The sequence below is a fragment of the Vanessa atalanta genome, chromosome 21, assembly GCF_905147765.1.
Source record: "Vanessa atalanta chromosome 21, ilVanAtal1.2, whole genome shotgun sequence".
NCBI lineage: Eukaryota > Metazoa > Arthropoda > Insecta > Lepidoptera > Nymphalidae > Vanessa > Vanessa atalanta.
In genome coordinates, this window is record NC_061891.1 from 10092 (window position 1) to 1163524 (window position 1153433).

Genomic DNA, 1153433 nt, shown 5'->3' on the forward strand with positions numbered 1-1153433 from the left:
TCACCGAAACAGTGTCAGTGAGATCAATATTACCTTCACAAAAAAAGAGTATTACAAACGCATTGAAAAAAAGTCAGTCTCAATTGCCAAAAATTAGAACCGTTGTAGACAAATAACGTGCATTGTGGGATTTTTCCAGTTAGCGACAAAACTTTCACTTAGTAAGCTTAGTATTGTTGTATTCCGGCGTAAAGGGTGAGTAAGCGAGTGTATTTACTGGCACAAGGTCTTAGTTCCCACGGAGAGTTGGCGATTTGTCGGTCTATATGAGTACATCCACTACCGAGCTATATTAATTAAGCAAATCCGCCTTATGAAAATATTTATAATAACAATTCAACGTGTCGATTATATAAACTCTAGGCTCTACAACTATATTTTTTTATGGTTTGGACAATCCCTCAAATAACAAAAGGTCATGTAACTGTGCCTACTAGAACATTTAGAGAATAATAGTAAATAATTATTATTATTATCAAGCATTCAGAATTACAACTCTACGAAGGTTTTCTGGATATTATAGTCTTTTACGCATACACAAAAAGTTTATTGCTAGTGTGCAAATTTACAGAACTTAAATAATATTTGTGTTTTTGTAAGTTGCATTGCACCCCTTTTCTACAAAAAAGTTACAAGTGCAAGTTTCTGCTGTAAGCAGCAGCAGAAAGATATATAGCAGCAGCAGATAGAGTGATGATGACTTTGCTTTGAATTAAATGATTGCAGCAGGTATACAATAAGAGCCCCAACAACGAAAGCACGTAATATTTATAAAATAGAAACTCAATATCTGACCAATACTATCTTTAGCTTGGACTCGTTACCGCGTAAAAGAAAACTGTTATTTTCACATTAAAACTGTAAACATCTTTTGTTTGGACGACGTACTGTTTGTTTGTTAAAAGTTATGCTGCGAACAGAAGGTGCGCAGAGGCGGCGGCGTTGGCTAGTGCGGGGCCAGACTCTGCGGCACCGGCGCCGCCCCCCGGCTCGCGCTGAGCGACTCCGGTCTCCGGCCTCCGGCGTCCGCCAGTACGCGTCGCACCGTCGCAATATACGCTCGTGTGTAACGGTTGAAGATTTAACGCTATTTATCACGCGATACCGCGATTGACAGCTTAATATTTTATCGAAAATATAACTTTGTTTTGAAAAAACAGCCTCCCTAAGGCTCAGATATAAGCAAATGCAAAACATTGTTTTCGAGATTTGAAAAAAATTGTAACCGCTAGGCTAGTGGAAGTTCGACGATAGGATGAGAGGGTTTCTTGCGAGGCGACGCAGTGGCGCGAATGGAGGCGCAAGGTGAAGCATGGCGGCGGCGCTGGCGCTGGTGGTGGCGTTGGCGGCGGCAGCGGCGGCTTGCCCGGCTACGGTGCCGCCAGCCTGCGCCTGCGCCGAGGGCGGAGCGCGGCTCTCGTGCCGGGCCGCCGGCCTACACGCGCTGCCGCCGCTGCACGAACGCCTCCTTGTCCTGTAAGTATGGCGACACGTACTAATATCTTGGTTACGGATATTAATTCAATTACGCCAATTTTGTAATATATCGCGTCAATTCCAACTTCCTTGGTTTAGTTCAAAGATCAAGTAATTAGTTGTGATTTAACGACTTCCTCGTGCCGATGTTAGGGGCGTCAATTAATTAACATAACTTTGCTTTACGACTTACGACGCCGTTGGCACTTATTTTTTTATTTATAGGTCAAAAAAGTATTGCGTTGATGTCTTCTTTTTTATTATTTCTTGTAATAATTTGAAAGTAAAGCAAATTGTCTCATCAAAATGGATCTGAGAGCTACTGGTCACCTCACCAGTAGCTCTTAGCTCCGTTTTGATAAAATGAGGTTTTTATCTTTTCTTTTTAAATATTTCCAATAAATGCTTACTTTTATATTCATTCCACTATTAGTACTATCTTAATACAATCTATTTATTGTCGATAGATGATAGCGTTGATATACGATCAATCTATGCCTTCGACCAATAATAGGTTATAATAATTTTAACTAAAACAAGTTTACTGGTGCTTAATATTTTGTTGACATGGAAAAAACCAACAACTGACTTGAACATCTACATCGGTGCTTTATTGACTATATTTTCGTACGTTTTGTTTACTCCTATACTGTATTGCTTTTTAATTAAAACAAAAATGTCGACGTAGTGTCGATTATTGCTATTCCGATCCCCGATTCGTTTACTGCTCGGTACATTCCTCAGTCGTCGTGCTCGGTCGAGGCATCGCCAGGCGGCTACCGGGTCGTCGGCTTTCGATATATTAACTTATAACATATTTATTTACTTCAATTTGGGGTTTCAGTTTCATGTATGTTATGTTTGATCAGACAGGGCCGGATTTAGGGGAGAGATTCCGGAGCAACCGCCCCGGTTCCTCCACAAGAGGTGTGCCACAATAGAGAAAAATATAATTCCGACGAGTTTGAGTGCCGCCTTACAGAAATTGTTCATATTCATTTGTAAAATTACAATTATTTGCCTCCACTCCTTGTTGCCCCAGGAACCCCGGATCTCTCAATCCCGCCACGTGAACGGATTCGAAGGGTTATGTGTCGGAGTATGGAATCCCTACATCTGAAACTGATGATTATGTCGTAAAACTCTCAATGTACAGAACACGCACACCGTTACCGAAGATATCGAGTTTTCGTTTCACTGTTGCCATACCGACTGCTCTGCTGCGACACTCGGTATTCACGCATAATTACTACATACTATCATCCAGTTACGGCTTCGGATGAATAGTATAAGCATTATAAACTAAATAACGTGCGGAAGCAATTCTGTGGAAAAGACGGAGAGAGAACTGCTGGTTCTTTAGTGGGTAATCCGGTCTACTAGGACGCACTAGAGGTCCTGGGCACCGCTGACCCCACATACCGCCCCATTTTAGGTGGAGGAAACGCGTAATGAGTTTTTCCACTGAGAAAATTATATGACCACATAAATATTACGACTCTATTGATTTAGCGGCACACGATATAGATTAAGTTTTTTCATACGAGCTTTGAAACGAGAAAAAAAAAACTTACGGTCGCCTTTGAGTTCATCGCGTTCAGACAGACAGATTGTTATATTGGTTGGCGAAAGGGCAAATTGGCCATCTGATGGTAAGTCGTCACAACTGCCCATAAACATTGACGAAGCAATATTAACCATTCTATACATGACCAACCCACCCTTGAAGCCGGAACACAATTATATTAAGTACTGGCGGAAGATCTAATCGAGTGATTCGCAATATCTCTATATAATGTATATAATCCGTAGTTATTAAACCCACATACCGATAGCTCCTATACTACGACCTAAGAAGATTCGAAGTTGAGTACAAAGGTCCCAGGCCTCGTATACCTTTTGTATATAATTGAGAAATGACTGCACCTCTACTGTTGTGCACTAGAAAGTAACAGTCAGTCAACAAATTAAATATAAGACAAGATAAACCAATTAATCCTTCACGGTTTCTTCATTATAAATAGCGATTCGATCATTCAAACGCGGGAACGATCAACGACAAACGAGGGAAAATATCTCGAGAACGTCGGGAGCGACAGTGATTTAAGAATGATTTGCTTGTAAAGTAAATTTATATTCTAGTACGAGTAATATTTTACTACAACTTGAATATTTAGATAAAAAATATACAAAATTATTTGCATATTTTGTTATCATACTTGATAGCGAAAAGGGAGGTTCGTGGTCTCGGCTTTGAAAATAAAATTAAAACATTTGTAATTTAAATGAAAGTCACACCACTCAGCAGTCTAACCATTGTATATTGAGAATGACTCACCAAACCAAACCACCAACCAAACTCAAATATTAAACAGATTTACATAATTTTACCTCGGAATATACTTTATAACGATTATTTCAATTTGTTATTTATAGCCGTTTTTAAGATTACCCCAGGACATAGAGACGGACAGCCAAAACTTAGTAACTCGCAAACAGCCATATTAACCTCAAAGTAGACTTATTTTTAAACAACTTTTTTAAACAAATTTCAATCATTTATATAGATTTGTGGATAAAATTGTTGAAGATGTTTAAAAGTCATAAAAATTTTGACCAAATTGACAAATACTCGTGGAAGTAAATACAACGCGATAAGCTCAAGTCTGTTGTAATATGTACATTATATTATATAAAACTGATTATTCCGAGATTAGTCTTGCACTCAATTCGCATTTAATTTTAAATTATTTTTAAAATGTGATTTATTTTATACTCGATATAAATGTTAATCTGGTGATAAGAATAACAATAAACTAGTTCTTTCGTGGCTTCGTAGAGCAGCGGAAGGACGACGCGATTAACGATGAGGATAAAGAAGGTCGCGTCACACCCGGTTGCTTTTAATTAACGCAAGAAATGCCTACCATTTTTCAACCTCCGTGCCTCCAAAGCGCTCAATGTATACGAATGAGTTTGAAATTTTAAAAATGGCAATCACTAAATTGCGTAAGCTTCAGTCGCAATATTAGAAATGTTATCGTTAAAGATGAATATTGTTCTCCGCAAAGATCTAATAAACGAATATATCCAAGAACAGTTCATTGATTTAGTAAAGTATTTTACGCCGGTTTCGAAGGTAATCGATGGTAATATGATAATGCCATTAGGAGCTTGTACTCTTCCCGCTCGCCTCCCCTCATTACCGACGCAGCGCCTGATGATTTACCTACAGAAAAGGAAATTAATAAATAATTTGACCGCCCCCCACGAACCAGTTGATAAGAAAAATAGGTCAAGAAATCGCTATGATTTAAGAGCAATTTTCATAATTAGATGCGACGTTGTTCAATTTAATAAATTTGCACGCATAATCTGATAAGCGTTATCAGCGCAAACATAAATAAATTAAGCTTTTGTTTCACGGAAACGTGCTATCAGGCGGACGCAACAGGATCTAGGCTGTCTATTTATAGAACTGAGGGCACAGCTGCAGGCTGCAGGTCACCCACTCCCCCGACAGCCCCTCCCCCTAGCGGGCCCGGCTTACAACCTCCTACAGCATAACAAAAAGGAAAACTCACCATCTTTGAGCTATCCTGAAACAGCGCACACTGCGCTTACAGTGCTGTTTCGATAAGCTGCTTAGCAAAATCGCATAACGTATCAGCAACAATAACGACCCGCAGTACCCAGAGGATCGCCCGAGGCAAACTCGTAAACGTTACGACATCCCAAACTTGTTTCCATATAAATGTGGAGACGGACAACTCGGTGCGGAGAACGCGAAGCGGCGCTCGCGCGTGCCTGATGAGCCTCGCGCCTATAATAATCCGACGCGGCCCCAATAGTAACATTCTCCTGTCTCTATAAAGCGAATTCCTCGGGCCCAGCGTTCGTCTGGAATGCTTTACCATTAATAGTTGCCGGTATTACGATTATTTTATGGCAAGCGCTACGTCGTGTAATTTATAGACGCTAAAAAGGAAGAAAACTGATTTATTGTACATATTATGTGTAAATCTTCACATAACATTATTGACAAAATAAATGAAAGAACCATACTTTCTTTCATGGGTAATGCATTTATTTCATTTATAAAACCGGTTCCCAACCAGATGATAAATTAAGCGTGTTGTTAATGAACCTCAATCAAATAATGGCACTAACAACAAAAATTAAAATTCGTGTCAGTTCTCTATAATTACCCGTTAGGGCCTTAGAGCTAAAGCCATGTTTATGATTTATTTAATATATGTAGACCAATTGTCCAATTCAAGAGAACACGTAACATACGCCATCATGGTAATTGTATTTCTTGAGGTTTGATAAGATGTTTGCAATACTTGCCAAAATTCATTTTCACTGTAGACACGATTATAAAAGTATCATATATTTAAATCCCTTTCAAATTTATTTTTTCAGAGTTCGATCGATGTACTATATCTTAGTCTTATGTATTACTTATCTTCTTTTAAGTTTAGATAACAAATAAAAAGTAAATACTAACAGTATTTAAAACGGGATATTTACCATGTTTTTTATTTTTATTTGTTGGAGCACGATATTTCGACATTATCTACGAATGTCTTGTTCACGAGACTGTCTCGTGAACAAGACAATGAATAAAAAACATGGTAAATATCCCGTTTTAAATACTGTTAGTAATAAAAATAACCATGTTAATTTAAAATCTTATATAAAAAGTAAATAATTTATTAAAGTGGATATAATGATGCCAAAATCGATGAGTTTACTAGGAGACATTCCAGGGTCTTGTCACTTTCCAGTTCAGATAATCATCAGATAATCTCAGTAGTACAATATATTGTCATCGATCTTGGGTAAGTGTGCAAAATTTCAATTTGATCCAACGTTTTGAAGTCAGTAAAAATCGCGTTTAAAGATTCCGTTACATGCACAGATAAAAAGATGTACATACGATAATGAAGCTGAAAAGTGTGTGTAAAAATAATTAACACGAATTAAAAAACTTCAAAAGTATAATAAAAAGTCTTTTCCTACAAAACTGACCACTCGATGCCAAGCATGGGGCACGCAGATGTGCACAAAATCCAACCTAAATAAAAACTGACACGTCCAACTCGTCGTTAGCAAGTATTACTATCACAAGCCATTATTATTATTCAATAACATATTCGAAGCTTTAATTAATTATAATGCTATTCCTTAATGAATTGATAAAGTGGTGTATATTGCTAAGTGAATCATATTTCTCGAGCTTGGCACCGACTTCAAACAGTGCGGCAGCGGTTATATATAATACCATTTTAAGAAAAACTCAATTGAGTTGTCTCACGTTTTGGGGCGTTTCCTGTTACTTTATGTCGTTGATTTCATTTTCATTAAAAGTTTTTCTCGTGAATTATTACAAACCTAAATGTATTTGTTGGCTCTTAAGCTTATCTTACCTTAAAATATAAACAATATGGTATTGATATTACTTTTTGAAATATACATACGTTTAACTATTTTTTTTTAATTTACTGCTAACGAAATCAACGCTGGAATTACTTGAAGGAAGCGAGTGCGCGGCTCGGTAAAGAAGGATAAGCTCCTTGGATCGGCGCGCGGAATATATTATTTGTACAATTTATTCGTGACCCACATTAATCATATTATAGTAATTGGAATCGGTGCGAGAATATCCATTCAAAACTCGTCGACGAGTAAACATTATCCGATCATATTCCGCGTCACTCGGTCGTCGTCGTCGTCGTTGCAAAAGAATTGTTTCAACAGCTTCCATGTAAAAAATAAAACCTAGATCTACTACTATACTTATTTTTAATAACGAATGACGACAAGTAAAAGTATAATGACATCATGTAGCCTATTATAAATTATTTTTAACTGACGTAATCTTTTAAGTCATTCTCCGTGGCGGCTTAAGTCAAGTGGAGGCCGTAAAATATTTGTGCCCTTTTAACTCGAGTTCGGATTAGGAACTTCTGTAATAAGAAATTCTTAAATTTTACATGATTTTCCTTTTTATTTCTTGTAAAATTAACAGTTATTTTGCAAACGATATTGATACAAGACCGTTTCAAACTTCCCGCTCTTACTACATTTTTGCCCCGTTGTATTCTATTTACTTTTAACTTAACGAATGCTTTAAAACTCAGCTCTACCGTTCCATTTACACCGCACACATTAAACGTCCTTGGTCATTTTATTCTGGCGCCGGGACATAACTACATCGCGATACGATCTGAAAAATGTCTTACCATGCAATCCTATCTTGAAGCCTTAAATTTTAATATTACCATTTATTAATTACTTCGTTTCATTTTATTATTTTATTTATGTTTATGTGCCTGGGAGTTATTAGACCTTTTCATGAAAATTAAACCATAAACGAAATTAGTTGCTTATTTTCGTCTGTATCTATTTAATTAAATCCTTCCCTTGACACTAATCAAAATAATTAAAGCTTGAAATATGTTGGATAGCAGTCAAAAACTGATCAAATTTAAAACTTCAATGGCATTAGATAGAGTTCGTGAGGGAAATCCGCTTATGCTCAAATACTTCATGATAAGCCCGCAAAACATTCACGATGTTTATCTACAAATTACTGGTCTGTGTTCATAATTATTAGGTCGTCAATTTAAACCACACGGCTTGATCGATGGTTGCGTACTTAAATACGTATAAAACTAATTCATCATAAAATAAATTAAAAACCCCTAATATATAATAAATTAATATATCAGCTGGTTTTGAATACCTCAGAATGACAAGTCATTGTATTATATCTGAAGAGTGCTATCGAATTCTTGAACGTATTTCTGACGACTGCAAATATCTCCAGCAGAAAGATTTGATATTCCTACTAACCCTTCCAAACAATACAAGGATTAATTTATTTTATATATGGAAGAAAATTACCAATACGTCAACAAAATATTTAGTATATAATAGCTTCTATGTGAATCTTTAAAATAGACAGGTATAGACTGTATCCGTTATATACGTTAAACGTAGAGCACCATGTGTGTATCCAGACACAATCGTAAGCAGCAACACCTAATATAAAAATAAACTTATATTATATTTAGTTTAATTTTGCATTACACAAAAACACATAACCTTACTTTTTGGTGTTAAAAGAAAATGAAAGTTTTGTTTTTAGGAAAGGTAATTTTTCGATTAATTACGATGCTTGAACAAAAGTATTTTCTAAGCTTTGTTACAATAAACGTAAGATTGGAAATAATTTCCTTAGTAAAGCATGCAAACCTTTCCCAACAACCCAACAGGCCCACAGCCTCCAGCTGCTCTTATTGAATATTTTAGGCCGCAGTATAACGCTTTACTTTTCTCGATTTGACACAAATTCAAATATTCGGTTGACAGATAACTCTCTAATTATTATGGCTTATAATTTCAAGGCGGACATAGTATGCTTATGCTTACACGTTGTATTTTTTTGGAGAGCTTATTATTGTTCAATGTAATCGGAACACAATTATCGGTGCGAGATCTTTCCGAATGCTAATAATTACTACTAAAAATTCCGCGACGGAATATATTTACCTTTAATAGATAAGGTAACATTGTTGTATCAAATATGTTTAATAAAATTGAAAAACATAAACAAATACTGCCGGAGAAGTCGCTTGTTTAGGATATTTTTTTATTGTAATATTTGTGCCTTACTTTACCTAACTTAACGAATAACTTTATCAGTGAGATTTCGGTGGTTACAGTAAACATATTCTGATTGTCGATGGTGAATATTCGTGTATGAAATAAAGAAAAAGAATGTTTGGTTTCGTTTATCATGTAAGTCGTACACGCGAGCGCGTGCGACCCATTCACTGGCGCAGGTCGAGGCCGGCGGCGGCGCTCCGCGCGGGCCACGCATGCTTCGCCGGAGGACGTGGGAAAAATGCGGAGCATATACAGCTAGATGGCGATCAGCCAGGAATCATTCACAGTGACACTTTTGACGTACCAGTACACTCTAAACGATTTTGTATATTAACATGAAACCTTGCGTTTACAAATTTATTATACGATTAATCGCTATGACGTTTAGCCTCTGGAGAGGTTATGCAAAATAATTGGCCGCGGGTGAAACAGCGAGGCGGTGCGAGCGACGCCCCCGCCACCCGATATTATTGCCCCAGATTAAATATAAAATTATACTAAAGTATTTAATGAATGTTACGACCTAGCCCGAAGAGCTCGTCACGTCGACGCGTCCTTGGACGTTTTATCTTAAGCATCTGATAATGCTTGAGCATTATAATCGAATATTTTACGAAGTTTCGATTAGAAATCTATTCTATAAAAATATACTGATAAAAATAATAAATATTAAGATAATAATTAATATAAAGGTAAATAGCCAACATTAAAAACAGGTGCTTCGTCACCTCGACCGGAGACGCATCTGGCGTAAAATGATCGGCTTTCCGAGCTGCATGAACTGCAGCCGACCAGGATAGTCACTAAACTGTCGAGGCATTGAACAGACAGGCCGGAAACTATTACAACTGACAATAACTATAATGATGTCTGCGTTGAATCAGTTTTTAATTTGTGTCAAGTGACAAACCTACCGATTTGAAAAGATGGACTTAAGCCATAACGTCTTTTGTCAGCGAAATGCTAGCAATAAAAATGAAAGGAAATTTCCTAGTAATTCTAGAAAGTACCTTCGTAAGATGTAGCGACCGGAGGGGTGGCAGTGGCGGTGGCGCTGACGGGCGATGATGGATGGCGGCAATAACGCACCGCGCTCGTTATCATGGGAACACCCGCCCTTTCCCGCGTGCTCCCTCTACCCCGCACCTCCCTATCAGGCGATCACTTACTGCTGTAAACTAGCAATTTCCATGTAGTATCTAAATTCCGTGAGTTTTGAATTGAAAACTAAAACGATCGATTTTTTTATGAATATAAATAGAATCTTTGTGATTACAAAGATTGCATAGCAGGCTTTAATACTTAAGAATAAGACTTTATTGACACACATTTAAAAAAAACATTAAAAATATATTAAGAAGTCTTAAGTTTACTCGTAAGTTTTTATACGAATTGTTTGAAAGTAGTCAAAGTTTTTGACGATCCAATTGTGCAACGGTTTCACTCGACTGATTGAGCTGAAATTTAACGCACACTCTTATAAATGGTAAAATTCTGCACTAGATGAACTTTATCTACACTACAAGCATAAAGTCTTACTAAAGTAATTTGTTCAAAAGTGTCACCAAATAAATACGCTTGGGTGGGTAGGTAGCGGAGACCAACTTGTTACAATTTTTTAGAGACGAGAACCCTAAACATCTGCCTCTAATTAGATGAGATTTTATCGCCATGTCTAGTAATGTGATGACATATATGTATAAGCGAATACTCGGCATCACGAAGCTCATTAGTTCCTCTCTCAAATAAATATAATAAAAACATTTTACGAAAGAGTCCTAAAGACATTTAACGTTCAAATATTTTAGCATTCATTAAATAAGTAGATCGTAAGATAAACACAATTTTAAAATTTATAACGTAACAAAAATAAATAGTTAAAAGCGTCGTTCCCGTTCGACGAGACTCTTGAAGAAGCATTAACAACTCCGCACACGAAGATGTGACGCACTTTGTATCGCCCCGTCCTACTTCTTACAACTCTCCGTAGTAAAAAGTGACACATCGCCTCGACATCTCCGTATCGTTCAACTATCGAACCATTACTATAAATCATTCAAAAATTACACACACACACACACACACACCCACACACGTCAGTGAACGAAACGTTACATATGACATAAACATACGAGAAATGCTGATGCATTTTGCGTATGAAATCTATGACATAAAATGTTTAAAAACAGGCAATACACGCCGATATATAATTACACTACTTATTTATTTACTATACATGCCAAGGCATTAATCGCGCAAAGCGCGTGCACTCCGTGTATTTCAGTAAAAAAGGGGAAAACCTGCTGAAGTTTTTTTTGTAGATTCTTCTAGTTTCTGTGGTATTTCCTTACGTACCGGTGTAGTTTTTTTGTCAATAAATTAGGAAGAGTAATGGATATAAAGATTTTGACTTGACTTACTCTGAAACTGAAAATATACATGTATTATCCAATATTAGTAGAACACGCATGTATATCTGATCCCAAAAACATATATGATTAGGTTTATATATTTGTATTGATGTGCCAAAAAATTATAGTAGAACAAAATAGAAGCGAACAACATTGATCTTCGACATTTCTCATGTATTTGTCCTTGCCTCTCGGAACAGGGACGTCTCCAGCAACAACATAAGCGCGCTGCCGCCGGACGCGCTGCAACCCGCCGCCGGCCTGCGCGACCTGTGAGTACTACTGATACACATACACATAAAACTACGGCACTGACGCTACTTTTATAAGGACCTACAGACGTGGATTACTTGTACCTGCAACTTTACCACATTTACCAGAAAGCTTGCAAAGCAGCACACTTATGCGACAACCGCTTTAATGTATTTTATATATGTATTATTAAAAAAATCAAACATACATACATATTTTTAATAAATAATTTATTCTTTGATGCAAAATAGCGCGTTTATGAGTTCCAGCTACCACAAATTATACTACTGTATCTATCGAATACTACAGACTTTGAACCTGTCAACATTTAATACCAGAACACTCAGGACTGAAACGGTTATGGACGAGTTAATCGGTTAAGACGGCTCACCTGATGCTACCTTCGCCAATAGTAGCGTTATGAGTATTATAAATCATTACTTTGTCGATGCATCGCCCACCTCGCGATCCGAGATGTCAATACCCTTGTGCCTGTAATAACACTTTCCTGAGTCATGTTGTCTAGTAATTCTAATTATAATGTACTCTTCTAGAAACCTATCAGCGAATCGGTTGGAGCTCGTGTCAGCGGGCGCTCTAAGGGGCGCGGCGCTCGCGCGGATATGGCTGGACCGCTGCGGGCTCACGCGACTTCCTCCGATGAGACTCCCTCGATTGCATTACTTGTAAGTGTTTACGTTTAGACGAGGAAGTGTACTATTACAGGCTTTAATTTAACTTTACCTGTTATAAGTTAAATCTATTATATAATATTATGTTAACCTATTGGAATAAAGCCGGATCGCTGTTTTTAAAAATAAATTTTTAATTACAATATTAAAAAATTATTTTGAAAAACATGGATGATACCGTTCGCTTACCGAGTACTACGTCATTTGGAACCATTAGTCAGTGCTAAGGCACAATGAATTACTAACAAAGTTTACCTTATATTAAGGAAAGATACTGCTCCACCTCTACGTAGTGATATCGATATGTGTTCACCGGACTCGTATTATTGGTATAAAAACACTTCCTTAAATACATCAAAAATATTTTCGCAATTCTGAACTAAAAACAGAGAAGGTCACGGCGAGTAAATCCCTTTCCTCGGAGGCATTCATAGAATTTCATCTTGTTGGAACTATATATTTAGTTTCGTGTTTCGTGTCAGTAGTTGAGGCAAAAACTTTCTTTATTAATTCCCTTAAGCTAAGAGACCGAATAACAAAAACACGAATACGACACAAATATTTTATAAAACGAATCTTGGAATATTCATTCAAATAAATATAGTGCGCGTGCGGCAACTGTGAAATTGCAGCTCCAACAGAAAGCGTATCTCACACAGTTGTTGCTATGTGTCACGTGTCAGTGTCACGGGGAACATGATTTACTACACATCACATCACTGGTGGTTGCATGAGCGTAACTGTTACAATGACGCAACCATCCCCTTCAACCGGAAGGCTGAAACTGCTTTAAGGACCGCGATTAGGGACCGTTATCACAAAAACGCCCCGAAGAACAAACTCATCGCAGTTTTTAAGAAAGAGATGCGGTACTTAAAACGCTACTCCGCGGCGCGAAATGCACTACCGCCTATATATAGACGCAAAATAATTATAAAACAATGTAAGAATAATATCACTATTACATATAATTATTTAATATGGAGATGTACTAGAAATAGACAATTAACGAAGAAATATAAACTATCTTATGTCCATAGATTTTCTAAAAAATCTTGATATCATATAAAGCTAAGGGCAAAGGATATTATTGTTCATACACGCAGAGATTTATATTTGTGTTATGTCACACTCTTGAAATTTGTTAGCATTAACAGAACACAAGAGACGTGATGCCAGCGACCTCTCGCGTTCGCGTTATCCCGTCATATATTACTTACTTGATAGATCGATTATAAATTATTCATGCAGGCCGTGTGCGGACAGTTTTTTCAACTATGTAAATCCTCGATATTGCCTCGTCACCGCCGAGCCGCCGACGACGCCTGTGCCTTTAATATCATTCAAATTAGCTCCGCTCTATTGAACAAACCCGTCATTTTTCTTGTCGAAATAGAATAATATAATCTACTTACAATAAATATTTATCGATTCCTTCTTGAATCACTAATAGTTCCACAGGGTCTTTCGAGAGTTATTTGAATTCCAGAGTGAAACAAACGAGCGAAACAACTGGCAAGTGGCGAAAAATGAATACTTCTGTGGCCTATTCTCGTTGACAGACGAAATGTTGCCGCGATAAAGCTACGTATCTGTAAGCGGTCGGAAATTAAAACAACCGGTTTAATGCTCTCATTTTTGGAGTCGGTCGAAAAGTTATTCTTAATTATTATTTATAGAAATAAATGAATAGACTTCGAAATAAAATTCGCGCATGGATCAGTTATATTAAAAATGTTATGAATGATCTTCATATTTTATGTCGAAATTAAGTGATGACTTTGCTTATACCCACTTTAATGAAAAAATGTAAAAATAGATTATAGCGCTTCTCTAATTTTCCAGTTAAGTATAATTGGAAGAATGGTACACCTAAATAGATATTTCACACGAAAAAACCAAACCCTCAAATACTTCTATTATCTTCTAATTCACGGAATCTTCTAAGTCCAGTTAGTGAGCAGGGTTGAGAAAAAAATATTCGCCACAAGTTAGTGGCGTGACGCGTCGCAGAGGTCGTTAACTCGCACCCGTGTGCTGATTCGAATACATTTCGTGACGTAACTCACAAGTAACTATAAATCAATGGACACAATTAATTAACTATCCGAATGTGCGCCGCCGGCAGTCGAGAGAGACAACAGACAGACAGCAAACAAAGTATTAAATCTCTGGAGAGATGTTGTCACGCGAGTAGTGGTAATGTCAAGAGTCAGAGTAATGTCAAACATGGGACACGCTTGTTTGCGTGCCAACCAACGCATAAACAAACTACATTTGAATAGCTGTTATAATATTATATTTTAGCACAACACCGAACTACATGCTAGCATCTAATTAAAAAAAAGTCTTTACATAATATGATCCGTCTGTATTATTCATTATTTTTGAATTTCAAGCTTTTACATGAAAGATCGCCTGTATCGCATTTATTCCATGACTATAAAAATGTATTCATGGTACCCAAATAGTAGATAGGGTTATTTTTATACACTAAATAAGTAACATTGGGGAAAAATACGAATATTTATTCATGAAAATCGACAAGGTAAAGTGGGAATAATATCTTTGGGCATACACTTCAAGCAAAGCGCGGACGCCACAATGCGCTACTCAGACTCGTAATCGACCTGTTTTTTTTTTTTAATTAATGTAAAATAAATGAAAATTATTTAGTCAGTTTACTTCATCTTATGATAATTCGGAAGATTATATAAATACTGATTACAATTTTCTAAACAAAAACCATTCCATCATTTGATAATTTTCTTTGAATAATTTGTCAATTACATAAATTTAAATCGATTAGGCTACGCCTGCCGAAAGATAAAATAATAACAAATTAGTGCCCGTTCAGCACGTCACCCCTTTTACCTGTAAAAAAACCATTTACGCGTTTCCCCTGCTTCACTCGCCGGCGCCAAATATACTGGAATACCCACTATAAATGGTATGCGCTATGTCTTTTCGGAGGTATGTGCTGCGTCTTGCGATCTTGAGACAAATAGTAGCCGGTTGGTACGGATCAATTGAACGAAGTTGAAGTTTTTATCGGACGTTACACGGAAATCTAGAGTTCGTTCTCCTTATTTTTTATAATTAAGCCACATCCATGGGCTGGTTTTAATTCGGTGAGGCGGTTTACAATTTTTCTTATTTACGAAAGACGTGGTCCACACCCTCAAAATTTTAAGTTTCTATTACTTTTAGTTTAGCTATCCTTTAATAAGTAGTAAATCAGTACATTGCCTTTAGTTATCTCAGACTAATAGGCTTATAAATAATTAGTATGTGAGTGTATCTAAGATACACAATTCAGAGGGATACACCACCCGAGTGCCAATCTATAAAATACTACAGTTATGAAAGCCGCGGTCACACATCACTCGCAACTGGCTTTTTAAATGCGCCTGAAGCTACAGACAACAGAAACTGACTTAAGTCGAAGACATCTTCAAAGTAAAAAGTATCCATAAATATATTTTAATAATTCTCGTTTCATAAAGTAAAACTTCCAAATGCTTCATTGTGTGTAGCCATTATTGTTACGTTAGTTATAGTAAGAGCAATGTTTTAAAAAAAGGTAATAACAACGTGTGCGTACTATTAGAATCATTCACCTACACATACAATTTAAAAAATACAAATATAACAGCGCAAAGCGTGTTGCCAAATTTGGTATAATAATATAATACCTGTCATAAATCATCTGATTCAGCTTTAGAAAGCCGGTCGCCGCAGCCGGTCGTAATCGTGTCCGCTCTGTAGCTTTACACGAGCTTAGCCGGAGCTCTAATTCGTTTTATGTTTAAACCTAATAAACAGAAAAACTGAACAATCGAATTTAACAACAAATAGATCGAACTTAAATATTTTAGAATAATCTTCATCAATTATTTATTAAAATTTGAAAGACATTCAATATGATTATAAATGACGCGGCACAAAACTTACACAAACGGTCACCGTGTTCGCGGGCAGAACAGTCTCGACACATCGATCCCGGCACCCACCGACGCACACTGACTCGTATCACACACACACACACACACGCGCGCACACACTATCATAAACACACTACGAGTAAAAGAATACAAAGCAAAACAATGCAGTTGCACGGTAACTACAATATATGTAGTTACATACTACTTAAAACGTGTTTTTAATCTGTGATTTTGTCATTAGATTTGACTACAAGAGACCCTTCTTATTTGAAAATATATAATATGCATGGTGATAGATACTCTAAGACATACATACCCGATAGGCCCTTACCGATGATTTTACGCTTCTAAAGCGAGGAGACGAGGACAGGGTTGTTTTGCTATACGCACATGGCACTTGTAGCGACGGTACACCGCGGGCCATTTGCCTGTACTCTGACCCATTTTGTAAAAATATTTGGTATTTATTTGTGATCAATCAATAGAGGGAAATATCCGACATGCTACCTACAGTGTGCCGTATATTTATAAGAGACGAAGATTGCCATTTATAGTCAACGCTTATTGATAAATGTATATCTACGATGGTCCACGAAACACACAGTAGTGACAGAGGGCGAAGAGCCGCATGTGTGACCTCCGATGAGGGTCGCGCGCAAATGCAAATGTGATGACGTGGATCCGCGAGGCCGCGCTAGGCGCGCTGCAATCGCCTATAAATAAAACTTATTACTCGATAACGTTACGCATGTATGTGTGCGTGCGAATCGCCACATGGAGCTTTCACACGACACATGCAAACATTTCGCAAGTGCGACGCGGATGCAATTTTGATGATAGAAGTAAGGTCGCCGGATACGCAGACGTCGATGAACTCAAGGTCTTCAGCCGTGGTCGTTCTAAGTAGGTAGCGGTAAAGCGGCAAGGATGTAAACACTGCGAGGAATCGCTCAGCATTATTCGGCTGTTATATTATTACAGCGCGCTCTGTCCGTCGCTACGTTAAACGTAATAAATGGCGCTACTTATGTCGTCAACAGAGACGCACTGCCGCCGAGCAAGGGAAGCCGCCCTCGCCTAGTATCCAGGAGATTTATATAAAAAACATTGTAATTGATAGCCCTGGGGAGTCTCGAAGCTTATTTGTCCGCGTTTACTGACATTCGTACCGACATACGATGATTATGATTTCACACTGTCGTGATATCAGGTGCAATAATCTAATCGAATTTTATAACTCAATCAGCATCGAACCGCTCGCTCTATTCGCCCTCACCGTGCTAGGGATTAATACATTCTACCACATATCTTTTTCGCGTAGTTAATAAAAACATACTTCAGCCGCCAGCCTCGAGGAGAAGATTTGGTGCTTTTTTCTCACGGGGAATAGAGAACACGATTAAATGAAAACTCAGTTGCTTCTGCTCGGATTTGGACCCGCAATAAAACGTGTGAATCTAAACCGAATGAGATTCACACAATATAACCTCTGAATTATTAAATTGGCTCTTTTTTTAATATATTTTAGTTGTTTAATGTACTGATAACCAAACGCTTAAAATGTATATGCCACGACATTCCTTACAGAAGTATCTGTATACTGTGTGAAAAATATTTTATCAATATATAACTCTCATAGGTAAATATCTGTAAAGCTTCGTCCGCGCCATTCTACTATATTGTTAATTTGATAATTGACCCTATACTGTTAATTTGATAGAAGACTCTTCTGATTTAGTATAAATATGATTATATTTCTCCTTCAGAAGAATTGCGTGGACAATAGTAAAGACTTAGTAGTTGCTTTGTTTTATCTGTTTAAAGGTAGTTAATGGCAGCTTAAACTAATGCATCGGTTGAAAATGGCCTTTATATTTTAATCTACAGGCACTTATTTAAATGTACAACTACATCGTCCGAGTATGTTTTGTGCTCATAAACGTATGAATCATACGTTGTTTTGACCTTCGCGGACTTTTAACTAATTGGAAAGATATTTTAGCCTTTAGGTTACAGTGCTCCCATATTATTAAAATAAACGTTTACACAAAAAGCATTTTAGTTCTCAAACCAAAATATTTTGTAACAACAATGTATGCGGCCAATATTTATATTTGATTTTATCAACATAACTTTTCTCTCCCTTTCAATTTCAGAATACAGCCTCCTTTTTAAGTCTATTTACATTTAACCAAGATGAAGTTTTTAGCTGTCGTGTTCAAACTGCAAAGCAGTGGACCCGTAAATTAGTATAAGTATAATATTAAGAAATTATCAGTAATATATAAACTGTATGATACTATGAGAGCCGAGATGGCCCAGTGGCTAGAACGCGTGCATCTTAACCGATGATTTCGGGTTCAAACCCAGGCAGGCACCACTGAAATTTCATGTGCTTAATTTGTGTTTATAATTCATCTCGTGCTCGGCGGTGAAGGAAAACATCGTGAGGAAACCTGCATGTGTCTAATTTCAACGAAATTCTGCCACATGTGTATTCCGCCAACCCGCATTGGAGCAGCGTGGTGGAATATGCTCCAAACCTTCTCCTCAATGGGAGAGGAGGCCTTTATCCCAGCAGTGGGACATTTACGGGCTGCTAATGCTAATGCTAATATGATACTATTCCTGTCTTATCAGATATATATTATATCATACTATAAACAATAAACTATCATAGAAATTATATGCAGATCAGCGGAGGATAACGAGATATCAGAGTTGGACGCGGCGTCGCTCGAGGAGGCGGGCGCCCTGCGCGTGCTTCGGCTCTCGCGCAACCGTCTGCGCGCCGTGCCCGCCGCCGCGCTCGTGCAGACCCCTCGCCTGCAAGCGCTGTTAGTATGTGATACGCTCCTGCCACCCTCATACAATGCAGAAAATATTATCGGTTCACCCAAGTCAAATGAATTAGAAGTCATAGAAAAAAATACACTAAGTGAACACGCTTTTCTGAACGTAATACTTTTCGCGGCATATATGTACCGAGCAAGGTCAACAGTGTATATCATCGTATATGTTAATAATCATATTTACAGAGTTTTTATTATTATTAAACTTAACTAGAAATATATCCACGCATACTAGGCCACTCGCTCGATGCCTATCAGTAGCGCCCACGCACGTGCGCCGGCGCCGTGCCGGCAATAAGGAGACATTAATTATATACTGAATTTATACGGGAAACTGCACGACAAATAAATATGTCAACACCATTTATTTTAAAATTAAATTCTTAACTATATTGCAAACGAAATGAGTCAATTCGCACTTTACAAGTGATTTAAAAACTCTTACCGATTAGAAGTGTCAACGCCGAAGTAAAACTTTTAATATTATGAACGAAGTCTACACTAGCACTCACAGTATAGTGTACTCTCATTTCTCGCGGATGTCTGACTGTCGCACGGGTGTCGGCAAGGCTTATGTATAATGTGATGTTAGCTCAAGAAGTCTCCTTAATTTTATAGACGAATATAAAAGTAGACAGAATAGTGAATGTGGTTAAGTTTTTATAAAATCATAAAAATCAAATGCTATCCTTATTCTATGAACTCTGTCATCTAACATATAACGTGTAGTACTAATATTCATAATATGCTTAACTACTAACATGATTTTATGCAGCAACCTGGCCGGCAACCAGATCAGTGAGCTGACGTCCGCCTCGCTGCCTCCGCTGCCGGTGCTACACACCTTGTGAGTACAATTTGTACTAAATCGTGCCCTAATTTATAGTCAAACCGGTACATATGTTTGTAAAAAAATCTAACTTTAAAAAATATGCTTGCGACCTGCCTTCTTATTTAAATAAAAACTGTAAAACAATGGACGTCGCTCAAAGCGGCCTGTCAGTCAGTTACCAGTAATCTTACGTGTACCATGTACCTGCTAAGACGTCCTTACCGCTTGGCCAAAACTATTAACTATGACGTATATATATTCATCTGCCTACCCCGTCGATTTGGGGCCAAATAATATATATTTTATCATATTAATATCCACAATTTATGAAGACGTTATCATGAACTTGTTGGTCACTTTTGTACCTGTGATTATATACATTATATGTAAATAACATAAAATGTATATAATCACAGGTATTCAGTTACAGTAAAGAATCGTCAAGAACGATAAATCGTAAACGTGTAAGCTTGACACAGCAGTCATTAAATCAATAAATTCCTATATTCATATCCTATATAGTTTTATTGGTACCAATATAAAAATAATATATTTTTAACAAGCAAGCACATTTCGAGCTTGAATAACATGTGTGACACGAGTGAGAGCTGCGAAGTAAGGGGACGGGGAGGAGGGGAGGAGGGGTTGTGTAGAGGTCCTCAAGTGTACGAGTCGTGGCGTGCGCGAGGCTGCTAGTGAAGGTAAGCGAGTGACGAGCCTGCAAGCGGTACGCGTACGTCGGTGATCACTCACGCGCCCGCGCCGTACATTGTACCCAAACGTAATTACGTAACTACAATAAATTTGCTTTAATCTTAAACTCTTTATTTTACCGGAGGGCGAGGCGTGAGCGTGCAGTATTATTATATTTGTACACAGCTTCTACATACTATGTAAATTCAAGCTTCGCTTACTAAATTCTATTAAAACCAATGAAATGTACCGATATTCATGTGCTGCTTCACTCAGCTATTTAAGTATTAATCAAACTACACGTTCTCAGACTTAAAAGATATAGATGCAAGCATTACGTGTTATCGTTAAATTCCCATTAATAAAGCAGATAAACGGGCCACAACCTCTAACACCCTTATCGGGCTATTAACCGTCGCCCCAGCCTTCAACGCAGTAACCACAATGTTTAAATGAGTTACGATTAATCTTCGATCGTCGCCATTCAAACGGGCCTCCAACAATCAACGGGGCTCGAATGCTAACGGCCGGGCTCGTGTAGTGTTAGTTTGATATTCAAAGTTAAGTTCCTCTAATGCCGCCGAGATAACCAATAAACGGTGGAATAATATGAGGGTTATCTGAATAATACAATGGCCTAATGGAGATCCCATTTTAGAACGTAAAGCAATACGAACTGCCTTTGCAATAGGCGTCTAATAATTATATCTATATCCGAGTTTTTATTTATTAAACTGTTATTAAGGTTCTTTATTTTTTACTAACTTTTGTTTAGCAAGAAATAATAAATGTAATTTAATTCTATGATATTTTTTAGACACAGATTTAGGGTTTACTTAAATGTCTTTATTAACTTGTGTCTAAACATCGAAATAGCGTCTGGCCGTATAACGTTAACGCATTGAATTAAATGTAAAGTTACCAGTGGCTCGGACAGTAGATCCTGCCGAGAAGAACTGGCTACATATGTATGTACATTATACATGCATGTCTAACAATCAACAACTACAAACTCCACGCTTTTTCGTAAATCTTGTATCGACTAGTATGCCTAGTATTTATCTTAATAGATATTTGTGTTTTTGACACAATATTTAAATTTATTAAAATAACTGTGGGAATAACTGTGGAATCTTATCATCGAAACGAATACCATGCCCAAGGTAGAATAGACTCATAACCCGATGTAAACTTGTAGATTTCTTCTGCCTAAAATGTCTTTATTGTGTGAACTGTGTTTATTGTGTGTGTTATATATATATATTGTTGCAAATAAATATACAGTGAACCGAGTCTAGAGCTCCAAGCTTATAAATAGGATTCGATAACTCTTCGTACTTATTGATCTTTACACAATTTATTCAAAATATAGAACCTGGCTTATCCTTGTTCTATCATAGTATTTGTTACTTAATTTAAAGAAGTTACCCTTAAATACATACATGTGCAGCCTATAAATGTCCCACTGCTGGGCTAAGTTAGATGGTTAGGAGCATATTCCACTACGCTGCTCCAATTTGGGTTGGTGGATTTACATGTGGCAGAATTTTGTTGAAATTAGACACATTTAAGTTTCCTCACGATGTTTTCCTTCACCGGCGAGCACAATATGAATTATAAACTCAAATTAAGCACATGAATATTCAGTGGTACTTCCCTGAGTTTGAACCCGCAATCATCGGTTGAGATATACGCGTTTTAACCACTGGGCCATCTCGGCTCTCTACCCTTAAATACGTAGCCTGGACGTAGAGAGTTTCCGGTACAAAAGCAGATCACGTAATATTCGACCATGCCTTGCCCACGCATTTGTTCCAAACAACTCCCGACTGACAACTTTATCAGTAAAGATAAGGGCAGAAGACTAAATTGAGTACATAATCTTACTCTTAGCTAGGTCACTTTCGTAATATACAAAAATGTACAAAAATGTCTCGTAAGCATTTATCAAACCTACATAGAAACGTGTTATAACTGAATAAGGCATAATTAAATTATACGACTAAGTTAGTTTTGCTCACAATGTCGTAATGTTTATGTTCATTTCAGGGATAATAGGATTCTGGTAATAAAATCAGTCGATACTTAAGACGCTACACGGCTTCCTTCGACGCGACTATCAAAAGAAGCTCACTGAGACGTTCTTTTAGATGTTTCACTCAACAATGATCTGAACTCTTAACTTTGATCACTATTGCAATTATTTAAAATTAAATTCTTATTAAACTTTAGTAAAACCGAACATCCTATGATGATAAAATCCTACTTTTAATGATAATTTTTTTATGTTCTAAAATTGTCAACAAACGTACATAAAGTTGTTTTGAAAAAAAGATTGTTTTCTTCGATGTTTCTGTAATTGGAACATGCGGTTCGTTCACGATTTGGTTACATCGGAACTACGTTTTATTGCGAGCAGCGCCTTGCCCGCCGCCTGGGTACCTCCCACTCATCAATTATTCCACTGCCAAACGTCAATACTTTGTATTGTTGTAAAGTTATTAAGTCAGCGTAACTGCAGGCGGCAAAATCATATCATATTGGGGGCAGCGCTTTGAGTACGTGCATGTGTATTGTGTTATACTCTTACATACCGTCGGATGAACGATTTGCCCGTTCTGCTCGTGTACTGGTGGTACACGAACACGTCTTACTCTTCTCGTCCACCTCACCTCACATCCAATCTTAAGACGACAACATTTAAACGCTAACAAGGGCGAAAATGTTGCATGATTTTATTTCTTGTGAATATAAATTACCTGAAACCTTTCTCAAAGTGAAGTCTTCATTAGTTTTCATTTTTGGACATGTTAGTCAAATTAAATCAATATGTATGTAATATGTGTTATTTGAGTAGGTTTTCACAAGCACTTTTGAATCGACATTTTACCGAAATGCATTAAACGTAATACCACCATCATACCACCGGTTCGAAACGTAGAACCAAGCGAGAATAACCGGCAAGAAACTCACTTACTCAGTTACTCTTTTTCAACATTTGAATAACAACGTTACGTTGTATTTAACCCAATTATATATAATATGTCTGAAAGTGAACATGGAATTTGCCGACAACGCAACATCTAATTCTTAATGTGGCTTAAAAAGCTTTAAACTTTATTGGCCATTGCGCTGGAAGTTATATTTAAAGCGGAATAATAAACCGATATGGAATTCGTAATGAGACTACCGAATGTATTACGTGTTCATACGGAATTATTTTAACTAAAATTAAAAACAAAACGAAATATTATAAATAAGTAAACTGAATACAATAAAAACCATGGTAAAAATCCCGTTTCAAATACTTATAGTAATAAAAATAACCAAGTTAATTTAAATATTATACCTATTGAATACTATATATTCCTAAAATTAGAATTCAAGTACGAGTAAATTCAGTTGTATCTCATAGAGGGTTTATATATATATAATATTTTATTAACATACCTACATTACCGTTTTAGTATATAATACGAGCGCTACTTAATTAGTTATTTGGTAACATTAATTATCCGTAGTACACAACTGAGACTGATTTAGATTCATGTTATATTATGATAAGCACGCATCGGGCATAAATTATAGTCGACAAGTTGTAACGTCGACGACGCATATGTACGCATACTTACTACTTAGTAATAGTTCGATTTAAATAAGAGACCATGTTTCGTGTTCCATATGAAGTCCGAGGTGACGAAGCCACGTCCCAGTCTCAGATTATTTATATATCTAAATAGAGCTTTGCACTAGGAAAGAGCTAAAACAAATGAGCCAACTTCATACAGGTGTGCGTGAGGGCTACGCTCGACAATTGACAACTATTTTTCTAGTGTGCGTGCCGCTAGGCAGTGGCTAACATTTTTCCGACGCGTTCTCACATTTTTCAATGTATCTAGACGTCTAAACAATCAAAGGTCTCGGTATTATCTTATACTAAACAACAAACATGACGATCGTTGAGATTTTGTGACACGAAGTTTTATAAATAATTTTAGCATCGTTGGCTGGTCCGATTGAGCAGATATACTCGTACAAACTGCAACATGCACTGGCGGATATTCATTCAAGCTGCACGACGCTTCGTATTCAATGAACGGGCAGCCTCGCCCGCCGCGACGCGGGTCGTCGCCCGTCCGTCCTTCGTCACGTCTTCCATGAACTAAGTTTACTGGAAGTCGTATGTGAACATATTTTAGGTCCGTCGCCGTTATTCCAAGACCAACTTTTCTTTTAATAATTTCTTAAGCGATATTCCGCTATAGCTGCCGATTTCAAGGTTTCAGCAAAGGAAGTAGAAGCGGTGAAGATAAAAATTAGAGCGCAAAAGAGAGAGTTTACTCTCTTTTTCCAACGAAGACCTAAACATATAAGTATACCTTAATAAATAGCCACTCAAAGCTAGTTATACTTATCAAGACAAGTAGGAGATTCTTGTATAGTTAATGATTAGAGCTTTTGCTGCTCTGTATATTTTGAGCTATATTTTTTGATCAGATAATTACCAAAATCCACGAAAAATTACATCTGTGGTAGCAACCCTTCTCAGCGCGTCGATGAGGCGGCGCGCTCTGATTTATGAGACTCTGGCTACATAACCCCCTCCCCGGCGACGCTCCCACTGCACCCCCACATGCTCCCCGCGCTCACCCGACACCCGCTCATCTGAGCGTTTTAAACGAAAGAAATCCAAGACCACTTTTTTCGGAAATATCAATGAATTAATATGAAACAGTGGTCCCGTCTACTTCGATTGTCCTGCAATAAATATTTATAAATGCGATTGTCATCTTGCCTGATACTATGAACTCAAATTCAAATAATTACTGAGTTGAATTACACTTATTTAATAATAATTTAAAAACTATCACCGGTTCGGAATAGAAAATACAGCGGGTATTTTTAGTCAGTTTGTAATTGTTTAAAAATATTCAATATAACAACGAAAAACTTAGAAGGAAATCGCTTCTTTCCCAAGTTGTGCCGTCAACTATGAACTCACCAATTGTTACTGCCTATACTCCTTAACTTTTTTTCTTAATTCGAAATGATTCTTAAGAATGTGTCTCAGAAATTACTCGTCAGCGATAAATATATAAATAGACAATTATCCTTCGACTTCGACTAAGAAAGATAAAAGCTAATAAATATATTGGAATCGTAAGTGCTGCTATAAATAATGACTCAAAGACTAACTAATGTCATTAGAGGGGTGACTCGAAACTACGAGCGGGTAGGTTGGGTTGGCATCGATACATTGCTATAAACTTATTTTTTATATTTATAATTGAAAGTTATTAATAAAGAAAAATTTAAGAGTCTTTAAAAGTCTCTTTTAAAATATTATATTTATTTTTATTCGAAGCGTCAATAGCGCAATGGTTTACGAGCCGCCTAGCGATGTAAGAAGTCGCAGGATTGATCCTGACCCCTTGGGCTATTGTCGTCCCCACTAATACAAGTGATAATCTTGAATGAGGGTTTAATAGGAATAAAAATAAAATTCCTTAAATAATTTGGGGTATTGCTACTTTCTATGTGTATTCTTTTGCTGTTCATAAACTCTCGGAAGAACATAATGTCGATTATATTATTATCAAGTAAAATAACCATAAGATAATGGATTATGTTGCCTAATTGTAAAGTATAATAAAAAGAATTTTAAAAAAAGTCAGTACTATAATACAATCTACAGAGGACCCTAGTAGTATACGGCGCTGGCTGTTTACATCATCTTCCATTTATTTTATATCAAACTAAAATTACAAAGAAAAGGGGAAACAAATCGGTAGGTGAAGAATCGGCAGTTGGTGCCGCAGTCGGACGGGCTCCGTCACAACTGGAACGGAACGCACAACTTCAATATAAACTTAAACTTCAAAAAATTTTAGGCTTTTGTAGTAGAAATCTGTACAAAGTCGCACTTTTTAGAGTCTCAGTACTGCGCGATTGCGATAACAGAAGTATACGATGATTTCTACCTAAATTTGTATTATTAAAATTTTATTTAATTCATAAAGTAGGGAAGAGGATAATTAAAACTAGCTTATCGTATGTAACAGCCTCGTTGCTGTTTGTACTGGTATCCCGACCGTCCCGGCGAAGGACGATATAACGACGAGCGTCTTTATTGCAGTCGAATTAACATAATACGGCCTCGCGCCGAGACCCCGTCTGCCACCCGCCGCCGCTTTCACGTCACTGCGTACTTCCAACGTGATTATTGATAGACGAGCGATCTACAAGCGATTGTTTTAGAGAGATACGTGCAAACTGAAGAACTAGAGATTATTCAGGACGACTATAACCATTTTTAAATTGTAAAAAACAAACATCTAGCTTTTTTAAGTGTATTTAGTTTTGGATTAAGTTAAAACATGTATTGGATTTATGTTATGTTTGTCTATCAACAGGATATTAAAGCGAAACCGCATCACCCACATCGACGAGCGCGCTTTTGCGAGCACCCCGGCGCTGCGTGTGCTGTGAGTACTTGAAAAGTAATTCTGTAAAATCTCATTAATGCACACTGGAGAGGCCTTATTTCGTAGGATTTCGGAAACCAAACTCACCATCGTTGTCCTAATAATGCGAAATATTGTTTAGAAAGAAATCAAGTGGTCATTAATAATTCATTATCTATTCATACAAAATCAAAATGTATTCATTATTATTACGTGTAAAAACCTTTTGAAAGTAATAATAATCTATACATATAATAAAATTGTAACTGATCGAAATTTGGATACAGTTTTCACTGTACTGTAGTAAACTTGGGGTAATACATTGTATTTGTTTTATTAATATCGGTTCTCAAATAAAAAAGATAAGTCTATTAAAGGAACTCTAACTAAATATTTGTTGGAAAAACGCCGTAAACTATTATGATAATAATTGTGATTGTAACGACATCTCTTCGATTTTTTTTTACATTAAGTAGTTGGACAAATACATGTTAACTTTATACTAACACGATTAAATTATAAATTTAAACCGTTCGATTGTCACTCCCACTTTAACGCCCATAACTTTTAAAATGCTGAACCGATTTTCATTGGACAAGGTGTAGGACAATCTCGAAAGAGTCATCTATAAAAAAAAAACAATCAAATTCGGTCCACCAATTCGGGAACTATAATGCCACGACCGACAGAGATACATAAATATGTCAATCATAATATAATAACCGTATTTTTAAGTCACGCGAACAGAGCCGCGAGGACTCTGAAGTATAAAATATATTTATTAATATAATCCTGAACAGTCTAATATACCTTATTTCTCAATCTTTCTTTAAAATAGAGAGTTTTAACTAACAATAAAACTTACCTATTATTTTTCCAACGATATCCGGAATCCATCTTGAGTCAAGCACCTGTCTTTTTCAACGTTTTTCGTCCTAGCAACTTCCTCTCTTTGATTTCCGGCGCCACTGTCGCCTCCTTTTATCGGTTAAGTTGGCGGCGACCCGCATGGCGCTCGGCTTTTACCTCATTATACTTACTCACGATGTACCAGGTAGGTATTACCTGGATTCCGGATATCGTTGGAAAAATAATAGGTAAGTTTTATTGTTAGTTAAAACTCTTTATTATTTGTTCCGTGACGATATCCGGAATCCATCTTGAGTGATATGTTTGTTATCTCCTGGTATGCCCATAATTATTACAATAATTATGTAGATGCTATAATGTGTTATGTAAAATAAAAAATTAAATTATAATAAGTTATTGAAAAGTAAACAATATTTATTCAATGTTATATATGAATCATACAGTTTTAATCATCAATTTAAACAAATCATTGTTATCGCACAGGTTCAAAGAAATTTGACAAGGAAACTGACGTCGTAAAATCATTATTTCTTGATTGATTCGCTTGCTCTCTTTGATAGTATGTTCTAAAAGTATGTTCTTGCCGCCAATTTCCAGTCTCAAGAATCTGATCAATAGGAAACTTTTCTAGCCAATTGAGAGAGGCTACGACAGAGCGTACTGAGCCTGGCGTGGCATAGACACCCGCGTCCTTTAGAACAGATTTGATCCAACCACTGATTACAGTTCTAGAAGCTGGTTTTGGATCACCTCTAGCAGTTATAAACAGTTCTGACAGTATACCTGATTTCCAACGATCTTGTGAAGTACCGATTAATTGACGAGTCCAAAATACACAGTCGAGATTTTTGTTCGGATGTGCTTTTAGTTTCCATCCAGATTGCCTGTTGTTAGAGTCATCCGTCTTCGATCCAAAACAAGGCCACATTTCAATAGAATTGCCCTCATCTATATATTGGTCGGCATTGATCCTCAGCAGTGTCAGGTCGTATACTCGTCGTCCTGCCGCTAGCAAAAGTAATATAGCGGCACGTCTGGATACTTGGTACAAATTATTTTCATCTGGTGTATTATTTTCTAAGTATTGTAATACATTCTTTACATTCCAAATAGGTGGTTTCATTTTCTTGTTCTTTGCAACTGAAATAGCTTTTAAAATATGTTTTATAAGAAAGTTAGATGCCAATGTAGTATTACCTGATAATTTGGTAAAAGTAGAAATAACAGATTTATGGACTAGTATAGTTCGATAAGCCAGACCTTCGCTGTTGTGTAAATACGCCAGGTAACGAGCAACTTGTTCTGGACTCGGATCTCTGTAAGAAGAATTGTTAGAGGAGCACCATACCTTCCATTTGTTCCATGCTGGCATGTAGGTGTTTATTGTAGATCGCCGCCAACTTGACAATAACAGTGATCTTTCTTCTACTGACCATTTTTTGATTTCGTCTGTCCACCCAAAATCAGCCAGGCTTCCAAATGAATGTCTTGAATCTCTGGCGAGTGCATTCCGGTTTTCGTGTCGATCAGAACTTGTGGAAGGAGCGGGATGTGATAAGGTTCTTGAATGGCCCGGGCTCGTAGGTCTGCTTGGCAAAATACCATCTTCCACTTCGGAGGGATCAAGATGTACTGACCGTTCGCAATGTTCAGGTGAGACAATACTTGGGGTATTAGGTTCGGTGGAGGAAATAGCCACGCAAGTTCGTAGTCCCACTGGTGAAGGAATGCGTTGTGAAATACAGCCTGCTGGTCTTGCGTGTCCAGCGATACATACCTCATTACTACGTAAGCTGTTTCCGACGCAAATAAGTCTACTTGCGGTGTGCCCCACATCTTGAATATGTTGTCCGTTGCTGTAGAGAGTAGGTGCCACTCAGGGCAGACCTTGCCGCGTGATAGGGCATCCACTTCGCAATTGAATCGGCCTGGAAAGTACTGAGCCGTCAGTTGTAGATTTAAGTGGTCCATCAACTTCACCTAGTTGCCGTGTGAGGTTCAGAAGCTTCTTTGATTTCGTTCCGCCTTCCTTGTTTATGTAAGCTACGACTGTTCGGTTGTCTGTTTGCAGTAAAATGTGAGCATTGTGAAGCCGGCTGTTCTCTTGTTGTATTGCCGCGTAGACAACAAACAGCTCTTTTAGATTGACATGCCATGACTGTTGCCGTTTTGTCCACTGTCCTGACATTTTCGTGTCGCCCAGCTGAGCTCCCCAGCCGAAATCCGATGCATCCGTCGTGAGCAGATGAGAGATCGAGTTTGTATGTATAGAAAGTGAGCCCTGTGCTGCCTTTAACCACCATCGCATTTCGGAGAGTACCGGTTGTGGCAATTTCACTTGTTTGTAGGGGTGTTCCGTGGGAAGGTATCGATTGTGAAATTGCAGGGTTCGACAATGTAACCTCCCTCTGCGTATTACAAAAGAGGCGAAGTTGAGTCTCCCCAGAAGGGACTGGGCCTGTCTGAGGGACCAACTGCCTCTGGACATCTGACTGAGAAGTGCTTTGCGTAGCGTTTCGCACTTCGGTTCCGACAGGGACTTTGTGTTGAGTTTGGTGTCCCATGTAACACCCAGAAACTCCAGGCGTTGTGTCGGAACCAGTACAGACTTGTCCATATTGATAGTCCAGCCGAGGTGTCTCATTAGGTTCACCATAAATGTAATGTGTTCGAGTAAAACTTGACAGGACTGATTCACTACTAAAAAATCGTCTAGGTATACCACACACCTCATATTTCGCCTTCTCAGGAACTCGGCTACCCAGTTCGTCAAGGATGTGAACCTTCGTGGCGCTGATGAAAGGCCGAAGGGAAGGCACGTCATTTGTAGCAGTTGGCCTTTGTAGCTGAGTCTCAGAAATCGCCTGTGTTCTGTGTTCGGCTATGGGAAGGTGAAAATATGCCTGGCTCAGATCTACCTTCACCATCCAATCGTTGCTCTGTAAAAAGCTTGGAACTCGGAAATGACTGAAAAGCTGAAAACCTTTTAATTTGACAAAACGGTTTAGTCTCTTCAAATTGAAGATTGGGCGAAACGATCCGTCCGTTTTCGGAACTAGAAAAAATGTTGATAGGTAGCTGGGATTGATCTCGGCTTTTTCTAGTACATGCGTGTCTATCATATCTTTTATTACTTGTGTCATATGATAACTCTGCTTTGTCTCGTAATTTATTATGACAGATTGATTTGGATATATAAGGGGCGGCTTCATCACGAAAGGAATACGTACTCCTTTGAGAAGTTTGCATATGTGGTTGGGCGCACCTAAGTTCTCCCATGCATGTTTATATTGCTTTAGACAGCCGCCCCGAAATGATTGCGAGTCATGATCGATTGTTTCTATTTGATGAGTTGTAATTTGATTTCTTACCTCTTGACGAATTGTGGCGTTTATTCTTGCCATTGGAAGTCTTGTTGCCGGATGCCCTCGAGTGACCTTTGAACTTATCTTTCGATGCTGAAGTATTTTTACGAAAAAAGTTTTCACCCTCTTGCTTGCTTGTCGATGGTTTCGACTGGTTATCATACACACGCCTCTGGCCGGTAGCTGTATCTGCAGCTGGCTGGAAGCAAGTGGTTAGTTTTTCGGCCCCCCCAATTTTTTGTAGGTAGGCTGCAAGCATATCGTTGTCAAACAAATGTTCAGCACTGGGTGGAATTTAGAATATTTGTAAAATATCATCGGTTACTTTTGTATAGCTTGAATCTTTATTAAACATTTGTTCAATCTTATCGAAAAGAGATCGTGGTGTAAGTGTTGTACTCTTATCATTAGACCAATCGACTAAACCTTGCAAAGCTGCACGCAATTCGTCTTTTTGAGTCAGTATAGCATTGGATAAAGCTGCAAAAGTTCTCTCTATCAAGTACAAACGATCATCGTTAGACCTAGACGCATTGAAACGTCTCAGTTCATCGTTTACATTAAGTTCTATGAAACCCGGAGTAGTGACGTACTTTTTCTGAGCTTCAGAAAAACGAATTGCATGCCAGTCATTACATTTAAAACGCTGTAATTGGGTTATCTTTTCTAAATGTTTATCATCAGACTTAGGGAATGGCGGATCTTTTAACGTAGTTGATAGCTCTGACAATTGGAGCTGTTGATTATCCGCATCACTCGTGCTCGGCGGTGGGCGTAAGCCCAACTCGTTTGTTGTATCACCGTTGGGTCCATTTATTACCTCGGCAACCCACGATGTACTCGTTTGAGGTTCGCCGTGTTTTTGCGAAATCAAATTCGTTAGAAAAGCCACTTGTTGAGAAAGGAATTCAAATTGTGCGTTACTTACATGGTTAGACCGCCTTTTTCTCCTTCTATCCGGACTAGACTCCTCCGATGATGTACTGCTCGAACTTGAAGAACGACTTCTCTTCCGTGACACGTGTTCACCATCACTTTGTTCTTTATCAAAATATATTTCGTTCTCCATTACGAGAGGATTTTTTCACTACGTATTCAATTTACGTTAAATTATTAGATTTAATTAAAATGAAAAATAATGATTGCTAAGACGTGTTAACGCTACGAAAAACGACGCTATAATGAAGTAAAAGCCGAGCGCCATGCGGGTCGCCGCCAACTTAACCGATAAAACGAGGCGACAGTGGCGCCGGAAGTCAAAGAGAGGAAGTTGCTAGGACGAAAAACGTTGAAAAGACAGGTGCTTGACTCAAGATGGATTCCGGATATCGTCACGGAACAAATAATAAGTTTTAATTTCAGCTATAGGCAAATGTCAAATGTAATGCGGAATATTATTAAAGAATCGAAAACTGTAGCTGCGCGTACATTAGTTAGTACACGCTTTCTGGGCCAGAGCCGGAGGAAGCATGTGACAACATTGAGAAGTCGAAAGCTTGATGATACAAGTTTATCGTTACTTTTCGGTGCATTCGGATTGTGTATATAATAAACACAACGTGGAAATATGTTATATGATGGATATCGATAATAAATAAAAAATGATATACAACTGGACTGTTCGCCACTTTGGCAATCAATACATATATTAAAATCGTATCTGATCGAAATCTTTATATGGAAGACATTTTAGAAAAATATTACTGGTGATATTTATAAATGCAATAGATCATATAAATATGATTTTTAGAATTTCTGTCTGTATGTTTGTTAATCTGTTCGTTTGTTACCGCTAATCTCGGCATCAGCTAAACTGATTTGGATACGGTTTTCCCTAATGTATTGTAGCAACCTTGGGGAATATATAGTGTTTGTTTTATTAAAATTGGGATGTTATGGAACAAGGGCTGATTATGTTAAAACCTTTTATAGAGTTCCAGTGGTGTTACGTCATCTTTACATTTGAAAATATATAAGCTATAAATATAAACAGGTACGGTGCAAATGATTTTATGTTTATACCCCGGTTATTTCTCATTCCAAAAAACTTACTTTGAAGCGAGTCCAGTTTACAGGGCACACGGCCAGCTTTATGTGGCTATGTCGCGTGTTCGTTTCGCACTGCAAAAAATCTATGCTTTTAACCCCGACAGCACTACGTGTAATATCGTGTAATAGACATTACACAGTTAGTCAATTATAATAAATAAGCATCATAACTTTTTAATAATACAAGATTAAATTATAAATTTAATACGTTTGGTTTTTTGTGGTTTGTTTTTTATCGATGGCAAAGCACTCAAATAAGTCATCTGTCATAGTAAAAAAAAAGTCAACCATATAATACTTTTGAGGCTTAAAGTCACACGAATTTAGGCGCGGGTACCAGCCAGTAATATAATAAAAACGAGTTCCTCGAGGAGTCTAGCACATAAAAGACCATTTCGCTATAGCTGATCAAATTTGAGCATACTATAGCCTTTTTATGAATTTAACTTAATGAAATTAATTAAATTAAAATTAATGTTGCTTTTTCTCCTTCCAACTAAATTAAATGGCTCAAAATGTTCTGGACATTAGAATGGTGAAGCTTCAATTCCTTGTTACATAGCAACATAGTCAAACAGCATTTAACTAATTTTTTTTTTTTTATTTGAAGGCTATACACGTGGAATATTGAATGGAACGTATTTTATTTCTTTTCGAACTTAACTTACAGAAAATAGCATACATTTTGGTTAAATCTCTAGCCTTTTCTGTTTGTCTGTTCACCGTAAAGTTCGGCGAATATAAGGCGATTTATTAATAATAATTTGGATTAAAATGTAACAAAAGAAGTATTACCACTATATATTTCGTTGGCAAAATTAATCTTATCTTCCTGCGTGACCTAGGCCTAGGGCGTAGGCGTTTATTTATCTGCACTACAAAGATAGCGTAATTATTAACATGCACTAACAATAGTCAGGTAGTGATGCAACCTGCCTATCAGCTCACTCAGGGCCATTGATCATCTAAGTTTATCTTACTACTGGTGTATGGATCGGAAAAGATAAAATAATTATTTGAGTTTGATATACAAAATGTACAAATACTGAAGCTTTTAAACACAAACCAATGTTCGTCGGCCATTTCGAACTGTATGATTACAACATTATTATAATATTCTGGATTGTATCGTCAGCAGCACCCGGTACATGCGATTGGGTTGCGAGCACGGGTTGACTATTCATGGCCAATCTTTCGCAAAGAAATCGGCTCAGTGATCGCATTGACCGCCATAACAAATTTAAAATTTTAATTTAATTAAACGAATACAATTCCGAATGCGATTCCTATAAAACGGTTACACGAATTCTTGCATATCAGTTTCTAGTAATTGTGTTTCAATCTTTTTGTAGACGCTAGGCAAACGACCGACGGTCAGTGTCGTGAGTAAGCAGTCGGTCATACAGACGTTGCGAGTTGCGGTCGCGACCGTTGTCTGCAAGTATCATTGATCTCGGCGCGGCCGGCCGATCGATTGCACCGAGAGTATCTGGATGCTGTTGTTATATAATCATAAACGTAGCCGTTTCGACTCGAAATACTCTTAGGTAGTCGTTCTTTATGATCCCTTTATTCCGTACCCATACTACGAGTATACATCATAGGACCTTTCCTATGCCAAAAATGTGTATTTAAAAAAAAAAAAGAATATTATCTTTTCTCTGGAAAGAAAAGTATAAATTGATTTTTTATTTTGTTTTTATTAGACTGAACTGCGCCTGATGTTAAGTTCCACGCATCATCAAAAGCGGCATTGTTATATTTTAAGTTAAATTAAATTCGTTTTAATATATCCAATAAATAAATTTGTTTTAGTGAGTTTTTTTTTCTGTTTAATAATAATGTCTGCTTATCCCGCTGAAAACAACTAACAAAACACGCTTTGTGTTTTTTTATTAATTTAGACATCGTCATGCTAAATATGTGTGTGCTGGTGCTGACTGCTGAGTCAATTACTGACTGTAATCAATTACCGTTGGTTTCTCTTATATTATCGGCAAAACTTAAACTAATATTTAACTATAATAACTTAAGGAATATTTTTAAATTCTAAGAATTATCTGAAGATTTGGAGATATCCAAGTGGCCGAACCAGCCTTAACTACACTTTCTAATTTAGGAGAAAATTGAGGCTCGTCAGATGAAACTAATCCGGTCGTGACACGTGACGTGGATTTGTGGGACTGGGAAGGTAGTGTGACATGCACCCGTCGAACTGCTACGAGCTGTCAAATATGTTTCTTACGAGTATTTGAGATAATATTATTATTTTTTTAGTATAAAAAAGATAGAAACTCAATAAAATTTTACATCTCAATCACCATTTATAATGCAAAGCGTCAGCCCCGTGCCCAGCTCACACTCAATACTAGTAAAGTCGCTTTTATTGTCGTCAGGATTTATAGCCGGTGTGGTTTTATGGCGGCCAACAAGTCAGTAAAAGAGCTTCGCCGTCTGAACAGAGAGAAGATAACTTTCGCTTATGTTAAAGTATGCAAAAACATCATTACCTTTATCTCTCTCTCTTTATTTTTTTTATCAAACAATAATACTAGGCATATTTTTAACGAGTAGACGAGCAAATAAGCCAGGTGATATTAAGTAGTCACTTTTGCCGAAAAGCAACTAAGGAGGCTCACACACTTTAAAAAACGGAACACGATAGTATAAGGTATTGCTGATTGGCGCTGTATAGAATAACAGGGGCGGCGTGAAGGTGTCTACGCGAAGCTCGACCACAGTCAAAAGTATTCAGAGCGTCTCGTTTCTGTGTACAACACACAGAAGCATTATATTATGTCTAAAGCCAAATAAGTTGTTACTATTCTACCATAAAGGATTTCTGGTGAAAAGCACTTCAGCTAGTTTTTATAGTGTACATTCAACGGCTAATCACGTAATCGTGCACCACGGACCGCTTAATGTCCTCCAATCTCCCTTTTCACCCCCACCCCTCTGCGTTTTACGCACTCATCTACTTGCTCATAAACCAATCTCTTGGAAAGTCTTAAATTACCTGCAACTAACTGCCTTGACACAAAAATGTGTAACATCGTCCAGTTTATGAAATAACGTCTCATTTATAATAGTTATAGTTCCTATTTTAAACTAATAATAAATTTTATATATAAAAATGTCATTTGACATTCATAAGTACATATCTCTCGTAATAATCACTTAATATTTAAAAACCTCGACTTTGCTCTTTGCCTTATTTCACTGTGGCGAACCCTAAGGCAACAAAGAACGCGCATTTTATGTATTCGGATCAGAATGTATCTAATTTATAAGCTTATATTTAGGTACGAAATAAGCATTATTGAAAACGGCTATTAGCCATGAATTCGGCTGTCATTATTTATCGGGGCGCTGGATTTATTTGGCAACACAAACAATAACTAAGTTTGATGAATGTGAGTGTTTGAGCGCGAAATTGAACCAGTTCGAGCTCGGAGCGTTTCGGCGCGTAAGGAGAAGCGTAAATATCATTCGTCGTGATTAATTTCTCGAAGAGCGAGTGTATCCCTCTGAGACTCGGTTTGTCGATCCTTGTTTACTCAATCAACAAGTTGCAAATTGTATTTCAAACGATTTATTAAGATATACATGTCGATAAATTAAACTGAACTGACTTTGCATAAGCCAATAATATTTATTAAATCTTAACTTCTTAACATAATAAATAATAATATACGATACATACTTGAAGGCGACAAGGAGAGGTTTCCAATTTGTTTTAGTATCTATACAAAGTCAATTAAATACTAAACTCGTTTGTTTGATCATTTAAATTCCCCGAAAACTTAAACTTATTAAAATGAAAATGTAATCTCCTCATGTAATATAATTTATATCGATAGAGTTAAACAATTTGTGAACAACTCCGAATTATTTTTGCGTACCTTGAGGTCAAATGCAAGACATGCAAAGAATTGTTAAACAGCTAGTACTTAGTCCAACGTCCGGACAGCTTCCTTGTCATTAAATTGGATGTTTACTGTTCGTCCTTTTACATTACAGAGAACACTTTTTGTTAAACCTTGACACAAAATGGTTTTGTAATTAATCTGTTTTTGTACAGGCGACTTGAGGAAAATCTACTGAGCGAGCTGCCACCCGCTGTCCATCTGTTACCGATGCTTGAAGATTTGTGAGTATCAAATGAACAAACATTATAACCAACGAAAAATATATTAGGTGTATCTCTACACCTAACGGCGGATCATATTATATTTTAAAATAATTCATCGGATTCACCTTAGACCCTTAGTTAGTGCGTGAAACTAAATATCAATGGAAATCTGTGTGAAAGTATTAAACAGCTCTATAAACAAATACTATTAAACACGAGCTTGTGTTAAATAACAACTTAATATAATGGATAGGACGAATACTAAAGAAATACTATCTGTAGGTCCTTGGCGAACAACCGCATAGAGCGCGTGTCACGAGGGCTGCACGCGTGCTCGCGACTCGCGCGCCTGGAGCTGCGCGCCAACCCGCTCTCGCAACTGCATCCACACGCGCTCGGACACCTGCCTCGCCTTACCACACTGTAGGCCTAAAATAAACCCTCGTTTCTTTTAATTTACCTTAAGGACTTATGTAATAATATATACGCAGCAAAATTACAAATATCTACTGTTCAAGTTGTTATCGCGAAGAATGCTGGCAACATTTCCCCGTTGAATCGAAATTCTAATTCTCTACTGAAATAACGAGCCAGCCTTCAGCCCCTGAGTGGATCACTTTTCTGTGTACAAGTACCATTTTTTGTATTCCTGCAGAATATTATTAGACAATAGGCCATGATATACAGATCCGGGAGAACCTGAAATGTTTCCGGTTTGTTCAACGTACGTATGTACCCCCAATACCGAGCAACAATTATTAACTACATTCTTATTTCTTCAAAGACAAGCTAATATCGCGATACCAATACAAAAGCGCAGAATAACCTCATTTTGTTTCAAGACTTGTCCTACTTCTGTTGATACGATGTCCACAATACAAATTTGTTATCGTGTTTATTGGCTAAGAGTCCGTAGGAAAGAGACTGCAACACAAAGTTACAAACTCGTGAGCTACATTACTTTAGACTGCGGTTATACCTCCGAAATTGATCTAACGGGCTTCTAACTTGCTCGATCACGGGATGAAGATCAATTATTCGTTAAATAAAAATTTCCTATACATACTTACATAGCCTATGTCCACCCCAATAATCCAAGTAAAACTCACCGATCAACACAAAGGTTATACGAGTACGATCATAGCACGATGGTTAATTTTTGCTTAGTGACAATTGCAATCGAAACATTTGGTTCTGAAGTCGACAAACGTAAATCATAATATGTACTATTTTCCTGAGACAAGAATGACTATTTGCCTTTAATACTCTTAAAAGATTTATCATCCGAACTTATAGTTGATGTGCAACCTCAAGATTATTTAAAAAAATATATATATGAAGTTAGATGAAAAAATGTATAACATGAACATAACTATTTCGTTGATCATCCATTTGAATAGCATAATACTGCCCTAGCTGATGAGTTGGTTAAGCTACAAATAAAATTTCCCCCTACTGTTTAATGAATGAGCTTACGTAACATGCACACGTAATAATCGTCGTTGGTAATGCGTGCATCGTGCGTTGCTCGGTGCATGGAACAAGCAAAACATGAGTCAGCCGTTGCAAGTTTGGCGGAACGAGGTCATTCGGTGCGCGAGGCGGAGAGAGCCGGGGCGGGGGGGCTCGGGGAGGGAAACGGGAACCGCGAAGTGCAGAATACACACACGGCGGATATGCTGCCCGACGAGGGGCCAATTATAGATAATGTCAGCATCCAGCGACCTGAGCGCTTTAATGTGTGATGAACTTACGGTCCACTCGCGGTTTCGATTTGACGTCATTAAATTAAGCAATAATTAATATTTTATTAGGTCATGGATATAGCGGTGACGGAGAGCGTTGACTATCAGAGTTTCGTTTAGACCTTGACGCTTTTACTAATCTCGAAGTAACATCTAAGGATTTAATTTTCGTTTATCTTTAGCATACTGTCCGAGGCTCGGGGTCTAGATCGTCTGCCAGTACTGAACGGCTCGTCGCGCCTGCGGACGCTGCGCGTGGACCGCGCGCGCCTGACGCACGTGCCGCACGACCTGTGCGTGTACGCACCGCAACTACGAGCCTTGTTAGTGTTCATTATGCTTTTCGATATCCATTGGCTTAAAAATTATAAGCCTTGTACGTAATATTTATGTACATATATGTTTTTGGACTATGAGAAAATTTATAGCGTACACTTGATTTTATTAAAATAATGTCGCCAAAGCCTATTTTAGCCTAATTGAACGTAAATGTCAAATAAACGCCAATTTTTATGTCGCCTTCTAACCGAGGCCAAAGCCGTACACATAAAGCGAACCGCGCTTACATCTCGAAACCTTTCGATAGTACTTCAACGCAACCTCGAGCGTACTATCATTGAATTATTACTATTAGCAATTAACGTGGGCAGAATGAACTGCGTTTGGCAACGATTCGATGATATAAAAGTTTTTGGAACTACTCTACATTGAAATTTGCAGATAAATTATGAAATGATAAAAATAACATTTGCTCATTTTCGTATTTATTTACTGTCACAATATTTCTTTTTGTGCTTTTAGTATAAAATAATGATTCTTAACTAACGATTTAAATATATAAATATATATATATATATTAATTATTAACTGATATCTACTATCTTGAAAATAATTTCTGCCTGTGAATAAGCCCGACCTAGTTGATAGAATGTTTCGCTTCGGACAGGGACCTTCGATCGAACCAGCTACAACACGTCCCTCGACTGCACGAGTGCGCGGAGCTTCGAGTGCTGTGAGTAATCCTCTATACAACGGGTTTAATGGGGTATCTGGTGATCGTACAAAATCTATAACTAATGCGAAAATATTTTGATACCCGAAATAGAGAAAATGAAATCGACGGGAAAATTAGTATAGACAGTTCCGTAATTCTTCGTTTCTTAATTCGAAGCAAAAACATGCTCTATTCACGTCACGTGTAGCGAAAGCTTAAAATGTGTTAAACCTTACGACTTACTTAATGTAAGTAAAAACGAGGCTGGTAATATATTTGTAATTTAATTACAAAATGTTCCAACGATAACAAATTAAATTACACTCGTAATCTAAAACATAAAGATATTCGACGTCGCACGCAAACTTTGTACATTTTACATCCTATGCGATGTGATATTAGGTACTATGTATACTTTTTGTGAGTATTTATCGTTATTTTGTTACTTTTACTCTTTTATAAAATGACTAGTCTCTAAATAATGTCAAATGCTATACCGGCAAATAATCAATCAAGTGATATACCAATCACAAGAGTTAGCTAAATCAATAAGAATTTGTCTGTCTACTCATACTATGTGTAAATGTCGCGTTGCTTTCTGCAGAGACTTGTCGGACAACCTGATCGAGTCGATCGGCGAGGAGGCTCTGCGCGGCGCGCGGCGCCTGCACGACCTGCTGGTGGCGCGCAACCGCCTGCGCCGCGTGGCCGCCGACACCTTCCTGCACACGCCGCGCCTGCAGCTGCTGTAAGCAACCTCGCCTCAGTCGCACGCACGACTAGAGCTATTTTAGTGAAGCCATTTAAAAATTAACCACCATGGTTAACGTCCCTTGTGGTTTTAGGTGTGTGCCGAAGAAATTATTATTTCGAATACTTTATTGGTTATGTAAAATCGTAAAAATATCAATCATCTACTTAAAAGTTCACTTATTTTTTATTCAATAGTCGAGACCTCGTGCGATTAGATAACCATATAGGACAGCGGCGACGATCACAAACATTCCCCCGAGATGAAGAACAAGAATAGGCAGTGTATTTTTTTTGCTTTCCCAATTTAAATCAAACCAAGATAATATCGTTCGAATCGTTTACAAGGTTAAAAATTAAATTTGAGAGATCACCAGTTAGAAACGTAAAACTTCTTCATTATTTGAATTACAATTGAATTTATATGTCCTGCACGAAGTTCAACAAAACAAACTCCACGCTATTACCATCTTTGAATATATGTGTTTTATTTTATTTTGGAGAACTAAGATAGATCCCGAGGATGAGAGAATTATTCTGCTAACGAATGCGTGAGGTTCTTAACGCAAATTACAGGTTTTCATACGACCGCAAATCAAAACAAACATGTTAATTGTTTTTCACGGAGTTTTTGTTATTTTATACTAACGAATTCCTGACAAATGATTTAAGTTATTTAAATTGTGTTTACAGAGATTTGGATTTCACTTATATAGTATACAAAGCTTTGGTACAAGTGTATAATTTGTTACAACTTGAATTGTTTTGTTGCGGATGAATTCGGAATAATCAACAAAAATAAAGTTTAGCTCTTTAAACATTAGTATGATTAATATTAAAACGAGTAACGTAATGTCCTTATTTAAAACTGAACAAATCCAACAACCAGCAATTTGATAATACAGAAACCAAACAGCCTAACCCTTGTTTGAAGCTTGCCAACCCAACGTAATTAATGTCATTAGGCACTGGGACAGTAAATTTGACTAACTTTTTGGGCACTTTCAACGCTCCGTGTGTAGTTCTACTTTAGTCTTGGACCGTCGTTAACATTATTTCGATTGTGTGAGCATACGTGCTGCAGAGTTGTAACTACATCTGATAAGAACAAAATATATTCTCCCTCTGTCCTCGGCATAAAGTTATCACGATGCATCTGGATGCTTATTTTTGTACGTGTATTTTCAGAGATCTCGAGGACAACCAAATAGAACACATCGACATGGAAGCATTCGTCCCCATTTCTAAATTAGAAGATTTGTAAGTTAATTCAGTCTATGTTTCGTTAGCTTCGTAGCTGTTTCGTACTCGTATTATACCGGGCGCCAGTACGTCGAGGGGATCTCACTTTCATTGTATCTATTCTATTTGTAACTCTCCGTTAATATGACAGTACTTATTTATGTGATTAAATATAATTTAAAATATTTATATATACATAAGAATTAATTTCATGAAGTACATACAACTAAAAACATAAATAGCTACTTTAAAAATCCCGATCGCTTGGCATATTGGTAACAAAGCTAGCAGCAGTTGCCATCGTCATCGCAAACGAGATTCACAATTCCGGCCGTATGATAGGAAAATAAACCAGCCTGTATCGCAGGCATTAATAATAGTTTTTCACAATTACTCCAAGGTATAAATGTCTATGGTTTTAACTGCAAATGGAAAAAAAAATTGAAACAAAAGACGAATATTTGCACCGTTTGATCGCTTGGCGAGGCTTTCTCATCCTCTTTATTAACGCTGATATAAATCTGTAGGAATGTAGGCAACAACGTGTTCCCCGTACTACCAGCTAGCGGACTTCAGCGGTTGCTGCATCTCAAAGCGCACAACAATCCCGCGCTGCGTCGCTTTCATCCCCCGGATCTGTTCCCCAGAATACAGGTACGGCCGAAAAACGATAAGTTGGAGACGGATAAACATGACACATACATACATTTTCATAAGAGAACGCTACATGTCGTACGCGGGACAATTTCCAGACGCTGGTGCTGTCGTACGCATACCACTGCTGCGAGTTCATGCCGCTGATGGAGGGCGGCGAGGACGCGGGCGGCGCGGCCGACGCGGAGCGCGAGCAGTTCAGTGACCTCGTGCTGCTGCCGCCCGCGCACGTCGACCTGGCCGCCTGGGCCAACGCCACCGACATCTGGCCGCACTACCGTACGCACCTTCAGTCCCCACCAACACTGCCTTCGGTGTCTTGTGTTTCGGTTTCAATCAATATGTGTCTTTAGTGAACGCGACCGGGGAGAGCGGATCCCGACTGGCCGCGGTGGGCTGGGGCGACGTGGGTGCGGCCGAACTGAGGCTCCCTGGGACTCGTCGAGTTCGTTGCCTGCCGCTGCCGGGTGAGAATCACGAACGACAATAATAATATTTTATTTATTTAACAAAAAACTAAATCTGTCTTTTGTAACGGAATAAAAAACGATCTCATTTTACCAGGTCCATTTCTACCATGCGTAGATTTATTCGATTGGTGGACGTTACGATGTGGAGTGTGGGCCGTGTTTCTGTTGGCGCTGTTGGGCAACGGCACAGTCGTTTTCGTGCTCGTGTTCAGCCGAAGCCGAATTGATGTTCCTCGATTTCTCGTTACGAATTTGGCGGCCGCAGATTTTTTTATGGGCATTTATTTAGGTAATTTAATTCCTTTATTTTACAATATTGATTAAACTTACAAAATTAGGTCTAATAAGAACTCTTTAATAACGATTATGACAGGTTTTTTAGCCGTGGTGGACGCGGGAACACTGGGCGAGTTTCGCGCGCATGCTATCGCATGGCAGATGTCCGGAGGCTGCAGACTCGCGGGCTTCCTCGGCGTGCTGTCCTCCGAGCTGTCGGTGTACACGCTGGCCGTCATCACTCTGGAACGCAACTACGCCATCACGCACGCCATGCACCTCAATAAGCGGCTGTCCCTGCGACACGCGGCGGTGGTGATGGCAGCCGGCTGGGCTTTTTCTCTCGCCGCGGCCGCACTTCCTCTTCTGGGTATTTCTGACTATCGTAAATTTGCCGTGTGCCTTCCATTCGAGACGAGCACGCCCGCCGCACTCAGCTATGTTGTCACCTTACTTATCATAAATGGACTGGCCTTTTTGGTTTTGCTCGGATGCTACCTCAAGATGTACTGTGCGATCCGTGGCTCGCAAGCCTGGAACTCGAATGACTCTCGTATAGCAAAACGAATGGCACTACTCGTCTTCACGGACTTTCTATGTTGGTCACCTATAGCCTTCTTCGCACTCACCGCCGCCTTCGGTGCCCAGCTCGTCTCCCTAGAGGAGGCGAAGGTATTCACGGTTTTCGTACTACCTCTGAACTCGTGCTGCAACCCATTTCTGTATGCGATCCTCACAAAACAGTTCAAAAAAGACTGTGCGTTGGTATGCAAAGCGATCGAGGAATCTCGCGTCACAAGAGGAATCGGGCGATGTCGACACTCGTCGAACTTTAGCAACCGGCAAACACCGGCAAACACTAACAGTCTCGCGGAACGGTCCTCTCGCGGTCAGCATGGAACCACCTGTGCCTGTCGACGACTCCTGCCCGCCGGCGGAGCCACCGCCGGTGCCGGCACCGCCGCCGTCAGCGAGGCGGGCAGCGAGCGACTGCTACGCTGGCTGCGGGCGTGCGGGCGCCGGTCGGCCGCGCCCGCGCCCCCCGCGCCCCGCCAGCCTCCGGCGCCGCCCGCCCGCACCGGTTCCGTATCGTCCTCCGTGGAGTTCTCGTCCTCGCGGTCCGACTCGTGGCGAACTTACGGCCGCCCGCCGCCTCCTCCGAGACGCGCCGCCTCCTGGCTGGTCGCACGGAAGACCTCGCAAGACTCTAATCTGTCCTCTTCGCGCAACGACTCCTCCGGATCCAACGCGACGGCATCGACGGGCACGTGGCGCACGTCACGCTCCGGCGGCAGCGCCGCGACGGGCTCCGGCGGAGCGGGCGCGGCGGGCTCGGCGGGCGCTCCGGTGGCGGCGGCGGGGGCGCGGCCGCGGCTCACCCGGCAGCCGGCCGTGGTGGCGGACGAGCCACCGGCGTCCCCCGGCGCGCTGCCTCCGCCGCGCCTGCTGCACACGATCCCGTCTGCGGCGGAGACGGACGCGCAGGCCGAGGAGCCGGACACGCGCTAGTGGCCGAGCCCCTGCGTCTCGCAGCTCTCGACGAGACCGGTATCAGTGTCTTATCTTACCGTCCATTAGCACTCGCTCGAGGCGAGTCCCGCTCGCTTCGTTCGGCCATTGAACTGTTGACGTTGGTCCTCCGTCGGATCGATACCGCTCCTATGAATGTAACGGTTGAAATGGACGCTAGACTTTATTACTACGACAAATAAGTAGTTAAGTTTTGTACAGTATTACACGACATGACAATTTTAGACATAGGTAAAGTAGTGAAATACATTAAATATTTATTTAGTTAGATTTAATTTTATAATACAATTCTTAACAAATAAATTAATTAACAATGATTCATATAAATGTATTTACAAGGGGTGTTAACAATAACTGAATCGGTACAATATGTATATACATAATATTAAAAGTTATCGTTGTATATTTTAGACGACACTTAGCCTTAACCCGAGTTGGACTGAAGCAGTATTCGACTACAATATGTACTCGTTAAATAAATTATATAAAATATATTAGACGTAAGATAGATTTTATATGACATAGATACTAGAGTTTATAACCACTAGACGTTAATATCCAGTGATTACGTTTGTACTGTTATTTGCAGGTATTAAACGTTTGCCATATTATGTTGCCACAGTGATCGAAGATTTAGTCTTGTTATAGAAAAATAAAAAAAACTTATGGGTAAATACTACTACTAATGAGTGTAGCCAAAAATAATGATTTAATGGGACATTTTCTTTAACGAGTAAGATCGTTAAACATAATAATATAATCATTTTGTAACTAAAAATATTAATACGATCCCAAAGTTATAAGTCATAATTTTTTAATATGAGTAAATAAATATACAATAATCCGTCTAAATATATTATACGTACCTATGAAGAACCTCATTTTCTTAAATAATTTACAATTGTTAGGTTTAATAAGTCTAGGGTATATTGTTTTGTTTTAATAGTCATGAATCTATAATAATAACAACTTTTATATGAAACGTTTAGAAATTACTTAAAGCCAATACTCTGCTCAAGTTTACGGAAAATAAATAAATGAATATTTTCTACAGAAAAACAGCACGAACAGATTATCAAGTATAGCTTTTATTAAACTAGCCAAGACAAGACCAGGCATACATTTTTTAATTCAAAATAACTATTTAAAACGTTCACTCACGTTATGATAAATTGTTTTTCTTTTTGGGAAATTTTACAGAGATGGTGAAATTATAAAATCAAATCTGTAATACGAAGGTGTCAGTTACATATATTATTACATACTTAGATCCAAAGCTGTTCTAAACGCTGACAAACTATTAATACAAACCGCAAAATAAAATCTAATTATTTTTACTACGAATGTATTTTAATATTATAATATTTTCATCATATTTTTAATTATTAGAAAAATGTACAAAGTTCAAAAACCAATATTGATTAGTTTGAAAGAAGTAAAAATACAAACACAACTTTGAGTTAGAATATGTTTTGTTGTACGACCATCGCTTACGCAGCAGCTTATGATAGACATTTTAATGAAATTTCTCCTAATCTAAATACCAAAAAATTGCACCACAACTAAGTTTGTAATGTGAATTTTTAGCATGTTGTTATTCGTTACAAAAATATAATTATATAATATACATAAATATTTTTAATTAAGTTTTTGAATACATGTATATATGTGTCATAGATAAGTGATTATATTAAAATATCGCTGTTATAAGTTATACTAAATACGTTATCTGTTCCCTTTAAATAATAATGTTTGTGAGTCTGAACCTAGTGTACAGAGACTTGTCTATTTATTGAAGATGTTTGAGGTGCATGCTTGAGAGTCGTATTTATTTATTATTCTTAAAATAAACGAATCCTTTTAAAACCGGTGTTTTTTTATAAAATAATCCTTATATTTTATGATAAAATGACAAAAACTGTAATTTATTTAAGAGAAAGTTAATATATGTGTAAACATAGGAATCGCATGGAACGAATGAAGGCTTTCTACAAACGCCTTATTTTTGAGCGACACCACAATCGGCCCACACAACATCATATACAATCTTCTCAGTACGATGGCTTATTTTTGTAAAATACTAACATGTGTAAGCGCATGTTATATGCAATAAGGAGATGACTCCAGAGTTGCCAAGAACTGGTTGGTTGAAACGCCATATGTTTTTTTTTCGAGATTCTAATAAAATATCAAATCATTAAAAAGTAATAAAATTGTCTATGTTCATAACGTATTGTCCTTGATTACTATAACATTTGACAGTCCGTCAGAAGGCTTTGTAAGAGTAGGCCCCGTTATAATAATCTATAAAAAGTATAAAACAAAGTCACATTCTGTTTCAGTCTGTATCTCCGCTTACTTCTTTTAAGCCACTTAAAGATTTTGGCTACTATAAACATATTCTACTATTATTAACGTTTGAGTCATTGACAAGAATGGTTTGTATGTATAATTTGTACAAAATTTATGAAATATGTCGGTGTTTTGTTCGAAAAAACTGTTTTTGTACGCTTACATGGTGACCGCTAGCTAAACCTTAGGCGACACATCAAAACAATGTAATAGAAAAATGAAGACTTTGATAAAGTCTTATAGAAAAGTTCGCAATAGAATGACTCTTTAAATGCTCTCTCTTGGTTACTATTTTTATCTATTACAAATTAGTAAAAACCTACAGGTTATTTGCGAAGCCCTTTACTCCAATTTATTAATAATCCTTATTCAGATAAATTTGTAATGTAAGTTGCCTTGGGCATTTTACTGAGATGATCTTTTACACGATGTCATTTGGACGAATACCTACTTTGTATTACCGATTCCAAATTACATACAATCAAAAAATCGTTCTGTCGGATAACTGGTTGTTATAACAATATAACAAACACTGCATACAAATCGGTTCAGATTTAAACACGTCTCGGATATACGAGTCGAATGTTTTTTACATAAATTTTTTTTTACCTTGGCAGTTAACATTACCCAAGTGTGGATCTATGATCCACACTAAAATTACAACAGAAACTAATTTTTATATCATTTATAAAATACTTATAAATACTTACTTAGATATTATATTATTTAATTTCATTTTTCTAAGCGTACTTCTCATTTTATTATTAAGAAATTACAGCCGTGAGAAGCCAAGCCGTAGTTACGTATTTAATGAATAAATAGTTGAATAATACTGCATCTGGCCGAACCTATATGTTCACGTCTCTTAAAACATTTAATGGCATAAGCTTGGCAAGACTACGTGTTATAATTTCAACAATTAATTGTATCGCGATATCTTCTTAGTCCAACGTTCTGAATCCATACAAGAATCAAGAAGGCTCGGTGCTCGGACTGGGCTCGCTGTTGGCTCGCGATAGCGGGGATGACGCAGAAGGAGCTGGTGGCGAGGTAGATATTGCGAGTTCGTCGGGCTCGTGGAAGTGATCACGACGTGCACGTCTCCGTCGAAACTCTGCGAACTCCCGGCCAAGATGTTCCTCCAGAAGGTCCGGCCGACGTCGACGTTCTTCATACACGGTCGCCGCGCTCACGACCCTCGCACCGTGCGCCTCTTCGTTGGTTTCCTTTTCTTCGTCTACCTCCTGCAAAGTAATTTCACTCATGTAGTTAATATGTAGTATGTTAGACCGAAGTGAAGAAGGGTGATATGCTCCGATGCTCCTAATCCGGAATAGATGGCTTCGACTAGTAAAATTAATATAAAGTTAGTAAGGACACTTTACTACTGCAACATAGTTAAGATATAAACGCCGTTGGTAGACTATAAATAATATTAATTCTTAGAAAAAACAAGAAAATATTAAGATGAATGTGTCCCGAGTACCATGTGTCGTTGAAACTCTTGCAATGTTAGGTTGTCTGGAAGAGATGGCTAATTAGTCATAAGTCCGCCCATTGTACAACACTTTTTGATTTTTTACGTTTTTTATTTTTTATTTTTATTTTACTAATCATGTTTTACTTTTATTTCTGTGTGTTTAGTTTTGTTTGTAGTGTACAATAAAGTATATTTCATTTCATTCATTCATTCAATATGTAACCTTGATTTCGGCGAAGGTGACGGGCATGGTGCGGTGACGCTGACGAGGCTCGGCTCGTCGCCGGCGTCGACCGCGCGCCAGCACCGACGCGGCGGCGGGGTACACGGCGTCCATTCCGCACGGAGCTAAATTGATTATTTTACTATTTCACTCAATCGAAACAGTGTTTGTTATTAAAAATACATGTCATATGTACAACATAGAAAAGATAGTTTATTTCATTAGAAAATTATACATTAAATATAAAACAAAATTGTTCACGTCTCTGACGTCGCACCATACGAAACATAGCACTGCTTTATTTGTCAACGATAAAATGATTGCAAAAAATTGATTAGTGTAGGCGATTGCTAAAATCACGTCCTCGCACACTGTTCATGCAGTTGGCGAGGTTATAGATCGGCCGTGACGCTCGACCTATTTCATTATACTTTGTGAAGTTCAATCTTCGTATAAACAAAATGCACAGTTGACAATTTCCCCTTAGTTTTGTTAAAAAATAAGCTTTTACCTAAAAATTAAGAGTATAAAATGGTAATAACTATTACACTTGGTTTGAAAGCTGAACCGACCGCGAACCCGACTAGCAGCGAACTCGTTATTTTTTCCCAAGAAATCGGTGTGTTTTGGTGTGTGACCGCGTTCCGATGGCGAAGTGCCAACCCCGACGCCCGCGCGCTCACGCGCCTCTTTATAAACAAACATTAAACAGAATTAAGAAAACAAATCGTTTCAATTCACTATACTACACAGAAACATTTCTTTTGTGTTCGAAAACTGTAAAAATAACCATCGAGAAATAAATGTATCGGATTGAATAATATACTTTTGGTCATTAAATGCTATGTTTTAATTTAAATAATACAATTACCAACTATTTTAATGAAATAACATTTATTTCGTTTTTAACCAACCCCTAGGTATTGGCCGATGTTTGGCCAACAAATGGTTGCTTTAGAACAATGAATCTATAGAGTAGTTTTATTATTTACTCTTTTTTTTTTATTTGTATTTTTGTTACTGCACTGTCGATCTGGCGGTTAATGTAACTGATTGCAACGCCGAATGTAGTAGGTTCGATTCCCATGGCAGGCAAATATTTGTGTGATGAACATTTGTATTTTCCTTGAGTCCGGGTGTTTTCTGTGTATTTATCTACAAAAAAACCATCCAACCCATAGTTTCAAAGAAATGTGTGAACCTTTTTTTTTTTTTTTTTTTTTTTTTTTTTTTTTTTTTTTTTTTTTTTTTTTTTTTTTTTTTTTTTTTTTTTTTTACTTCAAAAACATAAACTTTAGATTCGTGAAATTTTACCCCGATAGATTATTTATACATACTCTAGTCGATAACATTTCGACGATTATAGCGATCACCACCAGAGCTCCTAATTAAGCATGTTTATGGCTAAACTTTAAAAACTGAATAAAAACTATTTCGAATGTACTTTATTATTTATCCTTCCTGATAGTAGTTGTGTTTTATGGGTAAAAACAAAAAAAATCGTGATTTACACGAAAAAGATGTCATCAAGGATCACCGATAACATCTGACAGTTTATTATTGTGTTATAATTGCACTAGACTAGAGTATTGATAACTCAGCGATCTCTACTTTTCGTAATATATTTCCCATCGACATTCCACATTTAAGAACTCTCGTAACACCTTACTCGAGCATTCTGGGGAATACAACACAAATACCACCAAAGCGATCGCCATGAATTCAATAATTCTTCGTACCACATAACGTGGAAATCGTACGAGTTGCCACATCAAGACCAACGATGAATCGACTTCGGGTTGGGTTTAGAATAATCCTCCACGATTTTGGGGAAACAAATTGTTGTATATGTTAGAGAATTGGTCCCTGATTACAACAATACCACTCGCGTCCTCCGAAACTGCACCATTTTCGAGAAAATTAAGAAAAACTATCATAACCTATACACGCGGAAATATGTCAAATAGATCGTAATATTACTATAAGAGCAGGATAAGTAACTATTTTGTATAAGTTCGACAAGGATGCAATATACATAAGGTGCTTGTCATATGTCAAAACGCTAAATTAATGTGTCAAATATCACGAATGTGTTTTGACGTTATTCATATTTAAATATGTCGTTCGTTGTTTCTTTTTGACTCGCGTATTTCGAATGAGTGCTCATTTTGTTTGTTGTGATTTATTTCGAAGATTTTGCTAGAAAGCTTAGATTTATACATTTGATTGTATAAAATTGACACAAAACCGACTTTGTTAACTCTGACTCAATATGGTCTTGTCGGACTTACCCCTAGAACCGAGTGTTTTTTAAGAAAGCCGAAGGCCACTGAGTTTCGAAATTGTTAATAAATAGCCTGATTTGAGGTTAGAATTATATGATTAGTTTTTGCCAATATCTCAAGAACGAAGCAAATTCGCATGATGGGAATGGTACCAGAGCATAGGGAGAATACTCATATAATTCCCCAGAGCCCCTCTACCCCCCGCTCCTGGAGCAGATTACTAAACCGCAACCTCGACTTCACTTCTGGCTCACGCTTCGAGCAGTAGACACTAGGCTAATTAGTTGATAGGATAAATGTAATTTATTTACTTCTTATTTTTACGAAATAGAACGCCTCTCGGGCACGCTCGTTTTATAACTATTGTTTTGTTTTTTGTTTGTAAACAGGTTATGAGTTTACAAACAGTCTACTACTATCATGCCTTCAAAATTAAATTTAACCTGTAATCTTGACCGTACCGATCAATTTAAATCGTGTCTTCTCTATCGCACATGACATTTAGCGAAATAATCTGTGCCTTCCCAAATAAGCCACAAAAAACCACATTTGACAGTTGTGTTGACAGTAACGACAAGACTAATCATAACTGTCTCAGGAGTCAGGTTGTCAGAAAAAAGATTTGCTTTTAGACTACTTATTGTCAATTTAAGTTTTTACAGTAACTCGTAGAACTATATAACCAAAATGAGTTACATGTTAGGACACTTACACAACGGATGGCAAGTAGATCAGGCTATTCTCTCTGAAGAAGACCGCGTCGTCGTAAGTATCACAAGTTACCATAAAATTTGCAAGCTTAGTAATAAAATGTAAATTATAACCTTTCGTTTTAATATAGCGACATTATATTTATGTAGAAAAGTAATTAATTAGTCTACTTTCAAACAGGTAATTAGATTTGGACATGACTGGGACCCAACCTGCATGAAAATGGATGAAGTGTTGTATAGCATTGCTGAAAAAGTGAAGAATTTTGCTGTCATCTACCTTGTTGATATAACAGAAGTTCCTGATTTTAATAAAATGTACATGATTATATATTATTATAACTGACCTTAGATTTTACCCACAAGTTTTCTAATTCCTATCTATTGTATGTTACAGGTATGAGTTGTATGATCCATGCACAGTGATGTTTTTCTTCCGTAATAAGCACATAATGATAGATTTGGGTACGGGAAACAACAACAAGATCAATTGGCCTCTGGAAGATAAACAGGAGATGATAGACATAATTGAAACTGTGTATCGTGGTGCGAGAAAAGGTCGGGGTCTGGTTGTGTCACCCAAAGATTATTCAACGAAATATAGATATTGAGTGTTATTTTGGGAACTCATAGGACTGATCTATGAATTATTATTGATCTCTAAATGGCTCTAAGAAATGATGAGCTGAAATGTATAAAGATAATTTGTACATAATTAAAGATTTGTAAAGTGTGTAAAGGAAATATAACAATTATACACATTATGTGCATCTTGAGGGAGTTAAAATATTATCAAGATTGTTTTATTTAATGCGAAATAAATACATAGTATCAAAATAAACCTAGTAATAACCCCATATTGTCATTTTTTTATATAAAGTTATAAATAGATTCAGGTCAATTTTCATCTACTTCTAGTAATCATTTCAATTTGGATGTTTACAAATTTGTAATTTGATCTTGAGAGCTGATTTGATTATACAGAGAAATGTGAAAAGAGAGCTTCTAAGTTTTTCATATATAACAAATAAAAGTATAGGGCTTTTTTATTTATGTTAACAAAAATTCTAGGGTAAACAGAATATATTTATTATGTATAAAATAGGTCGTTGTAATTTTAAGTTTACCTGACATAAATATGTATTTAATGGTTTTTTAAAATATAAAATTCATAATACTTGACTGAAAATTATATATATGTATTGATAAAAAACACTTGTCTCTATGTTATAAGAAATAAGGCCTCTTAGTATATTTTAATTATCAATCATTTAAATTTCTCAAACTACATGTTGTATATTTTAGTTATATTGTAGAGCTTTCTTTATCGGTCGATAGAACACATATACCTTTTAAATGTATAAATAAAAACTGAATTTATATAACTAAACATTTATCACTAGCCATACAACAAAGTATTACATGCTGTGCGAAAGAGAGCCTACCAAGAGCCTACTAGCCAATTGATATACAGGTAAAATTAAATTAGAAATGGGTATGTTCACATAAACCAATAGTAATTACATAATAATCACACATACCATGTTAGGATAATACAGTTTTTTTTTGCACTGTTTATATTCTAAAATTCAACAGTATAAAAAATATTTTCAGAGAGGTCTTACGAGACTTAACTTTAATATAAATGTAGTAGTACTACATTTGTAAGTGGTCACCACTGCCCATAGACAAGGGCGTAAGAAATATTAACCATTCCTTGGTTATACATTATCCATTGGCGATGTACGCCAATTCACCACTAACCTTGGGAACTAAACTTATGTGCCTGCAGTTACACTGGCTCACTCACCTTTTAAACCGGACCACAACAATACTGAGTACGGCTGTTTGGCGGTAGAATATCATATGAATGGGTGGTACCTACCCAAACAGGCTTTTGCATAGCCCTACCGACAAAAATCTTATTTGCCTAAATGATTCTGTGCATAGTACAGTATTCATTTAGGCAAGTAAGAAAGGCCGGCAACGCACCTGTAACCCCCCTGGTGTTGCAGATGTCCATGGGCGGTGATAATCACTTTCCATCAGGTGAGGCTCCTGCTCGTTTGCCCCCTATACCATAAAAAAAAAAAACCTTAATTACAATGGTTATGGTCATGAAAAGACCTGATGCGACCTGCATGTAAGGAACAGAATAATGAATTTTTGTTGCTATCCGTATATATAATATAGTAAAATTAATTTTAATCAACAGACTTACAAAGTAATAATGTAGACATATGAGTGACTTTTGAAGTAATTAATTCGAATTATGCGCAATTTATCATACTATCTGTTACTGTTGAGAGCTTGATTAATGTATGATATTCGCTATAAATTTGCGAAAAAATGGGGTTATGGACGTCGACGAAACTGTTATTGGAGTTTTGAAAGTAAAATTAAAGTAGAAATAAGTAGTTAAGTATAATAGTGTTGTATTATAAATAAAGATATATTAATATACATTATATAGCTGAGTTTTTAGCAAATCGTAAATCTATGGTTTGTTTATCTTTGTTTCAACTTCTATTGGAATAGGCTATACACTAGTGTTGCATATCGATAATCCACTATCGATAGCTAAGGTATAAGCGATACTATCGATAGTATTGTCACGTGTCAATACTATCGATAGTTTCCCATGAGCAATACTATCGATAGTTTTGCACAAACCATGACTTTTAACCTAAACTATCGATAGTATCGATAGTTTTGTGCTATCGATAGCCAGTAATTTCCGATAGTATTGCTTTCTCAAGATAAGTAATTTAGTAGGCCAACTATAGTGTATATTTAAATAAATAAAATTAAATTTACCACAACATTTGTTTTTAGAATAAAGACATTTTGTGCGGAATAAGGAATAATGAAAAATTTTAATGTGAAAAATGTTGTCAACATTTTTTGTGTTTGATTTATGAATAAACATTATAAATAATCATAACATTAAAAAACTTTTATTAGGTTGGTGGCATTACAATGAAACTTTTTTGTAGTAATCTTGAGTCTAGCGATTAGAATACATTACTTACATTAAAAAACCAATACTATCAAAAAATCGCTGGCTATCGATAGTCCAAAACTATCGATAGTAGCAATAGTATTGCTACTAACAATAGTATTGCTTAGCGATACTATCGATAGTATTGCTAACGGAGAGCTATCGATACTATCGATAGTATTGATCAAAACGATACTATCGATATCCTGAATAGTTTTCGAGGTCAACTATCGATGGTCAAACTATCGATAGTTTTGCAACGCTGCTATACACACGTTCACGAATGACATATCGAATTTAACTGACAAATTCAAACTAGGCGATTGATATAGGATAATATGGATAATCCAGGTAACCCCGACAAGAGTAGCAGTACATTTCACGCGGAACTCCCTCAGATCAAATGGTGTCGGGGTAATCTAGGAGACAACACTTTTCGACGAACCCATTCTGTGGAAATCCAAAGTTAAATAACCAATTGTCACGTTCGATTGTAAATTAACGTCACGCAAACGGTCGAGATAATATATGACGATCATTACATAGGTATTATAGCTAGAGCTAGTTTTTAACATCGTTCCCGCAGTATACATAATATTATTATAATTCATCTAGAAGGAGGAAGAAATAAAAGTTCTGGCAAGATCTGTTTTATTTGAAACAGGAAGCAGCATGCGGCGTCATAATGTCATTCGAAACATAATTTTAGCTCTGAAGAGAACTGTTTATCTTCGAAGAACGCTATCTTTAATTCTTCACAATATTTCTTCACTTTGTAGAATCTTACAACTTCTTGTTTCCGCACGCCTCTCGAAAGTAATGATAATGAACAAAATGGCGATGGCGATGGCGCGCTAAAATTACTATTTATAAAAACATTACGGACAACCGAGTGAGATGGAAAACCGCCAGAGCGAGACAGCTAACAACATTTATTTAAGCCTATCAGTATAGCTTTTAATTTATACCTCTTAATGGGTAATTTTTTTGTAGTTCTATTTTATCCTTGTATTTTATTAGTTGATTTTTATTTAATTTTGTGTATAAATAGTCGTCACTTTTTTCAATTGTATAAGTTTTTTTTTGCGATTAAAATATTTCGACAGGAAACGATACCTATATAACGACGAGTTACGTTCATACGAAGGTAATTTAAGATATTTAAGCATGAAAACTTTGAAAAGCATAGATATATATCATTTCCCTCACAAATAATACAAAATACAAACTGTATTTTTCTTATTTTAAGACATGTTGAAATAAAGAATGGTAAAATAAAAATCAAGATTTTTTTTCTGATTGTTCATTATTACACAATGTCAGATCTTGTAAAACAAAGGTAAGTCGTATACAGGAGCTGTGTCCCCAGTATCATCCATGAGGCGCGGGCGGTGTGGGAGATGACTAGCGCACCGCCGCGCGCCGGTCGGGCCGGGCCGGTTGGGTCGAGCCGATCAGGCCGGGCCGGTCACGTATCGTCTCTTGCAAGTTTTCATTTCAATTTTCCAATTAATGCTGTGTCGTCGGGAAGTCCACTTCGGAAGCACGAGTCAATCGTTACGAGTAGATTAGATGTGGTCGTCGCGATCGCGCGGCGGTGTAGGGGGCGAGGGGCCGCTGGAGGTCGCGGGGCCCCAGTCGTGCGGCGCCGGAGCCCAAATGGAGGCGAGCGAGCGGAAGGGGTCGTAGGAGCGTTGCGTGGGTGGCGACGGCGGAGCGAACCCCGGTGGAGGTCGCAGGGGACCTGAGCCCCATGCGCCCCACCCGCCACCCCAAACCGACCCTATCCCGACGCCGCCGTAGTTATTGCCCACTCCGCCCACTCCTCCCACTCCTCCCACTCCACCCACTCCTCCCACTCCACCCACTCCACCTACTCCGCCCACTCCTATAGTATGCGTCTCGTCTGAAATTATTTAATTTACTTAAATGTATGTGAAGGATTCTATAAGATATGGTGTATGGGTATTTTAAATCGTTCTCTCGAGATAAAAACAATTGTTAATTTATTTCTTAATCTTCGAGAGGAAACAACAACAGCGACCGATTAATGTATCATCTAGCGAGCGTCTGCATATTTTCAAAGATCGCAACAAGTATACCGCGTCACTCACCGAGATAATCTCGAGCCGGCGTCGAAAACGCCGGTCGCTCGGCGGTTATCGGCGGTCGCCAGGCGAACTCGGCGTCCGGGCGGGCCGTGCTCTCGGTGGTGCCGTTGAAGTAGAACAGCGAGTTGTCGGGCGCGCGCTCGGGCTCGCGGCGCCGCACGTCGGAGCCGATGGGCGCGAGCGCCGGGCCCGCCGCGCCGCGCGCCGCCACCACCGAGCTCCACGACGCGCCCCAGCGCACGCCGCCGCGCGCCTCGCCCGCCTCGCCGCCGCCCGCAGCCGGCGCGGGCGAGCGCGGCGGCGGCGTGGGCAGCGCGCGCTCGCTGCGCCGCTTGGGCGGGCGCTCCTTGCGGGCGTGGTGTCTGGCGGGCGTGCCGCGCCGCTCGCCGGCGTCGGCGTGTCGCGTGCGCTCGAGCCTGCGCTGCGCGTCCGCGGCGTCGCGGCGCGCCCTCGTGGCGCGCGGGATGGCCTCCGCCGGAGGCGTCCGCACGAGGGGCCGCACGATGGGTTTCGTCGCAGGTGCGGCGTCCGTCTCCTCCGTCGGCGAATCGTCCCTGGGATCCGGCTCTACGTCCCCGCCGTAAGGTTCGTCAGCATCGTCCCGATCGTCCGTCGGGGTCGAGGTATCGGAGCCGGTGGACCCGACGTCCTCGTCGGCCGGCGATGGTTCGACGTCCTGTTCGCCGTTAACTTCGGTCGGCGGCGTTTGCGATTCCATTTCGAATTTTTCTTCTAGCGGGGTTGCGAGGGAGCGTTCGGTCGTCGCACAAGACGGATCGTCATCGAGCTCGAGATCGGCATCCTCGCTAGATCGTGAGGATTCGTCTTCTCGGCGTAAGACTTCCGCTCGCCAGCGTTCAAATGCACGACGCTCGGCGCGCGGATCGAGAGGTGGGAGCGGTCGTCGAGCGGAGCGCCGACGACGCTGAGGCGCCCGCGAGACCGGAGTCACGACGGGCGGAGGCGCCTCAGCGAGCCCGCGCAGGTCGAGAGGCGCGCGAGGTTCGGAGGTGGAGCGAGCCGCTCGGGCGCGCCGGAGCAGGCGCTCGGCGTCCAACGCGGCGGCCGCCAGAACCAGGGCGAACGCAGCGAATGCGAGCAACGCCCCCGCCGAACGCAGGGCGCCCTCCCAGGGGGGACGCGGGGCGGTCGCCGCGCATCGGGCGAGGACTTTCGCCGGTATCGTCGCCATCAGCATGTACTCTGCGGGACCTGCGGGACGACCGACACCGTCAATCACCCGCCGAGCGGAACCCGGGCCGAATCGGCGTCGATACGCACCGAGGTCGGTGTGCAGCTGCAGAGTGGCGGTGACGCGCGCCAGCGAGTAGTCGGGCGAGAAGGCGAGGTGCAGCGGCGCCGAGGCGTTGGGCGGCAGAGCCAGCGGCGCGCACGGCGACACGCGGAACCCGCGGGCCGCGCAGCCGCCGCGCGCCACGGCCCAGCGGGACAGCGACACGCCCACGCGGCCCGCGTTGCGCGCCACCACGCGCCGGGACACGGCGCCCGCGCCGCCCCACGCGCACTCCGACACCTGCGCAGCCACGGCTGTAGCCTCGAGCGGCCGGGCGCCTCCGCCGACTGCCGCACACATACCTCGAAGAGAAACGGGGCGGAGGAGCCGGGCTGGCGGCCGGCGATGTCGAAGCTCGGATATTCGCCTCGACCGTACAGGTGCACGCCCTCTAGTATTGTCAAGTTATTCCTTAAAGAGAGAGAAAAAAGTTACCAGAGTAAAATTCCTCACGAGTGCAAATCTAAACATCGATCGAAACGAAAAGACGGAACCTCAAATACAGGTACGTAGTGAAAGAACCGGTGTCTTGCGGTGCGAACGTGACGCTGACCTCGATCTCAGCCTGCGGCTCCAGCAGCAGCGCCGGCAGCGCGTGCGCGCCCGCCTCGTCCGCGCCGCGCTCCTCGCGCGACTCGTTCCACAGGCGGGCGGCGCCGCGCGTCACCCGCCAGCCCGTCAGGTGGAACGCGTCGTGCGACCACTCGCATTTCTCGTCGATACAGAAGTTCGAGTCGCCGCCCGCGCTGCAATCGAAGTCGACTTTGATCCATCGAGAGATCGGCAAATTCGGCGGTCCCTCCGGGCGCGTACTCACGGCGCGGGCAGCGCGGCGGGCGCGCGGCGCGGCAGCAGCAGCGCGTGCAGCAGCAGCGGCACGTGCGCCACGTTGCGCAGCGCCAGGCGCAGCGGCGCGGCGCGGCGCACGGCGGCCAGCGGCACCTCGCCCGCGCGCCGCGCCGCCAGCCGCGGCCACTGCAGCGCCGCCGTGCCGCTCGCCACCATCTGCAGCACCTGCCGGCCGACACGCGCGTCAGTGCGGAGAGCTCGGCGGCGCCGGGGCGAGCGGGATATCGTGACGTCGAACCTCAGTGGTGTGCATGTGGAGCGTGAAGTTGGAATCGAGGGGCGCCTGCTGCTGAAATAGCGCGAACCGCGCGAGCAACAGTGACACGTCTTCGCGCAGGGCCGTCTCGTCGTAGGCCTCGCCGCGACGAAGCCAGGCCGCACCCTCTGTCGCAAAGATGAGTTTCAATCGATGTGACGCCGAACGTTCGGCCCGAGGAGAGGAGCGTGGGCGGTACCGTCGGAGTGCAGCGGCAGGCCGGTGTAGCAGTGCGGCTGGCAGCGGCGCTCGGGGGCGAAGGCCACGCGCGCCACTCGCTGCGAGCCGGCGCCGATCTCGCCCAGCCCCGCGCCCTCCCACCTGCTCCCACGAGGCACATATTGTTGCTGTATGAGTTTCTCGACCGCCGAGGCGGTATTATATATACTCAGTGCTTTTATGGTATAATTCACACAATCTTTTAATAGTCCAGTGGTTCGCTTTCCGCGTCCGTCGATATAATATACTTCAATTATATAAAATGTATGTGTAAAATATTTTGTGTCATTTATGCCAATTAGTTTTATTTCTCATAAAATTGTATAGATGGAATTACTAGTCTTTTAAATCGCGCTGATGTTTTGTACAAATGATTTAGTGCAGTGTTGACAATGTAAATGTAAGTAATGGGAGACAAATCTCGTAAAGAAATATTTAAAATAGGATAGAACTTTCCCTCCAACCCAATATTATGTTTTAATTTTTTTTTTTTATTTAAAAAATATTATGTTATATGAATTTAGGGAAGTACTCACTCGAAGGACAGCGCGGGGTCCGCGGTGCGCGGGGACAGGGACGTCACGCGCATCCACACCGACATGGAGCTCTCCACTTCCAGCTCCGCGCTGGAGCCCGCGTACTGCCAGCGCAACGAGCACTCATTGTAACACACGCGTATCATTTAGTTATAGCGCAATAACTCAAATATTAGCTCATTTATTAATATTAATCAATCGAAGAAATGTGACGATCCCTCTATGAATGTTCACGATACCGGATCGCTTCGATACCCCGTTACCCCATAGGATGAGGACACGAGGCGGGCACTCACGGGCGCGGCCGGCGGCAGCACGAGCGGCAGCGCGCGCACGTGGCCCGAGCGCACGCGCAGCGTCAGCACCGCCGACGTGCTCGCCAGCGTCGTGTTGACGTACACCAGCCCGCGCAGCGCGCCCTCGCGCGCCGGCGCCACCACTGTCAGCCACACCTGCGCCCAGCCGCCCGCTTCTATGCACTTCTGTGGACGGTCGGGTTGGGCGGTCAGAGCGGCGCGGGGCGGGCGAGGGGCGGGCGAGGGGCGGAGGCGAAGGCGCGCACGCACCGTGTCGGCCGGGGCGGGCGGCGGGTGCAGCGCCAGGCCGGCGGCGGCGCCCGGCAGCGCGGCGCCCAGCGCGCGCACGCACAGCGCGACGGGCGCGGGGTTGCGCACGCGCGCGCCCACGCGCCGCGTCCACGACGCGCCCAGCGCGCCCAGCTCCAGCGACGCGCCCGACGGCTCCGCGCCGGCCCACTCCCACTCCTGCGGGCGAGCCGAGCCGTAAGCTTCGCGGCAGCCGGCGACCGGGACGCCGAGGCCGAGGGCTCCGTTTCGACTTACGAATATAAGCTTCCCGCTGTACATTCGGATGGGTACGGTGTACTCGGACAGGTTGGTGTAAACGGTGAGCTCGGAGCTGAGCGCGAAGGCGGCGGGCGGAGGCGAGCGCAGGCGCAGATGCAACAGCGACGCCGACGAGCCCGCTCGCAGCGTCAGCGGGGTGTGGTCCACCACCTGCGCGACAGTTTAAAATCTAGAACTTACGCGATGATCGACTACGAATAGTTTCGTGTCGCTAAGTTCTCACAGAGACCGTGTATTTATGTATGTATTTAGCTTACGATCAAATCTAAGTAGCAAAACGTCTAGGTACCCAAAATGTCTACTCAACAGTCTAACCAGCAAATCGTCTTTACAGCAAAACGTCGAACTATCGAAACATCTATTTAGAAAGAGAAAATCGCATAGTTTTCAATTACCAATTCTGTTTTACTCATTGTTTTCGAGGTGGAAGGGGCGAATAGATCTTATGAATGGATCCCAGATATTGACGCTGTTAGAAGTATACCACCAATGTGCTATCAACAACCTCAGGAACTAAGATGTTATGTGCCACCACTGCATGTAAAATTAAGATTAGTGGATATCTGGATACCTTTCGTAAGTAATGCAAAATGCTTTTTAGGGAATCATAAGTCAATAAATTAACACGAATTAGTGCTGAACCTGTTAGAAAATTCTAAAAAGCTTGGGTGTAATGAGTAAGAAGGTCGTATCGTACTTTTACTTCGACGTAGAGAAAAACAAGGAGTGCGATTCCAGGGGGATTTAAAAGTAATGGAAGATTCCTTCAGACGGCACAAAAATCATCGTCAAGGTCGGGAGCCTCACGTGGAAGTGCTCCGCGACGTCGGGCGGCAGGCGCAGGCCGTTGACGCGCAGCGCGTCGCGGAACTCGTTGCGCGCGCGCACCTCGCGCTCCCGCAGCGCGTCCTCCGCCGCCGTCACCACGCTGCGGGTTAGAGTCACGTCAGTCGCCGTCTCACCGCCGCCAGCTCACTGCAGGCATCGAGCGCTCACTCCAGGCGGTCGGGCGCCAGCCGCAGCGCGCCGGGCAGCAGGCGCACGCTGAAGGGCACGGCGGCGCGGCCCAGGCGCACGCAGCCGCCGCACCACGCCTCCTGCGCCTCGCCGCCCTCCGCGCCGTTAGAGCGGCTGCCCGGCGCCGTCTGCGCCCACAGCTCCGCATCTGCGGCGGGGCGAGCGTCAGTACGGCGGCCGGGGAGCGGCCGGGGAGCGGCCGGGGAGCGACGCGGAGATGCGAGACTCACAGTTGAGCGTCAGTCGCGCGACGGGCGTGAAGTCCTGGCGCGGAGCGAGCTGCGCGCGCAGCAGCGTGAGGTGCGCGCCGGTCGCCGTGCCCCCTGCGCACACAGTCATCAATGGCGGCTTCATACGGTCGTGCCGGAGAAGATCAGGCACAAAATATATTCGTAGAGAGGAAAGAACGCACTCGGAAGAGAGCTTTCGCAAGGACCTAGTGCATCTCCCGAGATTCAATGTCGGGCGGGACCACGGAGGGGGGACTCACCGTTGTGGCGCAGCGGCGCGGGCGCGCCGGCAGGGGCGTCGCACGGCGCGGCGGGCGGCGCGGCGCGCCAGCAGCCCGCCCCGCGCACGCCGCCCTCCAGCGACACCTCGGCGTCCGCGCTGTTTGCCACCTGCAGCTCCACCTGTGCGAGGTGCGAGTCGCGAGTTAGTTCCGCCGGCCGACATCGACACTCGCGCGAGCGACGCCCGTCGTACCGTGTGCAGCGGGTCGGCGGTGCCGCGGGCCCGCAGCCGCACGTGCAGCGGACGCGCGTGCTCGCCGGCCGCCACCCCGCGCGCCTCCACGGCCACCACCAGTCCGCCGCCGGGGATGTCCGCCTTGATCCTGCGACATCGACTCCCTGTATCACCTAATCGACACCGCTCTCATTCGGAACTGAATTTAAACGTCAACGGAAGATACAGGGCAGAAATTCCCTTTTTTTTTAGTCACGCTTCGCTTAACGCATACTCTACTCGAAAGAGTTTCATCGTTTTTCAAAAACACCTAAAAATGCGACGTGGAATCGAGCGGTAGAATAGAATGTAGGTGGCTACCTGACGTAGGCGGTGAGCGGGCGCGGCTGCGCGGCCAGCGCGTGCGGCGCCAGGCTGAGCGCCACGAGCGCGCGCTCGGAGCGCGGCGGCACGGCCCACGCGTCGCGGGGCGCGCGCCGCCCGCCGCCCGGCAGGCGCAGGCGCAGCCACGCGCCCGTGCAGTACACCTCGCGCACCTGCACCGTGGCGTCCGTGGGGTTGTGCAGGCGCAGCTCGGGCTCCACGCTGGCGTTGAGCGGCACGCGCACGCCCACCAGCGGCCACAGCCCGTACGCGCTGGCCTCGCCCACGGCCGACACCTGCGCCGGCGCGGGGGAGGTATAGTCTACGAGAATTCTGTCTGACCATCTCGACTCGTATTCGAAACTGAACAAGCGAATGCACGAGACTAGTTTCGAAACATTCTAGACTATATACGATATAATAATAATTGAATATTAGCTTTTGAATTTTTCATTATTTGCGTTACACACTTGTGTGAGTATTTCGATAGTAGTAGTCGAGAGTTACTATATCCTTATTATGATGTCTGTTTATAATCATAGCCTGATCGAGTCACTAATAGAGACTTCGAGGACGTCGGCCTAAACAGAAAATATTGACTTGAAAATTAAAAGTAAGTACACGTACGATGTTTTAATATAGGACATACTGGATACTTATGTACTCCTAGGGAGGTGTGTATGTAGAGGTGGGCCGACACGGGCCCCTCCCGTCGCCCGAGATACACCACGTTGAACGTCGTGTTACCTTGCGGGGGCAGCGTCTGCGTACATACAACTGTAATTTGTATTCAGAAGGAACACAGTTATCTCGACAACTACACGGAGTACAACTTGTATGCACAATGGAGAAGCCGGCGTCGCCGTCGCTCGCGGGCGCGCACAGACGCAGGAAAAGTTCGAGCTTGACTCCCTCCACACCAAGTCAAAATGCGAACTTTTCCCGCGCCCGCGCCACCCTTCCTTCTTCCGTTCTTCTGTCTTCTGACCTTCTTACACAACCTACATATAACTTAAAATTGAACAAACATATTATCATCTTGATCGATTATAGCACTCTATATTATTGAATATTTATTGTGACGATAACGACGGAAGAATTCATTTTAATTTGTACACCTTGTATGATAGATATTATGAATTACTATCTTAATATACACAATAATGAGATAGCATTGTTTAACGAGTTAAACATAACATTACGATTAACAATCTAGTATCTACGATACGGGCGCATATAACGCCTCCACTGTAAATAATGATGAATTATACGCTTGCAAATAAGTATTTAACCCCTCAACGGTCCCTTTCACATCGGAGCATCATAAGTTCCTAACACGTACTAACATAAGAATATCTTGGTATTATTTTAGACGATAAACTGAAATAGAGAGACCTTTTTTTATTATTAACGCTTTCGTGGGTAAAGGTATATATACTACTTAGGGGTTTAGTGCAGTCTGCACAAAAATTTGCACAATTTTTGTCGTGCAGAAAGCCAAGGCGATTTTTTACTTGGTTAGGTTAGTACTTAGATCATGTTAAGGAACTTATATGAGTACAGTTGCCTACACACGAAAACTTATTAAGTTCTCGGGAAAAAATCATCTTCGTGCACAATCTGATATTTAGACCCACAGTGTTGGAGATATTTCAATATACTGAAACACATATAGCGAGAGCTTTATTACGTTTATATGTTCTAAACATTTAGCATAATTTAAAAAATGTGGGAAGTGAATCCATAATTATGCGAGTAGAAAGATAGGGAGCTCCCTATAATATAAAGAATCTCAGGCGCTCGGGTGACACATGTGAACGGTTACTAATGTTAGTATACCGGTTATGTTTACCATTGCTGAGTAACGAATATCCTTGTGACCTAGTTACGGCGCCAGTGCCGGGAACAGGTTTGCGAACAACGACACAGCTCTGACAAAAAATCGAACCTTCGCAATTACGCAAGCGGTTAACTGGAAACTCGAGTGAACGAACATACAAAAATCGACCCGAAAACCAGTTTTATGACACGACAAATTTATTTTGATTTGTGTATGATAAGAAATGAAAGTAAACATAGGTCCTCGTTTTTGGTGCGAAAGTACTACAACTAATTGAACACATAGTGTATAAGTAGTGTTTGAGTATTTTTTTAAATACGGCTGTGTTCACAGATTAGGTACATCTAATGCTTTTATTACTGAAACCAAAAACACTAAACAACCAAGTGAAACATTCTTTGTATTACTTTATAGTATTAAAATTTAAGCATATATGTAATTTAGTATAGTATTAAAATTTATTTATAAAGAGCCGAGGTGGCCCAGTGGTTAGAACACGTGCATCTTAACCGATGATTTCGGGTTCAAGCCCAGGCAGGCGCCACTGAATGTTCATGTGCTTAATTTGTGTTTATAATTCATCTCGTGCTCGGCGGTGAAGGAAAACATCGTGACGAAACCTGCATATGTCTAATTTCAACGAAATTCTGCCACATGTGTATTGCACTAACCCGCATTGGAGCAGCGTGGTGGAATATGCTCCAAACCTTCTCCTCAAAGGGAGAGGAGGCTAAGGCCCAGCAGTGGGAAATTTACAGGCTGCTAATGTATTAAAATTTAAATGGAACCGAATATTATTTAAAAGTAAGTAGTAATTTTTCATATACTTATAGCGAGGACGCGCAAATCGTGCAAATACCTAGAGAAGTCATTATTATGTTATCGTTTCCTGTGACGTCACATGTCCCGCGATAAGGCGCCGCCGATAGCGGACTTGCGCCGAACAACTATATTAGTTTTAAGACATCTTACTTGCGACCATATCAGTTACAGCAAATGATTATCGATCGCTACAATTAACTACACATGAAATAAAAAACAAGCCCTGTTAACGACATTTTTACAGTATAATTTAAATTAAGATTAAATATAATATATTGATGATGAAACATATAGTATAAAAGATGAAATAATAGAGACTCCATACTGAATAATTATAAAAACAAACAGTCTACTAATGAGACCAATTATGAATGTTGTTTTTTGATACTCTTTTAACTAAACTAGAAAAAGCGTTATAAATATATTATAATTTTAACAACGCTTGGATTTATTTTTTTATATAGAATCGATGCAGCACTTGTACACACAAGCAGGGCTGATCAAACGTCGGATCCGGTATGGTCCATAATGAAGAAGTATTTAACAATAATTCATTTTTAACACTGTGCCTCTGGGCGGTCAAACAACCAGTGATCACGACTGTACGCCGTTCTCTTGTTAGATCAAAAAGGGGCCTGTGAATGTGACAACGACGTCTTCTAGGCTTTTTAAGTCACACGCTGTATAACGTACCACAGTAAAGCACAAGAAAATCGTAAATAATCAACTATCATGAATGGATGCACTTACCTAATCTAATACGATATCATATCTGGAAAGAAAGATTGTTTTGTCGTTTTTAAACACTCGAAATGACGTTTAGACTTAGATTACGAACAGTGCGGTCGCGGTCGCGGTGCGTCGTCGCGTGGGGCGGGCGGCGCTCACCTTGGACTCGAAGAACGAGGCGTGGAAGTCGGGCGTGGTACCGGCGACGGAGGCGAGGTGCAGCGTGGTGTTGGCCGTGTTGGTGAGCAGCACGGTGCGCGAGTGCGGCGCGGCCAGCGCGGCGCGCCCGAACTGCAGCGCGCGCGGCTCCAGCGACACGCCCTCCACCACGTCGCCCTCGCCCTCCAGGCCGGCGCCTTCCACGCCGCTTTCTTTCCCCCATTCCTAAGTCAGTGTGGTTCCACGTTAACATCTGTTCAATCTTACGAGATTATTCCAGTTGATACTTACAAACACTTTCTAAGTGTCTTTGTTACTTCACAGTATTTATTTCAATATAAAGCGACCACTGAAAACTGAGGTGATATATATAAACTTATTTAATTTAATAATATTGATTGTACTGAGAAGAGATGGCAAGAAACTCAATAGTTGCTGTTTGTAAATGAACAATCACCACTTTTTTTTTAATATCTTGTATCGCACAAAATACTTTATTGTTTTAAATTGATCTAAATTCATTAATATAAAATAATTGTAGCTACTATTAACAACAAATAGTAGACATGCTATCTTTACTATATTATTAAAAATATAACTCAGTTTATTACCTCTTCATGCTTAAACCGCTGAACCAATTTATATGAAATTTGGTCTGGAGATCATTGTGAGTGAGTGAGGCAAGGACATAGGCTACTTACTTTAATTCACCTCTCAGGGTGTAAAATGGTGGTGATAAATTTTAAATACTTTGGGCAGTTAAAGCTGCATTCTCATCTAGTAGTAAATAAAAATGATTAATTGCAATAATATTTCTGGTAATTTTAATTGAACCCTCATTTAACAGCATAAAATAATCTTATATTGAATACTTTGTTGCAAACAGTAATATCATAAGTAAAAATATAGGCCTGAAAGAGTTAATTTCATAACTCTAGTATTTAGTAACATTGACAATCTATAAAGCAGTGGTGAGACAAGTACATTGATATGTGCAATTCTAGATTCACTTTAGCATAAATATTGACTGGACATTGTACTGTTAACTTAAATCTATTAAATATATATTTAAGCTACACCTCTATACATAAGTAACAGAAAACTACATTACCTGAAATGTGATTCCTTCAACTAGGGAATCATGTATGGAAACACCTGTAACCACAGAATAAATTTTAAAGTCCACATTTACTTTACTCTTTTTAATATGTCGAATAATATTTTTATTTGATTAAACATTTCAGTAAAACTTTATTAATTATTATTCTCAATAACAAAACTCTGTTAGAGACTATCTTTGATAATAATAATTCTGAAATCTACCCACATTGTTGAAATTATTGATTTTCAAAACTATTTTAACTTTAAATAATTTTGACATTGCGCCTTAACGTTGTGTGTGTATGACATAACACCATATAACAATATGTGATTCAATCGTTAAAATTGCGCGGTGCATCGGCAATCGGAGGCGGCGGTCGCGAGCGCGCACTGCTGCACGCAGCTCGCCCATGCACCACACGCCCGAGCGGTGCACCCTTACCGCCAACGCATAGTTTTATTTCATGTTTGCTTCGACTAAAATATCCACTTTACATTTAAGAAAAACAAAAAATAAGCTCGTCCCCGATCAAAAATAACATTGCGCTATTCTCTACGGCTTGCCGAGCAACATGCCAAATATTTCTATTCCGCCAAATTCTGTTCCAAATATTTGTAACATACATGTTCTACCAAAAGAACCTTAATATAACATAACAAAGTTGTTGTTATTCTTATAGAAATCGATTTTACCATGGCTCTCTCCCTGGGCTGTCGATTTCGTATTTAGCGATATATCCAGCAAAGTCAATACCAATATATAACACCACAAAATATTTCGACACATTTTTATTTATATATTTTTATAACCACACACAGTTTTTCAACATTTTCTATAAAAGAAATACGATTTTTATGAAATCACTGTCTCACTTTCTTTCCATTTAAGAGATGTGCGTTGCGTTCACAAGACAAGTCGAATTTTCAATTCAATAAGATAGACACAGATAAAAAATATATTTTCTACGCACAAAAATCTTTGGCAAAGCATTTACATAGAATGTTATATTTTTGTCTGAAATCATTTTATTGTATCAAAATTTGTTTCATAATTATAAAAATTAGGTAAGAACATTAAAATCTTGATTATAGTGATATAAATATTTTATCAATGCCTGCTATACATACTTAAATTTACCTTTAAATTTAAGCATACAAAATATTATTATTTGCAATGATTAATTTTGTAATACAAGTTATTTCCTACTTATTGTTTGTTAATACATAAGTATATTTTTCGTTTTTATTTATATTTCCATCTCTAATCTTTATCAAGAATTCTCGCGATTTGTGACTTCGCTCATTTTCTACTGATGCCAATGTCAAACTATTATGTCAAGTTTTGTTAATATTTACTATATTATTATATTTCTTTAAATCAGGTTTGCCTACTGTACAAAAATTCTTAAAAATTTCACTTCTCAGGGAACTCTTAAGACGTGTAATGGAAGATAATGGTGAGAATAATAAATTATTGGGCAGACGATTTGATCTATTTACCTACGCAGTGCATGTTTTGAAAATAAATACTTACTAGGAAAACAATATTATATTTAAAACAGCAATTACTTTTTTCCAAGTATTTATTTATCAACATTAAATAAAGTTTCCTATTTAGTGTCGAGCGATCGAGAGGAAGGGTCTAATGAAAGAGGTAGTGGGTCCGAAAGAAGGGGTGGAGGTAGCTCCGAAAATGATGAAGAATCAGATGAAGAGGAACAACAGTTTGATATTGCCCTCGCCGCCTCACATTCAGTATGTATCAGTTATGTTAAAGTCAGTCCAAAACAATTTTAAAATAGTAATAAAGATGTAAACTCAACTATATATCTTGTTAACCAACTATTATATTAAACTCAAAGTTCACTTGATGTTGTAACAAAGCTAATAATGAAGCTTCTTAATATACTCTATTGCATAGAATTAGATTATACAAATTTTTAAACAATTATTTACATTAAGGCCATAATTATATATTATATATAAATAAATAAATTTTAGTAACTGATGAAAAATTTTTACAAGATAAAACTAACAGAACTACATCACACCAAGCATACATGATTAGATTAAAATTAAGAATAAGTATATTTTGGGAAATTTGTGTATGTTTATTTACATGTAAAGTTTTGATACCATCACACTTTTTCGTTATTAGTCAAACAAATTTGCTCAAGAAGTATATGAAAACCAGACCAGAGGTAGACCAATGAGGTGTCATTTACCAATGACTGCCCTTGAAGAAATTATCCTAAAAGCTATTCTTGATGAGAGGGTGTCGTACAAGGTCCTCTCGGTAGATACTACGGTGTAGAAAAAAAAAAAATATTTCTTAGTATCCATGCATGGATGAATTCATCGAGACCCATTAACTCATCCATCTTCTTTACATTAGAATAGACTTAGATTAGTAATAATTGACCATAACTGTAAACCATCAGTACATGGGCAATGGGCTCGTCCAAGTGAGTGGGCGCTCAGTGCTGGAGGCCGGCTGGACGGGGCGCGTGCCCGTGATCGCGCACCACGGCGCCGTGTTCCCGGGCGAGACCGTGCCCATGCTGCTCACCAACGAGCGCGACGCGGCCGTCATCAGTCGGGCCATTCAACACGACAAGTTGTTCGGTCTACTGTGTCCAGAGTGAGCAATTGTTTTTAAGAAACTTAATGTAAGGAACTTTAATATAAGTAAGGTATGATCGATTAAATAAGTAATTTGAAATTAATAAGTGAAACAGCAATTAAAAGATTTTCACCAGACTCAAAAATGGCAGCATCTAGCTCCTCGGAAAATGAAGTATTTCGATTTTCTCTCAGAAAACACCTATCATATTCCAATTAAAAATTGACCTTTTTTCAAAAAATGATACACAGCTTGGTGCCTTCGCATCCTTTGATTACTCGTGACTTTGTATAATTTTTAATCAACATTTACTGTAGTCATCGAAATATGTCATAAATTCTGATTCTAAATTTTCATTTCATCCATAGCGAGAGTGGCACGCTGGTGTCCGGCTACGGCGTGCTTTGCGAGGTGTTCGAGGCGGATGCGGGGGTGGGAGAGGGGGAGGGGGAGGGGCCGCGCTCGCTGTCGTTCAAAGCGCGCGCCACGCATCGCTTCCGCTGCGTGCACGTACCCAAGCAGTCGGTTCCGATACACGCGTTTAGCAGGTGAGGACTCGACTCCACCACGAAGGTGGCGTGGATTCGAAGGCAACACTCGAATAGACACTAAGTCGGTCTCGCACGGCGCACGCAGGATGCGCACGGTGGAGGTGCGCGTGCTGCCCGAGGTGCGGCTGGGCGACCCGCTGCGGCCGGCGCGCCTGGCCAGCCTGGACGCGCTGCGCCGCGCGCGCACGCCGCTCGACGCGCGCCTGCGCAGCATGGACGCGGCCGTCACGCCCTGGCCGCTCTTCGTGTACGACATCTTCGACTACCGCCGCATGCGCCAGATCATCAAAGACTACTTTCGCACCATGTCGCTAGGTAGGCGCCGGCCGGCCGCAGCGAGTCGCATCCGAGAGCTCGTAAGCGATCCCCCGCCTGTCCGCAGAGAACCTGCCCGAGGAGGCCGTGTCGCTGTCGTTCTGGACGGCGTCCAACCTGGCGCTTTCGGCGCGCGACCGCCTGGCGCTGTTCGCGGTGGACGACGCGCTGCTGCGCCTGCACATGGAAGTGCGGCTCATCGCGCGGGTGAGTTCGGCGCCGACGCCGCGAGAGGCGCGGCTTGCGCGATATACAACGATGTCCTTCTTCTTTTCAGAAAAGTGTGCTGTGCTGTTCCTCGTGTGCGGTCGAGATCGCCCGACGGGAGCACATATTCGCCATGTCCAGCGAGGGCGTGCACTCTAATTACACCAACCTAGGTACGGTGGTTAATATCGAACTAGCTTCGTGAGAGCGTCGTCGCATGCAGTCGATTAGTACAGAGCCCGTGGCCCGCAGGCGGCTACATGCACGACATAGTGACGGTGTCGCGCGCCTCCAACACGGAGCTGAGCGGGGCGCCGTCGGCGGAGTTCTCGTGGTTCCCCGGCTACGCCTGGACCATCGCGCTGTGCGCCGCGTGCCTGGCGCACGTCGGCTGGAGGTAGGCGGCGCGGCTAGGACCCGACCGATCGAATCGCTGACGAGTTCCGGCCACTACAATCGCGTGCGTATGCGGCAGGTTCGACGCGCAGCGGCGCGGCCTGCGGCCGCAGCAGTTCTTCGGGCTGTGCCGCAACTACGTGCAGCCGCGCTGCGACGGCGCGGGCGCGGGCGCGGGCGCGGGCGGGGGCGCGGCGCCGGCGCGCTCGCTGTCGGCCGAGCTGCGCGCCGCGCGCCGCGCGCTGTCGGCGCTCGTGTACGCGCCGCGCGACGACGCCGACCCGCAGTGAGTCGCGGGCGCTCGACGGGTTTGCGTTAGTTCGTGATCGGCGATATTTTCTCTAGTCGAGATTTTAATTCGATTTCAAATTTACCCATTGGATCAGATCGCTCGTTTCAAAAAAACGTTTTTTTTCAACTTTTATATGTATTTATATAAATCGTACAAGGTGCAGAGTGTCATGCGATGACTCATATCGCATAAAATGTCTTGGACGTTAGTGGATAATAAGAAATACAAATTGTCTACTAAAATATTTGCTTAGTAGAGTTAATCAGAGGTGTACAGTGTGACGTAAAATATTAATGTTTTTATAATTTTAGGAACGTTTTCTAATTGTTTATTACACGAGAAGCTCGAAGAGTGGAGGGTAATTGAAGTATTACTGAGCAATCGTAGGGGTCTCTCTCGACTCGACTCTACGGAGGAAACGAAGGGAACCGTTTTAAATCAATGAATTTGTTATAAAAAGTTGGATAGAGACTACAGAACCAGACGAAATATATTGAAGAATATTTAATAACAATGTAGAAAAAATAAATTCCTAACCAATATACTGTACTTTTATTGACTGTTTTACCCAAATTAATGTTGTCTTAGATTTTCGCGATTATTACACATTGAAATAAAACTAGTTTTTAACGGATTTAATCGCGTATATTAATTATTTTAACATCCCGACGTTTCGAGCACTTTGCAGTGTTCGTGGTCACGGGCAGACTAAGGTGACATTTGTCTGTTCGAATTAAAAAGAAATATTATTTACAACTACCTTTAGGTAGGTAGGTATAGGATTTGGGATTTTAAAAATTTAATCCCAAATCCAACAGACTGCAAGACCTAAAGATACAGTTAGTGCCTTCTGCGTGCAACCGGAACGCTACTCAAGATACCAATTAAGAAATCGTTGGCGGTAGTTGTAAATAAAATTTCTTTTTAATTCGAACAGACAAATGTCACCTTAGTCTGCCCGTGACCACGAACACTGCAAAGTGCTCGAAACGTCGGGATGTTAAAATAATTAATATACGCGATTAAATCCGTTAAAAACTAGTTTTACCCAAATTGCAAATAAAATGTTAAGTTCAAAACCATTTTTTACATAATTATATATCAATGAAAACACGTGATTATAAATAAATATTTATTGATCATTAACATATTATGTTCACTGATAATCATATTATATACTATTTACTTCTTAACAATAATATAGGAAAGTTTTCTGTCACTAAATAGTCGTCCTCGAAAATGACTGCAATATTGAGTTCAAACTCTGGAAAGAAGAAACACAACGCATTTTATGCATAAATATGTATTTGTCCCAATGATATGTATGACTATAAATTATTGAGTAGTCGGTCGATGACTGCATACTGTACGTTATCGTCTATAACTTGGTGGTCGGTAGGGCTCCGTGCGAGTCTGTCCGGGTGGGCACCACCCACTCGTCACATATTCAACTACGAAACGAAACTTAATATCTTTGTGTTCCGGCTTCAGGGGTGAGCGAGCCAGTGCAAAATTTTCTATTTTAAATCAAGGCAAGCCATAATAGCCTTCATCATTACCGATCTTGAAGTAGGGCGTGGCGGTGGTGGGGCACGTGAAGAGGCGCGGCAGCACGAGGTGCAGCGGCACGGCGCGCGCGCGCCGCACGTCGCCCTCGCACACCTGGATGTTCTGCACCTCCGTGGCTTAAACGGAACTCGTTTGTGAACAGGTCTCATTTTAACGTCATCTCGGAGTATGAAATATGAGGGGGACGTTACCATCTTTCGAATATCCTTCGGCGCTGCCGCACGTCTCCACGCGGACCAGCTGCAATTCTATCGATTTTATAGGAACCGAACACTCGTCTACTCGGATCTGTGACAATATTGCAAATGAGTATTAATATGTAATAAATTTCTGCCTTAGCCCACAGTATGATCACAAAATGTAAAATAGCCTTAGTTCAACTGGAACGACTCATGCCTTGCCAGTGATGGGTCTATCGAGTGCGCACACTGTGGAGTCTATCTCTGCGTAGAGCTGGAAGTGTGGCACCGTCCCGCGCGCAGCACCAGCACCACCGCCCGCACGGAGTGTAGCTGGCGAAACCTCGCAGCGCACTGGCTTACTCGGTGGACGCTCTTGCTTCAATAAGAGATCACTCACTATCAGCTAATAATTTATGATCAGTTTGCTAAGGCAAAAATTGCTGCTTTGAAATGTAAATAATCGAGCATTTGTATAGGATGTGAATTAATAAATACAAAAATTAAGACATTGGGTATCATTTAATTAGGACATTTATTAACAGAATTACTTTTACTTACTTGTTTGTATTGCACAAAAAACTGACAACTAGCATTTAGTGGTTTATTGAGGAATGACCGCTTCATACTACACTTGAGAGTGTACATTACATTTACAAAAACTCCATGATAAGTCTCTAGTAGTCCAAGACTCATCGAGCTTTGCCGACCCACAAGAGGCATTTCAAATGGAATTTCAGTTACTCCAATAGGCATTTTGCCAGCTGCAGCGAGCTCTATTGATGTGTTTACTAAATTAATTGGCTGAAAAAAAATCGGCTTATTATTAAAGCATATAAGTAATGTACCTATAATGGAATTTATTTATCAAAGTGCTTTATACCCTGATGTTATTAGAAAATGCATCAAAGATTCCTGCATTTTTGGAGCTAATTTGTAGATTGACTGAGCCTTCCATTGTAAGTGTTAGACCCTCATGTCTTAAGTCAGCTGCTGTGTCCACAATCACAACCCCAGCAATTATTTCCTTCACACAAGATTTAAAATATTTAGATACTTCATAACTTTCATACACAATATATTTAATTATAGAACGATCAAGAAAAGTATATCAAAAGAACTTACACCTTCATGATAAATTTTATTTACTCTTTTAAGACTGATAGTCAGACTGGCCGTCATTTTAAGGCCTAATTAACATTCAATTTGCACTTTTCTTATAGAATACTATAAGGGAAGAAATAAAATTTAAAAAATAATCTGACTAATCTTGCAAATTTCCATTATCTAATAATAATAAAAAAGATTGTTTAATTTCTATAAAAAAATATTTTGTTTCGCTTCGCTATGGTATTGCTTTTCTGTTGGCTTTTTTGTATTATTTAATTATGTTGCCTTTATAACAATAATATTGAGACTAGTGAATCAACATGTAAACTATAATAAGATAAGATAAATACAATAAAACGTCAGTTCAAGTTTCTTAGTTCTTACTCATTATTGTTTCTGATGGCAGAAACGTCAATGTCGGTGTCAAGTAGGTAGACAATATATAAAATTTTACCAATTTTATATATTGTCTACCTTACGTTAATTACTTGTAGAGTTTTAAGTACAATTACATTTTTATTTAACTGAGTACAAATGCAGATGTTTAAAAACTTTGATATTATTATATTATAATTTATTTAGCCGCACAATTTTAAATAATTATTCATAAATAATAACAATAACGCTTACATTGATTATTAAATCATGTTAATTAAATTATAACACGTACATTGCTTAATATTTATTTGACATCATTAATTCAAAATTTACATTATGCGTTACTATATTCAAATATAAGTTTTAGTTTTAATATTTATGAATCTAGTTTCAAATTAAAATATTTTTTGCGAAAAACATACATTAAAAATAAAAAAAACATCAAATTTAAATAGTTTTAGGCTCATTTAATCTGTTTTAACTGTAAGTTCTAATTGTTATTACCGTTCAGCCTTAATAAAAACATTTTTGGTACAAGTATTCGAACAGATGTTATGTTAAACATCTGAGAAAAATTCATAAAATGTCAGTTGTTTAGTAAAATCCGCTTGTGGCGGGTGTATGTGATTTACGCGTGATTAAATTTTTTACGATTTTTATTTATTTTGTAACAACTATAAATATTTGAATCGTGCAAAACTAAATTTTCGAGTCTCTTTTATTTCTCCAAGTGTGTGTCAGTGACGTAAATTAAATGTTATCGATTTAAGCAGGTGTTGCCGACAATAGGTTCACCCCGAATGGATCGATATCGGTGACTTCGAGCTTTTATTATTTGCGTCATCGTAGGGGTGCTAGAAGATGGAGAAATCAGCACGACCACGGACGGCTCTTAACGAGTGTGTTAAGGTGGTAGTGCGATGTAGACCGCTCTCAGAAAAAGAGAAAAATGAGGGTCACGAGGAGGTGAGTCTTGGTTGCTTTGTTGATATCGGGTGCCAGGGCTGCGCAGACGTGGTGCGTCAATTGCGAATGATGGTTTGGAGTTATATGCTTAAATATTTGGTTAATTCGGAATTTTAATTGGTTTTAAATTCCGCGCAAAACGAACTCAATAGTAAATCTTCACTAAATTGGGCACAACTTTGCCTTTGGACAAGATTATTAGGACGTGATTCACGTAAGTGGGAAGTATAGTTCAATAGCTTAAACAAATTCGTTTTCGTTACATAGTAATATCAATATTTTTATTAATTCACAAATTTTTATGTATTGCGAAAATACTGTATCTTTATTATTTTAGTTAGCTCGACTATTCAGTGTTATTGATGCACTAACAATGTTTACAAAATAATTTGGATTGTGGCGAATTATTTTCATTGTGGTATTTATTAAAAAATATTTTAGAATACTACTATCTACTGTTGTTTTATTCTACAATGCATCTTTAACAAATATTACATGTAAATAATATACGACAATGCGAGATAGGATCATTAATTAATCACTAAATAAATTGTATTTTAATCTGAATCAAGCAAACTTAATCTTATAGTACACAAGATGCTATAAGAAGACATACATATATGAATATACACAGTTGACTAGTTTCGTTTTTTCACTCAAGCCCTACAGTTTCCTGTAACAGACATGTCTAGAATATCTAATCAAGTATAAGATCAATACTAGCAATGTTAATATAGTTAATGATGTAATTAACTAATATGCAAAAATATATACCTGTATTTGTATATAAATATATACAAATATAAATATCTGCTTTTCAATATATCGTCCATGAAAATACGTCTATATAGAAAAAGTTATCTATAAGTTCAATTAAAAATTAAAAATAAATCACGACTTATTCGTCTAGACATAAAAACTAATAACAAATGATTTCTTCTTAGTCGCAGGAATATTTGTTTGCGAAATATATCAACAATGGGGCCAATATACACGTACCCTCATTTTACTAAAAAATAAAAAAACAATAAACGAACTTGATATTTTGATTGAATGGGCTACGTGTCAAAGCCACGGTCAGTTGCGTTCATTATTGTTCAGGGACATAGATCTGTCGAGCTGAGAGCGACCGCAGCTCGCGCGAGCGGCTCACATTCTCAAAATAAATGAGCGGACGGCACGCGCAATGGATCTTGACCCGCCGTAAGTAGGTGAGCGGTATTGTCCATACGTGGCTGCCCCATATTTGGCGTAGATCATCTGGACGCACGACTGGCCTCCGAGCGGCTATAACACACAGCTAGGCACTAGTTTCGGTAAACTATTTATTAGAAATGTTCTATGCCAAATGGCAAATCCGCCGAAAACCATCTGGTGCAATGAAATCACGTTGAGGTTGATCATGCATTCTCTTGTTCGTAGCTTTACGTAATATTTCGGAGTTGTTGTCTTAAAATACACAAAATGCGTATTTTTTAAGTGTAAGTCAGTTAAAAGTTTACTTTTAGGGAACAATAGGGTACGATATTATGCAGTTAGTAATTCAATACGCCTCTCCGTTACTTACAACTTTAATACTTTACATGTTAATTTACTCTGTACGTGCACAAAAATAGTGCACTGAAACACCAATCAAACCAAAGCACAGTTTTGAGTAGACGACATCGACAGTTGGACCGAGTGCGCGGTTCCGTCTCAACTACAACCTTGTAGAATCTTATCTGTTTTTGCGTGAAACTTGCTCGGAGGCTGCTTCGGTATCTCGCAATGCAGCATTACATTACATGTGTTTCGCAATCGGGAACTTCTCCGACCTTCGAAATGACTCGATGCGACAGCTTCATTAGCCTATTGTTTCCCTTGTATTGAGATTGACCGATATTACAGATGTCCAAATAAGGTTTATTGTGTTAATTCTATTTTGAATTGTACATTACTTATTGAGAATGTGTAGTGTCAGATGCCGAAGGAAGGAAGGTTCAACAAAGTTAATGTATACATTTTTACGTTCAAAATTGTTGTCGTATACGATCCAATTAGTACCTGTGTCATTCGGTTCGAACGAGCAGCCGTACAAAAAATACAGTAGGCACCAAATGATCAAATGAGACTTGCCACTTATTTGCCTGAAAACCGGGGTGAATGACCCTCCAATCAGCTTAACCTGCTCTCATTGTAATACGTATGAGGGGGCGATCTTGTACTGCGTCTATCGCAGGAAATGATTCAGAAGTCGATGATATACACATACAGTTGCTGTTTTTATAAATCAATCAACAAATCTATTCAAACATTTCTTTGCAATGTAAACATGTCTGGTTACATCATCATACACAGCGACCACTTTAGTTTTGATAATACCTAAGTAGTGAATAAATGAACTGATAAAATGCGTTAATGATGTATCTGATATACGCACAAAGGAGTGAGTAATGCATTTTTATTTTTATCTCGCGATTGTGATGCTGAAGTGTTAAAAGAGAGGCTTGAAGATATACGTCTGAGATGAAATCATACGGCTCACTCACTCATCAATAACAATCTTGAAATATGACACATTATGCATCAAATAAAATTATTATCTGTTTTCCATTATAAGTATGTCCAATGAAATTTCGTCCGCGCTGAGTTTAGATAACCGTGTTTTCATTTTGAGAAATCCTTATTATCATGAAACAGTATCATTGGGAGGGTTCGAATGGTTTCAGTGCTGTGTGTGAAGAAGGAAATATTAAAGAAAATTGGACCTAGGTATTTATAATTATTAACTAAGAGGTCTATTTGCGCAATATATAACCTAGGAGCTAAATAATCTTTACGGTATAAATTAAAAAAAATCAAAATATATTCTGTAATGTTATGTATGTACGGAAAAATATTAATGATTTTATGAGAAAATGTGATCTCATAGCATTGGTACAAGGAACAAACACAAACTTGTTACTCCTGTTACTCGTCTGCATAGAGTCAGTAACTCTTTTGTGAGGCAATGTATACGGTTCTACAATAATATCCCAGAAAGCGTTCAAAATGCCTCTGTTGCCAAATTAAAAAAAAATGTTTAGGAACGCTTGTGTGCGAATGGCCATTATACAATTAATGAATTTATGATAAATACCACACCTTGGGAATGAAACGATCGCCTCCTGGCAATTTCTGTTCATATTCAATTGTGTAAATAATAAAATTGACAAAACAAAAGACCCGCTGAGTTTCTTTCGCCGGTTCTTCTCGGGTCGGGTTATTGCTTTTCCGAACCGGTGGTAGGGATTCATTTGACTATCAATGAGTAAGTGTAATGCTTCTGAATAAAAGAATTTGAGTTTGAGTTTGAATTAATCAATATTATCCTGAATGTATTTAATAGCGGCTGTTGTAAGTAGATGATCGTAATAGACCTTTACTGGTGAAAATCATTCCACTCAATAAACATTCGCATCTTTATTTTGGTTATGTAACAAGAATATATTTATTTCGACGGTGGATGACTCACTGACATTGTTTATGTATAATTATGGTTCGTTTTGCAAAGTTTTTGGCGTCATGTGTCCGGAGAATTCCCTCTGTTGCTTTAAATTTTAACTATGATAAGAATAATTTTGTAAAGTTGAATAATTCATACAAACAGCGATATCTGCCTGGTCAATACATAAAAATCTCCGTCTGCCGTTTAAAACCAATGAAGTTCTTGTCATGGCGTGAAATGATCAATATGTAACTGTTTGCTTACAAAGTGAAATACTGTTCTGACATTTATTTCATAGTATCTTTACCCCTCAATCATAGTGAAAGGATATCTGCTCAAATTGTCAGGCAAACATACAAGGATAACCTACTTTTTATAATAATGATATCTCTAGGTGAGGAAGGTCCGGCCGGAACAGAAGTGGTACGAGCGTCTGTCGACGAAGCCAACACCGGACAGTAAAACTTTTAATAGTCCAGTGCAGGTGTGACGAAGTTCATGTATACACTAACCCCAGGGTCTGGGGGTGATGTCGGGGTAGACTTAGACTGGCGACATTGGAGTGTTCACAGCTTGGTGGAATAAAATTAAAGCGCAGACCTTTTTGGTGGTGGATCTAATTTGTAGGAAAAAAAAATTTAATTATAAAATATTTTTGTACATAAAATTAATTAACAATAATGTAAGCTATAGATAAATATTAACACAATTAATTTGTTATTCTAAATAAAATAATTCAGCTTTCCAAAACAATGCAACTTTATATTGCTATAAGTAAAACATTACTTTTTAAGTAAATAACTAATTAAAATAGCAAGCACTTGCTTAATCGCCGCTTATTCATGGTTGACGGAAAATATCGATCATGCGACAAATCGATTATTGCGATTCACATTACACGCACAGCGGGAAACGCACTGGTCAGTGGTCTATAATGGATATAATACAAACGAACGATCGTTATGTGTTTTAATTATCATAATCTCAGTCGAGGCAGCGGTGCCAGTAATGTAACTACTAGGAAGTATACATTGAGGAGAATGCAACCTAGTAGCATTACTATCTTGTAATAAAAAATAGCGTCTATTATGTTTTTTGTATCTACGTATGACTAACCTGAACTAATATGTTAAGAAAAATAATTATTAACATTTTTGTAGCTACGCACATTAATAGGGCCGATGAGCCTATTGTTGGGGAATAGCTTTCATAAATAATTTCGGCTGCCGTAACTAAGTGAGCGCGCAGTTTTAGCGTGTTGATGCACTTTCAAAACCTTTAGATTTATCGAAATGTATTCCTTGGGTTGAGGTCAAAGCAATATTTAAATGACAAGAGTAATGTTTTGATTGTAAAACTTCATTCTTTAACTTAGTATTGTTATGGTTCGGAATAAGGTAAACTAAAGGCAGGTGTGTTGAAGTCTCTATCAAGTTAACGACGTGTACGGCGGAGCACGACTTGCGATAAGCGAAACGTGCTTGATTTACGTACGTTTCTTCTACTTTAAATATTATAATGCCGTCTACCTAAAACCAAGTAGGTTTTAGGTAGACGGGCATGTGAGTAACTGGGTGGTAAGTGTAGCATGCAGTTACACTACTTAAGTCATGCTTCAATCCGGAAAACGATAATACTAATAGATAGCCCTAACACCAAGAATCTTCAACACAAATGCTGATTTTACTTTATGATGATTTAATTTCCTTTTTATTCCAAAAAGGTGAAAATATGTTGTTTATATCTTAATGTTTCCTTTGAAAGTTAATTCAAAACATATGGCTGAATGAAACGGCAATTTTATGATTTTTTTATAAGAAATAATTTCTAATAATGTCTTTTATCGGTTTGGTTCAACATCTGAACTACAATACGATCGCCGTAAGGATTAAAGTTTTAGCTTGATTTCAATTTTAATACGTAATATGAAGATGGTTTATCATCTTAGAAAATGTTACGAACAACATATACTTATAAGTTCAAATGGTCCCAGGTGGTGAAGGTGTGGGCGGAGCGCGGAGCGGTGCAGGTGTACAACCCAAAGGGCCAGGACAAGTTGTTCACATACGACGCCGCCTACGACTGCACAGCAGACACGCAGACCATTTACGATGAAATGGTAAGTAGAACAACATCATAAAATGTTACTCTATTGTAAAGTGCTCGTTGGAAATAACAATACTTGTGTAAATATTGTTGAGCAGAAAAAACAATAACTAATCTATTATGAAGTGTATCAATGCAAGACTCAGAAGGCGATAGAGTTGGCAGAGATCCTCATCTGAATATTAGTCATACCTTATCCGTCCACGACAAATAAAGATTATTATCAATCACGTTACCCGATATCTTCGCTAATTGTAAATTGTAAAAATATATTTATACTAATAATTTTATTAATTAGCGTTCTAAGAAAGTGGTACAATAAAAATTAAAAAAAAAACCACCCTCGAACAACACCACTGAGGAACCGACACCTAAGCGCACCTTCTTTCAGTTTTATTATTAAAGAGAAAATACTAATCCGTATGATATCCTAATATATCTCGATAACGGCACGATATGCCTTTTAATGTTACAATTTTTGCTGGATGAAGCTTCTGACATTTAATCGCTTAGTTTGAATAATCTGTTTTCCCCATTGTTTTCTACGTGTAATGACGTCACATGCGGGTGAAAAGTGTAAAATTAATATAAGAGCTGAGTATTTTACACAATGTGAATTGCTATGTTCGACTAATAATATTCTAACATTATGAAGCACACAATATTTAATTAGCGACAGGACGCTCATTAAATAAGTAAATGTTCAATGCTAATTGTACAAAAGGCTAGGCTAGGCTACAAAAGGCTAATTATTAGCAGTACTAAAAAGCATAAAAGGGTCCCACTATAATTCTACTGAGCTCTTCTCAGGTCTGAAGTATTTATTTCTGATGAACCGTTCGGTACTGTTAATATAAACAAAATTTACCGTTTCGATTCTTTTGATTCGCACTTACCTGTAATCAATTTTCCGGACTATTAACCGATAGCTTAAAGATTTAAAAATATATTAAAATTAAAAAACCTACGTCACACCGAAAGACTGGCTACTTATGAGTTTTTTGTTTGTTGCATTACTACGTCGGTATCAAATGCTTAGCCCACATAGTAGAAACATTTAATTAAAACAAATAACTCCAAATAAATGTTAACCGTCGAAGATCAATGTCAATAGATGCAATATAATAAATAACATCCAAGGATGTTTTAAAAAATATATTTAGTAGTTCGAATTTAGTTCCTTTAAATAAATAAGTCTTTAAAATTCAATATTATATAAATTAATGCAAATTTCTTGCACACCACAAAAAACTTAGCGGTTAATTTACATACAAAGTTAATATTTGATCAGAATAAACTTCCTTTACTCAAGTAAGCTCTTATATGTAAGCACCTTTAAATCGTCATTTACTAGATTCCCGAATGTACATTCCGGCGAAAAACCCCACAAGTGACTTGGTAGTTATTCTTTTGCACCAATAAAATAGCATCATTATGTCTTTAATCGAGACAAATTTCTCTAAAATAGAAAAATTATATTAATAAAACGAAAAAGCAAGTTTAATTGGCGTGATCTGTTCGGTCCGCGATTCTATTTTAGATAACATTATGTGTTCACGTGCGCGACATTCGTTTTCAAGTAATATTTGGCGCGCCGCCGCACTATATTATCTCCCATTCTCCGGCGAGTTCCTCGCAGCTATTTCACCTGAAAAGTTTTATTCGAGGCATCTGAGTTCCGCAGTTTTAAATGTAAAATGAACTAAGTACCTACTATAACGTTCATATTATCGACATGCACGCGAGGTCACACATGTTTTATTAATAATTAATATTGTTACTTTATTTTTGTGGAAAGGTCAGTCGTTAGTGTTATAACAATTATGACGTCAGTTGAGATGATTTGTCTGAAATTATTTATTTAACTAATCTCATCAATATTATATACGTATATTATTAACTGAATAAAACGTATCAACATTTCCTCGATATCTAAAATATGTATAGTCGTGAGATTCTCTGTATACCTCTGCTCTGCTCATCAGTGATCTTATTTAGAAGCAACGTATTTGTTATGAGTGTAACACTTATTTTTAAATTTTCGCAAAAAGAACTAGATGGCTGTAATTTTGTGTGATAATGACGCAGCGTCAACGCGTTACTTGCGTCCTACGCGATTTAACATAAAAAACATGTCTGCCTTAACATTCAATAGCGAGCATTGACAATGTCGAAGGCTTTTAGTTTTTCATACTTCTGAATCACGAGGGTGGGCGAAGGCTTTAAGAATAAAGCCATATGCAATCTCCTTCAAAACGGAATAACAATAAATACTTAGTCATTACTGACTGAATGTATCTGTAGCTGCGGAATAACCGCCGTTGTATTGTCTATACATTTCTGTTTCGTACACACGATGATTTCATTCACTAAATACCAATTCAGTTTGTCAAATCGTTTGAAGCAGATGGTTACGTCTGCGCTCTTTAGGTGCTTTATTTATAAAATAATAATAATAAATAAAGCCAAAGCACGATAAATAATCTATTTGGATGTAATGTATGTTATACTTGTATGTAATAGTTATTTATACAAATATAGGTACATATTAGAAAAAGTTTAGAAGTAGGAAATAATGTTTATAGACATAAAACTAAATTTATTACTTTTTAATGGAGCATCACCATAAAGTTAAAAAGGTCAGACAGTCACAGCTCTACATTAAGAATGATTGATCACATCTCTATCAAGCCCTTATAGAGAATGCTTCAACATTTCTATTGAAAAGTAAACTAATTTGTATTATGAGTAATAGAACTATTTTTGACGTGTTATTCGAGTACGTGCAATTTCAATTGAAATAAGTCAGCACATGCTGCAAATGAATCATAGCGGCTTATTACAGTTTCAGGATAATCGTGGTACACTTTACTCTACTATTGGAAACCTACGCTTTTGTTTCGCTAACATTGTACCGGCAGGTACATACTCGTATCTAATGACTCGTGTCCGAACGACTGCAGTGCATGTTTATACTAATAAGTAAACATAAGGAAAAATATGTTTATTCCATAAAATTACCTTTTGTTTTAAAGCGTTTCATTGTTGCGAGTTACGCATTGCGCCTGCGCCGCTACAAGCAGATTCGAGTCGTGCACGCCTCGTATATTTGATACTAGTCAAGGCTACCGAAATACGCCAACAGCAGTTTATACTTACGTCAGTTTACACAATCACCCAAATTCATACTGTTCCAACAAAACCTCACTACGCTTCAGTTCACTTGATCTAGATTTATATTTAAAATCCAAACTGTTGTTGAAGGTTAAAAAATCGCAATGGAATCAGAGATCGGTCCGTTAAAACAGAGAAACCGCACTCTCAATTATATTAAAATGACGAACGTTAAAACCTTAAAATTTTACTACGGCGTTAAGTTTCGGTTATATTTTTTTAAATGCACATTTACTTACAGCTTTACTTAAATCACTTGTTATTATTAACTTAAGACTAGAAATAATTCGACTTTCAGGAGTCTATGACCTACTTAGCATCAATGATACTTACACTCCACTCGTGATTTATTTGAAACTGACACCATACAATTTGATCGACGATTATTTTAATGACGTCTATAATTTTTTTCGTGAGTCTTGCTCCGCTTTTATCTCATCAGAATAGACGTTGTGAAATGTTTAGTTTTCAATACAATTTGAGGTTTATTTATGAAATGATTTAGGAAAAAACACACTTGGTGTTTTCGATTAGTGCGCACGGTCGAATATATTTGTTGAATTTAAAAATAAAAATCTTTAGTCCCTAAAATTTAAAGCGAATTAATAAATTTGAATAGACTGATAAGCTGCGCAATGCATTTGCTAAGAAATGAACGTGTTGAATACTCTAGTATCAACTATAATATTTATTCAGACAGCTGAGACCAGTCGTCGGCCTGAACGTTAAACATCGTACCGTACCTTTATTACAGTACACTCAGTATCAGGTTTAATTGTAATTTGAAAATGGAGATTGTGAATTGTAATCAATGTAAGCTAAACTATTTCTATGCTCAGGTGCGACCGTTGGTGGCGTCCGTCCTGGATGGGTTCAACGGGTGCGTGTTCGCTTACGGGCAGACGGGCACCGGCAAGACACACACGATGGAAGGAACGGCCGACCACGAGGGAATCATCCCACGAGCCTTCAGACACATCTGGGCGCACATCGAGAACAACGCCTCACCTGATATCACGCACCTTGTCTCCTGTTCCTACGTCGAGTTATATCTCGAGGATGTAAGAGATCTCTTAGCAAAAGACTGCAAGAAGCTTACTATCAGAGGGCAGGTTAGTAGTTACATCTAGATTAAGTGGATATTTTCACGCTACATGCACGTGACAAGTGTTTGTATCGTCATCGACTTGATATTTTTATTAAAACCATAAATAATATTTTATTGGTAGTATTAAAATGTATAATATATACATACAGATGACTTTTTTAAAGTGTGCTTCGATGTCAAAATACTAAACTATAAAGTATATTAATTATTAAACAAGTCTCAAAAAATAATCTGTGGTACACCTTATATGAAAGTATAAATTAATAATAATCATTTGATTTGATTTGAACATCGAGATGTCGAGAATATAAATTAAATATAAGCGCCACAGCTCCCCAGTTTGCCTTGCTTCAATTGTTTTCAAGAAATTATTATAATGTTTTCGTTTATTACGGCATGGAGCCGCGAATAGATAATAAACATTTAGAATTAGAAAACAGTGTTACAACACAGTGATTTCGTATTAATAAAGGTAGTTTTCATTTTTCAAGTAAGCGGGGTTCAAATAAGCGGGGTTCTAGGATAAAAGAATTTTCAAAAATATCTCAGTAAAAATGGTATTCTCTTTAATTCGAACATTGGAGATAATTTTCGACAGTCCCTATACTTTTGACTTGGCCTTTGCCTGTATATTGCTTGTCCCAACGTAAATATTATGGAACAGCAAGTAGAGCAAGACGGAAGTTCATGACTGAAGATCTAATTGCTTGTGATATCTGCGCTAAGTGGGACCGTAAACTTGACTAAATAAATACTAAATGCACAACACTATGTTGATAACTAGTTCCTAGTCACTGTCAACAGTCAACAGTCAACAGTGACGCAACGTGCCCTCCGCACGCCGAAGCGGGATTTATATTTGCGGAAACCTTACAGCGACTACAAGTACCTTGCGAAGTGTGACATAATATTTGCGTGAGGAAATTATTTGCAAATAGTTGACTTCTTGTCTTTCAAACATGTAATGTTTGATATTCATATTTTCAAGTGTAGTTGAGTAATTGTTTATTTTGAAATGAAACGAAGCGCATTTACGATTTCTTCTCTATTACGTTTGGTATTTTGCCAAGAAATAACGGTTTATTCAAAAATATAATCGTCGGAATTTCATCAAAATTCTTTTACTTTCGTTTTTTCGTTTTACATTAAATGGCTTAGGTCACCATTTTTGACTTTGTAAACACAATGTGCATTTTTTATTGAAATATATTTTTCTAAGTTTTCCCGACTCTGAAAACGGTAATAAAATTTTAGCGACTATCAATTATCAATACAGAATCTATTTCGAACCTCGAGGTCGCGTAGTTCTCAAAATTTTGCAATAAATATACTTTAATTATCATAATTTTTGTGGATATCGTTCACGGAAAACATTACTACTTAATGTGCGCACAATTATAATGATTTATTAATGTTATTAAACGAATGCATGAAATGTCGTCAATTATTCATTAGACGTGGCGCCTTATCGGACCACAACGCATCGATAACGAGCCGATATCGGTGATAATAATTTCAAGAGATACGTTATGCGTTCGCGGAGTTTCCTCGTGTATTCCGTTCAAATTCGCTAATTGGAATGCTCGAGTCTGGCCTCGATCCAAGACGAAACTCGATTGTGACTCAAATTTGGATACGAATTATGAATTAATTTACAAACAATGCGCTTCGATTCATTCATGAGCTAACTTAATTTATGACGAGTTAACGATAATATGAAACAAAACGTTGCGAGCTACAGCTTTCGATCACCTTCCGATAAGTTTCCGCACGCGAACGACATTGTACTTTATTTTTATCTCATTTGCTTTGCGTTCGACGTAAAACCGCATTAACCGACTAATGCCTTTCAATGAGGAGGATTACAGATACGTTTTATGATGAAAACTATTTCGAACGATTCCCGTCTCGTAAATATAAACTGTTTATTTTAAAAATAATGTTTACAAGATAAGTTCTAGACAAAAAAAAAAGTAATAAATCTATTTTTTGGTGAAGTCTCGTAAATTGATTAGTTTTCTTAAGAAACAAGAGACAGTCTAGGTATTGTTCGTTGTTGAGGTTGATTTTCATAGTTTGTAAATGCTTTGCTTTATTTATAGTTTGGTAATGTTTACAACTGTAGAAGTGATAATGACCTTCAACGATCTTTCGACGCTGAAATCTGTTTCTGGCGTTAATTAAATTAAGAGAGCTAAATGAATGATTTAAAAAGTAAAATTAAATAAAACGAGAAATCAAGGTGAAGCCTCAATCGCAGTTACTGTTATTTAGATTGTAGTTTTTATTTTCACGCGATAAATATTTAAGAGTATTATATGAACTCCATCACGTGAAATACCCTTTTCCTGTCTGGTTGTGTTTAACGTATTCTGAACCTAAAATTCTTCGGAACTTTTGAGTGCTAATTACGTTACGGCCACGTCTTAGATACCGTCCCGCCTAGTGATAGTATCAAAGGCGTAGATGGATACCGAATCTCTAGTAGAACATTACAGTAAACAGTAGCATGTGTCTCTAATATCGCAATTATCTCGTACGAGCGAAACGACGCGTGTGGTGCTAACGAAAGCGTAATTCAGCTAAAATTAATTAGACACCAATCTTCGCTTTTCATTTACTGCATTATACATGAGATACAATCACCCGCGCCCGCGGTAATGCGTCACTCGTACAATGAACTGATTTATGTACTGAAATATTATTTGTAACAAGTGGTTCGTTCTGCTGATAATGATGGAGTGAATTGAAGTAACGTTTGGGCTAACGCATGCAGCCTTGTGAACGAGCGCGTCGCGGACGCGCGCGGCCCGAGCGATTGTGCAAAAATTAATACAACACGTTACATCCATTTTACGGTTGCGGGTTTATGCAATTTAATCTAAAATAACTATTTCACGAGGTCGGACATTGCTTAGTTTTATATCTGTGTATAGATGAAGACAAAGCAAAAGTAAGATCAAGGTAACACGTACTTACGTATAGTACGAGTAACGATCCCCGATCGTTTTATTACCAGAAGTATGTACTCTGTAGTAAAGTTACAAGTCGCTATTGTTGTCATAACAATACGTAGCTGGAAACGAGTCACGACCAAGGCCTTATTTTTCTGGTAGTTTACGGGTCCTCTATATCACTGAAGAGGGAATTCATTACACCGTCCTTCAAAGGATGGAAATAAATACGTTTTCTTGTTTGTTTATCTCAAGAAAAACTTTCCGTGCTTGAGTTCGTTTATAAATAAACATTAATTCTAATAATAGATTGAGAACTGAGTAAATAAATGCAAGACTGCAACGTGATGTTATAATTAACTAGTAAGATGCAACAGCTCGAACGAGTCTGCAAACAATCATTGCTGATTGTGTTGCTCGTACACAGATGCATTAGAATAGTTGCAAATAAAACTATTACATTATTGGTCGCTAAGTATTAAAATGACTAGCGCATAATATTTTAGATCGCTTTATGACTAGATTGATACTTCGGAGATGTATTCAACCATCCCTGTCTTAAATTAAAAGTGGATCAAAGTCTTAAAATTTTTAATGGTTAATAAAATAATGTTAATTGGCAATTTAGTGAATTTGATGTACCAAATTGCAAATTAATATTTGCTGATCAAATGAAACCACTAAATCGGGCACAATAACGCTGTAAATGTTAACACGCAGGAGTTGAATGGTTTCTACATCCCCGAGATGACGTCGGTGGTGTGCAAGTCCGCGGCGGAGATGGTGCGGACGATGCGCGCCGGCAACCGCAACCGCGCCTCCGGCCGCACCGACATGAACGAGCACTCCTCGCGCAGCCACGCCGTCTTCCTCGTCACCGTCGAGACGGCGCACCGCACCACCAACCGCATTCGGTGAGTTACCTCTACCATCTTCACCGTCTCTACCGCCTTTGCCATCACCAACATTCTGGAGAGATCGGTGGAATAATACTTTTGAATAGACAACTGATTTATCAACCTATCAAATAGAAACATAGCGTTAGAGCCGAGCTCCAGTGAAGCGTCCTGATGGGACAATTTCTACTCGCTAATGAAGTTTTATGTCGTCGTGTAGGACATCGTTATGATTACTAGTATTACCGAATTCTGGCCATTGCAAAGTCGCATTTTTACGTAAAAGATAGTTTTATCTATTGAGAGCGAGTAGTTTCTACTGATTTCGGTTGAATGGCTGAATGCGGAGCGGCCCATGTTCGCCAGCAGCCTGTAATGGCCGCGTCGCGCGTCGCGTCGCCGTTACTCACTCGACCGTTGCCCGGCGGCCGCCACACTCTTTGTTTTACTCGTTACTCATGTTGAATAATGAAAGTATCTTTGTCCTTTTTTACTAAAATATCATATAAATAGAACTAACACTCAACTCGACGGAAACAATCATTATGACCATACTTCCATTAGCGAGGTGGTTTTTTTTTCATAACAATAATATCGAGTTGTCAAAGTCCGACGAGTTTAGTTATAAATATTTATAGATCTATAATAAAACAGTCGCAATAGAAAACCCTTATAGCTAGTATTTTTTTTTCCCACTAAACACAAAGGCAACACGACCTCGTGTTCAAGCGATATCTAATATTATGCCTTTAATTGGTCAGAAAATCAATATTCAATAATTGATCCCTCGGTATTGTGTTGAAGTAACTACATTTTATACTCATAACTCATATTAATTATTTTACAAAATGACACGGAGCCATTTGTATAGAAATGACATGTTGATCCAATACATATTTCACAGCTATGTATTCTTATAAATAATCTTTAAGTGGCGTATGTTCGTTTTCATTGAAATGTAAACACTACGATGGGGTCGCAAAGTCTTGCTTGTGAACTCGAATGCAGTAGATAATAGAATTTGAATAGTTCTATGAGAAAGAAAACCTGTGATTTGATTTGATTAATTTTGGTTACTTCCTCATAAACTATTCATATACAAATCAGATACGAGTTGTATTTAATATCTAACTGCTGCTGCGTACGGCAAGAGTTCAATGTCCATTTTCTTTTATAATTTAAATTAGCTCAAGCGGCCACTAAGGGCCAGCCTCTGCAGTGATCTTTGTTCAATAGGACGCCTTTCAGCTCGCAGTAACAGGCTCAGTCGTATGTGCTTTGCATTATGCAACATAATGTTTAAGTGAAATAAGTAAAAGTTAAATTAGCTAATTTTATATATGTGTGTTATTTTATCACTACGAGAGATTTGTGATGTCTGCCTTTCGTGTAGTAGTATTTTCTGTGCAAATGCGTGCTTATACTGTTGCATAACCGGAGGCTGCGCGACCTCATGTTAGACAATAAACATTTTAGTATTTTATCTGTAAATAAATTCATCGCAGCCTGGAGTTCGCAAGTAAACAACTCTTCTACTCCTAACAAAGTCGCCGCGCATGACCCTCCGTAGACATTTTACACTTTAAGAATTATTATTAATTCCTTACATTACCAATGTGTCACCAACCTTGGGAATTAGATGAAATGGATATAACATCTTAGTTCCCGTAGTTGTATCTGTAGACACACTGGCTCACTCACCCTTTAAACCGGAATACATCATATAAATAAAATCTGATGAACGGTTGGTACGTACTCAGACGTGCTTGCACAAGACCGTATCACAAACCGATTAATTGTCTGAAGTGGGATGCTAAGGTTTCTTTTATTCATCTTATGTCCATATTCTTTATACCTTTTAATGTAATATTCAAACACACAAGCTTACGCATATATAATGTTTATTAGTAATTTTGTTACCTGACCTTAGTCTTCATCTATAACCTCCCAAATACTCCCAAACAAAAATAATTTGCCAAATTAACTCGTAAATGACGGAGTACTGAAGTAATAAATATAATATGACTTCCTCATATTTAGAAGTCGGTACAAAATAAAATAAAAGCAATATTGCGACATTTTGTGGTACCAAATATACATATATCAAGTTTATAATGTTTTGAAACATTATTCACTTGTTATTTTATTAATATATTGGATTTATATTTTCCTTAAGGGTATTTTCCTTTTAGGGTCAGAGGGTAGCGCATCTTAAATGCATCACTTTCAAGATTATTAGTTTCACGAATCCACGATCTTTACTCAGAACCTATGTACCCTAGATGGCTTGCGCAATTGATTACGTGTCTCGCTCTCGCACTCATCGGTCCACACACCTCGCCTCCTCGTAGTTTTGATTCCGCAAAAAGACTCCGCAGCTTATTATTTTATCTGCCCGGACCGAACAATTCCATATAATTGAATTCGTTCATTAAAATTATAAAAAGGTAGAGTCATCGTCTGCGATGCTAGTTGAGCTAAGAGGCGGTGGGCGTACTCCCTCGAGTGGTGACGCAGCATCGGCGCCTTCGGGACTCGCCAATATTGCAGCGACCTTCGTTCTCGAGGAACGTATCCATTTTGTGACAGTTGTGCTTGGAAATAGAGCGCTCGTGTTTCGCTACACCCATACTTGTTGCCATTCGAAGATTGAAATGAATCCTTGGACGGATAGCTGGTTCGATGACGATAACTTCTGGAGCGGGTAAAGTACCTCATATAAACATTACTTGTTGTCATAAATTATTGTCACGTGAGATTTAACAGAGCTGTCGATTTAAGTTGTAAATAACACGTGTGTTACGTATAATGTATGACCTACATCAATACTCTTTTCACTTGAGACATCTGTATGTAAACATATATAAGAATTTAATTTCAACCTACTTCTAGCTATCGTATCGATTGGGAACATTTCAAGTATCCGCGATAAGTAATTCACATGACAATACAATACTTATATACCATCCCGTTGATCTCATGATGGCGCCAGGAGGTGGAAAGTTGGGCGCGGGGTGTAGTAATGAACGTCAACCATTAAATACGTTACAATTATTGCAAGACGTTGATTCGTAATCGTCAACCGTATAACAGCGGGTTCACTGTACACAAATAACAGGACGTAGATATATTATAATAATAATAGTTTATTTTAAACAACAGCTAGGTCTTTATTTAAGTGACTTAAACGCATTGGAAATGATAAGATTTTTTTATTTGATATCACGTTGGTAATCGGACTGGCAAATTAACGTTAAGGAATAATCATTCCTCCTGTCACCTATAAGCCACCAACTTTGGAAACTGAGATGTTATCTCTCTTGTGCCTGTAATTACACTGGCTCACTCACCCTATAAACCGGAACACAATAAGACAAAGTATTTCTGTTTAATGGTAGAATTACTGATGTGTTAAGACAAAGTCCGGCCGCCAAGTAAAATATAAATACCCTCTTACATTAATGAACATAACCTTATTTTTTCCTTAGATTAAACTAAAATTAATTTATATTGGGGTATTGATTATTAATCTACTTATATCAAAATAAAATACTTGTAATGACCATTGTAAATGAACTTTCGAGTCACTCTTTATTTAAATAATAAACGTAGTAACTGTATTTCGATATTGTGTCTGACATAAATAAAACCGAGAAACACTAAATGTTCTATGGACAGTCAGGTTTGAAAAGTTGAGTTTGCACAGCACTGCAAGTTCAATTCTTGTAACCGATGTTTACCTGCTGGACAAACATCTCGTGACGAGTCAGTGTTGCTTTCCTTATGTATTATATCATATTTTTAATGTATGAAGTTAATTATTATATATATTGTCAACATGTTCAATATTCCAACTTGCCCTTGCCCTTGAGCCCTTTAACCCCATTACCTACTGTTTGTGGACGTCTACATAAACCCACGCCTGACATGACGTAACTCACTTGTAGTAATTCCCAGCTCATAGCTCTTGTCTCTGTCGGCCTGAGATATTAAAGAGGTATCTGAGATACATTCGTGTATACAGCCTATTCCAATGGAAGTAGGAATTAAGATAAACAAACCTTAGATATATGTACGTATTTCATGCGATTTACTAATAACTCAGCTACATTGTGTACTAATAAGAATTTTTAATATATATGTTATGTATAATAAAACACTATTACACTTTACTACTTATTTACACTTTAATTTTACTTCCAATATTTAACAGTTTCGTCAACGTTCTAAACACAATTTTTTCGCAAATCCATAGTGAATATCATAGATTAATCAAGCTCTCGACCAATGATATCGCGTCAGTTCGCTGTAAATATTGTTTATTTGGCTTTTCTCTTCTTATGGTTATATATATTATTATTGTTATATAGGCTATCTTCTTATGGTTATATAGGCTATTGGTACTCGTATATAAATAAGATTGCTTTTTAGAAAAGAATGATCACTGAAAATCAGCGTCGGAGCGTCCATTTTATACTGTGCTCATATTTTACTTCGCAAATCCTCGTTTGAAATATTCACATTTATACTATAGTGCTTATTGTACAGTCGGAAGTTATATTGTATAACACTTTATAGATGTTTGTGCGATGTGTTAGCGATGCTAATTATTATCAAGAGTTTTTATTATTGTTGAATAATGTATACATATATTTTTTTCTAATTATATGAGACTATTACTTCTTTATGAATAATATTTTTAATAGCGGGACACATACAATTCTGACAGAAATGTTATCGTAACTCGAGACATTACATACACTAGCAAAAATTGGGTGTACTCTCATCGAAAAAATATAATTATCTTAAGAACTAGCTTTCACCCGGCTGTTCTTCGTAGATTTTAGTTATAGTAGCCCATGCTCCATACCCATTTTTGTCAAATTCGGTTCAGTGGTTTATCTTTGAAAACATGACAGACAGACAAACATAGTTTCTTTCGCATTAATAATATAAGTATGAAAGTATAGGTAATTAAGTCGACAGGATAAAATCTCTAAAACTTTTTGAAGGTTAAACAGGTTGTTAGAGGTAGGTAGGTTAATCGTAGCGATTCGACCTTTCAAGTAATCAGATGTTGATGATAACAATGCTCGTTTAGTACGATTTAAATAGTTGATTGTTTTTACTCTTTAAAAAGAACACACAATTATGTCATTAAATCAACGTTTTGTTTTCTTTTGACTTTCAATTTGGTGTTCTATACATATACATCGACATCTTTAGTACGAAACGCATGGTATATACGCAAGTAACATTGTTACGTGATGACCACAATATCTAGAAACTACGATTAGCAATTCGTTAAAGGTAATGCAAATAAACGTTCGTCAAACAGTTGTTGATTATTGCCTTTAGTGTAGAACAAATGTCACATAAAATCTGCTCGAGCAAGGAAGCAAACAAACCATAAAAACGCAATTTGTTCTTACAATGTCAAATAATTTGCACTCGCTTTAGAATTTTTATTTATTTTGTCAAAAGGGTTCAAGTCGCGCAGCTTATAAGGTAATTTGCTAGCGCAGTTTTATACGGTATATTAAGGTCACGTATACACGGTGCGGTGTGTGCGTTACCTGTGTCCAGTGAGGCAGTGTGTGTTGTATTGAGTTGGCTCTGGGCGAGGGCCAATGAGCCGTGAGGCGTGGAAAGTCTGGCGCGGTTTTTCAGGCGCAATCAAGAGGGTCGGTCGAGCGTGAAGGCTGACTTTTTTCATGAAGCCTTTGACTATTGAGTCGTAGTGCTTTCGAGGGACATATTTCTAGAATATTTGCAATCGAACTCTACTAATAATAAAGGGGTTCAAAGACAATCGTTTATATTATTCCAAAAGACGTCACATTTTGAAATATTTATAATATTCTTGCAGCGAAAAAATAAATCATAGCTATATGACTATTCGCATATTGTATGCATAGTCGAGCGGTGCGCAACGCGCCGTCGCGTCGGATTCACGTCGCACAAACAAAGTAAATAACAAACGAAAGAAAGTTTGTGTTATTCTAGAGTCGTTTTAAAATTGTATTATTTTTAAATATCTATCAATTAAATATATTCAAAGTCACATTATTATCGACGTGCTATACAAATTAATCCCGTGATATTGTACCGATACCGATGTTTCGATATTTTTAACATTTACTACCGTAAGCCTTTGATAACAATAATTCTATGCGATACAATTCGTACTATCGCAACGTACCTACTTATACGGTGTTGTTATCTTAAGGTCGTCAGATAAAGCCAATTAATGAATCGATAGAAAGGTGTGATTATTTGTTGGCGATATTCATTCTTTATTTACGAATGATGTAATGATTTGATTTCACAGGAAGTTGTCACAGGTTGCAAGATACATATACCTACTTTGTTAACAGCACTACAGCGTTCACGTGTTCACGTTATACATGTAAAGCTTTGTATAAGGAAACAAATATGGACATACTCGTAGAGGACTTACTTACGAAATAATAGGCTATTTAGGTTTTGTATTAAACACGAAAGATGTATAACAATGTTTCGTATTTTAAAATATATAACTATAAATGAATTTATAAAAATATTTTAGGCTCGGGCTCTTAATCAATTATTACAAGTTAAAATTGCAATGTATTCATAATAGTAATTATATCGCGTACGCTTTCTATACGGTAATTAAATTTATATTTAAAGATCATTTTTAGTTGTTAGTTCATTTAAGCGTGTATTTTTAATTTTTGTTAACATTATTTACAACATTTTGTTTAATTTCCAAAGTCTTCGATAGTTTATTACTACAATTTTTAGTTCTTACATGTTTTGTATGAAATATTGTTATGAATGGAAATAAGTTTACTAAAATGTAAATGTAATATAAACCGTATTCATGAAGGTGAACCGGCTGATGAAATAAATTTATAAAAAAGGCAAGATTTACACAATACTTAGTGTTGTTGTGTTCCGGGTTGAAGGGTGAACCAGTGTGCCCACGGGACATGACATCTTAGGTCCCAAGATTGGTGGCGCATCGGTGTAATGTAAGGAATGGTTCACATTTCTTACTTACAACAATGAGTGGTGGTGACCACTTACCATCAGCTGCCAATTTGCCCGCTTATCTAAAAAAAACAATATTTATAAAAATAGCATGTGTAGGTATCAGAGAATTTGAGGTTCTTCCTTTTCGAAATACCGCGTACTCAATTGACCTTTGCAAAATAGACAAGGGCAAGTCCGCACCGCGCGACCGAAAGCGATGAGTTACATGGGCTTGTATATAAATTGCGTGGGACATGAAGCTCCGGCGACCGTCAGCGGGCGCGTGGGAGCTCGCACCCACTGCGTTAGCCGCGCTGTGACATAACTGACACTTCCCGGCTTCGCTGCAGCTGATCCGAACTGACTCATGTTCGGTTACATTTACTGGTATCACATAAGACATAAAAATATAAATTTTATTTCGACTATCAATTAAGTTGTCACGTAAACAAATATTGATCAAGAAAACATATAATTTATAACGCCTGTCGGCAAACGTTAGGTATGCTTAATATAGTTCATGACGCATCTTAATATTTTACTTCAATTTATCGCACATTTAAAAAGAACCACTTTCCGTAGACATTGTTATTGCCAGGAATATTAACCATCCCTGACATCGTCAGAGTACCACCGGTCCTTATAACTGAGATGTTATTTTCCTTATGCCTTTAGATAATAATTATAATGTAAACCGGAACACAATAGTGACTGAGTATATTTGTTGGTAGAATATGTTAATGACAACACAACTCTTGTAACCGTCGATATATTTATTACACTTAATAGTAAATATTACTCACATTATTCTTTTATCGTTTGCGGTTCCTCCGAATTTTAATAAGCCTCGTAAAAATATAATCGAAAGTTCATAAATATTGTTTGTTAAAGGTCGTTGAGGCGTAAATAACGCGTGGCGCAAACAATAACATTCGTTGAAATATATGCATATTTGCGTAAACATTAATGAAGTGTAGTATAGTAGTGTATAGTGTATAGTGACTTTAATAAGTTGCGGTGGTATCTTCCTGACCAAATTTCAGGAGTGGTCAATCTCAATGAGTAGCCAACAGCGTAGTACATGGTATTACAGTGCAGTCATCTTGCATATATAATGAAACTGTTCTCTATATATACAGAAAACTCTTATGCGGAATATGTATAGACTTTCAATTCCACACGAAATATCAGGCTCAGGACCAACTGTTCATTTTAACTACAAACTTGATTTTGATACGCGAAGTTTTGAACACAAATATCTCGAGCTGTGATTCGAACCCAATTCATCGACAGACATACGCCGTAGACGCTAGTCATTAGACTAACGAGGACATAAATAATTTATCGAAACATCATAGTCCTCAACAAATAACTTCTCTGAAGCGCAGTCGGTCTTTGTTTCAGAACAGTTAAAGTACATTTAACACAATGCTGTTTTTATCGTATATACTTATTTTTGGCCTTCACCGTTTTATGATTTGTATAAATTACACATTTTCGACTTCGCTTATACAAGCTGGAAGGCCATTTTGAACGAAGGTGTTAAGTTTGCCACACCGATGAATAAATAAATACATAGTAATGTTTTTTATGGCTTTAACTAGCGGAAGTTTTCGTGTTGAATCAATACATATTTGTATTATATATTGATTGATGTATATATAATTAAATTAATGCGTATAACATTAAGTAAATAAGATTATTCATAACGTTTCATTAGTGAAGATAATGTCTCCTTTTGACATGTTATTGCAATTTTTATTGTAGTCTGGGAAAAGAATAAATGAATAAAACCTTTCTTTGTAAGATAATGTAATTTTTCAATAGCTTTATATATTCGGGTACATTTTATAAACTACTTACATCACGCCAGGGCACAGATCATCATTAGATCTGATAGATAGATCCCAATGAGCTAACCAACTGCGCAGCCTGTGTTATGGTGGTCCAGTGTGTACGCAAACACAGGTACACACTTTATCCCTCACTCTCGTAATGATGATATCCGATGGGATGGCAAATGCGATAATTCAATTGGATACCATTATGGTTTTCCTAGAAGAGGCTATACTAGATGTGAATTTATTTAAAGTGAATAATACCTCATTTAGATTTAAAGGTTCATTAGGTATTTTAAATGAATAAAGAGAAACGATGGATTATAATTACAGGAAATATTTGATTGCGTATCGAAGTAATAAGAACACGTATGACTACATAATTCCAAATACTGTAGTAGGGTACCAATTATGTCTAAGCTATAACTTATTTATAATTCTCAGCAGAAGGTGTTGTACAGAGTGTATTAACGAGCATAAATATTGTTTTTGCACCAGTTCAATCCCGGATTGGGCCTAGAAAAAGAAATTCTCATTAGCAGGCGCAGACATTGTTTCAGTCTGTGGCACTTCCATTCTTCGTAAGGGACGAGGAGCCGTTGATCGTATACCTATTTAAGGTCGTGTGAGATTGCCGTTCCATTGGATAATAAGAGAGAGGGTACTAGTGCACTAAATCTCCTTCCCGACAACTCTATCTTTTACCCAGTGCGTTAGAACCCGTTTAGAATGTCTGCCATAGCAGAAATGCAGAACATCATCATAATTTGTTAAAAAAAGATACATAGGTTAAATGGTGAGGTTCCTAAACACGTATGCGAGCCCAGACCTTTGTTCTTATTTTAGTGACTTCTAGTGTCGACGTTTCAAAGACTGACCGTTTTATTTTACTGAAGAATACTCTTAGATTTAAGAATATTTTTGTCAAAAGCCATTATTAGAACTTATTCTTAGGTTTTGCGAAAAGCGTCGGTAGCGTCATTCTGCGAAGGTGTTTTTACTTTAGAATCTTCATGTGACAGTATTGAATTACATGTAATATACACCATGTACACTGGTATGGGATGTAGATTCTGCCGAGAAGAACCGACCAGGAGCTCAGTAGATAGTTACTCTTTTCTAACAATTTACAGAGGTATGTTAATTAAATACCATTCATTTTATTGTTTATCTTGCACGAAAGTCAATATATACGAATACTAAATCCACGCTTTATCATGATGCTATATTATATTAACCTTTAGGTACTTCTCTCTAGTTGTTGATGTAACTTCTCGATCCTTATCGGTAGTATCCAGGTAAATTATAACTGGCGGTAACTTTGTATATAACATAACGGTATTGATACCTTGGCTGCCTTCGGCCAACGGTAGATCCTTGTACATCATGACAAAATTAATGATGTGAAGAATTAATTTAGGGGCTTTGAACAAGTTTTTGTTTTTTTTAACTTAAAAAAATCACAGAATCAACAATATTGACCGTTGTTTTGTTTTTACATCGACCATACGAATGAGGAGTGATAGCCCTGGATTATGAAATAATAGGCACTCGATCAATACGTTGACGAACTCGTCACTAATAAATTATACGACACAATCGCTTCAAAACAAACGTCATCGATCCGTAGGAAATACAGGTACGGGCGGTGTTTTACATTTGAATATGTATCCATTGTGTGAATACCATTATAGGAACACAATAATCTGGGTTAAGGCAAGAGTGAATACTAGGCAAATATAGTAGACTCAGCACTTTAGACGAGTTTGTCTTTAAGCGTAGCCTCAGCCCATAGTAACGAATGCATACTAGCGACAGCTTGGTGCAAGATAATGCAGGTCTTTATTAGGCCTCTTGAGTCAATAGGAAGGTGATAATTTTGATCAAATACTGTACTATATTAGCGGCTGAATTTGAAAAGGACGACTATTTTGTGTGTATTATCCACGATTTGTTCAAATTCATTTTAATGACTATTTTTTATTTGTATAGATTATTAATTCTAGACCAAGTTATGCGTCCCATAACAAATTTAAAAAAATTACACACCTGAGTTGGGTACCCCTTTGACTGAAGAATTGTATACATATCCTCCATATTTGATTGATTGATTTTAATTATTCTAATTTTATCATATATGATTTATAATAAGGAGTAGCCGCTCGTAAAATAAAAGAAATAAGGAATGAATAAAAAAATTTCACCACATGTTTTTCTGAACGGTTCCGTATTTTTTATTTTAATGAACTTTGTCAGACTTACCCATAGTTATGCAATTAATTACTTATTTCCTACCGAAAGCTGAACCATTAAGTAAATTCAAATTGCACTAATAAATTCTCCTTTAAAGTAATTAAATATATAAATATTATTGCAAACAACCAAACGTTTGAATTCGGTTTTTATTTATTTACTTTATCAATAGGCGTGTGTATGTACACGTGTTGATGTTAAAATTATACAAAGATGTAGGATATAAGTTTTCTTTTTTAAAATCTAATCATCGCTTATACTTACTTAAAACCAAACCTAAAATGAAATGGTTTAAAATAAACGTTACATAACATTAGCAGCCTGTAAATTTCCCACTGCTGGGCTAAGGCTTCCTCTCAATTGGAGGAAAAGGTTTTTAGCATATTCCACCACGCTGCTCCAATGCGGGTTGGTGGAATACACATGTGGCAGAATTTCGTTGTAATTAGACACATGCAGGTTTCCTCACGCTGTTTTCCTTGAACGTCGAGCTCGAGATGAATTATAAACACAAATTAACACATGATAATTCCGTGGTGCTTGCCTAGGTTCGAACCCGAAATCATCGGTTAATATGCACGCGTTTTAACCACTGGGCCATCTCGGTTTGGTTTAAAATAACCATTGTTTTATTCAAAATGCACTTTTTCAGAGCTGCCCCATTAATTACGCATTGTGATTTTGTCATTATTTACGCATTGTGATTAGATTATGCAGTAGGATACTATATAAGTATACTATAGCAACTAATATTGTTCCTGAATTTGAAACAAAAACGAATTCCGGAACACTGTTCGTAGATAGTCGTTCCACTTTAATGAGAGGTATGTTTTTGTTAATATGTTGTTAACAAATATATAGCGTTCTGCTCCGAATGGCGTGAGTAGCAGGTGCGTATGCACTCATATGTTGTATATTAATGTGTTTGTAGGTATAGTTTGCAGTAAAACGTTAAATAACTTCAGAATGCAGTCCTTTGAAATTGCTGAAAACTACTTTGTTACTTACTATTTATTTAGACGGTACTGACGACTCGGGATTGTTGACAACTGATTATATTGATTCAACTGTTCAAACATTATTATTAGTCCTTGATATAGGACTTTGAGTAAGTCTGTCTGGTGAGACACCACCCACTGATCAATTATCCTACCGCCGGTATTTCAAGTTTATAGGGTAAATGAGTTTGCGGGCAATTACAGTCACAAAACAATATAGAGGGACTTTACATCTCAGATCCAATGGCCGGCGCTGAACCGGTGATGGTGAAACATATCTCTGCCTTTGTGCGTATATTATGTTTTTTCTGTTGTCCAAATATCTCAACATGTCATTGGTATCAAATTTTATAAATTTTAATAACACAATTCTAGTTATGATATGTATAAATTAAATTGAACTTAGCATATTTTATATTGGATGTAGGGAGTGCGCATTATAGTTCGCGGGGCTGTCTTGTCTCAACCTCGACGCACACTTCCGATACCGAAGGATGTGTAGACTGTGTTGTGGGGATGTTTGATTTTGCCATATCAATAATATATTTTTCAGGCTGTTTGTACGTTGTCTAACTTCTCCGCAAGAGGATGCTTATTCAAAACCTGATATAATTTTTGATTATAAAATAAAGCTAAAATTAAATAGATGTAAATATTAAACAAGTATATTAACGTTATTTTAAAAAAAAGTCGTTCAACGCCCGTGATCATTTTATTGTAAGAAATCAAGAGAGAAACATTTTTATTGTCACACCATAAACAGATGTTGGCAATTTAAATTTCACGTATAACGTCGTGTGGCTAAAGAATCCAGCTCAGTACAGCTGACTCGAAACACAGCACTGGTTTTCAACTGGTCGCTTTTCCTCAGAAATTACGCAAAATCAATAAGCAATAACAGATAACAAAAGTTATAGTTAAATATATGTACATTTAACATGCGTCATATATGTGTTGACAGAGTGGGCAAGCTGAACCTAGTGGACCTGGCCGGCAGCGAGCGCCAGCGCAAGACGGGCGCGGGCGGCGAGCGGCTGCGCGAGGCGGCGCGCATCAACCAGGCGCTCTCCTCGCTCGGCAACGTCATCTCCGCGCTCGCAGAGAACAGCCCGCACGTGCCCTACAGGTGACGCTCTCTCCGCGAGCAACACTGATAGGAGGAATATTATACACAATGCTAATTGTTAATTGTTAAGAATCTAACTAGTAAAAGTAGTAAGATTATCTTTGCCCAAGTCTCATTGTCTTTGATTGATTCGCTATTACATTTGACACAATAATTACATATATAGTGAATATTAGTCGAGCAATACTAATCTTAAAAGCGATTATTTTAAGTAAATTTATAATTTTTCCAGAGATTCGAAGTTAACTCGAATATTGCAAGACTCGTTGGGCGGTAACAGCAAGACGATCATGATCGCGAACATCGGCCCCGCCTCCTACAACTACGACGAAACCATTACGACGCTACGGTACGCCCATCGAGCGAAGGGTATGAAGCAGACTTTTACTTTAATCGTTTACTCTCGTTTATTTCAATCAAAGGTCCGATTCCTTTCCTATGCACCGGGGTCCCTGCCCACCTAGCTACGACACTGGTGTGAAGCAAGTTTGAACTCAAAGAAATAAAAAGAGTATGTCCTATACTCTTTTTTATCTAATACCTGACGGGAAACCCCAAACCTCGAGCGTAGCCACGGGCGATTAAACCGTCCAACCGTAACCAAATAATACGATCCGAACGATGATCGTAATACGAGACGGCATCAAACTAAGATCGCATTTATGTGACACAGCAGACACGATATATAATGCACCCGGACCCTTATCGTGCCGTATCGACAGCACTCGAGTCCCACGGTCGGGGGACCGCGGCCGTTGAGTCGGAAGTTAACCGATTGTACAATTGCAGCTATAAAGAATAAGCCGGTGCGCAACGAGGACCCGAAGGACGCCAAGCTGCGCGAGTACCAGGCGGAGATCGAGCGCCTGCGCGCCCTCATCGAGCGCCGCCGCAAGCGCGCGCCGCGAGCGCGCACGCGCCCGCCCGCGCCGCACGAGCGTGAGTACCGCCCTCCCCGCCCGCCCCGCCTGCGCCGCGCGCCTCTGCTCGTCGCTAATGTCGCTTTTACCCCGCAGCGGAAGAAGAGACGGCGAGTATCGAAAACGAACACATCCTCGCGGCATCGACCATTGAACAGGAGAAGACGAAAACCGAGGAGATCGAACACCAAATAAAAGCGCTCGAAGAGAGATTGGTTCAAGGCGGCGGAGGTAAAGATCTGATCAACGACCTCAATGAGACCCAGCTCATACTGGAACAGAGGAACATGGAGATAGCGGAGAGGAAGAAGCGGGAAGTCGAGATGCAGCAGAAGATAGACCTCGAGGAGGAGACGACGGCCATAGTTACTAATACGTTCACCACGCTGCAGCAGGAGGTGGACCATAAAACGCAAAGGTCCGTTCTGATATTAATTTTGGTCATCACGTGTAGCGCAGTTTTGTCTTCTACTGATCAGTATCCTCTAAAAATTCATTTATTCAATATAGAACTGGCATTACACTTACTTATTGATTGTCAAATTAAACACTACCACCGGTTCGGAAAAGAAAATTCCCTGACCTGGGAAGAACCGACGAAAAAAACTCAGCGGGTCTTTTTTTTTGTCAATTTTATTATTTTCAGTCGCAAGGTGTGCTATAAGCGTCCCTAACATTTTTTTTTTAAACTGGGCAACAGATGCCTTTTGAACGCTTTCTGGGATAATGTTGTAGAACCGTATACATTACCCTACAAGTTACTGACTCTATGCAGTCTAGTTACAGAAGCAACAAGTTTGTGTTTGTTCCTCGCACTGATGCTATGAGAATCACATTTTCTCATAAAATCATTAATATTTCCCGTACATACATTACATTATGGAATATGTACATATATATTGAGAAGCAGCAGTCAATATCTTGATTAACCTCTAATAAAATATCTCATCGTTGCCTCTCACGCGGTAAACTCAGTAACGACGATATCAACGTCTGATACGTCCCGCGCGCCGGTTCCAGGTTAAAGAAGTGCCTTTCGAAGTACGCGTGCCTTCGGGAGGAGGCCGTGGAGCAGCGCGAGGCGCACGACGCGGAGCGCCGCGAGCACGAGGCGCTGCAGGCCGCGCTCATCGCCGAGCTGCGCCGCCGCCTGCTCGTGGCCGACAGCTTCGTGCCCGAGGCCGGCCGCTCCACCGTGCTGCGCCTGCGCTACAACGACGACGCCGACGCCTGGGAGCTGCCCGAGCACAGGTGCCGGCCGCCCTAACGCCCCGCCGCCCCGCCGCCCGCCGCGTCCCTGCTCGCGAGTACTCACCTCGCTCGTTCGGTCCGCAGCGGAGCCGAGCCCCTGAGCGAGCGGCCCGTGGCGAGCGGCGCGCGCCGCCCCACGTGCGCGCTGGCGCTGGCCAGCAGCGAGCCGCGGCGGCGCGCGCACAACCTGCTGGACCTGCGCCCCCTGCCGCTGCCCCCCACGGCGCGCCGCTACGTGCCGCCCGCGCCCGCGCCGCCCCCCGCGCCGCACCCCGCGCCGCACCCCGCCGCCGCCGCGCGCGCCCCCGTCGCCGCACTCAAGGTGGGCGTCGTGGTCTGATCGGCCCGGAGTGGTCCCGCGAGTTCCGTCTAACGTGCCGCTTCTGGAATTACTTGCAGGGCATGGACGTGGTCTCCAAGAAGGAGTCGGCGGCGGAGGGCCGGCGCCTGTCGGGGCGCACGCGCGCGCCGTCGGCGCACCAGCGGCTCGGCACGGCCGGCGTGCGGTAGGCGCGGCCGGCCGTTAGGGCGCTAGACATAGATGTAACGTTGCATTGTTATAAGTTAGCGATTGTTACCGCGAGCGAGTCGTGTGATCGCTCGTTTCGTTCCTCTCTCGCCGACCGCGGCGGGAGGGACCAAAAACCGTCGATCTTGCCAATAAATAGTTCACGAGGCGACGTCCGAAGCTCCGCGAACGTACTGCCCCAGATCACCTTCGCCGATCGATAGCGCTGCAGTCGAGAACGACGAGTCTGAATTGTGTTGTTACGATATTTTTGTACGGCAACATTGATATTAAGAGAGTAAAACCGCTTATTACGCTTCGATACACTGCAGGTCAGTCAGCGACGCAGGCCGCGCAGGCCGAGCGCGCCGCCGGGGCTCGTTAACATGCTTCGCTCACTCGTGTTATTGTATCTAATATAAATAGTCCCTACGAGAACACGCACTGTAAATAGGTCCATTGTAATTATACTACCTTAGGGTCATCAGATCGTCACAAATTCCAGTGCGCGACGGAACATGACAATGATCTCAATTATGTTAATTTCCAGTGTCTCCAGCAGACTCGCTTAAACGAATTTATTGTTTTCGTAGACACGTGTTACCGATGATAAACCTATACAACGCCCGAGTATTATGTATTTTTACGTCCGATATGTTTTCTATCCGAAATTTCGGTCTGTTAGTCAATTTAGGTTGTCATTTGTTTTTGTATGAGTATATTTTACCATTGTTGTTTTTAGTAAATTTTATTTTTTTGGCTTCATTCGACTCGAGTGCGATTGAAGCAAGTGATATTAGATAGCTCGTAGTTGTAGCCGCAGGTCGGACCGGGGCCGACGCCGGTCGCTCCCTCGTCTCCGGTTTACTATCATAAACTGTAACATAAAACTTTTGAAATATTGGTGTCCCATGTGAAAAATTACTCTCGTAAAACCAATGATTTTATTGAAATTGAGTCAAAAGTTTCATGAATTATGTTCAAATGTGTTACCAAAGATGGAAACTGTCCATTCCAAGCATTGTTGCGAGTTTCATGTTCCTCTACTTATAAAAATTATTATTGGATTTATTATATATTTATTTCCAGACACGGTTTCTAGTCAATGATTCTTATATACAAATATAATGTAAATAATTGTCTTATTGTAGGTATTTAAAAAGTATATAGACATAGATTAAGTAGGACTTATGTTCGCACAATACTTTTTGAATACCAAGAAAGTGGCTCCTCAAAGATATTTGTGTTTTATTTAAATTTTAGTCCAGTTTATGTATAAAGTATTGAAATACAATTAGTATTGTACGTAACAGAGAACATTGTTTATTTATGTTTTTATATTATAAAAAAATAATTGGCTTTATATTGAAAGTGTTTAAGAAAAATGGAATCATGTGATATGTAATTTGGAAACCGCTAGTCAGCTGTGCCGCGTACACGCTTATACTCACTAATAAACATTTTTAATTTTAGAATTTGTTTTATTTTACTTACATAATGTACCTAGTTCTAATAAAATGACTAACATTTCTGGAATTATTTGCATAATATCGTATCTAGATTTATATTGAATGAAATGATTATAATATATAAATGTATATTACTTTTTCAAATAATCTAAATGTCATTCTTTGAAAAACTTTATAAATCGTACTTTATAAACGAACGGATATAATAGACAACCGACATATAATAACACTTTTTTAATGAAACACAAACGTAATTTTAAAGTAGAATAAAATACAAAATACAGCTCGAAAAGATTTAAAAAATTAAATTTAATGTGTTTAATATTAGTCTAGCATTATAATAAAAAATCAACTGAGTGTCCACATCCATTACGAGAGGAAAATTTGACTTCGTAGTTATTTATTAAAAATAATAAGAATCAAGGATTACACAATTGTTATTAATTTTGAATTTCCCAACACGAACACTATCTCCGCAACCTAAAATCTTGATTTATATTTTCTACTGGATTTGATTTGACATCTAGACACTGACAGTCAGTCAGTCAATCAAAGTCAAACCAACCCAAATCGATGTTAAAGTACAATTTATAATGGTACGGAATAATTAATCGATACTATATTTGAACGCACGAGTCTTGACAAGACAATAGATATATCATGAATTTTCTTTACTGTTATACTTTATTGAGAAAATTTAAGTATACTATAACATTGTCTTTTTTTAAACTTAATAAAATAATTAATAAGTTTATACGTAAATTATTTGAACTCTTACATAATAGTTTATTTTTAAATCATATTATCTTAGTACACATATACACTTCTTACTTACTCATAGTAGAGTATTTTTCAAATTAAACAATGTTTGCTCATTACAACGTAATTAACACTCGGATTTTAATTTTTGACTGATGGAATTATTAAGTACTGCAAAGATTCTTTTGAATAAAGAATCGTTTTTCGATTGTTTGATTGGTATGTAGTATCGATTATTACTGTTAAATAAAACAATAAGATTTTGAATAGGTAAATCTTTTTAGCATATCTTAATTATCTATACATGGATGAAGAGTGATATTTCATCTTGAATAAAATAATCGCACTTATAATCCTTAAGCGTGTGATTAATTTCTGCCCTCATATTCCATGCGTAAAGTGTATAATAGATTGTTAAACGTTATTTAATTATCGTCGTATCGCGCTTTATTATTATGAAACAAAAATTGTACTATATTAAAAATTATGATAATATAGCCAATGTAAAGCATTTTTACTATCATATTACTCTTTAGATGTATGTGCGACTTATGTACATTTATTATAATGCATATTAATATTGGTATCTTAAGATACCTCTATGATGAGAACTAATACATCGTCCAGACGATGGAAGTGTGCCTAGCATTTGATGCGGAAAGACAAATCCTGGTTTGCGAACTCTAATGATAGCTCTAAATATCAACGATAAGATTTCTCGCAAGGAACAGGTACAGAGCGAATAGTAGACTATATACACTTCTAATCCAGACAATCCCGAGCAGGGAAAAATATCTTAAGATTACCTTTACAATAAGTACGAAATTAACAAGTATACAAATTAACCTCATAATATACAAAAGAAAATCATTAATTATTACGATATCTAGGGATCTAACATCTAAAATGTCTGCCATTAATAAAAGTTTTGTTTATATTCTTTAATTTATAGTTTAATTAATATTTATAAAAACATTTAATTATTGTTATAACAAAATATGGTAACGAAGTATATTATAGTATACGCCCCACACACTGCATATAAGTTAATATAAAGCCATAAAAAAATCGCTTCTAAATTGAGCCTGTAATCTTGACCGTACCATCAACCTCCATCGTGTCTTCTCCATTGCACGTGACATTGGCGAAATATAATGTGCCCCCTCGGCACAAATAAAATCCCCACTGTAATGCTACTAACTAAGTTATAAATATTGAAATCTGAATAAGAAAACTGTTTAACAAATCGAGTTACAATATCATTTTCTATAAATAATTGGAAGTGATCTTTTCTTCTTCTTTCAATTCGATTCTTCAAAACATTGTTACAGTATAAAACCTATCATTAGTTTGGCCATAATTTAGTACTTTGAAATTACATATAATTACCGTGCAATGTGTAATATTATTCAAGCTTAATAACTTAAAGTAATTGTCTATTTACTTATTAATTTTTTTTTTATTAATTCCTTGAATTTTTATTACTAATTTAATAATCACTCATGGTTTAGTACCTAAATAATATTTATTTTTTATTGTGTTTTAAAAATCTTTAAGTTTAAGAGAACATAATAGATTTAAAACTTTTATTATACAACAGATAATTTTTTTCAAATAAAAATGTATAACCGTAACAATTCCTTTTTTGGGTCTACACTATTAGTTTACGATTTTTATGTGGCCATCCCTATGCTTCCAACGGTCATTCATTTTTAAAAGTTTGGTGGCTTTGTTTCGGTTACAAAATGTGAAAATTGAAATAAATAAGTTATTAAACAACAAAAATGACGGAAAAATTAAAGGACTATCAAGTTCTTGACGTTCTCTGCGGTGGCACATTTTACAAAGTAAAACACAAGGTCACAAATAACATATTCGCTTGGAAGGCGTATAATTGTTCTGCATTCTCTGACGAACAAATTCAAAACGTCGATAATGAAGTGAAAATATTGAGTCAACAACTATCTGGCAACTTCCTACGTTACTACGATACGATATTACATGGACCGACGAAAACACTTTACTTTGTTCTTGAGTACAATTCTTGGCAGAGCGTCCAAGAATTAATCGCGCTATGCAAGGCCACTGACAAGCATTTCACTGAAAGTTTCATCTGGTACCTATTGCTGGAACTGGCGCGAGCATGTAAGACCGTAGAAAATTTAAATTTTGTAGCTCTAAGGAAATGTTTAACACCACAGTCGATTTTTGTTAGCCAGAATGGCGAGTTACGCATCAATTGTTTTGAGTTATCTTTGGAGACTTCGCAATCATCAAACCTTATCCAACAGGTTGGAGAGTTATTACGAATCTTGTGTTACCGTCCTGGTGCTTGTGATGATAAAATCAAAGAATTCCATTATAGCGACGATCTAAGAGACGTCATATGTTTCATATCCGATGTTAAAAACGCCAACATACGTCCAGACGTGGTCCTTTATCATCCTACGATCCTTGCGAACACAGACACTTTTTCATGTCCAGAATTTATGTCAGACATCCTTGTGTCAGTAGAGAACTCCATCCTAACATCAAGTGCAAATAAATGTGATTCAGAGAAGGCAGTTGAGCAGTGCAGGATTATAGAGCCTCCTCCTAGAACACATCTTAATCTTGACAGTCCAATCTATTGCAATGTCCGTCCAAGCTGGACAAATGAGAAAGATGATTGTCCTCCGGACCCCTTGTCTCCAACAATTGCAGCTTTAGCACTAGAGTTGCCAGGCTTTGTACCAAGAAGCAGAAAGCCATACTGTGAAGCACTTGAAATGTATAATCGTCCACAATTGGTTTCAGAAGAGACTTTAAGTGAACAATGGATGTCTCGTCTAATGGCACTCAGGGAAAGAGAAGAATCTTTAAATAAGAGGGAGAGAAACTTAATAGCTAAAGAAATAATAAATAGTCCCATGACCAAAGTTATATCTCTGGATGATTCAAACGAAACTAGTGACTTTAAAAGTAATGGAATAACTTTACCTCCAGTATTTCACCCAGTCAATGAGGAAGTGAAGAATAACTGGGTATCTCGAAGACACCACAGAAGATCTAGCTCAGTGCGAACCAAAGCCAGAAGAAAGAGCTATGCCTATGAAGACTTAGACAGTTCATTATCTGCAGATAATGGAGACAGCAGCATGATTGTTACTGCTGCAAAGATAACCAAGGAGAACATGCCTGTGAGGAATATATTTCCTGAAATCTCAACTAAGAAAGTTCATTTTACAGCCAGCAACCCTTTTGTTGAAAGTGATGAAAGTGTAACTCTTACATTTTATGAGTTGGAGAATGTGGACAGTGAGGGATATCAAGTGCCAAGAAAAGATACAAAAGTGCTGAAGGATATCACCAAGTTCAAATATTTAGACCTGGAAAAGTTAACTTCGGAAAAGAGAGCTGCCATGCATCATTCATCATCCTCCCCTTCGAAACAAGCTAAGTTAACAAGTAAGGTGTTCACTGATATTACAAATAGTACTATAAAGAAGACTCCATCAAAAAGTAGTCTCTCTTCCAAGGGTTCCAATGTTTCCAAAAATTCTTTGAGGAGTTCAAGAAGCATGTGGAGTTCTGAATCTCGCAAGTTGGTTGAGAGTGACAGCAGTGAACAAAAAAATAATAAAATGACCTATATGCAGATGCCTACCATTCCACCAGATCTTAAAAAGTCTAAGAGAAAGTCCTTGCTTCCATTCAAGACTCCTTTTAAATTTAAAACAACAACTAAAGTGTAATGTTATTACTTATTTAAAAAACGATTTTTGATAAGCATACTTACTATAATGATCAATTGAATTTTATACACAATAATTATTTTATTTGAAGTTGGAGTTGAGAGTAGTTTGTAGATGCTTGTAACTATTGCAATAAGTTCCTTTGGTTGTGGTATTTTTTTTGTTATTGTAGCATGCTTCCTTCGTACTAGTTCCATGAAAATATTGGAACAAACCAATTATGTGATTTACATTGTTTTATTTTTGTATATAAGAATGATACGGACACAAACCCACCCTTATTTAGTATAGTGACATTATTCAAGTGTTGTTACATACAATATATTTTTTATATTTTTATGACATTTTTTATAAAGAAAAACAATGTGTGTTTTAGATTTAAAAATATTATTGTACATAGAAGAAAGAAGATATTCTAATGAAGTGACTTGACACTGAAAATATTTCCATGAAAATCAATTCTTAGTCTTTTGTCTTCCATCTTTATTAAACTAGAATTATATTACTATTAAGTGAATTTAAAAATGTTCTTAGGTCTCAAATCAAATTTATATAGCTATAAGTTAGTTTTAACATATTAGTGTGTATGAAAAATAATTCCAGTAAATTTATAGAATTTTATATAATTATAAAATTATTGTGTAATTAAGTTGAAAAGGTTTAATTAAATGAAATTAAGTAGTTAGGAAAAATTTGGACAATTTTATTTTATAACATCATATATAAGTTTACATCCGAGACTAACACTCATCGTTTACTTCTTCTTGTTCAAGGCTTTGTCGGCTCCTTCTACAAATTTCTTGGGCAGACCATACTCCTCAATTAAGAGTTTCGCGACAAAATGAGTCTGAAAGAATAAATAAGTTTATTAGGGTCATAGATATTGCAATTAATTCTTTGGAATAGTAGGTTCTTTTGTAAATAAGACAATGTTTTTTAGTGGAGCGCATTAAGTATTTCCAGGGGAAGGTCCCACCCATAGAGTATTGGCAAACACGGAGAGCCAGTACCTGGTCGCCCTGCAGCAGCAGCTGGTCGGCGCGCGCGGCGGCCGAGCGCGTGACGCCGCACGCCGCGCCCACGCGCAGCTGGCTCGCGTGCGCCAGCGACGACAGCTCGAACCCGAACGCCTCCAGGTTGGACACCAGCGTCACCTGCGGACGATGTACTGTGCAGTGTGCTACATGTGCAATCATACGCATCGTTTGGATGTACGTTCGTTCGAACGAAAATACATAATATTAATAATTCTTGTATTTCAATTACTTATTAGCATTAATTCAGCCTCGGTCGTGATTAAATATCAATAAGAAATCGGGTCGTGAATGGTCTTACAAATTCTTAATTTTTCATAAGACGCGAGTCAAGACTCCATTGGGAAAAAGTAAATCGGTAGTGTTCTCCACGAGCATGGGCGTTTAAATCGCATCATATAATTTTATAATTCATGCCTGATTGTGTAATTGGGAGACACAATTAAGTTTTTTTATTGCGTTGCTTAATAAATTGCCATAATTTAATGGCCTTACAATATTCTACAGCACAAATTCGTAAGTTAAAAATTAATAGACCGGAGATGATGACACAAAATACTAGGTCATTTGTACCAGTATGGCGGTTCTTCAGGGGTCTAATTACGTAAAGGCGAAAAGGAAAATGATGGTCATAGCGCTGCCACTGGCGGCCCAATCGCGTGGGTGTTAATCGAATGCGTCGGATAAATAACGAGTGTTGAACGATTTGTTCCACAAAAATGCTTGTATTTTCAGATAGTCGAAAAAAAAGAAGTAGGCGGTAGCGTAATGACATACTTCTCGGGTGTGAGTTACAGCCCGACATACCGACGCGAATATATTAATTTAAATAAAACAATTCAACCATTTGTACCAGGCTAATTTTTGCATATCTAATCATCGTCGAGTAGCCATTCACGAAAATCACCTTGCCATACTTTTCCGACAATTCCCAATGGCCGCCATACCACTGCAAAGGAGTAATTTTTTTTTTTCGCCAAACGTTATATTCTCGTATTGTATTTGAATTTTTGGAAAGTATTTGGCAAATGTGACCGTTATTATTTTTCCTATACTTCTAGTAGGGAGAAGAAGTGCTGCCATACTTGAAATACTTATTTATTTGACACGTTTTAAAAATACGACTGTAAAATAGGTAAAATCATTTTTTACATCATGGCATCATTGTATTCTCGTCGTTTGGATGCAATTGTACGTAAAAAAAGTATTACAGATTGTAAACATGGGGCGGATGACTGTCGGACTTAAGCTAAAAGGTGAAAAAGAAAAAAAAATATTGACGATTTGTACCAGTATGGCATTAGGATTTTTGGAAATTATACGATACCATGTGACCATTATTATATTTGCCATACTTGTAGCAGAGAGAACAAATCGTTCGACACTCGTTATTTATCCGACGCGTTCGATTAACGCCCACGCGATTGGGCCGCCGGTGCGAGCGCTATGACCATCATTTTCCTTTTCGCTTTTACCTAATTAGACCCCTGAAGAACCGCCATACTGGTACAAATGACCTAGTATTTTGTGTCATCATCTCCCGGTCTATAATCAAAACGTGAATTTAACGTTTCGTATATTATTATTATGTTTTTATTTTCTTATTATTCTATCAATCTGATTATTATTCTTTATTATTTATCACCGGTCAGACTTGAGATTACAAAAAAACGCAACTTATAATTTAGGTCCACTTCAAACAGAGACTGTTTATGAGTAGACGCTTTATGTCCATAACATCGCATAAAAAGATATAACACATATTTATCTATCTACAAAAGTGATGAAGTACTAAGTACTCAATTGTATGAATATCACTACTCAGATCTTAGTCTTGTTTAGTTACTATTTACACAATATACTGATTATTGCTACAGAGATGCCCTGTGATGGAACGACAGCTGGCCTTGCTGGCGAATATATGTAATCTAACCAGAGACAATCAGATTTAGGTATAGACAATTTTACTAATTTTTATTCATAGTAAAATGATGCATTCCATAGATCAATAAATAAAAGTTGACCTTTTTATTCCCGCTTCTCGTAACGACTTGCATCTTAATCGGTTCGAGGCGCGACTTGGTGAGTTTCACCGTTCCGTCGGGGAAGGACATCTCCGTGCTGGGTGTCATGCGCCCCAACACGCTCGACATCAGTTCCTCCCACTTCATGAGCTCCTGGTAAAACGGGAAATCCCGAAGGTTACGAACCACATACAGAATTTACGAAATAACGAAAAATGATAATTCACGCGAGTTTCGTTTTATTTAATAGTGATCTCAGACTCAGTCAACGTATGTTAACGATATCTTCCTTTAAAGTTTACTTTTCAATATGTGAACAATCCGACTAGACGACAAGAGCGCCGGTACCTGCGGCTGCCGGGCGGCGGCCTTGGCGAGCGCGGCGTCGAGCGCGACGGCGCCGCGCGCCGACAGCCCGCGCGCCGCCGCGTAGCGCGCCAGCGCCGCGCGCACCTCCGTCGCCGACAGCGCCGAGCCCTTCCTGCGCCGCCGACGCGTTACACACGAGCCACCGTACTCCGAGAGGGCTCGGAGCCCAGTGACTCGCGCGAGGGTGACGGCCGTCGACCATTTTACCAAAGCTATCCGCAGAGCGATAGACGGTTGCAGCTGTGAGCTCCTAGCTCTTCCGGAAGAGCGCTGGTAACTTGAGAGCACTTTAATTCGCGTAAAACGTCGCAACAAGAACGTATGATTTATATCCGACGAAATGGCCCCAAAGATGAAAGCCAAATACTGCTTTGAAGAATTCAGAAACGACGCCCTTTCGAATGCCTCTTACGAGTCGACTTGAAAATTTAAAAATAGTCTCTCGATATCACCGGTGGGCGAATCATTACCACTACTGCGGCTCTGTCTGACCACCTCACTGTGAGTCCTTTGTTTGAATGACAGACAGATAGATCGAATAGAGCCATCTAAATAGCTCGGTGGGACATAACGACAAAATTGTCATCCGAAATACCTGTTACAAGTTACATACGAGTAAAGTCAAGTCAAGTCCCGATCCTTTAACTCGTGTTCGTAGAATAATCGTAGAATATACTATGCGATCAGTCTTCCAAAATCTTTATCCATTCTTTAAAAGTAAATAGTATGGTTAAAGCATACTTGAGCGGTGCGAAGATTTCTGCGACGTGCGCGGTGACGCAATGCAGCTCTCGCACGCGCGGCGGCGCGGGGGCCTGCGAGGGCCCGCTGGGGGCCCCGGCGGGGCGCGCCGCGGGGGCGCGGTGGTGCCGCACGAGCGGGTGCGCGAGCTGCAGCGCCACCAGCGCGTCCACACCCTTGTCCACCTCGCGCACTTGGACCAGGCCTTCCTTGAACACATATATTTTTACTTTAAGGTTTTTTTTTCAAATTTGACGCCTGCTTGTTGCAGATAAATGCCATCTTAACTCGTGGGTGACGTGGGAGCTGGTTAAAAATACATTTGTTTAGCGTATCTATCATCTATCCATCGGCATTTAAGTGTCTCAACAACCCGACCGTAGAAGGAAACCGATACACCATTTTTTGTTTTTTTTTTTTTTTTTCTCGCTGGAAAAACGCGTTACGCGCTTCCCCCACGTGATGGAAGGTGGGGGGGTGTGTGGGACTCCCCGGAGCCCTGGACGCCGAGTGCGCCCAGGTACGCCGGGTTTACCCACTAAAAAACCAGCGGTACCCTCTCCGTCTTTCGGCGGGCGCCACGGGATCGCTTGCGCATGCTACCGTGACGCCCTGACGGTCGGCCCGCCTATGCGGGCCTCCAACACCTAGGGGGGGGTTCTCGGGGTACTAAGACCCCCCCTAGTCCCCGCGACGCCTATTGAGGCGGGGGGAGAAGGTGCGCGTAGCGCTTCTTCCTCCTCCCCGGTCGTCTTCGGCGGAGCGGGTCTGCAGCGGCATCCTCTTCCCGCTCCCGCTCCGCGGCTTCCTTCTGCGACATCACGTTTTCGCAGAAGGAGCGCATCTCCGACCAACACGTCTCACTACCGAGCATTTCGTTGACGATGCTCGGCAGCGAGAGGTCTCCGCCCATAGTCGCCGCAAGGGTGTGCCTCTGGGGCCCCCACGCAGCACACTCACTCAGGGTGTGGTGCGCCGTGTCGACTGGCGCACCACACTCGTGGCAGGAGGGTGACACCTCCCGCCGCGCTATCCCGTGCAGGTACTTACCGAAGCATCCGTGCCCGGTAAGTACCTGCGTCATCCTGAAGGTGAGTGTGCCCTTCTTCCTCTCGACCCAGCGACTCAAGTGGGGCCGGATCGCCTCCACTGTCGCCAGGCCCGCCGTGGGTGACCCCAGATCCTCCTGCCATCGGGCGATCAGGGCTCGCTGGGCTAGAGCCCTGATCCGCCCGACCTCCGCCGAAAACCGATACACCAGCGAAATTATTCCTAAGATGCTATTTTGATTTGCGCTGTATCATACAAGCACTCTCAGCCACACTCCAGCATACACATGCTCATACTTACCTGATAAAAACTACTGTATGAAATATAATAATAATAAAGACGTCTATTTATACATAATGCGAACAATAGAGGAGAAACAAAAATCATATTAGTTCATGATTTAAATAAAAGTGCAGCGCAGCAGTGCAGCCAACATGATAATGTATTATTTACTGACTAGCAGATAGTTAATATATCAATAAAGGGTAGTTATCATACCCGTGTAATATATAATGAACCAGCTATGTGTATTTTTTAACTTTAGTCTTTTTTTTTTTTTTTTTTTATGTCATAAGGTGGCAAACGAGCAGGAGGCTCACCTGATGGAAAGTGACTACCACCGCCCATGGACATCTGCAACACCGGGGGGCTTGCAGGTGCGTTGCCGGCCTTTCAGGAAAGAGTACGCTCTTTTCTTGAAGGTTCCCAAGTCGTATCGGTTCGGAAAAACCGCCGGCGAAAGCTGGTTCCACAGAGTGGTTGTGCGAGGCAGAAAATGTCTTAAAAATCGCGCTGTTGTGGATTTTCGGACATCTAGGTGGTGCGGGTGATATTTGGAATTTTGACGAGATGTCCGAAGGTGAAATTCAGCAGCCGGGATTAATTCGAACAATTCCTCGGAACATTCCCCGTGATAAATTCTGTAGAAGATGCAGAGCGATCCAACATCTCTACGCAAAGCCAAAGGATCAAGCAGATCGGAAAGGGCTTGATCGTCGATAATTCGAGCCGCTCTACGTTGGATACGGTCAAATGGAAGGAGCTGGTACTGGGGAGCACCCGCCCAGAGGTGAGAGCAGTATTCCATGTGAGGCCGAATTTGCGCCTTGTATAGTCTTAGACGATGGGCCGACGTGAAATACTGTCTTGCCTTGCTGAGCACACCAAGCTTTTTTGATGCCAATTTGGCTTTGCCTTCCAATTGACCGCGGAACTGAACGAGACTCGAAACATCAACGCCAAGTATTCCGATACTAGATGTAGCGGCTAACGGAATGTTCTCGAATCGTGGAGATACGACAAATGGTGTTTTTTTAGCAGTTAACGCGCAAACTTGCGTCTTTTTGGGGTTGAAGTGAACTAGGTTTAGCCGACCCCAGTTCGAGACTTTGTTTAACGAAGACTCGATTTCAGATACAAGTTTGTTCCGGTTTTCTTCGACGTTTTCCCGAGAAATATTAGCACGGCCGGTGTATGAGGTGTCTACGGTGCTGTCGTCTGCATAGCAATGAATGTTACTGATTTGCAACAAGTCATTGATATGCAGAAGAAACAGAGTGGGTGATAGAACGCAGCCTTGTGGAACACCAGCATTGACGAATTTTAAGTCAGAGCATGCACCGTCGACAACGACCTTGATGCTCCGATCTGCCAAAAAACTGGTAATCCAATTGCATAATTTTCCGGGAAGCCCATAGGAAGGAAGCTTCGAAAGAAGCGCTTTGTGCCACACGCGATCGAAGGCCTTCGCTATGTCCAGACTGGCTGCTAATGCCTCCCCTTTGCTCTCAACTGCTTCCGCCCATCTATGAGTAAGGTAAACTAGAAGATCACCGGCTGAGCGACCCCGACGGAAACCGTACTGGCGGTCGCTAATCAGCTGGTACTCCTCTAGGTACCGCAGGAGCTGGCAGTTTATAATGGACTCCATTACCTTGGAGAACAAGGAGGTGATGGCTATAGGCCTATAATTGGACGGGTCTGAGCGGTTGCCCTTTTTAGGGATCGGATGCACCAAAGCAGTCTTCCAGGAGTTCGGGACGACGCCGAATGCATAGGATTGCCGGAAAAGACGCGTTAAGACCGGCGCCAACTCGGGAGCTCGCCAAGTCCGTAGCACGATTATTTATTCTTTTATGTTGTTTCACTATATACAGATAATTAATTATCTTAGAGGGTCATAGACCCTTCTCATACATAGCTTTTATATTTTCTTCTCATAGACAAGTTACTACTTTTTACTGGTTTGACATATTCCTAACACTATAAACTAAAGTTATACTACTATGTAAATAATTAGGGTATCGATATTACCCTTTCCATGGCTTCAAGGAATTTTCCCATTTTCTTGTAGGTTGACTTTTTTACATCCAATGTTCTATCTGGTGGACAGTAAGGCATTAGGTGATTTCTGAAAATAATTTATTAACTATAAGTAAAGCCCTCTCTTATATAATAAATACGAAGAATTGTAAAAACTAGTCCCAGTATCATACAATCAATATGACACAATAGATTTTAGATAATAGTCTGCAATAGTCAATTTACAATCTGCAATCCAGTTGTAATTGAACGGATAAATGATCATAGAATAAAATCTTACCTTGAAATTTTTTGCATCTGATTTAATATGATAATAGATCTGACCTTATAAAGGCATTAACGAAATAGTATAACAAATTTGATCAGTCCATGTAATGGAAACAGTTTACGCAATATTTATTCTAAAAATTAGATCTAAGTAATAATAAGTAGGTAGGTATATCGATTTTTTTGCTCATAGGTGGAAGCCCACCTTGGTAGGTACCACCTGCTCATCTCTTATTCTACATCAAAACAACACTACTCAGTATAGTTGTGTTCCAGTTTGAAGAGTGAATTAATCACTGTAAATTCTAAACAGAAGGGATTTTAGTTTCCAAGGTTGGTCGGGCATTGGGGATAATAGGAATGGTTAATATTTATTATGGAGCTAATATGGTCTATTGGTAGTGCCACTTACAATCAGTTGGCTCATTTTCTAGTCTAAGTCGTAACACTTGCTACTTAATGCATGTCAAATGAAAACTGATTCAAAGACTGCTATCACAAAATTATTTTGAATTTAAATACATTTAAAGAGATTATTATAACACATGCTAGGTCATTGTTAAATTCCTTTAAAAGTATTTTTTATTTACTCACTTATAGAGCAGGTTAGTTTTCAGTGGGAGTTCTATATGTTTTCCCTCTCGTTTTAGGAACGACAAAAGGCACCAGCGTAATAAACCATCCATGTCTGAGGGTATTTTGTCTTCCTCATCTTCAGAACATACTAGAAACAAAGTTAAAATTTTAACACTAAATAATGAATGAAAATGTTATTTTATTAAAAAAATCTATAAATATATGAAACTCATTAATTCTGTTTTTATTCTATAAGTTGTTATTTTAAATTTATGTATTATTTAATGTGATATTAGATAATATCAATTATGTATTTAAAGTAAGAAATAGATAAAATTATTTCTGAGTGTTCTGTCCTGACCTGTATCTACAGAATCATTAATATCTGGTTCTTCTTGAACAGATGTTGACTCAGATTGCATCTCTTGCACAGACTCTGGAATTACCATTGGTTCATTTGTAACTGCAGCTGGCTCCTTTACTAGACTTGGCCATTCTTCCTTAACTGGTTGTATTCGCAACTAAAAACAGATACTTTTAAATCAATTTAGAGATAACTAAAATAATGCAAATTGGTAGTCAATAATACACTGCTGAAAATGTTTTCTTTTTTTATAATCATTTAATAGTTTTAAAAATGTTGGAATCCTTTAAATATATAATATATTTTATACCTGGCTAATATCTGAGGAGATGACGTCAGTTATATCATAAACGGCTGGATCTATTTTAGGCCTCGTGATCTTTGAGAACTTGGTATCTTTGCACAACAGATCTCCAAAGACATGGTAGGTTTCTAGGCATACACCCCTGAAATATATTTGTAAAATTGAATGTGAATAAAATAATCACCAACACTGATAAGAAACTAATAGATACTTGAATTTGTTAAATTTAATAGAAATATAGAAATAACACATTCATTTAACCACTAAATAAGCATATTATTGCTAACAATTACCAAAAATGACTTTTATTCAAATTATAATAGGAGAAATGTATACATAGTAGCTATTAGTAAATCAGCAGATGATATAACAGCACGGCCAATTATTCCAGCTGCTCCATTATCTGTGGTGCAAGCAGCTATCACAGCTCCACGGGGGAACTGGGGGAACTTTGAACTATCAGTCACTATTCCTGGGGCATATAATGGAGCACCACCTTGAACCTAAAAGTATATTGTTTGTCAATTTTGGTATATTTTATCATTCGAATTTCGAATAATGCTAGTTATTATGATTCACACTACCTTACTTAGTACTGGCGAATGTATACTGATTACAGGAATTAAATCATTAACTTTCCATAGTGCACATACGGTTGGTACCAACTTCTCTCCGAGATCAATCATCATTGGTACTCCGTCTACCACATACACGCCGACAGTATCACCCGAGTGCAGGATCAATTTCATACAACTGCTATTAGATTTTATTGGTACTAATTCTTTGACTTTTTCTTCTGTAGCCTTTGGAAACTCATTCTGTATACGTTGCACAAGATATTTCCTGGAAAATAAATGCAATTTTAGGTATTTTCATTTATTTTAATAAGAATTTCATTGACTTACTCACTTTTCAGAATTTTTTAAAGTGTTGTTAGATTTTAGCTTATATGGTTTAGCAAACATTATGCTTAGATATATTTAAATTGTTTTTAACTAAAAAATTATGTTTGTATACTGAGGTGATCTACTTCCATGCTTTACGCGGTGTTTTTGACAAATCAAAACAGCTGTCTTTCGCTCTTTTTCACCTTTCGCTTTGTCAAAGTGACATCGTCAGTCGTGTTTAGTAATCAATAAATTGAATGAATGAATTAATATTACAAGAAACAATACATTGTAATATATTTATATAATATCTTTATCATTTTATATACAAGAAGTATTTTTTATGAAAGTCTTAAATACATAAAAAATATCCTTTTCTGCAACAGAAAAAATACCGTTCCAATTCGAAAATCTTTTGAGATATTCTTTTCTTTTTGGGATGTTAGTAATCTTCTACTGAGCTACATTGGAGCCCGCATATATGGGCTAGTAGACTGAAATCTGCAGCATTCTCGATTAAAAAAATTAGATTATAATTTGTGACCGAAGTGGATATGGCTTACTTTGCTTATTTTAGGTACTTCTATACCCAAAAAAATGTCCTATTACATTCAAAAGAGTTAGGCTGAGTTAATACAGCCGATATCAATTAGGTTGATGTTTTGCAGAAAAAGTATATTCAAAGGTTCAAATTTAAAAACGTCGGAAGTCGGGGCGGGCCACTAGGTAAGTATTGAGAAGCAACAGTCCAAAATATTGGTGGTTCTGGTTAAATATGGATTTTATACTGTGGTATATCTAAATCAATATGAAATTAACAAATCAAATTTATTACATAATAATTGTTGTTGTTGTGGTTCTTCTCGTTAGAATCTGCATTCCGAACCTGTACACAGTAACAGTACATGTGGTAGCTTCAGTTACGTAATATATGTACATATGTAGCTTGTAAAATAAAAGTCTACTTGAATAAAATATATTTTGATTTTAAATGAAAATTTACACAAAATAAGTCGTATGTATATACGATCAACAACAATAATAAAACAATTGGAGTCTCATTCAAATACAGCTTAAACATATACAGTCGGCCAAAACTAAAAAAGTAAACACATAAGATATTAAGTATGTACTACCCGTGCCCGCGTGTCCATAACAGACACTCCAATTTATTTATTTTATTTTATTGTATATAATAATAATAATATAGATAACAACAATATAAGATGCACATAAGCCGCACTAAAAATTGTAATCAATCATCGCTCATTTAACTCCTTAGGTGATGAATTTTGAACAACCCTTTCTTAATGCTGTTCATTGTAAGTCAGTTAGTCATATGAAATAATATTAAGTAGATTTTTAATGATATTTTACTCGTATTCGAAGTTTTTATATAATTAATTAATAAATATTAGCAATGGTGACTTTTAATATCTGAAAACAGAACTAACAATGGTTCCTGGACGAATCCTGGACATTCGGAAAAAGTATTAAAATAGAATAGGTGAGGTAGAAGGTAAGAAGTAGGTAATGCAATTTGTGGTGGACTTGCGCCTGGCGGTGCGAGGCGACAGAATTCGATTTGACGGCATATGCTATGATTGCTAAATTAATATTTTCAGATTAGTTGTTTGTAAAGATTATCATATAAAATTATTATTATACACATTAGATGTACATAATATTTCAAAGTATATCAATGTCACTTTTTTATTTTACATGCTTTATTATGTACCTACCTATGTATTTCTGAACTTGTATATAACAAAGTGAATATATGAAATCTTATATATGTAACTATATAAATCTTCTAAGATAATTTTAAACTACTTTTAATAATTCTCGTATCAACCAATAGTACCTATAATTCGAATGACAATGCAATAAATTTGTACCTTGGAGCTGATCCAACAATACAGCCAAAAACACAAGGTGGATGGTGAAACCTTTAAATATTTTAATATTTAAATTATGAATCATGCTTATAATAAAATTAAAAAGATATCTATGTAGTACTTAACAAATTGGAAAAATAAATCAGCTTTGCGTGCATTTCTTTCATAATCGTTCCTTAATCGGTCATGCGAACATGATACCGTCTACAGTCTACAGTATCGATGAAAGAATGTTATTATGAGTATCTAGTTAGTACATTTTGAAATACTATACCAACTTCAAATTAATAAAATTAAGGAGTCTATCGTTTAAGCCACTATGTGAGTAATTACTATGAAGTGTAAAGGAACTGTCTCTTTGTGTAATAAGTGTCTTTTATAATGTATGAAAGGTTCAGAAAGGTTCCGTGAGTTGGAGCTGGAGGGTTCATTTTGAAGAAAGGCAGAGTACTTGGTAGAGTAACATTAAATAAAAAACAGAAACAGCGAGAGATAGATATCCGCCTTCAAAAGGCGTTATTTTCAAATTATTATGTTAATCAGGTAATACTTTTGGTACAGTAACGCCATTTTGGTAACATAAAACAACAGTTCATGCTAATCCTCATCGTAAATATTTTTCTGGGCAAATTTATTGCCTTATTTTTTAATTTATTTTTTAATTCAATTTATTTTTTAAAAAAACCTCCTTTAAGATTGAAATTGATTGTATTTGTAGAAAGAAATAGACGGTGACTTGTAAGTGTTTGTGTTTGAATTGGCTTACGTTCATTATTTTCGCATCAAGTTTTGTATTTGTTATAACGTATTTGTTTTTTCACGAGCACCTATCTTAATCTAGTCCGCCCACTTGTTTCTATAAAAACATATTTGTATAATGTATTCATGGTTATTGTGGTCTACTGCGACGTTCAAATTGACCTTGAGATAATACGCAAAATAATTACTCTTGAGGTAAACAATCCCACGCCACCTCCGTAGACGACGTTGCAATAGGAAGTGCAACAATTAAACATATTACGTCTTGAACGAATACAGGACACGAATAAATTGTTTTACTAGAAAATAGTACGTTTTTTTAAGCCTCAGTTCATATTAAGCACAATTAAGAATATATTCAATCTAATTATGATATTGTTATGTTTTTAGAATCCGCTTAGTGTATACATTGTTCTTAGGAATACTAGGAATTTAATTCTATTGTAAAATTGATAAATATTTGTGTATTTATTTAAATCTAGCACTGAGTCTTCTTATAAGTTGTTTCTATCATATAGCTCTAATCTCAGGAGTTGAAGTACGATTTTTAGCACAGTGCTCGAGAGTTATGTCGCCTACAGTCGTTACTTTTTCTACCTTGCACTTAATTTTTCGTACTTGAGTACTCTTCTGTTAGACGGGATCGTTTAACTTTAGTAAAAACTACAAACTTTGAGGCTCCGATTGTACGAGTAAGCGTAATTATTTTAAATTAAAGTTAGAGCCCGCAAGGCGAGTTTCGCCGAGATACGTAACGTCGCTTAAATTTATCAAGTGACGCTAACATAACAAGAAATCTTTAATTTTTTTTTTGATTAAACAAACAGTACAAAACATCACATTTAAACAAATACAAAAACAAAACATTGACTAATACAGTTTCCAAAGCCAACAATACATAATAATACGAACAAATGAGAAACATAAGAAGTGTAAGCTACAATTCAAATCAAGAATTAACAAAATGAGTGCTAATTAAAATACGATATCATAAGCGACTAGGACAATTCTATAAAAAAATAACAAATTTATTACTGTAGATAAATAATTAAAAGAAAATAAAAATAACTACGCAAAACTGCAAACATATATAAAGGCAAAAATAATAATATTATAGCAATTTGGAAATTTCATTTATTTTTTTAATAATATTTTGAATTGAACCATTTTAATAATCAATAGAATCAAAGTCTTTAGTGTTTTCCGGACCGGAATTAGGGGAGGGCATTTAACCAGGGCAACTGCCCTCGGGACAAGAGAGGGGACACATAGAGGTTCCGACGAGTTAATAATTTTAATGAAATATATGTTTAGATATCTAAATATAGACAAATTATAGCATTTTTATGATGTTTTAAAAGTTACTGATACAAAGAGTAAATGATTTATAAACAAACCTTACTGACAGAAATTAAATTAATTGAATATAAAATTTGTTAAAATTAATTTATAAAAAAGTAAATATTCTCTGTAGCCCCTGATTGATTTTTACATTTAACTATTTTTTTAATTAGCTACTTTACTTATTAGCGACCTTAATTTTGTTAATGATTATCTGCAGTAATCCCATATTGGGTAAAGGCCTCCTCCAAAGACGCCCAATTTTCTCTGTCAATGTGCAATTTGTTTCCAGTTTGGGTTGGCTGTCCTTATAATCTCATCTTCTCAACGTGTCAATGGCCTTCTTCTGCTTCTTTTACGTTAACGTTACGTTGACATTTATGTGAGTAAAGACCTTTAAACTTTTAAAGAATAAAATATAAAAATAAAAAAAATACCGAAATGCGCTTGAACTATTTATTAAAATCTTATTATTTATATAAATCGAATAAATGTTATTATAAAAGAATTTTAATTAGGAATATAATTTTAAAATAAAATTTATTATTTTAGTATTTATATATTGAGAAATAAAATGATTAAAAATACCTTACACTAAAACGTTCTTTAGCGTGGCACATGGAGAGTTTTGTAATCAGTTGAATAATAATAATTCTTTACATAGCAGTAAATGAGATGTCAGCAATTTTCATATTTGACGTCCATGTGAACGAAGTCTCAGGTAAAGAGCTCGCCTAGTTTAAATGACATGGCATGGACTTAGCATGACTTTTAGTGAGATCTTGAGTTTTATGTTTGCTCGTTTCGTCCCAGTGCCCTCTTTGCAATTCAGAAAGGCAGATAAGCGACGTTGGGAAGCGCTGAAAAGAAATTTCAGACTTTAAAGCAAGAGGGTCAAGAGTTCTTCTCAGTGTAATGACTCCCTAGCGGTAATAGTAGCATAGTTCATATTTTGCATTTCCAAAAATATTAGGAAGCCTCTTATAGATTTTCGAGAGGATAATCCTCTTTATTATTATCGTTATCCAAAAAAATATAAAATATAATTAACTTTGTTATAAAAGAGATATTCACAAAAGAGAATTATAACGGCTGAAAAATTGAATCGTTTGTCACAGATTAATCTGTAAAATGGTATATTCTAAATTATTTCTAATTATTTTTAGAAGTTTAGTCAATTTCCCTTGAGAATGCAAAGCCCAGCTATTGATAATGTATACATTGTGACTGCAATGCGGGATTCCGGAGGCTGCATCAACTATGCGCCATTTTATAAATATCGTACAGCAAAATCATTCATGCTGCTTTAAAATAGAGATCGCTTTAGCTTGATTGTTTACAAACGTACGTACGGTTCACACAGTCTGGAAGATTCTGATTAATACTACTTTGGAGAAGGAAGTTGAGTCGTGAAGATATTAAACTGGTCGCCAACCTATCGCTTCTATTATCACGATAATACACTGGTATAGACATCTTTAATCGGTAACATTTTAAACCTAAACCATAAATATAAGATTGTAAAATCTATCATCTACTGAATGTAATAATTGTATATAGGTATATCGACCTACATATAATACCTATATATACATATATACGCGAATGGATCGGATCAGGTCGACGTTTACGTCTGCCTGCTTAAAAATTCAAAAGACAATTTAGTTAGGTTTGTCGCGTAACAAACTATTCATCTTCAAATCATAGACTGTCACATGATCACAGGTACTGATGCTGGAATAGGTTGACGAGAAATATTGATTGAATAATTAATATATGATATAATGTTGTCTACTTATATACTTAAGAATGATTAATATTAAGGCCTTAAAAATATTCAAAAATGAATTTAAAAATAGTTACTGTATAAACAATGTATAGGCAAAATATAGATCAGTCATCCTGTCACCAGTGGAGGCAATAAGAATTATATAACAATTATGTACATTCGTTAAAAATATTCAATTAAAAAAATATCTACGGATTTAAGCTAAGTTAAACGGTCAGCTAGATGATGTATAGTGTATTGAAGTTTTTATTTAAATATGATTATGATAATAGTATAATTAGACATTTTAAATATATAATGATTCGACCTGATTTAATTATCTAATAAAGTTTCTTACTTAACAGTACATCAACTTACAATAATAATTAGTTTTGGGTATTTTCATATCAATAAATTAAATTATTATTATGCAATGTAACCGAATACACGACTAACATATAATAAGTGGGACGTAATCGCGTAAAAGCATCCAGGTAAGTTAAGGGTGTGTCACTCTGGTCACGGACTTCCGCATGCAGCGAGCCAGCGGGCGTGGGGAGCCGTCAGCCGACCACACCTGTTGACTGCCGTCCGCCACACATCTACACATTTTACAAGCAATTAGCTTTATTAGTATGCACCTCGTGAATCATGGCGCGTCATATACTGTCCTTGTAGAGGCTATTTCACTAAAATGGAAAATATAATTACAGTCATTTGTAATCGTCATTATTAATGGCGAGTGATATGGGATTATTATGGGTTATTGTAATTAATAGGTTACTGAGAATTAATTTACCTTGTTATTGAAGTCAATGACTTTAAAAGATAACATTAATTTTAATTATGCATGTTTAATAATATCTTACTTCAATTAGGTAGTATGCCTTCGTGGCTCGTGCATACCTGCCTGGACAGTTACATACATATAGGTATAATTTTTACTCTGTCGCCGTACGTAATATAGTCTTGTTTGTGAAGCGTGTGAGCCGGTGCATTGACAGGCGTGGGTCATAATGTCCAGCTAGGATCCAGGATTGTCGCTTGAGAAGAGTTTGACCCTTCAACGATTTTAGCAAAGTCCCAAAAAACAAAAAAGATCTTTCATTTTGTTTAAGATACTGTAATGCTTGCTAAAAAGGTTTAATTAAAATGACAATACTGATTATTTATTAGTTAGTTGGTCACTTCAATAAATAATTATTAATAAAGTCAATTTATCACAATGTTTCATTTGCTACTAAATTGTAATAATGGAGTAACAATTAAAACTGAAGTAATATGTCTACCAGCCTCGTTATGAAATACAACGAATTATCACATTAAGTGGCGAAAGTTGATTAACAAAAAGATGAAACAATATACGCTCACACATTCAGTTGATTATTATGTGAAGATTCGTCATTCAATGTTACTTCGGGCGCGGGGCGGTGGACGCGGGGCGCGGGGCGACGGGCGAGGGATGTTGTGTTGTCCCACAGTCGTTTGACCGATGAAAAACAGCGAGGTTTTGTTTTAGCTTCCGCTCCCACGAGTCTGAATCTTCGACACTAGTTTGAACACAAAACGACGATGTTTCGTTAAATTAATATCACTCTTTTGAATATGAATCTTATTTTTTCAAGCATAAAGGTTATAAAATACGTTTTTGCAAAACATTAAATCGTCGCCCAGACGTTACACATCTGCTGGGCGACAGAATATTGTATTTCTTACTACGTATACAATCTGCCGAATATTAGCAAAGTAATATTTTCTATTAAAATATTTTTCCTCTACAATATTAATCGTTATCACTAAAACGAGGAATCTCGCCATTTATTATTATCGTTATTTAGGATACATTTTGGGTCCTTTTTGGTTTTTGTTATTATTAGTGATCTTCCTTTTAATGTTCAAGGTATTGGCGATATTGTTTCGTTTACTGATGATACTTCATTCGTTTTTTAAATGGACAAGAAACAATCTAATTATGATGATGTAAACAATGCATTATTACTGATACATATGTTAATTGTGTCAAAATGTTACCCGTTATGTGTTTGCCTTATCTAATGTAAGAAAGTACATAAAATTAAAGCTAATTGTAAGCAATAGTGATCTAAATACATATAACTTTCTAACTTTTAAAATTTCAATGGAATCCTCATTTGTCTTCGCTGACAGGGACACAGCTCCGCAACACGCGCGGTTAGCAAAGTTAGACAACTATAAACTGACATTGATACTGCTCGATTAGTATTATTGCTTTGGTTATTTTCACAGCATTTTGTACAACATTTGAAGCTGTTTTCGTTCTGCAAAATAGAGCTACCTAATCTATTTATAGTATAAGAGCTCGGGACACCTTTTTAATGTTTTTATAAAAAAAAAAACTTACAGGTGCTCCATAATATGTTTACAACAGTATTAAAATATTACAATAAACAAAAAAGTGGCGGATAAGGGTAACTACTAACTTTCTTTTCGATTCCATTTTTCTCGGTAGTCTCTACTTTCCAATACGGTGGTAGCTTTACATTCAATTCAATACCGTAACATGACGATCCAAACATTTATGAGCCGACTTAGATAAAGAATATCTTATATTGATTTCATAGAATTGAATATTATAGTAATAAATTGTACTTCAAAATGCTATCATTCATTCATACACTCAATTCTTCAAATTTAAGTGAAATCAAACGGGGAGCTTAATCACACAAAACAATGAATTCTCCGATTCGTATACGTAAAAAATCGGTTCATATACGACGAATTTCAGAAGTTGTAAATATGAAACAAAAATAAAAAATACAACCGAATTGAATTTGGTGGAAAATGAAATTCATAATCTCTTTCTATATTTAAATTCAATTAAAAATGATATTTTGGTTTGACATATAATTCTATGTGTAATTAAGCCTTACTAAAAATTTCACTTATTTTAAAATGCCAATGATACTAAATCCTTATGAAAACTATAAAAGAGGTTGAAAATATTTTAAAGCCCCGTGCTGATCCTCTTAAAAGTCTTACAAAGTGTCTTCGCAAAAGAGTTTCGCATTAAAAGTTATAACCGCTTTAAATTAAGCACTTTACTTGCAATGCTTATTAAAATCAACTTACTGTGTGTGGTTCCTACTCAGTAATTATGTCATTTAATAAGTTTATATACCCTTCACACCAATATCCTTGCTTAGATGAATCTATAAGTAGCTTTTTTTTAATAGTATTTTTGGATATACGTATAAAACTACCTATGCTTTGGTAAAAGCAACCTCACCTATGATTTGATTAAGAAAGAAATTACCTTAATTATTTTTAGAACATGATTTAAATTTGTTACGGGTTCTTTTCCCGAAAATTTTATGAAGTTAAAAAGCCAAATTTTACAATTACAAAGTTAATAAGCACCCGTAATTATTTACTACACAAGCATAGTGCTGGCCGTGCGGTCTGGCAGTGGCTGACGGCTGCCAATTGTCATATTGCACGCGGACGTCGTGCGGTGTGGACGAATACTAAATATCTGCGCTTCGTGTAATTGCCGTAACTATCGTAATAATTCACGCGGATTTTTTTAAGTTTAGATTAATTAGTGAGTGAGAGTTCTGTGACGTTTAAGCACTGTAGTGGAACTGCAGTTATGAGAGGAAACGATAACTGATTTGATTTTGGTAAGTTTTAGTTGTTTTAATTTTTACGAAGGTACTCTCTGATTTTTTTTTTCTAGATTAACTTTGACGTATTGTGATTTATTATAGGTAGCCTTTTTTATTTTTAATATTTGGTAACTTCATATTAAATTTCAATAACACAAAAAATGCGTATTAAGTTTTATCATTATTTCTAAATAATGTTGAAATAATAATTATTAAAAATCTGTTCCGCATAATAATACATATATAAACAGTTTTATTATATTTAAATAAATTACATTATTGTTCAAAGCATTTCCAATACACCTGACAAAATTTCTTAGAAAAGTAAACAATAATATTGTAATGATCAACGGTCGTAAAAGATTAAGTTTTTCTTATTCTTTTACAGTCCGCGATAAGATTGTGTGTTTAACTGTTATATTGCTCAGGTAGACAGGTCTGTTTGTCTCAAGCAGTGTCGGTTTATATATCAGTTTATATTTATATATTGTGTAGGGTTTTTTTTCGAAGAATAAATACTTTGGAAAATAATGAATAAGTAGATAACACGTCTCGGCATTTGAATATCCTTTAGTTTACATTAGTTCTTTATGATGTTAAAAAGGCAAATATTGAAGGAATACAAATGCCAGCACAATTATTAAGACACATATATATTTGAAACAATAGATTTATTGATTCTGTTTGATCATAAACCTTTATAGGCAAAATTCATACAGCAGTTGAGATTAATAATGTTATTATTAATATTATCCTTATACTATTGATTTTATTATTGTCAAATGTAATCTTTTTCTCTCCTAAAGTTGTAAGGTATAATACATTTAACCATAATTTCTTAGAATTCTTTAGTAGCATAACTTTTCTAATGAATCAATGGATACAGTTAAAACTCAAAGATCGCATTACAGTTATAAATAATTAATTCATGACATTGACGTAATTACAAATTTCCTACAGATTTTAATCAATTTTCGGAAGGTTTTATGGAATTACTATGAATATTGAAGTAATTGAATATTAATTAGCGTTTATTTTTAATCTTCTATTAAGCATAGTTTGTTAAAAGCATGACTTTGTGATGTGGTGAATCGCAAGGAACTAATATAAGCATTGGGAAGTAATACTAAAAAACTAATTACATTGAATTGTTTGTAAAAGATATTTTAAAGATTAAATGAAACTGTAAATTTTTATTATATCTATATTTTGAAATTTTCCTTGTACGTTATATTGGCAATAACGTAAAAATATATTCCCAGTTTTTCTAAAAAAATAAAGATAGATATTTAACTTCGTTTGTTTACTACTAAGCAGTCTATTGGGTGAGGTATATTATTTATCATCAATTGTTTCAATATATTTTATCTTGACTACGTGGAAGTTATTAACCGTTATTAAAGAGAAATATTCAGTAATTTTATTATGAAGATCAAGACATGATATATATTTTGTTAAATGACTCGCACGAACTTGACGTGATCAAAGGGAAATTTTTAAATCAAGTACGTAGAACCTTCCTCATTTTTTCACTAGTTTCTATTCCTTCAAAATAAAGATATTAATGTGCCTGCCAAGGTTGAGTTTTCCGATAGTGCGCCATACTCTCGTACAAGAGACCTCGTGGTTTTTGCTAGTGCGCCCGAATGCCATCTCCTTATATGTCTGCGAGCCTGGTACTTAGCGCAAAAACTTTGCAAAATAAATAGCCTATAGAGTTTTGAACCCGGAACTTTTGTGTTCATTTCAAATCTAGTAGTGACTCTAACACCAAAGTGATGATGATGGTGATGGTCTTACACTAACACAATAAGATTATGCACGTAACTATGTAATTGTACGTGAATATATGTAATGCTTATTGTGAAATTAAATAGATTAAAAAAGAAATATATATTAATACTTACCAAATAGGTACGAGCTTAAATACAATTCGAACAATTTTATCATATCGTGTCAGTGTTATCTAGTTTTAATAGTCTCTAGTTTTAATAATTTTTTTTCCTTACACAGTCAAACTCAATTGATTTATTAAGCTCATTATGATTTTGCAGGTCACACGCTCTTACATTATTAGAATTATTTACGAGTTTCAATGGAATTCGTATCGGCAAAGCCAATTACTAATCGAGCTTATAATTATTTATCCTTTATTAGAGCATATCGTATTTTGTTTACTTACTAACAAGTGAAAGTTTACATGATGCGTATTAATGTCGTCGGTCAATATTTAAAATTTACATTTAATAACAATTAAGTATTAGAGCTATATCTCAACATTTTGGTAGCTATTCTAGATTTCGCCGAACAGATTTATTAGTGTGATAAATCCCATATCTATACGAATATTATAAATTCGAAAGTAACTTGCCTGTCGGTCTGTGCGTCTGTCTGTTAGACTGTATGTCTGTTGCTCTTTCACGGCAAACGACTGAACCGAAGTTCATGAAATTTGTTCTGATGCAAGCTTGAACTCCAAGGAAGAACATAGGCTTTACTTGCTGTTTATGCCTTTCAACTAACAACTAAGCCCTTAAATGCGAGCCAAGCCGTGGGCGACAACTATTGTAACATAATACAAAAAGTACAAATAAAAGCCGCGACGGAACAATGGCTATACGTAGATTTTTACAAAAAACTGGGGTTCAAACTGGGAAAGCACCGCTGCATTTTCATTTTATTAATTTGTGCGCATGTTACGTCCCGTGCTCTGCGCTGGAAGAAAACATTGTGTAGAAACTCGCATAAGATGTGAGGAGGACTTAGCCCGGCAATTATGTTTACAAGCCGTAACTTTTTTACTCATAAACTTGATTATTTGTCGTGTTTATATTCTATTTTAGTTAAATTTTAGTATTTCTTATTCATTCCTAATTCTAAGACGTTTTGAACAATATTATTATTCTGTTAAGTATAAATTAATATAGTTTTTTTCTTTCAAAATATAAAATAAGGACAGTCGTGTGTGTGACTGCATTTTATGCATTCATATTCATACATCAATATATAAATAACAACCCTTTTTTGCTGTCGTGTTTTCATTACAATGACTCGATCGTCACCAATCGTGAGCTTAGAATAAATTAAGATGAGACGCGACCTACACCAACATCCAATGCGTACTTGGTACTTATTACGTCTCGTAAAATGTAAACCAATGCTATAATAAGACCACTTGTCGTGATGCGCCCGAGGGCCCAGCGGGAGACGAGAATCGTAACTTGTAGAAACTAAGATATCTCGAATATTTTGGGATTATGTTTAGAACCCGTTACGCTATGCGCGTATCATAGCGTAACCCTTGTTTATAGGATATATAAAACAAACAAAGTAATGTCATATATTATATAAGTATGTCAAATAGCTAGTTCAATATTGAAGATTTCAATTGCTACTTGATACCTAATATTTATACCAAAGTTTTACGAGTTAACGACAGCTGTCGTTATTTATGTATATTGTGATGTATGTTTTAACAAATTCTAAAATTCTTGTCATTCAGTACGAAGTCTGCACAGGAAATAGTAACGCTTACCGAACATAATTGAGGCTTAAGCTGACGACGAGCGTTCATTGAAAACAAGTCTGATATACAGTTTTTATTATATGGGGCGGAGTGTTTATTTTATTTTTATTCTTACGATGGGTCTTACATAGGCTTACGAAATACGCACTCAAAGTATCACGAACTGTTGTAAAACGAAATGAAGAGAAACTTCATCGAAATTTGTTTTATCTTCCAGACTTTCGCTTTTATTCATAGAAATGTTTAGAAAAAGTAAATAAACAAAATTTATACAACCAAATATATTTGTTTTTATGTGAATTTTATTAAAATGTCTATGTTGTAGACAAGTAGGTATGTTAATACAAACTATTAACAAATATTGAGGCAATCTGCATACCTAGATAATAAGTTAAAACGCAATACTTATTATCATTCTTAACTTGCTTCATAAATTTTAAAACTTAGAGTCAAATGAATGCTCAGTGCAAATAAAGTAGGTACGGCCGGCTCGGCACATCCGCAGTTTAATAATAATATTATAATCGTTATCGGACATGAGTATTCTCGTATAATAGTGAGTTGTCGGTTCGTTCATTCATCGTGTCACTGTGACCTTGGACCGTGGGAATTACATTCTTTATTAGAAATAGTTTTGTAATATTTGTAGTGAATTTGTAGTGCTATTTATTTAGATTAACAATGTTATGTGAGCTTGTACATATTATTATGTTTTATGAATAGGTATTAGTTAACAAATTTAATACCCCCACCTGTGACACATCAATACGTCTTTTTATAGTTTGTTTTAAAATATTACGACCGGTGCGGGTCTTTTTTGAAACAGCTGTTTAAAGCGTAAAGGCATACCAAATTTTGTTTAACATTGGGTTAAAGTTTCAGATACCTACTTGAGAGATATATCTCATTGATTGTTAAAATGAGCCTTTAGTGATCTAATTACATCTAGTTATCGATAATAAAGAAGTAAACTGCTGTCGTATATTAACGCCAACCTTTGCTAACGTGTAACAAATTACCTTTGGTTTAGATCTACTACTCGAACTAAGTTGAGTGCTACAATAGGTATGTATACGTATCAAATTAATTCTCCGCACCGCTCGCACCGGAAATTATTATTGACTGCTTTTCCGCGCCACCTGTCATTGACGTTTGGGTTGTGTTCACAAAAAATAGACGTATTGTACTCCGTAATGTACATTCAATGTGTTGCGTAATAGACATATTCAATGTTTATTGTACTATTGTAATTAAAAACTATTAATAATTACTTACGATGTTATGGCTTATGAGTTATGACTATGTAACGTTTTCTCTTAGCGTTATTAATAAACTCTAACCGATCTTTTAACGTTTAGCGCAAATATCAACATTAATCGCAGGAATAGCTGTGTAATCAATAAAAACATAAGAGCAACAACCTTAATAATTTATAATATCATTACCGGTCGTACGTACCGTGGTTAGTAGCGTGCTTTTACTTGGTCTATAATATTTTGGTTCTCAGTAATTATTGTAGTGCAAAAACATTTTTTTCAAAGTACTGGCAAACCTGAGATTCGAATTTAAACAAACAAATTCCCCTTTATTAGTATGGATCATATAATCTATACTATTAAGATTTATAGTATTCAAATAAAAGCGGAAAACTAAAGAATCATTTTAGTATACAAATAATTTATCGTCGTCGCTGCGCTAGTTGTGGGCACCGTGTATTTTCCTAGTATTTCTCAGAACACACAACTGAAAAAAACTTGTGCGTTGCGTCGTCCTACATCGGCACATTCGGGTCACTTCACTGCTCTTCCGTCCGTCACGATGTTTCTTAAAAACTTGTGTTTACGCTGATCGTTGTGAATGGGAATGCTCTAGGGGAATAAGATTAATGGAACCTTTAACTTATAATTATGTGTTCCTTGTCTTATTCGTGTTCATTTAAATAAGTTTATTTATAGTTTGCATCAGATTTTAATAGATTGGATGAATCTTGCAACAAGATAAAAAACTGTATATTAAAGTTTTCCAAAAGTTTCAGTAAGTCGTTCTCACTAGCGTGACTTAATTCTGCAGAATTAGCATTTGTGATGTATATAGAAATCCTTCAATAGCTATATATGAGGCCGTTAAAACCCATCAGCTTCTACCGCCAAACAATACCTATACTAATATTGCTTTGTTTCGGTTTAATTATAAGTGTAATGACAGGCACAATACGTCGGTACCAAAAGTGTTTTATATTAATTATAATATTAGCGTCTAAGGCGAAGGTGACTTATTACGCCTCGGCTGTCCATTTGAACGTATGTCTGCGTTCTTTTGGACGACATTCCATAGAATAATATTATTTTTGTTATACTTTACCTACGGTAAGAATTTAGTACTGACTTTCTGTCTAAAAAGAGCCAAATCATTTATTGCTACAAAGCTAAAACTTTTTATGTAAGCTTTACTTAGATGTAACTAACGGAGAAACTAAAGATGTACCTAATTAAAAATTTCCACGTGTAGGTACATTAGTCGCAAGACAAAACATTAACAGCAATCATTTAGTACCCTCTAATTAATTATGGAACCCAAAGTTCAACTATCCACATACTTTTCTAAGATACAAGTAAATCCCTCGTTTATGGTTCGTTTTGATGACTCCCATGCATTTCGGAAACATAGGTTTTAGTTTGTTTTTATACTATAAAAATTATTATCTAATGAAGAAAAAGTTGAGTAAACATGTCAAAAATATAACGCATCTCTTTACTTAAATATTACGAAACAATACGCTCGTATATCTTAAAAATTAAAAAAAAAGGTAAAATTGCGACGCCGCACTTCGAGTTACAGTCCTTCAATCTGGTTTATAAGAGAATTTCGCACATATATAGTGCAGGACGTTGGATAGTAGCTTCAATGTCTGAAGCGATAAGCATCGTAATGCCTAGGCCTGGGTCCGGGCCTTACTACAGATATGCAGATACAGTTTATACAGTTTTTGCTTTCTTTACTTCGCAGCTCACGGCTTGAATATTTCAAAGTTACCAGTCGTGTGCTTTTGTTTTAACGAACTCCTAGAGGCGTTCAGGTCGCCGCCCATTCAAGTGATGTGTTTAACTTTTTAAATACAGGAATTTTAGTACTGTAAAAATTAAAATGAAAACATTTAAAGATTATTATTACATTTGAAGAATAAATTTGAAGAATTTGATAAACGGTAGAAAAAAAGCGACAGTCCGAAAATGTCCCACTCCTGGACAGAGGATTCTTTTTATTGCTATTTTTGTTATTCTACCGTGTCACGTCTGCATCAATGCGGCTTGGTACACGTGCGAGACTCCTCCTGTGGTGCTAGCTCGCTTTGGAACCCACAATTAAAGTTAGTTTATGTATGAAGCCGGTTATATCGGCTAACTAAAAATTCCTTTGTTTGTATTAATTCGTTATATTAGTTACTAGCGACCCGCCTCGGTTTGAAAGAAAATGAGACTTGCGAAATGTTTATATTATAACGCTTATATTAAATAACCGTTTAATTACTTAAAATTAATATGTCGTAAATATAAATAGAAATATCGTTCAATGAATCCACGACTTATAGATTCAAACTTGTATGAATGTAACTGTCTACGTCAAAATTTAATTGCCAGTTATACGTGCAGCCTTTCCGCAGCGAACGAATAATGTCGTTGCTCGTCATTTTAAAACTGTACGGTTTTTTAAAATATTTATTCCAATGATATAGTGTAAAAAAACAATTTCAATCAATATTAAATGCCTAACGTAACTAGCTAGATTTATCTGAATAAGGATTAATAGGATCAAAAAAGGCTTCGCAGATAACCAATAGCTTTTTCTTTCTAATTTCTAGTAGATAAACATATTTATTTTGGGTGTACCTTAGAAGCTATCTTGAGTATAGACTCATGTTATTTAAGACTTTCCTGTAAATCTTTTAAGACGTAGAATTTCCTAGGACGTAAGGCTTAGCCAGCGTTATAAGTATTATATAGTAAGTGATTTGGTTGAGGAGTAGATATATTGAAAAGAGCTAAAATAAATTATGTTGCAACACATTTTTGTATACATAATGATTTGACACAGGTTATCGCTGCTTCTTCACTGGTCGTTCAAAACAAACTTTCTTGTCCAATCTCTTGTGATAAAATTTAATGTTCTCCCACTTCATCTTATCTGTAACCGACAAAGTAGTTCTTAATATTTTTACTCGGAGCATTTCTTGATTTCTTTGTTATTTCAAATGTATTTATCTCGGTCGGTTAAGTTATTTGACCTATTGGTACAACACAAGGAAAAAAACATAAAAACTAACATAAAACATGATTTTATTTACAAAATACACAATATTCATCTTTTAATTGATATTGTAAAGCTTCAATTGTGTACGTCAATTTAATTCTCATTTTCTATTTAATTCTAAAGGTGTTATAACTTGATTGCCGGCGGCTTTATAAAGAAAAGAGATAAACCAAGCAACCTTTGTGAATTATTAAAAGTACTGCAACAATTATTGTCTTCGTTCTCTTCTTGTTTTTGTAGTTTTTTAAGTTACGTGGTATAATATAGTTATTATTTAGTTCTGTTAAAACTATTTCGAAACAAGATAAATATAATAAAATATTTTCATTGGGTTAATAGGTTCTGAAGCCCACATTCAAATCTCTCTAACCACAAAACAACATCCGTGTAATCCATACTGTTTGCGTGTTCTCGTTTTACCGTAGTTTATTACGCGTGCCGACTGCCGACTGCCGGTACCGCGCCTCGGCGGTCGCTCGTGATCCCCTTGCTCGTAAAATCCTCCTTGGAATCTAGACTATTGAGTACTGTCACAGGGTAATGACTGCTCGACCGTCTTACGGCGTATGTGCTCCTAGTAACATGACTCGACAGAACATATTGCATACAAAGTTTCTTTTTTTGTTTGCAAATAAATATACGATTTTTTTCTATTTATAGCTTGGAATAAGTATGAGAATTTTTGTTTATTTATGTGGTATTAACACGTTATGAAAATGAAATTTAAAACTGTTGAATTACTTAATATGTGGATATAAAACGCGTCCGTAGTCCATCAAAGAGTTACTGTTCAAATTTCGCAACATATCCCCGTCCACAGCCACCCACGGCCGCCCACCGTGCTTCAGTTCCTCTATTGTCTCCAATTACAAAGAAAAATCACACAAAGCCTCATCAAAACCTAACCTTTATTATAGCCGATTAAGGTTTATGTTCCCTTATTATTCCGTCACGAATGTTAAGAGCCATACATTTGGCGTGCAATAAATTCAAATAGCGTATCCGATTTGTTTATCGTTTAATTTCGAAATGGATTGAATAGTTCGCCATTTTCATGTAATGCGATAGTATTGGGTAAGCTATTAAATGATCAGTGACACGTGCTAATACTAAGAAATATTAGCCATCCTGTCTCTGTTCAATTTTGATGGAAAATCAGTTAAAAACTTTTATTACATAGTATTTTGGGTACGATACTTAGAGAATTCCACACATATAGATTATATTTTTTAAATATTGTATCCAGATATTTGCCAACCAAAAACAAACCATGATAGATGATAAAGACATAATCCAGTCTTTTAGTCAAACAGCTTAATTTTATATTTTAAATATATTTTTGTGTATCTTTTTGCACTTATAATTTTTTTTCGAAATCAATCCGCTTATGATTAAAATGTATGTTAAATGTCTTAATCAGTATTTCTCGTTATTTAAATATACGATTGCACGTATTGAGGATTGAAAACAATATTGCTTTATTTGCTTACTTTCATTTGCTTCGCTTCGATTACATAGATCACGTTTCATGACACAGTTTCATCAACAATACTCGATACTTCGATTTAGAAAAAGAACATATTTTTTACTCTAGTGTTTGTATAAGTAATTTGTTTTTCATGGTGCCGGGTCTTTTGTAAAGTACGAGAATCATTCTATTGACTTTTTGCAAGGACTTAATGACTCGATGTAGGTACGTTATCTCTTAATAGTATAACTATAGATACTGTAAAGTATTGGATACTTCTATTTTCGAGTAAGTTGCAATGCATTTTTAATCTATATGATTAAAAATGCATTGCAACTTACAATTTTTGCATTCTACCGTTGAAGTTTTTCAATTAATAAATACACGTTATCAATGTTAGGTTAACGTATACATATTTGATAACTTACAAACTAAGATTAAACATTTCATTTAATTAAGGAAGCAGCAATATCAATTTTCGTTTTATTAAGTACCAAATAGATTAATAATTTAAAAAATGTTGTAAATGTTTTTATACATGTTAGTTACGATACTGTCGGTGCACTGACCCCACATAAATAAAGCGCACACCTCGTAATGAGTGCTCGGGCTCGACGATCTATTTACAAGTAACAGTTGTACAATTTGTTAACTATGAGTAGCTCCTATTACACTTATTACTGAATCTACTATAAACTTATTTTAATCAAACTGACAAGGACGGATCGTTATGTGCGTTATTTTTTTTAGATTTATTAATCCAAACAAAAATACGTTTAATAATTAAAACAAAAATGGAGTAATATGTTTTTTTTTTAAATTATAATCCCAGTTAGTTCAACCTCATGAGCTGTAAGACAACTGTTAAGTTAGTGTCAGTACTGCGACGGTGCTCGTGCGTGCGTTATTTACGAATACAGTGGTCAGACGAGTCGCGCGTGCGCATCGACCGGTCCTACTGGTCTAGGGCCGTCGCTAACCGCGAAATCAATCACGATGAAAGCTCTGGGGGACGATATATTTTTAGGAATTCTTATTGTTTTAAAATATTGATAAATAGTTGGTACCTTACATTTTTTATTTCTGACATAATTAAACAAAACTTGTGGTAGAAAATAAATGGTACTTTGTTTTCTCTTGATTTTCTATTTTGCAAAATTATTCCGCTATATATTGTAAAAATTGATTTATATTTTACATCTGTTCGGATTGAACTCTGTTTAATTCAAATATTTACCAATTCATCAAACTCCAAAGAAGTGTAAGCAGCAAATATACATAATATGTAGATCAGAAATAATTGAAGTAGGTATGTGAGCAGCATTTGCAGCGTCCGCGTCGTACTGAATATTAATGTTCGCCGAGTCAACGTTTGATGTCTGTTATTAAGCGTAATAAAGAATTGCTGAAACAGAAAAGAGTCAAAATGAATATGGCAACCCTGTTAATGGCGTGCACAGTTTCATGAAGATTATGATCTATGTGGGACAGCGCATTTCGGCACTTTGTTGTATTGAATAATTAAAACTTTAGCCGTTACTGGAGCACGACGCAGATTTATTAGAATTCGACTTATTCTTATTTTTGCTAATTCATACTAAAAGTTATTCATTAAAAAATATTAAAAAACATCGAAATGAGTGTCGTTATTATTCAGCCGTGAAATGTTGCTAGCGGTTACTTGATGCTAGAGGTTTCATACCGATTATACTCCCTTCGGGATGTTTTTATTAGCGTGGGTATACTTACATATCCTGTAATTGAAGTAGTGTTAGTTAGTAAGTACTGAATTTCTTTCGGTTCTTCTTGGTAGAATCTACTCTTCGAACCGGTGGTAGCTTTAAATTTAATACAACAGTGTAATATGACGATACAAAAGTGATTTTGCGAGCCTACTTGAATGAAGAATATTTTATTTACTTGGTATCCAAAGATAATAACGTAATCAGATAAAGTCGTTAATGCATTCGACAAATATTTTTCCGCTGTACAGTAATTAGTGAATAAGAAAAGGTAAATCTGTTTGTTTATTTTTACAAACGACGACGAGAGGCGCATTGCGGAGACGGACGTGGAACCAATATTGATATTTTCGTCTCTACTCATCTAGTGTGACTTCCTTCGGTCGCCGGCGCCGGCGGAGCGTGCGGACTTCCCGAGCTCTATTTTCAAATAGAATTAATTTGAAAAGATCAAATGTTATTTGCAATGGGGTTCGTTTTAAAAACTTCGATGAACTGTGTCAGGAGCGAGAGGGTCGGAGCAATTAGTTTAATTACTAGGTCGCTGTTTCGCTTATCGGCGCACGTTTTTGTACAATAGTACTTATACTATGTGTACTACTAAATATCATTATATTTATTCTATCGGTCACAAGAGCCCTCGTTGCGAGGGTGCACGGAGAGGGAAGCCCGCATCCCGTCGATTATACTCTCAATACATTACGAGTATCGAGCTTATTATATTTTTCACAAAAGTTCTAGCTAATAAAATAGTTAATAATTAGGAAGATTTAGATTTGCTCGCCTGACACACAATCAAGTAAAATCAGTCTGTTTCATTGTAGCTTTGTGTAGAAATATCGGTGGAAAAAATAAATTTGATTTTTTGAATGGTTGGAACAAAAACAAACCTATGTACGTAGTAGAGATATTGAATTTCAACCCTTCATATGTGAGTATTTCTGCGTTAGAGAAGGGTCTTTGCTTAGCGAGAATTGTGCATTCAAGTAGTCTGACAATGAGAGACGACGCTCGCAGCCGCCGCCGCCGCAAGTAACTGGCGGGCAATGGCGGGCGACAGCTTAGCACATAACAAACTTTATATATGTTCTGCATATGAAAATTTAAATAAGGACAATTAAAGTGCGAAGTTATACTAAAATTTTAAAAATATTTTAATAGAATAATGATGACTGTAGGGGAAGCCTCACTGCGGTAGGCACCATCCACCCATTATGTATTCTACCGCCAAGCAAAAATATTTCGGTGAGCTGTCTTTCGATTTGAAGGATTACTTAGCGGGTGTGAGCTATAGGTACAATGATGTCCCTCGTATCTGTAGTCTAAACAACTTGATCCAAAGATTGGTGGCGCTTTGACAATGTAAGAGAGTAAACATTTCTTACAGTACCAATGTCTAAGGAAAATGATAACCACTTGTAAAAACTGACAATCTACTACGTGGAGAAGCGTTAGACATTATTGACTTAACCAAATTTCTTGGTATTGCTGTAAGCTGTAATGAGCCCTTCAAATTAAAGTTGGCTAGTAGTTTGAACTCATAAAAACAACTCAACCCGTAGCATTCTAAGTTAAGAAAATTATTTGAATGTTATGGATACGGGTCGTCTTGTTTATTTGGTTACTTCTACAGATAAGTGGCCTATGGCTATCTTTGTGTTGCAAAAAGGCATCTTCTGCAACACAAAGACAGCCATATCTGTTGAGCAATATATGCCTGGGCCCCAAAATTCTTTAAAAACAAATCTATATATATTAAAATATTGACTACCGCTTCTCAATATTTTTTGGGTCCATGATCGCTTTCAAAACTATTTAATTTAAATTAAAAAAAAAAATATCTTTATGAAACGTTTGTCTCTTAAATGATATTAAAAAACCAATGATTTCTTAACTAATAAAATTTCTTAAATTGGACTTACCAAATAAAAAAAATCTTACTTACATGAGACATTATTTGCAGTGGAGGTTAGTATCATTTTACAAAAATTATAGGTATTCCGCTAAAGCAGTTTTACCAAGTTGCTACGAACCCATTCTTCTATCATTACCTCGGAATACAACGACGAGAATAACCATGACACTAAGTAAGTTTTTTTCGAACTTGATGTGAATTACCATAACATTGCGTCGTCGTATTCATAATATTTTCAGTAGGCATCTTTGATAAAGACTGAAGGTCCAATGGTCATGTGAACGATCGTAAACTACGTAAGGTATTGTGTATACAATTGTCTCGTTATAATAAAAAGAAAATTGACGTTGGAATAAAATAAACGTGTTTTGCACAAGTGTTTTTATGTTCGTATTAAAATGTAATAAATTATTTATTTAAGTTTCAGTGTTAATTGTTTTTGTATTTGCATAGGTATTTATTTTAAATTTTGTGTCAAGAACAAATATACCATTTGTACAAATAATATTATACGTGAATATATGTACATTTAAAGGTTGCGAAAATAATATTAATAATATCTCAGACGCGGTATATTTGACACTAAAAAACAATGTGTATAAAAAACACTGCACAAAAAGTATTGCGTACCGACTCTCAGTTTAGATTTCCTATATACATTAACTAATTCGCATGTAATTAACGAAACTGGTTCGACGTGTTGCAGACACCTCGCACACAGGACCTAATTACTTCATCGTTATCTATTAATAATATGTATCTATATTTTAAAAGGGGTACGCTGCGAGCGATGGTTGCTCATCGGCTAATATTTTATATGTTCGAGGTAGCGGTTAATTCTATTCTCATAAGAGCACGAGAGTGTGTAAGTCAAATAAACATGCCTCATGAGGTTAATTTGGAGTGGTTTATGGAGCGAATTTATAAACGGGAAGTGCTGCTCGGTCCTAAGGCGGTAAAAGTCGATGTTATGCCATACAGATATCAATCATTGCCGAGATGGAGGAGCAGATCAAAAGACGTCGGACGGGAAGGCGCGCCTTTTTCTGACGTGGTCGGAATGATGTAGAGTCGTAAATACTGACACGTCAACGGAATTCGGTAATGCAGTGCTGTTATGAGATCTTGGGGGGTCCCTTTATATTATGTGATTAACGAGATGGCGTTTTAAGTATTCCTATAACATTGTAACTTCAGTAAACATAAAAACATGAATTTGATCAACAATATAATAAGTTGCTTTGTCCGTCGCAACAACGTGTTTGTATGTCGAGATGAAAGTGTGAATAATTCGAATGCGCAATGCAGGCATTCGCCGGCACTACACGTGGAGGCAGATCGGCAGCAGTCTACAAGCTGCTACGGTTACGCGTGTCTAGAGTCTAGACAATATCAATAACCAACTTCCAGTTTCCTTCTCGTTTTAGCGTCGGAAAGGAACACTAACAGAGCAAAAAGAGAAAATATATTATTTTTATTTTATTTTTAGAATACAATTCAGGCAATTGGCCGTTTTTTTAAAGTATTTGTATTAATGTATCAAACTTTATTTGATAATTTATTATAGTATTTAATTATTTTATTATTTGTTAAAATATTATCAGAACTATTCCTGGCCAATGGACCGGTTAAGATTGTCTTATGACTTTAAAGATATGGAACTTTCAGTTAAAAAGGGTACCTAAATCATAAAATGTGAATATTTAATGATAACATAATATTGTATACGAGGTAGAAAACTTGGTTATTTTTAAATACAAATTTTGGGTCTAGGTGTAATCATTTACTTCGTTTATGAAAGTATGAGAACATCACGGTCATGTGATCTTTTCAGCCTTAAGTTCTTCATAGAATACTGCATCTGAAGGAGGCAGGCGTACATTCACGAAAAAAAGAAAATTTTCCTTTTCCGCTATAGTGCAACAATCAAGCTCACGTCAATAGCAAAGGTAGAACAAACGCTGCTTTAATGCTGCGCCAAATATAAAGCCAGCCTTAGCTTGTATCGTACATTTAGAAAATCCCTCTTTATACTCTTTTGTAATAAGAATCGGAGTGGTTTAGTTCTAAAAATAATTCCAAATGAATAATTTCATTTGGTAATTTTTTCATTAGGATTATATTCGCTCTAAGTATATAGTGAGTTGGAGTTCATCATAACCTATCTTTGGTCGTTAATGTCCGCTTGTCCATAACGTCGGTATACGGCGGCTATCTTTAGCACGTCCTCTCGAGTTCGGTAAGCTCTTTTCACCTCACAAAGCCACACCAGCCATTTTGACGCTATTAGACATTGAGTTACGGTAAAATACGATCCGTTATCGTGGTTTGTTATATGTATAAAACGATAAATTCGACTAAAATGTTCAATGTATTTAAGCTCCGCATTTTCGCATTTATTCTTGTATTCCAGACCTTTTAATTTCCTAAATGGTAATGAATTTTGCATTTCAAGCGGTATTTATAATGTGGCGAGCACTTCGCGATGAATGTGGCTGTGTGCAGGCAATTAATTAAAACTTCACAAGAGTGATCCTGCATTAGTTGAACAGAGATATTTGACGCATTGCGGATATTCGAGATGCTGCACGTAATGTGAACTGTGATAAATAACTATGATCTAACTGAAGGGAGTAAACGAGAAAATGGTAAGGTTCGTTGACATAGCTGTGAATTTCTTCACAGCTATGTCAACGATATACACTTAGATAATATATGTTGAATTTTATTAAATTATACTGACCTCGAGTTGACACTTATTTATCAGTTATAGATCAATGGTATATTATTTATTATTACAGAACCACCCACCTCATATCTTATATGTTATCACATACACTTTGATTGCCTGGAAGAGTTCGCTATGAAGCGATAAGGTTACCAAAATTGTATGCTACTTTTATTTATGCTGTATCTACGTTTCGTATTTTTTCTGTTTGTGGTGTACAATAAAGTATACCTAAATAAAGTAAGTAACTTGTTTTGTTCTAAATCATGCGTTGTACTTAAAAAAATATAATTATTGATTATGAAACGCGTAACCAGCCTGTAAGATTATTACGGAAGTCAATGATAACGTCGACAAATTAAATAAAAGATCAAATATCAAAGTGATATCATTCGCATAACTATCTCGTATCTTGTGGGATTCATTAACGGCCACGTGACTCCGCAGTGTGTCTTAATTACTGAAACTGCAAGTGATCTGAATTGCTGTTGACAGATTTGTGTTGGCTCTCGTGAAATATCTTCGTAGTTATTTGAGCTAATAGTAGCTGGTCGCGTGTGGTTGTGTTACTACAATTATAAGTACGAAGGAAGCTGTAAATTTTGTGAACATATCCCATAACGAAATAGTTTTGAGCTCACTTTAGTTGGGTTTGATTTTCTTATTGCTACAATAAAGGATAATAATAGTTCAGATTTTAATTAACTATGAGTCACAAATTTATTACAATAGAAAAATGTCACACGACGACTTTTATAATGCATAAAAAACGATGTATTTAATTTATAAAGGATTTATAATTCTTATATAAATAAATGTCGTACTGGAATTTAAGTAAGGCTTATTTGAACAAAATTAATAATCTTTCAATTGCAACGTCTTAAGACCGCTTTCAGTTGTTCTCAGTGAACTATTAATCTCGTAATATATACTATTTGTACATACTGTCACGTTTCTATAAAATTTTCAATCGATAACGAGCAATGAATCAAGCAAAACAACTCGCCAACTAATAAATGAGTCACGCTAAGTAAGTGTAAGCTCAAGTTACTGTAGTATGGAGACTCGTAACTTAGACGAGTTTGTAAGAGCGTGAGAACTCTTTAAAGGGGCTGGTTTAAGTGCCTTATGGTTCAAGATTTATTTAACTTAAACCATAACTTACTTATTTGCTTGCAGTGTTACAGCGTATCAGGTTATACTTTTAAACGAATTCTATTATTTTAGCGTTTTTTAAATTAAAATTCTAATTAGTGCAAGTAGTCTAGACATGTGGGGCATAGTAAATAAGTCTCTCATGAGCTTTTCGCATTAGGGCGATTAATTGTTGTTTAGTGGCTAACTGGAACAACACGATTAGCAGAGGGTGTGACTTGAGTTAGTGGGACCACTCCTACAAAACTCGATTTTCCCTTACGTCCGCGATTAAAAACAATTGTATAAAGAGTAATTAAACTCAGTTTTTTAATTAGGTTGGTAATTCTTCCTTCCTGAAGTGTTTATAATGTTTAATCAATAAGAAGGCAACATGAAAATGTTTATATGAACTTATCTTTTTTTTACAAGAATGTCCCTAACGTGCATTAACTAGCTACTTTAAACTGTTTCACTTGTATATGAATATTATAACGAGGTTACTCTGCACGGTTTCTATAAAGCGGTGTCTTTGATCTCAATGTAATTTAAAATCAATAGAATCGTGTTACATAGTTATAAGACCATAGAACGTATTGCCTAATTTTCCTTTACGTTATATTTTGAAACGAAACTTGCAGTACTATTCTGTAAGAACTCTCTTCGTATCTCACTTCCTATCACACTCATGAGTGTGTTTGTATGAATTTTCAACTTACTTACATCTATATGTTGCTATAAAAATATATTAAAATAAAATACACTATTACTCCTCTAAGTTGCAATGCTGCTTATTATAAAACTAAGTGGTCAGTGCAGACTCGACAATGTTCGAAGTAGTCTTGGAAGAAATTTAATTGGTTTCCATTTTAGAACACACCGTTTTCTTGAGAGGAAACGTAAAACAACTGTTCAAAGCTGGACATTTTTTTTTTAAATATTTTTACTTTTATAATTTTGTAATCTATTGCGTTCAATTAGACATTTGTTTTCAAGACTATTATTTACTATTGTGTCCAAAATTATAAGAAAACTAGGAAAATCGTTAGTGGTATCATAAAAGTGAGTTAGTTGTAGCTTTCACGTCTAACTAATCAGGTGAACATTATGAAATTTTGCAAACACTTTATCAGGCGCGCAGAAAAGGACATACTCAGCACCTACCCTCTCCCTCTCATATGAGGCAACGGAAACTAGCCTTTAAAAACGGTTAATTCGAAAAGCCTTAAAAATGCAATTGAAATTGAGTAATACATATGTAGACGTTTTAAATTTTTTAAAGCCGTATATTTGATCGGCATTTTTTAATTTGTTTTGATAAAAACATGTTTTGTGTTTTCTTTACACAAATACTTACGTATTTTATTCATGCTGTATTCCATCATTTAACAATTATACAAACGCCGCAAAGTCTTGAAGTTATTTGAAATGTTTAAAGCAATTACACCGAAGTTGTTTACCAATTATAAATAAGTAAGCTGTGTCCTGTTTGTGTTCCGTTAGATTAGATACATTATCTCGAGACTTGGTCTATTTTAGACTGAACATCAAAGAAGTAAAACATCGGTAATGGATAACCCCGGGTCGTTTTAACACACCATTCCATAAATTTAATTTCAAAGGCACTTTCACACGCTCTTTTTAGTATTATTGATTGTTATATGGCAATCATCGTCTCCGAGCTCGCTCCGGCTGCCCTCGCTGCGACGGGGAGACTTGCGCGATGCAACGATCTCCTCTCCCTTTCCGCGGCATAGAAAGTTTGAAGGGGTGAGAGGGAGGGTTGGCAGCGAATTGATTCATGTGCTGTGGATGCTGGGTCGCTTTCATGCAATGGACACAAGTTACAATACTACATTTATTGTTAAACATTCTGCTTTTTCAATCAAATCTGAAAATACAAGAAATAAATTAAGAGCCCTGGATATTTCTACATCGGGTTGTATATTTTGCGCCATTTCTTTACAAACATAGATATAATGTTATTCTTTATAAATATAATAAGTTCACCATGGATTCTAAGTCCATGAATCCAAGTCCTACTACTGCTGGTACCAAAACAAATTATCCGAAGAAAGCTTATGCCATAAGTTGTGTATCCGTTTTGGACTTTTATTAGAGTATATAAATTCCATGAGTTATGAGTTAATTACTTATATACTTGAAAAGATTCCAATAATACATCGGATACATCTTGATACACAAGCATTGGATAGCTTTACCGTGCCAAGCGTATTTATCCTCACTTCAGTATCGGCAGATGAGAGTGAACTGAGATTTGGTACAATTCTATTGAACTTGACCTTCGCTGGCGCCTTCCTGCCGAACGCCGTCCACTTTCCCACAGCGTGCGCTACTCCGCTCGTAGAGACTGTACCTTGTGAGTACGCGCCGCGCCGCCGTCGAAGCCGTGCCGTTTTTACGACGGACTCTTGCTGATGAGTTATCCTTTAGGCTTTATATTCGTATATTAACGGTTCTCTCTGATTATTGGAGTAAAAAGTACGGCTTAGTAAGTTATTCTAAACGAAGCTTCAATGTAAGTGTAAGATTATTTTAAAAAGTGGTTCTGTAGATTTCCTATTGAAAGGTTATCAACCCGGTGGATTATTCCAAGATGCCAAATAGAAAATATTTATAATAAAATTTAAAAATAAATAATAAAAATCGGGGCATAATAATGAAATATTTTAATGGAACCAATATTTTATCAATATCATATAGAAATTTAAGTTCAATGACATACAAATTTTTAAATCATAAAACTTGCTCAACCGTATCGTATTCTTAGTTTTCACCTCACGCGACTAAATATATTCTCATAGGCAATATTTTTATAGGAATCGAGTATTTATCGTTCGGTGCGGGTGTCGCCTGGCGGAAACGAGTAATATTTTACCCGTAGACCGTATCACTTTCGGGAGATGACCACAAATAGACTCAGTGCCTTGTGTTGAAAGTCTGGACGATAACGCTTCAAGTAATGTGTGGCGATCTCTAGTTGAGTGTTTCATCAACACTCGGAGCACCATGTCGGCTTACGAGGTGAGATTAAGATAATTAGTATTGTTTGCTTGTTCTGTTGATGTTGATCATTAACTTACTCACCGATATACATTTATTTTAAAATAGATAAGAATTAATAATACGTAATTAAGGCCTTCTTTTAAGGTAAACTCTCTGAAATATTATTTTCAAAATAATATTTTCACAGACTACTATTTCTCAATCTTAAGGCCTGTATCCGAAAGGTGGATACCGAGGTGCAAATTAATAGCTATAAGCTTACGCCGTCTGACCGTCTATCTATCACTGGGCTATTTCGTCGCCATTACAAAAAACAATAAAAAAATTAAGTCCAAGGAAAGCCCAACTATCGTTGGGTTTTAAAATGAATGCTCGAGTCAGACTCACACTTGCCGGTTTTGAATTTGTTTGAGCCCATGGAATACATAATTATTAAAATAAATAAATAGATAAATTAGAATTTATCATTTCAACGTAAACTAAATATTACGTCAAACGTGCGAGCCAACATTACCCAAAGAACAATATTAGTTTAAAGCGAGATAAGCTCGCTCTCGTTACTCGACAAACGGAAGAAAACTGATTTTCTCTGCGCCGGCGCCGGTAACATGCTATCAGAAAACATACTCATATATCATCAGCGCTTCGTCAAACATATATAATAAATATATCCTTCACGAATACGTTTGCATCGTTAATTTGGTAAATTTATAAATTAATACATTAAGTATTAATTTATAAATTTGTTTAATTTAGTTTATTTTTTATGCGTAATGTGACAACAAACTATATATAAACTAAATTTATTATATATAAACACTACACTAAATATATTTACTGAACTTCCGCCTAGTAAAACAGATATATTTAATTTGATAAATATATTTTATATATTAAAATGGAAATATAATGCGGCAGTTAGTACAGTAGAGCTATTTGTTAAGAAGAAAATCTAAACTCACCGTAGAACACGGGCGTGAAATGTCAGAATCTGATATGCAAAATTGACTGTAATAATTATAAAATTTATTGGATACACGTATCAAAATGGCGAATCACCGTAAGCAATATATCACAAGATACGAAATGAATTCTTACAGAATCGCACTGCAGGTCTCGCTAAGTGTGCGATAAGAAGTCAAAAAAAAGATTAGAACAGTGGAATGAGCTATGCAAGGATAAAGAAGAGGGAGAACAGTCGGGTCGTAGAAGGTAACTATGACAAGAGGTGACAAGGGTCTTATATTCCACTCGATCAGTAAATCGCTAGAGGGCAGTGTACAAACTGCTTAACAGATTATTATTTGTAATAATTATACTTGCTTTAGCTATAGGTGAGACACGTCATTGTCTCTCTGTTCCTTTGTGTACATTTCACACGGACACGGCACATTTAAGCTTCGGCTCGGTGGTAGGTCAGAATTTCACGAGGTTTAGAAGAACGGTAAAAAATATATGCTTGTGTAAAAAGTGAGAGTTATACTAAGTTAGCACAAACTATAAGAACGAAAAATAATTATTTATTTTAAAATATTATATAGTGTACGGGTGCGTGAGTGTGTTCGTTGTTCAGCTGCGTCGCTCAAGGCGAAGCAATGTTGACTGTAAGATCACGAACTGAAAATGGAAGCCTACACGTAACAATGCTTTAAGTACTTTATGACTGTTCCTAAAACACCGAGTTCAACCTTCATCACTCATTCTGTTTAACAATGGTACCAACTGTTCGATATAATAAATGTTTTTAGTTATGTTTAAATAAGCACTGGTCAACGTTTTATTGGTTACCGGTTTGGTTGGTACCCGACGTTTGTGTCAAATAAGTTACTGTCGTCATCTCGACAGTCATAACATTGTGCTTGTATCGTATTTTGTATAACGCGAGAGAGTTTTTAATACTCTTGTCAGGAATATAACATACAAGAAAAAAACAAACCAAAATATGCCTAGATAAGGTAAATCGTCGAGAATATTATTACATGGTAATTCATAAAATAATTAATAAGGCAATAAAGAAAATTTAATTTACCTTCAGAAATGAAACAATTTGCTACGGGTAATTCCGATTCATTCGTATCAATCTATTAAACGGCCAATGAGCATTAAAGTCATTGGCACTTTGTAAGTGTGTATAATTATTATTACATTTCAGTTAATGAAATAATATTGTTATTACAAGTTAAGAGATTCTTTTACTCTAGATAGCGTAAGAGTAATTCGCGGCATGTGAAAGCGCGGCCGATGCCTTCGCTGAAACCGTTTATGGAGTCGCCGCACGCGCGGCGCTAGTTATTATTAATTCCTAATATGGCGATTATTTCTGTTTCTACGTAATTATCATATTAATATTCATTTGTTGAACCTTGTAATTTTTTTGTTATTTAGTATTAAATAAAAGCAGCTTATTTCAGTTTTATTTTTGTTTATACGAATTAAATAAAAATAATGACGCAATAATCGAATTATTGACAAGCAAGCTCATTAAATCGAAGTTTCGGTGATGTAATTAGAGTCGTATACGACGGGCGACCGAGATGATGACTCTGTGAATAAAATCGATATTCATTTGAAAGATTACATTGAAAGCAGATTATAAAATTAGGTAAAGGTCTGATGACGTACCTATTGTTGTGTGTACGTCTTGTCAGTGACGGGTACAGCGTTATATGAAATATTAGTTTCGAGGAGTAAACCACTCGCTTTGTAAACCAAAAATAATTATTTAGATTTTCTTTATTAGTCAATTTCATTGAAGAACTTTATTTTACAAGTAACATTATGAGTCAAAAACAAAAAAAATATATTGTTTTCATTAAAAGTCTTTCTTCCACAAATTATCGGTTCTTACAACATACACGTATAATTTCCGTTTTAAATAACCTCTAATTAGTTTGTATTACTAATTAATGAAATCGTGACCTTCTGAGTTGGTGCAATGAAATGTGGAGAGAGTCGGTATGTTAACTCATTGGAGTTAGCTAATGTTCCGCATGGCGATCGCTGGCCGAGCGCCGTTTGAAAACAGTTCGCTCTCGTTTTCAATTTCAATATTTTATTACAGTAACGTGCATTTTCTATAAGAACATTGTATTACTAATACAATACGGTATATAAAAAAATAGTGCTTTGAGTTCGTATTTTATGCGCACACTCATCGCTCAACAGAATGAAATAAAACCCAATACAGTTGTTAATACTTGTTGTTAGTGCTTATTATGGCGCACGAGGCGCAGTTTTTATAAAAAAAATATTTGTAGAGATGCTCCAAAACTCAAGAATTTGTGCCCGGTAAGAGACACAATATCGCTTGCATCTTGAGTGCACCGCCATAAACTTTGAATGTCTCTGTGTAACATTTTCTAAATAAGTTCGGTATATTAGGCTTGAATGTTTGTCAATATATTCCTACTGATCGTATGGAATCATAAACAAATACGTATTAAGCGTAGCGTTTGTTTATTAAATGTTGGTTTGGCGATACGTTAAAGCTTAATTTATAAAATTTTACTATAAATCATAAACAAACTATTACTATTATCAACACCAAATCTACGCCGCTGTATATATGTATATTATTTGTTATGTATTTGTTACAAAATGTAGATCAATGACTTAATAACTATATAGTAATAAAACGAATACGTCATGCTCTTAGCGCCATTCACGATTTGGAATGTTACTTTTGAATAAAGTCACGGCTACATTTGTTATTGTTACAGAGGAAAGTAATAATACTGACCTTGCCTTGCAATGGTAATAAATATTAATAGCCTGCTAGCAATAAGTACTGATAGTGATTATTGTGAAGTAACGCGTGAGGCTTAACAACAATTAATTGTCGCACTTATAATGTTAACTTGTTTAAACAGTCGTGGTTTTGTAAAATAAATTATTTATCAAAAATAAAACTTGTATCACACCGTAAAATTTATAATACTGCTTTATTTTTAAGAGATAAAGGCAATTTATCTGGAACTGTTGTTTTACCACGACTAAAATAATCATCTAAAAACCTAACAGTCTCGCCTAACTTCAAACCTTGCACTAATTAGTTTTCACATTGCATTGAAACAAATGAACCAGAAGCAACCATTGCTAGGTATAGGTATTAAATCCAACATAAATGCCTAAACGTAGGCGATTATAATGAATTACCTGAGATGCAAAATTTGTTAAATATTGAGCAAGATCTTACTGCTGCTCTTTCCTCTTCTATTAAGGAGAAGGGTTTTGGAGCTTATTCCAATAATCCACATGTTGCAGATTTCCATACGGCATATTACGTCGTTTCCCGAAGATGTTTCGCCGAGACCGAACCATCACCGATCTATCTCGGGTTACTATCAAACTTATTGACGAATTATTATCGTTTCGTAAAATATGTATCCTATTCTTTTTTTGTGACGGTCATATTTTTTGCTTTTTAATTAAGTTCAAAAGAATACTACAAAAACGCAAAATATTTAATTTTAAAACAAGCCACAGTCTGCCGCTTGTCTCGCGATGAATGCTAATATTTAACTCGGTTCATCGGAAGTGGAGCGCTCTGCGCCATATTTACGTAAACACGCTCTTACGATTCACGACGATACTAAACTTGACAGTGTTGTCATAATACCGAGAACAGAGCTAGTTTGTCTAGATTGCTGTGTCAACTTAAATATTGTTATGTGTAATTGTTTCAACGTTTATTTTGTCTTACAAAGTACCGATAAAAAATAATGTTGCATTAGCTTACAGACTACAACCGACGAATGGGATCAGATATTATACTTTATGCCATTAAGAAATTGTGATTTGCAATTTATTTTTATATTATTAAAGACTTTGATATGCATGTCATGAAGGTTTTTATAATATCTACTCTGTTGTAATTCGCAGTTAGTTAGCGCTTCGTTTTCGTTCAAGTTTATTGATATCAAATATGATGTTGTGCTATTTAAATAAATGGTGCTAAAATGACCATCGAGTGAAGCCTACTTTTTTACTGCGAATGAATAAAACATGTTCACACTTTAGTTTTATCGTGTAGTCCGTGCCTTATAGAGGACTACATAAATTAGCACTCCGCAGCCTCGTCAACTATAAATGATATTTTATTTATAAAATATTGAATGTGTATAAGTTAACTTACCACTCAGCACTTTAATTGCAATATACACACACTATAGTTTGGCTGACTTTCCGTTTTTACACATATTAATTAATGTTTAATCTAATGGTGGAAAATAGATTCGGCACTTGTCACTTCAGTCGGCGATGGCTCGTATTAGCAATGCTCTAAGAAAGGTATACTCGCATTAAAAATACAGAAAGGCTTCTGTAATTTAACGAAATAACGATTTCAAAAATTTGATTTCGTGCGCACTCTAACTATAACTATATTTAAGAACATTCACGAATCAATTGATAAATAATATTTAAGAGTAGATCAGGTAAGCAATTCTAACAAAAATAGGGAGATCAGTGTTTAACTAATAGCGTGCAAACAAACTTTACAAGTTATTCAAAAGGGCAAAATTTGGAATTTTATTAATTATTTTAGTGACCACACAGTCGAACTAAAGTCCCAAATTTCAGCGATTACTGCTAGTGTCTTGCAAATGTCCCTTAATGTGCAAAATTAAGGAAAGGGTTTTGAGCGAAGCGTGAAATTAATTTTGGTCGAAAATTTCTATTTCATTTATTATTATCGAAACCACCGGCCCGAATTCTTATTGAAGTATTGGTATTATATCCATTTTACCAGTGTCATGATTGCGTTAAGTTTCAGCCGTTCAACATAAATGGCGCGTGGAAGCTACTGGTTTATTTACGTGATTTGAGAACTAAATATTATTAAGATTGAACGAATGATGTTAAACTGAATTTCTTGTCCGACCCAAGTTATCGAAAGAGTTAAAGAAGTAAATGTATGAAATTTCAACACATTAATTATTCCCAAAACATTAGAGCTGTACTTTTTGAATTGATTATATTATTTTTATATTTTTCTTACGTAATTACAATCAAAATAAATAAAAATAATAACGAGTAGTTTTATTAATACCCACTGTATTACGAAAAAATAATAATCCCGGATAATTTAATATATAATATTTTTATATCATATATAATATTTTTTTTGTGTTTAAAAATTGAAGACGTACTAACTAAAGTAGCTGCATAATAATATATCTATAATTATGGATATGTTGCATGAGGGTTGTTTTAAGGGTTGTACAAACCTTACATTTGTGAGGGCACTTAGCACTTATTATAGCACTTCCTTTGACGAGTGACGCGGATCCTTAACGACTGGTGATGGGGTGGAAAGGATTCTTCCAAAATTGTTTCCTTCCGTACCTCGTACGACTAACATAATTTCATCTGACTTCATCGTCCAACCTCATACTAGTATTGCCATTTGCCGAAATAATGTATTAGTTTTAGAAATGGTTTTTAAAAATACCTATGTATAACGTATATGTACGAAGTTGTGCAAAAGTGAGAGTGAAGTTAGGTCATTACGTTTTCATATTACAATTATTATTTGATAAAAATAGTCAAATAACTTAGTCAATTTTTCAAAGTATGAGATGTTCACGAGCAAAACTTTTTAGGGACATGTTTTGGGCTTATTCTACCACGTTTCTACAATGCGGAACAGCGCAGACAGCACACAATGAGATATTGGTTTAATATTATCATTTCTGTGCTAAAGATACTTGCAAGATTTGTCGCTGCGGAGTACGAGTTATCTTCTAGACGCAAATGAAGTACACGAAAGTGCTCGGTCGCATTTAGAAGCGCAATTTCCGCTTACGACTCATTGTGTTTCACAACTTTTAAATACCGAAACTCAGAAAGAGAGCAATATCGGTCCGGTATTCTGTTTATATAAATTAAGAATATTCGCAATATTAACTGCAATTTAAACATGCAATTAAATCGAAGCATCGATGGCTAATGAACGGAACCACGTGTCGGTAAGCGTCTGTAGTCAGTAGTAATTACAGCGCGTTGCGGCTTCACTCGCGTACAGATAAATGCTCGTTACGATATAATAGTGAGCTACGGGGATTGCAAGTTTAACAAAACAGTCCTATATTGCAGCCGTCGAGGTTGCGACAGATTGCTCGCATACATACATTGAGATAATATTATTCAAATTGTGTAGAATATTCTTTAATTATTTATTGTTTATATTTACTATCGTTTTAAAATTCTAAGAGATCACCGAATTAAAGCAATTGTAACTTCATTTTTTAAATCATAACAGAATTAAACATTTTTAAGTTATTCCGTACTGTACATGTTATGAGTGTTTCACAATTATTTTATCATATTTTCGAAAGTATTATACACATATAACAATTATGTAATGGTAGTTTACAATAAGTAGCGAAGGCACGTACCTACTAAGAAAATAGAACAAAAGTTTTTCTAGAAAAATGCGTTTCTTTTAATTTACCAAGAAAAAAATATCTATATTCAATTAATTTAGTAAAACTACTAATATATTATGTTCGAAGTAATTTCATTATTTTAAAACAAAACTTTATTTGAAGTATCCTCGTCAGCCAGCAATTTGTTACTTTATTTTGATAGTGCAAAGCCTCATCAGTTATTAGTTATCCGAGAAATCAAAACATCATCGCATGGAGGCGTACATTTAAGTATTTATCTAATCACAACTGTCTCAGTGTGGAAACTTCCAAACCGCTGTACTCTGCCCTATGGCTGGAGTAGATGTAGATAAAACCGCCATTGCATATCTTCTCTTGACTCCGTCTTTTAATGTCGTTTACAGTAAAGAGTCTCTTATTTGATGAATTACAAATTACAGAATATTGAATTTGTACGATTTATTCCTATTTGTTGCACTTCCGTCTGTCTCGTCGGCTTTCAAAAATATATAAGAAAAAGTAATAGTGCGATGTAAATAATAATATATGTGTAATGCGCAAAAGTTACATAAAGTATCTTCCTTATTTGTGTAAATAACACAGAATCGGGACTAGAAGGATTTATAATATTATTTTGATTTAAAATTTTCCATAAGTTTCTAAGCGGGTAAGCGGCTTGACCTGATAGCTGATGTCGCTTGAGATAACGTAATTCTATCTGCTTTCTCGTTATTCTTCCTGCATCGAGCTCTCCATATACAGATACCAAACGACTTGTTAAAAATCAATGTACTAGATAACTACAACTACATACTCGTACTCCAGTATTGTAGTCATCTCGAACTCCGAACGGGTGAACAGAGTCTACCCGCATGAGATAAAAGTCTAACAGTGTCCTCCTCTTTTGAAAATTAAAAATAGTAATAAAATTATAGTTTTTTGTTGAAAACTATTTTTTTAATTAAATTATGTACCGACAACTCACGTAGATTGATTTATTATTATAAGATATGCAGCGCCTTCGTCTGCACATTGATAATATAAACGTCTAACTGTGTTTACGTTAGAGTCACGAGGGATACGCAATAAAATTAACTTCAGTAAATTTAACATGGAAACGAAATTTTATGGTATTGGGGAAATTGGAATTGATTTCAGCTCGCTCTATCTCTCGATAGGAGAACTCTTCAATGGCTGCTACTAAGCCTCTCGCTGTGAACTAATTTGATTCGACGAGAATCAAGCAAAAACATGTTATTGAGTTTGTTTAAATCTGTAATCAAATATATTTTTATATTCATTTTTTAATAAAATGTTGTTGTTGGTGTTTATACCTTCGGGAAGTTATTTGTTCTTGAAATGTCGTATAAATATAATAACTTACAACATTGAATATCATGTTTTGAATAATTCAATGGACTTCAGGTACACCGTGGGCCATGGACCACGGTGGAACATGCATAATTTATGACGTATAGGATAAAGCTGGGGTCACTTCCAATGTCGCATACGCTAAAACGTTTTCACTTTCGTTATTTTGATGGTGACTCGGTCTCACCGCGTGAGAATAAGATGAAGTCATAGTTCAAGTATTATTTATAAGAATACTTGATGTTCAAGTCACTTATATTGCAGAATATTTGTGGAGATTTATTATCTGATGAAATTACTACCAATTGACTTAGTTTTCGTGTTCGGGAAAAGTTTCTTCTAATAGCATCACTCTTTCTAAACTTTTATAGCTAATTTATATACCTCTGGTGTTCCAATCTACTAGATTGGAACACCCACACATCCAACCATCAATCCATTAATAGACATTTATTGGCTTAATTTCTTCACATCATCATAAAACAATAACTATCAGTGGTTAATAGATAGTAATTTTTATTTTCTTTTTTGTTACAGTTTTTCTTTATTTGGAGAATGCGACATTCGTTCTGACTATTGGTGAGTATAAAAACTGCGACTAATCATTTATATTATCACATATATACTTAAATATCGGTAAAATATACCAATAAAACATCACCACGAGTGATATATATATATCGCATCAGCTGAAGTCTCCCATAAGATACGATGTGGTTATTTTTAATTGTAATTTTTGACGTGAAACATTTATTAGGGTGTTTTGGGGGTAAGATCACTCGTATGCTCCGTGACGCCAAAGTCTGATGCTCTCTTTTGTCGTCATCTTCGCCACCGCTCTCTGGCCCCTTAACATGTGTGCGTGGCGCGTATACTATATACTTTGCCTCTACTCCGAGTGTGTGTGCTGTGTAAACACACATGCACACTGCACACGAAGCAATATTTATATATTACATTCGAAATATTTTCGATTAAAGTAAAAGTGAAATGGATCCGCTACAAGATTTCCAATTAAAAATAAAATACCAAATTTTTTATAATCATTTTATAGTCGATAATTGCAAAATATACATATATAATAAGCTAATTCTTCAGAGTATTTTATTTAATCTGACTATATTGAATCTATAGATGAATTATGCACAAATCAATCCTCTTGAACACAAGCTGCATAATTCGCGAATTCGTTCGCGTCATTTTATTTGATGCATAAATAAGTAAGAAAACGAGTTTATTTGATAGTGTAATAAAAAAATAAGTAAATATTAACTTATCATTTATTTAAGTTTATAAATTGTTTTAAATATGTCCAACTTATTAATTTATGCAAATTTAATTATAACTTTGAAAGTTGGAAAGTTTTTATTAAAGCTTCGGTGGCGCTCCAACATTATTTTGTAGCAAATTATAAATAGATATTTATTGAATATGATAAAGCAGAGAAGTACAAGGCAAGGAATTCAGTAACTACTCTTTTATTTTTCAATATTTGAAATACAAAGTTACGTTAGTTAAATACAATTATATCTGTATGTAATATATCCTGCCAGGAAGTCAACAAGTATTAGTTCCACGCTTTGTATCATCTTTATAAACTTGTATTGAATAATATTTTTTTTTATTAATGGTTTTTTACAAATAATTTGAATTTATGAATCGGCATAGTTAAACATATCTGTGGAATTTTATTATAGAAATCTTGCATTTGTAATCTAAATGTTTTCGATATCCTCGGATTTCTTAATTCGACATTAAATTACATTTTTTATTTAAAGCTTACAATAATATAACTAGACACATTTAAAAACAGTGCCTCGCTTTAGATCTAACCGAAGCAGTCCCATAACCCCACTGACATCGTTCCGAAGGGCTACGCGTGACGTGAAGACTAATGCACATAATAACACCATATGTAGATTCAGGCGTTTCTTATTCCGCTGTCACAATCGACATTTGCATCGCCTACATTGAATAAGATCTGAGAAATCGCCGTCTTATGTCGTATACAGCGAAGGCAACGGCTAATTGGAGGCTCTGGATTTTATTCGACTTGCAAAAATGAAAAGCACCAAGTATCATTTCACCTCGACAGTGTCATACGAACGTTCAATGATGTACACTCGGAAATGGTTCCATTACAATTTTATCAGATAAGAGAGTTGGTACACTTCCTCCAAAGGTTGCTCTACAATATTCGAACAATATACAGTTTACAATTACTTTTGTAAGTTGTTATTTTATGATTGAATTAATTAAAGGCTATTAAACTTCGAGAAAAAATTAAGTTTAGTTACTGTAAAGGTTGTTCCATATTTACAGCTCGGCTTACCGGCCGCTGCCGGCTCCGGCAGAACCCATATTACGATTCAAAACTTGTATAATAATATTTGATGTTGATGATGATTATATTTATTGTTTAATTATATCATAACGTCCCACAAATATTTTCCCTTACAGAACGTTAATAAAATACATCTACAATTGGTATGTTGTAAGTGACAGTAAAGGAATATTTTAATGATTGTGACCAAATTACGCATCGAGACGCGATGACAGATCTAGGTGACGGCTGAATACTGACTGCGCTAAACCTAATCGAGTTAGTGACCTAGAGTGAGTTAGGTATTGTCGTAAATCACATTCATACAAAATTGCGACACACGAAAGCTAATAAATTGAGAAAGATTGGTCGAGCCTAAGTGATAGTCGAGTGAAGAGCTAAACGAATCGAACACAACTTTGGAATAGCTATAATATGACTTCTCTTTTTATCCTGACTGTATTCAGTGATTCTAGACCCGGTGGTCTTTAAATGTGAAAACATGGCGACCCAACGTTTTTTATGTAATGTATTGACATTTTGTGCAACCGAAGCAGTCGCTGCTAATTTTAGGTATGAGAGTATTACTGTCTTTGGAGTTCACCTCAACAATTTATTCAACGCTTATAAGGACTCTTTTATATAACTAACCTAACATAATCTTACATCGAAATGGATCATTGCGAAACAATGAGTATCTCTTAAGTCAATGGGATAAGGTTTATAATCGTTGTTGTTTAGGAGGAGTTACTTTCTACACGCGCACTGAATAATGAGTTATCAGATAATCTGACTCCTCGGAATGGTGCTCGGTGCCATTTTTGGAATAGTAGCTAACTAATACCCAGGGTTGATACGTGTTACTTTAATACTATCTATAAATGTTAACTATATAATACTACGTCTCAAAAATATTATTTTTTAAAAGATCGCCTAAGTGTTTTACCATCTGATGAGATTTACACATACTTTCATAAGCAAGATTAAAAAAATGTATTAACAAGATAGATTCGGCGCAATTGATAAAATGCGATCATAAGATTTAATTTTAGCAAAAAAAAAACATTTTTATTATACTTTACGATTATTATATTATATAAAGTAACATCTTCAAGAATATTTTGTCTTTTTCGAGTCAGAAGCCTTTACTTCTCGTGTTTATAATATTTTACTGATGCTATTGAACCGATCTCCATTATTGTGAATATACATGATATTGTTATAAACGCATTGTGCCATATTTATCAAATATCAATGTCTAGGCATGAAGGATTGTTTTATTTATATATATTTTTAATTCAATTAACTTAACCAGGTTAAAGCGAGTATATGCAAAAAGTGTTGACCCTAAATAACGAGGTCTGCGTAGAGATCAGTGTACGGTTTATGTGCTTACGTTGGAGTTACTATTCTCATTTGCCTATTGATAAGCACCTACTTTACTACGACAGCTGACCACTTACCAGTCACCACCACACCTCCTCACCATTAGTGTGTTACATTATAGTACGCTGATACGTTATTGTATGATACAATTAAAAATAATATCGGTTTAAAAACACCGAACATGTGCAATTATTTCATAAAAATTATATAGTATTCGCAAATTATTAATGTAAGGTTGCAAAAATTTTATATGAAATGAGGTTATTTAATATGACATCGTCTAAAACTATTTTCAGGTTACGTGTCTATATTATTTATATAAAAGCAAGAAATCATTTTATTGTATCGTACTTTTGGTAGAATCTGATCAGCCGTCGCTGTTAGTAACCAAATTCTTATTTATATTAATTTATTTATATATACAATAAAAGATATATATAAAAAATATGAGAAAAACCTGTTTGTATATATATCCAGCAGCGCTGCACATGTAGTTGGAACATATTCATATTTCATATGACAAGAAATGAGGCACAATATGCTCCAAAGATTTTAAAGCAAGAAAGTTATATTTTTAATACAAATTAATATTATATTTAATATATATTACATATTACATATAGTAGGTATTCTATCTTTAATTATATTTGTTGAACTAAAAAAATAATAACATTTTGTGCATATACTCGTACTATGCATACTTACTTGTGGGCTAAAGCGCACTCTCCGTTTGAGGAAAAGGTGTAAACCTAATTTGCAATATGTCTAAATGTAATACATGCAAACGTCAATACGATACTCAACTGTTGATCCCAATTTATAACCATCACAGTATTCACAGCTGATAAGCACTCAACACTAGTTTTATTATTGGTGTGAATTGATTTGTTCATATAGTTTTCTGTCTGAATTAAAACGAGCAGCTTAAACGGCTAACTACTTACGAAATCATATATTGAATGTACTATTTTAGTCGAATACGAGGTTTTCGTTGTACATTGATATTAGTTTGTGTGAACAATACTGGGTCCCAACGCCTCTAGTTTTTTTAGTTATTTTTATCATATATACAGGTTTTAATAACTAATTTAGTGATTTTTGTATATCCATTCTTGAAGTCAGTTTTTTTCTGAAATCAATAAACAAACTAAATTAAATCATAATATCAAAAACCGCCCCGTTTATATATTATAACGAAAGGCTTGTTTAAAACAATGATGAATGAAGATGTTATAACAATGAAAACGGTTCACTCAGTGGCCTACACGTATTGTTTCGTTTACATTGTTAAGAAAAAGTAAAGACGAGTCCAACTGACCCACAGATAATGGCAGATGGTCAGTGACGCAACGGTTCCGCTTTCCGCCTGCGTCTAATTTAATTGCACCACACTTTCACGATGCGCACGCGCCGACAAGTGCTGCGAACACCACGCCGGATTTTATATCTTGTTTATATGCAAATTATGCTTAGCTCGTTAGTGAGGTATCTTCTTGCTTCCGACTCCGTGATTGTTGAGGAAATCATTTTCGGTTAACATTTGATTGATTTTTATAACGATAATAATAGACGTATCTTAATGACTGACTATATAACACTAGTCATTACTTTTTAGTTTATAGCATACAAAGGAACAAAATACGATACCATACCAAATGTGGAATGTCTTAGAAAAACATCGAGAGAGTTTTATTTTCTATAGCAAAGTAATATATGTATACATGCGGAGATGGACCAGCGGCTAGAATACATGAATCTCAACCGAACAGTGCAGGTTCGAGCCCGATAAGCATCACTGAGTTTTCAAGAGTTTTTCTCGTGTTCGACGGAGAAGGAAAACCTCATGAGGAAATTTATCTATAAGCTATTCCGCTAGACGAGAGAAGTACCTACTTTGCCCAGCTTTTGGAAGTTCACAGACTGCTACTTTTTAGTGATACCATTTCCTCGAGTAACACAGTCGCTCGAACGTTTCAATATATACTGAACTACAGGCTTAATATTTACATTCAAAGCTTAACCCGTTGAGTATAATAGAATAATTTGGTTACCAAGATTACCGCGCGATCGTCGTGATATTACCCGTGGGCGGGGCATTAAGCGCGCTTGTTATAAGAAACTAATAAAGGCAGCTCGCTATCTCATTAATTGACGCGATACATACCATTCGATGACATAATCTGATACATAAACCCCATGCTATTAATGCCTTCGAGAAAATTCCTGAGATTATATTTTAATTTAGTCAACATTTTAATATAATGATCATTACTTTTTGATTTTTATGAATGTTACCAGTGGTTTGGAAAGATATTCCTCAGACCTGAAAAGAATCGGCGAAGGAAACTCACCGAAATTATAAATAATAATATACAAATAAAAGGTAAAACGAGGAGTTATACTTGTTTGGACAAATATTTGTTTCGTTGTTCGCTTCAGCTTTTTCCGCCTCTTAACACTGTTTGCCTGATAACCGATTGATTGAATGAGCCGAGATGGCCCAGTGGTTAGAACGCGTGCATCTTAACCGATGATTTCGGGTTCAAACCCAGGCAGGCACCACTGAAATTTCATGTGCTTAATTTGTGTTTATAATTCATCTCGTGCTCGGCGGTGAAGGAAAACATCGTGAGGAAACCTGCATGTGTCTAATTTCAACGAAATTCTGCCACATGTGTATTCCGCCAACCCGCATTGGAGCAGCGTGGTGGAATATGCTCCAAACCTTCTCCTCAAAGGGAGAGGAGGCCTTTATACCAGCAGTGGGACATTTACGGGCTGCTACTGTTACTACTGTTACTGAAACGTGAATTAATGGCGAATCCTTTTGGCGAAACAAAACATTTTGTTTTGTTTGGTAGCTTCCTTAGAGATATAATCGTTAGTATTACTTTACCTTCCAGTGCTCTACGCCTCTGGAATATTTCGACTGAATTTGATTTAAAAGTATAAGTGATTGTTTACAGTTAATATTACTCTATTCAAACTCAAACTCTGTCAAACTCCGGTAATCATAAATAAAGTATTTAGTTACATAGTAACATTTAGCTAACAAACTCTCTTCTATGATGTTTTCGATTAATTAACATATCGTTATGAATCGGTCAGTTTTCATACGATAGATGCCAATATTATCCGAATGGCGCTTTCAGGTGAGTAATGCGCGTGACTATAATTAAAAAGCATTAAATTAGAAAATATTGCGTGATGAAAACTGCAAATTAAAAATAACACATAAAAGAGTAATGTAAGGAAACTAGAAGCGAAAGCGACGGTAATGTGACCAGAGTCACTAGTTCGAGTGGAATGGTTATGTAGCCGCGTTTATAGGCCCAGTTCAGTGTATCGCTGTATGAGTATTTGCGTAGCCACTGAAGTTAAATTAAAATCCAGAAAGCTTCAAAAAACCTACCTCCACTTTAAAATATCAAATCTGTAATACAAATAAATTCTTGCGTCCTTTGAAATATTTATATAATAAATGCATTAATGCATTCCGTAACTAGAGGTAATTTAAGTACTTTTGACCTTGCAGGAATTGTTTAGTTGTAATAACAACAATATCCCTTTTAAATCAATTATCGTTAAGTTTAAGCGTGACAGCGAGATATTTAATCGATTGCTTATTAAAACGTTACACGGTCGCCGGCCATGCAGTCTGCGCTGCCGGACAGCCCTCAGTCAGTCGAGTCACGACTCATTGCTGACAATCGTAATCGCGCTATTTACATATTGAGTAGATGAGGCAGCTGCGCCGTCTCACATAGGTGATTAGATTTAAAGTTAATAAATTATACTACTTTATTTGTAGTCCAGTATGAAGCGTCACAAAAAACATGAGTATGTTCTCTACTAATTAGACTAATTATTAATTACTGGCTGTCCAGTATTGAATGCATAAATTTGAAACGGCTTATGGTAGACCTTGTGGCCGTTAAAAAAGCATACCAAGTACGAAATAAGCAGATTTTTCTTAGAAAATTATCTAATAATTTTCTGCTATACTATACAAACCTAAACTTAATAGCATTTAATTTAATTAATACAATTTGTTTAGTATAAACTCTTGAATAATCCCTTTGCAATGGTGTGTGTTTGTTACTTTCTATAAAGACTCCAATGGCGCCTCGCATATTAATATTGGTTAAGTTGAGCTTCTCCAATTGGAGAATAATTTAAATTCAATTTTGGAGGTTTCCTTTCTGGTCGTCCTAGCTGTACTCAATAAGTCGAGTCACGATTTGTTTGCAATAATCGTAATCGCCAATTAACATATCGAGTAGAATGTGTCAGTGTTCCCCAAAGAGGATTACATGAGAAACAATGAACTCCTTATTGTGTTATTGTAACCTGGTACAGTCACGGTTCATAACGCAAAACTGACGCTCGCAATACCGGTGCATATGAACCAGTGAACGACTTTTGTGATATAAGTGAAGTAGATTTAAATATTCTTAACTATATGTTAATTTTATGATTTAACATGAAATAAATATTTCAGCTTCCAAGACTTAAATAATCCGAGTAAATGAACTGAAATCTCTCCTGTTATCTGTGCATCGCAGCTTCACGTTTATCGTCTGTGCGCTTCACGAGCATTAGCCACTTATGTGCAGACCTCATGCGAAAAATGTTAATTCCAATGTTTACGTGCATATTTCATTTCATGGTTTTGAGTTTGTTTCATTTTATGGCCCTTGTAACATAATTCATTCATATTCTAAAACTTAGCATGATTTATAACTTCACGTTATTTTTTTTTTAACATTAATTCACTTTGAACTCAATATCAACATTGGATTTTCCCTTCTTGTTTTTCATAATAAACCCACAATGTTACTTAAAATTCTCTACTCGTAACGAAGTACGAATGGATATATTTTCAATAAACAAATTAATCTATATTCCGAAGATCCTTGAGTCCGACAAGCATTTTTACTCAATTATAAATTCAAATGAAGTCTAACTCACAAAAAACGATGGCCATATGTTTAATAGAAGCCAAGGGCTCACGTGGTGGATAAAATGTCCTGCGCATTAATAATAGTCGGCACAACGTCAACACATGTAGAAACCGTCCACCCACACATGTGACCACCGCTGATGATGTAACCGACGTGGCGTTCACCGCACACATTGAAGCTACTTGGGATACTAAGGCGAAAATCTCGTATGGTTCCCTTTAAAAGCCGTAAAATTTGAAAGTTGTGATTATAACATAACTTACTACATACAAAATTTAACTCATACAAATGTTTTTATTGTTACAAGACTAATTCATATATAACTTGATGTTAAAAACGAACTAAAGTTTGATCTGTTGTCTAAATACTTCGAGTTTATCATCGTTTGTTTGTTTTTTGACAACGCCATTTTCCGTGGCCTTTTGATATTTTTCTGTAACATTTCATTTCACGTTTGGTATAAAATGTTGTTCAGCAGGTAATTACTATGTATATACATAAAAAGAATCAATACCTACATTAATGATTTTGAATCGATTGCTTTGTTTGTTCACCAGCAAATTAAGAATCAGACAATCTAATGTGATTTGTTAAGACTCTTAGTCGATTGAGTCGGGCCCGGGGGCAGTAACTGTTTGATGGGCTATTTCCCTCGTCGGCAAACACAATGCGATTTTACACGCCACTAATAAACCCGCCGTGTTGTGCTCGCCATTCAGACGGTAGACCATATATGAGTGGTTAATGCTTCTAAGCCCACGCACTTGAAGCAGCGTGGGAGGAATCGGTACTCAGAATATGTTATCCATTGTACTTACGTTGTGTATCGTTGTGAGTTTCGATTTGTTTTTTCAATGAATAATTTTAAACGTAATAATATTGCACGCTTTATGTGCAGGGATTATTAAAGCGTGTTATAAAAAAATTGCTTTTACAACAAGTGGGCTAAGACAGTATGTACTTTCTCAACTAAACGGTCATTATCAAATGTATGTCAAATATTAACTATTAAGTCATTTTAGTTATTTCGAAATAAGAGAAAACAATGAAGGTTGCAAAAATTTAGTTGTAAATAGAAAAAAATATAGGACGTGCAATATACAGTAAGCAGAAAAGCTTTATAAATGTTAAAAACAATTATTTAACTAAGATAATTGCGATTCGTTTCCGGACGATGGCGGCGCCGAGTGCTCGTCGGCACGTCGTCGGCGTCCATTATCGCGGAAACACCAAAATTTCTTACGACTCACGAATATTTTTTACGCACTAATTCCCTTATTTTGTAACTAATGTTTGTTGGTATTATATTTTCATTACGTTGATATTTTATTCATTAAATTAATGGTGGATTTGTATTTGTTTGTGGTTTTGAAACATTATATTTTTGATTCTCAATGTGGTTGGACTAATCGACAGGCCACGTTTTTGATATTCTTTGAAACTTGATGTATATTACGATAATTTTAAATGAGCAGACTTGCCTTATAAAATATAAAATATAGATTACTTCTCAAGTACAACTTTGTAATAGATATAAGTAAACCTTAAAGCGACTAAAATTATCGAAAATTAACGGCAGCGGGAAAAAACAATGATCCTACATGAGCGAGGCATGACTTCTCTCTTTCGCGAGGCGGACTCAACACGAAATGAACAGATGCAACAATTTAACAATGTTCGTACGTGTTCACGCAACGCGCCCGAGTATATTTATCGTGTCGGTTCGCACGTCGCGGTCGCGTTGCGCCATTGACGAGAGCCGCGGCCCGTCAATGAAGCGGCCGCTTCCGCTGCAGTCGCAGCGCCGCCCTTTCAACGACGCAGGCGCAAGTACAGCCGGAGTTATGAACTTCGACGAGCTTACACCTTACGTTTGAATTTGAATTAGTAGAGACATCTAATGTATAGTGTCTAAGACTGTTTCGGCATAAAATGCTTTCTCTTATCTCTCATATTAGATCGACATTAATTTCATATTTTGTCCGTGAATCTTTCTCCATTATTTCTTTTTGAGGTTCTTAAACACCATGTGTAAGTTCTTGGGAGAACTTTTGTATGTTTATACATGTGAATTGTATAAAACCCGTTGCACGTCGACCAGACATAAAACGAATTTATTAATTATTTTTAACTCTATTGTAGGTTCGGTACAGATAATTTCGATTTCAACTTATTTAAGGTTTTTTTAAATGTAAGAGCAACTAGAAATGTTGGCCTACTTTTTAGATTTTTTATATTATTTCCAATTTTATTCTTTAGACGGCTCTGTTTTGGTCTTTAACACGTAGTTTACTTTCTTGGGATATCGTCCCTTCTAACTCCATGTCACCGTATTTATAGCCTCGTCCTACTATGTCCTTTAACAATCTATCAATTCCATTCGACTGCTGCCCCTTCAGAATAATATTGGCTCTCCTTTTATTTACTTTTCCTATGAGCTTATTACATCGACGCACGTAAGAATTCAATACACATTCTGAATAAAGTTATCTGAATCGCTGTATCGCTTACAACTGAATCAGAAACACCAACTAATCGTTTGTTACTAAACTAACTTTATGATAACTTTAGTTTGCCAAATTTATCGACTCGTATTGAATAATTGGGGGAAAAATGAAGCCTCCTGTGACTTGTGCCCCGCCCTGCGGCCGCCCTGTAGTTGTGTGTAGTAGTGTGCGCCGCGAACGCGAGTAACTGAAACAAATATAATAAAACTAACTCAACTTCGGAAAGTTCGCTCCAACTTTACAATAAAGTTGCACCGGACTTTATTTATTCATGATCTATTTTTACGAGGAAGCAGAGACGTCGTGTTTACGGTAGCAGCTATTTTAGTGACGCTGCCCGCATTACTCGTTAAAACTTCTTCTTTAATTAGATTTTTTAGCTATTACATTTACAAAGTAATACAAATAATAGTAATCGTGTGCAAGTTATTTTTAGCTTAATTTTCAATAATATAATTATATCATTTTTATATATACTAATATTTGCTAAAAGATAGATTACGCCAAAGATACATGTCTATCTATTACTGCCACGAACCATTGCTAAATCCAGTTTAAGTGAACTCTAACATTAACCACTATAACTGTCTAGAATGAAGTTCTACGTTAACCGTAAGGCATTGTAACTCAATCGGCGGCAATGAAAGCATATCCGGCGGACACTCCTCGCCCTCGCGGTCCGAGCGCGGCGCGACCGCAGAGCGCAGACGTAACTTACGCGTAACGCGAGTGGTAATGCTTCTCCTACTTTTTCTTGCAATAAATATGGTAATATGTTATTCGTAAAAGGTACGCTTAGTTCAGGTTTCATTTAATTAATTGCAAATTATTGTAGAAATATTAAAATTATATATATCTCACTAAAGGCGATTACTATCGAAGAAACATAAAAAACCTTATATTCACGTACACCATGCGATTATAGCAAATATTATGCAATATAAACAGTTCTTGATTAATGTAATAATACAATAATTTGCCTTATGTACATTATATTCACTTTAAAGTTACCTCCAAAGTTCCCAAAGTAACTTCGCCAGCATACAAAATACCTTTTTTTTCGAGTGTCCATAATTAGATTATTCTTGATATTATATATATACCAATGATATCTCGTCAGATAAATGTCAAAGTTGCTTATTTGTCTCTGCTTAACTTCTCTTGTAGTTGGAATAGGCTATGGCTTCAAGTTTATTAGCTTAAGTTAGTAAAATAAAACGTTTGTCAGCCACGATATTAGCTATTAAATATAATATTTAACCATCCATCTTTCAAACCCACATAAACAATGATATAAAATTAACCCACAAGTACAGACAACACAGAACAATGTAAAGGGCCAGACGGAGTCGTGTCAACGACAACTCTTCAACGTCAATCACCAATGAACACTAATCCTAGAAGTACAAACATCCAATGAATAATTTTTGTCAATTAATATTTATCCTTTCTCTCTTAGAGATAAGGAATAAATTACGATAATGTTTATTTCTTGATTGTTTTTGGGCATATGTACGTCACCCACGCGAACCTACGAATAGGTCAAGTTGAGCAGGCGCCATGAGTCGGCGCAACTTCTCAAAACTTCCATGTACGCAAATTGTGTTCGTGTCCTTGCGCTACTGTATTTAAGGGCCATCGTGGTTATGCCACTTCGCTTAAGGTCAAATTATCGTACTACACTTTCAATGGATAATTAATACACATTGACAAATCGCAAGACCTTTTGAATTAAATGCCTGGTTTAATCATTATCGATGGCATGTAAAAACGGCATGAGCTTAAAAGTTAAATACTAAAAATATACCCAGATATTTTTATCGGAACCCATTATATCTTCTCGTAAAAGAACCCCAATAATATCTCCCGATAAGACCGGATTATGACCGAGGGTCGTAATATCCTCTCTTTATTTAATCGTTAATTCTTCGTAAAAACAATGTCGATCCTACTTAAGCCTAGGAGCCTACTCAAATAGAGTATATTTAAACTTCAAAGGCGTAGAATAAAAAACGTTATAATAAATTTAATGCTAAATTTTTTATTGTTTGCTTAGATACTCGTATAATCCATACTAATAGACAGGTACAACACACGATAGGAACTTTGTAGTCCAGATTATTCCTTTAATTCTAAAGAAAGATTACATTTGTGTAAAATATTAGTTAAAGATAAATCAATAATAATTGCAAATTGAACTTCCTCATTCTGCTAGTTCGGTTTAGCGACGGCGTCTCCGTTTCAGACAATGCTACACATCGGAGTGCGTTGCTCCCGGTCCTGTGAGTCCCGGTGCGGCGGCGAGTGGCGACTAGCCTTAATTGGATAATCGTATTCACTCCGCACTCCTGTACTTAGCTTGTTGCCACTCCAGCAGTTCTTAAGATACCGACAGACTTGTAAATACATTTAATGTAACCGTTATAATAATAGGAATCGAAAAACCATCGCTTGTAAAGTAACCAGACACTCTTAGCAATGTACAAGACAATTATCTATTAGAAATAGACAATTGTAAGATATTCAATTTATGACATCATATATATACATATATCAACAAGAGTCGTGTCATTGGATTAGGTCCAAATTGAAGAGTCAGTGCAAGTCACGCAACGAGTCGCGGTTTCCATGACAAAAGAGTCGATCAAATACCGATAGTCGATATATAGTCAGGCTGGCGACTTAGCGAGTAAATAAGGCCCAAAACTTAACCTAACAAAATGTAACAATAAACTTTTATATGAACACACTTATTTATTTTTAGTAATAAAGTCTTTTTTATTTTCTCATAACATATTTTTTTGCAATCGCTATCTAGTTGTCAACAATTCCGGTCAATGACCCGACATGACTTGCACTCGCAGGACGTAAGTTATTTCGCTAACACTCGGGACGATCTATGATGGCTCAAGTCGATCGACTCGTTAGATAATTGTCTACAAATTGAAACTAATGAACAAATAACTGATGACGTTACTATAAAGTCATCAATTAATAAACGCAAATTCTAGAGGCAGGAAGGGGTTTTGATCAAATGAGTTTGAATATTGTATAAAATGATATTATGATAGATTAAGAAAGTTTTACTAAACTAGTTAAATAATCATACAAAACAACAATTACGTGTGTCTAATAATAGAAGTAACGTTTTCTCAAATCATTATCTATACAAAAATGCACATTGTCAAAATGTGAAGAATTACGAATTTCAAGCAACTTCTCTGTGTCAACACTACCGTGCCACTAAAAGACTGCTGGACTTGCACCTGAACGTCGGCTTATGATGGTTCGAGGAATGAGAGGGTACTTCCGTTCTGTACTCTAATATATTTGTTAAAAAATGTTTTCCATTTGTAGTGTTGTAAATTTTGGGAATGACTTATATCGATCGATGAGATCGCAACAACTGGAGCGCTATCGGTGAAGTTGTCGTGTCTTGTCGAGACTTAAACTATTGTCCTAATTTTCTTAAATCGATTTCTATACCAATTCCGTGCTCGCGAGTTGTTATAAAGCGGTACCGCCTCGTTCCGATACGATTTTTCCTCAAATCACGTGAAAACTCCGAATTAGCATCGGCAATGTTTCAGAATATTCGTGATATTATTAACAGATACAACCATTTCCCTTGTAAAGTAATACGGTTAACGGATTATACCAATATATTATTTTATAAAAGAATAAAAATTAAAAACAAAGTATATATTTTTTTAACTAACTTGCTATTTGTAATTCTTTTAAACGTTTATGTACTTAATTGTAAACTTTTATAGCGGCCCTGTTACAGGTCGCCGAACTAGCCGTTGGTTTGTATAAAATTATAATAGATGCTATGCATATTCATATTTTAATTTAAAAAGTTCCTTTTGGGTTTTTTTGCGTGCGCCTCTTCATGTCTACCAGTGATCATAGTAACTGATTTTCGTCCACGTTGTGTGTATGACCGAAAGTACATTGTATGCATTTTTATTGCATCGCGATCAAAAGCATTTTACGACGAGCTCGGGGCTGACCGACGATCACGCGCCGACGAATTTTCTGAACAATAGTGCGCACGAAATGTAAATATCTATAAATACCTTTTTTAAAAAATGAACAATAAAGATTCATGTTTGTATTAAATTAACATAAAATCAAGTACCTCTAAATAGGTGTAGTTTTTTATTCAAGTCATACTTCATCACTTGGGCATATAGTTGCCGGAAGTAAGTAACTTTGGGACAAAGAGTTCCTGTTTGCTAGATTAAGATCATGGCAGAAGCAAATAATGCTTCTTGTCTTTCAAAGTTAACAGGATCAAATTCCAATAGTCAAGTCACAGAATAATGAAAAAAAAAAACTCTTAGTTCTCAAACTTTTTAAACAACAATTCTAATAATGTAATCCTTTGCATAATAATGATCTGTAATAGATTCACAATCTTATCCATAAAGCTCACGCAGCGTTCTCACGAGCGAAGCTTATATGGGCAGCCTGAGAAGTGCCGCCGCTACCCCTGCTTTATGGTACCGCCGAGTTCAAGGCTCTGCCATATACGAATCGGTGTTTTCGGAATAAATTCTCAGCTTTACGATTATCTGCGGAGTTCCCATGACAATTGGCAGAGCAAGATAGCCCGATTTCACGCCTATAATCGCAAAATCTGATTTTTGATCGATAAATTTGCGATAGCTTGGTTCTCGAATACTTTTTTGCTAAATTAAATTACAAATTAGTTTTAAACCTCTAGATACTTTCCAATCGTTCAGTAAATAATTATGGTCCCAGAAGGGAAATACTTCTGTGTTAAGCCAAGTGCTTAGAAGCAAAATTATAGCTTAGTGTTTTAATTACATATACAAAAGGTTAACCTTCGTCTTGTCATTACTTCTCGTGCACATTGGCCCTTGTTGGATGATATTAGCGTTATAAAATAAACTGTCATGGCGCTCAGGTTATTCTTTTGTCTCGCTCAAGGCTATGACTTCTATTACCAAACTCATTAAAATGAATGTCACAGAACCCATCATCGCTAATCGCTAGAACGAAGTTTGACGCATGTTTTTTGAAGATAATAGATACACATACTTACGTAACAGCTTTTTCGTACCAGTTTCTGAACTAGTAATTACTGGTCGCTTCCTCTGATCCCTCAATACACATTTACACAATATTCCGATACCTTCACCGGCTGTCAATTGACTTTAATTAGTATTTTTATGAACAGATTATATTTTGACAGTCGTCCGCTGTGACTTACCGAAAACATCCACCATAAGTCCATAACAGTGGAAAACAAAATATTAATTACTTGTTACTAACGGTGCTAAAGAGGCACCGCATGGCCTTACTCTATTTAATATAAAATTTTAATTTACAAGTTATAACATAAATTTAATATTTAAAAAAATATAAAAACTAACTTTCACTACAATTTAAATAATTTAGCAGTTTTATTTGACAAATGACTTGTTGTTCACAGATCTGTAAGCCACCATGGCTTATTACCGCTGCGGGCCGACTGCAATCGGGAGCCGCGCCTCTTGGTCGGTGACGTCCCCCATGGAGCCTAAGGCTTTCGATCGTCCTCTAAGCGGCAACTACGACAGAATATTCAACGCCTTTGAACGCACTAATGCATTCGAGTACGTAAGAAGTACGTTCGAGGGAAAGCAGGAGGAGAGACATGTGGGGCACGGAGACATAGTGGTTAACAGGAAGATGTCCAGCAGTTTCGAGAGAGCAGATTGCGCCCTGGCCGCGCAGACCCCGTGTTCTGACGACGAGGACTTCTATAGGGAGAAGATTCTGTACTCGCAGGCGAGGCAGCTGTTTCCCTTGCAGGAAGATCTGGCAGACTGGATAAATAAAACTATTGGTGCGTATAATCTTACTGCCGACATTAAGTTTTGTAGTTGCGTTTAGAACGGTTATTGGATTTTGGCCACATAAAAGTTAGCGTTGGTTTGTTTTTTTGAACATTAATGTTCTTGAAAGTCTCACTACGTTAAGCAGTTGGACACCTGTCTGAATATATTTGCTACGGTTTAAATCGATTACTGCTGATTCGCTAGTAATTATATACAGGTATTATGATATTTTTAAAACCTTATCTTACTTTAGTATTTTTAGTTGGTGTTTGTGACGCACAGAAAATAATATAACGCGCCCAACTTGCATTGTATATCATAAAACTGTGTAAGCCTCAGTATTAGTAAAGTTTTCAGTACTGTAATAGTAATAAAACACGGACAAATAGTTCAAATGAATTAAATTTAGTCAACAAAGCTTATGAATCTGTAGATATAAAGAGGATTATGTATATGGAAGGCAGTCATTCTGTGTACGTGGCGACATACGTATTTGTTGTAAGGCTATTAAGAATAACACTACGCATTACGGCGGCGCATCCTTTGTAAGGTCATCGACATCGCTAATTATTTATATTGTTGACTATATTTTGATGATGCGGACTTTTAGTTACGGTCGTCAGTAACACCAATAAGTCATAGCATAATTATTCATTATACTTATATTAACTGTAAGTTGCAATAACTCGTAAATTAAAACAACAGTTACCATTCAGTTAATTTGAAGTAAAACATAATGATAATGACGTAGTTAATAATATCCTGATTGTACTTGTTTGCTACCTTTTAATTAACTAGAACGACCAATTTTGAGGAAATATTTTCTAAAGTGAAAATTTGATTATTTCACGTACAATCTAAATTAAGTATGTAGGTTCGCAATTGCGTATTTTTCAAAATATTAGCATTCGAACAGAATACAGAATAGCAGAGTACATAATTAGCGATTAATGTATGACTAGTTAATTTATCACTTATTTAAATTATTACAATTTTAAAAGTTTTAAAATCTTCGTATCGCCTGTACATTTTAGTATTCTGGTAGAATATTAGTAATAAGTCTATTATCCACCGTCTGTAAAGAAACGATGGATGAATTGTGTGAAAGACGATATAGTTAGAAAGATTGTTACTTGTGAGATGACGTCCGACAGAGAAGTATGGAAGAAGAAGACATGCTGTGCCGACCCTAAGTAAATTGGGATAAGGGCAGGAGGATGATCCACCATTTGTAAAGCGTTATGCAACATCTAGCTAGTGTCTTTAACGACTCAAGATACATTTGAACTCACATTCCTTCCAATAAAGTATAGTGCAATCCGTAGCTAACCGTAAAAAATTGTCCAGTAAATGGTTTCACATGAAGGATTTTCTTCGATGGTTGATTGAATATTATAGATTCATTAAAAATAATGTGCTATTTAACGATGCGCTAAGTGGCGCTTTGTACGCAGTAGATGATCCGGATTATATGTATTGTAGGTCTAGCACCACGGCCGGAGACAGCGTGACAATTGATTTTACGAGTTTCTCCGTCCTGAATAGCGCAGATATGAACCGTGCTTTGAATCAGCTTACTCTGGCGTGCTGATCTTAGCGATAGCGCTCTCTTGGTCTGAGCGCTCATCTATACATATTCTAAATTTCATAACTGAAAATATTCAGAAGAAATAGATGGGGAACTAGAGGAAAAACAATTATATTTGGATATCTGTTTATTGACTTGTCTACTTTCACATATATGGATGTCTTTGAGAAGTTTTTCGTTTTAGGAAGGTTTTAGATATTCAACGGAACCATTTTCTACAAAAATATAGGTGGCGTTGGTTCCTTTTAAATTATGAAAATTAGCATTACATTTTAATGAAAACACTGTTTTATTTTGGTGCTAGGTGCTAAATGTGCTATCTGGGTGCTAAATTTGACGATCGATCTACAATCACGAGGAAGTAGCACAGTCAACTCCTATGATTGTACAAAAAAGGCATATGCCTACAATATAAAAATGTCGCAGGGCGATGGTGTTTTAGACATGACTTTTTTATGGATTATTTTTTAAAGATCACTTTTAATAATGAATAGTTTTCCTTTAATATCATTTAATAAATTCATATCACAAAGGCCGGCAACGCACCTGCAAGCCCCCCGGTGTTGCAGATGTCCACGGGCGGTGGTAGTCACTTTCCATCAGGTGAGCCTCCTGCACGTTTGCCACCTATGCCATAAAAAAAAAAACACGTAATCGAAGAACACATCAAAATTTCGTAACGAAATGAATGAATAAATAAAACATAAATAATAATTATATAATATAAGCACGGGGCCGTCGTCGGCTGTTATTTAGTATCATTTGTTTACAATAACTTAGGAGAGTCTTGCGACTTCGGCGGGAGCGGCGAGCGGGTCGTGGGAGGACTAATGAATTCCGACGCGTGCTATAACTTGTAATAAGTAATCATCACTTCTGCATTTGTTTGTTTTTCGATGAACACGGTACACAAAGGTAATATCTCTTATAAACTTTTATTTTACAATTTTTATTTATTTGTATTACTCAATCACTTTTTTATTTGTTTATAAACGCACTGCGATAGTTAGCATAATTACGACAGAGGGCTTCGACGTGCCCACGTCCGGTGTAATTAAACGCTCCAACGATATCGACTACCGAACGTTTCGATATAGACGAGTTGAAGCGATCTACTTATGAGTACGTTGATTTTGACATTTCGAACTCATTAAAGAACTTTAGATATTGTTAAATCTGCTTTGTTACCATCTTTAACTTTACTAATATTATTACTTATTTATTTAAAATAGACTGGCCAATAGACCACCTGTTGTCAAGTGGTCACCACCATCACCACATACATTGTAAGAAATATTAACGATTTCATACATCGCTAATGCGCTACAACTCTTGGAAACTAAGATGTTATGATTCGGAACCTGTAGTTACACTGACTGAAGGGTAAGTGACCCTTCGAACTGGAGTACATTTATTCTAAGTATTGCTGCTTGGCGGTTGAGTAAATTATCTTATATTTTGTACTCAATAAAGCAGACCTAGTAGGTTTAACTGACCGAGACTCGTCAATTCAATGACAAAGTCATATCCGATTTAAGTGTTCACGGCATTAGATATGATCTTGTAAAAATCTCTTGCCTCTCATTTATTATCCTTATTAGAAACTGGACTGTATGGCTTCACTACAAACTGTGTCGTCGGCAAGGCCGCGAATTAATTCTCATTTCAACTGACAGATTCTTAACTAGACTCACACTTAATTGTTAACTCCATAAACTAGTCGATTTGCTCCGCTCGGTCGCGACGCTTTGGTTATATATATATTTATATGTCATTTATATATGCCAAACCTATTCATTATTTTAACTTTTGGTCAATGGCAGTAATTGGCAGTAGGTACATATATAAAAATATATAGATTTAATGCATATACGAATTAATCATTTGCGTTTTGAAAAATGTAATAAAAGCAGTCCACGACCGGCGAAGGCGAATAAATTCTCTTTCCGTAGACATAAAACCTACAACAAGAGTCAGAGTTAATGTCACTACTAATCACAGCTACCATGCGCACGGGCGTGCTGACTGCATATACGAGGTTCGACTGTGTATAGAATAAATACATTCTGAGTAAATAACAATAAAATTGATTGACTATTGTATGTGGTATGCCATGAAAAACAAATCTCTTCACGCCTACGAGCGCGCTATCGTGAGCGATATCGCCTCGTGCGCTGCCGGCACGTGCTTACTGCTTACGGTACCTACTACACAATAAATTTACAAGTTCTACTATTGCTGAATTCTCCATATTTTGACCACTACGCCAACGACTGTTCAAATCAACTGAAGGCCCCGAACGGTAAAAATTTGGTAAATCGTAATTAAAGTTGCAATTTTGGCAGTGATGACGCCACTTAAATGTTACAATTCAATCTATAAAAATGCCTAAATGAAGCTCCCGTGTTTATTTGTCGTTTAAAACATCGAATGCTGCAAAACCTGCTGCTCCTTAACACCTATATTCGCAGAGTATTTGATTGTATGTATTTAAATTAATAGTATTTTAGAGATTAAAATATGTTCAACATATGCATGTTTCGCGACTCCCACTACGAGCGTAAACATTCGCGACAAGTATTAATCAAACAAACATGGACATATGTTTAGAAATAAACTTATCATTTAATGTTTCGATTGTTTACCAAATTCAAAGACTTTACAGGCACACGGCTCAGGGCGGCTCATCGTCATTGTTTAATGTCTATCAAGCAGATATAAATGTACATTTAATTATCTCCCTTATTCTCTTTTTCTGTAAGCACCATCTTTGTTGCTTAACCAAGACTAAACGATGAATATGTTTTAGTACTTAAATCTTAAAGTCTGTTTAATGTTTAAACATTAAAAAGACACAAGACGTATTTGTTGTCACTGACTAGTGTCGTTTAGGCATTTAAGTCAACAACTCAACAGTCACGAGGAGCCATTATACGCCATCTCACGAGCCCCAATTACAGCCGCGTTATCCGCTAAAAATGATTCCAAAAGTCACTCTTATGCTGAAAGAAATAGATGTGATAATGCGTTGAAAGTTCATTAATAAGATAATAGATATAGTTCAGGCCATTGTTTCTCATCTTCACGCATGCTAGCGTCCGTGACAACCGTTTGAGGATAAGTAAATTAAGTTATACGAGGAAGAAAATTACATTTAAAAAATATGTTGAGAAAAGGGTTTGATAGTTCTTTTTTTCTATTTTCGGGTTCTCAAACACATAAGACTGTGGCAATATATGTTGACTACAAAAATGCATTAAAGGAAAGATAGATAATATGCTGTGTGCTGTAAATCCAAACAAATAAATTACTTTACGCATTTTAAAATGCGATTCGCAAAATGTAACGCTCAACAAATAAACACATCTGTACTAAATTACATGAGTATGATTTATACGATACTCGTCACAGCAATTTTACATTTAATGAGACTGCAGGACGAATTTATTCGGTTTGAACACCTTTAATAGGCAAATTAAGGACAAAGATGTGTTCATGTCGAAAATTATACTCCCACGTCTTTGTCCTCTTAACACAGATTCTTACCCACCGAGATTATTTACTTAGACACCAAACATTAACAAATCTACTTATAATAAAACTAATATGTTATTACAAAAAAATATAAAAATTGAATTTCAATTCCATAAATATATGAATCAATACTAAACATAGCAAGAACATAGAATTGATAATGTTATTATTTATGGAAATAATACATAATCATTGACTTAATGCGTATAGTTTCAATTTAAAAATAAGCAATAAAAGATACTTATATGCGTCCCTAAATTCAGGCAGTAATTCATGATGGTCATAAAGAGTTTTCTTGTTTTATTGAGTAATAAACATGAAGTATATTGGAAAGTAATCCCGAGTAATAAAGAAATAATTATTATGTGTACGGTACCCGTCTAAAACGAAGGCAGCGCTCAGTATGCAACAGTATATCCTGAATTTTATTTGCAAACTACCGCTAGAAACTACGAAAGGTTCGGTGATGATTCATTATCTAATAAATATAATAACATGCATAGGGTCTGCTATTAATAGGCTGTGTATCGGCACTCGAACCGCTCGCCGTGGACGCCACGACATGAATATTCAATGATCGAGGGTTCAAGCGAGGAGAGGATGGTTTTCACGAAATATCCGCTTTATACACTGCTAGAGTCTATGTCCTACATAATATCCTTCTCTGTTCGGACACAGAACGCATGTACGAGATTTTTTTCGGTATTTAATCGTGTGTCCAAAAGTTTTATTGCTATTCACATGTTATTGTTTTTGTTGCATTTTATGCGTTTTTAGAAAATGTTTGCATAACTTTCTTATTGCAGACGGCATCAAAGGCTTATCCAATGCAAAATATTTTTTAATTGGCGTATAAAATAGCTAAAACCGGTACCTCCCAACAAATGTAGTTATCAACGATTTGATGAAACAATATTTCATATAATAAAGAATATAAATAATAAATAAAATAGATAATTTTCGTCGTAAAAAAAAAACGGTGGTTTTCGGTAATGAGATGTGTCACGGAACTGGATCTCTTGCACGCCAATCTATAACAGTTAGTCAAGCGCCGAAAATATTGCAGTGTCATCTATTCCCCTCTTTCTTACGACTTTATTATTCGAATTGCATTTGATGTTAAAGTGACGACATAATATCATCAGCGAGTGAACTCTTTGAGTTGTTCACAATATTATCACAAATCGCTATATTTTGTATTCTGCAACATTGGATTTATTATAATAATTTTGATACTAAAGTCCCGTTGCTTCCCGGGGCTCGATGACACAAATTGCAATTTTAGAAACCGTTATCTGGTCTAAATTGTGATTAGTTTAGTTGTTAGCGATCATTCGTACGTTAAGTAATAACTTATGTTTACAATTAAATGAAATGGTGTCGTTGAGTGAAGAGACATGGATTTTACAGACATGCGAACATTATCATTCTGTAATAAATTCAATATATCGTTTCACCAGATTGCATCTTCGACCTTGTAGACTTATTTATCGAAGTTTATTCATGGATTAAAGTCTTGACTTAATTATTTATTTGGAAAAAAATCACTTGCGGAGACCGGTTATTAAAAGTTGCGTTCTTGTGCTAGCCGCAGACACGGTCTTCACGCGGTGTATAAAGTCAAGGAGAAACGAAGCTTAAGAACGGTCACTCCTTTTTACGAGCTTGAGCGCTCGCGCAACACTATATACTCAATATCCGTTTAATATGTATAATCTGATTGTGCGATCGCACGAAATCGATATCGATAGAGTCTGGCTCGGGTTGGATAATACATATATCAATTCTCGTATTTGTTTTAAATGTAATATTATGTAAAATATATACATCCAACAGTTAAGAAGTCGGGATGGTAAGCTAGTATTAAAATGATATGTATCCAAAAGGAGAAATTTCCAGGCTGTTTACTTATTTAACGTCATTCAACGGTTTATTTACAATTACTAAAATCAAAGTAGTCATCGTTGACATGAGCTGTGGAAATCGTTTTGCGTTTGATTTATTACGATCGTTTATCGAGTACTTCTACAGTAAATGTTCAGTATTTAATCGGGTTCGATTTTCGGCTCTATCGTGATGTTCTTAGTTTCCTCTCCCATCGGTTCATGTCTCACTACCATCTCATTTGTTTGAGTGTAGGGATAGGGAGTGAATAATAGTGTTTGGGAAAATATGGGAATTAAAATTTGGTTGGGTTTGAATCATCATCTCACAAAATTAATTAAACGTTAAGCTTGTCCGATTCAGAATGCAAGCAGTACCGGCAAGAGTCTCAGTAGTTACTATTTTATAAGGATTATTAATATAGATACACGTGTATTTATTATTCAGTATTAATAATTGCATATCTGTACGTAGTCGTAACTCAACGAGTACGCGTTCCACCGAACACAATGTGAAATGCGCTGGGAGTATTACAGAGTCAATGTTACGCCGTTTATGTAATAAGTATTCCGTACCTTGAGATGCAGCTTTAAAAAGTCACAATTAAAAGGCACGCGCGAAAGGTTTTTTAAATCCCCAAGAATAAGTGACTTTGTTTAAATTTATGTGTAAAGAAATACCCCTTGTTTCATTTTGCATTTTTAAAAGAAAAATACAGACGTATTAATAACCTCCTCATTTTTGAAGTCGGTTAAAAAGTAATTGTCAGATTTTACTTAAAATCTAACAGTTAAGGCGATATTATTAATATAATGGTATAATTTAATTCCTACAATTTGAAATACAATTAAAGGTCATTAATATTTTATATAATGTGCATATTCGTGTTCTTTAAAGGTCACTACTTACTCTTATTTATTATGTAATATGTCATTAAAACAGTGTACTGTTTACCACTAACTAATCCTAAATCTTCCTTATTAGGCACTAATTTTGTATGAAATTACGTAGATTATTTATATGTTTTTAATAATGCTACGAAGCTTACGTTTACTTAAGCGGCAAGCTTTAAGAATGTTTAAAAACTGCACTTTATCTGCAGAAAAGTAATCGGCCTTCGGCGATGTGAGATCGCCGTCAGATAGCCGTCGATGATATGCATTATGCTGAGTCGCCGCTAGGACTCACTCGCAATTACACCGACATTGATACATTAATCCACTTATGCAAATATTAATAATATGAAATACCAAACCCAGTTACCTTGGAGGTATTCGCGAATGAATAAATCAATCTATGCTATGTAAATATACGGTAAATTACACAATCCGGGAAACAACTCACACTCGTGTAGTGGAAGCAGAAAGACATACATTTTGTACGTACACAGTGCCATACATTATACTACGTATGATACGGGCCAGGGACAACTTGTAGAAGGTCAAATATTTACTTTTTGTTATGGTATCGATAGACGGACGAGCAAATGGGCCACCGGATGGTAAGTGGCCATCACCGTCCATAGAAAATGGCGCTGTAAGAAATATTAACCATTCCTTACATCAACAATGCGCCACCAACCTTGGGAATTAAGATGTCCTTTGTGCATGTAGTTACACTCGCTTAATCACCCTTCAAACCGTAACATAACAATACTGAGTACTGCTGTTTGGCGGTAGAATTTGTGATGGGTAAGTGGTACCTACCCAGACGGGCTTGCATAACCCTACCACCAAGTTAAACTGAAATATACCGTTTCACTTTTTTATTCGCATTTAACTTTGAAAAATATTTAATCTAAAGAAATATAAAATCTATTGATCAGAAATGCAAGTAAGAGTTCGCCCTTGTTCTGACGATCTGCTTTGGATATTTTTACAATTGCTTTGCATACAAATACTCGTATGACCTGCAAAGACCTGCGCGGCTGTGTCCGTGACATTGACTGTGCGAACATCGCTTGTGAGAAATATGTTGTGATCGGTTCCTGGGAAATATTGTGATAGGTGCTTCGATAAAATTCATTTTCATTCATTCTTCATGCACATACATTAGTACAGAAAGACGGGCAATAAAGAATACTAGACCTCGTTAACTTAATTGACGGTAGACCTAATTGAAGTTTTACAAAGTTTTTACATGAAACCTTTTACTGTTACGTACGTCATGCAGGTTCAGATGAACTAAGACTGATCACCAAAGTTCCATGATTACGTTTACCGGTATAACGACTCAGCTAGCTAAATCTTTCTTATTTGACAATATGTAATAAAGTGTTGAATGCGTACAATGTATTTAAGAATAGCTGATAGTCAACCAATGCACAAACTCGCCTCGAGATATCTGGCGCACGCGGCGCAATGCTGCATTGCTTGACATCTATTATTCATGAATCACGCGACGCCGGGGGGCGCGCCAATATATTAACTTGTAGATGCAAGAGTTGAGCGACCGAATGCTCAGTTTTATTATTCCGCTTCATATCAAGTACCTAGCAGTACTATTGTAGAACTAGTTTACGCTATAGTCGAATAGTGAAGGACGCGAAAGGCACATCGTATTATTTAAATTTGTTAATCATAATGGAATCTTGCTAATTTCGACTTGTCATGTTACAGAAAATATACAAATATAATATGTAATAATAAAAATAAGACTAAGGATCTTTTTATTGTACTACTGAGGTGTATTACTATAAAGCCGGATCGTGGGCGTCAGCGAAGCGCGTTCGAGTACGTCACGGGAGCGACGACGCGTGACAACGTAGCGATGATAAACACTAACTTATACGGTTATCTAACGGGCTGTACGCTGGTGCAGTAGGTCACAAAAACACTTAACGTTCCTTATAAATTAAAGAAAAAAATCCGTTAAATTTTAAGTTATTAATACATGTTTCAGGTGCTTAGTGATATAGTCGCGTAATACTTATTATCTCCGGGAACAGTTTTGATAATTAGAGATTTGTAAAGTGAAATAAAAATTATACTTACATAACTGATGCCTTTAAAAATGAGTGAGTAAGCGTGTGGACTACCAGAAATCGCATCATGATTATACTACCATGACACTATGTGGAAAAAATCTATTCATTATATTTTTTCCTCATTAACTCAATATGGAAAAAATGAATTACTGTTTTTTTTGTGTATAGGTATAACGTATCTGACTGGCGAGAACTTCCTGGACGTGTTAGACAATGGCGCGGAGCTGTGCCAACTCGCTGTGGTCATCCATGAGCGCGCGCGGGAGACGCTCGACCAGGGGCTCATTGTAGGGGTTTGTAAAAATATATTGACTATTGTTATGTCACAGTTATATTAACGACGTGTACAGCATCAGTCTAACAAAATTGAAGAAATTTTAGTTTATAATATTAGCCGTTGGTTAAATCATACTTATTCTTTGCTTATAATATTTGTTAGTAGTGCCTGAATTAATTTCTATAATGCAAATTCCTAGGACCACATGAATGTGTACATTGTTTGCATTCCCCTTGAATAATTTTTAATTTCCAGCCGGTGCCAGCCATTCGCGGTCGTTGCTGGCAGCGAGCCGCGCGACGCAGTTTCTTCTCTCGCGACAATGCCGAGAACTTCATCACCTTCTGCCGCGAGCTCGGCGTGCACGAGAACCTGCTTTTTGAGAGCGACGACCTTGGTAACACTTACGTCTCGAGATTAAACACTAATAGTGTTTTTTACTGAACACTAACGATGAGTAGGTACATAATATTATACAGACAAACGAGCAATTAATTCATTTTCGGGGAGATCCTGCTGTAAGTGAAGAAATAATAAAAAATATTCCAATAGTAATGAGCGATTTATACTCGAATCGTTGTGGGACCACAACATTTTTAATTTTTATAAAAAGACTAGTTGACTAAAATATATGCTTAGTACTTTTTTATATTGAGACTTCTCGGGTATAGTTTTGTTTTAATTTTTTTTTAAGTTATAATTTTAATCATAAATGCATCTTTTCAAAAATTCATAAAATTGATATGCTTTTAAGACTAGACTAAATAATACTATTAAATTTATAATGTGATAATTTATCAGATAGTTGGTCTCTTTAAATTACTAAGCATTGATTTTTAGTGACTCAATAACATCTATTGATTTGTTTATCGCAGTTCTACACAATCAACCGCGTCAGGTGATCCTCTGCCTGTTAGAAGTAGCGCGGCTGGCTACCAAGTTCAACATTGAGCCACCAGGGCTCGTGCAGTTGGAAAAAGAAATAGCGATGGAGGAACGCGACTCAGGCCTAGACTCCGCCATGTCCGGTGCCGCATGGCAGTTCCGAGACAACTCGCCCTCACCGATCAGAGAGAAGTAAGCAAATTACACTTGATAATAGATCTCATGTTAAAACCGCCGCTTGTAATATAAAACATTAATGAATATGTAAATAATTCGCGGTTATTTCTAAGAGCCGAGTTGGCCCAGTGGTTAGAACGCGTGCATCTTATGATGATTTCGGGTTCAAACCCAGGCAGGCACCACTGAATATTTATGTGCTTAATTTGTGTTTATAATTCATCTCGTGCTCGGCGGTGAAAGAAAACATCGTGAGGAAACCTGCATGTGTCTAATTTCAACGAAATTCTGCCACATGTGTATTCCGCCAACCCGCATTGGAGCAGCGTGATGGAATATGCTCCAAACCTTCTCCTCAAAGCAAGAAGAGGCCTTTAGCCCAGCAGTGGGAAAATTTACAGGCTGCTAATGCTAAAAAATAATGCTAATTTCTAAGATGTTACAACAATACGTTCGTAGATACTCCTTGTTTTGGTTTCGTCCTCGTCAATTGTCTTTCTCAAATGTAATCATTACTTGATTTCCAGATCGAGAAAAGATCCAAAAGAATTACCTTCCTCGCCAGATCCAAATGACAGTAAGTTTTAATAATATTACCATGTGGTAAAAATAACATAGGAAATTTAGAGTAAAGAATATAACATATTTTTTAATATTCTAGCTGAGTTGTCTGTGCCTGACAATGTGGACGCAGAGAGCACCAAGTCGGGCGACACGGAGAGCAGCACCGACACCGACGTGCCTCTCAAACCCACCAATGAATTGGATAAACGAGTATGAAAACTTTACACAGAACTTTGCGTTGCTTGCAAAACTCAATAGATGAATTATGTTGTTGTTAAAAATGTAGATAAAATTACCAATTTAATTTAAAAGATAATTCATCAAGCTTTTATTTATTTATTTGGGAAACAAACAATTATAATTACACTTAATAGTAAAAAACAAATACATATAACAAAAACATAAATTCAAGTTACCACTTAAAATTAATACAAACAAATGACAACTTACATTAAAAATAAAAACAAAAACAGAAAGTATAAAAAGCAAGTAAAACAGTTATAGTTTAATAATATGACGTAAACTAAATTTAAATTCACTTTGGGGCTACATTATTGAGTTTATTCATAATTACACTATTGTTGCAAAAGATTTTTAGTAATTATGTTGTGACATATGCACCTCAGGCAAGGCCTATAATTCTATGTATTTTAAAAAACCTAACTAAAATAACGGCCCTCTTAAGGTTCAACTGGTGACACGGCTTATGGAGCGGGGCTGCAACTGCGGCTCAGGGAAGTGCTCCAAGCTACTCAAGGTGAAGAAGGTCGGAGAGGGACGCTACAACATCGCCGGTCGAAATGTCTTCATAAGGGTCAGTAATTAGAGTTAACATGAATAAGTTGATATGCTTAACTTTTTCCGTATTCACAAATTTGTCTTGTTTAATAATTTTTGATAAGAACTAAGCTACCTATTTTAATATTTTTTCTTCTACGTATGCTTGATATTGATAATATGAAAACGCTTCGTTTCGCTGTTCAGTTGCTGAAGGGTCGACACATGATGGTGCGCGTGGGCGGCGGCTGGGATACGCTGGAGCACTTTTTGTCGCGCCACGAGCCCTGTCAGGTGCGGCTCGTAACGCAGGGTCGGCGTGACGTACTGCCCGTGTCCCTGCCCTCCCCTGCCAGCAGCAAGGCCTCCCTCACCAAGGAGCCCTCGCTCGCCGGCACAGTCTCCCCCGTAGATAGCAAAGCCTCGTCCATCAGCGGCAAGGCCTCCCCCGTTGACGGCAAGTCGCGCCCGCACGCCGCCAGCCGGTCCAGTAGCCGGCCCGGCAGCGCGCACGGCTCTCCGCCGGAGCCGCGCCGCGCCGCCACACCTCCCAAGCCGTCCCCCGCGCGGAACAGGGCCGGCCTGACGCTCCCCCTCAGGGACGCGACGGCCGAGAAGAAGTCTCCCGCGCCGCGCGCTAGGAAGCAGTCCGCCCCCGCGAGCTTCAGCACGCCCGGCACGCCCACCGGCCGGTCGGTCCGGACGCCGCCCGTGGAGCTGCGGAAATCGCTCACTTCGAATGCCTTAGTTAACGTTCCTAAGAAATCGAGAAGTACGAGCCTAGCGAACGCGCAGAGGGATGAAAGGAAGGCTTTCTGTGGTACCGATAAATTGAACCAGGTCAAGAAGAACCGGAGCGCCAGTATTGCTAGCACTCCGACCGAACCGACCGCGGCTCGAAAGACCCGCAGTCAGAGCCTCGCTTCGACTCCCGTTAACGAACCTAAAAAATCCTTAATGAACGGTTACGCCAAGAAGACGCGTAGCATGAGCCTAGCGGGGCCGGTAGATTTCTCTAAGCCGGTCAACAAGAGCTCGTCCGTGACGACTAACGGTTCGCTAACGCAGGCCGCGATTGAGGAGAGCATCCGGTTGTCTCTCGAAGCTAGCATAGCGGATAACACTTCTCCAAAAAAGCCATTTTTACACATTAAAGCCAAATACCGAAGTCCCCCGCCCCGCGAGATTCCGCCCAGATAATTTTACCACGGTTTGATTCCTCATTCCATTAGTTTTAAAGTTTGACGGTAATTAGGGTTACTGCGATAGAAGTATGTAAGTTACAAATCAACGAACGTCGGCGCGGGCTTTTCGCTGTGAAATTTTTGAACCCCGTGATGAAAGTTCAATTATTAGACATTTAGTTCTCACGTAAGATAGTCAGTAAGTGTTATTTAGATCTCCTAAGCAATCTCATATTTATCACCTAGTAGTGGGTAGACGCAATAATCATTATTAAAACATTCATCATTACTCCAGCTACCGGGAGACTAGTCATAATGATTTTTATATATAATTGTAATCATTAATCTTTAATAATAATTATGTAATTCAAATGTCACTTTCCAATTGCAATAATTATATGATTAATTTATATTTTTTTAAGTTCGAGAATAAGTCTTTTTTTTTCAATATAATTTCATGTATAGAAGTAATGTTTGCATGTTGGTATTATTAACGTATTATATATTTGGAAGGCACACTACTGAATTGATTTTCCATCGTTTGTTTTGTAATTCAAGTAATTACATAAAATTATGCTTATTGTATTTGTAGAAGCACTTGTACTGTATCGCTTTCGTGCTATTTATTGTATTTCAATTGTATTATCAATGTTTTATAAATGTCGTATTTTGTAACAGAACGTGTTCTCACGCACCTAGAGACCTAAGTGTACAAACTATACAATATTAAATGTCCACACATCGTCTATTTTCGTACAATGAAAGGATATAAAATATTTTTGCACTTAGATAGACAAGCACTAGCTAGAAGACGATACAATTGAAATTTTACCTAAGAATGTTACTCAAACCAAATATTCACGAATTGTGTACACCAACGGGAACTATTCACATTACGAGACGTTAACAATCGGTAAAGTTGACTTTAAGCTTAAAACTAGTAAATCATTGGACCATGTAACTAACTAGGACCATGTAAAAAAAGAATTTGGGTAAAGTGAGACCCGTTGATTTACAACAACTCGTAACTGCCGATCTACCATTATGCAATATTGTGCCAACAGTTTTAACATTGTATGTGGTTAAAATAAACTTTTTGATATGCATTGCCTTCCGTTGTTTTAATCATTAGAAGCTAAGATATCATGCCTCACGAATTCATTATCAGCTCTTCACCCATCGTTTTACTGCACTACAAACTGCAATTGCAATAATTTGTATACACAAAGTAATTAAAAAGATATGTTACCTTGTTAGAGCTTAAAGGCTATTTAAATTGATTATATGATAAACAATGGATCACTTTACCTAATAAAATTAAGTCCGACTGAACAAAGCTTTTGTTCCACAAATTGACTTTTTAAATAAAAACGTTCATTCGTCATGCTTAAGGTTTGAGTGCCAATAATTCACTAATAGTAATATTTGTTTTATTCTTCATTTGATTCTAATAAATTATTAGAATCAGTTAAAGAAAGGTGATTCTAAGTTTACACTTCAACCGAGGGCAGCAATAGTACCTATCTATTGTAATAAGTGAGCACCGACACACACGTTTCACTGCGCAGAAAATGGCTTGTATTCTACCTATGTATGGATATATGATTACATATTATGTACTTTACAAGACATTATTTAGTGTATGCAAGTATACCGCAACGAGAGCAATAAATAGGATAAAGGAAAATTTGTCAAAATGATCACCTCTTAAAACATCTCATTTCTTCGATTCCATGTTTATCTAAAATTAGTGGCTATATTTAAGCAACTGGAAGTCACAATCCATTTTTATCTTTCTTAAAATATTATAGTAAGCCTAGGCCCGCTAGTGACTGCAAGCGGGCCCGAGGCGGACGTATTCGTAAAGCGGTCGTGTGGCTTGCAGTGCGGCGCGCGCGCGGCGCCGGCGCCGGCGGGGCGCTCCCCACTACCGGCCGTGCCGCTGCGCGCGTCCGTCACGCCGCACCGGCGCCGCTACACCTACTACAACAAGATGTTCAAGCCCATCGCCTACGCCCTGCCGCAGCCTCTCTCGGTGTCTCTCGTGTGACCCGTGTGGCGCGTGCGGCGACCGAGCTGAATAAACTATATTATGTCGAGAACTACTTTTATTACATTACCGTTTCCAAATTATTACAAAAATATACTGTCATTACATAACTATACCTGTATATAATACGATACATTGACATACTGAGATGCGCCGCGTGAAACATCGCGGGTCTGCGTTTTTAACGTTAACCGTAAGTACTTTTGTTTGGTATACAGATAACAAAAAAATGCAAATCAAACGCGCCGTTTTGATGTACGCGTGCCGTGATTTGGAATTTGACTTGATTGACTGAAGCAGTTTAAATTTCACATGATTTGATAGGTCAACATTTGCACAGCTCCGCTCCGTTCCTCTCCTCCCTTCTCCGCACCAGTGGTCAGTGGACAGGCAGCCTTATTTTATTTTTTTTTAATTTTTTTTATTTTATTTTATTTGGGAAACAAACAGTACAATAAGTCTTAATATTAACAAATACAAATTAAATCACAAGCCAATCAAGTTTCCACTCATAAATAATATACATTATTAGAGCAGCAGGAAAAAAAGGAGGATATTACACAATTACAATTTTATTTTAATTTAAAGGATAATTTATATAATTAACAAAATAAAAATAATCTGAGCTTGTCTATTACATAAATTATGAAAACAATAAGCAATTATCAAGAATAATTATAAACATTAAATCAGTTATGTAAGATACTACTTATAGATATAATACGTAAGGTTCGTTGGTCTATTCCAGTGATGGGCAAAGTACGGCCCTCGAAAGTATTTAATCCGGCCCGCCTGCCGACGGACCATCGGCATGGTCGAGTAGAGTAGATTCTACTTTGTACAACAATAGATGCATAACCTATAGGTGAAGCTAAACTAACCGCTTGGTTCAAGTGTTGCGGGGCAATTACACACAAGTGTACATGCTGTAATATTTTTATAATATTATGATTAAAGGTTTTAACACAAAATGCATTTAATATATAACTCTGGCCCTGGCCCCAATTTCTTAAACTCTGTATCTCCCTATTAAACAAGTTTTTCCACCACTGGTCTAATCGCATAATATCAGGGGATTCGAAATAAAAAACACAGCGTTCATTTTAGGTTTATTTAAATATTCCTATAAAATAATACAAATTTTCAAAATACTATATATGTAATTACAAAATAAAATAACCGATAACGAATGAATGATTAAATGCAAAATAAATGTTTATGCAACCTCCTATGATACAAATATTTGTCAAACTATTCTTAACAATTTAATAAAGAGAGCATTATTCATGTTTTCAAGCGTACTGGTATTTTAAATGATACAACATATATTTTATAGTAACTTATATTCAAGAATTGTATCAGTCAAAGCACATTTGCACCGCTTGCAGCTTTCGTTACAATCGGGATAATTTTTCCATAGAAAATAATTTGGTCACCAAATTTTGTACATATAACATACATACATAAACGGTATACCTAAGGTAATCGAGTTCATCGCGTTCATTTTTATCCTTAATGCGTTACCTAACCAATACTTATGTGGTGTAAGCGATGTCGTCGAGCAACACTTGCTCAATAAACTATTCAAACATAAACATGTTTTATCATTAACCAACTCTAAGTATTATATTGGCTGTGAGATTAGACATATTGAAGTGTCTCTAGTGGCATTGTTATAGTTCCTTTACATCGATACAAATAAAATTATTACAAGTATTGCTTATAACTAAAAAACCTAATCTAGGGCTAATGTATAAATAAATTTTGGTATAAAATTTCATAACTTACATATGGCTAAGTGCAAAATTAGAATTTAAGTCTGTTACGAGACTTGAGAATCATTTCTCGGTATCAGGTGGTTACTCAGATATCACTATCATTATGGAATAGTTTCTACATTTGAATGCAACATTTGTGTTAGTGCATCTATATCATAATTATAAGAATGTATCATATGTGTTCCTTAATTTCAATCAGGTATTTTATTTCAGCAAATTAGTTACTTTTTAGGTGTATTAGATTTATAATATAATAAAATTTCAGACTTTAGGCGTTTAAGAATAATTTCATGGCAGATTATATATGTTATATTTATTTTCAACACTAACCGTGTTTTGTTTACGACAATTTTTCATTGAGATTTAAATGTTACTAAGTAACACAGGTTTTAACTTCAACTGAATTTTGGCAAAAAATAAAAAAAGAACCACGTATCTGAACTGTATACAAATAATTCGACTGAACCAAAAAAAAGGAAGTTCGCCACTTTGTGATATTAGGAACTAGGAATACCACTGCCGCTGACAAGTGCCGTGGGCGGTAGTCCCAGTGACGGTCGCAGCTTGTTACTTCTTCTTGCTCTTGCCGAGGGTGAGCGTGTGGTGCGACTGCGCCGACTGCTGCTTGCGGCGGTTGAACTCGATCGTGTCATCTTCTATCTTCTTGCGAAGTTCCTCGAGACGTTTCTTCTCTTCCGTGTGGTCCTTCTTCAACTTGTCAAACTTCGAATGAAGCTACAAATTTAATATTTTTGTTATTTACTTAGAATTAGAACAAGCAAATGTTCTCCTTTGGTAAAAAATAGTTTCTAGTTTGGAGAGGGCAGTCCAGTAATTACGAAAAAGACCAGTTATACAATAGATACTTTGAATGATTTTAAAATTTGGCTTATTTACAAAGCGTTTTTAGTTGGATTGACCTCTTTCTCGGCTTCCTTGAGCTCGGCTTCTTTTTCCTTGACGCGTTGCACGAACATCTGCCGCATCTCGTCCTCCTTCTGCTGCAGCTCTTGAAGGTGAGCGCTGCGCTTCTGCTCGAACGTCTGCTGGAACGACAGCTGCGAACCGAATGATTAAGTCTCATTAATATTTTTAATAACTCCTTTTTCATGTAAAAATGAAAACCTCCAGGATCTTACTTTTCCTAAAATAAACGGCCCTCGATGAGACGTAGATATAGACGAGCTATACGAATGCTACATGAAATATGCAAATAACGATAGAAAATTCCCAGATGTAATCCGGACTCACGGGCTTGTTGTCGGCGTCCACGTCGGAGAAGCCCATCTGCGCGAGGCGGCGCCGCCGGTACAGCTCGTAGTGCCGCGCGTGCGTCTTCTCGCGCATGTCCTCCATGTTGGTGCGGATCAGCATCTCGCGCAGCTTCACGAAGTCGCAGTGGGATTCGTTTTCCACTGAATGTGTCAATTCAAGTTACATTAATATCGAATGATTTACTTGGTATTAGGGTTCTGTGCCAGCCTGCCTGCCGACTAACTAACTAAGCAGTACTCAGTATTGATATACTAGAGTACGATCTAGTTTGAAAAGTGTATGTACCAGTGCAACTACGGGCACAAGGGACATTAATATCTTAGTTCCCGAGGTTAGTGCAGTGGCGATGCAAGGAATGGTTACAACTTCTTACAGGGCTTTTGTCTATGGGCGGTGGTGGTCACTCACAGGTTGTTGGCGCACTGGCGATGCAAGGAATGGTTAATATTTCTTAAAGCACTTCAGTCAGGCAGTGGTGAACAATAAACTTCAGTAGGCACATTTGCGCATCCGCCTAGGTATTTCACTATGGTATCGACTGAATGTTACGCACCCTGCACGGTGCCCCAGGGGTACTGTCGCGCACGGACGGTCTTGTTGCCGATCTTGACGAAGTCAGTGCTGCCGACGACGGCGAAGGGTATGTGGCTGTTCATGGTGCCGTTGACTTCGGATACGGACTCGTCATCGACGGGAAACTGGTAGATCTCCACGCCGTTTGCTTGCAGCTCTTGCATTATTTTTGACTGAAATTGAAAGAAATCAAATTTCATAAGCTTAAATGTAATAAGCTGTTTATGTAAAAAACCTTATCAGTAATCTATTTTTTTTATGAAACTAAAAAACACCAAGGACAAAAAGGAGCAAATTAATCTTAAGGTGTATTGCTTTTGCAAGACAATGTGTTGTTTCTAAAAAGAAAAGCGCATTTTTTGTGACTTGGTATATAAATATTATATAAACATGGGTTTGGACCGCTTGTTCTCCGACATAGAGTAGAGTTCCCAGCAAATCCAAATTAAATATAGAATTAACAGGACTTGTATTTCTTTGTATTCAAATTAAAAAGTGAATTTTAACTTTTTAAGGGGAAAATGAAGTTAAAGAGGGCCAAGAGCTTTTCTACCTATATGAAGAAAAATAATACAAAAAATCTTTAGAAGGTTAGGATAGTATTAACAATCCTAATCATCTAAATGTCTGGAATTTGACATTATTTATATTGACTGGCTGCTGTAATCAATCCAATATCCAATATTGCATTGAGTACATTTGTTTTTGTTACAAATAAGCTCACCTTGAACTTTTGCAGCTCAGTCTTGGAAATCGTATCAGCCTTAGCGATGATAGGAATTATATTCACTTTGGTATCCAGCTTCTTCATGCACACCAGATCAATGGACTTTAGTCCATGCCCTGAAAATATTGTCCACAGTCATTATAATTAAAAATAAATATGATTCAACCTACAAGAAAATTAACAAAGAGAAATTAATGTTATGATTATTACAATGAATATTCCTCTCTGAAGTGGATTCTAATGACACTTGTCTGTACCATAGGAAGCGAAACTATATGTTTAGATCACACGATTTTTTATTTTTTTTATGATAGCGGTAGGCGGACGACCAAATGGGTCACCTCATGGTAAGTGGTCACCACCGCCCATAGACAATAGCGTTGTAAGAAATAATACCATTATATCACCAATGCGCCACCAACTTTGGGCACTAAGATGTTACGTCCCTTGTGCCTGTAGTTACACTGGCTCACTCACCCTTCAAATAAAAATGTAGTCAAAATTCATAAACTAACAATGACCATTTGGTTAATTTGGTTAACAATTTGGTGTGGTGGAAGAGAAGGTGAGAGGTATACCAGCAAAATCTCTCTATAACTCACTAAAAGACCTTGGTCTGATGAGATCTGCAGCAAACTAAATATTATAACGAATATCTATTGCATTTGGTTGCATTGCAAAGGGTTTTTTGCAAATTTACAGTTTCAGAAAACTTTATATACAAAAACAATAATTTTCAGGTTTTTTTATGGATTTGACAGGGACTTAAAAGCCTTATGACTAAAATAAGTTACGTATATAGTATTTTATAATATACAATTATAAAATGGATTAAAGATTTGGTTCATTGACCCATATGGTGGCAAATTAAAAACTTTGCTATCGGTTTCAGTGAACATAATTCAGAAACCTAGTGACAGTTCACGGATGCTTTAAATAAGCTAGTAAGAATTAATTAGAAAATATAACAATCGATAAGATATTTATGCTACGCGCAAATGAACCAAGCATGTGTTATCAACAAAGATGTCTGCCTGGAACAAAGACATTTCTGTATATTAACAAGATAAGATAAGATTGATACAAACCTCTCTATTCCCGGACGACATAGTATTACTTATATAAACCTGTATCAAAATCTTAAAAACAACCACAGCACAGGACGTACACAATTATCATTGTCCATGATTGTGGCTCCGTTTAAAATACTGATTCTACGAAATTAATAAGATTGATTGTTTTTTGCGGTTATTCTCCGCAGACAACTATACTGTTCCCAGAGCTATCGAGTTCGTTATCTCATTTAGAGAGCAGTGCGTCAGTAGGCACATCAAGTGCATTATATTTCCAAAGCAAAAGCTAATCAATGTCAGCAAGCCGCTATTAATGTCAGCCCATAAAGCTATCTATACACCATTCGGATACGTTTTCCTCGTTACGTAGCTGGTACATATTACTCTTCAACTATTCACATTTCATGTTATAGAAACAGTTCAAATATGTTTTAATTTAACGAAATATTTTATTTGAATTATATTTAAAAAAAGAAATTAAATCGAGACAACTCTTTTTTTTACTCTCAGTATTTTGTTTGAATCCAATTAAGCACGCGTGAAAGCGTCTTCAACCGACGCGCCCGCCCCCCCGCTGCCCGCCGCCCGCCGCCCGCCGGCCCCGCGGCGCGCGCGCTCTGAATGCATCGCGAGCGACGCGATCGAATGTCAAGGACGAGCATAAAATATTCTATAAGTTGGCCAAATGTCCCATTGAACTAGAAAGTTGCTACTTCACTTCCTTTGAGTACGTAAAGCGTGCCGACGCGGCGGCGTAGAGGGGTAACACACTTTCGGAATGTTGTCGAAACACTGTTTATGTTTGGAATATTTCACCGATGTTGTCATGTTTAAACAATGGATTCAAACTGTTTGTCATTGCAAGATATACTAGTTAAAATTTTATAACATAGCTCGTGGCCTATAATTTAACTCCTTTAGTCAGATTGGGTTTCCCGACAATGATCAGGAAAGCGAATAAGTATTCAAATATTATACATAATTAGGTGAATTTTACATATATATTCTCACATACTCACCAGTGGGGCAAATGAAGTATAGACACACATGCAGACGGCTGTCGTGGTATGAGGGGAGTGAACGCTTGATCTTGAGTTCCTCTTGCAAGTATGCTTCAAATTGTGCATCAATGTAGTCCACCACAGCTTTAAAACTATCCTCTTTATTCACCTGATCACCGTAGCCAACTGTGTCACAGATTGTGAGCTGAAAACATTGACATTCTAATTCAGTCTATATGTGACTTTGGTTTTTAATTTGTAAATTTCAATCTAAAATGTTTCATTTTGTACCAAGATCCGATAAGTTCCTTCAAGGGTAAATTTGAAATCAATCAACCTTCAGGGTTCCACATAAAAATCCTATCCCAACTATTCTAAGCCTATAAATTAAGATTATAACTGTATCTTTACCTTTAGTCTAACATTGCTCTCTTGTAGCTCATATGTATGTGCTTTCAACTTCACAGTTGGTAGGTTGTGGGGGCTTGGCGAAGACTCGAAGTTGGTGTTAAATAAAGAATCCATCAGAGTTGACTTTCCCAACCCAGTTTCACCTATTTTAAAAAGAAGGCATTTGATAATTTGAACAAGATATATTATGTACACATACATTTCAATCTTATTAGAAAAACAATTTAAACTAATTTTATTTACAATATATAGTATTTGTTATAAAATATATTATCCCAACCAAAGTTACATCTTTATTTTAAATAAAAATGTACTTAAAATTAATTATTTATCAGTGCACCATTTAAACACTATTCTAATCAGGCAGAAAGTTAAACAAACCTTATGATTTACATATTCCATACAATTTGCTAATAGTAGTATAGCTTCTAGTATATTGTTCGCTAATTATCTTTATTAATAATTGACTGAATAATAACACTATTCAGTCTGGTACATAAATAATATAACTATGTATCCACTTTACTTTTAGTTTGAAAGCTAGACTAGACTGATAACAGCTTTGTCAACATTAAATGTGTCATTTTTTTACAAATATTATATTATTTATTTTTATTTATTTTTACTACTCAGGTGGAATATATTGCAGAATGTTTTTGGATTGGATAATTTGAAATAATTAAATTAAAATGAGGAAGGAAACATGTAACATCATTGTGTTTTACTCATAAAATGGCATGATTCATCACTTCATGATTTCTGTAAACAATGTTAGAATTACACAATTAAAAATATATGACAATTTCAAAGTTTCTGGTTTACAATTAACACAGGGTGGATGAAATGGCGGCAGGTTACGGGAACAATTTATGACCCCCATATACCTCTTAGACTTAAGGGGTAGATCTATAAGACCATGGTCAGACCTGCTGTTCTATATGGATCAGAGTGTTTAGCTATAAAAGGGATGACTTAAAGACAATTGCATGTGGCAGAGATGAGAATGCTAAGAGGAATGTGTGGTGTTATGCGAATGGATAGAGTAAGGAATGAGTACATAAGAGGAAGTTTGAAAGTGGCACCGGTAACCGAGAAGCTATCTGGAAACCGGCTGTCTTGGTATGGGCATTTATGCGGAGGAATGAGGACCATGTTGTGAGAAAGGTTTTGAGAATGGATGTGGATGGATATAGAGGTAGGGGACGACCCAAGAAACGATGGATGGATTGTGTGAAAGACGATATGGTTAGAAAGAATGTTACTTGTGAGATGACATCTGACAGATAAGTATGGAAAAAGAAGACATGCTTCGCCGACCCCAAGTAAAATCTGGATAAGGGCAGGAGGATGATGATGATGTTTACAACTTACCCAAATATAAACTTGTAACTATCTTATAATATATTATAAAAACATTTGAACCATTGCAATGCACGCCAGGCAAAGGCTAGTAGCATATAAGCATATTAAGATAAAATTAAATATGTATATTAGATTTAGCTATCACATTTTCAATAGCAAAAATAGAACTGTGAAAGATTATAGAAGCTACATCAGAAGAATTATTTAACTTTAAAATAGTCATGGCATGTTATAATTTTAAATTCTCTGTCTATGCTCTATAGAAGATCCAATTGTATGTAAAAATATAACGAAATTATGCATTCAGTAATATGTATAACCTCATTATTTTTAATACTATATTTATTATACATATACCTTTTTTTTACTAGATAACTAACATAATGTGTATTTTAAAAGTAATTATAACAAGTTGGATGTGGTAGTATATATTTTTATAGGGTATTCTGGGTTTACTTGGGTTTATTAAAGTTATTTTTAATGATATTTTTGAGTATATTAATAAGTAAAGCCATTGAGCTTTAAAATAGTCATGGCATGTTATAATTTTAAATTCTCTGTCTATGCTCTATAGAAGATCCAATTGTATGTAAAAATATAACGAAATTATGCATTCAGTAATATGTATAACCTCATTATTTTTAATACTATATTTATTATACATATACCTTTTTTTTACTAGATAACTAACATAATGTGTATTTTAAAAGTAATTATAACAAGTTGGATGTGGTAGTATATATTTTTATAGGGTATTCTGGGTTTACTTGGGTTTATTAAAGTTATTTTTAATGATATTTTTGAGTATATTAATAAGTAAAGCCATTGAGCAGTACGAATTTGAGACAAAAAGTTGTTTATAGTTAGCTTATAGCTAGACCTCGTAATTGTCTTTAATCAAATTGTGACAACTTTAATGGTTTATAACAACCTGCAGTGTTGCATTACTGGGTCGCAGGAGATAAGCGTTTGTGTGGGCGATTAACTAGTGATTCACCACTTACCTATACACAGGATGTTGAAAACGAATCCATTTTGAACACTTTTGTTTACCAGCTGATCTGGCAGGCTGTCGAAGCCGACATGCCCCGACAACTTGAGCGTACGCATCGCAGCCTCAATCTAAATTGAATATTACAAGAACCGTCATTATAAAGAACGTTTGTACTTTTCAATTGATTTGCACCAAAACATGTTTTATGAATGAATTAAACGAATACTATACAAATTATTTTATTAGAGCCATTTTCAAGTCACCAATAATTGCATTTATAAACAGTAGAAGCTTGCGTAGAACGCCCAAGGGTAACATATAAAGTTATCCAGGCTGAATATACACAAATATATATCTTCATATATATTAAACTAACAAAAATAAATGTATACGCTTAAGAAAAGGAAGTAAATAATATACTATCTTTGCAAGACTAATTTCAATTCTTACTTTTGTAGGCTCTACGTCAATGGCCGCCATGTTTGCTGGACTGTCTGTGACTAACACAAAGTGAAGTTAGTTTGCGTTTAACCTGATTCTAATTCCTGGTGAAATCACACGAACTTCAAGTATCATTACACACAACATAATAAAGATAATACTCAGATAAAATTATTAAACTAGAGTTTCATATTATAAAAAAATTATCATGTCATAACAATTACTAAAATAAGAAATTTTTGTTTTAAAGCATAATTATTAAGAATATTTAATATTGTACAGTTTTAGAATTTGATGTTTTTAAATATTGGTTGCATTGAGAGCTTATTGCAAGCTTTTAACATTCTCCCTTTTATAACGTAAAATTATCTGGGATCTGTTTATGACATAAGTGATAAAAAATATATTATAACCATTAATTGAGAATTGAAACAAAAACGAAATATTTTATTCAAGCCAAACACATTATTATAATATTGCAAAAATAGTGTTATAAGTAGTTAATTTTAGTATAGTTTAATCTCACTCAGAATATGATATTAAGACATTTTGTTTTATTTTAATTTAATTTGTACTTTTGATGTTCAACATTTTTTTAATTAATATCGATTAGTGAATAAAATGGTTTAATATTTTATTGTTTCTAGCAACATTGACTTAATCCAAAATGGCAGAAAGCGACATTGGTGCGTTATCATGTGAGCCGATGAAATGATGTTTTCTTGAATTTTATCGTCGCGAGTGGAAATTAAAATTGTGATTTAGTGAATTGTGACATAGCAAACTATGGCGGACCTTAAATCGCCACCGTTTAGTGACATTAAAAGACCTGAGGAAGTCGTCAGAATGACGACCAACGATAGCCTGAAATTTGCAGTTCTTATCGGGCTGATTGAAGTCGGACAGGTAACCAACCGGGAGGTGGTGAATACTGTTCTGCACCTGGTAAGTACTGACAAGTTTCCTATATTCATTTCGCTATAATTGTACGACTAGTAAACCTAGAATCCTATTAGATTCGTCTAAGAAAGGTTACTGCATTTCACCTATTTATTATCATTAAGCCAATATTTTTATAAGCTTGGAAGCCTCAAGCTAAGGCATTATTATGTCAGTAAGGTTGACCATTCTTAAGAACATGATATCAGCGAAATGTCGCGTCTATTTTCATTGTTTTTATCGATCGCGTTAGGTCGTGAATCGTAGAATCGCACCGAGCTCGCGGCCTCCAGCGGCCGGCAATCGCTGTTTATTTTGATAACTATATTGGAAATTGACGGCGGCGTTTGCATACAAATAATATACGATTATGTAATATTACTAAACCTGCAGTGCTAAAGGTAGATTTATAAGGACTAGTTTTGTATTTAAATGTAAGTGTTTGCCGCCAATGTTTTGTAAAATCATGTGGATATTATAAAAAATGATAACACATTAGCAATATCAAATATGTAAAATTCTTTAGTGACTCGATTATATACACTATAGAAAACTTTGAAAGATAAAACGATTCCTAAATAAATTCATTTCAAAGGTATACTACTCCGCAAAATCGCTAGTCGCAAATTTGTACTTTTACTTAAAAAAAGATATAAAATATTTCCATAGAATGATTACCTATGTTAGGTTCTCGTTTATAAATATAAGGGGAAACATTTTTAAAATAATTTACTGTTGTAATTTTATTAAAATTAACTTTTTTCCATCCTTATCGTCTTAAGTGATTTTTCATTAGTAACTTTTCTTGTAAATTTAACCGATAAAACCTATCGTCATATGCAATCCAATAAGAATTTGTTACGCAATAACAGGCTAATGTACATACCTACTTCTGTCCCGTACAATTTTCTTACGTTTGTATTTTTTTTATTATTTCTCTCTTTGTGTTATCTTCACAGTCCATTACGTATTTAAACAAAGTAATGTACGAACATTTTTCTAGTAGTTTTTGTAAGACTGTATTAACGAATCCACAGTGACAAGATTAAAGAATTTTATTAACTTTGTATAATTCGTACAAGTAATTAACCCTAAAAATGCCGACGATAGCGAAGTAAGCGAAGCGGAAATCGAATGTTTTTACGGATTTCGGATTACGAACTTCGTACATATAGTTCGTTTTAATTTTTATTCCGGTATATATATGTCTATCAATATTATGTTTTGTTCAAAGCTCTAAATCTAATCATTAATTTTTAAAATTTAAATATTTCTTACAGCGATTCAAATGTTTCTGTTTATGATGGTGGTGTGGTGGGACGGTGGTGATTACTTACTATAAGGTAGCCCACGACCACTTAACTATCAAGAAAAAGTAAATGTATCTTAGTTACTGAATGTCGTCATGCTTTTTTTCTATTTATTAAAACTTTGTATATTTACTTGATTTTTTACAGATAAATTTTCAATGACTATGGCTAATTTAAATGTTATCAATGTAAATAAAAAACACCGTCGCGGGCAATTTATTATTGTTTATTATAGCGTCGGCTTTGTCGTAATGAAATTGATACATATTCATTATAATAGTTTTTATTAATAGTAATTCATTTTTGCGTATAAGTGTTAATATATTATTTATCAATTTATTTCTAGGCTCCGATTCCACGGAACAAATGAGTTTAGAATTATACAATAGAATAAAAATATACATCGTTCTCAACGTTGATGCAAATAAGCATATATCGTGGTAAGAATTTATGTAGATCTGTCTGGATGGGTCTTCCACCGGTCATTCTACCACCAAGCTTTTCGGTGTTCCGGTTTGTGTGTTGATTGAGCCAGTGATATCAAAGGCACAAGAGTTAGCGGCGCATTTACAGCGTAAGAAGTGGTTTATATCTATTCACACGTGCCATCGGGTGGCCCTTTACTCGCCTGTCAGTCTGAAATAAAATGGAAAAGTCACAACACAATAAATAAAGAAATACGCAATGAACTAACCGAGTTAAGGCTCCGTCGGGCTTACGATCCAGATTAAACATTGTAGCCGTTTTATTGGCAGACACTATTTAATAAAAAAAAGTACCAGTAAGAAAAAATAGTAAATCGTCACGGCATTTTATACAGTCTTTTCGTCTCTTTATTTTAGTTTTCTACGAATCAGGGTAAACATAACTGAGACTTATTATCAGTAGTCTAAAATAAAAGTCTAAAAGATGCTTAAAACACTATAAATTGTGATGTACAATAATAAAAAAGTAACGTCTCGTAATAAAGTTTTGTTTGTATATTTGGCAGTGTATGCTGTAAATATAAAAATAAACAATAGGTATCTAATATGGGTCTTCCCATATAAGTACCAATGTCACCACTCGTATACAGCTCGCTACATACAAGCCACTCAACTGTATTTCGTATTCGTCAACTTTTGTATTCAAAATGACATGCATTTAAAAACCGACTTGAAGTTGTGTCCGTCGTATGACTAATGAAACATGTATATCTTATTATTAATTAAAAAATAATATACATTCACAAACCAATTTAACTACAAATACCATTAAACGATATGATTAAATATACTTGATCTTCTGCATTATGCAATTTCGGCGACGTGTGACGTTATGACCGAGGTAGAAAGAGTAACGACTGATCGTTTTTTTGTGTTTATATTTCCGAGCAACCGAGCAGGCGGTTCATCTGATGTTAAGTGATTACCGCCGCCCATGAACATTTGCAAAACAAGGGGAACTGCCAATGTGTTGCCGGCCTTTGTGATAGTTTATCCGCCTCTTGAATCTTGAATTACAATAAAGGTCTGTCTATATTGTTACTTTGGAACACAGTTTGTGGAAATTGGTTCCATAGTCTGCAGATTTACCTGGTTGTAGGATTTAGGCATATATAATCTACCGCCGCGCAGCAATACTTAGTAACAAAAACGGTTTGAAGGGTGAGTGAGCCAGTGTAACTATCAGTGAAAGGGTGCATTTGCTCGTTCGCCAATAATAATGACGCATTAAAATGACACCTTGGAGAAGATTAAACATCTGGGCGGTTAGATTGAAATCTGTTTCAGCGATATAAAGTGCGATCGGAAAACAGTTCAACTGTACAAATGAAATGTAAAAAATTTGCAAAAAACCCAAACAATATCTGTATTTATATATTTTGTGTGTGCGAAAAGCGATCGTTTGTCAAAAAAATTAACAAAAAGAAAACACTCGAGTCCTCTCGAAGCGAGAAATTTATGCACCGTTGCTTTTTCAAAGGGTTATCGCCACTGACACAGAATTATCGTCAAGGGCTCTCCGTGATGCTCGGCTAGGGAAATACAGTCTTAAGTGCTTTCGTTTATAGAGTTAGGTAAACTTGACGACGAGTTAATTGATATATTAATAAATACATATGTATAAGAAATATATTAAGTTTGCCCCATCATACACCTGGAAAACTAAAACTGCGACTTGTATGTAAAGATATCAAATATTCCTATAAAATAAAATCGTTTTTAAAACAATAAAAATATAAAGCTCGTGACATATATTTTGTCATCAAAACTTTTAATGAAGTAGTCGTCCACTTACTTGCTATGTACGCAACCTTGCTATGTATTGGCAGAAAATAGTTCAATCGCATCCAGTGAGTCATCCAAGACCTTATTTAAAGCAGGACATAAACATACATTTTCGTACTAATTTCTGTCTTGCTTGACCGCGACCTTGTATTGCATCGATAACCGGTTCTAACTGGTTCAACAAGCTATTGATCGCTATTGAGGCATCACCACTGTTTCCGTATTGGATTTTTGGTAACATCGAACACATGTGTTTTATTGATCTAATATCTAGCAGAAATCAATATAAATATCCAAGAATAAATCCAAATGTGCAGTGGGTTAAGTTTTTAAAAAAAAACAATCAACTAATCTTATTTTTATCTTACAATGCAATCATTATCATGAACTGTTCTGTACCTACTATCCTACTACTATTGCGATCTTTACGAATTGTAAATATAATGGATTTAGCTAATCAAAGCTTACATCATGCAATTCAGGATCTGATATTTTTTATAAGTTCCTAGAAATATTTTCCCTCGTCCCAAATGCCGTTTTGAGATCGTCAATTTTTGGATGTGCCATTTTCGATCATTTCAAGGCATGCCTGTAGATTATGCACATATGGTCAATTTCGGACCTGTGGCATGTTCGCTTCTTTTAAACCTCTTTTGATTGTCCATGAATTAATAGCGACGCCTCTAACTCCTCTCATCTCATCTGTATCAGCTACTCGACGACGCTTGTATCAATGTTGACTTTGCAGGGACTTAGACACAATAAAGAGATCATCTTTATCGGAGATCACATGCGCTGGCTGTTATTTGATTTCTGACTCAAGGCAGCACTCTATAAAACGTCTCTCTCATCTCTTTTGAGACTGACTTAACCTTAGTCGACGAGCAACTTCCCGTTGTCTCAAAAAGAACAACGATTGCAACAGGGCCTAAGACAACGGGAGTGACTTGAACGGTTTCTTTTGGCATAGTTTTAAGTAGAAATAGGTTCAACATGCGAAGATATGTTCCTGTCAGTTTCGGGCAAGTGTTACATAAGTAATGTTAAGAATACGTATGGTTTATCACATTTCGTAATAAAAGGCATAAGAGGCAAACCGTCGACGAATGACTTTAGTTTAATCAAAAGTAGGTTAGTTAAATGTTATGATATGTGCATTGTTATAAATTTAGGACCAATTTAAATATTTATTTTAGCTAGTTAAGTAATATAAAAAACTTTGATTATGACTTCAATACTATAACTCGTATTGTTAGGCTAGTTTTTCGTTCAGCAGCTTATAAAAACCACTTAATAGTTTAGGTTTAGAAAGCAATTATTGATTTATTTATTTATTAAGGCAAACACAACAGGTTACAAATTAATTTAAATCACTTGTTAGATATTTGTTCCATTAGAATTATTAGGAGTTAAAGATAACAATACGCAGAAAAGTAATATAAAGTAAAAAAAAATGCATTTCCAGTAAGAATTGTTTTCACCACTTGATAGAACATATTTTAGTTATTTTACTTAAGTAGGTACAGTCAGTTTTCCCCAACAATGCTTTTAACGATAAAACGAGCATAAAGTGTGGTCTAGGTATGGTATGTTTTAATTCGACTAGTTTTCATACTATTCTATTTTCCCATTCAGTAATGATAATAGTCAAGTTTTTTATATTTCAAATTTCACATAACTATTCATTGAATTGAAGCAAATGCAAAAAGTGGACATAAGTTGAAATAATTTGCATTCAAATGTTCGTCAATCTTCATATAAATAGCCGTTCGTCGATGAGAAGAATTAAAGATTCATATTTTAACTTGTCAGACATGTTATGATTCGTATAAAGCTGAAATATATACGGCATGACTTGTGTAGAAAACAAATCATTAAATTCTATGATCGTGCAGTTAATGTTTTGTGTTATTTCTATTTGCGTTAAGGTACTTTGATCGTATGTTCGTAGTCTAACAAAATTGTTATACTATGTTCGTATTTACCTATTGTCATATTTTATTTAATGTCATAACAAGTCTTTTGCAATGAAGGTTTAATATTAAAATATCAGGTTGCTAATTATATAGAATTATGTTTATTTACATGATTGAGAAGAAAAAAGTACAAAAAATAGAATCAGACTTAGAAATAAGTTCTATTTATTACTAATATGCGAAAGTGGAAATCGCATGCTCGTTGTGAAATATTGTTAGTAGGTAAATAATGAAGTTAACCTTTTACAATGTTTGATAGTTTTACTTTACGATGTATACTTAGAAAAAGCATCCTGTGGGGAGTCGCTTGCTGAGCGTAATTGTTGAAAGAAAATCTGAATAGCGAGAGAATAAATTATGAGCTGGGCTGCATACGTCTAGCTCATGCACGCTAATCTCGGTTGAGTAAAATTTTCACGACAGAAACGTTTCACTTAGCTTACTCAGAGTAAAATGTTTGTATTTAAGGTAGGCAGGGGATGGGTTTGCTTTGACTTTTTATTTTTAGTAATGAATCTCAGCAATTAACTTCGATTTAAATATAAGTGAAGTGGTGCTACATTAATAAAAGATCATTTTAAAACTGCTCTAGCTGCTATATTATAAATTTTCTAAAATCTCAACATTATCACTCTTTTATGTAAAATTCTATAAGATACCATCTTAGTAAAGCTAGTTTAACAATCCATTAAACATTACAGATAAAAACTATTTAGTACAGAGATGCAACCAGTGAAATGAAAAAATAAAGAAATACGGACTTGAACGAGTTCGATATTGCAGTTGCGTAACTGGCAGCACAGCGCTTGAGCCAACATTCTCGACCGCCTCGAGATGGACGTATCGAAATTGGGTTCTTAAATATGAATATCGAAGTGCAGAAAATATTACTCAAAAATTCGAATAAAATTTTCTTAACTACAATATTATAAAGTATGTTTCACAAGCTTCACGTCATTCAACATCTTCGTAATTGTTTGTGTCGCTTCTTACAGACAATGGCTTTACAATACCTATTTTGAAACATTTAGTCGAAGAGCACCGTTCGGTGGAAATATATTCTACGAAGTTTACATGAGATTGATTCTACGAAGCCGCTTTGTAAAATTGTCGAACTCCTCGGAAACTGAGAGAAATATTGACGTTGTACCAAAATACGAACCGATAGATAAATTGAATCTTAGAGTTTTGCAGACAAGCCTTGAATACGTAATACTGACTTTTCTGATTCTGAAATGTGAGAAGAATATACCGATATTCGTTTCTTGAGCTGGAAGCCGATATGTTGGTGATGTTTTGTCTTTATCATTGTGAATAGTTGGAAGTAACTCTGTGATGTGAATGAAATTTATTTGTAAAATAAATCAAAATATATTAAACATTAATTATTAAACATTGTGAAAACGTATTAGACAGACTGAGGGTTACGTTTATAATATTAGTACAAATGGTCAGTGTTTTTTAGCTAAACATGATTTTAAACTATTATCTCAAGCGTAATCTAATTAGAAAAACTTTTTCAACATATATTGTAAATATAATTTATTTTGAAAATTTGCAGTTTTAAATACTTTTTCATGGATGGTTTTTCACTGTCGATATTTAAAACTGAAAAACAAATTTAAAAGTGCAAAAATGCGTATATTTCGAGTTTTTTCATTGAAAAAAATTGTTTTTTTTTTTTTAATAATATTAAACATTTTCATATACTTTCTCTTGTTCTTTATAAATCTTTTCAATATGGGGATCGAATTGAAAATTTGTATTTCAGTTATAAAATAAATCGGGGAATGACATTAATATTCATATTTTATTTCATAATAAGCATTATTAACAATGAAATAAGCCCACACAAGGTAGGAAGCCATTATTGTTTGTTGAATTAAATAGTTAAATTGTTCTGTGGAAAGGAAATTGAAGTTCCTGCTCAATCAGTTCAAACGTACTCAGTAAGTACATACAAGTATATAGCTAGTATAGAACCGTGCATCGTGCATTTCATTTGTCCTTGGGCAGAATCGGCTAGAACCTGGAGAGGCTGAAGAGTATCTTCATGTACCCGACTGCATTTTGCATTTCCAAATTAGACTTCTTAACCTATTTTTAGTTTTATTACAATAGGCTTTTTTATTTATCTGCCTTGCTGTTAAATGATTTTTTTTTACCCGTAATTTAACTTTTTTCAAGGCTTATTGCTGAAATCAGATCAAAACATCAAAATCAATATCAAAACATAGCAATATAAATCAACTCGGTTAAAATACTCTATAATATCTTAAAGTTATGGAAAAAGAATTGCTAATAATATTGTTTAAGTCGCAACAATTTAAATAAAATACCGTAGGGTCATCGAACAGTGAAAGGTCAAGTCTAGGCTAAATAAATGGAAACGGTAGAGAATAAATTGTAGTGAAATCAAACGAACCAAGCGTAACGTATTTCGGTTCTGTTGGCTGTTGGGGGGGTTCTGTGTGTTTTAATTAAATGTTTCATATTAATTTGTATTTGATTAAAGCAACATTAACATAATTCTCATATAAAAAAACTTAATATAATAATAAAATCTAACATAAAGGTTTGTACAAAATAATAATCGACCATTTAAACTACTCTCTGTACTTTCTGTATTGTTTGATAAATAAATATGGTAAAGAGAAAGAGGTGCTTGTGTGTTGAATGTAACAAAATATACGGCCTTTTGTTATACGTAGGCTTGGGAATCTTAAAGTGGTTATTTATAAAATTAAACGTTAATGGTATTTTGTTGGTTAACGCGCGAAAGTTGGAGCCTGAAAGCAGTGATAATGAAAATTGGGCATCGAGCCAAAACCGAGCTGAAGTCATTGCACTGTGTCCAACTCATTAGTTGCAGGTGAATGAGAATATTTGGGTTGTGACCTAGATATTGCCTCAGTTATTACATTAACTTTACCTCTTTATTTATTGATGGCTTATCAATAGTCATCAGTGAACACGGAAATGAAAAAAATAGGCGCCCGCGCCCCGCTCTATGGATCTCCCAGAAGTCACTGTTATTGGGATCTCAATTTTTCATTACATTCAATAAGTATCGTATGCGGGATGATGCTATGCGCCCGACCCAGCACCATTACAGTCCCGACTATTGCCCAGGAGGAGGGCAACACTCTCCTAGTGAAAGTTATCTCTACTCTTCCATAACAGGCTGGCGGTGCGGTCCTCCTCCAGACCAGTCGATGGGGCACACGTAGACCCCACTCGCACGCAGCCTGACATCTTAAATATACTTCTTAGTCGGGTGCTTGGCCCTGTACCAATCTCGGTATGACGTCGCCTTTCAGACTACGATAGGTCCGCCATTTAAAGGAAATCAAGCCACCCGAGCATACTCCTATAGTCTCTGCTAATGAAAGTAGTATAACACCGACACGAAACCAAACTTTAATAAGCATGTGTTGTGATATTACCTTTATAAACCATTTTAATTATATATTATTGCAAATCCGTCCAAATCGTATTTTGTAAAATTATAAATGTATGCCAACGAAAAAGTGTGAGTGAAATTTATCTTCATACAATCCAAATGCAAAGAATATAATCAAATACAAGTACAAGAGAGCTCTATGGATCAAAGGAATCACGCTCTAAAAGTGTTCACATTGAAATTTCGATGCTTAACCTTGCATTCGGGCTGTGGTATCATAACCTAGTTCCTACCAGAGAGTGCTCTTCCGGCGCATTCATTTACAAAATCCGATATCAAAGTGGCGGCGCGTGCAACCGGCAGACGTGAGGTGCAAGCAACGAGAGACTACTTCCAGCAATACAAATAAAATAGAAATTCATGCATAAAATATATTATCCTTTAAAATTTAGGTTGCTTAGCCAATTTTATGAGGTTTATTACGAAAACTCGTGAAAGAAACGAATTTGACTTACTATGATGATAATAAATAAATCAAACCGGGCTCCAACAAGCCCATTTGAATCGTCACTTCATAAATTAGTCATGCCAGTTCTAGGTAAAGCTAATAAGGTTTTAATGTTTATTTCATGATTTTTCAAATCGGATCAGTATTTGACCTCTATAAAAATCGCTTTAAAATGTAGTCGGGGTAAACTGTAGATTAATAACCAAGCGTGGTAGCGATTTTAACAACAGCGCTATTGAAGCTTTGGAGCTTCATCAAAGCAGCTCGGCGTCGGGTCGATACGACGCCGCTAAGGCTCATTACGTGCAGCGACGGCATTAATTATTATCATTAGCGCTACTTTTCACAGTTTCCGAAATAATTAAATTACGTAATATAAGATGTGTGTTTTTACTTCGGCTGGGTAGGGACGAGTTGAAAAATAGGAAAATCATTAATTTAAATAAACAGAAACGTCATGACCGAAGTGAACAGTCAACATTTTGTTGTTTCTAAAAAGCTTTCTAATGCTTGTGAAAGGTCTACCTTTATTGTCGAACACTTTTTCCCTTTTCAGAACTAAATAGATGAAGATTATAGAAGAAGATTATTTTTAATTTTACATCATGTGAATTTATTACTTATTTAGTATTCCTTTTAAATGAGCATTAACTCATTTAAATATAAAGAATACTTAGCGCTATTTAATCTTAATTATTAGTTTGTAAGTTAAATGCCTTAATTTATTTGAATTCTACTAACGAAGTCAAAACGCCTGAAAGTTCATAATACAAAGTAATTGTTTAATTAGAAAAGCTGAGTAAATTATCATTATAAGATATTCTAGAACAAAACGATAGAATTATTTAAGCTAGTAACTAACTGGTTTTAATTACGTTCACGCTTAAACTGGCTAAACGTTATATATTTGTGTAATGTAATACACGTTTGATCTTTTGTATTTACTTGTAATCAATGTATAGGGACCAGGGAGCAATATCTACATCTATATTAATATTATAAACAAATAGGGCGAATTTTGTGATTCTACGGTCTTACAGACAGTTACCTCCGGAACCGCAGCACCTTACCGCAAGTACTTTGTCCCAGATGATCACAGGCTACACAGCTATTGTATATATGCATACTCTAATTTAAACATAAATTTTTGATAGAGATTTTTCTTGTATATCATAATTATTTTCTTTATCTTACGTCACGTTTGAGATAAACAAAATTCAAATATTGATTTAATGAAAATCCGGAACTAAATTATAGCACATTACAATAAGTTCCAGATTAGACACACCTAAGATAGTCGATATGAATAATAATATCATGTACAATAAACATACATAAACAGGATATATTACAGACCTAGACCACCATTAATAGACCGCCTATTGCTAAGTAGCCACCATCGCCCAATCTATAGACATAGGCGCCGTAAGAAATATTAATAAGTAAAATATTATGTCCCTTGTGTCTATAGTTTCAATGTCTCACTCAAGTTACAATCACCCTTCAAATCGGAACACAACAAAACTGAGTAATTGCTGTTTGGCTCTAGAATATACCATGACCTACCTAGACTGGTCTCCACAGCCCTACCACCCAGTATCTTTATCTATTATCAAATGATGTTCCCTTTCTAGATACGCAAAAAATAGTAAGGTTTTAATTGAATATTAAGCTGGACATAACATAACTACTTGTTAGTTAGGTCATGGTCATGGTCTTCGGAGTTAGGCCTGGTTACAAAATCAATAGCTGCAGAAGTTTATTAGCTATATTATAAACGTCTGAAACAATTTTGGATTTAACACCACATTGGACGTCCATACTTTTGTGGGCATCTTCCTTTTCACTTTTTAGTGTATATAATATTTTCTGTTGAAGATAAATAATTACTTAGGTGCTTATTTTCTTACAATCGACCGACTGTATAAAGAAAAATTTGTTAAAACTGCATATAAATGACAATTTGACACACTCAGTTTCTACATACGTATAAATTTGCTTTGTTTTAATCAAAAGCGAAAATAATTATACTCGGTTTATATAAATTGTGAAACAACATTTGGAAGTCGCTCCAACTGTTAAAAATTACTTATGTGATAAGTTTGGCTTGTTTATTTCGGTTTCATTCAAAAACTATAAAATCTATTAATATGCAATATTCATTTATAATTTAGTGTCAAGATATATACGCTTTAAAGTATTAATATAATGTCTACATCTCATCGAACATCATTTTACCCGTACGAAGTCGGTACGGGCATTTAGTGTAGTATTAGAGGAACTGATTATAGATAACCAAGTGACTCCGCAATATATCTGTGCGTACTAACAACGGCTAGTGCGGACACTAATCAGACGTGTGAACACGAGAGAGAGCTTTTCAGAGCGACTTAATTTCGGTATTACGGATGGCAATGTATGCTGTTATTAACTCTCTTGTGAAATTTTTAGGGATGGTCATTTTTACTTGATCAACTAGTGTAATAAATAACTTTCGATGTGACCGCGGCATGAATTATAACGGATAGGTACTGTAATATATTCAAATCCAATTCGGTAGGAATTGACGATTTAGGGGTAGCCGGGTGCGGAAAGCGATTCAAATTCTAATGATTTAGTCCTGCGAAGGAAACGCTCGAAATATTTTGATCTTTATTGAGAACTGTCACGAACAGAATAAATATTTTCAAGTCTTTTAGATCAGACCGCCTTTAACTTGAAATAAATGTTTAGAAAAATAGCATTATTAGTTGTTAACACTCGAACTCTCAAATAATACTTACAAAGTAAGCATATTCTTTACAAAGTGATTTTTTAAAAACATTAAATATCATGATTTAATTATACATTCATGTTACATCTCCGTTTTCATCCCTTTCACACAAATTACACTGATATAAATCAAAACATCTCACATCTAATGTCATTTATAATAGTGTTGCCGTAATCTCGAAAAATGTAATGTATTAAAACTTCCGTCGTTAACAGTGTTCATCTCCGCAACTATACAATGCTTATAATAACTGAGATAATAAATTGGCTTAAGTTTTTTTTATTATTATGAACAGTGAAATCGTTCTTGCGACTTATAACGATATCAATAAACGCTGTCACTGACTTTTCTGTAAACATTTTTAAAATGTCAACACTCCAGTAAAATGTTCACACATTTTTTCTATAATTTAGTTAGCGATCGCTAGAACGCATCATAGCTTTCAGGTCGATGGTGCTTTCGTCGAATACGTTATATATCAATTTAGATCTCACATCGATATACATGTACATATAACCATATTCATGTTCACCGGTGACGTTTAATGTGCTACATTGAATTCGCAGAAACGATATAATTCCGTTGATTCTATACATAAATTATATACTTTTGGAAATTTTGTAGAATGATTTTTTATGAAACTACGCTGTACAAGTATATCACCCTTAGCTATTCTAATTCCCAGTTTGCTAGCGCTGGTCATAGTTGATTGATGTGGTGAAGGGCGCGGCCGTGGCGACCCTGATAGGGATAATTGGTTTGTTTCACGGAGGACTGATTCCAGGTGGTTCGGTTTACGATCAGCTTAGTCTGGGTAAAAGTTAATTGGAGTGATACTTTAGCAACTAAATTACTGAATACTTGAGTATGACAGTGAAAATAAAAGTCTTGAAATGTGTTTAGCCAGAAACCATGATCATCGACTTATCAACTCTCCAGCACCAAGACTCTGATTATTCAAGTATAATAAAAAGGTTTTCGACTCTTATTCAAATATGTACTATTCTATACATTTTAATAAACACTTTACTTAAGTGTTAAACATAATTCGTGTTATAAGACGGATTTGATACGTTTTATTCCCAGGACAATATAAAGAGAGTTTCAAGTGTATATAAGTTTCATGTAACCGCGAAACTAGAAGTGGCTAATTCAATTATATCAAAAGAAAGGGTAAGCGAATGTTTATTAGATTAAAGTTTTAAGGCGGCGCGACGTCTGCTTCTACACGTTGGCTTATTTTAAACTGTAGATTTTACTGACTCGTGAGGGGCTCGTCTGTGGCAACAGAGAGTAAACCAATGTTTACCCACTGACTTGTGCAATATAATTTGGTTGGTTGGTCACATATGGTTAAATTATGCGCTCAGCAGCCGTGGTTAAAATTCTGTCAGGTTGACCTTATTTTGAACAAAAAGGGTTGACCAATGCTGTAGCTTTTACCCTTTTTGTTAGACGAATATAACTATTTACTTATAGCGAATTTTGTTAAACCATATTTTATTTTTATTTTATCATGCAAAGAAAAACAATTTAAAAAGTATTAATGTAAATGAATATATAAGAGAGCGCATTTTTTTAAGGAAATGTAGATTGTATTCAAGCGCAACTTATTTTGTCAGAGTTTTTACAAACAAATGTCAATATTACATTACAGGCGTATCTATCTATATATATGCGTTAAGAGTAAAGGCAACCCTTAGACATCGTAAATCCAATAAGCAGTAAATGATGTGAGTGCATACCTCGCGATCGATACCGCGGAGCTAGTTTGCACGACCGTACGTACTCGTACCTACTGGACGGGTAGGTATATCGCCCTTGACGCGTACCTATGTGCTTAATATCTTATTTGTTTTGAACTTGTCGTAATTTCGAAGCAAATAGGGCATTCATCTTGCAACATCGATATGCTCTTTGCGAAAGTGTAGGGTGCGGTTTTGCCGGCAGCGTAGAATAAAGCCACCCCTTCTCAACCTGTGGGTGTACGAATCCACGGGTTGAAGGATTCTTTTGTTAAGGGCATCCATCAATCCTTACAGTGGCGGTGAACCAATCCAACCAGCACGCGCATTCCCAAGAAGGGTTGGCATCAAGCATCCTTCTGTCGTACAGTGCGCCGACCTCAGATCAACGTGATAAGAGCATGTTCATTTCGAAATTATCACGTAATGCATCATACAAACTGTTAATTCCTTAATTTATTATTTTATAAAAAAAATGAAAACTTTTATTGTTATTATATAAACTAGTTGATTTAATTTCTGCCTTTAAACAAAAACGTGTAGCAAATATACCTACCAGTTAGCCGTTATAGCTAATGTACAGTTTGTATAGCCTACTAAAGACGCATTTGGTATCGATTATGTGTAACAGGTCAGAAGTACTTATTGTGGACAAAGTTAAACACGCCGCACCTGTCGCCCCCATTCGTGAGTCGCGGCGACACCCTTGGGACCGAGTGTAAATGTATGTCAGATACATTGGAAAATATATTATGTAACAATACACTCGTTTTTATTACTTTCTAATTCGATAAGTACTTGATTTCATAGCAAATATGTGAGATTTGTTTGGTACTTTTGTGCGTAGATATTTTTTATTTATGGGCTGTACAAATAATGACCAAGTGGGGAGGTATCAACGGGCAAGAATGCTAACATTGAATTATAGTTTTGTTTGAAATTGCTAGCGTGTACGCAAACACTATAATATACAGCAAACATTATCTATATTTTATAGACAGATAAAATTAGTATTTTTCGGTTTAGATAAATGAAAAAATACTATTAGCGATTTTTGACTTTACTTGTCACAAACTATAGAAATCAATTGTATTTTATTCGTGTAAACTTTGCAACAAACATTTTTTAATCGTCAATATTGAAACTCTATCACCGTTTAGGAAAGCCAGCCGAGAGTAAACTGAAAGAAACTCGCAGTTGCTCTTTTCAAATAAACTAGATTTACAATGAGGTTAATATTCATAATTATTGTTTTTAATCCGTTTGCGTTAGAATCCGAGCCTGTATCCAAGCTTCTTTATGCAAAGAGTGAGTGAGTTCTAGTAATGAGATATAAGAATTTTTGATTAATTTCGTCTAAACTAAATGTTTAAGTCTCCTTAATGGATAGATTAATCGGTATCTTATTAATGTTCAAAAACGTTCTCTGTACCGTACGTAAGTGGAAATCATGGGTTACAAGTTTGTTTTTATTTCTAGTATTGTTAATATAATATATGTATATGATTTATACACTTTTACATTCTTGTTTATGAGTTCTTCGGTATAAACGGTATATTATCATTAATATATTGTCACAGCTATTTCATTAAATTTTTCACTTAATGACGTCCTAGAACTAATATTATAAATAGTTCCGAGAACTCCTTTTGCAAAATAAATACAATTTCAATATCTGCGGCATTACTCCATAACAACATTCCATATGATATAAGACTATGAAAATTACTAAAATAAACTAGCCTAGCAGTAATAAAGTCTGTGAGTTAATAGAATACATAAGAGTGTGACTTATCTAAAAAAGTAACATAACATTTATGTTTAATGGAAAAAATTGCCCATTCATAATATTTTAGAAGATTCAAGCCAGTGTTTGTAAAAGTATTTTGAGTATCAGTACTTAATTGATTTTCATCGAACTATTAGATAACTCATACTTACTCGTTTGCTGTTGTAGTTTGATTCAAATAAATAATTTTATTATTTTAACCTATATTTTTTAATTCCGTGTAAAGGAATAAGCGCGTGCTACACCCACGTATCGTGTCTTTTCTATAGGTGAAACGTAGAAATTTTCGCAATCCTCGTTACTTTCGAATGACAAGTAACAAACTTTTAATGATGTATCTTTTTTGTAGACAGGTGAAATTCTTGTTATTACTTCTTTTGTAGCTTCGTATTAAATATTACTGCTGTAATTAATGGGGCTTTTTTTTAAATATTTTGCTTAAATGTCGTTTAAAAGATACAAAACATTTTATTTATAAAATGTTTAAAAAAATTAAATAGTGATCTTACTCAGCGCACCTAGAGCAAGTGCTCTCATACCGTGTTAATAAAATTGGTAAGAGTAATGCCCGGGGCGCAAAGGCAGGAGTTTCCACAATAATATAAATCCTAGAGACGGCAGAAAGTTTCATATCTCTCGCAGACGTACGTTCCGATAGCTGCGGGCGATTTGTGACCGTCATCGCCTCCGTGCCAGTACGGATAACTTTCGTTGCAAAATATTTTTATTTGAAATAACATCTTGGTTTGAACATCTGTTTCTGTTTACACACTCGACTAAGTTATCAGGGATTGTAGAACATAAAGACAAAAAAAATACAAATACACTTTCCGAATCTACTTAAAAGCATTTGACCGATTTACTGACTGACTGATAGTCTCCTTTAGAACAAACAATTACACGCGGGAGTTCTTATGAGCACTAGAAATATAACGGGATATTTATGCAAAATTAATTCCTTAAGAGCTGCAAGTAAAAAAATTAATCCCCTAAAGATTACATTTTGTATTTCCATACAATCATAAATGAATAAAAAATAAAATGACAATCGTGCTTTGGCGAATGTTATCGTTACGATTCTGTTTTTTTAGTAAAAATTGATGCTGTCACTATGAAATTGTGTAAGGATCTGTATTTTTTTTAATTCGAAATGTAGAACTTCTATTATATTGATAAATATAAATGCATTAAATAAATACAGAAAGTACGCTAAAGTAACACAATTGAGTGTTTTATTAAAGGGTTTTATACGTTCTACTAAACGGATTGAAATAAAAGTAAGTTGTGTTTGGAAATTTATGCCGAGTTTTTGATTAAGTTAAATAAGGGATGAAAGTTGGCATAAAAGTTCGTATATTTTGTAGTTACAGGAGGAAGTTCATTGGTCTTTTTAGTATTTATTTATTTACGCGAAACTTATCGCCGAGACAAAAATATACAACGTGTTGGTTCTCCAAAAACTAACTTTTAGTAAGAACGGGTCGCTCCTAAGGGACGCTATATGGAAACATCTCAATGTTACCGATAAAAATACGGTAGTACATTAATACAATGTCTATGTGTATTTCATCGGTTATTCCACCCTAAACATGTTACACGTGTTATTCATTTCTGTTTTTCGAACTTTACGTGTTCGTTTTGTGATCATATTTTACAGGTTACAGTGTCATTGATTGTTATATTAATCTGTATTTCGAGCCCAAATTAATATAGTAAATTATTAATCTCGGAATAGTCAAAAACAAAAGAAACACTGGCTGCCGCCGTAGGTACGCCAATATCAGATTTGAGACAAAGTCGCTTAAATCTGAAGACGCAGAATTCTTCTAAAATTACGTATATTATACATTAGACTTGTGTTTAAAATATATTTGATGCATTTAAATAAAACATACCACAGATCGATCGAATTATCGACGATCAAGTCCTTTCCGACCTGCTTGATCCTTTGGCTTTGCGTAGGGTAGTTAGATCACTCTGTATCTTCTACCGCATTTCATGGGAATTGAAAAAGAATTGCTTAGATCAATCCCGGCTGCTGAATGTCACCTTCGGACACCGCGTCAAAATTTCAAATTTTTATCCGCAACACATGTGTCTGATGATGTCTGAAAAAACCACAACAGCGCGATTTCTAAGGCATTTTCTGCCTCGCATAATCACACACCGCACACGTCTGCCACTTTTGGGAACCAGCTTTCACCGACTTGGAAACCTTCAAGAAAAGAGAGTACACATTTTTTAAAGGTGGGCAATGCACCTGCAAGCCCCTCGGTGCTGCAGAAATCCATGGGCGGTGGTAGTAGTCACTTTCCATCAGGTAAGCCTCCTGCTCGTTTGCCATTAGACCATAAAAAATAGATTATGTCGAGCCTTTCTTTTATACAGTTTTAGATAATTTTATATATTTAGTTGTTTGTATAAACATTGGTCGTATATAATTAATTCAGAACCGCAGCGTCCGCTAAGCTGTAGCACGGAGCGGCGTGTAATTCCCTGCGTCAAACTGGTGGCATGAATATATTATGTAAACGAATGAATGAATAAAATTAACAAACGCTACGCTAATCTCGTACACCTACTGAATATTGTTTTAATTCATCTTGCCGCTATGTTCTTTGTGCTACATTATATGAATGGGTGAAAGGAAGGCTGAACTAGATATAAAAGTTATTTTGTGATCGGTCCTTAATTTATTTTTTATCTTTGCTAGCAATTCATCTTCTACTCGTGGCTCAGTTTACTCGGACTTAAAAGGTAGACTCATTTATCTTTAAAAAAAATATTAATGCTATTGTTTTTTATTGATTTGCATTTGTGTTTGTATTGTTGACTTAAAATGTATTATGTAATAAATATCTAAGAAAAAATATGATTTATTCTTCCTTCTAATAAATCGAAACATAGGTATATATGAACACGTACATATGTTCGCAAATTGGGTTATTAAACGCGACTGGATCGGAAGGGACGAATACCATTAATGTTTATTAAACGATAAATCTTATTGAGTAATTCTCACAATATTGGATGTTGTTGAGCTAAATTATCTTCCTTTGTTGATTATTGTTCGTGATGATTGAAGAACATTAATAACAGGTGCGTTCAATGTGCTTAGGAATTATTTAAGTTTGCGATATATTATATAGAAACATATAATAATAATTATTATTTTTTATAACATAGTAATACGAACATTTTATAGCCTTATTGAGTTTGGGTAATAATAATACCATACGATGTAAAGTCTGCTTATGGAGTACAGACTAGTACGCTGGCTAATTCTCCGCATCGAGTTTGATGCGAGCAAACAGGCACTCTTAGATTGGGTCACCAGATATATTCATAGCAATCAGTACTCTATTGTTATAAGATGAGCCCTTCCGCTTCGCATTCCAGATATTTAATTATATATAGCCTTGGAATAGTCCCTATGGCGTCTTCCTTAGGGACCACAGGTGGACTACTTATGGCTATCGTTACCTCTATTGAGCTAAGGTTCGTTTGGCTGTTCTCAGAAAATTAAACTAAAGCTATTTGAAAATAATTAACCATATTAAGGATTAACCCAATTATCATCAGACTGTGATAGAACGTCGTATCTTCTTATTACCCAATTATTATTATCTTCTTTTTAACAAGGAATTTGCCTTCAATCAAATTTGCCTTGAATCAAAGCCTTTGATTGTGTTCAACATAAAACTCTGGTCAGGAAACTATATCACTATGGAATTAGAGAATGTGCACTCGACCTTCTGACTTCTTATCTTAATAATAGAATTCAGAGGGTTGACGGTAAAGGGACAAGGTCTCCTGGGGTCTTAGTTGGTATGGGGGTCCCACAAGGATCAATTCTTGGACCTTTTCTATTCCTCATATATATAAATGACTTGCCCTTTCTTGTTGAGAACAAACATGATATAGTATTGTTTGCTGATGATACCTCTTTGGTTTTTAAAATTAATAGGAAACAGGTACAGTATGACGATGTAAACAATGCTATGTCTGATATAGTACACTGGTTTAGCGTAAATAATCTTAGGCTGAATAATAAAAAAACTAAAATTGTAAAATTTAGCACACCAAACGTGCAAAATGTAAAACCCGATGTACTTATCAATGGGGAATCGATGGATCCAGTTGAAACAACTGAATTTCTTGGCATTACTCTTGATGCCAAATAACAGTGGCTCCCCCATATATACGGATTGGCGGGTAGACTGAGTTCTGCGGCATTTGCGGTCAAAAAAATTAGATTATTTACCGATGTTGATACGGATCGCCTAGTTTATTTCAGTTACTTTCACAGTATAATGTCCTACGGTATTATGCTTTGGGGTAACGCAGCCGCTATCCATACTATATTTGTGCTGCAGAAGAGGGCTATTCGCGCAATCTATAACCTCGGAGCCAAGGAATCTTTGAGGTATAAATGAAATTAAGATATTGACTGTTGCTTCTCAATATATATTCTGTAATGTTTTGTATGTACGGAAAAATATTAATGTTTTTATGAGAAAATGTGATTCTCATAACGTTGGTACAAGGAACAAACACAATCTTGTTACTCCTGTTACTCGACTGCATAGAGGCAGTAACTCTTTTGTGGGGCAATGCATACGCTTCTACAACAGGATCCCAGAAAGCGTTCAAAATGCTTCTGTTGCGAAATTTAAAAAAATTGTTAAGGAACGCTTGTGTGCGAAAGGTTACTATACAATTAGTGAGTTTATGTTTGATAGCACACCTTGGGAATGAAACGATCGCCTCCTGGCTGTTTCTACTCATATACAATTATGTATATAATTAATATGACGTAAAAAAAAAAGTCCCGGTGAGTTTCATTCGTCGGTTCTTCTCAGGTCAGGGTGTTTTCTTTTTCCGAACCGGTGGTAGTGTTTAACTTGACAATCAATAAAAAAGTGTAATACTTCTATATTGAATAAAGGAATTTGAGTTTGATATAGTCTTATATTAATTTTTTTTAAAAGTCTCGTATAAATAGTCAAATAGCAATTCTTAGTATTGTTGTGTTCCATAAGATATTAGCCCCCGAAGTTGGTGGCGCATAGGAATGGTTAATATTTCTTCCAGTGCTAATATCTACGGATGGTGACCCCTTACCATCATATATAATATAAAAAAGGTAGGTGCTGTCATAGATGAATTTCACCCGACGAATCCATGCTGTGACGATATTTTCAATTTATTGTCGAGTACGAGTTAAATAATTATAATTGCAATAATAGGCACATGAGATCATTGTGATTCTGATTTAAATTGCAGTTAATATTTGATGTTTAAGGAATAGTGCTCTGTTTGTATTCTTGAAAAAAATAATTAAATAATGGTTTTCGTTAGAGTTATTTAAACAGTTTTATTCATTCTTTTGTTCGACGTTATTTAATTATATTTATAACAAGGTCTCTAGAAAGTCTTTGAGTAATTTGTTCAAATTTTCAAACAGAAGGCTGACGTAACGAGGTTTAATCAGCTATAATATCCGCGGACGCTTAACATTAATGATTATCAAAACCTCTCGCTGCTTTGTGCTGTGGTAATGTGGCAATTATAAGGGTAGGCAGATTTTCTAAGCATTATATTGAAAATACACATAATACTACCATATATACCCGACTTCTTCCATCTAACATATTTTCTCTAAACATAACTGATGTTAGTGTGTATATTCCAAACCAATTAAACGAGCGTCTTCCACAGCTAAACCGTTGTACACAAGAACTCAAACGAAAATACACTGGATGAAATAAAAATTACATGAAATGTAAATAATTTCAATTATACGAGACAAAGATCGCTTCTCCGAGCTTAATTTAACTTTTAATAACAAAACAATTACATTACATTGGAAAATTGCTGCTGATTTGGAAAAATGTTTTGCTGACTCTACAAATTTAAAAAATAAATAATTTGTTTAAAAATAGTGTTGGAGAATGTGACATTTCTTTGAATTGACTACTATATACTATAAGTATTATATTTTATAGACAAATTAAATCAATACGAAGTTTTTTTTTTAAATCCGATTTAAATCATACATACTTTTAATAAAAATGATTAAAGTACGATATTACTACCTCCAATAAGCAAACTATCAACTATTATAAATATTTTTGAATAATTTATAGTAAACCAAATGCAATTAATTAAATTTCCTACAAGAAAGTTGCTGCTTAATAGAACATTTAAATTAACAAGGCATCACTCCACAACCCACGCTGGTCTTAAGTTCTTTATAAGTTTTTTGAGGCCTTACAAGAGCCATATGACGCTTTGGGAATATTTTGCAACTATCTATTGTTAGGTCTAGTTTTAAAACTGACCAAGATGGTAGGTTACTATGGCATTTGAAATACAGGAGAAGCTGCAATAAAACTGATTTATACCTGAGGAATCGAATACTGATATCAAATAAAAGCAAACCACGAAAAATCCAGTAAAATTGGAGTCGCTCATTGTTACCTATTCTTGGCCCATTTCTCTTCCGCATTGTTTAAATAACTTCCTTAACTTTCAGGTAAGAAAAACGATAAGGAGTGCTTGATGATCAATCTTTTATTTAAAAAAAAACCTTATCGAAAACAATGTGTGAAAGTGGATGTAGTCTTAAATGGGGAAGCATTTACGTTTTGTGAGCAAGACGTTTAAAAACAACAAAATGCCTTGGCATCACCCTATGTTCTATATGCCTGTGCACATATACGCTAAGTTACAATGGTCCCCCATATATAAATAGATTGTCAAGCAGACTTAGCTCTGCAGCAGCCGCGGTAACAAAATACATACGTATATACATATTATTTTAGTTTCTTTCATAATATAGTGTCTAGATTTATGCACCCGATTTATCACTACGATATTCTCTCCCCCAAGAGAGTGGTACATGTGTTATTTAATACAAGTTATTAAATTCCGGCATTTATTTCCATACTATGTGCAACACAGCAACAAACCATTTTTCTCCGCACATTCTCCTATTTTCATAGTAATTTTTACCTCTATTCTAGTCATATTTTATTTATTATATTATTTTTATTATTTTATTTAATTATTTTTTTTATTTTATTTAATTAAATGTACTAAAGTTTTATTTTAAAATAGCCTAAAAACCTTTAATTAAAATATAGATATTTCATCTGCAACGGCGAGGCGAGTTTATTAAATGGCGTGTGTGGGGTATATCATAAAAATGCATGCGAATGAAATAAAAATGGCTCTTTCACACACGGTAGCGATAATAGCGGTGGTTGTTGAGACTTTAGACTATAGGAGATATTACTTAACCGCGATGCATGTTCCGGCGGAGAGACAACAAAGCGTGCCATCATTTACGTAAATTCTCATCGGGGTCTTTTTATATAGCTTGTCATAAGATGAATAATGAAGCACGTTATGATATTATATGCCAGTTATTATTCACAGTCTTATTTATTGTGTTATGAGATGTAACAGCTATACTCTGTGGGAGCGGTAATATAAGTTATCCTATAGTTGCGTCAGAATTCAACAGATATAAATAGGTCGTCGATTACGAATAATTAGTAACTCAGTTGATTTTGTCGTATCTGTGGGGTGTGTTCACGTGATTGGAATCGTTTGAAGGGACAACTGTCACATTGATTTTAATTTAGTGAGAGAATTTCATTACAGTGAGAGCGATACAGTTCGGACCTTCCAAACGGGACCGTTGGTTCACGCAACTCTGGTGGTTATATAAACCTACTTTATAATTTGTGATTGCTTATTACCTAAATAAAATACAAGAATTGTCATACTGTATCTTTGTGGTTAATTGCCTGAGACCTACGCTATTAACCATGTACCAGAAGCTCCCACCGATGACGAGCCTGCCGCTGATCTATCGCAGTCGTCGTCAAATATATTTCGAAAAAAAAAGTTAAAAAGCTATAAATCAAATAAATTGAAGCGAAATAATTTCGCTTCAATTTATTCTCCGCAATGGGTTCAACGTGTAGTTGCGTGTGCTCTGTAAATATTATTTGAAAAGTAAGCATTAACGACTTTTTGTTTTATTCTACAACAGCTGTGAGATAACACGATTTAGAAATTTTGTTGTAACGATATTTTTCCGTACAATTTTATAGTAAATTAACTTACTATTCATCGCTTAAATTGAGATTCTGTTGCACATTAATTTTTTCGATCCTAGTATAATACAAATAATAATAAATAGTTGCTTTTGTTTCCATGTACTCCAATCATTGTTCATTAAAAATGAAGTTGAAAGCCGTGGAAATGATTAGCAGTTCAGAACAGAATCGGTGCTTCAATTAACTGCACGTCGATCAGCTTCCACTTTACGTCTGCGACAGTGCGCCTCGTTTCCCAATATTTACTGAGATTCGCATCGATACGAGACGATACGATGTCTTATTAAAATCGTGGTTAGTACAGTCGCGGTGCAGAAAAACATCATCAGTAAACCTTATATTTCGAATGGTACATTTACTGACTCTTAGGTGATTTTTTTAATTTCTATATAAAGAATAAGACGTAAATGTGAGAAATAGTTAGATTTTCAATTTTTGCTTTAATTACCGAGATGTCGGTGGGTGCAGCCACTACATGTCTACGTGACTGCTGCGAACAGTGTACTCTAGTGGTCTAGTGGAATCGAGCGAAACCCTTATTCGGAGTTATCTGAAAAAATCCTATGAATATTACATGCTTCATTTTTTTCATTATAATAAGTAACTACTTTCCACACTTAAATGTAACATTTACGTATTTTTTGGTACTCAGCATGTTTTGAGAAACAGTTATAATTCGGGACTCTTACCGGGTCCCCTTTTAGTAAAGTTCACAGTTTGACATTTTCCGGCGACTAGCCTGCGACGCGGTAATGGCATATTTAGTAGGGTGCTCATATAATATTGGCCGAATTTTTCGGTATATACTTAATGGAAATTAAATGTTATCGACTCATGTTTTCGATTTCGTAGAGACACATTTTGTAAGGGTAAATAAATAATAATGGAGAAAAATGGGTTTTAGTCGATAAATAATAATTAATTTTGTGGCTAAAGTACAATATAAATTGTTTTTAAACAAGAAATAGGTTTACGACGGAGTATTTTTGTTTTTAAGAAAGTGAAAGTTTTAACACGAAGCAGATGCCGGCGTTATGCCTCGGTGAAGTTGATGCTACATCACACTTAGTTCCGACGTGCAGCGTTAACTGCACGAGTGCTCGTACGACGTTCAATTTTTAAATTTAATGGGGTCTCCGAACCGCTTCTAGTAATTAATTAAAAACGCTCAATAATAAATGATTAATTATTGTAGTAAGAAAGTTATCTTGTTAATTAGATCTTTTGGGAGTAGACTAAGAAAAGTATGAAAAAATAATAAAACTTAAAATATCTTAAGAGTCATAAACCAGTCGTGGGTTTTTTAATTTAATTTAAAATCAGTTCAAAATAAAGGCAGACACAACGTTTTAGTACGTATCATCACGAATTCAGCTAGTTAGTTAGGTAGATAGTTTTAATAAATTTTACTGTCAAGTAAAATTATTTATGGTACACTATTTTATAAGTAGGTATTATATACATATTATTTTGTGCTTACTACGTAAATATTACACACAAAGCTCTCGTAATATTTTACCGCGCAGAACCGGAAGATCTTTAAAGTAGGTACTGGGATGTTATGCTACGAGATGGCTTTTTGTTTTTTTGATCTTAGTTAAAGTTACTTGAATTTAAGAGGACATTAAAAGGATGGATACTTACATTTTATGAAATATTTATTTGTTTGCTTTTCTGAGAATTGTAACTTGAATTTAATCAAAACATAGCATGAATATGAATTTGATGTAAAATAAATTTATAATTTACCTTTATTATGTCGCAATAATTTTATAATAAGTTAATAAACTATATTTTGAACTACGTAAATTGATATCTATGATTCAATCGGGGCACTTAAATAATTATTTTAATGATGAAAATTTCCAAGAATTATAAAGGTCAATTTGACCTAGCACCAAATATGTGAACGATAAAAAGCGCGTAATGTAAGTAAATACATTAAAAGAACATGAAATTGACGCTTGTCACGCTATCAGTCTAAATTTGAAGCGAGTGATGATGCAAAACGCATCTACTTCTCTGAAACGCGTTGTAGTAAAACATAAAACATGTAGGTACTTACACTAACAGACTTATAAACTGCATCAAAGTTCAGGATTACTTTAGAATTTATATTTTAGATAAGTATGCCAAATTTTTAAATTAAACTGAAAGTAAATGTTTGTTCAAAAAATTGAATGCTATCCAGTATACAAACACACACTTTAGCATAATATAATACTACGCTGTTATGAAGCTTATTTACCAAACTATAGGTTTCAATTTAAATCTGTATAAAAAGTTTCAAAAGTAACTAAAAATGTTTATTTCAAAGGGTTTTGATTGATGCAGTTTATGAGTCCGTCAGTTTAATTGTTTTAGTAGTTTTTCAGTCAGCTATTACAAAAAAGACGTCTTTACTATATACAAACTAGTATAGTGTAGATTATATATATGTAATATATGTTTAATATAATTTATATGTATTTATTACATATATATTTAAATAAATAATCGATTCGCATGAATCCTAAAATTATATATTTTTTTATAACTAAGAATCTTGTCTACTTATTTGTGTGTAAGCTACGGTGCAATGTTGTAGACGCGCTACGTCCGTAGCTGCGCTTTTGTCCTGATGTATTCGCTCAAGTGGCGCTCCGGTTGTTTGTCCGCCATTTTTAACGACCCCGCCGAGTCTCAATGTTACCTCGAGGGCGTAGAAGTAAAGTTACTTCTAAACAAGCGATAGATACAACATATTGTGGTCAAAATAAATTAGTAGTAGAAAATAAGTATAGTTTGGAAAAAAAAATTTGAACCGGTTATTTGCCGTTACACTAAGTTTCCTTTATGGGTTTTATTCGACTTTGCTAACGATACTTTAGATTCGAAAACATTAATTTTGATTAGAGTGCGAAATATATCAAATAACTCAGATTGATATTTTAACGTAGCGCCGCGTCGGTAACGGTATCGTTTTCAATTTTATTATTGCATAGTCTTGTTGACTGAAATATTAACAATAATAGTACAGATAAATGTTGTAACAATATAGTGATAAATAGCCATTTGGAAAATTGGATACAATATTTAAATACACGATCACAAAGCATACATATCGATAATACAGAACAATTACCGGGTCTGTAGCTCGTCTTCGTCTTCTCGTTGGACTCGACATTCCGATACGATGCTAGCTTTATATTTAATATAATCTTGTAATATTACAATTTAAAAGTTATTTAAAGATGATTAATTTGAAAGGGATGTTTATTTAACTTCTATTTTTTATGTTAAACTCTAAACAATGTAAATTGTGCAGTTTTAAAATAAAGTTTTACTTGACTTGGCTTTGGGACTCTAAATAAGTACAGATATCATTGTTATAAAAAAAATGTGAAGTATTATGTTTTTTAATTTTACTAACGTATATTAAGTCCATATGGTGTGCTATGTATATAGCTATGTGTTTGTCGCGTGACTGACCGCTGTAACTATGTGGATTAACCACGGCGTGGCGGGTTGACCGCCCCGCTATCAGTGTGATGAATTTATGGCTATTCGGATATTCGTTACAAACCAAATGAAAGAAGAAAGGTCATCATAAATCTACATATACTAAGTATACTAAATCGATATATGCTAAAGTTATATCATCAGCTCATATTATAAATATGTATATTTATGAAGCAAATTTTTACAACTCGCTTTTTTTTAGACTACTCTTGTAACGATAGTAATCCCTGTTACGATCACTCGAATTGTGAAAACTCAAATGCTTTCATTAATAAGCACACACAGTAGTCTTGCCTTATATCAATTCTTAAGCTTCTAAATGAAAACATTATAAATATAGGGCGTAAATAAATAAGTACAAGACCATTTAATATTGCGACAAAAAATCATAAAAATGTAAATTGTATAGCTAGTCTTGTTTCTACGGAAAATTATTTAAATGAAATTGTATTCAAATACGGAATATATATGATACTTCCATGTGGATATGGATATCGCAAAGGGACTGCGGCTAATTCAGGCACGAGACGTAGACCGTAGGCAATTGGCTGCGACGTGGTTTTGTGACTACAAATAGAATTGGGAGTTTCTGTGGTGGATAAATGGATTAATCCAATTTTCTTTCCTCATACCCTTATTCAATATGCGAATGTCCCGTCCTGTAATTATTATTATACAGAAAATATATTGCAAGATTGTACTTGCATACCTCCTATTTCCACCGCGGCTTGACTGGATGAAATCTCTTTAAAGAATAAGCTAGTCTTTTATACTTCGTTTCATATATTGTATCAGTTTTATGTCTAATATGTGTTGGAATAAAATAAATAATATTGTTTTGATTGCATGCTGCAAACCTTATCCGTAAAAGAGTTGGGGCCTTGTCTGAATCAAGGCATATCACTATTACACATAAGCTATCTAACAAAGCTAGTTAACAAGTTTTATTTTAAATCGATGTACTAAAAAATAAAATTTTATATATTCAGTATTTTACTATGCACTGCGACCAGCACCAAATTTGCTTACAAAATATCAGCTCGGTCGGTTGGGTTGAAAACTATTAGTGAAGTTAAACAAAAGCTTGTGGTTGTTGCATGCTGATATGGATAGAAATAATTTACAAGATAAATTAATAAATTACTCCAGCTGCGGCCACAAACATTTAACGTCAATGGACTTGTTTGTTCACCGCGACGCGTTATACTGAGCCATGATGCTAATGAGACAGCTTTAATAAGAATCTTGCCACAATTTTGTACGAGCGACCTTTTGTCTAAACTCAGACAGGGTGGGAAAACTTATATATTTTCTTTTTACTTACTAGACTGTATTGTTATATGTTATGTTATAATTTAATTACATTCTGCAGCTTGGATCGAGCAGATTTAACTTTTGGAGACGAACTCAAATACATTGTATGATTTATTTTCTTTGAACTAAGATATCCCCACAGACGTGTTGTCCGTGTATTTGGTGTATCTTTTTTATTATTTGTATTGAGTTTAGTAATGTTTTTATTTTCAAACTTCGTCACGATCATACTTTAAGATATTAAAATATGTCTTTGTGAGTTTTTTTGTCTCATTTCATTAATAATGAATAAGTTGTAATAAGATTCGTAAAGAATAAAAACGTTTTACAGATATTTTAATTTCTCCTGAAGGCGTCGACACATTATATATTTTTCTCTTTAAAGTCTCACGTCAGTAAAACTCTTTGTAGTTCGTAGTACGCCCGCCGTGAGTTAACAGCGTGGTTCCGGACAATTAAGCACAGGCAGCGGTTTGCCTAATGAAGTTTGTCGATGAAATTGTTACAGCGTTGATTGATGTCGCAGTCTGGCGTTCATGAAATTTTGTTTGCTTCGATTTGCGATCGTTTAGTGCATCTGTGTACTCTGTGCCATGTGTTCAGTGTCAGCATCAGTACAGATCTACTCGGCAATAACTATAAAAACAATTTATTCATTTTTAGAAATTAACTAATATTTTACGGAAAATACTTAAAACATATTAATTGAAGTCGGTTCTAGATGGACAATATTATGAAACGTGAAATTGAATTAACGACGGATGCTTATATTTGCACTTTTTTTTAAAATGATTAATATTTATTATAGTACCTGCCTACCAATGTCTATGGGTAGCCCTATTGTCAGCCCGCCTACCTATATGCAATACTGCAATTACATATTTACAAGCGTTTCTTAAAGAATAAATATAATTTATTACCCATTATATACATTAAAATGAAATTAAATGTAAGTACAATTAAGTAAGGTTATTGCGAATCTAATTTACCCACCGAGGTTTAGTTAGTTTCGGATTGTAGTGTACAATGTACTAAACTAATATTATAATTATAAAATTAACAAACACTTCTCTATTATAACATCACTAATATTGTATAGAGAGTGATTTTGACAACTGAATCCGGCTGCGAGACTAGATTTACTGTCTTACTTTACCCTGCTGGCGGGAAACGTTCATCTGACCTTTTAAAACGATTGCCTTGTCCCATTTTTGATTCGGGCCGTGTCGCGGCCGTATTAACATTTCACGTCGTGTCGCACCGCCACCGCCGCCGCCGCCGCCTCTCATACAACTCACACTTTGGAAACTTTGAATGCTGCATGTTATTATACCTTATGCCGCTATCAGGGTTTATGTGGTTTATTGAAATGATTTTTTAAACATTATTTATCTTCAAGAAAGTTCTTTTAGTTGATTAGAACATCTTTTTTTCTGACTCATGAATTAATATACTGTGACATAGTTTGGACAAGGCCTTTTTTGTTTCAGTAATGAAAGACGCGAAAAAGAGAGTACAAGATGACTCAACCTGTCTATAATGTGTAATCGTTTAATATTTATGAGCGCCTGGTACGCCAGTCGCCTTTATCGAGCGTCCATCTGACAGTTCTATTACACGGTGACCGCTCATTCCATCCATCACGTCGAATCGTCTGCCCTCCTACGCTGACTGTCGTTCCGGTACTCATTGGTCGTTACAGTGATTTTTTTTATTCCTTTTTAACGCGCATTACAAAATTTTTATACCTATCTTTTTTAATTATATAAAGACGTATTCTTAAAAATATATGTAAACTTCTTTGTACTCGACTTCGCTACGTATGAGAAAGCCTGATCTAATTAGAAAAACTGAAAATACTTTAGTGATACGTTATTTTAATCAAACGTAATATTTTGTTTTAATCACAAAATACGAAAAGAGTCGGCATTCAATATTCATTCACATGGAAAGATTAAACGCAATTTTTTATATCAATCATCAGAGGCTTTTATTACTCACGCAATATGCGCTCTCTCCAAATTCATATCAGTTGTGTTTCATTGACGTAGGTGACATTTTTCAGTGTTACCGTAACATAAAAAAGAGAATAAAGCCTACGTATATATTGTGCGGCACCAGGCGCAATAAAGGTAAAACGGGCTATAAGAGCGTAGGATTAACTGTTTGTAGGAGAAAAACAATGACTCAATCTTTGGGATATATTTACATGCACCAAAATAAAAGTATAGTGCCTTTAAAAGCTAGCCATATTTATGAAATTAGGCTTTATTTTTCGGTGACTTGTTATTAATTTATTAGCTATATACATACTTAAGTCGACAACTTATTATTTCTAAATGTATCATCATAAGTTGATGTGTATATCATAAAAATCTTTAAAATCGTTATACTACTTGTAAACTATTTTAATTACAAATATAGTTTATTCAATATTCTTTGTGACATTTATGAGAAATCTTGTAGTATTAAAAAGGTCGCCATATAACAGCAGTAACGATTGATCCGTCGTAAATTTATTTATCGTGTTTGCTATAAAAGTTTATGAGGTTGCAGGTCGTCCGCCTCGCATCCGCACCGTCTGTACGAATATCAATATTCGTAGAAACATATTTTTCATCCAATATACCAGGCAAACGCAAATTCAGATTCATATTTATAATCGGATACAACATATTATAGTTCAAAAAACTAAAAAATACTACCAGAGTGGTTGCAGAGACGAAAGTAGTACAAACTTACTTATGGTGTGCCGCAAGGAAGCACTTGGCCCAACTCTCTTCCTAATCTACATATATTATATAGTTTTGCTACTGACAACTGGGCTGTAAGTTTCAATCATGTACAGAAGGGGTTTGTTATAGTGATGACTTGGCTAGGAACAATTAACGTAGTTTAAATACTTCTAAAACGGATAAAACGACCTTTGCAATGCGTCAAAGGCATCAGCTACATGAAAATTCATATAAAATAATTTCACACGAAAGCGTCTGCAACAGCAGACCTCGATGTGATTGGAACTAACTCTCGTGCTCCTCCAGAAAGCACAAATTGTTAAATACCAGTTCCGAACATAATTTTGAATATCATTATAAAATACTTTCAAATAGAACACGTAAACTTATAGTAATGATTAAAAATGTGCGATATGTTGCAAATGAAGAACTTCTAATTATTATATATAATAATATTAATTATAAATATACATGTAGCTACATTCTACCCAACAAACACCCAACAAAGTTACTATACCAGCGAAGTAAAGTTTTATCAGTCCGGCAGCTATTTATTGACAGACTAATAAAGCGGTTCCATAAGCGAGTTGATTACCGAGATTATAACTTAAACAAAAAAACGAAACATAATTATATTTCCTATGAGTAGATATAACACAAAATTAATTCACAAAATTATCTCGTTTGTTAACGTTTGCCAGGCGGTTTTCCATATAATAAAATATGTTCTTAAATATAAACAAACGTAATAACTACTTACAATATACACTAATGAACTGGCTGGTGAATCTTACGTACGAAACTACGAATAAAATACTAATTATACCGGCGTAACATTAGATCAAACGCACCCTATCGAAATACTCAAACACACACATTTACACTCCCATATTAACACTTAGGCATCAGTCTCCGTAAAAATATAATAATGTAAATAGCTTAAGTCCTTATCTACTCTATGGAGAATTAATAAATTATTCCGTCCATTAATTCAAATATACGTATTTGAATTACGTACGTACGTATATACGTACTTAAAAATATATTCTCCCATAGCTGGTACAGTCATCTCACCAAACGCACGTGGCGGTTCTTCTATTCTTTAACGCTTTGAATGTATAACGCCTCCGAAAAAACGAGTCGCCTATATTTATTTGATGGCATGTGATAATGATTAATAGCGGTGTTTATTATATTCTTCCGTGTTATACACGCATAATAACGTAAACATTTAATAACCTAAACTTTTGCAGTAATCCTGAATTAAAACAGGAACTAAAATGATACGTTACGTTTTCAGTACCCACGTAATAGAGTAGGTAATGCGTTATCTATCCGTCTACACATTCGTTAGAAAGTCTTTTGATGTAATTGTACAACTAACCCAATATATCCTATCACAGCCAGGGCAAAACATAGCTTATCAGCTTTTTCATCAGAGCGAGCATTCTCATTATTAGAGGCAGGCTATCTTCCATCTCCATTGTTTGCTGCGACCACGATTCGCTATCATGATCTGGATAAGTTGAACAATCGTGAGACGTACGACCCTTTGATATTATGGTGTTTCCTAATTAATAAAGGAATAGCGAAAATATATTGTTTTATTATAATATACAACTCGCATCGCTGATTACAAGTTTTAATGTATGAGGTTTATACAATGTGTATATGTATAACATAACGAAGTCTAACAAATTTTTTATCGAACTTACAGTTGAACAAAATTCGGTAAGATATATTTTTTAAAATATTAATTATATTATATTCTATCGCCAAACAGTAACAAATGTACTGACAATTGTTGTTTTCCACGTTGAAGGGTAAGCGAGTCAATGTAATTTTAGGCATGAAATCTTTGTTCTCAAGGCTGGTGCGCATTGGCGAGCGGTGGCAATGACTTTCCATAAGGTGTAGAATTTGCCAGTCTGCCTAACAAATATCAATAAAATGTAATACAAACACTTTACTATTAGGACGCAATAATGTACCTTCTCGTGTGTAATAAATAAATAGGGACAATTAAACGTGGTAGCTGAATTAAAATACATTTACGGTATGTTTGCAGTTTGCACATTTATTACAAGCATAAGCCCATGCCTACGTTTTAGCGCAGTCAATTACCGGATAACCCGTGCCACTCCAGGTAATCTCGCTCGGAAATCGCATGCAGCTATTAGCCTCGCTACTGGCGTCACTTGCGCTGTCTCGTGTCGCGAATAAAATGGTAGATATTTCGCCAATTTTGAGATATTTTTTTTCTTTATTATTGCGTTTCAAAATGAAGCTTTCGTTTTGTGTAAATAAATCACCCGATCTTTTTTTCGTATAGTTAATATGTACGTTACAAAATCGAAATTGACATTTATTTGACTTTTTTTTTAATTAAACTTTTTGTTGATTTAATACAGTTCTATGTTAATAAGTAGTAACTAAATATTGAAGAAAATTGGTATCTATTATTTTAATATGTCACAATTACGAACGACTACTAAATACTGATTTTTACAATATCTTTCTGCAAGCTGCGTTTCATATGTATATAAATAATTGAGCTTGTGCATGAAACGCGTGTCATTCCGTCCATCCAATTACGTGGATACCGCTTCCACTTTAGGTAATTTCATACAAATAAGCCTCCGAGTATTTACTATCACATATGTTGCACAAGTATCACATCAATTTGGAGAGGATTGTTTAGCGTTACATATAGAATTAGCACACAAAATATAGACATTTTTCTACTATTTACTTTAATTTAGTCGAATAAGAACTTTTAATAGAAACGAGTTTCAAGTGAAACAGCTTTGGACGCGAGTGCAAGAACATCGAAAGCTCGAATTTCCGAGTAACGTTCCTAGACATGATGTTAGAGTATAACTTCTTTTTTAATATGACGAAGCCAACTATTCAAAAAAGTTATTGTTTCTAAAATAGTGAGCGTAAATAAAATAATAAATTATTTATTTAGAACTCAACCACCTTTATCGAATTTGTGATTTTCGTGTCTTTGTTGAGAAAGAAGGAAATGTAAGATAGTTTTTAAGATAATTAGAAATTGTATCGATTCTTAATGTAGCGATTCAACTTCGATAAACTCTTAGTCGATTGTAGACGGTTTGCGTTCTGATCGAAGCGTAACCAAGTTATCGAGTAAGATCGACTGCAACGGTTCGAAACATTGTTACCGACTTGATAATGCAACCGGACCAACTTTGGGTTGCACACTATAACTTGTGCTTGTTACTTTGTGCAAACCCATAAGCCATTTAAATGAAGAAAAATCTACTGCAAAATGATTTTAAGCATTAGATCAAGAAAAGTGGTTGTGTGTAAACATTGATTGCATAATATCATAACATCTCATTTTGAATTTTCTCAGACACCAGTCGGCCTCAAAGGTGACAATCTTAACATCTTTTATGATAAGATGTTATAAACGAGTAATTATTAATATCATATAGTGACTCGCCCCGGCTTTGCACGGGTGCAATATTAATAAAGAAAATGATATGACATAAAGATAACAATTTATATCATGTAACTTTATAATATAACTCTTCATAAAGCGACACTAAAATATATGGAGAGTAAATTATTTACATGTATTGTACTTACTTCTGAATGATACCACTGATTCCCTTAAACTGTACAACATTTCTATTAAGCGGACTTTTCTCGCAGACGAGTTAATCGAGTTTACCCCACTGGTTAGACCTCTGAACATTAAACGACAGTAATTTCCCCCGCGGGCCGGTCGTCGCTTCGTCGTTTCTTAAAAAAATATTTTACTTTTCTCTCAAGACAAGTAGGAGTACAATGATTATAATATTTTGCTTAATTTATAATACACTATATGCTTAGCTACTATTTATATTAGATTTATTTACAATAAGAAATGTGTAAGTATGATTGGATAATTTATTTGATAAAATAGTTATCGTATCGGAAACTGTCTCTTTTCATTGAAAATAAAGTTTATATAAAATCGACACGTACGATCCTTTAAAATATAGAGTATTAAATTTTAGCATGCCGTGTCCGAATATTACTGGGTCTTAATTTCCCCAGCGAGCCGTCGCCGCCCGTCCGGATAGTGGGCTGATCGAAACGATAATCTTTCACAAAGTACAAATTTTGTTTTCACAACTTGATTGCGATTAATGTCAGTCTTTAGGCGAATATTACGTGCTGTCTGGTTTTTCATCAAGATTAAATCACCAAAAAACATTGAAATAAGAATATTGCCGTTGAGTTTATTCGACCTAAATAAGGACATGTTTGTACGATATATAAATCTTCTGTACGTGTGTATGTAACCGAAATCCTCCTATACGGTTGGACCGATTGGACTATCCCTGGATAGTTTAGATTGGACCCAGCGGGTTGTGTTGGGATTTTTAAGAAAATAAAATTGTCATATCTCCCGGACATATCTCCATATGTCAAGTCGGGACGGGCAGTTATATAAATTCTTCTCGGAAACCAACTTTATCTTGTATATGAAAATGATGATTCAGAAACGCTCGTGTTTGCTCAAATGAACTTACTTTAAAGTTATTTTGATTTTGATTCCGGGATCTGCGGGAGAATAAATTCGCTAATGAAGTCGGGGAGAAGTGTTAGCTAGTTGTAGCACCTGAACCAATAACCTGTTTGATCTTGATATGGTTTATATCCTAAATGATACGTGGAAGAAGGTTAAATATTCTTTTAAGTTCTATCTTGTTCTTAGCTTCGTAAATACTAGACGTGTTTGTAACATCTTCATTAAAAATAAAAACCAAAATAGCAAAAATAATTACGTATAGTAACGAACACGAAATGAATATCACTTACGTAACAATTATGTTTACGTTGACTTGCGTGATGCGGTGCGTGACCGAAATTAAATTAAACCACAGGTACGTTACTTTATGCGTGCATTGAAAAAGGAGAAATTGTAACATTTTCACTGCGGCCTTTAGGGTTTTCTTAATCAGATGGACGAATCGAGGTTTTTTATAGTTTTCTTCGGTCAAGTTCCTTGACTTCGTTAGTACTTCGTGATTTTCCGTAACTCGAGTTCGGTTTGGTAAGTTTATTTTATTCACGTCTCAAAAACTTTACTAAAGAAAAGTGATACTCTGATTCTGTTATATAGCAGTTCAGTTGGTTTCGCTTTATATAAACTTTCGGTATGCATTGCTGACGTGCGTTTTAATTTTCATATTTAAATAGTTGTCAGGTGTTAGGTATATATATTGTAAATGCACTTCGATTTTTTATCTCCTAATTTGGTGTTCTTTACAATCAAACTGATTTGAATAATTATTTTAAAATAAAAAAAGTATTTTTTTTACCATAGTGTACATAGCCTATTTAAGTTTGGGAACCTCTAGAGAGCATAACACTATACTCGTATCAGAGGCACCCACTTTTCCATAACATATTACATGTGGTATGTAAAATCAATTACTAGTATGTATTAATATTTTTTTAACTAATATATATTAAGTATTTTATTCGGAAACTGATTATGTACTAATATTAGTTATACAAGTTAAAGGAAATAGTCGGTTCGAGTATAGAGGACTTGGAGTTATTATTTTTAAAAATCCTAAATCATTTCAATAAAAGGAAGTAATTTGAAACGACAGCCATCGCCGAGTCGTTCGTTTTACGTTCATTAAGCAGACACGGCTAATTGAATTTTTAATTTAGCAAAATTATTTTGAATAAAGCTCGCGGGCTGCGGACTCTTTGGATTTATTTTTCATTAATCTGAATTGTAAAAACGTCCCTAAATAGAGCAGCACAGTGTATAATTGGTTAGGTTTATGTATATTTTTGTTTTTATTGCAAATTCTGTTATTGCATACTGCGATGGCAATTCTCTCTAACGATAATCTTAATAGATATCAAATATTACGACAATCTTTTCACGAAGCAAGCCGATATGATAAATGTGATTTTATTGATAGTCAGTATTCGTTAATTTTTTTTCACCTTAACTATGATATATACGTTATTGATTTCTAGGCAGGATATATTACCGAGTTTTTAGCCCATTCTTCTCGGTAGAATCTACTTTTGGAACCGGTGGTAGGTTTACATTTAATTCAACATTAACATGACGATTCTAAAGTGCTTTTATGTTTTGTTTTGATTTAATTTCATTGTAAACTGACGTCTGTTCGCACTTTTTACATTTGTTTTTTTTTCATACAGCCATGGCGCCGCTCTCTACCAGGCCAGTATTTGTTTCCGCTCTCTAAAATTAATTATTTTTTAAGTCGTAACAATTTAGTAAATTACAATCAAGAATCATTTTTAATTTTCTGCACATCTACGACTGGAGCTCTTCAAAATAAGACCATAACCGATCTTCTACGTGCAGCTATCGTCCCATAATCATTGGGACAAAAATTTTCGGCTTTCGTTATTAATAAAGAAAACTTGGTTTTAAAACAAGCTATAATATTGGTCTTTGATTCGCAATTTGACACTCTCACTTTTAATAAATTTAGCCATTTTCTCGTGTAGCGCCGCGTTAAGCTGCTCTGATTCTTGACTTTTACTTTATGGATTTAGCGCTGAAGCGACGACGAATATTTTTGTATTATGTCTAGGGAACGATGAATGTTATGAAATAAATTGTATGCATTTTTACATGCATCACACAATTTTATATCTTCCAGACTTGTTTGTTGTGATATTATTTATATTTACAGTCTAGGAATGGAAATTTTTTATTGTGTAAGTCCCTTTTATGAAACCAGATTTAAAAATATATAACGATTTTAGTTTAACAATATAACACAACTTAAAAATATAACAGTTTGTTGTCATCAAAATTGTAACCGAGAGCCCTAATATATTTTATTCTAACATAAACATAAGCAGCCCGTAAATGTCCCACTGCTGGGATAAAGGCCTCCTCTCCCTTTGAGGAGAAGGTTTGGAGCATATTCCACCACGCTGCTCCAATGCGGGTTGGCGGAATACACATGTGGCTGAATTTCGTTGAAATTAGACACATGCAGGTTTCCTCACGATGTTTTCCTTCACCGCCGAGCACGAGATGAATTATAAACACAAATTAAGCACTTGAAATTTCAGTGGTGCCTGCCTGGGTTTGAACCCGAAATCATCGGTTAAGATGCACGCGTTCTAACCACTGGGCCATCTCGGCTCATATATTTATTTTATTCTATTTTTGTAAAATTACAAAAGATGATGATTTCATTTAAGTCGTTAGTCTTGTGTTTGATTTTGTTATGTTTAATAAAATACAGTATTGAATTAGTTGTTTATATTTAATCATTTGTTTCAGGTAAGTTCAGCGATTATTTATTCACAATGTGCATCTAAAGCTCACCTAATGATAAAGTAAGTACGTGAATCATTTCCATTGTATAATCTAATTTTCTTAATGAAGAATTTTATATAAGAAATAAAAGCCGTGATCCTCTGCGTGAAAACTTTTTCAGCACACTCGAGTGAAAAAACGTCACGTATACATTACTTATGTGTGTCGGGTATACTTTATCTGTCTTCTACTAGAGTATAAGATAAAGGTAGATCTGTACTCTACTACGAGTTTAATAAAGGTTGCAAGAGATCGCGATTTCAGTTCTATGAGGTGATATGGTTGCATCTTGTTTTTCCTCTCTATATTTTTTGTACAAGTTTTATTGACGTGCGATAAAGAGTATCGATTATATTGTACTGTATTGCATTATATTAAATAATTAAAATAATTCGGTCGAACCTCATTAAGTTACAATTACTGATACCTGTACGTTGGTATGCTATATACTAAGTTATGAATGAATATGGTAAGTTAGCATATCCATGGCAAGCACAGCATATCGCTTGTCATATCTTTTTGACGTCTTTTAATATTTCTGGAACAATGATCCAAGTTCAAATGACAATTAATTTCAAAAGAAAATGTACCACTGCTATGCCATTTATGCGTCTTTAAAAAAATAATGTCACAAAAATATTGATTATAATTTAAAAACAGTTTTAATTTCTAATTTACAAAAGAAATATTTAATGCTACATATATATAATCAACATAAGAAAATGCTAAATCGAAACGATTCATCTCTAAATATTTTTTACACAATATACAAAGTTGAAACATACCGCGTCTGTGGTCTAATTTGTAACTTTAACCTATCACGTGAAACTTTCATTACACACTGGGACAGGCGAGGCAAGGTCATCTTTAGGGCATGGGTCCCTTGGACTTTTGCCAGTTATAGTAGTCTCGTGACCCGGGACATTCAAGCCGAGACTCGAGACTTCAGCCTTGTTAAAATCATATCATGATGATGGTATTTACAAAAGATCACAAAACTTTTATCGCTACTGATACCATAATATAAGTCTGTATTACAGTTAGAAGATTTCATTAACAAAATACTTTGATTTATCGGTTGCCTTTCACCGGCGTCTAACTTAACGATTGATAGTTACTTTACTCGGTATATTTTACAAATATAAAATATTGCTTCCGTTATATACTTGTATACTATTATAATACTCAGAAGTATCGAGTTTCAGTCTATAACAGTAGTAGTAATGCGATGGCCTAATTAGTGATTGTGTAGATTAAGCTGCCAATTTTTGTACGTTCCTAATATTATGTCAATAATATATACATAAAACATGATCGGTGCTGATGTAAGCAAAAAAATGCTAAACTTAAACTTTACGTTATAATTGCCAGTGACATGGAATTCGTCATGTTTATGATTATTACTTGTATTGTTATTTTAATAACGAAATTTTAAGATTAACCTCCTTAGATATCCTATAATAGGTTAAACATATACTGGTCTCCTTACTAGGCGTATTATTGACTAATGATTATATTTGGTATGTTTATAAAATGTAATCAAGAATAACTGAAATAAGTTTTAAAATAACTATGTATTTTGCTGTAAATGAATGTATGGTAGTGTTTTTATCAAATAAGTACCAGTCAATCAACTTACTTATGAACATAGAAAATTGAATGTGGTAACAGTTTCCTACGAAATGCGGGTTTTATAGCGAAAAGCGCAATATTATCGCTTGCAAGTACAAAGCAAATATTTGCCCATTGATCCCGAGGGTGTGTACAAGCCATTATGTTGAGAGGATCAGAGCTGAGCGTGAGCTGTGTACTTTGACTGTGAAAAAAATTGTATCTCAAGTGGTGTAAACAGGCTTGATCAATATTGGATGGGATCATATATTTTTGACTCGAAGGGTCAGACGAGAGGTATTACATTGCTGCTTAATAAACTAAAATATTACTTCAGAACTTGTTTGTATTTACATTGAGAAATAGTTGGATTCGTAGACCTTCTTCTCTGTATAGGTTTTCCATGGTCTGATTTATAAAAAAATATTTTTTTATAAGTTTTTAATTTGATTATTATATAAACAAAATAGTTACTGTTAGGTTCATCAAACAAGAAACCTCGTCGTACAAACGTTTGTATCGTGTCGTATCGTAAACAGACGTATCCACGTCTGTTTACAATAATTCGCTAGGAAACATAAACATTATTAGAATATTTATTTATATAAAATGATCACTGTTCATTTTAAATAAGATAAATTTAAAATTATAGCTGAATTTGTAAATAAATATTGAAAACAATACAGAAAAACATACAGCTACCTATTCTACTCCAAAGTTAGAGACTGAAGTTTAATATCAATAGAAATATACCTACACCAGTTCAGTCGGCTGTTGGCTTTGAACACTGAATGAATTAACTTGTACCGTAATACATTATGTATCGACAGGATCCGATTGAATTGGGAATGAGACCGGGCTGCTGGCTTTCAATACATATATGATTACTCCGTCTTACATTGACTTGCTCAGATTATAGCTGTAGTTGTGGCAAGATTAGTTGAAATCGTATAAATAACGATCCCTAATTTACATTTCAAAATTTTCGCCACCCAAGGAATACTAATTTGCGCTCGCTGTGACGAAGTTAACTGAAGTTTACAAAAATCGTATTTGACTAATTTGGCTAACCTTAGCTTGTTCTATGATAAAATATTTATTGTAATTGTTACAGAAAATAAACGGTTTGTTCCGTCGCTGTACGTCAGAATATATTTCGCGGAAATCTTGAAGCTTCCGTTTCTTGTATTCGTTTAATACGACAATATTCGAAAATATTCTTTTCTTCGACGCACTTGTGAGAACTGTTTGATTGGTCTAGCGAGCAGTGTAAATGGCTGCTGATCTCGAAGTGCTTAGTTAAATCTCGATTCGGATCAAATAGAATTATTTATTGAGTATTTCTGTACTTTATATGCGAGGAAATGTTTGGAAATGACCTCGTGAACGTATATTTTCCATATTTTAATAATAAAATAGATTGTGTCGAATCTGAAGCCATGTCATCTAAATGATCTATGTTTTCTAATGACGGTGCTTTCGGAATGGTTTCTCCATCAGTTTCAATGTAGTAGTAGTAGTCACCGCTTTACGGCAAATACTTTTATATAAAAAAAGCAAATATTTTTATAATAATATTGTCCCAAAACGAATTTCATGCATCAGTACAATAAAAATAAAATAAAAAGTGACTAATAAGGATCGTCGGGTTAAGAGTTTCCTAAATTACATTTGCCCAGCTTTTAGTGACTTTTTCTACTTCTAGCAATTATCTTGATGAGGGTCAACCATTACCATTAGATTTGCTAGATGTTAATTCCACGAACATACGTCACAATATTCAGTTATAGTATTAATAGCTGAAAATGTAGGACTCAGTGACGAGTTTTATCCCTTTTATTTTATTCCTCGACAAATTCTACGTTTTTGCTGTAAATATTGGTAACGAGAAAACTCTAATAGTAATAGGGTTGTACTTTAGTTTATCACTTCAGTGTTTTGTTGTACATTATAAAACGTATTTTGTTAATTTTGGGGAGACAAAAAATGTCTTAGAAATATTAAAATTAATAAATTCAATACAAGCCACATCGAGACGCGATCGTTATTCCGTCACTTTTAAATGGAACTTTGCGTACTTTAGAATTATGAGCGGTATTAATCACTCTAGGCTTATCTTCTTACGGTCTTATTAATAAACGTTGAATAGAGATGCACGGATTTTTTCTTCTGCCATCAGAAATTTGACACTCGAAAGAAGAAGACAAAACATTATACAAGTTTACAACTGCTATACCACGTTTTTTGATAGATATCATTTAACGTTTAATTTTTAAAACCAAAGCTTTCTCATTTTCTTATACATATTCGAAACCAATTCAATTGTTTTAATGACCACTTTAACAATAAGGTTACTAATGGTTTTTTAATAATTATTTGAATAAAAAAACTTCAAATATATCCCTAAACAACTTAACATGACCATAAATAATAAATAAAAAACGTTCAGGAGGAAGGAACAATATAAATAATTATAAAAGTTTTCGCAATATTTTCAACAAAGAAACTCGTAGAATTGAAATGTCGTTTCCGTCCTGTAAAATTGGCGACATTCTTTTAGAGTAACAAATTGTGGTTTCGGTCGAACACAAACCACAAAGAGTTTGTTATGTTTAGTTTAAAAGTCGTATCAACGGTCGTTTACTTGTTACTATGATTTACGTTTTAGGGTTATTTAAATAAAGAGAAAAAACGGCGGAACGACACAGTTTTAAATGGATTTTAATTACTGAGTTAATGTAAATGTCACTCGACATTGCTATGGTGAAGGGGTGCCCAAGCTTAATACAAAAACTTTTTCTTCGCATTGAAATCGTGTCTACGAGTTCATAAATATACACTCTAATTAAATAAGTCAAGTGGTTAATTATATGGCCGCATAACCCGAAGCCCTGGGTTTAGGTTATTGGGTTTTAAGCAGCAGACCGAAGTCCTGCAGTAAGAAATGGGTGCACTCCTTGCCTCGATAAGAATGAATGCCTGAAACCTTTCCGGTCATAAAGTATTTGGTGTCTAATCAGTTTATGACCAGGAAGGAATAGAAAGTGCACTTGTGTTTGCGTACACACAGTTGGGAGTCTCTTGAGAATGTCCGCTGTGGCAGGAATCAGTTAGGTTGTTCTTTATTGCAAAGTATGTTCTTGATTTCATATTTTCTTTACAGTGTGAGTATGTCTAATGAATTATAGTTTAAAAACAAACAAAAAAACATAGCGAAATAATTGTACTCGCGGTTAATTAGTAGCCTGACTTTTATATTCACCTCCCTTCATTATCTTTATAATTCATTAATTATAAATACTCATTTTCTACTTATGTTGCCAATATTACATGCAAACGTTGGAAACAGTTCCAAATCAACGACGACTTTCTAAACATGCTAAACTTAATGTACAGCGTGTAGTATTAAAAATGTAATCAAATAATATTACATTTCGTAGATGCAGAAAAAACGACAAAGTCAAATAATATTCCCTTAAGCGTGTTGACTTTTGGCGGTACATAGAAACATCCTATGTGAATGTATCACCACGCTGGCCGGTGCCGTAATATTATTCCATATAAGAAAGTATGTGGTGTTTATATAAAAATAGATTTACAATGAAAATCGTCATTAGTGTATCACTCTGGACGCTCGAAAACCAATTAAATACAACCAGATAAAGTCATCAGTTCACGCCCTCTCGATCTCCCTCTAGCCCGTATTAACAGCGCGAGCTAATTTTAAACCCACCACCCCTTCTCCCCGTCGCTCTCTGTGTGCCTCCCTAATTCCTACCAGATTGCATTTTACACTTAAAGCGACGTACACACTTATATCATGCAACATTGTATTTCGGTAAACGGTTACTAAACATCGATAGCTTTAATACATAATTCAAACATAAAGAAACTTGAAACATAAGTGCGAGCAGCATTTGTTGTTTCAAACATATCTTCTATATCACGAATATTTTCAATATAACTCAATCAAAGTTACATTTTCATACTTTTACATAATACAATACTTGTAAAGGTTATGAGGACGATTTTTACAAGTTGATAGCGCGGTCCCGTATCCCAAGGGTCACAAAACAAATGTTCGCTTCGAAAGATTGTCGAACAGCAAATCGATAGCTACGTACGTTTAAAAAAAAGTCAACAGAGCCTGTCTTTGTGATCATAAATAATATTGTTTCCTTTGTTTATTTTGTACTTTTAATTCTATAGATAATATAAACAAGTTTTTATCCTACATTTTGAAATGTTATAGAACAATAAAGCTTTCAAATATAAAATATTGAATTAAGAGAGTAGGCTGATTTTTTTATAATTAAGAGCGTTCTGTTCTATAAACGAAGAGACATACTTGCAGAATCAAGCGCGAATCCGGTCAAAAGTTAGTATTAATACAAATGTAACGAATATAAATCCTTACAAGTCACCGCGTAGCTCTGTCAATGCTCTACGAAGCGAGACGGGCTTATCTGTCGACACGCTGCAGTCTACGAACGTAGCCAAGCCCGTAGCGTGCTACAGTTCAGCTTATGCGGAACACTATGTCTGAAGATTTGCGTTGCAGTTTCTGTTAACATTTATATGCAACAATAATATTGTTCGAATAACATTTTAAACATTTTAATTCTTAAAAAGTAATCTGATTTGGTACTAATATTTAGTTGTTAAATATTTGTTTTGTTTGGTTTATTTTATTATTATAGTTTTAGACGTACTACGTTCTGTGAAATTTTCGGAATAAAAAGCAGATTATGTGACTTTCCGACTCAACAAACTAACTTTACTAATGACAGTTTTTGCTTATAGCTGTGTGTTTTGGAGTTTTATCAAATGTGAATTTAGAATTATTTAACAAGATTGGGTATGTTATTAATATCTGGGATCATGGCCGATCAATTCACCGAGATTTAGATCGGTTTATGTAAAACAATGTTTAAGTTTTAGTTGAAGTGTTTTTACAAGTGTTGTCAAAGGTAGACAAGCACCCGTTTTGTTATCGAAGGCTTTTGTTGAAGCGCGGTCAACAACAAGTTCGCAATAGTTTCATCGCGGGCGCTGGAACTTTTAACTTCACAATAGAAAACAGATTGTGGTCTCAATTATAAGATACAGCGATACAACGTTTTATAGTTTCGACGATTTCAAATCGTGGTAATTAAATGGTCCCGCGTAATCACCTTATACTACTAGTCTTGCAACTTGACTCATGCGAACGTCGAATATATGTTTTGTCGATGTTAGATTTCAGTCAATTTTAACTACTGATGAATCAGTAGTTTCGAAATAACAAACGTTATTTATCGACGGAAGCTCTACATTATACAGTACTACAGAGTATCGAAAGTCTATGGCCTCGTATATGTGTATATTTTACAAACTTTTATATCCTCTGATCTGTTTGTCAAATCCTGCAGCAACATTTTTAAATATATGTCGATGTGTTTGAACCGGTTGAGCTTAATTTTGCACGTTTTGCAGCTTTTAATGCAATTGTATACTAAGTTAGATGTAATTCGTGTTAAGTATTCTATGTAAATAATCGTTTTTACAATCACTGCCGCGCTGGTATTTCCAAGCGAAGCGAAATAATCAGTGATGAAATTTATTGAAAACTAGGTATGAACTTATTTAATACTTTACATAATCAATTTTATTAAAATATATTTATAACGTACATACACATACATACATGCGTAGATGCTATATATTTAGAAACATCTTTGTTTGGGTGAAAATTGGATTAGTTCCATTATTACTTGCGGTCATAAAAACAGGTAATATGAAAAGGTAAATAAAGAATACACGTAATAAGTTCAGTGAAAATAAAACTCGCTATTTTCTCTAACGTACACTTTAGTGAGTTTGTTGACTAACCATTAATAAAGGCTTGGGCGAACTTGTCGGCCAACTAACAAGCCACACAGCCGCGTAAAATATATTTCTGGTGTGAGTTTTTAACGAGCCTCGTGGCGAATGTGTATAAAGTGAAAAAGTCCGTTTTCCCGTCCAGCGTGCGACTGCAAAGGGCAATGAAAGAGCAGCTCTATTTACTTAAAATATGTTTGTCTCCAACCGAATGCGTTGCATCGCATTTTCTAGAGCGACGAACTTGAATCGATGTACGTACAGCACAACTTGTTCGTTGGACACAGTGAAAATAATCATGATATTCCTGCTCAAAATTAGTTTTCTTTAGGTATTACTTTCACATATATGAGTATCTTACTAGCTATACAAACGTTATGTTGTATGTGATAGGTTGTTTTGATCTAATGATGTGGGCTGTGGACATATCAATGATGTAACGATATTATGAGCGCAATGGGTACTAAGTGAAAGTTAAGCGATAAACTTCGCGTTTCGAGTAGGTCTAAAGGTTCTATATTTACATTAGAGGGCTGTAACTTCATCAATATTTCATCGGGATCCAATAACCTCCTCCAATATGCTCCTGTTTTTCTCTCCTCCACCTTCCCCTCTTATCCGCGGCTAAGATTGAAGTAGGTAGACTGTGAAGTTTTACATTTTAATTTGTTCATTACTTGGTGTGGAATCGCGTTCATATTTGATCCCGGTGATTATCGTGTCTACGGAAGTAGAATCAAAAAGTAATAACTGTTTTTTACACTTTAGGTACATTTTATATTTGGTTTACAAGAAATTATTAATATAATTTAATTTAATTATCTGATAAATGTATGTGTGTGTAATGTGTGTATGTGTGTCCGATGTATAGAAACATAAAAATTGTTATTTTTAGTAGAAATTACTTTATTACACCGCCTCTTTTAAGTGTTTTCGCTTTAGTTCTTCGAAATGGTTGGTTCAGAGCAATCAAATGAATGCTGCAGCAATTCATTACCGTCATAACATTTCAAAGACTACCTCTCGTTTAAATGGATCAATCTATCGCCGCGCCGGGCGGAGCGCAAGCTTCGGTACGACGAAAACATGTGAATAGTCAAAAGAGAGGCTTTGATATCGCCAGTGGCACCAATTGCTCGCATTGAACTCTCGTTACATTCATATTTCAATGAACACCGACACCTACTAACCTGAGGGAACGTGATTATAAGCCTGTTGCTTGTTTTCTATCAGGAAATTTAAGTAATAAAATATTGAAATTATATTATTATAAACACATAGATTGATTAAACGTATTAATTAATTAAAAATAAAAAGTAAATACTTGGTTTGTATTCCGATTATATGACATAGTGCGTTATTAAATTATTGTTTTCATTTACCTCATACTTACGTGGTGGCAGGGCTCTGTGCCAGCCCGTCGGGTAGGCACCACCCACTCATAAAATATTCTGCCACAGACAACAATGCTTAGTATTGTTGTTTTCACGTTTGAAAGATGAGTGAGTCAGTGTAACTACAGTCACAAGGGACATAACATCTTAGCCCCCAAGGTTGGTGGCGCATAGGTGATGCAAGGAATGGTTAATATTCCTTAAAGCGCCAATGTCTATCGGTGGTAGTAATACTTACCACCACTCAGATGGGCCATTTTATCGTCCACCTACTAAAAATGTAGGTTTGTACTTGTGAAGACCACGCATTTATTTATAAATTAAACAAACAAGCTAAAATTAAATTGGATATAATTATTATTTCGGTAAGTAAGGTACAAAATGTACCTGAAATATTAATTAATCAGAAAAGCAGTTAAACTAAATGAGCCAGAATGAAGTCTGCTTCCACGACAATTATATAAGGTTAAAATGGAATCAAGCACTTTAATCTGAAAGTTTAACTTGTATTATTTCTTTTCAGCTTGCTCTTTAGTATAATGTGTCTTACGCGTTTGGTGTAAGATTGTTTTTAGTACAGACACAGTCCTTAGTTAAAGAGTGGTCTTGAGACCTGGGCGATCGCTCTCCGGGTCTGCCCGAGTCCTCAGTGGGAGCCATTCCACTAGATGAGCTTTTATTACAAGAACCTATTTACTTCCCTTCATTCCGGGAACAGAATTTATGGCATGCTTAAATCATCCTTTGATACCTCCGACCGATTGAAGTCCGTTTTTTTATTACACACTTCGTTTTGGTTTATTACATTTATTGAAAGCGGAGCGCTAGTTTAATTTAATGCATTCTGGTTTGGCGAGTGCGGAAAAATGAAATACATAGCGTTTATGAATGTTCTAGAAAGAGCTTATAGCTTTACTACTAGTTTTACGATGTATTAATTAAATGTTATCGACATCAAACGTAAACTTTATTTGTAATATAAAGAATAATAAAGTTATGAGCAAATCATAAAGCAAAATAAATAATTGACATAAATATAATGATTCCTTGTGACTCCAGGTCCTTACAAGGCAGGTTACATATTATGCAGATACACATCGCACCTCAGACCCGACACCTCCGCGAGTTATTTGTATATTAATTGACTTTACCTTTTATTAATGCTTTTATAATACGGATTGTTCGATCGACTCTTTAATTTAATTAGAGTTGTATGTTTAATTTTATGTCTAAAACATTCCGGTGCCACAACTCGTAAACTAAAAAAAGTATTAAAATACTAATCCTTAAATTGGATAGGTAATATTATATTATATATAATGACTTACAATACAATATCTATATAAGATCTACAATACACTTAATGTTGTAAAAATTACTTAATCAATGAAGTATCCCTGTTTGTTAAAGATGGCATAGAATAAGAAATGTTGCTGAAAATCACTTTCGATTTAAGACCTTATCGTTTAAGACACGAGTGAGTGAGAAGTATTTGCTTTATAGATCAGGTCATCGGAATAATATCGTTTGTATGAGCAACTAGATAACACGTTATTACAAGCCATATGTTTAAGACTACTTTATCATTACACAGACAGATAAGAATTGATGTGAAACTAAGAACTAATAAATGTCAGTTACTAGAATTGACCAACGAAATGTAACACTTTATCTGATAACTTATCAATATTATAACAATTATTTATATCAGGGAAAACGATTATGACTTTAGATAAAGGTTTTAAAATGGCATCTATACGACTGTTGTTGGCTTTACTGCGTCGGCGACAAGACTCGTGGGTTGTCTCTCTGTTCATTTAATTATATTGTAAAGGTTTCATTTCGGTCGTGCAATAATGGCACAACGGAGTCTAGAATAATTTAAATAAGTTGTGAGTACACCAAATCCGAAATACAAATACTTACAACATACAAAGAATAATGAATTTTATCTAGTAGGAACAAAATATCATGATATTCTTACATTATCACTCAGTTATTGTTTTAATATTGTCTCAATTTATGGGAAAAAATAATCAACAGCTTACATACAAAATTTATAACGTTATCTTTGAAACAATAAGGCACAAAAGAGATGCAACAATAACTGAACAGTTCACTCACTTAAAAACTTTATGTAAGTCTTGCATAAAGGACTTGAATGTTGGTTTAATATACATCCATTTAACGTGATTCATGAGTAATTTCAAACAAAGCTTGTAATATACACATACATATACGGGCTATAACTTAGCTGAGAACTTGGGGCAAGTTAGTAAACAATTTAATAGTAGTTCAATAGTTCCAGCTTGTCTCAGTTCAGAAATGCAAGCAGCAGTATCGACGTAATATGTGCACAATGCGACCCGCATGCCCCATGAATAGAATATGTATGTGTCGAATCGATAGTCGACGTACTTGTCAACGTTTTTATGTGTATGAAAAGTGCACGTCTGTCGCGCTGTAGCCGTACAGCGATCTTATTATTATTGCTCTTGTTTATCTGACTGGAATTGTATGTATAGATTATGGACTAAGACTAAGTTTCCTTCACAAACAACTGGTTTAATAAATTTGTTCATTAAGATACAAAGATGTTGAGATAAAGGATGTCTTACCAGTTGTAGCTCTATTTCACTTTGTATAACTTATATAATTGAGTTTTGGCATAGAGAGCGCATTGAGCAAGTGACGGAGGAGCACAATGTCTCTATATTCTAAATTATGAGTAAGCATTGGTGTCGCATTGCAATGTAGAGCATGCGTGTAGCTGTGTTATGTTCATGGGTTGAGGTGATTGTTCGCCCTTTGATGGTCCATATTTTGGACCTTGTCCTAGTTATCTAACAAGTATACGTAGTATTTTATTATTACTGCGCCGCAATAAAAACGACCATTCTAATATAATAGTCATGAATGAGCCGGATGTCTGCAGAGTGTTTGTTCTAAGAAGCCATTACTGCAACAATCCCGTCGTTATCCGGTTTTACTCTAAAGGTTCCCGAGCTGGACATCGCAATGCTCGTTTTAAACCCATTTTCATTACTACCCTCCCCTCTAGCGAATCTTAATGTGCCCATTGTGTTAGTCTTTAATCTTCATTTATATTACGGTTCAGATCAGGTACTGGGAGTTTTTTTTACTGTACCTACCTACTGCAAACGTTTTGACTTCTACTTAGTATTTATTATAATTATTATATTATTTTTAATTCAAAACAGATCATGTTTAAATATCCAAAATATTAAATGTTTGTTAAAATATGTTTGGTAAAAAAAAAAAACAAAATACGTTAAAAAATATTAAAAATAAATTTACATAAATGTTTAATTTACTCCACTTTGGGAATGAAAAAATCGCCTCTTGTGGCTATTTCTTAATCGTAATTGTAAATTGTAAACCGGTAACTTATTGTAAAGAATTATTAGTTAATGTTATGCATCTGCATTGAATAAAATAATTTAAATTTGAAACAATGTGCTGAAACGAATAACATGGTGCTTATACTAAAATGAGTTGTCACGCAAACTGTGCAAAGTTTGAACTGAATCATTTGAGTAGCACTGATTTAAAATTCGAATGCAAGTCTTAAGCTTAAGTTAAATAAGCGAATGTGAACGTTTTCAACTATGCCGTTATAAATGTGTAATAATAAAAAATAATAACAGACACTATAAAGTAAATTAACAACGTTTGAGAATTATTAAATGACAATGACAAACATTTTAATAGAAGTAAGCCCGGTTTTAATCCAATTCGGTTCATAAATGACGGCGTTCTGATGTACGGCGTTCATAGATTTTCTATGAATATAATAGAAAAAAAAAAACAAAAATCCCGAATTGATAACATCCTCCTTTTTTGGAATTGGTAAAATCAAGATTATCGTTCGATTATCGAATCTAGCATTTTAGAACGTACCTACTATGTATTTGGCGAATCTTTCATTGAAACATTTTCGTGTCAACCGATATTGCGCAGCCGATGAAGCAGTAATATCCGAATGTCTGTTAAATCCCTTATTCGATTCCTAACCTCTCTCGGATTTTCTTTGTCGGCAGTTATGCTCTAATCAAGCAAACGATTCAAAGGTACAGCTCTATAAATATTTCTTGTTTCAGAATTGCTTGAGGTAAATTGGATTGTAAAATGTAAAGCCTAGTAAAATCTTCGTTCTATTCTACTTTTGATAGGTCACTTATAAAATATACTGGAAATTAGTCATTACAATAGCACACAAATAAATAAGTGTTCCCTGTTTAATTAACGAATATAAACGTGTATGTACGTATATAACAATCACACTATATCAATTATTAACTTTTTATTAACTTATTATTAAAGATTAAAAAAAATTACTTATGGTCACAATTTGAATGAAATCAGATGATTCTACGTGACTTTAATCACTTTAATATCTAATATATCGAGCCAGGATTATATATGGCTATATATGGTAATTAATCACGACGACGGCGGTTTTTCTGCATTTAGACGTTCGTGGTTGCTGCTCCGCTGCTTCGAAATGTAGCGTTTATATAGCCAATAACTTTTCAGTCGATAAACGGGACATCTATTGATATTCGATAATTCCGGAGAGCAGTGCGTTTAACTATACAAACCTGGAGTTGTATAGTTAAACGCACAGCTTCGATAAATATAGATGTCGAGCAAACTTTATTGCATCAAAATGAAGTTACTAATGAATAATAATTAATTGTTTTATTGGCTTGTTATGTATTCGTTACGTTCGTGTATGAGTAGGTACTCTGTCTTAACCGCACATTGTATCGTACATTACAACTTTTTAATGCAAATAAAGCCCGGGGCTAATTAAAACTAAAAGGTAGAGGAAGAATATACATAAAAGGCAACGACGGTGATTGAGATTTATGTCACAGAGCATTTAACACTTACGGTTGTGTTGCATGCGTTGCAAGGCGAGACCTGTCGCGGCATTGTGAACTATGATGTAATCTCTATACATTGATAATTATAATTGACCGATTTTCGGTCTGCCATATCAATTATCGTTGGAGGAATACGTATAGTCGATAGTGATTCTGATTTCAGACTTTGCATATTTCCATTTTCAAATTGTAGGTACAAATCGGTTAGTTTACTACGCTATATTTGTATTATAATAATTCGACTATAATTAAAGCACAATATTGTAGACAGAAATCTAAGTATCATATTCAGTTAACAAACCAGTGAGATCTCCGTATCCAAAGCTAGTGAGCTCAGATCCTTCATGAATGTCACGACGAGACGCGTGGGTGTTGAAGTGAACTCGAACATGGGTATGACGCAGGATCGCGAAAGTTATTAGGCAAACGTTTATTTATTTAAATTACGTATTATCTAAGTGAATTGTCTCGTCGGTCTCGTTACTTGTTCGTAGGCTGCACAAGGATTTGGCGAGTCGCCGTTGTTAATGCGCCGTATTAGAAATCAGTGGAGTGGACATCACATTATGTAAAGTTTTTCTACGCAGTTACAATTGACTACTCCAAGACGCGTAACGCCTACTAAGACGCAGGAAATAATCATAAATCCAACTGTTTCTGTTATATCGTTTATATGATTTGTGCAAACAAACCCTCAATAATCATATCTGCCAGATAATCTTAATATTATTCTCTGCACAGTCTTACATCGTGATTGTTTTATGTTTATTTAAGTGTGAATTTTGCCATTCACGGCTTCGTAAATATAAATGCATTTACTTTTTTAATTTAAAGACTCTTTGAACATTAATGTTATTCATTTTATTTTGTGTTGAGCTTTACAAACATAAAATGTGATTATAAATCAAGCTAGCGGCATCAGCTTAATTAAATTTTTATTCATTTTGTTTTTTTTTTTTTATATCCTTATCCTAATTTTTGTTTATTACTTTTAAATGTTTTACAAACTGTTCGTAACCAAATTTGATACAGAGTTAAGTGATTACAATTTGATAATATGTGTTTATTTCACATTAGTTCGCTATTATTTTAAATAAAAACCTTATCACTCACCGAGAAGCTGCCTGATCGTTTAGATGTCTTAACGCCGAGTGACAAATGATCCGTGGGGTTGAGGTCGTTAACGGGCGCTCTCGAGACTGTGTACATTTTTTCTTCATCTAATTGAGGTGTTGAACATGACTTTTTTTAAAGTGTACTTTTATAAATAAATTTCGGACATATTTACGAAAAAAAATAGTGAGATAGATTGATAGAGCGCAAAACTATGTATGTGTGTGTGTGTAATATACACAAACACATGCAACATGTAAAAATTTCACAAAGATCTACCAACAAGTAAAAAGGCTTAGAGATTATTTCTATCAGAAGAAAACTGCAAGACACATGTGATCAACAAGTATTGTGCTGTTATACATTAAAAAAACTTAACCGACATATTAAATAAATGAATTATATTGATAAAACAGTAACCGTCATAAAATTGTCGGTCAAACAAATAAAGCAAATAAAGACCGCGCTACGGTGCACTTTACTAATGAGCTTCCTATTACTTGTCCCCGGCGGGTCCGCGTCGACCTCTATCACTTATTTACACATATTTTGGCTCACTCGCACCGCTTCGCTTGTATAAATACTTGTAATTTTAATAAAGAGTCCCTCCCTCCCCACTCCCTCTTCATAAAATTACTCAAATGAATATTTTTGTTGTTGTTGAGGAAACGCTTAGATAATAAAAAAATATTGTTACTTGCCACTATAGTATTTAAATTTAAAAAAATAACAATAGAACAAATAATAAACTAAAAAGTGAAAATTGAGAAAACTCAATTGGAGTTTTCATTAAGAGGGTTCAAAGTGGTATTACAAAAGTATCTGAAATCGTTATATGGAATGAGATAATGTACTATTTTACTTCATATCGCAAAATATGCACAACTTTATTTATTTGTTATAAGAGGAATATGATTAACTTCGTTACTAAAGCATTTTTATGAATAATATGTGCAAGTAGTTGAACTTGCGACTGTCAAAAAAATCTACGCATTCAATTGGGGGCCCATCTCGCCTCTTTTTGGTATGAAAAAATAATCAAAGACAAGCTTCCGTTCGGAAATGTCAATTAAAGTATGATTTAAAAATTCCCCTTGAGACGCTAATTAAAGCTATGATTAACTGAAAATCACGAGGAGGTAAGCAGTAGATATTTTGGCATTTAATATATTTTTTTAATAACCTGAAATAACTCGGTATTCGAAAAATTCTGCTTTCTCCTCATTTTTACGTAAAGCGATTGCTATCTGACCTCGCCTTGACATTATGGGTGAACTAGTAATACCATTTGATTAAGATAAAATGTTTGTACTTTTAGTAATATATGTATATGTAAATATTTATATATAAACATTGACATTTTTTTAATTATTTGAATATGGTTGATATGACTCTTTCCGGAAATGTAATAAACCATGTAATTATTTCTTATCCCTAATATTTGAGCCCAGATGGCCCAGTGGTTAGAACGCGTGCATCTTAACCGATGATTTCGGGTTCAACCAGGCAGGCACCACTTTATAATTCATCTCGTGCTCGGCGGTGAAGGAAAACATCGTGAGGAAACCTGCATGTGTATAATTTCAACGAAATTCTTCCACATGTGTATTCTGCCAACCCGCATTGGAGCAGCGTGGTGGAATATGCTCCAAACCTTCTCCTCAAAGGGAGAGGAGGCCTTTAGCCCAGCAGTGGGAAAAAGTACAGGCTGCTAATGCTAAAAAAATATTTGTACTGGCGGTTCTGTATTTACCTATAGTCAGGAGGTCCCTGGTTTCATGTTATACATATATGTATCATAATTTATTTCGTACACGTAATTATTTGTGCGTAAATATTGTTATAGATGGTATGTTTGAAAAATATGAAATAGAACAAATTAAAAAACTTAGTAGCAGTTTGAATGGGCGTTACTATAGAATAACAAAACTATACTCAACGTCAGTTATATATATATTGATTAGCTTATCATAAATTGCTAATTTATTTTTTTCTTTTGTTTCAGGTACGTGATAACCTGATCAAAATACTATACGTTAAATCCAGATTCAACTTGATGTTTTATTATTCTTTTTTTTTATTATTATTATTTATTTGAATCTGTTTTAATATAAAATTATATTTCAAAATTATTCCCTACATTATGGGAGGGTTGAGTTTCGGAGCCCGTTTACTAGCGCCATCTATCGTAAATAGGCTGAAGCACGATGAGAAGCAAAATGTTTTCTCAAGTCTAACAGATTTTCAACTTCGTCATGGTATATTCACCGTTGCAAAGATGGCGCTGCGAGCATTTTATGACGTACTTCACGTTTTCCGTATTTCTCGCTAGTTGTCGCGCATTAAATTAAACTAATATAAATTATTAAACTAAAATTTGCAATACCTGCTTAAACGGAGAAGTATACCTATAAAGTAATCAGTGATACGACTACCGTCTTTTTTTAAATTCCTTTAATATATATATGATGTAAAAATGTTTTGATAACTGGTTAATTTTTTTATAATAAACAGGATAATTTTTTTTTAGAATATTCAAGCGTCTTTAACTCTTTATGTAATTTTTAACAATGTCAGCGTATTTTTATCGATATATTTTATTTCTAACATGTACTTGGTTAAAATAAAAATAACACTTATCACACGACGTCGCACGACGAATGTAAAAGGACTCAAGGGTGTCACACACTACTCTTTGTCATCTTTGTCGCCCTGGTACTCGACGCGTACGTGCGCCTACTTTCGTATTTTTTGTCTTTGTTATTTTTTACCTGCGGGCAAAATAAAGAAGTTTTGAAAGAAGTGTTGAAGAAGAAAGGGATAACAGACAATTATTGTCAATTTAAAGCGTTTTCTACTTAATAGGTTCTTTTACAAACTATGTACTTTACTTGTCCATATATATACATAACTAAACATATCTACTAAATTATTTTATATATTTCGTAGACGTTTAAGTTTTGTATTACTAACAATATAAGTCGATGATACTTCAAATAAAAATTATTATTATTATATATGTATAATCATATATGATTTATTATTAATTAATAAAAAATTTATTATACTGTCTAGTCATTAAATAATTTTACAGATAATAATCAAATAATTTGCTGTGAGCGTTTTTATTATAAAACATAGCTATTCCCCGTGACTCTGCGTTAAATTTATTATATGATTGAAGTAATTTCGTGTTTATAACATCGGCATAGATACAATGAAATTCTGAAAAAAATAACTCTATTATTATAAAGAGTAACGTGGAATCAAAATAGTAATAATAAGAATCATGAAAGAATGCTGAATTGCAAAGGAGGGAATGACGAGACCCGACGTCAGTGTGCCCCTTATTAAAATTTCAGATACAATAATACATACGTAGTTCATTCATTACTGATAATTGTGATATCGTAAATATTTTTCGCTTCCAACTTGTTACCCCGAATTCGAACCGTGGGCTTCGTCTATTAAAATTAGTTTCTACGACAAAATTCAATTCCGCTTTCGAAAACTCCCGGGAGACTTGCCCTGAGACCTTTTTCCTCATGCAAAAACCTCGAGTCTCCAATTCGTAAACATATTCTATTTTAGTTTCCATTTTATGGCTGTTTTAGATTAAATCAAAATTGTCGTATGATGTTTATTGTGGAAAGTTAAAACCGACAAATTACGAAAAAATACAAATCCAAACATTTTCATATATTTGTTTTTTTAAGTTCAAGCATCATTACCGGTAAAGAATGTGAATTCTGAGGAGAAGACGGCAATTAAATTACACCTAGTTGTTGTTAATTACAAATCCAACATTCGTTTATTCTGTGGTTTTTCAAAGACAACTATTCCGATGTAGAGTAATAATGAGATTTTTTTAATGCCATAGACACAAACATTGACAAGCGATACCTGTCTATTGAGCTTCTCGAGTAAGTTCAAACTGAGGGATTTATTAAAAATAAAATTGCTTAACACAAATATCACGGCAATTTTTATTATGTACCTGTTTAATGAGACCGAAGCAAGTTTGACAACAGTGACATATGTATGTATGTATTCTTTACACTAATGAATGATATGCATTGTTTTATATACCTTAATATACTATTATACCCAAGATAGCTTGATCTTTGTGACAGATGTAATTTTTTCGGATCGACATAACTTTGCAATGACGCACATATTCTTATCTTAATTCAATGATTTTAAAAATTGTAAAAATATTTAAAAAAAATACACAAAAGTTCCTGAAGATTCAAGCGTTATCCGAAAATTTTAAGACTTTTTCTATTATATATTATTGCTTCAAAGTAAAATTTAAATAGAAACACTGAAAAAAATAGACGCTTGTACAATGTTACATCGGTCGGACACTAGGGACGCGAATAACAGGCAGAAACTGCTACAAATATCGATTAAAAAAATCCTTATTAAAGATCATTGTTAAGTTATTGTTACGAACGGGGGTCCTTTTAGTTGGGGTCTCTTTGGCTAGTGGTTGGGGTCTCTTTAGCTGGTATAACTCTTTTTAGAAAAAAATTGAATTCTAATTTAAATTACGCATTCCATCGTTCCATCGACTATTATATATTATGTTATATTTACTGTTTCCCATCACTAACCCGTCTGTCAAAAAGATCAAGCTAACTTGAACAGGGTATAACAGGGCGAAAGCCGTAAGCGTTGTAAATTACATACTCCACAGAAAAGTTTTAAATAAATCCCTTTATTACAGTTCATCTATCTATTAATAAACCTCTAAATAATTTTACTAAGATGTTAGTACCTTTATATATGGCTTGAAATTCTCAGTTGTGAATAAGCGGTTACAACTTAGTTCCGAACAAGCAACGGCTATGAAAACGGTCTGCAGTTAGCGGTCGGCAGTCTTGGACTTAGTTAAGATGGAGAAAATTAAACTCTGGAAGTTAGTGTTGTGTACGTTTGTTTAATTGTGTAGCGACAGACGTTCTAGCTGGTTTATACAGTTTAAATTAAATATGTTTATAAAACCAACACGCTCTACAGTGCAGTAGATATAACATGTGTAGGTTCAGTTCATTTGTCAATTAACTACGTTGACACCGCTGATTAAATTATACGCTCTTCGAATTTTACATTAATATATTATCCGTGCTCGCTATATGCCGTGCTCGCTCATCTGGTAATATCTATTTATAATCGATATAATAACCATATAGTGCCGAATCAAAATCAAAATATTCAAAGTAGGCTCTTGCTTACGTAGGGGGAACTTTTGAATTTAATTTAAAGTTTGGAATGTAGAGTATATCAAGGACCGCCAAGAATTTCAGTAGGTACTCATCATCGACAATAAAATACGTAGGAATATAAATAAAATGTAATTAAATCATAATATTTCCTTACATATATCTGCATCAATCGATTCAGATTTGGGTTCAGTGTTTCACGAGGAGACTCTGCCACTGTAATTTTAGCTCCGGAAATGATTAACATCTCAAGCTTGTCAAGCCGATTGTCATTCTCAGTTTCAATATCCGACAAAGCAGTATTCTTTCAATTAGGACTCCTATATCAATCGCTGCAGCGCTCGCAGCTTCGCGCTTAATTGATCAGCGTCCGACGCCTGTTTCTATAAAAGAAGTTTTATTATTTGGGAAAGAAAAGATTTCGAGTTTAATTATATAATTTTAATTGAAAATGCTCCGTACGATTTAAAATTATTGAGAGCTGTTCGCTGAGCTCGAGTGCTTTAATATCAAAGGTAATAAGAGAACGTCAAGTAATAATGAGTTATATTTATACAAGCTACTGAATAAAATTATAATTTTCGAGTTTTTAATTATTATTTGCATAATCGTCTATATCGTCTTAATATCATTCCTAGCTTTATTATAAATATATTTGTGATCTAAATTGACTTAGAAAATAATTATTTTTGATAGGATATAGTAGATAATTTTCAAATTTATAGTAAAATAAATAATAGTAATAAATTAAATATGGAGGCGCCGGGTATCGATCCCGGTACCTCTCGCATGCTAAGCGAGCGCTCTACCATCTGAGCTACGCCCCCTTGGTAGTTTACGTTCGAAATTGTGCAATGTATGCGTAAAGGAAATAACATCTAAGCGATAAAAAAAAAGTGGTCTCTGGCGAGGGCATAAGTATCTCTTCTTAATAATGCATTAAAAATATTACATAATGTATTATTTCTCTTGAAATTTATAGTAAATATTTATAACATAAACCTTTTAGAACAGTTATTTAAAATAATACTCTTTGTTGCATAACACGAAAGAAACAAAACAGAGCCATGAAAATAAAAAAAAATTGAAACTGTAATTTTTTCTTAATATTGAATTATGACTTTTAAACTAAGGTTTACACCTACATTACTTTGGTAAATCTAAGACATAAACTGACTATCGCGTTAGCCGACAGAGCGCAATATTCAAAAGCTAAGTGAATCTGAATAAAATGCACCTCTGTTCCTCGTGGCCCGAGGCTCCTGGAACACGTCGCGTGCACTATACCTCCACAATATGCAAATTTAATGCGACGTTATATACATGTATCCTCTTATTGCGACAATGTCTTTTATGCTTGTATCTTAACATTACATCGGCGATGGAACGAAATGGATGGATGTTGTCTGGAAATTTAAATGCTAGTGTTTTTTAATTATTGTGGGAGTAATATGTTCGAGACCTTTTTGTGAGATTATTTTGTATTTATAGCTTTGTATATTTTTTTATGATATCATTTTTTATGGTAAGTGGTCACCACCTCCCATAGACAAATGTCGTTGTAAGAAATATTAACCATTCTTTACCACACCAATGCGCCACCAACCTTGGGAACTAAGATGGTACGTCCCTTGTGCCTGTAGTTACACTGGCTCACTCGCCCTTCAAACCGGAACACAACAATACTGAGTACTGCTGTTTGGCGGTAGAATATCTGATGAGTGGGTGGTACCTACCTAGCCAGGCTTGCACAAAGCCCTATCACCAAGTAAATTAGTTTAGCTTTTCTGTTAATTGTAGTGTTGTTAATTTCAGGATTTGGATATCACAATTCTATTTCTAAGTTCCCGAGTTAATATTGCGTCAAGTATAAATGTTCTTGTCAAATACAATATTAAGTTACTTATTAAATCGTCAAGTTCAAGTAATTCTAGACATGTAATATTACACTTACCTGATTTAATGATGTATTATTATAAAACTTGAAATGTCTCAATTAATGAAATAGCTTTTAATTTGTCGCTAAACGTCGCCTTAGGTTAACAAATTTCAAGGGAATTGTATTTCCACCGTATCAGAAACGGTTTTTTAAGCGCGTTGTTTTCATCAATTGTATCTGAAAGGATTGAGAATTAAATAACATACGTGTTCGTGTCTCGCGAATAAATTATAATTTATTGACGCAATGAGATGTTACAGTCGGCTCGAGGGAGTTGCGATCAGCGATACATACATTATGTAAATTTTTCATTATATTCGTAAATGTTTCATTTATGCGAGAAAAGAGTACAAGTCTCGGAGTTACGTGCTCGAATGTACAAATATTTGCCATATTATTAATGTTCCCAAAAAACTTTAACATTTAATTAAATATTGATCTACATCGTCAATTATTATACAGGAAAACAATAACCTTTGCTTGTTCTGATTCATGATCATTTGAAAGCTGATTTTATTTAAATAGAACACGAACAATAGGACATTACATCTTCCCAATGGTGTAAGGATTGATTTGTTCTCCTGTGATTGATTTATGTCAGTGGCCAGTTACCGACAGACGGTTGTGTGCTTTACTAACATAAATGAACGTATACTTGTATGCGATCGTATTATTAGATGCATAATAATAAAACTAATTAATTCAAATTAAACTTACAATATTTTTAATTGTGTTTAACAGCCTCTCTCTCTCCTCCTCTCGTCTCTTCTCTTTAGGTTAAATTAATACTTCAAGTCGTTAATGAGACTCTATCTCCATGTGACATACCTAAGGTATTTTACTTGGAGGTTATTCGTGTATGGTATACGGCACTAAATGATATTTAGAAGTAAGTTGCTCCCTATGGACTGCTATACAGCTGTGTTGTATATTAAAGAGTGGTTCAAATAGATTGATATGTTTTTTCTCAGCGAGTAACGATTTTTATTGTTGAATAGATGAAGGTAAAGTCAGCTGGTCACTTATATTCATAAGTTGTTGCTATGGATAGCTCAGGGAACGTTATACGTTTTCTAATGCTCGTGTGCTTGAATTGTGTCTGTCGAAGTAATTCGGCCTGAGCACTCTTAGCATAAGGTTTCGTCGTCATCTATTGCTAAACATGCTTCTCCCAGCCTGTGCCAAAGCTCAGCGTTCCACATCCGGTCTGTTCTCGCCGGGTCTACTTTCAGGTAATGTAGTATGTAATATTGTTACGTCAAATGCTTTTTATTTTTTTTTTGTATTTTTACAATATATCAGATACGTCACGATTGATTAATCTTAAGAATATACAACGTTCAATATCTATACATATATAGAAAAGAAAAAGTACAATGTAAGGCCGAACAAATTGAATTAAGAAGTGTTCGAGCCGAGTGCCATTCATAGTTTGATCGTTTTATTTCTGAAGCTTAGATTTCGACAGCTACCTTTCTCGTCTACGCGAAAGTATTATACTTGGGGAAAATAATAACATTAATCTTACGAATGCTCATTGATCTTAAAAAAAAATATCAATCACATTTTTATAATTCAATAAGTTTCTGTCCTTTTGCGAAATTAGGGAAAGGTAAAAGTAGCTTGCAAACCGCAAAAGACAATAACAACAACCATGAAACAAACTTTATATGAAAACCTTGCGTACTTGCTTAGTATTTGATTCTATAATTAATTCAAAGTTGTATCAAGGTTCAAGGCGTCACCTGAGTACGAACCTTGTCACAATACGAGCTAATGTTTTGTGTAACTTGTGTGTTTGGGTCAATTCTTCCAATTGAATTTTAAATCAGTTCAACTAAACTGACTGGGTTGAAATTTTGCACGTATGTTTGATGTATAAACGTAGATTATCCCCATCACTGGGATAATAAAATCATGGTCGCGAAATTAAAGCTTGATTTTAAAGAGTTTTGTTAACTTTATTTATGAAATCTGTTATTTCGTAAAATTACAATAATGTGAAATCAACTTGTTTACAGGGTATTTCCGTAGTTATTTTGAATATAATTTTAATCTCCAAGCAAAGTGCTATGTTACGACCTGTGTGTAAAGATTTAACAATTTATTTAAAGGCCTCCCGTTACAATGTCGATTGGTCGGGAGTCGGGACACGGGAGAGTACAATGAAAGTCATCGTTACAGTAGCAATTTTTACCCACACCTTTGTATGGAGAGATAACAAATTGTAATTGGTCGAGCATCCCCGTGTTTATGACCCAACCGGTAAATAAATCATCAAGTATTTTTGTTCGGGCGACGTGCGCCTCGCTTATTTATTTTGTATTATTTGGTTCTTCGGCTGTTGCTAACAATTTGTTCTAGCAAGTTGTACCGTTTTTTACTTATTTAAACACATTGGTATTATGCATGATGATATTCCTGTGTTATTAAAATTGGTTACGTGAAATATCCATTGTATTGCTATCCGTTTCAAATGAAGCGCTGTATAAAGTCACCTGACGCCTGTAAGTACCTGGCAACATTGCTCAGGGTATTTATTATTGCACTGCGACTTAGTTTGTAAAATATAAGAATTAGATGATTAACTCTTTCTAAATAATTCTTATTCTGTTACTTAACGAAGTTTTTTGTAATGTCATTATTGATATACAAATTGTAGCAGGAGGTTTTATATACATGTATAATTGTATTTAACTAACATGACTTTGTACTTTTCAATGTTGAATAAGATTAACTACTGAGATTCTACGGTTCTTCTCACTTAATATAGTTTGTTAAATGACGACTCAAAAGTGCTTGTATTGTATTCGTATTTCAAATATAAATCCTTATTATATTCAATTTCAATATAAGATAAATTTATTATAATTATAAAATGATTAATAACACGTGACGAATAATATAACTCTTGGCCCATTTATGACACGTTTTATATGTAACCGTGTTCGAGTATTGGCAATCGCTCTCATAACGCGTTCGGAATCTCAATGTGGCTCAACGATTTTCTCCCGAAACGTTTAAAAATACATTTTTAACTTGATTTTTTTTTTTGTTTATTGCCGTATTTGTGTTTAGCTAGAAATTTAAACAAATCAGCAATTACCTTCAAAGTCAGAGTTTATGTGTAGTGATTATAATTTTGATCATTGACAGTTATCCTATTAGGTATTATATGTTACATAAGTCTATTGTTATACAATATACCATATGTTCTTTATGAGGTCTTCCGGGGTTGTAATTTAGGCAACATATTAATGTGTAGATTTTGATGCCCTAAACTTCTAAGTAATAATATATTTCAACTATTTTTAAAATGTACATTGTACATAGTCAACCTTTATTTTTTCGTTAGATCGTTTGATTGTAATCTGTTTAAAATATCTCACGCACACGCAGGTAGCAGCGATCGCTGTACAAACGTGCGTTGCGTCACAATTGAGGGTTCAACTGCGGAACCTCAGTAATGGATTTTCGATGCTGTTTTCCGAATCGTTTAACGCATTAGTTTCTTGTTTTCCTACGCCCAGTAGTTTTTTTGTAGAAATATAACTCGAAATGAATAATAAACCAAGTCACCGGCAAACTGTTATGAAATAAAATTAATTCGTCTGTTAAAGGAAGGAGATTTTGTCTTCTATGTTTCTTTGTGTGTTACGCGAAATCATAAGCGGTTTAATCAATTATGTAGATCATGTATTTCGCTTCCATGGGAAGAATACGGATGGAAAACTAGTGCATTCGTGACTTGTTCCTGTAATCGGACCGTCTCATTTGAAGTGCGCTTTAAGAGGCCTCCCCATACTTATTATAAGATAGATAATGTAAATTATAAAACTTTTTTTTTTCAGTAAGAGAGATTTTTTTTGCTGAAATGTGTACATTTTTAGTGTTGTAAACAGAGTTCAATTTATTTATTTTCAAAAACAAAGTTACATTTAAAATAATTTGGAATGAGTACCAATGATTTCCTCTCGTATTTTTGATAGGCAAGTTTGATAATGATTTATTGTGCTTTCATACGACGGCGACTTCACATGGTGCCGTGCACGAAGACGAGACGAATGGCAAACAATGAACGTCACTATACCTACGTGGCAGGCTCGTGAAACTCGCCCTATGAAAGAAGGAGAAAATAGGCATGTTTTTTGCACTCTATTCCAAGCTACTTAATACATTGTAGTAATGAGTTTTTTTAATTATTTTATATTTCGATAAATTTTGCCTTGCGTTTTTAAAAATAAATATAATATAGCTAAATTCTCGGCACATTTTTCTTATTGTAATTTAATTTTTTTGACAGATCCCTTAAATCTGGTTAGGTTAATGTTATTTTTATTTATAAAGAGTAATCGTGTTCCCGATAGTATAAGGCATTGTAAAAATTAACACTCATGAGCAAAACTCAAAACTCAAACTCAAATTCCTTTATTCAATATAGAAGTATTACATTTTCTTATTGATGGTCAAATTAAACATTACCACCGGTTCGGAAAAAGAAAACACCCTGACCTAAGAAGAATCGTTGAAAGAAACTCAGCGGGCCTTTTTTTTTACGTCAAATTAATGATATACATAATTGTATATGAGTAGAAACAGCCAGGAGGCGATCGTTTCATTCCCAAAGTGTGCTATCAAACATAAACTCACTAATTGTATAGTAACCTTTCGCACACAAGCGTTCCTTAACAATTTTTTATTCCTTAACAAAACCCTTAAAAGCTTTCCATACGTCTGACTTTCAAAAATGACGAACTTTATTGTATGTATAATATTGTTCTATAAACTACATTTAGACTTATAGTTAAAACAATATAACACGAATAAAAGTAATAAAGGTAACTTCAACTTCACTTCGATAAGAAGTTCATAAATGAAACAAGATATGTAATAAGAGTAGATAGGTATTTCAAATTTAATTATAATCAGAATAGAAATTTTGTAAATTTGAAACGAGAACATACATTTGTTTCCAAACGTTCATAATGCGTTGGTTACACGTAATGAGTTCAGCTCCACGACTGAACCGAAAGTCGAAATTTTTAATGAGCTTCGTAAACAAGGGCAGTTCACCTAAATATTAACTTTGGGAAGATGTGTACTACTAATTGAGTACTGTACACTGGCGTATATATTAACTGAGAAAATGTATGTTGAAAGAATATACATCGTTTTTTACATTGTACTTGTTACCAGTGTTATATAAATATTTGATCTGATTGAGTTGTTAGGTGTTTCAACCGTAGAATTAAACCAAATTGTGTTGACTGATGTCTTGAAATATTAAAAAGTGACTACATGAAGATAAGTAACACAGCTAAATCTCGTAGATGAAAATTATATGAGACTTAAACTATATTTCCTTCAAGGCCGGCAGGCCTATATATAAATATAGCACGCAAATATAGCACGCACCTGCAAGCCCCCCGGTGTTGCAGATGTCCATGGGCGGTGGTAATCACATTCCATCAGGTGAGCCTCCTGCTCGTTTGCCCCATGTAACATAAAAAAGATACTTATACTTAGACTTTTGTTATTATTGAAATAAAAAAAAATCGAGTGCGGAGGGCGGCCGAACACACAAGTTTTGTACGTGTAAACGTTTCGTAGAGCCTAACTCCAAGCAAGACAACTCAGATTTAGCGTGTAGTTTTAATATCTCATCGCTTTATTGCTGTATTCTCCAGTTCGGAAGTTAAAGAAAGAATATTGGAATTATACAGACTTTATTAGAGCATTAGACATCAAAATGTAGCCTACACTACAGTGAAATTTGGTGATTCTAGATTTAAACGCGGGATTAAACGAAATACATATATTTACATGACTTTAATCATGAGAATAACACAAATAAAACAATTGTTTACCAATCGAGCACTCACCAAGTTTTGGTTATGGTCATTAACTGCATTTTTGAAGGACGTCGTTCACTCTAGAACCTATATCGAAGTGTGTTTTTTCTTAATTTCTCTTAAAGCTAAAATTATAATAAGTTAAATACATAGGAGCATAACTAGTCGACTGGTATCATTAAAGTTCCGCTATTTGTATTCGCAACACTTGTATCACGGCTGCGGTATCCTCCACCTACTTAATACTGAATCTGAGTTTATCTCGCATTCTCGTGTCCATTTATATTTCGGCTTTGAATTCGAGAGTCGTTGCTATGAAGCGAATGTCCCGGAAGGAGCTGCGTGACTAAATTTTCATTGAAATCAAATATTTGTTCCAATTTGTGAACGGAAGAATCACGTTTATAATGCAGGATTAACCTGATAAAGAGTTAGCAGCTCCATTTTATATTTATTTATTTATTATTATATATTCTTTATTGCACACCTATATCTATATATCTAATGTTTATAAGTTTTGAGTATTTTTGCTGTGATGTTTTATTAACCCAGCTCCCGGGGGCGAATTTTACTTGAGTGATAAATGCTTCGATCGAAGATAGCTTCGGTAAGATATTTATCACCGCTAATGTAAGTCGATCGATTAATTTTCAATTGTAAGACGTTTACGTTATGATTGATGATAGTGATTCGTTATGTTTAATGTTACGGGATCCGATTCCAAAATTATGTTCCAGTAGCCGTGGGTCACGCATTATATTCACACACTCTTAATATTTCGTTGCTTGTTAGGCCTCAAAGGCAGGAGCCTTTGAAGTCTTATGCACGACACATTTATATGAAACACCGTTTTTCACCGTTTCTATATTTGATGGAATTTGTTTCTGCGAAATATGAAACGTTACTGTTTTTATATTTTTTTTATTTTAATTATTTGTGCGTATGGTGTAGGTGTATAGCATCCAACGGGAATGAGAAAACATTGACACAAACTTGTTTTTTTTTATGTATGTGCACGGTACGGGCAATAGACGGGTCTGCGTCTGGATGTAACCATGGGAATGGGACAACGAACCGGTCGATGACTCTCGTCTCATTAACTTTCCCAATAAAATAATTGAGAGATTCTGTTGCGGGGATGAGGCTGTGCGCGGTGCGCGGGACGCGCGGGGCGCCCGGGACGCCTTCAGTGATCGGCCGCCCGCCCTGGCGCCTGCACGCGACCTGACGCGCGCCCTGCGCTATCCGACTCGCCGTGTGTGATAACCGAGACGTCATAACGTCGTTGTGATCTGCTCGTGAGGCGTGTGTACGTGTATGCTCATTTTTTCCGTGCCTCTCGGAAACCATACGAGTGCTCGATACCACCCGATCGCCAATGAACGCCTCGTGATACGTGTCACCGCTTTTACCTTTTAATCTTTAACAGATAACATCTATAAAACCTCGCTAAGCGGTTTAATACGTAAATCAATCCGTCATCCTGTCAGTAAGAGACTTGGATGTCTAGCAGACTCGAGTCCGCCTCGAATAACCTTTGTGTTCCCAAACTTGTTTTTAAGTTTTCGAATCGTCTCGAATTACATAATGGATATTTACCTACTGCGGAGCGATCTTCGTAGCTAACGCTATGCGTTAAACCGAATAATATAATAAGTCAAACTCGTATACACGTGAACCTGAGATCAAATGGGAAACTTAGAAACTAATTTCCTCGCATGTAACTCCGTTGAGTCACAACATTGAAAACAAACACGATGCGAAAGTATTTGTATTCGACGCCTTAGGTAATTGACGAGGTCGCTTATCTATGGGGGCCGAGTCGCAGTCACGTTTTATATAAGGCAACACGAATATTAGCTGGCGGAGCGATGGTCCCGCATTTGTCAGCCGCTTCGCAATCAACTGCTTCTTAATATTTCTTAGTATGTTTCTCTCGAGTGTGATGTTCATTCATTCATTTTTATCTTCGTAAATATTGGCGATATGTTAATTATCATGTACATCTAACACGTGTTTAATCCGTTAGTAATTTGTATATATGTATTAATTAACACTCATTAATTATACATTGTTTAATAGATGTATTTCTATTAATATGACAGTTTCAGTATCTCTATATGAAATAATTATCATACAGTAATATGGCATCTATTAACGTTTTATTGTAAAACAAGCTGATGAGTACATAACTATGTGCATCTCATTATCTCAGGACCGGAGGTTTAAATTATATAGCCTTGCTCAAAAAAAAGCTGTCTGACGCAAAAATAATTATTCAAATCGGGCTGGTAGTTCTGAGATTACTGCGCTCAAACATACAGAACGATCTCATAACGTAGCTAAACTGTATAATTCTGTCAACTTACAGACCGCTCGCGAGCTGGATGTATCGTGAAAATGTCATTAGAAACACTAGTCATTTACAAATATTATAAAAATGTGCGAAATAATTCATAATACTCATGAATAAAATATGATTTTATTCTAAAATATTTCAAACATCGTTTCTAATTGTAAAAAAATACTGATATTATACTGTCTTTATACCAGTAGATATTAGTTCTTTTGGTATAAACCTTTCAGAAGAACAAAGATTCAGTATTTATGATTTAATTTTAAATCTAAAATTAAATGTGAGTCATTATTATAGTGTACATTTTCAGAAGGCTTATGTTTAACAGTATAGAGAAACTAGGCAACAAAAACAATTATAGGAAACATTTGAGCGGTATGGTGTTTTTACTGGCTTCACGTACGGATCGTAAAGTATACGTTTTTTGAAAAAAAAAACAAGGTAGTTTTTTGTTCAGGCGTCCATGTAATCGATCTATGCGCGCTCGGTACGCGTGTAGGCAGGCATCTATGTGAAAGTCGTACGGTGAAAACATACGATTTTGTTTAATAAATTGCCGCAGTCGCCTTTGTGGTGAGCTTTATTTGCATTGCGCGAATGCGGCTAATGAAATTGATATTTGTTTTTGAAATTTCACCTTAATCAGAGGACATGAAAAATATTTTCAGTAAATTAATAGTTGATTTATTCGAAACTCAATAGCTGATCAGTACGAGTAGACCGGCTTGTTAATTATGTGTTACAGGTTTGATCCCATAAATGCTATAGAGTTTGTTCAAATAAACTATTATACGGAGCGGTGCATCACAGTTTGTCCAAAAATATATACATAGTGTAAGTTACTGTGTCTTAGCCAAGCTATCTAGTGTTTTCATAAATTAATAGTATCAATTACATGGTTCTTTTTCTAATTTCAGACAGTTTTTAAATGTTTTTAATATAATATTCTTGTTACGATGTTTTCTGTGCGTAGTATCCGGTTACTTGTCATTACTCATTGTTTGAGGAGTAAGTCCCCGTGTACTTGAGACGTACGCCTAGCAGTCACTCGTCAGTTATTCTATCGCCAAAACAGTAATACCTCGTATCATTGTGTCATGGTTTAATGGGTGAGTGAATTACAAATAAAGGATAAATCCGACCTTAGCTGCGATGGGAGGCACCGCCTTGACTTGTAATCGTTAATATTTGTAACGGTGCTAATGCAATTGTGTGGTAGTGACGTCGAGTTATTAATATGGATTATTTGCTCGACATGTGTTCTTATCTAAAAGTTTTAATAAGTAAAAATACATAAACAACATAACTACTACGTGACAAAGCGAGAGCAAGGTTGTCTTCTGTTTTGTAGTTTTTGATCGGCTGTCGTCTAATATGGGCATCGGCGTCTCACGTATCGTCTCTGCATGTGATCGGGCTCATTTTTGTTAAAATAGTATGAATCTTGTTTTCCTGTGGTTTGCAAAGTCCTTACTTCGCCGTGTTAACAAAGAGACGGGAGCACTATACTTTGTATAACGTAATGTATGGAATAGTCAAATGATTGAGATTTTAAATGAACCGATTGTTTGGAACATGAAGTTGATCGTTCTATTAAATTATTGGAATCACGTTCAGACGAATCTAATTATTTTCCTAAACAATGCTTCCGAGTCGCATATCATGTTCATTATTTTTTTAAATTTTCACCCAGTATGAAAAATCTTTGTACCTATACGCCGTTAAGCTAATGGTGTTGAATAACACCTGCCTTACATAAGATAACGGTATACAATTTCGAAATAACGTAAAAGTAAAATTGTAGTTCGTCGCGTATTCTAAAGCAAAACGCTCGGAAGAGCCGGCACGTCTTAGAATAAACTCCACGACATGTGTTTTCTTGCTCGAAGTAGAACAGGGAGAGGGGGGGTGATGGTTGTGATCAAGCTTCAAACCTTTTGTTCGCTCAGGCTTTGTGTTCCAGCTAGTAGTCTTATACTAATGAAGTTTCCTATTTATTGTTGTTCTTTTTTATTTAAAATATTCGTTAGAGTTACTTTGTCAATTTTATTTTACGTATCGGTAAATACACGTTGTTTTTTTAGTTCACTGCATACTCAGTAAAGATACTGTTTTAATCAGTCCGTTTAATTTAAACACACTGATATACTATAATCTTTTAATAGGTAAAGGTATCATTGACTAGACTAACAGTGCTTTTTCTTACATTTGTAAGTAGTGTTAAAATCGGTTTTATGTCGTTAGTGTCACTTTAAACGAGTTTTTGCGCGAATTCGTCTGCAGCCGATGTTCCATTTAATTGCTCGTGACGTACGACCCGGTCGCAGCCGTAGCTCGTAGTGCCCACCCTCCATCTGATATACGGGTATAGCTCCGTACTATTTGAGCTATAAATCCGGTATATTTCGTATATTTCATGAGGCTATAAATATCAACTCGACTATGTGCTCTATCGAAATCCGTACGGAATTCTTAAGTTTATTACTTCAGGCACATGCCCGGGGAAGCTTCGACGTACGAGTACTTGATGTTTGTACGGCCAGGCGGTATATGATCTCTTAAATTCTCTTTTTGCGGATCAAAAGGATGATAAGTGCAGTTAAATAATTCCCGTCAATGATAGCAAACCCATAAGAGGAAACCGATAAAGGAAATTAGAAATAAAACGTCCATTTCAAATTATTTAATTTGTTACTCGTAATAGTTTCTAAAATACACAAATGATGAAATCATTATAAGTCGTTTAAAATAAATACACATTTGTTGAATGTTTGTGATTGCGACCCGTTGATTCATGAATTTCGTTGTTCACGACGGCCGTGATGAAAAGAAAGCTCGAAGGGCAAGCAAGCTAAGGTGTATTGGCGCTTGAATGACTTAGCCAGCTAAATCCGGAGAAGACTTGGCGCGAATGTATTCATGTTAGTAAATATAATATATTTTTCGTGTGTCGTTACTTATTAGAAGACGGCAATATTGTCATGATTTAAATATTTTATTTCAAAAGAGTTAAGAATACATACTGTTAAAAAATAATAATAAAATTAATGGTATGTACGAAAGGCGGTAGATCAAAGGCGAAGATTAATAGAGCGATACGGAGGTGTACAGCTTAGGTTTTATTTTATTGAAATCTGGGCTCGTTAGTCCGATGTCAACATTGTAACTTGTTCTATATCTTTCATATTATACAGCATGGCTTAGCTAAAAGCTACAAAGTTGTAAGTGCCCTGGCATGCTATAAACAACGAAGGTACTAAATCAATTGACGGCGCCGTGTCGCGCTATTCATCAGCTGGATGGTTATCATTACGGTGCGGTGACATGTCCACGCAAATCGCTCGCATGACGTTCACATGACGTTCACGGAACGGTGACAAAGAGGGATGACGTGAATCCGTGACGCGATCGCGTACAAGCGCGCCGGTCATGGTATTTTTCACCAGTGGTCGTTTCTGTTTACATTCGAGCGGACATTGTCGAGTGATTGACAGCCCGAATCGCGTACGATGGATGTGTCAACTTTTTTAATGTTAGCTGTTTTATTGGAAGTCACTGCGCAAACCACTCAATTGTTGCTATTGAGCTGCTGTCGTTAAAAGTTTATTAAAATTAAAATGCTTTTTTTAAATGGGCTTTTATAAATGCAAACAGGCTGACATAAATATTTATATATTTATTTTCATAAATGTTATACTCGAATTAGTTTTATTGTTTTGTTTAGACTTGGAATGTAGTTTAATATATAGAAGAGCAGCTAATCCTGATAGAATATTATTCTGGTCCATTGTCTAAATTTCTATTATGATCACACACGGCTCCGCAACGAAGGGCTTTGAGGAATTCGTATTGATATGAGTATTTGCTTTGTGCCCGCGTCGACAAGTGCCTGTGACAGGGAATTGATGGATTTACAATAATTAATGAATTATATTTGCACTTGCAATATGTTTTTTACTGTGACTAACTGATGTAATTCTTGAGGCTGGCACGAATATATATATAGTGGGACTTTAATTTATAATTTGTATATATATTATTTCATATGTATATTATACAGTAGATTTGAATTAGGCGAATACTGCGCATACGAAATTACTCGCTAACGACGTTTCGAGTTTATGAAGTACAACATTCTCATGTAGTTACGTCTGTACGCGCCTGGGACATGGTAATGGAGAGAAGAGGAAAAATATATGTTTAAAATTTTTATATTCGAAAATACGGTGAAATATTTAATAAGTACGAGTGGAAAGAGTCTTTTTAATAAAAATGTTATTTTATATTTATGAAATAGACTTTGTTAAATAAATATTTTCATTTTAATATATTACAGGGGAAATATATATCGACGTAAGAGAATGGTATTTGCTGGAACTAGTGAACGCGAGGTTACAATAATTTTTATAAAAGATAATATAATAACTGTAGATATTTTTGCATTGTAGCAAAGTAATAGTGAGAGGAAAATTAAAAAAACAAATGAAATAGCACCTCCGTCCACAAAATAATTACAAAAACAATAAAGTGAAAAACGTACCGACCATTTGATAGTTATTCTGTAAATTATTGTCGGGTTGTTCAAGAAATAAAAGTTCGCTTTATATACTTAATAGATGTTCCGTGTGTTAATAGATGTAGGGAGAGTAATGACATTTCAGTGGAATACATTTGCCCGCTTATGGCACAATTATTAAAACAATACAGTCTTCTTTTCAGTACACACTTTTAACCGAGATCCGTACCAGGATTTTTATTCAACGTTGTTGTGCGGTAGAGCTAAAAGCTTAATAATAATTAATGAATAAAATAGACAGCCCTTTTTTGAATGTCAATCTGTGGTTGATATATAATATTCAGTGTTTGGGTTTTAAGAAGAGCCGAGATAGCCCAGTGGTTAGAACGCGTGCATCTTAAACGATGATTGCGGGTTCAAACCCAGGCAAGCGCCACTGAATTTTCATGTGCTTAATTTGTGTTTATAATTCATCTCGCACTCGGCGGTGAAGGAAAACATCGTGACGAAATGTGCATATGTCTAATTTCAACGAAATTCTGCCACATTGCCGCCTTGGAGCAGCGTGGTGGAATATGCTCCATACCTTCTCCTCAAAAGGAGAGGAGGACTTAGCCCAGCAGTGGGAAATTTACAGGCTGTTAATATTGTTGTGGGGTTTTGAGCTAAAAGTATCTTCTGAAATAGTAACTACCCAATAAGAACCTACGATAATATTTAATTGTATATTCAAGATTCAAGATATGGCTACATACTAAAAATATTCAGTTCCAAATCAAAGGTCGACTATTTTTTAGTTATGATTCAATTTTGGCAAAAACGAAACTTATTGAAAAGTTTATTTCAAAACAAAAATATTTATTTTGTTTCACCGGCGGGCTTAACGCTGAAAGCATTCTCTACAAGCCTGTAAAAAATTTCAGCTCAAAGAACAAAAGTTATTATTACATAATGTGTAGCTATTCAATTACTCACTGCAAGTATTATATTATTTTCATAGATTAATTAATTTCATTTTGTTTCTTATCTCACTAAAAACTTTTACATCTTCATATGCCACACAGTAGATGTCCTGGATTGGTAACCGATAACAAAATGTATTAAATATATTCAATTTAATATTTTATGTTATGAAGAGCCGAGATGGCCCAGTGGTTAGAACGCGTGCATCTTAACTGATGATTTCGGGTTCAAACCCAGGCAGGCACCACTGAATTTTCATGTGCTTAATTTGTGTTTATAATTCATCTCGTGCTCGGCGGTGAAGGAAAACATCGTGAGGAAACCTGCATGTGTCTAATTTCAACGAAATTCTGCCACATGTGTATTCCGCCAACCCGCATTGGAGCAGCGTGGTGGAATATGCTCCAAACCTTCTCCTCAAAGGGAGAGGAGGCCTTTATCCCAGCAGTGGGACATTTACGGGCTGCTAATAATGCTAAAATATTTTATGTTACTCTGGTTTTATTCGTGAATCTTCTTCGACCTTTAATTTTGCTCAATGTATAGAAAGAGTTGAATCCGTGATGGGTGCGGCAACCAGTCGACACGTATCGACACACCATTGTGTATGTACTCGTACATACACAATGGGAAGTGTACATGTAATGTGATATTATGATACTAGCGTTCATTAAATAGTTCCGAAATAATAATTAATGCGTTCTCAGAATTAATAATTGTGTTTATTCGTGGCTATTTCGATGAGAATTCATTGTATATAAAGGCACACTTCATTTTCCAAGAATTTTATTTTGATGATTTCCAACAAGCACTAAAAATGTTTTATACTTCACCGTATTTTAATTTCCATTAATTATATTATAGTTTGAAGTGATAAGTTAAATTAATTAACTTCAAGTGTGACTATTTATTCCGGCTACTTGTGAAAATATTTTTTAAAAGACCACGATAAAGATGTCTCCGATAGATGTAAGTCTAGCGATATTTTTAATCAACTTGGAATTAATTTTAATATTCTCGCTCGCACCTCTTGTTATTATACCAGAATGATAATATTTTCTTTATTTGAAGGTATCAAAGTAGAAGCATCAATTTAATTATTAACGATAGTCATAAGAGATATCAAATATATTGCCTTAAATGCCTTTTACAAATGATAATAGATAAAGGTGAGCCTCTTTTCAATTTAAAATTACGCCATGATCCTTTTATTTCACGTACAGCCGCGTCACTCTAGTCACTCTACCTGGCAAAGTGATTGACAAATCTAATATTGTACAGAGTTTGTCCTCGTTTGACGGAGTAGAATAACTTGAGGCATTTATGTTTTTTGTATATCATACAAGTTTGCATATTATGTTTTATTAGACGTGGATACAATGGAATAGATTGCCTTGCGTGGGGAGCGTGAGGGCCTCTTGACCTTCGAATTACTTACCAATAATTTAGAATTTCAACCTAAACTAAGATAGGTAAGACTTTATTAACTAAAAGTATTTCTGTTCAGACTTAACGTAAGAAACATACAACAGACTCATCACAACACATCTTCACAGTGCGATAGAAATAACCAGAATATGAAGGTAATACGCGCATGTAGAATCACTTAGATATTTAAACCACGCGACGGTTAAGTCAGATGCAAGTTACGCCCACGCGATTTCTCGAAATAGGTACTAACGCTACGAGTAGAACTAGTTGTAACTTGGGTTTAGTTTAACCAATGAGTGTCGCATTTACCATGAAAGTCCGCCGAGATATTCTCAGTGCAAATAATATTCTGATTCAAATCTTTATATAAACCGAGTGTCCCTGTTAGGTATATTAGTAGGTACTGTAATCTAATTATAGTTGCGTAGTAAGTTTTGTTTTTTTACTTTTTTATGAAATATTGTTTTTGATATTTTACGACCTTTCAACGATACATTGATCATAATGCTTGCTTAAACTGTTGGCGTATAAAAGTTATAATACAAATTTAAATTTTCTTTCTATCAACACTCAACACTCACTAATTCCCCAAAAATGTAGATACTTGGAAATTAATCAAAGGTTTTAACATTCAATAACCAAAATGTGTCACCTTGGTATCAAAGGATTATTACGTATTTAAAATACATATATATTTAGAAATCTTTTCGTGTATGGAAATACCGGGCGCACCTACAGATTAATCAATTTCACACGAGCACGTCTGAACCGGAGCCGGCGCTAATCAAGACATCACAGTCGTCGAACGACATCAAACGAACCGCTGTTTGTTCCGCTAAGTACGTCTCAGGAGAACGAGAGATCTTGTGCCATTTCACGTGTGCCGAATTGAATATCCTTTTTCATTTGGCGATGTATGAATATTGGAATTTCTAACTTGTAAGCGCAACGCCTCTGGGAGTTTCCTGGGTGTGAGGCCTATGTTATCTTTTCTTATTGCGTCGTCTTCTCTTAAATTTAAAATATTAATACTTTTTAATTTTTTTAATTCTTCATCTAGATATTATAATATTTGCGTTCTCACACGTTTTAGGCTTTTTTACATTGTCGCAAAATTAAAAACAGAAAATCAGAATAGTCAATTTGCTTGTCCGACATATCCGAAAGTTTTTTTCCAGTAGGTATAGTCGCCGCGGACGGCACGGCGCAGCGTCGGCCCTTCGGCCCTAATTGAGAAAGTTTAGCGAAGCGGGAAAATTTCTTTAAAGACCGCCCTAACTGATGTCCTTCGGGTGTTCGTCCCTTCGAGATTATAGAACGATGGGCTTCCTCCTTGACGTGGATTTGATTTCTCTGAAGGATAAAAAAATTAGGATGTTTAAAAATATTTCTCAAACTTGACGAAACCGCTACGAAGTTCTATTTCGTATACGTTTTTACATAAACATTTACAAGTTCAATTCGCGACACAAAAGGAAAATAATTGAAAACAGATAGGATTTAAAGATTAGATTTATTCATTATTTACTTCATTTTAATTTTTATGGTTCTAATGTTTTTGATTTGCAAGTGATAGTTTAGGGATATTGTTCAAGTTGTCACTTTGTTATTGTGTTACTTTGTATGTAAGTATATAAGAATATAAGGTATCTCAGTTAGGTATTAGGGTATTTTGTTACATTGTTTAGGTTTTTTATAAATATATATAAAGACTCGTGTGAAAATCAATTAAAGTTTATGTCAACTCTGCGATGACATCGTCGACACAGGACACTAGGAGCTCGATATCAAACGTAAACAATATTAATTATCTTTGATTAGATAATAAATACAGTATTACTATTAACCCTTCTTATTAAATCTTTTGACTATAGGAATAACAATCTTGATTTTAATTATATAGAAAGTGAGGAACTAAACCATGACATCAAATATATAAACGTAAAACAAGAAACGCACATAAAATGAATCAGGTAACTAAGGCGCAAAGTAATATCGAAATGGAACCATTAAAAATGATGCCGGAGAGGATTAATTGAGGGATGGCCGGAAGTTCAGAATGGATTGCCGTGATCAATACCCGTGGGTCGTGGAGCCGCAGCGTGGCTGAGCCTTGCGTTTGTTTTTACCCGTTACCCGCGACCCGCTGCCCCCGCCCGACTCCCGCTATCCGATACCGCTCGCCAATGAACAACCAAAATAAACTACCGATTCGACATTTATTTCGGTAGGAATCCATCGGGTTGAAACCCATTAAGTGATTAATAATTTAGGTCATTGGAGACTGACTGCCGAAAACAAGTTGTTTTTTTTTTAAATTTCTATCTCGTTGCCTAAAATAACAGATTTTTTGTTTGATGGTCAGATTTGAAGGATAAAAAATTGAACTTTGTATTAATAAAATTTTGTTTTAAAATGAAAATTGCTTGATTGAAATTTGTCTTTATAATAATTGCACATACATAATTTGCGAGCGGTTCATTTATCCTGCTCCTGAACTGCTTGGTGGGTGATAGTTGTGCGAGCAAGCATCGCTTTGTGACTAACTTTACAGATTACCTATACCATACTCACGATGAAAAATATCCATGAAAGTTTTGTATTTCTTAATACGATGTTCCACATTTGTAGCAGTTCATTCTTTGTATTTATTATAATGTTAATTGCTTACGTCCGCGCTTTCGCCTTTGAAAGTGGTTATTTCTATATTTAGTTTACTCCTTTCGTTTTAATTTGGTATATTTCACGAATGTATGTTGTATGTATGTCTCATCTCCAAATAGCATGTATTGAAGTAGATTATCACTTCTTCCAAACTACACGACGAGTATTTCTAAGGTTTTCGTCATACATTAAATCTTCATTCTATCGCATATATTTTTATTAAAGGTTTTCATTAGAAAAAATATGTGATTTTGTAGTACAATCAAGTTAATGGTTTTTTTAAGCTTGCAGCTGCTTTTAAGGTGTTTGGTTTGCTTACGATAACTAAAACTTAAAATAAATAATTACCGACTTTTGAATCTTAGTTCATTAAAAGAACTGCGGAAAAGTTGACTACGGCATATATCTTTCACAGATAAAACAGGGAGCATTTTTATGTTTAAAAATATGGCAAAACTTGACAATGACAATTTAAACAAATAGTAACTACCATTATTTATTCGTTTAGTAAATGTTGAGATAATTTGAAATAAAAACAACGTGAAAAACTGGAATTAAAAGGCAAAATACCTTCATTTAACCCCTCGTGAATACCTCTCCGGAGGAACAAGAAGACGATTGTTTGTATGGTATAATAGTTAGATCACGTAACGCGATGACTGATTGTGTGAGAGAAAGGACGCCCACGAGTACGAGCCTTCATTTGTCTCGTGATACGAGGCACATTCATATTCCGAGATAGAGACACAACACCGGATCGGAGGGAGGCTCGGGTGACGGCTAATTATTTGTTCATTTGATTGTTTTGTTTCGCTCATTGCCAGCATGATCAATTCTGTAGTTTGGTATCCGTTTTTTATTATTACAGTATTACATAAGACCTACCAAATTTGACTAAGTAGTTATATATGCCTTGTAGTTCTAAGCTAGAACCCCTAACGCTAGTTGCTATAACAACTGTTCGGTAGCCACAATAACAAACATTTTTAATACATAACACTATCTAGTTAAATTTCTGTCTCGTAAAAATAATATATTTATTTCATTTTAAATTGTGTCTCTCTTTATAAACAGTTGTAATGAAATAATACAAAAGTCTTACCTTTATGTAGAATTTAATTTAAATAAGTAATTAATACTTGGCATGTGAGAAATGTGCAAAGGATCTGTCAAAGTATGTTACATAATAATATTAAGTAAAGCATTTGTTAAGTAGATTTCATTAGTTTGTTCGAATATACTTGGATCTCTATTGAAAATGTTTATGGCGTCAAGTCCTCGGCTGCTGTACTGTCACAATGTTCTTTAATAATAATCTTTTGCGAGTGAATTGAAGCACTGTAAAACTTTATTTCACATACATTACGGTTTTTGTATTTAACGTTTCGCTTGATATACTATACACAGCTTTATAAGCTACCAATATCTGCTTAATAATATTTGAAAATTTGTATGGGAATTCGTCATTTCTGATGTTAGAAATATGGAACTCAATTTTCAGGTATATGTTTATATTTCATGATGGTCGTTACGGCAGTTTTAAAATCCATCCTACCAGAGGGTTAAATAGGTTATGGAAGTTTATACGAAACCCGACGTAAAATGAGGATATGGGCAATGTAACCAACCGAAGACGGTAATACTTAAGAAAATTCGATGGGCTTCTGAATAATGTTTCCGATAGGTGCGCGGCTGTTGTATAATATTTTTGTAACGAGTTAGGTCCAACATAGAATAGAAGAGGCAAATCTCACTAAATTCAGAGATGAGCTTTGGAATAGGTTTTCGAGCAGTTTAATATTACGCAGTGAAGGTAAACAAATTCAATCATATACTCAAATAATTTATTAAGGGTAGGTACATGTACGGATGCGTATATAGTTACACGATGCCAAAAGGGTAGCCGTGATTAATTCCGCTGAAAGGTCAAATACGTACAATAGTAACGGCCTTAAGATTCTTCTGGGTATCGCATTTCTCCTCGGACTTTATTTACTGCTTCGTTTTTTCTTCGTCTCTTGCTACTTGACGTCTCAGTTTGTATTGCATTACCTACTACTACAGTCTACTTGAATTTTAAAGTTTTCGTCTCACACTCGTAGTTAATGTCATCGAAATGTGAATAAAGAATGTATAGATTGTCGATGTATTGTTTAAACCTCTCAACAATAAAATTATATTGTTGGTTTTACAAAGTATTAGCTGAATGTCATCAATTCTTAAGTCGTTCAAAATCAGCACTTTCGAATCGTCATTTAACAAACTATATTAAGTGAAGCTACCACATTGCAAATTTAGTACGTTTATTGACTCGCTAGGTATATTATATTATATATTTTGCATGATTATTATTCAAAACAAAAAGGGATTCGATGCAAGAACAATGTTTTCATTTATTATTGAGTAAGATAAACAATTTCCATTTGTAATTATCTGTTTACGAAACAATTTGAGAGAGAAGTTATCAGCGATTCAGCCTATAATGAAAGGCATTGGAATGAGTTATTCGGGGCGGCTGTCGATAATTTGATTTGTCGTACAATGGCGGGTTTAGTAGTGCGGGAGTGAATGCGGAGTGATTGGGTCGCGGCCGGATCGCAGGCGGCGGGACAATGAGGCAATCAGACGCCAATGTTTGCGTTGCGTCTTGGTTTGGTGGCTTAATGTCAAATGATTTACGCCAGCTCGCTAGCCTCTGTACTCGAATCATTTTACCAATATAAATAAAAGCCAATTATTCCACTTCTATTATTATATCTTCTATTATTCCATTATATATATATATAGATTTGGTGTTTTGTTTAAAGTACAGTGTTTTGTTTCAATTGCTTGATATAAAGTATCTTATTAACTCTTCGAACCATTATAGGAAAGTTTTTTTTAATTATAAATACACCAGGTATGAGCCTGACGTTAATAATTTAATTTGGCCTGACCGTTGGTTGACGTAGCGAATCCGGATATATGAAGCTGCGTGTATCGCCTGTTCCAATAAAGTAGAAAATGCTATTTGCTTATAACTCAGCTATATTGTGGACCGCTGAGAGTATATGATTAATATATCTTTGTTAAGGTATAATACACTTAACTACTTATTTCCACTTTAATTTTACTTCCAAAATTCCGATATCAGTTTCGTCGACGTTCAAAACGGCATTTTTCCCAAAAACCATAGTGAATATCATAGATTGATCAAGCTTTCGACCAATGATATCGCGTCAATTTCATGTCAAATGTTGTTTATTTGACTTTTTTCCTCTTATGGTTGTATGAGTATAGAGACGTCTCGCGATCCGGGACAAAAAGGCAGTCGAATGAAAACGTCTCATTTCTCATTATTTAAGGGAAGTTAAAGTTCATTATGTTAATTTCACTTTAATGTACTATGGCTATATATATAGCTGGAGAAGTATATTCATTGTTGTCAAAACTAATTAACGATAAATAAATGCAAATTAGTATTTAAATTTGGTCTTGTAATCCTATTAATTTTCGAAAATAATTTCAGTACGCGGTGTCATACTAATTAATGAGTAAATCATACTACGCGAAGTTACTCCATTCTTTGGTTGCATTGAAATGTTATTTCATGCCGTACAAAATCCCGGTAAATTTTCTATAAAATCCATGACACGATTCAACTATGGATGCATAAAGTATTATCACACGAATCCAGCAATTACTGTACCCTAAATACGGATGCGTGGCTGTGACGAGCTCTCGATTTATTTGGTTACATAAATCTTATAACATGGGGGTTTTTGTATGCAAAATTTCTGTCAATATATGGGATTTATGTTAGGTCGTGAATTTAGGTGGTTGGGAAGTAGTCCTTCACTGACAGTTTTATTCAGAAAAGCTTACGATAAATTTTATATGATCTATACTTTTGTGTCCTTGTATTATATGGCAATGACTAAAAATATGATTACATTAAAAACATAAAGGGTACATTGCATGAGAGATTTTTGAACTATATTTTTTTATTGGCCTTCATATTGGGGCTCGTTCACTCTCGTTTGTAACTCTTTGTAAATTGGCATGCATTATTGCGTCCTGTTTGACGTTCCGTATTTTAATTTCGTTTATAATGTTTATAATTTAATAGTGACGTACGTCAAATGCATCAATAAGCACGTAAACCATTTAGTGGTTCTAATATATCTATTCAAAGTATCATTCCTTTTACTTGTATACATAAATTGAATATTGAATAAATTGACATGCTTACTTTATAGGAGTTTTTGCACTGTTTAAAGCAAAATAATAATCACATGCCGACATATACGCCCAGAGAGATACAGACTCTGAAAATTAGTTTAGATTGCATGTACTCTTCAATGTTAATTAGCCAAGCCGAGATTTCAGACTTAACAATACGACTTTGAGTCGAAATAATTAATTGTTAAGTCAAGTAAAATGAATATTTATTTCAAAAATTGGGACCATTTATGCAATATAACTTTCAATAGTCAATCTGTAATACTGTCCATAGTTCGCAATTTGACAGTCCAAGGTTAACTCTACAGTAGTAAATATCCATGATGTGTAAACAAAACAATAATTGCTAATAATATAATAATAATACAGGTTATTGACAGTTGAATTAAACAAAATGATGAGTGCCAAATAACTAATATGACACATGAAGCATCGAGGGCCAACATTAGGTGTGCATTATGGAAATATATTTGATAGTCGGCATGGCGGTGCTGATTTATACGCTGGTGACCCTATTTCTGAACAGTGGATGCTGGAACCAGGACGAGGCAAAATGCGGATGTGAAGAATGCAAGGCCCTGTGTCAAAGCAAACGCACGGTCACACCTTCCGTCATCTCTGTATCGTCCCGCGTTGACATCAGTGATCGCCCTTAACTTGTGAACTCAAATACTCAGTTGTATTACTCAGTGCCAAAGATTATAGACTAGAGATCATACTAAGTACGAAGTGTTTACAGGGCTTTGTTTAGTGTAGGTTCTAAATTAAACTAAGATAATCTAAGAATTGTTCATTAGGTATACGTCATAGTTGCAAGGTTGTATTTAAAAACTATTTAGATATTAACATTAACTTTCCAACTTAATAGGTTTGCTAGTGTCGTATTGAATAAGTTAGGTATAATAAATTCTTCACTCTATTCAATCAATTACGCTTGAGTATACTGCCAATACAGCAATACAAACATTACGATGTGTTGAGTCGTTGAAGTGCCGCGTGAAAGTGATCACTAATAGGCTCGTTATTGCGTGAAACTACGTGTCAGTGCGTGATGAGTGCGATATAGTGTCGGCGGGGGATGGACCCTCTCGCTCGGCTGATGGAGGGCGCGCCGTTGCCGGGCGTGCTCGGCGCGACCAGAGACGCGAGGCCGCGCGGCGCGCTCGTGCACGCCAGTCTGGCCGCAGCTCCTCACTTGGGCGACAAGAAGGGTAGACATTTAACAGGCACATTCTGCCTCACCGGCGACACGATGGAGGGCATTATACAGTGCCTCGTGTTCCTCAAAGCATTTTCGGTAAGATACATTTTGATTAACATACAAATGATTATGGTTTCTATTTTTTCGTTATGCGACATTCACGAAGAAGTAAACATCAATAATAAGCGAAACTGAAGAGTTCTTTTAAAGCCTCTTCCATATGTTATGATAAAAAGACACTTTGAACTAAACCATTATTTAATTAAACTACTACAAAATTTAATTTTGAATAAAGTGTTCTAGTGTAATAAACGAATTTGATTAAAAATAAGATACAAGTTACTTCAATTATATCTATTTATAGTATCGAGGTTCGCTCGAACAATTTGTTTGATACTTTTTCGTTAAGCCGCAAAAGGATTTACAACAAATGTAATATTTCCAGAGGAACGGATATATGTTGAAAAGCCAATTCTTTTGATCTTCTCCAATTATATTGCGACTATCGAAACTAGATCATAACATCTATAGAAACATTATAACAAGATATTGCCCATTGCGATAAAAACATTGTAAAAATGGCCTAGAGACTAAGGCTGTTTAAATATTCATATTATTTCGTTTCAGATAAAAAGGCGAATTATTTGAAATTTCAGCTTCTGTCAATCAGTATAAATATTTTTAAATACACATAATCAATTCTCGTTGTGAATTTTACCTTGACATGTAAGTTATTGTTAGCGTCAAGAATTAGGATTATTATCTCCGACAGTTGGCGTTTTGCGCCGTATCACGAGCTGTAAAAACTCATATTGCTGACTATCGAATTTATATTCCATATAAAATCAGGCGTACAAGCGATGAATGTAGGTAATCCCATATTAGGTAGGATTAGCTGCTGCAACGATGATTGAAAAGTCACGATTTAAATATAAAATTTCTGCTCCAATACAATACCATTATTATTTTTTTTATTTAATTATATCTCTGGCTTAAATTCTAATAGATAATGTTAAGTAGGATTTTAACTGCTTAAAAGTTCAATGGTGGGTGTTTACAGGAAGCGAGCTTAAGGCCAAATTCGTTACAACGCGCTGAGAGGATTCAAAAGCGGTCCGCGAACTAAACATTCAATTGAAAGTAATTAAGTTCAATTTAAACGGGACTCAGTGAGCTCGGAGCTGTGTTCATTCGCGTCTCGGATCTCATTTCATTTGCTTTACGCTCGACGCGAACGCGCTTGTATCGATTAAAGGATTTACTCGCTGCTAGTTTTTTTCAACCTGATAGATGAGTGTCTTCGCGTCCATTTTAATTGTCAATCTATAAGTAATTATTAAAAGTACTATTTTGTAAATAAGCTAGGTTATAAAATCGGTACAATTTGTTGTCAACAATGTTTACATACTTTGTATAATATTTAATTACCTATTCGTTTAAACTTATGTATATTATGCAACGCTGCAGGTCACAAATCGGTGATGTATGCATATCAGTAACATAGTAACTCATGAAACAGTAATCTAAAGAAAAACATCATGTTTTGAAACTGACAGATCAGCTGGCACGAGGCTTCTCGCACACGTGACGCCGTTCGGTGGCTTCGACATACGTCCATCGTCACTGGTACAAGCATCGACAGAAACTAAGTTTGAACTAAGATCTTAGTTTTCTTTCATATCTTAATTCGTAATTTGCGATCTAAGCTTTCAGTAGACAAAGCAGTATTTACATTGGAATATTAATTATCATCTTAGCACTAAAACAGAGTGCACACTGAATAATGGAAGTTATGACTACTTATAATAAAAGTGGACAGAGGATGGCACACCGCACACAATTTTGCTCTCTACCTTACAAGCGCTTTTATACTGCAATGTCACTGTCCTTCTTACACTGAGCGAACAAACAACAATGCTAATTAACTTTTTCATTACATATAGGTAGATATCATATATTTTATTTTATTTATTAACAGGTGAACCACTTACTGAAATCAAACTAAGCATTAAGTTATTCATGTATTCATTTTTGTTGTAGTCATTTTTGGCTATGAAAAGCTTTCTGGAAATTGAAGTCCGTTCGCAACCTGTCCAGTGCGATCTCAATAAATCGGATATGTCGTCGAGGACTATTTCATTGATCGTAGAACTTCTGCTGGTCAGTCATATAGTTACCGTTTTTATATGTCGAATTGATATTATCTTTTCAATTGACTCTCTTAAGAGTCAGTTGAAAAGACAATAACACATTTTCTCTTAATTCAAAAATACAGTAAATATTCAAAAAAGAATCTCACTTATTAATTTTATAATTGTTTATATTTTTTTATTTTAGTATTAATAATACATACAAAAAATGTTATAACATTTTTATAAGTAGTAGCAATTAGTCTAGTGGTGTAAACGAGGCTTGAAAGTGGCCCCAGTAAAGTACCGGACATTAGAACTTTAGAGCACCGACGCAAGCGACCGTGTAACGCGACCCTCAGCAAATCACCATAATTAAATTATGTGTTAAGTAAAAGCCCAGCTCTGCCCACCTTTTAAAATATTTCAGCTGAGGAAATTCTTTGAATGAACTTATAAACAAGAACACGATATAATTGAGATTTTTTTATTAATTTCGCTGAACGTCTGAAAGTTGGTACATAATTAACAGCCACTTACAGCTTTCTGGGAAAATCAAACTCTCTTTATTAACTGAAATGATGAAATTCTTCTTTATTTATTTCGCTGAGTGTTTTGTAACCATTTATGTGGTATCGTTTTCATATATATTAACAATTCAAGTTAACAATAGTTAAAATGAAATAAAGTTGAAACTGTTGGAAACAGCAAAATTTAAATTATATTGCTTATTTACGATGAACATGATTTTAAATGTATATTTAAAACGGTGAGAGAACTTGAAAGTATAATCTTAATACTCTAAAACAAATTACTTTTGTCGATCAGCTGTCATAAGTGCTACAGGTTGCTGTGTAACGGTTGTAATGAATACGTATTACGTACGTGTGATTTACGTACATGCCTACTGCAGCCTATGAGCTCAATGACAACTTATCATAACTTTAAGTTTTACAATTGACAACGTTTAAATGATGGTAACATGTAAGACATAAACCAAAAATATTATTATACATAAATGTATTTGTTACTTTAATAACAATGACCTCGAGGAATCTTTTATTACACAGCCGAGACAATTGTAGGCGAGGCGAGCACTTCGGGTCAGCTTTTATTTTTCTCCGTCGCTGCCTGAATGTTTCATGGACCCGGCCACTAAAAGATTCTCCCGGTACATATTTAATCACAGAGTGCAGAGAGGGGCCAGGGCAACGGTAATGTTAATCATGCTTCTTCGGTAAATTAATACTATCCTTTTCCGTTTTATATTCGTTTTTTATTTCGTATTTCGTATTTATAATTAACTAGCTACTCGTCGATATTTGTTCAACGTAAAACGTTGTTCATGTAAAACGTTTATATCGAAGGGCAAACATACAAAGAATACGTATTTATTTTGTTCTAGGAACCGTCATGGCCATACGCAGAAAAACACTCGATATTTTAATCACAGTCGGATGAATGAATTAGTAACTCAGAAGAGTACAAACTCACGAACATTCAATTCAATTTTCCTTAAAAATATATACTCCTAAACAAATCTTTAATATGGAAAAAGAAAGTTTACCCATTTACACAATTGTATTAATCTGTATATAATGCACCTCTACGCTGCGTTACAGTTTGCCGCTCGACAAACAAAGTAAGATTAAACATGTTTCAAGCAGCATTGTAGTCGTTACTTTTATATAACACAATCGGGTAATGCCGCGCTCTCCCGCTGTACTCTTAACAATAACAAACTCGAGTGTGCACCACAATGGAGATTATGCGTTGCGGGATCTGGCGGCTGAAAAGTTTCTCTTTTTGGAAATATATTTCGCTTACTGCCTAACGTTTTTTAGTAAAATTTTAGTTCATTATTAAACTTTATAACTGCAATTATTTTAGATCTGTTTATGAATAATTTCTTATTTGGAACTTTATACGAATTGTTCATTATAAAATTTGCGAATTGTTTATTATAAAATTTCATCAAAACAAAGCTGTCTCTGGAAGATTTTTCATTTCTCGTTCATTAATTAAACGCTTTTGAAACATTAAGTCCTTCTGTTGTCACCTCGTTGAAAAGCCTGTTGCTAAATACGACGCGTACAATCTCGTTATACTTAGGAAAAGTTTAATAAACGTTAGAAGTAAAACAACTGTCAAATGTACTATAATAGTATTAATTAATCGTAAGACTGCTCCCGGTGTTTTCTAAGAGCCAAGCTGGACAGTAGGTGTATGGGTGAATATCCGTTGAATCTATACATTTCGTCTTTTTTCTATTAAATATTTAAAACACATGCAATTTTATACAGAATAAGAATGAAGAATTAATCGAAGCTGTTAAATATTTTATTAATTTATCTTAATTTATTTGTACTCCATGAAAATGAATTCCGATTACAATATTTCGCTTAACAAACACTAAATAAATAAATGTTAAGAGATTTAGATTGGATTATCAGTCCACAGAAGGCGACCGGCGTGACAAACACGGACGCCTCCGACGAGGTGCGAGGTAACAGTGACCTTATTGAAATTCACTGCGGCTGGATTTTAATGAACTTCAGTAAATCGGAGTTTTAGACGCTTCTGCTTAGATTATGAATAAAACATTCAGGGGGAGAGGGAGGACAAATTTGAAACTACCTTAGAATATTCCCGAGACCAGACATTTTAAGTTGCTTTAGTTTGAATAAGTTTAGTGTCACGTAATTCGGTAATATGGGGTGAATGTTTCAGATAATAATTGAATAACTTAACTTGTTTACACCTTTAAAGATGTTACCTATGTCATTAGTTAACTATTTTAATAAATAAAAATAAACTTACGACTGGTAACTTTTGATTATTTCGTATTGCAGTTTGAAATATATGTTTATTTTTTTTAATTTAAAATATGTTAGGTTAGCAACTTCTAGTGTCCGAGACTACAATATACTTCAGACGGATATCATAAGTTGTTTTTTTAGTAATCGATTGAGGATTGTGATCGGCACTTCATCTTTATCTTACTATTGTGACTATCGTTGGGATTGTCAATAATTCATTTTTATCGTTCATACTCGTAATGCATTGTAAAAGTAGTTTACGTTTAATGCCGTGACAGCAGAGAAAGGCAAGCTTCGTGGCAATTTATCTCCTGACGCTCGTTCTATTCATGCGGAACTCATCGATCCAGCTTCTTTACATTGCTGATGTGTTTCCAATTCAAGGTTATTTTTTGTTGAAATATAGGTATTATTATTAATTTTAAATATACTTTATTCAAGTAGGCTTTTACAAGCACTTTTAAACCATCATTTAACAAACTATATTAAGTGAAGCTACCACTGGTTCGGAATGCAGCTTCTACCAAGAAGGACCGGCAAGAACGTCATTAGTTACTCTTTGTAGTTGAATACAATTATATTTTATGTAATATATCCTGCCTGGAAGTCAACAAGTACTAGCTCCACGCTTTTTTATCATCTCTATAATCTTGTATCCAATAATATGCCTTCTTTACCAATGTATTTTTTATAAATTATCTTATTGACTTGACTTGAATTTCATTTCATTTGTACACACATTGTACGTTTTATTACACGTCGAAAACAAGCCAGTGAATACTTCTATATGAAATAATATTGAATTCGTCGCTTTTTTGGTTTTACCCAGTAGCCGGTTGACCGTAAAAGCACATTAGGCTCGTGACTAAGTACTAAGACTTCGACTGAGATAAAAAAATAAAGTAATTTTAAGCAAGTAAGTTATTGAAGATTTGGCACGCGAATAAGCAAGAGAATATTTAACACTGTTTGTTGTTATTGGTGTTTTGTTAGTGACATATTTAAAAAGAAAAAAAATTATCAATAATATTATCCAACAAATATATGTATTTTATTTCATCTTCCCGACGAATCCGTTTAATATTCTTAATTAAATTATAAACTTACGATAAGCTTGTATTTTTATCAATTCATAGAATATCTTTCCAAAAGATTATTTTAATAAAAATCTGTTATTTAATGAAACCATAATCTCAAGCTGTAGCTTTGTGCGGCGCTGATATTTTTCACTATATAGGCTTATAATAATTTATAATTATAGAACAGCCATAATGAGTAATTTATTCAATGTGAATTATCAATTATTTCGTAAAAATGAATTAATTAAGGTTTTAGAAAAATTGTCATGCATTATGGAAATTAATTTCTTGAAAAGAAAAAAAAAAATTATTCCAGCAATATATTTAACATGACATTTTTCAGTGTGCTCCATAATTTGATTAAGTAATTCTAATTTAGTTTATTGTTTTATTAAGGCTATATTTGCAAGTAATACTTGCCTTTATTCTTTTGCTAAAACGGAATTGTTTATTTATTCAAATTCTTTCTCGTATCAGGTTTGCACAAAAGACGATTTAAACGAGTTTCCATTTTCTTCAAGCCTTAGAAGTGCAAGAAGAAGTGAAATGTAGTTTCACATAAAAGTAATTCATTCAATACGTATTGTGTTGTGATTACAAAATATTATATACTTACAAACTAAGTGTGACATTTTAATAAGATTTTATTAAAATGTACTGTGAATAAGATTTAAATGCTTAATTTGTTCTCATGCGCTTAGTAATATGTAAAAAATTGTATTTTAATTAATTCTTTTTTCGTTTTTTCGGGTAAGCGGAATTGATTTCATAATAGATGTTTTTTTATAGTACTCGAGATACCCGGCACCCAAGATTCTATCGTTACTTTCTAGCTGAAATGATAAAAAATTGTAATTTAAGCGAAGCAGTAGACCCTGGAACAATGTTTACTTAAGCAATGAAAACACTGATTTAATTTAAAAATGCGTGGCGATGTTGATTTTGAAGAACACGACCTTATTTATACGAAATAAACACGATCAAGGTACTAAACGAAGGCTTATTACAATGTAATCATATAACGTCAAAGAATATTCATAACTAACTCTGGAACATTATCGGTAATGTACTATTCAAATAGCAAATTTAAGTTATGTTCCATCTTTTGATTCGGGAAACGCGTTTTTATCCAAGGGAATCAATATTGTACCTTAAAGCGGTTGCCTTTTTACTTGAACAAATTTTACGACGCTATAAAGTTCGCAAGTCTTTAAATTTTTGATCAATATTATTAGAAACCCGTATAATATTCATTGAACGTACCGAAACGATGTTTTATTGAAAGTGAATCAATCGCGTATCTCAGTATTGGAGCTGTTCGTAGGACGAGCCTCGGGGTTCACGTAACGTGCCATAATATCGATGCTCCACTCAGTTTAGATACAGCGATGGAGAAATAGTTATAGCAATATAATAATTAGTTTCCTTGAGAAAATATTTCTTTGTTATCCCAATGTTATTGAAAAGCTTTGAAGACAAACATAACATGTTTTTTTATTTTTTAAATAATAATAGCAGCACATAAATGTCTGACTGCTGAGCAAAGGTGGCTCACCTCTAGCTGCTACATTATGAGTCAGATAATACGTATGTGGCAGAATTTTACCTTCGATGTGCTGGTTTCCGTTGATGTCGAGTACGAGGACAACTGTAATGACGAATTAAGTACTTTTCTTGGTGTTCTCCTTCACGTTCAAGTATCCACTGGACAGACCCTACTCTTAAATTGAACCTTTATCAAAGTTATGAGAATAACCCTTTATCGAAATAATCCGCAACATCATTTTAGCCCTCTATCAGTTATAAGTAGTTTCATATAAAGTTTTATAAACGTTAAAAGCTTTTATGTTTTTACTTATCGAGTCGCTCATTGTGCGATATATTTATAATGAACCAATCAACGGGCTCAAGGGCCGAGAAATAATAATTAGAGCCCAGCAGCGTTCTTCCGTCCGTCGAAGTTTGATTAGTTACAGCGTAATTACAATATGGAACGAGACTTTGTCTGCAACCGTCTTTCCCTGATTGTTTTTATCAAGTTTACATTTATGTTCAAGCGGCAGACCGTACTCGTGGTGCTTTTATTACTATATTATTTACAATTAGAACGATTTGTTTTGGTCTTCTCGAGAGATTAGTGATAGTGATTTGACACTTGTCACGTCACTGTTTGATATTTGTGTTAACTTTTACAAATGAAATAAACGTGTACACGAATAAGTATTTAATTTAACATAACACGTTATTAAATTGTTTTGCATTGAAATTAATTATCAGTGTAATTAAATGATTAAAATCTCAACCTCATTTAATTTCTAGAATCTACTCTTTGAAGCTTAACACTTTATATGTTGTATAAGCCTACTCGAGTAAAGTATATTTTGATTTCCGGATATAAATCGGTGGACATTCATAAAATATATATAAAATCTGCACCTTGACTAAAAGCCAGTGAATAAATTAAACTACAACGTTAATAATATAATTTGAAACATAATACCTATTCGCCTACAGTGCGATTGCTCGTAAAAAAATCGATAAGGATTTCGTTCAATTAGTATCATTTTTCACGATGTCCAACAATTTATAACAATCAGTAACTGTAGAATCTTTCTATGAACTTCGTATTTTGTTTTTAAACTAACAAAATAATAAAGATCTATTTGGTATTTTATTATATCACTCAAAGATTAAATTTAAAGGGCATCTTGTATACAAAGTAAATGTAGCTGTTCGTTTTTTCAAAGTTATTGATACAGAACATTTACTTCTCATTGTAATGAGCGAAATAAACAGCTAACGTTGTATAATTTTAAATACATTTATAATTAAATAACGATCGGTTTCCATAATTTTCCACTACGTTGGACATGTACGTATATTACGGCCGAATTTAGTGTTATATACGCAATCCGAGATCCGACACTCATTCGGTGTATTGCAGTTCGATCATATTCAGTCTGCGCTTCAATAACGAAACTGAAATATCACACCTTTACGACACTACTGATGTCTGTTATTCCTCTTCCAGGATTATATATATCTCAAACGTTGCTTAATATCAGTAACATTACTTGACTGTTTAACATTATTGGTGTATTTATAATCGTGGAGCTCGAGACTCCTTTCGGGATGTTTTTAATAAATTGTGTATAATTACAGTTGTTTCACATTTTATAACAATATTATTTAACTTCACAATAATATACATCTTTTTGAAAGAAACGGTGATCAAAACACTTAAATTTAATTGTACTGTAATTAAAATGACAGAAAACTGAAAAGAGTATCTACAGAGTTACTTTGCGGTTTTTTTCGGTAGAATCTATTTTCCGAACAGGCGGTAACTTTACATTAATTCGACACTGACAGGACTCAGAAGTGTCTATATGACTAAAGATATTTTGATTTTTGATTTTACATTTTACCTTAGTATGTTCTACATATATCATTCAATATAATTGAATCTTTTCTGAACTTAAAGTTAAAAACATACAATTAGTTAAGTTTTAAAATATATACTATGTTATTTACCTACCTACAATACCAAATCTAAATTAAACTATTCTTTAGTAGGCTCATAGACCTTAGACCTTACGACCTTTGAATTAAATGTGAAATTACCAGTTATTCAATTTAAGTTACTGTCTCGAAAAATATTTCTCACAAAACTTAGATTTGAATACATCGTATTGACACGTTTTATTTTCAAGTTTAAATAACAATAATATTATTATCTCAGTACAAATCAACTTCTTGACAAAGCGACGTTATATTTTTTAAATTGTTTAGTCGAATTTTAAGGAGAACGAAATTTACATGTTAAAGATTATACATATCCTTTTCTTATTGTAAGTCTTATATATTTATAGCGTAAGCCGATTCTTATCCCAGTGATTATGGGGCGATAGCAGTACGTAGAAGATCGTTTATGGTCTTATTTTGAAGAGCTCCAGCCCTAGATGGGTAGAAAATTAAAAAGGATTCTTGATTGTAATTTACTAAATTTTTACGATTTAACAAATAATTAATTTTAGAGCCCGGAAATAAATTACTGGCCAGGTAGAAAGCGGCGCTATGGCTGTATAAAAAAAAGTGACCAACGAAACGTGCCAACAAACGTCGTCAGTTTACATTGAAATTAAATCAAAACAAAACCTGTCACGTTTCGAAATTCCTATAAATCTACCGACCCACTAGTAAATGACTAAGCGAATTACTTCTGTGATATCTCATCCATATAAAGGATTGCCAATTTAATAAATAAAAAACATCAAAAACTGTTCTCGACCGGCGATCATATCGCACATATACAAAAAATAACAATCAGCCAAGTTCAACTTGAAGTTGGCTTAAAGAGATTTGATCAGAAATAGCATTAATTTCAGCTAAATTCCTTCAAGTTTTTGACATTTCTAAATCCTTGGGTCCGTAAGTTTTAAACAATTTTCTCATCGGCTTGAACGATGAAAGTTAATTTACGCTAGCGAAACCCGAGGTCCACTCATGCTTGATTTTAATTCCGTCATTTGCGGTGCGCGGAAGCCGGGAGCGCGGTGCGGGGTCTCGTTGAGATCGAGACCGTCAAATTCGGTAATGGCAAATAATTTAGGCCTCTCGAAATGAAATTACGCCCCCAAGTTGTGCCGTGAAAGGAAAATGTTTGCAGCTCCTGCGGCTGACGGCTTGATTGCGTATTGATTCGCTCGTCGTATCCGCGGCTCTCGCTTTGGTCGAGACTCGCCTCTCATCTATGTCATATATGTGTATTGTAAACCAATAAATTTATGTGTGTTAATTATGTATACATGAAAATTAGACTACTTAGATGTAATAACATGAAGTATTTCAGTTAAATACTGGATTTACGTTTCCCCTGTGTAAAATTAGTCATTGACTTATGTTTATGTTATCAACTAACACTACACGACATCGTAAAAATATTTGTTGGTATAATATTTTTTAATAATGTTAGACAATACAATTCTTTTGCTTTTGTGAAAACTCTCTGTCTCTAGACTTTACTTAGAAGTGCCAAACAGTACCAAAGTGCAAACGTTGCCAAGTTTTTCGAGAATACATATGTGTAATATTTCTAATAAACCAAGTAAACAATATTAATTATTTACAATTGTAACATATGATTTTAGCGAAGTTAATTTTCAATAACCGATTATTTGAGTCGATTCAACAGCTACTGAGCAAGTTTACACAGGCAGTCGGAGGTTGTACTAATTCTCAATTAGGTAAATAAACGTCAAATTCAGCTGCTTCGTTTAACAGCGCCTAATCAAATTCCTTGGAGGACTATTCTATAATATTCTGCCAACTTTTCGAGGTGAGATAAATTTATGGAATAAACTTTCAATTAAGACATTATTCAATGACGTTGCGAAAATGTTGAGAAGCTAATTCGTCGATTACATAATTAGTAATAATAACTTTTGTTATATAATTAATCATTTTTTTTATTAAGAACTCTCGACAGGTATCGATCTATTTCAGTTTCCTTCATAAAAGTTTACATTGAGTTACACCCGTATATTCGTCGTGTACGAGGTCATATATTCAAAGTGATCTGCACAATTCGACTTTAGATTATAGCAATGAGTAGCGTGTCTTTTATCATAAAATGATTCTCTTTTTACTTAAGATTAAAAGTATTTATTATATGGAATTATTTTTTGGAGTGGATTATATCGTCCCATGGACGACCATGGACGTTGTAATAAGTTGCCTTTTTTGTATTAAAAAATCAAAGGCTTTTGTTTTAAGTTTTTGAGAAAGATTTATATCCCTTAATGGTTGAGACGTTTTATCTCTTACAACCTAAAAACTAACATATAAAAAATCTCTCTAAAAACGAAGTTACAATATAACCAGAAGAAATGAACCTACACCATCAACTATTATTTCTATAAACATTATTGTAGTATCTATTTATATGTTATGTTTAAAATATATTTTGTAAAATACTTTATAAGTTTCGATATTTTAATTATTAAACTTATTGTTACAGGTAAGTTCATGTCAGCGCAAGATATTACGGAGAAGATTAGGTATGTAGGGGGTAACTTCTGGTGGCGATGATCCGCGGTGAGAAAAGGTCTAACTTCTCTAACTCCTCAAAGATTTTCAACTATACACTGACGGACTCATAAACTGCTTGAATATTCAAGACGCCTTTTAAATAAACATTTTAACCAAGTATTCAAACTTTCATACAAATTTAAACCTATAGTTTGGTACGTCAACTTGATAACGGCCTAGTATCATTTCCTTAAGTGTATATCTGTGTACTGGACCATTCAAAGTTTTTAAACAAAAACGATAAATGTAACGAAAATTTATTTTGATTGGGTTATTGAAAAATTGGTTATTACAACAAAAAAAAAGTTGAATTACAGACTTTTTTTACTTTAAATAAGGTGTATTGCCTCTACGTGCCCTAGTTATAGATTCCAATCGGTTCCGCATAGATCTGATTAGGGTTATTATACGGCCTCGCGATATATTGTTCCATTTCTGTGAAATCGGTATTCTTAGTGCTGCCACTGTTGTGGGGACAGGGTCCCAAACATGCTCAATGGGATTGAGATCCTGATTGCGTGCTGGCCAATTCATGGTACGTATTCCAACAATTTTGCAACATTGTCGAACTTGTGCCGCAGCGTAGGGTCGGGCATTAATTACCGTATGATGAGGAAACACTTTTAGAATAATTAGTACATATTTCCGGAAATATATTTATTCCATTAAAAAATATAAAATGCAAGTCTCGCAAAACAGTCCGCCGCCAAAAAGTTTTGATTTAAAACCAAGATAGTTATTGTATTTAGTATAGAGATACTACATACAATACATTGCTTCCTAATTAGTTACCTATCAACATTTATACTGCCCATATTAATATTAGAAATTAATTGCATTCATTAATATAATATTATGAGTTGGCAATAGCGGCTATATATATATTTATAAAATATACCGCGGCGGATATATAGCCCGACTTGCAAATGAGCTTTTACTACTTTAGGTACTTGCTTATTACTTTTTTTGCCTGGCCATTACCTGTCTTTATTAAACCTGTTCTCATTCTTATTTTTTAAATTACCCAATACATATTTTTTAGTGAATAAATCAGTAACAAAATTAGATAAACTTAAACTGGCGATAATTCATTAATTATTTGCTAAAACATTTTGTGTTTGTTAACAGAGCTAATCATAGCCCTTTTATTTCCTAAAAATTCAGGCTTATGGCTTTAAAAAGCTTAGCAGTTAAAAAATTTGAAGTATTACACCCTCGTGCCAAATGCACGTAAAGGCTTGCACTTGACTACTTCGGTGACGTGGAATTGCTTTCCTAACGGAATGTGAGGTGTGAGGAGGTAATAGAATACACCGATGTTGGTGCAGTTTGCTTTTGGGTCGAAAGGATTTCATATAGTCGTAATTTATTTTGAACCAAAGTAGTCAGTTTATCATTAAAAGTCATTCGCTTTTAACTTGCTCAAGCTTTTCGCATACTGTACTTGTTTAAATAGTTAATTCAAAACGACCGCGCTGGAAACAAGTTAAGTTTAAATAAAAAAGTATGTACACACGAGCATGCTGCACGAGTAGTCGCCAGTCGGGTTCGTATTATACGCAGCATTATTTGCGGTCGGAATTGAAAAGCCGGGTCGCGTCCTGCTCGACGAGTGTTTATTAACCGACCCGAGCGCCGCGCGCCGCGCCCTCGCTAATACGGGAAGGATTCATGAATACGATATTCCTTGTAACAATTACGAGGGTTTCGTTGTTCTGTAATTATATATTATTCCTACAAATCGTTCAAAAGTAATTCTTTTTTTTAAATTGGATGCACTATTACTTCCGGTCTGATACATCATAGTGAGTATATTTAATAAATATTAAAATATTTTTATGAGGTTCGTGAGTCATAAAACTGCATGTTTTTAAAGAAAATTTAAATGTAGTTATAATCTAATGGAGCACTCAAGTCGGAATGAATCTCGTTACGCATATTTTGGAGTTATTACACGTATCGGCCTCATTTCTATCCTAATTCGATTCCTGGCTCCGAGTTCCCTCACGCATGTTATTGAAGACGCCAAGGACGACAAATGGCTTTTGCGATGAAAATGAATTTACACCTTGTTTAGGTATTTGCATAGAAATTGCGGTACTTTCGGTGAGATGGATGTTTGTATAATTATAATTTTGTTTAAACAGTCTATTTAAATATTGGGATTGTTGTCACCATCCACTATAAAAAATATATACAAATTTATATCGTATTCGTAAAGACACCTGAGCAAGACTTGCTTGTAATTTTTTGTTCAATCGTTGATCTTTGGAATTGTAATAAAGTCACTCCGATGATGTACGTTCGACGTTATGATTAAATTTATATAAAACCCGAGTGTCTTAATATCAGGAGAGTTTTTAATTAAACGAAAGCTTTAGAATCGTTTAGTATCACTAATTAGAAATGATGCAGTTTCTTTATTCAAGTTTCCGTAGTTGGTTTTCATTTGTCGACTGTTTTGTTTCGATCTCAAACGTCTGCTGTTGTTCATTTAGTCATGAGAATTGAGAAACATTTACTTATATATTGTGGTACGCGTAATCAGATTACTCATATGACCTTTACGTTATCCGCCTACAGCGTTGTAGACTGAAAATACTTTATGTAAAAACTGATTATGTCAAAGTTCAACTCGAATTCATTATTAAAAATGAAGCTCAACGCGATGTTTCATGTGTATATAATGTGTCTACATATATATACTTGTAATGAATATATTATGTCATGTGCTCGTACATTTAATTAAATATTTATTCGTATTAATGACATCGTGTAACGTTTTATGTTCGACGAATTCGGTTGATTGGGTTTAACATGAAATGTTTTGCAGCCATAATTAATTTTTACTAAATAGAAAAAATATTAAATAACTAATAAGATATTACTTGTACTCGTTTATGTGAAGCTACCGATGCAGATTTTGATAAGAGTCTAAAATTTTAATTACAATAGTGTAATCGGAGAAGATTTGATGAATGGACAAAACGTCTGAATATTGCAGACTTATGAACGAAAGAGCAAAGCAGAAACATTTATGTAGCCTGTATTTGGTAAATCTATACTCACATATGTATATGTCCTTCAAGCGTCGACCTATTGGCACTTTGACAAAGATATATAACTACTTAAGTCTTGTCGTTCTACGGGAATGTGGGTTTCCTGTTTTTGTTTTGGAAGAGCATATTTAGGTGATTCCGATTCACAACGTCAGATAATAATCTTAATTTTTTTGTATAAAATCATAACAATACCTATATCACTATTCGTTCTCGAAGTTTGCGTAGGTCAGATTGGTTCAAATTGAACAGCATCGTAAACACTTTAATTTGCTTAAAATAGTTTCAAACCAAGACGAGCCTCACTTAGTTCTCATGTGCTTAATTTTTGGTTTTAATTATGTCGTGCTCGTCGGAAAGGCGTGGAGGAAACATTCATGTGTCTAAATTCAATGATTCGAATTCGAAATTCCACACAATCCGCCAACCCCATTGGAGCACCTTGGTGGAATAAGCTCCAAACCTCAACCTTAAATAGAAATAAGACCTTAGCCCACCTCTGGGAAAATTACAGGCTGTAAGTAGTAGCACATAAACTGCTATTACTTACAGCTACTCGGGGTCGTAGCATGAAGAAATATAATCAATAATCTTCATCAATAAACAGAGTAATTAATGCAAAAATAATTATTGACATTGAACTGGGAACTTATAAACTCTCCAGCTTTACTTAATAAAGGTCTGGAAGAATATCGTCTCTAATTGTAGTTTTAATTTTTACAGCTAAATTTAAAGAGGAGTGCTGGTAGAACATTCTTATCGGAATCCATTGTTTAAACAATTTCTTACGTATATGGCGCATCAAAGCTTAAGCTTAGTCCCGTTGACGTTTATACTGCAAAGTAACGGCGCACTGGATTTGTGAATGCATTGCAAATTGAATCTTGGCGATGGCTATTCGTTATTTTGGCGGTCTGCCGGCGCCGACATAACGTCTGTCCGACGGGTATTTTGTGGCCCCTTGAGAAAATATTTCTCGTACATTCGCATCGTAACTACAAACTTTGAATCTCTCTCGATATAAATGTGTTTTGACTCGATATGTTATATTGAATCTGCACATTACTTTCTGACACCAATCGATATCTGACCGTTGGGTCGCGAGGACCTCCCGGGGGCCGATCCGTCACCCGCCTGCGTAATTGACCACTGCCGTCAGAGACGGATGGCAGCCATCGCTCTCCACCGATGAGATATATATTAGCACCGATGTCGATTTAACACAAGTGCCAAACGCGCGGTGTGTTACAATGTGTGACCTAAACTATACTTATGTTGTTTTGGTCGTGTTTGGTAACTCGAGCAAAATAAAACTCGTTTTTATTACTTATTATTAAACAAGAAATTTTGAGCGATGATATTTACGATATATGAGTAATATTAATTGGTCGATTATAAGCTAACCGATTGAGGTTCCTCTGTCGAGTCGTTTGGCTGCCTGTAGTGTCAATTTATAGAATGCATAGTATTTATTTGAAGTTTATATCTATATCTTTATATTAATCCCTATTATACCTGTATATCTGCGAATATTTGAAGAATGTACAAAATGTTGAAATATTCAATGTTTACTTTATATGTAATAAAGAAATACGTGCCTCAAGAAAGTACTTATGTATGTTTGTACCTTTGAAGTACTCTCTAGGTCGACGTGATATCATTAGGGTAACATAACCTGAAGATCCAGGTTACTCGACCGGATGCGCAGCTTGAAGAGCTGACGTTACCCCCAGGGTGCTTGTTATCACATTTTAATTACCCCATGCTCTCGACAGGAGCGGCGTACCTTTGTCTCAGCGGTAAGTTTGCGGTACTTCATGGAGTGTCATAGAATTTCCTCGTGTAAACTGTGATAATTGGATCTTGTGGGAATACTGATTTAAATGGTGTCTTACTACTGTTTCACTTCAACTTATATTGTACTGGATAGGATGTTCAGACGAATTATATTCAGAAAGCGTTTTTTTTTTTAAATTGTGAATTCAGCTTTAAAGTCAGTTTTTATTTGCCGTTATTAATATAAATATAAACCGTTTAATGTGTTTAAGTGCTGTATCGATGATAAGGTTATAACACATTTCTAATAAAAAAATCTTTTTAACGTATCTCGAACTCATTTGCGTTAAACGTGTGAAGACAGCTGGAGGGAGTGGGAATCGCTAAAGTTGCAAATTCTTCTCGGAGATCGTCGTCGACGGGTGATTGACGACGCGTCTTTTACGCACTTTGTCTTCATTTTATTTTTTCACACAAGTACCCATTAATTTTGTGGAGCAAGACTTACAGTATAGTGAGGTTTTTATTTTTGTTATGTATTTTAATCTCTACTTCGTCGATCGAGACAAGCGATCTATCTGCTTGTACTAAACGACTATATGCGTTAAATATCTTGGGTTGTTCAAAAACTGCTGCTCATTCAAAGTTGTTTTTATAATTTCCAAACATTAATTAACTGGCAACAGTTATCTATCTTAACATAGATCGTTATATTCCTTTGGCACACGATTTATTGGCATATTATTTATTCCCTGTACAAGATAGCTTGATCTTTTTGACAGATGAATTTTTTTCTGATGGACATAACTTTGCAATGATGAAAATATTATTTTCTTAATTTAATGAATTCAGAATAAAAAAGTTCCTAATGATTCAAGTGTAATCCGAAAATTTTAAGAATTTTTCTATTATATATTGTTGCTTCAAAGTAAAATTTAAATAGAAACACTGAAAATAATAGACGCTTGTACAATGTTACATCGGTCGGACGGTAGAGACGCGAATAACAGGTAGTAACTGCTACAAATATCGATTACAAAAATCCTTATTAAAGATCATTGTTAAGTTATTTTTACGAACGGTCCTTTTGGTTGGGGTCACTTTGGCTAGTGGTTGGGGTCTCTTTAGCTGATATAACTCTTTTTAAAAAAATAAGTTAAATTTTTTTTTAAATTCAAATTTGAATTACGCCTTCCATCAACAATTATATATGTTATATTTTCTGTTTCCCATCACTATTCCGTCTGTCAAAAAGATCAAGCTAACTTGAACAGGGTATAATCGAATGCACTTTTAGCACGACTTGATAAAAACATCAATATTTGATAGTGTGTATTAAATGTTGATGTTTTGTTAACATCTTCATGGAAAAAATCCCTAAACTACAACGAAAACTGGAAAAATATACTATCGTGGAATTTAGAATTAAGAGTACAAACGGGCAGTCGGCTAAAAATAATTTGTTTTATTCCATTTATAGATAAGTTACCCAAAATTTGGTATGAATATACTTTTACTGCTTACGAACATAGCTTATGGAATTGTATGGATATATGAGATAGATAAATGTACAAATACAAGGGATGTGCTCATCTAAATAATAAATAGGAAACGGCACTTATTCCCGAGAGCTCAGATGTCAGATGTTTGGCAAGCGGCCGCTCCGTGCATTAGCACCACATCCATCACACGTCACAACTTGTAGCGACGCCTCTCGCGTCTTATGATGCCCTGGTACTCATTGGCGAACGAGTTAAGCAACTCTGCTAACTTTTTTATTAACTGAGCGTTGAATTTGTGCACAATAATTTTTTTTTTAAATAATCGTAAAATGTTAGGACAAAAACAAATCATTACTTTCGAAATATAAAATTTGTACGTCTGACCGATAATCATTAAATAAGTAGGGTCTTATTTTGAAGTATTTTGTTCTCATAAATGTATATCGATGGTATGTCATATTTCGATACTATCGATAGCTCGTCTATCCAAATGTGTACACGTTTGTAATGGACACTTCAGACAGCATTTTTGAAAGTCCTCCGTCGGTTCGACACTGCTAACATCTTTGCGACTCGCGCCCTTCTCCAGTTCTCATGAATATTTAAAAGCACTCGACTATAAAAAGCTTCCTTGCAATAAATTCAACGAACTTGACGAGTTTTTAAACCTTAAGAGATATTTTGCATGATAGCTGTATCGTTTTGTTTTAATCTTTTGTCGTCAGATGATTCCGATCTTTTCCACTATTGAATTCTTTATTACATCAAGGAAGAATTCAGAAAAAGTTTTATAAATTTATTGTTACGTTCATTATTTTGTCCCAGCTGATTATTTTGTCATATAATTCATAAACCCGAGACACCTTAATTAATGTACGAGCTTATCCATAAACAAGATTCCGTTAACGTATACTAATGATATTCTAGTATTAAAAATGTAAGGACTACAACTAGCTGAAAAGAAAAGTAATTAAAAAAGCATGAGCTTAATATTTCATAACGCAAAGCTGGTTTCAGATTCCTTTGATCCTCCGAAAGTCATTGTGCAAATTATCTTCAAGTCAAGTTACCAGGTAAACATAAAGGTAGTGTATGTTATATTTGTACTCATGAAAATCCTACTTAGATCCCTTTATGACATGATGAGGGTACATATGTGGGATGACAATGTTTTAAGTAAATTACGGCTCAAATATCCTATAAGCTTCTTGTGCTTTGGTTGCAGGCGGAGGGGTTTATTCGGTGAAGACAAAATTATAAAGAGTCATAAAAATACATGAGACTCGCAACAATAGTCTGTATGTACCGTACGTTTTAGCCGAGAACATATATTGGTCTATTCGCTTATCGTCGTCATTATATATTTTTAAACAGGGATTTACTTATTGAAGCATAATATTGGCTGTGTCAACTAAACAACAAATTATTATTGGCTGGCAACCGAGCGGGACATTTATAATCTCATTACGCCAGTCATGAAATGTCTTAAGCAAATATTCGAAATTATGAAACGTCGGAATTAGCCTTAAGGACGTTTTCACTTTGACTTCGAAAAGCCTAGGTCTTGATTCAATTGAGTCCACTGAAACTTCTGATTTCGAGTTTAAGTAAGATTTATTGTAGTCAAACGTAAATTTGAGGAGCCGTTTGTACTTTGTTATCGTTTTTTATTTTACAAAGTCTAATTGGCTATTAAGACTTATAAAGTTGTGAAACCGATTTTAACGTTAAATGGAGTATAATTGTGGAATTGGAAAGCAATTGAGACTATGTAGTTTCAACTTAGTCTCAGCGAGCGAGCAATGTGATTTAAACGTATACTGTTAAACTATAGCTGAAATTTCTCGGTGTATACAATAATGATCTCCATCATACAATTCACTGATCAAAGTAACGACGCTAATCATTTAGCTCGAAGATATGGAATCGACTCTTGAGTGATGTTATAAACCATCCTAGAATATTAGGGAATCAAACTGTCGTATCGTTACTACACGAACTATTAGCAGGAGTGTGATGAATGAAATGAAGTAGGGTCGAATATATTTAGCTAGAATTTATTACTCGCATTGGTGGACAATATACATTCACAGTATCGATATTTTTGGATACTGAAGTATTCATAGTGTATCCGCCCATATTCATGTCAGCTTGTCGACGCACGTTATTTATGAACAAATGAAAGCTTTTTGCTTCGATGTCGCAGATATTTCTCCTCGTATTTATGATATGAGACGCCTGCTTAGAATGTTATCGCATTATTGTGTGTCATTCGATGAAATATTTATATAAATCATTTGTAACTAAAGGTTTACTTTATGCCGCATTAGTGTAAACATACCAATGCGATCAGCGTGGGAAGGTACACAGACTACGTGCTATGTTCATTTATAGTAAATCTTATAACGTAAAGCTAATCCCATCAAAAACATAAATGTAAAAATGAGAGCCAAGTTAAATATTATGATATATACCTTGGTTGTTGACTTCAACGACAAAAGAAGTGAGATCTAAATTTTTGCCAAGTTAAATAGCCCTTCTGAAATTTATTTATAACTACATAAAATAGCATTTCTTCTTATAACTTGGGATAATATATTGTTGCCTAAGGTCTGACTTGGCTAGTTCTCATATACGAATTATATTATAGCCTTCGTAAGTTCTAAGCCTTTACAAATGAATTATAAACACAAATTAAGCACGCAAATATTCAATGGTACTTGTCTAGATATGAACTCGCAATATCTGGTTAAGATTCATGTTTTCTAGTGACTGGACCATCGCAGCTCTTAATGTACGTATATACTAACTAAGCAATACTGAGCTGTCCTCCATTCTTCTTAGATGTTCTGAGTTATAATTTGTTAAATTAAATTCTAAACACAAACTACAAGTTGTGTTTATAAACATATAAGAACTAGCCAAGTCAGACCTTAGGCAACAATATATTATCCCAAGTTATAAGAAGAAATGCTATTTTATGTAGTTATAAATAAATTTCAGAAGGGCTATTTAACTTGGCAAAAATTTAGATCTCACTTCTTTTGTCGTTGAAGTCAACAACCAAGGTATATATCATAATATTTAACTTGGCTCTCATTTTTACATTTATGTTTTTGATGGGATATCACTACTTTTTGTATATAAATTATTAATAGGTACTTATTAATAACAAAAATAATACCAAATGGTTTTTGTTAAACTATTCTATTTTCCTACGTTTACGGGGTATAATTGTCTTTTTTTTGATACGTTCTTATTTTTCTTGTAGGTACCTCTGAAATGTTCGAGTGAATTGCCCATTCAGTGTCCGGATTTTTTTTTACGCGTTTTCTGTTTATACTTAATTTGGCCAAGTAGGGGTGGTATAACGTGCGCAGACGGTTGTACTCTACAATAGAGCTCTCTTGTGTCTTGATTTGAATTGGACCTAAATTGATAAGATGTACTCCATCTAAGGTTTTAACTCTAGAGAGGCGTTGGCCTCTCTAGAGTTAAAACAAAGCCTGCTCTTTACTTAATATAGAGGAGCCTATGTCGAAAAGAGCACTGTCAAGGCGAAGGCCTTGTAATTTGTGTATAATAGTAGAATATGCTAAGCAAATAAAGAATTATTTCCTTTGAACATATATGTACATTACTTAATATCTGTAACTTGGTTTTGACTTCTAGTTCGCAAATTAAATTATGTTTAAATTGAATTGTTATTTTACGTGCGCTATTGCTGTTATCGACATCCCCAATGTACCTTCTCTATTTTTCCATTGGACCCATTCATCAGTTCTTTGCTGACATCAGCATGCTTGCTCGATACTGTTCTTCCAAGCAATAAGGATCCCCGTTGGTAGCGCTAGAGTACAAACTTAAATCATTCCAGTTACGATATACATACTCTACTACAATCTCACGAAACCTATTTTATTGTTGTATACTAGTATACTCAAACAAAAAATATGCAGTCGAATAGACTAGGCAGTTTCCATCGGAAGGTGTTGAAATAATTCTTATGAGCGCGGTTGCCACTCGCTCAGACACGTCCGCGTTATGGTTTAATAGCAACGCTCCTCCTCCGTGTACCGAAATGCCTATTATTATTATTTTTTTAAGTATAATTATTTGGCACCATTGATGTGCGCTAAATGCTAGTTAATAACGTAATAAATACGAAAGTCGGCTATACTCATAAGTACTAAAACGGAAATATTTGGATTTAAAAAACTTAAGGGTGGTATTCAACTTGTTATATATTCACGTGAAGACCTTAAAATCCACATGAAGACCGGCTGTCATAAGTTTTGATTGCTGGTTCTTACATCATTTTTTTATTATTACAGTTATTACAGGAACTAAGTATATAAGTGTTCCTATAGACCCAATAAAATGAAAAATTATAATAAAATTATAAAAAATTACCAGTTTCAGATTTTTTCCTTTATATTGGCCTAATTATCTACCTGCATGCCAAATTTGAAGTTTCTAGGTCACCTGGAAGTAGGATATAGTTTTGATCTATAGGTCAGTCAGTGATAAAAATGACGATTTTTAGACGGTAATATCTAAATAACCATTTGAGATGCGTTTATGAAATTTGGAACACATATGTATCTTGCGAGTCTCAATATATGAGCCAAATTTGACACATCTATGTCAAATAGTTTTTGAGTTATGAGGAGGTCAAAAGTGGCTCTAAATGTTTCGTGTAATATTACACACGGTGCTACTAGCCAGTTCTGTTACTAGAACTTGGCTGACACGCTACCGCGTGTCTAGATAGCAATGACATATAATTTCAGATATTACAATCATCTGAGTCAAATATTATAGACTCCTATATCAAAGTTTCGGTTCGGACTAAAGTTTACAGCTCACAAGATATCTTATAAAAGCTATGTGCACACATATGTATTTATTATTTACCGTAAACATAAAGTCTTCCTGTTAAAGTTTCCTGCTTCGACCCCCGGCCCGCTGTATTCCTCGGCATCGAACTCGAAACGATTTGTAAACACAAAAGCGGTTGAATAATTAAGTAGTACTTGATCGAATTATAAGCCGACTGGGTTAATGTTTACAAGTTTTACCCAACTTGTCGACATACACATTGCCATAAATATTTGATTTAAGTTGGAAAACCTAGGAAATAATAGGATTTGGTTGAACTAATTTCGGGTTATTGTATCATTATTCGGTTAGAAGACTAAATTAATGTTCAGTTCTTTTACCGCAACATAATTATATTAATTACAATGTCCGTATTTCTGTCCATCATTACTGAATGCAGCTGCGACTCTGACGTCCCACGTCGTCTCGACGGCGCGACGTGCAATTAATTCACTTCCACTGCGGCTCTGGTTTTCCCTTCTGTCGCTGTTAATGAATTACCAATTTTTGGAAAAAAATCTTAATGCGATTTATAATTGAGTTTTCTTTTTATATATGGACCCAAGAACATTAACCGAATAGGATTGGAAAATCCTAATACAGGCGTTGTAAAAACAGCGTCTTAGGCAAATAGTAATATACATTATGTGCAATGGTTTACATGCAGTTCAGCGATGTAAAGGTCGCAGGTTCGACTGAGCCTAGTGTTATTCGCGTCCTCCACCGCAGCATACCGCTGTCCGACAGTTATTGCTTTTTACGTCTGTGCACTGGTTCATGCAGACTGTGATTTAAAAGAGCTCTAGGCGGCGAGCGATGCACATTTCAGAGACAAGAAATGATATTTATTTTAATTGGAAATCAAAGTTAATTAAAGGTCCTAATAAATATATTAGAGATATATCATTTAATGTAAAGAAAAAAGATTAAAAATTACTCTTGTCTGTGTTTCTTGAAGAATACCATTAAACCTCGTAGGGAACCCTGCTATTAGTATTGACTAAATATAATATTAGTAAACTAAGTGTGGTTGAACATTACACAACAGTCGACTGAAACTGAAGACGAGTTTGAAGGTAATATATGACAGACAATGCTTTACATCGAGGAGCTGTTTGGTCAACAGCTTCAAACTCCTCAAGGGACTGGAAAGACCAATTATAGGCGCTTGCACGGGATCGCACATCACATAGACACTTCAGCGAACCTAGCTTCACTTATAATTGAAGACTCTGGCTTTGTGTCTCCATTGTTTGCTAAGTTATGGTCCAGTTATTTCTATTTATTACTACGTGGACGGAACCTGTAATATAACATGTCTCACAATTTTAGATATAGTGATACTCGTAATTTATATGAGATATATGAGGCGTATTAAAAGAACTGTTAAGAAAAAGTACTAATGAAGGATTAAATATGACATTTCATACACATTCTATTACAAATGAGCTTTTGATACCGTTAATTTACTGGCCTTCGTCATAAACCATCGTTATAAACCATCCTAGAATATTATTGAATCGAACTGTCGTATCGTTACTACACGAACAGCAGGATCATGATGTAGCAGGAGTGTGATGAACGAAATGAAGTAGGGTCAAATATATTTAGCTAGAATTTATTACTCGCATTGGTAGTGTTGGATAATTAATTATTAGTTAATTTACTGCGCTTCGTCATAAAGTAATTTATTGTTAAATTTGGTATTTTATTTCATACATTAAACACGACGACCGTCCATTCAAAATTTTATTTTATTTGCAAATGCACAAAATTGATTTTTTGATTACTAAATTATTCATGTTGTTTACTAATATCCACCCAGGTCCAGGTCATGGTGGAATTATCTGCTTATAATAGAGAAAAGCTATCGGCAAACTGTATGTAATATTTGTGTAGAAACTATGTTTGCTTTTAAACCCCTTCAATTGATATAGACAATATAATATATTTACTAATGTATAAGATTTTTTTATGTATCTTGGATCCTAAGTCAATATGTTTAGGAATACTTTTTTTCTCGGACATTTCAGCGGTAATTCGAAAACTTTTTCAGAATCTTTTTCTTTATGGCATCGGTAGGCGGACTGGCAGATGGGACACTTGATAGTAAGTGTTCCATTGACTTGTGTACTAGTTGGCGACGTATGATATTTTCATAATTTCAAATAACCAATGCGCCACCAACCCTGCGAACTGACATGTTATGCCCCTTGTGCCTACTTACACTGGCTCGCTTACTCTTAAAACCGCAATACAACAACACTAAGTATTGCTATTTGGCGATATAATACATAATGTTTAGTGGGCGCTAACTACCGCATGGGCTTGCAAAACGTCCTATCACCAAGAAATAATAAAATGACCTAACTTGAACTAAATGAAATCATGATTAATATATTTTTAAAAGGGATACCTAAATGTAATTTATTTTATTTTGTTTTGATAAGATCGACTCGGCGGTACTTTGTCTCGACAGATATCATCCGCTGGTCACGTATGCTACCGCCAAACAACAATAATAATTAGTATTGTTGTGGGGTTTTTAGGGTAAGTGGGCCAGTTACAGTCTGAGACACGAGGCTTAACCGGCTACGCGGCTTCGTCTAAATAAAATACACAGTGTAACAGAATAGTGATATACGTAAACGACATAAATATGGGTAACTAAAACATAATACCGCTATATAAGATATTTCCTTTGCTTATTGTATTTTAAAAGGCAACTCGAGAAGCCCTTGTTTTGTGGAGATGGGTATAAGCGGATCTGTGTTTATCCGCTTATACTCCCGAAGGGAGCTACCTCAGTTCGTACTCATTATTTTGCTAATTAAACTAATACGAACAAAAGCCTTTGCATATTTTGTTCGTATTTTAATTTTGAATTAATATTATTGGATGATTATTATTAATATAAAATGTAGGGTATTTTTTTATAGTAACTTTGAAACGAGTAAATATATTTGCACAGTGATATTCGGCTGTCGTTATTTAGCCTATTGTAACATTTCATTAAAAATGTGATAATGTCACATTTGAGGTATTATTCGTAATTCTATACATACAGACGCAACTTTTTATGGTCAAAAAGGTTATGCTGACCGAATGAAAATGGTAGAAACTCGCTAGGTATAAGCAGAATTTGTAAACGACATCCATAAGTTAGAAAATACGGGCAGTTTGTAGTTTTCTTAGATGTCTCGTTAAACGTTGCGTGCGTTTATTGTGCATGGTTAAAATAATTGCAAGGTTTACTATATTTTGAGATACAGTTGTACAAAAAAAATTAGCTTTTACCATTAATTTAGTTTTTAGTAATCAAAAGTAAATAACATCCTTATATTGTCTTCGATATAAAAATAAAATAATATATTACCTATGCAAGTGGGGCAGTAATAATCAAAATATAAAAATATATATTTTGTTTTAATTATAAAATTTCGGGGTCTAGTACATGGAGTATTTTTTTTTACAAAACCATAAACAAATATTCTTTATCCGAGGTTTACAAGCTTCTTCGAATTGTAATTGTACACGATAAAATTATAATTGTTTATAATTATTTACTAACTACCGAATGAAACTCGGCACCTACTTTTTTCTTTAATCATATTAAATCTAGGAAGCCTATACAGTTAAATTTATATACCATGTATGAAAATGAACAGTTATATAATGTACCGTATATTTTTAATTTATATTTATTGTTATTTTTATAAATGACATAAGTCACAATTTTCGAAAGCTTTTTATTTATTTCACTTATGAATGATGACATATTTCTAATGAATAGAAACATCTGGATGACTGTCTTTTAGTTTTTTCCCTTTTATTTATTAGTAACGGTTGAATGAACAACTTCCAGCTTAGTCTATTCAGCAGGCACTATGAGGAGTAGTGGATATCTTTTTTTATTTTTTCATATTTTTTATCTATTTCTTTTTTAAGTCATTCAACGTCGTTAGCTTTTGTCTCATTACAATGCGAAAGACTGCGACATTTCCGTTTCATGGAATAGGTAATGCTAAGAAAAATATTCCGTGAAAATTCTCTCTATTCCACAAGTTTTTTGTCAGTCGCCGTTTACGAGAACTGGAGAGACCATAATCTAAAGACACTTCTCTGTATAATCTTCTAGGTGCCGTACGTATGAGTATCGATACTCTTCAATACTGGATTTTTCTCATTAGGTAATTCCATTCATATACTGCTCATGTTATATCGTATCGTACTTTTTTCCAATACCTTAGATTGAATTATCACTTTGTGTACATTGAAAATGGCAGATTTCGGGTAATGTATTTAAGTAAGTAAGATGTATCAGATCTCCTTTCACCGGGATTATATTCTGTCGTTTCACTGGAGCCGTTTTAATGGAAAAGGCTACAAAGCTTACCAGTAGCTGTGATATCGCGGGTTTCATTTAACATCATTGTTTTAATATTCTAAGGCTTTATAAAATATACCGGAAAAGAAAGCTCATGTCAGTTTATTGATTTTGTATAAAATTTATAATATGCGGGTAAGATACTCGATACGTGGTAATATCCTATTGACGCTTTGTACTGAAGAGAAGAAGTGGCCAACGGCGTATGAGTTGGGCGACAATCCGATACGACTTACACAATACAATAACTAATTATAATTACCCTGACTCCGGATTTAATACCAAGACCTCAAAATCTATTGAACACGACAGTTACATATATATTAAAAGCAAGGGTTCTAGCGTCACATTTGTTTTGTTTGTCGGTTGCCGTCTCGGTGAAAATTAATATTGTTTTGCTTGAATTATGCGAAAGTACAGTCGGTTCATACGAGGCCGGGGGAAACTTTACCACGTCTCTAAAGTTTTCGTGTTTCGAATGTATACTTTCCGCCGTACAGCATCACGAATGACATTGAATTAAATGTAATCTCCTATTTAGCAAAACACAAACGAAGACTTTGAAATGAATTCGTGTCATATTATTTTCTAAAGCTGAACACTGGTTGAATAGAGGACTTCAGTTTACATGTTTTTATAACAAAGATCAAACAAGAACAAGTGAACGTAAAGTATAAGACATAAATAAACCTTTGGGATATTCGTATTTCATAGGAAAACTTTCAACATAATAAAGTTAGACGTGAAACTTAGTATTGAAAATGTAGAAAATGTTATGAATAGGACACATATCAACTTGTAATTATTACTCGTTCTAAAGAGTTCGTTCGTAGTTCATACAGGTTAAGAGTGTATAAGTTTCTTTCTAATAATGTCATAAATAAATTAATGATGACCACGACGCCTGACCTGATCTGAGCGATTCAGGTCACGAAGCCATTCTCAAGAGTATAACGCAGTGTGTGCGCTAACATAAGTACAATATCTATTGCCTGATTTCGATCAGCCATGACCTGAGGGTTTAGGGACATGGAAGTATTACACTGTCATCTTCCAAACTTCGAGCTGCTACTGAGAATTTTTTCATAGAAAATTCAATAACTTTTGATTTGCTCAATCTGAAGCTTGAATCTAGGACTATAGGATCTGCGGCTTTGTCAGACGGCCACTAAACCAAGGAGGCAGTCCAGTCAAGAGTGTAACCGTTGAATTTGGTATTGTTAAACTTTCGAGCGATAAATTTAACTGATAAATAGTTCACGATCACAATTTAGAAGACAATCTGGTATTTATCGTCGGCCATTTAACCTTAATGGTTCATATTGCAAGAATCTGAAAACATAGTTATTTTCCGGTCAAGACAAATGTCCTTCATTAGTGCGGTCAGCGTCTCGTGTAAATCAAACCCTCAGTCGACATTAATATTATTGTTTGGCGGCTTTCAGGAATCCCGCAACATAATTTGGGCATTGTTTTGCTGAAATTTCGGACCGATTAGTGATAGTGAGCCGGGAGAAATGAACCAAATATAATCCTGGCATAATATCTTTTTGAATGGCTATATTTATTACGCTATCTTTGCCCACTTATATTATTTCTATAATGTATCTTGATAATCTACGTACTTGCGGATACTATAATTATACTGTTATATCATATGTTTTATAGATTTTGACGGCTGTGCGTGTATTCAAGTTCGCTCGACTAACCCAAAGTTAATTATCAATAATAATTTATGATCTTAGAGTCGGGATTCTGATTTAAATGATATGTCTGAACCGATCACAATAAAGGAAAATTTAGTTATTAAAAATGTTTATAATAAGCGTACTATACAGTTATAACTCAGACGCGGTATACTGGCTCGTGCTTAAATATTTTTTTCATTTTTATTTGGTTTATCTTTATAAATAGCAACTATCGATGTCGATAAGATTTCTTTCTAAAAAAGCGTTTAATTCAGATGTATTTGCCTTATTCCACTAACGTAAAATGTTCTCAAGTCAAAGTTTATTATCTTAGTTACCGCTTAAAGCATTCACTTTGAACATCGTACGCTCTGTTTACTTAATCCGTATAAAAGAATAAGATCAAAGGAATTTAAATATTCATAGAAAACTTGTCGAGCGGAATGAAACATTGTACTTTCGATCTTTTATATTCCACCTACAATAATCATCGCATGTTGATTTTTAATTAATTCGATATAGCTGCATACGAATCTCGTCGATTCCACCCATCCCGATTTAAGTACTTATGTATAGTGAATACTCTAAATAAAAGGGATAAGGACAGGCGACTAATTTTGACATACCTACATGTATAATGATGTTTTATCATTGATGATCATTAGAAACCCTCGAGAGCAGACGATGATATGATATGATCATCTGTATATATCTGTCAGATATGATATATGTCGAATTAATATGTCTATTTTTTTTAAAATATTTATTATACTCCGTAATTAAAATTTTGGAAAAGAGTCACTACCGGTTTTCTTGTCCGTTCTTCTCGGTAGAAACTGCCTGCTTTCCGAACAGGTAGCTTTACATTTAAATCTACACTGTATCATGAAGATTCAGAAGTATTTTTATGACCCTTCTTGACTAAAGAATATTTTGATTTGTTTTTATTTCTTATTTATGCAAAACATAGTTTAGATTTTAGGATGTTTTGAACGCGAACAACTGACAGGTACGTAAAGTTTAAATCATATTATGTTTAGTGAATTAGTATTTTTATATGAATATTGAAATTAAACAAAGGAAGCATAAATATTGAAAGCTAATTCCGTTCATAAAGAAGGCTAATAATATTTTCCGTTGCGCGCTGTTTCCTCACCATTATCGGTAATCTCTTTAGCGCAGGAGGGATTACTGATCGAGTCTTAAGCCGTCGATTACGTTCTATTAGCCCCTGTCTTTTTTAAGATATTACTAGGATAATAGGAAAAAGTGGAGATGGAGATATAAAACTGCATATACAAATAAACATTTAAATGGCTCTATAAACTGTAACGTAGAAATTATCTTGTCGGCCTGCATTGCAAGTATTATTTTTAAAACGTTAGAAGTTGGTCGGTAGTCGGTTTAGTAATAGTATAGAATTAATTTTCTCTCCAAGTCGACTTCAAACTGGAAAGTGACTGGCGATTCGGTTGATTTTTTAATTAATAATCTACTCCAAACATCGACGATTAGTTAGTTTTTCTTTATACATTTTAAAAAGGTAAAGTTGGTAGTTCATTAAGTCCGCTCGGTGGGCCAGCGGCTTTCAAACTGTCGTCTCAGCGACCGGCGCAATCCGAGGCGGTTTTATGAACGACGGACTTCAAAAGGATTCCACGTTTTATGTAAAACAGCTCGTAGCATACATAAGAGCTTGTATCGAGTTTGCGTTTTTATTTTCAAAAAGAAAGATTATTGACTTTGTTCAATAATATGTACATTTTGTTGTTTTGTTTATTGTTATATTGTATATTTAATGTTTTATATACATTTAAATTTAAACTTAATCTAACGATAAAATAAAGTAATATTTTCGCATATATCTATGTGTACGAGTATAACACGAGAGTGTCGTATGACGGGGATTAGATAGACTGAGCGCAACTCGCCGTTTGCTCTTATTGAAGTCTCACGTCGGCGAGTTGTGACGTAACGTAGAGAATTTGGTTTAACAGATCTGCTTCAGTCTGAAGGGCTAACTAGTGAAAACAGAAAATCCGGCTTCGTTAACCGTCTCGGCACTGAAAACCGATGTATTTTTAGTTTTAAAAAAATCTACGCGGAAAAATGAAGTTAGGTCACTTGACTTTTGGTTTATTGAGCTGTTGGAAATTTTGTTTCGTTTCGACGTTTGTGTATTTTTTCAGTTTTGCTTCGTTTGTTCGGGAGTGCCTTCATATGAATAGGCAATCAAAAGTCGGGTTGAAATCTCAGTTCTCATTTATAAATTTTATGATCTTATCATAAACATGTCAATTAAATCTATGTCGGTATCTATCAGAATCATAATATTAAGAGAATAAGGAAAATTTTGTTCCCAGCATATATTTATATTATGATAAAATGGTCGATTTTTTGTTAAAATAGCATCACTGGAAAGGTAGTACCTGTGTTTGTGCATTTTATTTTTCAATAAACAATAACAAGGTAATATCGTATAGGTACTTAATAATGACGCCTTCAATTATATTAAAATATAAACCATGACAATACAAAAAAGTGCGCAACAAAGCTCTTTTATTCGTTCGATTGTAATGAAAAATATTTATATGTTATATCCATTGTTGGATATTATGGAATGTGCAGGAAAATAAATAATATATTATGTACTAAATCTAATTTATTGTACAAATAATAGAATCACTGTTATTGTGTTTTGTACAAAGGCTGTTATTATAACATTGAATATATACATATACTTGAGTATTGTATTTTCTGCTGTACGGTCGATTTGTTCAATTTTCGAACTTGCATAAATACCACTACCTCATGATAAGAGTGCTATCTGCCGACACTGATAACGGACTCTTTAGTTTCTTACAAGAAAATGAAATTGACGCTTGTCAACTTAATAGTATATAGTATACAGACTTAATTAAAGCGGATGAAACTGCGGTGTGCAGCGACTTTATAAAAATATTATGCATTAAAACCTTCTCCAAACCGCGCAGCATCTCGTGGTAAGCTTTATGTGTGTAGTTTGTTTCAATTGTGCATTACATAAGAAAGGCTACTCAGTGCTCATCTATTAGTATAAATTTTATAATTAGGTTAATGTTTCGTTATGCTCAGTAGGAGGTTATCAAGAAAATCGATTGTCTCGTTGATCATACGTTGTTTCACAATAAAATGTATTGGGCTATTTCGGTCAAGAAATGAAATCCCGAATGCAGTCTGAACTTTGGAAGTAATTTCGCATACTCATCCGTGCGTCGGACTGCGAGAGTGGTTCCGAGATGGCTATATATATATATATATATATATATATATATATATATATATATTTTTATAAAGAATATAAGCAATGCAGCAAATTAATTAAGGAATTACTAATATTCCTATTTACCCCTCCTTTTAAGCGTATCACTTGTGTAAGAAGTGTGTACGACAATAGCCTAAGGGGTCAGAATCGGTCCTGCGACTTTTTACATCGCTAGGTGACCCGTAAACCATTGCTTTTTTGACTATCTTGGCCAAATCTCGTTTGGGAGGATGTGTATAATAAAATCATTGCCTCATAGGTAGCTCGAACACCGATGTTGGCGTTGAGCTTATTACACCTTCGTAGCCGATCAGAAGTCGTAAGATGTTTTAGTGGTAATTTGTAACTTGTCTAACGCTTTCGATTAAGTAAAACATGAAACAATGGTCACAAAGGTTCGTCATTATGGCATTAAAAAAGTCGCTCTCAATCTCCTGATTTCGTACCTGAACATTAGAGTTCAGAGGTGTGATGTAAATGTTGGGATAATGCAGCTGATATAAATACGGTTTTCAACTGTAGAAGAGGGCTACTCGCGCAATTCTTAATGTGATCAAACATACATATGTTGGTAAAAATAGAAATATAAATGAAATCGTTATATGCACGCTACAAACTTAAACTTGTAACTTCTGTTACCCTACACAGGGTTTGTAATATTTTGTGGGGCGATGTATACGTTTATAAAACAGGATTCCAGAAAACAGGAAACGTAAAGTTCAAACTATGATTTTGCCAATCAATAAGAAATTTTAATATTTTTATAAATTTAAAATAAATGTATTTAAATGGAATAAACTTGTCTTGAATTATTAAATGCACATGTGACCGTACTATTGTTTCTAAATAAAAATTGTATCCCAAAAACTCCTTATGCTTTTGTTTATACAAAATCTTTGTACTTTAAATATATACACTAATAAACAAAAGACTTAATCAATTTATTAACCTCTTTAAGAATCTTGTTTCACTGACACTTAATTTTATTACTTTTCGTGTTATTACTATTTTATACAAACATGGTTTTATTTAATTTTAGAAATCTTATATATTAAGATTTGGTAAACATCCGTTAACCTCGTCATCGTAAAATCCCTGTTGTATAAAAGTTATCTCGGAGATAACTCGTACTTGTACATGTTTTTATTTATTTCTGTTAGTTATTTTGTTCTTTGGGGTAAAATGAAGCTAAGTCGTTTTGAATCTGGTCGATCCATATACGAAATTAAAATGATGTTGAGAGACTTAACTACTTATTGGCAAATATTTTTTCAAATAAGCCAATTTTATACGGTGCTGTAGCCAGCAGTGCACTAAGACTGTTCGATACAATGCGCCCGTAGTCTCTTTTTACGGCCGTCCCGGTAATCCAGTAATGGGAATGTCCCGGGACGACCAATTTCGATAAGGCTACGTTACTATATTCGTTCTTTTTGTCTCACCGCTCGTTTCTGATACGAGGTAAGGGTACGTTCTTATGGTAAATGTTTTCCAACTTAGTAAATTAAAAATCAGTCAGTAAAACAATTTTTTTTTTGTTACAAACCTGCAATGGTTATTTTCATGAATTAAAAAACAACAACAACAAGTACACCGACTTAATAAAACTCACTGCGTAAGTTCACTTTATTTGTGTTGAGTTATCAATTCATACTTATATTTATAAGTTTGTCAATAAGTGAGACAGTTTATATTTCGGAAAAAGATTAAGCTGACTTCCGTGATTCGAGCATATGCGGACGGCCTTACCGGGCCGACTAGGCCTGCAATCGATGCTATGCAAATGTAATAGTCTTCGAACATGTGCTCCATTATTGTGATGGAATTTTCTCCTACGTCCTCTTCTTATATGTGTTAGCGTGTTCTTTTTATAAAAGATTAAATTGAAGTCCACGTAGTACTTCGTTGTCTACTCTTCAAACAGGAAATGCTTTTACTTTGAGTATCACAATACTATCGTATTTGTTAATATCTTAGTAATGAAATGCCGTTTGTTATTTTGCTACACGTAAATGTCATACTTTGCTTACTTTTTTATATAAATAAAAATATCCTTTGAACTTATCAAACGATTCATTCCAAGAAATTCTATGAAATATAAGAACGACTAACGATCATTCTATACAAAATATATAAAGACGAAAACTATGAACTCTTATGTGATTATTAGTCGTGGCATTGATGCAAGATTGTCTTCCAAGCTTTAATTTATTTAATCCCTTTAAATAAATTCGATATGTTTGTAAGTTTTTTATTTTATTTTCTAGTGTTTGCCTCGGGGGTAGAATACACAAAGATTTGATCAAAATGTAATTTGCGTCAGAATGCGCTGAAATTCGTCCGAAATTTTCTCATTTATTTGCAAATTAATCTCGCGCAAGCAGGGTGTCATCAAGTACATACATTATCTGTCCTTAACGCGAATATAGAGAATCATTTTTAACGCTGAATTTTTAATTTATCTTACGAAACGTTAGCTTTAATTACACTCAGTTACCGGCCGCAGCACTGAGCGCTTGTTAAAGAGATTTTGCAATAACTTACTGATAATGTACATTTCCTTGTAGTACATTAAGTGTAAGCGGCTTTACTCTTTAGTTATTAAATAATCAATAGTTTTCACTCGAACACTTCGCTGGATTCGCGCCTTTGTCTCTTCTACTTCTTGGTCATATTCTCGCTGCCAACATATTACCAAAAAGGGGCATTCGTCTTATCGACTTTTTATACAGTTTTTTCCCATTCAGCGCTCTCAGGAAATTTCTTTTTAGAGTATCAAGTTTTTTTTTTTGTGGAAATTGGAAAAGTTTTATCATCGACCGGCAAGTGAGGCGGAGTTTATCTCGATCTGACGACATTTGATAAGAGAACGCAAGTCTTTGACACGAGGCGTAATGATCGGTGGTTTCGGATGATGCTATTTGAAATAGTTAAAGGTCGTGGTGTATTTGTGGGGATTCATTGACAAATCGCTTACAATGATTATTAAAATAATTATAACTAACAAATTTTCATTCAAAGAATCAAAGAGAAGTGAAAAAATAATATTTATTTTTTTTTTTTTTTATTTATTTATTTCTTAGTAATAATACAATATTGTTAGCAATTTTGTTTGTTCTCACCAAGCTATTAGGCTTGACGGTGAGACGCGCTCATTTTGTTTAGAATACAAAAATAATGGTTCATAATAAAATTCAAAAAAATAAATAAAATAAAACATAACATCTTCTTCTTAAAAACTTAAAAGTAAATCAACACTATAACTTATTTTTAATATTATAAAGTTCACTGCGGTCTTGTTTCACGATGACGACAGGTTTTCGTCATTGAGAAACAAGTCCCTAAGTTTTCTTTTTAACATTTGCCTACTTATTTTATCGTTTTTCCTTAACATATCAATTTTATTAAATACTTTAGGTACAATATATGCTGACAATCTCTCTCCATAATAATTTCTTAATTTTGGTTGTACTAATTTATTCTTTTCCACATTCCGGGTATTGTATACATTTTTTATCGGTATTTTATATTCTTTATTGTAATAATACTCTAATCCTATTAAATATTCAATTTTTTTTTCAATCGGTAAAATTTTACAAACACTAGAGTTTTTCATAATCCTTATTACAATTATCCTTATCTTTTTTACTTACTAGGAACTTGATCAGTCTTATTTGTAAATTCTTAACGTCCTTTATATACGTCATAAACGTTCGCCCGTATACAATTAATCCGTAACTTATCAACGAGTCAGCAAGCGCAAAGTATACGATCCTTAAAGTATGTTTATTTAATACCGAATTTAATTGATAAAGTTTGCATAATACTGATCTTAACCTGCTACAAACATCATTTACATGTATCCTCCAGTTGAAATTACTATCGATGTTTAGGCCTAAATACTTAAATCTATCTACATATTGTAGTTTTATACAGTTGCAGTTTAATTTGTTGTTATGTAAACAATCATACGTGTGACCTACTACAGTAAGATATTGTGACTCAACGTACTTAGCTCTCAGATTATATGGCGAGTATATATGCATACATTTAGTTTTTTCGTTATTTAATATGATTCCATTGTCATGTGCCCATTTGCAGATATTGTCGAAGTCCTCCTGTATATATTTTTGAACTTCAGTTATATCTTTTGACGCATACATTAAACACATATCATCTGCATACATGAACACCCGACATTTATTGACAATATTAGACACACTGTTAACATGCATAATGTAGCCGACCGGCCCGAACACGGAGCCGGTCGGCACACCGAGATTCACAGGCGCTTCATCACCATACACACCGGCGACCATCGTTCGTATCTTCCTACCAGTTAAGTACTTTTTGAGCCAATCATTGACAGGGCCGCGTATTCCGCATTCATCCATCGCTTGCAGTAAGATATTATGGTCTAAGGTATCGAATGCTTTTTTATAATCTATAAAAATGCTTATTATCTGTTTACCAGAGTGTAAGCATTCATTAGTGTATTCTGCAAATTCTGATAAGGCAGAAACAGTGTTGCGCCCTTTCCTAAAGCCATGCTGTGTATCAGTCAACACTTTATGGTGTTCTAAAAAATTACTTATCTGTCCAACAATTGTTTTCTCAAAGATTTTATCAATTACGGACAAAATTGCTATAGGCCTATAGTTAACGCAATCTAAATGGCTACCAGACTTGTATATAGGTCGTATTATTGCGCTCTTTAACTCATCGGGATAAATACTTTTTGACATGGACATATTAATAAAGTTGGCTATAATAGGACTCAATTGTTTACGTATATACTTAACATCTTGCACCCGTATTCCGTCTAAGCCGGGTGATTTCTCACACGACAAAGCGTTAATGATTTTTTCAATATCTAGAGCACTTACTTTATTATATCTAAAACTAACTTCACTACAAATCACATAATTATTCCTATCTAAAAATTTTTTATTACATATATGTTTAATGTTTTGTATTTCTTGTGTAAATGTTCTAGAAAAATTTGTACAGATTTGACTAATACTATTTTGTTTACCTAAATATCTCAATATAATATCATCTAAACTAATTTTATTCCGACCCAGCCATAAATTAATATTTTCCCATATTTTTCTAGTGTCCCCGTTACATTTTTTTATTTCCATCTGTCTATATTTATTTTTTGCATTATTTAATATTTTAGTTACCCTGTTTTTAAATTTCGTATATTCTAATCTCTTACACATATTCTTAGGTTCTTCTTTCCATATTCTAAATAAATAATCCCTACGCAGTAATAAAGAGTATAAATGTTTATCTATCCAAGGTTGCCTTATTATTTTCTTTCGCATATTAATAATATCTGTACTTTCTTTATAAATATGTTCAAAAACTAAACACAAAGTTTTGTACAAAACTAAAGGACATTCGATTGTGAGTAACTGCGACCAATCATACTCATCGAGTTTTTGTTTAACACGCACGTCACTTATAACTTTCCGCACTTCGTTACACTTCACTGGTATTTTTTTATTGCTATGCGCGAGCAAATCTAACACTAATCCCACTGCATGGTGATCGGAGTGATTAATAAATTAAATATTCATAGATTTCTACTTTTAACAAGGTGGAAATATTGCTTAAGCTTTTTATAAAGATATTCGTTTGTGTCGCGTTCAGTTATAATTTTAGAGTTAGCGTTATATTAAAATATTTTGTAAATAAGTTACGAAAAACATCCATTCAGATAGAGAGCTTCTTCAAGTTGTTTTACAATATGATATATTTGATTAACTTTTATAATTCATTTTATTTTTCTAGTAAAAAAATTGTTAAATTTAAATTTGTAGAAAAAATCAATTTTATAATTTAGGTAGGCGACGGGCAAATTTGCCAACTGATGGTATGTAGTCCACGCCAGTGAGTGAGTGCATAAGTTTATAGTGAGACAAAGACTAGTCAGCATCCAGTATGGAAGTGAATATTTAATATCAGTCAAATATAAAAATGAAAACACCCGGCGAGAATTCGAATTTAATTTCCGTTTTCATATATTGTTTGTATAAAACGCAGCGTAGCTAAGCTAATTTAAATATTAAATCTTCTTAGAAACGTATAAACGAAGAAAACATTACACGATTGTGACTTTGTTCGGTGCACGGCTAGAGGCGACGTCCTCGTGTAATGGGAACAACTGGGAAACAAGTCGGGACGAGGATGTTTGCCCTGCGAATGTAATCGAGTTCAGACTAGTTCTGCTGTTACTGGCCTCACCTTTTGTCCAGCACGTATACATAGAACATTAATTGCAATATAACGAATAATAAACACAAGCAGTTTATATTTTGGTCTGAGGTACTATTTACATAATCTCAAATCGTGGATTTGCGGAAACTACGCCCCGTTTATGAAGTGCATTTAGTAAATAGAATACTAGGCTCGTAACGATATTGCTAGTGTCACCTGCAATGCGGCGTCTTGCAGGCTGAAGTACCTGACTATCATTTATTCATTCATTTTTATTCCATAAACGTTACAATACAATTTCATATGAACGCTTTTAATGTATTGAAAGAATAATACGTTCATACCTAATGGCTAGGGTGTTATTATTTGAGTGATAAATATCGTGGTATCTCATATGTAAATTGAAGTCACGTTCGGTAACCAGATATAGGCGAGGTTTCGCATTGAATTTGTGAAATTTTCCGCATGTTCGTGCGGGGCGACGCCGTCGACAGGAGCAAGTTAGATGAGTTTTTCGCAGCGTCGACTTCGCATAATTGGAAACAAGCGCGATCGCAGCGCTCACGTGCGTTTCACTGACACCTTGTTTCGCTAAAGCTTTTGTCATTTCGCATCCGATCTGTGCAATACCGTACAATGCGTCGTTTGTATCTGTGCTACCGTTTGCTCAGCTGCGAGTGAAATTTTTATTTTCATTGAAAATAGGTATACATCTTCAATGCGATACCTACCTTGGGAACTATGTTGTTATTTTTTGGTGCTTATAGTTATATAGTTTTATGGGCTCACTTACCGTTCAAACCGCAACACAAAAATACTAAGTAGTGCTGTTTGGCGGCAGAATATTTGATGAGTGGGTGGTACCACCCAGATTCATTAATCACTTCGAACCGTACGGTTTGCTTAAAGCCCTACTTACTATTCGTGGGTGTGTATGTAATGAGTATATGAAATTTACTATTTATTTATAATAATTATGAATCTATTATGCGGGAAGTTTATGTTCAATTTCTGATGTTCTTATATAATAATAATTGTTGGTGTACAATAAAGAGTATTTTGATTTTATTTCTTAATAAATATTATAGACTGTCCTTGAATTGCGGTTGGTCAAAGACAATGTTTAAACGAATTGCATGTATCAATACTGTAAAACGTGTGCGATTATATTATTTTCCCTAGGTGTGCTGGTAAAAATGACTGACAATCATGCGGGAATCATGGAAGAGGAATAATAATTATTCTATGAGCTCGCGCGTGCGCTACCTTTTGTCTGTTGATAATACTACGTCAAAAACTTTCACACACGGGCCGGCAACAACTTTTCAAATTGAACTCTCTCAAATGAAAAAGAACCTCAACCGTATGTAACCGTACCAAACGGGATGTGAACGCACAGATTACATCAACTGTTTTTATAAATAACGATTAGTTTCTGCCTGTGGTTTTGCTTGCGCTAAACGTTACATATAACGAATCTCCGGTAGGTACCATATACTTTTTAATAGGAGTAGTATATAAAAATGCTTCAGCTTGATAATATTATATAAAAGTAGTATATAAAAATGCTTCAGCTTGATAATATTATATAAAAGTAGTATAGAAAATAAATAAAAATGTTGTTTTTTTTTTTATAAATTGATGCGTACCCTTCGTATAATTTACCATGCGAGTACCAGGAAATTAGTAATATAGAGAAGGTCGAGATTTCAGAGCGGGCACGTTAACCCTCGTTATTGCGTTTTCCCTGATTATACGATATTTTTCAAGAATCGTTGAGTTTTTTTAAAATGACTCGACTAAATTTTCCGTATAAACAAGGGTAATAAATTACCCTTTAAAAAAAGCAACATAAATGTACGAAGTTTTTATTACGAAGTTGTTTGGTTTGCTGCTCGAATACTTGGCTTTAAAAGAGAAGAAAAATTCAATAAATAAATATAAAATGCATAATTTAATTTTGCGTCAATTTTAGCCGAATATTTCGTTTACAATTTTAGTATAACAGCTCTTTACGGTCCCGCGGGAGCGATGTCCAAACATTAATAAAGGCGCTCTGAATCCCTCGGAGGCCAGAGGAAAATGAAAAAGAATTTCAACGCCGTAAACTCGCGCTTTATTAATTTGGAGATCGTAAAATAAAGGCGCTCCGTTTATTAATCTGTCTAATCAGGAAACTCGGTGGTTAAAAATCTGCCAATATACGGCCATTGGAGCGGCAAAGTGTTACGCCCTTCTCGACTCTTCGTCTTTATGTTGACTAATATATTTTCACAGAGGATGTTTGTCTATGGTTAGTTAATAGTTAGCTTTGTTCATAATTTTAATAAAGTCGTCACTGTATCATAAATTAATGATAAGAAGTGCTATGTAATATGATGCGATTTTGTTAATCGAGATAAAAATCAAGAACATGATTTTGTTAATATTTATACTTGAATTATGTCAATACCAAGTTGGTATGTGTTTGTTGTAGAGATCCAGTAACTCGGACGCGGTGCCAAAAAAAAACATTGAGACCATAGGTATATCAAACACTCTCGGTGCATTTCATAAAAATTTGAAGTGTTGGATGCAAAACGGAATCCAAAACGAAAAAGTAGGTTGCATTGCTCGGCGCAGTGCATGTGCGGTCTGCACTGCGGCACTGTTACGTGATGCTGATGCTCTGATAGCGCTGGATAGTAAACCACACCAATAATAATACTGTTTGTTACGCTTCATTTAAATTCTAAAATCATTCTCGCTAAAAATAAACAATACTGTTTGCTTAATGAACAATTTGCAAATAGTCTATACATAATAAAATAAAATTGTCTTAAATAAAATTTAGAATCCGTATTATCCATATTATCCGTAGAATATTATTATTTTTTCGTTTTATTTGTAAACTAGCAACACGTCCCGGCTTCAAGGGTTCGTAAGGGTTCAATGCTGATACTAAATATATTAATGAATGTCTTTATATACAACTGACACAGCGTTTTATCGCTATGTCCGTGCGTTTTAAATCTTTAATATCTTCGAAAATATTCATTTAAAAAACATACTGTAAAGGTACTTAATATAATCAATTTACCATTTACAAAATTTAAAAAGTTTATTAAGACCGAATTAATTAACAAATCTTATTATTTATTCAAAGAATAGTTTTTAGAAAAAAACGCCCGGATTCAGGCTCAGGTTTCATCACATGACACTAATTGTTATTATTGTAAAAAAACAGCATTGTAAATCTGTTTATTTGAAAAGACAGAATAAGTATGCGAGTTTCTTGCCGTTTCTTCTCGCTGGAGGCTGCTTTCCGAAACGATGGTAGTGTTTAAATATTGACGATTCAAAAACCCTTCATTGTTTATTTAATTAGATGAGGATTGATGCTGTATTGCTTAAAATCGCTTCGAAAATAAGCCATTATTTGTCATAAAAAGTAAAAGATAAAAAATGGTTATTGTGGGTTATCCCTAAGAGATAGACATATACTATCGCGGACTTTTTTGAAGATCTTGATTATTTAAGGTGTATAATACTGTAGTACATTATTTTGTATCTATCTCATAGGGTTCAGCCAGCGTTTGCAATGTAAGTGCAAAAAATGTGACTTACGATATCCCTTTAGTAACCTCTAAAATTATCAGTGTTTCTCTACTATATTGTGCATGTGTAAATAAAAATAAACCTTTCCAATCACTCTTTTTTTTTTAAAGTCGCATCAAAATCCGTTGTGTAACTTTAAAAATCTAAGCGTACCCAGGAACAGACAGAGAGCAAAACGATTTTGTATTATACTACGTAGTGATGCTAAAAAAAAATTCTTCATATGTTGATTCAATTTTTTATACCAAAATCTTTGAAATTGAAAATAATAATTATTTGGAACAATAAAATAATAATTGCTTTTTTTTGCTTACAGGTAAGTTCTGCTAGTTGAAACTCCTGAGAATGAAAGATTGCGAAAAGTCAAACATTACACTGATTTCTGCAATAAAAGTACCAGGAATGCATAGGCGTAAGCAATTGCATTTTCGCTAGAGCGCTCACCCCGCGCCAACGACGCTAGGGGGCTGACGAGGGTGCGTCGAAGTGTGCCGTAATGGCCACGTGATTGAATTGCCGCATCTTCACCGCTTCAACGCCCCCGGTATTGAGTTAATTTACTTGACAAGGATATCCCAGTAATTTTTCGATTTTGTAGCCTCCTAGCGGGCCGCTTCTGATTTCGATAGATTATAACTAAATCTAATTTATTTATTTAAAATGCCAAATATACAAAAATTATTGAAACTTAAATACAGTTACTCTGGCGTTGGTATTCTTCCTCGTCATAAAATAGATTGTAAAAGAAGAAGAATGGCAGGTACCTGTTACAGAGCGTACTTTCGCTTGCCATACGGTACGTATTATGTATCGTATGAAGGATTTCGCCGCAGCTGACAATTTAATACGCCGCTTATAGTTTCGTGAAATTTCATTTTAAATTTTATAGGATACCTTATTCCCATATATTATTATTATTATATAAAAATTATAATATAAATATATTAATGTAATTTGTTATATGTTATAACTTAGTATATGGCATACAAGTATACACATTTTCGTGTCGTGCTTGAGTTTCTATTTATGAGGTTTTTACAACGTAACAGAACGTAATTTTTATTTTGCTCACCGGGAATTTAATTTCCTCCTTTCATTCTAACTTTGAAAGAATAAGGGGGAATCTTCCGTCCTCTGCGGTTTACTGACGCTGAACATACATTGCTCGAATTCATCTCGCTTGTGGGTTTGCGGGAATGCTCGTTTTATATTAATTCCAGAGAGGGACACAAGACAGCCTATGCCTACAATAAAAAGCCTTTTGATTTGAGGAACTCATTGTCCGCTATCATTTCTTGCAATCTTACTGTTACAAGATTATTCGGATCTGTTTGTATGTAATTAAATTATTCTACTCCTCTCATAATGATTTTTCAACAATTTACTTAAAATAGCTTAATCTCTTAATCTTTGTCTAATTAACTATTTTAGTTACTCTTTATCTATACATATAATTATATTGAAGTGTCTGTAATATTAAAATAACCCATTTTTACTAAATGCATATGTATGTATACACGGTACATATACCAAAATATCATTTTTTTCAAATTTTTGTATGTCTGTTTGTTCCGGCTAATCTCTGGAACGGCTGAACCGATTTCGACGGGACTTTCACTGGCAGATAGCGAATGTAATAAGGAGTAACTTAGGCTACTTTTATTTTAGTTTTATATATAGAATAAAAATAAAATCACGCTACAATATCTAAATAACTTAAATTCAAACAACGCGCACGAAGTCGCGGGCACAGCTAGTATAGAATATTATAACACTGCAACGGATACTAGTAAACGTTACGTTGCTATGTTTTAAAAACAATTACTATTTTTCAATTAAAATATATCTGTGTTTTTGCACATAGTCATATGATGATGACACAAAGTTATAAAAAATAAACATTTTGTCAGAAATGAAACGGCACAAGCGAAATGTCATATTGTATCAAAAGGTTCTTCAAAGTTCATAATCCAAAAGGCTTTTCGTTGCCATGGACACAACGACCACAATTTCCTTTGTCGTAATTCATTACCTTCTTAACAATACCTTAATTAAGGAGTTCAATTAAATAAAACCATTTCATTTTTGCCTTTTAACGGAATTGCTGCGAAAAAATTCATTCCAACGAGACACGAAGATGGCGTAATAATGCAGATGAATTTGTATTTGTCTGAAACGTTTTGAAAAGATCGAGTTTATGATTTGAAATGTAGATTGATATTAAAAATGAATGTCAATAGGAATACGAGACTATTCTGACACGAGATTTTATTTTATAACCGAGAAAGCCATCAGTTACAATTTATTGAATTACTTTTAAGCAAATTTTAGACATTGTTATTAAAGTTAGGGATGACGTGCACTCCTGTAATAATTGATAGTATATTTTAGCAGATAAGCAAGGATCTGTTGGATGTATGTCACACAACTGTTGGAAATCCACATAAATAAATAAATTGAAAATAAACTGCGAATGATATCGCTCATAGGTATATTAAACAATATCAAAGTGTATGCACTTTATTATTGTTTAAAATCAATAACTGTGCAATCAATTCTTAACAATGAATTAAATATCAAATCATTTTTGCGTTCTTGTAAGAACTGTCTGTATTTTTATACAAAACAATCACCGACTTCGGCGTTATTTATATTATTAGTTCTACTCTATTACTTTTGTCTTAACTGTACGTGCTTCGTATAAAAGGTAAACATAATCACCTTTGTTTAGTCTGTCGATTCATCTGTTTATATATTTAATATTAACTCGTAAAATGACGATATGAAAGTACTTGTACGAGTCTAGTTGAATTAATATGGTAACAAACGCTATTGCTGTGTATACAGTGGGTATGTCTGAAAGGAGTTATTACAGGCGAGATTTTATTAAGTTCATCGTAGGCTTGACTGCGAGCTATATTAACTTCATTACTCATTCAATCGCGATCCCCGAGTTGAGTCCTGTAAAGAAACTTGCATTGCGGGGTCTATACCCTGCCTTTTATTAAACCTATTTGTCGATACTTCATTTATATCCGTTTCTGATTCTTGGTTACGTTTTTTTTATTTATATTTATTGTATAGATAATTTTTGTTATTATCTTTTCCTCGTTTACACTTGCCCAAAAAATCTATTACAGTCAGTTTGGTATGTCGATCAAAGTTGGTCATGGTGCTATGTATCATTCAGGACGTCACGGTAGTATGCGCAAGCGATCCCGTGACGTCTTCCGAAAAGACGGAGTGGGTACCGCTGGTTTTTAGCTGGTATTCCGGCGCCTTTAGCGCCGGCGAGCCTCACATACCCCCCTCACATCATGGGGGAAACCTATAATGCATTTTTCTATCGAAAAAGAACAATGGTGCTATGTGCCATGTCAATTTCTTTTTCTAAATATAATAATGTTACAATTAGGTAATATCTAATGACTTTGTTGTGTTAAAGGGTTAAAAGATCTATGACTAAAGTTTAAACTACCAAGTAATACCGCTCTTGACTCTTCAATGTACGTTCTTCTAATTTAAAACAAAAAAACATTTCTAAATTATTTTAAATCTGTTATTCCTACCGACGTTACTAATCGTGTTAATACAGATTGTGATATAATAGTAGAAATATTGCTTATCTTTGCTTTGTTCCATGGCGATGGGAAGCAAGGAGCGTGTAGACTCAGCCCGACCGTCGCAGTCAAGACCATGGTCTGTCGTGAGTTCCATAAAAAGCTCCATTACGTCCACCTATAACCCTTTTATGCCACACTCGAAAGTAATCTCAACAGTATGCTTTAAAATTGTGTGTATAATTTATAGCATAATTGAAACCATTTCGATCTATACATTATTTTTATATTTTGAAATACTTGTTTTGTTAATATCTCGAAATTAATAAACATATATTAATGTCACGTATATCAAAGAGATGCGTGAGACGAATGCGAAGGGCGACAGAAGTTGTCAATATATCCATGTTGACAATAATACGAAATGACGCGCGTCATCTCGTCGGGCCACGAAAAGTTATTTTCCATTTCGGAATATTGTAATAAACTGAAATAATGACATTATTATTTAAGATGAAACATTTATTCTTTGTACGTCATTTCAAACATTTTTTTTTTTTACGTCAGAACACAAAGCATCGCACTGCTCAGTTAAACCAAGCTTAAAACGTGAATAAACAAAAAAATCAGGGCTCACTTCTTTGTATACATATCAGTATCTTAAATTTGTTCGATGTAAAATTACAAAAGATTAATGTTTTTTTATCTGTGTTTGAGTTATGTTAATGTGTGCAATTAAATCAAAATGATGTAGACGGCAAAGTCTGTCAGCGATTCGTTAAATGAAACAAAATATGCAAAATATAAGTTTAAGCGCGGAACGTTTTCGAGCTTGACGAACTAATTGCTCGGAATTTAATTTAAATATAAATCCATATGACTTTAATAGAAATACAGACTTTTTTATGAAATTTTAAATGTAGCGACAAGCATTTCGAAGATTCTCTTGGTTTGGCTTTTCGTCTGTTGAGGCAAACACCTCTTTAGATAATGTCGATAACTTCATGGCCCTCGATTTATGAACACGGTGCCTTGTGTTGTTTATTATCAAACTTTCAACCGAACACAGGACAGGAGGATATAAATAAATATTTCCGTTCATTTTGACGAAATATTATATATCATCACATATAATATAATATCAGATATCTGTTTATAGATTTACCGGTACACGAATGGAAATTAAAGTAATATTTGTACGCGTCAACATTATCAGAGCCTCTGGGAATACTATCTGCATTTCCACTAATTTTATTATAAATATTGTATTTCTCTGAATATATTTAACGATATACAAATAAAATAATCCAGTTGTTTTGTCCGTGGCGACGAATTAATGAGTAAATAAGTATATTGAAGATCTTTATCTAGATATATGTATACATGTAATGCAAGTACTGCTACTTTAGAGCCTTAAAAGTATAATAATTGTAACAATGGAACGCTTTATACGTAAGTCGCGAGATCGATCATCTGAAATCAATGAATACAAGTTATACTGAACTTAAATACAAATATCGAAGTAGTTCAACCGATATTACTGTAATAGGAGGATAATTGGTCTTTGTATAATTACGTCCTACAAGTGTAAGTACTTAGTCTTCTGAGTAACTCTATATAGTTATAATTAGAAATGTTCGATCACGAAGTTTAGTTTGACGAGAATTAATTTGTGTTATATTTGACTCTAGTTCAACTAACCTCTGAGTGAACGTAATCACACGAGTTTATGTGTGATCAGTGTGGGTGAGGATCATACCTGAACAAAAATTATTAATATACTACTCAGTGTAAATATCTTAATGTTAAGGATATCATGAGGACGAAGGTTAAGTTTTATATAATATTGTAGATTATGTTCTGCCAGAGTAACAAACACATCCCAAGCGAACAATTAGCATTGTTTAACACTTAATAGAAATAATAATAATAATAATGGAATTTCACTAATTCTCGCAATGTTTCAATTGACTGCAGACTTAGTTCCGTGCATTGTTACGAATTAAAAAATATAATCAAGCTGCCATGCTAAAAAAATAGTGAACCCAACGCAATAAACATAGTTCAACATTATTTTGAATTTTCTTTTAAGTTATTTAAATAATTTTAAGACAGTAAATTAAAAAAAAAAAAAATTAAGCTATCAAAGAATGGTTCGTGACAATTACGTCGGTCTGAATACCATCAGGAGCTAATTTTATAAAAACGTCTTCTTCCGTGATTTTGTAAATCAATTTCACGGGTAGCTACGAGACCCAAATTCGATTCCCGTCCGAAGCGACAAATCCGACCTTTCTCGGAAACCTCGCGTATACACACCGACGTGTGATGATCGGGACAATCCAATCAAATACGGCGGGAAATATTCTTCCGAAATTTGCTCTCTTCAGATCGGCGATTGGGTTGCACGAGTGAGCGGTTCGGTCTCGGGCCCTAATGATACTTTGCGCTTTAGATGTAAACTGTTGCTGTATTAAAAAAGGATAATATATTAAATACTCGCTCTACTCGAATTAAGTACATTTTAAAATACATTTAAATAATAGAAATAGTACTTACAAAATATGTTATTTAATATTTTTTTACTAATCTGTATTGACTTGGTTAAGTATTGATTTTGTGATGGTTTCACTTGATATATAAACCATTTATTAATTTAAGTAAATATTTTCAGTATTAAATAGTTCGTGGCCTTAAATTTGAATAAAAAAATACACAAATTAGGTCTCTTATCTGCAAGTAGTATCATTACACTTCATACGGACTTATAAATAACTTCTTTCATTTTATTATAATTATAAAATATGTTTTTTTATCGAATAATAAACTATGCCAACATTAACCCTTTATTACATATTCCATAATACTAAGACAAGTATGTTCTTGCACGTATTCCGAAGTTACGTGAGTGTGCGACTGGCGAATAAACAGGGCGTAATGAATAATCATTATTCCGTCTCCGTACGACGCGCGTCTGACGCACGATTCATGATTTGCAAGTCTCTAGGCGGATTTAATCAGATTCTTCCCAAAATAATCTTCAATTACGGAGTGTTTACCTATAATTATTTCGAAAATAATTTAAAAAAAACAATTATAAAGATTCTTTTTACATATTTAAGTGAAAGAAGAAAACCAGATATCGTATAAACGTTTTTATGTCAGTTTTAATGGATATTTTTGACGTATTTGCTACCTTTTTACCACTGTTATCGTTACTATGAAGGGCACTATGAACCTCAAAGCTTACTTGCTTTCGAAATATCCGCGTTATCCACGAACATAAACAATGTTACCCCAAAATCCTGATTTCAGTGGCTCTGAAACTAAACATATTTTCGTGCAGGGTAGTTTACTTAGGATGGGACTGGCAAATGAAGCCGAAGTCGCTCAGAACAAAAACAATGATTCGATTAGTATGAGAGTCCAGCCGCCGACTACAGATGAGATGATAAACATGCCTCAACTTAATTGAATATTATGTTAATTATCAACAATGTTCCAGGAGAATTAATTCACTTTCGTGCGAGAGTTTTTATTAGCTTACAACTATTAAACATGCATGTTCGTGTTCGACAAAGTACACTCGTGATTGATATAAAAATTACCGAAGGTACCAAAGTACTATCTAATTAACAGGCAGAACTTACTTACTCCGGAGTGGAGACCATGCCTATGAAAGCGACTGGTAATTTTGATAATCATCGAGTTCAGTGGTGTGCCATTGGAGAGGCCTGCGACCAGCGATGGACGAGAATGGGATGATGATGATGATGAATGGCGGTAGGGCTCTGAGTGGGTAAGTAACACCCATTCATCGGGTATTTAGCATCTACCTATAACATGTAAAAAAATATTAGTAGAATACAATAAATCTTCTTCAGTAAAACTATAATGCGATTACTAAACTAGATCATTCAATCTATTAATCCTTTCGCTTCAGTTTTTCTTTGATGTCATGTGATCTTAGTAGCAATAAAAATATTTCATTATGTTTTGTTTAAATTTGAAATGGATGTATTTTATTCGTTCGTAATATATTTTTGACGATTTCCTTTTTTTATTAAATTGCCGCTATTTTTGTAACAAAATTACATCGTTAAAATTAAATCTTAAATCCAAGACCTTTATAGGGTTACAGCTTGTATTGCTCAGATCGATTGTAAGACACGTCACGTAGCTTATTGACACGTACAAATTGAAGTATCAATACGAAACTAATCTCTAAATTACGATATGACGTATAAAGATATTTTCTATAGGAATACACGTTCTCTCAATGAGTCCAATATTTCAGGGTTCCTTTTTGTGCTTTCAAAGGGTGTTGTAGTGTTTTAAGTTTGAATAAAATTCGAGTCAACTGAGAAAGTTGTTAAAGCTTGCAATGAATATTATTGCAATTCAAAATTGATATACATCGTTTTTATTAGCTACAACTAATATTACTGTTAGCCTGTACCCTGATTCCGGATATTTGTCATGACAAACATACTTTAAAGAAAAGGTGAAATATGCGGAGAGAACGTGCAAGCGCCAAACTCGACAAATATGTTAACTCCGACAACTTTAGCCGTGCTGCCGCTTCAACACATTGTTCGCTGAATTATTTGATGTCATAAACTCCCCGTTACCTTGATATATTGAGATTAGCTGCGCGCTAGATTTAACTTAACTTTACGCATCGATCGTATGTATCGTGCTATGAATGTGTGCAGTAGATACACACTTTGTAATTTGACTTGTCGACAATAGACTGCCTTGTTGATCGAGTCGCTAGCTCTAAGGATGCAGACTCCCAAGAGCCAGAGTTCATAAAAATTATAAAATTGGGAGTGGATTGTATCTGGAATTTGGCAATGCTACCATGTCTCTTAAAGCACGCAAAGCCATTGGTCGTGCGCCTGGTGGTTTCGGTTGCCGTCCTCTCCTACTATTAGAGTGGATATAAATTACTTGTGTTTGGGCAAGCAGTTGTACAATATAATATTTCCTATACAGATGGTTTGTCTGCCTTGAGAGTCGCCACCGTGGCTGAAATTGGTCGGGGGTTCACCTGATCGACAATCAATAGATTTTGGTATCTTTATTATTGAGACAGTTGTCTGACAGTTAAGTTGACTTAAATATACGTGAGACAACAAGACGCAAAAACATAACAACGTAGACTACTTCTTTTATACTACTTATTTAATTCTGCGTCGTCTGCATATTTGATTGTTCACTCCAAGCATACATTTCCCCCTTCAAAACATCACATACATTACTCTGATCCCAATGTAAGTAGCTAAAGCACTTGTGTTATGGAATATCAAAAATGACGACGGTACCACAAACACCAAGACCCAAGACAACATAGAAAACTAACGAACTTTTTCTACATCGATTCGGCCGAAATCGAACCAGGGCCCTCGGAATGGCGTACGCATGAAAACCGGTGTACACACTACTCCACCATGAAGGTCGATTATGAATTACTATACCGTTACTAATGACTAACGAGTTTGAAATTGTTAACATGCCCAATGCCCATATATAGAAAACAAGCTGCAGTATTCGGGTCAGATGCGAGCGAAGCTGAAACCGAACTTCGTACGCTATCACGTTCCCATGTAGTTTGCGAACTGCGCCTCGCGATAAGCTGTTATTTAATATTAAACGGAAAGCTACCCCTAAATTAAATTGCCGTCATTATTAGTTTCAAACAGAAACCTAATATGAATAATAATTAAATTCGTAACTCAATGATTTAGCAATTTATTCATTTACTGTTCCTGAGATTTTGTCTATTAACAATGATGATTTACAATACAGTTACAAAAAATTGATAGACTAAAGAAAAAAAATTGAAGCCTTTACTTAAAAAAAAAAAAAACATTAAATCTGTTTTTTATAATAAAATCTGAATTTCAAATAAAAACTTAACTACGTCCAATTCCTACGAACTAGAAATGGGACCGCTCCTGAGTTACAACGAAACCTATTACGAAAAATCATACAATGGGTGTACAAAAAAAATTATTTTTTATATATATATATATATAATTATGGAATACATTTAAATATACAAAGACTTCATTATATAGTCAGTATGTTTATATGCGCTAGTTAAATTTTATATATCAACTCCAATAAATAAGGTCACTTATTTATAATTCGTATGATATCCAATATGTAGTATCGTAATAAGCGACAATTGCGACGCATGTATAGTCTTTTAAAACGAATATTTATAAATAAATTATATTGAAATGGAAAAGGATTATATTATATGAGTGAAATAATTAACGAACTACTCATATGGTATGTCAGTATGGACAATAGAAGTATCAGCAATACGGTCATTGCCCCTTTGACAATACAATTCATTAAATAATAAAACAGATACGTAAAGAAATCCTATTCGAATAGAGGTTTTAACAGCGATACATTTCTTATCTGCGAGTGATACAATTTCCCATATAAGTCGCTGTAGGTATTATCAGTAAGCCCCTTGGACCGTTTTGTCGTTATCGGAACGGACCAGTCCTCGTTTGATCTAGTCAGGATTGGGAGCACTGGCTCGTGAAATGAACCTGTATATGTGTAGGTAGACTGGTTTTAACAGCACGTGCGTTTGTTTCTATTGCCACTGTATTGTGTCATTATATGGCTGTGATGAGATTCTCATTTCGATGATACGTATGTTACAGCCGGTGAAAAACACTGCAAATTATCTCTTAGAAGTATCAAAGAGTTCTTAGAATTGTTTGCCAAGCAAAAGTTAAAAACCCTAAAATTAAGATCAGAATATTTCTCAAATTAGAAAATAATAACCATCGTTTTATTCTCAGTTCGATTTTTGCACATTACACTTTAGTTTTAAAACGCTGGTCAAAGGCAGTAAACTAATTTGGCTTTAATCTGGATGCCCATTGGTCGTCTATTGCGTTATCGAATGTCACTGACCAATGACCACGTAGATTAAATAACTTTGATCACCGTTTCGGAAACTGGAGGTTAGTCTTAGCCTACGCTGTATAGGTAAATCTGTTAAATTATATCTAGTTTAAATGAACTCCATGGGGCAGTTTATATAAATGAAACAACAATGATTTTATGACAATATGACAGTTCGTGATCCGAGCTCCCTAAAACCCTAATAGTCGAGATATTATTATTAATATTTTAAGAAACCAGAAGAGATTTTTTTATAAAAAAAATAATTAAATATCAGCTACGAATAATTTAATGTTAACTAAATAAGTTAAACAATCTATTTCTCATAATAATCATTAGCATCTCATAAGTAAATTATTAAGTGATATTAAGTGATAGAAAATAAATAATTAGTTTGACAGAGCCGAATCGTGTGAACCCTCCGACGACCGACGTTCCGTTTTATAGGTACGTCATTGGTATTGCTACTTTTCAACCCTATTTCCTAACATTATTATCATCCAAACGTCACTGATAATTATATATTTATATTTGTACAAACTCTTATCTGGTGATTAGATTTATAATAACTTTATACCTTCGTAGTACTGTAACTTGCCGCCCACTCTAAGACTTTATATATTCCGTCCACCGTCTATTTTGCATATTGGGTATACATTTTTATAAAAAAAAACTATATAACTGTAAAGATCGTTGGACTTATTCATTCAAATTGAATTAAACATAAAAGTAACTAGTATCAATATTTATGTATTAAATTTTATAATGATGATTTTAAAGGAATTTTATGGTTTAAATAACGTCAAAGTTTACCTTGCTCGTTGTATTTACATGTTATAGTTGGCCATGGGTATTATATCAATGTCAACAATTTGGATGGAATAGAAATATCTTGAACCTAACATGATCTAGTTCCTCGCGTAGATTGTGTCAGCTGTTGATTCTAAGACGGAGTCAACACTATACGAGCGGTTTTGTGTAATCGTGTTAGTTGCATGTTAGTGTATGTGTTGTATCAAGGGTACTGTTTGATTTTGCGACGCTAAACAACGTTACGTTTGCCTCGTGTAGCGACATACCAAAAGAGATATTCGCTCCGAACAGGTGGCGGATTGTTAAGAATTCGATTAGCCGCTACCGAGCCGCGTTAGTCACTCGGTTGAAGGGTTGCTCCGGTAAATTGCTGAATAAATCGGACTTTTGACGAACTTCTATCTAACAGAGTGGACATAATTACATTACTACATATTGAAAATATTTTTTGAGTAACTTTTAATGTGATTTAGAACACCGATATGAATATATTTATATTTTAATGAAAGTAATATATAGGTGCGTAGAATTTCGTGGTGTCATGATAGTATTATGAACAGATTGTTCGTTCGGGCGTGAAACTCATCGCGCCTACCTGCATTCACTTTTCGTATTACGTACGAGTTATTTTGACAGCCCACTGCGTGCGCCTTATGTTGCCCTGGTAGGTATCCGCCCGCTTCGATGAGTTCTTATGAAACAAAATTACATACGAATAAGTAACTTACGAAGGCAACATCTGCTCCTGATATTCGGTAAAACGAATTCAATCTTACTGACGACCCGCGAGATCCCCTACGAATTAATGATCTGAATAAGAACTTTGGTATCGGTATAATCATAATATGTTATGTTAAAGTTGCCAAGGTAACTCTAACAAGCTTAAATTTGTGATTAACACAGGGCTTAGGTTGAGTGCGGACCTCATTTGTCACGTTGCGGCCTCTCAAACCCTGACGTCCGATATAAATCATCCCCCGACACTATTTATGGAGATAACTCACATTTCCCCTCGGGGCGTTCATTTCCAAGACGAACAGTGGGTAATTCTCTTTTATTTTTTCCTCGCTCGTCTCGCTCTAATTTGGAATCTAGCGATATCACGCGGATAAGGGTATCGTGACGGGATGAATGAAGTCTCGGCTGTAATATTTGATTCAGCAACTATTAGACGAGGTCCGGCGACAAATTTGCTTCAGTAAATCATTGCTCTATGAGACGTGCGGAATAAAGGCTGCGGTTAAAAGGTTTTTACGAACTAGTGGGGCTCCATCGAAGGCGGGTCGATTTAGATGTTTGCTTATACGTATTTCGTAAGTCAACGCCTGGTCCTATAATCATATTGCCTAAAAACTGTTTTTCTGATATTATGTAAAGAAAATGTTTACTGGCTATTATAGAAATAAATAAGTTTGAACTGTGACAAAACTATATGGTTTATTTGTGTTAATAGATAACGAACAAGTGTTGTGTTACCAGTTTGTCCGTCTGTTTTGACCTGACTCACAGGTCGAGTGCTCGCTCTCGAAGCCTCTCTGCGCTTACGTGATCCAGATAAAATCACCATTTTTACAACCCGTTCACGGGTCATAACGCGCGCCACTCTTTATTTAATACCTCGCCTATCTATACTTTTACGGGCTTAAGAAGTTTTATTGTGATTTCAGTTTTATTTCGCGGTTTATTTTCGTCGCTAAAGTCATTATTATAGCTACAACATTTGTTTTATATCACTCCAGTCATATAGTATTCCTTTTTTACCAGATGAAGAGTTTTTTAGAAGATGAAGTTTAATATTGCCGATCTGTTTAAAATTAACTTAAAAGTATTACATAATTATTTTTACTAGGAGATAATCTATTAAGCGATTAAATCCATCATGCTAAATTACTGTCGCTTAGCGAAAATATAAATAACATTTTGTTGGAAACACATCTGTTTGCTTAGAATGTATTGCTTAAATACAGTAGCCTGTTTGGATCAATCTTTAGTTTCCTGGATATTTGGTGGATATATTTTACGGATACTTAGTAGTGTTGTTGAAAGCGATAAAGCGGCTTTGACGATTCGTGATTAGTCTCGCTTTCAGTTGCAAGTCACTTGGTATGTTTTATGCCTGGATCATTCTTTGTATTAACTTATAAATCATATATACATATTACTTATTATCTATTATAACTATCTGGTTTAATCCTGTTACTGTTAAAATATTTGAATAAGTGTTCAAGCAATCTATTCTAACTGAATCAATTCTTTACTAGCGTCTTAAGCTGCCAGTAATTGATCTCCTTCGATCAACGTAAACTTTGCAAATTTGTTACAAGTTTACCCACAGCTCCGTTAAAGATTCAATAATGGATCTCACTCCTCTTAAGAATTTATCAAAAAGTGCAATTTAAACCAAAAGTAACTCGTAACAAAGATATATTGAACCGAGCGTTTAATATTTAGCAATCGTCTTCCAATACACATTACCTGGCGATGGCCCGTAACTCAGACCCTCGACGAGTCGTATCCCTCAGATATATCTGCAATATCGTTCAACCGCTTACTTTAATGCTTGTTTTGATTTATTGATATTGATAAGTATCGTCGCTCATAAAACCTGCACGAAAATCATAAACATCAATGATTCGGGATTTTGAGATGCTATTAGCTACAGTGCTTAGCTTGAATGATCTTAATGAGAATTTTTAAATATGTAGTGATTTATTATAGAGGGTCTAGTTTAATCTATGTGGTTTATCCGTGCTCGTCGTAGGAAATATCGTGCGGTCTGCATGCCCAGGAATACATTATTATTATCAGAGCTAAGCCTCTGTGTACTGAAATGCAATGGAACAGCTTTGTGGATTAAGACCGAAACACTGTTTTCAGTAAAACAAGAATAGACAAATGCTCAACTGTAGAGTGTTATTATTATTCTATTAGTAGTATGTTTGGGTCAAAACATAGAAATGAGATTACAATATATAACTGTAATAGTGTATGTATCTCACTTTTAAATAATGATATTTTTTATTAACTTTCAATTCAGTCAGGTTTTTCAATTTTGTAAACAATTAAATGTTATTATTATAATTTAATGCGTTTTTAAAAAGAAATTGACGTTCTTATTCTTATTTATTCAACGCAATTAATGTGATATGCTAGAAGCGACCAATGTATGTGAAATTAGCAGACCATTATCCAGCAGATCAGCATTAAACGTGAGTTCTGTTAGCACGCAGCAGGGTTCTACAGTTCCTATTAGTTTTTAGAATTAGTTCTGGACTTTTTACCTTAAAAAACTTAATTGACTGCTATGGGAAGTTGGCATATCATTTCGCAACAGATCAAAAACAAATATTTTTGCTATTTTTTAATTGAGTTTTATAGTACTTACCTAATAATTTTTAGTAATTGTTTTTGAAAGTGAAAGTGAAGTGAATCTTCTAGAACTAGAAGTTAGAACTCTTCTGATGCTCATACTATTAAATAAACTATTTCCACCCAACCCATTGAGCTAAGACATATACAACAATCGAAGAGTTAGATATACATTATATTAAAGCTATATTTAAAAAGTTTCGTAAATTTCGAATATACATACAAAGTTATATCGTCTTTATAAATGCTATCGATTTTAGGCAGCGTATAAAACGGTTGCATTATTTCTAAGACCGGACGCCAACAAATGCCAAGAAGTTGTTTTGCTAAAACGGCTGGTTTCCTTTAATTAGCGCGGACCGCTCGCTTGCACCAACTTACTACTTTCTTCCAGATCTTCTTTCTGTTTGATTTCAGTTTCAATTAAATCGCTAAAGCCTTGGTCGCTTTTTGTTACATCGTTTAGAATATATTACCTTTGTTGAAAAACATTTTCTTCTGAAAATTATGTTATATTGTTCATTTAATCTTAACAGACTTAAAAAGAAGGTCTTCGGTTCGGTGCGTATATTTTTAACGTTTGCCAATACCACGAAAACACTTTACCGATTTGGACAATTTATTGCACGAACCTAGATGAGCGTTTAACTTTTTGTACGTTTAGATGTTGGGTTAGTTCTACATTGTAGTTTGTAATCTGATAATAACGTATAAATTATTATTTATCAAATATACATTTAGCATATATGATAAAAAAATGCTTTATTAAAATGTATATCACGTCTTAAATAATTTATGGTTTTATGTTTGTGAATGGTATTTCAAAACATAAACCCAACGTATAATTTGCTAAGAAACAATAAGTCCGCTACTTAGTCCAAGTTGGTAGAAACAGTCCGAACAAGGAAAGTTCGTTACGTGCGAGACAAACACTAGGCGCGCAGAAAATAGAAGAGGATACTCCCTAATGAAAATAATCTTGAAAGTTTTTTAATTACAGCGGCTGGAGAGGTCGGGTCTATAACGCTCTGATGAACGCGCCACTCTGCTCCGAAATTATTTACCGCTTTTGTTCCCGTGACCCGATACTCGCGACGTCAAAACGAACTGTCATTTTTGGTTCGTGATTGCATTGTGCGAGTTTGGAGTTTAAAGTTTTGTTATTACGAATGATAATTACGATAATTATTTATTACAAGAACCGATTGATTAATTAAATGAAGAATATGCCCAACGTGTATTGGTATGATGGATTGATCTGCTCTGAAGTGGCACATGTACCGGTAAGAGCTTACAGTTTATTAACATATTTCTTCAAAAAGTGTATCGTAATAATTTTAGATTAACATTTGTGATATATAACCTGGATACATCCCTGTACAAAGAAAACAAACTGTTCGACGGTCGACCGTAACGTGAAAATGTATTTGCAAACTGATGGACGAAGATAAACGTTCGCGCAAACCGAACTACACAAACAAAACATCTTATGTGTATCCACAAAACATACTGTATTGAAGTTTTTCTGTTAACATAGAATATACATATGTGCCACAGTATGTAACACAATAATACCGTTTTAATAATGTTATAAATTAGAATTACATTTCGGTACTATAGGTATTAAGTGAATAATCTGGTATGAAACGAGTGGCTATTTTTTTAAATCTTTACTCATATTTCAAATTGGGTGGTTTTTGTTTTAGATAGATAATTATTTACTCAGAACAGTTACATGCCATACAACTTTGAAGCTATAACATAACGGAGCGGCAAATTAAAATACACGTCAAACGATCTGGTGATTTGTTTAGTACATCTCATTAGATGTAAGAGCATGGCAAGCGTAACCAAGTGGTTACGCTTGCCATGTGTCCCAAACAAGTATGAATATAATACGTACACAGATATCAGTGTGTATTTTTTATTACAAGTTTTGCGAGAAAAGTAAAACCGTACTTGCAATTATATCTCAACATTTCCGTGACGTTGATGATCAACAGCGCCTCGAGACGGAGCGCTCTCGAGGCGCGACGCCCGCGTCTCACTCGTGAACAAAAACCCGACGAGAGCGTCGCACTCGCCGCGGTAAACATCATTACCGTTTACGCTACTCCAAAGAGAATGTGGAATGATATACTTTTCACTTTCAATTAATATACCTTTTCTCAAAACACATCACTGTCTGTTCTTTTACATAATCTTCTTGTTTTTATCGTTTTTAAGCTACTTCCACTACAAATATATATTGATATAATTATTTTTTAAGAAAAACAATTAATCATAACTTCGTGGTACATTTACACGACAGGTCAATTTGTATTTTGTTGAATATAACGAAAGTTTAGTTATTGTTACGAAAGACGGTCGCCAACACCGCATCGGACGGTGGGTAATACTCACTAAAAGGCAGGAGAGCGACGCTCCTGCCCGCGGCTTTTTAAACAAATAAACATCAAGGGATAAAGTCATTATTATCTGTATGTTGAGCTTGCTTACTTTCAGCGCGGAATTTCATCTGATAATTGTAAATATTTTTAACCTATATTATCTTGCACGGGTATAAAGTTTTCTCTTTTTTTTAATATAAACCTAAGTACATAAATATAATTCTTGGAAAATAAAAAACATCAATCAAATGAGAAAGCTATAAATTATTCGTGGAATAGCGGATCAGCTTGTACTTGTATTACACAAAATACAGGAAAGGGTTTTTTTCGCAATATTGAATATGTTTCGTAATCCTGAACGAATTTGACGGAACGTGTCATCCGAGCTCCTAAACAGATTTGAGGGAATTGACTACAACGTATTGCTCCTTTGTGCCTCTCGTATTCAAATATGATTACAAGATTTCTTTACCACTTTTGTTTTCGTGTAAGGCGCTTGTCGAAAGGCCATATGACTAAATTATTTTCGCATTTTGTAAATCCTAAGTGTTAAAAACAAAATCCCTGTTGCGATATCGAATTATTAAATTGCTATTTTACGTCTTTGGAATCGCACGGAAATTTATATACACGTAAAAATAATACTTACAAAACGTTCTTCTCCTTGTAAAGAAAATAAATATCGTATGAATTCCATACGATATATTTAGGTTTCTTGATTATATACGATACCGCCGAGTGCGTAATCATTGTAATCGCAAATTAAACTCTTGAAGCCTGGTGCTTACCCGGATTAGAGTCCGCGTTCCTCGTTGCTGATCTACATAATTAATCCACTGAGCAACTGGCGCGCACACACTTGAAATTTTACAAATTGCATTTAGTTTTAATATATTAGATATATTGGTAGGCGAACTGGTAAATGGGTCACCTGATGGTATGTGGATACTACCGCCCATAGACATTGCCGCTAAAAGAAAAGTTAACCATTTCTTACATCCCCGATGCGTCGCCAACCTTACAAACTAAGATATTATATCAATTGTGGCTGTTACACTGGCACACTCTCTCTTCAAACCGGAAACTAATCAGCTCGTAAGTATTCTTGCTTGGCGGCAAAATATGTGTGTGCGAGTCGGTGGCATCTATCCAAGCGAGCCTGCAAAAATCTGTACTACTGAGCACCGTATTTGAAATCGTACTTTATACGATATCGTTCATTTCTGGCTTATATTTAACAGTACTAAACACATGTACTTAACTCATTTTATTTTATTGAAACCACAGGAAAACATTTTGTAATATGCGGCGAACCTTTTTGCAAATACTACCGGTAGGTTTCAGCCACACGACGACTGCAAGTGTTGGGTGCGGTTATTTCTAAACACCTGCTAGCGCGTGTCAGTTTTTAAGATTAAAGGTTTATACATATATTTTTACATTGTAAAATATTTGTTTTTTTTTTTACAATACAATTGAGAGGTTGAGAGTATTTAAAGTAATTTTATTTTATTTTCGGGAAACAAACGGTCCAATAGAATAGAAATATTTAAAAAAATAAACCAATCAAGTTTACAGCAATATCTATTACAAATAAGAAGCAGAAAGTAATAAGGGAGACAAGTATAGTTAAAATCAATATTTGAACAATTAATTACAAAATCAAAAACCAAACAATCACACTGATTAAAAATTAAACACCTAAAAATCAATGATTACACAAGAATGACAAATAAAAAGTTTACTTTCAAAACTTAAAAGAGAACATGAAATTTTATCTATAATATAAAATCTTGTATGTAAATATTACACAAATTATGGATGATATTATTTTATTATTATATTATTTTATTTAACAACCTTATAAAATAGACTTAGTTTACTTTCTTCCTCGATATGCCACTTCTGGGCAGATGCCTCCTTTGCTCACCACGAGAAGATTTGAAACTTATCCCACTACGGTGCTCCAATACGAGTTGGTGGACACACTGATAGAATTTAATCCGATACGTGAGGATTTCCTCACGATATTTGAGTTAATGAAAAGTGGTGGTCGCCAGCGGTGGCCTAAAATTGACGTTTTCCAGCGTCTGAATAAAGAAAACTAAAGCCTTATTTAAATATCGTAATTAATTACTTATGGAAAATTATAAATCGGGCGAATGAAAATATATTTGGCGATTAATGATAATATACTTTAATACGACACAATACTTTAAATGATAAGTGTTGATTAAAACGGACTCCTTAAAGTAACAATAAATAGAAACGGTAATTATTATGCGAATAATTATGTTCGATTAGTTTAGGACATAATTGTTCGCACCTGAATTGACATTTTGCTACTTTTTCTTTGAATTTGTATTTTTGAGTCTCCGGTTTCAACTATTTTTGATGCCGTTCCTCTCAATTATTTTAGCTCACTGAATTACTACCCATTTACCCATTACTTATAAATCTTCGTATAATATAATTAAATAAATATTATCTCATTTAAAATATTTAGAAGTGTAAACACGACTGAGTTAATTTAATCTTGTTAGTGGTGTGTGGTCGCTTTACAGTGAAATCGACGAGCTCTTGAATCCTTCGTTAACTTTAATTAGTTCTGATTCAGCTTGTGTTTGTTTAACTCCACTAATTGTACCTTACACTCGACGGAGACGGATAAATGTTACGACGAATGTCTCGGACGCGATACTAAATACTTTTGATTCGACAAATAATATTTATCATTAAAATTAACGGTAGTTGGTACGGATATGATGATGTCATCCTAGCCGACTAGACTGGGTATGAGTGTGTGCAATGCTAGTGCACTCTTTATTGCTTCAGTGTCATAATCCGATATTGCCAACTTCAAAAGATTAATAACTTTGTAGGACCGAACCAGGGTTTGAACTCAGGACCTCGAAGTCAGCGGCTTTACAGTTAGCCCCGAGGCCAACAATGTTGTCGTTATTTTTATGTATACATAAGTACACTAGCTGTACTTCGCGAACCAACGTTAGTAACAACTAGAACATTTATAATGTTATAGATGTCCATCCAGAAAACGTTCATCTCTTATATTTTCATAACTCATGTACTCTCTTAAGTAATGAATGATTACCATATTTCTAAACGACACGAACTTCTGTCCAAACCTTCATTCCCAATTTTACCCTCTTGGGAGTTTTCGATAAACCGTTAACAACTGTCTAACTTATTGGCAGAAGTCTAAATACCGATTTCTATAACTGCAGAAATGACAAATTATCCATACAAAGTTTCATGCTAAATTTAAACCTAAGGGGTTTACATAGGGGGGATGAACCTTTGTATGGATATTATTATTAAATTCTTACTTATTTACATCTACATGCCATATGTTGTTCCTCGCCGAATCAGGGTGTTCGTTGTATGTCAGTCTGTCATTTTAAAATTTTAACAAATAGAAAATAAAGTATATATTTTTTGTATCATAATGCAATTCTTAGAGTATTAAGTTTTCTTTGACATTCATTTTAGACTATAAGCACTTGGTTTGAAAACCGAGACAAAAGGGTTGCAGCGAAGTTCAGGTCTTAGTCGATAACTATCAAGGTCATTCGATGTTCTCGTCACGGTGAGGGCGCAAGTTTTACTGAGAACTAATTGTGAAATTGTTCTGCGGCGTGCAGTGTCTTGGGTAAATTTATACACAACTAAGTGGCTTTTTGTTTACATTTTCAACATTGTAATATAATAACAACTGTGTCTATATTTCTATCCAACATATCGGCATCAAACGAAATACATAGGAAATGATAGACAGATTTCGCTGACTACTATACTATATTACACACGAATATTTTTTTATGAAATGACAATGTCCATAGGTTTCATAAAGTAAAAAATTAGCACAACGTGCATGCGTACTGCGTAAGTAGGTATTCTTTTATCGGTTTAATTGATTACTTTTTTTTTCTATTCTCTATTGTATTGGTTATCTTTGCTAGACGTTCTCTATGCGCTCTTATATTAATGGTATTTTTTTTGTTGCTCTGTAGTTACTTGAAATATATACTGAAAATTATTGTATCTCTTTGTAGTACGCTAATAACATAAGGTTACCTAATATGTTAAAAAAAAATTGGTTACCTTTGAAACATATTTGGTATTATATTTATAAATCGAATATCAACCAGTAGTAATAACTAACAGTATTTTATTCTATCTATTTTCAGGTATCAGAAAGAATTACATAAACTATTGATATGTGTAGGTGTAATACGTACATATATATGTCGCTCTCAGGTGTGAAACTAAATACAAAGGAATTTATAAGCATAGGCACGTAGCGAGTGTAGAGTACCTTTGTACCTCGTAATCTAGTTGAGCCGGCGATAAACCAAATTGTTCCGAGTAATCTCCGGCCTTACTACCGGGATGTGAAGTCAGGACTGAGCTTGCTTCAGTGCAACGGAGCTTCATTTTGCCAAAGACTAAATATTAACGCAAAAACTGCAAATATGCTTTTAACTTTTTAATATTTTAGACACTTATATTTAAACGCATATTTTTAATGTATTACGAAATCAACAAACACAGACTTAAATTAAACGCTGCCCTGTTATTATTATTCAAATAATTTTTGTCCGCAATTGCATTAGACGCATTGAAAGATAGATATAGTTCTTTGCCGTCCGCGGGGAATACTTTCATTTCCCGGAATAAAATGTATTCTCGGTTTAAATCCATATATAAGCGAGTAACTTTTCCGAGTTTCGCTATAAGCCAACGTGTTCCGGCGTGAGGCGAACAGAAGTAATACTTTCTGTGTTTTTGGCTCAGTGGCGATTATATTGCTATCAATAAGATGATCAATATGAATCTGCTATTGTCAAATGCATATCGTTTGGATTTTACAACACACAAAGAGTTACATATTGCTGTACAATAAAATTTGTTTGATAAATTTGACTTGAACGAAAACAAATTTTACCCAGTTTATTGATAAACACCTAAACTACGGGAAGTCGTGACTAGCATGTAAGACGATAGTTGTAAAGTGTAAAGTTTGGAAGATCAGAGCTGTTACGTTGTTCGCGTATCGCTCCGTAGTCGGCGCCACGACGGCGCGGCGTCCTGTGACGTCACGCCCTAGCTTCGCTTGCAAGTTTCGGGCTGATAACTTATACGATATAGGACTTTTTATAAAAGGTATAGATTACTGTTAAAAGCTTACTTTCTATGTACATATATGTCTTCTAAATAATCTATGAAACATCGCATTACGTGTTAACAAGGCTTTATAGAGGGTAAGTGATAATCGCGATATAGCGACTCAGGTTTAATATGAGACATGAATAAATCCACACGGACACGCCTCGGACAGGTATCTGTAGTCAAATCTGCGGAATAAACTGGAATGGTGAATTGAACAGCGTGAAACTCGGGTTGCATCGAAATTGCACGTAAAGCAGTTATCGCTGAGTTGCTTAATTTTAGCTTCAGCTAAGTAATGGTCGAACCATTACTTAGAATATGTTAAACGTTTTAATGGCTCGGAATTGGTGCTTAGACTATTGCTCAGCTATTTTTTCAGCGGCAGCGCCAGGGTTTCAATGACAAGTCGCTTTTCATGGAAACACCGCCGAAGTTTTATTTAAAATACCGAATTTAAAGTTATTTTTTATATGATTTAAATTATAGCCAATAATTTCATTCAAGTTTGAAAAATAAAATTGGATCGTTCATCCGTCTAAAATCCTAATATCCGTTTTGTCGGTTCAACCCAAAAACGACAATTAATCTTATTGGTATCATTACTTTTTTCATCTCGACAGCCTGGTATTTCAAAATATAAATAAAGTGCGTTGTATATCTTTAAAACATTACGGACAGAATTCATTTCTAGCAAAATCAGTAACATTAATTATCCTCTTTTATTTTTTAAAGTACATACGGAAATATAATCAAATTAATAAAAGGGACGTGGTTCCACAAAACACACACACACTTCTTAATTTTTAAAATTGTATTGAATTAGACATATTGAAAATAGTCATTGCAATTCTTATAAAACCAAACTAACAAGTAGAATATGCCTGTAGGTTAGGACGACGCTACCGTCGTCATATGCTATAGTGTCTTATAGTAGTATAAATTTATATTTTTCGGGAGCAATACAATATATATTTCTCTTTAAATATACATTATGGTAAAAAATTCTTTCGTATAAATTTGTTGTAGCGCGGACTTTTTGCGGACATCTTTTGCGCTTATAAATCCCTCATACGAAGTTGTGATAACATCTGGAGTCACAAGTGACCAAATATTTTCTCCGTCCGCCGATAACAAATAACATTTGATAAAATATGCGACATGTTTACATTGGTAGTGATTGAACGAATGGATTTATTTGTATGAATTGAAAACAAATAAAACATACAAGTCTTTTCTCTTTATAAAAGTAGGACGCTAAATACCTATAGTATGATAAGAACGTTTAGTTCATACTGGTAGAAGTTTAATCAATGGCGTGATCTGACTTCCTTTACATTTCGTACTTACCTACGGCTAGCCGCTCTTAACGGATGTATGATCGCCGTACAATAACAATTGTATATCGGCACTTACAACTTCATAAATATTTTGTCATGTTTAAATGTTATTCTTAACGATTTGCGAGTACAATTATCCCTTTTATCGAAAAATGAAATCAGATATTGTTTATTAGCAGAAGATCAATAAGTCTATAAAGTAGAATCCGAAGATTGTTTACAGCTTGTACAAACGACTGTAAAATATCTTATCGCGACCCGCCCGCCTTCGCACGGCTTTAATTTATTAATAAAGAAAATGATATTATTTTTTGTATATAATATAATTTAAACCGCTCAGAAATAATAAAGATTTATGCGAGTGTTTTTTTTTCTTGATTTGAATCATTAGTTTCACAGTTTAAGTAGAAAATCAAATTTAGATTTTATAATAATAGTGTAGGTTCATCGAAAACCGTTTCACGTTTCATGACACGTGTCGCCTGGTGATCACTAACCCTTTGCACTTTTTGCGAATGTTATTGTTAATAATTTACAAAGATCTGAAATACTTCTTAATAAATATTTAATCACTTTGTGAAAAAATAACTCATTCAAGAGATTTAAACTTTGTCAAGACTAAATTATGAATTTATTAAAACTTGTTCAATCTGTTTCCCGTTACATTAACAAAGTACTGTAAGTGAGCTTATCATCATTTTCTTAAAGAGGTATTTTGCAGGTGCGATTGCGTTCCTCGTCTTACACGAGGTAAACCTTCGGAGAACAGCCAAAGTAATTATTAACTGTATTATCTAACATAGTTAGTAGATATTAATCTGTAAGTATGTATGAGTCTTGTTATATGTAAAGGTTACATGTGGCTTTAAATAATATATAATATACCGAAGAAAATTTATTATAGAATTATTTATATTAGATGTACATTTGTGAGTTTTTGTACATATAGTACGCAGTTACGGTATTACGGTGTGTGTTTTCCATTATTATAAAATTAAAAGCTAACATTGACTATGTTGTTTCTAACTAGATTTAATTATTACAAACTCTTAAATTTCGTTGTTTAAGAACATTATCTTCTCGAAATATCACAAATTACCCGCAGCGAAGTTATAATGACGTCACCATAAACCTATTAAAAAGTTTGAACGACCACTGATTCGTTTGATTTAATTTATTTTTAATTTTTACCTCCCGAGTCCGAGGCCTCACTGAGTCCGAGCTCTAAACTTTTCATGTTCGCATTAAAATTCATACCACAATAAAAATGGCTGTCGTGATTATCTTATCAAAATATTTAAAAGTACATTTAGCGTTCTGAATTACTTAAAAGTTTGCGGACTCATTAATATTCTCGTGAGTTTCTCGTGAAAAAGTTATTTACTTGGAGTTTTCTAAGTCCCGGGATGCTGTTTCATTCCTGGGCTTTGTATATAACTAGTGACCGACTTTATTAGTTTTCTTTGTACACCGTTAAGCCTTAGAATATGTTGAGGCACGGTCGGGGCTGTACGTTGAAGTACTCGAGGTTGCGAGATATTCGGCTCGCGTTAAATAGAATAAATGTATTTATAATTGTTACTAGGTATTTCCCGCGACTGTTTCCGTGTCATTTTTTTAACCGTTTATCACCTCTATGTCAGAATTCATTACAAACGGTTCAGTGTACCGAGATGGCCCAGTAGTTAGAACGCGTGCATCTTAACCGATGATTTCGGGTTCAAACCCAGGCAGGCACCACTGAATTTTCATGTGCTTAATTTGTGTTTATAATTCATCTCGTGCTCGGCGGTGAAGTAAAACATCGTGAGGAAACCTGCATGTGTCTAATTTCATCGAAATTCTGCCACATGTATATTCCGCCAACCCGCATTGGAGCAGCGTGGTGGAATATGCTCCAAACCTTCTCCTCAAAGGGAGAGGAGGCCTTTAGCCCAGCAGTGGGAAAATTTACAGGCTGCTAATGGTTCAGTGTACAGTGGTGGAATTAAAAACAAACAGACAGTTGCTCTCACAGTTAGAATATTAGTGCGTATAGATTCGATTAATTACAATTATCAATATTTAAGATTTTTTTAATGGTATCTAGTAATTATCGCGGTCGGTGTCGTGTGTACGCGAGCCGCCTGAACCCAATACTCTGTGATTGCATTACTTGGATAGATGTCCTGCAGCAAGTTGTTTTGTTGTGGCGAAGTACTTATAAAACTTTTGAGAGGCGTTTATAAAAATTGACTTTCTATGATATTCTAGGGTGACTTAATTTTACTCTGCCGGCAATCACCCGGCTCCCGAACGAGGGACTTTAATATGCAAATCTATTTGCTAATTAGCTGTCTAGCGTTCATCCACACATCACTAATGTAGAGTATCACTTCAAGAGTTAATGTAATTGCCGTCAACTGGACGCAGCTTCTAATTATTACAAAACGCATCGCGCTCTATATTCAACGGGTGCTTCAAATCATTATTAGGTTTGCATTTGTGTGCAGTACTGTTCCTTATTGACTTTTTCGAAAAGGAAGAAATTTATAAATTTAGATATTTATATAAAAATGATGTGCATTCTCGGCATGATTTCTTCGTGTATGAACGGATTTCTAATTCTTTTTAGTCGAAGCGTTTTGTTTGGCAGTTGATCCCATTTGAATTTGGTAAAGATTTCATGATCAGTTTCTAAGACAGACAGCGGAACTCTTCAATAAATGCTAGCAAATCAACCGCGATTACTGCCAATTTATTCCTGTATAACATGGAAAGAAATGTATTCAGATAGTATAACTTTTGTAATATTGCTATTGTTTTCTATATCTGTGAGAATTTAAACATACATATGTTATATAATAACACTTCCTAAATGCAGTGAAGGAAGAGAAATAACGGTGTGCTCACACCGCTTGGTAAAGTTTTGCCAAAATATTCAAACAATTTTAATTACCAAAAATAAATTAACAAACTCGGTGTCTAATAAGTTTTTTTTTATTTTATTTAATGAACTTATAATAATTTTTCAATATAAGACCTCTTAGTTACTAGAATTCATTATTGAAGTAGCTCAGTGAAACGCTCATAATTAATTTATGCAAATACATCGGAATTGGTTATTTTCAAACGTCTGATGTTAATACACTATTAAATAATAAATTGATTTTATTATAGTTCTACGCTGTTGCATCGCTGCTAAATTCCTTTCCAGGAGCGAATTTTAATTAAACCTGATGTCCTTTTAATTAAATATTTAACGGAGAATTATGCTATGCAATATTTATGTTTCATTTTCGAATTCATATTTTATATTTAGTTTTTCAATAATAATTAAATAATATTCATGTAACGTTTCATTTTCTTTAAGTTAGTGTAACTTTATAATATAAAATGTATATATTGTATTTGAAATTAGTATATTTTTATGATGTGCATAGGTATGTGGTCACTATCGCCCATAGATGTTGACGAAAATTAGAAGTTGAATATTAAACCTTTCTTAAAACACTAATAAGCCCTGGGAAATGACCTTGGTACTATGATGTTATGTCCCTTATACCTCTAGTTACACGGACTTAAGCTTGCACAGAGCCTTATCACCAAGTAATAAGGCAATGAAATAAAGGTTTTAAAATCTGTCGTTATGTAAATTTATTTTTATTTCATTACTTATTTCGGAAACTATATATTTTACCCGTATCCCGTGTATAATGTAATCTAATCCAAGTTAGTGCTAAGTAAGTAAAATTTCCGATGCGTATCAGGGTCGCATAGTACAGCGTCAAATTAAATTAACATAAGGGGAGCTGTCTGTCCGCGACAAGCAGCGGACGCGAGCGCTACTGCATAATTTACGATCTGTCACCGCTTACTATATAACCCCTGAGCATTTATGGACTCTTGGTACTTGTGGTAACTGTTACGCAAACTGGGCCTTGTTTTATATTTTATCTAATTTGTATGTCAAATGTTGCTCAATACAAAAAAATCTTGTTGTATAATAATGTGAATAATAAAAAACGTTTAGTAATTAATTATTATGCTCATAGTGGGAAGTCGAATACTCACAATGAATAGAATGAAATCCTTTAAGTTAGATGTTAATTGTCATTTATTAACAAGTATCGCAGCTGTACTGCGAGCGCGGCGGCAGCGCGCCAAATTGTAATGGAGATAAAAATCAAAACGATATTCATTCTGGAATTGTTCCAGATTGTTTAAAGTATCGTTAAAGTATTGTTTGATATAATACAGTTATTGAGATAACAATTTACAGCCGCAATATGAAAAATTATAATTGAGAATTAAATAATTAAGTATTTGTCCTTATTTTTTTTATTAACACTAGTTCCCGACCCGGCTTAGCACGGGTAGATTATAGAACTACATAAAATTAATACGCCTGTAATATCTCAGCTGGCATATTTTTTCCGACATCTTATTCCGACATCATTATAACTTATCCCGCATGGAAATCAACGAATACTACCTCGTCATATATATAAATACATATAGTGTTCCTCTGATACGTATGATTCTTATCATTAATTAATCTTTACAGGTACGTATCGTGTCATCAATTTCATACAATGGTGATTGCACATGTAAGTTTTGTTATATTCTAGTCAGCAGAACTATTGGAGGGAAAAATGTTTCCGTTTTTTAAACATCTCTTGAAACAAATATAAAACATTCCGATGCAATTTTCTTCCGTTCGATCGCTACGATTCTAATATTCGCGTGTTTATACGACTTCGAAATTGCTCGCACGTGTTGCCCGAATGTAGCCTACATTGTTGACAACTGCCTTTTATTTTCCTTGTTCTTTTTTTAAATCCTTGGTCAATCCAAATTGTAAGAATTAGACTTGATTTTCCTTAAATTTAATATTGATAAATTTAAAAAATATAGTAGATTATGATATCTTCATAATATGGCTATCTAACTACATATGTAGGTATAGGAAGAATTAATCATTTTTCAATATCATAGCTATAAAAAACTTGAAGATATAATATATAACGCATATTTAACGCTGTACACCACGATAACTTGTTTGAGACCATTAAATCCTGTCAAACCACCGACTAGTAGATACGAACCCAGCAACCACATTCAAGCGCTACCTGCCCGTTCCTACTGCTGGTTCGATAACGGGGCCAATAAAACTTATGTTTTAATTATCAAATTAATTTAAAATCATGTTAATAAAAAATTTGCGATTTATTATCAAACCGTGAATCGTCTTTATTGATGTGAACATCTATTGGCATGCCTCGTATAACGTATGTCTCGTGACATACCGGTGAAGGGCTATGTATTTCCTTGATTTAGTTTATTATAATTAATAAAAATATATTATTTTATACATACTTGTATTGGTATTTTATGAATAAGGTTATATTTTTCATATTTTATTTAAAAATAAAATCTTTCAATATTTCCAATAATTTCGATTCACACTGCTGAGCATTTCGAGACAGCCATATTTAATTTAACTGCATATATTTTTTTGTGTGCATAATTATTGTTCTTTAGTATATTTGTTAATTTAAAAACTTCGTAATACGATTATACCAAGGCTGAAAGGGATATTCGGCCGTGCGAAACCGGACACCATCGATTTTCGATGACAAAACAAACAATGACGTCTCACTTTGCCCGTAATGGAGTCTCCGAGGTAGAGAATAGATGCTCGTGTATCGCGTCACGGTATGTCCACAGTGACAATCTCCGCCATCTCGATAACGCTTTGAATAGTGCTTTAAGTTATAGTAGTAAGTTACGTCAAACTGTTAATCGCTGTTCTATATGTACTAACATTATATACATTTCCATACAATAGTAGATAATAATTTAACAAAGAAGGTTCGTTTTTAATGGTTGACGTGGAAATTTATTATCATTTGGATAACAGATGCTTAAGCAAATAAATTTACTGATTTAAATCGGTGCTGTAAAATATTATAGAGAAGTATCGATAAAAGTATGTTAAAATTAACATTTTCAGTAAATTTTAGTAATCCATATGTGATGAAATATGTATGTAGTACATTATTCATAGAGAACAGTTAATAGATTATCGCTTCGAAGTTTCCAAATGCTTTAGTACATATGGTATATATTTAATCAATCGATCGTCCGAAGCGTTTAAACTTCGACCACCGGCCGAGTATCAAGTGTAAGTTGGCGAGTTATGTCATTCGGAACTTGTACGAGTAGCTATCCTACATGAGTTTGGAAAGCGGCCAATCTCTAGTTAGCTGTTGTATTGTTGTTTCGAGCGTTGTAGGTTTGTCTCTGTCAAATTCAGCTTAAAACTGATGTAGAGTTAAGCTCGATATATGAGAGAAAACTTACACAAGGACAGATGCTGAATAAAATATCTTAAATAAATATACAGTTAGTTAAGTGATGTCATGCGAACCATGAATGACTAGGCGATCATAATACCGTTGAAAATACACCACATAAAGCTTATTCAAACCGATGCAGAAAGTCTACCTCACGTTGGATTGGCTAAGGTTCGACCATACAATAGCCTGTTGTTCATATCATACAAAGTATTACAAATACTGAAGTAACATACAAATATTTAGATGCAATTACTGTGAACAAGTTTCGTGACCACAATGATCCAAGCCTCTTTTACTATAAAAAGTTAGGTAACGTTTTAGCAAGTCTAAACAACAAAAAGCATCTTTGCACGAAAATATGTTACTTAGTCACCGTAACTTATATCTAGAGCACTCCTCTCGATGCGGTAGAGCTTCAACGGCAATTTGGCAAACCTCAATCGCTGTACTACAAGCAATGCAGGTATTTCTGTTTTGGTAACCACATGCTTCCGCTTGCGTAACAATGCAAGTAACATTTTGTGCAGGGGTAGTAATAAGGTTTTAGCTAAAATATTATTAATTAAAAAAAGGTGTTATAAAACGCAGACTCTATAAATAATGAATTCAGAACATAGATTTCAACGGACATTGCAAATCTGTCTATTAATAGTATGAAACAAAGTCGTTCTCTGTCTCCGACTGTATCTCCTAACTTCTTCTAAAACTCTCAAAGCATTTCGACATGGGTCCCTAATAGAAAGAGATAAAAATGGAAGGTTTGTATGTATAATAGGGAAATATTTTGCAAAAAACAGCATTCGTAAATTTACATGACGAACGCTGACTAAACAGGAGATACATAAAAAATACTATATATACTCATATTTTCTAAATTCACTCAAAATAACTATTTTTATCTATCAGAGTTTAGTAAAGAACTATAAGTTATTAGCGGAGCTGTTTTATCTAATTTACTATTAATTCGAATTTAAATAAATATTTAAGTTACCTTGGGTATTTCAGTATGGATTAAAATTATCTTTTACGACATAAAATTCGAATGAATGCTTTGGCAGATTGTTTTCAAATTTGTGGAATGGTTAAAATCGTTCGCTACCAAACGGGTCAAAATGTTGGCAGTTAAAATTATTTAAATTCATAAGGCGTGGACAACTTTTGATGTATGCTTCGCTATAAAATTATTATTTATACTTTACAATCATGTCATATTTATAACAGCTAATAAATAAACAGATGCTATAATATAATATAATATACCTACGTAATATTTTCTTTCTAATCGTACTTCTAATTTTCTTTATTAACAGAATGCATCAGTGCGAAGCCTGGATGGATACGCTATTACAAAAACAAAACTTACATATATAGCGTATAATTTTTATTGAAATATTCTTTTAAAAAAGGAAACATGGAGCAAAATTCGTACTTTGAAATAATAAATACATTTGCAGTAAATTATTGAGTTATAATCAAAAGGGAATAATAACATTTAGTTGTCGGGATATTTTCTCGTGTCAACATCGAGTCACATCGAGTATAAGGTAACTAAACTCTCGGAGATCAAGAATATACATTGGTAGAATTTAATTATTATCTTTACTGCATACTTTAAAATTGTAAAAGAGATAACATTGATTCGCTAGAATGTAAGTATTACCCAAAAATATTTGCACTGTATTTTATAAAAATATATGGGCAGTGCCTATTTAAAAACAACTGTCATTTATTTCTCTACCACTATTTGAGTAAAGCTTGTGTTAACTTGTTAAGAGTGGAGGCGATTATATCCAAGTGCTAGGCGGTTTGTATGCCGTTGAACTATTGTGCTTGCTACAGATAATATGTAAAAATCTGTAAATATTATATAAAAAAACAGACTGACGCATCCAATTGCAATTGTCAAAAGTAATTTTTCCAATTTGAAATAAAATTTCCCGTATACTTCGTTTTTCCCTAAAATCGTATTAAACCATTACTAGCATATTGTCTGTAATAAATATTGAAACAAAATATTGACAATTTGTATTGCTTATTAGTGCGATTATTTATGAGTAACGACGTCGTAACGAGTTTGCTTGTGCTAACTGTGAATAATGTTTGACCCTACTCAAAGTAAAGGACCTAAATGGTCTAGGACTTACTAAGTGGGCTGATAATACACCCCCCTCCCACAAATTGAAACGGTATTTTATGTTGATGAGACGTTCTGTGTACCAGGCACTCATAAAGCGGTTGAATGTTATCCGAGGTATACTGAACCGAAATCCTACGTAATATAGTGTCATGGGGTAATTTACTGTACGAGTGTAACGTGTAAGACTTACAATTTTATTACGAAACAAAAGACTAAATAATCCGTACAATGAAGACAATGAACCGTTAAAGGATTTGTTATGTTTTTAAAATTATTAATGACATAAAATATTTAATTCTTTTGTTTCTAATTCGTCGTCGTTGTCGATTATAAAACGAACTTGGAAAGTACTAACTAAACGAAATAACATTTAAAACACTATTTTCTTAATAAAATTTGAATTAGTACTTTCTTTAATTATTACATTTAAAATAAAAAGCACGGAACACGTATCGTATTTCCATACCACTAAATTATTTTTTAATATCCTTTTGTAAAATTGCCGCATAATAATGCACTCCATCAATTCATATGTTCCTAGTAACACAATAGCTTGAAAGGAACCATTTCCTAGCGGTAGAAGCCGGAATCTGTAGTGTAGCCTTATTGATGACCGGATGCCGGCGTGGTCGACGGATGTGACGTCATCTCCGCCACGTACCTGCGGTCAGCCTGGTTTCATGTACCATATTTTCTTGATTTGTGTAAAGGGAGATTTGGCTAATACAAATCACGTCCGTTATATCAGCGTTGACTGCTAAATTTAATCATATTTTAATATCCTTAAATATGTTCCACCACACTACTGCAATGCGGCTTGGCGGACAAACATGTGAAAGAAGTTCATGCGACGCGTTGAGATTTTCGTACAATGTTTTCGTTCGTTGTCATGCATAAAAAGAACTTTAAACACAAATTAAAGACAACGTGTTTAGCCTGTTAATTTGGATCCGCAATATTTGTTTAAGATTTACGTGTTCTAGAGCACTGAGCCATCTCGGTTCGGCTGTATTATGTATTTTCTCTTATTATCTTTTATTTTCATTAGTACCTACACGAGGCGTATCCTATTAATGTCATTTTTGTCTTCAGAAATAATTAGACGCATGCTTGTAACGAAGTTGTATATACCTATGTTATATTATTTATGATTTTTCCCAAGCTGTGCAATCCATTATCTTGTCGTAATATATTTGCTCCATTGTGAAAAGACGCCTTCGACTCATAACTCACAATGCACACATTGCGATTCTTTGTCCGCTTATTTAGTGCAAATGCTGTTTGATGAGATATCGATTGGGTCTGTGACGGTTTTAAAATTAATAACCACATAGTCTTGATATAATCCTTTTTACAAAAAACACATACATACATTCCGTAATGTAGACTCAAAGTTCAGAGTAGAGAAGAATTAGCAAGAATATATGGAGTATGTATGTAATGTAATCATAGAGCATGTATGGACTTTGCGGAGTCTGTAACTTGTTGTTATAATTTTTTCTTCACTTTACGTTTTTATACAAATTATTGTTGTAATTATCTCGTGATGCAATTAAAAGTATCTTGCTTCGGTAATAAAGCCCGAAGGGAGTCTCGAGCACCAATATTATAAAAAGGTAGGATTAAATAGATTATATTTTGTTTGATGGAAGGGCAATGTTTAAGCTTCTCTGGGTAGGTCTCTACCACCCACTAATCACATGTTCTACCGCCAAATAGCAACTCTTAATATTGTTTGGTTCAGTTTTTATGGTCAAGTGACATAACATTTTAATTCCCAATTTCGGCTGCGCTTGTGTTACGTAAGGAATGGTTAACGTTCGCCTTTTTTGTAACAGTTCAGTTTCGAGCATTATATAGGTGTGTGAGAGGAACTGAGCGTTACAGTGCGTTACCTGTAATGATACAATTTGTTCGACATTGTAAAAATAAATCGAATCTTCCATTGTTACATGACGGGCGAACGCTCCCGGCGCTACCGATACCCGACTCCTAGGCGGTCGCCCTAATACGCAATTGGTTAACGATAATTTCGTTTTAAATGATATAAACATGTAATTACGAGAAACCGATTGCAGGAATTTTTTTGGTAACTTAAAATATTAATGTTGTATAACTATGATGAAAATAAAACTATGAAGAAAATAACAAAAACAATTATAATTTAATGGAAAATCATATCATAAAAGGAACTAAAAAAGCACCTTGAAGAACGACTTTTACTTTACTCCATTAATGGAAACTTGCTGACTTTTTTTATTCAAGTATAAATCAAAGATATCAAGAGCTTTGTCTTAAACATCGTAATATTTTAATATGAATCACAATGGATAAGTATTATCTTTTATTCATCGAAAGATATTTGATTTCAAAGGTCAATTTGATTAAATATTGAAAAATTTATACTAATTTAATATTTAGTAAAGTTTATTGGATTGTTAGCAACGAACTCAAGGGGTTTTAATATTTGTCAGACCAATTTTCACATGAAGACGATTGACAACTGAGAATTTGTCTCAATCTTGTTAATCCGTCTTTGTCACACAAGCATGACTCACCGCATCGATGCCCAATTCCTCTTGCTACATTCTTGCTAAGACGCGCTTATACAAACAGATTTTAAGACTATTTGAGAGAAACCTCTTTGTTCTATATGGCAAATAAACGTAATAATACTTTACTGTTTAACGTTAATGTAAAGTAAAAATCGTTTCCATAGAAAAAAATAAAGACTGACTTTAAGTGAAACTAGCTAATTTGTATCTTCCGCAGCCTGTGGGGGTTCACTGCGGCAGACGTTTTAAATGTTCTCTGTGAAGGATCTGTCTAAGTGGCCGCACTGCGCGCCTCGGACGTAGTGACGTATTTTATCCCGAAATACTTAATTTAAACCTTCTAGTGCCCGCTAATTGCGTGGCACTTGGTATTTTCTCTCATTTTTATTTTAGGTTTTAATTAGCATAATAAAATATATACCAAAAAATTATATAAATATAACATTTTAATAACTAGAGCTGTTCAAACCTCGTATGGTTAAAATCATGATTACATATTGTCGTATTTTTAAATTTCAAGATTTAAATATTCGTCTAGCAATTTATTCGCCAGTTCCGTGGTAATGCATTGTACCTCATGATATGCCTTTTTTAAAATACCAATCCGAATTGTAAAGTGTAAAAGGCAACTAACTGGTTTATCTAAATAAAATGTATAAAATAAATTGTTGTTATGACTCGGTTATTGTTGATTATCTTCAAAGTATGGATAGCATATATCTCTATGTCGCTGATTTATCTGAAGACATTTTAGGGACCTATAAATTTCTGGTAGAAAGTTTTTATGTATCTGTTATAGATTTGGCAGCGTTCGCTTCGAAAGCACTTGAGCCGGCAATTTTCTCTCTAACTATTAAGCTATATTTTATACAACATACAACATGTAGTCCTATGTCCGTCCGTCCTTTAGATTATAAAATAAAATGAATGTTCCATTTCAGTTACCATTTACTCGAGATCCTTCTGACCAGAATTGTACTTTGTAAGTGATATAAACATTCCACACTGGTAATGGCGCCACCACATGTTTGCTGACATATGAATGTCCTTTATCCCTATAATTATGCCGCCTCATTTGCCCTAAAAACCGGAACCTAACAAAGAATTGCTTTTTAGCGGTGATTATACCATTAAGAAATTAATAATAAATTAAGAAAAACAAACGTTAATCATTCTTGAATTAAACACTCGTAAACCTACCAACGAGTTTGTTAATTTACTGGAAACCCCTCTTTAATATCTTGAAATGTAAATTAGAAACAAGAAATTGTACCAACCTTAAGTTACTCGTCGGGTGAATTTGTTGCATTCGATTCAAACTCATAATTTCCATTAACTCGAACATTGAACCCTCGCGCCGAGCATTCACTGCCGATGCGTCGACCCAGTTTAGTTTTGATTTTATCTCGATTCCTTTCGCTCCGCCTCATTTAAGTGGGGTTGAGTTTTCAGCCACTAGTAACGGAGATAAATTCGCGCCATATGAGCTATGATCTCCTGGTATTCACCAAGAAACTCGGCGTGCCTCTTTTATTTTAAACTGTTTCTTAAAGATATTTAATATTTATTTAATTGATGCCGCAAAGTTACTCTTTTTCAAAAGAGTCATGTGCATTATTTGGCTAGAGTAGTATATACTCGTATAATAAACAATCTGTTATGGAAATAATCCCACAAATGTTTAAGGTGATTATCACAAACCTTGACTTGGTGAATATATTCCAAGCAGTTGACAGCCGCTCATTATCCACGTAACAAGTGATGATGACTTTTGCTTCGACGATGTATAATTATCGCTTCGGTAATTGACAGGTTCCGCCTTTATCTTACTAAGCATAAGCCTTTGCAAAACTTGACTTAAATGATATCTCAATCAATTCTACGAACAATGTCAACCTATTTAAAATAATATAATAACTAAAGCAGATAATAGTCCGTTTCGTGACGGTCAATTCTGTTTTACCTTTACATTTTTTTGAAATTTTAAAACGTGGGCTTTTCGCAAAATTGGGTTACATCTCCAACTTTGATATACGTAAAATGCTCCGCTCTGGGGATCATATTCGTAGCTTTGAGATAGTAGTGGGAAATTGCGGCAAATTGCAACAAAGTGGCCGGGACGTGCGACCTCTCAAACTAATACTCTCGGCGCGATTTAACACTATTGTTAGAAATCACCGTGCCCTTAATAATTGACTACATATTTCCTTTATATTAGCAAGGCATTTTTGTTAAAACGGATTCGCCCTCTTTAATATTCGTGTTTAAACAGATGAGCTTAAAGCAATTTCAAAATTATGGAAGCACTTGATGCCTTTAATTCAAGTGTATAATTGTTTTATAAATTTATATTTTATTAATTATGTGTTGAGCTTCATGTATATAATAATATGTTATAAATCTTTCAAGTATTATACGGGCGTTATTAATAAACGGCTCATAATATCTATCAGCTCGGCGTCGGCCCTGTCCCTTTATTTAATAAATCTCACCCACTTGACGTGCCCACTTGTCTCCCTGACTATGATTAGGGTTGCGCTGCCCTGATAAATCTTAAGGGATTTAAGTATAGATACTATTGCTCATATATTGTTTAGTCAACGGTGCTAGTTTTTACTGACCCTGTAGTCAAAAACGAAGATTAGTTAATTTCCTACCTAGACTAAATATAAACTAAATTTTTTTTAATCAACTTAACGTGTTGCGATGTTTTTTTGTTTTGTTTTGGTTTTGAATAAATGAATAGGTATATGTATATTTTTAAAACCAAATTGCTCATATAGTTAATATCAGGTATTCTGCCGCCAAATAGAAATACTTATTATTGTCGTGTTCCGTTTTAATCGTTAGTTATTCAGTGTTACTACAGGCAAGAGGGGTATTATACCTTAGTCCCCAAGGTTGGTTGCGCATTGGCGATGTACGAAACGCTGTAAATTTCTGTTAGTGCCCGTGTATGTGCGCTAGCTGACTTAACATCACGTGGCCCGGTCCGCCTACCTATTACATAAAAAAGCATATAAATTTATAAGTTGATTTCGTCAAAAGGAATGTCCTTTTGATGTCGTAACTGTGGTATCTTACCACCGCCTCTCTAAATCATTTAATTCTCTATATTAGATAAAAATCTATTTTAAAAGCATAAGTATTTTTATAAAGCAATAATAAAGAATTCCCTTTATTAAGTTTAGGTACGGAACCATGAATACGTTCAACGATACTAAATGAAATTCGGTGTATTTGAACATCTTATTTACAAATTCTAACCGCTTAAAAAAGTTGAAGATCGTTTAATTACGAATCCCGGGGAAACGCCGGATGTCCCCCGGAAGGCCTTTTTCCGTAAACAAGAATTTTCAACCGAAATCATGCCCCTGTCAAACAATTTCGGAGATTCGTTCAGTGATAGAACTTTAAGTGTCGTTATAAATAGGAGATTTTTAAATAAAATCTTTTTATAGTAAAACTAATAAAATAGCCAATTGTCGACGAAGGTCTATCTAACATCGTGCTACGTGCTTTTGAGCGCGTGGACTCGTTCAGAGCTGCCTATGGTACATATGACAGATTACACCTGAAGTATAAATTGTTTCATATTAAAATGTTCAAGTCGAGATGAATCGATATAAAAGAGCTAATATAATAATAAAATGAGTAAATTTATTTCAATGTTTATTATCTTATAATTCAGATATACGACCTTAAGCCTAGTATACGCACGCACGCACATAGTTGACGCACATCTATATAAATGTATATGTACACGATCACACACACCAAGACAGCTACTGAGATAATGCAACAAACCATAACAATGAGTAGGCATGTAGTTTATGTAAAAACCCTTCTTTGGTATCTTTAGCAAAAACTGTAAGCATGCCATTGTTGAATATCTACCGAGGCATTCTATGTATGATACCCTTTAAATATTCATCAATTCTGCGTTCTTGTGGCTTGAAAAATATTACATAATGACGGGTTATTTAGTATGAGCGGAACGTGAGGAACGCGATCCGTCACTCACTCACATACTGGTTATATTTACTTTGAAAGGGTTTTGAGATTTATAAAATATTACTCGTGAGTTAATAAAGATGAGATACGACGGCAGGAAGGCACTATAATGCCGACATTTATTTTTCTTACGACAGACAAAATTAAATTACTCGCTTACTTTATTTTTATTCTTTAATATAATATCTATCCTCATCATTTCAAAGTTTTATTAATCTTAAAGGTATTTAAGTAAGTAAAAATCTACGTGTCTGTTTTTAAGAACATTTTTTCGTCGGTTAAAACTCTTAATAAATATTTAAGATCAATGTGCTTTGTGATCTTTGCTTTTTCTTAGATTTAAAGATTTTGTTTATATTGGTACTTATATCTATTTAAAATTAAAAGACAGTGTTAAATCTTTAGCCTCTATATTTGTTATTATGAAATAGCTACAACAAAACTTTAAAACATATTCGTTATATGGAAGTTGATTATTAATTTTAAATATTAAATAGTAAGTTAGTTTAATTCTAACGTAAGACGACTGAACACACCGAGGTGTCACTTTATACGTTATAATGTGTACTACATACGAGTAGTTTAAAATAAAAGGTGCTTGCAATTAAAAAAAATACAATTTGTAAGTGACTTTAGAACACCCGAGACCCCGAGCAAAGGGTGGTGATTATCACTTTTTGAATTCCGTTTGATGTTAAGTATCAAGACAAACTACCTTTATATATGAAGTGTAAGGTAAAAGTAACAGAGAATACATTGAGATCAAAAATAGAGAAGCGTTAGACGTTTGTGGAAAAGTACTGAAAGAATGAAGCGAAAAGGGAGATCACGTCTCAGCAATTACATGTAACGACATGCCCGCGCCTGACCCGCGCTAAACACCACCCACCAGTGCAGTCGTTTTATTACGGCGGCCACTCCCTAATGATCGCTCGCGAACATTCTGTTAGTTATTTCTGTAACTGGGGACCAAGTGCTGAAAGTTATATTGCCGATATTTATTGAATGTTTCTAAACGTTTCCTCCAATCTCGTGCACAGATGGACGACATCTATCAAAATACATATGCAGTGATTATACGAACACTCGAGATACCAAAGTCACGTCGCCGATATACTGTTAATAAAAAAAGATATATGTAAAAATAGATTTTAAAATGTAAACTACAACATAATTACGTGAAAGAAATGCTTTTAAAAATGTATCATATTTAAATTAATTTGATTCGTCGCACTTTTGCAACAGCAATTACATAAATATGTTTTATTGAAAATATATTATTTTATCTTTGTAATGATTCAACTATAACATTTCAAATGAAACACTATATTGAAATTATATAAAATTGAATGAAGCTTTACATAACATTTTATTCGACATGTTTTTATATAAACGAGCTATAAACATTAATGAATGTATTAAAACATCAGCAGTCATGCGGGTAGTTTGAAATAAACAGTTATTGTAGCCATAACACGTAATGAGATCCAATTACCGTAATCTCCGCTCGGATATAGTGCTATTGTTTTTGATTTCGTCCCTATTGTTATTTCGTATTGTGGAATTGAATTTTAATTTGAATACTGAAATTCAAATAATAGGCGTATTTATAGCAGCGAATGTGGTCAATTCAAACCCTTATGTTAGTATATAAATAAATCGCTTCATATTTGTTATTGTTATTGTTCGTTCTAATTTTCGAGATCTTATTAAACCCAAGTAAGCTTACGCAATCCTCAAATATTGTAGATATTTATTGCTCAAAAAGACATAACAAGTCTCTTACCTGTGAAATGTTTACAATAAAAAAATGTATTAGGTATTCGGTGTAAATATCGTTAAGAGTATTAATAAAAATTTGGTTAACAATACCGTAAGAGTAGGTGTGTGGGTTTATAAAATGCTTATTGTCTCTTAAACATATGATGTACATATGTACACACCTACTTATAATAGAACAAGATGTGGTTCTCAGATCCATTAAACTTAATTTGTTTTTGTATTTAAATGAACAAATTCAGAAATTTTAACACCAAACAGTCTCTGAAGTATTCGCGGAATCAAATTTTCGAAAGACGAAGGAAAAATAAACGTTTTCGAGTATTCCAAAGTGCTTTTAGAGCGACCTCTGAACTCGGCGCGACAATAAGCGGCTGAATAGATTTGCCTCGGAGAGCACTTACGACGTCTTACGCACCTCTATTTTGTGAACTATTTTCTTTATTGGGTAAATTTAAATTCAGCCATGATTTCTGGTATTCGTAGGAAATTAACTCGTAATTCGTTGTTTTCAATTAATTATGAAAAATATTTGGCGGCTTTCCTATGAAAGAATAATTGGCAAATTTCGTGCTGTGAATACGTGTTAGCAGTAGAAGTGTCTGTAATTCCACATAAATGGTTACAATCTTGGATTATTTATATATATTATATACATTTCAATGTCGAGTAAAAGAACTAAAACAAACGGGCTAAATTTATTGACGTCGTGTGCGTGACAGCTACGTATGACATACGCCAAACGTCATGCTACTTCAGTAATGGGCGTGGTCTTAGTGGCCAACTGTTGGGCACTATTATTTTCAACTGGTTCTCAGCTTTGACAGTAAATAATCAAAAGTCACAATGTTGTAGTATCGGTATTAAATCAGAATAAAAAATCTAAATATTCTTTATTAAATTATGCTCAATTTTGAATCAGCATGTGACTATATTGAATTAATAACAATGAACTTTTTAAACATATCGGTAATATTTAAGTTGTATATTATATATACCATATATATATACTACATATTTCCATTATTGGTCATATTTTGTATTAACAATGAAACTACTGTAACATGCTACTTATTGATAGTTGCTTAAGTCTCATAATCGAGAAGGTACAACTTCCTTCCTTGTTTCCGCATATCCCCGTACCCTATTATTTTCGTTATCATAATAATTTCCGGCATCGGCGTGCTCCATGTCGTCCGAGCGAATTTCCCTCGACGCTCGTGTGGTCGAAATAATTGAGCGACTCGAATTAATAGACGATGCTTGCGTCTTTGCACTTCAGATTAATTTGTTCCGACTGACCTGTTTTAGCATTCAGAGCGTATTCATTATGCATGGACGTCTTTAAAAATTAATTATGCGTCAAGGGATAAAACTAGCGAAATGAATTACTCGGTGATTCTTGTGGGACGACTAGCTAAGTAAGACCAGTCGTCGTGCGATTAGCCATTTCCATTTCTCTTCAATATCGTAAAATAAAAACTTTATATACATTCTCGCATATACTTCATCTCTTACTTTAGTGTAGGATTTGATTTTATGGCCCTTACAGTTACGGATGCCTCTTTTTCCTGGAAATGTTTGCTTTTAGACAGACGAGCAATTCTGCCATATTATCCGACAAATCAACGTCAACCGCGTAACCTAAACAAACTCATACAAGAAAAAATAGTGAATGACGACGGGGCTTCAGACGGACCTGCTTGTAACAATATATATAAAATAACAACATAATTATGCTTGAAATTTATGCGAATAAATAAACCTATAAAACAATGAACTCTTTGGTAGCGGCTGAAAATATTATGGTTCGCAACAAACCCGTATGTCGTTTAACACAGTAATTATTTAAAACAGTACACAGCAGCGTAGCGTTAGCTATTGTTCAGTCTTTGATTATGAAATGTTCAATATTCTGTAGGAACTAAGATTTCAATCAACCATGCTAGTCGATGCGAGCCGTCGTTATTAACGATAATTGTAAACTAACATCACGTTCCTGCTTGGTTATAGTTCTACGTGTAGGCTACTGAACCTATTCAGATCGAAAACTCGAGCACTATTTTGAAATAATGGATTGAAACTCTGGTTAAATTTTCACCGCAATATTTGATGACGAATTAATTCTCCTCCGGAGTTGAATGCAGTTTGATGAATGATGATTAAATAGTACTTGAGGCTACTTTAATATATTATGTTGAGTTGATTCGACTGTTATTTCAACAGCAACGATCGTAACATAATAAATATATTGCTCGTTGGCTTTCGGTTTTGTGTTTTAAATAGGAGCCTTTGAAATTCAACTTAATGAGTTTATTGAAATCATTTACCTCCCTTTATAACTTACTAGGTGTCAATTATTTTTTAAGGTCGCCCACTGCAAAAACATCCTTAAATGTATAGTAGGCGTTTCGACGCCGAGTAGGCGACTACGTAATGCAATATTCTTATTCATGAGATATTTATTGAGTCTCCTGTTTAGCGACACGCTGTGCAGTGGCATCAATAAAGATGACGGAACGCGCTTATAAATAGGGTGTTCAATCTCGTGAAATGTACCAAATTATTTCGATATCAGTTTGTTGTTTTGATAAAAAACATTATCACTAATAACAAAGCTAATAAGTATATTCATTCTATTTATTTTTTTATGACTTTATAAATTTTACTTTATAAGAATATACAAATTCAGCGTCGCTACTTTCTATAGAGATATTTATGCTAAAATCATAATCATACAATCGTTACATTTAATTCTCAATGATCGTCAGTTCTGGATAATTTCGAAATATTTCGAGAGTGCACAACGTGCACATCGCATGAGTCCTCCACACAGTCTCGCGTCACATTTGTATGTTTCCGACGTCGCAACAAGAGTGCAGTATAATGCATTAGCCTCACATCCCTCAACCCCTCTTGATACCGCAAAATATAAATATAAAGTAATGTTTTATCAAGAACGAACTTATCACAATGGAACAGAAGTTTAGAATTCAAATAAACTATCATTAAGTGAATGTCGAACTTACGCTGTTATTTGATTTTATAGTTTCCGGCGACGGGAGCCGTGTTTTTAATTCGTTTTTTAGAAGTGGATTTATTATTCCTGCAGTCTACAATATATTCTGTTATATAATATGTTCTATATACAACGTATTTCTTTTGACGGTTCTTCTCAGGTCTGAGCTTGTTCCGAACTAATCGTAGATTTAATATCAAGGTCGAGTAAGCTAGTATAAATTAATATAAATATATACTAAAAGTAGTTTAATGTGTATTTCCTTTGAGAAAAACAGTATTTACTGTGTTAACTTAGTATTACTTGCCGATCTATGTGTAGATTATACTTTTCATTGATAGCTTATCCCATAACATGAAGATTTTAAAGAGCTTATGAAGCATATTAAGGCTTCTTGAATAAAGAATATCTTACTTATTTGAGAGTATAGATCAGATATAATATGTTATAGCCCATACAAACCGTAAATATTAGAAGATTAACAGGTGGAATTTAATATTCACCGTTCGGCCATTTTAATATGAATAAACAAATATAAACATGTATAATACTATAATTTCTCTTGCGTTTTGATGTATATGAAGATCGGTACCTCTGAAGAGCACATGAACTAGGGTAGCGGAACAATATTGGCTGCTCTCTTAAATAGTTCACCAGATTATTGCGGATGTAAGAACGCAATTTTTTCGAAACTACTTTGTGATTTTTTCAATCGTGTACGACTTTGAATGTTTAAAACGTCGGACAAGCATATAAAATTAATAAAATACAATATTGTAAGTGATACCAAATACGATGACGACTGTCTGACGCAGTGTTACAACCTGCGGTATCGCCCCAACCCGCAAGCCATGATAATCGTATAACAATAGGTATACGATTATCATAATAGAAATTCTAATCCAATGTATTATTACGCAGTAATCTCTTAGATGTGAATTATAAGAAGCGTTACAATGTCTCGAATTGTAGGCAAAATAATGTATCTCATGATTTAGTTAGTGAATTGGAATCTTGGCTTTGCTTAACCTAATATTCTAATTAAAAAGGCTTTCATACATTGTTTGTTTAATTTCACTTTTGTAGTTGTCTGATCTAAGATAGATTTTATTCATTCAGTTACAATTAGTTTATAATTTTAATTAAAAAAATGTGAATTATTATTTTATACATGACATAATCATTTATATTATGAAGCAACGGCAAAAATATTTCTCAAATTTTCACAAAGCTAATAATAATAATCGTAGTAGTAATATCAATACATTTTAACACTGAGCTACTCTTGATTACATAGTAAATGCGTTTATAGTAAACGAACCATATCTCTATCTGATTTGGCATCATCTTGCGGTTGTTAAGCCAGAACCAGTAACAATTAGTGAACATAATGGGTGCAACAAGATATACCTCGGACAATCACATACTGGGGCAGGCATATATATACGCATTGACGTAACTCCGTTCCATATGTTTAAAATACAATTTGTTTTGCTTATGAACGATAGAATTGTCTACGACGCGTAATTCGACATCATTTCTAAAAACAGGACCGTTAGGATCTAAGTCGCGTCGTACTCGTACGACTTTGTTAAATGATTAGTATCAGTATTGAATATTATATTGCTTTAGACTGCTATTTAGTAGATGTTTTTTTTTTCTTAATGCCAAACTTACATATATTATTCCATATATTATTAGATACATAAACATGAACGCAATAGGGCGCATTTATGTAACAATAATATTGATACTGTTGATTCAGTAATAATTAGCACGTACGTGACTAACAGCAATTATGCAGAATACACGTTTCTAGTTCGGTAGTTCTGTTATGGCTACTTTTGTAGTATTATAACACAATCGTTCATAAAACTAGTATCCTTGTTGCAAATACAATCCTTAAAGATTATTTTTATTTCTTCATACTTAGAAAGAGGTTATATAAAAAATGAACAAACTAAACTTTTTTTTATCAAAAAACCTTTTACGAATAACAAAAGAAATGAAAAGCTCTAATACGGTGCTACCAGGAGAACATAAAATTAGAGGATAGCATTATATGGGTGGCTTAAGCAGGGCGTGTCCCTGTTCGATCCTACCCAATGGTGACACGGTTTACAAACCGTATTAGTTGTAGGGCAAGTTTTTGTAGAACCCTTTCCTGTTGCAATATCGATTCATATTATTACATTATTTCATCGAGACCATGTTTGCAGTTATTTGCATAATAGATTAATTAATTACGTCTAGATTTTTTATCATAAACATACATACATAATAATTTAAAAAAAATCCTAAAATATTTCGTATCCGTGATAATTTAATAATTGCATTTAATAATTTATGAAACTGATTGTTGGAAAAATGTAACTACTTTGTTTCTTGTCGGTTTTTGTCAACTGAATGTATATTCCAAAACGGTTATATAAATATAAATAATATAAATTGAACATAAAATGACCATTCAAAAGTGCTCGCAAGCGGCTACTTGCATAATGTATAGTTTGATTTGTTTGGTCCATTTTGCAATATAGACCACTATTTTCAGGTACATTATAAAGTACTATACATTGAAAGCAATAAACGGTAGACGCTAAAAGACGGGAGATAAAACTGTTCTTAAAATTACCATGCATTTGGGAGCTCACCTACATACATGATTAATGCGTTTGCCATCGATATTAAAGATGAGATTTTGAATTTCAAATATCGCCGCCTTACCAGCGTCTCTTTTTAAACACAATGACGATATTACGGCGTCAAAACCTTAACGAGTCTAACCCGTAGAGCGCTTTTATGAGCCACAATGACCCGAGTGCCACTTAACGCTCAAGGGCTCGCCTTTACCCCGACCTTTATAATGAGGTTGCAATAAATCGCAATTACCCCTCGAATTTTCTTGCTTTGTCATTTTTAATTTCAATTCTATTTATTAGTTAGCACCGAAATACTCGATGTATAAAGATCAGGGTCTTGAGTATATTAGTGAATTAACTGAAGCTATTTTTTCTTGTAATTATGCATCAAACGCAATTGAATAGTATTGAAGTTCAATTAACTCTGCGAGTAGTTACACTACTGTCAAACACTATATCAATCACTGGTCCTAAATATTATATTCTTGATATAATCGAGGGTGTTGTGGGCCCTGCCTTTGGATTGGCTTTTCTATTATTTCGACTGATTTTATTTGTATAAATCCGTCAGTAACTGTACTGTATTTAAATATACGTGTTTTTGTGACGCAGCGTAAAAACACCTGCGATAATTGACTTACCGTGTAGCCATTCTAAATGAATAATCCAGTAAATATTAAAGTTTGACAGTTGGTACAGCTTTTACTAAAATCCTTCCACGTTGATGTCAAACCGTTGCTGTTGTTTAAATAGTTAAATTGTGATGGTAATATTCCTTATATAAAGTCAATGCTTAGTGGCCATAGACTCTATTTCTTATACGATTGTTATCCGCTTCTTCTCTAGAGAGAAATAAACTGTGCCCTGTTGGCAAAACCGAAACCCTTAAAAATACAAAAAACTTTGTTATTATCGACATAATTAAAAGCCATGTTTCTCCTTTTAAAACTACTTTTAATTTTTTGCAAACAAAGTCTCAAAAATACTAAATAATATTTTGAATATTTGATTCGAAATAAATATTTTTATATAAATGTAGTCTGAGATTTATTGTCAATCCGTTCGCTTTTTGGCGAACGTTGCAACAACTATATGCAGTCTATTCCAAACAAAAACATAATAAAGATAAACGAAAAAAAAAACATATTCTATGCAATCTGCTAACAGCTCTGCTATGTTATTGCACATCACTATCAGTTATAGATTAGTTTATTTTTAATTATTAATATGAAACTATTCCTTTTATCTACTTAATTTTATTCCATTCAAAAATATAACGATAACCAATTACCAGATATCAACTTGATCGATTCTGACTTTATCACAAGATTTTTATTTCTCGAACATGACCTGAAAACTGTGTCTATATTGGCGATTTAATTAATCAACTCCCTCAATTTAATACGTCAGGCTAAGAGCATTAAGATGAATGTTGTGAAATTAGCTATTATTAAATAAAACATGAGCTTGTTAAGAGTCATAATTACCCGAGTTAAATATAAAGCGACGAGGGGCGTTACCCCTGTCACTGGATAGACGTCAGGTGAATTTCAATGAGATTTCACTTACCTGAGACGTCAGTTAATTAAATATAATTCCTTACTGGAGCAATTATATTTATTCTGTTTATTATTTATATAACAACAATGGACAGTATATATCAAATGATAGTCCATTGTGTATCATTTGTAACCAACATGGTATTATGTCATTTTACATCATAAAAATATAGCTAAGTAATTACATTTTCAATGTTTATTTCCTAATGATTTACAATTTTACGAGGCAGTGTTTCGAGGTCTTGAAAATGTTTCCTTACGAAGAATGGCGGGCGGAGAGCTCAAGAGGGCTCTTTTGTAATGAGCCGCAGTGACCGTAGTTAACACTCGGCGCTAGGAGGCTCGCTGTTAGCCGGGTTTTATAATGAGCCAGTGTATAACGACCTATACGTACCTTTATAATATGAACTTTCGTTTTTGATGTTCATTTTTAACATAATTACGTGCTAATGTTTAAAATATTAACGTATTAAAAACTTTGTTAAAATTACTACTCATTTTGTTTTCGCCTTTATAATATTGTGAAACTTCGTACATATTATAAAATTATATAAGTTTAATATATGTTGTATAAAGTTGAACGGTGGACAATTATAAGTTGGAACAATGCATAAAAATCTAAAAATGAATCTAAATATGTACAAGACAACTTGCCATTTAATTAATCTTATGTAAAATTTTATATTATTTGTCAAATTTTATAAGGACTTAATCCTAAAATTAATTGACCTTTAAACTAGTGCTCATGCGCCTTATTTATCGGTTACGCAAATATTTAACGAGACGTTCGAACTTCACTGAAGGTAGAATGAATGCACACCCTTGGCTCTGCTCGGTTGGCACCCTAACCATAGGGAGCCGCAGCATCCAAGTTGCGAACTAACCCTCAGCGTTTTATGTGGACCTGGTACTTTTATTGCATATTCATGCCCAATTTTAGAATTCGCAAATTTTTTTAGGGGTGTACGGGGTTTATTTACCTTTTCAAAATGTGAATAGGGTTTGGGGCAAGTAAAGTCGATTTCTGTACGATTTGTCTTTACACTGTCTGTAACAAAACGCGTAGATTTCGAAGAAAAGGCACATCTACGGTATTGGTTTTGTGTATTAGATAAAAAATATCAGTATACCTTTGTTTTAAAACATTATTTATGTTATGTTTAAATAACAAAAAAATCATATAGTAAGTATGACATACAATGACCGAAAAAATAACAAAGCGATAACGGTGTCTATAAAAAAATTATAAATATATTTATATTACATATCATCAACTAGGTGTATTGATTTTATTCTATCATTCTATCAACTAATGCATATAAAAATATAAGAAAATAAAAGTTATCTACCTACTAAACCTGTATCTTACCCATATACCTCCTGCAATTTTCTGTTCGCCTAATGACTATGTGAATATGTAAACTCCCGCGGGAACTCGATCCCCTTCACAACAAAGCGATTTAAAATCAAGCGAACGCTATAATAGCGATCTCCCATGTTGTCCTGTTTCCTTAGTATAAAGTTTTACCCTTCTAACCCTTTGACGCCTCTGCGGTTGTTGATTTTTTTTACGAATTGTGAAAATAAATTTGGCTCTTATGGTTGTTAAAAATATTTGTCTCCGTTTTTCTATTACATTTTAAATTTATTCTTGTAGTCATTAATTGTTATTTAAATTTTATTTTTAAAACTCAAACAACAAAAAATCAAGCTTAGATGAAGAGAAATAAAAGAACAAAGAAGTTTCTAATCGCTGTACCAGGGTTTCATGACTGAGCAAGAATTAAAAAGGTTAACAGACGAATTATTTAACCAAGGGATACAAAAAGGGTCGGGCACAATAGACACCCTTAGTTCACCCTTGTTTAATAATATATACTGAAAATGGTTATGTGATTTATTTACGAGAAAAAAAAACATTTACCGATGTGAAGAATACATTTACTTACTATTTATATAAAAATAAATCATATTATTATTAAGAATAGGTAAGTAATATATCAACATTGTTTTAAAGCATGTAAATTGTGAGAAACAAATCAAAGACTTTTATGTAAAAAATGTTACATTATAAATATATTATGGGAAATGTCAGATTATACAAGCTTTTCAGTTTAAAAATTCAGTTAAAAAAGTTTTCTCTTAAAAAAGGGTGTCGTGTATATGTCGCACAGCAGTATTTGTTGCGCGGCGCGTGTCTGGTCTCGATTTTACGATCACTTTATCTCGCCGGCCAAAACTAATGTGCGTGTGACAACGCCTTTTTCGGTTAAATGGCGACGTCGCCGGAGATTTTCGATATTTTCCGAATTTATCGAATCTACCCCTAAGTTATTGGATATGTTTCAAGGTCTATGCTTGAAAATAGAAGACACTCCGACCTATTGAATCTTTTTACTGATTTATAAAACAAATTTTATGATATATAAAAGGACTGGTTTTAATACTTCACTTTTGTTTCTTGTAATGTAGAATTTCATATATTTCATAGTTTTTTAAAAAGTGTGTGTTTTCTGGTATATATCTAGTCCTAGGTATATAGATAAACTTAAAAAAACCTTGTCTCTGTCTAGGTACAAAATTTAAGTCAAATTGCTATAACCGAGACAGACGAAATATAATTTTATATATATATATGTATATCTAGTATAATAAATATTTTTTTACCAGAACGGATCTTCAGTTATTACTTGCGTTGCATAGAAAATAAGGCAACCGGCATTATGAACAGCTCGGGGTACGTGATGTCGTCGCATTTTAATACGATACTGGGACATTTCCCCCGTGGGCAAGCCTCTCCCCATAATTACACTGCGAATGTTAATGCGGAACTGCTTACATCTACGACTCTCATGCAAGCCTGGTATTTCAGCTTTGCGAAAAATGGCGCCTGCCGCCTAGTAACTAGAAATTAAAAAATGTCTATGACCTATATAAGTTTTGAATATGAAATTTCATAGATAATGTGTATTGTGTAATCATTGTCCCGAATTAAAAAAAAAAAGTAAAAAATAATCTACCAATAAATCTTATACAAATGTAAATAGAATTTAATAGTCGATGTGAAACTTACTAGTACAATATTGTTTAAAAACTTATCAAATAAAGTTAATTCGAATGTGACAATACACATTAAGTTAAATATTTTACTAATAATACTTGAAAAGGAAGTGGCATATGTCAGACGACCTTATTATCGAGGGTTATATCCAGATCGAACTGGATAAAGTGCCGGCGGCAATAATAACCTACGGGTAACGCAATCGAATTACCGGCGCACGCCTCAACTACCGGGTATAATCATGTTGGCATAAGTGACATCGGTCGCGCGGCCAGACGATGTTATTTTTATTTATTTTCCTTGATAAGTCACTAAAAATCAGTAGCATATTTTTACAGCAAATTACATTTTGTTATTTATTTATGATTAAAATAATAATAATGACACAGATTTAAATATTTATTATTTAACTAGCTATTGCCCGCGGCTTCGCTCGTGTGGAAGTTGAATATATTTACGGATTAACTTAAAATATTACGTTAATTTAAGCCCTCTTTGTATACCACATTGGTTTGTATTTTACTCCTTAGGGTAGGCTATACAGAAACGCTTAAACACTAATCTACTCATTTTTAATCAGTATCCCAAAAATAAAGTTTCATGTTTCTAACTAAAAAAATGACCACCTTCCATATAAAGTTTTAACCCCTTTTTCATCCCCTTAGGGGTAGAATTTCCAAAATTCCATTTTAATGGGTGTCTACTCAATAAAACAACCCTGCTCATCAAACTTCAAAGCCTTAACTTTAACAGTTTACGCTCAGCGATGATGAATCAGTCAGTCAGGATATATTTTTTATAAGTATAGATTTTCGTTTTTCAATGGCACTAACGATAATGTTTATGTCGTATACGTTGTTGTATATTCTTGATTAATAAAATAATACATTATATTTAGCATGTCATCTCATATAGAAATCTTTTGTGTAGAAAATGATCCATACAAATGTTTAAATTACCTGTTACGTCTCCTTAAATTAATTCTAATGAATTCATCACCCGAAGAACATTTGTTGGTGTCATTACTTGATCTTTGATATCAATTTTAAGCCCATTACCTATACTGGTATATGTAGCATTTTAATAAATTGCAATTAATAACCTAGAAAATTTTAATATAGTTATTTCTGGTATTTTGTTTTAACTGAACCTTAATGAGCAATTAAGTCGATAAAATATTTTTATAAAGCTTTTACTTTTAGTATGTTACTTTTATTATTATAATCCGTGAAAAAAAATTTTCATTGAACTAACATAAAGCTAAAGTAAAGGTCAGAGGCTTTAACCAGTACACTCGTAGTTATAAAAACTGATCATACTGAGAGTTACTTCACCTGTATGAGATGTTCTGAAATGTTGATATTGAAACTTAAGACTGTCCAACACACTCGAAATACCTTTTCATGGTAATTTGACCTTTTTTGTATACCTCGAAATATATCCATGACTGAATAAAGATCCCCATATTTATTTAAATGTAAATGTGATCCTGTTTTGTAACTCCGCCCTCTGTGTGCAACTGTAGACCAACAGCGACCGAGTAATTCAACCCCAGTTTTAAGTATATTTTAGATAAACTCTCAATTTGTTATGTTCTCCTGGTATAATTGATAGGTCTAGTATGACAAGAATATATTTTATATGGTGTTGACTGAAGTAGGAACTTTCTTTACCAACCTTACCACCTACTTTTGATACTTATTTAACTTAAACTTACATCGTTCAAGTAACGCTGGAAATGAAACGGATTACGTACAACAGGTGTCTTCGTAGATTACAATAGTTATTTATTAATGATGAAATACAAATAAGCAAATTATAAAAAATAGTGGTATTTTGTTAGTTATTTTATCTGATTAAAACGCAAATCTTGTTATTAGATTGAAATTTAATTTCGTACCATTTTAGTTTGTTTCAAGATATAAAAGCTATAGTCGAAGAAAATATTTTGAGTGGATGTAATTTCGAAGCGAACGCTGTCTTGACAGTAATAGATACACGAAAAAGTTTTGATTTATTAAGCGACATTTATATCATAACTTTTGTGTAAAAACTTAGGTTATGTTATGAGTAATCATCATGATTCCACACAAGTATATTAAACTAAAAATGAAACAAACAAAACATTCTCTTTTTTAAACGCTTAAAGAGATTGTTTCAATTTTTTTATGTGAATTGCTGAGAAATTTGTAAAAATTTACAATCACAACATAAGTTAAAATATCTATAGTTCGAAAATAACATCTTCTGTAGAAATTAGTTTATTAATTTCATCGAGCGATTTATTTTAATTCAATTAAAACGTGACAATTAAATTGAGTTTAACTTATTGAATTTCTCTTTATTAATTAATTTAAATAAATCTAGTTGTTAATTTTAATCGGACTAGACTTGTTAACAAGGACACTTACTTATTTCCAATGTCTTTGCTGACTGACGCCATTGTTGACGAATACAAAGGGCTTGGGCACCAGGCGCTCAGAGGCTATATAGAGATTGACCGATCGCGCAAATTGAATGTCCGTTGAACACGACGCGGACAAACTCCCCATTGTGTTCCAGCTTTTCAAGATATAGCCAATATTTCAATCGGTCAGAAAATATTCTGTTGACATAATAGAAATATTAGACAGGTAAGATATCGATTACATGAAAACCAAAATGTTTTTTGTTGTTATTTCCTTGTTACCACTACTAATACTACTAGCAATTATAATAATAAATTTATTTATTACATATAATTATTAAAAAAAAAATCGACCAATAATATAGTATCATAGGTTATTTTGAAATATTATACACTATCTACCTATAATATTGTATATTAATAATTTTGACAATTCCGGAGACGAGCATACTGCGCAGACTATTATAGGGCATGCGTGTGAGCGCATAAATTAGGCTTTACTTGTTTTCTTAGATAGGAAGGTCTAACTTAGCAAAATTCTTAAATCCGGGATTCAGGGCCGTCTCGGCCTTGTAGAAAATTATTAATTGAAATTGTATTTACATTGCAGAAAAAAGCTCTTCGAACTATTTTTAATATTAGTTCTGAGACATCATGACTTAAATAATTTAAAGAAATAGGTGTATTAACGGCTGCTGTAATGTTAATACGGAAGAATACATAAATGTGTTCCATAAAAACTACTTTAAATACTATTAATAAAAAAAATAAACCCCCGGGCCCGTGTGCCTTCATGGTAAAGACTGGTACACCAAATCTTTTTATTTTTATGGACTCGACTCGAGTGCATATTCTTAAAATATAGTATAGATTACTGTCTGTAGTATTATTTCAAAATGTAAAAACTGTTCAAAACAAAACATTTATCATAAAATTATATTAAGTTTTTATTTCATTATAAATAACGAAACGTAACATTAAAAAATGTAGTTTAATTCTTGCAGTAAAATACAACGTATGTTTATTACAATGCAATGATGGATAAAACATAAACAAAAATAAACCAAACAAACATCGATGTAATGAACTCGAATTTCCCGTTTTGTATGAAGTATTAAAATCCCGTAATGCGACTGCCCAGAGCACCAGGACAACATGAGTCCTTAACAAGTACCTGCCTATTACTGAATAGTAAATGGGGTCTTATATGTTGAAAGCTTTGCTAGGATTGCTTGTTAGCATCGAATATCTTAAAAATACGTGAGGCGACTCGTACACTGAGAAGACTTTACAATTGGGAGTGAATAATGGCAGTCAACTTACCATCGCAGTGGGGTAGACAATTTGACAATTATAAAAGCGATTTATTTTTCGATTGATAAAAATTACGTGACATATCCAATCGTTTCGTATTTTCTATATATTTAGATCTTATCTAATCTGTATGTTCCTTTCGTCTTAACAATTGTTTTCTAAACGAATCTCATTCTCATACTGATCGAACTACCGTAATAACTGAGATCAAGATACGAGTATTAGATAAAATAAAAAATCTTTCATAAATATTCTCAACTTTTGTGAGGCATTTATTATTACGAATTAACATTATTCTGTGTTTCCAAACGGCTAATCAAATTGTAGTATTAGTAATTCCTACAGCAAAACAGTTAATTTATATCATCGAATTGTCCCGATGTCGTATTCGTGTTAGGCTCGTTTAGTTAATATTGATGAACACTGTTATACCATGATAGATCCATTTGAAAATACTGCGTTAGAGCAACGTAGTGAAAAGAGCTCCAAATATTTGCCCAACAATTGGACTTTTTAGAGATGATACTTTTATTTTTAAACTAATGTGGTACCATCGAAATAGTATACAAATAAGTTAAATTTCAGTTTCTTGTAACTACATATATAATATATTTTTGTCAACGATATTGATGTTGAATATAATAAAAAAAATATTTCTTCTGAAAACGACTTAGTTATTGTTTATGTAAGGTGTCATAAACTATAAGGATAGTTAGTTGTTGTGCGTAAATTATAAGTAAATATTAAGAGTTTGTTTGTGTTTTTGTTACAGCTGGTCGGTGGCGAGTTCGACATGGAATTAAACTTCGTGATTCAAGACGCGCAAAACATACAGCACATGCTGGAACTGCTGGATCACTGCCCGCCAAGCCTGCAGGTAATATTTAATATCATTATGTTCTATTTATGTATAGCATAGCATACAGTTTGTGACAAAAATCATCCTAAATCAGCCATCTTGCCATTTTCAAGTTTAGTTGTTATTAATTTTCAATAGTAATATATATTTAAATAAAGGAATAATAATCTGGAGTTCGATCCCAAAGCATGCAATTCTGACTTTTCGAAGTTACATATGTCCGTATTTATTACTGATTTATAGCAGTTTTTAAGTTATATGACATCAAATCTGTTATTGTGACATATTTATTGAAAGATAGATAGAGAGCATAGTTCGATGCACTTTGTTTTGGATTTATTAAATGTTTTTGTAATACATAGAACGAATTGATGAGTCAGCGCACGCGGAAAAAACAGCTCTTCTGACTTATTTCACAATAACACCATTTAAGGCAAAAAATCCTAATATTATTGAAATAATACATGTACTCCCGGATAAATTAGATTTCGGATGGTATTTTTTTTTAATTTTAATTGGTTGAGTAATTATCTGATACGAACAAACAAAAATTTGCGTTTTATGCTATCACGACCCCTATAACACCACTATGCGAGAATAAAGAAAAACAAATCTATCCCACGAAAACCGAATAATTGTCCGGGATAACAAGCTACCTATCTGCTATTCCAGATTATATAACTGGCGCCGAATTTCATCATGATCCGTTCCACCGTTCTTGCGTGATTGTGTAACATGCGTGATGATGCACGTGATAGTATGATTATAAATATGTCAGCGAATACAACTCATGGTTTAGCTTTACGTCAATCTTCCTTTTAGAATTATTATTATTTAAATTTAGTATTAATTCAGCGATTACACGCAATCGAAAGTACGCAAACGAGCAGATTCTTTTTTTTTAAATATCAACAGTATTTAAAAATATATATACTTATGTGTAATACTCAGATTAATTTAAAAATGTAGAGAATTAAAAATCGGTACTATAATATAGTTTATAAAACACGGGTTTTTAATTCATAGGGAAAAAGTTTTTCTGTGTATCATCGAACCTAAATTAAAAAAAAACTCCTAACTCACCCTTACCTCAATACAAATAAGAACTAACTCATTGGTTTAGTGGGTAAGGTTATGAGACTGCAGATCCTGAGGCTTTGGGATCAAATCCTGTATTGGATAAAAAGCAAATATAATAAATATATAACTTACGTCGTTATCGAAATCATTCTTCCTGTTATGCTTGTTTTATTGACTTTATACATTTAAACTATTGCATATTCGAACTGGCATCTATTTCCGTAATTATTTCATTGACATTCAAGATGAATAAACATATTGACCGCGTTACGGATAGTAATTTAAGTGTTATTTAAGTTAGCTAAAGACTGTGTTCTACTAATCCGTTACGAATTCATGACTAATAGTATTTTTGTCTCGTATTTGGGAAATGCAACGCGTTAATGATGTTATGTTTTCAAAAATATTAAATTTTGCTTTAGGAACTTTAAAATAATTGTTTAATATCGATATTAATATTTAATCGTCCTACGCCCACTTATTCTTCGTATTGTACTGAAACACAATCGGCTTCCTTTTTCAAATTAATTACGACGCGGCTCTCTGTCTACCTTTTTCTATTGGTCGGGGTTAATTAGGTATATATGTATGTAGATTATTAAACTTAGCATATGAAAGTAATTGTTTTAATTTTTGTAAAGAATTTTTAATAATATTACTTTTATACTTTATTCAATAATTATTATATTGTCTTTGTATAAATAAGGATTACCTTTTACTTAACTTCGATGTCAGGGATTAAAACAATTTGTCGACCGTACTTCCGGTTAACTATCCCCTCTGTAGCAGTCCCCTATCCGACGGTTATTCATACTACTAGTTCTAACCCCATGGTTTAACAAAACTCTTCTATTTTTATGTAAGCCTGGTACGTTTACACCATAGGGGTAGAAATCCCTTTGTTGTATAAAATTCGAAAATTTCGCCACTTTAGTCACCCCCTGTTGTTATGGTAACCATTGGCAGTGTGGGGGGGTGACATTGAGAAAACGAATTAGTAAAATTATTTAGTTTTATAAATAAATTATTATAAAATTTGAATAGCTGTTAAAAAATAGAATTTGATTAGTAGGTTATAATGTTGAGTATTTATCCTCTTAATTGTTTTTCTAAAGTCTCTGTTAATTTAATTTTGTTAAACATACTGTATTGCTTGGTAAGCATTTGCATTATAAATTAATTATTATTATTATTTCTAAAGATGCATTTTTATTATTTTTTGCTTTGCGAGTTGATACTCGCATGGTTATCCTTTACAAACGCTCCGCCCCCTATTTTTTTCCTTTTCACACATATGAATGTATGAAGAAGACAGGGAGATGAATGCATCGTGACTTTTTTTACTGGAGGCGCGCCGTCAATTTTTGTTTTCTTTTTAAGCCCACTGAGTATATTTTACTGCCTGGGGACCTATGTCGCCCTAGTATCAAAGTGGAGCAAGTTAACCCTTTACATTTTTCGCTTTCGTAGTTTTTATTACGTGGAGGATTATTACGGATATAAAAAAAAATGCGTCCGGAAGTCCTTTTACATAATCAACTCATATTATCTGTATACAAGAATTCCATTTGTTCTCTGTTATTTAGCTATCGTCTTAAAAACGCTGTTCTGGTATCAGACCCTTTCGAACGCCTTCTAAATTATGGATCCCTGGTAGCACAGGGCAAGTTGTTGAAGGGTTAAAGACTCATTCAATGAAAAAATGTGTGAGTTAATTTTGTTTGTTAGTTTGGCAGTTTTATAAATAAATAAATAATTATGTCGTAATAAAGAAAGAAGAAAGAAAATAAATTCCATAAATTTATTATATTTGATTGAAAAATTTGGAAATTAACAAAATTGCCAAATCTCCTCTATTTACAATTTTATAAAAAATACTAACTCTAAAGTTTTTTATTATACGATTCTGTGGTTTAATAATACTTGGGTAATGGGTTAACTAAAAACGACGACAAAATTATCTTTATAAGATTTTTCTTCATTTTTCTACGCATTTTGAACAATGGCTGCTTGCAAAATATCAAATATTAGCAATGTAAGGGTTTTCTTTAATATGGGAAGTAGCGTGATAGACGACGCTGACGTGACAAGAATGCGCTGAGTCACCTTATCACGCTCCGTGATGGATGCGAAGAGAAAAAAAATGCTAGTGTTTAAGGGCAAATGTAACAATGTTGCTTTTTGTAAAAGGCCGCCGTTAAGAAATAAAATGGAATTACTTACGTTATTTCAATACATATGTGCGTATTTATTAATCTAGGACATTTGACATCAGATTGACGCGATATCAATATATACTGTTTAGAACGTCGACGAAGTTGTTATCGGAACTTTGGAGGTATAATTAATGTGGATATTATATATACGTAAAATATAATTAAGCTATTAGCAAATTGCGTAGAATGCGTAAATCTAAGGTTTGTTTATCTTTATTATTTCTTCAAATAGTATAGCCCATAAGAAGTCTGCATGGGATCGTAAGTGCTTCGAAATGAACGATTTTTTTTCAGTGTTAGTAAGTTTGATGCATGAATATGATTCATGCTTCATTCATTGATTACGACATTATTTTCAGCCCATTGTGTTACCTTCTTGTATTGCCTAAATTTCTTTGTGCATTTTGATACGTTTGATTGTAAATATGCGCATCTATTAAAGGTATGAATCGCTTAGCAAAGCAACTTTAAATATGCTAAATTTTCCAAATACAAATATTAGATCTGAAAGTGGTATAGTGGTCAAAAAAATATTTTAAAATAATTTTCTTAGTCTACTACACACAACGTATATTCATAAAATATAATTCACGTCATGAATAAGATTATCGAAAGTCAAGGTTAGGGCGGGCAACAAGGGCGAAATGTATCGGGTCACCCCTAGACTGAGTTTAATAGTCCCAAACGGCCCATCATCACCTTGAGATCAATGTTATCAGTTACCTCGTTATGAATTTATCTGGATGTTACAGTGATTAAATAACATCTTTAAAGATTATTAATTATTGTCATTAAAATTAACGTATACTGATATTATTGAAATAAATGCGCTCTGCGCTCATAGATATTAAAGATTGTAACTATTTATATAATAAGTCTTAAAATCATGATCTTAATAGATCATGATTTAATTATGGACAAACTGGTCAAATGCCATCCGGACCATCTGAGAAATCCAGAATTCCACAAAGACTAATTACTCTAAAGGAAGACTACTCAACAAAGACAAATACCAAAAGCTGAAATTGTTATAGTAGAGTTCAATGAAAATGCAATAATATAATAATTGTGATACTGTCTGACAATAAAAACATGTAGGCTCAATAAAATAACATCAATCAAATTATTAATAAGATACCACAAACGCACTGCTGTCCGTGTCTGTCTGTGGAGAAACTATATATATTTTATACATTGTATATTTCAATAAATGCTATGGTTCATACTTATTATATTTATTAATACATATTCTAAAAAAGGCATAATCTCTTTCGGCTTAGAATTACATCTGAAACGTGTAGATTTGCCTTCGATGTTTTAGCTAACGCAGATGTAGATGAGAACTTTCTAAAGTTCGATCGTATCTAACCCTTAAACTTCTAGAACTGATCATTACAGTAACATTTTGACACTTTGAGGGACAATGCATTATACACAACAGCTAAGTAATTGTTATATCGTCTAAAGGACTTTAATGCCACAGATAGTTTCAAGTTATGTTATGACTTTCCTTTACATAAAATTAGAACGCTTGTCATTAATAGGTAAATCACAGTGCTTGCTTTTTTATGCTTAGTGTAGTCGCAAAACAGTTGTACGAGTACAATTTTATGTCAGGTCTGTCTTCTCGTAATCATCCTTTCTTCTTTTTGTTTTTATCAACTTATTAACTGTATTTGCGTACACCAGGCGAACATAATAAACCAGCAACAAAAACCGAGACTTCGTCGAGCCAAATTTCCGCCGTAATGAGCAAGAATATGTAAGCCGTCTTTGTTAAAATCTAGAGTATAAAGTTTACGATGCTAAGTAAAAAGTTCGGCGCCACGGTTCATTATATGTAACAGTACATTATATGTTAGCACGACGACGGCACATTGTTTACCTGAATGTATTTTCAAGTTTATTTCGCCGTGGAATTTTAGAGAAAAGTTTTAGTGGCTATAAAACGAAGGTTTTACACACCACTAAGTAGGCTGATTTATGAAAGTTACTGAATCTTTCGACTTTTCTGGTTATATAGGTTAAATTAAAAAAAATTGTTATTTTTACAAAAAACTTATATGTAAGTAGATATTGTATACTGAGATGTATTCCATTTAACTTTTTTCGGAAACAGTATTCAGCTTAAGTGACAATCGGAATGTTCTATTATTTATTTTGGAGACTGTAGCTAAGTGCCGGCTCGCATGCACCAGACTTCAGAAGTTAGATCGTGTCCACTCAAACAAACCTAATGGGCGAAGTAATCAAGACGGCTCGGACGCTACAGGCATTTATTGCCCGCCACGATCACGAACGGCTTAATGAGAAAACTTCCATGTCTCCCCACACTTATGCGGTCCTGGTAGGCTGTCCCTTATAAATACGTAGGCGTTCAGATTTTATCCACTCGGAGTTGGAATATTTTCAAATATTTTCAATTAACTAAATTGAAAAGGGGCAAAAGGCATCAAATTATTATTGTATATTTTTATACTGAACTAAGATATATGAAAACATCTGCCTCAGGACCGAAGATATAAAAGGGTGAAAAATATTGTTAGTTTATATCAAACATAAAAGTAAAATATAAATGATTAAAAATCAGAACAATAAAAAAAAAATAAGCAACTCTCAACTGCTCTATTTCTCATAATTGAAAATAATAAAATTACCGTTATTAAAACATTAACATTTTAATCATTAATTAATAAAATTAGTATTCAAATCAATCGTTTCTATTTCGATTTTTTTTATAAAATTACTCTTTTGTACTAAAACCTACATGGGACACCTGTACAACAGAACCGATTTATTAATTGGAACAAGGCAATTATTACGATTTGCGAAACAAATATAATTTAACTATAAAATACAAAGGATCATGAAAATTAAACAAAGCAATTATTATCTACCGACCGCCGCTCGCTAAGGCCCGCACAAAAGTACTAGTCGTGATCCCTCTGACGTAGCTTCTTTCATCTACCCGGTACCTGTCAAACCTTGACAAATAATTGGAGGGTAAGAAATGCTTGCTGGCTATGTCTCATTTCCTTGTAAATTCTCTAAGAATATATTATATTTTGTAGATATACGATGTGTAAAAACGACAAGAGAAGCCCTTTTGATGATATATAAATAAAATGAGTATTAAATGTTTGACTAAGATAATAAAGCTTTAAAAAGGTTGTATTTTTTCGAATCGTATTACATACAACAAACGTTTTGTGTGCATCATTATATCATGCGTTCATTCGTCGCAGTTTGTAGGCTTTTAGAATCGACATAGAACTTTTAAGGTTTGTTTGTGTGATGAATTTTTTGCTTCCTTTTATTTGTAACCGTAAGCCTAAATATCAATTTCCATAATTCTAACTTTCAGTAAAAATAACTTCCGTATAAACTTTCATCATAAAATTCACCCCAATAGGGAATACTTTTTCATAAAAAACCTTTAGTATCTGTGTGTGGACTACACCGACTTTCATATTTATAACAACAGAAATAACGAATTTCAAAACAAACTTTCATCCCCCATTTAACTGTTTAGGAGATGAATTTTGTGCAATATTTAACCCGGTAAATCACCTAACTTTTCGTTGTGCGTTATATATCAGTATATTCAGTATATATGCTACCTACTTATTTTTCTTTCTCAGTTTGCTGCTCATTTTCTTTACTAATAAAATGCTGCCGAGGGAAGCCGGGTGGGTCGCTAGTTATTGTATGCTTAAAACTCCTATAGTCGCTATGAAAATAAACTTGTGAACGGACATTCGGTTTTACTAATAATGTAATTAATACGATTTTCACTAATTAACTGAGTGATTTATGAGGAAGCTTTACATGTATAATAATTCATTCAAGGATTGGATCCAATTTTCATTTTGATTAAATCTTCTAAGAATATTATTGGTCGATGAATAATAAAATAAATAAATCATCTCTTAAAAGCACCAATCGGAATATTTTCTTATTAATAATCTTTCGAAGCTGGCTTTCGCAGTTATGTGTTCATTTGTTTAAATTGAGCCGTAAAGAATAGACAGTGGTACATTTAGGCTCCCGCAAATGTTTACAACTTTTGTAAGTCCATTACGACACGCAATCAACGTTGAAGTGAAACAACGGGAGCTCCGAACTGATTGAAATAAAAATTCTCGTTCGACATTCCTAGGCGGAAAGTGAATAGCGCGAATTCCAGCCAGGCTCGCGTAATCTTGCCGAGATTGTTCCGCTAACGGCTCGAGAATGTAATGTAATTACAACCGGCCTCGTTAGGGAGCTCGCTTTGTACTATACTTGTACACTGCTTTCGGATCCCTGCTTCACCATTGTGCTGACCGTTTAAATCAGCGATTCCGTTTTGAGTTGTGCAATGGAACTTTTCTGAAATTTAAGCGGAAAACTGAACAGATATGACCATTACTGACGAATCAATCGTCGTGAAGCGTAAAAAAAAGAGTCAGAAATTTCAGCGCGTCAATGAAAATAATAAAACCTGTTTTAAAATATATCATTTATAGCACACGTTGCGGAGATAATAAGGATAAATAAATATTCTTATAGTAAGACAAACATATAAAAGACAAGTTCTAGTCTTTTTTGCATGAGGAACCCTCGCAGGCATACGCAGAACAACTCACCAAAGTTTCATCTCACTGATGAATGGTACAGGAGCGCATTGAGAACCAACATACAAACATTATTTTTTGTTTGTATAAATTAATTTAAAATAGCGAAATTAAATATTTCTTGATTTTAAATAATCCTAGCGAATATAAAATAAAAACCTCACTCTAAAAGTATAACACATTTCGTTCTTTTTGCGTACACTACTAACTGCTACTAGTAAAAAACTCATTATTCTATTGAAATAGCATACATTAGAGAAAATTAGGGTAGGGGCACATCGTTATTTAAAATTTTAAATTACCAAGGCAACATCTCAAAGAGAAAAGAATTTCATTAAAAATATTTTGCGGGCCTCGACTATGCTGTTATACAGCAGGCTCTATTAAACGAAAAGCTTTGAAATTGAAAATTCTGCCTTGCTGCTCGGCGGTATGGATAAACGAACGCGGCGAGTGGATTATGTTTTAATACGGCCGCATTGTTTCAACGGATCTGCCGTGTAACTTTCCAGCTGAATTCGAGTCAGACGCTCCTCATGCCACCGATACTTTTCGCCTTTTTTAACTTCAAACTAAAATTTAAGTCCACTGTTACTACAGGTGAATAACGCTGGAACATTAGCATTATTTATGATCACTTGTAACCAATATATTTATTTGTACCTTTGTAAGACGGTTAAAGTTCCACGGCTGGGGTTCCTCTCCTTTTTATAAAGAGAAGGTTTAGAGGTTATTCCATCACGCTGGTCCTATATGTACGGGTTGTTGAAAATCTTCAACAAGTGGTGAACTAGATTTTCATTCGACGCAGATTTCGTCACTATGTTTTCTTTTACTGAGCCCGAGATAAATTATAAATAAATATGCATAAAATAAAATATGTGCCCAAACGAAAACACATAATTTCAATGATGCTTGCTTGGGTTTGAAGTTTGAACCCAGATCTTTGGTTAATATTCACGTGTTATCGACTTCGTAATTTTGTTGGCCATTTTTAATTAATTATGTATTAATTTCAGGCGGAGATCTGGTCAGTGTTCATCGCGATATTGAGAAAAAGCGTGCGCAATCTGCAAGCATGCACCGACGTGGGCCTCATACACCACGTGCTACAACGACTTCCACGCGCGGAAACCGTTGTTGCCGGTGAGTAATTTTACCTTATCTAAGGCAAACTAACAATTGATATCTGAGTTATCCGACATAAAGCGATAATCGCTCAAGTTACAGATTGAAAAAAATATTATGGGATTTAAATGCCTCGACAGCTTCTAAATGAAATGAAAAAAATTACTATAATATAAAAAATAACGAAGACCTGGCTCCAATTTCCGCATCAGTTCAATAGATGTCTCTTTTAATAATATGAAATTCGATGCTACAAATTACTAAGCTATTTAAGAACATGATTTAATTTAAAAGTATAATAAGTAAACTCAAAAGTCACAGAAAAAAACCCTGACGTCTCAACTCACTAAGGAATTTACGGACGGTATTTTACATAGCATTCGTCTTTACTAGATAATTAATTTCGTACCCTAAGAAATATTACTGCTAATTTGAACCCAACCGAAATATTGTTCATCTACTCCAGTTAACCCCTCGAAAGTTTTAGACAGAAGTAAATACCTGCCATATTTGAACTTTAATATACAAGTTTAGAATAAAGAACTGGGGCTGCCTTATTTCCTTTTATAAAATAATATACCTCTTTGCTGTTATGCCACCCTTCTACATATTTCTGACGTTGATACAGGTTTTTTTTTATTTTATAAAGGCTTGTCCGTTACCCAACGTGCTCCCTACGTAAACTTAGAAAAAATATTTATGGTTGTCGATGTAAACTTTCTGTTATTATCTTGGATCCTAGTACTGGATAATATTTTTGTTAACTTCGAGTTATATTTTTATTTCTTACCCGCAAATAAATTTTTGATTTACTTTATACGGATTATCAATAAAAAAATATTTACAAAGATTTTTTTTCTCTTTGAATCAAGGTAATTTTTTATGTCATATAAGATAGGTTTTAAAAAAACTGTAAGCTAGGTGGTCTGACAAATGGGATGCATGACAAATATTAATCATTTCTCATATCCCCAGTTCATCGCCAACTTAAGGATCTTAACATATTATCTCTTGTACACTAACTATTAGAAATATCTGACGAGTAGATGGTACCTACCAATACGGGGTTTGCCTACCACCAAGTGCAGTCGATAGCGTCGTTTTAATAATGGAATATATTTCAAATACGTGTATTTGTATGAATGCATATTTATTGTTAGGGCACGTCACATTTGCTTATAAATAAATGAAAAATAAAATCATGTCATTTCCACATTCCGTACTCAACACACGTCGCGCTCCCGGCGAACCTATTGTACTCCTATGGTTGCCTGATATGTCTCCCGTGACTTTACCGTCTTTTTATTTTTCACCTTTGCATGAAAACTAGGTCACATATTCAGTGTGCTTTTGAAATATTTTACTTTTATAAACAATAAAAACTTTAAAAAATCATTTTGTAATTTATCACTCAGTGGTGCCTTACGATTTCACCTGCATTAGGATGAAACAAATACAAATGACTGTTTTATATAGTTTGTTTTATTGGTTTGTAATGTTCACTTTGAAGCCGTTGTAATCCAATAAAGAACGTCAAAAGAATTTTTCAGATCGCACTGGTTGTTATTGTGATCAGCGCCATCAAGAATACGAACACTGTAGCTTTGTAATATAATATTATACTAGGTACATATAATACAAAAATAAACAATGAATTAAAATATAACTCGTATTAATCAAATAATATATTGTGACGTATTTGAACGAGTTCAATTATTATAAAGAAAATCTAACATGGACACCCCAAGCGCGGTAATTCTATTCATTCAAATTAACCACGCGATGTTAAAACACTGATGTATATCAAATATATTTTAATGGGATGGATATAATTTAATAATGAGTGAATTTAAATGGAGAAAATTTTTTTTATAAAAAAAAAAACATTTATAATTGAAATTTTGCTATAAAATTTCAATAATAATGGGTTAAATATTACATATTTGGTATTTACATAACTGTAGATTAAAAGTCTCTTCAACGACTATTAGGTTTTTTTTTAGTTGCATATAGATTATTAATTAGTAATCTTAATATGATACAGATAATAAAAACAAAAAAGTATTATTTTCAGTTTTTATGTTCCGAATAGACTAGCGACGTAAATAATAAATCGCAACCATTTATGTTAGTGTACACACCCATAAAACATGCTTTGCGATCGCCGAGATAAAGTGTGGACGAAACTAACTCGAAGTCTTTGATCTCCTGGTATTCGGTTGCATGTTAACTAGCTAGCTATTCAACGAACACACATCCTTTCCTTCCACTGCTTACAGTGTAACTTATTTCAAGATTTTATAAAAAATTTTAAACAATTATAATTTAGTTTGTATGGTAGTGTATAGTTTATAATATATTTTTTTAAAGTAACATTCATTTAATATACAAATTAAAAATAAAAATATAGTAAGCGTTACCTGACAAATAAACGTGTCAATTACATTTCCCTGAAATACGCATACTGGAAGGAAAGATTTATCAAAACATCTTTTTATTTATTTTTATTTATAATTAAAAACAGAAATCATCTTATTTTATTTTATAAATACATAGTTAGTATTTATATGTTATTTGAGTGTATGTTTAAGTTTAATTTTGTTATAATTTCCATTGAGTCACAATGATGAAACATTATAAATATATATGTATATTTAATCGTATCATGCAATATATAAGGTTGAATTATATAATAGCGTAAAAAATCTCGTACATCACATTTTAGCAATTTAATCATAAAGAACACATATACAGTATAATATTTAAATTAAAACTAACAACTCCATTGTATTTAAAGCTGAAGAAAGGGTTAACTTTTCTCACGAGCACCAGGGTACCATAGGAGCTGAAGATATTATTTAAGAATCTGTATAAGGTAGTAGGAGGGTTGTAACAATTGTTAAGGGTGGTATATATTTTTATCAAACAGGTTTCACGGAGTTGGTACGGGAAGTCATATTACAAAAACGCTCTCCAAGTGAAATAAAAAAAAAAAAAAATACTGTACAAAAATGAGAAAGCCATTGAAAATAAATAGCATTCCCAAGAATACCAGGACTCTATAAGCGGAAAGATGCTTGCATTTTTAGTCTTACCTGAGAGATCCATTGTGCAAGAAACAGCTGTTCACTATGTATTTTTTATTGAAGGATAAGCAGATAAAGCTATAAAACGAGATAGATCATAGAGGGTCGTAAAAGTTTCTCATAAATACAAGGACAGCAGATGATTCCAAGAAGTGTCTTGTAATTTTTTTCCATGCTTTTGGTCATCAATGGTGAATCAATTGCACATTAGTGTGTCAATGGTTTTTAAGAACGGCAGATTAATAAGTTATACAATTCGTTGATCGCATACAATTTGACTTTACTCTTTTAAATAGTTTGATAATAGATACCTTCGAATTATCTTTTGTAATAAACAAAAATATAAAAACTTGGAGGCGCCGGGTATCGATCCCGGTACCTCTCGCATGCTAAGCGAGCGCTCTACCATCTGAGCTACGCCCCCGTTATTATAAGCAATAAAATAGAACATATCATTTAGATGAAAATCAAATCCAATAAACTTGATTATTTGTAACGGACCGCCTGTCATTATTAAAGTAGTAAGTTCAATCCTGAGCCACCGAGCTACAGTCGTAATCATTCCCACTACAAAATGAACAATATCGGGAAAGAATATGAGTAAAACCTTAAAAACTTTAAAAATAAATATGTTATATACATTTTGAGTGTCGTGGTTTTTTGAATAGTTTTGCTTCTTCGAATTTTTTTTTATTCGAGGGGTGTATTGTTTTACTCAATTATATTACAGTTCCTAAGGTTATACTAGAATGATAGATTGGATTATGTCCAAGTTGTATTGTTGGCTGTTTGTGTAGAAATATGTATTGCAAGTGGTATGCAAAATGGATTCACTATCACAAAGCTCCATACATTGGGTAATATTAGTACCCACCAAGCGTAAATAGTTATATAGAGCGTTATGAATCTGTCAACGGTAGTGCAGTTATTAAAAGATCAAATCACCCAGTCATTTTAAATTGTACCGCCAATAATACAACAATACTTAGTAGTGCTGTATTCCAATTTGAAGAATACCAAGCTACAAAAAAACAATAAGATATCTTATATTGAAGAGTATTACAAATTAATTATAAGGTAAAACGAAGAAACAGTGCTGAAGTAATAACATGGATTTGGTAACAGGCTAATTTGACTTGATATGCTGTAATTTAGTTTATTCTATATCTACTACGAGATTTACGTTATCCAATAGATAAAACGTGATAATTTCTCAAATAATTTATGATGTTTTCAATATTGATAAAACGCAACGTGACATTTTTAAAACACATTTAGTATATAAGTGTTTTAATACACTTCATGTAACAGGGGGCGTAGCTCAGATGGTAGAGCGCTCGCTTAGCATGCGAGAGGTACCGGGATCGATACCCGGCGCCTCCAAATCCTTTTTTTATTTTATATATGTTTTAAATCATTGAGTTCTTTAGGATATAATTTTAAAATCATTTCAAATATGAAATATAAATATTACTTGTTCAAATCTGATGTGTATGATCAAAGTGAAAGGCGCAATGTACAGACCGATTTTATTTAATGTTGTCCTCGCCGGAGGCATTCGGCCGTTCGGTGTAATTGCGATCCTATCTTATATATTATACAATAAACTCGTATATTTCATATCAAGCGAATAAAACATTCGCTCAATCAAACAACGGGGGCGTAGCTCAGATGGTAGAGCGCTCGCTTAGCATGCGAGAGGTACCGGGATCGATACCCGGCGCCTCCAATTGGAATCTTTTTGAAATTTCAGGGTTAAAAATTATGTTGAGCATTATCATGTAAGGTTATGGTAAATTTATACTGATATTATATTATAAAGAGTTTTTTTTTTAATTTGTAAGTAGAGGGTAATCTCCGGAACAAATGATCTAATAAAAAAAAAATAACTGGTAGAAAGTTCCAGTTTGCCTGAGTACTATAGGGTACAAGCTAAATCAATTTTGCTCGTGTAAAGCCGGGGTGACTTGCTAGTTTAACGATAAACTACAAACCACATAGGGAATTTAATCGCTCACGAAATTTGGAGGCATTTACATTCTTTGAAATTTTAACTAATATTATTCGCAACGAGATACAACACATATGACTCGCGTTTTCTGCCTTTCCGCTTTGTGACTTTTCAGTTTATTTCGAATACTACAAGAAATTTATTTGAAGTAAAATATATACTGTGTTTTAGTTAGGTAGATAGACTTTTTGTTTCATTTACTTTGACAATAAAAAAAGTTTTGATAGTAAAAAAAACAGTCTTGACCAATTAGGATATTAAAAAAACACCTTAACCGCGGCTGAAATATCGGCTAACTTTGTTAAATAATTTCCTTCAGATTCTCAATCAGAGAAATTTCAAGGAAAAATTTGTCATGTAGCTATGCTGCATCTAATATGAATATTAGTATCTAACTGAGAACATTTAAGGATATATCTGTATCTTTATGTCATTTTCTGATATTTCTATTAGAAATTTACTTGTAACTTTGTAAGCTGTCGTTGTAGAATTTAACTCAACCCGATTCCTTGAGCCTAAATGTCGCATAGAAGTGGCGCCCACTCTCGGTCCAAACTTTACGCTCATTTGAATTTAAAGTATTAGCAGTAGATTTGGGTGATGTGAAATTTATAGGCAAATTAATTTACAGTTCTAAATAATAATTATGTATGTACCTATTAAATTCTTCATGCAATACATGAAGTGTTTTTTTATAAGAAAAGTATTTTTTTTATTCATGAGATAAATATAATATCTGTATTTAAAGAATAATAACTGAATTTTTAATATTTTATTCATTTAGAATCGTTTTTGGTGTATTATTTACAGAGTAACTTTTTAAGTGGGCGTGGATATCAAAATACGAAACTTCAAGGATTATCGAAAATTATTAATTGTGTAATACGGCCGGATGAAACTAACTACTTGTTAGGTTTTAAAAAATTAATTATATTGTAATGATATCCTTTTATATATGTTTTATATGTGTAATTTTAACTATATTTTGTTTACATTTCCTTTTGACATATGTTAAAATTACATGAGACATTTCTAGTGGCGTTAGTAACTTTGAAGTAAAATTAGAAAAAATAAACGATATGGAGGCGCCGGGTATCGATCCCGGTACCTCTCGCATGCTAAGCGAGCGCTCTACCATCTGAGCTACGCCCCCGTTAAGTATGCAAATTAATTTGTTGATTATGTTTGGAATCAAATAGACTTGAAATTATATATTTTATATTTTTTTAAAGAAAAATAAAACCATTACCTTGATGCAATTAGCTAGTTTGAATAACTTAAGCTATCAAGAGAAAACGGAATAAGTTGTTTCAAGTAAAAATTTATATACGTTACCGCTTATAAAATTATATATATGTATATATAATTATATATATATATGTATATATAATTTTATTTATAATGCAATAGTGTGATCAAAATAGCGTTTAATTGGAATGTTATTTTACATAAATAAGTCCTAATATGTTTACTTATGTAATTTTCTTTCCATTGTCACTACAAATTAGGAGTCGTGAGGGCCCTGTGGTTATGACATGTGAATTTTACCCAAATATAACGGGTTGATATTCCGGCATACACAACTGAATTCCCTGAATTTGCTTAATTTGCGCTTGTAATTCGAATGCTTGGTGGTGACTGAAGCATCATGAAGAAACCTGCATGTATCCGAATTAATTCTGTGCCCTGTGTCCTTAGCCCAGTCTAGTCTTATATTATAAAGTCTGTTAATTTTTTTCGCAGAAGTTGTTACTATCTCGAAATAACTGAAGAGCCATTAGCTTGAACGTATTCAAAATCGTATCATATCATCATAGTTGTGAATTTCTCAAACCGCTCAAGTGGCTCCCAATTTTCCTTCGGAGTGATATATTCTTACCGAGCTTTATTTTATACTTGTATTGTTCAACCCTATTACTCCCTCATGTCTAAGAAATCTGTTTAAATTCCTTAGTGATTCCTACAAGAGTTGCTCCGCTCGAATAACAACCTTGTTCTTTAAATTTTTCAGATTTAGGGTAAAGATCTTTTAGCATTCCTTTAAAGTACAAGTTTTTGACTAACTCTTTTGGCAAGACAAGACAAGCGAAATCTTCAGCATAAAAAAAAATTGTTCGATTTATTTTTAACATTTTGTATGTCTAAGTATCTATCTGTTATCTTAAACTTATCGCGTTAAAATTGGTAGAGACGACTCATTGACGATTAATCGACTTCTAGACAACTTCGTCCGTCCCAAGGTTGTCTGTAAGAGACCTTTACAAATTAGGCCACCTTTTTATGAGCTTATCATTTTGTTTCCACAATATTATATACTATTTTGTCTTTATTATTATTATTGTGAATAACCTATGTTATATATGTAGTGACATGGCGATATATCTGGACATATCAGCAGTTTTTGCCAAGTATTATAATCGATTCTTGGAATACAACTCCTTCCGTTTAAGCTTTTCTACAATTTATGGTAAAACAATAATTATATCTACATTATTGCTATTCATCGTTTATTACTGTTGCAAATACTTACTTAAGTTCTGAGATAGATTGAGGTCAATCAACTTGCCAAATGAATGTCAAGAATGCACATTCATTGTTTTACGCTTCGATTGAAGGTTGTACGCATTTAATCTGTAACAAAGTGAAAGTGCCTTCCAAGTATGAATGTCACGTACCCCACTTTTACGTTATAGTAACAATTGCACATTAAAATATTAAACGAACAAAAAATTCGTTCAATCTCTATCAGGGGGCGTAGCTCAGATGGTAGAGCGCTCGCTTAGCATGCGAGAGGTACCGGGATCGATACCCGGCGCCTCCAATTATTTTATTTTTAAGCCGAAATATTTTTGATACTGTTATAAAACAAATATTTAAGATAAAAACAAAGTACTTGAATAATCATTTAGTATTTTATCTACTTTGTACCTATAATTTTTTTCCTATGCTTGCATAGATTTTTGACGACACATTCTTTAATATATGAATTCCTAGTACTTGTGAGAAGGAGACGCAACCCTTTATTAAGTCTTAGCAGTAGGTGTTTTTTGTGTTTTTTGCTCAACTGAACCAGCTGTGTTGTAAAATTTAAATAAACCTATTCGAAACTCCTATACGTCTATGATACCCTAGTATTACTGGGAACGTAACTGGGAATAACATTGACGGAAATCGGGATAAGTGGGTTCGTTCCCCTTTATATCCATAATGGGGTTGATTCAAAGGTCCGATGTCGGGATTCTTAAAACTTCTATTTAAGTAAGGGTGGGTCTCTTTAACTGTGATGCTATCCTAGTATTTATTCTGTAATCTATCTTTTATGATCCCCAGAATATTTTTAATAAGTGTAATTTTGTCTTACTTATAATTAAATATCTATTTTAAAATAGGGTAATAATAATTATTTAAAATTTTCCTTATCACAAATAATTAATCAAAATCAAAACTTGTTACAAATAATTATATTAAAATCAATTATTAAATTAATTATTGTTTTATTTTTAAAGAAATTGTAGCTCAGATGTTAGATTGCTTAGCAAGCAAGAGCTTATCGGGATCAATTGTATTAGTTATTTACTTGTTTTTCACACAACTACAATTTGTTTTTAATCTTTTGAAAGATATTTTTCACTTCTCCTATCCACCTAAATAGTATCTGGCACAAAAATATAATGCATATGTATGTAGGTTAGTGAGTAAATAGCATTTTAAAATATAAGTCAATTTTATGTTAAATAAAATAAAACAGCTCCGCTGCTAGGAATAGACTCTTCTCTTCTTGAAGAGAAATTTATGAGCTTATTCTACTACGCTCACATAAATTTCTTTCGACTATAATGTACATATTATGTAGGTTCCTTACGATGTTTTCCTTCATCGCCAAACAGATGAAACGCATGAAAACTCGGTAATTTTTGCAACGTGTGATGTGTGAATAATCGTATCTATAACTTGTAGTTTACTATTTTTTCGTTTCAATTCACTTAACTAAATACGTAAGACGCTTTCACGGTTGGTATGTTATCCTGGTATCCTTGGGAAAATAAAACAACCCTTTAAAGTTGTTCAGGCGTATTTTGTTTTTTGAGTTGCCATGGCACCGACAAAAAATATGACAGATGTGTTCTGCCTATAAGGAGCTGCTGCACCCTACAAAGACCGCATAGTTTGTGATCTCTTAGAATTTCTTGTTCTCCTGGTAAATCTGGGAACATTAAATATACCTATTGTAGCGGTTTTTACTAGAGATTTTAGTTTAGCTTAAGCGAGTCATTATCGAATAAAAAAAAAAAATTGGAATGATGTACTAAAAAATAGAAATAATTGCAACAGATAAAACAACTAACTCAAACTATATACACTATGCCACAATTGGAAAATATGAATAAATAGCATATTTGCTTTGTAAATTGTTTTGTTCTTAATGATTAAATATGTAACCGCCTCAAGCGCTACTAGTTTTGAAGGCTTTCGAGCGAAACATTATTAATATATTCGAATTTCTCAAAAACGGGGGCGTAGCTCAGATGGTAGAGCGCTCGCTTAGCATGCGAGAGGTACCGGGATCGATACCCGGCGCCTCCAATTATTTTTTAATCAATTACAGCTAATAAATTGGTACTTTGTTTCAATAATGTAGTATATTTTACAAGTGTATCTCATATTGAATATTTTTTAACCCGACTTGGGTTTCTTCTTCCCATTTATGGTATTTATCGCTTATGTACACGTAATGAAATTAAAATTAAATTCAGTGCAAATCACACTCGTTACAGCGACGATAGAAAACTTGAAGCTAAAGTATCCAGATGACGATGTCTTAAAGTAAGTTACCAAACAAAAACTTTGAGGTGCGCCATAGCTTCTCGTTACACAACATGGTGTAAAATAAAAGAACCGTGCTTGGCTTCTATCTTTACCTACTAATGAATCAGGTCACTCGTTGAAAGTCTTGTGTTGTAAAAGTGTACCTTTTAGATTAAATTAAACCTTTATCATGAGTATAGTTCTCTCTCCTGGTAAAAAATAAGCTTTAAATTCATATGTCCGTTTGCAAAGAATGTGAACTCTTCTGGATTACACGGGCTAAATTTTTAGGCTCTTTTGTTACTGTTCTCAATTATACAATTAAACTCGTCTACCATCGACATTCTGCTCTTATTAACTTTCGCTTCTATTAAAAATTATTATGAAACATTGGAATTTGTGTCGTTAAGAACAGTAGTAGACTTAAAGAGACGTCTCTCATTGCTAATTATATTTGCACTTTTTATATTATATGACGATAGGCGGACGAGCACATGGGTCTCCTGATGGTAACTGCCCATAGAAAATGGCGCTGAAAGAAGCGCCGGCAACCTCGGGAAATACGATGTTATGTCCCTTGTGTCTATAGTTACACTGGGTCATTCACCGTCCGAATCGGAACACAACAATATTGAGTACTGCTGTTTAGCGGTAGAATATATGATCAGTGGGTGGTACCTACCCAGACGGGTAGGTAACACAGTTGAAACGATTGAAGTTTTAGAGTAGGTAATAACATTTTTGATCCTTTTTAATACCCTACCTTATTGCTCCACTAGTATCAGGGAATCGAAATTGCGATACAGCAGGAAGTATTTATAAGCTGTCAGTATTTTTCTTACTAGTCCTAGCAATCGTGATTTATATATATCATGTTATGTACTTATGAAATCTTTTTATATCTATGTAAATAATTTATTTTATAAAGAAGATTCTGTTAAAATAAAATGTTATGTGAAATCAAGATAAACGGACACGTACGTAAAGATAAAAATAGAGGGTATTACTATATTATATACGAATTGGTAAGATCTTGAATATTAAAATAAGATCATAATATAAACAGTAACTATTTTTAATGACTATTTATATAGAACTAAGGGCTTAATGTAAGTTATTCTAATGTAAGTACATGTTTCTGAATACATGACAAGGTTTATTAATTAAAAGTTATATTATTTGAATAATCAAGCAGATTTTCAAAAATACAATTTAAACGAGATATTGTATAACTCATAAGTGCATAAATTCCTCACTCCTTACTCCTACATGGACCCGAATGGGTTCAGGCGCAGGACCAGCGATGTTACGTACTTAATAAATGTAACTATTTACCGAAGCATAATAACTATGTCGTTGTTTTAATCATCAATAGTACCATTAATTTTCCATATTATTCCGAGTTTAACTTTCAACAATAGCAAACAGCGCAGACTCGATACTTTGTCAACAATACAACTTAATTTGCGTCTATTGTTCGCGACGAAGACAATACGTCGCGTATACAGTATGTATGATGTACGCCCGAGTTGATATGTGCATACATCCAATATGAAAAGTATGTTTTGATTGTTCCAATGAATTATATTGTTACGGCCGCGAATTATTAGAAATTTTAAATATAACAGGCATGTGGTAAAGATGCATTATTAAGCGTTATCTATCTTAACTACGATGTTATATATATGTTACTGTAAAAGCTCGAACTAAGGTAAACCTTAAGATTTTCCAGTTAAACCTAAGATTTACCGACATGAGTTGGTAAGTATTTATTACAAAGAGACGACTTTTTCGGACTTTTACCATTTCAACCTAACCTAACCTAACATGTAAATCCTAAGATTTACCAAGTGATTGATGGTAAAAGTTCGAATCCCAAAGTTTTATGGACATTTAACATTCATAATCGGTAAATCTTAGGTTTTACTGGAAAATCTTAAGATTTACCGTAGTTCGAGTTTTTACAGTAACATGTACGTTTGTTACGCTTTCTCGCCTTGCAAATCAACTTTTGCATTTATGTTGTCAGACCGACAGAAAGCGATAGTGAGAATATACTCCGTGGCAGAAATCGCTTAGATAGACCTCATCATACAACTAAGCGTGTTATAATGTATTCACTATGATATATGCACATAATTGCTATTTCCTCGGCTTCCTTGACAGTCATATAGGAAGCGTATAATGATCCAGTTATTAAAATAAAATTCCATGCGAGCCTTATTTCTAGGGCGCAGATAGCATATTAATAAAGTTATCAGGCCGAGAACATTTTAAACCATCGCTTTTCTTGAAATACGTGCCGAACGTATTGCACTTTAAGACCGATTGACACACAGAACACACACACAAACACACATTGGAATTCCTCACAACACAAACGATCTCCCGATCAAAGTATTAAAGTACTTTAATTCTTTTCCTGTATTATATTTGTACTGCATTATATTGCATTGTGATATAAATATCTTTTTCTTGAATAGAATTCGAGTTTTATTATACTTCTCTTTGGAAAAATTTACTTATTAAAACTTCTTGAAGCACCCGTGATCCTTAATGATTAGATTCGAAGTTTGGTTTTGATATATTTGAATATAATATTTCTGCAAACAGTATTTAATCAAGTGACCGCTGAGCTATTTTGAAGTACAAGCCTCAATGGTAGGATGTCCATATAACCCCCTTATACTGCGCTCCCTCTCCTAGGCTAGTATTTTAATTATGGGTATTATTAATAAATTAAAAAAAAAAAAACAATTTAAAGTACTTTATTAAGGATCTTTAAACAGGTCTGTTAAACCGCTTTTCGCCCCGTTGTCATATAAGGGTTAAGTATACTTGACCACGGACGAATTATCATAATCAAATTAATTCTAAATTAAAGTGATATTTTATTGCTATATAATCTTTTGTTATAGGACATGATTAATTATAAATACTGCCATTAGAAACACTCGAGTATCTTTCCTTTATCGTTCAACCATTATTTTCTATCAGGCCAGCAATTAGGCGATTACTGCAGGCATAACGCGGCTTATTAATATAATACCTACGGGCAACAATCCTCTCAAGTACAGACGTAAGCGCTTACCAGTTGTATCTGCTAGTCGTAATAATACCCTTGTATTTAACTTGGCGAACGCGGCACAATCCCGAGCCCGGTCTGTTTTGCGATTTACCGGGATTAACCGCGGCCGCAGGATTAGTCCAGAATACAATGTGGACGCCATTAGGCGACATCCGTAGCGGGTTCTGCTGCTGTTTTCATTTCACTTGGTATCGCGTATACAATGCTTTTTGAATATTCGTCTTTTCATCCTTTTTCTTTTCAATAGTTTTTAATTGATCTTTCCTGAATACTTTGTAGATTATTTTTATTTAATTACATATTTTTGAATAATACGTGTAGTAAGGTTTTCTTACTCCTACATTAACCTTTATAAACACTTATTCATAGCTTTTTTAAGAAAAGGTCAACCAAATTACAAAACAATATCATTTTACAAGCCTCCACTCCGCAGATCGAGAGGTCTGTGTTGTTTTTGAATCAAGAATGAAACATGATGAATGAAAAACTTTGCAGGGAAGACAATGTTTATTCTGCTAATGAACTTCCAGAAAATGTAATTTTTGAAAACAAAAGATGAACTGAAATTAATTTTCTTACTGATTAATTTGATACAAGAATATAGACGTTAAATCACACTTCATTTGGAATTTTATGTATTTAATTTTGGAATCGAAATGATTTTCAAATGATTAATTAATTATTCAATGGCAAATAATTCTTGCATTGCTAATAAAATGTACGTGGGTGGTACAGAAAATGCATTCGCGCGCCGACACTAATATTGTACAGCGGAACGTCAGAACTCGGCGATTGTTCAAAAATAATACCTTCATTACTCATGGTGCCCTGGTATTGAATTCGAGCAATGCGTGGGCCTTTGTTTTCATTCTTATTATGAAAATGTGACGACGACATTCGTAGTCTGCAGATAAATTATTTGAACTTATATTTTATGAGATACCAGATACAATATTAATTACGTATTTTATAAACTTAAATCAATGTTTATTATGGCTTTGTTTGATTCATTTTGATAATGTTATCTTATATACTAAGATAATATTAAAGTTTCAATAAGTGTTATAAAGCAATATATACACGAACTTCCGGAGAACCCTAGCAAGTTTAACTGAGCGCTACATATTCAGATGTGTGGGTTACACCCCATTTACCGCGACGGAGCATCAGCTCTCCTATTTGGTATTCCGATTAATGTTTCACTTGAATTATTAATTCGTTGCGAATGCCTAATTTAGTAGCGAACAGCGTAACATTGTATCGGGCTTTCGACGGAATAATGTAATGGGATATAGAACTGGTCTGATTCCATTATGCAAATGACCTATAATTCATACCGTGGTGCTATTGGTATGGTGTATATTACTGTTGTCTTAAAGGTACCATTTGTGTTCATGCTATTTAATCAAGTCATTGTTATTTGTTAAGCTGAAACCCAAAATTTATTTCATCACATTTTTATGACTACTCATTTTTTTTTTATTTACAGATCTCTTGATAGAAATGTTGGGGGTACTGGCTAGTTACAGCGTTACGGTTAAAGAACTTAAACAGTTGTTTAATGCTATGAAGGCAGTCAACGGTAAATGGGTAAGTAAAAGTCATAATTTTAGGAAAACAAACAATGTACGTTTTATAGTTCTTATATTTAGATTTAAACAAAGATTGAAATCCGCTCAGATGTTTTCTGTGTGGTTTGTAAATATTTTAATTAGAAAAACATTCGTCTTTTGAACAAACGGTTGGACAAAGCGCACACAAGGTAAACAAAGTAAAAATAACAAACGAATAATGTCAGGCTCCACTAAGCAAACATAAACACAAAGTAACACAGCCGTTCCTGTCGGCTAATTAACGCCTGCTATAACGATGCAAATTTGAAAAGCGCCCGTGGTTTCACTAATTGTACGTAAAGTGGGATCTCTCCGTATTAAGCCACATTTTACTATCTTCTCTCGTTCATGATGCCTTGGTACGTGAGAAAGACAATGCGGGGGAGGCTGCGGAATTTATCTCGGCTTGGCTCGACATGACTGCAGTATAGTCATTTAGAGCTCTGCGATCTACGTTTATTTAATAGATTATATTTATTGTTTTTGAATAAGGAAATGTAGAATTGTATTTGTATTTTGCAAAGGCTTTCTAAATACGTATTCCTTTTTAACAAACAAAGTTTGGTATCGCATTGATATCTATACTGTTATCGTTGGCGATCAGATACAACTCGAACATAATTACCGATAGTAAACATAGCCATTTACCGACCGTTCCAATTAATTAGCTCGTAGTTCGATGACGGTCTACAATTAAGCAAATTGGTACTTGCAAGTATGTACATATTATTTTTACTGATCGTATTACAGATTCAATTACATATGTGTATACTGTTTTAATCTGTTAGCTGAATATAATAATCATTACAAAACCCTCGTTTGTCTAGTGGTTATGTATAAAGCCGTAGATTCCGAGATCCTAGGTACTAGGGGCCATGAATTTTCTTAAGCTAGCTAGCCTCTTTTAAAAATTATTTTTAGAATAAAATATTAATTCTCAAAACCAAGCCTTTACATGTACTATACGATTAATATAACTTTTATTTATTATATTATTTTGTTTAACAGAGCAAATAAAAAGCATACGATGTAGGCATGGAGTTAAATACTAAAGTAGAGTGCCGTTTAGTTGTACTGCTAGAGTATATTATCGCCATTTTAAATTTACTCAGCACGTAAAATATGTTAAAACTTAATATTGTTTCAGCCGAGGCACTCCGCTAAGCTGTTAAACGTGCTCCGTCAGATGCCACACAGGAACGGTCCGGACGTATTCTTCAGTTTTCCCGGCAGAAAAGGATCGGTAAGTTTTAGTTTAATATGCAATATCCTATAAAATTTAAAATAGGATGTATGTTTTAAGGTTGTGTTTGCTAATGGATTGTGGACGTACTGTGTTTCACAACCGAGGTCTCAAAGAATATTTAAACGATAAATCAAAATGCAAACCTTTCTGGAAACAATTATTATTATTAAGTAGCTGTATCCGGAGCTTCGCCCACTAGGTATAAGGGCAGGCGGATAAAACAGCTCTTTGACTTTTTTTTCTGATTTCGGGCTGAAATATTATTAGGTATGACCGAAATATTATCTAGCCTCTGTATAAAATGGCTTTCCAATGAAGGCATAATTGTCAAAATCGGTTCTACAATAATTTTAGCATTGATAACTTAAAACTCTTGTAATATAAATACTTTTATCTTTCACTATAAAATGTTCTCGACCCATTTTGAAGCATTTCAAAATTGTTGCTTCCATATAACTAGAAAAGAAGTATTCACTTTAATATTACAACAAAAAATCTACTGACCTAAAGGAAACAAGAACTTGTTCTAAAATTTTGTCTGAAGAGGCCTTTCATTCGACAATGCCGGTTCTACCGGCTAAAAATGTTTTCCTCCAAAATAAAGAAATTACATTTTTACATTCGCGACTCTGCGAATACGAATTCTTTGGAAGAGAGGTTCCTTTTAAAATATTACAATGTCTCTATAGTATAATGTCTCTATAGGATTCTTTAACTTCTGAAACTTCTTCTTTTTGAAGTTAAACTTCTTAAGAATCGTTGTGATTTGATGTTGAACTCGATAGAACGGAAATTAAACAAGACTAAGAAAAAAAAAAGGAAAATTTATTTTTAAGTTCAAAATCTGCTGTGTTAGGCGGTTAGGAAATTGGGCCTGATACTAAGTGGCAAGGTCACCAACCTTGGAAACTGAGTTATTATGTCCCCAGACCCATTAGTTGTACTGGCTTAACTTACTCTTTAAACCGGAGAACTAACTATTGCCGTTAGGCGGTAAAATATACGATGAGTAGGTGGCACCTACCGGGCTTGCCCAAAGCCGTACCAACCCACCAAGTAATATCTAGCAATAGCTTGGGCGTAAACGATCTATGCTTGATATTGTCAGTTTTTTTATTTTTTGTTTACTATATTACTTATAAAAGTATTTATTATTCTGTGAACATCTTTTAAATTACTGATCCCAGCGAAATATTGAAATAGCATTCTATGTTCTCAGACAGTCAAACTGGTGAACTCCTTTTTTATTCGTAGTCATTTTTGCGATCTTAGATTTCCTCACTTAAAAATTCTTCAGGTTTCGCTATAATTGACGCATTTTCCTAAAATAGAAATGATCTCAAAATGAATAAATCTTTTTTCTCAGCTATCTTACAGTTATATAAGCTCTGTGTTAATCAGACTAGTCCTGAATTATTCAAAAGAACTAATATTTTCTCTTAGTACTATTATTATAGATTCAGAATATTGATATTATAATTACTTTCTCGCTACTCCGCAGGCTACATGCGAAATTAATGGTTTTTGTGTCGTATTAAATAATTACGATGTATAATTGACTCCTTTCAATACGCTTATCTCCTAATAAAAACATTTTTCTGCACGGAAATACACGTGTATCCTGGATAGACAACATCTACACTTGTAATAGTTTTTGAAGCAGTTTTGTATTTAAATCCCTAAATCAGTTTAATGTATTCACTGACTAACAATCAAAACAATAATGGGATATGTAACCGCCGGGGTAGATACCACCCATTCATCATATATATCCCACAAACCAGCTCAAATCATCATCGTGATTGGAAGGGTGAGTGAGCCATAACTAGAAACACAAAGGACATAACATGCTAGTTCCCAAAATTGATAACACATTGGTGATATGAGGAATGATAAATATTTCTTAAATTGTACAGTGGTGACCACGTACCATCAGGATGCCATCAGTTCACTTACATAAATTACACAAAAGAAATCGTTAGAACGAAAACAATAATGTACATTCGTATCTACTAGTATTCGTATCTAATATATGTGATGGTAATCTCATATGTCCAACACGCAAAGCCCTACACGTAATTGACCCAGATATACGCCAGGAAATAATAAACAAGGGATTATGCACACAGTTCTATAACCGAAATAATTGGAGAGCACACTAATGAATATCCTATGCCGGTATTATTCTCCCCTTAACGCTATCGAGTTCTTGTGTTTCTAGTGGCTATTGTTTGACGCATGTTGTAATTTATATTGTATTTGTTTTTATATAAATTTCGTAGTTTTTTGTTGTCGGATCAGGTATTTTTTTTAACATCCATATATGAAATATTTTTAATAATAACTAACTAAACGAGGGTTTTTGTTTTTTTTCGGCTATTTTTATGCTGATATTGGAGTTTGTTTTTTTTTTTTTTAATTTACTATGAAACTATCATGTCGTAAATATTAAATCCCATCAAAAACATAAATGTAAAAATGAGAGCCAAGTTAAATATTATGATATATACCTTGGTTGTTGTCTTCAACGACAAAAGAAGTGAGATCTAAATTTGTGCCAAGTTAAATAGTCCTCTCTGAAATTTATTTATAACTACATAAAATATCATTTCTTCTTATAACTTGGGGTAATATATTGTTGCCTAAGGTCTGACTTGGCTAGTTCTCATATACAAATTATATTATAGCCTTCGTAAGTTCTAAGCCAGTTACAAATGAATTATAAACACAAATTAAGCACGCAAATATTCAATGGTACTTGTCTGGATATAAACTCGCAATATCTGGTTAAGATTCATGTTTTCTAGTGACTGGACCATCGCAGCTCTTAATGTACGTTAATACTAACTAAGCAATACTGAGCTGTCCTCCATTCTTCTTAGATGTTCTGAGTTATAATTTGTTATTCTAAGCACAAACTACAATTTTTGTTTATAAACATATAAGAACTAGCCAAGTCAGACCTTAAGCAACAATATATTACCCCAAGTTATAAGAAGAAATGATATTTTATGTAGTTATAAATAAATTTCAGAAAGGACTACTTAACTTGGCACAAATTTAGATCTCACTTCTTTTGTCGTTGAAGACAACAACCAAGGTATATATCATAATATTTAACTTGGCTCTCATTTTTACATTTATGTTTTTGATGGGATATCACTACTTTTTGTATATAAATTATTAGTAGGTACTTATTAATAACAAATTTAATACCAAATGGTTTTTGTTAAGCTATTCTATTTTCTTATGTTTACGGGGTATAATTGTCTTTTTTTATACGTTCTTATTTTTCTTGTAGGTACCTCTGAAATGTTCGAGTGAATTGCCCATTCAGTGTCCGGATTTTTTTTACGCGTTTTCTGTTTATACTTAATTTGCCCAAGTAGGGGTGGTATAATGTGCGCAGACGGTTGTACTCTACAATAGAGCTCTCTTGTGTCTCGATTTGACTTGGACCTAAATTGATAAGATGTACTCCATTTAAGTTTTTAACTCTAGAGAGGCCAACGTAAGCCTGCTCTTTACTTAATATAGAGGAGCCTATGTCGAAAAGAGCACCTTCAAGGCGAAGAAATAATATATAAATAATATATTTATAAGAAGGCATTGAAATAATTCTTATGATCGCGGTTGCCACTCGCTCAGACACGTCCGCGTTAAGGTTTAATCGCAACGCTTCTATCCCGCTGCTTCGGCGTCACGTCGCGCGCCGTGTACCGAAATGCCTATTATTTATTTTTTTAAAGTATATATATAGATTTTGCACCATTGATGTGCGCTAAATGCTAGTTAATAACGTAATAAATACCAAAATCGGCTATACTAATAAGTAATAAAACGGAAATATTTGGATTTAAAAAACTTAAGGGTGGTATTCAACTTGTTATATATTCACGTGAAGACCTTAAAATCTACATTAAGACCGGCTGTTATAAGTTTTGATTGCTGGTTCTTACATCATTTTTTTTTATTAGAGTTATTACAGGAACTAATAAGTATATAAGTATTCCTATAGACCCAATAAAATGAAAAATTATAATAAAATGATAAAAAATTACCAGTTTCAGATTTTTTCCTTTATATTGGCCTTATTATCTACCTGCATGCCAAATTTGAACTTTCTAGGTCACCTGGAAGTAGGTTATAGTTTTGATCTATAGGTCAGTCAGTGATAAAAATGACGATTTTTAGACGTTAATATCTAAATAACCATTTGAGATGCGTTTATGAAATTTGGAACACATATGTATCTCACGAGTCTCAATATATGTGCCAAATTTGACACATTTATGTCAAATAGTTTTTAAGTTATGAGGAGGTCAAAAGTGGCTCCAAATGGTTCGTGTAATATTACACACGGTGCTGCACGCCAGTTCTGTTACTAGAACTTGGCTGACACGCTACCGCGTGTCTAGATGAATATTTTTGTTATTGTGAGAGAGCTTTGTTGAACTGATCTTTTTATTTTGAAACGATGGGTCTTTCAATAGTTTCGTTCGATTTCGCTAAAGTTTCCGGCATTCGATGCAGTTTTTTAAGCTGGAACAGTAAGCTAAAACGTTAAAAAAAAAACAGAATAACTAAAATCTTTGATGTTATTTAAATAAAACGTATCTATTTTTTTTTATTTTCTTGAATTTCTTCGGACCAGGTCTACCATTCAGCTCCAAAATCTAATCAGATCTAAGTCTTAATAAACCCTACCAAACGTTGTGTCGAGCATTTCAGTCGGTTAATTCATTGAGATATTATACGACAAAATTGTTTTTACACATACACACACGGTCGAACGTCAAGATAAGACTTTAAAATTAATCTCGGTCCTTATAAAATATGAAATTCAAATTCCACGCGGAGTTCTTGTTAAGAGCAGACAAACTATAAACATGATGTTTCATAAAATATATTTATGAATTAAAGTATTAATATCTCTTGCACAACATTGAGGTCAAAAAGTTCTGACCAACTACCAACTACTCAGAAAGAAATAACTTAGACTAGAGAAGAAACTATTTTATTTTCAACGATTCCAACATCTATTTCTTATAATATATAAATTTCATAAATTGTTCTTATCATCTTAAGGTAATAAAGCGCTTTAGAAATTTTAGAAATGTTTAATGTATCTTCAAAAAAAAATCCAATTGGAGGCGCCGGGTATCGATCCCGGTACCTCTCGCATGCTAAGCGAGCGCTCTACCATCTGAGCTACGCCCCCGTTAGTACTTTCGACGAAATTCTTGGCACCAATACAAATGTCTCGCAAATAGAAACGATTACTACAACGCTGTCTTTCACTTGCATATTTATAGTTTTATCACGTTTTTATATTTTGCTTTATAATTAGAGGAATACCTAATTCATTAATTACAACATTAAACAAGCTGTTTATATCAGCTGGAAATGTAACACGTACAAAATTATACATTAGTAATTTAAACGTCCGTATATGAATAATTATTAACCGTTAAATATGTTATTTTTTGATGGGTAATGTTTTTAATTAATAGCTATATTAAAATGTAATTATTAATAAAACTGCTAAATAAAGAGTTTTACTTTTTTCTTCGTAATAAATAAAACAATTTCACGTTTTATTTACATATTATATTCCGTTAGAGGGGCGTAATACCCTTCTGCATGTCTACCTCAAGACGTGCAGAAAGGGCGGGCCAGGAGGAGTGCAAGAATGTATGTAGGGGTGCAAAAAAAAAGATTAGAAGAACCAACACATGCACATATATATTTATACATGCTTAAATATTAATACCATTTAGGTAGGTGGACTGGCAAATAGGTCACCTGATGGTAAGTGGTCACCACTGCCAATAGGTATTCGTGGTTTAACCATCCCTTACATCGTCAATGCGCCACCAAATATCGGAACTAAGTTTTTATGTCTCTTGGTTACACTGGTTACTCACCGATCAAAGTGCTTGCCCAAAACCGAGCATCCAACTGAATAAAATATATATACATATATATGTATATACGTACATATATATACATATATATGTGTGTGTGTGTGTGTGTGAGTTGTACACATATTAATTTACACATGACGTTTAACCGTTTTTTTCAACACGATACAACATTAATTTCCATCCCTTCAGTTACTACTTATAAGTGTCATGAAAATTAGATTCAAGTCAGCTGTCAGCTTAGAAAATGTATTACGGTAAAGTACTGTACTCCAAGCTTTTATTGAGATTAGGAGGGTTATTTCAAGTTTTTAGTTATGATTATTATTAAGGAAATTGTACACCTCTTAAAAATATAATTTAAATTTAGTTTCAGTGAAAACAAATTTATATTTTTACTGAAAACTAAAAAAAGTTCTGATTGGAGGCGCCGGGTATCGATCCCGGTACCTCTCGCATGCTAAGCGAGCGCTCTACCATCTGAGCTACGCCCCCGTTGAAACGAAATACTCAATACTTGTACCACACGCGGGTGCGTATTGTAATGATTTCCAAATACGTGACGTACAGTCTTACTTTCATTGTAGGTATGTAATCAGGTTTTACAATTACGGAGCCAAATACTTATTTTAGATTAGTTTTAATATCCAACTTCTATGGTTAGCGCAATACTTACACATCGAATCTTGAGCTATCGTCTCTTTTCTTTGCTGAGCCGATTATATAAGATTTCAATAATAGAGTATGTAGAATACTTACAATTTAATTAAGGTCCTGTTTATTTATCACTAAAAGAGCAATGTTTTGTATGATGATAGAATTGCTTCGTTCTAGTTTAAAGGTGATTAGTGAGTATTCTGATTGCAAGTGGATTTTGTTTTCAATCTATTTAGCTTCTCGGCCTTATTGTTATTATCGTTATGAAGTACGAATGAATGAATTTGTAAATCTGATTTACTTAACCTTAAGTAATTAAGTATTACTAACAGTACCTCGTGCACGATGGACTAGTGTAGCATATTCGGACTTAATTTATAAGACAAATGTTATATTGATATACAGTTTATATTGAGTTGGTGCAATTTAATTCAATAGAAGAATAATAAGAAATAGTTTAAGTCTTATTAGAGTTTGGTCTGAGCATTAACAAATCTTTATTATCGAATCGTTATATCGATTGTCTGGTGTCATGAGAACGTGTTAATATTTAGAACTCATGTGAATGGTATGTTGCTCGGGATTTCTCACCTTATGGTAAATGATTCTGGTGACACGTGTTAGCAATTTAGTAAAGTGTACTAATATTTTCGTCGAGTTTATAGTATTCCAATATTTCTTACAGTATATTGAGAAGTTCCGATTGAATATTTGGACTTATGTAATGTTATGTCTGCACGTGTTCCAACTTGGTTTATTGTAATCCTACGTATGTATATATGTATATAAAAATAAATAATCTTTACATGTTTGATATATGTAAAATTTTCTATTTTTAGGTACTAACGACCGTTTTTATTTCTATCTCTTTATTTATAAATTATTTTAAGATAAAGCATGAAATATTACACATAATTATGTTTTATTTCGTTTATCGATTCTAACGCTCGCGCCGGAATAAGACCAATTAGGACAGAGCGCTTTGATTGCGATCATCAATTAAAAGGAAAACTAACCAAAATGTTTCATAGTGATTAATATTTCTTTCAGCAATGTCTATGTCTGTCTGTCCACTAAGCGTCTGGTGGTTTATTTATCAATCAGTCTACCTACGTGACATAAAAAAGTCATTCTGCCATGTTTTTTTCCAATGTATATTAGTATGAACCCTCACAAACCATTTATACTAATTATAAGAACCCCCGTTTAGAAAATGTCGTTTATAAGAATTTCAGTACTTAAGTATATATTGCTTTATATATATCTTAATTTGCTTGAGTTTTATTTGTTCTGTCTAATTGGTTTTTCAGATGTGCATTAAAAGTTTCATTTGTTATAGATTTAAATCAGGTTGTTGTAGTTATGAGAGTCTTTAATTAATCAATCTCATCAGTGTGCTCATTTTAAAAATAAATAGTCTTGAAATATATTTCCAGATATTTATTTTTCCGATTGCAATCTCATTGCTTGCGTCGGCGTACCGATATTGAATTCATCGTCTCGCTAGAGTCGGCTACGCTCAGCGTTGTTACCGTTTGCGACACCGACGCGTTTTATGCTTACCTATAAATATATTTTATAGCTTGTAATATCATAAGACCACTTGTATGATTTTATATTTCAATACTAGTATTAAATAAATTGTTTTTTTTTTTTTCAATGTATCAGTTTTAACCTCTCTCTAAAATATGATTCTCTGTTTCTTTGTACGTTCAAGTCAAGTTCAAGAGCTACACGTTTGTTTTTTTTATTATAAATAAATATCCCTTATCCCTATAATTGCACTGCTTTACAAATCTCCCAAACCGAAACTGGAGCTTTGCGTTACTATAATTGATAAGTGAACAACCAAGCAACCAAATTTATAGACCGAATAACAAACTATTAAAAATGTATATAATTATTATCAAGACTTGCAAACTGTACTACAAAATTTTAAAAACCTAGTTTGAATATTACTAGTCGTAAAGCGGATAGGATATATGACCAATTTCCATACAAACCTTCATCATAAGTTTCCACCTCTCAGGTAATTAATTTTCTAAAAGCATTAATTGTCTTTATCTCATTAACAGCAGCCTAAATATTACAGAAGCCTATATACCGATTTCCATATTATTAACATAATAAATGTCGAATTTCCATTCAAACATTCATGCCCCTTTTAACCCTGATATTGTAGGATATGAATTTTTAAAAATCCTTTCTTAATGTAACTTATGTTCCAGTAGGTTACGAGTATACGTAAGTTTAGTTTGTAGTTTGTACGTTGTATTTCATTTTTAAATTTAATTATGTAGATATATTGTGGATTCCATAATACAAGTAGGTATATTGAAAACGTAATACGCACAGTTAAGATGGTCTCAGACGAACTACTCTCTGTATATCTCTGCTAAAGTACTCTCTATGTTATCTATGTTCGTATATGTTTTAGGAAACACGTGTGTCGGCACACGGTGCAATCTCACACCTTCAAAGACACGTACACCACGTAATCGACTTCGTATTTATTTTATTTTTCGATCGCAAACTTACTCTTTTCGACGTACCGATATTGAATTCAGCGATTTTACCGAAGCCATAAAACGAAGTGAGATTTTGTGTTTTATTATAGTTTTGACTTTTTTATTACCTTTTACGATATTGATTGATGTTGAGCTATTTATAGTTGTCGGTTGTTTATTCACAAAACTGTTTTATATTCCATTCACCAAACAAATCACCGTTTTTTTTTTGCATAATCGCAGATAGAAAGATAAAATAATAAGCAATAAAATAAAAATATACGTTATTCAAATAGGCTTTTGCAAGCGCTTTTGAATCGTCATTTAACGATATTAAGTGAAGCTACCACCGGTTCCGAATGCAGATTCTACCGAGAAGAACCGGCAAGAAACTCAGTAGTTACTCTTTTTCAACGTTGAAAATACAAAGTCATGTTAGTTAAATATGAATATCAATTATATGTATGTAATATATCTATGCCTAGAAGTCAAAAAAGTATTATCTCCACGCTTTTTTTTATCATCTATATAATCTTGCATTAAATAATATGCCTTCTTTACCAATGTATTTTTTACAAATGATTTGAATATGAAAGGGCAAAGTTAAAAATGTCTGCGGAATTTTATGATAGAAACGAATACCTTTGATATATAGTTGTGACAACCGAATCTCCGAATGTTACCTTCAAATAATATTTAATTTAATTTTATAATATTTAAATAAAAAAAAATGGCCCATAAATCGCATCGGAAATCCTATAAAGAGTTTCAAAGCCGTTGAACGCAAAAAGCTCTCGCAACTATTTCATAAAAGAGCTATTACAGAAGAATTATTAGGAAATTCCGACGATCGGAATGGGACTCATCGAAATTAAATTCGATTCGAATACGAACAAAGTTCGCAAAACGGCGTTGTATCAAAATTTCAATCTCCAAGCCGCACCGTTCCAATGAATTGAAGAAGTTTGACGTTAGGTTTTGGTAAGGAATACCTTTTACATGTGGGTTACGATGCTTGATGAAAAGAATCATTACTTTCATCGAATATGCATTTTTTTTTACAATATGAGCTGTAATATTACATACACTTAATAATTGTGTATTTAAATGATATTCGACCACCAAATAACAGTACTCAGTATTGTTGTGTACCGTTAAGAAGGGTGAGTGAGCCAGTGTAATCACAGGCAAAATAATAAATAAATAAATATTGGACAACATCACATACATTACTCTGAACATACCCACACCCACACACAAACACCCAGACCTAAGACAACACAGAAAACTAATGAACTTTTTCTACATCGACTCGGCCGGGAATCGAACCCGGGACCTCGGAGTGGCGTACCCATGAAAACCGGTGTACACACTACTCGACCACGGAGGTCGTCTAAAAAGGGTCATAACATCTTAGTTCCCAAGTTTGGTGGCGCATAGGTGATGTAAGGAATGGTTAATATTTTTTACAGCGCCTTTGTCTATGGGCGGTGGTGACCACTTGCCATCAGGTGGCCCATATGCACGTCCGCCAACCAATGCCATAAAAAAAAATTAAGTTTAAAATCAAAACACACTTTCCTTTATAATCCTTTCCGTAATGCTTTGTGCGATGATCAATAATTATACATAATACAATTATATACATTTTATATGTATAACTACAAATGAATAAAATCGTTTTAATCCGTTTATTTAAAGAAAGACGAATTTTAAGTTATCTCCAAGTAAAGTTCCTAATAAACTTATAATACATGAAAACAGGAAAACCGAACGAGCCGAGCGCACGGAGCAAGTTTGTAACGAGGGGAGTTTGGAATCGAATTGTCTCAGAATTTAATAAGTCCGCCTCGGGGAACCACCTGATGTCCCCCAGACAATAATTTAGACCAAATGAAGAGTAACGACGGAGTAATAGTGACAGTTTAATAAATAAACTAATACCTCAAGTTGCGCCGTCGGTGCAGCTCGGCTGGGATTTGTCATTGTCGAGATCTTAATTTTTTTATTGACATATAAGTAATAATTAGTACAAAAATTAAAATATGCTTTATTCAAATTTTTTATTCAAGTAGATCTATCTTCTTCGTTTTGTAGTAAGAAATGAGGAGACGCTTTTTTTGTAAAGTTTAACTGAAAGTTATAATATATACATAAAACCTATATGAAATTTATCATGTGAAAAAGCCAGTTCAAAATATAGATTCTACTAGAATAGAAACTCCTTCCACCAAATAATTAAATCATATTTTACTCAAAAATCTTTTAATATGAGAAGTTACATACTACATCATTAAAATAAAATTTTAATAACATTCTTTCATTTTAAAATACTAATTGAAATAGCCTATGTTTAAAACAAATATTGATTTGGTTGTTAACAACATAACTTCACGGCATACCGCATACATAAAATACCTCGAGTAATTCGTTAAAGATTTTTCTCAACTCTGGAGGCGTGAACTAATTAAAACTCGCCGTGAGCTAATATACGGTAATTTATAGTACAGTGGGGACCGACCGCGCCTAAATGGCACTAATTAAAACATTTCGATAATGGATTTCACGGCAGCCTCAACTTACCTGCAGCTTCCTATCATTATTACGTTCATAGCCGCTTAAGACTTTGTTGTTTGTGTAATATATGGTTTCGTTCATCTGTATTATTTGTCTAAATACCAATAAGTATTAATTAATATTGTTGTTTTTATACATTTCAATTGATAAACGATACAGTTTTACCAGTATCGACTGTTGCCTTTTGCGGTTGTCTGTAACTGTTCACGATTCATATTGTATTTTGCGGATATCCCTAGTACTAATTTGGTACCTCGCTGACCCACAAGATTGCCAAAATTGCCCAGTATCCCTCCGCCTTATCAATCTGCGAACGGATAAACTTATCCTATTTCTGTGTATAGCCGGATGATGTTTGATTATTTGTGAGTTTCTCGTGGAAAGAGAAAATATTTCCGAAACAAAAACCATCAGTTGAGACTTCTGGTTCATTGATCTTTTTTGTACACACCTGATTGCTGGTTGTTTTTTTTAACTTCGTATATACGTAGATCTCTGTCTATTAGCGCTTTTTGCCAGTTCTTTGGTTCTGTGGGTTCCATAATTTTGAATACTTCGACGCTTAGAAGGTGCTGGCGGTTTGCTTGTTATCATTTTAATGAATACTTGAATGAACTCATATATTTGACGATGTGGTATACCGATATATTTGGGTAATGTAGATGGTTTAAATATTTAGATGACTTTGGTCGTATTAATATTATTTTATCAATTTAGAAGATTTTTATCTTTTGGTAATCTTAACTATTATTTTATTTATGATGATGACTGTGCATCGCGAATATTGGATGAAAATCTGCCACATGTGCCCATCCAACAATCTGCATTGGAACAGCATGGTGGAATTGGTATTATATACCTTCTTCTGAATCTGAGAGGAGGCAATGGGGCAACTTTACCTTTATATTTTTCACTTTCTCTGTTTTCAGCCATGACATGACAATATGAATTAGTGAGGCTTTTGCTGGCTGACTAGTATGCATAATTGCATATGCTAGTCAGCCATTTACTGTAACCATTATTAACTCAAATTTATTAGCATTCATGCTAATTAATCGTGTTATCATAGCTTGCCTCCGCTTACTTCCCTAGATCCTATATATCAGGGTACTTACTTGACAACGAGAAGAGGTGCGAGCATCTCTTCAGTTCTTATAAGACTCTTCCACATTCAATTTTTAATGTTATTTTTACTGTTAGAATGTATAACCATTAAACTATTTTTTACTTACTCTTTTCTTGGCTTTAATGATTTAAATGTCTTAGACTCAGGCGAGAAGCCAATGAGAGCTACAATTGTACCGAATACATTGTGTTGAAATTGAAGTATGTATAATTCTGAGACAATCAAATCCCTCAATTTCGTAGATTTGGTAAGATAATCTGTGAACAATCGATTATCCAAACCGTTAGTGGTGGTCGTTTTGGTGGATTAATTAAGTAATTAATACATAATGATATTTTATTAAAGATTATTATTTTAAACTCAAGCTGGCTTATTTTTAAACGTAACTGTTATTTTGTATTCACTTACTCCAAAAAGCAGACGCTTTGATCGATACTAGGCAAGTAGGACAATTCAGGAGGACCATTTAACCGACTTCCCTTTTCTTATTGGCAATTCTTATTCAAATACGGACGGCCAAATGTAAGCCTTGACATAATGGAACTCTTCATGACCGTCTTACGTGAACATCTATAAAAACAATGTTGCCGAGGGACGAAAAATTTTGCTTTTTACAGACTACTTATGAGCTATTTCTTTCAGGTTTATTTTCTGATAGAACTTATCCTCTGCCATCGTTTTATTCATCAGATCTTAATCTATTTACAAGAAAAAAATCGTCATAGTTCTATATTTTGTCGATAAACAGACTAGATTATTTAGAAGCAGTTACAAATTGCATAATTACTTTTTCTATCGTTTTGGCCTGCCTATAGTAAAAACTCATTATTTTCATTAACTCGTTCGTTTTATTGGTTATGAATTATGATCAACGAATGATTAATCATCATTCATAACACAATGGATCATCGATTTCGATTGTGCAATTCTTCTAGATTTTTAAGTTTTTCAAAGCAATAAACTTAGATTTAAACTTTTTTCATTATAATTTTTGCAACGTTAGAAAATTGTGTGCACCTAAATCTAACGTGGATTAACGTTTTACATTAATCTAATTTTTTTCCTTATTTATCGTAAACTCACCCGGGAGCCTCCATTTCTCTCTGTCTCCCTTATCCCTAGATCTGACGGCCAACTGACGCATCTTATCCCACGCCACGGTTATACTAGGGAAACATGTTACGTGAGAATGAAATATGTTTGCTAATCCAAATCTCGGACCTTGTTTACAAGAGTTTGTTAAGGTTTTCGTGGGTATAGCGACCGGACTACGAATTACACCTTCTTGCTTTTATTTATTCCTAGTGCCGTTTTATCGTTTTAGATAATTTAGGTCTACCCAATTACGATGGAAAAGTTGTGTATCCAGTTTATGGTGAAAAACTGTAAAAAAAAATATATTTTTTTTTGTTTTAAGGCCTCTCGAAGGTTTGAAACTAATTTCACCACGCTACTAAAATATTATCCATTAATACGAGTTGATAAATACATTCTGAGCTTCGAACGACACATGCAGATTTAGTTTATCACGATGTTTTCCTTCATGAATTATAAACTTGAGACTTGAACCTGCAATCTCCGTCTCAAATGCACGCGCTCTAGCGTCGACCTGTTCTACTTTTATTTAGTAAGTTAATTTTAGATTTTTATATTTATAGGTAAAAAGTATACATGTCATTTTTAAACTCAAAATATATTTATAAGTATAATATAGCAGTATGTCGCTGGTAAATGAAAACAAGATAAGTCAAATTGAATTTCGCTTGACTTGACATTCCCGCTGAGGATTTCGACCGCGTGGATTTTAAAGTCGGACTTATATTTCCAATGAAACGTTTTATCATAACAACGTTTGAACGCTTTAAGCGGGAGCAAGCTGAAGAGTGGTTTCTGATGGGTTTTTAAACGAAATAAATCTCAGCTTCATTACCACTCGAGCTCTGAGGGTCATTAACTGAGCCTCGAAACGTCACAATGTTTCGCCGAGATTTACTTTAATCGAAAAAAAGGCCCAACCTTAATAATGGGGTATTCATGTTAACGAGGCCACTATTGCGTTTCCTCCAATTCTGTTCATCTTTTATATTTACTAAGCTTTTAAGGCAAATTGTCGTTTTCTGGCTTTATTTAGAGAAGTATATCTTTGTTACGAATGAGAAGACTAATGATATATTCATTACATATAACTTTCCTTACCTTATCACGTTGAATAACTGATCACGGTTCTAATAAATGTAGCTTTTAATTGAAAACAACACCGACTAAAAAATCCCCCAGAAGTTTCTTCTTTCCAGCACAAAAACAATCATTGATATCTCAAATTTTATATTTACGGCTCGGATGAAGAAAAATTTGATTTGAAAAAATAAATATAAAAAATGGGGCTGTTGGTCTGCAGGGGTTTAATGTTTAAGTCTGATTGTTATGACAACATCATTATAAAATATTTTGCGAATGCTTTCCGTCATAAAAGCTTACGCTCTTTAAATGTCTTTAATGTGATGCCTGAACAGATCGTCGCTTAAAACAATATTTTCGCCAAGAAAAAATAAACGAACGAGGGAACATTGAGATTTCAGACAAAAAAGCTTCTGAAAAATTTCCTGACTTCAAAGCGGCTTTGGTTATTGTACCTGCCGACGAATTTGTCGAAATTTGTACTAGGAGACAACATTAACATTATTTTGTATAATCATTATTATTTTTTTAATAGAATTGAGTAAGATAAGAAGGAATTTGTATCATTTTTATGCATGAAGTTTTCTTTATTTCTTCTAACAGCACTTGTGCAGGAACGCTCTCTAATGCGTAGCGTATCTTCCATAAACGGGTCTCCGGGGAAGATTAAACGCCACTCGATACTTTATCCTGGGCTATAGAAATAAATAGTTCTCCGAGAGAGCAGATATTTTATCTCAATTCCCCGTTTTCAAACGTATATTGCAGAGCATTTGTTTTTGGAACCCTTCAGGGCTAATGGCGGCAAAGAATCGTTATTTATTAAAAGAATATTTGAAGTGAACTTACCGTTGGTATAACATTTTAGTTATTCATTACTAATGTTATTTTAGTTATGTTATATTAGTGCCTTTACCTAAATTTGACAACGATAGTCAAAGTCAGAGATAATGCACAAACTCAATATACACTCTGCCTCCTCACTGTCATAACCAATCGCCAATTGGACGCCAATCTGTCAACGATCAACGTCTTTACGTGCCTTTCGCAATCCGAAAGTGTAAACACTGTCATTTTTTAAATCCTAGAGAGATTTGATTTACAGGAAAACTTAATACTTTTCATTAGTTTGATCTTTATTTCTAGTCGGGCAGTATTACTTAGCCACTAGATCTGCGAGGCAGTGAAGTATATCGCTTGATATCGTTATATAAAAGTTTCATGTTTATCAAATAATTTAATATTCAATATTTATTATTCAGATAATATTTAATGTCTAATATTTATGTTTATTGAAAACCTAACGGAATTCAGCAAAATATAAACATTAATATTCGCGCTGAAATTTATAATACGCACGGGACTGACATATTTCCCCGGCCACCGTGGGCCGATAAACACCGCATAAATATCATTTTAACATAAATATTCGTCAAAAATAAAAATGGGGTTAACGTGCCGCGCCCAATATGCGAACCGTAAGGCCACAACCATAATTCATAAAAAAAGAGTTATGTTTAATAGCGACTTCTGGCTTGAAATGGTAACATTTAACCGGCTTTCCGTTATGAACTCCTAGTACTGTAGTTGCATATGTAATATCACTTTTGAATAAAAAATATATTTAACTACTGCGTAGTTTTACTACCAAGCGACACTTTTTACATCGTTCATAATTTAAAATTTCTAACAGACATTTTTTTTAATTTCTCTCAATATTAAACAGTATTTTCTGCAATTCTTATTTTTATAAATCCACTTGATATTTTGATCATTCGTGGCCGATTTAAATGGATAAAAATGGATTATTTAAAATAAACTTATGGTAAAAGAAACTCATTTAAAGCCTGAGGACGACAGGTATAATAGATCTCATTTATTTATTTTTTATTTGAAATAAGTAGTAGATATATTGACCATAAAAAAATGGTCACAATTGCAAAATAAATAAAACAAACTTGTACATAATTCGCGACAAATTTAATATTTTTCCATAGAACGATGGAGACAAATATAAATGATGTATCTTAAAAACGCTGCGTTGTTATTTTGTATAAATACATATTTATAATTACATGTTGATTTAATTTGTACGTTATATACCTTATTCATAATTATTATTTTGTAACATGTGTATTGTTGCAGGCCGTGGTCCTCCCGCCGCTCGCGAGATGGCCATACGAGAACGGATTTACATTCACGACGTGGTTTCGGTTGGACCCCATCAACTCCGTCAACATTGAACGAGAGAAACCATATCTATACTGGTAAATATATTATTTTTTTATATTATAGGCACCTTTAAGTGGCTAGTATGTTATTCGCTTGTGTTGACTATGATACGTATATAATGTTATTTGAGAATATATATTTTTCAGTTTGTATTCGTATAGTACCATTGCCAATACCTGGCGGTGTTTACTTATTGCCACCGCCCATTTGCCAGTCTACCTAGCAATTTTATATATAAAGACAAAATATAACATTAATTTGACACCAACAAGTGGTTATTTCACACACAGACAGACCTTTCTTAGTATGAGTCAGTGAACCCGGGAATTTTCTGGAACAGCCATTTGCACTTGAAACCTACGGTAATAAGATGATAAGTTGTTAAATAATTACCTTCCTCGAAGACATTGTTACGGGAAGAATTAAAAATCTCATTTTACACTTTTACTGCGCCACCAGCTACGTCATCTTAGATGTTATGTCTGTAATAATAATGGCTCACTCACGCCTTAAACTGAAAGAGCAGTACTTACGTCAGACTGAATGATGAGACGGGCGTGCATAAAGTCCTAACAGTGCTTTTTTACCGTTGTAATAAATTGTTTAATTATATAATTACATCCATTTGATGATACCAAATTTACTCAAATATAGATAAATGCCTAGATTATATGATATTAACAGTATGAATTTGTATTGGATATAAAACTTTGAAGCTTAATATTATTTGTTTGACTACACTGTAAAATTAATCTTATGGCAATGTATTAGAGTACATTTCTGAGTGTATTATAATTCACTCAGCTTTTCTCAACTAAGATTTACGTTAGCTCAGGAGGGCTTTTAGTCTTAAAGTAATGTCGATGCGTCGAGAAACATAATACATAGCTTGAAATATTAAGAAGGTTATATTTATAAGGTTTGGTTTATTATATGTAGGGTAGATTATTTTTTGACATGGTAACGAATTGTTGAGACACACGTAGTAATCTGGGGCGTCTGTTAAATTCTCAATAAGCTGGCATCTTAATTGTATTGACCCTCTTTTGTTAGTCCGTTACGGAAGTTCTTAGGAATTGTTTTTTTGCTATGGTAAATGATATCTTCGCTGATTAGTGATTTATTTATTGAATATAATGTACCGTGAGAGTAGTCTTATTTAAGTTAATAATCTACCATTAAATTGCGTAAACTAATGTTGAATTTAACAGAAAATACTAATATAGTTCTGAGCTTTTTGTTAAGGGAACTCAGTTTATATTTGTGTCTTAAATAATTTAAAGTATAAGTTTAAAAGTATTTTTAAAAAACAAATTTAAGATTTTTTTTTTTTTCATGAAATATAAGAATTTTTTGTTACATTAATCATAATAATCATCTTTGCAAGCTTGAATCAAGTCAAAGTGATTACTTTGATTCTTTATAAATTAAAATATTATTTAAATATATTATTATTCTTAAAGAAGTATGCCCCATGTTTTATATGAGAACAATAAATAGAAGTCAACAAAATGTACAGCCTGTAAATTCCAACTGTTGGGCTAAGGCCTTCTCATTCTTTTTGAGGAGCATATTGACCACGCTGCTCTAATACGGGTTGGTGGATTCACATGTGGCAGAATTTCGGTGAAACTAGGTTAATCCAGGTTTCCTCACGATGTTTTCCCCTTCACCGCCGAGCACGAGATGAATTATAAACACAAATTAAGCACATGAAAATTCAGTAGTGCTTGCCTGGGTTTGAACCCGAAATCATTGGATAAGATGTAAGCGTTCTAACCAATGGGCCATCTCGGCTCTTTTATAATAGATCGTCAGGATAATGAAATAAAAGCTTCTTTGTACTATCTAGTATTCATTTTGAATAAATATGAATCACAGTTATATAAATGTAAACAAACTATAATTGAATTCCTTCTATTGTATGTGTAATATAAATTTACTTTGATTAAAGTAAAAACGTATTTGAATTAATAATGAAAATAAAATATTACCAAGCGGTATTGTTATAAGAAAAATCTTTAGACACAATAAACTACTCATATAAGTAATATAAACCAATCTACATATGTAAAACACCATTTTACAAAGGGAATAACAATTCGAGGCGACAAAAGCAGATTCTATGTATAGTTCATTGATTCTAGTCGGTAGACTAGGTACTAATACGGCACGGTAATAAGTTAGTAATTAGCTAAACGCATGCGAAGTCCGAGCCAATTCACTTTACGAGAGAGTCGGATTAGGCGGTGATTTCGTATCTCCTGATGTTTTGAACGAAAATGAGTATGTCTATTGTAGTGCACTCTTGTTTTATGTTACCCTGGTAGTTAACTGAATATAAATGTTTTTAAGATTCACTTACACCACAGTTTAGTAACATATAATTATAATATTTACGATAATGACCGACAACTATACGGTCAACACAACACAATTGTTAAACCTTTTTACGTTTCGAATTAAATATGCTAAATTTAAATACGTTCTTCTTTATCCTTAATCTAACAAGCAAGGATTATTCCTTGTGTACGTTTTTTGACGTGCAATAACATTGCTACGTGTTTCGACTTACAAACTCCTCCTCGAGAAACTCGTGTAACAGTCGTCGAAGATTTTTCATCAAGTTCCACTTCACGATGAGTTGCTCGCTAAAAACTTTGTTAAGTTCGAGAAGAATTCCTTCAATTTCCAATGAAATAGAAAAGCTAATGAATAGGAACTGAAATAAAATACTCGTCTTTATATATTAACTTTATCTTAGTGTTTTATTCCTAATGCACGATAAAGGAAATTTTTAGCCATTTTTAATACTATTAGGCAAATAATATTCAAACAAATTTCATATACATACAAAACAATTGAAGCATATTTTAAGTATTTATTGTTTGTTTCAGCTTTAAAACTAGCAAAGGTGTCGGTTACACGGCCCACTTCGTCGGTAACTGTTTGGTACTGACCTCTATGAAGGTACGGGGCAAAGGATTTCAACATTGTGTCAAATACGAGTTCCAACCGAGAAGGTAGGTCTTTGTAATTGTAATTTTGCTCATAAAATTGTCAACGAAATAGTTTTGATTGATATGATAAATTCTGATATTTTTTTTTATAGTTAGCGATAAAATTATTATTCTAATACTTTATATATTTATGCAATAAAATTCTTATAACTTATCAAATTAGATGGTAGAAATACACTACTACGGCAAAACAAAAAGGGAGAGATATATTTTTTGCAGTCATTGGTTCGTTCGCTTTTCATGTAGATTCGTATTATACTTTGACAAATGACGTGCCTGTCATTAGCTTCGGCTTAGATCCGCTTGTCGAATAATGTGTGTTAAATTCAGCACTAAGGATAATACTTGCATAATCCGCCAAGTAACAAAAATAAAAATTGTGACAAAAGTATCGAGTTTGGTAACAAATGATTGTTTTAAAGAACAGATTAAAAATTATTAAATTATGTACAGTAAGCAAAAACATCTCATACCTTCTTTAAATAAAATAAAATAAAGACGCGCTGCATTCTCTGTGTTATAAAAATTAGATAAGTAGTTTCTTTAGTTAGAACATACAAAAAAATCGACTTATTTATGAATATAGATAACCTTTCATGAGGTTTCGTAGTCGGGATTTTTATATAACATTATTTATTTATTAAAAATAAGATTTCCTAATTAGTGTATTTACATTTCGTGTTTAGGTGGTACGCTATTGCGGTCGTGTACATATACAACAGATGGACGAAAAGCGAGATCAAGTGCTTAGTCAATGGACAACTGGCATCCAGTACAGAAATGGCCTGGTTCGTCTCTACAAACGACGTAAGTATATTTTACACATATATATTTATTCAATAATTGAATTATGATTCATATGTCATATATGATAACATTGTCTTTTTTTATTCTAGGATTTTCTAGAAATAATATTCTGCATTTGATTAAATTTAATATAATGTTCATATATGCTATAGAACTTTTTCGCTGAAATTGGTTTGGGTTATAACTTAATATTAAGTTCTCAAGAAATGTGAGGCGAACTAAATATTCACATGCATCCACACACACAGACACACTTCAGTGTGTGTATGTACACAAAAGAACACAACACTTACGTCTTTTTAAAAATTACTATAAAAGTAGTATATTCAGAAAACAAGAAAGATAGCCAAGCAAGCAATCGTAATCGAAAGAAAAAATATCTTATACAAAATCAAGAAAGGCTTATTCTTAAAGTTTCTTGGAGTACCAGGCGATTATAACTTGACGGGAGCTCTATTTGTTGAATTAATTATTTAGTTTGCATTCAAAGGGGCGCCCTTACGACAGCCTGGCGCGGCGCGGCGTGCAGTGTTTTTTTTTTATACCGTTGTACGTTCGACGAAATATGTAGTAATTGCGATTCAGTGGAGTAGCACATTCGATGAGATGGTTTTTATTTGAGATGATTTATATCTGTTAACCATAAACTATTAATATTAAATATTACAAAAAGTCACAGTAAAATGAAGGTGTATAAATGACCGATTTAACAAAAATGATTAATGTATTCAGTTTCAATAGCATAGAGAATACACAGTAAAAAAAACTGTATTGCAACAACTGCTAATAACGCTGTTACATATTCATTTCCATATACTGGATTTAGTATCAAACTTGTTGTTGGAGCTGATGCAATTTGATATGATGAATATTGCAGAGATACAAAATGGTATGCTGTTGTTTTGTAACCGTATTGATCTAACTTTATGTAAAAAAATTCCGAGAACTTCATTGGTATATTTTTATTACAACAAACATGAAAGAAACACTCAGCCTCTATACTTAATAAATTATATAATTATATGTTTAATGTATATGTCACGAGGGTATAGTGCTAACCTTACAAAGCTAAAGATCAGTAAGAAATAAGTAGTCGCCCAAAGTTTAGGACTAAGGACTTTCAACCAACAATATTTACGTCAGAACACAAATTCATACATATATACCGAAAAAAAAACAGAAAAAAATGACAATTATCAAAATGTAGGACTTTAAATATAGCATATATTATTATAACATAATACCTAGTCACAGTCGCGGCGCTCGTTGTGACAGAATTTTAACGTTTGCAATATAAAGTGAAACGTACCATATCTCACGAAATCTGCAATTATGTTGAGGACTCGGGGAAAATTCTCTATTTTACATAATAAATTATCTCCCCTCGTGCACTGAATGAGCCCCCTAAAGACCGAATCTCGGCGTATCTCAGCTGTAAATAGGAATTTACATGCCATTACCGAGCAAGGAATGGCAGTTGGAACGCTACCGACTCCGATAGCACGTGATATGGATTGCGTTAATAGCAGTGTTATCGAGGCATCGAGATTGGTGATAAAAACAAATCTATTTATCTCAAACTATACAAAAGATTGCTTTAAGTGAACCAGAACGGTTGAGCTTTTTGGATAAACAATCAGTGTATAATGAAATTTAATTTTGTTAAAATTACTTAAATTTGTTCAATGGAACAAATTCAATTTGTTTTTTTTTTGTCTTTTGTAAATATGTATTATTTTTTTCCTAGATTTTTTTTTTGTCAAATTGTCGTCAAATATATAATTATAAGGGACTAATGTAAATTTTAATCAGCAAAACTTAAGCTAAATATTGTATATTTAGGTTCAGAAACGAAAATAAAGAAAAAAATAACAAAAAAATATGTGAATACCCTACGTAATTACAATTAATTTATTCTTTCTTGAAAACAAAATAACTTAATCATTTAATCACTTCATTTACACTTCAAATCACGTAAAGACTAATTATAACAATAAAGCACTGAACGAACAATGAAACAACGCACTTCCTACTTGCCGCAACGAACACCGAAATCACAATGCCTCGATGGCGGTAGTGCAGCTCATTTTATAGTAAATCTAAACATATATCTTATACGGCCTCTCCTGACGTGGAGTCGTCCTCGACGACGTTCGATGAACACCCTTCCGAGTTGTCTTGTGACATATCAACATCCTCACAGTCAAGTTGTGGCATTGACCAAGCTTGACTAGTTCCAGGCGTTGAATTATCCTGTTCTTCCACACCATTATCATCATCTGTGGATTAAAAGTCATATGAAAATCTTTTATTTTATTTAAAAAGTCACATATACCGTCCCGATACCCGCGCAACATACAAGGCGCCATTGTATGCCACACAAATATCGCGACCGCATACATTATATCTGTTGTATGAGTTAATTCGGAAGCCAATAGGCTTTACACATACTCCGAGTTGCTCATACATAGAAACATGTCTTCCGAATTAAAGACTAATTCAGGTATCAGAAACATATAATACATGTCATCTGAATTACATCGTAATTCAGGTATCACAGAAATAATACATGTCTTCTAAATTACATCGTAATTTAGGAATCACAAAAATAGTACACATCTTCCAAATTACATCGTAATTTAGGTATCACAAAAATAACACATGTCTTCCAAATTACATCGTAATTTAGGTATCACAAAAATAACACATGTCTTCCAAATTACATCGTAATTTAGGTATCACAAAAATAGTACATGTCTTCCAAATTACATCGTAATTCGGGTATCACACTCCATAACTATATACTCGACCGAAGCCGACATAAAAAATCATATTAGCACTTACGACTGAAGAATGATGCACAAGACTCAGGACACCATTCGCCCTTCCACGGCACCATATATTGTGCCGCGGCCTGGGTTGTCTTCCCGTAGCTACCAGCAAGAAGCTTCAACTCATAGCGGCCGGCAGGGAGCACTCGTGTGACCCGATAAGGACCTCGCATCCCGGGGTCTAACTTCCCAACGGATTGTGAATACTTAATAACAAAGGCGAGGTCACCAACACTATACTGCTTCGGAACCTGTCGATTCTGATTAACACGGTTGTCTTGCCTCTGTCGATTACTATCCAGTAACTCACTAGCCCTAGCTCTACACATGTCTCGCCACGATTCTCTATTTGGTCGAGTACCATCGATAGCAAGATCGCGAACAACAGAGCGTATTAAGGGTGTTGCTCCTTCCATACCTACCAGCAGTTTCAGAGGAGATGACTGCGTGGTTTTCTGACGCGTAATGTTTAACGTTAATTGAAGTCTCCACAAGGTATCTGACCAGGCTGGGTTGAGGTCCGCTTCCACGCGTAACATGTTGAGGAGTGTTCTGACATACCTCTCAACCTGGCCATTCGCATGATGCATCTCTGGGGTGATGTAGTGTATTGATGATCCCAGCTGCTGTATCCAACTTGAAAATTCACGGGACTCGAACATGCGTCCTCGATCTGCGATCAATAATTTTGGAGCCCCAAAAAGAGCAATAGTATTAGTAAGACATGCCTTCAGTTCCAATGCATCTTGGCGCTGAATAGGATAGAGTAGACAAAACTTTGTAAATGCGTCCACAACAATTAATATAAACTTGTAATCTTTTGAAATCGGTAAAGGGCCTAAGGCATCGACGTGAATCGTATCAAAAGGTTCCGACGGTTTATGCCATGAGATTATTTCTTGTAGTGGTTGGCGGGGTATACGTTTCTTTGAAACACATATTATACAGTGAGCTATGTACTTTCGTACAAAACTGCGTATACCAGGGAACCAAAAATGTCTTTGTATTAGATCCAAAGTTTTTTCGGCATTTATATGTTGATGTTCATCGTGAAATAGCCTAAGTAGACTCAGCCTATGGCCCTTAGGGATAAAGCACAGGAACCTAGCTTCCTCACCCGTCTGACTATATCTGTAGCAAAGCAACCCATTTCGAACTACATACCGGTTAGAATCCAACTTTCCTTCTTGCAGCTTTACCATCAAAGTTTGAGCCTCATCATCAGCGGACTGAGCTATTTGTGCCCAATTCCGAGGACGTGATATTTGGTTAACAACAACTGGAGGATTGCGGCTCAAATAATCGACATGTGGCATCATGACACCCTGCCTATACTCTATAACGAAATCAAAGTCTTGGAGATACAACCACCATCGAGCCACACGAGGCAGCAAATCTTTCTTTCGCTCCGTAGACTTGAGAGCATTGCAGTCAGTGACCAACTTGAATTGCAAACCGATAAGATAGTGTCGAAAGTGTTGTAAAGCTTTCACGACTGCTAGGGTTTCCAGCTCATAAGAATGATATCTGGATTCAGCGTTTTGTGTAACCTTACTAAAGTATTCTACGACGTGTCTACTATCATCAGCGTGAATTTGCAAAAGAATAGCCCCATAGCCTGCACTACTAGCGTCGGTATGGACTTCAGTTTTGAACTTGGGATTAAAAATGGCTAAGACGGGAGCGTTAGTAAGTGTTTGAATCAAATCTATTCTTACTTGTTCCTGTTCCGGTCCCCAATAAAATTTAACACCCTTTTTAATTAAATGTGTAAGACAAGCCGTTTTAGTTGCGTAATTCCTTATATACTTACGGAAATATCCTGCAAGGCCAAGAAGCTGTCTGACTTGCTTAACGTTCTGAGGAGGGGAAGATCTAGTAAGTGCTTCTACCTTACGGGGGCTCGGCTTAACCTGACCTTCACTAATTAGACGGCCTAAGTACTCGATTTCGGTTTTTAAAAATGAACATTTACCTAAGTTTATCGAGAAACCAGCGTTTGTTAAAGTGCGAAGAACCTCTCGAAGAAGGGTAATCCCTTCAGCGACATTAGAGCTCATGATACAAATGTCATCGATATAAACTAGCACGCGTCCCGAGTTAATAAATTCACGAAGCGTATTATTAATGATACGCTGGTACACAACAGGTGAATTAGTCAAGCCGAATGGCATCTTTAAAAATTCGTAATGACCCTCTGGTGTTACGAACCCCGTATAATGCGTGCACTGTCTATTAATTGGTATTTGATAAAACCCCGTGGCCATGTCGAGACTCGTAAAATATTTATAACTTCCCAATCTGTCTATATGGTCGTCTATTAAGGGCAAGGGATACCGGTCTCTTACAGTCAACCTATTAAGAGCCCGAAAGTCCACACACATGCGATCTGACCCATCCTTTTTCTTGACTAAGATGATTGGGCTTGCATATTCTGATTGCGACTCTTTGATGATTTTTTTATTAAGCAAGTCAGCAATGATATCTCTAACCTTGAGTTTCTCCTGATGGGAAAGTTTATAGGGGCGATAAGCGACCGGATCAGAACTCGTTAACTTTATGGACATTTCACCTGTTTTAACTGTTGTAGTCGCAGTACCAGAAATAAAATAGTCCGAGTAGTCGCTTACTACTTTTAATAAGGATTCATAATCGTTACCCTTAAGCGGGGTGTCTATTTTAACCTTATCGATAGTGGATATCCGATTAACAGCCTTTGTATTATTCAAAGAATGCGAGAGATATTGTCTGTCTTTTGTCCTTATATAAACTACCCCGTCCCGATTCAAAACGTCCGTACCGATAATTATAGACGTGTTCATGCAGGACGATGGTACGACCATCAAGTCTGCTTCGATCGAAATTTCGTCAAGTTCAATATTAACGGTAACAAAAGAGTCCACTATGATCTCGCGATTGCTAATACCTTTGAGGACACAATAAGTTGTCCGTGGCCGGCTTGAAAGATAACGCAGAACATCGGAGGATATCAGTGATACGTTAAGTGCCCCACTATCTATGAGAACGTCCATTGGAACTCCTTCTACTACCGCGGTCATAATATCCCTAGATAAAGTAGCCAAACGAGCTCTGCATAAGTTAACCTGTCGTTGGCCTTGCGTATTCGAACGATTTTTAGCGAAACAATCTTTCTCCACGTGACCCATCTTTTTGCAAAATCTACATTGTAATCGATCTCTAAAATTCCCACTTGATACTTGACTTGCGTCTACATTTGAGCGTCTACATGAGCGTTCAAAATGACCACGTAAACCGCACTTAAAACACCTAGCATCGCCCTGCCTATTAACGTTTGTATTCAATCGTTTGAGCGGGTGACCGTTACCGTTTCGCGCGTCTGATTTATTTTTAACCGTCTTTACATATATAGATAAAAACGACACTATATTATCGACTGTCAAATGAGCATTTGTAGCTGCCGCTCGTACTTGGGCATCTTCTATCCCGCGTATAACAATTAATGTACGCAACTCATCGCTCAAACCATTAATTACTCGTAATCGAAGTAGGGTTCTTCGCGCATATTCAGCATAGGTTACGTATTTACCAGATGTTAAACTCATAACGTCATAAAGGATGTTCGCGTAGTCTAATCGCTGCGGACAGAGAGGTCTAAGTTCCTTTTTAAAATTTGACCATGTACGATCATTTGTTACCCATTCCGAAAGCCATACACGCGCGTCCCCTTTAAGACATGAAGCTACCCTCGAGAGGCACTCACCGTCCGACCAACCATTAGCGAGACAAGCGCGGTCTACTTCATCGCACCATGTGTCAATATTGTTGACGGTGGGATCAAAATTCGATATAAAATAATTGTTTGACCTAATAGGTTGTAACATCTTTAGGGCCTCTATTAGTTCCGACGAACCGACTTCCCGACTACGAACGTTATCGCCGTGACTTGATGAGCCCTCCACCAAACGTGCTTGGTGTGAAACATCGCTACGAGGCGTAACGAGAACGGACGGACATGCGGCACTTTGGTTATTTAAAGACTGATCGATTTCTTTGTCAATATTAACATTAATCACATTAGAGTTATTCGGTAACGTATTAGTATGATTGACCAGATTACCACTCGTATTATTAGGTGGATCGCGAGGTTCATTATTATCGGTGGAACTTAACTTTCTTAAAATAGCATCGAGCGTAAGTTGCAATCTATCGTTATTGACGGAACGAGAATATGCGGGTGAGCGCGAATCATGATTTCGGCGTTCGCGAGAACGTGAACGCGTCTGACGACGGCGTCGCGAGCGGCGGCTGTTACGATCCGAGCTAGCACTACGATTACGATGACGTGACCTATCACGGTTGTCGTATGGAGTTATTACGCGCCGTAAACTACCGCGAGAATGGTGCGACGATTCATTGCTATCGCGAGGCATTGCCAATGTAATTTAAACAAACAATCACAAAACTAGTTCTTTATCCCACTTCTGAATTTAGGTTCAGAAACGAAAATAAAGAAAAAAATAACAAAAAAATATGTGAATACCCTACGTAATTACAATTAATTTATTCTTTCTTGAAAACAAAATAACTTAATCATTTAATCACTTCATTTACACTTCAAATCACGTAAAGACTAATTATAACAATAAAGCACTGAACGAACAATGAAACAACGCACTTCCTACTTGCCGCAACGAACACCGAAATCACAATGCCTCGATGGCGGTAGTGCAGCTCATTTTATAGTAAATCTAAACATATATCTTATAGTATATATATTATGTGATACAGTTTGGCGGGCTTGCACAAATGTCAACCACCAAGTTCCATGGAAAAAAACCAACTTCTCACTCACGATGATGGCTCAATTGATTTTGATTCAGTCTATTAATATTGAACAAATATACTAACGTTCGTTTTTATGTAGAAAGGTTGTACCGGTTAATATTAATTCTTCTTTGACCGTGCAACGATTTTCAGCGTTCTCTTACAGTGTACTCGGGGCTTTGAGGCGCTTATTGCGTCTGACTTAATGTTGTAAACTTCGTTTAACCTTTCGATTGCTTCATTACCCAGACAAACAGTTACTCATTTACATATTTTGCTGATAAATTGTAGTTTTTTTTATATGCGATAAGAATTTTGTGAACATCTCGGATAAATATAACAAGAAATACATATTCAGATATTTATATTGTATTTTATTTTGTTCAGGAATAAATAATAAATATTAGTACATCGAAAATATTCATTAAATTAAACATAAACCAAACGATTTCCTATTTCAAACAAATTAACATCTAGGCAAAAATATGGAATTAAATCCATATTTTTTAAAGGGATAATGAAATAATATTATGTAATGTAATGTAATGTAAATAAATAGTTAAATTTACAAACAGAATGAAAGAGATAATTTTGTTATTAATTAAAAAAAATATTCTTTAAGTTTATTTTTGAATGTTTTGAGCGAACAAGGAAGCACGTCTTCATTCAAATCAAAGCAGTCATTAGATTTATTATTTAAAAATATTTCCACAAGTTCATTAAATAAATTCGGTCTTGCAAGCGGGTGAATAAAAGAAGATTTATCTTAAGATAAAACTGCAGCTTATGTCATATAGGTCCCGCATTATTTTGAACGAAAATTTATTTTTTTATTATTATAATTAGTCTAATACATTTTATGATCGATTGTAAATATAAAATATCTTTATAACAATAACACAACTTAATGTAATTACGTCTATTTTCTAAGTTCAATGAAAACCAATGTACCATTTTAAACCATTTTAACTTTTGTATTTTTTACTACAGCCTTTCGACAAATGCTACATCGGCGCGACTGCGGAGTTGGATGAGGAGCGAGTTTTTTGCGGCCAGATGGCGGCCATATACCTGTTCGGCGAAGCGCTCACCACACACCAAATTTGCGCCATGCACAGACTCGGGCCCGGATATAAGGTAAAACGAATTGTAACATTTTTTTCTGAAAAAGTCATTTGAAAATGTTTAATATTGGTTACTGAGTTTATTTTTTTAAATCGTTTATTAATATTATATTATACAAATATAATCAATGAGTCTTATATTCGATAAAAATAATTGTTCGTGTATTCAATAGAATCATAGATTTTATATTTTAAATACTTGATTTGTGTTTGTTTCCTGCTAACGTTGGACACAGAGTCAATTCCGTTTCGACAACGAATGCAACATCAGTTTACCGGAGAATCACAAACGGGTGAGCGAGACAGCCGCTCCCAAGCTTGATGCTGAAATTCCTTCCATTCCCGAAAGTGAACCCCAAACTCCCGAAACCCAATCCCCCGAGCCCGCTTCGCGAGATGAAGATACTAAGGCGGCAGAAAGTGAAGAAGCTTGCGTAGTTGTTAAAGAAGATTCGACGCCTCGCGGGCGCCGATTGGCAGACGAGGCGCGCGAAGTGGCCGCTGCGCATGCAACTCTGCTCGTAGATATTGAAGCATGCAAGCGTGTAAGCATGTCGCGCCGCTCGCCCCTATTGAGTTTATATTTGTTTGTCTCTTTCGCTTCTGGTTGTAGAGACAGAAAATCTTTTGGCTCGTTAAAGATTTTCTTTTTTTTTCTATTTTATTTTAGAATATTCTCGGTCTTTAACGAATTAAAGATTTTCTCGCACTTGACACGCCTTGTGTTGATAACACCACTTGTATAATAGTGTTTTGTTACTGTTTTATGTGTGGTGCCAGGGTCAATTTCGATTCGATGGCGAAGCTCGCATCCCGCTGCCGGCCACAGAGGTACGGGTGGACCGCTACGGTGACCTCATCCACGATCCGACACAAAATATTCATGAAGTAAGACTGTCATTACAAGGTCTTAGGTCTCTAACAAGCGGTTGAACGCGGGAGTACATTAACATAACACTCTTCTAATATACTGTGGTCCTGGTATTTTTACTGAAGAAGATAATAAATCGCATGCGTAGGATTAACCCAGATTGTCTGAGATTTTCTATAGAAAATGGGCACTTTCGTAATTAACTCCCCAAGATAAATAATTCTCCATTTTGAGGCACATTAAAAACAACAAAGGACAGCCGGCGAGGACAAAAGACGTCTTTGAAGTTAATCCGACCAGAGCGCGACAATTGGACGAAGATTGCTTTGTATATTTTATATTTTGGTCAGGGCGTCAGTTTGTTACGCGTTTTATTATTTATATATCAAAATATAATCGTGTATGTAATATACTATACTATGATATTATCAAACACGAATAGTTAAATAATTATCTGTAATGAATAATACTGTTGCAAGATTTTCTTGATAAAATAATTATGTACAGACGTCATTTGAAGCAAAACTTGATATATTTTAGGCCGATTGCTATAAAAAACAAAATTCATAAAATAACGCGGTTTTCGTGCATGCTAGCAAACCTGTCCGATGGTAACAAGAGGTGAATTCTCCAAACACTTTTAAACAAATTTGTTGCTTCAAGAACGAGTTTCAGACTGCCATTTGTTAAGAACACTTGGATCTTTTAAACGTAACAGCGCTTTTACAAAGTTATTTACTGTTTCAATGTCGCTGGATTGTACAAGTTTCGAACAAAAGAGGGGAGTGAGATTTCGGAGCTTTATAAATAATACTGCTCGTAACAAATAGAATACATTAGCAATTGTTAGCACGGATTTAATTAATTTATATTTTAAATGATTTCATTTCATTTTTGATACTCTCAAAATCACTTCACTTTGGATCCAGTCATTGACATTTAACAGCGACTAAGGAGTTTTAATCGCCATGTCTATCAAATTTTATATAATTAAATATAGTATAACGTGTACATTGTACACGTTCATAAAGATATAATGATTACCCGCGAATCCACATTGGAGCAGCGAGTTGTAGTAATCTCTAAACCTTTTCCTCAAAAACCAGGGGAGGTAATCGCCCAGCAGTGAGACATTTTTAGGCTTTTACACTATTAAAACATATAAAAAATATATATGTATATAGCTGTTTATATATCAATATGGATATGATTATTACCTGACGTACATATATGATTGAAAAAAGAAACCCCAGAGTTTTATCCTATTTAAATTATCTTGTAAATTAAAGATTTAAAAGTGCTCGGCAGAGCCTATTTAACAAAATATTGTTTTGATTAAGATTTGTATTTATTTGAATGAATTCATGACACCATAGTTAATCTTTATTATATTATATATATAGGATTTTTATTAAAGGCCTTGTTCGTTTGTGCAAACATATAATTTTTATAATGTACGATGGATATAATGAGTATTAAAACATTAAGAGCGCGGTCGTCACCGACTCGCTGCCAAGTACGAAACGGTATTATCCTGAATCTTACCTCAATGTGTAATAACTGAAATCCGCGGGAAGCGAGTTTCCGTGACGACGTGTTTCCTTCCGTCTGCTTCCACCGTTGTAGGAGATGGCTTACGTGTGTACTCTCGAACGTTTTTTTTCATTTGCATCGATATTTAGATCTTTAACGACAAGGAATAAGGACTATAATTCCGTTGATACGACGCGGTTTAGGGTAATTTCGCTGCATTTAAATAGCGCGGAAAGAGATTTGTAATTATAAAGTACTCGGAAATATGCCGATGTTAAATTACTTGCAGAATTTCTGTTTTAGCAAAAAGATTTATGGCGCATTACTATAGTTTACATTAAATGTTACTTATGTACGTTGTATTTTGATTTACAATTGCGTATTTTTTCCTAATTGAAATTATTTTCTAAATGCTTAGATTTTTTCTATACTTTATATAACTATAACGAGCGAAGGCTGATTAGTTGGTATTTCTTATTCATCTCCTGTTTGGCTTTGAAGAATACTTTGTTTGTGACGGGTTAATTCGATTAGTTAAATTACAGTAGCATTATGGAATAATCTCCAAGGTTTCTCCTCATAACGAAAATCTTTGCCCAGCAGATGTTTCAGGGCAAGCGTAACCTACTAATAGACACTAAAATTCAGTCTGTACGTTTATAGAAACTTCATTAAATTGATTCTTGTAACTGCGTGATAAATGATAATCTCAATCAAGGAGAAATATATAATTACTTTTGTCTCTAAAACAGTTACATTTCTGTAAGAAAGCATGTGCTCATGTGTAATGTACTTACGAACATAGTCGCGGACACAGCGGTAGTTTAACAGTAATTTTGGCACAAAAAATACTCTTTACAAATTGCAACTAAAAGCCATTAAACTAAGAATTGAATTGAACTTTACAATTTAAATGTATGTATGTTTAAGAAAAATTTAGAAAAAGGAAAACTTACCGTTTTTGCTTGTTACTCGAAATAGACGTTTCCGTTTACATTAGGGAATATATTTAAGAAAAAGGGACTTTTCTTTTATTTTTGTGATACACAGCATTAGATCCCTCAAGGGAAGATCCTTGATTGAAGGTTGTACGACAACTGAAATATTCAAAGCGGAACGGCGCGGAAAGGCCGTAGTGCACTCAACAATGCTGGCCTCTTTTTTATTCATGCAAGCCTGGTACCTCATCTGTTCGTTATTTACGTCACGATAATAATTTATTTAAATTTGGAATAAGTTTTTTAATTATTATTTATATATATTGACATATTATATATGTCGTAGTGTCTCAATATTTAAACAGTAATCGCCAGGTATGTAAATGTTCTAGTAACTGATTCTTATATCGAAATAAAGATTGCAAATTAAATTAACACTATTTATCGTATTAATGAAATGATTTCGATATAGCTACGTAGTAAAAAAACAAAGTCGCTACCCGCTGTCTGTCTATCCCTGTGTATGCTACGCCACGGGTTTTGGTGCGATTTTTTTAAATAGATACACTGATTCAAGAGGTCGGTTTTAAATACATGCATAATATACTAGAAAAACACAGATAATTTTAGAGATTTCTAATGTGATGTCATAAATAAACACATTTTTTGCGCTTACATTGCAAACACTGGCTGAACTCTACGAGATAGATCAAATGCTGAGTATTGTACATCTTAAAAAGGTCTGCAAAAAAATTCGAGATGGTGACAATTTTTAATCCTTTACTATATGCCAGAAATAAAATAAATAAATAAGCCATTATTCGAGAAGTTATTGAAGCAATACAGCACTAATCCTTATCCAATTAAGTACCTTATATACATTGTGCATTTAATACAGATCAATAAGGTCCTTTACAGCATGTAATTTGAATTGTCATTTTCGAAGATATTACAGATTTAAAATGCAGAAACAGCGGTTTGTAATGTCTAATGACAATTTTTTTTTAACGTTGTATATAAAGATATTTTGTAGTATATTTAATATCAGCATTGCATCCGAGCAAAGCCGGGTTGGGTCGCTAGTTAATTATAAGTTTGTTTCAAAACGCTTATCAAACAGACTTTCTGATGGGGTAGAATTATTATTAATAAAACTTCGTTAATTGAATTTTAAAAATTAATTATCATGATAATGAATTCCGGCATTCCGAACTCATCTCGTAAAGCATGTGATCCCGGTAGCGCCGGCTATCTCATGAATACTACTTAAAGTTAAATTAAAGTAATTTGGGGAGATTCATTGAATTAATATTGTTCTTTTCTTAAATATGTTGTGGTTTGTTGCAAAACAATTAAGTCTTAGTTATTTTGTTTATTCTTTATTTAAATATCTTAACAAAATAAAAAAGGAACATATTTTCTGATGGTAAAATCTCTACTAAACATCAAATCATAAAGTTTCAAAAAATCAATAAAATGCCTTTCTTTTTATAAGGTGAAGAAGATTTTGTTGTAAGAGATTGACCAATCGAACGAAACCTTTCGAAATTTGGTCAAAATAATAAACGTATTTTTTGTACAAAAAAGGTTAGCTCTGACGAAATCTTGGAAAGTTTTAATTATAAAAGTACACATAAATATAAAAATTACTTTCATTTTGTTCAAAATAAACATTGACCATTTACAACTATAACATGTAACTTGAAAAGTAATAATTTATTTAATGTCAATGCAATGAACTATGAGCATTGTACTTATTATAACCTCTCGTGTGCGACAACGTTTCTGTAGTTGTTCTCCTTTAATGCCACTATGCTGTGAGTTGTTGTCAATTTGTATCTTGAGTGAATTTTCAGAACGGACTCGAGATGTTGCAACGAATAGTTGACAGTGTGAAAAGACGGGGCTCGGCAAATAAAGGCTGACTTTGTCCAAATTTTTTGGCAATAGTTGGCAAATGACAACTTGACTGAGAATTGGTGTCCCTTCGGAAGGAAGGGGAACGCTGTTTGAGTGACGATGTTTTATCAGTCAAGTGCAATGGTAAACGGTTGTGAACTGCGTGGCACCTGTAAGAAGGTGGATGAGTCATTGGTACATAAAGTTTTTTCCAGAACGTCCGGGACTGTCAATATAATATGTGCTTGGGTTGTTGATTGATTATTTCTTATTCCGATGGAGTTACGATAGCCTTTATGGCGTCTCCCTGTATACTGATACAGCAGCTTGTCTTGTCTCAGGACTAAGAGAAGGAGTAGACAATTCAACGGGAATTCCCGTTACAAATTCCTATTTCTATAAAACTACGGCCAGAAACATGCCAGAGTATTTATTTTTAGTATAAATAGTAATAGGCATTTTTCTTTTTTTCATATTAAAATTTTAACGTCAGCAGCGGCGGCGAAATGTAATACTTGTTTCGAGATAAATGTGTTCATAAACTTTCGTTGTATTAAAACATTTTCATAGCTGATTAAACATTATTTAAACTTATTAAATATTTTTATTAATGTGTTTAATAACAAAGGACAAAATACCTATGTCGTAGTAGGTTCGCACGTTTTTCATTTGTTTTTTTTTATACAGCCGTTCTCTAACCGGCCAGTAACTTTTCTCCTCTCTCTAAAATGATTTCTTTGTTAAATCGTAACAATTTAATAAATTGCAATCAAGAATCCTTTTTATTTTTCTGCACATCTACGGCTGGAGCTCTTCAAAATGAGATCAAAATCGATTTTTATGTGCACCGATCGTCCCATGATCACTGGAACAAAAATCTGCTTATGCTATAAATATATCAGATCTTAGACAAATATTATTAAAATCATTCACTTAACGCCGGCAGGCGAATTATCTCAGACAAAACTCATTTGCTACCAGAAATTGGAAACGAGCGTAAAATTCAATATTGATGAAACATATTAGTAAAATTGTGTACGGATTTCAAGCTAACAGACGTGACTCGGTTTCATATTGGAAAAATTCGGATTAATATTATTTTACATTGCAAAATGTAAATAACAAGGCCCCGATGTGATCTATTAAGTATTTTGAACAACGTATTATAGTTTTTAGAATAAACATTTATCATTTCATATTCTATTAATTTAAATACATTTATTAAATTAAAAGATGTACAGTCATTTCGGGTGACTTTGAATTTGAGTGCAACTTTGAATGAAATTAAACACTGTTTAAAAAATTTTTGGTAATCCTTTTTTGGAATTTTTCTCATACATTTATTATCATATTAAACGTGTCTAACACAGCAAAAATCCACCTTAAAGGTATAAAAATAAGGTTTATAGTCTCCAAAAGTTGATGATTCAAAGTTACCCAAAATTCGTGTTAACTTTGAACCCCGATTTGAGATAAAATTTTCGGAAGTTAATCATCCTTTTTATGATTTTTTTCTATTGTGTGTGATAAACAAGCTAATGAGAACACTAATTAAACCATAAAATAGCTGTGTACACATACAACTCTTACTGATAATATAAAATAAATGACAAAAAGTATTTAATGTTACCCGAATTGACTGTATAAGAACTAATTATTACAATGTAAGTCACTTATTATTTGCATACATTAATTTGAAAATAGAAGAACGGTTGTATGAGTACATGATAAATCATTTCATATTTAATTAAACTTTAAAGGGGAATTTATTGCAGTCGTCTTGCTTACAAAACATCACTTCCTTTGTGATACTAAAAGTATATGTGATATTTTATTAACCAGAGTTTTAACTTATAAATCTTAAAAGTAAAATCGTATTGTTGAATTTACAACCTGATCGGTGACTGCATTACGATTTGAAAGTACTTGATTAAAAACTATTCAATTTTAAGCATTTCGTTATCAATGGATTCTAGTTATGAGCTACTATTTTAGTAGCTATATTTTCTAGAAAGTATTCGCATGCAATTCATGATTTATTCACTCAAAGTTATCTCAATATGTCTGCGAGTCAGTCGTTGGAAATTATTAATATCCACACATTTCCCGAGTCGAGATGTTTTAGTGGTAATTTAAGATCTCTTCAGAATGCATAAGCTTCGAACTAAGAAACTAGACATTCTACATTTTGCAATGAAATTACGTTAACTGTAAAGGAGGGTCATATGTGCCGGTATAATGGGGGAAATTCTCCCTCCCCTACCATTACAAGCTGGATAGCTCACAGAAAATGTTTATAAGAATTTCTAAAGATTATTTTCTGTTTTTGTTTTCAACCTTTTCCTTTGTGGTTGGGAATCGAAGTGTAAGTAAATTGTTGGTAAATTTGAAAAGAAAAAAACATTTAATAAGACATCAAGTTCAGTGCTCGTTATAATAATTACTTTATACGTTATTCATACAGTTTCCGCAATTTCAACTACGATTTAGGTAACTAGATCGTAACGCAAGCATCTCCAAAAGTGTGTAAAAAATTTAAGCTCGTTTGGGGTGGAACTGGTTTAAAATTCAGATGCAACAGTTGAACTACCCGTATTTACAGGTTTTATAAAAAGTTTGTAAAATAAACTGCATATTCAATCCTGATTCCAAACGAACGTACCCTGGATAAAGCAAGTTGCATTGTGTTTTATTTTTCTGATTTTACGTGAAGTTAGAAATATATATGTATGTAGTATACATTTTTATAGATAAATAAGGAAAATTCTTAAGCTTCCAACTTTTTCTAACTCGCTTTGGTTCCTATTCGATCTCCTGAACTACTATCATTAATATATTTTTAACTTTTCTTTCATAGCATGAAGTTATGAGTTGGCGCTGAGTGTGCTCTAACTTTATCCTCCGCTCTACATCAAGTGCGAGTTTGTTAAATAAACATCCTTTGTCAAAAATGGAAAACATAAAAAATAAAAAGTTTCTATAGCCCATTCAATATTTAAATATTTTCCATGATTTGCTAATAGCTCTGGATTTATATAATAATAAATAATAATAATATTCTTAAAAAGCTCCGATAATAACTTCGCCGACATTCGAACTATTGAAACTAAAATAGTATATTATATGGGTTTAAATATATTATTCTCGTTGATAAAAACAATAGATTTTTATTAGACATTGTTGTAAATTTACTATTAAGACTACTATTGTTTTAATCACAAGTATATCGGTGTATGTTAGCTAAGTTTTTATTATCGTTGAAACAATGGATGATTACGATAAAAATCGGGTACAAATTAAGTTAATGAAACTATTTATCGCTTGACTACCCGCAACCCAAAACTCAATAAAATGTTTGAAACACCAGCTAACTCTAACTCACCGAGTTTGGAGTTTTGAACTTCCATAGTTTTCTCTGTAATCTCGTTAAGGAAATATTACTGTGGGTGGCGAGATGTGGCTATAATAGCGTTCATTTACTTTTTATGCTCAAACTTTGCTCGTTTGTACTTGATTTTTTATTTTACAACTTTTTATACTTTTGACTACACTATCAATATTTTATATAAACATAAAAAATATGGATATTTATTTTTAAAATTCCTGCTCTTACATTGTTTATCATATTTGCGCTACTGTGACAATTTGAGCTAGGTAAAGGCTATCAATAAGCTCGGACAGTTTCGTAACAAAAGCAAAATTTGATCGAATAATTCTCACGGCATTTCATCTCGCAACGAACACACGCGTGATACTAATGAATATATTTTATGTTGCCATGACGTTCACAAATGAAAATAATAATCATTTGCTAACCGCAATGATATTACAAATTTAATATTTCGTATATTTGAAATTTAACTTCGATATCGTTATATTTTGTTGATATGAAATTCATATTAAACAGGTAATAATAAACTTAATAAATTAGTATTATATTGCGTGTAATCGTGGCAATGAGTACATGTTGTTATTCTACATAAAACTAAAGATAAGATGTTGAGCTTGTTCAAAAAGACAAAAAAATATTCCAAGATGTTAATCGAGGGCTTACGAACAAATATACTCTTCGCTGTTAGACACCCCTGCGCGTAAACGTATATAATATATTCGTACATACATACATACATATCGTCAATAATATTTTGTGTTCTCAAGATTCTTTATTAAAATAATATATATGCCGCAGATACACACAAATATTTCTCTTTTTGCTTCGGGCAATAAATAGGGTTATGATTATATAATTCTTATAAGTACAACAAGTATCGGCGACATTGTGATATAATGAAAATAACTCTAAAAGCTATACATAGATATAGAAGGGACTACGTCCTAATATAATGTAAGCAATTAAATGTAAATTTCGTTACGTTTAACCCCCTCTGTTTATGGTAACACATTCGTCTTTCTTCTAAATGTATAAACAGACGTGTTTGCATGTAGTTTTGTTTTTATTGTCCGTGGCGTAATGGTGAATTTGTTTTTGGTTGTTGTATAAAAATACTTAAGACTATTTTTTGATTTATTTTATCTGCATGGAGTTAATGTTTGCTGACCTCGTCCCGCTGGAAACAGTGTTGCTTTTATTGTATATTTATTTAATCATACTGTGTTGTATATGTCTAAGTATTAATTTATGTATTATTTGGTTATTTTATAATACTGAGTTATACTAACAAAATAACTAGTTATATTTTAGAAATAGCTAACGATTAAAGCCTTTACGCTTAAAAGCTAGCCAAGTAATAATATACTATAATTATAGATTTTCAGTAAATATATTTGTAAATTGAAAGATATTTTCTTAATATTAAAACATACCCTTTTCTCTATTGTACAATTAAAAGGAGAGGAAAGGCCTTATTCTATACCTTTTTTAAATTAATGATTCAGGTGCTGTACGACGGCAAACTGTCATCGGCGATAGTGTTCATGTATAATCCGGTGGCAACTGACGGTCAACTGTGTTTGCAGTCGGCTCCCAAAGGCAATGTGTCGTACTTTGTGCATACGCCACATGCACTTATGCTGCAGGTAAGCTCTTCGACACTTATGCTGCCCTAATGGCACGTTACTAATTAATTCTGTAAATAGTTTATGTAAACTCCCAGCCTTTGAGCTATACGTACTAATGATTCTAACATCGTTTTTTATAATAATAATAATAATATAGTCGAATCTATATTCTCATAAAACTAAGTACTTTTGATCGACAACATTAGAAGTTAGTTTTATTTCTGCATACTTATCGCCTACCTGTCCTAGTACAAGGACCTAAGTCAAGCATTTTTTAAGCATTTTTTACGAATAATATACTCAAGTCAAGGACTTAAGTATATTATTAGTAAAAAATGCTTGAACTTGTCAGTATTAATTTAAACGGAATAGATTTTTCACTATCAAATACATACATACGTTTTATTCCAAATAATTCAAATGAAATGTATATTCATGACCAGGAGTATTATGTATGTATCTATAATAAATATTTTTTATCTAACAGCAGTTCGATATATCAATCCATAAAAAATCCAAACATTTTCCGATGTAGTTTATTTAAACGACCGAAACACCTAATCTAAAAGTTTTACAAAGAAAGTGTGTGTCAACACATGGAATGCTTGTTTGTGCTTACTTTGTCACGTTAACGGAATCTACCCTCTTTTAAAATATTTACACGAGTCACGAACCACTTTCATGTGTGATTATTTCCTTTTCCTTAAGAATTTTAGATTTACTTCAAAGTGTGTAAGCGAAATTGAGTTAACTAATGTTTATATTTTTTATCATTATACTTTTTATCCATATTTTTATCAATATAATATTTGTCTTTGCAGGAGGTTAAGGCAGTAGTTACACATTCCATCCACAGTGCACTCAACTCTATCGGTGGCGTACAAGTGTTGTTTCCGCTGTTCGCGCAACTCGACTTGCCGCACGATGCGCCGGCCGCCGACCCTAAACGTGATCCCATGCTGTGGTATGTTCTCCTGGTACTTTGATACGGGTCTAATGATTTTCTTTGTCTCTTCATAAAGTGCAGGAGAGACAGAAAAAAAGAGAAAGGGACACTGTGATATTTTTTTATTGGAATCGTAGAAAATCATACGTCCTTCGTCAACATTCGCCATGCTTAAAGCATTTTAATAAGAGTTAAATAATGTGATTCTATTGAATTTTATGTAAAAGTCAATGCGTCATAATTTTAGAAATAATAGTGGTGGACGAGAAATTAATTCTACTGTTGCAATAGGACTGAGTCTACAAAATTAGCTCTATGTACTCACCTAACTAGTGCTAAAATTTCCAAACTAAATTATACTACTGACTTTAGATAGTTCTAGTCCATTCATTAATATTCCAAGTAGCAAGGGACGCGTAACCGGGGTAAATGCGTTTTCTATGTCGTTACCTAATCGCTCTCTGAGTTAGCCGACCGTCTAGAGCCGACCGGGTAATAACTAACTCCTCAGAACTACTAATTGCCTGGTGTCGACCTCGGTTACCCGAGTGGATTTATAGGAGGAGTTTAAAGGAGGATTTAAATTAAATGTGGATGAGTCTAACTTAATGTCTACTTCATTTGATATTTGTCTTATTGTTCAAAAAATAATTTTGAATTTTAATTGATCTAATTAAAGGTACAATAATTTTATTAATGGTGACATTGAAGATTATATGTTCAAATAATTATTTAATAAAACTACAATGAGCGCGTTGTGCATCTACGCCTAAGAGTAAAGTTGCCATAATACTAAGCTTAATCTGCTTCAAAGTAACTCGTATATACGTTGTCCAAAATCAAGTTTATGCATACCAAAGTCTCATGACACCCTGGTACAGATTATAACATGAACGAGGGTTGAACGTAACGATTAGAGAGGTTTAACGATACTCCGTGATGATAGGAGCTTTCGGTCACTTATGGACGATGGTGTGTCAAATTCTTGAATGTATAAATAGAAGACCGTTTCTGATTTACATAATAAATTATTGTCGTTTCTAATTCTTCGGGTTTAAATATATAACAATATATTGTTTTGTAAAGGATGTATAAAAATCCGTTTTGACATTGTTTTTTATACAGTTTTTAAATCTTTATAATTCTATTCCGTACATGTCTATAAAATCACTGTATTTTTTTTTACAAAAAAATGTTAATAAAAGGCTTGAATTCAATAAGAAATAAAGTTGTATGTTTTATAAAAGGCTTGACTAAGTTTAATAATAATAACTAAGTAAGCGACTCACTGGATGGTAGGTATAGCCATTGGTATGGAATGCAATTGTAAACTATGTGACGGCAAATTGGCTAACTAATCCAATCGATTTTCCTGATACTACTAAGCAAGTAAACTAACTGGGGAATTGGCAACTTACTGACAAAGACAAAGCCTCTATCCCATTATACAGAAGCGCAGTTAACGTATAATACAGCTCAATGACTTATAGATATCTAAATATTCATATATTTTGTAGGTATTGATTACAAAAACTGAATATAAACAATAAAAATGTGGGAGGTCGTTGATGTAATATTTTCAACTGCATAAAATAAGCAATCATAAAAATGCTTTTGTTTTCTTCATATTCTCAGTTCGAAACTCCTCGGTTTCGTGTGTTCGCTGGTGGAGTCGTGCAGCACGGTGCAGCAGCACATGCTGCAGTGTCGCGGTTTCCTCGTAATATCGCACATGCTGCAACGCTGCGGACGAGACCACCTCACCCCGGACACGCTCGCTTCCTTCCTGCATCTGACGAAACATCTTGTCACTTGCTGTTCTCCTAATTCTGATTTGCTTTTGAAACAGGTAACCGGTGCATTTATTTTTTGCGTGTATTTTGGCTTATTTACGATTCGTTTATTATCTACATGTATATATTTTATAATTTTACGACATTATTTTGAAAATAAAATATTTTTTCTAGAATATAATCTATCAGGCTTAATGATAATTTATACGTTTCATAAGATTTAATAAAGTAAAAACATATACTTAATATAAAATTATGCATATTTATAACATTTTTATTATTGAAAAAAAAATTAGACATAATTGCAGTGGACCACGTAATAAGTACGAGTTATTCTCAAACTTAGAACGTTTCCACGAAAATTACAAGCGTAAATTCAGATTAAGCGGCCAGAAAATATGTATTTGCGATGAAATCTCGGCCTCCTCGCAATTTCTCCGTAACGGTTGGGGAGGTTTGCTATATTGGACCATAAATCTAACTTAATTGCTTTAAAAAATCCAGATGTTTTCTTGTTAGTCAATTTAAACTTCAATTTTAAATATTTAAAGCAGTGGTCACCACTGCCCATAGATACTGAAAAAATATGAATCATCCCTCATATCGTCAATGCTCCACCAACGTTGGGGATTAAAATGTTATGCACAGTGTCCACTGTAGTTACACTGGCTCACTCACACATGAAACTTTTAAAGTATTGCTGTCTGGTGGCAGACTATATAAGTAGGTATATACCTACACTGCACAAAGACCCACCATCGAGTAAATTGATAATGCCAGGGCTGATTTTCTTGTAGGTTTTAGAAACACAATGTCATACCTAAAATGACCACGACTACAATATAATTCTATCCTCTTTTGTTTTTGCTGTTAAGAGGTTTATTTAAGTTTAATAATTATGAACAAAAAAGTAATAAGATTGCCTCTTATTTAAGTATTTATTAATTTAAGACGTTGACGACGATCATTTAAGATTCACTTTCACTTTTTGAAAATAAAATTACGTTAATTAAAAAAGATTCTTTCTAATTTTGAAAGTTAAACTTTTTTAAATCTTTACAATTTCGCGTTTTAATTGTTATTATAATTCTAACTGAATTGTAATTACCATTAAAACTTCCCTGACTTCTCTGACAGACGTTAGTGTGTACACAAAAAAAATTCAAGTCTGTACATGTACCACCCACACTACTTATTCTGTCACCAAACAGTATTCCATATTTCCGCTTGAAAGGGGAGGGATGTACAAACGATACAAATTCATTAGTCCCAAAGTTGGTATATCATGGGCGATATTAGCTACAGGTAATATTATTGTTACCGCTGCATATGGTGATCACTTACCATCGGATGGCATCTTTACAAGGCTATCTATTTATTTTTGTTAAAAAAAATCTCTAAATCGCTTACTGATGTAATAAGGACCCGTTAAATATAAGTAGACACTCGGCTGGTTACTGGTTGCGTTTCGATGGTTGTTAGCGCACGCTCCTCTTGCTTTTCGCATTCATTTCTACACCCTTATTTATATTCCAAATTTTGCACAACACGATTATTATACCATTTATATCATTTATTTACTTGTACTCTTCCCGTAATCCATAATTTTATTATTTTTTTAGTATGTGCAAATAAACATTTTGTTTTATACATTCATAATTATAATTTATTTGTAAATTATTTTGCGAGATCGCTTTCATCGTTGTAAAAATGTATATTCTGAAGATTTAATATTTTCAGTAGCGAGTAAGTATATAATAATATGCAAAACAATTACACTTATAACAGATATAAATGTCCAAATACTTAGAAGTAATATTGTATGAATATCCGTAATGTCTTATAGTATAACTATCTCACATAGAAATGATCACGCAAGCAAGAGAGCATACGCTACCAACCATCGGACAGTCAATAGGCCTCGCTAATCAGTCGTTTTGCCAATCGTTCGTGACGTGGCAGCTGCTGGACCACGTGCTGTTCAACCCCGCGCTGTGGATCCACACGCCGGCGGCGGTGCAGGCGCGCCTGTACTGCTACCTCGCCACGGACTTCCTGGCCGACGCGCACATCTACGGCAGCGTGCGGCGCGTCAGCACCGTGCTGCAGACCGTGCACACGCTCAAGTACTACTACTGGGTCGTCAACCCCAGGACGAAGAGCGGCATCACGCCTAAAGGTTTGGGTATGTTTACTTTTTGAGTAGCTCCAAGTTGCAGGCAGAAATCCGAAACGTTGGAGAAGTTGCGACTAGCGAAATCAACTATACAATAAGCAAGACTAATTAGACAAATATTTATTTGCCAATGAATTTTGTGAGAGGAATATTTTTCTTTCGAATTACAGATGGTCCCCGCCCAGCGCATAAGGATATATTGACAATACGAGCATACATCCTGCTATTCCTCAAGCAACTCATCATGATCGGTAACGGCGTGAAGGAGGACGAGCTCCAGTCTATCTTGAATTATCTCACCACTATGCATGAGGTATCTTTATTTTTTTTTTAAATTATATCCTTTTTGATATAGATTTATTCACTTACAAAGGTTCGGATAAAAGCAAAAACTGTTTTCGATTAATTTAGATTGATAAGCGGACGTATTCAAATCATTACTTTATTTGCCTTGATTGCCTTTTTTTAGTGTAATAAATGTTTGAAATACAATTTGTATGATATTCACTCTTTTCCAGGATGAGAATCTTCATGATGTACTACAAATGTTGATATCGTTAATGTCGGAGCACCCCAGTTCTATGGTCCCAGCTTTTGACGCGAAGGTACTACATACAAATATTTTATAACGATGGATTTAATAAGCGACATGTGTATACATTTAAATTCAGAAAGTAATTAGTTTTACTAATCAAACATATGTCGGACTATGCCGTAGCCTCGAACGTGTAGAATGGGCATTCATTAAAATAAGCACGACGACAAGAAATACGAATACTATCTCACTTTCACAATCGATCACCTTTCCAGGGCGGCGTGAGGACCATCTTCAAGCTGCTGTCATCGGAGAGTCAGCTCATACGCCTGCAAGCGCTGAAGCTCCTCGGGTTCTTCCTGAGCAGGAGCACCCACAAGTGCGTGCGCGCCCTCACAAGTACACACACACACACACACACAGCCGAGCGGCCCGTAACGTCTAACGTCCCCCCCCTCGCCCCGCAGGCGCAAGTACGACGTGATGTCGCCGCACAACCTGTACACGCTGCTGGCCACGCGGCTGGGCGCGGGCGGCGAGGCGCTGGCGCTGCCCGTGTACAACGCGCTGTACGAGCTGCTCACCGAGCACGTGGGGCAGCAGATCCTGTACACCAGCCACCCCGAGCCGCAGCCGCACTTCCGCCTCGAGAACCCCAGTGCGTATGCGTGCGCACCGCACCCTATTGCGTCGCAAATACCGCCGACGACCGTCAGCCATGACATTTAGTTTGTCGACTTAGAATGTTTATAATTTGAAATATATAATGACATATTGTCACTTTTATCTCTGTCTCTGTCTAGCGTGACGTAAATGTAACATTACAAAGGGTACAATGATTACAGGAGACTCTTAAATGAAAGAGTATAATTTAAAACTATTGTAGATACGAGTGCTACTTTATGATCGCATATTTTATTAAGACTGTTTTGTTACCACTAGTGATCCTGAAGGTCGTCGCAACACTGATCCGCCAGTCGAAGCAAACGGAGCAGTTGCTGGAGGTGAAGAAGTTGTTCCTGTCGGACATGACGCTCCTGTGCAGCAACAACCGGGAGAACAGGCGTACGGTGCTGCAGATGTCGGTGTGGCAGGAGTGGCTCATAGCGATGGCCTACATACACCCCAAGAACGCAGAGGAGCAGAAGATATCCGACATGGTGTACTCGCTGTTCCGCATGCTGCTGCACCACGCCATCAAGCACGAGTACGGCGGCTGGAGGGTGTGGGTGGATACGCTGGCCATCGTGCACTCTAAGGTGACTTTGAGAGCATTCTACTTTGCGTCACACACAATAACAATCAATCCATTAACAATCAAACGTTGTTTATGACTTACATATTTTTTCCTTAAAGTGAAGTGAGGATCAAAGTGTTCTAATTTGTATGTGAAATAAATCAATACTATTTTAATGTTTAACAGGTATCCTACGAAGAATTTAAACTCCAATTCGCTCAAATGTACGAACATTACGAGCAAAGACGAGCCGACAATATTACAGACCCTGCGGAAAGGCAACAACGACCTATCTCAACGATATCCGGCTGGGATAGACACACAGATGCTTCTGCCAAGGCCAGGGTTCTCCCGGATGCAGACGGCAGCGATGAAAGTACTCCAGTTACTGTCATAAAACAAAACGTCCTCAATCACGGAGCTCAAACTGAACTAGGGAAAGGACTGTCACTCCGAGAAGTTGAATCGTGTAGGTGTAAAAAGCCAAGTGAAAGTACAGAAGATAGTCGGACTACAGTAGTGTATAGTGAAGTGTGTAAAGTGCATAGCCCAGTTAAAACTGTCAATATCGAAGTGCCCATCGATGGTTGTGATAGTGTTAGTAATGCCGAAGTCGAACACGCTATCGACGAAGAACAGATCGAAGACAAAATGCTCAACGCAAATAACGAATTAGTTCAATCTATTATTGAAAATAAGCTTCTAGAAAGTTCGGAGTCAGGTATCGGGACGATCGAACCTGATTCAGAGAAAACTGATAAGCCCTTGACTAGACAAGGCAGTCTCGACTACATTCCGGTTAGAGATATTGGAGATAACGTAATGAAAGACGATAACACAGACAAGAGTGAAGGGTTGCCCTCTAGTTTATCGGTGAGTGAAACGGCAAGTCCCGAGAGAGTTGCAGATGGTTTAAATAATATAAATGAAAGAGAATCCGAGCTATCAGATCCGTCCGAATTGTACTTAACTCCAAGTGAAGCGACTAGTCCTAGAAAAATACAAGAAAAGACTGATTCTAGCATTCCAGACGATTCTAGTGTTTCAACTGATGACCCTAAACACATTGCGATAAATATTGTCAATGATGTATTAACAGTTGCTTTGGAAACTGTGAGATTAAAAACAGACGACGATACCGATTCTGGAGCTATATCTGGGGGCCTTCATTCAGAGGGAAACACACCGAATGGTCGCGAAGACTTAGAACAAGATATTGAAGATATTTTGGATCAAAAACAAGTCGTAGAAACGATTGCTAATGACTTAGTTATGGATATAATCTCGGCGGTTGTTTCTAAAAGCGAAGATATAAATGTAACAGATATCAATTTAGATAGTCCTCACAGGGATTTACCAGAACTTTCGCACGAGAGTAATGTCTTACCTCTCGACGGGGAGTTTTTAGTTCCCACAACAGAAGAATCCAAAAGTGAATCCACATCGCCAACTGGCATTGATGTTGAAGAAAATTCCAAAAATGAAAGCCAAAGAATAGAAACTAATGAAATAGAAGAACCCAAAACGCCCGAAATACCTCCGATATCAACCATTAGTGAGAATATATCCCTAGCTAATAAGAAAGAGCAGGATAACGAAGAAGAAAGGAATTGTGACGAAAGGGACAAGAGACGAGTTAGCTTGCCCGGTGATAGTGAGATGAAGCAGGACAGCAATAGAGGCGAAGGTGTCGCTACACAAGGGACGAACACGTCAACGTCACCAAAGAGGCCCCGCAGCGCATCTACGAGTACACAAGTTGACTCAAATCACTTCGGTATGATATCTTTTTATTATTGGTAATATTCGTATGGTAACTTACACTTTCATTTTACTTCCAAAGATTATAACAATTTAACTGACATTCAAAACGCCATTTTTAACTTTTTTTATTTATATTCTAAATGAATGATGTTATCTCATTACAAGGTGAAAGTTGTTTATTTCTATGTGCTCCTGCCACTAGTAGCAGTTACATTAAAAATAATATTCAAACGCTTTCAGAAACTAAACGGCCGTCCAAGTGCAATCGGCCGATGTTCTCTCCCGGACCGACCAGACCACCGTTTCGCATACCGGAATTCCGTTGGTCTTATATTCACCAGCGCCTGCTATCTGATGTACTATTCTCACTGGAGACTGATATCCAGGTAACATTGATGATGTTGTCAAATTATCGTTCTTGATTTATTAAGTATAATATTTAATTTCATTGAATAGGTTTTCAATAAAGACCACTAAAATAAAATAAATTAACATGCAGATATTAATTTATTTATGTATACGGTGTTGTAGTATTCATTTACTACTTTCAATTATTAAAAAAATCTAAAACAGCCATAAAAGCACTAGTATAAAATATAAAAAAAATATTACACCGGCTATGAACGGCCTCTAGCCTCCGACTACATGTGAAAAAACCAAAACTTTTATTGTTATTTATTGACTGAAAATCGTTTCAAAGGTCTGGCGAAGTCACTCCACTAAATCCGTAATAGACTTCGTGAACAGCAGCGAGAACGCGATCTTCGTCGTGAACACCGTGCACCTCATCAGCCAGCTCGCCGACAACCTCATCATCGCGTGCGGCGGCCTGCTGCCGCTGCTGGCCTCCGCCACCTCGCCTAATGTACGCACTTGTACAACTCGACGGCTTCTATCTATTTATTCTAGCTTCGACGTGTGATGTATATATAAACCCGACGATACTATTTTACTCCCCAGAACGAATTAGATGTGATCGAGCCCACACAGGGAATGCCCGTCGAAGTTGCGGTCACGTTTCTACAGCGGCTGGTGTCGATGGCCGACGTGCTGATATTCGCAAGCGCACTGAACTTCGCTGAACTGGAAGCTGAAAAGAACATGTCCAGCGGGGGAATACTGAGACAGTGTCTGAGACTGGTGAGTGCAGCCGATCATATTACAGTTTCAGAAGTAGATTTTATAGACGTGTATACTTTCAAAAGTCTTTTCATTGAAGTAGGTATACAGATTATACATTTAACGTTTTTTTATGTATGCGTGTTTAGTCCTATTGTGTTTCGACTCTTATTTCTTATTGCATAAATTTAAGGCAAACCTTTACAGTACTTCGAAGGTTGTTTGAAAATCTTCCAAATCTTTTAAAAGTTTACGTAACTATTCTATCTTTGTTAATTTAGTTAAAGAAGCTCGGACTAAAAATAGAAAAATCGTATTAGTCTTTTTCATTATTTGTCGTTGATATTTGTGAGTAGTAATTAAATTATTATTAGAATAGATTTTAATGTTACAACAATAATATAAGAAAATAGATCGATGTTTGTTGGAAATAGGTTATTTAGATATTTCGTATTGTTAAAATGTAATATAGAAAAATAGGTTGATGTATAGTTTTAGTACAAAATATTTATAGAATTTAAATTCTTACTGATTAACTTGAACCACAGACAAACAGAGGAATTTCAATAATGCATTTAATAAACGTGGTAATATAGTTAGCTACTAGGACCACATAAATCGGTGAGAGTTTGACGTAGCATAGCGTAGCCCGTAGACGTAGTTGTAGCGGTGGATGTCGACAGGTGTGCACGTGTGCCGTGCGCAATTGTCTCGAGTGTAAGGAGCGCCAGCGCTGCGCCGCGGCAAGGAACAATCGCAACGAATCCCCTTCGCCTAAGGTATGCTCAACTTCTACGAGTTTATGAACGCCTGGTACCTCGATTTATCGATCTCATGGTTAAATTTGATAAGCCACTTAATTCATCTAATTAATATGTAGTGTACTTATCTAGTTTAGACATAGACATAAAATAAGAGAATTTTATTGTTATTTTTAATGAATTCTGTAGTTTTTACATATTCAGTTCACTGTAAATTAATATTTAAATTGTACAAGTCTCAGTATAACCATTGATATTGTTTTTTTTAATACATATTGTTAAAATATATATGTCATAAAAAACCTATTACTGTTTAAGAGAAACCTACAAAAAGCCAATGACGTATGCGTAAGTGACTAAACCATTCTCATCATATCGTTTTAATTTAGAGTGTCGTTGCGAGTTTAGCCGATGCTTCGAGTCCGGTGAAAGACCCCGAGAGATTACTGCAGGACATGGACGTGAACAGGCTGCGTGCCGTGATCTACAGAGACGTCGTGAGTCATTCCCTTCTAAGAATCGTACCCAGACTAAAATACTAACTTGTACAATGGCGGACGCAACCGTAAAGCACGAATCCAATGTGTCCCGCGCCGCAGGAGGAGACGAAGCAGGCGCAGTTCCTGTCGCTGGCGATCGTGTACTTCATCTCGGTGCTGATGGTGTCGAAGTACCGCGACATCCTGGAGCCGCCCGCGCACGCGCCGCCCGAGTGCCGCCGCGCGCCGCACGCGCACGAGCACCACGGTACGCGCCCCGCCTCCCCCTCGCCTCCTCGTCTTACCAAACTAATCATCGGTCGGTTCTGATATATTTAGTCGGTGGCGATTGGTTTGATTTCTCCGCTCCGCTGGAGAATCAAAATCTATAATTTTCTTAAATTTTTTAGTGTCTGTTGTGATCATATTTAATTATGATTTCAGTTTATTTCATGACGATATTTCTAGAAATGAACTTATTTTCGTAGATGTTCTGTAACCTGGATTCTGTATTGTAAATATTTTGTATAAGTTTATGAAATAGTCTGTTTAAACAACTAGTTTAAAAAATAGTTTAACTTAAAAATATATCATAATTCATCAAAACTGATTTTCATAGTAGACTCATTAATTTGCTTCTTCAGTACGCTTAGTCGCACCATTATTATTTATGAATTCTCAATCTCTCAGGTAATGTTTTCTGTTAAGAATTTTTGTATAAAAAATGTTACTAAATTCCACTAACGGTCAAAAGTTGATAAAAAATTACAATTAATTCACAATATTAAATACAAAGATTGTATACAAGTATAACTATTTTTGTAAATGATTCTAGAATAAGTTCACATCTAGTGTCTTTTAAATATTTAGTTTAGTTATTCAAATTGTTTTGTTAGAGTACCCTTTCAAATTTCGTTAAGGCAAATTTACGAGAGGAAATAAAACCATTTTAATAATTGTAAATAATTTTCAAAGAACATAGAAGTGATCTTTTGACCGGCTCGTTGCAAACACGAAGGTTAAAAACAATTGACTTTGTATATCTGACGTGGTGTTTTTTTCCCCTTTTTTCACGCCGCTTGAAATACGCGTCACGATTTGGGACACTGGTAAAATCTACTTTACTTCCACAACGCTACACTGCGATTACATCGTCGGAATCGTTACACACCGAAACACTTGTCACAAATGTATCTCTAATATTATTTATAACTATTGAAATTCTATACGTGCGCTTTTTTCCTACTCATGAACGATTCCTATCTATGTCATCCTTGTACTGTTAATTTCGTATCGATTCTACACTACACATTGATTATCCTCACTTCCTTAATGCTCCTTCATCGTTCCCTCACCTTACGCAATTGTTTCCTACGTATCGGGCCCGTCCCTTCCGTCGCTCCCCCAAACTGTTCCGTTCCGTACCCGTGCCGCGCTGCAGGGTCGCGGCCGCTGTTCCCCCAGTGGTCGCACCACGTGTACCCCCAGTTCCTGCCGGGTGGGCATCCCGCTCACCGCCACTCGCACTGCAAGCTCGATTGCGGCCAACACGTTACCAATAATACGCACGCGCACGCACGCATCGCTAATTACCACCGCGCGCACGCAGGTAAACGCGGCCCCTCTGCGTTCGCATCGACATCGCTGAAACATTTTGTTTTCAATACGATCATTACTGTTGTCATGTTATCAGACATCATACAGACGCATCGCTGACTTTTAGTAAAATGTATTCTTAAATAAGAATATCAATTCAGATGGTAAAAGAGTACATTACGACGGAGTAACGATCCCTTCGTCGTGGCTTTAAATGCGCTTCCGAGCTTGAATTATTCGTTACTCTGGCGTAATATTTATACTGACAGGGTGTTCGGGTTGCGATGCGAACGTTTGTAAATACTAACGTGGTCGATGTTTGCGCACGCTGTTTTGTCTCTTTCATAAAAATATATATTTACAAATACAGTTCTAATAAAAAAAAAGTTCTATAATAATCATTATCGTCACTATGATTTTATAAAATATTTTTGTATGTAAAATTATAAACAAGACACCAATTTTACTTTAAAATATAATAGTTACCCTACTGTAAGTATCAAATAATAATGTGTTTACAACTTTAGATGTTTGATGTGACAGTAATTCCTAAACGTGACAAAACAGTGTATACCAGCACTGCTTAGGCATCGCTAACGATTTTCAGTATTTTTATTATTATTTGCGTCATCATTGCCCCGAGTATTTGAAATCACGTAGCGGTAAAATGCATGTATGTTTGTTTCAAAAAAAATCATAAGTTCGTTCCTTACAGTCATACTAAAATTTAAATTGCTTTTTCTTTAAATAAGTAGATAGTTTTTTGGAGAGAAATGAATTTGAATGACAATGTTTTTATTTTTAATGTATATTTTCGCTTTATTCACATCATTGTATCTTGGAACTATAAGGATGTTTTAAGCTTTATTAACATAGTAGCGAACATAATATGTAGAATTCTATAATTAGTTATTCTTAGTCGAGCTTGGTTCTCATAAAAACCCCTGATTATTAAATATATCTCAGTCGCTTCTTTAAAGCTTCGTCGATGTCGTAAAGAGAGTAATACTCCACATTTTTCCTATTAACAATGTATCTTCTTGCATAGAACACAACGGAGATGACGTCGAGTACGCTATGATAGTTGTGGACGAAAACAACTCGACGATGAATGAGTTGGACTCGCCGTCCATGAAGGTAAGTCTACGATAAAGCCGTAATAGGTTCTCTTTAAAGTGAACGTGGCATGTAAGATCCTCGTTAAATTTAACTGTTCTGTCCCATTCAAAATATAGTCTTAGAAATCTTCAATAAAAAAATCTGGTACTACTCTTTGATCATTATGTAGTTTTGATTTAATTTTGATTTAATAATAATTAACTAGTGCATTTGTAAGTATATGGTTGATACAGTGTATTGCTTTCAATTTTACATACTTATTTGTCAACCTTATTTTTGCAAGAAATCTATTTTAGGCGTTATGATTTTGAGAAATATCTAGCATGCATTTTCGACAAATTCATGACTCAAAACGGTAGTTTAGCAATCACAGAAACTCTTTTAGTGTTTGTAAGTAGGCATTTCCTAGCTGTTATGCATGTCCCCTGGATATACTCGCGCATCGCGGAAACCGTCAGAAATTATTTTTTTAAACAATTTTCATTTGCTACTACATTGCCATCATTGGTTTTCGTTGTCGCGTACGCATACGTAAATGTGGTGTCATTATTAACATCAGACGCTTCATACATATCTTCTTATTTTGCCGTCGCATTTAATTAATAAAGGATGGGACGGAAGAGGGCGTCGCTAAGATTGAGACGACCACGGACGAAGTAAAACCGAATTCCGGTGAGAAGTCCAAGGTGGTGGAACTGGCGGTAACACCGAGCTCTGAGAAAGAGGAGCCGCTATTCAAATCGAGTCTCCGAGTGAAGACTCAGACCAAGCAGAAGGTTAGTTGTGGGTTGAGAATTAGGATCGTCTGTCCCTCTATTAGTTACTGCGTTCTCTTCTCGCGTTGGCGGTCTGTCGACTCTTTGGTGTTTGTCTTTAGATTTACTTCGATGGGGTCTTTCACTGTCATTCTTAAGTGTTAGTCTCTACTTCATTAGCCATAGAAAATCTACATCATTCTGTGTTACATATCTATGTACTAATAGTTTATTAGACAACAATTTGTATTTTAAGAGATCCGAATATATAAGCTATTATAAATTGCTCTGGATATTTTTATGGATAAAAGTTAAAGTTAAGGAGTTACAACATTCGAAAGATTTTAAATATTTTTTTGTTTTCCGGTTATAAGCCTCCCAGCGCAAGGTCCAAAACATTGTCGGGAATAACGGTGTCGGTTGTGAACCTGGTTTGTACACGTTGATTTACACACGAGTTCTTAGTGTGAACACCTCTTATTGTTTTATGGAAGCCTAGTAATACGATAGGTTAAACAAAATATTTAAACAAATAAAATATTCAGTATTAAGGGCTTCCGAACCACTTCATCACCGATTGATCACAAGCTTGAAATACAATAGCGGGATTTCATCATCAAACTAATGAAAATACCCACAGAACATTAATTTACAGCTACGCTCACATTATTTGTAACATGATAATGTACATAATTTGTTTACAAAGTTTAGTATAAAATTCATATTTCACTTATCAATACGGTATATCACACTACAACAAATAGTTTACACTAAAAGCACGGTACAAAGCCAGACATACGTGTAATTTATTGTTTGTATAATCGTTTATAGTAAAATATACAATATTTATTTCAAAAAAGTGCTTAAGACTTTTTTTAAATACAGTTATATATTTTCGCTTATCTTATAACAAATAAATTTTTACACGTACACATATTTTATTTTTGCTCACTTAGGTAGAATATATGTGTTTAGTTATAATATAAAGAAATAAATATTGTTATTATTTATATAGAACTTGTTTAAAAAAATGTCATAACTATTATTATATTCCAATAATACTGATTTACATAAATAACATTTTGTAATGTATGAAATTTTGCGTGAATCAACAAATAACTACTTGGGAACTGTTTCGATCTGTGAATATAAATGTTTATTAACATGTATATATCTATTTTGCATGTGTGTGTGCTTCGCTTGCTTCACGACTTTATTTCCACTCAATTTGCATGACTGTTTTCACCTTTGCTATTTTTAACCCCCTTTCTACATGATGTAAGTATTATTGCAAATACCTTAATATACTTTGTTAAAGTCTCTTAAAAATGAATGTATAGTTTCGGAAAAAATATAGCCTGCATTTAAATGATTACTAAAAGATGGTTAGGTACGAACGGTTAGTATGAGAGTCATGCTACGATATTTTTTAATATTTCGGCGATCAATTTGTGAAATTGAAGATCATACGATTTACTTGGACCACAAAATACTCCAGATTATTTTTATATGGACAAAAGATTAATAAAATAATATAAAACTAAATCAGCAACGTATTGCGTTTTTCTAATCCTTGTAAAATTAGCAGATAAAAAATATTCTATATGACAATGACATTAACAGAGCGTGGACTCGATCGAAGACGCTGGCTCGTTCCATCTTAACTCGACCGAGACCACTAATAACGACCCCGAAACCTCCAGCGAGATCGCCTTGGATGACAATAAACACCCAGTAAGTGACAATGTGACAGTGACAAGTACACAATGGTAATCAAAAGTAACTGCTGTAACTCATCTCAAAAGATTTTTATTCCAATGAACATAACTGTTCAGTGATAACTCACTCACGCTTGTTAATAATTTCTAGTGTCTGAAATTTCAAAGACCAACTCACTTGCCTGACTGTTATCACTAAGTTGCCTAACTTATTTTTTTCAGGTCAGTAATGATGAATCATGGACCGATGTAAACTTAAACGAAGATGGCGAAAGGGGTCCAGCCACGATTACGGGGAGGACCAGAGACCACGAGGGAAATATTCATGAAGGTATTATATACATCATATGTATATATGAACTGTGATAGCTCATAGTATACATGATGGAAACATATCTTGAGCTCGATTGTATAGAATTTGATGAAAGTGGAATGAAGAATATATAGATTTCCTATTTATTGCCAAAAAATTTAAACTTTGCCACATATTTCCACATTTTGCCAGTGATTCAATTTTTTCAACAATTTTGTTGTTTTAAAAAGCCTAATTGTTTTTAGTTTGTTTCTGATAGTTTTTAAGTTATCAACAAATATTTGTATGACTATGGTAAGATCATTATCTGTTACAGATATGGATAAACAAATTCACATGAGGAATTCTGACCATCATCACATCACTCAGCGTCTTAACAGAACACTACAAACAGCTCAACGGCATCTACATCCTGTAAATTTTTATTAATACAACTTTTCGGATAATTTTGTCTAATACAATAATATGAATCAATCATAAATACATTAATGTGTGAGAACTTTTTAGCTAATACAGAATTCGGGCCAACTGGTTAACTCACATCTTCCACTTCGAGTAGTATTTTATGAGCAGTTCCTTCATTTCTTCAAGCAAATTCCTTCATATTTTCAGGATAACGAAGCTCTAGCAGGCCTCACAATGAACGCATCAATGTCCGCTGATGGGGTGTCTCGAGAAGCGTCTCTCACTCACAAGCTGGAGACCGCTTTGGGTCCAGTTTGTCCTTTGCTGAGAGAAATCATGCTAGATTTTGCACCCTTTCTGTCCAAGACATTAGTGGGCAGTCACGGTCAAGAATTGTTAATGGAGGGTAAATATACAATGTAATATGTACGCTTCGCTTGAAAACTAAGATGAACTTGGATGACTGAAATTTTTAATTTAAATTTTCAAAGCACTCAGGCTCTTTGTTCTATGTGAATGTAACATGAAATAGGTTTGCCTGAAATCAATTTAAATTTTTAAAAATACTAAAATATATTTTAGTTTAATAAACATAATATAAATTAAAGTTTTGCTCATACGTTCCAGGTCTCCAAACCTTCAAATCCAGTACATCCGTAGTGGAACTGGTGATGCTCCTCTGCTCCCAAGAGTGGCAGAACTCCCTCCAGAAGCACGCGGGCCTGGCCTTCATCGAACTCATCAACGAGGGCAGGCTGCTGTCACACGCGATGAGGGATCACATCGTCAGGGTCGCCAACGAGGCCGAATTCATTCTGAACAGGATGAGGGCCGACGACGTCCTCAAACATGCCGATTTCGAGGTAATACGATTCGACGACGAAGCGAGTAAAGTAGCATTCAATCCAGAGAGCCGAGGATGTTCAGACCCGTGTGTGTGCGCAGTGCGTGTGCGCGAGCACGAGCCAGGAGCGCTCGGAGGAGGAGCGCACGTGCGAGCGCCTCATCGCCGCCGCGCGCCGCCGCGACCACGCCGCCGCCGCGCGCCTGCTCGACAAGCTGCACCACGCCGCCGCCGCGCGCGCCGGGTGAGCCCCGCGCCCCGCGCCCCGCGCCCCGCCCCGCCCGCGCTCACACCCGCGCTCACGCCCGCGTGTTGCAGGGTCAGCGAGGGCGAGTCCATCGACGGCGGCTTCTGGAAGCTGGACTCGTGGGAGGACGACGCGCGGCGCCGCCGCCGCCTCGTGCCCGACGCGCGCGGGCGCCGCCACGCCGCGCGCGCGCACCACGCGCCGCCGCCGCCGCCCACCGACGCCATCCTGCAGGTGCGCTCGCGCTGCCCGTCCGGCGCTCTGTCCGAGGCCCTCGATAGCGATCGACGCCCAAGTGTGCTCGGAACTTTACGGCATCGAAGAAGACGTTTTCGATCTTCTCGGACCTGGGGGTCGGTTCCGATGATGCGAGATCTTCCCGGGTTCCAGGAGATGCGGTGCCCTCGGTGTTCTAAATCCAGATTTTTCGTCATTTATACAAACTAGGAATAAAATTGGACTGAAAATGTATGCAAATACATCGTTTCTGGTACTACAGATGCGGTAACCGTCACATCGCACACCTCCTCAAATATTAAAACTAGAACAATAATGAGAAACGATCACCTTAACATCATAACATCCTTCTGTCGATTGCTATCTGTACTGTCTGGCGGCGCTCGGCAGGCCACGGAGGAGCTGCACGCGCGCATCGCGCAGGCGGCGGGCGGCGCGCAGCTGCCGGCGCCCGCCGCGGCCGAGCTGCTGGACGACGCCGAGCTGCTGCTGGACGAGCGCGACGCCGAGCAGGACCTGGCCGGTACGGCTTATATTATGATATACGTTTACGATACACCGTTCGCCTTAAAAAACTCAGACGATGGTTCAGCCCGATGCATTTGGACGAAAGTACAAATTTATACTATTTATCTACGTAAAACCCAACGTGGAAACACTACAAAATTAATTAAAAGTTGAAAAGTATCTTTTTGGTATAAACGCCTGTGACTTTTTTTAACGCAAAGTTTTGTTTAAGAAAAATTGATAGTTAATACGTTTAGGCGTTTATTTTGTCAATCGAGAGTCAGTGGTGTTAGACTTGGAGCTACCGTCGCTAGCTCTCACTACCCGAGTGTCGTCCGACACAGGTCCCGTGAACATCAGCACGAAGGCTCGACTGGTGGCGCCGGGGCTGGTGGCGCCGGGCGTGGTGTCGCTGACCTCCACCGAGCTGTACTTCGAGGTGGACGAGGACGACCCCGAGTACAAGAAGGTCGACCCTGAGGTAACTATCCTTACATACTAGAATATATATATAAACTGTTATCGTGTAGACACTTATAGTTGCCATAGTGCTTAAAAATAATTCCAACCGCCTGCATCATGCGGATGAACATGACTATGCTTCAATTTGTACATACGACTTAAAGAATTATATTAAAAATGAAACATCGTTTTTTTTAGTTAAATTTTTTTAATAGTTTAATTTCAAGGTTAAATTTGAATTCGACGAATCTGTTTGTAATATTTTTAAAATAAAACGTTTAAAACCTTTTAAACTAAGTTTAACAATCTTTTTATAAGTTTTCTTCGTTAGGTCTTTACTTCATTGGCAAGAGATAAACTTTTGTTTACCTTATTTTTATAAGCCATAAATATATCATCAACTATGGCATACAACAAAACATGGAAAGACAACCTTGTTTTTATTTTAAATAGTAAATTCAAATAGACTCAAACAGCCAAACGTTGATATTTAACTTACATCAATAATTTTAATGATATTTAGAATCTGCGTTCTTTTATCTGCGTTTACTATAATAATAAAAATTAAATGTCAATAAAAGAAATTTGTATTCGTATCAATGATGGAAACCGGATTTATATTTTCTAACGAAATCGTCGCATTAATTGTATAAAAAATATTACAAAATATATTACCTTAAAGTTTTCTTAAAAGTTGTTAAACATATCTTAATCTACCCTAAACCGAAATTAATAACCGAAATGACACGTTAGCTAAAATACGCGGCTAAAATCAATTCACGTACTAAATGTTATGTTAGGAGCATTAATTTTACAACACATTAACGCAAAGCCGCACAATAAATATTATTTTTATTGCTTTATAAATAAAATTTAGTTCGAGACGTTTTATATGAAAATATATATAAAAACAGGGACGGACGTATGACAAAAGTGTTTTCAAATAAGGGGCGACGTTAGATCATTGTTCGAGAATTTATTAAAGGTTCGTGTTTGTTCAAGGAGTAGTAAAATGAAAATTATGTCGTTCTCGCGGCGGGCGAAATGATATAATACTAATAAAAGTATTCATTACATTTTTGTGTTTATTCAAACGCAAATAGAGGTCAAAATCGATTGAACACGATGTGATTTAGGGTTGTTTATAAAAAAATCAAAGTAAGATATCGATAGTCTGTATATGCGTGTAATATAGGCGGGTAACCCAATATGAGGCAGTTTTAACTGTACGAACAATGCATCCCCGCGGCGCGCTGGCCCACGAGGCGCCACGCTAGGGATGTTCCCATTATCGATATAATTATTGTTTACCTAGATTATACTTATCTTAATATCATAAACAGAATTCAACCCTCTTCAATTTCTGTTTAATTAAGTTCTCATTAAAGCAGACTGCTTTGTGACTTAAACTTTTTTAAAGTTAACTGAATACTTAATTAAATAATAATTAGTGCAAGAAGTACCTTCATATTACAATTCGAACGTCTTTCGTTAAGTTTCAATTTTTCATTAGAAAATAGAGATAAATTATTTGTAATTCTATGAAATGAATTTTCATATGATTTTCGAATAAAATATTTGAATATATTTTGTTATCGCGACAACTCTTCATCGCCAACGTTTCCATGCCTAGTTCCCAGCGGTGTGTGGCTCGAGCCTTCAGTACGGGACAGCGGGACAATAGCGCCCCGCCGCGCGGGCGCGGGGGGGGGGGGCAGTCGTAATGCGTGCGCGCATGTATCACGCGTGATTGTTCCTAGAACTGTAACGCAAGACCTGTTACATCGAAAATACAAGTTAAACAACAGTCTTGTTTTTGGCCAAAAATAAAATTTTATGAATTTGATATAATATTTTGTTCTTTACTTTTTGTGGACTTCACCTTTGTCATAAAATAAAACTGAATATTTACTTTTACGTTTTACAAATATATGTAGTAATTAATATAAGTGAACGAATATTAATAAAAAGAGTACGTCTATCTAAGGTATCCACAATTTAAGGACTATCGTATTATTCGACTATAATATAATAACTGAGGAATCCGATTTATTTAACATTATTACAAATTTAAATTTGAATAAAAATTAAAATATTATATGATATCTCTTATCTGAAGTAAGTGAGTCGGGAGCCATGAACGGGGCAAGACGACACGCCGGATCTCTTACCTCAGACCACAACGTTATTATACCAACTGTTTCCGAGATATTATTTACTGCGACTAATTCAAATGACTTTAGAGATTGTAAATTGAATTCGTAATGGGGCATTTTATTTGTTTATGCTAATACACGGTTTTAATTAACCGCGTCTGCTATGGGTGTTGGAGAGAGATGGAGCCAGTGGAATTCGGGCTATGTACCTTCATAAAAAATAATTGATTTATACGATCGTATGCCATTATTTAAATGCAGATAAATTAATAATAGTTCTCTGTTAGAGTTACGACCATTTCGAATTGTGATGTTTTTTCTCATTTTCCAATCGACGTTATAAACTCGCTCGTTTACATAAATGTTCGTCGCGGGAATTGTTTGATAATAGATTGCCTTCGACGACGTTGATTTTAATTAAATAGATATATCGGTTGACATTATATATTACTTAAAACGATATTTTAATAAAATATTTTTATAATTTTAAACATTATTAATCAAGTCGTTTAAAAAAATCTGACATTTATTATACCTACTACTATATACATAGTTAAAAATATGAAGGTCGTATAGAAAAAAGTGTTCATAGCATCCAGGACGGACAGCCTATCATAGATCAGTGTTGTTCGTCCGGGACGTTCCCATGTCATCGATGACGCCGGCCGCCCGTCATAAATAAACACATTACGTCACTCTGACAGCTCCCGGAATAACTGACACGTGTCATCGTAGTTTAAGATTTATTACAATATCACGTCAAACAAATTTAAGCTGTAACACTTTATATTTAAGACACTTTTAATCCGCACACGTCGTGGAGGAAGTTCGGTCATGTTTTTATATTCCTTGTACACGGCATACGGTGCCTACCTGTCGTTTCTGCATTATGTTTAATGTTTGATTTTGAAATGCGATAACGTTTATCTGTTCACGTTGAAGCGTTATACGGATACGATTTCGTATTAAATCTACGAGCTTGAAGTGATTATTTATTTTGAATAAAAATCGTTAACATTATATTATTAATACCTGGCATGGTTGTGTGATGTATATATATATATAAATAAGAAATATTACAAGTATATATATTTCTGGTGTTCCTTTTTTAGTTATATTTTAGGCATCATATGAAAATTATTGGTCGTTTACAGTATAAGTCTTATTAAATTTAGTACCATAAATTCATGTTCGTAGTAGTAGAATATAGTTACTTTTTAAACACGAGCTTATCCACACTAATTCCTCGATGTCTTCTCGTTAGCTGGTCCGTCTGTCCGTCAGTGGCGATTCCTATTCACGAACGGTGTAGGTTGCATGCAGGAATTTAGGCGCCAGATGTATGCGATAAGCGCCTCCCGCGGAGTCTCTATCTGCTGTCTTATCGATCTATCGATAATGTTTGTTTCCCATCACTATACCCCTGTTGAGAGATAACTTGATTGCTTAAATTTTTATTATTTCATTGTTTAAAGATTGTATACTCTCATTTTTTCTTGTAGATGTAAAAGCAAATTTAAGATTCCAAAATATTTAAAGATATTATTGCAATCCAATCGAACTCCACACTTTTGCTCTTCTTTGCCATATTCCCTTCCAATAAGCAAAATATTTTAATACATCAATAATAGGAAATTTCCTGACCGTTTTTAGAATTATTTAAAACATATATGAAATCTAAAATAAATTAACCGATAAATCACTTTATATTTGTTAAAATTAGTCGCCGGGTGCGCTTATTATTCAAACCTAATTACCAGGGCTACATACCGCGGTGGGAGATCTACAAACATGTTAGGAATCCGGACTAAACCCCTGGGGCGCCAAATACGCTCACACTGTTCACATTATACCAATCCGTCAAATAGACGTACCGATTTTTATGCTATAAAATAAAACAGATACAATGACGTAAGTTAAACAGTGGCATAATGGCAGCAAAATGAAATGACCTTAATAAAAACACTTGGAATTCTTCTTAAAACTCTGAGTTTTGAAATAAATATTATTTCTTATTTTTATTATTTCTTCTCTAATTGTAGTAAATTAACTTTGAAATAATATTCATAGCCGATATATTTAAACGATCCATTTCAATATGAATCGAATGGTTACGTTTGCAGTGAAGCGCTAACGGGAGGGCGGAACCGTGGTATGCCGCCTAATTGAAGGGAGCAAAAAGTATTATAAGAAATGCGGTTTTGTCGTTCACGTGTGTCTGATTACCGGAGGAAGTAGTTTTGTATATTTGTCTCTAGAGATCCGACGTCGAAACCCGTTTTTAAGTTTCGCTAATAAAACAATCTGATATGTGACTTTATTTTTTATTACTTATGTTTTGGATTATGTTTTCTTTTTAATAATATAGAGGTAGACTGGCAAGTTGCCCACCTGGTCACTGGTCCTAATAACTGGTCACTACCGCCCACAGACATTGGCACTATAGGAGTTATTAACCATTCCCGACATCGCCAATACGCCACCAAACTTGAGAATTAAGATTATGTCCCGTGTGCCTAAAGTTATATTGGCTCACTCGTTCTCTAAACCGAAATACAACAATAGTTAGTATTGCTGCTTGTTTCAAGAATATATGATGAGTGGACGGTACCCAGACCGGCTTGCACGAATCTCTACTACCAAGTAAATCAAATATATTCCGATAAAGACTTTCCAAGTGCTTAATAAATGAAAAAATATAACATAATAATATTTTTATGTGATGTATGTATACGTATATATTAACTCATAAGATTTAAGGGATCACGGCCAGATCAATCTCTTAGGTCTATTCGATAACTTTTACGACATCGGATCGTTATCGGATTCGAATTTCGGATCAAACCGATAACCGTTTAGACAAGAAATTATAAATAGCAGCTCGGAATGGAAACGTTGGCGAATTTAAGCACTCGAAGCCGTTAAGCCTTACGCCTCCTTTCCGTCTGTCGGCATATAAGAATAGGTATGAAATAGGATAGTTCACATATGTTGTTGCATATCGCCTTTGTAGTTGAGTCGTCAAACCAGTAACATTATTTTTTATCAAAATATTATGATATAGTTAACCAAACGTTTGAACCATTTATTAATACGTTAATATGATTACATTTAATTACACATATAATAATCACTATTTGACATTCACAGATATTTGAATACTTAAAACTTATGGTTATATTTACGATTTAAAAGATATATTATGTAATCTTAGGGTTAGTGTCGTGTTATTAAATCATAAAGTATTTAATAGCATTCGTTTCGTCTCAGAAAACTTATAAAACTATGCTTGCGTGCTGGCGTTGCGGCTGACACAGTACCCCGGTTACAAACTCCTATCAAATTGATTTACAGCACCATGTTACGACACGTGAATGAAACGAAGAAGTGAATATTTGAAAATATTAATTTCCTAATATCAAAGAATAGCTTCGTTTATGTAGAATTAAACGACAAGCAGCAATGGGCTGACCCCAGAAGTCCTAGAGTTAAGCCTAGGTATTTCTGTCAAAAGTTTTTTGCGCTTTCTTGTGATTTTCAGATAAAGTAGGTATATGTTTGAAATTTGGTGGTTCTGACAGTCCCGTACCTCGGCTGATGGGCCTTCATCTAAACTCATTCCAGCTATTGCCGTTCAATAATGTAAGGAACTAGAGAAAGCACTGCGTTAGCGCACAAGCCTGCGCTAGATAATATGTTCTATGCATGTATTTTAGAGATATGTACATGAGGAGATTATGTGCACAAAACAAGTATTGGTTAAGATTATATAGTCGGTGTAACGACAAGTTTACCCTTGGTCACCAAATGTCTATCATAGAGGTAATCACTTACCTTCGGGTGGCGTATTAATGTAATTACATGTTGTTATAATGTTATGTTCCTGTCCTCTCCGCACGATATAAACTAAAATTACTTTAATCGAATGATACCGTCGTACGTCTTTTAAAATTTGGGTACACAACTCATTAGTAAAATGAATTAGTAGTGTGCTAGGCGCCAGTATCGATGCACGTAGTGATGTAAAAAAGACAATAGTCGATAAAAAAACAGTCGTGCAATATTAAAATAAAGTCATCTTTATACGTGAGACGCAAGACGAATGTTTCGAGCGTCAGTAGAATTAATACATGGTTCCTGGAAATGATATCGGTAATATGGGAAACCGTTTGGCATCGCTCGGCATTCCGACGCGTGTCGTACTGAGCAGCAGATTCCTTGAATATAGCTGTATTATTGAATATGAAAGGAATTTAAAAGTATCAATTCTAAGTGACAGATATACGAAGACAGCACTTGCGTGTCCCGTTTGGTAAGGTACCTTATGGCATTATATTTAGTAAAAGCAGGGCCGGATTAACCATGTCGGTGCACCTTGGCAATGCACTTCCCAGGAACTTTGAGAGACAAATTCTTAGCTTCAACAATTTCCCATATACAAAAGTACCTAAATAGTTTATGGAAAGTGAATTTCTAAATATTACCATCAACTAAAGCTAAAATGAATATAATATCTAAGAATAGGAGATTACCCAACTGCCAACATCCGTTAGATAAGTACAATAAAATATGCCAAGTCTCTAAAATTACCAGGCGATCATAGTGTAGCAGGTACAGTTTGAAGACCAATTTCCTCGCTTGAAACAAATTTGCAAAACGCGTGCTCGCCTTGGGGAGCGCACGGGTGGGCGCCTGTCGACTCGCTAAAGACTTCCTGTCGTTCTATGACAGCCTGGTTTGATTGAATCTGGTCTGTTTGGATAAAACTCTAGTAAAATAACTCACAAAACAATGAAAAAATTTTAATAATGGCAAACATTAAAAAATCATTCAATAAGTATGCGAAACGATTATTATATCCATATTTAAAGAGGTCGTCGATCTTTATAATATTATGCATAGAGCTAAATGAAACTTAAACAGAAATATCTCAGTAGCGGCTTCTGTATTAGTTTTGTTAAAATCAATCACTGAACTTAATTAGACGAGTCTGTCTATTTAATGTTCGTAGTAAGCGTAATTGTTTGAGAGTACCTCGACTCATCTATTACACGTCGTTATCCTGCATTCCTTAGATCTCATTACTCAATATTAGAAACGACTACCGTTATCGACTTTCGAAGATACAGATGGCCGCGATTAAACAAATCCTGGTTAATAAATGCGCTTTTCCTAGATTATGAATTCCTAATATTCCCCTTGCAACACAATATGCAGAAATCGTGATTTACGTGGGATTTGACTCTTAAGCTTTGACAGTATAATAAGCTGTCTATTTATTCATGTAAAGTTAACAATGTTTCGCCATTTCATAAACCGTTTTATTTACTTACATTTCAAACGAATATTATCGTCTGTAGCATGAAGGGCGTGAGACTGACTAACTTACTGTAATAATTTTAAGTCAGCTTAGAAGTACAAAAATTTTTTTTAAATGATAACGTAAAATATTTGCAACGGTATAAATCAAGATGTCTAAAATTTTTAGTTTGTATTATACATGTTACAAATTAGAATTTTTAGACAAAATTCTGTCTAAGACGTAATCAACTGCTGGCATGGGTTAAATATATTTATATTTGAAATCTGTTTTGGTAAAAGGTTTAAAGCAAGACTTATCGAAGCCATATTTGATTCTGCCACTTCTCTGATTCAAAACTCTATGCGGCCACGATTAGTACTGTAATTTATATGTAAAACGCTGCGCGGGCGCCCGGGCGGGCCGCACGTCACTCATAATATAAATGTGTGCGATTGATGTCTATCAAAAAACAGTAGTGGAAAGAGATACGTGTACTCACTGAGATATTATATTATTTTTGAGAAATTTTTGAAGTTTTTTTGATAGTCATTAAATATACAAATTTTTTAGTAGTTACGTACAAATACGTCTCTAGACACCAAAGACCTCAAGTCCTTTAATTTGCCATAAAAGTAACTGCTTGTCAATTACCCATTTGCTGAAAAAGGGTCACCCTCCATTATATTTCAAAAATTATGTACGTATAAATAAATATCACGGAATTTCCTTTATATTCAATATGGTTGTTAAAACATCAATTTTGTCAACTAATTGAAGTGACATTTGTTATTCAACACAATGACAAGTTTTTTGTTTGTTCGAAAACAAAACAATTGCATTCGTCGCATGCCGCCGTAGTGGACACTCGTTAGCTTAACAGGTGATTTTTTTATAAAGTTAAATTTTTATTCACATTTTAACAACCGAAAGTTGCGTCCAAACAAATTGGAAATGGAAGGAATTTATAATGGACGAAATTAACAAACCTAATAAAAATTACATTTTCTGTTCAAACTGTATAAAACTAATAAAAAGAAGTTAATTTAGTTATGAGAGTCTGATTGATGTATTGGTTTATCAATTATTGATTTTTAAAAAATTAAAATTTGTTATTATAAGTTGTGTTGTGGAAGAATAACACCGATCTTTATAATACAGACCATATAACAGTAGGCGGGTTACACTGTTTAAATATTTTTATTTGCTAATTGATATTCGGTAATTGGTGCAGCGTGTCCAACGTCCGTGTGTAGACAATCAAACTAAACGGAGGTGTATCGGATACGGCAATAAAATATTGCGTTCGAGATAATATGCTAGTGATATTTACTGCGCCTTGTTTGTGGCCGTGTTTTATTTTATACGTCAGTTTCATTTTGTTTAGTCGTTTCCTTGAACCTGCGTTTGTTTTAGTGTAAAGTTCAAGGTCGTCACATACATTAGTCGCACATAAAGGATCACCTGACGCGACCTTTTATTGAGTAGAATAAAAGTAAAAAAACAAAATAACATAAAACATATTTTTAACTTTTATTTGTTGTTAGAGATTATTAAGTAGATTTGGATTTGCTCTTCATGACTTTACAACTGAGTACACTAAATTATTTGTTTGCGTTCTGTTCAATTTTAAAGGAGAACTTGTGACATTTTAAGTAATTAATCATCATAAAATACATTAAAATTGCAGCAATTTTACCTACATGTATGTAAATTTGTTCAAACAGACATGAACCGTATAAAAGAATTACAAAAATAAATTGCATAAGGTGTCATTTATAAGCGGTAGCGATTTAATGAATTAATTTATAAGACAGGAAGAGGCTATCTACTTAATATCGCCGTGCTATTAAAATTAATTAATAATGAAAGACATACACGTGAAATTAACAAAGCAATTATCACTTTAATAGACGAAAGCTTTTAAATGTATGTAATATTTAACTTTTCACAGCAGGTGAACGAATAGTGTCCCTTGAAATGTCAACGTTAATCGCGAGCACATGTGGACAGACGTGACATGACGTCATCACCGTAATGTATTGGTTCTTTGACCCGTTGACTTGATTGTACGGTCGTCATTGAACGACGGTCAGTTTTGTTTTGTGCTAATGAAATTATACGCGAAGTAGAAATAAGGTGTTTTATAGTCGATTCGTTACGGATCTGAGTGTTGTATTTTTTATGATGTTTTAAATAAATACGTTATGAACGAACCTACACTTGTAGGTCTCGGAGACCGTTTTATTGTTTAAATAGCCGCTCGGTGTTGTTATCCGCGTTAAGCGTTACTGTTCCGCTCCCGTGCGTCGTAGCGTGCTGTTATATACTATAACCTTTCTCAATAAGTATCTGACGCAAAAAGCTTTATTTCCAATTGGACTGGTAGATTCTGAGATTAGCTCGCTAACAAACTCGTCAGCTTTACATAATAGTAGAGAGAAAATAATAAGAGTGCCATAATAGGAAAATAATTTGATTCAGTGAGCGCAGTGCAAGTACAAGTACCATGTTTTTATTACTACCTAACAAAAATGTTGTTTAGTTAAATAGTTTTGATATGATAAATGAATATAAGGCAGAAGGGACAAAACAACTAAGTCACATAGATGGCGGTGTATTAGTTATATAAGAAATTCTGTTTACGTATGTGCCCCCGTGGAGTAGTAACATTTTCTTTTATTGAATGTGTTAAACCTAACATACAGTTTTATACAGGCATATGCGTAAATAACTGCTCTCATGTAACCAGGTGCCCTTATCGCTATTAACTTAATTAATTTTCGAATGTTAGATGAGAAAATACATTACCTTACCTGATGATAATCTTCGTCGTGTCAATAGGCCGCGAAAAATATCATTAAAACAGCCCTTCCTACCGTTTCCTTTAACTGCAACGTATTGCCTTACTTGAGCGATTCGAACAAAAAATAACCCTTAAACACCCACGCTGCTTTGAAATACATACAATGTCTCATTAGTCGATACGAATTAACATAAACTATGGCCGTAAATAAATGGCAGCGGGCGAATAAATATTGGTGACAACAGCTGGTGCCTGGGACTGATCCAGACGATAAGCGGACGAGGGGGGTTGGATGTCACTAAAATGCCAATAGCATGAACGACGACGGTTTCATATGGTCTTTTGACTTGAATTTATTTATGTCATAATTTTATTTATCCATTCAATTAAATCAGATTAGTGTAAGTGGCCACTTACACTAATTAGATGATTATTAATAAATTTTATAATCAAACTTAAGATTTAAACCTCTAACAATATAATGTTAGTTTAATTTAATCTAAACAGAATCTCTTGAGAAACTTGTGCCTGATAAAATAGCGTGGTGTTAGTATTTGATGATTTTCATGCAGGATAAATAAATTTAATATTTATATAAATATATAAAATAAATTGTATCTAATTAACATAACTAGTTAAATTAACTGGTGAAAAAGTGTAACAACTGAGCTTCTTGCCGTAACTTGCCTCACGTTTGATATAACCTTGGAAAATGACGGTTAAAAAGTGCATTTAGGAGCCTACATTAAATGTAAATAATAACAATGTCATTGTATTTTATCGCTGTTCTAATATTCTGTAAATAAATCAATCACGAATTTATTAATCTACGCAGGTAAACAAGAAAACCTATAAAATTAAGCCGCGCAATAATAAAAGTACCATTAAAAAAATGAAGTCCGAACATAAATATATTTGTATATGTAAGTATAAGTTAAAATGACATTATTCTCGGAAAGAGTATCAATTTCCACAACGCTAGAACTCGTACAAGGTATCTGATAATTTATTCGTAAGGTTGTAATACGACCCCACCGCGGCGTTACACGGTTACGTCGCTCCGCGCTAACCCTTCGAGATATTAATTTAAATGCACTTTTAAAAACTTTCTAAGGAATGCCCGAATCGCCGCGGGGAATTCGGAACGAGGAACGTTTTTTATTTGAACAAGTCCGAGAAAAAACCTCCGTTGGCCGAGTATGATGGATGGAGGAGGCGAGGTGGGGCGGATCGGCCATTAAAAAACAATAAGCCATAGGCGGCGTGTCCGACACAATTTGTGTGTTTGTGCACTCGTCTTTATACACAACGTTTAGCCAACGAATCAATCTTGAACTATAGTTTTTGTGTGTTCCTCCAAAGAAATTCAGTTGCCTTAATGTTATTTTAATTTAATAATACTGGATAGATTGATAAAAGATTGCTTGCTGTAATTGAATACTTATACTCTTTTAGGTAACTCGATGGCCTTATACGAACGTATTACGGGTTTTATTTTATTTACACACATTATTCTAACTTTTGTCTTACATTTATTTACTTGTTGGTAGGGTCTTTGCTAATCCGTCTGGATGAGAGGCATCCACTCATCAGATATTCTACATTCTACCAACAAATACTAAGTATTGTTGTGTTTCGGTTAATAGGGTAAGTAAGCCGTAACTATAGGCACAAGGGTCACACATCTTATCACCCAAGTTTGGTGGCATATTGCCGATGTCAGGGGTGTATTTCTTAAATTACCAATATCTATGGACACGATATAAGGTAGCCATTATCGCTGGTGACTAGAGAGCCTATTTGCCCGCTGGCCTTTTGTCACGCTCTTTTGATGCGTGTATCCTATAAATGTCACATTATACTATAGTCGATGTTGCACATCACTATCTGACAATTCCAAGATCGTGTTATGCGGAGAGTTTCGAGTTTGCTCTCCAAGGATAGCTCTACTTTTTTCTCTTCAATTTTCTTACTTGATTTTATATAAACTCATATATTATCTACAAACATGTATTCTATGGTTTATTTTTTCTTTTCAGGTAAGTCCACTCATATCAGATTTATCTCAGTACCGTGAGGTAAGTACTGGTAGTTAAAATTAAATGTTTGTCGAAGCGCAAGCTTTGGCCCGTAGAAGCAGTTAGCGTGTTATAGTGGTCGTTTAATATTTTTACGGTGACGATGCACGGCAAGAACTTACGAAGTTCTATATTTCTACGTTCGTACGAACATACAGTCGAAGTCATTGTGAGTTACTCCTTGTAGTGATTTTCAATACCGAAATTTTTCAAAATTCATCTCCTAATGGAATTAGATAGGGATGAAAGCTTGTATGTAGTTCATCAATTTTAAAAGTTAGAATTACGATTAGATAATATTTCGATGGGATATCCAACACGAATAGTGTTTTTAAAAGATATTAAAAATATATAAAAATCAATCTCTAGCTACAGTAAGTTATCTTATGTATATTTTAAGGAAAAAAACGTTAACTTTAATACTTTTTTATTGAATTATGCTCAATAAATCTACATATTGCAAGCCTGTTTCATATTCCTACATATATACTAACGTCAAACATCAATACTCCGGCTTGAAGAGAGAGTGAGACAGTATAATAAAAGAACAACTACAGGCACAAGGGACATAACATATTAGCTCCAAAGTTTATTGCCGCTTTGATGATGTAGGGAATGGTTAATATCTCCTCCAGCACCAGTGACAATGGGCAACCCTTTTTTTTTTTTTTTTTTTTTTTTTTTTTTTTTTTTTTTTTTTTTTTTTTTTTTTTTTTTTTTTTTTTTTTTTTTTTTTTTTTTTTCGCTGGAAAAACGCGTTACGCGTTTCCCCCACGTGGAAGTGGGGGGGTATGTGGGACTCGCCGGTGCCCAAGATGTTAGCGGCACACCGGAATACCCACTAAAAAACCAGCGGTACCCTCTCCGTCTCATCGGTAGGCGCCACGGGATCGCTTTCGCATACTACCGTGACGCCCTGACGGTCGGCCCACCTATGCGGGCCTCCAATTCCTAGGGGGGATTCCCAGGGTACTGAGAACCCTCCTAGCTCCTGTGACGCCTATTGAGGCGGGGGGAGAAGGTGCGCGTAGCGTTGTTTCCTCCTCCCCGGTCTTCTTCGGCGGATCGGGTCTGCAGCAGCGTCCACCTCCCGCTCCCGTTCCGCTGCCTCCTTCTGCGACATAACGTTTTCGCAGAAGGAGCGCATTTCTGACCAGCACGCCTCGCTACCGAGCATTGCGTTGATGACGCTCGGCAGCGAGAGGTCTCCGCCCAAACACGCCACCAGGGAATGCCTCTGGGGCCCCCACGCAGCACACTCAGTCAGGGTGTGGTACGCCGTGTCCACTGACGCGCCACACTGATGGCAGGAGGGTGACACCTCCACAATGGGCAACCCTGAAATATGAATTTTCTTACAACTTATTAAATATTTACTATGATTAAATCAAAATTAGCATCCAACCAAAACAAGAACACAGAAATGTGTAAGCGCCTCTCAATGCTAAAGTACAACTCAACAGAGCTCCTCAAATTAACCGCGTAATCCGTTTAACAGACTTGTTAATTGCAGGCTGTCCTCTCGAATCAGGTAGGTCTTGGTGCGGAGCATTGATCATGACGATAATAACGGTGATCATGGACGCACTTTGAAGATACGAGCGATTGCTTCTTGTTGATTCGTTAGTTTTGTTTAGGAAAGCGAATAGGTAGGTAGAGAGATTTAAAAATCATTAATTAAATTATTGCAATTAAGGTTCTTGATTAAAACAAAATTAAAAAAGCGTACACGTCCCGGTGTGGAGTGTCGCAAGTAAAATAAAAATATAATTATAATAGCAAATAGTAATATGAAGTATATAACCCACGCGCCGCGCACACTCTAGATATTAGGGAAGAGGCGTGACAGTATAAGATTTTGTCTTGTCATTTGCCATCACGGCATAAGAGTCGGTCTTAAAAGCTATTTATATATTATTTACAAAGGTACTAAGTACTAAAATTGCCAGCGACTAAGTCGGGCGATCACCCGCGACTGACCATTTTCATAACATATATTTTATTCAGAATATTTTTGTAGCGATGGTTCATTCATTTGTACCAAAATCCAAAAAAAACGCGATTAATAAACCGCCGAACCACGGCTACACCGTGTAACAAGAGTGTTTATAGATTTCTTTGGCCCGGGGCGGACTGTTGCGTTAACTGAGCGGGTGCCGCTACCGCCTTCCACTTGTGAGGTCCAGATATCAGTTATGTACGAATTATGTCGGAATACTTGAGTATTGGTTTTCTATAATAATGTTGACAAACGTTTAGATTGTACGTCGGAAAGTCTCGTTTGGTCATCATTTTGTGAAGCAGAAATGACTAATTTTAACCAGTAATATTAAAAACACACACTGGCCGCTACTGCCTTCGTTTATTTAATCATAATTTTAAATTAAAAAGTATACTTATTTAACGGGCGTGCGACGATTACCCGTCATTACAGTTAATGGTCACCGATTGTTGTTGAGGCTATAACATTCATAATCGCACCTCGGTTTTCATCAAGTGTCAGAATCCAAATCAGCTTTTCAATCATCGTGATTACAGCGTATTTGCATCAACAAACGATTATAATGAATACACGTCTGTGTAAAAAAATCAATTTTCACTTGTAATTTTTTCCGCGAATTTGATGTAATAACTTGGCGATCATCTCTACCAATAAACATTTATGATCAATTTTCTCATACTTTCTCGGAGACGTTCGATCGTTCAACTTTAAATCTCATCGTCGTAAACGTAAGACGTATATTGTGATAGCACTGCGGCGTACTTAACTGTGGCAACGTCTGCCTTGGTACTTTCTACCTGCAAACTTTTGTTTGCTTGAACCGAGAATCCAAGGAAGCCTCAATAAAGATGATTTTACTTTGTTTTGACAGCAGCTCACAATGGTCAAGCGTATAACTAGTTAGCGAAGTGCGTATTAGCAGTACAACCTTCGAGGTCTTTTTGGCTCGGACCTAATTGTAGGTTCTCGACGCCTCGTATAAACGACCAAGTCGTTTGTAGGGTTGCCAAGACGGTATCCTTTAATTGTTTTAAAAACATAAAACTGTTTATGTCGTCAGAAATCGGCTAATTACAAAAACTTTTATTTTATTGCATGAGATTTTTTAATAAAACGGTCATTTGCTATTTAATATCTATGACTATTATAGACGCAGAGTTTACCCCTTTTTATGTTAACCTGATGAGAGTTTGTTTAAGTGCTATTAAAGTATAGCTCGACGAAACCAATCAATTAAATGAATGCTCTAATAATTACCAGGGCTGGTCCCTAACAACTGTTATGGCACGTTAGGGCGTGTATAATATGCCTTCGTTGTGTGTGGCGACCCTAAGTCAACGGGGCGGTCGCGCTGACGGCTTGAATTGAAAAATAAACACTCTGAGTGATGGGCACGCGGTGGGTTGTTGACTCTACCGCCATTTTAAATTTTGCAAGCTACGTAAACGGCTGAATTACTCTTCTCTTTAATGTTGTGCTTGGAATTTAATGTTGTCTCAAATACTTTTAAATTTATTTTTACATTACAAAAAGCTATGTTCAGTTTAATAGCAATAAGCAATAAGCAATAAGTGATGTCATTGATTGGCAAGAAAATTGTGTTTTGTGAGTACGTGATAGTAGTATCGTTGATATCAATACCGATAGCTCTTCTAATATTATTTAGCTCAAGATTGAACCCACAATCCTCGATTAAGACTCATGTGTTCTAGTTGTAGACCGTAATTGCTCTAACCATTAGCAAAGAGACTGATCGACGAGCCAGATCTATCATAATACTTAAATGTAATACATAAATAATCCGCATGAATTCAATTTATTTGATCTGTCATGTTTAATGTACATAATACTTCGTTACAGCATCTTTGGCCTAGCGACCTGCTTACATAGCTGCAGATCCAGAAGTACTGGGTTCGAAAAAAAGTATATTATATTACTGACAAGACGAATTCTCAGTAGTAGGTCGAAGCTAAAATACTGAAAAACTGACTGATGGTATAAGGGATACGGTACTTCCCAGCTGTGTTAGATTGTAGGATTATGCATGGTATGGGCACTCTTGATGTATATATAAACACTAGAAGATTTCTTAAGCAGTTGACTAGTTCTTGAGACTGGCTTCGGCTGCCGAAATTTGGACAGAAAGACTTCATTAATTCAGTTATCTACAGTTGCCGCTGGTAGGATATATGGATACTAACAAACCTAACAGTAAATTTCACAGCTGAGCTGAGACAGCATCTCCAATATGGGTCAGTGGATACACATAATACAGCCAATTTTATGCACGAGATGAATGATGATATACACAAATTAAGCACATAAAAATTCAGTTGTGTTAACCCGGGGCTTGATCCCATAGTAATTGCCAATCCGCTTACAAGTAAACAATAACGATTTGTAATGATTTTGATATCTATATCACTTTTTTATATTCAAAGACTAAACATTGGATGGAATACTAGTTAAAATGTATTCACTTATTAAAACATATGAATAATTTTCATTTCTGTAAGATCAGTTTCAAATTCGAATCATATTTTCAAAACATTTGAAGACTGCAAATCCGCAGCTCGGTTTAAACTTTTCAAAGCTCATATCAGTTGGGCCACACAAGCGCATTAATTACAGGTTCGCGGCGATAGGCGAGCGGTGTGTAAACAAAGGATGGTACCATAAATCTCTGTGAATATGATGCGCCCCCGGCGCGGCGCGAGCGGTGTGGGTTTTACTTTATGTGCCTGGGCTTCAAATCAGCGATGATAAGCTGATGAATTATTTTATTTATTTTTATTATACCGCCTGATTATGAGTAGAACTTTGATCATGGATGGTCGGAACTTGGAAGATCTATTAGCCACATCTAATCTTGTCAATGATTGCATTGTCAATGTTTTTCTCTTACATAAACACAGTAATACAAGAAGTGGTAACTCAATAAGTAAATACAGACGGTACCGTCGCTAATTATATGGCCAAAATGTATAAAACAAATCTAGTTTCCAATTTCCACTTTTGTAGTGAATATTATAACTGACGTCATCCTTTTGTTTTAACCATGTAGTCGAAATATTTTTAATATCTGTAAATACTTCGATGCATTGTCCTCTTCACGTACATTTGAGTATGTTCACCCTCTGAATCAATACTAAGTGCGAAAATGTAAGCGAAAATTCTGGTACCTTCGTTAAATTTACGATCTCTCCAATCCAAATACAATCACAAACATTTAAATTTTAATTGCATTAATAAAGTTACATTATGTGTTTCTGCTAAGATATTGATACGGGGAAACGCATTTGGAGATATTAAGTGAAACACATTTCTTACAAGCGTCTGATAAAGAGCCCACGACTGCATACATTTCACAATTCTTAATGCAACGAGCCACGGGAGATAAGTAAATAGAAGGTAATTGAATATTTCCTTCGCATTTATCAATGTTGCGGAGAAGATAATATTGCTTTTAAGCGCGAATACCTCGCAACGAAACCGAACTTCAATTTTTTTTCGTCGATACACGAAATAAATATATTTCGAAGCACGCGAAATATTCCCAAGGACACGTTTAATCTACATAAAGGTCACAATATTGTCTTAATTTATTATTTCTTTAAGCTCTTGTGTGGAGAAGTGTACATAAATTCGTTTTGATTATCGCCGGTTGCAATGAAAATATATCACGAGAATATCACGCTTATGTTCGTTTCGATAAAGCCGATATTGGATTGTCATAATATGATTGGTGTCGAGGTGTACGTTGTTTTGTTTATTTCGGCTATTAGCGGCGGCCGGCGTATCGTTTGAAGCGCCGAAACACGACGCCGCGATGTTTGCTAAAAGGGCCCATCCGTCGTCGCTCGCGAAATGCGATTGTGAATCTGTTAGACTTATATGGAGCTAAATTATATTCATTTTCTTAAATATCATCATTAACGCACTTTTAGGAATGGAAGAAAAGGCTGATACAATAACAAGTCGTGTACTATGCTTAATAAAAACATAGACAGATAACTGAAAATAATTTTGAGTTTTAAATTATTTGTAGAAAACTCTAGTTCTTATCCTGATATATTAACTATAAACCCTTTTAATATAATAAGGTTCCTATGAAGCAAATAAAAAATATGTTTTCTTTTTAAAAATTTAAATTGTTTTATTTAATTTTTATTTAAATTGACAAACCGGTTTAAAATTCATTCACAAAAAAGACTCCATACATCCTAACAGGTGAAGTCGAATAAGAGCCTGTAAAAAGCCTCACCGGCATGTAGCCGCAGCGTCTGAACTAATGCATCGATATGTGTATGCGTCGCTCGCGGCCGATAAGGTTGCTAATGAGAGCCCTCGATATGTCACGCCCGATGTTACAACACTATTGCGAACAAAGAAAATAACTGAAACTGTATACAATTATACTAAAACATATATTAAATCGTGTATCTATACACTGCAGAGACGTGTTCATCTATGTGCGGTTTAATTTGTATCGATATAAATACACAGCGGTTACAAATAAATATCGTTAACATCTTTGTCTTACATTTAACAACGAACCGTGTGAAGATTGAATATTTTATACTTATTGTATGCTTTTGGTATCGATATTGTTAACGATACGCATTTTTTTATATTTCTCTCGGCACGCTTTCTATGGAAAACATTCCTGGTCAAGATACTGAATGGTTTTACCACAGTCGAACTGTTCTTTCGGACACAATCTCGATACATTTATTACAGTTCAATGACCATATCGGTAGCCAATTTCAATATAAGTGTAATATTATTTCACGGTTTTTAAATATATATCTTTGTAATTGTAGGGTTTGAAATATTTTATTACTCATTAATTTTAATTAAAAGTAGATTATTTTAAAAGATAAAGTATCATTGAACGCATAAATTAAAACTCAAAGATAGATAAGGTGTTTAACTCGAAAGGAAATAATAAAAAGGTAACGTTTCAGCACTATTAATAACAATGACTTACGACAAATAATATTTTATAATACTAGCTGCCCATCCCTGCTTCGCATGGGTGAAGTAAGGTTTATTTATTTTAGATTTTTAAAGTAGAATAAACCCCGATATCAGCGCCACCGTCTTCGACCTAAACCATCCAGAGACCTACATAAAAACAAAAATTTTTTTAGGTGTTTAGTTTTTAATTCTTCTGTATGTGTTTATGTCAAAAAAATATAATTATAAAGATCATATAGTTTGTGATAATTCGACGGTTAAATAAATACAGTGAATTTAAATAAATTCCATTAAGGAACTGTCTGCTTTCAAACAACATTACGAATGTGTTTTATTGGTTAAACCGACGCTTACAAATGTCTAGTGGTACCGCATAACAGTCGCGTCTAAGTAAAATTAATTATTTGCCCATGATGTATACTCGACGTTACATAGTATGGTGACATTATTAGTTATGAAATACGAGGGAGAGAGTTTCTTTGTAACGTTCTCCCGGTAACTTTTCTCGTAGATAAAACCATTATATTTTTATGCAATGATTGATCAATCAACAGGCTATATTTCTAGGGTTTATTGAACTTTATATTCACCGTAATGTCCATGAGTATCTTACAATTAGTCTCTTCGGAATTACATTTAGCGTTTAGAGGCTGTACTGTAACAATAATCTTAAACATTTACAATATTTGCGCTCTTTTCTTAATATTGTACTTTTGCATATAACGTTTATTGTGTACTTTTATTGCAATAATGATATTATTAAATAATAATCACAATTACCATCGCAAAGTAGCATAATAATTTCTATCGACACTTCATATATATCATAACAATAATATACATATTTTAATTAAATATGTCTATTGACAAAGTTAATATAGTAACATATAGAGTTAAAATGCGTATACATTATTTTATGTATGTATAAAATATAATTTGCATAAACGACCTTATTTATGAATTATGAAGTACGTAAACAATTACAAGTTTTATTCATTCTAAAAAAAACATATGTCTCTTGATACATGGCTCACGACATTGTAAAATACATAATACGGTTCAACGGGATTTATAGCGTCCACTGTGTTAGACCATCGTCAAAAAACAAAACAGTTTTTATCGTAATCACAATTACATAATAAATCTTAATCTACAACACATTTGAATTCTTAGCTGATTTGCAAACAATAGGAGAGATACGAACTCACTCGTCGTCGACATATAAATATGAAATTAATAGAACTAATGAGACTTGAACACATTAATATCATGTTTATTGTCCGTTAGTCGCGTTTGTTTAATCATTTACTTGATTACAATAGACTTGCCGCTTTTTTGCTGCGGGTTTTGTTCGTTCATTTTTAGGAAAAATGTGTGTTTATTTCTTATGTCGCTTCGACCAACGATTGCTTTTGTTCGGTTATTAGAATAGCGGTTGTATTAATAATTCCGCTTAGATTCGAAATTGTATTCGTTTATTATGTATTGAAACAAGTTTTTATGTTTTTTTCAAATGATAATCGAATTAAAAATGATAATTAGTTATTTTAGTTAGTAATTAATATTTAATATTTAAAAATATTAGTGTTATTGGTAAGTCAAATAATTATAATATCCTTTTTGTTATCAAAGATTGTTTGTTATCCTATTGTATTGATATTTTTTGTTTAAAATTTATTCTCACAGATTTTATTAAATGTTTGAGTGTAGTGTTTAGTTACCTTTGTTAACATGTAAGTTATAAAATGTAAAATGTAAATACCTGTAATGGTGTATCACACTGTACAAGTTTTCTTTTGTTGTTTTTCCTAAATATGATTTGTGAATGCCGATGGTATTTCTAAAGCAATAAATAAATAAATAAACGAGAAGTTAGCTTTCTTCTGATCAAGAAATATGCTTACTTTCTATTTGGTAAAGACATCTTCTGCTCTTGAAATAGAGCTTTGCTATTTGGTGGGACATGTGACAGAATTTCTGCCGACATATCAGGCTTTTCCACGATATTTTTATTTATATGCCAAACACGAGATTTAGTGTAGGACTCGTCTTGTTAATCACGTGTTCGGTTCAGGTTTTAATTCTAATTCGTTTAATTAATGTAAATTTTAATATTAAATTAAATCTCGAATTACTCCGATTGAATTACGTTATTGTGCCCATTAAAATAACTATATTTTTTTGTCTAATACCTTAAAACTCATTTTTAAATCAATTCTCTTGCGACGCATATTTCGTAGCCAAACTCGAGAAGCGCCTCGCGTTTGTGTAGAAAGGGGAATGATTGACCGCTTCCTCGTTGCGAACGGTCGCATTTTGATTTATGCACCACTAACTACTCCTTTGTTTTATGAACGCCTGGTACTTATCACTCATTTACATTTTTCCATATTTAAGAGTTTTTATGTTAAAACTTAAGTTTTTAGCTTTAAGTTTTTAATTAAAAATAATAAGTATTTAATGACATTCAGTTGCTGACATTTATTTTGCATTTCAAGAACAAATATTTCGTCCTTTTTTTATTTAATCTCACTTGGTAGTAATAAAAAAAAAGATTTATTGGTACTTAAAGTAGATTACAAATTATTAAAAAGTATACTTTGTTAATGCAGTTTCATATTAAATAGACTTATTACGCAGGGAGTCGTTATCTTTACAAAATCACATTACCGCATAAATTATATTTAATTGCGTTTATTACGTGCGTTTAGATAAATAAACCATGTGGTTAACTTTGAGGTGTACTTAATTTAAAACGGGTAGCAAACAGCTGCTCAGCTGACGAGGGCCTCGTCTTCTACCAAGGAGAAGGATTTTATTCCACCACGCTGATAACTTTGGAGTAGCTTGTCAGTTCTTCTCGATATAATCTACATTTCAAACCTATATTAGTCCTTGGCGATTCAACACTTATAAAATAGTCAATTTGAATATAAGAATGATTGTTTTTTTTAATATGCAACGAACAGATTTGCGCCCTGATGGTGAACGAGCTGGCCGATCACTGGCGTTGGAAGAAATGTAACATTTTTTACATCATCAATGCGCCACCAACCTTGGGCACTTAGATGTTATGTACATTATGTCTTTAGTAACACTGGCTCCATTCAAAGTGGACCACAACAATATTAAGTTTTGGTTCTTGGTGGTAGAATACCCAGAAGGGCCTGTACAAAACCCTACCATCGAGTAAAGCAAAATAAGCGTTAAGTTCCTCAACGTCTTTGCAACGTTTTTAATTTTAATCTTATTATTATAAATTCGAAAGTAATTTTTCCAGCCAGAGAAACCAGCTCTGAACCATTTTCTCCTCTCTCTGTCAACCGATTTAACTTTTTTTATTAGCTTGGAAGCTATTGTCAAACTATAGTATCAATAGTAGAAATAATAGTTGAAAAATAAATCTTCAAAAACTTGCAATTTCATAAATGTTTTCGTCGAATTTTCTACAATGTTTTTTTTATGCGAATATAAATAGTTATACTAAAATACATTAGTAAAAGCATAACTTACACTGCGGCAAAAAACGATAGCTTCAAAATAAACAAAGTTTTTGTTGTAAAACCTCAAAATGATGAGTGTTCAAAATTTCGAAAGTAATGAAGACGAGTTTATAATAAATTGAGTTATAATTTCTATAACAGACATCTGTCCGCGCGTCGAACTATTAAGAGTGATTAATGAATTCTTTTAATTACTGAGGAATTCCACATTACTTTTTAGTGATATGTTAAAACAAGTTTATTGTTTTTTTTTAATTTGCAACCAACAAATAAAATGAATTTTTGAACGGTGTTATGGATACGTGGTGTGGATAATAAAACTATGCAACTGTACTGCGGTTATTTAAAACAACTGCATATAACAAATGCGAATTTGTCCATTAAATTTGCCTACATATTGTCAGTGGTACCGAAAAGGACATAGCGACATTAGCGAATCGCAATATTTTACGAGATGTCTAATTTTATATGTCATTTTTACGGAAGTTTACCCCCAACGTTTTGAATATATTACGTAAAATTACGTATATATGAATTATTCACATGGAATACTTGAATAAATATAGTTATAGGAAACCAAATTAGGAACAGCTACTGTTTTTTTTAATTCATTAACAGGTGAATTATATGTATGTACATATAAACAAAAAATAATAGTAATTTGATTCGTTGTGTCCCGTCGTGTGCGTGTTCGTATACGTCTAATTGCCACAGGTACGACGTAACTACAATTTTAAAAAATAACTATTATAAAAGAAATAACGGTTATATTCTAATCTTGCATAAAATGTGCTGGCTTTTTAAATTATTACGTCGCAAGTGATAGCGTAGAGAGTGATTCGATACCACCCACTGTACCAACTATATTCTGCCAACAAGTACTTCATTGTTTGTTCTTTTGATGTCACTTAATGCCGTTATCCGGTGTGAATTAAAAGGAGCCAATATAATTCCAGTCACAGGAAATAAGTTATATTCTGCGATTGTTAACGTGATGGTTTTGTAAAAGCCAAAGTGATCACTTCTCCTCGTATACCTACCGTCTAACTTATGACTAAATAACAAAATACAATTTTTAAATATACATCTATAACATCATCATTACCACACATCACTCATGAATACTGTAATTAATTATTTGTTATCCTTGAAATAATTATAATTTAATTATACAAAGATCTGTTTATTCTTTGGCATATTTTCTGTAACAATGTATTGTTACAAAGATACCACTAAAAAGTTCTAGAGAACACGTAATGTAAGAATGACAAAAAAAAACAGTACTATCGTCCGTAATTTATCTCGATTACTAAAAAAAATGGTGCTGTTGGTTTCTTATTCTCTGATATTCGGAAAAATTTATTACAGGTAAGACGTAAATAACTAAAATAACATCATAATTAAATACAAAAAATCATGTTTTTGTTAAAAAATGCATTCGTCGTAGTAGAGCCGCACGTCGGCGACGCGCGCACCGCGGGCGCTTGTAATTGCCGCCCAATGTTTGTTTTGTTCGCCCTTCACTTTTCACTCTATCACCGTCCCTTGCCCTCTCACAGGTATGCCATTGTACCATCTCGCTCATTAGCATTCTCATAATGCTACTTAAAGTTTATTTATCACGTTCAACTTCGAAATCTTTTCAATTTAACGACTAATGTTTTCAAAAATACTCTCGATAGTATGTTTTAATAGCGAGTATTACAGTTCAATTTGGATCGGTGGATGTTTATAAAATAGTTAAATTTAAAGATTCGCCGGACGGGTCACGAGCTGTCAATATAGTGAGATTAATAGTCGCTATTCGGTTTATATATCAGTATGATATTATTGATCGTAATTATCATGGCGCCCTAAGTTAAATACCGACCGATCACGCGATGTGCGCTGTGAAGGGATTTATGGCGGCGCTTTATAACTCTGAAGAGGTCGTATTTCTGCACTCGCAATGATATATTGATTGCGATTTGTATTTTCTACGATTGTAATGATCTTTGTTATATTCTAGTTCATACATATATTTAATTAAGAAAACCAAGAAATATTAATTGTTAAAAACTGTACCTACTGCCTGTGTGTATTGTTCAGTAGCTAGTGCCCGGCATGCGTTGCGTGCAATTCCTTAATTTTTTTAAGAAGTTACGTATCGTTACCTTGTATATGTTGACGATACGGTACTATGTCAGCATATTCACGCAAGTGCTAATCTCACTGGGATAAGAAATTTGTAAACGGATACAATACCAACAAAAACAAACATATATAATAAAAATAAAATGCTTTTATAGAAACACTTTTTTGTATAATACAAATATATGTTAATCTATCCAATCTCTTTACTCTTAAGCTATTAGGAATGAAAGAGACACGATAACAATTCTCGGTCGTGAGTCATCATATTCTAGTCATTTCGATTTCAATAGCGAGTAATTGTTCTGATTTACGAATAAAGTAAAACATTAATTGCAATTTAATCATTTTTATTCACTAAATATAATGGTATTATGATTAAATAATTCGGCGCAGTTAAATCGCACGTTTCCAAGGAATACATAGAAACTCATTTTAATTAATATAAATTATCAGATTAACGAACGAACAAAAAATACTACTTAGTTTGTGTTGTAATTACATAGTTTTTAAAATGATTATTTACATGACGTATTGTAATAGAACAACGTTTATTTCACCGAAATCGATATAAATGTAGCATTTGATATTTTGAAAAATGATTGGAGTAACAGGCTCTATATGCTGCTGGGCAAATACGTCCTTTATTAAGAGAAAATTTGGAGATTATTGAACGACAGAGCTTCGTTACCGAGCACGAGAAGATTTAAAAATTTAAATTTAAAATCTTTTTAAACCCCGCTGGATATGAATTTGCAGTATTCATATTGCGTTGTCTCATTCACTGTTCCATTCCGGCTCAAAAAATATATTCTAACGTACATAGTTATGCAAGTTTTCAATCGTCACCGCCGCTTTGAGTCGTTACTTCACAAACAAACAATACACCGTAAATCAACCAAACGTCCGACTAGGAAAAAATGTTGAATCGGGTTGATTCCGTCCGCTTCGACACGGACGCGAAACGGTCGAGGAGCGAATTTTATTTTTTATATACGTCGTTTAGCTTGCATCAAAAGCAAGACTTAATGTGTTAAGTTTTATTAGCATGTTAAATCTGACCGATAAAACTACTAGACTTATATTATACACATAACTTATATGGAAAGATGCAGCGTTTTGGTATATAGTATGGTTATATAAATAACAAACGTCAATTTAATGTTATTGTATGCGTATATAAGGGTCATTATTGCGTATATTTATAATTCCGTAATAGTTAGCATATATCTAATATTCATATATTTCACTAACTTTAGACTTAACATTGCGTAAGTTGTTTCTTATGAATTTTTCTAAGTAGGTATACATAATTTATTTGATGTAGGTATACAAATTTTATCAATTATTTAGATTCAACGAAAGGTGACAACTTCAAATGTAGATCAGCATTACTGAGCTTTTATGAGTTTATTTTGGGGGTGTCGCATAGAAAAGGAAACCTGCATGAGTCACGCACAGAACTATAATAACAAGTCCTCAAAGTAAGCTCCAAATATAATCCTTTATTAGAAAACAGATCTCTGCGAAGCTATGAAATGTATAAGCGATTTTAATTAGATACCATAAATAATGTTTTTTTTAATTAATGTACTTCTGTCTGTATTACACATGTAGGTACATACAATAGGTCATTGTATATTATATTTCTAAAGAATTGAAAATATATATTTTTATTATAAGTGATATAAATAATACACATTTCCTTTTTCAGAGTATCTGTTGATAACTTAATATGACAAAGGACCAATAAACCAATAGTTGTAACGTAACACATCAAGCCGTATGTTCTATAGTTTGTTGCGTGATGACTGATGATTTAATTTGTTCAAACGATTCTTCTTGTAAGAAGGTCAGATGAAGATTGAATCGATTCGAACATGTTTAAAACATGAAGGACATGTGTTCGGATGATTGGTCCAGCGGCGAGCTCGACACGCAGTCTGGCTTTTTGCCTAGCGATCCTTAAGATATATGTAATGATAGTTTCACACCGGTTCTGCTAAGCGAAAAGCGATCGATTGCAGTGAACTGCTTCTCACCCATTCCATGGCATAAACAATGTATATATGTTTGATATTCAAATTAAATGTGGCGTTAGCTGAACTATCAAGGTACTCTTCCTAGGATGTTACACAAAATCAACAAATAAATTACTATGCAAACAAAAAATCACACCAAATAGATGTTGATGTTTCTTTAGCGAAAACAAAAAAAAAACAAAAGCTGTAGCCTAAAGATATCGCTGCTGTCACTGACAATGTCACGCGACTTATGTTATTAGAACTCATTTATAGTTTTCCAAACCAAAAATGAACATATTATACAGTTCGCTTTGGGTGGAACTCAGCACTTGATTTTAATTCCAACTATTTGAATCACAAAAACATTATAATCGTTTTTTTTACGTTGTCGTTACCATATACGAACGCGCGCGGTGCAGAGAGACATCTTCTCATTAATACTAATGCATTTATGTACTATTGACTCTTGACCGACAACATAGGTCTCTGTGCAACCGGGGTGTCGAGCCTTATACTAACCAATAGACGAGTTTTTTTTTTTGGTACGTGGTAGTGGAGTCCAAACGCGAGTCGGCTAGTACAGTCAGGAAGAATGAACAGCACTAGGCGCCGTCTTCACGCCTCGTTTGAATGAACCAAGGTTATAAGAGGAGCGTAACACGTGTACTGGTAGAAAATCCATTTTTAGCGGTGCAACAGAGAAAAGTGTTGCCAAATTTCTTCGTGCGGTGGAATTGATGTCAGGAATTAGAGAGAATAATTCCTCAGAGCACTCACCGCGATTTATAATTTATGTTTTATAATTATTTTTTGCACTACGTGAGGCTGATGTAAATAATATAAAGTAATTATACTACTCATTATGTTATTTGAAGATGTTATCGAGTTATTTCTAGTGTACACTTTAGATCTCCAACAGATAACACAAACATCATAATTTACTAACCATCATAAAATGGAACTTTAATAATTTAAAAGTTGTGCTTCGAACATTTTCTTTTTCAACGGTAGGAACAATATTTAATAAATTCAAATTTCTTTCGACTGTTATCTCTAAATCAAAGATAAACTGCATCGCGTATTCCAACAGTTTTTGTACTATTACCATTTAGCGCAAAGCCTCACGCTGTTCGCGTCGTTGCCAAACACAGACGGACGGACAAAAACTGCATTAATATGAAACGGACGGACGGACAATGCGATTATAAATCATATATAGCGGCAAACGCGCCATTGTATGTGGTGATACACGTTGAAATTATTTGTTACATTAATTATTTCGTTTGATCTTATCGCAGCTAAGGCTTTACATTGTGACTGTTTTGTATGTTTAATGATCTCAATGCCATACATTTTCTGTAATATAATAAAAAATATATATATTTGTCTTTGAACCTCAAGACGCTGCTTCAATGCGGGTTACATACATAATAGGTAGATTTCCACGCGACGCATGCAAATCTTCACGATATTTATTTCAACGCATGAATTACAAATACAAATTAATCACATGAAAATTATCTGGCGATTTTCTAGGTTTAAATATTTAAGTTTTCACGTTAAAACAAATTACTGGATCGTTTTGGGGTCTAAATTTGTATTTAAAAGATTATTGTGTTCCAGCCTAAAAGGTTAGAGAGCCAGTGTAAGGAGGCGCAAGGGACGTGACATGTTAGTTCCCAAGGTTGGTAGCGTATTGGCAATGTAAGGTTTTTTAAAATTTATTTTTCCCAGTAGTTGTGGGCGGAGGAAGGTAAACGCTTACTATCTGGTTATATATACCTAATTAATAAACAAACAGTATCCACGATTCCTATCGGTTTTTGACAAAATTCACGCTAAACTTACAACGTTAATTGTTCGCGGATTCTGAGTTACTTTTCATTGTAAATTATAAATAAAGAATAATTTATATGTATTAAATAAAACTTTATGTTAAACGATACCAAAGAACGAGTATACCTATATTTTTTTATGTATAGTAAGTTGGATTTCTATGCTTAAAACGATGCAATTAATTTTAGGGAAACGTTTATTGATTAAAATACGTGCGATCATTACGTTACGATTACACTTCGTCGCTTCTCACTGTTCTTCTGCTTCATTCACTCTCGTTCATCATTTACTTTTTTTAAAACGACGTTCACGTGAACCTCACTTCGATTCGAAATTTTCATACAAATTGAATAATGAATAATTGCTTCAAAAAAGTCTGTCATTTGCCAGTCGATTAAATTTAACCGTCTCAAGCCCGTAACTAAGTCGTACATTTTTTTAAAATAAACAAATCATCCAAACCATATAATTATCTATATACATTAGCATACTAGGGACAATTAAGAAAAAAAAATTAAATTATGATAAAAACCAACGTTGACATAAAAATGATATAAACGGTAAGGATGATGTTTAATGCATATCGGCCTGTGAAGGCCCGCGTTCCCATATTTATCTAGCATTAACCATCGAGCTCATGATGATATTACTTATGCTTCACAGCTTAAGATCAGTATCAAATACCTAAAGACTCCTCTCATAGTGAAGTAAGTGATTGTATATTTCATATCGAGATATCGCTTTTGATTCCTCGTAACCTTATAGAGTCTGTCGAGGAAAATGATGTCTTACAAGTATATTGTATGTTTTTATATCTACCAAGGGAATATAGAATAACATCATCTATGCTAATATTAAAAACTGGTAATATTTTTTTGGTTTGTCTGTAGGGGAATCTCCGAAACTAATAATCCATTTCTAAATATATTTTTCACTGGTACATTATTATGGTAGCTACATTATTCCTGAGTGCTTAAGGGTATAAATTGTATGTGCATCATATAGTTTTCTTTATTAATAAATTGCGTCCGTGCGAAGTCGGGGCGGGTCGCTAGTAGATTATACAATGGTTCTGAGAGCGATAGATTACATCCATATATAAAGAAAAGTTTTTTGTAAGCACGTCGCAACCATGAAGTGAGGAGAACGTACAATAAAAAGGTTATTGTGATATGTTTGCCCTATTAGCGTCATTAAAACCAATTAATGTCGTCAACTTGTAGTAATTGCATTAATTATAAATCTAACAAAATAAATTAAAAAAAAAAAACATACCTAGTACCTATACTGCGCTGTTACAATGTTACGTCAACTCGTATCATTGTAGTGAATACGCAGGAATTCTCTCGGCGACCGGATTTTAAAGCTATTTAACATACTTACTAGTCTAAACACTCTGTAAGCTCCGAAGTATTAAGTGTAGGTACGAGTGTGCCGTCACCACAATCGATATACGCTGTCGGGTTGTCCGTGACAGCACTCATCCATCAAACCCGAAGAGGCAGAGCTCTGATAAATGTTAATAATGTTAATCTCGCCTATTAATACCTGCTTCGTCATTTTTCAAAACTACAAGAGCTCTAACGGTATGTTTCTATTTTAATAAAAAGTATATATTATATGAATTTATATATTGTGTTATCCGCATTTTAGGAGGTTTGGAGGAGTAGGCCTCAATAATCCTATTTTAATATTTTAAATGAGAAAGTTTGGATGTTAGTTACTGGATCACGTAAAAACGGCTCGACCATATTAGATGAAATTTGGTATAGCTATAGGTTTCCTGATTTAACACATAAGCTACCGAACCCTATTGACCCTTCTTTTCAACCCGCGGGCGGATGATAGTCAATTAGTATTTCTTTATCCCTTAAATATGATATTAAATATTCAAAAACGGGGGAAAATTATTTTACCGTATCGCAAGTGTATGCGACATTAAATCACGCAAACAGCTTTATAAATTTTGTTTGTTTACGTGCGCGCCTTTTAGCTTTTTCTATAGGTGTGATTGTTACTTAGTTGGTTGAACTATTTAATAAACAAGATGATCGCTCGATCGTTTCTCGCATATATATTTCATATATCACAGATTCCATCTTTAATGCTATTTATTTTATTTAAAAAACAACTTGGACACAGGGGTCAGGCTTAGGCTAGCATCTAAATAATTGAATATTCAAAAAACTTGGTTACTGTAAAATTTTTTGTAGCATAAAATAAAACAAACAGATATATCATATCTTCTTCTCCTTGCCTATGTCCCAAACTAAGTATAGGGGGTCGGCGTTTTTATTGTTATAAAATGTACGCGCGAGAGAAAAGTGGACTGTATTAAGATGAGTAAAAAGGGGGAGTTGTTACCTCGAAATCCAGGCTCTTACTTTCGAAGACACTTTCTTCTTGGGACCGCTCCCTCGGTCTTCACACACTTAAACAACACAAGACAAGAGATAGGTGATGTTATTTGTACGATAGTAGAAGGATAATAGTTCGTTACACTGGCTAATTTTTAAGCGCGGCACACTAACGTTGCACACGTTGCCGCGGCCCACACGACAAGGGTTAATAATCACTCTCTAAAATTCTCAAACTCAGTCTTTGAGTGTAGTTATCTCAAGTTCTTGGGCCACCAGAAGTATGGTGTTTCAGATAACTAAGGACTATTTCTAATTAATACTATAAGGGTTATTTACTTTCTATAATCGTTTAATCCAAATATCTCCGGCAAACCAAAATTGCATACAAAGTTTCGACGTCCGACGATCACATAACTTGATCAAATATGTAAAAAAAAATAGTTTTGTAAACAGTGCCCGCTATCTGGCGATTCATCTTGAGTTTCCCGGGAGGATGGAATTAAAACATTGCGTTTTTAAGCTGAGTATCGTCCGAGATGGTATCTCTGCGTCGACTCCGAGATTTATTTTACGAGTTACCGGTTGGTGCGGACGCTTTGAACGCTTGATCGCTAAAACGTTTGCTAATGAGTGATAAAATGCTTAAAATAATCATATTTATAGTATTTTTAGATTATTTGAGATACCTTTTTTATTCCACGTTTGATTTTATTTATATGCAAATGCAAGGCAAATGAAAGTAACGAACTGTTTAACCAGATCACATGTGTTGTCTTTATTCTCGTATTTACAATAAAAAAAAATCTAATTGGCCGTATTATATTCGCTCAGTTTCATCTGATCAAAGGTAAAACCTTTTGGTATGTCATTTAATCTTATTTTTTTATCTTGAATATTATACAAAAACTGATTAAAAGAATGTTTATGTGGTGGGTTCCTCTGGAAGTGCAATCTTATCTTGAATCAGACGATCAACAGTATCATTTGACTTTTAATTTAAATTACCACAGCTACCTTTAGTACTGAGAATTATATTTCTAAGCTATGGATAAAAGAGTTTACTAATCCCAAAGTAAACGAGGCTTAAAAGAGGCGTCGAATAGATCGCAAAACAAACGCTGCATAGTATCTGCAGCTATTCAAGCATGTAGAGTTAACATTAAAAATTATTGTAAAAAAGTAGACACGGACGAACAAAATTATTTAAAAGTTGTATGGTTTTAGACTTTTGTGTAAAATTTAATTTTATAAAATTTTCTTAACTGACTTACTGTCACAACACAAATTGAAGATTTTTTCTTTGGGCTGAGATTGATTACGAAATATGTCAATTTTGGAGCTCATATATTATATTTAAAATTGATAATAATTAAACTAAATAATAAAAAACTAACCACACAAAAGTGATGTTTGTATTTAACTTATAAATTTAAATTTCTTTTTTATAAAATCATTGTTTAGTTCATTAATATCTAAGTCAAACGTCAAGTGGAATTTGGATCTTTAATTATTATTACAGTTCATGATTTATTACTCGGTCATTTCAGACAAATCCATTTGTCGTAGTAAAAAATTCTACGTTCCACACGTACATAAACTATAACTCAACGCTTCTTGTGTGTCAATTGTATCCATTTATTTTGTAATTTCGTTTCATTAGGGAATAAAAAAGTTAAATGGTTCGGTAACTCTCTTATTCATCACATACTCGCACGAAACTCCAGCGCAATCAAAATGTTTCTCGTTGCCGCAATTCGATGACAAAAACCATACGACTTTAATCACTTCATCCGCGCCTCGACATTGCGGCACGGTTACATTTTCGGCGAGTCCTTCGCGAGCGACGAATTCCGTGAGCCGGTGCTTGCTGCCTTTATAGGAGCTGGTTTGAAGATAAGGGTGACACTAATTAATATACCTAATAAAAGGTAAAAACATATGCGTTCTGTAAAATGTATATTGTATGCTACAGAGCATGTATGTATACAGAGCCGATTGCCCAGTGGTTAGAACGTGTACATCTTAACCGATGATTGTGGTTTCAAGCCCAGACAAGCACCATTGAATTTTCATGTGCTTAATTTGTGTTTATAATTCATCTCGTGCTCGGCGGTGAAGGAAACATCGTGAGGAAACCTGCATTCGTCTAATTTCACCGAGATTATATTGTTTTTGTTTTTTATCCAACCTGCGTTAATAAATGGTTAAATGTTATCGGTGTGACAATGTAGGTACGTTTAATAGTTTCAGTTATTTATCTCACAATTTTAATATTTATTTCCATTACCGTTATTACACAAAAGAATAGGCGCCTCTCGATAGATCGCGACTTAACAATGACATTTACTGCTATAAATAAATTCGTTTAATATATGTACGTTCGCTATTTTTATTGGTTCAATGTATGTTATTAAAATCACTAAAGTCCTTTGTAACGTGCTTTATCGAAACAGTTTGATATACAGCCATGTTTTTAATCAAGTTACTGATTGTCCACCTGGAGATCACAAAATCACTAATTACCAAACATCAATGGTACAAGGGAATAAAACTTAACCCCATTACGTTGTGAACAGATGCAACGAAAATAACAAAAATGTTTCATCTAGATACAAATTACAAAGTCAACGTCTTAGCATAAATGCTTGTAAGAGCGTACTTGAATAAAAGTTATTTTAATTATTAATTTAACATTAATACATACATACGGAGAAAGGTATATCATTGTTATTAATTAAAGCGATACTTGCGCGCCAATTTCGTATTCGTAGGTACATGTAACACTCACAGCGTCCACCATTAATCAGTTTTACATGAGTTTTTTGTTTCTCTCGATCATTTCCATAGTTTTATACGGTTGCTCATCGATTTATTTATTGTAATAATAAATCATGCGCGTGATCATTATTGATAATAATTTATAGTAGGCAGACATGCGCGGGCACTGGCGATAAATCAATTTGTACGTGCCGTGACGTTTGTACGTAACGTGCTTCAAATCTCATAGACTCTTAAGAATTTATTCATTGGTTCCGTGGTTTTGATTTTAATTAATAAAAATAGTTATATATACTCAAAATTCTGCATTTTGTTTAATTATTCGAAAATTCTAATTTCATTTCAATGCATTTTTTTTCTAAAATATCTATCTGTAGAAATATTTCGCAAAACTACAAAATTAATTGCATAACACAATAGATGTCAGAAAGTGATATGCGACGTTGCTTATGATAATTATAACATTTTCACTTTTCACGAGTGAGGTGATACAGAATAGTGCCACAGTAATTGTAGCGTTGGTATCTGTCGCCGGCGTAGCCTTTGAAATTATTTGCAGCAGTTGATTTAAATATAAGTAATTCGAACTCATATAAATGTTCATCTTTATCAATTGGAATCTGTACCACGACTCTGATTTATATCTTATACTTGTTAAACTATTTGTTTTTATCTTGTCGTAGTCACCTCATATACATACATATTTAGGAAATGGTATTTAGTAATATCGTGACAAGCGATCTATCCGCTCGTATTGTGCTGATACATCTTATACATTTTTTTATATCTTTTTATACATGTAATTTGCACATTGCAATACCCAATTTTTTTGATATACATTTTTTATATAAACATTTTAATAATTATCATAACCTTTTTATACAAAATAATCGTATTATACAAACTCGTGTATTGATTATAGTTTTAAGCAAAATATAAGCGTACCTATTATATGAACTATATCTATTCTGAAACTGTAAACTACAATAATATGCCGATGATTTATTATATTATTAGTTTTTGCGTACGTCCGAAAGAACATCTTAATAATTTCAGTCTGACGTCTCGTGACCGTGTGACCTCTTCCTTACAATTCTTTAACATTATATTGTTATAGAGAACACTCAACATACCCGAATACAAAACAGAGCTGGGGTCGTCGGTAATGAAATCGAAATTAGATTATACGGGGCTAATGATCCGAACTGGGGCTGTAACGAGATTACACTGTACTTCTAAACTGATTATATGAGCCATCCTACCCCTTGTGATGATTTGTGTTTGTGTATTGCCATACGCATCGTGCTTTAAAAAATACTTCTGTTGTCAGAAATTATGAATAAATATAATATAAGAATGGTTATAAATGTATCGGTGTATCTGATTGAGGATTAGTGGACTTGGACTGCATTTAACCCATTATTACGAGTATAAGAGTTCGCATATATATGTACGTATTTTGTTCATGGAGAAGGTTTCGAACCTCTTTGTTGGAACTGGCAGATCAACTTCTATACCGTTCAAACTATCACCCCTACAATTATTATATTTTTAATTTTATTATAAATATTTATCCACTATTTAATTATAAATCTATTATGACTACTACTCGCTACTCGCCTCGGCTTCACAAAGGCCAGCTAAGTACATAGGTGATTATTAATACATGTATAGTGGTCGATAGAATTAGGAAGACTATACTTTTGAACTGTTTGGGAAGAACACATACACCAAACATTAACTTCAAACAGCTTTATCGATTCACGCAGCGCACGCCATGGAAACTCTCAGGAGACACGACAGACATTTTAACTTAATAATACGAACAAATATCGTGAAAACATTAGTCAATTTAAAAACTGCGAATTTAACTGAACTCTATTCTCGTAAATCAGGGTTCATACATACAGTTAGGCTTATATCTATAAAAGCAAATCACTCCTACGTGTAGCTAAGGCATTAATAAAGGAAAGTAAATATGTATATTAATATACAAGACGACACATATGTATGTATTTCTCGTATAAAATTAAAACCTGTATCAATAGTGTCCTAGTTGTGCACTCTCAATTTATTTTCCTCCAATTTCAATTTTATAGAGATACGACGCCGTTTTAAGGAAAAATGCATGAATTTATAGACGACATGTGTATAATTCTCGGGAGGGTGTATCGAATTAGATTACAGACGGAATTATTTCCGGCTCATAGCACCCCCTCGCAGCGACATTAGTTTTCATTTGCGGCCCTCTACTTTGTGTATCGAGTTAGTTTTCGGGTCCTTTTGATCTAATTACATTTCTATTAGAATGTGCACTTTCTGTCTTTGAAAAGATTAATACGATTAAATAAAATATAAACAATTCACTTTTACGATTTATTGGCGGCCTTAAACTTGTCGATGTCTTGTCATGTTTTCATAATCATATGATTATGAAAACATGATATAATAATAATAATTTTTATTTTACACCCAAAAAAAACTCACGTGCATAATTTTGCAGTATTATCTAAATCTAGGGCGTTTACATCAGCAACACTGATTGTGGACCTCTAACCCTGAAACTAATACAAGTTATAATATCCGAGTCAGCGATTCCTCGACAATTCATTGCACACTAGATTAGATTATTTTATATAGATATAGTTATATAGATGATAAAAAAGCGTGGAGTTAATGCTTGTTGACGTCCAGAAAGGATATATAACAAACATATATAATTGTATTTAACTGACATGACTGTACTTTCAGATGTTGAAAAAGAATAACTACTGAGTTTCTTGTAATATAGTTTGTTAAATGATTCAAAAGTGCTTGTAAAAGCCTACTTGAATAAAGTATATTTTGATTTTGATTTTTTATATGGAATACTTTTAAATGTGTAATAAAATTGTATAAAATAATAAGAGAAATAAAAAAGAAAAATAAAACAATGAATAAATAGTATATTGCTCACGACACTACACATACAACATTGTAGCAAAATAAAATTTTGTTTATTGTAATTAGTAGATCTGAATACTGGCAAACCCCGGCAGGCGTTGTCTTGCGTGTGTATATACAATAATTGTCAATGCGGTCGGTTTAACGGTGTACACTATATTCAAATGGCAGCACGAATAGATATAAGCAAACTTTTGATTTAGATATTCCATGCGATTTGCTAATAAGTATTATAAGTTCTGCTACGTTATTCACTTAAAACAGTTCTTGATTCTCCACTTTTTTTTACTTCCAATTGTCCGATAACAACTTGGCCAACATTAAAAAGCAATGTTTTCCCCGACTACATAATGAATTGTACACCGATTCCATGTCAATTCAAGATCGAAGTCTTTTTTTACCTTAACTCCTGTTGAAAAAGGCTACATAAAGTACGCGCTGCAGCAAATTCTAGATGCGGCTTATAGTAATGTTATGTGGATATATAAATGACAGTTATCGGTGAAACCTAATAGTATATTTACCTATAAAACGTATATAATATATATGACTACAGCAATTAATCATAATTTTTATTAATTTATATATTAGTAATATATCTTCAATTATTCGACAGCAGTCAGCTTCGGCATTGGAGCGAATTAAATGCATCCTTGTCGCACGTGCCGACATCCGCCACGCTAGAGAAGTGCACACCCGGAACAATTGCATAAATGACACGGTTTTATTATGTATTTAGTGGTGCCTTTGTATAGATTCAGCTAACTTCTTTAAAGGGCGTCGTAATAATAACATTAGCGGGTGAATTTCAAGTCCGTCTTATTGGCCAATATCCTATGAACTCCTTTTATAGTAACTTCAAAATTATATATTTAAAAGTATATGTAATTGGAAATGGATAACGTAGGTATAACAGGCATTAACAATTAAACATAATTTAGATTCAAATACTTCCTGCTGTTAGTTCTATAAAATGACCACTGTACTATCTTAATATAATGTTCAATACAGTTCAAGTGTGTAAGAGCATAATAGATCCAACTGATCGATTGGTTGATGATTGTTTGCGCACATACATTCATGTATATAAAAGTAGAGTTCGCAATATGTGCCTCCTCTTCTCCTAACTATAAGATTTGTAGAATATTTAATTCACTTTTCCAAATTCATTTTCGTACATAGACTCTACATACACACGTGGTAGAAGGTCATCTGACATTTGTAGGTTAAGTCGATATTCTTTACCGTTGGCCACGAGATATATTATAAACACAAGTTAGGCACATAAAACACGGTGGCGTTCGATTTGAATTCGTGATCTCTGTTTACGATTGACGTGTTTAATCCACTAGGCTATCTCGGCAAAAATGTTTTATTTTTTATAAATATTCCCTCTACATTGTGCGTATTTCGACTTGCGTGTAATGTAATGCCGGTCGAGTACCAATAACTTACACAGCGCCCGTTGCTTCGAGCAATTGACTACTAAATAGAGTAAGAAGGATTGTTAATCGTTGAGAAATAATTTGGATCATTAAGCACAATGTTTATTACCTTTGTCCGTATAGATGCACCTGATTGTGCATTTTTTTTATTAATAATTACTATTTTGTTTTTTTTTTTATATTTAAGTGCGTATTTTGACGTAAACTTGTTTTTTTCCCTGGTTTATGATTTTCCGTTATATATACAAATAAATTAAATTGAAGTATGTATGTGTTTAACAAAATTATTTTTTTGAGGTAAAATTTTTAAACCTCGTCCGTCGTAATCTTTAAGTTTAGTAACAAACACGCATGTAGGTAGATATTAGATTTTTATAGTGAGTATTCAACAGTACCCACCGTTTAGTTTCTCTTTCATCAAAATCGGTTGAAACCATCAGAAGTGTACGTACATATTTATTTCGATTTTAATACAAAGCGAGTAAGTCGCGGTGGACGACTAGTTTCAAGTCATTATGACGTCACTTTTAAACTATTTATCTTCCTACGCTGCGTTTGCGGATCCGCTGTCTCCACTCAAGGACAGTGGACTCCAACGACCATCGGTTTCTGGCCAAGTGACATTTCAGTTTTTTAACCTATGTTAGCAGCTCGGCTATACATTAGATGATCTCATTATGTCTGATTGTATCTGCCAAAGACATCAAGCATGGCTCGATGGAAAACACACTAAGGATTTACTAAAGGGCTTCGTGAACTAGTCCCGCAGTCAGTCCAATGTACACATTTCGACATTGTACATCCGTTACGGCAGAGAACACGCATTAATTAAAGAATCATTTCTCATGAAACACATAAGATGTTTCAGCGCTGAATAAATTGTTTTTAATCCCGTAATTTTATACATATTGTGTTCTACTTAAATATAATGAACATGACAGCGTTTAGTAACTCACAAATAAATGGGCCCGTTCTGTGTGTCGACACGTCGTTACCACAAATCTTCTAGAGATCACTAATCCGGCGGATTTGTGACGCGCTGATTTAAACCGACAGATGTCGCCGCGGCTCACGATGCACTGTTTCACGTGACAGCTGCAACTTTACAACTTAATAGCATCGCAAATTATTTCATATATCGATAGGTATATCTATAGGTATGTTTTTACATATATAACCTGTAATTTTCCCACTGCTGGGCTAAGGCCTCCAAGGGAGAAGGTTTAGAGCGTTTCCACCACGCTGCTCCAATGCGGGTTGAATATGTATTTTATCCAATGGAATATGTATTTGTTTATGTGTTTTATATAAAACCGGTCGGTAGTCTGGCAAATGAACTTCCTTATGGTAAGTAGACATAAGGTCTGGAAAATATATTAATCATTCCTGATATTGTTAACGCGCCCCCACCTAGGGAATATGTCTTAAGTTGTTATGTCCCTAATGCCTAATTACACTGGCTTACTCGCCTTTCAAACTGGAACACTTTGGCTGTTTGGCGGTTGACGTATGTAATGAGCGTGTGGTTGTAATGCAAGCCCGTCTAGATAGGTACCACACACTAGTAGTTAAATAACCAACTAAAAATATATTTAAGTAAATCTTCTTAAATGCCAATTCCTAGTCGTTATATCGAATTTATGCTTGATGAACCGTAAGATTTCATTATAGTGTTGGAAATGTTACCGGAATTTGTCGATAAGATTCGGAATTAAAATTAAGACATTTAATAATAATAATATTCATATTTAGAAGTTATTACATAATTAACGTTACCGAAGTCGATCGGAACTGTCACGGCCACTGAAGGAGATCTATAATGTCGTGCCACACTTAGAAATTTACCCTCACAACACTAACATGAAAAGTTAATAAATAATATTCATCATACCTAATATAATTAATCATATGTATGATATACAAAGATAGCACCTGTAGCATAATAGATATATGATTATATTTACTTAGACCATAATTAACCAACGAATATGAATTATTGATGTCCTTTAAACAAATACACTAAGTACTTACTTATAAGTCGTACTTATTTAAATTATGACGTATGTTATTAATTTATCTAATCTCAATATATGTAAAAATAACGGCCTTGTGACATGTATTAACATCTATAATATGTTATAGATCTATTCATTGACGAAGGCGCGCCCCTCCACGATAATTTATAGGCGTGCATTAGTGTGGGTGACGCTCGTGCTGCAGTGTGCGTGAGACTAATGTAAAAATAAAGTCGGCAAAAAATATGAAATTAGATTATATTTGTAAATGTTTGTGGAAGAGCGCGCCTTCCTAAGTCAAGAGTTTTATACTGCTGCTACATATTTTATTTTATTTGTTTTATTAATTATGTTGTCATAAAAATCTTAAATTAATTGTCAATGAGGATAGATATCGTAAACTGCAAGAGAGCAATTAAAAGTAGCCGAAAGGTCTGCGGGAAAGGGACGAACAGTAATTACTCAGATACGCACTCTATGGGCGTGGCGTGTACTCGTGTAGTGATGTCGCGTTACGCGTCGATGGATTGCCCTGTGATCTCTCTGTCGATAACATTGTATCCTATGGGTATTTCTGTTAGTTGGACACGATTAAACGCGTACAGCTGAAGGTCGTAACATGATATGGTACTAGAACATACGACACTCGCGCTGAATTCTTTTTATTTATGCCAAAGATAATTTTGATTGTAGAGACACTACAAGCAATTGAAATTTTAAATACATTTAACTAAATTTTACTTCAATACCGATGTAGATGCCTATATGGAGGTAGTAGGTACATACATCTGTTTAATATATTTACATACATCTGTACAATATATACTATTCCGTACAAAATTATATAAATGATAATGGAATTAGTATTTGTTTGTTGTCTGTTTGTTTGTTTGTTGTTGTATTGGAATTGGTGATATTATTTGTTGATCTTGGTTGGATATATAAATCTTATTGTAATTGACAATTACATGTGGGTATTTGATTGATGGAAAATAATCTAAGTTTCGGATCGATAGTAACTTTACATTTAATTCGTCTTGTATGACTATTAACATACTTGTATGAGTTTGTTTGAATTAAGTGTATTTTTGTTTGATTTTAGTACGATACATTTATAAAATCACGTGGTAAATTATTAAAATTCATTATGACCTTTACCTATATAGGTGTGCATCGTTAGAGACGTGCGTGCTTCACGTTCAAAAAGTTACCGGAAGAGTTTTGTTATCGTTACATTGGTTACTTGACGCATTCGATATATTCGAAAGCAAACTGGCTGCCTTAACGTTATACAGTTAATGTAATATTTACATAGACATCGCAGGATCTATAGTCGCCGAGTAATAATTGACTCATAAACAAGCGGAACGCATACCCGTGGGCCGCAATACTGGGGCGCATAAAATCTCCACGGGGTGCTTCCTACTTGAAATTACTCGTAGCTACTTTATAGAGAAGGTTTTAATTAACCTCCAATGCGAAAATTATTTATGCCTTTAGATCTTTATTATAGGTTATTCTTGTACTCAACTATTAAAACAAACATAACTATGTAAGTATGTCCTTTAAAGCGGTTTTAAATTTTTTTTTTCTTAAAAGCTATTTATAAAAATTGATAGTATATTTTTCTCTGTTAGGCCTGAGAAACCTGAGAACGTTTTAGTAGTTATTCCGCCACGCTGCTCCAGAAGGGGTTGGTGGATTAATCTATAGTTCCCTAATTTTTACTTTCATTGTTTATTCTAATATATATTTTTGCTTTAATTAGTTAACATTGTCTTAATTATATAAGTGTAGGTGTATTTCTTTTTAAGATAGTGTAAAATTATTAGGATATATGTATATTTATATAAATCCTTTTTAGTAGATGGTATGAAGACTAACTATGAGAATTCATATGATTTATAATTCTAGCTTATAAATAACGGACAATTAAGTATAATAGTTTGTGAATAAAGTTAGCAAATAAAAAACTATGTTTAACTGATTACCTTACTAAGTCATAAAAACTAAATTATAAATTATTAAAAAAAAAACAACAAAAAACAGAAGAGAACGGAATAGAACAAGAAATATTAAGCCGGTGCTTTAGGTTTTAAACAGCAAAATTGTGCTTCAATGAGAATAAATTTGAGAATAGTTTTGTGGTAAATAATAGTACCACAAGACACTGTCTGGCCGACTACCTTTGCCCTAACTTAAATCATTAATTAAGTAATAGATACAATAGTAATAAATCATATAAAAGACCAAAATTTCAGTCACAAACTTGGACAGTCACTATTGAGCTTTCATGTGCTTACTTTGTGTTTGTAATTCATTTCGTGCTAGACGTTGACTACATCTCGAGGACACCTACATTTGTCTGATTCAATTCTGCCTCATTTGTACCTATCAGTGTGCACTGGAGAAACGTGATGGAAAATCTCGAATCCTTATCTCGAGGAGTAGATTATTAATAATACGAGTTTACGTATATAAAAATGAAAATCTGATAGCGTTGATCAATTATTAAACATTTTTTAAAACAACCTTTCATATTTGCTAAAAATGGCAGCAACACTCGCGCGATCGAACTGTACTCGCATCGCGAATATAAAACTATGCAGCCGATATTGTCTCCTTTTATCTCAACATCGGTTTCACATTGCAAATACGTATAAATATCAATTGAAAATTCCACCCAACATATTCACATAATGAAAAGCGTATTTTATATTCATTGCTCCGTAATGCAAACACTTTGGCTTCGAGTTTGCTCAATTTATGCTCTATACGTTTGTTTTGACCGCTACCTGCGGACGAGGATCGAATCTTTCGTATAAATCCGACCGCCTACAGCAGAACCATATATACATTTAATTATTGAGCAAATAATTAATTTTTATGGCTTACCTAGCTAGGCTACATGAACCTGTGTTTTCTTGACTCGTTGTTTTTCTCTCACAACTCATAGATATTTGATTTAATAAAGATTGTAAGCGTATTTCTAAATAGGATTACTTTCGATTAATAAGTGCATATTTATCGGTATATAAAAGTTTTAATTTTTCAAATAAGTATATCTTTATTGCTGCATTACCAAAATCAAAGCGACTAAGTCCTGTTTACGTATTTCTAAACAATAATTCGGTCGAGTATCGGTGCGCCGGCGCAAGCTGTTGGCGGCGATGCGGCACGCAGGTCCGGCGCCGGCGGCATTACGTCGGGTCTGGTGCGCGCGTGCGCTTCGTTGCGCTGCATAATCCACCGCACTAGCCCCGTTGCGCTTAAGACATACGCTTAAGCGTTTATTGAGTACGAATACAACGCCTTCTATTAAATATGTGTACCTTTTTTCATCTATATTTTAATACATATATGGATGGATGTAGAAAATATTTTCGTTAAATTTTGACATAGAGGCTAGAAGTGAAACATGCGTGACTTGCCTTTAACCGAGAGCATCGCTCCGAGCTCACCGCTCAGTGCCTTCATCAGCTGATATCTTGATTACTGGCCGCTTTGTCCGCACCGACCTTTGTCTCCCTCACTTATCAAATCCTCTATCAGCCATATTTACTTCCAGCCAAACGAACAACATCATATTTGAAGGGCTCGACTTGTTCCGAACGATTGAATTTCATCAGACCGACGCGGCATATCAAGTTTCAAGTGTTTGTGTACCTACCTTAAATTTATTACAATTGACAACCATCTGGCTCAGTACGCTGTGTGGTCGTTTTGCGTCGACGGTTGTTAGTTCGATTATTGGTAATTTACATAGTTATATGCTGTATACCGTTGCCGACTGACATGTTTTATAAAAGATGTTTAGTTTTTTATTTTGCTTGAAATTGTTGAATATTTTTCACATTGAGTTCAGTTAAAGTTGTTGCAATTGCAAATATTAAAAACATTACATACTAACAATTTTGAATTGACATGATTAAATATAAGTTCGTTTACACAATCACAATAATAGGATTTTTTCGAATATTTAGATTTTATTTTATAAAAAAAAAAGAAATTAATTTGGTTATATAATTATATTTAAATTTTATTCATAAAACTTCGAATTAAAAGCGTATTATTTTACTCATGTGTTTATTAAAATGCTTTCAATTAAAGCAACGGCGCGCGCGCATGAGCGCCGCCTTTTTATAGCGCATGCGCAAAAAAATACCCATTACTCGGTATTACGATCAGACGCCTTTTCAAGTTTGCACAAAGAAGCGCCGACCGAGGAGAACCTTTAAGTACGTTAAAGTCCTTATAAGGGTATGGTGACAGTTAATGCGTGGCGGGAAATTTATGAGATATTAATAAAAATATACATATGAATAATGATTTGGATAATTATGAATTATTATGAAGCTTACAAGTCATTTTTTGAAAAAATCAATGAGCGTTTCTTAGTAGATCCAAAATAATAACATCCATATAATTTAGTAGAAATACGTAGTATCTACATATTACACGAGACTGTATTTCATTGCTTTTTACGTCAAAGTCAATTTTTATTTCAAAAATAACTTTGAATTGTGTTAGTGAAATGATGAAATTTTTATTGTCGTAAGATTTAAAGACCCTATTTTTAAATTTCAAAGCAGGCGCTCTTTTGTAATATTCACGCTCGTACTGCCACCGTACCTCTTTCATCCAGTTACCTCAAGATTTCGATTTTATAAAAGCCCTCCAGAAACAAAGAAGTCGAGGGCCCTTTGAATCCAAATCCCGTCTTAAACGTCTATCGACTATTGTTCATTGCGAACCATTTTTGTACCTTCCCTTTATATAAAGGTAATGTAATATTGTATTGTGTAATTCAGATGGAACTCGGTATCGGATGATCTTTAGAGATTTCAGTTTTAAACCTTTTCGTCTGTTTACAAGAATGTTTAACGTATTTCTTTAACACCTGGTATGTTAGATAGTGGATTGTGTTAACGACCTCTGTTAATGCGAGCCACTATCTGGATTGAGGGTCGTAATTAATTTTCTTTATTTTAACATTAGGTTCTTAGGAAGGTCGCATCGGTCGTTTTTGTCTTGTTTAAGAATTAAATAACACCGGCGCAAAATTCATGCTAAACTAAAGTTCTGTTTTAGTACGGGTATATTCATTGAATAACATTCTTCCAATAAAATATTGCCGTTATCACTTGTTTTGACTGATCAGATTATATTTCGCATTGGAATAGCAAAGTTAATTATTACGAGCTCAATGCTAGATACGGTATAAAATCAATAAATATATTTATATAAGTAAAATGCTCGATAAAATTTTAAATTTGCAGTGTTTATGAGATTTATAAACATTATAAAAAGTGATCATAAAAAATCCACTACAATAGTTCTACTGTACCCTTCGTCCTTAACCGCTAAACACCGTTGTCCCTTTGTCCGTATTGCTGTCACCCCCGCTTGTACCGTGACGTTACAATGATGGTGTGTTGACAAGTATTGTTGGTTGCGCAGGCGCAACGTTCTTTTTGTCACTCCTTTGTGTTTTTATCATTTTTATTTAACTATCTTCGATTTGACAATTTATAGAGATGTAACATAAAAAGGTTTTTTTATATATATAATATGTTAACTTTCATATTATTACATATACACTATATTCTTAAAAACAAATAACATTCGTTTGCATTAATTGTGATGTGAGGAAATTTTAATCTTTATTATCCATAATATCGCTTTAAATTAATTGAATGAAAAAAGTGAACGGAAACAATGGAACTGTTTAACTTTTATGTCCCATTCATAAAGTCTTGTAAAGGTCCAATAAAATTTGAGCCCGATGTATAACGATGATATAAATTCGAGAATAGACGCGTTAATAGCTGGCATTCATTTGATAGATTCAACTAATTTAATAACCGATGCCTCGACGAGAGAGTCGACGACACCCGAGATCGTGGCTATAAAAACGTCGGGTCGTGTCCAATCAATCTTGGTCCGTACCTGGGCTCGGAGATCGGATCCGCGAGATAACCCTTCCTCAATGCGTAATACCATTAAAACAACGGTGACAAACAAACCAAAAAATATCTTTAACAGCTCGACGTGACCTCGACAAACCGACTGCCATCTCTAAGCCGCCGTGTCCAAAGTCGAAAATGGAACAGCGGCCGTGTTTTGAGTTCGATGATTAAAAATGTGAGATGATGATCATTGCGGGGGCTCCCACTGTGAAGGTTTGTTTAAGTTCTTTGTTTTTCTGGAATCCTGGTCGTGGGTCCGTTTTAATTAATGCCCATCACGTATTTTTTTCGACGTTCGCTTTATCGTGCTCTTTTTTTATTTTATATTTTTTTGTGTCCATTTTTGAAATATGTCCGTGGGTAGCGTGTGATGCGATATCTCGATGTCTCCTATTGTTTTCGATTTGATATATTTATGCTTTGCCTTCTCGGGAGTGGTGTCCGTTCTTTTTTTACGATGCGGTGAGTTGGTGACGCGGTATCGTGGATCATCGCGGTCGGAAACGCCGACTGCTGATGTTATTTATGCGTAGAATGAATCTACAATCTCTAGCCGTACGAGGCATACCTTTGCCTTTTAAATTTATTAAAAACATTCCTAAAATGTAAATCCCCGCATAATGTTAATCTCGGAATTAGATAAAAACCATAATGTCTCGGTCCAATTTATATCAATTAAAAGAAAAAAAGACTAATTAACGAAGTGAAAGTTGAAACAGAAGACATTCGATCGGAGCTATAAATCAATGTCGATATAAAATATCACCATAAAGTTACCATCGGTTGGACGCGTGTTCAGATAAATGAAGCAGTTATTTTAATTAAGTTAAAGTTTTTACGCCACGTCTCGATGATAGTATGGAAATTAAAGAATTCTTTCGTCAATTAAGCGCTTCTTGTATTATTGTGTAGATAAATATATTAATACATAAGTACTCGCAGTATATTTTAGAGACTCGGGATAGTTGTCAAGATTGACGCTGTTAAAATTGATCAATACGGGTTTATGTATATTTATCGCGCTGTGAATTCCTGCTTATAAAGTTCATTTGTATGATATTTTATATGGGAAACTCGTTGTTCAAATAATTACTATAATGTCTTTGAGAAGTAGCCTGGAGCTCTGAAGCGGGCAGTGTGACAATCTCATGTCTCGGAAAGCCCCTAACTATTGTAAGAAAAACAATCCTGCCTTTGTTCTCTCTCCAGTCGTGTGAGTCTAATAGTGAGAGCTGACTGACACACTTATGTCCTACATCTTCTTTGCTTCCTTCATTCCTTATGTTTGAGATTGTCATTGTGTATTGATATATTTTTTATATGTATGTCAATTTTACTCGGCATATTTTTGCCGGGTTTATTCGGTGTACACGGGCCTAGACCAAGTGCACGTCTATCTTACTGTGTGGTATTACGAGTATGTTGGATCTGTGTAGTATTTTAAGATATACATTTTCTAACTATTCTACAAGTATTTAGTATGCTAGACTTCCGTAATTGGATGGACATATATATTCTTATGAAATTCTAAAGTCTTTAAGGATTGGTGAAGTTGGTTTTGTTGGTGAAGTCTCCTGTTGTTGATAACACTATTGGAACAATTGCTGCATTCCGTAACCTCCTTGTAATTGCATCTTTGTTATTATTATTAATTTAAATTATTTGAATTAATAATGAATGTATATTTATAACGAAGTCTCGTCATTATCAAAGTAGTGTATATCTGCTTGCTAAGGACAACATAGCGCTTAACACGATTACCTTAAATTTCTATCTTTAAAGGTATCTGTTTACAAAATACAGATTAAACCTCAAAGTAAACCTGTCCCGTATAATGGGAGATTTTAATGTCTACATCGTTTTTTTTTTTTTTATATTTTAAAATCGTTTATTTCATTCATTGTTATGTGAATTTTACTCCGACTTTATTCAAATTAAACTTTATTTTGTTTCTTATAAAATAACAATAATTGCCTTCGCAATTCCTCGGTGTATATGAGTAATAAACAAACGTGAAAAAAAGCACAAAAATGCAATCGCATTAGTACTTGTTTTAATCATGAATAATATTGTGCTTATCTAAATTAGTTTGTTTGTTTATCTTGCGTTAGCGCTTCAGCGCTTAAAATTATAATCGTGATTTTTTTTTATGCCTTACTCAAGCAATGCAGGTATATAATAAAGTGTACGTCCTGTTAATAATAGTCGAACAATCATTGCGCTTCTGTAATCATATTCTTAATACTAATACGCAGATCCTAAACGCAATATTATTTTCTTAAAACTCTGATAATAATCTATAATTCACAATTAAAATAATCTAATCGATTAATATTATACATATACTGTATAAAATTATACTTGAATTCTATGTACCTAAAACTAAGGCAAAATAAATTATTATATTATTGAACTTCTAGTTGATAATACAACTTTTAAAGCATACTACAAGTAATAAAGATATATTAAAATTCAATTAACATAGATCTTCTGCCTTTTGAGATTACAAGGAAATAAATTAACAGACACTATGATGTCTACTGAATTGTTTATTTAATTAAATTCTTAATTACGCGTCAGGTGTAGTGTGGTTCTGTCGTACGGTAATTAAACAAACAGACCCGCGCCCCGATGGCTAGCTCGTTACTCGCCGGTAACACTATCTCGTGGCTTATTCATACCATTTTCTCGTTAATTTGTGTCGAGTGTGAGTTGTAAAGTATCTTTATTATCTTTTCAGGTAAGTTGACGAAATCCGAGCTCGCTGTGTCAAGGCGTTACTAATACAAGGTATGAGACTGCTTATACAGCGATGTGGGATTCCATGATTTGCAATTCGATGAGGATAAGTTTATTGTACACTTAATGTGTAGGTACTTTTCTCATAAACCTCCATTTGAACCCGGCGATGATCACAAATGAATTATATTAAATTTGAAAAACGTAAAAAAACTAACGTGTGACACTTTCCTAGTTATTATGATTTTTATTTTCAACTAATTTGAGAGAAACTTAAATAAAATTTGACTAAAGATCACATAACATGAAGACGACAGTTTTCTTTTCTCTCTTGTGACACTAATTCCATAGCTTTGGTTACATATTATTAAACAGTCAATGTTGTCTTTTGTCGTGTACTAAATATGGTTTTGTGTCGTCGCTCTATTACGTTATGGTTGTTAAAACCTCGCAGTCTTCTCTGTTTCGTAAGTCGTGGTGAACTCAGCGCAGCCGATCGCAGATAGCATTTCGACGTACGTGAATTGTCGTATTAACTTATTTAAATAGCAAGACGAGATGCACAGATACGAGCTCCGTAAGAACATATCCAGCGGTTAACTGATAATAATTAATGGCTTCCCTTTAAACATCTTATATTGACGTGACATTTACTCCAAACAACGTTTACGAATACCATACGCATTACCGCGTTGATATTTTGAAATCGTCGTCGATTCGTCGATAGCTATTTTGTAATGAAGAATTTATGTTTTTAAATTCATTTTATTATCTAATGAAAAAAGCGTGTAGACCTGACGAAATGAAGACGAATGAATGAAGTGACGTATCATTTTGATACTTTACAAATGGTTGACTCATTTTTTTCTAAAAGTTTCTTATTGTCATCGTCACTCAGAATTTTCATTTCAATAAATATAGTCTATAATAATAATGAGTTATGAAGTCATGCAAACTTAATGGACAAACAATTAAAATAATAATAATAATAAATGAAAAATAGCCACTCTCGCCTTAATAATAATAATTAATACTCACTCCATCAGTACGATAAATATAAGATCTTGTGTTTGCCTTTTATCTAAGTTTTATATGTTTTTTAAACACGAAGACAGATGCACTCGAGTACAATAATTTTATCCCGGTTAAACTGAATTCTTATTCCAAAAGGGCGAATCCGCGGATGTCAACTAGTGTCTGTTTCACACTGGGCAGTACAGTAATTACTTTCATAAATAACAATACATTATTTAAAAATAAATTAATTGCTTACATTACTTAATTAAAAATGTCCATTTTGTTAATTGCGATTTTTTTATTATTTATAGTTTCGATAATTTATTAATAGCTTGTCAAACATTTCTTAAAGTTTTGCAATGTGGAATAACAGTGGTAGGCATAATTGCACGGAAACTTAATACAAGTTAGTCTTTGACGTCGCGTGACTCCTCGCACGCGATACCTACTTCATAGTCCAAGATCGCCTGATCTGAGATACGGCACAGTGTGAGGTTTTAAAATATAAAACCTTTTGAAAACGAGCTTTTATTTAAGCATGTACTAAAACGATGAATATAACCCACGTGAGACGAAGTTATGTTGACTAGATAATATGCCTACCTAAAGCCTCTAAATATATCTAATATATTCTAAAATTCAGTTCAATCGGTTTGTGGGAACTAGTAAAAAAATATATTACAAGATTTAACATATTTATAAGTGAAGTTAAACAACACGATCGACCAGTTGCATACAGGCTTACCAACTTAACCTTCTCGTCTCGTCTCTTGCGGAAATGAGACCTGAATTTACTAGAATTTTATCGTAATAATCTTTATAATAAGTATATATAAAAAAGCTTAAAAAGGTAATGAAACATATAACTACAGTGAAGTTTGCAGATGCTTAACTGACAAAGGGCTGTTACAAGTTTCATAATATTGTAGCTAACATTTACCATATTCGTACAAAATCGCTTAAGTTGTTTTTTTTTGCGAAGTAATTAAAATAGAATAAAAACAATTTTATTTTATAAATGTATAAGGTTATAATTTATTCCATTTCCTTTCGCCGTTATGATGTAGTTATGCAATACATGTACGAGAACTGATATCTGTGCTTACAATAGAGCCTCCTCTCTTTAGGAGAGAGTTTGAAGTTTATTCCACCACGCTACTTAGTACAAATATTGTCGGCGGAATTTTACCCCACACAACATGTTCCAAGTTGTACCTACAATAAACAAATTCAATATAAAAGCATTCCACTTACTTATTGGTTGCCGAGTTAAACACTACGACCGGAAAAGAAAATATCCTGACCCGAAAAAAACCGGCGAAAGAGACTCAGCGGGTGCTCAAGTGTTCTAGCCACTGGGCTGTTTGGATGAGTTGAGTTGGCTACTCAGAAATTAGTTACTGATATAACATTATACAGTTTTTAAATACAAAATAGAAAGTGCAGACATTGACGTAGATTGAATAGTCGATTGTCGTTAATGTTTTAATATAGACGAACATCGATGACCCTTTATACCGGTCAACTTAGTAACATGTATCTAAACTTAGGAACATCCCCCTTCATCATATACTTTTGGCAATACGAATCCATGCATTGGATACTATGCTTATTGCAGATTGACGTTGGCATAAATATTTACAAACAAAACAAACTACCGAAAGCAAAGTTGAAACTGTCAAAACGTTTTGTCTCGTTGACTTCGTTCAAAAGCATGGTAAATCATACATATTTATGTTGATACCTTGCTTGTATTTAAAATAATTGATGACAGTATATGTTATAATAAGCAAATTAAAAATAAATAAAAGTAAAATAAGATTTGAGCATGAAATTCTGTCATAATTATCGTAAAACGTAACGTTCGAAGAAACTTAGATAGGTGAGATGGAAAAGTAATTGGTAAAAGATAGATAACACTTATCCTTGATTGTGAAACGAAAATTAAAAATAGATAATTTCTTACTGATAATCGGAGATAGCTGTCTACTAATCTTAGATGGGTTATTGAAAACCGCCGTAAGTGAACTTAGTTGGTACAACCCGCCACGGATTTTTAGAATTTCCGTTTATACCCGTGGGATAACTGATAAAACTGATTAGATTAAGTCTACATTAAAGGTGAAACTCCGAGGCATGAGACCAATAAGCAATTATTGAGTAACTATCTTATTCGTCCCACTTGTAAATGTAAATTAGTTAAACGAATACTTATGTATTGAACACTAGAGGGTTTAATAAAACTTTAATTTACGCTCATACAAGTGTCGAAATAAGGAATGAATACTTGATGTATTTTTTTTTGTAATAAGTATACGAGCGGTTACACGGGCAACCTGATGGTAAGTAGTCACCATTGTCCATAGACATTGTCGCTCTAGCAAATATTAAACATTCCTTACTTAACCAATGCGCCTCCATCGCAACGATAACATGTCCCTTGTGCCTGTAGTTACACTGGCTCACCCTTCAAACCAGAACACAACAATACTATGTACTGCGGTTAATAAAACTAATGTTGTATACAAGTATGTAATATAGAAAGCAAAAACTGTCATCTAATGTCGCCTTCGCCTATAAATTTCAGAATTATAAAGAATATGATTAACCTTATAGCATTTAACATAGTATAATCTATTTACTCGTCTAAAGTTAATTAATCCAAAATTAAAAAGCATTTCGTTTAGTATCATGTTTTTCCATAGTAAGATTTCAAGTAAATTTATTTGTTTAACTATTTATTATTTTAATCCGACTACTACGTAGTTGTATGTGTGTGTGTACAATGGTGTTGGGTGTTGTATATCAACGACGTGGGGCTGATCAGACTGCAGTAACATACTGTAATGTGTGTACAAATTTATCTGTTTGTCGGTCGCTCCGAGTGCTCGGGTTACGACTCCCGGGAGACCGGGATTACAACCCCGGCGACGTTGTACATCATTTACGGTATTCCCAATTCGGTATTACGGTTTTTTTTAGTTTTCCAATTGCTCTATGTAATAGATTAAAAATTAAAACAATTTTGTTTATTAAGACGAGGTACGCTAACTCTGCTTTGAAATATTATTTTTTGAATGCAAATAGTAAAATGATACCCACGGATAAAGGATATTTTTTGTATGATAAAACGTTAACGTGTTTATACATAGTTACGACTACATTTTTGTATACGTAGTCTTATTAAAATAACTTTGTACTCGAATTACGACGAAGCATTCTTTGACATATTTCATCACATTATCTCCAAACACCAAACGTAAATTAATAAAAATTAAATATATATTATATGAGAACTCGTTTATTTTCCTGGACATTAATATATTATACATACATTTATGAACTGAGAAAGAAAGATAGTAAGTACTTTCCAGGTATGTTAGTATATAAGTCAGTTGCTAAAACATTTTATTTTGTTTTATTCAAAACATAAAATTCATCGAACTATACACGTGCGTGCAATCCATAGAAGCAGATAAACACCGCATGCCTAATGATTTCCATATACGGTGTTCGTAAATGGCATATACGTCCAATAAACTTACACGTAAATGTGCATTAGTGAAGTGTGTTAACTAATATCTACTTGTTACATAAGAATAACCTCTAGTATATTAATAGTCAAAATATTTTTTTTTCTTTAACACGAGTTGTCATTGGTCGATGACACTCGATGACGCAATAGCGGACCAATCAGCGTTCAGTCTCTAAATGAGTATGATTTTGGTTTTTAGAAACTAGAGATAGCCAAATAAAAGTCACACCTTTGTATGCCACTAACTTGTTTGATTGATTGAAACAACAATCTTTAATTATGATCCGAGCCTTGTATCCGTGGCGAGCTCCGCCGAGGCGAGGTTTTAATTAACTTCAAAAGTGCAACAAGAGAAATCACAGACGTTAGTAAATTGCAATTCTTCTAACATCTGCGCTGCGATGTCTCTATTATTGCGAGCGTCGCTTCAATCTCCTCCCGACAGGCATCGCTGATCTGGAAAATTGAAACAAGGGATACTGATTGTTACACTATATATTTGACTTATAGTTTAAAAAGCCCGTATTCCCTTCCAATAAGATCGAAATTGGATTTACTTTTGTATTTTGGCTTACCAAATTTATTCTACACATTGGTAGCACTTATAGCTATTGGTATAAGAGCATTTTTTGCTTGTATTGGCTGTAAATTTGTGTTTGGTGAGAGATAGATTCGTCTCGTGCGACTTTAGGGATTAAGAAGTTTTACAATGGTTATTAGAAAATAAATCACGTGTTTGTTTTTTGATATTCAAAGGAATTTTTGTTCCTAATATCTATTAAAATAGCTCTTATGTTACTAATCAACTCTAAGTCTTGTAAACAATTATTTTAATTTTAATTGAGCTTGTTTACATTTAAGTTAAAAACCAATATGGATTAGTGTGAGTTTCATTTCGGGCAACCATCGAGTTTTCGTATATATGTTTATAATTATTCATTTCATCCCTTTCGGTGGTGTGGTATCGTGAGATAACCTGTATATGTCAGATGATATACCGCCCCACGTATGTTTCCACTAAAGCACATTGTAATATCTTCGAACTTTCGTTTTAGGAGACTTACTCGACAGTACTCGATTATAAAACCATAACAATTAAATTCGTATCCAACAGAATCTCACAGACGAAACATATAATGCAACTAAATATATACAAACTTCGTGTGTGTAAAACTATTAATATACTATATTCACATATAGTATATTCTCTTCTATAATATCTTGCATGTTTTCTTTTAAATTTTTGAAATAATATCGTTCTCAATACACTAATATAATTCGAACATAAATTTCAATAAAATCGTAGAAACTATTACAATATAGATCAAAAAGAACTTACCGAATTGCATCCGAACGATAAATCACAGAATAATGATAAATGAATTAGAAAAAAATACAATTTTCCATCCCTCTGCCCCTCGAGAGTGGAGAGAATCGCAACACGATAGTCATTTGTAAAATAATGATGTCATCAAACACTAATCCGAAAGCTTTCATGTGGATTACGTTTGAACAATGTTATGAAACGTATCTGCTATAAACAAACTACGCAATTCTCAACCTTAACGCAATGCAATAAAGCTTCAATTCATCAATACTCATCGCATAGAAAAATATTTTTAAAATTCACTGCTTCGATATTGTTGATTCGCAAAATTTCGTGACAGAAGAAATTACACTTTAAATACGTTATATATAAGGTTCAACTCGCATTACTCTCAATACTGAACTCAAGCGTTAATCCCATTTCGAAACCTATGCTTTTTAATTTTGAACTCTATCGCGAGTTTATGAAGGATAGTTTTTGCTTATAATTCGTATAAAGGTGGTTACACACTAGCTGGTGCTTGTTTCGATACATTAGCCGTGTGATTTATAGGCGGGAAGCGGCGGAGTCAAAACATGCAGGGTGCGGTGTTTGGTGTTGCTGTTCTTACTATCACTGCGCGACGTTTAACAGGGTTGCCATATTCAAATTGTGTTTTTTTTTCTCATAAAGTAAATAATGTGTGCTTCTATTTTCAAATATATTTTTTTTACAATATAAGCATTTTAGTATTAAGTACATATGTACATATACATATATTTATAGAAGATACCCAAGTTAATATCAATTGATTAACTTGAATACGTTCATTATAAATTACATTTCAAATACTTATATTTTCTTTTTTAATTACGTAATATATTAAACCACACGACTTAAGTCACAGCCCTGGAGCTTTTTGCAAATTGTCGAAGAGAGCAACTCCCGCGAGATCGTGCCACTATCTCAAGGGCTCTCTTCTAAATCAGAGACTTGAGGGTTAATTCACAAGCATTTCATTTTAAACCTAAAGTTGAAGGATTTAAAGTTCATTATTATGTGAACACGAACCACTCAGTATATGTTTTGACATAATAATTTTAAACCTTATTCTTTAAAAAATACGAATTGTTTTACAATGTAACCCGCGTAGAGCTGTTAGCTTATATAAGCGGATTTCGCGTTTTTGTCCCCATCAGTTTGAGATAAAATTGGTTTCCTTTTCAGGTTATGCCTACATTTTTTCCTATTGTAAAATGTAATAGAAAACAGTATATTACATAGCTTGTTTTTATGTTTCCTGCCGTTAACTTGACGTTTTATTAGACAATACCAAGCCATACTAGTCCTATGGCTTACCTTCTAAGTATCTTTACGTTTGAGTATGTGTATAATATGTATGTAGAGAAGAAAATCAAATTGGGTTCTTCTTGTTATTTCTATTTGTCTACTTTTATATACGACAAAGGTTATAGCAAATTGTCAGTCACGTAAAAGTAATGGATCATAAATTTAAAAGCATGGGGTCGTTTTGGCAGAAGATGCGCCGAGCAAGGGTTAGGGGGTTAATTCGGTGTAATTTTATTTCAAGCAACGAAGGGTTAACGATGGCCCCAGAATAATGTTTTATGGGTTTTAATTTGTTGTCGGAAAACGATTTTCTAAGGGTTGCGCCCTTACAGCGCTTTGTCGGATGATGTTTGATCCAAACATTTAAATATGTTATGTCTTTGCAAATGGATACGAAAACGTGTGTTGTTAAACGATAATACTAATTATGTAGCAGGTGATGAGGAAGTAAATATTGAAAAAATAATTTAAATCTAAAAAATAATTCAAACAGGCTATTTGCAAGCACTTCGATTTTATTTCAATTTACAAGATGAATAAAATGTATTAAACTACCACCGATTCGAAATGTAGATGACACCTCTCATTAATCAACTTACAAATATATTAATCATAAACTATTAATTGTATATCTGCAAGGAATACTGTAATGAATAGTATGATTCGCCGTTAAAGTTATCTTTCACGATAGATTTTTATTTAATATATTTATTACTTTATGTAACGTTAATATTATACTTTAAATCTAGACTAAGGACTCGACAATAACGTTTACCTTGATATACTAAGTAAGTATCATATCGGCTAATAATTCATTTAAATAGAAGTTTAATTTGATTTAGGTTTTGCTTATCCTTTTTTTGGAGGGACTTTATTGTGCAATATATTATGTTGTTCCTTTGAATGAAGCGAAGCAGCGTAAGAGCAAGCGTCCTGTTGCCTCTACTCTAATTTTTCTATCGCTAAAAAGCGTCAAGTAAATATAGCGACCCTCCAATTTCGTAAAGTGTCTTCGACTATTAAGCTTGCCTCTAGGTACCGGCAGCACCTGGCGTCCGCGTATTGCTGTATTCTATTAATACATTAAGCGTTTTAGGGCGCTTTTAATGCTTTCCTTCCATTAAGAGGTGCAGTAAATTATAACCTACTTAGCCTCTATGGGCGCCTGGTAGCTCGCCACAGTTCGTGTGAGTGACAGTATTGATGTAATTTGTAGACAGTGATAGATGGTGTACAGTGAACGAGTTTATTGATTAGATTTATGGACTCGGCCAATTTGAGCTCTCGCAGTGGTTCAATTGATGTCGCCATTTAATGAATAAACGATTACAACTCAATTTTAGTATAATGTTATAGGTGTTATTTATTACTAATACTATTAAAAAATATATTTATGATTTTTTTATAACATTTCGAAACTATATGTAATATTATACGACTAAAAATGTTTTAATAATTAACAACTTCTATACCACAAGCCCGTGTTAATTAAAGGTTTTAATTAACACGGCTTGGTGGCCTAAAATAAAAAATGTTACGTAAACAAATTAATATCTACAGTTTCTGACCTTACAGTTAACCAGGGCGTTATACTAAAGATTTTCATTAGTACGTTAAACATAATTACAAAGAATAATGTCTTCGATAAAATTAAAATTATATTTCACACCTGCTTTAATAAGTAATAAAATCAACAACATATAAAATTTATTACGCTGCAAAGTTGCGTTAGTTGTGTAAATTTTAATTTTATTCTTTGTAACAAAAACACAATTGAAATAGACGTCGTGCAATTATGTCTCGCGCGATAAAATTATCAGTTGATATTAAAATTAAATTCTCCTTCAAATTTTAAGAAAATAAAATAATGTCATCCAAACGTCTCGCCGGTAAAAAATAACTTGTATATTCCATGAAGCATTCAACTCAATCGCCTATTCTCGACGTCCATGAATTAAATTTTTTATGAGACGCGAGTGTCGCTCTGTCATTTGTTTTCATTACTCGAACACCCTTAAGAAAAAATATACAAGCGCTGTGTGCTATGTTGGCTGCGAGTTCCGATCGCTTTCATTATGTAGATGGAGCATTTCTTTAATTGGATTTCTATATATTATCACTAGATATGGAATTATATATTTACAATTTATACGTTGATAAATACAGGTAAAAATTTAAGGTTTAATCAACGAATACTATAGTATAATCATTGCCAATGTATAATGCTGAATGAAGTGGGTATGTATATTTAGAGTTACTGTTTAGTTAAACAACCGATGTGACCATCGTTTCTCCCAGTAAATAATCTTTTGTAAAATACATTATATAATTAGTACACTTAGAATTAGTAGAAATGAAGTTTACCTTAAACTAATAAAAAATATACATTTTCAAGAGATTGGTTTTAATCTGAAATCATAAGAATGAAATGTGTCATAAATTCAATAAACATTCGCCTGTAGAACTTGGTACATATTTTGAAATAATAATACGTATGCATTGATATTTTCTTAAAGACTTTTACGCACACAACATAGTTTATCCTCATAATAGAGTTATTAACAGAGTATTTCACTTTTTACTTCAAATATTAAACTATAAATGTCACCTTCAATTTGAGCTATATTTCCCTTCAGTCAGCAACTTAAGTGCAGCGAACAATAAAGCATCAGAGGGCACGCGCCACCCACTTACAAATTCAGTAGCCTAATGCAGTAATCATATTGTTTGCACTCGAAACCACTTATCTCGAAGTACCGCTTCACGTCCATAGACCATGGCACGCAGATAAACAACCACATAGGGATCGTATTGTTATTTCTGTCACACATCACGCTGCATCCTCGTTCTAACTTATGTTCGCCTGTTTATTTATTAGCTGATAAAAATCGCTAACGTATGTGTATCGCAGTTTTGTTTAAAAATTTTATGTATTTTTGAGGTGACACTCGCTCGTATTGTATCTGTTGAGATGTGAATTAAAAACAAAATGTTCCATTTGCATTCTTTTTTTGATATTTTTTTTTACAACCTGTATTAACACCATTGTTTTAGCGTAGGTAAGTGTATTATACATGAAAAATAAGCTCCTACAATTTTACTTGCCTTATTTATTACCTAAGGACATTTATATTTAGAATAAAACACGTGAATTAGTTATTATGACAAAAGTCATTATATATCTGGGCTATAATAAAGACGGTAAAATAAAGACAGTGTCTCTCCTTACTTCCACGAAATAGCTCTTCAATGCTGCCAATACAATACACGATCACTACATTCCGATATGTTAATATTAGTAAATAAACAAATATTGATTTATGACGAGATTAGATAGCCCAAAGATACAGTCACACGCGGGATCAAGCCCAGTACTGGCGCCTACCGCCCGCCGCGACGCCGTGCCTCACTAATAAATATCCTTCTAATACACGACGACGAATTCCGTCGTTTGTTGTAATTATGAAGCATTTAAACAATTTACAAAAAAAGTTGTGTAATTGTTTGTTTACGTTATCATTTTAAATGACGTCGCCTTTTTTAGGATTAAATTAATAATCTCTAAGCAGCTTTTAACGTCCAAAGGAAATCTAAAATATGTAGGTTTTATTCAGCGACGAAAACCAACAGTAGGCAGATTCGTATCAAATATTTACATAAATTAATATAATAGTTAAAGCGATAAGCATAATTTGGTAATAAACGGTAACTAAAAATTTGTTAACCATTTCTCTACTAAACCGCTGTTCGTAGGAACCTTTTTCTATCGTGACACTTTACTAATATTTCCTGGGAAAATATGAAGAATCGATTCGATTTCATTTCTTTATTTTTAATTTTATTTAAAATAGAACTCATAAAATCACAAAAGATAAGAAGCGGTTCAGAAATTATTGCCATGAAACAATCTGGAAAAAATATAATGAGCACATTAATCCAAAATTAAAACTGGAAAAACCCGCGGGACGCAGCGAGTAAAATGTAATTGTGTCGACTATTACCAGGAAAACATAAACATCCATAATATGAATGAAGTAATGTTTTTTTCCTTCAATTACAATATTGAATTGCAATAAATGAAGCTCATTTAATTGACACATTAATAAAACATCTAAGTAATTGTTATTATAAATACTCCTTGCGTATAATCAAGTCATTAATTGATATCAATAAATTCCTATCATATTAATATTATGAAGAGGTAAGTTTTCTTTATAATATCCGGACTCACGTATGATCATGTCGCGTAGTCGTTCGGGGTGATTTAAGTTATTTTTTGTGTGATTTAGTGTAATATTAGCCCGAAAAACATATATGGTTATCTTAAGGCGTAGAAAGTTAAACATTCTCATTCTCTACTAACCGATATGATGAAGTACAGAAAACATAAATGATTCTACAATTTACTCAAACATACACATACATATATTTATATGTGATACATACATATGAGAATATGTGACATATGTACACTTTGGGCACGTTTAAATCAAGCTTAGGATTGAGAGTGTGCGATAAATTTTATCACTATGTAAATAATTTAATAATTATAAAAAATCTTAATAAATATATATATGTATGTATTATGATATTAGCGGTAATATACAATCGAATTCCTCGCTTTAAACTAGTAGAGATAAAACACCGCTTAGCGGTAACTTACAAGCAGATAACGCGAAACATAATCGCTTAGATATTCTAATTTAATCTGCTTCCAATTTATTTCCGTGAAGAAGAAATATTGAAAGATCAATCAATTGACTAATTTAATTCACTCGTACCCTGTTATCGGTTTATTGAAATTCCTGTTGTGAACTAGGATGTAATTTGCTAGATGTTTTGATTTGTAAGCTGCGCTACTAAAATGTTTTGCAGATATACAAAATCATAGATATTTTTTTAATACCAATTTTTTTAATTCATCGCTTAAATATAAAAAAAACCTAAATTATTTTGAATATAAGGTAATTAAGATCTAAACTATTATATTTTTATATTTATTCTTTGTAACATTATTAACGGTGAATCACGAATGAGCCAAATGATGGCAAGTGGTCACCTGTGCCCATAGGCATTGGTGCTGTAAGAAATACTTACATTCTTTACACCGCCAATGCGCCGCCAACCTTGAAAACAAAGATATTACACCCTTGATGACTGTAGTTACTACACACTGGCACATTCACCCTCCAAACCGGAACACCACAACAGTAAGTATTGTTGTTCGGCCATAGAATCTTTGATGAGGTTCGGGCTTGTACAAAGCCCTACCATCAAGTTACTAATAATTTAAAATAAACATTAGATTTGTACTAATATAAATACATTTAAATTTTCACATTTAAAAGACTAGCCATTGGGTCCCCTAGGACTAGGTGGTTAGAAGTCACTGCTCCGAGACACTCGCCTTTTTAAGGGTTAATTGTCAATTCATACAAAGTCAACACACTTATGTTGCCTTACTTCCATCATCCGCGTCGCTCATTCTTTTTACTCATAATGATAATTCGATACCAATTCTTCTTTCTGAAACTATATTTTTGCATACATTCATAGTTACGCTTTTGTCCATACAGATTTGACATAATGCATTTATTATTTTAGCACATATGGCATTTTGGCGTTAATTTGTTCGTTTAATGAAAATATAATGTCTCCAATTAACACGTATGAATACTTAAAAACGCATAATTTCTTTGTAGAAATAATGAGTCGTATTTAGTCAATAGATCGTCCATTGACCTCTCTTTTATCAGTTTGATGACGACGCATTATTAAAATGACGCAATTATTATTTATAAATACATTCTTTAATTAAGTTAAAGTTAACAAAAACATAATATCATGTTTGAAAGCTATAAAGGTGTAATCACACGAGGCGCCATTTTAGACATCGCTTTATCTCTAACAAGTCTTGCGCTGGTAACCTCGGCCGGATCGATTAGTGGCGTGGATCTCGTCCGACGGATTTTCAAATATTTCTAACTTATAAATTGATGTGGGATTATAACTATTTATTAAATATTTGCGTTTATTAAATGGAAATTCTCAAACGGAAATTATTTAATAGCCATATTTAGTAATATACAGTTGAATATACTACCAACTTATACAGTTTTTAACTATTCGATATTGAACATGTTTTAATTTACCGTAGAACACGATCGTGAAATGTCAGGAAATAGTATAGGATATTGACTCTAATAATTATGTCATTTAAAGGATACACGTATCAGAATAGCGTATCACCGTAAGTCGGTTTTCAACGTTTGACGAGTGAAATACGAAGTGAGTTATAACGGAATAAAATTTACTGTATTCAACATATGTAAGTCGTTAAATATGTGTTAACATATTCCTAATAGTTTTGGAATATTCACATGAATATATAATCGTTAGGAACTTAAATCTTCATATAAAAACGGTGACCAAAGGTGACGAAGTTGAAGATGGCGCAGAAGCTTTCTTTATGGTGTTCTTATTTACATAAGACAGTTAAAACATAGAGCTCTATCCGGCGCGTATTATTTTTATATTGTATATATTATGTTCATGTGTTTTAGTTTAACACGTATTTGTTACCTTAAAACGTAACCAAATAAAGTAGTTATTTGTGTTGGTTCTTACGTAATCTAAACTTTAATCCTTTTTCTTAAACCATTTACAGTTACTTTGTGTTTTAAGGTTTAGTCTGTGCGTTGAGAGTCAGACCGTAAGAATTTTATTGATGATATTTTCTTCATCGATGTAATTATTTATAAATTGTGAATCAACCTAAGATTTAACAACATGAAACAAGTTTATTTATCTTACACTTGATTGAATTAAGTAAGGCTTTGTGTATTTTCACAAGAGACAATAGGGTACTGTTTTATTATATTACGTGAGAGTTTTCGAAAAACATCTCCCGAGAGCTGTGCAGTCGCCGACAAAGTTGAATTCAATTTAAAAACCATGAATTATTCCGAAAAGGTACCGTCACAGAAGCCGAAGAAGTCGGAGCCGTTTCAGTTAATAATTACTCCGGAAGCCAGTAATGCGGCGCACTTAATATAAATCATCCACTTAACACTTTTTTTCGTCTTCGAAAAACTACGACAATGTCATCTAAATATACCAGCGGAGCATAAAAACTCAATGGTAGTTTATTTTAGTATGGGGATGAGAAAGTATGTGGCGCGCCATGAGCTACGGTCGACGTCGCGGCCCTGGACGCGCGCCGTCCATCATACATATACGCGTCCCTCTTAGACTTACTAAACCGAATCGTACGTTGTCTCTCTCTATCAGCACATGCGTGAACCGCTTAAAACAATAACGATGAAATTTCAAAAAGACGTATTTTTGAAATCCAAACCTTACGCTTTTAGCGAGGAGACGAGCTTTTGTTCTTTTTAAGGTACCCGGTGAAAAATCGCCCTTCCGATAAAAGGCACGTCAAGAGAGACACGATAGTGGGCTTATTTTTAAACTTATATTTCGCCTAAAATGTATTTTTTTTGTGTCGATATTAAAAAACGTCTTCGGTTGCGTCACGGCCGTCCGTATTATGTTTTTTAATTTTATTTTATTTTTCGGAACAAAAATACACAGAAATGCTTTTTAGCCGTCGCCCTTTATCGGCGGGAAACAGTAAAAAAGTTTGCGAACGGTCCTCCTTGCGCTATCTACGTTTTGTATTCAAATTCCTGACGGAAATTATAAATAAGTTTTGTGTATAAAAACAAACCATATCGCTGAAAGGCGTAGGCGTCGACATTTTTATTGGAAGCGGAATAAAATATACGAAGGATATTTTAATGAAATCGCTACTTATTCGTAATGTTAACCGAATTGGACGTTTTAAACCAAAAATATATATTTTAATTCTACCAAAACCCGATAATTTATTAAATTATTTTTTTATTCGGCCTTCATTTTTTCCTAACTGTTTTTGAGACATAAATATGTATAGAAAATGTACATAACTGAATAAACTGCAACAGACATACCTTTGTAAATATTCATACATGCGTGAAAGTCTATTCAAGAGATTTTTTGCGAGTACATTATATCTCAGTAACTCGCTGTAATGCATACATCCACTACCCCTAATATTACTAACAAAATATCATAAATCCCTTATTATTTGTTATTATATCAATAACAGTAACACAATACTTCTTTGTATCAAAGATAATTCTTTATTGTTATAATACGATCCGTTTTTAGTAAAAATTCAACGCTTTACGATCTGAACGAATACTTGGAGTCGTACTGCAAGCGGGCTTCAATTTACTATTTATATTTAATATTTAACTATTAATATCGATATAAAATTAGATAATATTTGAATATAGAATAACGAAAAATTAAAAATTTGCTATAACATTTAACTTTGTAAAATTATCTTTATAAATAAAAAAAGTATTTTTAATTATTAGTATGTATAAATGCGATTTTGTAAATATCTCATAGATTCGAAGTGGTTTTTAAATGTTTATGAAAATACTTAAATATTACACTGCGATAAAACGTCGTTATGTATGTATGTTTATTAATAATTTTAATTATTACATTGAATACTGAGGAAACGTACCTATTTGTAAAAAAAATTAATTAAATAATTAACATTCATGACTCGTGAATATTTTTTCATGAGGAATTTTCTACTGCTTATCCTTATATTATTAATATACTCCTGTTAAAGTTATTTTAGAAACACTTAAGTAAGACCGCCTCCGCTGGCACCGCTGCCACGCCACCCCGGATCGTTACACGTCGGCTCGCATTACTCGCTCGGACACACACAATGTTCGCTTGACTTATTGTATATTAAATATTAACCGGCGATGTTCCGGTGTTGTCTTACCGCCAGCGCTCGCTCGACTACGCACTGCTCTACCGAATCAACTTTATCATTACCCGGGTGTGCCGATAAATAAGTTAATGCGTTTACCCTGTTAAGACGTTTCCAAAAGCGTTACCGCTTCAAGCGATTTTGGTGACCTAATAGTAAAGCGTGTCGTTTCGTGCGTATTTCTCACATTAGAATAGTATTAAAGAAGAAATTCCCGTTCGATTTACAATGCGAATTGTGGTACTGCAAAAGTATTCCATTTTAAATTAGTATAAAAAATTGTGCGAGAAGTGAGTGTGTGCCTACATACGTTAATTGCCGAGTGAGTAACGAACCAGCGACAGACATAACACGCAATTCGAGGTTAGCTTGTCGCTTGCTTAGTAAATTAATAACTTTAACTGCAGTGCCACGATTTTCTTAGAAGCACGGCTAATTTTATGATGTAAATAATCATACTAGTAGTAGAATTTTTGTCTTCTGATCGAAGTTGAGCACACATATTGTCACTCAAAAGCACTTATGAACCTTCATTTAGTACTTTTTGAAAGTTAAGTCCCCGCGAGCAGTAACATAAGAAAGTGTAAAACATATTTTGTTACTTATAAAACCATAGCAACAAAACGGATATGACGCTAGTTCTAGAATAATTTGAATGTCTAGACAGCTAAATGTATTCTAGTATTTGTAATACAATAACTGAGCACTAAAGCAGATATCGGCTATCTAGACACCTAGGTCTTAGAGACACTTGTGACTACAAACATTAATAATTTAACTCACCTTTATATATTTATCATTTAGCACGTTATGTATGTGCGTACATAATTAAGAGAAAAGGGTAGATATTAAAATCAAAACATAAAATAATCTAATTTTCAATATTTTTATTAGAAATTTGACATAATTCATTCTAAATGGTATTTAATATAAATAGAGAACACTTATAATAATAATTATAATAACAAATTTTGATAAAGAATAAAATAATATATAAACAAGAGTAGGTACCTAATTACTGAAATTCTTGCCAGTTCGTCTTTGCTCAGTCTTCATTCCGTCTTTATTCACTGAATATCTTAAAAAAAAATTAAGATTCAAAAATGTTTTTCTGATGTATAAAATTAACCTTTAGACGAAAGTAAGTGCAACGCTAAACTAATTACGTACAAATCTTCTTCTCCCAAGTATTTCTTTTTTATTAATTTATATTATAAATATTTTTCAATATTAGAAATATTCGAATCAGGATATTTCCAGTGTGTAAAGGTACTCTTTCAAAAAAGTGAAGATTTATTTTACTTAAATCATTAAGAAAATAAATGTCAATATCAAAACCTTCGCGAATATGTAATACCTAATGACAGATCTAAAACTATGGCGTCGACATGTTTTATTGAACTTCATATAAAAATATATTTCATTCGAAGCAGGCACATTTATCTAAAACTATAAGCTACCCACGATTTCAATAAAACCGTCAAAACTTTAACGATCTTATAAATATTTATTTAACGAGTCTGTACAAACTTACGTACTATTTCTCCATACCACGAGTCCAATGACCATAAATCCTTAATTTCCTAATATTAGACGCCATTGATTGGAGAATTCCATTTTTTAAATTAAAATGTTTATATAATTATCACAAATTATTTTATTTAAAGATTATATTCGTCGTACAAGTGGTTCGATTGATACTTTAAACTTGAAACACAAATTAAATGAAACATCCCAAAGAACTACGACTATGAAGTAAACCAACCAGTAAAGTAATAGTAAGTACGGCTAGAATTAATCAGTCTTACATATAAAAATGTCGGTTCGTGTAGGTACATGTTAAAGATTTATAGACTTCGACTCAGTTAGATCGATCACTTTTAAAATTGCTACATTAACATTTATTTCAATTGGTATACACTATGGAATAGATAAAAAATACTTAACCGCAAGTCGGATCGAATAATCGATAATTAATTTACAAGCTAATTTCTCGCATAACGTCGCATACCAGGTATTAACCAGTGTATATGTTAAAATAGTATATAATAAGAAATTCATATTAAAACAAAATACTCCATTTACATAATCTAGCTTCGGACGTTCTTAATTCTAGACTAAACGCTACCGACGTACTCATTAGGCTCGAGCGGGCAGGTTACTTGCCCAACGTATGTAAATCCGTTGGAATCGAATAAAGATGGACCCGCGGCTGCCATATTGAATAATTCATATAACAAATCGTAATATTATACAAATTACATCGGTTTTCGCTCCGTTCGCATCCTTATGCAATGCATGATGTGTGAAAATTGTTTTACTATGAATTTAAAGCGTAGAACCTATGATTATTAATATGCTTGAACTACAATCAGATGTTACATCAGGGAACTGGAGTTAACGTTTAAACCACCGTATTTTTAATAATAATATGTTCGTAGAATGTATACGATATCTTTAAAAAGTAATAACTTTTATAAAACTATAATTTACAATTTAATTTTCACTGTGGCACAAATCTTACAAGTATTCTTTAAGGATTTCATATTTTTACAACTTCGACGTCCATTTGATGAAATCTTTTTTTATTTTTAATTTTCGGCATAACTATGAGTTTACTGTCATGGGAATTTTATATGGCGTTTTTGAAGTGGCTCATCTGTTATTACATTTAACGCATCCGGTGTACACCTTAGTTACCGTTTGCTATGTGAAAGACATAGCGATAGGTAAAGCTTTAGAGGTGGTATGATCTATTATTAGGCATATACATTTTATATGATAGATATTTTTTGCGGAAATATAGTTTATTCGGTCAAATTCGATACTGCAGATTTTTTTTCGATTCGAGCGCGGATAATATTAGGGATATTAAAGGTTTTTTCTGTACTTATACCTATATTTGTCTCAAGCCACAATAGTATTCTAATCCTACGTAATGACAACACGAATAGTTATAAAACAAGTAGTTACAAATTACATTTATGAATAATGACTATAATAGCTTATTGGAAACAAATCATTTGAAAATTTTGAAGAGCTTGACGCCAGTTGAATAACAAATTCTATTGAATTATTTTTTCATTTTTAGGGCAATTACAGTAATTTCAAGACGATCCTACAATATTGTTTTCATAAAATGTGCTTTAAGTTAAGTTATGATTTAAATACTAAAATACTTTTTTTTTTACAAAAATCGCTTAACTTATAATGAACGTTCTGTAACATAATGTATACCTACTGTACACATAAAACATATATTTTATGAAATCCAAGATTAGCTTGAATATATTGAACAGATGAAATATAAAATTATTGCTATCTATGTATACACATTATTTCCCGGTCAAAATTTCTTAATTTAATTTAAATTTGACCGGTGAATAGCTCGACTGTGACATACAATATGTAAATAAATATATATTATTTGATGTAGGATCTAGTCACGTGCTTGTCCACCGCGTACAATAACGGCATCCTTTGAAGTATAAGCAGCGTAATATGGCTGCGGCGCCACCGGTGCAGCCGCTGCGACGCATATTAATGAATTTCATAATATGATAATAACAGTTAATAATAGGCTATTCTTTGAATATTTAATGAGTTCGACGGTTGCTGTAATTTTGGTGGCCGGAAAGGTTTTTTTTAGTCTAACTAATGTCGGTTTAACTAGGGACGACTGGTCGGGGGAGGTATTTTCTCAACGCATTTAATTAAGCTTTGTTTTCATTTCAGTTGCGACAAAAATTGTTATATTTTGCAATTTTCATGCTGGGCCTGTATTTATATAGTGTATAGAAATAAACTCTCTTTATTCCAAGCCGGCTTACATTAAATATTGTATGGCGAATATCGTTTTAATGTATTCATATTTACGGAAACTAAAAAGTAAAGTCGATAGCAATAACAATCTGAGACACAACCAAATACTTTTACGTTGACAAATGAAACTTACTAATTAATAAATGACTATGGCATTATACTTACAAGCTCGCCTGAGTAGGTACCACCTACTCACCATATGTGCTTCGGCCAAGCGGCAATACCGTCAATATTGTCGTTTTCCGGTTGGAGAGGGGATTTAGCAAGTGTACCCAAAGGGACATAACATCTGAGTTCACATGGTTGGTGTTACATTGGCGATGTAAGGAAGATTAAAATTTGTTTCCTTCTCAATGTCTATGGGCAACGATGACCACTTACCATAAAGTGGTACGTTTATCCCTCCGTCTACAAATCATACAAATAAAATATTCATTAGTAACGTAGTCTGTTTCGAATCCAAACAGGTTCACCATTATATATTTTTTCATTGCATACAATACCAATATTATATTATAAATACGAAAGTAACTCTGTTTGTCTGCCTGTTTCCCTTTCATGGCCAAACCACTGAACTGAACTGAATTTGGTGAAATTTCCTTAAGGCTCTTTTTTATGCCTAAAACGCGAACGCAGCCGCGGGCAACAACTCGTACGATATATGACCACTTCTCGTCTCGTGGCTTAGTAGTTACCTTCTTTATTTAAAAAAACATTCTTCAATCTATTTTATATTTATAGTCTACTACAAACATACATTAAACGTATGTATATGATGTCCTAAATGGAAATCAATGGAAATTAAACTAAATTAAATCTAAAATTCCTAACGTACCAGTTTGAAATGTTTATCACAATCTTTTTTATTTAATCCAAATATATACATCCCGCATAATAACCAAGGAATACTTATTATCCTTATAATTGATATAATCTTATACATAATAAAAATATTTGTCTTTCTTTGATTCTTTAACATAAGCTTTAAATGTAAATGTATTACTTTTTCCACGATTTGTTTACATAATCTAATAGGATGTGTTGACTTAGTGAAGTGTGTCAGTTTGAATTTAACATGATAGCTGCTATGCAGCATTTTACACCCTCTGTGACATACAGACGGACAACGAAGTCTTAGTGTTCCATCCTACGGATATATACCATATAGTGCGTATGATAATATCAAGCGTGTTTAAAACATGATGTAAATAACACATACATAAAAATGAAAATAGGTAAATCATCACGACCTTCTTACTTCTACTTGTAATAAATAGAATTAAATAAACAATTAGCTATGACTCAAACAAAATCATATTTTCAATTTAAAAATAAAGTTATAATTGTACGCCCACAATCTCAATCTTGTATAACAACTGTGATATAAATTATATCAAATAGAACATTAATTTCGTAGTTTTGCACCCAATTAACAATTAAAATTAACTTTCCGCTTACTAACGTTGTAGTTAAAATACACATAAACTAAAATCAAGCAGGTAACGATAACTACAAAAAACACGAATGTCTGTCTGTATTTATAATTGAAAAAATCCGTTTCCAAATATATTTAATATATCAATGTCGTATCTGTTGTTAGAAAGTCGTTTGTTAAAAATATTTTTTGATATATTCGTCATTAAAAGAATTCAACATAATTTGATCGATTACTTGAAAGAAGGTATACATATATATATATTTATGTGTGTGCTAACTATTCGAGACCACTCTCGATTCTTATCGAGATGATTTAACGCAGTCCATTTAATTGTATGTCGCCGCTAAATAGTGCTGCAGCATTTCAAGTTCGATGCCGTTCAGTCATACAGTATACACATCGTCTGAGTTTTGTTAGTAATATATAAAAGTAAAAATTTTCCTGCAAAAAGGTTGCACAAAATATTAGTAGGTTGACTTCCAAATAGCGACTGTTTTTTTTTCTGATTTTACGACATAAATGACTGAATTGAGAAATAAAACGAATTAATTAATAATACTTTAAGATTCATGGTAATATGTTTATATGTATAAACAATATTTAAAAAAGTATCGTTTAAAAAGGACAGTGTCAATACTATCCTGACTTTTTTGTGCTCTATATTTTTTGTCGGTGTTGTGACGGGCCCCACGCCCCGTCTCGCCTCCTCATTATTACAATAATTTGTGTACTATTCAATATCTCAGCCGCACGTCCGCCCATCATATTATTTATATAGTTAATATTGTGAACAAAAAATACTATAAATTTGACGATGAAAGGAATTGGGTCAAATGGATGGCGTGGAATATATTTTTTCACTTAAAAACTAGAACTCGAATACAAATTCGAACATTTTAAAATACAGTATCAAATTTATTGCTATTGGATTTAATAAACTTATTATAAAGTAAAATAAACAATCATGATATCAAATTTAATAATTAAAAACAATTTTTATTCGGTAGGTTGTTACAAGCAATTTTTATTTTTAACAATATTAAAATAAATTTAAACTTGCTACCGATTTGAAATGTTCTACGGCATTGAAGTAACTTAGTAGTGATTTATATCCACCTATTAAATTCATAGGTTGATTCATTACAATTAAATAGTTGTACATATAAAATATTATTAAAAAATTAATAAAATCCTGCATCAAACACAAAACATACTAACTCTACGTATGTATATCATATATATAAAACATCGATTGTAAATATACACACTAATACTCTATACAAAAAATATATTTTCAATTTTGATAATGTTATGATTTTAACTTCTTTAGGCAACTTGCTAAAGATATATAATAACTTCAATTGAATTAGCGAACAATATAAACATTAAAAAACAATGTATGATCGTCTCTTAAACAGAGGATGTGTTGTTTGTCCAGCAATGGGCTTTGCAAGAATAACGTTAAACATCAAGATTAAGTGATTAATCTAGATACGTATAATAATAGAGAAGCTTTTCGTGTCGGGGCATATATTGTATGTTTATTAATGAGAATGTCTTTTACTATTTTTGAAATTATTGTCTGCGTGTTCTTGTTTACAAATCTCGGTAACTTGTCTGGCAGCTCATAGCAATACTGTCCCGAGCATCAATATACTTTCAGAATTTAGGTATTCTCTTATATTATTTCCTGGAGCTCTACGTTATAAAGTCGCGGGTGCAGAAAGCAGCTACTTCTGATATAGTTGTCTCGATATGATGTTTATTGATCAATCCTGATCTTCGAAACAGAGTAATCGATTATCTTAATATTCTGGATAATCATCTTTCTTATCCGTAAAGTTCTTTAAATATCAGCAAGCGGTTCTATAAACATAAAATTAAATTCTAGTTTCGCCGACTCTCGTTATGGTATGTGGGACACTTCGCTATCTACATCGGGTCGTTTTATTTATATGTAATTTCTTATATCTCGGTTATCAGTATTATTGGGTGTATTTTAAAGGTTCCCCGGTTATTATCTGATTGTTTGTGGCCCGTGTTATCTTTATTTTAGTAGTGTAACGTCGGCCGTCTCGTTTGTTGTAGTTTACTGTATTTGGTACGAGATTTGCGGTCGTTAAAACGCTTTAACAAGATATTTGATATTTAATTTTATCGCATATAATATAAAGTAAAAAATCTTATTATTTTTAAAGATAATTAAGCTCGTTATATCTCTTACATAAATTAACAATATTATCGGCGAGTCTCGGAGGCAGGATTTAGTGTAGTATAGTATTGGTTGTTATCTACGTCACACGTTCCACATAAAATTATAGCGATAACTTAATATTGTATAATTTCTTTGAGATATATTTCGTGCCGCCTTTATTTTTTCTGACCTTATCTTAGCTAGCTATCATAAAATATCGAAATTTACATCAATATTCATTTACGCGCTAAACATGTATCGGGTATTTCGTTTTTGATAAAATAATTTAAAATTAACATTAATTAAGTTTCGTCACCGACGCGAGAGATATTAAAGAGTGTGTCTTTCTGTCTGTTATCAGTTGGAGTCATTAAAAAGTGAAACTTTACCGTCACACACTTGCTTTACCTGTCTTAAATATTTCAAATCGTTGATAAATTATATGTATATATTTATAGTAGTAGTTTAATAATATCATCTGTCTGTCTCGTAGGTCGAGTCGCCTAGAGTGTATCCTATAAAGGTGCAAACAAAATCCCAGGTATCAATATAAAATTAGTATGTTTTTCTGTTAGAACTTGCTCATCAGCAGCCCGATAGTAGAAAGAAGTTACAATTATCCCCTTGTCTCGGAAAGCAAATAAAGCCCTTCGTCTCACTTTCTTATGGTCGAGTTGAATTTCTGTCTCATCGGATTATAGGCGTATTAGTGCACATATTTGTTCGAAATATCTCCTGTGCAGCGAAAATAGAACCCAAATCAAAAGGTTACTTCAATAATAATATCTCTCTGTTGTAAATTGGAATATACAAGTTTAAGCCAATGCTTTTCCAAATTTTCGGCGAACAAATTGTCATAAGGTAACCTAAACCTAACCTGCAAATAATAAGTACCTACTTACTGCGACAGTAATAAACTTCGGAATCATCTGCGACTAACGGTTGATTTTAATTTAAATGAATTTCTATATATAATATGTACATAATATACCTTAGAAATGATCCTGATGTCTGCATGACTCTACCGTATCACATAGTCTAAATGAATACACCCCTTCATACTAATAAGATTTAAATCATTTCTAACCTTGGATACGAACGTATTCAAGGACTCTGACAGAGTCTAAACGCAATGATTGTTCACAATAATCATTAATAGCTGTCTTTTTATATTAAAAATAATATCGCGTAATGATTTCGTGGTCGTATATATCTGATGAAAGTATAAACAAAATATTTTCGTAGAAATAAAAATTGTGGTATTTTGTTTATTTTATACGACACGCCACGAGACGCCATTCAGTGACATTGTCCACGTATTCGTATAAATATATTGAATAATATCGGAACCTATAACGTTTTCGCTTCAAGTGTTCATAAATTTTAGGACAAAAGTTTAAAACAAGGCGTGTAGGCGGCTATGTAGCGACGGCTCGACCGCGCCGGACATACCGTCACACAGCCGCTGATGTTCGCCTCGAACTTTCGACCTTACTGCTTTAGAAATAGAGGCCACCTGTAGCCCAAGTCCAGGTGCACTGTACGCTTTATGCGGACGTCTTTAATTGTATCGCGTATTTGGAACGCGCTTGTTTCATTTAAATGTCCTTTATTTATTTTTTGAATCACTGAATCCTTGAGACGGGTCGCTGTACCTATGTGTGGGTTTACTCAGATTTACATGTTAGGTTCTCAATTAAAGTATACATTTTTTTATAAATTTCGTGATGTCTGTTGGCGTAGGACACATATTTATTAATGATTATATTCAGTTTCATTATTTCGTCTACCAATATATGAGTACTACACTATAGTAACTACAGCTACAGGGGACATAACGTCTTAGTTCCCAAGGTTGGAGGCGCATTGGCGATATGAGGAATGCTTAACACTTACAGCGCCAATGTCTATGGGCAGTGGTGACCACATACCATAATGTAGCCCAGTGGCCTGTTAAAAATTGTGATGATAAATTTAACACCATGGAGATAATAACAATAATGTCCCAATAGCAATGACCACTTTTATGATTAAAGGTTCCATCTGGAAAACAAATATAAATAACAATATATATCAAATAATTTAAGCTATTTTTAATATGACAAATTTAAATATGTGTTAACAATATAACTTTCCAATAAATATGTATGATTTACTCAGTAGGTATGTTATGGTGTTTCGTGCGAATTCAATCAATTATTCGAATTAAATTGTATTAAAAATGACAAATATAGATTCATTCGTTTTAAATATTTTAATTTTACATATCCACAAACCGTATTTATGTAATAAGTTTGAATAACGTGCGTAATATTTTAGCAATACTAACTGCGTGTTTGTACATGCTCGAAGAAACGTGTACCTGTAATATACAGTTTGCGGCTACCGGACTTTAAAATAAAGTTATATTTATTATAAGTGATAACTCGTGTCTTGCATACATAATGTTATATATTATGTCAAACTTGACACAACTTTATGCGCGTCGAAGTTAGTGAATATATGTATATCTACATTTTAATATAATGAATGTGTCTAGATGTTTTTACATTAAATATTTTGTGATTTTATACTAAACTTACGAACAGAGTCGCTTCGTCGAAGAGAATTGAGCTATAAATGTTAGTATACACATATACTATGTAAGTACGCAAGTTTTTTTTGCACGTTTCGTTTATTTTATCTTAAAAATGTATATGACAATATTTATGTGTGTGTAATAAAAAATCACACATTACAGAGAATGGTGGGGCTATGAAAAAGACGTCGGGGTGTAAAGCTCTCTTATAATTAAAGCGTTCTCCTTAAATATCATGCGCATTTGAATGCAACATACATAAATAAATAAGTCTGTATATTAAACAAAGGCTGTGATGTATAGAAATAATTGTGGTAATGAAATAATGAAGGGTACATTTTAACTAGTGTATAAATTAATCATCGTAATATTTACGATGGAATTCAATACCTACTCGTACATAAACGTTTTACTGCCTGTTTTATATATGTGTAAAATAGAACGATAAATGTGGTTTTTATAGCTACATTTCACCTTTGACTTAATGATTACAAAATATATGTTTAAGTTTTAAATTAGGAATTTTTATTTAAGTTAAATAACATGAACGTGTGTTACTGTTTACACAAAAACTTTACACATAAAATGTTTTCAAGTTTATTTACATTGTGCTCGGGACTATACGAAAGAACTTTGAGAGTAAAGTCACTTGCCACTTTTCTTAATAAGTTAAGTTCAGTTACCTAATAAGCTTGAGTTCTTTGGTTAATTTGTCTGCTTATATATAACTATGTAGATCAAAATTACAGAAAACAAGACACTAATTTGATTTTGCTGAATAATAAATTAATGTATAGATCTATCTATATACACTAATATCATACATATATATATTCTTATATATTTACTATACAAAACAATAACAATTATATTTAATAAAATTGTGATCCTTCAAAAGAATTAAACGCACTCGATTGTTGAAGAAAGCATTCAGACTTTCTTCTCATTCGATTATAAGATCGCAATCCCAACCTTTAGGATGCAGCCCTATTACGCAATCTGTATTACATACATATACAATTATACATATATGTATATTTATATTTTTTTGGCAGCGAACAGAACTGACTGTAAAAGTGCAGTATCGCTTATCATTAAATTAAAGGTATTTTTTTTAATTTATAGCAATATAATAACGCGTCTCCAACGCGTCGACTGTAATGAAATAATAATATATTATGAAGATACACGAGGCCTCTTTTTCTATTCCGTGTCGCCGGCTCTGTTTTATTACGCAGCCGTAGTAACTTTGTTTCTAGTTCTATTTTAAGATTAATTTAGTTTATATATATGATATATGTATATATATCCGATGTGTTTTCTAGGAGAATAGAGTCACTTCACTGCAACCTGTAGCTTTCGTATAAACAACTGAATATTCTTAATACGCTCGACAGCTCATCAACTATCCATATCCATAAGTCACGAACGAAATTATTCTCAAGACAGGCTTCCGTTAGTCGAGCAGCCAACAAACCTCTGCATTTTTTTAATGCAGCATCAACACTGTAACATTACCAACTTAATAAGTTCATGACGCGAATGACGAGTAGACATACACACATATACCTATCTACTAATGATCTGTGATATCCAATGTGCCTGCGACGCCGACGGTCTCTTTTTCATATCCCACGTGCAATTGCTTTAGATATTAGGAATTATTGCTTCCTATTGTAAAATCTCTTAAAATTTAATTATAGATAGTCAGAGTTGTGGTTGTGTTGATGGTTGTTTTGATGTTGGTACCCATACTTTAGTACCTAAAGTGTGTACACATAAATTTGTAATAAGTCAAATGGCAGTCGATCTGTTTTAAAAGCAGTTACCATTGAGATTGGATTTGAGTAGTATAGATCTTAGAAACAGTGTGACTATAATGATCTAACAGCGAATAATTAGTTTACGATCGTTATTTTGTAAGAACCAAAACTAAATTGATTATTTACTTTGTACTAATAAGCCAATCTCTCTTGAACTCAAACTGCATAGATTAGAACTACGGGTTACACTGCTACGACTACAATACGTTTATAGAAGTGGAATGAAAAGATTTTGTATAATTTTCCAAATATTTATTATAATATAGATTATACACCTACTTTAAAAGTTCTCAGTCAAATAAATACACGAAATTTCGTTTTTTTTTTTCATCTAAATAAATATTACTAAAATTGTACAACAATTAAGCTATTTACATTATATCACAAATAATATTTGAAACGACCTAATAATTATTAGTATCACGTCTACTTACAGTTTGTTCGATCCACATGGAACATTCGATAACTCGAACTAACCTCGCGTACATAGTCACTGTATCGACCTATCACCTTCTTATTAGAAACTAACGCACATCTAATCCGATTAAATAACTAAAATGACTCGAGACTAATAGCGGTACATCACTAGTTCACTCACTCACTATCAGCATAGGGAATACTATACAACAGTTCACAGCTTTTCGAAGGCCCTTGAATTCGTGAGCATCTCTCTCGTCAACCGCCACACTTGCTTCGCGGCGTTCTCCATAGCGGTAGGAGACTTCCCTTTGAACAAGTCGACGTGAGGAAGGAAGTAGTGCGGACACCTCCGGCACTGAAGCGAAGATATCAGCTGAAGGAAGATCCCGTTTATCCTGTCCCCGATGGCAGCCTCGTCCCACTCGTGCTCTCGCGGATGTTTCTCACACTCGTACAGCAGGAGCGTCTTCATGTGGTAGCACGTGACTGGGTTCCCGGGCAGATCCAGATGTCTATCCCTGATAGTTTTCAATATACTTAAGCATTTTCGACGACAGCCGCCCTGAAGAAGACGGTTCTCGGCTTCAAAGAAACTCAATACCCACGCATCGCCTTCCATCGCTGAGTTCTTGCCTTGTAAAGTGAGACACTCTTTTGATAGTAGGTCGAAGCCTTCTGTTTTAACTTCGGCCACTATATTCGGATGCGGCCACGGTATTGTCGGTAGAGGCCAGTGCGCTGCCGACCTAGGCCATAGACCTGCACATTTGAAAGCCGGTGTTATCTGCACTATGTATCTTTCTCGAATACGGAGTTTCACTTCCGTGGTCTCCGCGATCATCTTCACACAATCACGATAGGAGCACTTATCGCAAGCCTGAGCGACCAAAGTCTGGAACCTTGACCTAATCTTACGCGCCGACAAATATCCGGAAGCGGTGATAAACTCAACCCACAGGGACATGGAGCGCTTCCTACCATCGCTGAGCTTAAGCACAGCACAACCGGGCAGAGAGCCATCGTCGACGAAATTCAAAACTCCCATCTGATTCAGGTAGATAATGATCTCGAATTCGTGAGGCGAGACCACCTCGAGACCATCGAATCGGCCATTGTAGTCAGTCAGGGAGGATATAAATCTCGGCTCCTGCAGTTCGACTTCCTTTAAGACATCCTGCACTATCCTGCAGACTTCATGGATGGTCTTGGCGATTTGCGCCTTGCGGTTCGCAACGCGCTCGTTGTAGTACTTATTCATCTGGTAGACTAGTTTCGATTGAGCCGCCATCATCTCAGGTGGCACTAGCATGGTGGATGTGTGCCTTCACCCGGTTCGCATTGTCCGGCGGGCGGTGCACGCACGCGCACGGAACGCAGACGTTCTAAGACTGAGCCATGTCGAGTCATCGCACGATGAAAGACGGTGTACGCCCATGGGGATGTGTGCTAGCGAATGAGCGGAGGGCGTCGCTTCTCTTTCGCGCTTGCGACGGAACGCCTTCACGCGAACGAGACGGCAATATCTCTCCACCGAGGCGTTCGCGTAGCTCGCACCGGCTCAGTATTGATCTGCGACAGGCCCCGCCTCGCTCGGATAGGTATTCGGCGCGTTAAGGTCGAGGTGATCGTAATTACATGATCGGTTTAGAACGATCCTCGTTAATTCGGTAGCCCAACGAGCTTGATGCCATTAACGGCTACATCTCCTCGGAAGCTTTTTTTTATGTTTTTAACTATAACGGCTAATTTAATTGGAAGTTGGCACGCCATGTCATAACTTTTAATATCTGATGAGTCGCTATTTGTAATTTGTCGCATGTTTTATCCATATTTAGATTCGAGCGGATGCGCCGCCTCGTCTGTGCTGTATTAAAGCCTATTCAATGGAATTCTGAGAATTAAATTCGAAATATTTAAACACATACAATTATTTTAAGAATTTATTATTAATGCCTTAATTTAATTCGCAAGTTATGCTAAACACTTCGTTTTTATAAACTGTAATAGTTAACATTGTATTCCTTTTTAATTTTTTACATTGCTGCTTCACATTGATGCGCGCTATAAATAATGTTGACATGTTAGCTAGTCTGTTTTGTGTCGAGGAAGGTAAATGTCATCGAAAATGCTGTTAATCGTTAAAGAATCATTAAAACCTTTATTGGCAAAGTAAATGCTTAAACAACATGCGTATGACCACTTCTACGTATATTTAGTACTAAAATCTATACAACTATAATCAGGCAGGTTATCAGATATTATACAAAATTAGGCAAATACAAAACATTTTAGAACTTTTTTATACTTTGTTTATCAAGAGATAGGTACCTATCATATTTTTTTGTTTAGTCACTATTATCGAAATTAAATATTATTAATAAAAAGAATATATTGAAATATGCAAGTGAAGAAAAAAAAAAACCTTGTTTTAAAAATGTTGACTACTTTTCCATGATCAGCACACAAAAAAGTGGGCATGTTTCATACCCGTACAACAACATTTTTTACTAATTTTTGCTTTTATTTCATCTCGTGACCGAGGAGGAGAGTGTATAGCAAAATGTGACAGGTCGTATTTATGACATGAGATTTAACTGAACTGCACAGTGTGTAGTAGAATAAGGTTCAAACCTTCATCTGACTTTGCCCCAAAACAACTTTTGAGTAAGTACGATTTTACTCTATAGGAATTCGTTCACTCTGAAATGAAAAGTGGGGTATTTTTAGGTAGGTTAAATAGATAATATCTATATAAACCAATCACGGCTAACATAAAAAAGTGGACATATAAAATATACCAAAGTAATAAATTGTATGACATTAGTGATTCAAAATAAATATTATGGTTTAAAATTATCTCGAAACAATTTAGTATTCAAACCACGAGCGTAACATGTAATGTTCAAAGAATTATAATCAATTTACAGCGATTATGTTACTATAGAACAAAATAACATATAATATTTTTGGAACGCGGACGTGCAATAGAGCGATCTGTCTATAGGTGGTCCGCTTAAACAGTGTGAGAATTCCTCATTCTTATTGGAAATTTATGGAAACCAATGGTTCGTCATACCACTTGTGCTTGTAAGTATATTCAAAATGCTAACTCTTCAAAATGACACAGCGATATATAATTATGTGATGTACAGTTACCTACAAACACAAACTCAAATTCCTTTATTCAATATAGAAGCATTATACTTACTTATTGATAGTCAAATTAAACACTACAAGATGCTTGTATAATAATAGACAGCCTAACCATGATTAAATTGTAGCTGAAAGTATCAAATTAAAAATTGTTAAGAGAAATAAAGACTATTTTTGTTACATTTAACTCAGTAGGTGCTACCTATCTATAAGTGATCTGCACTTACACAAAGTCACTATCACCAGTAAAATTATATATTCTCCCGTTTAACTAGTCGTTCTTAGCTTTACTTGCATTACATTTCTTTGGCTATTGTACTCCTTCAGACGTGGACTTTTAGATATGTACCATTAGTAATTGCTTTAAATGCAAAATCTATAGATCCTTCTAGCAGTCAGTAAGTAAGTTTTTAACAAAAATATTCATCTCATTATATTCAAATGTTGTTTACACCTTTAAAGACGTATCACTTTGATTGTTAATTTTAAGTGTTTATCGATAAGTTGATGGTGTAACTATTTCAATAGATAAATAAATATTTGTTATATAGATATATTACATGACAAGCTTAAGAATCAGATTCTTAATATTAAAAATTTCGCCCTTCTCTCTCTGCATTACTATTGATAAATATTGAATGAACCGACACCTTCCGTCACAAAAACTGGGAGAAATTACATCACATTGATTTTATTACATTAGATTTCATATTACATAAAATAACCATGGAAAGTCGGACTAATAAATACTATTATAGCCATTTATATCGTTGATGTACTTTTTCTTAGCACAATGCTTAGAAAAACCAACATTCTATTGTGGATAAAATTTTTAAACCGTCTTAAAATTTATTTTCAAACGGGAACGTTCTCAAAGAGATACCAACATAGGTAGATGTACATATATTTATATATTTTCCACCCATTCCACAACAAACTTAAACGTTCGCCCGATGGTCGCTAAGGGAATGCCTATTTCGGTAAGGATTGATGGCGCGGCAGTACGTGATGGATGGCTCCAGCTCGCTTGATTTACGGGACGTCCTCGCGATTCATGATACCCTGGTACCTGGATGCTGGGGGAATGCCTCCCGAATTAGACTGTGTTGTTTATGAATCTAGTCGAATTAGAAAAGTTTCAACAAATATAAAATTATTTACTTTATTCTCTTATTAACCAGAGGGATCCGATGCCTATATTTAACGACTTCAAATAAAAAATAATATATACCTAAATAGGTATCAGTCGATCAGTATTTTCGTATAGTCCTTATTTAAATCGATCATTCAACAACACCAATCTATATCCGATTATTCAATTTCATACTCGTAACTCCTAGAAAATTCCTAGATAAATAAATTATTCATATCTGATTAAATTATTTGTTCGATGTTTTCTTTTATATTCTATCAACGAAACCTTAACCAGTTAATATCTCTATTTTTCATTAATCTCGCTATTTCTCACTTTAATAAATATGTATTTTCCTCTAGAAAACCTTCCATATTATATTTCCAATTCATTAAACTGATAGCCGTCGGCGCGCATGCGCGTCTTCAAAATGGCGGCGGCACAGTCCCGCCCATTTCCGCCGGATGTCCGCCACCGCCCCTGAAGCCTACCCTTTAAATTAATGTATTCTCTAGATAGGGTACGTTATCTTCACGGTGTTGGCTGAGACCTTTGTTATTATAATAATGTTACAAAAAAACTTGTTTTAGATAATACTAATACGATAAAAACGATAGTGAAATTGTTTGTTTGTTCCGCCCACGTCTCAACGTTTCCACTAATCATCGTAATCTCTGGGAAATAATCTACAAATAATTTAGACAATTGCGACAAACACTACTCACTACTATTAGACTAACGGGCTCTCTAAATTGTAACATTAAAGTTTTAAAATAAACTTTAAAGAAAAATCATAGCAAAATCGTATGAGGATTTCTCAAATCGAACGGCATTTAAATATCTTATTATTTTTAATAAGTTTCGATCATATGAAATAAGTTTTAATATTGTTTTCCTTTTAATAATTTTATGAGTACACTATTCATCTAAATAACGAATCTCTACGGAAAACAGTAAGGTTGTGATGTGTCTTATTTGTTTCCTGTCTTTAACTAACTATTCCCCGGCTCTAATACTCAACTATCCAGTTTAGTCATTAGTTTTGATTCCTAGATGTAGACGCAAAACATTTCAATAATAAAACGGATTAATAGGTACTCGTATTGCACAGCAACTATTTAATTGACAAATAAACAAATTATACAGTGTTTGTTTATATGAGACACGTTTTATAGACGAATGTAGAGCACGAAACACTGATAACATTGTGATAATAAAACAGATATCCGATTAGAAACGTCCGTTCAGATTAATTTAATCACCGTACAATCCATATAATTGTACAAACACGTCACAGCGTTCATAGTTTAGTGTCGCGACGGTCATTAAAACGTTCAACCATCTCGAACTATTAAAATCACGTCTATTTAACATAACGGCTTTTAAGAGACGACTAATTTACGAGCGATGTACCGATACACAGCGTGCGACAATTATTAATAAACCTAAACGGTTTGTATATATGTCACTGACTTACTAAACTAGCCAAAAAAAATATTGAATTTCATCAACGGACGCCTGTACCAACAGAATGACAGAGCACGTTGTAAAAGGAGTACGCGATGATATTTATGGTGTATTGAATTTGCTATCGTGTAGTATGAAAGATGGGTTCGGACGAACATCTGTCTTCCCCCACCGTCGGCGAGCAACTGACGACGCACCACCCTTTCTGGCTGGAGAAGGGATAACGCTCCGCCCACTCGTTTGAAATGTCCGGAATACAAAGGGCGCACGTCCAATTCTCTGTCGCAATAAAATCTCAACCTTATAACATAGCTGTTATGTAAGATTTTACGTTAATTTATACTTGACGCACATATTAGGGTTGCGCGACAAGTATTTTTTTTTTCGATAATTATTTTTCTTGCAATGCAAAGATATTTCGGTGTGCCATACAGTAATTGGATTCAGGCGTATAATGGACAACGCAACTTAACCTCTGATTATAGCTATGCGATGTTGGGCTCTATTACCGTGCATTTTGGATCGAAATTATCTGAAAGGATATACTTCGATGCATTTTCGTATTCGTTAAGGTATGCGTCGATTGAGTCGTCCTGTCTCGTGTAATTATTATAAAGATTCCAGATAAAAGATACACGTCTTTGTTTCGTGTATTTTTTGCTCGCATTATTAGCGGGCCTTTGTGCATTTAAACGAAACAAATTTAAATGGAACAATGCGAGTCGATATAGTTATAAAGCACACGAACAAAAAACAAAGCGTAACGTTTAATTGAATGTATGCACCTTGGAAACGACTCCTTGCTTTTAGAAGGACGTATAATTAAACGCCTACTACTCACACCTACTTGAAACATATCAGAACTCGAAGATGTTGCTATTGCTATTCGTAAGTATCTGTTGTCTGATAACAAAGTAGTTATTATCAAATATATTTATGCTAGATATTTATGGTTTGTCTTTTTTTTCATTCGGATAGCAGATTTTTTAGCATCTCTATTCTGTACAATTTTCTCTATAAGTCACCTGGACCAGGTGAAATAGATTGCTATTAATTATTTAAAGTAAATTATTTGAAAAATAGCTGCATATCAAATGCTTTTTTTTTTTAAATGAATTAAAATAATTTCCCTACGATATCCGGCTGCACGGTGGCGCCACCGCACTAACAACGCCCATCTGTGTGCGTCTACACGTGTTCCAAATTACACTAATTCCTATATTGAGTTAGTTCGTTTGAAACGCACCGATTTATAATTATCTCCGCATTTCGTTTTCTTTCAAAATATTATGCTTATTAAGAGACTTTTTTCAATTATGTCTTGATTAATGCCATATTTGACCGATCTTCCATATGACAGGTTTTCAAAGAATAAATATCTCAATTGCAATTGTAAGTAGCTATAAGTAAAATACATATTATCAAAATAGGACATCTTTCATCAGAAGATATTTCAAGAACGAAAGGCTTACCTGAGCCATAAAACATTACCATAGAGACGTATGTATCTATTAAATATAAACATTTAAAAAAACTATTAGGTATAGCCATTCATACCGCTGCTGTACTTTTTCGTAGCATAATGTTTAGAAAAACCAATATTAAACAACTATTGTAGTAGAAAAATATTTAAAAAATCACGATGCAATCCTAATAGTTAGTTAGTCAATTTTTTTAGTATTGTGAGTCTGACGTTTGGTTAAAGATATTTCCCGACTCTACCACTTCCGAGAGACCACTTGCAATCAAATGTTTCTGTCCGAGGCTCACGTTTTCATTATCTATCCAAAAAAGGTAATGGATCGTTATATAGATTATAAATAACCAGACGAAACCAGTAAACAATTAAACCTAATCAACGATACTAGTTCACACCGATCGGTAGCGAGCGGTTATCTCGACGGTGGTACTTAATCTCGGTTAAACCGTAAACCGTAACGAACGAGCCGGCTTATCTCTAACCGCTTGTTCGGTTGTTGCGCCCGCGCAGGCCGTGAGGCGACAATTGTTTATTTATTGCCGATTGATGACTATTTAGTGTTCTTTGATAAAACTTATTGACGACGACATTTACTATGAAACGTGTCATGACCAGCTTCGCTTATTTACCTTATGGTCAATATTCTTTGACGAAACCATTGATTTTAAATTCTATTTGCTGAAAATACTTATTAGAGAAGCATCTGAATATAATCATTAGGGACATGCCTTAAATTAACTTAATATGACGCCTCTTTTTAAATTTTTTATTACATAAGGTAACGTCCACCTGATTGTAAATGATCACCAACGCCTTTAGAAATGGTTACTGCAAGAAATATAATCCTCTCATTACACCGTTAATTTGCCGCCAGCGATGGAATGTAATAATATATTACAACCCTTGTGCGTCCATTACTGGTCCACTCGGCTTTTAAACGGAAACTCAGCAATACAGACTATTATTGTTAGCGGTAGAGCAAATTATAAATATGTGGTACTCACTCAGACGGGGCTGCAAAAATTACTACCATCGAGTTAAACCGTTTAGCAATATTAAATAGGAAAACGCTTAAGTAACAACCTGTAACTGTCTCGCTGCTGAGCTAAGTTCTTTTTCAGTTTGAGAGGGTTTGTGGTTTATTAAATTACGACGATCAAATGCAGGGTGGTGGATACATGCAGCACATTTGTATCCTACATATGCTAGTTTTTTCGCCATGTTTCCCTTCACTGTCAAATCTGTGAATTATAAATACTAATTAATTACTTTGAATTTCAGTAGTTATTTTCTAATTTTAACCCATAATTTACGTTTATGATTCAAGTGATTTAACTACTTAGTAGTTATCTCGGCAACATATCTTTCGGAATGTTAAAATATCCTGTACGCAATTGCGTAAATTTTATTTAAGTACCTACCTACGTCGGGATTTCTTAATAGGTTTAGGAATACCATGTCACCAAATTAATGTCGCCGTTAATTTGTTACAGTAATATTTTACATTTAACACACTGAGGAAACTGTTAATCCAAGTTAATCCCGACATGACAGCGATCGTAAGACGGTGCGCATGCGCACATCCCGCGCGTAAATCTCTCCTATATCTGCGGTTTTAATGTGACGGATTTTACGACATGCCTAAAGGTGAAACAAAAAAATTGTGTTCTTGCGACGAGTAAAGCTATTTATTATTTTAACAGAAGATAACAAAAACCATCATCAATTGCCTCCCCTACTAAGAAAACAGCAGCATACTGCCACCTGGTCATTTGTTACGCTGACTCCATCATACTCCTTATTAAATATCGAAAAACAAAGTGCTTAGTAGAAAATTAAGTTAGTCATTGGAGATTAACTTTTTAGATTTTCGAATTACAACTTGAATTATTCCAATTATTTTAAAGAAGATATCAAAACAAAAACACGCTTCATTAGTATAGTAGCACGATTCCGTAGGACGTAAATACCTAATTTACGATAACAATATACACTTCTATTCACTCAATAAGCGTGACGGCATCGAGAGAAATAATAAAATTCAAAACGTTAAGATAAGCCGTGACACGCAATAAAATGTGGAACGTATAGACACTTATTGAGTTGTAGCTGACTGTAGCCTTACATGAAATGAGAGAATATTAAATTCTAGACAAGCAATCAGTCCCGGCCTCGATCGGGTACTTACACGTCGATGTGAGCAACAAAATACCTCACCTACCACATATAAAAAAAGTTTTTCGAACACGCAGACGGACTCCGTCAAACGAACAAAAGATATCGTTTGAAGTTTGAAGAAAATGTTTTTTCTAAAAGCATGACATGAAATGGTGATACATTATAGACATTCGTGAAGTCTATCATGCCTGCGTGCCTACGTCACACACGTTACATCTTAAGTTATAATTAAAGTTTTCACCAAAAAAAAATTGAAAGGTTCAGCTACCACAAATTAGTCTCTTTTTAGATGTATTTATTACCTGTCATACTATATTACGATTCACTGGGTTTACGTATTGTATACTATTTGACACTAGTTGAAATAAATATAATGATTTTTATAAAACTTTGTCATAACAATGCACCCAGTATTTACAGATATACGAAATAGGTAGAGCTGCAATGTGTATAGTATAATCTTAGTCTCATTTTTGGATTATCATTTCAATTCATGAGTGTTAATAGTTCCAGTGTAAACATTAAAAAGCATGTTAATAAAAAAATATTCACTTGTAATAGAACTGAGCATACAATAAATTGTTTGAAACACACGAATGTTACATAAACGTTAATCACGAGCACGATTAAGCGCAGCGACCACCGTTTCAATAATATAGCGTTGTCGGTTTTCACTGTAATAATAATAAAAATAAATATTTCATACGTCGTGTCGCGATACAAAGAAAACAAGCAATAATTAGATTGCGTTTAAACTAATTCCAGTAAATGCTGCGCATGCGACGCCACGGTGGCCGTCAAAGGAAATCCTAATTAAATACTCGTACATCACCGTCGACAGAGACGCGAACCCACTACCTCTATTACTTGAGGGTAAACTATCGGTTCTCGCCGATAATTCGATTACAAATCGCTCTATTATATTTAATTTAATGCATCAACATTCAAATTATTATTAACAGTGATGTCATAACACATACATACAACTTGTTGTGCACTGTGCACTGTTTGTATTGTTGTCTGAACTGTATTTTTATTTAAAGTTGCGCCTGCGAAATTTTTGCCTGTAAGTAATTGTTACACTGCAATTACTTAATTTATGTTATAAGGTATAAATATGAACCATGATCAGACCAGATGTTCTGTTAATATTTTTGTAATCTGTGTCTTTCTTTCATTGTATTCGAGTACGGAGCGAGTTGAGTTAGAACTAGTGGTAGGACCGCAACATCATCTCGCAGTTAGTCAACGTGAACGGTTCATAAATTCCCTGTCATCGCTCCGGTGTATTTCTGGAGTTTTTCAGTCGACCGCGTGTCGCTCGATTTCCATAAAAGTTCCGCAATAAATTTGTGTGCGTTTCGAGAACGGTTCGTAAGGCCTGTGGAATGTTTTTTTTGGACTTGTTTTGGATTTATGTAAAGTATTTCTTTAGCTATTTAATTCCTTTTTTTAATTTATCCTAGTTCTCTTTAAAAATATTTAAGTTATAGTAACATTTTTTTTTAATTTACAGTTTTTTTTATTTTATTAGAGTCTTGCAATCGATTTTATTAAAAAAATACAATAATCGGTACACCCTTAAGATTTTGAAAAATTGTTCGTCAAGATGAGCTGAGTGCTATGACAGCGCAATTTTAGCTTAGAAAGATTTCAGCAGTTTATATTTTTATTTCTGTAAGCACAGTGATTTAACTGTTCGGATTTCCGGTACATCGGTTCACTAATATTTAATGAAATATAAATTAATCGATTACGTAGTATGTACAAAATGATAGTCAGTTTATGGTGGATGAATGGATGTTAAAAAGTGAGTAAATCATACACATTACACACATTAAGTAGGTTTGCCTCCATCTAGTTGTAGTTTTGTAATTTAACCAAAAGCCTTATTCATTCATATCTGATCTTAAGAGGCGCTGTAAATTGTCTACGTTTATTCTTACGATACAGAAAGTAACTTTTACTTGGTAGCCCGTCTGGGTAGGTTATATACTCATATATTCTCCCGCCAACCAGCAATACTTAGTGTTGTTGTATTCCGGTTTAAAAAGTGAGCTAGCCAGTGTAACTACATGCATAAAGGACATAACATCTTAGTTCCTAAAGTTGGTGGCTCGTTAATATTTCTATGGGCAGTACAGTACCAATGTTTACGGGCAGTGGTGTCCACTTATCATCGTGTGGTCCTTTTGAACGTCCGCCTGGCTGTTTTTATATTCAAGAGTAATCTTAGTATCGCCACACGAAGTTCAAACTGAGTATAACGAAGCATAGATTATTTACTGGTAAATTCGTAATACACCTACAGACATTCCCACAGAGGACTGTGATGTTTCCTAGACTTCACAATGAATACGACGACAGCGACAGGACGCGTAGCTGAGGTCCCAGCGGAGTTCGTGGAACCGATGCGTTGCTTCGGGTCCCACGAGAAATATTTACATCTACCTACATATTAACTAAATGAAATTAAAAAAATAAAAATGGCTTATATCCGCTGTAATAATTACAACATACGAAGAATATTATTAAGTTTACATAATATTATAGTTCGCTATAGTGCAGTTTTCAATAAAACCGTCATAAAGATCTTTCTCGTTTAATTAATTATTTTACCCAGCGATTACGATTATATTATATATCATAAACTGCAATAAATACCTCAAATATCATAACCTACGTACACCCTCCATATAAATTGATTAATAATCTTTATAGCATTAACAAGGAACGTTTAAAAATAACCCTTAATAAATTAAATTCTTACACGACAAACAAATAAATTGCCAATTATATAAATGAGAACCTCGTATATACTAATGAGTACGAAGTTTCTAAAAAACTTAATTGGCTGTTAAGGAGACGAGTCTATAGAGGCAGATGCGATTAAGGTCATCGCATTCGACACCCTCGCGTGCGTTATCTTAACATTAATAGGAGCATTCACAAGCGTTGCTCGCCCTAGCTGATGACAATTTCAACGATTTTACATTTCCTGTAACCATTATTATACCTCGGCGTGTACGGATAGCAATAAATTCAGGCCTATCAAATATGAACCAGCACCGGCCATAGGTTCTGTAGTTGCATACGTTCGGAAACCTTACAATGCAATGCAACTAACTGTTTGATCTGACATTTTACGCTTTTGTCTTGTCACCCAGATAAACCTACATAAAATATTGCTAACAAGCTTATTATTACTATTTATTTTAATCAGAAATAACTTTAGTATCTAAAATAAAATAAAAAAACAAATCAAATAATGACAATAAATGTTAATTTTAAAATAACTCAATACTTTTTATTATGCAAACCATACTAAGGTCGCATGTTTTTTTTCCGTCCGTTCCTAATGGGGGCACTTGTCACGGGCCAGGCCTTATTTACGATACGCGATAACCATCGACTGCCTCAGTCGCGATGCGCGCCTGGTACATACGACCACTCGTTATTGATAACCCTCGTTTGTCTTATCATTGAATATTGATTTTTATTATAATGCTTTTAAAGCCCTAAATTACATCTTAATTCTGCGGTCCTTAGAATTTTAAAATTAAAGAAACATTTTAACAATAAATCACTATCTTGGTATACCTAACTTAAATTTACCCATAGGCACAATATCAATTCCTTTATTATTTTAACAAATATTAGCGTTTCTTAAAATATTTATATTTTGCTTAATCGAAATTAAATCCGACGGACCTGTAGAACGCCTTTAAACTTAAGCATGCTGAGAGTGAGCCGTTCGTGCGAAAAACAAAATAGAGCAAATAAATCTGCACGTAGGTTCTCTTTTCCTGGTATTCTTCACACGGTGAAGAGATAATTCAAGCTAATCTGTTTGTAGATCTTTTCGAAAACTGTGAGATTATGTGACAATTTATGTGAACTCGAAGAGTCTGTATCATCCTACGCATACAAAATAAGGTTTAGAATAGAATATTACTTTCTCACATACTCTGTTCTCCCAGTAAACTTATCTGATTGAAAGATTTCTGACTCAAGTGTGCTAAAATTATTCACAGGTCTAGTAGTATGCTTCTAAAGAATTTGTACAGTGCATTTTATGCAATTACAGTTCAATATAATTGCATAAAAATGCCATCGCAATTTTTACACGGCAACACGATAATGAAATTTTTGTATAATGCAAAGGTCTCGGTCACGTGTGTTAAATAAAAAGCACTTAAAATATTTCAAACAATAGATTATTGTAAACACGTGTCACTTCCCACAATCTGGTAACGCATTCATCTCGGTAACGTTCGCGTGACCGAGGACCATTAGTGATAAAATGACGTTAATGTGTGAACTAGATGATACAACAGCGTGTTCGATATAAATGACTACACCTACTACTGATATTCAGTAGGATATTTTTTTTTTAACGGGGATTTTAGATTTACTACCAAGTTTATGTGTACCAACTTTATGTTCGCGCATCTGCAGCTACTTTTACATAGACGTTAACCGCGAAAACACTGCCACCGAATGTTTGTTCGCACTAAAAGCGCTTATATCTGATTGCGGAGCATGAGCCTTAGCACTCTTACAGAAGATAAATATAACCATTACTGACTAACTACTAACTGTTGCAGGTTGCACAACTTTATACACACAATAATATAACGCACTGAGTGCGGTTTCGTCGCCCACTCATTAGTTACACCGCCAAATATTATATATGTATATGTACCAATAGTTACCCTGGCCTGTGTAAGTCTGAGATCGCAGGATCCATGACTCCGTCATTCAAGTATGGAGTTCGTCTATATTCCTTAACTGTGTATTTCCTTGGTTTACTTGGTTTATTCTGACCTTTAGAATAATCATTGAACAAACTTTTACCTCGTACTATAAAGAAACACAATATTTCTAAGATACATAATTGCCGAAGTGACGTCCTGCAATCTTCGTATTTGAATGGATCTCTAATTGTATGATATAACTAAATTTTATTCCATATAAAACACCTGTTAGTTTACCAGAACACATTGCACTATCGAGAGGGTGCTACAAAGGCTACAGCAAAGGGCCCTCGAGAGGGCGAGGCTGACAAATTACATTACAATTGAATCCGACATTCTCGCCCCATCTCCACTCAAGCCCTTTGTTATTCCCCAGCAATGTGGATACGTACTTTATGAGAATGAAAACAACGCGGGTTTAGGGATTTTTTTTGGGTTTCATTGCTGTTTGTTCGAACACTGATTTATTCGCCACGTTACTAACAATAACATCAACAATTACTATGTAATGTTCAAACTATCTTTCGTGTATAAGGTTTTGTGCCATCATTAATTAGTTCAACCACAGTAGGTTTAGACCAAATAAGTGCAATTTTGTACACAAATAAATGTTACTTATGTACTCACCAACAAACACAATTTCCAAAGTGTAGTACCCAGTACTTACCTGGTAGGTAAGAGTTGTATTGGTATTTAACCAAACCAATGCATGACTTGTGCATCAATGTGTGACAAACAAACAAACAAATTTAAATGCTATTTATTTAAACAATGATTCAAATTTATTTAGTCAAATAACTAATATATTAAACATGTAACTTTGTAACAACTAACTGTAAAACCTTTACGGCCAAAATAATTGCTTTTATATAATGACTCCCTGTATTTAAAACAAAGCAACAGAAACCTAAAATCGAAACACAAACAATATCGGTACACGTCCCATTATGTCCCGATCAAGTCACTCAGCGGCCCTCTCCGCACACTCGAGGGAGATGATACAAACGAGATCCGTCCCCATAGCGAACTATTGTTGTACGTGCTTTCGAACATTTTGTTTATGGTGATTAGTGAATAATTGCATTCGGGAAAGGTAGAATAATACGTGGATGTAATTTGATTGATCTGCTGCGTTAAAATTATTTTTTTCATAATAATTACATTGTAAGATATATTAGCTATATACCTAGTATGTACCTAAGACATTGAACGCAAGAACTGGACTAAATTTATTTCACAGAGAAGTGGTTAATTAACGTTCACGGAGAGCTTTTGCGGTATCGAGAATGAAATCAGCGCTGGATTAAGCCAAACAGCTGATGGTGCCTTGTCACAAATGCCTATAGACAGAACTGACTGAAGTTGCAAGAAATCAACCTATACCCCAGGTTGTTAATGCGTCACCGACCTTGAAATCTAAGATTATATGTGTCTTGTGCCTGTCTACTACTGACTCTCTCATCATTCAAGCTGGAATACAGTAAACAAACTATTAATAAGTGACCTAATATCTTATATGACTAGCACGTAGGCCCACCATAAAAAATAATAATAATATATTTATATCAAGTTAATATCAATTGATAACAATTGATTCCGACTTGACATACTTCTTACATTTTCTACACAAACAACTTTTATTTTATATAATATCTGATTATCCACACCTAATATAATATTTTATAATAAAATATAATAAATCCAAAAGTAACTGTGTGTGTCTGTTAACGCTATCACGGCTACGTAATCAGTAAATCGATTTTGATGGAATTAAAACAAACTACTTTTTCATGCTTAGAGTTAAGCTAAGTTTAAGTCGCAAACTTAATTCCAAGTGGTCGAAACCGCGAGTTCAGTTGCTATTTCTATAAACTTCAAGTATACCATGCGTAATACGTACGGCCGCTATTAAAATAATATCTATTAATAAAAATCAATCAACACGTTAAAGTATTTTTTATTGAGACGCTTAAACCAAAATTGTTACTTATTCCAATTAGTTCATCCCAAAGGACTTCTTAATAACGTCCATATATAACGAAATAAAGAGCTAACGAAGATTTTACGACGTCCTCGTGTTTACGACGCGAGATCTGATGTTATTTTAGAATTTATTTGATACAACGTTTATAAGATCACATCTCGTATGGATATAGCGTTTCTATCTCTTTGCACTCAACTAAATCCTAATGACGTGATGGAAAGGAAGCTGTCGTATAAAATAAATGTATTTTTTTATTGAAATGTGTCTATTAGTACACGTATTTTAAATGTGTTGTCATTTTAAAGTCAGAAATTACATATAGGCTTTTAGTGACGCTTCCTAAGCTAATTTAGCTTCAAGATACGACTATTTTACTCCATTTTAGAATTCAAAATTGGTTAAACAGTCGTTAATTTCATGATATTTCTTAATGAAGACGAGAATCAATCACCTTTATTCGTCATTTACAGTCGTAAAATTTGAGAGCAAATCGGTTGTCAAGTGGCATTGCGGTCAAATGTGATTTATGATTCATTTGTAAAAACCTTATAAAAAATAAATGCCAATTTGATTAAACTTAAAGACCACATACATTACATTACAACAATGAAATGATATGTGATGTTGTTTAACAGAAGGATAGAATGAAAATATTATTTTTTTAATAATAGATTAACAAAAGAGGAGGATAAATTAGTATATATCTAGTATACTCAATACTTTTCACAATATTCAATATAAGGAGTTAAAATATTTTAGTTTTTTAATTATAACAATTAAAGTATCTTATTTTAATTATCGAATTGAAATCACTAAAGTTGTTTTCCAAATCTAAAATAACATAACAAAATATTATTATTGTTAAGTTTGATTTAATAACACCTAATCTAGATAATATTTTGATTCCAGGTTTTGAAGTACTGCGAACATCTGCATGGAAAATGGTACTTCAGCGAAATCCGGGCGATCTTCTCGCGTCGGTATCTCTTGCAGAGTATCGCCATCGAGATGTTCCTCGCTAGCAGGAGTAAGTCTCGTAAATATACATACCTATATTTTTACTAAATCGTAGCCAATATGACCAGTACACTGAACACGCGTATTTTCAACGAAGGTCTAATTTATTTCTATTTAACTTATTTCGAGCCCTGTCCTATTTGTAGATGTTATAAATCATATATTTCGACTATATGTACAAGAGAAGAAACACCACTCCGAAACTAATTATGTCCGACTTGAAATTTAACGCAGTCCTTTTGCGATGTAGACGCTCACTTCGAAGTATTTTTCGAAATTCCAACTTTATAAAGAGAAATGGGAAGGGTAACTTTGTATGAATTTCACTCTTACGAAGTTGGGACTTGAGACAGACAGCTAGTATTAAAACAAGGCATTTATAATATATTAACATTTGTTTGAGATAATATATGTGTTTGAGATGTTATATGTGTTATATGTGCTTGGGAAAGATCTCCTATCCTCTTAAGGATAAGTTTACAAGCTTATTCATGTTCAGCTTTACCAAGCACGAGATGAATGAAACTGAAACGAAACGATGATGATTATAAACTTGAATTAAGCGTATTTCACAAGTCAGTGGTACTGACCGAAAAATCGGAAAAATCTTCTAACCAAGGGCCACTTTAGGTTTTGTGCTGCATTTCTTGTATATTGACAACATAGAATAAAAATATATCAATTGTTTTTCCAGCGTCAATATTCTTCGCGTTCCCCGACCAGGCTACGGTGAAAAAGGTCATAAAAGCGCTACCGAGGGTCGGAGTCGGCATCAAGTACGGGATCCCCCAGACCAGGTCAGTGAAACTATTTAATATTTCATAGTATATATTTGTTTGGTTTTGATTCGTATAGAGTTTTAGATTATTTTTGACAGGGATTTATGTGGAATTTTGGCTTAAGTAATGTATTTCACATAGGAAGCGTAACGAAGATAAAAAACATGTATAAAATATACTTACCTACAGATGAAACGTCTCTGCTTAAAGAAAATTGAGTTGGAAACTTTTGTTTTGTCAACTTGCGTTGGTGACATAAATGACAATAATAATTAAACAGTTATGTAATTGTTCCTTTCAACAATTAAAATTGCCGTTACGGAATTTGCCAATTATTTTAAAAGAACCGCGCCATAATTAAGACAAAATTGTATCCACTTCTCGGCACCAAGTTAAGTTAAACTTCGATAGTAATAAGAAAATCATAAGTCAAATACGCGATCTCATCGCATTATCTGATAAAAATAAGAATAAACACAAATGATGGTGAAACTGGTTAATATGTGAACGAAAATATAAACATTTTAATATAATGTTTTAAATAATGTACATGTGCCGCCATCTATGGGTGAAGGTTTGTATTAGAAGGCTTCAAGGCGAGCTCTCGTACGTTTACGGTTAGTTTTATCGATCCGTTAAGGTTCTCATTCTTAACCACAGATGGTATTGTAACGTTGTAAAGTCGTACGTCGTCGTCGTAATATGAAAACCATTTATATAAAAGTACAGTTGACAAAAAAAAATAGCAATTTTTTATTGAAAGCTATTGCTATTATTCGCTTGATCAAATACAACTCGTGTACTCGCTATAATTTTATTGTAGCTCATCATAATTTGTCTGTCTTTAGATTTATAGACACCTTTATACAATATAGATGCATTATTACTTTGCTTATTGATTTCGTTTTGAAAAAAAAATATCTCGGATCTGTGTAGAAGCGACGAAATTTATATTTCGTATATATTGTTCTTTACTATTAACTATAAATCCTCAAGAAATATAAAAATTATAAAGAGTGTATTACTACACAATTGCTACAAAAAGGTACAATAAAACCGAGTTTGCTCTTCGAAAACGTTGATCCGTATTCGGTTCAACCACTAATAATTTCATGTGTTTAGAAGAAACCCTTAGTGCTCGGCGGTGAAGTAAATATAGTAAAAAAAATCTTTATTCGTCGGATGATAGCTCGTACTTGTGTTAACCAATAACATACACAGCATATCCTCTTCTTCTACAAAAAAATGAAATACATAATTAGTCGAAATTGAAAAAAAAATGTAAGTATAGCTTTTTTTGGAACAAAGTTCTTTTACGCGGCTTAAAGTATAGTGAGGCGACCTTCCCCTCTTTCTTTCTGTCGCTTTCTATTGTATGCCGTTTTATTTAATATTATAGAAACAAATTTTTTGTTTGTTCATTTTAATTGACAGACGTTGTTAATTTATTTCGTTGTCTTTTATTCAATACTTAATGTGTAACGAAAGCAACTGCGTTCCACCTCTTGTTTTTTTTTTCGAAACTATCTCTCACAACGTTTTTTCATTTATATTGGAACGTTAAGTAACACAATACTAAACCTTCGGCTTATTTTTGCAGGCTGACTTTTTAATTATTTTTAACGATGTTTTTACGTTTGACTTTGATCCGCGCGTCATATTTATTGGTAACGACCAATCGAGCAAAGTCAAAGACGTCCACCTCTTTTTAAAGGTAGTTGTTGTTTCCGCCACTGCTAGTATTGAGATATATACAGGCTGTTACTATTTACTTTTAATGCAGCCTTCCTTAGTAATTGATTTATGTGTATACAGACAAGAAAATTATTCAAATCGAGTGGTTGTTCCTGAGGATATCATTAAATAAACTATTTTATACTTAATGCTTCCTTGTTATTTTTAAATAAAACACTTCTAAAAAAAAACTCTTATAAAAACAACGCTTTATTTCACACACAACAGTCCTTTGTAATACATCACAGAATTCAAAGACAACTATAAAATAATTACATCTATTATTGTAGTTTGTATATATTAACGTGTAGGCACTGAGGTCATACTTCCTGTATAAAAAAGTATTTTCTTATATATTACTCATACAATTAAAATTCCTATTTTATCATACTATACAAAAATATTTTCTGTAATAGCTTTTACCTACTAAAGTAACAAAAATAAAAAAGTATAATTTAAGATAATTGTGAAACGGACGCATTCGTCGAGTAAATAAATAATAAACATTTAAATAAATATGTATAAACAATTGCAACACTAAACGGTACAGTGTATAAAACGGTAACTCATACTTTAATACTTAACTTTAATAACATCACCACGTATACGAGCTAAATCTATCACAATGGAATGTATCACTCGCTTATCGCTAATAAACAGTCAAAACCTATAATACTGATCGCGCGAAGTGTATACGAGCAGTACACAACCTCGCATAAATTAGGACACAACCGCAACGGGCCCACGTAGCGCGCCGGCCCGCGCTCAGGCGGCGCTGTGCCGCCGCGCCGGCGCCGCCCCCCCGCGCGCGCCCCTCCCCGCCTCGGGGTCGGCCTCCTTCTTCTCCTCGTCGAACTGCCTCATGATCTCCGCGAGCGTCTTGCCCTTCGTCTCCGGCAGGAACAGGTAGCAGTACGCGGCCCCCAGCAGGGCGCAAATCGCGAACAGGTACAGGGTGCCGTTGCTCGTCAGCAGGTTCTCCAGCTGCGGGTAGGTCTTGATGTTGAGGAAGATCAGCACGTAGGCGCAGCACGACGTCGCGCCGGACATGACGCCGCGGATGTCCTGCGGGTACAGCTCGCCGGACATGATCCACGGCAGCTGCAGGAAGCCGACCATGCTGAAGCACACGTGCAGCAGCACGCAGGCCAGCTTGACGAGCGGCGGCCCGTCGAGCGAGTCGCACACGGCGGCGCCGAGCATGGCGGCGCCCAGCAGCAGCCCCGAGGCCCAGCCGAGCGTCTTGCGCCGGAAGCTGCTGATGAGAGCCGCGCCCACCGCGCCCATCGCCACGCGCACGCCGCCCACGATGATGGACGCCGTGAACTCGTTGACGCTCGTGCCCACCGACTTGAAGAAGTCCACCGCGTAGTACAGGATCACGTAGATGCCGGACATCTCTTGGAACGCGAAGAATACGATCAATAGACAGAACGGCTTGAGCACGCTCCGGCGCTTGAACAGGCCCAACTTCTGCCTGAACGTCATCGACTCGTCCGACTTTCGATCCTTCGTGAACTCCATCAGCTCCTGCTGAGCCGTGTTGTTGTTCTGTCGCAGCCAGAACATAGCGTTGTAGGCCTCCTTCATCTGTCCCTTCGAGGCCAACCATAATGGCGATTCCGGGACGAAGTACATGAGGAAAGGTGTCAGAAGGGAGAAGGCGGCGCAGATGGCCGCCACTCGTCGCCAGTGGATGAAGGCTCCGAGGGAGTATACGATAAATATGCCTGTTGAAACTAGACCAGGACCCAATGCACTCAAAACTCCTCTTTTTTCTGGCGTTGTGATTTCTACTACGTAAATGTACGAAACGGTTGACATACCTGTAACAAAGGAAAAGAATAATTTTACGTTCATTTTTGATTATGCAAGATTTTTACTTTCAATAAAAGTGACAGCATATCTTACCGATAGTGAATCCCGTGATGAATCTTCCTACGCACAAAAAGACGTAGGTCTCTGAGAATGCGATGACCAGCCATCCTATCAAGTTCGGTAGCACGATGGACTGCAGGAGGAGCCGGCGGCCCACCGCATCTACCATCATCCCCCCCAGTAGGGCACCGATGGGGTTCGATATCACTCCCAAACTGGCTGTTAACAATAATAATCGAAAATCAATAATAATAATAGAATCACTAGTATGAAGCTGCTATAAACTAAATTTTCACAACTTATATTCAATCAAATATGCTCATAACCTCCTCCTAAGGATGGGCGAGGAGGCCTTAGCACAACAGCGTTTCTTTTTACACAATAAAAATTAAAATTTTTAGTTTATTCCCTTATTGTATTTCTGACAATTATTTGTAATCAAAATAGTTCTTTAGCTACACCATTGATTACCATTTTCGAATATCCCATAAATACTAAGCCAAATATTCCCCTTCTATTAACTGGAACGTGCCTACAAATAAATTTAGCCGCTTAGGACCGCCACATTATCAGCAACAAAAGCGCTGTTCGATACAAAGCAAACTCTCTTATCAAATGTTTGCACACCCGTCAGTAAATATTGACATTCAAACATTACTTATATTCAAATATTAATCTTGTTGATAAAAAGCAGACAGCTAGTATGACCTGGGACCCATATAATTTATTGATTTAGATTATGAGTTTTAATTATCACGAGATTATATGTTATGTTTATGGTGTGTGATAAATAAATAGATTCGCAATAAGTATAGTCCGTTCAATCACAGGTTCAGTAAAGAAGTGTAAACAAATTTGACACTGAATTTGCGTAATATAGAGACGGTCATGAGATGTTGTATAAACTATGCCTAATAATTATAGATTCATGAAAAAATATTATTGGGGTTATGAATGTCGGTGATGTCGGAAATATGTATCAAAATTAAAACTGAATTTTGTAGTAAAATGGAATATCGAATCAAGAACTGTTAATAGATGGATCTGTTAGCAAATCGCATGGAATATAAGATTTATTTATCTTTATTCCTTCTTCTATTATAAAAGGCTATAGTTGACTCTGTTATAAACCGAAATGGTCCAAAGAAACTAATCTCCAACGAATTGATTTAATGTTAATTATCCTTCAAGATAAAAAGCAATGCATGTCCAAAATTTTTCTATTTTTTCTTTTTTGCCCTCCGATTAAATAATTCCAGCTTCTAATGTTGAGCCAACTCTGTACCTATTATAGTCTAACGGCTAAATTCTGCTTCTGCTAGTTGAACATTGCAAGGTAGCGCGGATACTTTTAAATTATTGCGGCTACTTTTAATTTTACTATTTTAAAATAAAAACTTGTTTGATAATGACGATGAATGTATATTTGTAGTTGTCTCAGCGCAAAGGGCGCCTGAATGACATACACTAATATATTCTGTGACGTACAGAATATTTGCGTTATACGTTTTGATAGAAAAAGAAGAACTAAATTTTAAACATCAATTGAAAGAATATAATGCCTAAAAACTTTTTTTTAACATTCGAAATGTCGAAACGAAAAAACTCACCTATCCATGAGATCTCATCATATGAAATTGAAGGAAATTCATGCGTGTACTGGGGTAGCAGAACAGCGGAGAAGCCCTGGCAAAAGCCAACCGATATATTGATGGACTGCGCTGCGAGGGCTGCAAGCACCTGTAAAGTTATGAAAGCCTGGTGATTAATTATTAAAAAAAAATGAATCTGGCTTCATTTATCCTAATTACAAACTGTTTCCTCATAAATAAAAATACTAATATTACTTGGTAACTATTATGAAGGACTTTTTTATAATTGTGATTAGGTATTGTAAATATTTATTTATGTAAAAATAATTGTAAACAAACTTATAATTTAATTTAAAAATCAAATAAATACTTTATAAAATTAATATTTCAGCTTCAGACTCGATTTAAAGTGCATTTAAATCAATTTGATGAAACAGTCATAAAATCGATATAAAGTGTAAACGTAAAAGAAAACGTTTCCGATCAATTATGTTTTTATTTCAGAACAACAATACAACTAATGGGTAGAATATGCTTTATTTTATTTAATAAAATATATGAATGTTATGAAGGTCTCTTATATTTTTTTTCTGTATATACAAAATATTTACGAAAAATCAAAACTAAACATGTTTAAATAGATCGTCGACACGAAAGTATTTATATATATCGTGTTGTTGCCAAATTACGTTATCCACTGTTATTCTTATAAATGAACTTGTAATTTGAAATAGATTTCTATCGTGAAACGTGAGTTGACACGATCTCCGACACGTGCCTAAGACGAGTTGGTTAATGGTATAGTATTAGGGACGCATGAGTGGACTCGTACCTTAAGATTGTCATCCTACTTAAATTCATAATCCGTTCAGAAAAATATTAATAAATTAAATTTATAGATTATTTATATGAAATTAAAATTCAAGGCATCATTGGGTTGTATAAAATAAACAGAAGAAGGTTTTTGATGGTTCATCCGCCACACTGCTCTAGTGTAGCTGGGTGACTAGATCCTCATTGTTCTAGTGGCTAGTTTGTATGGCTGCAGATCTCCAGATTCCGGATATGAATCTCGTATTGTGAGAGTAAAACGAATGGGATTGCTCGGTCCTTCCTTATATTGTATTATTAAATAAATAGTAAGAGATCTCAGTCTGGACACATTCTTGTGAAATATATAGATCTCTTACATAAACAGCTAGTCCATCAGATTTACCAGAATATAAAACATATATTTAAATAGGCTATTATTGAAAATATATTTATATGTACACCCCACTTTACTGTATTTAAATATCAGCCATTGATCGACTTTACATATCTTTCGAAACATTAATCTGAATTCATTAAAACTGGTTTCCATCAATGTACAATTTAAATTATATTTGCGGAAGTTATCATTAATTTATACATAGTTTATATGCGAAATGCTTTAATGCACAATTTAAATATGCATTTACACCTAATCTCTAGTAAGCTATAACATATAATTGGTATGACGGCTTACTATAATAGACACAAACCAATGCACGTTTTGATGGATGAGTATATTAATACATTATCGTTAATATTTCAGATTCGTTTTAACATCGTATTATAGAATTATATTTCGAATAATATTATAGGAGATAGGTTTATTTATTTATCGGGTAATGTGAAAATTTTCCACACGACGTGAAATGTATACGCGGACGGTCGTGCAAAATCGTCGAGTGGTCATTTATATGTAATAATCGCACCTAACCACCGGAACGGAACACAATCCGCTGTGTGATTGTTTTGTTGTTAAACAGCGATTATTCGAGATGACGAGGAAAATGTCCCGTGCACGCCATTTACTTTTATTTCAACCGAACTTTTGTAAAATAATAAATTATTATTTTAAACGGACATAAATAGCACTGTTTGCTTAACTTTTTTATCACAAGCTACAAAATTATTCATAACTATGTTTTTTTTTTAATACAGTTTGAAAAGCGATTTAAGTGCGATTAACTCAAGTTCTCGTTTTGTTGAATTGGTCAAAGTCATGGTCAATTCTCATATGGTTCCATCGTGGATTCCATTTTGGTCTAATTTACCAAAAATTAGACCAAAATGGAATTGGATCGATTGTGCCGATGCAATGCATCCAAACACGCTAAAGGACCAACTATATGATAAGCGGGATCTGATAGATTTATTAACCATACTTCACAAAATTTTAATGTGCCATCAACAATTGGAACGAAAACGTTACATCTCGTGGGCCTGTAAGTACACTAGTTCACTTCGAAAACCGGAACTAAGTGATTATAAGTAATGCTGTTTGACGGTAGGAAAATAAATATACATATGTAGTATATATTATAGAGACACATGTTCAAAACTGTTTCTTATTTACATTAGAGCAATCAAACACGAATCCCGTTTATAAGTGTAAATAAAGAGGAATTAAATTACTGTATATTATAAAAAGGTAACACTCAAATATCAATATTGTAGTCAATTTAATGAAGCATTCTAAGTAATGCACACTACTTACAGTGAGATTAACTCCGATCGAATCGAAATAAACCTCTAGTACTCTCGACGTATGCATCCCAATGCGTTTACTTGGAGACTGCGTGGCACTGTGGTATTGAGGTAGGACGACCGCGAATGTATTTAAGGTTATGGGTTCGGTCACGAAAATAAAACCACTGAATGAGTCGGACGTATATAAATATTACTTTAAAAACATATGAATAAATTACATGAAGTACATAAAGGGTTGAGCCGAGATGACCCAGTGGTTAGAACGCGTGCATCTTAACCGATGATTTCGGGTTCAAACCCAGGCAAGTACCACTGAATTTTTATGTGCTTAATTTGTGTTTATAATTCATCTCGTGCTCGGCGGTGAAGGAAAACATCGTGAGGAAACCTGCATGTGTCTAATTTTAACGAAATTCTGCCACATGCGTATTCCTGTGTGGTGGAATAAGCTCCTAACCTTCTCCCCGAAGGGAGAGGAGGCCCTAGCTCAGCAGTGGGTAATTTACAGGCTGTTAATGTATGTTAATGTACATAAAGGATAGAAATGAGTATGATGCTGATATCTTCCCATACCCTTTCTGTTCTTATAGAAGACTAATCTGCACAGCACATACTCATATGTGTATACAAGTGTGAAATCATAGATATTTGGTGACTACGCCATCACAAGTGCACTATCTTTTCTCTTAGTCTTATAATTCGAAGGGAAAGCAGCTCGTATAAGACCGGAAAGAGTTCAGTCGCAGGACCAACTTCAACGTACTTTAAAATGGACATAGCTTAAAAGTATTCATACCAATTTTCACTTCTAGTATATTTAATTCTGCACTGCAATGGCAAGTGAACGTAAGGCCATGTGGTTTTTTTTTAATTGTCAACTGACATTTCTAGATCTACACATATGCCATTCGATAGATGTTTAAAAATTATAATGATTGTCTTTGTAATTGAAAAGCGCTGCTAAATAAATAAATTCAGTTTGTTTATATCAATGTTGGAAGCGAAATCATAATATTGAAAGGTCAAGATGGAGCTAAATAGCCGAGTCCTTATCATTATTACTTTAGTCGTATAGAGTATATGCTAATTATAGAGATATCTATTTAATAATTAATAAATTATGAATAGATAAAAACAATTTTATGACTCCGATAATCAGGAAAGCATATATCGAAAGGACAATGAATTAACCCTTGAGTAATTGGATTATTTACTCTATATTCAGCAGCAAGTATTAATATAAACTAATGGTCGCCCATTGATCGGACGTTGGTCGTTATTAATCGCTAATGAAAATATGAGATAGACGGAAAGGTAGGAAAAAATGATTCTTTACTTCCGACGTTTGATTCACATTCAACACACGTAGCACATGTAGAGTGTTGACTCATGCCTCTCTACACCGTTTAATGAAAATCGTATCAATGCGATATTTCTTATCATTTAATTTACTGTTTTTTATTTTAATATACGTAATACAATATAAATTAATTTATATATATTTATTTCCGATATAATTGTAATGGTTTGATAGCAGTGCGGTCAAACGTAAGCATCATAAAAAGTTACAATAAAGTTTTTTTTAGATGATTGCAAATAAATATCATTTTAATCCCACAATTTAAAGTACTAAAATTCCATTACAACCTCAATGAAAATAAATTTATATATTTTACAATTCAAAACATATTACACGATAAAAATAAATATATCGTTATTGGTTCAAAAATAGACACGTTTACGTATAAAATGTCTTCAATGAACTGCACAAATACAATATTTCTGATCCATCTTGAGAATAGATAAGCTAAATAAAATAGAAACGGGTTATATTTTATTATAAAACTATTAATTTCAAAGCGAATTCCATATAATACTAATAAATTGACCACACTTATTGCGTCTTATATGTTCTGTTCCTTTAATACTTAATCTTTCCAATAATCTAGTTAAATCTAACGTGTGTCATAAAGATTATAATTTACAACGTTTAATAATTATTGTCTCGTTAGTCTCTGCAAACAATTTGTTGCAATGGTTGTGCAATCGATGTTAAAGTTGTACATAAAACTGACACATCCGAGGAGTCGAGGGGTTGAATTTTGGAATCAAAAGTTTCGTTCTTTTTTGGAAATGTTAATTTTTATTTAATAAAAGTGACTTACTTTAAACGACTATTGCTTTTTAATATTTAAGTTAGGCGGATCTAATGGTAAGTGCATATCCCATCGCCATAGCCATAGATAGCGCTATAAGAAGTAGGTCGCCAATGCGCCACCAGCCGTGGGAACTCAGATGTTATATGTGCCTGTAGTGATACTGACTCACTTACTCTTCAAACCGGAACACAACAATACAAATTATTGCTGTTTGATGGTAGAACATAACGGGTATTTATTAAACATCTTTAGTACTAGTTTTTTGCATTGTAATTTTTCGTTGAATATATTTTTTATGTAATCATTTCAAGATAACAAAATTGTACTCGTTTGTTAGAACGTCGTGTGAGCCCGTCTGTATAGGTTCTACCCACTCATTATTATATTATACAGAAGGAAAAAAGAAGAAAATTAATGCTAATTGCAAATAAGGCTCTATTCCGAAAACTGCTAAAAGTAACCAACGAATTAGTCGATTATCAGTAGAGTAGTCGATATAAACAAGTTATAAAGTATTGCATAACACAAGAGACTGTAATTACGCGACAGTGTAAAATCACATGTTTAAGCGTGTAACTTGTTATTGTATTGTATTCAATCTAATTTCTAGCTCCGTTGTTGTAGCTTAACGCTGTTTTGTTTTCATTTAAATGGAACGTAACGAGAAAATCAATCTTGACTTGCCTTATTCTCGACCCGCCGCTAGTGAAATGACTTAGTTTTTTGACATTTGTATGTTTATCAAAAAATGTAGCATTGCTCTTTGTTTAACTTATTAATCGACAATTTAAAACCTATCACTAGTAAAATGTACTAAGTAAATAAACTGTGAAACACCGACGAATAATCATTAATGTATGTCTAATCTTTCTATATATAATCTGCCTGTCTGTTGCTCTACCATGTCAAATCACTGAACCAAATTTAATGAGTCTTAGTATGAAGCAAGATTGAACTCCGAGAAAGCACAAAGGTTACTTTTTATGCCTAACTGACGACCAACCTCTAAAACGCGAGCGAAGCCGCAGGTTACTACTAGTATAATATAAATTAAATAAATGTTTTTTTTTTTTGCAAAATGTATTCAATACGAGCCGTATATCACAAAATATTGTAATAACTTGACAAGGCAGTTGCAGTGATTGAGCTCATCCGACGACAGTTCAAGTTCAATAACGCGACTCATGTCCACTACGGTGTCGGCATTACAACCTTCACACGTTGACACTAGAGATTACACACGACAATAATCACTTTGGAAATGATCAAAGTCAAAAATTCTTTCTTCTTTATTCAATAAAGAAGCGTTACCTTTGTTTATTGATAGACAAAAATCTACCACCGGATCAGAAACAAACCCCTCGGACCTGAATTTTCTTTTAATGTCATATTGTACAATTATTTTATTTATATAATATAAATATATTTTCGTTATTTGAAACAGTTTGGATGCGATCAACTAATTCTAAAGGTTTATCATCAACTAAGAAATGACTTCTTAGTTCTTCTTAGTTTTGTTACATCCCCAAAAGCTCAATTTACAATTGAGTATTTTTGAAACATGCATACATAACTGACAATTATACTGGTGTATATTCATATATGTGTATCGTATATAAAATTGACTAGTAATAATATGATATTTTGTGTTATTGCGACGTTTAATATTATTTTTTCTCGATATATAATGAATAACATAAAAATATAAGACTGAAATATATGTATTCATAAAAGAGCGCCGAGGCAAATATTTTTGAGATTTTAAAATAATATGCTACTTGTTTTTGGTTGCGAACCTACGTAGGTATTTATATGTCATGACGTTAATTTTATTTTGAAATTAAACAGGAAATTTCCTTTAAAATGACATAAATAACACACAATTAATTTCAATTTACTTTCGTATATATATTAATACATTTAAACATTCGAATGTAGTCGATCTATATTTCTATGTTGTAATAAATACTTTGTATTAGGTATATCTTCGTTATCACATTACACCTGAAGTTAAAGTATCCTTCGCGCGTGTCGGTATAACTTGTCGGTCAGTCTGCGGTTCAAGTTCAATGGCGCAGCGCATCACGGCCGGCTGCTCAAACTAACAACAGTTTCAGTTTATACTATTTTGTAATTATTTCATTATTTTTTTTGTTTATTACTTTGTTCAACAACACAGGTGGTAACGTGTGATATCATTTTTACTGTACATAGTTTTATCTTTATTTTCTAAATCTCAAAAAAATATACAACACTTAACTAACAGTATAGCCTACTCCCGTATCGAAACCTAACCTATCATAATACGAAAGTTCCATAATAATCGGTTTATTAGATTTTTGCGTGAATCCGAAAGAAAAATCAAGTCAAATTCTTTATGATATCAATGTGATTTAACTAATAACAGCCTTTGTTTCACATACGTCATCAAATTCAGAGCGATTGGATTATTCCGAAGTACAGTTGTTTATATCTCGGTATTTATTAAAAACATTTGTTTGATCTATAGTGGTTTGCTTTTAAGTCAGTACATCATTGGTTGAAGTCACAGATCGAGCTAAAAAAAATATTATTTAAGTTTCTACTTAAGAGTGCAACTGCCAATGCAGTTTTAGACTAGTGTAAGGGAATGGTCTTGCGCCTAATCTCTCTCCAGTTTTTTCGCGTTGCCATGCCAACGAACTGTGCAAATGCACTTGTGTGTACGAACATACTGTACTGTATCTGCTACTCCTATGGTAAGCCGTTGATTTTGTCGTTTTTGCCTAAAGTTCGAACCAGATGATGATTTATACTGTATACATATTTAATATTCAATAAGAGATATAACTGTTATATAATGGCGCTACAATCAAATCGTATCGTAGAATCCAACGTTGAGTCGTGAGAGGTCCAATTATCCTTATATCCTAACGATTATGCAAGACCTATCATTTCGATCTTATACTAACACAATGCTTCGTACACGAGCCGTTTATAATATATTAATTATAAGTTTTTTTGAATAAAACATCATATATTGCACAACTATTTTATTTATACCTATTATATACAAATATCAAACACTGACTTATGCGTATATGGTATTGTGTAACGATTTATTTAAAAGTTAAACTGAAAACAGTATCGTTAGAGCCGCAAAAGAGGTTTTTTAAGCAATCAAATACGAGAGTGCCTCTACCAAGCGTTTGAAAATTCACAAGCCAAAGTAAGCCAAGCAGAGTTGACTTCAGTCAGGCATACGGCCATTAAAGTACGTTACGACCGAATAAATGCAGTAATAAATGAATAGATGGAGTTTAAATAAATGGAGAATGGCGTTGTCTGAACGTCGGAACAATCAAAGAGATGACGAGAAGATTGAATTCTGAATAAATAAGATTCCTTAATGAAGTATGAAACTGTATATCTCAATGCACGCATTACACAATATTAATTACAAAATAAACATTTGACGCAAGTAAGTACGTGCTAATATGTGATTTTACACTCCGTGATAAGTATTTTTCCTCTAAAACAATGCATTATTAGGTTATCTCTAGTTTTCTCTTGAAGCGTAAAATACCGATATGTCACTAATTTTATTATAAATTAAATTAAAATTTCAACATGTTACACTTATAAATATTTTTAAATATGCTTTATTTAAAAAATTATATTATGAATAAAAAACAATTCTATATTAATTAAATTTTTTGAAAATGTTATCTATATAGAATTAATTTATATCTACATATAGAAAAGAAAAATACCACTCGTCACGTGATCTCCAATACTATAATTCCAATTGATTTAAAATTTACTATAGTCACCCGCAACGTAAGCTCTCTACGAAAAGATTATTGAAAATTTTAAGGGTATTATACAATGGGAGGTCTACCGTTGTATGAATTTTACCTGTATTCAAGGCGGGAAGCTAGTAGCTGTTATGACGATAATATATCACAAATAAAACTCGTAAAAGTTTGCGTGTATGATAGTATGTAATACAACATAGTTTACCATGTAAAGATCCCCATAGCGGCACACTTTCCAAAATCCCTTGATGCTCGCGAGCATGGTGCGCGCGCGTCGCTCCCCGTAGCGCGCCGCTGCAACCCTCCTGCGGAACCAAACGCTCGATTAATTATATATAACATTGACGTCTATAATATAATGCTTACAAACTTAGTTGATTAAGCCTATCAAGCGCTTTAGGCATTAAGCCATGGCTCGTGGTAATTGTTATAAACAATAAACTAGTCTATAATAATCCAACGTATTAGCAGTCAGCTTTATAATCCAGACAGATAGCAATCACGTGTCTATAAACTAGAATTATTCTCACATTTATTCTCGTGCAACAGAAATACTATCAAGATAACAGAATGTCGTTTTAGTCCTTTGTTTTTATTACTTATTTTATATTTATTTAATATAGGAAGGCTACCATAAAACATGCCACCTCATTATAAGTGGTCACCATCATCCATTTGACTGCCACTGCAAGAAATATTAGCCATTCCCTACAACACCAATGCGAACTAAGATTTTGTAACCTTTACCTGTAATTAAATTGACTTAAACCGGAAACAAAAACAAAGTATTGAGATTTACGGACAGAAACACGGAAAGCTTTCCAACCAGGTGTATATGCCTGGCTTTTAAGACTCTATCAAACATATATTAATTCATAACCATAAGGTTAGCTCTTTAACTATATAGACTGTCAAACTTGATAAAATAAATTTAGTAAAAACTTTAATAAAAGTTGTTTAAATATCGTAACTCATCCGTAAATAGTAGTTAACATCAATATATTTTTTTGCTAAATAACAAATAGTTTTGTTATCACAAGAACGTTATCGGTTAAAACTTATTTCGATGTAGGTCATCAATTTTCACAGACGTCATTGCTGTTGAGATGTTATGATGGACGAATTACGTCTATATTATCAATAAATAACTAATGCTCGCCTTACGATGTATGAAAGAAAAACGCCGGATACAAGTATTTTCTATTCCGATCGGGTGATGGTTTTTATTTTAATCATCAATGAGTAAATGTAATACTTATCAATCGAATAAATGAATTTGATACCTCGTAATTTCCCGATTACGGCGTGACGGAAGCTTATTTTTTATAAACACGACGTACGACTCGCGCGCCACCTGTACGCTTGCGATACTATTTTACTATGACAGAAACGTTCACGCATGTGCCAATTACTGTTGTAAGAGTTCCAACTCGATCCGATAAACATTTTAAACGTAAAATATGGAAAAAAACAAGTATATTTTTATAAATAGAGAAACTATATTTAGTAATATACCGATATCTACTATAAACTCTATTCAAATTCAAAATTCAAAAAAACGCATACACGTTTGAAAACAATTTACAATAAAGCGTATTATCATATTCTTCTTTTTCCAAAGATTCTCACTATTTTTTAATTCGTTATAAAACCACTTTATGGTTGCGATTTATACAATTTAATATTTTAATACATATTAATGCTATTTAAACACTAAAACAGACACGCATATTGTTATATATCGCCGTCGTTTTAATAAAAATCAATTATAAACATTTATACATAGGTTCATAGGCGTTGTATCGGCTTAACTAAAGTATACTGAGTTAATAGATTACCTTAAAGCTTGATATATAAAAGGTTTTCTCTTATAGCCATCTAAAGTGAATCAAATTGATCGATTCAACGTTTTCATTTATGCTAAATGGAAATATACATTAAAAGAAATAGGTTTCCTGAACTGTGTTCAGTACATTTTACGAGCACACGCTCACATCTAATTCAAAAGATACGCGAATATAAATAACTTCAACGTGCGTAGATACCAACCGAATTGACCGCTGTTTACGTTTCGATTGAACAAACGCTTCTTCTCAGCGCTATGTTCTGATATATGATTAGAACTATAATTGTTTAAATAACAATTACAAAAGGTCAGTGTAATGAAATCTAAACAATAGTTTGGTTTAATTAAAACTGCCTTGTAAGCAAATCAATATATATTTCGTTTATTGCTACGTATTATTATCAAGAATTCTTTAATTCGTAGTAGTGGTTATATGAGCATTTAATAATCTCATCACTTATCAATATTGAATTGTAATATTATTTGTGCCGAAACTGTAATGTTATGCCCTTGGCCTTGAAATTACATTGGCAAACTCATCATTCAAACGGGTACACGGCAATACTTGACGGCACTTCTACAGCAGTCACAGACTTAAGCTCGGTAAGCTGGAGAGGTAGCTTACTGTATGATATAAATTCTCTAAATCCTATAATAAATAAATCAAAATATGTTTTTTTTATTGAACCATTAATTATTATTGGTCATGAAAACCAAATGCGCTATTTTTATTCGTCTGTCAGTTGACATTAGAACAGCATCCCGTACATAAATACTATGTAATTACTTATGTAAATGATACAAAATACATACATACAATATCCAACATAAATCATATTTAATATCCAATAAACGAGTACAGCACATTTGCGACATTCACTTCCTCGACAAACGATCTCAAATATTCATTTCCGAGTCGCTAAGAGGAAATTCGTACTTAGCGATTCGTGTCGAGTTTGTCACGTGATACAATTTCAGATAGTATCTGTATCTATCCATAGTTTTATACTAACAAATTTATCTTTTATGCTCTGTCGGAACCTATATTTAACGAGTTACGAGTTCCGAGTTGGTAAAGTCGACTTCGGAACTTAGGACTCTTGTTTACATTAATGTTTTTGAAATAAGCTTCGTAGACAATTCCAGCATCGGCGGTACACGAAACGAGTCGTTTCTTGAATATAATAACCGGATGTTGTCAATTTCTTTTATATGTTGTTATACAGCTGTGCATTGTAGTTTAATAATTAATTGTATTGAAATTACAATTGCCTTTAATTTAAATCATTAAACAAATTGTTCTAATTTAAACTAAAATGCTAGACGACACCACATGCATACGCATATTACATATTTGACGTAAATTTATAATTTTAGTAGCAAGTTAATAGTATTCGATTAGCAAGTATTAGTATTAGATTGTCATTTTTTTTTAAATATTAACAATGTGTTAAAATACTAATATATATATATATACCTATATTTAATCTATTTATGTCATAATCTTAACATGAACGAATTAGCACTACTCTTAAAAACATATATGTGTATATAAACAAAACGATTCAATAATCGATATATAATTGTAAATAATAATCGATTCGTGTGACTCGATAATGGTTATCGCGGTCCCGGTCTGAGGTCAGAACAAATAGAAATGTTTACGCTCACATTGCCAAGACCTTCGCAGCGACGCATCTTCTTGTGTACTCCTTACGAATGTATTTTACACGTTTTATAATGTTTGACCTATATTTTATTATTCATAGTACATGTTAATAAATAATGTTTTACATACTAGGCTTTCATGATACTGAGAAGAAAATTTCGATTTAGTTATTGTCTAGGACTAGTTATTCAGCGCTGTCTGGTGCGCTTTCTTGCTTTTCCTATTTAATCGGTGTCAGCTCATTATGTTTCAGTGTATTTCAACTGCAAAATATTTCATAGGCACAAGTATCCCGCTGTAATGGTACTGTCCAACAGCACTTACGGCTTCAGTAATCCGTTGTTAAATCGCTAAAAGCGCTAAAATCTGTTGGTATTAATAGTTACGCGTAACGAAAATACTCTCACCCATTTCTTGATATAGGATTCGTCTGTATGTCGCAAACGTGACGGTTTTTCAAGTAAAACTAAACTGTATCATTATAGGAGCTATATTTTTATACATAAAAAAGTCGACCGCGAACAGTACGATGTTGCTGTAGTTTGTTTTTGATTATGGTAATGATTTAAACAAAGGATTATGTTTTAATTAAAATATATTATCGTAAAAATATATAATTATATTATATATTTTAAAAAAAATGCTAAAAAAGTGAGTCGAACTAGCAGATAATTGGCATTGTTTGCATTAAGCAAACAATGCCAATGCACTGGCAACCTTGATACCATAGATGGTATGTATCTACATTTAATCATACACTCACTCACCTTTCACACCGGAACACAACAGTGCAGTACCGCAGCCAAGTTGTTGTTACCTGGCGGTAGAGCTATAGGGTGTACCCGCTCAGGGCCTTAGCATTAACTTAGCAAATACGTCATGAGGAAAATTACTCAGTACCATCGATCTCGTTCTAATTTGACCATTAGGTGATTAAGTTGACTGATTATTATTGTGATAATTGTTAGTTTAAAGTTTTTCTATATTATTTGCCTCAACAAACAGTTTATTTTATGTTAATATTTTACTTTATTAAAGTTGTCACAATTGTTTAGTAGGAATAAATATATACGAGTAGGTATGATCACAGTCTACTCTCGTAATTAAGAACTTCTAAAATTTAAATGTACCTGTCAATATTAAAGCACGATATTATTTATTCGACGCCACTAAAATATTAGTTATATAATAATACTTAGTCGTGTGTGTGGACTATGTGCAAAACCGTCTAAATATCACACATCACAAATTCTACCGCCAAACAACAGTACTCAGTATTGTTATGTTTCGATTGAAGAGTGAGTAGTTGTGAGTGCTATTATTATTTTATATTACATTTCTTACGGCACCAATGTATATGCGATGGTGGCCACTCACCATCGACTTCCACTTTTTTTTATAAAGATAATAAGTATGCAGTTCTTTTTTGCGGATTGTGTCTTCGAAGTAATTAATATTGACTTGGATCAGAAGATATAATCATGTTTAATATCTTATAATAATATCTCTCTCTCGTCGAAGGAGTTTTTGTGTATTTTATATACACGACTATGTCAAGTCTTAATCTAATTAGCAGCTGCATTTTTTTTTATTTGACATTGATGGAACGAAGAATATTTTGTAATAGATTGAATTATGTTTGTCATAACTTCGGCTGTAGAAAGTAAAATTAAGTATTTGTCTCGACGTGTTAAAGGAATGTCACTTTGAAAGGAATTGGAATACGTAAAATGAAAAAAAAAAAAAACATTTCTTTATGAGAAATTTACACTACGAAATAAAAGTCATCTACACCAAATCTATATTAAATCTCTGTCTAAATAAATAAACTGTCAAATCTTTATACAATCAGACAATATATGTTCTTTTATATATATATATATAAATTACTCTTGATCACAAAAAATTACTTATGCTAAGCTATATTTATAATAATTATAAAATAAATTTAATAAACTTGTTCTGCTTGTGTATATCATTTTATCTGATTATGATATCGTTATGGCGTCATGCGACAATTGAAAAAACAGACATATATTAATGTCATTTGAATTTTTAAATGAAGAAGCGTATCGTTTTAATTAGTACAATTTTGACATTTACCATCAATAAACGACACCAATGAAGTATCGTCTTTACCATAAGGCCACACGGGGCGCGGGCTCAGGGGGTCGCATTCTCTTGAGTTCCGTTAAGGCTTATATAAAGGAATAATTGCTTAATAAAAAAAAATCTAATAAATGAAGTAGTATCCGCTTAGCTAGGCAACTGCCAAGTGCGCTAGTTCGACTGTACTTGGTCAGGTTACTTAACGCCAGGGTCCTATACTCTAGTGTACCCTGGAGCCCCGGAATGGACTAAGACGGCCTTGAATCAATGTCAATATGTTCGATGGTCTTAAATGAACTCCAACATGAAACATTCGGTTTTATAATATACGATTATTATAAATACTTGTCATCATATAACATATAACATACGTACGTTTTAATTCTCGTCTCTCGCCTCATATCGACCTAATGCACAGCTTTGCGCCTTTGCATCTATTATCACGCCTCTTATTAAGTATAGTTCCAATGAATAAATATATAATGTCCATGTATATAGATTCCCTGTTTATAACAGGAGCAATACGTTTTGGCGCAACATTAAAACATTTGTACAATTTGATTATAAATGTTCGTGAGATTAATGGATGAGCATATTTTCTAAACAATGTCTGAGGTTTTGATGTTCAGCAGATATCTATACAAGGTCAGCAGACAACCTATTTCCAATAAACCAAAGTAAAATAAAATTAACGTAATATATTATTATTAAAATTGCAGTACTTATGTCAGTAGCTTATTATATACATATGTAATTTATTGTAATTCTATGTAATTCATGTCATTGACATAACCTGGCTTGTATTTTTCGCCCAACATACACTCTATGCGTTTATATAATTGAATAAAAATTTACTTTTCTTACAATACTGCTAGCGTTACTTTATAGATTTTATTGATCCATACATTTATCAAAGTAGATACTCGGTTTATTCTGATATAAAATACATATAGGTAGGTAAACTTGACTTGTGGGTAGTAAACTTCATATCAGAGGTATAGCTGGTAGCAATAATTTGATTTATATAAATATGCACGTTATGTAAAATACTGAACGTGTTTCCAAGTTCAAGGCTCAGTTGATATGGAAACTGATCGTTTTACCAGACTTGTTTATTATATGTTATATATGTAAACTATGCATCGGTATATACTAAGGTTCTACCGCACCAGTGCTATGAAGCGAAACAAATGTGACTAAGACGTTTGTCCCAAATGAATTTCAGGACACACGTTACTGAACGACATTAGCCAACTATGTACGCTGAAGATCTTATTGTGCCCAAGTGTGTGTGTATGTGTGTGTGTGTTCAAAAAGTTGTCAATCAACGAGCTCTGTCCGCGTCAGCAGCCGTGAATCAGAACGTCAGAGATTAACTGCACGTAAATAGTTAAACAATGCACGTGTTTGATCTAATTAATTTTAAATACAAATGTACGAATACGTTTTATATAATTTCGATTTGGTCGTAACGTTGATTTCTTATTTAGTATTTTTTCATTATTTTATATATGTATCTATTTATGTCATTCAAAGTATTATAACTATTATTATTTATTAATATTAAACTAGTTTAGTTTGTCTGCGTGTGTTATTTTCCCGCATTATACAAACATTATAAACTCCTGAACTTTCAATTTAGAGGTTACTTTAAAAAAAAAGCAAAACGATACGTTTATATATAAAATATTTTATGAGATTGACAAATTTTCGCCTTATTCAAAATATTGGACAAAACAGCTAAATTAAATGATTACTGTAATAAGTATATTTAAACTCGAAAATAACATGACATCGTGTTACATACATACATTCCTCATACGTTCCTCTACGGAGGATAACACGATGCTGTATAAACAACCTCCAAATCTTTGGGCATGATATACCTGCTATGGTTAATATATTTTTTATATTATTTTACCACAAAATAAAATAATAATAATAATAATAGTAGTACAAAATCGAAGCAGGTGGCTAGTCTCAAACGAGTACAATTATTTCGATTTATATCACAGCAAAACAAATGTCTATATTAAAATCGATTATAAGCGCCGAAGTTTAACTGATTGATTGAAAATTTTCACTTTATTAAATCAAATACATATCATATCTAGTTTGTGCATATTTAATATTAATAATTAACAGAGAATATGTTTGTTTTTTTTATTATTTATTTAACCGTTTAAAAAAATAATATTGGATTATAAAAGAATACGTTAATCATTTATTATAGACGTAAAAGTTACTATGTATTATAACAAAGTATATTTAATTTACGCTAAACAACTATTATTAGTTAATAAAAGATTCGTTAGATGTGAATTTTTAACATCAATAAAATTATTTGCTCTACTTTTCTGAATCCATTACTTTGTTTTTGACGCTATTATTAGAAGATCAGAATCGTATTGTCCAAGATTTCAAAGGTCATATAATCTCTATTTAAAAACAAATATATTGATAAAATGTTTATAATATATACGTATATATTATTTGAATTTCATTTTTTTTAATAATTACGAAATTATTACAAACGCGCCATAAGATTGCAATAATTTTGTCAACTTACTCTGAACTATTTCCTGTAATTGTCCCCAACTTGACAAATTGCAGTATCTTTGCACAAAACAAATATTTTTCATAAAAATTGTCTTATCACTTTTAAGAACACTATGTTTACGCGGGAAAACTCGCGACGCGCAGCGTTTAAATTTGGAACGCACGTGCGATCCCACTGGTGTTTTGTTTTTAAATTAGGCACAGATGATATCTTCTAGTGTAAATTTATTTTTTATTTATTTTTTTCTGTGACAATCACATCACAGTTAAAGCCAGGCGATCGACTGTTTTCGAAAGAGGTTGTGTGTTCTTGACCTTGCGCTGCTCTCGGGCGCACTGAAGCCGCTTTTCGTTCACACAGTCTGTTTTATAACGCACTGTTGTTGGAACTTTTACCGACTGAGCCGCTGATAACCGTTTAAGGGACGTCTCCGCCGAGCGCATTTGTTAATGGAATTAAATATTAGATCTGTGTACATAATTAATTATTTTATATTTGTGTAGAGCATTGCACGTTTTTATATTGTTTTTATTTTGGGTTTCGATTTTGTTTATCGTATTTAGTAAGTGATTTGAGATTTACATACCGGCTCCGAATACACAATTTAGATAATATTATCCAGTCCATAATTTTTTTTTTAATTTTTTTTTTTCTAATTGTGTACATTCCAAGAATGAACTGTGATTGGCTGAATGACGATGGCGGGGAAAAGTCATAATTTGCAGAAAATACTTATTGATTAATAACGTATAACAATTAAATAAATACATAGTTAATAAGGCAACTTGGTCATTTGACATACATAAACAAAACAGAACAATTATCTGAAATAACAAAAATATACGCTGTTAAACACGTGTCGCTGTCATGTTTATTTTTTATAATGCTAGTGTTAGGTCTCGATAGGACAGAACTGTTATTAGACGACTCGGGATATCTAGAATATTCTACAATGACATACGGTCAATACAGATGATTTTTAATATTAAATATATTTATTTGTAAATGAATTTATTATAGAACAACCAATGTCTGGTGCTGTGAGAAATAATAACAATTCTTTACGTCCATATGCCGTTAGCCATGGGGACTGAGATGTTACACCTTGTGCCTGCGATTACAGTGGTCCTTCAAACCGGATAATGTGTAGCACTGAAATTACTCTCGAGTAAGTGATCTACCTATCCAGCTAGTAGGAGAGCTAAACTGTACAGTTCTAATGTGTACGTTTCAACATTACGTACGTACGTTTCGTATTTAGATTAGAGAACTGCAGACACAACCCGAGGTCCTAAGATCTCATCCAAGAGCTAATTTTTTTTATTCTACCGCCAAACAGCAGTACTCAGTATTGTTGTGTTCCGGTTTGATGGGTGAGTGAGCTAGTGTAACTACAGGCACAAGGGACGTAAAATCTTAGTTCCCAAGGTTGGTGGCACATTGGTGATGTGATGGTGATGTAAGGAATGGTTAATATTTCTTACAACGCCACTGTCTATGGGCGGTGGTGACCATTTACCATTAGGTGGCCCATTTGCTCGTCCGCCTACACCGATATCAAAAAAAAAAAAGTTTTTAATAACAACCTGGTTTACACAAACACCTAAAGGCGTTAGACCAGCACCTGAATTCTTTCCGTTCCATTGAATTATGAGCACACTTGTGTTTTCGCACACAGATGTGGGTTGTAATATTATGTTTTTAGCTTCGAATTGTAACTAAATTCTAAATTCAGACTATTGAATATCATTTCCGGTATTTTTTATAAGTGTTAATAAACCATTATAATTTTTTTTATGGTTATGTTTTTTTATTGTTGTAAAAGTACAGAAAGGCTTAGAGGCTTATCAAGTACTAGATGGCCGCTAGTGTTAACGCGTCCCTGTAGGCGATTCGATAAGACCGATTTTAAGGTCAATGCGTATCTTAATACGGAACCCACATATTTTTGTCATATCCATTGGTCCGTTTGTTCAACTCCTGGGAAGGTCAAAGATTATATGTAGCATTGTGATAAACGAGTTAAAAGCTGAGCAAATACATAAGATAATATTTATTAAGTTAGACGAATAAGGATGTACTGGATATATTGTGTAATTTAAAGCATTGTAAGTACTATTCGTTTGTAATAAATCTGGCCCTATAGTAAGAATTAATCTTAGTTTTATAAAGAAACTTACCCAACAGTAGTAGTTTTACATTTAAATTAGGCCTGAGAATCGATTTGAAAGTACTAATAAAAGGCTGTTTCAGCAAAGTATATTTTGATTTTCATTGTAATTGTATCGCATATTTATGCGTGAAGTGTAATATTCCTTGTTCGTATATGAACAAGGAATATTACACTCCATTAAAGTATCGTACAGTTTTATATGATCACTAATATCTAATTTACGATCGAACATCCAAAGATACTTTGTTAAAAAATAATATGTTTGTATCAAACCGTCGATTGATTTTATTGGCGCACGTTATTTAATGTTTGATATTATTTGTGATTTTGAATGAAAAGATTAAATTTATCACTAAATAAATGAACTGGGTTACTGTTCATAAATATTTGCTGGAGAACCACGTATTTTGTACGTTTGCACGTAATTCTATGGCACTGTTTAAACAAGTCGTGAAAATTGTTCTTCAAGCTACGTCACGGAATTTCCGTATATTAATGGAAATGCTTGAAAACATATCGGCGGGGCTCCCAAAATGTGTACCCTTTCAGTATTTTTCGTGGAACAAACTAAGTACTACTACTATGAGTTGCATAGCTTTTTTATGGATGTCTATTACACGTAAATATAGTAGGGTTAGTTCAGAAGAAGCCACAAGTGTATTATAATTATGTTTTTGAATTGTAGCTATGTAAAGTTGTTTTAAATAAATTAGGACAATTTTTAAGAATCAAATATTTGAAGAATAAAAAATTTTAATTTACGTTTTTTTCAATATTATTTATCTAAAATATATAAAAATATAATATAAGTACCTGCATCTTATTTAAAAATAATGACTCCCTTTTATATTAATAATGTAATGTAATGTGTAATCTCATATATTACGAATAACTACATAGAATCTAAAATATTCACTTGTCCCGTTTGTTTCGAAGAAAGAAAGCGTACTACAGTAACAAAGACCAATTGACATTTTATTTGTATGTAAATGTAAGCCACAGATTAAATAAAGAGTTCTCAATACAATGGCATATGTGAAATAGTCCACTGGACGCGTGCGATTGAAAGCGATTTTGTGCTATTTATTATTATTACGTGAAATTTTATTTATTATAACGTACCTCAGTGCTTGTTTGTGTTATTTTTAATTGAGAAAGAAGACTAAGAACCTAATAAAAATATATTTTATTTTAAAAGCTATAGCTTTTAAAATAAAATATATTTAGCTCTATTCCAATCCTAACAGGAAAAAAAACAAATAAACAACATTTGACAGAAAATTGACACGATACCATTGGTCGAGAGTTGATTAATAATCTATGGTATTCACTATGGATTTGCGAAAAAATGCCGTTTTGAACATCGACGAAAATGTTATCGGAGTTTTGTGGTTAAGTGCAATAGCGCTGTATTATAAATAAAGATATATTAATCATAAACTCTATTAAGTCATATAATAGTTAATACTATATATCTAAGTTATTAGAAAATCGCAGGTTTGGTCTATCTTTTCTCCTACTTCCATTGGAATAGGCTATATATAAGTTTATAGACACACAGCTACAGCACACACGTAGCACTGATACGATCCCCTGACGTCCGACTATCACCACTAGTTTCCACTCGACCTGGAATAACGGATACCCCGTCTCCCCCCCACTTGAAGTGGGACAGATGCCTTTTCCCGCGTGAAAGAAGCTTTTCATAGCATGTACTTTAATGGGGGTTCGTCATCAGCATCTCATCATATTGAGTGCATGTATGATATTTATAGACTTCGAGATAGCTGACTCGCATCGTCTTGATCTGATAAGCGTTGATAAGTGCTTTGTTTTGTTACGTACGTGTAATAGGTGACATTATTATAAATTATACAGGAGTTGAACAAAAAATACCTTATTACCTTACCTGTACTTATAAATATCATCGGACACAAGCAATTGTTATCATTTCAATACTGGCTGTCATTTACTTATCTGTCATAACATTTGTGTATGTATATGTACATTGCCATTAAATCATGTTTAATTGAAACACCGAGGTATTAGTGGTACCTGTCATGATATTTAGCAGATAAGAGAAAGAGATTGTTTTTTTTTTATTATTCCCAGTGTTCTAATCCAGATTTGAGAGTAAAATACGGTTTCTAGTTTTTCTGATGTCCAATAATTTCATTCCTCATCTACTTGAGATTATTAATTTTGTGTATACCAAACCAAACCCTCACCTTGCCTTATAATAATGTCTTTTACAAAACCCAGACGAAATGTATGATTTATATATATCGATATTACTCTCATTATGATCACGACATGCAACAGAATAATTGACATGACATGCATTTACTGCACTAATTACTGTCGTTATGACATCAGCAGGAGTATAACACCGCACTACGCTAAATAAAAGACTAAATTGATCTAACATAACATTATTTAAAAAAAAATTAAGGAAAACTATTAAAAAAATTAAAATTATGAAAAAAAAATTCAAAATGATTAAAATTTTATGGAAAATTTATTTTATGTAAAATATTTTTTTGGAATAATTATTAATTATCGTATTTATCATGAGTAAACATTTAAAAAGAATAGCCTTTTTAGTGGTCGATTTGATCGTTTGTCCGCGAGGTAGGCTTTCTAGTGGCTTTGCTGCACGGATAATTATAAGTTTTCTACAAATGAATTGTTCTCTTTAGAATATATTAAAAAATAAATACCATTGTTACACGGACTTAAATTCGTTACGGCGTTATTTTAAAACTCGACACTACAAATAAATACAAATAAATAAATATATCCCATTGTACCAACGTCTATGGGCAGTGGTTACAATACTTATGGTGACTTACCATCTGGTTGCCCAGGTGCCAGTCCGCCTACCTATGACTGTATGATATAAAACAAAAAAGAAATAAATTAAATAATAATGTTATATAAAGCTGGATATAAAGCATGAGCAAGATGGGGACAGGTCGCCATCGAGAGAACGTAACGCTTTTTCTTTACTTGAAGGTTTATCTCAGTGCGATGTACTGTAAGCCTGAAAGGACTTTGTTGCAATTATATTATCTATTATATAGAAAATAATTAAGTAACTTATATCTTTACTATGTGGTGTAGCTTAAGGGTAAGCTTTGTTGATCATGATTAACTATTACCTTTTGATTTTATATAAAATATGTAACTTAATTATACTAATACTTAAGAATTAAAATATAATCATAAGCTCAATAAAAATAAATGTATAACAAAAAATCCAATACATGTTATTACGTCTGTACGTCGTCATAAGAGTTTTCTGAGTAAACGACGGCGATTAGATGATAATTCGCGGTACAGTCGTCCGCACAATACGGTGACGCGGAAATCGGAAACAGTTCCGCATCAGCCATGTAGGTTAGAATGTTGATAGTTTATCATAAATACGATCGTTTATTTTATTTTATACATTAGCTGAGAATAGATTCAAGGTTCGTTTTGTCTTTATAAATTTATTTGTTTGTTTTTTTTATTTTTTCATTAAACTTGCGTAGGTAATCTACAAACAGTAGATTATTTTTTTAGAATAATTAACTGTTATCAGCCTAAGTGACATATACGTTTTCTGTAATAACTTTTCAAATACATTAAAAGACATTTTCTTACGATGTAAGGAATGGTTAATTTTTTTTATAACGCCACTTTCAATAGCTTCAATCACCACTTGCCAGGTGGCCTGTTTACCTATTTTCCTACATATCATATAAAAAGGAGAAGAAAGGAAATTTCTTGTTAAAAAGAAGATTACCATCCGCGACACCTGCAGATTTTTTTTGCTTTCCCTCTTCGACCCAAGGAAGCAGGTTCAAATTAGGGCATGCCCGATATTCCGTTTCAGACCCACTGGGCCTTTTCGGATATGCTTTTAAAAATGTTTATTAAATATAAAATATAATCTGTAATAAGATCTTGAGTCTTGACCCTTTTAAATTCATACATTGCTCTTAGTACATGACAGTACCGATTATTTCCTCGTACTTAAATTGTCATGTACCTTCATATAAATAATTTGCCATTTACTTTATTTATTTTACTTCGCACCAAATTGAAGCATTTAATAAAACAAGTTGTCGAATCTCTGTAGAAAGATGACAATACGACCCCCCTGTGTCATTTCGAGAATAACTAACGATCAATAAAATATATTAAGTCGGTAAAGTGAATCCTTCGCTCGTTGAAATTTAGTAATAAAAATGCTCTCTGTATTTATTTGAGTTTTGTAATCCCGTGTATATAAAATCTGTATTCAAAAGGGAGAAGGTTTCAAACTCGAAGGCTTTTATTGTGTATGTTACGCGATTGTCACCGACTGGGAATCGATTTTAAAAAATATTTTGTTTATTTTTTTAAGTAGTCATAATATTAGTAAGAAAAAAGTAAAATTCGCGTAATATAACGGACCGGCGCTGTTGCATTTTAGGAATAAATTCCAAAAGAAGGTGTAGTGACACCATTAAAAATATATTGTTAAGACAATAAAATATATATATTATAAGAACAATAAAATATTTTTGAAGTCAAGCTTTTTGGGAAAAGCCGAACTACATGCTGATCGATAAACGGAACGGAAATAACAATCGCTCGGTTCTATTTCGCAGTGGGGCCGTAACCTTACATTTAACTATGTAAACTAGACAAGTATCAATTTAGTTTACGTCCGATCGTAAAGTTCTCATTAACCTTGCAAATTGGATATACTAAAAAAAACACTCTTTCTATATCCACAAACAATTATAATCCTCGTCGCTTACTCTTCGCCCTCTCTATAATAATTTACTCATTACGTACGTACGTCATAATTATAGCAAGTCTATTCTTGTTACAATTATTCTATTACCTTCAAAGTAAATAACCATTAGTAATATAATTCAAACGAAACGTAAACCGATCGTTGTAACGAAACGCCATCAGTTACATAAGAAGATCCGATCCCCGTGTAATCACCATGCCGGACCGATACATGTATCGTTATCGCATGAATGCGTACTATAATATAACTTGTGTTACTTCACATTGATCAAGCCCATTATTATTAAACCTCCTCGTAAATGAGACAAATCATAAAAAATAGGCATAGAAATTTATTTAAGATTATATTAGAGAAAAGCGTAAAAATATCGAGTTTCTTGATAGTTCTTATATAAATAATATACATTTCGAAACTGCTGTACATTTATTTAATAAATTCTTGTTAAATGACAAACCATAAAAGTGCACGTAAGCGACTACTTTAATAAGGTTTTTTTTTATTTATTGAACATATTTCATTCTATGCTAACATTACGAAGTTACGAAGTAGATTTTAAAACGATTCGTGCAATTTTTCCATTAGCAAACATATTTCCATTAAGAGTTTAATTATATTCGAAGGCATTATACTTCTCTATACCCAGATGACCCAGTGCTTAGAACGCGTACACCGATGATTGCGGGTTGAAATCTAGGCAAGGGCCACTGAATTTTCATGTTATTAATTTGTTTTTATAACTCATCTCGTGCTGGATGAAGAAAAACATGTGTCTAATTTCATGCAAAATCTGCCATATGACTATCCACCAACGCTTAATGAATCAGCGTGGTGGAATAAGCTCCAGACCTTCTCATCAAAGGGAGAGGAATCCTTATTCCAGCAGTGGGAAATTTACAGGCTGTTTCTTTCTTTGTATACTTCACTATATGAACTATTGTCATATTATCTTTCTCGATACGTCTTACGTACGTCATATCGATTAAAGCGAGATTCTAATCGTTTAAAAATCGTTTTATATTTACCACACAAGAACATGAACTGTGGAGGTACCACCCACTCATCCGATGTTCTACCGCAAAACAGCAGTACTTACTATTATCGTGTTCCGGTTTGGAGGGTGAGTGAGCCGTAACATCTTAATTCCCAAGGTTAGTGGCGCATTGGCAATATAAGGAACGGTTTATATTCCTAACAGCACCATTGTCTATGGGCGGTGGTGACCATTTACCATCAGACGGCCCATTTGCTCGTCCGCCTACCAATATCACAAATAAACGTGTTCACGAATACTGAGTGTTATAAATAATTTACGATTAGTCATTAATGTTTGACATAGCTTACGAAACGTACAATATTTATTTTCTTAGTAATCTCATTACTACAACCGTGCCTAACACGATTTCACATGCAATGTACAAATTAATTTTGTTATGTATCGGAACAGCAAATAAAATTAGTCACCAATATTAAATTATTTTAGTAAATACGTTTATTAAATGTAAATAATAGGTATGTATCGTTATATAAAATATATAATACGTTTTATTTATTATTGCTATTTATTGAGTAAGTGTGTACCCGAATGTTTACTCGAAATTTAAATTTGATAATACCAGACCTGTTTGGTTAATTCACAGAAATTATTTAAGTTAAAAAAACATTAAATTATAAGGAGGAATATAAAACTACTATTATTTAAGAAATGATTGATTCTGAAATATATACAATACATATACAAACTTCCACCCTTTAGTTATGATTTCCAAGATCAAAACCTAACCTACGTTCTTCGCTGCGACTAGACCTATCTCCGTACGAAATTTCATCTAAATCGGTTCAGCGATTTGAGCTCGAACAGGCAACAGACAAAGTTACTTTCGCATAAATATTATTGGTAGGGATTAATTTCTATAATTTCGGTGAAATATATTTTTATGACTTTAATGTGTGAGTTTATCTTTCCGGTTTAAATATCGTATATCAAATTTTCATGTCATTTCTTTGATAAATGGCTTTGAACATTCCTTTGACCAATCTGAAATGATGCGTGTGAGTAATTCTGATGAAAATATTCAATGACCTGAAAGTAAAGGATTTTATATTGATATATCAAGCTATTTAAAAAAATATATATTAATTGCTCATTTCGTTTGCTTGTCGTCTAGATATCTATGACGTATCTAGTATTTAGTAAAGAAAATAAAAAAAATATTCTTTATATATATAATTATTTTAGCAAGTGTTGTCTAAAATAAAAATAAACAATGAATTACCACTTTTGAATATTTCAACAAGGAATGGGTTTTTTTACGATTGCTTATTTAAAATTCATGATGTGGTTTACGTAGTCACCTCTTCCAATAGTAGGTATTACGCAAAATTCAGTAGGTATTTACTCACGCATCTGAATTTTCCTTAAAACGAAAACGAAAATCGAAAAGTACATATATGATGCTATTCTACGAGTAAGATTCCATCCAAATATCCATTGAATCCATTTAACTTTAGCTTGCTTTCAATTATAATAAGTTTTCAAATTTTATTTATTTTTAGTTCAAACCTAATACTGAAATATAAATAAGCCGCAGCAGTGCATCAGGTGACTATACCGCTAAAGCAACGATCTCTTTCAGGCAACATTTGGGCAGAGGACAAATATAACAAGTCGGAAGGTCATAATCATTTTTAAATTCGGAGTAACTTAATGCTATATCGCCTTATATAAAAATAACAATACAATTCAGCAGATATAAACGAATATTGTTCTAAACAACCTTTGGTCATTTGTAATCTGTGCTACTATTATTCGTTGTCCAAAGAACACATTTATGGATTGAAAGATCATAAACTTCCTTTTTAAAATTTATTATTGCAAATAAATACCGACAAATATTCGTTCAATAATTTTGATATAACAATTCTCAGACGATGATTTATTAAAAGTCGCCTCGAGGAAATAATTAATTCAGGGCGCCACGAAATATTATAAACCAGTCGCTCTTCCGCGCTCCATATCCCCAGCCTACGTATCTACCGGAACTCAGGCTTTGCCGCGAAAATTCTATTCTTAAATCGTATACCTGGAGTTCTATTATGTTAATCTTTTACATTTACTCTAAATAAAGACTGCTACAGACGTCGAGACATTCTCAAGCGTTTACAAGAAAATATACTAATAAGGCTACTTGTACACTGTTTTTTGATCTTAATACTCTTGTTGAACTTTACAAATATAATGACGTCTTCTATGAAGCAATTTAAAGATGTTACAAGAAAGTTAATTTACGGCATTTGTGCCAGATGCCAACCATTTGTTAAATACGACCCACGCACATGATATTCTGCCAAGTAATATGTGTTGTGGTGTTCCGGTATGAAGGGTTAATGAACTTGCGAATTAACTGGGATGAAAGTCACAATGACGTTTGTATGTACGCCTCACAGTTGGAATCATATTGTGTCGCTGATGGTTACTTGTCATCAGATGGCCCCCAGTAGACTTATCGTCAACGAAAACTAAAAATCAACAGTACTCTTAAGACTTCCCTTTGGAGATTATTGCACCACAATGCGTATTAGTGGATACACATGTTACAGAATTTCATCCGACGCATGCAGATTAACTTGTCGTGTTTTCCTTATTTTTTATAAATTAAGCACTTATGTGCAGTGGTGTGACTTAAACCGATCAGGTCACGGCTGGTCAAAAGACACGTTTTCTACCAATAATATAAAGTACATAAAGTACTTGACCCCTTTAAATATAACTATGACCGTTCTTGAACCTCTCGTATTACTTTAAAGCGATAAAATAAATGTTTACGACGGATATCGTTCTATCGTTATCAGAGTCGAAGCTATCCTTAATTTATTCTGAATAAAACTACATTACTTGATGGGAGAACTTCCTGAGTACCACAATAGTGAGTGAACCAGTGTAATTACTGGCACAAGGTCACCTGTCATAACAAATTGCTTTTTCGACAAAACTATCTATTAAAAAAAATATTTATTACTTTAAAACTTATCTTAGATCGAAATAAATAAATATGATGCCATTTTGTTTAAGTTTAATACAAATGAAAGTATTTTACCGCATAGTAAAGTATTTAGTATGCAATTTATATTTCATTTCTCATTGCCATATCGCTTGGCAACATTATTACAGTCATAGATACACTTGTTTGTCTACAATTGTTTTCTTCCCAAACTATAATCGTGATGGAAGCAATCTCGTTAGTTACTTGTATGTATCTCAGTCGAGTTCTAGGTCTTGACATCACGCCTAAGATGTAAATTGACACCGTTTAGTACATGTGAGCACGCAAGTGCTTATCGTAACGATAATATACTGGTTAATTATTATCATCGTTCTTTGTCAAAATTACGGTTACGGATTACGTGTTGAAATTGGGTGACCTAATTAATATTAAAATAACAAAGTCGTATAATAGTACGATATTATACTATTATACATGGTGATTATCCAAATTAAAGTTTTGATATGCAATATAATATCAATGGTTTTAATTGTACTTGACGATAATGTTGCTTATTATTCATTTTACAGCTTAAAAGAGCTACTTTATATTTTGTTTTAAGGGTATTTGAAACACCGGGGTATGATGCACTTGTCATCAGGTGGCCCATTTGCCAGTTCGCATATCTTTATAAATAAAATAATAAATTATACTTGACAATACCTATATTTTGTCAACGGCAACAAACTTCATGATAGAGCCAACTGTACAAAGTTTCAACTCAATTCGATAAATGATAAAGGAATTTAAAGTGACATTCATTTTGATACATTTGATATTTTACGCATTGGATTGGAATGTTTTTTTAACAATAAAACCGAATAACTGTAATTTCGCAAATGTGTTGGCACGTGCCGCGTCCTGAGTAAAATTTGAAAAAATAATACGATTGTTTGTAAAGTTTATACCGATGTAACATGATATCGCGTCAAATTTCCGCTTACGCCGATTGATATTATCATTTAACAACCGCACGCTATAAATCTATGATGACAATACTTAGTATGCAAGTTGTAAGTAAACAACAAACTGCCATTGTATGGATATCAGTTACTTGTCTGTATAAATTTCAAACATCTTTAAAATTCTATATAAATCGGTATCAGTTAACGTGTAAAATTGTAATACTAGAACATCGTCATTAAGACGTGCAAATAATAATAATTAAGATTGAAATTAAGGAGATTTGTGTTGCAAAATGTTTGATTATCAAATGACGCAGACGAATCTTTTGTGTATTTTCTCTTTTAAAATAAGCTTGTTTATGTAATTGTCATCTCAAAACCGTTGGCCAATAAAATGTAATTTAGTATACCCGAAGTCAAGATTTAGTCGGTATTTAGACACCCTTGCTTCGGAAGCACGTTGGGCCTGCATAGTTATGTCGGATTCGCCGCCCCGTCGGATAATGAGAGTGAGAAAATAGGGTGTTTGTCTTGCGCACATATAGTGCGCTATAAAATGTCCAAATCAGCTAGTTTTGCTTGAGATTGCTGAAATCAGTCAGGATGACTTCAGTGTCATTTATAACAATCTTTTCATTTTCTATGGGTTCTTGCAAACTTTATACTTTGGCACGTGGGTGAAAGCTTCTTACGTTAACATCGAAATGGTATAACAAATTATAATTCATACAAATCCAAAATCATTGTGATTCGTTTGCGTAAAAGAAAAAATTTATGCATTTTTTGAACAATTTAATATGTTATAATTACTATCCGCATGTAGGTATTTATATGTTTGTTTTGCACTGTACGGTTTTCAATGTCAATGTTTACGGACATACTCGTATGTAATGCAAACAGTATGTGTATTTAACTCGAATCGACTAAATAAAGCTGAACACAGAAACAAGATACTAATATATGATAATGTAACACTTTCTCTCACCACTATACGCGGTGACATTTAAGTAGACTTATTGAGGTTGATGATTAAAAAGGTCATATGCGTGTTTATTAAAGGGCTTCATATATTTTGACCCATTGTTAATATATTATAGTACTTTGTTCTTTAATAAAATATTGTAATTATAAAATGTAATCTATTGTTAGTAATAAATAGAATATATTCAATGTAAATCATTTATTGAAACATTAAATTGGACTTGCATTTATTAAAAATAATTAAGACATAATTGGCTAAGAATTAATACAATGTCACGAAAGTCTAAAGTCTGCGGCTAGCCTTAGCGATCAGGTACATGTAATAAATGTCGAGATTTAATAGGAAGTTAACACTTCCGAATGGTCACCACGGTTCGTATTATTATTATTGCTTTAAATTACGGCACGACACGGCGAAAACCGCTCGACTATCGCTTTTGTAATATTTCATTGAACTGTACATGCGTTTATATGTATACAATATACATATTATGTATGTATACATCCATCCTCTTTCATGATAGGTTTTTAACCGCCTTCAAAAATAGGAGGAGATTAACAATACTGTAGTTGTTTTCTTGTTATTTACTTCAGAACTCTTTTTTTTTTTTAGTTGGGAGTAAATTTGAAAAAACTTGAGTTGGTTATTATTTTGAAAATAATTGTATTATACATAAAATAATAATATAAATTAAACTCAAATCTTTAAATATAGGAGTATAATAAATCTTCTCCAAAAATTTTTTTTTGTTATTTAGACAATATATCATATTAAAATTGATAGCTATTGTCTTGTATATCTATTGTGTGATATATATATATAATGATTCTTTTGATACGTAACATATAACCAAAAAACTATACAGACAATATATGACTTCAGCTATAAACTTAGACTTTAGTTAAAAATATGCTCATTCAATTACTACAAACGTATGTACGTACAAACTTACAGTTTCGTTATAATATTAATGTATAGACAGAAGTAAAGATTATTGTATAGTTTGTTGAGGTTTTTTTTTAAACAGTATTTATCTATGTGGCGGGTGTTATTTCCGGACAGCAATTTACATCAACCTTATTCGTATTCGGCTTTATCTAGTTTGGTGTAATTATCATACTAATATCAAAATTGGGGAGTAATGTTTGTTTGTTTTTATGAATATATATATATATATATATATATATATATATATATATATATATATATATATATATGTAGTAGGTAAATATATATATTTATAAATTTATATATCGTTTCACGTTCATGAAGTGATCTCGTTGACAAAATGTATAGGTCATGCTAGAATCATACTTTATCTTCGTGTTTATATAAATCACAATAATTTAAAACATTTTTCAAGAATAATAATAGCTCTTCAAGCATATAATTTACACTGAGATTAAAAGAGATCTCATAAAAATGATACGACAAGTGCTTCACTAATAACAATGTTCATTTTTCAATCTGGTAATAGTTAGCTGGTAGGTACTGCGAGCATAGCGTTATATATAAATTTAACTATGAAAGTACATAACGGCTTAGCAGTCTTATCCAGTAGCGATTCTTTTTTAATTTTGCCTTTTATGAAGACGGCACAGATTATTTCGCCAATGTCACGTACTTTATTTTTTCATATTCATAGTTGGAACACTTTTACTAAGCCTACGCTTGAAGTTTGTTTAATTATATCAAATTAATTTTTTATTAAACCTGATCTGTCATACGTTTGTTTTGTTTGCTCTTGAATTAATAAAAGTGAGTATGTTTATTAGTTTGTTTATTACGCACTTACCTCGTAACTACTCAATTGATCGTCACGAAATAGGTACATACACAAATATGAAAACGCGTTGTCAGAAGTACAGACCACGGCATAAGGGTACCTAAAGTCCCCCCTACGACACACGCGAGCGAAGGCCTGAGTGTAAGCTGGTATATATAATATATAACTAATTAATTACTGATTATTATATAACAGCAGTCGAGGCAAACCTCTAGTATATGAACATTTTACATATTAATGTTAATTACCTCATACAGTGTAATTAAAACTAAAAGATATAAAATACATTATACTTAGATGGCAAAAACTCGTCGTTGGGTTGCGGACTTTATTATTTAAAAAAATATAAAATTAAAATAATTAGTACAGTACAGATACCTAATTGTAAGTTTCTGATTCAAATGATTAAACCATTGTTTTAAAAAAAAATATTAAAAAAACACATTTCTTACTTAAATACAGGTATTTGTAAATTAATTCACGGCCACTTCCTCTGCGTGATATTTGTAATATTGAAATAATAATTGTGACATTTTATAATTTCAATACGAAAATCCAAAAAATACCTTGACCTTAAAGTATAATTATAAAATAATGACTTAATTCGGGTGTTTGTAACCGTTTAAATGTCATATTATTATTTGATTATATTTCGGTTTCGTTAGGTATTGATTCATTTTCTGTCAATAAATTGTAACTGTGTCAGGATCACGGCGGGTTAAATTCATATTACCTGCGTTATGTTTCGAATAAAATAATAAAATCATTGTTTATACGCTGTTTTGACTCGTATATGTTACTGTAATAATTAATGATTATAACAAATGCTTCAATTAATTATCTAATATCTCACGATCACTTCAGGTTCGAATGTATTCTTACAGGGTCGCTTACACATAAATATAATATGTGGCACAAATAAGATGATATATATAAATCATAGTTCTTTAGAATGATTCACGAACTCGTCGAGAACTCGTAAATAAGTTATTTATTGTATAACAAGTAAATATTTTAATTATATGACCGAGAGAGTTCAGGCGCAGGACGACCTTACGTACTTTATGTATGCTGTTTACTCTCAATTTCCGGGATGCCCCTGATTTACTTTACAGAAAAAACCTTTTATTGGCTAGACCCGGAAATTGAATCCAGGACCTCGGGATCTGCAGCCTCATATTATCTTAATAACCAAATATGTAAAAGTTGAACAGTCAGGCAACATGTCAGACTTTAACTTAATTATTTTTGTAAGCGAGAAAAACCTTTGTCCGCCATTAAGAGATTTACGATTTAACAATAAACATTTCACATATTTACATTTTAATCTATACATATAATAAAATTGGAGTGTCTCTTTGTAATATTAAAATAACCGCTTTTTACTAAATGCATATGCGTGTATACACGGTACATATACCAAAATATATTTTTTACAATTTTTGTCTGTCTGCTTGTTCCGGCTAATCTCTAGAACGGCTGGACCGATTTTGACGGGACTTTCACTGGCAGATAGCTGATGTAATAAGGAGTAACTTAGGTTACAATAATAACGTTTTTGTTAAATTCAAACGCGCACGAAGTCGCGGGCACAGCTAATACCATATAACCTACGTATCGAATATTCGAGTAGTGTAACGAACTAGTCAGTCAGACTGCGCGACGCGGGTCGTCAACCCGATGGCCGTGACCCACTCGCTCGACTCGCGGAAACACAATATCCTTTTTATGTATCGATAAGCATTTAATCGATATTTATTTATAAATTATATATTTCGATAATTGAAAATATTCTAAAAGAGGATTAAAACAAAATATTAAAGATTAGTTAACAAAGAAGTGTTAACTTAACTTTCTAAAAACTACTGAGTACCTACCTCGTCGGTTCTTCATTGCAGAATCTACATCTCGAACCGGCGGTGACTTTAATTTCAATTTAAGTTAGCAAAAGGACGATTCAACTATGATTGGCCTGCTTGAATATCTTGTATTTAAAGCATATATGTACTACTCTTAATTTAACAAAAATATATACAATCAATATATAAATAAAAGTTTTTGTTCAATATTATTTGTATAGAATTTGTTTGATATCAAAGTGCTGGTTCTAATATTAACAACAAAAATACAAAACGACAAAAAGTAAATTCAGTTCCGCTTAAATTTTATTCTTCTTCACTATATATTAACATACATATCTCGTAAATATATACAAATTTATAAAAATTAAACCCACTCCCAAACGAAATTCTGAATCCGGAAAAGTACAATTCAATAATATTATCTCGATTTAGCAGTCAAGGCTCTCGACTAGTTCGTTTCGACATGATTATGGATTTGAACCCACTTCCTTACGATTACGATGTATGGTGAGTCGAGAACATTTCAAGGGCCGAAGAGATACAGTCGGTAGACGATACGGCACAGTGGATAGACAAATCAATATTAACATATGAGCACAGTAGAGGTATTCCGTGAGAAGTAACTCGAAACTCACCGCAGAACACGAGCGTGAAATGTCAGGTTGCGATATGCGACGTGGACTGTAATCATTATAAAATTGTTATCATTTCACGAGTGATATACGAAGTGAATTCGTGCTGAGTCGCACCGCGAGTCCAAATCCGGGGAAGCAGTTACTCGTTTGCTTGATTTTGTAATATAATAATATGGTAATTCTATTGCCAATGGCGTTCCGTAAATTATTATTGTAATTTAATTATCTTTGGTTACTTTAAATATAATTTGCTAATACGTTGTACTAGATGGTATGATCAGTTTACAAGTATTGTTGTAACACGCGACCCATTGACCCTACACTCAATACTAGCTAAGGTGTTAATTTTGCGAAACATTTATATATATTATACAATTACAATACTACGGTATAGTATAGAATAGTAAAAGTAAAGAGCCACTCTCTGTTGTGTATGAATTTCAAAGTAAACTATTTTTCTCACTTATGTTTAAAATTGCAAAATATTTACATTACTTGTTATGTACGTACAATACCATCTGATAAAAACACAACACACGTCCTCAAACATACAGTAAAAAGTTATTTATTTAAATGTCTATAGTTCATACTGAAAATCTGTAATATGTACCTAACTAATTTAATTTATCTCTTGTCCTCAGGCGCGCGTCAATGATGTCTCCGCGTCAACTCATGCGCAACTCAAACATGACGCAGAAGTGGCAACGACGTGAGATATCCAACTTCGAATATCTCATGTTTCTGAATACGATTGCCGGTAAGTTTTGTTTTTCATATCGACTTATGTACTGGTTTAGTTTGTAAGATGTCTACCTGACCAATATCAGCTACGGTGGCTCAAATGTGTTCGTACTACAACACAAGTGCACTCGACTCCTTCACTCAGATCATGTGTACCTACAGACTATACTATAGTTTAACGTTGTACTCCAAAGTACTTATACAGACAATTTATAATCTTGGTGTTAAAATACTTATCTATATTAATCGACTAAACTGTCTTTTACTTATACAAGTTAAAGCAATGATCTGATTCCTTAGTTTATTCTGAACCAAATATATTTACTATATAGAATATAGGGAAAACGCGTAAAACAAAAATGTGGTTTTTCTCAATACTTAAAGTCTATTTTTTCAGACACTCATTATTTATTATATTTTATCTTGTAACGTTAAAATATCTATTTATTCCAGTACCAAGTCATAGAATTTCATTAGTCGTCTTAGTAATAACAACTAATAATAGCTTATTTTATTCTTTATAAAATATGAGTTATCGCGCGCGGCTTCGCTCACGTTTCATTTTTTGGTAGTCAGGTGGTAGGTATTAAAAAGTAAAAGTATGTTTTTCCTTGGGGTTCAAGCTTTCTTAATACCAATGCAAATTTCATCAAACCACACATACTTTCCCATTTATAATATAAGTATAGACCGTCACCGGTCAGCATCTCGTCATGCTGTCATGTTGATAAAGGCATTCAGTTATAATGAAATGCAAACAATGCAGAAGAGACAAGAAAATATCATTTAATTTACAAATAATTGGATTGCTTATTAATTACAACGACAATTATGATTCATTATAACATTATTTATTCAGTGGCTCGTTGGTTTAGTGACTAGCTTATAATACTTTAGATCCAGAGGTCTTAAGATCGACCCTTTCAGGCTCGTGAGTTACCAGTCGCAGCAATACTGAATGTTAATGGTCCAACACAGAGACCAAAACCAAAGCCAAGGCCTACTCAAACATTTCTGAGTTGTTCTTCGAACGATAACAATTTAAAAAATTGTAAAGATTGAGCATTCATTTTACAATACCAAGAAGTGACTGGTGACATAACAATATTATTTATTGCATAAGCCTATTATGCATTACATTGTGAGTTTATAACATCTTTTAAATTAAAACCGAACGTCATTTTGTGACGACTTGTCCTGAGAATTACAACTTTATTCTTAAAGCACCAAGGACTGTAATTGAATAATACTTACTGTCATATAGTATATAAATTTACATAAATAATAATTATATGACAGAAAACATTCTTTTATGATATCGTATATAAAAAGTGTATGCGCGTTTACCTACAGTGTACTTTTTTTGCATTTGTAAATCTCTCGTGTTCGTAGATTTCGTAAAGCAATATGCAATAGATGAAACGACGGTGATTTGACGACATTACGCCAATAACAGAAACTAGTTGCCTATTGTATAAGATATATTGTATGTCTGCTAAATATTCTAATTAACAATAATGTTACCTATTTTTTATATAATTTCTTGGAACCTCACCCAAGTGGGTACCGCACACTTACCAAATCTACCATAAAAACTAATATCTTAGATTCCAGGATAAGCGGTTGAATATATCATTTTCTGGAAATATTAATAAAATAATACCAATAATCTGGAAAAGCCTGCCTTACCATGGATATGATAAGAATAAGAAAATATTTGTCACAAGACAAACAAACGCGTCAAAAGTAAATCTAACATTATCGTTAGGAAAAATACAACAAAACAAAAAAGAAACTATATATTTAAAAAAAAATACAATTTATACGTACATACGTACATTAATGCAATCTAGTTCTATATCTTGTTGCGATGTCTTAGCTTTTATGTTGGGTTAGTATCGAATGCTCATTTTCAATGGTACCTTCTGTGACTTGGACTGGCCGTGAAAAAGTGATTAATAATTAATTATAGTGATATTAAAAAATAATATATTACAGGAATTGAAAATAAGGGAAAAGTAGAATGTTAAAAATAATCCTTATCTTAATAAAATGTGCCATACTTTAATAAATTATATTAAAATATAAGAAAATAATATACGAGATACAAGAACATGGTTAAGTACTAAAATAATGTACACACCACGGAGCAGCGAGTAGTAAAATTGAAAGAAAAATGTCATCATAGTAACATACCGTAGGAAATAGTTCTTGCAACAACTTTAGCTCGCACTGTTACTATTTTAATTGTATGTTGCATTAAAGAAAATGCTACTTAGATTTAAATCGTATAAACATATCCCTACTATCGTAACTAACGATAACACGAAGGCTTCACACAGACGCTGACAGCTCATGTTCATAATATAATCTCGTTTCCCGCATATTGTTTGACGAAATTGACAATAATTGACACATTGCGTGCACTCGGCATCCTTGACAAAAATATCCTTTCATTGAAAAGAAAATCTATCGATTTCAACATCGATTAGTCTTCGAACTATTGATGCAATATTAAGTATTATTAAATCTTGTGATCGTTTTCATTAAAACTGTTTAACCTCCTGAATTGAAATGAAATTATAAGTATTGTTTTAAATGGGGGAAGGTTGATTAAGAAATATTGTTTACTGTTTCTTGTTGTATTTTCTGTATGGAAATTTATCAGGTCGTCTACATAATCTAAATCCTACTAGAATGACCGTTGAAAGAATGCAATGGGACCATGTAAATTTGAAGTAGCCAAGAATCTATGATAAAAATATGAGTGGCATTTATTTGTTCTATTAAAGAGTAATATCATTATGTCTACTTCCTATAATGTTACACATTCGTGCCCAATATTTATTTTATTGTGTTGACATAGCCCTGTAACACTAGTTACAGGGCTATGTCAACAGTTTATTTTTGTAGTGTAAATTCATTACCAACGCACAAATCAGAAACGAATTATTTTTAGTAGCAATCAATCTTACAATTAGGTACCACCCATTTATTATATATTGACATAACGTCTTAGTTCCATGGTTGGTGGCACTTTGTTCATGTAAGAAATGACTAATTTCTTACGACATCAATGTCAATGGTGAAAACTTCAAACCTTCAGATGGCTTATTTGCTCGTCCACCTATAGTTGTTATTATAACGTATCGAGACACATATAGTCTTAAAAATATAAACGAAATTGGGAAGAGCCCCAATCTAGAATTGTATGTATATTATTACAACAAAGATTATAACAATTAACAACTATCAACGTGTCAAACTATTATTCATCTCTTTTTCGTAACTGATAATAAATTTAAAAGTCAACAAAACATCACCCAAAAGCGTGCTGAACTGTCTAAACGGATAATTTGCTGTATTAATGAGGAACTCTACGTTTTGCATGTCCGCAGACGTAATATCGGTAATGTTCTAATTGCGCAGCATCGCATCAGCGTCATGACGAAAACGTAAGGAGCCGTTTATGTAACAAATAATGCAACAGCTCTCGCCGAACAAAAACCCGATCGCAAGGCTAGAGGCTAGATAGAATGCAAGTAACAAAGGCACGTGGAACCTATAGAGAAGATGATGATGCCATTATTGCAACTCTTGTCAGCGGTCGTGACATTTGAAGACACGCTAATAATGCAAATGACGCACTTTTCCCTGAGCAAATTTGGCGGTTACCAGACAATTTTTACGCGGTAAAGTTTCATAATCATTAACGTTATATGTGATATAATATGTTAATTTTTTTTTCAAAGTGAAAATTGGATACATACGACGATAGACAATGCTACAAAGTACATAGAAATTCAATGAACTTTTAACCATGAGCCGTGGGAGTTAAGTTGCACACAGCCGTAATGTCTTAATAGCTAGGAAACGGATTTTTAACCGAAGATTTCGGTTCGACACTGGGCGAGCACTATTCAGATATCATGCTTATTTGTGTTTATGATTCAAAAGAAACCTTTTCAAAAGACTTTTGCCCAGCATTGGGATATTCACAAAGTGTTACTTTTTTGCTTATATTTAAGTACAAGGGTTCAATAACCTTTGTAAAAGAGCGATTATATCAAATGTGAAGAGTCAGACAGTTCGATGAGTTATAAGTACGTGGCGCATTCAATAGCACTGCGATTATTGTTGTACGTTATAAACTAAACATACACTACTTAACGTGCATTATCACAGTATGTACTACATGAGTAACTACAATGATAAAAAACAAAGTATAACTATCTGCCCGTCCTGACTCCGTCCGGATGAAATAAAAATTTATTTACTTTCACTTGGTGGTAGGGCTTTGTGCAATCCCGGCTGGATAGGTATGAGATATTCTACCGCCAAACGGCATTACTCAGTATTGTGGTGTTCCTGTTTGAAGGGTGAGTAAACCAGTGTAACCGGCATAGTTCATATCATAGGGTGTAAAAATTACCGTTCTATTCATTCAAAATCAAAATATACTTTATAAGTAGGCTTTTACAAGCACTTTTGAATCGTCATTTAACAAACTGTATTAAGTGAAGCTACCACCGGTTCGAAATGTAGATTCTACCGAGAAGAACCGACAAGAAACTCGGTAGTTATTTTTTTTTCAACATTTTAAAATACAGTCATTTTAGGTAAATACAATTATATATGTATGTAATATATCCTGCCTGGAAGTCAACAAGGGACATAACATCTTGTTCCCAAGGTTAGTGGCGCATTGGCAGTGTATGGAATGGTTTATATTTCTAACAGCGCACTTGTCTTTGGTGCAGTGGTGATCACTCGCCATCAGGTTGCCCATTTGCCCGTCCGCCTTCCTATATTATAAAATGACCCGACCGCAGCGCCACCTAAGGCGTCCAATATAAAACATACATCCACTTAAACTCACATTAAACAATAACATCTAAATCAACTCAACCGTTTAGGGGGAATTCGTTTACATACACACATACAAAGGATTTTTAATACATAAAGATATAAATATTCATATACTGTATTTTTTATTCTATACTTCACAGTATTTTTCGAGTTGCCTTCGAATCGATTTGAAATACAATGCACATAATTTAACGACTAATAGTAATACTACCTACTTATTAGGTTTAATAGCTTCTAAGTTAAAACTTACACAATAGAGCCTAGTATTGTGAGTGCTCGATTGATTCAGAATTTCATAATCCCTTCCATAACATTTCATGATGTATTTGCCAATAAACCGTTCTGGTCTATTTAGAATTGTCCTCGGTTTGATCTCAAGGAAATGTACCCATTGTGGTACGTTTTGACATGGTGACTAGTTTTCTGAAATTCGTTTTATTAATTACACTTTACTTTTCGAAGTCAGCTCAGCAGTATATGATATTGTGTTACTCATATTATTAGCTTTTTATTTTTAGAAACCAAAAAAATATTTCCTAAATTTTATTTATTTAATATACATACTATCAAGGTTTTGTATTATAAGCACTTTAAACCTTCACGTTACAGGCTTGAATTCCAAAAACTATAATTATTATTAGACATGTACTTGATGTATTAATCTGGAATTCATTGAAATACGGAAAACACAATATTGGCCTGAAATTCAATTGGATTAGAGAAAGTATTTATTCACTACTTGAAAGTCACAGTAATTTTTTAATGATGAATTTCGTGCGGTTTATGAAAATATGCTATTACGAACTTCTTTGTATACCCAGTATAAATGAGGTTGTCACGTAGGATTCTGACGTTGTTTTAATAAATACTTGAATAAAACATTTCCAACGTTGTGTTACGAGTTTACATAACCTATTATTATATGTATATTGTAACTGATATAAACTCGACTAAAATGTAAAAAAAATGTTTTAAATATAAATGGATCGTTTGTCTAATCGATTGTATTTAAAAACATCGATTAATTATCGTTAAAATAAACACTATTATAGATTTGGAAAATGTACTGTGGCCAATTTGAAAAATAACAATAAATACTCGATCATAAATAATAAATAATAAGTAATTGCACACCTCAAATCACAAATAATTATGTTTATCCGTGTTCAAACGATTATTTTCAGAAGGTCAGTGACATGAAACATCGCGTGCTGAATTCGCAAACAATAGTCACAAAAAGAAATAATTATCTGAAAACTTTTTCCTACATTTACTCAATCAGCTGACTTTGTTTACCTTACCTCTTTAACATTTCAATAAAGCGTACTCTCATCGCTGTAATTGATCACTGCACACCACAGATAAATAAGGAACAGATTACCCGCGCGAAACAAACGTCATACCAATTACAAAGCACTGCAATCTGTATTACGGTTGAAAAGTTTACTTTCGTTTAAAACACTTTCACTGTTTTTTTTTTTGTCTTTTTTTTTACTTTTTAAGTTTAAGGCGTGGTGCAAACGACCGCAAAAGTAGACAATCATTTGACGAATGCCTCGCCTGACAATCAAATGGGAAAAGTAGAAGCGATCACGTGAAAACTACAATGGGCTTACAGTGGGACATCGTTCGATAAGTGGCCATTATTTAACTAACACAAACATCTCGTGCCGGGCAAAGTGCAAGAGATTGCAATCGAATTAAGTTTAAGTATGCTTTTTAATCGATTGTACCTTTCCCCAAAGGTTTTACTGATTTATTTATGGTAATTATTACAACTCCTGTAAAAAAAAAATCTTGCCGGTGCAAAAAAAAATCAATCCAACCAATAAAAAGACACACCAAACCAAACACCAAAGGATCGAGAGACTAGAGAGAAAAACGCCGAGGATTGTACGCTTGTCACAATTTTGCACATTTTTTGAATTAATCTAAAATCAATTCCTGGTCGTCATTATATATGTATATAATAAATATATTTGTAATATCGATATTTGCAAAGCATAGGTTATCGTTCTATAGGTCGAATTTCTCTCGACCTCCACTAATAGTCGCAAGCCATGACGTGCCGCATTATGTGATCGATGTTGATATTAACCTTTCCAATCAATCATTGAAATTGTTAATTAATAAAAACCTTGTATTAATAAAACTGAAAATTGTCTTCTAATATATTGTTAATACTTAAGCTATCATCGACGAACATTAATTTACTTTATTATGGGACAAATCGCCTGCATGTTTCTACATGTTAAATGTGAGATAAGCAAAAGGAACAGTTCCCATGCAATAACCAACGAATAGTAATGAACCAAAAATGGAACACTGCGCTGGTGACCAGTGGTTTACTTAATTTTCTCCCAGAGTCGGAGCTGCGATTCAACGGGGAATTGGTGCCAACATTCGTCCCACCATTCCACGCGCTTATTTTTTTGCACAGTAACTATTGCACATCTCGAATGCAAAGCCTCGTACTGGGTGCACTATTTTCGGTGTATAATAAAAAAAAAAATGCACACAGCTTTATATTTCTGACAACTTTAGGTCGCAAATGTATGTTTATAGTAATGGAAATAAAACGAACAGAATAATTCTGACGATTTTTTTTTAATTTTGATCGGTGTACTTATCAAGACTTCAAAGTGATTACTTCGTATGTAAATTAATGTGTTGACAGACTAAGAAATATCTAAGGTTGAATTTTTTTTTTTACATAGCGTGACATACTTTTCACTTTATTTCGTTCTCGTAGGTACTCTTACTTAACTACCGAGTTTCTTGCCGGTTCGTCTCGGTGGACTCCACTTTCCGAACCGGGGGTAACTCGGGGGTTTAATTTAATGATGTATTCAAAACGATATACGTTATAATTTTCAAAGTGTTTTATAACCTTCCTGGATAAACAATATTTTATATTTTTGTTTCGTTACGATTTGGTATTTGCGTCATTAAATATGAATTTTATTCATTGTATTATATATTTACTTTATAAATTGTATGATCAAGTGCATTACTCATAATAAGTAAGTCTTGTTATTGTCAGACACTGCGATAAACTATTTATAACGTATTAGTTTTCACTCTCATTTTTAAGTTGTTAAACCGTGAGACGTTAAAAAATGAGTGTATAAACAAAGATACGCCCGAAACTTCACTCGAAATGTCTTTGTTTATAAAGATCTTTGACTTGTCATTAAATCATTCGAGACCGATTACATGTTTCAAAATAAGTTGTTCAATATGTTTCTACTTAGTTACTTCTGCATTATTATCAGTATAATATAAAGGTATTCCGAAATCCGAACCGGTTGCAGCTTTTTATTTTACATGATCTATGATGATGATCTTGTGAAACGACTATTCAATACTACTTGTTACTTCAAATCAATCTACCTACAATATACGTAATCTCGACTTTGTTTCTCCACCCAGTATATAGCTACGCCTTATTTACTCGCATTTATTAATGTTTATGTAATAATTCTCATGCAATTGCCAATAAACAATTTCATCAAAGAGTCAAACAATCAGTCTTATAAAAGTGATATAATTTCTATATCGTACTTTTATTAAACTCACATAGATATTCTTCGGACTACTGAGTTTTTTGACAACTCGTATCTAAGATGACATTCAAATCAAAAAATATATATAGATTTAATTTTTGGAAGACTTACGTACTTCGATGGAAATAGGTTAAATTCTATGTCAATTCTGTCATGTAAAAAGTTTTTATACGGAACGGACGTTAAGTTACATCATCAGACAGATAGCCAACATTGTTTTTAAATGTGGGGATTACCTCTTCTTTTTTTTATTTTTTTTTTAATACATGTTTAATCTTTGTTTATGATTCTGATATAGTTTTCTTATATATATTGGTATATGGTTAAATATTACTAATTATATTCCCAGGTCGAACGTACAACGATCTGAACCAGTACCCAGTGTTTCCATGGGTGCTCACCAACTACGAGAGTGAAGAGTTGGATCTCAGTCAACCATCGAACTACAGGGACCTATCTAAGGTATGTTTAGTCCTATAAACAGCCATAGTTTATTTTATACTCTTGCTTACTTAAATTTTTACTGTGCTGGTCATTGCTATACGTAAATTTTTTTGTATAATAAATTAAATAATTGTCTGACTTTAACTGCTGTCGGATATTGATTCCTGTTAATCGCCACTATCTAAAAGTGGTCTATATAATGAGGGGGATACCCCTTATTGTAAAGACCACTTATATTCTGGGATGCTGAAAGGCATTTGCATTTTGCATATATTGTAATACATTTTAAAACATAATGTACTCGTGTCATGAACCTAACAATAAAACAGTAACAATTTTTCATGATCAACAGCCAATTGGAGCTCTGAACCCAAGTCGTCGCGCTTACTTCGAGGAGCGCTACAACACATGGGAGCACGAGTCGACGCCTCCCTTCCACTACGGCACCCACTACTCCACAGCAGCGTTCGTGCTCAATTGGCTCGTGCGCATTGTGAGTCATATTACTTCTCTATACAACTTATATGTCACTCAGGTTCGACACTACATGGCTGTATGGCTGTATGGCTAAATGGTTTATCCTTGGAATCAATGGGTTAATTATATTAGCGAGTAAAGTGAATTTTAGAAAAAAAATATACTTACCTACCACTCATCACACATTCTACATAAAAACAGATATATTTCTGTGTTCTGGTTGGAAGGGTGAGTGGTGCAGAGCTGTAACACGCACAAACATCTTAGTTCGTGAAGTTGGTGGTGCATTGGCGATACAAAGAATGGTCAATATTTCTTACGGTGCCAATATCTATTAGTGTATACTAACCTAAATATTATTGTGAGTTATAGTTGTCTTGAAACTGAGACCCTATTGGTAGTTTCCGTGCTCCTCCTAGTACTTTTCTAGAATCAGAGATCACTTAAGAATGACTCTTTCTGAAAGTGTGACACAACTCGTGGTTTACTTGACTGAAATAAATATTAGCCCGATATAATGTGTTAATTATTTTCATTCGTTCATTCCTTTTTGTCTCGTAATGACTTCATGGCAATTCAACCCGATTTAGAATCGGATTGTCTTAATAAAACACTCCCGATGCGCCATTAAGGCGACTGGAAAGGGTTTGGGCGTAGTGGTAGCTGTTTATTTGCGTTGCATTGAATTTTTTAATTTATTTAATACTATTATTAGTGTACAACATACAATATGCATGAGACATTGTCTTAACGCTGAAGAATGCACCTTATGATATATATTATGTATAACAATTTGACGAAGTACAATAATATTATCAAACAATACATAACACGTCGCGTCATTATAATACAATTCAAACTTTGATAGTACTTTTGATAGTACGTCAGAAAAAAATGTTCCTATCATGTCATACATATGGCTTGAAATTATATTTTGATATAAATGAAATCTAAACTATTAATAAAACTAAATTTTTATTATACTTTAACGACTCCTTAGCTAATCCAAATGTCAAACTGCCCTCGATCTGACGCTTTAGCGCCCTAAAATGACAAAAGACAGAGAATCCTCACTGATATATTCAAACAAAAACATACCAATTGCTTAATAATAACCACCAACAATGACACAGTTCAATGAATCATAGATCAACAATGACTGTGACGTGTATAAAAATTAATGCAAAATATTTACATAAACGCCCACAAACACACCACGACTTTATAAACACGCGTGTCCTGAAATTAAGAAACATAATGAAGTGTGTCTCACACGCATGATATATATTCGAGAAATGCAATATTCGTTCATTTTCACACCGAGCCCCTACGCTCCGTCACCAAGAGCTTTGATTTATGTTCCGTTCCCAATTACTCGTAAATATTATGCGATTAAAATTTCAATAGCTTGAAAACTATTAATACTGAAACAACATCTACTCTGATAATGTTGCAAGCATGTCTTTTCTGATGTTACAGGTTCAGTAAAGAGCGTTGGTCAGAATCCGATAGATACCAGAAGTTACATATACACACGAAGTTACAATACGTAGATACTAAATTCGTTATACGTCTATATATACTATATACTAAAAATTTACAGCTATACAATCTTCTTTTGCTTTAAATACAATCAAGATTTTACGAATGAAGATATTGTATAAAATCTTAAATTAAAAGTACAAATATTCTTCCAAATAAAAATTCACTAAAGTATTCATGTAATCTACAGAATCTTGTTCATTTTAGAAAAAAATGCTTTTTATTAAGTTACTTGATCACATTTGATTAAAATAAACTAAAAACAAGCAACAGCGTTGTACGTTTAAAGTTATCGTATCCTATCGTCATACTCTTGAAATATAATTCGTATTAAAATATAAAAATTGACGAGGCTTAAATGCCTAATGGTAGTAGTCATTACCGCCCGTTACGTTTCTGCTGTAAATATATTAACTATTTCTCACATCGCCAATTCGCAATCAACCTTGGGAAGCTAAGATTATGCCCCTTGTGCCTGTAGTTACACTGGCTCACTCACCCCGCAAACCGGAACACAACAATACTAAGTATTGCTGTTTGGCGGTTGAATAGCTGATCAATGGTACCTAACGAGATGGGCTACCACAAAACCAATTTCCAAGCAAATTAGCAAAATTTTGCACAAATACAATAAAATAATACAATACGTGTTGAGTGTGATTAGTGTTTCAAATTCCGATCCTTACATTTTAGCATCAATAAAGTCTATAGCTCGCGACCATCAAAGCATAGCTTGCGAGAATGCGTAAGTGAAAAGCGGTCGTAGTGAATTACGAGTAACATTAACTAGACGCGACGCCAGCGCTACGTCAAAACAATCGCGTCGCTCGAGACGACGCTTCGCAACAGATGCGTTGCGCGCGCGCCGGATTCGATGTGACGGCTCTGTTGAATTGTAACCGTTTTTGGATGAAATGGAAATAGAATGTCTGCTCTGTTTAACTATTTTCATTCCATACCAATTGAAATGTCACGAGTAATATATACTTCAATGACTTCCATAATAGCAAACATACTTTTAGACGCATTCAGAAATACAATACTTTAAGTATAGTATTCAAGTCTTTAAATTAAGTTATTTCTAGTAAAGATCCTAGTGAATTTTTCGCAGTCGGTTTTAAATTGTTTTAATTTCTCTTAAAAAATCTTTATTATTAATTATATTACCTTTATTGTGTTAATTTACAGGAACCGATGACTACGATGTTCTTAGCGCTTCACGGAGGCAAATTTGACCATCCCAATCGACTCTTCTCATCTATTGCACTTTCCTGGAAAAACTGCCAAAGAGACACGTCCGATGTAAAGGTAGGGTTACAATTAATACGGATTAGGACAAAAGTATTGTAAGTCCATGTAAATTGTTGGACATTATTGTTAACATGTCATTAACGTGTAATCAGAAGCCAATGTGTGCCGGTGTAGCTAAGTCTCAGCACTGGCCTTTATGAAAAGATCATGAAATATAACCTATAACTACATATTGTACGCGTTAAACTCCAAAACTGGACGGAGAGGGTTCATAAGGTTCAATTAGTATGGATTATAATTCATTAAGATTGAAGTGGTTATGCCAAGAGATGTATATTATGATATAAACGTTTTATTGTAGACACTTATTCTATCCGTGTGAAGCCGGGACTGGTGTTAAATAACCCTGTAATCTGATTTCGAAACATGGTATGAGAATTCGTTACATAAGTACGATCCATTTCTAAAAATAATGTCAATGTCATAGACCTACTGGCACATGGATCACCTGATGGTAACTGATAACCATAATCATTGCCTGCAGATATTGGTATTGTAAAAAATATTAACCAATGAGCCTCCAACCTTGGGAACTCATAATACTAAGTATTGCTGTTTGGCGGTAGAGTATGACATCGAGGTACCTATCCAGGCATAACAAGGGTATATATTCAACGGTTGTTTATAAATTTGGTGAAATTTGATTGTAACTGACCTATAATAATCAATCTGTTATTAAGAGAAATATTGGAAAATAACGTTACTGCTGCTGATTATTTACAGAATATGCACCACTATAATGTATATTTTCAAATTTTCAAGGAACTCTTACGGACTTCTGAAAGTAAACACAGATATTTATATTTTACAGGAACTCATACCCGAACTCTTCTTCCTACCTGAGATGCTGGTGAATAGCTCCGGATACAAGTTGGGTATCCCGGACTCCCCTTCTGGAGATGTGATCTTACCTCCCTGGGCGTCGTCCGCGGAAGAGTTCGTTAGGATCAACCGAATGGCCTTGGAGTCAGAATTCGTTAGCTGCCAATTACATCAATGGATCGATTTGATCTTCGGTTACAAACAAAGAGGTTCGCATTCGAGGGCGTGAAAATTTAGTTGTACAAAGTAACCCTGGGACGCTATGCGAGTATTAAGTTTAACTTGTCTTTCCGTCGCCCCCGACCAGGGCCCGAAGCCGTCCGCGCCACCAACGTGTTCTACTACCTGACGTACGAGGGCGGCGTGCGGCTGGAGCAGATAACGGAGCCGATCACGCGCGCCGCCATCGAGGACCAGATCCGCAGCTTCGGGCAGACGCCGGCGCAGCTGCTGAGCGAGCCGCACCCGCCGCGCGCCTCCACCATGCACCTGGCGCCGCTCATGTTCGCGGCCGCGCCCGACGACGTGTGCCTGCGCCTCAAGCTGCCCTCCAACGCCGCCGTGGTGCACGTGTCGGCCAACACCTACCCGCAGCTCGCCATGCCGGCCGCCGTCACGGTGAGCGCGGCGCGCGCCTTCGCGGCCCACCGCTGGGCCGGCGGCGGCTGCGCGCACTCCGCGCCCGCCCGCCACGCCGACCACCCGCCCCCGCACCACCCGCTCGTCATGGACCCCGTGTGGGGTGAGTACCGCCGACGGCGCTATCGGCGTCATTGGAATGTTTTTGAAATGTACTGTGTGTTACCGGAGACTTGTATTATATATCGCCCGACACCTACTTCGAACTGTCCGTGGTTTTCGCAGCGGCGGGGGGCGCGGCGCAGACCCGTCGCCAGCTGGGCGACAACTTCTCCCAGCGGGTGCGCGCACGCAGCAACTGCTTCGTGACCACCGTCGACTCGCGCTTCCTCATCGCCGCCGGTTTCTGGGACAACAGCTTCCGCGTCTTCTCCACCGAGACAGGTGCCCGCCATGTTCCCAAGCCGACGACCGACCGAGCTTCGAGGTCGAAGTTTTCGAGTGCGACGCATAACGACCTCTCCTCTCTCTTCTTCAGCCAAAATAGTACAAATAATCTTCGGGCACTACGGCGTCGTGACGTGCGTGTCGCGCTCCGAGTGCAACATCACGTCGGACTGCTACATCGCGTCGGGCTCCGAGGACTGCACCGTGCTGCTGTGGCACTGGTGAGTGCGCCCCCGGATCGGCGGCGGCGGCGGCCCAGATGACCCGCAGAGCGTAACCCGCAGTGTGCCCGCAGGTCGGCGCGGCACGGCGGCATCGTGGGCGAGGGCGAGACGCCGGCGCCGCGCGTGACGCTGACGGGCCACGACGCGCCGCTCAACGGCGTGCTGGTGTCGGCCGAGCTCGGCCTCGTCATCTCGTCCTCCGTCAGTGAGTGTCGCCCCGCGCCTCCGGAACTAGGCGGCCGCAAGGCTCGTCGGCTCGGACTGACTCCACTAACCTAACCCACCCGCAGACGGGCCGGTGCTGATCCACACCACGTTCGGCGAGCTGCTGCGCTCGCTGGCGGCGGCGGAGGGGGTGACGGGCCCGCAGCAGCTGGCGCTCTCCCGCGAGGGGGTGGTGGTGGTCGCCTACGCGCGCGGACACCTGGCTGCCTTCACGCTCAACGGCAGGCGGCTGCGGCACGAGACGCACAACGACAACTTCCAGGTCGGTAGGGTAGCAGTCGGACTCACGGGGAACATTTCTCATAGAAATAATAATATCATTAATATCCAATGACGTTCCATACACAAGAATAAATCACGTCGTACAAAATAAGGCCAAATTATGGGACGCAGCAAACCAACACGCATACCTTTTTTCGCTCTATATATAATGCTTCAAGTTTGGTATTTTTACATTGCCCTTTTCACTTAGATCAGTTGAATAGCTCTCCATAGATAGGCATCAATGTACAACAAATGATTACATGAAGCTACGTAAGCTGATTTTTACATTTGAGCCGAATAAAGAAAGTAGTGGAGTAGTAATGAACTGTTATTCTTTTGTTCTGTTATATCGAGATTTTTTTTTCTACATTTACACAGATATATTTTGAATCATTTTGATAATTAACTTAATTGGTTAAAAAAATATCTTTTAGATTCAGTTTTTTTTTCTAATGTATATTTCTTACAAATGTAGTTCAAACGTATATCAACATATCTCTCTATAATTGCTTTAGTTAACTCATAAATATGATGAAACTGATCTTTGGTGTGACCATCAATTTGGGTAAATATATTTATATTCAAAAGAGACAGAATTACTTTTGTTATCAAAAATGCTTTGTTATACATTTTGAGGATGAATTTACCGCCGCTGAGTTTAATATAATGCCTTATAATATTTTCCGTATCGGTATTTATCACAAAGACATCCATTGATGCATAACATAGGCCACCCATCTCCTTCAAATCTACTAGTTTATGGAACCATTCCTTTTGAGTGGCTAGTAAAATGGTTTTACAATTATCACAATGTAACTTTTTTAACAGTTGATACATTACAAATGCTGAAATGTAACCGACTATTTGGTTCTTTATTTCATTGTTTTATTTCATTGTTATGGGTTTCGTCTATAGTTTGGGCTAAACGATCGCAGTTATTGTTATACTTGTTTTCCGATGCTTCTTCATTGAGACGTTTCTTGATGAAAGCTCATGTCATGTCGGTAACTGAGCGAAGAATTATTTATAAATTCTAAGGTTAAGGTAATTGCAAAATAGGCAAATTTTCAAGTGGAACCAACCAATGCCATAAAAAAAATGAAACCACAAGAATTACAAAGGCTTGACTAGCTTTTTGGTCAGACTTACCCATACCCATATCAACAAGCCCTTCATATTTGCTGCCAGTCCATATCCTTTGTTGACGTATGGGCATTTCATCAGCAATGAGGGAACAGATTAACGGCTCCGCATATTGTTTGGAATTCTCGGTTAATACTTAAAAGCTTCCGTAGGTTCTTCCATTGGTTCTTGTTCTCGTACTGCTGCAGTAAATAAATCTTCTGAACTTTTAAGCCCTTTTTTTGTGTAATATATATCAGACTCAATGAAATGATCCGAGCATATGACACTTGATTTATTAGGTTTAAAAAACTCCTCGGATCTTTTTTTGCTACCAACTTTCGCTCTCAACTAATATTTCAAACAAATAAACAAGACTTTTATACCTTTAAGACCTTACCGATATCGGTCAATCAATTTTTTTTTATTATACGAAGATTGTGTCAACACCACTATTTGACAAGAACCAGTCCATATCAAAAATAAAACAAAAACTTAATAACGAATTCAACACTTACCTAGTTCTGTAAAAAATAAATGATTAGCGTCTCTATTGCTTTTAAAACTAAGTTTGTTCTTGTGGCGTGCTATCGTTTATATCAGCACTTGCTCGCGTGTTATGTTACGCAATGGCTACTCACCTACCTACTTACTCGTGTGTCGGCGCAGTGCCTGGCGCTGTCGCGCTGCGGCGAGTACCTGGTGTGCGCGGGCGACGCGGGCGTGGTGGAGGTGTGGCGCGCCTTCACGCTGGCGCCGCTGTACGCCTTCCCGCCCGCCGGCGCGCCCGTGTGCAGCCTGGCGCTGTCGCACGACCAGCGCTTCCTGCTGGCCGGCCTCGACAACGGCTCGCTCGTCGTGTTCCACGTCGACTTCAACCGGTGGCACCACGAGTACCAGCAGCGGTACTGAGTCTCGTGGACTCCTTATTCAGATTTGCCTTTTGAGGATTCGCGTTCATACTCCAAGGTATATCCAAGGTGTATCGCTGGCGCGTTCGTGAGCGGTAGTGGAGGTTAGTTTGCGCATCGCAGATTGTCTCGTTGCGTACGATTTCGACATGGCGCTGTTCTCTATCGTTATTCTGAAAAATAGACCAAAGTGAAACTTATTTGATAACTTTTATTATTTATTTTATATAAAATTTAAAGGAATAATTTTTGTATTTTATAATTTGGTTTAATAAACAAACTACGTATAACGATATCGATTACATTCTAACGGTAGAGAACGGTGCGTGTCTATATTATAGTTTAACGTTGGGAATGTTTAGCATTCGTTTAATGTAAAGGCAGCAAGCAGTGGACACGTAGTCGTAAGTAAAATAATTTTACATAATTGACATTCCAATTTAATTAATATATAATTCGTTTTATTTATATAAATTAAATTTTATTTAAAACGTCCGCTTTATTTTCTTAGTGCCATAAGTGACTTCGAAAGGTATTAGATATTTAGTGATTATTATTTTCCTTAAATAGATCTCCTCACTCCTCACTATGACGTCCATTTTTATTTTAACGCTACGTTCAACGTTTGTGTACTTGATTATATTATTTATTGTGCAATACTTTTATTAATCGCTTTATACGAAAATGAAATATATTTGATATTATTTCTTATGCGACAATTCGACATTTTTTTTTAAATCAATAATCTATTATTTTAAATGATTTCAAAAACATTCCGACAAAATTGTTTTCTATTCTTTGGTGGAGGGTAAGCTAGGCTGAAGTACTTAAAATTTATTAAATAATATTGTTGTAATCTTTATCACTTTTGTTTTTTATTAAATGGTCATATTGACTTATTTTGCTTTTTTATTTATTTCCTTTTTTGTTTCCGCCATACTTTGACCGCGACCTCATTCCAATTCAGTTGCATCGCCGTCGTTCATCGAGTCGAGTCAGAGGTGCGAGCGCCGATGTAGACATTTTCGCTGTTAACAATGTCAATATAACTTAGAAGGAGTTTAGATGGTACGTAATGTTAAAGCTAATTATTGTGTTACGGCTGGGTTCAAACCAGACTAGTTTTTTACGCGATTGTATTTATTGTAAAAAAAATCAATTAAAATAAGTATATTTTTTCATCAGCACACCGGCACCGCTCCTTCCGTTCTGTGATTTAGGCTTTAAACCGCACACTAGAAATAAATATATCTTCTAATATCTAACTGTGCCAAAACTATTGTAAAATAAAGATCGTCGAGAGAACAGTTATCGTATGAGATAGACAGTTACCGCTCTGCCTTCATTTCCATTCCTATCTGTGTCTGTTAGCCTTGTTAGGTTAGAAGTTGAAATCTTTTAAGAGTATTGTAGACGATTCTAGTAACAAATTCTCTTAGTACTTTCTAGAAAATTGTACAAATGACCCTTGAACCCTTGTCTCACGTCCCACTGTAGTTCTATTCTAGTAGATTCTTAAACTAGATACTGTTAGCGCTTCACATCTTTCTATTTATACAAAGTTATCGATCGCCAATTGTAACTATAGAATTTCTCGAATTAATTACTCTTGTTTACCAGAGCGAAGTTAATTAGGACTACTGTTCAAGACGATACAGTCGCCCGTGCGTACGGCCCTAGGCCATACGAAGCACCACTGCCATCTGGTGACCGAACCGCTTAATGTCTCCGTCGCTTTATTGTCTCTTCAGATTTCAAAAACAGCCTTAAAAAATACTATAAAAAATATTTTAATACTTCTTAAGATCAATAGCTCTAGCACTTAACCGTAAAATAATAAAATACAATCACCCTTAAATGCTTCACGTTACCAGTAATCGTTTAGATCGCCCAGTACCGCTCGATCACCCGCCGCACGCTGACAAAGAGGCACGCTATACGCAATTCTGTCCATTAAAGTAAGTTAAATGTAAGCGAATGTTGGCTTAGATGAATAAGATTTTATTTTTTAGTATTTAAGATCACCTGTATATTTCGAAAAGTAATCACTGTCCTGCCCACGTAATTGTAAGCAAATTCAATACTCTACGAGCGATGAAGCCGTCGGCTAACGCGTAGCGTCGGGAACGAACGAGTCGAGCTTAGACGCGGGCCCGAGCGCTGCGACTTGCTTCCCGCGAACGGTCGGCAACAATCGGCGTTTGTGAGAAATGCTTCTCTAATTATTATTCACATTACAGTAAGATTTTTTTATGAACTGCCTCGGCCGTCTGCAGGTCTCGGCGTCTAATCTAGATGATATATATGATAAATTGTTGTTGAGCGTATTAGTCAATGATGCATAGACTAGATTTATTTTAGGATCGTAGCCGCTGTAGATTATTGAACGAAATTTGTGGAAATCGTTGGAAATCTTCGTCTCTTTCTAGATATTAATTTAGCTTTTTTAATATTGCATTTTAGTAACATGCGATTTATTAAATACTTTATTAAGAAGATTGTAAGAAAAGTTACGGTCGACTTTGTGTTGTTAACATTGTTATTTGTTTAAACTATATTTTAAATGTATCCGTAGTGAGTAATGCTAAATCAATTATTAGTTATTGTTCGATTATATGTATAATATGTAAGTTATCTCACTTTTAACGTATATCATTGCACATGCTTCTTATGGAATAAACTTAATATTTAATTACTAGACACAATAACCAAAATTATAAATATTCGTTAAATATCTGATTAATAAATATTTTTATTTACTTTACTTACTCTAGACATGATTTATGTTAAGAATAAATTGTTATGCTAAGTATATGGTGCGTTTGTATGTAATGAAAAGATCTTAAGTAATAAATTGCATTGAGTAAACAGTATTCTTTTTCTTATACCTCGTTCGTTTTTGTTCATCTGATTTTCTTTAACAAATGAAATTAAAATATTTTTTTTTACAAATGCTATTGAACCTTCAAGCGTTCTTATTTATTAGACTGGCAACACTGTTTTAAAAGTCAAAATGTTAGCAAAGTGGTAAAGTATAAACTGAATTTGTCCTCTTTTAAAAAAATATATGAACTATAAAATATCCCTAAAAATGAAGTAACATAAAACGAATACTAATGATTTTTTATATATGACAATACGAAAGAACGCAATGATTAAAAAATTATATTAAGTTATTTTGGAATGGGTGACGAAGACTCAAAGAAATATACCGAACACTAGCCAGCCCAACGAGCTCGTTTGTAGCCAATTGCAATCTTTCCAAAGTTTTACTTGATGTTCTACCCACGCATCACATATCGTATCGCAAAAAGAAATAATTAGTATTGTTGTGTTCCAGTTTGAAATGTAAATGAGCCATATGTATGTAATAAATCAATCAAAGAAGTTTTTCTTAAAAAACAGTTTTAAATATTAAATTATTTATTTAATTATTTATTTATTCTTTATTGCACCCAAACTTAAAACAAAAAATTACAATATTGCTACACAAAGTTGCATGAGGTGCAACAGGAGGCCTTATCGCTCTGCAGCGATCTCTTCCAGGCAACCTTTGGGCAGAGGATCATAATATTTACATATATGGGAAGGGTACAGTAATTATAACATATTTGTTTCATTTCACTTATTATTATAACAATCTATTAAATTAAAGTAAGAAATTAATAAAAAATAATTGTTAATTGCATGCAAATAATTAATTATAATTAAATAATAATAGTCTACTTTCTAATAATAACATTATTATTATGATTATAATAAATGTAATTTTTCATCATTAATATGGTATTCACTGACAACTGATATTAAGCATTCACAATTTCGTTTTGTAATAAAATAAACACTTTAAATAACATCTACAGAGGTCTATTTTACGCTATTTTACACTTATTTAACGGTTTAGCTGTTTATAGTTTTTGCGCCACCGTGTGCGCATGTATGGTAAAAATTCACTCTAACCATTTTTTCATAAATAGTCCAAAAATTATAAAATAAAAGAAGTATGGCTTAAAAAAATATTATTTTTGAACTCGATAACGAAACTTAAACTTAAATCGCAAATTATTAAAATGCAAGGCAAAAAATATATTACAACGTTCCAATTTACATTTATTTGTAGGCTACTATTTTGTTTTAAGTTACAAACACAAAAAAATCATTATAAATCAATTTAAGCTACTTTATTTAAGTAAAACACTATGCAAAAATAAAATTACAATTACCATTAAGATATTTTTTTTTGTTTGTTTCAGATAGATTTTTATTTCGGATATCCGTAGTTTCGGTTACGGACCTCCATAACATCTCTGAATTCTAATAACGTTACCATAAAAAATAAAATTAAAAAATTTATTTAAATTTATTATCGCAATAATCGTCAACCTATAACCGCCAAAAGTATTTTTTATAAGATTTAAAAATTTAAATGACTAAATACAAAAATGTAATGTGTAATAAAGTTGTGCTTCAAAAGTACAAAATATATTTATTTTATGCATTGTAAAGTTATTATTTTATCAACTAGCACATGTGGATTGTCCTTTGTTTATTCCTTGAAACTTCTGAAATCTGAACGCATTCTTAACATCACAATTGACATTGACGTTTGTCTATCCAATTCCTGTCTTTTGAGTTTTCTCCGCTCCCGTTGCAATCATGGCGGTGAACAACATTTCCAAAAAGCGAAAAGTATGTTGAAATTACGTACTTAAAATACATAAATATATGTTTAATATTACACTCTAATACCTTACGGAAACATATAAATGAAGATTTGTTAATTATTAAAAGTGTTAATTGTGATGTTAGTGGATAAGTGAGAGTGATGATTGTCAAATGTATTGTTTTTAGTTTTTACTTTGTAGATTAAAACGTGTTAACTTGTCAATTATACTCTGAAGAACATTTACAATTTTAGTTATTAATTCTTAACTCAGTGGTTACTCTTATTTTAATAATATAATTAGTGTCCGAAACATAACCTATCGATAATTTACAGTTCGTCGGTGACGGAGTTTTCAAGGCGGAACTTAATGAGTTCCTTACTCGGGAGCTCGCTGAAGATGGGTACTCCGGCGTGGAGGTGCGCGTTACGCCGACCCGCTCAGAAATCATCATCATGGCTACCAGGACACAGAGTGTGTTGGGTGAGAAGGGACGCAGAATTCGCGAGTTGACTTCCGTAGTACAGAAGAGGTTCAATATTCCCGAACAGTCTGTCGAGCTTTACGCAGAGAAGGTTGCCACGCGAGGACTGTGCGCCATCGCCCAGGCTGAATCTCTCAGATACAAACTCATTGGAGGTTAGTTAACGATTTTATTTTATCAACAGAGCTAAATAAGAAGTAAATCTTGTTGAATGTGCGTCACAAATATGTTTTTAAAGTTCTATATATCTACATTAAGCTAGTTTTTAAGTGAACATTGTAGGTAACACAGAAATTTATTGCATTACATTGGTAAAAGATTATATCTTAACCTTGTATCAAGGTAAAAGAAATTAAACAAGCATTTATAATCCATAGTATATGCTATATGTTATTATACTGTAAAAAGTTTTTTCATAGTGTAGTTTGTGATTTTCAGTAATATTTAAAACAAGTAACAATAGCTGTTTCACATACTTATGATCTTACTGTATCCAATTTTAATGCAAATATTCAATAACGGAGCCTTATGGTTATCTGTATTTCAGGTTTGGCTGTCCGACGTGCTTGCTACGGTGTGCTCAGGTTCATCATGGAATCTGGAGCCCGTGGTTGCGAGGTAGTTGTGTCTGGAAAATTGAGAGGCCAGCGTGCCAAGTCCATGAAGTTCGTAGATGGCCTCATGATCCACTCTGGTGACCCTTGCAATGACTATGTCAATACTGCGACCCGACACGTACTTCTCAGACAAGGAGTGCTCGGTATTAAGGTAAATTAACTCTGTTTTAATTTATGTAAATACTAAGCTAACCTCGGACCCCATAATATATTTAAAGTTAAGTTAGCAGATTATAAGTACAAGGATAAAAATAGATCTGTAAGGCTGCAACTGATTATGTACATACTGACTAAAATGAATTAGTATATTTAACCACACAATCAGGGATTGCACACCATTCCATGGTGTTTAGTCTAATTTGTAGTGGAAGAGTAAATAGTTTGTTTATTGGAGGATTTGTCTTATATAAGTTCTTGTACGGTGCAAACTAAACATTCATTATATAGAGGTAACTCTATACTGCAATTGACTGCCTTGAATGATTTAATAATTCGAATTTTTATTTAGTTTAAGATACTTGAGTGTAATGCTTATGTATTGAATAAATAATATGTCCTGATTTAAACTTATTTAAAAATGTTTCATTTTTAAATAACTAGATACTATAATTATTAGAAACGGAATATATACCATGTTTTTTATTTTTATTTGGTGAAGCTCGATATGTGGACATTATCTACGAATGTCTTGTTCACAAGGCTGGAAAAAATCTTATATAACTAGATACATTATGATACATCTCTATTACACTAGTGATATTTTCAATAAGGCTATTTCAAATAGAGTTATTATAGTTAGACTTTGATTTTTGAAAATGGGAATTAACAAACAAGTCGTAATTTCAGGTCAAGATCATGTTGCCGTGGGACCAACAAGGCAAGAACGGCCCCAAGAAGCCGCAGCCGGACCACATCCTGGTGACGGAGCCCAAGGACGAGCCCGTGCCGCTGGAGCCCACGTCGGACGTGCGCCCCGTGGCGCCCGCGCCGCTGCCGCAGCCCGTGCCCGCCGTCGCTTAGGTCTTAAGCTAACCATTAAATATTAAACACTATTACCTGTGTATCATTTTAACGAGAAACCAAATTTTACTGCAATTTGAAATTGTCAAAACTTAAAAAATTACTGTCAGGATTACTGGCTTTGCGGATTGTGTAAACGATCAATATGAGAATATTTATATGATTAGAAAATTTGATTTACTTGGTTCAAAATTGCATTAACGGTCTTATTATAGTCAATATCATTTTTGGTTATACATTTTCGCTCGCGGCTAAGTAAAGAGCATAAAAAGGCTTAATGTGTATATACCATCAAGCTAGTGCTAAAACTTCTGAGCTGTCTAAGCAGAATTTGATAGCATAAATTATAATAGGTGTCAAAACTCAAAAGATTACAGATCAAAAAGGAATAGATTAAATATTACAAAAAAGAACAAATATAAATTAAAGAAAGTAACGACACACACTCATGTTCTTTCCAGGCGGATGTGATTATGGTTCTTAATCTTTGTCTAAAAGTATTAATAAACCACTTGAGATGTACCAAACTTGTTAAAATAAAAACGAGGTCTTTATTGTTATTGCTTTCCGAGATCTAAATGTACCCTGCTGGATCCAAAGGGTCTAAGATAGTTCGGTCCACCAAATGGATTATCGTGCGAGATGGCATTACCTATGTATGTAAAGTGAGTCATTTGAGTCTGATAGTCTTGATTTTTTTTTATAATTTCGGCGGACAATTAAATGGGCATGTAGCAAGATCACAGCCATTGAATTTGAAATTGGCGCTGTAAGAAATATTAACCATTCTTTACATCGTCGCCAATGCGCCTCCAACCTTGGGAGCTAATATGTTATGTCATCTATAGTACTTATAGTTACACTGGCTGACTCACATTTCAAACTGAAACAACAATACCAAGTATAATGCTATTTGGCGCTCGAATATTCGGCTTTTCCATAAAAAAATTACATTAATTTTCACAACTAAATAACCCACATTTAAAACCATTATGATTCAAAAATCATAAATATACAATGGTTGTAAAACATTTATCAGTATAATAATTGTAAACTTTAATTATACTGAGATAACCTTTGTAATCCTTCTCTTAAAAAACATCACTTATGACTTCATATTGTTTAACATCTTAACCGAAGGTTGCGAGTTAACACAAGAAAATTCACACATTTACCCCAGACTAATATTATTTATTGTTTATAGTTCATCTCGTGTTCGGCGGTGAATGAATACAATGTTTTGGATGAAATTTTGGCACATGTATATTCAATTACCCCCATTAATACAGCAGTCTAAGTTTCATATCTCAAAGGTTTACCAGTTACCATTAATACAACATTAAAAGTTCGCCTCACAAGCACATGTATGAGTGTACGTTTAAACGGGGAAGCATTAGATGTTTTAGAATCTACAGAGTTCCTTGGTATGACAATAGACTCTAAGCTCCAATGGGGCCCCCATATAAATAAATTGGCGAATAGACTTAGCTCTGCAGCCTATGCGGTAAAAAAAATTAGACTTTTGACTGATGTGGATACGGCACGCCTTGTGTACTTCAGTTATTTCCATAGTATAATGTCGTATGGCATCCTACTCTGGGGTAATGTAGCTGACATTAATACTATTTTTGTACTGCAGAAGAGGGCTATTCGTGCAATTTATAACCTGGTCCCAAAAGATTCGTTAAGAGGTAAATTTAAAGAAATTAAAATAATGACTGTCGCTTCTCAATTTGTTTTTGATAATGTTATGTATGTACGCAAAAACATAAATGATTTTCCCAGAAATTGTGACGTACATTCTGTTAACACTAGGAACAAGAATAAACTTGTTACTCCAAGTACCCGATTACACAGGGTTAGTAACTCTTTTTTGGGGCAATGTATACGTTTTTACAACAGGATCCCAGAAAACGTTCAAAATTATTCAATTATAAAATTCAAAAGAGTCGTTAAAGAGCGTTTGTGTGCTAAAGGATATTACAACACTAATGACTTTTTAGTTGACTGCAAACCTTGGGAATGAAATGATCGCCTCCAGGCTGTTTCAAACAACTAAAATATACTTATCATTGTACCTACATGGAAAATGGTTAAAAAAAATGAAAAAAATATATCCCACTGAGTTTCTTTCGCCGGTTCTTCTCAGGTCCGAGGTGCTAAATTCCGAACCGGTGGTAGATTTTTGACAATCAATAAGCAAGTGCAAACACTTCTATATTGAATAAAGATTTTTGACTTTGATTTCATGTTTTTTTTTTCTTTATATATTAATTTTTTCCGTCTGTTAGAACAATAATAAAGAAACCGACGCAAAGTGGATTTTGAATTTCATTATTATTGAATTATATTAGCTAGATGGTATTTACCTACTACCTTGACGTTGATTTTTTGGGTTTTATAATGTAATTTTATTAACAGAATTATATAAAGTAGGTAGCTATTTTGCTCTAATTCTGTTTTACTCGATCGATTACAAAGTCACCTCGCAGCATTTCGAGACACTTATAAAACAAAGATTTAAGATACTTCTCCATAGTGTTGTATATCAATACAAGATGATAGTATCGATAGTCAAACTATCGATGGTTCTGCAACATTGCTTTTCCGTACCTCTCACACCCCACACTCCTGATAGCTAAATAATAATATTCTAATATACTTCAAACTTCGAGCTAATATTTGAATCGATTTGTAAGAATAATTTATATTTCAAGATTTTTTTTTATATTAAGAACATATTTATTTTACGTAAGCATTATTAACATTGAATTATAAGCCTTGAGTGTATAAAAATGAGAATTTCAGAAATTCAGTGATTATAGACCAAATTGGTAAAAAATAATTAATAAACAATAAATACATTACTTTTTTAAGTTACTCAAGAATACCATAGTTTAAATTCTATACTTTAATAACAAATATTTATAAGTAGATGATTCTGACAAGGTTAAACGGGTTGGAAAATAAAATAAAAAATTCTTACTAACATTTTATTTAAAAATCCAGGCTACATACATCCCAAACCATGTGCAATTGATATATAATACAATAATGTAACGGCAACAAGTTGAAGGTCATCGTAAAAATGTTGTCAGTTTTAAAATCGAGGAATTCAGAATTCCCAGCTTATAAATGGAATGATCGCCGAGCTCTTCAGTTAACGGACTCAATACATGCGAAGATTTATATGATTAAATAAATACAAGTAAAGACAAATATTTTATAAAATATATTCGTCGATATATTTTTCAATACATTATATTTTATCTAATTTCTAACTTAAATTGGACCAAACTTGTTCACTTCTCAGTATTAAATAAAATTAACTTAACATAATACCATACTTTTCCCATTTACAATACTTATTAACAACCAAGACATGTGAAAATGCAAAAATACATTGTGTACTTATAATATACTTTTCATTTGTGTAGACATTCATTGTACCATTTAATATTATTGCATGTCATATCCACGGCCTTAGACAGCTCTCTTAGTTATAACTATAGTAGAAATTGTTCGCAGTAAATCTGTGAGAAGCGAAAACTTAAAATGTTATTTTGCAGTCTTAAAAGACCCTCATATGCAACTGGACTCAGTGATGTAGTCGACGATCGCATCACGCACAAGTATCGATCCGAGCGTTATCTGAAAAAAAGATATGATAACTTTTAAACTTTTTTTTTCTAAAATATATATTTATAATAGTTTACAATGTTTGCTCAATAGAACTAAGCTTTCAGATGAGAAGCGTTAGAGGGAGACGCACTCACTGCTGCACTTGGTCGACGGGCGGCGCCATGCGGCACACGAGCTGCACGGCGGCGACGAGGGCGGAGCGCAGCGGCGCGGGCAGCGCGGGCCGCTCGGCCGTGCGCTCGGCGAGCACGCGCAGCTCGCGGAAGGTGTTGCGCGTGTAGGGGTTGCGGCGCGACGCGTAGCGCCACGTCACGAAGTAGTAGTACACGAACGGCGTCATCAGCCCGCAGTACCCGCTGGGGACCGACACGCCCAAGGGTTAGCGACGAGCGACATTATGAAATGGGCGAGCATTCCATTGATGTTAAATCATTCGTAAAAAACTTAACACTAGTAAAACTATCGTTTACAGTGAGATCACGATTGTCCAACATTAGTTGAACGTATAGTTGTTTTTCATTAGGTAAAGTAACAACAACACATTTAGTTCTTTTTGTTTCTCATAAACCAATTCTATATCAATAATTTCCATCGTCATAAAAAGCGTTTCCCTTTGTACTTTAAAATTCGGTAATTTGTGGCTTTAAAAAGTAATAATTTTCTCTTAACTTATTTAAACATAAAATTTAAACCCGAAATTTTAACAAATAAGTCTTACAAATGTGTCAGTCAAACTGATTGGGTAGTCCCTGGCCCCTAAGATACAGAATAAGAAAGAAACGAGGAGACTTTAAAGGTACTGGGTCTCTTTGACATACATATGTAACATTTGTAAACCGATAGAAACATTATTATTATGGTTATTTTCAGCTGAGTATTATCCGTAAATAATAGATTTCACAAGTAACATAACAAAGTTAGATCATTTATGTATATCAATAATAGAAAAGGACCTAAAATTGATCCTTGTGGAACGACCATTTTTTAAAACGAATACGAAAGACTATTCCATTAATAAAAGATGTCGAGTTCTTTGACTTAGGTATGGAGCAATGATATTAAGAGATTTTACTCTAACAAAAAAATGCTTATACTGATAAAAATGACTTCGCGTGCTACACAATGAATGTTTTATTAAAAAGGTCAAATATACTAAAAGCAAGCAGTATGGTGTCTTTACACCAAGTCACCAAGCTCTTCTAGACTTACATTGCAACCATTAGTTATATTGTAGCCGATTGCAAATCATCAAGGAGGACAAGGATAACAACCAACTTAGGCCTCGGATTGTTACGACACCCTTGGACGAGACCAAAAATAATCCGTGGTATTCATTATAGCCCAGAAAAATTACGTTTTGAATTTCGACCGCAGTTGTGATCAAAACCTTGAAAGTAAAGTTTAAGTGGATTTATATAGCTAAGTATAGTGATGTATTATATTATATGGAGATACTAATTGTCGCGCGCGGCTTCGCTCGCGTTTAAGGCTTAACGGCAGGTGTTAGGCATAAAGCATTCTTTGGGATTCAAGCTTACTTCATACCAGATTTCATCAAATTCGGCTCAGCGGTCTGGTCCTGATAATAATATAGAACTGTTTGCAGGGCGTAATATAACAGAACTATTGGTAAGTTGCATGGGATATGTAAATATGTACTAAGATTTGTTTATTTTCTAAGCAACTTACTATTAAGTAAATATACCAACTACTTAAGTAAAGCAACAAATTGCGCAGTTAATTTCTTCTCTATAGACAAAACTGTTAGTTTATAAATAATTATTAGTACACGTAACCAATGTCTGATCGCGTGTTCTGCCGTCGGAAATCCAAGCTAAGCATCGCGCGCTCAGCGCTAATGGAAAATATAAGCAAATCTGTGTGTTGAACGAATTCACCTCATTTATCCAACAAGTCGCGCGAGAAAATGCTGAAATAAGCTCAAGCTTTCTCCCGAAGACAAAACGAGGTGTTTGCCCAAAAGTTGTACAACTACGGGCTACCTCAATTTTTCCTAGCACCTTTGACAACAATAATAATCAATACCATAAAGTACTCATAAGTTACTGCGAGATTAGCAAGAGGAGAGGAGGAGGGTACTCACACGAGCGCCATGGTGACGACGAGCGGGAACAGCACGATCTCGGCCAGCGCCGCCACGCGCAGGATGTTCCGCGACTGGAACTCCACCAGCGAGATGAGCAGCCGCGCCACCCACATCGAGTTCTGCCCGAGCGTCTGCGGGACCAACGGTACGGGTGCCATTGCCGAAGTGACAAAATAAAATACAACATCGAAATTCAACCAAATGAAGTATTATTTATTATTTAAGTGATAATAGTCCTTTAGAAATATAAGTGACTGACGTAGATGTCTTTTAGTTATTTATAATTAATATATTTATTATATTTTATTGTTGATGTCAATGACTTCCTCAAATTAAAAGTATTATTTTATTTCATAAAATTATTTGAACCTGTTTACATTGCTAACAATTTAACTGTAGAATATTTAATGAGAAAAAAATAACAGTCACATAATGAGTTAATGATAGACCGGAGTTTATGAATAATAAATACTTACGTCAAGGATTGTGAGTGAGTAGGACGCCGCGTGTAGTAGAGCAAACAAAAATATTGGCGTCAAAATTACTGAGTACAGGGCTAAGAAAATATTATTTTTATCGATAAAATTTTAATATCATTAGGCTTCACAGACTGAGAAAGTTTCATTAGCTCAAATAAAAAAAAAAAACTAATAATACAAAAATTACTATGAAACTAGCTGCCCGGCTGACTTCTTCCGGGCCGCATCAAAATTTAATTTACATTGCAATCGCAACGCCACCACGGGCTGCATTCTACACCATCCAAGAACAGTCAACTTTTTTTTTTTATTTGTCCAAATTTTTAATAGAAGTTTAATACTCTCATGCTCATGCATGGATTTTATATTAAGATTTTTCTGGTAAACAAAATACGATTTAAAATTTTTAGTTTCAGGACGGACCTTAGGCTTTGAGTTAAATCATAGTTGCGTTTTTTTGAGTGTACGAGTTATATCTAGCAATTGAACACTTCAAAATATATATTATTATTTAAATAACAATGAATCGTGATGTTTCAAATTTGCCGGGCGCCCCGTAATGGTGATATTTTTTTAAATTTTAATTTTAAACAGAATTTTATTGTCTTGATGGACTTAATAAAATTATAACTTAACGATATACATAACGTCCACTTGGAACAGATAATTATGTGCTGTTAATACTCGTTAGCCTTGACACCTCAACATATGTATAACCTTAACATTAAACAAGGTTTTATACAAGAAATGGTAAGGTTACATTTATTTATATATTTTTGTTAACGTGATAAGCAAGTTAAGTAATATTAAATTGTTCTGGGTTTTTTTCAGGACTTTTCCCTTTATGTAAAAATGTCACCACACTTTTATACAGACAGACATTTTACATTATATATTTTTTGATAGGTGATAGGTCTCTTGCACGTACCAACTTTTCTTATAGGGTATTAATATCAATGCGAAAATTACAGACGTGAAAGGTTATGAGACTTATGAGCGAGACATTTTTGACAAAAAATCCGGCATTCGCGACGATAAATATAAACTTTAATGAAGATGATGTATTTATTTTGGTTCGCTTATTATTTAAACATGTATATTACAAGTATCGTAGTACTTTTTAAATAAATTATGACACAGATGTCATAAGACGATAATATTTAATTGTTTTTTTTAAATATCCCTACTTAAAATAAAATCCCAGATGCCTAAAGATAAAAACTTGTAAATGTAGATGTATTTTAGCCTTTTTTTACAAAATCTCTTTATAATTTTTGTCCGAAACCGCACAATAGGCAACAAAAATACCGTAATCATCTCAAAAAAAAACATTGTAAACTGAATGACAAAGAAAATATGATTCTCAACCTTTTCCCACATGCATATACAAAATAACTCATTGTTCAGATCATATCATTTATGGAATTTTATGGGCATTATTACGTCCATAATAATTAATCGAAAGTGTAGAAGAGCAACCTGTGTGTACTAAAGCATCCTGCTCGGCAAGTTAGATTCTCACAATCTGTAGAAAGCTTCACCGGGTCAATGACCCTTGTGACCACAATAAAAAAGGATACATAAATTAGGAGCCACATTCATGAATATGAGCGAGTAGAAGAGGTAGTGGGCGCTGTCCTCTAGGAAGAAACGGTTGATGAACTCCCGCGACAGAGCGATCTCCCGCGCCGGGATGCGCTGGTGTAGCCGCAGCGCGGACGTCGCGGCGTTCGCTAGCAAAGCTTTAAAGAACGCTGACATGGGGCTAGATGAGAGAAAAATCACACAAATATAAACAATCAGTGGTCGCGGCTTCATACGTGTAAAATGATAATCCTTGAGTTCCCCACTATAGAGGGAAAAGATATCTAAATGTAGAATAAAAACATCTGAATATCTAAGCGACTTTTGTATATAACTGACTTATTCCTTAAAATGTTTTTGTAGCAAATCCGGCAGTAGTATTCGAGTAATTCCTGTAGTTTTTGTCGTTTTTTTTTTGCCATAAAATTAGCTTTCGGTAAATATTAATACAATAATATTCCACAGATTCATCCTTTATTTTATATTCAATTAAAAGTTTTTACTCACATAGATAATCTCCATATAAACGATTAAATCATATGGAAATTAACTACAATTATAATACCACATAATACATCATTAAACTCGTGAATCGCTCATCGGTAAAAAACGATTCTATCAATAAACGCTTGTAGAAAACAATAATAATACTCACTTGTTAAATATAGGTATGACATAGCCAATAGTGAAAAGAACTGTGAGGAGACGTATCCCCCAAAGCGCTACGTCAACTTTGTTCGCTATGACGTGTGCCTTTAGAGCAGGAATGCCCTTCGGCGGGCCCGTATCGCCGGCTTGTGGATTTGTGTCAGCCATTTTCTAGAAAAATCACACCAGATATAATTTCACTGGTTTTCATAATTTGAATGTAACATAATACATTTGTTATTCTTATTATATAAGTACTATAAAAATCACTAATGACAACTATATGTTTTTGGAATTATTTGGGATTTCGATCGTTGTTTAAGACATATCCTATCCTTCTTCGTATCTGAATGATACAATACAATGTTCATTTTAAGGCTTACTTCATTATATGGGATAACATATACTAAATAATACACCTATGTTAAAAATTTATCCCTATTTTTTAAATATCGTTTAACATTAAGTACACGCACCCAACTATTAGCTATTATTAAAAATAGGAAATAACTAATATCTTAATTTCCGTACATGAACAATTAATTAGACATTACATTAGGAAGTTTGTTTTTACGGAAGCGTGCGTATGCGATCCCGAAGCGCTTCCATACGACCGCGAGGATACCGCTGTTTTTAGTATCCCACAAATCTACTTTACGTGGTATCACGCGTAAATGAGTTTTAATTAGTAGGTTAATGTAATTCGGTCATCATTTCAATGACAGTATGTATAAGTGAAATATAAAAGCAATAGTATATAGAATAATAGGTAGTATACAAATATTACTATAATATTCTTATTTCCGCCATTTAAATCTTGTGATAGAATACAAAAATATAACAACAGTACATATTCGCATCTCGTGAGAACCGTTAAACGACTTTTTATGGTTAACCAATGGAGTAATTATTCTTTACATCATGATTGTTTTCATTGCCACTGGCATTTACATTTTTAAACTGTGACAAATCATTTAATATAGCACCTTTCACAATGATAGTTTTTTTTATTATTTTATCATGTGAACTCAATCTGAATAAGCTCATGCAAACATGTGTCTGAGAAAACTAAGGTTCATGAATATAGGTCAAAGTGGAATGTACATTTTTGGCTGTCAATTTGATAACCACGGTCTAACATGCATTGTCTTCATTGTAACTCTTGTATTATAATTATATATTAAACAAGTATTTTAGGAAGAATATAGATATGGTGGTGTCTATGTGCATTTGAACAAATATTATATTTACTGAACCATAATGATGTTTGGAAATGGAATGAAGAAATTAAAACAATTAGCAAAGGGTAGAAGATAGAAGAATTTCTATAGTTCTGTGAAAAATAATTTTGAGTAATTGTTCTGCAAAACAGTTATACTCACTATGAAAAATAGACAAATGCTAACAAAACTAACTAAAGCCTCCTTTAAAAGGCAAAATAACGTGGCAACGTAGTTTATTAATATTTCATATTAATAAAAAATTTAAAATATAATGAAACCTTTGTGAAATAATGTGCTTACAAATATTGCTTATTTACCTGTTCAATAGTAATTAACTAAGACAAAATATTTTTTAAGTTATTCAACTATTGTATAGAAGAATTTGTAACAAACAGACAATTATATGTATACATACTTAGTTTATTTTTTTCATTATCTATTAACACATTAGTATTGTGAGTCTAAAGTCTAAATAAACAATTAAATTATTAATATTACAATGTATATTAACTTCCTCATTATTAATATTTTTCCCACATACTTTATACATAGATACTATTTCTGTAGCTGGGTAACTTTAATGTTATACAGATACATAAAAAGTTTTTAAGGTATAGTAATTTTCAAACACAAACAAAATATTATACAGTTAAATGCTTCATGAAAATTGTAATAACATTGTTGTTACAATGTATTACTACAGACTTAGTTATTGGACTCATATTAAATAATAGTAAGGGCACTTTCAACAATATCAATATTCATCAAGAAAACTGTGATGATGTTTGCTTAATATTTCATCTTAAAGTGGGTCATGGAAAGTATGAAGTACACTTTCTTTTTTAGAAACTGTAACAGTGAGAGCAAGAAATTTTGTGCCAAATATTACTTTGAAACTTTATTAAACAGAAAATTATTTTTACTCATTTCAAATAATACCCAAGTGTTTTATTAGATTAATATATTGTATAACGTTGGATCTATTTTTCCTTTTCTACAGTTATATATAGTTATGTCAGCATTTTCGCAACCATTTCACTTAGTGATAAAAACCATATCAGTAGATATGATCTGTACACACAATGTTAAGCAGATCGAAAAATCACTTCATCTACAAAATGTCTGTGCATCGTGTCTTAAAAACATTACAAAACTGCGTATCATAAAAAGTGAAACCCTATAAACGAAAGCAAACACGTGAAAGTATAGTTTTATTTAACAAAACCGTAAAATTTGTCATAAATCCTACACTATCAAAAGATTGAATAAACTTTCAAATATGAATTAATGAAATTGAAATTTTAAAATATTCAACGTGACGTAAAAAAAACTCGTTTGTGAGGACAATTAAGCAATGGTTTTTAGTTACAGGTACGAGTGAAGATAATTCAATATTATTATTTAATTTAAAATCTGCAACTTGTAAAAACTATAGTTACATACTTACATTTTAGAATAAAGCTTTGATTAACAGAATCGCAATAATAATTAAATTATTAAGTTCTGTGATAATTTCACTGTACGATAAAAACTGTGAACATGATTTACTTTAATGACATTACAATTTACTAAATTGACACACGTACTCGTACCATAAACAACATAGACTAGATGTAGAATGTAGATGATAAGAGAAATTCAAAATTATATATTATAATCATTAACCATAAACACTAAAACAATATTTTGTTATTTAGGACTTATCTAAGTTGTTTAATGTGAATTAATGCATGAATATTGCTTAACTTTCTGACTGCAGAACCAACGCAAGAATTGTTTCCTCGGCATCGATTTAATGTTCAGAATGATTGAAAAATATACAAAAATAATAAAAAAATCCTCCTATTTTTATTTTCACTACGTCCTTTAAGAATTATATCTGTTGGTTGATTTTTTGTTGGTTGGTTGGTTAATTGAGCTGTACTATTGTACGCTCAGAACATAGGCATAAATAATAAATTACATATTTGGATAAAAATAATAAATAAATTAGTAGTAAGTAATAGAAGCAAAAAGAAAAAACAAACGATTACTTAATTAAAAAAAATATTTGTAAGAAATAAATAAAAATTAATAATTATCGCCAAAATATATCTTATCTTAATACAATTTTTAACGTATATTGCTTAACAAAATAATAAAGCAATTCATACGCAACAAATCATGAAAAGGAATGAATTTAAAACAAAAAAAGATTAATAATTGCAGTAATCCTTAAAATAATTTTCCCTTAATTTTCCTTTAATCCAATTTTAATTTTCAAATCTTTTCGGTTTTTCAGTCTTTTTCTGTTTTTAATCCTAGTACCTAAAGTTTTTAATCAAAAATTAACAAGAAGCAAGTCAAAATAACCTGAGTTAGCCCTTAAAAGCTAGGCCAAAAGTTACTATATATTAAGTTACTAAATATTAATAATGAAGTATCGATCAAAGTAAAGTTAAATGTAAGTGTAAGATACAAGACTACTACGTAATCATTATGATTCTTGGGTACACCTTCATTTCTTCTAATATCTATTCTCTTTTTTATATTGCTACATATTAGCTTACTACAAGTTTCGACAACTGAAAGAATAGGCCACCGCCTCCTACTTCTACTTTCTTTATTTTTTATATGTCTTGTCATTCTTCCCTGTCCAAGATAGAAGAGTTGCCGATCTGCTAATACCTATATATATATAATAACATAATATTGTAACACGGGTTATGTAATACCCTCAGCCTCTAGAATTCTTAGAAAGAATTTATCCAGTGGGATCTTTCATGAGGGATTTAATAATTTGCGGATGCTTTACATATATAATGTCGTCAGAATCATAATCTTTGCATGATTAATTCAAAAAAATACTGATTAAGTTTTTTTGTTTATTCTGTTATAAAAATACATAATTTCTATTATTTTTCTCCCCTTTTAACCCCACAAATAAATAAACAATATAGGGTAAAATTAGCAGTTTAGCTTATTAGTGCGTCGTGCACGTTCTGGTTCCTTCGGTCTGAAGTCATTTTTCGGGAATTTACACTAGATTTATTTAATTATTTTTTTACAATTATATTTACTTCATTACGCTACTAACACTAATCTACAAATCTAAAATATTGAATTGTAGTCTATGTCCTACGTATAGATAGCGAGTTGTTAGAAGATTAAAGAACATGTGTATCTTGAATATATAAGATAAATATTAAAATTAATGATCATTTTAAAACAGACAATTTTAAGATCACGATTACACAGTGAGATAAATACAGTTTCAACTACATAAATCGGGGAAGATGGCTACTTCCACATTCAACTCTGCAGAAACACAAACCCAATAATAATATTTAAAAAGGGTCTATTTATTTTAGAGTGGAATTACAAACCTTTGTTACAGCTATTACCAACATAGTAATAGCATTATAGAAAAAAAAAACAGTTATCGTACTATTCAATTTTAAATGAATGGTAGGTTAAATCAATTGTAAAATCAAAGCAACTTTTTAATTAGGTCTACGTGTTAGAAATGCGTCTAAAATACTGAAAATATGGCTGTTCGATGCAATACTCTTACCTTTTACAAGAGACGTGATATAAACAAAATAAACTTATCAGATTGTCATAATTGTCATTTGTCATATCTTATATCCTAGGACAAATTAAGAATGGTTTATAAGTATAAGAAAAGTAATTCTTTACAAGTTTATTAAAAAATAAGAAAAATGTTATTTAAGAAAGTGTGCGTTAATTTAAGTTCCTATTTTAAAATTGGCTTAGTACCAAAAAAGTATAGTATTATTGCCTCTGTCTTAGACAAACCAAAAATCGGGGAACTAACTGAAGTTAAGGTTATTTAATATTTTGTTTAGATATAAACTTTTATATAATATACAATTTCAAAAACACATCCCTCTTTATTTGCAGGGATGGGTAAAAAGTCTTCGTATACAAAAAGAATTTATTTTTGCGGATGTAAACGATGGGTCTTGCGCACAAAAGTTACAGATTATTATTCCAAAAAATCTTGATATTGATGATACTTTAACATACGGTAGCTCTGTTCATATAACTGGAAAATTATCCAAAAGTCCTAGAGGACAATTAGAACTACTAGCGGAAAATGTTACTGTTCTTGGTAAATGTGTAGTTTTGGATGGATACCCATTTAATCCCCGCACTATACATCCACCAGAATATATTAGGCAATATCTTCACTTACGATCACGCACAAATTATATGGCAGCAGTCTTGAGGGTACGTCATGCTGTCACAAAACATATACATGACTATTTTTCAAAAAACAATTTTCTGAACATCCATACTCCAATATTGACCTCCAATGATTGTGAAGGTGCCGGTGAAGTTTTTAAAGTACAACCTGAAAATGAAGAAACCATGAAAGCTATGATGCAAGAGGGAAGAAATAGAGATTCAGTTTACTTTGGTGCCAAAACTTTTTTAACAGTATCTGGTCAACTACATTTAGAAGCCATATGCAGAGGAATGGGTGATGTTTACACACTGGGACCCACATTCCGTGCAGAGAATTCCAGATCACGATTGCATTTATCCGAATTTTACATGCTAGAAGCAGAAATTGCATTTTGTGATAGTATAGAAAAACTACAATCTTTTATAGAACATTTTTTGAAATATTTGTTTGTTGTGACCAGGAATACTAATGATGCTGATTTATACCTAATAGATAAAAATAATAAAGCGCCAAGCTGGTTAAATAAGCAATTTTTAACATTGACTTATGATGAAGCAAGAAATATTTTGGCTGCTAAAGGTTTAGATGTTTCAGATGAAGGTATAAATAAAGAGCAGGAGTTGACTTTAGTAGATTACTGTCAAGCTCCTGTTTTCATTGTACAGTGGCCCAAAAACTTAAAATCATTTTACATGAAAGAATCTCCATTGGATGGTACTAAGGTGATGGTCTGAATAAATATATTTTATACATTTTTTACACTTACTAATAATTTAATAATTATTATTGTTTGATTCTTATTCTAGCATTGAACAGATATGTTTCATATCATACTTAGTTAGAAGTATATATTTAATTACACTGTGAAATATTTCAGGTTGATGCATTAGATCTTCTTGCACCACTCACAGGGGAAATTGTTGGAGGAAGTCTCAGAGAGGATGACTACACAAAGCTTGAAAAAAAGTTACCATCAGATGCCCTAAAATGGTACTTAGAATTGAGAAAATTTGGGAACATACCTACTGGAGGTTTTGGTCTTGGTTTGGAGAGAATATTACAAGTCTTATGTAATGTTCCTAATATAAAAGATACTCTTCCATTTCCAAGGTGGCCACATAATTGTGATATGTAAATAATCTTGATTTAAGGTTTATAAAATAGTGTTGTTCTATTGAAAATATCTTTGATTTCTCCTTTACATTTTAAGTTAGTTATTCAAATAACAATAAGACAAAATAAAAGTACAATATTTCAATTAATTTTGTTAAAAAATAAAAGACAAATCATTCATAAAATTACCTTTATTTGAAAAGTAAACATAGTGGTACTTAACTTAAAAAAAATAAACCAGGCTTGTGAAAATGAAAAGAATTTATTTTTGATTAAAATAAAACAAGTCACATATTTGTGATATTTATTAAAAATTCGAATGCTATTTTCGGTGGTGTCCCACATTCATGTTTTTAATCAATGGATTTTTTTAAAGGAAAACAATAACAAGAGATTCCTTTACCTAACTTAAAACCATACAAATGTAAATACTTTATACATAAGTTACACAACCAAAATACAAACATTATATACAACATCTATTTACACATTCTTAATATACACTGTGATAGCACATTGTCTTATAAGAGAAAACGATTCACACACATTTAATAATGTATATGTAATTATCTTAATTTTAATATCACATTGTTTAACATAATGGTAATTGTTTACTTACAATATGTTAGAAGTACATACAATTTATCAAATGTTCAAATTAATTAATTAAATTTTTGGGTTTTCATTTTTCAGCAGCATTAGTGGACAATATTTTAAAATCGTAATGTTACATTAATAATGTACAAAACACTATTTACTATTAAAGAGTAAGATAAAGGTTTTAAGGGTCAATATTAAATTTTTATTTAGTAGATAGTCGTGAAATGCTACTATAAAAGAGAAGCTAATTTATTTAGTTTAGGAAATTAAGTTTTGAAGATAAATTATAATATAATCAATATTATTCATAATAATTAAATTACTATCTCTTATGTCCACCAAACTACTACTGAGTAAATGGTATTTTTTTTTGAGCATATTTTCATTTGAATCAAAATACATATTGTTATACATGTACTTAGATTCCATTTGAAAATCTAGTTTATTATGTTTTTTTTTTTTTCAATATTTCAACAACAAAAGCTAAGAAATATAAACAAATATATCAAATCAAGTCCCAACATTTTTCTAATCTTCAAACATTGTAATCTAATCAAGTAAACAATCTTAGGCAGTGACATAGTTAACATCAATTCCTTTGTCGCAAATCCTCATAACACTATTCTCAGTCCACATGAGTTCAATCACTTTTTAGTTAATTACAATCACTTTTACTACAGAACACTTTTCATTTACATAATGGAGCACAACCCTGACAATTCACTGCCTTTCTGCACTGGCGGCTGCCTACTCAAATGTACGCCTTCAAGTGACGGTTTCAATTTGTATTCCAACTCTGGTTCCTCACCAGGAGGTAAGGGTTCATCATCTACGCTTACGTCCTCCAGTATTTTTTCTTCCTGATTATTGACAAATGATGGTATAGATTTGGAAATGTTGATGCGGATCCCTCCGAGTGGAAAAACCGGCACGGAAGTGGCGTCTTCGAGTTGCATATTGCCGTCGATCGATGACATCACCGTGTTGTGAGGCACAGTTTCGATTGTCGGCGGCATTATGCTTTCAACCTCTGCTGTAATTATTGGTTCGTCATCTGTTGGAGATAGCAGATAAAATATCCTTGTTATTTTTGATCATTAGGAATATTGATAATTGGTTAATAGTTACTCTCATGTAGATGTTAATAACAAAAATGAATACCCTGACAATAGCAACACCATTCTGATGATCCAATAAACAACTTACAGAAACAACAATCATGTAATAAAAATTAGGAAAAAATAAATGATTAATCAGTTCAGATTATTTTTTAGAGACATTAAAAGAATGCATAAATAGAAAGCAGGATAGACATATGACGCAATTGTTAGGTAAGATATTTAAGGTTTAAAATACATCATCATATTAAGTTTGTTTACAATATTATAAAAAAGAATTAGATATTCAACGAAAAAACAATTTTTTTCACAAATCTCATCTTTTTTTTATAATTAATAATTTAACTCAAACTTTGTCTACTCAACTATTAAATTTTATGAAAATTAGTATACTTTTAATCTTTCAACAAATATATTACCGGGATCAACGGGTTCCTGTTTGATCTTGATATTAGCAAAATCAACCTCCGCCTTTTGGTCACGGCTGGCTCGCTCTGCAGCGGTTTCGTCGTCCGTATCCACGTCCTCAACAACAACTTGTTCCACAGGCTCTGCCTTTAGCACTACATCGTCTTCATCGCCCTCGTCGATCTAATTGCAAGAGAAATAAATAGATATTATAAATACCATATTCTCATTTCTAATCACTAACTAAATATAGCCTTATTGAATTGAGAAAAAAAATAAAAATCAGATGGAACAGTTATCGGACAAGAACAAAGAAAGTTCATGCTCCAGACAAACGTTTAAGGCTTTAAGTGCTTTTCAAAGGACAGAAGTGTGAAAACTACCAATTTCCAAACTTTGGAGTTTGATTTGATAATTTCATAGCTTGATTCGGGATTTGAACGAATAAGTTCGGAATATACTGTTTTATAAGCCATATCAGCTACTAGATCAATAAGGCAGTCATAAAAAAAGAAAATGTGCCAACATTGTAATAAAATACACATTACTAGGTTATAAGGTATCCTCACCTCAAGAGGTTCCGTCTGCTCAACCTCCGGCTCAACGACCTCCACAACAGACTCGCAGTCGGACTCATCCGCATCGTCTACTCTCACATCGTCGTCCTTTATCTCGATGGCCTCAATCGTTTTATCCTCTTCCACGGAAGTTTCCATTGGTATTTCTTCCTTAGGCGGTTCCTCTTTTGTTAGAGATGCCTAAGGAAAAAATTATATGCGGTTAATTCGGTAGCCTTTTTTACAGCCAAAAATTAAAAAAATACAATTACCAGGATATTATTAATTAAAGAAGTAAACATTTCTTCAACAAACGTCAAAGTCTACTCATTTGCGTCTGTCTATTTAATATCAATATGCACCTTATAGTCCTGCAGACACAGCGGGTGGTAGTAGAGCAGGTCGTGACGCACGGAGTTCCGCAGATGCCACTCCTCCTTGTCCTCGTTGTAGAACTGCTGGAAGCGGTCCCCGCACAGCGCGCAGTGGTGCTGCGGCGCGCCGGCCGCCACGCTGGGGCTCTCCTCCGCCTCGCCCGCGCCCTCGCCGTCCTCTGCCGCGCCCGTCTCGAACCAGCTCTTCTCTGTGCCGAGTGCAATGGGACGGCGGTCAGTCATCGATCGGTAAGTATATTTACCTTATTTTTTAATTTGATATACTAATGTTAATCCCGCACCTCTCCTGCTACCGTTTTTCGATTCCAGCGGTCGTCAGAAATACGTTTTATCCCTATACTATAAGATTCAAATAAATAAAAATATATTTCGAAACGAGTAGACTAATTTAAGAAAGCATTTTTGAATCGACATGGTATTATAGTTCATAAGTGTGTGGGAAAAAAGTGATCTTTCTCATTGAGCCCCAACGCTCAAATTCCGACGGGATGGCTATCCGGAATCGGGACGGGCGCCGAGCGATCGCAGCATACCTCTCTCCTCCAGGTCCTCCAGCTCCTCGTACTGCAGCCAGTCGGACAGGTCGTAGTGCCAGTGGCGCGAGTGCGCGCGGCGCGCGGAGTCCCGCTCGCGGCGGTTCTGGCGGAAGTGCCAGTCCAGGTGCTGCGAGTAGCGCACGGTGTGCTCGGGCGGGAAGCGCGCGCCGCAGCCGCTGCACTGCATGCCGCCGTACAGCTTGGCCACGATGCCGCTCTGCTTGCTGCGGACACACCGAGCCACGGTCACGACTTGCGTCCCAACAGTACCGTTACAGTACCTGCGTTAGTATAGCCGGGTGAGTACTTACACTCGCAGTGTTTCAGATTTGAGTAAGTCCACTCTGTGGATGACATTTTTGTCTTCCTTAGGTTTAGGTTTGACATCCTCGGTCTTTTCTTGCTTCGTCTCCGGTTTGGCGTCGTTCAACATCGGGACTATGCCGGTGGCTACCAGCTTGGCATATAGATCGTTGACGTTGATCGTCCCGAGCAGTGGTAAGGAATTAGCCGGTTTTTCTGCTGGGGTCGATTCGAGACCCGGAATTTTGCTATCCGACTTGGCAAATAAAGGCTCCGCGGAGCTGTATTCGGAACTGGACGCTGGTGCCATACTGGTCGGCATTAAGCTGGCTAACATGTCGAGACCTGTTTACGAATAAAGTTTAGTTATTATTTTGTTAAACAAAAAACACTGACCCCTAGCATAAACTCATATAGTTATCTTATTTACCTTTAATTTCAACTTCAGGACTGGGCGATTCTTGAGATGTTTCTAATGGTTCTTCTACTTTCACTTCCTGTGTGTCATCTTCGTTTTCATGCGTCACGGTAGGTTCTTTTCTGATTGGTAGAACAGTACCCTCCATATCGACAATCTCTATTTGACCAGGCTTAATGTTCTTAGGCAAAGCAGAAAAACGCACGAAGTATTTTTCCCCTCCAACGAATATTGGTTTTGGGAGGTCACCAAAGTCAACTTTAAACGGCTGCTCATTAATAAGAACTGTACGCAGGGAGTCGACGAAGCGAATTGTAAAGAATTGACCATTAACGTGAAACTTTTGTACTTTTGCATCCAAATATACAGGACAAATATTAGTTGCGTTCACAATTAGATTAATTTTTCCAGCTACTAATTCAGTTCGCTTAGTTTTACCAATATCTACTTTAGGCAAGGGTCCCTCCAGATGTATTAAGCGAGGCTTACCGTCAATTATCACTCCTAAAGGCTGACCACCAAAGAAACATTCGTACCATCGACCATTTATATATAATTCTCTGGTTGGGGCTCCGAACCGAATATCGAACACTTGATCATCAATTTCAACTTTTTTGTAGCCTTCGTTAAAAGATAAAACAACCGAGTCTTTATTATCAAAGGTAACTCTCCTGGAGCCTGGCAAGAACTTTATTTCACGTGGGTCATCCCAATCCAACATAATAATTGCAGTTTCACCGTAAAATCGAATTTCTCGAGGAATATTGTCTATTTGTATCGTTTTAACAGGATCTTGATCAATGTATTCTAAAATTTTAAAATCAGTAGGTGGGAGATTGTATCCTGGGGCGCCGAGTGGAGGTGGCGACGTTGATCTCTCGTAAGGCTGAAGTGGAGAATCTCCCTGACACATGCCTACTTTTGGAGTCGGAAGAAGAGGCATTCTCGGTTCAAAAGGTGGGCGTGGTCCTCTTTTATCAAATTTTCCTCTAAAGTATGGAGGAACCGGACCTCTGAAACGACGCATTCCGAACTCTTCTATCCTAGGCCTGGGCTGTCCTCTCCATCTTGGGTAGGGTCCCATAAACATAGGCATCATGGGCGGTAAAGGAAACATAGAATTGCCACCATCCATATGGTCCCCGTTGTGCATCCTCATATCTGAATCTTGACGTTGATGATTTTGATTTTCTGGCGCAGTATCCATAAACGGAGCCGGTGTTATTCTTTCATCAATATCCCCATAATTATTTCTTTCTGATGGTGAACTTCTTGGAGAGGAGACTTTATTTTCTTCCTGTATATGTGCTTTCAGTTTTCTCTTAGATACTTCCAAAGATTCTCTTTGCTTAGCTTCTTTAAGCTTTAACTTTTCATTGAGTTGAAGAACTTGATACATTAATGCATTATATTGGTTCTTGTCTAGCTCACCGTCGCTAAATTGTTCTTTAGCCTGATTCATAATTATAGATATTGTTTTTTTATGATCTTCTGCATCAAAATCTTCTACGTTATCGGTTCTTGCGTCCGGTTCTTCCGAACTAAATGTACGACGTCGTTCTTTTTCTACGCCTGCAAAGAAAAAAATCAAGAAAATATACATGTTGATTCTTGTATTTTAATAATAATCAAAGGTAAAGTTAGACTTAGTATAAAATTTACATACTTGGTGATTTACTGAATAATAAAGGTCGCCCAAGACCATCCTTCCCCTTTGTAGCTTCTGCTAACTTCGCTCTAACGAGATCCAATTTTGATGGAGTTTTCTTTGTTTCCTCTTTTTCTTTTACTTCCTGCCAATCTTTCCTCGGTGATCTAACAGGAGAAATTATATCGTCTTCTTCGTCTTCAGGGTCTAACTTGTTCGTCGCATTTGAGTTATTCTCGGTTATTGATGGCGGCGGAGGAGCGCTTACTTCCTCTACTTGAGGTAATTTACGAAGATCTACGTCTTCGTTTCCAAAGAGACTGCAAAAAATATATATATATGTATAGTGGTAAAGTTCTGTTACACCGAAACATGTCCTAGCAATATTTTTTAACATACTTACATATCAAACTTTTCATGTTTATTTTTCTTAACTTTTCCCTCTAGTGCCTCAGTAGACGATCTTTTCTGAGCAATAGGTGCAGATTTTTCTGTAATAACGGGGTGTAATACCCGTAGATCGACATCTTTATTCTCTGGAACTATCTCTGGTGGATCTGAAAACACGACTCTATTTATTGCAGCTTTAAGTCTCAACTTGTTTAATCCACACATTTTTACCTGCTCCTTTGTTCTCTCGTTGGCAAAATAGGGACGTTGTAAAATGTTTTTTTTTTTTAGTTCGTTGTCTGATTGAGAGTATACGTAATAATACTGCCTCAATTTAAGGTAAGTGTTTGTAAAATTTAAAGATTTATTATTTATCTTCAGGCGCACTTCCACGTTAATAGAGATTTGTGTTGTGTAATATTCGTTTGTTTTCCAGTGAGCTGACATTGGTAAATGTGATGATAATGCGTTTATAGATAGTGTTTGAATTTTAAATCGGATAAAATATGATAGTTCAGACCAGAATTCAAAATAATTGTAATAATATGGATGTTTATGTATGAAAAATCCATTAAGATGAATTTTGATTAGTTCAGTTAGTGCTTTACTCGATTAATTATTTGCTACATGACCATATTTAAACTTTAACAAAGATTATAAATATATATTTTCTAATTTATTTCGTGAAAACCATTCCAATACATTAAAAAACTTTAAAATATAAATTATGAAATAGCAAGCTTAATTCCCATAGCACTCCAAGATTATAACAACTACCTTTAGATTGAAATGATTTACGTCCTCAACGGACGTTATTTAATCAAACACATTCAATTACTGTTAACAAAGTGTGTCCGTACTTTTCTCAAAATTTAACGTTACGAAGAAACATTTATTAGAAAAATATGGTATTTTAAAAAGTTAAATTTAATTACCAAAACTCATTAAAGTGATTGTGCTTTACATCACGTACTTTATATAAACTATGAAATAAAAGAAGCGTACGTGTGAATAAATAACGTTTCTGATAGTGTTATGATAATTCAATTGAGTTGGTTGCAGTAAAAATTTTCAAATGATCGTAGGTTACATAATTGTAAATCCCATCATAATGATAATCGATTATTTGCTATAAACATTCAACTATTTGTAGTTACATACGGAAAAATAAACAAAAAATATATTACTGGGACATCATTTGAGCATCAACTAAGACAAATATTTGTGGGGTTTAATATCCACTGGAGACGAGTTTCCTTGAAACATTTTCAATTTTCAACGAAACTACCAATAATACGGCACTATCTCCGAGCTATTAGGGTACGATATGAGCAGGTGTTTTGCTGCAAGCAAATGTCATAACATCCAAAGATACCCAAAAAGCTGAAGTAGCGATGGCTGCTGTCCGAGAAGCAGGCTTCGAACGGATTCAACACTCCAACCTGATTGACAAAACTAGGTCTCAGTGGCATGTCGTTTTCTGCAGCTCGAGCAGACATTTTGTAAAGAAATGGTTGATGTAAAATCGTTTTGAAAAGAATAATTAGATTTAAATTTATCACATTCATACTATGTTTAATATTAGATTTATCCTAAGATAATTACCGTCATATTGTACAATACTTATTATTGGTTTTGCATCACCCCTCGTACAAAAAAATACGTTCTTTTTTAAAAAGTTAAAATTTACATTACTTGTGTGATGAACAAAACTCTTAAATATTATTTTTTTTTTAATTCTGACTAGGGCGTATGCGGTAATGCGACGGAATTTAAACATTTATAATGTCTTAGTTAAAAGAAAAAGAGTATTTTAATGATAAATTCTATTTCACAATACATGCTCAAGAAGATACGTTTCTGTCTTGCGATGTATTTTAATTTTTGTACTTGTAGCTTCTATATAAGTGAATACTAAGTAGTTTAGGCGCGCTTAGAATTTGCTATGTTCATCGCAACGACGCTGTAGCTCAAGAAAGAATACCACTTGTAGTATGTGTACCTCACACCTACTAATTACACCACAGTTAGGTTTAAGATAATATTTCAATTTAAATGGCATTTGATTGCCATAAATGAAGATTTATAACTACACAAGCAGTAACAAATCCTACTCTTATGTCTCCTATATGAGTTTTCACCCTATCGTTGTATTGTGCAAAACGTCGCATAACTTGAACATAATATCGTCTTGTACTCTCTCTACTCATATGTAAAAGGTTTAGTACGCAACACTTTCCGTGGCTGGTTCTTCAATATCTGGCAGTCCCCACGTCGGTCCAGTCTTCTATCTCAACCGTCGTGTCCATCGTGCATGAGGCAAATTTCATCCACCATTTTCTTCTTAATCACTAACTATTCCATTCTTGGTGATGCTACATTTATATTTCTAGACTTAACAGTATAAAAGATTGTCGAAACAATGTATTTTTTATTGAATCAAATATTTTTAAAATAATTTACTGAGTAACTTATATGATTTAATGGAAAAAGATTAAAATTGATTCAATATTTCTATAAAAGTTTTAAGAATGAAAGTAACTTGTGGTTGTATTCAAAATTGCTAGCAATCAAATATAAATCTAAGATTATGTTTGAACTCACTAAGCAGAATATTTCAGTTAAAGTTCAATAAAACAATTTAAATTAGAGAATAAATTATACTAAATCTCTGATAAACTGTTCAAGAAATTTCCAAGAAGGAAATCTGAGAAAAATTGTGTAATTCGTTACCAGCTTCTCAGTAGAAATATAAGTCTTTCAAAATAATAGTAGTTAGATAATTTTACATGACAGAAAAGTAGAAACTTCGTCAGCTCACTGGATATCTCGTTAGAATTTAGAATTTATTGTAAATTGAATACACAAAACCAAAAAAATTTATTAATTAAAAACAAGTTTACTGTTTCAAATTTTAAAATGATTCTTCCTTTTGATAAATTACTCTGATTCATATTCAAAATATTAATATGGAGTCGATATTTTAGTTTTATAAGCATATAATAGATGAATCTGAACGGTCGGGTGCTTATATTTCTCTATACGACATCAACGATACTTAGTCTAAGAAGTAAAGGGATCAAAATCCTAAACGTGACAATATGAATACTCCAAGAGATGAAAAATATTTTATTTCCACACAGCGTTTCGTCGTCTTACAGCCTAGCATCACAGTCGGACTAGAGCTCCGTATCGGGTCGGGGCTAAGGAAGGTCATCTTACTTGCGGGCGCTCCGACGGGCTCGGCCGGGGTCCCGTCCGATCGCTCGGGGCTCTCCGACTTCTCCTTATTGCGGCGCATGTAGCGCTCCTTGTGGTAGTTGCGCAGCTCCTTGAAGGCCACGAGCTCGGGCGGCCGCGCGCGCGCCTTGGCCTTGCGCTCGCGCCCGCGCCGCGCGCGCTTCTCGGGCGCCGCCGCCGCCGCCGCACTCCCCCCCGCCGCGCCCCCCGCCGCGCCCGCGTCGCCCGCGTCGGTCGTGTCGCGCCGCTTCTTGCGCTCCGGCTCCTTGCGGCTCAGCTTGGGGATGGGCGGCAGGCGCGCGGGCGGGCGCAGGCGCTCCACGTAGGCGTCCAGCGCGGCGTCGGGCGCGGCGGGCGCGACGGGCCGGCGCCGCGCGCGCGCCGCGTCGCCGCGCACGTCGATGGTGATGACGTTCTTGCGCTTGGTGACGGTGACGTCGCGCTCGAGCGGCTTGATGTCGAACACGTGGGGCGCGATGGCGGGCGGCGCGGCGGGCGCGGCGGGCGCGGGGGGCGCGGGCGGGCGGCGCGCCAGGCGCGGGTCGCGGCGCGCGCCCGCCAGCGCGGCGCTCACGGGCGCGATGCGGCTCGCCGGCCGGTGCACGGGCTGCGGGACGGATTCTACTATTGGTCCGCGTCGCAATTTATGTGCGCCGAGTAACCGGTTCGTTTCACTTGAGAAGGCCGGTCATTTATGCATAGGAGGAATAGAAAAGATCCAGTAGTCGATCCTCGAGGGACCCCCGTACCTCTAAGTATTTTTCCTACCCTACCCTACAATTTCTATCGTTAATTACCGAACCAGTTGTGAGTTGAACCAAAGAGGAATATAGATAAAATGGCACGCAATTTCAAACCGTGTCGACTCAATAGCTTTTGCTATTAAATTTTTTACATAATATCGTGACATTGTCACGGTCCTCCGAAAAGCAAAAAATGTACTGTATGAAGTATTAACTAACAAAAAAGCAAAAGCAAAATCACATCGAGGCTTGTTTTAATTTGTTAAATATGATAACGTCGACCGGGTTGAATTTGACAATTGTTATTAAATAATTTTATTAACAATGGCCGATTTCGACCACAGCCGAAATTCTCAAGGGAGCTGCGCAGATGTTTTAGTGCACAAGTGTAAGCTCCAATACATTTGTATCTTCTCCTCGCTCTTATAATCTTATCGTTCAATCGTGTAACTAAATTATTATTATAGTATTGATAGGGCTGAGATTGCCCTATCAATACTATTCATAAATACACTGCACATGTCTTGTTGATCACACGCTAGTAGTATGTGATCAACAAGAAATGTGCAAACGTTTAGAAGCTTAATGTATACAATGTGTAATAAAAAAAACTCAAGTTTCAATTTAAAAACGGATTTGCCTTCGATGGGCAGCATATTTAACACAGGTGAAGCACATGCAGCTCAAATGATTCTCATGACAGGACAACTTAACCTAGCTGGTTTTTAGTCGCTATTATTGTCAAAGTAATTATGTAAACTGATTTCAGATTTGTTAGTTATTATTTAAACATATGTAAAAAGTACTCACCGGTCCGAGCCTCTGCTTGACGGATAGCGGAGGGTCGGGCGTGGGGGCAGGCGTGGGCGTGGGCGCGGCGGTGACGGCCGGCGCGGGCGTCGGCGTGGCCGTGGGCGTGGGCGTGGGGCGCACGGGTGGCGCGACAGGCTGTGGGAACGAGACAACTGATTACTATGTTACTAACCGAATGTTTCACATTTCGCGATTACGTTTCGAAAACCATTTATTCATGTAAAAAATGTACGCAACGTCTGCTGCAAATGAATGAAGAAATTTTATAATTTTCGATTAATGAAGTCAAAGCGATAAAAATATTGATATTTACCATTTTAGAATTCTTCTCCGCCAGCTGCAGTTGCCGCCGGGTCTGCTCGAGTTCCATCTCGACCTTCTTCCTCTGCAGCATGAGCAGCTCCTGCTCCTTCTTGGCGAGCACGCTGCGCATGCGCTCCTCGTCCGCCGACAGCGGCGCCGCGCTCGTCGTGGGCGCCGCCTGCGGGGGCGGCTTGTTAGGGTCGAGTCGACGTGTGCCGTTCCATACTCACACTTTACACGGGACAGATCCCATACTACGGTTACGAGTGTATCTTATAGTAATAATCATATCTGTAATATATGTCGGTTCAGTAATTCTTTGTCTTCTTTCGTGAGATTAAAGAGGATGAGCAAAAAATATCATTACAGTCCATCATCACTACATCATATGAGCAATTTAAATACTTTTATACTTTAGAAATACCAATGATAAAATTTATGTTTTTGAGATTTCATTGCTGGATATTACAATTTAAATAGGATCAGTTCTTGCAACTAATATATAAATATAACTACTATTACGTTTCCAACAAATGATAATAAGCAGTCAACAAATACCCTCGCATGAATACTTTCGAAACAACATCAGGGTCATACGTGTGATATGCTTGGAATAAATATATACATTAAAACATAATCAACTAAAAAAACACCTTTTTCAGAAAATTTGGATTTACATGGATGTTAGACTGTTGGGGTTGAGCTTGAATCGGCCAAGCGGGATCAATTAGATTCACTTTAACGTCCAGCTGATACAACTTCATTGACGGAAACACCTCATGCCAAGTCTCACGAAGTTTGAACATCTGTGAACGTACTTTTTCATCTACCTGTGAACATAGACACTGTTAAAATCAAATTAATAATAAAAAAAAAAATACATTAACATAATTGTGTGATATGATACAATAAAATATATACCTGTTTGAATGTCTTTGTGAAGATGTTAACGATGATCTGGGAGAACTTCTGAGTGTATGCACCTCCAACATTCTTGATAATGGAATCAACTAAATAGAGAACTGGCAGCTTGATGTCGGGAGGCACCTGTGTGGAGGAAAAATTTTGTCTAATCCCAAACCCCTGGGCTGGCCAAGTCCATACCGGCTTGCCCAGTCAATGACGACAATGAGTTCCATGAATATTATTTGTCTTTGATTACTGATGTTGTGGTGCAGGAAATAATAATACAAAGTTTCTTTTGACAACGGTTTAATTTTAATGACACTTGAAAATAAATAAGAACTCAGTTTGTAAAAGCGTTTATTTTACAACATCTTGGTACACAACCAAAAAAAATCAGTGAGGTATGTGTTTCGTTAATAACATACCCATAAAGGTATATGAGATAATGGTTATTATGATTCACAACAGGTATCTCCTATGAACATTTGAAAACAAATTGTTTAATGAAAATGGCATAAAATTATAATATCCTCAAGTTTCTCAAGCTACAATCTACAATTTTAAATATTTGATCAAAGATTATTTGAACTTTATAAAAACTTTTGGAACAAGAAATTTTGTTTCAATATAGTTAATACAAAGACATTTATTTAAACATAAAAAAACATAAACAAACTGTCCTTCAGAAACACACTTTGTTAAAAAACTAATTTAAAATATTTCATGTAAGCACATAGTAAGAAAATAAAAATAAATTTCTAAGCAAATGAAGTCTTGGCAAATTGGCAATGATTGTTCTAAAATCTATATATACTTTCTTTCATCTTTCATAATAACGACATGGTGAAATATGAGACAATAATCGGGGAATACACATATGGTATTAATTTTACAGTTTAAAACTAAATTTACATTGAAATCCTTTCCATTTTAAATAAAGTAAAAAGAATTACAAGATCTAGAATTACTAATAGAACGAAATGTTAGTTTCAAATTTAAGTATATATACAAATAAGGCGCAAATTATGCACCTTTTTTGTTTACTCCCTATGTCAAGAAAGCAATAAAGACATGTATATTTTATCTAATCTACATTACAGATTGTGAGCTTGGTAAAATCTAGATATTCAAGTTAGGAGATACCTGTTTGGTGCCAGCAACTGGTTACAAAGATCATATAATCGCACAGTGAACACAAACGCACCCAAGTGTGCGTAATCACCAATTTGTGACACTTTCTCGATAGCTAACGTCATAGCGTGGCATTTCCAACGCCAGCCGTTCGCGATATTTAAAAATGCAAATTCACCTTCTCCAAATGTTTCTCCACGGTTTCAACGATAACCCCTGCGTGCTCTATATTCTCTTCTGCGAGTATTGTGAGCATGTTTATCAGAGGTTTGCTGTTGACGGTCAGATCCGCCAAGCTGGACGCGTACTCTTCCGCTATTTCCTTTGCCATGTTTCACAGCTACTACTGTAGCATGGACTATCATACCAAACTATATCTTCATAAACACATCGCTGTAATTAAAATGAATTCACAGTTACGTGGCTTTTCAACATGGCGAAATTTTCCAAAGCAACACGAACAAAACTTACGTTATCGTAGATAATGACTTAGAGACAACTGAGGTTGCACAATTTATTGAGTAAACTCACGTACAGAAAGATATACTCATTTTGAGGATTAAATCACGTTTGAAAACATATTTTTATAATGAATTAATTCGAAAATTTCGATGTAACTGCGTGCAAGATGTAATTTCTGAATCAAGATGGCGTCTGTCTGTTCTGCCCGTTTTGTCTCTGATCTTTTTTAACCCACAGATTATCTAAAGGCTTTGTAAGCATGGTATAGACTATTCATCATTTTCTAAAAAACATATAAAAAAAGCTTTGTTATTTAAAACTTTGAATTTATAACTGCTTAAAATGTATTTAATTTTTTAAAAGATATTCTATTATAGGTATAAATATTTAAATTTAATAGTAGTTAATTTGAGTTTTTTAGTTACCTATTAAGGTATATTTTAAATATTATATATTAAAGTCAAGTTTTATTTAAGAGTTTATTGTTATTACTAATAGTAATAAATAGTTTTAACCCTCTGGGTACATAATTTCTATAATTCTATACATTACCTCTGAAATTCTGATTCAGTCTACATAAATGACTTAAAGAGAAAAATTAGAATACTAAATGTATTTTTAGTTATGCAAAATTTTATAAATACCAAAATTTATAAAAATTTGCAACGCAAGCACTGATAAGGTTTTTTATCTGGTAGCACAAAGCACTATGACTGTCTGGTGCAAAGTGACATTAACTTTTGACTTACATGGAATAAAATATTGTGTATAGAGATTTGTTTCAAAACATTCATAATAAATAAAAATCTTAAAAATATAACGTTATAATGGCAAATATAAACACTGGAGAGTTATTAAATTTTCAAGATTATTCTCCGGAACATAATGAAAGAAGTGCACGAATCGACGTGGAGGCTGTCCATACGAATCAATATAACAATTCCATGTCTAATTCAAGTTATACTTATGAAGAGCCTAAAATAGTGGAGGAACCGCAGTCTGCACCGCAAAGTTAGTTTCTTAAAGTACTTTTATCTAATATATAAATTACCATTTAGTGAAATAATTACTCAACCATTGGATATAACTTTTACCTACAAACAAATTAATTTTATGATAACCAAGTAATAAAATTTAGTCTCAAATTTTGTTGCTTATTTACGCCTTTGAAATTCAAATTTTCCTTAATTTTTACTCTGTTCATAAATTTACAGCCAATCACAACTTTTGGACGATAGAATATTATCAAAAATATTTTGATGTACACACAAGTGAAGTGGTAGAGCGAATAATATCATCAGTGTTGCCTCAGAAAGTATCTCGAAATTACTTTGATGAAAGGATTAAGGGCAAACCAGATTTATATGGGCCAATTTGGATATCTGTTACTCTGGTAAGAATAATACTAATTATTATTACATAGAGTTGACTGTTGGAAATTGTTTATTTACCTGATTGGTATCTATGAATATACTATGTAAATATTGTAAATTTTATCATATACACAAAAACTATTCATTCTGGGTACTGTGAACTAGGTAGGTATTATACATAGGAATGTAATCTACTTGGTACTAAAAATATTCCAATCTTCTTAGTATCTCGTTTTATAGTAGTAAACAATGTTAATTTTATGTAATATTGTGGGTTGTGAACTATATTATGTAATATACAGTGGAATCCGTCTATAATGACATCGAAGGGGATTGACAAACACGTCATAATAACCGGACGTCATACAAAGTGTTTTGTAAAAAATATATATATATATACATATATATTTTGCACGTAATAAGTACATATGACATACATGTTTCATATGTATGTACTATATTTTTCATATTTTAATGTAAGTAATCTGTAATTTTTGCCTGCTTTTGTTTTTTTAAATTTTTTGTAATAACAGTCTCTAATACTGTTGTGTATAGAAGACATAGCCATGGTCAAAATATCATTTTCAATATTGCTATGAACAAATCTGCAGACGACCTTTGAGTGACAATTACTTACTCAGATTAAAAACAATGAGCCGAATGGTGCTGAACGTCGCCGAGAACATTACCAAAGGTGTAAAGAATCATGTCGGTCACTATAACCGGACACAATTTATTAAAAATGGGTCATAATAAGCGAACTGTCACTATGAAAGAAGTCATTATATCCGACGTTTTTACAAAGAATTTTATATGAGAATCAAATTTCATGGTGTAAGTACATCACAATAAACAGTTGGTCAATAAAGGCAGAGTCATTATAAGCGGATTCTACGGTATATAATAGTAATTTTTTTTAAGGTATATTTGTTATAGTAATGTTTTTTGCACACTCTATTATGATTAACTATAAAGTGAAACTTATTAACAAATAATAAAATGTTTATATTGCAATAAAATAAATTATATTTCAGATTTTCACAATAGCAGTCAGTGGAAATATTGCTAATTACCTACAAAGTATAAATAAAGCTGTTATCTGGAGGTACAACTACCATCTAGTATCTTATGCTGCCACAGCTATTGTCTGCTATGTTTGGCTAGTTCCCTTGGCTCTGTGGGCTGCTCTGAAGTGGACAACTGTACCGGACGGTCAAGATGAAATGGAGACACAGGTTTGTAACAATATTAAGTTTCTATAATTTTGTTCAGGTGTTATTTTCTTATCTTAAATGTATTTATATCAATAGAATCTACCAGATAACATTATCTAATAATGAATACTATACTATAATTTTATACATGTAATCTTTACAGACACAGAGCACACCAACGATGATATCACTGTTTTGTCTCTATGGATACTCCCTTTCAATCTACATTCCTGTAGCCATTCTTTGGACCATTCCAATATCATGGCTTCAATGGCTCTTAGTTCTCATGGCGGCATTAGTGTCTGGAGCTGTACTTATATTTTGGCTCCTTCCAGCATTGAAAAAATCAAAATATTTTCTTATTTTAACTGGTGCAATAATTGGTTGCCACTTTTTATTAGCAGCTGGATTCATGTTGTATTTCTTCCATGTTCCAGATTCTCAACCATAAAGCTATATAATATAAAAATGTGATGTATGTATATAATTTTATTAGTACTTATATAGCACAATGTATAGTTATTCACTTTAAATGTGATTTTTTGTAAGATGTATTCTAATATTAACTTCTATCCAATATAATTTAACTTCTCAAGTAATTTGTTTTTGTCTAATATTGATAAATACTATGTAATCTTCGAATGTATACAGGATTGCCTTGAGTGGGTGCATCTAATTTGGAGATATGGATATATTAAACATTAAAAAATATTTATTGATATTTTAACTTATGAAGGATATAACATTAAGAAATACTATAGTTGTATGATAAATCAACATTCCTCCAGGACATTTAGTTGTTTTTTTTATACTAGTAATATATAATAAAAGAAAGTCATTTAATTTTTTTAATTGAACCCTAATCCTGATGAATAAATCTTTATGTACAAATTCTGAAGTTCTTCAAAACAATTATGGTAAAATATTGTAATCAATCAAAAAATGCCATAAAGAATGAATAGACCGAATATTTGTTTAATGTTAGTTATTAGTTATTGCAAATTATTCCATATGAGATTCAAAACATTTGTCAACATCAAACACAACAAAAGTCAAACACTTGAGTAAGCTTTGCATGCAGTAGAATGTACATAAAGTCAAAGAGAAATATATATACGTATTTGGTTAATTAAAACAAAATTAATCTTAAGAAAATAATTTATATTATGTACAATAATTGTAAATAAAATTTACACAATCAGTCTGCAATTGAAAATGTCTGAAAGCTCTTGAGCCAAGCCTTTGTCTGGTAACTGGGTGGTAGCTCCTCGGAGTAGGTTTGGAATGTGTTTGTTATCTCTGATAACATATTACCTACAATTTTAAAATTATTATTTTATAATAGATTATACTATAATTTAATATATGAACATAAAACAAAATAATAATTTTTAAACTTCCTCTTTCAGAATGCAACTTTTTATTTTTGATAATTTTCTTCTAATCTACTTGGTTGTTGTCAAACATGGCATAGATATTTTTACTATTATATCTCAGTTAAGTTGACTCACTGAAGTCTCGGTCGCGCTGACAGGTGATGGTAGTGCCGAGGGCCGTGGTAAGTCGGTGACACAGTGCTAGCAGTGGTCCCTCAGCAGCTGATAGCGCTTCACAACGCTGCAAAAGCTGCACTCCGCTTCGACATACCGACATTATGTCGGTCTCCATTTTATGCTGTGAGCTATCTAGAATAAATAATGATCGAAACTTATTAATTTAGGTTTTGAGGCATTCATTGAGTATAATCATTTGAAAAGTTAATCGAATTAACCTTTCATGACATTGTTTTAATAAAATTAATTAACAAAATACTGCATTAGTATGGAAATGCCCTTTATGTTTTGTAATTTATATGATATTTTCTCTATAAGCATGGAAAACATACCTAATTTTGTGCACTTATCAACATTTAAATAACCAGCACATATCCTTAGAGCGAAAACAATAACCTGTATGAAGACAGTCTGACAGTCACATCTGAAAATGAAAGAAGGTATGTTTTGTATTTAGATCTTTAAATATTGTGCAATTTATTATTTCATTTTGAATTTAGGAACTAAGGGTACATATTAGGCACTTAGATATTTTTTACCAAGAAACTAGCCCGCAGCTCCTCACATCTCCCTAAAGGGGGGTGTTGTAATATATACAATAAATTATATTAATGGAAGTGTTCCTTAATCGGGGTAGGTGTCTTCAAAATCTTATAATGGATGTTCTGATGTATGATTTCTAGCATATTATGAGCATCATCATTCAAGTAACAATTCAATGAATGCGAATTACAAGTCTACTTGATCAAAGTTTATAAGATTCATAACACTCAATTTAAAGTAAAAGGAATTGGTTTACGTGGCATAAATGTCAGTTGAATACACCAAATTTTAGTAACAAGATATCTAGTGTATTTCTTTCAAACTCCTGACCATCGTATTCATCAACTAATAGGCCTTACCTATGTTGTTCTAAGTGGACGTCAGATTGACTATTTAGTATACAATATAATCTAAGTAGACTTCTCGTAATCTCTAATGTTTGTACCACCGCATGATACTTCTCTATACATTTTAAAGATACTTCCGTCTGTTTAAGGAGGATTTGTAATGCACATGAGTCTGAAAAAAAAATATTTAAACCTTAAATGGTTACGATATGTTACACATGCAAATTAATAGATGTATAATATTTTTTACTGACACATACAATGTTTCAGCATAGAGATTTAGTGCAATAGAATGTCGTAACTCACAAAATTTTATAATATAAAATAAATTCTTAGAAATTTGATAAAATAAAGGCACTATTATTGAATAGAACGAACCTTTCTTATACAATAGGACGCCTTGATCATAATCCAGTTTTAAATTTCCATTTGAACCTTTGCAACACATTTGTAATAATAAATTCTCTTCACATGCTAATTTCCCAAGTAATTTTAATATCTCGCTCGTAACAAATGGCATAGGTCGAGAAGCTATAATAGACTTGCATATGTGTAATATTTGCTTAATTCTTTCGTGATTGGTTGTGAAGGCTTGTAAAAATAAAGTTATTGATAATAACAAACCACTGTACAATAAGGCGCATGTCTGGAAAAAAATACATTTCAATGAAGATGGATGAATAATTGTTTCTCAATTATAAATAAACAAATGTATGTAAATTTTAGCACATTTTACAAGTATATGTATATTTTATTCGTTCATTAATTTGAGATAAATATATCTCAACATATGCATTAAAAAAATAACACTCACTGTATTATCTAATAAGGTACATATCCGACTAATATCATTAATAAAAGGATATAACTGCCCATTTGAATCATTTTTCTTATCGTGCTCCAATATTTTATTCAGTAATTCCTTATTTCTAGTATCTTCCAGAAGGTAATATAAAACACATACCATTCTTCGTGCTAATATACCTTGTTCCTCCTTATACAAAGCCCTGTATGTAATAAAAAAGAAATATATACTTATTAACTAATTTATGATTTGTTTCAAAGCACTAATCTCTATATTAAATCTTTACAAAAACAAAGGAAGAGTAAAGATTAATAAACAACTTTGACATTGGATTTATGTTATATCATAGGTGGAGATCTTGATTAATATATGATTTACATCCTTAGTTTTCAAAGTGGTTCAGGTGGGCTCCTAGAGTTCGAAGGGAGACTTGTTGGTGAGACGAAAAAAAAAGGAGGATTAATATTCGTAAGTGGTGTTCTACGAAAATTCATCTGCTTTCGATAGTGTAGAACTAAAATGTAGGTTTGACTTCATCTATCATTATATGCAGATAATATTTTAAGAACTCGCAACTCAGCTGCAACGCAAATTTCGAATATTCACATTTTTCGTCGAGTTTTGGGAATATGGTCGAAATATAGGTGCAAGGGATCCACCAGAACCAGCTAAATTTTGAAAGTTGTCTATGAGAAAGAAGTTTGGCAAACTCTGGTATACATTATGAATTTGTCATAAAATGGCGTTTTCACAATCATTACAACACTAATTGCATTGAATAAGTAAACCTTAAGTTTGTTTATTTTATATTTTTACTCCTACTATAATTGAAGAAGCTATAACAATCATGGAATCATGGCTTTTTTTTGGGTTGCCATATATGTATCTATTAAAATTAATAATTAAGGAAGTCGAAATCTGGAATTAGTTACTTTAATGTTTACACTTACCAGAACTCAAAATAATAGATATATAAATATATCTCCTATATTTAATAAGAAAATGCTAATGTATTGAATTATATGCATTAGAAATCTAAAAAATTACCTTCCGCTTAACAAATCTTTCTTCTCAATTACCAACAACTTAAAAGTAGCCTCAATATATCTCTCATCCATTTCCTTTTGGAAGGCTGTAGTCATCCTCCGGGAAATCATCTCAAGTTCTTCCTGAACATTCTTAATGAAGTTTTGGGTTATGTCCACAATCTGATATCAAAGCAAAGATGTACCATTATGTATTATTTGAATAAAATTGTGATGTAAATTCCTACTTAATTAAAGGGCATTTTAGAACTGAAATTATAATAATATCTTTACCATAGTTTAATGGGCAGCTAGATTTCTTTGTGGGTATTTATCATATTTAAGTACAATTGATAACATCCTCAAGCAGCTATTAACTATAGATTTATATAGAAATTTACATACATTTAAACATATATCAATGGTGCCATATTTATTTGCTGCTAAATGACTGAGCCCTTCATAAACACTACTCAAATTGTTATCACTTTTTTCAATCTCTTTCCCAATACATGGTGTACTTGGTAATCTGTGGAATGTGCTAAATATTCTACATTTGTTCTGTACATCCTTTGGCTGTCGAAGCTTTTCATTGTAGTCCAGAATGGAATATTGATCTTTTGTTGGTTCCAAAATGAAAGGCAAAATTTGTGATAGTTTTGAATGTTCTGAAATTTAAAAATAATTTAATATCTATTTAAGAAAATATGGGACAGAAAATTATGTACATAGCAAATAGCAGAGCACAATTTTGATAATTCATTCATTCATATTAGTATATTATCTACAATGATGTCCCAGAAGTAAGCAAAGTTTTTAAAGCATATGTACATACATATGCTTTAAGAACTATGTACTTAATAATATGTAGAAACATCTAAATATATATCAGTTGGTTTTGCTTTTATAAAATATTTAACATATTATAGATTACAAGTGGCTTAAAAAGTATATAATGTGACATTACCCTCTCTTAATATTATATTGAGCTTCAAAAAATGAGACTTATCCTCAGTCTGAACACTATTTGATACTGTTTTGACCTTCCTTGTAAAACTTGGAGCTTCTTTCTTTCCATAGATACTATTGTTATGCCTTTGACTGTAATTTACAATTGAGGTTTTTCAGTACAATTTATTTATTTTCATTTAAAATACATTTTACAAAAAAATATTTACCTTGCAGATATGTCACTACCAGCTACGGTTATTTGTGTTAGCTTTACTTTGTTTGATTCCAGCATCTTGCATTTCTCTTTGATACTAATAATTTCCATGTTCTGTAAAACATTGAAAACTGTTGATATTTTTGATATTTTTTTTAAGAAATTTAGGAAAGTGGAATGTATTGTAGTGTACCTTGAAATCTAATTGATTGCGTAAATCATGCATTTGGTTATTCACAGCAGTTAACTTCTCTGACCATTCTATTTGAGCCTTTTCCTGTGCCTTTGTTTTCTCTAACCTTGCATTATCAACAGCTATTTGGCATGTCTTCAGCTGAGTCCGGAGAATTGATGCCTCACCTTCTTTTGTAAAACATTTTTCTAACAATTTACCATTTTCTGACTTCAATTTCGCATTCTCTTCTTGTATTTGCAGTAACTGACGATAAACTTGGTCCGAGTTTTGGCTTTTATATATGTTGTCATTAATTATTATATCCTCACTAACATTAACACCATCTCTTTTACAATCTTTAAACATGCCAGGTAGTGGTGACGATATTGTTTTGAAGCTATCTCTCATTTTTGTTGATATTGCATTTGTTGGACTAAAAGGTTTCTTGAAAGTAAAGCTAGACTTTGAGGTACTTGGAATGGATTTGCTAATTTGAGTGCTTGTTGTCGAAGGTTGCATACACATGCTATAATCAGGTAATGTAGTATTGTTATGTTCTGTAAACGCTTCTTCGCAAGCTTGGCTCGCCAATAGAAGTATTTCGTCATCATTGTCATCTCCCCAAGTGTCTGTTTGTTCAATATCTAAACGAAAGAGTAAACAAAATTAATCACTCGTCTGAAAATCCAAAAGTTTTATATTTGAGAAAAAAATATAACAAAATAAACACGTAAATTTAAACCTTTGCTAGGTCCAGCATTTTGACTCAATGGAAAATTATGATCGGATATGGAAATATCAAGTTTAGCCTTTTTTCTTTCCCCGTATTGTTGTGGATATATAAATCGTTTTGACATTTTTTCTTTATTTTATCACCCTTTCAATCTACTTTCATTCAAAAAATCTATTGAAAACATAACTTTTTTCAAAAACAATTATAAATTAGATGTCAATCGAATCTAGTGCTTATTTACTGTCTGTAATGTCAATCTAGTTAACCAGTAACCACAGAGTATCACATATGTAATAAATTAAAGGGAAAGTAATTTTATTTTAATTAAAGTCACTACACACTTTACAGTTCTTTGTATGCTACAAAGAAGCATCTTAAATTTCGTAAATTTGTTACTTCAATTGAAAAAAATAATTAAGAATGACTGATTGCGCATCAAAAATACTTCAAGAATGCTCGATTTTTGATATTTTTTCCTAGCTTAATGAATTGACTAATAAGTTACTTCTTTCGCAATTTTCTTTAATTTTATACCTATGTAATGAAAAAAACTAGCAAACATATCAAACAGATTTAAAAAGACTGATTTTCGATGTTTTTTTACAAGTCAGCAGTACAAATAAATAAATTACTTAAGCGTTAATAAATATTTAAAACTACTTATGCTTTCTTATTTTTCACATTCATATTTTTTTAATTATTTATAATTTACATATATAGTAATTTAAAAGGGAAATCAGCAAGCATGGCAGCATTTTATTTTGTATCCAGATTATAAATAATGTTATAGATAATTGAAAAACTAACAAATTTATTTGTTTTTAAACTTAAATATATATTCATCAATAAATAAACCAGAATAAATAGAAATAAAACTAATATTTTTCAAGTGTTTTAAGACCTTTTGTAACTTATGCAAAGACCATAGACAATAAATGCAACGCGGAAAAGTTTATGTTGATCTAGATTATTTTTGATTTAGTTCGTCGTGGAAATTTGTAAGGAGAGGACGTACACCATGTCTGTTGCATATAAACTTGGTGATTTAGTTTGGTATGTAGTTAAAACTTACATTTAAATAGTGAAAACTAAAGTAACATTTTTATAGTGTTACTAAGCTCCAAAATTTTATTTGTTACAGGGCAAAAATGAAGGGGTTCAGCCCTTGGCCCGGCCGGGTGAGTCTCTTTAAAACGCTATTTTGATGTAAAAATGCTAACTTTTATCGACAAAATCATAGAAATATATTATCAAAATGTAAACATATCTAAAACTGACTTTTTCGATGATGTATTTCAAAGTAGTAGTCGTATAGAATTAATGAGCGGGAATTTTTTGTAAGAGCGAATGTAGACGCTTATGTATTGTACATATCGTGTATTCTACTAATTACGGTATCTCATGCTGCCGCCAAGTTGATACAAGACTTTAAAAGAGACAAAATAGATACTCTGCTTGTAAACAACCGATAATAAATTCATATTAAACATCACATTCTATCCAACTTAAACAAGTGCATGAGAAAGAAGGACAAAACATTGCCCTATATTTTGGTAAGTAATCGAGCTTTACCTAACTATTTGATGTTCATTTTTCAGGTTGCCATCCCTACTCCGGAGCTGAAACCTCCAAAGAAGGCAATGAATGTACAATGCATTTACTTTTTTGGAACTAATAATTAGTAAGTATGTCATATATTTTGAATATAGGACTTATATAGTAGTCAGTTATTTTAAAACTATGGTATTATTTTTTTTACAAAATATAAGTTGTATGTTATTTTTCTAAAGAATAAATATTATAAACATAACAATCCTTTATAAAATCTATGATTTAATATTGACAACATATTGAAAAATTAATTATATATTTGAAAACTTATTTTATAACTTTGACAAACACTTTGTACACAACAAGATATCAGTCTTTTCATTTAATATATATATATATATATATATGATTAGACTATGTCTTCATAAATTATTAATTAGCATGTGATTTTAAATAAATCATAATTTAAAAGAAAACCAATAAATTTGATGACAGGTGAAAAATTATTCTCTTTAAAAATTACTGAATGTAATGTAATAGTCTATAATTGCTACTTGATAGTATTAGTTGATTTGGTATATCTAAAAATAAACAATTTTAATGTAGAGATAAAAAAGATATTTATTTTCAAAGAAATTTTCTTTATTACTTTTTAGGCAGAAAAACTAATACAACCATTGTTAGAAACTAAGTCTTTTGTCCCTTGTTCCTGTAATTACACTGGCTCACTGACCTATCTAACTTGTATTCAATAATACTAAGTATTGCTGTTTTGTAGTAGAATATGAGATGCACGGCTGGTAATCAGATGGCCCTGCATATAGCCATTCTACTAAGTTTTAACCATTCAGACATATATTATAATTTTAAATCTTGTTTGAGTTCTTGAGTTATTAATTATTTTCTAAAAATGACCTCTAGTAGTTATAGATAAAATTTGTTTCATTCGCTAAATATAATTCAAAATGTTCCATAGTTTTGTCAGAAGCTTAATAATGTTTTGTTATTGTAAGTGAACAATTTTACATTTGTAACAACATAAACATTATTTATACAAAAAAAAGGTTTTGTAGATGTCCTATTATAGTAATGGAAGTTACAGCTAAAACTGTGCATCTGATTTATATTGGTGCTATTTGAATATTTATTTGGCGGGAAATTCTGATTTTCTTAGCTGGCATTGTAGCAGCCCCTTCGTTTGATCATAGCTAGCTAACAACTAGAGAACTGATGTTGAATAATAAACTATTGATACTTTATCTAAACTAAGAATACTCATAATATTTTTTAAATTAAATTTTTTTTTTTATATATACAAATGATTTACAATTGACACTATCATCGTTGGGACTTTCAACATGATACTATATACGGGTTTTTGTAGTAAGAGGTCTGGATTTCAAATAATGATATACTTAGTTTTAAATGATTATTAAACAAAAAAGAGTGTCCGTTTGATATATTTTTATACATTACCTGTATTACTTTATTGAAATAATGCTCAATTTTCAACATACAAAATGTATCCATGATTGCACTGCATCTAGAGTCAGCATCGTATCATATATCTAGATCTAATTAAAATATGTATCATCTTATGTTTATGGGTAACATTTTAAAACATTTTAATGCATATAATGCGGTAAAGAGTCCATATATAAGGCAATAAAAAAATAATTAACTATTACTAGAAAACATTGCAAAAATATGTATAATATAAATAAATATACCGTGGAAATGTAGCATTAATAGAAGCAGCATTTTCTTATCGGAAGTTTTTAATAGTCTATGAAAACCTAAAAGTACAGCCAACAAAAAAAACAATATGAGACTGTTTTTTTTACGATGCTAATGGGCCCCCTGATGATATGTGGTCACCATCGTCTATAGACATTGCCGCCGTAAGAAATTTTTAACAGTCCTTACATTGTCAATACTGCACCAACCTTAGGAACTCGTTTTATTTCCCTTGTGCCGTAAACTGACTTGCTTTCCCTTCAAATTGGCACTCAACAATACTATGTAGTGGGTGGTACCCAGGACTTACACAAAGTAAATGTGTTTAGATTTATATTATATTTATGCCATAATTATCTTTACTCTTCTATGTGATGTGTTTGACATAATGCTAATGAAATGATATTTTCAAAAGGATTTTTTTTTTTAAGAAAAATTCAATCGTAATGTAACTCCTATTACGTTTGATAAACATATCAAATGTAATACAAAGTCGTCCAATAAAATATGTTTTATGTAAATTATTGTACAAATACTAACCCTTTTTTATTTGTATTTTTTTGTATTGTAAAATAAACCTTATACCTCATAAGGTATAAGATTGAATTTTATTACGAGCAAAGGTAAACATTAAATGTTATATATAATGTACATTGCGCGTTCGATGTGGACGGTATACAGTACTATACTGAGATAATTGGCCAAATAGAAAATATTTTTGTTGACAATTTGTTTTGGAGTTTTTGAATTAGTATATACGAGTGAATAAGAAAAGTATAAATAAATCACTGTATATTTAGTGCAATATTAATTATATTATTTTGTAAACAATTTAAACTAAATATTCAAATAGGAAGCGATTTGCATTTGTCAACTTTTTCCAACTGTTAAGAGTAAATGAGATGCGAGTAATGTTCGAGCGAGATAGCATGAGAACACTAGATAGTATAAGTTAAGGGGAAATTTTAGGCATGTCGCCTGTTTCTTAATAAACATTCAAAACTGCTTGTCATTAAAAAATGGTCTCATTTCTCCAGTATCGTCCATGCCTTATATTGAGTATAAGGCTATAAATTGCTCACTTGTGCATTGGCAAGTAGCATTTATTTCAGTGTTTATGTGACGCCAGCTTTATGAGTTTGTTTTTTACACCCAGTTCTTATATGTAACGCATCGTTATTGTACATCAGTAACTAAAACCCGTACAAGTAATTCTACATCACTAATTTGAAACTTGCGAAAATATTTTTATAGGAATGATATTGAATTAGGCTTCGTAGACAACTCTACCGTCTATTTATATTTATATGGTTATTTTCAAGATATCTGTGTAATATTTATCAGCAGGCTTTGCCCTGTACAAACCCATCTGTAGTTTTATACCTCGGGTACCAAACATCAGTTTTTTTTTATCAGGTTTTAAAGGTGATTCGGCCACTAATTACAGGCACCTTACCTTACCAGTACCTTTGCGGTGCATTGGCTTTAAGAAACGGTTTATATTTCTAATAGATTGTATTGTCTACTGGCGAAGATGATCATTTATCATGAGGTCTTGACAATCTTTGGCTTGTGTTGAAATACGTTTACAAGGAAGACTAGGAAAATTGTTTCTTGCCATTACTTCTTATCTGATGCTGCCTACTTTCAGATTACTCACGCAACTACCATTTTATATAAATATATATATTTTTTTTTTAGGAAATTGTATTTTTCAAGTTCAGGATATACGTTTAAAAATTATAAATTATTGTACTCAAAAATGCAAATTAATTTTCCTTACTATTCTAGTAATACGTTTTAGACTAAATTAGTCTCTATTATTGAGATGGTTGATGCAGCAGGAGAACTTTGGCTCTCCGACGATTTCTAAGTTTACATCCTAAAGTAATAATATTATTATTTTTTGATAATTCAGTCTCGTATTTCACGTATAGCAAAGAACTCATAACAACTTTTTGTAACCCTAAAAAAGCCTCGACTCTCTTTTATGTTTTTCCATATAAAAGTTAGTCCAATATCAATACTGCCATCATCTCAATGGCACTCACAACACTTAGAAATCTGAAGGGCCCATATCCCATATCTGAACTTAGGATCTCCCTAATTAACAGTTTGTTTAATTGTAATCGCGCCACATGCGTCCTATTGTCCCTAAAAACAAATGTATTGAAGCTATTCGTGACATATTTCTGACTGGTACACATATAGGGCATTACTTGTGGGTACAGTTAAGTTGCTGTCTTTTAAAGAGTAAATTTTTGTCATGTAAAAATGAAATTATCATGTAATTTAATTAATTTTTCTTGATCTTATGTGAAAACTTACAAGTACGAGGGAAAAAATATTTTGCTTCGTAAAAGAGCTTTATGAGCCCGTGTGTGTGCCCGTACCACATATTCTACCGCCAAATAGCCATACTTTGTATTGATGTGATCCGGGTTGAATGTGTTATTGTAAATACGGGTTCAAGACCATTCATCTTAGTTTCCAAAGTTGGTAACGCTTTGGCGAAGGATTGGAATGTTCCTTACAAAGCCAATGCAATGGGTGATGGTGACGACTACGATAGCCATTAGATATTTTCATAAAAAAAAAACAAAAACCATTAAAAGTTAGGTTATTGCATACGTTCGAACCACTTTTTTTACCATCCCAAGCAGATATCTAACTTGGTAAGTAGAATTGCCTCAAGAAGGAAACAAAGAAATAAATGTATTTTTTGTCCACAGTGCCTGGATTGAAGAGCATAATATAAAGCCCTACCAGGAACACAAGGAGCAGCTGATCAAGTCCTGCAAAACCGCAGCATTTAAGGAAGCGGTCGCCCAAATTGAGGAATATATTGAAAATCCTGAGGTTAGTTTTTATACGTTCCTTTTTGTGACATATCTAGGATTGTCAGTGTATTTGGAGATCTATTCACAAGTGCCATAAGGGTCATTTTTCAACTGTGGTACAGGTTACCAACATATCATACCAACATGTGACAACAGATTGTCTATCATATTCATAACATGATTTTAAATTAATGAAGCGTTTGTTCATTTGTCTTGCTTTAAACTATTTGATTTCATTATTATTAATTTTGGAAATGCTTATGTTACGAGATGTTGGTGTTGATTTTGTTTATTATTGTTTTTATGCTTTTGTGATAGTTTATTTTAAATCAATATAGTTTATATTCAAATCAATATCAAAACTTAAAAAATATTTAGAAATAAAAAATTACAGCAACATTTTAACGCTGGTTGATTTATATGTGATAAATCTTATTTATGTCATTCGTACTTATATATTCTAGGTAGGTGGACTGGGAAATGGGCCATCTGATGGTAAGTGGTCGTCACCGCTCATAGACTGTTAGAAATATTATCCATTATTGACATCGTCAATGTGCCCCCAAGTCTGGGGACTAATAAGCTTATTTCTTTGTGCATGTAATTACGTTGACACACTGTTCTAACCGGTACACAACCAAGACCAGGACTTAGTGCTGGTGTTTAGTGGTGAAATAAAGTAAGACTGGGTGGTACCTACCGTGACAGGCTTACACAAAGACCTGCCAGTGTGCTAAACAAGATTATATTAAATATTCTGCTACTTCTATTCAAAATTAACATTGAACCTGTGGGCCTTATGCCCCGGCGATAATGTCCGGATGAAAATGTTTTTTTTAAAAAGCTATAAAGATATATATAATATATTATTTGAATGGCTGTAATGGCCACTTCAATTATGAACAGAAGGAGGATGGATGGGGTAGGGATATTTTATTGATATCAACATACGTGAAAAGACCTTAAAGTTTATATACTAACTTTACAAGATAACGTAACAACAAACATGTCAATCTGGAAAAAAACTGCAATAATAGAGAAAATTTGAACGTCGTGCTCTGTTAAGTCCGTAACCAAGCAGAAAAATTCTCTCAAATCATAATGAGTGAGATGGCAACTGTCTATAAAACTCATTGTCTTGGTTAAAACATTTTATAAGTAGCTTGATATTTAACGACATCAGGAATTATTTTGAAATCACCCATGTCAGAACTCGAAAAATTATTGAAAGAAGATATTAATCTGTATTCGTTAGATTACCACGATTACGAGGATCTTACCTAATAATCTGGGTTTGACACGAGTCACCTTTGAGTGGCCATATTATGCTCACGCCTTATCAAAAGCATCTGCTGTTGAAGCACCACACCGCTCTAGTTAGAGTTGTATGGCTCACCATACATTCGATGTACGATCTGAGGATCGTACATCGATTTTCCATCGAAATAAACCGAGTCATATAATCATCGCTTGGGTCCTGAAATAAAGCAGCAATGGCATAAAAACGGTACGTCATCCTGAAAGAGCTTGCGGTATCTAAATCTACCGGGATGAAGAGTAACCAAAGAGTACTCCTAAATGGCACTTGTAAATAGTCTCTGATAGAAGATATTTATCCAAAGGTGTTGCTTTTGGCAGACAACTCGACGACTCGACTCGACTACATTAAAGTTGCGACGGCGTTAAACAAATAAGGGTTCAAGACGCTTGTTCACCCACCCTATAGTCCTTTCGGATTTATCCCCACGCTGCTTATACTTACCAAACCTAACCAAACAAAAAAAAATAGTTACCAGAATTAAAATTATTATCAGACGTTCAAGAACCAGCCACTATATGACATTAATTATATTGTAAAGCAAAAATTGTTACTAGACTTATAATCCTTCCATTTCGCGGACTTTTGTACCTTCCCTCGTTAAAAGAACATTTTTTAAAGTATATTTTTTATGATTTAATCTTTTATATAAATTTAAACTTAAATTTATTTTTTTAGAGTTTAAAAATAAATTATTATTATAGATTAAGTTTTAATCGTAATGTACAAGATGTAAATCTACAGCAATTTTGAAGTATAGATTCTACCGAGAAGGACAGTCAAGAAATTAGTTATTATTTTTATTGAACACATTAATTGTATATTATTAAATTAATATAAAGTTTACGAACATCAACGTGTGTCGTAACTATGTATGTCGTAAAATATAAGGCGTACAAGAATATATTGTAAAACGATCACGAATGAAAACAATACTTTTGACACATTTTTTTAAGAAATTAAAATAAAACAACAAACAAACAAGATGCTGTGTTAGTTAGAAAAATAATATATAATGTCTAAGTTTAGACCAAGGACCTAATCTCCGAAGCTACTCATGTAATCTTAAAGATTCTTTCACTAATATTTAGAGATAACCCTCAGGATGGATCATAACGTATGGCCTAGAAAAATTACCACGTTAAAATAATAATTTATAAAGATAACCGAAAACGTTCGAGAGAATGCGCTTTTACGAACGCGGTTTCTATAGTACGAGTACATATATGCATGCTTTCTATAGAAAAGTGTGTTGAACTGTAAAAAACGTCTGCGACGATTATATGTAACGGTTGATTTAATATATCATTAATTATAGTATATTATACATGTAGGACCACTTGCCGGATTATTATAGATATCAGATTAATTAAATATCGAAAGATATTATTTATTGATCATAACATACAGACGATCAATAAACCAGCTATACATCTGCTATATATGCTATATGTATGGACAACAGATTATTAGTAGCTCCTATCCATACATAAGCTTAACAATTTCTTAGATTGACAATGTGCCGACTATGAGAACTGATTTGTTTATTACAAATCATTTTTATTTATTCCTTCTGTTAAATAGTCTCAGCATTAAAATATCTGCATTTGAGGACTGTGAATGAATATAGATTTGATGTTATTGTATCTAGGATCGTATACAATGAAAACTATTTGATTAGAGACTTTAAATAACGTAACCTTAGAGAAGAACTCTTGATTTAAATGTCAAGTCAGTGTTGTGTGTGATCTTAAATGCTAGTTAGAAATGTATTATCCATATCTATTGTCGTCTTATTAGTTTAATATTGGTTCTGAGTTAGAAAGCAGGGTTTCAATTGAAGACACATGCCTGAACTATGATATTTATTGGATATTCTTGGTTCGAAGACGCAAGTACAGCTTGCATAGAAATTAAGATAAAGTTTTTAAGTACTATCCAGTAATAACATTACACGCGTTGTCTTCGACCGCGTCTAATTGTTAGGTTAGCCTATGTTCTTTGTTGTACTCCAAATTTTATGATGGTTCAAACAATTGTTACAAATAAAAAGAGGAAGTTAGAATAAAGTCTATAAATTGAGATAGCAATAATCAAATATAATAGAAACGACCAATTTCTCCGCAATCTTCGGATGATTTCCGTTAAAGTTTTTAATATATATGTTTTGTTATGATATTATATATTTTTTGAATTGTAATAAATAACGTCAAGGGTACATAATAGATGCGCTATGATTTCGTTTTTCATTTTCGAAGTGATTGATAGAGTATTAATATATAATATTTCCAGTGATTTTTTATATAATTAGCATATTAGAGAATAATTGAATAATCATTAGTCAGTTAGATTTGTCAACATTCGGGTTCTAAATTAAATACACCATCCAGATTTCCTCCGGGTTAAATAAGAATTATATTTAATTCCTGATCGCCGCGCCACCTGCCGGGTCCAATCTAAACATCCATGGACCTACTTAAATATCAAAATTGGTCCATCTGTGGAGTTAGTAACTTACACATGTGAAAAAGTTTTATACATATAACGATAACAATATATAATAATATTTTATTAAATTTATTAATAAATAATAACACTCGTTTTTCAAAGTATTTATTTATTTATAAAACGAAATATCAAAATTTATATATATATTTTAAATCGAAAGTAGTTTATCTTACTGTTAGTTTAAAAAATTATGTTATTGTCATTAGAAATTCGGTGATTTCGATGAACACGCTCGTAACCCTGAAGAGGAATTCGACAAACTAAAAGATGTCATGAAAGAGGACAGCTCCGACGAGAAACCACCGGAGGAAGAGATCACTACCCCCGAGGTTAAGAAAAAGAGCGCCACGCCTAAGGTAATAAAGTCGAAAATTGATTGCATGTATTTGATCAGGAGATAAACCATTGTTGTTTTAAAGGTGGGTACAGTTTGTATGATGTTTATTATATTTATTCACTTTTGTATCACCAAGAGTTGTTTTTGATGAGAAATGATAAAAGCAGCTTCGAGGACAGTTTTTAAATGATACATATCGTAGAGAGCAGGTTAAATTATCAAACATTACATTGTTAATTTAAAATGAACTTTATACAAAGGCGAGTAAAATAGTTATTCATACGGTAGGTTTGAAATATATACGTATCTGGGGTTATGTTGCATTGTGTGCACGTCATCATTTAAATTTTATTGCGGTCATTATAAAAATTGATTCATAAAGAACTAACATATAAAAGAAATGGTTTGAAAACTATTTATGTTTATCTGTGTAAATGCTTATGATTTATTTAAACTATGGTATTAAATAAATTAGAAAGAGTTACGGGTCCTATGATTCATAAAAAAAACATTTTAACTGCACCTCTTAGTATATGTAGGTCAAATCTAGCAACAGAAATGCAATGCAATACTAGTAGTATTATACATTTATTCGTTTTAGTTCATGTACAATAGATAGATTTAACTAAGTTTATTTTAGCTTATTTAAAAGATAGCAATGATTTTTGGTCCTGTCTGGTATTTAAAAATTGCTTAGTGTGTACGAAGAATCGTAATGTCTACTAATAATAAATATTTTGATTTTGTTTACCACGTGATATTATAGGTATCGTATAAATAATTAATTATTATTAATGTATGACTAGAAGTATCTGAACATGGTCACAGAGTATAATACGCCACTATTTTCATTTATCAATTCTCAATATTTATAGATACGTTTGGGCATTTCAAAGGTGAAGTCTATCAAGCGCTCATCCTCGACCGGTCTCAAGGGGACGCCGCGCAAGAAGGTTAAGAGCATCTCCCGCTCGTTCACGGACAGTGACATGGCGAACGAGAAACCTTCCATGTTGAATCACTCGTTTTCGAAGAAGTCCAGTCTCTTGCATCGTCCATCGAATATACTGAGACCTGTAAGTTGAAAGAAAATTGGATTTTTATTGGGAGACTACTCTCGTCAAAGTTTAAGATATAAGAACAGGCTTTACAGCCGAGTATTAACCTAACACTAAATAAATGAGAATCGTAGAACATAAGTTGATACGATGGTGACTAACGAGTCGCTCCACGCAGGAGACGCCTCCGCTGGACTTGGAGAACGTGTCGGAGACGCTGCTGGAGAAGAACATTAAAGCGAGCCAGATGAAGTTCGGCTTCCTCGGGCTGGGCATCATGGGCGGCGGCATCGTGAAGAACTTGCTGAACTCGGGACACAAGGTGCTCGTGTGGAACCGCACCGGGGCCAAGGTATGTCACTTTTATTTGAAATGCCGCTCGGATCGATATCTGTTTCCTTTTCAGGTTGGAATCGTTTCATGACTAGCTTTGTTCCGCGGTTTTGGCCGCACCCAATCTAGATGAGTCTGACGTGCATAGTGTACATAGAGTACTTTATAGTTAGTACAGGATTGGCTGACATTCATAGTTACTGATTCCCTCCTTAGGGTTGTAGAGTGATATAACACAAACCATTAGTAGTTTTTTTTTACTATCAATAAGTTAATGTAATGCTTTTATTAGTGTAACCTTATTTAAGTAATTGATAGTATTCTAGCCGAATCAAATTTTCGAATTAGATGAAATTATAGATCACGAATATGAATATACTAATAATATGTTTAGTTACAATAAGCTTCGATTTCAAACATCTCCAAGTGATTTTTTTCGTAGTTTCACTTCACGCAACTCTGGTGCAGGAAATATTCGAATTTTTTAGAAGGATTTTTTATTTTCTCTTGCCTTATTTATCAGTCTAAATAAAAAACCTTTCAATTATGTCAGAACTGTTCATTGAAATGTCCTCTTGCCATAAGTGTATTTTTGTCAACTGTTATATAAGTCAAAGAGCATTACTACGCCACTTGACACTTTAAGGTTCTATTTGGATTTTAGATGTATGGACAGTTGTCATTCAACTCATTTAGCTGTTATAAATGTAAGTATTCCAATTGTCGTTTGTGAGTCTTTAGCAGTCGTCATATTAGAGATAGACAACTTGTTGACAATTAATTTATATCAATATTTGTGCATTTAATGACTCGAGTCATTAATTGCTAACTTGTCATTATTCTTACTTGCTAGACGATTTGTCTCAATGTTGACTAACGAATTCGTGATAAGGAAAAAAATATATGTCTGCTATAGTATTATTTGAATCGGATATTTCTGATCGATTACGTCACTATCACCTTTACTTCTAGAAGACTCGACCCGCTTAAAGAGATATAGACACAATAACTCTGAATAACATACATTCGAGTGAATATCAATTTTGAATATACGTATATATTCAATCTTTTACTAATTTTCGGGTAACTAATGAATTAGTTGGACAATTTTATTTAATTTAATATTTAGATGCATCACTTTAAGGAAAATGAACGGAAAAAAACGTCTGCATGATTTAGTTCCACTAAAAATACCTATTACTGCATAAAATGTATACATTTTCGGATAATCCCCATAATAATTGTTGACTGTAAAGTTACACGTACAAAATAGTTTTGTTAAGTCATCATTAGAAACGAATCTGAAATACCTTTAGACTATACGTATACGATCATAGGGTTTTAACGTCTCTGTGGTCTAGACGCTAGGATAGAATCCTAGTAGCCGGTGGTGGTGGCGATTTTCCGTAGTAGCCCATCGGTCCTCGTTAAGCATGCTGGGCCTGCGTCTGATCTCTTCTATCGCGTCGGGTTACCATTTCATCGGGTTATGAGAGTGATGGTAGAGTGCGTCTGTTTTCACGCACACTTGTGCACGTATACTGTTTCATATTTCGTTTGACACGTAACGTACATGTATATGTTATCATGTGAAATAACTACGTACATAACTTTGTTACGAGTATAGTTTGTATGGATCCGGAATTGCGTCAACGTTGTTATTTATTAATATTTCGGATGTTTATTTAAATTTAATCGTTTTAAAGAATTATATGAGATTCAACGGTTTCATGGATATTGATTGAATAAACAGCCGTTATTGCTTCAGGTGTTTTTATGGCGGCTATATTTGGTTCAGGATATCAATACAGTATATCTTTCGTCTAGAAACTTTAAAAGTTCCATATTTTTCTATTTATCGAATGAACTTTATATTTACAACAAATTAAACTGGCTAAGGAAATAAAGTATGGATTCCGGTTTATAAAATGCTGTATACAAATATATATGTATGTATCTCTAACGATTTGTCGAATGAGATTTATCCTTAAATTTACGAAAAATTTAAATTATTATTAATTATATATAATGTGAGCCGAGATGGCCCAGTGGTTAGAACGCGTGCATCTTAACCGATGATTTCGGGTTCAAACCCAAGCAAGCATCACTGAATTTCATGTGCTTAATTTGTGCTTATAATTCATCTCGTACATGTACAACGAAATTCTGCCACAAGTGTATTCCACCATACCTGCATTGGAGCAGCGTGGTGGAATATGCTCCAAACTTCAAAGGGAGAGGAGGCCTTAGGCCAGCAGTGGGAAATTTACAGGCTGCTAATGTAATGTATGTAAAAATATATAATGTCCAAGACACTATAGACACTAAATGTATGATGTGGTTCAATAGCTTTTTATCGCATATATTATAGTTTATCGTATCGTTACGTTTTTGTAACATATCGGCTTGTTTATATATTTTCGTCATTTAAATCATTATATAACGGCAACAAATGCTTCGATATACGTAGTTCACATAGAATAAGTAATATTCGTTAGTTTAATGTATATATTAGAAGAATATTATACATTTACCATTTATGCTTTCGATAAAGTTTTTCTATAATAAAGTGGCGTCGAAATAATTGTATGTTTTATTTGAATTGTGTCGAATAAAATGTAAATGCTTTAGAATCAGAGTGTCTGACGTCATAGGGAAATTAACCCGCTCATAACAACATATCGTAGGATTAATAAAGTCAGAAAATATAGTAATCGAAAATACCATATGAACTATATCAGACTTTTCTCAAATGTTAAATTTTTTTATATAAACAGATGCCTGAACACCAATATATTTGATGAAAAGACTTAACTTATTCTAGAATAATTTTCACTTAGTGCTAACCTACGTTATATAACGATTGATTTATTCAATAGACCGGTACATAAATCTAATTTACTTAAATAATTTAGAAAAAAAAAATTTTTGATCAAATCACGACTGTAAAAATGCAATTAACATTTCTCCATTGATAGCTTTATGTATGTAATGTCACAGCTGTTTAGAGATAGTATATTTTGACACACAAAGAATATGACGTAAATTTTGAATATAAAAGAAGTACAATTTAACGAAGCGATAGATATTATTAACGAATTTTTGTTAATAGTTAGCTTAAAGTCCTATGAGTCGTTAATGAAACCTATCATCGTATAACTATTATTAATGTAGGCGTGGCGATCAGATATTGGCATTTGTGGTGATAAATTACAAATATCGACATTATAACGCTCAATTATTCATTCCCGTGAATTAGTAATAATTAACTGATGTTAATTGATATAACGTAATGAGTAAATGAATTGGTCACAAGAATACAATGCTCCATAATGGCATATACAACATTTTTATTTTTAATAACATTAACCGGGGATGTACATATGACATTTCTATCCCAAGCTATAATAGTAATACGTAGTTAACCAAAAAAACAGTAGGAATATTTATAAGGTAGGTATAAACAGTTAGAAGCAAATGTAATGTATTCAATTAAATCGGCTGTTTGTTTGTTGTTATGAACGAAAGGCAAATAGTGACCGAGTAATGGAGAATATTGTATGGATTTATGACAAGCGGGAGTTCGATGTCGATTTGAAATATCAAAAACGATGTAATATGTGAAATTTATACAGGCAGCCTTTAGTGAATAAAAGTATGAGATTCGACTAAGCGTTACCCTTGCACATAGCTTAGCGTAAATTAAAGTTTAAGTTATATTTTTTAATGAATAATGATAGCATCTACCCTGTAGCGCAATTAAAAACGATCATCCAAACACACAAAATTCGCATATATTATCTAACTACACATAAATATGTGTAGAAGGTACTGTTGTACAAAACTGACTGCGTTTGAAATATATCTATAACTCGAACTTTCGCATGTTTTTTTTTTATTATTATTCATTTACGTCAATGGCGTTAGATATTACATTGAAAGACAGCACATAGCTTTGAATGTATTGATGTATATTTGTGTGAAGAGACCCCCCGTCATTTGTTAGTTATATTTTTCCCCATAGAGGGAATTAAATCATATGGATGTAAAAAGTTACCTATGTGGTAATCCAAACTATTATCAATCTCTGTGCCAAATTTCATATAGATCGTTCGCGATCTGGCCCGATTAGTAAGCCTTTAAGTTAGTACTCGTTGTTCTTCACGAACGATACATGTATATGTATATTTTTTTAAATTATTGAAAACGTTACCATTGGGTTCCTTTTCGTTAGAAACTGCATTTTGAACCGGTGGTAGCTAACAACGTCTTGGAATCGTAAAGGTTTCAATCGTAAAGTTTTGGAATCGTAAAGATTCAAAAAAGCCTACGCCAGTAAAATATAGTTTAATTGAGAATTATAATTCGAAGTAATGCTATATTTCTTAAGGTCGATACACTAAGAAAGGATTTTTCAATACATTGATTTTATTGGGTAAGCAATATTCAAAGCGCAAATTTTAAGCACGTAAATACGAAGAAATATGGTATTATTGGGATTAAAAGTATTTACATATAGATAAACGTTCCGCTAATGAAGCTGGTTGTATAAGTACTAGTGCAATACGTTAGGATGTCGCTTGTTCTAAATGTCCTTTAATTAGGATGAGATAATTTCTAATAAAGCGTCATCAGGCAATATGCGATGTGAACTCTAACCTACGCGATGTGATGTTTATGCGAACGTTACTCGCATTTTGTATAATTTCTGTAAATATTTTTATTTTAATAAAATACATGTAATATTTTTTATGTTTAGCTCTCGAAGACTTTTATCTTTTTATTCAACGGTCACAAACCATTTTTTTATTGGTGTCAATTTATATATTATTTATATTATTTTATAATGAAAATATCTCTATTTTAAATATTTTACAGTACTTTTTATTAAATATAAGTTATATTTATGTAATTAGTAACAGCCTGTATGTCCAACTTCTGGACTAAGGCCTCTCCTTCCGAACAAATTTGGAAAGAAATTGACTACACTCGTCTAATGCAACCTGCATCGAAACAGTGTGAGACATCATTAAATATATACTATTAAATTTATTAAAGTAGCCTATACATTACTGTATGATGCTTATTAATGGTATATGTGAGTGTTCGATTAAATATGATGTACAAAATGATGTGAAACAGTTATTATCAATTATTGAATATTAATTCAATTTATTTGAAGTCTTATGTATCTTATGATATAAAAACAAACATTCACAGTTTTTATATTAGTCATATATATATATATATATATATATATATATATATATATATATATATTAGAGGAATTATATATTTTTCTTTTTCTCTAAAGTATCAAAATAAAGGCTTGTTTTTTTCAATGAAGTATTCATTCTTTAAGAAAAGTAGTACTATTCCAGTAGTACTATTCCAGCTCATATGCTAGAATTTACTGACATGCATTATTTTTTTTTTATGAAGTCTTTGCAAATTATCTTCAGTAGTAAATGAAACAAAAGAAAAATACATTGAAAAATAATTTATTCTTCATGATTTACTTATTCTCATTAATAATATTTAGAAAATTTCAACAATACTTGTATAATTTATTTTAAGAAACGATATACAATATAATCATTGTTGTATGTAGTATTTGGCATATCACTGCAAGACTTCGATACGACGGTGTCACAAAATATAAATATAATAGAGACAGTATAAATAGTAGTTAGGTTCGATCGTCACTCACGCACACAGGTTCGCTATGGACGCACGGCGCGGGGCGACAATTACAACAATGACAGTAACAACTTCCTCACACCTCGCTCTAACTCTAAACTACGCTTTAGGTCGAACGAATACAAAATGCATAATGCTCTAAGAGTTTATCCTAAATACATCAAAATGGAAAAAAACGATCGAAACGAACGGATATTTACAAGATAGATACTCACTCGCACGAGACGACGTCCCTTCGACCTACACACTAGGAGAAACTTAACCTTCGCTAAACGTACACTCGTCTTCGGAAACTAGACTATCACAGCTCACTCGGGCTACGGGCGCCAATCGTAGCGCTACACGTAGCACGGGCGCCAGCGGCCGGGACGCAGCGCGTAGAGGCGGAACACGCGCGTCGCCAGCCGGGACTACAGCGGCTCGCAGCGGCCGCAGCGCTCCGCCACCTCCACGGCCAGCAGCACGCGCGCGCCGCCCTCGTCGGCGCGGCTCAGCTCGGGCGAGCTGGCGCTGGCGGCCAGCAGCGGCTCGCACGCCTTGCGCGAGCCCGACGGCGTGGCGGGCGGCGGCAGCGGGCGGATCATGGCCAGCAGGCGCGGCGGGCCGCTGCGCTCGATCATGTTGATGTGCACGCCGTCGGGCACGGTCACGGGCGACGTGCGGCGCGAGTTGGCGGAGCGCTCGGTGGGCGTGTAGTACACGGACACGCGGCTCTCGTCGTCCGGCAGCGGGTTGGGCAGCTTGGCCAGCATCTCGATCTTCGTCTTGAGGTACATGTCGATGACCTCGACGTCGGGGTCGAAGGCCATCGAGTCGCTGCGCCCGCACGAGCCGCTGCGGCAGTTCTCGAAGTACAGGCTGGGCAGGTTCTCGAGCACCTTGTTGAGGGTCTGCTGCTGGTACTTGTAGGATTCGCGCAGTCTCAGTATCTGATGGGCGCTAAACTTTCTTATTTTATTTCGTTGAAAAACGTAATTTTCTCGAACCCAATTCAACTGCGACGTGGAGTATTCGCGGACGCGTTTCACCTGTGTAGACAGCACAAGAAAGGATAAATGTTTATTTATCTGAAATTCATGAACCATTTCGATGCGACATTTAACTTATAATTAAAGTATTGACGACGTTATAATATATAGAGAGCATTTACCTGATCGTAATATTGATCTTTCATAGCGGTCAAATGATTCGTGCCTATGTCTCTGATATTGCGTAAGTGTGCCGCTTGTGACGAGTAGCTACTTTGAATCCACTCCATTTGCTGAGTGCAGTTCTCTTTAATTCGATGAACCTTTTTGTAAAAAGAGAAGTCAATAAGATGTTTTATCACCAGAAATATATTGAATTTAAATTAATTTCCATATGACTTACTTGAACTGCGTAATTTTCTCTAAGTTTTTCTAACTGCAGCCTTTTGTACTGCTCGATATTGTCCAACATACAGTATATTTGTCTAGTACGCGGGGCGTCACGACTGACGCATGTACAACAACTGCAGCAAGTCTCCAGTAGACGAAACCTGAAATCAAATGTAACTTATTGATTTTTCCTATATAAATAAAACTAAAAATCTTCTTTTAACGGAAGTAAATAGTTTACTAACCTGTAGAATATGTAACGCAAGCCTTGCACAAGCAAAGTGAGGCCCAGAAAACCAGCTGCACATAATGCTCCACATATCAAACTATAGATTTTGATTTCAAACATTGTCATAGGATCTATATTTAGGACAACTTCGGTGGTTACATTGGCCGAAGGATTAGAAGCCACGCATACATATGTTCCACTGTCCTCTCTATGAATGTCTGTTATGAATAGAGATCCATCGTCGCGTAGTTTGACTCGTGATTTACTGTAGTCAATTGGGCGATAATACTGATCATGGGCGATACCATGTTTGTAATATATGTCCGGTAATGACGGTTCTGGATTCCAATGGTATACATCTCTCGTTGGAGTGATCCACGTTATGGAAGGCGACGGGTTACCTCCGAACTTGCACACCAATAAGGCATCTGTTTGTAGCCTATGCAGTGTCAAAGGACTGCTTTTGATGAGATGCGGAGCCTGACAATTAGTATTGTTTAAAATCATCAACATGTCATTAGGATATGTTAACCTACAACTTAAATCTGACTTTACTATTTCCTTCCTAGCCTCTATCCAGTTGACGAACCATGCCATTCGACAATCGCAGGCCCACGGGTTATTGCCTATTCTTAACTCTTGTAAATTAACTAACAGTTTTAACGACTGGGGCAAATATGTTAATCCATTCGCACTGATGTCCAAATGCGTCACAGATGGTGTGTCTTGTAATGCAAAAGGTTCTATTTCACGTAACATCAAGTTGTTTCTTATATAAAGTCGCTGCAGATTGTGTAATCCTTTTAAATTAGTGTTCTGTAAAACAGTAATTTCTGTATGGTCGAGGTAGAGCGTTAACAAATTTTCGTTATGTTGGAAGAGCATCGAGGGCAAGGCTTTCAGTCTGTTTCCACCCATATCAAGTGATTTTAAGTTATTGAGATTTTTAAAAGCATCTAGTGATATGTTTTGAAAATTGTTGTAGCTTAGGTTTAGATCTCTCAGCTGTTCTAAATTATCAAATATAGCTTTAGGTATATAATCTAATTTGTTGCTAGATATATCGAGCGTCTCCAATTCCTTAAGATTGACTAGAGCGTTAGATGTAATTTTGACTAGGCTATTATTGTTTAGGAACAGTGTTTTTAATTGGCGATTGGGTTTAAAGTAGTAATCTAAGAAAGTTGCTATTTTATTATAAGATATATCCAAATATTGCAATCTTATCATCGGCCCAAAGACCTGGAATGGTATAGCTTGAAGTCTATTATGAGACACATCTAGAACCTCCAGATGATCCAGATCTGCGAATGTGAATCTAGGTATATCGTCGATTTGGTTTCTGGACAGGTTTAAATGTTTTAAGCGATTCAGTCTCGCGAACAGTCCATGTTCAGTTCTCTTTAATTCGTTTCTGCTTAAATCGATGTATTCAATATTATGTAGCCCGTCAAACACATTTATTTCTATAGAGGTTATATTTGAGTTCGTCCAAATTATCTCTTGGAGTTCAGCTCCATAGTTCCCTAGGACGGCTCGCGTGAGTTTGTTGTTAGGTATTGTGGCGCCGGAGCACGCCAAGCGAACCGGTGTGCATATGCAAGTAGAGGGACACTCCTCTGCCTCCACAGCTGCGCAAATTATTGCCAGCGTCAATATTTTGTGCAGCCACTGCATTATTTTACAACCCTCATAGTCTTATTGACTGGAAAGAGAAAAAAATATACATATACTTTAGTGCCTTGGTTTGTCACTTTCAAATGGAATTGGTTTTAGTAATACAATATGAAACTATTTCTATGTTTTGTTAAAATATCATTAAAAACTTTATTGTTATGTTACATATTGGTAGAATCTTTGTTCGCTTATGCACTATACGTGTTTGTGTAACAAGTATAATTATTGGTGGTAGTGGTTATTTCTAATTTTGATTATGTATTTAATGTATTTAAAAAATATTTTTGTCTAGAATTATATTATAAAATTAATGATTATAATTAAGAAAACTAATGTATGACACATTTTACAGCTTAATTTATATTTAAATTATTCAGTTCTTATCTAGTTGTATATTGTGTGTTATTGGTCATATTTCAGTTATTAAACAATAATATCTGAATTGAAGCGAGCCATGTAACAATATTATCAGATAAAAACCTTGAATATTAATCAAACTTTAAATATATATATTTATATATTTTGTTATTCATTGTTTGCCAGTCAGATATATTTTGTAACTATTTGAAATATTTTATTTGTTGAAAAAAGTTAACTAGACTATTGTTATTTAAATTTATTTTAACTAAAGTTTTTGCTTTGTAGAATTAAATAAAAACTCCTTAATTAAGTGTTGCTAATTAAATGCTATTTAGTATGAATTGACAAACGTACAAAGACGTTTACTTAAATTAAATTATGATAGATGCAAATTAATTTAAGAGTACTAACAACTACAATGGTAAATAAGCTTTGGAAAAAAATAATATTCCTAAATATTCTAGAACAATCATTATTTGTTAATATACATTCATTGTTACCGTTTAGTCATTAATGAATTGAATCGCGCGAGACAATACTTTTGTACTCAGACATTTATTGTAATATCTACTACCTGCTGCTACCTACCTTCAACGATATAGTTATAAAGTTGTCCCGTTTTGTAACTATTTCACATTACATTTATCACAGAACATATCCAGAACATATTAAACACGACATTTACCTAATACTCGTCCACATCTCAATCCAACTTGCATAATCCACGTTATTTAGTGTTGACAACAGATGTGAAAACGCCAGACATACTTGCGTTTTACACGTCACATATCATACGATACACACACCAGTTTTCATTGTAGGTATTCACAAACATAAAGTACGAATATAGTAATAACTGTAGATAACTTAATATACAATTTTCACATATAAAACGATTATACTCTCGCGAAAATACAAAACGCAGTGACTACGTCCGAGCCGAGCACTAGAAAGAAATAAATGGCGGCTCTCGGAGTTGCGCGGTTCGCTGTCCCTTTCTCGCCCTAGAGCGGTCTTGAGTACTGTCTCGCTCGTTCAGTTAGCCCAGTCAGCTGGGGGATCGAGGGAGGCCGACGGATGCCGAACGGCGAAAGTGCTCGGAAACGCGTCGTGTCTCCGCTTGCGTACATTCTTACTTCGCTGCATTACCATGATTTCGTTCGTGAAAAAGAATGAAATGATCTACACTAGTACACTCAGGACATATTTAGGGGAATGTAAAAACAGGCTGAATAATATTCAATTAAATAATTTTCTCATTGCGTATGTATTATACCGGTTAATGTAATTTTTAATACACAAGATTTTTATAGGTTTTAATTTCTGAGTTTAATGTATTTTTTTTTCAATTAGGCCATTGATGTGTATCGCCCGAAAGTTCGGTGACTTTAGCTATTTATGAAAATCCTACATTTTTTTTATTGAACACGTTACCGTGAGAATCATATTAATAGGTTTTTAATTTTAGAGTTATATCTTCAGTCAATTTTTAGTCTGCGCCTGTAATCAAGTACTTTACTCCACTTTAAGTAATTTGTTTAATGAGTTATTGTTATTGTCATTATCGTCGAAAGTGCGACTGTTAAGTTATTTTAATTATTTTTATAAAAAGTAATAAAGTATGTAATAACAATAGATGCCAATATTTGTTGAAAGGTAACTTTGTTTAATATTCTTTAAATACATGTTACCTATATAAAATAATTCCGTACATAACGAGTGTAGCTTTACATTGCCAAATTACAATATACAATGACGTAAGTTATTTACTATTCTGATAATTAAATGCGGCTCTTGAAGTGGGTTTTTATGAATAGAGATTACCCATAATTATGTACAACTAAAGAAAATATGATAAAAATAATAACACTATATTACAGTAGATAATATATAATAACGATGTTTTGCGGACATTATGTTGTAAATTAAATACTGTGTCATAATTGTTACATACATATATGTAAATGATAGATATTTATTTCCAAAAAAAAGTAGATCCGTGACTTTTTTATGTCATTCTTTATGGAATGAATTTTAATACTTTGAAAGATTGGAGAAATTATAAATGCAAAAGAAATAAAATTGAAAAACCCACGTTCGTTATTTGGATTAGTTCCAGCTGTGTGGTCTAAGGATAAAGGTACAACGTTTGTGTTCCGCCCTCTCATATACGCAATGACGCACACAAACTATATTATATATAAATATAAATTATTACTCGTTATAATTAACTAGCTACCCGTCATGCAAAGGGACTCACACTCAATGACTACAGAGTTTCTTGTCGGTTCTCTTCGGAAGAATCTACATTCCGAACCGTTGGTAGCGTAGTACGTAAAATGACTATTAAAAAGTGCATGCAAACTTCTTGGTTTTTAATGTTTTTTTTTTATATTTATATATTAGCAAATATTATAAATTATAATTAAATGGGTATTAAGCAAATGCGACTTATCTGGTCGTGTAATTATATGACCGGTCGCGTATTTTAAGTACTTCTACTATATTTTTTCAACATAAATTAATTACTATGAATATTTATATTGGTTTAGTAAATTTAAAGTTTTTGATAGAATCTGCAAAACAAACGAATAAATTTGAATACTATTGTGATTGTGCAAAGCAACCGATACGGTAATGAGTGGTGCCTCAGACGATTAATTGACATTCACCGGTCACAGTTCATCAAAAGTAGCCCGTAGAAAGGGCCGTGGTATAGCAAGCGCCCGCGTCTGCCATTATAGTATTCTTCTATTATATGAGTCGCCCTCATTCGTATATTGACAATGTCCGACACATATTGGTGAAGAAAATACTTTAAAACTAATCCTAACTTGTACAGGTTGAATAGAATAACCCATTTCAGACGTCACTGCAATCTTTAGATTTATTCTTTTTTATTTATTATTTATTCGTGCAAAATTTATCTATAATGTGGCGAGAGTGCTGATAAAGGTCTTATCTCTCTATTAAAAGATTTATATGCTGGTATTACGAAACAAGTTAAGTTGATCGATTAAACTTGCATGTAATAATTCTTTACCAGCTACCTGGCTATGCCCATTGCCCATGCCAACACAGAAAAACTGGAAACACAATAACTATTGAAATGAAATATACAAGTACATAAATATTTCTTGAATGTTGTCCAAAAAAATGAAATCTTTTTTACATCGAGTTCCGACAGCTTTGTATGTAAATCATTTCTTTTCGATTTGCTAACGGGAAGATTACGTCAGTTTTGAAATAAAAATCAAGCTTAGATATCCCTCAATATAATCCATCTAACTATGTTCGACATTGTTTCTATTTAATAGGAATGACAGTGAATTCGGATATTCGTTTTTTGTATAACCTTAAGGCTGACTTATTCGTCATAGATTCGCACTCTAAATGTCGCACTTACGCGGATAGCAAGGTCGTGGTAAATTATAAAGTGACTTTGTCGGTTTTGGTTTTAATCAGACGCATATCATAATTCAATGAAACATTTGAAAAAATATCGTCGGTTCTCTTTTTGATTTCAAAAATAGATAGTGACAGCGTTGTTTTTTTTTAATTTTGTTTTAAATAGAATGCTATTACATGCATTTTTACGTATAGGTACTTAACATATTGTAATTTTTTCGTACATTTTATATACTTTTATGATTTTTTAAATTGTATTGACTATAAATTATTATAAACCTACACCTACAAATTTATTTATATTAAATTTGAAATTAGAATGTAATGGTCAAAAGATAAAAAAAAAAATTGTAATATAAAGGGAACTCAAAACGCAAGTCTGTGGAGAAAGAAATTAAATGAAATTAAAAACAAAAAACTATTGATAAAAATTGTTTTGTAAATAGATGTAATTAACAAAACAAATAGTAATTTAATATTTAGACCTATATGTTGATGTTAGTTATAACAGTATATATATATCAATATTAGATTCCATTACGAAAGCGAAGCGCTGCCGTTACGTAGTGGAATGTTCTAGGAAAAGTGGAAGACTTACAGGTATAATAGTTTAATTGTAAGCGCGATACGATTAGCTGTATACCCACGCTTTATAACAATGAGATTCATTTAAGTCTCAGAAAAGTAGTATTCAATTAAAGTATGCGCATTTTTATATTTGATGTCGATTGTCGACATTTTTCGCACAAATAGCAAAATTATGCGAAATGTTTAAAGTATTTTGGGTGTTGATGAATAAGTTTAAGACTTGCTGAAAGATTCTGCGCTATTCGTGAATTTCAGGAACAAAGAAGCATGACGTAATAGGATTTCGTTTAACATATTTCTACCCACTCTTCTAAAATGTACCGACCTACCTACCTACTACCTGCTTTAACAATAGCTTTACATATTTATTTGTAGCCTGGGTCAGAATTACGTTGCTATTAACTGTATTGGTAAATAAAAAAAATGTAAGTGCAACAGATGTTCTGTAATAATACGTCATTGTTATTGGCTACAGCATTTTAACCAAATACAGCTACTGGCTAGACATGAATAGAGTTAATAATAATTAGTGTAAAGTTTGGTTGCATCACACGTGTACACAAAATGGCGTCCTTCGCTTCATTTAGCGGATTAACGAAACTTTATTTGCGGACAATGTAAATGCGATTTATTTACCTAATCTGATGAATGAAAGATAATGTCTGTTTTATTTATCAAATAATCTCATAGATTACATCGTGTATCATGTTTAATTGGCAGTTGGTAGGTAGGTTGTTACTTATAAAAACAAACAAAAAAAAAACAAAAAGAATATTATAATAATAAAATTATTAACCTTTTCTCTATTAGGTTTTTTAAGAGTAATTCATTTTATAAATAGGTATATTTTTTTAGGTAAATCTATCGGATTCAGGCAAAAATAATATTTGATATTTTCACCTTACAGTTGTTAAGCTAATTATGTAGTACGTTTATATTATTTGTGATGTAGCTGATTCAATATACTAGAGAGTTTTACGCTTTTCATGCGAACGCTGTCATAATTAACTTTGTAGTAAGATTTATAGATCTCCAAATTGTACACCGAAAAGTTTTCGACGGTATATAATATGTACACATCTATCCTCATTAGATAAGTCACTGTTACCATTTTAACGTTTAAAGTATCGGAAAAGTATGCGATAACCTTAGTTCAGTTTAGTTATCGCGCAGTAATTATACCATTATCAAAATAAATAAAATATCATTGTTGTGTTTTCTGGAAATAAAAGTTGCCGTTACATTCTAAAATTTGGGTATGTGGTTTTTTGCGTTATTAAAAATCAAGTTTCAAGTTGAAAAAATGTTGGACGTGGACTACTGCGAAGTCGGAATGGTTAGCTACCTATTCAGTGATGTTTACTTTCTTTAACAATATCTATGAATAGTCACATGTTTTATCACTATTATCTATTTTATAATGTAGGTCGGCGGATGGGCAAATTTACCACCTGATGGTAAGTTGAGAGCTCATAGACAATTGGTCTGTAATAATGTGTCACCAACCTTAGGAGCTAATATGTTATGTCCCTTGTGCCTGTAGTTATACTGGCTCACTCATCCTTCAAACCGGAACACAACAATACTAATTATTGCTGTCTAAACCTAGACGGACTTGCACAAAAACCCTACAACCGAGTAAAGCTCTTACCACATAGTAGTACTTGTTAATTTTAAAAATAGAACGAGTTTAATTGCTAATGAAAACTATTACCTAGTATTAGTATATAAGTGAGAACTGAGAACGTGGAACCAGTCCTGCTCGACCTTGGCCGCGGTTACGGTCGCGCAATACTTTCAACGTTGACTTGACATTTTAAATCTTTTACGAAACACAAGCTAGGAGAACTTTTTACATTTCGTTTCTGTAATGTTTTCTTTATAGAACGGGTAAGTTTTAACAACGTTTCCTGTGATTGGAATTTCTAATTTGTAACAGGGTCTTGTAAATTAGTTTAAAAAATCGAAATTTATTATCATTGATTGATGTATGTTGTAATCATATATTTTATATTTAATTTTCTATTTAAAGTTTCTTGTCGAAGGTTTTATTGGTAGAATCTACATTCCGAACCCATGGTTAATATTAATTGATTTTGTAAAATCACGATTTATAATCGCAAGTTCCTACTTGAATATAGTATGGTTTTAATAGTTTGTTTTTTCACGATATTTGTGTATTTTTCAAGAAATTCGGTATAGTCACATTTAAAATTATGTACACATAAATCGGACCCTTATCCCGTCACAAGTCGTTGCTTTACATAAAAACACGATCGAACTGCTTGCACCACCGTGTAGTCCAGATATAGCAGTGCGTTTTATTTCCTTCCAAATATAAAAAAGAGTTAAGCAGCAGAACATTTTCATACGACGATTGAGGTCAAGGAGGCTATTTTGACCCATTTTGAGTACGAAAACTTTGCCGATGCATTGAACGAATTAAATCTGTAAGAAAATACAACCGAAAATATAAAATATTATTTTTGTTACATTTTATTTACAATTCTTCCATTTTGCAGTTTTTAAAAGCTATTCGAACTGTATTTAGTATTTATATCAGTACGAATACTGTAAATTTTAGATTGCGATGCAGTCTGGAAATACAAACGTGCAGGCACGTAAAAATAGCGTAAATAAAAACAATAGAAAAGATGTACGAAAGGCACAGACAACAAGCCTGAGAGGAGATTTGTTTGAAATAAAATAATAATAAGTTATATAACACAACTGGTGAGGTTCCATTAGGTTTCACTTTTCTCAAATGGTTACATCTTTTATGTTATTAAAATTAATATCTTTTAGTCGATAACGGTATTATTATTTTAATAAATCGATATTTTTAAATCAAATTGCAATCGTAGACTAATCGATCTTTAACTGTTGATTTGTATTTATAAGATAAAGATAATGCAACGGATAAGCTGTTGATAAGTGCATTATCATCGCATATATTAGATAAGTAGAATTTTATCTTCCGATCAATGATAAAGATAGCCTCGTTTCGGCAAGTTGCCGGTCTGCACGACAGCTGGCGCGGGCGGTCTCTCGGATATAAATATGCTTACTTGTAGGGAGACCATAATGTGTTAATATTAATTTGTATCGGTCCCGTTTTCTTTATTAATATTGATTAATGAAATTGTACGGATATTTTTATTTATTTTTTAGGCTTCTTGTACTTATAAATACAACTTAAATAATTAAATTTAATTTCGTAATATTAATAATAGAACATTGCTTTTGAATATTAATTTCTGTATATCTAACAAAGGATAGTTTGGAAAAAAAGATATATTTTTTAATATTTTAGTATAATTATTAAGTTTTCGGTAAATATATGTGACGTTAGATTTTCTGTTTAGAAATCATTACTATCTAAAGCGCTCTCAGGCTTGCGACCGCAAATTAATGAACGAATGGAGTGTCTAGTCCCACGTGAATGTTTTTTCTCGATTCGGTCGCTGCACGAGACCGAATTTTATTAGGTTATTTCAGTGAACATTGAACGCATCGTAATTAGCTTATACTGTTACATATTTAAGAAAAGAGAATTTGGTTTAAAATTTTATTACATTTTTTTTATAGACTTTAGGCTTGATCTTAGAGCGTTGTAGTTTTCTTTTTTAATAGATATAAAACAGCTGAAATTGTTTCAATATTTTATTATTCATTAAAGTTTTTACCTCATTTTAAATCAGACTAGTACATTCCTAAATTATTGTAGCAACCCCTAGGCCCTTTTAATTTTGCATCCTTATTTTCTAAATATAAATGTGCCTGTTCACATTTAGTGGAATAAAATAAATGGGGCACATTCAATGTACAGGTTATTAATGGTTAACGATTGAACAGCTTGATAAAATGGTAACTTACATTATGTATATTTAGGTCAGTTGCTTAACGAAGGTCGTTAAATATGACTCGTTAAACAGTAATGCCTATCGTTCATAAATAGGTCACGAGTAGTTTTATTTTACCTGATATTCGATTCTATACTATTCTAGTCTGATTTAAATTGTACATAAATCAATTTAAATTTTAAATTAAGAATAGATAAATATTTCATTGAATAACTGTCATAGATTACTGTATGATTAGCAATAAATTATCTTGAAATATACATACATACATACTTGAAACATAAGAGTTTTTATTGGTTAAATATATGTATTTGTATCGTGTTATTATTAAACTAATCCGTAGACGTACTTTGCTTTCTATTCAATAGATTACGTACCGACGTATTACAACCTTCACGTGAAAAAACTTGTAGGGCTTCGCTATACGACAAAGAAACGTGATAAAAGTCCATTCAAGATTTGCGACTCCCGCACACATTGCGAATAAGCAAATCTTGATTTCATAAATGCATACGTCTATCCTTCTCCCGCGCGGTATTATTCAGTATGTATGAACGAGATAGCAAATCGATTGTCGTCATTCAAAACGACGTTACTCAGGTGTGTGAAATACTTGGCCTTGTTCGTGGGGCTTCGTGTTGGGGATTCGGTGGTGAAGTGTTACTGAAGTATTTAGTCGAAGTATCTGCGTATAATGTCAGCTATTACTAAAATTACATAAGTGTTAATCCCGTCACCGGTTTGTTAATGTAATTTTGTAAGTACAGAAACGAAAGCAACTTAAATTGGCTACTTCACAGTTCATCTTTAATATGTAAATTGATTGAGACGAGGATCTTAAGAGGAGTTCAAGACCCGGGGTTAAAACCTGGGCAAGTGTCAGGGAGATGTCACGAGCTTTTCGCGTTTATAATTCATTCGGTGAAATGGAAAACATCATAATGGAACTAGTGTTGGATGAAACCCTACACATCCAACAGAGCGTCACTTTAGCATCAAACCTCGATGTGTAGATGAAGCTTAGTTCAGCATTGGCACATGGGTGGCCATTTAGTGTTTACATTGTACAATTTATAAAGGGTTGTTTTTTTTTACTGCATCTTTGCATGTTTCATTAATAAATAAACGAATTGACCTTTGCACTCAACCTTCAACCGAGGAATATTATTTTCTGTAAAATGAAGATACATAGTTAACTCAAAGTAAATAGTTTGTATAAAGTTATTATGCTAGGAAAAACTCGAGTGAAACAAAATTAAATATTTAGGTACATTGAGTTTTTAACATGTAATTGAATTATATTCCATTAAATTATAGCAATTTTTTTTTTTAATTTTTTTTTTGAATGAAAAAATTTTTCTGTAATATGAAATCTCGTTTTTAATTTTTGGAAAATAAGAAAACAAAACAATTATACTTTTTATTTAATTTGCAATTTTTTTTTTTGCTTAGGTCGAATCTTTAGAACCACTTATCTCACGGAGTTCAATTTTATACGTTGGTTCAGTTCCGATGACAATCTATTTTTATGTTAAGCATGAATTAATTTTACGCTTTGGATTACATTGGATGGATACAGAAGAGGGAACTCTCAACCGTCAACAGCATTGTAGATTATTTTTTAAAATAGGCTTTTACTATTAAATTATTGAATGTTAATTCACAATCACACGATATTGCGTGTATAACATCTTAAATGTATCAAATGTAAACATGAAGTTCACTGCAAACAAATCGGAGATTATCGTAGTATGAAGGGGTTTCGAATGTGTTTATATTTCGTGACTTTTAAGTGTGGCGGCTTCATAAGAGTACCTACACATTAGCTAAAATGTGGATACGCTATAGTTATTCCGATGGAAGTAGGAATAAAGATAAACAAACCATGGATTTACGTATTTCATCGATTTGCTATGGATGAATTAATATATCTTAGTTTATAATACAACACTATTACACTACTACTTTTTTCCATCGTAACAGTTTCGTCGACGTTCAAAACGTTCAAACGTTTTTACGCAAATCTATAGTGAATATCATAGATTAATCAAGCTCTCGACCTCTAACCAATGGTATCGATTTGATGTCAAATGTTGTTTATTTGGCTTTTTTCCTCTTATGGTTCAATCGAGTATAAGTAAGTATATTTTATTGTGACATAAAGATTAATTTTAAAGAAACTAAAATTAAATAATTAATTACATAATACATAACATGAGTTTTTTAACATTATGTATGTCTGTATGTCAAATATATGTATAAACGAAAATACATAATAATATTTACCAAGACGTGTAATTTATGTCAAAATTTAAATGTTCATTACATGTTATTTTTACGTAAAATAGAGTAATTTATGTAATTAATGACTTCATTTAGTTTGATTTGTTTACTTCATGTATAAATTGGTTGGATTGAAATAGATATATGGTTTTGCATGTGTGTATGTTGAAAATGAGTGTGTTCAGTTAGCGTGCGTATCTAATACAAGGGCGTTTGGTTTTTGCACATTTCGTTTATCGCTTTCATATAGATACGACTGTCAATTGAATTGTAAATAGGCTTTAGAAACTTATTACTAGTGTTGGTTACAGTACTATATTTAACTTATTTTTTTTCAATGGAATGTTTTGAATTTTCATTCTATGAACCTTACCAGTATTGTATTTCAATAAGGTACTTATTTATCTAAATTATATTTTTTGCACATAATTGTATTACCAAGAATACGTACTATTTACCTATCGAATCTTATGTACAATGTACATATGTAATTAGTGATAATTAGAAATGTACCAATCATAACTTCGGCGGACTAGCCGACTAACCAATTAGTCGGTTCTACAGAGATAGATATATAATAAGAGAAGCCAGCTAGTCGGCACTCTTTGCCGAATAATCGCCGACTACGAATGCGGACGGATAGTCGGCACAACTTTAGTGATAATACAAGATAATTTAGCATTAGCATTAGCAGCCTGTAAATTTTCCCACTGCTGGGCTGAAGGCCTCCTCTCCCTTTGAGGAGATGGTTTTGGAGCATACTCCATATACATAATTTATTGTGTATTAATAATTTATCATGAATAATATAAACTGATCTATAGCTTGTTAGCCGTTAGAAATGTATATGATATCGAATAGTGTCAATTCTACGACTACATATAAAATATTTCTGCAATATAGAAGCGTTATTATCATTACGTGCGCTTGCCAGAATGCCATTCATGGGGTCGGGGCTGTTGACTTCCGGTCGCTTGCTTGATGCCAACCCGCATCGTTTATGAATTTACTGGTGATTTGATTCACAGCCATCACGGCCAAACGGGTGGGTGGTTGAATTACGTGCATCTTTTGATGAATGTGCTTAGCAAATTCATTCGGTCGGCTCCTATGAGGCATTTTGAGATTGCTTATCTGTATCCTTATCTGCCGCAAGCATTCGTCATTTAATTTTTTTCACATCGTCTGGTCAATAATTCTTTCCAAAGGTGTTACGCATGCACTAACAAAAAGGTCGTATCGCACTACCGCGAATTTGTATTCACGTCTGGTTCTATATTCGCTTTTGTTGCTCTATTGTAATGTTTTGCGCGCTCCATCTGCCTGACTTAACATGATTTTCATTATCTATCACGCTATATCGTAATAGTTGAACTTGTATCTGCGAGATTAAAGTGTATAGTGTACGTCAGCATTGCGTGTTTCCAACTCAAGGACGAACGGTTTTGGCACATATATACATACAGTTATACAGTTAATAACTGTTCGTTTCCATTGTGTAATATAATGACGTGTTCTATTTTTTTTATTAAGAAATAAAGACTGTCGATTCGTTTATATTACGGTAAGATGCAGATGTCGTTGACATTTTGACATATTAATATATATCAAGTAAAATATTGCTTTGATAAATTACTTAAGATACAAATGCTAAACGTCATAAGTGCTATCGTATTTTTGTAAGGATTTCAATTATTTAAATTCTAATTTTATGTAAATTATTTTAATTTTAATCCTCCTAACTATAATTAACATAGGCTTTGTATTTTATAGGTGTTGTGTGATTTAAATTATAATCTCGTCTGAGAGATAAGAAAAAAAATCACTAAGAATAACCGACATCGGATTTATATGGAACCAAACGGGAAGTTTACCCTCCCAAATAAAAAACAGTCATCAAAATCGGTTCATAAATGCCGGAGTGTGGAAGTAACAAACATTAAAAAAACCCACTCGAATTGATAGCCTTTTCTTTTGAGGTTGGTTAAAAATCATAGTCGAAACCATTTATTGATTAATGCCGACTACACTGTATCAATATTATAGATCTATTTACTGCATTGATATGAGTGAGTGTGAGTAAAACGTATGAGTCTTTAGTGTGAGTGAGACGACTACGAGTAAAGATAGCGAAAGAATACAAATTAGATTATATTTGTTATGTTTCTATATTAAAACATCGATAGTTTAATGTAAGTGAGCACGTGCGTAAGTGAATTTTAGAGACGACTCCTGAAATATTAACAGACATGCATACCTATAAAAGCAAGGAATTAAGATTATAGAGTCGAAACTTACTTTAGAGATGGTTTCGATGATCTATTAGCTGTATAGTTTAAGCTTTAAATCCGTCGTTCAATATACCTTTTTAATAACGTTGGAGGGCTGGGATAAAGTAAATATTAGCCTAGTCCCGGAGATCGGGACCAGCACGCTAACACTTTTGTTTTTTTTTTCTCATTGTGTATAATATAATAATCATTATCTTCATTGAATATGTTGATAAATAAAAATATATACGCCATATTGATACGGATTCTAGAAACTTCTTAAATCCTTTTCTGGCTCAGGACTTCGATCGTTGCTATCACGAATGAGGTCAAGGTTGCGTATTCAATCTGATCTCGGTTTACTGGATTGATTGTGTACGACTTGTAACCTTAAATGCTGTACTCTTACAGCGATAACGAAATATATTTACTTGTGAAGTTTATAAATATATTCCGTGTCAGTGAAGGTAAACAGTAAATTATATTTAGTAAGTGGTAAAAACCTGTTGATTTGTTTATTCAGTTAACGTTACTATACCTGGTACTTAATTAAGACGCTAATCATTGAAGCCACCAAGAATGGTTGGTTTTAAAAAGTCGTATATTTTCAATCAAATATAGGGTATATTTGGTCGAAAATTGGTTAACACCTTCAATCCACAGCTCTGAAGAAGCACTCGAGTTAGTTTAGTAATATTGCAATAAACTTTTTACTCTTTCTGCTCTGAAATTTAAAAAATAAATAATTTACTTTTAAAATTTAGAACTGGAATTGAAGCGAACAAAATGTGAACAGTGAAAGGATCGGCGCCTCATAAATATAAGAATGAACACTCGGGCCGCGTTCTTTCTCTCTCGAAATTAAAGTGCAAGAGATATTTCTATAATTCGATTTAGATAGATGTGAGCGTGTACATTAGTATCAAGGACGCTGAATTTGGCACGATTTTAAGCAGTAACTGTTATTTATTTGTGACCATGTTGCACTAACACCTTATGTAAACGGTGATTTTATGCACAGAATTGTAATGTTGGTATAATAAATATATATGCATAACACAGTACACACGGCTTGACCTTGAACTTTTGTCCTTGGATTTGTAAGGCTGTTCCATTGGCGGAATTTTAAGTTGTTTATAGATATTACGTAACGATATGGCGTTCGTTTATTTATTATCACAAGCGAAGCCAAGACTTTATTTTACTTGTTTGGGTTATCAAGAAATCGATAGAAAGTTTTGCATGTTTCAATTAGAACTGAATTGATGAATTTAGTTGTTTGGGTGAAACAGGATGTGCGAAGTACGAGCTCAACCCAACCCCTTGCTGGCTACGCCCATTGTGTGTTATCGTTTCTTATAAAACACAAGCAATACTATAATGTTTAATAAGCTTCACGTGTAATCTATGTAGGTAAAATTTAATATTCAGGCAAGCGAATACTGTGCGTTTAAAGAAATTGCTGAATTTAAACTTGCTGCAATAGGTAACTAGGTCTTGACACGCGTTCAGTTGCACTACTCACTATTAGTATACAAGTGTATATATATATTAGTTAAACAGTATTACGACATATGTATGTAAAAATTAAGTTTCGATTTTATATTGCCGAATGTAATTTACGAGTTATGATACTGTTGTTTTAGTATTCATGGATTTTTTTAAAATGTTTTATTCGTTCCACTGGTGTGAATTTGAATGGAGATTACAGGCTCAAGTCCGAGCAAGGATGAACTCTTAATGTGCTGTATACGTGTACGTGCGTGTGTGTTTATAAGTATAAATTAAACTTATAGGTCGATAGTTTAATAATTTATTATTAATATATTTAATAAAGATCACACACATCTGAGTTTCCTTAGTCCGTTTCTCGCAGTACAGAGGTGGTGTTTCTTTCCGAATCGGTAATAGATTTTTGATACAACTTGAGGTACAGACACAATAAAATTCACACCTAAGTCTATTTAGGATTAATAAAATCAAATTTGATGCCGTATTTCAGATTACTTTAAAAAAAAGTTGTCGTTTAAACTTTAGTATTTTGACCTCGTTACACGTTTTTTCTAAGGTTCAGGTATTATGAACAAACCTTGACAATGTGAACGTTGATGGAAATGTTCCTAATTAATATTTGACTGTTAATTGTTAGTCAATGGAATTTTTTTAAGGCATTTTTACCCACGGCAGTTTAATGGTACTTCGGAAAAATTAATACACTCTTTTATACTATGGTGAAGCAAAAAAGAAAGATGATTTAAACAGTTTACATTTAATGTACGTCATTGCATTCAGTCGTGTCCCATGTAACTTCATATATATTTTGTTAAGTGAGACGTCGTTAGCTTATACTTCTGCTTAAATTCAATATGGCGGCCATTCTACGTACGTCATACAACATTTTCAGATGATAGTTTAGATTTTTTTTTCTCGCTGGAAAAACGCGTTACGCGCTTCCCCAACGTGATGGAAAGTGGAGGGGGGGAGTACTCCCCGGAGCCCTGGACTCCGAGTGCGGCCAGGAACGCCGGGTTTACCCACTAAAAAACCAGCGGTACCCTCTCCGTCTTCCGGCGGGAGCCACGGGATCGCTTACGCATGCTACCGTGACGCCCTGAAGATGATAGTTTAGCTGTCATAACTTCATGTAGGATACTATTTTATTTTATTTTTATGCAATACACTTTTCAATGAAAATGTAACTAATATATGTAACTGTTTTAAAGTAGTCTCTTTCGATTTCGGTTTTATAAATGGTATTCTGTACTTGAACTTATAATGTATGATAATTAATGAAGTAAATTTACGTGAAAAGTAAAGTTTTCATGCGTGAACACTTTGTAATAGTTTTCCTTTTTTGTCTATTAGCTCGATTTGGGTCAATTGGCGAACCAGTGAATTGGCTAATAAATTGTGGAATCGTAAATCAAAACGTCAGCATCGTTTGACCGAGTTCATCGGCCCGATTGTGTTGGCGCCAATGATCACAGTCGGAACTGAAAATATAATGTCTATCTGTTTGTCAGTTTCGTGTAAAATATTTACAATGAACGTTACGTTTAAGCTGTTGTTATGGTTGCTTTGATAGAGTTTCATATGAGTGACGGCGATCAGGGCTTAAATATACTTTGTACATACAAAAAGCAAACTGATCTCTTAATTAGAAATGTGTTTAAGTCGAGAATTTGGTCAGGTACATAATGTTTCATTAGTATTAGTTATAATTACTATGCCAATTACAATTATACAACTTTCATTTTTTAACCCACATAAAAAATCCCAAAGAAAAACATAGCAAGAATTTTAGTTCGGTCATCGTGGCGGAAGAACCGACTATGTCGTTAATGGGCGTGTGTAGAAAATAAATTTCAAATGAAAACTTTAAAAAATATGTTTTTGTGTCTTTTGTTTTAAATTTTAATGCTATAGAAGTCATTTTACACATAAGTCACACGTAAAAATAGCGAAAATATAGAAGTAATAAATGCTTATAATATTAATAAAACATAAGGAAAAATAAATATGACCTTTATACTAACAACAATAAAAATTAGCCGAAGGATATAAGAAAAGTCATGTTACCTAATGTACCTCATATTGATACATCGATTTGAATCTTTCAATTCTTGGCTCATGATGCACACGAAAATATTTTTGAGAAACGACTATTGACGCTCCTTTGGTGTCAATTTTGATGTTTCACACCTGCCGGGTGGCCCTTGACGGGCACATTTTTTTCTAACTAGATCTACTTAGGATCTTCCTTTTAGGAGAAATTAAGTAATAAAAATAATTTATAACAGAACCTTTTCAACCAAACATTTCATTTATTTAAGTGTTTGTTAAAATTTATTATTATTAAACGTTTCAGCGTTATGTCTACACCTTATTCGCTAGAGTAATAATAGCTTATAAGGAATATTAATTATGTTATTTGTGGTCGATCAAATTACGACATTGCTGTGGGTTTACAATGTTATTTATTTTAAACAATGTAATTAATTCTGCACTCGGATGACGTTGCAACGTAAAGAACTTAATTACAACAATTATACCAGTTTTATGTATTTAGAGGTTTTAACCTTGGTCGGGTTATCTTCAAGGTGAGTGAATTTGTGTTGTATATTATGAAGATAAGACGCACAAGCGCAGCGGGTACGATTCTAGTGTAAACTTTGTGATATTTTAATTGGCTCTAAAGTTGTCCGAGCCGCACCAAGTAGTAGCTACTGTATTTGCTGTTAGTAAGTCAAGGATGATCTTTAAAATTTCGGTTACAGCTTATTATCACCCGTGACTCACTCTCAAGTGTGTGCGAAAACAAAGGTACTGTTGCTATTCTTTTTTTTTTTGTCTGATGTACGTTAGTTAAAAAAGGACGAGAAATTAGCTGTAGTAAGAGTTTGACGTACTTCTCGATAGGAGTCTTAACATTAGTGATTTTGTAACTTAAAGATGTTACTGCCAGCGAAGTTTGTGTAGGTGCATTATGTATGACCTTTAAACAATATATCCGTAACTAAATGTCTAGTGACTTTATGTTTCATGCAACGGCTACACCGCTCAACAGGTTTGATAAATAAGATTTGATTCTGTATAATTTCAATGACCCAGCTTAAAATAAGTTGGCCTTTCTAGCAGCTCTGTTTTCTGTATCGTATGTGCAAAATTTCATGCACATCGATTGAAGAGTTGAGACGTGAAAGCGTAACAAAAAGTCAAATAAACAATCTCAGTTTCGCATTAATAATACTTTATCAAGTTGCATAACTGTCATCTGTTCAATATCTCGTTACTGTAGAATTACTAATACATGTTCTATTTTTACTTTTTTTTTATATCAAGCAACTGCTAACAAAATTACCTTTCAAGTATTTTTATTTAAACATGATTGACACGCGTGACTTTTAATGTGACGTGCTTGTTCACATCACAGGTGTCCGATTAAACAATGCAAGAACTCAATAACCGCTGACTAATTAGTAGGCGTTTTTATAACTGCTGTTTGAAGGCAAGCGTTCGAATATCAGGACGGCCGAACTGATGTTACACGAATGCCAAGAATTTTCTAAGATGGCTTGTTATCTGCATGGAAATCGATATATCGCTGCCCGCGATTGATTAATACGTCATCAGCTATAGGTTCAAATCGCGCTTGTAACACATTTTACTAGGTTTTGTTCGTGTTATGTAATCCCCGGAAACTTTTCCTACGGAATGATTTAGTGATACTGTAATTTACGATTTCATAAATCCACCCACTGTTTCGTTCGAAACAGTTTTACAAAAAAAAAAAATCGTTGAAAATTGCAGAGTTTATAAAAAACATAACACAGCATTACTAAAACTTATCTTGAATTCACACACAAACAAGCAGCGATAAGAAGCGAGAACCTATTACACTGAGATTATCTGTCTCCCATATTATACTGCACATATTGCCTCCACTGGAGACAGGAAAGCTTGTTCATTTTTCGCCCAGAGCATCGGAATTTCCATTCAACGGGGAAATGCTGCATTCCTATAACAATTCCACGCGGTCATGATTTCTACAAAATCCTGTTTTTTTTTTTGTTTGTTTTTTATTTTTTTACTTTTTAAAGTCCTTAATGTAAAACGTTCGAATGTAAATAAAGTAATATTGTCTCATGTTTCTTATATAGCTTATCTATCAGTATTTTTTTCATATATATTTGACTGAAATTCTGAACTCGAATTTACTGGCGTTAATATATTCCACAAGCGTGGATTGTTCATTATCGTTTGCCAAAACAGCAGTGATTTATACTAAATAGCCATAATGTTGCGAAAATATCTAATATGATTAATTTTACGTGAACTTCGCTCAATTCCTGAGTTATCTGACTTTAATATCATTTCAGGAATGCGTTCTTCGTAGAATTTTGTATGATTTCACCACAGATGTACAAATTTCGGGTAGTGTAGTACGGGTAAGTGGACAAAGAGCGCCAACATTTTCCAGGTTATAGAATATCTGATATTTGGACCAAAGGTATTAGGTATTGGTTTTGGTCTTTGTGCGATGCTTAAATTGTGTTATGTTGGCACACACTTGTCTCCTGCCCGGTTGATTATTCACCGTTGAGTTTGGTTTGGCTTAAAATTTGCCGCGATCGTCATCTTCACCAAACAAAGATTGCGTCTAAAATGACACAGTCTATTTATTATGTAACATGTACATAAAGGTGATTTATAAATGTATTTCCGTCGTCCATATTAATTTAATTAAATATTGGTTGCGTCTTGCGGCTTCCTACGCTCGGTAGTTATGTTGCGCTGCTTCAAGTAAGATTAATTTCATGCTATTTAACCTTTAACCTTTCTAGAATATCAGGAATAAAATATGTAAAAAGTTCTATTGTAATCCGTCCAACTCGTTTTATGTTAGCGATGGCTTACGAACAGTAATTAGTTTTTTTTTCTAGATACCTCCTCCAGAATATTGTAAATACACGATATTGTTTTTATATTTATTTTATTTTTTTTAATTAATGGATGGATAAGTGAACGTTGTTATAGTTTTTATAACAACGCAGAAAAAAATATGCATTTGGTCATTTTATACATATTATCTGTTTGTTAATACCTCAAGGAGATTTCTCATGTATCAGTGTTTTTTTAGGCTGAGTGGGTACCACAATTATTTTACCGTGAAACAATAGCACTTTATTGTTCCGATTTGAACAAGTTAGCCAGTGAAAATAACCTTCGTATTTCTCGTGGTTAGCGGCGCATTGTAAGGAATGTTTTATATTTATTATAATGTCAGTTATATAAATAATAATGGAAGATGAAACAAGTAAAAAAGACTTGGTTTTGTCCTGGAGAAAAATACAGGAAACTGCATGTGCAAAGTCTACGAGGACGTAATCTTAGCACAACTCACTTTGAATACATTTGAATATGTGCATGTCTTGGATAAATATCGCTATAATTTACCGAAACTAATTAAATTATCCCAAGGGCCGACAAAATCACTGAACTGCGAAATACGTCATATAAGTCATAAATGGTGCAAAGGCAGTCTTATCGCTGACAGTTATCTCTAAATTATGGCTAACATGCAGTTCCGGTACATTAAGTACGGTAACCTTTCTTAATAGTATGCTTACTTTTCTTGAGCAATTTATTAAATATTTTAAATATAAGTTAAATAAAATACAATAATTCCAACTGCTGGGCTATAAGGAGCTGTTGAGGAGAAACTTTAGAACTTTTCCACGATGCAGCTCCGATACGGGGCAAATTTTCATTCGGAACATGCAGGTTACATACGACGTTTTCCTTGATTTCCGAACGCGGTATAAATTATAAACGCAAATTTAGCACATGAAAATTCTTGTCCGGTTTGAACCCGCTATCATGTTGGCCACTGAGTCAGGTACAAGTGTATTGAAAACCTCAGTGATTTGAAAACGGTATGCCGTGGTGATGGTATAATGGCGTAAGAATATTATAAATACGTCTTTACTATGCAACTGACTCTCGAGAGAGTTTTAAGTATGAATATTGATTTTTCATGCAAATCACAGTTTACTTGTTAACTATATTCATAGACGAGGTTCTGTTATGACCTCTTACTGAAAAAAACTACTGAACCAGTATATATCTATATCAGTAAATATAAGTTTTACTATCGTACTAGAGAACGGCTGTCAGTGATTTTGCTTGTATGATATAAATGTTATGATGTATGCGCTATTCATTATAACGCGTTAAAGTAAATAATCGAGGGAATTATTATGACATTCATAACGTTACGTTTTCTTTTCTACACTATTACTTTTGCTATTGTTAAGTATATCAATAAGACACACGTATAAAGATAGTTATGGATTAAACAGTGTATGTTAGTCTTCAATAGAATTCACGTAATTTGTAGGAGAAAACATGCCAAAAATTGTGATGATAAGAGGTGCCAATATAAAGCGTTTAATAGTGAAGCGATGACGCACGCGATTTTATCTTTGTTTGGAGAGCTTATGGACACAATAGATATTGTATAGGGTATGTGCAGTGTAATATAATTATGAGCTTAGTTTGAAAATGTATGTGTTTGTAATTCATTCATTTGGCAGATATTTGATAAGCGCTTGAACCGATTCTGAAATTACATTCGCTCGTATAACAACATTTCAAATTTTAATATATTGTTTGATAGTGAAAGTAAATTTCGCATGTCTATTTCAAACATATGTATATCAAATTATTCTCGAATCTTCCGATATGATCTAAGCTCTCTCCTTCTAGCTGTTTCCGAACAACCAGGTTGATTATTATTCTAGTCTTGAACTGACTGTTATTTATATTACGAAGAGCAATTCCCACCTGACCTCTGCAACGAAGAACCGGTTACACGGGATAGTAATCATTTATAGATTCATAATGATTGTTATTGATATAGCAAATTGGCTCAAACTTTGTTTACGTTAATTTGTCTGAAAAAATTCTGACAGCGGATAAATTAGTTAAACAATGCTGCACTACCGGGAAATTGTATTCACTTTTGTTGCTGAACTTTAGAGTACCGGTCGCTTCTTCTGTCTTTTGTTCTTTCTGTAAATCTGAGGTTGTGTTTGAATTTTTCGAATGTCAAATTAATGATGACAAATTAAATAATGGCCATAAAGTGCTAAACAACCGCTTTAACAATGTTTATACTATCTGTTTAATGTATATTTGCCTACATTTAATATCTACCTACATTTTCCACTTCCACAGAAAGTTTCTATCTTAATCCGTTCTCGAATAATCCGCTTCTGAAAATCGTTTATTTCCAGAAAATGCTGTTAGTTCGTTATATATTTATTGTTTCGGTTCATATTTAATCTGTTCCTTTTAATTACGGTATCAAGCGGGATTGACTTTTTAATTTTCTTAAGTTGCAACTATTGACGTCAAACTATACATTACGGAATACTGTTGCTAAATTAAAATAGCAATACATAATTTACGATTGCATTAATCCTATTATAAGAGAAGTAACGATTAGTTTGCCAATAGTGCCGCACAATGTATAGCAATGCAGGTCACTTCGCTAGCACCCCCAGCTGTATCTAATCTCAATACTCGCGTTAGGCATTTAGCTGCCAGCTGCGACTACTTATTTCCATATTAGCCATTTCCTCGTTTATTCGTTCACATTGTTACAGTAAAAACAATTGCTGGTCGATTTTTTTTTAGCAAGTATTGTATTTATACATATATTCAACTAGCAGGAGGATTCATTGTATGAACGTTGAATAAAATTGTTGAACAAAACTGTTCTTTGTTTAAATCTAAAATTAATTCTATAAAAAAAAAAACCACTGAAGTTTTTAACGCGATGATCTCTTGACGGTTGGCTATTTTTAAATGCGATTAGCTGTATTATGATGCACCAACGCGCTGGCGCACTCTTGTCTCCTGTAGTTCGTAACTAATATAATATCCCAATGATTTTTTTGTCAGAAAAACCTAAAATATTTGTATTTTCCTGATCCGGCGTTCGAACCCAGGACGTCACGATCCGCGCACTTATAAGCTAGACACAAATCAATGAGGAATAGCACATATGAAAGAAGCGACGACGTTAGAATTTATTTATATACGTTGATGTAATTTATGTACTTTTTCAAAGCTTGGTTTAGCAATGTCACAGTAGCTTCAGATCTAACATATTACAGCCACAGGTTTTATCTTATCTACTTCGCTGATAATGTTGTCGGCATCCGCAGATAGGCCGACTTCCACGTCTGTTATTTTCACAAAAACGTAATAGATAAATCCTAGATTAAACTTGTATTGTTAATGTTTCTAGCAATTATGTATCGTAGCAAAATATATGATGATAAAACTAAATATAATGTGTATCGACTGTGTTGTGTATCTTAAGTTTGGAAATTTATTACGACTAGTCAGGTTTTACGTTTTTATTGTACCGTATTGTTGAGATTTTTCATCTTTACGAGTAATCACTAAGCGCTAGTTTTACTACCAAAGGTCGTAATGTTTTTGTACCGTACACAGAACATGTTGTTTATTAGTGTAAACACTTTAGGACAGCAAGATATCCGAAAAAAAAACAACGATTATTCCTTCTGCTTTTTACAGTGGCAAGTGTGTATTACAGTAACTTTTAAATCTTTATAAATAAAAATATAGCAAAATTTCAAAATTAGAACTTAATTATGATCAATAACCTTCTGCATTAATATCTATATCTATTACGTAAGGTTTTTTTTTTTTTTGCGTCGATCACGTGAAAACAGACAAAGACCAATCGAAGCAGAAGCCTTAGATGGTAATAGGCTATTAATTTTTTGGGTTCCGTGGTTCCTTTGCCCTTTTTTGCGTTGCGGTAACAGCTAGTAGGAGCTGAAATAGATAAAATTAATTTGATTCTTCATTACCGTTACCGTGGAAGCATTTCCAGAATAACAAAAATACGTTTATATAATATTATTCTTGGAATTAATAAAATTTTTTCAGTAATTCTCAGCGCTTCATAATAGTAATACCTTAAGATAAAATATTTTATTATCTGAACGTTTTGCTTTACAACTTTGTGCAGCGTTTGTTTGGTCGATAAAGTCCTAATTTTCCTTAGCTTATTTACGTAATACCGACATTATTGCTATCATACGATGTTTACTCCAGTCTCGTTAGTCGGCGAACTAGACTGCGACCTAGTTTTGGTAGAGTTGCTTGTCAAAAATTAAACTATCCTATAACCTAGTTACATAGTATGCAATTGATATTTATATTATTTTATTCAACGTCGAAGCTATAATTGTTAAAACGTTTATCCGTAAATGTTTTGATAGCACAGGATGTATTTTGTGGAAACTCCGCGTATTTTAGGTCAATAAAATACAATATACATGATAATGTTTATCTCGGTATATAAATAAGTTTCCTGGGACTTATGCTCACGATTTCATTCATTGTGAGCATAGGTCACCCTTCCTTATATAATCAATACTAAAATTATAAATCTGAAGAGAGTCAGATTTAAAAAAATATTTTAATGTTAGATAGCCCGTTTATCGAGGAAGGCTATAAGGCTATATATCCTTACGATAGCCGAGCGAAGTCGCGACGAGCAGCTAGTGAGTCTATTTGTTACGCTTTCACGTCTTATTTACTCAACCAATCGTTATAAAACTATATATATACACATTGTTAGACGCACATAAAAGGACATAACTACCTAACACCTACATTCCTCCTCCTCGCACGTTGGCGAAGTCGCGGGCGGTTAATAGTTACTGATGATACGTACGCTACAACATTTTTGTTAAAGGATATTATTATTTATTAATATTATAGAACGCCTATTATTATAATATGATTACATGTAACAGATGATTGTATTAATCATTACAATCATAGAAGTAGATTAGGCCATTATTTCTCAATCGATTTAAATTACAATAATATTATTACGTAACTAATTGTGTAACTATTATGTCGGTTACGTTGCGGTATTCTTTAGGTTGGGTGACTATCGGTTGTATAGCACTGCTCTGCTCTGCTCGTTACTTCCCAATGTTCCTCGTTTTCTCTTCGTGATAATAATGATAGTTTAGTTAGTTTAATTGAAATTAAATTGGTACAGATGATATATTGGTCTAGTTGTTTACTGAGAATGTCAAGACTTGTCTTTATGATTTTACATTTGTTGTTGTTTGGCTTGTTTTATACTTGATATATGAATTTATGATGTTGGTGTGCTTGTAATTCTTCTTCTTCTAAACATCTTGATCGACTTGATGAAATACTTTCTTTTTACATATGGGATCACTTGGATCTTAGATATAGATAGATCCGGTATATTGCACTCTAGTATACAGATTTCTTCTGATAATTTATTTGTAAATATGTATGTATATATTTTTTGAATTTATCACTTCCTTTTTATCCGTTCGAAGTCATGGCAGCTAGAACAATAATAAAATGTATTTACCGATAATTTTGGTTACCTACTTTTGAACATGTAGGTATTTGGTTTTTAGTGAACGTATTCATCACACTATGAGTCACGGTTGCCAAGTGAATGGACAGTCTAATATTCTGTATCTGTTGTCGTTAAATTATACACACTCGTCGGACCGAAATAATATATGTACATTAGCGAGTGTCTCGATATATTTGGAACAGTCGCGGTCTTTATTGGGTAATTTTGTTAAATGAACAAAACGTTTTTTCAATTAGCTCGTGATGTTTGTTTAATATATGAAAACATATTTGTATATGAGGTGAGGTACTGCAATGTGTAATTTAGATAATATGTAATAAATAGGTATGAGACTTTATTGATGTCAAGATTTACCATAAATATTAAAATTATGCAGTTTAAATAGTGTATGTAGACTAATTGCTGTAAATTATTAAATTCGTAACCAACGTCAAAGTTCAGAAACATTTGGATTAATTTATACTATTACTAACCGTAAATAACGCTTGAAGTACGTAAATACCGATATACAGGAAAATTACACGTTGAAATTTATAATTAATAGTTATTTCTGTCGAGGCGTGGTTTAGAACTGTAAATGAATAATTCAGAACGAAGCGAACATTTCAAATTTATTGTAAAAGAACTTACATTCAATACTCCCCCAACGGTCTATTCGTAGCTCTGACGTCGTGCATCCAAAAAAATCACTACCTGAAATGAGGAGAGATACCGGTGTCAAGGTTTGTTCGTACGGAGTAGTAATGAGTGTGCCGTGAAGTGTTTCTGAACCGGTGAATACGAAAGAAATAAAAGGAATATGCAGAGTTTGATAGAAGGCTAGCTTTCCCCGCGGTTCTACCTCTGTCATATTTGTATTATATCACATTTTATACATTTACATTAATAAAATACTTGTTTTATGACGATTCGGAATTACTTGTATTAATGAGGCTACTCGAATGATGTGTAATTTAATTTTGTTTTTTGAACTGCTGATGAACATGATAAAAAATAAATATTTTGTAATGAAATAAAAAAATACATATGTAATTAGAGTATTTTTTAGAACTGGCTTAAAATTCCGCTGCCAGATCTAGCACATGTAAAACTGAAGTGAAATGAAACTTTGTACAATTTTAAATTTTTATATTTAAATATGTATGACAGAAAAGTTTTGTCCTGAAAATTTTCTTTAGCTGGTTCGTTCTTTCGACAAAAGTCATGAATAATAAAAACAGCTGTGTTTGCTTGTTTAATTACAGTTTAACTTAGGCGACGCGATGTACTTGGCGGAGGTTATGTACTATGTTCCCAATTGTAGCTACTATATTCGTCTGCAATCCGTCAACAAACTTTTTCTTTATGGTAAGGCTCTAGCCGTAAATAATATAGAAAATATACTTTGAATTTCAAAATAACCCTTTCCGTTTTATACGTTATGATGACTCCAATATAACATTAAAATAGCAATTAGCAAAGAGCGTCCGTATATAATCTTAATTACACACACGCGTCAATCATACCTATATTAGCAGAGCGTCTATTTTCTCCGTGCTATTATTAGATAATATATTGTCTATCTTAAGTTTCAGACAGATAAATGAGTGCCATCCTGGTCGAGGGTCGTAATGTGGATCAAATAGCTTTACGTCCCACGTCACGTATAACGATTTAAGTACCTACTTGTTTTAAATTGTCTTGATCGAGTTCTACGTTAGTTTCACTAATCTTTATTTTATTGAATGGCTTGACCTGGTGCTAAAAGGACTAAAGTACATTTTTTTTGAGTAAAATCTAAACCACATTTTGCCATTCGTCAAACCACATAAAAATTATTTATATTTTCTTTTTAAACCCAGCCTTCTTTCTTTGTCCAAAGAAATTCTAATAAAACTAACAAAATAATTGTAATATCTACGAGTATTCACATACTAAATAGTAAAGTGAACGTTATACAAATATAACCGGATACTAATCGACTTTACAGCTAACTAGAGTAATCTTAATATGCGTTATTCAGATTCATAGAAAGTATTGATTAAACACTTATGATATTTTAACGTCATCACGCCAACAACTAGTCGTTTATAAACTCGTTGAAATACATTTAAATTACAGTTCTCGAGTAATAACACATATACACGACCATCTTCGATCACATTCGGTGACGCCCTATTCTAAAATAATTATCTAAATAAATTGTTCTGCAAATATAAGTATAATGGACATGAAAAAAACAAACAATTATTGAGCAATGTTTTACTATCAAAGTCAACATAACATACAATACATACATAACAATTTTCATCAAATTTAACTTTGTTAACCGTCCAATTGAGATAGACAGATTACAGTCCTAGAGTTAGCTAGGAAACCTAAAGGAAGGACTGTTAGAAAAAAAACGTGATATGCTACATTGTTTATTATAATAATAATATTTTATATACGCATCAAAATAGCATATGTATAATAGCACTGTCCGTTTTCAACATTCTGCTAGTGTGATGCTAAGTGGTTCAGAATAAGACGGCCGAATATTTAGTACAAATGATTTACTCTAGACAGCCGCTGTCTGGCAGACCAGTTCCAACGTAATACATATTCCGATACATACGATGGACACAATATTATCGATTGATATTCACGACGTCATGCGAAAACACTAGACGTACGAAATATGTCGCTAGGTTGTGACGTCAGTGTGACTCAGATCTGTTTCGGTACACCCGCCGTGTTTTTAAAAGTATATTATAATAATATAATATATAGATACCGTCGTCATCGTCATTGCCACATTCACAGAAACGTCTGAACCTAGATACTTAGTTATCATTTCACTCATGTTTACTTCGCGTAGTCTGAATTGGTACTGCCAAGCAGCGATGCTTTGTATTGCTCTGTTCCGGTTAGAAGAGTGGGTGAGAGAACCAGGAATATAATGTCTTGATTCCTTCTTCTGCCTGGCATTTATTAATCCTGGCCATTGCCCGGGTCTACCTTCCGACTACTACTCTACAATCTACTAAACTACTCCACTTTGCTCGTCTTTAGCGTTCTTTGTAAGTTCATTGGCTCGCATGTCCTGTCTTGGTTCCATGTGGTGTAAGAAATTAAAAAAAAATGTCAATGTGAGACTGGAGATGACCACTTACAATCAGTTAGCTTATTTACCCGTCTGTCTTTCAATTATTGTAGGTACATATTATGTTACCACTGGCCTTACCTCGTCTCTTCCCAAACATATGTCTCCAATTATTTTCTGGAGTGGTCGCATAAAAGGAGCAGTAGGAACGTCTTTAGTTTATTTATTGAATAAAATTTTCGAACCATGTATATTTCGTACAGTTGGAACGTATGAACTTAATTTAAATTGTACATATGTTTACATATTTAACAATATATATTATTTAAAAAAAGAGGAACTACGGAGTTTTTTTTGCCAGTTCATCTTTTAACCTGACGATTCACAAATACTCTTTGAATTGCTACTTGAATAAAGAATGTTTTAATTTTGTTCGTAATAAATACCTCGTTTTCAATTACTTTATGTAAATTTTAATTTAACCGACAGATATACATATAACATAAACTAATAAAATACTATGATGTCGTGCAGAAACATATATTCAGATATCGTCGTACTGTATATTATGCATGTAAGATTTTATAAATTGTCTCCGTAAATTGTTCAATAAACGACTGTGTGTTCAGTTATTTAAATTCTGAATTATTATTAGAAGTTGCTTGCATGTTATCGCGAACCCCTTGCGTGTAAAAAATGGCAGGTGGTACCGTCGACGTGGTTCGTTGCATTCTAGACAATCTTAGATATTATTCTTACTAAAATAATATTTTTTTATATCTTACACCGTATGTGTTACATCGTTGGTATATTAAAATGTACTTAAATAAAACAGTTTACGTACAAGTTCATCGTAGTAGACCTTGATGTTAATTTAGTGTGAATAGTGGAACTGTTTACTAATGAAATTTTAAGATTACGTAAGTACTTACTGCTTGCTCACAACCGAATAGATTTATTTTTAACAAACTATGCCATTGAAGTTGTGAACGTGATTTTTTTGTGTAATGATTTCGTGGGAATCTTACCTTTTTCAGGATGATTAGTTTATATAGATACTTAACTGACTAGAAGTGCTTTACGTAGTCACACTAAACTAAAATATTATTTTTATATACCTAGATAAAAATATATATAAACATTTCTAACGATATTTATAACTTTAATTGTTGTTTGATAGATGCTCAGCAAAATGCATGGTTTTATATTTTACACTATATTTAGTTTGGCAATTCTACAATGGAAATTAACCGAAAATACTGGTATGTCGTGGATTTGGGAAACAAAATATGTAAATGATTCCTAAAATGTGCTTGAAAAGCCTCAAGTAGGATAAAGTATTTTGATTGAATTTATTTATTGATATATGTATGTAAATCGTTGCATTACCCTAAAACCAAACTCCAAAGATGTGCCGAATAAAACGACAAAAAAATTAAGATGAAAACTACCGAAGTCCACGAGATAGTTTGCAAAAATAAAATTAACCTCTCGAAGGCTACGTGTTAAGCGTAATCAGACCGTTTCTTTATCGTTTATTTTACACCCTACGCGCCTTTTTTACTGAAACTGACACGGAACAAACTTGTATCTGAAATCGAGTCTTCGTTAAACAAAGTCTCGAACTGGGGTCGGTTAAACCTAGTTCACTTCAACCCCAAAAAGACGCAAGTTTGCGCGTTAACTGCTAAAAAAACACCATTTGTCGTATCTCCACGATTCGAGAACATTCCGTTAGCCGCTACAGCTAGTATCGGAATACTTGGCGTTGATGTTTCGAGTCTCGTTCAGTTCCGCGGTCAATTGGAAGGCAAAGCCAAATTGGCATCAAAAAAGCTTGGTGTGCTTAGCAAGGCAAGACAGTATTTCACGTCGTCTAAGACTATACAAGGCGCAAATTCGGCCTCACATGGAATACTGCTCTCACCTCTGGGCGGGTGCTCCCCAGTACCAGCTCCTTCCATTTGACCGTATCCAACGTAGAGCGGCTCGAATTATCGACGATCAAGCCCTTTCCGATCTGCTTGATCCTTTGGCTTTGCGTAGAGATGTTGGATCGCTCTGCATCTTCTACAGAATTTATCACGGGGAATGTTCCGAGGAATTGTTCGGATTAATCCCGGCTGCTGAATTTCACCTTCGGACATCTCGTCAAAATTCCAAATATCACCCGCACCACCTAGATGTCCGAAAATCCACAACAGCGCGATTTTTAAGACATTTTCTGCCTCGCACAACCACTCTGTGGAACCAGCTTTCGCCGGCGATTTTTCCGAACCGATACGACTTGGGAACCTTCAAGAAAAGAGCGTACTCTTTCCTGAAAGGCCGGCAACGCACCTGCAAGCCCCCCGGTGTTGCAGATGTCCATGGGCGGTGGTAGTCACTTTCCATCAGGTGAGCCTCCTGCTCGTTTGCCACCTTATGACATAAAAAAAAAAAAAAAACGTGTGACAAAAATGATGAAAAAAAGTGACAAATGAATTCATTTGTAAACCGATTCAACATGATATTGACATTCGGGATGGGAATGAATATTTACTCGAGTGAACGGTATTCCAAGAGTATTTGTCTGATATGACCTTTATCATGAAAACAGAACGTATGCTATATTTATTTAGGTATTAATTACTTTATTCAATTAAACGATTGTATCGTGGCATAAGTTTAATTTTTTTTTCTATAAATCTCTGTTTTATTTTCTGTATATTTCTTTTTTTATATCCGACATTCTGCGATATACAATTCATATAATTTATAATTTTACGACTAGAGTCTGTTGCCAAAAACGTTCACTTATCTGAAATTACTCGATAAGATCTACAAGAAAACTGATTTTTAAAATAGATTTGAATACAACTAATTCTTATTTCAATTGTGCAGACTTGGGTTGTTTCGCACAATGGCATATTCTATTAATAATTGTCTTCAATTGTCCACGTCGGGAGTCTCCGCGAGGCGGTAGTAAAACTCCAGTATTATTTTGTTTTATGTTCGACATAGTGAAAGACCGCATATGACCTAAAAAGGCATATAAATATATCGCACCGCTGTTGAACCTAGAACAATGGAAGCAGGAAATTTCACAGTCGTGACCTGCGAGATAAGTTGTAGTTTACATTATTTTAGCACTTAAATTTTGATTACTGTAATAGTTTGTATTTGTATTGAGTGTGTTAGAACGTCTTCTTCACGTCAATCTTAAACGAAGGTTGTAGGTTCGAACTTTGGTAATTTCAAATCGCTGAATTTTCAAGTGCTTAATTTGTATTTACAGTTCATCTTGTGCTCTGCGTTGAAGGGAAAAATTGTAACAAAGTTAAATTTGCCATATAGTTAAGTAAAATAAGCATCAAATATTAATGCTCCTTAAAATACAAGGAAGCTTTATCCCAGTAGTGTGACATTTACTTTAAAGCGAATTAGTAAAATTTTGTCATTTTCGTCAATAGTACACAAAAATGCCAAAAAAAATCTGACATTCATATCTTTTATTAAAACGCTTATAACCATGATCAATCAATTGCCCTCAATAATATAAAGTTGGTTTTGTTTTTGATGTAAAATCAATAGTATATATATCGATGTCCATACATTTGATTATGTAAATAGTCCATGACTAGTAAAATATTTATGAACCTCAAGTATAATTGTGGCTGTTTTGTATTAATCGATATACAAGTTCGCAAAATAAAGCATAAACAACTTCTATTTCGTACTCTGAAGGGTGATAGAGAAATAAATGTGATGATTAGATTACCTTCGCCCGTAGATGAGTTATCTATTAGAGTTACTGTGAGATGTCTAATGTGTATTTGGCTTTACCATTGGCTTTACCGTCAATTGAATTTAAAATACCACGCACCGCGGAATTTTAAATGTTATGTCCGAAGACTCTGAGATGTGTTTTCTAATATATTTTTTTATTTTTTTTAGTTGGCTTAAGTTTTTAACTAAGGTAACTTATTAATCCTCGCATTCAAGTTTACTAAATATCTCCCTTGAAAGCAGAAAATTCTCGAAATGGGTCGATGGCACATTAAGAGAATTTTCTGAATGTTCGTCAACAAGCTATCGATTATAATTCTGACCTTGTTGCCAGTGGAGATGTTTTTAATGATAATGTTATTGTAACAGTTTCGTTCCGTTACGTCCAATCCAATAAATCTACAGTTCGAAGCCGCAATTGGTCCGCGGTCGACCACAATTATATTCTCCATATCATATAATATTGATAACGAATGGAACTTCGTTTTAACCTCCATATCAGAGGAAATTGTACTGTCTCTTTATTAAGGTTTCGATTCATTTTATTTTCTTGTCTTCTTCAATTTGTCTAATTATACCTTATAAAAATACAATTTTAATCAAAAAGGTATCGATTTTCCGAGAATGTGAATTTCAAACTGATGAAAGTTTATACATATATAAGTATACGTAGTATTCAAGATGATGATATATTTTGAATTATATTTTTTACCGTTATAACATATGAATAGAAACTTGAAAATCAGTGGCTAAAACTAATGTTATAGTCAAAACTAAAATCTTCTCCAAAATTCGCTGCATCTTCTGTTATGAGTATCGTGGTTTTTGGTTTATTAGTTTTATCACTTGGACACGATAGAAAGACTTCTTATTTTGTCATTATATAAATATATTATTTATTTATAATATTTTCTTCGATATACCTATATCTTTAGTTATTATTCCATACGTTAAATATGAGTAACAAGTCTATGACCTTCAGTGAACATCGACTTTCACTTAACCGGTTCTTTTGTCCTTCTATTATAAGTGTATTTATAGTTTATCTTCTAAACTAATAATATTTTTTCAAGACATCGTGTGACAATACATTACGTAATTATCATTATAGTAGATGTTTTTTATTTGATAGTTTATGTAGGTTGCGTTGTCGACACGTTTGAGAATGAACTAGTTAAATATAATGTGTACGTAGGCAAATGTACGTATTTCGTACTTCCTAACAGGCATCTAAGACCCTATTAATTAGAAAAGCTCAAACTTATTTATGTAAACGACTAATATGCAATTATTTGTAGTTAAAGTGCCGTTGTTTTAGTTTCCTTGTACATTGCCGACGGCTACACGGTACGAACTTGGTCTGGGTACTTTATTTAAACTTGTATAATTACTAGGGTATTATTTAAAAACATGAGGTAAAAATAAGATTACTTGTTGATACAGTTTTGTGCATGAAAAGTATCACACATTAATCAATTTAATCTTTTAACACCAAATAGTGATATGTTTTCGCTTCGGCCCCGTTTGTGGCGTATTAGCGGTGTACCGTCAGAAAAAAAATGATAAAATTTCACACTGCTAATGTCCGGCCGCTTATTCCTGCATTTTTAAATTCTGGCCTAATGATTTACAGAACAGAAGGTTTAAAGTTTCCTAAATAAATGTTGAGCTGATTTCTTTTGACTCACATTATACCTATGTAAAATTTAAATCGTCAGTATTTGTTTAGTAAATCATTCTAAATCTATATATTCTATCTATTTGTCTTCATACAGCTAAGGTTCATTGTCGAGTGTACCAATATATTATACTATGGATTCAGTTCGTTCTCTGCTCCATATCTCGACGGCAAAATACCTCTTTCCTGTTTGTTTGCGACGTGCTGCGGGCAAAGTTGTACAGCGCTTGCAAGATCAACGTTTTGGTATTTTCCAAACAAGTATGGGTAATAATGATTCGTAATAAGTTAGGTATTTAACATAAGTCTTTGTTATAGAACTATAATATTTCCTAGGATCCAATTTAGCTAACTTTGTTGTGAATTTAACAAAGTTTCTGTTTTAGAACTGTTATGTTGCCCAGAATTCAATTTAGTTGTCTTTGTTGCATTTATAATGTGTCTCTTACATGATTAGTCGAAGTTTTCGAGATCATAACACGGTATCGTAATAACAATAACTTTTCTTGAACCTATTCCAAGAGCCATAGGATAATGTAATACTTATTACGCAGTCGCCTTTTGTGTAGTTCACTGTGGGCGTTTTCATTGACACCATTAATTGTAACCATAATTGAATATATTATTGTTTAATCATTTTTAGGGTATCATACCTAACAATCATTGACTAGTAGGGTAAATTTTACGGATGTAATTCCCGAGGTCCCAGATTCCAATTCTAGGTCAGAATAAAAGTAACTGTATAATGCAGTCTGAATTTAGAATTCACGTAAAGTAATTTGTTCTGCTTCCAATTTCTCTCCGTTCGTTTCGGAATCCCGTCCCAACGGGCAATGAAAGTAAGGGAACAGAGAGTGCATCTAAGTTGGCACGCTAGTAAACGACAATATCTCTTGCGAAGCTGACTAGTCTCAGCTGGGAATGATTTCCGAGACAGAAATAGGTCATAAGAAGATCATAATCACTAATATCATTGTTATCATCATTGTTATCATCATTGTAATGACTTTTTAAAGATACGACGTTTGGTTAATTACGTCAACTTAGCTAACTAACGTATGTATACCTATTCCACCTGACTCTCTACCCAGGGACGTCACTGGTGCTTCATTATACTAATCATACATTATGATAATCTTTATCCAAAAACCTTGTCTGAAACACGCTGATTATTCAAAACATTCAATAGTTTTTGCGTGATGCGCTTAAAAAATGTGATTTATAAATACAAATGTTTTATAAAACATTTGTAGTAGTAAAGATAATATTTTTTTATAACATGCGGTTACGAATAAACGAGAGTTTACATAGCTAAACTGTAGCATTATATATATACAGGTATAATATAATGTATAGGCGAAATAAAATTAACGACAAACACTTTAAAATGATTTGTTTGTTTTCCAACTCAACATTTCTTATTTAGTCTGTCATGATGACCTTCGCCAGAAACAAGCGCCACTTGTGATGTATCAAACATAATTTTTATAGACTTCGTTGTTTGTTTAGACTTCAGACATTAAATCGTTCAAGTTTAGACAACAGCGATCGTTTTTAGTGCACCTTTGATTAAATGATCGTTTTAGTTTTATTACGTACATGAATCCTGATGTTCTTTTATTAGATGATTTTATTGGACTGTTCCTTTAATCGATTTGAAATATTTTGTGTCCTAAAGTGTATCAATTAGATATGTAACCTAATACCGAATAATATTTTTGTACATCTTAGATTATAAAACAACAAAAGCAACAGTGCTTAGGTATTTTAAAATTGAAGTATTGTTAAAGACGCGTCGTTTCGCACTAATGTAAATTTGAATTCGTTTTTTAATTTTTATAATTTATCTTCACTTTAGTTCCGTCACAATAATGTTCCGCGCGTTCCATTTGCCTTTTGTTTTACAATCTGAGTATTACATAATAACTTTAGACCTATGTCATAATATATTGTATACATGAATATCTGATTAAGGAAAGGGTGGCAATTACAAAACCCGTTTTTATAACGGCGTCATTATATTTAGTAAAAAAAAATACAATATTTGGAACAATTTGAGTGAAATACGGTTTTGGACAAATAACGACGAATTAAAATTATTTATTAAATTTTTTGACACCCTGGTTATTAACATGCCAATTATCAATTCAGCAAGATTGGATAGCTCATAAAATAAAATGAGATATATCTTTGAATTATTTATGATTAGATAGTAGATACTGCGGATAATTAAATTCCAGTCCCCAAGCATTCCTTATTATTAACTAGTATGTAAGCGGGTTGTCAGTTTCTTTATACGAATGATAACGTCCAACATCTACAATTAAACTAAACGGTGCATGAAACCTGATTAAATTGTATTTTCTATCATTTCAACTGCATAATATTGCAACGTCTCGCGACAAATGCTGTTTTCCAACTCTCTCAATTGATGACACAGTGCCTAAGGTCTTTTTACGAAGCGCACTTTGAAAACGTACACGGTGTAGAATCGTGCATGACTGTGCGTAGTCGGAAAGAGCCGTTATCAAAATGGCGGCGCTAAGCCATTCTGAGCGTGGGGTCGTTGACGTTACCGTGTCGCCGATCGTTGGCGTGGCGCGTCTATCGATTCGAAACTACGGAGTCAAACTTGTAGCGACATCTAGCGTTTAGTTTGAAAAGTTACACTTTACTGATTTTCAGGAAGAGGGCGTTGTTTATGGTTCGTCTCTAAATACAATTACATTTTTATTTGAATCTCGTTTTGTGTAGATGTAGGTTTTTTGATGGTTAAAGATATTTATCAACTCAAAATGTAATTATATTTCATTTACTTGAGCACTAACATAACTTAAGCATTTTTATTCATACCTTTTTTTTTAAATAAATTAAGTCTACTACACAATCGTTCGTTTTGTAGGGAAAATAATTATATATAATAACTTTTTTATGTAAAACATACTAGAAGTAATGAGACTATTATAATTTTAAATCTATATTTTTTATTGTTAACAGTGTAAAGATTTCGAGAAGGTTGGCGCCACGATTGCGGTGACTCCCTGCGATGTTGTTGAAGAAGCGGATATCACATTCTCTTGTGTTGCCGACCCACAGGCTGCTAAGGAGGTAAGACGTACGCCTATTTTACCGCCTTTAAAATAACAACCAAAATTGTTTTATGATATTAATGTAATAAAAATATATATATAACTCTAAAGTAAAGTTACGGTAATATACCTAACTCATTTTCGTATTTGTATTTAAATGAAGCTATAAAATAGATTTTTTTTTTCATATGTTTTTTTATAACCAGATTTTTATGTTATGTTAATTTTTGAACATTTAATAATAATGTATAATACGCTTTAATCTGTGCCCTGTTGACACAACTAAATCCATTAAGCTAAGAATTTAATTGATTTAAATAATGTTCATTATCATATTTATTATTACTTCTTGACATCGAAGGTGGCAGGTCGATATTATGTTATTAACGTACCCCGACCTTTCTGTTACCTTTGTAGAACCATGCATAATTTGCATTTCATTTTATAGTATTTTTTTTCGATGTCCATGGTATATTTTGTCTTTATTTTGAGTACAAATTTTGACAAGCATTGACTTATATGACGCTTGTTACTTCATATACTAGAAATGAAACGTATTATTTTCTTGTTTATTTTTCTTAAGCATGTCGTTATATGAAATATCTAACTAATAAACGAGTCGAAAGTGATAATAGCGTTTTTTTAAGTTTTTTTTTTTTAACGAATACTATCGAAGCCCGTAATTAATTAAGAAATTACTAATATACCTATGTACCCCTTATTTTAAGCCTATCACTTGTGTTAGGAGTGGGTACGACAATAATAGCCCAAGAGGTTTTACAGCGCTAGGTGGCCCGTAAACCATTGCGCTATTGACGCTTAAATTCAAACTATATTTAATGTTAAATGCGCTTACGTAAATGAAACCCGAATATTTATAAATAAGGTTAAAAATTGGATACAATCGTTATAAAAAATAAATGAAATTAATGTATTCAATAAAAATCTAAGTTTAGTTTAGTTTTCTATTAATAGTAAAAATAATACTGTTATATTTTCTGTAGATGGTGTTCGGCAATTGCGGAGTCCTTCACTGTCCATCTCTAGAAGGCAAAGGCTACGTAGAGATGACGTCCATCGACGCCGACACGTCGCACGACATCGTCGAAGCTATCAGTGGGAAGGGAGGCAGATATCTTGAAGCTCAGGTTAGTTCGTACTAATATGAAATAATAATGTAGCTAGTTTTCACCCGCAGTTGAGGGAGAGGGGTCATTGGGGATCGGTTGAGTGGTTAAGACTCGAAAGCCTAACAGATAAACAAACTTACTTTCACCACAAAGTAAAAACATGTAGTAAAACCTATGGTCTCAAACGTCTGATGGCTGACTGTCAGTGTATCTCCGTTGCAGATCCAGGGCTCCAAGACGCAGGCGGAGGAGGGCACGCTGATCGTGCTGGCGGCGGGCGACCGCTCGCTGTTCGACGACTGCCAGTCCTGCTTCAAGGCCATGAGCAAGAACTCCTTTTACCTCGGTAGTAGTCCGCGTCTCCGGTTACAGGCGCGACGAAACTTGCTCGTTGACCGTTTACAGCATTACATGATGTGCCAATCATAATTAATGTTTTTGTAACCTTAATGGAAGGTGGGGGATAAAGATGACCAAGGGTCCGCTTAGGATTTAAATTATTTCAGATACATAAAAGTACAATGACTTCTAGTCCAATTTTATTGATTTAAATAAATAGTAAAGAACTTTATATTTTATTTATTAAAACTGTCAACGAGCAAATCTGAACGTCATAGTAATGTTTAAAAGATATTTTATACAAGAATTGACACAATTTTAAAATTAAAATTTCTTAAGAATTTCAATGTCTTAAGAGATTATTCAGTTTCAACATTGTTTATTGAATAATAGTTATAAATATTAGTATAGTTCAAAAACTTACACAAAGTAAATATGCCTAGCGGTATATGCTATGTAATTCTATTTAAATCTTAGCCAATGATTCTGGAATTAGATGCAAACAAAAATCAAGTTTCAACATATTTTGAATGAAAATATTCTGACATTTTTATATCTACATGTTTTAAAATTTTATTTGAAGGGATACGAGCAAATCGGTCTAGACCTGATAGTCGCCGTTGCTCAGTCAAGCTTTAATCCGCATATGTCCAAGAATAATTACCCTGCAATGGTCCAAAAAACCGGAACATTCTTACCAGTAAATGAGACTGTGCCCTCAGGGGGTAATTCTTGGAAGCGTGCAGTTTAATTGAGCGTTTGCGCGTCGCGTTCGCAGGCGAGATCGGCAACGCGTCGAAGATGAACTCCGTCCTGCAAGTGGTGGGCGGCGTGTCGCTGGCCGCGCTGGCCGAGGGGCTGGCGCTGGCCGACCGCGCCGGCCTCAGCCAGGCCGACCTGCTCGACGTGCTGGCGCTCACGCCGCTCGCCTCGCCGCACCTCATCCTCAAGGGCAGGGGTGAGTGCCCGCCGACCGCCGACCGCCGACCGCCCACTCGCGGCGCATTCGGCTGAACTTTGATTCACGCTCTCACCGTGCTCGTTCCAGCGATGATCGAGTCGTCGTATTCCACGCACCAACCGCTGACTCACATGCAGAAGGATCTGAAGCTGGCCCTGGGGCTGGGCGACGCGCTGGAGCAGTCGCTGCCGCTGACGGCGACGACCAACGAGATCTTCAAGCACGCCAAGCGCCTGGGCTACGCCAACCACGACGTGGCGGCCGTCTACATCCGCGCGCGCTTCTGATCTGTGGCGCCCCCCCCCCCCTCCCGCGCCTCCTACCTTCCGTATGAGCGTCGTATATCGTCGTGAGAGTAATCGTTGACTGTGTGATGAGCGATGTAGAGAAATGGAACGATAGAACAGTGAATATATAAATTTATTTTATTGTCTCGCCGTCGGTCGTTGCAGCATCTCAATATTTCTCAATGTTGTAACGTCGGTCCCCCGTGTTGTTAACGATTTGTTTGATCGATGTTAACCGTAAGTTTGAGGAGTTATCGACGATATTAAAAGAATTACTTGATTTATAATTTAAGTTATCTTAATGAAATGATAATAAAATCGATTTTAGTACATTCTCATGGTTTTATTTTAGCGTAGAAAGTAACGTTACTTGGAATAGAGGACACTTTTTTTCATTTGACGTTATTAAATTTGATAACTGTTATTTCACTAATTTACTTCTAGAGACCTGACAAATGAAACTTCATTTTTACAAACGACGACATATTGAAACAAAAAATTACATGGTTGTTTTAATTGCGAGTAAGTTTTTATTATGTTTTAAGTATGTCAATTTAGTTTAAGTTCAGACCGATCATTTGTGAGATTGAGATGTAAAGAAGAAAAAAGGATATCATCAACTTCATCTCCAGATGAAGTTGATGATATCCTTTTAAGAATATTTGAAAAATTGCTTATTTGAAATAAACTCTGTATTGTGTGGGTTCATTTGCAGCATGGATTTTATTTAGACTAATTTCAGTCGAATAAAGTAATGCCTACAAAATCCAAATCGAACTAATTTTAATATTTACTTTTGAGTTTGTTTTTTCAGTTTTATATCTGTATGAATACAATCATTCGTTCATTCATCATCGTTCATTCGATTGAAACTTGATTTGTTGTCTACATTGTATTTTGCAACATTATCTCAATGTTTTGTAATATTTATAAATACGTGTGTATTAAAATTCACCAAATATAAAATAATTTAATAAATCGAATGTTGATATAATACGCCTTTATAGTTCTAAAATTGTGAAATCAATAAATTCGTTTGTTAATTATTATTTTTGTAACAACTTGTATCAAAGACGATAATCGAATTTAGTATATTTTTAAGTACAATACGTATGACGAAACAAACGACGTATTAGAATTGTTATTAACAATCACTTATTCGGAGAGAATATAATTACTGTTAATTTCTATGTAAATGTGAAATTGGATTATCTGTATTTTTATGAATAATATTATAAATCGTTCTCCATATTAATAATTATTATGAATATCAATTCATAAAAATATTCATTAAGTAACATTATATTTGGTAAATAAATAAATTAAGATCATTTTGGTTGCTTTATTTTCGATATTCTGATAATATTTACTACTAATAATACTAAAATTTGTAAATATATTCTTTACTTATTTAAATCGTAAAGAAGAAAATGTTCTATGAATATATATTCAATTCAAGTCTGATTTGATTATTAGTGCCCGAGGTCTGCTACATTTAAGGTGGCAGACCACGAGTACGTCTAGTTCAAATATAAAATGAACATAAAAAAAAAACAAAATCTAGTAACAACAATTTGTCCCTTAAGAGTATATAATAAAGAGTGCTGCGTTTTATTTATGTTTGAAGTCACAAGACTATACTTATAACTCGATGGTGGGCATAGGCGATACGTACAACCGACTTATCAAATATTCTACCGTCAAACATTAGTACTTACTGTTGTTGTGTTCCGGTTCGATGGGTGAGTAAGCAAGTGAAACTACAGGCACAAGGGACATCTAGCTCCCAAGCTAGGTGGCCCATGGGTATATTACCTATTTCTGCCCCAAACTTGGTGGGCGATAGTGACCACTTACCATCAGGTCGTCAATTAGCTAATCTGTCCTCTACCAAGTAATACCTAAAAAATCCTCTTAATTATAATATATTATCACACAAATACCGGGAAAATGTCTCAAGGATCGAGATTAGGAGCTAGAATCAAAGTCAAGAACGTTATTTAACATAGAATCTTTACATGTACTTAATGATAGTCAAAAATCTACCATCGGTTCGGAAAGAAACACCTCGGAACTGAGAAGAACCGGCGAAACCAACTCAGCGGGATGTTTTTTTTGTTATATTTTGCAATTTTTGTTTTCATAAAATAACCAAAAATATATTTTCGTTCTTTGAAACAGCCCGAAGAAGATCATCTCGTTCCCAAGGAGTGCAATTAAACTAAGAATGCATTAGTTTTGTAATATATTCTAGCACACCAACGCTCTTTAACGATTGTTTTTATCAGAGAGAGCATTGTTCACATAGTCATATATTGAAAAACGTCATTACCTTAAAGAGGGCAAGTCTTTTATACAAAAGAGGAAGATAAATGGGTCTAGAATTCATCCTTGAGAGACCCTCACATTAACTAGAGTCCTGAAAGATCTCTTTCCATTTACATCAAAATCAATCAAATAAAAAAAGATTGAGTGCATCTCTCATGTCATAATGACATGTCATAACATCCTGACCATAGTTTCGTGTTGCACAAAATCAAAGTCCTTAGATAAATCACAAAACAACCCTAAGGCACCCTGTGACTCCTCCCAAGCCCTGGTAATATTTTTAACGAACTCAAAATCAGTGCCGGTTGTCGAGCGACCAAAGCCAAATTGCTTATTGTGTAGCAACTTGTTAGTGTTGAAATGTACTAAAATTTGTATTAATAATATTTTTATAAAGATCTTGCTAAGAGTTAGTAGAACAAATATTTGTTTTTGTTCCTTATTCACTTTGTCTATTTGAGAATTAAAAGAAGCCAATTGTCTACAATGATCAGAATTTAACATATTTATAATACATTTATGATAAGGTACACAGTTGGTAAATATATGGTGAATACATGTTGCGGTGGTTTTAGTGATTGGCTCTAAGAATGAGAATATATTAATTTATAAAAATAATAACCTGCCTGACCTGCATCTATTACTTGAGTTAAAGTTTTCTAATACATTTATGTTAAAGTCACTGCAAACAAAACTATGTTTATTAGATCCAGATTACAATAAAATATTAAATGTAATTAAAATTAAATATACAAGAGGGAGCCATAACAAGGCTCACAACATCCTTACGTTCTTAAAATTTTAGATTTTTATTAATAAATAATAAATATTAATGAGCCAGCACGCATAGCTTTTATCCACTTAACAAACTAGCCGTGTGGTGACCACTGAAAAAAAAAACTGATAATTTAAAAACCAATGTTCCGCAATACATAGAATATAAATGTATTGCTGTTTATGAATAACTCAATTTCTAAATATTTTCCTAGCACGCCTTGAATGTGTTGGTGCAGCATCTCTTCTTCCATACTTCTCTGTCGGACGTCACCTTACAAGTAACATTCTTTCTAACCATATCGTCTTTCACAGTTGGTACACCAGGTTTACAATTTTATTATTTGTCTTTTTTGTTTATTTAAGTATTAATAACATGATAAATTACTATTACGTAAAATAATATTTGAGCCAGAGACCAATCTTGTCTTAAAATTTAATTTAAATTATTTTAGTCAAATTAATGACAATAGATTTTAGAAATTACTAAAGCCAAGCGGTTGAAATTTGGCAGAACCACCAACTTCTACTTCTGCCTGCTAGATTCTCTCTTGAACAGGACTAGCGCTTAGACGTTGTAAGGAAGTTAAAACTTCGACTTAAAATTAATTTTAATGACTGATGATGATGAGAATTGGTAAAGTTTTGAAACGTAACAATTTCACAACTTTACCAATTTTACAATTTTAATACTGTAAATGCATTAAAAAGTCATCATAAGTCAATATAAGTCGTCGTTTTAATTATGCTCTACATAAAGGCAAGAGCTCCAAGAGCTTTTATCTAAATACAACATCCGTCAATTTTATATAGTACAATGAAAATGGTTGCCTGGAAGAGTCGCTATGTAGCGATAAGGTCGCCAAAATTGTACGCTTCTTTTATTTAGGCTGTATCCATGTTTTATTTATTTATACAACAAAAAGTATAAAGTCAACAATAAAAAGTATAAAGTCAAGCCAATTACAGACCGAATCTGACATAAATTTACTAATGACGTACAATTTCCTCCTAACCTTGGATTGATTTCGTTCACGATAATGACCTTCGGAGACGACGGCAGATATACGACAAATTAGTGCTTTCTAAAAATACGATAGCGTGATTTACTGCCGCCCGTCACGCTAACGTCTGCGGTTAGCGCATAAAAATTGTATGCGCGATGTAAAGGAACGAGTTATAACGAAGTTCATAAGGAAGGAAGAGCTTGATAAACTTTGGCACAATCGACTATTCTTACAGTTTGAACTGTCCCTGAATTTATTCCTCTCGAGTAACTTCTTTAACCAGAGAAGTATTCATTCATGTATATAGAGACTTTGTTTTTTGTTTTATGCATCATTTGTTTTTTAATTAAAGTTCACATTTCTTTCAGTTTATCTTTCATTTAATTTTGACTAATTACACTAACAACAAAAGATACTTTTGTAACGAAATTCTTTTACATGTACAGTAGAAGCAATCTCTCAGTCTCTTTCTCCTACTATTTTATATCATATTATTGAAGCTTATCTTTTGGTATTGTTTCACTTAACACGGGACATTTAACAACAAAGTTCTCATTCTCATTTATTTACTTTCAAACATTTTTAATTTATTTTATTGTCTCGGTTATTTACTAAATAATATATAGAAAAAGTAACTTTGCTTCAACGGGCTGTTTTCTAAATATTACAAAGCTACCAACTACCACTAGACGAAGAATAATATAATCACAAATTTTCGGAAAAAAATATATTTTTGATTCTTCCGTAGTAAAGCTGGTTAAGATTGGTCTTTGCCGTCGAACGAGTTTTACATACATTTTGCTGCCAGTAAATCTAGTAAAATAAGCTATATTAAATTTTCTAAAAATATTTTCAACTAAATCACTTGACAACAATAAAATGGCAATCAAATCAATTAACAACGAAAAAAAAAAAACGTTTACAATCCCTTGAAATCATGAAACATGCGATGCCGTGATTACATTACAAAAGAAACTTGTAAGGGAAATTAGAAAAATGTCAGTCGAATTGTAGAATTTCCCATAAAACATGTACTACCATTGTAACTCTTTCGATATGCCTTTTTGGTGCCACACTAAGTTAGAAAAGAAAATTTACCAATATTCGTTTTAATTGTCGTTTTTGACAATTCTTAAGGCATGAATTAATCAAGTGTTGAACTAGTGCGTCGAGCATATTTTTTGATTAAATATAATAAATTACGCAGTGTGAAAAATGTCTTTCCTCACAGAATATTTCGATGAATATCGACAGCATCCCATTCGGAAAACTAAAATGTAAGCTGAAACATTACCTATTTGAAAAATGTTTTAAAATTTGGAAGCAAATTTTTAATTAGCATGCAATGAGTGACATTAAGTATCTATGTTATCTTATTTTTGGTAATAACATCATCTTTATGATCTTAACTTTATTAGTTGTACAATGCTTTAATTTAATGAATTAAACCATTTTACAGATGTCGACCTGAGAATAGATGGGCTAAATTGGAAGGAAAATGGTTGGACCCGAAGATGGGATCTGAAGATGTTAGTTTTTTTTTTATATTACAGAATAATTTAACCTACTTTGGAAGTATACTACTTTTTTAATATATACCACTCATGTTTAAGAATAATTTTCATTTTAATACAATTCAATTCAAGTCAAGTTCAAATAAATAATTTTACTCGACATAAACTGTAAATACAAATTAGGTTCTGATACTGGTCTAGATTTTAATTGTGATATCCTCTAAAGAATTACATTTTGTAACACAATGATTTTAATTCTGTCGCGATGATTAGATCATTCTAGCGGTGGAAGTGAGTTTGCCTACGTATTTTGCGCTTCTGAGTCTGATTTTGAGAGAGCCAGAGTAGATTTAAGAGTCTTATATAAAGATTTTAGAGTAAAAATTGTCTACTTCTTAGACTGCTTACTACTTAGACTATATCTGTTTCGAGATGACCAATTATTATCAGTTGGGTTGTTTTCTGTCACCTAAAATATAATCTGAAATCGGCTCAAAATCCACGTAGCTTTTACATGAATACACGCATTACATTTTTTTTGTCAAATTACGAAGTTAAACATTAATATAGATATTATAATTGTTGTGCACAGAAAGCATGGACCGAGGAGGAGATAGAACAGTTTATAAAGATGACTATGAAGAGCTTACGCGGACAGTCCACTTATTTTAACGACTACTGCGCTCACCTTTCTCCTGGTTAGTCCCACAACTATATATCGATTGAGCATTCTATTTTTTCACGATACCAATAATGTACAAACAAATAATAGTTCTTGAATATTCTTATTGATATTCTGAAGATATTTAAACAGTTGTAAAAACAGATTTGAGCAAAAATTTCAGGGAAAATCTTAGAAAAATAGCAATAATATAACTAATTAATTTCACATCGGTTTTCTTCGGGAAATTGACTCGTACAGAATGTAATAATTTACGTCATTAATGTCTGTGTGTATTTATTAAATTTTGTCTATGAATAATTATCTATATTTCGACTCGTTTGTCCAAATCTTCTTGCGCCTCTTAGGCTTGCTATATTCCTAAAAAAATTGTAAATTAAAAAGGTAAAAACGTAAAATAATAATATAACTAAAAGTTCAGTGTATTATATCGAAATTTTAATTTGTAATATATCTTCTCCGAATCTTGAATGTTCCAGTCCCACGTTCGCGTGACGATTGTGCTGGAAATATATGATCACAGTTCCAACATCTTGGGATCACTCGTAATTGCGACAGCGTTTTCTGTTTTAGTTTCAATATTTGTATTAAACGAGATGCTCTTAATGGTTTTTCTTGTGAGGAACAAAATCAAAAGCTGTATGTTGTCTAAGTAAACTCTTAAAAGCACTTTAAAATTGTAGTTTTACGAGATTCAATTATATAATACCATTTTACTATTTAGAATTATACTGATAAATCTGTAAAATAATATGATTCTGTTGAAACTGTTAGTAGCTCAGTAGTTACGTACTGTACCACTTAAATTAAATAAGCATATTCATTATATACGATTAAATTTCTATAACGTAATTGAAAACCAACGTACCTTTTTTTATGATCTATATAAAAACTTATATTGATATACGTCTCGTATTATTATTGGTTTTTAAATTAATTAATAAAAGTAAAGTTAATAAAGAATATGTATATTGTCTTGGTGTAGTTAAAAACTTTGTTATAGGTTCACTTCACTTCTCGTAGTAATTAATTCATTATTTTCTTCAAATTAAATGTCAAATAAAGTGTATTTAATTCACGTAAACATAACAATAAAGCATTTTTGGATTGTTAAAATTTCAACTCTACCATCGTTTCGGACAGCAGTCTCCAGTGAGATGAAACGGCAAAAAACATATTTAGATCCGACCCTTAATCTTATCCAAAAAGTTTTATTTTAATGGTAAATTGATTATATTTTCCGGTACATGTATTAATTATGTATATATTGCATTCTATTTGGATGCGCATTATATTGTTATAAATACATATATTATGACTGAATTAGAAACAGCCAGAACTGAAGTAACATAATTTCAAATAATGCGAATAACGGTGTCTATGTCTGAAGTGAAACTCCAAAGTAATACCAAAAGACAGGGTTCGTCAAACTTTTATGACAAGAGATACGTTATTTTATATCAAATATATTGGGAAGAAATATTGAGATCCGAATTCATTCGAAATATCACTGTCAGTTATGTGTCTGATTCTTTTAATATGCGTACTCTGTAGAGATGAGTCTACCTGTAAGGGATAACGAAAAAGAATTCGATAGAAGTGTGTAACCGTTTCTCTGGCAATATATTTATACAGATACAAATAATTTATATTGATATGTTCGGTTTTTCTAATGTGACCTAAAAATGCCATGGATTTGCTTGTGGAACGGAATTTTTCAAACTCTAATTAGTGCGTTGTCGGCCATATTTAATTTATGTCTTTAATTATGTCAAGATATTCACGAGTTTGTCGCAAGCCCAATAGTGTACATAATTACGATAAATCCCTCAACGCATCACACTTGTGAATAATGCATCTTTATACATTACAAACGAATCGCGTCTGTAAACGAACCGTGTGTGTAAATAATTTTTGTTCACATATATAATGTTCAAGACGCATTCGTATAAATATTAACATTATGTGTTCGTCTGCATATGTGTCAGGATATTTATAATCAACGTCAGTTAATAATAAATCTAGTGTCAATGCAAATCTCATAAAAAAAATATATTTATAAAATATCGACATCTTTCTGTTTGCGTTAAGTAGCAAAGTTATAATTTCATTGAAATAAAGACGTTTGACGAATTTCCATTCAATTCGACTTTATAAGTCATTTGGTAGTAAGTCTGAAAATTTCCCACAGCTATTTTATATCTCCGTTCTCTTTGAAGAGAAGATTTGGAGTAATTCCACCACGTCGCTCGAATGTGGTTGGTGGACAATGACATCGGAGACAGAATTTCATTGAAATTAGACACATGTAGGTTTCTTCACGATGTTTTCCTTCACCGCCGAGTTCGTGATGAAACATTAAACGAGTGAAAATTAAGTACTTGCCGGGGTTTGAACCCGCAATCATTGATAAAGATGCACACGCTGTAACCACTGGACCCTCTTGGCTGTTATAAAGTCATTATTGAAATTATAATATCACGAGTTTGAAAATAATTCTGTGCTACATTAGACGATATGTTGTCTGTTTACGTGCCTTTTCTATTGCTTGGTTATACATAACCAAGCATTTATTTATACTTATTATACAAGGTTATTCTTTACAAAATCGAACACAAGACCATAATGTATTAACAATTATTATGTTACAGAGTTCAAAACAAGACCGTTTAAACCTCGAGAGAAGAAGCGTCGACCATGCAAATCTGAAGGGGTGGTCGAAGACACGCCGCCACCACCACCAGCACAGAAGCTGGCCATCAAAGACACGGAACTGATGAAAGTGGCGCGCGAACTTTACGAGCGAGATATGAACAAACCGACCCTGGAACCGTTACCTACACATTTGAGAAGTTAGTTTTGGGATTTATTTATAACTAGCTGTTCCGCGCGTTTTCACTCGCGTCACTGCTCCGCCTCCGTGGGTGGTAGCGTGATGTTATACATTACACCTTTCTCAATAAAGGGGATGGCTAATATTATAATATTTCTCAATAAAATATAGCGAAAATAAATTAAGATAAAGCTTTCGAACAAACAATTAAACTTCTCAGATTTTATATTATTATAACGTGTTCTGTGTGACTTAAATGGGTAACTTTTACGTACGTAATTGCTGATAGACCCTGCCGTCCACTCGCCAGTTGTTCCTCCTTAGGATAATGTTCAACGATATAAATGTCTTGACATAAGCCGATAAAAACAATCAAACTCTACAGCTTTATAATGTTAGTTGTAGATTTTAAGAATATTGTTATAAGTTGTATGTACATAATTATGTTATAAATAGATATATTGAGGTAGAAGAATTAATTGAATTAAATGGTTTTTAATATTTGACTTCCGTATATGGAACTAGCCATTACATTTTATGTTTGTGAGTACATTTTTCTGTATTATTTTAATCCGAAATGTCATAAAAGAAACGAGAGTATTTCAGAGTAATAAGGGCTGAAATACTTTATGAGCGTAACGTGCATAAAACTTTTTCGAATAATTTATAATATTTTTAGATTGTAAAGTGATTGTAGATTTAAGCTTCGGGATAATTAATAGTATTTAATGTATTTACTAACCATTATGTAACATTTTATTTATTCATTTCGTACAAAGCAGTGAAAACAAAAGTGGTACATGATTGTGCTCAACCATTTCAGAACGCAGAAATTTTGCCCATCAGTGGTATAATTACATACCACTACGTTTTACTTGTAATTACTTTATAGAGATAATCAACTAAGTAGATATTATAATTAAATGATATGTGATAAGAGAGTTATGTAAAGCAATTATTCAATTGATTATTTTCCCATTGGCCTGTAATAAGTATTAACTGTTTATAAGTACGTAATACTGTTTACTTTGGAGTTATTTATGTTATCAATGCATTCTTAAATAACAATTCTTATGTCATTTGTTATGAGTTCATGAGACGTTAGGACAATATATTGGCATCGTAAGTATGCGTTGTATTGTCTTGCAGGACCAGAACTACTGATTCTTTTAAATATACTTGTTGCATTGATGATTTGACGTGAAATAATTATTGTATCGAAATCAAAATATTCTTTATCCAAGTAGGCCCATAAAAATAAAACTCTTGAATCGTCATGTTACACTGTTGAATTAAATTTAAAGCTAATGCCTTTATGAACTTGGCGGTAGGGCTTTGTGTAAGCTCGTCTAGGTATCACCCACTCATCATATATTCTACCGCCAAACAGCAGTAGGTACTCAGTATTTTTGTGTTTCGGTTCGTAGGGTGAGTGAGTCAGCGTATTTACAAGCACAAGAGACATGACATCTTATTTCCCAAGGTTGGTGGCGATGTAAAGAATGATATTTCTTACAGCGCCATCGTCTATGGGCGGTGGTGACTGCTTCCACCTGACCATCAGGTGGCCCGTTTGATAGTCCTCCTATCAATATCATAAAAAAAACCCTTATTATATCTTAATTACGAATAGTTATCTACAACTGAAGGAAATTGTAATCTTTTTTATTGTATATTATATTAATAGAACTAAGTTACGCGGTATTGTTACTCTCTCTCTATTCAATTCTTGTTGTGTTTGTGGATCGCTGGTGCCTGTGGTAGGTAATAAATCTGTGATACAGGTTACCAGGTCTCCGTTTCTCGGCTGAAATCAAATCACTAACTAATAATGAATGTACTAATGTGTAGCTTACTTATTGGTCTTTCAACTAGTCTAATTATTTTGTAGTCCTGGGTTATGTGCGGCCCTGTCTGTATAAAACTGGCATCAGCGAGTACCAGGAAAGTATAGCTCGCTTGGCCTATGAGATGATCCGTGACGACCGAATACCTCGATACTTTCCGCATAATGGCTGCCGTCCGCGATGGGGTCTACCGCCAGAGGGTACCAGGCAACCAGAACTCGACGGAGCTCCTTATGATGGAGAAAGACTGTACTGAGAGGTGTTGGATGTTAGTACGATTCGAATTATTATAATGAGCTTCTAACAGTACCTCTAATAATATTCCATGTGTTAGATTTTTACATTAATATGTGGTTCCTAAAAACATTTGTAATAAATCTCTTTAAATAACTGTTAAAATAGAATTCATGATAAAACACGTAGAAATCTCTTGTAGTTTTCCTCAAGCAAAAAGCGTATATATATACTATATACTAAGAAAGCATGACGTAAGTTAAGTTTGTTTTACTGAGAAAATCATTCCCAAGTATAAATCCCAATGATTGATCTTGGGTTCTCCTGACGAACTATTTGAAATAATTCAACAGCATTCACTCGAGTATAATGTTAACTAATCAAAATTGCAAAATTAATAGCGATTTGAATCGTTTAGTGTCCATAAAATCGAATTAAAATGATTGCAATAAAAGTTTGCCAACTTAAAATTTAAAAATGAATTTAGGTATATATATAATATATAGAAGGTAAGCTAAATTAATTCATTTTCAAATTAAAGTTGAAGTTTATTAAAATCGGACAATGTGACCCTAAGACATTCCCATTAGGAAGTAGTATTTGTTTAACTAGTTTATTTCGCACAGAAATTTACCTGAAAACTTTTTCATTAAGAAATTACATTAGATATTGAGAAAATGATTTCTTGCTTCGCAGATCGGTGGCGTTACTGATGTTAATCTGAAACCCATCGGCTCAGTGCCAAGATGTAATTCATATGACCGTTCGGTGTCAAGATTTCAACTACGTAATAAATGGCTTACATTTTTTCGATTTTTACAAACTTTGCTATTCCTAGAGTTTTCTGTATTTTATTGTTCAGAAATTTTGTTTTATACCTATTACACGTTTTGTACCTCTTTTATAAATGTTATTTTCTTAATTTTTAATTAAATAAATTAAAAATTATATAATGTTATACACTGCTATAATACATGTTTATTAATTTTATTTTATATAAAAAAAAATAAGTGAACGTTGAAACAGATTATTCTCTGCACTGTTACGGGAAGCGATCGTTGAAAGTCGTTTGGTTTTTTAAACGTTTTCAAGAATCATTACAAAACAATAAATAGTTCCAAAAAGGATTTTATATACACAGTTTTATTTTAAATAAGGATACACGGAAGGATTCGCCGATAAAAGTAACAAGCAAATTAAACAATGAATTAGTAATGAAATTGACGATACAGGACCTTACCTTTAAAACAAAGGGATATCATCCTTTGTTTTGTGTTCTGACGATATTTTTGCTGGCCTGTTGCCAGATACATTACAAACATACGTTTTCGATTGTCAGTAGAACTTTTATTGGGTTGTTTGGGGATCAAATGTGCCTCCCATCAGATGTGGTTATGATATCAATTCCTTCCGTCATTACACCTGTTTTCAAGGACTCTATTGTTTAAAGATTTTTCTGTGACTGTGACTTCCTCTTCTCTTCTTTGTTATATTTAATACAATATAAAGTTTATTATATTTAATTCAAGTTTTTAATGCCTCGTTAGTTTTGTGGCTAGTTTAATTATGTATGTTGTATACCTTAAGGGGAATCTGAAGGTATACGACTATACGTGTATTAGTGAATTCAAGAAAAGTTGAAGGTTATTTTCTACCAAGAAATTCCTAGTATTTACAAAGCCGTGTATCTTTACGGTCGTGCCTAATAGCCGACCCATAGGATCTTAAGAGCGAAGAAATAGAGGGTTCATTTGTTCGGTCGCATAAACTGCACTTTGTTATTACACAACCTCCTTCATTCTGCCACATTTGGAAGTACATCGCCATTTTATTCTCTAAATTTACTTAGTTAATATATAAGTATATCGAGTATTATAGGAACGCACATCACTAGTGACGAATAACTATATCATTACAAAAAAATCAACGTAAGTAGCAGTTAACATACTACTCTACCATACATGTGATAGAAAGACTTTGTACAAGCCAAGGTAATGCCCACTTTGAAGGATGAGTGAGCCAGTGTGATAAAAGGCACTAGAGACATGTTTTTTTGTTCTCAAGTTTGGCAGCTTAAATTGGGTATTTAGCAAGATTAATGTTTCTTAGACTGCCAATGGGTAGACCACTAAGCAGTTTATTTTTGTATGTTTAGTAAAAATACTAATAATAATCATGAATAAATCTGCTTTTCTACTATCAATTAAAAAAAATATGATTATTTATTAATTCCCCTTGCAGAGTCATACTCGCGGTCATTATTTACATAAAATATATTTGATATCTGTTGAGCCGAGATGGGAAAATGGGAAGCACACTTGAATCTCCACTGAAGTTTTCGAGTACAAATCATTTCGTGTTACTAAACATAATTAAAACCTGCCTGTTTCGGATGACATTGTGAACCTGCGTAATCTAGCTCTATTGGAGCAGCTTGTTGGAATATGAGCTATTCTTTCTACTCAAGAGAAAGGAGGACTTAGCCCAGCAGTGGGGAGCGAGTGACTTGAGTTAAGGATTTTGTTCTGTCATCGCGACCTTGATTATATATCTCTTGATCGTGTTAAGTTTCAATTGACAAAAGCCATATATCTTAGCGGCTTATACTCATCGGACGACACGCAAACTACGTACGACGTGAAATATGGTTTTAATTAGGTATTATATGGAACACTTGCGATGTTTTCAGCATGAAACTGATTTAGCATCTCTCTTTCATCTGTCAAAGAATAATTTTCCGTTTGTTTGTCCGTAAAATTGAAACTACAAAAAGATTTTAATGGGCCATTAGCGTAAGTGTGTTTACTCTATTTCCTGATTGGACATGTAGAAGTTTAATCAAAGCGTGTATGTGTGAATTTGTTATAAAACTATTAGCATAAATATGTACAAATGTTTCCCAAGAAATTATTATTTTGGAATATTAAATAAGAATTGACAAATTTACTGGACTTTTAACGGCGTGGTTCGAGAGACACTTAACAGATTTTTTAATTCATCGTCGTCTTCTACGTAGATTGTAAGTTAGCACCTGACCACATAAATTTGATTACACATTATTCTAAAAAATCATATTTCACGGAATATTAATGAGAGCAAGCGACTAATAAAATGTTTCGTTTGAAGAAATGTGTACTCAAATAAATGATCACTTCCAAAAAACTTAATTATTTCTCAAAAGAACATTTTCGGTAATTCTCACCAATATAATTGATGCGAAAGTGTGTTTGTTGATCGGTCATTTCACGCAGAAACAGAGCTTAGCTTTAAAGTTCTACATGAATAAATACTTCAAGGCCGTAGAGATTATGGTGGTGATATATGGTATCTTTGAGATCTAGAAGTTTCTAATTGATTTGATATATTTTTAAATGGAACATATTATAAATATAAATAAATAATTTCGGTTTCATATCCTACATTTGCTCCCTGATATGAAACAGAACTGGCTAGGATACTTCAAGGTTCAACAAATAAACAGTTGTTATAATACGAATCTCTTTATTTATATTAACAATAAATAAGATTTCAAAATAAACAATTGAAATAGAATGGAGATTGAATAATATTGCAAGTAAAAATAATTACATATAATTTATATATGACACAACTGAACAGAGCAATTCTTTAGGAATAGATTCTCGATATGTCGGAATCAGACATTCGAAATTTTAATACCTTTATAAATGCGAAAGTTTGAATGGATGTATATTCGTTATTTAATCGCGACATAAAGTCTGAACAGATATGAATGAAATTTGGCACAGATATAGATTACAATCTCGAATAGGGATTGACATGATTCTATGCATAATGATAGTTTAGAAGTTTACTTATTATTTGACGACACCACAAAGTAGCTGCAAAGTCAAAGTCAAAGTCAAAAATCTTTATTCAATATAGAAGTGTTTGCACTTGCTTATTGATTGTCAAAAATCTACCACCGGTTCGGAATTTAGCACCTCGGACCTGAGAAGAACCGGCGAAAGAAACTCAGCGGGATATATTTTTTTTTCATTCATTGCAGATTCACTAGTAGATTATAATAGTAATAGCATTAATAGGGTAAGTGACCGTAAGTCAGTATTCCACATTTTACTATTTAGATACGTCACGAGTTCTTACAGAAAACCACATCAGTTTTCTATGGTTCATATCCATTTTGGTAGTTATATCGATAATAGTAGATAATATAATATAGAAAGACTTAACTTTGCTCTTGTTTTAAGTACTTATCAATAAAAATATACATTACGTACAAATATATGTATGTATACATGCATAAATTTCGGGAAGGTAATGAAGCACATAGACAAATTGGTAGAAAATAATTAATTCTTGAGAAATATTTATGACACCAGCTAATGTTATATATATCTTATGTATTAAATATGTCAGAAGCCTTCACGCAAGTGCCAACAGTAAGAGTTCAAAGTTTCAACTCGAATGAACAATGTGTGAATACATTGAATGCGAACGACAATCATTACAATTAACCGCTTTACAAAGTTTTAAAGCGTTTTTTTTGTTTTTTTATTTATTTTTAAATGGGATTCGTAAGAGTTGATCTTTTTTTGTAGAATTAAATATAATGTTATTGACATAGCTTGCAACATGGTGTTATGTCATAGTATGTCATAATTAATTATATCACATTATTATTACCGAAACACATATAATAATAACACATATAATAACCGAAACTTTTTTTTAATATTATTTTATATTAATGTGTCGTAATGTTGTTGCTGTGATTTTAAAATGGGCAACACTTTAAAAAAAATTTTGGCGGGAAAATTGTGGAGACTCTTCTGGATATGGTGGAACCGAGAGCATTGTAATAACTTGACCATTACAGTACCTAATTAATTGATTAATATTTTATTAAACTTTAATTAATATTATTTTAAGTGGCATAGTATTTAAGACTGGTATAAATACATTTATTACTCTTTTTTATAATTATCTGTCACGAGAAATAATAACATTATGACGAGGTATTGAAAAGTATATTTGTTGGAGAATTATTTAAGCTTGAATTTATTTTGGCATACTGATCTACCGAAGTTACAATAGCTACAGAAAAATTTAAACATTACGTTGACAACGTGCATATAACCGTAGTGTAGTGGGTACCTAGTGTCACTACATTTTATATATTATATATTACCATATATTATTTATATATAATTTAAACTGAAAAAAAAATGTCAGTGTGGGATACGTCTTCCAAGAAGACGACAAGCTCGCGAAGTCCAGCGAAGATCTGCTGATGTTTAGTAAAAATATAAAATAACGCCACAATTTATAAAAATAAAATGTAAAAAAAGGCACGGGCAACTGTGAGCCCGTGGATGTTGTATATTAAAAAAAAAAAGTGTCAGTACAAAATAAAAACGTATATAACGTAAATTGAATGTTTAGATTTGATTTAATTTAAAAATATATTGATTAGTTAGTCAATGATTATCATTATTTTATTTGAACACCTTTAAATTAAAAGTCGTCACGGAGTACCGAACTTTGTACACAATGAAATCTTCCTCGTTCCTACGAAAACATGTCTCGGAGTATCTGTCATCGGCGTTGTTTCACGTCAGATTATTATGATTTCCGCTAAACAGTTTCATAATAAATCCATCAGCTTGTCAGGTGCTAACGTACGATGGTCCACTAAATCATTTGTAGTGTAATATTAACGCTTTTGTTTCCGGGAGGACACAAAGGCGATTTCTCTTATGACGAGTCGCGTTCGCGGAAACGTAAGCTCTACTAAGAGCGTGTTACGTGTGTGAGTGGTAATGTATTTATGTTTTGATTTTTCATGATTTCAATTGAAGACGGATAGCTCTTTGTAATGTTTTTTATTCTTTAGATTTCATTTTATTTCAATCAATTTAATTATTTAATCAAAATCTTCAAAGAATGTTGTAATGGTTCCCGGTTTATTGGATTGTAGTATGTCGGTATCTTATGATTCAATAATCATAACAATCAACGTTATTTGTTTCAAGGTATTATTGAAGTTTGGCAAAAATTGTTTATATATATTTTTTATGGTGCTGTGGTACTGGTCGTCGTAATAAAATATTAACCATTCCTTATACCGCCGATGCGCCACCGACCTTAGGATCTATGTCCCTTGTGCATATAGTTGCACTGCAATTTATTGAATGTAATATATTTTTCGGCAGTATTTACTTGTTGATAGGGTTTAGAGCAAGACCGTCTGGATAGGTACCACCCATTCATCATATGAACCGCTAAGCACTAATACTTTCACAGAATCCAAAGTATATATCTTATATAAAGGTCTTGGATTTCGTACAAAAAGCAATTTACATACAGTGTTATAAAACTGAATCTTCTGTTAACATACAACTTTTGCCTCCTACTATTTTACGTAGACAGGCTAGAGACCAGGTTTTCTTATTAATGTGACATTTTTTATAAAAAATCATTTTTTCTTTTATCTACTACAGAATTTACAAATAATTAATTTACTGTCCACGAATAAATTATATATTAAGGTCTTTATTTAATGAGCCGATTTGTAACAGGAAAAGTACTAGTAATGTCTACTTATACCGTAGCTGCCAAAATTATAATAAACTACTAAAAAAAGTAATTAATTATTGTATTCATTAATAAAAAATGTGTACCGACTTATCTAAATGTATTGAGTCTGTTATAAAGTCAATGTAGCGTATTTGAATAAGTAATGCCGATTCTTATATTTAGTTTTAAAAAAATTATGCGTGATTTTGTTTCGTATTAGTTTACCTTACCTTTTGTTGATCTCATTTAATATAATGTTTTTATCTTTTTGATTTTATGTATTTCGCCTTAAATTTCAATGATATTATAATTATTATCAGCAACTAAGCTAATGTATGTATTATTATTATTGTATATTATTATGGTATAAATGTCATCTCATTGTATGTTTCCCTAAAATAAAATATTATCGTTGTTTACTTAGTATGTTTTCTCTCTTTGATTATTATGATTTCTGTCTTTTATTTATTAAGACATCGATAACGTATAACATTTGTTGAAATAGGATATGTAGTTTATGAGTTGCGCTCGAACAAATAAAAGTACGTATATGTACATTGACTGATAAAATTGTACAAACTTTTTTTTCTGTCGTAATCTGCTAATAAGGGGATAAGACAAGAAAACAATCCCATTGGATTCATTTCGTTCATTTACTTTGACTTATTTATAGTTACAGAGAGAAAAGTAGTTAGTTTGCCACTATTTCGTTTCAAAGAAAAAATATGTACGCCATTGTTTTTTTGTAACTTCATATCTTATTGAAATGTTGATACCACAGATTTAGACCAAGCTAGATACCGCATGTTAATTAGATAGTCTGAAAACCAATTGCGTCAACTATTTTTTTAACCAACGATGACGTCACCACAGCCATACTTGAACATCATAATAAATTATTTAAAAAATTGTTACAGCAACTGGAGCAAAAAACTTACTTACAAGTAGGTAGGTAATACCTCCACTGAATCAATTTACTACCCTAGAAGAGTTTTTACAGTTTTTGTATAGCATCCAGTTTGTGTATTGGACAAATTTCAGGCAGGCTTGGTCGGACGGTTTGGGGCATCTAGCCTACTCTAAATCTGTGGTTGATACGCTATGTTGATGCGTGTCTTTCAAGTGTTCCAATATTATTATAGTCAAAGGCACATATTACTCGCGGACATTTTACGATTTTGTTTTTAGAGTTTGTTCTTTAAGAATAGTTCTATACTGCAGTTAGCTGTTGTAATACGGGAAACTAATTTAAAGTAGAAAATATTTGCAACGCAGGAATCCAAGGTTTTTATTATTTTGTGTTAGAAAAATTGGAATTTGGTAGCTACCTAAACGGAACAAAAACCTTCTACCGGGTAAAACAATTACAATCTTGTATGGTATAATTTGTCAAACAATAAGTTTTTAGTGATTGTTTACTTGATAATCTTTCAGTAAGTCGATTACCGTGGCAACACTCTTACATGATTATACTATAAATTAAAATGCAAGAGAAGATAGACAGAGAGCTACACATGTGTCTACGTTTCATTTAAGCTGTTTCGCCAAACATCGATTTCGTTATAATAAGACGGGCAAATTATCAAAATAACATTTTATGCGTTCGCCAAACGCTGGAGTTGGCCAAACGTTCTGATTTGATTTTATTTGTAATTATACTACCGCCTCGTCTCACGGGCGGAATTGATTGTTAAAAACCAAGTAAGTGCGACTCGAGCGCTGATGGTTCTGTATGAAGTTTTTGGCATATATTTCTCAATGTACCTTAATGTAGATATATGTATACAAGGATACTCTTTATATGAATTGTATATCTAATAAGGGGCAATGTAATCATGACATCAATTTTTAGAACATGTTAAACGTTACTCCAAAATTTTCAAAGCTGTATATTTGTGTTGAATCTATGTATATATGATAGGAATAAAATCTTAAATTCTGAGGTAAATGCCATACAATAAATAGTGTTTGTGGCAATGCTATAAAACTCCAACTTAACGTGGGTGATATACTTACAAACTTACTGGAGAAATAGCTAATTGCTATTTTTATATTCTGCAATCTTTCTAAAGCGTTCTATTGTGTAGCAAACGAAACTCACTTACATAAACTTAAGCGCTAAGGTGTTAAAGGTCAAGTTCTTTATATAATTGCTTTAAACCTAATTTAAAGACCCATTATGTTTTCATAAATGGGATAAAGTCTACTGGGTCTGTATTAAAAATATGCGTTCCACAGGGATTAATTTTGAGTTCTTTCCTATTTTTGATAAAATAAATGATATTCAATTCTATGTTAACGGTATTCGTGATATTGTATTGGTTGCTGGTGAACATCATGATTACTCTTTAAAGATAACTGGTAAAACAGTAATTATGATGATGTAAACAATGTATTATTATTAATATAGAATTCGTTCACAGGTAATAATTTGGTTTTGAATGTCAAAAAAAGTAAATGTATTTTTTTTACGCTACCTAAACTAAAACTGTAAAATATTCATCTAAAATTATATAATACAGATATTAGGCGATTCTTCAAACCACGCGATATCTTCTGTCAAATTCCACCGAGATGATGTACCGCTTTCATACCAACATCAAGAAAAATCAAGCTTACAGAAATATACAATACGCTCCTTTAAGTCAAAACCAAAACGACGACTAAAAATATGACCCTATTACTGAAATTAATTGAGTGTTTGAGTTTTAGATGAGGTAGTGAAACACAATACATTTAATTATTTTTGGTAAATAATACCACAGTATTATTATGAATTAATTTAGATTCAAAGCGCCAATGGATTTCTCATTTGCATTAAATTTGATTAAAAAACGGCAACTACTAAGTTTCTTGTCGGTTCTCCTGTAACCTTAACCTTAAAAATGACGATTCAAAAGTGCTTGTAACCTACTTGAATAAAGAATACTTTGAATTTATTTAATCTTGTAAAAGATTCAAATGTCCTTGTAAGTTTAGCCTATTTAAATAAAGTTTATCTTTATTTTGAATAAAAATATTGTGGAATGTTGTTGATTCAATTAGTATATTTAACTAATATCCTATAAGTTGCCACCTTTGCCGGACTCGTATAGGGTGAAAAAATATCAACCTAATTACACAAAGAGTGACAACTGCAAAACTATAAAATATAACTATAAAAACTTAGATATTATAATTATATAACGTATAGTTTGTAGGTTACAAAATAATAATAAAAAAACAAGAATAAAATTGACAATGAACAAACGTAAAACACTGCAATAAACAAGACGTAATCTTTATAATATGAAAGTTTATTATTGAAAATATTTACATGTAAATTTATGTTGATGATAATTATTGGAACTTTTTGTTGCAATTAAGGAATAAAATCTTTGTTTGTATTAATTCGCTACACGGACAGATCTTAAATCAAACGACATTCATGTTTACGTCCCTGAAGCATGTTGGCTGAATGTATCATTCAGACATTGGTACATTTGGCAAACGTTTGCGCGTGACGTGCAATGGCAAGGATTGGCACGGCCAGCCTCAGTGGCAATCGCGCGTGCGTCGGCTCAACCGCCCTACAATTCTCCCGCCTAACCGTGTGTGACACTAAGTTTAAATATCGAAGTGTGAAATTATCTGTGCAATTTTAGTAACAAGGACTTTCTAATTGATTTAAATAAAGTGATATTTTATTTTAAATTCAGAGAAGTACGGATAAATCATTGCTTTGAATAGGTAATTATTATATTTATATTACATTTGTATTACTACAGTTTTTTTTAATTAATTAAGCAGATGTCTATTAGACATTTAATAACGGCGTAATTAGTATCTATATACAATATTCTTAATAGTGTATTTAAATTTAGTTCAATTATTAGGTACCATTAACACGTTTAAAAGTTTTACAGCGTAGGCAATAAGACGGTGAGAAGATACTTGCCAAAGAAAACTACAATGAATTAAAATATATAATCATTTTATTATAGAGTACAGTCATTATCTTGAATGAGATTACGGTACTGAATAATTAGTATACAGATAGACAGTAGACACCTACTATTACAACTCTCGTAGTCGCTACTAACATTTTTTTTATTTATATATATATATTTAAAGTTTGAAGACAACGTAGTTACGCTTATTGTGGTGGTAATCGACAAGATCTAATAATACAAGGAATTTCCCGAAAATGTTTGAAGTTTATGAAAATGTAGATTTTCCGACAAATTATTGAAATGAATTGTTTTATTAATATTTTTTAAAGAAAAGTAGTTTGTTACTATATATTTTTTCTGTTGAGTATAAAGGACGCCATTCTCTTTCTTAAAAAAAGAAAACTCATATTGTGAAGTCCCTTTCTGTATATCTTCTTAAACTTAACATACGTTGATCTGACTTAATCATCTGTCTATGAATATATGTTAAAAAATTATAATGAATTCAGACAAAATTTAAACCATTAAATACAATTAATTTGGCGAAAACGGTTTTTTATTTTGTTTAGAGAAGACCTGTAAAAAGTGTCCAATGCTATAGAAATCTGAAGGTCCTTATGTTAAATAGATAATGGAAAACAATAATAATAAAGTAGGTAAGCTATGAAAGCTGTAGACCTCTGGAATAAGGTTAACAGCACAGGCACTTTTCCGCCGGAAACCCCGGAGTTCATCGCCTACGAAAACGGAACTATAAAATTTTCTCCTACACACATGTCTCTCTTAAAAGTGATACATAATGATAATCGTAGTTTGTTATTCAATGAAATTAAGACAGGATATATTTTAAATTATACAATATGTCGTCATGACTGATTTCGGCCACGACAACTAATCTCGAAGGGAAAACTATGCAGGATATATTATTGCACGCAAAAACAGGTGTAGTCTCTATTCCCTCGCCCTGATATTCCAATGGGCGGTAAAACCGATACGGCTGGAAAGACTTTAGACGCAGGAACAGCTTTACGTGTTTTCCGAGGTATGGGAGTGTACACGCGTCCAATTTCCGCTACAGTAATACCCATCCTTTAATATTATGTTATAAGGTAATTTTCTAAAGGTAATTCGTAATACGGTAGTACATATCACGGGATATTGATTCATGTTAAATATTTGGAAGGAAAATATATCTGTTTCAGGGACTGATTAAACCGCGACTTATTTATTAAGCAATTAATAATATTTATTTGGAAGTACCGCCGCGCCGTTCCATGTGCATCACAGATGTGTGCATGAATATATGTATATTATATCTATGTTTAGTATTATTATTAATATTAAAAACCATACTTGTTAATAAGTGTTTTTGTTATTTGTAATTCAAACAATTATTAATATTTAATGTTTAATATTATTAATAATAATGTTATTGAATATCTACCAAAAAATAAAAAGTAAATCGATTGACAGTACAAGGGAAAAGCACTGAACTGTTTTATAATTGCCTAATTAAGTATATATCGATATATTATTATTGTGTAAACCTGATTTTTGTAAACTGATATAACTATATCACAGCAAGAAAACTTTAAGCATAGAAAATAATTAAGTCCTTTACTATTTTATAATGACGTCCTGATTTTTTTCTTTAAAAACAAATGAACGTAATCTATAGTCATAACATAATGCAATTATATATTATGTCATTGAATACCGTGATACTTATATTCCTAAACCGCACGTGAGACGTCCGCGACACTCACGATACGCGCTTCTCTCATTTTTTCTCTAAAAATAAAGAGTTCTTGAAACTAGAATTAATGAAATCGCGACTGGATTGTGGAGCTTGAACGAAAATATTAATATTTTTTATACAGAGTATTAATGTGGTTCCGTGATGTAAACATTTATTTATAAGTTGGGTTCAGCGTTGTCTTGTCGACAATGTTACTGTATAATGTAATTCACATTTTTTATTTTAGGAATTTCTCGAATATTTATCTGAAGAAATAGTTTGATCTTTTGGCAAAATTTGTCATTACGTCAAATTACCTGGCGTTTGAATAATCGACCTTAAACCATATTGACGCTCTTTTAATGAACTATATTATTCATTCACATTTGGAAACCTGTGGCAAACGCACTTAATACACATTATACATTCATCATTGTTTAATTTTCTTCCCATAAATATTCGAATAATTTATAACAATGAATGGTTTCGTCACATTCCAAAAGACACAGTTGCAACGAAACTGGGACATTTCGACGCGAGGCGTAACTTCGTTTGATGTGGTTTACAGCCCGCATTCGTTTGATCTCCACTATCGAGTGATTACACCAGATCCACTACAGCCGATAAATTGATCCAACGGATTGTGTCGGTGATTCCATCTTTATTTTAGCTTCCCAATGAAAATGGAATATCGATTTGATATTTTGTTTATTTATGATTTAGCTCGTTTCGATGTTTGCATGAGTTGTAAATTATTTGAGAGTTTAATCCCTCTTGTTCCGGCTTTAAAAGTATTTATCGAACGGAGGGGAAAAGCTATAGTAAAAAAAAAGTTATCGTTATTTTTCAAAGATACATTGAACAAACCAGTACTTCGGAATCTAAATTCTACCGAAAGAAAGAGTTTACCTCTTTAACACACAATACAGAAAAAAACACATAAAGACAATTCAAGACGCACATAAATTCTTATTCGGCATTTGTGCCAGATCAGTTGTAACACATTTAGCATTAGCAGCCCGTAAATGTCCCACTGCTGGGATAAAGGCCTCCTCTCCCTTTGAGGAGAAGGTTTGGAACATATTCCACCACGCTGCTCCAATGCGGGTTGGCGGAATACACATGTGGCACAATTTCGTTGAAATTAGACACATGCAGGTTTCCTCACGATGTTTTCCTTCACCGCCGAGCACGAGATGAATTATAAACACAAATTAAGCACATGAAATTTCAGTGGTGCCTGCCTGGGTTTGAACCCGAAATCATCGGTTAAGATGCACGCGTTCTAGCCACTGGGCCATCTCGGCTCACAGTGTAACACAGTACTTACTATGAGCTCGTCAGTTAAACAAAATTATATTAATCGTTTTCAATCAAAATGTATACTGACTTTTTCATAACCTGGAAACAAAGCAATTGGATTTATACTCATAGACTTCTATGCGTTTTAATATGTATGCGAGTACATATGTATAAATATTTTTCAATAATGACTTGAATGCAGAAAGCGTAGACGTTGTAAGTCAACACGCTGGCACCTCTACCGCTGTTTACAAAACATCGGTGTCAGTTATGATTTGACGATAGCTTCAATACATCACAAAGATTAATATTTCCCGTAGAATATGCAACTTAACGCCTTACGGTTATTAAAGGTTATTTCCGCATAACTTGTAAAATTATATTACGTCGTAATTTGTATTCCAAAACAGTGTTTGTTATTTTATACCCTAGGAATATATATTTTTATAGTTATAACTGATAATAATCGTTACTTATTTTAAAATTCGATAGTGAGTTTCTTTATTTATTATATATTTGTTAAGCTTAAACTTAAACAACGATTTCCATGTTTCTAGCGTAAAAAAGACGCTTCCGTAAAAAATGTTATCCCCAAAATTCATCACCAAGGGGGTGCACCAGTTGGGTCATGTAACAGCCACCTTTAACTCACAAACAGAAACCTAAATAACGATTCCCATAATTGAAACATTAAAGAGAGATGATCTTCAATACGAATTAACATTCCCAATTTCAATTTCACACGCTTAGGTGATGAATTTTGCGGAAACGCTTTAATATCTCTCTTTTACTAATCATTATAAGTTTATTTTCATATTTTCAATATCAGAAATGATAAATTTCCACTATAATAAATCCCCAATTTAAGGAGATGTTTTAAATAAAATCCTCTCTTAGTGCATACATTCCGTTTAAAATTCCTATCAAAATTTCATCATGTTAGACCCTCCGGCTTAGGCTGAGCGTTGTATGTCAGACAGTCCTATTAAACTTTATTGAGTAGATTATATTATCGTATACAATTTTCTATAAACGTCTACATTGTTTTTTAAAATGAGGAGTTTTTTTTTGTGAACCATTTTTAGATTATTTTGGAAACCCCTATATATACCCGTTGTATGCATAAACTTTATAACGCCAAAATAAAATAGATTTCCAATAAGTTTTCATTTCCATCTTATATAATAATAGCGTAAGCCGATTTTTGTCCCAGGGATTATGGGGCGATGGCTGCATATAAAAGATCGGTTATGGTCTTATTTTGAAGAGCTCCAGCCGTAGATGTGCAGAAAATTAATGAGGATTCTTAATGGCTTTTTACAAAATTTCTACAAATTTAGCAAACAATTTCCTTTGAAAAAAGTAAAAAAAAAATGAAAAACGTAAACAAAATTAAAGTCGATTGTTTTCGATGAACTCCAATTTTAACGAACTAACTACAATTTGATATTAAAAAATTCATTTAAAAGAGGTTTCATCATTTTGGCGCCAAATGTAGATAAATGACTAGCAGTTTATAATGAAATGAAATCAGAAAAAATACTGTCATAGGTTTCGAAATTCTTTAAAAAATATTTTGAATAAACGCGAAGTTTCGCGGGAGACCCACTGCTATTAGTTTAACGCAGTTTAAGCGAACTTGCTATGTTTCGTTATGAATACACTTTTCATCATGTGTAGAATACCCAACTTGTCATCAAGGCTCAAATCAAAATACCCTTAAAAAACTGACAAATATTTATTACAAGAGTGATGGAATAAGATATGTTTATAGGATTTGAAGAATGTTGATTAGTTTACCACTAGCTGGTCGTTTCATATTGCACGGTTGGTATGAGGTTTTACATAGAAATAAAGGTAAGTGGAACTATATAAACGTAAAGGTGAAACGAATAAAGAAAATATCTTGATTATCTGGGTAAGGATCCTTCTAGGGCGGCCACAGAACAAATCACCCAAGTTTCCTCAAAATTAGTTGAATGGTTTAGGCACGTATAGAGGGTAAAATACATATATACAGTTGATTGCAAACGATAGCTTCCTTTAAACGGCCCAAAATAAATCTTTTACTACCGTCAACAAACACGGACAACATATAAATTAGTTCAAAGGTAACTTCAAATGCCAGCGCAGGCGCCATTTTGTGGATAGTATTATAAAAAACCTGGCGCCAATACCGTTTGACCGTTTTATGCTAATGCATTCAGCTTTACGGTCAGAAAATATTACATTTTATGTAAAAATATTGCAGATCGATTTGCAAGAATAATAACTTTAATTAAATTTTATTTGTAATGAAATTTGTATCGTGTTCTAAGTTTTGCTGGCCACCAACCTTGGCTTTCGTCGTAACCATTGCCAGCACCTAAACGCTATTTCAGTTTATACGATTTGAATCCAATTAGACAAATATTATTGAACACTCGTTGGTCGAGTGGCTAAGAGAGCTATCGCGAGATTTCGGGTCACATCAGATTACCACATCAGATTGCCACCTCATCAGATTATGAACGAGGAAAAAAGACAGTGCATCTAAGTGTGGTACTATACACATTAATAATCATTAATGGCAAGCCCGTCTTAATCTAAGGCGAAAAACCCGGGTGACCATGCATTGGAGTACTCGCCGATGATAGGAAAATCGCCTCAAATATTAGACCAAACGAAAAATGCTAAGCGAAACGATATAAATTGTTCCAATAATTTGTGACGAGTTCCTGACAATAAAACAGTTTAATAATTATAGTTGTTTAATTCGCGACGTCGCTTATTGAACTTTAATAGATTTCTAAATATAAACTTCGGTATCAAACAATTGGCGGCCATTGTTAATGACTTCATGCTTTATAGGAAACGTTTTCTTTAACAGATCTTCAATGTGGGCGTTGAGACACTTTTCATGTTTGTTGAGTCTTCACTCTGTTCGTGATGATTCTTTGACATAATGTTTATTGTTAACACTGACAATGTGTGTGACATAATTAATTAAAATATATATATTAGATGTACTTAAAAATATAGGCTCATTTAAATTGAAATGATTTATATTCATTTAAAATTTGACTAATGAAGACTTAAATTCAGAGAGGCACGACACTATACGCAAATAAAAAAAATACGCTAATATGTAGTAACCGTAAATGCCGAAAAGATAGACAAATGCTTCCCCGCCCCTGCCTTCTGGTATTCCACCACGTTACCAATATGAATGGTAGATACACATGTAGCAGAATTCCATCCATTATTTTTACGCCGAGCACAAGAATAACGATAGTGATTTTTGTTTAATAAGCATATGAAATCTTAGTGGTGCTTACCCGGGATAGAACTCACAAACTTCGGTTCAGACTTCTTCACGTTAATGAACCGTTTTGGATTTGACAGTAAAAATAACTATTATACAACATTTCCTTCTAGAAACAATTATAAATAGAGCTACTATACTCTAGTAGTAGCGTCTTGTATTTGCAATTAGCATTGCATCTGGCTCCTTGCCGCCTGATTCAGTGGCGCTCGACGTAGGGCCGCCGTCTGACACTTGACGAATAACTAGAAAATAAAGTTCTAGGAAACGTCTTTTGAAGCGTAAAATTAGCAAGAAAATTGCCACGAAACGGGACTGACAAAATAAATTGCTTCGCTTTTAATTGTCTATAAAATATTATAATTGTTGGCGTAATAATATTTGTCCATGTAATTACGTAATTTATGACCATGAAATAATGATGAAAATGCTATGTCGTAACTTCTTTACAAAACACTTTTTGGTACTGGTAATAATTTGAGTTAGTGTTCATTTTTAAATGTATACGCTTTTTAAATAAATTCAGCAGTCTGTACTTGACCTGCCGCTAAGCAGGCTTTAATTAGTTATTAAAAACAATCTTAATAATAAAGCCTATTACTGAGTGTCAGAACATACGAGTATTTCTGATAAAAATGCTTGTATTGAAAGTTGCTTGGATTTCGTGTAAAAATTAAACTTATGTAGATGCAATTTATATTTTGTACTTTTTTAATGAGGACCTACTGAGTATATTTATCTATCTTCTCGAATGCTTTAGCTTGTTGAGTCAAGAGTGCATAGAGAAAAAAAAAATTGATTTTAATAAATAAAATAATAAAAATAAGAATTTATTTTTAAACGATTTTACCAATCTAGTTTGTTATGTAATCGATAAACAATCTATTCATTTAAAATCGATTTTCCTCCAAAACGAAACCCAATTCTGAGTAGCATTTCATTCGCAGCTGAACTGCGTTTTAACAAATAAACAATGATTTTTAAAGTTGTAATAATTTGCCAGTTCTGAGTATCACTCGCACCTGGCGCGCCGCCCGCCTTATATGTTGGCTCGTGTTATATGAGGTTCCCAATAATGACAATTGAACTCAGTTTTTTTTTATTTATTGTTGTCTCTCATCTGGCTCATGAAGCTGTCGACACCGTGGTCCTGGGTTCAAGACCCAGGTCGTATCGATAAAATATTGGCACGACAAAATCTTTGTTTAATATACACTTGTTTATTGATTGTCAAAAATGTAGCACTGGTTGGAAAAAAACACATTCGGTCTGATCGTTGCTTTTAATAAAAAAAAACCTTGAAAAGACAAAGTACAATAGTTTCCAAAGTTGGTGGTGCATTAGCGATGTCCTACAGCGCCAATGTGTAAGAGTGTAGCTATTACCATCGGGTGGCTCCTTTGCCCGTCTGCCTACCTATACTAAAAAAAAAAAAACTCAAATAAAGATTTTATTTTATATAATAGTTATGATGAAGGCAAGTAGTTTTTATGATACTCGTATATTTTAAATTTACCGTTCCATATTTGTTAGGTATGTTCAAGTGGACGTTTCGATTGTCTAATTTTCTCACCAACTTTAAAAACAGTGGTTCTCTTACCATGATCCTAAACAAATCTAATATATGTAACAAGTTTATTCAACGTTAATCGTTGGATAGCAACAAAAAATAATCATAAAACTATGTTGTGATAAATACTAACTAACCACTGATATTTCAGTCGACAAACAAATTAAATTATCGGGGCCAATCGCATGTATAGATAAACGTTTATTTATACACTACGACACTACGAAACTATTTTTAAATGCAGCTGAAATAGCGCCGACATCATCGCGCCGATGCATAACGTGACGTCACATGGGCCGTAGGACCAATTGGTAATATTGCAATGATATACATTAAAAATTGTATCATATGTTCAAGTTGTAAAGCATAAAATGCAATGGGTAAGAAAGATACGTATATTTTGCTTGAGAAAATGATGACGATTTCTTTGGACGTGACTGTGAACACGCAAGCCAATTATTAAAGGCGGATTGCATACGAGTTAAAAAGAAATGTACATTCGAATAAATAAATACAGGTTTCTATGAATTTAGTTCACTCTGAAAACATAATTTCTAGTTTATTTGCATATTTATTATTTATTGCACATGTAGCGATTTAGAAGTCTGCAATCATAGAGATTTATAGTGCCACATAATTCATTGAAAGAATAGTTATTCGAAATATGTTTGCAATGTTAACAGGTTTACAGTGTAAGGATATTTTATGAGATAAGAGGAGTGTTCAACTCATCACTGTTGGAATATACAAAAATTCAAGCCTCTATACATAATAGATTTCTCTTTCATTATATTATTCAATCTTTCACTCATTCACATTCGCTCACCACTCATTCAATCAACGAACAGCTTTACTTGATTATTCATTATTAAAAACATTGTCAAACAGTGCAGACGTGTCTTATTATACCTACCCCATTTCCCTTCAATCACTAACATCCTTTTTGAGACATTTATTATACTTTCAAAACGCATATTCATGTGTTAATCCGAGTTCGAAGTTATTAATAAAAAAACTTTAAAAAAATTTAACCAAAATATACTTCATTCAAGTAAGCTTTTACGAGTACTTATGATTCGTCACTATACAAAAATATAAAAATTATATAAAATTAAATTATTGTATAGATTGAGATTTAACTTTTTGAAGTGATAGACAGAAAATACAAAGAATTTGCGGAATTTTATAATGGAAGCAAGTACCAGCCAAAGAAAGGAATTTGCTATTAGGACAACTTGTAGTTATAAGTTATTCTTTACTTCTAGTGTTCATACTAGCGAATAAGCTGGGAATCTTATCTTTAGAGAACAGTATATATCAAATAGGCTTTTTGCCAGTATGTAAGAAAAAACTCGAAACTCACCGCAGAAACGAGCGTGAAAAATCGATATACGACGTGACTATAATAATTATAAAATTTATTAAATATACGGTTGTCAACATATTACGAGTGAGATTCGAAGTGAACTCTTACATCGCACTGTAACGGTACATTTACTGGCTGTTGCTTTATTATAATTTAAATAATAAGATCTATTTATTAATAAACTTATGTATTATTACAAAACTACGTGTGCACGCGACCTTAAAGGGTCAACGTGACAAACCAACAAATAGTCCGCGCTATTAGCGTCACCCTAATCCCACACCTCGCGTTGTTGTAAATACCTTGTCCTCTCGCTAATCGCACAGAAGATTTGTGAATAGCATTAATAGAGCTTTAAATATATTTGAGAAAGAAGGCCGGTATTCAAAGTCTTTAGAGATCACAAATAAATCAATAATATAGGATTTGTCCTGTAACAATGATTTACTTTCCGCTCGGACATTTGGGTGTCAAACAGCGACGAGCTGTTTTACAATCCTAACTATATAATATATAAGATCATAAATGACAAAAGTAAGTTTGTTTGTTTGTTACACTCAAAATATTCTATATTCAAGGAGGCTTATGAAAGTACTTTTAAATGTAAAGCTAGTTCGGTAAATAGATTCTACCGAGAAACACCGGCATGAAACTCGGTAGTTACTCTTTTGCACCAGTATAATTCAGAGTATATATAGAGTATATCGCCGTTCCGCCCGCAAAAGTCGCTATGTATTTTTTCTTATTTTTAGATTGTTGTGCCGTTTTAATCGTTATTTCAAAACGCTTGTACTGTAAAAACAGTTTCGTGATAACTTCAATAATAATTTAAAAGTTTTAAAATTTAGTTATTTGACGTTCATACATCGAAAGCGACATAAATTGAAATAACGCTTAACACGAAATAAAAATCTACAAATAAGAAAAAACGCATAGCGACTTTTGCAGGCGAAACGACGATATAGAGTATGTCGATGAAGTATAGATAAATATCCTGCGTAGAAATCAACAAATACTATATCCACGCTTTTTTTATCTTTAAAATAATCTCGTCAGTAACATGCCTTATTTTTTAATGTTTTCGGCATGAGCTTTAAATTTTCTAATAGGCCAAGCTATTAAAAACATTGGAGTCTTATTATAGAAACGAATACCGTGCCCCAGGAAGGATGTATTAACTTCGCGAAGTCGGCAACAAGGTGTTATTAGTTCAACTTTCCTCCTGGAGAGATTGGTTGATTAAAGTTTAATACATACTACGAAAAAGACAATGTAAATAAACTTCAGTAAGTTTCAAGAACTAGACACACGAAATTAAGACTTTAATAGATATTTCAATCGTTTTTATGTAAGTACAGTATTATGTAAGCCATACAGCAGAACTATTAAGCATTCTTGGTCACCAGTCAATAGTTCCGAGTGTAACTACACAAGGAATGCCTCATCAACAATGTTACGACTCCGTAAATAACGTTAATGATCAAAATACTGTAAACGTTCTATTTTGCATATTTTTGGTGTGATTAAACTTTTTCAAATGTCGCCCTACGCGATATATGATCATGATTCATGGCGTTTTTAACGAATTCAAGAAGGGTGATTATCGATACGTCAGTAACTATATATATTTCTATGAATAATATACGTATATATTGGAATTTATTTAGTTGACGAATCAACTTTGATGTTTTTTTTGCTTTGGGTAATATAATGAAATTGCTTCATAAAATTAGAAATTAAAAAAAAAAAGATAAATTCACGATCATAGATATAAAATAAAAACAACATAGAAATTTTAATATACGAACTTATAAATAACTAAATAATTACTATAAGTATTTAAAACGGGATATTTATCATGTTTTTTTTTTTTTCACGACGAGACTCGTGAACAAAACATACGTAGATAATGTCGAAATATCGAGCTCCACCAAATAAAAATAAAAATAACCATGTTAATTTAAAAACTTTAAATAACATAAAAAAAAACGAGAGGTGTCACGGGACACTCGCTCGGAACGAACGAACGAACTTTCATTATATATTATGTAATATATAACGAAATAACAGACCCAATAAAATAAATTAACAACTTCAGAGAGTAATTAAATTAAAATGACAAAATTGATTTAAAAAATCCCGTGTCAAAGAAAGAGACGGACAATAAGGGAAAGAGAGGAATATTTTCGTTAAACTTTTTTTTCCTTAAGTGACGATTTCTGACATCCGCGTAAGAAGACTTCGTTACAAAAATAAATAATAAAAAAGACGTATGCAATAGCAGTCTTCACTTTCAAACCGTAGTTCGATAATATTACGTTCTAGTTTTAGTTCTAGTATCTATGTAAGTTCCAAAACATTTCCCAAATTTACGAATACATTGTGCGCCGCCCCTTATGTGTCGGACATAAGTCGCGGCGCACAACTGGGTTAACGCAGCAAAGAGCTAAAATGTGCATTCAAATAATTTACTTTTTTTTTTGATGGTGCTTACTCTGCGGTGCGTTGCAACAAATCGCCGGATCTATTAGCACAAACAACACCTACTTGGTTTAATTTTATTCGATTCAGTATTTTTATTATACTAAATTATACCAATGTTGAATTTATAGTTAAGGCTGAGTGATGTTGTTCTCGTTTTTCACTGTAGCGTTACCATTGGCTACGAGATGTTTAAACGGACTCGACATCCATCATCCGCGCCTCATCCACGCCTCACTAATAGAATGGACATGCTAATTGTAAATTCATTTAATGATTACATCCGTGTCTATTTTCTCATACTGAAAATCGAATGTTTGTAAAACTGTCCGATTGTGGAGATGTAGTGCAGAAGACGCATTGACAGACTCACTCAGTGTTGAAATGCATTAGTAGTCTGTGATGGGCTCGTGACGTCAATGATATGGGCGTGGCTGGAGTGAGGTCCAGTGGCAGTGGCAGCGGGCGGAGATTTTAAATTCTACTTTTATTTTTAATTATGATTTACTTACGAATTCAAGTTTTACACAGATTGTACTTGCAAACGTTTTTGGTTGTAACATAAGTATCTTCCTTAAGAGAATTCGACGTTCCAATTCAGCATTTATAAATAGAAAGCATTTTTAAATAAATATGTCTTGAATTTTAATTTGAAAACCATGAACATTTTTGACAGCGGACAAGTAGCTCGCGTCAGAGATGATAAGTAGGTACGTTCTACAGAAAGTAATCCTCCTCCTCTAATATTATAGCAGTATTGTTCTAGGTCACTTCGTCTGGCAATTTAAAACTAAAATGTATTACAGAATTCAAAATTATTTGACATCGTAATATAACTTTCATGCGAATCGTTAAATAAATGATTTTGGAAAATATATTTTTAAATAAAATGGTAATAAATGTAAATTGTAATTTATTTGGACATCAAATAATTTTGTGCCTATTGTATCTTTAGTGATATTGTGTGTATTAACATAAATTTCGCGTAAGGATAAATCATAGTTAAATTTTATTCATTTTCCGTATTTATACCGAATTATAAAATTTATAAAATATGCTCCTGGCTATTCATTTTTCATGTATTCTCAAACAATTATTTGTTTCGATTGATTGCCTCTGCTAAAGTTATATCAATCACTGTATTGCGGTTCGTTGATACCCATAAAGTAATTCAAGGATATGCAGCATAAATAAAATAATCAATTCGATACTATATATATAAATAAATAAAATAAATAAATTTCAACTTATATGAATGCATAATAGAGCTTTGAACCAGTTTTGTGCCTTTTTGCAGGCCTGCCGTTAGGACTGGACTATTCACAACTAACGCACCACTTGGTCAGGTGTAATGACAGACAGATATTGTCAAGAAACAACATTGTAGACATATTTCTCAATTAAATTATTTACGAACGTCGATGGTGATTTACCAGATTCCCAGTTTATATAATATAATAAATATAATAATAATCGTACAATGTTTTTGCTTTGATAAATATTCTTGACTAGATTTACAAATAATCTGCCCCGCTGCAAGTGACAACCTTCGCTATGTGGTTTATTATTGATCATAAATTCGCTTCAAGATCTGCACATCGCCAGAGAGACCTTCAGCATTGACTAAATACCTAGAAGCGTGAATAACTAAAGTTATTTGTTGTAAATTAACTTGTTGAATAAATATATATGTTATTTTTTGAACCTTTATTAGTGTTATTCGGTTAGCCTATAGTTTTTGTCGGTTTGTTTCTAAGATTTGACGTGTAGGTTATGTATTTAGTTTTAATCCCATAAATTTAAAGTAGTAGAAGTAGTATTTTCCGTATAACTACACATCACTAACACGGCCACTATTGTCATTTGAATTATAAACTACGTATAATGAAATGTCTTTCTTTTTTTTAAATTACTAACTATCCTTATATCAAAGGAACAGTCTTATTTAATTATGAATCCAAAATATCTGAAACAGATATATACTATAGTAACAACATACAAGTATGTACATATATATATCGTCGCTAGTAACCCCAGTTGCCTTTAACGAATTAAAAATATACTTTTGCTGTTTAAAATAGTGACGCCTAATCTTATTTTATTTAAAGTCCATTCAACTTCATGATTTTCTGTTTCATCTATCGATAGGAATCAGTTCGGTCGATGACGAGCCCAACGGATTATTACATCGCTATGCAGAAATAACTGAGGAAATGGCGTATTTAAAATACGCCTAGGAACGCGTTATTTTAGATAATATGAACTCGTAATGCCGTACACTAGTTTTATTGTTTGAATAGCGCAATATATAGGTCGTATTCGTAAGATATCTACAAGAATTAATGAAAAAATATATTATAGATGATACTCCGTTGGTTGTCCTGTGACATTGTACGCAGGATCTATTTTGATAGGCTTCGAGATAGTAGCTCTTGTTTCACAAGAAGTGTGGAACAATTTTATATGAAGTACTTTTTTATTAATTGAATGTCGAGTATTTATACGTCTAGATAGATTTTTTTAAGTTGAGAACAAATTAAGAAAGGAGTAATGGCCGCTATACATACGCACACTAGTAAAATAAAATGTAAACGCGAGATACGTGTGTGTGGTCAAGCGTAGCTTTCACTCACACTTAGATAATAAATTTGGCCCGTTTGTTTTAGACAGTAGACATATAAATACAATCTAAGGTTGAGTATTATTGATATATTTTTTGATTTCATAGTAAATCTAAATCAAAATATACTTCATTCAAGTGATTTCTTAAGCACTTTTGAATTTTTAATTACAATATATAACTTTAATATTATTTAAGCCTCGATTTGAAACTAAATACATTTTTCATAATCAATTAATATGCGTTAATTAAATATTACGCTACCAGCTGTTCGGAATGTTGGTTCTGTGAGGAGTCGGGGAATACATTTGCACATAATTATATTATTAAATCTTAATATCCGGCACGGAAATGAAAGAGTATTAACTCACTTATTATTATTAATTTATTAGTTTTTTATCATACTTAATATTTTGCGGAATAAAATACCGTATTACTAAAACTGTCCAAGGCACTACACTAATTCATTTATTTACAAAATACATTTAAAATATCTATGATAATATTTTTTTTTACATTAGCAGCCTATATATTTCCCACTGCTGGGCTAAGGCCTCCTCTCCCTTTGAGGAGAAGGTTTGGAGCATATTCCACCACGCTGCTCCAATGCGGGTTGGTGGAATACACATGTGGCAGAATTTCATTGAAATTAGACACATGCAGGTTTCCTCACGATGTTTTCCTTCACCGCCGAGCACGAGATGAATTATAAACACAAATTAAGCACATGAAAATTCAGTGGTGCCTGGGTTTGAACCCGAAATCATCGGTTAAGATGCACGCGTTCTAACCACTGGACCATCTTGGCTCATGATAATATTATAAATGCAAAAGTATCTCTGTCTGTCTGTCTGTTATGCTTTCGTGGCTAAACCATTTAACCGAATTCGAAATTTGGTATGAAGCAAGTTTGACTTACTTTTTTATAACTGAAACCTACGAGCCCCCCTAACACGGGATTGATTATTTAAAAAACGAATATATCTATGCTAAATTTGAATATATATATATTAAAATCATTTTCTATATAATAACTAGTTTCCGTAAATTCTCTATAGTATATATACAAGGTGTATGTAGTAGTAGGTGTTAGGTATCATATGTTCTTTAATGTAGCTCTGATTTGGTAGTAGGGCTATGTGTATGACTATCTGGGTAGGTTCTACCTGCACGTTACATATTCTGCTAAACACCAATTTCAGTATTGGTATGATCCGGTTGGAAGGCTGAGTGAGACAATGTACCTACAAGGGACATAACATCGTAGCTCCCAAGTTTGATGGCGCACCGGTGTTGTTCTTATTTCTTACACCATCTATGTCTATGAGACCACTTACCACCAGATTGACCACCTACATACAGAATAATCAATTGGTCATAATATTATTATTTTTGGTCTGGTGTAAAATAATAAAATACGTAACATCTTTTTATGTGTACGGTAGTGTACGGCGCTAATGTCTATAGGCAATGGTTACCACTTATCATCAGATGGCTCAATTTATCGTCTGCCTACCAATTTTTGATGATAATCGGTTGAGTCGTTTAGAAATTAAAGCTTAACAAATAAACAACTCAAACTCCGTAGGTAATTCTACTAAATTAACCCCCACGGACCATGAGAGCGAGGGAATACAGAATGTATAAAGTGTGTTACGCATACATTCATGAACTAGAATATACTGTTTGTTGGGCAGTTACTTTGAGAAATTGGTCAGGACATCGTCAATGTTCGATGTTATTTTGCACAAGTTCTGATCGTGCAGTGTATCTGCGTAATCCCTGTTTTATATCGTCACATCCGATAATGTTATTGGTCAGATTTCGTTCTTATTGCTAACACTACACCCACATTAGTTTATGTAACATATGATTTGTTTCATTACGTAATTATAGCCGAGGGACGTTAATCTCAACCGAAGCACACCGGATTTTCACGTGCTTCTTGTGTTTTTATAATTCATCTCGTGCTTTGTGGCGAAGGAAAAAAATGTATAAAATCTCTTCTGCTCTAAACAGCGCTATACAGTGGCGATGAAAATCATAATGAATTCGCCTTATCCTTGTTACATAATAGAACTTTTATAAGAGAGGGTTTTGGAAACCTAAACGTGTCAAATCTCACCATAGACCAGAGATGTAAAATAAACACTACTTACTTGATGTCAATGTATTAACTAGTAGATTTTTATTTGAGATAATTAAATATAAAAATAATAATATTAATTAGATTTTTAAATGGAATATAATTGACAACATCAATCCGATAGCCTATTGATGTCTATAATAATATCACATCACGCAAAAACCGCTGAATATTTTGAAATGAAAACTGTACCATTATATTCAACGTGTTTCTGGGAAGGTTTTGGTGACATTATATTTCAACGTATGAAGTAACCACAGCAACGCCTGGCCGGATCTCCTAGTTATAACATATAGCCGATTATTAAGGAAACTTTGGATTAGACATTCAACGGAAGGATTAGATAACAATAAAAAATAGAAAATATGCTTTATTAATCAAGGTTCATTAATTTAATTATATTTACAATCAATACAATTAAACTGTCATATTATACTTTCGAAATTTATCTCCATACTTAAAAGCATTCCATGACTTCATACCTCAATGCCTCCCTATATTATACCTACACAAAGTTGCTCGTACGAATTTGTATAATAATAACAAGAGTATATTACCGCAACATTGTACAGATAAGATATGTTAGTACAGCAGATCAATGTGGTATTCATATATTAAGTACGAGACAGCATCGTCCGAGTGAGTCACACCATGACAAACCTCGTTCGCTGTCCGCGCGTCTCTTTAACCAAGTGACTCAGATGTCTGACGATGAAATCGATACCTTTATACACATATCTTAACAAGATTGTATCGTCGTTTATAATAATTATAAAATTTATAATTCTTAGGTAATTTGATATGGATCTATTATATTATAATAGTTTTAAGTTTCACAGACGTAGAATCTGTGGACGCTTCATTCGACGTATTATTTGTGAGGCCTTAAGAATATTCTTAATAATTCTGTGAGTTTTCTTTATTTTATTCGTGATAAGGCTCTGTGCAAGCTCGGTTAGGAAGGTACCATCCATTTATCACATATTTTAGTAAGTTAGTATTCTTGTGTTCCGGTTGGAAGAGTGAGAGAGCCAGTTTAATTACAGGCACTAGAGACGTACCTAGTTTGACACCACCTATTCTGGGTAAGCCATAACTACTTATTTCCCAAAATAGGTGGCGTAAGGAATAGTTTAGATTTCCTATAATAATTCTACGGACCGTGGTGACCACTAAACATTGGGTGGTTTATTTGATAGTCTTTCATCTAGTATAAGTAAAACGGTACTAATATTATTTTGAGTTTGTACTTTAACATGACTACTAAATCAATTTGATAAGGCCATTCTACATTATTGTAGCTTAAAATTTTACAGGCATTGTGTGAAGTATGTCGTAGATTGCTTTAGATGTATTTATATGTCCACGTAATCGGAGAGAAAATTGTCGGTTGAATGCTGCCAAAAGTGTATCAGATCTAAGTATAAATACGATATAATAAATTGTTATAAGAGTAATAATAATTATATTATTTATTTATTGTACTGTTTCGTGTGTATTGTTTCCAACAAGGTCACTGACCTTAACTTCAGTAGACAGTCTCTTTATAAAGGACAGCGCCAAACGGCCTTGGCGTTTATTTATATATCATTCCCCTTTGCTAATTGTATGCACATGATATGCCAGCGATGACTTATATTGTTATTCATAAAACATTTTAATAATTCCATTATATCCTCTAAAACACTTCATTATTCAGCCTCTTTGGTTTAATAATTTGTTTATAAGGTTGTATACTGTAGCGAGATCATTGGTTCGAACCCCAGATCCCCAGTTTTAATGGTGTAAATACATTATCAAATATATATATATTGAGAAGACATTGTTTATCTTTTTTATTTACATCTTATTTAATCTTTTGGGCCCAGGTTATAAATTACACGAATTGCTCTCTTCTGCAGAACAAAAGAAACTTACGGTCAGAATAGTGAATTTAATAAATCTATTTTATCTTTTTACTGTTAAACATTAAATTATTACCAATAAACGAAAGTTCTTATCATAGATGTGATCTCAGTAAACATGATCTCAGTCATATATTGAATGTCTTTCTATTTAGAAAACTAAAAAAATATCATCAGCATACAATACTATCACATGTTTTTACCTGAAAATATAGCAGGGCATTTTTATAAACGAGGAAGAGAAACGGACCAAGAATAGGTCCTCGCCGATCCCTTACTTATAGAAGGCCCTTTTCTTTTCATTTACGTCATTACGTCAACCCTCTGAATCCGATTGCTCTGATACAAAATCAAAAGACTAAGTACAGTGTCTCTATGCTGTAAGTAACATAACAAATCTGTCATCCATCATACGGTTTAGTAAGTGAGGAATAATTTTATTAAGTGAATTCTCATTTTTTTAAATTATGATTTTTATTTATCCATATATCAGATCCGTGGTATTAACACAGCATCCAGTGGTAGAGATTTCTACTAACGTGTCATCTCACGTATTACGTTGATGCTTCAAGTTCAAATTTTATAAAACTTGGCACAGTCAGATTAAGCCCTGAATATTTTTTAAAGAAAATGATTCCACTCGGAAATGAAACGAATCTATTTCCACATCACACGTCCTTCCAAACTGACGTGTATAATAAACACATGTACTCTTCAATACGGAGCTATTGGGTAATAATAAGTATAGTAATAGTCGAGCTGATTCAGTGGATATAGAATAAAGATTGCGAGTTCAAAACCGGACAAGGAGCACTAAAATTGTATTAGCTTGATCTGTCTTTAATATTAGTCACGTGCTCGGCGCTAAACTACCTGCATAGATTAGTTGGAGGACCTAAACCCAGCCGTGGGATATTAAAAAGTTGTTACTTTATGTATGGATATACAAATCAAAATAGAATAATAATTATTGACATTTTTACGACCAGTCTAGAATATAATACATAAATTATAGTGGCGCCTTAATATTTTCAACAAGTGTTTACAAACGCGAGGTTCAGCTTTAATTTATTGACACAGAGATCTAAAATAACACTTAAATCCTAGACTTTACGGTCGGTCTCTTCGCCAATATTTTTGTTTTCTCGACTATAAACGTTATAAGTAACGAACCACTTATAACATTTTAATGTGTGCAGATGTTTTTGTTATATTAGATAACTTGTTTTTTACTTTAGTCGATCTCTTTGGTCTAATGGCTACAATGCTGATCAGTTCATTACATTAGCAGCCTGTAAATTTCCCACTGCTGGGCTAAGGCCTCCTCTCCCTTTGAGGAGAAGGTTTGGAGTATATTCCACCACGCTGCTCCAATGCGGTTTGGTGGAATACACATGTGTAAGAATTTCGTTGAAATTAGACACGTGCCGGTTTCCTCTCGATGTTTTCCTTCACCTCTGAGCACGAGATGAATTATAAACAAATTAAGCACATGAAATTCAGTGGTGCTTGCCTGGGCTTGAACCTGAAATCATCGGTTAAGATGCACGCGTTCTATCCACTGGGCCATCTCGGCTCATCAGTATAGTGGAGACAACTAAATCCAATAATGTGATAATCAGTTACGAGTCTACGTGTATATACAGCGATTCAGTATTACTCTGGATTCTGTCCACAGTGTTATTCTACTTATCATAATAAGTAGCTATCCGTCCCGGCTCAGTTTTTGTACTTATCTCTTCATAGTATAAAACAAAGTCGCTTACCGCCGTTTTTACGTTTAGGCCTTTAAAACTATGTAACGGATTTAATGCGGCTTCCATTAATTAACAGAGTGATTCAAGAGGAAGGTTAATATGCTTAAACCATGCATATTATAGTAGGCAAAAGCCGGGAATATCAATTTTTCTTACCGGAAATGAACAAGTTTTTTTTCAGGATTTTGTTTTATAATGTGTAGATACGTTTTGAATAAGCTTCAGATGATATCTGGTTTCAGCAAGAACGATAAAAGCTGGAAAGACTTAAATATGAATACGGATTTCTTTCTTAAAATATTTTGTTCAAAACGAGTTGTTTTACGTGCGGTTGCGTCAGTCGCACCGCTATGTATTATTTCTATTGGCGCGTGCGCACTTCAAACTTTGCTTTTCACAATTATTTATCAATCATATCTAATATGTTCTTAAATTTATTGAAATTTATAATTGAGTGGGATTTAGATTTAATATTGCGGGTTGCGGGTGCGCGTGGGTTGTGTAACGTATGAGTAATTTATTATTATTAATAATTTACGTGTTGCAATTGCATTCGTTAATAAACAACAATACAACACGCTATAAATTGTAGCTTTTATGATACAGTCCTCCAGGGGAAAGGTATTCGTTTCTATAAAAAAATCTGTGAGTTTGTTTACAATACATTAATAAATAAAGCATATTGCCTAACACGGGGTTATATAGATGATAAAAAGCGTGTTGACTTTCGTATTATACACCTTTGATTGACATAATTTAGTTTTAGTTAAAATATTGGAAAAGAATACCGACTGAATAACTTTTTTCCAATATAACATTTAATAGTATTCCGTAAAATGACGAAAATGAAATGAGAAGGTTTTGTAAAATTCGAATAAAGTATTTTGATTTTGATCGGACTGACAAGTGAGACACCTTATGGTAAGCGGTCACTACTGCTTTTACTGCAAGACATATTTATCGTTCCTCATCATTACTCATATCATTAGATACGAGTAATATGCATCACCAACCTTGGGATCATGTTATGTCTCCCGTGTCTGTGAACTTCAAACCGGAACGCAACAGTCCTAAGTACCTATTGCTGTTTGGCAGTAGACTATATGATGAGTGTACTAAGACCTGCTTACTCTAGCACCATGTAAATTTATTTGAATACCCATCCGTTAAGAATTCAGTGACAATATGGTTTTTATATTTATAGATTTTTTTTTGTATTCAATCGCTGAACTGCCCTTACCAAAGTAATTCGAATCTCAGTCAAGAAATTCTTAATCTCGTGCCTCAGAACGCACGTAAAGCCGTTTTTGCACCGTTTGCACTCTTTACGGGCATATCTGATTTGCCATTCCACCGCATCGTTGAGTAAAGGAATAGAGAATTTTGTTCGTGCACATGTTAACATTAACGTACATATTTAGGTGGTAGGGCTTTACGCAAGCCCCTCTGGGTAGGTACCACCCCCTTATCGGATATTCTACCAAACAGTAATAATTAGTATTGTTGTGTTTCAGTTTCAAGGGGGAGTGAGCTAGTGTACTAACAAACTACAGTTTACTATTTCTTACAGTTACACTTACCATCAGGTGGCCCATTTGAGGTCTACACCTGCTATATATAACAATTTTAGGATTTTTGTAAAAACCTCTGTTTAGTCTTAAGGCGTTGTTTTCTTGCAAGCAAGTGTAACAACAGCACAGTTAGTATAATTAAATAAAGTTATATGATGACTTAAAGTCTTTATATATCTCTAAATAATTAACTGTTAATATAATATGTTAATAGCTCCGTTATCAATTAATCTTCACACTTCCTTAGACATTTGTAATGAGGTTTTTTGCTGGCATTCTTTCAATTCGCTTGTTTTAAATAAATAATTTCCTTTCGGACTGAGGTAACTGACAGACATTGATATAACGTTATATTAAATTTGCTTTCAAATTATGTTTTTATAGATTCACTGTCATATTCGACTGTTTTATAATTCATCTAGTAAGGAAATATTTCCAACATTAGATCTATTTTTAATTATTAATTTAATAGAAGAAATTTTATTACTAAATAAAGGGATTGCGTACAATTTTCTCTATATTAAAAATTTTGAAATTTATACAATGTTACGAAGTTGAAATTTCCAAAAATCCTTTCTTAGCAAGCATCTCTTTATCGAAAGGATAACTCCATGCTAATTTTCATGTTTCGGAGATCGCTACTGATGACAGGCATTTCACTAATGTATTTTTTTATTTCTAATTTTCTACGATTTTCTATTATTTTTTATATATTTTTTCATTATTTTATTAAAAGTTAGGTTAGGTTAGGTTAGTAATGATATTATTATACTTATGATATCAGTGGAAATGAATTTATTAATTTCCTACACCACGGTGCAAAAGCGAATCCAAATCCACGGAAGTGCATTTTCGTTTTGTCAATGCGTTAAAAGTTTTGTATTTTGATTATTAATTTATCATTGACGTTTAAAAAGACGCATCCTTTCAAAATATCTAAAAATTGTATTCGCTTTTGTATACTTGATAGTGTATTTGCTTTTGTTGCTCCATCTGCCTTTTTTTGTATATTTTAAGAATTATATAATGAAATTCACATTCGATTTGAGTCACTTGTTCCATCTACAGAACCCCATTCCCTATAATTAGATTTACAAATGTGATTTGCAAATTAAATGCGGCAAGAATAAGTACATTGCCTTTGGTTTGTGCATTTTGTATTTTCACACGATGTTTACAATGTTTGTGTACAAATATTTGTGTAATTTCCGTTTCAACATAGACACTAATCGTAGCCGACCCGATACACGTCTGGTTTGAATTAGAAGCTAAATATAGGAAGCACTCCAGACGAATGTCGTTTGTAGGATCATTTGGTATTTCATGATATTCAAATAACTTTTATTCGTATGTTTTATTGTTACAATACATACGAAATGTTTGTTTCGTTTAATCTTAAAAAAAGCAAAGAACGTAACTTTAATCCTCTGTCATTATAAATAAAACGTTAATGTTGGTTGCAAATGCTCTAACCCATCCATGCATCCGTCCAACCATACCACAGTTCTTATAAGGTCCCAGGACGCGAGGCGTGTATAAAACCCGGGCGTTGGTTAGGCACCCCTTTAGGCCTCAAAAATATTTTTTGGAGGGCAAGGGATTACTACGCATGATTGCATCTGGCCTTTTTTGTGCTTGAGACGGGTCTGATCAAATCATGTAACTCTTACTTAACGTAATTACGTAATTTTTGATATATATATGTATGTATTATATATTTGTGTCTGTATATATTTATTTTATTATAATTTCTTGGTTGTAAATCGTAAAAACTTTACACCTATATATATTACACTAAACTATTTCGCGTGCCCTAAGGTGGCTTGAAACACATCGTTTTTAGCGATCGCCGAGCACGAGGCATGCTTCACAAAATACATTAAATCTCAGCAGTGCTCACCTCGATAATCACAGTTCTTTTACAAAATCGTATTAACTTAATAAACTAAAAACATTTTTTTCATCCTATATCTACGATGAAATATTTTTAATAATGTCATAGTTTGTGTTCATAAACGTTTTTAAAATCTCTAATAACTAATTATGAATTAATCGAGCGATTAAGTGTCATGATCGCTACATTATTAAAGTGCTCAAAATAAACCTTTCGAATACGACGTCATGTTAGACAATCTACTTGTAATAAAACTGTATAATTTTCAAGCATATATTAATAAACTTTGCCTTACCTAAATTAATATTATAAAGAAATAAAATTTGTTTGTTTGTTTGTATAATCTCCGGAACTAATGAGCCAATTCTAATTTTTTTTTCACTGGACAGCGACGTCATTTCTGAGCGCTATAAAGTATAAATTATGTTTGTATTATATCATTTTCTTTATTAATAAAGCGCATCCGTGCGAAACAGATGTTTAATTGTGTTCATGCAAAGAACACTGCGCGTTCAAGCCAAGAATCTACAATTTAAAATTAATTCCTTACTTGGCAGTGAAGGAAAACATCGCGAGGAAACCTGCATTTGTGGATGACGATAAACCACAAATTTATCCACCAAACCGCATTGGGGCAACATGGTATCATAAGCTCCAACACAAATAAGACAATAAATTATTTATAATAAAATAAAATAATTTTAACAATAAATTATGTACTCAATTAAAATTTACTTTAAATAAAATTATAAATATATTTTAGAGCTACTTTCTATTGAACCGAAAGTAATTACTCCATCAAGACATAATTTTACACTAGTTAAATAAATTGCTTTTTATAAGGCCACTTACAAATAAATAAATTGACAGATCTCGGGATCAGTCGGGATTCGTATTCGTGTTACATTATTTTTGTCTCGTGCGATCGCGTTTGCCAAATTTCTCTGGCAGACGCGTATTAGCAAATCATTCGAGCTTTCCACCGAGTCGGCTAATTCTAAGCTCGTGTTTGATAATAATTAGACTGATCTTTGTGGAATTTCATTGATCTAGAAAATTACATTCTTTACCCTTTTTTGTTACAACATATCGCCTATATATAGTTATATATTATTATATAATGTATATTTGTATTTTTATACCTGTATGGATATCTTTACAAATGATTCAAGAATAAATGTGCTGAGAGATAAGTCAGCTATGATGACTGTTGTAGAATGATTAATAAATGTGCTTATAGTAAAAAAGACGCGTTCAACGGTGGTTAATACAATCTTCGATCAAGCGACATTACAAGAACTATACAAACATTTGTACTCACGTGCCTCTGAAAGCATCAAAGCATCCGTCCTGAGATCTTTCTTATGATTGAACTGATTGAAAAAAGTTTTAGCCGTTTTTATCGCCATTGAAATGTTATTGCTAATTTTTGAGGTACAATTTTAAGTTTAACTTTAATGTTAAAAATCTATATAAACTTTTTAATTATACTCGCTATATATATATATATCTCGTAGCTTTATTTCGTAGTTATTTTCTCCTTTAAAATTAAAATAAATTTTCTAAAATATATAATCTCATAGATTTTTTCAAGGACAAAACAAAACAGGAAGGTTTTCTTTAATAATCGTTACGTCGTTTTTTATCTCGTGTTATAAAAGATGTCTCTTAACAACTTTATTATAACATTGTAATATAAATTTAACCTTTCCTAACTACAAAAATCACGAAGCACATTTATGTTTCATAGTGTTGACAGTTTCATAGCTTCGTTGAAACAATGTAAGACGCTCTGTCTGTGTTAATATTAAATTTTTATAGCTTTACCGTGTGTATACAAGTCTGAGTTAACATATTATTTTCTATATATAATAAAATAGTAAAGTTGCGTCCGTGTGTTAAACATTTGCTATAAACATTAATCGTCTGAAATGGTTTCATCGATATATGTCGAGAAAACTGTTTTGGAAAAGTCTGTCTATGTGTCTGTCTGTCTGTATATATACTACTAGCGACTCGCCCCGGCTTCGCACGGGTGCAATGCTGATACTAAATATACTACATAATGTCTTTTAACGTTCACAGTTTTTCAATTATTAGACAATACAAACCACTATGTCCCTGCGTTTTAAATCTGTGATATCGTAGAAAATATTCATTTAAATTACATGCTGTAAAAGGCTCTATTGATATATATTATATTCAAAATGTATTGAACTTAATTGGATAAGGATTAATGCTATATTGCTTAAAATCGCTTCGAATATAAGTCATTATTTCTCGTAAAAAGTAAAGCATAAAAAATGGTTATTTTGGGCTATCCCTAAGATATATATATATACATATACCTTCGTGGACTGTTTTGAAGACATTTTTAAGGCGTTAAATACTGTGTACAGTACATTATTTTTATCTATCTCGTAGGGTTCAGCCAGCGTTTGCAATGTAAGCGCAAAAATTGTGTTTATTTTAAACACTATCACTTCAGAAATCTCTAAAATTATCAGTGTCTCTCTACTATATTGTGGATGTATTATACATGAAAACCTTCCTCTTGAATCAATCTATCTATTAAAAAACCGCATCAAGATACGTTGTGTAATTTTAAAGATCACAGCATGGTTTCTAAGATAGGGACAGCGGTAAGAGACTTTGTTTTATACTATGTAATAATTATTATTAATTTCATACGCTGTAATAATTAACCATTCCTTACATTTTCAATGCGCCACCAATAATCTGAACTATGATCTTATGTGTCTTGTACTTGTGGTAACACAAGCCACTCACCCTTCAAACCGAAACACTGCAGTCCTTGACAATGCTGGCAGAAGAATATCTATCTAAGCATGAGTAGGTGGTACTCATCCGGGCCTGCACTAAGACCTCAAATAATAAACCCCGAGTGTTTTTTTAAATTATTTTAAAGTTTATGAACAATACAGTAATTGTTGCTGTGGCTCTCTTGTTTAGTATCCTTGGATTATTAGTAATATAAAGTAGACAAAGCTTCGTTATATCACCGAAATATTTCGTTCTCACTTGGCACAACTGTACGAAACACAACAACAACAGCAAATAATATTCATGTAATATATAAGTATATATATATAATACATATCTTTTACATGTATGTAATATAGTTTTATGAGTGCTGTTCATAGTTTAACGATTACGTTGTTTTGAATAAATCGTGTGTATTTTTTTCTAGCGATATTAATTTAATGTCTTCAAAGAGTTTTTTTTTTTAATTTAGATTATTTGCTAAGAAGCAAAGAAATCACGCGTAGTATCATTAATAATATCTAAAAATGAATCAATAAATTATGCACTTAAGACGTAGGTACAAACTAAAAGTACCTTGATCTAACGCTGAAGCGAGCAGGGTGACTGCCATCTGATTAAATATAGCTAAGGCAATGACATTGCGCGCGCATGTATCAGCCTTGTTTGTTTTATAACATTAATCAGAGCTCGAAAACTTCTAAGAGATGGTTTAATTTTGTGTAAATAAGTATATGATTTATGTGCTATGTTTCTTATATAAATGGTATTAGGGTCATATATCAGAACAACTAATCAGCAGCGCGTTGTGTTGTGTAGGGCGGTGGGCCAGCGTTTATTATTATTATTTTCAACATTACAAAGGACGTAATTATTCAGCTTCAATGATTGGTTGTATTATTTATAAATACAATAATAGAATATCTAAAAAAGCTTTGCGTGAGAATACCTGAGACTAAAACTTATCTTGCTTTTGCCCAGCAATAGGACATGTACTGGCAGTTTCTTACTTAACTAAATACTAATCGTAATTTAAATCTTCAAGTAGTACAAGTATGTACTACTAATGTGACACAGTATTGCATTTACTATTTCAAATATTCCTAATGGTAATAATAATAAGAGGGTCAAGGAAACAGAAACATTCATTTACTGTGTTACACATCTTCTACTAAATTAGAAATATTATACTCGTACATCTCTATATAGTATAAAACAAAGCCACTTCCCGCTGTCTGTACGCTTTTATCCACGCAACGGAGTTTTATGCGGTTTTAATGGAGTGATTCAAGAGGAAGGTTTATATGTATCACATGCATATTATAGTCAAGAAAAGCGGAGAATTTCAAATTTCATTTCGGAAAAATACAACTTTTTTCTTTTTATAATTTTTGTTCAATCTAAACGTTTTATAATAGACCCTTGTTATATAAGTATGTCAAGCTAATTTTAATGATTTGTAATATGATTACTGTTGCACCTACTTTAGTTACTTTTGTTTGTTTATTATTATTAACTAGGAGAGAGAGTTAATTCCTTCGTGAAAGGAAATAAAACTATTCGGTTCGCTAAAAAGCATCCTATATTTTTTTTTGTAATAAATAAACGATCCACAAAGAAAATCTAAACTATAGTAGTACTTTAGTATTTCTTGTGTTATTTGGTCAATAATATTATTGGAAAAAAAATGTACACCAAACAAATCAACGTTTTCTGACATTCATAAGATTTCGATAAGGTACAAGTAAACAGTTCGTCTTTTGTAAATACATATAATACCCGTATTTTTTTCTTCCTCTAAACTAATAAATTTCCACAGACGTATCAGTGTCTTTGGTGTTTCTAATATTTTGATCGAGCTTATTAAAATTTGTAGAATTTTATTTCCAGAAATTATCACGTTACGTATTCACTTCGAGACGACTTATTTATGTAAAACGTATAGCCAAGGAAGCCTGTAACGTAGGTCTTTGTTCGAACTTCCCACGGGTTGTAACCATTGTGTACTAAATCAAAACAGTTAGTCGTTAGGATATACACTGGATCGCGACAGAATTTGTATTTCTCTATAAAGATCTTCAGAGATTTTTTACAGCCTCGCGTGTCTTACTTTTACTTTAGCCTAAATTTAAAATCTCATTCCCGCTGTTCTATGAATAAATGAGTTTATTTACCTACAAATATTATTACAACTCATAATTCAAATAAATGAAAAAGAACGTTAAATTTGATTACAGAGTACAACGGAATTTTATTAGATAAAATGTGTACCGAGTTTATTCAATTCGCAAAAGTATTATTTCCTCTCTGTATTTCCTAAACTCAATTAAGAATTTTAACAAAAGTTATGCCCGTAAATGCCCTATTCCTAGAGTGGTTAATAACTTATGAACTGAAGAATTGGGCACACCTTTTTCAGAATTTCAACCGATTCGTGCACGTTACATACGAGATCAATTATAATCACATGAATAATCCATTCTGCATGATTGAATTTGAACCCGTGATCGTTGGTTTAATATCCACGTTTTTTATCCATTCGACCACCTTAGCTCTGGTATAGATTAGACTAAGTTTTTTAAATATTTTTTGAAGTGTGTTTTATGCTTATTGAACGTCTATTTCCGCGTTTTTGACAACCGTTGACAGAAAAGATTAAAAATAAACAATTTGGTTTCAGGCGCAGTGATATGGCAGCAAGGCGGCATCGCGCACGCGCGTCGCGTATTCGCGCGGGAAAACTGGCGTAACCCCGTGACAAACGCCGTGCGTTACTATAATATACGAATATAAATTGTGAAATTCAATTTTATCGCAGAAGATATTATAACATAACTTGGTTTTTAATTGAGATTGTTGATGTTCAAATTATATTTAAAAAATTGCATATTTTTTCAGTGTTATAAGTGAAGTTTTGTGTATTGATGTGCAAAGAAAAATTAAATTAAATTATGTAATTGTATGTGTTGATATGTAAAGCGACGCATGAGGCGTTTACGTGAAAGTGTCATGAACACGTCATGAAGTGACAAGGATCGTGGCAGGAACCAAAAATGGGCATACAAGTGGAAAATAATGTGAATTATAATAATACATGTGAGTATGATACTTTTTGAATACAATATAATCAGGATAAAAAAATTGGTTGATTTTTTTAATGTTTTAACATTGACTTTCGCTTTATTATTGTGAAATAAAAGTACAAAGCTACATAAGTTCTTAAATGACGTAAGGCTCAAATACAGTCGGTCACAGTATACACATAATTAGTTTCTTTGCATAATTTAAAAAAAAAAACATCATTTACGCATAAATTAAGGCAATGATGTAACTGATTCGTTCTGAAAAGAAATTCAACCAATTTTAATCTTTCAAAAATGTTCAGTATCTCATCGTGATAATTTGCACCATAAAATACGATTATCGAATATATGTAATTTTCACGTATTTCGACCATTACCGCACACATTTCCTGTGTTAAATGCGGCCGTTGAAAGAATAAATATTTGTGTTGGCAGGAAATCTGTACATCCTTGCCCTCTAAAACGTAAATAAATCATACTTTTTCAGTTAAATTCTAAGTATTTTTATTTTTCGCTAAGTTCAATGTCGAGTGTGTTTTCTCGGCCTAGATACAATCGAGGGTGACTGAGATGAACGGCAAGCCATTATTTACAAAACAAATTGACGATATACACTCTGATATTTATGTTAAGTTTGGGCTATTTATTGCCTCTAATGATACAGACATGTATTGAAGAAATCAAAATAAACATTCAAGTTAAAACATTGAAAGGGATTCTCTATTGTGTTGATAAATGAAATATCACGGCTGTTTGAGAAGAAAATGTTTGAAGTAGTCGACTGTACAGAGGAAAGAAGATATGAAACTGATTTAGCAACTTTTTTTTTAAGGAGTACATTGCACATGACTATAATATTTCTTCAAGATCAATTGAAAACGATTGTGAAACCAGCAGCGTGTCTCCAACCACTAAGTTAAGATCTTGAAATGAAAAGTTACGAAACAAAACTTGCGCTGAACATGAATTTGAACATTTGTAATTGGAGCTGGATAAATAATCTACATTGTTATATTAATTTCATCAGTGAACTAGTGCGGCAAAAAAAAATTGTAATTACGAGTTTGTTGTAGGTTGGTTGAAGTCGCTCGTAGGTTGCGTGAAGTCGCAGTTGTGTAGACAGTTATTAGGTAGCCTGGATCATTTCCATTATGGTATTTAATAAATAAGTGAAATAGTACACTTATATTAATAACGTTATATAGTAACAGCCCGTTAATTTCCCACTGCTGTACTAAGGCCTCCTCTCTCTTTGAGGTGAAGCTTAGGAGCATATTTCCCCACGCTGCTCCAATGCGGGTTGGTGGATTCGCATGTGACAGAATTTCGTTAAAATTGGACACATGCAGGTTTTCTCGCTATGGTATCTGATGTAAATTATAAACACAAATTAAGCACATGAAAATTCAGTGGTACTTGGCTGGTACCCGTAATCATCGGTTAAGATCTAGGCGTTCTAACCACTGGGCCATCTCGGCTGGGAATAATAACGTATAATCATCATGATTAGAGAGAGATCATGCCTCACAGTTGAACATGATACGTCATGACAGACGTGTTCTCGTGGCCTATTTTATTTGATTGAAGCTTTTACTATGCCCCATTAAGAAAAAAAAACAGATGGAAACATCAACGATAACATCGCTGAAAGAAATGATAGAGGTAGTTCCACAGACGTTACTAACATTTTATATTCTGACTTTAATTAGCTGCTTTAAATAGTTTAGAATGTTCTCCAATTATTCTTGATTTAAACTGGTGTTGTTTTTAATATATTTTTACTTTTTACTTGTTCGGACAGCGGTTTCGCCCATGTTTTGGGTGGGGGAGGTGTTAGGTACAATATTGTTTGCACACCTGACAGCGTATGTCAAAGTCAAAGTCAAAAATCTTTATTCAATATAGAAGTGTTTACACTTGCTTATTGATTGTCAAAAATCTACTACCGGTTCGGAATTTAGCACCTCGGACCTGAGAAGAACCGGCGAAAGAAACTCAGCGGGATATATATATATTTTTACCATTTTGCATGTACAATGATAATTATATTTTAGTTATTTGAAACAGCCTGGAGGCGATCATTCCCAAGGTGAGCAGTCGTAGTAGTGCATGTCGAAAATTTCATAATCGATTTAGTAATTATGATGTGAAAACCTAAAAAACAAACAGACTAACTTACGCATTTTTATTATTAGTTAAGATAATGTTAATTCGAAAATATAGAAACTTGCTTATACGAAATATATACATTTTGGGACATTAACCTAAATATAAATATGATAAAATCGAAAATGCCTCTGTTGCAAAAACAAAAATAATTAAAAAAGAACATTTAAACTTTTTGTAGTTCATAGCACCCATTTCATATTACTATTGTCTTCAGCCGTTTTGCATAGAAAAACTGTAATCATATGCTAAAAAAATATATGACTCAAATGATTTCTCTGACTCAAACCGTTTGAGCAAAGTTAGGCGTATTGGCTTTTTTCCATTTTATCTACAAAATTGAAACATAATATATGTCTGTCCACTCATGAAGGCGCGCCCCTCCAATTATAATCTGTGGATTATGCTATCCTTCATTGCTGGTGAAAAAATGCGGATTTAAAGTGACGTACATTCGTTAAGGTTAATTCATATTCATACCTATTTCATTCTCTTCTATCGAGGTCATTACGGATCATAATATAAACAAAAGCTGAATTATAGCTTTACGCGTATCACTGACGTGTGCAATAAGATTTATTGGCATTCAGCCTCAAATCTGGTGACCTGCCAATTTAGGATAATAATATGATTAATAGGATCTCTGTAAAATGGTTCTTTGATGCTAGAAAGTCTTCAATAAAATTTTAAATAGCACTATATGTTAAAAAAAAAACCGGTTTCGAATTGCGCAAATATTATAATTGAACCTGTTTTATAATTAATACAATTATTTAATTAGAAGCTTTCTCTCAAATTGCAAGCCAATATTACGTCGAGTTTGTATATTTTATGAAAACTACAGTTTTACCAGAATTACTTTGATACCTATATATTACGATATTTATTGATCATGTCCTATAGGCCACTTACCATGGTGACTTGTAGGACATGAGATTGACTCGCCTGCAAATTGATGAATTGATATAGTATATATACATACAGTAGTATTTTGTCCGAAGACATCATTACACTTGTTGCTGGTATTAACTTGATGGTAGGGCTTTGTGTAGGCCCATCTGGGTAGGTACCCACTCATCAGATATTATACTGCCAAATTATTTAGTTGTGTTCCGATTTTAATGGTGATGACGCAATGGGATGTATAATATTTCTGATGTATAGAAATGGTTAATATTTCTTACAGCGTCAATGGTTATGGGCGGTGGTGATCACCTACCATCAGGTGACCCATTTGCCAGTCCACCTATAAATATCATAAAAAAATCTTAAATGTTTTTCGATCAGAACCATCGATTACCAATAGGTGGCGCGCGAGACGCATCGGATAATGTCTTAGAAATAGTAATGTTACGCCAAAGTTTATTTGAAATGTCAGATTGTCCGATTATGAAACCGTGATCATCGTTCAAGATCCAAATTTTCTATCTACACGATCAAATAAAAATTACAGTTTTAAACTCCTATAAAATCTCCTGACCGCAATAAGGTTGCGCCATTTAAAAAAAAACCACATGTAACTATTTATTTTAATTCGGAAACATAAATCGTATTTTTTGCTTGAAAAATAAGTCACAGTGATTTACGGGCACATTCTCTGCTAAACTAATCAGACCGGAAACTTTTGGTTATATTTTCACCGAGTTTATAATTCTTCTCGAATAACTGTGACATTATTTATAATAACAAATGCGATGAGACGCAATATTTTACGTCGGAAAAGTTCAATAATCCCTGGACGCAACCCGAATACATTGGAAAGATAAATCTCGGCGTTACGTTAATTACGAGAGAACCGCGTTTCCTTTGATACGATTCTCTGAATCGCGAATATTTCGATATCGTTAAATTTTTAATGGCCTTTTAGAGATATATATCACTAGGAATAGGAAATATTGCCAAATGGTTGTAATAACTGCTTTTTAAATGTTGCTTAAATTGTTATTTTCAAAATTAAGACACATAAAGATCACTGTGAAAGATTTTAAACATCTCAATCCATTAAACTGTTGTCGAACAGCGCGTTTATTAATTGTATAATTATACGCAACAAGCGTATAAATTATACGCGTATTATAATTAAAAAACAAAGGCGATAGAAGATAAACTGTTACATCTTCGTTGAGAATTGTTGACATTAGAACCTCATTGATGTTAAAGATTTATCAATCCTGATTAGTGATTAATAGAGTGCTTTGTTATTAACTTTATTTTAGGATAGAACTTTAAAGGAAACTAATTAGGAGAATGAAACTAAATTATTCAAAATACTGAAAGTATTATTTCAAATCAATTAAATCAAATTCCTTTATTAAATACTAGCTGATACTACCTTTATACCCGCGCGAAATCTTTATAATTTTAAACTTTATAGTAAGTTGACCTGATTCGTCAAACATGGATATTGGACAAGTATTATTAAATTACAATGTGTTTTATATTCCTTAATTGAAAAATGTTGATTTTCCATACACATTTTCGCCACCCTTTTCCCATCCTAAGGGATGGATTCTGCGAAAAACTAACCAGGAACTCAAACAAACGGAAAAAAAACTTCATCTAAGTCGGTTCAGCGGTCTAAGCGTGAAGCGGTAACAGAGTTACTTTCCCATTTATAATATTAGTGGGGATAGAAGCATTACACTTTCTTATTGAATGTCAAAGTAAACACTACCACCAGTTCAAAAAGAAGGAATTAACGAAAACAATCACAATAATTTAAATCAACTTATAACTAATTAGCCTAAATTTTAATAAGTAAATTTAATAATAGTGGTTTTCGAATCGATAAAACTAAAATCGTTTAAAATATCGGTAATTGTCATTCGATTAAATTAATATTTATAGTTTAAAATTAAATCGATTCTATTGTTCCATTGTAATGATACTTTACTATTGTAATTTTTTTTTTTGTTATCATATAATTTAGTACAGGGAAACCATTTATACAATGTTGAATAGTAATTTATACAAATTAGAAAAAGTGGTTCATGTACGTTATACGTCAAACACAACTATACTACTAATTTATCAATATTATGTCTACATAATGTTATCTATAACAGATAATAAAAATAGTAATGTCAATATATAAAGCTAGTCGCTCGCGGCTTCGCTTGCGTTTTAGTGGTCGGTCGTCAGGTGTCAGTGGTTTGGCGTCAAAGAATAACAGACAGACAGATCTACTTTCGAATGTATAATATTAGTATAAATGTATTGTCTTCAATTTAAGTATGCCATTGGGGATGGGAAGTAAACTGTTTCGTTTCTTATTAGTGTTTCTTACAATATTCAATCTAATTCTCGAATTAGAGTAAAATTAAAAATAAGTTAAGTAAAATAAACAATTGTGAATTTAAATAAATTGTGAATGGATACATAAAGTTTTAATTATACATACGAGTGTTACCAGTTCAAATGTGAGATCTTAAATCCAGGATAACTACTAAGAGTTAATATATTATTATAGGTTGTGAATTATTATTTATATACACTATTATTATTTTCTTAAAATTACGTATATTGTCAATAAGAATCTCAATGTCAGGATAAACCGTTGAATTACTTTTGTCATTATTATTATAATGTAAGGAATTTGCAATTTTACGTTTGCTACTGATTGTAGTTCTGTAGTTAATAATTAATTCATTGGGGATAGACGAACACATCGTGAATGAGCAAAATCGATAGATACAAACAAAGAACATTTTAAATTTCACGTTTAATGTTGTATGGAAAATAGCTGACTTGAAATACAACACTGGTATTTAGCTGCAGTGTGATTCTCTAATAATTCACTTCGAATATCACTTGTGTTGATAACCGACTTATGATACGCCATTTCGATACGTGTATCCTATGAATTTTATAATTATTAGAGTCCATACCGCATACCACATTTTGTAATTTACGTTCGTGAACTGTATGTAGTTTCGCTTTCTTTTTTATACAATAGAGGACGTTTTATCTCGATTATTATGTAGAATCAACAAACAACATATAATAACAGATAATAAATTAATATTAAAACAAAAAAAAAAACATTTTTTCGTTTTCTATATTCAAATTATGATATACCCTATAACCGCGTGATTCATAATAATACGTCTGACGGACAATATGACACTGATTGTTTTGTTTAGGAATGCGTGCATGAATCAATACGCATGCGCAGGCCCGTAATGCGATTTCGATTGTAACCGATAAATAATTTGCATTGCTAATCGATATTTGTGTTTTTATAGCGGAATCTTGGCATCGAATCTGGGTTTTTAGTACTGAAAATGCCAGTCGACGTCGCTTTATAAGTTGGGAATGTGTACCGGATATCCTTTTAATTGTGTTACATATTTAAGTATTTTTTATTAACCACATCCTTCCTCACGTACTTTATAATATGTAACGTGTTTCGATGTCAATAATTAAATTATTACTTTATAATATTTATGTTGTACTTTGTTGTTGTGTCTTTATACCCGTATGTGTACATTTCGTGTTAATATATATGATATTAACATTGTACAAGCTGACCCTGCGGATTGATCCACGCGCAATTTATTAAATTTTACTTATAGCACACAAACCGACGGTCTCCATTTTAACACCCTCGAGGTGAACTAAGTAAGCAGCCCATGTCTTGCCCCAGAACTTAAACTATCTTCGTACCAAATTTCATTTATATCGGTTAAGCGGGTGAAGCTTGAAGGGGTAACAGACAGAGTTACTTTCGCATTTATAATATTAGTATAGATAAGTTATTTAGATTAAACCCACTGAACAATAGTTCATCAACATTTTATTAGGTGACGTAGGCAGAAACAAAAGAACCACACATCGGCCACCACATTAACTATATTTGTGTTTATAACGACCTATAAGTCATTAGGCTTTTACAGCGATATCTATAAATGTATAATTCAATAATATGACGAACATAAGACACATAACGCCATCTATCAAATCAGCGTTAAAGTGAAAACGACTTAAACACAAACCATGAATCATGACGCAACATTGGAAAACGCTGGCGAGCTTACGATTTTCCTTGTTCACTTCCGCGGTAACAGATGGCGCTAGCTGTATGTTTTTGTAGTAGCCACCTCGAAGCGTTAATAAAGGTTTATTTTTAAAACAGAGCGTTTTATAAGTGGCCTAGGAAGTCAATGTATGACACAACTCGTGCAGAATGTAAAGATGCATTATCGAGATTTTTCCATATCCTCCAAGCATTGTCATTAAGGCTACAAAAACTTTTCCCTCGGTTCTTCTTATAAGGTAAAATAAGATAGACTTTACTCTTTTTAATGAATAGTTTATCGTAAGCAAAGTGTTGTTTATTTAATCATCATAGATATACAATTATATAACGAAATAGTTCACCAAAATATTTCCATTGAATCAAAACAGTTACGAGCCAATTAACCGATTCCAAATTTAAAATGAAGCACTATTAGAAACAGATTAAAAATAAACATCACAGATAATTATTTGTATAAAAACATGTTTTATGGTTATGAAGTATTTTCGTAATCGGATACCGTAAAGATTGCTTCGGAACAAATAAGGAGGCCCGAAGTGCGCAAGTACGGACGCGCTATTATTTCAACCTGCCGAGCAACAGCGATGTAATTAAAATAAAAAAACAATTTCACCATTACGTTGGAGTAATAGATATACAGTAATAGATAGTGTATGTTTATAGTGCGGCACATATGTCCTGGTGGTAGAACGTATAAAAGATAGTTAAAAGGACAATACTTTTGTCTACCAATCAGCGATCATGTCCACTTATCAGTAGAGCTCTTGTTGGCTGATCTGTCTTCTTGTTGTCGACGAATAAAAGTTTATGAATCACAAATATTATCTTAGTAAAAACTAATTCCTTAAATTGAATTTTATTCAACAACCGTGAAAAATACTTGTTATTAGTAAATAAATAGAAGTAATTAGATGTACTTCATTCAAATACATTTTTCAATTGTCATTTAACAATTTGTATTCAATCGATTCTATCAAAAAGAACCGGTGATTCATAGGTTTTAATGTTCCAACAAATTACATAAGTATTACTCTATCTCAAAGATTTTTATAACCTGTAGTAGTACTATGTTTCGTTAATACATAGTTGAATAAGCTTATAATAAGGAACCGACTTCGCCCAGCAGTTCGAACATGTGGGTCAATTTGTCTTACCCGGGGAAGTACTTCGGAATTATCATACTTCATTTCGGTGGTATAGTAAAACAGCATGATGGAACCAGTGTTGGATGAAACACTGCAACGTGGTGACATAAGCTCCCTTCTTACTTCCTCCCGCCTACCTTAACAAATCAGTATTATAAAAAAATATGACAAAAAGGCAGTACGGATAACAGCAATATGTTTCATTTTTATCAATGTTTATAATTGTTTTATTATGAAATAAATATTGAACAAATAATTAAATGGTATTTTTTATCATATGTCTATACTTATTCTGATAAGTTTGCGATTTGTTAACATTAACAAGACTGGAGTCAAATTTTCAATCACCAAGATATTACATTCTACTGGACTACATTAAATGTAGGTACAAAAATAAAACTACCACGAATTCCTTATAAATACTACTACTAATACTTCTTCTAAGAGGTCTGGATTAGAAGCTGGGTAAAGACATAAATTTGAAATAGATGGAGTCCCAACAGTTAATTTGATTGTATTTGCTTTATTTGCACAAATATGGACAAAAAACGCAAATAGCAAACGCGTGTTGCAGTCTACTTCTTCTTAACTATAATATTTAGAAAATTGCTTGCCTTGTTAGTGTAGTGGCTGGATACAAGGCCGCAGATCCTGAAGTTCCAGATTCAAACCCCAGGTCGGCTCGATAAACAGTTATAGGCTTTTCATGTTGAGAAATTTTTAGTAATGGTCCAGAATTTGGAAGTTGGAAGTGTCCTTGCCTCGAAAAGCATGTTAAGCCATTTCATGCACCTGAACTCGTTCCGGTCGTTTCGGATTTGCCGTCATATCGAGTTATGAGTGAGGGAATAGTGCACCTGTGTTTCTGCACATACTTGTGCTGTAAAATATGTGCTACGTAGTTGGCCAGTATCTTCAGGGTAATTCTTAACAATAGCTTACTACACATGAAAGAATTAAAAAGGCAAATATTTGCACCATTCAGTTAGTAGAATTGCACAACAATTGCATTTGTTGTTTTATAAATAAAAATCAAATATTTGATATATTTGCGAATAAATCAAGACACAGCGATATCACTACAAGAACATAGCAAGACGAGTAAAGTGCTACAATTAGATTGACGTACGAATTTTGCGCAAATAACTTAATTATGTATTATACTTATTGAGTTTTTCCTTTGAGAAGTTCTCAGTCTAACCGTAGTCTGGCACTAGGAATTGTTTAGACTTCCGTTCCGTGAAAACGTCTTTGGTTCTCGCTATAGTAGTTCGCCTTAAAATCACTTTTGAATCGTCATGTTACAGTGTCGAATTAAATGTAAGCTACTAACCGTTCGGAAAGTAGGATTAAAGAGCGTACTCTTTATTGAAAGGCCGGCAACGCACCTGCAAGCCCCCCGGTGTTGCAGATGTCCATGGGCGGTGGTAGTCACTTTCCATCAGGTGAGCCTCCTGCTCGTTTGCCACCTCTGTCATAAAAAAAAAATTGATCGAGAAGAACCGGTACGAAACTCAGTAGGTACTCTTTTCCACCATTTTAATTGCAGATTATGTCAGTAGAGAACAATTATTTTTTATATATCCCGCCTAAAAATCAATAAATACTACTACAATAAATACTTTTTAATTGCAATATCATATTGTATTCAGTAATATGCATTGTTAATCACTGTTTTGTTGACATGTGCTTTAAATTTTTTTATACTCTGCCTGGTCTTGTCACTTTTCGCATTCCTTCGGGTTATGAGCGTAAAAGAACAGATACTTGAGTTTACGTCAGTACATCAGCTCTATAAAATTCAACCAAATTTGATATTTATATAACAAGTTTGATTTTTGATATTAAGTCGCTGCAGTATGTTTTCGAGTAATTATAACGACCCTTTTTAAATAAGCAACTAAAATTGAAAACTAAATTGGTACTAAAACGGCAATAGCTCAAGAGTTTGAGGTTGAACTTGCAACATTGACATAACAAATCAATGTAAACTAATAATCTCTTTAACATGTAACTTTGACAGGACGTTTGGCGTAGGCCAACATGGACAATATTCCAAGAAAAATTCTCCTTTCTATGTTTGACCTTCAATATAAAGGATTTTTAGATCATTATTCTATACATACAAAACCGGGACTACTCCCATCTCTCTGTAAATAAAAACAAAAATATCTTCCTCTTTATATTTCAATTTAGAAATATAAAACATTCCATACACAGTAAATGTTCTGTCAACTTCGGGATCAAATACATGATACGTTATAACACTGGCTCTACTAAGACCCACAAAATAACAGTAAAACAAAGTTTCACTGTTTGATGTACAGTTACTTGAAACCTACCCTTTTATGAACCAGTACCATCACTAAGACTTTCATGTTTGCTGTGCAGAGCGCAATAATTAATATAGCGCATAGTTTACACGGACAGCTTTACACAGACAATTAAATTAATGTCATTTATTAAGTAGTTTTAATTATTTGATTAATTATATTGCCAACTTCCATAAAATGGATCGGCCTCACATGGAGTACTGCTCTCACCTCTGGGCGGGTGCTCCCCAGTACCAGCTCCTTCCATTTGACCGTATCCAACGTAGAGCAGCTCGAATTATCGACGATCAAGCCCTTTCTGATCTGCTCGATCCTTTGGCGTTGCGTAGAGATGTTGGATCACTCTGCATCTTCTACCGAATTTTCCACGGGGAGTGTTCCGAGGAATTGTTTGGATTAATCCCGGCAGCTGAATTCCATCTTCGGACATCTCGACAAAATTCTAAATTTCACCCACACCACTTAGATGTCCGTAAATCCACAACAGCGCGATTTTTAAGGCATTTTCTGCCTCGCACAACCACTCTGTGGAACCAGCTTTCGCCGGCGGTTTTTCCGAACCGATACGACTTGGGAACCTTCAAGAAAAGAGCGTACTTATTTCTTAAAGGCCGGCAACGCACCTGTAACCCCCCTGGTGTTGCAGATGTCCATGGGCGGTGGTAGTCGCTTTCCATCAGGTGAGCCTCCTGCTCGTTTGCCCCCTATACCATAAAAAAAAAAAAATATCTTACAGTATGTTAACATATCTAGGAATTGGAACACACATCCTATTTATTGCATCAATGTAAAACTTTCCAAGTATTTTTAATTCGGATTACGTGGTACCATCTTGAGCTAATGTTAGTTACATACCAGCAATTGTGTGTAAAAGTTGTATTATATTATATATGTAATTACAAAAATATTATAAAATTATTTAATCACCGAAAAGACCGTATTTACTATCGCGTGCTGAAAGTTGGTTGTATTAAAATCAATTTGCAGTATTGTAACACTTCGCGCATATCACTAAGTCATTATGTTTACGTGAATCACTCGAATTGAATCTATAATATAATTTATCATTGATTGAAATAGAACTAAGCCAATACAAACATATATTTATTTATGAAATCATAATTTGATAAATTGAAGGAAAACCAAACACTTATCAACTGTAATATAAGCGGCACTTATAACTAATGGCACTATTGAGGTTATGGGGTCTGTCACCGCATAGGTCAAGAAAGCCCGCAGCCGGCGCAGGCGCAAGAGGGAGATCGGGTGGAGCGGCGCTTCGGACGGCGTGGGCGCCCGTTTGTTTACGCAGCGCGCAGTCCGCGCCGCGCCGAGCCGAGCGCCGCCGCTCGAGCGCACCCTATATTCAGTTCACGGCCGCTCTATTACCGGACGTCTATTTCGGCGCATAATATTTCGAACGGTGCGGAGGAACGTTCAGTTTCGCGCGGGCAGGTGCGCGCGCCGAGGCCGAGAGATGCGGCGAGGGACCCGCGCGCGCCCCTGACGCCGGCATGGAGCGCCGCCGCCCCGCGCGCCTCGACCTCGCCGACTCCATGACCAAGACCGTGCGCCGTCGGGACAAGCCGCGTGAGCGATGGCTGCTTACGCGCAAGACCTGGAAGTACATGTCCGATGCCGGTCGACGGCTGATCCCGGATGGAGCACAGAATCGTGCTGAGGATGTTCCTCGTATCGAAGCCTATTTTCAGGAGGTTTGTCAGAGGGAGCCGCGCTTTTTACTGTGGCGGAAGAGCTCTTATCCTGGCGTACTAGCGAGGCCACGCCGTAAAAAAAGAGCCCGCGGTGGTTCAGTGCGAGCACGCTCACCATCCGATGACGTACCTCCGCCACCCGCGAGACCCACCGAACTCTTTATTCCGCACACATCGGGTGGTCGCTTTGACATAGCGAAGCTTAGGCGAGATTTCTTTGCGGCGCCGCCGCCTTCTCCGCCTTCCTCTGGGTTTTCGTCATCTAGTGCGACATTCAATAATGCATTCAAAAATACATCTTCTCGTTCAGTGCGTTCAGAAGACGATGATGGAGTGTTAGTTGATTTACTACGCAAGTACCTGAAAATTGAGGATGATAAAGGGCCGCCGCGGCTATCCGAATCCGAGGAACTTTTGCACGCGTTGCGAAATTACCTTAAACGTCAGTCGGAGCGCGGGCCCACTGAGTCCGATAGTGATCCTGCACAGAGAATACTGCACGAGAATCTTGGAAGGTACTATCATCGTACATCTAATAGAGACAATACAGTGCAAGATTTGTTAAATGATAGGAATTTGTTAAAAAAACTATATAATGATCTTCGTAAAACTAAGCCATATCGCGGGGGTAGAGGCGGTGGTGGGTCGCCCGCATTTGGACCGTTCAGCGGGTTCAGTGCGACGAACTCGCGTTCTGTGTTTCGAGGTCGAGGTGTTGGTGGTTCGAGGTTCAATGATGAGGACTATTTACAAACGCCACCGATGTCTCCTCCGCCACTTATTGAGGTTTTCGGTGAATCGTTGGAAGATAAGCTTGTGGATGTCGGTACGCAGACTCTTCCTATTTCAGAAGATGTTTTACAGGAGTTGGAACGCGCTTACAGGGAGAAATTGGAAGCTGCAACGGTTCCCACTAGTCCGACGAGCCCGCCGCCGGAAAGGCGGCCGCGGCGCCGATCTAGCGTCGACCATGACGATGTCTCGCAGTCAGTAAGCGACACAATCAAGCGATACTTGAGAATGGCGCGAAAAAAGAGTGTAGATGCCGAAAAGACTGATCGCTTCAAGCGTATTAATTACGACAAAAATTTACGGAATATCAAACCTCGTCAGCCCGGAGACGTGGATGATGATGGGCCTAACAAGGGCTGCCAAACAGAGGAAGGATGGATTTTGACGTACAGAGATTTGCAATTTGCTTCAGTGGCTTCGACACCTACTTCGCCACCGTCACCATCTCAGTCACACTCGTTTTTGTCAACCCTATTGGGTAGAAATGCAACAACAGTGGCTCCCCCTGCAGGTGGCATGCAGAAGTCGCGGTCTTCAAGCAGCGTTGTGCAGAGCGTCAGCAAGCGGCTGTGGCGCACCCGAAGCCGGTCTTCCAGTCGCGTTGCAGCCGCCTGGACTCCTCAGGTCAGTCGCAATGCATTCTGTTAAGCCTCGAACGGTATAGACATTACTATGTAATACATTTATATATTTTAATTATCATTATATTATACTGTTTTGTTTGGGAGCATGATTAGGTATTGATGACTAATCTTACACTAATTTTAAAGAACGCCATCCAAAAAAATTAACACTGTTGAAAAATATCGCGACACAAACACTCATCTTTCAACACGTAGCCTAAATACCAAATGTATGAGAATAATTACACGCCTATTTATTATTATTTTTTGTAAAATAGTAGCAATATTTATTTATTTTGTTTGACAAACTTGAATTGTTGTGGCGTATAATTTAACTTTTATACAACAAAGGAATGTGTTGAATTATCCAATTAAAATTTTGTGAGTGAGAAAATTCATTCGACGCTTTTTAAGGTTAACATTAGGAATGTCATCACGAAATCCGTAGCATACGTAGCCCTTCGTAGCATTGCGTTACGTAGGCTTGTAGCCTTACAGGGCAATTTTATAAGTTAAATAGTTCCTGTATGCTTATAACTTATTTTTGTTGTACTTTGATCTTTTAATTCTATACATTTTGATATTTTCTTAATGATTTTATTTTTAATTGAGACTTAATTTATAAAGTGTAATCATTATATTTTTCGGAACAATTAATGAATGGTTGATTACGCGAAGATATAATTACTATAACAGACATTTTACTTGTTATTAATTAGAAATAAAAAAGCGTTGACTGGCAGTTTACAGAAAAATTAAAAATGCAGTTATTAAACATTTTTACTAAATTGTTACAAATCGACATTAAAAATAGCTACTTTACAAATCATGAAGCTTTATCCCTGGCTATTCAATAGCAATTCCAATTCTCTGAAAAAATAATGGGCCCACTATTAAATCGCCAAAAAACAGGGTGTTATTTGTATTTTAAAATGTTTTGCACCATTTCTCCAAGATACAAATGCTTACGCAGTGTAGTGTAGCAGTGACAGAGATAGTTCGACGAATGGATGTCGTGGATAGATATAGGATACCTTTTTATCTACTATTTTTTTTTTGATTATGTCGTTGGTAGTTGGGCTGGCGAATGGGCAAAATTGATAAGTGATTACTATTGCCCACAGTATTGTTAGAAATATTAATCATTCCTCATAACTCTAATATGCCACTTGCTTGAGGAACTAAGGTGTCAAGTCCCTTGTGTCTGTAGTTAAACTGGTATCAATCACCTTTCAAACTGGAACACAACAATACTATGTATTGCTGTCAGGCGGTGGCTGACAGCAATACATAGTGGGCTTGGGCTGTGGGCTGTGGGCTTGCTCAAAGCCCTACAAGTAAATTATCAAGTAAATTTATGTTTCTATTGGGTAACACAATAAATTGTTACATAATTATTTCAGTTAAAGTCATTTAAATGAAGATGCTATTACGAAATTGAAGTTATTAGTATTTTTTTAATTTTATAATTGAGGAATTTTCTGGGATTACGTTGTAAAATAAGAGTTACTTACTCTTTGTAGTCGAGTAATAGGAGTAATTAGTCTTTGTAATTAACTGTACTCTCTCTTTATATTTATAATGAATAATCATTAACTCACAATAATATATGAGACCCCCTACTAGAACTATATGAGAGCATAAGCTCCATCTCATATAGTTAGTTCAGCTTGAGCGGCTGAGGTCGTATTCACGCAATATATTGGTTTTGTTGACATATTAATATATGTAACAAATATAGAAAATCACAAAAACTGTACTGTATAAGTAGCAATCTGTCTGTAGAAGTTAGATATTGTATATGTCCTAACTGGGCTAAGGTTATGAACTTTATTTCACCAAGTTAATTCTGCTTTTTTCGATACATTTTATTCCACTGCAGATATATTCACTGCTGAGCAGGAAGGAATTATGAACACATAAAAAATAGATGCTTGCCCGGGTTTCAACCGGCAGTCTTCGTATAAGATACACGTATTCTAATCACTGGGCCATTTCAGTACATCTTATGTTACATATTTGTCGTCGATATTTAAAGCAAATTTTAGGCAAGTCATTAAAATTGCATGCCCCAGCTTGTATCCCTAAAAATGATTCAAATATTTAATATTATAAATTGAATTGATCTTTCTCGCGGAATTTCTAATATTCATCATTGCGAAGAGCATTTGGTAGCTCTATTTATCACTCACGTAGGAAGTTACACGTGTTAGGCGAGTCTAGATCCAGCTGATAGCTGCTTGTTTACACTGCCTCGGTTTCTGAGCACTTATGAGTAAATAAGCGAAAATGCAATTACGCGGTTTATTTTAATAACCAATTCCTGTGCAATTAAATTGAGTGAAGTTTTTTTAATATATTTAAAATATAAATAGAGTGTGATAATTATGGACTTATGAAGTATTCTGCGTTCTGAGTATCTGTTGAAGTTGTAAGACGGTGTGATTGCTATTGCTAACTAAAGGTGCACGCAGTAGCCCCGTAGGTCTAGTGGCTAGTTCGTAAGACTACAGACGCTTAGATCCTGTGCTCAAATACAGGGATTAGCCATTAAATATATATAGAACGAGATCAGGTCTTCGAATGTTAGTAGTGTCACACTCCTGTTCCGTGTAAAGCGAGAAAAGTCATTGTTTCCTAACCGTTGGATTATATGAGTGAATTTGGCACATGTACATCTCCTTAAAAGGAGAGGAGATCCTAGCTCTACGGTGACAAGTTTACAAGCTTTTTATTTATTGAGCAACTGAATTGAGATTCACTTGAATCCACGAGTGATGTGATGTAAACACACTAACAAACAATGTTCAAAATGTTGTGTTGATCGCATCTGAATGTAAATGTTTCATAAGGTTTTATTTACCTTTGAATTATTCTTATATAATTCATAATGTTCTGAATTATGACAGATACCGATAAAATAATTGTATTAATATTCTGAAATATTCTCAGAATTTCTGCTCCGTATTCTTTTATCTAATGATACATATTATATTATAATATATAAGCAAATAAATAGGTAATTTATTTGCTTATATGGAACTTAGTTTGATATGGAAATTTATGACACCTGCCGTGCGATTCTGTACGAATTCCTTTCGTAAATTACTCGTTTAATGTTAACAACCGACTTACGGTGATATGCAATTTTGATACTTGTATCTTTATAATTAAAAAACTGTTCCCCACGGCTTTGCTCGCGTGGGACTTAATTATGTTTGAAACAGATTAACTTAAAATATTACGTTAATTTAAGACCACATTGGTGTCTCCCTTAGGGTAGAATATTCAGATAAGTTTAAATACGTATCTATTCATTTTTAATCAGTAGCTTAATAACGTTTCTTGTTTACAACTTAAAAATGACGGACTTCCTTACAAACTTTCAACCCCTATTTCACCTTCTTAGGGGAAGAATTTTAAAATTCCTTAGTGGGTGTCTACTGTCTACCCAATAAAACGATCCTACTCACCAAATTTCATGGCCCTTTATTAGTTTACGCTCGGTGATAATTAATCAGTCAGTCAGGACATATTATTTTATAAGTAGGTATAATTAATGGTCAATGATCGCATGTTTACTCACTCGGTATCGCTGAATGGCTATTATTTATAATATGTTCCTGGTGGAGCGTTGGCTTTGTGGAAGCCTTTCTGGGTAGATATCACCTCCTCATCAGATATTCTACCACCAAACAGCTGTACTTTTTATTGTTGTGTTACGATTTGACAGCTGAGTGAGCCAGTGTAACTACTGGCAGGAGGGACATAATATCTTAGTTTCCAAGGTTGGTGGAGCGTTGACAATGTAAGGAATGGTTAATGTTTTTTATCAACGCCACTGTCTATGAGCGTTAGTAGACCGTTATCTCGTCCGCTTATCTATATAAAAATAATAATAATATGAGGTAAACACGATACTTTCCGTACTAACAAGCACAAAGTCAGTCCGGGTGTTTAGAAGTATATATTTTGGCCTAAAAAATAAACACTCACGCGTTGCAATATCTGGTAACCTCAAAACTATTTAAACGTTAGATCCACATAGTTCTGTTCGCGCTCCGGTAAGCTACACAGCCCATAATTCTACACAAATTACACTTTCTAGAGCGCAAATAAATTCACTTTTAAAACATTACTTGGAAATGGTAGAGATTGCAGTAAAAGTCGAATGTTATTTTGTTAATTTGCTATTAATATGACTGTATTTGTATTAAAAAAAAAATAACTGATTATTTTAGATGTATTCATGACAAGATCTGTTCTTTGTACGTTTAATAAACACACTCACTGTACTACACACTTGCGTGTGCTGTTATTTGATGTTATAGCAATTATATTATTCCTGGTTGATCTTGAGAATACTAATTACCAATTAAATAATATAAATCTAAATGTTATACTGTATATAAATAACTAAATGACATGAATTCTGTACAAAATGTGTTGAACCAGAAAAATGCTTAAATAATATTTGTATGTTGTAATTATCAAAAATTGGGTTAATGCCTTCTTACGTCGTGGAGGGGGTGTTGGAATTTACTTAACTTACACTTTTCTCCAATACGGATTGGTCAACAAGTGGTCAAAGGATCCAAGTGTCTGAATTCTAAACGAGATAACACAAATAATGCATTCGAAAACTCCGTTCAAATTACAAGACCGTGTTTCAAAACTAAAATCTTTGGTTAAGTGGTGTTTGGTGTTCTTACCACCGGAATATAATTAAATAATTTGAAACATTAGCTTGAACATCAATCTATATTATTTTTTCAAAGTTTGTAGTGACCTTAAAACATTTCTTGTATAGACTAAACATATTATTAAATACAAACTCCACTTAAATAATTATTTTTTTAATATTATACTTCACAAAAAAGTAAATAGAAACAAATATATCATGGAGTTTATTAACATTTTCTAAAGTCCAATCGGCATAATATTTAGTCACGAGCTTTATAGATATTTAGAGGTATAATATATGTTATGGGTTGACTTTGATGTTGTCCAAATAGTTTATCTTTTATCCCAGTTTTCTCATTTCAACTATAACTCAATTTTTAATGAGATGACTATCTCGTCTTGATTGCGTGAGAGGCGATGAAAATTTAACACGACTTAGTTGCGGACTAGTCATTCAATTCGGTTTTATTTATTGATATGCGTTTTGTCATTGCCTTTAAATTTATCTAATTTCTTTTTATTGATAGGTCATATCGAATCAAATATTTTTGTTTAAATAAACTTCTACGGGTACTTTTGAGTAGTTAAACGTTACCATCTGTTCGGTATGAGGATTCTAACGAAAATAAATAAATAGTACTTCTGAAAAAAAATTTATTACTCAATGCTTAAGCGAGATCCAGGAATCATTTATTTCTAAGTATCATCACTCAGATATCTATTCTGATAGAGATTATTAATCTTATTTAAAACATACACGTGGGAGTTAAACTTTTAGTCGTATGCGGGGTGTATATAGGTGACCCAAAAAAAACTCCCAATTTAAAAGAGGTATAATCTCAAAATATATCAATTTTTTTATTAAAATTTTACTAAACTAAAAACAAATTAGTAAACAAAGCAATATTTCACTTGGTGGTAGGGTTATGTGCAAGCCCGTCTGGGTACTGGGGTAACAATACTGTTTCCAAGCAGCAATACCTATTGTTGTGTTCCGGTTTGAAGGCTGAGTAAGCCAGTGTAACAGCATAAGGGACATATAACTTTTCACCTTCCCAGGTGGGGGTGGTTGGTGATGCATTGACGATGTAAGGAATGGTTAATATTTCTTACAGCGCTAATGTCTATTTCTGGTGACCACTTACCATCAGATGACCCATCTGAATATCTTAGTGGTGACCACTTACCATCAGGTGACCCATCTGAATATCTTATTTTAATCTAACAATAAATTCAGGCAATATTGTTATAAACAATGTTTTCATTACCCGTTTCCCAAAATAGTGGTTCCCAAAAAAAACCTCTAACGAGCGAGGCGTTATATAATTTATAGAGCATATAAATAAATAAATGAAAAACCAGCCAAGTGCGAGTCGGACTCTCGAACGAAGGGATCCGTTCCATTATCTATAAAAACGGCAAAAAAATAATGTCTGTTGTATGTCTCCATACCTCCCTGTTTTAATCAAGGTTTCACGGTTCATGAGATAGAGCCTGATGACGGACGGGTAGATGGACTGACAGCGGATTTTAAGCAGTAGGGTTCTGTTTTACCCTTTAGGTATGGAACCTTAAAAAATACGATTTATCTTGAGACACTTATTAGTTACTTATAAACTTTTTTTTAGTTATTTAATTTAAAAAAATACTGATTTATCTCTTTTGGTTTCATTTATTAATAATTCGAAAGAAGTCAGCCTCTAACCAACATTTAAGATAAAGCCGAAAATGTTTAATTTCAAAGCACTCCTATGTGCAAATTCATAGTCTCATTGCAAGCCTTATTTAATAGATATCAAGCCTAAGACATCGTTACTCAGTGTATGAATACTACCGTCATAGATATTCTTGATTATAGACAGGAAAAATATAAAATCTATTTCTACTTTAAATGGTGGAAGAGAGTAACTACTAAATTTCTTGCCGGTTCTTCCCGGTGGAATCTACTTTCAGAACCGGTAGTAGCTTTACATTTAATCCAACACTGTATCATGACGATGGAAAAGTAGTTTTATGAGTCTACTTGAATAAATAATATTTTGATTTTGGTAAACTAACAAGTTACATTACCTATATATAGTTATTATAGTTTTCCCATAATATATTAAAATAGCAACTATTCGTAACTTGCCGTTTTATGCGTTGTTTTACTAAATTTTTTTTAAATAAACAACAAACATTAAAAAAAAGTTTAGATCGGCAAAACTTTTTGATTAATACTTTATTTTTTTAGTAACACTGTATAATTATGCTTAAGAAATTATTGATGAACAATGAACATGGTTATATGAAAAGTATGGCGGCGACTGCGATAGATCAGCGGCACGCCCGTCATCGGTAGGAGCTTCTGGTACAGGGTTCATGACGTAGGTCTCAGGCAATTAACCACAACTATACAATATGACAATTCTTGTATTTTATGTAGGTAATAAACAATCATAAATTATAAAGTAGGTATATTATAATTACCCGAGTTGCATGAACTAACGGTCCCGTTTGGAAGGTCCAAACTGTATCGCTCTTAATAGTAAAATTTAGCTTCCGACTCGCCGCTTTCAAAAGCATTCAAAGATGTGCCAGTTGTCCCTTCAAACGATTCCGACTACTTGACTTATTACGTCACGGCGTGCACAGATACAACAAACTCAACTGAATTACTAATTATTCGTAATCGACGACAAGTATATAAACTAGTTTAGTTGCTCCTCACCCGAGGAACACGTCTTTATCTCAACCTTTTCGGCAATGTTCCATACACATTCGGATCTGACCTTTCCGACTACTATCTTTCACAGGGATCTTTTGCCACACCCTGGCACATATGTTCGGAGGACAAGTAATCGTCTTCAAACCTATGCGATTTCAAAGCGAATTATTTTCTTTTTCAATTCCACTAAGCGACGACGAAGTTTCAGGCCATGCCTTATCTTCTTCTCGGATACTGTACCATAGCACACACAGTCAAAAATAAAAATATTCTTGTTTTCATTATATTACACTATGGAATTTTAAGCTACCGTATGTAATGTATTGTCTACTACATTGCTTAGAGAACGAATAGAAAATACTCGAGACTATAATTGAAATGGCACCATCATCAAGTCAATTGTTTCTCATGGCCGGCAAGCAAGCACACGATCACCCACAGGCCATTCTCATATGGTACCATTAGAGGTTACTGATCTGTATCCTATCTCAGCTTACTGAGCTGGAAATTACCTACAATGAATTATTTATTTCGTGTCTCTGTCCATCTGTAAGACAGGAAACAATTGCTCCTATTTTATCATTTTCCCTTTGAACTTTTCTTCACATTAAAAGCCCTTGACAACACAAATGTAATTTGAATAATTACATTTAAAATAGCGTTACACGCTGCATCGATCCGCTCCACTGAAACTGTGTGCGTGGGCTCGCTTTGAGACATAACATATATATCACTCGAACTGACTCACATCGTTTTTTCATTGGACTTTCAGTGACACTCTATTGTCAGTAATATTTTTTCCATTCAAAAATGGAATATTCGAATTTTAAAATTATTTAAATTGATAGATATATCATAAATTTTTATGAATTATTTATTGAAATTCACAGAAAGTAGGAATAACAAAAAATAAAAATTTAACAAATAACCTTTATATTTAAACGTTTCACAAAATATCAACAGAACTCCTTCCTTTACAGTATTTATTCTTTATCACAAAAAACGGCAGTTAACATAACTGGACTATGGTCTTTCTGCGTGTTAAAGATTTCAGCCGACCTAAACTGTTTCATTTACATTTTAAACCATTATTGTTGCGATTCAAGTAAGTGCCTACTCCTTATGGTTTAGAAGTATAATTAACGAAAAACAAGAATTAAAAACATTTCAAGTTTTTGTTAAGGTTAGCAAGCTTGCCCTTAGCGTTAGCAAACCGCCATGGCTTAAGGGTACAACTCATAAGATTAATTATGAATGATATATTGTCGTAATAAGATAGCAATTATATATTTGCGTAAAGCGAGTAATAACCTACACTTCATTCAAACATTTGCTATTTTGTTTTTTGTATGAATTGTTAATATAGGTATGCTTAGTTACTGCCTTTCTTTAATATTACACGGTTCTATTTTTATTCTTGGGTTTAACATTATTTAATTAAAAAATATTTTCGCCTATGGCTGTTTAGTTTTTTTTCTAAGATGTACTCACAGAAAAAGTATAAAGTATCAAAAACATCGGGCTTTGGGCAAGCATGTCTGGATAGGTACCACCAACTAAACAGCAATACACTGTTATGTTCCGGCTTAAAGTGTAAATGAGTCAGTCTAAGTACAGGTATAAGGGACATAATATCTTCGTCCAAGGTTGGTGACGCATTGGTAATATGAGAAATGATTAATATTTTTTACAGTACAATGTTCATGATATGCCTAGTCACGACAAAGGCGAGGATTAGTCCCCATTTTCATTTATACCTACCACCCACACCATACCAAGTCTCTAATTTTATTGTTTTGCGCATATGTAGGGTTCTCTATTGGCGTGTATTAAATTGTCTCAAATTCATATTAAACCAAAAATACAGTAATATATTGAGTTCCGTGCCAGTTCGCGATAGAATCTACAATCCGAGTGAGTGTTCTAAAATATAAAGCTGCCACTTCTAATTAAGTAATTTAGCCAAAATGCTTATAAAAAGTCTACTTGAATTTATATAATTTGAGAAAAAGCAAAAATATATATATATATATTTAAAATATCCTGCAAAGATTGACTTTTTTGATCTGCTCCAACTACTTTGATGTAGGAATAAAAATATTGTAGTAACATTGATTGTCATTACAAAGCAGAAGGTCCGATCATACAGCGGACAAACAAAAACTGTTCCTTAACTTTGCACATGAACGCTTAAATTGGCCACTAAAATATTTTTTCAAATAATAGTGTCCGCTCGCGGCTTAGCTCGCATGGTAGGTCAGATGTTAGATCAGGTGCAAGGCTTTTTTTCTGTACTGCTAACAACGTGTAAGTATAATGTAATGTTCGTTTGATTAATGAATGTGCATAAGCGTAACAAATCGATAAATAAACAAAATTTCTTTCGCATATATAATATTAGTTAGAATAACAGAACCTAATTAATAAATTCCTAAAAGCAACAGTTTAAAGTTTTTACTCGTCAAACACAATTAACTTATTGTTGCGTTTTCATTAGATATATCGGTTGAATATTCATAATTACACCGTTTCAGCGAAATTCCTATTCATTAAATTAAAGACTTATTAAAGAAATTATTCTTGTATTTTCTTTGAGTGCCAGTTGAAAATTATAAACAGACGTAAAAAAGATGTATTAGACGGGATAAGGATTAAGCCATGCAATGCCAGTAGATAAAAATCGGAGGCACAATTCATATAAACGTACTAGCTGAACTTGCTGCTTTATCCGCGCGAAATTTTTAAAACACAAACCTACAATTCTTTACACCCTTAGGGGTGGAGTTTCGTAAAATCGGAAATTTCTTAGCGGATGATGATGACACCCTATTCGGAACATGCCAAATTTCAAGTTTGTATGTGTTATAGTTTCTGAGATTACATGAATAATCAGTGAGTTTTTCGCTTTTATATATATTTTATTAATAAAGTTGAATACTCCTAAAGAAATGTAGTCTGATTCAACGATCGCAGTTATTCATATAAATTACGTTACTAAGAAAAACGTAAACTGTAAGATTCTTAAGTCTTCGATATTTATGCAAAATGCTACACTGTCGTGACATTAATGATGGTCTGGTAACGATAACTGCTTCGCACCTTGTTTGTTTATTACTAACTGTTACTCCTTTGATCCGAAATTGTTTGAAAAAATATTAAACGTACGAAGTAGGCAGTTAAGAAGCTGTTTCACGTTAGGTAGGCGTGTCTAACGTAATCATTTCGATATATCCCGTTATAATTTCTGTTAGATCAGCATTCGAACTGAAATCATTTTAAATTGCATCATATGTAATGAGATAGTATAACTATATTTGATAGAGAACTCTAAGTAAGTATAATTAAAAATAGTTCTGAAGTCATATTCATTAATTTCATGGGAAGGCAGTTGAGCAAATGGGGTACCTGTTGGCAAGCTTTGCTCATAGACACCAACTCTGTAAAAAATATATTCCTCTTGTTAAATACTGAATTCAGTGCAAAACAAGATATAAAATATGTTTTGACGTTTAATTCTGTATTTATACTGTTCACTCATCATTTAAAAGAGAACACAGAAAAACAAAACATTGCTATATTGCGGATTTTATAAATCCATTTAGTTGTTGGTTTAACCGTAAAAGCGTTATAGACAGACAGACATGCAGAGCTATGTTCACTTTTATAATATCAGTATGAATAACTTACACTAGAAATGAAACGGGTGCTTTAGACTTATTTTAAATAATTAGTAATACAAATAAACATACGAATTTGATTTAAAAAAAAAATATACCATCGAGTTTCTTTTGGCAGTTCTTTTCAGGTCTGAGGTCTTGTCTTGGTCTTTTCTTTCTGAATCGGTGCTAAATTTTTGGCAATCAATATTTTAAATTCGATATTTCTCTCTACGATGAATAAAGACTTTTAATTAAGCCATTAATGTTTATTTCATATCTATCAACGCGAAGGATTTGCTCAAACATTCATTGGCACATATTTTATTAATCACATAAAACTGATGATAATGTTGTAATTAAATTAAAATCAAAATACGCTTTATTCAAGTAGGCTAATACATGAGTTATTCTGCCACAGTTGTATCCTTGGACATCCAAAGAACCTTCATTGGAGCAATTGAGCATTGAGAGATAAGCAAACTAATTATACTTATCTTACCTTCACTTGGTTGTAAGTCTTTGTCCAACCTCGTCTGGGTAGGGTACCACATGAAACGTAATCTACCCTCAAATGGCAACACTTAGTATTGATGCGTTCTTGTGGTTTGAAGGGTGAGTGAGCCAATGTCAACGTTGGTGGCGCATTTTGTGCGCATGTGGAATGATTAATATACTCTTACTGTACCAATTTATATGGGCAGTGAAAAACACTTACCTTCAAGTAGACCATTTTCCAGGTCACCTAATAATTTTAAATTAAAAAAAACAGGTTAATTTAGGTAATAATACATTGGGTCAGTTAAATGATTCATAACGGTCAAATAATATCATATTCCGGTGTGGTGACGTGACGCGTTGTGCAGGGCAGTTGTTGCTGGGCAGACGGCAGTGGGCGGTGCGTTCGGCTGGCTGATACATCCCTGCTCACCCTCACCGAGGTGGAGAGACGGGCGCTGCAACAAGCAGCGCTAGCGAGGTTGCAGCAGCTCAACCTTGGAACCACTATCAAGATACCTGAAGGTAAGCATTTAAATTGACGATATGTTCTTTATTAAAATTTTTCTGAAGTAGATCCATTAAAGATTTATAAAAATCGGTTAAATGATGTATAGACGTTCATAATTGCAGCGCCAGCTGACGGCAAGTTACAATAAAATGAATAGTACAAAACTTTAAACAAACGGTATTAAAGTATTTTAAAATATCAAACAGATATACATCAATTATTATTTGTAATATATTCATCTACATTATAATTAGATGTTTACGGTATTTCGTCACATTGTAAAAAAGTGTTTAAACACATTAAATATGTCATCCTTTAATTTCTTAAAACCTATAAAACGCAAAGTGCGACCTGATCGAAATTTCCGGTACAAGGCTATTGAGATAAAATGACTCGTGAAAAGCTTACATAAAAACAATTTAAGAATGACAAAATGAACACAACAAATATAATACGAAATATTGTCTCTGACTTTGTTTATTTAAATAAATACTATATTTTATTTATGAAACGCTACAGATTCTTTTTTGGTACAATGAACGAAGGCTAACTTTTATTAAATGAAGAAACGATCACGCTAAATCTTTCAAAGATTATTCTTTTCTTCCATCTAAAGTCGTATTTTTTTGGCTATAGTATCAGCTTCTAATTAAAATCCTTCCAATCACTTAATATTAATCAGGCAACCTAAAATAATATGTCCATCTATACACCAATATTTACCAAAGCTAAGATCAAGCCATCAACGGTTGTGAAATTTGGTCGAATGCCAGTCACCATTTTATCTTAAGAATGAGATTTATACGATTTTAATAATTTGAGTCTAGTGTCGTCAAATCCACGTTATTGCTGGCTGTTACTCATTTCAAATTGGTTTTACAACTTTGACAAGTTTCACAGTGAATGGTCGGATAAGTTTATCTTTCGGGATGTTAATATTATGACGTGTTGACTCAATCTTTATGATTTACAGTATTTATGTAATTGAATTTGAAATGTTTCATAAAGTTTTAAGAAAATAGCCGAGATGGTCCAGTGATTAGGACGCGTGAATCCGATGATTGCGTGGTCAAACTCGGATAGGCACTACTGTATTTTTATGTCTATGACAGACATTCATGTTTTGTAATAGTACTGTTTTTTTTTTAAATAATGTTAAGTCCTAGTTCCGAAATACTTGCGATATGAATGTTTCTTATAAATTTTGCACGGAAGCGTTGTCTTTTTCAGTCAAATAATATAATTGTAATCATGATTGGTTCAACTTCAACATTGTTCGTTCAGTTAATTTTGTTATTATTAAAGATGTTCATATAGAATAGGAAATAGGAATATAAATTGGCTTAATAGATGATGTTTGTCTTTATGTTTGCAACGAGCTTGTTTAGCTTTATAAATAGAGAACAAGGATTCCTGCAAACGCTAATGAAGCTAAAAAATGTAGCCACAGGTGACCTACTCGAGTGTTTCTATAAATACATTGACACATGCAAGACATGTGCTATTTGCAAATGACCGCCTTTAAATATATACGTAGTCCGTCCGTTACGCAAGCGTGACGCGCCGTGACGTCACCCGACGCCGCCCGTGTGACATTACGAGCTTATACAGTGGACTGAAATATTTGTCGACTTTAAACGATATTATGTATGGGACATATGCTGTTTTAGTTCGGTAGTCATTCAGAATATTGCAGCAATAAATGTAACTATTGTATTAATAGAAATATATAAGCCGATTAGAAAACTATTCCACAAGATACGTTCAATTTATTATTACGAGGCTATTTTCTCTTAGTAAATAAACAAATCACGTTTACAGTCCAACGTAGGTACTTAAAATATGTCATGTCGTGATGTCACACGTGCCCAAAGAATCAAAACACCCTGTATATTGTTTAATACTTGGCAACGGCGGATCGAAAATGTCGCTTAAACCCAATCACATGATCTCAGTTTTGATGAGTTTCTTAAGAGATTATTTCTGATTACAAATGTAAATGTAGGTGGTTTATAATTTTAACAGTCTCTCTTCAGACACTTGGCACTCGTGAAGTTTTATGTGGAATCGAAATGTTAGATATTTATCTGTAACGCATTCGATTTATTTTGATAGTTGTTTTGGATTATGCGGGATCGTGCGATGAGAGTGGATCGTATTGGTTCGAATTATTTGTTTACGAAATACCAAATATTTTTAGTGGAGTTTATGGCAATATCATCTTAACTGTTTCGATTGTGTAATGACCAGATCCTGAGGTCCTGGGCTTTAATAACCGTGTCGTGCTAATAAAAGCTAAAGATTTCTAAAAACCTTTAGTTAATAAGAGTTAGAAAATAGAGAGTGTACTTGTATTTGCAAACACATGTGCACTGTTATATCCTGCGCAGTATAGTCTCCTGCGCAGTTGGCTAGTCAGCCAGTAGAATGGTCGCTGTTGAAGAAACAAGAGGATATCAACGTATCAAATTCCTAAATTAAAAAAAAAGTAAAAGCTAGAAAATATACCGGTAGTAAGGCTAAGGAGTAGCCCGTTTGGGTACTAACCAGTTTTAATTTTATTCCACCATTAAAACATATTTTCCCATGTGTAAATAAAGTTAGCCAGTATGAGAATGGGCACAAGAGACGGTTGTCGGTGTATGAAAAAATTGATTGCATTGAGCTTGCAGTGCCATTGTGTTTTAGTCATAATATACTTTCGATTTTTTTACATTTACAGTATTTGTATACCTATTTCTTATATATTACATACATATACTAAATAAGAATATTGAAAATATAATTTAAGAATTAAGTGCTCGCTGATATTATTAATAAGTAAGTTTGTAAAATCAAAGGCAACAACAACAGAATATCACCGTCTCCCATGCTTTGGTCGTATCCTTCATAGTTAAGTTCTTCGATCAAAATGTTTAAATGTGACAATGCAATGATACTATTCATTTATATATAACATTGTAGTACTATTAAATCTGCCTGAGAGATATACAAGCTATTAATTTGAAAAATATAATCAAAAGTGAAATTACTTAAAATACACGTTGCCAACGTTGTACAAAATTCGTTGATTTTATTGCGGGATATATTACAATTTATATTTTTTTACTGTCATTAAATTGAATTAATACAGTAAAGTTCCCAAGATTGCGGGACGATGTCAGAATTTGTGGATATTTCTAACATAACCAATATGTATTGATTAGTTATTAAAATATCAACAACAATAAATGTTATCCTCATAAAAGATAACACGTATATCTCATATTTTAATACTCATTGAAGAAATTGGAGATTTTTTTCGAAGGATAAAAAAAATAAGAATAATATCATAGTAACCGATTTCGGCCATTGCGACCAATTTGAAAACAGACCGGGAAACTACGCAGGACATATTACTACAAGTATGAGCCCAAACACAGGTCCACTTTATTTCCTCACTTTGATAATCAGAAGGGACGACAAATCTGAAAAGAGTACAGGCGCAGAACTAACAGAGTTAAGAGAATTGTGTAGACTTCCAGATTCCAGGCTTTCACTGAGAATTTTTCATCTGAAATACCCAATAACTTTTTATCGGCCCGAAATGGGGCTTGAACCTAGGACCTCGGGATATCATACACATATACCAAGCCACGAGACGAATAAGACATTCAGTTCCAAGAATAATGTTATACCGGGGTCAATCAAACATATCTACGTTGTCTGTGATTGTTTTTCGTAGACATACGGACAGAAAAATTACATCTATTTGTGTTTATACTGAGCCAGACTTTGGACAAACAAATCCGATTGGAATGCAGGAACCACGTCTGTAGTTCAGGGAAATAATTACGATAGTGGATTTAATGTGTTGCCAACGTAACATCATAATGTCAATCATTTTATTTGAATTTTCGACTTGCAAATGGTTGATATTACGTCTCGTGACAGATTTTGAATCATCATTGGTATGTTAATGCGCTTATTTCTATCGTGTTCATTAACTCACATATGTATATGTATACCATTAGACTGACCGATACTGAGTTTTAGAGTTACGGTCAATTGTCCACAGCTGATTTAATGCAAGCGAGTGACAGAAACTGACAGTTGTGCGAAACAGCGATTTTTATTTTAACAAATTTGGACATTATTTGTTTCGTGAGTTCTAGGCGACATTATTATTGATTTTTGTCTATGACTATATTGTGCACTTTGTTTAAATGATTTAATAATTAGTAATACATTTTCAAATAGAGGAATTATTCTTATGAACTTTTGAAAGTAGAAAAGCCACTTGTACAATGTGAGAAATATTAACAATTTCTCATAGCTTGTAGTTGTACCGGACACAACAATTAACTAATATTAAATATTGCTGTTTGGCAGTAGAATATATGATATGTGATACTCAGACTGGCATGCACAAAGCCCTACCACCAAACTATAATCTAACCTATATAATATAATAACAATGATATACAGGGTTAATGGTAATTCGAAGTATTCCCATTAGGAGATGATAGGGGTAGCTATTTGCGATAATTTTAACCTTTATATGTATGTATGTACAATTTTTGAGTTATATCACGTTTTTTAGCTTTTTTCAAAATAAATCAAAAATGCATCTTCAAAAATATAATTTTTAAAAGAGAATTAATTTAAATCTATTTTTTTCATCTGATTTATAAAAACGATTAATCACTGGATATGTATCAATATTAAAACAATAATTACAGGTCTAATTTTAAAGTTTTAGTTATACTTATAGAAGCCTTTAAATTCGACACAGTTTGATTGATTGCCATGTAAGTTAGAACAAAGATGTATTTTTGAAGTAATACTTCTTGTAGTGTGTATGAAAATTTATAAGAGTGAACCTATATGACAGATTAACCCAATGACAGTTTTGAACCCAGGACCTCGGGCCGGTCGCATTAACTAGCAACTGGACCAACGAGGCGATCATAATTAAACATTATGTACTTGACCATGACTTTGTCTTTCCAGTGCTATTTCTGATTTATCCAGAGTAAAAGCTAAAGGAATGTTTTCATAATATTTACGATACACATAAAAAGAGCTCAGAGGTTTAGAATTCTCGGGACGGATCAGAAGATTAACTTCAACAAGAGACTTAGTAGTGTTGAAAAAGTTTCGCACGCTCTTCTAGAGATTGGCTTATTGTAGCACATCGAGTGTGTATCGGAATTTGCGCGGTAAATCGCGTTTATCCTAAATATAGCACATACCATCGCGCCGTTATCTTAAAAGTGTTCGCGACAGTGGCCTGTAATGCAAATTAGATTTAATCTGTGGTTATTGCCACATCTTTAAGTGACCATAGACTAAGAGTTAGTAATTTATTATAAAATCTATTTCATTACGTCTACTAAACTACGAGTAGCTAGAGACTGTTAGAGCGTAAATCTTTTGTAGAACAATCATATATGAGTCGTCTTATTCAAATAATTAATCAAACTGGATTTTATTTATTTATAAATACTTTATTGCACAACATGTAAAACATAGATGATATCATGAAAATAGAGCGTTCAAAGGTTGTTCACAGTTTTTACTGAACGACTAGTGAATGAACTTTGGTAAAAGAACCGTGATCAAAGTAAGAAATGAAAATTATTGCAGAATTTTTTATACATTATTAAGAATTTATTTTTATAACACAGTCTTATATCGGCTGTGTTATAAAAATAATTAAGTACCTATGTAATTGTTTAAGTTCCATTAATAAATAACAATAAATAAGCGTGATTTTATCCAGATCAATTTTGACTTAAAGTAAATGTATAAATCCACTATTTAATGTATGTCTGTAAATAAAAGTTGTACATTGAAAAATTTAACATGACTGTGCTAATAAATATATGAATTACTATCAATGGTTCATAGTTATTTAATTTTAATTTTAATTATGAATAAAAAAATAAAACATTTTTATAAGAAACATTATCTTATCGATAAGAGTGAAAACTCTCAATGAGATGTTTATTTCTTGAGTTCGATTAAAAAGGCAAATTAAGGCATGAGTTTAATTTACTTATACGTCCATGGCAAAGTCTTGGCAATGTCAAATAAGGCACCTTCCAATGCCACTACGTATGATTAAGAGTAACGACTATCCATCTGGTGGTCCATTTGCTCATCTGTCATCTTACAACCAATAAAAAAATATATAAATTAAATTTATGTGTTATAATCTCCAACGTGTATAGAATAGTGAATCACGTTATGTGTAGTGGCAGATATTTTAATAAAGACCGATTACATCGCCCACGGCGAACCTGACAGCGAAGCTCTGCCAGCTCACACTATCGGTCTGGATTACCTTGAATCAGCTGCCGAGTCTGAAGGAAGTATAAATTATATAAAAATCATTATAGTCTTTTAGTATATCATAAGAATATATCTGTTCTACGTGTTTTATAGTTTTAGTATGACATTCCAATTAATACATTTACATCTTATGAACATACAATACTGCAGTCATAAATAATTTGAACAGTATATTCGATCGTTTTATTTATGTCGTTTGTAAAGATAAAAGATAGAATATCTAAAGAATGTTCTGCCTCTCGTCTTAGTGATAACTTGGTCGGCTATGAAGTTTGGGTTAAGCTTATAAATATTTTGTTAGATGAAACTAAATTGCATAACTTTATAAATATCATCTTAAACAATTGCAACAGATTTTCTATTCGGTATATTTTTAGACGCATTGGAAGAGTGTCTTTATAATTTAGTTATAATAATAATTTTGTCTTTATCAATTTATAATGCTAAGCACAGTTTGATAACCACAGTTTACTTGATGCAAGCCCTTCTGGTTAGGTTCCACGCACCCGGCAAACGTTCGACCGCTAAAGAGTAATATTTTTGTCTGGTTCGGGCTAGAAGGGTGACGCAGCCAGTGTAATGGTGGTATATTGGCAATGTAAGAAATGGGAGGAGGGGACCACTGCCTGCCTTATAAAAAAAATGATGTATGTGTCCAGTTGCTTTGTAGTTGTAAAATAAACGGGAACATTTATCATTTTACTATTCTTTTATTAAAATTAATGTGTGAATAGTTTATTATAACGATCCAATTTCTCAGTAGTGGCCCGAGAAATAAAATATAATAATTAATTAAAATAATATACGGCAGAGGATACGGCCTTGTTCAAATCACTTCAAGTGGGTGTTACGTCCGGAGCGAGTTTTCATAAACTAATTAATTTTACTTATTTGCGTGTTTCAAAGCAAACGATCGGCACACATGTTGTTTTGATTATTCCTACAAAAAACTCATCTTAAATATTCATAATAAAACAGTGAGACGTCGCTAACGAATTCTTATTGAGCGCTGTTTAGTATCAAACACATTACACGTGTTGAGATGGAGACCGAACTGTCCACACAATATAGTTAGAGAATGTTTAAATTACGCTGAATTCGATTTTAACTGTATTATTATTATAAGACGAATGTATTATTAACTACTAATTACACTTTATACTAATTATTAATACAGAGCTTTCCGGCATAGACCCTACTCATACATACCTTCTGGCGCACTGTCAATTATTCTTATATTAGGGACCCGCCCCGGCTTCGCACGGGTGCAATGCTGCCACTAAATATGCTACAGAATGCTTACAACGTTCACAGTTTTTCAGTCGTTAGACAATACATATAGTTTTACATCTGTAATATCTTCGAAAATATTAATTTAAATCACATTCTGTAATAGCCATATTGATCTATATTAAATGTACAATGTATTTAAGGTATTTAATTGGATAAGGATTAATGCTGTATTTCTTAAAATCGCTTCGAAAATAAGCCATTATTTCTCGTCAAAAGTAAAGGACAAAAAACAGTTAATGTGAGTTATCCCTATGAGATAGACATATACCATCCCGGACTTTTTTGAATACCTTTTTAATGTGTGCAATACCGTAGTACATTATTTTGATCGATCTCGTAGGGTTCAGCCAGCGTTTGCAATGTAAGCGCAAAAAATGTTTATGTACACGACATCACTTTAGAAATGTGCATGTATTATTATACATATAAACCTTTCTCTGGAATCAATCTATCTACTAAAAAAACCGCATCAAAATCAGACAGCGATAAGCGATTTTGTTTTATACTATTATTCTTATATTAAACACTAATCAAAGACAAAAAGATTTAGTCATAAACAATATTACTACTTTTTAAAAATTGATAAATTCCTTATAATAACTACCTAGCTCAGTGGGTAGAAAGCGTTGATCTTAAACGAATTATTATCCCGGCTCTAATCTGCTCAAGCACTACTAAGTTATCAAGTGCTAAGTGTTTTTTATAATTGATATACGTGACGAGTTATATGCGAAGTTTCGCGAAAAAACAACAAAAACTGGCATTTACGAACACTTGGTGCTAGGGCTTTGTGCAAGTCCGTCTGGTTTTCATGGGTATCACAAAGCAGCCACTAGGCGAATTATGGTTAAAATTTCATACAGCGCCAATATGTATGTACAGTGACCACTCAGAAAATGGCGTAGTCTACCTATAAGAAAAAAAAACATGTGTGCTTAAATATGCCGTGCACGGTTATTAGTGGACTTCGTATCAGTCAAGGACATACTTATAATCCTCTTTAATAAATATAATAAAATTAGAGTGTCTGTTTGTAATATTAAAATAACCGCTTTTTACTAAATGCAAATGTAATACAGGGTACACATACCAAAATAACACTTTTGAAAAATTTAGACTGCTTGTCCGATGTTGCGGCTAATCTGTAAAACGGCTGGGCCCATTTTGACGGAACTTTCATTGGCAGATAGCTGATGAAAAAAGGATTAACTTAGGCTGTTTTTATTTTAGAACTATATATGAAATAATAATACAGTCACGCTGCAATATCCAAATACTGTTCAGTACCGCGCGCAGCCTTCGCGCATACAACCACTCCGCCGTCACGTCGGCTGCCTCCCAGTAACGACTTGATGTCACAAAAGCTGCCTAATACAGAATTAATAATTTATAGTAAAATCTACGAACTGAACAATATCTTTTTTGTATTATATTCAAACGCACACGAAGTCGTGGACACAGCTAGTTTGTCTACAAAAAAGTATCTACATAATATACTGTAACCGAATTAAAAGAAATTCTGTAATTATTAATCACGTTACTTTTCTAAATTCAGCGTGTGATATTCGCAAATAGTATTTCAGTTTTGTAACGCGTCGTTATAGACCATCTCAAAATATCCCGAAACAATGTAGGTACTAGTCAGTTACAACAGAGACTATAATTAGATTAACTCAAATCGAAATGAGACAACAAATCATTCTAAATTAAATCTCCTTGATTTTTATGTTTATTTTCATTTCGTTTAGCTGTTTCTATTATTTTCGTGTCACAACGCTCTCAGTGCTGTCACAGTTTATCTTCTAGAACATTACGTTACACGCGGCTTTCTTTACGCGGAGATAAAAATCATTTTAGATTTACATCGTTACTATGATTTTTATTTAAGATTCGTGAATTTAATACTGTTGATATTTCACTATTACCACTATCTGACCGTTATTTAAATTTATATTACAATCTTTATTGTGTTTATATTAAAAGAAATATGTTATTTACGTAGTTATTGGTTGTTTGATATATTTGAACCGAGATGGCCTAGTGGTTACAAAGCGTGCATCTTAATCGATGATTCGGGTTCATCCCAGGCAAGCATCGATGAATTTTCATGGGCTTAATTTGTTTCTATAATTCACCTAGTGCTCGGCGTATCCACTAACCGAGATTGGCGCAGCGTGATGTAATAAGCCTAAGCCATAGTCTTAGCCTAGCAGTGAATTTGGCATTATAATAAAGTAAGCTGTCGCTCTATAGCTGAGGAATCCCATCTTTATGCCACAGATTATATATACGTAACACCGTCTGATATATAATCTGTGGCATAAACTCTGGTGTATAGGTTATCTGTGGCGATTCGCTATATAATACTGTAGAGCTAAGGTCGCATCTATTTTTGTGAAGAATCGAATCGATGGTTAAACTCAAAAAAATAAAAAAAAAGGCATTAAAGCTCGTTTGTGTAAAGGATAATATAAAACTAATGAATTCTTAGATGATAACATACATTGGGAAGTAAATGTTCGCACCTATGCCGTCTCAAATAGAAATATGAAAAATGATAATGTAAAAACAATTGTTAAGCAAGCAGTATAAAAAAAACCGCTTGTTTCTTTATGAGATGATTTTCTAATCAACAAATAACATACTATGCTAAGACAGTCAATGAGTAAATGTAATAATTCTATATTCATAAAAGCTCTTTTGAGTTTGACTAACATATGACAATCATCAAAATAAAACAAATGATAATGAAAAAACACAATAAAAAAAATACAAAAAAGTCATAAGAACCTTAAAAATGCTTCAAGAAGTTTTATTTTACAGTCTTAAAACACAACACTTGCTTTCTTCACATCAGAAACGCTTAAATACAAATATTAATGAGCGTTTAAAATTTTCGGTACACGTGACAGTCACGAGTGACACTAATGTCGCTCCGCTCAGTCTCCACGGTATGAGTTTTCAATCTACTTTCTTCATTAAAATACTTTATTTTTTCTTTCTACCTCAGCGTCGAAAATTTAATATACGTGATAAGATTTGACTTTGAATCGGCTTTTTAAAAAAAAAAAAACTTTAGCTCTGATCTGCATTCCAAATTCAATTTTCAAAATCAGAATTAGTCTGACTCTATTAATACCAAATTTCAAGTCTCAATTGTTTTCTCCACAAATAGATCGTGAGAAAATTGGCTGCATAGATAGACATATACGAGAATGATTATATTATTAGGATCCGTTTTATCATCATGAAAATATATGATGAGTGGGATTTTTCGTCCTTTTTACTGATTCCGGTAAAGTGTGCAGGATATATTAGAAGGGCCCAAGTATGTGGATATATCCATCTAAGTGTATTCTCCTGATACATGTAATCAAAAGGAGTTCAGATATAGAAATAACAGCTAGACGTCAGAGGGACGCGAGTATTCACACTGCAAACAAAATATTGGACAAAATATACAAAAATTATTCAATGATCAGACGCAGAGTTTGAATCCAGTACATCGGTATCTGCGACTTCATAAACCAGCCAATGAGCTAACTGAACCAACGATCACAAGATATAAATAATTCAAATACCCAATCATTACATAACAAAAAGAGCGCCATAACCACATGTAGCAAGAGCGGAAGCACAGCTAAATCCATTCAAAGCGTTCAATAAACTATTTCAATTCCGATTCATACTTTATTTTCACCGCTGAGTATGACGTAGCATAAATAGAAAAGCACTAAAAAAACCAGCATCCTTTCGTCGCTTTTCAGCGTCCTTTCGATTGAGAGTTAATACGTTTTCTATCCACAAAAGCATCACCTCCAAACATAAATATATCCAATATTATGTAAAGCAATATAACAATATCAATTTATCAAAGCATTATCGTTTATTTGTCTGAGAGGCGTATTTATTATGTATCCTAAATTTACCATCGGAATACTTAGTGAAAAAGCAATAAATTTTCCTCGAGTAAACAACGTACGCGAAAACTGAGCAGAGAATCGAAGTGCAGTAACTCGATACTTGTTTTTTGAAGAATTCTTGGCGACTGATGGCTGAATGATAATATTTACGTTGATTTTTTTTGCAAAAGGAAATGTTAAACGATAAAAACATAATATTATGATTACACTTAACACCTGGAGATAAGATTAACAAGACTATATATAAAGATCGACAGTATATCTATTTTAAAATAGAAAAGCCGTCAATTAACTTTCAATTAAGGTTTATTGCAAATACGGCCTCTTAATAACGGATCGGGCTAATGAAAACCTTTTTCTGTTAGGAAATATCGGAAACCTTTCTAGAGTTGGAAAGTTGGCAATCTTGATCCTTCTTCTGATCTCACAGATGAGAGATCAAACAGCTCAGATATGAGATGAGCTAACAGCTCATGTCATATTCTTATGGATTGAGGTGTGTACGAATACAGATTTTGTGCAAACAATATCAACAAATTGGCTGTCGTGGCATTCATTAGTTTAGGAGAATTTCATTCCAATTAGTTATTGTTAATGAGGTGAACTTGTCGAGGTTGTGTACATTACAATCATCAAAATATGACAGGGTCACGGCTGTGTAAAAAAAACTATGTCAACAGTGATATACACACACTATGGGAAAACGGTAACGAACATCGAAAATTTTGTCACCATTAATACTTTAATATCTACTGATAGTAAAAAAAACTCAAAGGTGTTCGGGGACTAATGGAAAATCTTTAAAACCTACAATTTATAAACTACAGCTCGTTAAAAAAAATATCTGGATTTGTCAAAATTTGCGATCCATATTACCTAATGAGTTTTACGTACCTCCGTAATCTATAAACAATACTAAACTTGATTAAATGAGGTTAATGGTAAGACCTATTGATGATAGATCCTATTGATGGGTAACATATTTCCTCCATCAGAGGAAGCTATTTCGTAAAAAGGGCTGGAAGTGTAAAACAGTAAGCCAGTGCAACGTGCGCTATTTGATTTGACCAAAGAGCGCGTGCGGTGAGAGTAGAGTTGGCTGCCACATGGTTGCAACCAATTTTCCGAGAGGATATTATAATGATAGATGCTTATTACTAATGTGAGATGTCAGATGTTAAACAACAAGTTTGACTTATAAAATGTTGATTTGAAATGTCTGAGCTCGTCTGTGTATATTAGATGTCCCATAATTGGTAAATAGTTGTTAATTTTCTATCGATACCGCGTCAAGATATCGTGTCAATTAAATGATAAAACTGTTGATCTTTACTCCTACTGGGGCTGGATTAGGCTTTATTAGTAATTATCGAATATCTCCTTAAGAGGAGCCTTGCCTAATATAATTTACTTTTCTATCAATTCAAATACTTAAATTCTGTCCATCTGTAGATAATGCAGCAGCTGTCGCGACCAAGCCAAAGAGACGAGCGTACTTGCTCAAGAGGAAGGCGCTCACAACTGGTTTCTTCGACCAGAGCCGTACCAAGGACGCGGACAAGGAGAAAGGCAAGTAATCCAAAATCTTAGACGACAGCTTAATTCTATTGACATTCATGAAATTAGTCTCTGCATTTACTTAATATGTATCACTTGTATCAGTAAGGGGTATCTTCATGTTCTAGACTACTAATTTACAGATATAATTGAAATATTAAAGTATTTACAATTTCGATCTGATCGTCACAAACTATTTGCTATGTAATAAAAATAAGTCAAAATATACTATTCAAGTAGGCTATTACGAGCACTTTTGAATCGTCATTTAACAAACTATCTTAAATGAAGCTACCAACGGTTCGGAATGCAGATTCTACCGAGAAGAACCGGCAAGAAACTCAGTAGATACTTAATCATAGTAAGCAATAAGAAAATAACTTTAATTTTGTTTTATTCAATTACCAAAGACAATAATTTTAATAGAGCAAAGAATACAAATAATACAAAACCTGAAAAGGTATAAAAGCTCTAATAATAGTTTTCACGAAAAACAGTAACAAACAATCATCCAGAAAGGATGAAACCGGATATAACACATATTAAGGCAAACTTTGTTACTGTAATCGAATGTTTCGTAAAACGTTAAGGACGTAACTCGTTGTTGATAATTTATTATTTCATAACACATTTCACGTCTCATAACTGTTGGCCGATTTTCAAAGTGTATCAATTACCCAATGAGACCGATGGATGAGTAATCGTCTGCCAATACTGCGGTGTCAGGTTCAATGCCGTCTTGTTTACGTGCACCACTTTCAATTAAGATACATGTTTACAATATTGTTTTACCACCTGAAGTTTTTATTGTCGTTAAATAAACATGTAAAAAAAACAATCTTTTGGTGACTCACTCCTCGACTAAAGGCTAAGCTGACTCCACATCGCTGCTCCAATACGAGTTAGTGGATACAGATATGGCACATTTTCATGCAACCTTCATTCTCAAAGTTAATCTTTATCTAGGCACAAGATGAATTTACTTGGTGGTAGGGCTTTGTGCAAGTCCGTCTAAGTACCACCCACTCATCAGATATTCTATATACCGCCAAACAGCAGTACTCAGTATTACAGGAATGGTTAATGTTTCTTACAATGCCATTGTCTATGGGCGGTAGTGACCACTTACCATCAGATGACCCATAAAAAAAAAAACAAAAAATGTACGTGGAACTTCACAGAAATCTTCCCGGATCTTTAATTTTATTAGTGTTTGTTTTGTGAGATCAAGATCAAGACTGTTCGAGTGACGGTAGTGTATTGTGTAGTGGACGATAATTACTTGGACAAAATTTAATAACTTTTTACTAACTTGACCTGGAATTTGATTTAGCGACTAGACGAAGGCGTATTTATTCAAAATAATATTGTTTTGGCAAAAATACTATTTGATAATATTTTCTTAGCATAATATATTAAATGTCATTAGAAAAACTATTTGAAATGGACATTTAAAATCTGATTATATATATATATATTTATAATCAGATTTTCGTAAGAAAAATATCGTAAGAAGTCTGTATAGTGTATAGTGTTCTGGATGCGGTTTCGCCCACGACTATAACTAACTATAACTCTTAATAAGCATTGGAAGATGAAACAAGTTGGTGGATTCAGCTCCTAGCCTCCTCAAAATGTCAGAAGAAACCTTTGCCCAATTGTGGAACAATTACAGATTGCTATAGTTAAGATTTTAAAAGATCATGTAATTCCAATAGATAGATACTTGTACGACACAATTCTGGCGTTGTTCATTTCAAACCACGTGACTTTTCCTGTGTTGTAAAAAGTGTAACAATTTCCAGAATAATAGTTATTTCTGCATAGAAACATAAAATGATACGTTTAAAAGCCAATAAAACGTACACAAGACAGAGTGCGGCTAATGAATACATCAAACTGATTTAATGTGAGTTTGTGTGAGCCGCTATCGTAACTTATACAATTTTTATGCCCTCACTCATTGGAGATTTCGATGTTGCGGTTCGATACATTCTTGATTTACTTTTCACGTAAATCTCGAATAGGTCTTTGATTCGTGTTACATGAAACAGATTTTTTACGCTATATTTACAAATTTTATCAATTTATCTATGTGTGTGAAAGGGCGTAAATGTATTTCTGCTAGGCAAATTAAGTCAGAGGATTAAAATTTAGAACCTTATTTCTTATTTCTTAACTTCTTTTGTGCTTGCGAGGCGTTCTCGCCTTTTCGGAAGTAATACAATAAAATATGTCTGAAGTGCACGTCCTGTACTTCCATTTTTTAATTGGGATAAAAACAAAACTAAAATACTAATCGATATATGGTTTTTACTAAATTAAAGTAAGAAGTCTAAACCATTAGAAAAAAATAAAGGTTAGATGGTTTGACTACTATCACAAAACAAAAGAAAGTGTAAAGTCCACCTACCCACAAAATCGGCAATAACTTAGTTGCCAACTCTATAGATTCTACCGTGAAGAAACGGCAACTAAGTATTTACTCTTTTCCAACATTTAAAATACACAACATATCCTGCCTGAGAGTCAACAGGTATCTCCACGCTTTTTTATCGTCTATATAATCTTGTGTTGAATAATACTTTATTTATTTGTTTTTTCAATATTTTGAATTTATGAATCGGCAAAGTCAATAATCGAATAACGTTTCTCAATAAAAGAGGTAGGTCACCTAGCACAAAAAGCTGTTTTCATACAATACTGTTTACCGAGTACGTTTTACAAATAAAGTATCGCCTCAGTTATATAAGATTAGTCTTCATTGTTATCAATTATTTCAATTAATTCAAAATCAATATTTGTTTGATGATAAACTAACAACTACGAGTATATTAGTAATATATTTATATATTGACTTAATATGATAAATTATTTCTGATTATTATTATATAATAATTTATGTACATTAAATGACCACTACAGAATTACGATTAGTGAGTATATTAACTTATGGTCTTTTAGGTAATTTCAGAACAAAATCCAATTAATCAATCTGAAATATTCCACTAAAGTAATCGTTAACTGTAAATATCCCATTTCTGTGCAAAACCCTGTTCATCTTCTCATTAGGAGAAAGTTCGTTAGGAGAAAGTTAGGAGTTTATTCCTGCTGGTCCAAAGAATATTGGCGGATAGATTTGTAGCATAATGTCACACATGCAAGTTTCGTTTCTACGCTGAGCACGAAATGAATTACAAACTAAACTGACAATATAAAAACTTGTGGTACTAGACCAGAACCCACAATCATCATTTAAGATTCACGTGTTCTAACTACTTTATAAAATTGTTTATGAGTATTTTAATACAAATAATAATAATAATTTTAATATAATTTTTCTTTTTATAAACTAACATATTTATTACATGCCGTGGCGTCGTGGTTGGCGTCAAATACCATCCTACGTTACTTTGTATTCATCATTTTCTTTTAAGACTTTTTCGCGAAACCAGGTGTTGACACTTAAAAACAATAATATTTTTAAGTCAAAAATACACCATTAAATACGAATCGGTGGGTTTCCAGAGTGTTTAAAATTTTATATCGCAGTTTTTACGACACTTTTAAGAAACCAACGTCGACTTTATCCTCATCTAAATTCCATTGTTGAAATAAAAGTCATAACATAAAGTAATCACTATCATTAAATCTAAATGATATCTAATAGTCTAAATGAACTCTAGGTAACTCTGTACTCCTGATTTTCTTCAAGTGACTATTCTACAGTATCCAAAGCCGTGGGAATTCGAAAAGTGGAAATTTAAAATGGTGTAGGCGCCACCATCGTATACAGATGCTAAAATTAGCTCCATCGGTTCTTGAGGATTGGCTGTCAACACCTTAGTATATTGTTCTAGCCACTACCGCATGTTTAACCCATGATATGCCATTCTAAATGAATACATTTACACACGATTCACTTATAAAAACTACCTGAAGTTTTTTTTTAATTTAATTTGGCGTAAGATAGTTTTCTTTGGTATAGACTAGGTCAAACGCTATATACTAATTCTTTTTATTATTGAAAATTAAAATCGGTCTTGCATATTTATATAAAGACTCAAAATGATTTGGCATGTACGGACTGTATTATTTATTTTTGTTTATTTATTAAGGACAACTTACAAAACATACACCATATAGAGTTTAAAAATAAAGGTAATTACATTTTTAGCTTAGTGTTGTTCCAATTAAAAGTTATCACGGCATGCAAATGGACAGCTTTATCCATTAAATTATCTTAAAAATTTAATAATCTTACCCGTATTTAAAGTGATGGATAATTTATTTTAATTTGGTGGAAAAAAAATCTGATAGTAGTCACAGAATAAATATAAATAATTCTACTAAGCAGCACTACTTTTTTTGGAGTGTGAGTAAGCCAGTGTTATGATCGGCACAATCATATGAATCCCAATTTCCACGAGAGTTAATATTTCCTAGTTTTCTTATTATATTGAGATGATCCACTTGTCCGTCTGTCGCACTATTAATATTAAATATGATTTAGTTGACTCCAGTTCTATACACCGATTTTTAATATATAGGATATGTAACATAAATATATAATTGTATTTAACTAAAATGACTGTATTTTTAGATGTTGAAAAAGAGTAACTACTGAGTTTCTTGTCGATTCTTCTCGGTAGAATTTACTTTCCGAAATGGTGGTAGCTTTTAGTTATAGTTTGTTAAATGACGATTCAAAAGTTTTAATAAGAGCCTACTTAAATAAAGTAAATTTTGATTTTGAATAATAAGTTTTTTTTTTATAGCATTTTCTGTTAAACTCCATAATAAAATTATAGCGCACACTTAAAAACCGTCCCGTTGAGCTGGTGTATAAATTTAAGCAAATAAATAATACAATATTTTTAATGTCCTCAATTATTTAAATGTTGAATTTCAAGAAAATAAGAGAATATGAGGAAAATAATACATCGCTTGGATCTTTTCCAATAAACGTAATACGGACCCACCCGACTATTAGAAATAGTATAATAAGTTATTTAAGTTATTTCGTACACATATTTTTCTTGGCCCGCACGTGTGCCGTGTTTGATTCACCTTTCCGTTAACCTCTATATGTTACTCCTGAATAAAAAAAATGTTTTTGCATATATACACGCAATAGCCGTTGTACAAGTGCTTTGAACATTTGAATCTTAGTTCAGCACATGTGTTTAATTTGTGTTTACTCGTTGGAAGGACTTGCTGATTCAACATAATATATCAGTGTGTGTGTACAAAACACTAGGATATAACGATTTGGTTTACACATATGTATGGATACTAATTGTAAAATTTATCTACAGAAATTAAAGTCAAATAATAATTTCATTAACATACATATGTAATTCATCTATATTTTATGTATTTAAATCTTCTAACACGACAATATTCTAAAGTAAGAGCTTATTTGAATAAAGAATATTTCGATTGGATCGATTGATATGACGGCATTCACGAACTCATAGCGTTCTTTACAACAGTGCACGTTCCTCGCTACTTATATCGTGTACGTAGTTTGTCAAACGTCTAAGGCGGGACTGGGCCTAGCCTTGCCCGAACAATGTATGCAACATTCATTTCTTTATAAATTTACGTAAATTTTCATGTTTACGTTGACTCGTTGCCAATTCTCCTTAATACATTGTGGAAATGTAACATTTCGGTTTTTTCCTTATCGTTCCAAAAATCTGGGTCGTGCTTGTCGAATGACTCAAATATTTTCGGTTTACTCTTTATGTATTTGTGATCCCTTTCTTTCACGTGTTGTATTCCAGTGCTGTCTCTCTTTCTCCTTAATAAACAATGCGCAATTAAGAAGTAATTAGGTTTGTGCATCTTCGAAAAGTTTCAAATGTTCTCAAGTGAGCGTACAAGAATATTTTTATGTTTGAAGCTTTGGTTGGTATTGTATAAAATTGCATTGTCTCATTGCCTCCACTGGTTTTAGGTTGGTTGGTTCAATTTTCTCTCAGAATATCTGGGACCTGCAATTCTGCTGTTATTTTTTCCACCTTAGTTTCAACAATTGTTCTTCTTAATTTTTTTCTTTAGGTTTATTATTTGCAATATAGGGATTTGGAAAATAATTTTGTTTCTACTGAACAACGCCCGTTTGGTCCTATTTAAAATTTGAAAAAATAAAAAGTACTGGTTTTGTTTTTTGTTAAAAAATTATAATATTTTCTATATATATTAAAAATACTTAATGTAAAATAAAATAAAACATTAGATTCAAAACCAAACTGCTAATGTTTTGTATGTCCCCGTCACACATATATTTGTTGCACTTGTACAAAGAGAAAAACACTTTATTATTGGTTTTATGTCCTGGTTAAAAAAGTATTATGATATACTGGTTTAAAAAGTCAAAACTTAGTAAATTTTTTGTCGATGATTTCGGTCAGGAGGAAAGAAGAAGAAGGAAGGAAATAAATATTTTTATTTAGTTCTAAGGAAAACCCTGAATTTAAATTATTCTCATCTCAAAAATATTCATGCTTTAAACTAAACGATACCTTAGACCTTATCATTTTTGTGTTTTATACAAATTTAAAATCCGAAATTATTAGAATAACAATCATTAAAAATTACACAAAGAACATTGAGCTGTGTACATACATTTTTAGTATTTAACTATCATGACAAACAGCAGGACGTGAACAGAACAACTCAAAAATAATATTATTTATGGTATTGATTATATTATTTATCAAAGACTAGCACTGGTGACGTAGCTATTTTATATATGCCGAGGTTTTGGTTTTCAAAACAAAACTGGACTTTGATGCGACAAATATTTAAAAATCTCAATTAAAATGATTTTGCGTCTGACAGCAAGGATATCTCTTTGCTTTCACATTTAGTGTTATACCGGATATACCTTTATGATTTATTTTAATTTAAATTAATCATTTTATTTTGTTAATTGTACTACAATAGCGGAAAATCTTACATGATGCAATTGATCGTATTTGTTTCGTCGTACCACTAAAAACATTGAATTAAAAAATACTCCCAAAAACGATTATACCAATATTTAATAACTTAGCCTAGCCTTAACAGATTTAGTAATATTTTAATGATTTTAAAATAAAATATTAATATCGTTCATCCTAACTATCGCTTAAAACGAATTAGTGAAATATTTTAAGTAAATCGCGGTTTTTATTTTTATGTGTCAATTTATATATGAACAAAAATCGGTATGAACCTAGTATTTATATTTCAACAGAGTCCGCGGGCAGTGTGTTCGGCGTCCCCCTATCGCAGTGTGTGGAAGCGGAGCGCGCGCTGCGCAGGCAGCACGGGGGCTCCAGGGCGTCCCTGGCGTCGTTAGGAGCACTCGAGAAAGGAGATGATGTAAGCATTATTTACAACAGCATATATTTAACATGTACATTTGAAGGTTAACTTTATAATTTATTTTTCGTAATTAACATTTTAATAAATATCAATTAATTAACAATTTTAAATTAAATTTCCATAACGACACGAAATACCGTTTCTCAAAGTTTGTAATAAAAAAGCAGGTACCTAATGTTTGACTAAAAGATTACATACATAATAATTTATGATCATATATATTTATATTTTCAAATTGAACGATGGCTGTCAAATCAAAATTACAAAAGTTATATTTAATAGACATGAAAGCTTCACGAGTAGCGAAACCTCGTGCGTTCCATCTCTCGTCGAGTGGACTGAACACCTAAACATGTAAACTACATAAATTCCCAGAATAGTATCGTTATAGCTGAGCAAAAATAGAAATAGCACAGAGCTATCCTATTTTTATTGATACCTATATCGGACTTAAAGCGGTCATGCAAACAATACAACACGTAATCGCGACTATTAACGATATTAAGCAAAACTGTTAAAATTACTAATTTTTCAAATAAATAGAAAAGAAAACTAGTTATAAATTTTATCTTTATGATAAATTTTAATAAAATAAGTTAGTGTAGAAGTAGTATTAGTAGTTAATGTAGATTTCCCTCAGTTGGACTAAGATGTCCTTACCTCTTTAAAGTTTTGGAGCTAATTCCATAACGGTTCCCATCGGGGTTGATGATACAAGTGAGATATTTAAGTATCCAACATATCTAGGTTTTTTCCATTGCTCTTCTTAACCCATGAGGACGAGATGAATTGTAAACACAAATTAAATTAATGAAAATTCACCCCTTATTGGCTCCGCGTCGTAACTTGCATCTTCCGACTAAAATGCTTGTACTAACCGCAGGAATATATCGGCCTAAAATTTAGAAGACAAAAAATATTTTTTCTGAATAATATTAAACAAGATTAGTTGTAAAAAAAAAAAACAATCCGTTTCAACTCAGTGTATGAAAGGAAGAATTACAAAAATATCTTAAGATTGAATTGAAAACTTTAATGTGACGGATGTTTTAATATATTGTCCATTGTCAAAGAGATGATCTATTCATTTGTAATTACGTTAAGCATATTTATGCTAATCTTGATAGCTTTGATATTACAACAAACCGGTGTACATAAATTATTACCACGTCATAATACCCAGTCTGGTGAGCCACCACCTTAATATGAACTTTAGAAATCGAGGATCATCTTAAAACCGTAAAGTGGAAAAGGAAACGGGAGCTCATGAATGAGTGGTTAAGAAAACGATTTGGCATGCAAAGTACGAAGTGCAGAAATAGTTTCCAATTGCACGCCAAGACACGTAATAAGTTGGGTTGCACCTGGACCTATCCACCATTGGAACAAATGCAACTAGAAATTTTCAAATATATAATAATAATTAAAAATTACTCCGCATACCGATAGAATTGCTTAAAGAAGATTCTAAGTGTAACTGGTAAGCTCTTGGCTGATTTAATGAGTAGAACAGCTTTATAGCTGACTTATTTTTACTGCCTCGTTGGTATAGTGGCTATAAGGCTATCCCGAGTTCTGGGTTTAAAGGTTTTTCGGGCTGTTCCTGAGAAACAACCCGAAAATTGGAATTGTTAACACTTCCGTGTCTATAAAGTCATTGTCCTGCGTGTCGGATTTGAAAGTGAGGGCACCTGTGTTTTCACACACATTTATGCACTATACGTCCTGCGTTGTTGGCTGGTCACCTTTGAGATTGACGAAATCATCATAATTTTAGATCAGATTAAAAAACCTTGACCATGTCCTTTTTAACTCAATATTTTTATGTTAAATTCTTTGAATGTATTTATGTAGATAGATAGAATGGTTGCCATAACACTACAAAATAATACAATAAAATACTATATATAGCTGACTAACTTTCTAATCAGAGTAATTCTATAATGGAGCTTCATGTCAGCCTTGCACATTTTCACGTTTTTGCATTGCTGTATTCTAGTTCTAACGATTAATGAGACAGTAAAAATATTAGACACACAAAGAAGACACGTCATGGTGTCCCCTTAAAATCCATGTTAGCAGAATAGCAGTGTAAAGAATGGTTCATATTTATAAAGAAGCCAATAACTCATCTTTAAAAGATCATTTTCAATCAGACATGCGTCGGCGGCGATCAAGTATAATCATAAAGAGTTTAAGCCATTGTAAAGTTCTGTTAAACATCAGATTACCTCGATATTACCAATTTCATCATTACGTAGACTTGCATAATTTCAAATCGCATCACGACATTGTTTAAAATCGAAATCCTAATTTGTTTACATATTTTTATTAGTCAAATAAAAATGACAAGTCAGTTAATTGTAAAGCCAAAAGAAAGGTACCCCAATCTAATTAAATCAAGGGAGACATACAAATGAGTTAAACATTAAGAACCGTTGACAAACACACGGTAGGCAGTTAAGTAAATAATTTAGGAGGTCGTTAGAGGTTGCGCCGTATTCCCGCGGATCTTATATAGTTTCTGTGTAAATAAACAGTTGCAAATTGAATAATTAGCTTTGCATTCATTCGTCACGGATTTTCGTGTAGTTCTGGCGCGATTTTCCACAAAATGCCCGTGAAACTAGCTCGTAAACATAAATGTCTCGCTTTGTTTTTAGTTTCATGTGCAATAAAAACAGTCGGTATTGAGGTAAACCTAGAATCTCAATACTGACATAAGATCAGCAGATGTTGTTGAAACATATTTTGTTTCCAATCTTGAATAATTTCGCTTATATTTTTGGAAAAAAAAACTTAAAACACTAAGATAATTAGGTGCTTAATAGATGAGAACTTTTTTGGCCTTGCTCGTACCTACATTTTTAGATTTAAATGTATTGTTTCATGAAAGCTTAACTAAACTATATCAGCACAAATTTATCGTAAGAGTAAGATATGGCCAAATATTTATTTAACACAAAGATACTACGAACTCCTGTAAGTCATAAGTAGACGATATCTCAGACAATCGTAGGCGTAAATTCCATGCGTTTTATATGACACGGCTGAATCGGCCACTGTTTTCTCAATACATCAAACTAATGACAGCTGGCGATCGTTTTGATTTATGTGCGCAGATTCTGGTGTAACGTAAATCTCAGGTACATAGTTTAATAGGTTGCGGACTATCAATATACTCGCATTGTTTGATCGTTTTACGGTACGTGAATTGTTATTGCTTTCCTAGATTGTTCAATTTAGCCACTTTTGTTGACGATTTCATTTCTGTTAACATCTTGACCAAACCAAAAGTTTCGGAGAATAGTTTTCATTTTACAGAATAATTTGGAGGATTTATAGTTATATCTTTTATATAATTTCATCAAGAAATATAACTTAATTTAGCGAAGAAAACTTGAACAAAGGAAATAAGCAAGTTTTTGCTCGAGTACTACCAGAAAATTAAAAGTCAACAAGTGGTTCCAAGCTACCCACACTTACAAAACCTTATAAAATACAAGAAAAGTAAAATTGAAAGTATTTGATAGTATATATATCAGAAATAAACACGTAAATATGGTCAGAGTAAAAATAAAACAGAAGTAAAACAAATGATTCTCTAACCGTTTAAATTTTAGCAACAATAAATAATTAAAAAATGCATTAATACTAATAAAATATAAACGAACAAATAAGTATAATACTAATTAAGTCAAAAATAAATACAAAAATGCTCGAGTCGTACAAAAGATATCTTTCGTTACAATTAAATGACCGAATAATATTTACCGAGTTAGCCCATAGGACATTACGCGTGACATTTAACCTAGGATCGCTACTACAAAGTCTACACGTCTAATTTCTGATTATATTTCATCAAGCGCTCGCTATGGAAGTAGACGACTAACTTAGTGTTAGGGTTTTGTGCAAGCCCCCTCATCAGATATTCTAGCGCCAAACAATAATACCGGACCAACTGTGGTCCTTTTTGAAGGGTTAATGTAACCAGTGGACCATGGGACAAAATATCATATACTCCAATGTCTATGGGCGTTAGTGACCATTGATCATCGGGGAGTCCGCCTGCCTCCCTATAATATAAAATAAAAAACGTGGAAAAACATAACAAGAAACCTACACGTGTCAAATAAAATTCTGACAGATACATACCCACTAGAGAAGCAATGTGATGGAATACAATCAAACCATATCTTAACAGACGAGATTGTCCTAAAAAGAAGGGACAAAGGCTTTTATGGGAATCTATAAAATCGAAAGCACCACAAAAACACATTTAACATATTTTCGTAATCATCAATGTATAAGATACCAGTATCATAAAATTTAAATGATATAATATAAGTCCATCATCAAGAGATTTTGAGTTATTACTTATTAATACATTAAGTATTAGTAGTAGCCAATATCAAGTAAAATACAAATTGTAATAAAAAAACTTAAATGCGATACAAAAGAATCATACGTTAAACATCTGTTCAGCTTAAACAATAGCCAGAACTGTCCCAATAGGTCAAATTTGACGTAGTATGGCGTCACGATGACGTCACACATATCTGGTTACCTGAACGGCCTTACAGCGGCTGTTTTCATTAAGGCCACGATAATTTTATCGTATGACGCGACTCTCGCCCATCCTAATATCTACCGACTGAAATAGATGAACCATTTCGGGAGGCTTTATCCGTGTTTTTAAATGAACCTTCCAATGTCCATGAACTCCTTGGTGCTAACAATAACGGAAGAGCTAAGCTAAATTTCCGTAATTGTCATGTATTTTAGTTAAACTTTGCGAATTCATCTCAGATCGACTTATTTTCTCAACCAATATTGTACCTGCGAGATTATTAAATAGAATCGACCTCTATCTGCGATGAACGTTTAAACATTTTTTTATGTTTTTGTGCCACGTGTAGACGAAAACCAGAACATTAACACACCCAACCAAACATAAAAATATACATGGAGAAAAAATCACTAATGTTTCTGAAAATAAAAGCGGTTTAGTACATTTCAGATTTAAAATTTGACTTATAGGGACAGTTTTGGGTATTATTCCTAAAGATAATATTTTTTAAGTGTATACCGAAGTAGATACCGACAAATAGTAGTCAGAAGCAATTGAAATGAAGCTTACCGAAAATCCCAAAAATGTATGAGATTGTAAAAATTCTAGGCTTTGAAATTATTGGTAGGATTAAGCACGAGTAAAAGACAAGATCGGTGCCAATACGTTTATAGAATTATGATCTTTATGATTAATGTCCTAAGTACTGCAGATGTGTAACGCAACAGTCACTTTCGCTCTTGACGAGAAAGATTTATATGTAATAAAATTTTACGCATGTTTACCTACAAATCAGAATAAGTGGTTAGCAGACGTTTTGAAGTATTATTCATTTTGACCATAAAATTTAACTCTCATTACCGCCAATTTAAAGGGAAATTATTCTCGCAACTAATTTCTCAATCATTCGACAAATATTAGTGAGTTCTAGAATTGATTTAACAAAGTTTTTGTATATTTTGTAACAATTAAAAACACAATTAATTATCTTTTTCATTTTACTTTATAAGAGCTTAAATTAAGTTTAACAGACGATAATACAGGACTGTTTTCTTTTTAGGAAAATTTAATCGAGAGCTAAGCAGTTTGAGATCACCGACTGATAGATAAATTATAAATGTATTAATTTAATTAATATAAAATGAATGAAATGAAATAGTTAATTTATATAAAATGAAATATTGTAAATACCGCAATAACTCCGAAGTAATACTACCAAAAATACTTTTCTCCGTTTTCAGAGCGAATCGTGCGATTCTGGAGAGTGGGGTTGGTCGGGGATAGAAGAAAGCGGTGGTGGACCTAAAATACCGGCGCTGGTGTCAGCTTGCTTAGCTCACCTACGAAGACATGGTCTTCGTACCCTTGGTCTCTTCCGAGTGTCAGCCTCAAAGAAGAGGGTTAGACAGGTGGGTAATTAGAAGAACAAATTTTGTTTTAACATTGGGCCATTTTAAGAATTTACAGTAAATTTACTTGGCTAGCCCAACTGGCTGTCATATTTTTAACTATTTATTTAAAAGTTAGGGTTCCTGATCCAATTATTTAACCTTATATAAGCTCATCAATCAGGATAGCATTTATTGTTATTTTATTTATAGCAATCCTCAGTTAGTAAAAATAAATGTTCTAGAAAGATGTACTATAAAGTGAAGGTATATGAAGTTATGTATATTAAAGTATAATTTAAGCAGAATGTGTTAACCGTTGTTTTGTATTTTGAAACAAAGTAAACCTGATATAGCAAACAATCATTACATGTGGTTGCTATGACAGAAAATAAAGCAGTAAATCTAGCCAAGGCGTGTTTACGAATCGTATTCATACACGCGCAGTAAGAATAAAACATTGACCGACAAAATTAGATGTTTTCCATCGTATTGGCCGTTGCAATCGATTCGCGTCGTTGACCCAGATTGGCGGGGATTTATTACAAACTTTGCTGTAGTATGTACTCCGAAGATGCAATAAATGAGATAGGCAATCGGATTATCCGGAACACACACAGCTGGCTAAATTTACATTGATGAATGAATATTGCACTAAATATAAGTTCAGAAATACAGGATGTTTATTTCTGAAATAGAACTGTGACATTTTTCCGATAAGTTGTGGGTTTTCCAGGAAGCTCTATATATATTTGCACGGCTTTATGACAAATTCCTCGACTTTGCCAAATGCCGTATTTTAAATTAATCTTCGGTTATGTGTAAGTAGCATTAAATGTAACCAACACTTAACTTCTTCGAGATAATTTTCCTCACGAATATAAGTCAATTGTTTCTTAATAACATCTTAATAGAAAAAATAATACATGACCAAAGAATAAAACAAACGATATTGCTTTATTCTACGAGTATTTTCCATAAGTATTATTATCTAATGTGATTGTTATTTTCACAATTTTAGCTCCGCGAAGAGTGGGAGCGTGGTCAGGACACAACGCTCGACTCAGCGGTATGTCCGCACGATGTGGCCACTCTGCTCAAAGAATTCCTCCGGGATCTCCCCGATCCTTTGCTATGCAGAGATCTTTATCCTGCATTTCTGCAGACACAGAGTGAGTCGAGACAATGTTATGTTCATTTGTAATTAATAAATACTAAAATTTAAATACTAGCTGCTGAAGAAGTAACTTAATGTTGACATTTTTCACTTTTCCTCAACTGCTAAATTTATGGTTAATTAATGTTTTGTCACTTTATTCCTTGGTTTATCATATTTTTTAAATTTTAATTGCAATTTATAGAAATCCGTAATCGTCGTATCCAATGGGAGGCTCTACGGCTGATCGTGCAGCTGCTGCCGGCGGCTCATCGCGACACCCTCAACGCTTTGCTCTCCTTCCTGTCACAACTCGCGGGACACGCGGAGGATGACCAACAGCCGGGGAACAAGATGGACGCCGCTAATCTCGCTACTATATTCGCCCCGAATATATTACATAGAAACAAACCTAATGAAACTGCCAGGTGAGCTATTATCTAACAAACGATATATTAACTAGATTAATAATATCATTCCCTAACGACAATAACGGAAAGAAAATAAATTGTGTGTATAATATAATTATTAACTTGCAATTTCATCCTAATTATTTGAAAAACTTTGTGCTTGATGAACATAGCCTAATAATCTTTTTATTATAAAAATATCAGCACAAATAGAAGAATATTTGAATATTTTATAATATTTTTCTCTGTCATAAGTTTGGTAAAAGAATATAAAGTACAACAGGCTGAATTTCACTTCCAGCGCAGAACAGTTATCGGAGAGAGCGGATGTGATCAACGTGGTCCGTCAGCTCGTGGAGCGGCAGACGGAGCTGTGGACGTTACCGGCGGAGCTGCTGCACGAGGCCTACATACACCTCGCGCACAGCGCGCCTGCGCATTTAGACTCGCTCTTACTGAGGAGAGCCGAGTGAGTTTCTTCTATTTCAATTGTTTATTTGAACATCGTTATCTAGCTCTAAAAAGTTCCCTTAGCTTTACTCTTTAGATACCGGTTGCACTATTTTAAAATAATGAAAATAATATCCCAGACTAAAAATCAAATAATCAGCAAGAAGAAGATTTATAATAAATTCAATTTGTATACCTTCGAAGTGGAAATTTACAAAATCTAATGATACGTAGTTTTACAACTCTGCCGTGTTTTGTTATTTTTGTGTGAAGTTACCAAAAGTACCGTAGTGTAGTGTTAAGTATATTCTATCGCCTCGGTTGCAGATGTGCGTCAGAATGTGTATCCACGAACTCTGAGAGTGCGAAGCGGTTGTGGTCTCGCGAGAGCTTCCTGCACGCGGCAGCCAACACCGCCACTGCGCCTGCCACCAGGTACCGTAACGACCACGACCACGACCACCCCACATTAAGATACACGAGGGCAAAACTGCACACATTTCATAGCGTATTTCATGGTAAACGTAGGAACCCTCTACACACCTGCCTCTTGCCACACATAGTCAAAACAGCTTTACTAATAAAGCTATGTTCATACAGAATAACTCTACAAATACATATTATATATCTTTCGCTTGGAACATTTATGTGATGTATAAAAACCATTGTTCATCAGCCCAACGTAAAATTTAGATAAAAGTAAAAAAGGTGCGTTACTTTTTCTGGTACTGGTTGCAATGCTTAGTGTGTTATACGTTGCATTTCATTTTGAAATAAAAACAGTAAATATCAACAATAAAATATTTCTTCAATTCTTGAAGATATCCAGAACATTAATAAAATTCCTATTTTAGTCGTAAGATTAATCGTTGGTATTTAAGCAAGTTTATAAAGTTGACAATGACTCGGCGACGTTATACATTTATCATACACGCATTTGTATATATTCAATAAATTCTTCAAAAGCATCAAACAAACACACTTTAACATTGTAATCTGTGCGTAGAGGGGAGAGGGGTCGTCGTTCAAGAGCTGCGTCAGATACATCATCTGCTTCTCTTGCTTCCATCATGCTTCTTACCAGGCAAGCATTATTGAGAGACATCTTCCATAGTTCGTTTGTTGTCATGGCTGTTTTGTCCTTTTATTAATATCTGCATGGCCTACAAATGCTATTTTGTAACCATGTCCTCATTATTTTAATAACAACATTGTTTTCTTTCATCTGATTCGCCCCAAATTAATTGGGGAATTACTAATATTCCTATTTACCCCTCCTTTTAAACTTATCACTTGTGTTAGGTGTGGCGATGACAAAAGCCCAAGGGGTCAGGATCCTGGGACTATTTTCATCGCTAGGCGGCCCGTAAACCATTGCGCTTTTGACGATTTGGTTACAATGGTTGTGACACCTTCTACCGCCACTACTATCGTCACAAGAGTTACAAAATTATAATTCTTGACAGAAGATTTTAGTTGAATTGGCTTGTAAAGTCGACTCGAATAAAATATATTTGATTGTTATCCAAATAATCAATGAGAATACAAAGTCTTATCACGTAATAGATCTTCAGACACTTAAGATTGTCAGTGGAAATTTGTTGAATAACTATATACTTCTATACAATCCGTCATAATTATCATCTTAAATTTTATCATTCCATAATTCTATAGCATAAGCTTGGCTGCTGTCTTCTATACCATGATCATTGAATTAAAGTCTTTTGCATCCTAGCCAGGTCAAATTATATCAATAAACTGACCATTTTAGTTATTACAGCTAGTCATTATTGAGCTTTCATTACTAACAAGTTTCTCACGATTTGTATGCAGTTTCCTAATTTAAAAAATACCCTCTGCATGATACTAATTGCTAAGTTATTAAAAGATAATTGACATTTGTAATCGTGCATAGTATTGGACATGGAACTTTCACAGACATAGAATATATAAATGCTTATATGCTGTGTATTTTTAAGATATAGCTTATCTAACATAAATATAGCTCGTAAGAAAATTGTTGAAAAAACGAAGACGTGACTTGAAGTTGAAATAATCTTAGGATATATATAAATTTATTTGCAATAACATTAAAAATGTACATAGGGTGCGCAGCAGTGAAGAGCGAGCGAGTAGTGGCATCGTCAGCTCTCCACCGCGAGATTCCGCCCCGGACTCCAACGACTCGGCCAGTGACTATAATGAGGTTAGTTTTAAGTGTTTCATCGATTAATTACTAAACAAGTTTGTAGTTTATTTGGTTTGTTCGATTTTAAAGTAATTTATGTCACGGTTAGAATTTGCAAAATGTAGCTTTGCTGGCAGATTTTATGGAAAATGGATGTCATAAATAGTTAACACCGCTATCATAAGAGTATTAATAATTTATTTATTTTTTACGCTACATATTAGTCGAACTCGAGGCGAACTTAAACCAGTCACGGGTGTAAGATTAACAAAACACTCGATTGACCGTAAAGCTAGGAAAAGATTAGTAGAATCAGACACACCAGTCTCGCATCGGCCGCCTCCGATCGATTCATACCGTAGCTTCCGCGTCGGCAGACGGGCAACGCGTCGGAGGACGAGTGCGTGATCACGGCGTCGCTGCACATCCCCGCCGTGCGGCCGCGGCGCCGCTCCACGTCGGGCTCGTCGTCGTCCGCCAAGCGAGACTCGGCCGTGGGCTCGTCGGCCGCGTCGCCGTCGTCGGCCGCGTCGCACTCGGCGGCCGCGTCGCCGTCGCCCGCGTCCAGCGCGTCGCCGCCCGCCTCGCCGCCGCCGCGCCCCGAGCGCCCCGAGCGCCGCCACGCCGACATCGAGCGCCTCGTCGCCTTCGGCAGGTGAGCGGGCGAGATACACTAAGCGTTATCTTCTAAAGTATTATTAGATACTAGCGAATATTTGGTCAAATAAGGTCTACGTGTGATACAATACGCGTAAATAATACCCATTTGGCTTAAAATCTAATTCGATGTAATAGTAATAATTAAATGTATCTCTAGAGAACGCAACACATCAGACGCCAGGGCCGTCGTCGTCAGACAACACGACGAAACCACAGTGTCGCGAACCACTCGGGTGTCTTCCAGACAAGAACACACTGTCCGACGAGAAGAAATAGTCAGGAGAGACGATCACAGCTCGAGAAGAGATGACCATAATAGGGACGACTACAACGTCAGAAGAAATGACCACAGTGCCAGAAGAGATGAGCAATCCGTCCGAAGAGACGACCAAATTGCTAGAAGATCTACAGAGGATCATACGATTAAGAGAGAAGAGAAGAAAGAAGTGATGCTTTACAAAAGAGGCGAGCTCATATCGAGTGCCCGGACTCCGCCCGCGTGACAGATTGTATACCTGCTTTTATACATAAACGTCTATTTATCATGTCGTGTTTTATTTATATATTTAGTGAAATAAAGTATTTTTTACGACTACTTCTCAATTTGTTCATACATACCTTATTTTTATATTTCGTTAAAATACAATTAATTATCGAACACATTAAACTATAATAAAATGAGAGCGAATATAATAGGTATATGTTTCATCTGTATTTTTTTTATAGTAAAGAGTAACGTCATCTGTGATTAAGTAATATGGTTGGTAAAATACTTCTAAACTAATTTCTCATATAAAAAAAATTGAGACAATAAGCTCGTTCAGTACGTACTCACTTATAACATTTGATTGCCTTAATAAATAAAATAGGTCCTTATAATGTGTATATTAGAAATTTATTACTTGTTTCAATTTTATTTTTGCATAATTCATCGTCTGTGCAATTTATCGCGCATTATAATAGCTCCAAGTTTTGATACGCCATCTTGATATTCAGTTTTACCCAGAGGTGGTACGGCTGACGTTGTTTCTGTAAACAGTTCACGCATTAAATAAACATAAACATTATCGTTATTTAGTCAGATTTTTATAATCTAGGCTTAGAAAAGTCGAATTTATAAAAAACTTTACAGCAACGCCCATCATCATCATTATCCAAAAAAGGAGAAATAACCGAAAGATATTAGTTAACTGGATTTGCAAACTTACCACATTTGGCTCTTGGATCACTTGCAGCACCGGCTCCAGCTTGCTTAGATATGGTTTTAGGAGTCGACCTTCTTGGCTTAGGTCCTACCCTGCAGGGATCTCCTGGTAATCTCATAGGTTGTGCACATGGTCCTGTACCGCTTTCATCAGCTGCCCTTTGGAGACCCTCAAACTTTGCCCCTGGACCTTTAAGATGAGGAATTTTGTGATTTAATTTAATCAGTAAAATTTATGAAAACAGCAGAGTCCAATAAAATAAAAGTTATATAAGAGAAATTTCTTATATAAAAACCTACGAAAATTAGGACTTAAAGATGAATATTTGAATGTCATCGCTTATTAAAAAGTTTGGCTTGCTTAGAAAAGTAAAATCTTTATTTGACCTTTCTATGTAGTTCAGTCATTATATACAAAAAATCGGGCCTAGAATCGCAAATGGACTTAGAAGGCTAATTTTTGGATATGTTGTAGAAAAGCTTAACATGAAATTTTCGACCTCGTTTTTCCATCTTCTCTAGTCTGTTACTACTTTTACTTATATAATTACCGGCTTCACAATAATCCACTTGATATGTTGTTTTGTTGCGATCTCGGTCTATACGTTGCTTTAATTCAGGCGATGCCTCGTTCTGCAGAATGCTGTACAGCATTGGGTATTTTGACTGCAACTGAAGATAGAAATAACGTACATTTTATTACGACTTTTTTCATATTCTTCTCCTATTTGTTACATTTTACCCTTATCGAGAACAGACAAAACTAAGTTGATCATTTTCACTAATACTAATCCTTCTTCTACAAATTACAAATCTGAGGGCTTATAAAGTGTTAAATATATTAGACTCAATGGTGTCAGATTGTAACAAATTTGGTACGTATTTGAATCAAACTCAATACCTTATCTAAGAACGCATTCGGCTGATCATAGCGTGAGGTAGCTGTCTCTGGACTAGCACCAACTCGAACTGGATAGAGTTTTGGGTCCAGTAATGGTCCCATCATCTGCAAAACATATTTTTTATAGTGTTTATAATTTAATTGAGTGTCTCGTTTGTCTACTAGCTTAGTTATGTGGCTACGGAAACTGAAGTCCTAGATTCAAACCCTAGGTCGGACCATTAAGAAGTCATTTGGGTTTAAAAGAGTATGACGTTTGGAAGTTGGCAGTGTTAACACGGTGATTAGGACATCATCATCAAAATTTAATAAAATTTTGGACCAAACATTGAATTTAAATTGACTTATAATTTCATTGACCTCGTTTCTACTCCATCCCCCTTCTTTACCAGGGGGTAGTTGTACTTCCGCTCCGGTATTCTGTGGGCATCTACAGTCTGGCGGACGCGTATGTTGCATACATGCTTGATAGAAGGCGAGCTCCTCGCCTGAGAGTTTTGGGATCCTATAGATAAAACAAAATTGTAATCGGTCCTTAAAACCTATGAAGGCGAAAATCTAAGATGGAATAATATAATAATCTCTAGGGATAAGTGTTTATAAATTGAAAATTATTAACATTTATCAATCGTTATAAATAACTACAAAAATTCAACGTTTTCAAAAACAATAGGGCAACATTTTTTTGTAATTTTAAGCGCTTCTGCTACAAATATAAACACTAAATTTATAACTCATGTAGCTTTTATTAGTTTTGAAAGACTTTAGTGTTGATTTGATCATTGTGTAATTTTAATTTTGTCAGTTTCTAAAAATCATTTAAATAAGATTTCATCATTTTGGCGCCAAATGTATTTGATTGACTTGCAGTTTACAATGAAATGAAATCAAAACAAAACCTGTCATAAGTTTTAGTTTCCGAAATTCCTAAAAAAATCTTTTGAATAAACGCGAAGTTTCGCGGGAGACACTAGTATTAGATTAATTGTGTAATATAACGTTTTCTATATTACGTCAGTTTTTAGTACTCCTTTTAGTCGTATCTTAAGTAAAGTTGTAAGTTGCTGGTATTAATGACTATAAAATATATTAGTACCAGCGTACAAATAATATAAGAAGACACTAATAAGAAACCAAGAAACTAAACGTGAGTTCTTCTTGTTAGAATCTACATTCCGAATCCGTGGTGCTTTTACGTTCTATTTTAATTTAATATTATTATATATGGTGTTTCTACTGTCCTGGTAAGTCACCTTGAATAAACTTTATTTAAATTCCTTCGTCTTTTTGAGAAGTTTATAAATAGGTAAAATGTGTTCGTGTACTTACTCCGCAACATCTGCTCCAGCGGCCCCTGTGGACGCGCCAGGTAAGTTGGGCCATAAGTAATCTTTCTTATAAGTTGTAAGATAGTGATCCATGGTGTATTTAATTTATTTATTTTAATCCTGACATCACTAGAATTTTTTTAACCAATAGTCATATATAAATGTAAAATTTAATTCAAAAAATCTTTCGGAATCAAGTGTTTGTTTTGACATTTGGACTGATCGTTGACATCGCGATTATTTTATGTCGATCTCCTTACTGCAGGCCTCATTAGACATTGCATACATTTACTACTTTTTTTTTCTTTTAGGGTATCACGTAATGAGGTTGATTTGAAATTGACGTAGTGTTTTACTTCTATCGTATAATAGTTGATCTTCACTTTGACTTGGAATGTAACCGTGCACATTATATCCCTAGAACATTTACCTTCGTAGAATCTAATACGTGGTTTTGAATAAAAAATCGATTCTTGCGGTAGGGGTCGTACCTGGATGTACTCTCGCCTAAATTCAACAGTCCTATTGCCCATGACATTATATCAGTGCTTTTTACGTGAGGAGGTTATGATCACCATCCAATGCTTGTCGAAAATTTTATAATACTTAGATTTTTAATAATTTGTCATCTTATAATAGCTTAAGGCCGATTTTGTCCTAGCGATTATGGGACGGATAGCTGGCCACAAAAGATCGGTTATGGTCTTATTTTAAAAAGCTTCAGCCTGACAAGTGCAGAAAATTAAAGAGGGTTCTTGATTGCAGCTTACTAAATTATTACGATTTAATAAATAACTAATTTTAAAGAGCGGAAATACCTTACTGGCCGGGTTAGAGCCGCGCTATAGCTCTATAAAAAAAAAACAAATGAAAATCGTGCTAACAGTCGTCGTCAGCTTACAATGAAATTAAATCGAAACAAAATCTGTGATAGGTTTCTAAATTTGTAAAAATCTGTTGAATGAACACGTAATTTCGCGTGCGTCCCACTAGTATTATTTTAAGTTTGAAAACTTATATGTATAGAATGTGAGCAGTTTAAATTTCAAGTATTGATTTGGATGAAAATATGATCTCAAAAGGCTGAGTAAGATCTACATTAGTATTTGTAAGTTTGACCACATGAAATACTGTGAAATAATTGTAATTAACATAAAAAAGTTAACGTTCGATTTCGCGAAACCTTAAAACACCCTTTTACCGACGTAGTAGAAACGACGAAGTTTAGTATAAAGCGTTGGAAAATAAGGTAACTGTTCTAGGGTTTAATCTCTTGTTGTAGCGACGTCGGGAAGGTCAAGGCTTTCGTATCACGTCAGAATAGTTTACATAATTCTATTCTTAATATATGACTACAAAAGGTTTCTTATCCAAGTATCACGGGGAGACACATTAGTTTATCATGTAAGCATAGATTAGAAGTAATAATCTAAGGGCAGTCCCTCACCGGGGGAAACCAATATTATCGCGCTCAATATAACCGTCTCGTCCAACATTGTAAAGACAACTGAGAACTAACTCGACTGTTGCTTGTAGTTGAACGCTCAAAATAAAATCTTGATTGTTAAATTACACAGGTGAGTGTCGGTCAGGACGAGCGCCCCAAGATGCAACTAGCTAGTGATTATTAAGCCAACTATACTATTGCTATAAATGCGAAAGTAACTTTGTCTGTCTGATCTTTCAAGACACAAACCCTCAACCGAATTAGTTGAGAGGTATGAAGCAAGCTTGTACTTCAAGGAAGATCTAACGCCTGACGACCAACCCCGATACAACGAGCAAAACCGCGACAAATACTTTCATATAAACGTGAGTTATATAAAAAACACAAATAATATAAAATATATTTTAATAACTCCTTCTAAACTACGTATTTAACAAAATTTAGGTCCAAGCGTTGAGGCATCAGTATGAAATAATAACAAAATTTTAAATACAATAGTAAGACAAATATAAAATTTCATTAAAAAAGTTAAATTCTATAGCAATAAATGTACGGATTCCGCCAACGACCGTATTTTGGTTCTTCTCGAGGCTTACCAAACGGACTTCTTTCAAGAACAACTTCAGCCAAGAGTCCGTGGCTCACTCCGTAACTTGTGTCACCAGTGCGGACCCTTAGGATGCGACGGAGTTCCTCTGCAATGACAAATATTTTTAGAAAAAATTATCTTTTCCAGAATCTGATCTCCTATTAGTTAAAAAACTAGCAATACATAGATAGGTACTTATTAAAACATGCAATGGCACACCAACTGAATTGCGTAGCTTACAGTGCTAATTAGTACGACTTCACTTCGTATCTCACTCGTGCAATGTTGAAAACAAACTTAATGTAATACGCTATTTTGATAAGTGTATCCTACTTTTTTTAGTATAGTCTAAGTCAGGTATCTCATTGAGACTGAGATTCTGCGGTAAGTTTTGAGTTTCTTCGTACAGAATAACTCTTACAACACTTGTTGATACAGAAGAAATCGAAACATTTTTTTTTAAATAGTCTTTATGAGCCTATTTATTCAGAATAATTATATCAATTGTTTGATTTTGGGCTTATAATTTTGTCGAGGGAAACCACTTCTTAGGGTGTAAGAATGGGTGTGTTACGAACCAAACTAGTAACCGCAGGGACCATTACTACTTGGCTCGTGCAGATATGACCAATTTTCAATTTAAATTAAAGAACCTTATGGTTAAAAAACATCTATAAAACTTAATAAATAGTCTTATCCTCTACAGCTAAAGAAGATTAGTTTAGTGAGGTTATGATTACTTTGTAAAGATGGATCAAATTTAGGTTTCATGGACAATGTAGAGGGTGGATCCTTGTATTTTTCCGGTTTCGGATGCCTGTATGAGCCCTTTTGGCTAGTGTCTGGAATGTAGATGTCGTCAGGTAAACGCAGAGTTTGAAGGGCACGGGCTCGTCTCGCAAGGTTTACCGACATGAAGGGAAGCTCTGAAAAAAAACTTTTACTTGAATAATTAAGAAAGAATACGAAATGGCCGAAGGGTTTAATGCAGGCAAGTGCTACTAATTTTGCATGTTGTTTTTTTTGGTGATTACCCTATATTTCATCTTATGTTGGTGACGTGGATAATACTTTAGAAGACGTGCACGTGTCTCTTGTAATTGCGCCATATATCAACCTGAAGCGAGGCGGTACAGTGCATTTTAGTTCTGCATACATTGGGCAACTTATTGATACATTGTAGATAGAGCCCGATTTAAGTGAGGGAATACTATCCCGCGGTATGCAAGAGTAGCCTCACAATTAGTTTTCAATAAGAAAACATATATCCAACGAATGAACTATTTTAATGTAATATATTATGTGTAGATATAGTAACTTACAAGTAATTCTATGTGAATATATCTACATAATTATGTTTGTTAAAATAATTATTTTTTTCCTGCAAACAATTGTCCAAACCAGTTAACCAATTCTAAAATTGACATAACAAAACTCGAACTAATTTCGTTTCCGAATCTGGGTTGTTTCTCGATGTTTGGTGAGCACCAAGAAAGACCGAAAAAGAACTCGCGATTGTAAAATTGTGGCGTACGTTATTGAAAAATGCGTGTTTGGACTAAGGTAAGGTAAGGCAAGTTCTCCGATTAAAAAATTTATTTGGTCAATTAGACGTACCTCTAGAACAGTACTTAGTAAGGTACTCGGTTCGCTTCAGATCTTGAATCTCATGTTCTATTGGCACTGGGTCAATATCTTTGGACATGTACATTTTTGTCAACTTGGGATGATCTTCCTGGAACTGTTAAATTTTACGCTTTATCAGTTGCTAATTAGTATAAGAAATATATCAAATTATTAAAACGTGGTAAAATTGTCTATGTCTAAATCTCATTGTATATCGTTATTTAATGCCGGAGGTTTTTATATATTTTATAAATATTATAACTCTGTTATAATATATATAAAATAATGAAATGAATGAATGAATGACTTGATTAAATACATATATAACATATAGTAACTATATATTAAAAATATATAGTAGATAAAGTAACTTTATTATTGTTACTCTTCTGTATTATCATCGTCACATTTATTGTATCATTCAACAACTAATTACAATATATCCAGCCCCTACTCTAGCCTTCTGGCTAACTTTCAAATATAATGAGACTTAGACATACACAATTTTACTACTTATTACTAAAGTCTTATTACGAAATCTTAACGACATGACAAGCTACCGAGGGATTGTGTACTTAGTAGTAACTAGGAACACAAGTACGACTTGCAATCATTCTATACCTACTTGAATAAAAATTTTATGCAATATACTAAACAACCTTATGATAAGGTGTTTAGATGTTTACCCTCTCGACAGCCTTCTTGTAATACTCGAAGTCTACCGGACAGAGGACGTCGGGACTCTTGCGTGGCTGCTCCCTTGGTTTCAAGAAGTCGCGACTGAGTCCAACGATCAGGCAATCGTCATCAATAGCTTTCCGACGAGGACTCATGCTAAAATTTTAATTTTGGATGAAAAATCAAATAAACTCAATGACAAAATGAAAAGTCTTATCAAACGCATAGATAAAGATTTTTTTTTATTTCACTGGTATTTTTTTAGAAAAAAGCCCTCAAACATACATGCAGCATACATCTCAAACTCAAGCATACATCTCTTGAAGGTCTTGGGGTGTTTTTCGGAGTGTTAAGTGGCCTATGTATTAAGTCAAAAGTTAAGCGATCTTTATTCTAAATCCATCCAGCCGTTTTTGCTTGATTGGGTAACATGCATGAAATTTTTCACATTTATAATAAGTGAGATCATTATTGTGAATAAGTACTTTTATATAGAATATAACTGATATTCATCAATCATAATTCAAGTTTAATACAATAAACTAGTCGTAGAAAAAATAATATTGTATCTCACGGTTTATCTTTTTTAACAAAATCTTCCATGTATACAGACTTGAACTCGATTTCTCCGTCGAAAACAGACATGTTTTAAAGTTTAAAATAATAGTAATTTCTTATAAATGGTCATTTACAAAATTTGTTGGTTATGTGACATTCGACACTGTAAGGAGTATCACACAAAGAGTATGTAGGCTTCCCATGGAGGTTCTCAGTTTTTAAATAGTATCGAGTGACTAGATATGCCCCATAAGGTACAGCACTATACTTTAGGGAAACGATACGCTTTGTATATGGTAATCGTAAATCATAATACCATATAATAAATCAAATAATAATTAATTACATAATTATGATAAACAGTGACATTGAAAATGTTGTTATTCGTAATAAGAGATCATTACATTGTACTTTGACCAAATTGTTTATAGAACAAAAGTTGCTGGGTTTTGTTTAGACTCATTCGATACGATTACGATGCGATATATCGATACAATACAATTTTTTTTACATCCCTAGGTATTGTTATGATTACACAAAATATAATCTATGTATTAAAAATATTGCAATAAACAATTTACTAAAAATTATTCAAGCATTTATGCGCTTATTTTTAATTAAATAAGTAAAACGAAGGGTAATACAAATTTATTTATTTAATTATAAGGTACATCTATAATGGCATTATAATCAACATATTCTGATATAATCTGCGAATAACATAAAAGATTACAATGAACTTAACATGCTTAGTAGACACAGCCTTATTATCTAAAGAAAACGTTTTTTGTAGAAAAATCAAATGAAAATTTGAGCTCTATTGGTTATTGTGAATCAAAAGATGAACGAAACAAACAGTGTTGTCCTTTTCTACTTTATACTATATACTTAAGAAAAGGACAACACGAACTGTCAAACTGTCAAGTGCTAAATGTCAAGTTGATGTTGGATTGAAGTTACATCGAACATGTCGTTATGACGTCATTCCAGTACTTTTGTCATAAAGTGGAAGTCACGTACAGTTTTTATAATAAACCATTTTTAATTTAGTCACGTGGTTCTCAGTTTATTGCCATATACTTGAAATTATATTTCCCTGTGTCCTTATTTTAATAATTATCCATATAACCATACGAACAGATTGATTTGGCAAATACTTAAATTTAGTTGCATTACTGATTATAACAATTCATAATATTTCATGCAAAATCACTGTTTTTAATTTACATCAAAATTTATACACACATTATATGATAACACTGATTCTAAGCAATTGAATTATACAATTTTTATAAAATTACAAAATCAATGCCTATGAAATTAATTACAATTATAATATATATTTCGTGATCGGAACAAAACATACTATATTATAAAATCGCTCCTAAAAATTTTCCAGTAAAAAAACTATAGGAGTTGCATTATAACATTGATATGATACAAGAAAAGGCACACGGCGCGGTACACACGATCGTTTTAAGACGCCATATTTAAAAAACTAATTATTGCGAACTATGTCACAAAGTTGAACCATTTTAAAACCATCGTGGGTATATGCTTCTAAATATCACATAGCATATCAAAATTACTAAAAATTTAACGAAATATTAATATTTATTTTTTTTATACAAAAATTTAGATATTTAAGTTTTTCCAGTAAATGTCAATTGCATCGATGGATGACGTTGTTACAGCCGTCCGTTGATGATCACCGTTAACATGTAGTTGAAATAAGCAGAAGCACACGTAAAACAAACGAGATAAATATTTATATTATGTATTTAACAATTAATATCAATTGTCCGTTTACACTGCCCTTCGATTTATATAAAAACTATTTCACAACACTTTTCAACTTGGGAGTTAGGGTTTTGATTGTTGCACGTTGAAAAAAAAACGGATCCATCAAATCTATTTCAATAAAATAAAAAAAATTACATAAACTGATTTATTTTATAATGTAATCTTAAGTATGACCGAAGTTAAATTTATAGGAATCTTTCAAAATATTGCTTTATATATATATTATAATTTTAGCTTGGAAAATGATTATTATTGAAAGTGATACTCAATTATGAACCTATGGGAAATATTAGTCAAAACCCCATCATCCCATACCCAATGTACACCATTTCCACGATTCCCGCCTTCTCAAGTATTAAATGAATCTAATGCAGTGTAAGTCAGTATCGTTCGTCCTCGGACATGGAGGCGGAACTCCTTTGCTATGGAACCCTGAACGCTACCACCAAGTCCTCGTGATGTTCTACCCGCAGTTCCGAAATGGCGGATGCTGCTTTTTTGACGGCATTTGTTATCTGGAAATAAAAATTCAAATAATTACCCATTTGAATCGACTAGAACAAGAACAGAAGAAGAAGAAACAGGCGTAGATTAGTAAACAATTTTGACCTCAACATGATTGAGCGGTTATCACAATTATCAATGGTAATCATTATGGATTCGTGAAGAAATGGATTTTTGTACACAAAGACAATGGACTTGTAAGAAATGTTAACCATTCCTTACCTCGCTAATGTGCCACCAACTAAGCAACCTCATTCATTCATTCACCCTTCAGACCAGAACACAACAATACTGGGTACTGCTGTTTGGCGGTAGAATATCTTATGAGTATACCACGTAAAGTATGTTGTTAATATTGATAATTGAGTGCAAAATAGAACCTTTATTTTCAATATATAGTATAGTTGTGTTCTTGTTTGAAGGATAAGTGAGACAGAGCAACGATTTGCGATCTAAAGAATGGTTAATATTTATAACAGGGTCTATGTCTATGGTGACTGACTAGGTGGCTCATCCACATACATAGATAATTTAAAAAAACGGTGCATTTTTTATCAAAATACAATATTTTCTCATTTCACATAATATCTACTTTCACTAAATAATTTGAAAAAGGTACAAGCTGTAATGCCAAAAATGTAAGTAAGGTTAAATATAATTTTTTTCAATGCAAAAAATACCAAACTAATTAAAATTTACCATAAAAACTTGTCATTCATGTTTTGCTATATCTGTTTTGAGGCAGTAACATTATGTCTGTTAAATTTTATTATAATAATACGTAAATGTAAACCATTGATTAATAAAATATGTAAATTTTAATGTAAATAAAGAAGTCTAAAAAAATTCGAAACTTTTTGAGTCGCATGAATTTAATTTTATAACAGAAATAGAAATCCCGCGGTTTTAACCCCACTTAAATCAGATTATGAGCCTATATCATATTCACAATTTAGTATACAAGAGCAAGTACTCATCTCACAATCTCATCGAGCGTGGGTTAGTGCTAAAAGGGCCAAAGTACGTTTTCGAATACCGTATGTAATGGTCAATGTTCTCTCCGGCACCAATCTATGGGCGGTGGCGACCACTCGAGATCGGTCGGGCCTTTCGCCCGGCCGCCTATCATATACCTATTATTTATCTAATAGAACAGAGCAGACGGCACCGGAGGCCGGGCCGGCGGAGGGGCTCACCAGGTCCCTGTCGGCGGGCGCGAGGCTGGGCGCGGCGAGCAGCGCGCGGCGCAGCGCGGGCGGCAGGTCGGCCAGCAGGCGCGCGCGCGCGGGCGCGGGCAGCGCGGCGGCCGCGGCGCGCGCCGAGTACGTGCGCACGCGCTCGCTGTACGCGCCCGCCTCCAGCGAGTACGGGCCCAGCGCGCCCACGTCGATCACGTTGCTGGAACACGGCCGCCGGTGCCGGTTAGTGGCTCATGGCTCGCGAGGTCGGCTTCGGATCACTCGTAGGTTGAATAGAAATGGTTTGGTATTTTTGTTCGAATCTCAGTCGCATCTCAAAGTCGGGGAGGTGGCGACGGGGATTCTAAGATTCCTACGGTGACACTGTTTGAAGGTGAATTTGTGCAAATCTCGACGCGAAGAGGCATTAAAAGAATTATGTTTATCGAAGTTTTCATCGACAAAGATTCAGGGCCGTCTTTGTTTTATTATAATATTAAAAAATAAATTCAGATAGAAAATATTTAAAAATATTTTTTTCTTAGAAACGTTTCTATCTCGAAATCTTATTAAAAAAAATTATACTTATTCTTTAATTTTCTTTTTTGAAAATTTATCGACTAACTCCAAAATGAAGCAAGCTAACGAAATATATTGTTATTACTTTTTAAGACTACAAATTCCCGGTCAAAAGGTGACACCATAGGAAGCCTCGTTTTACCCTTAGAAAGAATGCAATGCTAATATCATTTGGACCTGACCACTCTCCAATTCTATTGGATTGTGTTCCAAATGAGTTTGTATATACCTCATTTGGAATCTACATCTGCATAATGACCCAAAGACATTGATGTCTTCAAAATAGGTTTTATATTTAAGAATTTCTTACGTAGCAGTCTCATGCAGTATTCTATTGAGCGCACTCTGTTCATCTGGTTTACGAGGTGGTGTCGAAGCGCAAGTGGTGGGCGATGGAGTCTCCTGTTGTTGCTCTGGCACCTCAAGGAGATGTGTTCTCTCATTGACTATATTTTCCTGAAAATATATAATGCTCTTTTATTCATTGTGTTTATTAAAACTTTTGGCAGTTAAATTTTTGTTCCAACATTGCATTGAATTTTATTGAATTCTTTATTTTAAGATTGTGTTTAAAAATTAAAATAATGTCATTTTTCTAGACCACAACACAAATAAAATTAAAATAAAAGCCATTGAAGCTGTCACACACAAACTTTGATGCATTTATTTTAATGTGTGTGATAAAAAACAGTAGAACATGTATTAAATATATCTTTAGAACATATTATGTATTTAAATTGCCACATACCATGATATATAAAAAAAATTTATTCTTACAACCTTTATAATTATATACTGTTACAAAATAGAACCATTTTCTTAACTGGGTTTAAGCAACACATTGTAAATGTTGTTATATAAAAGTCACTGAGTTTCCTCCACTCCGCAACAAACAAAATATTATGACTACGTAAAGTTATTATATTAGCACCAATTAATAATAAATCAATAAAATATAAATAAAACATTTTCCTTTTTATAATAACCATTAATTAAAAAGCAAGGAAACTATTGTGTTTTATGACCAAGGAAATTATCAATCTGCCTTACAATTAAAAACAATTTAAAAAAGGTATGATAATTGTTTATGTAAACAATAATAAAACATGTGACTAAAAGTAAAGATAAACCATACACACATCGCACATTTCCAGGTTCACTATAGAGATAAAAAGCCAGTCAACCGGGAATAGGCGATAACAATACTAAATAACACCTACGTTTGTAATCGGAAAACGTGTCATATGTCGTACTATAGTATGTATGATTTTTTTTTAAATAATTGCAATAGCTACACACAAACAAAGGATTCGTATTATATTTACATTAATTAATTTTAATATCATTCATACGTGTGAATTAGGTAAATTATTCCAATACCTGCGGATCAGTTTCCTTATGACATATACTGTAGCAGCAACCCATGACTGCGCTCTTCAGTGAGCCGAAGCATGAATGCAGCAAACTTTCCTCGCCGTCAGTCTGCATAAATATTTTGTTAAGTTTATTGTCGTTATAAATAGAAAAATCCGTAATTCACATACGACAATTTTTACGTCTCGCACGTCACTTCACGACAGTTACTGACATTAGCTTGACATATTTTATGTCACTGTTAATGTCAAAAATACAGAGAATAAGTAATATTTGCAATTGAATTCAACTATTTAGATGTAATTCAATTACATATACAGCTAAATATACAAAATATTCAATCATAATATAATAAATAATTTGAAAGGTATTTAGTTTAAGAAGTGTAATATATATTTTATCTACATTTTAATCTGTACTAATGTCACTTTAAATATATATTTGTCAAAACTTTGACAAAACCTATTGTCATCAATTGCAAATCAAAAACACGTCAACACTTAAGATAGCTTTAAGTATCTATTTTCTAAGTAGACTTTATTTTATAAAATACAATATCTTGAATAAAAAATGATCAGATATCGTGGCAAAAAGAAGGTTATAGATAAGGTGAAAGAGTTAGATGCTTTCTCCAAAGTTCCTGAAGAATACGTAGACAGTACGCCGGTCGGCGGAACCTTTTCAGTAATAACGTTTTTTATTATTATGTGGCTGGTTTATAGCGAAGTTTCTTTCTTTCTAGATAGCAATTTAGTGTTTAGATTTATGCCTGATACGGATATGGACGAGAAATTAAGAATAAACATAGATATTACTGTTGCCATGCCGTGTTTGAATATCGGTGCCGATATACTGGATTCTACGTCTCAAAGCGTCTTTGGATTTGGAGAGTTACAAGAGGAAGATACATGGTGGGAACTGACGCAGGAGCAACAAGTCGCATTTGATTCTGTCAAGTTTTTCAATTCATATTTAAGAGAAGAATATCATTCCATTTGGCACTTGCTATGGAAGAAAGGTCATGGATCAGTCAGAGCGACTGTACCAAAGCGAAAAACTAAGCCAAAGCGCCGGCCTGATGCCTGTCGCTTACATGGTGTGCTTACATTAAATAAAGTATCTGGAAACTTCCACATAACCGTTGGAAAAAGTTTACATCTACCCAGGGGACATATACATCTGAATATGCTTTTTGATGACACACCTCAAAATTTCAGTCACAGAATAAACAGGCTAAGCTTCGGCAGTCCTGCTAATGGAATTATATACCCTCTAGAAGGAGATGAAAAAATTGCACTTGATGAAAATATGCTATACCAATACTTTCTGGAAGTAGTGCCGACAGATATAGATACCACGTTTGAATCAATTAAGACATTTCAGTATTCAGTAAAAGAACTACAAAGACCCATAAGTCACAGCTCTGGCTCACATGGAGTTCCGGGAGTATTTTTCAAATATGACATGGCCGCATTGAAGATTCAAGTTTATCAAGAGAGGGAAAACTTATTACAATTTATGCTGCGTTTATTTTCAATTATTGGTGGCATTTATGTAATAATAGGATTTATTAATACTGTAGTGTTGACACTTCGGGCAGGATTATCAAGTACTGTAACAGCTGAGCACGTAAAAAAGAAAGAATATCAATCAGCACCATCTACTCCGGTCCAAAAAAATCCTTTACTCATAACACCAGATTTAAATATGCCTTTAAATCTAATAAAACAATGACATTGATCGTAAATAAATAAAGTAGGTAGTTAACTGATTTCTGTATATAAGAATGTTTTAATTAAATTTATTAAATTTAATTGTATAAAATTTAATACAGTAAATTTATTTCTAGTATATGTTTGATAATTCTAAAATGTGATCTGCTATTTTAAATTACTTTTTTTATAAATTAACTTATTTTGTATAAAATTTTATTTGATCAATCATTTTTATGTTTTTAATGCCTTTACGTAAGTCACGTCATGTATTTTTTTTTATATATATACATATTTTACACTTTATCTTATCAATAAGTATAGAGCATAAATACTTTATAATATAATAAGGGTAATATTTGTACAGTCTATAACAAAAATAAATATTGCTAATTTGTACAAAATATAGTATACTTAAGCTTATGTTTTGAAAGTAATAATGAACAATTAGAAATTATAACAGTATTGTGTAATTTTATTATTCGAATAATTTTAAATAGGAGTTTTATATTATGTATCCCAATAATCTTTTGTAATATCTATGGTAACTTAATAATAATGTTCTAAATTATATAAAACTTAAAAAAAATAAATTGAATGAGACTGGATTGCAGGTGTTTTGTTTAAAAGAAGTTTAAATTTGCGTACTTCATACTAAAGGGTACCACTCCATTGGTGAACGGTGCGATATTTCCTCACTCTATCACACTCGTATAATTAATATTCTCTTTCTCTTTCAATCACCGCTTCTCCGAATGTCGTTTTGTTCTCATCACGACGATTGACGAACGAACTGCGAAGTGCGACTGCGAACCATTCGCGCGGCGGCGTCGCCAGTAAATGACGTGTCGTAGCGTTCGAACGCTAACGATATCCGAAAAGTTTCAACTTAAAACTTGTGGCCCGTTATATTAAAATAAAAAACTATATAGCTGATGATCCTTCAGCAGTGCGGTGCATTTGAGTGAAAAGTAGTGTCAGTGAAGTGTATAGTTTTTTTTTGTAATTTCAATTTACCGTTTCAATTGAACGTTACTGTTTTGTTCAACAAAAAGCGCGTAATAACAAGCCGCGCTGAACGCAAGAGAGGGCCGTATATGGTTAAGTTGATTCTTCGGGCTGGCGACCACCGGTGAAAGTAGACCTTTGTTAAGTTCATAAGGACACGAGCCAATTGCAACTAACTCGAAACGACGTTTCGTGTGTAGTTGCGACGGGAAGGTGAGTGGCATTTCGCTCAAAATTGCCTACTTAATTTGCGAAGTACAGTTATCTTTATCACGAGGCTCACATCATAACTTAATACAGTCAGAGCTTATGATACAACTAATTAATACTTGACACTGTTTAAGTTAAGCTTGATAAATCAACTAAAATTTCATTCAAAAATCAGTATGCCATTAGCAAATTTTATTAGCTTTAATGTAACAGCTGAATGTTCCAAACGACGATACCATTCATACTATGGCTGACTGGCTGTAGGTCAGTGCCCTGTACCCTACCTGTTGACTCGTTCCCTGCCTAGCCGGTTCTCCCACACTGCCTGCGGGTAACTGAAAAAATATGTCAGGTTTCCGAACTGACATTGATAAATAAATCTTTTTTTTTTATAAACATTGAACGAAAGTCGTAAAAACAGTGTACATAACTTACGTCTCAATGTCGAGACATGTCCATGTAATCTTTGCAAACACGATGCGTCATGTGCATAACTCTTGGGGTTATTATTTAAGTTTGTTTTTAAGATAGTATAATATAAGTGTGATACTTTTATGAACATAATTTAAAATTTAGGATGTCATTTTATATTTGTTCATTTTTTCGTTTATATTTTAAACTCGATTAATTGAGTAATCTGTAAAAAAAAAAATAATATGAATAGACAACAAAAAAATGTTATAAATACTAACGTTCTTAAAATAAATAAAATAACTTTCATTGGAACAATATTTTCTCTGAACTTTACCGAAAGAATAAGTAAATAATAATATTACTTATATCCACTAAATTTATTAATTTACTAAAATTTGATAAGGTTGTTTAATCAGTAGGAGGAATCTTATATTTGGCGAATAACAAGTAAACATATATTAAAATACATACTTATATATTTTCTAAGATATATTAGATTAAAACGTCAACACAAAGTTATAAAATATACAAAATTCCGTGATTTTACTGGTCATTAAATTAAGTAAAATATTTTTTCGCTTTTATGAAACTACGTTTCGTGTTAGCTATGTTGTTTCATTAGTTCTTATTGTTATTACATATCTTGATTGAAACGATTCCCTCCTGACCATTTGAAACAATAAATAACTTACTGTAAAATCGTTTCTAAAAACGAGTCAATGATATATTTATTTCTAAACCGGTGGGTAACTTCAGACAATCGATAAGCATGTGTAAAGGTCCTATATAACATAAAAGAATTGTTTTGTATTGGCTTAAAAACAGCTAAGCACTAATAATAAATGTAGTTGAATTGTTCGGTAAAGGTCCCAGTAATGTGAATAGAGCTATTGAAATACATAACATACGAGACGATAAAATGTGTCGGTCTGATTTAATTTGAACCAGCTCTGAGATCGAGTAGAAGATATACAACATTGTAGACGAATATTGGCTGTATATAATGTAATAATAATACAATTATCGTATCTAGTGTGATAGACCACGTGTTATATATTACAACTTGGATTTAACTTATTTAAGTAATGTCTGTCTAGTAACAATTTGAGACTTACAGAGGGGGATTCAAAGCCCAATAAAATAAAAATAAAAAATTTTGCTTTATTTAAAGTTATCAATGAACGTTTTTGTACTACATGTTACTAGAATTATAATCGAACACAATAATCTGTAAAAGTATCGTCACTACTTTATTACTTAACTTAAATAAAACCACTTTATACACTAAAAATAAATTGATAATGAACAATTTCAAATCACTCTTGATATGAAAGTAGTGATTAATGTTTGACGCGTCGACAATTATACTGATCGTATCTTAGATTCACATCTGATAAGTTAATGCTTCTGATTAGGAAGTACATTGAAAGATCACTATCAAAGTTGTCTCTTCGAACAGGATAATCTCAAAAATTACAAATTACCGCCCAGATTTCATACGATTTTCACCAATGGATCAAGTGATTTACGAGGAAGCTTTATATATATATATGATTATTGGATATGTCGGAAAAAATATGCTTTAATGACATGCGATACGTAAACCAGTAGACTGATATATTACAATATAATTACACTTTTACACCCTCCTGTGGGTACAGTCCCGACTACCCAAAGCTTGTAGGGACTATAATTTATTATTATCTATTACATAATATAACATCGTTTCTAAATCAAAATACATTTTAGTTTATAGTACAGTACAGGTACAACTATTACTTCAGTATATATTCCACACAAAATTAAATTACGCAAGACGTCCGCAAGACGTCGCAAGGTTGCTAGTAGATGTGCAAAATGAAGGTAAATGATACATAAAAATGATCTAAATAAAGTATATAAATATAATTGAATTTTTAAATGTCAATTCAAAGTTATACTTCCTTCTGGTTTTATTTCATTTGATTTACTTTTTCCTGTAAATAAATGTTCTTCCCAAAGGCTTGTTCAACAGTTAATTTCTGAAATAACTATTCGCTTCACATAAGATGTAAAGGATGTCCTTCGATTGTTTTTAAATCCTTGTCACATTGGAATACAAAGTATGATTCATCTGCGACTTTGTTTCATTCAACTCATATCCTTAGCTTCCTCGTTGGTCTTGGGTAACCTAGGTAGGTCCTAGAAGTTGGTTGTTTGCTTGTGCCAATGTGGGTTAATAACTTTTGGGTATTTGTTCGAGAAATTCTCAGCAGCCTGGAGTCCGTTTAGCCAAGGTGTTAGCAGTGTTTAAATACGAGATCAAGATCGAGATCGTTTTTTGTGTCTTGCAAGATACGGTTGGTCTGCCAAAAAAGTTCCCTGCTGTCGTGTCAGAATTGTCATCGCATTGGATGTCGTCCCAATATGAGAGAGGATAAAGAATGCACCTGAAATCGGTCAGCAGGTTACCATTTGTTTCAAAATTTAAAGAAACTTGTTCAAGATAAATATATATTTCATATGGCTTGTTTAATGTAATTACAACCAGAAATATTGGAATTAAGAGTCTGTTATCTCGACTATTGTTTGTTTACCTTGTAAATATTCGGAATGTTGAACAAAGTGATAAGTTATCACCATTTCTGAAAGACAGTATTTACAAATATGTTTGCACTTGCATGTGTATTGCAGTTATATTATAACGTTAATTTTGAAGCAGATTTCTAGGCTTTGGGAATTCAAAAGACCAATTCGGAACTGAGTCAAAAAATTAATTGTGTTAAAATCTTGAAGTCCAAATAGACCTAGATTTAAATGGTATGGTTTTAAATTAAGTTCAAGTTCAAGGAGTACGTGTTTGCATATCTTGAATGCAAATAAGGATATGAACATGACATTCATTGGGCGATATTTTTTTATAATTAGTTAGACATTTTAAGACTGTGAAAAAATGTAACAAATTTATTATTATGACTTACGCTTAAATCTAATAGAGAAAAACAGTCCTATAAAATCAATTTTATATTAAAATAAATCTTGTATCTTACAAATACTTAAATTTATTTGTTTCTAAAAAATTATGTTTTCTCATTTTTTATACTGGCAACTTTGTTCCGTGGACCTCCCGGGCAGCTCTCAATCCGATATTTACTTAGGATGAGAAATACATGAAAGGTAACTATTCATGTTACGGTGTAATCAAAGATTTTATATGCAAGTCGTTTTATTAGCAGTTATATATGTCTGAGACGATATTCAATGCATGATTTTATTTATCGTACTTATTTGTAGTAAGAAAGTATTATCAGATTATTCCAAGGAAGTCGTATGCTTGTATGTCTAGACTCCAGATGATATACATACGTATATAATATATATATGTATATTATCTAGACAGAAAATAATTTGAAATGTAATGCCGTTTGTCATGATATGTGTACATATTTTATACATGTACCTACCTAAAATGTAAATACATGATCTTCGTCGAAATCTAAGTTAAAACGTGCATCTAGCCGCCAACATTCTCACCACTCAATAATCCTTGAAGGCGTGAAAACGAAACGGTCTCGTTTATTTAAAGCGCAGGATGCGGGTAAAGAGTGGGAACGGTTTCAGTAATACGATCCGCACACTCGTTAGACAAAGCGAGCTTCTTGTGAGATTCCGTTCGAAAACGATAGCGATTAATAATAGACCACTTCACTTGGTACTTTATATATACCTTTCACTAATATTTCATGCCCTTTCTCATGATGATCGACTTCCAGCCGCTGGTTTGATTGAGTCCTTTGGACTTTGCCGGTCTAAACAGAGACTAGGCAACTGTTTGAATATAGCGCACGAGTGTAAAAAAAAAACAAAGTTTTTTTTTACTTTACCACAGTATAGATAGCATATTTAAGGTTGAGTCACTCTAGTGAGCTAGATACATACTCGTGTCAAAGGGACGTCCATATTATCGTGTGTTATATAATCAACAAAAGAATAAAGAAACTTTTAATTAATATAAATAACGTCTTTAATGTTAATTTTGCATGTTAACAAATCGACTGTGAGATAGGAATAATGTCCTGGTTAATTTACGTAAATTGACTAAGGAGAATAATGCAGCAGACTGACCACTTTAAGGTTTCGTAAGAGAAACACAAGACACTTATATATGTATATGATTACTAAGCGGTTTTTAAATATACATCGAATATACATTTATTTGTAATCACTTTTACTGTACGCGACCGTGAAATGTTAAAGTGAAATGCGACATTGACTGACAATAACATTTATGGGATACACCTATCGAAATAACGTAACTTAGATTTTTAACTTTGCCGTTTCATAGATTCAAGTCATTTGTAAAAAATACATTGGTAAAGAAGGCATATTCGATACAAGATTTAAAGATGATAAAAAAGCGTGGAGTTAATGCTTGTTGACTTCCAGTCAGGAGACATAACATACATATTGTAATTAACTAACATGACTGTATTTTTAGATGTTGAAAAAGAGTAACTACTGAGTTTCTTGCCGGTTCTTCTCGGTAGAATTTACATTCCGAACCGGTGGTTGCTTTTCTTTAAATAGTTTATTTAAATGACGATTCAAAAGTGCTTGTAATAGCCTACTTGAATAAAGTATATTTTGATTTTGATACAACATTTCACGATTGAAATACAAAGTGAGTTCTTATAGAATAGCACTGCAGATGATTTTGACAAATGACTCACTTATAATTATTTTAGTATTATGGAAGCGCACAAAGAGAGCTCACTATTTATGACTCTCAAGATACAGTTTTAAGAGTCATACTTTGTGTATTAATAAAAAATATTATACAAATACAAATTGACGACCTCCGTGGTCGAGTAATGTGTACACCGGTTTTCATGGGTACTCTACTCTGAGGTCCCGGGTTCGATTCCCGGCCGAGTCGATGTAGAATAAGTTCATTAATTTTCTATGTTGTCTTGGGTCTGGGTGTTTGTGGTACCATCATTACTTCTGATTTTCCATAACCCAAGTGCTTTAGCTACTTACATTGGGATCAGAGTAATGTATGTGATGTTGTCCAACATTTAATTATTTATTAAATTGTTAACATTATCTAATATATACAAAGAAGACCTAAAAATAAATATTCTACAAAATCATAACCGAATGAAATGAGCGAAAAAAAAAATTAACCGTTAATGAGGTACGATTACGTATTTAAATAAAAAAATAATAATTAAAGCATTACAAAATAAAACAATTACGTAAAAAAATTGCCCGAACGAAGTACGTCTTGTCTCTTGTGCGAATATTTCAATGGATTAAATAATTTCACCGTTACTGCATGTGTATTGTTCGGTTCGGCAATAATGGCCTTCGAGTATTATGTTAGTGGGGTAACAGAGTCTGTTTCAAACAACAATGGAGGTTGCGCTAGTCATCCCAGAGTTAAACAAAAGGCTTTTGAAACATGCGTGCATCCACATCTGTGGTTTCTGCACCTATTCGCTTAAACGTTGTCAACAACAGACCTTAGTGTGGCATATTGTGTAAGAGAAATTCTAGGAAACGAAATAAGTTAGTTGATGTAACTTTGAACGCATATATATCTTTATATGTATTGGTATTTGAATAAATTAAAGTTTAAATTACTATCACTATTATCTTTAATAGCGCTTTGATGTTTAACGTCATTTAAAACAATAAATCGTTAAATGTTTATAGAATTAAAATGTAATTAATTGTTATTATATCTATATTCTGTCACTTCCTACTATTTATTATATATATATATTATATACTAGTTTTCGCCCGCGGATTAGATCGTTTTAGGAGTCTATGTGCTATTCTGATATATAATATTATTGTGAAGTTCCATTAATCAAATCAAAATTATTTTATTCAAGAAGCCTTTTACAAGCACTTTTGAATCGTCATTTACAAACTATATTAAGTGAAGCTACCACCGGTTCGGAATGTAGATTCTACCGAGAATAACCGTCAAAGTCAAATTCAAAAATCTTTATTCAATATAGAAGTGTTTACACTTGCTTATTGATAGTCAAAAATCTACCACCGGTTCGGAATTTAGCACCACGGACCTGAGAAGAACCGGCGAAAGAAACTCAGCGAGATATAGACAAGAATCGAAATTAACATGAATTAAGTAGTTATTTCGTGAAAGAGCAACAAACATACATACAAACATGGGAGTTGTTATATCTCCAGAGATAACAATTGTGTTTATTTACGTTAGTATTATATTAAACACTTAGTATAATATTGTATTATCAGTATAAAAAAATATAAATTGAATACACAGCTGTCTAAAAAACAGCCTAGAGTAAAAACATTTTACACGATAATTCTTTTCCGTCCTCCCTAAAGTGTTCTTACGTTGATCCTTACTGTAATAGTTCGCGTAACGGACAGTTTGAGACTTTTTATATATTTGTTATAGCGTTTTATGGCTTTGAGCTGAGGTCAAAGTTTTTGTATGACTTAAAACTTTGTATTTCATCGTAAGTTTCGAATGTTACTATGTTCTACTATCAAATTAATGATAATGACTTTTATTTGCTTAAAATCTTTAACTATAATACAATTTGTGACTCTTGAAAGTCAGCCCTCTTTGCGGTTAAGTCAAGGTCACCTACCTTTTCATTTATATGACTATAGTGCTGTCCTTTTACTTATTATTATTAATTTAAAGCTCGACAAATTATTGTGTACTAGCTTCTCCACACAGTTTTATTCGCTTTAAACTTCATTGCTCCTGCTCCGTTGGCTGTAGACTGATGTTAGTTACCCATCGTAAGGGTTATCCGAATCGCAAATACTTAATAAAATATTACTAATCTCAGATTAGAGCTTGCAAACAAACGAAAACATTAAACAGCTGTATTTATAATAATAATAAATATGTTTATGAAACAATGAAAAAAACCAAACAAGCATCTTAGAATGTTCAGAAAAAGAAATAGTAGAGTAGAGTAGTACTAGAGTAAAAAACTACTAGACTACTAGTACAGCTGTTAGTAGCTGATTTCCAGTCCGCACCTATACAGATGACCCCAATACAAGGTATAAATTCAATATTTAGAACCAAATACTATAGAAATAACAGAAAAGTATATATATTATGATATATTAATCAAAATTTCAAAAATAAATAAAATCCTAATTAATAGAAAATATGAGGCGTATTATTCAACACAAGGTTATGTAGACCCACCCCCTCATCAGATATTCTACCGCCAAATAACAGTACTCTGTATTGTTGTGTTCCGGTTAGAAGGGTGAGTGAGCCAGTGTAATCACAGGCACAAGGGACATAACATCTTAGTTCCCAAGGTTGGTGGCGCATAGGTGATGTAAGGAATGGTTAATATTTCTTACAGCGCCTTTGTCTATGGGCGGTGGTGACCACTTAACATCAGGTGGCCCATATGCTCGCCCACCAACCAATGCCATAAAAAAAAACTGCAAAAAGAATTGGGGTTGGTCCTTATTTTTCAGTTACGGTACTTCCCTATTTTAAATAGGAAATATGACTTAATTACTTGGTCGTTTCACTCGGTGTTTTGTAGAATTTACGGTGTTTTTTGACAACTGACAATTGACATATTTACGTTAATTTAAGCCTCGTAAAATGAGTTTTACTTAATGATTGTGAGGAAAAAAAATCTACATATTTATTTATAGCATTGGTTGGCGGACGCACTAATGACCACCTGTTGGTAAATGACCATTGGCCTATAAACATCAGCCCTGTATGAATTTTAACCATTTCTTACATAACCCATGCGCCACCAAAACTAAGATGTAACGTCTCTTGTGCCTGATGTCGCAATAGCTCACTCAAACTTATAGAATGCAATAATGCTAAGTAAGCTTCGCGGTACCACATGTGATGAGTGGGTGGTACATACTTAGACAGGGTTGCACAAAGCCACCAAGTAAACTTTGATCTTAAATTAAATCAATAGCAAACAATCGCAATTCCGTACGTTAAATCTTTTGACACAGAGATAGTTTCGTGACCTTTCTCTTGTAATACTTTTATACAATTCTCTTCTCTCGGTTGACCTTAGATTCGTATTTAATCTGTGGCACGTTGTTGATTATTATTATTAACAGCTAGAAGTGCTTATCTGGAACTCACTTTGTATCTCACTCGTGAAATTTTACTTACAGTGATGTATTTCATAATTAAATGTTCACTTCAAAAATCACTTTCTGAAATTTGACGACCATGCAGCGAGTTTCGAGTTCTCAGGGCCGGATCTACCATATGGCTTTTTAGGCTTCAGCCCAGGGTCCTGTGGATTCAAGGAGGCCCCAGCTAAGTCGAGTCAATGTCAAAAATAGGCGATAATGCGAAAAAATGCATAGCTTTATTGAATTAAACTTAAATTGTTTGCAGTCCAGCGAGTCCTGCAATTAATCATACCCATTCAATTAATTTAATTCTACGTTCAGATGTGTGTTAGGTGGCCCCTAAGTAGTGTTAGCCCAGGGCCCCCTAAACTTACGGTCCGGCCCTGCGAGTTCTTATAGAATATTCTTCTGATCTTAGTTATATTGGTCAAAAAACAAATCCAAATTATCTCAAAGTCGTGATGTACTTAAACGGATCTATCAATCACGATTGATTTGAAGCCGTTTCGGTCAATTTGATCCATCCAAACGTCTTCTAAAGACTCGTTCATCGCAATACAATTACTATAAACGTCCCACTTACCTGCGTCGGTTTCTATTTACCTACTGTTTCCTGTTCTGTTCCTTACCAAAATGATTATCTCGAAAGAGTTATGAGTTGTACTTTAATGGCCCTTGTAATTACCTCTATACATTTTGCTACACATTAGTCACTTCGGTGAAAACTTTATCGCATCGCTTAAGTAGTTTTTAATTACTGTGACTGGTGAGGTGACTGGTACATTTTCGTTTGTACGGCTTAATGTTTTATTTTCTTATTTTCACTACGATTACATTATGAAATCTTGCTGGTAAACAAGCCAAGATGGCTAGCGGTTAGAACGCGCGTAGCCGATGACTGCGGGTTCAAACCCAGGCAAACACCACAGAATTCTCATGTGCTTAATTTCTTATTACAATTTATATTGGGCTGGCTGAAGGAATGCATCGCAAGGATACCCGCATGTGTCTATTTTCAAATAAAATTTGCCACATGTATAACCACCAATCCGCACTGAAGCAGAGTGGTGAAGCTGTTACTTTACTTTTATATGCTGGTACGGTGTTGGTTTTTAAAAAAGTAAATAATTGCTTTATTATATTTCGCTTGTGTTTATTGCTTATCTCATGATTGACTTTAACAATCTTTTTAGAATTAATATCGCGAATTGAACCTAACATTCCTTCTGTAAAACAATACAATCCAATCCAAAGGAACTTATCAATATCAAAACAGTACACGCGTCGTTAAAAATTAATAATGTATAAATTGATCAACGTTTCAAAGACAATTATTTAATAATCAATTGCTTAATCTATTATATATAGTGATTTGCTTTGAATAAAAATGTTCCTGATTCGGAGAACTATTTATCATAATCAATCGAAACAGTAAGGTGTATTAAACGCCTCGTTATCTTCAGCAGGACGTGACAAGTCTTGAACTGTCCAACTTAAAATTCATATCAATATTATAACATTCTGCAGCGTTGTTAAAAATTTTATAAGAGATAAATCCCTTACATTGAATTCCACTTTAAAATGTAACACTGTTTCTTGAATTTCTGCACGTCCGACGCATACGAGAGCTATCGACCGTCGATCCGCTCGATTGCCTCCAAGAAAATCGCTTCAGAAGTATTCCATGACACACGCGAATGGGTTGAGAACGTGCCTACACGCCTTTTGCAATTATCATTAACCACTCCATCTATGGGAGTTCTCTCTCCTTCATTTGCGTACGAAACGAAAAGGATGAAAACAAATCCAACCTACATACCATACCCACGTATATTTTCCGAATGCAATTTTATTAAGATTGCGATCTTAGATTTGAATGCACGATCGATTTCTGAGACTTTCAACGAAAGAATTTAATTTTTTTTCAGTTTCAATTAGTTTAAAGTACGTTTGAGCTAATTAAACTAAAATGGCTGGATACGTGAATCTTAGCCGAATACTATGGACTCAAGTCCAAGTTGGTCTAGTAGCTAAATCCTCGTTTGTACATTCTCGTGTTTCAGAAATCACGTAAACCTGTTGGTCCTGCGCCTGAGCTCTTTCCGGTCATGTGTGTGAGTGCACCTGTGATTTCACACACTTTCGCATTATAATATATCCTTGGTAGTTGACTAGCCTCCCTTGAGATTGGCCGCTGTTGCCGAAATCGGTGAGGATGACGTCATCATCACATGTGTCTATGATCCATCTCGGCGGTGAAGAAACATGTATGTGTAGGTTGAAATGCAGAAAAATATGTATTCACCAATACGTATTGGAGTAGCGTAGTGGAATAAGCTCCAAGCCTATTTATTAAAAGGAGGCTCTTTGCCCAAATGTGGGACGTTAACAGGTTTTTGTTTTTTTTTTACGTTTCTTATTAGTACTGACATTATCTTATTCAACTGATCTAGACACGCGGTAGCGTGTCAGCCAAGTTCTAGTAACAGAACTGGCTAGTAGCACCGTGTGTAATATTACACGAACCATTTGGAGCCACTTTTGACCTCCTCATAACTCAAAAACTATTTGACATAGATATGTCAAATTTGGCTCATATATTGAGACTCGCGAGATACATATGTGTTCCAAATTTCATAAACGTATCTCAAATGGTTATTTAGATATTAACGTCTAAAAATCGTCATTTTTATCACTGACTGACCTATAGATCAAAACTATATCCTACTTCCAGGTGACCTAGAAAGTTCAAATTTGGCATGCAGGTAGATAATTAGGCCGATATAAAGGAAAAAATCTGAAACTGGTAATTTTTTATCATTTTATTATAATTTTTCATTTTATTGGGTCTATAGGAACACTTATATACTTAGTTCCTGTAATAACTGTAATAATAAAAAAATGATGTAAGAACCAGCAATCAAAACTTATGACAGCCGGTCTTCATGTGGATTTTAAGGTCTTCACGTGAATATATAACAAGTTGAATACCACCCTTAAGTTTTTTAAATCCAAATATTTCCGTTTTAGTACTTATGAGTATAGCCGACTTTCGTATTTATTACGTTATTAACTAGCATTTAGCGCACATCAATGGTGCCAAATAATTATACTTAAAAAAATAATAATAATAGGCATTTCGGTACACGGCGCGCGACGCGACGCCGGAGCAGCGGGTTAGGAGCGTTGCGATTAAACCTTAACGCGGACGTGTCTGAGCGAGTGGCAACCGCGCTCATAAGAATTATTTCAATACCTTCCGATGGAAACTGCCTAGTCTATTCGACTGCATATTTTTTGTTTGAGTATACTAGTATACAACAATAAAATAGGTTTCGTGAGATTGTAGTAGAGTATGTATATCGTAACTGGAATGATTTAAGTTTGTACTCTAGCGCTACAAACGGGGATCCTTTTTGCTTGGAAGAACAGAATCGAGCAAGCATGCTGATGTCAGCAAAGGACTGATGAATGGGTCCAATGGAAAAATAGAGAAGGTACATTGGGGACGTCGATAACAGCAATAGCGCACGTAAAATAACAATTCAATTTAAACATAATTTGATTTGCGAACTAGAAGTCAAAACCAAGTTACAGATATTAAGTAATGTACATATATGTTCAAAGGAAATAATTCTCTATTTGCTTAGCATATTCTACTATTATACACAAATTACAAGGCCTTCGCCTTGACGGTGCTCTTTTCGACATAGGCTCCTCTATATTAAGTAAAGAGCAGGCTTACGTTGGCCTCTCTAGAGTTAAAACCTTAGATGGAGTACATCTTATCAATTTAGGTCCAATTCAAATCAAGACACAAGAGAGCTCTATTGTAGAGTACAACCGTCTGCGCACGTTATACCACCCCTACTTGGCCAAATTAAGTATAAACAGAAAACGCGTAAAAAAAAATCCGGACACTGAATGGGCAATTCACTCGAACATTTCAGAGGTACCTACAAGAAAAATAAGAACGTATCAAAAAAAAGACAATTATACCCCGTAAACGTAGGAAAATAGAATAGCTTAACAAAAACCATTTGGTATTAATTTTGTTATTAATAAGTACCTATTAATAATTTATATACAAAAAGTAGTGATATCCCATCAAAAACATAAATGTAAAAATGAGAGCCAAGTTAAATATTATGATATATACCTTGGTTGTTGACTTCAACGACAAAAGAAGTGAGATCTAAATTTTTGCCAAGTTAAATAGCCCTTCTGAAATTTATTTATAACTACATAAAATAGCATTTCTTCTTATAACTTGGGATAATATATTGTTGCCTAAGGTCTGACTTGGCTAGTTCTTATATGTTTATTAACACAACTTGTAGTTTGTGTTTAGAATAACAAATTATAACTCAGAACATCTAAGAAGAATGGAGGACAGCTCAGTATTGCTTAGTTAGTATATACGTACATTAAGAGCTGCGATGGTCCAGGCACTAGAAAACATGAATCTTAACCAGATATTGCGAGTTCATATCTAGACAAGTACCATTGAATATTTGCGTGCTTAATTTGTGTTTATAATTCATTTGTAAAGGCTTAGAACTTACGAAGGCTATAATATAATTCTTATATGAGAACTAGCCAAGTCAGACCTTAGGCAACAATATATTATCCCAAGTTATAAGAAGAAATGCTATTTTATGTAGTTATAAATAAATTTCAGAAGGGCTATTTAACTTGGCAAAAATTTAGATCTCACTTCTTTTGTCGTTGAAGTCAACAACCAAGGTATATATCATAATATTTAACTTGGCTCTCATTTTTACATTTATGTTTTTGATGGGATTGAATGTTACATGAAATTCATGTTAAGAATTTCCAATATAATAGATAAACAATAATTAAAGGTAAAATAACTTAGAACAGGACTACAAACGATCTTGTTCCATGAAATGGCTATTTTTCTTGTCTATCATGGAGAATACTTAAAAAAAACAGTTCATAAATAAACAATAAACCATTTTTTTTTAAATAAAATAACCAGAGAGTTTTCTTTATAATATAGTTAGGTGGACGGGATAGGCCACCTGGTGGTAAGTGGTCACCACCCATAGACATTGGCAAACATACATTGGTTAATAAATATTTTGTCAAACGTTTTGAAATCGTCGTGATCATTGACAAACGAAATCTGGTCCCTGTTTTTATATACATAAAAAAACGAAGTACTTATGACGTTGATTACTCGAAAACGGTATTATGGTATGTTATAAATAAAGTTTTAAATTATCCAAGACATAGATAAACGAATTCCGTCAATAACTATAAATTAACTTTTTGATACAAAAGCTTGAGTTATGTTATGTCTGATTCTGTTATTTTTTAATTTGTTTTCCTTCTTTTAATTTATAGTATTTATTGATTGGTCGTTTAGACGAATGCGGACGTGACTGATATTCGCTCCCGTGCAATTGATAATCACCGGTATTGGCTTAACTTGTTCTCTGAGGGACGTTGGGGACATACAAGGACATCAGACAGCAATGAGCGTTCGAGGAGGAATACAAATCGTAATAAATCACGTTTGAAGTGCATTATATTTAAATATTCATAACGCATGCGCTTGTGACTATAGCGTTGTATTGGATGTACACGTAAACATACCAACAGCTTTCGATTAGTAAACGACAAATAATAATTAATAATAATTAATAGAAAAAAAATATTTAATACATATATTATATACATACATATTATAAACGATTAATACATATAATAATATATTTTTTTTTAATTTTATAATTATTAGAATTAGTCAGGAACATACGTAGCGGCTTTCCTCAAAGAACACTAGCCAATTGTTAACGGAATATTATTGTGCAAATGTCTGCGTTAACACAGGTTATATCTTACTCTCATAATGCAATGTGTAGGCAATACGTTTCGACTGGAGACAGTTCAAGCGCTGGCCACAACTTTAAACCATATCTGCACATAAATGTAGTTATTATTACCCATCTTAATGTCAGAATCCAAGTTATAAACATATAACTTTATAGTATAATAAACAATGATGATCAGCTACATTTATTTGGTGGTAGGACTTTGTACAAACACGTCTGGTTAGATACCCAATTAACATAAATTCTACCGCCAAACAGCAATACATATCATTGTTGTGTTCTGGTTTGAAGGTGACTGAGCCAGTGCTACTGAAGACACGAGGGACATAGCATCTCATTCCCAATGTTGATGTCGCATTGGTTATCTCAGAAATGCTTGAAATTTAATACGGTGCCAGTGGGGACCACTTTTAAAATCAGATGGCCCATTTACGCGTCCGCCAACATATGCCATAAATAAAATTAAGACGCCTTAATCAAACCAATTACATTGAAAACATATTGATATCCGACATTCGAATAAATAAAGAACGATAACACGTATACTTTACTCAAATAAACAAGTAACAAGATATCCTGTTTGTCCTAAATAACGTCGAATATAAAATCGGTATTCGAAAAAGCGAAATTCTATCAACCCTTCCTCAAGTTTGCGGAAAATGGGATACCGACATCATTATAGCAGATTCGAATCGGATGGCGTGGTAACAAGATACCCGTATCGAAATCCTGGCTGAGAGCCCAAGATATTACGAGCTTAGCTGGAAACAGTGTGTTGTGAGTTTTCAGTTTTGGAAATTGCCCCGACTTTACACGTGGAAATAAAGCCTTTGCCCCACGTACTACTTAAATAAAATTTATTTTATGAAAAACTTTTCTGAAGTCATTTGCCAGATTAAAAGATTTCGGAGAACTGTCTCTGTTTGAGTTTTGAATGCTCGGCTATTATCTCCAAATAATCCAGCTGTAATTTATTTACAGTAAAGATTCAAAGAAAGGCTTTTCTTAGAGGTTTCTAGTTGTAATTCCTTGTTATATAATAAATATTTATGAATTTCTTATATACCATACTAATCTTAAAATTATGTAAGATTTTGACGAACGTTTTTTATTTAGAATAAACATACATAATTTCCACTTACACAAGGACTTCTGTATATCAATATTAAGATTAACAAAATCAATGTTGCCTGTTTATATAAATGATTATTATAGATTTATTTTTTATGCTATAAAGAAATAGTTCGTTATTTCAAATGTCGAACAATTCAAAGCTTTCAAATAACTTGAATAAGACTCGTTACTGATAAAGTTAAAATGATCTCGTTCTGTTTAAAACGCATTTGCAAATGACATCTTCAGGTTTCTATGAATGCTGGTCACGTTTTATTGAATGGTTATTTTTAAAAGCAATTTTAATAACAGATAGCTCTGTATTTAAAAGGAAATACTAAAAAAATTATAACTTTTTTTTTAAACTTAAAATTAACAATTAAATGTTGAGCTGACTGTTGAACATTTTCTTCATCTAGAGCCAATTCAATCTGAACGACGTAATGCTTGTTATATAAAATAAAAAAAAAACTCGAGGTGTCTTGAGATACTTTGTTGGAATGAAGTTGTCTTCGCTATACATTGGGTAGTAAACAACAACCGCATATTTTAAAAAGAGAGACTCAGTTAGAAAGAGAGGGAAATAACTTTCTTTCTAAAATTATTGTCATTGGAGATGAACCAATGTGTAAAATATCTTACAATTCTTTTGTTACCATTAACTCACTTCTACCGACAACATACTACTTTGCTGATATTGGGATTGTTACTGCATACATATTAATCACTTTATATTTGTATGATTGAATAACGTCATCTGAAGAGACCAGCGTCTGAGACACAGGCTCTGTCTAGTTCAGGCGCTTGTACTCATAGAATAAGTACGTACAAATTGTAATATTTTACATAAGTTACGCATGTACATTAAAAAAAAGAACTCCGTCGTTTAAGAGGTATGTTCTGATTCAGCTTAAAATATTTGACCTAAACAAACAAACCTTACAACTTAAATAAAAGCTTGTAATAATAAAACTAAGATGCATTAAGAGTAAAAGACTTATTAGACCAGTTGTGGGTTAGTAGGTACTCTTAAACTCATACTCACTACTGACTCAACTCATGTTGTACATGTACTCAATATTGTATTGGCGATTATAAAAGTTGACAGAAGATAACGATAATATCAAAATGCAAGTAGGTTCCATCAGATATAAAATGAATATAAAGCATTCGCCTTAAGTGTAGATTCTAGTGCTAAAAACAGACAATAAACTGTAGTACCTCCGTTTCGTCAATCACTATGTATACAGAAGTAAGAAGTCGTATAAATGTTTTTTATAGTGACAATCCGGCAAAGCCCGTGTAGGCCACTACTCATGTTCAAAACATAGAGCTTATTCCAACACGCAGAGTGTACGTTGTCACCCGAAACATGCATGGTTTCCTCACGATGTTTTTCACCTCCGAACACGACATGTATTAAAAACCACTTGTGTCTATGATTGATACTTATCCGGATTTGAACCTGGGCTCTTCCGTTGAGATCTCTTGTTCTATCCAATGATCCACCTCGGCCCTTAATTACATTGATATACTCTGCAAGATAATCGACGAACTCCACGCTTTCTTATCGTCTGTATAATCTTGTACCGAATTATACAACCCATTTCTTTATAGCATGCATCAATATATATTAAAAAAAACTAATAACCACCATCTTGCACAATTTTCATTGTAACCAACGTAGAATCAGCATTAAATTATCTTCTTTGTGTCCAACGATTTACCTCCAAATAGCAATAAGCACGGCCATTATCGAGGTGAAATCTCGAATATAATGGTGGTCCTACAAAAGTCAAAGAAACTGTATATAGCAAGTAAATACAATTGTCATGGGCTATGAAGGTGTAGTCACTGTTTTGTAAACGACGTACCATCACGCCACGTCTAATTCTAGGCCTACTATGAAAACTCACTCATTTCTCGTCTCTAATTTTGTTCCGTTACATTTAAGAGTAAAAACTCAATACCATGTGTAAACGCTACTTTAAGGTTGATAAATTCTATAAGAAATATAATCTTATTATTGATTTCAAAAATAGAATGCATAATTTTTAAATGCCTTCAAATCAGTTTAAAATCATGAAATATTTTAATGGACACAATAAAATATAATGACCCGCTAATAGAGTCCAATGTGTTTTCTTTCGAGTAATAACAACAATATTGAAATGAATTTAAATAAATAGAAAATAAATATTATGTAAGAGACAATTTGAATATTTTTACATATTTTAGTACAGTTATATCTTATTGGATCTACGTGTTTCGAAACAAATGGAAATCAAAAACGAAAGTTGATTGTATTTTATTGAAATTATATCATATTATGTTATCTGTAGTAGTAGTATAGTCTTCTTAATATATGTTCTTCATCGGCGGAATACATTTACCGTTAAAACTTAATAATCGCAAGTGTTACTTATGTAGTTAGCTGTTTGTTCGTTTACTCTAAATAATTCAATATAAAGTATTATTATTATTTTTCATTTATTTGCTTTATCAACAATTTATATCATTTGTATTCATCTATGACAGCTTAAAACTTTTTAACTTAAACCGTAATAAGTTTAAGTGAAAACGCTGCATGTGTAGAATTTCAATAAAATTAACTGACAACTAAATGCAATAGTAGAATTTAACGAACAACAAAGATAATATCTAGTTACGTTATTATAGACAAGCAACAATTAGACCAATACTATTAAAACTTTAAACATTGTTTGTGTATAGTATATAAAGTTAACCCATCGCGACATAGATGTCGTTTGAGAAATTATTTCTGTTAAGAGTTATCAATACCATATTAGGATTTATAAATGCCCTGTATTAGGAAACTGATTCATAAAAATGTTAACAAGGAAGTTTGGCTTCAGGCGTCTGCCAGCAATGTCTGACAATCTTATTTAAGGAAACACACGACCCTTAAGATCGAAATAGAGACTTACTATAATATAACATTTATAATGAGTTATAGTTAGACTATATTTAACAAATATATAAAATACGAATTGAATAAGTCCAATCCTTGCGTGGTCCATGTGGTCCCTAGTATTTTTGGTGTGTGAGCATACGAATTTTCTGACTAATTCAAATTAATTTTATATAAAAAGTTGGTAATAACTTTCCTATACATAGGTACATATTAAATTTAGAGAGGTTCAAACTATATGGCGTTATCTGAAAATGTCAATGAGATGCGAAAGGTCAGTGGGATAATGTTAATATAAATAAAATATATTATATAACTTTATTAATACTTATTAATTACCCTTTATAAATGTTATTTTAAACCCTATAACAGCATCAATTTCGTATCATAAATAAAAAATATCTAGCCTTATAATTTAAATATAATATTTTGAATAATAAAACCTATTTACATTATTTAATAAATGTATGATTATATATGTCTGTTATTCACATAAAACTTGATGAGTACTTGTTTGTTTGACCTTTACAAACTTCAGTAACGGGTTGTCTAAAACAAATATATTTTTTGTAAACGATCTTGTAATAAGGATGTCCGATACCGATTGCAAAATAGCATGCTCATTATAATCTCTTAAGTGACATATTTGACGAACGGTAAAATGTTTACAGTTGTGCGAGAAATAAACTACACGTTTGTGTATAAATTAATGTTTAGTTTAATTAGTGCACGTGGAATATTTTATACGTGTGAATTTATTAATTAATTAATTTCGTTGGTCTTGCGATTTCGCCAGCATATATATATATACTTGGTGGTAGGGCTTTGTGCAGGCCCGTCTAGGTGGGTACCACCCACTCATCAGATATTCTACCGCCAACGGCAGTACTCAGTATTGTTGTGTCCGGAACACTATTATTATTTTTTGAAGGGTGAATGAGCTGGTGTAGCTGCCGGCGCGGGGGACGTAACATTATGGTTCCCAGGGTTGGGTGCGCATTGGTGATGTAGGGAATGATTAATATTTCTTACAACGCAATTGTCTATGGGCGGTGGTGTCCACTTGTCATCGGGTGGCCCATTTGCTCATCCGCCTAGCGATATCATAAAATTATATATTGCGCTACCTGTTGCATAAAGATCACTCTTTAGTAAAGAAACGCAATGTTATAACTATATCTTAAAAAAGTATTCAAATAAAAACGAACTATTCAACACAAACAAAACAAGAAACACTTGTAGCTCCTGGATAAATATATAAATAGCATTAGCACTTTGCATATTAATAAATTACATTGTAGCAATTTATATTAGCATTATAACCGCCACCTATTTAATGATTCAGCTGCCCTTTATATGTAAACGTAATAAATATTACGTTAAAAATACTTAAGCATATAAAAATTGGGTTAAATTAGCTGTTACATTATTTAATTATTATTATATTACTTATTAAATCTACGAGTCTCCAATAAAATATACACACTAAATATATATTCTTAAAATTGAACAATATAATTACAAGTAGTGTGCTCCTTCATTTACAGGAGACCACAGCACGCACTAAGCTTAAGCAAAAAACATAATTTAATAAAAGTAATATAATTTATAACTAAGCAATTGTGTTATATTAACGCTTATTATTGTCTCTCGAAAAAAATTCAATAACCCTGAATGGCTTTTAAAAAGACATTGATATATTGGTAAAGTTTTAGTGATCGTTTATTGTTAATAGAAAATGTTCACGTGAAAGCGAGTATCAATAGTAGCGCCTCCGGTCAATGCTTGCCACGGTCCGCTGCCCGTCTCGCTGCCCGACACCATTACTGGAGATAGTTGATTTCGATTACCGCGATGACAGAATATCTTCGACGATATTCGATCTCGAAATCCTTAATATTTGACGGTATGCTTAGTAAAATATCAAGATTGTTTATTATTATTAATGTTTAATCTTTGCATCAAATAGTTCACCTAATAGCAAGTTACCGCTCGCTAATAAACAATAGTACCACATTAGAGCGTCGCTAGTCTCGCAGGATCTTGAGAACACTTCTTGTATAGTACTATCGAGTTACAAATTCATACCACTAATAAATTTATATGAGCCCTGTGTCACTACTGGGTACGTTGACCGTTAATTAAACGAATTGAGATACACGAGAAGTTAAATCTATCGATTGTTTAATATTACACTATTATTTACTACATCTTCATATTAATATTGTGGCTTATAAGACTAAATCCCCAGGTTCCCTGATTCGAATCTCTGATTGGACCTATAAAATTTAATAAGAGTTCTCTTCTGACAATTCCTCAAACGAATAATTACGACCGTAGATCGAAAATAATGTGAAGGCGTTGGTCTAGCGACAGATCCCTTTAAAATAAATCAGATGAAAATATACTTTATTCAAGCAGGCTATTGGAATCATTTCGAATCACTTTACAACATATAAAATATAAAGCTACCATCAGACGCATCAGATTATTACAATTTGTATCTGTTTCGTACACACTTGTGTATTACAATTAATTATTTATTGTGAAGTCGTCTAGACCTTGAAGGCCTGCTTGAAGTTGCCGAAAATAGATTAAAAATACATTATTATTTAAGCAAAATCAAAATCAAAATATACTTTACTTAAGTAGGCTTTTACAAACACTTCTAAAACGTCATTTAATAAACTATTTAAAGGAAAGCTACCACCGGTTCGGAATGTAGATTCTACTGAGAAGAACCGGCAAGAAACTCAGTAGTTACTCTTTTTCAACATTCAAAAATACATTAATGTTATAAACGTAAGTTGTATTAGTTGATGTATTTGGATGTTTTGTTACTTAATTATATCAAAACTGCTGAACGGTTTCGAATGAAACTTGTTAATTAGGTAGATTACGACAGTATAATTAACGTTTAGTGAGGGACGGGACGGCTAAATTCTCGGTTGATATGTTCATTTACAATAAAAAATAATAAGTATAAGAACGAAAAAGGCTTTGCAAATAGTGTGTTTTTTTTGTTAATAAACGTTTAACAAAAAGATTTAGTCATAGAATTATTAATTCATTCAGACTAGTAAAAAGATACTTCGAATGAATTATATTGATTGCAGTGTACGTTTTGCAAATGTATGCGAAAATAGCAAACGCTTGTATTATTCTTGCAATAATGCGTTCTCATATCAGATTTCGAGTAACGAAACCTCATTTGTTGTAATCTCTTTTCACCTAGTCTCGAGTAAAAATAAAGTATTAAAAAAAAAACAATCCCCTGTTAGTGATAAATAATGAGAGATTAAAAGAGGCACGCAGTATCCAGTGAAGACCAATAGTATCCCTTAAAGATAACTGATATATTATTTGGGTCAATAAAAAAGTCGATTATGACGCTGCCTAGAATTGAAAACATGAGGGCACATCATATTTAAAGTCAATTAATATAATAAACGAATAAACCCAAGCCACAGACAACGTATCACTGGAATGGTTTAAATAAAAAAATATACTCTCATTTGTTTCTTCGATGCCTGTATAAATATTTAACAATATGCACATCGATTTAATATTACCCTTCTAGTATTGATGATCTTTGTTTTCATTTGAACAATCATGAGAAAATGTGATATGATCAAGCAAGTATATAAAACGGCTGCTAAATTTAAAAACATAGTAATAGATTATTGTGTCTTTTGTGCGATGTTGTAGTGGCTCAAACAATGATAAACGAAAATTGCTGGTTCAAAGGTAAACATTACTTAATATGCATGTGATTACTTTGTGTTGTCTTGTTCGACGGTTGATAGGACGGCAGCTACATATGTATTTACGGACCTAAATTGGCGCTGAGTACTGGAAGCAACTCCAAAGATTCAATAGGAGTTGAGGGACATTTACAGTCTGCGTTCGTTACGTTACTACAAGTCAGATCTAAAATAAATATATGTAAATAAAATAAATATTAATCAATGCAATATACATGATTTATTATTGAATTTTTTTAAATTAATAGATTTTTTTAGCTTTTATACACATATATAAGTTTCGTCTAGAGTCAATCCTGTCTTTATAGTCCTGACTTTTCACAAAAATATATTATCGTCGGAAATAAATCAACGTGTAATATCTCAACTATATAGAATTAATGGAAGTGGCCTCTAGTAATTCAGCTTCAAGATTTGATAAAAAAAAATATTGCCAGTTAAATAACAGCTTGTTAAGAAAGTTATATTCCCTACTAGATTTAGCAATGAGCAGTCAAGTTTTTAATAAGGATACGCGGTTCGTTTCCAAGGACTGATTTCTGGGAAACGTTTAGATTATTGACGTATGCGTCAGTCTGGAGGGGTCGAGTCTGAGCAATAATATGACTCATTCTATATCTTGGCACAAAGAGAACTCTGTTATCCAATGTGTACTGTGTAACGTTTGAATATTTATAACAAATACAGATAGAGAATTTGTATACACGATCATTGTTCTTATGAGTAATCATGTCACTCAAATCAGGCTTATTTGGAACTTAAATGATCTTATTGTCAAGAGTTAATTTACTGTGAAGACCTCGTTAAACAATTTATCGGAACCGAATAAATAATTGAAATATAAACAAAAGACAGAATGGACAAACGGAAGTCTGTTATGATAATTAGTGTCTACAAGATAAGAAATGATTGCTTATACAATGTATGTAACAAAAAAATAAGGTAAATGTCTCACTACTTGGACCCTGTTATCTTGAAAGTTTGGAGTTACTGCACGTTACTCTACTATGAGTTCGTGGTTACTTTGTGGTATCATAGGATATATAAACGTTTCTTAACAATGTTTTCCTTTACCAACGAATATGAAATGAATCTAACACAAATCAAAACCGAGATAGCGCAGTGGTTAGAACTCTTGAGTCTTAATCGAAGAACACTGTTTCAAACCCAGGCAATCACTACTGCTGTTGTATGTGCTTTTTTATTATAATGTTTTTCGTGATAAGCTATGAAGAAAAACATCTAAAGGAAATCTGCTTGTGTAACCAATCCGCATTGAGCAGTGTGGTGGATTAAGCAACAAGCCTTTCATCCGCGTGTTAGCAGGTATTAGGTACAATGTCATATGATCGGTTAAGTAGTTATCACGTGAAAAAGTAATATACAAACAAATTCACTATCGTATATTTAATATCTGTCACCATGTGATATTTTAATTAATATTATATATATACATGTATGATCTATAGATTCTCTAATTTTGATTGATGTTTTTCATGGGGAATGTTCCGAGAAATTGTTTGGTAAAAACCTCTGAATTTCACCTTCTGACATCGCGTCAGAAATCACATCGGTGCGATTATTGCCTCGCACAACCACACTGTTTTACCAAACCGATACGACTGAACCTGAAAAAAGATATGACTGAACCTTCAATAAAAAAAGCGTACACATTTCTTAAAGGCGGACAACGCACCATTATCCAATTTACCTATTAAATATTATTTTACATAATACATTATTTATTGAAACTAGCTCAGTCATCATCATTTCTAGTTTCCGGTTTTAAAAGTGTTTTTATTTTCAATAGGTCATAACGGCCACACGAATAGATTATGGTTAATAATGACAATTATGACTATTACGAGAGATGAGTAAAAGACTTGTTATCTTATAAAGATAAGAATTTCATGGTGCAGTCGACCGTGACCCCATGGGCAATGCAATAAACATTCCTTTCGTACTAAGGAATTGCCGACCATTTCTTGTGATATGACATTCTTATTGTAAAAAGATCATTGTGAAAATGCCTTTATACCTACTTAGAAGATAAAATACTTCTTATGTAACATGTAACTTTGGAATATGTCTGAAGTAACAGTAGAAGTATTTGATGATTTAAAGGTTTTCGTTAATGTTAGTTGAATTAATTTGATTAATAAACATAACTAGCGACCCACTCCGGAATCGCAAGGGTGCATTTTATTAATAATTTTTTTTTTTTATTTATTTTAAGGACCACTAGTAGCTACTACATGTTTTAATGACAAATGTAACACATATATATATATGTCGGAGGAAGATATGAGTCGGGTTGATTGATGTTTGCATGTAAAACACACAATATTATTTGTTTACATTTTCATATGTTTTAAAATTCTTGAGTTAATTATATTTGATTTGTTACATTGTTTTAAGAAGTTATAAACCATATTCATTTTATAAAAGTTATGAATATTGTATTTCTTGTAACGACCAATCAGAGCGAAGCATTTGCCTCGAGCGGGGTCGAGGCGCCATCTGGTTGACAGAGGTTGAGACAGTTTTGACGGATGCATTTTGTTTGATTAGTAAAAGGGACAGATCGAGTTGGATCTTGAAAAGTGTAGAAGACTAAAAAAGGTCAGATCGGTGCCCTGAACCCGCTGCTCAGTGTTGTTACTGGTTAAAGTGTTAATTTGTTGACTTTATATTAATTAAAATACTGTAATTACGTGATAGTTGTGTTTTGTGCTTGTTCTTTACCCTGATGACACCCACTAAGCCCGTAACCATTCACAACGATGTCAACAAGAATGATGTTCTCCGACATATATATATATATATAACACTTTTCTATAGGTGTTTAAAATTGTGATTGTTTTGATGTATCTTCTCGGGTTTAACCAGTAATAGTATTTTTTGGATTAAAATATACATACTTAAACAAAACATACAAACCTGAAAAAGGTTATCGCACTTGCTATTATTACTATTACTATTCGTTTAATAATTTAGAAAAGGAAAGCAGATATACAGACAGAGTCAGAAAGCGACTTTACTTTTTTTACTATTATCAAATTAAGGATGTATAAGTACGTATATATATATCCAAAATATTAGCTGTTTTGCGAGTAGGTATCACCCACGGTAAACTTTAGATCTTCGCCCGTGGGTTGTAGCTTGCTATTGAAATATATAGTCGGTACTCTCGACTTTAATTAAAGGTTTTTTGGATAATTAGTGTTTCCTGAGATAAGCGAATTCATACAAAGAAACACAGAAATTCCTCTGCTCATAAACACTTATACATACATATATAAATGTATACTACATGCGGATGTGCGATAAAAAGTTTTAATCAATTATTTTTTAATTAATTCCCATTGAAAAACCTTGATAGGTAAATTACACTTCGTTTTCTTTTTGTTCATTCATTACAACTAGAAATAAACTAAGGTTAAAGTGACAGCTATTAAGTAAAACTTCTGGGTTCCTCTTAAATGGTTCTTCACTGTTAAGAACTTTAACCTTAGTATAACCCCAGTTATAACCTTAGTATTATTTGTCCGAATTCCCAGGTGGGCCCTGTATCCACTAGGCAATTGCAGGTGAACATCCAATGTCGAATGAAGTTACTTTATAAGCTTAATTTTATAAATTTAAAAGATAAATATTTCAGAAATTGCAACATAAAATTGTGCCACATAGTTGTAAGTGTAACCACCACTCATACACCATGGCTTTGTGAGACAAATAACACCAGCAATGCGCCATCAAACTTAGGGACTAAGATGCTATGTCCCTTGTACCTGTTATTACACGAACCATACATCCACCCTAGAAACTGAAACACGATGTAATAACTGTGTAAGTATACATCACTACATATACATTAGTACCCGTCTGGGTAGGTACCACCCACTTATCAGATATTCTACCGCCAAACAGGAGTACTCAGTATTGTTGTGTTCCTGCTTGAAAGGTGAGCCAGTGTAAGCACAAGGGACGTAACATTTTAATTCCTAAGGTTGGTGGCGCATTGGTGATGTAAGGAATGGTTTATATTTCTTACAACGCCATTGTCTATAGGCGGTGGTGACCATTTACCATCAGGTAGCCCATTTGCTCGTCCGCCTACCGATATCGTAAAAAATAAATAAGTAGCGATGTTTAGCGGTAGAGTCAGTACCTACATATAAAGTCACAAATACCCACCGAGTGACAAGATGAGTTAACTGTATATTAATATGGGCAAATATCCATTAATTTTATGCAATATCGGATGCACTAATAGTAATACTTCATCACTTTAATGTTACTCAATGTATTACATAAATAATGCTACGTAAATTTCGTAATATTGGTGATGAAACTTCTGAGTATTCAGTTAAAGATATCGAGAATATAATCTAAGATATGTACTTTGTTTAAGTAATATCAGTAAGAATACGAGAGAATGGAAATATATTTAAATATCATTAAGGTTTTAATGAGTAATCTCTCAATTAAAATATGGTTATATTTATCGAACGAAAATTAAGGCGTTTTATATTGTAAAAGTTTTTACCGTTTCCCAAATATTGAATTATTAAAATATACAAAATTATTAACGTTATCAACTCTATAGAACTAACATAGGTTCTCGGAGGTTTTTAATATATATATATATTATATACCATTACAAAAACGTTTTGATAATTTTATATCTTTAAATTGCTTGGAAAATAACTAATTTTAAATTTGAATTAGAAAGTAAAAAAAAACCTTTTTAATGTATCAAATTGAAATTAAATATTAAATGAATAGAATTATAACAAGAACCGGCTTGGAACTTGTACACAGTTACTTTTCCGCTATTGATATTATATCCAATACAAATTGCTATCCCTGACTAAAATATATGTCAAAGTGACGCAAGCTACTTGATCCTTCACATTTATTTATGTAAAGTATGGTCCAGAGATGAATAGCCCTTCTGTGACCCTTGAACTTTCTGATCGAGTGACATCGTATGTACGTTACTTACATTTGAAATAAATAAAGGATCTTTTAGGTATTATGCTTAAAGGAATTCTTTTTCTTAATCAATTAAAATTACATACGTTCTGAATTATTGAAGAATTGATAAGATTTGAATCGACGTAATTCTAACGCTTATAATGAAAGCTTGTTCGTGTCTTGTTGCTGGAGAAAGAACTCTCGCCTAGAGAAGTTTTGGAGCCTATTTTATAATGTTGTCTTAGATTTTCGCGATTATTACACATTGAAATAAAACTGGTTTTTAACGGATTTAATCGCGTATATTAATTATTTTAACATCCTGACGTTTCGAGCACTTTGCAGTGTTCGTGGTCACGGGCAGTCTGCGATTAAATCCGTTAAAAACTAGTTTTATTTCAAAGCCTATTTTATTCCATTTTCATCCGATATGCTTTATCATCTTCGAGTAGTAGTATAAACATAACTATATGAAAATTCAGTGTTACCAGCCCGAGTTTGAACCCGCAAACTTTGGTTAAGACTTACTTGTTCAACTCCTGGGCCATCTTAGCTTGAAAATAAATTATTCACAATTATATACGAATTGCAATAATTAATAATTTTAATACAACCAATACAAATTCTATACCAAAACTTTTTCAATTATAAATTAATAAAATGCTCCTTCAAACACACCTCACTCGACAAAAAACTTACACTAGTCTATTAAAAAAATTGATAATTGAATTAGTCTCAACAATGAAGTGTTATTAATATAAATTGAGGAGGCAGCAAATGAAATTCAATTGTCATCGAATTCAAACTGAATTGCGACCTGATTTTCGAATAGAAATTCGACAGTTAATTCTATCACAACGTGTTAAAGTTCAAAATTAATTCTAGATTGATTAACGCACAATCAGAGTTAGAGAACAAACTGAGCCATGTTCTCGACGGTCTAATTCGTTTAAACTTACGAAATCCAATGTGGAACATTTGTTTAAAATAGGATTTACGATATGCGCTATTCAAATCAAGCTGTTTTCAATACTTTGCGCGATTTGATTGCTGTAAAGATTTGTTATGTCTGTAATGATCTGATTTAATTCGACTGTTACTGTAACATTGATTGGAAATATGTTTACATTCTTTAAAGGATTTTCATTTGTTTTTTTTTTTAAGGAAAATTATTCTAATTTTTCACTAGACAGCAAGTCACGTCAGCAGTACTGTCGGTGTACATCTAATATGTACAATATATTATTTATCAAGTTAATTATTTATGTTTAACAGGTGTTCGCACAGCGGTCGATATTCGATTATAATTATTGTTGCAAATTTAAAAAAATATGTATGTTTCGAATATTCAAATAATTTTATTTCTAAATAAAAATCGTTAATATCTACTAAACATAAAAAGAAAATCGGTTTGTTTTAAATGCTTAAATTATTTACGGTTGATCTGCCTTTTCAAAGAAATAAAAACTGATTTAGAATTTGTTGGATAAACTTTACCTGATGTTACAATGCGTTGGTGTACTTTGATATAAATCAGTTGAGCTGAAACGAGTAAGGCTAAAATATTCATGATTATAAGCAGAATAAATACTTTTTAGTGGATTTACGATGTAGGAATATAACTTATCTAAGATATAAATTTTCGGAACTATTGTTTTTTTTCCCAATACGTATACGGACACAAGATTTTTTCCATATCCATTGAGGATATGAATGACACAAATATTACATTTAAAATGTCTTAAATATCCTTAAACGTCGTATGTGCTGTACCTTCAGCTCTGACGTAAATGCGAAACATTAAGTATATGGTCCTTCTCACGTTGGACGCTACGTGAGCGGTGCCTCACATATTTACACGGTCGTGAGGCATCACTAATCCGCGCTGAACCTACTAAGAGCGACCTTGTTACTTCTACGTGACATATTTCATGTCTTACATACTAACACAGATCTTAGATAAGTGGTATCTGCTCAGCTCACGCAGGCTCATGATTAAATTAATGAAAGGCTCTGTAAAATCCCCAACATGGCCCAGTGGTTAGAACACGTGTATCTTAACTGATGATTTCGGGTTCAAACCCAGGCACCACTGAATTTTCATGTGTTTAATTTGTGTTTTTAATTCATCTCGTGCTCGCCGGTGAAGGAAGCATCGTGAGGAAACCTGCATGTGTCTAATTTCAACGAAATTCTGCCAAATGTGTATGTGAGCAGCGTGATGGAATATGCTCCATACCTTCTCCTCGAAGGGAGAGGAGGCCTTAGCTCAACAGTCGGAAATTTACAGGATGTTAATGTATGTAATGTTTGTAAAATCTGTTTTATATACTACCATTGATGACAATGGTACTTCGTTGTGTTCATCTCTTTGTGAGTCATGATACACGATGTTGCTACATAACGTTCTATACTGTTTCAGAAAAGCAGGTTCTATACTATGTATTTAAGGTTTTATATTTTTTCTGTTTGTGTGACAGCATTGTATCCTATTCCATAGCTGAGTACTACAATAATAATTTATTATAAACATTTTTATTGAAACCGGCAGTGAATTTTTGATAATAATAATTTTGAAACACTTGTATTCACTGATCCGATATGAAGCAGTGTGATTTAAACAAGGTCTTTTTCTTACGAAGAGTTTGTTGTTACCTTTGGGAAAATTAATGACCATTACTTACTGCTTAAGATTTTGCGCAAGACATCTTCCAATATTTTCGACGTTGGTTCGAAACTATTTTATGAAACAAATGCATTAGTATACCCTTATGCAATAGCTCTCAGATTGCGTAGATGCTGTAACATGATGATCCGTCGATAAACCATCGGTCATTTAGATGTTTGATAGACGGGCTCGTTTACACGTGAGTGGTCTGACACACTTTCGAAAACATTGTATTACTTGGCTAATTGTTATTACATTAGAATTGAATCTTGAGATTATGTCACACATCGGATTTCTTGATACGACTACTAATTACCTTACTTTATACTATCTTTTAATGTCAATCTTCATTGAAATGATTATTTCGATGGAAGCAATGTTTTATCTTGACCATTTCACACGTTGAACCATAAACTTCAACAGCTTATGGTATAACGTGTGAATTGTTTTATTCATGGGAACCTTAGTATGAACAATCAATTATAAATATCAAAGCATAAAATGCCAGTGGATTTTGTCCATAAAAAGATCTATTAATATTTCAACACAAATATGTTTGCAATAAATTGTTATTCAAAATAAATTCCACACTCGACGATTACGTTGAAAACTTATTTACAGTTATACGAAATTTTAATTCATGTCTCCTTTGAATTCAATGTCACATTCTGATAATTTCTGACATTTCACAATCGAGTTCTACGTCGACTTTCTAGTTTTTTTTTCTTATAGAATAGCTCCACAGATTATATACCCAATCATAAGTTGAACAATGCTCTCGGAAATACAAAACCATAATGTATACCGAGAGTTGATATTGTTTTCATCGACTGTGGTTACTAGACTGTATACTGTGTCCGTATCCGCGCAGTCGACCGCGTTTCAGCAACGGATTGTAATAGAAAAACTAAGAGTATTATAATTATAGAAATGTCACCATATATCTGCACTATACAATATACATGCACACAACTATGTTTAATATATTGTATTTGTGTGTGTATTTTAAGGTTCTTATTTTAAATTTAATTCTGATTTGAATTGAAACCTATAAATTTACATTTATTCTATTGTTGTGGTCCGGTTTGAAATGTGAGTGAGTTAGAGTAAAGGGCGGGACATAACGTCTTATATTCTCAAAATTGGTGGCGCTTTGGTGATGTAAATGATGATGATTTCTCACGGTGCTCATGTTTGTGGTGGTGACTAATCACGATCAGGCGGCCGATTTGCCCTTGTAAACAAAAATAAGATAATACAGTAGTTTCGTTCGAAAACAGTTGATAAAATATAACCAAAGTAAAAGACAATTTAACATATTTCCGTATTTATTCCATTACGATTTATCAAACAGTGTGTCTGTGATGCTGTTGTTCTTTGTTCGTATGTGGTTACCACATCGATCTCCGTGTCTAGTTTTGAGGTCACTGCATTGGTCGATTGCTCCGGACGCCATTAAATTTACATTAAAATTTACTTTTCATGAATAATAATTACGTAGTTGACCTAAACTAATATTATATACGTTCTTTGCAATAATTAAACATATATTTTTATATTATTAATAAAATATAATATAATTTTAATCGGAGACATCCAATAGTTGTTTTTCTATAGTTAAGGTAGCATAATAATAAAGGTTTTAAATGTTTTGTTTTTTTTTTTTTAACCATTTTTTCTAATGTAATAAATATGATGAATTTTAAATATTATTTTTTAGAAACCGAATCGTTGTTTTATTATTATTGTTGAAAAGTTTGTTTATCATATAACATATGAAAATGTTGTCATAGTTCATAAGGTTATTTCCATAAACTTGCACCTTCATAAAGAAATATCGGTCAAGTTTATTGCCGGTCAAGGAAATTGCCAATATTGCTGCCTTTAAGTTGGTTTTAATAAAAATAAATTGTTGTTTTGTTCGCGTTTTAAGTGATAAAATATTTTTTATGTGACTACGAAAAGATAAATTACGAACGAATAATATAAATGGCAAAACATTTAAATTATAAACACACAAACTTAATCGAAAAATTATATGCGTTTTTTTAGGTAATTTTATGGAAACAAACAATGAGATGACACCTATGGATATAAAAGATATAAAAATATACAATATTATATACATCAGCTAAGTTTCCACTGATACCAATTACGCAATTATTAAAATTAAAAAAAAAAAAACTAACATACATAAAACCAAATAGGTAACATTATACAATTAATGAGATCAATAAACTTATACTAAAGGAAATCATAAACAATTATGAATTAAGTTAAACATAATTAAACAAAACAAAATATAAGGCATTAATGGCTACATTGGCTAATTAATTACAGACTAAATATTTATACATGTCGGAATATATTTTATAAATTGATATATAAATTTATCTTATTTACGTTATTTTTAAAAGAATACATTTTTTTCGAATAAAATTTATAAATATCTAAATTAACTTTATTATAATTTTGGCAGCTACGGTATAAGATGATATTATTAGAACTTTTCGTTTTACAAATCGGCACACTAAATAATGGCTTACAAAATTCAAATACAGTTAAATTAAGTTAAATTCTATATTAGACAATAGGAAAGGTGATTCTTTAAAACTGTTAATTACTTTATATAAGTTTTGTTGTGAATTGAATGCTCCGTTCACAAATTATTCGGCAGTTTACAACCAGAAGTGCGATTTTGTAAGAATTCACTCCGTATCTCACTCGAGAAATGTTGACAACTGATTTATAGCGATACGCCCTTAAAATACGCGTGTCTTATAAATTTTATAATTGTTTGATTGACATTTGAAACTTGTGTTCTGCGGTGAGATTCGAGTTTCTTGTTACAGAATAGTCCTAAAATAGTCTATATTAATTATAACTAACTTCCTTACATCGGTAATTTTGCCATTTATAAAGTCCAAATAAATATCTTAGTAGAGTTGCAATAATGCTAGTAGCGAATCCCATTTAAATCGCAATTCTGAAGCTCTGGGCGAGAGATTTACCAGCTGTACTGCCAGTGGAGGTACTTGTGTATGTGTTGGTGAAATTAAGTAGAAAATGTATTACCAAATCGCTTATGGGATATCAACACCGAACAGTCACTTTCTCTTCATCAGTAAAGCAACGGGCGTTTCAGAAAGTTACGTACACGAAAAACAATGTGGTACATATTCTGGTGAAGATGTCACGTATGACCATACCAATGAAATATTTTAGATTTTATAGATGTCAGTACAAAGGAAGGAGTTTAATGTAGACCCATGTTTGCGGGTTCAATTTTCATGTGCTTAATTTGTGTTATAAACACAATTCATCTCGTGCTCAGCGGTAAAGGAAATGATTGTGAGAAAACCTGCATATGTCTAATTTAAACGAAATTCTGACACATGTGTATCCACCAATCCGCATTAGATCAGCGTAGTGGAATAAGCTCCAATCCGTCAAAATTGTATTTGAACTTAGACACATGCAGATTTCCTCACGATGTTTGGTGTATGTTTTCACTTTGTGGTAGGGTTTTCTGCAATCCGCTTGGGTAGGCTAATAGGTGTCCCATTTGTCATTCCAATATGGCAGAAAAAACTTTATATAATATTTCCAAACTACTTTGATTGTCTGTATATTTGATATCGTAGATTAAAGACGAAAACATTATTTTTATTTCATCACTTAAATTCACCGATGTCAACAAAGAATTAGGTTGCACCGATTCACTTTATTACCGAACATATAATTAATCGCGTATGCTCATTATTTCCCCATTACACGGATATATGAACTCGTTAACATACCAACATAATCAATTTAAAACAAAAAAACGGCGCAGACGCAACAAGAAGTGCGAGCATAAAATTAACAGGAAGTTTGCATACAAGTACAATTACGTGTTAGAGGCGCCACTTCAACTGTAATAGTATACATTATCATAAGTACATTGTATAGAAGCGTTTCATTAGGCCCGATTATGACGTACCAGGTGTAGTCAGGTGTCAGCTGTTCACAGAATAGATACAACTCAGATACATGTATTTTTCAATTAAAGAACACAAATTATCTTACGATAGTTTTTGGTCATCTCTAATCTTTCCTAAACGACTACGAAAAGGATACTAATTCCATGAATTTACTTAGCCAAGCAGCAATACTTTGTATTGCTGTGTTTAAGGCTGAGTGAGCCAGTGTAATTAAAGCCACAAGGGACGTATAATGTAATTACCAATGTTGGTGTGGTGCATTGGAGATTTAAGGATTGACTAAAATTTCTTATGGCGCGGTTGTATATGGATGATGGTGACCACTTACCAACAGGTAGCCCTTTTGCCCGTTCGACTATGAATTACATAAAAAAATATCATGTAAAACAAATAAAATAATTAGAAGTTCTAATCGTCGTTTAAAAGGATTAAGTTTATTCTACGTAGAAGATCCGTCAAGAAAATCAGAAGTTACAAATGCGTTTCTCAATTTATTTTAAAATTGATGGAAGCCGTACTTACCTATTCATTCATAATCTCATATTCCTGTTATTGAAATTTTACGTTAGACCGTGGAAAAGCTAATGAAAAGGTAATTAGCGAAAGTGGTGTCCGAACTACATTATAAACATTAATAAAACATTATATTCGATATAAAAAAAATACATTGTAACACTCGATTATATAAATAAATAAGTATTTCATTTTAATTATATATGATATATATAAACATTTATTCATTTCAAAAAGTATAGAAATCTCTATGAAATAAATGATTAAATAATATCGAGTCTAGATCTCATATCTCATTTATCGAAGTGTCAAACGAAGAACTATGCCGCTGAGTTGAAAACTATTAATCGAAGTTGGAAATGAGACTGGCTATGATAGAGATCTTACTCGATCATTTATTTTTCAACTTAACAGACTTACGAACTTTGAGAATACTTTCTTCTAAATGTTTTTCTTAGGATATTCTTTGGATTTTGTAATGATGCTGTTTCAAAAAATACTTTGAACCGTCCATTCAATAAAGAATAAATTGTAGTTTGCGTCATATTCTAAAAAAATATAGACAATCTATACTAATATTATAAAAGCGAAAGTAATCCGTCTGTCTGTTTGTCCTTCTCTCTGTTGATCTTTAACGACCAAATCTATAAAGCAAGCTTGCTTACTTTTTTACGTAACCCTTAAAAAGCGACCGCAGCTGCGAGCAACAACTAGCTTCTGTTTTGTGTTATCTGCTTTTATGCAAAAGTTATTTACATGAACATGAAACTCATGCTTGTCACGTCAATAGTATAAATTTAAAGCGAGTGAGACGGCAAAGCGCAACTATTCACATAAAAATTTTACATACTAAGACGAAACGCGCTCGACCTTCTGCTATAATAACGTAGGTTAGTTTTCTAAATTTAGCTTAAATCCATTTTTAATAGTTTTAGTAATTATTCTTATACCTCTGATATTATTTAACCTGTGCAACTGATGTACAAATAATATGTACGACAGCGTCGCATACGTAATGAGCGGCTTACAGCCTTACCACGTAGCTAAGCCGTTAATTGTCTTTGACGACTTGATTGTTGTGATTTAAATGTACAAGTCGGATTGATAGGTTGATATAAATTTGTTGACGTTTATTACCAAACAAAAAGTATTAAGATTTATTATAAGTACGTTGTTATGTTTTAAAACAAATTGACTGATAACATTTTTAATGGTGGTGAGGTATTAGCGGAGGTCAATGGTTTTTTTTTTTTGAATGTACATATTAGTATGAATATACATATTAGTATGATACAAAATTTGATGATAATTAATAGCCATCAGCAGCTTTAGGTTCATTCGATTCAATTTCTATGGACAATATTTGATCACGTTTTGTAATCAACCATATAACCTAACATAGATAGCTATATCAATATGTTATTTGAGAAAAAGGGTTTGCTCTGAGTGGCTTATCTGTTCTTTTCGGTAGGATGAAGAATCTATATACATTCCGAGTCGATGCTAGCTTTATATTCAATTTAATTCTGTAACATGACGATTCAGCTGTGTCAGCGCTTTATATATTTGGTCTTTCAAACGGATTTGCCAATCGATATTGTACCTTCCGATCTACTTCTTTTTTTTTTAATATAATTTTTTTATAATTAAGTATTTCTTATCACTGAATCTTAGCCAACTGCTTTGTTTGATAGTTCAGAGTTCTACTAAAAAGCAAGAGCCATACGTTTTTTTTTAAATTAAAATAATAAATCAAATCACAACATAAAAGACTTTTTTAAATATATTTTTATACGTCCAAAAAATAAAGAAAATACTTGATGAATATTCGTGTAAAGTAATTTATAAAGTTTAATAAAACGAGAGTAATTCTATACTAGCAGACTTTATCATAGTTATACATTGTACTTTTAGCGCCGAATGCATCAAACCTTGTAGCACAATACTTTAAAAAAAAAAACGCGCGCGATCGCCTGTCACAGAGGCTTGGGTTTATTTTTGGCGCGAAATATTACATACAATTTCTGATTCATTTAAAATGTGCCACTTTAGTTGTTTTATGTTATTAATTATTATTCAGTTAAAGTAAACGTTTAATGTCATTGTTATTTGTTATTAATTAAGGAATAACTAATATTCCTATTTACCTCTCCTTTTAAGCTTATCACTTGTGTTAGGAGTGATGACAATAACCCAAAGGGTCAGGATCGATCCTGCGACTTTTTACATCGCTAGGCGGCCCGTAAACCATTGCGCTTTTGACGCCTATTCTATTTTTAATGTATTATTTTTAAAAAGTAATTTTCATTTCCGATCGGCAGGAATGTCATACATTCCTCTTTGGAATGCATAGCGTATGATTTTAAATTGATGTTCAATATAAATTGGATTGAAATAATACAAATCCGTTGCGACACAATACGTGTCAGAGATAAACTAGATAGCAAGTGCACGGTCGCATACTAACGAGCATTCGCGTCGCCTTATCACGGTATAATTGTTTAAACATAATTGCTTTATAATTGTGTCCATATTTGATTGTTTCGAAATGAGTTTCAATTAATGTTAGTTACGATTCCAAATCACACGATTCTGAACAGAGATAAAGTAACAATGTGTTATTTGGATGAGAGATAATTTTTTTTTTTTCATGTAACGACCGACTTTAAAAATAAATGTGAATTTACATAAATGACAGCTTAATAATCTCATACTTTTTTTAGTTTACTTAATAGTCGTCAATTGTTTTAAAAAAAAAAATTCTAATACAGAAACGTGTCTTTATCAATCTGTGTTCTTTTAGTAAATTGTTAAATACCTATTGTAACTTAAAATTATAATCTAGTGGGATTCTCTAGGTAAAAAAATCACTAGAACGGTTTTTTTTTTAATTTTCTTGTTTGTGGCGTTGAACGCGTAAAATTCAATTAAATAATTATTTTGTTTAATAAATATTGAAGTATAATACATACTTATTTATTGTTCGTCAAAGTAAAAACTACCGCCGGATCGGAAAATAAATCACCCAGGCACCAAAAAGACAAAAAAATATAAAATATTTAAAAATCACGTCATTCAATCAACGCAATTCATCACACATTTATTAGAGTAAATAAGTATTTATATGTAATATTCATTTAATTTTAGTCTCAATTGCTTTTAGGATAAAATATAAATTGTGTTGACAGGATCGAGTCTAGAGGGTAGCCTAAGTAAGGTTATCTAAATTGAACGATAGCTCCGTGATATTACACGTGTATTTTTATTGGTAGAAAATTGCTTTAATGGGAGGGAGATTTGTCTTGATCGTGACCTAAATATATATGAGCTCTAAAAGCAATAAGAACGTTTTGATATCAACCTTTCCAGTTAAACTTATGTCTTAGAATTGTTTAATAATGCAGGATCTTGCAGGTTAAGTGGGTGTTTATGTAATGCTGGTTTATCTCTGTCTGTCGTCATTGCTTTGATATTAGAGAGAAGGAGACATAACATTGTTCAACCACGCATTCACAAAACCACTTTTTTAAGTTAAGTCAGCAGATTTCCATAATAGCAAGGAAGAGGAGAGGAGATAAATTGTATTAAATAGAATCAATACCTGATTGATAAAAAGTCATAATGTGGTGCCTTTTTTTCTATAAAATAGGAAGGGAGCAAATAAGCCACCTGGGGTAAGTGGTCACCTCAGTCCATAGACGTCAGTGTTGTCAAAAATGTTAAACATTTACACCGTCAATGAGCCTTCAACCTTGGGAGTCTGTTATCCTGGTTCGCTCAACATTCAAACCAGAACGCAACAATACTAAGTATAGCTGTTTGGCGGTAGAACATCTGATGATTGACCGGTTTCTACCGAGACGAGCTTACACAAAGCCCTACCACCAATTAAACTAATTTTATAATTCATCTAATAGGTACATAACTCAATATAAATAATCTCCAACAGGCAGTGATCTCTTGTTAGAGATAAGTAATCATTCTTATACTTGCCTCGTTAAATGCTTATCTGAATGGATATATGTACATAAAAAAATAATATATTACACTAAAGAATATTTAATTAATTTTCTTGTGAAAAATACATGCGTATGGAGTATGTACATAAGTATTGATGAGTTTCACTTTAACGATTGCTGGTATTTGAATCATTTTATATTTTTTATGTACTAATTACCATATCATGTAACAAACTAATTTATATCTTTCTTGGTTTCAGGTAATGTCAAAACGAGCTGGTTTACGTAAGAATTGCGATAGACTTTACAGTATATTTTTCTTTTAACTTTGCTTCACTTACTGAGTAGGACTTTTAGTAGTAGGATATTTCAAAGTCAATTCATAAACAAATCTAGTAAGTTCATTTTAATTTCCTTCTTATATTGTGATATTGATTTTAAACTTAGCAAGTGTATTTAATTTATGACATTGCAACAATTTGTTAACATCGACTTGATGTTAGCAAATGTGGACATTTGAACTCTTCAACAATTAGTTATAGTTCAAAATAGTCCAGTGAGTAAACGACGACGGTTAATCGAAGGTCGGTGTGATTAATGTCTGTATTATTTGACGGGTAACGAAAATATCGTGAGGAAACTTAATAGTTTTGGAAAAAAATCTGCCACATGTGTACCTAACACTATATAGATACTTGATAAAATAATCTCTAAGCCCTTTTACTCAGCCTTAACAGATTTTCACCAAACCCCGAACATTAGGGTTTTATAATTTTATAGTTATACGTAATATACATAGACAAGCTATATTTTATATTTAACTAGTCGTCGCCTGCAGCTTCGCTCTCGTATAAGGGGTCGATCGTCAGGTATTAGGTATAAAATGTAGCTTATATCCTGTCTTGGAGTGCAAGCTTGCTTCATACAAAATTTTATCAAATTCGGTTCAGTAGTTTGATCGTGAAAGAGCTATAAACAGGCAGACAGAGCTTTCGCATTTATTATATTAGTATATATTATTATATTTGAAATCATAATAAAAGTTTCAAAGTATTATAACACACTAAATACTTGTTTTAATTATGTAAGTTTTTAAATATCCAAATCTTTTTAAACAAATATGTAATGTTAACAACACCTACGCGACGCTCATGCCACTTCTAAATTTAGTGCTCAAAGGTGTAATTACACGTGAAGCCATTGCTCATGAGTCACACTGTCCTCGCTTCAGTTGATGCAACGAAAATTAACACCAAGACACTCTATTGAATTTTACCATACTAATATATGTTTCATCTAAAATAATGAATTATTCAATTTCAATAATAACTCAGTTAACTACACAATTAAACCGTAATTTTCACGAATCCATATTGAATTCTATAGATTATTCAAGGCCTCGACCAAAGATGTCGTCTTGGTTTAATGTCAATGTTGCTACTTTTCTATGATGGAATAGGCTCTAGAGGACAGCCGCAGCTATACACGGGTCACGTGGTTTACATATATAAGGGATCTCCATTTCTCTTCATAACTTTCACGGCCAAACCACTGCATCGAATTTAAAGCTTAAACTCCTAAGAAGGACACCTATTTGTGACTGCCTAACGATAGAGCCCTAAACGCGAACGTAGTCGCGGGCGACGACTAGCGTTATATGTATATACTTAAATATATGTTATATATTTTCTAACATTTTTGATTTAGAACGAATCACAAATCTCCACTTCAAACCAGTTTAGCCTCTAGGGAGTTGCCCTAAAATCCTTTCTTAGTAAATCTTTGTGTGATGTCAGGAACATGACAAATTTATATTCATTTTTAGATCTACTTTGCCAAGAAATGATATAAAGTAAATACCCTGTTCCCATTTGCGAGGTCTCTTAAAAATATTTATTTATACTTATAAAATCGTTTAAACTGACTGACTATCCACACAAAGCCAAAACTACTGCATCTAGAAAGCTGAAATTTGAACCAGGTTTATTTTATTCTAGCTTCACGTCCAGGCTTTACACGGATACAATAAGCGTCTAGAAACAACTTTTGTAGATGAATGTACAAACATAAAAAGAAAATTTCTTCTACATGTAAACCTTCCTCTATGAAATCACTTTATATCTAAAAAGATCTAAACGTACAGATAGCGAGAAGCCTAAAAAAGGATATTTGAAAATTCCATCTTGAAGGAGGAAATTGGAGATGCAATTATAAGTATGTTAATTATTTGAAGTCGAGTTTTTTTATGGTATAGGTGGCAAACGGACAGGAGGCTTACCTGCCTACCACCACCAGGGGGCTAGCAGATGCGTTGCCGGCCTTTAAGAAAAGTGTAGGCTCTTTATTACTGGTAGTATGATATTCTGTGAGGACTCACATCATATCTCAGTCTTGATAGGTTAAACACTGATTTATGCATAATACGCTTTTAATTCGTTAATAATTTTAACGTTACAATATGTCATCTTCAGACATTTCATAATCGTGTTCGGAGGTGTGATTCCAGCTTGTTCTTAACGAATTGAATATAATTAAGATAATTTTTACGTGACCTTGCAAAATATATTTATGGTGACTAACTGTTCGTCTTGCGTATAACTAATTGTGTACATAGCAAATTTTAACGTCAAGGTTAAACGCGAATGTTTTCCGAATATAGGCTGATTTTTACACTCTGATAAGCAATGTATTTTGCTAACTTGTTACTCTCGTATTCGGTACAACGATTTTAAATTGTTAACTAAAAATCTGTGGAGAATTTTTAAAAGAAATATAGATTGACTTGTTTCTGCCCGCGGCTACGAACGTTTGTGTTTTGGGGGTTGTCGAATATTAGGTACCCTATTTCCTCTGTATTCCTGAGAACGTGTATACATGTTATTAGTTCCGTTGTTCCATGATGATTTAAGACGTAACAAACTCAAATTTCCATAAACAATTTAGTAGTTAGGATATCTATTATAATAATAATAAAATGTATTGCTTTCTTCGACGAGTAGTATGCTTATAATAGTGAGATTATAACAAATCTTGTCATAGCAAAATAGTTGACGGAAAGCTTAAAATTATAGTCTTAATTGTTGTCACCCGCGGCTCTGTTCGCGCTTTACGTGTTGGAGGACAGGCATAAAGAGTTACGTATATTCTTCCTTGGAGTTCAAGCTTACTTCAAACCAAATTTCATGAAATACGGTTCAGCGAATTGGCTGTAAAAGATGTACGTATGATGGCTGTATAGCTATATTAGTACAAATAAGTGTTATTTAATAAAAAAAATATTACTACAATTACCGATATTTATATCTCGGGATATATTTTATACAATGGAATATAGAATATATATGTCCAAAGAGAAAATCGGGCTTTAGATATAGTCCTAATAAAACCCATTTGACCAAGACTTCGGGAAGTATCACATAACAGGATGTGTATCTTAACTCTTAAAAGAGTAACGATCTCCCTCTGGTCATAAAATGCGGTACATTTTTAAAGAGAGTCTTTATTATCCGAATTTACTAGCCGTTCTCCGCGACTCCTTCCGTTCCAATATCATGTTTCTTGTAAATGCTCTATTTTATCTACGAACTATCCATCCCTGTTACGCGTGGATAAATAATTAATTATAGTTCACCGTGATATTATTTCAAAAATGGTGCTCGATGTTGGCAAAAGTGCCACTTAACGCGTCCAACTATAACCAAGATAATCCAGATGACTCCATATATATAAAAATATTGCAGCTAATCAATCAAGCAGTTTAGAAGAATACGAACGCACATCGTAAATTTATAAATAAAGATGTTATAGTCCAGAGTCTAAATTAACTGATAAAATTCCTTATGATAGGTTCAGCTGGCTTGTGATAACTAACAAACAATACTATTTACATTATTAGTCTGATTCTACGATTCGAGTTGGATTGTACAAATTGTCTGGACTTATAAAGTGGTTAGAACGCGTTCAACTTAACCGACGATTTATTGTTCTAACCCAGGCAAGCATCACTGAATTTCCATGTGCTTAATTTGTGTTTATAATTCATCTCGTACCACGAGCACGATGTAATGATGAAGACATTGTGAGGAAACCTGTATCTCCATAATTTCAATTATATTCTGCCACGTGGTTTTCCACCAAGCCGTATTGGAGCAGAGTGGTACTCCAATACGGTTATAGCTCCGAATCTTGGCCTTTAAGGGAGAGGAAGCCTTAGCCCAACAGTGGGACACTTACAGGCTGCTACTTTTATAGTATCAAGTGCTACACTTCATTGTGTGTCCATTTTGGGTAGATTTGTTTATATGGCGACATTTGTAACTGCGTACCTGGACGGTGATGTATGAATTATTACACCAAAACTGATATTCTATACGACGTTAGAAGGTTTATTTGTAGTTTAGTATATTTATTGGTAACGTGTAGAAGAACCATACTTTTTTTTATTACCCATGGGACACCTTCAAAACTTACGTATTTCTTTGGGAAATCTAAGATATGTGGGATTCTTACCCCCTAAAGCCCCTGCGTTTTCCAATCCATCGTTGATTATCAAAAGAGCGTCGAATTTTCTAAAGCGTTTACATTAATGGAGCTTGTGAGTATTTCAACCACTCGTATGGTGACGAAAACCGACCCTCCAGCAGCATTTCTTAGATGAGTTTATAGCATATTTAATGGCTATATAGCCTCGATTAAATATAAAAGTGAAAATAGGAAGAAAGCACGCTTTGTAATTGAACAAACTAGTTAGAACGAATTCTTATTATCAGCTCATATATTATGATATGAACACATTTTATTAATATTTATTTGTCGCCTGCGGCTTCGCCGATAGTGACAGGGCAAAAGGCAGATAGACAGACAAAGTTACTTTCACATTTATGATATTAGAAATGTTTATACAAACATGAAATTGAATCCCGTTATATTCCAAAATTATCAACCAAATCGTAGAACACAATACAAATCAGCTTAAGTTATGTTTAAACAATAGAAATCAACAATATTTATAGGAGGAAAAATAGCTGCAGAATACCTTCTGTTTCAATGAACTCCAGCTGTATCAAAACAATGAACAAATCCCCTTCGCAATGGCAGATATGGCTTCTAATTGTAACCTGAACGGTTCTGTTTTCGCGGTCGTGTTGCTCACTTCCCGACGGATATATCTCGGTCGTTCAACCCTCACTGCATACAGGATTAACGCCTAAATGAAATTATGGTACAGGAATAACGGTCTAGGATTAAAGATCTTAGATAATTTCCGATGTCTTTTGAAAAGGCCATTAATTGTTACCTAACTGTCATATCGTCATGACGCTCTTGTAACTCTTCATCACATTGTTTTAAATACGATGTCATAAACTTCACGCATTCTCAAAACGCTCGTGCTATGGCTGCAAATAGAGTAATGTCAAATGAAGTTAATAACACAACCAAACATTGGCATAAGTTTAGTAGAATTATTTCTGAATATCTAAGCCTTTTTTTATTTCTTATCATTAATGCATTATAATCGACTTCGACTACTAATAAATACTATTACGTTTATTAGAAATGTAGGTAGGTGTCGATTTGAGCAAATTTGGTATTTTTTTTTGGAAAATATATTTTAATATGTATATACTCTTGACGTTTATGTACTGCAATGACGTAGATATGTATTTTATATTTGTAGCCTTGCACCCGGTGCTTCAAGTACCATACATAATAAAATCGTGTGCGGTCTCAGAATGCTAATGCAGAGTTCGGTGAGCCGTCTTGAGGAAGTTGGTCAGGTTAATGGTGAAACTTTTCAATATCATACGCGAAGTGTTCTCAGCTCTCCAGCAGTAACTGGGGCATGTGTTACGGTAATCATCCTGCAAGTTATGATATCCGATAAGCCGGCTTGAGAAGTATTAAATATATTACCTACTAATAGAAAAATAAGAGACATAATCATGAACTAGTAAAATAAGTTATATTACTATTTTACAACAATTTACCATTCAACAAAAATCTTGCATAGAAATGGTTATCGCAGCTTTCAGGAAATAGTTAAGTAATTGATGTTTTTATAATATTACCGTTCAAAGGCCCTTCAAGGAATTGAAAATATTTACGTTTTGCTTGGTTTTAAGGTTTTAAATATCAAAATTCATCCAGGTTTCGTATGTTAAAAAACGGAACATTGGTCCTGTTCTATTCGTTCTACCTGGAATATTATATTCGTCACAATTATCTTTGAATTTACTGGACGAAAACAGTAACGTGATCCTTTCACGAATATATAGCGTTAATAAACTGACTAGTACGGGACTCTAAACGGAGACGGAAAATAATTAAGCCTAAATAAAACAATGTGTATAATCCCTAATACATTTTTCTCCAGACATTACGATCTATAAAAATCAAGATTGGTCTTTATATGTGTGAGGTTTATGGTCTAGTTTCGTGCAAACGTCGGCATCACGGAACAAAAGTTACATTTTAAAAACAATACGTTATTGCAACGTCGCTGTTTTAGTTTACACATTAATGTTAACTTAAATAAAATCATTCGTGAAGGAAAAAAAATATGACAAGTGTTGAAATACGATACGAAAAGAACAAAGCTGACAGAATTAGAGATTTGATCCATTGTGAAACGAATCGAGTCGAAATAAAAGAAATAAAACCGCGAACGAGGGCAGGTCGCGCGTCGTCCCCGATACCTGTAACAAAGCGATGCACATACGCTTCGTAATGTCGTTATTGCGACACGGTCTATAACACTTTCGAAATTTATGATTTGAGGGTAGCTTTTTTTTCGTAATAAAGATCAGTATCCCATGCTGTTTTGTTTAATTGTCGTAATATTGTCGACTTTAGTTAATTAACTGTTTATCGCCATTTTGACCCTTATTATTTCGAAATACGACTAGTTTAATATCCTTAATAACCAGTGTCTTTTAATACGTTTGTTAATTAAATTAGATGTTTTTTATATCAATATAAACTTTAATTACGTTTTGTTTAACACCTACAGATAAAAAAGACCTCGTAAATCAGATAATATATTTAATTCCAAGTTGATTACACCGCTATACAAATTAAAAAAAAAACAAATGAAGATTTTATATTCCACAATTAAACTTTGTAATGTCAAAAACATTTTAATTTATACAATCTGTCACAATCTTGATCTTGTGTCACGTGGAGACGTAATTCATCCCAAGAATGACTCAAGTGTATAAAATAAAAAGTATTCACATAAGTTCATCGTTCTTTAAAAGGGTTTGTATTTTCAAGTGCTAAGTTTTCATTCGAGTCACGTACCGTCTTAAAATAGATCTTATGTTTGAATGGGTGCAAAACTATAGCTAGTTACAACCACTCATCAACAAGCTAGTCTTTTCAATTATGATCCAGGATTGTCATTTGAGAGGATACGTTTGATCGATGTAAACATTAAACTACCTCATCCTAAGACTCTCTCTTAAATTACTCTCATCCACAAGAGCTCATCCTAAGACTCTCTTTGAATCCGCCACTGTTGTCAACGGTATGTATCATGGTTAAATATCGAGTTAATAATTTATTAATTAGAAGACAAGTTTAGACTCTCTACCAGGTAAACATAAAAAAAAGCATAAATTATCATGTACTGGACGAAGTATCTCATCTCGTTAATGGTACGAATGACATTTGACTCGGAAAATTGACCCTGCGACCTCCCACATAGAGGATATATTTGATAAATGATGTAATAAAATCGTATAAGTTGCGGTAGTACTCAGTAACTCATATGAATCAAGATTATTTTATAAACTCTGTCTGACTTCATATCTCCTAGTACTTGCAAAAGGTCATAGGGTTTTTTTAAATAACTCTGCATACTCTTAAATAGGCTACCCGATGGTAAGTGGTTTTCACCGCTTATTCACATTGGCACTATACGAAATATTAAGGTCCTTACGTCGTTAGTGCGTCAAAACCCTTGGGCACTAAGATGTTATGTCTTTGCCTGTCACACTGAACATTTATTAAAAATGAAATAATTTTTATTCATAACCAATTTAGTTGATCAATTTGATTTGTAATATTGAACTGGAATAAGCAGATCATGTCGCTTCTCTCACTTAATCACCTGTCAAGCTTCTGACGATGACGAATGGTCATTTAACCATTGCGACTGACGCCTACGTTGTTTGTCTAAATATTTAAATTATAAAGTTTATGATACGAAACTAGTTCAAGATTAAACATCAATCTAAATATTTTGACGACGCCAATCAACATCCTCATTACTATACACTTTCATAAAATGTTTACATTTATCTCCTCTCTTTCTTTCGTACAATGATTGTATATATCGATCTCTGTTTGTCGTTGTCGTGCTACATCGTATAATATCTCACCGATCTCGTAATGTGTGTTGCGTAGCGTAACGGATTCGTGACATGCGATGCGTTTTTACGCCTTTTCTGGGAATTCTCAATGGTTTTACTAATTAAACAAAATACATTTATCGATCGAATGAAAAACAAATATACTGGGTTATTGGAAATATATTCTTAGTCAATAAGATTAATACATATTTACACATGATATGCAGCGACACGACCCGGCTTCGCAGAGTTGTCATTTATTAATATAGAAAATGAGAAGTTCGCTTAGCAAGAAAATATATAAGATATATTTATTTATATGTAGATCAAAATGTGTCTAAGGACTATGCCAACAATTTATTGTTACATCCGACACGTTTTGAAGCGAAACATTTATTCCATTGTACATAATTTGACTGGTGATATCTTTTAAAATGTCTAAATAAAATAGTGTAAAAAAAATTAATCTCATTTAATTAAATTCTCAAGATAACTAAGATTTTTTCTGCTTAAAGATTAATAAATAATTAATTGAAGCAAATTATTTGGCAAATAACCTATAATTTTTATTCATTAGTAAAAGATAATAATAGTTATAATGATACATGCTATCACGGACTTTTCGGTAGGCTTCCATTGTTAAGGGTTTTGGCCCATTTGCTTTTATAATAATACGAGCGAATGGACCAGCTGATGGTAACTGGTCACCACCGCCCATAGACAATTTCGCTGTAAGAAATATTAACCATTTCTTACATCGCCATTGCCTTGCGAACTAAGATGTTATGTCCCTTGTGCCTGGTTCACACACCTTTCAAACCGAAACACAACCGTACTGAGTACTGCTGTTCGGCTAAATATGACGAGTGGGTGGTATCTACCCAGAGAGGCTTGCACTTTAAGCCCTACCACCCATTTTATTTTATTTCATATTATAATTACTTTACATTAAAGTGATTAAAGTAACTCAGATCTTTTTACACTTATGCAAAACTTATAAGTATTATATTACATTTTAATTTTTATCACTTGTTTTATTTAGTAAATAAAAATATAAATCATTTTAAATTTCCATCTAAACGGATATAATATTTAAGAAAAACAATTTTTAATAGGATTACCGGCCACTGCTCAGAAAGATTATGTACAGATTATAAATTTTAATTCACTTCGCCGTTTTTAGTTTAATGAAATTATGACTTCAATTTAAAGGATTTATAAAAAAATTAACAACGTCATTCGTTCTAATTATGCGGGATTGTTTATTTTGTGTTTATATTCGATGTTGGATTAAGTTTGTTTTTAATTTCATCAGTGCGTTTCAAACAATTTTTTTTTTTTTTACACTAGTTCCACTTCGAACGATTTAGTTGAGATTTTATTATTCAATTCATTCATTCAAAAATTGTATATTATTGTTAATATATATAAAATTAAATAATTTACAATTCCAGAAAAATATTTAACATAAAAATGCTAGTTATTATTTACTTAATATTCCCATTAAAATCAGTGTCGTACTTATTGTTTCATGTGACTTTATGATAATTGTGAAATTTGTAAAAAAAAAACCACAAAATAACATACCCTTAACTATATTATTATCGGTCGAGTGAAAATTATTTCCAAGATTGGAAGAAACATTTGTAAAAATACAAGGTTTACATTTATGACGTTGGAAAACAATGTCTTAATGCATGTTTATTGCTAATTACTTTCGCAAGCTGATAAAGTAGTAGCCATTTTTAAATTTCACCACTTTGAAAATTCACTTAGCGGAATATTTCAAAAGAGCGTATGTAATGTGGTACCCTTAACCTGATTTTTGCAGTTAAATACATAAACCAGAAAAATAGACCTCAATGATATACATTTAAAGTCTATTTTAGAAATACAAGACTGGTATGAGCATTAAAAAGGAATTTCACGTATTAGAGAAATTGTCAAGTATGGCAGGTAAAATGCTGCAAAAGTGCAGGTCACGTTTCAAAGTCTTATGTTATATCATTAGTTTATATAATCATGTCATCATTTACATATGATAATATTAACTCGCAACATTTTTAATAGGTAAATCTAATCTAAGCTTAGCTAACTAAAAAAAAACTAGTTGTGGTATACGACTAAAGCTGCACAGCGGGCAAGGAAACCACCGCAATAAACCTTATGTCATTAAACACTGGTCCAGTGTGGTAGACGAAACTCCAAGCCTTTTCAGAAGGAAAATAATTCAAGTCAATTATTAATATTTTACAGATATTATTTTATAATCTAATTTCACTTTTATTATCTCGCTGATCAGTTTTTATATCACTTTATCCAACTATCTATATTAATATATAGACATTTATATATGTTAATCCAACTTTATTGAATATCAGCCACTTAGATCCGTTTTATAAATAAATAACATATAACAAAATATATAAGTAAACATGATCATAAAAAATCTCTATATGACAAAAAATACATACACAAACCGAGACAATTATTAACATTTTAATTTGAACGCAAATCTGAACAGGGAAAGCCTTTTAATACCCCCCAGCTCGGCTTAACAAGTTCAAAGTAACTTTGTGTGGAACGGAAAAAGGTAGACTGTTGCTGTATCGTTACGTCACGGACGTAACTCATATATTTTGAATTACATTTAATCTTAGTAATATGGTTTTAAACCATTCATAGTAATCCCACGTACCCTGTGCCAGTCTGATTGCTATGAAAAATGAGCTCCTTTGTTTATCTCGGCTGTTATATAATAGAATTTTAATATAATCCACTGTTGAATGATAAGCTTCTTAGAATTTTATGTCATGTATGTAAATTACGACAATATAGTTTTTCATTCACTAATTTCAAATTAGACAATGGCACTGAATACTAGTTATAATACTACATTAAATTACTACCCTAACGATAAAAAACACTTCCGTAGTTTTGGTTGAAACTTATAAGCACTACGTTGTCTTTGAATACAAAGAAAATGTTAACACAACACAAAGTTCCAAAAATGCCAACATATTTTTATTGTCGAGACCTATATATAATGCGAACCAAACCAAACGCTAGCGCGATTCAGAAGTCAGCACCTTCATACAAATTTTAAGTAAGGAATGTTTAAAATTTCTCATAGAACAAATTGTGACCACTGACCATCACTTGTCCTTTTGACTGTCCTAACTACCTATGCTATAAAAAATAACATAACCAAGCAAAAGAACATTTGCAAGCTAGCAGCAGTGTTAAAGCTTCGTTTTGTTCATTTGATAATCTTTTTTTTTTGTTTTAGTTATTTCTTTCTGCCCTGATAAGTGTTAGTCATTATTATGTTATGCCATTAACACTACTCAACATGATAATGACTTAACTGTGTTCTTGTAAATACCTCTAATGGTGTATCATGTAGAAAAAGCTAGGCGAATGTAGTCATTATTCATTTTAGGAAATGCCGATGGTTTTTCTTATTTAAAAAAAAAAAACTTTCATAAAATAATATATAAGTTGTATGGAATTGGACAGTGGCATGTGTAACGATGGCATCAGACGCAATGACGGGCGCCCATAAAAAGCGTATTGCGCATGAGTTTAGATTAGTGATCGAGCGGCTTGTAAATAAACATTGAAGGTCACAGGAATGGCAGGAAATAGGCGCAGTCTATGAATCATGGTATATTGTTGTATGTTTTCATTCCTCAGCTGGAAGCTGTATAATCATTTATTACTGAGATGAATTAATATCTGATTGAATATTCGAACAATTTTTATTTGTCACTCTGATACGCAGTGCTACTCTGTGAGAACTTAATTCCTAGTTCTTATCTCTTTTGTAGTGTTGAAATTCGCTTTACGGTGATATACTATTTTTTACCAACAAGGCAAAGATTATTCATCCAATGTCATTTGCGATTATTTAAATATATTATTCTAATGTCTCTTTCTGATATTTCAGACGATCGTGTTCTGTGGTTAGTTTTTAGGTTAGTTCTTACTGAATAACTGTGCTGGTCATGTCTATTTATCTGATTTCATTTCGATATTTGTATTACGTTTCGTCTTGTTTACTTTGTAGTTCTATCTATATACTCTGGAATCGAGTTTATCTCAATATTAAAGTGTTTATTAAAACTTAATTTAAAAGAAGAATTACTATCTCTTTCTGATATCTCCCGATATTTACATTTTTAACCGACGGTAGCTTCACATCAATTGGTTTTCGAAGGTAAATCCCAAGGTACGTACTGAATAAAGAACATTTTGGTTTTGTTTATATAACGATGTAATGCTATGTAAAAAAAATCACCAGAGAATTTCAATCCATCTTTATCATATTCATCGTTTTCTCTTGACTTAATGTCAATGCTAATTCAAATTAACACGTAACATGACAATTCAAAAGTAATAAAAACCTACTTGAATAATGTACATTTAAATTTAATAAATCTTTTAGAAAGTTCTTAAGAAACTGAAATGCTTTATAGTCAAGATTAAAGGTTTTACAATAGCATGTAATTTATTTATTTTATTATGAATAACTAAATACACTTTCCGACTTCGTAACACGGTTACGTAGATATTGTCAAGCTAATGAGATATTTAAAGTTAAACCTATAGATCTATTCATCCCTTCTGTACCAAAGCATCGTACAACACGTTAAGTTACATTCCAATAAGCCGGAAAAAACAAAACAAAGAAAATTATTCCTAAATAATATTGAGTATGTTATTGGTTAAAACAACCTAGCAATGGTTAGCTGTTATGTAACCTGTCCATAGTATAAAACAAAGTCGCATTCCGACGTCTGTACGTTTAAATTTTGTCACTTATATCTTTGCCGTCTGGACACTTTTTTATTAGCATTAGCAGCCTATAAATTTTCCCACTGCTGGGCTAAAGGCCTCCTCTCCCTTTGAGGAGAAGGTTTGGAGCATATTCCACCACGCTGCTCCAATGCGGGTTGGCAGAATACACATGTGGCAGAATTTCGTTGAAATTAGACACATGCAGGTTTCCTTACGATATTTTCCTTCACCGCCGAGCACGAGATGAATTATAAACACAAATTAAGCACATGAAAATGTGTAAAAAGGCACAGTGGTGCCTGCCTGGGTTTGAACCCGAAATCATCGGTTAAGATGCACGCGTTTTAACCACTGGGCCATCTCGGCTCGGCCTGTTTGGACACTTATATCTTTTAAATTATGTAACAGATTTTGATGCGGTTTTCAACAACAAGCAGAATGATTCAAGAGGAAGCCTTATATATATTTTACATGCAATTTATAGGTGAGAAAAGCCGAGAACTTCATCTTTCGTAGCCGGAAAAAAAAAACTTTTTATGATTGTTCTTAAATCAAAAGTTGTATTATTAGACTTATTGTACCCGTGTAAAGTCGGGACGAGTAGTTAGTATACACTAATTCTAATTCATATATTAATATAATAATCAAATTAGAAGAGGCATAGAGCGAGTAATTGAATTTACCGAAATCTAGTTAGCGGTGCTGATTACGAATTCGTATATTCATTCGTGGTTATCGCACAGATAATTACGTTTTGTGTTTCAACCGTTATGCACGCATATATAATGCGAGAAACTGTTAGAATATTCAGATTAAATACTAACGTTCGAGTTGGTTTAATATTGAAAGATTGTAACAAATAAATCAAAGTATACTTGGTGATGGGGCTTTGTGCAAGCCCGTCTGGATAGGTATGACCCACTCATTAGATATTCTACTTATTCTTAGCAGTTGTGTTCTGGTTTGAAAGGGAATAAGCCAGTGTAACTACAATTACAATTGCCAAAACATGTTAGCTCCCAAGGTTGGTTCCGCATTAGCGATGTCAGGAATGGTTAATATTTCTTACAGCGCTAATATCTATGTGCGGTGGTTATCTGTATTATATTAAAAAAATACTAATTCCAGTCTTTTAAGCATATAATTCGATTCAATTTAAAGTTTCCATAATACAATATAGATTCTACCGCGAAAAATCTGCTCTCTCTGTCCAGAAACTCTCAGTTTGTTACCTGACAATCCGTTTCTCAGAATACGCGTCTGCCGTCTTGCGTGAGGGACACTTTTACGCTTGTACACGTTAATATGTATTGCGCAATTGTTCTAGTTCTTGAAGCAAGTCTGTAAATAAATTTCGTTCAGGACTTTAAAATATACATCGTTGTTCAACAAATAAAATATTCATTCTAAACGGTTCGAATGTAATTTCAATTGATTTCCGAACTTGACTACATTGACTTCTGCCTTCAACTTTATTGACACGATCATTGTAATTCTGCTTTTTCCCTTTACGGCTTAGAAATTTCTATTAGTTGACCTTTTCTGAATACTCGTACAAATGCATTTACGACAGCATAAGTGAAAGTTTGGCAAGCGGCCAATCGTGCAGGAAACAGGGCTACATAGTATTCTAGTAAAGGTAAGTGCATATTGTAGGCAATTTCGCAAGAAACGTTAAGCGAAAATGTTTGTTACTAAGCAAAATGTTTGATCTTACCTTGAAAAAAACATTAGAATACCTTTCGGAAGTTAATTATAAACAACCTAATCAGCCAATTACAATGAATTTAGTTGTGTCAATTGAATTATTTTGGTCGTTTAATTTTTTGCAATGTTTTAGTCTGTATTTTAAGTATTCTCGTTTTGAATGTTTTTAATTATTATTTATTAATGTCATTTTGTATTTTCAATTGATTAATCTTATATTATATAACTTTTATCATAACTGTTTTGCATCAGAAACCGCATTATGATTGTATCCATTTTTAGAATATTTATGAACTTATTTTAACTTTATTTATAATTTAATATATAATGTAAATTGCTATTCATTATTTTTAGATTTATATTTATCAAACAATACTTAAAAGAAAGAATTATGTATGCATGCAGTGTTTGCTTTTAACTGATTTTACACAGTTTATGCATGTTTTTAATTTTATATGTAACGTTATTTAAATATACATTTGTGTAAAAATCGCTAGCGAACCTATAAATAAATAAATAAATAAATTAGAAAAAGGTTCATGTAGTAATATATGTTTCTTCCAAAATTAAAAAGATTTCAATTACTACTTAAATTGGCGATACACTGAATTCAATGCAAAAATAATTAATAAACAAAACAAAAAAATTATAACATCCAAATACATTAAACTTAACATAAAGATATTCCTCATAGCATTAAAAGGTTAATTTATTTTGTTAGACACTGAAATTTCCACTGTTATCAGAAATTGAATATAATTATTAAGTCCTATTCATTATGGTACGACATGGTCTAGTACACGTCAATCGTAAACTGAAGATTGTGGGTTCAAATCCTGCCAAACTTTTACATTTCCTTGTGCTTAATTTGTGTTTATAATCTAGTTCTCGGTGGTGAAGAAAAACACTACGTGAAATCTGTGTGGTGAAATATGTTTCTTATGCTCAAGCCTTTCGCTAAAAAAGGAGGCGGATGCGTTTCTTTTTACACATTAAATAAATATACAGGAAGATATAACTGTGAAGAAGCCATACTTTGAAGATTCGCTCTGATTCACATCCTACTCGATTTTACTCACATATAATTTACAAGCAGCTCGATTAGGGCGTGTGTGTATCATATCATTGTATTTCATTATGGAACGCCATGTTTTCATAATGTTTTAATTTAAAGGGTTGGCGCTAATTGACCATCATATCAGATTCCGTTAATTGTCACTCGTTTCGTTAAACTATATCAATTATCAACTCGTTTATTAAGCAAGCATTTATAATTTCTAGTTCGATATTAATTAGGTGTATCTCACCGAGTGCGAGTAGGACTCGTGCAAGAAGGGTTCCGCAACATTATCTATAAAAAGGTCAAAAAGATCATGTTTATCGTATGGGATTTCCATTAAATATTTATTTTGTTCTGTTTTTAAGTATTCGTTGTTATAGCGGCAACAGAAGAAATAAATCATCTGTGAAAATTTCAACTGTCTATCACGGTTCATGAGATACAGTCTGTTGGCAGACGGACGGACATTGGAATCTTAGTAATAGGGTCCCGTTTTACGCTTTGGCTATGGAGCCCTAAAAATTAAGTCTATAAATAGATTATTTGTGTAACAATTTATAATTTATCAACTCGTTTGTTGTGAAGTATTGAAGAAGCTTGTTTAAAAAATGTTATGAATAAACATAATACCAAATATTCTATAAGTATATGTGTCTACTGCATTGTTGCTTATAACCATATAAGCGAGTTAACGCTCTGTTTGGTTTAATAGTTAGCTTATACTGCTGGGGAACTCTATAAAAAATAAATATATAAAAAATATTGGACAACATCACATACATTACTCTAAAGCACTTTTGTTATGGAAAATCACATATAACGAAGGTATCACAAACACTCAGACCCAAGACAACATAGAAAACTAATGAACTTTTTCTATATCGACTCGGCCGAGAATCGAACCCTCGGAGTGGCGTACCCATGAAAACCGGTGTACACACTACTCGACCACGGAGGTCATCAAAACTATAGCTATAAGTTTCGTACGCACCTACTAGATATTAAAAGTAGCAGTTTGGAAGTTGACACTGTTGGTTCGTGCCTGATGGTTCAAAAAGAGTCCAGACTTTCGTATCACATTATGAGATTGATATTCGCAATTGAACAACATATCTCCTTCGCTCCCGCTATTCAGCTCTTAGAAATCTGTCACGAGGATATCACAGAGCAACTTTTCTTCAACAACGAACAGTATTTTTGGTGCTTAATCTTTTCTCGTTGCTAATACCCAGTTTTAGTTCACATTTTTCCTAAATGGCAATGGTATGTCTGGTCTCCCGGGTCGCGTATTTCTGATGTGGGTAAAGCTGTATATCCATTAAAATTGCTGCTTGCTGCTCCCTCGTGGAGTATTTAGATAACGAATATTAGGCATTCTGAGGAACATTGTCTGTAGATTACGTAACATTTTTGGATAAAAAAAACTTCACTGAATGTTTTAATGTTGTAATAAATATTTTATCCGACGTATAGATTACTAGTTGTCTCCCGAGGCTTTGCTCGCGTTTTAGGGATTTGTCGTTAGGTGTTAGGCATAATCTTTGCTTAATATTTTATATGAAATTTCCTTAAATTCTGTTCGGAGATAGAGCAACCGACTGACAGACAGAATTACTTTCGCATTTATAATATTATTATAGATTTTATATTTATAATATGAGAAAATAGTACCGGCAGCAAAAGTCAATCATACGCTTGTTACTTATTTGGTAAAATATGCTGAAAAATGTTGAGACCGTATTAGAGTTTTCCTAATTTGTAATATCCTTTCCATATGTCATGTTCGACTTTTATTACGGGAGGTTTTGGTTTGATGTTAACACGTCATTAATACAATTTCCAATGAAAACCACCTAAAACGTATTTAATTTATTTTTCAATGTAAGTAGTAAATTAAGTACAGCCTTAAAATTCTGATCTAAAGCCTCTCCTCTACTTTTTGGGGAGAAGTTTTGGAGCTTATTCCAATTTATGTAAATATATATTTATGTATAAGTTATTATACTTTATATATATAAATATTGGTTGTAAAGTTAATTTCGAACAGACTATCGATCTGGTTTTAATAATTAGTCAACTGTTTGGCTTCCGTTCGCAAGTCTACGTTACATTGATGATTCATATGAGCTGTTTCAAGTTCAATGTAGTCTAATATCATATTTTTAAAATTGATTTCTGTTGATGTATTAATATTATTATCAGACTTGATTCGATCGTATTTTTTTTTTTGTTCGTGTTGAGGGAAAGCCGATGACTGGGTGTTCGTAAAAATATAGTTTTTCTTAGTGTTGTTTATATATCATACATAAATCTTTTTGTTACGAAGATGTGCAATTTATAACATATATTGTAAAGAGTTAGATATATTTAACTAGAAAAATTGTGAACTCAAAATAAGTTAAACGTAAACTATATATATTTATACCTAAACTGTTTTCCTTTATATACTTTTTGTTTTTATTTTTATTCTTATTAAATATATCATTTATTTGTGTTTATATTCAGTGGAAATTTGATCCATTTATGATTTTCATTATTATTTCAACAAAAAAGTGTTGTTATCATAGTTTACTTCTTTCCCAAATAAATTAATAAATGTGATAAATATGCGAAGTTAAATATTAATTTTTAATTAATTAAATCAATACTTTTTCGAACATTCTCTATCGTAACAATGTTTTATTTAATACCTAAACATAATATTAAAATTACAACGAACGAAACCATAACAATAGCTTAAGCTTATTAAGTCAGTTGTATCAATAAATCCTATTTAATGAATATATAATATATTTAAGTATATATAAAGACACTTTAAAGATGCAAGTAATGCGGTGGAATACGTTGGACTTCAACGTGACGTATTTCCAGGACTTTGGTTAGAGTTTGAAATGTATTTGTAGTCGACTGTAAACATAGTTTGAGAGAATATTGAATAAAAGTTAGGTCCCGCTGTGTCATCGTGAGAAGACAAACAGTGTTCAAACCAGTATGTGCACGTTAAGAGGTAAATAGTTCTACATAATCTGTTCTATTATTGGATGATGAGAACTTTTGAAATTGCTGCAGTTCACTCATTGGTCGAAATTAGAACATAAATATCATTGTAAATTTGAGGAAAACTCGTAAAAAAAATCTACCCTCATAATCAGTGTTTATCATTTATATCACTTAAATTCATCAATAGGTTCAAAAAGGAAATAGAAAGATAAAAAGAGGAGAAGAAGATACTGAGTTGTTTTGTCTGTGCCAATTTTTATACAGAGCATTGAATTGATTTAGTACTCGTTATGAAATCAATTAGGATACTTCAAAGAAATATATTAACCTCAAACTCAGATCAGTTGTGACGTAATACTTCGAATTATAAATATAGTATTGTTCTGACATAGTAAGAATACAAAACAATGGAAAAGTAAACCTCAAAATTACAGGTATTCCTATTGATAGTGTGTCGCTGATTCATAACCTTCGCTGCATCCACCGTCCTGACCTTGTAATAAGAATTTCTTCCACCAGAACTAATACGGCAAAAACTTATTAAAGGAAACGATTAAATGGAATGCGGAACGAAGATATCCTTCAAGCTAATACGAAAGGAAATAACATGAGAGCAATATACATGGTACGCTGCCATCTTATCTTACGATAATAAGGATTCTATTTACTAAAAAAAAAACATATCAACGTAAACGATTCATACTCTTATTAACAAGTCGTTAAAGTTCATATTTCCATAATGGATATAATGATAGAAGCATCCAAAACCTAATGATCGGTTGAAAACTTGCAAAAAAGACGTATGTCTTAATCATGATTGATGTCAATATAACACGACAATCCTTATTTTACCAGTTATTTATCGCAGATCTTGCACATTTTCCAACATTACAAGCACGCATTTCTCAATTCGTCTGAATTCCTTCTTCTGATTAATTAAAATATTTTTAGGCGTTAACATCAAATGACGAGATGAGATGCGAGCCGAGATGGCCCAATGGTTAAAATGCGTGCATCTTAACCGATGATTTCGGGTTCAAACCCAGGCAAGCACCACTGAATTTTCATGTGCTTAATTTACTTAACCTGCATGTGTCTAATTTCAACGAAATTCTGTCACATGTGTATTCTACGAACCCGCATTGTCGCAGCGTGGTGGAATATGCTCCAAACCTTCTCCTCAAAGGGAGAGGAGGCCTTAGCCCAGCAATGGGAAATTTACAGGCTGTTTATGTATATTATGTAATATCAAATGTAACTTTTAAGTCTTAAAACGACGTCTTGTTTGGACATCCGATAAGACACAGTCAGCGTTTATCTATTACTGTGTTTTTGATTCAGGTCACGTTTAATAAGGTCTAAGGTATGAATATAAAGCATAATGCTAATGTAATAAAAGATATCTGATAAGTTACTTTGCGACTTTATCCGAGTGGTCATTGGACACGACGATGATAAACTCTCTCAAATAACTTTTATTTAAATCTTTTTTTATGTGAAAATTTGCCACATATGGTTACCGACCCGTATTGAAACACATTCCAGCTAGAAGGTCCAAGCTTTTAACCCAAGAAATGATCCTGTGAATACGAGTAGTAGTTGCCCTTTTTTTGGAATAAAAATTGTTAGAATATTTTCTGTTATTAATGTACTTTTTAAGGCTTTGAGTATTGTCATAATCTGCAAGACATTCACGCATAAAAGGCATTGTTTCCGCATTTTCTAACCGTCCTTATATTTCTTTCTAAGCTGTTCGTAATTCGTTCTTCGATAATGTCGTGTTTTTTCCATGATATTTACCGTAACCTTTGATGACTCAATGAGGTAGGTGACATTAGAAAAGTGTTGACTTTATGTGACCTTCTATTATGTTTATCTCTATAAAATATTGCACGTTTAGCTTGAAAGGGTTCAAAATATCCTTTATCAACATGAAATGATAATATGGGCTTATTTCAGAAATATTTGATGGATTACATACTTAAAAAACGCTAATATAGGGTCTATGAAGGTGTAATATAATTTTATGCCAAATTTAAAAGAAATTAAAAGAAAAACCCTGTTATGTTAATCCATATAACATCTGTTATCTCCGAAACTATAGGTCAAGTCGATTACTTTCAATTCAGCGTAGTGACTATTTTCGTGGCGTTGACGCTCACTAAGAAAGGAGTTTTGGAAATGACTTATGATGTTTTGGGAGGAAGATAGGGTCGGGTTTTTATTAATTTAACTCGTACAAAGTCGAGACAAACAACTAATAACAGTATAAACATTATATAACAATTCTCAACTAACAATAAGGTAGAAATCTAAATCAAATATTCAAATTTATCAAAAAGTAGAATTTGTATGAAATCAAATCAAAATATACTTTATTCACGTACGCTTTTACAAGTACTTTTGATTTGTCATTTAACATATTATTTTAAGTGAAGCTAGCGGTTCGAAATGTAGATTCTACCGAGAAGAACCGACAAGACACTCAGTAGTTACTCTTTTTCACCATTTAAAAATACAGTCATGTTATATAAATACAATTTTATATATATGTGTATCCTGCCTGAAAGTCAACAAGCATTAACTCCACACTTTTTAATCATCTATATAATCTTGTATCGAATTTTATGCCTTCTTTACCAATGTATTTTTTACAAATGATTTGAATTTATGAAACGGCAAAGTTAAAAAGTTTTATAATCCAAAAAGTATTCTTATTTTATACATAGAATCAAATCATCTCGAAGGAGATCGTGACGGTATAAGCGATTGACCTTTAGAACGATTTAAATTTGTATGGAATAATGTAAATACAGAAAATAAAATGAATTGCTTAATAGAAAATTACTAACTTTCGGTAAAACATGTCAGATTTGGGAATATTGGAATTGGTCGTACATCACCGCAGATATTTTACAATGAAGAGAATCGGCGATAGGAGTCCATGAGAAAATGTATTATTTTTTCAAAAGCTCAACGAATAATCTTCATTGTTTCCAAGTCTTGTACGTAACATTGATATTATATAAGTAATATAACAAGTAGTCGTAATGATACTAAATGTAATTAAAAAAATATATATTTGTTAAATAGATAATTAAAGTAAGATAATTTTTATTCAACTGTCATCTGATGGAGACTTCAATTAAATTTCATCATCATCAGCCCACATTCGTCCACTGCTGGACATAAGCCTCTCCAAATGCACGCCACTGTGGTCTTTCTTCGGCAGCTCGCATCCAGCTCCTGCCAGCCGTCTTGCTCAAATCGTCAATCCACTGTGCCTGAGGAAGTTATTAAATTATTATTTAATTAAATTTAAGGGCCGTTAAAAATTGGTTCGAATACAAATTTGTCAATAATTTCGAATGCATATAGATTTCAAGTAACATCGTTCTTTTGTCACTAGTTTAATAGATTAAAAGTATTTTTTTTTCTATCACCTCCTTAGATAGCTTCACCAACTCGTTTCAAGTTATAAATAAACTCACAAGGATCTCTTATTGACTGGCCGCATACCACGCGTAATTGCACGCCACTACCTATTAAGATAACACAAGAAAATTCCTGTTTTCGAATAAGTTCCGTTTTTAGATTTATACATTGAAAACTAATTACAAAAAAAAATCCTTTACCATTAAATTAAACAATAATTAAAATCATAGCATTTTCTCGTAACACGGATGGTTTGGTGCATGATACGTTTAACCTTGAAAAAACTTTGTGTTGTTAAAAACTGCATTATGATTATTGATTAATTGAATCGAAAGAGATCTTTACATTTAGCCAAACTACATTCCGATAACGTTGATTCAGCGTTAAAGGTGTATTTAAATTAAAAATATACCAAGTAAATTTTTTTATAAAGTTAATATATTTGAATACAACATTGTTAACGTTTGTGAGTGAGCCAGTGTAACTACAGCCGAAAGAGACATATCATATATTCTAAAGTAATTGTCGATAAGGAGTGAGTAGTATTTCTTGTTGGTGGTGAACCTTAAACACCAGGTGACCTATTTACGTACCTGCCTATAATACCAGTTAAAAATTCGCCATAATATCTATATCAGCATACATGCATGTATTATGTAATAATGCATTTACAACGATTGCATTTCATGTGAAATCAACTCAATTTCATTAAGTCTTCAATATTGGATTGGATTTGTCTGTGAGCGCAGAGAAGTCCACAGTATATAGGTTTCAAATAATCATCTCGTATTTTGTGCATTTTTCGCAGTCGTTTTGCGTTCCTTTCAGGCATTACTTTAAAAATGTTCACCTCATGCGAGATATGTGAAGAAAAAGGTAATGTTTATATAGTTAACGGCGCGGTATAAAGTCTCGAACGATTAAAATCTTTTTTTTCCACGTGTACTATTTCACTAGAATTTTCTCAGGCGTTCGAATTACCGTTACATGATTTCAATACAAAGTTCTGCAAAACGGTAAATATAACTTGATAAATATTTAGTACAATATTAATACCAATATTTTGCTATTCAACATAATATATGATATAGTCACCCACAGAAATTATGTGACCATCATTTATCTTGAACGATTTGGATCATTTAAACCAATCTCGACGAAGACTGGCCAATTTCTTAGGATAGATTATACTGAACTGGAGTGCGGAAACACAGGTTCATTCTTTACATCCGATAAGACAAAAATCTAACACTACCGAAGAGTTCAGGCATAGAATCAAAGGCTAAACTAAATTTGGCCATAATTTAAATACTGCAATTTTCTGAAAGCCACTGAGAATTTGATAAAAAAATCGTAATATCTTTTAGTTGACTGGATCCGGGATTTGAGCACTGAACCTCATCTTTATAAGCTACCCACTGCACCGATTGGGTAGTGAAAATAATTACTATTTTAATGTTCAATGATGTTATAAAACTTAATTATATTTTTTATATTTAACATACGTATTATTTATAATTTTAGTTTGTTTATTTTGACGCATTACCTTCTTATGAGGCAGGATTATACTGTAACACGAAACCACCGAATTTCTCAGTTTAACTTATGGTGAGATGTATCGCGTCGCATTCTTGCCTCCGCAAATAGCTACCGTTTGGCCCATATCTCAAAATATGTTACTCATACAACTTAGTTTAGTACAAATGTGTTTAAAAATATTTATACGAGAAACTTTCAAATAGAAAAGATTCAGCTTTTATTAAACCAATATTTATCTCATAAAAATACCAGTAATAAAGAGTTAAACTCGGCTTGAGAGTATTCAAATCTTACGATATGCTTAAAGATGGTCCATAAATAGACTTTACTACCATTAGGAGAGATAAATGTTAGGCTAAAATTATACTGAGCAACTGTCGATTTGATTTTTGATCAGCACGTGTTTATCTTTGTAATGTGTCCGATAAAGCTTTGTTAGCACAATCTAGATGAAATGATACCTTTTTTCAAGCCTTACCTTTGATTTGTCATTCTATAAGATTAAAAATGTGAACTACTACCACTTTCAAAATCGCTGAAAAACGAAGTAGTTACCCTTTTATATCAAAGATATTCCTATAATCACTATTATTATTAAATGTGTATAACCTGTATGAAGACCAACGGATGCTTATTCCCAAGCTTTGTTATCATCAAAATAATCTTGTACAGTATAAAATGCTATAATTCATAATCAATTTTAAACAGTACTTTAAATTTAATTATTGCATTATGACCTTAAGATAGGCTTTGTGTAGGTTTGATAATTCATAGTGTAGAGATAATTAGCAAGCAAAAAAAATGGAACTAGTATAACAAAGCAAAGATGTATTCAGTGACCATGGTCTGAAGGCTAACGTCCTTGCGCGTGATGGACGAGATGATGGTGAAACGTCGTCACGCTCCAGTCTCCAGTCATCTAACTACGCATCTCGTTGCGTGGTCTTGTTTAATTTCTGTTTCAGATAATGTTTCACCTGTTACACTAGTTCGTTTATTTTTAACCTTTATTATGTCATATTTAAATATTAATAGTAATGTTCAGGATACCAAACGAACGGAATTACCGAACATTTGGTTTTAACTAACAGAATCCATTGCAGTTCTACTTTCACAGATTGCAAATCTATTTCCAGAAACCGTACGATTGATATACGGAGCAATTTTATTGGAGAATAACTTTGGTTATGTTAGTCTGTTTAATTTAATGCTACGTAACAGTAAAGTTTTAGCGATATTAATAGAACGCTTTTGTTTTTCTTTATCATCTTCTCTAAGCGCTTTTGACTAATGATCATCCTTAATGACAAATATGAATTGTATAGGTGTTTTAAGTATCTGTATAACAAGACCGAAGAACTAATATGTCGAGTTTTAGTTAAAGTAATTCATTTTTCTTCGTTGTAGTTTTAAGTTCATATTATATTCAATAGTAATTTAATTAAAATGTCATATATTGTTATTATATTTTTATTGTTAGTAAAGCCAAAACTATAAGAGTTTAAGTGCACTCGAGAAAACATTTCCATTCGTAGACTAACAACCAAATTGTTAGTTCTTCAGATCCAGATCGAAACGAAATCTGCCAGCTCAGCGCAGAGCAATGTCTATTTGCTTTATAGATTAGAAACATATATACATATATATATATATATATACATTGAACTGAACGGCACACTAATTTTCTAGTCACGCCGCGTATCAAATTTAACAAAGAAAAAGTTTAAATGTTCATATATTAAACATATAGGTTTTGATTTATTGTGCATTCTTAAATTGATTTACATTAGCAGCCTGTAAATTTCCCACTGCTAGGTTAAAGGCCTCCTCTCCCTTTGAGGAGAAGGTTTGGAGCATATTCCACCACGTTGCTCCAATGCGGGTTGGTGGAATACACATGTGGCAGAATTTCGTTGAAATTAGACACATGCCTCACGATGTTTTCCTTCACCGCCGAGCACGAGATGAATTATAAACACAAATTAAGCACATGAATATTCAGTGATGCCTGCCTGGGTTTGAACCCGAAATCATGGGTGCAAGATGCACGCGTTCTAACCACTGGGCCATCTCGGCTCTATGGAAATAGACAAACGGAAGAAAATCTGGGTACAAAATTAAATACAGACAAATCTTCAATATATTATGCAATCATATAAGGAAAATTGGTTTCATTTTTCAATTACATCGTCTTCAAACTGTCGTCGACAAATATATCGATGCACGCTCGACAAATAACACAATCTCTCTAGTACGATTTGCGTAATTGAACTTTTCAATCATGCATTTTATTGAACTTCTACTCGTACATAAATATATAATAATAATAAATAAAATAAAATGCCTTATATTTCTAAACTAGTTAGTATCTAGTTCTTTCTTTTTTTTTTCAAAAATTTAATTTTTAGTCATATATGTATAGCTAAGAAGAACCCCTCGTCTCGAAGTTTCTTCTAGAGTTCGCCATTGGTCTCTATCGCAAGCTATGTTCATCCAGTGTTACCTAAATATATAATAATTGTACTTATTTTAATTTTTGATATAAAATTACACTGAATAAATTCACTTTTAATTCGATAAATATAAGAAAAATCACCTGCAATCCGTGTAATATTTTCATAGCTGTTTATATATAGACATACAGTTTTAATGACAGTTATGCAGAGTGCTCAATTTACTACCCCAGTTCAACATTTTGCATATTCAACGAAGTGAACGCTTTCGAGTAAAACTTCAACTTTAAAATTAGACTCACGTTCGGTTTGCGGTTAAGATAAATCTGGCATTACTTCTTCAAATGTAACAAGAGTTTTATTGCATTCATATTAATTTTAACTTAGTCTTTATTCATTTAATGAAACTAGTGTTCGTTCAGTAGTCGAAATTTAAAACTTTTGAGGACATCAAGTGATGAGGTCAAAAATTTGCACGTCTTTTACTTATTTAAAACTTTTATTTCTTTATAATAAAAACATAAATTGTTATGAGAAATGGTGTAGAAAAATGGACAGTTGTTTCTTTGCCTATTTATAAATTGGTTTAAAGTAAGCAGTGTTTATTTTTGCTGTACTTTTTGTAGTCGAATAATATAAACGAGTATGTCACGAAAGTTATACAAAACATTTTCTATGGTATAGTTTAAAATTAATGAGGCATTTGTGTCAAACGATCACAAGATTATTATAGTCTTGTCCTTATTCCCACGGAGAAGGTCGCAAAAAATGTTACGAAAATATAAAACCAACGAATCAGTGTCGTAATACGCAGCCATTGTTGTAAAAATATAATTAAGTTACTTTGAAATTACCCTTCGGCCTTCGTGCGTGTGGTCGAGCGGATCATGGTTTTGGTAAAAGAAATCTATCAAAGCAAAGATTTCCAATGAATTTTACCTTTGCCTTGATAAAAATTCATGTATTTTTTGTTCATAAATTTTATTCGAAATAAAAGAAGTGGCAAAACAATTTCTTTAACCAAAGTTACCGTTACGATTTCTTGTTTAAATAACAGGAGAACAAAAATGAACAACCAAAAATTAACAACAGTTAAAACTTACAGTTGCATTTGTTCCGTGTTATACTTACATCTTTTAATAAACTGCACTTAAAATATGCTGAAATAATTATAAGAAAGTAAACAAGAGTTTATAAAAACGACAAAATAAAGTGCATTTACTCTTACCTCTGATAACTACACTGTGACAGCTAGTTTTTAAAACGCAGCAAAAAATATTACTATAATATCTTTTTCATCGGCATGTTGAATAAAAACCGATGTGCAATCATCGGAGTACAATAGCGTTATATGAGACCAAGGTTTATGCTCTTCGTTTTTTGTTCCAGCCATTGAACTTGTCTCTGATAGTTTGTTTATTATTTATAACTCTTATTACAATTGAATACGGTTCATAATAGACTGTATTGCAATTGTTTTGATATCTTAGATTTAATCTATTGAAGTTCAAGGTTTCAAATCTTGTTTCCGCACTTTTTCTGAAGCATTAAGTGAAATAATTTGTTTTGTTTGTTTGATTGTGCTATTTTAATATTTGTTGGTTTAATCGTCTGAATTAGGGTTGAAGTAAACAAATTATATATTTATAAGGATAACCTTTTCAAGTATCTTAACCAGATTATGTGATTTAAATTATAATAGAGCAGTTTTGTTCTTTTTTTTGTCATTTCTTTAAATATTTATAGGGCAGAATTAAAAAAAATCCGTATGACAATGCAATGTAAGTTGGTCTTAGAAATTTTCTATTATCCTAAATAAAATCATACTTTTAATAAACTTCAGAACGGCTTAAAGTTCAGACGTCAAGCGGGCGTAAAAATTAATTCAATTTTGTAGGACTCTTTATCCTACTAAATTTGTATTTCAATGGTTTAGAAATTCATTTCGGATTCACTTTCCAATTACTCTGCGGGTCTCTGTTTATAAAATATAATGAAATCTCTCGAGAGTTCTCGTCCTGAATGGTCTCTCTAAATTACGCCTCAAAGGTTTCGATCTTGTTTATTTTTTATGACGCTTTGAGATTTAACATCGATCTTATTATTATCGTTACATTAATAGCCTTCAAATTACTTTTTATTTAAAAGTATTTATAACGTTGAATAATCGTAGTAAGAAACTAAGAATGGCCGATAAGAATTTATGTTTATCTTAACAAATTATTTAAGATTTTGAACATCTTTGTCTAGCTTCTTACGTATTTTTTATTTGTAACACAAAAAAAGAAATCATTGTATTCAAAGCAGATGCTAATCCTTGTCTTAATCAGAGTCTATCTTATCTACTTAAATAGGGTCTAAAGAAATTACTTTTATTAAGTCATTAAAATTTAACGAAAAACGTTTTGTAAATAATTAAACGACGTAAAAGAGAAAAGAGACGGAAGATACCATCAACGTTTCAAATTTGTTATTCAAATTGAGTGAAGCAAAAATCCTCTAACCTAATATTTTTCATTGCATTCAATAGCATCGTGTAATTAAAGCAGAACAGCGAACTCCGTTGTAATATGCATGTAAAATACTGTAATTTTCTTATTCAATTTGCAGCTGTTCAAATTTCTTTACTGATTTCGTAAAAGCTTTTGTCCACTTGGGGTACCACAAGGTTCTTCTTTAGTGACACAATTATTTTTACACTTTTGCTTTCATTTTTACCAGCTTAGCGAGATTAACCAAAGCAAATAGAGAAACTATGTTAGCGTTGTATCCTATTAAGGTGATTTATCTACTAAAATGTTTTTACAGGTCGTGTCGGGGTCGCCGGTAACCATGGCTGCCGGCGTGGAAACAAACCCCTGAGCTAGCGGGTAAGTAATGCATTTCCTCATTTTACAAACGTGGTAAAGGGCAACAGTGAAGGTCGGAGTTGGCGTTTAAATAGGCGTTTCGTGATCGAAATACCGTAGCTGAAATTTATGTATTGTAATTTTTTTTTTACGAATTATAAACAAGGACTTAAATAAAACGCTCCCTAAAATAAACATTTTTATTAAGTTTTAAACTACTTCTTGGTAGTACTTATAAGACTAGTACTACACACTCATAATATATACTACCGCCCAACAGTAATACTTAGTATTTTTGTGTTCCGGTTTGATAGGTGAACTAGTCAGCGTGACTGAAGGCACAAGGGACATAAATCACTACTATAACTTTATAAAACCAAGGTTGGTAGTACATTCGCGAGTATAGGACGGTTTAAAGTTTTTATAGTGGCAAAGTGGTGTCCACTGACCTTCAAGTGGCCCATTTGGCGTGACCAACTTATTTCCATTAAAAACTAAACTCAAATCGGGTAAAGTCATTCTGTCTCTGTAATTGGATAACTATACATCATTATGTAAAATTATTTCAATTCTTGAACGTAATTCGTTCTAATTGTTTAATCGAGAGAATATTTCTCTCGGTCAATTAATTCAACGAAGACTTCTAGAGCAAGAGAAAACAGATGATATTTCAGTGGAATTTAAATTTTAAATCAATTCATTCCTAACGGGATACCAATAATGTGTTTCTGAAAAGTTTATTCTTATTTTAGATAACATAATCGTTGGAAAAATATCATAAACTGGTTTATTATGATCTTTATTAATTTTTAAACATTTAGCATTTATTCCAATCACAGGAGAATTAAGGCGTCTAAAGAACTTTAACATTGAAGTGATATCATTGGTCGAGATCTCGCCTTTATGGTGTTCATTAGGGATATGTAAAAACGGCGTTTTGAGAGCGACGTTGTTATAGAAAATTTGGAAGTCAAATTAAAGTGGACATAAGCAGTTCAATTGATTAGTGTTGTATTATAATTAAAGATATATTAATCAGCTATTTATAGCATAATATAGCGAAGGTATTAGCAATTTATACATTTAATTTAATTTCATTTTATTCATCATTTGATTCATGTATAGTTTGATTTGATATTTTGATAAATTGGTGCTGTAAGAAATATTACAGTTTCTTTATACCACCATTGCTTTCTATAACCTTGGGAGCCAATATGCTATGTCCAATGTAAAGCTTTAGCATTTTTATAAACATTATCAATATTGTAGCGTTTGCATAATAATTTCACGCATCTCTTATAAATTTCAAATTCGAGTATATTTTTAAGCCAATGTGGAGAAATAATCACGACAGTGATTCCAAGAGAAATAGAATTCAAGACAGCAAAGAACTAATAAACAATACGTGTATTAACTATTGATTTGTCGGAAAAATTTAAAAATTTATCACAAAAACAAAATCTCATTAATGTTTAGTTATCGATGTTTGTTTCATTAAAAAATAATAAATAGTCAATCACGCTTTATCATTTAAATAAGAAGATCGACCATTATTTTTGGCAATTTCCATTCTGCACGTACGAATGTAGATCGTGAGTGATATTCATTGTTTTATGAACCAAAATAAATAGTAACAACGTGCCTTCATATCGGCCTACATACATATTTTACACCGAACCGTAAACCTCATGTTCTCATTTCGGAGGCCGCACAACCAATGCCGAATACACACCGCACTTGAACAAATAATAAATTTATTATGATATTTAACATTTACAATAATAACTGGACGAGTGGCATCTGGATATGCCTTCAATGTTTTGATTGCAAGTTCGATTACAACTGGAACTGATATATACGTAGGTATATATGGAAAAACCAATGTATGTTTATGACGTATATTGTGTCCTTTTGATTGAATTTTATACCTCTCGCTGCTTATTACAAACAATCTTTAATTTTCACGAAGAGAAAAAGATTATACTATCATAGGGTTTTCGTATGTTAGGATTGTTGGATGGGAGGCGTTGTGTACAAATAAATATTTCATTGTTTTTTTAATTAATATATAATATATGGTACTGAGCTATGTACTTATGCGTTAAATACCGAAGTTAATAATACAAAATGTAAGTAATACTATCAATGAGTATTTATTAACATTTAAGTTTGTTAAAATAGCAATTAATTCATCTCCTGGTACAATTGCAAATAATATAGAAATAACTGTCAATTAACAGTAATTTTAGGGTTCCGTAGCCAAATGGTAAAAAACGGAACCCTTATCGCCATGTCTGTCTGTCTGTCTGTCCGTCCGTATGTCACAGCCAATTTTTTCCGAAACTAAAAGACCTATAGTGTTGAAACTTAGTGAGTAGTGTATTCTGTGAACAGCATTAAGACTTTCACACAAAAATGAAAAAAAAAAACAATAAATTTTGGGCCGTTCCCCATACTTAGAACTGAAACTCAATTTTTTTTTTTCATCAAACCTATCGCAAACGTGTGCGTGTGTGTTATATTATGTGCTGCTACGAAACCCTTCATAGGCGACTCCGACGTAAATACAAGACCATTTACGTGAACATATCTGAACCGCCCTAATAATTTAATGAATCGCGTAACGCACATTTGAAACTACATAATTTATTTATTTAAGCCAGCCAATTTATTACTTATATTAGGTACTAAATATTTTTAAACACACACAAGCTGGTGACAGGAGGGCCGGTTCGTTTTTAGCCCAGAGGATCGGAATTGCGATTCAACGGGGAAATGTTGAGAGCATTCTTGCCACCATTCCACGCGGTCGAGATGTATACAATAACTATTTTTTATATTTATTTAAGGACTTAATGTTATTAATTCTGATATTAATAAATTATTTTACAATTATTTAATCCGCAAGTACATTACATTTACAACAAAAAAAAAACAGAAAAGATACTCCGTCTTAATAGTTATATTATTCAAATTAATTAAAACAGATCATTAAACTATTACAATGTCTAGCGTGATTAGTGTCATGCGTGCTGATGGAACATGTTGGTACATTATGAAATTAATATTAAAGTGTATATCGCGTGAAAGAATAAGATTCAAGATTTCTATTATTAATATCATTTGGAATTTATAGATTGACATTGAAGTGTATTTATTAAGTTTTATGCAAATAAAAGCGTACAGGCCAAATCCACCAACAAGAATTATTTTAAATGTTTCGACTTCAATTAATCGTGTTTAATTCGATGTGTTATAAATCATTACCCGAACTGTTTACTTGTAAACGTTGTTTGATTTAACGTGTTCTCTCTCGTTTCGCATTTGGAAGAAGAGGACAAAGCATTTGATCATATATCTACCTACAGTTTCGAAATAAAGCCAATTGCCAGTTAACTTTTTATACGCGTATATAATCTGTTCTCTATAATAATGTTTCTTGTAATTGAATTAACGTTCGTTCAAAGTTTGGCAGTAAGATTGTGTCTATCTTATTGTTTTTTTTTTTTTTTTTTATTTTGTATTTCATAAGAATATATTCTACTAACGCACTCTTACTTTTTCGATTTCTTTTTTTAAAAACAATTTTTTTTTAAATTTATTTTGAACTTGATTGGTATATAAATAATAAATTGATCAAGAATATTAAATGCATTTATCGACGTTCAAATAAGTTACTTGTAGTCATACATACTAGTAGTTCTACTTAAATTGGACTACGATGTAACAATAACGTAAATATAATAATAGATACTGTATAACTATCAGGTAATACCGCAGCGGAGCCAGTGAAGCTGAACCACTTTTCTGAGACGTATCTTGTGCGTCTCTGAGACAGACTTGCCAAAAGGATCTGAAGTATCTTTTTTATTAGTCAAGAATAGATACAATTGTATGGCGGTATCCTTAGGGTTAATGATCTCCTTCTTGTTCTATTTCTTTACAATGACCATTCTCAAAAGTGACTAGCAAACTGCGGTCATAATAAAGTACAAAAGTGTTTGGCCAACAAGTGGAAGCACTCTGGTTGAATGAACTCTAAACCTCCTCAAAGACAGGAAGCCTTAGCCTAACAGTGGGATATTTAACAGCAGTTACTTTACTTCTACCTATCTTAAACTAGACCTCTAGCTTGCGGAAATCGAAATTGGATTATCCACTAGTATTGTCACAACCAACTTGCTCGCTTGCTATACAAAAAGAACTAAACGATTTTAGCCTAAACGTATCAATTTCACACGTGGAAGGATTCAGGATTGTTCGATGTGATCTAGACTAGAACAATCACTGACATTGATCGTGTATAATTTATACAATATGTAGTTATGAAAATATTATTACAATTGCTGACTTTAATTCAAAAGCATATAAATATACATTATAATATTCGTAATTCTAATATAATATCTTCTGCCGGCAACGCATCAGTAAGCCCCTATTTTGGCAGGTGTTCATGGGCGGTGGTAGTCACATTCCACCAGATGTTCCATGCCACCTATACCTTGCACACCTTGGGAGTGAAACGATCGCCTCCTGGCTATTTCTATTCATATTCAATGTATGTAAATAATAAATTTGACAAGAAATAGGACCCGCTGAGTTTCTTTCGCCGGTTCTTCTCAGGTCAGGGTGTTTCCTTTTCCGAACCGGTGGTACAGTTTAATTTGACTATCAATAAGTAAGTGTAATGCTTCTATATTGAATAAAGGAATTTGAGTTAATAACATAAAAAAAAATATTCTGATCATTATATAGAAATTAATGATCCAATTAATTAAGAAGGAAATCTCTATTCATTGGTTCCCAATTACGTTGATACAAAGCAATTACGGTAATAAGTATTTAAACAAGCTCTTTGTTATGGACTCCAATTTCCCTTAAAATTAAGTGGACATTTTAGCGTGCACCTGATCCCCGACACCTGCGTGTAAAGTAGCTAAATTATCTTCCAAAGACAAAGTTTGTTATAAGAAATCTTTGTTAAAATAACATGTAAGAAGTATAAAAACGTATTTTTTTATATGAACTGTCATAGTTAAATTTTAGATTACCAATTTTACACGCATGTGCGCGTTTGTTTGTGTGAGTTGGGAGGGGGGGTTATTATATATATTTAATTCCAATTACAATTTTTAAAGATGTATTAATCAAGACCTGCCTGTAGTTCATAACATAGCAGTAAGCTAATTACATGGAAAAAATATGTAAATCTAAGATTTGTTTATCTTTATTCCTTCTCCAATTAGTATAGGGAATAGGTACTCTATGTCGTTTTCTGTATTCATGACTATGAATATACCAAATTTCACCATAATCGGTTGAGCAGTTAAAATCTAACTTTGATGTTGTCCTGACCGTTTTTGTTCACTCCTCCCAATCTCAAGAGAGTCCAGTCAACGTTTTATATATTATATGCACAAATATGAGCGCACACACAGGTGCACTCTTTATTCCATCACTCTCATAAACCGATAGGACGGCGAGTCCGACACGACCGGAAAGAGTTGAGACTGTTAGAGACATTTTTTTATTAAAAAAAAAATGATGCTTATCGTGAGCGTCATCAGGCAAGATGACGCTCATACGGCTAGTGTTTAAGTTATTGAGGGTATTAAAAATAAAAAATTCTACCTACGAATTACGGCTTGAACCTAGGAACTCGGGATCTGTGGCCACGAGACCAACGAAACAGTCAATTTAAAACGTAAAAAATAAATATCGAATTTCTAACATTAGCGCAGAAACGTTTCATTTTAAATTAATGGAAAATGAAAAAAAAAAGTTATAACCTAAATAAGATTTCTCTTCATTAAAGAAACGTCTAGATTATTTGAAAAGTTGATTCGCAAGTCCAATGTTAATTATTGCTGAGATTACTTGGGACCTACATACTCGCCTTGACCTACATACATACACTGAAGACTTCGTTAAGAAATTGCATATATTAGGAACATTAATCATATGTTCCAAGATTTTATGACTAGTAGACACATAAAATACACCAATGCTTAGTATCGTTGTGTTCCGACTTAAAGAGTTGGTCAGCCAATGTAACTATAGGCACAAGGACATAACACCTTAGCTTCCAAGGTTGGAGTTTGGTCCACCTTAGTGTGATGTAGGGAATGATTAATATTTTGTACAGCGACAATTTTTTATGGGCGTTGGTGACCACTTACCATCAGATAACCCATTTGCCCGTCCATCGATTACACGTCACCTATTACATAAAAAGACAGATACATTTTTATAATATCTAATAATTGGGAAAAACTATCGATCTATTTAATAGTCAAAAATCGATAGTCAAAAATAAATTCATATCGAAATAAACAACATATTAATTGCGGGAAGCTCTTTTAGTCATAGATAATATAGATAAAGAAATAATTACAACATTTAATGTACCATTCCTGAACGTATTGTTTTCAAATTTAACAGGCACTGTGTCAACTTAGCCAACAATAATGTACCGTAACGTTACACCCAGTGTCATTACTGGAAAATGGAGAGGAATCCCTATCGCTAATGCATTCCATCCTTATTGCTCTAGGACTATTCCTGTATCTACCATCCTTGTTGCACGCAGCATCCGTATCGATCGTTGCCGTGCCCTTGACCTTCGCCTGCGGTAAACAGAGTCCTGACCTTGTAACGTGGATACTACTGGTTACACATCAGGTCCATGCGTTTACCCGGCTTTGATGTTGTTATCTTTGTTTTCCTGACTTCTAGTTCAAATAACGACTTAACTAGAACTTCCTAAACTATAGCCTGTTCCAATGGACTTTTTGTGCACTACTAAGAGTTTATGTTTATGATATCTTTATTTATAATACTACACCATTGCTCTTAAATACTTATTTCCACTTTAATTTTACTTGCAAAATTCCGATAAAAGTTTCGTCGACGTTCAAAACGCCATTTTTTCGCAAAACCATAGTGAATATCATAGATTAATCAAGCTCTCGACCAATGATATCGCGTCAATTCGCTGTCAAATGTTGTTAATTTGTTCTTTTTCCTGTTATGGTTGGAATAGAGTACTTTTTGTCGTTTCGAAAAAGTAGGTATTGATTTAAAATATATTATTGGTACGAACAATTAACCTTTTGTTAAGTCTGACTGTATATTTCGCAATATTATATTTATTAGTCAGATATATAGTATGTTTATATTTAAGTTACTGAAGTCAATTAAGATAATGACCATTTTAAGTGACTTGGAAGGGTCTGGAAAGTTAAGGCAACAATTAGGAAAAGCACTCTGAATGCAATTATACGAGGCTCTCAACCTGAAAATTAAAGAAAAAAGGAAAACAATTTAGTCTAAATGCAGAGGAAATTCCTTTATATTATATTATTATTTATATTATAAAGGAAATGTCACAATTGAAAATAAAATTTACCTATACAAATTGCAGGGAAAAGATTTATTTGAATAAAAAAAATTTAATACGCAACAGTTGTAAGTTATTTGTAGTGGGTGGTCCCACTCATCAAATATTCTACCGCCAAACAGCAGCAGTACTCAGTATTGTTGTGTTCCGATTGGAAGGGTAAGTGAGCCAGTGTAACTACAGGCATAAGGGACATAACATCTTAGTTTCCAAGGTTGGTGGTGCATTGGCGATGTAAGGAATGGTTAATATTTCTTACAGTGCCATTGTTTATGGGCGATGGTGACCGCTTATCATCAGGTGGCCCATTTGCTCGTCCGCCAAACTATATCATAAAAAAAAAGTTTTTCTGGAAGATAAATCTAGATTACACAGATACGCAGTAAATATATCTTATATTTAAAAACGTTTACCAAGAAAAGCCTCAAGATTTCTTTCATATTAAAAGATTGATTAAATTTAAAGTTGCCACTGTCTTGAAATATACGTTACATCGAGATTACTATGAGAGGCAGTAGTGACTTTTTTATTGAAAATAAATAAATAAAAGAAAAGCCTTTAAATTTGCTACTAGAGGCCTATCCTTTTTTTTAACAAAAATATTTTAAAATATTTATATCACATGTGGCAGATTTAACCACTGAACTCGTGTTCACGTCGTGATGAATTATCAAGATTAGTTAAGTATATAACAATTCAGTGTTAATGCGGCGTATTTGAATCCTCATTAACCGTATAAGATTCACGTGTTCTGACTACTGAGCAATCTGAGCCAACTTATTACAAGCGTATAAATTAAACGGTTTTAATGAGTAAATTACGAGTAAGTAAGTAATAAGTACGAGTTCATCCCTGCAACGCACATTGTGAGGATTTCGTGACTTTTGAAAATGGAATAAAAAATATATATAATTAAAAAAAAAATACTCTTCAATTAAAAAAAAATATATATGATAAATTTATTTCATTTATATCCAGTTTGGTGAGCAATGGACCGATCTGTTATAAGTAAACCAAATTCATACTGTTTCCTGTCCTAAAGTCTCTCCCATGTGAAATTCTGTTCTAGCATTAAGATTTTTCCATTTGATTCCAGGCAGTGCGGATGTCGGGCGGAGGCGGCGGCGCGGGGCTGATGTCGTGCGTGCGCGAAGGCTCCCTAGAGCCGCCCTACCGACCGCCGCACGCCGAAACCAATACTCATGGTTAGTTACATCTCCTATTGTATAAACCTTCTGCTATCCTGGTATTAAATGTAAGCATCTCGCTGTTTTTATCCGACATAGAAAGGTTTCCGTTCAATATTGTTAACCGACTTCAAAAAAAGGAGGAGTTGCCAGCAAGCACAGAACAAGATCAAAATAAAAAATGTATTTGATAAAAATCAAATATTAATATTTAATATTAACACGCGTCGGCCGCTGGCTGGCAGTGTTGGCACCGGCCTCAAAAAAATTGTCGGCGTCTGTACTAATCAGTACAGTACGGTATATCTTAGACAAATTCGTTTTTGAATTTTGTTTTTTCTTTCCGTAAGTCCTAAAAATATTGTTTCTTATTTTTAGTTCACTAGCTGTTTTTAATTTTGAAGTCGCTTTCATTTTTTTTTTGTTATAGTTTCACTCACATCTGTGATAGTTGAACCTCAATCAATAGCTAACAAATCGTTTGATCATTCCAGGCGAAGGGCGCACAGGTCGGTTTTTGCGCGGCTTGCGGCGTATGTTTAAGCGACGCGCGCGCGCAGATAGCTCGCCCGATCCAAAGAGTAGCTCAACCAGCGAATTGCTGGACGCTGAGCGACACACGAGAAGAAAGTGAGTAATTTCTTCAAGGACTTTTATTATTAGCTGAAAACTAGACTTATCTATTGCTGTTTTTAATTCGGTACTTATAAAAAAAAACTGACTGAATTATATCCCCTTTTAAATTTTTAACTAAAAACTTAAAAATAATATTTCTTCTCTGCTCGTGAAATCTTCATAATTAGTATAAATTTATTGCTATTAAGATATTTAAAACAGAAATAAGAATAGTTTACTAAGTACTAATCAAATCAAATCAAAATGTACTTTATTCAAGTAAGCTTTTACAAGCACTTTTGAATCGTCATTTAACAAACTATTTTTACTAAAGCTACCACCGGTTCGGAATGTAGATTCTACCGAGAATGTAAAGGATAGTTAAAAGTTCAAAATTTATTGAAAGTATTTTTTTGGTTACAGAGACGGCGCTTACGGCAGCGGTCTGTCAGTGTCACACGACTCCGTCTTTACCGGCGAACGATCAGGCGACGAGTCGAGCGACGAACGACCCACTCCCGCGCACGGACTTGCACATGTTGCCACTTCACATCGGGTAAGTACACAAAATATGTTCTACACATTTGGAAAAAGTGTCCGTTTGTACGTGAAACTTTCAGTTTTATGTTAGCAGTGCTATTCTGGTAGAACTCACTTCAAATTGACTCACAGTGATATATTTTGTATTTTTTAAATGTTGTCTATAATACAATAAAGCTGAAAAGTTTATTCTATGTACGCTAATCGTGGAATTTAAAGTCGGATTTGAAAAAATATTTTTGCATTATATAATATTTGTGAAAAGGTTAAAAGGTCTCACATCTTGTACAGGTAGAATCGTCGCTTATCACTTGTATAGCATATAGCAGAATAGTTCTAGAAGGACATCATAGATTATAGAAATTGTCATACGTTAGAGTTAAGTTTTTAATTGAGTTAAGAAAACAAAGGCAAATTTTCGAAGTCGTCAATATTTTCAACAATAATGATTTGATAGATGATTATTAATTTAATCAATAATTAGATATCAATATCGTTTCACAATCAGCGATAATACTGCCTATCATAATTATTAAAAGACTATTCGAATTGATAAAATCTTTTTTTGAAGTCTATAAATATAAGCGCGGAGTTAAAACAATGAATAGTTCAGACTCGTTGTACCCGTAATATAAGTATGTATATACGATAAAGATTGTCTGCTTAATTTATATGAAGATCCCCCGTGAAGGTTTCCTCAAAATTTGAATGTCCAAATAACCGTTTTTCTTAGTGTTATATTTTCTTTCAGTAGTGCCATCTATAATTCTACGTCTATAACTCGTTCCAAAGAATTTATTTTACTGTAGTGTATACATTTTACCATAGATGGCGCTGTTTAAAAATTTTTGGGTTTTTTTTTTATTACTAGCTGTTGCCCTTTTGCCTCGCTGCATATTAAATAAAAAACGGATTAAAAATAATAGTAGCCTATAACTCATTGATTGGTCAATTTCATACCGATAGGTTCAGTAGTTTTTACGTGATTAATTTCACGAGAAAAAATAACAATATATTTGTGTAATATATAGGTTATAAATAATTTTCAAGAAATGGTTTTGTTTTATTCTAGATAAAATCATTTGATAATTCTGAAGTCATATTTTGTTATGACTAGTGAAGTCATTGTCGATAAGAAAATAATAATGATTAATTTTACATAGAAAACAGGCAATTGATAATTCCCAAAATTAATTTAAAAATAAATTACTAATCACTTACTTATAAATAAAAACTTTCTTCAGTAGACGTATTCTGTGAGAATAAATTCGAAACTCACCGCAGAACGCGAGCGTGTAATATCAGCATGTACTTGGCGACTTCGTATATTTACTGTTAAATTTATTGGATTTACACAGTGTACAGTACAATAATCGAAATCAAAGTGACGGTATTTGTGTAGGCGACTATGTTTACATAATAAAAAACATCAAATTTTGATCGCCGAAATTTATGTTTATAGCTAACATTTTATTCCATCTGTTCGTTTGTTCATTCATTCCTACCAAACTAAAAGATACCTTTGTAGAATGAAAGTAAATAGCGCATAAAATCACTTTTGAAACGTCATGATACAGTATTGAATTAAATATAAAGCTACCACCGGTTCGAAAAGTAGATTTAACCGAGAAGAACCGGCAAGAAACTCAGTAGTTACTCTTTTGCACCATTTTAATTAAAGTACAATTAAATTTATATGTATCTTGTCTGGAAATCAACAAATACTAAATCCACGCATGCAATTGACTTAAATGTATAAATAGGCTTAGTTAGAAATAACTGTGGAATATTATTGTGGAAACAAATTATGTCAAACGTCGTTTGTTTGACTTTAGATACATTGAAATCAATAAATTAATCTACTATATTTAATAGGCAAGGTATATTATTAAAATAAGCTATTTAATAAAATAAATACTTTTTAATAGTATATCATTTAATTTATGTATTCAATGTAAACATTTCCGTTGTATAAATAAAGTTTTACAACGAAACGAAACGATTTCGTTCGAAATCTTCACGTCTGGATAACGTCAATAAATGATTTCCAACTAAAATGCTCTTATCTGGACAGCGAACAGACGTGCAAATATTGATGTATATATATACATAGTTCAATATACGAGTCGTTCCTACCAATGTTGTGATGTCATTTGGACGTTTTTGGATGATACGAGATGTACGAGAGTGTGTCTTTGGATAAGAAGTCAATCACAAAATTGAACACAAGCTGATTTTAATGAAAAAGCTTGTAAAGATCCATTACTGATCAAAGACAAGAAGAGATGGTATAATGAATTAAATTGTGATTTTTTTTTATTATTATTTATAAATTAATGTTCAAAATAAAAGAAATATATAATAAAAAAATATACTATGAAGATAATATACAATAATTATACCCAAGTGGTAAATAAAACAATAACAACAAACTTAAAACGATTGTTGTTGAAAGTTTCATAAGTTTAACTACAGACAAGGGATCTTACCGAAAGTTGGTGGAGTATTGATGATATTAGGAATGATTAATATTTCTTAGTGCACCAATGTCTATGGGCCTAAAGTCGAATTTCCATGATAATATATTTATGAACGCTTCTCTAATTTAAGGTTTTACTTGACCGACCAAAGCTCTATGATATCCTCTTTTACTGTTAATATTTACTTAGTGATAGTGTCTCTTTATTTAGCGGTTGTTTAATCACCTATTGCCAATCATATTCTGTCTTATTACTGATTTGAATTTCTCAGCACTTTTCTCTCTACATATTCGGTAGAAAATTCTAGAATAATGATTATACAAGTCATGCGAATCTTTGTAAAGATATTTCATTTACATAGAGCCGGTTCTTGAGTTTTTTTTTATGGCATTTATTGGCGGACGAGCATATGGGCCACCTGATGGTAAGTGGTCACCACCGCCCATAGACAAAGGCGCTGTAAAATACATTAACCATTCCTTACATCACCTATGCGCCACCAACCTTGGGAACTAAGATGTTATGTCCCTTGTGCCTGTGATTACACTGGCTCACTCATCCTTCTAACCGGAACACAACAATACAGAGTACTGTTATTTGGCGGTAGAATATCTGATGAGTGGGTGGTACCTACCCAGACGGGCTTGCACAAAGCCCTACCACCAAGTAAATTATATTATATTATGTATAAAGTAAATACCTTACTACTCGTATCAAAATATGAAGAATATAATTTTAATCGCATATTTTTTAAATGTAACGCTTCGGATCGTTGCAATTATTTAGTGTTTCGTCATTTTGACGATGATTTATAAACACAAAAGCACATGACAATAGACTGGAACTCGCTCGGGGTTGGTCTCGCAGTCTACCTTAGATTCATGTTTTCAAACCATTGGACCATGCCGTGACCATGACTAACTTTGAATAAATTTACATTTTATATTGTAGAAATTATATATTTTTTTTAATACAGGGATAATATGATTAATTAATGAAATAAATTGATGTAATCGAAAGTTAATACAACTTACCCCATTCCGTTAATCAAATCAAAGCAATTTTATTCAAGTAAACTTCACAATGAAGCATTTTTGAATCGTCGTTATTTAAATACTACCACCGTTTCGGAAAGCAGCTTCCAGAGAGAAGAAACAGCAAGTAACTCGCATAGTTGCTCTTAACTCAAAATTCTCAAGTCTGTCTGTCGGCTAAACCACTAAACAGGGTATTATGAATTGTGGTATGAATCAAGCTTAAACTCCAAGAGAGGATTTTTACTTTTTTATATCTGAAACTGGTTGACCACCCCTAATATGCAAGCGAAGCCAGGTCGACAACTAGTCTTATATACCACTAGCGGACCCGACCATGCGTTGCTGTAGTTACTTTTTACGTTGAATTATACTGTATGAAAATGTTTAGCTAAAAACCACTGAAACACGCTGAATATAAGGGTACAAATTTCATTTAAAAATATTCAACGGTTTTTGCGTGATGCGCGTTCAAAAAGAAACAGCGATCTTTTTATAGATATAGACATTATTTCTATCTTTTTGAATTATTCATATGGCTCTTTCCGTATTTTATCTTGATGATTACGTAATAAGAACGTCGAGCACGAGTCGTAAAATTTTTGTAATTTTTTTTTTAATTTAAATCCTAGCATTGATGTGAATGTCAGTTAAATTAATAGTTTTTGAGTTAAAATTTACTATAAATATTTTCAATTGTTATAATAATATGATAGTTTTACTTTTAATTCAACACTGTTATATGAAGATTGTATGAAATGTATTATGAGTGTACTTGAATAATCGATATTTTGATTTTTTTATTTTGATGTATATGAGTATTTGCACGCATTTTTAATTGTTTTAAGTAATTACATAATACGTAGCAGGATTTTATGATATTCTAATAATATTAACAAGAATGAATTCTCCAAGAGTATTACAGAACAAACGAACTATCAAACTGAACATTTACAAAAAAAAATCAAGTAATATTTACTATATTAAATTAAATAAATATTACTTAAAATAAAAATTGCATGTTATTTACTACTGATATGAAGTTATACCAACACTATTGCCAATCACAATCAACGTCCACCACATTGGTTTAATTCAGTTGCAAGATTTGAACCCTTTACTGGGGGTACAAACAGTAAGCCAGTGTTACTAAAGGCACAAGGGACGTAAAATGAAAATGAAAATGTACTTTATTCAAGTAGGCTTTTACAATCACTTTTGAATCGTCATTTAACAAACTATATTAGGTGAAGCTACCACCGGCTCGAAATGCAGATTCTACCGAGAAGAACCGACAAGAAACTTAAGTTACTCTTTTTCAACATTTAAAAATACAATTATATACGTATGCAATATATCCTGCCTGGAAGTCAACAAGTATTAGCTCCACGCTTTTTTTATCGTCTATATAATCTTATATTGAATAATTTGCCTTCTTTATAACATCTTAGTGCCCAAGATTGGAAGTGCATACGATTATTTACACTACAACGTCAATGTCTATAGGCATTGTATAAAAAAAAAGTGTACAAAAGTTTATCTCCAGCAGTGGAAACTGATTTAAAATTCAGTTGCAAGACTTGACCCACACTAACACATTTAGTTAAATAGAAGCTTGTAATAAAAGAAAGAACTAAAAAAAACACGATGATACGAGTAGATATTCATTATTCATACAAAAACTAGATGCTATAAAACACTGCTAATTGCTTATATAAAAGCACTGTAATTGCTACGATATTATCTGTGGTACAGCTATCGTGGTAATGTATGTAACGAGCAAAACCGCGTGTTTCTCGTGTATAGACTATAGAGCAATATATATTTTGTTTTCCTTCCATCCGTCGAGATGGGATGAATCACGCAGTCGCCAATCGCCATCCTAACGCGGTCGTCGCCGCCGGCGTTCGTGTCAAAATCGAATATCGAACTTTTTTACTTTTAAATTGAAAGTGCAGTGGTTCAATTTTATATCGCTTTAGGTGTCAGATCGTAAAAAGTTTTTAATTAAAAAGGTTATATAAATGTATTAAAATATAATTGATATATTTTTTTAATAATAATTAATATTATATTAATTATAATATATATTTAAAAGTTATTGTGCTGCATTGGAATGTGAAAATTAATTATAAAATTAAAAAAAAAGCTTAATGTCTACTTACGTTCCAGACTGTTTAGTGCTTATAAAATGTTGTTTTTTTTTTTAAATATGTCGTTGGTAAATTACTCATGAGGTTTAAATAAGGCGATACGGTAATTTAGCCTCGAGTTTAATGCCTGTGACTCATTGCCAGCAAATCAATAATGGTTGAAGGACGACACGAAACTAAAAACCACACATAACACTATCCAAATAGAACCCCTGTTAATCGATCTATTTAAATTATAAAACTCATAATCCATATATTACATTAAATAATTTTTCGAAAAAAAAAAGATTATAAAATAATTATTGTATAATCTTTTTAATTATTTATACATAATAGTTAGTTTTTAGTTGTAATATGTGTATAGATGTTCGATTTTTGAAACTTAGCAAGATAATAGTTTACAATAAGGGTTCGTGACTTACTATGTTTATATACAAAGTTCTGGAAAACAACTTCGCGATAATACATTAGTATATAATACAAAGCTTATATCTTAAATATATTTCTATAGTTTTATTTAAACATAATTTTACACACATAAAATCTAACACAGCGGTGTCGAATGGTTTTCGAAAAGATTCATTAGTGAATCTATTTCTACAATAAACATACGACGAGTAATAATATTTATTTATATAAATATTAAATCGGTTTGTTAATTGTTATAGTTTTTTTAACATTGAAACATTTGGTGAGAAAATAAAGCATGTTTATTGGAGACCTTGGTCAGTATTAAGGTATTTTTTTAATTCAACAAGTGTTGCAATGTAGTAACATAAATATATTAAAACAGTTGACAGATAACGTAAGATATTTCGATGAAGATACTGGCCGAAAACAGCTCAAATAGATCCTTTATATTATAAAAATATCATATTGCGCTCTCGTAAAGCATAAAAACGAAATGTCTTGATTTAAAATGTCGGATAAAATAGAATGATACCAGTTTCGAAACCGGTTCGATTGCTTCGGAATATTCGTTAGATGGTGCAATTTTTTTTTATAATAAATTGTCTTCCGATATCTCTATTTATAACAATGTTTTCGTATCTCATCTCGTTCGTATTTAATAATTTGTCTATATGAGTTTAGCTAGACAACCTTGTATGTTTTTTATAAAACACTCTGTATAAATTAATTAATTACTAAAACATCTTTTGTTTTTACATTAGACATTAATAAATTGAATGAATGAACGTAAGTGAATGTAAAGATGCGATTATGTAATAAATTTGCAAATATACATGACTATTGATACGGACCTCTATAGTTCTACATTAAAATAAGAAATAGCCTTAAGGCGATCGTGTTCCTAAATCGTTATCATTTGAAATTATTATTGTGATATCTTTTAGCATATGTATAAACGTTTTTAACGCCGAAATGATCGCCTTAGGACTTTTTCATACATTATATCTATATGTAAACGATCACTGAACACTCCAAAAATAATCTTTCTTCCTTTTGACGTTTTCGTGATATTTTATAAAATAATAAAGTAAATACTTTTACGTTTTGAAACGAATATTTGCTCTCACAAAATATTCAATCTAATAACTATAAATAATTGAATCAATTTCTATTGCTTTGTTTGCAAATATGTTCAGACAGTTCATATTGCTTTCGATTGACGAAAGTCGACTCGTATAGACACTAGCTTAAATTTGATTAAATAATATATCATTATAATTTTAAGCGAAATATAATTATGTATGTTTTCTTTAAATGGTAATTTTTCTTTAAAACAAAATAAATACATGGTTATTTTTATTACTACAAGTATTTAAAACGGGATATCATGTTTTTTATTTTTATTTGGTGGAGCTCGATATTTCGACATTATCTACGAATGTCTTGTTCACGAGATTGAAGTTTTCGGGTAGATGTTGACGGCATTAGAAGTGTTCATATCGGACTACATCCTTTCTCGTACGTTTGCTGCGTAAAAACTGGTCACAATGATAGTGGTGACCAGTGTTTTATCAAATAATAAAAACATGGTAAATATCCCGTTTTAAATACTAGAAAAAAAACAACCGAATGTTAAAAATTTTTATTAAAAATGTCTTCTGAATACTGAAACATATATTGTATACGTTTGGAAAAAATGGCTTAATAAGAAATTGTAACACTCATAATATTACAAGGAAAAAACAAGAATACATTACGCCTATTACTGGACTGTATATATAGTAAATCTTTCGTAAAAGGCAATATGTACAATTCTACAATATAATCCCAAAAACGTCCGAACAGTTTCTCTGACTAAAATTAAAGAAACGTATGTATGCATGTTCATAATATAATTATGTTAAATTAATGTACATAACCAGCCTAATGATGAATATGAACAGGGGGCAATCCCGCTAATTTTGAACGGTTCTTAAATCTATTTCACACAAATAAACTTCAGATGAATCGTAACTTTTCGTTGTTTAATTTTGTACTAATTTAACAGTGACGATATTTCCAATTTTTAATCAATCAACTTCGACCGATCATTGTATTACATTACATTTTTTTACATTAGCAGTCTGTGAATTTCCCACGGCTGGGCTAAGGCCTCCTCTCCCTTTTGAGGAGAAGGTTTGAAGCATATTCCACCACGCTGCTCCAATGCGGGTTGGTGGAATGTGGCAGAATTTCGTTGAAATTAGACACATGCAGGTTTCCTCGCGATGTTTTCCTTCACAGCCGAGTACGAGATGAATTATAAACACAAATTAAGCACATGAAATTCAGTGGTGCCTGCCTGGGTTTGAACCCGAATCATCGGTAAAGATGCACGCGTTCTAACCATTGGGCCATCTCGGCTCTTTGTATTAGTAAAATATATATTAAAACGGCTAAACATCGTTGTTTATGTTGTGATAGAATGGCAATTTGTTTGTAGAATTAATCACCCGGTATTAAGATAAATTTTTCACTCACAATGAAATGAGATGATGGTTTTCTCTTATAAATAATAGAACACGTTGGATATGGATAAGCGGTCTCCAGGTTATTTCATATATTAAAAATAACTTTACGTCCACGTATTAGGTTAAGGGGGCGGGGCTTTTGGTCGTAAGTGGGGCGTTAGGTAGCCTATGTCCTTTCTTGGGGTTCACGCTTGCTTCTTATAAATTAAATCATTGGTTTGACCGTGAAATCATAACAGACAGACATACAGAATTACATTCGCCTTTATAATATCAGTGTGGATGGAGCATAAAACAAACTTGCTGATTTCATTCAGCGTTATCTCCGGGTATTTTCTTTTCCAAATCGGTGGTAGGTTTGACAATCAATAAGAAAGTGCATCGCTTGAACACTGAATAAAAAAAAATTAATTAGCATTTACATCCCAATTAAAAACTCAATCTATCAAACACGTGCTGTATTGTTTATTGTAAGTCGTTAGCGAGGCGCGTGTCGATTACCATTAATATGGTACCACTTGATTCTAGCTGGTGATTATAATTCTTGTAGAACAAACACGTTGACGTTATTAGAGATATATCGACTAAGGATAATTTATTTTATGTAAGCGATCAATAATATTTTCGTGATCTTTTCGGTGAAAGTAGTTCTAGCGAATTCATTTTAAATCTTGTCTATTTTGCTATTTCTTAACACTGACAGAGTCTGATTCTTTAATTATATAGTCAAAGTCAAAGTCAAAAATCTTTATTCAATATAGAAGTGTTTGCACTTGCTTATTGATTGTCAAAACATACATATGTTAATCGTTTTGTAGAACATAACTCTAGACTCTGCATTCGGATTCTCTCGCGAAACAATTCTATTGATAAAAGTAGAGCTTACGAAAGGGCAAAGTCGAAACTCATCGGAAACGATTTTTAAAGGTCAGAGTGTAATATGCGACATTGAATGAAGTACTTTTAACATTTATACACGAAACAATATGAATAAGAGCCGAGATGGCCCAGTGGTTAGAACGTGTGCATCTTAACCGATGATTACAGATTCGTATCCGGGTAAACACCACTGAATTTTAATGTGCTTGAATTTGTGTTTATAATTCATCTCGTGCTTTAGAGCGAAGGAAAACATCGTCAAGATTCCTGCATGTGTGTTATTTCCATGAAATTCTGCATGCACTGGTAGAGTAAGCTTCAAAACCTCCTCAAAGGAAGAGGGGCCTTAGTCCAGCAGTGAGGTTTACAGGCTGTTACTATTTACACGAATCGAACTACGGATGAGATATGAAGTGAGTTTTTATAGAATAGTACCGTTGTACCAAATAGCAATTTGTATTGTTATATTCGGTCTAAAGAAATTATCCTTTATTGTTAACCACACATGTAAAAACAATACATAGGTACTTATCATAATATACACACTATCTACAATAAGGCAGCGTTATCAGTTAATGGCGATCTCGAATATTAATACAATTAATGTTTTACATACAAAAATAAATAAATAAATATTGGACAACATCACATACATTAATCTGACCCAAGACAACATAGAAAACTAATGAACTTTTTCTACATCGACTCGGCCGGGAATCGAACCCGGAACCTCGGAGTGGAAATGAAAACCGGTGTACACATTACTCGACCACGGATGTCGTGAAAGGGACCTAAAATCTTAATTCTCGTAGTAATAACACTTTGGCAGCGTAAGGAGTGGTTAATTTCTTAGTGTCAATGGTCATTGTGAATATATATAATTGGGTATATAAACAATCCCACCTTCAATATCAATGCATACACAGAATTGAGTAAAAGTTAGAAAGATAAAATTTGGGATATAAGTTATATTGTATGACGTAAACAAAGAAATAATTTTGGAAATTTTAATTGGGCGGGGGGGGGGATGACGTATGTTCTGTTAGTTGAATATAAAAATACTACATGTAATAGCTGTTACATACAAGTATATAACTGAAGTTTACTATTAATAAGCTAATACATACGGTGGTTACTTAATTAATACTTAAATATATGTTTTTTTCTAACACACACACACAAATGGAAATGAAAATAAAACGTATAATATATTTCGCCATAATATGGTATTGGCAAAGTTTTTAAAGTACATTTTAATGTAAAAAGAGTATCGTTGATACATTTTAATACATATATCAGATTCATTAATTATGATAATTAAAACAGATTTAAATTAAAAAACTACCGTATCATAGAATATCTCGCTTAGAAAGTAAAACTATGATGTTCGTAGGATGCATCTCAGTCAGTACCGTCTCGCTGACTGGTCAGACTTTCAAAAACAGCGCGCGCGCAAAATCGACGTGTTTATATTTCGCGATGTTTGTGTTCGATATTCGAGTGTGCGCTTTCATTAAAAAAACCGTTCAGTGATCGAATATCAAATTTCGAATTTAAAAAAAGAACTGTCAATTACTTTTATTAATATCTCTAAGTGTAACGTTATTCGAATGAGTTCGAATTTTAAAATATAACGGGTGTAAGTCGGTAATGAAGTTCTTAAGTGTATGAACAGTTTTGATATTTAAAACGTTTCGTTAATATTTGTGTGTTGTGTCTTTAAAAAAAAAATGGCGAGATCGTTGAAAGAAGCTTTTCGGAGTTTTTGGAATATAGCGTGGCTGTTCACTACTAAAGTTTTTTTGGTAATTATTTAAAACATTTATGACTTGTATTGACGTATCTATTTTATTACACACATATACTGTAAAAACATATTGTAGCTACTGATCGCGTTTTTCTCGATACTTTCAATTTGTCCGTTATTTAATTTTGCCACGATGGGTGTTGTATACAAATACAGGAAAAGTGTAATATTTATGATTAATTAAGTATATTAATTTTTGCTAAGAATAACATATCGCTCTATAAAGGCTTATAACAGTTCCACGCTCACCCGAATTCGAACCAGTAATATTACGCTACAGTCCATAAGTCCATTGAACTCACTACATGTCATATACAAGTAAATTATCTGCAAATGTTACCATAGACACCCAGTAATTACCCCACCACTGGCCTATATAGTGCTATTCCCTTAAACTAACAGTACGAAGATACCACCACGTTCCTTGAATATGTGTTGGTTACATACGCTCTTTGATATATATGTATGTATATATAGTTATAATAAAAGTTTTGGCATGGTTTAAACGTTTTTATGTCGTGATTAGAAAGTGGTATGATTCATACAAACAAGTGCGTATTTAAGTTGAATATCACATCTGTCACGGTCCGTGTACTCGGAGGCTTGAGTTAATTCCAGACATTACTTTCATCTCTAATTAATGACATGTTTTGTAACAAGTTAATTGTCTTAATCTTAGAAAAAATACGAATACTACCGTACGCCTTAAATTGACTTCTCAATACGGCTGTTATAGCTTTAAAGTAATTTATTTCGTTCAAACGTAAAGACTCTTGTGTTATGCCAACATACATACATACATACATACATACATACATACAATGATAAACGCATTATAATTTTGCAGTTTAATAAAAGAAAAATACATTCAAATAAATTTATGAATCGATTATATATAATTTAAATAAATTATGTATATTGTGTTTGAATCTGCAATCCTCGGTTAAGAATCAAGAGTTCTAACTGCTTCGCTATCGCGGATCTGGTGTTGATTGTTAAGTATGAATAAGAATCTGTTGTTTGTGGTTTAAAATTTTTATTGTTCCATAAAGAACATATTCACTCGAAATGAAATTTAAAGCTGACGTAACAATCTTTACATTTTCGTGTTTACACAATTACCTATATATTTTTCACCAGTTTTTTTTAAGAAACTGTAATACAATCAATTGAAAGAGAAATGTCTATTCCTAAATGGTGCAAAAAGGATGTTCAAAAAAGGATGGTCAAGTTGAAGTTTTCTTACAAAAATAAAAATATTTTTTATTCAAATAGCTCATAAAAGCACTTTTGATTTAAGTTTATTCGCAAACATTAATCTATATCCGAGAGATGACGTCAGAAATGACAAAAGATTGTGGAGCTAGAATTTGTTGACTATTTTCGTTATATTTCTTTAAAACTCCTGTATAATTTTAAATTTCGAAATAGAGTATCTACTACATCTCGTTACATTTTGTCAGTAGAATAAAAAATAATTATCGGTGACTTTACATTAATTATAAACTCTTTAAATAATAACCCTAAAGAGCATGTATGACTACTTGAATCGAGTATTTTTTAAATTATTTGATTTGTATTACAAACCAAGTGTTTGCTTGATGAGTTTCCAGTTTGAATGGTGAGTGAGCCAGTGTTACTACAAGGGACATAACCTCTATTCCTAATGATTTGTGGCGTATGTAACGAATGAAACAATTTCTATTGGCGGTGAACACTTGCCAATATGTATTTGCGCGGTCGCTATATGTAAAAGTGTGTATATATTGTTATTTAATTAATTTTTATTGCCTATGAAGGCAGACGTGCGAACCGGCCACATGACGGTAAGTCGTCACCATCGCCCATGAACGTCACCAACGCCGCTGCCTCATATCTCATTTTATCTTCACTGAGATAAAAAGAAATCGAATCAAACACTTAACTTTTACTTTTAATAACATTAAATTAACACTACACGTAATAAAGATATTATACGACTGATATCTTAAAATAAATTTATTTAATAAAAAGTGAAATAAACTTACGTAATCGATTTAATTTCTTTCACAAGTGTATGAACCCATAAAACTAACACTGGATTTGGTGTTGTTGTAACGACGTCCATTTATTCTCTTACATTTCATTAGCACCCTGTTTAGCGATTGAGTTATTGGCGATTCAGGTAGAAAGTGCTTAAGACTTCAGTAGTAATAGAAAAATAAAAATGATTCATAAAATACAAATAGAAATGCCATTTTTATGTGAAGATACCCCCATTGTTTATCATAATAATGCATTCCAGTCTCCACGGACTCTGTCATCTCGGAACTGCGTAATATTAAAATTTCCGTGATAATATTTTCCAGACGTAGTCGCACAGGCAGGCAGACTGACTACCGATAGAGATATTCCCTCATCAAATAATACATTTTTATTATCTCTCAATTTCTCTGCTTAATGTTTATACTGGAACGTAATATATTTTGTGTCATAATCAATCCTCTTTCTTAGAAAAGGGTCACTGACCTTCTAAGCAGTCGTTTAGGATCTTATGCCATTATTTATTAATGATTGCTAAACTGCGGATTAGTAGCTTAAATGCATTTGTGAAAGAATAACATCCGACATGCGGGTTTCCTCACGAACCACCGCTGAGTAGTTATATATATGTGACAAACAGGCAAATGGGACTTCTGATGGTTATTGGTCACCAACGGCCATAGACATTGGCGACGTAACCATTTCTTACATAAATGTTATATATTTTGTGTCTGTCGATACACTGGCTCACTCACCCTTCAAACCGGAACACAACAACCAAAACTGCTGTTTGATTAACAATGTTGCTTGTCGGTCGAATATGTCTTATGAATATGGTCTACTCATAGCCCTACATGAGCCGAGATGGCCCAGTGGTTAGAACGCGTGCATCTTAACCGATGATTTCGGGTTCAAAACCAGGCAAGCACCAATGAATTTTCATGTGCTTAATTTGTGTTTATAATTCATCTCAGGAGCAGTGTGGTGGAATATGCTCCAAACCTTCTCCTTACAGGTAGAGGAGGCTATAGCCCAGCAGTAGGAAATTAACATGCTGCTTATGTAATGTAATAGCCCTACCACCAAGTATATTACCTACAATAATTTAAGAGCATTTAACGATACCTCAGTGGAGGAGGGAATCTACGATGTTCGGTTTAGATTATGTGTTACATCAGCGCTATCACAGCTCGGGTCCTTCTTATATAGAGACATATATAAAACAAACAAGAATAATATCACAGTAGTATCACGTATACTTGCTAGGTTTTAAACGTTCCCTTCGGATGTGGGCGGGCTATATGGATATTGTGTAAGTAACCGGTTCATAAACAAGATATAAATATGCCCCAGTGCGCATGCGTCAATACTAACCATAAGGATGACTGAATAATATGGCAATACAGGTATAGTTCATAGACACCTAATTGGTGTTTAATTGCTAAATAGGAAGCTACGTTAAAACGAGCTAACTGTTTACTGCGCTTTGATTGGTCAATTGGATTTTTTTTGTCTCAAGATGTAGATCGTTCGATATGACGTATTGAATTACATTTATTGATTTCTACGTCATACAAGCCCACTATGTGATAATGATGATCAACTATTTCTAAGAAACGCCAGTCTATATACCTGATACCTTTACAAAGTCTCAGTCCGATAGGATGGCAATCGTACACGAAAGGATCGAGATAAGGTGCATCACCTACGATTTTGCGTTCCATCCGAGCTTCGGAATTGTCACGCTGCTAACTAGATAAAACAGGTTTTATCTAGTTAGTTTCGTGGTAAGATGTACTTATGTTTGGTAATTTTGCGTTTATAATATTAGTAAAAAACAAAAACGAACTATTAACATTTTATTTAGAGATCTGTCGAAGTTTACAATTTAAATTATTAATGTAATCACTATAACAGTGCACGCCGTGTGTTTTAATATGTTTGTAAATTAATTTTGTTTAATATCCGTATAGGCAAGTGAACAGCCTATAAACATCGCACCGGGCTAAGGCATACTCTCCAGAAGGGGCGTAGGTTAAAACTAACTTCGTACCAAGTTTCATCAAATTCGGTTCAGTGGTTTAGCCGTGAAACCATAACAGACAGACATACATATATACATAGTTACTTTCGCATTTAAAACATTAGTACAGATAATAATATAATTGCAGGAAACCAATATTAGACTCAGACGCACACCTACACAGTAGACCGTATTAAGACTACAAGAACCCTTTTAATGCATGTTGCCATACAGTGTACTTTACGATTGCAAACAGCCGAGTCATTAATTAATGAGTCAGGATGTGTGAAACCAGTCACGTTTCATTATTCATTTTAATTATAATACTATATATTCCTTTGTCTCATTACTTATTTATTATATTATAAATAAATATGTCGTATTAATAAATGAGTTTTATAACTTCTAAGAGAAAAACTTATAGCATTGAAATCTATAAAAGCGAAATACCACTCACTATTTAAACACGAAATCTCAGAAACCCCGACAAACTTGACATTTGGCATGTTCCTCATACGGATTTTACGAAACTACAACCAAACGGGGGTTGGAAGTTTGTGTTTTATGAGTTACGGATAAAGCCGCATGTTTAGCTAAAGAATATGAGGAATATAAGAAATAAATTTTGAATAATCTTCGCGACTTGTCGACTTTCGCTCTTAATTAAATGAATAATAATATATGTTTAAATATTTATATAAACAATATAACATAAACGATCTACGCTTTTATATATTCGTATTAATCCAAATGATTCGATTTCGCAACACAAATCCGCCGCCTACGTTTGATATTCAAATTGGTTTTGAAATAAGATTAAGTCACGATGTTACGAACGTATTTTAATTCCTTGCATATATATAATGATCAGAAAAGTTTATTCCCAAAACAAATCATTAATAGTATACTTTAAACTTACGATGTCTCTTATGTATGCATTCAAAGGCAAAGTTGAAATGTTTATTTAATATAGAAGCGTTACTTGCTAATAGAAGTAAAAATTTATCAACGATTAAATTAACACAACAGACCTTAGAAGAAGCCGCGAAAGTAACTCTGCAGGATTTTCATACATTGGCGCTGTAACCATCCCTTACTTCGCCAATGCTCCACCAACCTTGGGAACTAAGATGTTACGTCCCTCTTGCCTGCAGTTACACTGGCTTACTCATCCTTCAAACCGGAAAACAACAATACTGAGTACTGCTGTTTGGAGGAAGAATATCTGACGAGTGGGTGGTACCTACCCAGAAGGGCTTGCACAAAGCCCTACCACCAAGATTTTAGAGACCAATTAAAATTTATACACTCATGCATTAATTATTGTATGAACTGAAATGAAATGTCTGAAAAAATATAGCCCATAAAGAAATTTTAAATGGGATTAAACTAAAAAAAATCGAATATGTGTTCTGAAGTACACAAAGGTAAAATACGACCGAATAAGAAACTCCTCCTTTTGTTGTTGGCTAAAAACAAACGTAAAACAATATTCAAAATCAAAGAAAAGACCACCGAATTCACGGACTCAACGTGTGTCTAGTTACATTATTAAAAAAAAAACCAGCAAACATATATTTTTTATTCAACAGCTCTGACCCAACTACGTCACCGTCACCGTCGTCGTTAATAAATGTCGACAGTGTGACATCGTACTGTCGCTACTCTGAAACGTCGGGAAATAATGAAAGAAATGATCGCGGCTTAAACCAGAGGTATAAAATGGCCACCTCATAAAAATTACCATTTAAATAGATGCTTTTCATCCTCTGTATAATCTACCAATCAGAGTGCTATAGAAGTAAGTGCCGGCTTTGGATCGTGTGTCATAGAGGCTATTATTCGCTTTTTTGATCGCATATAGGGGACTGCTTTAACGAAACGTTACTTATAACGTAACTGAAAAGCAATCGTCACAATAACGACTAGTTATTAGACTAGAAACAAATTCGTTTCTCAACCAGTTCTCCTCAGCACGTATATATTATGACATGGTTATAATATTATATCCCAAATAATACCATATTTGACAAAACAATAGTTATACATGGCATTGACATCTTTCATGATAGCTTCATTACTTTTAAAAAAAAGCTCATGGATTACTTCTTGTCAGCTAAATAGTGCGTTAAATTCCTTGTTTTTTGTTTTTCTTTTATAATATGTAGTTATTGTGTTTGTAAACGACGATAGCATAGGCCAATAATCTTTTTTAAAATTGTATAATATATTTTAGTTTCAACTTAATTTAAACTTTATTTTACATGTTGACACCATACACTGTGAATGTTATGTACACTTGTAATCGATGTACATATCAGAAGTTGATTTTCTTTTTTTGGATGTTGTGTAAACCATCAATTAATATGTATATTGTTAGTGTACTTATTAAATAAAAAAAAATAAATAAATAAAATAAAACAATAATATATCTGAAAGCATAATATAACCAATTTGAATTGGTTTAAACCGGATAAATTGTTAATATGTTAATTATGACAGTCTCTTATTATGATTGACTTAATTTGGTCGAAGTTTATGATAGGTGTTTCACAAGCAAGGTTGTGGTTAAGGTTATCATTTGATACTTACATGTAAACAAGCAATATTATATGAGGAAAATGGTTTATACAGGCAACTGTAATATACCAGTTATGTGGTAAATGAACCATACAAAACATTACTAAAAAGTCTATCCTCGGACAAATCATTTCAAATCAAATAAACTTTATACAAATATTTTTTTAAAGTGCTATTCTGTAAATCAACTCGTATCTCACTAGTAATATATTGAAAAACGAATACCCAATATACGGTGATGCTCCATTTTGACGTGTGAAACCTTTAAATGTCGATAATAGTCAACGTCAAGTCAATTATTAAAATTTCACGATCGTCTTCGCGATGAGTTTCAGTTCTTTTTATTATTTTTATCATAGAATTGTTTTACTGAAGCATAAAACGTTATATAATTATTATTTTTATATTACGTTATAATGTTATGAGCGTGGATTACAAAATTTTACATATACCTTAGTGATCTATTCAGTTAATATAAGTTTCATTCATCACAAAAAACGTTCAACGAACAAACACACGTGATAAGTTAAACACTTGAAAACTCAGCAATACATTAACAGCCTGTAAATTTCCCGCTGCTAGACTCTAAGGCTAAGACCCCTTTGAGGAGAAGTTTTGGAGGATCCACCACGCTGCTCCAATGCGGGTTTGTGGAATACACATGTGGCAGAATTTCGTTGAAATTAAACACATGCAGGTTTCCTTACGATGTTTTCCTTCACCGCCGAGCACGAGAAGAATTATAAACACATATGAACATAAAAATTCATTGGTTTGAGCCGGATCATCGGTTAAGTGCACGCGTTCTAACCACTGGGCCATCTCAGCAATGCTCGTCTGTAACTACTGCGATGTTCCAGTCAGACCCACTGGTTCCATCCATTGGTCGCCTTTGCTCTTACAATTAAATAATATTGGAATATATATTTTTTATAGATATATTCTCCTCGAGGGGAAAACTGGAAGCTTTTTCCATCACGCTCTCTTGCGACTTGGTGGATACTCTTACGGTACAACTTCCTCTGTCATAAGCAAGTTCACTCAGGGTATTAAAATTAAACGTATAGATAATCTGTGGCATTGACCAGATATTTTTAAAGGTAACTTTTAAGTCTTTGTTAATGAACACTGCCTAAACGAACCTTAACGTTACCACTATATGTGTATTTAAAGTGGTCAGTGTACCATCAAAAGGTTCATCTCATTAACCTTCATACTTTTTGGACTTGAAAGTATGTTTAGTCGGTAGACTTACAAAATAATAATATTATATTCTTAAATTTAAAACGTTAATAAAACTAATGCATTGAAAGTAATTCAAATATTATAAATTTTAAATTTACGAAATGATTTTAATCACATATAATGTATTATTTATTAATATATAATAAAAGATTTATGCCTCTAAGTTGGCAACCCTCATTTTTCTGTCATATAATTATTAATACTATTTTATCTTCATGTACGTACGTAGAACACGATGTTAATTATCTATACTAATATTATGAATGCGAAAGTTGCTCGTCTGTTGCTCTTTCACGTCCAAAACACTAAACTGAATTTGGTACGAAGCAAACTTAAACTCCAAGGAAGGACAATGTTTACTTTTTATGTCTAACACGTGAACACTCCTAGAACGCGAGTCAAGCCGCGGGCGACAAATAGTATAAATGAATTGAGACTTTACTCTTAAATAAAACCCGGATATGTAATATATTTAAAATTAAAAGATAATTCGAGTAAAATAAAAATAATAATATAAGTACGTAATACTGGTTCTATTCTCTCATGTACACATCTAGGTCCCAGAATTCTAAGTCTGTCAAATTCAGACGGTTTTGGTAGTTTAGTCGTAATGATATAACAGACTGACATACTTTCGCAATCATAATATAAGTCTGATTCATTTATTTTTGTTTTAATGCTACGGTATAATTTAATTGTTCATAATAATTCACTCGGTGCAAATCCAACCCAATAGGTACCATCCACTCATAAGATATTCTACCGCCACACAGCAACGCTTTGTGTTGTTGTGTGCCGTTTTTAAGGGTGAGAGGATCAGTGTAACTAAAGGCACAAGGGACAAAACATCTTAGTTCCCGAGGTCGGCGGCGCATTGGCGATATAAGGAACAGTTATTTTTCTGGTAAGGTGGCCTATGTGACTACATTTGGCCTACGCCACCCTGTTCTATAAAAAGTTAATAAATTGATAATTTGAACTGAATAGAAAGTACTAGATCCATTTTGTCAAGAGTAACATTAATAATGTAGGTACTAATTCTTCTGTTCACGATGATTCGTTTAAATTTCGTATATAATACGAAAGATTTTTTACGTGACTAAAGTTTTCTATTAGTTACATGAAAACACAGGTGTTATTAATCTTTCACTAAACGCAATCTTAGTGTAAAATATACATCGTGTGAAGAGGCTTTCGTCGGAACAATGGCGATGGTCCGATAATGTTCCCATTGTGTTGTAATATTGAAATTGTTATGATTTTCACGCGTACACATATTTCGTAATTATTTAAACTCTTATACGTTACTAACTTTATGTTATCCTGGTACTTTTATTTAATGTAAAAGTTCTACATAATGTCTTGGTGGTAGGGCTTTGTGCAAGCCCGTCTGGATAGGTACCACCCACTCATCAGATATTCTACCGCCAAATAACAGTACTCTGTATTGTTGTGTTTCGGTTGGAAGGGCGAGTGAGCCAGTGTAATCACAGGCACAAGGGACATTACATCTTAGGTCCCAAGGTTGGTGGCGCATAGGTGATGTAAGGAATGGTTAATATTTTTTACGGCACCTTTGTCTATGGGCGATGGTGACCACTTACCATCAGGTGGCCCATATGCTCGTCCGCCAACCAATGTCAAAAAAAAAAAACATAATGTAATTATTAACTTTGAGATATGTTTCACATAAAGTTATATGTCATTCAATCAACAGTAAGACAATATTTAATAAAAATAACAAAAATCATCTAATTAATAGAATTATTGACTGACATACGACGCACAGCTTAAACCATTGGGTTGAACAGGATGAATATTAGTACAGAAATTCTTTATAAAACCGAAAAGAGCACTAAAGAGTATGTCTAATTCTGTGAATGTTTTCCCAAAATTAATTTGGCAATTTAATGTTAAATCGGATAAAATATTATATATATTGCACCAGTAATTTTGTTTTGACGAATAACAGTTCTTAAAAGTAAATCATTCTGCGTTATAAATAACTTATACTAGGAAAAAATTCGCTTAAAAACAAATTAATAATAATTAACAGTAACCATTATTCACTGTTTTACGTAAAATAATAAGGTCTGCATTACATAGGATGCGAAGCGAAACGCAACACTAAGGTCAATAAACTTATTTTTCATTATTTGAGTTTCGCGAGCTAACGCTACTAAAATAATAAAAGTTCGTATACTTACCACTAGTTGGCGCTGTTCACATTTTATAGGATCTAGTAAAGTTAGTCAGTACTTAAAAGTAGTATAACGCATTACGTAAATATTAATTTTTATTACGGTAACGAATACTATTAAAAATAATTATAAGACAATCGACTTCCAAGTTATTTTACCACCAAAAATAAGTATAAAGAACAAAATTATTTATTAAATAAAAAACTGACTTACATACTCTACCATATATCCAATTTTAAGTATATAGTTTCAATTATTAAAGTATTAATTACGATCATCAACATACACTTACGTAACACATCGTTACAAGACGAAACACAATCACATTATATCTTCGATATATTGCACACGCATTATGCTTCATGTCTTAACAGGGAAAATGTCAACACGATAAGTCAATACAAACATTATTGTGTGTCGTTTGCTGGACGAACACCCTAACCGTTGACTCACAATCGACTCGTTCAGCGGCTGGTCACTGTGTCACCAATTAAATTAGACGTCTTTATTTGAAACGCTACAGGCTTATAGATCTATTCATTCCCTCCGCTTTAAATTATTTTTTAATTAAATATCCTTAACAAATGTAATTTAATTTGCGTTTTTTTTGCTGTCTCTACTCTTAGTCATCTCACGCACACTAAGACATATTTATAGAAAGAACGTCACTCATCAATCCGATAATAAGTTAAATTGGAGGAGCGCGCATTCGTTAGTGAATAGATCTATAGTAAAAGATTTTTGTGAGTGTTCAGATAAACATTGATACGTCCCTTTCTGACATCTTTGATTTGACAAGAAGAAGAAGACAGAGGATAATTTGAAAGAAGAAAACAGCAGTGTTTTATCAGTTCCGTAAACATTTTTAAAATATCCAAATTGTTTAACTATAGAATAAAATCAATTCCAAAAAAAATAATTAATTCGTTAATAATAATTAATTTTCAGATGTCTAAAGACTGATATAGACTGAATGTCGTTTAAGATAAATGTACAAGTTATTTTAATTGATACAAAAAGTGAATTTAAGTTTCAACGCGGAGTGCAGTGAACTTCCAGTAACATGGATAAGTGATTATCAAATGTAAGTGTTTCCGTGATAAGTTCAGAAGTGAAGTGAAGTGAAGGGCATGAGTCAAACATGGCGGAGGAGGTTTAAATGGGTGTCACAGTCGAAGATCGGTCGGTTATGGGTAGGTTTGATGGAACATTTCTCATCAACAATCTCATTATTTCTTATATGAAATACACACTTTTTTACTTATAAATGACATTGCTGTAAACACTGAGACATAAACACAGTATTTAATAAACATTGTCTGTCTGTTGCGTACAGACAGATGTGAATATATAAAACTACATTTGTTAGTGATAGTGATAGAGCGAAATGTAATAATCCGATGAACAGACTGAAATGTCCCACTGTTGGGCAAAGTTCTTGTCACCATGGAAGTCGAAATTTCGCGGATACGAATATAACATTATTATGTTCTAGTAATCATATTATATTGAAAATTTATTTTAAAAAAAAAACCTTTTAAATGTTTTGGGATATAATATTAATAGAAATTCATAGAAATTTTATGGCTATTAATAATGTCATATTGTAACAAGTTACAGATAAAAAGTTAAAGATACATACGTATGTATGTACGTCTAATAATATTAAAATGATTTTAATTTTTGATATCGTTCAAGTATTTTTTAACATAATGTTTCAAGCATTTCCTTTCACGACTAAATAATCATTTCAATCATAAATTCTTGATATGTGCAAAATTTTAGATAATTAACCAATTTTAGATATTTTTTTTACGTTTGTTAATTAAGAACTCCGATACTTTTTTGTTTGGGAGGGTATCTCCCGTTTGGCCCCATTAAAAATTGAAAAAAATATATTTGAAGTGGGTCATTTGTAAAATTAGAAAGTCTAATTGTGAGGGTTACGGGTTAATGGAGTTTTAAGATACCGTTATATTTATATAATACTAGCTTAGCACGGCTTAGCACGGCTGGAATTTACCCTATAGCGCTAAGAGATAATGTAGCTTAATACCTACCAGGGATATTTAGATGATTAGTTTTATAATATTATAGTATAGATATATACATAGTTAAGTATGTGTTTGTCTGTTCTTAATATAAAACAAAGAGTAAAACAGTCTTTTGTATTAAAATTAGTTCAAAATTAGCGATTAGTAATTTATTTATATGGAAACCAATTATATATAATGCATTATTTATCCTTATTTTATATATTCTAAGTATAAACATGACAAAATAAATTCAACGGACATATGCATCGTCCGTTATTCGTTATATTCATATGAAAGGATTGTTTGTCCTATTGTTTGTCATATGAAAAGTTTGTTTTTCTTTTTACTGATCGTTAGGTGTCCTTCCTCGTGGTTCAAGCGTGCTTCATACAAAATCTCATCAAATTTGGCTCAGTAGCTTGGCCGTGAATAAGCAACAGACTGAAAGAGTTACTTTAGCCCGGATAATATTAGTATAGACTATTGACGTTCATTAACGTAAGGCATACATATTGAAAAGGCTTGTGAGCAGTACAACCTTACAAGCTGGACAGTCCTCTCGGGGGGCCTGGAATGATGTGCGCACGTGTTTGGCAAGACACGAGTACAGTTTAAGTTTAATGACAGTTATGAGTTTTGTTTTTTGTATTATAAGGTATTAACGCAAAAGGTTAAGAATCTGTACTGGCAAAAGTAGATATGATGTCTGGAATAAAGATATATTATTATATTACTTGGGGTTTTGTATTCGCTTAAGTTGCTTCAATATAATATTGTTCGCGCTCAATCTGTTTGTTTTATTGTCTGATATCCATATAATCAGAAAAATATTATTTTATGTTCATTTATATATGCATTATCGCTTGGTTTTACAATTTTGGTGGGTTTCATTTACGTTGTGAATAGGTTCAACTCGTGGCAGTCCATGCTTCAAACTGGGTACTGTTCCGGTCAGCAATTAAAGAGGGCGTTAACTTATTCTGTTAGAAAAAGAAACTCGGTGCAGTAATTTGACTTGGTAGGGTTTTGTGCATGCTCACTTGGATACCAACCAAAATTGATAGTCAAAAATCTACCACCGGTTCGGAATTTAACACCTCGGATCTGAAAAGGACTGACGAAAGAAACTCAGCGGGATATATATATTTTTTTAATTTCATTTTCACAAATATAGTATAGTTCTTGTATAATGTCCCCTTCGTCGTGCACATACATAAGCAGCCCGTAAATGTCCCACTGCTGGGATAAAGGCCTCCTCTCCCTTTGAGGAGAAGGTTTGGAGCATATTTCATCACGCTGCTACAATGCGGGTTGGCGGAATACACATGTGGCAGAATTTCGTTGAAATTAGACACATGCAGGTTTCCTCACGATGTTTTCCTTCACCGCCGAGCACGAGATGAATTATAAACACAAATTAAGCACATGAAAATTCAGTGGTGCCTGTCCGGGTTTGAACCCGAAATCATCGGTTAAGATGCACGTGTTCTAGCCACTGGGCCATCTCGGCTCAATGATGATTGATTACATAGATGTTGTCTAAGTTTTACAAATGGTTGCATTTCGCTTAGTCGAGTGTTTTCGTTCCACACATTTGCATACAATGTAATATTTATTTAATTTTTATATTTTTGTTTTTATGTATGTGTGTGTTGTGTCTAAGGCGGACGGAAACATGTGCTTTGATAAACCCTATCGTATCCTTTTATTGACATATTTTCGAGAATAATTTGTGTTCATTGTTGTGATAATTTGTAATTACCAGATTCATTATAAAATTATTTGTATTGTTTTCCTTATGATTTTTAAGTTTTCTCAGTTTTTACATAACACATTAACAGCCTGTAAATTTCCCACTGCTGGGCTAAGGCCTCCTTTCCCTTTGAGGATAAGGTTTTGGAGCATAATCCACCACGCTACTCCAATGCGGGTTGGTGGAATACACATGTGGCAGAATTTCGTTGAAATTTGACACATGCAGGTTTCTTCACGATGGTTTCCTTCATCGCCGAGGATGAGATGAATTATAAAAAAAAATTAGGCATATGAGAATTCAGTGGTGCTTGCATGGATTTGAACCCGAAATCATCGGTTAAGATGCAACCACTGGGCCATTTCGGCTCTAACAAGGGTTAAAAGACACCCATTTGTTTATAATTATACTTAGTATAGAAAAATAATTTACGCAAGCGTAATCAACCTTATATAATGAAATGTGTTTGTCTCTACAAAATAAATTCGCTTTGAGTCGTTTGTACGGCTAGATTTTTTAAACTACGCAACAGGGTTTCTTCAACCTAAAAGCTCTATATAGATCCTTATTTATATTTCGTCTTTGATATATATATATATATATATATAGATATAGATACATTGTATTGTTTGTTTTGTAGAAGTCAAGATAAGCTTACATTATGTTTATGAAGCGAAGTCGATATACATCCTGTATTGACTTTTAAGGGAAAGGCATTCGATTCTATAATAAAATTCTGACGACATTTACATTCGCCTAATAGACATACTATTGACGATAAAAACGTTAGTTAGTATTTGTTTATTTTTATGTAGAGTTTTGAATTTAATACTTATTTTATGTAACTACGGCGAACATTCTTAAGCAAGACTTGGCAAGTCTTCTCAAGATCTGATCGGCAGGAAAGAGATCGGATGAAGGATCTTTAAGTGCATTCTAGAACCTTCTAAATTATAAATTCTGAGTAGTTAATTATTATTTAAAAAAATATATATTTTCTTCACCAGGCGGAGCTAGTAGCGGCAGTGAGGCGGCGCGGTCGAGGAGACAGTGATGACGATGAGGACCTTGGCTTACCCCGAAGTCCACCGGCTTCTCCCCCCACGGATAAAGCCGATAAGGTAACTAGTTGTTCATATTATACAAGCAAAATTAAGCCAATGTTGTGCTGTCTGTGTATATAACATGTAATATATTATGCCAATTGTCATAGTTACGATTGAACGCTACAGAAGTTGTGCTACAGCGCCATGTAGTGGTCACAACAAAGTAATAATGGAAATTTCCAAAGCAAAGCTTTAAGTGCCAACTTTCTGTCTATTAATTCTAAATAACATCCATTTTTACAAACATATTGAACAAACCAGCTGCCTGTTCACTTTATACCGTTTATATACAATTAAATACAAATTAAACCATGAACCCCTAATGTCACGGCTTTTCATAAATATTTACAAAGTAATAATCATAATTTAAAACGATTAACAAAAAACATTTTCATTTGCTTACAACTAGCGACATCTAAGCTTTGCTGTCAGTACTAAAGAGTGTTTAAGTTCTTCAAATTTATCATAGATGGCGTTGCAGTAATGCCAATATATTTTAAGTAAAAACGTAAATTATATATTTTGATTACAATAAGATAATTCCAATTTGTATTTCTAGCGAAGTAAAAATATATTGCTTATTGATGAAATAATTTGATACTAATAATATATTATACCAATAATGATTATCTTATTGCGATTATTATGTACCTATATAAAATTTATCTGTTTTCTATTTATTTATAGATCTTAATTTTAATAGATTTAATTATTCCTAAAATTTGAAATTAACTTCATAGATGTATTTTTCGTTTTAATTATATTAAAAAAAAAAATTAAAAAATATTTTGGAAAATTGCTTATTATTTTGGCGACTTTGGAAACAAAGTATTTTTGATTGTTCAAATAAATAAGATTAACTTGCATTTTGTTATTGTTCATTTTCTTACTTGATAGAAAAATGTCGATATATTCGATTAATAAGTCTACATATACCTTTATCACTATATTTTTTTTAACTTATAACCTATTATGTAATTCAATCGGTTGGTTTTCGGCAATTGTTTCGGTTTCGACTAGCGATCGACAATAAACCAATGATCGTTTAGTTTAAAAATTTCTATCATTGTTAGCGTATGATATTCATTAAACGAATAGTTATTTGACCTCGACACTGCACTTTCACCGCTTCGCCTTGTATGCAAGCGAATTTCTTTCCGCTTGTATTTTTGTTAGACATTATAATATAAATGTACGTGTTAAAGAGTAAAGATCAATCTAAATAAAAAAATATCTCGCTGACGTCATAGTCAATTATGTAATTGCAAAAATATACGAAACCAAATAAAATACTAGATATACAATTCAAAGGCCTCCCCATTTATTATCATTCAGGAAATATTTTATCTTTTTTGTTTCATTCGAGAGTTTCGGGACTTACTCGAATGAACAAACTTTTAGATCTTATCTACAAATAATTTATCGTTAAGTAGACCAAAACCAATTAACGATGAAAAAGTTGGCTGAATTCCACGTAGGTTTTATATCAAAAAACGAAGCCGAATTATTTATACGGTTTTACGTACGTGGTTTACATTTACACATTTAGTAGAAATATCATAGTTTTGTCTATTTGTCTGCAGCTGCCTAACATCACATTATAACTTTGTTAATTTAGTATTTTTTTTGTCTCAAATTATTGCTTGTAGAATTAGAAAAACCGAATTTAATCTTAAAATAGCTTCATCAACACTTTCACGTATAACTCTCTATATTATAACACCTGTTTTAAAATTTGCGGACATAAAAAAAAGTTAGTGTTTATATTTGTCTTCTAAGACTAAATACAGTGTTAAGATACGTAAACGCTTTCGTTATTATGTAAATCCATTTTACATACAAGGTAAGGCTATGTAATATTATTGTAACGGCTCTGCATTTCCAATTAAGGTTTTAGTTATCTGTATCTACAGCGCGATAGGCAGTCTATACGCGACCTTTGCCTGAAACGCACGCGCGGGAAAAAATCGTTTTAAATTGAAATTTGACATTTATATATATTTTAATTTTTAGTTATAGTTATAAGTGTTCGTAATAATAAAACAGTGTAGTTTAAGTATTTTACGTTAACAGTGATGTGTTTTGAAAACTCGTTTTTCAGTTTGTGTTTGAAAAAGATATAGCGTAGTTACATTTTTTTTTTGTTAATTTAGCTAACGTTAAATTTATGTTCAATGTTTGGTACAAAAATAGATATTTTAATATGTAGCGAAAACATTTCTCACGCACGTTTCGCGCCTGTTCAGAAACAAAACTATAAAAAAAAACCAACTGACATGGAAAGTCTATCTTCTAGCGTTTACGCGGAATTGTATTTTTTTCGGCAATAAATTATATTACGTGACATAATAGTAAAATTAGCTTAAAAAATCGTAGCGTGATTTTCTAGTGCGTTTTATTAATATTACCAATAATAATTGCAAATCGCTACTGAGATCTAGGAACGAAGCAAATCGTAAATTGACATTAATATTTCGTATTTATTTCTGTCGGAGAATGCTCGATACGTTCCCGTCGTCATCGAGGACGCAAACTTACGCAAAATTATGTAGTTTTTTAAAATAAAGTAAATTAATTATTACTTTAGTCGTAACTCGTAATAATATAACGACCACTAAACTATTTTATTAATAAATTAAAATTCTTATCGCTATATTTTTATTTAATTGAGATAAATCTTCTTTAAAAATAATATACATATTAATACTGTAGTATGTATAATAGCCCAATATTTCCTTAAGATTTTAGCATTTTAAAAGGTAATACATAGTAAGATAATAGAACATTCTTAGTTTGTTGACGTTTAAACCAAAAGCTCAAATAACTTAATTTTCATTAAAGTATTATAAACTTAATACAGAATAAAAGCACGAACGATTTTAATATCGAATCTGGTTAATCGGTTCTGCATAGAGCACCATTGTGCTTCCATGTGCTTAAATTTTGATTATTATTAATCTCGTGCTCAGCTGTGACGGAAAGATATGATGAATCTGTTCCCTATGTACATCACCAACTAGTACTGTAGAACAATATTATAATACTGAACAGAGGAGGTTAGCAGTTGGATACTTATTTACTGTTAATTAAAAAGAAATAAAAATGTCTTAATTGGTCATAAGAGAAGTTAACAACAAAAATTTATTAGAGTACAACGGCGGTAATCGATTCCAAATGTCAAATACTTCGCTCAAAAACTACCGAAGAAAAGAAAAAGCTATGAATGGATAATAGTATTAATGAAAAATGAAATTTAAAGTAAAAACCCAAAACATCATTTTGCAATGGTACCATTTTGGTGCATAAGCTCTTCTTCCTTTTCACTGATATGTATATAACAGAGTTTTACAGTTCACGCCGAGCGGTATGATGATACGTGGGAATGGTTGTAATCATCATTGACAGTTCATTTTTATGGGGTGACGAGACCTAGATCATATTGATATGACTGGATGTGAAAATATCTGCTTAACGATAGTAATATATCAACGAGGTACTTAATCGTTTTGCATGGAGACATAACTCTTTGTACTGTTTTGTGATTTAAAGCTCGAGATACCAAGTATAATCACAGATCTATAAACACACGACCAAGATGAATCGATTACGTAGAGGGTACAAAGAATCTCACTCACAACGAAATAATTGCGAAAAATAATCAAAATAAAATAAAATAATAATTTCGAAACAAACGAAATATTTGCCGACACGCAGTTGTGTATCAAATCAAAGATAAATTATCTTTGCTTAAGTAGGTTTTTATTAGCTGTAAATCGCTTTACTGGTAGGGCCTTTGTGCAAGCCCCATGTGGTTAGGGACCAGCAGATATATAGTATTATTGTGTTTCAGTTTGAGGTTTACCCAGTGTAACTACTGGCACTTTATAGTCTACTTGGAGACTATCGTCCTATCACTTCTCGATAGAGTGTTCATGTCGAGAAAAAATCACCTCCAATAAGAAATAATAAATATCATTACTATTAAACTATCAGCAATTCCTAATATTACTTCTACGGCTATAGAAAATCAAAAAAAAAAGCCTGTAAATTTCCAACAGCTGGGCTCTGGTCTCCCCTCCCTTGGAGGAAAAGGTTTTTGAGCTTATTCTACCACACTGCTCCATTTCCATTACGATTTATATTACAAAGTGATTTCAAGAGCCAACTTGCATACAAATATTTAGATTTTTAAACAATGCATTCAACTAAGATCAGTTTATTAGAATACTCTGGGGTGAAAGGAGATATTTTTGGTCTCCACTTTTATATGATGTATCTTAAATGCACTTTAAATTATTACTTATATAATTTCTATCCGGTTCTTCGCTATCAATTCCGCTTTCTGGTTGAAAATAATATTGGATACTAACTATTATTAAATTTATAAGTTTAATCATTCGAATAACTGAAATCAACGTAACGACAGACCCGCTTACCTATAAAGCTGTGACCAACGTAATAGGATATCACCTGAATTGAGGTTAAGGGTGTGATCTCACGGTGCTCACAAACTGTGAACAATTGTATATAGTAATGTATAGAATCTTTATATGTGTGCTTGTTTTTGTGTGAGTGAGCGCGCGTTTTTTTCAAAGGTTCCGGTGTAATATTTTTATTTATGTAGATAATATATTTCGCTAGTTCTTGTGGACGTATTTGTAATTATTAAATAAATACGTTGCCTGATAAATATCTTTGTGTAATTAAGTGTCATAGGAATTCGGATACCGGATATCCGATATTTATGATAGTCATTAAAACTATTTGTATCTGTATTTTAAGATTTGAAAAATCATAAGAATTTGTATTTAAATGTGAATCAGCATGGATTTCGTCAGATTATATTAATTTAAATTCATCCATTCTAATATTCCAAATAAATAAAGAAAAGGTGAAATTGAAATCGTAATGATTATTATGTTTTCCGTTGTCCATATCAATTTACTAATTCGATAATTCTATTCGAGAAACCATAAGCTTCATGTAACCAATACGAAAATAAAATCAGTAGTAAATATGGTACTACTTCTTGAGTCGAGATTGTAAAACGCCTAATACTTAACAGAAGATTGCGAGTTCCAATTCAAGCGCCACAAAATTTTCGAGCATTTAATTTGAATAATAATTCATCTCAAACTCGGAAAAAATCAGCCTCATGTGTATTGTAATAATTGTCGCAGTCAAGTTTAATTTGCGTTTCGTTTAACAGCCTAGCCATTACTCTGAATGACATTCAGCCAATACATCGTCCGTTCATAAATAAATTGATTTGAATCTCTTAAAAGTAAAATAACAATATCTCATAAATTTAACTGATTGAACGACGCCTGGGTATTAAAAAGGCTAGGTTATTTATTGAATGGCTAATTGAGCTAGTCACCTGCGACATATACAAATAAGAATCCTCAGGCTAGCCGGAGTGGCCGTTCCTTTTTTTATTTATTTTATTAATACACTACGAAGTACAAGAGGAGGGGAGGGGAGTACACTTAACATCAATAGCATATTATATAGAAGTACTTAATCACTTAATAGGATATGCAGTGGTTACTTATGACGTACATTATGAATAACGATAATATTGCGACTTATTTTAAGTATTGTTATATCAATTACATATATAATAATATACATATATATTAATTTGCTATAAACATCATCATAATCGTAGTAAAGATAGTAGAACGTATCAGCCATTATTACATATGCATCTAAAAAGTTTCGATAAGTATTTATTGTCATAATTACAGACAATAAAGCCAAAATAATGGTATTCTATTTCATTATTTATCGAATATGTATCTGAAATAGTGAATGGTACAAGATATACAATAGCTACAAGCGATATTTTAACCGCAGACATACGATCTTGTGGTATGTCGAGGAAGCACCTAGACTGCCGTTATATTTTTAATGAAATCGCTTTAGCGACGTCCATATTATAGTGTTTAATCCCTTTAGCCGTTTACGTCAGTAGATAAATATAGGTTCTTTATAATACCCTATGCCGTGCGATTCAAATTGGGTTCTTTGACCACTACTTTACTGGGACAATTTGGGGGCTTCAAGATAAGTATTCGTGATTTTTGACAACGGAAACAATTATCAAATTTTAAGTTATTATTGATTGTTTCCCTATACTGCAACCGAATACTTATTCGACTGCTCTAAAAAGTCTTTCATATCATGGGAGGAATTCGGGAGCTGAATCTTTTTAATTTAGTCACATTAAAGCAGCCTATTGGCTATCAAAAAACGACCACTGAAAGAAACCTAAGAACAGGTAAAGGCAGGCCAAAGATACTTAGCGAATCTACTTACTCTGGATTGAGGAATGCATTTTTTGGTATTTCATAAGTAGATTTCTACTTTAAGTAAGTACGATATATCAAAATACATATTCAAATATGGTCTTTAAAGTTTAATTGAAAAAGTGTTGGCAATACTTAAGCGGCTAATTTCAATTATCCATGGTTTGGTTTCAATCTGTTGCTTAAGAATACCTCTGAGTTCTGACCCAATATTTTGAAATTTTAAGGGCATATCAAATCGACTTCCAAGGATATCATGCGTCTTTAAACCATGCTATCTTTTAACCAGGTTTTGTATAAAATTTCAATTGGCCGAGGTTACACCTACGTCTTTTATGTTATCTTCATTTATAATGGATTTTAATTCTAAATTCCTCTAAAGTGTTTGTATATTTTTATTATCAATCGAGATTTCTTCAACATATTTTCACAAGAAAAGTTTCCAAAATATCGAACTTTAAAAGTTTTTAATACTGATGAGATTCACCAAAATATTTTTTTGGTAACATTTCAAAATACTAATGTTTGAATAAAATGTGCTCCTTTTTTTAAATATTTTATCGCAGTGAATTTTATCTGCAATGGGTGCAGTTTCAAATAATTTGTTTTCATTCTCTCGAAATGATTAAACTTCTACGTCTACATGTAATTTCAACGATAATCTTGCCAATTATAACAGTCGGATTTATTCCACTGTTCCAGACATGACTTGATTCGTTTCCGAGCTTTAAATTTACTTTATCTTGTAAATCTTGTAATTGCTTCTAACGGACCCGAACCGTGTTAGTGTTACACAAGTGAGCCTTGATCGTCCAATGCCACACATTCACGCCCGATTGTTGTGGGCGGCGTAGATAATCGACACGTCATTACGAATATATATGTAGACATACAATCAAAATTATTGTTAAATGAATTGAATATCATCCGATTATAAGAATTTCAATGTTCATCTACAATTAGGTTAAACGTTACAATTTTGCGATTATAAGAAAAGCTTTAAATTCAAAATATACAATTTTCAAAGGATCTACAAATCCTGAGGCAAGATTGTAAGTCTAAACCCTTCGGCCCATGTGTACTTAATTTCTGTTTAGAAAGTTCCTCTCGTTCTCGGCAGTGAAGGAATTCGTTCTGAGGAAACGTTCAGAAATTCATATTGTAGCTGAGTAGGGAGTAATGCCCTGATCTTCTTCAAAACGAAAGAATCTGAGCCCAGCAGTGAGACATTTACCAAGCTGTTACTTTACTTTTTTATTATTTTTAGATGTTACCTAATAAATCTATATGAATCTGCGAGCATCTCGAAAATTGAATTCTACAGTTACCATAAACAGTTTAACATTGTTAACTATTATTAGGTTTAAAATCTGAAGTAGTATTGAGTATATCTAGACACGATATAAAATCAAACGAATAAAATATAACAAAAACATTTTGGCTGACCTTAATTAGGCGATAAAAATCATGGATTGGCACATCGCTCGGAAGCGCGTCCGGTTGTTGTTTGGCATTATGCAACGTGGATGCTACGACCCAATGAGTACGATTTGGACCAAAAAATGTGTAAATCATTCATTTTTAAACAATAGTCTTAAATGAAGGCTGCACTGGTTGATGAACTTTGTAATGGTCGGGTCTATCTGATCTGTTCTTTGTTGTCTTTGGCAAAGGAGGAGGTGATTTGATGATGATTGGTTTCTTGGAGATGAAACTGGCAAATTCCAAGTTTATTAGCTTCATAGTTCTATAAATTCAGAATGATGTTGAGACATATCTACTATTTATTGAACATGTCGGTTTTTTACTATGTATTTAACTAGTTTTCTATATATTATTTAATTTTATAGTATTTAATGGTTTGGCCGTGAAAGAGCGATTTTCCAGACTGACAGAATCACTTTTGCATTTATAATATTAGTGGAGGTTAAGTCTATATGATGTACATACAAAGTGGAAATCCACTGGGATAGAGTCGTATATGGAACAAATCGATATTAAACTAAGATCCGGGCAAAAGTACTGCACTTTCATTTGCTAAATACTTACTTAATTTATCTCGCGCTGGGCCAACATCACGAGGAAATCTGCATGAGTCGGATAAACGATATAACCAACGCAACGTATATAACCAAACTACATCGGGAAAGCTTCAAAACTTCTCGCTTATAAGGAAGTATACCTTTGTCCATCTAAGGAATGTTTACGGGCTGTAATATTTACTTTATGCACTTACATTTGTTTATACGTGAAGAAAATCGATAAATTCAAAGCACAAACCATTACTTCTAATGAACGTATTTTAACAAATAGCCATTAACTTGAAGGCGTAGTGTATAGCGTCTAATTTCATTAAGTATTCCGTTACTAACAACGCTAAGGTAGAAGCTAAAGCAATATAAAGATCAAAAAGATCATAATAAATAGGGTTGCCAGCATGCTGGCAACACTTTTAAATAATTATTTTATCTAATATATGTATATATTAGATAAAATAATTATTTAATTAAGTTAGTTTTACAATCGACGTTAAAGTTACCTTTACTTATTAACTTATGTACGGAAATAAAATCGTTGCAGTTCGGTGCTCTTAGTTTAAGTTATGATTTTAACTGTAGAGTTTTGTATACGTTAGCCGGTGCCTTCAGTGGTTCGAAGATGACCGACCCAAGTTAGAAGCAAAGGGAAAATAGAGACAGATAGAAGAAGATATTGATGATGTATTATAAATTATTTAAATATCTGAAAGGTATAATACTTTACATAAACTGGTATTCATTACATTAAAACAAAAGACGGACACAAAATTATTGTCTGATACTTTTGTCGGACAACGTATAATATTTTACAATATCATCGCGGAAAATATTCTGAATTAGTTGATAAATATCTGTAATTATGATATAAGTGAGATGATTATATTTCTGTTAGTCCGTTACACATATTAAAGGATTATGTAACGCTGAATAAATTCCGTCGAGTTTTTTTTCGAGAAAGGTCTTTTGCCGAGTGTATTTTGTCTGAAATCTTAGTAGTTCCAATTTGACTATTGAATAAATTATTAAATTAAATATTGTATTAATAAATATCTAAATTTTAAATATGTATAGCTATTAATATCAATACTAGTGACTGCTTACAGCTTCAGTCGAGTCCAACATGATGGTCGAGGAGTTGTTAACACGCCAAAACTTAACAAGCAAATAAATGACACCTATTTTAACATTTAAAATTATTTAGAATAACAATTGTCACATCAGTTTACTAGGTTGAATTATTATTCAAAAAAAAGTCTTTTAACATAAGAATAAAAATACGTAACGCCATAACGTATTTCAGTGAAATTTACAACTTGACACAACTTGTATCTTGGAATCGTTCCAAGCCGAAAGTGAGGTCTTGTGTTATAACGTCTACCCACAAAATCTGCTACAGTACGTCCAAGAGTTATTGTTATGTTACGACACGTTATTATAGAACATAATTGTAACATTAGCAGATATTAACTGTTTGTATAAAATAGTTTTTGTTTCAAGTGAGGGATATACATATGTACGTAAACGATTAAATTGTATATGAAAAAGGATAAAACAAAACAGACATAGCTAAATATTAATAGTGCCGTTTTGCCACTGTGAGTCGATTTTTCTTGTTTTTTTTTGGCGAGCTCTAGTTATCAATAAAAAAAAAAAATAAGATCAGAATATCGAACGAAACTTATAAATTCATTAATGTTTTCTTAAAATTTTCAATAATGATTACATTTTTATTTCAACTATCGGGTGTACATTAGAAATGTCGATGTCCAAAAGATTATCCTCTGGCTTTGAACCCAGGACTTACAGTTGCTTAATTTATATTATATATTGAATGGAAACGGAAAATCTAATTTTTGATTGTTGAGTTACAAAAAACCATGGACTGGTTTGGTTTGGTTTTGGACCATATTAATTCAATGGAATAAAGGTATAGAGATGTGAATGTTAAAAAATCCTGATCCTTTGGATTGTTGTGCTCACTTCTAGTATAAACTGACTTTACAAAAAGTTAAGTATATCTGTAATTCATTGAAAACATTGTTGGTGACTGTTTAATGAAAACATCTGTAGAGATGGACAGATGTTTTCATTTGTGTTGGTGTTGTGTGGATATTTAAAGGTCACAGATCCCGAGTTCATAGGTTGAACCCGATTAATTTTCTTCCGTCGTAGTAATTTTATTCGGATTTGCTTGTCATGTCAAAACTTGACGAAAATTCCTCGTGTATATTTAAATAAAACAAGATGATTTGTAATGTTTAATAATAATGTCAAAGAACGTATAACGATTGAAAGCGATTGGTGCCGATAATTAATAATTATCATCGGTAACCCTATCAAGAGGTGGTGCGCCTGCGCAGTGGCGCGAGGTTACGCACGCTTTCTACCGGCTTTCCATGGTTCAATTGTTTTATGATTACGATTTACTGCTAACAATAAACCATTTGTACTTTTGTTTAATGCACCAATATATATTTATTTCAATTTACAGTTTTACGGCTATATATCATTTTCAATTATAAATGTTCGATAAGTTTCGTGTTTAAGAAGTTTAGCCGGTTTCGTTGCTACGTAATTTATAATTTAAAAAAAAAAAAACAACTATATATAATATACAGCAAGTCGATATAGCGTATCGATAGCGATGAAATGATAACTATTAACTAAACGCATGCGTTTAAGTTTGGACAAGAGCGTTTATATTTTTAAGCGTTTTTATTTCGAGTATGAAAACGTGCGTAAAGTTATTATTTATATCATTTCAAAACGTAATGAATATTTATTTAATTGCGTAGATTAGAAAGACCGACATAATCCGTTAAGAATATCATTGCGACCGAAATTGATCAGGAGGTTGCAGTTCTTCAGAAGACTATGTATTTTCCTTGTAGTGTAATTTAAACATAGTAATTTCAAGTTGCTTTTACATAATAAATATATTATTATTAGTTTCAGTATAGCTCGCGGTAATTGAATAAATATATGAGTTAATTTTAATGTGTCAAGTATATCCGAGCTCTAAAATATTGATGTACTAAATATAATGACATAGTCAATACCACGAACATCTGGGCTAGGAGCCTTTTTTTGATCAGCTAAATGTACGGGATAGGATTAATTGAAAAAAAAAAATAAACGATTATCTATGAATACGTATCGATTTGTCAGCCTTATAAATAGTTCAGTCGTTGCACGTGATTGACGGACAAAGAGAAAATATATTGGTTATACAATTCATATTTATTATAACTTTAAAGATCGTGAAAAGAGATGATTTTTATCCTTTGTTTGTTCCATCAGATAAAAGGCAATCCGTCATATCCATGTCTCTCGCTATCTTATGCTAAATTTCACGGCAATCGGTCAAGGCGTTAAAACCAAATAAACTTTCACATTTGTAATATTACAGAGTGTATATAATTGTTGTTTTTATATATTATGTTTATGATAAACCAAACCGAGATGGCCCAGTGGTTAGAACGCGTGCATCTTAACCGATGATTTCGGGTTCAAACCCAGACAGGCACCACCAATTTCATGTGCTTAATTTGTGTTTATAATTCATCTCGTACTCGGCGGTGAAGGAAAACTACGTGAGGAAACCTGCATGTGTCTAATTTCAACGAAATTCTGCCACATGTGAATTCCGCCAACCCGCATTGGAGCAGCGTGGTGGAATATGCTCCAAACCTTCTCCTCAAAGGGAGAGGAGGCCTTTATCCCAGCAGTGGGACATTTACGGGCTGCTAATGTTAAACCAAAACAAAATGCGGTTATAAATCTTTACATGCGTTAATACTAAATTGGTTTCGTAGACAAAAATAGGTTTTAAACATTAGTACTGAATTTATAATATAAAATATTATTAATGGACATATTCATTGTATTATGATTATGTGATATTATCAAAGCAAAACACACTGTCTGTCTGTTGCTCTTTCACGGGCGAACTACTGAATATAATTTTATAAAATTTTGTATTAAACAAGATTGAACTCTAAAGGAGGACATAGGCTACCAACCATTACAACTATAAAACTAACTATTATCTAAGACGCGGGCGACAATTAGTTAAATATCAAAAATAAATATTACATAATTCATAATAATAACTAGCTGTGCCCGCGACTTCGTGCGCGTTTGAATTTAACAAAAAAATGATTTTTGTAACTTTTTATATTACACGAGCTTTCTGCTAGTGAAAATCGGTCCAACCGTTCCAGAGATTAGCCGGAACAAACAGACAGACAGTCAAACTGACAAAAATTACATATACATTAAGTAAAAAGCGGTTATTCTAATATAACAAACAGTCACTCCAATTTTATTATATGTATAGATTTATAGATTGATATGTAAAAATCTATATTTTTTCGTTTGCCCCTAATGTGTCCCTGTACCATACATCTCGTTGTGATGAAACTTCGTAACCACAACGGTATACAATACACACACATAATTAAAACGGTACAACGTTTTTGACATTGTACAATATGTACGTATAGTTAGTGCACTTAGGGTTGCCAGTGTAAATAAAAAAGGCAGATTAAAGATTATATATATATTTGGCTGTAGATTTTCATTAATGCTAGATCTTAAACGCTGAAAATACGTTTATGTTTCGTCATAACGTATGTGATATTCGGCTTGGGATTTTTCGCTTAACAACCACTGTCTATTGCACTCAGTGGTATGTTGATGAAAAGTCTAATAAGAGCCGGACAGGTGAACACGTAAATATTTGTCCGGACAACACGCCCGGCTAAAGCAGGACATCTGGCAACCCTAGCTCGATTCTTATCGCGTCGTTTTACACAAACAGAATTAATAAATAAGTACGCCTGGCATCGGTTAGTATTCAATAAAACAAGTATTATATAAATTAATTTTACATTATTTTTTTCTTTCAAAGTCTAAATCTCTAAATTGATTTTCGTTGTTTAAAGCAGTCTGGCGGCAGGATTAGGATCATCTCATTCCCAAGGTGTGCCATCAACTAAGAAGTCATTAGTTTTGTAATATCCTTTAGCACGTATATATATATATATATATATATATATATATATATATATATATATATATATGTTTATGCAGATACGTTTTAGCGATTCTTTTAAATTTTACAATTTATTCAACGTTTTCTGGGACCCTGTTGTAACAACGTATTCTACTTATACGTACGTACTTCTCGTATTCTACTGGCTATCCGTCCTGGCACCGCACGTGTAAAATAAAGGGTCTACATAGAGTGTCTATATTGAGAGCCAAACATACAAATTGCTCGTTTCTCACTAAATTTTCATCACTTTCGAAAGAATGAGTCAGGAACGAATGGAAGATAAATTTAATAATGTTCATGTTTATTGAGTTTAACAAAAAAAAGCTTAAATGTAAAAAATTATTGACTGCCTCTAAGATACGGGATTTCTTCGGATTTCTTTCGGGATGTTAAGGGGAAAGTAACATGTAAATATATTTTACGGCATAGCAAGTCGCTGGCTTTTCAAGGCAATCTGAAAACCAGCGTTGGCTGGCAATGATGATTTTAGTCTCGTGAAGCCAACGAAATATGCTGAGTGATTACACTCTTGTAACGTCACTGTTGCACAGAGATTGTCTTTTTTCTCCCTTGTCATGCAATAGTTAAGCTAGTTAAGTTAGGTTTTTGTCCCAACTTTTGTTATCTGTTCTTTATTGTTTCTAATGAGACTATTTATATAGATAACTAGTTCTCGATAGTAACAGCCTGTTTAAAATATACTATTGGCCTGTAAATTTCCCACTACTGGGCTAAGGCCTCCTCTCCCTTTGAGGAGAAGATTTGGAGCATATTCCACCACGCTGCTCCAATACGTGTTGGTGGATTCACATGTAGCAGAATTTCGTTGAAATTAGACTCATGCAGGTTTCCTGACGATGTTTTCCTTCAGCTCCGAGCGCGAGATAAATTATAAACTTGGTTTATCCCGCAATCATCGGTTATTCACGCGTTCTAACCACTAGGCTATCTCGGTTTCGGTCACTTCGGGATTCGTTGTCAAGTGTTAGGCGTAAAGCAGCCTGTGTTTCTTGGAGTTCAAGTTTGCTTTATACCAAATTTCATCGAATTCGGTTAATTGGCTTGGACGAGAAAGAGCGACAGAGACAGACAGAGTTTTAGCATTTATAATGTTTGCATAGATATTATTTAGTAATAAAACAGCGTAAGACATATCAAAGAAACTCTTTGAAATTACAATGGCCGTTATAAGTGTGTGATAGGATGCAATCGATTTTGCGTTAATCCACAATTGCCTCGTTATCACTGATAGCTTATCGATGACGTAACACCTCGCTTAGGACGGATTAAGCTGCTAATGTTGCATTTGATAAACACGACGGAGATTGTGTCACGAGTCTTGTTACATTATAATCATTAATGAAAATAATTTAAGTGTTTTTTTAATAAATGTATAAAAATAGAAAATAGTATGATAAGGCGTTTTAATTTATCTTACTAGATATAGAAGTGTGCCAAAACTTCTAGAAGCATTTCTCCTTTGCGTTGCTAATCTCGAACGTCTCGAAATGTTAATGTTACTTATATCCCTTATTACCTTAAGGTAGTAAGTCTTACTTTAAAGTGTGACTTGAGGCGTCGAGGAGTTGAGATGTACAGAAATGTAGTGTAGTACTATAATATGTCCATTGCCATATAATATTCTCAATATAATAAGTCTTAATTTTAAGAGAAATTTTAAGATTCTCACGAACTACAATTCTACTTCAGTAGATAATATAATAGAATCTAGTCACAAACGTAAATAATGTCATTACGTAACGTTCCGTAAGTTCATCGCTGAGTAGAAATGCAATACAATATTGCATAACCGATTTAAGTTTGCGTGTGTATGCAAATCTTAACTTCCTTAGGTTGACCATATTTGGACATTATGGAGTTATACTAATATTTACGATAACACGCTGTCGATTTGACGTGGAACTACACTTCACAGATCAGAACCGTGTGTAGATATAATCTTTTGTCGCCGATATTGTTCAGTCGTTCACGTGAACTTTTACCGCAGATTGCAGACCGCATTTTAACGGTGGCGGGGACGGAATTGTTAGAAAACATGCTCCTGTTGGATAATATTCGGATACATTTGATCAACCAATCTCGATAGACACACGTGGCCGAATAAGCTCCAAAGGCCCTAAAGGGGGGGATTGGTATGTTATTAAAGGTTAGTCGTGGGATATTTCCAGGTTGTTACTTTAGTTACTCATATCTTTCCACATATAACGCGGCTAATCATAGCAAATATAAATACAGTCAAGATTCTTTTATTTTCTTTATAAAATAGGTAGGCGGAATTAACTACTTGATGGTAAGTGCTCACCACCTCTTACCGAAATTGGTACCGTAAGAGATATTAACCATTCCTTATATTATAAATGCACCAACCATAGGACTAAGATGTAATACCTTGTACCTGTAGTTACACTGGCTCACTCACCTCTCAAACCGGTACACGACTACAATAATTATTGCTATTTGTCACGTACGCCCGAATAAATAAAATCGAATAAAAAAAAACATAGTTTATTATACTCTCAAATAATATTTAAATCGGTTCAACAATAATGCACGTCCGTTTTCTCCCCTCCCGCCAGCCCCCCACATCCGCTTTCTAACAGATAACAGAATCGTGTCGCGGTTACTGTTTATATCATATATCTATACATATTTTTGTTTATTCTATTGTTGCTGAATGAAAGAAAATGATTGAAAGAGCGAGATAGTAGTATTATCTGGTTATAATAAGTTTTATTTTTAAAATATAATATTTTATATAGGTATATATATATAGGATTAATTATCATTTAATTCCGCATAGATTATAAATACTGAACGCTTTATGCTATAATGTTTTCGATTACGTAGGTTGATTTTATAATTGCAAAAATACTCCTCTAAATGCTTACTGATTTGTTAGAGTACATTTAGTTATTTTAAATACTAAATGCAACATGTACAGCCTGTGCTGGGCTAAGGTCTCTTCTCCCTTTCGAGGAGAAGGCTAGGAGCATATTCCACTACGCTGCGGGTCGCTGGATTCACCTGTGGCATAATTTCGTAGAAATTAGGTACACATGCAGGTTTCCTCACGATGTTTTCCTTCGCCGCCGAGCACAAGATGAATTATATACATAAATTGAACAAATTCAGCGGTGCTTGCCTGGGTTTGCTTTAACCACTAGGTTCACCGTCTCATGGTAGATATATGCAGTTTTATTTTTTATATTTATTTATATTTTATGTTATAGTGCACAGGTTTGTGTCCATACACAATGCACTTTCAATCCCTTCTTTCTCGCAATCCGGATTTCCGACATGAAGAGAAAAAGTACAGACATAGGGATATAAACCAACGACCAAACACCATGCTCAAATCATTTCTGTATAGATAATTTCTTGATATATATCGTCGTGAAAACCCATCTGTTTAAAATGGATGAATAGCTTAGTTTAATCACATGTAAGTTCCTATGGTAGGAAATTCACAATGTTATGGATGGTTAGTATTTCTTAAAGTCCATAGATGGTAGTGACCACTGACCATCAAATAACCCAATTAACCAGCCTGTCTCACTATTTGAAATAAATAATAAATAGAGAAAAAAATCTCAGTAACGTTTTGAACCGAGACCTTGTGACCTGCGGCATCGTAAGCTGGTATACTTGACAAAGAGGCAGTCATTCGATTCATATAGTAACGTATTATGTTTCCCAAGTTCTAGGTGTACAATGTGTACCAGTGCATTAGGTAACTGGTTACTCAACTCTATAATGTTCCGCATTACGCGCAAAGAAGACGGATTACATTAATCGACTATCGAATATGGAACATCACTATTCAGTTGTTTCGATGTATTTAAACTTATTTATACATAACTCTGATAAGTGCTGAGCTGTCTGTCAGTGCGTATTTCCACTAAACAGAGATTAAGATGATATTTACCTAAATATTATATCAGTAGGTATCGATTTAATTCTTGAGGATTTCAACGGTCCAGTTTCTAGTTTTGTGTACCAAAACATTTTCGTACTCTACTATGATTTTTTGAAAAAAGAACTTTTCGTTTGCAGTGTGAGTTTGCCAATTTTTTACAGCATCGATTATGTTTTTTTTTTTACACAAATTGAATGCAAAGAGTTTATCTAGTAAAATATTTTGTTGACAGTTTCATTACAGGTATATCGATTGACAGCATGAAGTTCTTGGATGTTGGCCAATATATGGGCAATAACTGTCTTTGTCTGGCTATATTTTGTAGCTCGGGGACAGGTTCTAAGAGAGATTATTTGATATGAATGATGGAAAATTTTCCTGTAGGAAATATTCTTCTTTAAACTTATAACAAACATATTAAGTACACGTCATATGTTCGTACGTATGATTATTTCTGTGAACAAAATGTTTTTCTGTTAATTTTACTTCTACTAACAATTCTTCTTTCCTGCACCAAACTTAACCTTTTGTTAAATATATAATACTAGATGTCGCCCTTAGCTTCGCTCACGTTTTAGGGAATGCCTTGTTGTTCAAGCTTGATTAATATCAAATATCAGTTCGGTTCAATGGTTTCACCATGAAAGAACAACAGACAGACGGAGTCACTTTCCCATTTCTAATATTAGTATAGATGTGTCGTGTTAAGTGTTTAGTAAATAAATATTAGAAATCTAATTTCTTAAGACTTGTCAACATACTATATCAGAAGTTATTGTGATGTATATAGTTAACGTATACAAATGTTTACTTTCAGGGAGATAGAATAAAGGGTACTTGTAATAAGTACTACGTGATAACAGTCCAAATCCTGTTACGGCTTGAGTTTTGTCTATTTAAAGGTGAACAAACCCAAGTAGAGATAAACTCCAGAATGTATATAATATCAAATGCTTAAATAAACACGTGCTTATACCCATATTTCTCGCCTTCATTGTCAAGACTGATGTATTTGGTTTAGTGCTAACCTGGTCATAAATTAAATAGATCTACGAGTATTAACAAAGTAGATCATAATTAGAATTTATTTTATTAGCGCTATATATTAAACACAAGTGCAATAAACACGGCATCACGTGATTAACTTTACAAACCTTTACATTTTTTTAGATATCTATCATTAGTTTTTATTTTGAATCGCACCACTGCACCCGTGACAATAACTTATAAGTACAATGTATATACGCGTTTCTATGTACAAGTCGTATCACATATATGGCGGCAATTCCGAAGTTCTAGGTTCAATTCCCACGTCTTGTTACTTTGTGCACTTATGCTCTGTAATATATCCTGGATAGTTGGATAATCTCCTCTTAAAAATTACCACTTAGATGAAAAATGGTAAGTCTTTGTGCAAGCCTGTCTAAATAGTACCATTCACTCATCAAATATTCTAACGCCGAACAGAAATACTTGGTACTTGTGTTCTGATTTGAAGGGTATGTAAGCCAGTGTGACTACAGGTAAAAGGGTCATGACATTATAGTTCCCAAGGTTGGTAACGCATTGGCGATATAAGGATACAAGGTGAATATTTCTTGGCCAATGTCTATGGGTGTTGGTGACCATACCGGCCGCCTACCTATATAAAAAACGACTTAGAAATCTCATTTATTTCGCCAGCAATATCGTGAAACAGTTGTTTATCATTTATCAATAACGCATTGCTCAAATCGATATTAACCCGTGTGCGATTTGATTTGTTACAATCAAGAATTGAAATATTGCCAATATTTATTGGTCCATGCGTGCAAGTAACGCACGTAACGATACTGAAACGTGTATCCATAATTCAGATGTTAAGTGACGTTTAATTTATCGCATTTAAAATTGTATGTCTTGCAATTTCAATTATCGTTATATTGCTGATTGGTTTTATTCGAAACAACCTCATTGGTTTATAGATTATATTCTTGTATTCGAATTTTAAACCGAGATACCAAAAGTGATTAGGTTTTTCTACCAAGAAAATCGCGTTAATTGATCGAGGCTATGAATTTTGCATCGTTATGAACCCATGCCTCGGAAAACTATAATAACTATCCTCTTAGGTACAGGACAGAGTTATCAGAGTCAGTCTGTAAAGGAAGCAAGGACCATACACATGCACTTGTTTTAAAAGAATATTATCAATAAGAAATTTGTCTTTGACATTTAATCGGTGGAAATTATTAAGAAAGTGTTAAAAAAACCGAGGAAAGAAAATAGTATGTATGTTGTATATGTTATCGCCTGTTACATCTAAACAGACAAGTGCTGTCGTGCTCGATAACAGCTGATTAGACGTGTGATAGATTGTTCGATTTTTAAATTTAAATATGATAAAAATGATGCATAATTTATACATGACATTGAAGTTTACTTATACTGTTATAGCGTTAGCTGTAAATTTTATATAGAGGTTGTATAGTTATAAAATTATTTGTCCCCTTTTTTCGAATGTCAAACTAAGATCCCTTAATCCCTCTCCCTTGTCCCTGTACTATAACTGACTAACTCACCCTTCTAACCAGACCACAGCAATACTAAACATTGCTGTTTGGCGCTAAAATTTAAATGATTGGGTGGTAACCTACTTAAACCTACCCAGGGTAACCTACCCAGACGGGACGGCACAGAGCCACCAAGTAAACAAGTAGATATTATGATCACTATTTCCATTATTAAAATCATATTTATACATTAAATTGTATCAATAGCTAAATGCTTCATACTTCCACCCCCGCCGTGTTTACATGAAAGTTTAATTAATATCAATATATATAACGATTGCTTCAAGTTAAGTGTTCCGTTTGATGGCTATTTGAGATTAATTAAAGATTGTTGACACTGGAGATATAATTGATAATGCCTTGCATATAATATTCTCAATAAAATTTGCGATAACACTCGTGTTTATATTATAAATTTATTTGGCGGTAGGAATTTTTGAAAGCCCTAGACGGGCCAATTAGCACCCACATAATTTTTTATTGTTATTTTACCGCAAAACAACAATACAAAAGTATTGTTGTGTTCCGGTTTGAAGGGTAAGTCAGTGTGACTATACCAAAGAACACAACACCTTAATTTCTTCTCTTTGTCGTTTTATGGAATATACATATGTACATTATATATTATTAAATTTTAAACTAAGAATACAAAACCGACTTTACCACAGATAAAACAAAGTAAAATTTATACATAAAATACTTTTACTTTTAATATGCTATGTTCTCTAATTTATATAATAAAAAATAATAATTGCGTACGTGATAATTTTGGTGGTTCTTAATCTCCGTGTCCAGCTTTAACGTCAGGGGAAATCGTCAACGATTTTATTATCATCGCTGTTTGATGTGATGTACTTAAATTCGTTCCGTGTTCCTAATCATTTAATACGATAATTTATTTTATGAATTTGTTGTCGAAACAGTTGTAAATCATCATTCATCAATTTCGAAGAGATATTAATAAACTGAATATTCTAAATTGTTAACATAATATATATCTATGATATCGATAGGCGGGCAATTGGACCACCTGATGGTAAGTGGTCACCGCCGCCCATAGATAATGGCACTGTAAGAAATATTATACATTCCTTACATATAACTAAGATGCTATGTCCCTTGTGCCTGTAGTTACACTGGCTCACAAACCCTTAAAACCGGAACACAACAACACTGGGTATTGCTGTTTGGCGGTAGAATATCTGATCAGTGGGTACCTACCCATACGGACTAGCACATAGCCCTACAAGCAAGTATTTCAAGCAGTTGAGTACAATGCTATAAAAGTCTACTTGAGTTTAATATTCTGGTATATTTTAAAGTAAATATTGTTTTCTATAAATAAGCGTTTATGCTTTATAAAATTGATTATACATTTTGTCTTCGGCTCTTATCGTCGAGATAAAATATAGAAGTTGTTGAGTCGAATCATATGCTTTACAAACAAAAAGTATCGAAGTTATTCGTGATGTTCGTAGGAAGATTAGTAAAACGTATTATTTTCTTTTAAATCACACTCATACGGTTTCTCGGGATCGTTTGACATTTGGCATAGTAAGTACGGCGTGAAACAATTACGCACAAAGGTTTTTTTTTTTTTAATTATGAATAAAATACGTCAATTCCATACGTGATATTGACATTCCGAACCGGTGATTTATTTTAATAATTTTAAAGATTCAGAATAAGAATAAAATTAATAACTAATATCAAAACTTATAAATACAGATATATATATATAGGAATTAAAATATATAACAGACATTATAAATAGTTAATACAGTATTCGATTTAACTTTAGTTTATAAAACGGTGATCAAAGTCAGCTTAACTAAGTTAACTAAATTCAATCTGAATTGTCATTGGTACACAGCCATAAACGACCAATGAACTTTCAGTATTCAGGTTGATTAGTAAATCTGACTTTGATAGTCGTTTCGGAAATTTCAGTTAGTGAAATGATTTAGTGTGTTAGTGTAATTATATCACAATGATGTTGTACGTGACCAACACGACAGAAATGAGGCGTCCGCCGAGGAGACGGCACATCAGTGCCAATATCAAGGTCCGTGGATAAAGATATCTGATAAAATTATTAAAAAAATCTCACTAAGTCCAAGTAAATCTATGACGCGCATAAATTAAATATACATCACGTGACTATGAGTGAAACACAAATATTACCACTGCCTTAAACGTGCGCGTTCAGTATATCCAATGATAAAATGGAACTCTTATTGGAGCCATCTCGCGTCTGCTTGTCACAGACGATTATCATCGAAGTACGTAGACACGAAGTAATAAGCACGAAAAAAAAAAATTGAGTTCATTTTATAAAGGAAATGATCCATGAACACACACGAAATTGAGCCATAATTTTTTGCAGTAGTCCAGAACGACAAACAAATGTCTAAGTCAATAAAAAAATAATTTCACAACGACTTATAATAGTTACGCATTCAGTCGTGCATTGAGTGTATCAAATTGTAAATAACCGTATATTTCGTTTTATGAAATTACTTAAATGTCATTATTTTTTTACAGCGTCACCATGCTGGTATATCCCAGTCCTCTTGCAGTGATGGCTCCCTCCTCAGCGTTGGTTCCTCTGAGATGGACGAGGACAGCAGTAGCGGTCATCAGCACGACCACTCCAGAAGCGATCACTCCGACCTTTACAGTAAGTCTAATGAAACTATATATGTATTCTATTTAAAAATTGGCAAAATGTATGTTTTCTAGCTTCCGACTGATTTTAATTAGGATGGCATTCTTAATGAAGAATACCCAATGATTTAGATGTATGAAAATTAATAACTATTTAATACATAATTTCATGATATTCATTAATTTTTAATATAATATACTTAAGATAGCGACAATAGCGTAATGGGTTAGAGGCCGCCTAGCGGTCTGAAAAGTTGCAGGATTGATCTTTAGCCTTAGGCTATTGTCGTCCCCACTCCTAACACAAGCTTTAAGCTTCATTGGTGGGGTAAATAGGAATATTATTAATTCCTTATAGTATGACATTGCTACTGTCCTTTTTTTTAAACAAAAAATCAAATGGTATTTTAAATCGAGACGTCACTCATTCGTACTAATGCACGCAATAATAATTTAACCTGGAAACTAATAATTCGATGATCTGGTTAGCATTTCATCGAAATATAGGTGTTAACTGGTTACTAAATTGAACATAATATTACGAAAACTTATTTTAAACTTTATATGTATAAGTTCAAATATTTTTCTGACATAATATCGTTCCTCAGCATATATCAAGTTCGAGGTAAATAAATCTTCCAAATACGCTTGAGGTATGGCAACCGTTCGGTCCTAGTGATAGCTCATTCAAAAGAGTTTAACAGCAAAGAGGAGATTCAAAAATATATTTCCAATTTCCAGACTCATCGGAGCCGCCGCCGGGCGTGGCGCCGCTGTCGCACTCGGCCGCGCGCCACAAGATGGCGGTGCGGCCGCGACGCACGCACGGCGCGCCGCGGCGGAAGAAAGCCAACTCCGTCAGTTTATATTTATTGTATTTTTTATCTAATATTAACCATTGCTAACGTCGCCAATGCACCAACTTTGGGGACTAACGTGTTATGTCCCTTGTGCCTGTACACTGGCCCACTTACCCTTATGACTGAGACACAAAATAAAAAGTAAAATAAGCCCTATGTATTAAGGTTTTTTCAAGATACAGTCTGATTTACAATCAATTAATTAATTGTAAATATTTGCGACATTTTAACTTTTCCTCTGAAAAATGTATTTACTTTACGAAATTGGATACTAAATTAATTCGACAATAAAAGCTGTATAATAATAATGATAGCATTGTAAAAAAAAAATTTTTGCCTATAAACTAATATATTTCTTTTACTTTTTAGATTGCCGCCTCAGCCTTGCCAATAACACCCGAGCTGAACGAAGAAATGATACGAAGCACTACTCCTGAAGTCAGTCATAAGATCTCAGAAGTCGTTACTGGTGAGCTATATCACACTTGTTATAAAGTATAACATACTAGCCACCAGTCGGGCTTCGCACGTTAAGAATGTTGGTACACATAAAACATTTATGGCGCACACATATAACTCTATATGTTAACACGCTAGTAAAGCTCCCAGTTGGCATCATTTTTGTGATATCTTTAACAATCATCATTATAATTCCGCTAATTTACAAAAACAAAACCTTAATTGTGTAATTATACACTGAAACTTAACTGGTGAAATCCGTATGGAACTTGTTCGGTGGTTTTTTAGTTTAGCGCACTCAGTCAGACAGACTTTGTCCGGTCCGGCGGCAACTTTGTTTTATATGTAGGGATTATAAACTTACTGTTTGCACGTTCTAATGTCACTATTCTCCTTCCAGAATCATTCTCTTCATCGACCACTACGAAGCATCATATGATCGTTAAAGAGCAGCATCACCAACTGAATCGAGAGCTACAGAAGGTTCTCGAAACTCCAAGCGATACCAAACTAAAGTCCTCCTCGTTACCACCAGGATTAGCGTTGAGCCAGCTCGTCGGACAATCTCCGGCGAAATTGAGCATCGCTGAGTCGAATACTCCAAGATCTTCTATAAAAAGGAGCAAATCGAGTACGCAAGACCAGCCGCTCAGGGAATCTTCGCCGAAGGTGCAGACTAGTGACGCTCACGCTTATCAATCGGACGAGAGGATATCTAAGTATCGCTCAGAGAAAAAGTACGCCGAAGAATCTTGCCTCGAAAAGAAATCTAAATCGGAGAAGAAAATCGAAAACGAAGTCATAAGATCTTCGAAGAAAGAGGAATCGTTTTTCAGTAGACTGCTTTTAAGAAAGAGTGGAAAGAAGTCGAAGAAGGATCAGACTGACGGGGAGAGCCAGCAAGAAGTTAAGAAAACGAAAACGGAAAAGTCTACAGCACATTACAAAGCTGTTGATTCAGAGCGAAGCGGTTACTATTATGCAGACCAAGGTCAGAACTATAAACCTACTCCCGCAGAACGCAACTACAAATCTGCCGGTCAGAAAGTATTCTCTAATCAAATGCACAAAAGAATTGATAATAAGGGCGCGTACGTTCACGACGGAGCGTATAAAGATGTTTATAGCGCTGCTAAAGTTGCCGGGGTCGAATACAACATAACCGATCTCAAAGTCGCTGAAGAAACCGATAAGATGTTAAACCAAGAAATTAAAAGTCGATTCAGTCGACGTGAGGAATTCAGCGAAAGAGCAGAAAGAACCAAGCGTTCGTCTTCCAAGGAAGCCATTGATGAGAATAAGAGGGAATCATTTAGTTTGCATCACGACAAAGCTAAAAGGCCAGCATCCGTTCAAAGATTGATCGATCCATATTCTTCTAAAGCATTTATACTCAATGAGTTGGCAAGCAGAACAAAGGAGGAGAGTACATGTCCGATGTTTTTTGATGACGAACCTCCCGTCCGGGGAATGAGGATCAAAAACGTGAACAACGATTCCGTGTTTCATAGTGGAAGTATGCCGAAAAACATACCCTACTTTAACCCTTCTGTATCGTCTTCGCCTACCAAACATATGGCTCACAGTTCTGAAAATGTTAAATATATGAGTCGATCGTCGGAAGCGACCGATTTTCGAGAAAAAGAAATTATATCTAAACGTGAGACGTTTCATCACGCCAGCAAGGCGGAAGAGTCCTATGTCACGTCCGGTATGAGATCGCTCGGAGACGAATATGTAGAAACTAGAAGCAGTATCGGCAAATCTCACAGCTTTCGTTACGCTTCTGAATCCCCTTCTATAAGCTCACAAGAAAATCAAATGCCCAGTCTACCAGCCATCGTTGGTATTTCTGAACCTTTGCTTGAAAGCTGGGAAGTAAATTACAGGAGAAACGTCAGCGAGAGACATGATTACTCTAAGAGGGTATCGGCTAGAAACTATGGTATACTCCAAGGTAGTTCGGAAGTTAACTACGATAGTTTGCCTAGCACTGATAGCAGTTACCTTGACAGTCTTAAACCTGACATAAATGAAGACAGGCAACTTTTCACAAACAGTATTCACATTACAATGGATTCTCATAAGCGTGACAGTGATATTTCACAGATTGAAGCTAAAATTGATGATATTATTAGTTCCCCAAAGCCTATCATATCTCCAATAACCAAGTCGAATTCTTTGGATAGCGTTAAAAGTAGTCCCGAGAAACCTATGGATGATAGAAGAAAAACTATTTCTGTTGAAAGTGCTTTAGGTCAAACCAGTAAGAGTAATAATCAAAAGGAACTCAAAGTAGATACTGAGGGATTTATATCGGTAACACATATTAACAAAGATCTCACACCTATTACGATAAAGACCCCTGATACAGCAAAACTCAGCAAGAGCGATGAAAAAGTTCAAAAGTCAGGAACAACGAAGTCTGGTGTACCAGAATTTCTTCATATACAATTAAACAAAGTTGATACTAAGCCTGTTACTAACGTAGTCTTAACAGCCAACGTTACGCCAAAAAATAGCCCACAAGCTGATAAAGATCAAAATATCGAAAGCTTTTTCATCGTCGAAACAAAACAGTCCCAAGATATTCCAGTTAGGAAAGATTCTTTCAAAAAAAGTGAAAGTGTAGAAAAATCACCATTAGACGAAAAAACTTTGAGCATTAGTTCTAAATCTTCCGGTACTAGTGCCGGCAACGTAACGCCACAGAGTCCACAAACCCCCAAACATTTCTTTAAAAAGAAATCGTCTAGCGTCGAGGCCCAGGACCGACTCGAGAAACCTCGAACGAGCTCAGTGAGCACAGAAGGAAGTACGGAAAAAATCGACGACAACATATCAATCGATCAAAAATCACATTCAAGTTTCGGAAGCAAAAGTTCGATCCAAAGTACAGACAGCAACGAAAACAAAATTCCAGACAGACACGAAGAAGCAGTTATATATCGGAGGAAACATTTAAGCAAAGAGTCTCGCGGTGACAGGAAGAATGATGATGAACCCGAGTTGATGAAAGTGTTCGCCCGACGATCTCTGAAACTAAAGGATTCTGAAGCTGACCATATTGCACAGGAGATAGCTGAATGTACCAAAAGTGAAGACAACGCTGCTGCTCGGGCAAAGTTACTCAAAAATGAATTTAACGCATCGATTAAATCGAGGGACAGCGATAAAGAGAACGAAGAAAATAAAGAACAGACTCCTGAAAACAAAATAGTCGATATCGCAGCTCGCGTCAGTCAGTTCGGTGTACATTATCAGAGGAGTGTCAGTATAAACAGCGTGAGCACCAAAAGAGACAGCGCTCCAGTTTATAGAAGCGAAGTGAACAAATACAAGAAAGAAGTTTCCGACTCGACTCCGGAAAAGAGATTAAGGAATAGAACGTTCCCTGATTCGTCCAACGACAGAGAAGACATTAAGAGTATCACCAAAAGCGAAGCAATGGCGTACAAAGCCGACACCTTAACGAAACGGCCCTGGCAAAGGAAAGACGAGTTCAGACAGTCGGTCGAGAAGGAAAAGCGAGAAAGTTCTGTGATAGAAAGAGACGGCGATAACGAAAAGCTCGAGAGTGAGAGAGAGAAGGTGGTAGAGGGAGAAGCGGATGCGTCTCCGCAGTTCAAAGGAATTTTGCAAATGAGAGCGGAGTGGGAGAGACGAGCTAAACAGGGGATGACCAAATAAATAATGGTGCTAAGCTTAAAGTAACGTAGTTCTCATTGAGTTGAGTTTTATATATTAAAAACTATTTTAAACGATAAGACAAATTCTGTTTTAGCAGATTGACGTATAAAGGTATTGTATTTTAAATATTGCTGGATGCTGCGAGGCGGACGGTTGTTGGAGTGTAGGATTGTGATGAGATATTGGTTTTATAATTAAAAATTTATATTCCGATGTTTGTTAGGAAAAAAAGTAATAGGTGAATATATTAGAATTAGAAAATAGCCAAAAATGTTTTTTCTAAAGATTGCATTTAAAGCAGTTTTTTAACGATATATTAACGTAAGAAATCTACTTGAAAAAGTGTATATTGAACAAGCAGGTTACATTATTATAATAGTTTGTTTTTTTTTTTTCATAAAATAAGCAAAGAGTTTTTACGCTCGACATGTTATTTAAAAAAAAAAATAAGATTTAGAGACACGAAATTTTATCTAAGACTAACTTAGACACACGGAGTATCTAGAAGATGCCACACATTTCTGACGTTTGATTTCGAATAGATAATAATTCTTCATTGATTACTTATGTATAATGAATTGTATATGCATATATTTTCATATATAACGGGATTTCGCTGTAAACATACGCGTTAATATAACTATTTAAGTAGACCATCAAATTATTCTCAGATTATCGTTATTATATAAATTTTTAGTACATTAGCTAACGTTCGTTGTTAAGACAGTGTATTTTTGAGTGGTATTGCAATGGTGTAGCCCATAGTTATATTTTATTAAAGACTACATTATGTATTAAACATTTCTGAACTGTGAAATACAAATTTTATTCCTATAGTTTCTCCGTCGTTTTAATTACCTACTTGATTTATCATCTAATACATTATTGTACATACTCCCAAATGTACAGATTTTTTTTTTAAAACCGATTTTTTTTTTTAATTCTAGTACAAGTCGCATCATTTATTCTAATAATAAAGTGTTTTGAAAAATGTTAAATTTTTAAGCCAAATAATAAATAACTATTAAGTTTAATTAAAAATAAATTATAAAAGCTGTTGATTCGGTAATAATGACGACGATGTTATCCTGACCGATCGGTCTCAACGTAATCCGATGGCACAACGCGACCGGACAGAGTTCAGAGAGCGGCACCTTCTCGAACCATAGGCATGTAAGTACTAGATCATATCGTCGACTTCTAGACTGAGGCGTGCTAATGAATATGTTACAAAAGAAAAATCCAAACAAATGGACAGGGCTTGGGTTCACCCAAGATCTCGGAATCTATGCGTTTATAAGCTGACTCTAAACCAATAAAGTTTACATAATCACAATAAATATTACATACGTACTTAGAGCTAAAAAAATATTGGAATATTACATTCCTGCGTGGTCTCTAGTTTATCCAGAGCAATATATAATAATCTTTCTAATAGCAGAAGGCAAATAGAATAGAAATGAACTTTGACTTTGAAATGGTAAAGAGTTTACACATCAATAATCTATACTGATACCATAAATTGCGAAAGTTCTCTATCAGTTACCTCTTCGCGGTAAAACCACTGAAACGATTAAGATGAAATTTGATGTGTAGATAGTTGGAGCCTCGGATAAAGACATCGAATACTTTTTTGATTCACCCCTCGAGAACGTAAAATGTGGCTTTTTGTGCTAAAGATAATTTTATAAATTACGCGTGGCTAACATACAAGATTAAATTTTAAATGAAAGTTAATTAAAAATGAATGTTTAGTTCTAAATAACCATATTAGTGTATATTACTTGACAAAGAAAAACCTACCCAGTTTTATTGGCCAGACCCGAAACTCTAACCGGAACCGGTACTTTCAACAATAATTATCTTATTATTAATATTATCTAAATTTCAACTTTTAACATACAATAAACAAAACAAAAAGCGCCCAAAATGAAGCTACATCGGTACCAGTGTTGCTAAGTCTTTATTTAAGGCGCAATGTATGTTACGTCCGTTCTGCATACTTCCTCCCATTGCATAAGTAACTACCATTAATAATACTCTAAATACTCTATTTAACAGATGATCTCATATCCTAATGATTACTTTCAGTTGCTTCTAGAATTATTAATTGTATAAGATATGAAACATAAATGAAAGATGAAGTCTATCATACAGTTTGGGTCTAGGGTTTGTGAAAATTCGGAAAAAATATGCGGTAAACTTAATCAAAATCCGATGTCCGATTTCCGTTGCAATGCGTCCTATTTACCATGAAACCTTTTTATTAAAAACACAAGTATATACAAATTAAAATTAAAAAAATATTCATGCACAAATCATATAAATTGAATGGTAGTAAGAATACAAGCCTGTGGAATTTCAATTCCGATTCTCTGGATGAAAAATGAACCGGCCAATATTGGAGTCAATAAGATGCGGTATATTTTTAAGAAATGTATTATTCATTGACCTCTTTATGTGCAAGTAATCTAATTAACAGTATTTTTCAATAAAATTATTGTGTATTCCCAACAATTTTATGACAAGCATTGTATGATGGTATTATTTAATTTTTGGTCCATTTCAACCCCAAAAAGAAGCAAGTTTGCGCATTACCCGGAAAAAAACCACCATTCGTCGTATCTCCACGATTTGAGAACATTCCGATAGCCACAGCTTGTATCGGAATACTTGGCATTGGTATTTCGAGCCTCGTTCAGTTCCGTGGTCAATTGGAAGGCAAAGCCAAATTAGCATCAAAAAAGCTCGGTTTGCTCAGCAAGGCAAGACAGTATTTCACGTCGGCCCATCGTCTAAGACTATACAAGGCGCAAATTTAGCCTAATACTGAGGGGGTGCTCCCCAGTACCAGCTCGATTTATCGACAACCAAGCCCTTTCCGATACGCTTGATAATTTGGCTTTGCGTATAGATGTTGGATCACTCTGCATCTTCTACCGAATTTTTCATGGGGTATTTTATATATTCCGAGGAATTGTTTGGATTAATCCCGGCTGCTGAATTTCACCTCCGGACATCTCGTCAAAATTCTAATTTTCGCCCGCACCACCTAGATATCCGAAAATTCACAACAGAGCGATTTTTAAGACAATTTCTGAGTATAAATTACATATTGTAAATAATCGATAATATTGTATTTTCAAAATTATTTTATCATGTTTTGTACAAAAGTCAATTAACATAAAATGAGATGTGTTTAAAAAACATGAAAGCTCCTATCACTATGCCATGCCTATTTTGACAAAACACACTTCGACAAAACCGTTATAACGTATTGATTTCTGTGACGTATGAAGCACACCATAATACATTCAACACCAAAATGGTTAATTTCCTATAAAAGTTCATATCGCGAGTCTCGCAATCAAATGCTTTAGATAGCTTAACCAAACGTCATAATAGGTAAAAAGAACATAACATAAACTGTTGGCGACGCATCGACGCCTTAAGACATAATTTATATATTATATTTCAATGAAAATATTTATAAGAGACCGCTAAACAGCGGTGTTTATCCGTCTTACATTTTTTTACAGCCTGTAAATTTCCCACTGCTCGGCTAAGGCCTCATCTCCCTTTGAGGAGAAGGTTTGGAGCATATTCCACCACGCTGCTCCAATGCGAGTTGGAGGAATACACATGTGGCAGAATTTCGTTGAAATTAGACACATGCAGGTATCCTCACTATGTTTTCCTTCACCGCCGAGCACGAGATGAATTAAAAAAGTCAAATTAGGCACATAAAAATTCAATTGCTTGCCTGGGTTTGAACCCGAAATCATCGGTTAAGATGCATGCGTCCTAACCACTTACCTACGAAGGTCATTGTAAAAATATAATAAATAAAACAATAGTTTGATTGTTTGTGTGTGTATATATATCTAAGATTTACGACAACTCAACATGAATGTTACCTTTTTGGATGCTAATATTATTTTAAAAGCCTAAATAAATATTTTTATCTGTACTAAAAAAAATACCACAGCTAGAGAAATATAGATATAGGATATTTCGATAACCTCGGCTTATTTCGTGCTCAAATAGTCATTTCCGCGTTCGAGGAGGATTAAAAGGCAAGTCCCTGCTATATTAAAAAAAAAAAGTATGAACCAAATGTCATACAACCATCGTCATATTAAGATCTTTTTACATCAGTAAAGGTAAGTGCTTTGATGGATGGTCTTATGAACGCTAATGCGAAATACATTTTGCATTATACACGAATGAATTAAAAATTCAAGGCTGAACTTTAAACAAGCGCTCGTTTGTAATTCACTATGACTGAAATGGTTCAGTTTTGTACTTGTTTTAATAGCTATAATTGTTTTTAAGGACGGGCCAACAGTCGCAATGTCAAGTTTAAGTTTGTTATTTGTATAATATTCCATTAGGAATATTTTAAAACGGATCTCAGTGCATTCACAAATTATTTTCAATATGAAATATAAATGTAGTTTATCGTACGGTATTATCTGCATTGCAAATACTTCCTTGATACTTTGAAAAGTTCACATTAAGAACTTGAATGAGTATATACACATCTAAATTTAAAATAGTTAATGTACAAGTCCTCAAAGTTGAATGCTAGCAAGAATATAATTATATATAAAAAAAGTAACTACTAAAGGAGGATGTGTCAGTTTTTCGCCCATTGGTACAAAACCATCGTCTCGCGTTGTATAATTTTTTATCATTAATATTACTTAATGTAAATTATTTTATTTAATCTGTTTTAATTTTAGTATGTAGTCAAGGCTATAAGCCAATAAGAAATTTCCTTTTATTGTTTTTTTTTTTTTAATAAAATATGCTCTAATCTACAGCTGCAAAATGAGTAGTGACAATTAAAAGTGCACCAGACGCGAGAACTTCTGGATGGACTTTAGACTTTATGGGGTACGTTTTTCTGCTCTCTTATTAACTATGCCAATGGTTAGATTTAGAGACGGCAATAAAGAGGGGACACATAGAGGCGCGATTGAGGTTTTTTAAAAAAATATTAGCACAGTTTATCTTCATTATTGTGTTTGTTAAAATAATTTAATTTATCCCATGAAAAAGGGTAAAGGTTGATTGAAAAACAATATCAAATTATTGGGAAAAATCTAAATTGTCAATGGTTGATACAGTAGTGTTACCTGTCTGCGTTAGTATATTGTTCTATATTTTTGGTACAGAAGTGATAAATTTAGATTTTCCATTAGAAAGAGTCGCGGATCTGCATCTTAACATTACGCATTTCAATTCGAGCAACCACAAGTCATTTAATTTTTGCCGGAAGCAAAACACCGTAAATATACCAACATATGTCCCAAGAGTCATGGAATATAGATACTCAGACGTCTTTTTAAAAATGTGTTCACATAATTTAATGCAATTTATTAATTACTATTGAGTCGCACTCGAAACTCCTCGTTTATTCAACAGATTTTTTACAAATTTAGAATATTATGACAGGTTTTTATAAATTTAATTTGATTGTAAGCTGACGACGTCTGTTCGCACGATTTACATTTGTTTTTTTTTATATATATATGACGGCGTATGGTCCGCCATCTTGTTCATTCATACTGGTTGGAAAAGAGTGTCAATGGGAGTTGAACGGCGCTCTAGTGAAGCGTAGCGTCGATGGTATCGTGGCAGCCATCTTGAATCGACAGTTACATTCAAGATTTCCCGCGCACCACGTTTGCGACGAATCGCTAATTTCCAACATTATCTTTATTCTTTTGTAATGGATTCAGTGATTGATGTGTGTTATTGTAAATGATTTATTAACGAATCGATATCGATGACAATTTTGAATATTTATGTGTAATTGATTTGTTTAATTAAAAACTAACTAAATTTGTGAATCGTTCATATAAAATCGTTTGAACATACGCCCACTTATCTAGAATAATCCTAATATTGCCAATAAAATGTCTATATATATATAAAGCCATAGAGCCGCTCTCGACGTGGCCAGTAACTTTTTCCGCTCTCTAAAATTATTTCTTTGTGAAATTATAACAATTAAAAAAATTGCAATCAAGAATCCTCTTTATTTTTCTGCACATCTACGGCTGGAGCTCTTCAAAATGATACCATAACCGATTTTTTATGTGCAGCTATCGTCCCATAATCACAGGGACAAAAATTGGTTTACGCTATTAATATATAAGATAGATTCACAAGATTCACTGCACATACTTACTATGCAAATACATGAATACTTAAATTACTTTAAACGGTGGTAGGTCTTTCTCCGAGGCTGCCTAAATGGGTACCACCCACTCATCATATATTCTACCGCCAAATAGCCGTACTTAGTATCGATGTGTTTCGGTTTGAAGGGTGATTGAGATAGTTTAACTACAGGCGCAACGGACAAAACATCAAAGTTCACAAGGTTTGAAGAATTTACAATCATACACATTTGTTTCCTCCGCCTAATGATTTCACAATAAAAAAAATATAAATCTAATCACACACGAAGGCGCGTCGCTCCTATTAACAAATATAATATAATTTTTATTTATTTTTTGTTTTTATCCTCATACTAGTTGTCGCTTGCGGCTTCGCTCGTGTATTAGAGGTTAGTTGTCATGTGTTAGACAAAAATCCCTTCCGTGAAGTTCAAGTTGGCTTCACACCAAATTTCGTCAAATTCGGTTCATTGTTTTGGCAGATATAGAGCGAGAGACAGACAGACAGAGTTACTTTCACATTTATAATATTAGTATATATAGTATAAATTAGTCATATCATGCACACTACGACATCTTGAAGGCACAAGCGTCACTCAGCTAATGCACAACACTGACTTAGAACTGGGATAATTCGTAAACAGGCGAAGTAGGAGTATATAGTGTGCTATTATAAAATTAAAGGAGTGTTTATTTGTTCCTTCATAGAGAAATAGAATATAAATTGCTTGAGATTATACTTTTTCAGTGAATTCACACAGCTAGCCGGAGAATAGCTTCACTAGTGCGCACGTAACAAAAAATAAACAAACGATACCAGTCATCGTCATAAAGAAATTAATTTAAAACTTCCATGAGGTAACATAGTATGCGATATGTTGAGGAGACGTACAGAAAGTCAAAAATATAAGGTTTGAGACGAACCATGTTTAAGCGTTGCAATTGGATTAACTCTCTCCCTGTCCTGTCTTTAATTTAGGAATGTTAGAATAAGAGGGTGTTTCTGAACGACTTCGCAAAGGGAAGCGCCATTAACGCATGCGTAGAACCCTCAAACTCAAAGTAACCCCAAATCGTAATACGGAGCCGAGCGCCTCCATTTTATTTTTCATTTATTTCTCTTTTACAACGCAAAATATTAACATTCGTTGCGAAAATTACACGAAAACTAAGACTCTTACATGAAAATTTGCACAGTGGTGTGTCGGACAATCATTCAGTGGATAAAAAAAAAACTAACAATCAAGAATTACGTAATATTTTTTATATCCAGAAGATTGGAAAGTTTTTTGCTGTAAGGTAAGAATGAATATTGTATTTATTTTAGGATTAAGATCGTTTTAAGTTTGTATGTTGCGTTGTGTGAGGGAGAGAGTCGTGTCATATCATTGATTTTTAATTAATGTGTCTGTGATGTGTATGTGGCACATACGCTGTTTTACTTTGAAGATAGATCAATTTGCTGTTCCATAACATACATACTTGAAAAAGTCTGACTATAAATAATAATAATATAACACATAATTTTTGGTATCGTTACATAAATTTTATAAAAAAATCATATACGACCTATTTTGTTATTATTTGGAATTTCAGCTTACAAATTTAGTATATTTAATCTCTATGTGATATTTTGCAACCTTATTATAGAAATAATGGCTAAATATAATAGTTATTTATAAGTCCGCTCTGGGTTTATGCTATCGTAATATATGACTTTGTGTGACTTTAGAGATCAAAATAGGATGAAACCGTGTCGTTAAAAAGACTATTCTGATGTGACCTATTTACATTCTAGTATATAGTTTATATATATAGGAGTATTTAGTTAATTGATTCTAGTTGTAAATGTACACGTTTTTGTAGAATAGGTACCCAGTCATTTGATATGGCGATGTAAGGAACGGATAACATTTGTAATAAAATGTCTATGAGCAGTGGTGACAGTACTTTATGTATATTAATTTGGTGGTAGAACTAGCAAAGCCCTCTCAGTAGAAACTACCCACTCATATATTCTTCCAAACAGCAATAGTTAGTGTTGTGTTCCGATTTGAAGGGTTACTCACAGTCAATGTATCTACAGGCACAAGGGACATAGAGTCTCAGTTCCCACGTCGGTAACAAATTGGTTATGTTAGAAATGATTCAAATTTCAAAGACGTTAATGTTTATGCCTGGAACTATGAGGTATATTTTCGCGTCCGCCAACCTATATCATAAATATGTATATTGTAGATGTTCTGTATAAATACAACTTTGTTTAAATAAAAAAATAAAAACGTCAGTATAAAAACCCCCTAATAATGATTAAAAGATTTTTTTGAACAAATAAATCAATAAGTCGCAATATATAAAAAATGTCGTCGTCCCCAAGCTGAAGTTCCGTTCGTTCCGATATTCCTCGGTTGATATTATGTCCCCTTTAATCGTTTATTACATGTATTGTAATATATCTTAAGCAACTGGTCAAACCATGGCTTTCTATACGAACTCACTCTGTATCTCACCCATATGGCGTTAATAACCGTGTCACGGCGATACGCGATACGCGATTTTGTCGCAAATAACCGTTTAAATATATACTTAAACCAAACACCAATACTATTGTTGTGTTTCGGTTTGAAGTGCGAATGAGCCAGTGTAACTACAGGCAAAGGACATAACATCTTAGTTCCCAAAGTTGGTGACGTATTGGTGATACGAAAACTGGTCAATATTTCATACTGTACGAATGTCTATGGGCTCAGTAACATTATATTATTTGACATAAACAGCCAATGTCGCATATTACCTTTTAATATCTCATTTTCAAATCCACAGTGTATTTATAATAGCATTTGACTTATAACAGTTAAAAAAGAGTACTAAAACCAAAATCTAAATTTTCCTTATTCAAGTAGGTTTATAAAAGCACTTTTGAATCTACACGATACAGTGTAAAATTCAATGTAAAGCTACACCGGCTGACAAAAGCTACTCTTTTCTACCATTTTCATAACATTGTATGTCATTAGAGATATCAAATGATGAAATAGTATTAGTATTGAATCAAGTATAGTCTTACATTCCTGGACACTAATTCTAGTAACAAATAGAGACTCTATCGCAATAAAATCGAAACGTAATCGTTGCCCTACAACCGTTTTACTATTCTACTAATCGGAATATAATTGGGATCGTATCGTAACCGATATAAATAATCACAATTACTTAGTTCTCGATTACGATTAAGCTGAGGCTGATGAGGCTAGTGATAGTTTTTTTTATGTAATAGATAAGTGATCACCACCGACCATAGACATTGGTGCTGTTAGAAAAATTAACCATCCCTTACTTCACCAATGCGCCACCAACCTTGAGAATTAAGATATGTCCCTTATGTCTGTAGTTATACTATCACCCTCGCCCTTCAAACCGGAAGACAGCAGTATCAAATCAAATCAAAATATACTTTATTCAAGTAGGCTTTTACAAGCACTTTTGAAACGTGATTTAACAAACTATTTAAAGTAAAGCTATCACCGGTTCGGAATGTAGATTCTACCAAGAAGAACCGACAATACTAAGAATTGCTGCTTGGCAGCAGAATATCTGATGAGCGGGGTAACGTAAGCTTGCACAGAGCCCTACCACCAAGTAAAAGTTTGGAATCGGAATCTTATCGTTACTGTTATAGGTTAGTAGAGTTAACTTCCTGTATTTACGTTTACACCTGTCAGTTGTGGATAAGGATTACCAAGCGCAGTCATAATGCGATCGGTATACAGTATAATAACACTTTTTGCTTCTTAATGAAGCAGTCGTGTTTCTGCAGTGCCAAAGCCATGTTTGCTTTTACGAGAACTTTTCTCTACCATTGATCAATCTATTTTGACTGCTATCGTTAAGGATCTAAGCAATCCTTTCTTAAAAGTTTTGGTATAGTCTGTAACAATATACTTACTTAAATTCTATTTTGTTTCTTTAATATGTAATATTTTTGTACTTTTTGATAACAGTACATTTATAACTATGGGTTTGAAAATTACCTGAAATATTTATTATTATTATTATTAATAGTAAAAGTGTTATCCGTAAATATTTCTCTGGTTGCGAAAGGTCTACTCGCAAGTTGGAGTTTATTCCACAACGCTGCTAGTCAATGCACATGTTGTTGCTTGCATCCGACACGCAGATTTTTTCTCGTGATTTTCTTTAAACTATAAACATATACATTCATCAAAACAAATCATAATATACTACATTTAAGTAGTCTTTTACAAGTATATTTACAGAACTATATTGAAAGTAAAGCTACCATAGATTGTATGTAGATTCTACCGAGAGGAACCCTCAAGAAACTTAGTAGTTACTCTTTTCCAACATTTGAAATACAAATGTTAGTTAAATACAATTAATTATATGTAATATATTCTGTCTGAAAGTCTAAGAATTAACTCCTAGCTTTTACATCATCTTTTACATCATCTTGGAGAAGGTTTGGAACATATTCATCACGCTGCTCCAATGCGTGTTGGTGGAATACACATGTGACAGAATTTCGTTGAAATTAGACACATACAGGTTTCCTTACGATGTTTACCTTTACCGCCGAGCAGGAAATGAATTATAAGCACATGAAAATTGAGTGGTGCTTGCCTGGGTTTGAACCCGAAATCATCGGTTAAGATGCACGCGTTCTATCCACTGGGCCATCTCGGCATACTGTGTCCAAACTGACACAGTGCCTATAACCAAAATCAACACGTTACTTTAATTCTTTATCATTACATTTAGCATTAAAATAAAAAACCATCAAGAAATAATTATTTTAAAACAAAAGAAAACAAATATTTTAAATTACATCTAACTACGATAAAGTAGAAACATTAACAAAAGTAATTCTTTGAACCTTGGATAAACCGACGAAGAATATTTAATCTTATTTCTTTTTCCGGGTATTAATCGATTGTCCTTCACAAGTATAAGCGAGATAGAAGTATAATAACGTACAAAATGAAAAGGAGAAAAGATATACAAATAGTCTTGTAATTGTATTCGCAAAGTGGATTAGGTACTAGTTGTTTTTTCGGCTTCGTCTGGGTTTAATTAGCTTTGTTTCGCTTGAATTAGGTTACTTTCATCGTTTGAAGATTGAATAAGTACTTAAGTTAAGTTCAAGTTTTGTACTCGAGATAATTTTGCTAAAATTACAACTACATATTTATTGTTGGCTAAGTCGACATAAAATCTAATTAAAATATTATTTATATACGCAGACTCATAGAAAAAATCTAAAGCTAGCAAGAATTTGGATGTAGATTCTATAGTGAAGAATCGGCTAGAAACTCAGTAACTATATCCCACTACTTTAATAAGTTTATGTCAATAAAGTACAATTAAATTTATATATAAATCCTACCTAGAAATCAACCTATACTAAGTACAAGATTTTTTATCATTAATATAATTTTGTTTTGAGTTAATGAGTTATCAATGTTTTTTAACATGATTTAAAGTTATTATCACTTATAATTGTAATTTATTCGCTTCGATATACGCAAAAATGTTTATGACGTTCACAGTAAATGTTGAGTTACTTCCATCATCCCTGTTGAATCTACAGTCCGATCTGGTAGAAGTTTAATATTTAATTGAATCCTATAAAATCCTTTTAAAAACTAAAATAAAAGTACTTGTAAGAGCTGACTGAGTAAAATATAGTTTGAGTTTTATTATTTTAATATATCAAAGTTTTTAAATATTAGGTGAGTGAGTGACAAGAGTGAGCCAGTGTAATTGGCAGAAGGGGCATAACATCTAAGCTAACCCAAGGGAATTGGTGTTATATATGGAATGGTTATTACATATTTATTACATAACAAAAAAACTTAAAAGTTGCATTTACGAAATGTGTCCTCCTTTTTAGAAAAATCTTTCGTTACGATAGTTATTAACACATGTTTTGTATTTTATTACAAAACCAGTAACGGTAATAAAACATCAAGAAGTAACTGAACGTTTCGTTTGTATGTATTCTTACGTAACACGAAGCCACAGTTAACCGCACATCGCTTATGAATAATTTAATCGTGCGATTGATTACCCAATTCGTAATAGTTATGGTCCACTAGTGAGTCTGTTTGGCTTTCTGAACAATTCAAAATGATTATACTAGGCTTGTTGCTTTAGAAGAGCACATCTTTAAAATTTATATACAGCTGAACCTGCGGCGTAATTTTTAAAACACAAACTTCCAACTCCCCTTTTACCCCCTTAACGCTGGAGTTTCGTAAATTCTTAGCGAATGTCTACACCCCATAAGGAACCTACCTGCCAAATTTCAAGTTTGTAGGTGTTATAGTTTCTGAGATTTCCTAATTAATCAGTGAGTGATATTTTAATTTTATATACATAGATAGCTTACATTAGGTTTATTCATTAGTTTATATGGTCGCGACATAATCGGACAATGACTTTTAAAATAGAAATTAGCAAGTATTACACTCAGAGCACGTAAAGCTGTTGGTCCTGCGCCTTAACTTTCTCTTATCGTCGTATTACCGTCCCATTGGAATATGAGACTGATGTAATAGAGAATTCAACTGTGTTTTCGCACAGACTTTTGCACAACAATATCTTCTGCACAGATGTTTGAAATTCGAAGATTGTGGTGGTTCATTACTGTCAGGTTATGTCTACAAAGAACAACAATTCACAGTGATCTCTTGATAAACTCAATCTCTCAAACTCAATTGGACGCACTGATTCGTAAAAGTCAGGTGACTGGTTTGACTGTGACAAAAATTGGATATTATATTAAAAACTTTGTGTGTACATGTCAATTATGAATATATACTAATATTATATTGAGTTAAATAAGACTAGTTTACATATATAACTATATAAGATTTTAACATATGTATGTAAAAAATATACTCGTATTTGCAAAATTAAACATATTCATTTGTGTAATTTCGATTTGAGGTCTAATAAAAAGGTTAACCATTTAATGAATAAATTACATTGCAACCGTAAAAGCTGATTGTATTTGCAATAGGACCAAATCAATTAATTCAAAGCACCTAATGGCATTTGTTAATTTGTAATCTAATTATGTTTTGATAAACTCCTTGCTTGTTTAGGCTTTTTGAAATTTATTACATTTTTTTTTTAAATAATTTTCATGTTACGTTGGTCCCTCAATACTTTCTTTTCCAAGTGAGTACTGGATTTATTTAGTTTAGCAAATAAAAACTAAAATAAAATTCACTTATATAAATATAGTTTATGTCGTTGTTGTTGAACTCCTCGTGTTATGCGATTGTCACTTATCTTTGCTTTAGCTTTCCCCTGCCGGATACGTTATTATACAAAAACGATCTGTGGACGTACCACTTATCGCCATAACGCATTATTAAGTATTGTTGTGTTCCGGTTTGAAGGGCGAGTAAATCAGCGTAACTCCAAAGTCAAAGTATTAGTGGCGCACCAACGATGTAAGTTATAATTATTATTACTCACAGCACCGACATCTAAAGGCGGTATTGACCTTACATGCCTTCAGGACGCTCATTTGCCAATACAGCAAACTATAACATACAAAAATGTTCAAAATCTATACTCCGGTCTTCCAGAAAACATCTAAAAATGATAGCCAATGAAGAAAAGAAACGCTTCGGTATTTTAAAATCCCAGGAGACAACCCAATTTTGCGACATTGTAGGCTTTAGAAGGCTTTTATTGGAGGCCTCGTACGTCCGGGTCATCAAGAGGTTACACGGCATACTTTACTCGTCAAGTGCTTTTACAAAACCTTTTGATGGTAAAATAGCGGAAATGTTATTAACCCTGCGCAGAAAGGTGGGCTGTTTTAGGTTAATTTAATCTATGAACTATATGAAGTGAACGTGTTTACATATTTTGTAAATATATATTATTGCCAGTCCTGAAAGATGAATGCACTACTTTAAACTGCTAACTACATCTAAAATAATATGATGATGATGAGAGACGCGTGCATCTTCACCGATGTTTTCGGGTTCAAACCCAGGCAAGCACCACTGAATTTTCATGTGCTTAATTTGTGTTTATAATTCATCTCGTGCTCGGCGGTTAAGGAAAACATCACGAGGAAATCTGCATGTGATTAATTTCAACGAAATTCTGCCACATGTGTATTTCACCTGCCAGCATTGAAGCAGCGTGGTGGAATGTGATCCAAACCTTCTCCTCAAAGAGAGAGGTCGCCTTAGCCCAGCAGTAGGAAATTTACAGGCTGTTAATGATGAGATGATTATTAATAGGGAAACCAAAAGGATTTTTGGAAAATTGTCTTGTCATTTCTTCGATATATATAGTTAAAACAATTTCAATTTGTATGATTTTTATTTAAATTAATAAATATACGAAGCTGTGCATAGAGCTGTTATTACTTATAGAAGATTTCCACAAATTAAAAGCGCTTTCAGCAAGTAAGGTCAGTCGTAATTTGCATAATATACCGAGCTCTGGCTCCAACAGCTTACTATTTAAAATATATTTAAAATACGATCGCATTCGTAAATAGCATTGTCACTATCAGAAGTTAAATGTCACTTCGTAAAGGAAAAAATAATTACAGTTGTACTTCGTGGTCTGGGTAACCACGCAACTGGTCACTTTTTCTACCGCCAAACAATATTAAGAATTGTTGTGTTCTAATTAAAATGAATGAGTGAGAATCGTAATCATCTGCCCAACGTTGGTGGAGCATTGGCGAATTGGCGATGTATGGGATGGTTATATTACAGTGATAATGTTTATTAAGGGTGGGACCACTTACCATCATGTGGCCATTTGAAAATATAAATGTAGCTTAACACTTTCTATGTCAAAAAGGCGAAACCACTATCGAGTATTGTGGTGAATTCCGAGTTCTTACAAAATATTACAATATACACAGTCAAAAATGATAATAATAAATCATTAACCCAGAATAAGAAGCATTAAATTATATATTTATTATATTCCGCGTTATTGGAATACAACCAAGAATTAATATTATTACATAATAATATCTCACAAGAAATAAAAATAAAAATGATGTCATATTTGTGACGTTGATTGCATCGCATGAAATCTGCTTGCGGGTCAAATTTATTTGTGCTGAATATCAGATCAGTAATAACCTCTTAGTGTCCAACTGCTGGATAAAAGTATTTCCTGTTAAGAAGATTTAGAGATTAGTCCACGCTATGGAGTAACAAGATAAGCGGAAGGTCGTAATAAATATTATCGTAACCTAGGTTACACGATATATCTAAATAAATATCAACCTCTAATATATTCTGTTTATTTATTGTATGTTACAAAAATAATACACAATTTTTAAGCATCCATTTTAATATCAAAATATTATTTCGTTTCCTGATTGTACGAAACGAATCTATGCGTGGTGGTAGGGTGCTAACCCTAGGAGTATTCTACCGCTGAACAGAAATATTAGTATTTTTATGTGGGTCCAATTACAAGCAAAAGGATCATAAAATCTTAGCTCCCAACGTTGGTGACGCATTAGCGATGTAAGGAATGGTTAATATTTCTTACAGCACCAAGTATGGTATCTCAAAGTATATGGTATTTCAATGTCCTCTATCCAAAGGTTGTCTGGAAGAGATCGCTCTTTTAGCGATAAGACCGCCTTTTGTACCGTGTTTTCTATTTTGATGTGTTGCTTCTTGTATTTTTTCTTGTTTCGGAGTACAATAAAGTATATTTATCTTATCTTATCTTATGGTATATAATCTGTATATATTTAATAGTAACAACGTCAGGCTATATGTTAGAGTAGGATCTATGGCAGATGACTCTTTAGTCTTAGGACCACGGGAATCCATTCCTAGGAATTGGAGGTCCGCAGAGGCGATCTGACCGTCAGGGCGTCACAGGGTAGCATGCAAAAGCGATCCCATGGCTTTCGACGAAGAGACGGAGAGGGTACCGTTAGTTTTTTAGCGGGTATTCCGGTGTACTGGCGCGCACTAGCCACCGTGGGCTCCGGCGAGTGCCACCTTCACGTGGAAGTAACGCGTAATACGTTATTCCAGCGAAAATTAAAGGTGCCTCTGTAGTAACCAGTGTATAGTGTAAATAAACAAGACTAGGAAATAGTTATAAAAATAGCTATACCTACTAGTATTATAAATATTGACGCTTAAACCGCTAGATCGATTTAGATGAAATTTGGTATAGAGATAGTTTGAGTAGTGGGGAAGGACATAGACATTTTAATACATTTTAATTCTACCTTCTCGGAGTGTTTGTGACTGTTTGTGTGCGTAGACAATACTATATAGAAAGCACAGTAACGAATATTAGGAAAAGCAAAGCCTCAAAGCGTAAATATTAAAGATTTTTTATTAAATGGATATGCAAACAAAAAAATATACTACTAGTGACCCGCCCCGGCTTCGCACAGGTGCAATGCTGATACTGAATATACTACAGATTATCTTTATATACAACGGTCACAGCGTTTTTTGTCAATAGACAATACAAATCGCTATGTACCTGCATTTTAAATCTGTAGTATCTTTGAAAATATTCATTTAGATTACGTGCTATGAAGTGCCATATTGGTCTATATTGAATGCAAAATGTATTTAAGGTACTTAATTGGATATGGATTAATGCTGTATTGCTTAAAATCACTTCGTAAATAAGCCATTATTTCTCGTAAAAAGTAAAGGATAAAAAATGGTTAGTGTGGGTTATCCCTGAGATATACCATTAGGGACGTTTTTGTAGACCTTTTTAAGGTGTACAATACTGTACATTATTTTGATCTATCTAGTAAGTATCAGCCAACGTTAGCAATGTAAGCGCAAAATAATGTGTTTATTTACAACATTAGAAACCTCTAAAATTATCAACGTTCCTCTACTATATTATGCATGGTTACTACGTAGTGATACGACATCGACGATTTCAGTATATAATTTTGAACCACGGAGCGTTTTTCTTGTTTTTTTTGGATTTTGATTCCAAAGTGGTTCGCCCCCTCTGTCTCACTGAGCTCCTAATTATAAACTTTGATTACAGTAATGTAAAACATATACATATATATATATGTTCAGCATTAATTATTAATCCGAGCATTCAGAGTGACCCATAAACATTCAGCAACGGAGAAATGTTCACAAAGTAACGCTAGCACTGTGATTACCGCGTCCCACTTACGCTCATGGAAATATACTATTGCACGACGTCTTTTTCACTCGAAACATCCTTTTAAATAATAGACCTTATTTTTCTTCGTAGCTTTTTTACATTTAGTTTCTTTTCGCTTTTAAATATCTGTGGATAGTAATAATAGCTTACTAGATTATAAAGTGAGCTGAGATGGCCCAGTGGTTGAAAAACGTGCATCTTAAATGCGTTTAAACTCAGGATTGCGGTTTCAAGGCGTCACAGAATTAATGAACTTAGTTTGTGTTAAAATTCATCAAACCAGATGATTCCATAAAAACAAAAATAACGAAATATAGACATAGCCTATTTCAAAAGAAGTAGGAAATAAACTAACCTAACCTAAAAAATTACGTATGTCATGCGATTTGCCAATAACTCAACTACCTATGTTGTGAAATTCTATGTTAAGTTTAATATATCTTTATTTATAATACAACACCATTGCACTTAACTACTCATTTCCACTTTAATTTTACTTCCAAAATACCGATAAGTTTGGTCGAGGTTCAAAACGCCATTTTTTCGTAAATCCATAGTGAATATCATAGATTAATCAAACTCTCGACCAATGACATCGCGTCAATATGCTGTCAAATGTTGTATATTTTGAGTTTTTGTTATGGTTGGAATAGAGATACATATACAGTTTATGTTTTTACAATTCGACCTGAGACCGTTAACTTCTTTTTCATTTGAAATATATCTTCCGGAAAACATAATTAACCTTCTAGACCTCGTTACTCAGAAACTAATACAGAGCTTACTTGTGTAGTACCCGTACTTATATACTAAGATGTAAAGAGGTCGCTCTAAATACTTGGTCTCGTTCACAAACCGCTCCCTGTTTATGTTAGTTTTGTATTTGTTCACTACTAATTGCTCTTTTAATGTAATAGGAATTTCAAACAACACCATTAAACCGTTTTTTCTCCTTACGTGTGATTTTAGTCGTAATAAAACACTTTATATAATTTTGGTGCGTGTTTACTTGTAGTAGTAATATTTATATCCATATTAATAATATCTTGCCGGTCAAGGCAACATATATCCGAAAAATTCGTATAATCGAGATAATTTAATGACATTACAGTTGAAAGGGCGGCCATGTTTGACGTTTACGGATGCGTTCAGAAAGTGTCTTCCAAATAATAATTTCATGCAGGGATACGGTGATTAGTATATTTATATATGTTTAGTTTTATTTATTTTACCCGAGCGAAACCGGGTCTTCATCTAGTATAATATATTATACTGCCAAGAAGCAATATTTAGCTTTGTTGTATTCTGGTTTTAAGGGTGAGAGAGCCAGTGTAACTACAAGCATAAGAGACTTTGTTCCCAAGGTTGGCTTTGCATTAGGGATGTAAGGAATTCTTAATATTTCCACACCACTGTCTATGGACGGTAGTGACCATTTAACATCAGGCGGTCGTTGCTCGTCCGTCTACTAAAATCAAAAAAAAAAAAAATATTGTAATAAATCTTATTTGAAATTTAAATCATCTATAAGGATTCCACGCTGGACGTACGCATATAATCAGTAGGTAACCTAGATATTAATCGACTCCATCATAAAGAAATATAAGTGGAACAGCATGAACGCGACCTAATAACAAGTTGACACAACTACACAGACATTAATAGGTAATAAAGGGGGAGTGAGCCAGTGTAATTACAGGTACATGGGGCATTAGCCATTACGTAAATTGCCATGTTTTTATGGAATCATTAGTCTCTTTCCCCTGTAATCTCATCTCATTCACTCTCACCATAATTCACCTGGCTGATTTTATAAAACTATGAATTTAATGGTTGAAGTTAAAAAGTACATGTGAATATTTTTCTTAACGTAATCACTAATAAATACGAAAGTGTCTCACCCTTTGTAACCGGAACACAACTATACTGAGTAGTGCTTTTTGGTGGTAGAATATCTGATGAGTAGGTGGTACCTACAAATACCGGTTTGCACAAAGCCCTATAACCAAAACATGGACATATTTTAAACTAGAATAAAATTTGAGTTTATTTATAACCCTGATATAAATGTCAATAATAAATCTCGACAACATTTCCTTATAGTATCACGTACATTTCATTTTACGGTGTTTAATAATTATAAGATTTAAATAAGAATTATTAACATTAAGGCTTTTACTATATAAAAATATTACTTTATAACTTATTTTACTTATTACCATATATAAATAACATTTAAAAATAGTAGCTGTAAAAATCATGACCGCGTGGAATGGTTGCAAGAATGCTGCTAGAATTTCTTCGTTGAATCGCAATTTAAATTAAACAAAGAGAGATACAAACTTTATATAAACACACAGAAAATGTTATATTCGTAGTTTAAAACATACATATTTTAATGAGACATTTTAAATTGAATTAAAGAAAGTACTTCTTTATTTTTTTAATGAAAAATTAACCGAAATGCTTTTTTCTGAAAGGACTATATGTGCATTGTGATATATGTACGATATATTATTATACTTAGCACATATACTTATATTGGGAGATTGAATTCCGTCAATGATCAGGTTTACTATGTAATATCACTTGTGGCTGTAATTACACTGGCTCACGCACCCTTCAAACTGAAAATATCGTGGGGAAATTGCCTTTCGAGTGAAATTCCGGAAACTGGAACAGCGTTGTGGAATTTCTCCTAACCTTCTCTATGTAAAGAAAAGAGGCCTTTCATATATACGGACATTGTTTATTTAATACTAGTTGTTGCTCGCGGCTTGGCTCTCGTTTTAGGGGTTGATCGTCAGGAGTTAGTCAATGAAAAGTAGCCTATGTAAGTTCAAGATTGATTCACACCAAATTTGGTTCAATGGTCAAGTCCAAAAAGAGCAACGGACAGACGGGCTGACAGAGTTACTTGCACATTTATAATATTAGAATAGATAGTATAGATGCCGATACAAAAATTCAAACGTTTCCTAGTAAAGTATAATTTTATTCGCTATACATTTTTCTACCCGCTCATTGCAATCTTCTCGATATTTTACCAATAATAAAATTTAATGACACAATTCAAACTATCCTCTACTACCAACCCGCCCCGGCTTCGCATGGGTGCAATGCTGATACTAAATATACTACAGAATGTCTTACACCGTTCTCAGTTTTTCAGTCGTTAGATAACACAAACCGCTATGTCATTGCGTTTTAAATCTGTAATATCTTCGAAAATATTCATTCAAATTACATGCTTTAAATGGCCATATTGATGATTAAATAGTATTGCTTAAAATCACTTCGTAAATAAGCCATTATTTCTCGTCAAAAGTAAAGGATAAAAATGGTTGCTGTGGGTTATTCCTAAGAGATGGGCATACACCATCGTAAGCTTTTTTGAAGACCTTTTTAAAGTGTACAATACTGTAGTACATTATTTTGATCTATCTCGTAGGGTTCAGCCAGCGTTTGCAATGTAAGCGCAAAAAATGTGTTGAATTACGACATCACTTCAGAAACCTCTAAAATTACCAGTGTTTCTCTTCTATATTTTGCATGTATTATACATATAAAACTTCCTCTTGAATCAATCTATCTATTAAAAAAAACCGCATCAAAATCCGTTGTGCAATTGTAAATATCTAAGCATACATAGGGACAGACAGCGGTAAGCGACTTTGTTTTATACTATGTAATGATTTTAAAATATCACATTTCATATCAAAGTTGCAATATAAGAATTTACAAATAAAATCAATTTCAAGTATTTAAAATTAACAATAAATGTTTTTTGCATCTAGTACGGGATATGGCAATGGATTTTGCTATTGAATTTGTGTCGCTCAATCTTCATTAGGTTTGATAGGTTTAATAAGACCGGTGAATGAATAAGCGTCACTCGCCAGACTATTTTACTGATGATATTATAGAATATATATAAATAGTGATGCAAATGAACCGTGAAAACCATTGTATGCCTACTATACTTCGAATACAGCTGACTTCTTTATTTTTATAAAATATGTTAGTCAGCCGACAATATAAGCGCGAAGATCATTAGTTAGAATATAAATTGGATCGTACAACGCTTACAAGACTGAATACCTGCCTAGTCTAGCTCATATTATAATCCCTCAGATATTGCTCCTACATCCGTTGTAAGCATAGGAAATAAAACTGAAACTATAAACTATCGTCCTATCTTTGTGCACTTGAATTTAGGTATATGTTTTAAAGATTTTTCAGTAGGCAGTTTATTTTAGTACATAACATTATTATGTGTATTTAAAAGATTAATAATAATTACTAAAATATTTACTGTACATATTTTTTGCACAAACAAAAATTATTTTAAATGCCTCTTTTACCTTTTTACCCAAAAGCAACTATTTGAAGAAATCAAGCGCCATTAAATGATTATGTAATTTTCACCGCTGCCTCCTGGACCATGACTAAGGTTACAAGTTTCTTCACAGGAATTTATGTGACTCACGCAATGAATGTTGAAATGCCATCAATTTTGTTGGCGCTCCACAATTAATACTCGTTTGAACCTTGAACTTTTGACGTGGAATAACTAATAATATCAAGAACAGGCAAGCGACTGAGCATACTGTTACTCGCCTGAATTAAATTAATACTTCATTTAAGTATACTCAATAAACTAGTATCTCTTTGAAGGAATGATTTCAGTAGAAACATTTTCTTTAAATATTTTTCACAAGAACCGCAATTGAAGTCAGTAAATTCACTCTAAGCAACAAATAAATGGTACTGTACGTACAGTATGTAATACGTATGTATGGGTCTTTTTAAAGTTTTTAAAAATAAAATAATTCAAATTGTTAATGTGAGGCATCATGTATCAAGTCAATAAAAAATTGTTAAATTTTAAGATTCACACGTTCTAACCACTGGGCTATCTCTCATGTCAACTAAAAATAATGATTAATTTGGGATACCTAAGTCTTGGTTTAGTTCTATAATAGCCCCAAGCCTCTGCTAAAATATTTTCAGTAAAAGTCGGGCGTTTAATAATTTGCAATGTTTGTTCCGTGCCTCGGAAAGCACTTCAAAATGTCCTTCGTCTGAACTTACTCAGACTCAGACTGCTAGCCTCCGATCCAATTACAAATAAACCAACCACTGAATCAAAAATACTACTATATCATTATAACACAATAATAATTAAAATAGATTAATAAATGATTTACCAATTAAACTGCGTAGCTATTTACATTGAATATTTTATTTATACAATTATGTAGTACTGTATTTATTAATTTTAATTTATAGAGCGACGCGAGGAGCAGCGATGCTCGTATCGGAGCGCTAGGGCATGCTCTGCGGCGCCATCTGGTCCGCCGCGCCGGTGAGCCTGCGCGGACTGGCGCCGCCGCTGCCGCCGCGCCCAGCCCTCCTCGCCGCGCTCGTCATGCACGCTCTGCATGCCAGCGATGAATCCAGCTTCATAGGTAAGTGTCAAAAATAGTATTAAAAAAAATCCCACGGGAGACCCGGTCGAGATGAAGTTGCTTTTGCCATATTATGTACTAAATAACAGACATAAGGAATAAAGTTACCAATTTTGAAAATAATTAAATTGCAAGAAATAAAATTGTTATTTAAAATCACGTGTGAATTAAAAACATAACAAAATCTATTTAAATAATTTTATATAAAACTGTATATAATAGAAAGAGACAGAGAGAAGAAGAAAGAGAGGGGAAAGTCGCGTGGAGTATAATGCATTTTTTTGACGTGACGGTTTCTGCCAGTCCCCCTTACTGTAAGCCACGTAAAACAACTTCGTTCCAACAATTTAACATAGCTTACCTACTTGGGAATGTTCTGCATACATATGATACATTAAATCGTAAAATAAAATAAAGATAAGTTTAAATGAATCAGCACACATAGCTGACAAGGTACCGAGGCAAATATAATAAAAAAAATACAAAGAAAACAATTAAATAATTGACTTAACATATACTAAAAATAACACAAACTAACTCATACAAAAGTTACACAATAATACATCCCGTACAGACTTAATTTTAATGAACTATTTAATGTAAAACCTGAATCATAATTTCTATTTCTGCCCTTATAAGGTATGTGGTACGTGTAAGCGGTGCTTAAGCTAAGCGTAACCATCGACATATCCGATTAACCCGACAAATCCATACTTGTAATGGTAATCTATATTTCTATTCTGACGTCTGGGTAGGTACCACCCATTTACCACATATTCTACCGCCAAACAGCAATACTTAGTAATGAAGTGTTCCGGTTTGAAGGGTGAGCCAGCGTAACTACTAGCACAAGGGACATAACATCTTAGATCCTAAGGTTGGTGGCACATTAGTGTGATATAAGGAATGGTTGTTATTTCTTACAGTGTCAATGTCTTTGGGCGGTGGTGACCATTTAATATCAGGTGGACCTTTCACCGTTTGCCAACCTTAATACCACATAAAAAAGTAACTCTGTCTGTTACGCATTTGAGGCTAAACAACTAAACTGAATGTGATAAAATTTTGTATGAAGCAAGCTTGGACACAGAGGGTAATATTCTCTATACCATCAGATTAATCCTTTAAATTTGGAATATATATGTTAGTAGTAAGTATATATATGTATGTATCTATAATCTAGTCAATATCCCATGAAAATGTCTATTTAAGTACGTTGTACACAATTTAAAAAGTTAGAAAGTTTGGACCTTGTTTTTCATTTACATGAAGAGTGTCTGCCGATATGTCACCGATGACAATATAAAAGTATTTTCAACCCACTATATGATATGGATTCAATAGATGTGTTATAATTCACTATACAGTTTATCATGGATTTAATGTTTGTGTATAATTTAGTGAAATTAGAACAATCGTAAAGAGTTGGAGTTAAGTCAACTAAATACGGCAGAACGATAGAACGATCAGAAGAGCTAACAATAAATCACACACACTTACGACACAAACATTTATATATACTAATATTAAAAATGCGAAAGGAATTCTATCTATCTGTTGTTCTTTCATAGCTAAACCACTGAGCCGAATTTGATGAGAAACAATCTTGAACTCCGAGGAACGAAATAGGACTATTTATACCCTATTCCCGGTTAGTTAACCACTAATATGCAAGCGAAACCGAGGTCGACAACTAGTTTAATATAAGTAATACACTTAGAGATACCCTAACGCCTGATGATATAGGAACTAAAATTAACATTCTTGGGGTAATCATTATTTATAAAACATGCTGTTTTTTTTTGTACTGCAACCCCATTTCTTCAGCTTCAACAGCTTCATGCAGTCGACTCGTACAAAATGTCATTCTTTTATAAAACCTTTTATAGTACGCAGATTTTGTCGTAGAAGTTTTAGTAAAAGATAGACATTTTTGACATCAGTAGCTAGCAAATAGGCCACATGATCGTAAGTGGTCGAAACTGTCGACAGACCGTTTCATAACAAATGCACAAACAACCTTGTAAACTGAGATGTTAAGTTCATTGTGTCTGTAGTTACACTGGCTCACTGACCCAAAAAAAAGTATAATATTTTAATTGGGAACCTTCAAGAAAATAGCGTACTCTTTCCTAAAGGCCAGCAACGCATCTGCAAGCCCCCCGGTGTTGTAGATGTCCATGGGCGGTGGTAGTCAATTTCCATCAGAAGACCCTTAAAAACTATAACTGACCTTTAATAACTTAAAACTGAGTATTGTTGCTTGGCGGTACAATATATTATAAGTAGCTGGCGTACCAGCTGGGTACGTATACCCAGATGGGTTTGCACGCAGCCCAACCAACTCACACATATCATGCTGAGAGTTGAAGATACCTCGGCAGGTTCTTAATACAAATAATATCAATATGTAATTGAAATTTATCTATAATTCATAAAACATCTTTAAAAATTATATCTTTATCGAACTACAGATGATGACGATAACTTTTATCTTTCGAAGTTTTCTTTTTAACTTTACATTATCTTTAATATTCGTCGTAATGTACACGGAATGTCTCCATTCGGGAGTTTGGTCACGATTTCATTGGCCAAAAACATTTTATTATTCCATCGTAAAAGTAGACCAACTGAACTTTTACCATTTTAAAATGTACATTAAAATATCAAGGTGAATACTATTACCTATGGTTTTTGTATTTATTCGTTCAACCCATTTCGATAAAATATGTGAAATTAAAAAGATTTCAAAACCAATCTTTTTTTCGGTGGATTAGATCTATTTTATATACACTTTCGTTTTTAAAATAAATTTTGTTCACAAATTTGTATTAACTAAGTTTACATGTAAAAAAAAACTATTTAAAAATTAGGCTTTTTCAAATCAAGATTAAATCAAGACAAAAAATAATTCAATCAGATGATATGACAGAACTGTATAAAGTAAATAAATGCAATAAATATTTCACTTTTATGTTATTTGGTGTTAGGGCTTTGTGCAAGCCCCCCTGGGCAGGTACACCCTACATACTACACCGCAAACCGCAATTAGTATTATAAGTTCCGGTTGGAAGAGTGAGCCATCAAGTCTACATGCACAAGTTATATAACCTGTGGCTTCTCATGGCCATACCATTGAACCAAATTAAATGAAATTTGATACGAAGCAGGCTTTAACTCCAAGAAAGGACATAACCTACTTTTATATATATATAAACTATATATTTAAACATATCATAGTATGTCACTCTGTGTATTTATGAATTGTAATTTTTTCTTCGATTTATTTTTGTATAAATCGCTACGTAAGGAAGGTCGTGTAACTATGCCTTATTATATTCGTGTCTGTCCCTTATTCTATTATATATTCAGGGACACTCACTTTGATGTTTATCTTCAAACATATGTTGTTATTCAATCTTGTTATTGTACAAAATCATTTTATAATACGTTCAAAAGAAAATATTTAAAAAAAAAACTAATTTGGATCATTTCATAGTTGATTTAGAACGAAATGAAAAGAAATCCTTTTTGTTGTACTTACTTATTACTGTAAATATCCCACTGATGGACGTGCGCTCTTGTTTAAGAACACATTTGGGGTTTATCCCCAATTTATATGGTATGTAGATGTGTCAAAATTTTCATACAGTCATCCTCACGACCGCTGACGACATTAGAGACTATAAATACGATTTAAGTACGTTTAGACTTTTCTATAGTATTTTACAACAAGAGTATTGAAATAGTATCTTAAGCTTAACTAACTTAATGAATACTCATATTTGAAACTCAATAACTTTCATATTTGGAAAAGCTAAGAGACTAGTCACTAATGAGAGTCAAGCCAGAATGTAATTTCAGTACTTACTCGGTCTAGATACTAAGAGCATTATAAAGATATCATATATCTTAGAAAATCCGCACTAAACATGCAGTAGGGGGAAGGGGGTACGGCGCCAAGATGTCTGTAGATAGCGCTCGCGTGAGCCGGCAGCCATTTTGACGAAATGAACTGGTTATTCGTATTACTGATATAAAATCGATTTGTCGAGGTTATTTTATTTAGTTAAAAAGTAAAATTAATTTAATAAAAGCTTTTAAGCAACAATTCTTGCACAGATTCTGATTGAGAACACTAAAGCATCTGAACCCGGGGGTGGCACGCAAGTGGTTTTTTGTTGAACGCATCAGTCAGACACTAATATGTCTAAATCAGTTTGTCGTATTTTTATGACCACTATATCCTTTTGGAATGAATTTATTCCAAATAAATGGGACGAAGGCATGAGAATTATTATTATTATGATGAATGAATTCAATGTATTATTATTTACTAACTGCTTTAAAAGATAAGATTTTGACTCGGCTTCCCTTGCACCTTCAGACGCTTATGCCACTCGTAAACAATACAACATACTTTATTTTCTTCCCTATGACTCGACGACGATTTCATTACCCAGAGCCGACCTTACACGGCCTTATGACGTATTCTGAGACCTATGTGGACTTCTGGGATCAGGCTCGTGTGAATGCATGTGTTTAATAAACACTCTGAATAAAATAAGGAACTTGACTCGATTGATTTAGACGAACTAACTCCGCGTACGCATGTCTTTAATGGGTAGGTTCTCGTTAGCTTATAGCTTATTTCAACCAAGTAAATAATGAGCGAAATGAATTTAAAACATTGATGTGTCAAATATAATCGATTTTGAATTCGGCTAATGTATCAATAATCGGAATGCTACCAAAATCGATACCCGCTTATATCGATTGAATATTTCGTTTGACTCGTTGCGTAATTTAACCTCTAGATTCTAATATGTTAGGCTACATAAATTCTCCCAATTCACAAAACGTTGCCAAAAACTTAACTGTGGATAAGACTTTGTATATAAACTATTTGAAGTATGTTACATTTGTTATGTGACTGAGACGTCAAGATATACTTAAGTGTCGTATGTAATGTATGCTTCAGACTTTAACAATTAATAATTTTCGTGTGTTTACTAACATAAGATTGTAGAATTATATACCTATACGGAAGAGGTTCAGATATAATTGTTTTTTTTTTTTTTTGTAATTGTGGGGCTCATTTATAAGACGTACACCGCCAATCTACAGCCAGCTATGGTTTTTAATCCATAATAGTTTTATATCAGCGACGATTAATTTAGAATAATAAACTGGTACTGTAAATTACTCTTTTCATCCATTTCACGAAGTAGTTCGGATTGAATGATTTAAAACAGATCGGTTAAAGAATACGTTGTGTATATATAGTATATGATATATTTATATTAAATAAAGCCGTGTAAAGAAGAGACTCTTCATCGTTCAACAGCTGGTGTATAATCAGTAAAAAACATTTTCTTAATTTCATTTTAAAACTCAGCAGCGGATACTTGATATATTAGACAAAGAGGTGGTATTAAGCATGCGTAACATCTGTTGGAACTGTAAAAAAACCTCTACACCATAGAAGCGTTGAGTGTCCTTGACGGATATTTGATGACACTCGACCATTTCAATTTTGTTCTAATTGTATAAATGTTGTTAGCCTCACTGACCCCTATAGAATAACTGGTCTGGGAGACGAGTGCTAAATTCCTCCTTGAAATTTCCATTTCGGGACATTTGAAGATATCGGTAGTCTTTACACGCAAACAACATTAATGTCCTCTATTTCAGACTATTCGCTGTCTTTCTCTCTCTTGTTTATTCTAAAATATGTGTGAATGAGATGAGTAATATTTAATCTTAAAATGGGAATATAATTACTATAGGATAAATATTTTACTTGTTTCGATATAATGAATTTAGTGCCTTTTTGTGACATACATGTAGACAGGCAATGAGAATATTATCTAGTATAGTTTTGTTCTTCGTAACCTTTCAAACATAAACGTCGAGTCTGATGCAATTTTACAATATGCATAGAGAATAATTTGATATCATGAACTTTATTATTAGTTCCGTAAATATAATTTTGTGTGAGAGGATTTCATAGTTTGGGACCGTTGTGTAAATAGCAGCTTCATCCATAATTCCATAGTACGTTTGTCACAACTGTTCCATCCAAACAAATATGGTTTTACCGAAGTCAAATTCCAAATTCAAATCCATTGGATAAACAAAAAATTGGAATAAAATTCTAGATCCGTTAGTATTCCTAAGTGCTCTTAGGGAATACGGTTCGAAACGTGTTCGTGAGGACTTAAGGAGTATTCGAACAATCGGAGTCCATTGAACTCGGAACTCTTAGTTTCCTCTCGTTGATTAAGAAAGATTCACAATGGAAATTTTCCAAGCTACGTTTACTTTTTTCCTTTTATTGATTGGGTCTTTTGCGACCTAATTCACTGCATACATAAGTTTTTTCAAGATATAATCGAAGCTATGTTATGGATATGTTTATTTTAAATCATTGAAAAATTGTTACGAAAAAATAATTTCAGTATTATTCTATTTGGTTCTAGTATTGCCATTATTTTTTTCTGTCAGGCGAAAATGGACTGCCAATTATTTTTTTAAGGAATGTCGGATGGGGAAATAATCCACCCTTTTTTTTCTCTCTCTGGAAAAACAGTTTACGCGTTTTAAGTTAGGCGCTGAAGATGCCCGAATACCCACTAAAAAACCAGCGGTATATTGAGTGAAGCTACTCGTATACTGATTAAAATATTTGCATAACCAATAAAAACATTACAAAGAAAAGCGTGTTTAATATGCAAACAGATCATCCACTTTTTCATGACATAAATCAACATGTACGTATGTATATATATGTACATATATGAGTAATATTCACTATTCAGGCGAACAGCTATTATACTGAATGCATACTAATTTTCTATGAACCTGAAATTGTGTTACTGTTCCACTATACTTTGTTAACTAAGAACAATGAAAATAGAAGTGGCACATTTGAATATAACATTTTACACACCTTTCGGCATTTTAAAAACATCAATTTCAATAAAAAACATGAATTTATTGTTCTTTTGTCATAATTTTTTTATAAGCATAAATTAAACGATTTTTTATAAAAGTAAGCGAATTAAAATTACGAGTGAAACTACTTTATTCGTCAGAACAGTTACATTTTGAAACGCTTGCAACGTTTAAAATCGAACTTGAAATAAAATTTTATCGTTCCCAAAAATGTTTCACTTAAAAAATATTTGGTGCCATTTCTATATTTCTGTACCTAAACTGTAGCCGTGATGAATTTTTCAGTTTCAGCGATGACTCACCCGGTTTTCCCTCTACCCTGTAAATAAAACTGCGTTCTATTAATATTATCAAAGGAGTTCGAGCCTTATAACCTTTCAATATGGTTCGTTTTTAATCCATTCCCCCGGCAAGGTCTCAAAGGCATTCATAAAGCGCGTGTTAGTCAGAGATTGGTTCGTTTTCAATATTCAAAGAAACTGTTATGTGTCGATGGTTGATTTTTCCGTTGTTTGTGTGTGATATTTCAAAGAAACTGAGTAAGTTAGTTAATCCTTTTAATCTTATGCATTATTTTGAATGCCAGTAATTCAAGTTTCGTACTCGCGACCTTGGAGTAAAAGTTCTTGGCGTAACGAGAAATACATTTCAAGGTCTAATTTTTGTACAACGTTTCAGTATCTAACGGCTTAAGAAAACGTTTGAGTTGCATACGTTTTAATTTATTTAGTATATATATGACTACAGTTTTTTTTTCTCTTCTGGCATCTTTTACTACCCAGATTTAAGCTTTTCCATGTCCAATTTCATTGAAATTAAACTGTGTTTTCGAGCACAGACAAAAATAAAATATTTATTATAAGAATTGATAACATTAAGTGCTTAAATAATACAAAATAAATATCGTTATTTGGGTTGGTTTATGTATATGATATACGGATTTATGGTAGAGGCACGGTCCTTGGTCGTAGCAATGCTCAGAATCATCATTTACGGTTTGGAGGCCCTGGGCCTACAGGTAGACTCATTAAATAATTTATAATGATATAAAAAAAGGAATATAATAAAAAATATATATATTCTGGTGTCTCTGGAACTTGCCTTCCTTTAAATCCGGCTCTAAGAATATTCGAGTCAGTAGGCCATTTTCGGAAATATTTATCTAACACGTAATGAACTTATTTCTTTCGTCGATGAAATAAAACCGATACCAAAGACGTAAAATTAGTATTTTTATATTTTCAGACAAAATATATCAATTTCATTATCATACCTACGTTATTCAAACTAATAACTATTGAATTTGATCGGGTCTTCACAGTCGAATCAATATTTCGAACCGATTGATGGATATAATAATAAATTGATTTCATATAATCCTGTATAATAACGATTTAAAGCAATTTTTGATTTGATTTGTTCTTTCGTGTTCTGATATTATCAGTGGTTCCATTGCTGGTATTGTGGTTTATTCTATATGTATGTTAACAAAATTGTCACAAAATTAACTGGCTCTTGGCAAATTGACAACTGGCTCTACGTGGTCTTGTCAGTTATATTCCAAGAATGTTTTTTATGAAACGCTGTGGGACTGCAGACTTTGTCTGCTGCGGGAGGTAGGGTTGTACTTCCCGCAGCGCCGAAGGCAGATACGATTCGAAACAACTCAGTGGAGCATTCCCTTTAAACGTTCACGGTATTCATGTTTACGTTTATTTAAATTATTACTCGGTGGCATCAAACTGGAAAACAGCAACACTTAGAAGTTTTGTGTTTTGGTTTGAAGGTTGAGTCAACCAGTGTAACTACAGGCACAAGTGACTATTTCTCACAGCACCAATGTCTGTGGGCAGTGGTGATCACTTACCATCGGTTGGCCCAGTAGCCGGCTTACACCTGCGACATATACAAACCTAAGTGATTGCTCATTGTACCTACCATCTTGAGTTAAGACGCACGTAGTCTACTAGTTTTAGCCATAAACGTCGTCCTCCTAACCATTTTCAGCAACGGCAAACAAACTCAGGGAGACTCTAGCAAATTATCCAGGACTTTTTGTAGTTCAAAAGTGACACAGGCGTATTCTAATACTCACTCATTATCCGATGGGGTGCCCAATCCAACACGGCCGGAAAGAGTTCAAGAGTTCAGTTGAGTTCAACGGCTTTACATGTCTTCCAAGGCACTGATTCACACTTCCAACTTCTAAACTCCGAGCTGACTGACATTTTTTGACAAAAAAGTCCAGTAACTTTGTAAGCCCAGTAACTGAGGTCTTATATCTAGCCACGAGACCGACGAGGCAGTCTCTATGCATAATATAATAATTAGGTGGATATTCTGCAATCCTCAGTGGAACAGCATAAATTCCTCTAAGCCTCGTATCCTTCCCCGAAACAGAGGAGATACGCTTTCGCTCAACATTGAGGTATTTACATACAAATATAATTGATAATATATTAGAATTATTTTCAATAACTACGTTAATATACACATCAAAATTAAAATTAATTACTGTACAAATCATGACAGCCCATCTTGCTACAAGTGTCAGAAATGTTAAAAACATTTTCCTGTTGCATGAAAACTGATTTTTTGAACAAAAAATGGACCAGCCAGGATGCTAGTAGAGGCAATAAATTAAATTAAGTTAATTGTTATTGCTAATTGCATCTCCACAGTTTTTTGTGTCCGCGCCATTTTTACACTGCTTGTTTTTTGTTTTGTTTCGCTCCGTTACATGCGAATTTCAATTGAAATATATTATGTATTCATCTATTTAAATTATTCTTATTTTGTTATTAAATATTATTTATAATGTATTTATTAAATGACCGTGGATTCTATATCGTGACGTAAAATAAATTAGGCCAAATAATCAAATCCTTATAATGTTTAAAAAAAATGTACTTTCGCAATACTCTTCAAATATATTTTTTTAATATAAAATATAACATTTTTTTTTTTTTAGCAAATATTAAGTCTCACAATTTTACGGGAATTGATTCGGCTTATCTTAACAGCAACAGCACTTCGAAACAATAACGATTATACTGTTAGAACTGTCAGAAATATTAAAAAAAAAAACTTATATTTCTTAACTTATATTGGCAAATTTGAAACTTATATTTCTTTCTTGCAAAACATTTTATTCCCGAAAAGAATTGCCGTTACGAGGCGTACTTGCCGCAAATATTTATTCTGTTAGATTGTTGGTGTTACATCTCACATTATTGTATTACATTAGTATATTTTATAAACTTATTGGACCTTTGGCTTTATTGTCAAATTCCTTTGCCATTTCATTTATTGTCATGCTGTTGATTTCCCAATGAAATAAAAACAAACCTTACAAGGAACCTACACCTTAACTAATTACAAAGGAAGTTAGCAGCTGACGAAAATTTTATAAATTTTTGATTACTCATGCCGTTTAGTTATGTCCAGCTGTATTAGAATCTTGCTTGGCATTTATTTTAAAGAATAACATTTATAAAATCCAAATCTATGTGATAATTCAATGTAAAATGTTTCCATGACTTTCGTACGACTTGTAAACCTTTGAAAGAAAAGCCCTTACAGCTCGTGTCTTTAATTAAACCCGCTTGTTTATAGAACGTAAATAAATACGAAGATACAAGAACTCCGTTTAAAAAGTGTATAAAAGACTATTTAGTTCAACGCCACACATTCGACGAAAGCTTTATAGAGTCAGACGTGAGGGGCGATATTCGTGAATCATTGCAAATACATAATATATCTCTCCTATGTTTCTATGTATAGAACAAAAAACTGTAGGATTAATGATCAATTTATATGAATATTTGCACGAATGAATTTAAAACCTGTAGGCAGAGAATTGTCACTAGAGGGCGTTGATATGTATTTTTGGAGTTCCTAGATCGCGCTGTCTAGATTTTTGTAAATAAAGCTTATGTCAATATATTTAATGACGCGCTCCTTTCGTAGGGAAATCACTACACACCACCCACCTACAGCGTTTCCGTTCGAGGAAACGAAGTCCCCGATTAGTGACGTCACGAAAACGATTGTGACGTCAATTAAATAGTACTGCGAGCAGAAACTCTTCCCACCGCCCGACTACGTTCTGAGCCGACGTGCAATCTCATAGAAGACACTCTCAGGATGAACGTTATTCGGAGCCCAAGAGGGCTGAAACGTCAAAGCTGAGTCTAGTACTCGCCCCCCCCCCCAACCGGTGACGCTGAAAAGACGAGCAGGTCCAACAACATATAACAAACAGATACAAAAAAACCCGACCGTTGACGATAGAGGCCACTTTAGCCAAAAGCTACTGGCAATACAGAAAAAATCTAATGATGGACGACGCTTTCTTAGCAATTATTAAACCATAAAGAAGCGTGAGATGGGGAATCCAGGGATTAAAATTCTTACATATTAAATCTAGTTATTATCAATAAGACAGTGGACTTAATTTGCTGCTGATGTAATAATAACAAATAATAAATTATTTCTTGAGTTGGTAATCATACGTTCTAGAATTTTTCAATTAACTGAACTGACACAAAGCCTTAATAATTCTCCGTTATTCGAATTACTGATATATCTTTTGATTCCAGTAGGGACAGAGGTTAACGTGACATATATATTTTATTTATAAAAGTAAAATAAGAAAAAAAACCTATGCTACGCGTGGGAGGCGACTGCAACGCGCTCGCGTCTTATACCAGATAAAAACCAGAAAATATGTAGTATGTACATTTAAATTTATTCCTTAATGAACTAGCTACACGAAATCGTTAATTAAAGGGATTGTCACTTTACAAATCTGCCTGACGTTGGGGTAATTTTTCGTAAATTTAAACACTGATTGTTTTCCTGAGAAAATAAGTATTCGGCGTTGATATATTTCATATATGCCAATGTGTTCCGTATTCAAACTGGTTAAGTGTGAGTTTCAGTAAATGGGATAAATACAAAAGAATCTCCATCACGTCAAACACACATATCATTTTTCACATAAAAAGATTTTACTAACGTGATACAAGTACATTAACAAATTTAAACACTATAAATGCACTTAATTTGAATAAAATGAACGTGACATTTCGTAGCGACGGATAATAACTGTCATTTTTATTCTGTGCTGTAGTATTTAAGCGGGAAATTTCAGCTGTCAAAAGGTCATCGTACTGAAGTACTCTTGATTCACAGGCAGTGCTGCCAAATCGGGACTTTTTATGTTTTCACGCAATTTAACTCTCTTGCATGTCTGGCTGACTTAAATATTCCAGTAAAGTTATATTTTAACCCTTTTGTAGGTAATGAGTGAACAGAGATGTTATAAGTACAATGAATGTTTGAAGTAGACTGCACAATAAATGTTTCTGACAAGATAATTAAATACATTATAAAAAAATATTAATAGATTTAAAAGTAGAATTATTACGTTTTTTCAGTCGTAAAATCAACCTATCAAAAGGTCATCGCACTTAAAAACATTTCATACGAAGCTGCTATTAAAAAAAAAAAGTTTTCTCATTAAAATGTCGCTACAACTCTCGTTAATTATGCATGCGTTTTAATTTGTTAAACGGAATGATTTTGCGATGGGAAAATTAAAATTTTCGAACAGAAATTTATTTTTAATCAAAATAATTTTACTCTTATTTATTTTAACTATCAATGTACCGTCTAGAACAAAAATGCTTTAAATTAATTTCAATGAATACGGGTAAAGATTAGTATTGCCATATACTGAACATCAAATAAAATGGAGGGAACTGCCATTTTGTATTTCAAGCCAGTGCAATTAAGTTACAAAGCTTTTTTAAGCAAACATTGTTTTCTAATTGGTGGTGGTGTAAAATAATGGCATCTTACCGTGTTTTTTTTTTCGAGGTCTGTCAAAGAAACTGTTTGGAATTATATATCTTAGATATCTCCTATATTGTTAGATTATATTTTTAATTAAAATAATAATCTTCCCACCCTGGAATAACGTTCTAAAACTTCTTCTGGTTTTTCCTCTTGATTTAAATCGAATACCTCGAGATTTGCGGCTCTGCTCTGCACTAAACCAACATGGCAGAAATTTGTGATAAAATACAATAAAAAAAACCTTTCGATCGTTTTTTGTCCAAAGTTCAACATTGTAATATTGAAGTTCTTATATGATTTCGTACTGAATACTATAATTATAGTAAGTAGTTAGATAGTATTCATACGATGCAACGTATTGGGTAAATACGCGTAGTCGATTAGTTGCTCACGCGCATCACACTGCCCCAAATACATGCCCGCGTTTGTGTTTCATTTAACGTTTCAGTGAAAACGATGAAAAACTATAATTCATATTGCTTGTTATTTACTGGTTTTCTGTTAATTTATTACTCATTTTGGCGTGAAAATTAGTCATATAACACCTGTATTTCAATCCAAATTAATCTATCGTACTTGTAGATTATAAATCCCGACAGAAGCGTTTCTCTACATTGATTTATTTTACAAGATTAATTTAATATAGCTGTTGTTTGGGTCATATATTGTAACTGAATTTTGTAAAACTGATGACAAGACATTATTAATATATCAGTTGGTATATTTTTTGTTAATAGCTCTTTAAATAGACCTATAATTATTGAATTTATCATTTTAAGTATATCGTCATTCAAAGTTAAAATACAGTTTCCTGGATCAACAGTTCTCCTTCTCAAAATACGCTGCTGGATTATATTTCTAAAATACAATAAAATAACACAATTTATCAAGCTATTATTTTAAAAATTGAGAACTGTATGCCGGTTCCATTTTTTCCACGCAGCTCAAAATATCACACAAATTCTCGGTACTGCACAAGGAGTAGATGTTTGTTTTTCTTTTGACGCTATCGTGTTGTGTGAAGACTCGTTAATGGATAATCAATAATTTCCGGCAGTTGGGCATTAATTATTCACATTCATCGTAACATCTATTCGATATAACGTTAAAACTATCTTACTACGATTTACGCTTTAAAATACAACATGCATAACGTAAACAGAATCTATGAATTCAGTTTTTTTTTATAGTGTAGGTAGACGGACTGGTAAATGGGCCGCCTGATGGTAAGAGGTCACTACTGTCCAAAGAGATTGGCGTCGTAAGAAATTTCAATGATTCCTTACATCGTCAATGCGCCAGCAACTTTTGTAACTGAGATGTGACATCCCTTGTGCCTGTAGTCACAAATGTTACAATGGCTCACTCATCCTTTACACCGGAACACAAAAATTCTAATTATTGGTGCTTGAAGGTAGATTATATGATAAGTGGGTGCTACCTGCCCATACGGGCTTGCACAAGCAAATCACCACGTGATAAAATGTTCAAAAACATACTTTTATGTCTATTTTCTCAAAGATTTAAGAAGTAAAAGTTGTATCAATTATAGCAGATCTAATGAAACCCACGATGTTTAACCAACTTACAAAAAAAATAAAATTGTATCTGTTTTTACATGATTTTAAAAATGATGATGAAAGCACACATGGTAGAGCTGGATTGTTCGATTAAGAAATATTGAAAAAAAACAGAAAAATTGTCGACCACTGGTTGGTCGTTTCCAGTTGAAAGCGCTTTAAAAAACGTATGCTACAACATCTGTTCAATGTTCATGTCTACCTTCTGGACTTGCGTTCAGATTGCTTATTAAAACGACAAAAATCAACGAAGCAGGCTTCCAGGGCTCTGCTATTCCAGTAACCAGCCATTTGAATATATCTTTGAAATATAAAATGATGCCAGATTTTACTTTTTTAAAGCATAATATCGATCGATTATACAATGAGTATTTTTTCAAACAAAAAATATTTGCCTAAGCATTCGGTGATTAAAAATCAAGATGCAATATTGTGTTTTTCTCATAACAGCCAGTTTTACACTGGTGATGTAAGGATTCAAAAGATACGTCATACGTCCAAATCTGTTGAGGCAAGTTATGGTGGATAAAATAACCTCACGTACACACATGAACCCTGAAAACTTACTCCCTTTTGGGCAGTCGTGTCTTAATAACTAAGTCACAATCAGTGACACGTATCAATGAAGATGTTATTTTTCTAATGTGCAGTCTTAATTATTTAACTGGATTTAACTAGAACATGCATCCCGTGATATAGCTGTCATAGATCTGCTTCATGATTTCAACCATCTGCATAAATAGCCACATAAACATATAATCAAAATAATTTAGTAGCATATATATATTTGTTATATTTGAATTTAGATATTCATAAATATTGACTATATTATGGATTGATTAATGAAAACTCTTTTCACGAATGTAGAAGTGCGAGAAAAATTAAATAAAAAACGAAAAAAAAAAAACGGCGAATAAAACGTTAAAGGGACAGATGAGCTTGAGTATGTACCCGTTATAAATGGAAGTAGAGTTATAGCTTATTATATACATTTCTAAAGATTTTCAGCAGAGAATGCTTAAATAGCATTTTTGTTTTCTAAAACATACTTTTTTAACAAATCTTGAAATCATCTTACAGCAAGTCCGAAGACGAAGCCACTTACCAACCTTACTTGACAAGAGTAAAAAAAAAACTTTCTTTGTTTTAACCTTTATTCCATATCGATATGAAAATTGAATAAATTATATCGAAGTGCTCGTCAGTTCTTTATCTGCACCCACGATAAATGCTCTTTAAGAATATTTCATAAAATACACAGATCTGTCAATAATCCATTATAATATGTAAAGATGAAATTATAAAACCATTAATAAAAATGTCAATAAGTAGATCATGTTATATAAACTGTATAAACAAAGCGAGACCTAACGTCACATATAACTACAATGTTATTGATTTCTGAGTTTTGCATACGTGATTGGACTGAGAGCTGTTAAATTTTTTATCATTAATCAAAACAATACCATTTTTTTCTAAATAGAGGTAGTTCCATTCCGTTTCAACGATAATAGCCAGTGAGACAGAAAAAGAACCAAAAAAGTTTTAATATGTATAATCAGCTGTGTGAGCCGTATAGTCTGTACAGGGAGGGCGCACCCCTCCCCCCTCTCACCCTCTCGCTCTAACAGCCAGTCCGCAGCCGACCTCGCGTGGATGCACTTGTGTCCAAAAAGCATAATATAATTACTATTGAACGTCATATTTTAAAGTGATTTCATTTTAAAATAGTGCCGACTGTGTCGAATTAGTGACATTTACGTTTTTTTTATCTGTGATTATTCACCTGTTTTTAATCTATAAAATTCTTCGTGAATACACCAACGTACGAGGTTTTTAGTTGCTATTGTTAATTTGTAGTTATAATTTTCGTGTTTGTGTCAGTTGCGTGATTGAATAGTATTATTCGGGTCTAGGTCAACATTAAAAAGGTTTTACTAAGCCATTCATTACAAACGATTCTTTAAAATTAGTTAAAAGTAATTTAAGTGTATTAAAAATTGACCCATATGATTGTGTAACATCACAATAAGCATTTAAAATAATAGTTTTTTTTTTCGTTAAGTAAACCGATACAATTTGTTATGTAAATTATGCATCGATAAGGCGTATTGATTTTAACCGAATCTTGTTTCATATGCAAATTACATTGTTTTTTTTTTTACTTAGATTTTCGAACATTTCGTAATATCAGTTTAGATATTTGAGAATATCCGTTTGCTAACCGTCGATCGTAAATATTCAAAGGTTAATATATAAGGAATAAAAGGTACTAATACTTCAAAATATTATGTGTAAACATAATTCATTAGTCTAATATATGTATCGAAATTGCCATTGACACTCAATTGATTCGTAATAAAAATATGACAGTTTAATTTTTAGTCTGTGTATTAAGTATTTATAGTTATTATTTATACATTTACGAAAATCTATCAACTATAGAAATTTATTTGAAACAAAATAATGAATATTAGTTTCTCATTTATCATCTGTATTGGATTTCGAAACAAGAATTCATTGTAATCTTTTAATTAATTAAGGATTAAACCCGGGTACAGCGGTTACGCCGGGTCGAAACTGAAATCCTTATTGTATTTATTTGCTATATAATATATTCGTGGAAAATAAGGATTAATCGTTGTAATTATACATGTATATATTATAGATGGACGAAGCACTTTGATAGTATAAAAAATATATTTTAAAACGATGAATACCTACCTATATTATTAATTATTTTTATAAATTCAGTGGGAATACATATTTCAAGAAAAAGTAGAACCCCAAATGCAAGGGTAATCAAATTTAAACGAATATACCGACTATAACATTACTGTTAACTGAATGACGTGTTTAGTCAGCAAATTTATGACTTAGCTTGCGTGAAATATTTTGAAACAATAATTACTATTGATTTCGTCTTGACTGATTACATATGGTCATGGCGACCAAAATGAATGGAGAGCAGCGAATTACGTTGAACATATAGTGAAGAAGTGTGTGTGGTAACACAGGTGCACTCTCTATTTCCTTACTCTCATAATCCGATGGCAAACCCGACATGACCGAAAAGAGTTCAGACGCAGGACCAACAGTTTTACGTGCTTTCCGAGGCACGGGACACACTCACACTCACGTCTTACGGCTGTTACTGAGAATTTCTCAACAGAAAACCCAATAATTTCTTATCGGCCCCACCTGGGGTTTGAAACCCAGAAGGTCAGGATCTGTGAACTTAAATCTAACCATTAGACCAACGAGGCAGTCAATTGCGGTTAATGTATTAGCTGACCGTGGTTTCTACTACTATAATGCAATTTTTAACATTCATCGTCGAATTTTTGACAGTGTGAAAGCTCTTAAGATAAACGAAAGATCAAAGATTTTATTTGTATGAATAGATTTTGCTTTGAATATCTTTACTTGCGATCAAGATTGAATTGCAGGCTTTAGTTTAAAGATGTCCTAATTAGTCAGTGAGCGTCATTTGACTTGGTAATATTATTTAGACCGGCCTATCTTAATAAAATTAGGGCATTCTTTTGGTACATTCCGTGTTTTTTATTGTCATATCTTATTATAAACTGTTTTTATTGTCTGTTTAATTAATTATCTTAGACAATACCAGGGACTTAGGTTAATAGCTACTGGGTTTCTCTGCCAATAAATTCTCAATTTAGCAACTGGAAGTTAGAAGCTGGTAGCGTTATATTCCTGTGATTTCCCACATCAAGCCTTTATTCCGGCGCTTGTACTCTATATGATCTTGTCAGATTTCCATCCAATTTACTAGAAGGGTGAAGAAATAAAAAGCGCACCTTTATTGATATTGACCTCACAAAGACCGAGGCAAGAGGCAAGGAGGCAGTTTATCGTAAGCATGGCAAAAAATCAATTTCAGTCATTTCAAAATCGTGTTGTACATTCAACGTATCCTTGTTAACAAATCTGCTCCTTAAAATCAATATCGTTACAATTGATCACGTGACCGTCCGTGTAAATTTACGTACATTAGTGACCTAAAAACGACGGAACACGTGTAATATGATGGATTACTTCTAAAATAAAATAGAGTAAAAGCAAATGGGCTCGTGATGATTGATCAAAAAGTTATATTCGTACTTTGAACATATTTTACAGAAATGACATATGCCAGTTAAATCTAAGCTTAGTTTTGTAAATGATAAGAATTGTGTTACATAAAGCTATTAACGACATAAAATAATTAGGCTTTATAATGATAAAGTTAATATGTTAAAGGAACCATACGACAAAAAAAAAAAAACAGTTATCTTCATAAGTCCGTTGATATTCAGATCAGTCAGTCAGTCAAGATCTTTACGTCTTTATGTCTAGCGTGCCGATTTTGGTCATATCCTTCATCACAAATCATTTTCAAAACAAGATCTTAATTGTCAAAAAATCTTTTGGTATGACTTTATATAATCAAATAATAAATACATGATGACATCACGTTTTGTTTTTAAGATTATGTACGTATAAGCTCGAAGGTTTACTAACTGCAGTTACAGATTTATGAATCGTAAAAATATCGATAAATTGCGACAATATTGGCACCAAACTTGGATATGTGACGAAATTCTGTCGCCTGGTTTCCTTATTGCTGTATTTAACGCCTCAAGTCTCTTCCCTTTTATATACTCCCTAACATACTCAACAACGTTACTCCTTTCTGTACTCACATCGTAAGTGGGGCTGGCTTAATAGGGTTTCTTTTTTTAATGTATTCTTGCTTGTAAATATTTTGTAAGGAATATAATTTTGTTTAGTTTATACATATTTCTATTTAGTATACTTGTGATACTATTTCTACTTGTTATTGTTCTGAGGATCAGTCCTCTGACCCAAAATTACCTACAAACATTGCGTGCGTACAAGTGCTCATTCAACTGTAGGTTTTGTACCAGATTTTCTGTTGGAATAGTATGTTTAATATATTGAATACTACAACAAAAACCGAAATGCGACTATAGTATTTTTTTTATAAGAACATTGTTGATGACTTTTACATGTAGTATATGTCACGTTAAGTTTAAATGGCATTTTTTTTAATAATTTAACCTTAACCTAAAGAATATGATTCAACGACTAGCTATATACCTTTACGCGTAATACACGGACAAATCATAATCACATAATCGTATTCACATATTGGGAATACACTATCGAACAAACTTAAATGGATTTTCGCTTGGGTAATCATGCCTTAGATTAAAAAAATAGGCTTGGCTTTTCAACTAGCTTTTCCATTTGAAATATTTATCCATATAGACCCATATAATAAAACGAATTCCAATTTGAATATAAAATATTTGTAACAAGCGATCCTCTAAGTCGTTTACTGCGGGAAACACACTTTTATATTATGTAAATTGTAATGTTTTAGTTTTCGATACCATCAAGATATATCTGTGTTTACATTATTATTAACTATCGACTTATTATATTTTTTATTAAATGGTGGTAGGTCTAGATAGGTACCACCCACTCAATAGATATTCTGCCGCCAAACGGCTGTATCCAGTATTGTTGTATTCCGGCTTGAAGGGTGTTTGAGCCAGTGTAACTACAGGCACTAGGAACATAACATCTGAGTTCCCAATGTTGGTGGTGCATTGGCGATGTAAGGTATGGTTAATATTTCTTACAGCGCCATTGTCTTTAAGCGATACTGACCATCAAGTGGTCCATTTGCTCGTCCGCAAACCGATATCATAAAAAATAAATATTATATATGTACTGATGCTTTGCATGAACATATTCTATTCCAACTAATTTATAATACCTAATACTGGCAACAACAGTCAGCACTCACAATCACATTATTAATTCTGACAGTTAAAGCCGAGTGTCGTTTCAAACATTAAACTAATGGTTTCATTCCTGCTGCTAAAAAGTTGATTAAAATAATAAATTCATAATTGAAAAGGTTGTTTTACTTTTATAAATTAAATTTACTAAAATAAATCGTCTTTTCACCAGCACCAAAAATGAGTATAGTCTTGGGTAGATTTTAAAATTCAGCTGCAATATTTGACTCCCTAACTAGAGTAGTTAGAACCTTGCCAAATAAGAAAGCAAATTAATAAGGTACAGTGAGCTTTCAGCAGTTTGAGATCGAAGCGTTTTCATAGAAGCAACAACAGAAGTTGGTAAAAATTACGGATCAATTGCAAAACATGCATAAATGTCTTCTGAAAACTATTAACGTTTCGTAAAGTACACTCCAAGGTATCCGCTGAACTGCCAACACGATATTGATTTCGAGTCAACCCATCGAGTTGTCAAACATGCGAGTACATAACGCACGGACTTCCGTAGTGTTGACGTTCTAATTCCACAATTTTACGACGAAATGTTCGTGTTTGTTTATGAGTCAAATGTTGCAATGGTTTTGACAAATATGGTTTCGTTAGATTCAAATATATAGAATTGGATTTGTTTTTCTTTTTTTTAAAACAACTGCGTAATCTTTTCCAGTAGACTTTTTTTTCTCTGTCGTCAATCATAGAGTTGTTAAGGCGTTCAACTGTTCAATGTTTCGTCTTAATCAAAAATAATTGATTTGCTTTGATTTGGAAAAAGGTTTTACTCTTTGGCCTATAATTAAAATTCAATAAGGTGGTCCAAAATATTCTCAAAGGAATTTTGTATTTGAGACATTTCCGAATAATACTAATAGTAGTGCAACGACCGCTGATTTGATGAATGATAACGAATGGGTTCAAATTTGATAACTTCGACTTATTTTTCTTTGCTCAATATTTCATTTCAATTTCATTCATATTAGTTGCAAATTGGATTGCAAGTGAATAGAAAATTGGTGTCAGTCGCATCATACGCGACTAGAAGTCTGGATTTTACTCACCGAAATATTTTATCTGTTTTAATGTTATAATGACAAGATATAATGTTCACCTGTATCGTCAAAAGCTGACATCTTAACCGATGATTTCGGGTACAAACTCACTGAAATTTCATGGGCCTAATTTGTGTTTATAATTCATCTCGTGATCGGTGGTGAAGGAAAACATCATGAGGAAACCTGCATGTGTTTAATTTCAATGAAATTCTGCCACGTGTGTTTTCCAACAACCCGTATTGGAGCAGCGTGATGGAATATGCTCCAAACGTTCTCCTCAAAGGGAGAGGAGGCCTTAGCCCAGCAGTGGGAAATTCACAGGCTGCTAATGAATGTATGTATAATGTATCGTCAGCCGACTTATTCGACCAAAAATATATAACATTATAAATAGTTTAACGACGTTTATTGATCCAGTCAGTTTGGTTTCTATCATCAATAAAATTTTAATACACTCATAAAGTTTTAGTTGATGTTACTTTGTGATGTAAATGAATCGTTTGACGTTATGTTTTATACTGTTTTATACTGTTTTATTTTTTTAACATAACATTTATTGAAATAAATATAGGCGAACTTGGTTAACCTTACAAATCAAAAAGGTACTCTATGTAGCAGATTTGCTTGACTTTGTCGATCTTTTTTCTCTGTAATTAATTGACTTGTCTTCTTATCAAGATCTGGGCTACCTCAATGCCAGTTTTACTACCATCGATTCAATAGTTAAATTTGGAGATATACTACAGATAGTCAGCATAATGTTAGAGGTATCAGGTATGATAATAGTACTAAATAAACTAATCTGTCCAATGTTGTAGGATATTATGTATATTTGTGAGAAAGCGGTTCTCATGTTGCGTATTGATTATTTATTATAAGTAACCAGGACCCCACTCCGCAGTGTTGACACTGACCTTAATATATAGCACTAAGTTGCTTTAAAGAAAGAGGTTCTCGTAATTTGCCGTATACGTGTGTTCGTGAGGCTATTTGTCTGTGTGTGCATGGATATATGTTACTTTTGCGGAAGCTTAATTGGAACAATTAATTGATTTATAATAAACAGATGTTACCAATGTATCTGTATCTAACTCAGTTTTATCTGAGTAAAATGGTGTTAATTTGATTACAAAATAAAGGATTCTTGATTCAAGCAGACTTGCAAGTAGACAAGCACTTTTGTATTGTCGATTTAGAAGATTAAATTACGTAAAAAGTTACCATTGGGTTGGATTGTATACGAGTTAAATACATTTCAATTACTTTCTTTTATTAAATATTTTATGTATAAAAATCAACGAAAGCTTTTGTTTCCCCAATATATTTTTTTTATTGAGTTATACTCTTTATTTATCAATATTAATAATAATATATAATAAATAATTATGTAAATATGTATGTGATGTAAAAACACAAGTAAATTATTCTGATTACTCAGACGCAATACGGTTAAAAATTTTGTTGATATTAATCTAAAAGTGTTAATAGTGCGAGTTACTTATACACTAAAGATGTGATTTGATGGTGTTCAAATCTTGGTTAAAGAATACATATCAAGTTGTAAGTTGTTGAAACCCTGTGTGGAAGAACTACGAGTTCGTGTAATGTAATGCGAACAGATTTAGTATTCTACAATACGAAAACAGGTTCCAAATATGAAACATGGCAGTAATACTACAAAGGGTTGTTATGGGGTTCAATGACACGGCGTAAACGGTTATAATCGTAGCAACCGGACAACAAACTCATTTAGACTCGGTTATAGAACCCAGAACTATTTCAGGGTTGAGATGACTAACATGTTAAAAACAATGGTTTAATTCAAACAGTACCTGCGTAAGAATAGGATGCGACGGAAAACAAAAGAAAATTTATTTATTTTTTATATCAGGATCATACAAACGAATATGATATTCAAGTAGAATCAACACAGGAAAAGGCCTACCAAATGTATAGAAATCTGGATCCCATGATCCAGTTAAAGTTCGTTGACTCCCCAACAATAACAATTTAGCTTGTATTTATGGTATACTAACTCCAGTCTGACTGAAAACGCTGACACGAATAGATCTGAATTGGTTATTTTTCGGAAATGAATACTTTCAAAAGCACATTCAGTCTTCTGTGATGAATTATTTTTTGTATTGTTATAATTGGTTCCAGGATTTACAAAATGCTTTAATTTTTTTTTTTAAATTGAAATGTTCATCGAAAATTGTATACTGCGTTGAAAATATACTGATATTTAAGAATATAGAAAAAATAATATTAGATTTAAAAGGAATTTTGCTCGTTGAGTCGCTTGCTTTTATAATTCGAATCGAATGATTTTCCTTGGAAAGACAGATAGGATATTTTTGCTTTAGGAAGAAACATTATAATATAGACGCATAAATTATTTCAAACCTAACCTATTTTGTTAAACTTTTCAATCTAAACACAGGAAAAAGAACAGGTAAAAATGAGCCGCTAAAAAAAATCCGGATTCGCTTAATTAAAAGGCAGGTGTCGCCAGACAGGTCTTAGGCCATAGAGGACAATCATTTTGAAAGTCTTAATGTAATTTGAATTGAATTAACCTTCTACACGGAAAGTTGTTTTAATGGCTTTGCGTAGTAACAAACGAGTTTCTTTTAATAATTAAGGTGAATTATTAAATAATAACTTTTTAGCGTGGTTTAACTTGATGACTTTTTCTGAGCGTAAGTGACAATTTTTTTAAGGAGACACGAACTGATACCTTTAAACAATACTCGTTGACGTAATGCTCATAAACAAATTTGCGATTAAATGATATTGATTTTATTTTAGTGTGTTTCAATTGTTCTTTTTCCTATTTTCATTTCCGTATGTGAGATTTTGACGATTAATAGAACGAGGTTCTGAATTGTTCTTCTAGAAGAAGATCATTTTCTCCAATCCAACTAGAAAGCTTATATCTTAATTGCATTTCAGCAATATTAGGTCTAGCGAACCAAAGAGTAGAATTATTAGACAAAGAACAATATTGTAAAATGAATTACCATCAGCTATTTAGTGAATTTAAAATTAGAGCTATCAAATCGCTAATTACGTTTAAACAACAATAATACGCTTAAGAAATGTAATGAAAAGACTAAACCGCAGTTCCATATCTAAGTATTCAGCTTTCTAGGTCAATACATGCTTAGTTTGAAAGCACTAAAGCGCTGGATTAAATACCTTTTATGGCTAATGCTTAGGGAGTTCACTCAGTCGGTTCTTTGAATCAAAGGATAGTTAGAAATGGGGATTTATATAATTGCTTTATATATGGCCATCAGATCGTAGTATTTATTATCAGATATTGTTTATTTGAATACCAAATCAGCTATACTGATCACAAATGTTAAAACTCAGAATATTGAAACTGTCGACAGGATGTCAACATCGAACAATTACAATGATGTATCGATTGATTATTTAGGCATTTATGTACTGTTAGAAGATTTGCTTGATCATTTTATTTGTAATAAACATTTTAAACAATTGTGAACAGCGCTGGATTTAAAGGCTTGGATGCCCTTGGGCAATTATGACTGAAAGTCCTTTATAATTTTAAAAATTAACAGTAACAAGTCTTACTTACCATCAGGTGTTCATTCGCTCGCCTAATGATAACTTAATTCTGACTCCTTGGAACAGTAAGTGTTTTCATTTAAGTAACAAGGAGACTAATGACATTGTTTATTTCTTAAAATGTAACAAAGCATGAAACAAAATCCAGATTATAAAACAAATCTGACTTACAAAATTGTATAAACACGACTTCAAATTGTCTTAAAGATGGTAATCTTTACTGTACTGATATCATAAAGCGGTAAAATATGTTTGTTTGTAGTTGAGGGGGAGGGGGGGTTTATTGCAGTGTGATCTTCGGAACTAATGATACAAATTAAAAAAAAATGCTGGTAGAAAGTATAGTGTAACTTGTGTGCAATGTAAGTCGTATCTATATCAGAACATTTTCTTTTTTTTTAATAAATTGCACCTGTGGGGGTTCGCTAGTACCTATCATCATAAATGTAAATTGGCTTAAGACGAGTCTCATTTTTTTGTTCGTATGACATTGACGAATGTCAAATAATCAATTTAATTATTACTTTATTTAAAGATCACGACGTTTGAAAATTGTGACTTTATTTTCGAGCAATATTATATTTTTACTCGACTAGTAATTTGCATAAAAAATTATATTAAATTAGATTTGTTTATTACGTCACGTGAAGTTTGTTCGCGTTTAACGTTAGCGTCGCCTCTAAGTCTGGGTCTAGACATTTGCGACCTTGCTAGCAAACTACTGTAAAATAACCGATGCTTTGCATTTGATTCTGGAAGCGGTAATATCGCATTTTAAAATATATTATATGAGCAAGTGGCTAGATCTATATATATTATGATTTAATGGCTAAAGTACGTGATTCTCAACAAAAGATTTTCGGGTTCAAACCTAGGCAAACACAAAATTTACGTATGCTTAATTTGTGTTTATAACTTGACTCCAATTCAGCAGTGAAAAAATCGCAAGGAAACCTAAATGTGTCAGGTACAAATCTGCTTCAGGTTTATCCAACAACCCCCATTTGAGCAGCGTAATGGAATAAGCTCCAAGCTCAACTGCGGGATATTTACGGCCTATTTAATATTAACTAAAAACTAAGAGAAAAACGAAAGTGAAGATCTCATTAACGGATAAAAAAAATCTTTTAATGTCTGAGAAAGGCATAGTTGATTGTTCCGAAAAAATAATCTCGCTAAATTAATTCTAATTGTTTCACACGAGCTATTGTCAAAAGGTTAATTATTTATAATGTGTAACTTTAAAATACCTAACTATGCTATACTAAATTACTCTGCATTAATCTTATATTAATTCGAATAAATCCAGGTCAAGCTATTTGTAAAGATAAGTAATGTTTGACCTAGATTTTAAATGATGGCTTGGAAGTTCCAGCTTATAATAATTTAAATGTATTCAGCATCCTCTGTTTGTCAAGCGATTTTCTTTTCTGTGCTTTGGTTGCTTCAATGTTATAAATCTATACTAATATTATAAATGTAAGTAAAGTTACTCTGTCTGTCTGTTGCTCTTCCACGGCGAAACCACTGAACTGATTTTCCTATGAAGCAAGCTTGAACTCCAAGAAAGGTCAAAGACTTTGTCCCCTAACAGCACGATCAGCATCCTAAAAGCAAGCGCAGACACGGGAGATAACTAGTAAAAAAATAATAATAAATTGTAAATGTCAATGGGCGATGGTGATCGACTATAAATAAATATGTCATCATCTTAAATCAAAAATTTTGAAATCTAACCCAATACAGTTTCAAAGCAATTAGTCATTTTTCACGAAGAGTTTTCTTGTCTTTATGACATATGTAAAAACAAACTCGAAGCTCACCACAGGACACGAGCGTGAAATGTCAAAAAATTATATGTGAAATTTACTGTAACAATTAAAATATTTAAGAGGTACTGACTTCGCAATAGCGTATCACCGTCGGTTTTCAACGACTCACGAGTGAGATACAAAGCGAGTGCTGCTTCACCGACATGACAAATCGGAATCTAATTATGTCCCACTGACAGTTATTGCTGGTTTCACATAAGATAAAGTCATTATCGAGATGAATCACGATTACATTACACATCGCATAATACCGTGAGAAGTCGTTTTGCTATGTCAATCAACGTGTATTTTTCCTCTAATTTATTTACTGAGCAAGAAATTATTTATTGCACTTTTATTATTTACACTGAAATAATTTAATTTCATCTTTATCCTGTATATAGTCTGGGTCTAGACATTTGCGACCTTGCTAGCAAACTACTGTAAAATAACCGATGCTTTGCATTTGATTCTGGAAGCGGTAATATCGCATTTTAAAATATATTATATGAGCAAGTGGCTAGATCTATATATATTATGATTTAATGGCTAAAGTACGTGATTCTCAACAAAAGATTTTCGGGTTCAAACCTAGGCAAACACAAAATTTACGTATGCTTAATTTGTGTTTATAACTTGACTCCAATTCAGCAGTGAAAAAATCGCAAGGAAACCTAAATGTGTCAGGTACAAATCTGCTTCAGGTTTATCCAACAACCCCCATTTGAGCAGCGTAATGGAATAAGCTCCAAGCTCAACTGCGGGATATTTACGGCCTATTTAATATTAACTAAAAACTAAGAGAAAAACGAAAGTGAAGATCTCATTAACGGATAAAAAAAATCTTTTAATGTCTGAGAAAGGCATAGTTGATTGTTCCGAAAAAATAATCTCGCTAAATTAATTCTAATTGTTTCACACGAGCTATTGTCAAAAGGTTAATTATTTATAATGTGTAACTTTAAAATACCTAACTATGCTATACTAAATTACTCTGCATTAATCTTATATTAATTCGAATAAATCCAGGTCAAGCTATTTGTAAAGATAAGTAATGTTTGACCTAGATTTTAAATGATGGCTTGGAAGTTCCAGCTTATAATAATTTAAATGTATTCAGCATCCTCTGTTTGTCAAGCGATTTTCTTTTCTGTGCTTTGGTTGCTTCAATGTTATAAATCTATACTAATATTATAAATGTAAGTAAAGTTACTCTGTCTGTCTGTTGCTCTTCCACGGCGAAACCACTGAACTGATTTTCCTATGAAGCAAGCTTGAACTCCAAGAAAGGTCAAAGACTTTGTCCCCTAACAGCACGATCAGCATCCTAAAAGCAAGCGCAGACACGGGAGATAACTAGTAAAAAAATAATAATAAATTGTAAATGTCAATGGGCGATGGTGATCGACTATAAATAAATATGTCATCATCTTAAATCAAAAATTTTGAAATCTAACCCAATACAGTTTCAAAGCAATTAGTCATTTTTCACGAAGAGTTTTCTTGTCTTTATGACATATGTAAAAACAAACTCGAAGCTCACCACAGGACACGAGCGTGAAATGTCAAAAAATTATATGTGAAATTTACTGTAACAATTAAAATATTTAAGAGGTACTGACTTCGCAATAGCGTATCACCGTCGGTTTTCAACGACTCACGAGTGAGATACAAAGCGAGTGCTGCTTCACCGACATGACAAATCGGAATCTAATTATGTCCCACTGACAGTTATTGCTGGTTTCACATAAGATAAAGTCATTATCGAGATGAATCACGATTACATTACACATCGCATAATACCGTGAGAAGTCGTTTTGCTATGTCAATCAACGTGTATTTTTCCTCTAATTTATTTACTGAGCAAGAAATTATTTATTGCACTTTTATTATTTACACTGAAATAATTTAATTTCATCTTTATCCTGTATATAACTAGTTGTCCGTCCCGACTTTGTACGGTTAAAATAAATATTTAAATTTCCATGTTGCTTTTGCACTTCTCCTTCAAACTTCAAAGAACAAAGGCTTTGTACGAAAGCTCCTCCCATTTTCTACTTAAATTTTCAAAAATCATTTCGTAGCGGATGCTTCCTTTTTGAGGATATATTTCAAATTTATAGACTTATTAGTTTTGGTTGTGCGTTTTTTGGAAGACAAAGTATTTTATAAATACAGATATTTAAAACTTGTTTTTTTTTTTTTTAATAAATACATTATGGTTAAATCATAAATAATTTATGTTTAGATAAGATATATGCCATTATAAAGGTCAGTAACATAAGGCAAGCATCACTAACACAATTTTATATAAACAATTTATCTCGTTCGACGTTGAATGAAAACATCGCGAGTAAATAAAAATCGGAAGTAATTCTGTGACGTATTTCCGTCAAAGCGAAGTGGATCATCGTGGAAAATTAAACTTTGTATTCATCAACTACAAAGAGAACAACAGCGCTATTTTGTAAGAATCTCATCTCTCCTCGAATGCATTTTAAGTGTGAAATATTGAAAACTAACTTGACGCATTGAAAATAAAGCAAGCTTCCATTCCAGCATACTTCCATTTGGGAAGGTTTACTTCACCATGCTGATTCGATGCGAAGATACATATTTGTCAGTTTTTATATGACTAGTAGTTTCCCGCTATTTTTTCTGTTACAGTAGAGTGAAAGAAGAAATTATAAGTACAAATTAAGCATATAAAAGTTAACCAGGGATGTTATGGAACTCCGTAACCGTAACCGAAATTACCGGGTATCCGAAATAAAAATCTATCCGTAATTTTAAACCGAACAAAACCTTAACGAAAATATTTAACATGATTTTGTTTTTGCATAATGTTTTACTTTAAGAGACCAATTTTAATGTTAATTTGTTTTTTATCTGTGATTATAATTGATATCTTGTAATATTTTCTTTTACAATTACTAAATAATCTAATATCCGTAACTGAAATCATCCGAAACCATCGGATAATCCGAAATAATTTCATATCCGTATCCCATGTCCAGATCCAAATTTAAATATCCATAACATCCCTGGTTTGAACACCCAATCATTTAGTTATAATAATTTTACTATTTATATAGTTATATATATTGTAATTTAAAAATAAACATACAGCGACAAAAACCCTTTAAATTTCAATACTGTACATCCATTTACATATATTATATATCGCAAGAGTGTTAAACGCGATCACACCTTTTTAGGGTTCGCTACCCGAAGGGTGGAACCCTAGGCCTCCGCCGTCTGTCCCCCTGTCGTTCGCAATGTTTTATCTTTAGTATATAAATAGCTGGTTTAATTTTTAAATTACAGATCACGTGAATTATGCCTTTGTGAAAAATAATAATAACAACATCCTTTATTCCACAGACATATCTGTACTTTTATGCGCAAGTTCGACTCACGGTTGACCAGATTTTAATATTACCGGACTTTACCAAAGAGTCACAATTATCACGGCCACAGACTAAATAAAAAAGCTATAATTGCGGTTAAAACCAGAGTTATATGTAAACAAAAACCCCGATAAACTATATGTGTCAGGTTTTAAGCGAATAATATTCACACAAACGAACAAAAACTTTTGTAGAATAAATTATAATTTCAAGGTTTACGTGCAATTAAAATTAACTTCGCAACGTACAATTATTTATTATTAATTCTTATTTATTAAATGTAATAAAACAGGTGCTCTTGGTCAAATAAGTTCAACGAGTAATTTTTAAAGTGACAAAATAATTTCGTACGCTGGTGTGACATCAGCTTTCGATTTGCACTTCGAATAGTGTTGTGCATGAGATGTGAAAGTGTACGGAACAGTATGTGCTAGGGTATCAAACCAACATGGGTCTACACAAGCGAGAAAGTGAGTTATTTAACCAATATCTTTATTACGAATATGTGTTGTGTAAACTTTTTTTTTATTTTCTTTGCGTGTTAATGTTTCACACATTAGCACTTATTTATTTTACATACACCGTTTTTAAAGTAAATATCTTCATACGTATGTGTGTGTTCATTTTTATTATTTAGTATTCACAGTAAACATAAAATAAAATGTATATGTGTAATGTATAAATACAATGTGACTGACATTTTGTATTTTTTTTTCTTTCAGGAAGTAATAATAAATTTATACAAGTATCTATCTTTTTGAACAGCCTGTATAATATTAGTGATTTAACTAACGGTACATTGGTGACTTGTTTGTTTTTGTAGATTATTATAGGAGATAAAATTGGGTTGATCTGAACACGTCATAATCTTTTATCGTACATTCCTTAAATCGCCTTCAAATTCAGCCCTAAAATCAGAAACAAATTGAACTGCAAGAAATAAAAGCGAAGCAATGATAATCGTATTAATAAAAGTCTTTTAATTGACGTTAAGTCGATTTTGACATTTTTTGCTTTAATTTTTTTGTCGTGCAACAAATGTCGTAATCAACAAATATCGAATCAATACGTCAAACAGGAAAACCAATCCAACTAATAAATTAATTGCGAAAGTCCACTGAACTGAATTTGATAAAATTTATTATGAAGCAAACTTGAACTCCAAGGAAGGACTTGGTGCAAGCTCGTCCGGGTCGGTACCACCCACTCATTCAGGTATTCTGCCGTCAAACAGCAATACTTAGTATTATTGTGTGCCGGTTTGAAGGGTGATTGATCCAGTGTAATAAGGAACATAACATCTTAGTTCCCAAGGTTGGTGGCGCATTGGCGATGTTAGGCATGTGTAATATTTCTTACAGCGCCAATGTAAATGGGCAGAGGTGACCACTTCATATCAGGTTGCCCATTTGACCGTCCGCCACATAAAAAAATAGTACTTTTTATACCTAAAACATATTATATATTACAAGTATTTATTTAATACCGGATATTTACCATGTTTTTTATTTATATTTGGTAGAGCTCGATATTTCGACATTATCTACGAATTCATTCGTCTTGTGCATGAGACCCAACACAAAAAAAAAACCATGTCAATTTAAAATCTTATATTCTATTCCTTTAATGTGACATCTCTTACCCATTATATTACGTAGATTTTATACTTTGAATTCGTATAACTAGTCACCGTTTTTTAATTACATTAACACCCCATTGCCCCCACAGATGACAGAAGGGGCTTGTTCATTTCTCGCTCAGTGAATTGAATTGCGATTCAATGGGGAAATGCTAGCATTCCTGCCACCATTACTGGCACTCATTATTTCAAAATATTTTTAATAAATACTATTTTTTTAAATATATAAATGGAATACTTTATATTATTATAAAATAATTAGTTAAATATTATTCAAGTGAACTTATAAATATTCTGGATCGTAAATTAAATAGATTAAATTAAACTTACATTAAAAGGTAGAATCCACAAAACTCAGTTACCCTTTTTCGCCCATTCATATACCTAGTTAGTAATAAATGTGTAATTGTTTATAGTTGTTTTTGTAATATTATTTTATTTGTATCATATGGAATATATATTCTTAGGGTTGACAAGGAAATAATGCATTTTGTCAGTATGTCTTATTTGCACAATTCGTGCAAATAAATTATTTATTGCCTTATGAATTTAACACTTAAATTCATAAGGCATTAGTGAAAATCAACGAAAAATCAACGAATAATAAATGTATATTATTTTTCATATACAAGAACATGTAGTGATACGTCATTAGTCTGACAGTGAAACTGCGGGCGCAGCTACTTTAAAAACTAAATCCTTCACCCAAACTCTCTTCATCTTCTGGTATAAGTTTTATGATTATTGGTTTATTGGTTTTTTCAGTGGCATTACAGAAAAGAGGTTTCATTTATTAATATCGATTTAATCTTGAGTAGAATAGTATTTTATTGACTGACGTTTATTTCTTAATAAAACTAGCTATTCATTATACATTTAGCCTTCTTCTGCTGAATCTTTTCATTGGGTCCTCATTCTGAGGCGCCAAGATTGTCTGTCTTGGGTTGTCGGGTCGTTGATCTGAGCTCTTTTGAAACTGTTCACCATGTGACTTGGTTGGCCTCTGCCCTTTTTTCTTTTCTCCTTTTCATTATATATCTAGCCTGTTGTAACAAATTTAACAATACGTTTCGTAATAGTGTTGCCTTAACAAGAACACCGTTGTCACGTGCCTTGTTATACATAACATAGCATCCGCTAATGAGACGGTCTTCTACTGTAACATACTTATATACTTGTATACGTTTATATTCTTGAATGTTGAATAGTTAGACTTTAAATATAGTTTAAGAATTGCTTGCTTTTAAATATAGGATAGTCCAGAATTTCATCTGATGTGTGATGGTTTCCTGTACTAGATGAAATACAAGCCCAAGTTAAACACACGAGAATTCAATAGTTCCTGGACTTGAATATCATGCCTTGTTATTGGTTAATTTCATATGTGTTATATATGTTCATCTGTTGTGTCATAAAGGTCGATAGGGCAGTACGGCAACAAGATATACAATTAGATTTTTGGAAGACACATTCAACTTACTGGTGTCAATGAACGATATAAATTAGACTACGTGTTAACAGTTTTAAAATAAATTCAAAATTAGAATATATATTTGCAAGTTAAAGTCTACTATGTTATTTAATTATATTATTATTCTAAATTACAATATGTTAACAAGTTCATTCTAAATGTGATTGAGACAGGGATGTAAATAGTTAAGAAGAATCAAATGTATTGTGTCTAATGAGTATCTTAGTACTGCAGCGTTTGACTATGAAATAATATTTCATATAGAAATCTGTATGTATCGGAAACAATTTATATTTGCCACATTGTGCCAGACACAAAAATAAACCTTTTAAGAAAGGACCATTATCCTCAACGATGGGCCACTATTACAAATGAAACGTTCCTTAGCCATAACAAAGCCGGATATGAAAACCTAAAAGGAAAATTAGTTCATAAGTAAAGCCGCATAATATAAGTATGTTACATAATTTAAAGAAACGTCTGTTTTATTATGAGACGCGACGTGCGGAGAATGCCCGGTCGCGAGGAAGGTCGCGCGATCGATACCCAGACTCAGCAGGCTTAAGACTTTTATTAAGTTAAAGACTTGAAAACTAAGATGTCTCTCGTGTTACACTTTGTTTTTTAATGACCAGTAAGTAGCTTATATTAAATTAAGCCTATACTAAGTTTTCAAGTACTTAATTTGTGATCATAATTTCGGGGTTTGTCTCGATGAGGTTTGTACAATCCCGTTTGGATATTAACGATACACATATTCTAACGCTAAGCAGTATTAGCAGCGTGTATTGGTGTGTTTCAGTTTCAAGGGTAAGTGAGCCAGCGAGATTTATATTATACAGTGCCAATGGGTGGTGGACACTTACCATCAGGTGCACCAATAGTGAGTTTTCCTAGGTGGATAAGTTAGTCTACCTAGGTAGGTTTAAAAAAAAAATGTACTGAGAAGAAAAATATATCGAGGAAAACTTTTGTTGGATGAAATTCGGCGACATGTTTATCTATAGTCAATTGCAACCACTAGAGAACAAAAGCCAAATAAACAACATTTGACATCGAATTCACGCGATATCGTTGGTCGAAAGCTTGAATAATCAATGGAATTCATTATGTATTTTCGCAAATATGGCGTCTTGGACATTTTGAATTAAAATTAAAGTGGATGTAAGTAGTCAACTGGAATAGTGTTGTATTATAAATAAAAACAGATTAATCATTGTTAGTAATTAGTAATTGTTAGTAATATATGGCTGAGCTATTAGCACAGCAAGATATTCGTAAATATTAAGTTTGTTGTTGTTTATCTTCATTCTTTCTTTGATGAACAGTCATTGGAGTACCATTGTGGAATATTGCATTGTGAGTTAGCCACAGGATAAACAGATATAACATACACGAACGAATACACTCTAAAGATATAAGTATACAATACTTTCATACGTTTTCGAAACCTTGACAAAGCATAACAGTAATCAATAAAAATTATGATTGCGTTTCTATTGTATGAGCTAATGGAGCATAATGCTCCACAAGGCTGTCAACTTCAAATTTTTAGAGCTTATTTCTACTAACAAATTATCTCAATTTAATCGAAACATTATTGGTTCGAGATTTTTCTGAGTTACAGTCGAAGTTGGATCGGAGTAGAATCGAGAACGTAATATAATCGTTATATGTCAGTATTGGTCAGGTTAGGCCTTTTCTAACTAAATACATTGTATGCTACAACAAGTCACGCTGAGGTCACTTTCTTGGTCTTCTTAGGTGTGATTTTATTTTTGAACCAGTAGATTTTTGGTAGTTAATAACTGTGCTGATTCTATATTAAATAAGATTTTGTCATTGACTTTAATATACTTTACTCAGTGATGTGAATTTATTAATCATCGTAGCATTTGACTAATATATATACGTGAAATATAAACATAAATATACACTTGTGATTTAGTTTAATAAGATATTTGTATCATGTATTTCGCTATTTATTTATTTAAGCTTCTTTCCAAAAGAGTATTTGCGTTGGTAGATAATTATTGGCTTAGAAAAACATAATCTTAACATTTTTTTAATGAATGTATGTCAGATATAGGCGGTCATTAATTATTGAAATAGCTATCTAATTCAACCCTGCCATTGCTGTCGTTGAAGAAACTTCGCGAAATTTCGGTTCCGGTTTAAATGATTAAATCATTTATTTGTAAAAATATACTCTCCTATTGTGATAAGAAAAACAGTAGCGAGAGTAATCGCTATACGACTCATAAGTCAATTTGCTTTTATACGTCCTAGTTTTTGGTAATTTAATTTAGATAATTTTCAAATACTTTGTGTTTTCGATAATTTTCAGCAGTACAGACAAAAATATGAAGTTCCTCCTCCCCCTTGGATAGCAGATAGTGATTATGGAAAGATATATTGATATGGAAGAAGATATCTACATGAAAGAGGGAGTAGCATAGATAAATAATGACGCTGTTGTATATTATGAATAAAATACTCTGCGACAAAGATTTCGGTTCTTCGTATAGCATTTGACTAGTGTAACCATAGACTGCTAATTGAAAAGTTAATGACTATTTTTTTATGATATATGTAGGTGGCCGGGCAAATTGATCACCTGATGGTAAATGGTCATCGCCCATAGATAATGTCGCTGGTTATTAACAATTCCTCCCATCACCAATGTGCCACCAACCTTGGATACTAAGACGTTATTTAGCGTGTGCCTGTATTTATACTGGCTCACTCACCATTCAAGCCGGAACAAAACAATAATGAGTACCGGTGTTTGGCGGTAGGATATCAAAATAGTTCTTCCGCCAACCCGCATTGGAGCAGCGTGGTGGAATATGCTCCAAACCTTCTCCTCAAAGGGAGAGGAGGCCTTTAGCTCAGCAGTGGGTAAATTTACAGGCTGCTAATGCTAAAAAAAATGCTAATGCTAATATCAAAATAGTAGATGGTACCTACCACCAACTTCATCTGCTATGATTCTATTTGCACTTGGGTGTTCTCCAAGGGTCTTATTTAGGTCCCCTTTTGTACTTCAGACTAAGTTAATTGTGTTCATTCCTTTCTATATCATACGCGGATGATACACAATTTACGTTGAAAGTTACATAATTAAGTGTAAATCTGTATCCCAGCAATTGAACCTACATATTGGTTAGCAGTATTTTTTTAGCCATGAACTGAAAAGCGGCTAAAAGCTTAAATCTTTCTAATGACTATTATGCCTTTAGTAATTAATACAGTCGTTGGTAAATAATAAATCTTTTATTTTATTAAATACTAGCAGCGTCCGCGACTTTGTGAGCGTTTGAATTTAATAAAAAGTTATTATTGTAGCCTAAGTTATGCCTTATTGCATCAGTTATCTGTCAGTGAAAGTGCCGTTAAAATCGGTCTAGCCGTTATAGAGATTAATCGAAACAAAAAGACATACAGACAGGCAAAAATAAAAATAAAAAATATTTTGGTATATGTACCGTGTACATACATATGCATTTAGTAAAAAGCGGTTATTTTAATGTCACAAGCAGACACTCCAATATAATTATACGTATAGATAAATGACTTAAATTCAATTGAACACATACGTAAAAGAAGTTTTGAGCATATTTTACGAATCATTAGAACGAACATTAACTTCGTAATCCTTGTATTAATAAGTTTGTAAGAATTCTGACGATTACACAGGAATAGACAGGAATATTAAGAAGTCCCGCTAACAAGCAAGCAATTTAAAGGAAAAGTCATGAGAATAATTGACAACCCTATACGTCAAGTTCAAAGCTCATGTTTATAAATGCATTCTGCAATCTAAGTGGTATTGCTCAAAATAGCTGAACGGTTAATTGCATACCTCACGAACGTTTTCCAGTTTAATTATTAAAATTGTAAGTAATGATGTAATATCACACACACGTTAAACATTATTCACATGAACTGTTCTGCCTTGTTAGACAGTCTTGTGAACTAGACCGACGGGTCTAGTTGAATTGCTTGGGTTCGAATACCAAATCGGAAAACTATAACATTCGTGGTGGCGCAACCTCTATAAGTGCCGAGGATGGCTATTACAGAGGTCGTATAAGCCATCCTCGAGGTGGATGAGAATCCCATTAGTCCTCCCCTAGGAACCGGGTGAATTTCGTAGACTTCCCTTTAAAAATTTGGGTTGGTTTATATAAGACCTTAGATTCCGAGGTGATTTTAAATTAAGTGGAAGTATAATGTTATTTTTAAACGACAACATTTATATCAACCAAACGATCACATTACAAGGACCCGTTGTTAAACTATATGGGTATAAAAACATACCTATATGTGTAAAATGACAATACTCATTGTAACAGGACCAAAATATTATGTAACGGTTATGTCTTCAGAACCCTGTAATGGTGTACGGAACACGTGTTACGTGCTCGTAATATATTTTGTCATTTGTAGATAGTGAGATTGGCGAGGGGGCGATTTGGGTTCCTTGTTAAAGCAGTGTTATTTTTATGGTACGACTTTGTGTCGGTTTTCAATAGGACTTTATCGTTAGCTGCCTACGTTCGGTATAGTGGCTAGCTTCGAAGGTCATAGATCACGAGATCAAACTTCTGGCCAACCAGAGCCCTGAACCCGGAGTCTGGAAGTCGGCAGTTTTTAAAACCTCCATGACGCCTATAAATTGGCTCACAACCGATATAATATTGCTTCTGGGCGACTGACGTTTTTGTATCCAGTTTTTGAACGCCATTCAGTTATCGCCTTGCTCCTCCACCTGTCTTATTTTTTCCGAGCCAGGTATCCAAGTTTATTTGTACTTCCATTATACGGTTCCCAATGCCGTTGAGAACACGTCCTAATACGACGCTTTAAGATTGGGTATCGTAAATATTGAAATAATACAAAATGGTATATTGTTCGGATAACCTTTCTTCCAGCGTTATAAGTAAATGTCTCATTGCTGGGCTAAGGCCTCTTCTCTCTTCGAGGAGAAGGTTTGGAGATAATTACACCATGCTGCTCCAATGAGGTTTTGTGTTCTCATGTGGCAAAATATAATTGAAATTAAACACATGCAGGTTTCTTCGAGATGTTATCCTCAAAAATTAAGCCTCAATCATCTCAGCTTACCTCAAAGGAATTAAATAATTGTTCCATTGTTTTTAGTTAAACTCATGCAGGTATATTTTTGAAATGTTATCTGTAAGAAATAATGTATGTATTATTAAAATAAATAATTACAAAAGCGAATATAAATGCGCTTCACTTGTAAACTTACGAAGTCGACTTGGAGACAAATTTGGAGGTCGATTTTAACCTACTTTTAATTATCGTATCGATGTGAAAGTTTACAAGTATATGTAGTTCGACAAGAACGCGATGATGGTGCCAGGAGTTGGTTAGTGTAATTCTTTAGTGATCACTAGCAAACCATTCGAGTTTTATTTACGAGTACGATTTTCGAGTAGTAGTTTTATCCTTCTTTTGTGATTACTAATACTAATAATTGATATTAAAGCATTTTTGTTTATTGTTTCCTATTTTTTAGTAACGAATGTTTAATTTTACCAGAAGATTCGGAAGATTTTAAGATATTGTTTACGCTTTTGTCGTTTCGGAATTCATACATGATTATCAGGTTACCTAAAACACTAAGATGTACAAAACAAATAGAATCATCGAAATATTATTTAAGATGTCTGTTTTCATATAATCACTTAATGTTACAATTTTGCCCGTCAAATTCAAACTCAAATTCCTTTATTCAATATAGAAGCATTATACTTACTTATTGATGGTCAAATTGAACACACCGGTTCGGAAAAAGGAACACCCTGACTTGAGAAGAACCGGCGAAAGAAACTCAGCGGGTCTGTTTTTTTTTTGTCAAATTAATTATATACATAATTGTATATGAATAGAAACAGCCAGGAGGCGATCGTTTCATTCCCAAGGTGCTATCAAACATAAACTCACTAATTGTATAGTAACCTTTCGCACACAAGCGTTCCTTAACAATTTTTTTAAATTTGGTAACAGAAGCATTTTGAACGCTTTCTGGGATCCTGTTGTAGAAGCGTATACATTGCCCCACAAAAGAGTTACTGACTCTATGCAGTCGAGTAACAGGAGTAACAAGATTGTATTTGTTTCTTGTACCAATGTTATAAGAATCACATTTTCTCATAAAAATATTAATATTTTTCCGTACATACAAAACATTACAGAATATATATTGAGAAGCAACAGTTAATATCCTAATTTCTTTAAATTTATACCTTAATGATTCCTTGGCTCCTAGGTTATAGATTGCACGAATAACCCTCTTCGTCTGGGTGGGTACCAACCATTCATTATATATTCTATCGTCAAGTAACAATAACAAGACACTAAGGACATAACATCTTAGTTCCTAGGTTAGTGGCATATTGGCGATGTAAGGAATGGTTAATTTTTCTTACAGTGCCATTGTCTATTTGCGGTGGTGACTACTTACTATCAGGTTACTCATTTCCTCGTCCGCCTACCTATATCATCATAAAAGGTATCGAAAAAATTTCGCACTGCACCAATATCTATGACAATTTACAATCTCCCCGCCCGAAAAACTATATGAAACAAAAAATATTTATGTTATTTGGTCGATACATCTGTAAAGTGGTATCCTTTGTAAATTCAAATAAAGGGTATGTATATACGTACTGATTTGTAAATTAATATGTTGGTGGATTTTAACATCAAATAAAAAATACTATCTAAAAATATATTTTTAAATAATAAAAATATATTTTTAGAGAGTATTTTTTATATGATGTTTTTATTTTTTCTATTCAAATAGGTTTTATATATATATAAAACCTATTTGAATAGAAAAAATTTCAAAGGACCATTCGACCTTGAAGTTAAACAGTCCCATACAAAAAAAACTACACTACGATATGCAGGAAACCTACAACATTCAAATAGGCTTTTTGACAATGAGACGTGTAGGCAGTCTGCCCGTAGGCTTATCGCCTTATTGCTTTATAGCCGGTTGTATAACGTTGCTATGAAATCGTTTATTTGGCTTCGGCGTCACATTACATGAAACCGAACAAGTGCTGGCACGTCGCGACTGAACTAATCAGACGCAAGGACAGACGGGAAATGAACATTGTAACGGTTTAACATAAATTCATCTTAAAAAAACATGGTTGCGTGTATAGTACGACACAATTTAGATGTAGCATCGGCAAAACTCGTAAAACCGATTACATCCGAATTAAGTGACTTCAAAATCATCAATCTTTACATATTTCTTATGCGATAATGATCTTTATGCAAATGTAATAATTTGTAATTTTTTTCTTTTTTGTTTTGGCTTTCATTTGTGCCAAGAGGTCACTTTCACACATTTCGCCAATGTCATTTGCGAATAATTTGTAATGTAATATAACCAAATACATTCGCCAAATTGACGATTGTTTATTTTTTTTTTAATTTGTCGATGCTACATTTAAATTGTGTCGTACTATACTGTACTGTGTATGTATGCGTGTGAGAAATTGTATATTTCTTAGGTGTTATTAAAAATAGTTTTTAATTGTGTGAAAATAATGTATTACAGTAAAATAATAATTACTTGCCTTGTAGACTTTCAGGCAGGCTACACGAATATTATAAATGCTAAAGGAACGCTGTCTGAGCCGATTTAGATGAAATTTGGTATGGATATAGTTTGAGTCCCGGGAAAAACATAAGCTATTTTTTTTTAATTCACCCCTCGAGGATTGTAAAGGTCCTCGGGTGGGTTAATGCGAGATGACGATTTGTGTACTATTGGTAAAGTTTTATAAATATTGCGCGAGCAAACTGAAAGTTAAGCTTGTATTATATAAATTTAATTATATTTTACTGAGTTAACTTTTTATATTGGATTTTAAAAAGGGTTCCCTATTGAGTTTATTGCTGGTTTTTCTCGATATAATCTACATACCAACTAGTGGTGCTGGTTTAATATTATTCTGTAAAATTACGATTCAAAAGTTCTTGATAAGTCTCCTTAAATCATGTATTAAAAATTTTAATTTAACACCCATGTTACTTATATCGCGAAAAGTGTTATTATTGAATATTTAATAAAATACAATTTCTAAATTACCTTTCATTATTTCTATATATCTTTAAGAATATTGAACACGTTTTAACTACTGTAGCATACACCAAAACTATTATATCAGAAGAAACTCGAAACTCACCGCAGAACACGACTGTGAAAATTCAAAATGACTATAATAATTATATTTATATAATACACGTATCAAAATAGCGTATTAATGAAATTTCGATATCAAAATTTCACGAGTGAGAAACGAAGTGAATAATATGTAATTACATATTTTATATGATTATTGAATGATCTGAATAGCTTGACGGGTTAGTCTTTAATAAATGTATAAAACTTATTAATAACGTATTGGAATTATTAATAATGACTCTGCATTATTAATAATACCAATAACGAACCGCTATAATCATTGTTATTTATAAAAAAAACATTTTGTCAACAGAGAATGGTCTACTCTCGTACGAGAATCCTAACTACCACTTGGACCCGGCGCGCCTCGAGTCCGCGATATACAGCGACCTCTACGACATGCACGACGACAAAGACATGCCTCTAGATTACGACAATTATCTCGACAATAGAAGGTGAGTAAATTATAATACTAAAGTTCATTCCACGAAACGAGCTCCCAATGGAAATTGCCCTGCTCTCATTGGCCAATGCGAGTGACCTTCATTGGCCAAATCATTTCTTAGGATTGTCTCACATGCCGGATTAGTCTCGCATAATTCTCATCGAACAATGAGGTGCGTGTATTTGTTCTCTAGGAGTTCAATTTTTGATCAATAGTCAAATGTCTTCAACGATAATATAAACTCGTATCAATATTTGTAGACAATGAAAAGTAACAACAGATGGACAGACAGGTGTGTTCACCGCGTAAAAATTATCAATTTTCATTTCATGGAGACGAGGCTTTATAAATCCTATTGTCGTAGTCGTAAAGAGTTTCGATTAACTAATTAATTATATTCGTGCGTGGTGGGTAAATCTAGTGCAATACACAATAAATATGGATCTCTGGTATCTTAGGTTAGGTGTTTCTACTATGGATAGATAAATGTGCTTTTGAGCTAAGCCGAGATGGCTCAGAGCCGAGAGGGCCCAATGGTGGCTCAGTGGTCTTAACCGATAATTTCGGGTTCAAATCCTGGCAAGCACCACTGAATTTTCATGTGCTTAATTTATGTTTATAATTCATCTCGTGCTCGACGGTGAAGGAAAACATCGTGAGGAAACCTGCATTTCAAATTCTGCCACATGTGTATTCCACCAACCCGCATTGGAGCAGCGTGGTTCAATATTCTCCAAAAACATTCGCCTTAAAGGAAGAGGAGGCCTTAGCCCAGCAGTGGGAAATTTACAAGCTGTTAATCTAAGCTAAAAGGCTTCGGGATTTCTGCACGAATCTAAATTAATTATAAATCGTATGTCAACCAGAGCAGCACACTAAAACAAAATAAGCGAGATTTAAATAAAACTATTAAAAACTGGAGTGTGAGTTTACTCGGGTTATGTTTCGTTAGTTACTAAAAATGTTTCTTTAAATAGAGAGAACGAATAATTAAATAACAAATGACGAACGATATAAGAAGTAACTTTTGTAAAAAGGACCGCAGAGCAATTACCCTTATGTTAAAAAACAAACGCCGTACCGTTGCACGGCAAACGGCGCCGCACCGTAGACATGGGTCCACGCCCTAAGACAGTGGGTTAAAAATTGATTTTATTACATGGTGTGATATTTTTATGTTTTATAAGAGCTAAAAAATATGATACAAAAAAGTTAAAAAAACTGAAATAATGCAGTGTTTACATTTCCGTCATATATAAATTTAACGATCAAGGAAGTTAAGCTACAAAAATGTTACCAAGTAAAGTGTTTCTTTAGTTTCATATAATTAACACGAGTGTGCCATTTTAAAAACGCAAATAATAAACAATGATCTTTATTATTTAATTCTAACAAAAAAAAACCCGGACATATTCGTTATGTTTTTCAATAGCACGTTAAATGGATTCGTTATTTTAGCTCATACTTTACCTTTTTTAATACATTATTCTTCTCTCAAGCGATACACAATACGACGTCACAATAAAGAGAAGATCATTGTTATTCTTATTTAAATCGCATTATACGCTCAATGACATTTTATATTGGTGGCAGGGCAGACAAGCCCGTCCGGGTACCACCTACTCATCATATTCTACCGCCCAAGTAGCAATACTAGTATTGACGTAACATATAATATGCTAATAGCAATGAATGTCAAACTGGACTAAACAAAATGGCCGGCCTGTGCGAATTTCAATAAGAATTTGACTCGTTCTTATAAAGGGCAGAGTTTTCGCAACTGTATGTACTACTAATAATGTTAAATATTGGACAACATCACCTACATTACTCTGATCCCAATGTAAGTAGCTAAAGCACTTGTGTTATGGAAATCAGGAGTAACGACGGTACCACAAACACCCAGACCCAAGACAACATAGAAAACTAACGAACTTTTTCTACATTTTTTTTTTTTGAATTGAAGCCGGGACCTCGATGGCGTACCCATGAATGAACCACATGAATACACACTACTCGACCACGGAGGTCGTTATGTAATGTGATGTTGTCTGTTTTTCACACAACGTTATTAAAAACAATGTAAGTACAAATAATTGAACACAGAAGTTTACCACTTGGTGGTGTCTTACCTGGGTATCGCCCACTTCTCTACTGAGCCAAGTTGTTACAGAAAGCTATAAGCCAGTGTAATTATAGATGGCTAAGCAGATCCTACGCTCAACAGCACATTAGGAATGTTAGTAATGGCTAATGCCGTTAACAAAACTATCGTCATGGATAGACTTTTCGTGATGGAGCTGTTTGTATTTGTCGAATTTCTTACATAATTTTCTTTGAAAAAAATACATAAATATGTAATTTTTTATGCATTAATTAGTTCCAAATTTGATATATCTTGGGATTATAGTTTGAATGCATGTTGATGGTCACACATTCGAGTCATTTTTGTATATATGTGTTCATAGACATCTGCCATCAGACTATTTTGTGTCATAAATATTGCTTAATATTTACTAAAAATAAATGGTTTGTTATGGAGTGCCTTTTTAATAAATATGTATTAAAACATATATCTAACCTAACCTTACAGTTATTCCCTTTGTATATAACTCATCATCAATCATGAGATGTTGGATCACTCTGCATCTTCTACCGAATTTTCCATGGGGAGTGTTCCGAGGAATTGTTTGGATTAATCCCGGCAGCTGAATTTCGCCTTCGGACATCTTGTCAAAATTCTAAATTTCACCCGCACCACTTAGATGTCCGTAATGGATTTACAACAGCGCGATTTTTAAGGCATTTTCTGCCTTGCACAACCACTCTGTGGAACCAGCTTTCGCCGGCGGTTTTTCCGAACCGATACGACTTGGGAACCTTTTATGAATCTCAAGAAAAGAGCTTACTTATTTCTTAAAGGCCGGCAACGCACCTGTAACCTCCCTGGTGTTACAGATGTCCATGGACGGTGGTAATCACTTTCCATCAGGTGAGCCTCCTGCTCGTTTGCCCCTTATAACATAAAAAAAAATCATGATGTCACAAGATAAAATTAAATATAAATCTTCGAAACGTATATTCTAGAGAAGAATCATCAAATTTTGTAGTTAAATAATTGAAAACATAGTGAATTCATCTATTTTATTCCAACGAAAATTGGAACAACTCTTCATGCTTCACTTGAACGTACTAGGATTCCATTCCACTATACTTCCAACACGGTTTCTAAAGGGATATTCTTCTTTTTCTATATATTCAACTCGTATGCCAACTCGAGTACACCAGCTCGTTAGTCATATAATTACGGAGTAATTATAAAAGGCCTATAAGAATAAAGCCTATACGTATTGTGGACGAGAGATTCTTCGTAATATTTACTTGGCACTGTGCCAGGGTCATCTCTTTTGTACCTCCCGCTTGATATGTATGCCAGTTAAAAACAACTCGTATATACGAAAAAGAAATGATTTTAAAAGCTTGTTGTAATTACTATATCTTAAGCAGAATTATTTGTGCATTGTAATTTTGTGTTTGAAAATTTTGTTAAACAAACAATGTATTGTGGATTTTATGTATGATTATGCTTAGTTTATAAAATTTAGATTCGTGATTTCGACAATCTTGCAAAGAATCAATGTTCTTAAAAATTGGTATTCCAAAGATTTGCCAAAATATTCTACTTAACTTCCCCTTCTATTGTGTTCGTAGCTATAAATGTAACCTTTTTGTACCCATATCCTTAATTTACATGTAATTTTTGAAGCTCATACATATATGTATTTACATAGAAAAAGCAAAGGTGATACGTAAATACTGACCTGAATTATGCTATCCGAAAACTGCTTTGAAATGCAAAATTCCCAGACTAAGCTGGACTCTAGCCAATGTGTCCAGACTTCCTGAAGGCAAGCCGAGTTAATCCTACCTAGAACGAGAAATCACAAAAGAAAATCCGAACAATTCCTCATGCAGATGGCCTGAAATGGATTCTTTTTCATTTTGAAAAAATGTTTTGTCGCAAAGTACTCTTCTCTACGAATCAACTATGCAATCCGTAGACATATTATTTCTTACAACTTCAAGTTAAATTTACAACGAATAGTGTAAAGTAAATTAACAGCATATTAATGTTCCACTGATGAGCAACGGCCTATTGTGCTTTTGAGAAGGTTTGGGGCTTATTTCTGTGCTTCTCAAATGTGGCATGATCGCATTCCAGAACATATTATAAGTTTTAAAATCGGTATACAAGTCTTGGTTCAAACCCTTTGGTTAAGACTAAATTGTTAGAACTAGAAGTTTTCCAGACTAAGTCAACCAACTCAGTCATGATGCACGTAATAATCTAGATTTTCCTTAGCATTTTAGGCAATGCCAACGAATATAATATATATAAAAGTAAGTTTGTTTGTCCTCCCATTATACCGCACCCCTCGATCGATCGTCTTGACGCAAACAGTTTCAGATATTTAACCGCATATGAGCACTTATCTCTATTGAAAGATATTATTTTTGACCTTCGAAACGTGCACCAATTGGAATTGTTTTTTATTAACAATTATTTTCCTCCTTCCTATTTCCTTTTACAATTACTATGAACCTCAATTGACATAATTAAATCATCATCATATAATAATATACCATCAGACTGTTGCCAATCTTTCAAATTCCGTTGTAAGTCACTTTTGTCTCAGCAATAAAAGTGATCAAACCTGTGATACTAAGATTTTATGTCTTACATTTTATGTAACTGATTGTACCGTCTTGCAGTTGCTTTGTTTTAGAACCTTCATATTTAACATCTTCTATTAATAAATGAAGGTCAATTGTTGAAACTGATTGTTAAATCGTTCGGGTGGGGAAAACGATTCAGTTGAAATTTTGCACTCTCGTTTTTGGACATGGATCAAAGAAAAAGCTAAAAGGCTTTATATTAAAGCACGGATAGCATAAGAATCTTCATAAAAACATTTATATTAATGGACAAACATAAAAAGAATAAAAACCTTGATTTTTTTTGACTACCAGCCTTTTTGGACGTATAAATTTTTCGTCTGATTCGGATTAATGATTTAGAAACGCATTGAGGACATAATCATACATACAAACATTTATTTTAATTTTTATAGAGGATTTAATTTTACACTTAAACTTAAAAATATGTTTAGCATGATTCATGAATGACCTAGAAAAACGTTCCAAGATCTCAGTTTTGGCAGCAATTTCGCAATTTATATTTTGATTCACGAATATTTTTTGTTTTAACATATTTTATATGAACTTGACCTTTTCAACTTTTTTCGCAATTGGATTGCGTTCTAAATCATCCGAACGCTTAATTTATTTTGATTGTAAATATCATGAATCGACAAAAAACTTTTTCGAAAAAAAAAACGAAGAGATGAAAAACTGGCTTACTAAATTCTTCTAATCTGTATCAGTGGAATTTTGCGTGAGTAACTTTTTTAATGACTTTTAAAATAATAACCTGACTTCTTCTAAAAATAAATGAGAATAGTAATGTTTGTTAATTTTTTTGTAGTTTTAATATAATCCAGTATGGAACGAGTATTTTGTTTTTTTTTTTTCTTTTCAAATTCTTTTAAATGGACTTTGGATGTATACACATGATTAATAAAGTCAAGGGTTAACGACATTACAACCTTGGCTTTTAGGAGGGTTGTTTTAAAATTTTTATGATTTAATGTTGATAGGAATCTGATTTTATGAATATATGTTGGTTTAAGTACATACGTACAAACTGAAAGTCAGTCTTCTACATAGTAGATTCAGACAACAAAGATTATAATTTTATTAACTTTCTGAATAAACTATCGACGGATAAAATGTAAATAAAAAAATACTTTATAGTGTATTTTTGAATAACAATTTAAGTAGACGGTTGTTTTATTCGCTCTTTGGAATATCCAAATATGAGTTTTAGTACTAAAATTCGGGGAGAAAAGACAAACAGTTCACTAAATTGTCTTGCAACACGTGAAACATATTGTATCGACTTTAGGGAAACATACATCATAGTATAATACACAAACGCTTAATACCAAAATAAGTTTCACATAAGCCAATATATACCAATATACAGTATATACGTATATATAGGTATTTATTTTACTTCGAGGACTGTTATATTCCCAGGAGACCGAAAAATCAGATCGCCATGTTTTTAAACGTCCAGGAAGGATGAAGCGAGTATAATTTATTATAAAATGTATTTATTTAATTAAATATTGCCCCCTGACATCCCATGATTCATTCATGACCTAAAAGAAATGCAAGTTTGAATCGTTGTGACGCACGAACATTCTGAACGAGTCCGTTCTCCGAATGCCGATTGTTTGAATAACTTAAAATGTTAAGTTCAGGGTTGCAGAGCAATTAGTGACTAACTTGAACAGTTTACATAAAATACAAAATTTTAAATGTTAAGATTTAAGTGCCGAGTCATAAAAAATATTTGGATTGAAGATTTACTTGTATTTCGATTTGAATGACGTAATCTTAATTACCAAGGTTGGTAGCACATAGTCATTGTAAAGGATGGCTAATGTTTCTTACAGTGGCAATGTCCACGGTGGTGACCACTTACCATAATGTGGCCTAATCGGCAGTCTAATTCCGTATGAAATAAATAAGTTGACGTCATTGCGGAGGTCAATAAATATTCTTAATACATTCCTTTCTCTTTCTAATGTAAATACGTACAAAACATTACGTAGGCATTAATATAGTTTAATTTATATATATACCAGAAGAATGGTTTTAGGAGAATAGAAAAACAATTCTTTTTTAACTTTCAAAAGCAATGTTCGATTTTATTCACCTATATTTGTTTAACAGTTTCACGGAATTTGACGTTTGCTAGCGTTGATATGGTGCCATTTAAGAATTATTCCGAGAAAATTAAATATTCCAAATAAGTTTAAAAATAAAATGTACTAAAAGTAGGTTTATTGATAATTTTAATTCTAATATTTTTAACGTGTGGCCCGCTTATTTTTTAACCCTTGGCCTAGTGTCGATATAAATGGATATAATATTAAAAGCTTATTCTTATCTAAGAAATAATATAAACGAACTTTAAATCTGTGCTGTATAATTTCTCCTGTGCGGGCTAGTCTCTGAGATTTTCCACCGCAGGCCAAATTTATACACAATTACGTAAAACTGAAGCCACACTTTTGCGATTTTTACTTTATTGTTATCTCGCTTAGTAACATAGATGAGGCCAAAGTCTTATCGATGACACTACACTGCTTCGCTTGGAGTGTGCTTCACTCGCTACCTGAATGACGGTCGCTATCACGCCTCTTACGTCTCACCAAGACCCTCTTACCGCGATAACATTGTCCATCGATGTGACACTTTTTAGTCCTTTTTTTCGGCAACATGCAAAATGATTTTTACGTAACTTTGGCAAAAATAATAATTAATAATATATTTTTATAAATTTAGATGATACTTAACGAATGCTATTTCGTTTAATAAATAATCAGCTAAGAAGACTTTTGAAACAGTAAATGAACTTTACCCAATTTTATGAATCCCACATTAAAAGAAGGGAGGTGTGGGAATTCTGGACTTGTAGCAGCAACCTACTAAAAACCAACGGTACCTTTATAGTGGGACGCCACGGTATCGCTTAGCCATGCATGACGCCCCCCTGGCCGGCCCGTCTAAGTGACCCTTGACTTCCGTATATGTATCAGATAATCTTAACTACGTGTCACGATTACGTTGAGGTATCTCATAAAAATAAATATATTTTCGCTAATAACATTTCCATGGTTAACATAGTTCTGTTGATCGGTAGGTGCGACATATTTATTTATACAAATATGCTATATGCAAATTTAAAACATTATGATAATATTATCGGACATCAGTGCTCTGTAATTGTTGTCTAAGTCACTTAGCTGTCAGAAAAGAGTTACTATGTCGCTTTTTATCTTATTTAGGTAGAATCTACATTCCGAAACGGTGAGAATACAAGAGCCTACTTGAATAAAGTATATTTTAATTTTGTTTGTTTAAAACAAAGTCGCTACCCGCCGTCTGGACACGTGGATCTTTTAAACTACGCAACGCATTTTAACGCAGTTAGCATCAATAAACACAGTGATTTAAGAGGAAGGTTTACATGTATAACACACGCATATTATGGTACCGGAAAGTCGGTAATTTCAACTTTTCTTACCTGAAAATCTTCAATCTAAAATTTGTTTATAGACCCTTATTGTACCTGTATAAAGCCGGGATGAGCAGCTAGTTATCTAATAAAAATAAAAACAGGAATCTCGAAAATATGAAGCCGTTCGATATAATTCTCGCAAAATTAACACCCGTATCATTATATCGTATGTACATCAATAGTTAGACAATGAAATATGTGTAATGTTAAGCCAAAATACACCGCAAAGCCGTTACGTGTCATACAATTCATAAAGGCCCTCAAGCGTGAATCGAGCTGATAACATTTTAAAGCAGGATACGTACGTATAAATAAGACCTCTGTTATTTTAAATTTTTTTTATTAATTATATGATCGTCAGTATTGGTTGTAGTTGTTTAAATACTATACCGAAATATTGAAACAATTATCTCCCGTTATCGGTCTCTTAGCTGGGCTTTAAATACGGTGGCATTTAATAAAAGTATTCCTAGATTTAAATCTCGGGCCGGGATCTTTATGAAAGGTTATTAGGTTTTCGTCGCGGAGTTGAAAACACGAAATGCTTGAAACCTCTTTTGCATTAATTTGGTTATATGGCGTTGTGCAAGCCAGTTTGGTTAGGTAGCACCCACTTATCAGATCACTAAACATATACACTTGGTGGTAAGGCTTCGTGAAAGCCCGTCTGGGTAGGTACCACCCACTCATCAGATATTCTACCGCCAAACAGCAGTACTCAGTATTGTTGTGTTCCAGTTTGAAGGGTGAGTGAGCCAGTGTAACTACAGGCACAGGGGACGTAACATCTTAGTTCCCAAGGTTGTTGGCGCATTGATGATGTAAGGAATGGTTAATATTTCTTACAATGCCACTGTCTATGGGCGGTGGTGACCACTTACCATCAGGTGGCCCATTTGCTCATCCGCCTGCCGATCTCATAAAAAAAAACTTAGTATTCTTGTTCTTATTGGACTGAACATCTTCGTTCCCACGGCGCATTGGCGACCGCTTACCTTTTTTAAAAAAGCAGCATACTAACTCGAAAAAAAAGAGGTTCACAACTGGCAAAGCCATCGAAGAACGCACACAAAGGAAAAATAATAAAAACGAATGTATAAACTCCTTTGTATTAAAGTCTGTGGAAATTCTAAAACAATTCGTTCGGTTCATTCAAAGTCGTGAATTATAACTGAGAATCTTTGTTCTTGGATGGCTCATATTTATTAAACTATACGAAGCATAAAGCGATCCTTAAACACGATGACCGCTCTCCCAACCAACCTCCATGCCAAATCACTTTAAGAAAATTGGTACTAACCAAAGCGTACATATATTAATAATTTATTTGAACGCAATAATGATTGATATTATATATAACATCATATAATCATTGTAATGATTAAATATCATTAAAACTAATGATTTTCACAATCAAAACACGTAAGTCAATTATAAATCACTCCAATGTTCACATAACACTATTGATTACTAATATAAATGTGAAAGTTAGTTTGTTTGTTGAAGATTCTATTTTTGAAGATTATATTACATGTATTTTGCAATCTCATATTGTAAATCTAAAGGCAGGTGGAGCGCGTCAAACGTTTTAGTGTAGCAACAAAAGCGAATACAAACGATCCGTAGTACAATCGCCAAAAGTGATGTCACTTTAATTATTAATTTGGTTCACTATAATGTTCCGCGCACCTGATTATTATGCGTCTTTTATAAACTGAGTTTGCAATTATATGTATATTTTCAAAATATATCGTTTATATGTCATAGTTGTCTGAAAACTCTCCTGTGGATAATTAACTAAAGTTTAGAGTTAGGAAAAGTACAGTGTTACATCATGACTCGTAAAGTCCTGTACTTGCTCTCAGTCACATCGACCTGCCCATCTGATTGTAGGTGCACTTGTGTATAATGGGATTAACGCAGTTATTACTTTGATATTTGCCGCTTTGGGCTTTCAGCTCGAAAGAGTTCGATGGTGTAGCTGGTAAAGGCTCCGGTTCGAAGTTGTATCAGTTGTATTTTTAAATGTGGCAACATCTAGCATTAATAAAACTGACGAACGGGACCTTCATATTATATCTTTACAAGTTTATACTAATAATAGAAAGAGGTAAAAATTGCTTGTTTGTATGGGTCGGTTATCTCCGGAACTAATGATTGGATCATTGAAAAAAAATGATAAAAAACTACATTGTTTCTGAGTGAGTTTATAAGTTATATTTATTTATAAATTATTTCTTGGTAGTAGGGCTTTGTGCAAGCTCGTCTGGGTAGGTACCATCCACTCATCATATAACCTCGAAACAGCAGTACTCAGTATTGTTGTGGTCCGGTTTGAAGGGTGTGTGAGCCAGTGTAAATACAGGCACAAGGGACATAACATCTTGGTTCCCGAGGTAGGTAGCGCATTGGTGATGTAAGGAATGGTTAATATTTCTTACAATGCCACTGTCTATGGGCGGTTGTGACCACTTACCATCAGGTGACCTACTTGCTCGTCCGTCTACCGATATCATAAATAGAAAATAACACGCATATAAACATACAGGTAAATATAATACCTCACTCTTTAAAGTCGGTAAAGAAAGCAGATTTACTACCGTTATTAATATTACACGATCAAACGTTTCATTGATCCCCTCGAGCGTAAAGCGCTTATAACAAAGCGTTGCAAGCGGCTGTTATCGAATAAGGTGTAAACTGATATTATATAAGTTAAAGATGAACTACTTGTATTTTTTATTTATTTATAAATTTAAAAATAATATCTAAATTATTATGTAACCTAATATTGATTTACTTGGGTTTTGTGCAAGCTAGTTGGGAGTACCGCCCATTTATCATATATTCTAAAGCTAAACACTAGTACTGTTGTGTTCCGATTTGAAAGGTAAGTGAGCCAGTGTATTGATATAAGGGGCAACATTAAAACTTTATTCCAAGTGATTTATAGTGGATCTATAGTTGATATTCCTTACAACTCCATGTTAAGCCACAAAAATACACTGCAATACTGTTACGTGTCAAATAATTCATCAAGCGTGAATCGAGCTGATAACATTTTAAAGGAGGATACGTATAAATAAGACCTCTGTCGTTTTATTATTTAGTTATATGAACGTCATTATTGGTTGTACTTTTCTAAGTATGAAAAAATTATCTCCCGTTATCGGTCTCTTTGCTGGACTCTAAATACGCCGGTGGTTAATAAGGGTCGAAGTCCAATGTCTTCAGCGGTGACATTTTACCATCAAGTGGCCCATTTGCCAGTCCGGTTTACTGGCTTACCTTTAGAAAAAAAAGGCATCAGACATTTATCATACAATATATTTAAAAAAAAATACTATTAGTGTAAATTCTATGAATCCCTTATAATGATGTTTTTGGGTCCAATGCAAGTTGCAGAAATACAAATTTTGCGTGTTCATAATATGTACAAATATAAAATATATGTAGGTACTAAGCTATTATAAAATATTTTTCGAATTGAAAATACAATAAAACCGATACGATCGATTAATCCTCGAAAGGTACTCCAACATAACGTAAAAAACGGTAACCAAAAATATCGTATGCAATTTTTACACCCATACTCCAACAATGGCGCCCATTACGTCACGGGTGCGGCGACCTGCGCACTGCGCAGTCGCAGTGCATCGATCGCCAGTGCACCGCCTCCAGACCGATGTGTTTGACGCAATACTATGGACTACCGGTGTTACGGAGATATGTATTCGTCTACTTGGTTAGGTTATTGAGGTAATACATTTAGTTTTTATTGCTTTAACACGAAAACAAAAAGTTTTTGCATTCTATCTAACAGATTTAAATCAATCAAAGATTATTTTATTAATTTACAAGTTCGAAATTCATTTATTTAATTTGATATTTGAACGACGTTGTCTATTATAATAATATTTCAAAGTAAAAAGACGATAAAAATATGCAACGTACATCGTTTTTTGGTAGCGTTTAAGTTGGCGGCCTATAAAACTGACGCTAAGCCCATTTAATGGCCCCAAGCATCCGGGCCGATGTATGGCCGCTGGTGCAGAATATAATGTTGCGACCGCATAACTTATAAGCTTATAGCGATTACAGAAACTCAAATAAGTATCATTTACTACGTATAAGTTTTTATTTAACGTTTCATAATACTACAATTTAAGTTAATACCATTTTTAGTATTGATTTTATATATTTTATTTTATAATAATTATTTATAATCGTGACTATTTTATTATTTGTACTTATGTATCCATTGTAATGGTGCGGTTAAAGTATTAGAAGTTTGATTAAAGCTATAAATCGCTAGTCGCTTTTAACTTGTACGAGGCTTATCTCAGTTTATTGCGTTACGTGACGATGCGCTGGAAACTAGATTCTTAAGCCTTTCAGCAAACTACAGGAAACTACTTCAATGCAGTATACTATCGTAACTAACGAAAAATATAGATTTATATAAAAGCGAGGTGAACATAAATAAGGCACTTGTAATACTTTTATCAATTATAATTAATTAATTGATGTTTTAAATTCTAATTAACAAGTTTATTTACTATATTTAATAATATCCTATAATTATAATTTAAATCACTATAAATTATAACTCGAAGTCATTTGTCGCGTCTGTCTGAACGCGCTGGACTTATAAAAAGTAATGAACGGTTTTTTGTACGGTTTTTACAAATGGATGGAGTGATTTATAAGGAAGGCGTGTATATAAATTGACTAAAATATAAAAAAAAATTGCTGCTATATGATGCTTTACCGCTAGAATTATGTGTTATGATATAAACGTTTTATGAACATCCTAGTAGTAGCTAGTTAAAGTATATATATATTGAAGGTTGTAGTGTCTGATTTGACAATCAATAAGTAAGTGTAATGCTATATTGAATACAGGAATTTGATTTGATTTGATTGGTTTTGAAGAATAATAATATAAGTTTTTATCCTATCACTTGCCTTTAAACATATATAATATTACCTGATATTTCTATGTACTGCTATTATTTGTTTTACTTTCTTGCTTTACAAATGGTTGATTGAATATTTTAAAATTCAATATCATAGCCTTTGTTAGTTTTGCCAACTATTTTACTAAAAAAATAATTATATTATTGATATTTATTGTACATCAAAATTATATTTAAACATTTAGAATAAATTATTGATAATTATCATCAAATTTTATTTAATCGCTCGTCGCTTGTAACTTGTCAGTGTCCTATTTACGATCCACGGTATAGAGTACGCGCTGAATCTCCTTTCAATGTTCCAGAACGTTCTTCAGAATTTTCTAACTATAGAGCGTTTTAGTCTCCATTGATACTTAAAATATAATCTTGTACATATTTATTAATGAATAGACTATCTAATTATAACGGTTAGAGTTCATAGAATTCAAATGATAAGTTAAATAGCATGGTAGCAATTAAAAATAAGTTTAATTAATTATGTTGATAAATAAAAATGAATGTTTTTTATGTATGTTTGTCCCTCAATATAAACGTTTTAAGTTGAGTTCGAAACGGAAACTAGCATATTTTGTAGAAAATAGTTATCCAGGTTATCGCTTTTACGTAAATTAATAATTGCACTTTGGTTTGTTGGTACCTATAATACCTACTTAGCTTCAATTACCAATTTTAGAAATATTTATATAAAATCTAGAAATTGAACAAAAGTTAGTACTTCTGTTTTTGTTAAAATTACTTGGTGTTAAGGCTTTGTACAAGATTATCCGGGTTCTACATTAATTATTCTACTTCTTAACTACCGCTAACACAAGTCAAATCAATAAAAGTTGGCGGATCATAGACCCGTTCTGAAACAGCTTGATGGAATATGCTCCAAATCTACTTAAGAAAAATGGGACTGTGCCCAAACATCATTAATGGTTATTGTTAACAAAGTAGGTAAAGTAACAGCCGGCCTATGTGCTGTGTGTTGTGCAAACACATAGTTTTATCCGAACATCCAGGATTCAACAAATTATTTCTAATACCGTCGAGCAATAATAATTTAAAAACTATTTAATTCATATTAACGATGTTTTCATTATAGCAACATATGAAGATTGCATTTCAAACCGTATTAAATAAAAATCGAATATAATATAAAATCAGATACGTGTTAAAAGTTTATCGCAATCAAAACGAGATTTACAACTCGCCGCCTCTTTAAACAAACTTCAAACTACCCTCAACTAGTGTAATGCCACGAGTTACGATCTCTCGTAAATTTTTATTAAAACTTGCACTGGTATTAAAAAATCCGGCTCGTTTGACATGCTAACATAATTGAGGGGAAACTTTTATCGAGAATATTTTAATTTTAAAACGATGTATTTAAATTGGGTTGGGTTATTTTATTTTTTAATTACTATGAGGTCAATATAGTTTTTCATTTTTATCGGCATATCTTTTAAACTGATGATCATCAGTTATCAACTGGATTATCGTTAGTCTTAAGCTTGTTTTCTAAACAGCGTTGCGTTATATATTTTTTGTGGCTTTTATTTGTGCCTGGAAGCCACAGATTATTTCGCCAATATCACGTGCGAGTATATTAAAGGCGAGGCGAGGCGAGTGTATTTTCAATTTGTCAGGATGTTATTGTACACACATGAGCGTTATATTCATATGCAAGTGTGTTTTTTCATTGTGAGATATTGAATGTTCGCAAAATCAAGCAATGAATCGAAAAAATATATATATACTTACTTATTGCCAAATCTCGTTAAAATATATTACAGATATACAATAAAAGTCTTTTGATTTTTTATTAATTACAATTAAACGACACCGTATAATTGTCATTCGCAATACCTACAGTTACTAAAACGAATTTATTCAAAAATAAATTTACTTCTAATATTTATACAACTATATGCAAACTATCTCAATTCCATAGAAGCATAGAAATACGATATAGGTATCTCGAGAGAAACATAAAAAAGAGCATGTAATTCAGAGTGTTCACGGTAATAGCCTAAATTTAAAGAGGCTGGCATTGCGATGCGCAGTTGCTTCAGCTCCTTATATAAAACAATATTATACATATATTCAATCAGGAAGGCGCGCCCCTCCACGTTAAATTTTATCGACTTGCATTAGTATGAGTGAGGCCTGTGCTTACAAAATGTCTTAGTGTGTGTTATACATAAATTCACACAGGAAGACGCGCCCCTCCGTACCTTAAATTTTATCGGCGTGCATTAGTGTGAGTTACGCTCGTGCTCACAATATGTCTTAGTGTGTGTGAGAAGAATATTGTAAGAATAAAGACGCCAAAAAACATACAATTTAGATTATATTTGCATACTTCTTACACGCGTTGGTAGTAGTTTTTTCAATAAGACATTACAAAAAGCACTCATTTATTAATATAGATTAAACCCGTCTTGATGAACCCTCTGCCCGAAAACACGTGTAAATAAAAAAAGTTTAATTGCAAAATACGTAAAACTTTACAATTTAATTTATAAAAGTGATGAAATTTTAAATAAGAAAGAACCTTTTCACTTCGAATGCGATATTAATGGTGTTTCTGAGGTTATTTTCAGAGAAGTTTAAATTGGGTTGCAAATTTATGTGACTGTTTACTTAACCCGAACTTACTGGCACTGCCGTTGCTACCGATAACTGTTTAAGTTACTTTACTGCGTGCCAGAGTATATTTGTTGTGAAACTATGTATAGCGTTTCTACGCTATTCACTTCTGTGAAGAATAATATGTTTGTTTTTCATTTTGAATGTTAACAAATTCGTATTGTAACAAGTAAGGAGTTGAAAACAAACTATAAATTGTTCTTAAAATATTTTGTATACGTTTGGGGAGACTTGGTACTTTTACTACATTTTTCCACAACGTAAAGAGGATAGTAACAGCCTGTCAATGCTCCCATGCTGGGCTAAGACCTTTGAGGAGAAGTTTTGGAGCTTCATCGACTATGCTGCTAAAATCGTTGTTGGTGGATACCTTTGGCACAATTTTATTAAAATTACTCACATGCCGGTTTCTTCGAGATATTTTTTCACCGCTGAGCACGAGATGAATTAGATCAGATTCACGCGTTCAAACCACTGGACCTTCTCGGCTATTATATATGTATATTAGAACGCCTGATACTACAAGTAATCAACTAAATCAAATTGTGTTATATACATATATCAATGACGCGTATTTGTCTGCGACATAATATGACTTTATAATTAAATATATATAACTCTGCATACTTTGCATAGCTCTATAGTAAATAACTCAATCGCACAGGTTAGACTAATTCAATAACCTGTGTGAAGGATATTCAGTTCTGTCCCCAAAAGTTCTTCTTTAACTGACTGACAGACGCATTGTCTCTATAATACGTAGACCAGAAACACCAATAAAAGATTTATACTGTCCTGTTAAAACGTATGAGAAATGAGTTCTTTTTGATTTCAAAAAGGAGTTTTTTTCACCAACTCCAATCAATCTTTCAGAGGAAACAGCGCTGGGTCATGCTAGGTCATGTTTCGTAGTTGTATGATAAAAAGTAACTTTAAATTATTTAATTAATTACCAAAACTTGTTCCGTATAGTTTAATAACTATACGTACTAATGAAATACAAAACCAAAGAGGAAATTATTTCAAAACTCAAGCCATAAATTAGACAGATCCAGACAGCCAATGGCGAAGTTTAATATCTATATTACGAAATGCAGCCACGAGTGCCCTCTGAAATGAAATCGGAACGTGAACGCAATCAGAAGCCAGTGGAAAATTGCCTGGAAATGAACATTGTAGAATATTATTGCGAGATATCTTCGGATGCACTTTGGTATTCTATCGTTGAGGATGAAATAATGTCATTATTGGTACCTTGGCGCTTGAACCGCACGCACGTAATTTATCTAAGAGCTTTATGTAATAACATAAAAAATGCAGTTTTGATTAGCGCAATATTTAGTTTATTATAAGATTTTATTTTCACTCTGACAATAAAGATGCAAGAGAGGTGATATACAGGGTAACTAACTAACAAAAAAAAAATTATTAAGATGAAGTTATAAAATTATATAAATATCACAAATATTTTTAACAGAGCTGATCAAAAAATTTGATTTTGGATACAGTTACAAAATATATAGATTTAATTTAAATTACATTGACGTCAATCAAGAAGCTATATGGTACAAAAAATGCACCCTTAGGCACCCTTTATTTTTATTCGTATCATCAATGATATAAATATAAGCATTCTTTTGACAGTGTTTATTCGAATTAACAACGAATAAAACATTTATTGAAAATATTTTTAACTATCTTAAGAAACATCGAACATACTGATTTTATCGCTTTTTAATTCGAATATTGATACAAAATTCACACAAAATCGCATTCTTATCGAAGGCATTGGCAAATCTCTCGACATTACTGACATTTACTGCTCCGTAAACCTTAATTCTAGTCTATTTTTTACATATCTGTTGGAAACAGTCCATTTGTTTCCTCGACAGCTCAAACAATTTATACCTAGAATCTGAAGCAATTCACCCGTTTTTAATATGTTATCCTCTTAAAGTGAAATATTTACTCGTATTAGAAAGGGATTTGCTTTGTATTTGAAATGTGCTACTTCTGCACACTGTGAATGATATATTATCCTTCTAATAATAGAATTTATCTTTTCAGATAGTATTTTGTTATTTCTATTGTCTTTAAAAGTAGTAATGGTGTAAGTTTTTAGTTGATTAAACACCTTGAGAAATAGATGATCGTCTCCAGACTGTTTCAAATAAAGAAAACATATTTTTATTATTGTATGAAAACGATAATTGTTAAGTAAGAAAAAGAGATCCCATTGAGTTACTTTCGTAGTTTCTTCTCAGGCCTGAAGTTTTTATTTCCGAAACGGTATTAGATTTTAACTATCAATTAGCAAGTGTTCGTCAAAATCTTTGTGACTTTGTAAACATTAATAAAATTGTGTAGGTGATTCTTGTCAGAGAAACAAACTATGATTTATCACTGAAATCATTTTCATAGTCACTATAAGATGAAGCAATGATGATGAAGATTTAAAATTAAATTTATTAAATGACGTCCAGAAATGACTTCACACATTGCTTAGAATACACTTTAGATGAATACAATTGTGTACAACGAGTTCTTAGATATTTATACAAGAAGAAATATTTAATTATTATTTATATTGTCCAAAAAGTAACATACATATTTTTTGTCAAATTATCCGACGTTACAAATCGACGTACGTCAGCTTAATACTGATTAGTATGCAATGTTAGGTATAAAAGGGACTTCCTCGTTAGTCTACTTGGCAACCTTGTGAAGGCTGCACATCCCGTGATCTTGGGTTGTAACACCATGTACGGCCATCAAAAATTGATTGGGATTTTCTGACAAGACCTCAGTAGCTACGTCAGAAACCGTTCACAAAAGTCTTAAATAACCTTCGTTTAGCGTAACAGTTCTAACATGACACGTCTTGTAAATACAGTGTCGTTGCACAGTCTTGCATAATTTTGGTCACGTATACAAAATAAATTCACTAAATGATCTTTAAATAAACTTTCATCTGATATAAATTGCAAGCGTGCGTTTACACAAGGGAGATCGGATAACGCTTTGTGCATACGACATGACATTGCTTTCTTGCTTACATAACAATCCATAACGGAAGCGGAGAGTTGAAAGTATAAATATTCGATAAGCATTTTTCTTGCGTTAATTTTATCAATGTCTAATTTCCTGCTGTTGTTGTGTTGGTAAAAAGTCGGATCTTATTTATCTTAAATATATAAGCAAATAAAAGTATATTTATTTTGACTATATCCTTACATATTATAATTAACATAACGATTTATGAATTTGCTATCGTTTTGTCAATATTTCTCAAGTGAATGGTATCAATTTCATATTATCAAACTGAATACCTTCCAGACCGGCCAAGGAATACAGAATACCAATAAGACAAATAACAACCCTTCGGGGGCACATTCCGAAACAATGAAAGCGTCGTCAGGAATCTACGTCTTCTTTGCAGATAGATATTTATATTGCATATACCATGCATGGATACCCTGAATACCATGCATGGATAAAAAAGGAAGGTTGTCGTGAGACAACCGGATGAAAGGAACTATTGCTATATTTTGTGTATTAAATAACAAACAAATTTCGGGAATATAAGATAGAAGAAGATAGAAAGAGACAGAGAGAAAGGGAAAGAGAGGGAAAGAACGTCTGGAATAACGCTTTTTCCTTGCGTGACGATTCCCACCAGTTAAATCATGACTTTCTGTTTGGCCTAAAGGTTGACTGGTAGAGAATGCCTTCAGGCATTAAGTCCGCCTTTTGTTCCAACTTTTGTTGTTGGTCAATAAAGTTTTTAAATAAATAAATAAATAAAATAAATCTGCTGTAAGTCGTGTTAAAAGAACTTCGTTACCAAAAAATTAGATCCTCAACCTTAAATTGAGATGCTGTCTGTAACAGTTACGGAGGCACACATAAATAAATAAAAAATAAAAACATGTCTGTTGAGATACAAAAATAACAATTAAAATTCTCAGACAATACAACAACTAGTTCTGTTTCTATACACATTAGGTTCTTTAAAGTAAAATAAGTATATATTTTGCATATTGTATAACTTCAATAAGTATGTTTATACTATTTTTTATTATTTCGTATTTTAATTGCCCCAAATTAAGAAGTTTAATTCAAATGTATTTTATTCAAGTTAACGACAATAAAGCATTATTGAATCGTTAATATTTCAACTCTACGAAAGAATCGAGAAGAACGCATAGGTATTGTTTTAAATAAATATAGGTAGTAATTGTAATTACTAACTATTTAAAGGATTTTTCGAAATTCTGGAATAGGATAATAGTTTAGCTTTACTTTCGTTGATACTATTAGGTTTTTAATAGCAAATAGGCCACCTAATGGTAAGTGGTCTCCACTGCCCGTAGACGTTAGCGATATAAACAATTTTAAACATACCTTACATTGCCTAATGACTATCGCTAGTGTAAGAGCAATGTCATCAAGTGACAGTTACCACTATCACCGCACATTCAAGTATCAAAAAGTCATTATAACCGTCACATCAACAGTTTCCAATCTCTCGGTAAATTTTCTAAGATCGTTACAAATAAAGTCCAATCTTACACGTGTCGGGTAATTTGCGATACAAGCCGAGAAGGGCCAGTGAATCATACTCAAGACTGCGGGTATTTGAGATACAAGAAGAGAAGCCTCAGTATTTTTACCCAAGACTCAAACTCAAGGTTCAAACATGGGTAACACTACTGTATTTTCATGTGGTTAATCTGTCTTGTAACATGTGTTTTCATCAACCAGGACTGGACAAACGTAGTGGACTGAGCTCCAATCCTTCCCCTTTAAAGGAGACGAGATCTTAGTCCAGCAGTTGGACATTTATAAACTGTTACTTTTACTTTTTAAGATACTATTAAAAAAGTTAATATTCTGAGAAATTTTATATGAACACAATATATCTCCAATCCTACGACATAAGAATTTCGATTGAAAACTGTTTAGTCATCAAAGATCTGAAATTTAGATTGTCATTATGTTTGGAAATAAAATCGTGCAGAAACATAAAAAATAACGTTCATCGAACTAATAGAAAATAAACACGAAACACACAGACGTCACGTAGGTTGTTATAAGAATATTTAAGAAAGAAAACCTATGTAAAATAGTGACTTCTATATATGTTGGGTATATATAGGGTACAATTATAACTTCTAAAAAATAAATTATTACATTTTCGTGTTCGGATGTCATCTTGGGAGCTTATGTGGGTATCGTACAAAATGTGACAGCGTTTCGACAAATCACAGTAGTGTCTTATCACTAAACCTTGAGCAGTTCCTGGGTAGATTATGTTGCATTAAAGGTTCACCGATCGAATGAACCTAAAGCATGGTCAGCACCACGTGCACTCAGACTCAACAAAGCGCCACTGGGTAGCACTAGTGTTTCGCTTCAGGTTATAAAATATAAAGTACGCCTTATTCGCCATTTGTCCGTATTAATGACAATACGACATATATATCATATAGCATTAGCATAACGTGTGCTATTATGATAGAAGCTCAGCTATACTAATGTGTACATAATACTATATTTATGTAGGAGGAAGCAGACGAAATTACATTCCCCTTGATAAAGTATGCATTGGAATCAAAAATTCTAGCTAGCGTTTTCAAAACAAACGTGCATTCTGTGTTAAATTCAGGCGGAATGCTCCTCGACTGCGTCCGTTTACGACCTGTTTCTATGCAAACTGCGGACATAAAAACGGAGCACGACTACAAGCTGTCGGAACGAGATTTCCTCGGTAATCCGAATGTCGAATCGAAATAAAGAATCTTTATAAAGGGACACATTTGAGCAGATTATTTTGTATGCGATATCTAATCTAACCTAATTTGATAGGTGTTCACTTAATTTTTAATTAGTTCTAAAATATTCTTACCGAAAAAATACACGTATAATACGAATTACAACACAAATTAAGCAAATGAAAATTCAGTGGTGCTTGCCTGGACTTGAACCCGAAATCATCGGTTAAGATGCAAGCGTTCTAACCACTCGGCCATCAGGGATCGGACTTTTTATGTGTCTTAGAATTTTAACAATAGAATACGGGATCTGCGGCCTTATAGTCAGGCCTTACAGTAGTCATTCACAATATTTTCATAATTATCATATTAAAACCTCGACACAGAACATTCAGGTCAAAGAAACTAAGCGGTAAATATAACATCCACAGAATCGTCTATTAAAAAGTAAAATTTAAGCGTCCCGTCCCGTCCCGTCCCGTCCCGTCCCGTATCCCGTTAATTGTTGAACATGTACGCTGGCGTTTTTGTTAACTGCACACTCATAAAATGTTCAAATTGGACCCATTAACACCGAGATTGGTCATAAAGCCGGTACGCGGCTAATTTGGCGGTCTGTTCGTTTGGGAATGGCCTAAGTTGGTCCAACCCGTGTTATTAGCTGACCAGATAATGTTTGAACCAACCTTTTCCGTTAATTTTTATGAATGGAAATATAAGTTTTACTTTTTTTGAAGTGTGAGAGTCTGTAAGTGTCCCACTTCTGGTCAAGTCTCATTTTACTTCTCATTTAAGAAGAAGGATTGGAAACTTATTCCACCAAGAAACTCAGTAGTTCCTCTTTTCCACCATTTTAATTACAGGGTATGTCAATAAAGTACAATTAAATTTATTTATTCTAGAAATCATCAAATACTAAGTACGTATAAGTTTCTATATTATGTCAATTAATAACAAACCCACATAGCCCTGTACTTAGTGGAGTAGAACTCAAGTTCACAACCACAAACCCGTAAGGTGAAAGTACTAAAAAATAATCAAAATCAAGATGTTATTATTGATGTTCATATATTCGTATCTATTATATAAAGTCACCTATTAGAAAGGATTATAGAGCAATGGATTACGAACTGCCTATCGATATCAAAATCGTATGTTCGATCCTGTTCTTTTGGATAATTTGCTCTCACTTTTAGTACCTGCTTTATACTTGAATTGAGGGTTAGATATTACAAAACTAATCTATATTAATAGATTGTTTTCTTTACTTCCAGAGTCGAAGACGAAGCGTCTTCGCCCGTAAACAAAGTAAAGTGAGTAATCTATTATACAATTATTAGTTTATCATTAATGCTATATGCACAAATCGCTCGATCCGTATCTCGGCATGTAGAAACTTGGTAGTTAATAATTGTCAAAATTCCTTAGTTTATAACCCGTATCAAATCGTTTTATTCTGATTATAAAGGTGACATGAATAGGAGCAATTATTATTTCCTTAGATACAATAGCTGATGACGTCACCATTTCTGATAATAAATAATATATATTGGATAAAATAATTGAAATGTGTTTTTTTAATTTATTACAGCGACAAAAGCGGCCTCATCACGCCGCCCCAACAGAATGGCGGCGGGGATTCTCCCCCTCCGGAAAAAGAGAGGGCTGATCAGGAGGACAATGAAAAGAGTCACTCCGGTCCAGTCCCCCACTGTGCGGAGGGACCTAACGACGACCTGTACGCCATACCTGTCAAATTGCGTCCCAAGAAAGAAACACTGCCTCCAGGATGGGAGAAACATGAAGGTAACATATTACAGATGTAATCAGTCCTGCCAAATAAAATGGTTAAAACAAAAGATAAGAAGCGCTCGCAACATTATAGTGAAGTAACAAAGGCGAATACAAAATCCCAGTTGCGTAATAAAAAGTAATGAAAAAGTTAATGCGACGATAAACGAAATAAAATTATTAATATTTGATTTGCACTTTTAACGTATCAACTGAAATAAATTCGAATGTAGAAATGTACAAGTCACATTAAGTAATCTAAGAAATGTTACTCAAATACCCTACAATTGTTTGTTGTACAAATATTCTTTTTTTACTTGATACTTGTAGTTTTCCTGACCGAATTTGATCTGGGTGGTTATGTTCAAGGGGCACGAGGACATATTAGCAAACACACATGCACTTCCTATTGCCATTCTCTTCTCAGAGAGAGAGTTCTAGCGCTTAAAACACTTTCCAAGGCACGGGGGCTAATGAGAATTGTTGACAGAAAGCCTAATATTTTGCTAAAAAATGAGGTTAACAAGTTATAGTTGCACATCATCTTATAGACATTAATTAAAGCAAATCGTAATCATTAAGTATTATCATTCCTTATTGTATTCATTTTTCGCTGTCTCATATTTACAGACAATGATGGTCCTTACTATTGGCACATAAAAAGCGGGACCATTCAAAGAGAAATACCAAAAATGCCACCTATAGAGGCCAGAGAGTCTCGCATATCCATGGTGCGAGACTGTTCGAACTTGTCAGATATCAAGTATGAAGGAGCTATGACGTCGTCCGTCACCAGGAGTACCACGAGCGGTGCTTTGGATCATGTCGATCAAGATTATGAAAGGAAACGAAGAGAGGAAGTAGCTTACAAGTAAGTATGGTTGTAAATCTCGATTTACTAAAATGCATGTGTCTTAACTAAACTACCTGGAATTTCTACATAGTTATACATTATGCAGATCCATTGGGTAGGAACCAACAAGCAACGAACATATATTTCGATCATGTAGTGAGTAGCGCCGGTTTGGAAGATCCTTTATCATCAGTTGATCCATCTTACCATTCTTCTACATTCATGAAAATAAATAAAAAAAATAATTGTTACGACAGTTTCTTATCAACACTTGTCTATAAATAAAACATGTATCTGTCTCTGATTGGTTGCTTTTGGGTTAATTAGTTCTGGTATTTTATTCTATCCATAGACGCCGCAGCTATCCCGTCCGTCCCGAGCAAGAAGGGCGCGCTGTACGTTTCTTCGTTAGATCTCTCGGCTGGGTTGAGATCTCCGAGGCTGACCTCACACCGGAGCGCTCAAGTCGTGCAGTTAATAAGTGTATCGTGGACTTGAGCCTCGGCCGCAATGACTTGCTGGATCAAGTCGGCCGCTGGGGCGATGTGAGTTACATTTAAATATTGTTTTTTTTTTTATTTTAACTACACTAATTTCTTTCTTAACTGATCCCCTTCCATAGTGGTATACTTTGTCAATAATGGGGTATTAATAACTAAAATATGAGACATTTCTAATTACTTACATTGAAAAATTTAAAACTGATGTTAAAAAAATAGTAGCGATGTTGATATTTTTTTGCTATATTTAGCAAATAGAACTATTAGCAAGAGCACAAAAGAAATCTACCTATATTAATAGGTTGCACACTCATAAAATGTTCACAACATTACAATCAGTAGGTACAACAATTATGTTGTACCTACTGATTGTAATGTATTTGGTCCGTGTGGTACCTAGCAGCAGATGGATAAGCTGGAGAATTTTCTGCTAATTTCAGGGTAAGGATCTATTCATGGATCTAGATGATGGAGCCCTTAAGTTGATCGACCCAGAGAGCCTGAACACGCTGCACACACAACCTATACACACGATCCGCGTGTGGGGAGTCGGCAGGGATAATGGACGGTGAGTAAACCAAGAGTTGTATAATGTTTTCAGTGTCAGCTAAGTAGATATAATTTTGTGACGTCTTACCATAAAAACAGCTACTGTACCTTAGTTTGTCATGAAACAAACTTGCAATTAATTGACTAATAAAAATCTTTTTCATTACGCATTCTGGGATTAGTGAAAGGTATGAAATAAAATGCATAAAATTTGTAGAGATCATCCAGTAGACGCAGTAGATGAATATATCGTTATAGTCCCAGTAGACGAAAATCGTTTATATCTCATTTTTGACGGAGAATTATGAAAATAATAGCAGAGTTATTTTGTGTATTCTCTGATCTGATATTATCTTTGATCTTAAGTAAATATAAGTTTTGTAGTTGAGCTGGTCATTATTTATGATGTGGTTAAGTTTGTAGGTTAAGCTGATTCTCATCGACCGATTTTTTCAACCGATTTATTAGTTTGCGTTACTTATAGATCAATAATATTGCTAACATCAGATTAACTTTTTCAAAATTTGATAATTTATTTATAATTCAAAAAAAGTACTCACTTATATTAGCTACTTAATATTTTCTGAATTAATTAAATGCTTTCGGCTTTCACCTTCAATCCAAACGCTGATTTCATGTGCTTTCAGTAAATCTGTAATGACTTAAAGTGACGTAAGTTATTACCTATGTTCAAAATTAAGTTTGTTTGGGATACAAACTTAATTTGGAAAATAGAAGTATGGTATCGAAGTCGACGAGGTCTCGAAATGTTAATATTTACAAATAATGTTACGATTTCCGGATCTCCTTACACCATATTTAAAGATTTTGATCCCTCGTTTCTTATTTGTCGAATGTCCCAACGCAGAGACTTCGCATACGTGGCTCGCGACCGCGTGACGCGCAAGCACATGTGCCACGTGTTCCGCTGCGAGGCGCCCGCGCGCTCCATCGCCAACGCGCTGCGGGACATCTGTAAGCGCATCATGATCGAGCGCTCGCTGCAGCCGCCGCCGCGCCCCACCGACCTGCCGGCCGCCCGGCGACCGCGGCCATTGTCCGGTGAGTGCTGTCCAAACACCAAGTATTTGATGGTCAAGAACCAAAAGCAAGCCAAAATGCGCTCTACTTGATGAATTTAGTTTCATCTTATTCTGAGGTCATGACTAATGGTAAGCTAACCCTGCTTAAGAAAATATAGCGCCTTTATTAATTGGTACTGAACATTAGATATCACGTGATGAGATAAATTATAATTACTAGCAACTAATCTGGAGATTTCTAAAACAAAAAATCTTGTTCTACATGGTAAAAATCGTGATTACCGATTACTTAACTGTTGTTTAGGAGCATCATTCCCCACTCCCATGGAGGAGCCTCGGAAGACAGTGAGAGCGAGATATCTGGGCAGTGCGGAAGTCCCGCGAGCCACTGGAATGGACGTTCTCAACGACGCCATCGACCGACTGGCGGCGGCCCGAGCGCCCTCCGCCTGGAGACCGGTCGCCGTCGCAGTCGCACCCTCCATGATCACTATTACAGAAGAAGGGGTGAGTCCTTGTAAATGGTCGTAATGGTTGTAATGGTAAATGTATTATAAATAGTAACAAGAATATCTTGAAATTATAATTTAACATTACTGAAAGATTTTTGAAATATTTAACGGTGATAAACCAGTGTTATAATTCATACAAAAGACAGATGTTACATCTCTCAAGGCTACAAAGATTAAACGATTTAAAGAAAAAACGCCTATTCAATCCTGTGGTCAATGCTTTCGGCAATAATGACTTACACCCCATGGCCTTCGCAGGAGAGCAGTCCGCTGGTGGAGTGCCGCGTGCGCTACCTGTCGTTCCTGGGCATCGGGCGCGACGTGCGGCGCTGCGCGTTCATCGTGCACACGCCGCAGGACCAGTTCGTGGCGCACGCCTTCCACGCCGAGCCCTCCTCCGGCGCGCTCTGCAAGACCATCGAGGCCGCCTGCAAGGTCTGACGCCACTTCCTAGAATTAGAATGATGTAATCGTAACATCAGTAGCGGCAACCGTAACGCGCCGTGTGTCCGCAGCTGCGCTACCAGAAGTGCCTGGACGCGCACGGCGGCTGCGGGGGCGGCGGCGCGGCGGCGGCGGGCGCGGGGGGGGACGCGGCGCGCGCGTCGCTCGGGCAGGCGCTCAAGTCGCTCGTGGGCTCGCTCACGGGCCGCCGCGCCTCCTGAGCGGCGACTGACGGGTGAGTGGCGCCTCTCGTCGTAGATGTCGATTCCGCATTCAGTACCCAGCGGTTAGTTATTTAACAACTTTAATATTGAGGTAAAGTATATTTTTCCAGTCAACTCCCAGCGATCCACGACGAGGAGCGCACCGCGTAGCCGCCGCTCGCGCGACACTCGCGCCCCTCCCGCGCCTCTCCCGCGCCTCTCCCGCGCACCTCTCGCGCCACTCCCGCGGCACTCTCGCGCCTCTCTCGCGCCACTCTCGCGCCGCACCGCTGATCCGCTTCCCGCGACGAGTATCGCTCCGTTATTATTTCACGATGTCCCATCAATGCGGTTAAGATATTAGTGTTAAGTCAATGATATAAACCGATGTAATAATTTTACGTTCTCGTTTCAAATATGTACACGGTATACCGTATGATATAATGTATTATCAAAATATATAATAATCTTTCAGGGCTATATAATATACATTTTAAATATAGAACTCGAATATTTGTTGACATTTATTAATAAAATAAATAACTGTGACTGATTGTATTCCAAATGTTTCAAACTTGTTTAATTGTTTCGTTTTTGAACACAAAGGACTTAACCTATAAATGTTGTTTAGGATGTGACTAGTTGGACGATGCTGTCTCCGTCTTTTGAATGTTAAATCAATGCTTAAGAAAGAGACAAATTAGAGTTTAATTGAACAGCTGCTAAACAATGTTTAAAAGTAAGTCCGTAATAGTTTTGGGTTATGTTATGATTTTGCTGCGCATCCCTGTTACAAAACTCAAGTGTGGATAAGTTATTATAGCACAAATAAAAAGTTTACAATCACGCCGTTTGCTGTTCTTCGATTTTCAAACTATATAACTAGAATTTGAATGAGTTGTTAAAACAATACAAAATCGAAAATGATTCTAAATAATTTATAAATGTATTCATACGAAATGTTTTGATTAAATACATTTTATATACATATCTAATAATACGATAAATTAATTTTGTTAGTAATCGATTAAGCATTATATAAACATATATCATTCACAAGAGTCACGCTTTCACACAAAGTTAGGATTCGTTCACACTTTGATATCGACCACGCGTTATTTAAGCCTATTTGTAAAAAGCCTGCAATATCACTTCTTGTAATAATAATCTGCCGTATGCATTGGTGTTTAGAAATATTGCATTCATATTAAGTTGGTCTCATAATAGTTACCTTATAATAAACTAGTCGTAGAGCGTTATGGTTTTGTAAATTTTAAGGCGATATAAATAATTTTAAACGATATTTCTATTCGTATTGGTCCAGTCGAATAGATACAGAATAAATAAGTCATTTGAAATAATTATTTGACATTTAAATAGAGGACTTGATATCGTCTGTTCAGTGTAATACCTTTGCCTTTTTCAAGGGAAAGAATAAAAAAAGAATATTTGACATGTGTCGAAATAGAAATTTAAATGTCGTATATTATTAAACATTGACTATTCCTGTAACAATTTCAAAATTTCAGCCACTTAAATGCACATATAACAGTTGCAGTATTAAATACATGTTTTAATAATAATTAAAATGGACATTAGTCAGTAAATATGGATAGATAATAAACGAAGGCGAGGGGAGGATGTAAATACAGTTGTAAGCTTGGATGGAATTCGATTAATTTTAGTGTAGCTAATGGATTGATATTCGGTAATTTTCGACTGGAAACAACAAACGAATGTTTTGTTGTTTCCAGTTGAAAATGTTTTATTGTGAGCACGGTATGAAGAAATTTTGTCACTTAGGGTGATCGCGAATTCTGCTACTGATTTCGTTTATTTCCAAAGTCATTTAACTAATCATTTATTTAGACATTTGACTAAATTCGTTGATTGTTTTGACATTATTTCGTTTTTTTATTAGTGTAATTAAAAATGTATTGTTCTAATTGTCATCAGTAGCTCTATAAGCGTTCACTCTTTCTTGATTTCTGAAATCTGATTGGTATTTCACGTTGGATGTAGAATAGTTTATACAAATAGGACCCTACGTGTATAGGTAAAGAGTTTATTTTTGCTTAGGCTTGTATAAAAATGTATTGAATTGCAAAAGATAAATATTTTTGGTAAAACATCGCGATGGATATCGTTATATTCATATATTTACGACGCGTAGCTTATCTAAATTAGTTTTTTGACATTAAAATGTCATATACAGACGATGTAATATTTAATAACTGTTCACAGATCTATTTATTTGCCAATTAGGCTAGTGATGTGCCGACACAGACATTTTTGGTATTCGATTGTTTTAACGTTAATAGTCGTAAGCCCATCTCCGACCTTTACCTTTAAATAAATAAAATTTAAATAAAAAATAATCCCGAAGTCGCGTCTCACTCGATTACCTATTACGATCGACTGCCTTAATGTTTCTTACTTGCAAAAACACGAGCAATTAGAAAAAAATATTAGCCAGAAAACTTAAATATAACTAGTATTCAGTCAATATGAAAATAAAAACGATAAAATTTGAAATATTGCATAGTGCAATAATATAAAGGTGCATTTTATCACTTGATTCAGCAATCGACTACTAATTTATTAAAATATGTAATCTAAATCCTTATTCGAGTTTGTGTCCATCCGAATAGTTCAGTTCGAGAACTGACAAGGTACTCGATGTGTTTGTCTCGGCACAAAACTAAATTTGGCTAGAATCAGAAAGATATTTTATAACGCAAGCCTCATACTACAAGGGTGTCTGAAATCGTTGAGCTTTCAATAACTATATATTTGTATTAAAAGTTTTAAATTATTCGCGATATGTAGATACATACGAGCTAAAATGTTCTAAACACCATTTTGTGAAGTTTAAACAAAACGATGATTTTAAATGACAGCTGTTGCTAGTTAACAGCTTAAATAGTTTTTCTAAAATCAAGCGAATAATTATTTGTGTATATAAAGCAATGTGGGACCCACAAAAGCCGAAAGCGAATAAATTTGAAAGCACTGAATCTGAAAAAGTATAATAATATTGTCTTCTGTGTCTATACCACTTAAAATAGATCTAAATGTACGTAGAGAGGTACGTCAATGACCTTTTGCCGCCATCTTGAATGTGTTCCGTCGAGTTATTTATTTCAAACATTGTGTGAAGTACAACTAGTATTCTATTTGTTCGCTAAAAGGTCATTTTCGTGGCTCGACATAGACTAAGGCGTTCGTTAGATATCACAAATTAGCTTCAAAATATACATATTTCAAAATACCTATTATTAGTGATCAATGTTGCTTGTCGTATAAATACGTCATAATATAAATGATTACACGGAGCTGTTCTTATTATACGTAAATATAGTTTTATTCACATGTTAACAGTAAGTAATTAATGCCATTGTTTATACAAGATGATATTCATATATAAACCGGTCGTCGACGCGAGCTGGCCTAAAATTTCATAATAACAAAACAATCTATTATCACAAAGTTTGTAATAAAAACTCAGATTATTAAGATATTTCTAAATACTTAATCAGCGTTATACAACGTTTATGAAGCGGCGTTTAAACGCTGCGTTTCAGCCGCTCGTGTGGACGCCCTTACGCAATAGGTCGATTGCAAGCTTGACTGCCCGTTATCGGACGAAGTATATGTCAATATTTTCTATAAAATATAAAACATTTATAAAGTAGTTTATAGATAGCTTTACAATTCAAGTTTCTAGCTCACCGATGGATTGGTAATGATGGGAGTTAAAATTCGAACCGTCATCGCTTTGACAGCTTAAAAGCCTTAAAGATTGTGGCTTTTAATAAATAATTTTGTGAAATTAATAAAAAAATAATTATAAACACATGCTGTTGTTTCATTTTATACCTTTTTGATTTATAAAATGTTTATTTTGGTCATTAAAACAAATTTAGAACTTCATTTAAAGAGCTATACGTTTATACTGTGACATTATACTGTAACGTTGACATCTCGCTCTGCTTTGAAAAGCAAGAAATGGTGTTGCCTCAATGAAGGATTCATTAAGTATATAGCCCATTGCTTTAGGTTAAATAAAAAAACTGCCTGTTCCTGTTTACGGGTCATATTAATTACACATTAAATATATGCTAATAATACAGATACTATCACGACAAGTTATTTTTTTTTATTATTAGACAGTTAAAATAACAATATATTTTCGTTCATTTTTATTAACATAAAAAGGTTATTGTATAGACATCATACATTGTTGTGTAGATATTTAAGAGATCCGATGATGTATTATATTCCTAATAGAAAGTTAACTGTGCAGGAAACATTACATTAAATTTGATATATGAGTGTGCAACACAATTGCACTATACCCTCACTCTCGTAATTTGAAGAGGCACAAACAGCTTTATTTGCTATTAACTCTATAAAGACGCGTCCTTCACGTTAAATTGTTCTCCCCATGCATTAGTATGAGTGATCGATGCTCGTGCTTACAAGATGTCTTAGTGTGCGTGCGACGACTAAGAGTAAAGTTAACAAAAGATATAAATTAGATAATACCTATTTGTTGAGTTTATTAGAATTAAAAATTATAATTTAACGTTGAAGTTTGCTCCATGTGTAAATAGACCTATCAGTGCTATATAAAGCAAGGGAGTTTAGGTACAGTCATCTTTAAACTCCGAACTGCTACTGAGTATTTGTCAATAGAAAAATCTAGCAACTTTGTATTGGCTTGAAGTCGAGTTTAACTTTAGACGAACTCAACGAGGCAACACTAAAACATAATAATCCATTCCACGAAACGAGTTCCCAAACAATATTGCCATTGTGTACTCTTTAGTTAATCGCATTGACCAAAGAGGTATAAGTATTTATTTCCCAGGAATTCGAATCGTGGAATTGACTATAGCATATGTGCTGCGAGTTTAAAATTGATTCAAATCATCTTTACTAATATTAAAAAGATACTCCTTGTTTTTTCACAGATTAACACAAAAGCTCGAGATAGGAAATGCTAATAATTATTGATCGCTGTCTGTCACGGCTAAACCATCCAACCGAGTTCGATTAAGTAAGAAGCAAGCTTGAACCACAAGGAAGGAAGCAAGGAACCTTTCAAATGTCGAAACAAAACAGTTGTAACTTAACAGCCGCTTCCAACTTTTAAAAGTAAATACACATGCTTAACAATGTCTAAATAACAAGTTAGCAAGTGAACATAAGAAACAAAACAAAGTAATACTATTCATTATAAATATTTATTCATCATTACATTACATTGGACATAATTTGGGATTTCAGGTTAAAAAACTTTACATCATAATTACAAACTGAACCTAAATATTCCGTCCATAAATAAACCTTTATAACATCTCGCATATGTATTAAAATAAACTGCTCCACGTTGCTTTGGACGAGGGAGAATACTGGCAGTGTCAATTAGAAAGAGACAAGAAATAGAAAAAAAAAACAAAATGTCACCTACATTATGGTACATACACGTGAACGCAGCACAGATACCACTAAAACAAGTAAACGCTAATATATATACTATATTTATATCACACCTAATAAGAAAAAAATAAAATAATACAAAGCCAAAAATGAACATTTAAAACAAACTTTCAAGATTATATACAACAGTTCTATGTACGACAGTTTTCTGATCATCTTTTCCATTTAGGTTATTATATAGGCTTTATGCGTTCCAAACCATAGGAGATTATGTAAAACTAAAGTAATCGAATCACCACAATGAAAACAGAACAAGAGAAACATATCAATCTACGTACAAAAACTATTAAGATTCAATTTAGAATCTAAAAATATCATGGAATGAAAAATGTATACATATATATATATATTTATATATAAATATGTCAAATTAAGGAAACAATTAAAATAAACAAAAAACAAAATGAAGATAAATTTGTGAATTTAAACGTGGAGCAGCGAACATCTATTATACAGTGTGTTTCAAAAGAAATTTGTAAAACTATATAATTCTAACCTTTTATACAAAATACAGTAGTCTATACAGGCCTAGTTTTTATAAAATCAATCGCTTGTGTACAGAGATTTGGTTCAAAAAATTCATTCATCATATTTCCAACATTATCAAGACGCAATAGGAACATATCGTGCAATCTCTTATTACTGTATTTCCTTGTTCTAAGCGTCTGTTTTTTGCCCTCGACATATTTTAAACCGACCACATGCAGCACACATTCGTTTTAACCATGTGTAGGTTATATTGAAAATAAGGCATTGTTTATTGCTATAAAAATTTGTAGTCAGAGACAAGAGGATGATGAATGTTGCCAGTCGCAGACACTGCGCCATATTAATAAATTCGATGTTCAGTTTATACTTTCCTCTTTAAACGTTAATAACAATTTTAATACAAAAATATGTTACATACACCAATTTACTTATTATTATCGACTGCTATGAAAGGTATTATTTATGTATGTAAGATTATGAAAAACTATTTCAAGATATTTTATAAGGCAACGACTTTCAGTTTAAATTGTTTTGCTTGTTTGTGTGAAAGAGCACTTATAGCTTTACGAACAGTAACCACCGTAAAATGTGTTACAACTAGCTCTGAATAATTGGATATGGCGCAGTGGGACATACACGTATACACGTTGCGGTCGGTTTTAAATAGGTCATGTATTACCTTAAAACTAAAAGATTTATAGTTACATACTACCTTATAGGCCGAGCTCGTAGCGAAAGCACTATTTATTAAATACTAATTACATTACGAACGAAAATTATCCGCGAATCACGTAAGTGACAATTTTTTCAAGGTCATTTGATGCCTAGGTGACATTCTCGTGGAACACTTAACGACAATGAAGGCTTAAATCGTAGAAAATAATATATTATAAAATGTACATGTTTATTGATATATAATTACAACAAATTTTGGTAAATTTCAATACAAACTTAAAATTATGATCATCAAACTAATATTCATATGTTCCTTAAAATTATAAGTGACTACGACGCTATACAAACTTCGATATCATCAACACTGGTACTTAGAGTAATTTTTACTTATTAATAGCAACACTAGGATGTTATCGTTTTGACGCGTTTGATTGGTCGTTTCGTTGATTGCATGAAATTACTTTAGAAGCGGACCAATCAGTGATCGATAAACGATAGAGCAGTGAGTTGTTTTAAATTGAAGTCTTTGACAAAATCCCTTACAAATATAACAATAAAATAATAACATTGTTATATGTAAATGATAATATTGTTGTCACAAACCAGTGTGAGACCAAAAGCAAATATTTTTGATATATAAGTATAATCTACACTTTTTTTATTCTTTAAACTTTATTTTTTATATTTGCTAACATTTTACACTTGATTATTAAAATAATATGTAAATTACTGTGGCCTGGTGGTTAAAAGGGCCAATATCAATAAGTCTTATAGATATTGACCCTTATAAAGTAACAAAGTTTTTAATCAGACTTTTTTTAAGCAACATACAGAAGTTGTTCTCCGAGTTTATATCCGAACCTGTGGTACATTTTTGTCATTCAATAAGCAAGTAAAATTAGGACTGTGATATAACAAATCCCTTTGACGTCATTTTATTGATATTAGTAATTCTATGGTTATGCAGTTTTTAGTACAAATGGTAAAATGTGGTTTAAGTTGTATTCAAAAATGTACTTTGACCCCATTAGCACCAGGCCTGCAAATTCTCTTAACTTGACATTACAGATCAGTGATTCTATCTTCTTATTAATATATAATACTTTTGCTAACAAGAGCTCGGCAAACCACTTGTTAATATAATTCTTTTCTTTATAGATCTTGTAGTGATAAGCGGCCATTTCTTTTATAAATATACTATCATTGTTAACAATTATATCATTTCATGATCTCCTCACCTCGCAGCTATGTTTAAACATCAGCCTGTAACAAAAATATACTTTATTAAAATATGATCTTAGAAAGTAAATGGAATGGAATGGAATGTAGAAAATCCACAACAATAAGAACCTATAATCTACACCATTCCATTGTGTAGGGACAAAATATGCTCCAAATCTTGTCTTACTAGTTAGAGTGTAGTTATCACTCTAGAGTGGTCTTTATGAACTTTATCAGCAATTGAACATTCTGTTATATACTTAACGAGGTAAATTGTGAGGTATTGACGTCTCTAATTATAAGTCAAATTAGACTTTTGACGTTTATAATTGGACGTTTATCTTCAATATCTTAAAATTAGTAAAAATAAAGTCCGAGGAAAGGTATACTAAAAAAATACTGTCAACGCCATCTATCGTCACATGTTTAAACTAATATGTATAAATATACGAACCTTTGGCTGCATCCATCCGTTTTGTTCAAAGAAGTTCATTCTGCGCTGAAACAATTGACCATCTATAGAAAACCATATTTTAAACGTACAATTTAAATGAACGTAACATAAAAATGAATTACAATAAAAAAGCGTGATCGAAATGGTTTGTATCATTATTTAAAAGCCATCGATTAAATACGTCACGCTGGAAAATATTGCGTATCTTATAAGATATAATTGTTTTTATGACGACGTACGTATTTCATAGAAGGCCAAGAAAGCGAGACGAAAAATATGAACTAATAACTTCACAATGATAAAAAACTCATAGTAATTGTAACATTAACGGGCTCACTGAGAAAACGTAAAGCGGACGAATAGTTTGATTGGTCATTCAGTGTGGATAATATCGATGTTAATTTCTGTACACAGTAAAATACGAATAAACACTTAAACCGGAAGACTGCTGGACTGGATAGGTTCAAAATTCAAGCATTACTAATATTCTTCTAAGTATAATTTTTTCGATATAATTTCGATCATTTGGATTATGTAATTTTTGATGTTTTTCGTTTTATTGATTCGGATATATCGACTGCGACTAAAGCACATTTGAGAAATACTTTTGAACTATGAAAGCCCATCACCGGATACAGAAAGTATCGTTTATTAGTAATAAAAAAAATAAACTGTAATATTAAAAAAAAATTTTAATTTTAATTATACTATATTACTTTATTTCTCGAACCGATGGTAGTATTTAATCTGACTATCAATAAGTAACGTTCTATGCCCAAAACCTGACGATCAACTTATATGATGCGAGCGAAGCCGCCGGCGATAACTAGTAAATATTTATGTGTTTTTAAGTTTAAATAGACACGCATGCCCGGCATATATATAATGATATAAATTATGACGTTATAATATAACGTAGAAAAAACTAACTACGTATATTGATTCTTTGAAAAACTTTACAATTATTATTATCAATGTTAGATATTAGACAGATATTATAGGCGATAGAATACGAAGGGTATAAAAAAAGGAATTTAAAGCAAATGTTAATTAAGCAGAATGATGTAACATTTTATGACAATTAAATAAATAAAATTTGGAAAAAAAAACTCCGTAACGAAACTCAATCGATATTGGAGTTATCGTTACACGAATGCGTTATTTTTGAGTAACGTTATGAGGTTTAATAGATATAGATGTGTTTTTAAAAGCCATGATAGAGGGGTTCGGTATTACAAAAGCCATAAGTAATGAAGTAGACGATGTTTATCGAGAAGGAATAAAGCTTGCTGTGCTATGCAAGGCCGATTGGACAGTGCGTGGGAAGCTTTGGACGTTGAGGTAGAGACATATTAATAAGCGTCGATATTTTTCATTTAAATTTTTTTAATTATTATCTGTATTTTTTTCTTATAATAAAATGACCTAGGTAAAAATTAATAGCGCACCGATCATATAAGTACGGAAGACGACTAACTACTTACTATAATAAACGTAGAATTACATCAAGCAAGCAGAGCTAAAAGGCGACAATAGTTTTAACACTTCAACTAGTAGGAATAGGTTTAGTTCTCTCCTGGATTATTGATAATTATATAAATATAAACGTATATAACTTAAATGGACTTAGAGCAAACATTATGTAATGTTTATTTACATAACGTACAAATTCTAGAAAAAAAAATATAGCGCTAATCGCCAAACACTTATTAGGTTATTAAACATATAAGCAACTATTATTGTTATTTATTTATAATTAAAAACATAATTTTAGGTCGTATAATAATTGGAATGAAATAACTCAGCAGCGTAGACGCGTGCATGTCTCTACCTCAACAGACGGCGGTAAGAAATCCAGCCAGACTTACAACTTGTCTCTATCGCTACGCGTTTCGCCGAATAAGGCGGGCCGGCTCAACTTTTGTTTGGAAGACATCTCGCGCTTAGCTGCTCGACAGAAACAACTAATTTATCTTTCTGTTATAAAACACTCGATATTTGAGTAAATGTATATTTCATATATCTAAGACGATGTCCTAGTATTTCCAATTGATTTATTCGCTTCGCTTTGTAATGTGATTTGAATTGTATCATCAATTTAACGTGTATTAGTTTTGTAGAACATTGGACTCACCACTAGTTATAACACCTCCATATGAATTGCAGTTCAACTTCGTTGGTTCTTGTGAATGCTGAAATGGTAGAATTAAATTTTAAATTATACATATATAGAAACAATTATTTCATTCTCAGGGATCAAGAGTAAAGAAGTTTGATTACAAGTTTTTTTTTTTTTTTACAATAATTTTAATTGTTTTGCTGACCATAGCTCGAAAATTATTAAACATAGCAAATACAACTTTATTTAATAGAGAAAATAATTTCTAACGAAAGTGTCCTTAACTTTTTTTGTGTATAATGCTCCATTTGAGGAATAAACTATACTTAAAAATAGGGTTATAGTGGTTTTATGGGGTTCTGTGATCAATATTATGCTCCCCAGTAATGAAAAGGTATTGGGTTTTATATTTAGAAATTCTCAGTAGCAACAAGAGTATGAAACTACAATAAGCTTTTGGCCTAAAGCCTATTCATATCATCGGAGTAAAGATTTTAACCTTAGATTTACATATTCCATGCGATTTGCTTATAGCTCTGCTATGTTATGTACTACACACAGTTCTTGATTAATTTATTATTTACGGAACAATACTATTCACTGAACTATTTCCATACACTTAAAATCTCAACCAATGATGTCACTCAATATCAGTTCAATGTCAAAGTAAATATTATATACATTTAAAAAACGAAATAAATACTGTCTGACATAAATGACTATTATGCAATAAGACCAAATAATTCTACAAATGTGTTTACTTACGATAAGTTCTGTATTTTGATTTATGTGTTATACATACTTTTACGAACTAATTCTACATAAAACCTGACTTATATTGATAAAAAATAACAAGATACATATTGATACATACCTCCATCTCTCTGAGATTCCTCATAACTGCATCAAAATCTTCCTTAGTCGCTTCATCTAATTGCTCCTTCCTACACTCCCTAAAAGAATTAACACTTTTTTCACTTTTCTGTTTCAAACTATTCACTTTCCGATGATTTTCACTCACTTTGTCCTTCAAAGGCACTGTAACACTCTTATTCTCACTAGCTTTTAGTTCAATCTTGTCCGATTTATCCTCAACCACTTCAACATCACTGCTACTGTCATCGACAGCCAGCGGCTCTTGGGGGACATCGGCTAAAGGATCCATATCGGAAATAATTACAATGTCCTTCTTCTTTTTTACTTCAGGTGGCCTCTTGTCTGGCTTAGCGAATGTCGGTGAATGGTTGACTGAAACTAACCCAGGTCTCGGTATATTATTTTCTGCTATCCTCATACTTTCAATTTGCTTCTGAGTTATTTCATCTTTAGTTTTTGGACTGGGTGAACTCTTTTTGGTTTGATAGTTTGTATCTATGTGGAGAGGAGATTGAACACTCTTCTCACGGGCAGGTGGAGCTGGTTTCTCTGGCTTTTTATGTTTCTCCTTATCTTTTTTATGTATCATTTCATTGAGAGCTGCCGGTGACTTAACTCGTATGAGGGATTCCTTTGCTTTATCATTCACAGTACTGTTGACTTTTTTGTCTTTTTGATTGTTCACAACTGGAGTTATCGTTATACTGCCAATGTTATTTGGAATGTATGGGTCTTCTTTACTTCTATCCAATTCCTTCTTTCGATCTTCAGGCGTTTCTATCACCAGGTCCTTATTGAGCGTGTAGGAATTCATTATCGATCCGAAGACGGCCGCAGGGTTCACTTTGTACTTGGAATCCTTCTCCTCCTCAGGTTTTTCATAAGATTTCACCGACGTCGTGACCGTCAGGGAGCTCGGAAACTGAATCGGTTCCGTGAACTGAGCGCTCGTTATGACGGACTGGGCGGGCGGCACGACCCTCTGCCGCTTCAGATCCGCCGCCTTCACATCCTTGCTCAAGCTGCAAACAACAAAACAAAATAAATTCTTTGTCCTAATTAAAAAAAACGCATTTAAGACACGAATGGAACGTGTGAGAGTGAGAATGAGAACGATAAAATGGCGAATATAGATGAGAACGGAGGGGACGCGTATGCCCCAAATAAGTCGGGGCGGCGCTCACTTGGCCTGGCGCAGCAGCGTGGGCACGCGCACGAAGCCGGCGGGGAAGAGCGGCAGCGCGCGCGCGCACAGCAGCGCGGCGCCGGCGTCGGGCGCGCCCGCCAGCGCGGCGGCGCGCGCCAGCAGCGCCCGCGCGCGCGCGCACCACGGGAAGCGCCGCTTGGGCAGCCGCCGGTCCGCGCTGGGCGCCGCCTGCTTCTTCTTCTCCTCCTGCACGCGCGTGCACTCCGCGTTGTACGACGCCATCATGCCCGGCTTGCGCTCCTCTATCAGCACCTTTAGTCTGAAACGGGACGAAATTATTCTTACGGTGACGGAATCGAAGTATTCTCTATTCGAGCCGACTCGTAGAGGCACTTTTTGATCGTGTTAATGTAAACGTGCAGTTCGAAAAGTAGATTCTACAGAGAAAAACCAGCGAGAAACTCGGTAGTTACTCTTATAGAAGAGTTTATTTCAATAAAGTCCAATGAAATGTATACATATCCCACTACTGCTGATCTATATTGTTGCACTAGATAAGTTACATGTTGAACAAACCAATTTATCAGTTTCCTATTACATATTAATAACTTTTGTTCAAATTTTACCCTTTTACTTTTCCTCATGTCTGAGCAAGTGATAGGAAAGGCACAAACAAAACCAGTGTTTGCTGACATTCATTTAATGAACTTCAGCAAAGTCTTCCAACAAATATAGATATATAACTTTATGTCACAATAAAGATACAAAAATAATATTATATAAATTAATCATACCTTTGTAAAGTCTCCACAATCTTTGCTTCTCTCTCTTCTGGTGTTAATTTATTTATATCTATGTTATCCAACAATTCTTCTGCTTTCCGTTTATTGTTCGTTATACTAGTTGTAGTAGTAACATTAGTAGTCGTTGTTGTAGTTGTATTATTAGTTGTAGAACTTGTGGTTGTAGTGGTAGTGGTGATAGTAGTGGTCGTATTGGCAGTATTGGATTGAGCAATTTCGGAGGTAGTTGTTGTTGGTACGGCTGCAAAAAGATAAATGTATGTGTTATAGTATATTATATAAGTTGATTTTAAAATTTAATAATAATTTTACTTCACTTTCTCCACTTAAAAATTTAACTTTGTATAATGTACAACTACATTTATATCTGTAACCCATGGGGTATAGACATAAAAGTAGTTGTATACAATTTATGTAATGTATTATGAAATAAATAAACAAAATTGCATAGATATTATTATTTTATTTTAGAATTCAAAATGGTTAAGTGTGTACTTCACTATTTCGAATTCGAAAATAGCATCAGAAGTTCCGAAGATTATATCAGCCGCTTCCTAAGCCAGCTAGCTCTGAAGGGCTCTGACGTGAAATTCAAAAACAAATGTCAACCTCCATTAAAGGAAAAAAATAAATTTACAATATAAAAATTATATACACGAATAGCCCACAGTACAGTACTCCTTTTGGGCAACTGGGTAGTCAAAAAGCAAAAATAGAAATATGTCGGCTCTCGGCCCGGCCAGTGAGCTCACCCGCGGGCTGCAGCGCGGCGCGGGGCAGGCGCAGGGCGCGCGCGGCGCGGGCCCGCGCGTGCGCCGCCGCGCCGCCCGACGCGCCGCTCGCCCGCAGCGCGCGCTCCAGCCTGCCGGCAGCGAGTCATTACACGATCACACATACATCGACCGGCTACCATTTGGATTTAAATACTAAAATATTCATTGACTAAGCAATTAGCAACGAGTAATGAGTAATAAAAAATACCCAATGGTCTGTACCTTCAAGGTTTTTTTATTAATAAATTTAAGTTGTGTACATTGAATGAGAATTTAAAAATGAAAATTGTGTTACTTATATATTATAAATATATTAATGAATTCAGCGTCTAAAATGTATTCATTCTGTGGTAGCCTAATATATTTTGACTCACATATTAATAAACTGATCAGTCTTGTTGTCGTCCTTGGGTTTGTCTCTTGATTGCTGACTAAATGCTTCCAACTCTTCTAGGAGCTTAGTCACAGCTTCTGGCAGTTTCAAATTTGCTTCTGCGTCTCTGTTTGCAAAAAAAGACATATGTTACTCATATAAATTATACCGTACACATTCAAGTGTCAATGCACTTTAAGATTTAAGAAGTTATATTCCCTGTTCCTGCAATTACAATGGCTAGTTCACCCCTACAAACCAGAAACACATCATACTAAGATAAGGCAGACATATGATTATTAAGTTGTGCCTATACTATGTTCCAACAGCAAAAGGTATGTTAAAAAACCTTTGATTTACATACTGCATGGGACTTCTTGATTAATATATCTTTATTATATGACAAGAACACTATTCCACTTAACTATCTAAGTAATTTTTTAAACAAGTTTGCCAATAGTCAAGATGCTGATTTTTACAGGCCATAAAGAATTTAATCCGCACGCGATCACTACATTATGCGACCATTTGGAACTGAGGCAGGCGCGGTCCGCTGCTAGCGCTGGCGTCGGCAAACTCGCGTAGATGCTCCCGGTACGACGTTTTGTTACTTGTTCCTTAGTATGGATTTTAACCCGTGATATGTTACCGTATTATTATAGAGATTTATGATTATAAAAATATTTTTGTGATTAGAAATTGAATAATTTTGTGATAAGCAATAACGAAAATTAATTTAGTTGAACATTTCCATGCTTCTGGGCTTGGCAGAATAGGATAATTACTATTCAGAATTTCTTTGCTAATACACATTGAAATAAACATCACACGCTTATTAAAGAAAAGCCTGAGTCCGATTCTCGAATAATTAAATATCCAATGACCTTGAACTGTCGGATGTGATGGCATTCTCAGAGCTCGGCGCTGGCTTGGAAGTCAAGGAGTCTGACTGGGAGGTCCGCGAGTCAGCACTCTCTGCATCACCTTGAGCATTATCTGTAGCATAAAGATAATTTTATAAATCATTATAAAACATTATATATACATATAGGAAAAAAGATGTAGTTCAATTGGATTGAATATGCCATTCAATCCAATTGAACTAAACAAAAAGGGAGCCAAGGAACAAAAAGGGTGTATCTAGCACCTGTCCCAAATCACCTATGGGTGGAAACGAAATAAAATAAAATAAAAGAAAACTTGGAAATTACCATCTGAAGTATGTTTACAGGAAGTAGCTGCTGAAGAATCAGTTCTGCGTTTCTTTTTGGCTTTCTTCTTATCAATTTTTTTGTTTTTCTAATAAAGATAAAGACAATTAAGTACAATACTCTTTTTATTATATTATATATGCAATATTATTTTAATGTCATTTATAACATTACCATTTCATAAATTCAAATCATTTGTAAAAATACATTGGTAAAGAAGGCATATTATTAGATACAAGATTGTATAGATGATAAAAAAGCGTGCAGTTAATGCTTGTTGACTTCTAGGCAGGATATATAACAATACATTTATAATTGTATAAAGCCTTGAATAAAGTTTATTTTGTTTGATGAAAATTTCCTTCATTATATATACCACTTATTATTATTATAATATAATATAATATACCTTCTTCCGATGTTCAGTCTCATGTGAGTCTACAGCTCCATTGGCGATGGCCTTCGGATCCTTTGGTTCCTGACTGTCTGAATCTGATAAACTCTCTGAATCCGCTTCACTACTGCTCGAGGATATATGTGCTCTCTGTTGAAGAATTACATGGCATTAGTAAGTTTCCTAATATAAAATTTATTTTATACTTATATAGCATATAAAACATTTAATCTCTAATTTGGAACAAATTTGAAGGTAAGTTTTATATGCCCAAGTGCCTATGGAACTTATATAATTTCGTTTTTCATTTGCCAGGAGTCAACGCCTCATTATCAAAAATGTTGTTACATAATTGATATTATTTTCTTCTATATACATGTCATGCCCAAATAGTCAATGAGACATACTCAGTGGCAAACTCTTGGAACTCTTCTCATTTATTTTAATAAGTATATTTTTATATCTATGTTTATTTAATAAACAGACAATAATGTGTAAATATATTAATATAAAATATATTACAATGACCTACCTGCAATTCTTTAATATTATAAATATGGATTCATTGTTATAAAAACAGACTGATATGGATGTAATAAATCATTGACTACATAGTGTATTGGTCCATTATTAAAATAATCTATAATTCTACATAACGTTAACATAGCTACATTTTGTGATATATTGAGATATAACTCGAGAACAAAATTCGTTTTTATAAATGTAATTTTTAAATTTTTTGTATAATAACCTTATTTCGTCTGTTGGAATCTCTTTCCGTAGCAGCTGATTGGTTTTCTGGCACAGCCTTGAATTCTAGCGAGCCACAGTTGATGTAGAAACCGCCGTACAAGGTGTCGCTCCCCGGCGGGATCATCTCGTCGTACTGGTGGAAATAATATTAGTAATTATAGCTAATGAATATTCTATTATTATTTTACATGCGAACATAGTTCTGGTTGAGTTGGAAATTTAAATAGATAGAACAGTTATTGTTGTTTTTTAACTAGTAATAGGTTTGAGTTGTATTATTATTATTTTTTTAACATATCATTTAATATAATTTTGCAACACTCTCCAAAATTTACTAGTTCCTTTTGATTTTATTTTTGAAATTAAAAAAAAAAATGGCAGTTAAAGTAAATACCATAAGAAATATAAAAGAAAATCAACCTAATAATGTTTATCTGTAACAATAACACAAAAATATTTTTATCCAAGATTAAAAGAATCAGTTTAACTTACACCATCAGTGTTATCAATAAAAGAATCATTTTCATCGTAGCCAGCACCGATGTCTGCGTATTCATCATATTTAGATCGACCCTTCCTTCCGTAAGTGCTTTTCCCTCCCTGGAAAAAGGTAAATGTTACTTTTAATTAAATTTTACGTTAAATAATAATACATTTATCATATCTTGTTATTATGCAGGAGTCAAATCTGCCAACTAAACTTTCAGCAAGTTAGTGAGTAGTTAGTAGTGTATAAACTTTATTTATTTTAGTACAAGATTTTAAGTATTCAATAATTCAAATAGGAGCAGTGTGGTGATATGAGCTCCAAACCTTTATCTTGAGAAGAGGCAGAATAATTTATAAACTCTTGTTTATAAATAAATTATATAATTAAATGTTATTAAAAAATATCCTATGCATTTCAAAAGTATATATTTAATATTTATATAAAACTACATATATTATAAGAATGTACAGTATAATTTGCATATTGTACCAATAAATTATTATTATTTAATTCACTTACATATTTCTGTTCAAATTTCCTTGCAACTCTCTCGACATCATCATCATTATCCGAATGCGGGTCCAGCCCTGTTGTCTTGCTAAGTGGCAAGTTACTGAATAAAGAAAGACGATTATCTAGTTGTCTCTCTCTATTCTGTAAAAAAAAAAACAATTTTATTACTATACAATAATAATTATTAACATGTCAGTATGAGATAGAAGATGAATGCTATAAATTGTAAAATTCTTAATATAAATTCTCATACTATATTATCAGTTTATAGTATATAAATATACAAATATTAGATATACACATTATACATGGTTTAGTAATAGCTCTTCTATATTATATGCTACTTACAGTTCTTGATTAATACATCTTTATTTATAATACAACACTATTAAAAATTGACCACTTATACACTTTCATTTTACTTTCAAAGATCTGATAATAACTTCACAGTTCAAAATGCAATTTAGTTTTGTAAATGCTTAATGAATACCATATATAAGGATCGTTCAAGATTTTGATTGCAGTTATTGTGTCAATTCAAAGTTTTTTATTTGCCATAACTATGTATGTAGTTGGAAAAGATTATTAACGGATATAGTGTACATAAAGTTTACTTTTAAGACGGTCAGAGGATGGACTTACATCTGATAAAAAGTATTAGCAAATAGAAAAAAAAATACTCCCGAGAAATTATTGTTAACTAATGTTAAAAGGGAACATTAACAAAACAAGTATTTATAAATGTTTTAATAAAAATTAACACAATTTGACTCTGTATGTGTTGTTAAAATCTTAATAAAGTTAAAGAATACCTCTGTCAATTTTAGACTATCAAATGAATATAACTTTACTATACTTTTAAACCTTTAGCCCAACCTTCTCCTCAAAGGGAGAGGAGGCCTTTAGCCCAGCAGTGGGAAAATTTACAGGCTGCTAATGTATATATGTGCTAAAAAAATACTTTTAAACCTTTACAGTTACATTCTGTGCATTATATATTCTATAGTCAAAAGCCATCTTTAGGTTTTCAGATATAATACATAATTCATGTATTTAAAATATGGTACATGGTATTCATGTTTTTTGTTTTAAATTAATTTTTAACTTTAAATAAATAAAATTATTTAATTATTTTAACGAAAGTATAAACAATTATCTTATTTATTATTTATTTATTAATTACTTATTTATTGAAGAATATATATATTTAAAATGTAAAAACCAAATAAAATAATTTCTTTTATTGAGACAAAATACATCTGATTAACATAAAAATATAAATAGAAACAACTCTGACAAAAGAAAAAATAAAAGAAACTCATTAATCTATAAATATAAAATACACATATTTAATTTATTATAATAATTCATACATTTAAAAATATTAAACAAAATTAAGAATAAAATGCACATCTCTAATGTAATTTACATAAATAATATATATCAAACTAATCAATTAACTTGAAAAAGCAAGAACTGTTATTTAAATAGATATATATATATATATATATATATAAGATAAAATTCTTATCTTTATAGATACCAAAACACTTCTATTCGTTGATATATTAAAACTAAACAAAAATAATAAAATATGAAATTGCAATCGATAATCGTAAAAGTCGTCCAATGAAAAATAACATTGAAATATTATATAACATTAGTTTATATACAGTGCAAACGAAAAAAATATCACAAAGCAATTTTTTGTTGCATAATAACTCATTTTTCAAACAAATTAAACGTAATTACAACAAAAATGCTAATTAGAATTCTTTATCAGCAAAAAAACAATGAAAAGAAACACTCCTTATAAAATGCAAAAGTTCTTACGAAGCGCGCGACACTATTTAACTATAAATAACTCTAACGCAAAAGTAAAAAAAAACAACCTAAACTTTATTTAATGCAGTAAAACGCACACTAATGTAGACTAGAACAATCATTTATCAAACACACAAATATATAGAATATATAAAACCACACACACATACACACATTGCACACGTAATATAATATATCATAACCTATACGGTTATTTACCTAAAAGATCTATCGATTGAAGTTAAATGGCTCACAAAAAGCTTCATCTACACACAAAGATCGCTAAACATTCTGCCTGAGCGAAATAGCATGTATTCGCTATGACAGCATTTGGCAACATTGCAAATCAAGTTTCCAACAAATGCACAATCATAATACCTAGTACCTACAAAGTGCTAATACAATTACCATAAATCAAGCCTCGAATTATTGCAAAAATAATCCCCTATTCCTACATCAGAGTAGCGCCAGTTCTGCCACACGTAAATAAATATATTTACGCACACATCCGCACGCTATCTCTTTTAATGAATTCCATTTACGTAGGTATATAAAAAAAGTGCTTACATATGTTTCATAAAATCCGCATAAATAATATAAACTTAATCATAATTAGAATGTAACCTAAAAATAGGCTCTTAGCCGGAAGCAACAATGTTAGAGGCGGGTTAACCTAGGTCATCCAAGTCTTCTACTTTCGCTTGGCTAGCTATCATAATAATCTACCGGTGTCGTCAGCAATTAATCTGCATAATATTTTTAGGGCATTCATTTTAATAAGTTATTCGTTTTCGCATAAAAATGAGATAGTCACTAGTGTCACGAATCAAAACATTGCCTACGTTAAAAGATGTCCTAGGTTGACAACGTTCTTCTTAGATTGTTGCAAACATGGCGACCGATATCTGGGCTTCTCGCACAGTCCGTGGACGCAAAATCATGTAACAAACCTAATGCAAATGCTGTGTAACGTAAGCAAAAAATATCCTAAACGATTTCATCAGGGCTCGTTTACAACTGTCTCTAGCCGCCAAATGGAATATGATATTAGTGCTAGATTTTTTCACATGATTCCCTACGACACAAAGAGCTGAAAAACCAGTATGGTTGCGTAAATTACTATGATTTTCTGTTATAACTTACCACTGCTGCTAAGAGTAGCTCCTTGTAATTCAGCTCTGGATATTTACTTTCGTTGCTTTCGTCTAAATTTATAAATAATCTCATTGATTTGTTCACATTATTCTTTGCACTTTTTGGAGCACCCACTGTTATAAGAGTAGCACGTTTAGGGTCCGACATTTTCCACCAAATTCAAGTATAAAATGATTTTTTTCAAAGCATGACACGGCCTGCATTTTCAAACTGTGTACCACATTGCCACCATGTTGGAATTTATTGTTTGGGTTCTGAGCGCTACGGAGAGAATACGAACTTTGCATTATTTTACAAGTACCACCGCTAGATGTCATTAAAAAATTTCATTTATTACGATAGATGTCACTACATTATTTTAATTCATAGCAATAATCTTATATAATATGCTTAGAGAGGTAACCATTGTTATTATGTTTCAGTTTTTAAAAAAATTACGCATAATTTCATGATAATTTGGTCATGTTTCTAAGAATAATTGCTTTTTTTCAATATAAGCTTAAAATTGTGCTAAATATGTCAAAGGATACGGTTTGAGCAAACCTTTTAGTTCAAAGACGTTTAAATAGATGGCACTTTAAGTTTATGTGTCATGTGTTGTCTGACTGTTTTACCGATTTTTATGTTATTTTTTAATATCAATATATTGAATTGAAATCTTTTTAAATACGATATTTCGTTTAAGCGCATTTTTTTATTCTCAAATAAATTACTAGTATTCATAGTACCTAAATGGGCGACTCAATTAAATAGTTTATCAATTGACTTTGAATATGTATATATGAGAGTTGATATAGAAGTAAATATTTATCTAAGGATATATAAGTATAGAGTATAATTTTGCCTGAGTAGATATATGTATTACATACAATATTACAATCATTTACGTTTAGATGTACCTAATGTATATTATATGAAAGTCCTTAGAATAATAAGTATAACTTAGGAACAACAACAATAACTACTACAACTTAGGAATAAGTATAACCGAAAAGGGAGGCAGCGTAATATAAGTAGGTACGTACTATACTTGTGCTCCTCATCTAAGAATTGTGAAATAATAATAACCTTAATCGTTAGGTCCGTTAAGGTCTAATTTTTAGGTCTGCTTTGTTTATTTTTTACTTTCCATCGAAAATATTTAAAATTATTATATGTATATAGATAAGAACTTTTTGGCTGTCTATGGTAGCAGTGCCCAATATTGTAAACATATCGGTCCAGAAAAAAATGTACTTTTTGAAATTTTTTTTTTAAAAGTACCTATTTTTTTTTTACTTAGACTAGTTAGTAATTTTTTTTTCTGATGAGTCTTCCTTTAAAGTGAGTGTTAGGTTTCTTATTATGTACCGGACAATCTATGTATGTGTATATACGTAATACGGATGATATACATCATCGGACGAAGGCGTGCATAATATTATCATTTTAGACGTTTCAAGTGGTGATAGCTCATAAATGATGGTTCTTAGAAATATGTAGATATATAGACAAATTTTGATAGATTATAGGATGTACTATCTGTGCCCGCTTTGAATTAATATAAAATAAAAATGAAATTGTGATATTAAGTCGTTGGTGGGAGAAACCCGTACTGGACAGTATTTGGACATTGCAGCGTGCCGTTACTATTATTTTATAAAAAATTCTATAATAAAAGTAGCCTAAGTTAGGCTAGTTAATAAGGTGTTTATTACATAATATGATATCTGTCATTGAAAGTTCCATTAAAATCGGTCCGTTCCATCATCCGTTCTAGAGATTAGATTATTTTATTGTGTTTGACATCTATCAAATTATAAATAAACAAACTAAAACTAGTCAACATTCGCCCAATAAATGTGATAATAAATAAAATTCAATTTAATCCAACAATTTGCCCGCGACTCAGTTCTTAATGGAAAAAAAACTAAGCTCTCGAGTAATTACAAACTCCATTCAGATTTAACGGAGTGTGGTTATTAAAAAAAGGGACACTATCAGCAAAATGGGGTGTCTTAAGGAGGGGGTTTTCGAAAACGTTGATGAGTTGGACATTATGAAGCCGAGATTCCTATTAAGATAAAGGACATTAGTCTCACTTGGGCCTCGTTTAGATCGTTCCAGTGCCTGGATGTTAGTAGATGCGATAGTTAGATGCGAGTAACCTATTATTAACCGACATCAAAAAAGAAGGAGGTGCTCAACTTAATAGAGGCTTTATTTTTTTTAGAGTATGTTATCTCAAAGTTATTTTATTTATGGTTCGATTTGGACTTTTTGTGTGGTATAATTCTAATTGGCCCCATTTAAATTTGAAGAAAAAATACCATATCTAAGGGTAAAAATACGGATATTGAATACTTAAATAATAATATTATAGACTAAAATCTTCTTTGAGACGCACTGTACCTTCTTTTTTTAAATTTAGGCATTACAGTAAAAACGTTTACTTACTTACTACTAAAGAAATAAAAAAAATAAATTTTTTAATCAAGAAGTCATTTTAAAAGTCAAGAAGTTACCATATTTTTTTTAAACAATAAAACATAAAGATATAATAATTAATTATATATTTGTATCTAAATAATTCTAATTTAATTTTGCTAGTCTTCAAGTTAGTAAATATACCTAACTCAAACAAAGCACAAAGGAGACGTTATTTTAGAAATTCTAAGATATACGGTGGCGTTTCCAGATATTATTCATTAGGAAAAATGAAATTCTGCCTCCACCCGGCGTTATTATACCACCATTTCACCGTTCGGAAATAGTCATTGGATATCTAAGATCTAAAGTTAAAAGTCAGATAAAAGTTATCTTCTTGTGTTACATAAAAAATCGTGCGAGGATAAATTTAATTCAAATGATCAAATTAAAAAGAGCTGTCAGTATTTCGGAATGTGGATTCTATTGCAAAATAACTTAATAAGTGTAATTTCAGTAGTTCGGTATGGCAAAATAAAATTATGTCGTACCATGATGTTTCAATCTCTCTCTATATTTTTACAATGCCCCAATCATCCAATTGTTTTCCTTATGACAGCTCAATCACTTTTTAAATAAGAAATAATGTTACATGCCAGTATTAAATGTTATAAAATAATACCAACTAAAGTTGTACAAATTATTGATCAATTAATTACAATAATAATTGTAATAATATGTAATAATAATAATAATGTGACGTTATTAATGATATTATTAATTATGATATCCTATGACGTAGCACCGTATTGGAGGCTAGGGCTAGTCTCGTAACATAAGACTTCAAAATTTCTTATCTAAACGGCAATCATAATTAAAATATTCTTTATTCAATGCTAAAAGTGCCTTTGAAGCGTCATGTTTGTCATTTTACTGAGAAAAACCATCAAGAAACTCAGCAGTTCTTCTTTTCCGCCATTTTAATTATAGAGTATCTCAATCAAGTTTATATATCCTGCCTAGAAATCAACAGATACTAAGTCCACGCTTCTTTGTCATTAAAATAATTTTGTAATATGCCTTATTGAAGAATGTTTATTTTGACATGAGTTTTAAATTTTTAATAGGCAAAGTTAAAAATGACTATGGAATCTTATTATAAAACCGAATAACGAGTCCCAAAAAGGATGTATTAACTGCGACGTCGGAAACTAGGTATATTAGTTTGTCTTTCCTCCTCGTGTCTACACAATGATCGTAAACTTATCTTTCAAAAATATTTATCATAGTGTATAGACGCATAATATTGTTGTAAACATATTGTGAAGCAACCGTAAGTAAAACTTCATTAAAACATCCCGAAAAGAGTTTCGAGCTCCAAACATAAAATGATATATACACATTTAATAATCATTTATTTTGAGATAGGGCTTCGTGCATGCCCGTCTGGGTAGGTACCACCCAATCATCATATATTCTACCGCCAAATAGCAGTAGGTACTCAGTATTGCTGTGTTCCGGTTTGAAGGGTGAGTGAGCCATTGTAACTATAGGCATAAGCGACGTAACATCTTAGTTCCCAAAGTTGGTGGCGCATTGGTGATGTAAGGAATGGTTAATATTTCTTACAACGCCATTTTCTATGGTTGAAATAAAACTACTAATAAAACGTGGTCACGTGGTCACGAACACTGCAAAGTGCTCGAAACGTCGGGATGTTAAAATAATTAATATACGCGATTAAATCCGTTAAAAACTAGTTTTATTTCAATGTGTAATAATCGCGAAAATCTAAGACAACATTATTGCCTATGGTGTTGACCACTTACCACCCCTTTGCACGTCCGCCTACCGATGTCATAAAAGAAAAAAAAATCTAAAATTAAATTACCAACCAACCTCAAGCTCTTATTTATAGTCTAAATGATCTCGTATATTAATAAACCTTGTTTCTTTTTTAACGTGTCCTTTAAATTATATTGGTACATTAAACGGCCAAGTCCCAATATTGCAGTTAACATTTTAGAAGATTCGTGAAGGGAATTTTTAACAGTGAATTGATTGAAATCCTTAAAATGTTATCATCACGCGATTTGGATTCACGGAAATAACCTCGATTTAATTTCTGAATCATCGTTAAAGGTCGATTTATGGACCTAGTTTGTTCAAACGGTTTCCCTTTTATTTTAGGTTTGTAACGGCAACAAGGGGTCGAAAGCGATTTAATTTGGGCCATTTTCACGAAATTACTAAGATTACTTTATGATAAATGCAACTGTCTTTAGAAATGTGAGTCAAAATTTTTGTTTTTCGAACATTTATTATTCTTTAAGTTAAGTTTCTGACGCCCGCGGCTTTGCTTGCTTTTATGTGTTCGTCGTCAAGTGTTAGGCATAAAAAAGTAACCTATGTCCTTCTTTGGAGTTAGCTAGCTTCATAAAAAATACATCAAATTCGGTTCAGTATTAAGCCGGGAAAGAGCTACAGAGAGACAGGCAACAGACAGACAACAGAGTTACTTTCGCGTTTATAATATTATTAAACATTTTAACATTAGATATACAACAGTATTTTTAATGCCAATGGGCCCAAACCCCTTATGGCCCAGTGGTAAGAATGTGTGCATCTTAACCGATGATACCGGGATCAAACCCAGGCCAGTTATACTGAATCTTGGTTTGCTTAATTTGTGTTTGTAATTCACCTCGAGCTTGGTGGTGCAAACATTATAGAGAAATCTGCATATGAGTAAATTCAATGAAATTGTCCCACATGTTTATTCACCGACCCGAATTGGAGCAGCGTAGTGGAATGAGCGCCAAAATGTTCTCCCCAAAAGGGAGAGGAGGCCTTAGCCAAGTAGAGGGATATTTACTGTTACTTTACTTAAACAGTATTGCTAAGTTTTCCCAAAAAATCTTCGTATGTTTAGTAGAAAAACATATTAAAATTTGGGTCACGTGGATAGTTCGTGGTTTCCATAGAAAGTGACGTTAAAAGAAGCGAGAATACCATATTTTTAGGGCGTTGACAAACAGTCGACATAAAGTATTAACATGCGAATGTACACACGAATAAAAAAAATCCTATTTCGCACTCAGTATTTAATGAAAATGAACAGTTTTAACGTAATACTGCGGTTCTAATTGACATTTTAATTTATCGAAACGACGTATCTTTGGTTTAACGGTTCATTTAAATAATGAACGCCTGCCAAATAACGGCGGACGTTAAAAAACTTCAGACGCGAGATAGGGAGCTGCCATTAAAGAGTGCATTCGGAATGGCTCATTTAAAATAACTTCTAGGACTTTGTCATTACATAAGGAATGAAAAAAAACAAGTCTATCTTTATCAAGATGTTATTTAAATGCTTTATTGCACATTAGCATTATTACATTAGCAGCCCGTAAATGTCCCACTGCTGGGATAAAGGCCTCCTCTCCCTTTGAGGAGAAGGTTTGGAGCATAATCCACCACGCTGCTCCAATGCGGGTTGGCGGAATACACATGTGGCTGAATTTCGTTGAAATTAGACACATGCAGGTTTCCTCACGATGTTTTCCTTCACCGCCGAGCACGAGATGAATTATAAACACAAATTAAGCACATGAAATTTCAGTGGTGCCTGCCTGGTTTTGAACGCGAAATCATCGGCTAAGATGCACGCGTTCTAACCACTGGGCCATCTCGGCTCTTTATTTATTGCACATCATATAAGTAATTCTACATATACAGACATATACAAGCGAAATACTACTCACTGATTAATCACGAAATCTGAGAAACTATAACACCTACAAAATTTAAATTCAGCAGGTAGGTTCCTTATAGGATGTAGACATCCCCTAAGAACGAATTTTACGAGACTCCACCCCTAAGGGTAAAAGTTTGTGTAAAACGGTTGAAAGTTTGCGTTTTTAAATTTCGCGCGTGTAATGCCGCAGGTTCAACTAGTTTATTTATATAATTACGTCCAAGAATTATGCATTACATCAGGAATAAACTCAAAAAGTACGGATGCAAGTCTGTATAAAAACAAACAATATTGTTAATAAAAATAACCTCTCTCAATATCTTAAAGTTTAATTGTAAGCGATCTTTTAATTGGGATTAATCCGCCTCTGTACACTTGTTAAGTTTTCTGTTTGCAAGATTATATTTGTGTAAAATTAATTAAACGACTATTATTAAATTTGCCACCCATATGTGTGTATTACGGTTGTTCTACTATAATTATAAACATGAGAGATGATAATTACGTAGCAGTTTGCAAATGTCTCACAGAGTGAAGCCTTAAGCTTATTTGACGAAGATGAAAATGTGGCGTTACTGTTCGGTGATTTCCATATAGGATAAATAATAATTAAATTATAACTGTTTTTTTTTTTAAATTCATATTGAAATTTTAATTGGTACGCTTACTGGCAAACAAGCCTGATGGTAAGTGGTCACGACTGCCCATAGACATTGCTAATGTCCCACCAATTTTGGGAACTAAGACGTTATATCCTTACATTAGCTCCTAATTTCATTGCTTTCGGACAATGTCAAGTATTTAAGGATGTATAAAGTTAATTTTCATGTAGAAATGTCAATTAGCAAAATTAATTAACAAAAGTAATTATTGTAAGGACTTAAATTTAAAAAGGAGTTTTTGGGTTTTGACTATAAGTCCTCCCTCCTCCTTCAGTTTGAACATAATACCTTATACCAACACAGATAATACTTGTTATTTCTACTTAGTAAAAATTTAATTTTCAATTTTATTTGTCTGTATTGCATATACAGCAACGATATTTTACATAAAGTACAGAACGAAACAGGTATATCTAAACTTTTCACGAAATATTCCCTTTATCGCCACAACCATAAATCCCGTTGAGGAATATTAATAACTCATTTATGCATCGAATTCAATATAAGCAGTCATTTAAATAAATTTCATCATGAACGAAATACACTTGCGCCCGATTACAATATTTATGAGAGCTTCCCTGCTTGGATCGTGACTGAAATTCCACCCTTTCTTCCAAACGCCACTTCGCAATTATTTAAGATGTGAGAAAAAAAAAATCGACGTGGCATTCCTTTCACTCAGCGTTACCACTTAAATATAAATCCTTATAAATGTTTTTCCTTAATCAGAATTTGTTTTTCTACTCTGTGTATGAATGTCTGATCACTTTTGCATCGCGCATTTTACAGGGTTAATTTTGATGTACAGATACTACAATTTATGAATGTCGAATCTGCCGAGGAAAACTATCAAAAAACTCACAAGATACCAACTTTTTCATCAATCAAAAAAAATATACATGTAATTGTTATATACATTTATATTTATTGTAAACAAAATTATTTCAACATAGGTTTTTTTTCAAACTTAATTTTTCTTTTGAACTGAAACTTAGTTTTTTATACTTAACTTAGTATAAACTGCTAGAGAAGAACCGGCGAGAAACTCAGTAGTTGCTCTTTTTCAACATTTCACAAAAATACAAAGTCATGTTACTTAAATATAATTACATATGTTTGTGATATGTCAAAGGTCGGCGGCATTTGTTTATGTTGTCCTGACATACCGCATCCTCACTTTCCGTTTTCCAACACCTGAATGGTATATTTGCATTGGATATTTTGCAGTTCAATTGAGCCCTGAGATAGAGGAACATTCGATAACTTGGGTATACGAACCTTAGGCTAGGGTCGCAATATTTTATTTATTTTACCTGCCATATCTACAGTGTCGATGTTTTCCTTGAGATGAATTTCGTTAGAAATGTTTTGGTTGATTGAAACTTGGGTCATGTTCGAAATTTTAGTTGTTTGTTTATTTTGTTTTTAGGATGCATTCGAATAAAATATTAGTTATACCTTTTAAATTGAGTAAAAATATGATTTTAGAGTAAATAGTCTCGATATTTGATATATCATATAGTTGATTTTTGAGGAATATTCCAAGAATCACAATTTGAACCTAACTAAGTAACCAATGAGTTTGACTATTTTATTTCCTTATACTGAAGTAACGCTCGTATTAAAGATTGACACATTGGTCTTCAAAATGCTGGTCTCAATTTTTTATATCCTAACGATATTACTAAAAATGGTTTTCCGGTACAAAAAATATATTTGAAGATTTAACTGATTTAAAAAATCGCTCATAAGATAGGAAAGAAAGAAGACTATTTGGTTGGTTAATGTCATTATTGTTACTAGACCGTTGCTGTAACTTATTTATAATTTGATTGACGTTATTTCAACTTGGCAACTTGGCTTTTTTGTCATCATAATCTAAATTTTTGGATTGCAAATTGATGACAATTTTCATTTTACAAGAATGCCTTCTAAATTTTAGTAAAAACAATTCGCTTGCAAAGTCGACCACAATGCATACAACATAAATGTAACATAATTAAAATTAGAGAACATTTATAACTACCCAAATAAATTATTTCAGGACGTTGGTGTTGAAGTAAATAATCTAACAGAATTTACGATTCGTAGATATCATTTCCGAGTAAATTACATACCACAATAATTTGCAATTACGCTAAAATTATATTTGGACAATACAACGTTTCTGGAATTTAGCAACAAGCTGGATTATTTATACAGCTATGTCTAATATTTACCAGTAAGACGCAGATATTGTAGACGCCCAGACCGTAATGTTCAATTAATTAGTATAATTTAAGATTATATAAATTAGTGTTCTAGTAATTATAGGTTTTCAGATATATTTGAGATTTATAGATGTAAAGCTCTGCCCACTCAAGTCAGGCAAATGAAAATAAATTAGTTTTTGTAGAAATACTTAGCAATAGCTTGGAAGCAGGTAGTATTAAATACCCTTGCCTCGGAAAACATTACGTGTTGAGGTTAGGCCCTGCGTGATCTCTCGCTACGGTCAACAAAATCAGCCAAGAAGACACTATGATATTTAACGGAAATTCGAATTGGTTTCCTTTGATATTGTGTTTGACTATAATCATTGTATTTATTAAGAGTCAGAATGATTAGTATTAGTCAGATCGGAAAAGATTACTCTTTTTGTCATTTTAAGTATAAAGTGAGTGGTGATCACTTAGATAGAAAGTGAAATAAGAAACGAAATCTAGACCTGAGAAGTAGTAGCAAAAATATTGCAGATTAAAAAAAAATAGTATGAATGTAAGCAACATTATGAGATTATGAGTTTCTATGAGTTTTTTGATTGAGATGGTGAACAATACATTGATGTTGAAGATTATTTTTGACCGAAATGAAACCCCGAAAAAGAGAAGGCATTATTATGTTATTGAACACTCACTTGGGTCATAAACTAAAAGAATGAAACCATCGCCACAAGCTTGCGCTTGAATGCTTAAATCAATTTACCGAATGGGATACGATTACCGCCCACAATCATGACAATATTATTTTTACTCTAACCCATATATGATCAGAACATTTTTAGGACCGATTTTAACCATTTTTTTTCAAGATTTTATGAAGAAGATTTTGTGTTTATTAATGATTTGAATTAAGGTTTGTATAGTTATTTTATGGATGTCTGTAAATTATTATCTACTAAATGAAAACCTGGCTTTGCTCGTGTATTATAAATAAAACTAAACAAATGCGGTTTATCATTTATTAATAATTTATTGTGGAGAAGTTCCCATTGAGTTTCCTGTACCCTTGGACGAAATTATTATTTCGCACACACTTAATGAACGCATCCGTAAACGATAAAGATGGCCGCCCGTTGAACTGTAATGTCATTGAATTTTATGGATTTAACATCGAAATATCTCGATTATAAGAATTTCGCGGATTATGTTGTCGACTAAAATATCATTATTTTTCAATGATCTATAATTGTGGATAGGCTTCGATCGGGTCTGTTGGAGACTTATTAATATAGATGGTGTCTAATAAACTTTTGGTCATTTTTCCTTTATTATGTCACAAGCATGATTGTTCTACTTTGTGTGAGAGCGTTTGTCTAACCTGTGTGGGTATCCACACATTATTCCACCGTTACAAAACAGCAGTTTGTATTGTTGTATTCCAGTTCGAATCGTGAGTTATTGTAATTATAGCCACAAGGGACTCGACATCTTAGGTCCCATTATTGTCGTCTCATATGTGGTGTTTGGAATAATTCATATAACTAACATCGCTACGATTGTAGGTGACCAATATGCTCGTCTACTGATTAATTTAGATTAATAAATAATAACATCTATAAGTTAATTTAATTAACTTATTTTATCAGTAATAATTTTTGGGCTGGGATTTAATGTTTTGCAGAATATAAAGTCAGCCCCCAACGTATTGATATTTGAAACGGATAATAAGGCTACCGTCTCGTTCATTCGCCATAGTCATTATGAATAATCAGTACATTATCAATGATTTCGACTTGTTTAGTGAAGTTGGAAAGATGATTTTCTTTCTCATTTTTATGCGACTTCTAAATATACGAAACGGTTTTAATTATGATATTTTGAAGTAATCTCCATCCGTAAGGAAAACGTGTTGTATATACCTATATACATACGTATATGTTTATCCCTAAAACATGTAGAAACATTTGAAAATAGAATGGCAAAGGAAGTTTTCTATAAGCAGACTATAATCGGGCTACATGAGCTCCTTGTGCCACGTGATATTTTTATTGAGAGTTTCCGAAGAAAATCAGACGCTTATAGCCTGAAGAAATGTTCACGATACAGTGTAGCAAGTTACAGAGATATTAAAGCCTTTTATATATTTTTTTATTTAATACTCTAAAATGAAAAATAAATTCGTGAGTTCTGTACACTGCTTGATAAAGTCGGATCAAACTAATTAACTATTTTTTAAATTCATTTTTAGCAAGACGAGGAAATTGGTCCCTAATTGGTGTTAAAGACACCTATAAATTGTGCCAAGCAAATCTCGCAAACGATTTTATTTTTTAAAATCTGAGAAATTTTGTATATTCCATATCTGTAACGATGTATTATAGGTAGGTTATATATAAATTGCATTGCAAATCCAAAGGGTTTTTTTATGTTGAAATATTATTTTATCTAATACAAACTCATTGAGCTTAGACTTTTTATTAAAAATACAACATATTGATGTTCGAATACAACAAAGAATTCGAAATTCAAACAGATACCTACTTAAAAAAGGCCGAATAAAAATATGAATTCTCTGTTTTCATCTCTCTATGCCAGATGCAGGTGCATATTGGTTCGTGCGTGACCCGGATTTCAACCCACGAGGGATTTACATAGAATTACGTGCCTCCGCACTCAATTGTTTATAGGAAAATCCTATATAGGAGAAAAAAAAATTCTATTATGCCGTATAAAATGCTTCGCTTATACCATTCGTGCTTAAAACGCATCGAAAATCACGTGATATCTTTTGAGATAATAGTTTCACATTCTGATCAGTTAAATTACTAGAATTATTAACACGTACCTAACGTCATTTACGATTATAATCTCATTAATACATAGAAAAAATGCAACAGCATAATAGCCCGTTATTACTTTTCGCTGAGCAAAGAACTCGCCTCCAATTTGAGGAGATGGTTTAGTATTTATTGCACCAAGGCGATTGGTATACACCATCGCCGAGCACCAGATGAATTAAGACAGAAATTAAGCACATTAATTCATTGGTGCCCTGGGTTTGAACTCAGAATCATCGGTTAAGATTTAATTTTTGTAACCACTAGATCGTGACGGCTCTCAATAATACATAGATCATTTAATTTATAAAATAAAAACAAGAAAAAATTATATGATGAATCTCTTCATCAAAGAGGTTTTCTTCAAAACAATTTGATATTGTGCCAATACATCTTGGACTCGAAGCGTTTCGTTCCATTCGTATTTCTTTGTCTATCCTTATTTTGTACTAAGGGGCAGTTTCGTGTTATTGCTAGAGTCAATGTACCCGAAACAATATTGGTTTTATCGTGTATTGCATTGTCTAATGACCGATGAACGCCAAAATAAATATGAATCAAAATTATTGGAGGTCGAGTAACATATTTGTTGTGATAATATTTTCAGAGTATTACTTATCAATACTAATATTAAAAAGTAAAGATATTTTTCCAAGATAAAAGAAAAGATTATCTATTTTAATTTGCCCTCGAGACTCATTAGACTAATGTAAGACGGATTATGTCGTAACTTTTTAGTGCATATAATTTGTTCATCTTCATTTTACACTTGTTCGAGTTATTAGATAAATATACTTTTTCTGGGTCACCTTGATATTTTTCGAGGCTCGCCACTAATTGACGATCCCGAACTTTGCTAGAGCCTTTTTTATTGGTCGAATAAAGTGAGCACATCTTAAAAGTCTTCATTAAATACTCTTAAGTAGAAGGTTTGAAGCAATAGGGATATGCCCAAAATTTTAAGAACCATTGTTTTAAAAAAAAATATAACTTAATTTTTATCCCAGAGATTTTTAAGACTTTTTCGATTTTAACATTTTGAAAGAATCTTGTAAATTTTGTTATTCTAAGACATTTTTAAGTGTGACATAAAAAAAAAGTCGTTTCTTGATCAGAAACAAAACATTTCTTTGTTTATGGTTTACTAGAAAAAAAACTTCTTGGTGGTAAGATTAGTATATTTTAATACAGGGTCAGGCTCATTACGACCGCTGCATCTCCTTTGTGCTGCGTTCATTAACAACAGTACTTGGCAAAGGGAGAGACTTGTATTCTCAAATATGGGATTGTTTTCCTAAAGTTAAGCCACGCTGTAAAGATGCAAAAGGTCTTGCTCGCTTCCTTTAAGCTATTCTTCGTTTGAATATTTAGTAAACACAACTATAGTCCCAGATAATGATAACTCATATTTTAAATGACTCAATTTTATATGTATTATTTACTAATGAATGATGTGTCCGTCTGGAAGAATAGCTAACTACGCGTGAATTCCTATAAAGCCCGAATATGTGCGCAGAGGTACATTCTACGTTAAATCGCTTCCATAATCCGAAAAGACTTCAGGCGTAGGCCCAACAGCTTTACGCGCTTTCCGCTGCACCGGATTTTAACATAGCTGACTACCAAACTGTATACTTACTAGCTTATATGTAATTTAAAAAAAATACATTGATTACAACAACGATATACTTTGTTGGTAGGATTTCGGTAAACCCGCCTGGGTAGGGTTTCCTTTCGTTCATTCTACCGCTAAACAGCATTACTTCGTATTGTTGTGTTCCGGTTTGAAGAGTAAGTGGGGCAGTGTAACTACAAGCACAAGGTAGATCTTAGTTCCCAAGGTTGGTGGCGCATTGGTAATATGAGGAATGATTAATTTGGATAGGGATAGTTACTTGCCATTAAGTGGTAGATGTTTTATAGCTTTAAAATCAGCTTAACATCGCCCTACTCAGCACTGGAATAAATCCTTAGCAAGAGTTTCGTTGCCAAACCGGTTGTTCGACGCGGCCTATTTCTCATTAATCTGTGTCGCGTAATATGAACGTAAAATAACTTAGCCGTTAAATTGCGCTTGCAAATAAGCTGCACTTAGACAAAGCAAGCCTTAAACGTACGTTACATGTGGTAAACTACGTATAAGATTATATCATTTTGTGATCGCTTAGAACTTTATCAAATTAACATTAAAGTAATCATTTTAAAATATTCTAATACCAATGTTAGTAATTACATACGAATTGGGGGTTAATTTTGTTATGTTTCCTTTTGATTGCGTTTCTGCACAGAGGATATTATTATAGTGCACTAATATGGTTCACTTATAGTTAAAAGGAATGGCAATCCGGATAGATAGAAAAGTAGTCACGCGCGGACTACGCTTTACGTACATATGAATGTTATTTAACACATGCGGATAATATTTTTGCCAGTTCACTCTACTGCAAGCCGCGTGATAGAACTTCGTTCCAGAAACAGAACGAAAACAAAAACATTATTTAGACTTATTCTTTGTTATTGTTTTAAAAACAATTATATTTCTTGTCATTTGATTTGAAAAACTTGTACTTATTTGTGTCTGTTATTTAATATATAATATACACATATACATATTACTCATACCTCATATTCTATGAGCTATCCTAACCCACACCGTTGGTTGCCTGGAAGAGATGCGCTATGAAACGATAAGGTCACCAAAATTCGCATCTTTTATTAAGGCTGGATCTATGTTGTATTTATTTATTTTCTCTGTGTGGTCTACAATAAAGTATAGAGTAAAGTAAAGTAAAGTAAATATAACGTACTTTGTTTCAATCGGTCACCCCGCCTAATACTTACTTCTGTTTTAACCCCTTTTTTAAGTAGTATCCGGCACGAATGTACTATCAAATTAAATATCCACAATTTACTGTTAATTAAATACCATAACGTATCACTCATAGTAGTTTATTAAAGAACTAGTAGTAATAAAATTAATTTTTATGATGGTATATTCAGAACTTTACCTTAATTATAAGGTTATTATATATTAACTATACTATGCTACGAATATTGGGACAATATACTTATGTCTGTAATTTTGGAAGAGGGAGCTCTGTAAGAGCCGAGATGGCCCAGTGGCTGGAACGCGTGCATCTTAACCGATGATTTCGGGTTCAAACCCAGGCAGGCACCACTGAAATTTCATGTGCTTAATTTGTGTTTATAACTCATCTCGTGCTCGGCGGTGAAGGAAAACATCGTGAGGAAACCTGCATGTGTCAACGAAACTTCAACGAAATTCTGCCACATGTGTATTCCGCCAACCCGCATTGCAGCAGCGTGGTGGAATATGCTCCAAACCTTCTCCTCAAAGGGAGAGGAGGCCTTTATCCCAGCAGTGGGACATTTACGGGCTGCTAATGCTAATAGAGCTCTGTAAGCGATATTTGCCGTCGTATGTAATCATAAACATAACATGTTCTGTGCGTTATTTAACGTTTAGACGTTCAGTATTGTAATACAAAATTCATAGGTCTATATAATTGTAAATGTACAATGTGAATGTTTATGATTTCGTCATAAATGCTTATGGATATTATAACGGTCGTGGAGTGTCCACACTTGCGTTGGAGTATGGGACGGCGGTTGATCTTGATACCAGATTTTAGAATCAAATTGGGATAAGTCTTCATTTATATAAAAGATAAATTACATTATTTTTATTCATCATCTTCTGATCAGAATTTTTTTTTACTATCGGACTCTCTAAACTGAAAGTATTAGTATTTTATTAAGAATAAAGTCTGATTTCCATGGAAGTGTAGATTCGAGTGTAGAGAACACTGTATTATTAAAGTGATATTTTTACTACAAATATATCTATAGCTTGTTGTCGCCCGCGGTTTCGCTCGTCTTTTATGGATCGGTCGTCAGGGTTAATGTATTAAAAGTATCTTACGTCCTTCCTTGGTTTAAGTTTGCTTCATACTGAATTTCATCACACAGACACAGACAGAGTTACTTTCGCATTTAATATAAGTACCTATATGGAATAAATAATGAATAGTAGGTATATATAGAGAATCTTTATTGTGGTTATATTTCAGACAAATTTTGTCGTGTTATAAAAATAGGTTATGTTCGTATAATTATAACCGATTAAATAGAATTATAACACATTATCAATTCTATTTTAAATTAAAAATAGAATTATGAAAATTAAGATAATGTACAAATAAAATTTATACCGCTATTGTACAAATCATGACCACGTGACCACACGTCATATCGTCACACGTCATCAGTGAAGAATCGTCAAATAGAATGTATAATAAAAACATGCAGGCACAAATTTGACGACCTCCGTGATCGAGTAGTATGTACACCGGTTTTCATTACGTCACTCCGAAGTCCTGGGTCCGATTCCCGGCCGAGTCGATGTAGAAAATATCATTAGTTTTCTTCGTTGTCCTGGGTCTGGGTGTATGTGATGCCGTCGTTACTTCTGATTTTCCATAACACAAGTGCTTCAGTTACTTACATTGGGGTCAGAGTAATGTATGCGTTGTTGTCCAATATTTATTATTATATTTACAAACCATAGCCAACATACGAGAAAAAAATGACGTAACTTTAAGACAATTCCTGGATATTTCGATCGCGTATACACCGCATCGCTACAGCAATTTTACGAGACAAAAGGTCCTGACGCAATGCGGATCGTTAGTGGTAAATCGCCACCTGTTATTTGGTTCCACATCCCTATAAATACGTAATCGTGTGAGTGAACTGATGTCTGGTAAGTAATAATGGTTTTCATTTAATTACATGAAAACTGCGTGTCGTCTTTTTGTAAGTTATCTGTGTGTGTGTGTGTGTGTTGTTTTTGTATTATTTATTCATGTACAACACAGATATAAAAATGAGTAAACAGTTTCATTTTATTATAGGTAATGTTTTTTTCTATTTATTCTTTAATATTCAAGTAAATTGTGGTACGGCTTTGTGCAAGCCCGTCTGGGTAGGTACCACCCACTTATCAGATATTCTACCGCCAAAAAGCAGTACTCAGTCTTGTTGTGTTCCGGTTTGAAATGTGAGTGAGCCAGGGTAACTACACCCACAAGGGACGTTGGAGGCGCATTGGTGATGTAAGGAATGGTTAATATTTCTTACAACGCCATTGTCTATGGACGGTGGCCCCTTTGCACGTCCGCCTACCGATATCATAAAAAAAAAATTGGTTGAAAACCAGCTATGTCTCATAAGTCTGTTCACATTAATATCGCACTCCTAAATTATATCTATACTAATATTATAAATGTGAAAGTAACTCTGTCTGTCTGTCGCTCTTCAACTGCCAAACCAATGAACCGAATTTGACAAAATTTAGTGTGAAGCAAACTTGAACACTATGGAAGGACATATCCTACTTTTTTGCCTAACACATGTCAACCAACCCCTAAAACGCGAGCGAAGCAGCGGGAGACAACTAGTACTTAATATGTCTATTTTTAAACATGCCAAGCAACCTTTATGTGAAATTTAATTACTATAGTCATTGCAAGAGGTTAGGAGGTAGATATTGATACTATTTGATAATGTCCAATATTATTTATTAGCATAGAGAAAATACTATTTCATAGTTCAACCAGTACAAAACGAATAATCAGATTATTCCTCAACCGCTAATATCACAGTTAAAACTCACCTACCGTTGGAAAACACGTCCCCAGATAGAACATAACCCTTAACACACTCAACGGGATCGTCTCGAAGTTGAACACAAAAGAACACACTGCTATTTGTGTCGCGACCATTAATCGTCGCGCGAAACAATCACACCGTGTTTGGGAAACTTTGCCTTTTGATGAAAGTTTTCATATTAATTCCGCTAGTCGTTTGTGCACTCTATTATTGTTACGTGATAAATTTTATTTTACATTTTTAGATTTAATATCAAATTATATCAAATCGATTTATTCAAGTAAACTTCACAATGAAGCGTTTTTGAATCGTCGATATTTAAATACAACCACCGTTTCGGAAAGCAGCTTCCAGCGAGAAGAAACGGCAAGAAACTCGCATAGTTGCTCTTTTCAAATGAACAGATTTACAATGCTGTTTTTTACAATAATTACTGTCCTCTGATGGAACCCGAGACTAAATCAGGCAACTTATTTTTCAAAAAAAAATCTTTTAATGAATAATAAGATTTATTTATTAATTTCGTCTTAATAAACTTTTTTTTTTTTTAATTAATAATTAAAATACTTATAAGCTGTAAAGTAAATTAACAGCCTGTAATTATACGAACGCTACGCAAACGCCTGCTCTCCTCTTGAGGAGAAGGATTGGTATATGTCAAACTTCAGACAAAACTATCTAATAATGTCTTAAAGTGTTAAGCAATTAAGCACATGATAACAGTGGTCATTTCCGAATTTGAAGCTTCAGTCTTTGCTTACTAACATGTTCAAGCCACTGAGCCACCTCAGATTTTTTAACATCATTACTTAGTATAAAACAAAATCGCATACCGCTGTCTATCCCTATGTATGCTTAGATCTTTTAAATTACACAACAGATTTTGATGCGGTTTATTTTAATAGATAGATTGATTCAAGAGGAAGGTTTATATGTATAATACATGCACCATATAACAGAGAAGCACTGATAATTTTAGAGGTTTCTGAAGTGATGTCGTAAATAAACACATTTTTTGTTTTACATTGCAAACGCTGGCTGTACCCTACGAGATAGATCAAAACAATGTACTATAATGTATTGTACACCTTAAAGAGGTCTTCAAATAAGTCCGCGATGGTACATGTTTATCTCTTAGGGATAACCGACATCAACAATTTTTTTTAATCCTTACTTTTTACGAGAAATAATGGCTTATTTTCGAAGCGATTTTAAGCAATACAGCATTAATCCTTATCCAATTAAGTACCTTAAATACATTGTGAATTTAATATAAATCAATATATGCGTTTTAAAGATTAAAAACGCAGAACTGTAAGATTTAAAACGCAGCGGTTTGTATTGTCTAATGATTGGAAAACTGGGAACGTTGTATAAAAAGACATATGTAATATACATTAGCAGCCTGTAAATTTCCCACTACTGGGCTAAGGCCTCCTCTCCCTTTGAGGAGAAGGTTTGGAGCAAATTCCACCACGCTGCTCCATTCCATCAACCCGCAAAAAAGACATACTGTAGTAAAATTAGTATCAGCATTGCACCCGTGCGAAGCCGGGACGTGTTGCTAATAATTATAATTATTATTAGTTATTAATAATTATAGTAAAATATAAACTACTTAACATTTTAAGCATACGGAAACTAGTACATCATAATTTCTTGTAACAATTACGTCTTAAACTTGCATGTAAAGTGGATTTATTTGAGAGCGTATCGTGTAAGCCTGGAATCACTCTTGCACGTGATATAATCTTAATAAAGCTCTTCATAAAGGATTATTAAGCCGCTATTAGAATTTTAATATTTTGTAATAGCTTACAATATGCAAATCTTATATTATATACAAATGTTGCAGATGCCATCTGTTATGTTCACATGTAAGTTCAATTTACTAATTAGATAAAATAAATATTATATTTAAATATCAGCTCGCTGTGTGTGCGCGCCCATTTTTGTATATCCTCTTTTCCCGCGCTTTCGCGTTGTTTGTCACTCAAGATGACAGATGCATAAATATACAGATAATATATATTTATATAAAATGTAAATCGAATACTAATGATTGATAAAAATATGTTATTATAGATCTGTGAACATTACACCATCTATTGCATTAGCTGACACTTAAAAGAATGATTAGTCGACTTTAGTACGCTTGAGTGAACTAGATGGAGCGGCGGCGACTCGATAAGCGTCGGTCACGGGTTGACAGCCATTATTAGAAAAATAAGAGAATTACCAAAAATATAAAAAGAGAATTTAAAAGAGTAAAATATTATTTGAGTTTGATACGATGTCTCATGTCCATCTAATTACGCATTTGATAACGAGGTCCTAATTTACCTTCGTTATATATTTATAAATATTAATAATTTCGTTCAGGTCTACGATAAACCCGATCGAAATCTATCCACAATTATTGTTCGTCAAAAAATAATAATTTTAATCGATAACATTTATGGATTTAGGAAAAATTCATATAATCGAGAATTTTATTATTAAATCTACGAAATTCAATGACATTTCAATGGGCGGCCATGTTTGACGCTTACGGGTGGGTTCAGAAATTTGTGCAAAGTATGATTATTGTTAGTTTTCACTATCGTAAATGGAAAATATAGATGTTTGATAAATCATAACGTTTATAAAAAAAGTGATAAGAAAAGTTAATAATAAGCCGTATTTGTTGTTTTATTTATTTTATCGTACCTTTGATCGTTATATAAGCCACCCGGCTTCGATAAAATAAAAATAAAACATCTAGTAATATATAATTTGGGAATATATTATGAATTTCAGTACAACCTGTATGAGTTTGATATTTGGTTACTACACAAAATTTAATATCTAAATCCAATAATATTATCTAAATTTTAAATTCGTTTAAAATTGCTGGCTATTTGGTTTTGTAATGCCATTTAGTTAATATATGTAACTAAAATAGATTTATAATCATATCTTTACATATAAAAGGGAAATACCACTCACTGTTTAATCACGAAATCTCAGAAGGTTACCCCCTTAACGGGGGTTGGAAGTTTGTATTTTATAAATTTTGCACGGTTATAGCCGCAGTTTCAGCTAGTATTAGAACCGGGTTAGAACCCGCAATATCAATTAATTATATTATACATTTTCATATAAACATCCTATGAAGTATATTTATTTCATAAATTTTGCAAGGCGTCTAGTTCACTAACTTAGTAGCGCTGATATCGTTAAGGCTACCAGTCGAGCTGCCAACTCGATATAACGCGCTGTTAAAGTCATTCGAGTGCATTCGACAATATATACTTGAGTCGATACACCGATAGCACGACTGAATTGATATAAAGCGTTTTATAAAGTAAATCTTAAACGGGTAACGACTTTTTAAAATTTTCAGTTTATATTAAAGTTTGACTATACGTTTTTTTGACACACACATTAATTATTTACTACATTAATGAAGTATTATATTTCTTACAGCGCCATTGTGTATGGGCGGTGGTAACCACATACTATCATGACCCATATGTTCGTTCGCCAACCTTTTTTTTTTGTTTTACGAGGAGGAAATGCATTTACGCATGCCGCCCGGTTGGGGATGTGGGTATGTGGGACTCAACCGGGATCTAATGCCCCGTGCCAGGGCACGCTAATGCTAATGCCCTGTCCTACTCACTAAAACCATCCTCGGGTTTCCACCGTGCCGCCGAGTGGTGAGGCCACGGGATCGCCAAGGGCATGCAACCGCGACCGCGAGCAAAAAAAAAAACATTTTTTTCATTTTCATCATATAATTATAGATTATTTTAAAACATGTTTGAATTATAATTTATGTACTTTGTAATAGTTTAATGGCATCAGTATCATGAAAGGTCGATTTAAAAATGGTTTTATGCAAAAAATATATCTTAAATTTTATTTTTATGTTTATGTTTATTGCCCATTCGATTACAAAAGATGATAAAACTAAAAGCTTTCTATTAGTAGTAATAATAGAGCCTTACTAAGATTTTTCGCATTCGAGGTGTACACAGTTTAAATATAATAATTTGGATTCTAATGCTAATACTTTGCGGTGGTCGGGTGAATCCATTTATGGTCACCATCTTAGATATTAACCATACCTTACATCGCCAATGCGTCACCAACCTTCAGAATTAATATGTTATGATCCTTCTTCCTGTGGGTAGACTGATATATTTAACATTCAAACCGGAATACAATAATACTAAGTAGGTATATCGCTACCGTCCCAGACGAGCTTGCACCAAGTAAATAAATGTCATGAATTGCTGAATTGTTATTATAAAGTAAAAGTTCATGGAAACGATTTTTTATATACCCGATTCCTAAGTCGCACTAGCGTTGTATTTACAATAAAGTAATTTTATATGCAATAATAGGAATTGTGTATATAGGCTCAGGACGCAACACGTGCATGGGCCGAGCGCTGACAAGAAAGTGTATAGTTGGCATGTTCGTTCTTTTGTATTGTCTGTGAATCAACTGTCAGCCGTTGCACGTGTTGTTTACAACTGCTTCATGAGGGTAGGTTCGGCAATCATATATATTATCGACTATTCTATAAAAACGATTTAATTAAAATTACGTTGAGACATATCACCACATTATAAGTAACTATTGACAACCAAGGCAAAAAATTTAGTAACAGCTTGTAAATATCCCACTGCTGGACTAGGACCTACTCTCCTTTTGAGGACGATACTTCATTCAGGTTAAGGTTTCATGATTTTCCTTCACCGTCAAGTACTAGATGAATTATAAACATAAATTAAACACACACAGGTACAACATTGGTTGAGAATCACGTGTTGTTAACACAGGACCTTGTCTGATTTACAAACAACTTACCGTTTTATTTTTAGCAAGCGCTTGACTATTAAACACAATCGAATTTAGGTGCTTTACCGAAGCCATTAATATGCCGTGAAAAATTGTTAAGTGAGAATTACGATCATTATATAAAAATAGCGGACATTGAAAAACGGCGACCAATTAGTTTCAACCGATATCGTAAGTGAGTTGAGTTGTGACGTTATAATAAAGTGGAAGAAACCGCGAATATAAATTGTTGTTTGAGCGTAAAAAATGGTTCCTTAAAGGCAGAAAAGTTCAAGTTTTGTTCCTATGGTTTGATTAATGATCATAGAACATTAAGAGGCTTTCCTTGAAAATAATTCTGTACGTGGGATGAGTTATGAGTCGTTTTTAGCTTGAAGAGTTTATTATATTACATATATTATATTCGGATTTAAATCAGTCTTGGTCGTGAGGTAGCGCGGTCGAAAGTGCAAGGCTTGTTACTGTCCTCGTAATTGTTTTCGTTGATAGAGCTTTCTTTTCCCTGTCCATGTCCAATCTGTTTGGGGTCGGTCTTTTTTTTTCATTTTCCTCTATTATTCGTCTCTCTTATATCCCTCACACTCCATTCATGTTTTCTTAGGCCGTCCTCTTCCCCTATACCCCGCCCCCCTTTACGCTCTTGCTCGTCACTCTTTTAGTAATGTGAAATTCCTTGGTCGGTAATTCGATCATTGGTTTTAGGTGTAAAAACGTCTAGCTGGTAGCTTTCTTCATATCAAGTTTTTTAAATTCAGTTCAGTGGTCTAGATATTGTAATAGTGAATTTTAATAGTAGCTTTCAAATATATAAAATTGATCGCTTTTTTTTAACTATCATAAAATGCTTTTTAGAAGGCACTCAATTATTCAGGTTATTAATTACAACCCACCAAAGAGAAGAAGCACTAATAAAAAAGCTTTAGCTTTAAGATTAAGCAGATAAAACAAAATTAAGCACTTTAAAAGTTTAAGAGCATAAGACTTTTTGTTCTGATTTATGCATGTTAGTTTGATTTGATTTTAATGATATATAACAGAATTCAAACATTTTAATACTATTATTAAAAATCTACATTACTTCGTAATATTTTGCGCAAGCTCATCTGGTTAGGTACATTTATCATAAATTCTACCGCCAAACAGCAATACTCAATGTTGTTGTGTTCCCATTTTAAGGGACAATGAGCCAAGGTAACTACAGGTACAAGTGACATAACATCTTAGTTCCCAAGGCTGGCCACCAATCTTGGGAACTAAGATGTTGTACATTGGTACAACTAAGATGTACATTGGTGATGTAAAAAATGCTTTTAATTTCATATGGTCTTGTATGGATGGTTTTGTTCAATTACCAACAGGAGGTATACATTTGCTCATCCAGATATACTATAAAAAATATACCTGACAATTAGCATTACGTTATAGAGAACCCTCTGACGTTGTGATTCAACCCCTTGTATTAAGTGTTTAGAAGTGGCATGAGCAAGGGGTATTACACTGTTCACAACGAGGGTACTCTTAGTAGGGGCTTGAGCTGTTAATTAATAGGTAAGTGGTTGTAATTGTTGGTAATTAGTATTAGTCAAAGTTTAATTTTTGATCCAAAGACGTTTTTAATTGTTGCTAACTGCTGTACTCCTCCTGTTATTATAATAAGCTATACAAATGAATACGTAATAAAATAAACACAAACCCACATAACGAGCGACGAGGTAAGACCTCCCAAAAACCTTCTATACGGCAACTGGGGAGGTTTTTGGTTTTTTGATAACACTTATCATCTATTTAACTTCGAAACATCAATCCTTTATATGGCTTTATCTAAAATTAATGAATGAGAATATGTGAGAATAATTACAGACGCAAAGATGTTTATCTCATGTTCAAGTCTCAACTATTTGGCTAATCTCAACATTTAATTGTTATAATACGATTGACTAATATTTAACATTTAAATTTAAGCTATTCATGTGACAAAAACAAATCACACACACAAATAAATACAATACGATTACCCAGTTATACGTGCAGCCAGTTTGGAAATAGCGAAGGCCTTCGATTGCGTAAGGTATAAAGCGGTTATTTCGAAGCTTTCTGGCTATGGGATTCCCGGCTAATTATACAACTGGAACAACGGATTTTTGGCAGATCGGAACATCAAGGACCTTGAACATCAAGAAGATTGTTTCCAATAAATTTATAATAATAATAATTAATAATAATAAATTTCCGTAAATCCACAACAGCGCGATTTTTAAGGCATTTTCTGCCTCGCACAACCACTCTGTGGAACCAGCTTTCGCCGGCGGTTTTTCCGAACCGATACGACTTGGGAACCTTCAAGAAAAGAGCGTACTTATTTCTTAAAGGCCGGCAACGCACCTGTAACCCCCCTGGTGTTGCAGATGTCCATGGGCGGTGGTAATCGCTTTCCATCAGGTGAGCCTCCTGCTCGTTTGCCCCCTATATCATAAAAAAAAATAGACTATAATACACTTTATATTCTTCATCTCTGTCTTCATTCTAAGCTCAGAGAGCACGTCTGAGAAACCACAACGTTAATATTATAAAAAAAACCAATCTTGTATAATTACGATTTTTAAGTGCTTGTAAAGCCAATTTGAATGAAATATATTTTATTTCATACAATGTATTTTTTATTTACAGTCTATTAACCCTGTAGTAGATTTTTTATAATAATTAATTGCATCATTATTATTCAAATTAAAAATCAACAATGTGAATATATTTTTTTATAATAATGAGTGACGTCACAAAAATAATTTGATATTAATAAATTGTGTTAAAAAGCTTATCTCTAGAAAATATTTCTACCATTTCTAATTGATTAGTGAATTAGTAGTAGTATTATAAAATTAAATTACATGCTTGCCTTAAAACCTAAGATATTTTTATGAATAAAAATTAATCATACTTAAAAAAATATATTAATCAAAACATTTGAATAAAATAAACTCATGAGGATATATGATGATTAATTTTCATGTACGAAAGTCGACGACCACTATATTCGACCCGCTGAGTTTCTTCCGCCGGTTCTTCTCTGGTCAGGGTGTTTCCTTTTCCGAACCGGTGGTAGTGCTTAATTTGACTAGCAATAAGTAAGCGTAATGCTTCTATTTTGAATAAAGGAATTTTAGTTTGAGTTTGAGTCATAGAGCCCAGGGTTGTCACGAATCCTTATTTTGGCTCGACGAGTTGGTACGCTGTTCCGCAAGAATCCAAGGTCGTCTCGGAATTTTCTAGTGATAGTTTTGTTTATTTAGTACTAATCCAGTTTACATTCAACTTTCAAATTATAATAGAGTATAGTTTCAGGACGGACATATATTGCGTCAATGTAGTCGAGTAAAATTGTTGATCTGGGTGCGTTCCAAGCGATGCTGCCAAACGCTTCAACGGATACGAGAAAACTAGGTATGCAATATTTGATCATCTTCAAAATATTCAGAAAATTCTGCAACAGTGTACACACACACACAATAGTACATAGACAAGTCACAGAAACTGTTTTTTGTTCTCTACATATGATAAAATAGAGTCCTCTGCAGTCTGTCGTATAGATATTTTTTAGTAAAGCAATGGATTTTAATGGGGTTTTAATCAATAAGCAGAGTGATTAAAAAGGAAAGTTTATATATATGATACGTTCATAATACAATAGAGAAAAGACGAAAATTTCAATTTTCCTAGCAGAAAAAAGTCTAGTAGATAATTGATGTTTGTTCTTCATTCTATAACTTTGAATACTCTGACTGTCAGTAGTTTATTATTGTACCCTTTGTTGTGGTAGGGCTTTGCGCTAGCCCGTCTGGGTAGGTACCCTCTCATCTGTTATACTACCACCAAACAACGGTAGCCAGTATTGTTGTGTTCCGCTTTGAAGTATGAGTGAGCTAGTGTTACTACAGTCATTTTTTTTTAGCATTAGCAGCCTGTAAATTTTCCCACTGGTGGGCTAAAGGCCTCCTCTCCCTTTGGGGAGAAGGTTTGGAGCATATTCCACCACGCTGCTCCAATGCGGGTTGGCGGAATACAAATGTGGCAGAATTTCGTTGAAATTAGACACATGCAGGTTTCACGATGTTTTCCTTCACCGCCGAGCGCGAGATGAATTATAAACACAAATTAAGCACATGAAAATTCAGTGATGCCTGCCTGGGTTTGAACCCGAAATCATCGGTTAAGATGCACGCGTTCTAACCACTGGGCCATCTCGGCTCATAACAGGCATAAGGATTTATATATATTGTTTAATATTAGTTTCCAAGGTTGGTGGCGTATTGGCGATGTAAGGAGTATTTCTTATAGCGCCATTGTCTATGTTGGTGACTACTTACCATAAGGCCCATTAGCTCGTCCACCTACCTATATCTTAAAAAAATATACAAAGCCAGAATGAGCTAGCTAGTTTAACATAAACAAGAAAAGGGTGTTATAAAAAAAAAAACTTATCACTAAAAGTTATTTCGCCCAGACAATTTATTCATGAACAAATATTTATATTATCAGAGTAAATAAAATGCTAAAGTTAATACTTTTTTGTAAATAAAACCCGTTATTTTTGTTTAGTCTGGACCATTAATCATATTTGCAGATAATAATATATTTTAATAAAATAAGCAAAAAATATGTGCGGTAAGATACATTAAAGTCAGATATATTGCGTGGCTCGATAGTGACTGTAGTATAATGGATTCTATCGAATTACAAAAGGAATGTAATTCTTTTACAGGACGATGTATATACGCTATTACAATACCAGACAACTTTAAAACAAACACTTATTAATTTAAAACACTGCTGACTATAACTTGTTAGATAAACAGCCCACTTTAAACATATTCATCCCCTTATTTCTAGATATAATTGATATCTTTGGCAGCAAAAAAATCATCAGTTTATGGAACTGTGATGGTCCAGGCCAAGACGTGAAACTTGATCGATGATTCTGAGTTCAAACCTGGTAAATCACCATTAATTATCCGCCTCGTACTCGATGGTGAGGGAAAACATCGTGAGAATCTGCCACACGTATTCATCCACCCGCATTGAAGCATCGTGGTTGAGTAAGATCCAAATCCTTCCGTTCAAAGGGGAGAGAAGAACTTTGCCCAGCAGTAAGATATTAACACGCTGTTATAATCAATATATATTTTTTTAAAACCTTGGCTTTCTTTCGTAATTTTTTGGATCTGTGGATTTTTATGGTAGTAGATTTTGGACAAACTACGTTGTATAAAGATTTTGCCTTTCACTTTAGCTGTAATATTTTATTCCTTCGCCTCCCTTCAAGTTCCTTGGTGTTGCAGATATCCATGGGCGGTGGTAGACATTTTACATCAGGTGAACCTTCAGATCGTTTGCCACATATAAAAAAAGAAACATCAAGTGAACCCTGTGAAGTCAAATCGAAATTAGAACAATAAATTACGTAAGTTTGATTTTTTTAAGATATTAATTATTATTCAATTATTAGTTAAATTTTATTAGACATTGCCTGTGTGTTGATGTGTGATTATAATATAATCGAAGAAGAGATATTCCATTATGTTGAAGATAATTGGAAGGTGAGAAGTGTAATTGATAACGCAAGGCCAATTTCACGCTTGCAAGATGCCATCAAAATTAGTAGTAAGAGAAGCCATTAGCAAGGCGTCAATCCTAATGGCTTGTAGGTCATCATTTCTGCTGTGAACATTATCCAGGCCAATGTGTACTATATATAGATGATATACCTAAGATATATTCATAACTATGTCCCGAATTTGGACGACTAAAAATTTTCATGTTTCAAGTATCATATATACCATATCTTTGTGCTTACAAAGAGTTTCCTATGTTAATAATAATAACGGCTATCTCTCCATTTGAGGAGATTCTATTTCAAATCCATGGTGACATGTGACATAAGAACTTAGGTGGCTCGGCGGCGATTTATGAAATGTCAATGGGAATTGGCCACCACCACTTAAAATCAGGCCCATTTACCAGTCCTACCTACATACCTACATCATAAAAAAAAACATATATTACTAGGCAAAAGCGTTCCCCTGTCTTGAGTAATAAGCTCTATCCCTTCTCAATAAGAGGAAGTTCATTTTTCTTTTGTGTGTGTGTGTGGCACATTTACAGATACTATTATTATTTTTTTATTGAGCAAGAAACTACCGTCGCCTATGGACATCAGCAATACTGGCTCTTTTTCTAAAGAATTCATCCTATGTTATGTCGGTTAGGAATAGTCACTCCTGAGTGACCCAACAGTGATCGAGCGAGGCAGAAATTGCATTCTAAAAAGATTGTGTTATGTAATTTTAATAAATGATATCATAAAACAAAACTACAATCCTTTAAACGTGATTAGATATAACGTTGATACATTCCTCAATAATTACAAATTATTTGTTCAAAATACCAATATTCAATATGAATAAAACTGACGCTAAAATCCATTTACATTCAGCCAATAAGCCACATGTGTTTTACCGGTTATAACTGGTAACAGCAATATGGCTAAGCGCGTTAATGGCGGTGTAATCAGGTATTGAGTATTTATCGGTCAATTTTGCATGTTCTGTGAAATTACTCGGCCGTGATTGGCCGAAAGATATTCAGTTGTGCACCTGAGTCGAGCCGTAATGTTTTGCGGCATAGTTCGTGGAATTTAATTCGGTAAATGGGCAAAAAAGACCATCTTAACCTGCCAAAAATTGCTTTATCTGAATGATATTTTAGTTTATTTATCTAACAACTAACTTAAAATATTTATTTCAAATGCGAACAATATTTATATTATAAGCGTGATTGCTCCTAGAACAATCTACGACAGAGAAATAAAAAAGAATTCAGTTCGTATTAAAATGTAGAGGCAATGCACATCTCATCGTTATATCTCAGAAAAAGTGCGCTATCTGAGGACAGCGTTCCAATTTATTCGTCGGTGACACCACGGGTGTATCGCAGACCCAGGAGTGAGAAATAAATTTAAGGAGGCGTTCCTTAACAAAATACAAACTTATTTATCATCATATATTCCATGTGAAACGTTTATTTGAGCAAACATTTTTGACAAATGAATTTTATATTGAAGATTATTTTCTTCAAAAGTAAATGGAACCAAACGGAAACTATAAACCTACTAAAAAAATACATCCGAAATGATAAATTATTCCTTTTTTAAGTTGGTTAAAAAACGTATGGGTAGCTGATTAGCGTTTTTTAATTAGTTTTCCTTATGTAAACAAAAAAAATGGATAACACTTGATGGTAAGAGATCGCTGTCATGCGGAGACACGGATATTGCAAGATGTAAAAACCACTCCTTAAATCTCTGCACCACTTTTTAAGGAATGTATGATGTTATGACCCTCGTGCCTGTAATAATCTAACTTTAGACACTATATATGAAAAAATGCACCAACTGCCTCGTTCGTCTTATCGCAAGATACGAGGCCACGAGCTCGGGGTTCAAAACCCAACTAAAAATTTTTAGTAGCAGCCCGGTGTTTGCCCTCCCATTTGTAATAGCTGCCATAGCCGAAATCCGATAAGAGGACGTTATTATTATTATTCGCTTCAAGTCGAAAGTGACACCAGTGAAACCTTTTTGCATCAGAAGCGTTTCACTCAAACGTTACGAATTACATTCAAATTACGAATTCAACATTGAAGTTTTAACTTAAGAATTATTTAACGTTAACGTTTAACGTTTATTTTCAAAGGGAGAGAAGACCAGCATTGAGATATTTACAGGTTATTACGTTTAGAAATATTTTTTCAATCCTAACAGATATAATAAATGCGAAAGTGTGTTCGTTTGTTTATTTACTACGTTTTCTGATCCTCACTACCCAATCGGTCATCATGAAATTTTGCATAAAAGTTAGCAGGTATATTGGCATCGGTTACCAAACTGTAACAGGCGGACAAATCCGCTGGTCGAAATCCGTATTTTGACTAGGAAAGAGACTCCAAGGAAAAAAGATATCGTACATCTACGGTCATCGTTAAAACGATTTGTCGGTCTGTGCGTGAACTGTATATCATGTCGCTTCATGTCTTTGTCCTTTTGTTTGAAATACCGTGTGTCACTCCTATAACTACTTTATCTCTACTTCGTATTCACTATTAAAGCCGGAAAAATTTAACCCGAGAATTGTTGACGATAAAGTTTTTTGGCCTTTCCTTGGGGACGAATAATAAAAGTACCCTATTTGTTTGTTCTGATACAATTTATCATCGAGTTAAGATAAAAGTTTAAATGCGATTTGGTGGTTTTAAAACCAATTCTTCTGCCTATGGATATGTATCTACCAACACGCATTGGATTAGCGTGATGGTTTCAAACCTTCTATTTTAAATTTAAGCAACTATTAGCTCAGCTATGGGGTATTTTACAAGCTGTTGTTTAGATATGTCACATGGACATTTCGTCAAATGCTAACGAAGATAATACTAAATTACAAGAGGTGGCTGAAACATAACTCCATATATTATACACTAATAGGCAATTTAGTTTTCAATCTCAGGACCGGACGGAGGAATTTACGCTTTACCAGACCTCTTGAGATATATACGGTCTAATGAAAGATCATGTCACAAGTTTACGGCCGAAAACTTAACCAACTACAAGGGGCTTAAAGAATAAGAGTACAATCTATTACATGAGCGATAGCGTGTAAAAGCTACTTGTGAAGAAATATTAGACTTGATTTTTATTCGTGGGCTCTTAACCTTTCGATAGGACTTTTTTATTTTTTATAGATAAAGCTTAGAGCTATATCAAATGTCATGACGAATCTTAAAAACAACTGCATACTTAAACCAAGTTTATTAATCATCATGTCCAATGCATTCTATTTGAAATTTTCTGGCACGGGAAGGTTCAAATGCCAAAACAGGCATTTCAGTCTTGAAACGTCAATGAATTACCAGATTAAGCACAATAGGTATTCAGTAGTCTCATTATTGGAGTCAATAACACATTTTTAAAGAAGGTCTAGACGACACATTATAAGAAGCTAACTTGGGTAGCGCCAGTCAGTGGTAAACGTGATGTGGTAAAGAATGTTGTGCAAGAATGCTCGGTAGACCTTAAGCCCGTTACGCACCAAGTACATACAATAGAAAAAAAATCAACTTGTTACTATCACAACTCGAAAAATTGTGGCAAATATTTTGCCAAAATAAATAACAATAAGATTGCTTTTTCTTTTAACATGGTCATACCCCAAAGAATCCGCGCACATATCAGGCAGGTCAATTAAATCAAAATGTAAGTTTGTTGTTTCGTTGTTACTACGTATTTCATGGGATTTTGCGTACAATTGCTACAACTTTAAAATTGTTTGGTAACAATTTTGATAAATAAATCAAAACTATTTCAAATAGAAGAAAGATAATTGAATTTGAATCCTATCGTGATTTAATTCATTTTAAACTTTTAGGTTATGTTTGCGTATAACGTAGATAAGAAAACAATTCTATTTAGAATTTATATTAAAATTTTTATTTGTTGATTTTATCTAATACAAAGTATAGCTTCAAAAACATTTTTTGTCTCTTATAATTCAGTTACTCGGACTATGAAAATTTGTGTTAAAATTACGAAAATTAAAAACGAACATTGCTGATAATTAATTAAGCATTAGTAAATCCTTTGAAAATTCAGTGGTGCCTGCCTGGGTTTGAACCCGAAATCATCGGTTAAGATGCACGCGTTCTAGCCACTGGGCCATCTCGGCTCAGATGAATTATAAACACAAATTAAGCACATGAAATATATACTTTAAAAATATATTATTTGTTTCTATTAATTTACAAAAAAAAGGAAACTTATAAGCTTTTGTTTCGTTTGATTCTTCTTGTTGCCGAATGATAAAGTCACACCTAGCTTCCTCGGACTGGTCTGTTCTGTTTGTTGGAGTTCCACAGGGTAACACACTTTATCCTTTTTTATTTTCTATCTTCATTAATGAAGTCACTAAAGTTCGTGATCGTGTCCCACTAAAATGCAAAACCCTTTTCTTATAAGGATAATGTCTTATTTTTAGTTATGATATAGGTAAGCGAACTGACAAACGGGCCACCTAATGGTAAGTGGTCACCACTGCCCATGGATTATTAACCATTCCCTACATCGGCAATGCGCCTACCAATCTTACGAACTACGTCCTAGTTCGTAAGATTATGCCTCTTGTGCTTTTAGTTACATTGGCTGACTCACGTTTTAAATTGGAAGACAACAATACTAGACTACTATAGTATAGACTTTTTAGAGAAAGAATATCTGATTAGTGGGTAGTACCTACCCAGATGGGCCTACCCAACGATTAGTAGGGATTTGTACAGAATTTGAGGAGGGAGTGGATTTGAAGTCTATGTTAATGCTGCATGATGGTCTAAAGATATATGGTACTTTTATCAGATACATGCATGTTTCCTTAAGGTGTTGTTACAATTTAAGTACCTAAATAATTAATAGTGCATGCCCTGTTTTAGATCCAATGATCATGATCTCTCCCCTGGGTCATCTTAAATTACTTTGTTACAATTGAACAACATAACCTTAAACCTTAAAGTTTATAATTTAAAAAGTAAAACTAAACTTTGTTTAAAATATTATGTAAAAAATTCAACGTTAATTATCACTCATCTCGTTTCGGGATTAGCTTCTGAACGTGGATAAAGAGATTCTGTTTTAAGTTTCACGGTTTTCGGACTTGCTCACTTAAGCTGAGAATGAAATGTAAATTTCTTTACTTTGCACCCTAAGTAAAACATTGCACGGTACGGGAATATCAGAGTTTGACTCTGAGAGTAAATTGTTTTGCTAAACTGTATAATCCCGATAAGGCAGTAACTTTTTGTTTTGATTTAATAACTTTATAATAGAGATACGAGTCTGTTATATAATTTATAATATAATTATAATGAAGATTTATATTTCTCAGGTCGTCAGAAGCGATATTTTAAAAAAGTAAGAAAAATCGGATATTTTTCTTGGGAGTTGTTTCAAAGTTTATTTTATATAAAACAAAACGCGATGATAAATTAACCGATGACTCAGACAGGTTCAAACTCAGGCAAGAATGTTTGAATTTTCATGTGCTTAGTTAGTGTTTTATAATATTGCATGTGTCTAATTTCAATTCTAAATTGTGCCACTAAAAAGTGTATCCACCAATACGCATTGGAGCAGCGTGGTGGTTAAGTTTCAAACTTTCTTCTCAACGGGGAGGAGGCTTTAGCCTAGGCAAATTTACAGGTTATGACTTTATATTATATACCAATAATGAATTACTACTAATATATATATACTAATTATAGTTCTGTAATCTACTTAACTATCACTACATATTTTAAAAGAAAGTCTTTTCTCTGTCTCACAGTCCCCGTGTATGCTTCGATCTTTAAACTACGCAACGGATTTTGATGCAGTTTTATTTTTTAATAGATAAAGTGATTCAAAAGGAAGGATTATATGCATGTAAATATAGAAGAGAAACACTGATAATTTTAGAGTTTTCTAATGTGATGTCGTAAAGATCTACTAAAAAGTCTCTATGGTATATGTCTATCCCTTAGGGATAACCCATGTCAAATTATTATGTTACATTTTCAATAAAATATATTTCATCAATTTCATTGTTTTTAAAGTAAAGTAATGGACAGACTTCAAAAAAACCTAAAAAGGATTTTAGAATCAATTAAAAAAAAAAAATTAAATTGGTCCTAAAAATGTGGGTAGCATATTAAAAGAACAATGAATCATGTATATAAAAACTAATGCTAACATTGCCTGCGGTAAATTATCATTTATTATATTTACATGAAATAAAAAATGCGTCAAAACAAAACTCCAAATCTCATTATTGCGCCTGGATTTACAGAAGAAAGAAATATTTCCTCGGTTTTCCCGTTCGCGCCACATTTAATTCCACAAGTTTGCGATTTCAACTTTTTAACAAAAACAAACGGATAACTGATTGCTTTATTTTTTCCCCTGGAACGCCACCGTCTTGTTTCCGTAAACATAAGTTTTATGTAACTCATTTAAAACTAAATTTGTAACGGGATGTTGAGAAAATATTTTCTGTCATTGTAGTTGTTTCGTTTTAATTGGAGACTTAATTGAGTTATTCATAATTTTGTAATTTATGTTTTGTAGGATCCAATAGCAAAACAAATTTTTTTTTCGCTGCCTGTGTGGAGTGTCGTTAAGGCCGCTTTGTTCTTACTTTTATTAGAATACTGGATTGCAAGAAACTGGATTTAAATAAATAAAAATATTCAGTTGTTAGTGTGGGAGTGATTTTTAATATGGCATTGATATCTTAAATATTACGACTCTAATAATAGTAAAGTAATGGAAATGAGATCTGGTGTAGAACCACTTGCTTTCCGAGGTATCCAAAGCATGTCATCGTCTAGCTATCTCTATTTACGTCATATCTCTCTCTTGGTAGGATATTTTTTATAATGATTTAAATGTCAATAGATCCTAACAAGAACAATTATTTCTTTGACATCTTTAGATTTCAGATATAAGTTCAAAAAAATTCTCGAATCATATCTGATTTCAAACACATCAAGACCTATATATACAGTATGTTGTATTCATATCGTACTGATATACATCCTGACATATCTATCATATAAAACATACATTTATAACTCAGAAAATGGAAGCATTCCCTGTGGAGAGTCGTAAAACCATCAAGACTACGCCAAGTGAGCCCAGTTTATTAAAATCATACACAATCGTCAGATAATTGAATTTGTTTTTCATTGAAACAAACGAACATCTCATATCAATTATACAGTGTGTTTCATTACATCACATTCGTTATCTAGGCTGATATATTGCCTCCAGCATGACACGCGCTTACCTAGAGGTGTATATACGCTGCCTTGCGTCGACAATTTGCAGCTGCGGCGCGGAGTTTATTTGCATCTCCCTAAAGTTGTAAACATCGCCTTACATGTTACGTCCATGCAAAACATCTAGATAAGTCAGACTGTTATATTTTATTAAAACAATATATTAAAAATAAAGAATGACTTTTAATTTTATTTGTATTCTTGACTTTACTTTTTCCTTTTGTTCTAATCTATTTGGTTGGTACAACTTAACAGTAATACTTAGGATTATCGAGTTCCGATCTATCTCAGCTACCAAAACTGGTGGTGCTTTGGAGATGTAAGGAACGGTTAATATTTTTTAGATCACCAATGTGTTGAAAAAACAATGTTAAGGTAGCGGTGGAAAATATCATAGTCTGAAGTCAATAGTCATCTTTTATATTATAATCATATTTTTTTTTTATATTTGCAATGTCTTATCCATTGATCCGTAATCTATGTTTCAGAAACAAGAATCTTCAATTTAAACGCACCCCCTTGTTTATAGAAGTGTTCTGTATTTGATCACCTGGGTTTATTCTGAGACGAGTGAAAATTTTACACGGCTCCTGTTTCTTTACTATTGACGTGGGCGCGAGCGTTGAAGAAAATTGTTGTGACGTCACGGAAAAAAATGAAGCCGTGAAACGAGAAAAGAAATATATGAAAAATGTATATTTCAAAAAAATGGAAGCTTTAATCCAGCAGTGGGATATATGCAGGCTGTTACTCTAATTACGTTATGTAATATTATCATATCATGTTTGAGGTTTCTGACTGAAACTGACTTCAAAATAGGCAAAAATTCTCAATCCGTCTGTACAACACTTTTTTGCGTAAACGCAATCAAACTGTCAAATACACTGTACACGATATTGTTGCTTTCTGACGCCACATTGGCAGGTAGCAGAAAGTGTAGCTAAATTAAAATGTCTAGGCTGGGCACTTGCTCAGTGACATGTCGATCTATGTAATTTGCCTAGGCTTTTTCGTTTAGTTGGTTGCGACATTTATATAACTTTTTTTATTAATACACTGATATAAATATTATTTCTTCAATGTATTCAGTGGGGGCAATCATCTAGATTTCATTTTTTGGAACAATATGTATTATATAAAAATTTAAATTAACATAGTTATTTTTATTACTAATAGTATTTAAAACGGGATATTTACCATGTTTACGAATCGAATCTACGAATGTCTTGTTCACGTGACTCAACTCTCATGAAAAAGACATTCGTAGATAATGTTGAAATATCGAGCTCCACCAAATAAAAATAAAAAAACATGGTAAATATCCCGTTTTAAATACTGTTAGTAATATATTTCATAAATAATTTTAAAAAGATGAATTTGTAGTCTTTTATATGTAACAGATTTGTGGCCGGGCAAATGGGCACCTGATAGTAAGTGGTCACAACCGCTTACAGATATTGTATTGGCTCTTAGAAATATTAACCATTTCGTGTATAGCCAATGTGTCACCAAACATCGGCGCAAAGATGTCATGTCCCTTTGCTTGTTACACCGGCTCTTCTCTTTAACTCTTCAAATCAGAACAAACAATACCAAGTATTTCTGTTTGGCTCCAGAATATATAGTGAATGGTATCCAAGTAAAAGCAGTTTATATAAAACGATATCCCTAGAATGATGATTGGTCTTTTGAATGTTGCTGGGCAAGGTTAGAGTTTTGAAGAATTAAGTTGGTTCTGGCAAATCGCTTGAAGCTAACGCTTTACGCTTGATGCATTAGCAATACATTAACCAATAAACCTTTGCATTTGGTATATTAATGTCAAAGGCACTACATAAATTCTCCAAATAGTTTTCATTAATTGTTCAAATATATGTTAATTATGTGACATATACCGATTGTTCTGTTTTGAAGCGTTGATGTACACGTATTGTGTTCTGTCTTAAATCTTCCGGAATAAATCATAGACCAGTTTATGTATGTTCGAATTTTAATTATTTTATTCAATATAGAAGCATTACGCTTACTCTTTGTTAGTCAATGTAAAAATAACCACTTAAAAAATAATGTTTCCGGACTGGTGGTTCTTATTCAAGAGGCGATCGTTTCCTAAGACGTGCTGTCATCTATTAACTCACTAATTGTGTACCAACCTTTAGCATGCAAATGTTCTATTATAGTTGTTTTTAATTTAGCAACAAGGTCAACTTAGAAACAAGGAAAACTTATTGGAAAGTGTACTGAACGATCTATCCAACCTATTCCAATCAGCGTTGCAGAACTATCGATAGTTTGACTATCGATAGTTGACCTCGAAGTTCAGGATATCGATAGTATCGTTTAATCAATACTATCGATAGTATCGATAGCTCTCCGTGAGCAATACTACGATTACGGCAATATTATCGATACTATCGGCAGCAGCGATACTATTGATACTACCGATAGTTTCGATAGTATTGACCCGTGACAGAACTATCGATAGACTATCGATACTATTGCTAACACCTTAACTATCGATAGCCTATCGATAGTGGACTATCGATATGCAACGATAATTCCAACGACAAGAGGAGTGAATAGAAATAAGCAACTTTGACATTGAAAAGACGCGACATGAGATCATGAATAATGTACTACTATATTCATTATGGATTCATGAAAAAATTGCGTGAATGTTGGCGAAGTTTGCTATCGGAACTTTGGAAGTATAATTAAAGTAAATATTACCGAAGTTAAGTGGAATAGTCTTGTATTACATTTAAATATAGATTAAACAAGAATAGTTTGTGATGAATTAGAAGAGAACCATTAGAAAATCATACTTATGAAATAATCTGGGTTATCGATTTTGGCAAATCAAGAGGACGAAAAAATGTAAGTGTTTTTTTTTCTTCTTTTAATATTACAAGTAAATATAAATAAATTTTGGACAACATCACACACATTACTCTGATCCCAATGTAAGTAGCTAAAGCACTTGTGAAAATCACTTTATGAAAATCAGAAGTAACGACGGTACCACAAAACAACCATACCCGAGAAAACATAGAAAACTAATGAAATTTTTCTACTCCGACTACTGAGTTTCTTGCCGATTCTTCTCGGATGAATCTACATTCCGAACCGGTGGTAGCTTTACTTTAAATAATTTCTTAAATGACGATTCAATCGTAAAAGCCTTCTTGAATAAAGTATATGTTGATTTTGATTTTTTGATTTCGGCCTGGGAATGGCATACCCATGAAAACCGGTGTACACACTACTCGACCACGGAAGTCGTCAAAAAGTCTGTGTAAGGGGTGAATAATTAAGAGAGTAGTAGTAGAGAAACATTTAGACCCCGAACAAACGGGGCAACAGGAACGACGATAGATATTATCGTTCATGCGTGAATTATTTCCGGACGTTTACGCGATTTCAAGATAATTGGTAAATTCTCCGAATCTAATGTCGCTGTAATTGCTATTGTTAATATAATTACGGTTAGTGTTAATTAGATATCGTGTATTAATACATTTACTACTAGGATATACTTGCTACTTTATCAGGGTTACTAAGCATGATATCGACAATATACAATGCTTTCGACCACAATATCTTCACATTGTCATTAGATACATATGTATATTATATACAGTGTAGTTGACAGAATACGTTGATTTGAATCGGAAATTATGTGTTCAAATGCGGGCGAGTAATTTCATGCTTTTAGCACTTGTAAGTGAAAGAAAATCCGCAGGAATATCAATTAACCCGCAAAGGAGTATGGTGGAGTAAAATCACGAGAGGCCTGTGCTCAACAATTATACATTAATTATTTTATCCGAGAACTCAAAGTGTTTTTATCTTTTTTGTACTTTTTTTAATTTTGGGATTTTTGTCCAACAGAGGCAGTCCCATTTTAGTTGTCTCTTTAAAGGTCATTTTGCCGTTTCTTGCAGTTTTGGGTAATGATAGGTTCACAAATACTCTTTAACGAACTGTGTAGTGTTGATTGTAAGAATTGGAAAATATGTACGTACATACATCTGGTACTTTAATATCTCGGCGAATTATATTCGAACGAATTAACTAACGAAAAAGATCATAAGACCATACTATTCTGTAAGATTTCAGGTCGTTTATCGTTTGTGATTCGTATATCCTTCAAAATGTTATAATTATTAAAGATATTGTTGCATATATCAAATTCTGATATATGACAATCGTTTTCTAATATAAGTTTGTTTATTACACAGTCAAATAAACGGTAAACATTGAAAGAATATTCGTTTTAACTGAACATTTTAGAGGAAAGTAAGAAATGTAATAATTTATAATCTTTAATGTGCAAAAATTTAACAATACTAGATCATAACCTGGTATTGTAAACATGCTGTAACAAATTTTGCCACAGGAATCACGTCAAAAATTTTCCTTAACAGTAGTCGAAGTTTCCCAGTATGACTATCCCGAATATTTATTTATTTAAGATTCACCAGTGGTAAATACATCAACACGTACAAAGGTATACAATTTTAATACATCTTAAAACTAAATGCATTACCTATTAAGGTGAATACCACTTGCAAAGATAAAGTTGGAGATGACAAACTTACAAATTCAAATATGACTTTAGTGTGTCTGTAGCCAAATAAAAAAAAAATGGTAAGGAACTCTTGTGTTCGAAAGGCTATGACACAAATAGTGAATTTATGATTGATATCACTGCTGCGAATTGTTAAATTTAAATTTATAAATATTTATATTTCTTAACTTTCCTCTAAAAAGTTCAGTTAAGTCGAATATTCTTTCAATGTTTACCGTTTATTTGACTTTAACTTTTAGTTAAAAATACTTAGAATTAAAGTAAACTAAACATGAAAAAGTTGAATGTAAGCTTGTATCCGCCATTTTGAGTGACGTAAAAGTATTTCAAATGTCGAGCACCCTCACGGTGAAGATTTGGAGCACCTGAAAAATGGGTCAAGTATTTTTTTTACGTCCTATACCTTTTGGTGGTTCTGTCGTAATAAAATATTTTGTTTGACAACGTCGGAATTCAGGATTTCGGCTGATGAGATTTTTTAAGCGTTTTTATTTTTGTTGATTTTGCTGGTTTTTTTTTTTAATACAAGACTAAGGTCTTATTATAAATTAAATATGTCTTTGTGTATTCAATCGAAACATATTTTTTTTTAATAGATATCACTTTTTATGATTTATATTAAGGCTGAATTTAAGGATGGAAAATTATAATAATAAATATATAATGTTATTATCATGTTTTGGTTCGTTCTAATTGTTTAAATCGGTTCAGTAGTTTCAGAGGTTATCGATAAACAAATCTCTTCACTTAATAATATTGATAAGATGGTCATTGGCCATGTTCCGACTGACAGTTAATATCGAAGAAATTATTATTAGAAGTTTTGATGATGGACTATAATTACCTACGAGCCAATAGACAACAGGAGGCTTAAAAACTTGAATTCTTTGTTTTATAGTCAGACGTATTTATTCTTAGAAAAGATTATGAGTAATTTAGATTTCTAAGGATACCTCTAAAAACTCAACTTTATCCAATCGACCAAATAAATTTGTATTAACACACCGAGCAATTTAAATATTGTTAGATATTTGGAATTGAATTACGTTACATTGACACAATTTTTTTGCGCAAGCGAAGTCGAGGGAAGAATTTGACATTCGTTTTTATATGTGAAATAGGTAGGGCTGGCATAAAGGCTACCTGATGGTAAGTGGTCACTATAGCTTATATCACTAATGCGCCACCAACCTTCGGATCAATTATAATTTTCAATAAAAAACATTTTTATTTTAAGCCAAGAATATTTCTATTGGATAATATTAAATTTAAACTAATTTTAGTTGCGATTATACTGAACCCTAAAAGGGACTACGCCACATCCGAGTGTTGAGGTCGTTAGAGGACTTCGACACTTACATGGCCCTTAACAGGTCTCAAGTGCTTCTGTAAGACAAGATTCCCGAATTTAAGAGTACATGACTACATCTTTACACGAATATAGCCCTTAATGTGTTCAATATTAGGGTGACGATATCGAATATTGTTTGCAGCTTCTGTAACTTGTAAATGCATGTTGGGATAAATATGGTACAAGAGGGGAAAATAAAAAATTCTGGTATTTTTGTCATCTAAGACATCGACGGATAAGTGTCCTTGATATTATATTTATATCAAATATATATTTTTTTTAATATGACTAATGACACGTTTCATACCTATATGGGCTTTTAATAATTTAGTCATTTATACACGCACTATAACAGTGTAACTGCACTAACATACACATCCACGACATAGTCGGTGTCGCCTAATTTGTAATCATTTGTTTTTTTTTTTATTATTATTAGTTGCTACGTTTATTAACTAATATTAAGTTTGAATAATTCAATGGTAAACAGCAATTGACTCTATAGTATTATATTGCATTTTTAATATTTATATTTTGTATTATATGCTTATGTTTTCCTGAAATAAATAAACTAAAATAAAATTATTGAACATACGAGTACTCGTATTAGTGTGGTACTTGGTGGAAATTTCATGCCCGTCTGGAACCACTCACTCATCGAATATTCTATCGCTAAACAGCGATACTTAGCAATGCTGTTCTCCGGCTTAAGCAGTGATTTAGCTAATGTAAAGACGTGACATCTTAGTTTCCAGAGTTGGTGGAGCGTTTACGATGTAAGGGTGGGTAATATTTAATTTTACAGTCTGCCAATGAAATCCAATTAAAAAAAAACATGTGTATGGTAATAGCACAATTCCCAAGTTGAATAATAAGTTACGTACAACATTACAGTGTAGGAATGGCATTTACGATCGCAAAGAGATCGAATACCAATACACCTCTTCTGTTGATATATTCGAAATTTAAATTAAAAGAAAAAAAAAAAGAATATTAAATTCATCTGTTTTAATAAAGTTTCGGATTTTATTACATGTATTTTGTTCCAAGTAAATGTAATAGCAAACCAAGTATTCAAATTTATAGTTCTATCAATATTTTATCACCGTATTTCTGTTCAATCCGAATTTAATTAACATATCTTGTTCGTTTATTAAAATGGGATTTAAAAAAAAATATATGTTTTGAATACTACGGAGAAATGGCAAAGGCTGCAAATAAAAAAAAAAAAAAGAATCAGCGAGTGAATAAATCATTGAGCAGATGTAATATATCACAGCTGGTACCGACTCATGTTTCGGCTTACGTAATGTGAGCTACATTTCATTTTTGTGTCCTGTTATTTTAATATGCAGGTTCCAGAGGTAAGGCCGTGTACACGGGCAACTTAATTATTTCTGAAACGCGCACGTTTTATGTCTTTTTTATGTCATCGGTAGGTGAATTGGCAATTGGGCCAAATAATGGTTATTCGCCAATGCTCATATATATTGGTACTGTTAGAGATATTAAACATTCCTTATAACACCTTATGTCCCTTGCCTGTAGTTACACTGGCCAGTGAAGGTTTTCTTCAAGAGGGCTCTCTTGCCCTTCAAACCGGACCACAACAATACTGAGTACTGTTATTTTGCGGTAGATAACTGATGAGTGGGTAGTACCCACATATACGGGCTTGAACAAAGCCCTACCATCAAGTAAATAACATGGCTATTAAAATTATTAAAAATAAATTGTCTATTTATTACAAGTATGGACACTGTAAGAAATGTTTATACCTTAAGTAAGCTTATTAAGAAAATCTAAAGAATATTTTCTTTAAGAGATACTGACAAACACATACACACACTCATGCGAGAGGAAACCGAGGAGCCTCTTTAGTTTAGTAGAAAGGTAATCTGAGCCTCCTCATTTTGCGAGCAACTGTTAAATAAATGCTTGATGTGAAAAAGCCTTTATAACAACTTCTGCAGTGTAAGTCTTTGTGTTTCTGCCTTTCTAACAATTTACATTAAAAGGTAAAAAAAAATGTACAGAAATTAAATTAGTTCTATTTTTAAATTTGACGTACTATTTTCATATTCGTAACTCAAACTCAAACGTAACTTTAAGCCACCTTGGTGCAACTTGGTGGAATAAGCTATAAGGTGCCTTCAGACGCCTTTCCCAGCGAGATATTTACAGACCGCTATTAAATACATATATTTAACGAGCTGAAATGGCCCAGTGGTTAGAACGCGTGCATCTTAACCGATGATTGCTGGTTCAAACCAATGAATTTCCATGTGCTTAATTTGCGTTCATATTTCATACAAACCTACATGTGCCTGATTTTTATGATGTTCTGCCACATGTGTATTCACCAAATGGTATTGGCCGTAGCGCCGTGATGGAATTGGCTCCAAGCCTTTGTCTCTTAGAAAGAGAAGGTAGCACAGCAGTGGTACAATCAAAGGCTGTTACTTTTTACTTTAGTTTTCTTTTTTTTATTTATATTTTGTTTTAGACATTAATTGCAACTGAATATTTATTATTTTTACTGAATAATTGATGCTCATAAAAGAGAAATGTAACTTATTTCTTTTTCATTTTTGACCGATGACTCACCTATTTGTTAAAATATACGTGATCGTTAGTTGTTCAAGTAATAAAGCTATTAATTTCATACACTAGTTTATGGAAGGCAGACTTATAGGTGTGTGCGTAGTGTGTGAAGCGGAAGGTAAAAACAATGTCCACAACTTGATAGTAACTCGCATAATACGCACACAATGAACACAGAAAGAAAAAGTCAGAAGGTAACAGAGAGTACGGAAGAAGAAAGCAACAGTTCTGATAGAATTGATAGCACATATAAATAACTAAAACTAAATACGAAAACAATTAGATATTAAAGGCTAGTAAACGAATCGCATCGAGCGTGATAGATCGACTAACTAATTAACTATGCACCATTTGGCGACATACGATAGGCGGGTAGACGCGGATCAAATACGTCGCTCGGCCGATCCGCCGCATACTACGGGTTTCGCCCGAGTAATTATAGGTACTTAATTTTTGACCAAATTTCCGTATAAATAAATAAAGTGTGGACACGTTCCCAGCCTTGCCGGCGGCGCGTGCGGCGGCGTGCTGATACAACACCACGCCGCCGCACGCGTGTGTCGCTACCCCCAACCCCCGCCCCGTGGCTAATTAGTCGGGCGAGCGCCGCCGTAAGGTCTGTACGTCCGTCTTCTCGCGCGCGCGCCTAGCGATCGATCTTACGCGTATACCTAATCTGTCATGTGTGCGTGTGAACCGTTATTACTTATTAGTAATTAAGTATGGCTTATCAATACACAAATGCAGAATACTTGGACATGGTTCGTGCGTATGCGCGTGCAAATGGTAGCTTGCCGGGCGCAATCAATTTGTACCGGGAGATGTTCCCCAATCGTCGAGTACCTACGGCCAGCGTCATCTTAAACTATTAAAAGTGACCCAATCGTATTAAATCGTGTGAAAGACAATATGCGTAAACGTGCCAAACTGTGTATCACACGAGAAGGAGCTCACTTTGAACATTTGTTAAGGTTAGTGTAGTTACGTAGGTAAATAGGTAGTTTAATGATTGACAATTGTTGTAAATCAGTATGATTCCATTTTTAAATACGCCGGAAATACCAAGATAGGTAAACAGTTCATATTATTTTTTGTGTCAAGTTCACACCATTTTAGGTAAATGGTGTGAACTTGACACAAAAAATAAATAAATTGGTTGCTTAAACGAATGAAATATCTTGGTATTTTTGCCTGTCCTAAGCCAGGATTAAAGTATGAAGGGAATTGGATCATTTTTGTTTATCTAAGGTAGCCTGCTACCCTGTTAACACGCGGCGGCGCGCGGCGTTTGGATGTAGGTAAACTACCGCGCGATAACTAAATGTACCTACATAACTTTTGGTTAACTTTACTTAGAAGTTTATTAATATTTATGTTATATTAATTTTTATTTTGTCATATATGATCGTCAAATATCACGTCCTCAAGTATCGATAGTAATTCACCAGTCATCCTGTATAAGGTATTAAATGTGTATCACGTTTGAAGGGGGTGAAACCGTTCAATAGACCCAGTTCGTACTTATAGACTCATAGTTCATTTTGATTATATCAATAAAATAATACACGATCGGACAAAATAATTACATGACACAAAAATATTTACCTTTAATATTTGATTAGCTTTTATAAATTTGAATACCCAGAAAATTCTTACTAAGCCATACTTAACGTAAACATTAAGTTACTCAACAAGGGTATCTTGGGTTTTGTGCATTGTCGTGTTGATCTTAAGTGTTGACAGTATATGTCAGAAATTAGGCGTCCTTTAAATAAAATAAGCAGTCAAATGATCTTTAAAAAAAAATGTTGATATCCGTTTTTTGTTTTTCGTAGTTTTTATTTTTTTGTGGTTTGACAAAACTGTTTAAATTAAGTTGCGATATTGAGGTTTTGTCATTTTAAAACTGCACAAGTAATTTATGAAATGGTGGGCTTTGCTATTACTTTCAGTAAGCTTGGAGAAAAACTTTGTCGTACGGTCTCGCTTGAAAGTTCAGGTATATTTCGGAGACTTGATGGTATCAAGACGTGCTCCAAAGGGGTGATGTCTGTTTCTAATCATCTAATTATGTTATGTTGCAGAAATACTGAATTATAAATAGTTAAATTATTTTCAAAATTAAAGTGTGTTTAGCATTTTACTTCTACCTACGATGCATGGGGAGGGAACCTATAGGCTCCCACAAATATGAAACTAGGGGGATTGATAAAAATACCAACAAAGTGATATAGCCACCGCCAATCTTGGATGCGATATTTATTTATTAATTATTAAATTACTATCATTCGTTTTTATAACAATATATGCACAGGTTTTAATCAAAGATCACGGCTTAAATTTCGGGAAGCACCAAAGAGTTTTTATGAGCATAAGTGTTTATATTTCATTTTCGGTTGGAAAACATTGTCAGAAAACTTGCTTGTGACCATTGAACCTGTCTATATCATCCGGCAATGGAGTAATGCGATGAGATATACCTACTCTTTAATAAAAATAATTTTGCCCAAGAGTATGACATTATTGAGCTATTAATTTTACAATTTAAGAAAAGGTAATTATGATGTAAACTTAAATAAATGTTTACTTCCTAATAATCACATATTTTCTTGTTAGACTAAGCAAAATATTTCAAGCGAAAACATTTCATACAAAGTTTATAGATATACGTTTTGTTTTTATCTATATATAGTTTATATGCAAGCAAGTGTAAATAATATTTAGTACATATGTATGCATCGTAACTCGTTTAATGATCTAAATATATTTAAATACCCTTTACGCAAGATGATTCGTTTACAGTTTTCATATTATTATTGAACTAATTACGTCGTTCGCAGCCGAAGGACTTAAAAAAACCGAAAGTACTTTAAAAGTGAATTTATTTTAATTCACAAACTTATTTTACTAATATTAATACTAATTTAATTAGACTACTTCATGTGTTGAGGTTGTAACACAGAATGCCCTTAGAACTAATTATTATATTATTTATATTATAATATTATTTATATTAATACTTTTCTTAATTCTAAGAGACACAGAAATTATAAAGAAAGATCGGTGTGGTCCGTTGTTGGTGGCGTGATGTTGCGCAAGGGTTGCTGGTACCGGGCCGTCGTCGGTGGTCTCGGCGAACGCGATGTCCTAATGTACCTCCATAGGGTGGTCGCATACATAACAAACTTATGTAAGTGTGTATTTATGAATGTGTTTGTTTGTTCATTCGTGTATATGTGAGGTATTTGGGTATCTGTGTGCTAACCCTAGAATACTGAACGGGTCAAAGTTATCTTGGGATCAGAATCGACTCGCAATAAAATTGGTGTAGACTAATGTTTTCTATAAGCGGCTATTATTGTAGGCTTAGGAAGTAATATGCTAGTAAAAATGTACTAGTATATGTACATATAATATTTTTCTAACTCTCATTTGTTCGTCAGTAACTAAAGTAATAGTATACTCTAGTCCTGCTAAGCCCTTGCTTGTTTTGCCTTGAGTAGTGAGCTTATGAACACAAATTAAGCACAACGGAACACAATGATGCTTAGTATTTCTGTGGTAATTTTGATGTGAATAGGTCTTTGTGCAAGCCCCTCTGGTTAAATAATATCCACAGATCACATATTCTACCACCAAGCAGTAATATTTAGTATTGTATACTTAGTATAGTATTCAATGATAGCAAAAATACAGGCGCCAGGGACGTAGTTCTAGAGGTGGTTGCGCATTGGTGACGTAAGTGTTAGCTATTATTTATTATATAGTCTGTGTCATTTTCTTTCTCGGCTGTCAACCCTTACGTCAAACGAAACGTTTTAAAATCTTAAAAAAAAAACAAAAATGTCATTCTCTCTTGGAAAATGCGAGTTTTTGTAACGTAGTGTATTTGATTTTGTTTATGTGATTTATTGAGTTAATACACGGTTCTAAAGAAGTTTTGTGCAGTTTGGAGTATTATTTTTTCATAAGAAATGGTTAATATTTCTGACAGCACCAACATGTACTGGCGGTGGTGACTTACCCTTAGATGACCCATTTGCTCGTCAACCTGTGTTTTTTTTAATGTTATAGCTGGCAAACGAGCAGGAGGCTCACCTGATGGAAAGTGACTACCACCGCCCATGGACATCTGCAACACCGGGGGGCTTGCAGGTGCGTTGCCGGCCTTTCAGGAAGGAGTACGCTCTTTTCTTGAAGGTTCCCAAGTCAAAAGAAAAAAGAAGTTCAATGAAAAGAAGATCACTAAAATATTGGTTATAACTATCTTTAAAGATTAAGGGATCAGGCTCAGCACCACCGAAGTATTTTCGGAGACACTCAAACATTTCTAGTAATAATTATTAATGTAATAAAAATAATGAATTTAGAATTTAACTATCAATAATACACGATGTAATCAATGACGTCATTTACAAAATAGAATACATAAAACACGACTAAATACTTTTATACAAATGTAAATCGAATTCAACGAATACATTTAAAAAAATATGATATCTCCCGCGAGTCAACATTTCTATAAATCTTGGAATAAACGAGATCCTATTCCAGTATTTTACTTAGCCTATTACGCTGCTTCCATACCGGGGTTCAAGAGATGCGACGATAAAGCATTATACACACAGGCGGCAAACAGAGTCTCAATTCCGCTGAGCAAACAACCGCTGCGCTGAGTCTTTATTTTAATAACATGCAATTTATTGACTGAACGCTTTACCGCTTGGAATTGAAACTAGTTAAATACTGAGGTTAAAACATTTTATACACTTAAAATATTTCTGTTTTCAATCCTAAGTTTATATGTTTGGATTAACTTAGGACCACAATATCAATTTATGTTCTTAGGAACCGGAACCAGAATCAGAATCAGATACAGTGTCTCTTCATGATTTATAAGTTCATATTCGAATTTATCTAAATGATTTGAATCGAACACGTAATTATTTTCACTATAAAATCAAATATGTTTAACGAAAGTATATAAAAAAGATAATACTGATAAAATTTAAATTAACATTCAATCTAGGTGTACATCTAATATAAATCTTTGATAGATTAAAATCTTGAAAATTCAGTGTTTATTTCTTTGAAGAACACCTTTTTTTTAAGTTTTAGCAAAGTTATAATTACTAAATAATCTATCAAATGGATAAGCAGTGATTACAAAGACGATTGCCATACTGTATTTTCATAAGTTTTAGCTTTCTGCTTTGCCAAATAATAAGTTTCAATCACATGTTTAAAAAACTTCTTGATAAAGTATTATGTAGATGATAAAAAAGTGTGGAGTTAGTATTCATAGTATTTGATACATAGTAATAAATAGTATTTTAATTTTCTTTTGATTAAGTAAAAAAATAATTACCAGAATCTTTTACTACAATAGAAAGAGTCCCAGTATTTTCGATGTATACATTTATGAAGTATCTTTAAATGTATGTATCTTCGATGTTATTATAAATTATACCAAGAATACCGTGAATCGAACTGTCTTTTAAAGTAGCACGTCTAAACATCCAACTCCACGAGTGTAAGTGATAAGGTACGGTTCAGGACGTAATTAATATCCTGATATCACTTCATTGTCCAAAGTTCAACGGCGAAGTTTCCGCCATCTCGAGAATACGACGCTCGGGAAATCTTGGTATTTAAGGATACTAACCTGTCACTGTATACTGCGACCAGAGTCTAAGTTTTAATTGAAAAGTATTAGATGTTCATCTATGTCACACTAACTTATGTGTCTTTTGTTTATAATAATGTTCAGATATAGTTAATTTCTATCTCATATATGTGTTTATATATATAGAAATAAATACAATATAATACAATTAACATATAAAATAACTCAGTATGGCTCACGGCCTTCGAGGAGGACGGAGAGCTCGTACGTCCTGTTAATAAATTTTCATTACCAGCAGCAGCGCTGAATTTTCACGTTGACAGTGTCGGTCATGAACTCTTTCCAGCAACTTTAACGTCCCTTCCAGTTACTCATAATATATAATTATAGTCTGCGTATACGCTTATGAATATCTTTTACAAAATATACTTGTGAGTTTATCCGTGGTTAGCACTCGGGAGGATATTTAAATTTTTTTACAAGTCATTATTTAAACTATTTTTTAAGAGTCTATCGCATACAGTATTGGAAGTTTCTTGTAAAATTAGTCATTAGTATAGAAAGTGGGATCCACGCTAAGAGCTTGTCGAAGAAGAATATCAACCAGTCGTAAAAAATATATTTTAAAGGTATATCAGGTATATCTGCACAAATAAAATTTATATGATTTTTTTTATGATATCCGTATGCGGACAAGCGAATGGGCCACCTGATGGTAAGCGGTCACCATCGCCCATAGACAATGGCGCTCTAAGAAATATTTATCATTCCGATAATATAAGAGTTACGTCCCTTGTGCCTGTAGTTACACTGGCTGACTCACCCTTCAAGCCGGAACACAACAATATTGAGTTCTGCTGTTTGGCGGTAGAATATCTGATGAGTGGGTGGTACCTACCCAGACAGGCTTGCAAAAAACTCTACTACCAAGAAAAGATTTATTTACACTATACTGTATAATACTGTATATAATTTATATATATATATTTGTTAAGGTATTGGATGCGGAAATGAGATATCATTCAAGCCACTGTCTAAGCGTGATATATTATGTTACTGGTATTTTGGTACCCGCAAGATATACTTTGTCTAGTCCCTTATTCTTTGTGATATTGTTGATTTATATTAATAAATATATTTTTATTTTTTATTTTGAATATTATGAAGAGGTAAAATTAGTTTGATTGTATGTATCGGAAGTAATGATCAAAATTTTTTTGTTTTTGCACTGATCAAAATTTTATCTGTGTGCATACGAAGCCAGGGCGGGTCGCTAGCACTCTATATTGTAATTCTATAATATCATGAGTTTTCTTTCTTGTCCTGATTCCTAGTCTAGGGTACACCCTATGCTTACAGCAAAACAATTGTCCATAAACAATATTAGACTAACAATTGTTGCGGAATTTGTTCGTTTGTCCCGCAATTAATATCAGACTCGTATCGGTCTATTGTCTTCGACGGTTGGGACAACTTAACACGTTCTGTGAATATGGGGAGTGTTTTAGGGTTACCAGTTTTGGATTTATAAATAATTCGTATTTTTTTTTTTGTTATCATTTTTTTTTTATAAATATTGGACAACATCACATACATTACTCTGATCCCAATGTAAGTAGCTGAAGCACTTGTGTCATGGAAAATCGAAACTAACGACGGTACCACAAACACCCAGACCCAAGACAATATAGAAAACTAATGAACTTTTTCTACATCAACTCGGCCGGGAATCGAGCCCGGAACCTCGGAGTGGCGTACCCATGAAAACCGGTGTACACATTACTCGACCATGGAGGTCGTCAAAGTTACGGAAGAATTATTAACACTAAGTCCTAAGCCATATTAAAGGCCGGCAACGCACCTGCAATCCCCCTGGTGTTGCAGATGTCCATGGGCGGTGGTAATCACTTTCCATCAGGTGAGCCTCCTGCTCGTTTGCCTCCTATAATATAAAAAAATATATATATGTAAATGTCAATTTAAAAAAAGTTACTGGCAAGAATTGTAGCAGCATTTTTCCGTCGAATCGCCATTTCGATCCTCTGGCCAAAAAACGAACCAGCCCTCCTGTCACCAGTGGGGGCAATAAGGCGAGATTTTAATGAAGCTCTTTGCACTACTACTCCAAATGGGACAAAAACATAATTTGGAATAAGACACGAATATTTGGATCGTTGGCCGTTTCCGATTTTATGGCTCCGGCTCTTTGGTAAAATACGGCCATTTGGGCCATCTAATGTTAAGTGGTCCCCATCACCTATTCGCACCGTTAGAAATAATAACAATTTCCTACAACACCAATAGAAGAAGGCTATTCGTGCAATTTATAACCTGGGCCCAAAAGGTTCGTTAAGAGGTAAATTTAAGGAAATTAAAATAATGACTGTCGCTTCTCAATTTGTTTTTGATAATGTTATGTATGTACGCAAAAACATAGATGATTTTCCCAGAAATTGTGACGTACGACGTATTCTATTAACACTAGGAACAAGAATAAACTTGTTACTCCAAGTACCCGATTACACAGGTTTAGTAACTCTTTTTTGGGGCAATGTATACGTTTTTACAACAGGATCCCAGAAAACGTTCAAAATTATTCAATTATAAAATTCAAAAGAATCGTTAAAGAGCGTTTGTGTGCTAAAGGATATTACAACACTAAGGACTTTTTAGTTGACCTTGGGAATGAAATGATCGCCTCCAGGCTGTTTCAAATAACTAAAATATAATTATCATTGTACATGGAAAATGGTTAAAAAAAAAAATCCCGCTGAGTTTTTTTCGCCGGTTCTTCTCAGGTCCGAGGTGTAAATTCCGAACCGGTGGTAGATTTTTGACAATCAATAAGCAAGTGTAATCACTTCTATATTGAATAAAGATTTTTGCCTTTTGACTTTGACTTTGACTAAAACCGTTTACAACAGAAAGAGACAGAGAGAAAGAGAAAGAGAGGGAAATGTCGCCTGGAGGGGATATAATGTTTTTTCCTTACGTGGTCACCACCGCCTACAGAAGAAGGCGCTATAAGGAATATTAACCATTCCTTACATCACCTATGCGCCATCAACCTTGGGAACTAAGATGTTATGTACCTTGTGCTTGTGATTACATTGGCTTACTCACCCTTCTAACCGGAACACAACAATACAGAGTACTGTTATTTGGCGGTAGAATATCAGAGTACTGATGACTTTACAAAGTGAATTTTGTAATATATATTTTTTACTTTATCAACATAATAATCTTTTTTTATTTATTCTTTACCACAGTATACTTAGCATATTTAAGGTTGGGGCTCTCTAGTGAACATGATACATACTCGTGTCTGAGGGAAGAGCTCCAAAAAAATAAAGAAGTTAAAAAGGCGGTAATATCGCTGAAGAGCAATCTCTCATAGTATATCTTGGTTTGGAAGAAAAAGATCTAGCTACGGTATCTCATAAAACTTATACAAGTTTCATAAGATGCTACCAAGATATACTAAGATATTGAAAAAAAAAGGAATTTTGTCAAAGTAAACTATTGTAGACACCCCTACCTTGGGATACTTTGCTCGGTTTCTCTATAGATTAACCCTCGCTACTAATACCCACACCGTGTCTATACGACCGCATCAATTTATTTAAATATTAATAGTAGTTAACCCATTAAATGTAATTAATGCTCTTATTTTAAATTCACATGGAAGTTTTTTGTACAATTGGACTAACTATTATGCTGAAATTAAATCGTCATAACGAAATAATACCGATACTATATAACTTATTAAATTTGGTAATACATATTTATAGTATATATATATATATAGTATTTCACGTCGGCCCATCGTCTAAGACTATACAAGGCGCAAATTCGGCCTCACATGGAATACTGCTCTCACCTCTGGGCGGGTGCTCCCCAGTACCAGCTCCTTCCATTTGACCGTATCCAACGTAGAGCGGCTCGAATTATCGACGATCAAGCCCTTTCCGATCTGCTTGATCCTTTGGCTTTGCGTAGAGATGTTGGATCGCTCTGCATCTTCTACAGAATTTATCACGGGGAATATTCCGAGGAATTGTTCGGATTAATCCCGGCTGCTGAATTTCACCTTCGGACATCTCGTCAAAATTCCAAATATCACCCGCACCACCTAGATGTCCGAAAATCCACAACAGCGCGATTTTTAAGACATTTTCTGCCTCGCACAACCACTCTGTGGAACCAGCTTTCGCCGGCGGTTTTTCCGAACCGATACGACTTGGGAACCTTCAAGAAAAGAGCGTACTCTTTCCTGAAAGGCCGGCAACGCACCTGCAAGCCCCCCGGTGTTGCAGATGTCCATGGGCGGTGGTAGTCACTTTCCATCAGGTGAGCCTCCTGCTCGTTTGCCACCTTATGACATAAAAAAAAAAATATGTATATAAATAATTATATATGTATAGAAACAAAATATTTCTACCTCTATGATCGAAAATTAAAGGACTTCGAAAAGACGTGTAACTTGCTACTCGTCCCGACTTCATACAAAAAAATCATACAAAGTCATCCCTCATTTCCTTACAGTATCCAAAAATCCTTTCTCAGCGGGTGCTTACTTTATAAAGTTATTAGTTTTGTGGACTCAATAGTTTTGCCTGTGTATTGATAGTCAGTCAGGACAATCTAATTTATAAGTTCACATTGTATAAGGCACAATCACAAAAATCACCAATTGAAATCGGTATATAGCTTATCTGTCACTAGCATAATTCGTCTGTAAAAATCCCTTTGTATCTCACTCGTTAAATATCGAATGCTGTCTTATCATATCACGCAATTCTGATACGTAAATGCATTAAATGTTATTATTATTAAAGTCAAAGTTGCATATCAATTTTTTACCATTTTTGACGTGATCTATGGTGAGTTTCAAGTTTGTCACTCACTGGCCCATACTGTAGCCCATACATAATCCGTGAAGTCATCAGCAAATTTAATTAAAATGTGATAAAATGTAATGAACATTAACAAATTTTGGTTCTTGGACAGATAATCGCTAAGACAATGGGTAAAAGCTGGGATGAATGTAAAAGGGAAAATGGTATACTCAGCAATAAAAAATTATGTAAAATATGATCATACAATTTATAAAACAGAGTATTAAAGATAGATAATCTTCTTGATAAATGATAATATGATGTTTCTGCGGTAAATCATTGAAATGTATTATCTGTGAAACAGGACCTACAGTTGATAGCTAGTGGAATTCATTATCTCCATTTTCATCTATTAAGTAAAACTTATCCTATTGATTGATTTTATTATAGATTAAATTCAGTCCTAATACGAATCTGAAAATATACATATATTTCTGAAATTCGGTTACACCAGTTAAACTGGTTTGAAATTTCGATTCCTTTATTATTTGACTGAAAAGTAAATTCGCTGTGGAATTGGATTGGAATTGAGTCCAAAATATATGATGATGGTGCAATATGTAATGATTGTTTTGTACCGCTGACCAATATCAGGCATTTTTTAAAGTGTCTAGGTAACTAATCCTTTTCTCGCTGGATAAACGTATTACACTTTTCCCCCACCTGAAGTGGGTGTGCCCTAGTACGCGCCGGGGGAAGAATGTGCGCGTAGCGTTGTTTCCTCCTCCTCGGTCTTCTTCGGCGGATCGGATTTGCAGCAGCGTCCACCTCCCGCTCCCGGTCCACTTGCGACATGACGTTTTCACAGAAGGAGCGCATTTCCGACCAGAACGCCTCGCTACTGAGCGTTGATAACACTCGGCTGCGATAGGCTTCCACCCAAAGTCGCTACAAGGGAATGCCTCAGAGGCCCACGCAGCAAACCCAGTCAGGGTACGCTGTGTCCACTGGCGCACCACAATCGTAGTAGGAGGATGAAACCTCCCGCCATGCTATCCAGGTGCAGGTACTTGCCAAAGCATCCGTGCCCGGTAAGTACCTGTATCATCCTGAAAGTGAGCGTGCCATGTTTCCTCTTGACCCAGCGACTCAACGCCATTACTGTCGCCAGGCCCGCCTTGGGTGACACCTGACCTTTCTTATTTATTTATTTATTTATTTTATTTTATTTGGGAAACAAACAGTACGAGAAGTCTTAATATTAACAAATACAAATTAAATCACAAGCCAATCAAGTTTCCACTCATAAATAATATACATTATTAGAGCAACAAGAAAAAAAGGAGGATATTACATAATTACAATTTTATTTTAATTTAAAGGATAATTTATATAATTAACAAAACTAAATTAATCTGAGCTTGTCTATTAGATAAATTATGAAATCAATAAGCAATTATCAAGAATAATTATAAACATTAAATCAGTAATGTAAGATACAAAATTATAAATTAAATTATTAAACAAATAGAGGCAGCAATTTTAAATAATAACGGAAAAAAAGAAAATTTATATATATTATTAAATTATAAATTATTATTATTATCATTAAGCAATTGCAATATCTTTATTTTCAATTTATTAGCATTATCTACTTCAAACAGATCAATGTTATTAAATTTTTCATTATAATAATTACATGCACGATTAATAAAACGTTTTGAGCATATTTACTTCGTGTTAAAGGCACATTAAACAGTAGATGTTTACGAGCAGCTAACCTGGGACATCGAAAGTTTACACAATTTAGCAAGTATGGAGAGTCTATGAAACCTCGAACCAATTTATACAGAAAAATTTGGTCCCTTAAAATTCTTCGATCAGCAAGAGAGAGTATACTAGTGCTGTTATTGAGCTTATGAGTGTTGTCATTAAATTAAAACTTAAGGTGTTTTAAGTACTTCCTCTGTACACTTTCCAAGCGGTTGATGTGCAATTTATAGTGCGGATTCCAAACAATGGATCCATATTCTAATATGGGTCTCACGAGAGAATTAAATAAATGAGAAAGTGTGGAGACGTTTTTAAAGTCCTTAGCAGTTCTAATTACAAAACCAAGCACACGGAATGCTCTTGCTACCGTCAGATTAATATGGGACTTAAAAGTGAGCTTTTGATCGAGATGTATCCCTAGGTCTCTCACCTCGGTCACACGATTTATTATCGTATTATTCAGACAATAGTCATGTGTAAAAAGACTATGCCTCCTAGTGAAGGAAATGATGTTGCATTTTTTTACATTTAAGAATAAAGAATTGTTCTTGCAATATGCGCATAGGTTATCAAGGTCATCTTGAAGAAGTAAGCAGTCCGTAGGAGACGTAATCCTTTTACAAAGCTTAATATCATCTGCATATAGTAAGATTGAGGAATGCTTAATAATTTTTGAGATATCATTTACATACAAAATAAAAAGAAGAGGACCGAGGTGAGACCCCTGAGGTACACCTGAAGGAACTGGAGCAAAAGACGAACAAAACCTTTGATGGTAACTGCTTGGCTTCTATTATGAAGGTATGATGTCAGCCACCGAAGAAGGTCACCATGTATACCGATTCCTCTTAACTTATTAATTAATATGTTATGTGAAATTTTATCAAATGCTTTAGAGAAATCGGTATACACGACATCCGTTTGGAACCCTCTATCCATGTCTAAAGTGACTTAATGGATAAGTTCACAGAGGTTGGTTTCAGTAGACTTCTTACTAATAAAACCGTGTTGTTGATCAAGAACTATAGACCGCAGCAGAGGAAAAATTTGATCGTAAATTATTTTCTCAAATAATTTAGCCAAAACGCATAATTTGGAAATCGGTCTATAGTTCTGAACGTTGTGTTTATCACCTGATTTGTACACTGGAACAACATACGATTTTTTCCAAATTAATGGGATTTCACCACAGCTCAAAGATTTATTGAATAATAAGTAAATTGGATAGGCAAGAGACATTTGACATGATCTGATAAATAAAGGAGGAAGACCATCTGGACCATAACCCTTAGTTATATCTAAAGCTTTTAGGTACTTATAAATTATCTCGAGAGATATTGACATGGATCCAGTAGAAATATGGGTATCAGAGGGGTCACTTGTAAGGCTCAACAAATCATAAGTATCCGGTGGTTCATACACTGATTTAAGGTAGAAGTTAAAAAGGTTGCAGATTTCAATACCTCCACGTCCGACAGTTCCATTAAAAAACATTGATTCCGGGAAATCATTCAATGTTTTTTTAGATTTTACAAAGTTCCAGAAAAATTTACTATTCTGTTTCTTCCATCGGAAGATCAGGAATAGCTGGGCTATGGCCCTCATCCGCCCAACCTCCGCCGACCGACCTCTGCGAGCATGTCCGCTTGGAGTTTTCAAGTTGGATCCCCCGCTAGAAGTATCGCCGCAGTCCACGACACCGAACGATTCTCTCTTATACCTTTCATTGCTATGACTCTCTGCGGTTTCCGTAAAAGGGCCCGATTGCCAGCGGTAAGGACGTCTATCTAAATCGGGGCACCGTACAGCGCCATTGACCTCACTACACCGGCATGTAGTCGCCTGCATAGCAATCCCGGCAATCTGAAATTTGGTAGGAGGCGTCCCAGGGCGGTAGCGGTGTTGAGGAGCTTCGGCCCAAGTATAGTGAAATGCTACCTAAAGCGTCCATCGTCCATCGTCCGTTATTAGGCCCAGGTACTTTATCTCGAACTGCTTTATCTTCATGGACCGTGGAAAAGGAGAACCTCTGTTTTCGAAATGGAGACTTTCAGGCCCAGAATTTCCATCCGGTCCACGGTGAGAGCAGTTCCGATATCGGCCCGGCGAACGACTAG

At 33.9% G+C, this 1153433-nt stretch overlaps 31 protein-coding genes and 9 non-coding genes across 69 annotated transcripts; 20 read left to right on the forward strand and 20 right to left on the reverse strand.

Moving 5' to 3' along the window:
* Positions 1–1052: 1052 nt before the first annotated feature.
* Positions 1053–46217, forward strand: LOC125072266 (lutropin-choriogonadotropic hormone receptor). The gene is made up of 17 exons (XM_047682814.1): positions 1053–1476; positions 11765–11836; positions 12371–12502; positions 19146–19289; positions 20080–20151; positions 27243–27314; positions 37659–37727; positions 37992–38132; positions 39637–39777; positions 40401–40466; positions 41053–41196; positions 42387–42458; positions 42968–43094; positions 43193–43373; positions 43448–43561; positions 43659–43853; positions 43938–46217. The coding sequence occupies exons 1-17, from the start codon at positions 1313–1315 to the stop codon at positions 45347–45349; spliced, it is 3318 nt and encodes a 1105-aa protein (XP_047538770.1). The 5' UTR covers positions 1053–1312; the 3' UTR covers positions 45350–46217.
* Positions 46218–48561: 2344 nt separating this feature from the next.
* LOC125072267 lies at positions 48562–50006 on the reverse strand. 2 transcript variants are annotated; one of them, XM_047682815.1, is made up of 3 exons: positions 49974–50006; positions 49426–49550; positions 48562–48966 (listed from the first exon to the last, which is right to left on the reverse strand). In XM_047682815.1, exons 2-3 carry the CDS (start codon positions 49537–49539, stop codon positions 48694–48696), a joined length of 387 nt encoding a protein of 128 aa, XP_047538771.1. In that variant the 5' UTR covers positions 49540–49550; positions 49974–50006; the 3' UTR covers positions 48562–48693. The 2 variants fall into 2 exon arrangements, with proteins under 2 accessions (XP_047538771.1, XP_047538772.1); XM_047682816.1 differs by having other exon boundaries at positions 49937–50000.
* Positions 50007–52276: 2270 nt separating this feature from the next.
* LOC125072479 (thioredoxin-like protein 4A) lies at positions 52277–53212 on the forward strand. Its single transcript, XM_047683132.1, has 3 exons — positions 52277–52475; positions 52602–52738; positions 52818–53212. Exons 1-3 carry the CDS (start codon positions 52398–52400, stop codon positions 53029–53031), a joined length of 429 nt encoding a protein of 142 aa, XP_047539088.1. The 5' UTR covers positions 52277–52397; the 3' UTR covers positions 53032–53212.
* Positions 53213–56868: 3656 nt separating this feature from the next.
* On the reverse strand, positions 56869–69190 carry LOC125072480 (transmembrane protein 131 homolog). Its single transcript, XM_047683133.1, has 22 exons — positions 68964–69190; positions 68281–68324; positions 67170–67394; positions 64269–64382; positions 63617–63915; positions 63275–63404; positions 63060–63201; positions 62800–62892; positions 62549–62717; positions 62360–62480; positions 61529–61702; positions 61262–61450; positions 60983–61168; positions 60687–60790; positions 60131–60252; positions 59914–60059; positions 59644–59840; positions 59321–59572; positions 59129–59237; positions 58814–59066; positions 57536–58744; positions 56869–57327 (listed from the first exon to the last, which is right to left on the reverse strand). The coding sequence occupies exons 1-22, from the start codon at positions 69055–69057 to the stop codon at positions 56990–56992; spliced, it is 4710 nt and encodes a 1569-aa protein (XP_047539089.1). The 5' UTR covers positions 69058–69190; the 3' UTR covers positions 56869–56989.
* A 401-nt stretch (positions 69191–69591) lies between these two features.
* On the forward strand, positions 69592–73183 carry LOC125072477 (protein cereblon-like). The gene is made up of 9 exons (XM_047683131.1): positions 69592–69727; positions 69889–70025; positions 70712–70911; positions 71262–71441; positions 71530–71759; positions 71827–71966; positions 72037–72139; positions 72219–72363; positions 72442–73183. The coding sequence occupies exons 1-9, from the start codon at positions 69715–69717 to the stop codon at positions 72650–72652; spliced, it is 1359 nt and encodes a 452-aa protein (XP_047539087.1). The 5' UTR covers positions 69592–69714; the 3' UTR covers positions 72653–73183.
* Positions 73184–73772: 589 nt separating this feature from the next.
* On the reverse strand, positions 73773–75909 carry LOC125072345 (vacuolar protein sorting-associated protein 26C). 3 transcript variants are annotated; one of them, XM_047682954.1, is made up of 7 exons: positions 75528–75909; positions 75286–75429; positions 74964–75206; positions 74620–74808; positions 74415–74511; positions 74214–74325; positions 73773–73918 (listed from the first exon to the last, which is right to left on the reverse strand). In XM_047682954.1, exons 1-7 carry the CDS (start codon positions 75582–75584, stop codon positions 73912–73914), a joined length of 849 nt encoding a protein of 282 aa, XP_047538910.1. In that variant the 5' UTR covers positions 75585–75909; the 3' UTR covers positions 73773–73911. The 3 variants fall into 3 exon arrangements, with proteins under 3 accessions (XP_047538910.1, XP_047538908.1, XP_047538909.1); XM_047682952.1 differs by having other exon boundaries at positions 74214–74339; XM_047682953.1 differs by having other exon boundaries at positions 74214–74339; positions 74620–74781; positions 75528–75908.
* Positions 75910–76493: 584 nt separating this feature from the next.
* LOC125072474 (kinesin-like protein Klp68D) lies at positions 76494–107943 on the forward strand. Its single transcript, XM_047683128.1, has 12 exons — positions 76494–76856; positions 80717–80806; positions 82316–82441; positions 86442–86714; positions 90385–90578; positions 103628–103792; positions 104025–104161; positions 104582–104731; positions 104809–105130; positions 105733–105963; positions 106048–106285; positions 106363–107943. The coding sequence occupies exons 1-12, from the start codon at positions 76752–76754 to the stop codon at positions 106471–106473; spliced, it is 2142 nt and encodes a 713-aa protein (XP_047539084.1). The 5' UTR covers positions 76494–76751; the 3' UTR covers positions 106474–107943.
* A 2485-nt stretch (positions 107944–110428) lies between these two features.
* On the forward strand, positions 110429–112659 carry LOC125072475. The gene has a single exon (XM_047683129.1). It carries the CDS (start codon positions 110484–110486, stop codon positions 112431–112433), a length of 1950 nt encoding a protein of 649 aa, XP_047539085.1. The 5' UTR covers positions 110429–110483; the 3' UTR covers positions 112434–112659.
* Positions 112660–113129: 470 nt separating this feature from the next.
* LOC125072476 (eukaryotic translation initiation factor 2D) lies at positions 113130–122535 on the reverse strand. The gene is made up of 12 exons (XM_047683130.1): positions 122394–122535; positions 122069–122327; positions 121821–121987; positions 121491–121626; positions 121178–121337; positions 120835–120964; positions 119965–120061; positions 116602–116810; positions 115840–115972; positions 115492–115644; positions 113444–113587; positions 113130–113280 (listed from the first exon to the last, which is right to left on the reverse strand). Exons 1-12 carry the CDS (start codon positions 122447–122449, stop codon positions 113188–113190), a joined length of 1737 nt encoding a protein of 578 aa, XP_047539086.1. The 5' UTR covers positions 122450–122535; the 3' UTR covers positions 113130–113187.
* Positions 122536–131621: 9086 nt separating this feature from the next.
* On the forward strand, positions 131622–192383 carry LOC125072382 (GAS2-like protein 3). Of its 5 annotated transcripts, none has more exons than XM_047683005.1 (11): positions 131622–131796; positions 151443–151647; positions 160926–160967; positions 177030–177425; positions 187578–187702; positions 187942–188083; positions 188562–188763; positions 189276–189325; positions 189410–189522; positions 189998–190126; positions 190297–192383. In XM_047683005.1, the coding sequence occupies exons 4-11, from the start codon at positions 177044–177046 to the stop codon at positions 191287–191289; spliced, it is 2136 nt and encodes a 711-aa protein (XP_047538961.1). In that variant the 5' UTR covers positions 131622–131796; positions 151443–151647; positions 160926–160967; positions 177030–177043; the 3' UTR covers positions 191290–192383. The 5 variants fall into 5 exon arrangements, with proteins under 5 accessions (XP_047538961.1, XP_047538959.1, XP_047538963.1 ...); XM_047683004.1 differs by lacking the exon at positions 131622–131796 and adding an exon at positions 151014–151141; XM_047683003.1 differs by lacking the exon at positions 151443–151647.
* Positions 192384–194518: 2135 nt separating this feature from the next.
* Positions 194519–203065, reverse strand: LOC125072379 (septin-2). The gene is made up of 9 exons (XM_047682999.1): positions 202968–203065; positions 202528–202645; positions 200162–200304; positions 199769–199955; positions 197674–197792; positions 196930–197122; positions 196353–196516; positions 196022–196159; positions 194519–195836 (listed from the first exon to the last, which is right to left on the reverse strand). The coding sequence occupies exons 1-9, from the start codon at positions 202995–202997 to the stop codon at positions 195669–195671; spliced, it is 1260 nt and encodes a 419-aa protein (XP_047538955.1). The 5' UTR covers positions 202998–203065; the 3' UTR covers positions 194519–195668.
* Positions 203066–203639: 574 nt separating this feature from the next.
* LOC125072250 (neurobeachin) lies at positions 203640–624278 on the forward strand. The gene is made up of 52 exons (XM_047682786.1): positions 203640–203903; positions 385691–385795; positions 394709–394835; positions 409298–409398; positions 410569–410664; positions 427782–427903; positions 430766–430891; positions 431575–431695; positions 440323–440469; positions 440693–441001; positions 450594–450734; positions 451538–451680; positions 453298–453511; positions 455418–455640; positions 455802–455944; positions 456150–456236; positions 456442–456545; positions 456634–456824; positions 457109–457425; positions 457590–459180; positions 459408–459553; positions 459868–460032; positions 460128–460307; positions 460970–461065; positions 461437–461544; positions 461647–461794; positions 462968–463135; positions 464171–464259; positions 464850–465017; positions 465371–465427; positions 466620–466730; positions 466937–467045; positions 467344–467441; positions 467640–467838; positions 468060–468295; positions 468378–468520; positions 468601–468757; positions 469151–469283; positions 469612–469748; positions 564175–564292; positions 564977–565079; positions 604739–604854; positions 613623–613735; positions 614070–614210; positions 616925–617044; positions 617859–618078; positions 618177–618611; positions 618734–618892; positions 618987–619116; positions 619191–619324; positions 619410–619606; positions 621400–624278. The coding sequence occupies exons 1-52, from the start codon at positions 203745–203747 to the stop codon at positions 621640–621642; spliced, it is 9444 nt and encodes a 3147-aa protein (XP_047538742.1). The 5' UTR covers positions 203640–203744; the 3' UTR covers positions 621643–624278.
* Positions 263574–263646, reverse strand: Trnaa-agc. Its single transcript has one exon. It is a non-coding gene; the product is annotated as a tRNA-Ala (tRNA).
* Positions 398255–398327, reverse strand: Trnaa-agc. Its single transcript has one exon. It is a non-coding gene; the product is annotated as a tRNA-Ala (tRNA).
* Trnaa-agc lies at positions 399214–399286 on the forward strand. The gene has a single exon. It is a non-coding gene; the product is annotated as a tRNA-Ala (tRNA).
* Trnaa-agc lies at positions 399560–399632 on the forward strand. Its single transcript has one exon. It is a non-coding gene; the product is annotated as a tRNA-Ala (tRNA).
* Trnaa-agc lies at positions 400995–401067 on the reverse strand. Its single transcript has one exon. It is a non-coding gene; the product is annotated as a tRNA-Ala (tRNA).
* Trnaa-agc lies at positions 402663–402735 on the forward strand. Its single transcript has one exon. It is a non-coding gene; the product is annotated as a tRNA-Ala (tRNA).
* On the forward strand, positions 404426–404498 carry Trnaa-agc. Its single transcript has one exon. It is a non-coding gene; the product is annotated as a tRNA-Ala (tRNA).
* On the reverse strand, positions 415816–415888 carry Trnaa-agc. The gene has a single exon. It is a non-coding gene; the product is annotated as a tRNA-Ala (tRNA).
* Positions 417014–417086, reverse strand: Trnaa-agc. The gene has a single exon. It is a non-coding gene; the product is annotated as a tRNA-Ala (tRNA).
* On the reverse strand, positions 546972–548507 carry LOC125072249 (protein mab-21). Its single transcript, XM_047682785.1, has one exon. It carries the CDS (start codon positions 548421–548423, stop codon positions 547326–547328), a length of 1098 nt encoding a protein of 365 aa, XP_047538741.1. The 5' UTR covers positions 548424–548507; the 3' UTR covers positions 546972–547325.
* Positions 566984–611177, reverse strand: LOC125072248 (facilitated trehalose transporter Tret1-2 homolog). 2 transcript variants are annotated; one of them, XM_047682782.1, is made up of 5 exons: positions 611009–611177; positions 578944–579043; positions 570284–570413; positions 568707–568892; positions 566984–568621 (listed from the first exon to the last, which is right to left on the reverse strand). In XM_047682782.1, the coding sequence occupies exons 1-5, from the start codon at positions 611038–611040 to the stop codon at positions 567561–567563; spliced, it is 1509 nt and encodes a 502-aa protein (XP_047538738.1). In that variant the 5' UTR covers positions 611041–611177; the 3' UTR covers positions 566984–567560. The 2 variants fall into 2 exon arrangements, with proteins under 2 accessions (XP_047538738.1, XP_047538739.1); XM_047682783.1 differs by lacking the exon at positions 611009–611177 and adding an exon at positions 586932–587282.
* Positions 624279–626198: 1920 nt separating the features above from the next.
* LOC125072414 (40S ribosomal protein S3) lies at positions 626199–628453 on the forward strand. The gene is made up of 4 exons (XM_047683042.1): positions 626199–626330; positions 626641–626944; positions 627337–627557; positions 628253–628453. The coding sequence occupies exons 1-4, from the start codon at positions 626298–626300 to the stop codon at positions 628424–628426; spliced, it is 732 nt and encodes a 243-aa protein (XP_047538998.1). The 5' UTR covers positions 626199–626297; the 3' UTR covers positions 628427–628453.
* A 2952-nt stretch (positions 628454–631405) lies between these two features.
* On the reverse strand, positions 631406–639695 carry LOC125072437 (Krueppel homolog 2). Its single transcript, XM_047683067.1, has 7 exons — positions 639557–639695; positions 636894–637057; positions 636235–636419; positions 634652–634719; positions 634173–634306; positions 632203–632424; positions 631406–632077 (listed from the first exon to the last, which is right to left on the reverse strand). Exons 2-7 carry the CDS (start codon positions 637052–637054, stop codon positions 632074–632076), a joined length of 774 nt encoding a protein of 257 aa, XP_047539023.1. The 5' UTR covers positions 637055–637057; positions 639557–639695; the 3' UTR covers positions 631406–632073.
* Positions 639696–641735: 2040 nt separating this feature from the next.
* Positions 641736–643476, forward strand: LOC125072351 (probable asparagine--tRNA ligase, mitochondrial). Of its 2 annotated transcripts, none has more exons than XM_047682960.1 (3): positions 641736–641936; positions 642013–643023; positions 643179–643476. In XM_047682960.1, exons 1-3 carry the CDS (start codon positions 641811–641813, stop codon positions 643434–643436), a joined length of 1395 nt encoding a protein of 464 aa, XP_047538916.1. In that variant the 5' UTR covers positions 641736–641810; the 3' UTR covers positions 643437–643476. The 2 variants fall into 2 exon arrangements, with proteins under 2 accessions (XP_047538916.1, XP_047538917.1); XM_047682961.1 differs by having other exon boundaries at positions 641736–641930.
* A 158-nt stretch (positions 643477–643634) lies between these two features.
* Positions 643635–657587, reverse strand: LOC125072498 (pre-mRNA cleavage complex 2 protein Pcf11). 2 transcript variants are annotated; one of them, XM_047683159.1, is made up of 16 exons: positions 657395–657587; positions 657102–657316; positions 655808–655933; positions 655564–655716; positions 654897–655064; positions 654581–654718; positions 653010–653634; positions 649801–649954; positions 649416–649717; positions 647762–649321; positions 647340–647676; positions 647026–647252; positions 646460–646680; positions 646110–646298; positions 645552–645723; positions 643635–645068 (listed from the first exon to the last, which is right to left on the reverse strand). In XM_047683159.1, the coding sequence occupies exons 2-16, from the start codon at positions 657252–657254 to the stop codon at positions 644707–644709; spliced, it is 4887 nt and encodes a 1628-aa protein (XP_047539115.1). In that variant the 5' UTR covers positions 657255–657316; positions 657395–657587; the 3' UTR covers positions 643635–644706. The 2 variants fall into 2 exon arrangements, with proteins under 2 accessions (XP_047539115.1, XP_047539113.1); XM_047683157.1 differs by having other exon boundaries at positions 655540–655716.
* A 522-nt stretch (positions 657588–658109) lies between these two features.
* LOC125072334 (protein YIPF2) lies at positions 658110–660810 on the forward strand. The gene is made up of 4 exons (XM_047682938.1): positions 658110–658396; positions 658600–658778; positions 659793–659993; positions 660136–660810. Exons 1-4 carry the CDS (start codon positions 658213–658215, stop codon positions 660421–660423), a joined length of 852 nt encoding a protein of 283 aa, XP_047538894.1. The 5' UTR covers positions 658110–658212; the 3' UTR covers positions 660424–660810.
* A 333-nt stretch (positions 660811–661143) lies between these two features.
* LOC125072299 lies at positions 661144–666544 on the reverse strand. 2 transcript variants are annotated; one of them, XM_047682873.1, is made up of 12 exons: positions 666328–666544; positions 665604–666229; positions 665424–665524; positions 665213–665346; positions 664651–664913; positions 664268–664428; positions 663230–663422; positions 662794–663061; positions 662428–662587; positions 661858–661949; positions 661484–661657; positions 661144–661286 (listed from the first exon to the last, which is right to left on the reverse strand). In XM_047682873.1, the coding sequence occupies exons 1-12, from the start codon at positions 666440–666442 to the stop codon at positions 661171–661173; spliced, it is 2403 nt and encodes an 800-aa protein (XP_047538829.1). In that variant the 5' UTR covers positions 666443–666544; the 3' UTR covers positions 661144–661170. The 2 variants fall into 2 exon arrangements, with proteins under 2 accessions (XP_047538829.1, XP_047538830.1); XM_047682874.1 differs by lacking the exon at positions 661144–661286 and having other exon boundaries at positions 661491–661653.
* Positions 666545–667309: 765 nt separating this feature from the next.
* LOC125072497 (putative oxidoreductase GLYR1 homolog) lies at positions 667310–726623 on the forward strand. Of its 3 annotated transcripts, none has more exons than XM_047683154.1 (12): positions 667310–667371; positions 667460–667496; positions 667917–667999; positions 672339–672465; positions 676479–676628; positions 677485–677685; positions 677846–678019; positions 723221–723331; positions 724317–724460; positions 724665–724791; positions 725560–725739; positions 725830–726623. In XM_047683154.1, the coding sequence occupies exons 1-12, from the start codon at positions 667337–667339 to the stop codon at positions 726027–726029; spliced, it is 1569 nt and encodes a 522-aa protein (XP_047539110.1). In that variant the 5' UTR covers positions 667310–667336; the 3' UTR covers positions 726030–726623. The 3 variants fall into 3 exon arrangements, with proteins under 3 accessions (XP_047539110.1, XP_047539111.1, XP_047539112.1); XM_047683155.1 differs by having other exon boundaries at positions 667316–667371; positions 724665–724788; XM_047683156.1 differs by having other exon boundaries at positions 667316–667371; positions 677506–677685.
* Positions 683486–688289, reverse strand: LOC125072495 (leucine-rich repeat and immunoglobulin-like domain-containing nogo receptor-interacting protein 3). 3 transcript variants are annotated; one of them, XM_047683153.1, is made up of 5 exons: positions 688010–688289; positions 685304–686992; positions 685072–685219; positions 684851–684991; positions 683486–684728 (listed from the first exon to the last, which is right to left on the reverse strand). In XM_047683153.1, exons 2-5 carry the CDS (start codon positions 686962–686964, stop codon positions 684111–684113), a joined length of 2568 nt encoding a protein of 855 aa, XP_047539109.1. In that variant the 5' UTR covers positions 686965–686992; positions 688010–688289; the 3' UTR covers positions 683486–684110. The 3 variants fall into 3 exon arrangements, with proteins under 3 accessions (XP_047539109.1, XP_047539107.1, XP_047539108.1); XM_047683151.1 differs by having other exon boundaries at positions 683486–684737; XM_047683152.1 differs by having other exon boundaries at positions 683486–684737; positions 687913–688289.
* Positions 726624–731298: 4675 nt separating the features above from the next.
* LOC125072409 lies at positions 731299–738141 on the forward strand. Its single transcript, XM_047683035.1, has 6 exons — positions 731299–731415; positions 731598–731667; positions 732245–732350; positions 734986–735186; positions 737059–737282; positions 737945–738141. Exons 1-5 carry the CDS (start codon positions 731354–731356, stop codon positions 737268–737270), a joined length of 651 nt encoding a protein of 216 aa, XP_047538991.1. The 5' UTR covers positions 731299–731353; the 3' UTR covers positions 737271–737282; positions 737945–738141.
* Positions 738142–789270: 51129 nt separating this feature from the next.
* LOC125072251 lies at positions 789271–835028 on the forward strand. 2 transcript variants are annotated; one of them, XM_047682787.1, is made up of 13 exons: positions 789271–791071; positions 802983–803139; positions 816130–816246; positions 823481–823608; positions 829423–829590; positions 830591–830741; positions 830931–831153; positions 831437–831604; positions 831913–832020; positions 832592–832669; positions 833692–833791; positions 834151–834428; positions 834591–835028. In XM_047682787.1, the coding sequence occupies exons 1-13, from the start codon at positions 789455–789457 to the stop codon at positions 834934–834936; spliced, it is 3639 nt and encodes a 1212-aa protein (XP_047538743.1). In that variant the 5' UTR covers positions 789271–789454; the 3' UTR covers positions 834937–835028. The 2 variants fall into 2 exon arrangements, with proteins under 2 accessions (XP_047538743.1, XP_047538744.1); XM_047682788.1 differs by lacking the exon at positions 832592–832669.
* Positions 835029–835315: 287 nt separating this feature from the next.
* LOC125072410 lies at positions 835316–837995 on the reverse strand. The gene is made up of 6 exons (XM_047683036.1): positions 837868–837995; positions 836899–837043; positions 836539–836643; positions 836189–836309; positions 835642–835827; positions 835316–835462 (listed from the first exon to the last, which is right to left on the reverse strand). Exons 1-6 carry the CDS (start codon positions 837957–837959, stop codon positions 835362–835364), a joined length of 750 nt encoding a protein of 249 aa, XP_047538992.1. The 5' UTR covers positions 837960–837995; the 3' UTR covers positions 835316–835361.
* Positions 837996–839762: 1767 nt separating this feature from the next.
* On the reverse strand, positions 839763–842932 carry LOC125072369. Of its 2 annotated transcripts, none has more exons than XM_047682983.1 (5): positions 842781–842932; positions 842215–842362; positions 841520–841643; positions 840643–840828; positions 839763–840008 (listed from the first exon to the last, which is right to left on the reverse strand). In XM_047682983.1, exons 1-5 carry the CDS (start codon positions 842849–842851, stop codon positions 839842–839844), a joined length of 696 nt encoding a protein of 231 aa, XP_047538939.1. In that variant the 5' UTR covers positions 842852–842932; the 3' UTR covers positions 839763–839841. The 2 variants fall into 2 exon arrangements, with proteins under 2 accessions (XP_047538939.1, XP_047538940.1); XM_047682984.1 differs by lacking the exon at positions 842781–842932 and adding an exon at positions 842492–842540.
* A 468-nt stretch (positions 842933–843400) lies between these two features.
* LOC125072370 lies at positions 843401–848402 on the reverse strand. Of its 2 annotated transcripts, none has more exons than XM_047682987.1 (4): positions 848209–848402; positions 847139–847284; positions 846268–846469; positions 843401–845082 (listed from the first exon to the last, which is right to left on the reverse strand). In XM_047682987.1, exons 1-4 carry the CDS (start codon positions 848314–848316, stop codon positions 844990–844992), a joined length of 549 nt encoding a protein of 182 aa, XP_047538943.1. In that variant the 5' UTR covers positions 848317–848402; the 3' UTR covers positions 843401–844989. The 2 variants fall into 2 exon arrangements, with proteins under 2 accessions (XP_047538943.1, XP_047538944.1); XM_047682988.1 differs by lacking the exon at positions 848209–848402 and adding an exon at positions 847968–848033.
* Positions 848403–848684: 282 nt separating this feature from the next.
* On the forward strand, positions 848685–850174 carry LOC125072368 (endoplasmic reticulum-Golgi intermediate compartment protein 2). Its single transcript, XM_047682982.1, has one exon. The coding sequence runs from the start codon at positions 848773–848775 to the stop codon at positions 849934–849936; it is 1164 nt and encodes a 387-aa protein (XP_047538938.1). The 5' UTR covers positions 848685–848772; the 3' UTR covers positions 849937–850174.
* A 552-nt stretch (positions 850175–850726) lies between these two features.
* LOC125072241 lies at positions 850727–983040 on the forward strand. 4 transcript variants are annotated; one of them, XM_047682765.1, is made up of 10 exons: positions 850727–851135; positions 918606–918667; positions 927142–927250; positions 927727–927862; positions 928271–928403; positions 954529–954642; positions 977070–977205; positions 977934–978049; positions 978422–978521; positions 978912–983040. In XM_047682765.1, exons 3-10 carry the CDS (start codon positions 927151–927153, stop codon positions 982199–982201), a joined length of 4125 nt encoding a protein of 1374 aa, XP_047538721.1. In that variant the 5' UTR covers positions 850727–851135; positions 918606–918667; positions 927142–927150; the 3' UTR covers positions 982202–983040. The 4 variants fall into 4 exon arrangements, with proteins under 4 accessions (XP_047538721.1, XP_047538723.1, XP_047538722.1 ...); XM_047682767.1 differs by lacking the exons at positions 850727–851135; positions 918606–918667; positions 927142–927250; positions 927727–927862; positions 928271–928403 and adding exons at positions 933770–933883; positions 950681–950925; XM_047682766.1 differs by lacking the exons at positions 850727–851135; positions 918606–918667; positions 927142–927250; positions 927727–927862; positions 928271–928403 and adding exons at positions 933776–933916; positions 950681–950925.
* A 6408-nt stretch (positions 983041–989448) lies between these two features.
* Positions 989449–1078296, forward strand: LOC125072323 (protein Fe65 homolog). 9 transcript variants are annotated; one of them, XM_047682923.1, is made up of 14 exons: positions 989449–989691; positions 1004878–1005056; positions 1046819–1046960; positions 1069827–1069865; positions 1070144–1070358; positions 1070974–1071214; positions 1071549–1071741; positions 1072137–1072264; positions 1072428–1072433; positions 1073114–1073307; positions 1073593–1073795; positions 1074059–1074235; positions 1074316–1074479; positions 1074566–1074672. In XM_047682923.1, the coding sequence occupies exons 2-13, from the start codon at positions 1004921–1004923 to the stop codon at positions 1074463–1074465; spliced, it is 1824 nt and encodes a 607-aa protein (XP_047538879.1). In that variant the 5' UTR covers positions 989449–989691; positions 1004878–1004920; the 3' UTR covers positions 1074466–1074479; positions 1074566–1074672. The 9 variants fall into 9 exon arrangements, with proteins under 9 accessions (XP_047538879.1, XP_047538878.1, XP_047538880.1 ...); XM_047682922.1 differs by having other exon boundaries at positions 1074579–1074665; XM_047682924.1 differs by having other exon boundaries at positions 1074560–1074644.
* Positions 1078297–1079679: 1383 nt separating this feature from the next.
* LOC125072185 (ubinuclein-1) lies at positions 1079680–1095443 on the reverse strand. Its single transcript, XM_047682711.1, has 16 exons — positions 1095211–1095443; positions 1092250–1092384; positions 1091733–1091840; positions 1091239–1091373; positions 1090503–1090637; positions 1090094–1090181; positions 1089767–1089878; positions 1088884–1089009; positions 1088489–1088598; positions 1087728–1087977; positions 1086971–1087252; positions 1085785–1086808; positions 1084926–1084983; positions 1084660–1084738; positions 1082792–1082831; positions 1079680–1082379 (listed from the first exon to the last, which is right to left on the reverse strand). The coding sequence occupies exons 1-16, from the start codon at positions 1095367–1095369 to the stop codon at positions 1082368–1082370; spliced, it is 2853 nt and encodes a 950-aa protein (XP_047538667.1). The 5' UTR covers positions 1095370–1095443; the 3' UTR covers positions 1079680–1082367.
* Between the last annotated feature and the right edge of the window lie 57990 nt (positions 1095444–1153433).

What these genes read in the sequence shown, in the direction of transcription:
- LOC125072266 (XM_047682814.1), top strand. Translation starts at nt 1,313, where the DNA reads ATGGCGGCGGCGCTGGCGCTGGTGGTGGCGTTGGCGGCGGCAGCGGCG. An exon ending in ACCCCTCGCCTGCAAGCGCT is followed by an intron (nt 19,290 to 20,079) that starts GTTAGTATGTGA and finishes GATTTTATGCAG; the next exon opens with CAACCTGGCCGGCAACCAGA. An exon ending in CTGCCGGTGCTACACACCTT is followed by an intron (nt 20,152 to 27,242) that starts GTGAGTACAATT and finishes GTCTATCAACAG; the next exon opens with GATATTAAAGCGAAACCGCA.
- LOC125072267 (XM_047682815.1), bottom strand. Translation starts at nt 49,539, where the DNA reads ATGGACGCCGTGTACCCCGCCGCCGCGTCGGTGCTGGCGCGCGGTCGA. An exon ending in TCACCTTCGCCGAAATCAAG is followed by an intron (nt 48,967 to 49,425) that starts GTTACATATTGA and finishes ATTACTTTGCAG; the next exon opens with GAGGTAGACGAAGAAAAGGA.
- LOC125072479 (XM_047683132.1), top strand. Translation starts at nt 52,398, where the DNA reads ATGAGTTACATGTTAGGACACTTACACAACGGATGGCAAGTAGATCAG. An exon ending in CTGAAGAAGACCGCGTCGTC is followed by an intron (nt 52,476 to 52,601) that starts GTAAGTATCACA and finishes ACTTTCAAACAG; the next exon opens with GTAATTAGATTTGGACATGA. An exon ending in GTTCCTGATTTTAATAAAAT is followed by an intron (nt 52,739 to 52,817) that starts GTACATGATTAT and finishes TGTATGTTACAG; the next exon opens with GTATGAGTTGTATGATCCAT.
- LOC125072480 (XM_047683133.1), bottom strand. Translation starts at nt 69,057, where the DNA reads ATGTGTCGAAATATTTTGTGGTGTTATATATTGGTATTGACTTTGCTG. An exon ending in CCGCTCACCGCCTACGTCAG is followed by an intron (nt 63,405 to 63,616) that starts GTAGCCACCTAC and finishes TCGATGTCGCAG; the next exon opens with GATCAAGGCGGACATCCCCG. An exon ending in TCCACATGCACACCACTGAG is followed by an intron (nt 59,841 to 59,913) that starts GTTCGACGTCAC and finishes GTCGGCCGGCAG; the next exon opens with GTGCTGCAGATGGTGGCGAG.
- LOC125072477 (XM_047683131.1), top strand. An exon ending in TTCGGTCTACTGTGTCCAGA is followed by an intron (nt 70,912 to 71,261) that starts GTGAGCAATTGT and finishes TTTCATCCATAG; the next exon opens with CGAGAGTGGCACGCTGGTGT. An exon ending in AAGTGCGGCTCATCGCGCGG is followed by an intron (nt 71,967 to 72,036) that starts GTGAGTTCGGCG and finishes TCTTCTTTTCAG; the next exon opens with AAAAGTGTGCTGTGCTGTTC.
- LOC125072345 (XM_047682952.1), bottom strand. Translation starts at nt 75,584, where the DNA reads ATGACGGCCAGTCTGACTATCAGTCTTAAAAGAGTAAATAAAATTTAT. An exon ending in CGAAGGATATTCGAAAGATG is followed by an intron (nt 74,340 to 74,414) that starts GTAACGTCCCCC and finishes GTTCCGTTTAAG; the next exon opens with CCACGGAGGTGCAGAACATC. An exon ending in CACGCCCTACTTCAAGATCG is followed by an intron (nt 73,919 to 74,213) that starts GTAATGATGAAG and finishes TCTTCTTTCCAG; the next exon opens with AGTTTGAACTCAATATTGCA.
- LOC125072474 (XM_047683128.1), top strand. Translation starts at nt 76,752, where the DNA reads ATGGAGAAATCAGCACGACCACGGACGGCTCTTAACGAGTGTGTTAAG. An exon ending in GTACGCCCATCGAGCGAAGG is followed by an intron (nt 104,162 to 104,581) that starts GTATGAAGCAGA and finishes GTACAATTGCAG; the next exon opens with CTATAAAGAATAAGCCGGTG. An exon ending in CCCCCGTCGCCGCACTCAAG is followed by an intron (nt 106,286 to 106,362) that starts GTGGGCGTCGTG and finishes AATTACTTGCAG; the next exon opens with GGCATGGACGTGGTCTCCAA.
- LOC125072475 (XM_047683129.1), top strand. Translation starts at nt 110,484, where the DNA reads ATGACGGAAAAATTAAAGGACTATCAAGTTCTTGACGTTCTCTGCGGT.
- LOC125072476 (XM_047683130.1), bottom strand. Translation starts at nt 122,449, where the DNA reads ATGTTTGCTAAACCATATAAGCTAAAATCTAACAACACTTTAAAAAAT. An exon ending in GAAATCTTCGCACCGCTCAA is followed by an intron (nt 115,973 to 116,601) that starts GTATGCTTTAAC and finishes TCGGCGGCGCAG; the next exon opens with GAAGGGCTCGGCGCTGTCGG. An exon ending in CGAGAAGCGGGAATAAAAAG is followed by an intron (nt 113,588 to 115,491) that starts GTCAACTTTTAT and finishes CATCGTCCGCAG; the next exon opens with GTGACGCTGGTGTCCAACCT.
- LOC125072382 (XM_047683005.1), top strand. Translation starts at nt 177,044, where the DNA reads ATGGCTTATTACCGCTGCGGGCCGACTGCAATCGGGAGCCGCGCCTCT. An exon ending in ACCAGGGGCTCATTGTAGGG is followed by an intron (nt 187,703 to 187,941) that starts GTTTGTAAAAAT and finishes TTTAATTTCCAG; the next exon opens with CCGGTGCCAGCCATTCGCGG. An exon ending in CTCGCCAGATCCAAATGACA is followed by an intron (nt 189,326 to 189,409) that starts GTAAGTTTTAAT and finishes TTAATATTCTAG; the next exon opens with CTGAGTTGTCTGTGCCTGAC.
- LOC125072379 (XM_047682999.1), bottom strand. Translation starts at nt 202,997, where the DNA reads ATGGCGGCCATTGACGTAGAGCCTACAAAA. An exon ending in TTGACGTAGAGCCTACAAAA is followed by an intron (nt 202,646 to 202,967) that starts GTAAGAATTGAA and finishes TATTCAATTTAG; the next exon opens with ATTGAGGCTGCGATGCGTAC. An exon ending in AGAGCAATGTTAGACTAAAG is followed by an intron (nt 199,956 to 200,161) that starts GTAAAGATACAG and finishes CAATGTTTTCAG; the next exon opens with CTCACAATCTGTGACACAGT.
- LOC125072250 (XM_047682786.1), top strand. Translation starts at nt 203,745, where the DNA reads ATGGCGGACCTTAAATCGCCACCGTTTAGTGACATTAAAAGACCTGAG. An exon ending in GACTCGGGCCCGGATATAAG is followed by an intron (nt 440,470 to 440,692) that starts GTAAAACGAATT and finishes CGTTGGACACAG; the next exon opens with AGTCAATTCCGTTTCGACAA. An exon ending in AGTTGACTCAAATCACTTCG is followed by an intron (nt 459,181 to 459,407) that starts GTATGATATCTT and finishes AAACGCTTTCAG; the next exon opens with AAACTAAACGGCCGTCCAAG.
- LOC125072249 (XM_047682785.1), bottom strand. Translation starts at nt 548,423, where the DNA reads ATGCTAGTGCCACCTGAGATGATGGCGGCTCAATCGAAACTAGTCTAC.
- LOC125072248 (XM_047682782.1), bottom strand. Translation starts at nt 611,040, where the DNA reads ATGAGAGTACGCTTTATTGAAATGTTAAAGAG. An exon ending in TTTATTGAAATGTTAAAGAG is followed by an intron (nt 579,044 to 611,008) that starts GTAAGGTAAACA and finishes TTGGTTCCGCAG; the next exon opens with GAGGGTTGCAGCGGCGCGCT. An exon ending in TGATGAGATCTCATGGATAG is followed by an intron (nt 568,893 to 570,283) that starts GTGAGTTTTTTC and finishes TATTGTTAACAG; the next exon opens with CCAGTTTGGGAGTGATATCG.
- LOC125072414 (XM_047683042.1), top strand. Translation starts at nt 626,298, where the DNA reads ATGGCGGTGAACAACATTTCCAAAAAGCGAAAA. An exon ending in ACATTTCCAAAAAGCGAAAA is followed by an intron (nt 626,331 to 626,640) that starts GTATGTTGAAAT and finishes GATAATTTACAG; the next exon opens with TTCGTCGGTGACGGAGTTTT. An exon ending in AAGGAGTGCTCGGTATTAAG is followed by an intron (nt 627,558 to 628,252) that starts GTAAATTAACTC and finishes TCGTAATTTCAG; the next exon opens with GTCAAGATCATGTTGCCGTG.
- LOC125072437 (XM_047683067.1), bottom strand. Translation starts at nt 637,054, where the DNA reads ATGGCTGACACAAATCCACAAGCCGGCGATACGGGCCCGCCGAAGGGC. An exon ending in GAATGTGGCTCCTAATTTAT is followed by an intron (nt 634,720 to 636,234) that starts GTATCCTTTTTT and finishes CCCTGTACTCAG; the next exon opens with TAATTTTGACGCCAATATTT. An exon ending in ACTCACTCACAATCCTTGAC is followed by an intron (nt 634,307 to 634,651) that starts GTAAGTATTTAT and finishes TTGGTCCCGCAG; the next exon opens with ACGCTCGGGCAGAACTCGAT.
- LOC125072351 (XM_047682960.1), top strand. Translation starts at nt 641,811, where the DNA reads ATGTTATTTAAGAAAGTGTGCGTTAATTTAAGTTCCTATTTTAAAATT. An exon ending in GGGAACTAACTGAAGTTAAG is followed by an intron (nt 641,937 to 642,012) that starts GTTATTTAATAT and finishes CTTTATTTGCAG; the next exon opens with GGATGGGTAAAAAGTCTTCG. An exon ending in CTCCATTGGATGGTACTAAG is followed by an intron (nt 643,024 to 643,178) that starts GTGATGGTCTGA and finishes GAAATATTTCAG; the next exon opens with GTTGATGCATTAGATCTTCT.
- LOC125072498 (XM_047683157.1), bottom strand. Translation starts at nt 657,254, where the DNA reads ATGGCAAAGGAAATAGCGGAAGAGTACGCGTCCAGCTTGGCGGATCTG. An exon ending in GGAGGACCTGGAGGAGAGAG is followed by an intron (nt 646,681 to 647,025) that starts GTATGCTGCGAT and finishes CACTCGGCACAG; the next exon opens with AGAAGAGCTGGTTCGAGACG. An exon ending in TGTGTCTGCAGGACTATAAG is followed by an intron (nt 646,299 to 646,459) that starts GTGCATATTGAT and finishes TTTTTTCCTTAG; the next exon opens with GCATCTCTAACAAAAGAGGA.
- LOC125072334 (XM_047682938.1), top strand. Translation starts at nt 658,213, where the DNA reads ATGGCAAATATAAACACTGGAGAGTTATTAAATTTTCAAGATTATTCT. An exon ending in ACCGCAGTCTGCACCGCAAA is followed by an intron (nt 658,397 to 658,599) that starts GTTAGTTTCTTA and finishes ATAAATTTACAG; the next exon opens with CCAATCACAACTTTTGGACG. An exon ending in TTTGGATATCTGTTACTCTG is followed by an intron (nt 658,779 to 659,792) that starts GTAAGAATAATA and finishes ATTATATTTCAG; the next exon opens with ATTTTCACAATAGCAGTCAG.
- LOC125072299 (XM_047682873.1), bottom strand. Translation starts at nt 666,442, where the DNA reads ATGTCAAAACGATTTATATATCCACAACAATACGGGGAAAGAAAAAAG. An exon ending in CCATTGATATATGTTTAAAT is followed by an intron (nt 664,429 to 664,650) that starts GTATGTAAATTT and finishes CTTTGATATCAG; the next exon opens with ATTGTGGACATAACCCAAAA. An exon ending in GTCCACTTAGAACAACATAG is followed by an intron (nt 661,950 to 662,427) that starts GTAAGGCCTATT and finishes TTTCATTTTCAG; the next exon opens with ATGTGACTGTCAGACTGTCT.
- LOC125072497 (XM_047683154.1), top strand. Translation starts at nt 667,337, where the DNA reads ATGTCTGTTGCATATAAACTTGGTGATTTAGTTTG. An exon ending in TCAGCCCTTGGCCCGGCCGG is followed by an intron (nt 667,497 to 667,916) that starts GTGAGTCTCTTT and finishes TTCATTTTTCAG; the next exon opens with GTTGCCATCCCTACTCCGGA. An exon ending in AATATATTGAAAATCCTGAG is followed by an intron (nt 672,466 to 676,478) that starts GTTAGTTTTTAT and finishes TATTGTCATTAG; the next exon opens with AAATTCGGTGATTTCGATGA.
- LOC125072495 (XM_047683151.1), bottom strand. Translation starts at nt 686,964, where the DNA reads ATGCAGTGGCTGCACAAAATATTGACGCTGGCAATAATTTGCGCAGCT. An exon ending in GAGAAAATTACGCAGTTCAA is followed by an intron (nt 684,992 to 685,071) that starts GTAAGTCATATG and finishes TTTTACAAAAAG; the next exon opens with GTTCATCGAATTAAAGAGAA. An exon ending in AAGATCAATATTACGATCAG is followed by an intron (nt 684,738 to 684,850) that starts GTAAATGCTCTC and finishes TTTCTTGTGCTG; the next exon opens with TCTACACAGGTGAAACGCGT.
- LOC125072409 (XM_047683035.1), top strand. Translation starts at nt 731,354, where the DNA reads ATGTCTTTCCTCACAGAATATTTCGATGAATATCGACAGCATCCCATT. An exon ending in CGAAGATGGGATCTGAAGAT is followed by an intron (nt 731,668 to 732,244) that starts GTTAGTTTTTTT and finishes TGTTGTGCACAG; the next exon opens with AAAGCATGGACCGAGGAGGA. An exon ending in GTTACCTACACATTTGAGAA is followed by an intron (nt 735,187 to 737,058) that starts GTTAGTTTTGGG and finishes ATTATTTTGTAG; the next exon opens with TCCTGGGTTATGTGCGGCCC.
- LOC125072251 (XM_047682787.1), top strand. Translation starts at nt 789,455, where the DNA reads ATGGAGCGCCGCCGCCCCGCGCGCCTCGACCTCGCCGACTCCATGACC. An exon ending in GGACGCGGACAAGGAGAAAG is followed by an intron (nt 816,247 to 823,480) that starts GCAAGTAATCCA and finishes ATATTTCAACAG; the next exon opens with AGTCCGCGGGCAGTGTGTTC. An exon ending in CAAAGAAGAGGGTTAGACAG is followed by an intron (nt 829,591 to 830,590) that starts GTGGGTAATTAG and finishes TCACAATTTTAG; the next exon opens with CTCCGCGAAGAGTGGGAGCG.
- LOC125072410 (XM_047683036.1), bottom strand. Translation starts at nt 837,959, where the DNA reads ATGGATCACTATCTTACAACTTATAAGAAAGATTACTTATGGCCCAAC. An exon ending in CGAATGCGTTCTTAGATAAG is followed by an intron (nt 836,310 to 836,538) that starts GTATTGAGTTTG and finishes TTCTATCTTCAG; the next exon opens with TTGCAGTCAAAATACCCAAT. An exon ending in AGTGGATTATTGTGAAGCCG is followed by an intron (nt 835,828 to 836,188) that starts GTAATTATATAA and finishes CTCATCTTAAAG; the next exon opens with GTCCAGGGGCAAAGTTTGAG.
- LOC125072369 (XM_047682983.1), bottom strand. Translation starts at nt 842,851, where the DNA reads ATGTCTGTTTTCGACGGAGAAATCGAGTTCAAGTCTGTATACATGGAA. An exon ending in TTTGTTAAAAAAGATAAACC is followed by an intron (nt 842,363 to 842,780) that starts GTGAGATACAAT and finishes TTAAAATTTTAG; the next exon opens with CATGAGTCCTCGTCGGAAAG. An exon ending in TACTAAGTACTGTTCTAGAG is followed by an intron (nt 840,829 to 841,519) that starts GTACGTCTAATT and finishes GTTTTTTTTCAG; the next exon opens with AGCTTCCCTTCATGTCGGTA.
- LOC125072370 (XM_047682987.1), bottom strand. Translation starts at nt 848,316, where the DNA reads ATGCAGACTGACGGCGAGGAAAGTTTGCTGCATTCATGCTTCGGCTCA. An exon ending in ATAAGGAAACTGATCCGCAG is followed by an intron (nt 847,285 to 848,208) that starts GTATTGGAATAA and finishes ATATATTTTCAG; the next exon opens with GAAAATATAGTCAATGAGAG. An exon ending in CGCCCGCCGACAGGGACCTG is followed by an intron (nt 845,083 to 846,267) that starts GTGAGCCCCTCC and finishes TTTTATTTCCAG; the next exon opens with ATAACAAATGCCGTCAAAAA.
- LOC125072368 (XM_047682982.1), top strand. Translation starts at nt 848,773, where the DNA reads ATGATCAGATATCGTGGCAAAAAGAAGGTTATAGATAAGGTGAAAGAG.
- LOC125072241 (XM_047682765.1), top strand. Translation starts at nt 927,151, where the DNA reads ATGTCGGGCGGAGGCGGCGGCGCGGGGCTGATGTCGTGCGTGCGCGAA. An exon ending in CGATCACTCCGACCTTTACA is followed by an intron (nt 977,206 to 977,933) that starts GTAAGTCTAATG and finishes TCCAATTTCCAG; the next exon opens with ACTCATCGGAGCCGCCGCCG. An exon ending in GATCTCAGAAGTCGTTACTG is followed by an intron (nt 978,522 to 978,911) that starts GTGAGCTATATC and finishes TTCTCCTTCCAG; the next exon opens with AATCATTCTCTTCATCGACC.
- LOC125072323 (XM_047682919.1), top strand. Translation starts at nt 1,004,921, where the DNA reads ATGCTCTGCGGCGCCATCTGGTCCGCCGCGCCGGTGAGCCTGCGCGGA. An exon ending in TCGCCCGTAAACAAAGTAAA is followed by an intron (nt 1,069,866 to 1,070,143) that starts GTGAGTAATCTA and finishes AATTTATTACAG; the next exon opens with CGACAAAAGCGGCCTCATCA. An exon ending in CCATCGAGGCCGCCTGCAAG is followed by an intron (nt 1,074,236 to 1,074,578) that starts GTCTGACGCCAC and finishes ATATTTTTCCAG; the next exon opens with TCAACTCCCAGCGATCCACG.
- LOC125072185 (XM_047682711.1), bottom strand. Translation starts at nt 1,095,369, where the DNA reads ATGTCGGACCCTAAACGTGCTACTCTTATAACAGTGGGTGCTCCAAAA. An exon ending in ATTCCAACAGACGAAATAAG is followed by an intron (nt 1,090,638 to 1,091,238) that starts GTTATTATACAA and finishes ATTCTTCAACAG; the next exon opens with AGAGCACATATATCCTCGAG. An exon ending in ATTGTGGAGACTTTACAAAG is followed by an intron (nt 1,087,253 to 1,087,727) that starts GTATGATTAATT and finishes GTCCCGTTTCAG; the next exon opens with ACTAAAGGTGCTGATAGAGG.